This window comes from Pinus tabuliformis, chromosome 1_2 (genome assembly GCF_031772625.1).
Source record: "Pinus tabuliformis cultivar Carrire ecotype Pingquan chromosome 1_2, CPIR1, whole genome shotgun sequence".
Classification (NCBI taxonomy): domain Eukaryota; kingdom Viridiplantae; phylum Streptophyta; class Pinopsida; order Pinales; family Pinaceae; genus Pinus; species Pinus tabuliformis.
In genome coordinates, this window is record NC_142298.1 from 1,355,356,320 (window position 1) to 1,356,509,752 (window position 1,153,433).

Sequence of the window (1,153,433 nt, forward strand, 5' to 3'; positions counted from 1 at the left end):
ACCACATCTCGACAGGGTTGTTAGCAATACTGCACAGGAAGAAGAAGGCACCTTGGCCCGCTCTTCCTTTATGGTTCAAGTTGTATGAGATCCAAAATCTCAAGCATGTTGAGGCCAAGATAGATAAATTCAAGAGATTCACCTTTGGCACCTAAAGTTTCAATCCATATGACCCGCATCGCTTAGTAGAATACCATTGTACTAGAGCCTATCATCCTTGGATGCACGGGCTGTGTCATTGGCCTGAGGAAGACCCATGGAGATATTGCTATAACTTCTCAAGGCTCAATGAACTAGTCAAAATGGCTGTAGAGTGGTTAGCAGTGCAGAAGGCAGCAACATCTCAGAGAACAACAACATCATAGCAATAGAGGGAAATAGACTTGTGCTTGACAAAGGCAAGAGGAAGGTTTCTGACAGCACAGAGGTGGAGCAAAGCTACAAGTTCAAAGTAGATCCACTTGTATTAAGAGACGCTTTGGAGATTGAGGCAAAGAGGTGAAAACGCAATAGAAGGATTGCACAAAGTCAGAGGGAGAAGCAGAAGCTATAGTAGGTAGAAAAGGAGTTGAAGGAGTTGAAGTAAGAACTAAGGGAATAACAAGAGTTGCGCAAAAGAGAGAAGGAAGCGTATCGGGAACATGAACAATAGGAGGCGTAGCATGCACACATTGATGAAACTATGCCCATACAAGTTATGGATTCATTAGAATAGCTAGCCAATATCAAACATCATGAGAAGTCGTAGGAGTAGGACTTTCCTTAGGAGATTGAACAGATGCTGGAACAGATGGACACGGATGTGGTTAAGCCAGAGCAGGATCAGGATATAGACCTCATGCGTAAGAACCAAGAGGTCACTCCACCGGATTCACTAGATCTGGGAGCAGAGAAAGTCCTAAGTGACCAAGGAGACACTAAAATCCTTGAGGAGAATATGAAAGCAGATGTGCACAACATATCCTTCGATGAGTCACAACACAAAGTTGTACAGTCACACAAAGTACCCAATCTGGATGTTCATGTAACTCCTGTGCAGTTTGAAGAATGAGTGATCATGTATGATATGCGCAGACATCTAGCTGCATTGGTCGATACTTCAAAGGCATATGCTAAAGCTACCAGCTCAAGTGTTAGATTCTTGATAACTAAGAACGAGCTCATTGCTAAGGAGATACATGCGACCAATTAGGGAGAAGAGCAAGCTACATCATCCGCCAGAGTAGAGTTGAAGAAAGAGATATTTCATGAAGTATCGTCCCTCAAGACAATCATACGGAAGTTGTACTCCAGCTTCGTCACTGCTCATAAGTTAGTTTTCCATCTTAACGGTTAGTAGTAGTGTTGTGCTAGGAGAGAACGCATCTTGTCAGACATACACACGATTATCGTTCACATGCAGATATGGACAATGAGGTACAAGGGAGCCCCATTACACTTGCCAAATATGATGAAGCCAAAGACAGTTGAGTTGAAGGCACACATCCAGAGTCAGATCCGAAACTATGATTAACTTCCACAGCTCATCACTAGCTTATAGGCTTCACACGCATGAGTGTTCAGAAGCATGGATGTCATTGTGTGCACGCAGGCGATCCCATCCATTGGCACACTCACCAAGGAAAAAGAAAACAAACAAGTCTGACTATAGATGGGCATGTGCTTCAATCATTTGATGCACATATCCACCAGCACAGACTTGCAGATGAGCACAAACACTATGCACTAGTATGTCATTGGTCCGGTTGCACTCAAGACCATGATGTGCATTCTATCTAATGAGTTGGATAGAGGTTCCAAATTAGTGTACTTGGATGCAACAGAGGTAAGAGTTCACTTTCAGAAGGATTTCACCACAGAGTACGTCGACACCATAACAGACTACCAAGCTTGGCATCAATTCACGACCATCAATCATCAAGAGGATGTTGACGAGTTAGTGTTCCCACAGTTGTCTGAGTCTTATTGATGTATTGTCTAGCTTACTCAAGCCCATTTTTGTCTCACATGGGTACATGTGCAGATTTTATTGTAAACATGTTGTAAAGTGAAAGACCAAGTGTCAATAGTAGAATGTAAATAGTCATGTGTAAGTTGAAGAGTCACAGGGGTAGTTGAAAAGTCACAAAGGGGAATGTCGAGGGTCACCCCACCCTTTGCTATATATAGAACCTCATAACTCATTGTACAGGATTTTGGGATCCAAGCTTCTGATAGGAATAACTTAGAGAAATCTTGGATTGTATTGTAATGAGCCTTGGCTTCTCCATAGTGCAGAGCTAGTACATCGCTTTGGAGGAGCAGACATCAGTGACTATAAAATTTTGCTATCAGGGATAGTGGTTTTCATGGTTGTATGTATGATAAGATCTTTCAATATTTTAATATAACAAAGCCAACACGTTTCATGCATATATTGTTATTTTAGTTCAACTATCCTGGTTACTCTAATGATGTATGTAGTTTTAATTTACACATGTATGTATGGACTATTTCGTGTGTGTTTGTATGAATCTTATCGAAGCATGTTGAAGGTATAACTCATCAATTTGGATCATCGGCTATCCTACTTTCCATCTCGTGATGTCTTTCAACTCATGTGTTCCCTTTCAAGTTGTGTGTTATCACAAGCTTTTAAGGGGTGCACTCTTCTCCCTTTATGTGTGTTAGAGCCTTTCATGCACCTTCCTTGACTTGATGCAAGGTCACACCCTTGCTTCCAACAAGGATATCTTACTTACCTTTGCGTGTAACCACAGTCAAGGTGATACTGTACTACCCATTGTTGGGACTCCTACTCCAAACGGTCTGAGGTCTATTTGGGACTTCCTAATCCTACTCTAAACACTCGTTGGCTGAAGAATTTGATTCCTCATCCAAGGAGTACCCATGTTGCATACTTTTGATGGACGTTGCTACACAAAAAATGAGAAATACTTGAAAAATGTGATTGCAATCACATGTTTTCATGTATTTCTCACTTTTCATGTGGTAGGGTCCATAAAAAGTATGCAACATGGGTACTCCTTGGATGATGAATCAAATTTTGCATCCAATGAGTACTCCCACTCGAAATTTGAGTAAAACTTAGGGAGATAAGTTAAAATACAAGTTGAAAAAGTAGTTTTATTATTTTTTATTATTTTTACTTTTTTAATCCAAAGATGGTGAATCATCCCCCGTGGTTGACATCATCATCTTGAATCCTATTGGTTCTTATAAAGTTTATTTTGGTTGTACATTTTTCTTACGAGGCCCATTTTAGACCTCAAAATTTCCCTAATGTTAACATTTATGGCACTAGAAGGAGGACCACATGACAAGCTGAGTCTTCACATCCCATTTTGAATCTTCACACATATATCATGGATATTGTTATATTTAAACCTCCATAATGTTTGTCCAATAGAAATCCATTTGAATTCAAAAGGAAGTTCTTTGACCACTTGTCTGAACTCACATATGATGGTGAAGGCGAAGTATCCTGACCTAAGCACTTATATCACTTCCTTGCATTCATGGAGAATGTGGAAGGTTTTAATGTAGAGGTTAGTATGCTACTTGCACACACACTTCACAAATACCTGTTGCTATGGTGCCATGATATGCCTCCTAATTGTGTGCACTCATTCAAATAGTTTAGTGATCTAATTGAATCCATTTTTCATAATTTTGATCCTGAAGCACTTGATAAGAAAATAATAAAACAACGGAAGGCCCCGCATGAATCACTAATGGATTTTTGGCAACGCTTCTGTCTACTCTCTTTTGAAGATCCAAAAATTCAGATGAAATTCCAATATCTTATGGACATATATGAGTATGTCTATTACAAATCACTCTGTCTCAAAGTGAAGAAAAATCTCAAACCTCGCTCAACATACTTCGGTGATGGAGCTACACAATCACAAGCGGACACAGTTACTGTCACAAGTGATTTTCTGCCTTCCCCTCATCAAACAAATCCACCCCCACAGAGTGATGTGGAAGATTGTGCACATAAGAATATTCAACTATTACATTCTCCCACCCTCACTACTCTCAATTTCTATGCAGATTTGGTTGGGAAGCCCATGGGTTGTCATTTTCACTTGTTACCTCAACCTCTGTCCTCGTGTTTTGCTGATCCTCTGGATTGTATTGTCTTGTGTTCTTACATTTCAGACTCTACACTTGTTGTGAACGAGGATCAAGATGTCGATGGAGGTGATGTTGCATAATGAACATGCACTGTCATTTATGATGAGTATGACTAGGAATCTAAGCATGAACCCATGGTGAAGGATAACTCCCTTTTGTCTGTGCCTCCTCCGATTTTTCTAGACATATTTGGTGATTCTGATATCTCTAATTTTCCTTGTGTAAATCCATCCAAGTAGGCATCTACTTCTGATCATTTTCAGAACACACCTGATGTCATTCCATCATTCGATAGTAGAGAAGACAAATCTTTAATTGAAACAAGATATTTCATCTACCTTTTCCAGAAATGCAGAGGTTGAACATTCTTGCTTCTCATCTACCCCTCTATTTGATTCATTAGATCATGAGGATGCCGATGAACTTATTGAATTTTTTATCGTAGTTTTCATGATCTCTTTAATCCTATGTTCAATCACAAATCTGATTCAATCGTTGTTGATCTTTCAAAGCCACTTGTTTATGATGATATATCTGTCGATGAAGTCAAAACCCAGCAGGTTGTCGAGGCACTTCAGCCCGACTTGATGGTTATGTCAGGCCATCATTGTCCTGAGGTTAGTTTCACTTCTGATCAGGAAATTTTTGAACTACCCAAGGTTCCTCATCACTCATATGTATGCACTAAAGATCAATACAACACATAGATTTTACTTCCTCCACCTGAATCACATGATCCCATCGCTCATGCATTGGAGGAATCATGCACAACAAGCACACTTGCAAAACATAAGTTGTCTCTTTTCATCATGCTTTCTTGTCTATCACAATTGAGAGAGTGCATATGCTCATCATCTGCACGTAGTGTGTCATAGCACCATGGTAAGTCCACAGGCTGCTTGTCTTGTTATTTCACTCTTTTCTTTTTTGTGGACGTGTTTAAACTCATAGTGTGTTGGTCTTCATTATTATATCCTTCATGTTTGTTGGTTCTCTTAACCATTGTTTTCACGACTCATACCTTCACCAACATGGATCAACCAATGCATCAGTGGCTGCATTGGAAATATCACTTCACATGAGCAGACCCATGCACTGTTAGCTTAGGAGTAGGAGTAATGTTTTCTTTATGTCTTGTTTGCTTGCATGCATGTTTTCTTTCTTTATTTCTTTGTTTTCTTGATTTCCTACTTTGCTTACATGTTTTTTTTTCGCATTTAATTCTACTCTTTGATTTGTTGCTTTGTTACTTGTTTACATTTATAGGTAAGTTTTGCATGAAACCGTGTGTGACTCTTAAGACAAGCAGGGTAAAGTACAAGACGAATTGTACATCTATCAAAACTTGGTTATCTGTTGTCCTCTCTCTTTATGCAGAACTTGTTATCTTCAGTCAATGATACACCAATGGAAAATATGTTATGTTTGAAGTGAGTCTTGGTGAAAACACAACCAAGTGCTCTAACTAGTACCACCTACTCTAGTCAGTTGTTTTCAGATTAACCCTTTTCATCTCAATCAAGTAGAGTAAGGTGAGGGGGAAAACCTAAACAAGTATATCAGAGGTATATATAACATACTTCTCTGCAGGAACAACCTCTTCTTCTCTCAATAAGTCAGGATCCATCTTCCACCCCTAATATAAATAAGTGCCTATGCATAGTTCTTCGAAAATAAAAAAATGAAAAAAAATGAAAAAAGGAATAAGGCGAAAGAAGAGAAAGGTTTCTTGCATAAAGAGGTGATGCAAGTAACTCCATCAAGGTATTGACCAAGCTCCCTGGCATTGGAACAATGCTTTTGTTCCTGCATGACTCCGCTGGGGTACTGTCTAGGCCTGCTGGCAATAAAGCGACACCAGAGATGAAACTTAAACTCTGACAGTCATATTACTTGTTCACCAATATACCCCTCCTCCCCAATTGAAAAAACTAAGCTGGCTTTGCTTGGAATGTGTGTTGACTGATCAAGAGCATGGCAGGTGCTACATCTTTCACTCAAGCTAGCATGGAAACCATGATGATCAGAGAATAGAAGAATACTTTCGGAGGACATAGACTCTTTTTTCACAAAACAAGGTCCATTCAGAGAGTTGGAGTTCTACCAATGTGTTCCCAATGTTGTAGCAGCTACAACTATCCTCCAAGATTTTTCACTAGCTTCGTTTTGGAGCCACCCTACCAACCATTCTTAGAATCATGTCTTGCACTGCCTAGGTACCTACACTTTCAGTTGAGTTTCTTTGGTTTATCATCTTTTTTTTGCTAGCTTGTTTTCCTTTCACCCGCAAGTAGACATCCCGTGACTTGGTTTTTAAACTACATCTTGTGTTCACTTGGATAATTGCGTAGAACTGGAGGGTAACTGGAGGGTATCAAGGTGGCCAACTGCTCTCTAGAAATGCATAGAGCATGCAAGTTTCATTTCCCTTGAAAATTGCACAGAGCAGCCCATCATTGGGTTTGCTCTCAGAATTTGTGCAGTTGTGGCTAGCAACCTGTTGATGCCTTGAAAATCGTTGCATCAACATCGGGGAAAACCACCCAGTCCAGACCTTAAAGGCAACACCTTTTCCGTTTGGTGTGGTGGCTCCGACTGGATATAATGGGAACAGTTTCCCAATGGTTTGTAAATAGGATGGATAAGTGATTGATCTTTTATTATCTAATGATAATGATGGATGATTTACTCTATAATACAAAATTATAAACAACTAATCTATCCCACGAAATTTCCATTTTAGTGCAACTTTTGATGATCTTTATCTACAAACAGGCATATAGATGACTTTATTTATAAATAAAGACATTCATTCATATGATAATTACTTTCTTCAAGTAGTTGAACAAAGTAATTATTAAAAAATTATTACACTATTCTTCATATATCATTGGCATAAATACGATTGAAAGAATAACATTCCTTAAACATTCAATAGTGATAAGTAAAAGGACTATTGTTAAAATGCATGCATATATCTAATGATGGCAATAATTGAATAAACACTTATTCATATAAAAGAATGGAACAAAGACATAGATAATATTACCATATGTAATTTGAATCCCCTCTGATACAATCGCATTCAGATCCCGTCTTTCAACTTAGAAATACTCTCACAAAAAGCAATAGTGCATATCTTATCAAAGCATTCTTCATTAAAATTCAGAATATAGGCCTAGTCTTCATAAAAAAAATTATACCGGAAGCACAATAGTGCAACTCCCGATCCAAGTTTTGATACAAAAATTGAGGACCCTCTCCAAATACAATGAAAGGGTCTATAAATACTTATTAACTAACTAACTACGAAATAAAAATGTTGTGAGGTGGTATAACCAAATCATGAAAATCTCCTTGAAATAGATATGTTTGCAGTCAGTAGAATGGTTCACTGCTTCAACTGATTATCCTTTGGCTTAAGCTGGCATATAGCGAGCATTGGTTGCAGTTCTGGAGGGTGACTCATATAGGAATGCAGTTGGGCTGAAAACGTAGCATCATTAATTTCAAGAATCATGTAATTGATTGCATTAGTTAAACATTTTTTTTCTGCCTTTCGACTATGGGGTTTAACCAAGAAGAACCAAAAGGTGTCCCAAGTTAAACTTTGGATGCCCGCGATGTTAGCCTCTCTCATAAAACAATAATAAATCCAAAAATAAATTAATTAATTAAATATTCCAAGTTAGAAATTTGTGCCTAACTCTTGGGGTGTTCCTCTAAGATAGGAGTTAGTTTAGGTAACTCCTATATTGGTGTGTGTCTGGTGAGAAATTATCTCAACCAAAGGAGAAATTATCTCAACCAAAAGTGTCTAAGATAGAACGCACTATCTTGAGAACACTGTCTCTCATCTATTTATTTGTAACACTATATTCAATTATTTTAATGTAAGAATGAGAGTGAGAGAGAATACATGAGGCTTCAGCCTTTTTCCGCCAATATTTTGTGTCTGGGTTTTATGTTTGTTTTTCTATATTTTGTCTGAGTTAGTTTCATTTCCAATATGTGGTATCAGAGCTTCTCTCTACTATATTGAGCTCGGTGGAAATAAGATATTGTGGCTAGAAGGAGTTCTCTGGCAGCTGTGAGAAGGGGGCGAACTGACGTGCCTCTCGAACTGGAGTTCGAATTCCAATAATTCGTAATCCATTGCCACTTTGTTGTTTGGATTGTCGACGTGGAGGGTAATAGTGTTGGGGCCAAATTGCACTTGCATTTGCAGGGGAGTATAGCTGTGCGGTTTTTAACCTGTTCAATCCATCCGAACCAAAGTTCAATACGTGAAGCCTGTAAGTAGAAGCTATCCTGTTTACTATCAGTTTATGTATTGGGTTTGTCTAAACCGGGACAATCCCTGATCAGTCCTCTCAATTCTCTATAAATCGAAGTTTAGAGATTGCTGAGAAGGTAATCCGGGGCATCAGGGCCATCAAAGCCATCCCAAATACCCACAAAGAGCCAACCATGCTCCTCAGATACCACAACATGAATTCTATCTTCACCAGCCTTACCTTGAGCCCAGTGAAGGTTCTCGCTCCCGAATGAATCTGACGATGTGTCATCCAAGCTGGGATCGCCCCTGGAAGATGTTGGAGAAAAGTTGACAATCTAATTATAATGATCGATTGGTAACTAGCCGTGGTTGCGGTGGTTTTTTTCATCTTGCTATCGTCGAGGTTGTTGTTTCAGTGCCCTGACAACGATTGCAATATAGAATTCACCAAGTTCGAGACTAGCGACATATTGGTTGTGATACACACCCTTATATACTTTTGGCTCCTTGCATTATTCAATGTCGTCATCTGAATACATATTAATACCAGCTAACTGATGAAGTTTTCTAGTGTTGTGAGCTTATCCCTGGCTCAAAAAGCTTCAGTAGATTGCTAGTAGGACCTGTTGGGTGAATTTCCCCTATCAATTTTAACTCAGAACTGTGGCTCGATTTTGGGCCTTTGTCCGCACTTGAACCACCCCATATTTGTTGTGCATAAAGGCATCATCGTAATCCCCCATTGCTGCACAAGAAAACTAGAGAAAAACCCCCGTCCGTCCTTCTGGTCTGTCCAAAATGGCTCTCTTTTTGTCCAGCGCCCCATTCTCCGTAAACTTCTGCGAGGGTTCTTGTTGAGCCACCTTAAAGCCTTGAGCACCAACATAAGCCCACTCCAATGTATAATCACCATCGTAAAGCCTGTGTAAATCCATTACAAAAGAGAAAACTGTGTGAAGAACCAGCGTTAGGAAGCAGCAACAACGCCAAAGACTCTTCCAAGTTCGCGACAGCATGTGGATCACTGTGAATTTTTGACCCAACGGATGGATCTGTATAGCACTATGAGGATCTTGATACCACCGTGGAGATCTGCAGTTTGGAGCTAGCAAAGGAAACATGTTTTGGACAGACCATGTCATGGTGACCAGCTTTAAAAGAGCTCAAGTAGATATCCTTGTCTTCCACGGAGGTAATCGCTGTCAGGTTCCGCCCATGCAGAATTATCGCTGTCACGTTTTTCCTGTCAGTGGGCGACTGTTGGTCAAAGGTCTTCCAGATGAATTGGGAGGAGAAGTTCAGTTGCGACAGTGCATAGCCCGTCCCTACATCCGTCTCAAATCTGTCTGTCCTGTTGTCCTCTACAAGCGAGACCACAAAGTTCATGGCGTGGGTGCTCCCCACGGCCAGTGCGAGGAGTAGAGCAACACATTTTGTTACTGCCATACTGCAACGAGAACAACATCCAACAAAATCAAATTTAGCACATAAAAAAATATATAAGAGCATGGCTTTATATAGGTTCATGTAAAAAACTTGAGTTTTAGGAGCAGTTAAAAAAAATGGGGATGATAAAGTGATATCATAAATTCATATAAGTTTAAAGGGATGATAAAGTAAAGTTTTTGGAGGATGAGGATTATTTCTAATTCTTTATGTAATGGAGTGATAAGGATTGAGTTTTTCTTTCTCTGTAAGTTTGAAGTGATCGGTTTTTCAAAAGAAAGCTCATTGTTGTAGGAGGTTGAGTCAGTTTTTTGAACGCATTTGCTTCCAAAATTTGCGAGCGTTAGATTCTCACTATTTAAGAAAGCTTCAGTGGCAATGTTGTAAAAGATGAAATATTGATGACCTTATTACTTAATAAAGACATATTATTTGTGGTGATTGTGTCCTAGATCCGCCCGAAATTGAATAAGGGGATCTTAGGTACACGAAGAGTGTGTTGATGATGGTGCATGCTTCATGTTTTTTGCTTATGATTTGTGTCTAGTTTTTACACATAAATGATCTCATTTATCACACATAAAGTTCAATGCAAGCAAGCACAACACTTGTAACAAAATAGCTGCAAGGAAGGATAATTAAGCTCCACACATACAACAAATAATCAAAGTTTTCAACATCGGCATTCTACCTCAACAAACAAATTCATTCAATACAATCAAGTTCATGAATCTGCAAACTTCAGCATTTCAAAGCAAAGTCTACATTACTACATTCAAGTTAATGAATCTGTAAACTTCAACGTTTCAGAGCACATTCTACATCAACAATATTGAACTTGTAACCAAACTCAAATTACATTGAATTGTAAGGGTGCATTCTCGGTTGAAATCGACACCCAAGTCTTGAATTGAGTCAAATTGAATTCATTGTAGTGAATCATTGAAATCATTGTAAGCTTTTTTGGGTGCATTTTCGACAGTGTTCGACACCCTTCCTTTAAAGCACACTCAAGTGAGTCCATGAGTTTTAACTCCAAATGAAACACACAACAAGTTCACATCTCCTGCAAGCGAGCGTGAGTATTCATTCAAGCAATTTGCATCAAAATAGTACAAAGTTCAGACTTTCAAGCGAGCCAGAGTGAAGTTCATTGCAGCAACCATCAAAGCAACTAAACAAGTTCAACTCTAACACCAATCAAGCAAGTTGAGATCAACATCAAGCGAGCATGGCTATTCCTTCAAGTGAGCGTAAATTCATCTAGTACGGCAAGTGAGCATTCATACAAACGCGGTCGTCATCAAGCGAGCGTGAATTCCAGAGTTTAAGCAAGAAAGTTCTACAAATCTAGCAAGTGTTCCCAGCAAGTGCAATAAGCAACAAATCAAGCGAGCGTGCCATTCAAGTCCCATAGCAAGCGAGCCTATCATTCAAGTAACAAAATCAAGTGCAACAGTTCAAAGCACGACATCTACAACAAGAGAGCCTGATTTCAAGTGAGCAAGTTCAGATGGCACAACATATTCAGTTGTTAAACATTCTTCATAGTTTGATTATCTCCAGTGATGAAGACAAGGTGCACATCAGCAAAGAAACTCTTGCTGATCTTTCACGGCATCTACGACAAACACATGAAACCATTGAGTTTCTTCAACTAGAGTCGCAACTACAAAGAGATGAGCTGCAACAAAAGAGTGCTTCTTCTAAGTCATTCAACCATACAGATGAAGATAAAGATGTTGATTCCAAATCACTCATCCAAACAACTTCAAGTGTCGAAGTTGTTCATTATCAAATTCAAATTTCTTCCAAACCCATCATCAAGCCCTGGGAGGAAATTCAAAATAACAAGAATCGTCGAGGCTTAGGATATGTCACTGATGACACCAACTTACATATCCCATATTATTCCAAGCCAATTAAGTTAATTTTTGTATTTTGTCTGAGTTAATTTCCTTTTTCAATATGTCTAAGATAGTTCTCATGTTGTTTTTCTGTATTGCATCGGTTAAACATTTTTTTTCTGCCTTTCGACTATGGGGTTTAACCAAGAAGAACCAAAAGGTGTCCCAAGTTAAACTTTGGATGCCCACGATGTTAGCCTCTCTCATAAAACAATAATAAATCCAAAAATAAATAAATAAATTAAATATTGGCGATTAATCTCTCCTTCTTTTCTAATTCCTGTTTGCATTTCTGCTCCAATGCTTTAGTTGATGGTAGTTCACCTGCAGTACATTCGGAAATCAAATTAGACAGATAAAGTGTATCATTGATCAATTCAATCAAATTACCAGTTGCTAATCTACATCTTGAAGTTGCCCGCTCTACTTTCATCAATTGAGACTGCCATTCTAGGAAAAGAATTTCCTTGAGTGATTCCAAAATTCGAGGCAGATTTGCAGCTTGTCCTTCCTTAGCTTCTTTCTAAGCAAGAAATTCTATTAATGTCTCATCGGCCAACTCCAAATTCTGTCTTGCTTCTACTGATTTATTAATCATTGATGAAGAAATCTCACAGAGGGGCTCAACAAGTGAAATATTGTGACATAGTACATTTAATTGATTAATCAATGCTTTATTAATCTAGAGAGCTTCGGATTTGAATTCTGTTGTTTGAGGAAAACCTTTGAACTTTTCTATTTGTTGTGACAGTTGAGTGATTTGCTCATCTTTTGTTTTGCTCAATTGTTCGTTCATTGACTTCAGCTTGGCCAATGCTAAGGATAATTCTTTTTGTTTATGAACTGCACTTTGGTCTATTCTCTGCTTCTCCTTGAGAAATTGCTCATTTAGCTGGTTATTTAATTGTTGTTACGCTGCTAACTACTGCTCTAACTACTTTATTCTCTGCTGCCTATTGGATACTTGTGCCTCAAGTGAAACAATTGTTTGATCTTTTTCTTTGAGTAAATTGCTGACCTTCGATGCTTTATCCATAGTAGCTGCCGAGTACGCCCCGGCATATTGAGAGAGTTTTGTGAGCTATTTGAAGATATTTCTTCTACATGTAGGATGATTGCATCAGATGGATTTTCTGGAATTATCTCCATATCCTTTTGAGTGATTGGTGGGCCGCTGGTTCCTTCAGTTGGAACCGTATTAGTTGCTATCTTGTGACCAGTTGTCACTTCAGGTGTGCTAAATTCCTATAAATTCTCAGTATTGATTATAATGGAATCGAACTACTACCATTCTTTAAGAAGCTTGGGGTCAATCTGAGTATCTGTATCCATGAGTTGACTATCTTTTCCCTATCCCTGTTCCTATTCTTTTTCGGAGACGTTTTCAATATCAGAAGTTTTACCAGTAACTATTTGTTCAACGTGAACAGATGACTGGACTGTAGGAGCTGTGACTAAGAGGTCTAAAGGCAGAGTTTGCAACCTCTATTCTCTAAGCCTATTAAACACTTCTAGTCCTTGATCTTGATATTTGATTTTAGCCAATGTTTTAACTTAGAATAATGATTTAGATGAGGCAAATAGATCATCGAAGACATCATCTTCATGATCAAATCTGGCAAGTTTGGCTTGTTCAAGAACATTATAGGCCACCTTTCTAGGATCATACTATCTGTTAGGAATTGTGGCAAGATTTAATGCTTGCAATTTTTCTGTCTCCTTCTCTGCGTGCTTGTAATCATGAAGAGTGAAAATGCCACACCATAATGGGAATGTAGGCCATACCTGTTTCTTTGAATTTTTAAGGGTTTTGGATGTCCCATCTACTGTTATCTGATAAGCCAATTCTCGAGCTAACAGTTTATCGGGCACATACAGGGGAAGGACATGGGGTTTTGTATTGCTACCAAAAAGCCTTATATAAGTGAAATTTTCCTCCCCAAACCAACTGCCTACTGCTGTCAAATCTATTTCTGCTTCTAGAGATATCCTCGAAGTAGACTTATCAAAAATAGAGTAATAAATAGGCAAAATAAAATCGTTGCAGATTTTATGCAGATGATTTTTGTAATTGGCCTTCTGTAACTGCTCATGATAGACATGTATTGGTTTAGGGTTTGCAACTCTTTAAGAGTTCCTTCAGACCTATTAGTTGAATCATCCATGGCCTCTTCTGATAATTCTTCAGGCTCTTTAACTTTAATCAGATTATAGATACTCTCCCAGCTAGTGTTTCCCAGTCCGAGACACGTTGTGTCTGATATTAATCCCTTTTTACTCGGTCCTGGATCTTTTTCTAGAGGAGCTGTTGTTGCAGACTTCTTAGATTTCTTTCCCATTTTCTTCAGATTTCTGGTTTTAATGGAATTTTTCACAAGCGATTGAAAAACCGTGATACATAGAAATGCTGCTACAGATCAATATGATAATGAAAAAGAGTTACGTCGATTGGGAGGTGATAATGGAATATAGTTAAAGTTTGCCACGGATGAAATCTAAAGAAAAGATATACTATTAACTGATTCATTGAATAGTCGTTTAACCTATCAATTGTGGTAAAGACGGTTTTAAATTCCCATCATGTCGTTTATATGTCGAATGATCAATTCAAGCATGCCTTAGATTTCTTTGATGGATGATAAATCGCAAATCAGCAATTGGGAATGTCAAGGGGCAGGCTTTAATACTTGCTTTGAATATCTTTGAATGACAAAAGGTGCTATAATGCATGCAAACCATTTCAAATACATTTTCGAGATGTGTGCCTAATTAATACATCGCAATCGGGAATGGGCTTGGGCTTTCTTGTTTTGTCAATGTAATTTCATCGATTTCTGATTGCGATATGCTTTATCAAATTGAAGGTTTAGAGCATTTTATGAGTTGGCTTGTTGTTGTCATCACTGATTTTCTGATTGCAATATGCTCTATTGCATCAGAGGAATTAAGGGGTTTGACTATATTACGCTTGGTGTTTGGCTTCTCCGATCTCCCGATTGCGATTTCCTTTTCAGATCAGAGAGAATGGATAAGGTTTTTCGTGGCTTTTGCATATGTTTCCTTTGTTATTGCGATATGCGATATTCTGATTACTTTATTGCAATAACGAAGAGTTTTTTAATATTTTAAAAGTCACGCTTTATTTTTATTCAAAAGGCTTTTTATAATAATTCATTTACTTTAAGCTTTTTCATAAGGGTTTTTCTTTATGATGGGTTAATACCAATTTTATTTATGAACACACGAATCTTATCTAAGTTGATTTAAAGGGACCCATTTCTTATTTAAAATTTTATATAGAAATTTTATAGGAAATGGGGGGTTGTTGTTTAGCACAACAATTGGTGATTTACTGGGAGAAATAGTTATCTCTGAGAAAGTAATCTAATACTTTAACTTTCTTGATCTGAAAACCTTAATTGATAGAGAAAATCTAATATAACTAGATAATCATAAATTCAGAACTTAATGATAACTATTTTTGCTATATCTTTCTCCTCTTAAAACTAAAAACATTCTAAGCTTTAAATAAACCTTAATTGGTTGATAATGATAAAAAAAAAGACTTTTCCAACTTAGCTTTTATAATGACTCCTTTGTCATAGGTAGAGCCTCTGCTGCCAGCAAACGTTTATAGTCTCAGCAGGGTTACCTTTTAACCATTAGATCATTCATTGTTCCATCCATTTCAGAGTATAATTAAAAAGAATGAATTCAAAAGATATGTTTCCACATTTTTTGTATTTCATTTTCTTTTTTCCTTATTTTGTAAGATAAAAATCCATTGTCTTGGTTTGGTGGCCAACTGTTGACAATGCCATTCACTGGTTGTAATTTAACTAAACAAGCTAGCTTCTGATGAGACCCCTTGTCTTATAATAATAAGCCATTACCCTGTTTTAGTATGCAGTATTGGTAATGTCAGTTGAACTATTCCCCCATGATCATGGTAAGCAGGCTTGTAATAAGACCCCTTATCTTTTATATCAAATATATTTTAGAATTACACTCTTAGTAATTATAAACTTTGATGAATGGGATGAACAATTTTCTCCATAAGAGAATATGGATGACAAGGTAAGAGTTGAATATGCTAAGATTGAATCAGTTTTTGTTTTGTATTGATAACTGTTTTTAGGCTTCTAAAACTTTAAAATGATTTATAGTATTTCTAAGTTTTGAGAAGATTTCACAAAAATAAAATGGGGTTTTCAGAATCTAACTATACCTAATTTCCTAGAATCTTCTTTTTCATTCATGGCTTCCATTTCTTTTTTTTTTTTTTTTTTTTTTTTTTTTTTTTTTTTTTTTTTTTTTTTTTTTTTTTTAACAATGTCGGCTACTCATATATTAAAAAAACTTTCTGAAAGAAGTGCTGTTACATAATGAGGATGAGTATGGGAGCAGAGGCACAAAATCGGGTTCGCAGACCCGTTATCCTCTTTGCTTCTCTTGATTGAAAACGAAATTGAAACTAAACGGCTATACTGCCTTACATAGGATCCTCCTAACCAAGCAAATTTACAATGCATAAATCACGGAAAGTGTGGAGTGACCGAATCATCCTTCTGGGCGCTGGCTCTAGTCGATGCTTCTGCCTGATTGCTTTCGGTGAGAGTGCGAAGATGGTCAATTACCGCCTCCATGTGGATGCAGCGGTCCTTCACATCTTCAATTTCCTTCTTTCTTTTCCCCAGCTTCTTTCTTTTGGATTCTCTATCAGCATGATAGTCCTCTGTGAGTTCCTTAAGCTGTTTTATAATGCTGTTGATCATTATGGTATGTGCCTTGCACATATTGCATTCTTTGTTGCTGAAGAGATTCGCCAGAGGGTCTTTGTTTGATCCCTGATTAGAAGGCTGGCCTTGCTTGTCCTCCATCGTGATAGCTTGATGGATGAAAACAGAGGGCTCACTGATGTTTAAAGAGGCTGGAGTTGCTGTGTTGAGAGCTTGACTGCGGGAGTGCTGAGGCTTAAGACAGAGGGGCGGGGCTCTCAGAATAAAACCAAGGGACGTGCTGAAGATGAGGAGGCCAGGGATCGAGACAGAAGGGACAAGGCTTCTGAGGAGTTGAAGCTTTAGGAGAGAGCGGGCTTTCCTTCCCTGCTTCAAAACGCTGCTGAACAAAAAAGGACCACTGTTAAAAGACAACAGAAAAGAATGGGAACGGGAGATTCTTACTCTGAGATCTGGTCTGGAGGGCCGAGACTTTGGAGGAGAAAAATCATCCACGATGCGCCCGGAGGAGATGGCTCGTGAGACTTGATCACTGTCTGAATGGGAGTCGGGGAGATGACCAATATTTAAAGAGGGAAGAAGGTCGATGACGCTAAAGGAGAGGAGCTGAAGATGCCCGAGAGTAAGGAGGACACAGTCAAGGGCGATGATTACCCTGCTGACATATCTCGTGGGGGAGGTATGGGTTCTTCTGGTGACGCAGAGAGTATCTGCCTCGAAGGGACGAGAGATCATACAATTTCTGAGAAGGGTGACTGTATTGGAGGCCCGAGGAGGAGGAGATCCGCTTAGGAGCCCGATGATGCTGCTTTGTGATCTGGGAGGAGATACGCTCGGATATACTTGCTTCCTGAAGTGACTGAGGACGGCGGAAGGCTTGTTGCTACGGAATATCTCTGACGTAGATGGCATTGTTCTCTCTGACTTGACCCAGTTTCCTTCTAACCGCTTGGTTAGCATGCTGGTCAGCATCTTTATTGTAGTTCCTGAGGATATGTTTGAAGGTCACCTCACCTAAATCTTTGACATTCTCCAAAATTCGGATTTTGATGTTGTTGAGGGCCAGTTGATTGAAATCTCTCCCAGTGGACATTGCTGCGATTGTTATGGCTGAGTCACCTAAGATGAGGGGGTTTTGGAGGCTGAGGTTCTTTAGAATGGACGTGCCCAGAAGAAGGCCATAGGCCTCTGCTTTGTTATTAGACAGACGGCCTAGACCCCATTCGAAAGAAACCATAGTATTCCCCTGCTGGTCCTTTATGATCCCGCCTGCCCCTGCCTGTCCCGGGTTCTTTTTTGATGCCCCATCGAAGTACAGGATAGGCCTCCTTTGGCTTTTTAACCAGTTGTTGATTTCCTCTTCAGTACCACGCAGCTTCCAGTTATGTCTATCATTTCTTTCTCGGATATAAACATAAGGACTTGGTTTGAGGTTGAATTTTCTCAGCCATTCCTTAAGCCTGTCATCCACAACCTCCATGTCTTTCTGGTTGACCCCTATTGCTTCGAAATACTCAGTTGTGAGGGCTATAGTTTTAGCTACTATACCTGTTATGGAGGGTTTTTCATTGTTAAAGATGCATTTGTTGCGAGCAATCCAAATTTGCCAGCTCAGGTTTGCGGGGATGCTATTCCAGATCCTGTGCACTATCAGATTTCCTTTTTTAGGATGGTGAATTCTTTTGACCCAGTTTTTGTGAAGAGTCGAGATCTGAGTGGGGAGGATATCTGAGGAGATTGTGCCAGAAAAGAGATGCCAGCATGATTTAGAAATCGGGCATTCTAGGAAGAGATGGTTGATGGTTTCTTCAGCTTGCCTACACAAACAGCACATAGAAGGACCCTGTATACCACGCTTTCTGAGGTTCTCGGCAGTTAATATTTTGCCATGCATGAGAGTCCAGTTAAAAAATTTTATCTTAGGGATACATTCAGGGCGCCAGACAGCCTTGAACAAAGGCCAATTGTTAGCTTCTGAGATAACCTGGAGGGCTTTGTATCCTTCTTTAACTGAATAATTTCCACCATTTGGATCCCAAACAAACTTGTCCTCCTTCCTTTTGTTGATGGGAGCTGAGCCACTTAGAGAGCTCTTGAGCTCATTCCAAAGATTTGCTAGGTCCATGGGGAGATTGAGAGGGGTCCAGCCTGCCCAGCAGTCCTGGTCCCATAGAGAAATGTCGAAGAGGGAGTTGTAATTCGCTTCAGACATCCACCGATGGAGAGGATGCAGATGGTGGAACGTGCCTCTAGCTTGGGTCCCCATGATTCTGTCATTCCATATATTTACCTCCCTGCCATTCCCTGGAGCGCACGAGATGAAAGGTTTGAAGAGAGGGAGCGTTTTCTTGATCAAGTTCCATGTAGGGGTGCCCTGTCTTTCTATGATGTTTTCAGTGAGGATGTTACTGTTTTGGCCATTCATGTATTTCTTCTTTATAATGGAAGTCCACCATGCCTCTTTTTCATTTAGAATCCGCCATATGAGCTTGAAGCCCAATGCTAGGTTAGCTAGCCTTGGGACCCTTATTCCCAGCCCTCCTTTTTCCACAGGGAGGATCACTTTGTCCCACTTAACCAAGCTGAACTTCTTGGTATTCTGCTTGCCTCCTTGCCACAGGAAGCTGCGGATTATTAGTTCCATATGTTTGTGAATACTGGCAGGAGCTAGAGCAATAGCGAACTGATAGATGGGGAGAGAGGTGAGGATGGACTTAATTAGGGTCGACCTGCCTGCTAAGTTTAACCAGTGCACTCCCCACAACTGTAATTTGCCTCTGAGTTTTTCAATGATTTTGGCCCAGATCCCTGATTTGATTGTCTCTTTGGCCAAAGGAAGCCCCAGATACATGAAGTAGGACCAATTCAGCTGAGCTGGAATTTCCATGATAAGAGATATGCGTTGGATGAAGTGGTTGGGGACATTCCATGCGTATAGCATGCATTTATTATTGTTTAGCTTGCCACCAGAGGCCAGAAGGAAGAGATCTAAGACTTTTTTAAATCTCCTCGCCATAATGCAAGATGCACCTCCTATGAGGAGGGTGTCGTCCGCAAACAGAGAGTGATTTATTCCTTTCGACCCTCTGACGATTTCAATCCCCGTTATTTCTTTTTTCCTCCTCAAGTTTTCCAACTTCGAGCTAAAGGCTTCCACCATAAGAATGTAGAGGAAGGGAGAGAGCGGGCACCCTTGCCTCAGGCCCCTTGAGCTTTTGAAGGCTGGGCTTGGTCTTCCATTTATGAGGGGGGCAGTCCAATTGCCTGAAATGCACTCCCTCACCCTGCTTATGAACAGCTCAGATATGCCAAGCTTTTTGAGAACGGCTTGAAGAAAGGAATGATTGACTCGATCGAAAGCATTGGCCATATCCAACTTCAGTATCATGCCTTTTTCTTTCCTGGAGATACTGCTTTGGATAGCTTCTTGGATGAGAATAACATTGTCAGCAATTTGCCTCTTAGGAACAAAACCACCTTGATTCTCAGAGATGAGGGAGGGGAGAATAGATTTGAGTCTGTTGGCAAGGATTTTAGTTATGATTTTGTAGGAGACATTACAGAGGGAGATAGGACGAAATCGGTTGAAAGAGAGAGGGTTGAGCTCTTTGGGGATGAGGGCTAGGTAGGAGGATTTCATTCCACCTCCCATCTTGCCTTTATGGAAAAAGTTTCTAACTGTTCTGATGTAATCCTTTTTGATGATGTCCCAGTGATTCTTGTAGAAATCCACAGTGAAGCCATCTGGCCCCGGGGCTTTGTCTGAGGCCATGTTGCGAATCGTTTGCTCAATCTCTTCGACAGTGATCTCTTTGTCCAGCTCAGAATTTTGCTCCTCAGAGGTTTTACTTTCCATGGTGTCCAGTATTTCCAAGCCATCGCTGTCTTGCTGTTCCGCGGTAAGGAGATCTTGGAAGTGTGCGGACGCGGCCTCCATTATGTCCTTGTGATTTTTTAATTCTACGCCCTCCACAATAATTTTGTCTATATTATTGCCAGCTCTCCTCATTTTCAAATTTTTGTGGAAAAAGGAGGTGTTCTTATCTCCCGACTTTAGCCATAGACACCTTGACTTTTGCCTTTGTTCTTCTTCTTCTATTCTGTTCAGCTTGTAGAGCTCCTTTTGGAGTTCCGTCTCTTTGAGTTGCTCCTCTTCCGTATCTTGTCTGTTGTCTTTCTCTTCTTCCCACTGCGTGAGCCTATCTTGGAGCGTTGATTTAGCTCTTTTCTCCTCTATAGATTTAGTTTTGGCCCATTGCTTTATGGCTGAGCGCAAGATTTTTATTTTGGTTTCCCAAACATAGTGCGGAGATCCTATAATCTCTGTTGCCCACTGTTCTTTTATCAGAGCTCGGAATTCTTCCTGGTTGTCCCATGCTCTGTTATATCTGAATGGAAGCGGGCCCAGGTTGGCTCCTTTATCCAATTTTAGAGCTACAGGCTTATGATCTGAAAAGTATCCTTGGATGATGAGGCTTTTGGTGCAAGCAAAATTGGCAACTATTCTGTCTTGGATCAAGATGCGATCCAATCGTTCCTTTATGTTGTTTCGGCCTGCTCTCTTATTGGACCAGGTGAAGCGCCCATTCTGAGGAGGGAAGTCCATCAGGTTGTGGTTTAGAATAATTTCTTCTAGGGCTTCCCTTGAGGGATCCGCCAAGAAGTTGCCCCCCATTTTTTCTTCTACGCTTCTTATGAGGTTCAGGTCTCCTCCTAGGATAATGCTTCTGCCTTGGGTCTCCAGGAGATCTGCCGCAATTGACTTCCAGCAAGCATCCTTGTCCCTGTAGTGAGGGGGAGCGTAAACATTGTAGAGAGTGTATTCCTCTGTCTTAGCCGTGTTCTGCAAGTCTGAACGAATCCACCAGCTACTTTGCCTTTGATTTAAGAGGTTCCATTTTTGATTGTTCCAAATGGTACCTAAGCCACCTGAGGCGCCAGATGCGCTAACTGCAATACCTTCATGAGTTCTGCTATTTTTTAGGGAATTTTTGAAATCTTGTTCACTTATTTTGGTCTCCTGGATGAGGAGGAAGTCTGGTTGTTCGGATTTAATGAGGTCGCGGACTGCATTAAGTTTGAGGGAGGAGCCCATCCCCCTACAGTTCCAAGAGACCAGATTCATCATTTAATAATCTTGGCGTGGGTACCTCCTTTCTCTTTCCCTTTTTCCCCGTTTCCTTTCATCTTGTCCAGATAGGTATCCATTGGTTGTTGAATCCCTGTGGTCATTTCTTTTGCTGCCGTCTCATCCCTCAGCTCCTTGTTTGATTTCCTTCCCACTTTTCTTGGGGGTTCTACGGATGTGTTGCTTTCTTTAGACTTGTTCCTGGTTAATATTCTCTCTATTGTGTGAGGAGGGGAGGAAGGGTGGGGGGAAGATGGCGGGGGAGAGGAGGGGATCACGGGGGGGGCTCTAGGGGATGGGGGGGGGGAGGGAGGATCAGTGTCAGAAAGGGTTTCAAATTGATTAGAGGATAAAGGGAAAGACGGGCCTGGTTCAGAGGGGGGGATGGGGGCTGCAGGAGGGTTCTTGTTGTTTCCTTGTGAGGGGATAGATCTCTTTTTCTTTACAGTTTCCCAAACTTCTTCTGCTGTTTCAGTGTTATATTCAGAGAGATTTGCCTTTGCTTTACTGCATCTATTAGCGAAATGACCGTACTCATGACATACCTTACATTTGAAGGGGAGCTGTTCGTAGTCGACTTGCTGGAGGTGCGTCCATTGATCGACTCTAAGCTTGATGGCTTCTGGCAATCCTTTTCCTAGATCCACTTCGACACAAATCCTTGCGCATGCATGCATGTTCTCCTTAGGCTCTGATCTGTCGATATACTTCCCTATTCCATTTCCAATTGCTTTCACTGACTCGTCCCCCCAGCAGTGAAGGGGCAGATGCGGTAGCCGGACCCAAACAGGGACAGCATTAGGAACGTCCATCTCCGGGTCGAAGTCGGGGGTCCACTTGTTCAGGTAAAGGCCTCTTGTGTCCATGAAGTATGGGCCATTCCTGAAGATTAAGTTTCGGTCTTCCACGGATTCGAAGAGGAAGGTGAAGAACCCTCTTCCACAGAAGCGGATTGCTATCTTACCTTGAACCATCGAGTTCCAATTTCTTTCCACCCATCGCTGGACAGTGCGAGGGGAGGGCCATAAGCCCGTGAACTGGCCCACTAGGCCTCTGTCTGCAAGGGCTACCGCCGCTCTCCTTGGAAGGGCTGGGGGGAGCGGGATTTCTGGAACCTCATCCATTTTTTTAACGAAACGAGAAGTGACGGGCCTGATTCTCTCCGAAGAGTTCTCCTGGGTTAGAGAGGCAAAGGATTTCATGAGGTCATCCTGATCCGGTCCAGAAGGGCCCATGGCCGCCCTGAGCGGGGGAGAAAAGGACTGGGCGACCTAGCAGCAGCGCTGCTAGGCGCAGAAGCGGAACTGAACAAAGGATAACTCAGAAGAGGCTCGGGGTAGGGTCAAGAAAGAACGGGGAGGGGAGGAAAAGGGAACGAGGGCCTGAGGCCAGGCAGGGGCGCAGAGCCTTGCAGCAGGGCTGCAGGGCGCGGGGCGGCGGGGAGGTCAGAGGCCTGTCATGGCCAGGGGGAGGCGCGCGCAGGGTCAAGGATCGGCTTCCATTTCTTAAAAGTAAATATTAAAACTATTTTCTTTTGAGTAAATTTTCCAATATAGCAAAGACCAATGGAAGGCTTTTTACAACTTTATTTGCTAGGATTTTAAACAAACTAATTTATTCACACAAATCCCGCTGAAAATTGAATATTTACAAAGGGAGAAGGGGTTACCTCCTCAATTGAAGAATTTTTTTAGAATAAGGCCATTGACAGGAAGAGAATCTCTCTTTCCTGATAGATCTTGCAATATGAATGTAGAAGGGCCTATCTTCTCGCTGATTTGGAATGGTCCAAGCCACATTTTCTGAAACTTAGTGTGTTTTCCTTTATCCTCATGGGCTTTGTCCCACTTCAAAACTAGATCACCAACTTGTAAATGTTTTGAACTGGTTGAAGTTGCATCAAAAGATGACTTAATAATCTACTGATGTTTTGCATGTATAATTCAGGCTTTCTCCCTTTCTTCCTCTAGTTTCAGGATCTAATCATGTCTCACTTGGATAGAAGATGAGGGAGTTTCTTCAATAAACTGCACTAAGGCTAGTGATGGAAGTACTAAATTTGTTGGCATGACAACTTCCTTTCCATACACTAGATTAAATGGAGAAGTGCCTATTGAGGCCTTTTGTGTTATTCGGTCAGCCCATAGTGCAAATGTCAAAGATTTATGCCAGTTTTTATGATTATGCTCGATAGTTCTCTTAATGATTTTGATGAGATTTTTATTGGTAGATTCTGCTAAACCATTACCCTGAGGATAGTAGTTTGCATAATATTTCAACTTAAATCCCATTTTGATAGCAAATTCAAATATAGAATTACTATAGAAGTAAGATGCATTATAAAAAATAAGAGTGTTTGGGACACCAAACCTGGTAATGATGAACTGATCTGTAAATTCGATGATTGCCTCAGAGTTTGTTGTCTTCAAAGGAATTGCTTCAACCCACTTAGTAAAGTAATCAATGGCTGTGAGGACATACCTATGTTGTTTGGACAAATGTGGCATGATTTCTCCAATGATATCCAATCCCCATTGTTCAAAAGGTTGTTCAATGTCGACTGGTTGCAAAGGGAAAGTTGGCTTCCTTTATCTTCCACTATTAGTTTGACAACTTTGGCATTTTGTTACATATTCATGAGTATCTCTGAACAAGGTGGGCCAATAATACCCAGAACTAATGATTTTGTGGGTTGTTGTATCAACTCCAAAATGTCCTCTTGTTGGTCCATCGTGTAGCTCCTGCAAGACCTTTTGTGCTTCAGGTTTTTCTAAGCATCTTAATAGAATTGAATCATAATTCTGTCTAAACAATACATCATCTACAATTATGAAGTTTTTTGCGTTCAGTCTTATAGCATGTTTGTTTTTATAGGAAAGATTAGAAGAAGCATATCCATTTTTCAAATAGAAAATCAGATCTGCATATTGGGATTCAGGATTAGTGGTACTTATCTTATTGATTTCTTCAATATCTTTTGTACCTTCAGGTTCCTGAATGTTAGAAGCTCCTGCCAACAACCTGCAAAAACCTTGGCCTTTGACAATCTTTGCTAGTTTTATTTCCAAGTCATATTCTTGTAGTGCTGTGACCCAATTTGCTCTCTTTTCTCCTCATTCCCTTTGAACTAGTAATTGTCTTACTGCTGAAAAAGGGACTATAACCTTTGTATGAGATTTTAAGAGAAAGGGTCTGTAGTGTTTGATGGCTTAATATACAGCAAAGGCTTTCTTTTCAACTTCCTAGTAATTAAGTTCAGCACCTTGAAGGTTTGAACTATAAAATGAGATTGGTGCTTCCAAGTTTTGATCGTTAATTTGTGTCAGTACTGCTACGTAAGACAGATCAGATGCAAGAGTATATAAGATGAAATGATTTGAAGAATTAGGAGTGCTTAAAGTAGGGGCATTTATGGTTGATTTTTTTATGGAATCAAATGCCTCTTTTTCTACAGGCTCCCATTTCAACACTAAATTTTTCTTAATTATGGTTTGTAATGGAAAAACAATCTGTGAAAAATATAGTACAAATCTTTTCACAAAGTTAATTTGACCTAAAAATGATTGCATGGATTTTTTATTATGAGGAAATGGAATATCAGAAATCTCTTTGATTCTATCTGGATCAATATAAATTCCATCTTTTGAAACAATGAAGCCCAAGAGTTTACCTTGGTCAAGAGCGAAAAATGATTTCTTAGGATTGAGTGAAATACCATACCTTTTGCAACGTTCAAAGATTTGTTTCAGATCATGCAAATGACTTGATCTTTTCTTAGAGAATTCAATGATATCATCTAAATAGTCAATTACTAATTTATTGATCAGTCCTTTGAATGCTATGTCCATCGCTCTTTGAAATGTAGCTCCAGCATTGATTAACCCGAAAGGCATTTTTTGGTAGGCATAAGTTCCCCACTTAGTTATTGAAGTAGTCTTAAGTCTGTCATCAAGGTGTACCAAAATTTGGTTGTACCCTGAAAAACCATCTAAGAAGGACATGAGTTCAGAACCGGCTATTGAATGGAGAGTTTTCTCCATTGTTGGTAGAGGGAAGTTATCCTTTTGACTTGCTTTGTTAAAATTTCTAAAATCAATACAAATTCTAATATCACCATTTTTCTTCCTAACTGGCACCATATTGGACACCGAATTTGAATGTCTAACAGGAAAAATTATCTTAGATTTCAAGAGTTTATTTAATTCAGCTTTTATTTGACTCTCTAAGTTAGGATGAATCTTCCTTAATTTCTGTTGTACTAGTTTTTGTTCAGAAAGCATTGGAATCGTATGTTGTATGATAGATGTATCATATGTTTTCAAATCATCATATTTCCAAGCGAAGACATTTTTATATTTATGCAATAATCTAATGAATGCAATTCTTTCTTTTGAAGAAAGTCCTAATCCCAAATTGATGTTTTGTGGATTGTCCTTAGTACCAAGGTTTATTAATTCAAATCTCAAAGTTGAACTTTGGAGCTTTGAATTAGTAACATGTTTAAACCTGTCTTTGATGTCATAAAGATCTTCAAGCTTGACCACTGGTTTAGGTATTGAGTTTTCTTCAAGATTTTCCTTCATTTGAAGGTCATGGTCACTCTCATCAATAATTTGATCATCATAGGATTTTTCAGAAGTTAAGAAATTTAAAATGTCTTCATCATGATTGAACACTCACCAGTTAGTGACATTATCAGGAATTGATGGCCTAAAAATTAATTCTACTAAGAATCTATCGGGACTGTAATCTTCAGATGGAAGGAGCTTAGAAGCAACATTAGCTAGTAAATCTGTTGCTGCATTCTGGGATCTAGGGATGGGAGAAATATTAAATGCCAAAAATTGAGATATTAGGTCTTGTACCAAGGACTGATAGTGTTTAAAGTGACTAGAGAGGCAATGAATAGTATTTCTGACTTGTTTTATATTAATCTCTGAATCACCGAACACTTTCAATATTGAACTTTAAGACCAATTGCTTTATAAAGTCCTTGAACCAAGGCTTCATATTCAGCCGTATTATTTGTGCATTCAAAGTCCTTGAACATGGTCTTTTCTTCCTCGGGACTAACTAAAATACATCCCACTGCTGCACCTTCACTAGATTTAGACCCATCAAAATATAATGACCAAAACAAAGATTTATCTATAGTTTTATATACAGTTTCCTCAGCAATTTTAACACACCTTGATCTATCTGTTTGAGAAAAAATTTCAATTTGAGATGTGAAATTATTAATTGAGAAGGGTGATGGTTGAGCAGTAAAATTGCCAAAGAATGATACAGATGAGTAATTCCCCAAAATGTTGTTATTGAATGCTATTGGTTGATTTTCTTGTTCAAACTCAGTAACAGTATGAGTCATATGTTTCTCTCGATAGATCTTTATTTGATTTGGATTTCCTTTATAAGGTAACCACATATGAGACCAATCAATGGAAATATAACCATGAAGTTTCTCAGACCAATCTCTACTCAAAATCAAACCATAGAATTCAGGTATGTCAGCGATTAAAATGTCAATTCTCTGAACCACTCTTGGATCAACTGATAACCTGATAGTAATTGAGTTGATTTCTCCTAAAACTTGGACTTTAGTTATATCCAACTGAACAATATGAATTGCAAACTTCTGGGGTTTAATGTTCAGTTTAGAACAAACCGAAGCTGGCATTATATTCGAGGAAGCCCTTGAGTCAATCAAACAATTGTGTAGATTTCTATTATAGATCTCGTAGGCTAGGAGAAAAGGAGGAGTATGGGAGTTTGATCTATCTCCGATTAAAACAGCATCAGTAGCTTCTACTCTACCAGGAAGTGGTTTACCTGATTCATTGGTAGCTTTAGATAGTACAGCATTAGGAAGAGGAGAAGATGGTACTACATATAACTCCTTAAGCAACAACTTTTGTTGGTGTTTGAGTTTACTGAGTTTAAACATGGTAATATTTGCTTTTGTTTTCTTCATGTCTTCAATAATGTTGTAGTCCATAGAGTCTATAAAAACTAATGTTTTAGTTGTTGTAGGTGGATTTGAAACTGATGGCTGATTTTGACAAGGTGGGGTCAGAGATTTCTTTGTGGGAGCTTTCTCTTTTGTAGGAGTACCCGTATTTCTTTTCTTTTAATTTATTTGAATAGGTTCAGAAGTACCTTTACTCCTGGTAGTAACTAGGAAAGCTTCCTGTTCATTTTTTGTATCGGAATTAGGTAAAATGAAATCCCACATCCCATGACATTCAGCAGTTACTTCTTCTTCAGTTTCTTCAAATGATAAGACAACCTCCTCTTCTTCATCTTCTTCTGGATCTGAGTCTACATTGGATATAGCATTTGGTGACTTTGATTCAAGTTTCTTAAAGTTCCTAAATGGCCTTTTTGTTGAAGTTTCAGCTACTTGCTTTTTGATTTCTACCATTTCATTTGACATAGTTTTGAGAACTTTTTGAAGACCCTCCATGTCATATGGATCTTTAGCCATTTTCTTCTTTGAATCATCTTTGAAAGAAACCTTTCTAGATTTTTTTTCTTCAAGAGCATCTTTCTTTTCCAAAGCAGTGATACGTTTTTCCACAGCAATTTCCTCTTTCATGTTTTCTTCTAGAGTAGGTTTTCCATCTCTATCTACAAAGATAGTTATGTTTGAAGGTAAAGCCGTTATATACCAATCACTTCTAACTTGTTCGCTAGGTTTAGAGGCAGTTGGGATCTTATTTAAGAGTTTATTAAACCTGGAATTGAATTCTTTTATAGGTTCTTTGGACTTTGTCCTAAGATTTGAAAGATCATTGATTAATGTTGCTATAGATCTGTCATCACCGTATTTAGTCAAGAATTGTTCTTGAAAAATATTCCAACTGGTAATGGATCCTGATGGTAAAGAAAAGTACCAAGACCCAGCTGATCCTTGTAGGGTATAAGGGAAAAGCCTAACAACCACATCTTCCTCTGTAACTCCCTTTAGATTGACTGATAACATAAAGTTGTTAATATGTTCATCTGTTGGTATTCCTGCATATCGATTAAATTTTGGAAATCATTTTTCGGGGTGTGCTGGAAATGGATGCAAAGGTGCAGGCATAGTGACCGCACCAGGACTGCTCCATGGGTTTTGTGCCATTGTCAAGATAGTAGATGATAATGCCAATGAAGTTCCAGATGGTTGGGAAAGGGCAGATATTGAGATTCCAGAAAGTTGTGAAGCTGATGTTGAAGTTCCTATTCCCTGTTGAACAACAATTTGTAATGGAGGAGTGGATGGTTGACTTTGCAATGGAGAAGATGAAATGGAGGATGATGATGAGATTGTTTCACTATTAGATCCTTCAATTGTTTTCCTTGCCCTTTTCCTTTTAGGTAAAGGTAACTTAGTAGGTTCAATACCAAGCTTTTCACTCTGAAGTCTAGTGAGGGGGTGAGAGGGAATGAATTGCGAAGTCACACTGCCTTGAGATACCTCAAATTTCTGTGGTGATATTGAGAAGCCTTGAAGTTTATGGATGAGAGACTGTACTTCAGGAGATTCAATACTTAATTTATCTGAGATATGTTGGGGTTGAGCAGTAGTAGTTGTCTTCTCTTCTTCTCATTTGAAGACTGGAGTTCCAACATGCAAAGGAGAAGTTGGAGGTGAGGTGGAGGGAGATTTAATCTTGGAATGGGTTGTAACTTTGGATTTGCTCGCCATTCACAGCTCATGGCCCTCCTTCTAGCACCAAAAATGTTGATGCCTCGAAAATTGCTACATCAACATCTGGGAAAACCACTCGGTCCGGACCTTAAAGGCAACTCCTTTCCATTTGGTGTGGTGGCTCCAACTGGATATAATGGGACCAGTTTCCCAATGGTTTGTAAATAGGATGGATAAGTGATTGATCTTCTATTATCTAATGATAATGATGGATGATTTACTCTATAATGCAAAATTATAAACAACTAATCTATCCCGGGAAATTTCCATTTTAGTGCAACTTTTGATGATCTTTATCTACAAATAGGCATATAGATGACTCTATTTATAAATAAGGACATTCATTCATATGATAATTTTTTGTTCAAGTAGTTGAACAAAGTAATTATTAAAACATTATTACATTATTCTTCATATATCATTGACATATATATGATTGAAAGAATAACATTCCTTAAACATTCAGTAGTGATAAGTAAAAGGATTGTTGTTAAAACGCATACATATATCTAATGATAGCAATAATTGAATAAATGTTGATTCATATAAAAGAATGGAACAAAGACATAGATAATAGTATCATATGTAATTTGAATCCCCTTTGATATCAATCACATTCAAATCCCGTCTTTCAACTTAGAAATACTCTCACAAAAAGCAATAGTGCATATCTTATCAAAGAATTCTTCATTAAAATTCAGAATATAGGCCCAGTCTTCATAAAAAAATATATACCGGAAGCACAATCGTGCAACTCCCGATCCAAGTTTTGATACAAAAATTGAGGACCCTCTCTAAATACAATGAAAGGGTCTACAAATTCTTATTAACTAACTAACTACGAGATAAAAATGCTTTGAGGTGGTATAACCAAATCATGAAAATCTCCGTGAAATAGACATGCTTGCAGTCGGTAGAACGGTTCATTGTTTCGGCTGATTATCCTTTGGCTTGAGTTGGCATATAGCGAGCATTGGTTGTGATTCTGGAGGGTGACTCATATGCGAATGCAGTTGGACTAAATACGTAGCATCATTAATTTCAGGAATCATGTAATCGATTGCATAGTTTAAACATTTTATTGCTGCCTTTTGACTATGGGGTTTAACCAGGAAGAACCAAAAGGTGTCCCAAGTTAAACTTTGGATGCCCACGATTAATCTCTCCTTCTTTGCTAATTCCTGTTTGCATTTCTGCTCCAATGCTTTAGTTGATGGCAGTTCACCTGAAGTACATTCTAAAATCAAATTAGACAAATAAAGTGTATCATTGATTAATTCAATCAAATTACCAGTTGATGATCTACATCTTAAAGTTGCCTGCTCTACTTTCATCAATTGAGACTGCCATTCTAGGAAAAGAATTTCCTTGTGCGATTCTAGAATTCGAGGAAGATTTGTAGCTTGTCCTTCCTTGGTTTCTTGCCAGGCAAGAAGGTTTGTTAATGTCTCATCGTCCTGCTCCAAATTTTTTCTTGCTTCTACTGATTTATTAATCATTGATGAAGAAATCTCACAGAGGGGCTCAGTAAGAGAAATATTATGACATAGTACATTTAATTGATTAATCAATGGTTTATTGATCTGGAGAGCTTCGGATTTGAATTCTTCTGTTTGAGGAAAACCTTTGAACTTTTCTATTTGTTGTGACAGTTGAGCGATTTGCTCATCTTTTGTTTTTCTCAATTGTTCATTGATTGACTTCAGCTTGACCAATGCTAAGGATAATTCTTTTTGTTTCTAAACTACACTTTGGTTTGTTCTCTGCTTCTCCTTGAGCAATTGCTCGTTTAGCCGGTTATTTAATTGTTGTTGCGTTGCTAACTGCTGCTCTAACTGCTCTATCCTCTACTGCCTGTCGGATACCTGTGCCTCAAGTGAAACAATTGTTTGATCTTTTTCTTTGAGTAAATTGCTGACCTCCGATGCTTTATCCATAGTAGCTTCCGAGTATGCCCCGACATATTGAGAGATTTTTGTGAGGTCTTCAGAAGGATTGACTTCCATTCTCCATACCACATTAGCCATCTCCATCTATGCAGGTAAAAGAGAAGGTTGATCAAGCTTTCTCTTTTTCCTTTGTTTTTTTACTACAACCCTATTCTTAGGGCTATAGAAGACATCTAAAGGTGGTATTTCTTCAACATGTAAGATGATTTCATCGGATGGATTTTTTGGAATTATCTCCATATCCTTTTGAGTGATTGGTGGGCCGCTAGTTCCTTCAGATGGAACCATATTAGTTGTTGTCTTGTGACCAATTGTCACTTTAGGTGAGCTAAATTCCTATAAATTCTCAGTATTGCTTATAATGGAATCGAACTACTGCCATTCTTTAAGAAGCTTGGGGTTAACATGAGTATCTGTATCCATGAGTTGACTATCTTTTCCCTGTCCCTGTTCCTGTTCTTTTTCGGAGACCTTTTCAATATCAGAAGTTTTACCAGTAACTATTTGTTCAGTGTGAGCAGATGATTAGACTGTAGGAGCTGTGACTAAGAGGTCTAAAGGCAAAGTTTGCAACCTTTGTTCTCTGAGCCTATTAAACACTTCTAGTCCTTCATCTTGATATTTGATTTTAGCCAATGTTTTAACTTGGAATAATGATTCAGATGAGGAAAATAGATCATCGAAGACATCATCTTCATGATAAAATTTGGCAAGTTTGGCTTATTCAAGAACATTATAGGCCACCTTCCTAGGATCATACTGTCTGTTAGGAATTGTGGCAAGCTTTAATGTTTGCAATTTTTCTGTCTCCTTCTCTGTGTGCTTGTAATCATGAAGAGTGAAAATACCGCACCGTAATGGGAATGTAGGCCATACCTATTTCTTGGAATTTTTAAGGGTTTTGGATGTCCCATCTACTGTTATCTGATAAGCCAATTCCCAAGCTAACAGTTTATCAGGCACATACAGGGGAAGGACATGGGGTTTTGTATTGCTATCAAAAAGCCTTATATAAGTGAATTTTTCCTCCCCAAACCAACTTCTTACTGTTGTCAAATCTGTTTCTGCTTCTGGAGATATCATGGGAGCAGGCTTATCAAAAATAGAGTAATAAATAGGAAAAATAACACCATTGCTGATTTTATACAGATGATTTTTGTAATTGGACTTCCATAACTGCTCACGATAGATATGTATTGGTTTAGGTTCTGCGACTCTTTAAGAGTTCCTTTAGACCTATTAGTTGAATCAGCTGTGGCCTCTTCTGATAATTCTTCGGGCTCTTCAACTTCAATCATATTATAGATACTCTCCCAGCTAGTGTTTCCCAGTCCAAGACATGTTGTGTCTGATATTAATCCCTTTTTACTCGGTCTTGGATCTTTTGCTGGAGGAGCTGTTGTTGCAGACTTCTTAGATTTCTTTCCCATTTTCTTCAAATTTCTGGTTTTAGTGGAATTCTGCACAAGCGATTGAAAAACCGTGATACAGAGAAATGCTGCTACAGATCAATATGATAATGAAAAAGAGTTATGTCGATTGGCAGGTGATAATGGAATATAGTTAAAGTTTGTCGTGGATGAAATCTAAAGAAAAGATCTGCTCCTAACTGATTCATTGAATAGTCGTTTAACCTGTCAATCATGGTAAAGACGGTTTTAAATGCCCATCATGTCGTTTATATGTCGAATGATCAATTCAAGAGTGCCTTAGATTTCTTTGTGGATGATGAATCACAAATCGGTGATCGAGAATGTCAAGGGGCAGGCTTTAATACTTTCTTCAAATATTTCCGATCACCGAAAGGTGATATAATGCATGCAAACCATTTCAAATACATTTTCAAGATGTGTGCCTAATTAATACATCGCAATCAGGAGTGGGCTTGGGCTTTCTTGTTTTGTCAATGTAATTTCGTCGATTGCCGATTGGGATATGCTTTATCACATTGGAGGTTTAGAGCATTTTATGAGTTGGGTTGTTGTTGTTATCGTTGATTTTCTGATTGCGATATGCTTTATTGCATCGGAGGAATTAAGGGGCTTGAATATATTGCGCTTGTCGTTTAGCTTCTTCGATTCCCGATTGGGATTGCCTTTTCGGATCGGAGAGAATGGATAAGTTTTTTCATGGCTTTTGCATATGTTTCCTTTGTTATTGCGATATGTGATCTTCCGATTGCTTTATTGCAATAACAAAGAGTTTTAAAATATTTTAAAAGTCACGCTTTATTTTTATTCAAAAGGATTTTTATAATAATTCATTTACCTTAAGACGTTTCATAAGGGTTTTTCTTTATGATGGGTTAATACCAATTTTATTTATGAACACAGAATCTTATCTAAGTTGATTTAAAGGGACCCATTTCTTATTTAAAATTTTATATAGAAATTTTATAAGAAATGGGGGGTTGTTGTTTAGCACAACACAACCTTGGCTTTAGTCTAGAAATTGTGCAAAGATTAAGGGGAATCTAGAGCCACTCAACCTAGAAACTGTGCAGAAGTCATCCAAAGGCTTGGAGTCCATTGCATGTGCTTCCAAGTTGATCGTTTCCCTCTGAGACTGAGTTATTTTTCTTTGCATGCATGGATATCTTTTTCCAAAAAAAGAAAAAAGCAAATGCATCCATAGATTTTAGGGATCTATTTTTAGCAACTAGAGGTTACATGTAAAATCCATTTTAGGAACCTCCCACCAAGTGTTGCTTTCTCCTAGATTTGTGGCATGCGCTTCATAAGCCTCCATCTTGTCAAAAATGTTTATTCGATGCTTCAGATCTCATTTTTCACTTCGATCTTGTAGCTCTGGCATCCCCAATGCATATAGGAACATTCGGCACACAGCTCAGCTTTTTCTGTGTAAGTCTGCTTTTCATGTCTTTTGGTTCTTTTATCTCACTTTTTCTATTTCAAATTGTGTGAGTGTTGCTTGCTTGGTTTTATTGAACATTTTTTGTCATTTTAATGAATGTTAGATTGTAGACGCATTGTTTCAAGTTTTCCATTGCATCTCCTTGTTGTCGAATGCATGACACTGTTTCTGCACTAACTTCACACACTTCTTTCTTTTCCCTTCTAACTGAATCTTGCACTCACTGATTGCTTGCATGTTCATTCACTCATGTCTACACCCAGTTTCACACATGCATTCAGTCCTCACTATTTTCAGTCACCCATTAACGGGTTTGAGCTACCTTGGCCCAGACCTTGCCTTGCCCGGCTTGCACTGCGCATTTCTAGAATGGAATGCCTTCCCTTGCTCCCAAAAATTGCATGAAACTTGCCTCACACTAGCCTCTCATAGTGTCCTATGTGCAATTCTAATAGGCAGTCCCATAGTTGGCCCCCAGAATTGCGCAACGCAATTTCCTTGGGTTGCAGTCATGCTGACTGAAACTACACATTACCTAGTTTCAATCCTTAGCAGGCCAAGTTGGACTATGTTCTAATGTGATTTCAACATTTAGTCAGCTCATTGGTAGTATGGACTGTGATCTGCACAGTTCTGGCAATCAGTCTCCCAGCCTCCCAGTGAAAATTGCGAAAATTTTCCATTCATTCACCCAGGTGTGTTGCATGTGAGTCCTCAAGTTTCTTTTGGTTTTCAACTAACATTTTTCTTTCCATCAGTGTTTCTCTATCTCCAAGTATCATAGGTGTTCATCAGTCTCTCACCAATACAAGTACAATGGCTTGCAAGAGAGCAAGTTCAAAAGACACCATTGAGAGTGCAACTGGAGATATGGTCGAGCAAATTTCTATAAGCTTGCCCATCTATGAAGACATTAAGTTGTTCATAGACAAGGAGATCAAGATCAAATGGTAGAACATCAATGACATGTTTTCAAGCACCTTTGAGGAGAATTTGGAGGACTGCAGAGTCTATTTCAACATACACAAGTCTGGCTTGTATCAAGGTGCATGCAGGTATACCTCGTTTCCATGCACGGACATGATCCATTGGGTTGTCTCACATACTGATCCAGAGACAATGGTGTTGAGTAGTGTCAGTAGAATAGAAATTTCTACCTTCAGGGAAAATAATTTTCAGGATATGTATCACTTTCCACAGTCGGTGGTCATAATGGATGCACCCTTTACCAGGCCAAGCAAAAGTACAAACTCAAGAGACATCTTGAAGAGCTGGGTGAGAGAGCCATCTAAGTTTAGGACAACACCCAACCAAGTTTACAAGATGAGGATATTGCGAAGGGCTTATCAGTTCTTGGTCATCTTCGCATGCCGCTTATACATCCAACATAGCACAGAGACCTTCTCGTAGAGTTTGGTGATTTTTTTGGATAAACTAGCGAAAGAAGCAAGACCTTTCAATTGGTCTGACATGTTGGCTCTCCAGCTGAAGGGAGAAGTAACATATGCCCAACATCCGCCCAAGGGTCAGCAAGAAAATCTCTTCATGTCCGCTTATATTCTTGATGCAATCTATGCCAGTTGGTAGTTCCCTGGCTTAGGTTGGGCATGGACACCTTTAGAAACCTTTGTGCACACCTATTGCAAGTTGTTCTTCGAGTGCAGATTTTGTGGAGTTATAATACAGTTATTAGACCACTTTGCACCCTGGTGCATAGGATGATCTTTGAGCAGGATTTTCCTTGCATGTCACAGGCAGTGATGGAGGAATTGATTAACATAGTAGATTGATATGCCTCACCCCTTGGCACCTTCATCTAGATGTACAACGAGGAGAAGGCTCCACATGTTTTACCAAATTTTTCCATGGATAAGTTGGTCATGCAAGAGGTTTCATACCACATCTCGACAGGGTGTTCGGCAAGACTGCACAGGAAGAAGAAGGCACCTTGGCCCGCTCTTCCTTTGTAGATCAGGTTGTATGAGATCCAGAATCTCAAGCATGATGAGGTCGAGAGGGAGGAATTCAAGAGATTCACCTTCGGCACCAAAATTTTCAATCCATATGACCCACATCAATTAGTAGAAGACCATTGTATGAGAGTGTATCATCCTTGGATACATGAGGCGGATAATTGGCTTGAGTAAGATTGATGCAGGAGCATGAGGATTGAAGGCCAAAGGCTTCGAACTTATTCCAAAAACCCAAAAAAAAGTTACAAGCAAAGGAGTGTGATCCTTTAGCTATCAATTTACAAGCTTTATATATAGGATTTGAGCTAGGATTTAGGGATTGAATGGCTTTGTAATTAATTCATGCAGTTTTGATTCAGTTGAGATTTTCAAGGAGAATATCGACTAGATTTGGTATTGTTCAAAATTAGGAAAATTCAATCCAGTGTTTAAGGACATGATAGTTAGGATGGAATAGTATTTATGTAATTTATGGATGATTGTAAAAGGATTTGGACTGATTCGGCTTGTTTTAGCCCTATATGATTAAATTTGCAGACATTAAATATTTGTGTTGGTCAATCCTAGAGGGGTCAATTCCTTCCGTAGTATCTCTGTGTATCATTGAATTTCTAGTTTGGCTTAAAACTCAGAGTTCTATTGATCTGGTATTTTTGTATTTAATTTCTTTCTGATGTGTATTAGCGACTGCAGGGTTAGAAATGCATGAATTCTTAATCTAGGACTAAAGTCTCACACTCATTATTAATTGTTGATTTTATTTTCAACGCATTGTGGCATAGTCAATAGCGGGGGTTGGCCCTATTATTAAATGTTGTGTTAATCGAAGCCCCGCTAGCCGTATATTCTAAAAACTCTATCATCGGGAATTAATCTCATGTTTGGACCTAAAGTGTTATAAGTTGGGGTTTATAAGTCTATCGGCTCCGTGAGGTGGTATCATCGCATAGATCTCCATGTGATATCATAGTGACTGTCGGATCACTCTTGATGTTGACCGTTGGATCGTTGGTTAATATCACATCGTAAGGTTCAAGAGTGAATGACCTGGCTGGCAGAGTTGCGAAATGTGACATGCGATATGAAGAGCACCAATAAATATCACATCGCAACGTTAATAAGTAAAGGAACCCTGCCTAGTGAGCTTGCGATTGCGATATGTGACGTTTAGAGGGTTTGTAAGGCATTTGGCGATTATGGATAAATTAGCAGTTCTGCTAATTTAGCAGAGTATCTAACTCTTGAGGTAAATGACTAAGACTTTGAGGGAAATCCAAGAAGAAATTCTGCCAGAATTGGAAGAAATAGTTTTCGGTTTTGAACGTTTGTCTCTTACGCCTGCACCTCAGCCACCATTTGTGGTATCAGAGAAGCCTACTAACATTGAACAGGATCTCAAGGATCAGAAAAAGAAATCCAACATGGCTTTCAGAGTTGAAGGAAGAGGTGGTGTTCGAAGAAGAGGATGACCAATTGCAAATGCTGAAGTGTTGGAAGCTATGCAATAGATGCAAGCTAGATTGGAAGCAGTGGAAATGGGAAGAGATGCAAATGTTGGGGATGTCAGTGAACCTGAATCTAGAGCTGCAGAAGATGAAGAACCTGTATATGTAACTCCTGAAATGAGATTCGTTAGGTCAGTATTGAGATCCACATCCAAGCCTAGACTTGAAGTCTCAATATACACAGGAAGCTTAAGCCCTGTGGAATTGATTGACTAGATAAATGACATGGAGAAATTCTTCGATTATGAAGAAAAAGATAAAGGGAAAAAGGTGAAGTTCGTTGTTACGAAACTAAAAGGACATGCAGCACTTTGGTGGGATGGAGTTCAGGAAGAAAGAAGAAGACTTGGAAAACAACCAATTAAGAATTGGAACAGGATGGTGGCAAAACTAAAAGGTAAGTTTCTACCAAGTGACTATCAACAAACATTATTTAGATAGATGTATAATCTTAGACAGAGGTCTATGACAGTAAAGGAATACATAGAGGAATTCTACAAAGTGAGTATAAGAGCAAGACAAATCCAAGATACAGATGAGAAGGTTTCCAGATATGTGAATGGTGTTAGAATGGACATTCAAGATGAGATAAGTGTATTGTCTCCTAAAATAGTAGAAGAGGCTTATCAAATGGTACTGAAGGCTGAAGAAAAACTCATAAGGAAGCAATTTTCCAGAAATAGAGGTACTTTCATATTCAGTCGTATTATTTGTGCATTCAAAGTCCTTGAACATGGTCTTTTCTCCCTCGGGACTAACTAAAATACATCCCACTGCCGCACCTTCACTAGATTTAGACCCATCAAAATATAATGACCAAAACAAAGCTTTATCTATAGTTTTATTTACAGTTTCCTCAGCAATTTTAACACACCTTGATGTATCTGTTTGAGAGAAATTTTCAACTTAAGATGTGAAATTATTAACTGAGAAGGGTGATGGTTGAGCAGTAAAATTGCCAAAGAATGATTCAGATGAGTAATTCCCCAAAATGTTGTTATTGAATGCTATTGGTTGATTTTCTTGTTCAAACTCAGTAACAGTATGAGTCATATGTTTCTCTCGATAGATCTTTATTTGATTTGGCTTTCCTTTATAAGGTAATCACATATGAGACCAATCAGTGGAAATATAACCATGAAGTTTCTCAGACCAATCTCTACTCAAAATCAAACCATAGATTTTAGGTATGTCAGCGATTAAAATATGAATTCTTTGAACCACTCTTGGATCAACTGATAACCTGATAGTAACGAAGTTGATTTCTCCTAAAACCTGGACTTTAGTTCTATCCAACTGAACAATATGAATTGCAGACTTTTGGGGTTCAATGTTCAGTTTGGAACAAACCGAAGCTGGCATTATATTCGAGGAAGCCCTTGAGTCAATCAAACAGTTGTGTAGATTTCTATTATAGATCTCGTAGGTTAAGAGAAAAGGAGGAGTATGGGAGTTTGATATATCTCTGATTAAAATAGCATCAGTAGCTTCTACTCTACCAGGAGATGGTTTACCTGATTCATTGGCAGCTTTGGATAGTACAACATTAGGAAGAGGAGAAGATGGTACTGCATCTAACTCCTTAAGCAGCAACTTTTGTTGGTGTTTGAGTTTACTGAGTTCAAAAATGGTAATATTTTCTTTTGTTTTCTTCATGTCTTCAATAATGCTGTAGTCCATAGAGTCTGTAACCACTAATGTTTTAGTTGTTGTAGGTGGATTTGAAACTGATGGCTGATTTTGACAAGGTGGGGTCAGATATTTCTTTGTGGGAGCTTTCTCTTTTGTAAGAATACCCATATTTCTTTTCTTTTGATTTATTTGAACATGTTCAGAAGTACCTTTACTCCTGGTAGTAACTAGGAAAGCTTCCTGTTCATTTTTTGTATCGAAATTAGGTAAAATGAAATCCCACATCCCATGACATTCAGCAGTTACTTCTTCTTTAGTTTCTTCAGATGATAAGACAACCTCCTCTTATTCATCTTCTTCTGGATTTGAGTCTGCATTGGATATAGCATTTGATGGCTTTGATTCAGGTTTCTTAAAGTTCCTAAATGGCCTTTTTGTTGAAGTTTCAGCTACCTGCTTTTTGATTTCTACCATTTCTTTTGACATAATTTTGAGAACTTTTTGAAGACCCTCCATATCATATGGATCTTTAGCCATTTTCTTCTTTGAATCATCTTTGAAAGAAACCTTTTTAGATTTTCTGTCTTCAAGAGCAGCTTTCTTTTCCAAAGCAGTGATACGTTTTTCCACAGCAATTGCCTCTTTCATGTTTTCTGCTAGAGTAGGTTTTCCAACTCTATCTACAAAGATAGGTATGTTTGAAGGTAGAGTTGTTATTTACCATTCACTTCCAACTTGTTCGCTAGGTTTAGAGGAAGTTGGGATTTTATTCAAGAGTTTATTAAACCTGGAATTGAATTCTTTTATAGGTTCTTTGGACTCTGTCCTAAGATTTGAAAGATCATTGATTAATGCTGCTACAGATCTGTCATCACTGTATTTAGTCAAGAATTGTTCTTGAAAAATATTCCAACTGGTAATGGATCTTGATGGTAAAGAAAAGTACCAAGACCCAGCTGATCCTTGTAGGGTATAAGGGAAAAGCCTAACAACCACATCTTCCTCTGTAACTCCCTTTAGATTGACTGATAACATAAAGTTGTTAATATGTTCATCTGCTGGTATTCCTGCATCTCGATTAAATTTTGGCAACCATTTTTCGGGGTGTGCTGGCAATGGATGCAAAGGTGCAGGCATATTGACCACACCAGGACTGCTCCATGCGTTTTGTGCCATTTTCAAGATAGTAGATGATAATGCTAATGAATTTGTAGATGGTTTGGAAAGGGAAGATATTGAGATTCCAGAAAGTTGTGAAGCTGATGTTGAAGTTCCTATTCCCTATTGAACAACAATTTGTGATGGAGGAGTGGATGGTTGACTTTGCAATGGAGAAGATGAAATGGAGGATGATAATCAGAATGTTTCACTATCAGATCCTTTAGTTGTTTTCCTTGCCCTTTTCCTTTTAGGTAAAGGCAACTCAATAGGTTCAATACCAAGCTTTTCACTCCAAAGTCTGGTGAGGGGGTGAGAGGCAATGAATTGCGAAGTCACACTGCCTTGAGATACCTCAAATTTCTATATGGATATTGAGAAGCCTTGAAGTTTATGGATGAGATACTATACTTCAGGAAATTCAATACTTAATTTATCTGAGATATGTTGGGGTTGAGCAGTGGTAGTTGTCTCCTCTTCTTCTCGTTTGAAGACTGGAGTTCCAGCATGCAAAGGAGAAGTTGGAGGTGAGGTGGAGGGAGATTTACTCTCAGAATGGGTTGTAGGTTTGGATTTTCTTACCATTCATAGCTCATGGCCCTCCTTCTAGCGCTAAAAATGTTGATGCCTCGAAAATTTCTACATCAACATCGGGGAAAACCACCCGGTCTGGACCTTAAAGGCAGCTCCTTTTCCGTTTGGTGTGGTGGCTCCGACTGGATATAATGGGACCAGTTTCCCAATGGTTTGTAAATAGGATGGATAAGTGATTGATCTTCTATTATCTAATGATAATGATGGATGATTTACTCTATAATGCAAAATTATAAACAACTAATCTATCCCGGGAAATTTCCATTTTAGTGCAACTTTTGATGATCTTCATCTACAGATAGGCATATAGATGACTCTATTTATAAATAAGGACATTCATTCATATGATAATTACTTTATTCAAGTAGTTGAACAAATTAATTATTAAAACATTATTACATTATTCTTCATATATCATTGACATAAATACGATTGAAAGAATAACATTCCTTAAACATTCAGTAGTGATAAGTAAAAGGATTGTTGTTAAAATGCATACATATATCTAATGATAGCAATAACTGAATAAAAGTTGATTCATATAAAGGAATGAGATAATAGTAGCATATGTAATTTGAATCCCCTCTAATATCAATCGCATTCAGATCCCATCTTTCAACTTAGAAATACTCTCAGAAAAAGCAATAGTGCATATCTTATCAAAGCATTCTTCATTAAAATTCAGAATATAGGCCCAGTCTTCATAAAAAAATATATACCGAAAGCACAATAGTGCAACTCCCGATCCAATTTTTGATACAAAAATTGAGGACCCTCTCCAAATACAAGGAAGGGGTCTATAAATACTTGTTAACTAACTAACTATGAAATAAAAATGTTGTTAGGTGGTATAACCAAATCATGAAAATCTCCTTGAAATAGACATGCTTGCGGTCGGTAGAATGGTTCACTGTTTCGGCTGATTATCCTTTGGCTTGAGTTAGCATATAGTGAGCATTGGTTGCAATTCTAGAGGGTGGCTCATACGCGAATGCAGTTGGGTTGAATATGTAGCATCATTAATTTCAAGAATCATGTAATCGATTGCATTGGTTAAACATTTTATTACTGCCTTTTGACTATGGGGTTTAACCAGGAAGAACCAAAAGGTGTCCCAAGTTAAACTTTGGATGCCCGCGATTAATCTCTCCTTCCTTTCTAATTCCTGTTTGCATTTCTGCTCCAATGCTTTAGCTGATGGTAGTTCACCTGGAGTACATTCTGAAATCAAATTAGACAAATAAAGTGTATCATTGATTAATTCAATCAAATTACCAGTTGCTGATCTACATCTTGAAGTTGCCCGCTCTGCTTTCATCAGTTGAGACTGCCATTCTAGGAGAAGAATTTCCTTGTGCGATTCCAGAATTCGAGGCAGATTTGCAGCTTGTCCTTCCTTGGTTTCTTGCAAAGCAAGAAGGTCTGTTAATGTCTCATCAGCCTGCTCCAAGTTCTGTCTTGCTTCTACTGATTCATTAATCATTGATGAAGAAATCTCACAGAGGGGCTCAACAAGAGAAATATTATGACATAGTACATTTAATTGATTAATCAATGCTTTATTGATCTGGAGAGCTTCGGATTTGAATTTTGTTGTTTGAGGAAAACCTTTGAACTTTTCTATTTGTTGTGACAGTTGAGCGATTTGCTCATCTTTTGTTTTGCTCAATTGTTCATTCATTGACTTCAGCTTGGCCAATGCTAAGGATAATTATTTTTGTTTTTGAACTGCACTTTGGTCTATTCTCCGCTTCTCCTTGAGCAATTTCTCGTTTAGCCGGTTATTTAATTGTTGTTGCACTACTAACTGCTGCTCTAACTGCTCTATCCTCTGCTTCCTGTCGGATACCTCTGCCTCAAGTGAAACAATTGTTTGATCTTTTTCTTTGAGTAAATTGCTGACTTCCGATGCTTTATCCATAGTAGCTGCCGAGTATGCCCCGACATATTGAGAGAGTTTTGTGAGGTCTTCGGAAGGATTGACTTCCTCTCTCCATACCACATTAGCCATCTCCATTTGTGCAGGTAAAAGAGAAGGTTGATCAAGCTTTCTCTTTTTTCTTTGTCTTTTTACTACAGCCCTATGCTTAGGGCTATAGAAGACATCTAAAGGTGGTATTTCTTCTACATGTAGGATGATTTCATTGGATGGATTTTCTGGAATTATCTCCATATCCTTTTGAGTGATTGGTGGGCCGCTGTTTCCTTCAGTTGGAACTGTATTTGTTGTTGTCTTGTGACCAATTGTCACTTCATGTATGCTAAATTCCTATAGATTCTCAGTATTTCTTTTAATGGAATCGAACTACTACCATTCTCTAAGAAGCCTGGGGTCACTATGAGTATCTGTATCCATGAGTTGACTATCTTTTCCTTGTCCCTGTTCCTGTTCTTTTTCGGAGACCTTTTCAATATCAGAAGTTTCACGAGTAACTATTTGTTCAACGTGAGCAGATGACTGGACTATAGGAGCTAAAGGCAGAGGTCTAAAGGCAGAGTTTGCAACCTCTATTATCTAAGCCTATTAAACACTTCTAGTCCTTCATCTTGATATTTGATTTTAGCCAATGTTTTAACTCGGAATAATGATTCAGATGAGGCAAATAGATCATCGAAGACATCAGCTTCATGATCAAATTTAGGAAGTTTGGCTTGTTCAAGAACATTATAGGCCACCTTTCTGGGATCATACTGTCTGTTAGGAATTGTGGCAAGATTTAATGTTTGCAATTTTTCTATCTCCTTCTCTGTGTGCTTGTAATCATGAAGAGTGAAAATGTCGCACCGTAATGGGAATGTAGGCCACACCTATTTCTTGGAATTTTTCAGGGTTTTGGATGTCCCATCTATTGTTATTTGATAAGCCAATACCCGAGCTAACAGTTTATCGGGCACATACAGGGGAAGGACATGGGGTTTTGTATGGCTACCAAAAAGCCTTATATAAGTGAATTTTTCCTCCCAAAACCAACTTCCTACTGCTGGCAAATCTGTTTCTGCTTCTAGAGATATCATGGGAGCAGGCTTATAAAAAATAGAGTAGTAAATAGGAAAAATAACACCGTTGCAGATTTTATACAGATGATTTTTGTAATTGGCCTTCCATAACTGCTCATGATAGATATGTATTGGTTTAGGGTCTGCAACTCTTTAAGAGTTCCTTCAGACCTATTAGTTGAATCAGTCGTGGTCTCTTCTGATAATTCTTTAGGCTCTTCAACTTCAATCATATTATAGATACTCTCCCAGCTAGTGTTTCCCAGTCCAAGACACATTGTGTCTGATATTAATCCCTTTTTACTCGGTCCTAGATCCTTTGCTGGAGGAGCTGCTATTGCAGACCTTTTGGATTTCTTTCCCATTTTCTTCAGATTTTTGGTTTCAGCGGAATTCTACACAAGCGATTGAAAAACCGTGATACAAAGAAATGCTACTATAGATCAATATGATAATGAAAAAGAGCTACGTCGATTGGCAGGTGATAATGGAATATAGTTAAAGTTTGTTGCGGATGAAATCTAAAGAAAAGATCTACTCTTAATTGATTCATTGAATAGCCATTTAACCTATCAATCGTGGTAAAGACGGTTTTAAATGCGCATCATGTCGTTTATATGCCGAATGATCAATTCAAGAGTGCCTTAGATTTCTTTGATGGATGATAAATTTGCAAATTGGCGGTCGAGAATGTCAAGGGGTAGGCTTCAATACTTGCTTTAAATATCTCTAATCTCCGAAAGGTGATATAATGCATGCAAACCATTTCAAATACATTTTTGAGATGTGTGCCTAATTAATACATCGCAATCGGGAATGGGCTTGAGCTTTCTTGTTTTGTCAATGTAATTTCGCCAATTGCCGATTTCGATATGCTTTATCACATCGGAGGAATTAAGGGGCTTGAATATATTACACTTGGCGTTTGGCTTCTCCGATTTCCTGATTGCGATTGCCTTTTCGGATTGGAGAGAATGGATAAGGTTTTTCGTGGCTTTTGCATATGTTTCCTTTGTTATTGCGATATGTGATCTTCTAATTGCTTTATCGCAATAACGAAGAGTTTTATAATATCTTAAAAGTCACGCTTTATTTTTATTCAAAAGGCTTTTTATAATAATTCATTTACCTTAAGCCTTTTCATAAGGGTTTTTCTTTATGATGGGTTAATACCAATTTTATTTATGAACACACAAATCTTATCTAAGTTGATTTAAAGGGACCCATTTCTTATTTAAAATTCTATATAGAAATTTTATAAGAAATGGGGGGTTGTTGTTTAGCACAACACAACCTTGGCTTTGATCCAGAAATTGTGTATAGATTAAGGGGAATCCAGAGCCACTCAACGTAGAAACTGCGCAGAAGTCATCCAAAGGCTTGGAGTCCATTGCATGTGCTTCCAAGTTGATCGTTTCCCTCTGAGACTGAGCTATTTTTCTTTGCATGCATGGATATATTTTTCCAAAAAAAGAAAAAAGCAAATGCATCCATAGATTTTAGGGATCTATTTTTAGCAACTAGAGGTTACATGTAAAAGCCATTTTAGGAACCTCCCACCAAGTGTTGCTTTTTCCTAGATTTGTGGCATGCGCTTCATAAGCCTCCATCTTGTCAAAAATATTTATTCGATGCTTCAGATCTCATTCTTCACTTCGATCTTGGAGCTCTTGCATCCCCAATTCATATAGGAACATTCGGCACACTCAGCTCAACTTTTTCCGTGTAAGTTTGCTTTTCATGTCTTTTGGTTCTTTTATGTCACTTTTTCTATTTCGGATTGTGTGAGTGTTGTTTTCTTGGTTTTATTTTGTCATTTTAATGACTGTTAGATTGTAGACACATTGTTTCAAGTTTTCCATTGCATCTCCTTGTTGTCACATGCATGACACTATTTCTGCACTAACGGTCATCGTTGCGGCAACTCGCTTCACACACTTCTTTCTTTTCCCTTCTAACTAAATCCTGCACTCATTGATTCCATGCATGTTCATTCACTCATGTCTACACCCGGTTTCACACATGCATTCAGTCCTCTCTATTTTCAGTCACCCGTCAACGGGTTTCAGTTGCCTTGGCCCTGACCTTGCCTTACCCTGCTCTCACTATGCATTTCTAGAATGGAATACCTTCCCTTGCTCCCAAAAATTGCACAGAACTTTCCTCACACTAGCCTCTCATAGTGTCCTATGTGCAATTCTAGGAGGTAGTCCCATAGTTGGCCCTCGGAATTACGCAATGCAATTTACTTAGATTGCAATCATTCTGACTAAAACTACACATTACCTAGTTTCAATCCTTAGTAGGCCAAGTTTTACTGTTCTCTAACGTTATTTCAATAGTTAGTCAGCTCATTGGTAGTATGGATTGTGATCTACACAGTTCTGGCAATCAGTCTCCAAGCCTCGCAGTGAAAATTGCACAAATCTTCCAGTCATTCACCTAGGTGTGTTGCATGTAAGTTCTCAAGTTTCTTTTGGTTTTAAATTGACATTTTTCTTTCCATCAGTGTTTCTCTATCTCCAGGTATCACAGGTGTTCATTAGTCTCTCACCAGTACAAGTACAATGGCTTGCAAGAGAGCAGAGTCAAAAGACACCATTGAGAGTGCAACTGGAGATATGGTTGAGCAAATTTCTATGAGCTTGCCCATCTATGAAGACATTAAGTTGTTCATAGACAAGGAGATCAAGATAAAATGGTAGGACATCAATGACATGTTTTCAGGCACCTTTGAGGAGAATTTGGAGGACTGCAGAGTCTATTTCAACATACACAAGTCTGGCTTGTATCAGGTTGCATGAAAGTATCCCTCGTTTCCATGCGCGGACATGATCCATTGGATTGTCTCACATACTAATCCAAAGACAATGGTGTTGAGTAGTGTCAGTAGAATAGAAATTGCTACCTTCAGGGGAAAGAATTTTCAGGATATGTATCACTTGCCACAGTCGATGGTCAAAATGGATGCACCCTTTACCAGGCCAAGCAATAGTACAAACTCAAGAGACATCTTGAAGAGCTGGGTGAGAGAGCCATCTAAGTTCAGGACAACACCAAACCAAGTTTGCAAGACGAGGATATTGCAAAAGGCTTATTAGTTCTTGGTCATCTTCGCATGCTGCTTATACATCCAACATAGCATAGAGACCTTCTCATAGAGTTTGGTGATTGTGTTGGATAAACTAGTGAAAGAAGGAAGACCTTTCAATTGGTCTAACATGTTGGCTCTCCAGTTGAAGGGAGAAGTAACATATGCCAAACATCCACCCAAGGGTTAGCATGCAAATCTCTTCGTTTCTGCTTATATTCTTGATGCAATCTATGCCAGTTGGTAGTTCCCTGGCTTAGGTTGGGCATGGACACCTTTAGAAACCTTTGTGCACACCTATTGCAAGTTGTTCTTCGAGTGCAGATTTTGTGGAGTTATAATATAGTTATCAGACCACTTCGTCACCCCGGTGCACAGGATGATCTTTGAGCATGATTTTCCTTGCATGTCACAGGCATCGATGGAGGCATTGATTAACATAGCAGATTGATATGCCTCACCCCTTGGCACCTTCATCCAGATGTACAACGAGGAGAAGGCTCCACATGTTTTACCAAATTTTTCAATGGATAAGTTGGTCATGCAAGAGGTTTCATACCACATCTCGACAAGGTTATCAGCAAGAGTGCACATGAAGAATAAGGCACCTTGGCCCGCTCTTCCTTTGTAGATCAGGTTGTATGAGATCCAGAATCTCAAGCATGATGAGGTCGAGAGGGAGGAATTCAAGAGATTCACCTTCGGCACCAAAATTTTCAATCCATATAACCCGCATCAATTAGTAGAAGACCATTGTATGAGAGTGTATCATCCTTGGATACATGAGGCAGATAATTGGCTTGAGGAAGATTGATGCAGAAGCATGAGGCTTGAAGGCAAAAGGCTTCAAACTTATTCCAAAAACCCAAAAAAAGTTACAAGCAAAGGGGTGGGATCCTTTAGCTATCAATTTACAAGCTTTCTAGATAAGATTTGAGCTAGGATTTAGGGATTGAATGGCTTTGTAATTAATTCATGCAGTTTTGATTCAGTTGAGATTTTCAAGGAGAATATCGACTAGATTTGGTATTGTTCAAGATTAGGAAAATTCAATCCAGTGTTTAAGGATCTGATAGTTAGGATGGAATAGTATTTATGTAAGTTATGAATGATTGTAAAAGGATTTGGACTGATTTGGCTTGTTTTAGCCCTATATGATTAAATTTGCAGACATTAAATCTTTGTGCATTTCTGTGTAAAATTGGTCAATCCCGGAGGGGTTGAATCCTTTTGTAGTATCTCTGTGTATCATTGAATTTCCAGTTTGGCTTAAAAATCAGAGTTCTATTGATCTGGTATGTTCGTATTTAATTTCTTTCTGTTGTGTATTAGCGACTACAGGGTTAGAAGTGCATGAATTCTTGATCTAGGACTGAAGTCTCGCACTCATTATGAATTGTTGATTTTATTTTCAATGCATTGTGTCATAGTCAACAACGGGGGTTGGCCCTGTTATTAAACGTTGTGTTATTCGAAGCCCCGCAAGCTGTAGATTCTAAAAAATTCTATCATCGGTCATTAATCTCAAGTCTGGATCTGAAGTGTTATAAGTTTGGGTTTATATGTCTATTGGCTCCGTGAGGTGGTATCATCACATAGATCTCCATGCGATATCACAATGACCGTCAGATCACTACTGATGTTGATCATTGTATCGTTGGTTAATATCGCATCGCAAGGTTCAAGAGTTAAAGACCTAGCTGGCAGAGTTGCGAAATGTGACATGCGATATGAAAAGTGGCAATAAATATCGCATCGCAACGTTAATAAGTAAAGGAAGCCTGCCCAGTGAGCTTGCGATTACGATATGCAATGTTTAGAGGGTTTGTAAGGCATTTGGCGATTATGGCTAAATTAGAAGTTCTGCTAATTTAGCAGAGTATCTAACTCTTGAGGTAAATGATTGAGACTCTGAGGGAAATCCAAGAAGAAATTCTGCCAAAATTGGAAGAAATAGTTTTTGGTTTTGAACGTTTGTCTCTTATCCCTGCACCTCAGCCACCATTGTGGTATCAGAGAAGCTTACTGACATTGAACACGATCTCAAGGATTAGAAAAAGAAATCCAACATGGCTTTCAGAGTTGAAGTAAGAGGTGGTGGTTGAAGAATAGGACGACCAATTGGAAATTTTGAAGTGCAGGAAGCTATGCAATAGATGCAAGCTAGATTGGAAGTAGTGGAAATGGGAAGAGATGCAAATGTTGGGGATGTCAGTGAACCTGAATCTAGAGCTACAGAAGATGAAGAACCTACAGATGTAACTCCTGAAATGAGATTCTTTAGGTCAGTATTGAGATCCACATCCAAGCCTAGACTTGATCCATGGTATGGGGATATCATAGTTTATCTCCAAACCCAATCCTTTCGGCCAGAAATTTCAAGATCAGAGCGTCGAAAAATATGATTCCAGTCCCAACAATTCAAAATTATTCGAGATACACTTTATCGTCGTGGGGCAGACTTTGTTTTTCGACGTTGTTTAACTCATGAGGAAGCTGAAAGGGTTCTAAATGACTGTCACTCTGGAGCGTGTGGCGGTCATATTTCTGAGTTTGCCGCAGCCCAAAAGATATTGCGCGCTGGCTATTTATGGTTGTCTTTGTTTAAAGACTGTATTAACGCGGTCCGAAAATGCCACCACTGCCAAATTTTTGATCGAAAGATGTGCGCTCCACCTGCTCCTCTCCACCCTATAATTGTCGTCGGTTATTTTGCGAAATGGGGTATCGATTTTATTACATGTAACCCTCACTCGGTCGGGGGGCATGCGTATATCATCCTTGCGGTAGATTATTTTACCAAGTCGGCTGAGGCGATGCCTACATTTGATGCAGATGGAAAAACTGCTGCGATTTTCGTATTCAATCATATAATTGCTAGGTTTGGTGTTCCACAAACGATTATCACTGATCATGGGCGTCATTTTCGAAATATTATGATGACTGAACTTACAGACCAACTTGGCCTGCATCACGATAGCTCAACTCCATATTATCCACAGGCTAACAGTCTGGTTGAAGCCATCAACAAAGTTCTAGTCATCATGATCTGATGAATCATTGGGATTCATAGGTCGAATTGTCATAACATGTTATTTTCAGCGCTTTGGGCGTATCAAACCTCAGTAAAAACGTCAACCGGTTTCACTCCTTTCCAACTAGTTTATGGTTTGGAAGCTGTGTTACCCATTGAATGCGAAATCCCGTCATTGAAAATGGCCATAGAATTACTTCCAGCCACTTCCGAAGAGGAGAAACGTTTGTTGTACTTGGCTCAGCTAGATGAGAATCGACAAGATGCTGCATTAGCAATCGAAACTCATGCCAAACGTATTAAAGCTCAGTATGATCGAAATGTTACCCCTCGTAATTTTCTGGAAGGAGACCTAGTCCTATTGTACGATCAAGCAAATGATAAATTAGGCGCTGGAAAATTCGTACCCATGTGGCATGGTCCCTATGTTGTTAAGCGAAAGCTGGCAAAAGGGGCCTATGAATTGGTAGACTTTGACGGGGTCTCTTTAGGTAAACCCAGAAATGGTCTTTACCTGAAAAGATATTATGCTTAAATTTGGGTGTGGAGATTTTTAGTTAGGTTAGTTTTCTTTCTAGCTGGTGTGTTTTAGATTAAAAAGTGTGCTTAGCTTAGAGAGTGTTTTTTGTCATTATTCCTGCTTATCTTGATTTTACTCTTGATATTGCAGATGTCGACGTCTCTCCAAACATACATTGGTTTTGCTGATGGTGCTTGTCGTAATACACGGAACATTTCTTCCGCAGCTTGGGTTATCTATTCGCCCTCTGATGAGTTGGTATCTATGCATGGGGTAAGCCTCGGTCAAACAACGAACAACATTGCAGAGTATAGTGCAGTGATTGAGTTATTATCTGAATCCATCTCATTTGGGATTCGGAGTTTGATTGTGAGGTTAGATTCTGAACTCGTTGTGTTACAGCTTAATAGAGTATATGCCATTAGAAATCCAGTGTTATTGAGATTATTTTTTAGAGTTTGTCTCTTGGAACGTGAATTTGACTATATTGAATATCAGCATATTCCAAGATATTTAAATACATTAGTAGATGAAATTGCTTCTCGAATGTTAAGTAGGCATTTGCAATAATCATACAAGTAAATTTAAAAACATTCCATAACATGTTTTACAAGATAAGCCGGTAATAGTGATGAAAATGAGATCTTGGGGTAAGCCCAAAATCCCTTTTCATGTAAAAATTTGATCCTGGGCCTGTGGGTTATGGCCCACAAGACCTTATCAGAAGCGATTTAACTTTTAAAACGTGGATCTTCATTACTATCGAGCATCCCTTTATCCACTTAACAACATCGTTTGAATGCCATTTATAATCGCCACAATCATACAAGATAGGTGTCAAGTACTAAAACTCTGCCACAAACCATAATACAAACACACGGGAGTATTGTATAAATTCTGCTCCAATACACTTTATACGGATATCAAAATATGTATTATCGCCCCTATAAATATCGGCGATCCGCATCACTACCCAAGGCCGATGCGATGCAAGTCTTCGCTGCTCCACCCAATTAGTCGGAAGTTGGAGATTGCATAGATCATAACCGTCAGCAATCTTACCAGTTTTGATGCGATTAACCGGAAATCACCAATCGGCGTTTGTAATGTCGATTCTGCATTTCGCCTCTCTGGAATTCCGACTGCAATCCAGCCGGAATCGCTGTGGTTCAATTGGAAATTAACCATCGTAATTGAAATGCGCTGATGGCTTATACAGGATCCGATCCATATTAAACAATTTAAATACACGTCGCCCCAGATCCATCGTTATATTGAACGATGTGGTTCCTCTCCATGCTCCGATGTATTGTTAATCAGTGAATTCCAATTGCTCATTTTCAAAACGCAACATTACCCAAACTGCATCACACGCATATAGTTATATTCGATCAACATGTATAACAGTTACACAACAATCCAGATCGCCATCGGTACTGTAAATGATCGATGGTCGATCAGCAAGCTCGCTACACATGGTTTAACTTATTTATAAAACACACACAGGCGTACACAATACTAGAACACGCTTTTATATATTATACAGAACAGTACAAGCTAAGGCATTCCAGCCTTAGAACCAAGCTCACTCTCGGCTACATCTCACTCAGGTTTTTTTTCACAAAAACATCAATCTATCACTCGATATATCTTTCTACTTCTATCTCATTACATTTATAGAAGAAGTGTTAGATTGGAAGGATCGATCCGATCCTCTCCTTGTTTTTCTCCACCAAAAGACTTCCATGACGCATGCATGGCATATAACAATCCATCAAATCCTCTTTAAATCGGTTTTAGAGCAGATTTTCCTCCTGTTTTCCAGCTTGACTGTCCACGTCTTCATCACTCCTCTTGGATTTCTCTTTAAATTAGAAAAGGGTCAGATACTCCTGCATCAAATAGTGATGTAGTATAGCATAGAAGTGTGTCAAATATACAATGTCTTCGATCATAGGTTGAAAAACACCTTATGATCGGCAAAAATGATAGTACAAAAAGCAAAAAATGTCATATGAGTCTATAACAGGCGATCATCCTATCACTGGTGATGATCACGATAAGAAACCGCTGTATGGGCCACCCTACAAAGGAACCTCCTGAAAGGTCCTGGGACCCCAATCACATAGCGTTGTAGCCTAAGAGGAATGTCATCTATGCTGGTCTCTGGAATGTCTGCTGTCAAACGCTCTAGATGGCTCTCCAATTCGGCCAAAGTCTCTGTAGATTCGTCCTGTGGGGCTGGTGCTGTTGCAGCTAGTTGTTTCCTCTCTTAGGGCCGGAGAGTGGCTGGTCGTCGTTGACCTACATCTGCATTTGAAACTTTTTACTATCAATTTTGGGACGAAAAAAAAAAAAAAATAGAAAATGTTGAAAATGATTTTACCTGAGTCATCCCATTGCTCTCCTGGTGGAAGAGCCATGTCTGGGTCACCACGATAATCTATCCCAGCATACGGAAAATCCTGAATAGCAAATACTTGGTTCTCCAACCAATGAAAATACTCGGGAGTAAATCGAACGACTTATGTTCCCTCCTCAGGATGACGGGCCATAACTGCAACCCAACGCATTAGTTTGGGCTCTCGGGGAAGTCCAGCTCCAACGGTAAGATGTTGTGGGACCAACATTGGGACCCTCTCTAGACCAAAGCTCACAACTAAAGCACCATATCCAAAGGTCTTTAGTTGTCCGTTCTTTTCTCTAGTCAGTTGGCCTTTTATATTAGCCAACACAACCTCGCACAAGTTGAAGATGGTGCCTCAAAAGCAGTCTACTGCCATCCGCATTTGGGATCCAATGGCCACATGTAGTGTTGCGCTACCGCAGAGTCTGGTAATAGTAAACGCAATCACTTTGAGCTCAGGACGGGAGATGGTTTTGATATCAATCCCTTTGTCTCTAGTTTGGTCGTTACAAAACTCTAGCCGGAGGCTATCGACAGACTGGCCACCTGGCCTAGTCCTGAATAGAGTCAAATGTTCACCTCTCTTAGGAAAACCAGTCAAAAAGTAAATGTCTTCCGACTCCATTTCGAGCTGGTGGCCACCAATAAAGAAACACTGGTCCTGTATATTCCACCTGTCTACAAGCCACTGCAAAAAGTCCACCTAGGCCCTCATGCTAGGTATGGCCCAGAATTTGTATAAACTGCATGCCTTCAATGCATCAATCAAAGGTTGATGATTAATCGTGGTGATATCCACATCCTCGTGCTCTCGTTCCTGCCAATCAAGCATGATGTATACCCTACATTCAATAAAAAGGCGGATTAGAATATTTAAAATCAAAATTTTTGGGTGGAATTTGGAAAATTCAAGTTTGAAAACCTATTCTGCGGGGACCACACCCTCTATGTTAGAGACTGTACGTAGGTCTGCACTCTGCCTTCATGGCAGGTGCGGACCCCTGACTTTTTTCCTTTTACGAAAAAGTCGGGGTCCGCAGGTTTCCTATGTTATGCCTGTGGTCCCCCGCGTGGGGGTTTTTAGCCTAAAAATTTCCTAAAAAACAAAATAAAAGCCTAAAAACAATTTTCAAACAGATGAAATGAAAGAGTAAGATGATGTGGATTACCTGGAGGTGACGGCGTTTGTTTCCAACGGACAGCTTTTCCGCAATCTTCACGGGAAGTTTCTGACCAAAAGCTCTCTTTTCTCACTCTGAAGTCAAACGGTAAAAATGAATTTAAAAAAGCCATTTTTATAAGCTTTTTTGAATAAATGAGTTTTTAATTTGTTTATTTTTTACTTTAAAGAGGTAACTTTTGAAGCATTTTTATCTATTTTAAACAGGTATGAGTAATGTTTGAGTTTTTGTGCAGGATAACGGATTTTTCAGGCAAAATTGGTCATTTTCGACAAAAAACATTAGAGTCACCTTTAAGCTCTTTTCTGACTCCTAAAATATGAAAAGACTGCCGAGTTTTTCTTTTTAAGCTCATTAAAATGGAACTAAAAAGACGGTCCACTTACAGCCCTTTTATGACCGTAAAAACATGAAAAGGTTGCCGGATTTTTGTCGTTTCAAATTCGATATTGGTTATAAAATGACGTGTCATTGATCGCTTTTTTACTTTTTCAGATCAGAGGCACTAATTATGAAAAGTACTCCTTTGTTGTAATGATCAAGAGGTTCTCTCAAGTATTATTTTATACTTTTTTGGGCTTGGGAGACACAAATTTACGAAAAAGGACAACCATGGAGTTTTCTTAGTTTTTTCAGACTCTCTAAAATTGAAAAACGCCGAGTTTCTCCTATACTGGACTTGTTAAAATTTAACAGTAAAGGACCTGTTTAATTACAAACAAGAACGGACCACTCCTTCTTAGGGTTCGAATTTAAACTAAGTTGGACTCATCCGAAGGATGAGATTATAATCAAGCAAATGTTATCCTCCTCAAGCTTGTTAAAAAATAAAGAGGTACTTGCCAGGAATGGTGGGGGAAAAGAGAGAAAAATGAGCCCGTTTGTCATACTTTGTGTCTCAGAAAACATTTAACCACTCTTGAACACGACACTTTTTATTCACCTAGGTTGGGAAATCCTTTGCCTAACAGTTGATCAAACCATATTGAAAGTCTTCAGCCAGTTTCTAGGTATTAACATTGGGTCAATTGTCACCAAACCATATGTTGTGTCATTATGTGTTCAAGAGGTCAGTGCAAATAAACCATTCATCTGCAAAATATCTGTCATCCATCTTGACCATCCCTGAGTCAGTCCTTGCAACTATATTTCTTCAAACTTGATCTATGATTTCGTGTTGTGGGCTTGCCTACGACGGATCGCTTTCTATCGACTTCAGCTCATTATCTAGAAAGATGATCTAGAAATCATCAGTACCTTGGGATCTGCATGCCTCAATGGCAGGTTTATCACCTTCGACGATAGGTTGCATCATTGACCTTCAATCAAAGGATTCCGTGACATGTTCGACATCAACACATCTATTCACATTTCATGGATTGTACTGAGTACTTTGAGAACCATTGACATCACTGGTGGTTTCTCTCACACTTGTTAACAGTTTACATCATTGACTGGTAATCAAGTGGTTTCTACCATGTTCGACTTCGACACATTCATTCACATGGATAGAATAGTACTATTTCTGGAAGTAGAAATCAAGACCCTGGATCTAGTTTCCACCATCCAGGCTGTGAGGAATTTTGTATTCATTATACAGTAGACTATTCATAAGCAGATGGCTGCATCCATACTGTGTCTACATGTGTATATACTTGTGTTGTATTACAAGATCATTCCTATATCAGAGCAATAGTTAGTTTTCTAGTCAGTTTTGATCTGAGTATGGGAATGCCTACCTCAGCGATGATATGATCTCATATATATATTTTGTATTGAATGTTTTTACAGGTTCCAACTGAGCACTCCACAAGGTGATCCTCGAAATGATAAAGTACTTCACTCTTCTTAGATGATAAATGAAATCCTCATCTACTACAGACTTCGCACTTTAGGGGGCAATCTGTTACACAAAATATTGTCACCATGACTATTTGCAGTTAGTATGGGTCTATCATCATTCATATTGTACTCCTTAGCAAGTCTCAAACCTCAGCTCTTCATGTCAAGCTTTAAAAATGAGAGAAAGTCCTTAAAAATCAATAAAGCTCTGGTTCCGCACTTTCTCTTACGGTTACCTGCGGTCCCGCACCCCATGGTCATGTTACCTGCAGACCTGCCCACTCTGTCTCTAAAGGAGTGGGTGCGGACCTATGTGAAAGTCAAAAAGGCGCAAGTTTATTTTTAAAAACTCACTTTGGGTTAATTCTGGATGATTCTAGAAGGAATCTTGACGTGGATGGTTCGCTCCTAGGTGGTTCATACATCCCAAAACTAAAGGAACTAATCCCTTGATGAGAGGAGCTTATCCCTTTGAAGGAGGGCTTTATCCCTTTGGAGGTGGACCTAGTAACTTCCCTCCATTGCACTATAAATTAAGGCATTGGGATGGTTGCTAGGGAGGTTAGAAGATGAACATTTTTTAGGGTAAATGCTGTTGGAATTGAGACTTCCTAGTTAAGCTTGAGAGGAGAGATCACATACCTTTTGGCTTCATTGGGAAGAGAGTGAAACTTGTCAAAGTAGAGGAGATTCTTGCTGGACCGTGGGAGGAGCTTGTACAGCATCAAGGCACCAAGGTTGTAAAGTTATTCTTTGATTGAAGTCAATACAATCAGATTCATTTTTCTCAATAAATTGTCTCATATGGTTTGTTTCATGAATTCCTTGATCATCATGATAAATATGCTTTGTTATATTGGATTTTCAGGTGCTATTTAATGTGTGTGCTTGTTTGTGTTTGCAGATTCTTTACAAGGGAGCTCATTTGGATCAACGGAGCGTGGCTTCCACAAACTTGCACTGGACCCGAGGTAGGCCTAAAACATTTGTTTGCCTTTATTTATAAATTTCATATTTAGAGAAAGATAGAATTTGTTTGGTTTTCTTGTCACTAGATATCATTAGATACTAGGGAGGTTGGTCTTGTCCGCAAGAACGACTTATCCGGCCGACAAAATGGCGACCATATTGGGGACTTGAATTTTTTATTTTTTCCTTTGCTTTTACTTTGACTTGAGAAACTGTGTCTTTGTTTCTGGTTTTTGGCTTGATGTGTGTGGGATTGGGTAGGTTTAGTAGATCTTGAATTATTTTTTGTTTTTCATGCTTTTGGAAGAGGACCGCACCCTCTGCTTGTAACACAGTGCGGACATCCCCGCACTTTCGTTTTACACACAGAGCGGTACCACACCTAGATATATTGGGGGCCTGCGGACCGTGTCAAAATTTTTGAAAAACTTAAAATTTTCTCTTTCAGTCAGTCTAGGATTTGTTTATATGTTTTTAGCCTCTGCCCAGATCTACACGTGACTTGTCAGGAACTTTTCTTAGGTTAATTCCATTGGCATTAGGGTTTTAGGTGAAATTCCTAGAAGTTTTGTGTGTCGGGCTTGATTTTCATTTGGTCTTGTAGTAACTCAGAGCTTAGAAGCCTTAGAAACCTCAGATCACCTTGGTTTTTGCTGGCCTTCTTATGAGTCTGACTGTTTTGCAAAATCTACCTTTGTTGAGGAATCCATCTTGTTTTTCTCTTTGCAAAACTTCGAAAGGACTTGTGTTGAAAGTTTTGGATTTCATTTTTAGAAAAGAAAACAAAAGCTGGTTTTTTTTTACTGATTTGTGATTCTTGACAAATTAGTCCTTAGTTTTCTCATAACTAAGTAAAACATCCATGAAAAGAAATCTTGTAAGCTTTTACTTCAAATAGTTTTTTTTTACAATTTATAGGTCTCAAGATTAGATTTTTCAATAGTTTTGAGTGTTTTATAAAATTTAAAAAAAAAATCTCTTTTGAAAAAGTTTGTTTTTGTAGTATTTGAGTGTTTGAAAAGAAAGGGAAATTTTCGTGAGCATAACTAGTTGTCTCGTTTTTTAGTGTATTGAAAAAGACAAAAAGCTATTCTTTTTATTTGTTTGTTAAGGAAAGATTTGTTTTTACAAGCATTTGCATTCTCAACTCTTTCTCTAGCTAGAAATTCATTGAAGAAAAAGGATTGTTTTTCATCTTAAGTGCATTTTTAGTGATTTGGAGTCGAGTCTTCACACCATAAGTTTCATCTCCACACCTTTTGACTTAAGAAAAAACCAATAAAAATAACGCTTAAAGTAAAATCTATCTAGTAATCTTTTTATTTCTAGGGCTCTTTATCACCAACATAGCTTAGGCTAGTATCTTGGAGTAGGGAGTAATTAACTCTCCAAGATAGTAAAACAAATAAGTAGTTGTATCTTGCGATAGGAGATAAATTCCAATTGTTACATCTATGCTCTGGGAAGATCCTCTTATAGGAGTCAAGCACGAGATCGTGTCCGAACCAGTGGGGTAATCAATCCTTCCTCATTGGGAATGATACAAGATATACACGTATTAAAAACGATAAACCTCGGATTAACCATTGTCGAGGAGCCTGGGGTCACTTGTTGGCAAACCTTGGATTATGTCAAGGAGCCTTCAAGGGGATTGAGCTTGCTACTCTGCCCTTGCGTGTGTATCGGATCACAAACTGTTCCCCTAAGTATATTTGTTTCCATTGGTAACCATAGTGACCATATTCTATAGGATTCTTTCCTAAGGTGACGGTGGAGGGAAGATCCCACTGTACCTGGTGCAGACGTCGACTAGACTCACTTGGATTTTCTGGGGGGTTCTCTTCACTCGAGATGGTTTAGTGGAGAAACTTGTGCTAGTCTATTCATTAAGCAGGTTTTCGGGGTAACTGTTCCAACCGCCATTTCTGTATTGAATTCTACAACGTTGGATTTCATCACCAACTAGTGTTTTCAGTACAAAAAGTTACTGTTTGTGTGTGGTTTGACCTCCTAGATTCTTTAGGCGTGTGATTCAAAATTGTTTGGTTCTTTAGAGACTTTAGGTGGTTTTCATTGAGTTTTTTCTTTTTTTGTGTGTGAAGTAGTTAAAATTTTTAATCGTGGCTGAATTACCGAGGAAGTCCTGTAGACTTCGGGGCCAACCTCCTAAGTTTTCACCGAGTCAACTTGAAGGGCTACGAGCCCTTGTAACTCCTAGTGACAGTAGAGTTGGGTCACCTGAAGAAGGAGAGTCTTCTTTGGTTGTACATCCTGATTACCAAGTTCAAGCACCAGAGTATATTTTAGAACTTGTTTCTTTTTCCGAAGTTACTGGTAGTTTTTCTTCTACTAGTGATTTAGCTGAGGAACCTGAAATATCTGAACCTGAAACTGAACCTGCTGCTACTCCAACATCAGGATTTGCCTCTCCAACTTCCAGTGGTCCTGGTTCACCCAGGGTAGAAAGAATCATTACCCAAAATCTTCCTTCTGGACTTATAGCTATTGAAGAACTTGTTACTCTGGAAGAAGGTATACCTATCCCTGAAAATCAACCAGCTATAGAACTTAGGGAGCGTGAATCGATCTTTTACAGTCCACCTAGGAGGGACGCTTGGTATCTTTCATTGACCAATTTTTTGGAAAACCCGGGACTAAGTTTTTCACCACCTCGCATTCATTTTCATCCAACACCTAGGGGTTACTATCCTCCTTTGAATATGTCGAGACAGTCGTCCATGTTTTCTCAATCTCCAGAAACCTTTTTATATGTCAGTCCTTCTGTTCCCTCTGGGTATCAGTCACTTACTGGTACTTTTTCGGGAGCATCTCCTCAACCTATTGAATAAGGGTTATTAACTAGTAATAACGGAACTAAGCCGTTGAGTGTAGAAGATATTCTTATGATGTCAGGTACCATTCCAAATCCGCAACCTCAAGGTGGCCAATTACCGCCTGGGGGGTAGCCTCAAGGTCCTCAATTATTACCTGGGGGGCAACCTCAAGGTACCCAATTACCGGCTGGGGGGCAATCTCAAGGACAGTACATACCTACGGGACAGTACATTCCTCAAGGTCAACCCCAGACTCAGTATGTACCCCAAGGTCAACCCCAGTATCAATATGTACCTCAAGGTCAACCCCAGTATTAGTACTGCCTCAAGGTTATCAACCTCAAGTTCAGTACCCAACCCAAGGTTTCCAACCACCTTCTGGTCAATCATTTGCCCAAGGAGATGGAAATGTACCTTTGAATTATCAACCCTACCCTCAACCTGGTTATGGTCCTCAATATTCTCAACCTTCTATGGGTCCATACCCCGGAATGAACTTAGTGTGGAATCCATCTCAATCACAACAGATCTTGCAACCGAATGTGCAGTTGTCATCTCAATCTGGACAACCTTTGGTTTTTGGTTCAACCCAGCAACCTGTCTAGCCTACTATTCAAACTTCTGCACCTTCTGTAGTTTCTCAGCCTAGGCCTAGTTCGCCTCGAACTCCGCCTCAAACAACTATTGCAACTGCTGCAACATCTGTTCAATCTACCCCACCTACTTCTGGAGTATCTACAGCTCTGATTTCTATTGTTCCTGTATCAACTCCTCAAGCATCTTTACCTCAGTCTGGACCCTCAATTCAAACTTCGGTTCAAATGCCTATAGGACAACCTGGTCCAAGTACGGTTGTCACAAGTCAACCCCAAATTACTTATCAACCGTACCAAGGACAGTACCAATTCGGTCCTGTTGTGCAACAGCTAGTCTATCAGTATCAACCGTACCCTGGATATACATATCAGCAACCTCAACAACCCCAGTACGGTCCGGTTAATCCTGGTTTTCCGGGAGGATATAATATCCCAAATGCAATTCCAATTCCTAGTTATCCTGGATATCCTCCTCCTGGGGCTGGTCTCATGACCCAGAGTTTCAGGGACCCTAATCATCAGTTACCATTCATTGCAACTTTGGACTTGCCTGATTTGTCACGCCTTACTAACAATCCAATTAACTATCTTCTGTTTTGGCCGCCAATGTTGAATAAGTTGCCTAGTGATATTCCTAAGTTTGAAGGCAAATTAGGAGAGGACCCGTCGAACCATGTGATGACTTATCACCTCTGGTGTGCGTCTAACTCCATTTCAGATGATTCAATCCGTTTAAGGCTTTTTCAACGCACTCTAATTAGTCTTGCGGCCAAGTGGTACATTGAGTTACTGCAAGCCACTTTTTATAACTTTAGTCAGTTAGCTACTTCATTTTTAACTCATTTTCAGTTGCCAGTCAAATATGACAATGGCACGGAATTATTAACTTCATTAAAACAGTCAACGTCCACTTACATTTCAGATCACATTCATGAATGGAGACGTCGACGGTGTTTAGTGAAAGTTTTTATCCCGGATCAAATCTTAGCTGAATGGTTTGTCAAATCTTTATTACCGAAAATCACTGAGGATGTAGCTAAGGCAGGAGTCGTTACTGAAGAGCAAGTAATTGCTCAAGCTCAGTACCTTGACTTAGTTTATACGCAGTTAGGTACGTTACACGAGAAAATCCCCAACCTTCCTAAACAAAATCAAATAACTGCAGCTCCTTCAGGGTCTCATGCCGCTGATGGTATGATTGGTACGGTTAATACTAAAAGTAAGAAGAAATCTTCCAAGAACTCTTCTCCTATCATAGCTTTACCAGATTCCCCAACAGGAGATTCTTCCGCGGAAATTTATGCCGATATTCATGTTGTAGAGTCATCTATAGCCAAATCCAAATCCGGTGGTAAAAAGAAAGGGAAGAAGAAAAATAAAACAGATAAAAATTCGAAAGAGAAAACAGAAAAAATGGAATCTACTGATGAGAAACGCAAACCTCGTTATCCTTGTCTCATTTGTGACGAAGAGCATTTTACAAGAGACTGCCCTCATCGTACTGAGGTTGCGAAAATCATCAAAGGTTCCCAAACGCATGTTGTTTTGAAGGATCCTTTTCCTAGTCAAGACAGTAAGATGATAGGTTCTTCCTCAAATGCCTCAGAAGAACCCATAATGATGATGTCCCATGTTAGGATTGCGACACGATCGCAAGATTATGGAAGTAAAAGTCCTGTTGGTGGTAAGGAAGTAGAATCTTCTAATTCGAACCCATCAACTTCAACTCCCGGTTCCGATCCACTACAGATCGAGAAACCTAACCCAGACTTAGTAATCAAACCGCCTGCCAAGGGTATACTTCGAAAGTCAGCTTTCAATCCACATTCGAGAGCAGCTCATAACTATAACATTGTTGAAGATTTGGCTATTTCACCTTCAGCAATGTCGGCTTTGGAGGTGTTGCAATCATGTCGAGCATAGCGTAAATTGCTATTGTCGGCTATAGGAGCTGTTGACATTCAAGACTCGAACCTTATAATTTTCGATCTAGAAAATAGTACACCTCGCTTACCTCATCAAATGGCTTTCCAGATTCCAGTGTTAGTCAAAAACAGACCTTGTTATAGGACTATGATTGATGAGGGAGCCTCAACGTGTATTATGTCGATCCATTGTTGGAGATCGCTTGGTTCTCCTACACTTAATCAATCCCCGATGATTCTAAAGGCCTTTGATGGCCGTGGGTTCCATCCTTTTGGCATTCTACAGGATTTACCTATAGGGGTTGAAGGTAAAACTGTTAATCTAGATGTGGAGGTGGTTGATGCCCCTCTAGATTACAACCTTCTCTTGGGTCGTAGTTGGTCTTACGCTATGACAGTTGTTGTTTCATCGGTCTTTCGGCTTATAAAGTTCCCTCATAATGGAAAGATCGTAATTATAGACCAGCTAACGTACTTTTCATCTGACCCAGCCTCTTCTGAAAGTATCCAGCATGTCGGCAAAACTATTATCCCTTATAAGGATGTTGGGGTAAGATTAGTTAAAGATTCTGGTTTACTAGGAAATTTTTCCTTTCCTCCTCCAAACGCATCGTCTTCTACTGCAACCATTCATATGATTTCATCAGACACTATTGTTTATGATTATTCTTGGATCGTACCTTCCGAATCTGAGATAGATTCATTTGGTGATGCTATGCCTTTGAGTCCATATGAAATTGCGTATCAGGCTGTGCAGTCATTTTCCGACCCTTATTCAACCGAAATTGACTTAATGAATGTGGTCCATGAAGAATCACTTTCAACATCAAACTTAGATTCAACAATGTTTTCCGAACTTGTTCACACTCATGAGCAAATTCATGAAATCCTGTGTGTTCATGACTTACCATGGGAAGATCTTCATCACAGATCTTCGTTTTTACCTGAGATTGATCGCTTTGAAAATGATTTTTCATCTATATTTACGACTGATTATGTCAAGGAACCTCAGAATCCAATGAAAAATCCTGATTCTGAGTTAAATTTGGGAAACATTTCTCGAACTATTCCTATTGACATTTCGGTTAAGCCCGAAATTGTTGAAAACATTCATATAGGTGCCTCTTGTACGGAAGATGAAATTCAAACATATAAGGCCCTATTTCAAGAATTCCGCGACGTGTTTGCCTGGTCATATGAGGAAATGTCAGGAATTGACCCAGCAATTGTTGTTCATGAAATCAAAACTTACCCGGATGCTAAACTCGTCCGGCAACGTTTGCGTCAGATCCACCCGCGAAAAGTTGTTGTTATTAAGGAAGAAGTTGAAAATTTACTTAAAGCAGGTTTCATTTATCCAATTCTATTAACGGATTGGGTATCGAATATTGTTCCTATTAACAAAAAGCAAGGAACAATAAGAATATGTATCGATTATAGGGATATTAATCGAGCTTGTCCAAAAGACAATTACCCAACTCCCTATATCGATCAAATCATTGATGATTGTGCCGGCAGTGAAATATTCTCCTTCATGAATGGTTATTCCGGATACAATCAAATAAATATTCTACCTGCTGATCAACCAAAAACGGCTTTCATTTGTCCATGGGGGACATTTTCTTATTGCAAATTACCTTTTGGGCTCAAGAACGCCGGGGCAACTTTTCAAAGAGCCATGTCTTACGCGTTTCATGACATCAAGCACATTGTGCAACCCTATCTCGATGATTTACCTGCTCATTCATTACATCGAGCTGATCATCTCATCCATCTACGAGCAATCTTTATGAGGTGTAGGAATTATCGAATTAGGTTGAATCCACACAAGTGTGTTTTCTGTATAGAAACGGGTCGGTTACTGGGGTTTGTTGTTTCGAAAGCCGGCATTCGTGTCGATCCCTCGAAGGTTGAAGCTATTGTCAAATTTCCTCCTCCTTTGAGTCTTCGCCAACTCCAAAGTTTGCAAGGGAAAGCAAACTTTTTACGTCGATTCATTCCTAACTACGCCGAGATCACAAAGAGTTTTACCCAGTTGTTGAAACAGAATACTCCATTCTTTTGGGATGAGATAGCTGACAAATCTTTTGATGCACTAAAACACACGTTGACCCATGCACCGTTATTGCATCCTCCCAACTACAACCAGGACTACTTCTTATATCTCGCCGCCTCGCATTCCACCATTGGAATGGTGTTAGTTTAGGAAGATGAATTCGGTAGTGAACATGTGATATATTACCTTAGTCGAACCTTAAATCCAACTGAGCTAAAATATTCACATGTGGAGAAATTGGCTCTGGCGGCTGTTCAACCTGTCCAGCGTTTTCGTCATTACATTTTACTACGCGAAACTACAGTAATTTTTCAATTGCAACCCTACGATCTATATTTTGACCAAACAATTGCTAGGGGGCAAGTACTCCAAATGGATTGTGATCCTGCAGGAGTTCAACTTGGAATTTGAAAAGTCTAAGTCAAAGAAATCTTTAGTTTTTGCGGAGTTGATGTGTGACTTCCCGCGTGCTGACACTGAAACTGTGGCGAAGGAGCCCATTGCGGATGAATCCTTGTTTGTAATCAGCACTTTAGATCCATGGTATGGGGATATCATAGTTTATCTCCAAACCCAATCCTTTCAACCAGAAATTTCAAGATCAGAGTGTCGAAAAATAAGTTTCCAGTCCCAACAATTCAAAATTATTGGAGATACACTTTATCGTCATGGGGCGGACTTTGTTTTTCGACGTTGTTTAACTCATGAGGAAGCTGAAAGGGTTCTAAATGACTGTCACTCTGGAGCGTGTGGTGGTCATATTTCGGGGTTTTCCATAGCCCAAAAGATATTGCGCGTTGGCTATTTATGGCTATCTTCGTTTAAAGACTGTATTAACGTGGTCCGAAAATGCCACCACTGCCAAATTTTTGATCAAAAGATGTGTGCTCCACCTGCTCCTCTCCACCCTAAAATTGTTGTCAGTTCTTTTGTGAAATGGGTTATCGATTTTATTACATGTAAACCTCACTCGGTCAGGGGGCATGCGTATATCATCCTTGCGATAGATTATTTTACCAAGTGGGCTGAGGCGATGCCTACATTTGATGCAGACAGAAAAACTGCTGCGATTTTCGTATTCAATCATATAATTGCTATGTTTGGTGTTCCACAAGCGATTATCATTGATCATGGGCATCATTTTCAAAATATTATGATGACTGAACTTACAGACCAACTTGGCCTGCGTCACGATAGCTCAACTCCATATTATCCGCAGGCTAACGGTCTAGTTGAATCCATCAACAAAGTTCTAGTCATCATGATCCGACAAATCATTGGGATTCATAGGTCAAATTGTCATAACATGTTATTTTCAGCGCTTCGGGCGTATCGAACCTCAGTAAAAACGTCAACTGGTTTCACTCCTTTCCAACTAGTTTATGGTTTGGAAGTTGTGTTACCCATTGAATGCGAAATCCCGTCATTGCAAATGGCCATAGAATTACTTTCAGCCATTTCCGAAGAGGAGAAACGTTTTTTGTACTTGGCTCAGCTAGATGAGAATCGATGAGATGTTGCATTAGAAATCGAAACTCATGCCAAACGTATTAAAGCTCAATATGATCGAAATGTTACCCCTCGTAATTTTTCAGAAGGAGACCTAGTCCTATTGTACGATCAAGCAAATGATAAATTAGGAGCTGGAAAATTTGTACCCATGTGGCATGGTCCCTATGTTGTTAAGCGAAAGCTGGCAAAAGGGGCATATGAATTGGTAGAATTTGACGGGATCTCTTTAGGTAAACCCAGAAATGGTCGTTACCTGAAAAATATTATGCTTAAATTTGGGTGTGGAGATTTTTAGTTAGGTTAGTTTTCTTTCTAGTTTTAGATTAAAAAGTGTGCTTAGCTTAGAGAGTGTTTTTTGTCATTATTCCTGCTTATCTTGATTTTACTCTTGATATTGCAAATGTTGACGTCTCTCCAAATATACATTGGTTTTGCTGATGGTGCTTGTCATAATACACGGAACATTTCTTCGACAGCTTGGGTTATCTATTCGCCCTCTGATGAGTTGGTCTCTATGCATGGGGTAAGCCTCAGTCAAAAAACGAACAACATTGCAGAGTATAGTGCAGTGATTGAGTTATTATCTGAATCCATCTCATTTGGGATTCGGAGTTTGATTGTGAGGTTAGATTCTGAACTCGTTGTGTTACAGCTTAATAGAGTACATGCCATTAGAAATCCAGTGTTATTGAGATTATTTTTGAGAGTTCGTCTCTTGGAACGTGAATTTGACTATATTGAATATCAGCATATTCCAAGATAATTAAATACATTAGCAGATGCAATTGCTTCTCGAATGTTAAGTAGACATTTGCAATAATCATACAAGTAAATTTAAAAACATTCCATAACATGTTTTACAAGATAAGCCGGTAATAGTGATGTAGTATAGCATAGAAGTGTGTCAAATATACATCGTCTTCGATCATAGGTTGAAAAACACCTTATGATCGGCAAAAATGATAGTACAAAAAGCAAAAAATGTCATATAAGTCTACAACATGCAATCATCCTATCACTGGTGATGATCACGATAAGAAACCACTGTACGGGCCACCCTACAAAGGAACCTCCTTAAAGGTCCTAGGACCCCAATCACATAGCGTTGTAGCCTAAAAGGAATGTCATCTATGCTGATCTCTGGAATGTCTGCTGTCAAACGCTCTAGATGGCTCTCCAATTCGGCCAAAGTCTCTATAGATTCGTCTTGTGGGGCTGGTGTTGTTGCAGCTGGTTGTTTCCTCTCATAGGGCCGGAGAGTGGCTGGTTGTCGTGGACCTAAATCTACATTTGAAACTTTTTACTATCAATTTTGGGACGAAATAAAAACAAACAAAAAATTAGAAAATGTTGAAAATGATTTTACCTTAGTCATCCCATTGCTCTCCTGGTGGAAGAGCCATGTCTGGGTCACCACGATAATCTATCCCAGCATATGGAAAATCCTGAATAGCAAATACTTGGTTCTCCAACCAATGAAAATACTCAGGAGTAAATCGAACGACTTTTGTTCCCTCCTCAGGATGACGAGCCATAACTGCAACCCAACGCATCAGTTTGGGCTCTCGGGGAAGTCCAGCTCCAACGGTAAGATGTCGTGGGACCAACATTGGGACCCTCTCTAGACCAAAGCTCACAACTAAAGCACCATATCCAAAGGTCTTCAGTTGTCCATTCTTTTCTCTAGTTAGTTGGCCTTTTATATTAGCCAACACAGCCTCGCACCAGTTGAAGATTGTGCCTTGAAAGCAATCTACTGCCATCCGCATTTGGGATCCAGTGGCCACATGTATTGCTGCACTTCCGCAGAGTCTGGTAACAGTAAATGCAATCACTTTGAGCTCAGGACGGGAGATGGTTTTGATATCAATCACTTTGTCTCTAGTTTGGTCATTACAAAACTCTAGCCAGAGGCTATCGACAGACTGGCCACCTGGCCTAGTCCCGAATAGAGTCAAATGTTCACCTCTCTTAGGCAAACCAGTCAAAAATTAAATGCCTTCTAGCTCCATTTCGAGCTGGTGGCCACCAATAAAGAAACATTGGTCCTGTATATTCCACCTGTCTACCAGCCACTGCAAAAAGTCCACCCGGGCCCTCATGCCAAGTATGGCCGAGAATTTGTATAAACCGCATGCTTCAATGCATCAATCGAAGGTTGATGATTAATCGTGGCGAGATCCACATCCTCGTGCTCTTGTTCCCACCAATCAAGCATGATGTATACCCTACATTCAGTAAAAAGGCGGATTAGAATATTTAAAATCAAAATTTTTGGGTGGAATTTGGAAAATTCAAGTTTGAAAACCTATTCTGCGGGGACTGCACCCTCTATGTTAGAGACAGTGCATAGGTCTACACTCTGCCTTCATGGCAGGTGCGGACCCCTGACTTTTTTCCTTTTACGAAAAATTCGAGGTCCGCAGGTTTCCTATGCTATGCCTGTGGACCCCCGCGCGCGGGTTTTTAATCTAAAAATTTCCTAAAAAATAAAATAAAAGCCTAAAAACAATTTTCAAACAGATGAAATGAAAGAGTAAGATGATGTGGATTACCTGGAGGTGATGGCGTTCGTTTCCAATGGACGGATTTTCCGCAATCTTCACGGGAAGTTTCTGACCAAAAGCTCTCTTTTCTCACTCTGAAGTCAAACGGTAAAAATGAATTTACAAAAGCCCTTTTTATAAGATTTTTTGAATAAATGAGTTTTTAATTTGTTTATTTTTTACTTTAAAGAGGTAACTTTTGAAGCATTTTTATCTATTTTAAACAGGTATGAGTAATGTTTGAGTTTTTGTGCATGATAACGGATTTTTCAGGCAAAATTGGTAATTTTCGACAAAAAACATTAGATTCACCTTTAAGCTCTTTTCTGACTCATAAAATATGAAAAGATTGCCGAGTTTTTCTTTTTAAGCTCGTTAAAACAAAACTAAAAAGACGGTCCACTTACAGCCCTTTTCTGACCGTAAAAACATGAAAAGGTTGCCGAATTTTTGTCGTTTCAAATTCGATATTGGTTATTAAACGACGTGTCATTGATCGCTTTTTTACTTTTTCGGATCAGAGGCACTAATTATGAAAAGTACTCCTTGGTCGTAATGATCAAGCGGTTCTCTCAAGTATTATTTTATACTTTTTCGGGCTTGGGAGACACAAATTTACGAAAAAGGACAACCATGGAGTTTTCTTAAGTTTTTTCAAACTTTCTAAAATTGAAAAACACTGAGTTTCTCCTATACTGGACTCGTTAAAATTTAACAGTAAAGGACCTGTTTAATTACAAACAGGAACAGACCACTCCTTCTTATAGTTCGAATTTAAACTAAGTTGGACTCATCCGAAGGATGAGCTTATAATCAAGCAAATGTTATCCTCCTCAAGCTTGTTAAAAAATAAAAGAGGTACTTGCCAAGAATGGTGGGGGAAAAGAGAGAAAAATGAGCTCGTTTGTCATACTTTGTGTCTCAAAAAACATTTAACCACTCTTGAACACGACACTTTTTATTCACATGGGTTGGGAAATCCTTTGCCTAACAGTTGATCAAACCATATTGAAAGTCTTCAACCGATTTCTGGGTATTAACTTTGGGTCAATTGTCACCAAACCATCTGCTGTGTCATTATGTGTTCAAGAGGTCAGTGCAAATAAACCATTCATCTGAAAAACATCTGTCATCCATCTTGACCATCCCTGAGTCAGTCCTTGCAACTATATTTCTTCAAACTTGATCTATGATTTCGTGTTGTGGGCTTGCCTACGACAGATCGCTTTCTATCGACTTCAGCTCATTATCTAGAAAGATGATCTAGAAATCATCAGTACCTTGGGATCTGCATGCCTCAATGGCAGGTTTCTCGCCTTCGACGATAGGTTGCATCATTGACCTTCGATCAAAGGATTCAGTGACATGTTCGACATCAACACATCTATTCACATTTCATGGATTGTACTGAGTACTTTGAGAACCATTGACATCACTGGTGGTTTCTCTCGCACTTGTTAACAGTTTACATCATTCACTGGTAATCAAGTGGTTCAACCATGTTCGACTTTGACACATTCATTCACATGTATAGAATCGTACTATTTCGGGAAGTAGAAATCAAGACCCTGGATCTAGTTTCCACTATCCAGGCTGTGAGGAATTTTGTATTCATTATACAGTAGACTATTCATAAGCAGATGGTTGCGTCCATACTGTGTCTACATGTGTATATACTTGTGATGTATTACAAGATCATTCCTATAACAGAGCAATAGTTAGTTTTCTAGTCAGTTATGATCTGAGTATGGGAATGCCTACCTCAGCGATGATATGATCTCATATATATATTTTGTATTGAATGTTTTTACAGGTTCCAACCGGGCTCTCCACAAGGTGATCCTCGAAATGATAAAGTACTTCACTCTTCTTAGATGATAAATGAAATCCTCATCTACTACAGACTTCGCACTTTAGGGGGCAATCTGTTACACAAAATATTGTCACCATGACTATTTACAGTCATTATGGGTCTATCATCATTCATACTGTCCTCCTTAGCAAGTCTCAAACCTCAAATTTTCATGTCAAGCTTTAAAAATGAGAGAAAGTCCTTAAAAATCAATAAAGCTCTGGTTCCGCACTTTCTCTTACTGTTACCTGCGGTCCCGCACCCCATGGTCATGTTACCTGCGGACCTGCCCACTCTGTCTCTAAAGGAGTGGGTGCGGACCCTGTGAAAGTCAAAAAGGCGCAAGTTTATTCTTTAAAACTCACTTTGGTTAATTCTGGATGATTCTAGAAGGAATCTTGACGTGGATGGTTCGCTCCTAGGTGGTTCATGCATCCCAAAACTAAAGGAGCTAATCCCTTGATGAGAGGAGCTTATCCCTTTGAAGGAGGGCTTTATCCCTTTGAAGGTGGACCTAGTAACTTCCCTCCATTGCACTATAAATTAAGGCATTGGGCTGGTTGCTAGGGAGGTTAGAAGCTGAATATTTTTTAGGGTAAATGTTGTTGGAATTGAGACTTCCTAGTTAAGCTTGAGAGGATAGATCACATACCTTTTGGATTCGTTGGGAAGAGAGTGAAACTTGTCAAAGTAGAGGAGATTCTTGCTGGACCCTGGGAGGAGCCTGTACAGCATCAAGGCACCAAGGTTGTAAAGTTCTTCTTTGATTAAAGTTAATACAATCAGATTCATTTTTCTCAATAAATTGTCTCATATGGCTTGTTTCATGAATTCCTTGATCTTCATGATAAATATGCTTTGTTATATTGGCTTTTCAGGTGCTATTTAATGTGTGTGCTTGTTTGTGTTTGCAGTTTCTTTACAAGGGAGCTCATTTGGATCAACGGAGTGTGGCTTCCACAAATTTGCACTGGACCCGAGGTAGGCCTAAAACACTTGTTTGCCTTTATTTATAAATTGCATATTTAGAGAAAGATAGAATTTGTTTGGTTTGCTTGTCGCTAGATATCATTAGATACTACGGAGGTTGGTCTTGTCCGCAAGAACAACTTATCCGGCCAACAAGGGGCCTAACCCAGGTTCAGAGGTGATTTAGCCAAACAAATCTTGGTACTACTGGCCCTTTCGGCAACACTGCGTGGACCGCAGACTGATGTCTCACCCAAAGTAGTATGGGAGGGTGCTAAAACTAGGTTTCCACACCCTAGAGATGTTTGATGATTTTCAGTGGTCTACGGTTTGACCCTACGTGCATGTTGCTACGTGCACCTATCAGTGCCTCACAACCTGTGATGCTGCCTTCACGTAGCCCTACTCGGGGCTCGATCCGCGTTAGTACCCAATCCATTACTATTAAGCCAATATTAGTTGATCACTTAGCTTATCTGCATGTGTTAAGTTATACTTAACAGTGTTCACCATTCATACCAGTGCGCACGATAAATAAACAGTATAATTTCAAAAGATATCAACCATATAATAAGTCAAAACAGATAAACAAGATTTGGAATCAAACTTCTCTTTATTATTCTTCTTCCTTGGTTATAGACTTGCCTCCACCCTGCGCACTTAGCTGCAGGGGTGTGCGCACTCAGCTGCGGACTCTACTAGGCCTTTGCGCACTCAGCTGTAGAGCCTCTTCCTACTACTATGACCCAAAGCACTTAGACCTTTACATTATGCTCTCTATCTTCTAGACACCCTTCGTTCCTCTATGTATCTCTCATTTTCTTTACAACTTAGAGCCTTACTTTATTCATACAATCCCATGGTCCATGGACCATGGGTAGGCTGACACTACATTCAAAACTTAGGGCAGACAACCCTATTACTCTAACATACAATTTGTGCTCCGTGCCCGCAATTCGTGGAGTCGTTTCAATATTAATACTCAAAACTTGGGCTTTGACCCCCAAAACATGTTGTGGTGGGATTCCATGCCCAACAGGACCCCAACACAAATATCGTGACTCGTCCTCAAGTCACTCTGTCAGCACGGTGATCTTGGCACGGAGTCCCTCTAGCTAGTTCTAAATGGTCTGAATGTCGGCAGCGCACTGAGATGCTGCCTGCTGAACCTGCTACATTCTGTCTTCTGAGCCCTCTATTTCCGATGTGTTGCGCTGCATTTGTGCATGCATCTTCTAAATTTGCACGAGATTTCCTTCAATATCTGTTGTGATTGTGAAGGCTTCGTCAATCCATGGCTGGACACGTGCTTTAAGAGCGGCTTCCTTATGGCGCACTGCGTCCGCCTGATCCTTTAATGCCTTGGATTTCTCCATCCTTGCAAGTCGCTTAGTAAGGACTATTGTATGCGTACTCCCTCTAATGTTGTCATATTGTTGCTAGAGTTCGCGAGCCTCTGTCTCCAACCACTGGTTTAAGGGGTCACAATATAATCAGAGCCTACATAACAATGATAATGTAAGGGCACAACAATAACAATAGTGGTCTTCTATGGGACACAACAATAACAACATGGGGGATACATGGGCACATCAATAACAATAGTGGGCTACACTAACAATAACAATAAGGGGGATACACTAGTATTATAGGGACCTAACAAGTTTTCTATGACAATTACAAAAAATCTTATTCATCCTTGCTGCTGGTCAAAAATTGTTGTGCATATTTTGAAAACTTCATTGAAAATTTGAAAAGTGTCTATGGTGACGAGGAGTTTATGGATGATGAAATTTTAGAAGCAATGTATGAGAATCCTTTTCAGGATCCATAATAAAAAGGAGAACCTAGTTGTCAAGATATTCAAGTGGATTTCCAGCAGACAATAGCTTATCCCTTAGCTGAAAATGAAACTGATCAAAATCTTGATATAGATATTCAAGTTCCTTCTCCTAAGATCAATGAAGATATGTTGCAGGTTTTTCAGCTTTTATATGACCAAGGGAGAGATCAAGATAGTCAATCGAATTTTTATTCAGGCCTTTTATTTTCTGAATTTGTGTTTTAAGAAAAGGTTTGTGAAGACCAGATCTCTGCAAATGCATGCATATGAATATTAAGCAACAAAGAAATATATGACATAGAATGTCAATAAATCAACAAGTCAGTATATGACATCTTTCAAATAGATACACAGGAGGATAATAAGGATAATAAGCTACAGATTCAATCAACTATGTTATCTTGTCAAGAAACAACTTTGCTTGGTTCTTTTGAATATCAAAATGACATTTCTATTGAAGGACATGAGAGGTCATTTTCAATTTTTTTATCAGAAATATAAGGTAGTTGTTTCATCAAAATATGTTCAAGAGTATGCAACACCTTTTCTTGTTGTGGATGATGTGAAATATGAACAAATGATTGTTTCTTCATTTGAAAATGATTATGAGTATAAAGAAATGAAGCAAGCAACAACATATGAAACTTAACGCAAACTTTTTCCTTTTGTTGATCAACAAGAGGTTTTGCTTCATGTTTTCAAAGATCCTTTGGCAAGACTATTGGAATCATCAGTGTTGTTGGGTTTGTTTTATTCATCAATACATAAATTGGATTCAAGTTGTGGTTTGAGTTGCCAGTGCTCAAAATTTTCTTTTTTCAACTTGAAGTGAGTGAAAGCAAAATTTTGTCTAATAGTTATTTTCTTTCGTGGTTACATTAGAATTTTGACATCACTTGATTTTGCAGTGTTTATCAACATGTTAGAGTAGGTTGGTTTGCTTGTGAATAAGCTCCCATATTTGAGCATTTAATTTCCATCATTGCTTTTAAGTTTCAGTGTATGGTGGGTTTGGTTTTCAATGGCAAAATGTACATGTTACAAAGTTCACTTTATAGGTTTCAAGGTCGGAAATAGCCCAATGGATCAAGCACTAGTCAACGAGTTATTTGCTACCTCACAAGGAGACAACATCCCCATTGGAGCCAACTATTAGCACTTTGTTTATACCTCCGAAGGGAAAAAATGGTTTGAAAAAGAGTTCACTGTCTTATTTTAAATAAATTGTTTTGAAAGTTGAAAAAAAAAACTAAGGTTAAGTGTTAATTGAGAGGTATAAAAGCAACCATAGTGTTTAGAGTTTGTCAAAAGGCTCATTCAACCATCCCTAAGCTCTTAACTAAGTTTTGCAACCAATGAGATCAAGTTTATTGAAGACATGTGGCACTACGAAAATATTTTCCAACGACTACATTTGTGCTAAGAAATATTTTCATGGTGCCTACAAGATTTTTTAAAATAAAGGATTTCTAACTGCCACATTGGTGATTTTAAACTCTAAATTATCTTTGAAGTATTTTAAATTATATTGCAAGTTGATGTGACATATGGAAGGGTTTCCAAGTGTTTTAAGAGGGTTTTATAAGTAAACCTAAAAACTGAAATTGTGCATAAAGGAGTCATTTCCAACATATTCAAGAAACCAGTTTGTAGTAGACAAAGTAGTTTTTAACAGTTTTCACGGCGTGTTGAGCTTGTTTTCATTGAAGCATGGAAAAATCTGGGCATATCAAGTGTTATGAACCTCATGGCATCAAATGGTTTCAAGCATATGATGAACTAATCCTTGTTTTCACAAACGTAGGTTGGGAACCTATTTTTTCATTGTTTCAATGGTTCTAATCTAAATTTATGCCATCATTTCATCAACTCCTTTGATGGTAGGAAAAATAGGGTTAGGGACATGCAATTTCAAGTGACAAAAGTTGCAGAGGTAGTAGGTTTACCAACTAAAGGAGAGAAGTGGTTTAAGAAGAAATGACAATACTCTTTTTTTTATGTTTTAGTCATTGTGTTCAAACAGATATTCCAAATAGGTATCGATGAATTTAAGAAAAAACAAAAGATTTTTTTGTTAGGATTGGAATGGTTTAAAAAAACCTCTTTCAGTTTTTACCCATTTATCATGGTTTGGAAAATACAAAGGAATATTTGAGACCTATTTTTCTAGATTTTGTAATTCTGTTTTTTCCTGTTTTAGTCATTGTTTTTAAACCCAGTTCCTAATAGATGGAGACGAATTTTTAAAAACAAAAGGAGTTTTTTTTTCCATAACGTGCTCATTTACAAAAACCTCTTTCAATTTTCTAACATCTATCTTTCTTTGAGATATTTGAATGGATTTTTTATGCCAATTTTTTGAGACTTTTCAAAATTTTGTTTCCTATAAAAATACCAAGTTAATAGTTGAAGGCCACCTCATTTATTCGACTTGGGGATTAGATATTATCTCTTCCTTGATTATTTCAAACAACAAACTAAAGATGGGTGAAGAGGTTTTCAGATCCATTTCTTTTGGATCTTGATGATTATTGTAATTTAGACTTTCTACATATTGTGGATATGAAACCTATGTAGTGTTTCTATAAATTAAATGTAAAAGGGGGACTAAGGGTTGGATTCTGAAACAACAGAGGTCTTTTTGTTGTGTGTTTACCTGATTTTTACAAGTGTCGAGACTAGAAGATTATGATCGATGATATAGCGATTCTTGTGATGGTGTACTCAGTCTGTGTTTCTTTAGTGATATTTTTCCTTTTCTATGTGATGCCCATTTATGGTTTGTATTCTGATGTTTAAATAGAGGTAATGTGACCAAATTCATTATTCTTATGCTTTGTTGCACATATTTTAAACATTTGCACTCTTTCTTCTAAAGCTAGCAGGATTCATTTTTCATGCCCTCGTGTAGTGGATTGTTATCTCTTTATTGTACTACTATCTCAAATTATATTCTGATAGGTATATAGTTTTCTATCTACCCAACCTCTGCCCATATTTATTTTTCAGCGAATGTCTAGGTAATTGCATCTAAAACCTAGTTTGTTGACCCCATTGCCCAATGGACTAATTGCCTCATATCCAACCAAACCCTAACTGAAATTCTACTCATTGTTTAAAGACACGGTCAGTTACTAAGAATTTAGTGATTAGGTTGTTAGAGAGAGCCCTCTTTGGATTGAAGGGGCTAGTCTTCAATCTATAAGTTTGGTTTGAAAAGGTTACCTTAGGAGTTTTTTGTCACGACCAAGAAAAAATTATGAGTGATAACAATGTGAATGTTGCAGAAGATGACCTGGTGAGGCTAACTCTTCTAGGCTTTCCAAAAAGTTGGCATAGCTACCAGGACTCGGTGCATGGGAGGGAGAAATTACCAAATTGGGAATGCTTATGGTCTGATTTGGTACAAGAAGAGATTAGGAAAAATACCAGAGATGGAACTTCATCCAAGGGAGAGGACGAACACAATTTTGCATTGGTTGGAAAGGAAATGAAGGGAAAAGGGGACAAATATCAAACCAAACCAGAATCTATCAAAGGGGGAAAGAAGAAAGACTTGTCGAAAATAAAATGCTTCAATTGTCATGAATTTAGGCATTATGCTACAAAGTGTCCACACAAAATATCTAGCAATAAGAACTCAGGAGGAGGAGCAGGGGAAGCATTGGCTTCACAGTTTGAGCTAGACCTCACCTTTATCGCATGCATGGCCAACTTTGTGATGGTGAGTGTGTGGTACTTGGATTTCGGTGCCTCATTCCACATGATAGGGTGTAGAAAGTTTTTCAGTGACCTAAAGGAGAAAGATCTCCATATGCATATTAAGCTTGGGGATGATGGAAGGTATAGTGCAACTAGGATTGGTACAATAACCTTTAAGAGGGAGTTGGGATCCCCTCTTCACCTCAAAGATGTCATGTTTGTTTCAGGCCTAAAGAAAAATATCATCTTTGTAGCAGTTTTAGAAGACCATGGCTATGATGTAATCTTTAGTAAAATTAAATCCTTTCTGACGCACATAGCTACTAGACAGGTGAAGCAGATCAGGGTTTGTGTGAAGAACCTGTACAAGTTGGATGTGGAATATTGTGTTGCATTAATCAATAAGGCATAGAAAGTGCAGGGTTGCGATGTTGGTGAACTCTGGCACAGGATATTGGGCCATTTGCATCATGGCAACACGAAAATTATGTAGCAAATAACCATTGACCTCCCGAAACGGGTACTTGTGCAATAGGATGTCTGTAAGGGTTGTACCTTGGGGAAGTATGTGAAATACACATTCCATGATCGAGACAGTAAAGCACATGCAGTCTTAGAAAGAGTCCACTTGTGATGTTTGTGGACCTTTCTCAATAGACTTCACTTCCAGACATAAGTATTTTGTTATGTTCATTGATGATTTCTCAAGGAAGTGTTGGATCTTCTTCACGTGGAAGAAGGATAAGACATTCTCAAAGTTTGTAGGATTCAAGGCACTAGTTGAGAAATAGACCGACAAGAATGTGAAGGCTCTTAGGAGCGACAATGGAGGTGAGAATGTTACGAATCACAAGGGATTTTGTGTGAAAGAAGGCATTTGAAGAGAGTTGACAGCACCCCACAACAGAATGGGGTAGTTGAGAGGAAGAACTAGAACATTGTGGGAACTGTGAGAGCTATGTTGCATGACCAAGGCCTACCACTGTATTTGTGGGTAGAGGCATGTAACACAACAATCTACTTGCAAAACCAGAGTCCTCATCATATTCTTGGTATGATTACATGGAGGAGGCTTTCTCGAGTAGAAAGTTGGATGTGTCTCGTTTTATAATTTTTGGAGCCTTTGTTTACTGCCATGTCTCCAAATATTCGAGGAAGAGACTTGAGCCAACAACAGAGTTGGGAGTTTTTGTCGGTTACATTGAAACTCCACACAACTACCGAGTCTACTTACCTTCCCTCAAAATGACAGTTGTGTGAAGGGATGTAAAATTTGATGAGGAGAAAGCGATGTGATGCTCTCTTAAGAGCGAGCTTCAGATCCCAACAAAAGAGGAGCTTTTAGATCCAAACGAGGAGCCCCATGAGAGGCCTCAAGAAGTTGTGGAGACATCCACTCAAGCATAACCATCTAGTGAAGGTAGAAAAAGAACTAGGGAAACTGATAGATTGGTGTAGGATGCAAGGGAGAATGTGGGAGCTCCTTCAAATTTGCGCAGGCAAACGAGGTCACTTGAGAGGTACACTGTCTACATGGCTCCAATGACTAAGCTTGTAGAGACTAAGCCATCCTCTTTTGAGGAAGTGGTTGAGAAACTAGTTTGGGTTGATGCAAGCGTGGAAGAATATGAATCCATCATGAAGAATAGTGTTTTGGAAGTGGTCCTAGGACCGGCAGCTAAATCAATTGTGGGTTCACAATGGATCTTCAAGGTTAAGCATGTAGCAAATAGAAGCATAGAGAAGTATAAGGCCAGATTTGTGGCCAAAGGATTATCTCAAGTTGAGAGAATTGACTATGAGGAAACCTTTGCTCCTATGGCAATGTATTCATACATCATATCAATTCTTGCACTAGTTGCGCAGATAGGGTGGAAGATCCACCAGATGGATGTAAAAATAACATTTATCAATGGTGTTATTGAGGAGGAAGTGTACATCAAGCAACCAGAAGGTTTTGATACATTTGATCGAGAGTCTTATGTGTGCAGACTCAGACGAACATTACGGTCTCAAATAAGCACCCTAAGTTTGGTACACTTAGATCGACAGTTTCTCACTGGATTGGGTTTCACCAAAAGTAAAGCGGATGCGAACCAATATCATATTTTGGTAGAAGGTATATTGCTTATAATTGATTTATATATTGATGATTTAATATTTATAGGTTATCAGTAACTAATAAGCTCTTGTAAGGAGGACCTTGCAGGAGAATTTGAGATGAAAGACATGGGTCTCATGCACTACTTCCTTGGGCTAGAAGTATGGCAACAAGATGGGGAATTGCTTGTGTATGAAGGAAAGTATGCCACCGAGATACTGCGGAGGTTTCACATGGAAAGTTGTAAGACAATGGAGACACCTCTAGTGACTAATTGGAGGAAGGATAATGCCACTTCAAGTGAAGAGTTGGATGCTACCATTTACTTGTAGCCAGTGGGTTCACTTATGTATATTGTGAACACATGACCAAATATGTGCTATGTAGTCAACTAGTTAAGCCAAGATATGGTTAGGGCAACGAAATTGTATTGGAAGGTAGCTAAGCATGTTTTACGTTACCTCACAGGCACTACCTAGTATGGATTATGGTACAAACGGACAAAGGGAGTGAAGTTGTGTGTCCTCACAGATGAAGATTAGGCAGGGAGTCAATTAGACCAAAAGAGTACATCACGTGGAATTTTCAGTGTTGGGTCTATAACGATTTCCTAGTATAGCAGGAAGCAGGGGTCTGTGGCACTCAGCTCGACAAAAGTTGAATACATGTTTGCAAGTCAAGCAGCATGTGAGGAGGTCTAGATGAGAAAGATACTTGTGGGATTGTTTGTTCAGGATATGGATCCAAATGTGATCTATTGTGATAATAAAAGTTACATTAAGCTCTTGGAGGATCTAGTATTTCACGATCGGTCCAAGCATATAAATATATGGTATCATCATTTACGGGACAGTGTGTAAAGGAGGATAATGTTGCTATAATACATTCCGACAGAAGAACAAGATGTTGACATCTTGACAAAGGCCTTGTCAAGAGGGAAGTTTGAATTCCACATGTGCAGGATAGGGGTGGTTGATAATCCCTTTCTTGCTAATAGGAAGTGTTGATAAGTGTAGCAAGAAAGTCTCAATTTGACTTTGCCTTGGTCAAATTGAGAATATTCAAAATTTCCACATTAACAGACAACTTGGAGGCAGTTAACTTGCGTGACATGGTTCTCATCACTCAGTTAGCTCAGTAAAATTGAGTTAGAGGGCTTGGAATTCAGTTAAGCATGTGTGATTGCTAAATTTTAGTAATCAAATTCAGTTATTTCCAATTGTATTCAGTTAAACTAGGTCCAGCTATTTATAGAACTAGTTGGAGGTTAGTTATGTTGTAGGACAACAATCTAACTTAGTGATCATCCAGTTAACTGATCAATTAGCTCAAAATATATAGTGCATGCAAGAAATTCGAGTTTCTCAGCTGTGGTGGAAATTCCAAGGTAGTGTAACAAGCAGTTGTAAACTAATTTGAGTGTACAAATGTTGCATGTAATCAGATGATCAATCCTTGGGAATTGCACAATCAATTGGAGGAAAATTCCTAAAAAATACGGGCTAATTGCTTGGGATTTGCACAAGGAAATAAGGTCTCAAGTACAGGCAGAAATTGACTAAGTTTGGATCAGAGCTTCTCATTGAGTATGGAGAAAGGTTATTCACTTGGAGGTTGAGCTCATAGAAAGCAAGCAATTGCAATACATTCTCTATTCATCTAATTAATACAAAGAGGCTTGAGGGGTTTTTCCCAATTGGGTTCTCCTAGAATAACATTGTGCATGTATGGTTTTTTTTATTGCATGTTTACGAATGTTGTTCTAAATTGTGAATTAAATTCCACAGATCCGTAGAGTAGAATTGTGTCTCTTGATTTTATATTAATTTTCTTGAGAAGTTGCAATTATATCACCATATTTCTACATTTTACCATATCCAAGGCTACTTTGAGGGTTTCTCACAAACCATAACCTATTGACATTTTCCAAACCCTAGCTCCTCTTACTAAAACTAGGTTTCCTAGGGTTTCCTTCAAACCCTAGTTTTCTTTTAGGTCTCTGCCATCTTTACTTGCATCCATCAACAATGTCTTTATACGAGTGATATCTATGATTTTTCTTCCATCCCAGCTCTAATTCCATGTTAATTTTCTTAGGAGATGAATTGTTCTTTGTTATTTAACAATTGCATTACACCTTTTACACATAGAATTCACCCCATAATTGTATAACAATTACACAGAAAGAACAATGACAGCAACAGTGTAGCGGAAAAATAAAGAAATAAAGGAAGAAAAGCGTGCATACATAAAGACTCAAGGATTGGTCGGAGACTAGGGAAAAACCCCACAAGGGGGAAAACTCGGAATTCTTCTTCTTCTATTAGATTTTCATCAAATTGTTCAGTTGGGCTACAAAGTACGTCATCATCTTCAATCATATCAGACTATCAAAGGCTAAAATGAAGTGGTTCACAACTACATTTGTGAACAATACAAGATACATTGAGAGGGTTGACATTATAAGTAGGATCTTCAACAAGAGCTCTAGTACGAATGCCAAGATCACTTTCATCGGACATCATATACTAAATAACAAGGAACTACCATTGGCAATCTTATCTCAAACATCAAGGGTATTGAGTTGTTCTTACAGATTGCTTATGCAATCACATCTGCAAATTGTACCATACATATTATTCTATATATATCAATATTATGTTGTCACATGATAGGCCTAAAGACATAGAGCTAATGCCACTTACCAATGATGTCATATACAACGTTGAGGATACCAAGAATCTAATACCAAGGATGCCATACTCATGGTGTAAGAATATCAAGCATGTAGAGGATGCCATTTGAAAAAATAGAGCAATATCCTACGAATATTGAGACCATATTACATTTCAAAGATACTGTAGCATACACAGAGATGTGAGTGCCAAAGCAAACTGTGAGAGCCCTGCCATATGAAAGCCATCACATTGAAATGATATGCAAGCCTCCAAATGGTGACATCTAATAAAGATTATATGTATATATATCAATGCGAGCCTCCTAACAATGACTGTAATGTGACTTGTATCCTGACTGTAATCCCCAAACAATGACAGTTGTTCAACCTGTAGCATGAGCAATATGCAATCTTCCAAACAGTTCCATTGCACTGTAATGCGAGAGTATATATGTCATTGAACTATAAAGCAAGAGTAGGTATATTATATATGCGTGTGTGTGTGTGTGTATGTGAGCCTCCAAATTGTGTCAACAAACTGTAGCATGGGAGATATGCGAGAGATATACCATACAGAGATAATAAAGAGAGAATGATTCCAGAATGAAGACCTTAGTCCATGAGAAGTATAGATAAGAGATATGATTCCTCCATGACCAAAAATACTAACTTGATTAGGAATATATAGTGGTTCCAATCAGTGAAAGGATGTGACCTTTCAAGGCAAGCAGACAAAAGAAGCCGACTTGAGTTGGAGGGAAACCATAACATCAGATTTAAATTTTCTCAAAAATATTTTTCATGAGCTTTAATGTATACGAGACCACATTGATTTTGAGCCTTACAATATAATAATGAGAGATGAGCCCAATCATATTAATATTAATTTCTTTTAACCAATTGAGAATTTCTCTTTAGGCAGATGGGCTTCCTTAGGGCCTTGAGGGTTTCCTTCTTGGGAAATTTATCCCGAGGTTGCCCAATTTTAACAAGCATCAAGTACAAGAAGAATAATATATATATAAACAATAATTATAATAATAAGTAATTAAACAATAATTATTTACTAAAGAGGCATGTCTCTAGGGACATGACCATTCAAGGGCACCTGCCTAGCTATATAAACGAGCTGTCATTTGTAACATAAAAAATCATCTCACATCAATTCTTTTATACATTATTCTATATATATATATATATATATATATATATATATATATATATATATATTTCTTATTTTTAATGGAGGTCTTCATCTACCAAGGTTCTGTAGATTATTGTAGAGTATGAACTTTATTCATTACATTGGTATCAATGTTGTTTGATCTTCTAGCCACTCAACCACTGCATAGAGCCAGTGTGATCCAGTCTTTGGCCATCAAATTTTTGTCAACTTTGTTGTCATTGCAATTGAAGCATTTTGCTACACAATTTTTGGAGATTCTCCATTTAACTATCAAGCTTTTACTCTTAGGAAAAAATTATCTATATATAATCATTAAAAAAAAATATTTATTAAAAAAAACTCCTATATTAAAATAAATAATAAAACTTAAAAAAAAAAAAAAAATTATTTAAAAACAAAAACTATATAAAAATTAATAATAATAAAACAAAAACAAAACAACTACGGTCGTTTTTTCATCGTCACAGCCGGAGAGTCGGGACCGCTGCAAATCGACCCAACCGACTCTTTCAACAATAGTGGACACCAGAGCCACCAGAGACCCCAGAAACCATAGCCATTTCTGTCGTCACCCTTCATATGCAACCACAACCCTGAGCCGTCACCCACCATACACAACAGCGATGTCATGGCCATTTCCGTCTACCCTGCTCGATTGTACCACCACATTTTACTTAACACAGGCGTTGCCTATTCATCGCCGAGAATAATGACCACTGCGCCATTCGACACACAATTGCACCATCATCCCATCTGCATGTTCCATCAACAAACTGCGCCATCATATTTTCAAATTCGTGTTGGTGTGTCCTGCCATACCATCGTGTTATTAATCTACAGGTTTAATTAACAAATCAATATCATATTTCAATCTTATATTATAAATGATTGAAGGATATTTATAAAAGAAATTATATAAATAAAGTTAAAAAGCTAAAAGGATATAGTAATTTTTCAAGGTGGAAATATATTTTTATATGTGAAGAAAAGTAAAGTATTTTGAAGAAAGAGAAAGGATTATTACGAATTCAATACTAAGGCGTGAAGGAATAATAAAGTTTGGAAGGTTTTTGAAAAGAAAATAAAGGAAGTAATATTATAATAATAATAATAAAACAAATATTATTATAAAGTTTAAAATCTTTATTTTTAAAATCATAAGCTTATTTTGAAAAATAAAAAAATTGGAAACCAACACCGTTAAGATTTTCATAAATTATATTTCACTGAATTCCAATGTTATTTAAAAATTAAGGAGACTATGTCATTATTTCTATCTCATCAACGGAAGGTAAAAATTATATAAACTTCGAAATCGCAAACCAATTAATGGTTCCTAAGTTAGATATAATCGAAAAATTTGACTCTCTTAACAAAGACAATATGTCATAACCAAGTTACAATTAAACAGTGGGGATTATACATTTACATCGCAATTCTTTGTTCAAACCCTATGGAACAATCAACGTGACATTATTTTGGGTTCACCTTGGGCCCTTCATCCTAAATACGAAGAAAAAGTTTTTGACATTTTTATACAAAAGAAAAAAATAACACTACAAGATGTTACATTAAAGCCAAATTCAGTCACACCAGAAGACATATAAAATATTTCAAAAATAATTTTTCAAGAAGGTAAAAAACTATTACAAAATATGCAAAGAGAAGTTGACAAAGTCATCGCTGACAAAAATGAAGAAGTTTCTCGACTTAAAGGCCATAGTGAAAAATTATTAACGCAAATTAAGAAGCTTAAGAAGGATAATAAATCATTGGAAAACAAGGTACAACACCTTATTGAGAAGGAAGCATCAAAATTTTGAAATGTAGAAATTCAAGTTGAAGAGAGGAATGAATATCGATCCAATCAAGATCACAACTCAAAAAGAAGACAAGTAAGTTAAAGGAAAAATATACACAAATGTTGCAATTCAAACAATGAAAAATCCAAATGAATTTTTTTTAATTAACTCAATAACACCAGTATTCGAAGTAAATTAGGAAGTTGTCACACACATGATAAGGGACAATCAAACCACAAGAACTCCTTATCGACATCTGAATCACAATAGCAGACTACTCAATCAATCTGCATATCTATATCACTCAGATCATAAACAACAAACCTATGTCCCAATGACTACTAATGTCAGTGCAATTTAGTCTTGTGATAAAAATTCACACAAAGTATCCAATAACCACAATATTCCACATAAGCTTGATTTAGGATGGTTAGATGGTTAGATCCCTACTCAGTTCGACTATTTTGTTTATCACTTAGATGATCTTATCATCTTGTATCAATGAAAATAGAAAATTGAAGAATTCCAAAAGATGTGAATAGATTACAAAGACAAAGAACGAATGATACGCCTTGTCAGCAATAAGCTTTGAGGACAAAGTTTTTTGAAAAAGAAAGCAATGTTATGAATAAAATATATTTAAATAATACAAATAAACAATAATGATATTAATAATTAATTAAACAATAATTATTAATTGAAGAGACGTGTGTCTAGGGACATGACCATTCATGAAAGGACACCTGCCTAACTATATAAGTGAATCCTCATTTTTAACATAAAAAATAATATCATATCAATTCTTTTTTTTTCTTTTTTTTTGACAAATTCGATTGCTATTATAAATCTAAAAAAAGGTGGGAGACTGAGCTCCAGAAATACATGCTGAGGTTCCAGGTTGAGCTAGGGAAGAAGGAGTTACAGCTTAAACAAAATTCCTCCTTAATCCTACCTTTTGGGCTTCTAAAAACCAAAGACCAAAGGTAAATCCTAACAAACTGAAATAATAAATAACAGCATTTACAAAGCATCAGTCTATATTACTATGGTTGATGTGTCAAGTAATGGACTCTTCAGGTTTGTCGTCGGCGCCGACTTGCTTCAAGCTTGACGAACTTGTTGGAGCTGCATTTTTCTTTTCTGTTGTTCCTTTTCTATTGTATTTTCCGCTATTCCTTTTCTGTTGTTCCGTTTTTTCTGCTTTAAAAAGCGGAGGGGTATATAAATAGAGAGGGGAGAACAGAGGCCTTCGTTTCTCAAGAAAAGCAGAGAAGTAAGAACAGGCAAGGAAGGAACTGCGAAGGGAGGAGTATGCGATGGGGGAAAAATAGGGGCAGTCACTGAAAAAGAGTGTTGTGAAACAACAACGATCCGAAATGATCGAAAGAGCCGCGGAACAAGCGAAGATGGGAAGGGAGGCTTGGGGGTAAAGAGAATGCATCCTGGTATAAGTAGCAAGCAAACAGAGAGGCGTGAAGGACATGATCACGAGGTGAGTGCTGAGGTGGTCACGGATTCTGCACGGGCAACATAGATTCAAAAAATTTGAGGAGACTGTAGGGAGAAAAGGGAGGATTTCCGGCAGCATGGAGCAGATAGCCTCGGGATTGTTTTTGATTTGGTCAGGGTACGCCCTGAGCAAGATGTGAGTCTTTAGATATGAAATTTTTTTACAAGTCATGGGAATCATGGAAGAAATTGGAATTGTTCCTCGTTGTTACAGAGGATATTTCCTTTTGGTCTTATACAAGCTTGGCTGGCACGTTTATCAGCTTCCCGATTGATGGTCCGAAGGATATGGTAAAATTGGAAATCCTGAGTTTGATTGATCATGACTTGGCATCTGCTGGTGGTTTGTTGTAAGAAGGTGTTGGAGGCTTTTCGTTTGCTAGTCATTAAACTGATAATGATAGCAGAATCAATTGTTGAATTGAGGCTTCTGTGATCCATAATATTTATAAGTAGAGCTTCAGCGTAAATCACATAAAGAGAGACATTTGTAGACGTGTTTCGAACCAACTAGTGTGGTTCATCATCAGGACAAGTTGAAGAAGCAGATCCAGCTTAGCATGATAAATAGTCCGAGCAGAGTCTCCAACGGCTAAATTGACTAACGGCTAAATTTGACCTTAGGACCCAGGTCAAATTCTTATTTATTAATTTAATATTATTATTATAATTATTAATGTTTTTCTTATGGAAATAAGTTAAATTAGGTCAAATGGTTGGTTTTAAAAGGGAATTTATTTATTAATTTAAATTTAAATATATATATATATATTAATCATAATTTAATGGTTAGTTTATTTTTAAGTAAGTTAGTTAAAATATAAAAATAAAATAATTTTAAGGTTAAAATGTAATTATTTATTTATTTAACTTATTTATTAACAATTATATATATATATATATATATATATATATATATATATATAAAGTTAGGTTATTAAGGTAAAACTTAGAATTAATGGTTGGATTAAAGAGATAATTTATTTATTTATTTAAATTATTTAATTATTATTATTAAAATTATAATTATATATATATATATATATATATATATATATATATATATAATCATAGGTTGAGAAAGTAATTAACTAATTATTTATTAATAATCAAATATATATAATTTAAAAAGGTAATTTAATAATATATTTATTAATAATAATAATAATAATAATAATAATAAAATTAAATAAATAAATTAATAAATAAATTAATTAATTAATTAATTAATTAATTAATTAATTAATTAATTAGTTAATTAACTAATAAATAAATTAAGTTAAAATAAATAATGTAAGGTTAGTTTAAAAAATATAAAATGAAAATAAAATAAAATAAGTAAATAAATATATATATATATATATATAATATTTAATTAATTAATTAAAATAATAATCATAATCATAATCATAATCATGATAATGATAATGATAATGATAATAATTAATTATTAATATTTACGATCAAATTAATAATATTAACGATTATATTTATATAATAGTTACGATCATAATCATCAAATAAAAATCTATCACGAAGAAGTAAAGAGAAAGAGCATCTAAAAAGGAGTAGGAGGACCGGTAAAGGCCTGAAAACAAGAAGGACAAACTATAACGAAAGCAAAGAAGATGAAAAAGGAGAGGGGGAGGGGGCGGGTGGTGGGAAGGCGGAAGAGAAAGACTAGGATGAGAGGGCGGGGATCCGACATCTACTGATCTTCCATCCGTCATCCCTATTGAGATTGTTTGGCCTTCTTTCAATCTCAATAGCCTCCCTGAATTTACGATGATGGAATTGGGCAACTTTGGCGACAACCTTGGCCTCCTCTATACACACCTGATGCTTGGTCTTTTCAACATGCTCCGCCAATGCTGAAGACTTGGATCTCCCATGTCTTAGGTCAGCTGCATGTTCACTGATCCTCTGATGGATGGAGCGCCCTGTTTCCAAAATATAGGGGGTCCCACAAGAACAAGGGATCAGGTAGACACCCTTCATGTCCTTAGGGTTAATGGGATCTTTTACCGATCGGAGGGAATTGCGAATGGTGTTAAGGGGCCTAAAGGTTGATGGAATCTCATACCTCTTAAGGATCCGAGCAATCTTGTCTGTGGTTCCTTGGACATAGGGAAGATGGACACCTATGCGGCTCCAGGTCTCCGCGTCTTTCTGCGGCTGTGGCTCCAGGTCTCTGCATGAGCGGATCTACAGGAATTCTCACTGTAATCGCGAACCTCCTGCACTTCTCCCACCGATCTGATCTAAAGTATCTTCTCACCTCTACTTTGTGGTGGGTCGTATTTAAATTCTGTTTTTCAATACGACCTCACGTGGGATCAATGGCCGAGTAAAGTAACTCCTCCACGGGTGCGTCATCCAGAGCGATCTAGCAGCCCATTTGCGCAGACATTCCAACATTATCGCAGTAGCGGAATTCACAAAGCAGAAGAAATTGAAATATGGAAAGCGGCTCTGTTCAGAATTTCTGATTTGTCAGGCTAGACACTCGACCACACAAACAGATATGAAGCGGCGTTGGTAAAGCGTGTAGTTTTGGACGTGCGCGAACATTGCAAAAGAAATTAGCCGAAGGATTAATAATTACGAATCGCTCAACTTGTGTGGTTACTACAGAATCTTGGTCCAGTAGTATTTTTGTAGTATTTTTGAAGGTAATTATATTTCCCTTCACGGCTAGGTCTTAGATCTAATTTTTTACTTCTAGATCTAGATCTAGGCTGCTAAATTTATGCAGCCAGATCTAGATCTAATCTTATCTTCTGCCTTATTTTTCTAAGGCTGGGTTCTACGGGCAAGTAAAATATGGCTCCGACCTTCGCAAAAATCACTGGTGGCTCATCCGCTTCTGGAGGGAAATCTCCTGCCCATATCGTCAGTGAAGCCCCAGCTCCCACTATCCAAGTGGTCCAGGCCTCACTCGATGAAGCTTTGAAGTTTTCCGAAAGTGCCCTAATTTGCCGGTTCAATGGTTTTTGGCCGCGGCTGATAGCACTCCACAATTGGATTTCAGAGGTATGGAAGCCTGTCATTTCGGATGAAATTAATATCTACCCCTGTGCTAGGGGTTTCTTTATAGTAGATTTTGAAAATCCTGAAAGCAGACAATGTATTCTAGATTCCGGCCCTTGGTTTTGGGAAAAATCAGGTTTATTCATGAAGCCATGGGACCCATCATTCGATCCCTCTACAGCAGTGATAACCTCAGCACCAGTTTGGGTGAGATTGCCAAGCCTACCCTTGCACCTCTGGAATCTCTCCTCACTAAAAGCCATCGGAAATGCAATTGGGAAATTTTACTGCAGGTGCCCAGAAACAGAGGAATATGCCAGAACCACCTATGCACGCATCTGTGTGGAAATGGACTTCAACGCCGGATTCCCAGCTGAAATAAACCTAACAAGTAAAGACTATGTGTGGAACCAGAAACTTGATTATGAAAGTGTCCTCTTCAGATGTCGATCCTGCTTTGAGACAGGGCATCTAGCCAAAAATTGCCCAAAAGCCTCTGAGAAAAATTTTGCTAGAAAAAACCACCACAGATCTACATGGTGGGAAGGAGCACAAAAAGAACACTACACTGTCATCAAAGAAGAATATTCTAGAGAAAAATCTGAGTCACAAGAAAGCAGGGAAGAAAGAAACAACTCTCAAGACAAGCAAGGAGAAATCCCGCCCCAGCAAATCAACAGTTATGAGGATTTGAATACCGCAGAAAATAAATCTTCATTTAACAGCAAAGCAGATCTCCCAGACCAAACTTCTTCTCCGACTATCTTCAAAAGAACGAACACAATAGATCGCGAAGCTAAGACACCAATGTCCCAAGAACCAGAAGAGATGAAGGAGATGCAAGATAAAGGAAGTTGGAAGACCGTAGAGAAAAAAAAGAAAGCTACAACACCAATCTCGCCAAGAAATACGAGGAGCCAGACAAGTAAAAATTAAGAAAATTGTAGGTCCGATAGACCAATTTGGTCTCAGTGGACGTTAACCACCATCATCATCATCATCATCATCATCAATATATATATATATATATATATATATATATATATATTTTTAATAATAATTATTAAATAATTTAAATAAATTATCTCTTTAATCCAACCATTAATTCTAACTTTTACCTTAATAACCTAACTTTAATTATAGAATATATATATATATAATTGTTAATAAATAAGTTAAATAAATAAATAATTACATCTTTAACCTTAAAATTATTTTATTTTTATATTTTAACTAACTTACTTAAAAATAAACTAACCATTAAATTATGATTAAAATATATATATATATATATAGATATAAATTTAAATTAATAAATAAATTCCCTTTTAAAACCAACCATTTTACCTAATTTAACTTATTTCCATAAGAAAAACATTAATAATTATAATAATAATATTAAATTAATAAATAAGAATTTGACCTGGGTCCTAAGGTCAAAATTAGTCGTTAGTCAATTTAGCCGTTGGAGACTCTGCTCGGACTATTTATCATGCTAAGCTGGATCTGCTTCTTCAACTTGTCCTGACGATGAACCACACTAGTTGGTTCGAAACGCGTCGACAAATGTCTCTCTTTATGTGATTTACGCCGAAGCTCTACTTATAGATAGCAGAATCGCCGAAGATCACAGCTTTCTTGATTTCATGAATTTGTAGTTGAAGAATTCCTTGATAGAGAACCAGAGCCTATACTCTGTTGTTTGAAAGGATCCCTAATCCCCACTCAAAGGTGACTAAGGGCTCACCATTGGGTTTGTAGATAACTCCCCCTGCTCCCGCTGCTCCTGGATTTGATTTGGAGGCACCATCAAAGAACAAGGAGTGGGTGTCGCTAGTGTGGAGCCACTTGTTGAAGTCATCCTGCTTTAGTCGGATTTTCCAGTTGTGACTGTGATTGTTGTTGAAGTTGTTGTAGATTTTCGCTGCTAGCAGGATACTAATCTTATCTATCAGACTCCTTACAAAATCTATTTCTTCAACCCAAAGACTTGTCATGTCCTTTTTTTTTTTGCTCTTAGAAGCGATGGTTTCTATCGCAAGGCTTTTAGCCTTGCTACAAAGATGCCTAATTGTGGTCTCTTTATCTTTAAAGATCTTGTTGCTCCTAGCAATCCAAATCCTCCATAAGAGGGAAAATGGGAGGGCATCCCACACTCTCTTGGCAATGTTGTTTTTCATGGATTGCCAGGGGTAGTTTTTTTTCCAGTTGTTAAGGACTTCCCCAATGGATTGCTGAGAGTTCCAGGTAAAGGGAACGATTGGGGTAATACTATTCCAACAAGAAAAAGCAAAAGGACACGAAATGAAGAGGTGTTGGATGGACTCCTCCACTTCTTGGCAATTAGGGCATCTGGAGGGTCCAGCAATGCCTTTTTTATTAAGATTTTCTATAGTGAGAGTTTTTTCTTTTAAGAGGGTCCACATAAAAAATTTCACCTTAGGGATGGCTTCTGATTTCCACACTGTTTTCCAATGTGTCCATGTTGGTGCCGGGTAGTCCCTGTTGCATAGATAATTGTATCCTGCTTGTATTGAGTAGCTGGTGCCAGTGGGGTCCCATCGGAATCCATCCTTGCCATTTTTTATTGTAGGAGCAATGTTGTGGAGGTGTATCTGAAAGTTGTCAAGATTCTCTTTGAGTCGTTGAGGGATGGGAGGAAGGCTCCATCTCTTCCAAGCTTGGGTATTTGTGTCTCATTGTGAAATTTGATCTAAACTATATATTCCTTTACTTTGAAGAAAGAGAATTATTGGAGCCATACCTGGAAGACTACTAATTGGTTGATTCCCCATAATTTTATCAGTGCCAATGTTGATTTTGCTGCCGCCTTTGGGAATCTTGGAGACATTTTGAGCCATAAAGGAGATGGCTTTTTTACATAGTTTCCATATCCTTGTGTTGTTCCTGTTGGGTATTTCAGTTGTAAGCAGATGTTTCCTTGGGTGGCTGAGATATTTGGCCTCCAGAACTTTTTTCCACCAAGTTGATTGGTGTTCAATAAGCCTCCAGACTATCTTGCTGCCAAAGGCTGAATTGGTGAGAGATGGGGATCTAATTCCAAGACCTCCTTTTTCTTGGTTTTGAATTACTTGTTTCCATCCAACCAAGTTATATTTTCTCTTTTCATTTTTCCCTCCCTGCCAAAGGAAAAACCTGAGAATACTGTCCATTTTGCGGAGAAAAGAGGCTGGAGCTTGGGCAAGGGAGAATTGGTAAAGAGGAAGAGAGGAAAGGCCCGATTTGAGAAGTACCAATCGTCCAGCTGGGTTGAGCCAAGTGGCTCCCCACTGTTGAAATTTTCTTTTCATTTTATCTAAATTTGTTTCCCAAACATCAACTCTTGAATTTCCTATATTCACTGGCATTCCCAAATAATTGAAATGGTGCCAATTTAACTTGCAAGGCACGCCGAAGATGTTGGCTATGTTTTGTAGCGTTTGAGATGAGGCGTTCCATCCATAAATACAACTTTTGAAGTGATTAATCATTCCCCTTGAATATCTCATGAATTTGTCTAATAAAGATTTGAATCTTCGAGCTATGATTGTGGACGCCCCTCCAATCAGCAGGATATCATCAGCAAATTGGTAGTGATTGATGTTTTTCACTCCATCTTCAAATTTGATTCCAGTGATGAGGCCTGTCTACCACTTATGGTCAAGGGCACAACTTAAGGACTCAACCATTAAAAAGAAAAGGTAGGGGGACATAGGACAACCTTGCCTTAATCCTCTTGAAGATTGAAAGGCAGGGCCGGGTCTGCCATTGATAAGGGGAGCTATCCAAGGGCTAGAGATACAGGCTCTTATGAGATCAATAAAGAAGGATGAGAAGCCCATTTTTGAAGAACAACAAGTAGAAAGGAGTGTTTAACCCTGTCAAAAGCATTTTCCAAGTCCAATTTCAGGATGAAACCCTTTTCATTTCTAGAATGGCTTGAGTGAATGGCTTCCTGGACTAAGAGAATAGAATCTGAAATATGCCTATTTGTCATAAAGCCACCTTGGTTTTCAGATATTAACATAGGCAGTAGAGGTTTGAGATGGGAAGCAAGAATTTTTGTGAAAATTTTGTAGGAAGAATTACATAAGGATATGGGCCGGAAACGGGAGAAATTTGAAGGCCGGTTCTCCTTTGGAATGAGGGCCAGATGTGTTGAATTTGTGTAGCCTCCTAATTTATTTTTCCTCTGAATCCATTTAAAGTATTTGATGAGGTCCTTTTTTATCATTTCCCAATACTCCCTATAAAAACAAATAGGAAAGTCGTTCAGCCCTGGTGCCTTGTCTGGCTGGAGGCCCCAAATTGCTTCCTTGATTTCTTCTTCTTTTATTTCCTCTATCAGCCTTTCATTTGCTTCTGCTGCAATCTTTTTTGGCAAATGTTGTAGGAAGTCAGCGTAGTTTTCGTCCTCCCCTGATTCAGTTAGCAGCTCTTTAAAATGTTCTGAGGCAGCGTTTTTTATGGAAGTTTGATCATTGTGTTGAGTGCCTGCATTATCTATGATAGTTGTTATATTATTTCTGATTTTTCGAACAGTGGCTTGCTTATGGAAAAAAGTTGTTTTCTTGTCTCCGCTCTTCAGCCAAGTCTGCCTTGATTTAATTTTCCATTTTTCTTCCTCTTCTCTTCTGATACTGTATAGCTGACTATAAAGATTTTCTTCTTGATTTTTTTCAGCCTGATAATATTCTTGCTTTTCTAGTGCATAGTGAAGTTCTTCAATTTTGGCTTTCACTTCTCTTTTCTTTGCTTCTGGCTCTTTATATTGGGTTTTTGCCCAATTCTTGAGAGCATTCTTTACATTTCTAAGTTTGCTTTCCCAAATAAAACTTGGAGATCCTTTGACATGTTGGCACCAAGTTTGCTGGACCAACACTTTGGCTGCTTCAATGTCATTCCATAAAGGACTATATTTAAAAGGGAGAGGGCCCAAGGGGCAGAGAGATTCAAGGGTTAAAGCAGTGGGATAATGGTCTGAAGCAGCAAAAGGAAGGATGGAAGCGTTGACAACTGAAAAGGTGGAGAGAAGGGATACATTTACCAGGATTCGGTCGAGCCTTTCCATAATATTATTTCTCCCCAATCTGCGATTACTCCAGGTGTATTTGCGATTCTTTGGAATGATATCGACAAGATCACCATGTTGCATAACATTTTCCAACTGATTTCTAAAAGGATCTGGGTTGAAGCTGCCTCCACGTTTTTCATTAGCATGTAAAATGAGGTTTAAGTCACCTCCTAAAATGATGTTGCTGCTATTTTCTTCTGCTATATTATTGCTGAGAGAGTCCCAACAAACTTCTTTATCCCTGTAATGATTCGAGACATAAACATTGTAAATTACTATCTGTTGATTGTTGATAATATTCTGCAATACAATCTTGACCCAATTTTGTTCTACTATTTCTGTTATGTTGTTCCATTCATCTCGAAGCCAAAGTGTAGAAATTCCTCCCGAGGCTCCTCTGGAATCACATATACATCCTTTGTAGCGCTTATGTTGTTCAATAATCTTGTTCATCTCTGGTTGTCTCTGCTTTATTTCTTGGAGTAAAACAATGGTTGGTTTCTCTTGGTTAATAAGATCCTTTAAGGCATTTGTTTTGGAGGGGTGCCCTAGTCCCCTGCTGTTTCATGAGAGGATTTTAATCATTTTAGGTGAGAGGTGTGAGGAGTTGCTCTCCCTCCCTTGTCTTTGTTTGCTATGTCTTTGTCTATTGGTCCTTGAATATATGATTCAATGGGGTTCTAGAGCCCCAATGCTATGTCTTTTTGCGCATTTTAATCCCTGTGTTTTTTGGCAAACTTTCTTCCAGGCTTCTTTTGATTGTCTACAATGGATCCATGCTCCTTAGAATTGCTTCTGGTGATTCTGAGAGGGGGAGGATCAGACGATAGGGAAGAGGAAATGACCTGGGGAAGGGGAGAAGAGGTAGGATCAGATTGAATCAAGGGAGGGGATTCCTTAGGAAGAGAGAGGATGTGAAAGGGATTGTAAGAGGGAGAAGAGGTAAGGGGATCTAGCTGGAAATCAGAAGATAGGGGAGGTTGTGGGGAAGAAGGGGGAGGAAATGAAGGCGAGGGGAAGAGGGAGGGGAAATTGGGGGAGGTCAAGAGGAAGGACCTACTTCATGGGATGGTTTAGGATTAGGGGTTGTCTTTTTCTTTTTAACAGTTTCCCATTGCTCTTCTTGTGTATTATTTTCTACATTAGAAATTTTAGTGCAACGATTAGCAAAGTGACCATACTCGTGACATACCTTGCACTTGAAGGGGATCTGTTCATAGTCAAGCTGCTGAATGTGCATCCAGTCATCAACCTCGAGCTTAATGGCTTCTGGCAGGCCTTTACCCAAATCAACTTCTACACAGATGCGGGCACAGGCCTGCATGTTATCTTTCGGTTCACTCCGATCAATGTATTTCCCAACGGCATTCCCAATAGCATGCACAGATTCGTCTCCCCAGCAATGCAAGGGGAGGTGAGGAAGCCGAACCCAAACAGGGACCGCATTAGGAATATCAAGCTCCGGGTCAAAATCTGGAGTCCATTTATTTGAATATAAACCTCTGGAATCCTTGAAATAAGGCCCATTACGGAAGATTAAATCCTTGTCTTCATTTGTCTCAAAATGAAATGTAAAAAAATTTTCGCCAATATCCTGCGCTGCGGGAGCTTGACCTAGCTGTCTCTGACTCGCCTTCCCTGAAGCCACAGGCCAATTCAGCCCTTTGGCTGCTTCGAAGGGCAGGGTATTCTCCATCTTTGGGCTGCTGGGTTTTCCTCCGTGCGCCCTCGTGGCTACTGCGCCCCTGCACACAGCACTGAGGCGCCCTCACCATGGATTCTTCAGGGGGTTTCTCCAATCCGCCTCCAAAGGTGATAGCCTTTAAAGCAATGACCGAAGCAGCCCTGAAACGAGCGCCATTGGCGACTCAACAGAAGTTCATCAAGAAAATGGAAAAGATCCCTTCAGTGGCCCTTCCTGAAGAAGAGACGTGCAAGGCAGCTCTGAACCTGGCGGAGAGAGGCCTCATCGGGCAGTTCACGGGCCTCTGGCCCTCTCCTAAATCAGTAGAAAACTGGACTCAAAGAAACTGGAACCCCCTAATTAAAGAAGGTGTCAAAAGCTACTTTGTAGGTAAAGGATTCTTTGTCTTTGTTTTTGAAAGCCCAGAAGACAAAAGTTTAATTTTCAGAAATGATCCATATTTTATGGGACTGCAGGGATTGTATTTGAACAAATGGTCCCCAGATTTTGACCCTTCCCAAGACGTCCCATCAGTTGTTCCGGTCTAGGTGAGACTACCCCATCTACCGCTCCACTGTTGGAACCAAAAATCCTTAGAGAACGTCGGAAATGCGTTGGGTAAATATATAGACAAAGCTGCAAGAAAAGATCAGTACTCGTGTGCTTGCATATGTGTTGAAGTCGACCTAGAGGAGGGGTTACCGGAAGCAATCAAGCTCACTGTCGCTGGATGGACGCATATTCAAGACTACGAACAGTTACCCTTCAAATGCAGACACTGTCATGGTCATGGACATTTCGCCAAGCATTGAAAGAAAAGGGTGGAAGAGCAACCAGACAAACAAAATGGGGATCAATGGACCCTAGTCCAGAAAACAACTCTTCCAAAAAAAGGCTCCAGCAAAGGAAACACAATAGGAATTCCAAGCAGTTCTAAGTCCACTCAGGAAGGCGAAGTAAAAACAAAAGGGACAGCAGGCACTCAAATTGACCCTATAGCCCCAGAGCAGGAAAATCAAGTGCAGGAAGAAAGCACCCCTCCAAGCAACGAAGGAGAGAAAGTAGTTCAGGCTGAAGTTAATTACCCAAGGCAGCCCATCCAACCCCTCATCTGCAGAAGTTGCAAGGAAAAAAGCAATAGAAAGCTTAGGTTCATCGGAGGATGAAACCTATGAGCGCCCCTTTAAAAGAGTTGGAAGGAAATCCCAGAAAGAAATGAGAGAAGAAGAGGCAGAGAGACTCAAAACTCAAGGAAGTCAAGCCACAATAGAAATTTCCATCGGATGAAATACCAGACCGCGACCTTCCAAGGGAGGCCCCAATCCTCCTCTCAGTAAATAATGAAGTTTGTCTCTTGGAACTGCAGAGGACTGGGGAATCCCTTTAAACTAGAAGCAGTCAAGGATCTACTCAAAACAGAACCCTCAGATATCCTCATGCTCCAAGAGACCAAGATTGAAGGGCAATCCCTTCTAGACATCAGTAAGTCAAAGTGGAACAAAAATACAGGCAAGGCAATCAGTGCCAAGGGCACCTCTAAAGGCCTGGCTACTCTTTGGTTAGACAACACTTTCCAGCTTCAAAATTCTAAAGAAACCCATCACTGGATCTTTACAGATCTCAAGCACAAAGCTAGACAGTTGAACATTTCTCTTTTCAATATGTATGTCCCTGTAAACTGTTATGAGAAAGGAGATTGCTAGAATTCGCTTTCAATTTTTCTAGAGCAGCATTCCCCAAGTAACATTATCTTAGCAGGAGACCTTAACATAGTGTTGAATCCAAAAGAGAAAAGGGGCGGATCAGGTAACAAAGATCCCATGTTGGCATTTGTGGAGGAGCTCTCCCAGAACTGGGACCTTCTAGACTTCAACCCAATCCGCGGGAGGTACACTTGGTCAAATAATTGAGCTGGGTCGGAACATATTGCTGCTTGCCTGGACAAGTTCCTAGTCCAAAGCGCCCTCATGATGAACAAAAAAATCATCATAACAAATTTTTTTCCTAAATTAACCTCAGACCATAAGCCAATTCAGCTCCTACTGGAAGATGAAGAAGATCTGGGGCCCATCCCCTTCCACTTCAGCCCGCTTTGGTTTGAGAAAGAGGGATTCATGGAAACTGTGAAATCTGCCTGGGCTAAACCCTTTTCAGGTTCCTCCAGCTATATATGGGAACAAAAGCTGAAGGCCAGAAAACTAGCACTGAAGGAGTGGATCAAAAAGCCAGATCCCACTCCAACCAATCAAAGAAAAGAGGCAGTCCAGATGTTGCACTCCTTGCAAACAAATATGGAAAATACAGTCATCACATCAGAACTTCTGGATAAGGAAGCTAAAGCTCAACGATCCACATACCAATCCTTTCGAGCTGAAGAAGAACATTGGAGGCTAAAATCCAGAAGTCTTTGGTTAAAGGCTGGGGACCAGAACACCTCCTTCTTCCATCGAAAATACAGAGCCAGGTTGTCCCGAAACTATATAGCTGAAATCAAAACCACGGAGGGCCAAGTTTGCAAAGGATTCAACCAGGGTAAAGACGCTGCTGAAAATCATTTCAGGAACTTATTCAATTATGGAACCCAAGGTAGCGATGAGGAAATAGCTGACTTCCTCACCAAAATCCCTCTCCTTGTTAACACTGAAGATAACATAGCTCTCTGCAGACCCATCTCGGAGGAGGAGATCATTAATGTAATCTGGTCCATGGAAGCTGACAAGGCCCCTGGGCCAGATGGATTCACAATCCATTTTCATAAAGCTTGCTGGGAAGTTATAAAAGTGGATCTCCTTAAAATAATAAGAGGCTTCATGAAAAAAGCTAAGATAGGAGGAGGAACCAACTCCACCTATTTAGCCCTAATCCCCAAAGAAACCAACCCTGAATCCTTTGCAAGATTTAGGCCTATTTCGCTGTGCAATGCTTCTTACAAAATTATAGCTAAGCTCTTAGCTAATCGAATCAAGCCTCTGCTCAAAAGTTTGATCTCCAACTCACAAGGCGGATTTGTGGAAGGCAGGTACATTTTGGACAATGTCATTCAGGTACAGGAGACCATCCATACAAGCAAAAAGTGAGGGGAGAAAGGTGTGTTGATTAAACTTGATATGGCAAACACATTCGATAGAGTTAATCGTTTGTTCCTTTACAAAGTTTTGCAGACTTTTGGCTTCTCTCAGCAATTTTTTCAGCTCATAAAAGCATGTATTGACTCCCTGTGGATCGCTCCCCTTATCAACGGTCGCCCAACTAATTTTTTCCAAGCTCGGAGAGGCATTCGGTAGGGATTCCCCCTCTCTCCCTTTTTGTACATCCTCATGGCAGACTCCCTTAGCAGAAAACTATCATCTGAAAGAAATGGTGGCTCCCTTCCCGATCTCAAACCTTCCCATGGATCAGCCCCCCTGAATCATGCTCTCTTTGCGGACGACTCCCTATTCCTGTGAGGTGCTTCCTCCATAATAGCGAAAACCTTTGACAATGTCTTGAGAAGTTATTGCAGGGTATCTGGTGCTCTTGTCAATGAGAGCAAAAGTGAAATCTTCAGCTGGAATATAGATCAGCAAGAGATCAATAACATCACGAAGATCTTAGGATTCAAAGGGCATGGACAATGGGACAGGTTCAGGTATCTTGGACTTCCAATAATCTCAAGCATGAACAAGAGGTCCCTCTGGACTGACATCATCAGTAAAATCAAATCCAAAATCAAAGCTTTGGGAGGCCACTGGTTAACAAAAGGTGGAAAAACCATTCTTATCAAATCCCAGCTATCAGCTCTTCCTATTTATCAAGCAGCTTTCCTCTTGGCTCCTAAACATGTAATGGAACAGACCTCTTCACTCCTCAGGGACTTCTTATGGCAAGGAGGGAAATGCAACGAAAAAAAAATTCATCTTGTAAACTGGGACCTGGTCAAGAGACCGATCACTAAGGGCGGACTGCAAATTTGCGACCCTTCCCTCGTCAACACAGTGTTGGGAGGCAAGCTTTTATGGAAAATGATCCACGACCCTTCTCACCCCGTCAGCATCACTCTACAGTCAAAATACATAAAAAAAGTTTCTCTTGGGACAATGCAACTAGACAGCACAATTCCATGTACGTAGGTCTGGAGGCTCTGCTGTAAAAGTAGCAATTTTTTCAAGCATCATTTGTATAGAATCATTGGAAATGGCAAGCGCATGCACCTGTGGAAAGATCACATAATGGTGTGTGAAACTTTAGCTGAGAATGAGGAAATTGCAGAGCTCAGGGAATGGTTAGAAAGAGCAGACATAAACAGCGTTTATGACTTCTCAATTTGGGATAGACGCGATGAATGGGCAGGATGGAACTTTCACGGAGCCCCTGCGCATTTAACTGACCAACAGAATTATCTGGAGGAGCTGCTCGAAGAGGCCACGCCGATCAACAGATTATGTCTTGTCAATTTGGGATAGACGCGATGAATGGGCAGGATGGAACTTTCACGGAGCCCCTGCGCATTTAACTGACCAACAGAATTATCTGGAGGAGCTGCTCGAAGAGGCCACGCCGATCAACAGAACCATGAGAGACAGTTGGGGATGGGGGCAGACAGGTAACTACACTTCAGCTGAAGGCTATAGAGCGCTTCAAGGTTCGAAGAACAGTAATCACCTGTCCAAGTTTTGGAAACAGGTTTGGGAGCCACCGACACTTCCAAAAATAAATTTTTTCTTCTGGACTTTAGCGCAAAATAAACTTTTAACAGGAGATAATCTCGTAAAGAGGAAGATTGAAGAGCCTCATAGATGCGATCTATGCAAAAGAAACCTTGAAACTTCCCAGCATCTATTTTTGGAATGCCTCTTCGCAAAAGAGGTGTGGGGACTCATCTTGCAAGATTTTCAGATCTCTATACCTTCACAGATTTTTGTCCCGAACTTCATTGATACATGGACTGCCTGCTACCCTTAGTGTATCCCTCGCAAGTCCTTCTAGCGTAAGGTATGGATAGCGATACCAAAATATGTTTGCTGGCAGCTCTGGCTGGCTCGTAACCAGCAGATATTCAAAGACATACAGCATTCCCCGCTACAAGTTGCAGCAAAAGCAAAGTCTCTACTCTTGGAAACGGCCCAACAGCAATACTACAAAGATGACCCTCTGGTCACGCTGGAAGAAAAGAGGTGGTTGGCCTTAGAACCACATCCCCGAAAGTATCTACTGCCTCCCCTGAAAGGTAAACCGGACTGGAAAATAAGAGAACTAGACGACATTTTCCGGAAATGGTGGAGGACCCACAAATTAACTTCCATATTCTTTGACGGGGCATCCAAAGGGAACCCCGGAGTAGCAGGTGCTGGTGGGGTCATCTATTCCATGGATGGGATAGAAAGAGATTCATTTGCATGGGGACTAGGCCTGCAAACTAACAATCAAGCTGAGATCCTTGGGTTACTCAAAGCTTGTCTTATTGCAAGGGAGAAAGGCATCCAAGATCTCCAAGTTTTCGGAGACTCAGAAATTATAATAAAAAATTTAATCAAAGGGGAATTCTTCAACAACGTTGGTCTCAACAAAATTATGGACAGACTGAAGAGAATATTACAAGACTTCAACTCATACAAGCTCTACCACATACTCAGAAACTCCAACAGCGAAGTGGACCAGATGGCAAACATTGGATGCAGTCTCAGGAAAGGCAGCTTAACTGTAAATGGGGAAAGATTCTTTCAAAATTTGTGAAATTGTAATATCTTAAAGACTGTAAAAAAGGAAAACAGCCATGTAATAGGGGTCGCCATGGCAAAGACCCACCATCCCTTTTGAAATAAATAAAAATCACAACCGTTTCAGTTAAAAAAAAAAATGAAATGTAAAATATCCCTTTCCACAAAATCTGATAGAGATTTCCCTTGTATTTTGTCTGTCCAATTCCTTTCCAACCACCTCTAGACTGATTTTGGAGAGGGCCAAAGTCCTGCAAATTTCCCAATAAGTCCTTTTTCTGCCAAGGCAAGAGCAGCCATTCTGAGCAAAGTTGGAGGGAGAGAAACTTCCTGTAACCCATCAAGTTTTTTCACGAACTTTGAGACTGAAGGGTGAGCTCGCTGAGGAGGCATGGACTTGATCAAGGCAGAGAAGGCATGTTGGTGAGCTGCCTCCTCTGGCGAAGCCTCCAGAGGGGCCATCCCGAGCGGCCGAAGATCGGTTCAGACCTAATGTTTGCAAGCAGCGGTGGGAGCAGAGCACACGTCCGATCAATATATTTTTCATATCAATTCTTTTATATATATATATATATAATTCTCAATGGATGTCTTCATGTACCAAGTGTTTTGAAGATTATTGTAGAGTACAAACTTTCTTCATTACAAATAATTATGAAGGTCGTCATCAAAACCTTAGAAGCAAGTTTGTAGGACCATAGGGCAAATTTCAAAATGACTTTGCCAACAGAAAGTATATTTCATTTGCTCCATCATTCAAGTTCAACATTGAATGTTACAAATTCCATAACTATGGATATATAGCTTGTGATTATATATACAAGATAGAATAAAACTCTAGCATCAAGTACTAGAAGATTTGGATAAGAAAGTAAAACCAAAAGGAACAGGGAAAGGAAGAATTCCTAGTGGTTATGCTCTCAGGTTTTCTAAAGCCAAAAGATCATTATAAATACACCAATGAAGGAAGATAATCTGATTGTAGAGTTAGTTCATGCATTATTCTGAAGTATCCAACATGATGACTCATTGTTCTATGAATGTGAAGAAGGGAATTCTATGTAATAGCAATTGCATATTTGAAGATCTGTTGGGATGAGGTCCCTTAGGTGAGTTTTGGGGTCAAAATAACCCAAGTTTTGATGTATTTTTTGTAAGTAATGCAAAGTCTCCGAGATTTTTGGATGCAAAGCGCGTGGATGGTCATGAGTCAAAGGGATTTTAACCCCTTGTTTATGTAAAGTTTGAGTTGGCTTTGAGACCCTCCCATGGTCCGCGGACCATGGGATTGCATGTAAAAGGCTATCAATAGGTGTGCCTTAGGGAGTCTAAGGCATAATCGTGGATGTAATGGGTCAATAAGAGAAAAGTGATAGTGCAGAGAGTGGGTCAGATAGGAGAGAAAGGCTCTGCAGCTAAGTGCGTAGAGGCCTAGGTAGAGTCTGCAACTGAGTGGGCGGACCCCTGTAGCTAAGCGCGTAGGGTAGTTTTGAGTCTGTAATACCACATTGAAGATCAATAAAGAATATTACCAAAGAAATATTGTGTATATTTGTTTATCTCTATTTACTTATGTTTACGATATATGTTGTGGATGAATAATGTGTTTATGAAATATCAATCTAATGATGTGTGAATCTCTTGAATAACTCTTAATAGATAGACGCAAATCATGTTAAGTACTTTCACGAAGACTCTGATCAATTTTTTTATGTTTTTTAATTAACCTAAGTAGATATGCGTGGACGCTAATCTAGGATTGTTCTCTGATGCGCGTAAGTGGATAAATAAATTGATAAGGGTCCACAAAAGTCGATCATAGACCTTCGCGAAGGTCTGAAGGTTGTTTTAACATAGTTGCAGTACCGAGCCCTAAGGGCTTATCGATCTATGCGAAGGCAAATCCAAGGTGCTAAAAGACATCACACCAATCTTTGGATGCATAAACTTGGTTCTTGCATCCCCCCATACTGCTTTGGGCGAGACTGCAGCTTGCGCTACACGGGTTGTTGCCGAAAGGGCCAGTAGTGTAGGTATTTGTTGGTTGGCGCAACTAAGTCTGAACCTGGGTCAGGACCCCCTCAGCCAACAAATGGTTATGTTGTCGGAACTAGGATCTGCTTGAAAGAGATGTGTGATGCCGCATGGAATCTGACAAAGAAAGAAATTGAAAGGTGGCTGGATAGAAAAATTCATGAATTCACGGTGCAGGTAAATAGGAATCTGTGTTGTCAAAGGAGCAGTGGTTGGATAGGTATTTGTATACGGAGATAGATAAAATTTTCTTATGCACCTTCGTGATCGAATTATACGAGTGGTTGGCTAAGTTGTCAGACGGTCAAGGGAGGTGGAAGCTTGATGGTCCAATAGTGTGGACTCCAAAACTGGTACGACGATTAGAAGCCTCTGAAGACAAGATCGTGCAGGTTGTCGATCACTGGTTTGATCGAATTATAGGAGGATTTGTTACAGAATTCACAGTTGATACCTCAGTCAGCTACATCGAAGCAGAGTGACAATTTTTCAAAAGACCGCGAGGTAAGTATCTAAGATCTTTGAATACCTGGATTAAGATGTTGTTATGTGAAAAACGGGTTATTCCATTGCCTTAATGTTCGAAGCTACGCGAAGTGGAAAATTCTTTAAAAATGGAGAAGGATCAAGGCCAGAGTATAGTCCCTTGATTGGACCTCCTATAAGTGACGACGAAAGGGGCAGAAAAGACTCTGCCCCGAAGTGTTGTCCAGCTGATAACACAGGGTTTTCTGCTAACATAGCCTCCATCCACTCCACCTCCACCTCCAACTCCACCAGATACACCTTCACCCACACCTCCACCACCACCACTACCATTCAACATGTCGAACACAATGAAGCTGTCAATTTTCAAGGGCATAGTGAGTGAAGATACAAAGAATTTTTGGTTTGTTGCGAATGTTGTGCGGACAACGCAACAAATTACTAATGGAAATATAAATAATGCACAGTTGGTTACCGCTCTGCAGGATCGCGCACTGACTTGGTATATTAAGTACTATTTTGATAATCCTTTGGCAATGCTAACAGAAACTAAGGTTACTTTAAACAAAGATTTTAGTAAGCCTAGGTTTGACTCGCAGTCAGTAGTTCGATTTAAGGAAATCACGACGAGGGTCGATGAGACGTCTAGGGAATTAGATCAAAGATTGAAATGTGTGATTCGAGAAGCTAACATGCAACTCACAAATGGTCAGCATTGCGAGTGGTTTATATCTTCACTTCTGCCCCACCTGAGGATTTCTTTGTCACAATAGAAGATAGGAACCCAGGTAGAAACCCTGGAAATTGTGACGAGGTTGCATGCAACACCCATTCAGGATGCGACCTTGGGAGTACAACAAATTCGCTCTCATTTACAGAGCCTTTTCTTAGAATTGCAGATCTTGAAGAAAGACAAGGAGACTAAACCAGAGGTACGTGTGGAAGTCTAGTGTCTGAAGTGTAAGAGACAGGGGCACGATAAAGACCACTGTCCTGTATTTGCAAACTATATCACAGGAGGGGGACCAATTCCCCTGAGGCCAGAAGCTCCAACACGACTGAGTGTAGGGGCTGCGCTATGGTGCGTTACTTGTCAAGTTGCTAGACAACATGCAACCGATAACTGTCATTTGCTTCAAAAGTTATTCCAGACACCTCAACAGTTGTTTTGTAACTTCTGCAAATTACTGGGCCATGATGAGCGCCACTGTTGCATCTATGAGCTGATGATGGAAAAAACACCTACATATTGGATGCAAGTAGAAACTCGGCCTCTAGAGCAGGGCGCCAGAGGAGCGCGTGGAGAATATCAGGGATGAGGACAAGGCCGAGGAGGAGGGGGGTTTGGTAGAGGTCGGGGACATGTTATGTGTTATAATTGCGGAATACTAGGGCACTATGCGCAGGAGTTCAGAATCAGACATGCACGTCATGTCAATATGATAGTGAGGTTGATCACACTATAGAAGAATGCTCGATGCTAATAGCTAAGATGCAGGAGCAAAGGCGCAGCCTCAACAACCTATGCAGAACTTACAGATGATGAGAGTTGAGCCCCGCAAGGAGGATCAGAGCGTGAATACAGTGCTGAGAAGCGGAATAACAACTAGTGATGATAAAGGAAAACAGCCTGAAGAGGACAGATCGATCCGTAAGGCCCGAGAAAATGAAGTTGGTTTTGATTTGGTGCGCCTTAAGGAAACTTTTATGGAAGCCAAGAAAAGCTTCGTTGAGGCCTCCACCTCAGGAATCCATAAAAAAGTGAATGAAACCAATGCTCCTACAGAGGTTGATCCCTCTGTCCTTACTACGTTCTTGGAGATCTGCATGAAACTGTTGCACTATAGCAAAGCTGTAAAAAGCATGTAGGAGTTAATAAAAAAATGCGCTGACAAAGAGAACGCCCTTGATGGCCCCCGCATAATTAGAAAAATTGGAAAACATAAGGCTAGAATGAGGCGCAAGATGAGGCTCACAGCACAAATAGGAGATTATGATATGGACTAGGTCATCTTGGATCTGGGGTCCGATGTGAACATTTTGCCAAAACAAACATGGGAAAGAATGGGGAGACTTGCGTTGTAGTGGTATCTGATCCAACCCAAAATGGAAAACCAATAGAAGATCATTCCTATTGGATGACTATATGGAGTAACAGTTGATATAGAAGGTGCGAGCACGATGGCTGACTTCAAAGTGATAGAGATCGTTGATGATAGTAATCCATACCCTGCGCTCCTCAAAATTGACTAGATCATTAACATGAATGAGGTCATTAATTTAAAGAAGAGGACGAAGTCGTTTGAAAGGAAATCGCTTCGAGTTATAGTGTCGTTGGACCCTGTAGAAGGGGTGCGCTACACTGAACTAGTTCACGACTATGAAGAAAGTGAAGATGAACTAGATCAGATCTACAAGATAACAACGTGAGACCAAGATTGGATCAATCCAATGATAGATGGCAGGATTGCATGGGATCGGGAGAGTTCCTGCACCTCTGATTTAGATGAAGAGTTGGAACACTGGCAGAATCAGCTACATGAAGTATCCACGATACGATGCAATATGATGACAAAATCGTTGCATTATGTTTCATTGGAGGTAAGGAACTTGCCTTATTATGATGGTTTAACTGATGTGGATAAGTTTTTGGATACATTTGAGTGTGAATTCCTTGAGCATCACCACTTCCAAGCATTAGAATTGGCACTACGCGCTACGTCTGCACGATGGTGGGGTACGCACGACGATAGCTTTGATGGATGGCGGGATTATAGAAAGATGATGAGTTTGTGTTTGGACGTCCTAACACTCGATTGACTGGGAAATATGATGGGAGGGATGATCCACGTGATCAACTCGCGAAATGGACTAAATCTTATGGAACAAAGCTGCAGTCAGAGTGGGTACACTTATTTTTCCATACTTTGGATACAATTCCCATGAACTGGTATTTGGAGACGAAGCTCCACCATGGCACCGTGGAGTGGGATATATTAAGAGAAGGGTTCTTATTAGCGTTCAGTTTTGAATATGGATTCGTGAGCATTGATGAAGCCCTACAGGAGATTAAGGCAGTTATCTTTAGAACCTCGCAAGAACCTCTGGAATGGGTCCATCCAGATTGGAGCACCCAGCTGCACCATGCGCTAGAATGTTATAATGTGATTGTTGAGGAGGAGGATGAAGATTCAAGAAATATCAATATTCCAGAGATGGAAGGGCATCATGAAGTTGAGGGCCCGCACATAGATAACCCGGACATGACCGCACTGTTGAAAACAAAGCAACTAAACATTGGGACTAAAGCCAAACCGAAGTTTGCAAATATTGGAGATTACTGGGACGACGCTACTGTGGATCAAGTTGTCGAGTTACTCCACAAATATCAAGATCTATTCCCTACCAAGTTTTCAGATTTGAAGGGCATAAATGGTGATTTGGGCGTTATGAAAGTCACTCTAAAGCTGGACGCGAAGCCTATTAAATAGAGGTCGTATCACCTTAATCCTAAATACAAGGAAAAGGTTCGCCAAGAGTTGGATAAGATGCCGGAGGCGGGCATCATAAAACCGGTTGAAGAATCTAATTGGGTGAGCCCAATGGTGGTTCAGGAGAAGAAGCAGAAGGGTGAGATAAGGGTTTACGTAGATCTGTGGAAACTTAATGATGCATGTGTCCATGATCCATTCCCGACGCCATTCACCGATGAAGTATCAGACAATGTTAGAGGGAAAGAGGCCTACTCATTCACTAATGGGTTTTTAGGGTATCATCAGATTAAGATCGCGCCTAAGGATACGAGAAAAATGAACTTCGCAACAGAATGGGGTTGTTTTCAATACATTATGATGTCGTTTGGACTCAAGAATGCACGTGCGACATTTTCTCGCGTAGTCATTGCCACATTTAAGGAGTTCATTCATAAGTTCCTGGAAGTATACTTTGATGACTGGACCATGTTCGGGTTAGTAAAGCGCCATGTAGCAAGTCTGCGCCTCATGTTGGATACATGTCGCAGATACCAGATTGCGCTGATATGAATAAATGCATCTTCTGTGTTCCCTTTGGGATCTTGCTGGGTCATGTTGTGTGCAAGCAAGGGTTGATGGTGGAGCCTACCAAGATTGCGGTGATATTGAATCTGGAGGCCCACGAAATGTTAAGCAATTGCGCGTAACGTTGGGACATACAGGATATTATAGGAAATTAATCAAAGCATATGCTCAGATCATTGAGCCTATGGAGAAACTATTGAAGAAGGACGCAACATTCTTTTGGGATGAAGAATGTTAGTGCAGTTTAGATTTTTTGAAAGAAAAGATGGTCACTGTGCCAACCTTGGTATTCTCAAATTGGAAGAAGGAATTTCATGTACATGTCAATACCTCTTGCATTGTGTTGGGTGCAGTGTTAACGCAAGCCGATGAAGGAGAAATGGACCACCCTATAGCCTTCGCAAGTAGGAAATTATTGAAGGCCGAGAAGAATTACTCAACAACTGAACGTGAAGGATTGGCCATGGTGTACGCGCTGCAAAATTTTAGGCACTATTTGTTAGGAGGACATTTCAAGATGTACACAAATCATTCTGCCTTGAAATACCTGGTCAATAAGCCTATGTTGGGGGGGAAGATCTGCCGATGGTTGCTGCTATTCCAGGAGTATGACTTTGAGGTCATTGTGAAGCCAAGGAGGTTGAATGCAGGACCTGATCATCTGTCGTGGATCAAAATAGGAGAGGAGCCTAATAATTTGGAGGAAGGGTTGCCGGATGCGCAGCTCTTCGCGATGCGCGTAGCGGATAACCATTTTGCAGATATCATTCATTTCTTGACTATGGGGATGGCACCGGAAGGGTATACAAGTCAGCAAAAGAAGGAGCTAGTAGTGCATGTGGAAGACTTTTCAATAATTGCGGGACATCTGTATAAGATGGGTGCAGATGAGATATTGCGAAGATATGTGCCAAATTTTGAGAGAAATAGCATTCTTATTGAAGCTCATGGAGGGGCTATGGGAGGACACTATGCAGGAAAAGCGACTGCGCAGAAGATTTTGCACGCAGGTCTATGGTGGCCAACGCTACATAAGGATTCCAAAGCGTATTGTAAGGCATGCGATGTGTGTCAGAGAATGGGCAGACCATTGCGAAGGGATGAATTTCCATTACAACCTCAAGTATCATTGCAACCATTTGAAAAATGGGCGATTGATTTTGTTGGGCCAATTCAGCCCTAGGGAAGAAAACTGGTGCGCGCTATATCATCATTGCGACGAAATATCTAACCAGATGGGTAGAGGCACAACTGGTTAAGGATTGTACAAGAGCTACAATAGAAAACTTTTTGTTTGAGTATGTTTTAACTAGATTTGGCTACCCGAAAGTGTTGATGAGCGACAGAGGTATGCACTTTATAAATGAAATAATCAACGTGTTAACAAAGGAATTCCAAGTCTACCATCAGAAGAGTACATCATATCACCCACAGGCCAATGGAACTGTTGAGGCCTTCATCAAGATTTTAGAGAACGCGCTTACGAAGATCTGTAACATGCAACGAAATGACTGGGATATGCACGTACCTTCAGTACTATGGGTGTATAGGACTACTTGCAAGAAGCTGACAGTACAAACACCATTCAGGTTTGTCTATGGGGTAGAAGTTGTAATGCCAATAGAGTATATTGTGCCTAGTCTATGCATAACAGCTCTCACAGGTATGGTAGATTGCGAAGCCTTAGAGGAAGGGCTCACGCAACTGATGGATCTTATTCAGGTTTGTCTATGGGATAGAAGTTGTAATGCCAATGGAGTATATTGTGCCTAGTCATGCATAGCAGCTCTCACAGGTATGGTAGATTGCGAAGCCTTAGAGGAACGGCTCACGCAACTGATGGAGCTTGAAGAGGACTGATTCTTGGTTGGATTCCATCAGTAAGTACAGAAGGAACATGAAAAATCATGGCACAATCGACATATCAAGCTTCGCACATTCAAGGTAAACTATCTGTCTTGTTATATGATAGTAAGTTCACTAAATTTCCGGGTAAATTTCAGATGCATTGGCTAGGGCCATATATTATCAAAGAAATTACAGATAGATGCACAGTTCAACTCGCGAAGCTGGATGGAGAACCTTTTCTGGGAAGAGTGAACGAGAGCCAATTGAAGTTGTATATAGTAGATCCTACGCAATGGCTATATGCCGGCAGGACAATATTAGTGCTCCAGGCAGTTGCAAGGGAGCGCGGGACTATAAACTACACTGCCAGGGTCGGAGGACTACACAGCAGGCGGGTTGCATGGAAGATGATGAAGATACGACCAATGAAGCTACGCACGGGAAGCTATGCTATGGAGGGAAGTGTCACGCACCATAGCAGAAAGTGATCATTAGAGTCATTGTTCATGATTTGACAGCCAGAAGACGATTAAGAGGAGCGAGCTGGCGGCATTTAAGGCCAAAATCTTTGAAGATCTGCCACCAAAACAACATTAATTGTGGAAATTTGGGGGGAACGGTCATATTTGAATTCAAACACCCCTATAAATTACGTGTGTCGGTCCAAAAGAGAATACTTTTCACCCTTAGAGTTTTTGCTGAAATTTGTTGTTTGTCGCTTATGAGCCGAGCGTTTTGGGAGGAATTCTTCACCCACACAGACGTTTCTCTGGAAGCCCGTGAGCTGTTTATGGAAAGGATGACTGCCACCAACCCTGTCAAAGCCTTGAGTTCGGAAGCAACCGTATCTTATGCCCCAGGACCGGAAGTATCAAGTGTTGAAGCACTGTTGAAGCTACGCCTGCAGTGCCCCTAGCACTGAGGTCACCAAGGCCAAAACAATCCATGGCGAAAGAAAAGCAACTTGCAGCAAAGGAGAAGTAGAAAAAGTCGGTTGAGATACATGCTTCCCCAAGGAAGCATATTGCAACACCAGGCCATAAGAAAGATAAACAACCAGCAAAAGATAAGCATAAGGTTGTAGACATGGAGGCAGAAGAAGGCCAGGGAACGGAGGATATTGACGTTGAAGGCGCAGAACTTATCACGAAGCTACTTGGGTATATCCCTCTGAGAAAGGGTAAGGTGAAGATCACTAAAGACCCAGACTCGAACAAATTCACCATCTCCACACCCCTACTACCTGAGCAGGTGCCTTTTGAAGGTACGTGTCTTGCGCAAGTCCCATTATTAAATATGGAGGATTGGAACCTCGTGGATCATGCTGGGATCCCACACTTAGCAACGGACAAGTACATGAAGAGATTTTACTATGAAGAAGCGGGTGTGACAGTGTTGGAAACGGAGGAATGGGTCTGCGGTGTCAAGCAATTAGGATTGCTCAACTTGTTATGGATTCCACATTACCACTGCACCCCCATTAACACAATTTTCACATGCGAGCTGCTCACTTTGGTGCATGATGGGTGTTTATGTCTAGGAGGGACTATACCCATCACAAATATGTTCATTCACAGGATTATGCATCTGCCCTACGAAGGTCTGAACTTGGCCAAGGAGTTTCGTGGAAAGATGGGGAAGAAGGAGCTTGCAGAGCGAATGAAGAAGGATTTTGAACTTGTAAAGAAGTTGCGCGGGTACTTTATCTTATCTATTTCAGACCCTGCAAATCAATTAGCCGTGCAGATATTGGCAGGAAAGGTGATGAGAAAGTGCCACGCGGATGAAGTTCTGGTGCGCGTAGTGTCCCTGGCTGCATAGTGTGCAAAGGGTGTGCAATTCAACTGGTCCAGGTATCTTTGTGAGGAGTTTCTAGCAAACTTCTGCGAGGTCTAGGATGAAACCAAGCCGTTTCATTACACTTGGTTATTGTTGTCTATTGTGTTGGTTGCATAGGAACTGTCAGAGGACAACTAGTTTCCTCCACTCAAAGAAGGATTGTCAGAGGCAGCGCAGTTCACCTCCCTATGGGCTACCAAGGACCCCACGCGGATGACAGAGACGAAAATCTTTTGGGTCCTCATGGAATCAAGTCTCCGCATGGTGATTAACCAACGTTCAAGGTTGTCCCCAACCTTGTACATGCAGTTGTCAGCTTATGCAACCTTCAAGGCTGACCTTCACAGGGTGTATATCTAGGCATGGAAGGATCCAGCACAAAAGCGACATGACTTGCCATATTTGGTGAAGGAGACTAATGTGCAGGCGGTAGTGGCACGTTGGCCAACTGAGCAGCGTTCCCCTTTAGATCTAGCTACTGGGCCAAGCATAGGTGCGGAGAGTGCGACTGCAAAGAAAAGGAAGAAGGCAACTAAGCAGGCTGTGCAGAAGTTGGCTGCACAGAAAAAGAAGGATGTTGCAGAGAAGGCTCGAGTTGAGAAGGAACGCGCTGCCGGGGAGAAGGCAGAATAGGAGAAACACGAGACCCAGAAAGGTGACAAGTCACCTTCATTGGAAACTGATCTGAAAATGAGATCTTTTCAATTAATAAGGTATTACATACTCATGTGCATCGATTTTCATGTGTTATTTTATGAAATGGATCGATAAGATTGTGAAATACACAGACAATGAAGAAGTAAAGAAGCATAATAGACAACACACATAAACACAACAAATTTAATAAGGAGTTCACCCAATACTCCTGGGCTACATCTCTTGGTCCAGCCTTCAGTGGTGACCTCTCTATTATGTCTTCAAACAGAGTTTTACAATAGTATGAGCTCAATTTGAGACTCAACACACAACAGATACAACAATAAGAGTTTGCTTGAACCTCTCAAGCCTCTCTGACTAGACAGACTCTCTCAATCACTCTCTGTCTCTATCTTTGCTCTATGTCTTCACACTGCCTTCAATACTGCCTATCTTTGTTTCTGTCTTCTGTGGCTTTAAAGCCAATTTGCTCTGCCTGTTCATTTATGCTTCTCGGCTTTCTATCTCCCGGCCTCTGTCCACTCGAATCCCTCTTCTAGCGTTAAACAATCATTGCATAACGCATTAAGGGGAGGTGGCCACCTAATCTGCAACGGGTGAGTGCATCGGGCCTTTGAAATCCCTGAAACGGTCGCTTTATGTTGAAACAGGTAAATGCATTCAAAACTTTGAAATTATGCCAAAATCATTGTTCATCCGGACTTCAAATCTTCAGAATTGCGCCCTATTCTCTTATCGGGTCCACCTATAAGTCGCTATCACATGTCGCAATGCCTGTTCCTTTGCATTTTGGAAATACATTAAAATTGTGAAAATACCGCAAAAATGGCTTATGACAGATTTCAAATATTATGTATTTTCACTCCCAAACCCCTTCGGGTCCGGGTTTTATCGCATTGGCGCTATTTCTTTGTATTTCGTTAAATAACGAAATATGTGAAAATACATTAAAAATGCCTTTTGGCGGATCTCAAATCTTATGCAACAATGTTTATATAGCCATCGGGTCCAGCTAATCGCATCGCACATATACATGTGTATAAGCCTCGCTCCATTGTGTTTCTCCGATTGCGATATCGCGATGCGATTGATCGCAATCACATATCGCGATAACCCTGGGCCGTTGTAAGTGCTCTTGTAATCTCTGATAGTGATTCTACGATGCAAAGTGGGTCGTCGATCTGCGCGCTTGATCAATAGTCCTTGTTGACTCTGCCGATCGCCATCGCAAGTTTTATGTGGTGCGCTCCGATTTCCTCCACCTGTCACCACCGATTTGCGATTTGTTGATCAAATCTGGACTGTTGATCGGCCAGATCTGACGGCTACTGTGCAAAGTTTCCGATAACCCATTTTTTCACTGTTTCTTCATAATTTTGGCTATCGATAGTGTTTTCCGTTATTTTTGAAGGTTCCTCTCATGCGATTGTTTCGGTTTTTTTTTTAAATAATTTTAAGAAGATTTCAAGACTTAGAGAGTATTCTAGGATCCATCATCCCTTCCCACTGAAAAGGCTTTCGGACCACCAAAAGTTAGTTTTCAAGCATCGCTCAAGTGAGGATACAACTTCCTCACTTATCCAATCTCTATCTGTTTTGCACTGCTAGTTTTTGAACCTTTGAGTCCAATTCTTAGGTACTCAACATCCCCTCTGCGCATGGTTCTCATTCCTATCCAGAATCATATCTTCCTGCAACTCATTGAGATATTCAAGCAACAAATCATCAATAGAAGGCAATTGACTTTGCTCTTCGAGATCTTCAATTAATGAAGGTTCAAACAGTCTTAGATTTTCTGCATTTACCACTAAATAGATGTGCATGTAAGCTGGAAAATCAAGGAGGAAAGCATTCTCACCAATTTTCTCAAGTATCATGAAAGGCCCATACCTTATTGGCTTCAACTGATTTCCTTCACCTTGCATTCTGTCTTTGCTGATATACAGCCAGACTTGATCACCAACTTGGAAGCTATGCTCCATCCGATGCTTATCATGCCTTGCCTTGTACTTGACTTGGCTCTTTTCCAGCTGTTCCTGCACTGTTTGGTGAATTTCTTGGATCTGTTCAATGAACTTGGCTGCTTTGTCCACATCACTGTGTCCATCAACTGCTGTGTCTTTTTCAAAGACAAAATCCAAGGGAGACCTTGGTATAAAACCAAAACAAGTCTCAAAAGGAGATCTTTGTGTAGAAGAATGTTTAGCACGGTTGTAAGCATGTTGCACATAACACACATGTTCATCCCAAAGCTTGGGATGCTTGCTGTAATAACCCCTGAGCAATTGGATCACTGTCCTGTTGACCACCTCAGTTTGGCCATCTGTTTGTGGATGAAAGGCTATGCTCTTCTTCAGTCTGGTGTCCATCAATTCCCACAGATTTGACCAAAACTTCCCAAGAAATCGGGAATCTCGATCAGATATTATGGAAGTGGGTAACCCAAAATGCACCTAGACATGCTGAAAGAACAACTTCGTTGTTTGTTCAGTTGTAATCTACTTGTTACAAGGTATTAAAATACACATTTTTCTAAATCTAACCACAATAACCTATAAATAGTCATGAACTTTTTTAGATTTAGGCAGTCCTGCAACAAAGTCCATGGAAACACTTTCCCAAGGATGAGAAGGAACTGGAAGTGGGGTGTACAAGCCTAGTTTTCTATTGCTGGGCTTGCTTTTAGCACACATGGTACACCCTTTTACATATCTAGAAACTGTTTCATGCATTTTTGGCCAATAAGAAAATCTTTGCAGCTATGCAATTGTTTTACTTACACCAAAATGACCTGATATTAGAGAAGTATGTGCTTCTCGGATTATGTTAACTCTTTCAGTCTGAGGAATGCATAACTTTCCCAAATGATACAGGAGTTGGTCCTTAACACAATAATCCAATTCTTCTACTTGTTTGCCATGACTTAAAGTTGCATATACATCTTTAAAATCTACATCTTGAGCATATTGTTCAATGTAGCTTTCATGCAATACTGAATTATGCTTAAGTATAGTAGATGCATTTATGATTGGTCTAGACAACATATTTGCAACTTTGTTGTGTATGCCTTTCTTATATCTGATGACTAGATGAAACTATTGTAGAAAACCCATCCACCTATAGTGGCTTGTTTGCTGCAATTTAGTTTGTGAGTGCAAATACTGAAGTGGCTGATGATCAGTATGTATAACTGTTTCTTTGCCCATTAAGTAATGTTTCCACTTTTTTACACTTTGTACTAATGCATACAATTCTTTACAATATGTGGGACAATTAACTACTGCAAAATTAAATGTCTCAAAATGGTAGCATATGGGTTTACCATGTTGCATCAACACTGCTCCCATGGCATAGTCACTGGCATCTATTTCGATCTCAAATGGTCTTTGAAGATCTGGCAATGCTAGTACTGGTGTTGTACTAATTTTTTCTTTCAAGGTGTCGAAGGCTTTCTGCTGTTTGCCTCCCCACTAAAACACCTTGTTCAATCCTGTTAAAGCATGTAAGGGAGCTGCAATTAAGGAAAAGTTAGCAATAAACTTTCTCCAATATTGTGTTGCTCCTAGGAAGCTTCTAACTTCTGTAGCAGATTTGGGTTTAGGCCAGTTTATAATGACTTCAACCTTAGAGGGATCTATCTTCAATTCACCACCCCCTACAATATGACCCAAATAATTTAAAGATGTTTTTCCAAATTCACACTTTGATAATTTAACATAGAGATTTTCTTTTTTCAAAACATCTAGAGTCTGCTTTACATGCTTCAAATGTTCTTCCCATGTTTTATTGAAAACGAGAATGTCATCTAAATATACAATTACAAAATCATCAACAAAAGGCCTGAGTACATCATTCATAACTCTCATGAAAGTGGCAGGAACATTAGTTAAGCCAAAAGGCATAACTAGCCATTCATACATCCCTTTCTTTGTTTTGAAAGCAGTCTTCCATGCATCTTGCTCTGCTACTCTGACCTGATGGTAACCATTACGCAAGTCCAACTTGGAAAAGTAAACAACTTCTTTCAGCTGATCCAATAGATCATCAATGCGAGGAAGGGGATAATGATTCTTGATTGTTATTTTATTCAGTGCTCTATAGTCATTACACATCCTCCATGAACCATCTTTCTTCCTCACCAACACGATTGGAGATCCGCATGGTGATGTGCTTGGTCTTATGAACCCTTTCTCGAGTAACTCTTGTACCTGCTTCTTGATCTCCGCATTCTCTAAAGCGAATAACCTGTACATTCCGATGTTAGGTAATGGAGCATCTTGCTGCAAATGAATATCATGTACAATTTCCCTTTTGGGTGGCAGACCTTTAGGTTCTTGAAATAAGATATCATATTCTAAAACAACTTTTTCTAAATCAGCTTTTTTTTTAGCATCACAACCCTCAAATACATTGGTTTTTTCAGGTTTCTTTTCCTTTACAACCATAAGTAAAAATTGTTTGCATGAATTTACAATTCTTTTCATCTGCCCTAAGTTTATGATAATATAATTATTCTTGAGTTTATGAGCTCTTACAATATATTCTATTCCATCTTTGATGAGTTGATACTTATTTTCAGCTCTATAGAAAATGGCTTTTCTATCATACAAGTAAGGACTTCCTAAAACAATTCCACATATATCCAAGGGAACGATATCTAACTCAACCTCATCTACAAATGCTGACCCAAAAGAAAACCTAAGTTTACATTGCCTAGTCACTTGTAGCTTGGATTTATCACATACCCAACCTAATGGGTATGGCTTCTTGTGAGGTGTGGTTAGTAATCCCAATTTCTTTACAATTGCCTCAGAAATCAAGTTTACTTGTGAGCCACTATCAAATAAAGTATCAATCTTTTGATGCTTGGAAATAACTCTAATATGAAAAAGCTCATGTCTTTTCCTCTCATTTTCTTCATTATCAATAGTTTGTGCATAATTACTAGTAGATGCTTCAGAATTTTTACCTTTTATACTTGTAGCTGTGATTGTTGTTTCATCACCTGAGTCTGACCCCAAATCTTTTTGTATAGCAGCAGTAGTCTTCTTCTTCTTGCCATCAAACTTCTTGGGTTTCAGCTCTAGATGAAAAGACCAGCAATGTTCATCATCATGTCCATCCTTCTTGCAGTGAGTGCATGAAGGTTTGGCCTTCTGTACAGCATTTGCCTTCCTCTCTTTCCATTTCTGCTTCCTCTTTTCCTTATTCTTGCTTGTAGTGGGTTTTGATGATCCCCCAATCTCTAGGTTCACATTCTTGCCTCTAGCCTCTAGATGTGTAGCCTGAACAGATACCTCATCTATGCTAGTAGGGTTAAACATGAGAATGGTGTACCTCAAATAACTATGAAGACCACCTATATACCTCAGCAAAGTTTCAGGTGAGTCTAAAGAAATGCCTAGAATTAAAGCTCTTTTTCTAAATTCTTGGGTGTAGCTTTGTACACTTTGCCCTTATTATTGGCGAAGAGTTTGCCAACGCATCATAGCTTGCTGCATATAAGCTAGTGGATAGAATTGTTTTTTAATGGTAGAAACAAATTCACTCCAGACAGAAAGAATTTTACCATGCTTCTTCAAGTCAGCTTGTGTCCTGCCTTCCCACCATACCAAGGCAGTTCCTCCAAGGCATAGGTTGGGCAGCTAAATTTTACTCTTGTCTGAATCAATATTCTGCACCTTGCAATACACATCAATCTGTCTAATCCAGTTATCTAGCTTCTCTGCATTTAATTCTCCATCATATATTGGCAAATCAAATTTAACATCTAACTTAACCAAAGATGTTTTCTTCTTTTTATTTTCAGGACTATCAGGAGGTGTTCATGTAGAAGGCTTTTCTCCTTTCCCTTTGCCTTCAGAATGTCCATCTAGAAGAGGTTCTTCTATTCCTTCGACTTGTTTGGAGGTTGAAGTATCTTCACCTCTACCTTTCTTAAATTCTCTATACATCTCTTCTACCATGGCTCTCATGGTCATGAAACTATCCATGAACTGAGATTTTGATTCCAAGGGAATTTCTTCTGTCATTTTCCTCCTAGGATAGACTCTACCAATTTCTGGGTTAGCCTCAACCAATTCTCCTTCTCCTAATTTGAGATTTGACCTAGTTAGCATTCAACAATCCAGCACAAGCTTGTCTAACCTTAACAACCTAAAGCTCTGATACCACTTGATCTGAAAATGAGATATTTTCAATTAATAAGGTATTACAGACTCATGTGCATGGATTTTCCTATGTTATTTTATGCAATGGATTGATAAGATTGTGAAATACACAGACAATGAAGTAGAAAAGAAGCATAATAGACAACATACATAAACACAACAAATTTAATAAGGAGTTCACCCAATACTCCTGGGCTACATCTCCTAGTCCAGCCTTCAGTGGTGACCTCTCTATTATGTCTTCAAACAGAGTTTTACAGCAGTGTGAGCTCAATTTGAGATTCAACACACAACAAATAAAACAACAAGAGTTTATTTGAACCTCTCAAACCTCTCTGAGTACACAGACTCTCTCAATCACTCTCTGTCTCTGTCTTGGCACTGCCTTCAATACTGCATGTCTTTGTTTTTGTCTTTTGTGGCTTTAAAGCTAATCTGCTTTGCATGTTAATTTTTGCTTCTCGGCTTTCTATCTCCCTTCCTCTGTCCGCTCGAATCCCTCTTTTAGCATTAAACAATCATTGCGTAACGCATTAAGGGGAGGTGGGCACGTAATCTACAACAGGTGAGTGCATTGGGCCTTTGAAATCCTTGAAACGACCGCTTTCTGTTAAAACAAGTAAATGCATTCAAAACTATGAAATTCCGCCAAAACCATTGTTCATCTGGACTTCAAATCTTCAGAATTGCGACCTATTCTCTTATCGGGTCCGCCTATAAGTCGCTATCGCATGTCGTAATGCATGTTCCTTTGCATTTTGGAAATACATTAAAATTATGAAAATACCGCAAAAATGGCTTATGACGGATTTCAAATATTATGTATTTTCACTCCCAAACCCCTTCAGGTTCGGGATTTATCGCATCAACGTTGTTTCTTTGTATTTTTTTAAATAAAAAAATATTTGAAAATACATTAAAAAAATGCCTTTCAACGGATCTCAAATATGCAACGATGTTTATATAGCCATCGGGTCCGGCTAATCGCATCGCACATATACAGGTGTATAAGCCTCGCTCCATTGTGTTTCTTTGATTGCGATAACCCTGGGCCATTGTAAGCGCTCTTGTAATCTCTGATAGCGATTCTGCGATGCAACGTGGGCCATCAATCTGCGTGCTTGATCGACGGTCCTCATTGACTCCGCCGATCGCCATCGCAATTTTTATGTGGTGCGTTCCAATTTCCTTCGCTTGTCACCGCCGATTTGCGATTTGCCGATCAGATCTAGACCGTTGATCGACCAAATCTGACGGCTACTGTGCAAAGTTTTCGATAACCCATTTTTTCACTGTTTCTTCATAATTTTGGTTGTCGATAGTGTTTTTCGTTGTTTTTTAAGGTTCCTTTCATGCGATTGTTTTGGTTTTTTTTTAACAATTTTAAGAAGATTTCAAGACTTGAGAGTATTCTAGGATCCATTTGGATCAGAAACATAACAAGGCGGCGGAGGCGAGGAAGGGTAGCGCACCCCCTTCATTTTGAAAAGGCATGAACTAGAGCAATAAGGTGGTTCGTGGAAGAAGCAAAAAGCTTAGAAAACACAGGTTGATCCCATGGTGCTCACCGAAAGCGATCTGGATGAGATCAGTGATAAAGTCAGGGATGTCGTAACATAAGTGTTGCAGCAACTAGAATAGTAGTATATTCAAACATTGGGTGGAGTTCATAAGGATTTCTGAGAGTTGTAGCTCCAAGAAACCAAGATCCAAGCATATGTCGGGAAAGTGAGCGGCGCAATAGGCAATTCGGCACGAGGTCAAAGTATAGGGACAGAGATGATTCCATGGCCACAGGATGTGCGAGTCTTCGCCTTGCCTGCAAGTTCAGTCCTCGCCGACACCGAGGAACAATGTGCCCTCCTTGAAAAAGTCCAAAATATGGGCTTGAACCTTGTCGTGATGCAACTAGAGTCGTTGCATGCATTATTACATGGAGTCATGGAAGAGCTTCGCATCAGGGAACAACGAGCTCTCAGTGCTATCAGTGAGATCAAAGTTAATAATCAACAGTTGTTCGTTGAGAAGACATAGGTTTTGCAAGAGAAGGAAACACTCCAGGTGCACAATTCACGACTGGAGCCAGCAGTTGTGGAGGCATGCAAAACAGTGCCTTAGCTTCATATTCCCGAGGACGCACAGCCAGAAGCGAAGATTAGAAAATTAGCTGTTAGTGTACGTGAGACAAAGCTAAGGTTAACCGAGTTCAATTTGAACTCAACATGAAGATCACTGAGTTGCAATTGAATTTGCAGCCTACGACTTCGCCGAAGGTCTGGGAGCAGTGCAGAGCTGCAATCAAGGAAGGATTGGCCACTCTAGATGCCACAGTTGCAAACTACACAACAATATTCGAGCAGGCCATGGATTTGGTAACAAATCTATAGGAGGTGTTAGCGCTTGGAATTCACCTAGGCTGAGATAGACAAACTCTCAAGGCTACATCAAACCATTTCACCTCGTAGCTAGCCCTACGAGGTATGAGAAGGCTCTCTCGGGTCAGATTCGGTAGATCTTTCAATATGATAAGCTGACCAATTAGGAATAAAGATTTTAGGCTAGTAAATTGATAGGGGGGTTGGATTTAATGATTTTTGGGGTTTTTGGTGGCAATTGGAGGGAGTGCAATTCAGGGTGCGGGGATTGGGCTCAGTTTTTGCAGGGGGTTCTTTGGGGCAAGGTAGGAACTTGTGTTGATTCCTTTGGCTTGGATGAGTGATCAGGGAAGAAAGAGAGGAGGTTAAAGAGGGCAAACAAGGACTTTGAATCCTCTTTAAACAGTGGAAAACATAGATATTGAACAGAATTAAAAGCTGAGCATGGCATGCATGAATTCAAACTTTATCACTTCATCTTGTTCAAATAGCTGCAAAGAAAGAGAGATGTAACACATAAAAAAACTTACAGTAACAATTAGAAGACACACCATCAACACAATGATCCACAAGAATCCACAATGAAATCTGCAAAACCCTGGCTTTCCTTTCCTTAAATTGCAGAAATAGATGTACAATACACAATAATGTTTCTCCCACAAGAGTCCAACCATGAAAATGAGAAGGAGAGAGCATAATATAGACCATCTAGACCATCTAACTCCTTTCCCCACCTCTAGGGGTCGAGCTCAGCTTCCTAGGGGCAGTTTGAACTAATTCTAAATTAAGCACTAGATAATAGGCAGTCCAACAACTTGCCTCTATTACTTAGCTAACTGATTCATGCATTAATTATTCACTTTTTACATCAAGGAAGCTTCTAGAAGGGTAAAGAGAGATAAAATATATCAAAGTGCCATGAAAATATTACAGTTATCCATCATCTACAAGTAAAAATAGTCAACCATAGTCAAAACAGTGTTTTTTGACAAAAAAGGTCAATTCTGGCAAAGCTGGCTCGAATGGTCACGCCCCTTTGCAGCAACTTTTGAGTGGGTTCCACTGGTCCAAATCAGGTGCAAGATGGCTCATTGGAAAGCTTGGTCTGTCTACTTTCCATCCCAAGTGGAATTTCTGAATTTTGAGTTGTTTTGCCCCCTCAAAAACTATTTCTCCCAAGGTCACTTTCTGCAACTCAAAAAGTGGGCAGAAAGTCATTTTTTTGATGTATTTTGAGCTTTTGGAGGCTCAAATCTCAAAATCAGGCTTCTCCCAAGTATTGGTAATTTTTCTCTTTGCATGCCCTTTCCAAAAATGCCAAGTTTTCAAAATTCCGAGCAGTCCTCCAAAATGGTCTCACCCGGGGTGAGACCATTCCACGGGAAAAACATGTAATTTTACCAAAAATTTGCAAAATGCTCCAAAATTCTCAAAATTTTCAGATTTTGATGCTAGATCAAGGCTGATCAGTACCATGATGAGTGAGGGATGCCTCAGCCAAGATACGGAGTGGGTTTGTCCTTTTCTTCTTCTTCTGGGCCTCTGACAGCTTCCTTTGGAGAATTTTCATTTTAGCCTTGCAAACATGCAATCTTGCCCAATAGTGTGTTTTCATGTTGCGTAGCAGCTCTTTGTCACGATTTGCCTTCTCCAACAATCTCTCCAAGTGTGCATTCACACTGATAAGCATGGACTCCCGATCAGCAGGCAATGGGTCACCGGGCCTCCTACGGTTCAAAGTTCGATCATTGCGGATCCTCCATAGCTCATCAAGTTCTTTTTCTTCTTCTAATTGTTTGGTGCGTTGTTCTAGATAAGTGATGGTCCATTGAGCCATTTGGAGCTTTTGCTGCAACACGAGGTTCTCCTCCTCTCTCTGCCTGATAATCTCATAAAAATCTGAAGGAGGAGAGCGGGCATCACGACCAATGAAATCATCATGTGCCTCGCCAACTGCCTCATCCTCAACCATGGGATGCTTGCCCTCTCGTACTGCCTGTGCCGATGAAGAAAGCGAGGCCCCTTCCACCTGGTGTGGAGATAACACTCGCTGCTCTGAAGATGATGACAAGACCCCTTCCACCGGCTGTGGAGAAAGTACTCGTCAAGCTGCTGCAAATAAGGTCCTATGACCTCTCTGATATGTGACCCTAGGAGAAGAAGCCATGTGTCTCGGAATGCTGGTCTCGGGCTGATGTGATGGCCCTCCCTCCTCGTGAACTGCCTCTGGCTCTGGATGTGGCTGTGTAAAAAACTCTCGGGAGATAAAATCTGCCCAAGGAATGCCCTGCTGGCTCAGCTGATAGGAAACTACTAGCTGAATAAGACCATGATGGCATAGGCTCCGAAGTTGTTGTACTAGGGTCTGTCTCTGAAAGATAGAGACCATCCTCTGAGTGTCGTGAAATAAGTATGCTGAGATGTTCATCATCCTCACTCTGGTGAAGTGCATTAGCATGCGGATATGACCAGGACCTACCCGTGAGAATCTCCCCTCGCATGTGAAGTAGTGCATAATGAGTCTCATGATATCTACATACTCTGCTCGGAGGAACTTGATAGGAAAGTTCCTTGTCAAGTTACGCACATGTGTAGGCCTGACATATGGCTCATAGTATACTAGATCCAGCCACTTGCGCTTCGGCCACACCTCACCCACATTGGGTATCCCGGTAGCCTCTGTGATAGCCTCTGGAGAAAACACAAAATTCACCCCTGCAAGGGTGACCTGCCTGTCATGGAGATGTAGGACAAAAAACCGGGCCAACTCTCTGTGATGCTGAATGTGTGACAGCCTCTCACAAAACTGATAACAAGCCATGTGCTGAAAACAAGCCACTGCTAATGGGCAAGCCTGCAACTCTGTCAATGATGTGGGCTCTTCTCTCCTGTGGTGACCACCTTGCCTCCCCTACGAGGCCTCCGCTGTGTCTCAATCTCAGAAGATGATGATCGGTCATCACCTTGCTCATTAGTCTCAGTAGTTGACATGGTGTTGTTATTGAGCAAGGTGGAATAAACAAGTCAAAATGACCGCTGCCCTGCCTGCAAAATGCTGTGAAGTATGTTGTTTTCAAGGGGAAACATCATGAGGGACGTGTTAGGGGAGGGAATTTACATATAGGAAAGGGAAAAATATATATAAGTAGGGAATTTTGAAGGAAAACATCACATAATGCTAAACATGTCATTCCATCTTTCAACATTTGCAAATCAATACTTTATTTAGGGAAACTGTGTTTTTTAAGCATCAAGGGAAAGGACAATGAAAATCTTCATGATGGAGGGGAGGATGTCATGGGCATAGGGGGATAGGGCAGCATCACTTATGTACAAGTAACAGGCAGCTCATTTCATTTTGCTTTTGCATGTCCTTGAGGAGCATACTCTGTTTTTTATAACTTTTGGAATGGCCATTTGATGCTTTGGGAAACAGGGAGTTAGGGTATTTGATTGCAAGAGGAAGGGAGAGGGGATTGCTGTGATTATGTTACAATGGAAGGGAGAGGGAATTGGTAATTTGGGAATTAGGGAAAAGAGAGGATATTAGGAATTAGGTTTAGGGGGACAATGAAACCTTTTTTAATAATCACTGCCAACTAATTTTCGTAACAGCAATTCATTTAGGACAGTGGCAGCTTCATCATGCTTTTACCATGGGGAATTAAGGTTTCACTGTGCGCTTTGATCGTAGGGAGGGACATTCAATTTGCATAAGGAGTTTTGCATGAAGGGAAATGCAATTGAATTAGGGTTTTAATATAGGGAATAGATAGGGAAAAACAGAGTTCTAGGAAAGGGAGATGATACCATGTTACTGCAAACTCTAACCACAGCAAGACTGCTCTTTTTGGATAACTAGCAGCTGATACCTTTAATGAATTTTATCATGAATTTTACACAGCTTGTAACCTTTGACATCATACAGCAAGATGACATTTTTCTTTTTTTTTTTTTTAAGGCTATGCAAATGGTAATTTTCATTGTTTTTACAATTTCTTGTGTGCATGCCTTGTCATCACTTTTCTTTTTGTTTTTTACAATGTTTTCCTTTTTACTTTGCTGTGTATACTAGTGTTTAGGTTTTGAGCATATAACATGGTAAAAAATTAGGGTTTGAAATGGTTTAGAAGGGGTTAGGGTTTCATAGGATTTGGGGGTAGGGTTTGTATGGTTAATTTGCAAATATGATTAATGAATATGACATTTTAACACTTGTGATTTAACATGGGAAAATAATGGAAGGGAATAAAGGAAAAATCACCTTGAAAAACGAACAAACTATCAAAGCATATGCTTGCAAAACAACCATCATTTAACCTATTTTTCCTTGTTTTCTTGCATGACAAAACATGACCATAAATCTCCTTTGAAACCATGACACACTCATAAACTTGATAAAGGAGGCATACCTTGGAAAAAACCCGAGCAAATTTGGAGAAATTTGGAGTTTGGATGAATTTTGGTGAGTTTTCTGTGCATGCGAACCAAATGGTCGTGCACCACCCTGGAATGGTCGCGCACCACTGGAATGGTCACGCCTGTGTAAATTTACACAGGGAAATGCTCGTGGAATGGTCGCGCACCACCCAGGTGGTCGCGCACACCTGTGGAATGGTCGCGCACCTTCCCAAGCGCTGGATTTGCAGAAAATTGCCACGAAATCGCCTTCTTTGCCTCTAGCACGAAATTTTCACTTTCAATTGCACAATAAGAGTGACTAAAGAGGGAAGTTAGCTTTTATAGGGTCATTTTAAAAAAAAAATTAACTTTAGAACCCACTTTCTAATGTTTTCAACTTGCTTTTCTTTTTAACACTGTTTAGAGTCTTTTTGTCCTGAAATGAGCTCTTTTGATGCGTTTGACTCCGTTCTTTTTGCAAGTTGACCGCCTGATGGACTGTAGTGAAGGAACCAGGGCTGTTGCCGGCACTTTTGCAAACTTTTGAAAATTTCTTTATTTTTACAAATTTGACATGACCTTGGACTTAAAAACAGGGTTTTTAAATCCAAAGTATAAAATGAACTGTAGCTGATGAAAATAACAATGAAACATATGTACATACCTCCTTCTGGCTTGCTGGGCACTCACTGAACTTGACTCATGACCTTGCAGTGATTTTGACTCAAAACCCTAGACCTAAGACCATGGGACCTCAAGACAAAAAACAAAAACAAGTATGACTCAATTACATTGTGGTATGACCTAATCCAGCGAAGCCGAGAAGGGAACAAAGACCAGCTCCTCCATTCAGTGTTATGGCATGCCTAGCGGGATGCAAAACTGACACTGATGAGACACCTACTTATGCATATGCAAAGAGCTATTGATCACTGATGGAGGGCTCAAGACCGACACTAACAGGAGGATCCAAACCTGTAAACACTGAATGCAAAAATAAGGGAGATGCAATGGAAATATGATGAAGTTAGGGCAACGGCGTGCTCCATTGCACCAGCGCAACACCTTGCAAAATTACAGGAGGGGAAGAAGCTCCTAGCGCAGGTAGAGGCGGCACAGAAGAAGGAGGCCTTGCTAAAGGCCAGGCTACAACCATGGTTGGAAGAAGCTTATAAAATCATGACAACCATTTAGGATAAGCTAAAGGGCTTGCAACAAACGCAACAGACAATGAGGTTGGTCGCAAAGGACCAGCTACAGAAAAATTAGTCGAAGAGGTCAAGCAGGCAGCCACACAGAGTGTTGCCGAGGTTGCAGTAGTTCAACTGGAGTTGGGGATCTCTACAGCAAGATCACAGCGCCAGTTGAGTGACTCGAGGGCGAGTCACGATCTTTGTGTTGGGGGGCTATTGGGATGAGGTCCCCTGGGTTAGTTTTGGGGTCAAAATAACCCAAGTTTTGATGTAATTTTTGTAAGTAATGTAAAGTCTCCACGATTTGTGGATGAGGAGTGCGTAGGTGCTTAGGAGTCAAAGGGATTTTATCCCCTTGTTTATGTAAATTTTGAGTCGACTTTGAGACCCACTCATGGTCCATGGACCATGGGATTGTATGTAAGTGATTATAAATAGGTGTGTCTTAGGGAATCTGAGGCATAATCGTGGATGTAATGGGTCAGTAAGAGAAAAGTGATAGCGCAAAGAGTGGGTCAGATGGGAGAGAAAGGCTCTGCAACTGAGTGTGCATAGGCCTAGGTAAAGTCTACAGCTCAGTGTGTGGACCCATGCAGTTGAGTGCGCAGGGTAGTTTTGAGTCTGTAATACCATATTGAAGATCAATAAAGAAGATTACCGAAGAAATATTGTGTATATCTGTTTATCTCTGTTTACTTTTGTTTACGATATATGTTGTGGATGAATAATGTGTTTATGAAATATCAATCTAATGATGCGCGAATCTCTTGAATAACTCTTAATAGATATACGCAATGCATGTTAAGTACTTTCGCGAAGATTGTGATGAATTCTTTTATGTTTCCTAATTAACCTAAGTAGATCTACGCGAACGCTAGTCTAGGATTGTTCTCTGATGCACGTAAGTGGATAAATCAACTGATAAGGGTCCGCAAAAGCCGATCGCAGACCTTCGCGAAGGTTTGAAGACTATTTTAAAAAAGTTGTAGTATCGAGACCTAAGGGCTTATCGATATGCGCGAAGGCAGATCTAAGGCACTAAAAGACATCACACTTGTCTCTAGATGCAGAAACTTGGTTCTTGCATCCCCCCATACTGCTTCGGGTGAGACTGTAGCCTACGCTACGCGGGTTGTTGCTGAAAGGGCTAGTAGTGTAGGGATTTTTTGGTTGGCACAACTAACTATGAACCTGGGTCAAGACCCCCTAAGCCAACAAGATCTATCCCGCAACAGTTTGACATATGACAGATGTGAAGAAGTCATCAGATTAGTAGTCAACATCATCGGATTAGTTAGCTTGTGAAGTAGCAGAAGTCAATATTATGGGAAGATAAATAAGCTTCATGTAGCAGCTTTGGAAATCAATTCATGCACAATTCTCAAGAAGGATTGTAGACTCAACGATGCAAGGCATAACATGTTAGGCAAGAGAAGCAGTCAGAGAAAAAAAGGCATATTGCAGGAAGACATAGTAAGGCATTTTGTTAGGGGGAGTAACTCTTTTCCATTGATGTCAAAGGGGGAGAGAAACAAGGAAAATAATATTAGGGACATGGAGTTAAGGGGAGCAGCGATCGCAGGGCTAGTATGTGTTGCCATCAATGACAAAGGGTGATATTGTTGAATGGTTTTGTCATTGATGCGAACATCAGTCCATGAACTCTCTTAATATTTGTCTAGATTGCATCAGTTAGAAGCTCCAAAATGACAAGAATTCTGGAATAAAGTATGGAAAGACCTAGATTCCCCACACTGGTTGAGGAAAATAGATGTAGCGGATAATGATTTTGATCATAATAGCAACACCATTTGATATTCCTTATTGTGTTGACTCCAATGGTATGTGGCATGCCACGAGGTTCATCATGGTTTGAGATTTATGCCCATTTAACAATTGGAACTCCATTTAGTGGTCAATGTCCCCAAAAGGATATGTTGTGGCAGCTAGAAATCATAAAGCAAAGAAGGACCCTCATTGAATAATTAATTTAAAATTTTCATGGTCAAGATATTATCATTGCTTGTGGGTTTTTTGGCTCATAAACAAAGTCAACTTCAATAGTTCCCTCCTTGCAAAGTGAACTTACAAAGAAATTGTTTTCGCTCTTATTTTAAAATTTGAATTTAAAAGTTTCCCTCCAAACTCCTAAGTTGGCCTCCCTCGTCTCCTTCATGTTGACCTCTAGAATCTCTCTTATCCCTATAAAATGACTTGACCTCACCTCAAATCAGTTATCAATTTGTGCTATGAAATATCGTGACATGGTGCAGTCACAAATAATCTCTAGAGGAGGTCAAACTTTAAGATTTGTTTGGGTAATTTACCTTTGTTTGGGTTGTGTCTATTGGTTGGAAGTTTGGAGAATTTCTAAGACTATTTAGCCTCTTTTGTTGGCTAATCTAAGTTTTATTTAAAGCAAATTATTGTGAAGCTAATTTTTTGGTTTATCTTGTCCAAGGTTCCATGCTTATTCTGACCAAGTTCAGAGCAAAGTTTTGATTGTTTTTTAGCCCTATTATTTACACTCTTTTATCTTCTAGCCGTGGTGTTTTGTTGGGGTTTCTATGCTTCTTTTGTGGGTATTTGGCCCTTTGCAATAGGGAAATTCTAAGCTAAACACTGAAAAATATTTTGAAGAAATTTGTAGACAAATATTCAAGGGTTTTATGTCTATTTTGATTGTGGCGTTGTGTATTTAAAGAGGTCAAATTTTCTGAGCATGAATGTTTTATTTTTTGGTGTTTTTTGGCCAATCACATCCTTCAGGGATGAGGGTTTTTATTTATCTTTGTGTCTTTGGTAATGGCTCATCATACTAGAATTTTCTATGGCTCATTCTCTATGGAATTTCATTGAAGGAAATCATGGCACATCAAGTCCAGATCTAAGATTCTTCTTGAGGCTTTTCGTAGAAATCTAAGCCTTTATCTGAATTAATTATGGATGAATTGTTTTTGGTCCTAAGAGTCCTACTCAGCTCTTCTAAGGTTAATCTAGTGTGAATCCAAGCCAACAACTTCAAGACCTAACCAATGATCTTACACACTTATATTTTGTTTGAGCTTTTGCATGTTGTTGAGATTGTTTCAAAGGTTTGAATATAATCAATTTATTAAGCCCATTTGAGACTTGACTATAATATCTTGTAGATTGTTGGAAGACCATTGACTGAGTGCTTGTAAATATATAGAGGAGTAGGATAACTAATTTTGTGGCTATGTGCAGACACCCTATTGTCTGAACCACGTGCTTCACAAATCTAGACACTTTTTTCTCTTTGACATCTCTTTCTTCCGTGGAATTGTGACCTGAACTATTATTCTAATCAGTTGTTGAAACAATAAAATAAAATGTGCTTACTTATAATTTGTGCGATGGTTCATATCTGGCCACAAGGAATGTCATCATGTTGACACTATCATAGCCTGCAACCTTTACTACCAATTCAATATGATATATCAAATTTGAATGTTGTATGTCAACTTATAAGGGTCACATATTGTTTGAGGGCCTTGGTGCATTATATTTTAAAAAGGTTCATTTTGTTGCACTTTTAACATTTGCCGGTGGCTGTTGCAAGTCATTTGGAAGGTGCCTAGAAATGTACAAATTGTGGTAAATTTAATTTGACATATGGTTTATTATGATTTATGAAGTCATTATTCACTCAAATTGAGATATGGAAGAAGCACAGAAATATGAACATAGAGACTAACCTCGTTGAAGACATAAAAACTTCATTGATGTAACTTTGATGATCAAAATCCCTATTATATGTTGTGGTCACTGTTATGGTTTGATGTACTTTTGATCATGCTTGACATGTTGTTGAGCATTGTTGTAGAGGATGTGAAAGATGTATTATTGTCCAAGAGTGGGTTGTTGGTCAAAGTAGACTAATGACATGTTACTGATTCTAGGATTTCATCATTGATGATATAGACGATTTTTTGTTGATCGGATATATGCTGCCTCAAGTATGCATTGTTTATGATGTTGGCCAGTGAATTGATGAGCCAGGGTTTCATGTTGTGAACTTGTCAAAGTTTGATACATTGATTGTTGGGTCCCTATAATACTAGTGATTACCCCATTACTATTGTAGTTATACCCCTTATTTATATTGTTGTGCCCCTATTACCCCCATATTGTTATTTTTGTGGCTTTATATTATTATTGTTAGGTCGGCTGGATTATATTGTGACTCCTTAGACTCCTATATATAGAAAGGAGGTTTTGTCATTTGAATCATCCAAGAATTGTTCATTTATGTAATGTAAAGGAGTTTTCCCCCTCGAAGAGGCTGAATTCTAAGGCATTGATCTATCTTTTCTATCTTTTCTTGAGCTGGTTTCATAACATTTGGTATCAGAGCTTTGGATTCTAGGGTTTCGCTGCTCCAAACACGTCATCATGGCATTTTCGCTATAACTATTTTCTGTGAAGTTTCAGAAGTTGCAAAAAAAACCCATTTGAGAATAAATCGCGTTGAACCTTGGGTACGAATTTCAGAGCTTTTCGCGCGATATTTTCGGAGATATGATCTGAGGAAGTTGGTCTTTTTGCAGACTCCTGAATTACATTCAAAACAGGTTCCCTGGGGAAAATCGTCATAACTTTCTCACTGAGGATCGGATTGAAATTTCGTAAGAAGGTACAGAAAGAGGACGAACTGTAGTTTCTTGTATGCATTTTTCAGATCCATAGGTCGAAACAATGACTCGTGGCACGTCGTACAAGTTTTCTCTACTGAACTAGTCTATAAGCAAGTCACTGTGGGAGATTTCGCATAACTCTTCCTTGGAGAAACCAATTTGGGTCAGACTTGTGGCATTGGAAAGAGGACTCAGAAGGCTACTACAGGTCAAAATTTCAAAACTGAATGATCCGAAATTACAGAGATACATCAGATTCAATATCAGGCTTCTACAAAGTGAAAAAAGGTGTGTAGTTTTTTTTTTTAATTTTTGCATAAGCTTGGTTTGAAGGAATTCAAAGGGCATAGTAAAGCATTATTATCGGTAACTGATGCCCCGAGGAAAGAAAATGCAAACACCTAGTAAGGAACCTGAAAGCTCTAGCATAACTCATGAAGAAGAGGAAGAAATGCTACATGATATATCAAAATTACAAGAACAAGTGCAACAAATGTCACACTCACAAAAGCTAACAGAAGCTAAGATAAATGGCGTGGAATCTAAGATAAAGGGCATGGAAGCTAAGATGGATGATTCGAACTTAGATTTGAAGAGAGACATGGCAGATTTGAAGACAGACATGGACGAATTGAAGATAAATATGAATAAGTTGCTACAAGAAATGGGCACTAAGGATGAAAGGGTACTAAAGGAAACTCATGATGAGAATAAAAGAAATGTTAATCATGATTCCATAGATGCTAATGTTGGATCGAAGACTCACCATATTCCAAAAATCGATATGAGGAAGTTTGATGGCAAGGATCCTGCCACATGGATATTACAGATGGAGCAATTCTTCGATCTCAATAATGTGCAAAACACACAAAAGGTACGTATGGCAACTGTATATTTGGAACCAAATCAGTTTGTATGGTATCAATGGCTTTGCTCTCATAAACAATTTATCACTTGGGCAATTTTTACGAAAGAATTGATAGCACATTATGAGGATACAAAAAGCTACACTTTTTTTAGCCAATTGATAAGTCTCAAACAAAAGGGTTCAGTAATGGAGCACATTGAGGAGTTCCAAAAATTGAACATAAGGGTAAAAGATATTCCAGAGGAGCATAGGGTCGATGTGTTCATAGGGTCTTTAAAGGATAATATCCAACATGATGTTCGCCTTTGGGAACCTGATTCATTAGAGAAGGCATTCAGGTTAGCAAGAAAAATGGAAAGCAAAATTATGGCAACTAGGAAGCATACCACTCACAACTATAAAGATGGAAGTGTTGTTGCCCCTAGTCTTCCACAACCTATAAGGTTGACACCACAAAAATTGGAAGAAAAAAAAGCAAAAGGGCTTTGTTATAGTTGTGATAGCAAATACACTAAAGGTCATAAGTGTGCCAAGAATAAATTATTCTACATAGATTGTGAAGAGGAAGAAGAAAAGGAGCAAGAAAGGTCAAAAGAAGAGGATATACTGCAGGAACAAAGCCTAGATGAAGAACAATTAAATCCGACCATATCTTGTAATGCATTGGCGGGAATTACCACTCCTCAAACCATAAAGATAGAAGGACAAATCAAGAAGAAAAATGTAATAGTGTTGATTGATTCAGGAAGCACCCACAATTTTATTCATTGTAGGGTAGCAAAAGAATTGAATTGCTTCCTATATCCAGCACCAGAGTGTCAAGTGATGATTGCAAATGGAGGAACAATAAATTGCTCTGGAAGGTGCCATAATATCAAGCTATCCATGGGAGAATATGTATTGACTAGCCCAATGCTTTCCATTCCAATGGGAGGTGTTGATGTTGTACTAAGAGTCCAATGGCTACAATCCTTGGGTACAATAGCTTTTAATTTTCAAGAACTTTTCATCAAATTTTCTACGGAAGGAAAGGAAGTTGAATTAAGGGGTATTGCAGGGAAACCAGGAAAGATAATCAGCTCTAATGGTATGACAAAGCTTCTAAAAAAGGAGCAAAGAGGTGTAATTGCACAATTATGTTCGCTAGATGTTTCCACATAGGAATCATCTATTTCTCCAGATCTCCAAAAAGTCTTGGACAATCATTCCAGGGTATTTGAGACTCCCAAAGGTCTCCCACCTATGCGTGATCATGATCATGCTATTCATCTGATTCCAGGAAGTGTTCCTCCAAACATCAGGCCATACAGATATGCCTATGTCCAAAAAAGTGAAATTGAACGTATGGTTGCAGAAATGCTAGAGGCTGGTATAATTCAACCGAGTCAAAGTTCTTTCTCTGCTCCAGTAGTATTGGTGCACAAGAAGGATGGATCATGGCGCATGTGTCCAGATTATAGGGAGCTCAACAAGCTCACTATTAAAGATAAGTTCCCCATTCCTGTCATTGATGAATTACTGGATGAATTGCATGGATCAATTTACTTCACCAAGTTGGATCTTCGTTCGGGATATCATCAAATCAGAATGAAGATTGAAGACATTCCGAAAACAACATTTAGAACTCATGAGGGTCATTATGAATTTTTGGTCATGCCTTTTGGCCTTACCAATGCACCTTCAACATTTCAAGGTTTGATGAATTCAATTTTCAAACCATTCCTTAGAAAATTTGTGTTAGTATTTTTTGATGATATACTAATCTACAGCAAGTCTTGGAAGGATCATGTTGAAATGTTGACAGGGTGCTACAACTATTGGAGGAGAAACAATTATATGCAAAAAGATCCAAATGTTTCTTTGGAGTCCAGGAGGTGGAATATTTGGGTCATATTGTATCTCATGAAGGAGTTAAGGTAGACCCTAGCAAAATTAAAGCCATTAAGGAATGGAAAATCCCCACATCCATAAAGCATCTGCGAGGATTTCTTGGGTTGACAGGGTATTATCGCAAGTTTGTTAAGAATTATGGGAGAATAGCAGCACCTCTAACAACATTATTGAAGAAAGATGCATTTTCATGGACTTCGGAAGCAACAAAGGCCTTTGAACATCTTAAAGAGGCAATGTGCCAAGCACCGGTCTTAGCTACACCGGACTTCACAAAAACCTTTATTGTGGAATGTGATGCTTCAGGAAATGGAATTGGTGCTGTTCTAATGCAAGATGAAAGACCCATTGCTTTTGAAAGTCGTCCAATCAAGGGAAAGTTTTTAAGCAAAGCTATTTATGAGAAGGAAATGTTGGCAATACTCCATGCACTTAAGAAATGGCGACCCTACCTAATGGGAAGACACTTCAAGGTAAAAACAGATCATGATAGCCTTAAATACTTTTTAGAACAAAGATTATCCTCTGAAGAGCAACAAAAGTGGGTCACAAAGATGTTGGGTTATGACTTTGAAATCATCTACAAAAAAGGGAAGCAAAATGTGGTGGCAGATGCACTCTCAAGAAAGGATGAGGATGTGGAAGCATTGTTGTGCGCCATTTCTATTATCCAACCAGATTGGATAAATGAAGCAAGGGAGGAATGGAAGAATGACGAAGAAGTTGGGCACTTATTCGAAAGCTACAACAAGATTCCAGTATGTCTGATACATTTAGCTGGCAAAATGATTCGTTATGGTACAAAGATCGCTTATACCTCTGTAAGAATTCCCAGCTAAAACAAAAGATTCTTATGGAATTGCACACTTCTCCCTTAGGAGGGCACTCAGGATTTTTAAAAACTTACCACAGGGTTAAGAAGGAATTTTTTTGGGATGGCCTTAAATCAGATATTCAAAAGTTTGTGGCGGAATGTTTGGTTTGCCAACAAAATAAAGTTGAAACAATTAAGACACCGGGTCTATTACAACCTTTATCCATTCCAAGCCAACGTTGGGAGGAGGTTTCAATGGATTTTATCACAGGTTTACCCAAGTCTGAGGGAAAAAGTTTCATCATGGTGGTAGTTGATAGACTTACCAAGTATGCACACTTTTGTGCATTATCACATCCATTTAAAGGCAGTACAGTTTCTACTGCATTTATGGAAACAATTCAAAAGCTACATGGAAACCCAAAGATTATTGTAAGTGACAGAGATCCCATTTTCACTAGAAATTTTTGGACATAATTATTTTCTTGTCTTGGTACTCAGTTAGCTCATAGCTCATCTTATCATCCTCAATCTGATGGGCAAATTGAGATAGTAAACAAATGTTTGGAAGGATATCTTCGTTGTTTTGTATCTGATAAACAGACACAATGGGTCAAATGGTTGCCTCTGGCTGAATGGTGGTATAACACTTCCTTCCATACAGCAACAAAAATGACCCCATTTATGGCACTTTATGGGTATCAACCACCATCCATCACATCATATTTAAGAGAAAATTCTAAGGTTCAGGCAGTGGAACATCACATCGAACATCAACAACAAGTCCTCCAACTCTTAAAGGATAACCTCGTGTTGGCACAAAATAGAATGAAACAACAGGCAGATCAACATCGCAGTGAAAGAAGTTTTGATGTAGGTGATTGGGTATTCCTACGGCTACAACCATATAAGAAAATGTCCCTAAAGCAAGCTAAGAAGGATAATAAATTATCACCAAAGTATTATGGTCCGTACAAGGTGTTGCAAAAGATTGGTACTATGGCATACAAATTGGAGCTTCCTGCAACTTCTCGATTGCACCCAGTTTTCCATGTTCCATGTTTAAAGAAGGTTATAGGCGACAAGCTCCCAGTTCAAACAATATTGCCAGAACTTGACGAGGAAGGAAAAATTATATTGGAACCGGAAGCAGTCACAGAAACAAGAACTCGACAGCTACGAAATCTATCAATTTCAGAGTATCTTATCAAGTGGAAGAACTTATCCGCTGAAGATTCCACATGGGAGGATGAGAATTTTATGCAGAAGTATCCAGAACTACTCAAGCGTTGAGGACAACACTTTTTTGAAGGAGAGGGGCATGTTGGGTCCCTATAATACTAGTGATTACCCCATTACTATTGTAGTTATACCCCTTATTTATATTGTTGTGCCCCTATTACCCCCATATTGTTATTTCTGTGCCCCATAGAATCCCTCTATTGTTATTTTTGTGGCTTTATATTATTATTGTTAGGTCGGCTGGATTATATTGTGACTCCTTAGACTCCTATATATAGAAAGGAGGTTTTTTCATTTGAATCATCCAAGAATTGTTCATTTATGTAATGTAAAGGAGGTTGCCCCCTCGAAGAGGCTGAATTCTAAGGCGTTGATCTATCTTTTCTATCTTTTCTCGAGCTGGTTTCATAACATTGATGAACATAGGTCTCGTTGTTAAGATACTGCGAGGATGTTCGAATATGCTTGTGACTTAGAGGTTGCCGATGTGAGTTGATAGGTTGTGGTAGTGGGCTTAACAAAGTTTTATCCTTTAAGCAGAGGTAGAATAATAATGTTGTTGATAACAATGCTTGAGAAAATTATTTAGTGTAATATATCTTATTCTTCTATATTTAGGGTAGCAGGGTGGTGCAAGGTAGGAGATTTGAGTCTCCTTAGGTTGGAGCCCGAGAACACTTCAAGGTGACAGAGTGGTGCTAGGGAAAGTTGGAGCCTACGTATGGCATTGGAGCATCCTTCCAGTTGGAGCTCGTAAACAGGGTGTTGAAGCATCCTTTTAGTTGGAGTTGATAAATCATTGAACACAAATATTAAGAAGCACTCATGTTTTTTCTCTTAGAAGGGTTTACACCTAAAATGTTGTTTACTATCTTGATGTTTATGTATTGTTGAATGGTGTTGTTTACTGTTCATGTGATGTGATTTTAATTTAATGTTAATGTGAATTTAATGCTCCGAAGATTAAAAATTAATTGATTGAAAGGAAATACTGAGAGGGGATATTGATTCATCCCCCTCTCAGTATTTCCAACAAGGTTGTAGTTATTTCCTATGTTATGTTGTAATCCAATGAAAGAATTCTCTTCATTGGATGTCAAGGAAAGTTGCAAGAAGAGAAACATGAAATTCGAAAACAAAGCTGAGAACCCCAAAGGCTTACCATTCATGGAACCAAATTCCTGATTACCATGAACAACCTTCCACTTGTTGTGTTTATTTGAAGTTGTTTCTACCATCACCTTGGTCCCATGGATTTTTGAATTCTTCAATTTAATGTTGTATTGTTTGTGGCATGGCAACACAATTGTCTTGTTCTAAGATTGTATCCAAAGATTGTAAATGTGTTGCATAGAGTGGTTCTCAATAATTGTTGCATCATTGGACTAAAGTATGGAATGAAATAAAGGACATTCTTGAAAATTCTTATCCCTAAACTTATTGTGATGAACCATGATGTGCTTCATATCTGAGGGTTTCTCCTATGTGGTGCTTCTTATGGTGTCAACATCTAGTTCATATTGAATGTCATACAAAAATGTTGGAAAAATTTGAGGATGTTTGTGATTTAGGTTTTTACAAAAGGCTTGTTGTATCACCACTTTGTGTTAAATATTTAGGAAATAAGAGTGTTAGTGGTGGGATTTTATGCTCAATTACCTAGGGAGCAAATGAATTGGCATCCTCTATTCAAGGCTGGATCAGAAAAAGGCCACGAAAAGTAATTGATGGAATGATTCTTCACTTTAGAATGCTATGAGCAATGACATATTGGCCATTCATAGAAACAATACCAAAGATTCACAACAAGAACTTAATGGACTTGCAAGAGAAGTGATCCGGATTTAAACAGGAACGCAATAGATTACAGAGATAACCATAAATACAGAGATGTGATAACCATAAATACAGAGATGCAGTGGAAATAATACTTCATTTCATTAATGGAAAATACTGAAATATGCTTACAAACAGAAATGGAAAGAAACCAGCTAGGGCGATGGTAGCTTATCTCTGAGAAGAGATGTGGCGGCTACATGCCTCTGAACTGTTTCGAACTGCGTTACAATGAGGCTCGAAGGCCTATTTATTGTTGAGAAACAATGGAAAACCCTTCACATCCCGAAACCTAACCCTAGAAGATGAAACGCCAAATTGTGGGCCTCATTTGGGTAAATTGGTACATCAATTTCCCGGGGTCGTAACTTTGGCATACGATCTCCGTTTGACGCGTACGATAGCTCGTTAGAAAGATCTATCCGAGTACTACCACTTTGGGAGGCAACATGGGTCCATGGATCCATGTTGCCCCAGATTCCCAAAAAAACGTCGTTTAGGGCCTCAAAACGGCTCCGGAAGTTCAGGACCCGAAAAACTGCTAAAAATAGTAAACTGTGCTACAATTTAGGAAACTGAAAAAGCTAAAAGAGACAGTTGTGGGGGTCCAAATGGGATAGGTGGGTGGCCACCAACATCCACCTGGATCATTCCTCCCCCCTTAGGAAGCAATGGTCCCCATTGCGTTGAGTTCATCCCTGAGATGAGGAAGCTTCTGCTGAGCTGGGTCTCTGGTGAGCTGTTCTGCAATCTCTGCTGTGACCAGAAATGGTGGGAAGCATGGTCGGCGATGGTCCACATTGAACACTTGGTGCAAGCGAAGGAATGGAGGAATGTTGTGCTTCAAAGCATTGTTGCCCGTAGCCTTGGTACTGGTGTAAGGACCATGTCGGAGTCGCTTGAGTTTCTGATGGGTTTTGGTAAGGCGTTCTCTCTGCAGATGTAACCAAACTTTGTCACCCACCTGAAACTTGTGTGGTACCCCTATGGGTGAGGAGAATTTGTTCCTGTGTCTTGTCATGATTGTATCCCTTTGCTGCTGCTGCTGCATGGAGGAACCCTTCGCGGGGGTCATGGATGTGATGGCAATCTTCCCCTTACTTTGGGAGTGAACCAGACAGATGAATTTCCTGGTCTGGGAGATGAGCTTGCTACCTTTCTTAGCAGTGATCAAAGATGTGGCCGTAGGTGGGGCTACCTCCGGTATCCTGTATAATGAATTATTCAAAGAAATAATGACAGCACGAGGCCTGGACTCATACACAGCATGTCGCCTCCACAAGTATGGCTGGCCTAATAATACATCACAAACATCCAAAGGTGTAACATCACACAATACCTCGTCTGTGAAGGGTTTGATGCTGTAGGGAAGGCGGCACTGCTGGCAAACTTTCAGATCTCGTCCTTCGTGAAGCCACCCGATACTGTATGGCTGCAGGTGCGGTGTAGTCGATAGGCCCAACCGCTTCACGACCTCTGCTGAAATGAGGTTCTTTTGGCTACCGCTGTCGACAATGAATTGTAGCGGGGAACCCTTCACCCACATCTGTGAGTGGAAAAGACGCTCCCCTTCCTCTGGATTTTCGGGCTCATCTTTCTGGATCTTGGCGGTGGCAACAGTGGCGCTGGGATCTGCATCAATGATCTGCTTCCCTTTTCCATTCCCCTTGTCGGGTTCTGGCTCAGGATCAGAACATGCATCTGATTCAGAAGCCTTCAACTCGGCCACCAGTGACTGCTTGGTCCGACACTCACTTGTGTTATGAGTGGGACTCTTGTGGAACTCACACCACTTTCCTGTGTCCTTCTTCGGCTTCGTGGTGTTGTTCTTTTCTTGCGGCTTCGATGGGTTGTCTTGGGTCACCCCACCTTGGCTTTGTCCTTTGGGCTTCGGATTTGCAGATCCAAAGTCTCGCTTCTTCTGTTTGAACTTTTGCTTGATTTTGACAGCATATCGGTATGCTGTGCCAAGTGAGGAGATGTTCAAGAACACCATCTCTTCCTGGATGTACTTGTGCAGGCAGCCACGGTATTTGAGTACCAGATGCAGCTCAGAATCTTTGATACCCAACTGTGTGCGAAGGGTATGAAAAATGCTTGTGAACTCCGGCACATCTTGGTCTTGTCCCTGCCGCAGTGTGGTCCATTTGATGTATTTGTCCTCATAGCTTCCGACAGGGTAATACTGCTCCTTGATGGCATCCCGGAAGTCATTCCAAGTGGGTGCGGCTGAAAATAGTGAGCATGTACTTTCATCCTTCTGCTCGCAGTAGGTTTCCCACTAGTCCTTGACGTGGGGGGCTGCTTTGAGAAGAGCGAAAACAATCTTTTCCCGACTTGAAAATTCGTGAACAGAAAAATACCCATCTAGCAGATTTAACCATTTATCTACGGCATCTGCATCTATTTGACCCTCGAATATGGGGATTTCAAAATTAACTTGTACCTTGAAGGGCGTGGCGTTTCCAGAGTAGCTGCTGGAAGCCGATGCGTCGCTTCTGGGTAGCTGCTGAAGGATCTGGGCAAAGCTATCCATCATCGCGTTCCGTTGTCGCTCGAGGGCTTCTTCGAGCAAGATTTTGATGGGATCTCCTGCCCCCTCGTCTTTCTTCTCATCCGCCATGGGAGGCCATCGGGATTTGCGAGGCTGGTCTTGCAAAGGTTCGACCAGTTCAAGCCCTAACTCCTTATATCTCGACCTCGTTGGGGACATGCAAAGAAAAACAGAGAAAAAGCAGACCGCTCTGATACCACTGATCCGGATTTAAACAGGAACGCAATAGATTACAGAGATAACCATAAATACAGAGATGTGATAACTAAATACAGAGATGCAGCGGAAATAATACTTCATTTTATTAATGGAAAATACTGAAATATGCTTACAAACAGAAATGGAAAGAAACCAGCTAGGGCGATGGTAGCTTATCTCTGAGAAGAGATGTGGCGGCTACATGCCTCTGAACTGTTCCGAACTGCGTTACAATGAGGCTCGAAGGCCTATTTATTGTTGAGAAACAATGGAAAACCCTTCACATCCCGAAACCTAACCCTAGAAGATGAAACGCCAAATTGTGGGCCTCATTTGGGTAAATTGGTACATCAATTTCCCGGGGTCGTAACTTTGGCATACGATCTCCGTTTGACGCGTACGATAGCTCGTTAGAAAGATCTATCCGAGTACTACCACTTTGGGAGGCAACATGGGTCCATGGACCCATGTTGCCCCAGATTCCCAAAAAAACGTCGTTTAGGGCCTCAAAACGGCTCCGGAAGTTCGGGACCCGAAAAACTGCTAACAATAGTAAACTGTGCTACAATTTAGGAAACTGAGAAAGCTAAAAGAGATAGTTGTGGGGGTCCAAATGGGATAGGTGGGTGGCCACCAACATCCACCTGGATCAAGAAGAAAAAAGAAGTAATGATTATGGCAATGTAAGAGATTCATATAAGGATGATGAAAACAATAGAGGAGCAGGAGTCAAAGAGGGCCAAACAAAATGTGCATAAGAAATGGAGAGTACTGGTTCACTAGAGATGAAGCAACAATATGAATTATTCAATTTACCTATTTATTCTATGCCACTTTTGGTTTTCATCAACAAAAAGAGTGGTGCTTAACATGGGATTTCTCTCACAAGGCACTTAAATATTCTTCTAAGTCCTACATAGGCAGGTTTCCATTTTCATGAATGGTATAACTTGTCTAGCATGGAAGCTTAGAAATTGATGATATATTTGAATTTCTGATCGTTGTGGATACCTTTTGCACCTTATTTTTAAAATCAAAATTGAGTAGTGTTGTTCGTCTTAGTTCAACAATTTTATTACTCGATACTTGGACTTAGAAATTCATTAAAGGATTTTGGTTGTCTATATTTAAACGTCGGGATACACACACACACATTCTAGACCTGATTTGTGATTCCTAAACCATGAATCACGTCTAGTATATATATATATATATATATATATATTTGTGATTCATTTATTCTAAACAAAAGATCACTATACATTAATCCAAGTTTAGCCTTTAGGAAGTTAAGTCATATGGTGTATAGGCTAACATCAGTAACCTAAGAGTCATTTTAGGAAGGTTAAGTTGAGAATTTTATGCAATACATGAAAGAAATCCTGTTAATAATCTTTCTCCATAGTCTTAGAAAGCTTTTACACAAATCTCTTTTAGTGCATCCATATATTACAAATTTAAACCCTTCTCATTTGATAACAATTCTCTACTTATTTTTCTAACCACAAGTAGATTAGATGTAGAAAGATGAGTAGGAAGAGAGTTGAAAAAATATAGTAAGGTTGGAAAAATATTTGGTGAGCACCTCTCTCTCTCATCCTCATTTCCTGTTCAACAGAAAAATCCCTCATAAGCCCCATGCCCTTATTTTGTGTATTGGACATGTGATAGGCTAAGATACACTTGGCATGTGCCTTGAAACATGATACATGCCAAACACATCTTCGACATGTGCTCTACACTTGTGGGGCATCATGGCACACAAAATGTGTTGCTTGATGATATGGGTTTGAACCACCATTTTTAAAAACAAAAATTCATCTCATTAAATTACTGTCGTTATTTATGTAAGTAAAGTGTAAGACAAAACGTGGTGTGGGGATATCCAACAATGGCGAGGATGAAGTCTGCAATAGAAGGTTACGGTTAGGGTTTTCTCCTTTGCAGCGGTTCTCAGACCGGCCGATGTTCCCCGGTGGGCTCACTCTCCGCTTTCTGTCGCTACTCTCTGCCCTCGGTTTACCTGTCGCGGTCGTTTCACCGGGGGCTTCTATCCTGAGCGGGTCTCACGGGTTTTTTCTCCCTGTCTCCTTAACCGCTCCTCTCGTGGCGTGCCTGCGGTCACTGTGTTAACCGGCTCGAGGGTGTCTGCTTTCCGTTCCCTGCGATCGAAAGAAGGGTTTCTCCGTTCCAAGGCGCAACTGTCACCATGGAGGATCTGGATGCCATTGATTACTCCGATGACCCATTGGAAGGGGTTTCCATCTGGCGTACCCCTTTTTCCACGTTGACCTACTTATTCAGCTCCGGATTCTCCCTGGCTGAACCTTCCCGGCCTCCTGTGGTCCTGTCGGACGATCCCCCCACCTGGACAACTCTCTCCACTCCTCCGGCATCTCCGTCCTCACTAGGGTTTGTCTCTGCTTGTCTAAACCCTAACTCTGGTTTAGACCCCCACTTCTCGGGCTCAAACCCTAGTTTTCAGCCTCCGGTAACCGACTTCGCTTCTGCACCGTACAATTTCACTTCTCTGGCCCCCCCATTAGGCAGTTACTCCGCTATCCCACCACTCGCTGAATCCCTCCAATCGGCAGAACTACCCCCCCCCCCCCCCCCCCTTGCACAGCCACCGACCTTCCCACTCTTCTCCGGGTCCGTCTCAGAACAAGACTCCTCCCTCCCGCCCCCCACAGGGTACTAAGAAGAAACATAAGTGCTTTAAGTCCAAGGCTGATGATATATTTTTGTGACTGGAAGAGGACATACAGTGGGGAGAAGCCATGGACTTTGCGGACAGAGTCCTTGTTGGTCGCATCAGAGGAAGAAATTACTCGGCCGCGAGACTAAAGACCTGGGCATCTGAGGTTTGGGGTCACCATTTGGTCGACATCCCATTTGTGTAGACCTTTGTGAGGGGATGGTTCGCCCTTCTTTTTGCTCGTGCCGACCACACAAATTGGGTCCTATCCTCATACTGGCATTTCGAGCATGCCCCGGTTTTGCTGAAGCGTTGGACACCTCTCTTTGATCCTGAGACTGAGCAGATCGGTATTGGACCTGTATGGATTCGATTGCCAGGCCTCCCTTTGCAATACTGGTCCGAGGACATCTTCAAACAGATTGGAAACGCCATCGGCACTTGTATGGAGTATGACAAATCATATCTGCAAACAGGTATGATGGCCTACGCTAGAATTCTTATTAATCTTGACACCAGAGGAGGCCTATTGGAGTACATCACCATCCAATGGCGGGACACATCCTGCAAGCAAATTATTGATTACGAAGGCATTCCATACCGCTGCCGCAGATGTCACAAGGTTGGTCACCTTTTCAGGGACTACCCCCTCCTCCACAAAAAAAGGGGCCCTGAGCAGATCGAAGACCAGGGTACGACGGAGGATGGACCAACACAGCCCCTGGAAAAGGAAGGAGAACCACCACATCAGCCGGCGAAGGATGCACCAAGCAATCCAAGAGACATACAGGGCACTTCTGCTACTAAGGCCGCTGATAAGCGTCCTGCGGACTCCATTCCAGCCTCGTCTCCTCTGCCCATTAGCTCTGGCACCACTCGAGATGTCGCCTCGACCGCGGGTACGTTCTTCCCTTCTCCATCATCTATATCTGGCATATCTCATATTTTTACATCGCACTCTTGCATGGGTATCTCTCCCCCCCCCTTCCTCCCTGGCTCTCTCCAGTTTCCCCCCCGCCCACAGGGCTTTCCCCCCCCCTCCTCCCTCCTCTGCACACTTCCCTTTCCCTCACTCTCCCCCTCCCTCTGTCCCCCCTCCCTGATATCCTCCCCTTCCCTCCCCCCTCCTCTTCCCTCCTTACCCCCTCTCTCCCACTCCTCCATCCCCCCTCCCTCTTCCCCTCGTTACCCTCTAGATCCAGATCAAAGGGGAAGGATGTCGACGCGATAGGCATTGAACCTTCTCATACTCCGACCTCTTCTAAATCGGCTAGAGGCCGCCCCTCCCGACTCACTAAGGCCAGACATACAGCGGGGGAGGAAGTCGCCCTTGGGCGACAACAAACGATTGACAGGGCCCTTAGAGCTAGAGGCGGCCCACAGCCTATCCCTCCATGAAAGTTCTATCCTTTAACTGTCAAGGGGTTGCTAGTCCCCATAAAAAACTAGCCCTTCGAAGGCTGCTCACCTCGACTGCCCTGGAAGTGATCTTTCTACAGGAAACCCTCTGCGCTCTTGGCTTCCAAACTGGACTTTCCATGCTTTGGATGCATCTGGGAGATCCGAGGGTATTGCTATCGGCTTCTGTAACAAATCCTTGGTTCTCCGAAATTCCTAGGGAGGCAGAGGCTACATCGGTATGGACTTATTAGACCGTGCTCTTAACACTGAATTTCGAATCATCAATGTTTACGGCCCATGTGTGGACAAAGAACCATTTTGGAGAATCTTGTTAGCTTCTGAACTCTTCCGGGCAAACAACATCATTCTGGGAGGAGATTTGAACTTCTCCTTGGGTCACTGTGAATCCTGGGGACACTCGGCCCAAGCGGATAACCTGTCCGACTTGATTTCTACCTTACTAGAAGATCATCATTGGGTTGACATCCCTCCTGTCAGATTACATTATACCTGGTCCAATAATAGAAGTGGTGATCAGAGCCTAGCTAGAAGACTAGATAGATTCCTCATAAAAGAGGCTTTCCTCACTCTCCTCCCTCGCATTAGACAGTGGGTTGGATCCGGGGGATTATCTGACCACAAACCTATCTTTCTCGAACTCTCTGAGGAGTCCCCGAGGATTAAAAGCCCTTTTAAATTCAATGCGTCTTGGCTCAAGGACCCCAGCTATCACCAGCTTGTATCAGAGTATTGGAGATCAAATCCTATCACGGAAGAGGAGGAGCATACTACTGGTTTCTTAAGGAAATTATCCGAACTCAAACGCCTCTCCAGGAATTGGGCACACTTGAAGCGGATTAATGATGACAAGATATTGAAGGAGGCCGAACGAGCCATAGCAACATTTGAGGATTCATCAGATGGCACCTTCACAGCTCCGGGAAACAAGGATCTATATTCTACTCTTATATCCAGGCGCTCACAAATCCTAAAGGATAGAGAAGAGAGCTGGCACCTTAGAAGTAGAGCCATATGGCTGTCTGAGGGAGACAATAACACCAAGTTCTTCCACAAATTTGCTAATGGCATAAAAGCCATTAACACCATCTGGGAACTACAAAATGACCAGGGGCAGAGGATTTCTGATCAGCAGGGTCTAGCTAGACTTGCAAACGAACATTTCAAATCCATTTACAAGGCACCCGGTACTGCAAACATACTTGAGATAATGAGGGTTGCTGAATATTTCCCCAGATTTGTGGAACAAGAGGATTCAGAGAACCTGGCGATGGCTGTAACGAAGGAGGAACTAGAGGCCATCATCAAATGGTTCAAAAAATACAAGAGTCCTGGACTGGATGGGTGGACCATCAAATTCTTTATAGCATTTTTTGACATACTGGGAGATGATCTACTCAGAATTGTAGGAATTTACAGGTGGAGGACATTAGGAGGAAAGGTAGTATTCATGCAGCCATCAAGTCCACTTTCATTGCCCTGATTCCGAAATCTGATTCTCCTACCTCCTTTAACGACTTTCGTCCCATCTCTCTCTGTAACGTTCTATATAAAATTATAGCCAAAATTATAGCAAATCGCCTGAAGCCTATACTGTCTGGTCATATAGCCCCCGAACAATTTGCTTTTCTACAACACCGACAGATACATGAAGCGATTGCCACTGCCCAAGAACTCCTCCACACTGTGAAAACTAAAAAGAAGAAAGGTATGATCCTCAAGGTGGACCTCTCTAAGGCATTTGACAGGGCAAATTGGCTCTACATCAGATTAATCCTCACACACCTTGGCTTCCCTTTTGCCTACATTAAATGTATTATGAGCTGTATCAAAGATGTTTCCTATAGTGTACTTCTTAACGGTGAAGCTACCCCTTTCTTCCTATCAGAAAGGGGTCTCAGACAGGGTTGCCCCCTCTCCCCGCTACTCTTCCTCCTCATTATGGAAGGTCTGAGCAGAGCCATCAATGCGGCGAAGGACAGACAACAGCTCACTGGCATCAAGATCTCGAATAATTTTTTTCTGACTCATCTTCTGTTTGTTGATGATGTTCTGATCTTTTTAAACGGAAGCATCGGAGATTCTTCAATTATGTACAATATTTTCAAGCTTTTCCAACAGGCTACGGGCATGATGATAAATGAAGGTAAATCCACCATCACCATTATTGGTTGCTCTCAGCATGAGGCGATTTATACTACCCAGCGTTTCCCTTTTTCTGCCCTTAACTTGGATGATGGGCTTAAATATCTGGGCTTCCGGTTAAAGCCCCTCGGGTATAGGATAGCAGACTGGACATGGCTCATTGCAAAAGTGGAGAAAAGATTACAGATCTAGTACCACAAATATCTATCCAGGGCTGGCAGATTAACTCTCATCAAGGCGGTTATCGAGGCCACTCCAGTCTTCTGGATGACGCTTGCATGGATCCCAAAAGGCATACTTAACAGGCTACAAAACATTTGTTGCAGATTCTTATGGAAAGGAAATCAACCTGGAAAAACCTTTGCTTGGGTAAAATGGGATCGCATCGCTATTCCTAAACGCTGGGGAGGATGGGGCATAAAAAGGCTTGAGATATTCTCGAAAGCCTTGGCTGCTAAACTGGGCTGGCAACTCATCAACTCTAATAGTCTCTGGACCCGGGTAGCATTAGCAAAATATATATGGCCTACACCTTTGATGGACTGGCTAAGACAGTCTCGTCCCCCTGCTAGCAATATCTCCAATATATGGAAGGCAATAATGAATGCTCTCCCCATACTGCGACTTGGAATTACCTGGAGAATTAAGGAAGGAAACGCTGTCCGCATTGGATCGGACCCTTGGGTAGGATGCAGAAATGCTCACAAGTTACCAGCCGATTTAATAAGCTATCTAAATGATAGAGGCATCATTTACATCAAACACATCGGCGACCACCACAACACCTCTATCTTTCAACAAGCTTGGAAAACAGCTAATGATTTGGACATACCTGTACATTGGAGACAAGATTAGCAGCTTTACATTGAAGCCCTCACACAGGCCCACATTCGCTTAACAGAGGAACCTGACGAGATCATCTGGGCCCTTGCCAAGTCTGGTCTTTACTCCCCGAAAGAAGGGTACATCAGCCTCATGGATCCCCATAAACCTCTATCTATTGATCCTTCATGGAAGTCCTTCTGGAAGCTCAAGGCAGCCCCTCGCACCCATCTGTTAATGTGGAATATTCTCTTTGACAAAATCCCAACGAGTGCTAATCTGATGAAAAGATCCTTCCATGGCCCCTTCTGATGCCATCTATGTCGTATGGCTGATGAGAACACCGATCATCTCTTCCTACATTGCCCGTCATCTATAGAGTTATGGAACGGATTATCTGTTCACTACCCTTCCTTACTCCCCTGGCAAGGTAACAATATCCAAGAGGCTTGGAACTCATGGTGCCTTGCTCATAAGGGCAAAGCCCTGAACTTGCCTCTCCTTGTCAACTGGGCCATTTGGATAGCTAGGAATCAATCCATATTCAATCTCAGAGAACCGCACTGGCCATCCATCTCTCAGCACATAATCTCAGATTATGATCTCCTTCCAGAAGAGGACCCCGTTGTCCCTCAGTGCATCATTTCCCTGGAAATCATAGACAAATCTAAACCATGGGCTTACTTTGATGGCTCTGCCCAGGAAGCTGGATGTGGAGGGGGACTGATTTTACACCTGAATGATAAACACTGCTACAAAATCCAGGTTAACCTGGGGATGGGCACGAACAACTTTGTCGAACTCTCCTCTGCAAAACACCTCATACATTTTGCATTATCTCATCATTTCACACCCCTGCAGTTATTTGGTGATTCAAAAATCGTTTGTAACTGGCTCAACAATTCATCTCAATGCAATGCATATACTCTCAGACATATTCTGGAGGAAGCGCACAGGTTGATAAATATATTTGACTCTTTTGTCTGTCGACATATCTACAGGGAACAAAATACGGAGGCTGACCAACTTTCAAAAGAGGCAACGCATCTTCAGGACAATGTCTGGTTGATACAGGAGGAGATTGATGGTATCCACCATCAATATTACCACAGACCGTTTATAGAACAGGGACAAAATTGAGCTCTATGCTCATGTTTTTTTTGAAGGGTTTATTATATAAACATGTACTAGTTTTTTTTCCATCAGTTGGCTGTAAAAACAGTTTCATGTATAGACAGTCATAGTACTCTCAATGTACAGAGGACATATATATATTTTTTGCTTCTCTTTTCCCTCTAACTGTAGAGGGCAGTTTTGATTAACACTGATTACAGACTCCCTGCGAGGAGATCTACCACTCAGCGTCAAATTTTTGTAAATAGACCTATATGTCTCCTGATAAGGCAAGTAAAACCTCCATATGCATATGCCTCGGCATCTACAAAATGTAATTTCTTAAGTTAATAGAAATTACGACTTTTTCCAAGGGAAAAAAAAAAGAAGAAAAAAGTGTAAGAGAAAATAAATATTCTTTAAGAAATATTCTTAATTCGTAAGTGTGTATTGTTCAATATATCTATTATCCTATTTGATTTATTTGAGGTGAAGATTCACCCATAGTCAAGATTTATATAAAGTAGTGGTGGGATGAAATTAGTAACTAACTTAGTCTTAGTCTTATCTTAAAAAAAAAAAAAAAACAAACAAACAAACAAACGAACGAAACCTGGGTTTGTTTATATGTTATTTTCATTAATTAATAACACTCTTAAGAGGCAGCTATAAACAACTTTGCTCCTATTTCACTTGATACTCTATAGCAACACTCTTAAAAGACATATAAATAACTTTGTTGCTATTTCACTTGTTACACTATAAACTTGATTGAGTTGGAACATGTTAATAATCCAAATCTAAACAATCTTCATAATAAATATGCAATAGGCATGGTCTATATTAGAATTGCGTTTGAGGATTTTATATATTTAATTGAGTTTGAGGATTTTATATTTTTAAATAAATGAGTGAAACAAATTTGGTTTCAAGAGAATATTCTTTTTCTAATACATCATCCCACAGATGATATGAAAATTATTTGAACATGTTTTGGGTTTCAAATAAAAAAAATAAATCAAAGAACAACATATTCCGTTTAAAAATCATTTATTGCAGCACCTATTAACTTTGTTGGGTTGATTCGTTGGGTTTTGGCGATTTGAGCGGTTCAACAACGACATCTAGAAGAAAGAAAGAAGAAAGAAATTATTTTAACGTCCACGAGGCTAAAGATAGCCTATGGGACAGATTGCTTCTTCATCTGCTTGATGTATTCGGCCCTTTTTTTGTGAAGCTTCACAATAAATGCTCCCATCTTCTCGACAAACCCCTCGTTAAATAGATTATCCCAAGAGCTAGCTGCCAACGTATCTGCATAATTTTCCCTGTTGTCTTTGAAGGCCTCACATTCTAAAATGAAATGTTTTTCTGTTTCCACTTTTCCAGAAGAACAAAAAATGCATACCCTTTCCTCCCACACTTCCTTTGGCCTTTTCTAGCGCCCTGTTTCACAACGGAGTTGATGAGAATTAGTCCTTAACTGAGCAATAAGAATTTTGGCTCTCCAAGAGATATTGGCCTCTATGTATGCTTTTGGTTGATGATTATGAGTGGGATTAAACACTTCAATATAGTAATTTTTCTTTCTTCCTAGCTCCTTCTCCCAAGTATGTTTTTGGAACTTTTCCATAACAAAAGCTTTTATCTCTTTGTTGTTTATGGGGCACTCGTTCAAGCAAATATCCCATTTACTAAACCATTTGTTATTTTGCTGCATCCAAGTTTTTTTGCTCTTGCACTATCTATCATTAAAGACAACCTTAGGCCATCTACCCTCTTCCATTTGCTCAATTTTTTTAAATACCTTATGACTCGTACCATAGCAATTGCTTCAATAGGAGCAGTCCCTGTTTCACTTAACAAGATATCATAAGGAATTGCACTTATAATCTTAAATTTGTTTGTAATCAAACGCTTCTGAATTTTCTCAATTTGTCTCCACTGCATGTTGGAAGTACTGCTAGCCCACAGTTCACAACCATATAGAATCACTGGAATCACTAGAAGCCCAAAAAGAGTTTGAGTGGTCTTCCAGTCCCATAACTCTGCCTCTCTACACCTATTTTGAAAAGCATAAAATGCTTTCCAACCCCCCAAAGTTCTTTTCTTTCTACAACCATTCCAGCTTAGATTTTTGTTGAAGTCAATTCCGAGGTATTTGTAATCCGCAACTTCTTCTAGAATGTTGCCTTCAAAGTAGAAATTATGTTGGTTATGTTTTCTTTTCTTAGAGAAGACCACTACTTTCGTTTTGCTGATATTGACTTGCATCCCCACACTTCTACAAAAATGCTCAAGGGATAGTAAGTGCTCTTGCAAACCAAGAGCTGATTTAGCAATCAGAATAAGGTCATCTGCATACAAAAGAAGCCTTATAACAAACTTGCACAAATAGATACCATCACCCCCTTGCAAATTTAACCACTCCTCAAGCTTGTCGATATATAAACCAAAAAGGGTAGGAGACAGTGGGCAACCTTGCTTGACCCCGATATCGCTTCTAAAACTTTCAGAAATGCCTGCTGAAGTTCTAATTTTGACTTTCACCTCTTCATACAGCCTATGCATAGCTGCTCTCAAATGTTTAGGAACCCCAAGTTCCTCCATTCTTTGCCAAAGTTTATCCCTAGGAACCGAGTCAAACGCTTTTCTGAAATCAACAAAGCAACAAAAGACTTCTTCCTTCTTCTCCCAAACTTTTTCAATGATGTGCCTTAAAGTTATGCAATGATCAACTGTGGAATGCTTAGGTCTAAAACCTGCTTGCCCTTTAGCACGCTTATTTCTTTCTTCTGCCCACTTGCTAATTTTGTTTTCTAGCATGCTTCCAAATAGCTTTGCAAACAAAGGGTTTATCATGATGGTCCTATAATTGGAGGGATTATTGATGTTGCCGCTCTTGAAAAGAGGTATTGCCAGACTAGTTGTCCAATCTATGGGGAGCCCTTGTTGTATGATGTTGTTGAAGATTTTTGTAATGTGAGGTGCAAGAATCTTTGAGCCCCACTTTAGATATTCTGCTTGGAGTTCAGCTAAGTCTTTTGCTTTTCCAACACCCAACTTCTTGATACCCATCTCTACCTCTTGTACTGTGAAGAGTTTAGTATCAGTGTTGACCAAGGGGGAGGGTCAACCTTGGGAACCTGCTCATAGAGTTGTCTTGCATAGTCAAACCATTTAGAAGCTGTAATATTATTTCCAATTTGTATCTTTTTCAGTTGGAGCTCCTTCCAAAATAGTTTGGGATTATTTTTCCCAAGGAAGATTAGTTCTTCCCTCCTTGAAACCATGAAATCAACCTTTTTCTTGCTTAATAAATGCTTGTAAGATTTGAGCTTTATGTTATCCTTGTTTGACTCTTTCCACATTCTCCTTGCCTTTTTGCATTCCTCATCAAACCAAGCATTAACCGGAAAGCAATTTGTTTCATACTTCTTAATTTTTGTTCTTTTGCACTTTGCAAGTGCACATTGAATTAAATGCGTTAATTCATGACTGTGAAGGTTGAATTGTAATTTTCTCCTTCTCAAAGAGTCTCTTTAGCGTCATTTTGAAGGTATTACAATTTTCTGGGGTCAAAAGAATTCTGCCCTGTGGGAGATTTTGTTGGACATGCTGAATTTTTTACTCTAATTGTTTCTTTCCAATCCAAGAGAAACATAAATAAATTGGCTTGTGATCTGATTTCAAATCCCACAGCTGATCTCCAACCAAAACTTCTTCCATTTTCTCACACAAACCATGCGAGCAAATTACATAATCTACCACACTTGCTTCATTGTAAGTATTGCAAGTGAAATTACTGGACTTTGCCCATCTAGTCAAGCCATTACAAATGACTAGATCAAAGGCCCCACATAGAGTAAGCAATTGTTCACCAAAGAGATTGCAGCCCTTGTCCTCTGAAATTCTTTCCCACTGATGATTGCTTTCTTCTGTAAGCCAAATAGGGTCACAATCATCTTTACAACAAAGAATGCTAGCTTGCTCACTTGCAGTCCTAGCATTGAAATCACCCACTATAAGGACTTCACCTAGCTGAGAATATGTTGCAATATCCGCTTTTAAAGCTGCAAATGGATCTTTGTGGTCAAGCCCTCTACCTTTGTAGATTTTTGAGACCTGTGGCGCAAAATAGCATGCTGCAATTCTGATGTGGTTTCCATTTTCTGATATTTTAAACCAAATGAATTGCTTATTTGAGTCTTCTTTTTCTAACTGAATGAGACGACCTTCTTTCTCCCTTACTAAAACCATGATACCCCCATGCCCTTTGCCATTCCCTGCTGCCTTGTTCCACACTGCCATCTTCCAGTATCCTTCAAACAAAGGTGTCTTGCACCCTTCATGCTCATGTGTTTCTATGAGACAAATTATGTCTCTATTTTCCGCAATAGGCCCTAACCCAGGTCCTCGTCTCCATGGGTAACCTCTGTAGTTCCAACAAACTAATCTTAAGGAAACCTGGGTATGACTTGATTGCTATTTATTTTGACATGCAAGACTCACATTTGAGTCTTTGTCCCTGTTTTCCCATACTGACCTTGCTTTCTGATTTCCTGTTGAAGAGTTTGTTGCCTCTTCTTTATTACCATCTTGCTGCTCTGTTCTGGAAGGAGGTCCAAATTGCGCTATCACAACTTTGCCTTTATAAATCCATGCTCTCTTTCCTTCATCTCTTGCTGCCCTAACCTTTAGAATTTCCTCTCTTCTTTCTTTCCTCCTGTTGTTTTACAGTTAAACCTTCTTTTAGGAAAAAACGAGAACCCCTCAAGAGATGCTTCTTGCTTAGAATAATATATTTATCACGCAAGCTAGGCATAATGACTTTTATGGGCCTGGCTCTCTCCCCGTTAAACTTACCCACCCTCCATGCTTGGCATATTTGTCCTTGCCATAACAACTTGTCTTTCAAGAAGTCTCTTGCAAGGTCAAGAGTACATTCATTTTTTCCATAGTCTTTCACCCCTTTAATAATTATGTTTGCTGCCCTATTTTGCCTTTCCTTGCCTTCACTATCTTGCATGTTGTCAACCTGAATACTTGTTTCCCCTTCCTTATTAGCAGAATTGCTAATAACTTGAGCCCAAGTTTTGGAAACTTTGGTGGAATCTTCTTTCATTTCTTCTCTTGCGTTCTCTTCATGGTTCTTTATTTGGACAATCATTTTCCCTTTATCCTGGGATGATTTCACATTCACCACCTCTGTACTTTCCACTATAGATTTCTTTACATTTTGCACATCTGCCTTCATGCGTTGCCATTCTGTTTTCCCTATCAGGAGAGCTTCCTGTAGCAATGCCACTTGTTCTTCTAAAATTTTATTGCTTTCTGCTAACGCCTTGTTCTCAGCCGTTATTATATGGATTTTATGATCTCTTTCCTGCCCTTTAGCTTCTAAAACCTCCAACCTTTGTTTTGCATTTAGCAATTCTTTCACATAAAGATTAGATGACCAGGTGAGAGGTGTGGATGTGGGACTATATAAGGCAAAATCATCAATGGTTTTTCCTTTGGACTTCTTGTTGCCACGTGCTTGTGGAGGAGACTTGTTTGGGTGCTTTTTGCGAAGGAGTTTCTTCCTTGTTTGCTCCCATTTTAGACGAGCTATTCTTCGTTTTAGAATGCCCCAATATTGTTTGGCATTGACCCAAACCCACTTCCCAACTTTGGCGGATGAGGCAATTTTCACTTGTCCTAAATCATTTGTCTCCACATGTTCTGAAATTTCTGGTTCCTTTGTCATGTTTGAATGCATTTGTTGTTGCTTGCTCGCTGCTCAATACTTCCACTGCATAAAAACTCCCTGCTTTCACACTGCTCACTGTTCGCTGCTCGCTGCTCTCACTGCTGCCCGAATTGCTCTGCTTATATCGCTGACCACACTGCTCACCACGTTGCTCTGCTCATAAATGCCCTAAATATATGTTTGTCAGAGGTGACGCCAGTGTGAGTGCAGCCATTTTTCAGAAGTGAATACCTTATGGGAACTAGGATAGCACGTCCCCTTGAGCAACAGGTAATTTCCTCAGGAAAAGTTCTATTGGAGAAGGATTAGCTCAACCCCTGCTACTGTTCCTGGAAATGAATTTGACCTATTAACAATAACTTCGATTTCAACAGGAGCACAGATTTGTCCTCAAACAGGAATGATCCTCCTCACAATTTCGACTCTTATTTCTGAAGATGCTTGGTCTCCTTGCAAGTGAAAACTTTTGGGAAATAAGCGCTGAAACCCTTATCACACAATTCTGCAAATATTGAGGACCGATGTGCCTCTGACCGAAGTTGATTAGAGTTCCACTGTCTGTGCTTCACCTTCACGCATTCCCAGATCCCACTACCACCACAAATACTTCGCTACACTAAAGGCTGTGTAGAATTTAAGATTGCAGAATCCATGGTAGAGGCCATTAAGATATACTCCGTTTAAATATTGGAGGAATTTAAGATATACTCTGTTTAAATATTGTTGGTGTCCTATTAGATGTGAGACGATGGCGATTCAAGCGGTTCAGCAATGACATCTGCAATGTATATTCTATTTAAACACTGTTGGCGACCTACCAGATGCGATCGATCGATATTATATAGTGTATTTTTTTAAAACATTAAACTTTTTTAGTTGTAATTTTTTAAATTATTAAATTGAAAAATTGAAATTCATGGGTATATAATTTTGTTTATTTCCATATTAAAAATTAGAGATGGTTTATATAATTTTGATTATTGCCATGTAAAAAAATTCCAATCGGGTGGATTGCTAGGTTATAGAACATGATAATGTAAACTTCACCAGTTTTGCTGGTTTTTTTGAGAGAATAAATTGATCACTCCATTGATAAATAGATATTACATGATTTTTTTTGGTATATATTTTGATAGTTTATATATATATATATATATATAAAATTTTAGTTATTATTATTTATATAAATAATTATTTAAAATATATAATTTTTAATATTCTAAATTATTTAAAATATATAAATTTTATTAAAAAATTGAAATATATATAGCTTTATAAATTTGAATAATCAAAATTTTCAATCTCTCATACTTTAGTTATGTTAAACCTGTGTCATTATGCATTTAAATAAACTAATGGTTATAATGATTATATCAACTGCGATTGTGCTAATTTATAATAATAAATGCAATGAATTCAAAAGGGAGTGAGCCTTTTTGAAGTTTCCAGCGCCAGAATCCGACAGAAAAATTTGAGGTGAAATCTTGATTTGTGTTATTTAAACTGGTGTTTTGACTATATATACAGATTCAACACCCTGGAAAATCCCTAGGGCACTTTGATTGTGCAAGAGTTACCCATCAAACTTGCGATTTCAATAATTTCCTGCCAAATTTTAGAGAAATTAAACCAGAAAAACCCACAGGAAAAGCTTCCAAAAAATCGCACTAAAGGCAACTCGGTTAAAAATAGACTAAGAAAATTGAGTTAAAATATATCAATTAAAGAGAGACTAAGAAAATTGAGTTAAAATATCTCTAGACATAAGTTAGTCTATAGGCGATTATAACTGAATTTACAAATACTTTGAAAAGCTATTAAGACACTAAGACATGGAGAAAAACATTAACCCAACGTTTTGTTAATTCCAATAACAATCTTTCGAGTTATTCCTTTAAATGTGGTTAGAAGAAATGAAATGAAATGATATTTTAAGGTCCACGAGACTAAAAACTATTACCATTAGTTCCCTGTTTTTTGCTTTTTGCAATTCAATCCTTTTCTGATTCAAATTGATGATGAGTTGGCCCAACCTTCCAACAATCCCCTTGCTAAAAAGACAATGCCAGGAAACCGATGCTAACATGTTCTCATAACTTTTTCTCGTGTCTTTGAATGCCAATAAGTGACATTTGAGTCAACCAAGGTTGCCCTTTATCCCCTACTCTTTTTGGTTTATATATTGATAAACTAGAAGAGTGGTTGAATCTGCAAGGTGGAGATGGTGTTCGATTGGGGGAGTTTGTGATAAAACTTCTTTTATACGCTGATGATATTGTGTTGATTTCTAAATCAGCCCATGGATTGCAAATGAACCTATATGCCCTTGAGCATTTTTGTAGAGCAGTGAGGATGCAAGTCAATACTAGCAAGACCAAAATAATGATTTTCTCTAATAAAAAGAATCAAAGTCAACATACTTTCTTCTTTGAAGGCAACATTCTTGAAGAAGTAAATGAGTACAAGTACCTCGGGATTGATTTCAACAACAAACTTAATTGGGAGGACTGCAGAAAGAAGATAATTTTAGGAGGGTGGAAAGCATTATATGCTCTTCAAAACAGATGTAGAGAGACACCGTTATGGGATTGGAAAACGATTAAAGTGCTTTTTGGACTCCAAGTTTGTCTAGTGATGCTATATGAGTGTGAATTGTGGGCTAGCAGCATCCCCATCTCAAAATGAAAACAAATTGAGAAAATCCAAAAATGCTTGATCATGAGCAAGTTCAAAATAAAAAGTTCGGTACCTTATGAGATAATGTTGAGTGAAATAGGAGCAACTCCCATCGAAGCAATTGCTATGGTGTGGCTCATAAGATATCTAAAAAGAATTGAGCAAATGGGAGTAGGTAGATGGCCTAATGTTATCTTCAATGAAGACATGAGTGAAAGAAAGAAAACATGGATGAAACAAAATTATACATAAATGCAAAAATGGAATATCTACCTCAATGCCTGTTCCACAAATAACAAGGAGCTAAAGAATTTTGTTATGGAGAATTTTCGTAAAAGGGTGTGGGGAAAAGAGTCGGGTAGAAAGAAGAAGTACTACATTGAGGAATTCAACCCTACGTGTGATCTACAACAAAGATAGTTTATTGGCGTTAGCCTTTCGTGGAGGGCAAAGGTTCTCATTGCTCAATTAAGGACCAACTTGCATCAACTTTGATGTGAAATAACACGGTAGAAAAGACCTAAAGAAGCTTGGGAAGAACAAGTGTGTACATTTTGCAAGTCTCGGACAATAGAATTGGGAAAATATTTCATTTTGGAATGTAATACATTCAAAGACATCAGAAAAAATTATGAAAATACGTTAACATTAATTTAGTAAACCTTAAAATATCATTTCATTTCATTTTTAATATTATAAACCTTAAAATATAATATGAGAATAGGTTAACATTAATTTAATAAATCTTAAAATATCATTTCATTTTTAATATCATTTTTAATATCGTGAACTTTAAAATATCATTTCAAATGAAATATCATTTCATTTCATTCGGTTAGATGAGGTACGATGCGGTTGGTTTGCCACAACTAGAAGAAGAAAAAAACCAAAACGAAAACGTTAACCTTTTGTCTGGTTTTTATCGATTCAGCGATTCAACCATTCGGTTCGGTGGAGTGGTGGACTTCCATGGATTCTAAAGAGCCCTCTTCCTCCAATTGCGCGGACCAAGTTGGTATGCATAACTGTCTCATGCTTAGTTTTCCACAGTTTCAGTTTAGCGAATGCTAACCAGGATCGACTTCATGTAGAATATACAAAAGTTTACTGACAATCTCTGTGGGTACAAAAGATAAGAGTTATCCAAGAATCAGTAATTATTCGACAGCAATAGAGAAAATCTTACAACATAGGTGCCCATCTTCTTTATGGTTTCCAAAGTATTATATTATAGTAAACAGTTTGAAAAGAAAATACTTGCAATTTTTCCTGGTGTTTTTACTTGCTTTTGATCACCCTAAAGCTGGCGAATCAGGGATTGGCAGTTCTGTTAAGAATGTGGGTAGTCAGATAACTTAAGTTACTTAATTCTAGATGCAAGAGTCTCAGATTTAAGGTCTACCAGAAAAAAATATGGGGGCATTTGGATCAATTAGAAATATTTGTCCCAGGAGTATATACTTGCTAGCTTTTTCTAAATTTTATCATATGGATGATGAGTGTTGAAAAAGTCGGCTTAGCCAATGACTAGGTGAGGCCGGAGTGTGACAGTTCAACTTGCAGTGGGCATAACTCAGCAGCAGAAATCGTTTGAAATGAGGGTTTTCTTTTCTTCTTTGGCATTTGTATTTGATGCCGCTCATTTGTTCATCCGCGAGGAAGTTGGGTTCGGCATTTAGTGAATAAACCGTGAGTCACTCGCCGGTCCGACTCTTCCCTTTGAATACTTACCGGTCAGACTCCAGTCGGGTTTGACTGCTGGCAGTTATCTGGATTCGCGCGTGAGTTAACTTGGCATGATATCAGGGCGAAGTAGAGTTTGACCTGGGAATACTGTGAGGGCTGGGTTTTTTTCAACTATGCATAGGAAAGAGAGATATTGTTCTTTATATGTCATAGATAATTATATTTTCTCTCACACGACCTCTGTTTCCTTCACACTGTAACTTTGAGTTTTATTCAATTAGTAAAAAGGTTATATTATTTCAATTATAAAGATATATTATCTTGACTATGTTCCTGTAATGGGCTTAACATGAAGTTAGTGTTCCACAGTTTCAGATGATGATGAAATAGACTACTCTGTGAAGCCAGAATTCTATGATGCAGAGATGGATGACAAGGACGAGACTTGGGTGCTATGCAAAAGACAAGGCAGGAAATCTGATGCATTGCTCAGCTGTCCAGTGTGCTTTACGACTCTTTGTATTGACTGCCAAAGGTTTGTGCCTTTAATATCTAAAATTTGTGTTATATCTCTTGCATCGTCCTTGTTTTCAAGAGTACTTATTTTATTAATGACACTATGAAAAAGGACGGATTTAATTAGGTGCCGTAGAAAGCGGCATCAGCCTCAAGTTTGTGAGGGAGCAATTTCTAAAAACGTTATTGAGGTTTTGCATACCTACAAAAGGACTAACCAGTTTCTAAAGAACCACAAAAATATGAATTTACTGATAAACTTAGGACAATGAATGTTATACCAAAAAAGCTAATCCATAATAATAATAATAATGATTTAATTATAATAATTGAAGGTCACAACTTATCCCAACCTCAAATTATTGTATGAGAATCCTTTGTTTGTGGTACAAGGATTCCAACCTATGATTGCCAACGAGGAAACAAATGTTCTTAACTGTTAGGCCAACTATAATCTGCTCCTCAGCATTTGGGTACACTGTTGCATTGGCACTGGCATCTGCCCACTGATTTTATCTGTGCAGATCTGGGCCAAATGAATTTCATTGAAATAATCGAGGATTCTTTAGTTTACAACATCATGGGCTGAATACATGCATGTGAGATAACAATGTTTCTCGTCAATAGTTTGATAACTAGATTCCAATCTCCTACCACAAGCTTCTCAACTCTTTTATCTTTCACCAACTTCATTCCTCGAAAAATTGCTAATCTCAACTTCATTGTCAGAGACTTGATTGAAAACTTTTAAGTAAGAAAGAGACAAAATTCCATTTGCATGCCAAATGTGACAACTTCCTCCCATGGTCCTGAGTTTCCTTCATAATACCTGATCAAACCAAAGTTTATGGAAGGCCTCCATAATAAATTTCACCTTATGTATTGTTGTGTAAGGTTTCATTGGTTGCTTTTAGAGTAAGGGCTCAAAGTTCAATAGGTCGACAACATGTTTCTCTTTTAGGGCTTCAATTCAAGAATTGACCTTGTTCATGTTGAAAAACATTTATCAATTGCAAGTTGTTATTACAACAGGGTCTTTCTGTTATTTTTTCCTTGAACCTAGCTGTTAAAATTGGTAACTAGGGCCAAATTCCATCTTAGGACAACTCATATGATGGAGATGATTATTGCATTGGATTCCTCTTTTTGAGAAGTCCAATTTTGATATAAAGATCATCTCATTTTGACAAGCAGAAATGGAATTTTGAATTTATTTTTTCTCATGCACAAATTGTCAAGGTCGGCCTCAGTGAAATGTAAGCTCATGAAGCCCAATGGATGTGTCCCCTCACCCTCAACGAAGTGTATAAATAGGAGTGAGCTCTCTCTCTCAACACATCATATCATCTCTCTCCTCTCTTGATTGGTTCATATAGGCTACAGCTCAAGGACAACATCTCTCTTCTTCGCACGTGTGGCAGGAGGCCGAATTTCTGGACTGTTTTGGAGGCCGAAAATTTCAGGGAACAGGGCAGCGTTGACCAGCGTTGACTTGCACTGTTTGACCATGCATTGACTTCGATCTAGAGGGCAGAATTCTGATTTTTGAAGGCCGCATTGATTGGCACAATTTTCAAGATGTTATGGACAGTTTAACCAAGTTGACTTCAGCATTGACTTTCTGATTTGACTACAGAATTTACAGTAGGGTTTTCTCTCTCCTTTGTGTTAGGCCAGGCAGTAACTCTATAAGGCAGAAATAATTTTACTGTATTATTCCATCAGGTAGGTCCTCATTATATACAGGAGGGAGAGACTGTTCAGTTCTTCTCCCAATGACTGTTCATATTTCCTATTTATCTATTTACAATAATTCACCCAATCACAAGGATTAGGTGTCAACATTCCCCCCCTTAATCTGAAGGGATGTTGGTGAGTCCAAGCATCATTCTGAATCGTTCAAGCTTTTCTCTTCCAAGCGCTTTGGTGAAGATGTCTGCACTTTGCTCATTTGTGGAATAATGACGGAGATGGATTGTTTTGGCCTCAACATGATGTCGAATAAGATGATATTTAGTATTGATGTGCTTCGTTCGATCATGGAACTTTGGGTTCTTGGCCAACTTTATTGCAGAGGTATTTTCAATCATGAGTGGAGTTGATTGTACTTGTTTTACCTGCAAATCTTCAAGGATTTTCCTGAGCCACACAATTTCTTTTGTTGCTTCAGCTGCTGCCACGTATTTTGCTTTTGTTGTGGAATCTGTTGGAACTGATTGTTTGCGTGATCTCCAAGAGACAGCTCCTGATCCAAGACTCATAGCATATCCTGAAGTTGATACCCCAGTTTCTTTGTCTCCATCGAAGTTTGAATCAGAATATCCAATCAAGCTGAAGTCGTCCCCTTCTGTGTACTTGATTCCAAAGTCTTGAGTTCCCTTCAAGTACCTTAAAACTTTTTTTGCAGCAGACCAATGTCCCTCACAAGGCTTTTGCATAAACTTGGAGAGGATTCCAACAGCAAATGAAATGTCTGGTCTGGTAGTAGTTAGGTAGTTGAGACTTCCTACAAGCTGTCTATACTTTGTTGCATCCTCAAATTCTTTTCCTTCAATAGATGTGAGCTTAAGTTTTGTTCCATTGGAGTAGTAAGAGGATTGCACTCTGTCATGCCAAACCTATTCAACAGATCTCCAATGTATTTCTTTTGAGAAAGAAATATGGACTTTGGATGTTGGGTTACTTCAATGCCAAGATAGTAATGAACATAGCCCAAATCAACTATTTCAAAACTTTTCCCCAATTCCTTCTTTATGGTTGCAATGTAGCTTTCATTGTTCCCTGTCATCAAAAGATCATTTACATATACCACAAGATATACAACTGTTTTGCCAACTTTCTTGACAAATAAAGTTGCATCATCAAGATCAAAATGTTTGAAATTGAGTTTCAGAAGATGCTCAGTTAGTTTTTCATACCAGGCTCGCGGTGCTTGTTTGAGGCCATATAAGGACTTCACAAGTTTGCATACTTTATGTTCATGTCCTTTCACAGCAAATCCTTCAGGCTGGGACATAAAAACATTCTCTTTTAGATCTCCATTCAAGAAAGCAATTTTTACATCCATTTGATGGGCTTTCCAACTGTTCTGAGCTGCTAGTGCAAAGAGTGTCCGGATGGTAGCCCATTTTGCTGTGGGGGCAAAAGTCTCCTCATAATCGACCCCTTCCTTCTGTGCAAAACCTTTTGACACAAGCCTAGCTTTGTGCTTGTCAAGTGAGCCATCAACTTATACTTGTTCTTGTAGACCCACTTGCAGCCAATTGGTTTGGTTCCTAATGGAGGATCAACTAGCTTCCAAGTGTCGTTCTTTATGAGGGCATCATACTCCTTTTGCATCGCTTCTTTCCATTCATCATGAGAAGAAGCTTCTTTGAAGGAAGTTGGTTCAAAATCTGTAGACAAGTTCAATTCACAATCATAAGAAACATCCATATCAACAGGTGAATTAGAGTCATTTACATCACCTCCATTTTGCCGGTTTGAATTTCTGGTTCCTGTCTTTCCAACTTCATCAGGATGAACACTTTCAAGTGTCTTTGTCACCCACTTTGGGGGACCTTTTTTAGATGGTCCAGGCTGCTCCGTTGATTGAGTTGGGACTGAATCAAGATTGAGTCTCCCAATTCTATCAATTACATCACTTAAAGCATCATCCTTTGTTGGAGTTTCATGCGGCGGAGATTGTTCTTCAGAAGAAGATTCCACATGTTGATCTAGTATAGGAATCCCCCCTTCAAGATGTGGAATCTGATTATCAATTCTTGAAATGATTTTGCTTTTGCGAATCTATCCAAGTGATCAAGTTGTCGCTCAACAACATTGTCAGTTTTGGATGATTCAAGGAAAATTACATCTCTAGATACAACAAATTTCTTATTTACTTCATCATAGAGGCGGTATGCTTTGGAGGTGTTTGAATATCCTAGGAAGATACACTTACGACTTCTAGCACCAAGTTGTGTCTATGTGCCTTTGGTATCAAAGCATAACAGGTGGAACCAAAGACCCTGAGATGCTTTACCAAAGGAACATGTCCATACCACATTTCATATGGACTCTTGTTTCTTATAGCATTAGATGGACATCTATTCTTTATATATGCAGCACATAGAACAACATCAGCTCAAAACATTATCTTTACATTCTTGAAAAAGAGTATGGATCGAACCATATTTAAGATTGTCATATTCATTCTTTCAGCTACACCATTCTGTTGGGGATTATAAGGCACAGTTGTTTGATGTTTGATCCCATGTTGGCGAAGATAATTTTCAAATTCATTTGATTCTGTATTCTTTTCCATTATCAGTGCGAATAGACCCAATATGAGATTGTGCATCATTTTCAATCCATTTATGAAAATTCTTGAATGTTTGAAAAACATCAGATTTGTTCTTCAGTAAATAAACCCAACACGTTCTGGTGTAGTCATCAATAAATGTCATGATATATTTATTTCCATTTGCAGAAGGAACAGGCATTGGACCACATAAATTTGAATGAATGAGTTGAAGTTTTCTATGTGTTCCTGAATGTGAATCATGAAAAGACTGTTTGCTATGCTTTCCTAGAATACAAGCATCACATTGCTTAAGTTTCCTAGGAATTGTAGGCAAACCAGCAACACCATTTTTCTTCAACAAGCGGAGACTGTTAAGTTCAAATGTCCAAATCTAGCATGCCATAATAAACTTGATGGGAGTGTACCTTCTTCATGATGAGAATTGTATGAGAAATGTTGTGCATGAGCAGAGGTTCCTTGCAGTTTGAGAAGTCTTTCTTCTTCTATTCCCCTCATGACAAGTGAGTGGTCAGATGCTTTTCTTACCTCAAGCTTGCCATCAAACATATGAATGGAGTGACCTTGCTGGCGGATGTGGACCAAGGACAACAAGTTTCTCTTGAGCTGTGGGAGATATAGAACATGATCCAGGAGAAAGTCTGAAAGACCAGGCAGTTTAAGCCTGATTGTGCCAAGCCTTGATGGCTTGATTTTTGATTGATCTGCAAAGTATACTGCTCCATCAACATTGTCAGTGAAATCTTCAAAAAAAAGCAAGTGAAGCATTAAATAAATCTTCATTTACTCCAATGTTACATTGTGCCACAACATAGTGAGCGGATTCAGGTGCTTTACCTTTGTCTGTATTATCAGTTTTACCTTTCTGTTGGTTTCTTTTCTACTCAATTTTTTCCCATGGTAGCTTGCATGTAGAGGCATCATGTGATCCATTTCTTTTGCAGCGAATACAATGCAAATATGCCTTTTCTCCTTGAGAATGTCTACCCCCCTGCCTCTGAAATATCTTCCTCTTTCTCTTCGTCCACCTCTTCCTCTTGTAGAATCTTGAGCAACATGCTTTTCTTTATGAGCAAGGCACACAGTCTCTTCAGAAGATTCAGGGGCTGTCTTCTTTCCAAAAGCTTTCTCTCTTTCAACAAACTTTTTCACAAGAGAGTCAAAGGTTATATCTTTGAGATTTCCATTTGCTTGCAATGACTCAAGATAATTGGAGTAAGTAGGATAAAGTGCCTTGAGAAAAGCGATAAGAGGAAGATCCAATTCAACCTTAGTGGATTTGATATCATGCATTATAGACTTTAGTTCAGATGCAAAAGCAAGAGGATCATTATTTTGCAGTTCAAGAGTGAAGAGTTTAATCATGAGTTGAACAACTTCAAGTGTAGAATGTGAGTCATAGAGTTCTTTCAGCTTCTGTAAAGCTTCAAAGGCAGTTGAATATGATGAAATATGGCGACTCACCTCTTCATTTACAGATGCTGCGATTAATGCATAAGCTTTGCTGTTCTTGTTTTCCCAAATGACGAGCTCTTTATCTGAGGTAGGCTGTACTGGTTCATTGTCTCTGTCTCTGACACACACTCCTTTCCACAACTCATTGAAAATGAGGGTGTGTTTTATCATCCGGGACCATTCAGGATAGTTTTCCTTGCCAGTGAGAACTATTCCCACCATAGATATGATTGAATGCATACTGTAGCAAATAAAATTTCGGCTGCAAAACTTTCACTCTTAATGGAAAAAAATATAGTTATGATATAATGGGATAGCAAATTCAAATATTAATTTGTATGCATCTGCACAATGTTAAAGCACAGAATATGGCAGTATAAAATACCCTCAACAGCACTGCGTCCACTAAACAAACCGAAGAACGTAGTCCAGACGTATTTGGACTCTCAATACCACGCCTTTTCTTGCTTGATTTAGAACCAATAAGTATACAAACCCCACAATGATTGTCAGAATGGGCGTTTAAATATTTGTATTCCACGTTTCGAATAGCCAAATTTAAAACCAATTTTTGTTTGTTTGTTTGAATTGTACAGTAATTTAATATATCAAACCAGCAAGAAGGCGGAATATAATGCAGGGCTCACCACCGCCTCTGTTCAAAGAATCACTGTTTGCAGATACCGCGATGAAGGTAGCTTGGGCAGATACCACGAGGTATTCGCTTTAGGTCCCGCGCTGGAGTGGAAGGCTTAGCTCGGGCACCAGTAAGTCTCCACAGCCATCGACATTGATAATGAAACGCGGGTAGCTTGGGCACCAGCAAGTCTCCACAGCCGTTGAATGTTGTGCGCTGCCTGTGTGATGGTGGAGGCAAAAGGATTATCGCAATTGCATGGTCTTTATATAAAAGGCCTCTGGCTATAAGGGTTTCTTTCCTTACAGTATCAAACCAATGGCGGAGAAGCTTATACCCTTGCTTAACAGGGTTTTGATAGAGAGAGAAGTTGCTCTGAGCAAGACCGCTGGCCGCATTTTGCTTCTAGAGAGCATTGGCAAGTTGAACTCATGAAAGGTCATATCAATTGGGCTTGGTTCTTGTAGCAAGGATGTAAACACTATTCCTGTTAGTGTCAAGGAGGGTGACCATGTTCTTCTTCCTGAATATGGCGGCACAGAAGAAAAACTTGCAGAAAAAGAGTACCACCTGTATCGAGAGGATGATATTCTTGGGATTTTGCAAGATTGACAACAGGAAAACCGTAGCGAGAATAACTGTGGAGAGGACATACGTTTTTAGAGCAAAAAAAACTGTGGATGGACAGCATGAAGGGGGCAGCTATGTCAGGACAATGCTTCTTTTATGAACAACGTGGATAGCGCTGGACAATATGGAGGGTGTAGCTACTATGTCAGGAGTAGCGTAATTATATGGAGGAGCAGCTCAGCTATATGAGAGCAGACAAGGGAGTTACAAGGCACAAGAGCTAAAAAGGAGCTGGCTCTGATACCATGTCAGGCCAGGCAGTAACTCCATAAGGCAGAAATAATTTTACTGTATTATTCCATCAGGTAGGTCCTCATTATATACATGAGGGAGACACTGTTCAGTTCGTCTCCCGATGACTGTTCATATTTCCTATTTATCTATTTACAATAATTCACCCAATCACAAGGATTAGGTGTCAATACTTTGACTGGTTTGACCGAACTGTTTTGGGCTGACTTTGCCCCCTTGGAAGGCTGAATTCTTCTGCTGTTGACCGAACTGCTTGGAGGACATTTTGACTTTGCTTTGATCACCATTGACTTTCTGGTTAGCGCTGCAGTTGACTGCTAATTTGTCACCACTGTTTTGGGCAAGTTAATTTGATATTTGTACTCTCTCTCCCTGTTGAACTATTGAAGAATAATAAGAAGATTTGATCAAAGGGTTTTCCCACATTGGGGTTTGTCCTTGACATCCGCCATATCAAGTGTCCTCTTGTCTTGGCTTATCTTTTGCACTTTTTTTTTATGTTCTATCTACATTTACTGTCAATGTGTTTAAGTTAATGTGATTGCTATTGGATATAATTGGAAATTGTCATTGGGCTACTAAAGGAACATTGAAGTAAATTGTGCTAAAGCATAAAACATACCATTGTTATCTAAAATTAACATGGGATCAGAGCTCAGGTGAAGTCAAAGCCCAAGCAAGAGTGAAGTAAAGCAATCACTAAGAGAAGCTGTTGGACAAGGACTTGGAACTAGTCCCAATGACGATTACGTCTTTCTTCAAATCCGAGGACAAGCTTAAGGACAAATCCCACTATCATGCATGGAAGATGACCCTAGATTTGACATTGGAAGAAAATGATGCCATGGACTATGTAAAAGGAAGAATAACAAAGCCTCCTTCAAATGCATCCGCAACTGCACAAACAAAGTACAAGAAAGGTGAGGTTAAAGCTAAGAAAATTATTGGTGATTCTATTCACATGCCTTTGGTTGCCTATATTTCTGATTTGGAAACATCTAAGGAGATGTATGACAAGCTGGTTGGGATGTTCAAAGTAAATAATGCAAATCGAGTTCTCTTTCTCAAGAACAAGTTGAAAGACATCAAGATGGATAGAGGAGAATCCATCTAATCCTACTTCATGAGGGTTATCGAGATCAAGAATGATCTCCTATCTATTGGAGAAGTCATTGGTGACAGGGAGCTCACACTTATTGCACTTGGTGGCCTTACAAGAGAATGGGATGTGTTCAACACTACCATCCTCAACTATGACAGGATTCCGGGATTTGATGAATTACTGGCTAGATGCACTCAAGAAGAAATAAGGATGATGGAAAGAGACAAGCCCTCAAATGGAAACAATCCTACCGCCTTCTCTGCTCATTCTAAGAGGAGGAATAATGTCTATCCAAGGAATCAAGGACAAGGGTTCAAGCCAGGATTCAAAGAAAGAAGAAAAGGAAGATGCTTCAATTGTAATAGGTTTGGCCACTTCGCTAGAGAGTGTCCTTGTGAAAATTCCTCAACCAAAATCCCTACTGCAACAATTGATGATATTTCTCCTATTTGTTAAATTCCTTTAAACAAATTACTTGCTGTTTCCTATGGAAAATAGCGTAATGCATAAACTGCAACCTTCACTTAATTAAATATTATGTAGAAACAAGAGATTGAGCAAGAAAGAAAATACAACACAATAGACACCGATATTTTTGGACATGTTGACCACTACCGGTCAACCGCCCATAGCAGTACACCCCCTTTTTTCTTTGCAAAAAGGGCAGCACTTGATCGACATGTCCGTGCCATCCTTCAGTCATCGACAGCTTGATCGATTTATGTTGTAAACCCAGTCTGCATGTATGAGTTGTAAATAATCTTAGCAGATATGAGTCATGTATGCAAATTGCCTAGGTGGACCTAACTTTCTAGTGATAATCTACATTCCGAAAGGTTTTTCGTCTCACCGATCCATGATCGGCAGAGTTTTCCTTCAGCCTAACCCCAAAGCCGGGATGGATTTTGTCACTAGAATCTTAGGAGAATCCTAGTGTGTTAATCTGCTAGATTATAGTGGTGTCGCAGAACTGGGTGGTTTATGAGGGTCTATGCTAAATGGGTTTTCCCCCTTAAGATGTAAAATTGTAAAAGTCTTGATGTAAAGTGTCTTGAGGGTTGGAAAATGTTTTTGATCCCCTCATGAGTCCTAAGTTCTAGGTCCTAGGTGATTTTTCCAAAGGCTAGGTTCGAGGATCCATTTAAAAAATGAATTAAAAATTAAAAAATTAAAAAATAAATAAATAAATAACTGAAAAATAAAATAATAAATAAATAATAAAAAATAAAAAATAATAAAAAATTATAAAATAAAGCAAAAAACCCTAAAAAATAATAAAATAATAATATTTTGAGTAAATACATGCAAAATTTCATTTTTTTTAATGAATTAACTAATTCGACGGATGAGATTAAGAGATATCTTGATTCTCATCGACGGTCGAGATCATTTCGACATGGATCACTCGAACTAGCCGTTGGGATCATTTCCTTTAAGTAGGGTGCTAGGGGTCAGTTTCAGATCATTCGGATCTGTGAGTCTTGTGCTGAAGAAGCTCTCTTGTAGTTCATTTTTTTTGTGCAATAAAGAAGACTTTGGGGTTAAAAATCTTGCTGGTGTTACTCTTCTGAAAATGCTGTAAGATTGTTCTATTTTTTCTGCATAATTTTATTTTCAGCCATTAATGATAGCTTAATGAAGATTGATCTAAGCACATGTATCTTGTCTGATCTTTGGGGTTTGAATGATAGTTTAGATTCTGAAATATATTGGCAGGTATCTCCATTTGATCGGGGTTTCACTATTGTTTTCTCTTTCTACGTTGATGGTTGATTTTAAGCTGTGCAGGAAATCCTTTTTTTTTTCAGATTACTGGGCATTAGGGGAAGTTCTCGGCTGAACCAGCCAACTCCCGGGTTGTGTTTTTTGAAAGAGCCCAGCCAGTTCTTGATCCCGGGCTTATCATTCGAAATATTTTTTATGAATGCATGCAGGGTTTTCTGAAGCATTTTACATTTAAATTAAATTCTGATAATATTACTGCTGTTATTGCTAAATCTGGCTGTTAAAGGGTCACAATCTGTAAATTAATCAGCTTTTTGGGGTTTCAAATTTTGTTTTATGCATGTATTATGTTGGGGTTTTTCTCTTCTCTTGCAGATAACAGATACATGTGATCTAGAAGAATTTCGAGGGTTCATCAAAGCTGTTTTAAGATTTGTTCTCATTTGTAGAAAGAGATTCTCGAAATCACGCGGGCATTTTCTTGTCATCACGCGCAGCAAAAATAACAAATTTCAAAATGCTCATAAAAAAGGATTTTCGATTTGTTTCCGTATAGTCTTCACACTGATCGCTGTTCACATTAGCGTGGCCCCTGTCTGCTCAAATCTCCATTATTCAAGGGTTAGTCAAATTTATCTGAATCAAAGGGGAACCTGTAAATCGATTTTTCTTTGAAATTTTAAAAGCGGGCCACCAACGAATGACCCATTCCTCCACCGATTTTCTGCATATCATATGCTTCACGCGGTCCTGGTTTGAAGCCGCAAACCATACGTTGAGGTTTCTCCAAAGCTGCGCCCGTGGCTTTGTCAGCATTTCAATCATTGCAGCTGATGTTCATCGCTCTTCAAACCGCACAGAGATCCGCTGTCTGAAACCGCAAGCCTGCGGATATAGCAAGGTATCGAAGGCGTAAGGCAGATAAAAATAGGCTAAGAGCCTTCAACGTGAATCGTTCCATCTCCAGTGAATGCCAGGCATTTGTGTTTCGATACGGGTGTGGGCATTGAGGGCACGTGACTGATGGAACTTCAACCTGCAGTATAATACGGCGTGGTAGGCGTTCAAGTGAACCAGCGGTGGGTATTTTGTGTGGAGGCTCCAGTTTCATCAGGTAATGATTGTAAATCTTAAGCTGTCCGCCATATTCACCATCGGGCCAGGTAATTCTTTTGAAAATTCTGCGTATCGTTTTGTTTTTTTTTTTTAGCGTGAATGAAGCCCGAGTGTCCGTCTAGGGTTACAACTTTGTTTTGATATACTGTTTTAAACTTTGAGATTATGATAATTCATTTGCGTAATTCGTAGTTTGGATTTAGGCGTATTTTTCCTTTAGTTATAATTTAAATTTTAAAAGTTTTATCTAGGATTTATTTCATAGTTTCGTTTTTTTTTTAGATTTTATTAAATATAAAAAAAATAAAAAAATAAATTTTGCAATTTCAGTTTTAGCCCGGGAAATTTTTAGGTTTTATCTTTTGTGCTGAGGCTAATATTTTGGCGTGGGAGTTAATTTTTATCGTGTTTAAATGTTCATTTAAAGATTGACTGCATATATGTGATCTCTGGTGGTTGTTTAAAGCATTTACTCTTTTAAGTTGCTGAGCTATTGAGCCTTTATGGTTATCTTGTATCTGGCAAAAGTTAAGCTTTTCATGATAAATGATTGCTCTTCATGGTTTATATTTGTGCAACATCTGATAATTAATCGTTTAAACATTAACTCCACAAGGCACTGGTCCGCTAAATTAATAAAATCATTTTAGTGCTTCGTGTCTCCCAAACCAACTGGTCGACAGTTGGTCTCCTTCATTTCATAGGGTCTACCCCCCTTAGCCGCGGGAGACAGGCTTAAACGGAGAGATCGGGGATCAGAGTGACAGCCCCCAGTCTGAGCATTGTTGTGTCAATCTGTGCGACAACAGGACAAATGTCCCCGGAAAAACCAATGTGGGAAAAACGGTGCAACAACTCTGAGGGTTTATTATTATTAAGCAGTAGCAAATTCTGAATACATCTGAATACCTCAAGGGTTATTCAGTTACAGAGAGAAGTAATGGCATAAAGATTTGTGAGATTACCTCACACAATCATTGAGAAAAATCCCGGCTAATCCGGACACTAGATGAGGTGCCTCTGGCAGCCCCTACGCTGCCTCTGTGCAGTTCTTACGCAGTCCCTGCGTCAACCTCTCTAGGCACTGCGTTACCCAGCCTCCTGATCGATTTGCTGCTCAGAGTCTCTACCCTCAGCCTCTCGGTCTCATGCCCCGGCTTCTGGTTTCTAAAACTGACTTTGCCTAGCAAAATCTCGGACTCTCTCTCACCCTCTGCACTGCCTCTGCGTGGTCCTTCGGGGCCCTGCGTCAGCCTTTGTGTGAGAGCTGCTGGATCACTCTCTGCTGATGATTCTTCGGCTGAGAAAATCTCTCTCTCTCTCCGGATGCTATCCCTGCCCCTCAACTGCAAGAAATCTCCTCGATCAAAACTTACTCCTGAGAACTTCTCACTTCAGAATTTTGATCTCTTGATATTTCTTTGTGTTTTCCAAATGACCCTCAAGCTCCCTTAAATACTCTTCTCGTTGACATTCGACGGCTCAGATTAAAAGCTAATTAATGGCTAAGATCATTTTAGCTTGATCCTTATCTTCTTCTAGAAGTTACACCCACAATTATTTTAATACCCATTAATATTTTTAATTTTCTAAGTTTAGACTTAGGGTCCCATTAAAAAATATTAATTATTTTAATAAAATTGTCTCTGGTTGGAATTTCCCAAAACGCTTTATGGGTTCTTTGGAATACATGTTCTCAAGCCTCCCTGCAAAATTTGAGGACTAGAGCACATTTGATGCTATCCCAAATCAACTCTCCCTCTTAGTGAGGATTGTGCTCTAGCAATATACGTTGTTGCATACTGCTCTGACTCTGAAGCATCGTCCTCTGCGTTGCTGATGTTCGACATGCTGTCCACCAACTACTGTGTTGCTACTGTAATTGCACTGTTGCTGACACTACCAATGTCAACACTGCATCCGTACTACAACTCCCTCTCAAGTGCTGCATCTGTGCTGCTGCTAGCACTGCCACTGCCAACTGCTACTGCACTGCAAACTGTTGCTGCTACTCTATCAGCAATGGAAAAAACATTCAAAATTACTGAACTAACTGTGTTCAGTATGATACAACGTGAATGTTGAAGCTTGACTGCTACTAGTCTCTGCATTGGCCCTTTGAATATACTGTGCTGCTGCTGCCCTCTACTCTGTGCCATTTGCACTGCTGTCAACTCTGCTCTGTGCTGTTCAGTCTTTAGCGCTCCTAGCCACTGCAACTATCTCCCCGACACTCCTCGGCACCATCCGACACTAGTCCATCTTGCTACTACAAAATTGGGCTCCCGTAGCAAGGTATTGATCCAAGAGGTGGACTCCTCAAGGATCCTGCCCATTTGTAGCTCTTTCAAACTACAACTCCAAATCAACCCAACTCCCTCCTGGAGGTATCTCGGCTGTCATGGCGAACTCCTCTTCGATCTTCGCGGGCACAGCCTTCAGATCGTGTTTCTCATCCTGTCCTTCTTCTTGAGAGGACACTGAGTAGCGTAGTGACCCATCGCACCACACCTGAAAAACTTGATCTTCAAGATGTCCTTCTTACGTCTCCGCTGCTCTTGCTGTCCCTTCGATGCAAGGGCTGCATTATCCTCCTCCTCCTTGGGCTTCGACCCACTGCTGTTGCTTCCGTCAAGTTTAACCTTGACCAAGTCTCTCCTCAGCTCCTCTTGTTTTAGAGCTGCCCACATCTCATCCCAATTTGGCAATGCTGCTCTGCCCAGGATACTCTGGACAAAGACTTGCCACTCATACAAGATAGAATTGAGGGCCATTCTAAACAACTCTGAATTTTGAGGTGTATGCCCTGTGACAGAGAATTCATCACGGGTCTCCTAAAGCTTCGCGAGGAATGTATCCACACGCTCCCCTTTTTGCATCTAAGCAGATCTCAGCTACTGCTCCAAGTACATCTTCTATTGCTCGGAAGATCCTTGATATAGTGTTGCCAAGGCATCCCACATCTCCTTAGCAGTCCCTCTGCTAGCGACATGACACACCATGTGATCCTTCACTCCATCACTGATCATCCTCTTGGCCTTCGCCATTTTTGATCTGTACTTCTTCAATGGATCTGCATCTGTAGGGACAACCACCATGTGAAAATTCTATCATTGCATCATCTGATTTACTTTTCCTACTTATTTTTCAATAAGTTATTTATGAAATTCCTTCAATAAACATTAAAATAATTTCTGCTGTAGATATCACACCGTAATACAAAAACAAACACATGTACAAGAATCAACACATTGACACAGATATTTTGGACAATAGTCCTCGGAAAAACCCAATGTGGGAAACCGGTGCAACAAGGGAGGATTTTATTATTCAGCAATTCTTCAGTACAACAGGGTGCCAAACTGGCTTACCCATAGAGAGAAAAAATTCTCTAGCACTTCTCCTAGTCCCAGCGTTAGCTTGGCTGACCTCTGCGTGGCTCCCAGACACTGCGTCAGCCCTAGGCCTCTCTACATCACCCACGCAGGCCCTCTAGTGACTGCGCAGTCTCCTGCTGCCTTTGCGTTTGCCTGAAATGCCCTGCGTTTTGCCTCTCCTGCCTCAATGCTGGTCTCTAGTGGCTGATCCCTTCTCTCTGTTCTGTACTTGCTGCCTCTTGATTGCTCACCAGACCACGAGTTCGAATTTCTCAACTAACCCTGCTCCAGAAATTGAACTGACTAGTCTCCCTCAGTGTGTCCTCCAAGTGACCCTCAAGCCTCCTCTTATACTTTTCTCGTTGACAAATCAACGGCTGAGATTAAGTCCCTAATCAATGGCTAAGATTAACTCTGGCTTCATCCATAACTTTTGGACCCTTCTAACACAGTTTCTTATTAATTCACATTATTTTACCTAAGTTTAGACTCAGGGACTCCATTAAAAATATTAATTATTTTATTATCTCCCAAATTGTTTAGAATCTGCCCACACCATTCTTGGGTATTGGAGATCTCATGTGCTTTAGCCTCTCCACTAATTTTCATGGCTAGAGCACATCTGATACTACTCTAGATCAACACACCACACTGTTGACGTATGTCTTGAGGGCATGCTCATCTAGAAGGAATGACATTCTAGCCTTACAGATGATGTAGTTGGATCCTCCGTCCATCCTGTCTTGATCCCTTAAGCCACTCGTTGCCATTTCTGCCACATATGTCGAAAATATCCTCTCTTCTATGCTGCTGCTTGGCTAGCCTACGCACTTCGTGTTGGAGCTAGTAAAACTGCTGCCCCTTGTTGCTGCTAAGCTCTAGAGAATTTGAATTCCTTGGCTAGGAATTCTTTGAGGAAGAAATTCCCTCAACTATGCTTCTCCTCTTTCTTCTGATGATTTTTTGCACAGCAAACTGCTTGCAGAAAAATCTGCGTCCTACCAGCTTTCCTCACGCTGAGGCTTCGGCATTGCTCCCTCTGCCCCGACAAAAATTCGAATTGGGAGTCCTCTCCATCGAGACTGCCTCAAATTTTTAGCCCTCTGGCTGAGAACTGCGTACCTTCTAGGGTTTTGAATTGCTGCCTTTTGCAACTTTTCGATCTCCCTCTTTAGCTCAGCGTTGGATCTACCGGTTCTGCTCTTCTTGCTTCGCCTACAGCTCTGACGCTCTTCTTGCTTCGCCTACTTCTCCTCAACCGAATGCCTACTGCATCAACTGATGATATTACTCCTATTTGTTAAATTCCTTTAAACAAATTACTTGTAGTTTCCTACGACAAATATTGTAATACATACATTGCAGCCTTCACTTAATTAGATATTATGCGGAAACAAGACACTGAGCAAGAAAGAAAATACAACACAATAGACACCATTATTTTTGGACAAATGTCCCCGGAAAAAACCAATGCAGTAAAATTGGTGCAATAGCTCTGATGGTTTATTATTATTAAGTAGTAGCGAATTCTGAATACATCTCTGAATACCTCAAGGGTTATTCAGTTACAGAGAGAAATACTGGCGGAAACATTTGTGAGATTACCTCACCCAATCATTTGAGAAAAATCCGGGCTGATTTGGACACTGGATGATGTGAAAATTTCTAACCTGAAATTCTACTGCAGTAACTGATTGATTTCACCTACTTATTTCTCATAATAAGTTATTTACGAAATCCCTTTAGCAAACATTAAAATAAATTCTACTGCAATTATCACATAATTGCATAGATAAGATAATATAAGATAATTTTATTAATGTCCAACAAATGAACATAATAGGTCAACGGGACTGTCGATTACAATGATTACATCATGCCAACCCGGTGGACCAAATGGTCCCCTTTAACATTTCTATTTAAAGAGCAGAAAATACATTTATAATCTAAGTAAATGTAAATGTAGAAGCTAGAAGCTCTCGGCTTTAAAACAAAACTCTGCGATGAAGCAGAGAAGGAGAAGGAGGAAAAAGGAGTCTCTTGTCCAGTTCCTACTCCTAACATCTGAGGTCGAGAGAAGAAAACTGAGAGAAGCTAGTCAAAGTCTGCTGTTCTGTGGGCATATTGCGCTGTCGCTGCTGTCGCCGCCGTTGCCTGGAGGTTCTAGGGCGCCTCCCAGGGGTGGATCCAATCCTAGAGCGTTGGTGTAGTCTGGTGGGTTGGCCCCCCGGGACCGCACCGATCTGGTCTCAATGGCTGTGGGTTGGTCAATGGTTCTTTTGGCGCCCCGCGCTGATGGTAGCGCCCTAAAGAAGTCTGTGATCTTCTATGTGGTGTCTGATCTGGTGGGGGGCTGAAGAAAACGGGCCCGAAATCTGAAGGCCTCCTGGAGATAAAGTGCAAGGCATCTCGGATCAAAATATCTGAGGAAGCTGGACAAAGTCTGAGAAGACTTGAAGAGACAATGGAAACGACCTCGAATCTCGTAGTAAGTAGGGCATCCGAAGATGAAGTGTGTCTCTGTCTCTATCTCCTGTAAGTGGCAATGTTGGCAAATCCTATCTGCCCTATCGATGTGATCTGTCTCCACCTGGAGTCTGTGAGACCCAACTCTGAGCTGCCCGAGGGGGATTCTAAGGGCATGCATCCAATGCTAGAACGTGTACTGGGGTCTGATGATGAGCCAATCCCTGATCTCCAAGCAGTGCTCCGCGTAGAAGGCCATTTTTGGACGCAACCCATTGGGAGGATTGGTCCATGTAGTCTGAACGTAACGTCTGTAAATATCCTCCTTAATGATTTTATTCAGCTCTTGCTGATTGGGAAGGAGGTGGCTTGGAGCATTCAGAGAGTACTGAAAGGGAAGGAGATGGTCAATCTGGATTCCTGAAGCCTCCAGAAGCTCTGTCACACCGGTGTACCAACATTTGGATCGGCTTGTCTGCATATGGGCGATGTTCTCTGAGGAGAAATATGCTAAATATGGGTATCTATCTCGACCCTTCCTCGCGTCTGCCAGGCCTCGGAGCTTGTGCAGGAGCAACACTAACCTGAATATCACCTCTAGGTGGAAAGGCTGAGCCCCGAACTGTGCTAGAATGATGTGTCGAGGAACTGTCTACTTGCACCTAATGAAACGGCGCAAAAGGAGGGTCTGGACCCGCTTCGCTGAAGCCCAATCTGACTCTAGGAGAGAGGGACCCCAAATCTCTGAGTCGTAAAGTACTGTGGGGCGAATCAAAGTGTTCATGATGCTCATTTTGGACAAGATGTCCTGGAAATGGTGCCGCAAACATTGCCTCTCCAGAAGGGATAGGGAGCCATACCCTTTGTTGATCTGAGGCTGAAGGGCTGGCCGCAGGCTAAAGCGAGGCCCTGAAAACTGAACTCCCAAGTAAGTATAGGTGCTAACAATATTGATTTCTTCTCCTTTAAATAGGAAGTGGAAGTCTGAGTTTTTCTTGACTCCATTGAAGATAATCACTTTGGTTTTACCCAAGTTCACAGTTAGATGCCTCTGGTCACAAAAAGTTGCGAGAGCATCCGTTTGTCTCTGAAGGCCTTCTTGGGAGGAGGCAATAAGGGCAATATCGTCTGCAAAGAGGAGGATGGAAATCAGGACTTGGTGAAGAAGACACCCATCTGTCTCTTGGATATGCTCCTGGAGGAAGGACTCAAGCTCATCGATATAAATCCCGAATAAAGTAGGAGAGAGGGGGCATCCTTGCTTGACTCCAATGGTGCTTCGGATAAAATCAAACATTCCTCCGACTGTGCGGAGACGGCCAAGGATGGCCTCATAGAGGCGCATGATAACTGTCAAGAGAGTCGAGGAGATGCCAATCTCTCTTAGTCTCTGAAAAAGATCTTCCCTCGGGATTGAGTTAAAGGCCTTCCGGAAGTCTACAAAACAACAGTACACTTTAAGGATCGATGCCTAGCCTCCTCGATCACCACACGAAGAGTAAGGATGTGGTCGATTTTCTGGTGGTCTGGGCGGAATCCTGCTTGGCCCTTGGCCCTGAGCTGTCTTTGCTCAAGGAAATGGGAGAGTGTCCTGTGGAGTGCTGTAGCATATAGCTTGGAGAATGTGTGCCCAACCATGATTGTCCTATAGTTGTTGGGGTCAGAAGTAGGCCCGGACTTGTGGATCGGGTAGATAATGTGGTGTGACCAACCATCCGGAAATCCATCCCGAATCACCTGGTTGAAAAGGTCCACCAGATATCCTACTAGGGAGCATAGATAAAATAACAAGCACAAGAACTAATCAAATCAACACAGTTGTTTTTGGACAATTGTCCCCGGAAAAACCCAATGTGGGAAAACCGGTGTAGTGGATGAAGGTTTTATTAATCTTCAGCAATAATCGCTTTACAAGGAACGATTTTATAGAGAAACTGAGACACTACTGAGGGAAAACACCTGAGATAAGGTTCATCCCTTTCCTGGAAACTTTCTGACACCCTGGAGACCCTTCTCCCACTTCTGCGTCACTCTACGCGGTTCTGCGTCCCTCTGCGTCAGCTTGCGTGAGGACTGTGTCTCATGGATTGCGTCTTCCCTCTGCGCTGTCTCTTAATACCCCCGCGTCACCTCCTCCTCAGTCACTCACTGCTGCTGATGCCCTCCTCTTCCTCCACCTTGCAAATCTCCCTCTGAAATCGATCTCCTTCTCTTTGAGAATCGAATTTCCTTGGGATACTGAGTATCCATTGGTGTATCTCCAAATTATCATCAAGTCTTCTCTTATACTTTCCCTGTTGATGAATCAACGACCGAGATTAAGTCTCTAATCAACGGCTAAGATTAAAACAGACTTGATCCTTGTCTCTTAGAAGCTTCTCACTTTTATCTTTATTTATACCCATTAATATTTTTATTTTCCTAAGTTTAGACTTAGGAACCCATTAAAAATATTAATTATTTTAATGACTCCTCATTCGTGTGGAATTTTTCCAAACGATTTCTGGGTCTTGGAGATCTCATGTATTCTAGCCCCTTCACAAAATTTTGGAGCTAGAGCACATTCGATGCTACCCAAAATAAACACTCCCTTTTAGCGAGGAATGTGCTCTAGCATTGTTTCCCAATGGAAGCACCACACTGATCCATGGCATCGGTCCTCTGCCCCTCATCTACTGCGTAGCTATAACCCGTACTACTGCCCATGACAATGCAACTGTCACTGCTACATTTGTACTGCGGCTCCCTCTAAATATGCTGCATCCTGTTGCCGAGACCACAACCATTGCTAACTGCTGCACTGCAACTCCCGATGCTTATCCATTTTTGCTATTGAAATGGATTCTTCACCATCCCCATCTTCTCCCTGAAATAAACAAACTTTGTTCTTCCTAGAGCCTTGGTGAGGATGTCTGCCACCTGTTCTCTTGTAGGAGTGTACCTCAACTGTACTGCCCCTCGTTGGACACAGTCTCTGACAAAGTGACACCTGATATCAATGTGCTTCGATCGATCATGAAATACTGGATTCTCAGAGAGCTTGATGCAACTCTGATTATCACACAAAATCCTGGTCGCTTCCATCCTTCTCCTGAATAGATTCACAAGTAATTTCCTAAGCCATATGGCTTCGCACGAAGCTGTGCTAGCTGCCATATATTCTGCTTCAGTTGAGCTCAGAGCCACGAATTTCTGTTTTCTACTACACCAAGAGGTCATTCCTGATCCAATGTTGAAACAATACCCAGTTGTACTTTTCCGATCTACTGAACTTCCAGCCCAATCTGCGTTAGTGAACCCACTCAACCTGATGTCATTGCCTTGGGTGTACAATAGTCCATGCTCGATTGTTCCTTGTATATACCTGAGAACATGTTTGGCTGCTGCCCAGTGCGCCCTCTTGGGTTCCACCATGAACTGACTGAGGGTGTTGATAGTGTAACAAATGTCTGGCCTGGTATTGACCAGATACATCAAGGACCCTATAAGCTGCCTGTATAAGGTGGGATCAACATCTTTATCTTCTGATGCATCAATCTTCTTCTAATTGGTGGTCATTGGAGTAGCCATAGGTCCACAGTCGTGCATCCTGAATCTCTTCAAGATCTCTGTAGCATATCTCCCTTGTCCAAGGAAGATCTCACCCTTTTGTTGCCAAACTTCCAACCCCAAGAAATAATGTATCTGTCCCAAATTCTTCATGTCGAATTCTGTGGCTAGGTTCTTCTTGCAGTCTTTGATGAGCCTGGATGATCCTGTCAGGAAAAATCATCTACATACAAGACCAGGATTAGAGGCTCATTCTCTACGACAAGATAGTAGAGATTAGGATCTGCGTCACTCTTGACGAATCCAATCTTCTGCAAGTAGCCATCAATTCGACTGTACCATGCTCTAGGTGCGTGTTTAAGCCCATACAAGGCTTTCTTTAATTTGCATACATGAGAATGAGAGTCTCAAAACCCTCCCGCTGTTCAATGTATACTCCTTCTTCTATCACCCTATTCAAGAACGTCGTCTTGACATCCATCTGGTGAATCTCCCACCCCATCTGTGTTGCAAGGGATATCACAGTTCTAATAGAAGTATACCTGGCTACTGGGGCGAAGGTTTCTTCGTAGTCTATCCCTTCCTTCTGAGCATACCCCTTAGCCACAAACCTGACTTTGTATTTCTCCACACTGTCGTCTGCAGCATATTTGACTTTGTAGAGCCATCTCGAACCTACCACTGACCTATCCTGTGGCCTAAGTACCACTTCCCAGACATCATTGACCATTATAGAACTGTATTCCTCCACCATAGCATCTACCCATATTTGATGCTAAACGGCGTCCTGAAAACTAGAGGGTTCCCCAACCTGAGCTACTAGGGCCTGGTATTTGTCTTGATGTCTTCGCTCCCTTTTATCATTCCTGGGTGCACCAATGAAGTCCTCTGAATCCCGTAGAATTTGTCAGAGTTCCCGGCTCATTCTTCCACTGGTAGTGGGTACATCTATCAGCTCTTCCTCTTCCTGAGATTCCAACTGTTCTGAAGCTTTGCCTTTAGGAGTATTGCTGGTACTAGTGTTTGCTGGTCGAAGTGGTTGGACCAATGGATCGTCTTTTCATTGCTCATCGGAATGCATTTCTCGGGATTTCCTAAAAGCTCTGTCCTCCATGAACTTTACATCTTGACGAACTACTACCTTCCTACTCCATGGAAGATAGATTCTATATGCCTTAGCATTCTCGCTATATCCCACAAGATATCATTTCTCAGCAGTTTGATCTAATTTCTTTCTCTTTTCTTCCGGTATACGGCAATACGCCAAACTCCCAAATATCTTGATATGACTGACTTCATGCGTCTTCCCGGTGAAGATCCTTTCCGGAGTGATTCTGCCCAATGCCTTGTGTGGAGTCCTGTTCTGGACATAAACTGTCGGGGTGCATGCTTTCACCCACAGGAATTTGGGCATATCCTAATCATACAACATTGCCCTCGTTACTTCTACAATAGTCCTGTTTTTCTTTTTTGCTACTCCATTATGCTCCGGATTGTAGGGAGCTGTCCACTCTCTTTTGATGCCTTCCCTAGCACAAAAATCGGTGAAGTCCTTGTCAACGTACTCTCCACCATTGTCTGAGCGCAACACTTTTATCTTCTTTCCTGTTAGATTCTCTACTAGAGCCTTGAACTCTTTGAATCGACCAAAAACCTCATCCTTGGTTTTCAGAAAGTAGATCCAAGTCTTCCTGGAATGGTCATCGATGAAGGTGACGAAGTATTTGGCACCACTAAGAGCTTTTGTGGACATAGGTCCACAGATGTCTGAGTGTATCAATCCTAGAACACTCTGAGCTCTATTGTTACTTTTGGAAAATGTTGCTTTGGCATACTTGCCTAGAGCGCACCCTCTGCATACATCATCTCGTTTGGTACTTAATTCTGGAACTCCTGATACTGTTTTCCTGAGAATTCTCAGAGCCCCATGGTGTAAGTGTCCCATCCTCCTGTGCCATAGTTCATTCAAATCTTTATCTCCATTGCTGCCTATCAGTGCCATTGGAGATTCTAGCTGTAATCTATACAACCTGTTACTTCTGATTCCAATCTGGGCCTTCCTTTTCCAACTCGGGTGTTTGACATATACTTTCTCCTTAATGAAGAAAATGTCATAGCCCTTGTTTTGAAGTTGAGATACGGAGAGTAAGTTCATCCCCAATCCTGGCACATGCAACACATTGGTTGCTCGAAGCTACTCTCCTGCTTCGGTTTGAAAGACTACAATACCTCTTCCTACGGGGGTACACTTTGCCTTATTTCCCATGGTGGTCTGAAAATTCATCCTTTCTTCTTGATAATTTGAAAAACATTCTCGAATTTCTGTCATATGCTAGGAAGCTCCACCATCTATATACCAAACCTCAGAGGAGGTAGAGCTTGCTAGGCAAGTGATTTCTTTTTCAAGTCTGGAAGCTAACATAGAATAATCGTGATCCATGTTCCCCGTGCTTTCTTCCGGAAATCTGCGTGAGTCCCTTTGAGTTGATGCCTCTGCATCATGCTTCTGACCCATAGTCGATTCTTCTCTCCTGTTGTCGGATCTCCGCTTTGATACCATGTGAAAATTTCTAACTCGAAATTTTACTGCAGTAACTGATTTATTTCACCTACTTATTTCTCACAATAAGTTATTTACAAAATCCCTTCAGCAAACATTAAAATAAATTCTACTGCAATTATCACATAATTGCATAGAGAAAATAACAAGCACAAGAACCAATCGCATTAACACAGTTATTTTTGGACAATTGTCCCCGGAAAAACCCAATGTGGGAAAACCGGTGCAGCGGATGAGGGTTTTATTAATTTTCAGCAATAATTGTTGTACAAGGAATGATTTACAGAGAAACTGAGACACTAATGAGAGAAAGCACTTGAGACAAGGTTCATCCCTTTCCTGGAAACTTTATGACAACCTGGAGACCCTTCTCCCACTTCTGTTTCACTTTGTGTGGTTCTGCGGCCCTCTGCGTGAGGATTGCGTCTTCCCTCTGCACTGTCTCTTAATACCCTTGCGTCACCTCCTCCTTAGTCATTGACTGCTGCTGATGCCCTCCTCTTCCTCCACCCTGCAACTCTCCCTCTGAAATTGATCTCCTTCTCTTTGAGAATCGATTTTCCTTGGGATACTGAGTATTCGCTGGTGTATCTCCAAATGATCCTCAAGTCTTCTCTTATACTTTTCGTGTCGATGAATCAACAACCAAGATTAAGTCTCTAATCAACGGCTAAAATTAAAACAGACTTGATCCTCGTCTCTTAGAAGCTTCTCACCCTTATCTTTATTAATACCCATTAATATTTTTATTTTCTTAAATTTAGACTTAGGAAACTTAGGAACCCATTAAAAATATTAATTATTTTAATAACTCCTCATCCGGGTGAAATTTCTCTAAACGATTTCTGAGTCTTGGAGATCTCATGTATTCTAGCCCCTCCACAAAATTTTGGAGCTAGAGCACATCTGATGCTACCCAAAATCAACATATGAGGTGCCTTTGCGCAATGCTCACGCAGTCCCTGCGTCAACCTCTCTAGGCACTGCGTCACCTAGCCTGTTGATCGATTTGCTGCCCGAAGTCTTTGCTCTCAACCTCCCGGTCTCACACCTCGATTTACGGCTTCTGAAATTGACTCTGCCCAACAAAATCTCGGACTCTCTGTCACCTCTGCGGTGCCTCTGCGTGGCCCTTCGAGGCCCAACGTCAGCGCTGTTGGATCACTCTCTAGCTCTCTCTGCTGATGATTCTCCGACTAAGAAAATCTCTCTCTCTCTCTCTCTTTCCGGATGCTATCCCTGCCCCTCAACTGCAAGAAATCTCCTCGATCAGAACTTCCTCCTGAGAACTTCTCACTTCAGAAATTCGATCTCTTGATCTCTCGGTGTGTTTTCCAAATGACCCTCAAGCTCCCTTAAATAATCTTCTCATTGACATTCAACGGCCCAGATTAAAAGCTAATCAATGGCTAAGATCATTTTAGCTTGATCCTCGTCTTCTTCTAGAAGTTACACCCACAATTAGATTAATACCCATTAATATTTTTAATTTCCTAAGTTTAGACTTAGGGTCCCATTAAAAAATATTAATTATTTTAATAAAATTGTCTTTGGGTGGAATTTCCCAAAACGCTTTCTGGGTTCTTTGGAATACATGTGCCCAAGCTTCCCTGCAAAATTTGAGGCTTAGATCACATCTGATGCTACCCCAAATCAACAGTCCTCACAAGAAGGATACTCCAAGAGATGACGACAACAATAACAACAACTTCAAGGGCAATGGCAATCAAAGGAACAACAAGTTCAACAACAAAGGAAGGAGGAATGCTTTCGCTGCTCAAAATGGAAATGGTTGTCCTCCCAAAAAGTCAAGAAACTCCAGGTATGGAGAAGTTAATGTTGTAAAACAAAATAATTTTATCTTATTTCTGCCCTCACCACCGCCTCTCCTTCAGATACATTGGATCTTTGGTTGATTGATAGTGGTGCTCAAGACACTTCACTGGGTACAAGGAGGCCCTCTCATACTTGGTTGAAAAGAAGACAAATATGGAGATTATACATTGGGGATAATGCCACTTATCCCGTGAAAGGAATTGGGACTGTTACTCTTCATTTAAATCAAGGTCAAACCCTCCACTAACAATAAGTGCTATATGTACTCGATTTGAAAAAGAACTTGGTTTCTATTTATGCAATGGAAGATAAAGGTTTTAAGGTGACATTTATTGGTGGGAAGGTTTGTGTTTGGAAAAGGAACCCAAGAGATGCATTCACTCTTGGATTCAGGGTTGAAGGTCTTTATTAGGTTGGAGGAAGTCCGTTGGGAGCAATGACTTGTGATACTTCTCTTCAATCCGAATTATGGCACTGGAGATTTGCTCACCTTCATTTCAAAGCCTTACCTGATATAAGGAAGATGGTCACAGGTATGCCTGAATTCAACTTAAATCATGAAAGTGTTTGTCAAGGATGTGAAGCTGAAAAACATCCTCAAGTGAAACTCAAACCTCCGATATTCTTCAATTGGTCCATTCTGATCTATCAGGTAAGTTTCCTATGACATCTTTGGGTGGATATTTGTACTATGTTATTTTTTGGATGATTTCTCTCACAAAACATGGATCCATTTCTTAAAGAAGGATGAAGTATTCAAATGGTTCCGCTCTTTCAAAGCCTTGGTCGAGAACCAAATAGAGAAGAAGATCAAAATATTGAGGACGGATAATGGGACCGAATATGAGTCAAATGAATTTAAAGACTATTGTAGAGAAACTGACATTAAGAGGGAGACCACTACTGCATATACTCCTGAACAAAATGGTGTTGCCGAAAAGAAGAATCATACTATCATAGAAGCCACCCATGCTATGCTACATGATCAAGGTCTTCCGAAATTCTTATGGGGAGAAGCTGCCAACACTGCTGTGTATGTCCAAAACAGATGCCCACATCAAGCTTTGGACTTCAAGACACCCGAAGAAGTTTTCATCGGTAAGAAACCTGATGTTTCTCATTTTATAATTTTTGGTTGTCCCGTATATTTTCATGTGTCGAAAGAGAAAAGAAACAAACTAGATGCATCTGGGAAGAAATGAACGTTTGTGGGCTACAGTGAAACTTCAAAGGCATATAGAATCTATGTGCCTGGTCAAAGGGAAGTGGAATTAAGTCATGATGTCACTTTTGATGAAGATTCTGCTCTTAGAAAGATCCGAGATCTTCCTATCCCTAGGAAGTACAATGGTGACGCTAATGTAGAAAAGCAGGATGAACCTCTGTCTAATGAACTGATGCACAATGTGAAAGGTCCGATGGATCCCATTGATCCACCTCCTAGTGAGCCCTTTACTTCAAGAAAAAGACCTTTGTGGCTCAAAGATACTCTTGAAGATGCTGAGAAACATATTGCACCGAGGGGGGACATTTCTTGAAAGCAAGAAGCTGAATAGGTACCAAGGGTACTTAGCTGCGATGAGTACCATTGTACAATCTGAGCCTTGCACATTCAAAGAAGCTGTGAAGCAACCAGTTTGGAGGGATGCGATGAACGAGGAGTATGAGTGGATCATGAAGAATGATGTCTGGGATGTGGTTCCTAGACCCAAGGACAAGTCTTTGGTCACTTCCAAATGGCTCTACAAGATCAAACATGGAGCTAATGGGAGTGCTGAAAATTTCAAGGCCAAATATGTAGCTCGAGGCTTCTCTCAAAAGGAAGGAGTAGACTATGATGAGATATTTACACTGGTTGCCCGATATACCACCATTCATTCGATTATAGCTCTTGCTGCTTTGCAAGGATGGAACTTACACCAAATGGATGTCAAAACTGCCTTCTTGCATGGTTCACTTGAGGAAGTCTATGTGGAACAACCCGAGGGGTTCGAGGTTCAAGATTGTGAGACACATGTATGCAGGTTGAAGAAAGCCCTCTATGGGTTGAAGCAAGCCCTTAGGGCTTGGTATGAGAGGATCCATAGCTATCTTATGAAGTTGGGATTTACAAGGAGTGATGCTGACCCGAACCTATATTTCAAGGTTGAAAAGGACAGACCTCTCATTCTGGTCCTTGTTGTGGATGATCTCTTTCTAATAGGTGATGACCCTCCCATTCATCAATGCAAGAGGGAGTTGGCTTCTGAGTTTGAGATGAAGGACCTAGCACTGATGCATTATTTCCTAGGGCTGGAGGTCTGACAAAAGCCAGGGGAGATTTTCCTTTCTCAAGGAAAATACATTGTGAAGCTACTTGAGAGATGTGGGATAATGGATTGTAAGTTTGTGACTACTCCGATGGAACTCAACTTTACAAAGCTATGTGGAAGTGTTGCTGGACCTAGATTAGCAAACCCTATCGAATATCGTCAACTTGTGGGGGCCCTGATGTTCTTGGTCAAATCCTGTCCTAACATATGCTTCGCTTTGAATACGTTGAGTCAATATATGGTCGAGCCTCATCACATTCATTGGATTGCTTTTAAGAATCCCTTGAGATATCTCCCGGGCACAATCCACGATGGTCTGAGATACACTACTGGGAACCTGAGGCTACATGGATATTCAAATGTTGATTGGGCTGGCAGTGTGGTGGATCGTAAGAGCATGTCTGGGTGCTGCTTCTCTTTGGGGTCTACTTTAATATCTTGGATGAGTAGGAAGCAGAAATTGGTTGCATTAAGCACCGTCGAGGCCGAATACATTGTTGCAAGTATGGCCTGTTGTGAAGCTGTTTGGTTGAGGAAGATCATCAGTGAGTTATTTGAGCACGTGTTGGATACCACCGTGATCTTCTACGACAACCAGAGTGGGATTCGTCTATCAGAGAATCACATGCAACGACCAGATAACCGTAATATTCCACATAAGCTTGATTTAGGATGGTTAGATCCCTACTCAGTTCGACTATTTTGTTTATCCATGACCGCTCCAGGATATGGTACAACGGGGAGCAATAAGGCTCCAACACATTAGAACAGGTGAGCAGGTCGTAGAAATTCTCATGAAGTCTTTGGTGAAGGTCAAATTCTTGACTTTTTAAGAGAGACTTGGAGTCGTGGAATGACCCTCCTATGAGGGTCCCGTATGAGTTGGACACAGAGCTCTGGGAGCTCCAAGGGGCTTGGGGTACTTCTTGGAGCTATGAGTGACCATAGGGCGAGTGGTTCACCTTCCCCTAGTGGTGCGCTGGATACAGGGTGAGTGGTTCACCTTCACCTTCCCCTACCCAAACACATGCATGTAGGGTGAGTGGTTCACCTTCCCCTACGATTGACATATGCATAGGATGAGTGGTTCACCTTTTCCAATGGCATATGAGCAGGATGAGTGGTTCACCTTCTCCTGCTAATGCCCTGACACACATCCTACCCATAGAGTTCGAGACAATTGGGAAGTTCCTCTCATCTAGCCAATGAGTTGGGACAAGATGGTTAGGGACCATAGCACTACCGATGGATACATCGTGTATTGCCGTACTCCCTATGACTAGGATGCATGGTGTTCAACAACTTGATATGGGATCAAGGACTGACTTTAGTCAGTGGAGAGTGGTATGATCTTATGACTCACTCTCGATCACTTCTTTTTTATTAACTTCATGGTTCAATAGAGCAAAGCAAGGTAGTGATGACATGGATGGTACATGATGACAGAATGTCATCATGACAGTTGGATTGGTAGGTGGAATTCTCCCTAGTTGAGAGGGAGTGTTAAAATTGGCAACTAGGGCCAAATTCCACCTTAGGACAACTCATATGATGGAGATGATTATTGCATTGGATTCCTCTTTTCGAGAGGTCCAATTTTGATATAAAGATTATCTCATTCTGACAAGCAGAAATGGAATTTTGAATTTATTCTTTCTCATGCACAAATCGTCAAGGTCATCCTCAATCAAATGTAGGCTCATGAAGCCCAATAGGAGTGACCTCTCTCTCATTTGGACATCATCTCAACACATCATATCATCTCTCTCCTCTCTTGATTGGTTCGTACAACTCAAGGACAACCTCTCTCTTCTTGGCACGTGTGGCAGGAGGCCAAATTTTTTCACTGTTTTGGAGGCCAGAAATTTCAAGGAACAGGGAAGCGTTGACCAGCGTTGACTTGGATTGTTTGACCATGCATTGACTTCGACCTAGAGGGCAAAATTCTAATTTCTGAAGGACGAATTGATTGGCATGGTTTTCAAGATGTTTGGGACAATTTGATCATGTTGACTTTTTGATTTGGTTGCAGAATCTACAACATGGTTTTCTCTCTCCTTTGACTAGTTTGACTGATCCGTTTTGGGTTGACTTTGACCCTCTTGGAAGGACGAATTCTTCTGTTGTTGACTAAGTTGCTTGGAGGACATTTTGGGGCTGCTTTGACCACTGTTGACTTTCTAGTTAGGGCTGCAGTTGACTGCTGATTTGACAAGACTGTTTTGGGCAAGTTAATTTGATATTTTTACTCTCTCTCTCTCTGTTGAACTATTGAAGAATAATAAGAAGATTTGGTTAAAGGGTTTCCCCACATTGGGGTTTGTCCCTGACATCCCCCATGTCTTGTGTCCTCTTGTCTTGGGTTGTCTTCTGCACTTGTTTTTATGTTCTATCTGCGTTCACTGTCAATGTGTTTAAGTTAATGTGATTGCTACTAGATATAATTGGAAATTGTCATTGGGTTACTAAAGGAACATTGAAGTAAATTGTGCTAAAGCATAAAACATACCATTGTTATCTAAAATTAACAACTCGACAATTCATTGACTTAGTAGATTGCAGATCTACTGAATATAGATTAGGCGTTAGATTCATCTTCTATTTGTTGATGTTTTGGGTAGCATCGGGAGTATTCTCACGTGTTGGGCATGTGGGCTAAGTGATGGGGTTTTGCACCCATAGATCCATGGTACTCTGATGACCCACATGGTATAGACCAATGTTGCACAAAGTAGGGACAAAGCGGAGATGTTTTTTGGAAACGAAGTGTCGGAAGTGTCATTTTCTAAAAAGCGTTAGAAGAAAAACATCTATTTTATATGTTTTTTTGCATTTATACACAAAATAAATTTCCAAAATACCAAATTAGTTGTAGAAGATATGAAAACATGCATATTTGTACGTAAATGAAGATAGATATGGTATCCATTATACATCAATGATTAATTATTCAGGGATCAACTATCTAGACTCTAGCAATTACAAACATACGTCAAATTTTTAAGCATATCATAGATAATAGAAGGTAGAAAGTACCAAAATTTTAAGCATATAATAGAAAGTAGACATTTAGAAGATAAAATCATAAAATCATAAAACATTCAAATAACTTATCTAGCAAGTGAGCAACTATCAACATGAGTCATGACCAAAATTCAAATAATAATGTTTACAAAATAGGCCACCTTACCACCACCAACTACACACTGAACTAGGAAGACTGAAAAGTTCAAATTCACAACACTAAAGTCTAACACTCTAATCTATCATCTATAGAGTCTAGACTATGACAAAAGTAGTGAATTGTGAATATATCTACTAATCTCTCCTCCTTACACCATGACCACATGAGCCTCCACGTGGTGGCAGTGAAGAAGATGGTGGTCGTGGAAGTTGTGGAACTAAAGATGAAGCCCCTGCTGCTGCTGTTGAAGAATGGAACCTGGGGACCATGGCATCGGATGGGGGTGTCGTCTCATGTTGATCATCATCATCCTGGATAAGAGCATCCTCTAATTGCTCTAATTGCAACACTCCATGGTCTAAGTTGGCCTTCTCTAGGTTTTTGCCCCAAAGCTTAAAGTCTTTATTATTTTTTGCGTTCTCACAATAATGGGACAACAATTCCAAGTCGTAATGAACATAAACCAAGCTCTCTGCCCGATTTACATTTAACTTTTTATTTTTAACACTGTGGATGAAACTATAGGTGCTCCAACACCTCTCTACAGAAAAAGTGTTTACCACTTGTGATAGCACTCGTATTGCCAAAGATTGTAGAAGTGGAGTAGCACCTCCATGCATGTTCCACCACTCAAGAGAAGACAAATTCCCTCGATCTCTAATTGCATGATTGGTCCCAAATGCACCAGTGCCAAGGATATAGTTGCTCAATTGTTTCCATATCATGTCACACTCCTCATCAGGGACTAATTTATCCAATGCTTTCATATAACTAGCTAGAACCTTTGGATCTTGGTGTGGTTTTCTCTTGGTCCCCCCACCAGGTGTTGGTGTTGAAAGCCATGATGGATGATAGTATTTAGGTGTAAGAACATATGCTAAGGCATGCAATGGAATGTTTACCATTTCCCATTATTTTTTCCACCTCTGCCTGACTATAATTGTACAAGGTGATATCTCTAGGCTCAACAATGCAATGTTGCAGTTATCGTTATCGGGATATTATCGGCAAGGGAAAAAATCGGGGAAAAATCGTAAAATACAAAAATATTCATTTTTTTTTTTAATTTTTTTTAATATATAAAGCATATACAACATAAAATAAATACATTGACACATAAATATGATAAAAGAACAAATATATAAGATGTGTAATATCGTTTCTAGTGCTACATCACACATAACAGTGAATCATGTCCTAAATAGTAAGTCCTAACTTCTGAGCCCCAACGCAGCCTCAAAATATCAACAAAAAATATAATAATGTATCTCATATCATGAGTCATAATGTCATATACAATAAAATGAACCAAATAACTAAAGTCTAATACTACTGATTTCCTCTGCTTCTCTTGCGAGAAAATGCAATAGCTTTCCCTTTCCCTCTATATGTAGATGCCGATGGAGTTGGCAGTGGACTCTGCTATGCTTTAGAAGCTGAAGAACTAGGAGCTATAGGAGGTAGACCACGTCCTCTATTGGTGGCAGGGGTAGCCCGGGTAGGTGGTGTCACCTCCTCCTCCTGTTGCTCCTGCTCCTGCTCCTCCTCCCCCTCTACGCCTTCCACTACCTCCTGCTCTAACCAATCATCGACAGACTCCATGAGAGGCCTCTCGGCCTCAACCCTCCATGCAGCAGTGGTGTCAATCCCATCTAATGAGATGGTCTCCATATCAGGTATCCTGTCAAGTTGCCTCATCCACAATCGAAGATTGTAGTAGACGTAGACCATGTCATTAAGTCGCTCAGACTCCAACCTGTACAAAGATCATGAAATAATGATTATAAAAAAAATATTGTTTAATGAATTCAAAAAATTATTTGGAAATTTGCAATATTTAAGTTTTAAGTTTAACCTGTTGCACTTCTTGTTGTGTATTTTTTCAAATACACTCCAGTTGCGCTCGCATCTTAAGGAGCTACATGTTTGGCTGAGGATTCGAATGGCAAGCTTTTGTAGAAGGGGTGCCCTGACACCATACATTTTCCACCATGCATCTACAACAAAATTACAAATAAAATTTTAAATAAACATAAGAAAAAAATGAAATTTGAAAGTTGAAGCAAAGTATGAAGTTATGAACTTGAAGAGACAATGAAATTTGAAACAAACTAAAAAATACCTAGCATTTTAGTCGTCTTATCAGTCATAGCCATGTCAAAGCCAAATGTGCCACTTGCCATCCTGTATGTCTCAATTTCTTTGGAGATTTCTGTATTTTCTGCTGAAGATCGCACCATCCTCTGAACATAGGTTAAGAATCCATTCATGTTCTCAGCATCAAATACGAACCCACATGGGTAAGAAAATGTGGGGTTCAGGTAGATCGCTACAGCATGAATGGGATGATGGAGTGTGTTGTTCCATCGTTCATCAATCACTTCCCATAGAAGGAGTTGTTTCTGAAACCCCTCATCTCCCTTATCATCATAGTAGGCCCGAATAGATTCTTTGGCCCTATCCATGGCCTCATACAAATAGCCCATTGCGGGCTTGTCACCATCAACTAATCGAAGAACCTTTACCAAAGGTTCAGTAACAGTGCACACCTCTTGCACTCCTGCGCAAAAGTCTTCCTGGTATGAAACTAATCTGCATATGGCCTCTCCCTCCGGTTTGTGGCTCATTGTCAAAGCACGACACTCCTCTGAAAGAAACATTCTCTTCACATCCCACATAGAATTCAAGAGGGATTGAAGAGATATGAAACTAGTGGCAAACCGTGTAATGGCAGGGCGCACCAACTCCTTGTTGTTGGTGAATTTTCTCATCAAGCTAAGCACAAATGTATGATTATATATAAATTTTGTAATGCTTTTTGGTGAGTCAACAATATCTTTGACAAAGGAAATTTTTCCTATGTCCTCCAACATCAAATCAATACAATATGCAACTCAAGGTGTCCAAAATAAAGTAGGATGCCTCTCCATAAGCATCTTGCCAGCAGCAATATAATTTGCAGGATTGTCCATTATGACTTGGACAACATGTTCTGCACCCACCTCCAAAATAAACACATCCAGCAAATCACATAAAGTTTTTGCATCTTTGATATGTGAAGATGCATCAATAGATTTCATAAACATTGTCCCCTTGGGACAACTAACCAAGAAGTTTATAAGGGTTCTCCCCTTTTGGTCGGTCCAACCATCTGACATCACAGTGTATCCTATTTGTGCCCATGATGCCCTAAACTCCTCCAATCTTTTGGTGCAGTCAACCTTTTCATTTTGAAGAATCTAACCTCTAAAGTCATCATAAGAAGGGATTTTGTACCTTGGGCCAACAGTTACAATAGCATCAACAACAAGTTGGAAAAATGGATTATTCTTTGCAATGCTGAAAGAAATATCACTCCAAAGGAGAAATTTGGCTAACAACTTGTCAGCTTGTTCTTTTTCAGTTTTTTTAAGCATTGAAGTGATAGATAGTTGTGAACTAGGCGTGGTTCTAGGAACAAAAAATGATGAGGCAGCTACCGGGTTGGTTGTAGATATTGATGCTGAAGTAGAACCAGTGCCACTTCCTTGTTCACCTGAGCCTAACACCCTCTTTGCTAGTTGCTTCTTCATTTCTGCTTTGGCCTCTCTATCGTGCTCTAAATCTTCCAATGATCTCATGGCTCTTCGGATGATTTCCGGATTTGTATTTGTGCAAGGCCCTACATCAAATCCAGGGATTTGTGCAAGGTGATACTTCAATCTATAAACCCCCCTGACATATGATGCCCACACAACTTGCAACTCAAGTTTATTCTATCAAACCCTCCATTAGGTTCACCAAATTCCCACAGAGGGTCCAATTTCTTTGGCATGTTTGTAACTTGGTTGAACTCTTGACTCTTGAGTTTTAAATTTGTAAGATGAAGTTTGAACTTTGAACTTTGAAGTTGAATGGTGAACCTATGGCAAAATAAGGATTGCAAGTTACAAAAATTAAAAAAAATTACATATATGAATAACATGACAAAACACATTGAATTTTTGACAATTTAACAAACAAAAACACCATTAAATCAATTCAACAATATTTGATAAACAATGGGTTATCCAAACCCAACCAAAAACAAAAAAACCAAAACAAAACACATAAATTTGGTGCCCATACCTGTTTCTCAGAGAAAATTGATCCTCTCCTTCTCAGCTTTCAATCCACCAGGGTTTTTGAGTCGTTTTCTCCTCCAATCAGCACCCAATCGACCAAGGTTTTTCTCCTAGGTCACTCCCAATCCACCGTTGCCACTGTCTGTAGAAATGAATCAAAAAAATATCATTTTTTGGTGTTATAAACCCGCTGTTTGCCGACTCGATGATAAAAACGCTATCGAATCGCGATAAAAATCGGGCGATAATATTGTTGTTTTACAAAAATCGCGATAAAATCGCGATTTTCGCATCACTGCAACCATGTCTTTAATATGCCGCAACATGCTATCCATCTGCGCACAAACCTCCCTAATTATAATATGCAAACTTGATCATGTAATAAATTGGTTTGGTGAATTGCAAAACATATTTAACCTGTGACCAAAAGTAACTGTCAAGAATAGTGTCCTTGACTCTATTAGCACCATCTTTATTAGTGTTTATCTCATTCCATGAATCACATGTCACCGTAGTAGTTAATGCTTGGCTCACCTTTTCTTGCCGCTTAAAGGTGAGGTAATAGTTTTTGATAGTTTAAGCAACTACAACTTGGAGAAAATGCCAAAAAAGTAGTTGACCCTTTATGCCCTGTGACATATTTAATGAGTTGCTTCCCTTTCTTGTAAAGTTAATTAACGTTGATTTTTAATGTACCTTGGACAAGTGGTTTCCCATGGGTTAGTCTCTACTTAGGGAAAAGTGTCCAAAATAATTCTTTTCCTAAGTGTGACTTTATAAAGTGAAAGTGACTTTATAAGTGGTAAAGTCAACGTTAAATTATAAAGTGAAAAGTGACTTTAGACATAAAGTACAATGTGGGTACTTTATTTAATGGGTGAGTTAAAAAATAGAAAGTGAGAATTAAATGCACATTTATTCCATCCCTTGATCTAAATAAATCTGAGCCATTAGATCTTAGGTTTTCCCAAAAGTCATTTAGGAAAACAAAGGGGGGAAAAGAAAAGAAAGACTACATTCATTCTTCATGAGCAGATTGAAGAAAAGTTTTAAGGAGAAATTTGTTGCAGCAAGTTGAAAGAGTGATTTCTAGGCAACGCTGGGCATGGAAATCAAAGCATAGAAGACAACAAAAGGTATAGTACGAACAACATTGAATGCTGTGAGATGCACGTTGTTTGAGAGAAGTTTTTGAATTTCTTTTTTGTGAAAAAAGCTGTGTAGTCCATACAACGGTACAGAAATCCGGACAGTTAGTACAAAGCTCGTACAATACAGTTCGTACAATTGTATTCGTACACTACATATTTTCAACTTCAAGCGGGCATGAAAATCAAGGCAAAGTGGGCACGGTTTTGAAGGAGTTTTGGGTTGAAGAGATAAGTTGTATTTTGTTGTTTTGTTTTGTCTGCAAATGTATTTTTCCTGAACTTGAAAGATAAATAAATTTGAAGAGTTCTCTAACAGGTTTTCCCCAGAGAAGATTGAAGGGGTTTTGCCTGGGTCTAAGTTGACCAAAAATCTGTGTATTTTTATGTGTGTTGCTGGTCTGGTTATGTCCATATTTATTTTCAGCGTGTGTTGACAGTCCCATGTGTTTTAATATGAAAATTTCATTTCCAGAATTCTATATGTTGAATGTATGTTTATGGGAAAAGGCATTTAACTGAATGGGAGTGATAAGGTGAAATTAAAACCGGGTTGGGATTGCAGGAAACTTTTTTTAGTCATCAAATTTCAACATGGTATCAGAGCTACAGGCTGAAAATTGCAGTTTGAACAACAGACAGTAGTTTGGGACAACAAATAGTGGTTTGGACAACAAACTAATATTTTGGGACAGCATGGTGAAATTTCACACATACTGAACTTTTGGGAGAGCAAGGTCGGCTAGAAAGTTCATTTCTCCATTTTCTTGGTTTTGTAAATTTTGGATAGCAGTCATGGCCATGTTCTTAAGGATAGAGGGCAGACTGGATGGGATATCCAACTATGCTGTTTGGAAGGACATAATTCAGATGGTGTTTGAGGAGGTAGCAGTTTGGGACATAATGCGGCAAGTGGTTGTATCTCCTACTGCTGTAGATGAATTTGCTGAAGTCACAAAAAATAATGCAAAGGAAAAAATGATTTTGATGGACAGTCTGAAGGATCATGTGGTTTCTTAGGTGAGAGGAAACACATATGCCTATCAGATGTGGACAACTCTAACCACTGTCTATCATAGTGCCAATGAGAGCAGGAAGATGGTACTCAAGAACAATTGAAGAACATCAGGATGACAAAGGTTGAAAGTGTAGTTCATTATCTTGGCAGGGTCAAACAAGTACGTGATGATTTGACTGCTATTGGTGAGGCAGTGGCACCCGCAGAGTTAGTCAGGATAGCTATAGTGGGACTTCCTAAGTCTTGGGAGGTCTTTGGATACGTTGTTACCTCTAGGGAGAATCTTCCCAATTGGGACAATTTCTGGGATGATTGTGTGCAACATGAGATACAAAAGATTGGCAGTGGTGGGGTGATAGCAGATGAGGAGGATGTAGCCTTGACAGCCAGGGGAAAGAACAAAGGGAAGGCCAAGAAAGGGGCCTCATCAGATGGGGCTAAGGGAAAGGAGAAGAAGAAGAAGAAAGATACATATATGTCCAAAGTCAAATGTTGGGCATGTCAGAAGATGGGACACTATGCTGCTACGTGTCCTGAGAGGAAGAACAAGGGGAAGAAGGGTACTGCAGCTTCAACAGAGGTGGAGTAATTTGCTTCACAGTTTGACCAGGACTTTGCATTTATTACTTCTACAACTAGTAGGAGTTCATCATCTGATGTGTGGTACATAGACAATGGGGCTTCCCGCCATATGACGGGTGCACGAGAGTTCTTTTCAGAGCTTGCAGTGAGGGCACTTGATATTGAGATTGTACTAGGAGATGACCGCACTGTGAGAACTGTTGGTGTGGGGATTGTGACCTTTGAGAGGGAGTTGTTGCCTCCTTTGAAGGTCATGAATGTTTTGTATGTTTCAGGGATGAAGAAGAACTTGATTTCAGTGTCTGCTATGGAGGAGAAGGGGTTTGATGTCACTTTCTCACGAGGGCAGGTATTGATGCATCCTAGGGGAGCTTCCATCACTTCGGCCAAAGTGATTGGAGTCCACTTTGGGAAACTATACAGGTTCAGTTTTCAGTCGGCAGGAGCATTGGTGAGTAGCACATCTGGTAGCACTCACACTAGTACCACCAACAATAGATTCTTGTGCGAGTTATGGAGCCGGAGGATGGCACATATGCATCATGGAGCTTTGAGAGTACCGAGGGAGATCACTACTGGAGTTCCTGATTTCAGTGTCGAGCATTATGACGTTTGCAAAGGGTGTGCTTTGGGCAAGTACACCAAGTTCCCATTCCCAGCGAGCGACAACAGATCTACAGGTATACTAGACTTGATTCATACTGATGTTAGTGGCCGTATGTCTCATGTGTCTTTGGGTGGTTATGAGTATTATGTTATATTCATTGATGACTACACTAGGAGGGCTTGGATATATTTCTTGAAGACCAAGGGTGAGGTCTTCAGTCGCTTTAAAGATTTCAAAGCTCTTGTGGAAAAATAGACAGGTAGGAAGATTCGGGTCTTGAGGTCAGACAATGGTGGTGAGTACATCGATGGTGGGTTTTCTGACTTCTATGCATACGAGGGCATTAGGAGAGAGTTCACGGTTCCTTACAACCCCTAGCAGAATGGGGTGTCTGAAAGGAAGAACAGAGCTATTGTTGGGGCTGTTAGAGTGATGATTCATGATCAGGGGTTGCCTTTGTTTTTGTGGGTTGAGGCCTGCAATATTGCTGTTTATCTTTAGAACAAGAGTCCTCAGAGAGTATTGGGGAATATGACTCTGGAGGAGGCTTTCACTGGAAAGAAGCCTCATGTGGCACCTCTTTGTATCTTTGGATGTCTCACATATTCTTATATCCCCAAGGAGTAGAGGACAAAGCTAGAACCCATGGCAGAGAAGGGTATCTTTATGGGTTACAACGAGACTTCGAAGGCCTATCAGATCTTCATTCCTTCTCAACGAGAGTGGTGATTAGGAGGGATGTGAAGTTCGAGGAGGAGAGGGCCTATCAGAGATCACGAGAGTATGATGAGGGAGAGTCATAGAGTTCTCCTCAGCAGGGAGGTTAGGTACAGGGACTCGGGAGTAGGACTTCAGGGTTCTAGATCAACTGGTACACGAGGTACTTCAGTGTCAGTGACATTTGGGGCATCAGTGGCGAGTTCACCGAGCACTTCTTTAGGGAGTCCACTGGTACAGAGTTCACATGGCACTTCAGCTGACACATGCGTAGGTGCCGGTACTGTTTCTTTGAGGACAAGTGTTGGTACAGGCACACCAAGGTTAGTTGGTAGACCTTCAGGTTCACTAGACTGGGGGGCAGAGGATGAGGTTCCATATGGGGAAGCTTCTTCACGGAAGAGGAGGCCCAAGTGGCTTCAAGACACCTTGAAGGAAGCGAAGTCCGTTGGTCCTCCAAAGAGGGTGAACAGGGAGAGTGTGCCACTTGAGTGGTTTTGCAGTTATGTAGCGAAGGCTATCAGCATTGTTGACTCTGAGCCTACTAGCTATGAGGAGGCTGCCAGCCAGGAGGTATGGAGAGAGGCTATGGTGGAGGAGTATGCCTCTAATATTAAGAACAATGTCTGGGAAGTGGTGCCTAGGCCTGAGGGCAAGTCAGTTGTGACTTCTAGGTGGCTCTACAAGATCACGCATGCTGCGGATGCCAGCATTGAGAAGTTCAAGGCGAGGTTTGTGGTTAGAGGGTTCTCACAGATAGAGGGAGTAGACTATGATGAGACCTTTGCTCCCATAGCTCGGTACACTTCTATCCGGTCCCTTATTTCTATTGCTACAAAAATGGGTTGGCAGAGCCATTAGATGGATGTGAAGACCACATTTCTGAACGAAGTTTATAGAGGAGGAGGTGTATGTTGAGTAGCCACAGGGCTTTGAGGTACTTGGGTGGGAGACCCATGTATGCCAGTTGAGGCAAGCACTCTACGACTTAAGCAAGCTCCAAGAGCTTGGTATTCGAGGATTGATACTTACTTGCAGTAGATGGGTTTCACGAAGAGTGATGCAGATCCAAACCTATACTACATTGTTGTAGGGGATGATCCACTCATTCTTGTGTTGTATGTTGGTGACTTGTTCATCACTAGGGCAGAGAGACTAATAAGTGGTTGCAAGAAGGATCTTGCTATGGAGTTTGAGATGAAGGACATTGGGTATGCATTACTTTTTGGGGCTTGAGGTGTGGCAGAAGGAGGGGCATATCTTTCTAGGGCAGGGGTAGTATGCTTTGGATGTGTTGAGCAAATTTCACATGGAAGACTATAGACCCATGTCTACACCTATGATCACCAACTGGAAGAAGCTTCATGCTTCAGATTCTAGTTTGGTGGATCCTACATTATATAGGTAGCTTATTGGGTCCTTGATGTATCTGGTCAACGCTAGGCTAGATATATGCTTTGCAGTGAACACACTTAGCCAGTTCATGGTTGAGCCCAGGAAGGTGCACTAGGTAGCTGCAAAGCACATTCTTCGCTACGTGCAGGGGGTTGTTGATTATGATCTGGACTATAGGTGGGGAGATGGAGTGAGGTTGGCAAGTTACACAGATTCAGATTGGGCAGGCCGTGCTTCTGATAGGAAAAGCACTTCAGGGTGTTGCTTCGTATTGGATTCGGCAGTTGTGTCGTGGTTCAGTCGAAAGCAAAAGTCAGTTGCTTTGAGCTCTTCTGAGGCTGAGTATATGGATGCTAGTCAGGCTAGTTGTGAGGCCATTTGGCTTCACAAGTTGTTGTATGGCCTATTTGATAAGGAGTTGAGACCGATGGTTATTCACTGTGATAATCAAAGTTGCATTAAACTCACGGAGAATCCAGTGTTTCATGACAGGTCGAAACACATCAACATCAGATATCATTTCATCAGGGACTATGTTCAGAAGGGGGCAGTGAAGTTGGAGTATATATCAACAGATGAGTAGGTGGCCGATGTTCTCACGAAGTCCTTGCCAAGAGGAAAGCATGTATTCTAATAAAGGTGTATTCTAATGGAGTTGTCGGGTCCGCATATTATATCGCAATTGGCATTTTGAATGGAACATGATTATGCGAACATAATGGTTTGCGATTATGCGATGGATGCGATATTATATTGAGTTGTATTGCAATGGTGCAACGGGTCTGCAATGATATCGCAATCGCAGTTTTCAAGTGTGACATTCCTTTGTGATACATAACTTCCGATGTGGATGCGATATTTCATTAAGGTGTATTATAATGGTCTAGTGGGTCCGCATATTATATCACAATCAACAGATTTGTACGTGACAAGGCTTTAAAGCTAGCGATATGGCGGATGCGATATTTCTTTAGGGCATGTTGTAATGGGACCATCAGGTCCGTAACTCATATCGCAATCGGGGATTTCAGTGTAACAAGGCTTCAATACTTGCGGCACAACGGATGTGATATTGTATTAAGGTGTGTTGTATTTGAGTGATCGGGTCTGCAATGCTTATTGCAATCGGGGGTTTTGAGTAGTGTTACATAACTTAATATAATAGAACCGCCAATAAAGTTCCTCTGGTGATACTGTTAACTCCTCGTGGCTCTTCCTCTTGGGTATATGCGTTTTAAAGGGTTTCCAACGACTTCTTCCTCTTACTCTTGGGTTCTCGCTCCTGTGACTTCTCTGTGATTTCTTCTCACTCTTCTGCTCTTCTGATAGCTCTTCTTCCGATGATGTGTTCTTCTTTGCTCCTCTGATATCATTGTTGCTCCTGTGGCTTATCTTCCTGTGACCTCCGATAACTCTTCTTTGACTGCTCTTGTTCTTGACTTCAATGGCTTCCTTGATGGCTTTCCTCCTTGGCTTCTTGCTCTTGTTGCTTCATGGATCTGCTTCTCCTTGGCTTCACATCATCATTTGGTATCCCAAAATATTGCCATATTGACATCAATGACAATCTAGATCAACAATCTCCCCCTTTGTCATTGGTGGCAATATTCTTCTTCTCTCCCCCTTTGACATCAATGGCAAAGGAGTGCACAAGGACTCCCCTTATCGAACTGCTCCCCCTGTCAAACTGCTCCCCTTGTCATGCGGCATCTTAAGAATCGGTTTAGTGTGATGCTAAAGCAATAACCCCCATCTTTTGATGGAGATGTTCAAATGCTTCTCAAGGAAGAGGTTTGGTGAAAATATCTGCAATTTGTTCCTTATTATTGATATATTCCAACTTGATGTTTTGTTCAGCCACGGAGAAAATGATACTTGATTGGTATATGTTTGCTCTTTGAGTGCATCACTGGATTTTTACTGAGATTGATGGCACTTGTGTTGTCACAATAGATGGTCATTGGCTGTTTAGTTTCTATGTTGACATCCTTCAAGGCTTCCTTCATCCATAGTATTTGTGTACAACAGTTAGATGCGGCTATATATTCGGCTTTAGTTGTAGAGAGAGATATAGATGATTGTTTTTTGCTGAGCCAAGATACCAGGTGATCTCCCATAAAGCATGCATTTCCACTGGTGCTTTTACGATCATCCATGCTTCCAGCCCAATTAGCGTCAGTATAAGCTGTCACTGTAGTATTTGTGCTTTTGGGATACCAAAGACCAAAGTCAGGTGTTCATTTCAAGCATATGAGAATTCTTTTCATAGCCAACATGTGGGATTAATTAGGAGCTGATTGAAATCTTCCCACCATTCCCATTGCTTGCATAATGTCAGGCCTTGTAGCAGTTAAGTATAAGAGAGCTCCAATTATTGACCTGTAAAGAGTTGCATCTACCAGGGGGGATTCATCATCTTTGCTTAATTTGCAGTTTGTGGTCATCGGTGTGCTCATAGGTGCACATTCGTCCATTCCATATCTTTTAAGCATGTCTTTGAGATATTTTGTTTGAGAGATAAACATGCCTGCTGTGGTTTGCGATACTTGTAGTCCAAGGAAGTAGGATAGCTCACCAATCATTGACATTTCGAATTCTTTTGACATATTTTGAGCAAACTCATGGTTCATTTCATCATTATTGCTAGCAAATACAGATCATCAACATTTACAAGGGTGATTAGTAATTTATCCTCATCCATCTTCATGTAGAGATTACTTCCTACCACCCCCTTTTTGAAGTTTTGTTGTTGTAGATAGTGATCCAATTTTGGAGAACAATGTAGGGCATGCAGCGAAGTGTCAGTTGGCCATGTTTGCGCAGTTTTGGTGAATAGTGCAAAGCAAGGCAATAAAGGACCTGCTAGACATGACTGTGCAGTTTTCAAGAGCAAGGCATGACAGGGCTGCAAGGGACATGCTGGGCATGACTGCACAATTTTGGAGAACAGTGCAGGATAGGCAGTAGAGGGTCTGCTAGACCTGTCTATGCGGTTTCTGAAGGCAGTGCAGAGCAAGACAATAGAGGACCAATTGGACATGTTTGCGCAGTTTTGGAGATCAGTAGGATAGGCAGTAGGAGGCCTGTTGGACATGTTTGCGCTGTTTCTGAAGGTAGTGCAGAGCAAGACAAATGAGGACCGACAAGACATGTCTGCGCAATTTTGGAGATCAGTGTAGACCTAGGTCTTGGTGCAGTGCAGGGTTCTGACAGACTAGAAGGAGGCTTGATGACTGTGCTTGAGAAATGCGCAGTTCAGTTTGGACATGGAGGCAGTTTCTGCGCAGTTCTGGGAGGCAGACAGGCTGCTCACCTCTGGGATTGCGCAGTGCAACTGACCTGGAGGACAACCTCAAGCACTGCGCAGTTCCGGGCAGCAGAGCAAGGTCACTGAGGGTTGAGACTATGCAGTGCAGCTTAGTTGAGATCCGGTGGAAGAGGGTTGTCTGGTTGGACAGATTTTCAGGAAAATGGCTAAGTGTTGAAAGCAAGTGAACTTGTGCAGACTTGACATTGTGATCATACACTTAACATACTTCGACGATGAGACAACACAGACCACCAGTACAACAAGACAAAACATGCCCTCGATGAGACTGTCTTAGAGCTGAAAGCGACAAGCATGACACTTGAGATAGACCTTTGGACGATCGTGACGACACTTGCACGATAGTGCTTACAACTTTGTGTGTGAGTACGACAGATGTTTACATAGTGAAGACAACTGAAACACACAAAGACAAACCTTCAAACTCACCATAACAAGATTGCAAGCATGACAAAGCAATCAATATGCCAAAAGATGACTGTTGGTCAAACAAGAAAAAGGGTGAAAAGACTTCACAAGAGCTCATGGGGTGAGCTCGAGTGTTTGCAACCATCAAAGGAGAAGCCAAGGAAGGCTCCGAAATTTGGATGTAAGTCAAAATTTTGGAGGGTGTTGCAGCCGCTACAATAGGTCCCAGTCAGGGACATGGGGAGAAGAAGAAGGACCTATCTAAGGTCAAGTGTTTCAAGGGTGACGAGTTTGGCGACTACAGTACTTAGTGTCCTCTCAGGAAGAAGGACATGCAGAAGAAGTAGGACCAAGTGGCGATATCTGTAGAGATAGACAAGTTGTCCTCCAGGTTGGAGGAAAATTTCTCCATGATTGCAATTATACCACCAGGAGTGAGGTGGGGCGATATGGAGCTATAGTCCCAGAGTTGTGCAGAGGTTGGGTAGGGTCCATGGAGTTGTCCTCCTCATGTATCACTACCTTGCTACAGGGGGACATAGCATGTGGCTAGTCTCGAAAGAATGTGAGAAAATGTGGATTTTGATGACCACCCTTGGTAGATCAGTGCCTTAATCTTTGGGAGAATGGATTCTATGTTGAGTAAGAGTAGGATTTCTTGGTTCCTAGTGAAGGAGGCCTCAAGGTCACTTCGTTTGCCTTCTAGGTCAAGAAGAAGCAACCCTGCAACTTTTATACTTCGATGTGCAAGAGAAATGGCTTGTCAAGGTCAAATTTTACCCCTAGTTGATTTCGCTCCCAATACATGGCCCATATATTGAAGGAAATGCTATAATAGAGACAAATTATACAATATTAAGCGGTAAATGCATGTAGCAGTTATGCACTAGAACGATGAAAATCCTAGTCCAACATATATGACAAAAGCAAACAAGAATAACATCAAAAACAGGTACGTACATATAATAGAGTATATCCAGCCATTCACAATTGACAACAAAGAAGCTCCAAGAGAAGATGGACCAATATCCATACATCAAAACTCATCCATAAATCTCCAATTCATCCTTAGAAAAAGTGCGAAAATCTCAAGAGAGATAAGAGATCCAAAACCAAAGTGATGATGAGAAATGAACTCATCTCTCTCCTCTTTATAGACAACTTAGGAGTTTGAATTAGCCTCTTTGGCCTACATAAGCCCCAAAAATAAAATAATGTGCTAATAATACAACTTTTGGTGACAAGCCCACCAAACTAGCTCTTAAAAGAAAAAATAAGCCTCTCAAGAGGTCAAATACTAATCTATGCATGTCGTAGGGCCCTCTAAGAGGCCTAATGAGGTCCATGGGTGCCACAATGAAGAATAGGACCCTCAAAAGTAGCGGGCAAGGGGTTGGCCCCTTGTAAAAACTTGTGGTGCTCCAAATGACATGTGGGGGCACACAAGTGTCCTCATGGGTCTCCAAACAAATCGAAGATGCTTGTAGATCGCCTATAAGGGCTAGGATGATGGTGTAGGTGATGCCACATCATCGTGAAAGTCCTGGATCATCTGCCAAGTGTATAGTGTAGATTTGGGGCCAGCTGAGGATGATGGATTAGGTGCATCCTCCTCGTCTAATAAGTGAACCACAAGCAATCTCTGAATGGTTGTGGGGATCCATGGAGTGCAATCCGCTGCTATGGAGGCCCATGGCTCTCAACGCTCACCCTACATGTGCCAATGTAGCCCTCTAGAGGATTAGGACTTTGTGTAGGGAGACCAACCCCAAATGTAAACCATCTGCAATCCTACATAAGATCCAATGCGTCCCCTAACCTTTGAGTACAACAAGTCATTAGAGAAATTGAGTAAATGAGCTTACCTAACCATGGACCATAGGTGGGGACTTCATAATGGCCTGCCCTTCCATAATGGGCTTCGGGATGTGCCAATGTCTCCTAAACTCCAAATGGGGTTAACCGTTAACCAAGTGCCCTATTAGGTGGTTTCTACTTCTAAAGGGGATAATATAGGCAAGGTACATCCTTCAATGGACCACAGGTGGGGACTTCATAATGGCCTACCCTTCCATAATGGGCTTCGGGATGTACCATTGTCTCCTAAACTCCAAACGGGGTTAACTGTTAACCATGTGCCCTATTAGGTGGTTTCTACTTCTAAAGGGGATAATATAGTCAAGGTACATCCTTCAAAAGGTGGTGACATGTGGTAGATAGGTGAATGAAGTAGGGAAGGGGCAACCACGGGTCACATGCTAGGGTACAAGGGTAGTTGATAAGAGGGAAGCCCACACTTGGGTTTATAATGTATAGGAGGGAGCAATTGTGGTACATGAGGTGCCCTGACCTTGATTTTTCCACCCTTCTTTTATGTCTTTTGCCTTTTTTAATGTTTTTTTTGATTGACTGCTCAGGGCTCAAGGGGTTAGAGCATGATGTGTAAGATATGGCAGTGGAATCCCCTTTTTAAGGTGGGGTTGTTCATTGCTCACTGGGAGTTGGGACAATCATGGGTTTCTATATGATGAAGAAGGCTCATAAGTCCTATAGGAACCATGGTGATGGCCATAATGATGGGGTATAGCTCATGTATTGGCTTTTGCCCAAGTGCTAAATGTTTTTGTCCCGACCATCTTTTGCAATTTGTGATACTTTTCCTATTAAATGTTGCCATATATGCTTTTAACTTTCTTTTCAGCTGCATCAACCTCCTGGCTTCATTCTAGGCCATGACCCAAGGTGTGGGCAAGGGGAAGGGGCAAGGTGGACCCAATGGAGGGATGTGGACCCAGGTGGGAAAATGTTGAATGGGGCAATAATGGATGGAAAGAGCGTAAAATAAGCGGATAAGGGAGTGGGACCATCCAACCAAAATCAAGGTTTCCCGTGAAATACCATCCCTAGAACCAAATGGTCAATAAAAGAGATCCCACGGGACTAGAATCCAAGGTTAATTCCTAAAAGGGTTCTAGGGGACAAAAGCACAAACCTAACCCATTCTTTCCGCCGAATCCCCCCATTAATCCATGCCCAGAAGTGTCCATGATAAGCAAACTACAATACTCAATTTCAAAATGAGAAGGGATACCTTTAGATTCAGAAAGCCCACCTTCAAACACACGATCAAGGCAGATGGGTGAGGGAACACATGGCTGGCTCAGGTGGCGGAGAAGATGGCACAATGAACTAGTTGGTGGTTGCAAGGGGCTGCTGGCTGCTGACTGAGGACCATCTTGGAGAAAATTTTTCTCCTAGGGATATCCCCCACAAAGTGGTGGGTAATAGGCAGGATGGCTTGGCAACTGATTTAGGCAGAGCGTTTGAGGAACTGCGTTAGGGCGACACGGGGCATGCACAGAGCGTTTGAGGAATTGCATAGGGTGACACAGGGCCTGCGCAAAGCTGGTTGGACGACTACCTTTTCGGAGGTAGTCAAGTGTCGGGATTGCTCGGAGAGAGGGTAATTTCCCTTAGAGAATTTTTTCCAGTATTCCTCTTGGAATCTGGATAGATTCGCTAGTTATGTGATATTTATTGTACTCATAATTTCTCACTGCTGCTTAATAATAAAAACCCTCAGCGGTTGCACCGGTTTTCCTAAGTTGGGCTTTTCCGAGGACCTTACTCCAAAATAACTGTGTCATAATTTTGTATTTGTGTGCCTATATTTTCTCAGTTTCCAATTTATCTACCGCATTAGTTTTATTTGTGAAGATTGCAGTGTAATTAATTTGTTGTTGCTGTAGCAATAAACTGCATAATTAATTTATCAGTTAGAAGAATTAATTCCAGACGCTGTAATAGCATTTCGATAGTGAATATTTCACATGATGCTGTAAATCATTATTGATGCTTATCAATATGGATCCTTTCTTATATGAAGATTTCTGGTTGACATTACATAGAGCAACGCTCCCTGTGCGTTTCGCGACATGTGCTTAACCACCTCTCGTGGATCCGTTAACTCTGGCGATGCATCTGATTACTAACACTTGCAGGTTTTGGTGTAACGACAACTGTGATTCCAACAATTGGTATCAGAGCCAAGTTCTCGAGTTCGAATCACACCCGACTTACGCTGAGGGGAGATTGTTGGACATTGGATAAACCAACGCTTTCTGTGTGTTTCGCGACATGTGCTTAACCACCTCTCGTGGATCTGATAACTCTGGCAATGTGTTCGTTTTACTAACACCTGCGGGCTTTAGTACAACGACAATCGTGATTCCAACAATTTCAACTTGAGAGTATCCTGTTGTGTCATTATGAATACCTCCCTAGTTAAGAGGGAGTGTTGAAAAATGTAACTAGTGTCGATCTTCATAATGCAATAAAATGTAATTTTTATTTGAGTAAAGTCCCATTTGGACTTGTGTAACAAAAAGAAAAGGAATTTTTATTTTGAGTCAAATAGTCAACACAAGACCAAGTCAACCCTCCTTGGACAAGTTGGCCTAAGAAGCAACTATTAGATCCTCGTGGACATGTATATATACGAGTCAAGTCGACCTCTTGGAGACACATTCATTCAACACACAACACATTGATTTCTGTGCCTAATCAAGAAGAAGAGCTGAAGTCAAAGGAGAGATAAGTTTGGGTTTTCTAGCTTGTTTTTGCTCACACGTGTGAAGGGTTTGTGGCATCTCTAAGAAAATTACAGCTCCAAAATTCGTCATTCACTGCAGGTCCGAAAATTCTGTGATTTGACCAGATTTTAGAGCGTTTGACCAATGTTGACTTTGACTTGGTTGGAGGAGACTTGGAGTGTTGATTTAGGTCTTTATGGCAGTATTTGGTCTTGGATATCTCATTTTGATCTGGTTCTATAGGAGAACAATCTTTGGGTTTTCCCCATTGTGGGGTTTTGCCTTAACTTGGAGCCTAATTCTGGGGTTCTTTGTCTCTTTGTGATATTTATGTTTTGCTAATTGCTTGATGAAGAAAACATAAAATTTAATGAGAAGCCAACAAACATTCACGAGTAATTATCAATAAGAGATATAAAGCCTAATCTACTATGTACTTGTTTTCTCAACAAGATCTGGATAAGGTATCAGATTTAAAGGGACCTAGATCATCAGTGGAGGAGGCTCAGACGTCTTATGTTAGGGTCCCACCCTAACCCCCTTATTTATGTAGTAGGATCGAGTCATAGTAAAAAGTCAATAAAGCCCATATTAATAATTGTAAATGGTTAACCTGCATTTAATGACGGGACCACAGTTAGTTGCAAATGGGCCATGGTATTAATAAAAACCATGGTATTGATCCATGGTATTGCATGTATGAGTCATATATAAAGGATAGAGACTCCCTGCGAGGAGCATCATGTCTTATTTTGTAATCGAGCTCTGCTCTATTGGAGGTTGCCCCCTCGAAGAGGCAAGTGAACATTGCTTTCTAAATAATAAAATACTTGCTCTTGTTTCTCACTATTCTATGTTCTGGGTATATTTCTTCGCATATTTGGTATTCTGGTAATCATCTTGTAGGTTAAGAGCATAACATCTTACCATACTTGCATAACAATATTATGACAAATATATGACCGGAGGGACCGTATTTATCAACCGCCATGTCATTCCAAAATTATACAAGAGGAAGGTGGTCTCAGTTCCAATGCAAGAAGATCTTCACACTAGGTCTCGACCTAGTCTCCAAAGCAAAAAGGGGTCAAACTCAGATCTCTGATATACAGATAGGTTTTCGGGCCTGAAATGTCAGTCAATCCCTGCTCAAAGTAACATTCACATTCCTCTAAGTTTTAGTCAACCCAATTCAGACCAGATCATGTTTCTAATCTTACTCAACAGATCTTTAATCTTGGCATATGTCACATGGACAGAGCAGCGAACGCTCACATTCCTTTCTAGGTCTTCGGCCTAGATTCGGTTTTACATAGAAACCTTATTAAGATAGGACAACAACTCTTGCATCATATCTAGGTCTTGGCCTAGATCTCTTCATCAGATCACAGTAAAGCCCAGAAATTACTTGGATGGATCAATCTAGAATTTTGAACCTTCACCATGTCAGAAATTAAGGCCTCCACAAAAATATATTCGTATCCCAGTGACATGAACTGTAGAATCACAGGAGTAGAATTCGGATCAAACATAACTCAGATCATACCCTGAAGTTTTGATCAAGGAGAGGACTTCAGATTGCTCAACAGATTCAGACCTCCTCACAGAGGCATATTTCAGACCTTTCCTCAGAAGAAAACGTGGATATCTTCAAGGACCGGATCAAATATTTAGGAGGAGGATGAAAGACAAACTGCTCTTCAATGATGGTCCTTGAATGCCCCCCCCAGCTCTGATACAATGTTGATTTTATTAAAGCATAATAAGAACAATTTTTCTTACATATAACAACTACAAAGTTCATTATTAACATTAGTTTTCATAAAACATTTTGCATTATTAAGCAGTTAAAACATAAACCATTAAGCATGAAGAGAGCAGTAGAGAAATAACCAAGAAACCATGAGACAAGAGACACAGAAATTAGGCCTGAGGACAGGGCAAAACCCACTAAGGGAAAACCCAAAAATTCTTCCTTATGAGAGAGAGAGAGTTCAAGATACATCAGTACATCAGAAACATAATCAAAGGAGTAGTCGAACCAGTATCCAAGACAGAAAAAAACCCAAACCCTGCTCTTGAAATTTCGGCCCTCCTTTCTCATCCTTTACTTCGCTGGAACAAAGCTCATGTGTAGATAGATTGATGTCTACAAATGATGGAAGAAAGGCTTCTTTGTATAGACTTTTGAGGAGGTTGTGTGGGTGCCTCATGGGTCCTAGCCGACTTGAATTAACATGAGGCTGACTTGAGTATTTTGGAGGGAAAATAATAAATTCAGATTTACAATTTTAATTTTCTTTTTCTTCCTTTATTTTTAATCGATGGAAATGTTGACCATGGCTACAAATTTTCAACAAATTTTTCCTTGTGTAAGTACTAGCACCCACAAGATTAAAAGATTGTTGTTGGTTTATAGATCTGATGGGATCTCCTCGTGAATTCATGTCTTGGTCCTTTGAGATACCCACAAAAATCTCTTGCCAGCCCTTGACCGGTATGGTCTCCCTTTCTCCCTTTGAAGGATGACCTTTGCCAATCATGCTAGTAAATGTGGCTTGTGTACTTGTCGTCTTGCCAATTTTCCCAACTGCATGTCCCTTGTGCTAGCTCTATGATTATACAATTGATTTCTGTATGGTCCATACAACCCCGAATGTTCTTTGGCAACTATGTACAACCACACATGTTGATGTGTCTCCTGCACTTGCACATACAACTTCCTTTGCTGTGCATTGTACAATGGCTGAGCTATTTGGCGGATGAGCTCTTGTGGTTGTGTCCCCTGGCTGCCAACCAATCTTTTTCCAACCCCCATAGCACCCCAATTGCAGACTGGCTTCTTGGTGGCTGGACTGTCCCTTGTGCAAGCCTGCAACTCTGTCTCCTCTGCAGACAATGCTGTTCATTGCTTCCCCACGTCAACCCTTGTCTATTTGCAGTTGTCAGCCAATGGCTAATCTTTGCAGTTGCAACCTTCTCATTGTACGACTCTGCTATCGACTTGTAGACTCTGCTTTCTCCATGGTTGCAGCTAGTGGCAAAAATTTATCTAGCGACTGTCAGGGTTGTTGGCCACTCCCCTTTATTTATTTACTTATTTTTTGCTTTTTAACTTAGTCTTCAGCCATCTCTTCTTTACTCGTGCATATTTTCCTGTTGACTATATTCTGCAGTTGAGACTTCTGCCAACCACCCTTGTTGCATACGGGCTCATATGAAAGATATTTTAAATTTGGCCCTGCAGGTAGCATAGGGCCTAATCCGTATTTTGCCTTTGCTCATGGTCGTGTCCAGTATGCAATAATTTGGAGATCAGTTTATCAGAGGATGAGCTTTGATACCATGTTAATTTTCTAACCCCAACACCTGGTTATTGGTTAATTAATTTTTAGCAGATTAGATCTACTGAATAATAACATGGCTGAGATTTTAGCACATAAAATAAAAACTGGAGTAAGTTTAAGCAACAATCTCACAATCGTATGCATATAAGATTTCTGCCCTTCAAATCAATCCTGCATTCAAATAACTTCAAAACTTATAAGGGCTCTCTTCATGGGATAATGGCCCATTGAGAAAATACATGCAACAATAGCGTGGAACTGATGTCACTGTTCAAACCCTTTATTTGTCCGTTGATCTTGCTTGGCTGATCTGGATCTCCCTTGTTGCACCTTCCTCGAACCTTTCACACTTGAAAATCCTCCACCCAGTCTCTATGATGTCACTCTCACTGTCTTGTGCTTAAGATGTGTGTGCCTTCTCCCTTAGCGTAGGCTTCCTTTTATAAATTTGAGTTGTTGACTGAATCCACAACCCTAATCACCAAAGTAATTTCAGATTGACGATTGAGATTAAATCTAACCTCAGTTGAAATCAATGATTGAGATTCATCTAATTCACTAATGGAATGACCTTTGCATTTCATTAGATTAACTCAATTTATCTTATAAAATTCAATTGCTTTAATAACTAAAGCAATTGCTAAAGTTAGGGGTCAATTTGGTGACTTCCACACTACCAGACACTTTGGCCTATTCAGAAGTACCTGCTTGAGCTACAAACATCAACAAGATCTACTAGGGAGAACCCCCTTGAGATGGAGGAGAGCTGGCCAGAAGTGAAAGGAGGGTTGGTGAGGTGACAATAGCCCGCCCTTGAGTACATAGGGTCTCGCATTTGACCTTTTGGACTTTATCTCAAGAAGTGCAAGATATTGCTGTAACAAGTTGACGAGGGCAAATCATTTGGTCTCTTGTAGCAAATCAAGTTCATAACAATGCACTCTCCAAGAGATGGTAAACATGGAGGAGGATATCTTTTATGGCCAATTTAGAGAGGCAACAAAGCATGACATTTGGCAATTTCCTCCATGGGTTTGTGTCAAGAAGGTCCTCTTGAAGTCACAACTTGAGCTGTTTCCATTATTGATCTCTCTGACATGCATTTTCATGTTGCCATTGTTGATTTTTCTACAATAAACACACTAGAAAATTTTGTTTTCGGATTTGATAATTACCTCTAATGATCTTCAATTAATTCCTTTTATACCATTGATATCATTAAGCAATTATACACACAAGATCTCAACAGTAATGCAGCAAAAACAGTAGAAATGATAAATATCATAAAGAGACAGCCATGCACAATAGAGACAAACAAATTTTCCGTGGGAAATCCAAACTTGGGAGAAAACACAACAACTCTTTTTCTAGGAGAAATTCTTCTTCAACAAGGTTTAAATAAAATGCCTAAAAATCTAGTGCCAAAAACAAGTCCAAACTTTAGTCCTTTCATCCTTTTTCTGCTCCCGCAAGTGTCTTCTATAGAAGAGAGATGATTGTGAGTGTGATCAAAATGAAGTGTCACATTATGTATATATATACAAGTCGAATGGGTGCATTTACCCCAAGGGACACACCTTTTCATGGTGGGGCTGACTTGTCCCCTTTGAGCCTACATGAAACCCAAAAATAAAATTTATTTTATTTGAATTTCATAAATTTTCTAGGCTGACTTAGGAGACCTCTTGGCATGTGGGAATACCTCCTGATGCTACACAAAAATCGATAGTTACAAGCCTTTTTCTCAAATTTGTTACTGGGCTGTGGGTACCAAAGGATAATCACCAATTGTTTTCCTTCCTTTCACATGTTTTTTATGGGAACCTTGGAAATTTTGCTATTAATGTTTCCCTTTAAGGTTTTAGCAAGTATTGGCTTTGAAAAATATTTTAGGAATGGAGCTTTTGATTTTCATGAAAGATGTGGTTTTGACAAGTGGTGGACAAAACCATGGATGAAGAGGGGAATCCACATATGGTCCTGCAACATAGCTGCAAACTGTTATTTGGCGTTAACTGGTATCTTTGTAGGTTGCTGGATTTACATTTAGTCATTTTTGCAAAATGTCAAACATAGTCATGGAAAGAGGGGGATCTATTAGCCAATGTTGCATAATTCACATCAGTATGAAACGTTTAATAGTATGGTTCGATTCTGTAAAACAATCAATCTAGAACAAATAAATTGCTTGGGGACGTCACAAGAAAGGTTTTGACTTTTGACTGAGTTAGCTGGCAATAACTCGGATTGCTGGAAGGACATAATTGTTTGGGACTTCTGTTGTGATTACCAATATAATTAAGTTTGAAATAATGAATTTGGGCATTGTTGCAGTAAAGAAACATTTTAGATATGCTTTTCTTGTGTGTAAAATCTTTGTTTTTTGTTTCCTGCTCATTCTTTGCAAAAACATACAAGTAGAGTTGTCTAATTGTAGCTCTGGTGCTGTTTTCAACTTTTTCACCATTGGCATTATGCCACTAATGAACACTGATATATGCTTTCTGTCCCTCTCTTGGTTTGAGAGGCCTCTTTAACGAAATTTCCTCTTTAAAATTCTGTATTTGTGGTCTGCAAACATTTTAAATTTAGTGGATTTACATGAAATCCAAATTTAATGGATGGAGAGAACACTACTACTAAGTTTTAGTTCAAGTGAAAATACCAATTTTTAGACAGGTTAGAGTTGGATATTGGTTTCAGTCCTGGTACATTGTCTCATTCATATAATGTTTCTATTCTCTGGACTTCGTGGTGCAGACATGAAATATATGTAACCCAGTACCGGGCCATGTTTGTTATGAACTGTAAAGTTGTGGAAAACCAGAGATTACGAAGGCCTGCAGAAAGCATGAGGCAGAAAAAAGATTGTAAGAAACGAAGCAATCAATACAACAGAAATTGTAACAGCTTGCCTGAAGATGCAAATGAAAAATTAAGAGATGAAGTTTTCAAGCCAGTTTGTTGTTCTGTTTGTGAGACGGAGGTTGCAGTACTCGATGAAAATGAGATTTATCATTTTTACAATGTCATGCCAAGTCATGCTTAGTTCACAACAGCACTGATGTAGTTGAATTATCAATCCTTAATCAATGCCTTATCGATCTTTTCAGGTTCCGTGGGCCCTGTAAAGTATTGCAAGTTGATGTCTTCATTAAGTTAACATAAAATAACAGGAACTCAGGCAGCGTCATTTTGCATTCCTACATAGCATAAAGAAAAATGCTTCTTCAGTCCTAAATTTTAAGTTCAACGTACGACTCTTGGATGTAAAAGTGATTTCTTGTAATCATCATATGCTTTTCAATCCTGATGCATTTCTTCAACCAGAAGCCATGCATAATTCACAACAGCATTAATGTAGTTGACTTACCAATCCTTAATCAATGCCTTAAATATGATCTTTTGAGGTTTTTTGGTCCACGTAAAGTACTGGAAATTGATGTCTTCGTTTTGCCAATAAAAGATAATGAGAATTCAGGAGCATCATTTTGCATTCTAATGCAGCATAGAGAAATGCTTCTTCAATCCTAAATTTTTCAAGGTCACTTTATGTGATGTCCCAGATTTTGGCTTTCAACATCTGAACTAAATTATGCCTTTTCTTGTTATTTCTTTGCTTGCTATTTGTTGACTTAGTTACAGCGATACAACTATTATGATGAAGACATGCGGACTTATTAAAAAGTTTATTTGTATATGTGAATTTAATGTATAAATTTCAATGTTATGTTATTAAGGATGATAGTGATACGATTTCCTTTTAAGCATGCAAATGTAAAAAGGAAGTTATGGTAAGTCAATACCAATTTGATATATATTGCGAATGGGTAATGGATGTGATGTGCAGGATAAATATAACATAATTTTTTAAAAATTAAATGTGACAATCTGGAACATTATGGAACATTATTAATAGCATGAAAATGGTTATATGGTTATGCATGATTATATCCTTTGGTAAGCTAACCTATAGGTTAATGGGCCAAGCTATATCCAAATAACTATAACACTGAGGTAACAATGATGTCATGGTCATCGCAAGTGTAATGGTATGCTATCAAGTATTATTTTGACATCGCAAGTGTAATGGTATGCTATTAAGTATTATTTTATGATTTAATTATTGGTTTAAAAATGAGACACAACACAAGAATAATAGAAAAGATTAGCTATCTCAACTATATATTCTTCCTAATGATATCAATGTATAGTGCATGGATGCATCACCTTTAAATGTAGATAATGACGACTCATCAATAAGTAAGTATAACAATTCATACAATAGGTGATGTAGAACTCTGTGATGTATAGGGATTGTATAGTGCATAAATTGGTATAACTTGATTTTCAATCTGAAACATCTCAATCGAGCTTTGATGAAGATTTGCTTGGAAAACCACCAAATCTGGATGATGGAAAATTATGTAATATGGAAAATCCAATTGTTGGATATATGCGTTCCATCATCTGTAATTTTTTCACTAATATGAATTTCAATGTTTGATGAGAATGAATTATGAGAAATGAATTTAGATTTAAGTGACATTTACTTGAAAATGCCAAGTGACTTAATCAAATGTTACAATAATAAGTTTAATGGTCATTCAAGGGAACAGAAAATGTCCATTTATTTCCTAATCCTAGTAACCTAGCCAAAATTAAATATTTCCAATGTTACTATCACACTCCAACAAATATTTCTTCCCTTTATATCATTCTTTATTCAAATAAATTCCGAACTTAACAAGGGCTCCCTACTAGGATAATGGCCCTTTGATGAAAATACATACAACAACAAACCTGGAGTTGATCCAACTGATCAAACCTTAGATTTGTCCTTCGATCTTGCTTCACCACTCTAGATATTTTTTGCTGCCACTTTCATCTTCCTCCACACAACCACGGAGATCTCACTTTCACTGTTGTGTTGAAGATTTGTTGCATGTTTTTGCCCTTAGTCTAGCCTTTTATAAGTTTGAGTTATTGTTTGAATCTACAACCCTAATCTCCAAAGTGATTGATAGTTGAGATTACATTTCAACATTGTTTGCAATTAACAATTGAAATTCATTTAATTCACTAATGGAAATAACCCTTGCATTTCATTAGATTAACTCATTTTATCTTATAAATGGCAATTACTTTAACTATTAAAGCAATTACTAAGGTTAGAGGTCAATTAAGCAACTTCCACATGCCCAAACATTTAGAGTGTAAAAGTACTTGCTTGAGCGATAAGCATTAACACTCCTTGATGCAGGGGCATCTGTAAAATATGATTGACCTCAATGAGTGGGTTTGTTAGGTTAGAATTGGTTTGGATTGCTATGTAATTTATTAGATTTAGCTAATTGTTGTGATTTGTTTACTATTCCAAAAATGGTCCATCCGATCTTGTCTTTATGGATCTAAAGAGACATGTGATGTATTCTTTGTTATTTGCTTGAATCAATGGAAATAATAAGTATGTGAAGTGTGGTAAGAGTGATTTTCCAGACAAATCTTAAAGCAGTGCTACTACAATCTCTATTTTCATTCTTTAATCGCATACATATATAATATAAATATTGCATGTCTCTGTGTATGTCCAGGCTTTGTTTGAATTTTTGCAACTAGAGATAGAGGTAGGTTGGATCATCACTTAACACTTGTGCAAAGTCTGCAGAAATGGCGGAGGAGAGGCAACAATAATAACCAAAACCGAGTTGAAATATAGAGGCATATCATCCAACACTTAGTTTTTTTAAGTCGATAGAAGTTTGTCATTTGACAAAGGCCGGAAGACAAGACTGAGGTTCTGTCAAGATAAACACGTTAATTGATAGGAGCCAGGGTGGCGTGTCCTGGGAGTTCTTTCCACGGGCGATCGAAAGAGTACATAAGGGAACCACTGACATCACTGGATGTCAGGTTGACATGTGAGGCTAGCCAACATGTAAGAGGTTGGGACGATGCAAAGTGCTTTCACTAGAGGATGAGACTAACAAGGTACCAGTGAGTCTTTCTGACTCCCCCTGGAAGGATGAGGTATGCACACTTTTAAAAAGGGTCGGGGACAACTTTTGATGGAATTCGGGGGCGACATTTAACGTGGATATTCATGTTTAGAAGTCATTCTCTTGGCAGGTAAAGGTATTGCGCATTTTTGGCACAAGATGGGGTGACATAAGTCTGGGAGAATATGTCCCAACGGGTATAGGAGTTGCACAACAAAGTGAAGTTCCAGGAACCCAAGTCCTATGATTTAGTCACATTACGTGAAGTGGGAGGTAAACTTCAAGTGCCAGAAGCTTAATGAGTGGGGTCGCGTCGTTATATAATGTATATAAGTGCTTGGTATCGGTGATTATTGAAGAAGGCTTGAGCTCGATGATTTTATATAAGGTAAGCTTCCCCTTCCCCTTGGTGGCTATTTAAAACAGTTCTGGTTGCAGTTGTTCTAGTTTGAGTATTGGGGCCATATACAAATATTAAAAAAGGTTAAGGCCTACACTAATTGGTATCAGAGCAGATCTTGCATCTGCTCCAGTAACAATTAGTTGACCATGGTGCACAAAGTTGGACGATGTGCTAGAGGAGGCCAGATGGGACAAAGCCTTCTAACCAACATTGAAGTGATGTGAGCTATGCAACGATTGGAAGAAAAAATGGCAACCATGGAAACCAACAAGCAAAGAGAACTTGAAGCTGGAAATGTAAGCGAGGAAGAAGAAGAATCTCCAGAAGAAGCAACTGAAGATCCTATAGAAGCCATAATACTAAAGGAAATTCTAGGATATGTCATAATGGAAAACCCTGATATTTCTTCTTACACTGGTATCATGAATCCAAAGGAGCTTCTAGACTGGATTACAAAGATGGATAAGTTCTTTGGGTATGAAGAGATGGATGAGGGGAAGAAAGTCAAGTTTCTTGTTACCAAATTGAAGGGACATGCAACTCTATGGTGGGATGGGGTACTAGTTGAAAGGAGCAAGAATAAGCAGGAGATTAAGAGTTGGGACATAATAGTCGCGAAGCTCAGAGGCAAGTTCTTACCAAAGGATTATCAACTTAGTTTATCTAGACAAATGCAAAATCTAATGCAGAGATTGATGATTGTGATGGAGTACACAGAAGAATTCTATAAGGTGAACATGAGGGTTGGATATGTAGAGGGGTCTACAGAGAAAAAAAACCAGATATATTAATGGCCTTAGGTTGGACATCTAAGATGAAATTAGTGTGCTATTTTCCATAATAGTAGAAGAAGCATAGTAGCTAGCTTTGAAGGTTGAGGAGAAGCTTGCAAGGAAGTAGTTTGGCAAAGGAAAATGTACTGCTAGAGGAAGAGGACGACATAAGTAGAGGAATATCGACACAAACAGGAGGAGCTAATAGCTCAAGTCCACAATGACATAAAGAGGGAGACTTCAGAGGTCGATGATCCTTTTTCCAGAGGATGAGGAAGAGGCATAGGAAGAGAGATTCATTGCTATAGGTGTGGCAAGCTTGGACACATGGCATATGAATGCCCATAAAACGAAGATGCGGGCTAGAGAAGTGTTGTTTTTCCCCAACAGAAGAATGGGAACCAAAGGTACAAGATTTAGAAAATGTACCAGAGACAAGAGAGTCTCTATTGCATAAGAAAGTGGTGTTGAAACCAGATAAGGAAGTTGTTGAACCAACTCAAAGGAAGGCGTTGTTTAGGATTGTTTGCAAAGGAAAATGTTGCAAGGTGGTGATTGATAGTGGCAACACAGACAACTTGGTGTCTACAGAAGTGGTGGAGAAATTGAGATTGAAGAAGATGAATCATCCAATACCTTATAAGGTGTCATGGCCTTAAAAGGGTCATCAACTATTGGTGAATGAAAAGTGTGGAGTTGCAGATAGGCAACTATAAGGATAAAATCTCGTGTGATATCATGCCCATGGATGCGTGCCACATTCTATTGGGTAAATTGTGGCAGTTTGACAGAGGTGTTGTGCATGATGGGAAAAAGAGCATTTACAAACTCAAGAAGGATGGCATCAACCATACCTTGTTGCCTTTGCAAGAAGAGTGGACATTAGAAACCAATGATTCCAAGGCATTGTTGTTTAGTGGGAAATAATTTTTGCAGTGGGTGGAAGATAATAAGGTGGGCTTTGCTTTAGCATGTAAACCTAAGGTAATTCTTTCTTCCACTACTATGATTGATTTGCATTTTGAGATTCAAGATATGTTGAAAGAGTATAGTGATATTGTAGTGGATGACTTGCCTATGAGTTACCACTTGTGAGGAGTATAAGTCACCATATTGACTTAATCCTGGGAGCAAGTCTACCAAATAAAGTTGCATACAGGATGACCCCTCAAGAGAATGAAGAAATTAGAAAGTTAGTGCAAGAGTTGTTAGATAAAGGACCGATCGGAGAAATTCTTAGTCCATGTGTAGTTCCTATAATGTCGAGCCCTGAGAAAGATGGAGGTTGGCACATGTGTACAGACTCCAGAGCATTGAACAAAATTACAATAAGGTATCGATTTCCTTTACTTTTCATATATGATTTGTTGGATTGTTTGAGTGGTGCTAGTTATTTCTCTAAAATTGATTTGAAGAGTGGGTATCATTAGATCAAGATTAGAGAAGGAGATGAGTTGAAGACAACCTTTAAAACCAATGATGGATTGTATGAATGGCTAGTCATGCCATTTGGGTTTCCGATGCACCCAATACCTTTATGAGATTGATGAACGAGGTGTTGAAAGAATTTATAGGGAAGTTTATGATTGTAAATCTAGATAGCATTTTGGTTTATAGCCCGTCTAAAGAGGAGCACTTTAGGCATTTGAGGTATGTGTTAGCTGTTAATTTTTAGGGCTAGATTTTTCTCTATTGTAGATAATTACAATTCTAAACTTTTTCAACATTTCATATTACATTCACCCCATAATATCATATCATCATTAGCAATTATGTAGAGTGAACAATAACATCAACAATGGAGCAGAACAATAAGGAACAATAGAAGAAAAACATACACAATAGGTACACCAAGATTTAGGCTAGAGACCAGGGCAAAACCCCACAAGGGGGAAAAGCTAACCAAATTCTTCTTAGATATTATCAAATGTTCAACTTAGATACAAAGTACAAATATCATGAGACATAAGTCTTTCATCACATTAGGCCACTTACGACCAAACTTGGATCATACATGATCCTCATAAGTCAATCACTATAGATAACATAGATCTCTGCTTGAAGTGGCACTGACAACACAATCATAAGTATCACTATATTCAATTTCATATCACTGTGTTATACAAGGACAAGTAACATTGCCATACACCGCCATTACCATACACTGTCATAAACCATAAATCATTGTCATAGGGTTATTGTCACCATAACTATCATGATGGCACTGGCACAAATCATTGTCAATATTGTCATGAAGGCATTGTCACACATCACTGTTAATACTGTCATGAACGCATTACCATACAAGGACACACCCACATATCTCAATCATAAAACTTTGCCATATATTACCGACATAATGTTTTTCCATAAATTATTGAAGATATCATATATCGAAGTCATGTCATACATCCATACATTATTGTCATAAAGATTTTGCCATATATTACTGCCAAATACTAAATATTAGGGTACATAAATAATTCCATAGCTACAAAAGGTTAGGACCACTAGATCTGCACCAAGATATGCCAATGGGACTGCATATAAAGACTACTTAACTTTGTCGGTACAAACTTCATCTTCACAAAGAAAGGCCACATAACATATGTTAAGATCACAAAGAGAGAAAGCCTCATATACTTGCATAGAGAGAGTGCATATACCCATTGAGTTGACCACATTAGGAATGAGATAGGTCAGAGAGAAAGAGGGCACATATCTGAGATGTTTGGCCCTCTTGTTAGGGGATCCTTCTGTGCATATACCTAAACTAGTGCAGCCCTTATTCATGTTGAAGAATGTAACTTGTGTCGGTTTTCATAATTATATTTGAGACATGATGTAATGTATTCGTCAAAAGAAAGAAAAACAAATTTTATTATTAAAGAAATTGACTTATTAAAGCATGGGTTTCACGCTTGGGTCAATTGTTTTTAGGTCGTAGCCTCCTCTGAAGGCTTCTATGGTTTATGTCAAGTATCCTTGTCCATGCCATAATGTAAAAGACCTTTCTTAGGCTCTATTTGTCAAGAAATAAATTTATTTTAATGTAAATTAGGTCTTCTAGACCTCCTCCACCAAGTCGGCCTCAAATTGGACAAGTTGTCCTAACTGGGGGGCATAAACTACTATATAAAGGCAACGACTCGACCTCATTTGGAGCAGTCACTCATCAAGGTCGATCTAAATCTTTTGGGGCCAATAAAAGTGTGAAATTCACGAAGGAAGAAAGAAAAGGCCAGCGAAGGAGAAGGAGGACACTATCTATCTAAGAAAGTCGAAATTTTCTCTCTTATCTCACACGTGCGAAGGAATTGAAGTTGTTGTTGCGCTAAAACTGCAGTGTTGTTGCCGCGCTGAAATTCTATAGCTGGGCATCGAAGTTCTATAGCTGGGAAGTCAAATTTATGGATTGTTGTTGGGTTGAGGCTGCTCGACAAGAAGACACTGCTAAAGTGTGTCGAATCATATTGGAAGGTTGACTTGGTGGAAGAGGAAGGTCTTTGGGTCGAGGGTCTTGGTCTATCTTAACTTGAATTTGTTAGTGGAAGAGTTTGATTGGGTTTTCCCGTATATAAGGGTTTTATGTGAATATTTCTAAATAGAAATCCTACTGCAGTGATTAATATTATTTCTTCCACATATTACTTCATAAATAAGTTATCTACTATATTCTTACGACAAATCAAAATATATTCTACTGCAGTCTTCACAACATTGCAGAAAGTAAATATAAGTAAAATGCTGGCACAAATACAATCACAATGACGCAATTATTTTTGGACAATTGTTCCCCAAAAAACCCAATGTGGGAAAACCGGTGCAACAGATGAGGGTTTTATTATTCTTCAGCAAAAATCTTCAAGTACAAATTACACCTAACAGTATAGAACTAGGCTTTCTAAGAAGAATTTACAGACGTTCCTGAATAAGTATCTGACCTGAGAGAGAAGTTCCTCCACCCTTTGCGTCTCTCTGGCTTGCCCAACGTCATTTTCTCTGGCCCTTGGACTGGCATGCGCAGTGCTTGCGTCACTCAAGCCAACGTTGCCTCTCCCAGCGTCAATCTACCCAACATTGTTCTTTTATTGCTTTGCGTCTTCGTCCCTGTCACTCTGATTGATGTTGGACCCTCTCTGTCTCTCCTCCACCTGCAACTCTCCCTTTGAATCAATTTTCTCTTGTCGAACTTCGACCAGTGAGAAAATCGATTTTACTAGGGCAATTGAGTATTTGCCCGGTGTGTTGTCCAAATGACCCTCAAGCCCCTTCTTATATCTTCCTGTTGGATAATCAGTGACCTAGATTAAATCTTAATCAAAGGCTCAGATCATTTTGGTTTGATCCATGTCTTTTCTAGAAGTTTCATCCATGATTATATTAATACCCATTAATATTTTAATTTTCCTAAGTTTAGACATAGGAACCCCAATAAAAATATTGATTATTTTAATAAAATCACTTCTAGGTGGAATTTCCCAACACTCTTTCTGGGTTCTTTGGAATACATGTGCCCAAGCCTCGCTACAAAATTTGGGACTTAGAGCACATCCGATGCTACCCCAAATCAACAAACTTCAACTGTGCCCTTGCTGAATGTTGTAACTGGGTAAGTTGAATTGCCCAAACTCACTCGATGTCACTTCTCCAAGCCTTCAACTTGCTCTTATAATCTTCCGTTTGGTAACCAACAGCCAAGATCTAATCTTGATCAATGGCTCAGATTACTTTGACTCCATCAATAGATATTACTAGAGCAAAATCGAATTACCTTAATTAATTAACTTTGATTAACCAACTTCTTTAAGTTAGACTTAGGAAATAATTAAATTATTGACTAATAATTTAATTAAGGCATTTATGAGTCTTATCTTGTGAAACCTTTTCTGGGTTTTGCAGATCTCGTGTTCCTTAGCATCTTAGACATAATAAAGACTAGAACACCTGTCCACTACTACCATAAACTAATAGGAACCGGGTGATGACCATATGAGAGAGGTAGAGCCCATGCTTGGCTTTTCCCACGTGCTAATATGTAATTCCCTACCACCTTTTTCATTTTGATTTTCTTTTGTTTTTCTTGTTGCCATCATATGCTCTTTTCATTTCTTTTAGCTGCATCAACCTCCAACTGTTTAGAAGCAACTGAAAAACATTCAAAATTAACTGAACTTAACTGTGTTCAACAGTAATACAATGAATGTTGGAATCTGACTGCTCTAGTCTCTGACCCTCTGAATCTTCTGCGCTGTTGCTGACTTCTGCACTGTTTTGGGAACCTTTCTTTGCGTTGATCAATCTCTGGTCCCAAGCTACTGCATTTGTCCTCCAAACAATCCACTGCATCCTCTGACACCAAGTCCATCTCGCTACTGTTGAACCTTGGGCTCCCGTAGCAAGGAATTGATCCAAGAGGTGGACTCCTCAAGGATCCTGCCCACATGTAGTCTTCTCGACTATAGCTCAATATCGCCCCATCTCCCACTTGGAGTTGTGTGGGCACTCATGGAAAACTCATCCTTGTCAATCTTTGCTAAAGCAGCATTAGGATCGTGTTTCTCATCCTTGTCCTTTTTCTTCAAAGGACACTAGGATGCATAGTGGCCCATCTTGCCACAACTGAAACATTTCACCTTCGAAATGTCCTCCTTTCTCTTCAGCTTCTATTGTCCCTTCGATGCCAGAGTTGTGTTCTCCTCCTCCTCCTCTCTCTTTGTGCCACTCCCACCGTTGCCACTAAGGTTGACCTTCACTAGGTCCCTCCTTAACTCCTCATGTTGAAGAGTCACCCACATCTCCTCCCATGAAGGTAGTTTATCTTTGCCTAATATGCTTTGGACGAAAACTTGTCATTCATCCAAGACTCCAGTCAGGGCTATCCTCACCATCACGGTTCGCTGAGGAGTGGACCCCACTGCAGCAAGTTGGTCTCTAGTGTCCTGAAGATGTTGAGATAGAGGTTCACCCCTTCTCCTTTCTGCATCAAAGTTCGCTACAACTTCTGTTCTAGGTACATCTTTCATTCTTTGGAAGAGCCTTCATACAGAGAAGACAAGGATTCCCGCATCTCTCGGGTTGTATCCTTGCTTTGCAAGTGTGAGACAACATGATCTCAAAACCCATCGAGAACGAGCCTCTTTTCCTTCCCGTACTCGGCCTTGTACTTCTTCTTTTGAACGTTGTCAGTATGAACAACTACAACACTTTTGACGTAGGGTCGAGGTCATATTCCTCCAGAACATCTAAGATTATGGTCTTCCATATGACATAGTTGGAGGCCCCGTCCAACTTGTCCTGATCTCTGAGCCCATACAATGCCATCTCACCTAACTGTGAAACTGATTCCTCCAGTCACTACTTAGCACTGCTCAGCAAGTGAAAAATTCAAAATTTATGGTGGAAAGTTCTCTAAGGAGAAAATTCCCCTTCTATGTGTCTTCATTCTTTTCCAGTGGATTTCTACCCCGACAGAAACTGCGCCCTTCAAGCACTGCGGTGAGACTCTGCGTCACTCCCTCTGCCTCTACAAACTCACAAACTAGATATCGTACCTCTCTGACGTCTCACTTAGAGAGAGATTTCCTCAGATCTACTTCCTGATAAGGACTAGGCAATCCCTTCAAGGGGATTTGAATTGTTGCCAAGTGCAGCTTTCAGCCTCACTTCTCAGCACTTGATCTTCTCTTTCTGTTTCAAAATTAATCCTCTAATACCATGTGAAAATTCCTACACTCAAGGAACCCCTACTGCAGCAAATCTGAATCTACTTCACCTACTTGATTTTTAAATTACATTCATCAAGTTATTCTTCTGAATACTGAAACAAATTACTTATGCATCCTACACAAATTAAATATTTGATCTCATGACACAGAAAAATAGAGCAAAGAACATGATACATAGGACACATTTCATTTTGGACACAGTAGTTCCCAGGAAAAGCCAATGTGGGAAAACCAGTGCAACAATTATGAGGGTCTATCATTATGCAGGAGAAATATCTGAATACAACTCTAAGATGCTCATCTAGCAATCCTTTATAGAGAAAATTCTAGCAGAAAATCTGAGTGAGTTTTACCTCACTTCACCTGGTATAATTTCGGTTGATCCGGCACAAGAGTGGCTAACCCCGACTATTTTTGTGTTGGCTCTACGTCAACCTTGCGTCACCTTCTCTACCCTCTGCATCAACTCTCCCGGTTGTTCTAGTAATTCCTGGCAGTTCCAGTAGTTCTCGGTAGTTTCGACAATTCTGGATTTTGCGTGACAGACAACTTTTCTGCGCCAGCTCTCCCGACTACTGTGTTGCCTCTACGTCAGCTCTCCTAGTTGTTCTGGCAGTTCTGGAATCTACATGACTTGCAGCGTTTCTTCTTCAACTCTCCCGACTTCTGCGTTGCCTCTCTGTCAGTGTTCTCTGGAAATTCCTTCTCCCGTATTCTCTTTGCTCCTCAGCTACAAGATCTTCCCAATCAATTTTCCTGCCAAGAACTTCTCACCTCAGAAAATCGATTTTCTCATTCTCTCTGTGTGTTTCCAAATGATCCCCAAGCCTCCATTTTATACTTTTCCTGTTGAGTCTTCAGCGACCGAGATTAAGTCTCTAATCAAAAACTAAGATTAAAACATGACTTGATCCACCTTATAGATCATTTTCACCCATATTTTGATTAATACCATTTAATATTTAAATTTCCCTAAGTTTAGACTTAGGAACCCCATTAAAAATAATTATTATTTTAATAAAATATAATCCGGGTGGAATTTCACGAAACAATTTCAGGGTTCTTTAGAACTCACGTGCCTTAGCCTCTCCACCATTTCTCAAGGCTAGAGTACTTCTGGTGCTACCAAAAACTAATAGTTGTTGCATACTGCTTTGACTCTAAAGCATCGTCCTCTGCACTGCTGATGTCTGACATGTTGTGTTAAAATTGGAAACTAGGGCCAAACTCCATGTGGATCACCTTATTTATGGCTTCTGATATTTTTCCTAGATTCCTCTCATCGACAAGTGTAGGACTGATCTAAAGATCATCCGATTCCGATAAGTATTTATGGAGATATGAATTTATTTTGATTATGGACAATTGTCAAGGTCGGCTAGCAAACTTATGTAGGCTCAGAAGCCCAACAGTCATGTCTATTCAACCTCAATGTTTGCATATAAATACAAGGAGCATTCTCCTCATTTGGACAATTCAATTCACTCATCTTCTCTCTCTCTCTCTTACGCATAAAAGGAGCCTCTCTCTCTCTCTCACACGTGTCGCTGAAAGGAAGACATCCTAGGGCAAAGAAGACGCAGAAACAAGGACGCTAGGGTAGTAGGTCATCTCTTTGACCAACGTTGACCAAGCGTTGACCTTCCAAAAGTGCAGATTGGGTGTGGTTGCATCTCTTAGGTAGGCCGCAATTTTTGGCATGATAATCAAGGTGATGTGCCAAAGGGAAGCTCAAAAGGGGACCATTCCCCTCAATCCAAAGCAAGACCTCCGATATATTGGAGTTGGTTCACTCAGACATATCCGGTATGATGCCTGTGAACTCCTTGGGAGGATATTTATATTACCTCACTTTTACAGATGATTATTCTCGCAAGACTTGGATATACTTCTTGAAAAAGAAGGATGAAGTGTTCTCCTGGTTTCGACACTTCAAAGCCTTGATCAAGAATCAAACCGAAAAGAAGATCAAGATCTTAAGGACTGATAATGGGACTGAATATGAATCCAATGAGTTTCATGACTTTTGCAAAGAGGCTGGCATTAAGAGGGAGACTACTACACCATATACTCCTGAACAGAATGGTGTGGCGGAAAGGAAGAATCGTACAATTGTGGAAGTTGTCCGTGCTATGCTCCATGATCAAAGACTTCTGAAGTTTCTATGGGCCGAAGCTGCAAATACCGCAGTATATGTACAAAAACAATGCCCTCATCAAGCATTGGGTTCCAAGACTCCCGAAGAAATGTTCACTGGTAAGAAACCTAATGTATCTCATTTTATATTTTTTGGAAGCCCTGTATATTTTCATGTTCCTAAAGAAAAAAGGAATAAATTGGGTGCATCTGGAAAGAAAGGAATCTTCGTGGGCTATAGCGAAAATGCTAAGGCTATATAATCTATGTAGCTGGTCAAAGGGAAGTCGAGATTAGTCATGATGTCACCTTTGACGAAGATATGGCTCTTAGCAAGGTAGACAATCTTCCTACTTTAAGGGGATCTAAAGAAGCTGACACCGGAGAACCGAAGAAAAAAGAAGATCAGACGATGCCCAATGTGGAAGAACCTATGGATCCTATTGATCCTCCTCCACAAGAGCCTTCCTCTCCTAGGAAGAGGCCTTCATGGCTTAGGGGGACACTTGATAATGTTGAAGGATACATTTCACCGCAAGGAACCTTCCGTGAAAGTAAGAAGCCGAACAGGTATCAGGGATACCTGACCATCATGAGCACGATCATCCAAAATGAGCCTTCGTCATTCACAAATGTCGTCAAGCATCAAGTATGGAAGGATGTTATGACCGAGGAATATGAGTCCATTATGAAAAACGATGTTTGGGATGTGGTCCCCAGACCCCAGGACAAAGAAGTTGTCACTTCAAAATGACTTTACAAGATAAAGCATGCAGTTGTTGGAAGTGCGGAAAAGTATAAGGCTCGTCTTGTCACTCGTAGCTTCTCCCAGAAGGAAGGTATAGACTATGACGAGATATTTGCACCTGTTGCCCGATGTACCACCATCCCCTCGATCATAGCCCTTGCTGCTTCACAAGGATGGAACCTACATCAGATGGATGTCAAGACTGCGTTCTTACATGGTTCGATCAAAGAGGAGGTCTATGTGGAGCAACCCAAAGGATTTGAGATTTATGATCGAGAATCTCATGTGTGAAGGTTGAAGAAGGCCCTCTATGGGCTAAAGCAAGCACCCCAAGCATGGTATGAGAGGATCGATAGCTACTTGATGAAGCTGGGATTCACTAGGAGTGAAGCCGACCCTAACCTTTACTTTAAGGTTATAGATGACAAGCCTCTCATACCGATGTTATATGTTGACGACCTATTTCTAACAGGTGCAGACCCTCTCATTCACGAATGTAAGAGGGAGCTGGCTTCTGAGTTCGAGATGAAAGGCCTAGGACTTATGCACTATTTCCTAGGACTGGAAGTTTGGCAGAAACCAGGGGAGATTTTCCTATCTCAAGGAAAATATGTGGTGAAGATATTTGAGAGCTTCGACATGGTGGACTGCAAGCCCGTAACTACCCCGATGGAGCTTGACTTCAAGAAGTTAAGCGGTAGTGTTGCCGGACCTGTTTTACGAAATGCTACCGAGTATCGTCAACTCGTTGGAGCATTAATGTTCTTGGTGAACTCCCATCCAGATATATGCTTTGTAGTCAACACATTGAGGCAACATATGGTTGAGCCTCACTACTCACATTGGATTGGTGCTAAGAATCTGTTGAGATATCTCCGTGGCACAATCACTCATGGGTTGAGATACACTGCCGGAGATGTGAGACTACTTGGGTATACTGATGCTGATTGGGCATGCAGTGTGGTGGACCGAAAGAGCACTTTCGGGTGTTGTTTCTCTTTGGGATCTTCCTCGATATCCTGGATGAGCAGGAAGCAGAAGTCGGTGGCTTTGAGCACCGCCAAGGCAGAGTACATTGCTACTAGCATGGCCTCCTGTGAGGCAGTCTGGTTGCGAAAGCTCTTTAGTGAGCTGTTTGGGTTTACATTGGATACCACCGTGATTCTATGTGACAACCAGAGCGGGGTCCATCTATTAGAGAATCCCGTATTTCATGATCGATCCAAGGATATCGATATTAGGTACCACTATATTTGAGATATGGTGCAGCGAGGAGCAATAAGGCTCCAACATATCGGTACAGATGAACAGGTCACCGACATTTTTACAAAGCCCCTAGGAAAGGTCAAATTCCTAACTTTCCGAGAACGACTTGGTGTCGTTTAGAGACCCTCTTATGAGAGTCGAGTATGATGTATTGAGCTCTGGGAGATCCAGGGGGGCGCGGGTACTTCTTAGAGCGACATGTGACCACAGGGTGACTCACCATCCCCTGGTGGTGCACTATGTATAGGGTAAAGGTTCAACCTTCCCCTGTGACACCCCGTGGCGACTGTGGAACAGGATGATTAGTTCTCCTGTGGTCTAAGATGATTCGTTCTCCGTGGCGACTGTGGAGCAGGATGATTAGTTCTCCTGTAGACCAGGATGATTAGTTCTTCTTGGCATCCACTGGACAGGATGATTAGTTCTCCTATTGAGGCATGCTACCCATGCAGTCTGGGACTCATGGGAAGTACCTCTCATCTAATCAATGAGCAGGGAAATGAGGATAGGGACCATAGTAGTACTATCGATGGACACTGTTGTAGCTTATATTGTGATTTAAGCCTTATTTATCAATTTTATCACAATGTGTGGCCTAAAATCATTAAGGGGGTTCAACCTCACTGAAGTCCTTTATATTTTTTACTCCGCAAAGTCTAAAAGTAATGAGGTATTTATTCGTTATAATATATCAAAATCGCAAAAGGAACAAGTATAAAGGAATTGGCCCATGTGATAAAGTTAAATCGCAACATAAATGGAGCCATAACCGATATATATATATGTGTGTGTGTGTGTGTGTGTGTGTGTGCATATTGAAATAAAGAAATATATCAGATTTACAAAGGAAACAAGTGTTAAAGAGTTAACACCGGACCCGAAATACTATAAGTTGTGTTTTATAAAGTTTGGTGGGTCCGAAGTTATATATATGTAAATAGATCCGCCAATTCCAATTTATGATGGCAGACCCAAAATATATCTATGTTATATTTAAAAGCTCGACGAGTCCGTAAAGCGCTGAATACATATGTTGGTTCATTCACTGATTTCCGATTGCGATTCACGATAGTCGGACTCGAAAGGTATATACATCGTGGTTTTAAGTCCCGTCGGGTTTGCCATATCAAAAAGTCCTTCATATACATTATGATTACACATTTTTATATATTTCTTTTATAAAGGGATTATAATAGAAATAAGTGTCGATTGCGATATGGGTAAGCTGGACCCGATATAATATATATTGCATTTTATAATTCCGTCGGGTCTGCAAAGCCTTTATGCATATAGAGGTTGGTTCCGCTGATTGCGATTGCGATGGCCGGACCCGAAAGCATATATATTACGTTTTATAATTGCAACGGGTCCATCATATCAGTAACATATATATATATATATATATATATATCTATCTATATATATATATATATATATATATATATATATATATATGGAAAGCACCAACTGTGATATGCAATGAGATTCCAGAGCCGATGGAGTTATTAAATCAAGTTAATTCCTTTTCAGTGCTAGTGCTTTGTGTTAATTCCGTTATATAAAGGGAAAATCAGTGTTAAGGCTGAATCTGAAGAAAAGGTAATTGGTTGGGTTTTTCGGTGTTTTGGCTAATTAAAATGTATCTGATACATGCATAAGCTTAGGTTTATACAAATCTAACATAGTGCACTATGATTAAAGTGGATTAAGACATATACAGCGGAACTTGACAGCGGATTAACAGAGCAAGTCAGCAATTATTGTCCTCTTCTGAATTCAGTTGTTTTATGTTCTTTGAGGTGTCTTTAAACCTCTGTAAAATTATGTAATAATTTTTAATTCAGATAATTAGGGAAACAATTTAAATAGTTTGACAGTTTCACAAATGTATAAAAGGAGGAAAATAAGAGAAAGGGGTGGTTGGAATTTTGGGGAACCCGGAGACTAGGCCACTGTATTCCTGATATCATCGTTGATTAATGAAAGAATTAGAAGTTTCCGAGTTGTTGCACATAATTTTGTAAGCTTCTCTGTCATGTGTCATGCTATGTTTTCTTCTTTTCAAGTATAGTAATGACACTACAGGTCTTTATTTGCTTATGTAGATAAAGTTAAAATTCCTTAAAAGAGCGCTCCTATACTTGAAGTCCTCATTTCCTTTATAAGTTATAAATAATAGTTTCTATGAAAGACCAACATATTGTCTATGATTCAGTTCTCATTATCATAGTTCCTCTAAGTTACAGATAGTAGTTTCTACGAAAGATCAGCATATTATCTTTAACTTCTCCTTCAAACTTTCTTCATTTATCTTTTATATCTAGCAACAAATGGCATTCTGAGATGTTTTGGTCATAAATGTATTAAGAGTTAAAGACCAAGTTTTCCAGGTCCTTCATTTGAGAGCACAACAAACAATAAGTGATAGTAAATAATATTTATTAATGTCTTAAGCACAATTTCCCCACAGCCAGGAAATTGGTTTCTTAAGGAACAACATTAAGTGGCGCCGTTGCTGGGGAGAGAAGACATAGAACAATTTTCCCTGGGTTTTCACTATTTTCCTCTGGTTGGTCAGTGAGGAGGAAATACTTGGTTGTTTTGAATAAAAGCAATAAAAGATGACTCCATTGTAACAAAGACCACAGTCTACAAAGCAATATAATAAGAACACTTTCTCTTAGATTCATTAAGTTTGAAGTTGATTCTTGAGAGTGACAAGTTTCAGCAGTTGGTTGTACATCCACACCTGTGATTTTCACTAACCACAGTGATTGGCGACTCCACTAGACTTTGAAGTTTTCTTTTATGGGATTTAATGGCTCTCCCTGCATTCTTAGTCCATAAATTTGATCCATTTGATTTTAATGGGATCACTTGCTATCCTCGTGATATGCCTGCATTTTCTGTGTCGAATGAGTATCTTCCAAAATTCAGTAGAAAGGAATATGAAGATCCAGCTCAGCATCTCCAAGAGTTTCATGAATGCATGGAGCAGCAGGGCATCATTCATGAAGATGTGAAGACGAAGTTGTTTAGGTTTTCTTTGGACCTAGAAGCTAGGGATTGGTTTAGGTCTCTACCTCGTTTAAGCATTTCATCTTTGAAAGATTTCCATTTAGCATTCAATTCTTCTTGTAGAATTAATTATCCACACAGGTTTCTTTTTGAAGGTTGTTGTGAATATTATGATTCTAAAGAAACTTTAAAAGCTCATGATAATCTTGTTGAAGAAATGGATGATCTTGTTGATAATATATCAAGCATTCAGAAAGATTATAGCCAGACTAACTATGAGCAAGCCTCTGAAAGCGAGGAACTATCATTTTCTCAAAATGATATGGAAAAGTTTATAAAACATCTCTCCAATGATATCCCAAGCAGAGAATTGGTTAACTATGTTCCAAGAAAATCAAGAGAGTATTTAGATGGAGGAAAGTTCAAACATGCATCAAGACTCTCTGTTAAGCAGTCAAGAAGAGGAAGAAATGATTGAGTTACAACTAAATCCCCAGAGTTCCTATTTTGTTAAATTTTAATGATCCTCCTATATATAACAAAAATGTTTTAAATGAGGAATAGGATGAAGCTCTTCAAGTGCATCAGTTGGGTGTTGAACCTATAGGAAGAAACCAACATGTGGAATATGTTGGACAACAATATATTGAGCCATCTATCATAGAAAAAGAGGCTATCTCATGTAAAAAGGAAGCTGATAAATAGATTGTATATCAGTGCATTGAAGAACACAATGATGCTCATGGATCAAAGGTAAACAATCTCTTTGAAGTTGATCATATGTCATATAGTAATGTGAATAGATCTCTTTTTCTTCCTGAAGTTAGAATTACGAGTTATCTTCAATCAAATCTTAGAGATGAAAAGTGGAGACGTGAAAGTGACATAGATCATTTTCTTAAAGATGTCACTGATTATTCTGCTGAACATATTATCCCAACAGAAGGTTCAATTGAGCAGGAACCTTCATACATAGAGAATTTCTTTTTTTGGAGCTGATCAGGAACAAATTTTTTCTTATATGTTTGAAGATCCTGTGGCAGATTACATGGAAAAATTTATCAGCAATCTACACATATCATTTTGTGGATATACTCCTAATTTTTGTTGTGAGCTGCTTTTTTTTTTTTTTTTTTTTTTTTTTTTTTTTTTTTTTTTTTTTTCAGGATGAGTTGCATTTTCAAGATTCATTGGCAGAATGGTTCTAGATTAAGCACTCAAATGCTAACCTAGTACCATTGGAAGATTGACTTCACCTGATGAAGATCAATCATGTACATATGTAGGAACTTGTACATAAATAAGCTTAGGTGTTGAGCATTTGGTTTCCAGTTGCAGTTCTTCAGTTTAATTATTAGTTGATGAATAAGGGGGACTTTCCCAGTTGGAAACTGGTTTGCAGAGGTTTCAAACTTCAAGATTGTCAGGTTCCAGTTTAAGTTTCAGGGTTTTCGCAGTTTTGGACTCCATGCCCAACTAAGGCTACTGAGCTACGATTCTCAATATTTTGTTATCAAAGCGCAAGCATCTAATCAATGCAGATATTGGTGTGGGTTCATTGTATAGATTTTCACACAGTTAAGACTTGGCGAAGCAATATATGACTCCATGCCCAATGGATAAGGCATTGATCTGCAGTTCTTAGTGCTTCCGGGACAAAAGCACTATCCCCACGTGGAGCTAGATGTTGTAGCTTATATTGTGATTTAAGCCTTATTTATCAATTTTATCACAATGTGTGGCCTAAAATCATTAAGGAGGTTCAACCTCAGTGAAGCCCTTTATATTTTCTACTTCGTAAAGTCTAAAAGTAATGAGGTATTTATTCGTTATAATATATCAAAATTGCAAAAGGAACAAGTATAAAGGAATTGGCCCATGTGATAAAGTTAAATCGCAACATAATTGGAGCCATAACCGATATATATATGTGTGTGTGTGTGAATATTGAAATAAAGAAATATATCGGGTTTAAAAAGGAAACAAGTGTTAAAGCGTTAACACCGGACCTGAAATACTATAAGTTGTTTTTTATAAAGTTCGGCGGGTCCGCAGTTATATATATGTAAATAGATCCGCCGATTGCGATTTATGATGGCGGACCATAAACATATCTATGTTATATTTAAAAGCCCAACGGGTCCGTAAAGCGCTGAACACATATGTTGGTTCATTCACCGATTGCCGATTGTGATTCACGATAGTCGGACCCAAGAGGTATATACAGCGTGGTTTTAAGTCCTGTCGGGTCCGCCATATCAAAAGGTCCTTCATATACATTATGATTACGCATTTTTATATATTTCTATTATAAAGGGATTATAATAGAAATAAGTGTCGATTGCGATATGGGTAAGCCAGACCCGATATAATATATATTGCATTCTATAATTTCTTCAAGTCCGCAAAGCCTTTATGCATATAGAGGTTGGTTCTGCCGATTGCGATTGCGATGGCCGGACCCGAAAGCATATATATTACGTTTTATAATTGAGGCGGGTTTGTCATATCAATGACATATTATATATATATATATATATATATATATATATATATATATATATATATATATATATATATATATATATATATATATATGGAAAGCGCTGATTGCGATATGCGATGAGATTCTGGATCTGATGGAGTTATTAAATCAGGTTAATTCCTTTTCAGTTCAGGTGCTTTGCGTTAATTCCGTTATATAAAGGGAAAATTAGTGTTAAGGTTGAATATGAAGAAAAGGCAATTGGTTGGGTTTTTGGTGTTTTGGCCAATTAAAATGTATCTGATACATGCATAAGCTCAAGTTTATACAAATCTAACATAGTGCATTATGATTAAAGCGGATTAAGACATATACAGAGGAACTTGACAGCGGATTAACAGAGCAAGTCAACAATTATTGTCCTCTTCTAAATTCAGCTGTTTTCTGTTATTTTATGTTCTTTGAGGTGTCTTTAAACCTCTGTAAAATTATGTAATAATTTTAATTCAGATAATTAGGGAAACAATTTAAGTAGTTTGATAGTTTCACAACTGTTTCACAAATGTATAAAAGGAGGAAAATTTACAGAGAAAGGGGTGGTTGTAATTTTGGAGAACCCAGAGACTAGGCCACTGTATTCCTGATATCATCGTTGATTAATGAAAGAATCAGAAGTTTCCATGAGTTGTTGCATATAATTTTGTAAGCTTCTCTGTCATGTGTCATGCTATGTTTTCTTCTTTTCAAGTATAGTAATGAAGTTGCAGGTCTTTATTTGCTTATGTAGATAAAGTTAAAATTCCTTAAAAGAGCACTCCTATACTTGAAGTCCTCATTTCCTTTCTAAGTTATAGATAATAGTTTTTGTGAAATACCAGCATATTGTCTATGATTCAGTTCTCATTATCATAGTTCCTCTAAGTTACAGATAGTAGTTTCTGTGAAAGATCAGCATATTATCTTTAACTTCTCCTTCAAACTTTCTTCATTCATCATTTATATCTAGCAACAAATGGCATTCTGAGATGTTCTGGTCATACATGTATTAAGAGTTAAAGACTCAATTTTCCAGGTCCTTCATTTGAGAACACAAAAAACAATAAGTGACACTAAATAATATTTATTAATGTCTTAAGCACAATTTCCCCATAGTCAGGAAATTGGTTTCTTAAGGAACAACAGATGCATCATTGTATCTATCGTACTCCCTATGCTAGGATGACCTCCATTGATCTGGGATCAATGATACTGATCTAGGATCAGTGAGAGTGGTTCACACTCTGAGACTGACTTCGGGTCAGTGGAGGATGGTATGATATATCCTCGATCATTTCTTCTTCTTCATAGTTCGAGCAGAGCAGAGTGGGGTCAAGCTGTACAGGACAATGCATTTGATGGATGGATAGCAGCGATAGTCTGATGGATTGCAGATGAAGTTCTCCCTAGTTGAGAGGGAGTGTTACAATTGGCAACTAAGGCCAAACTCCATGTGGATCACCTTATTTATGGCTTCTGATATTTTTCCTAGATTCCTCTCATCGAGAGGTGTAGGATTGATTTAAAGATCATCCGATCCCGATAAGTATTTATGGAGATATGAATTTATTTTGATTGTGGACAAATTGTCAAGGTCGACCAACAAACTTATGTAGGCTCAGAAGCCCAACAGTCATGTCTATTCAACCTCAACATTTGCATATAAACACAAGGAGCGTTCTCCACATTTGGACAATTCAATTCACTCATCTTCTCTCTCTCTCTCCTATGCATAAAAGGAGCCTCTCTTTCTCTCTCACACGTGTGGCTGAAAGGAAGACATCCTAGGGCAAAGAAGATGCAGAAAGAAGGACACTAGGGCAACATGTCATCTCTTTGACCAGCGTTGACCTTCCAGAAGTGTGGATTGGGTGTGGTTGCCTCTCCTAGGCAGGCCGCAATTTTTGGCATGAAAATCGAGGTGATATGACCTCTGGTTTGACCGGTGTTGACTACCCTAGTTTAGGGCTGCAAGTTGACTTCATAAATCTGCAAATTGATTGAACTTTTGGGGCTATTCAAGCACTGTTTCTTCACATTGTTCGAGGACAAGTTGACTGGAAATTGAACAAGTATTTTAGAGGTCAATTTCAGCTAGTTTGACCAAGTTTGACTTTGTTGATCTAGGGTTTGCTGCTGCTGATATAAAATTACAGAATTCAGATTTTGTACTATTTCTCTCTGCTGAACTATTGAAGATAAAAGAAGATTTGATCAAAGGGTTTCCCTGCATTGGGGTTTGTCCCTGGCTAGCCACCACATCTTGTGTTTCTTGTCTTGGCTTGTTTTCTATTGATCATTTAATGTTCTATCTGCACTTTACTTAATGTATATGTGATTGCTAATCTGTGGCTAATAAGAAGAAAAATTAGTAAAATGCTCTAAGCATAGAACATACCATAATTTAGCATGTTGTCCACCAACTTTTGCATTGTTGCTGCAATTGTATTGTTGCCTTTGACACTGCCACTGCCAATGTTGCATCTGTACTACAACTCCCTCTGAATTTCTGCATTTATGTTGCTGCTGCCACTGCCACTGCCAACTGTCCCTGCACTGCAAACTGTTGCTGCTACTGAAACGAATTTTCAACCATACCCAATTTCTCTCTGAACTGAGTGAACTTAGCTCTTCTGAGAGCCTTTGTGAGTATATCGGCCACCTGCTCTCGTGTGGGAACATACTTTTGTAATCTAGGTTGTCATTGATGTCAATATGGCACTGACTGAGGTGTCAATACTATTTAGAAGCCTGGTTCCAAATGATGATGTCTTGCCCTAAGAAGTTTCCAAGTGTTTGATTGGTGATCTAGTCCCTAGGTACAAGCCCTTGATGTGAAGAACTACACTTAATGAAGCCATACATGTGATGATGTTATACTCTTATATGTCCACACTTAATGATGGTGCTTGATGAGGGTTGGAAGACTAAGTGATGACGTGACTGATGATTGAAAGAGACTTTCCTAATGATATTGCCTACAACATATCATTGCACCATTATATGATGACACGAGATGATACTCTCATTATTGCATACACTCATGATGACATAAATGCAGCAATCCTACATGATGACACACTCATACATTGAAAACAATGAAGAACCTGTTGTCCCAAACATTACTTATGTTGTCCTAAACTTTTTATGCATAAAATTTAAGGACAGTCACAAAGAAAAATATTTTTTGCCAACTTAGAGGCATCTTTTCTCAATGGGACTTAGACCATCTTAAATAGGATTTTTTCCTCTTTCCAATGAGCCCTTGCCTCGAAACTCCTAGCGGTTGAGCAGATAATGAATTTTTAAGTTAAAAGAAATAAAATTATTTTGATAGTGACTCGACCTGCACTTTGTCTTTCAAGTCAGCCTGCATACAGTGACGTGTCTTTTCGTTTTGCTGTGCAAAAAAACACTATATATAAGTTTTCGAACCTCATTTTAACCATCATAATTTCGGTGAAAAACACAAAAGCATCACAACAGCTCGGGTAAGGGAAATATAAGAAGAAAGGAGCACAGGAATAATTTAAAATGTGTTTGGGTCTAAAGTTAACTACAAGACAACAAATATTTTCGGTTGCTTATGGCTCGGACCTCTCCTAGACAACTGAGACTTCTCCTTGGTGGACTGTGGTAAATTCATTACCTTAGACTGTGACCTTTTAGCTCGTTTGAGGAAACAGGATGGTGCATCTATAGACTCAGACTGAGGTACCATGGTATGATCTCTTTACCTCCTATAGCTTGGACTAAGGTACAGACTGTAGCTCAAACAAAGGTGTGAACAACAACTCATAATTCCTCTATCTAACAGTGGAACAACAACACAAAATTCCTCTATTTGACAACGGAACATCATCACGAAATTCCTCTATCTGCCAGTGGAACAACAGGTTTGGAAGTCCTCCAATTTACAGTGGAACAATGGTTCAGAAGCTTGTGTGGAACAGTGATTTAAAAGCATATCCCTTGCTGAATAGTAACCTTGGATTACACCTGTAATAGATCGTCTTTATCCTAGACAGTGATTGTACCCAAGCTGGGCTGTGGTGTCTCACTTGCTCAAGACAAAGGATTCGAGTTACAGTTCTTATTGTAGTTACAAACCTAAGAATCTCACAGTCTTGTAAAAGAACGTTAATCAAAAGTGACTTAGTTTTTTTTTGAAATTGGGTTGTAAGGATTGGCAAGAGACCCAAGCAAAAGGGGCAGTGCAAAATCATTGAAGAAACATCATTTGGAGGGACCAAGTGATAGTCTTCGGAATCCTTTAGAGCAAATTTTGAAGGGAATTTTGAGGACACTTTGTGAGGACAAAACTTGAGGAAACCTAATAAAGAATTCATCATTGAAATCCTAACGAAGTAACCTAGAGGAAGTTGCTTTCGGTTTGAAGTAATCTTGTTGGAGCATTATTGAAGAACTGTTGAAGACACTCTTGGAGAATTTGATTGAAGCCTTTGTGGAGTAACCTTGAAGAAGGTTCCAGATTGAAGACATCACCTTGGAGACACTATTGAAGACGCCTTGAAGGTCTTGAAGATAATGTTGAAGACCATGATGCATTAGCCATCATGAGGTAACTTGAAGATCCTTGTTTTGGGTACCATGAAGAATAGCAGAGACACCTTCATGTGAAGAACAAGGTTGTCATTGATGACGAGACATGGAGACTAAAGTGAAGGGATAGTTGAAGATTGACAGGGCTCGTTGAAGAAGACATTGGGAGTCGTGAGTTACTACCAAACATATCTTGACGAAATATTGCAATGGGTTGGAGCCCAAGAGGTTGGAGCCTCGAAAAGACAAGGTTGGTGCCTTGGAGGATAGGGTTGGAACCCTAGAGGATCAGTGTCCTCAAGAAACCAGGTCAGAGCCTATACCAGAGAAGGGTTGGTGCCCTAGGGGTTAGAGCCTCTAAACATAAGGTTGGTGCCTTGAGAAGATAGGGTCAGTGCCCTAGAGGTCGGAGCCTCACAAAAGTCCAAGTTGGTGCTTGGCAACAGGTTGGAGCCTGGGAGATTGAAGATCAGTGTCTTCATCTAGGGTTGGAGCCCTATATACATTGTACTTGATTTATTTTGAAAAATAAATTAATAAAAGCATTTATTCTTATTATTCATTTTGTGTTCTAAATATAAGTGATCTAACTGGTAAAAGTAACAATTGAAAAGAAATACTGATTCACCCCCCTCTCAGTATTTCCAACAACTGTAGCTATATTGCCCCACGCTGAACACAACCTCTGATAAAGTGACAATGGATATCTATATGTTTTGACCTATCATGAAATACTCGATTCTCAGAGAGTTTGATGCAATTCTGATTATCGCAGTAAACCTTGGTCGCTTCCATCTTTTTTCTGAATAGGCTTAGAAGAAATTTCTGAGTCATATGGCTTCGCACGTAGTTGTGTTGGCTGCCATATATTCTTCTTCTGCTGAACTCATTGCTACTTATTTTTGCTTCCCGCTGCACCAAGATATCATCCCTGATCCAACATTGAAGCATTACCCTTAGGTACTTTTTCAGTCTACAGAATTACCTGCCCAATTTTCATCAGTGAACCCATTCAAACTGATGTCCTCCCCTCTAGAGTACTTCAACCCACATTCGATTGTTCCACGTACACACCTAGGAATGTGTCTTGCTATTGCCCAATGCACCCTTTTTGGTTCCACCATGAACTGACTAAGAGTGTTGACAACAAAACAAATGTCTAGCCTAGTGTTGACCAGATACATAAGCGACCCAATGAGCTACATGTACAAGGTGGGATCTACTTCTTTGTCCTCAGATGCATCTATTTTCTTCTAGTTGGTGATCATGGGAGTAGCCATGGGTCGGCAATCCTGCATTCTGAATCTCTTCAGAATTTTTGTAGCATACCTTTCTCATCCAAGGAAGATCTCCCCTTTCTTCTGCCAAACTTCCAACCCCAAAAAATAATGCATCAATCCCAAGTCCTTCATGTTGAATTCGGATTCAATATTCTTCTTGCAGTCCTGGATGAGCCTAGATGACCCAATTAGGAATATGTCATCTACATATAGTACCTGTATAAGTGACTCGTTCTCTACCAGTAAATAGTAGAGATTGGGATCAACATCACTCTTGACAAATCCCAAATATTGCAAGTAACTATCAATCCGACCATACCATGCTCTAGGTGCCTGCTTGAGCCTGTACAGGGATTTCTTTAACCTGTAGACATTAGATTTATTTTCATGAGTTTCAAAGCCTTCGAGTTGTTCTATATACACCTCCCCTTCTATCACTCCATTCAAGAATGTGAAAATTCCTAGACTTGAAGGAACCCCTACTGTAGCAAATCTGAATCTACTTCACCTACATGATTTTTAAATTACATTCATCAAGTTATTCTTTTGAATACTGAAGCAAATTACTTCTGTAGCCTACACTAATTAAATATTTGATCTCATGAAACAGAAAACAAAGCAAAGAACAAGATACATAGGACACACTTATTTTTGGACACAATAGTCCCCGGAAAAACCCAATGCGGGAAAATCGGTGCAACAGTTCTACGGGTTTATTATTATGTAGGAGAAATATTTGAATACAAATCTAGGATGCTTATGTAGCAATCATTTATAGATAAAATATTAGCGAAAAATATGAGTGAATTTTACCTCACTTCACTTGACAAAATTTTGGCTGATCCGGCACAAGACTGGCTAACCTTGGCTATTTCTGTGCTAGCTCTATGTCATCTTTGCATCACCTTCTCCACCCTCTCCGTCAGCTCTTCCGACAATTCCTGACAGTTCCGACAGTTCCCGATAGTTTCGGATGTTCTGGCAGTTCTGGATTCTATGTGACAGGCAAATTTTCTGCCTCAGCTCTCCCGGCTATTGTGTTGCCTCTGCGTCAACTCTGTTGGTTGTTCTAGCAGATCCCTACTACAACATTGCCTCTGCGTCAAGCGCTCTTTGCCTATCTGTTTTATATTTTCTAGAAAGTCCTCCTGGATTCTCTCTGCCCCTCAGCTGCAAGATATCCCAAATCGTTTTTCCTCTTGAGAACTTCTCACCTCAGAAAATCGATTTCCTCAATCTCTCTGTGTGTGTTTCCAAATGAACCCCAAGCCTCCATTTTATACTTTTCTTGTTGAGTCTTCAACGGTTGAGATTAAGTCTCTAATCAATGGCTAAGATTAAAACATGACTTATATGTCTTCCAGATCATTCTCATCCATATTTTAATTAATACCCATTGATATTTTAATTTCCCTAAGTTTAGGATTAGGAACCCCAATAAAAATATTAATTATTTTAATAAAATACAATCCTAGTGGAATTTCACCAAACGGTTTCGGGGTTCTTTAGAACTCATGTGCCTTAGCCTCTCCACCAATTTTCAAGGCTAGAGCACTTTCGATGCTACCAAAAACTAACAAAGAATGCTATCTTGACATCCATCTGGTGAATCTCCCATCCCATTTGAGCTGCTAGGGATATAAAAGATCTGATAGTGGTGTATCGAGAAACTGGGGCGAAGGTCTCCTCATAGTTTATTCCTTCTTTCTAAGCATACCCCTTTGCTACGAACCTTGCCTTTTACTTCTCTATGTTGTCATCTGCAACATACTTGATCTTGTAGATTCATCGTGATCCTACAACTGATCTATTTTCTGGTCTAGGTACTACTTCCCAGACATCATTCGTCATGATGGAGTTGTACTCTTCCACCATTGTATCCACCCATACTTGGTGTTGAACAACTTCCTGAAAGTTAGAGGGTTCTTCAACCTGAGCTACCAATGACTGGTATCTATCTAGTTGTCTACACTACCTCTTCTCAGCTCTAGGAGCTCCAACAAACTCCTATGCGTCCCTCAATGTCTGCTGCACTTCTCTACTCATTCTACCAATGGTGGTGGGAGGCTCAACCAACTCTTCTGCTTGATACTGTCGTTCCGTCTGTTGAGAAGCATCTGCATTTCCTCCCTCTGAGGAGATACTGGTGCTGGTCACTCTACTCGACCAGGTGTATCCTCTCCTGCCTGTCCTTCTTGTTGCCCCAGCTACTCTTGGAATAATGAAACATCTCTTGACTGATCTTTTGTAGGAATTTCATGTTATTTCCTTAAAGCTTTATCTTCCATGAACTTTGCATCCCATCTTACTACAGTCTTCCTGCTACCAGGAATGTAAATTCTATATGCCTTTGAGGTCTCATTGTATCCTACGAGATAACCCTTCTCTACAATCTGATCCAGTTTGCCGCGTTTCTCTTCTGGAATGTGGAAATAAGCCATGCTTCCAAATATCTTGAGATGACTGACTTCCAGCTTCTTCCCTGTGAACACTCCTTCAGGCGTTCTCTTCCCTAATGCTCTATGAGGAGTTCTATTCTAGAGATATACTTTTGTGTTGCAAGCTTCTGCCCATAGATACTTAGGTAGATGTTGATCATACAACATGGCTTTGGCTACCCCAACAATAGTTATGTTCTTCCATTCTGCCACTCCATTCTGCTTCGAATTATATAGAGTTTATTAGTGTCAGTGTTTCCAGCCTTCCTCCAGTGATCAAACGTGCTCTTACAAAGTGATTTTGAAGTGTCAAGGTCAAATTTTGTCATTTCAGTGAGTCTTCAAGCAAAATTTGGTCACTAGGCATTAGGTCTAGGGTTTGCTTTCACTCCTTCTAAAGTCGTCCAAATGTCAGTCTATGTCACTATTCAGCTGAGTCTATCATCATTCATAGGGTTTTCCTCATCATGTCATGTCCCGTTGGGTCATTTTACACCTTGTTCATGCTTCAGTTGAGCCTAGGTAAGGTCATTTCCCTCTCCTAGGGTTTTGAAGGCAATCTCTTTTGGATGGTCAAATCATTAGCAAAAATCGTATCCAGATATTCATACACCTTCCCCTATCCTTCATGTACCTTATCAAATGCTTCCCATCACTGAGATCCCCCAAATTCCTCATTTTCGCACAAACCCTAGTTTCTTGCTACAACCTAGCAATTTTCTAGGTTGGACCTATGTTTTGCCCTTTTGGACCCCTTCCCCTCGCTCGATCTCTGAGATTCCACTTTCCCCTGCTTCCTGAAATCCCTCCCTACTTCAAAAAATTTCCCCAAGAATTTAGAAGCCCCTCATCCCCTTCATTTCGCTTCATTTCGACAAAATCCCTTGTTTCACACATCAGGATAGGTTTTACTCACATGATGTTTCTGAGCAATCAAAAATGAATTTGGGAGGGGCAAATGGCCACCATTTTTGGAGGGGCAAATGGCCACCAAATTGAGAAATTCCACTTGATCTGGAGAGTAGACATCCAGAGATTTACAACAAGCCCACTTGTGCCTCATTTGGATGCCGGGAAGTGCCCCAAAAGTGGGCTGAAAGGCGCGCTATGCGTTAAGAAATGGCGCGCTACGCGTTGGGAAAATTTGCCAGTTTTGCACCTTCAGCTCAGGAAAACGCAGCATTTGACCAGTTTTGACTTTTGGTGGGATTTTTCATCTTCCTTGATGTAATTGATGTAATTTTATGTTGACATGACACTTATTTACCTATTCTAGAAGATTCATTCATAAAATAGCAAAAAATTAATGAATGAATTGGTTTCCTAGCTTATAGAGGCAAGTTGTTTTGATTGCCTAGATTGTAGTGCTTAGTTTAGAATTGGTTGAAACAACTCCTAGGATGATGAGCTCGACCCCTAGAGGCAAGGGAATGGGTTGACTTGCCTATATTATGTATTTTCTTAGTCATTTTCAGAGGTTGGAGAGGTTGGACTCTTGAGGGATAAGCTTAGACTGTATTACTCTTTGTATCTCTGCAATTTTGGCAAAGGAAAGACCAGGGTTTTGCAGCACTATTTGGGATTCCTGTGGTGTTTTGTGTTGATGGTGTGCTTCTCTCATGTACTTGTAAGTTTGTTATGTGTATCATTTTCCTACTTCTCTTTTCTGCACATTAAGTAAATGAAGTGTTAAGGTAGAATTCATGGTTTCTATGCTCTGCCTTTAAGTTTGCTTAATATCTATGTTTTCATCTGTCTAAAGAGAACTCTCGAAAGTTTCTTGCTCTCTTTATCTCCTCACCGGTCATTTCTATCCATTCACTTAATTCAAAGGCATCAAGACAATCTTCTACCTTGCCCCAAAAAGACCTCTGCAAAAACTGTGTCTCATCCCCACACCCAAAATTGTTGTGCTCAGTTTTCCAACAAAAATCTAAGAATTTAAAATCAAACTTTCCCTATCAGTTTACTAGCCTAAAATCATTGTTCTTTATTGTTCATCTCAGCCCTTTGAAGACATTTTGCCGAGAAAGACCCGGAGAGAGCCCTCTCCTGTCCCCGTAGGGCTAGCTACGAGGCTAAGTGGTTTGATGTTGCCTTGGAATTTGTCTTTTTCAGCCTGAGGCCAATTTCAAGCGCTAACATATTGGCGACCATACTGGGGACAACAAACTTGTTTGTGGGTTGATGTCATTTGTTTTATAAGCTACAGATGGAGCCTGAAGTTATGCCAGGTAGCCTTCGAAACGCTTTTGCTTTGCATTAGCGGAAGTAGATAAACGCTGCTTCAGTCAATCTCCGGTCTAGCTTGTAAACGTGACATCTAACTTGTTAATTACCCCAGTACATGTATCAAGTTCAGATCTGATTTTTGATGGTGGACAACGATCAGACACTGACAAGGCTGAAATCATTCACTAGCGACTCCTTCACTGAAAACTCCAGAGATCAATGCTTCATGGTGACTTCACTGCAGGAAGATTAGTAGCTTTGAGCTTTTCAAAATGGATCGGGTTGCAAGAAGATATTCTCCCATGAGCCGAGATCACATCCTTGGTTTTCCAAATAAAATTCCGAAGGTAGATTGGTCAAGGAATTTGCCTACATTTAAAGATGATGGTAGGAAGGACGCTGCTCTACATCTAGTTAGATTTCACATGCATATTCGCAAGTTGAAGGTTGATTTTCCTGAAGATTGCTTGATGAAGATATTCTTGGCCACTCTGGAAGGTAAAGCCCAATCATGGTATGAAAGTTTGCCGCCTACTTGTATTTACTGTTTAAAGGATTTTCATGCTATGTTCATTGAATGATATAAGGACTCTTATCCATGATTAAATTTAGTTCAAGACTGTTGCAAGCATGCTTATAGTTTTATTGAAAGCCTTGAGAAATATTATGAAGATGATAATTTTATGGATGATGAGATCATGGAGGCTCTGTATGAGAATCCATTTCAGCAGCATAAAGAAAACTTAGAGGATACTTGTCCAGATGATCAGGACATTTTGCAGCAGAATCAAGATCAGCAGGCTGAAGATGGTCATATGGCTGAAAATAATGAAAGAGAAAGTGTTGTTTCAGATCTGCCCACAGAAGAAGACAGCGTGCAGGGTAGTCAAGATTCAATTTCAGAATGTGATGCAGTCAAGTCAGCTATTTCAGATCAACATTTAGATCATGATGACCAAGAATACCTTGTGCTGAATCTCATCAAAGAGAGCTCTGCTGTTGAGATCATAGACAGAGTTTTGGATTCAGATGTTCATAAAAAACAGAATGAGATCTTTGTGCAAGTAAGTGATAAATCTCCTTTCAATAACTCAGTAATTAATGATAGTTTGAATGCCCTGTCATATGAAGATAATTACTGTTTAAGAAGAAGAAAACAAAAAGCATTGTCTCCTTTGTCTGAAGATGAGATAGATCTACTTTTGAGAGGTCTTGTTACAGCCCAAGCTATAGCAGATTTGCAGTGCACACATAGTCAGGAAAGTGTTGGAGAAACTTCTTCCTCTTTTGAAAAAGATGACTGTCTTATAATCAGTTTTGTAGACCAGCAAAAAGATAATTTTTTCTTTCACAAAGATGATAAGGCTGTCATGTTTGATAATCTCGAAGATTGTTTTTTGTTTAAGAATGACCTACAGCACATTCACGCCACAAAAGATCAAAACATTCAGGATTTCCATTCAGATTCCTCTTCATATGTTTCATGTGCTGAAATGTTTTTCCAAGAAGAGATCTGCTCATCCATTTATTCAGAGTTTATTGAAGCCTATGAGCATACTTTTACTGAAGCACATGATGAAGACAGATCAAAATTTGAAACAAAGGACACCTTGTTCTTTCAGCAGGAGGTGGCAGTGGCAAATCTTCATGTTTTTCACGATCCTCTAGCAAGTTTGTTGCAGTCAGCAGTGAAGGTGATTATTGCAATATTCAGTGATGAAGGAGATTATGGTCGACAATATTTTTGGATGCCCAATTACCAGTATTCATTGTTGACTGGAAGATTTGATCAGGAGAATCAATCAAGAAGGCATCTACTTGATTGGTTGCATTGGAATTTTGATATAGTTTGATGGTATATTGTCTTGTAAGAAAACAGGTGGTTGTCATCATGATTTCAAATCTTGATGGACTGTTGCCCTTCAATAAGCTTTGTAAGTTCTTGTTTTAGTTAAGTCAGTCATGAGTCATTTGTGAGTCAGTTTTCAGTCATGTAGGTTTCATAATTGAGTCGGTTTGAATCAAGTTTCAGTCAATAAATGAGTCAAAGTCTTGTATTGTTTGTCAAATAATGACTCCATCGCCCAATGGATGAAGGCACTGTCTAGCTCTTACAGAGATCTGCGGTTCTTGGCACCTCCAAGGAGCTACCATCCCCATTGGAGCCAATGTTAGTGTCAGTGTTTCCAGCCTTCCTCCAGTGATCAAACGTGCTCTTACAAAGTGATTTTGAAGTGTCAAGGTCAAATTTTGTCATTTCAGTGAGTCTTCAAGCAAAATTTGGTCACTAGGCATTAGGTCTAGGGTTTGCTTTCACTCCTTCTAAAGTCGTCCAAATGTCAGTCTATGTCACTATTCAGCTGAGTCTATCATCATTCATAGGGTTTTCCTCATCATGTCATGTTCCGTTGGGTCATTTTACACCTTGTTCATGCTTCAGTTGAGCCTAGGTAAGGTCATTTCCCTCTCCTAGGGTTTTGAAGGCAATCTCTCTTGGATGGTAAAATCATTCGCAAAAATTGTATCCAGATGTTCATACACCTTCCCCTATCCTTCATGTACCTTATCAAATGCTTCCCATCACTGAGATCCCCCAAATTCCTCATTTTCGCACAAACCCTAGTTTCTTGCTACAACCTGGCAATTTTCTAGGTTGGACCTGTGTTTTGCCCTTTTGGACCCCTTCCCCTCGCTCGATCTCTGAGATTCCACTTTCTCCTGCTTCCTAACATCCCTCCCTACTTCCAAAAATTTCCCCAAGAATTTAGAAGCCCCTCATCCCCTTCATTTCGCTTCATTTCGACAAAATCCCTTGTTTCACACATCGGGATAGGTTTTACTCACATGATGTTTCTGAGCAATCAAAAATGAATTTAGGAAAAATGAGAGAGGTTTTTTTCCACAACATGCGAAGGAAGAAAAACCTCCTTCACTTTTTACACACGTGTCATGGTGTTATAGAAATGTCAAAAATACCGTTGCCTCAGGAGAATCGAATGCACCTCTAAAGTGACCTTGGGAAAATCACGTTTTCGCCTAGCTTGGTTGGCCAAATGACTTTCTTTATGAGTCAAATGATAACTAGACACAAAGATCTTTCCAATGAACTATCATGAGCTCAATTTGGAGTTGAGGAACGCATTCAAAGGTGACTGCAACAGCACTCTGCCTTGAGGCAACCTCATTTGGCACATTTTGACCAGTCTTGGGAGATTTGATTTTTGACAGGAAAAATGAACTCCAAATTGAAAAATTCCAGTTTTTTTGAAAATTAGACTCAAAGACCTTTCCAATGAGCTATCCTGCGCCCAATTTGGACACCGGGAAGGCCTTCAAAAATCATCTGAAAGTCGCGCTATGCGTGAGGGAGGGCGCGCTACGCGTCAGGGGCGCGCTACGCGTCAGGGAGCCTTTCTCAGTGTTATTTTGCACGTGCGCTATGCGTCAGAGGGGCGCTACGCGTTGGGAAAGGCACGCTACGCGTTGGGTTTTTCGCCCAACAAACTGTCAGCAAGCTACCAAATCCACTTTTCTCTCAAGCAAATTGCAGGTAGGCCTCTCCTCCATGGCTAGATTTGGTTTTGCAAGATGAATGAGAAATTAATATGTTAAAATGCCATGAAAATGAAAAGTCAAAACCCTACTTTGCTGTGGAAGATTTAAAAACTTAATGGTGCTAGGGTTTCAAAATATTTTGCTGTCCAAGGTTGCCCATTTTTGATCCCTCTTTTCCCTCATCTCCATCCACATTCTCTTTCAAATTTTCCCATAAAATTTCGTAATTTTCCTCTCTTAATCCCAAAACCTACTTCACCCCAAAACCCTACAATATCAAGATTTCCATATCCCTTCCCTTCCCTAAATTCCTTGTTTTATTTCCATTATTCCCTAATTCCCTGATATTCTCCCCTTCCTAATATTCCCTTGTTACATTTGTTTTCCCCTTGGTCACAGCATTGTTTAGATCAGAAGAGCAGTTCACATTCAGTTGTATACAGCAGTTTCACATATCAGCATTCATCCAAGGCAGTCGTGCAACAACAGTTATGTCATCCGGTCATTCATCCGATTATGAAGTGGAAACCCAAAGTGACTCACCCTTGGAAGCACATGCACTCATGAGGCTTCATAGAGGTGGCAGAAATATCATTACTTGTCCCGGAACTTGGTGTACAAAGCGAGAATCGGAAGTTTGAAAGCAAAGGTAAAGAGAGCTTCAAGGAGGCAAAAAGTGGATGAAGGACTCTAGATATTGGCTAAGGCATCCTTGGCTCATCATTGCCCTTGATGAAGAACCTATAGTCCAAATTTCAAGAAATTTGGAGAAATTTTTGACATTTTGGAATTTTTGCACTAAAAAACAGGTTTTTGCCCTCAACGCGTAGCGCGCCGCGTGCTACCCTTAAGTTGGGGAGGTCTATTTCACAAAAACTCAGCATTTTTGGATTTGTCATGACAAATTACACTTGCTCAGCCACTGCCAAGACATTTCATGGAGATTTGAGCTCCCAAAAGGTCAAAAAACAAGCAAAAAATGACCTTCTGCCACTTTTTGGACACACAGGAAACAATCTTGGGAGATTTCATTTTTGGAGGGGCAAATGGCCACCAAATTGAGAAATTCCACTTGGGCTGGAGAGTAGACATCCCGAGCTTTCCAACAAGCCCACTTGTGCCTCATTTGGATGCCCGGAAGTGCCCCAAAAGTGGGCTGAAAGGCGCGCTACGCGTTGGGAAAATTTGCCAGTTTTGCACCTTCAGCTCAGGAAAACGCAACATTTGACCAGTTTTGACTTTTGGTGGGATTTTTCATCTTCCTTGATGTAATTAATGTAATTTTATGTTGACATGACACTTATTTACCTATTCTAGAAGATTCATTCATAAAATAGCAAAAAATTAATGAATGAATTGGTTTCCTAGCTTATAGAGGCAAGTTGTTTTGATTGCCTAGATTGTAGTGCTCAGTTTAGAATTGGTTGAAACAACTCCTAGGATGATGAGCTCGACCCCTAGAGGCAAGGGAATGGGTTGAATTGCCTATATTATGTATTTTCTTAGTCATTTTCAGAGGTTGGAGAGGTTGGACTCTTGAGGGATAAGCTTAGACTGTATTACTCTTTGTATCTCTGCTTTGGCAAAGGAAGGACCAGGGTTTTGCAGCACTATTTGGGATTCCTGTGGTGTTTTGTGTTGATGGTGTGCTTCTCTCATGTACTTGTAAGTTTTTTATGTGTATCATTTTCCTACTTCTCTTTTCTGCACATTAAGTAAATGAAGTGTTAAGGTAGAATTCATGGTTTCTATGTTCTGCCTTTAAGTTTGCTTAATATCTATGTTTTCATCTATCTAAAGAGAACTCTCGAAGGTTTCTTGCTCTCTTTAGCTCCTCATCGGTCATTTCTATCCATTCACTTAATTCAAAGGCATCAAGACAATCTCCTACCTTGCCCCAAAAAGACCTCTGCAAAAACTGTGTCTCATCCCCGCACCCAAAATTGTTGTGCTCAGTTTTCCAACAAAAATCTAAGAATTTAAAATCAAACTTTCCCTATCAGTTTACTAGCCTAAAATCATTGTTCTTTATTGGTCATCTCAGCCCTTTGAAGACATTTTGCCGAAAAAGACCCGGAGAGAGCCCTCTCCTGTCCCCATAGGGCTAGCTACGAGGCTAAGTGGTTTGATGTTGCCTTGGAATTTGTCTTTTTCAGCCTGAGGCCAATTTCAAGCGCTAACAGAGTTGTCCACTCTCTTTTGATGCCCTCCTTTGTGCAGAAATCTGTGAAATATTTTTTCGTATATTCTCCACTATTACTCGAATGAAATACCTATATCTTTTTCCCTGTCATATTTTCAACAAGAGCCTTAAACTCTCGAAAACGATCAAAGAACTCATCCTTGGTCTTTAAGAAATAGATCCAGGTTTTTCTGGAGTGATCATCGATAAAAGTGACGAAGTATTTGCCACCCCTAAGAGCCCTTGTGGATATAGGACCGCAAATATTTGAGTGTATTAGTCCTAATACACACTCTGCTATATTGTTACTTCTGGAAAAAGCTGCTTTAGCGTATTTTCCTAGCACACATCCTCTGCACAAGTCATCATGTTCACTACTAAGGACTAGTACCCATGTAACAGTCTCTCTGAACATCCTCAATGCTCCATGGTGTAAATGCCCCATTCGCCTGTGCCATAATTCATTTCACTCCTTCTCACCATTATAGTTGTTTCCTATCAGTGCCACTGGTGATTCAAGCTACAACCTATACAACTTGTTGCTTCGAACCCCAAATTTCTTTTTCTTCTTCTAGCTTGGATGCTTAATGTATACTTTCTTCCCGATGAAGGATACCTCATATCCCTTGTCCTATACTTGGGACACTAAAATTAGGTTCATTCCTAATCCTGGAACATGCAGAACATTGGTGGCTCGGATGTTGGTCCCTGTTTCCGTCTGAAAAGCTATCGTGCCTCTCCCTACTGGAGTACATTTCTTTATGTTTCCCATAGTTATTTGGAAGTACATTTTTCTTCTTGATAGCTCGAGAATTGTTCTCGTACTATAGTCATATGAGTTGAAGCCCCGCTATCAATGTACCAAACATTCGCTGATGTTGAATTAGCTAAGCATGCAAATTCTTCATCTAATCTGGTAGATAAATCTGAGACATTTTGAGTATCTATATTGTGCCAATTTCTAATGCTAACCTATCCCAGCAACTATTGTAGGAAAAGCTCTGTCCCACCTGAGATAATCCTCCTTGTTGAATATTTTTTTGCACTATCCTTTCTACCACTGATAAATTTCAATTGGAAAATACTTACCTCTATGTCGTCTCACTTAGAGAGTTTTCCCATGAAATCCAATCTCCTTGGTTTGAACCACACAATTCTCTGGGAGATTCGAATTTATGCCCCTGCAAGAATTTTGAATTCCCTTCTCTTCTCAGCGCTGGATCCTCCAACTTCTCTTTTCTACTTCCCTGTAGCTCTGATACCATGTGAAAATTTCTAAATGGAAATCCTACTGCAGTGAATAATATTATTTCTTCCACTTATTACTTCATAAATAAGTATCTATTGTATTCTTATGGAAAATATCGAAGTATATGTTGATTTTGGGTAACATCGGATGTGATCTAGCTCCAAAATTTGGTGGAGGGGCTAATATTCATGAGATCTCCAAGACCCTTCTAAGAGACAAGGATCAAGTCTATTTTAATATTAGCTATTGATTAAGGACTTAATTTCGGCCATTGATTCATCAACAGGAAAAGTATAAGAGAAGACTTGAGAGTCATCTATAGATACACCAGGAAAATACTCAGTAACCCGAGGGAAATAAATTCTCAAGGAGAAGAAAGTTGATTTCAGAGGGAGAGTAGCAGGGTGAAAGAAGAGGAGGGTATCAGCATCAGTCAAAGACTAAGGAAGAGGTGATGCAGAGCATCTGAGAGACATCGCAGAGGGAAGAGCAGTGAGACAGCACAATTGGAGATGCAGTTGTCACGCAGGCTGACGCAGAAGTGACGTAGGAGTGACACAAAAGAGGATAGAGAGTCTCCCGGGTGTCAGAATATCTCCAAGGGGAGGAGAAAAATTGTCTCAGGTGTTTTCTCTTGGAAGTGTCTCAGTATTTTGTAGCACCTTTTTTTGTAAAGAGATTGTTGCTGAAGATTAATAAATAAAGCCTCATCTGTTGCACTGGTTTTCCCACATTGGATTTTTCCGGGGACAATTGTCCAAAAATAATTGTGTTGATGTGATTGATTCTTGTGCTTGTATATCACTGTTATTTTATCTATGCTATTATGTGATAACTACAGTAGAATTTATTTTAATGTTTACTGAAGGGTTTTGTAAATAACTTATTGTGGAAAATAAGTAGGAGAAAAAGATCAATGATTGCAATAGAATTTTGTGTTAAAATTTTTCACATGGTATCGGAGTAGAGATCGGGCAATAGGATTAAAGAATCTTCTATGAGTCAAGAGCATGATGTCGGGGCATCAACTCAGAGGGGCTCACACATATCTCCAGAGAAAGAAGAGAGCACAAAGAACATGGATCTTTATTATTCTATGTGAGCTTCCAGACTGGAAGAAGAATAGGTTGCCTAGCGAGTTTTGTCTCCTCTGAGGTTTGGTATATAGATAGTGGAGCTTCCTGGGATATGACAGGAATACGAGAATGTTTTTAAAATGATCAGGAAGAAAGGATGAACTTCCATTTCACCATGGGAAATAAGTCAAAATGTACCCCCATAGGAAGAGGTACTGTAGTCTTTCAAACAGAAGATGGGGATCGGCGTCGAGCTACTAATGTGTTGCATGTGCTAGGATTGGGGATGGACTTACTCTTTATATCTCAACTTCAAAACAAGGGCTATGACATTTCTTCATCAAGGAGAAAGTATATGTCAAACACCTGAGTTGGAAAAAGAAGGCCCAGATAGGAGTCAGAAGTAACAAGTTGTATAAATTACAACTAGAATCTCCAATGGCACTGATAGGCAACAGTGGGGAAAATGATTTGAATGAACTATGGCACAGGAGGATGGGACATTTACACCATGGGGCTTTAAGAATTCTTGAAAGAACTGTAACAGGAGTTCCAGAGCTGAGTACCAAATGAGATCATGTATGTAGAGGGTGCGTACTAGGCAAGTACACCAAAGGGGCATTTTCCAGAGGTAACAATAGGGATAAGAGTGTTCTAGGATTGATAAACTCAAATATCTGTGGACCTATGTCCACAAAAGCTCTTAGTGGTGTCGAATACTTCATCACCTTCATTGATGACCATTTCAGAAAGACTTGGATCTACTTTCTAAAAACCAAGGATGAGGTTTTTGGTCGATTCAAAGAGTTCAAGGCTCTAGTTGAGAATCTGCCAAGAAAGTGGATAAAGATATTTCGCTCAGACAATGGTATAAAATACATCCACAAGGAATTCATTGATTTTTGCGCAAGGGAAGGCATCAAAAGGGAGTGAACAACTCCCTATAATCTGGAGCAGACTGGAGTAGCAAAAAGGAAGAACATGATTATTGTTGAAGCGGCCAAGGCAATGTTGTATGATCAAAATATGCCCAAGTTTATATGGGCATAAGAATGCAACATAGCCGTTTATGTCTAGAACAAGACTCCTCATAGGACATTAGGTAAGATTACTACGGAGAGTGTCTTCACCAGTAAGAAGCCTGAAGTGAGTCATTTCATGATTTTTGGGAGTTTGGCATACTGCCATATACCTGAAGAAAAGACAAAGAAATTGGATCAGACTATGGAGAAAGGATATCTTGTGGGATATAGCAATAATGTTAAGACATATAGAGTCTATCTTTTGGGGAAGAGGAAGATCGTAATTCGATGGGATGTAAAGCTCATGGAGGACAGAGCTTTCAGGAAATCCTGAGAAATGCCTTCTGAAGAGCAGTCAAAGGATGATTCATTGTTCTAGCCACTTCAACCAACAAAAACTAGCACCAGTATTTCTCCTAAAGGAAAAACCCCAAAGGTATCACAATAGGTGGAGTCTCAGGAAGAGGAGGATCAGATAGACATACCCACTACCAGTGTAAGAATGAGCCGGGAACTTTGACAGATACTACGAGATGTAGAGGATTTCATCGGTGCGTCCAGGAACGAGAAGAGGGAGCGTAGATAGCCAGACGGATACCAAGCCTTGGTGGCTCGGGTTGGAGAACCCTTTAGTTTTTAGGAGATCGTTCAACATTAAGTATGGGTAGATGCTATGTTGGAGGAATACAGTTCCATAATGGTCAATGATCTCTGGGAAGTGGTACCTAGGCCTCAGTACATGATAGTTGTAAGTTCGAGATGACTCTACAAAGTCAAATACGTTGCAAATGGCAATGTGGAAAAATACAAAGCCAGGTTTGTGGCTAAGGGGTATGCTCAGAAGGAAGGGATAGACTACGAAGAAATCTTCGCCCCAGTAGCTAGGTATACTTCTATCAGATTCGTGATATCCCTTGCAGCACAGATAGGGTAGGAGATTCACCAGATGGATGTCAAGACGACATTCTTGAAGGGGGTGATAGAAGAAGAAGTATACATTAAACAACCAAATGGTTTTGAGACACATGAGAAGGAATATCATGTATTCAGGTTAAAGAAATCCTTGTATGGGCTTAAACAGGCACCTGGAGCATGGTACGATCGAATTGATGGTTACTTGCAGAAGATGGGATTCATCAAGAGTGACGCAGATCCTAACCTCTACTATTTGGTTGTAGAGAATGAGCCTCTAATCCTGGTGTTATATGTGGATGAACGTTTTCTGATAGGCTCATCCAGGCTCATCAAAGATTGCAAGGAAAACCTAGCTACAGAATTCAACATGAAGGATTTGGGACAAATGCATTATTTCTTGGGGTTGGAAGTTTGGCAGCAGAAGGGTGGGATTTTCCTTAGACAAGGGAGATATGCTATAGAGATTTTGAAAAGGTTCATAATGCAAGATTGTAGACCTATGGCTACTCCAATGTTTACCAATTGGAAGAATATTGATGCATCTGAAGATAAAGAAGTAGATCCCACCTTGTACAGGCAGCTCATAGGGTTCCTGATGTATCTAGTCAATACTAGGCCAGACATTTGTTACGTTGTCAACACCCTCAGTCAGTTCATGGTGGAACCAAAGAGGGCACACTGGGAAGCAGCCAAGCATGTTCTTAGATATATATGAGGAACAACCGAGCAGGGACTAATTTACACCCAAGGCAATGACATCAGGCTGAGAGGCTTCACTGATGCAGATTGGGCTGGAAGTTCAATAGATCGGAAAAGTACCACTGGGTACTATTTCAACATTGGATCAGGAATGACCTCCTAGTGTAGTAGGCAACAGAAATCCGTAGATCTGAGCTCAACTGAATCTGAATATACGATAACTAGCACAACTTTGTGTGAAGCCATATGGCTTAGGAAATTGTTTTTGAATCTATTCAGGAGAAGGATGGAAGCGACCAATATTTTTTGTGATAATTAGAGTTGCATCAAGCTCTCTGAGAATCCAATTTTTTATGATCGATCGAAGCACATTGACATCAGGTGTCACTTTATCGGAGACTGTGTCCAACGAGGGGCTGTACAGTTGAGGTACACCCCGACAAGAGAACAAGTGGAAGACATTCTCACCAAGGCTCTAAGAAGAACAAATTTTGTTTATTTCATGGATAAGATGGGGATGGTTAAGAATTCGTTTCAATAGCAGAAGCGAATAGTATAGGGAGTTGCAGTGCAACAGTTAGCATTGGCAGTGATATGGGCAACATGATGCAACATATTTAGAGGGAGCTGCAGTACAGATTTAGCAGTGACAATTGTAGTTTCATGGCAGTAGTACAGGGTGCAGCAACGTAGTAGATGAGGGGCAGTAGGCCGAGAATCAACAACGCAAAGGATCGAGTACATGGATCAGTATGATGCTTCTATCGGGAATCATTTCTAGAACACATTCCTCGCTAAGAGGGAGTGTTTATTTTAGGTAGCATCAGATGTGATATAGCTCTGAAATTTGGTGGAGGGATAATATTCATGAGATCTCCAAGATCCAGAAATCATTTGGAGAAATTCCACCCGGATGATGAGTTATTAAAATAATTAATATTTTTAATGGGGTCCTAAATCTAAACTTAGGAAAATAAAAATATTAATGAGTATTAATAAAGATATGGGTGAGAAGCTTCTAAGAGACGAGGATCAAGTCTATTTTAATCTTATCCGTTGATTAAGGACTTAATCTTGGTCGTTGATTCATCAAAAGGAAAAGTATAAGAGAAGACTTGAGAGTCATTTGGAGATACACCAGGAAAATACTTAGTAACCCGAGGGAAATCAATTCTCAAGGAGAAGAAAGTTGATTTCAGAGGGAGATTAGCAGGGTGAAAGAAGAGGAGAGTATCAACATCAGTCAAAGGCTAAGGAAGAGGTGATGCAGAGCATCTGAGAGACATCGTAGAGGGAAGAGCAGTGAGATAGCACAACTGGAGACACAGTTGTCACGCAGGCTAACGCAGAAGTGACGTAGGAGTGACGCAAAGGAGGATAGAGAGTCTCCAAGGTGTCAAAATGTCTCCAAGGGGAGGAGAAAAATTGTCTCAGATTTTTTCTCTTGGAAGTGTTTCAGTATTTTGTAGCACCTTTCTTTGTAAAGAGATTCTTGTTGAAGATTAATAAATAAAGCTTCATTTGTTGCACCGGTTTTCCCACATTGGATTTTTCCGGGGACAATTGTCCAAAAATAATTGTGTTGATGTGATTGATTCTTGTGCTTGTATATCATTGTTATTTTATCTATGCTATTATGTGATAACTGTAGTAGAATTTATTTTAATGTTTACTAAAGGGTTTTGTAAATAACTTATTGTGGAAAATAAGTAGGAGAAATAAATAAGTTATTGCAGTATAATTTCATGTTATAAATTTTCACAATATATTATACTATAGTCTTCACCAAATTGCAGAAAGTAAATATAAGTAAAATGCTAGTACAAATACAATCACAATGACCAAATTGGGATGAGATGTGGGTAGCTCTGAAGCATCATCCTCTGCGTTGTTGATATCTGACATGTTTTCCACCAACTACTGCATCGTTGTTGTAATTGTACTGCTGCCTTTAACAAGGCCACATCCAATGCTACATCTGTACTACAACTCCCTCTCAAATGTTGCATTTGGTATGCTGCTAGCACTGCCACTGCTAACATTGCATCTGTACTGCAACTCAGTTGCTGAGAGAAGCAACTAAAAACACCCAAAGAGAATCTACGTCACTCTGGGCAGTTTCTGCCTCACCCCTCCTAGGTATTACACTGCCTCTCCTCTAGATCCTCTGTTGGATGAGAAATCGACCTTCTTCCTCCTGAACTCACACCCTGGATTCCAACAACTGAATTTCAACTTCCCTTAGTAGGAAACTCAACTTACCCTCAAGGACTGCACTGCCTCTACGTCAGCACTGCGTGGGCCAATGTCAACCTTCCTTTGGACATATTCCTATTCTCCCCCTGCCTCGTATTCTCTGAAAAGTCCTTCTTTCGGATTCTTACTACCCCTCTACTGCAAGAAATCTCCTCAATCGATTTTTCCTCCTAAGAACTCCTCACTTCAGAAAATCGATTTCCTTGATCTCTCTGTCTGTTTTCCAAATGACCCTCAAGCCCCTTCTTATATCTTCCTGTTGGACAACCAATGACCTAGATTAAATCATAATCAAAGGCTCAGATCGTTTTGGCTTGATTTGTGCCTATTTCTAGAAGTTTCACCCCTGATTATATTAATACCCATTAATATTTTAATTTCCTAAGTTTAGGCTTAGGAACCCCATTAAAAATATTAATTATTTTAATAAAATCACTTTTGGGTGGAATTTCCCAAAACGCTTTCTCTGTTCTTTGGAATACATGTGTCCAAGCCTCCTTGCAATGTTTGAGGCTTAGAGCACATCTGATTCTACCCCAAATCAACACTCCCTCTTAGCGAGGAATGTGCCCTAGCAATACACTACTACTGCATACTACTTTGACTCTCAAGCATCATCCTTTGCGTTGCTGATATCTGACATGTTGTCCACCAACTACTGCGTTGTTGTTGTAACTGTACCGATGCCTTTGACACTGCCACATCCAATGCTACATCTATACTACAACTCCCTCTCAAATGTTGCATCTACTATGCTGCTAGCACTGCCACTGCTAACATTGCATCTATACTGAAACTCAGTTGCTGAGAGAAGTAACTGAAAAATATGATAGATCTTATCCTCGAAAAGCACTAAGTTTTGAATCTTGTTCAAGGAAATTCCAAGAATCCTACTGATGAAGCAAAGAAAGAGAAGTTCAGAGAAGCTGAAATCTTGGCCATGAACCTAATAGTGCATGGAGTAAAGGACAACCTAATTCCATACATATCCAACATATATTATGCTCAAGAAATGTATGAGGCTCTCTCCAAATTATTCACCATCAAGAACATTGGTCAAATAGTAAGCCTCAAGAATGAATTGAGAACTATTAAGATGACGAAAGAAAATAATGTAGCATCCTACTTTATAAGCATATATAGAATGAAATATGAACTCCAAACAATAGATGAAGTTGTACCAGAAAAAGAGCTCGTAATTATTGCTCTTCTAGGACTGCCAAAATTTTGGAGCGCTTTTGCATTAGAAATTAATAGTTGGAAGGATACTCCAATATTTGAGCAAATGTGGAATGCATGCAATCAAGAAGAAGCCTGAATATCATTAGTAAAAAACAAGAGGGAATATGAAGAAGAAAATACCTCTAATGCATATTCTGCTTATCACAAGTAAAAAGGAACCTTCAATAAGTTCAAAGAACCATAGAAGAAAGTTGACCTATCCAAAATTGAATGTTACAACTGCCATAAGATGGGTCATTATAAGAATCCAAGGAATAAGAAAAGAGACAGGGAACAAAAAAATATTACTGATGAAGTTCCACCTAAGAAGAACAAGACTGAGGAATCGGAATTCAAGTACTTATACTATTAAGTTCTCTCCTACGTATCCTTGTTAGTCCCGTATTGTTTTCCTTTATGTTTTAATTTCTAGACTTTGTGCACCTAACATGTCTTGTTAGAACATTTTTGAATTATTTTGATAAAATTGTAGGTATCCCTCAAAATTGGATTAAGAGGGAGCCTCCATCATTTTTACCAAAAGATAAGTATTTTATTGAATTTAGGCTTCTGTGATCCATATCAAATTTGGGAGAAGAATATAACTAACCAAATTAACTTATTTAATTAAATAAAGGTTATGCCCCTAATCTAGTCCAAACTAACCGTTTCCCTGTCAAATTTAGTCGTTAGTCAATATAGCCGTTACCTGGTCAAGAAATATAGTCGTTGGATGTTCTGCTATGAGTATTTAATATGCAAAGCGAGATCTGTTCCTTCAACTTGTCCTGACGATGAACCACACTGGTTGGTTCGAAACGCGTCGACAATAGCATCCCAATGTGATTTTCGTCGAAGAATCTTCTCTTAAACTTGATAAGTATTTTGTTCCTTATTTCATATTTTCATGTTTGGTTTCCTCCTCACATCAAGATTTTTTTGTATTGTATGCTAATAACCTTTTTATTTTTATTTTCCTTGGTTGGGAAATCTTGTTGAATGCTCAAAGGTTATGGAGGAGACTACAAAGGATAAACTTCAAGAATTAATGTCCTACAAGGTTCGTTAAATAACAATTCACGAAAAGCTTGTTGAATGCTCAAAGGTTATGGAGGAGACTTCAAATGATAAACTTCAAGAATTGATGTCCTACAAGGTTTGTTAAAGAACAATTCAACGTATGTCTTAAACTAGCAGTGTTACAAAATTCTCTTCATAGAAAATGCATGTTCGTTATCTTTTGAAATTTGGTTTACATCATTGACATCGCTATGTCTAGGGTTTTGAATCTTAAATATTCTTGTTAGGGTGATTAATCATTAGATTAAATCTACCCTTGTCATTCTATCATTTTTATCATTCTTGTGAAACCGTAACATTTAGGGTTCACTATAAAACCCTAACCTCTTGTTGCTAAGGGTATGTCAATATTGATTATGAAACCCTATTCTACTTAGGGTTGTGGATGAAGTCTAGAAATCCTATTATTTTGATATTTAGGGTTTTTGTATTGCTATAATAAAAACCCTAGATCTTTAGGGTTTGGTGAATTAGGGTTTATAAACAATGTTAATATTAGTCAGTTCTGCCTGTCACCAGTGATCAAATATTCTTTTACTAATTTTTGTTAGGAGTCTTAAGTCAAATTTTATCATGTCACTAGGCTCTCAAAATAAAAATTGGTCACTGGTTAGTGTGTCTAGGGTTATTTCTACTCTCTCAAGAATTTCCCATGCCGATCACTTTCATCACTCAACTAAGTGTAGCATAATTGAGGGACTATCATCATCATGTCAGTCATCACCATCATGATTTCACTCAGTCTAGTGTCTCAATTAGGTCATTAGACTTTCAAGGTCACCAACACTTTCATTTCATGCATAAAATCCGGCATAGGATGAGTTGTGATAAGCAAGTATTTTCAAGAAGTTATGATTTCAGATGTAACTTCATGTTTCTATATGTAATAAGTACTTCATAGCTATTGTCTCAAAGTTCCAAAAAGAAGGTAAACTATTCAAACGAAGACACAAAGTCCAGGTTACAAATGTCCAAGGCTACCAGGTTCAAAATAATGAAATTCATGTTTAAAAAGACATGTGGGGCCCCTTATCACTCAAAAGAGTATTATGATATGTCTATAAAAGCCCAAAGAGATTCATACACATTCCATTTACATTCTTACCTTACCTTGTCATCAAGTGAATTCCTCCTTAGGTGAGAAAACACGAGTTTTTTCAGCCAAATTTGAAAAGTTTGCTTGGCGCTGCGCTTACAGACAAGGTGTTGTGTTTCTGGAGGTAGCGTTGCGCACCGGTGAACCACTGCACATGGGATAGAGTCTCCCAGAATTGCAACAAATCACTCAAATTCGAGTTTTCAAGCCTCTAAATCTAATTTTTTTTTTCCTCTGAACTTCATAATAGGTAAGTACACTCCGTTGCATCCCCTCTTCCTTTGGCAGAACAAACAAAATGATTGTGAGTTTAGTCCTCTAGGGTTTTCTATGAGTTTCATGTTTTGAGCTTGCAAATGATCAGTTGGAGCTTTGAAACCCTAAAATCACTATACCTATACCTCTATTTTCATGCAACTCATCATCCCCATTCACCAACAAACCATTTCCCTTCATTCCACTTCATCTCCCTACACACCCTAGCCCTAATCTATCAAATTGGGAAGTTTCCCTAGCTAGGAATGTGTTTAAATTTCCTAGCTCATCTCCCTCATTCATTTCCCTTCATTTAACTTCATAAGGATTCCTAAAACCCCTGTCCATCTCCCAAAATTTTCCTACTCCCATCTCCCTTCCCTAACTCCCTCATTTCACCACTTCAAACACTTTTCACTGTTTTTTACCCTTTCTTATCATCTAGGGTTTTAAAAATGGAGGGAGACTCTTCACCATCAGAGAAAATAAAATATTATAAATGGGGGAAGATTCTAAGGTATGAGCCCACAAATTGCAATGAGATCAATTCTTCACCATTCATAAGACAATGCTTTGAAGATGTCAATTGCCTAGGGTTTTGTCAAAGAGTGGGAGAGGTAGGCTTTCATGAGAAATTCACTGATTTGATTGCCACCAATTTGAAAGGAGAAAAGGCCACCATTGCAGGGATTGATTTCAAATTCTCATTTGATGCCATCTCTCTTGCCACAGGGATACCAAATCATGGGGAGTATTGGTTCAAAGGCATGAGCCTAGACCTTGAGCAATACAAACCCTTCTTGAAATCACCCTAAAAAGAGGCTCATTCACACATCATTCCATTCAGATACTTGTTGGAAAAGTATGCACCACTGATGAAGGTTGTGATGAAGTTTTTCACTTGTGAGGGGAGGTTTTCCAGGTTGTATTAATATCACATTACACTGCTTATGCACTTCACAGCTGTGAAACCTATTAACTTGTGTAACTACTTGTGTAGAAGTGTCATCAAAATGTTTGAAAAGGTGCAAATGAAAAACAAAGAGCATTACCCTAGCCTTTTCCACCACAGTTTGATAAAGGTTGTAGTCCTCCATCAGTTGGCAGAAAAGAACATAGCATGGGATACCTTTACTGAAGCAGCCTTGCAGAGGCATGAGACTACTTCACCAAGCCAGCACCAAGACACATCAACACAGCCTATGTAGGTAGGGTCATCAAACTAATCATAGGAGGTTCCCAAGGCACTTAGACCTGAGGTGACGAAAACATACCAGAGAGGAAAAAGACTTGTGTTTTCTCCTCAAGTTAAGGAAAGGTCCAAGCTTTCTACATCAACACAACAGGGATCACATTTGCAGGATGAGGAACTAATTGAGAATGATTTTGACCTAGTTGACTTGGAGGCAGTAGATGAGAATTCAACCTTGTAACAAGCTATCAATGATAAGGATTCTCGGATCATGGAGCTCTAGGACAATTTGGCAAGGGCCAAATTTATCATTCCTTTCCTTGAGCAAGAAAATAATCAACTCAAGGTCAAACAACTAATGATGGAAAAAGAGCAATTCAGGATGTTGAGGCAAGAGGTCAAAAGTAAAGCAGTGCTAGAGCATGACAAGCATGATGAACAAGAGAAGCAGGTTGGAAGGAAGAGGCCTACGACAATGGGTCTCAAAAAGGCATTGCAGAAAGAAAGAGACCAAGACCTACTAGTAAAGGATTTGAGTGGTGAAGACAAAATTTCTATGGAAATCAATGAAGACAGGGAATATTGGCTAGACAAAGTCAATGGCCATCTAGAGAAGCTTCTTGACAAGGCTAACAGGGATAACCAGATGTTGAGGCACATGGCCCACCACTACCAAACCAGAAACAAGATTTGCAATATCAAGGTCAAACAAATGAAAAACAAGCTGAAGGAAATTCTAAAAGGAAAAGATGAGAAAGACAACTTTGATATTCTTGCTAAGGCATCCATGATAGCATAGTACACCTCATTTGGCACTTATGGACCAATTTTGGGAGTTTTTTGAGCATTTTTCGTTTTTGGTGAAATTTAGTGCAAATTCAGGGAAATGAACTGGTTTCAAAAACACAACTCCAAGGCGCTGCGCTTTTTCCTTAGAGCTATAAATCACAAATGTTTTGTATTTTTGGAAATATGATGGCCTCCTCTCAAAACCCATTTCCTCATATTTTTCAAACGTGGCTCAAACTTTGAGAAAATGAGAAAAAGGGGTCAAAAATCAACATTTTGCCCCTCTTTTTGACAGGCATTGTGCTTCTAGAGACACCTTGGGAGAATGAGATTTTTGAGGCTTTCTCATGGATTATTTTCAAAAATTCAAGATGTTCTAGAAACTAGATAGACAGGGCTAGTTTACCTTTCTTTCATATTTCAATTTTGACTTCAGGATGGCACCTAAAAATGGCCTCAAACTTGGCACTGCGCCTCTGTAATTTTCTGAGATTTTAATTAAAAATTTTATTGTGTAATTTCTCAGAGTTTCTAGTTCGATTTGGATAAAGGTCAAATTAGTGAACTAAATGAATTATAGAGTGAAAGGAAATGTAAATATGATGTAGTAATGTATGGATAGTCTTTTTTTTTATGTAAATTGAGGTTCATTTATGAGGGAAGTTGCAGTAAAAGCTAATTGTAGAATTTGTTTCAACCTCCCTAAACATTAAGGTTTGGTTAAAACCACTCATGTAACCACTCCTACAATCATGGATTCGACCCTTGAGCCTAAGGAGTATTTTTTTTGGTCTTTATGTATCATTTTCTCAGTGATTGGACTGATTGGACTTGAGAGGAGAGAACTATTGTAGTTTGTATTTGACATTTTTTGGAAATCAAAGGACAGAGTTTGCAACTATTATTTAGGAATTCTTGTGCAGTAAGCTTATGATGTTGTTTTCCTCTATTATTGCTTTATATGAATGATATTTAGCTTCCTTTTCCATTCATCGTCTCTTCAATAGTTTTCCTTGCAGTTTATAAACATAATTCTTTTCACTAAGCTTTGTTTTAATGGAAAATTATTATACGTTATTTTCACTCCTGCTTAATGAATTGATGTTATATTCTCATTAAGGCCTTTATGTTTCTTATGAACACCATACTACATCGAAAAGACCTAAAATCCATCACAAAAGTACTTCTATCTTGCTCATTCATATCTTTGTTGTTGCAACCCTTTGAACCTCTCACCTAGCTACCTGGTTTTTTTCCCTTATCTAGCATCAAAAGCCCTAAATTTCCCAAAACTCACCTGAGCTTAGCTATCTAGCCTAAAATCCTTTATCATCCAATCATCTCTTGGTTATGATTCCATAGAGAGAGCCCTCTCTGGTTTGGTAGGGCTAGCTACCAAATTGGAAGCTTGGTCTGTGGTTACCTCCGTCGATTTCCTTATCAGCCTAGGACATTGTGGGGGATAACAAACAAAACCCCTGTAATATTTATATTAAGATCATGGAATCAAACCCTAGGTATATATTCATTTGTAATATCAAAACCCTAGCATGGAGAAAATTGTTTTATAGCTAACTTCGATGCATTGATGTTTGTATTGATGAGAAATGCCAGTGCATGAAATCCTAGATATGTATATGCGAGTATGCTAACCTAATTATTGATGCTCATGTTTTAGTCTATGAATTCTAGGGTTTGTAACAAAGCCCTAATAGAGATTGATATTCTAGGATATGATGATATTGTTTTCATGATAAAATCTAGGTAGAGTTTGCCATGTAATTTTAAAAGGTACATTGTTGAAACCTTAGATGTATAGTAGATTCAGTATTTGATTAAATTGCTGATATCTAAGGATTTGTGTCTCGAAGATGGAGTCCAGGGTTTATGACAAAACTCTAGAAAAAAGTTGAAGTCGAGTATGTAAAAAGATATGTCTCTTGCTGATTATGAACCTAACTAGATTTAGGTGTTTGAAAATGCTTCCGTTATAGTAACATGATTTTGATATAGTTAACTTCATGCTTCTGTATGTTTGTATTTGGTTGTACTCACGATTAAAGTTTTGCAAGTACATAATATTCAGGATGATTAATATGTTTGTATGATAATAATAAGCTTGATGAAGGAAGTTATATGAATGATGATGATCAAGATGACCTTGATGTCGTAAGAAGGAATGAAGCCGTGAAAGGAGGAAGTGGTTGATCTCTCTAAGTTAAGAGGGATCTTGGATAGAAGAAAGGGTATATCTCCCCAGTTGAGAGGGAGGGCATATTATGACAAGTGAATACCTTGCTGTAAAAAAAATTACTATAGATGAATGTTCATAAAGCTGCAAACAAAAGACTTGAGAAGATTTGAGGATGTATTTGGCGCTGCTGAAGAATGAAAGAAGAAGAAAGCTTCCAACAAATTGTATATGGATAAATTGATGATCAAAGTAACATCAGAATGATTGAGGACCTCAGAGGTTTGTGTTTACTTATATTTGAAAGTTTATTGTTGATTGGGGTTTGTGTTTGTACATGTAAATCTCTCCATAAAAAGGATGAAAACTTTGGAAGCATGCTTGGACAAATGGATATATCTAATTTAGTTAATAGGAAGAGATGAAGCATCTTATGGCAAAATGCTTGGGAGGACATCTAGCCGGACTATGTGTTAATGTCTAGATCCTGAAGAGGAAGGGTGGCATTGGTCATGGAGCTCCGACCTTGGATACACACCTAGATCCTTGCATTGGTGGTAGATCTTAAAAGCATGATGGTACCTAGAGTGGTTAAAGCTTGAGTCCCCTTAGTCCCACCAGGATAGAATACCCTGGGCAGGTATATAGTCCGCAACACTGAGTGTGCTATGACCTATGTGTATATGTAATTATCAATGCCTCCCTAGTTAAGAGGGAGTGTTGAAGAATGTAACTAGTGTTAGTCTTCATAATTATATTTGAGTTACGATGTAATGTATTTGTCAAAAGAAAGAAAAATAAATTGAATTATTAAATAAATTGACTTATTAAAGCACGGGTTTCATCCTTCGGTCAATTGTTTTTAGTTCATAACCTCCATTGAAGGCTTCTAGGGTTTATGTAAAGTATCCTTGTCCATGTCATAATGTAAAAGACCCTTCTTGGGCTCTATTTGTCAAGAAAGAAATTTATTTTAATGTAAATTAGGTCTTCTAGACCTCCTCCACCAAGTCGGCCTCAAACTGGACAAGTCAACCTAAATGAGGGGCAGAAACTACTATATAAAGGCAACAACTCGACCTCATTTGGAGCCCTCACTCATCAAATTCGATCTAAATCTTTAAGGGCCAGTAAAAGTGTGAAATTCAAGAAGAAGGAAAAGCCTAGCGAAGGAGGAGGACACTATCTATCTAAGTCAAAATTTTCTCTCTTATCTCACATGTGTGAAGGAACTGAATTTGCTGGAGGGCTGAAACTATATTTTTGTTGCTATGCCAAAATTCTATAACTGGGAGTCGAAGTTCTGTAGCTGGGAAGTCAAATTTCTGGATTGTTGGGTTGAGGCTATTGGACAAGAATATTTTGTTGAAGTGTGTTGGATCGTATTAGAGGGTTAACTTGGTGGAGGAGGAAGGTATTTGGGTCTAAGGTCTTGGTATATCTCAACTTGACTTTGTTAGTGGAAGAGTTTGACTGAGTTTTCCCCTATATAGGGGTTTTGTCCTTGGCAGAGTGCCTACATCTGGTGTCTTTGATCTTCGTGTTTTGATTTTGATAGTTGCTTGATGAGAAAAAATATAAAAGGAGAACATAAGAAAGTTAATAAAAACTCAAATATATCACAAGTAATTATCAACATAAGAAAATATTTCTGCCTTTCCGATTTTATAACAATCCATAACTTGTCCTCCAATACACAAGAAATCAAGGTCTCATCCCTCCTTCAATATTTAGAACTTTTACAACCCTGTTCATAGAGAAATGACACAGATAGACCACAATTAATGCTACATATAGGCCACAATTAATTCCACAAACATGCTTCTTTTGATGCCAATGAGAAGCCACATTTGATGCCAATAAAAGGGTGCAATAGAAGCCATAGTTAGGCTGCATAGGAACTGAGATTAGGAAACATTAGGGTGACATAGATAGGCCATAGATGTGAGCCATAATATGCCACAAAGTTTCCAATAAATACGTTTCATATGTAAGCCATAATAGGCTGCAAATGTACCATAGATAGGCCATAGAGATATGCCAAACTAGGCCTCATATGTCCCACAAATAGGTCGCAGAGATATGCCAAACTAGGCCGCATATGTCGTCTAATAAACCGCAGAGAAATGCCACAGAAGTCTGAGTGTGTGTGTCAAATGATGGAGGATAGATGCATATTTATAGTTGTTTCCATATGCGAAGGGTCATGTCCATTGGGGCAGACCAACTTGAACATTTTGATGCTGAAATGAATTAGGAGGGAAACATAAATTCAATTTTTCTCATAATAATATTTAAACATATTTTCTTTAATGATTGCTTACCCAAATTTGTATCGTATTGAATAATAAAATGAGTATCGAAATAATATTTCTTTTTTCCAATTTGAATTCTTCTTTTGGAGCTCAATGGGCTTCTTTTGGGGTAGTTAGGTTTCATCTCATAGCTGCCCCAAATTTCAGCACTCCCTCTCAACTAGGGAGGAGTTCCCTTTTGCATCATAAGTTTGATCTCGAATGTACATGTCTCAAAATAGGGAAATCCATATCATCTCATCTCGTCTCATAGTAGAAGAATAATCCACAACCAATCGTAGGGGAGATTGATTTACCACAAGGGTAAAGTTCCTCCAAACCCTACTGGGACCTAAGTCAAGCTTGATGACCTCATCTCAGTTGAACATTGATGTCTCAATCTAAAGAAGAAGAATCATCATAGGGAAGATCAATATCCAACCCTATATCCAATGACATTAGGGGAGATACCACTTACCATTTCTGGTAAGGATCAACCATGTACTATTATCTACTAATCTTCCCACCTTGATCCTCAAGAATCAAGTGGTAGAACACCTGCATCCACTAACTTGGGGGAGATACCACTTACCATGAGAGGTAAGCATCAGAGACATCCCAAGTCACTTGGGGGAGGCACCACTTACCACAAGTGGTAAGGATCAAAGATGTCCCAAGTTTTATAAAATTCTCAAGGCAGAAATATTTTCTTATATAGATAATTATTTGTGATTCTTTTATCTTTATGTTCTTTTATCTTTTAGTTCATCAAGAAATTATCAAAACAATAAGTTATAACACAAGGATAATAGATGTAGGCAGACAATCAGGGAAAAACCCATATCTAAGGAAAACCCAGTCAACAATTCTTCCTTCACTAGTTTCTTGAGATAATCCAAGACTCTTGACCTAGACAAAGACTTCCTCCACACCAATTCATCCCTCAATCCTTCTTGCAGATGATAACCCTTCAATAGCAACTTTGACCTAGCAGCATCAACTTACAGTAGCAGCTTCAGCCCAACAACTAGTAGCAGTAGTAGCAACAATAGCTTCGACTAGATAAATAAAAACTTTGATCTCTCTAGATACTCATCCTGAGTGAGAGACAGATGCCCCAAAATTTTGATCTTGATGACTTCTTCTTGCCTTGAAAATTTCACACTCCTTTTCAAACCCTTTATAAGTCTTTTTCGACTTCGCATTTCCTAGCTTCCAACTTCTGGATAGCGAACTATGAGAGAGAGAGTGAATTGCTTCAAATGAATTCAAATTCCTTGTATATATAGCCTTCCAGTGAGGTCGAATTGTCATTCTTGAGGCCAAATTGATCTCGTTGAGACCAATTTGGTGTGGAGGGGACAAATAGTATATTTGGCTCAATATTAATCCTTTTTACATGATTCAAAAGCCCAAGAAGAGTCTCTTTTAATGGAAAATTACTCTAATGACTCATAATAATCCTTGAAGTCATCAATGGGGAATTTTACCTAAAACATGATGACCCAAGCATGAAACCAATGCTTTAATAAGTCATAATAATAATAATAATAATATTTTCTTCATTCTTTTAATAAATACATTTCATTGTGACTCAAGTACATTTATGAAGACCGAACCTAGTGTTGTGGTCACCAACAACCCCCCTCTTTGATTGGTATTGGCAATAACACCAAGCAAATGGGGACCCTTAACAAAAAAATCCAAAAGAACATTTTATCAAATTTTTTGTATTTTGACTCCCTAAAGCTGTATCGCATCGCGAGAAGAGAGTGAGACGTTTTCCTATGCGCATAATAAGCTGCGAAGAAGCGACGCGAAATTCATCGCATCGCTTATATTGTGAAGCGCTCTTAAATGAAAAACTTAAGGAATCACCGACGGCCGATATGCAACGTCGCATATCGCAACATCGCATAAGCAGCACACAATGATTGGATGATTAAGTGCGATCTGTGATATTGCGATCTGCGATTTGCGATCTGCGACGTTGCGATCTGCGATGAATGTGATCATCAATTCCAGCGATGACACATCTTGACGACGCAATCCTCGATACTGTGACGCGAGTCGCAGAAATCACTCATCGCAAAATTTCCTCGACACAGTGTTCAAAGAAAGCTGTCTGTAGACCAAAATTGGGCGCGCGCCTTAAAAGAATTTAATAATTTTACGCCAAAGTATCCGAGAAGGATTGTGTTGTGTTTTTCGAAGAGTCAGTTCATTATGAGTGTCATGATTATGCATTCATTAGAGCTAAAGCTTTCATGTCAATCTTTTCGTCATTACTCTTTTCCTTTGTGTAAACTGTAAGATAGCAACTAACATAAATCAATGTGCAGGAAACATCTAAGGAAAAGGGGAAAACGTCAATACTCAGAGAACAGAGAAGAGATGCCTTCGCAAACGGGTGCCGCATGCAGCAGGACTGTAGATTCCAGAGTATCACTCAACAGATACTGATGGAAATAGACTATCCAAGACTCAGAGTCAAAGGTGCACAAAAGCAGCATGTTTACAAAAGATCCTGAAGCTTAGACTGGGTAAAGCAAAAAGAAAAACGCTAAAGAGGGAAAATGCACCAGAAAAGCCTGGAACAAAGAACAGAAGCAGTTTTCAATACAGAGAATTGTTCAGAGAGAAAAGTCCCTAACTTATTCAGTCATTCGCAAGGCCGGAAACCGAAATAGCAACAGCACAATCAGTTTGAGAGAAATTTGGGTTATTACCAAGTATACACACAGTGAATACACCAAGCCAGAGGAAAATATCTTCCAGTTTGTCAGAAAGCGGTGCCAGCTCTTGTTATTTCTATTTTCATAACTCAAACGAAAGGAGAAGACAACCAACCGACTCTTCCCAGGCGAATGTTGCATTGCTTACAGCACTAAGGAGCAAATACAGAAACGGTTAGAAATTAGATTCAATTTTTAGAAATAAATTTGCTTTAGTAGAAGGGCAGTCATTTGAAACCGTATCCTAAATTTATGTAATTAAGATTAATTAGTTAGCAGTATTTAAACCCTTCTCAGGCATTTGGAGAAGGGTCCGGAAATTTGTCAAAAAACTTGTCCTCAGAACATGCACTTTTGCACCCTCGGAGGGGGTTTTTGGTGAATGGATGGATCGAGATTTATCAATGTTTGCATTTAATGTCTGCTACTGATGTTGCACTTTTGTACTCTTAGTAGATGTTAGAACAAGTAGAGATAAATCGTTATTGCTTGAAGCTTATGAGTGGAACCAGTCATAAATGGTACTTTTATCTCTTGACCAGTTTCTGCTTATATTATTAAAGTGATATGCAGTTTTCAGTTGTTTATATGTTAATGCATGAATGTGTGGGTTACCATTTGGCACTTCTGTACGGTGGAGTCATTTATTTGTGCCTGATATATGAATAACTTATTATGCGATATGCTGTTCAAAATTGTTTTGCTTAACTTTTTATGCAGAATGATTTATCTTAATTGATTTCTATTCTTATGATAGCTGAATGATCTTTATTACCAGTTATTGTTCGAAATCTCTTTAGATCGCATAATAGAAGAAATACACCTCGGGTTAGCGTAGATTAGATGTGTTGTTTCTCATTAGATTACAATAGCATAGAGTTAGTTTAGAAGTTTGAATTAAATTAGCTTAAAATACTCCTAGATCAACATCATCCAACTCTACACACACACACACCCCTTAGATTGGGAAACTGGTCCCATTATCCCCAGTCGGACCCACTATACCAAACGGATAAGGAGCTGCCAACCAAGGTCCGGACCGGGTGGGTATCCCCCTTTTTGTCGACCTGATTTTCGGGGCTTCAACATATTTGGCGCTAGAAGGAGGGCCCGAACTATGAATGGCACCTAAATCAAAATCTAAATACCATTCTGAGAGTAAATCGCCCTCATCAACTCCCCCGACTTCCCCAGTACGTTTAAATCCAGAGTCGGAAGTCGCTCGAGTATCAACCGCTGCTACATACCCTAATATTTCAGACCAACTTATCATTGAACCCCCTGAAGTTCAAACTCTGATTCGCAAACTCCAGGGATTTTCTATTTTTACTCAGAGGTCTGATAAATCTCAAAGCAGCGTGACTTCGCAGTACAATCCTGCTCATCCCCTGACCAAATTAAAGAGTGGAAAATTTGGCATCCAGCCAACTAAATTCCCTCTCCCCACCAGGAAAAGAGCAAGGAAAACACCACCAGAGTCTGACAGTGAGACTCTTTCATCTACGTCGTCCATCTCAACTCCCTCACCGCGAAGTCAGCCACCCACATCTTCATTCCAAACCACTCATCCATCTTCCACAACCCCTCCTATTCAATCATCAAAGATCATAATATCTTCATCTTCCCAGCATCAGGGATCATCCTCTGCACTTTCATTTACTAGCAGCTCAACGATGGCCCAGTCTCCATGGAACAATCCTGGGGCAGTTTTAATGCCTCCACCCCTGAGCCCAATACCAGCCCATCCTGTGAAATGGCTACCCAAATTCAATCCAAAAGCAGGCATGCTAGCTGAAGAGCATATTAATAATTTCATGCTTTCTGTTAATCTCAACGGAGTTACCAACGAGGATGCTGTCGTCCGGCTTTTTCCCTACACAATGCAAGGAACAGCCGGGTCATGGTACTTTTCATTACCTTCCGGGTCTATCACAAGTTGGGACATTTTTCAAAGTCAATTCCTTACCAAATTTGGTGATGACAGATCAACGGCGACGTTAATCAATGACCTATCCAATCTTAAAGCCGAGGCTAGAGAACCCATCAAAGATTTCAATTTACGGTTCAATAAAATCCTCAACAAAATTCCCGCTGCTTCCCAGCCCAGCGAAGAAGTGAGATGTGAATGGTATATTACGGCCTTACCATCGAACTTGGAAATCTTTGTGGATAGGGCAAATAAGACAACCTTAGTTGAAAACTTGACAGAGGCGATAGCAGTAGAGAAACACGTCGTAGCCCTGGAAAAAAGATCTGCGATAGAGGAACGCAAATCTAAGAAAGTCTCCTACAAGGAAGACCCCAAGAAGAAACAATCGAAAGATCCTTTCGATTTGGAAGGATTACAAAAAGTGTTAAAAACCATGTCCAATGAGATGATTGACATAAAAAAACAAGTAGCAGAAACTTCTTCGAAAAAGCCCTACAGAGGTTTTTAAAAGAAATCCTTTAATGGAGGTGAAACCACCCAACGCTATCTCAAACGTCGAATCCGAAGAAGAAGAAGAAGAAGAGAATACCACTGAAGGGCAGACCGATGACGAAGAAGTTGTGGAACTACAAGGAATGTGGGATTTCATCCTCCCACAAGAAGAAGATCAAGAAGCATTTCCGGTTAGCACACGAAGCAAAAATCAACTTGATCCTCCCCAAACTACCCCTAAACAGAAGGGCGCAAGCCCTGCAGCAAAAGATAAAGTCGCAACAAAGAAAACAACCGCTAAAGCGACTCAATATAGCCCAGTCCAATCAGATCAAACACCTCCATCAAGAACACTGATTGTGTCAGATGAAATGGAGTACAACATTATTGATGACATGAAAAAGACTAGGGCTAATATCACTCTTTATGAGTTGAGCAAATTGAAACATCAACAGAAGATAATGATGAAAGAATTACATGCCGTGCCTACTACATCTTTGCCTACAGCTGTAGCTTCCCACAACACAGGAAAACCTCCAACCAACACGATCAATAAGGTTGACCCAAACGACATCGCCTTGATTGGAGGAAGATCAAGGTCTCACACTCCCCCTTTTCTTCTCACTTATGAAATTTTCAAAAAAAACGTGCACAACTGTTTGGTAGATTCTGGTGCTTCAACGAATATTTTACCCAGATCAATATGTGCCAAGTTGAATGTTCAACCGCAAAAATCCGCAGTGCGCATAGTTTAGCTTGATCGATCCCAAGTCGAAGTGATTGGTGAGCTTAATCAAGTGACCATAAGATTGTCGTCTAACCCGAAGGTATGTCAGGTTATTGACATTCTAGTAGCTGATATCCCTGAATTATATGGCTTAATTCTTAGCAGGGATTGGTCTGAAAAACTCCATGGATACTTCTCAACCGACTGGTCGCACATGTGGTTACCCTACAATGGTAAACCGAATCAAATAAAGGTTGAACGAGAGCTACACCAGAAGTACATAGTGACGGAATTGGAGGGAGAAAATGAAGCAATAGCATACAACAGCAGTATCATAGGCAATTACTTGGTAGATTCTTTCCTCGGCAATTTCAATGCTCATACCTCACCTTACTTAGAAAATTCAGTTTTGTCCCAAGTCGAAAATTTTTCCCGAACTGATAACTCGAAGTGTGTTAATTTTTTAGATAACCCTGTAAATACATCTTTGTTTTGGAAATTATATTTTGATGGCTTTAAATCTAACGAGGGAGCAGGAGAAGGATGCGTTCTGATTAGCCCAGACGGAAATAAGACCATGCTTACGTGCAGACTTGAATTCGATTGCACAAACAATACAGCGGAATACGAGGCCTTGGTGCAAGGCCTATACAAAGCAATCGGGTTGAACGTTAAGTACCTTCAAGTCTTCGGAGACTCTGAGATTGTCGTCAAATAGGTACGTAACACCATACATTGCCTATCAGGTCATTTGAAGCACTATCAATCTTTAGTACAAGATCTGACTGCACATTTCATAACATTCAATATTTCGTCAATCCCAAGACTCCAAAATGCGAGCGCAGACCTGTTAGCTAACGTGGCCTCTAGACTTATTCCCTCCGAAGATTTTAGTCCAGATAGATCCTCAATAGAATTAATCTTTAGACCGTCCATCCCTGACAACATTACAAACTGGAGAGTATTCAATGACGATCGAGACATTGTAAATTTCCTCACTTCTGAAGGATCCTACTCAAATCAAATAATTGACGAATACCATCATGATCACCAAATACAACAAAATAGCACTGATAATGCTATACCTAAATCGGTGGTTAAGTTAGAAGACTTATACGATTTGAAAAGTCGGTTTAAAAGGTCTACCGATTCTAAGCTCTACAGTTCGACTCTGAACTACGAATCAGTAAACCTAGGAACCGATGAGAAACCACAAAACGTTAATCTAGGCCACAACCTAGCCCCTGATGAAAAATTAGCATATATCCGTCTTTTGAGACAATACAAAAATGTTTTTGCCTGGAATTACGATGAGCTGAAGACATACGACACTTCTATCATTCAACATACTATCCCTATGATTAACAATGAAAAACCTGTCCAACAGAAACTCAGAAAAATCCACCCCAATTTAGAAAATCAGATAAAAACTGAGCTAAATAAGTTATTGAGAGCCAGAATAATCTTCCCCATCAGACATTCCAAATGGGTCTCCAATATGGTACCCGTTAGAAAGAAAAACAGAGATATTAGAATTTGTATCGATTTCCGGAATCTCAACAAAGCCTGTCAAAAAGACAATTTTCCCCTCCCACCTATGGAGCAGATATTACAGGCAGTAGCAGGTTCAGAATTAATGTCTTTTTTGGATGGATTTTCAGGATACAATCAAGTGCTGGTACATCCCGATGATCAGTTAAAAACCACATTCCGAACTAAATGGGGCACATACGCATATCGGAAAATGCCATTCGGTTTGATCAATGCCGGCGCTACATTTCAGAGAGCCATGGACATCACATTCAAAGGTTTAGTCAATAAAAATCTGTAGTGATTTACCTGGATGATATAACAATGTACTCCAAGAAGCGAAGCGACCATCTCAAAGACTTGAAAGAAATCTTTCAACGATGTTTAAGGTATGGGATTTCACTTAACCCAAAGAAATCTTTTTTCGCATAAGTGAAGGAAAACTTCTAGGATTCATAGTGTCAAAATCTGGTATTCACACTGAACCTGACAGAATCAAAGAAATTTCTGAAATATCCATGCCTCATAACAAAAAAGCCATGCAATCTTTCCTTGGTCAAATCAATTTTGTGAAGATATTTGTCCCAGATTTCTCACGTATTGTTTCTCCTTTGCAAAATATGATTAAAAAGAATTCAAATTTTAAATGGGGTCAAGATGAGCATGAAGCATTCAACTTGATCAAACAAGCTATCATTAACGCTCCATCTTTAGCGACCCCGAATTTTTCAGAATCTTTTATCTTATACACGTTTGCCTCAGAGAAATCTTATGCCGCGATTCTAACTCAAGCAAATCAAGAGAAAGCGGAAGCTCCAATCGCATTTTTTAGCTCGAATTTACAAGGTGCTGAACTCAACTATTCAGACGTGGAGAAATAGGCATATGCTGTTTTCAAAGCGATCAAATATTTCAGACCTTTCTTACTTAAAGCCCATACTAAGGTCATAGTACCGTTTCCAGCGGCAAGAAACCTTCTGATACAGAAGGATGTGGGCGAAAAAAGAGCAAATTGGATCACCACTTTACAAGAATACGATCTTGAGATCAAACCAGCAAACATTGTAAGAGGTCAAGGCTTCTGCAAAATGTTGGCTGGAGCATTGCAAATTCCTGAGAATTCATCTGAAGAGGTAAATACGTATGAGGTAAGCCTAAACGATGCAGAATCATTATATGCTGACACCATTTATTATCTTAAGAACGGGTATGCTCCATCACACCTGGATCATACCAAGAAAAGAGCTCTGAGGTTGAAAGCTAAACAATACCAGCTCATAAATGATGTTCTGTTTAAAAGGAATTACGATTATGTGCTTCTTAGGTGTCTTGAGAAAACTAAAGCCGAAAAGGTTTTGCAGGAACTCCACGATGGACCAGCAGGCGGACACTATGCTGGAGATGCTACTGCACATAAAATCTTACGTTCAGGATATTATTGGCCCACGTTCTTCAAAGACTCACACAGTTACGTGAGGAAATGCCAGTTCTGCCAGACTGTTGCAGGGAAACAAAAGAAACCATCCATGCCACTACAGCCGGTAAACATCGAGCAACCATTCAGCCAGTGGGGCTTGGACATAATAGGTGAGATCGTTCCTCACTCTTCTAAGCAGCATAGGTACATCCTCACGGCAACAGATTATTTTACTAAATAGGTAGAAGCAGTTCCTCTCAAGACAGCTAATTCTGAAAACATTATTGAATTCATAGATCAATTTATAATCACTAGGTTTGGATTGCCAACGGCCTTAATGTTTGATAATGCTTCATACTTTTCTGGAAATACAATGACTGAGTTTGCACTTAAAAGAGGGTTCAAACTGAAATATTCTGCTAACTACTATCCGCAAGGTAATGGATTGGCTGAATCAACAAACAAAAACCTGATCAGGATTATTAAAAGAACAGTCGACCAAAACCAAAAGAATTGGCACAAAGCGTTGGTAAATGCTTTATGGGCAAATAGAATAACGAAGAAAGCTTCAATCTGCACTTCTCCCTTTATTTTAGTTTATGGGAAAGAAGTGGTTCTTCCAACTCACTTAGTCATCCCCTCTTTGTCTTTGGTACAACACATCGATGAGGTATCTACCTCCTCCATACAACTAAGACAAATGGAAATAATTAAATTAGAAGAACGACGAGAACAAGCTAAGAAAACCCATGCTCATCACCAAACGCTGATAAAATCCTCTTTTGACTCAAGCATAATGACCAGGAAGAATTTTCAGATGGGAGATTTAGTTTTGAAATGGGATAAGGCTCATGAAGAAAAGGGCAAACATACGAAATTTCAGAAACTGTGGCTTGGTCCTTTTCAGATTGTAGAAGTCATAGGCCCATCGACGTTTGTGTTGCAGGATTTAGCAGGTAGAAGAGATTCTTTGCCTGTTAATGGACAGATTCTTAAAGTATATTTTCCATAGAAGATCACTCTTCTATTTTTGTAGGATAGTTTTAGTTTTTATTTGTTTTTCTCTTTCTTATAAATAAAACCAGTTGTAGATGGTCACTAAAAGGGTTCATGAAAAAGACACCAATTCTCTATCAGATTTTGAGCTTTTCGCTTGTACAAGTAGCAAAAATTTTCGAAAAATCTGATTTTTATTATTGACAGGTAGAGTTAACTTTAGCCTAGACATGATACTAGTTTCAACTTCAAAAATTTGATGAAAGCAACCTTTGGTAAAAAATTGTTTTATATCAGCACAATGAAAGGTATCAATAATAAAATAAATATTCTCTGTAAAGCTGCTATTTTCAAACTCTATTATTGTCGTCCAGAGCTTTCTTAAGGAAAAACAATGACTTCCTCCCTGCTAAAGGAAATCGCAGCATTCAGAGGAACAATCCGAGAAAACACTGTATCTCAAAGAATAAGAGGTCTCATCACGAGCCAGCTTATCATGATCACAGATATTATAACTTGCTGACTTTGCCAATAGTGTCTACCAAAACAGGGCAACGACTCAAGATTGTTGCAATCAAAAGAAAAGGGGTCTCATCACGAGCCAGCTTGTTCAGCAAAGGTGTAAATCAAGTGAATGACTGTGTCATAATTTGGCCACCAAACCAAGACATTGTTCTTTAGAGAATAAAAAAGGAAAAAGTGTCAAAAAGGGTTTTCCTCTGAAAAGGTTGTAAATAACCTCAAGCAGGATAAAGGATCATTGTTGGGTAACAGGTAACCCTGTCGAGGCTATGGACGCTTGCGGGCAGCAGAGGCTCTACCTACGACAAATGAGCATATTTTAAAAGCCAGCACGTAGAGAAGACCTTATTTTATCTTTAAAAGACCAAGTAATGTCTGGTGTGAATACAAGAACTAAGCCTGAGGAAACAAACAATTGGAATATGAAAAGGTTGAGATGAAGTATCAGTGATAGGATAAGGCGTAATATACTCTATCTGTCCATAACAAAATTTAGACATATGAAAATTTTTCTGCTTCGGAAGTTAAAATTCAATATAGAAAAACAGATATAACTGGTTCTTCACAGTGAATCGCCATTGTTGTGGTCACCAACAACCCCCCTCTTTGATTGGTATTAGCAATAACACCAAGCAAATGGGGACCCTTAACAAAAAAACCCAAAAGAATATTTTATCAAAATTTTTGTATTTTGACTCCCTAAAGCTGTATCGCATCGCGAGAAGAGAGTGAGACGTTTTCCTATGCGCATAATAAGTTGCGAAGAAGCGACGCGAAATTCATCGCATCGCTTATATTGTGAAGCGCTCTTAAATGAAAACCTTAAGGAATCACCGACGGCCGATATGCGACGTCGCATATCGCAACATCGCATAAGAAGCACACAATGATTGGATGATTAAGTGCGATATTCGATATTGCGATCTGCGATATTGCGATCTGCGATTTGCGATCTGCGACGTTGCGATCTGCGATGAATGTGATCATCAATTCCTGCGATGACACATCTTGACGACGCAATCCTCGATACTATGATGCGAGTCGCAGAAATCACTCATCGCAAAATTTCCTCGACACAGTGTTCAAGGAAAGTTGTCTGTAGTCCAAAATTGGGCGCGCGCCTTAAAAGAATTTAATAATTTTACGCCAAAGTATCCGAGAAGGATTGTGTTGTGTTTTTCGAAGAGTCAGTTCATTATGAGTGTCATGATTATGCATTCATTAGAGCTAAAGCTTTCATGTCAATCTTTTCGTCATTACTCTTTTCCTTTGCGTAAACTGTAAGACAGCAACTAACATAAATCAATGTGCAGGAAACATCTAAGGAAAATGGGAAAGCATCAATACTCGGAGAACAGAGAAGAGATGCCTTCGCAAACGGATTCCGCATGCAGCAGGACCGCGGATTCCAGAGTATCACTCAACAGATACTGATGGAAATAGACTATCCAAGACTCAGAGTCAAAGGCGCACAAAAGCAGCATGTTTACAAAATATCCTGAAGCTTAGACTGGGTAAAGCAAAAAGAAAAACGCTAAAGAGGGAAAACGCACCAGAAAAGCCTGGAACAAAGAACGGAAGTAGTTTTCAATACAGAGAATTGTTCAGAGAGCAAAGTCCCTAACTTATTCAGTCATTTGCAAGGCCGGAAACCGAAATAGCAACAGCACAATCAGTTTGAGAGAAATTTGGGTTATTACCAAGTATACACATAGTGAATACACCAAGCCAGAGGAAAATATCTTCCAGTTTGTCAGAAAGCGGTGCCAGCTCTTGTTATTTCTATTTCATAACTCAAACGAAAGGAGAAGACAACCAACCGACTCTTCCCAGGCGAATGTTGCATTGCTTACAGCACTAAGGAGCAAATACAGAAACAGTTAGAAATTAGATTCAATTTTTAGAAATAAATTTGCTTTAGTAGAAGGGCGGTCATTTGAAACCGTGTCCTAAATTTATGTAATTAAGATTAATTAGTTAGCAGTATTTAAACCCTTCTCAGGCATTTGGAGAAGGGTCCGGAAATTTGTCAAAAAATTGTCCTCAGAACATGCACTTTTGCACCCTCGGAGGGGGTTTTTGGTGAATGGATGGATCGAGATTTATCAATGTTTGCATTTAATGTCTGCTACTGATGTTGCACTTTTGTACTCTTAGTAGATGTTAGAACAAGTAGAGATAAATCGTTATTGCTTGAAGCTTATGAGTGGAACCAGTCATAAATGGTACTTTTATCTCTTGACCAGTTTCTGCTTATATTCTTAAAGTGATATGCAGTTTTTAGTTGTTTATATGTTAATGCATGAATGTGTGGGTTACCATTTGGCACTTCTATACGGTGGAGTCATTTATTTGTGCCTGATATATGAATAACTTATTATGCGATATGCTGTTCACAATTGTTTTGCTTAACTTTTTATGCAGAATGATTTATCTTAATTGACTTCTATTCTTATGATAGCTGAATGATCTTTATTACCAGTTATTGTTCGAAATCTCTTTAGATCGCATAATAGAAGAAATACACCCCGGGTTAGCGTAGATTGGATGTGTTTTTTCTCATTAGATTACAATAGCATAGAGTTAGTTTAGAAGTTTGAATTAAATTAGCTTAAAATACTCCTAGATCAGCATCATCCAACTCTACACACACACACACCCCTTAGATTGGGAAATTGGTCCCATTATCCCCAGTCAGACCCGCTATACCAAACAGATAAGGAGCTGCCAACCAAGGTCCGGACTGGGTGGGTATCCCCCTTGTTGTCGACCCGATTTTCGGGGCTTCAACACCTAGTTACATATTTCAACACTCCCTCTTAACTAGGGAGGCATTCATAAGTACAAGTACAAGGAATATATCAAAACAAATGAACCATGAAGAATTTTTAGGCACCAAAATTCCATGGACTAGATTCCTGACCAGGGCAATCTATCCAAGGCCCTCCAAAATTTTAGGTACTCACGATACCATGGACTAGATTCTTGACCAGGAAATCTATCCAAGTGGGACCAAAATGGAATAAATATTTTAGCCTCTCTAGGTACCATCACGATTACTTGCTGACCATCAACCCGGGGATCTAGGCGTGTATCCGAGGTCAGAGCTCCATGGGCAATGCCACCCTCCCTGCTTTGGGAACTAGACATCAACACAAAGTGTCAGCTAGATGTCCTCCCAGGTAATGTCTCTTACACACAAAATCTCAAATCTTCTACAATTGGTAAAAAATCCTCCCCGATCAAATAGATCGATAAAAAATCTCTCTCGATCAAACTGATCGATAATAATCAACATGTAAAGCATGCTATCAAGCCTCTAAGATATTTAAATGTATAAGCACAACCCAATTCAGTAACAAACTTTCAAATGTACATAAATAAATACAAACCTATGGGGTCTTCCAAACAACTGATGTTTCTTCTCAGTTTATCATAGTATGGCTTCCAAACAAATATTGATAGAAGATTCCTTAATCATACACCCTCCTTTCCTATTTCACATGTAGCAACATATTCTACAGACAGATCCTGTTTTTCTTATCTCAACAGCTCCTCAAAATGCATTATCCAATTTCTTCGCTCAAGGTGTCCATCATGACTATGATATGTCCTCCCTCTCTACCAAGGAGATTCATTTCATCTAAGCTCCCTCTCAACTTAGGGGGATTTCTTTCATTCAAACTCCCTCTCAACTTAGGGAGATTCTTTTCATCCAAACTCCCTCTTAACTTAGGGAGCTCCACTTATTTTCTACAACACTGGAGAATCCTTCATGGCTTCCATCCTTATTATTAGAGTTATCATGACCATCATCATTCACATAACTTTATTCATCATGCTTATAATAACTTTACTTACGAACATCTTCATGATCTTGAAGATTATGTACCTACACAACTTAGATAGCAAGTACAACCATAACTATAAAATCATGAAGTTAATTGTTGTTCCTTAAGAAACCAATTTCCTGGCTGTAGGGAAATTGTGCTTAAGCCACTAATAAATATCACTTACTATCACTTATTGTTTGTTGTGTTCTCAAATGAAGGACCTAGAAAACTTGGTCTTTAACTCTTAATACATGCATGACCAGAACATCTCAGAATGCCATTTGTTGCTAGATATAAATGATGAATGAAGAAAGTTTGAAAGGGAAGTTATAGATAATATGTTGATCTTTCACAGAAACTACTATCTGTAACTTAAAGTAATTATGATAATGAGAACTGAATCATAGACAATATGTTAATATTTCACAGAAACTATTATGTATAATTTAAAAATGAGGTGAGGACTTCAAGTATAGGCGCTCTTTTAAGCAATTTTAACCTTATCTACATAAGTAAATAAAGACTTGTTGCTTCATTACTATACTTGAAAAGAGGAAAACATAGCATGACACATGACAGAGAAAGCTTACAAAAATATATGCAACAACTCATGGAAACTTCTGATTCTTTAATTAATCAACGATGATATCAGGAATAGAGTAGCCTAGTCTCCGGGTTCTCCAAAATTCCAACCCTTTCTTAGTAAAATTTCCTCTTTTTATACATTGTGGAACAATTGTTAATTTTTGAAACTGCTCAAATTATCTAACTATTTTTCTAACTATATGAAGTTAAAACTATTACAGAATTTTATAGAGGGTAAAAGACACCTCAAAGAACATGAAATAACAAGAACATAACTGGATTCAGGAGGGGATGATAATTGTTGGCTTCCTTTGTTGATCCGCTGCCAAATTCCTCTATTAATGCCCTAATGATGCTTAATTCATTTTAGCCGTAATAAAATACATTTAGTTTGTGTAATCCTGGCTTACATGGGCATTCTGATTGGCCAAAATGCCAAGAAACATATTGGATTGTCTTCCTCTTAAGCTTCGGCTCTAACCCTCATTTTCCGCACTACACATCAAAATTAACACGAACTTCTGATTAATCTAGAACTCAAAAGAATAAATCCTGCTTTATAAACCTGTCAAATCCACCCATTCAACGCTCCGTTGACTTCCATCGCAAATCGCAATCGGCCCGAAAATCCCTGTAAAACTTAACTTATGCACCCTTAGGCCGCAATAACTATGAAAATATTGGAATTATGCGTAAAACCTTTATAATGAAAATATATAATAAAATATGATTTTCCACTTCCAATACGGGCTCAACACAATTCCCAAGGCATACTTCCTGCCAATTCATCTCCATCGTTGATCTACGCTTTTCAGATCAGACGGTCTGTAAAGGTTTCGAGTGGGACATAAGCCCAAAGAATACCCGCCCGAAATGGGCGGTTTCCTCTTTCCACCCGGCTGCTACGTGTTGAATGATAAGCAGGATCGGGTGATCTCCACTAAAAACCACTTACCATTTTCATTCCGCCCGAAATCCTACCTTATAGCTTGAAATCCACCTTTTAATACGCCTTGCGGACCCGCCGGGGCTTTAATTATAATATATATATGCTTAAATTTCGGCCTTTCTATTATAATGCTTTATAATAGAAATTCATATAAAATAGTGTAAACAACAAATATATATGAATATCAATTAAAATCATGATAAGGCAGACGCGCTGACTTATAAAATATAGCACATAAACTTATCGGGTCCGGAATCCAATCGCTCATCGCAATCGGCGCTTTCCATGTATATATATAATATGTTGTGCGATACGACGGACCCACCGCAATTATAAAACATAATATATATCGTTTCAGGTCCATCATTGCAAATCGCGATCGACGGAACCCATATGTATGTATATAAAGGACTTTCGATATAGTGGGCCCGCCAAACTTTTAAACACATTGTATATATTATTTTGGGTCCGGCCCACCCATATTGAAATCAGCGGGGTCGTATACATGTAATATAAGTGCTTTACATTGTTTCGGACCCGCCATCATTATAAAATATGGCATATATATTGTTGGGTCCGGTGCTAATGTTTTAACACTTGTTCTTTTGTTTTCCTTTGTAAAATCCAATATATTTCTCCATTTCTTTTCTATTTTGATTTCCGATATACTTGCCTTATCTTTTTTTCAAAAAAAAATTCAAGTGATTTTGAATGAAATAATGAATGAAACAAACCACAAAATACATGTTACAACATCTGGCTCCACCTGGGGATAATGCTTTTGCCACATAAACACTAAGAACCACAGATTAGTGCCTTCACCTCGGGCATGGAGTCATATATTGCTTTGCATAAACTGAAATACTATGGCATTTGTACAATGATTTCACTCCAGTATTCACAATGAAATGATGCTTATTCTTTAGAACTAGAAGTAGTGCTTTAAATATTGCCCATTTATAGGCAGCTGTAGAGTTTTCCCATCAAAATTCTCAAAAATGAAGGTATTATTGGATCTCACTTCAGAAATTCTAAAAGGACCATACTAGAGAGGATCAAACTTCCCATATTTATCCTTATCTTCTCTTCTGGTATCCCATCTCAACACTAAGTTTGCAACTTTAAAATCGATTTCCTTGGCTTTTCTATCAAAAATATTTTTCATCTTGGATTGATACATAATCAAGTTGTCTCTTACCTTGTCCCTGTTCTTGCTTAGCACCACCACTTTGTTCATTCTTCTTACCAAAGCATTTGGTTCTTCTTTCACCTCTTGAAGCATTGCAATCACTGGCTTTACAAGTTGACTTGGAAACAAAGCCTGAGTTCCATATACTAATTCAAAAGGTGATTTCCCTGTAGATCTTCTTGTAGTTACTCTAGCAGCCCACAGAGCAAACTTTAACTTAGAATCCCAATCTCTTTTATTTTCTACACTAGTTTTCTTAAGGATCTTCATCAAAGTTTTGTTAGTAGACTCAGCTAATCCATTTCCCCCAGGATGGTAAGTTGTTGAATGGGACAAAATAACATTATACTTGTGACAAAAAGTAATGAACTTACTTGAGTTGAAGACTTGAGCATTGCTTGTTATAATTTTAATGGGACAACCAAATCTGCTGAAAATATTTTCTTCCAGGAACTTCATTACTATCTGATCATTTGCTATCTTATTAGGAATTGCCTCTACCCATTTGGTGAAGTAATCAGTTGCTGTGAGAACCCACCTGTGTTGTTTGTTTGAAGGTGGATTGATTTCTCCAACAAATTCCAATCCCCATTGCCTAAATGGCTCCTCTATGAAAAATGGAATTAGAGGTAAAGGAGCTAATCTCTTCTTCTCAGCAAAAAGCTAACACTTCTGACAACTTCTAACAAACTTATATATATCACCAAATAAAGTAGGCCAATAAAAATCATGCCTGAAGGATCTTATGAGCAATTAATTTCCAACTGTAATGTCCTCCAAAAAACCCCTCATGATAATCTTTGATTGTTTCTGTAAATTCATCCTTTGTTAAACATAGCAATAGAATTTCAGCAGGATCCTTCCAGTATAATCTGCCTTCCAGATTTACATATGGTTGTGCCTTGATCTTTATTGCCCTAAACTTTGTTCTATCTAAGGATTGAGAACAAGAAAGAAAGCACAAATAATGAATTACATGCTTATACCATTTTGAACACAAAAATTTATACATAATCTTCATACCTAGATCTTGCTCTCCTTCACTTTCTTCACCTGCTTTTTCATCCACAGGTGCCAACAAGTTAATTCCCAATGCCTGAAAGTTTGATTATGTCAACATTTTTTCTAATGCTTGTCCTTTCACCAACTTTGTGGGTTTTATATCCAAATCATATTCTTGGATCTTGGCAATCCACTTTCCTCTTCTGCCTTCTACATCTCCCTGTATTAATACATCTTTCACTGCAGCATTTGGAACATAAGCAATGATTTGGGACTGCAACACATAAGTTCTAAAAGCTTTCAGGGCTTTTACCAAAGCATACACCTATTTCTCAAGAATATTATATTTCAGCTCAGAATCCCTAAGAATCTTACTGAAGAATGCAACTGGCTGCTCTCTCTCTTCATCATTCTTCTGCAGTAAGACAACAACTATTGAACTTGATGAGGCAAATGAAAAATTTTGGAAAGGCTTCTGGTAATCAGGGATGATTAAGACTAGAGCTTCATGTAATGCCTCTTTAATCTTGGAAAATGATTCTCTAGCTTCTTTGGTCCGACTCACTTCATTCTCCTTTTTTAGCATATCAGTGATTTCTTTCAGGATTTCTGCATAGTTGGATACAAATCTTCTCAGGAAGTTTATCTTTCCCAAAAACTTTTGAATATCCTTTTTACTCCTGGGCAATGGTATTTTCTGCACAGCTTGTAGTCTGGCTGGATCTATCTTCACTCCTTCTTTGGAAACAATGTGTCCTAGTAGTTTTCCTTCTTCTAGAGCAAAAATGGATTTCTTGGGATTTAAGGAAAGACAAAATCTTCTACATTTATCAAAAGTCCTCTTCAAATGATCCAAATATTCTTCATCAAACTTTGAAAAAACAGTAATATCATCCAAATATATTACTACAAACTTATCTCCAACAAAAGCAATGTCCATAGCCCTTTGAAATGTAGCACCTACATTCATCAATCCGAAAGGCATTCTAGCATACATAAATGTTCCCCAGGGGGTTGTGAACATTGTTTTCTTCTGATTCTATTTATCCACATCCACCTGGTTATAACTAGAAAATCCATCTAGCATTGGCATTCTAAAACATCTTGTTACCTTTTGCAGCACATGATCCATCTTAGACAATGGATACTTATTTTTCAAAGAAGCCCTATTGAGATTTCTGAAGTCCACACACAACCTTATTTTTCCACTTTCTTTCTCACATGTACTAGATTAGCCACCCAATCAAAATACATGAGTGGGACTATGATTTTGGCATTAAGCAACTTCTTGACCTCCTTTTCAATTGATGGTAGAAGCAGAGGATTTATCTGCCTAAGCTTCTATTTGTAGGGTTTAATCCCCTCCTTCAAAGGAATATTATGTTGAATAATATTTACATCATAGGTTTAAGATCTTCATAGGACCATGCAAAGACATCAACATAATTCCTGAAAAGTTTAATATATTTTTATTGAAAATTAGGTGAAACTCCATCATATAATTTGACTAACCTGAGATTCTCCTGAGTTCCAATGTTGTGATCCTAAATATGTTCATCCTATGAGATTTTCCCTGAGTCCATAGCCACATCATTGGAATTAAAAATCCTTTCAAGAGGAACAAGTCCCTTTGGCAGAAAATTATCTCTCAATTGAAAGATCTTTTGATTTGTTATTGAATCTTTTAAACCACTGGCTCCTGCAATTTCTGTTGTCTCTTCATCGTCTTGATCAATTTTTGTGCCCTGGAACTCTTCAACCATAGTAAAAAACTCCTTAATCTACTGGTCATCTTCAAAAACTTGCCAGTTCTTAACATTATCGGGAACAGAAGGTCTGTGTTCTTAATCTTGGATTAATAGGAGGCTTGAAAGTGCTAGCAGCCACAGCCAATGAATCTGCCAATCTATTCTCATCTCTTGGAATGAATTGAATGTTAAAAGCTTCAAAGAAATTTTCAATCAAATCCCATACCTCATTTTTGTATGCCCAGATCCTAGGATGCTTTGTTTGACAGTGATCTTTTATCTGCTTAATAGTTAACTCTGAATCTCCAAAAGCGTAAATTGATTTAACTCCCCTCTGTTTGGCTGTTCGTAGAGCAATAATCAAGGACTCATATTCTGCCACATTGTTAGTTGCCTCGAACTCTAATTTGAAAGAAAAAGGGAACATATTACCTCCAGGTGCAATTAGAAGAAAACCAACACCTGTTCCTTCCTTGGAATAAGCTCCGTCAAAGAAACATTTCCACACTTCTTCCGTTTGCAGCTCTGTAATTACATTGGCTGAAGCAAGTTGCTTCTGATTATCTTCAGCCATCTCTGCATTATCATGCAGTGTGAAACAAGGCTAGAAAATTCATCCTTCTCCTAACTATATACAGGTGAATTGCTTGCTCCATTTTTTGTAATTGTCTTTACAAACCTAGTTTCTCTGTACAATCTCCTCTCCTCCCCACCAAAAATCGGTATAACAGCATATGTAAAATCTAGTTTCAAAACACCTCCCAATTTATCCCCCCAGGACCTAGATAGAAGCATTCCAAATCTAGCAGGAATATCTGCTACTACAACATCCATGACCAAGCTTCTAGCTGGAATTTGGGCTAGTGACACTGCCAGATCCTTAATAACCCCCAGACACTTGACCTTGTTTGAATCAAAAGAATACAAATCCCTGTAAGGTTTGGTCACTTGTAGATTTAATTGCTTCATCACTGACAGAGGCATAAGATTGTGTGAAGCTCCCGAATCAAACATACAATTATGTACGAGGAAATCATGAACCAATAGGGAATATAAAAAGGAGGTATTAAAGAATCTACTTCCTCTACATGTGGAGCAAAAACTACTACTGGTTTATCTTCCTGCAGATATACAGTTTCACTCTCATTTTCTTTTAAATTAATAAACTCAACGATCTCCTTTTGATAAATAGGTTTTTTTTCCAATTCTGTAAGGGGAACTTGTATTCTTACTTTTTCCAATTCCTTGGTAAGACTAAATAAGTGACCCTGTTTAGCAGTCTTTTCATTCTCATCTTCACCTTTCTTCATGACTGGAAGTATTTGAGGAATTGAAACAAGTTTCTCCAAAGGAATTTTTCCAGTTTGATCTTGAGAAGACTCACCTCATAGTATTTGTGTCTTGCCATTTGCATTTTGTTGTTGCTTTCCTTTATCTACTTGTTTTGCAGGTTGAGATTCTTGTGGAGTCGCCTTTGGTGAGGAAGTTGAAACTTGCTACTCAGCCTGCATAAAATCAGAGAATTGTTTCCAATATTCATCAATTTCATTTTCATCATGTATAGCATCTGCTTCATCATACACAGACTCTTCTCCTTCAATGCCGAGTTCATCTTCATCAACTGCATATAATGTAGAAATTTGATCTTCAGATTGTTCTTCACCAAGATCTGCTTCTATAACTAATGGTGCTTGAATTTTATTTTGATCTTTTCTTTGCTTTTGCAAAATTTGCAAAGGTTATCTTCTGAATTGGGGATTAAAGTTCTTATTATATTGTGTTTGTCTCTTAGAATTCTTATTCTCTAACTCTAACCTATTTAACTTATCCGACATAGTTTTAATTACATTACACATATCCTCCAATGATTGACTTTGAGAGGATTCTATCTTTGCCTTTCCCTTGTCTTGGGTAGGCTGTGTTCCTCGTGCTTTTCCTGCAGCCACCAGATTCACTTCTATCTCTAAAGCATATGTTTGGATTTGATCAAGGGTTGGAGCTCTTCTTTCCCTTAATGTGAATCCAAAATTTGATTCAAAAGCCCCTGCAAAAGTTATTTTTGCACCAGAAGGAGGAGGCTTAATCTCTGCTGGGAGACTATTGTACAATTTGTTAAATCTTTTGACAAATTCAACCACAGTTTCATCGAACTTCTTCTTTATGGAATTAAACTCTGTTAATGAATATCCATGGTCTCCTTTTTCTCGCCATCTCTGAACAAACACATGTTCCATCTCTTCCCAAGAATGAATGGTATTATTGGGAAGTCCTTTGAACCATTTCCTTACTTCTCCATCCAGGGACTGAACAAAAAGTCTTAGAAAAACATCTAAATGTTCAACATTTAGGCTTTCTGCAAAATTACAAAATACTACTACATGATTCTCTACTGTCTATTCATCTTCGACTGAAAATTGTGGAAGAGTTTTAAGGTAATCCTGTGGCATTTTATTGAAAGGTTGTGGTAGTTGAAGAGATGCATACCTATTCACTAAGAATGCAGGTGCTGCCATGTTTACTGAAATTTGATTACCACCAAATGTGGAACTTGATTGAGAGGTAAATGGAATGTGCAAAGGAGGTAATGTGGTTATTGGCTGAGGTTGACTAATTACAACAGGAAAATGAAAAGTAACAGACTCAAAAGATTGGTCTTGACAGCTAGGTTCCTGAAATGAAGATGATGAAAAGGATGACTCTCTATCAGATGAATGTTCAAATGAATTGTTGCCTGATGCAAACAATGTAGGAATTGGTGTAATTGGATTCTTAGACCTTTCAACCCTCTTAGAAGATAGCCTTTCAGGATCTAAAAGAGCTTGAATTTTCTTTTGTGAAGTGTCTGATCTTGTATGGGGCCTTCTTGAAGCCAAAGTTTTTGCTTTGATTCAAAACAGCCAAATATTTCCTCCTCGCTAAACAACCAGAGGCAAATATTGAAACCCAGGGAAAAATCTTCTTATCTTCTTTCCCCGGTAGCGGTGCCAATTAATGTTGTTCCTTAAGAAACCAATTTCCTGGTTGTAGGGAAATTGTGCTTAAGACATTAATAAATATCACTTACTGTCACTTATTTTTTGTTGTGTTCGCAAATGAAGGACCTGGAAAACTTGGCCTTTAACTCTTAATACATGTATGACCAGAACATCTCATACTTCCATTTGTTGCTAGATATAAATGATGAATGAAAAAAGTTTGAAGGGGAAGTTATAGATAATATGTTGATCTTTCACAGAAACTACTATCTGTAACTTAGAGGAATTATGATAATGAGAACTGAATCATAGACAATATGTTGATCTTTCACAGAAACTATTATCTATAATTTAAAAAGGAAGTGAGGACTTCAAGTATAGGAGCGCTCTTTTAAGGAATTTTAACCTTATCTACATAAGTAAATAAAGACTTGCTACTTCATTACTATACTTGAAAAGAGGAAAACATAGCATGACACATGACAGAGAAAGCTTAAAAAATTATATGCAACAACTCATGGAAACTTCTAATTCTTTCATTAATCAATGATAATATCAGGAATATAGTAGCATAGTCTCCGAGTTCTCCAAAATTCCAACCCTTTCTTAGTAAAATTTCCTCTTTTTATACATTATGGAACAGTTGTTAATTTCTGAAACTGCTCAAATTATCTAACTGTTTTTATAACTATATGAAGTTAAGACTATTACAGAATTTTACAGAGGGTAAAAGACACCTCAAAGAACATGAAATAACAAGAATATAACTGGATTCAGGAGGGGATGATCACTGTTGGCTTGCTCTGTTGATCCGCTGCCAAATTCCTCTGTTAATGCCCTAATGATTCTTAATTCATTTTAGGCATAATAAAATACATTTAGTTTGTGTAATCCTGGCTTACATGGGCATTCTGATTGGCCAAAATTCCAAGAAACATATCGGATTGTCTTCCTCTTAAGCTTCGGCTCTAACCCTGATTTTCCACATTACACAGCAAAATTAACATGAACTTCTGATTAATCTAGAACTCAAAAGAATAAATCCTGCTTTATAAACCTGTCAAATCCACCCATTCAATGCTCCGTTGACTTCCATCGCAAATCGCAATCGGCCTGAAAATCCCTGTAAAACTTAACTTATGCACCCTTAGGCCACAATAACTATGAAAATATTGGAATTATGCGTAAAACCTTTATAATGAAAATATATAATAAAATATGATTTTCCGCTTCCAATACGGGCTCAACACAATTCCCAAGGCACACTTCCCGCCAATTCATCTCCACTGCTGATCTACGCTTTTTCATATCTGACAGTCTGTAAAGGTTTTGGTGGGACATAAGCCCAGAGAATACCGACCCGAAATGGGCGGTTTCCTCTTTCCACCTAGCTGCTACGTGTTGAATGATAAGTGGGATCGGGTGATCTCCACTAAAAACCACTTAACATTTTCATTCCGCTCGAAATCCTGCCTTATAGCTTGAAATCCGCCTTTTAATACACCTTGCGGACCCACCGGGGCTTTTAATTATAATATATATATGCTTAAAGTTTGGCCTTTCTATTATAATGCTTTATAATAGAAATTCATATAAAACAGCGTAAACAACAAATATATATGAATATCAATAAAAATCGCAATAAGGCGGACGCGTTGACTTATAAAATATAGCACATAAACTTATCGAGTCCGGAATCAAGTCGCTCATCGCAATCAGCACTTTTCATGTATATATATAATATGTTGTGCAATACGATGGACCCGCCACAATTATAAAACATAATATATATCGTTTGGGGTCCGTCATCGCAAATCGCGATCGGCGGAACACATATGTATGCATATAAAGGACTTTCGATACAACAGACTCGCCGAACTTTTAAACACGCTATATGTATTATTTTGGGTTCGGCCCACCCATATCGCAATCGGCGGGGTTGTATACATGTAATATAAGCGCTTTACGTTGTTTCAGACCCACCATCATTATAAAATATGGCATATATATTGTCGGGTCCGGTGTTAATGTTTTAACACTTGTTCCTTTGTTTTCCTTTGTAAAATCTGATATATTTCTCCATTTCTTTTATATTTTGATTTCCGATATACTTGCCTTATCTTTTTTTCAAAATATTTTTCAAGTGATTTTGAATGAAATAATGAATGAAACAAACCACAAAATACATGTTAAAACATTAACCATATCAGAATCATATAACAATGGAAGTAGTATCAAATGGCTAAACTTAGTTACAAACAAGAGACACATACTTTTCAACTTCAATTATATGTCAGGGTTTTGTCATAAACTCTAGATTTCGTCATCAAGACTTGGAGTACCATAATTAAGACAACAACCTTCATTATATCTAAGGCTTCAATATTTCTTTCATAGGTATGAAATACCCTACTGTTAGCTCTGCTACATAATTCAGTATTTGTTGGGTCAAAGACACTGTGGCCGTGTGTTTTTTGCAAAAATGGGAGCTCGCAGTAGTTCATTTTATCCTTTCCCCTTCATTTTATTTATGCCTTTATAACTACCGATAACTCTGTTTTCCTCTAAATTTCTCCACAAACCCATATTCCCCAAGCCCCCGGGTGCTAAGTCTAAATATCATATAACCCCGATAACCCGACTGAGCGCCTTTCGCAAGCCTTTTTCACATCACATCAATTAAAAAGTGTGTGCTTTTAACCCCACCGTCTGATCCTCCACCTCGTGATCCAACGATACACGCTACTCCCACTCCTGTAAACTGCATGCACGATAGCCCGCAGGGAAAGCGGTTTCTCGCTGGACCCACCAGCCACGCTTCGCTCATTGAATGTGTGCACGCCCCCGCATACGAATACCGCCTGCCATCCTGAAGCGGTGTGGGGAATACCGCCCGTCAACAAAACCGCCCTCCCGCTCGTTAATCATCGTGCAACTTCATCGCCCGATGACCGATGGATCTCCCCGCCCAAGATCCAACGGCCTATATTCTCCCCGCTCATATACCTCCCGATAGCTCCCGTAAACTAATCGTCGCCATCCATATATGTGATCCGACGGTTCGTAGTCGCTCCGCCCCGCGTCTTCCCATCGCCTCCCGCCATGAGATCTCAGCCATCCATTTATATCCCACAGCTAATATTCATTCCCAGCCCTTCATTAATTTTCCCATGCAATCATCGTGTTTTTGGCCTATACCATGCTTCCAAGGAACGAAGGATAACAGCGATCAGCCACCCACTAGCACTCTGCGTAGTTAATCTTCAACTACTTCATTCAAGAGACAACACAGCCAAGGAAGGAATGTACTGCCTCGAGCAGTTAAATGCCTCCAACAGTTATCGAAAATTATTCATACAACACTCCACCTGTTCGAGGAGTACACCTAAGTACCAGAGAATGTCAAATTACTTTAAGAAAGCAGCAGATTGTATCAGAGACCCATATCAAACAGTTAATGTGGTTGGTGGTCCATTATGACCCCTCCAGATATAGGATAGCAGATATTTTTGTAATCAGCCTCCATATATACCCAAAAAGAAGATGTAATGAGGGTTGATGAATGTTATTTTTGATGTAAGGTTCAACTTCTGGAGATTGTAACTATTGTGATACCTGCAGCGTGTGGTCTTCATTTTCAGCTAATGCAAGCTTCTTTTGTTGTTAATTGCTCACTTTCCACTTCTTCTTTGTTCCAGGTTGTGCCTGTTATGCATTTTTCATGTGCTCTTGATGTTTAGCATTAGAGGGGCTATCATCCCACCTCTGTGTTAGAATCTAGTAAGTATTATTGAATGTGTATGCAGGTTTCTGTTGTTTTAATGCCAAAGAGTTGTCATCCTGTTTGTGCATTAGGAAATAGATTTACAGACCTTTCTACTAGTTGCAGCCGGCCATCACATGGTCTTGTGCATATGTTGGTGTGGTTAGTATTCTCCGTGTTCACCTAATCCTCAAACTGTGAGTAATTGGTGGTCTAAAGCCTTGTAGTATGGGGGTGTTCACCCATGTCTGGGGTTAAACATAGTAGAAGTGGTTATCTGGCTTGAATATGCATCATTCCTTCCATTGATCCACCTATTTCCAACATTTTTGTTGAGTTTGTAATGTTACCGAGCATCTCTGAGATACAACCTAGGAGAGTTTCTTGGGGTGATAACATTAATTGGCGCCATTGTCGGGGAGAGGAGATTGAAGCTTAGCTTCCCTGGGAGAACGACATAGTTCCAGATTTTGATGATAGACAAGGTTTGGGCACATTTATGGTTGTAATCATCTATCTGGTGACTCCACTAGTGGAAGACCAACATTTGGTGACTCCACATTGAAGTTCTGGCTCAGTTTGTGAGACATACTCGAAGAAATCCTCAGAAATCACCAGTTGAACCAGTGCCTGACCCTAAGAGGACTGTCAAATCGAAGAAAGCATCACAGAAAGGGGCATCAGGATCAGGTAAACCTAAGAAATCTCATGAATCTCTGAAAGATAAAGTTATAGCTGAAGATATACAGTTCGAAGATTTAGAGCCCAACATTGTTAATAAGGAAATTCCTTCAGAGATTAATACAGCCCCTTGTCCATCTAGTTCCCTTTTGAATCTCAGTCTAAATAAATTTTCCCATACAGTCCAAAACATCCCTTTGTCTCTACCATTCATCACATTGCTTCCTACCATTCAATCTGCCAGTATCCTTCCACATATCCCAATCATGGCAGGCCAGCAAGCACCCACGAAGATAGAAAGAATTGTTGCTACTAGATATGGACCCTTGGTCTTGCCTGTTCCTTTAAATCCCATGCCTGTGGGAGAATATCAGAAATATATGCCTAAGTTCACTGGCACAGAGGGAGTAACAGTTGAAGAACACCTTGAAGCTTTTTATAGTTATGCTAATAACTTAGATATAAGTGAAAATGATGTGTGGATGAGAGTTTTTATACAGAGCCTTGATGGAGAGGCTAGGAAGTGGTTCGGAGAACTAGCTCCTAGACCTATTGCTAATATTGAAGCCTTAGATGATGCATTTTTGAAGCATTGGGGAGATAAAAAGGACTTGTTGTATTACCATACTGAGTTTGGTAACCTGAAGAGGGAAAATGGTGAATCATTGCCTGATTTTAATAAAAGATTCAACCGTATGTATAGTAAGATACCAGTTGAGGTAAAGCCTACCCCTACCTCTACCAAACTCACTTATGCCAATGCTTTTGACTCTGATTTCTACCTATTGTTGAGAGAAAGGAGATGTGCTACTCTGGTAGACATGCAGGATGCATCTCTAGAAGTAGAATCTAATATCATGGCTGCAAAAAAGCTCAAAGGTCAAGCTGGCAGAAGGAGGCAGAGAGGTCAGGCTTCTACCTCCTCTACATCATATTCAGAGCCTAAATTAGATAAAATGACTAAGATGATAGAGTCATTGGCTGCTGAAATATCTAAGCTGAAGGTTGAGCAGAATTCAGGAAAAACAAGGCAGCAAAACACATTTGCTCCAAGAAACCCAAATCCTTTCAGAAGAGAAAATGAACAGTTTCAAATTATCCAGAGGGGTGAAGAATCAAAAGAAGAATAGAAAGTTAAAGCTCCTTTCCAAAATGTAGTCATGGAGGAGGAACAATTCAAAGATGAGGATGAAATTCATTGCATGGAAGATAAAGGCTGCGCTGCATTTTTTACATTGGCTACTTATGAAGAATCTTTGCTGCACGAATAAGACAGTTAGGAGTGGGACAGAGAGGTTGTTCTACAAATTGGTGAACAGCAAAGATACAATCTGAGGTCAAATGAAAAAAATGTCAAAGAAAATCCTGCCCAGAGAGCTGCTGGCCAAACAGAATCACAGAATATTAGACAGAGAAGATCAACAGCTGATCCAGTCATTCTCAAAGCTCTAGTTCAAGAAGTAAAAGGTTCTGATAAGTTATCTTCTTCTTTCAGCTTTGAGTCAGAAGTCCAGTAGTTAAAAATATATGTGCCTGTGGTAGAATTGGTAAAGAATGAAGTATTTAGAAAGCCTATTTTTGAGGCCCTTGAGTTGGAAACCACAAAAACCTCCACTGACTCTGTCAATTTGCAAGATGACAAGCCTGCCATTGTGCTCAGCCCTATGATTGAACCTGCTGATAATAATTCTCCATCTTTTTATGTCTCCTTGACCATTCATGACAAAATCCTCCACAACTGCCTGCTAGACACAGGGGCTAGCCACAATTTGATGCATAAAGCTGTCATGGAAGAGTTGGGCCTTGATATCACTAGACCATACCATGATTTATTCTCTTTTGATTCAAGAAAGGTGAAATGTCTAGGATTAATCAAAGACCTAGCCATTACCCTAACTCAGCTACCCATGAAGAGTATGATGATGGATATTGTGGTAGCATATGTCCCTCCTAAGTTTGGCATGCTGCTATCCAGAGGATGGATTAAGAGACTAGGTGGTACATTACAAAATGATCTATCTTATGCCACTGTCCCAGTTTTTGGAGGAGAAAGCAGGAGATTGTACAGAGAATCACAGTTGGCATACATCATCAGTGATGAGAAGAATCCTATTAATCATCCCATATATGTAGTGGGCACTAATTTTGGAGCATGTATTCTCCAAGTAGAAGAATCCTACAAGGCCTCATTGCAGCTTAGGAAACCAATAGTTCAGGCCGAGGAAGAGCAAGGAAGTCAGGTTTGGGAGATGTTCATTGATGGAGCATGTTCCAGGGAGACTACAGGAGCAGGGGTGGTGCTAGTATCTCCAGAGAAAGAAAGCACATAGTTGTCTTTCAAGCTGGATTTTCAAGTCACAAACAATATAGTAGAGTATGAGGCTCTACTATTGGGTCTTAACGCAGCAAAAGATAGAGGAATCAAGAACATAAAGGTGTTTGGAGATGCTGATCTGATCACTCAACAAGTAAATAAAACATTTCAGGCAAAGCACCCAAGGTTGAAAGCGTACAGAGATGAGGTATGGAGAATCAGATATTCTTTTGATTATTTATGTATTTCTTATATCCCTAGAGCCAAAAATCAGCTTGTTGCTTCCCTTGTTGTGTCTGCTAGTCTATTTATTCCTCCCATGCCTCCCACACTTATTTATGAAGTCCAAATGAAATACAGACCATCCTTGCCTGATAATGTCCGGCATTGGAAAGTTTTTGATGATGATGAAGAGATAAATAGGTTTCTTCAAGTCATTGATGAGTTTTCTGAACTGCAAATTGATCAAGAAAATGAAGCCTTCGAAGAAAACCCCCAACCCTGTTTGGTCAATTTAGTGTGTTCTAAATTGCTATTTAAAATGTCAATCCGGGATTCGTAAACTGACGAAGTGAAGTGTACTATATGTACAAGATAACCATTTCCTTAGTCTTTTGTCATTTTTGAGTTTTTTTTAGTTTGTTTTTGGATTTATTTTTTCTAATGTGTGATGGCAAAAATGAAAGTTAAGTATGGATGGTAATGGTGGTTTCTACATTGATTTTCCCAAACTTAAAAGTGTTCAAAAAGAAAGCTTTAAAACAACTGTAATGAAATCAATTCTTAAGAGGAAGTAAATGTATCAAACAGTGAACTAATGAAAATTGCCCAGTATCCTTGCTGCTGAATGAAAAAGAAAGTAAAAACTAAACTTAAAGCAACTCAAACTAAAAGCAAAGCAACTAATTCACACTACTTCAACTCTTCTGATCCTTTATTCTTCAGCTCAATCTACCTTGTGGGAAGCAATCATGAACAAGTTTAAGCAATATGATATCTAAATGAAAAGAAATTAAACTGCATAAAGGAAACTAATCACACTACTTCAACTCTTCTGATCCTTTGCCCTTCAGCTCAATCTACCTTGTGGGAAGCAATCATGTACAAGTTTAAGCAATATAATAACTAAATCACACTACAATAAGTAATATTCTGATTCCTTACTAATAGAGTCACTTGACTATAGAAAGAAACCATAAACAAATGAGTAGTATGATGTCTAAGTAGCAGAAAATAAATAAGCAAAACACAATTTGAAAAAGGACAGTGCTGGAATTAAACTTTAGAAAATGAAAATTAGCAGGAAGGACAAGATGATCTCATATGTCAATAGTTATCAAAAAGATGAAAATTTGCCCGAGCTGCCTAAGAAAACCTGCAGAAAAACATTGATCAGCTGACAGCTATAAGGAAAACAGAAGTGAAAATGTAAATAACAGTGAATTAAAAACATCAAAACAACATGTTATATACAAGCTAATGATTATGAAAACAGAAACATAATAAAATCAAATGAAAACTATACAGGGCTTTAGTGCGCAGGGGCCCTCTGCCACCTCATCCAGTCAACGAACAGTCATAAGAACGAGCTCAGAAAAGTAGTTTTCTCATGTATTAAAGCAGCAACAACATATAAAAAACAAAGTACAGTGAGGTGCTAATAGAAACAGTTCAAAAATTACATTGCCAAAAGCTTCTACACAGTGTTCATCAACGCGTTATTTATAATGAAAAGGTGTTGAAACTAACTAACTGAATCTTATGCTATTAACTGTGTTTCCAGAGACACGTAGATCTCCTCAGCCGAGATCTAGCGTAACTGTCATCATGTCTATTAAATCTTCGGAGTGGTAGCTGTTGGATTCAGATTACGGGGATGATCTCCAGGTGTGCCAATGTCTCCGCGGGCTGAGGACTGTGCCATGTAAACTTTCATGTGCTCAAAACAGAGACGTGCCACCGCTAAATTCCTTGGTTGGCTTTGCCTTTGACCCTTGTTGACCGTGACCTTCTATGGATGATTTGGCTGATCTGAAGGGACACGTTCCATGTACCCGTCACCTGTAGCTTGCCCATGTGGCTCGTTTCTTCATAGGACACCTGTAGCATAGCTTTTAACAAAATAGCTGCGGAATCCTGTGCTGGCTGCGGAAACCTGTGCTGGTTGTGGAAACTGACAAGTTTCCGCAGCTGCCTGAACAAAAATCTAAACCAAACAACAGTCATAAGCATAGTTAGAAAACCATGTCAGAAGCTCTTTTTAGACTATAATGCAATGATTTAACAGCTTGATGGATGAAGTAAGTGGGAAAAAGAAGGCTGAGAGGGTGTATAGGAAGGTGCAAGTTTGAGGCTCAACATACCCCCACTGTGAAGGTGTTGCATGTCCTCATGCAACCAAAATTTAGTAATTTCCCTCTAATCCATATGCTCTGAGGCTTCTGCTAGGACATCTAGCCCTCTTTTCTTCTTCTTTGATGCTAACATCATCTTGGGTTTCCTGACTAGACATTTGAACTTGAGATTAATCAATGCTCTGCTTAACTTTTTGCACTTTTTCTTTAGTTGCCTATTTTTCTTTTGCCACAGTCCTAAATGGAGCATAGTGTTATCATGGACAATCTTGTCTACCTTGCTCTGCTCTCTGAGTGCTTCATTTTCCTGTTTGATATGCCTATTTAGGACTTCTAATTCAAATACTTCTTCTTTCAAACACTGAACTTGTGCATCTAGTGGCAGAGTGGTACTTGGTCCTGCAGCTGATTGTTCTAGGGATTCCAGGTAGTTATATACCTCTTGCTGATTAGGATCTACCTCAGGTGTCTTTCTCGGACTAAGCTCAAAATCTGGTGGAGGAGGAGGACTGCTCTCTCTTTCCAGCCGAAAAGGGCTTTCATCATGTAGAGGACTTGGTTCAATGCTTGGCTGAGCTGGAGATTTCTCAAGTGTCTCTTCACCTAAATCAATAAAGTGAGGTTGTTTTTCTTGGGTTTTATTCACCCTTCCTTTTAGCCTAGTGCTCCTCCTTAAGTATGGACTAGTACTCTTCTCTTGTGCACTCTGTTTTCCTTTTTGCTTTTTCTTTGCTATAGCAGCAGGCTGAAGATGTACTAATCTTTCTGACAGAGGTTGATAATCCTCCTCTATGGATTGCTCAAGGGATGGATAGACTTCTTGAATGGTTCTTTTGCCTTTTTCTTTCTTCTATTTCTTATTTTTAGCTCTATCTTCTTCTTCTTTTTGGACAGTTTCTTGAATTTCTATTGTAGGGGAGTCTTGGATTGTAATGTTCTTTTCTTTCCTCCTACTTTTCCTTGGAATCTTTGGTGGACTACTTCCAGAGGCCTCGGATGGCTCTTGGAAGTAGTTTCTTGTCAAGAATTGCTCCCAAGTATCTTTAGTTTTCTTCAACTGGTCCTCAATAAGAATTTTTATGAGTCCATGATGGTAGAGATGAGGTTCAATGTTGCCTATTTGTTTTTGAACTGTAAAACTCATCTTTTTCAAACTCAATAGTAGAAAATGAGGCAAATTAAGAGTGTGACCCTCTATGAAATTCATCATCAGTCTAGCATGATACATATACATAGAACCAAAATGACCTTCACACGTGATAAATTTCTGGATGACTAACAGTAGACTAGACCATTCCTCTTTTAGCGCATGAACAGGGATGCCTCTTGTAAATACGGTGGTATCCATACCTTGGTTTTGTAGCATGATTCTCCATATTTGATCGTCCACACTTCTATTTTTAAACCACCTTTCAACTTCTTGAGGTAGGCATGTGGCAGCTGCTACTGTGGCCTCAGTCACTGTAAACTTTAAGTCTCCAATTTCCACTGTTTGTACATCAAAAGACCGCACAAAAGCTTTGGTCACCTCCTTGTTATGGCCTTTAAACTTTTGGATAAATCGTAGCCATCTGGCTTTCTTCAGCAATTCCTTAGTTTGAGGATAACCCTCCAAGTATTTCGGTCCTTCCGGCTCGGCTCTCAGTAATTTTCCCATCCTCTGTTTTAAATTCCAACTGAGAGTTCTTCTGCGTGTGAGGGTTCAGAAAAAAATGGCTCTGTTACAGGGTTTAGGATAGACTGTAGTGACTGCAGTCGGGGTTTAGAACAAACTGTAGTGGCTGCAGTCAGAAATGGAGAACAAACTGTAGTGGCTGCAGTCGGAAATGGAGAACAAACTGTAGTGGCTGCAGTCAGAAATGGAGAACAGGGAATGGAAGTACCCGAATTACCAGAGGAACAGAGGGTGAGCAGCAGTGAACAAGTTCAAAATAAAATGCGGATGCATGCGAGGAGTATGGTATTAGTGGAGTGGTAAACGAATGGAGTAACGTCGGTATTCCTTTGAATCGGATGACTGTGTATGGAATTTTTACACGTCTCAACAGACGGCTGCGGAAATTACGGCTAAGAATAACCGTAACACAATAGGTCACGTCTCAAGAGTACGGGTAATAAATGGAAGTGCAGACAGTCTTGAGTTTAAACTCGGAATAATCATGAGACTGTTGGAGAAATGAATGCAAGGTGTGTGGAGTGATATCGTGGAATAGGAGTGGTAGTGGAGCTATCGTATCAAATCATTGCACATAGTAGAACTTGTTATGGTTTGATAACTATGTGTGATTATGACTTGAATTTTTATTTGATAAAGATTTTTTATCATACCTTTGGAAACTTTGTCATTTTTTTGCTCAAGGCTTCTAACCAATTGCTCTTCCTTGATGTCTTGGAGATGCCCCATGTCTTTAGCTCAATTACACCTGCATTTCATGATTATGGCGCTAACAGTTGACTGTAAATTTGAAAACAGAGTGATGATGGCTGCGGAAATCGTTTATGGCTGTGGAAACTGCTTCTGGCTGCGGAAACAGCTTTCAGCTGCGGAAACTGAGACAACACCCCCTTAACTGCACAAAGATAGTTAGAGAAGTACTAGCTGAATGAAAATAGTCCTAAAAGGGACTTTTATTGATGAAATGAAATGGAATGAGTGGAATGAAATGAAAATGAAGTGGAGTGAAGTGAAATGGAAATGAGAATGAGATGGAGGTGAAGTGAAATGGCAAATGAGATGGAGTGAAGTGAAATGGAAATGAGAATGAAATGGAGGTGAAGTGAAATGGCAAATGAGATGGAGTGAAGAGGGAAAGAGAAGGAGACGAGATTTTATTTTTTTTTGGAAAATATAGAGTGTCAGGTGTCCATGATTTTCACTCTACATTTTCTGTATAAGACCGCCAATCTATGATTGGTTTTCAGGCTTATACGATTTTTATTTTTTTTTGTACTGAAAGAAACAAAGGCTAGGCTGATGGGGGAGAAGAATTCTTCTCCACCAGCCTTATTGCAGAATTCTCCTGGAACATTTTGACAAATTCCTCTTTTGAGAGTGGCTTATGATAAATTTTCAATCGGTGGCCATTCACAATGAGAGGAGTTTGAAATTCATCAATAGTCTTGATTCTTACCACTCCATTGTTTTTTTTTTTTTTTTTTTGCTTGTTAAGACTAACCTACGTACCCACGGTGGATTTGAACTAGTGACCTATCGCAAGGAGTGCCTTAACAGCGCACCCATTCACCATCAATCCAAAGCCCTGTGGGCTTACCACTCCATTGTTAAAGACTTTGTCAATCTCATATAGCCCAAGCCAATGAATCTGAAATTTTCCTTTGAAGTCTTTAAACTTGGAATCAAACAGTAATGCCCAATCTCGCTCTTGAAACTTTCTCTCTTTGATATATCTGTCATGCCACTTAGCTCTTTGATGTTGAACTAGATCAGTCCTTAAAATTGCATCTTGTCTGATCTCATCTAGCTCATTCAGCTGCTCCATTCTGTGCTTTTTTGCTTCTGATAGATTCATCCCCAACTGGACTGCCATCTCGAAAGTCTTTACTTGAAACTCAATGGGGAGCAGGACCTCTTTCCCATAAACAAGTTCATAGGGAGAATGTCCTGTTGTGTTCCTCCATGTAGTTCTGTAGGCCCATAAGGCTTCAGGAAGCCTTTCTGCCCAATCTTTTCTGTGTAGATGAACAGTTTTGGTGATGATGCTTTCAAGAACTTTGTTTGTAGACTCCACTTGGCCATTTGCTTGCGGATGGTAAGGAGTAGATTTTCTGTGCTTGATTTTGTATTCTCCCATCAGCTTCTCCATCAAATTAGATGTAAATTGACTTCTCTGATCTGTCACAATTTCTCTTGGGACACCAAAACGAGTAAAAATATCCTCAAAAAGAAATTGAACAACTGAATTTTCAGTGGCAGAAGGCAATGTTTTGGCTTCTACCCATTTAGTGACATAATCAGTACATACCAATATATATTTCTTTTGTTTAGATGGTGGATTAATGGGTCCAATGAAATCTAAAGCCCATTTTTCAAAGGGTTCGATGAGTACCTGTGGTTGTAATGGCATTTCATTTGAAAGAGTCGGTCTCCCAACTCTTTGGCAGCTGTCACACCTTCTGACATATTTTTTTGCATCTTTGAAAAGGGAAGGCCAATAATATCCTAAAGAAAGGATTTTATAGGCCGTCCTTTTGTCAGCAAAGTGTCCACCGCATGGTTCATCATGACATGCCTTGAGGATGTCAGGCATTTTATCTTCCCGAACACATCTTTTGATCACACAATCTAGCCCTGTTTTAAACAATTCATTAGAAATCCATGAATATCTTGAACTCTCCTGAATAATTTTTCTTTTTTTACCAGGAAATAGATGTGGAGGTAGCTTCCCTGTAACCAAATAGTTAGCAATATCTGCATACCAAGGAGTCTTAGTAGTTACTGCAAACAAATATTCATCTGGAAACTTATCCTCTACAGGAGAATCTTCGTTAGTATTTTGGATTCTAGACAAGAAATTAGCTACTGTATTTTGTTTTCCTGGTCTATCCAACATAGTAATATTGAATTCTTGTAAAAGTAAGAGCCATCTTGTAACTCTGCCATTAGTAACAGGTTTATTCATGAGATATCTAATTGCAGAATGATCAGTGTTAACACCCAGGTTGTTCCCTATGACTCCCAAGGGAATACGGCCGGGGTAACCACTAACCAATCTTTGGGTTACAGTTCCTAGCCTAACTGCAACCAGAGAGGGCTCTCTCTTTATGATTTGTCTCTGTTATGATGGTGTTTTAGGCTAGCTATTATGCTCAGGTTTTGGTTTATGTTTTGGTTGAAGGATTCTCTTTCAAGTCTTATGATATAGTGTTTAGATAGTATAATACCATTGGGCAATGGAGTCTGGAGTTGTGAAATGATCTGATACGCTAGATTGGTGGTGTTCAAACTGCAGGGCCTATTGTGTATTTTAGACAGACGAAATTAGATCAAATGGTGATGTATGTCAACCAACAGAAAGCAATTAAGAATTTTCTATTGAGTTGGTGGGATGAAGGTGAGTACACTGCACAGGAGCAAAACTTGAATTCATGTGACAAAGGTCACTGTGAAAGATGTATTCTGAAAGTGCAGCAATTAAGAATTACACTTATCTAGATTACAGCTGAAAAAAAACATTCATAAACAACACAGATTGAACTCAGGGTACTCAGTGAATAAATCCTGAAAGCTATTCTTTTTCCTTGTTGCTTAGTATTGAAATCAGATGACATATATGGATTTTAACGAAACAACTAAATAACAGAGAGAGATACAGAGACTTATTGTATGGTGAAATACACAGGGATCCAGCAGTTATCAACAGACACCAGAACGCATCCAACACCCCAGAAATCCGAGAAATTCCATTGCTTTGTCTATTAACTTCTGAAAGGATTACAGCATAAGAACTTCTTCAGGAGAAATCAACAACAACCCTTGCAATCTTATGCGAAGGGGACTTTATAGGAATGCGTATACAAATATCTCAGGCATTGAGTCATCCGAGAGAGAAAATATCTTCATTACTACGTTCAGAAAGTAGGCAAGGAGTTATTACAATTTTGAATGCAGCGTAAATGCTCTTTATGTCTGTCAGAGGATTGTTTTGACTTTTGAGAGTCACTGAGTCGGTTGCATTACTCTGTTTTAATTCTGGAAATACGCATTTACTTTTGGCTGCGCAGTGCATTCTCGGGTTTTCCAGCTGTGGTCTTCTATTTCTGCTTTGTTGGCCGCTACATCCGCTGAGTTGGCTCAGCTTTGATTTATGCTGCATGCTAACTTTGCTGAACTGTGCTTTTTATAAAAATTTGTAAAAATAAAAATTGGTGAAAGCCTTACTACTTACAAAATTCTCTGTATTGCATCTGTCCACCATTCCTGTGTAGGGAGCTGATGCCTGAGGATGGCCTCCATTGTCTCTTCTGCTTCTGTATATTTGAAAAAATTTGGGACCACATCAAACAAGTGATTAATTTCATTCATTATAAAAAATAGATTTTCTATCTTACTATAGAAAACCTGCCCTGTAATAGGCCCTGTGTCTTCTGAAATGCTGGCCCTCTCATTGATCTGTGCTGAGGAAAAAACATTTACTCTTTTAGCATACTGCTCATGGGTGAATAATTTCCCTCCGCTGTTCAGTAAGCTAGGGAGTCCTCTACTCTGCAATACCTGAAATTTCTCCATGAACCTATTCACCTCTGTCTGCATATCCTGGGTTCTTATGTCCAATGTCTGTACCAGATTTCTAAGAGTAAGAACCCTCTTGATCATTTGAATAGTCTCAGTTCTATTTGTGATTCCAATGGTGGCTAACTGAGAACTTGTTTTGTGGTTAATCACATTGATCATTCTCGTAGCAACTTCAGGCATATTTCCTAATAAGGCTCTTGATGTTCGGATTTCCTTCTGTGCCTTTGGGATGAGCTCTAGTTGCTCATGGATTGTCTCAATATATGGCCATTGGTTGGTGATGGATTGGCCAATATTGGACCATATCATTGCTCTGATCTCAGATATGATTTTATCTAGCTTGAGCTCATTCTCAAGTTCCTTGATCCTATCTCTAAGGGCTTTGATTTCCTTGGCCTTTTCTCCCACCTCTCTTTTTGTCTTATCATGCCTTTCATTGACCTTGGCCAGCTTATCTCTGGTTTCATGCAGCGCTGTCATCTGAGCTTCCAAGATTTGTATTTCATTCTTTAATTTCTGCATGTCTAGGCTCTGGGCCTGTTCTGTACTTGTAGGTGCTGCTGAAGTGGATGTAGCTGTTTGTTCAGTTTGTTGAGGTGGAGGCACAGTGGTAGGAGCAGTGTCCTCAAGATTGATGACTTGAGGAGGAGGCTGAGAAGTCTGACCCTCTTGTCTTTGCTTTAGTGCTGCTTGTAAGGCCGCTTGAGTAGCCTCAGACTCTCCTAATTTCTCTTGTGTCTGCAGGAGCTGCTTATATATAGATATTAGCAGATCTGTGGCATCCTTTTCCATCCTTTGTTGGGCTACCTCATCTGTTTGGGGGTGAATGGTAGCTGGGAGCTTGACTTTCTTCCTTAATGCAGCCATGTCAGCATCCCTTAGTTTCAAGATCTCCTGTATCCCTTTGATGTCATTGGGGTTATGCCCAATTTCCACGATGATGTCCTCTAGGGATCTTATCCTGTTGTCTTTGGCCTGAGATGAAGCCCTCTCCAATTCTAGTTGAGAGGCTGTGGCATTGAGGCTGCTTGTTAATTTGTAATTCTCCAACGTTTTGTCTGCTAAGGAGGCATACACCATTTCGCCAGTTTGCTTGTGCAGCTCAATTTTATCCATTGGGTGGATGTCCTTGGCCAGGACCTCTAGATTAGTCCTGAGATAATCTGCAGTAGATTGTGGCTGGAGTGCGGTTGGTATGAAGTGACTCATAGTCAACTTGCCTTCGTCCACATCAAAGGCAGCCATTAATATTTGTTGGTTGGAGGGAGCCATTTTCAACAAATGGTTATATAATTTGACCTTCATGGGCTCACTCCTTCTTTTGATGTCTATAAACTGCTGTTTGATGCCTACCTCTCCTTCCCTCTGCTGGCTGGAGGAAGTGACCTCCCCTCCCATGATTCTGTCTTGTTCTTGGTGGAAGGAACTGACCAAGGCTTCCCTGCTGGGTGGGCCCTTACCCATTGCTTGTCTAATTGCCGCATCATCCTCTGAGAAGTCATTTAATCTCTGTCTCTTCTCCCCTTGGTTGATGGATGAAGTCATGGGTGTTTCTCTGTCTCTTTTTCTACTTAAGTCCTCCTTCTGTGGAGTTTGAAGGACCGAGGCATCAGTAATGTTTTCAGGCCTTGAGTGTTCTACATTTTGGGACTGCTGCTCAGTGGTAGGTGGGGTATCTACCACTTTTTCTTGCTGTAAGGGCTGCTGTGTTTCAGGTTGCCCTCCTCCTTGCTGTTGTTGCTGTTTTTGTTGTTGCTGCTGCTCTGCCTGTTCTTTCTCTCGCTGCTCTGGCTCTATCTCCATCACCTGTTCTTTTCCCTTCTCTGATATATTTCCAGCAACTCTTGTAGCTTGCTGTTGGGCGGTTGAAGAGGATGCTGCTGCTCCAATTTGTGTGCTCGGCAGTGAGCTGACCTGTGAATAAAACTCAAGGTCAGCCATTTTCTTTAGGTTTCTTAGAGCTCTTTGATTAAGCTCTTCTTGAGTAACAGCTTCTTCTAAAGTCCCTCTCCTCCATTTGCTTTGATTGGCATGTTTTTCTATGTGAGGAAGGCTGCAATGATCATAAGCAGACAATTTGTATTTAAGCCTCCTCATGGTAATGAAGTTGTTAGGGTCATAAGGTTTCCATAGGAAGCTGTATTTGAGACCAAGGCCCCCAAGTATTCTATCTGCTTCCTTCCACCCTTCCTCCCTTTCGTTATAGAGGAAATGGCCAAGTTGACTTTTGACCTTTAGCTGTGCCTTCTTACCTTTGCCTGAAAAGTGGAACATATCCACAAAGCCAAACTGCCTGAAGTATTCTAAGGCAAGTAGTCTCATAGGCACAAATCTGGGTAGTCTAAATGGGGGCAACTCACACCCATATATTCTGATGACGGTGTGGTGTTGGTAGAAGTACCAATCCCCAATACTGTATGCTTTTGATAAATGCAGGAGTCTTTGCATCTCATCTGTCAATCTGGGAGGAGGTGAGCCCAAAAGTAGAGTCATGGCTGGATGAATGAAGTGATCAATGAACTCACAGTAGGTGTATGGAGAATAGCAAGTGAGGTGGAAAACAGAGGTCCAGTACACCACAGATCTCAGATTTCCCTGTGCATCTTCTCTCTTCATTGGGAAGGAGAACTTCTCATGCTGGAAGTATAGAAGCAAATGATATATGTAGGAAGCGTATTTAAATACCCTATCTCTTGATAGGTTCATCAACTGATCATGCATCTTCTCTGAGATATATGTGGCATAGTCATAGCAGACTGGTTTTCTACCTGGAGCAAACATGAGCATTATGTGCATAACCGTTTCATCCACATACTCCACTGAATCATATCCCAGGATGGGACTGATCATGTCAACAAGGTCTAGGCCCAATTGGTTGAGGTAGACAGAGTTGATGGGAGGAGTTTGTACAGTGTCAGCTTTGATGAATAACTGGTTAAGCTTTGTAATCTGGGCCTCTGTCATTCTGGCTCCCTCCATTATCAAATCAGCTAGTGATAGAGGGACCAACTTTTTATTTGTTTTGAACTGCAGCATCTCCCTGATGGCTTCAGGGGTAATGAGAAACAGAATTGCGCCTGAAGAATCAAGCACCACCCTCTGGGATGCATCATAATACTCAGCACATAGGTGGATGAGTTCTGGGAATTGGTTGACCTGAGGTAGCTTGAAGATTGGGAGAGAGGAATCCCAAATTCCCAAGATGTCTGTCCCATTCTGATGTTTGATTTTAATTTCATTTAGTATTTGGAGATGAAACCTGCTCCTGCTTAGCATTTCTTCTGATATGTTATAATCTAAGTCAGCTAATGCTTTCCAGCCCAATGCTTTGTGAGGGGCATTCAGAGGAGCTACATTGAGGGCTATAGGAGCCACAGGGGGATCCATGGTTCTTCTTAGGATTCTGTTTTTCAAGGACTGGTGTTACTATGCAGAGTAACACAAACAGCGCTTTTTCTGAGGAAAATGAGAATTTCTGAGGACAAAGAGTGAATGGGAAAGGTTGTAGCGATTGAAATGCTGCTTTTGAACCAGTGGGTGAGTAGCAGAGTTGAACAACGTATGTGTTATGGTAAATTTGGTTTTTGCAGGCAACTGGTTCACGATTGCGCGAACCAGTGAGAAAATTGCGTTCAGTTTGCCCAATGTGGCCTTGTAAACATGTAATGGCAGCACTGGTATGGTATTAGTGTTGGTTCAGTGGAGTTTAATGGTGATTTTAGCATTTCAAGGTCTGTTCATAGGCTTATAAGCGGAATTCAGCGAAAATGGAGTTGCAGAGTGAAAATGAGTAATACCTGTGGAATCTGGTCGGTTAAAACTCGCTAATGCTTGAAGGAAGGACGCTCTGGCGGTCTGGAAGCCTTTTCGACGGGCTGGTGCAGGCTTGAACGTGAAATTACATGCAGAGCAACAATGCGGCTTTCTCCAAAAAAAATAGCAAAAACGCGACTTTTTGGCTCAAATATAGATTTTGGTGATTTTGGCGCGCTTTTGTGCTGACGTCAGCATGACGTCATAGGTGGGGTCAGGGTCGGATGACGTCAGCAGGACGTCATCCAGCCAGGTGGCAGGTTCTGGTTGGTCCACGGGGATGGTGAGGTGGCAGGACAGGTCGGCCAATGGATGAGCGGAGGGATGACGCGACGGCATGACTGGCGGTGAAGGGGCGATGACGTGGTGATGATGTAATGCAGGCGGTAATGAAAAACCGGAAACCGCGGCGGTTTCATATCGCACCGCCTATGGTACGGTGGCGGTAAGTGTCAGTGGTACCTCCGATGGGCCGTGGAGGCGACGCGTGGCTGCCGCATGACGTAGCCAAAATACGGCCATCGGACGATATCCTTCGTACAGCAGATGTGCTCCGATGCCGCGATGGCCGTCGGATCTGGAGGGGCATGATCTAACGGCTGTCGGAACTTTGACGTGATTGGGGGATAGGACAGATAAGGATCGGACGTCGGAAAGGGTCCGATGTGTCCAGAGCCGTCGGATCTAGAATCGTTTGATCGGACGGTCATCGGGAAGGTTAAATGATAGATGGGTACGGGGAGCGGCAGAGTTTATTTTAATAATATTTCTGGGGATCTGTGCACGGGCGGGGAACTTCGGTAAAGTGGGTTTTTTGCGAATTTTAGTGAAATGAACCCGCCCTTTAGACTTAGGATAAAAAGGAAAAAAGGTTGGTTTTTCATGATTTTTAGCCATTTTGAAGCGGGTAAGGGTAGAAACTAGGCTTTTAGGGGGGTTTTTCATGTGCAAATGGGGGTCAAAAATGAGGAAATGAATTTGCAGAGGAAAAGGGAGATTTAGCTTAGGTTTATCAAGATGACCAGGTGTCATCTGATCCCTGACATGGGACTATATGGCTATAATGCCAAGGGGGAGGGATATTTATACAAAATTTGGGGTTTATACACCATGGTGTTAGTAATATTAGGGAAAAGGTGATATAAGGGATCTATATAATAGAGTTAGTGTTAGCATGGATGATGGAAGTGAATGGTGGGAAAAACACTAAGTTCATTTGAAACTTACTTAGTTTAGGGAGTAGATCAAAATGAAAAGATTTTTAGACAAGAAATGTGGCTTTGGATGAACAAGAATCATTATGAAACCATGATCTTCCTCCCTGAATCTCAGCTCATAGAGGGATGTTAGTAAAATAAAAAAAAAGGGGAAGGAGGGAGGTTAGTTATGGTCCTTGCTGTAACTTGATGAATATGCACACCTTGTCACTTGATAGACTTTGCCTTGGTAATCATAGTCAACATATCTGCAATGGTAAAGATAGCCTTTTTCTGCAACCACCACTACTTACCCAGCTATTTGCCTAGCATTTTTTATTTCTTCTTGGAGGGTGCACTTGGACTTGCAGACCCTTACTTGCCTTTTCTTTTCTTTGGCTTTTTCTTCTATTTCTTCTATCTACTTCTAACCTTATTGCTTCCAAGGTCCCAGATTGAGCAGTTGGGAGCCTTATTTTCTCTACCTATGCTATTTGTCTGCCAAGATTAAACAGTTTGGACAGACTTCTTTCTCTAGTCTACAACTGGAAATTGAAAGCAAGGCATGATCCAGATTAGACTGTTGGATCATCCATCCAAAATGGAAACAAGGCCATCAAAATTGAAACAAGGAGAAACTCTTTACATGCCTTGTGTCTCTAGGAAATATGGGATCTTTGCATAATCAAAGCAGAGCATATTTGGACTTTCCCTAGCCCATCATGAAATATGAAACCTATTGGTATAGGTATCCAACAATCAGTATGGACAAAAGTTTCGTAGCCGGTTATATAGTGTCTAAACTTATTGATTGCATGAACAACAGCTAAGAACTCTTTCTCAGTCACAGTATAGTTTAACTCAGTGGGAGTCAAATTTTTACTGGTGTAGTAAATGGCATAAGGAACTAAATCCTTTTGTCCCAACACAGCTCCTAGAGCTGTATCTGAAGCATCTGTGGAAATATGGAAAGGAAGTTTCCAATTCAGACCTCTCAAAATGGGTGCTTCAGATATTCTTGTTTTCAAAGTTTCAAATGCAGATTGACAATCAGGATCCCATTTGAATTCACAGTCTTTTGTAAGTAATTTGAAGAGTGGAGATGCTATTTTGGTGAAGTTTTCAATAAATCTTCTATAGTATCCAGTAAATCCAAGAAAACTTCTAACATCTTTTTGACAATTTGGAATAGGCAACTTGGAGATGACTTCAACTTTTGATCTATCAACTTTAATCCCATATCCTGAAGTATGATGTCCTAACACAATCCCTTCAGTAAACATCATAAAGCATTTTTCATGACTTAATGATAGGTTTGTTTCTTTACATCTTATAAGGACTTTTTCCAAATTCTCTAATGCCTCTTCAAACGAATTACCATAAACTGTAAAATCATCCATATAAACCTCTACACAATCATGGATTAGATCGGAAAAAATTCCTAGTACTGCCCTTTGAAATGTTGCGGGTGCATTACATAATCCAAAAGGAAGTACTCGATAAGAAAAAGTTCCCCATGGACAGGTGAATGTGGTCTTGTCCTGATCTTCAGGTGCTACCTGAATCTGATTGTAACCACTAAAACCATCCAAAAATGAAAAATAATTTTTGCCTGCTAAAGTATCTAATACCTGATCGATAAAGGGTAAAGGAAAGTGATCCTTCAAAGTTGCTTTGTTCAATTCTCTGTAATCAATGCATACCCTCCATTTACCATTCTTTTTAGGTACTATAACCAAAGGAAAAACTCATCGGCTATCTGAAATTGGATAAATGAAGTTCACATTAAGTAACTTTTGGAGCTCTTCTTTCACTATCTCCTTAAGGTTTGGATTCATCCTTCTCTGAGGTTGTTTGATTGGTCTACTGTTTTCCTCAATGTAGATGTGATGAATGCAAGTCTTAGGGTCAATACCTTTCATATCGGTATACTCCCATGCAAATGCAGTAGAATTTTTTTGCAAGATTTTGGTTAGTTCTTCCTGTTGTGATCTTTCCAAATTTTTGTTGATATTCAATGTTTTTCCTGGAAAGATCTCAATGGCAGAACTAACAAATTCTTCCATAGAGAAAAGAGACATTTGTCTAGATGATAGATACTCAATGTCAGAATCTAACTGAAATTGTGTGTGGTCATATTCTGAAGATGTTTCAAAATTTTCTAATGTGTTCAGAATTTGACTATCTTCACTAATTTCAGAAATGGTAAAGACAGGTTGTATAGTATCTTCATCATCAATCCACTCATTATCTCCTATTTCTGTAATTGCTTTTGCTGGAGGATAGAGATTGAATTTGTTTGTCGAATTACCATCAGAAATATACATATCCCCGGACCTACAACTGATGAAAGCATCGGCTGTGGCTAGCCAAGGTCTTCCTAAGATGAGAGGATTTCCTCCTAAATTACTCTTGGGAGTTAAAATCATGAAATCCACTGGATATTCCCAAGAAGCTAAGGAGACTGAAATGTCTTCTAATACACCATCTGGTTTAATAATTGATCAATCTGCAAGTTGCAGTAAAGTAGGTGTAAAGAGAAGATTAGGAAGTTTCAGTTGTTCCATAGTCTGTCTACTCATAATGTTGATAGTAGCCCCTAAATCAATCAAAGTATTTGGAATTTTAACCCCATTGATATGTGTTTTGACAATTGGACTACCGGGATCTACATACTTCTGCATAGTAATTTTTCCCATCATGATGTCTGCAGTTTTCCCTACCAGGTGGATTCTTCTTGTGTCTCTAGGTTTCCTTCCTGGTCTTTTAAGACTCAACTCCTTTATTGTTTTTGCTAGAATAGGAATCTCTTTAATGGTTTGTAACAAGGGAATCTTGATACAGACATTCTTCAATTCATCTAGAAAATCATAGTCAGGCAACAAGATTTGTTTTTCCACCCATTTGTCAATTTGTAATCTTTCAGGAAAAGGAGGTGTGGATGAAGATGCAGGTTGCTCAACTATAGGAGTTGTGGGGGTTAGCTCTTTTTCTTTTTCTTTCTAAGTGTTTGGGTTTTGAAGAGATGCTTCAGAACCCTTGTTGGCTTCAAGAGATTCTTCCTCAGAAATGCTTTATTTTGGGCATCTATAGAAGATTTATCTAGAATTCTACCAGATCTGAGTTGTACATCATTGAGAGGAACAATCATATAGGCAGGAAATTGTTGACCTTATATCATGTAAGCATTTTGAGGGTTTTTATTATTGGGGTTTGGCAATGGCTGAGAAGGAAGTTGATTTGACTTTTGTTGGAATGGAAGCAAGAGTTGAGAATTTGGGTTTTGTTGAGAGGGTTGTTGTTGTTGAAATGGCAATGATAGTTATGGGTTTTGATTTGGAAGTTGTGGAGCTTGTTGGTTTTGAAAAGATGGAGGATATTGATAAAATTGAGCAAATCTCCCATAAGGATTTTGCATACCTTGTACCCATGATTGAAAAGGATTTTGAGGTTGGGACCAAGGTTGTTGCCAAGGATTCCAATTTGGTGGGGGTTGAAAGTTCATAGAGTTGTTAAACCCTTGATTTTGTTGCCCCTGCCAAGGTCTCCTTGCAACAAAACAGAGAGACTCAATTGTATTTGGATCTTCTTGAAAGACAGCTTTGAGCCCAGGAATTGAATGACAATCCTTGGTCTCATGATTCTCTGAACAAATCGCACATGTTTCTACAACTTTTGCATCCAAGGGACATTCCTGAGAGCATGTTTTTTTCTACATTTTGGGCAAAAGATGGCTAAAGCTTTAGCTTCTGCTTTCTTCTTATTGTGGATCTTAAGAGTGTCTAGTTGATCACTAAGACTCCCTAAGATATCAGTTTTGAATTCATCAAGCATGTTGCCAGTCTTAGCCCTACTTACTGACCCAGTTGCAGATTTGTTTGCTCTGATGAGAGAAGGATCTCTAGGCCCTTTTCTAGTTTTAGATTTTCCTCTTGAGAGATGGACACACAGTTTTGCTATGTCATGAAGTGGAAGTTGAGATATGTCTCCTTTTCCCATCATGTTCAAAATATCTATCCATTCATCTCTAATGGCTTTTAATAGAAGGGCTTTCAAGGTCTCCTCATCTAAGTTACTCATTTTTGCTCTTTTCAGATTGTATTGGAATCTTTCAAGTAAATCCTCCAAGTTTTCATCTTCTTTTTGTACCATTTTAAATACTTCATCCTTGTGGTTGGTAGGCATACAATAATCCATGTATCTATCCAAAAATGTTTGTTTCATATCATTCCAAGTCCTAATGGATTGAGTGGGTAATCCCATGAACCATTTCAAAGCAGCTCCTTTCAATGTTGAAGGAAACAATTTGAGTTTTTAAGAGTCTTCCAGATAATCATAGGTTCGACACACGACTTCAAACTCAAATAGAAATGTTTCAGGATCTTCATTTCTTAACCCATGAAAGTTTGGGAGGACAGATGGTGAAATATTTTTCATTGTTGCTCGAGAATCCTCATCGACTATAGGAAATCCAAATGAGTTATCTCCATCCCTATTTCCCCCATTTTTACCTCTACCTCCTCCATTATTTCCTCCTCCCCCTTCTCTACCTCTACCTCTACCAAATCCGTTAACTCCCTCTTCTGTCATGGTAGTTTTCTCAGAGATTTCAGAGTCCTCTGGTTCCTCTACTAATGGTGAATGAGGAGGAATTTCTCCCTCTTCTTCCTCAGATGATTCTACTTATTCAATTACAATGTGTCTCCCAGTAGAAGAAAAGAAAGGATCTTTTCCTAATTCAGATTCGATGGATGGTGAGGAAGAGTCTCCTAACTCAACTATTGTCTCTTGAATTCCAGGAATCCTAGGGCTAGGAGTGTAGGTTGGAGATGATGGAGGTGTCTCTTGTTTATTCCTTGAGGTAGAAGGAGTTGTAAAAATCAAACTCTTGGCTCTAGCTAAAAACCTTCCCCTAGAATCTCTTGCTCTATGCATGTCATTTTTTTTTATTTTCTTCAAGTCGGGCTAATAATTCTCTTTCTGATCTTCCAGGTCACTCTAGGTGCAAGAAGAGAGCATACTCAAGAAACTATTAAACCAATAACTTTCTCTTTTCTGATCCTCCAGATCACACTAAGTGCAAGAGGAGAGCATACTTTGAGAGGTTATCAATTTTCCTTCCTTGAAATGTTCTTGTTTTTTTTTTTTAAGAAATTGGCTACCTAATTTCACTTCCCCGGCAACGGCGCCAAAATGTTTGGTCAATTTAGTGTGTTCTAAATTGCTATTTAAAATGTCAATCCGGGATTCGTAAACTGAAGAAGTGAAGTGTACTATATGTACAAGATAACCATTTCCTTAGTCTTTTGTCGTTTTTGAGTTTTTTTTAGTTTGTTTTTGGATTTATTTTTTCTAATGTGTGATGGCGAAAATGAAAGTTAAGTATGGATGGTAATGGTGGTTTCTACAGTGATTTTCCCAAACTTAAAAGTGTTCAAAAAGAAATCTTTAAAACAATTGTAATGAAATCAATTCTTAAGAGGAAGTAAATGTATCAAACAGTGAACTAATGACAATGGCCCAGTATCCTTGCTGCTGAATGAAAAAGAAAGTAAAAACTGAACTTAAAGCAACTCAAACTAAAAGCAAAGCAACTAGTTCACACTACTTCAACTCTTCTGATCCTTTACCCTTCAGCTCAATCTACCTTGTGGGAAGCAATCATGAACAAGTTTAAGCAATATGATATCTAAATGACAAGAAATTAAATTGCATAAAGGAAACTAATCACACTACTTCAACTCTTCTGATCCTTTACCCTTCAGCTCAATCTACCTTGTGGGAAGCAATCATGAACAAGTTTAAGCAATATGATAACTAAATCACACTACAATAAGTAATATTCTGATTCCTTACTAATAGAGTCACTTGACTATAGAAAGAAACCATAAACAAATGAGTAGTATGATGTCTAAGTAGCAAAAAATAAATAAGCAAAACCCAATTTGAAAAAGGACAGTGTTGGAATTAAACTTTAGAAAATGAAAATTAGCAAGAAGGACAAGATGATCTCATATGTCAATAGTTATCAAAAAGATGAAAATTTGCCCGGGCTGCCTAAGAAAACTTGCAGAAAAACATTGATCAGCTGACAGCTATAAGGAAAACAGAAGTGAAAATGTAAATAGCAGTGAATTAAAAACATCAAAATAGCATGTTATATACAAGCTAATGATTATGAAAACAGAAACATAATAAAATCAAATGAAAACTATACAGGGCTTTAGTGCGCAGGGGCCCTCTGCCACCTCAGTCAGTCAACGAACAGTCACAAGAACGAGCTCAGAAAAGTAGTCTTCTCATGTATTAAAGCAGTAGCAACATATATAAAACAGAGTACAGTGGGGTGATAATAGAAACAGTTCAAAAATTACATTGCCAAAAGCTTCTACACAGTGTTCATCAACACGTTATTTATAATGAAAAAGTGTTGAAACTAACTAACGGAATCCTATGCTATTAACTGCGTTTCCAGAGACACGTAGATCTCCTCAGCCGAGATCTAGCATAATTGTATTATGTCTATTAAATCTTTGGAGTGGTAGCTGTTGGATTCAGGTTACGGGGATGATCTCCAGGTGTGCCAATGTCTCCGTGGGCTGAGGACTGTGCCACGTAAACTTTCACGTGCTCAAAACAGAGACGTGCCACCGCTAAATTCCTTGGTTGGCTTTGCCTTTGACCCTTGTTGACCGTGACCTTCTATGGATGATTTGGCTGATCTGAAGGGACACGTTCCATGTACCCGTCACCTGTAGCTTGCCCATGTGGCTCGTTTCTTCATAGGACACATGTAGCATAGATTTTAACAAAATAGCTGCGGAATCCTGTGCTCGTTGGGAAAACTGACAAGTTTCCGCAGCTGCCTGAACAAAAATCTAAACCAAACAACAGTCATAAGCATAGTTAGAAAACCATGTCAGAAGCTCTTTTTAAACTATAATGCAATGATTTAACAGCTTGATGGATGAAGTAAGTGGGAAAAAGAAGGCTAAGAGGGTGTATAGGAAGGTGCAGGTTTGAGGCTCAACAAACCCCAGCTTAGAAATAAAATTGGCAAAGAAAGCTTTGTCCAGCTTCCTAGTAATCATATTCCAAAGGGCTTAATTCGTCTAGAAATACTGTTTGACCAAAATGATGTGCCTTACAAGGCTGCCCAGAAAGAAGACCAATCTGCAGTCTGTAAGCATGATATAGGGAGTCCAGGTCAGCCTAGATACATAAATTTGTCCACTCATCTGTCTACTGACCAAAGTTCTGAATACTGCAAATTAATGAAGCAATTTGCTGATGTGTTTAACTGGGAGTATGGTGACCTAAAAACTTATGATAAAAATATTATTCAGCATAAAATCCCTTTAGAGAAAGACACCATTCCTTTCAAACAGAAGCTGAGACCAATAAATCCTATGCTTCTTCCTCTAATTGAAAAAGAAATTAAAAAATTGTTGGCTGCCAAGATTATAGTTCCTCTTAGATATTCCAAATGGGTAAACAATCTACTAGTGGTGAGGAAGAAAAGTGGAGAAATCAGACTATGTGTTGATTTCAGAAACTTGAACAAGTGCTCAAAGAAAGACAATTATCCCCTACCAAGCGTGGAGCATTTTTTGCAGAAGGTCTCAGGAGCCAAAGTAATGTCTTTCCTGGATGGATTTTTAGGTTTTAATCAGATTGTTGTGCACCCAGATGACCAAGATAAGACTGCATTTACCACTCCTTGGGGCACTTTTATGTATGCCAAGATGCCTTTTGGATTGATGAATGTTGGAGCAACCTTTCAGAGAGCTATGGATATAACATTTGTAGGAGAGAAGGATAAATTTGTCCTTATCTACCTTGATGACATAATAGTATACTCCAGCAACCATCAAAATCATTTGCAACATTTGAAAAAAGTGTTTCTGAAGTGCAGAAGGTTTGGGATTTCAGTCAATCCTAAAAAGTCACAATTTGCTTTAGAAGAAGGCAAGCTGTTAGGACATGTTGTTTCTGCTGCAGGTGTTCAAATTGACCCAGAAAGAGTAAAAGCAATACAGACTTTGTCTGTCTGAGATCAAAGAAGGATATCCGGTCCTTTCTGGGCAAGATTAACTTTGTAAGGAGGTTTATCCCGAATTTTGCAGAACTGGTGAAGCATGTTACGTCCATGTTGAAGAAAGGATCAAAGGTTATATGGACTGATGCAGCAAGAGGATCTTTTGAGTCCATTAAAAAAGCTACTATGGGGGCTCCCACTTTAATAAGTCCAGACTACAGCAAGGAGTTCCATGTATTCTCATTTGCCTCTTAAGATACCATTGCAGCAGTTTTATTGCAAGCAGATGAAGAAGGTTCAGAGCATCTAGTGGCATTTTTCAGCAAAAATTTAAGGGATGCTGAACTGAGGTATGATATTATTGAAAAACAAGCATATGCCCTTATCAAATCCTTGAAAGCTTTCATATTTTATATCTTGCATTCCAAGATAATTGCATATGTACCCTCTGCTGCAATAAAAGATGTTTTGACACAACCTGATGCTGATGGAAAAAAGGGCTAAATAGATTGCAAAGCTAATTGAATTTAATATAGAACTGAAGCCCACCAAACTTGTCAGAGGTCAAGGTCTTGCCAAGTTATTGGTTGAAGAAAATTGCAGATCATTGGATATAGATTTCCTATGCACAATTGCAGAAATTGGTCAAACAGATGAAGAAGAGGAAGCAGCTGAACCAGAGAGAAAGCAGTTAGTGGCCGAAAATCTAGCTTCTTGTGATTGGTATTCTGCAATAATTAATTTCTTGCTGAAGCTAGAAATCCCTTCAGGATTTACTCAAAGTCAAGCCAGAACTATTAAGCTTAGGGCAGCTAAATATTGCATTAATGAAAATCTGCTCTACTGGAGGGATCCATCTGGAGTGCTTTTGAGGTGTCTGGACAAAGAACAGTCAATAGAAGTTATGCAGCAGTTTCATTCCAGCATGTGTGGAGGACACCATTATTGGAAAACTACAACCCACAAAATTCTCAGAGCTGGGTACTATTGGCCCACTTTATTTTCTGATGTATTTTCATTTGTTAAATCTTGTGATAGGTGCCAAAGATTTGAAGGAAAGCAGCAGTTGAAGTCCCTGCCCTTAAAACCAATACATGCAAAAGGACCTTTTCAGCAGTGGAGCCCGGATTTCATTGGAGAAATCAATCCACATTCCAGTGGCCAGCACATATGAATATTAGTAGCCACTGATTATTTTACTAAGTGGATTGAAGCAATCCCTACTAGAAAGGCTTATCATAATGTGGTCATGAAGTTTTTGACAGAGAATATCTTTACCAGATTTGGTTGTCCACATAAATTAGTCACAGACAATGCAGCAGCCTTCAGGGCAAAAGAATTGGTGGATATGTGTGATTCAATGGGTATTAAATTGGTTCATTCCACCTCATATTATCCTCAAGGAAATGGTCTAGCAGAATCCTCTAATAAAAGCCTGATAAGGATAATTAAAAAGTTGTTAGAGGACAATAAAAAGAATTGGGATTCAAAGCTCAAATATGCAATGTGGGCTGACAGAGTAACCACTAAGAAATCCACAAGCAATTCTCCATTCAGGCTGGTATATCGCACTGAAGCTGTATTCCCAATTCAGTTGACTCTCCTTGTGGCAAAATTCCTTCAAATAGAACATAATGAAGAAGGCATGGCAAAGAGGATCACTGGTTTAGCAGAGGTACATCAGATTAAAGAACAGCTGGTTGAAAAGGCTGCAGCACATCAGAGAAAGATCAAGGAAGTTTTTGAGAGGAAGACAAAGATAGATAATTTTCAGGTTGGAGACTTGGTTCTGAAGTGGGATGCATTGAAAGAAAAGAAAGGCAATCATGGAAAAATTGATGCTTTCTGGACAGGGCCTTTCATAATTTCTCACATTCAAGGGAACAACACCTTCATACTGAAAAGTATGGGAGGAGAAGCAGTTTTTGATGGCCCAGTTAATGGGCGTTTTCTGAAAATTTATGTGATTTAAGGTCTTTGGCCTTAAAATTGTAAATATTTTGTGTTATCAGTTTTAGTCAGACTCCATGCCCAATGGAACAATAGGAGTTTTGCTAAAAAAAATTCATCAGGAAGGCATTGATCTGCAGGTTCTTAAGACCTCACAGGGAGGATCTCATCCCCAAAAGGAGCCAGTGTTAGCTCTGCTACGTAATTCAGTATTTGTTGGGTCAAAGACACCGTGGCCATGTTTTTTTTCAAAAATGGGAGCTCGCAGCAGTTCATTTTATCCTTTCCCCTTCATTTGCTTTATGCCCTTTTAACTCCCGATAACTCTATTTTCCTCTAAATTTCTCCACAAACCCATATTCCCCAAGCCCCCGGGTGCTGAGTCTAAATATCATATAACCCCGATAACCCGACCGAGCGCCTTTCGCAAGCCTTTTTCACGTCACATCAGTTAAAAATCACGTGCCTTTAACCCCACCATCTGATCCTCCACCTCGCGATCCAACGATATACGCTACGCTCACTTTCGTAAACCGCACGGATGATAGCCCGCGGGGAAAGCGGTTTCCCGCCAGACCCACCAACCACGCGTCACTCATTGAATGTGTTCGCGCCCCCGCATACGGATACCACTTGCCCTCCCGAAGCGGTGCAGGGAATACCACCCGTCAACAAAACCACCCTCCAGCTCGTTAATCATCGCGCAACTTCATCGCTCGATGATCGTTGGATGTCCCTGCCCGAGATCCAACGGCCTATATTCTCCCCGCTCATATACCTCCCGATAGCTCCCATAAACTAATCTTCGCCGTCCATATATGTGATCCGACGGTTCGTAGTCGCTCCGCCCCGCGTCTTCCCATCGCCTCCCGCCATGAGATCTCAGCCATCCGTCAGTTATATCCCACAGCTAATATTCATTCCCAGCCCTTCGTTCATTTTCCCGTGCAGTCATCGTGTTTTTGGCCTATACCATGCTTCCAAGGAACGAAGGATAACAGCGATCAGCCACCCACCAGCAATCTGCGTAGTTAATCTTCAACTACTTCATTCAAGAGACAGCACAGCCAAGGAAGGAAAGTACAGCCTCAAGCAGTTAAATGCCTCCAGCAGTTATGGAAAATTATCCATACACACTCCACATGTTCGAGGAGTACACCTAAGTACCAGAGAATGTCAAATTACTTTAAGAAAGCAGCAGATTGTATCAGAGACTCATATCAAACAGTTAATGTGGTTGGTGGTCCATTATGACCCCTCCACGTATAGGATAGCAAATATTTTTGTAATCAACCTCCATATATACCCAAAAAGAAGATGTAATGAGGGTTGATGAATGTTATTTTTTATGTAAGGTTCAACTTCTAGAGACTGTAACTACCGTGATACCTACAGCGTCTGGTCTTCATTTTCAGCTAATGCAAGATTCTTTTGTTGTTAATTGCTCACTTTCCACTTCTTCTTTGTTCTAGGTTGTGCCTGTTATGCATTTTTCATGTGCTCTTGATGTTTAGCATTAGAGGGGCTGTCATCCCACCTCTGTGTTAGAATCTAGTAAGTATTATTGAATGTGTATGCAAGTTTCTGTTGTTTTAATGCCAGAGAGTTGTCATCATGTTTGTGCATTAGCAAATAGATTTACAGACCTTTCTATTGGTTGTAGCTGACCATCACATGGTCTTGTGCATCTGCTGGTGTCGTCAGTGTTCTCCATGCTCACCTAATCCTCAAACTCTGAGTAATTGGTGGTCTAAAGCCTTGTAGTTTGGGGGTGTTCACCCATGTCTAGGGTTAAACATAGTAGAAGTGGTTATATGGCTTGAATATGCATCATTCCTTCCATTCATCCACCTATTTCCAACATTTTTGTTGAGTTTGTAATGTTCCTGAACATCTCTGAGATATAACCTAGGAGAGTTTCTTGAGGTGATAACACCTACTACAAAATATTGCAAACCCTAGAAGCAATTCAAACAAATATTGTTCTACAATGCATCTAACAAATTTAGAACTCATATATTAGTCTTCCATTAGGATTTAGTGCAAGATCCTAGATTTCAAAACATGAGCCATTAAGCTCCAAAAACCAATCACAACTTAATTTCAGATTTCAACAATCTTTCATAAATATCATACTATCACACTAGTCATTACATATTAGAGAATTGAGCTTCTACTAAGGTTTAGTTACAAAACCCTAGAATTCACAAATATTATCATCCTAGAGAATCAAACTTTGACTAGGGATTAGTTCCAAACCATAGGACTTATGACCATCAACAATTAGGTCAACACGTGTCTCTAGGATTTCATCATAATGTACAAGCATATCATAACATGTGTTAGTAAAACCCAAAGACACAAATATCAATAAAAGTTAGACATATAACAAACTTGATCGAACGAGGGTTTGATTGGACAAACACACATATACCAAGGATTTCATTTCTAGGACATTATAAGGGTCTTGCTTGTACACCCTACCAAACCCTTGTGATCTAGGGTTTCAATACAAAACATAGAAAACCTAATTTATCAATACTTCAAAGGTTCTGGATTTTAGAAATTACCATTCAACCCTAACAAGTTAACGTTTTCATAACCATACGAAAACCCCAAACATGACATCATCAAAGCATTAGACATTTTCTTTTGACTTCAACAATAACCCTAAGTAGAATAGGGTTTCACACATTATCATACCATTAAGTTAGGGTTTTCACAAGAAACCTTTCTAGGGTTCTACAAGATTAATCAAAGATATGAGGAGGGTAGATTTATCTAATGGTGCATCACCCATTCAATAATATTTAAGATTCAATACAGCTAGACACAATGATGTTAGTAATAGTTTATCAGGAATGAATATCATTAAGAGAGAAAAAACTTATAGTTTAAGGCATACCTTTTTCTCTTAACAAACCTTGTAATTCCAATGTTTTGTCTTGTGAAGCCTTCTTTCATAATCCTTAAGTCTTCAACAAGTTTTCCTACACAAGAAAAATATGAATATAAATGTGATTATTATTTAATGCAGGCAAAACTAGATAAGTAAAGAAAACTAAAAATGAAAAGGTAATAGGATGCTTATCTTTGGAAGTTGGTGAGGGCTCCCTCCAAGCTTAAGGGATACCTATAACCTTAAGAACAAGCCCCGGAAGTGATGATTTATGCTATGTGATTCGTTCTCCACATTTCACTAGTTTCAATCCCACTTCTTCACCCCTGTGAGCATCACCCGATGCAATGAGTGCTAAGTGAACTATTCAAAAATCATGAGAAATTAGTCAGTTACGACTACCTCTCATGGAAATGGTCATACGTTTGAATGACTTACTTAACGCAGTTGAATCCCAAAAATGATATCTAATATAATGCACTGTGTATATCCCCCATACTTAAGAACAAATCAAAAATGTTTTTCCAAAATATGTTAAATCTACAAAAACTAGAAATCAAAAATGAAATAACTAAAGCTTAGATCAAAGGACTTAGTAGTGTAAGTCCCTTATATCTAGTTCTTCGGCCTTATTCTTATTTAGAGATCCTTCTTTAGCAACATTGGCTTGGTCTCTGTTTCTTTTCTTGTTCTTTGGATTGTCAGGACAGTCACTTCTATAGTGACCCATTTGTGACATTGGTAGTGTTTTATCTTGGACATATCGACCTTCCTTCTTGGCCCATTTGACTTCTTGAATTTTTCTTTCTTGTGAGAAGCAGAGTATGCATTTGAAACATTTTATTCTTAATTGTTGGATACTAATGAGATTCTTATTTCTTCTTGGGTGGAAGCATTCCATAATTTCTCGAAGGTAGGGGCTTCTTTCCAGCTATTGAGACTTGAAGCAAAAGAACTCCAAGTAGGTGGAAATCCCAATAATGCAGTAATTACTAGCTCCTTTTTCGGTACAATTTCATCTATGGCTTGAATTTCATCTCTAATTCTAGATATCCTTACAAATAAGGAAGCCACAATATCATCCTTTGTCATTTTTGTAGTCCTCATTTCATTCTTCAAACTTGTTACTTGACCGATGTTCTTGGCAATGAACAATTTTGATAAGGCTTCATACATTTCCTGACCATGCTTTATATTGGAAATGTATGGGACAAGATTTTCCTTTATGCTTTCTACCATCAGTGTCATAGCCAATATTTTTGACTCTCTATACTTCACTTTGTTTGCATCAGTAGATTCTTCGGTAGATTTCTTCACCTTTCCTTTGACCAAATCGAAGAACTTGTTCTTTTCAAGAATGAGGTCAATTATCTTCTTCCATGCCATTTAATTTGATGATCCTTCCAATTTTTTCTCACTCTTTATTGTCTTAGATATTGTCCTTGAAGATAGTGAGTTTCTTCCCTTGATCAATCCCTTAAACTCCTTCCAATAGATTCTCAAAAATGCCTTTTTCCTCTGATACCACGTTAGGAAATTAGAAAGGCATAAATATTTTATTATATAGATAATTACTTGTGATTCTTTTATATTTATGTTCTTCTTTTATATTTTAGTTCATCAAACAATTATCAAAACAATAGCACAAGGACAACAGATCTAGGTGGACAACTAGGGGAAAATCCCTATCTAGAGGAAAACCCAATCAACAATTCTTCCTTCAATAGTTTCTTGAGATAATCCAAGTCTCAAGATTCTTGACCTAAACAAAGACTCCCTCCACACCAAGTCATCCCTCAATCCTTAATGCAGATGATAACCCTTCAATAAAAACGTTGACTTAGAAGCATCAACTTGCAGTAGCAACTTCAACACAACAACTAGCAGTAGTAGCAGCTTCAACTAGACAAAGAAAAAATTCAATCTCCCTAGACACTCTTCCCGAGTGAGAGATATATGGCCCAAAATTTTGTTCTTGATGACTTATTCTTGCCTCCAAAATTTTGCACTCCCTTTCAGCCCCTTTCCAGCTCTTTTTCAACTTCACATTTCCCATCCTCCACTTCTGGATATCGAACTATGAGAGAGAAAGTGAATTGCTTCAAATTAATTTGAACTACCTTGTATATATAGCCTTCCAGTGAGTTCGAATTGTCCTTCTTGAGGATGACTTGATCTCTTTGAGGTCAACTTGGTGTGGAGGGGAAAAATAATATATTTGACTCAATATTAATTATTTTTACATGATTCAAAAGCCCAAGAAGGGTCTATTTTAATGGACAATGACTCTAATGGCACAGAATAAATCCTAGAAGTCATCAACGGGGACTTTGACCTAAAACATGATGACCCAAGCATGAAACCCATGCTTTAATAAGTCATAATAATAATAATAATAATATTTTCTTCATTCTTTTAATAAATACATTTTATTGTGACTCAAGTACATTTATGAAGACCGAACCTAGTTACATATTTCAACACCAAGTTTCTTCACCCATTGGATAGATGGGTGGGAATCCCAATAACCCCAATGTGTGGGCAGGACGCATACTGGGGTCTACTCAGCAGTAGGGGAGATACCACTTACCATTCCTGGTAAGGATCTATTGATAGTGATGGAAATCATTCAAACAAGGGGGTCTCTCCTTTATGAAGTCCCAATTAGACCTCACATTGTTTGGAGTAGGAGTCCTAATCGGAAATACGATTGGTTGCCATTACTCTTAGGAATCTTCCTTGGCTACAATTGTTAACATAAGAGATTATACAAACAATCTTTGAAACAAGCAAGTAAGTTGACAATGTGAGGCATACAATTGCAATTTATATAAGGTTTTTTCATAGCAAGGAAAGAGGGAGTGAGCTTCTAGAAGAAAATTAATGGTACCATCCTAAAAGAGAAACAAAAGAGAATAAGAGGATCATTAGTTAACCTGCAAAGTAGCTCACAAGACAACAACGATCATGAAAGCAAGTAACAACGCATATTCAACAAGATACATACCACAACAAACGAAATAGATCGTTTTCATTAGTATGTGCTAACATAAACATACATTGTAAACAATGAAAGAATAGCCTCACAATCATTCATTACATATGCATGAAAGTGCGCCGAATCCATGAGCTTCATATATTAAGTGAAAGTCCCAAGATATACACTTACAATGCTACCACACTAGCCTCAATAGTGGAATATTAAGCCTCCACTTGCTCCTCCAAAGAAAGATATTCTCTCTTCTGCCAAGCTAGAGAAGCCAAGGTTGAAAGTTCAATTCCCAAAAGTCCCTTTGCTTGAGCTATGAGGGTGTATTTATAACAAATGAGGTGACTCTCCACCTCCCACATGACTCTTCATCTCCCTCATGACCCTTGAGCTTCTATTATGAGTTTTTGAATTGCCATGTGACATTTGAGCTTCTAATGACTCTTCATATTCCATGTGGGACCCTTGTTATTCCACACATTTTACATTTTCTCATTCTTAAAAATACAATAATTAGATTCCAAAAATTATGTAGCAAGATACATTAACACATATGACTTTGTGATGACACTTGGACACTTGGCATTTATGATATGGAATTTCATGATGATGTGTCAATGTCAAGTTGCTCTCTTTGCTACTTCCTTCACAATATTCATGATGGAGCTTTGCTTGTCCTTCATCTTCATCCTCTAAAGGGTCTAGACAAGTGTCGAAACCTTCCAAGTCAACCTAAGGTGCCACCATTTTGTCATGGTCCAAGATTTCTTCATGTCTTCATGATGGCTCTTTTGGTACTTCTTTGCAAGTGATCTTTTATATCCTCTTCTTGATAATGTCCCTTGTATATTCATGATAAGTCTTGCATGTGTTACATATTCCTCCTCCCAAAGCTTGGATGATATGGAGTCTTGTGATTTTGATCTTCAATCTTCCATCGTGATCTTATGTCCCTTCATCTTCTTGCTTGATAGTCTCTTTGTCTCTTCAACTTCACGAGTTTGTTTTTGCATGACAATTGTGCATCTTCCTTGAGCATCATCATGTCATGTCAAGATACTAGTACCTGAAAATAGGATTCACTCATAAAAAGATGAGATCATTCCCAAAATATCCTAGTCTATTTTGTTTCATGCTACATGTTGATTAAGCTCAGATAGAGTGCAGGATTGAGGAGGTGATTTAGGAATTGTGCATTGGGAAGGTGTCACACGGAATTTGTCAAGGGTGCGGACACAACTGACCTTCCTAGAAGTCTAAGACATTCTAATGACAAACAAGACAAAATGGAGTGATCTTTCTCTAAATACACCTTTTACAACATGAAAACTACAAGTGTTTAGGCTTATCTTATTCCAAAACGCTGTTGTTGAAGTCCGTTCTTGACGATCCGGATGAGCTCCTCCTTCAAGTCAATTCCTGCAACCACAAACAATCAAACAATTACCAAGCACTTGCATTTCATATAATAAAAAATATATTCAACATGCAGACCAAGGAACACATGAAATAACTCATTAACACAAGCTATTGAGAAAAATAAACCAGTTTGTATTAATAACGAAACAAAGAAACTCTTACAACCTGGCCTTGGTGTTGTGCAAGTTCCTCCCAGGGTCCATCAAGGGTTTTCCTCTACTTTGACAAAGCTCACCCTCTCCCAAGTAGAATCAAGTGAAGACAATCTCTCCTCACAAAGGCTCTAATGGAAGACCTAAATCCTGCAGCATTTACCCAAAGAAAATGTATAGCTCCAACCTCTTCTCCTTCTGGCTCAATGCCTTTATTTATAGTGCTGTAAAGAGGTTATTCAGGTCCACTATCAATGGGATCATCCCCCTCTATGGGTGGGATAGCTCCCTTATTGATGGGATAAGTTCCCCCTTAATAGAGATACATGAACCAACTGGAGGCGCATCCATTTCATCAAACCGACCTCTAGAATGTTCTAGAAGTAACCACAAGTAACTTTTTCAAGATAAAACTCGCGCATTTTGCCTTTTACAGAGGGACGCACCTGTCCCTTAACATACAGAGCGTCCATGGACGCATATTTTGTGAACAAGGTCAGCGTCCCCGCAGGTAAGGCTAGAGAGAACCTGCGACCCCAGAGATAAACATAGTTTTTACAAGACTTTCTCTCTTCTTTGAGTTTGAGATGGATAACAGAGGCATGAGACTTGCCTAAGAGGGTAGCATGACTGTTGATTTGAGCCATACTAACTGTAAGTAGTCAAGGTGACATTTTTTAGTGTAACAGATTGCCCCCTAAAGTGCGAAGCCTGGAATAGAATAGGGTTTTGTAATTCTAGGAAGGGTGAAGCGCTTTATCATTTCAAGGATTGTCTTGTGGATGACCTGGTTGGAACCTGCAATTTTCAACACAAAATACATGTATAAGATTATATCATCACTGAGGTAGGCATTCCCATACTCAGATTCAAAACTTTAACTAATGGACTAACTACTCTGATACAGGAATGATCTTGCAGTACATCATTTTTATAGACTTTTGTAGACACAGTATGGATGCAGCCATCTGTTTATGATTAGTCTACATAGATAATGAATACAAAACTCCTCGCAGCCTGGATGGTAGAAACTAGATCCAGGGTCTTCACTTCTACTTCCCGAATTGGTACGATTCTAAGCATGTGATTAAATGATTCGATGTCGAACATGTTAGAAACCACTTGATTACCAGTCGATGATGTAAACTGTTAACAAGCGTGAGAGAGACCACCAGTAATGTCAATGGTTCTCAAAGTACCAAGCACAACCCGTGAAATGTGAATAGATGTTTTGATGTCGAACACTTCACGGAATCCTCTGATCGAAAGTCAAAGATGTAAACTGACGTCAAAGGCGAGAAACCTGCCATTGATGCATGCAGACTTCAAGGTACTGTCGATTCCTAAGTCATCTTTCTAGATAATGTGTCGATGTCGATAGAAAGCGACCCGTTGCAGGCAAGCCCGCAACACAAAATCATTGTTCAAGTTGAAGAAATGTTGCTGTAAGGACTGACTCAGGGATGGTCAAATGGATGACAAGTATTTTGCAGATGAAAGTTTTTGCTTGCAGACCTCTTGAACACATAACGACACAACAGATGGCTTGGTGACGTATAACTCAAAGTTAACCCCTGGAACCCGGTTAAAGACTTTCAAAGTGATTTGGTCAACTGTGAGGTAAAAGATTTCCCAACCCAGGTGAATGAAAAGTGTCGTGTTCAAGAGTGGTAATAAAGTTTCTTTTGAGACAAAAGGTGACAAACAGGTTCATTCTTCTCTCTTTTCCCCCACCATTTCTGGCAAGTACCTCTTTATTTTTAACAAGCTTGAGGAGGATAACATATGCTTGATTATAAGCTCATCCTTCGGACGAGTCCAACCTAGTTTAAATTCGAACCCTAGGAAGGAGTGGTTCGTTCCTGTTTGTAATTGAACAGGTCCTCTACTGTAGAAGTTTAACGAGCCCAGTATAGGAGAAACTCGGCGTTTTTCAATTTTAGAGAGTCTGAAAAAACTAAAGGAGACTCCACGTTGAACTTTTTCGTATATTTGTGTCCCTCAAGCCCGAAAAAGTATAAAATAATACCTGGGGGAACCGCTTGATCTTGCGACCAAGGAGTACTTTCATAATAGTGTCGTCAACCTGAAAAGTAAAAAGCGATCAAGGACACGTCGTTTTATTTCCTTATCGAGTTTGAAACGACAAAAACCCGGCAATCTTTTCCTGATTTTGCGGTCAGAAAAGAGCTAAAAGGGGACCGTCTTTTAGTTCCGTTTTAACGAGTGTAAAAGAAAAGCTCGGCAATCTTTTCATATTTTAGGAGTCTGAAAAGGGCTTAAAAGAGAACTCCAAGGTTTCACTTTTTCTTAAGTTTTAACGAGTTCGAAAAAGGGATAAAAATGTACTCATGGTTTTCACTTTTTCGTAAATTTTAATGAGTTCGAAAAAGGGATAAAAATGTACTCATATGACCGACTTTCAATTTAATTTACGAGCAGGAAAAGACGGAAAGAACTCGGCATTTTCATTTGTTTTACGAGAATGAAAAATAGCAAAATAATCTCGGGATTTTCATGAGTTTAACGAGTCTTGAAAATAACTGAAATTGACTCGAGATAGGTTTCATTTTTACAAAAGCTTGAAACAGACAAAAACTATGCTTCAAAGCAGTTTCATTTTTATACAAGCTTGAAACAGAGATAAAACTGTGCTTGATGCCCCCTAAGCATAACTGCTAGAGTGCATGCCCCCCTAGCTTCATTTCATTCAACCATTTGGATGAAATGAAGGTTGAGTTACGAGATCATTTGAAAGACTCGACCTAAAACTGTAAGAAAATTATGCAAAAACTGAAATAACTAACCTAAACGTACAACCTAACATCTATGAGGTCTAGTCAAACTCTCGACTCAATTAGAGGAGGATTTGTTTCATTTTTTAACGAGCTTGACACAGGAAAAGAACTATGCTCGGATTCAGTTTCATGTTTATGCAAGCTTGAAACGAAAAACTATGCTTGTTATAAGTTCACATGCCCCCAGCATAAAGATGCAAACCAAGGTACATGCCCCCCAAGCTTCATTGCATTCAATGAGGTGGATGGAATGAAGCTTTACTTTCAAGATCTTGGAAAGAATTGTGGGAGTTGTTTCATTTTTTAGTGAGCTTGACACAAGACAAGGAACTATGCTCATAACTACTCTCTACAATCTACCTAACAAAAACTTAACTCTAAAAACCTTGATTCATTTTTTAACGAGCTTGACACAAGACAAGGAACTATGCTCAAAAAGTTCGCATGCCCCCAGCATAATGATGCGAAATGAGGTACATGCCCCCCAGGCTTCATTGCATTCAACCGGCTGGATGAAATGAAGGTTTACTTTCAATATTTAACTTGAAAAGGGAGTTGTTTCATTTTTAAGGAGGTTGACACAAGAAAAGAACTATCCTCATACCTGATTCATTTTTTAACGAGGTTGACTCAGTAACAGGAACTATCCTCATAACCCTACTTTCTACAATCTACCTACATATCCTAAAATCTATCTGATTCATTTTTTAATGAGGTTGACTCAGTAAAAGAACTGTCCTCATGCTAGCCTATTTCATTTTTTAACGAGGTTGATACAGGAAAAAACTATCCTCGTGCTTACTGATCATGTCAATGGACACACCTTGATCATGGCTTCCAAGAGGTCTTCATCAGAAGGAAGAATAGTTCTCTGGAAGGAACACATGTCAAGGGACTCAAAAGGGATAAGAACATCGTGTTCAAGTAATCCCATAGAGTTTTCCATGTCAATTACCGTATCTAAATCAAAGGAAGATGAGCAACCAGTGAGAGGCTCACTTACATCGGTAACTGAAAACATGGGACCAGTTGCCACATAATTAACCCGTGGCAGGGTAGATACCACTTTAGAATCAGGAACATTTAGGGGTGTCATATTATTGGTAGTTGAAACAAGACTAGGGAACGAAAGCTGGTCTACAGTCACAATACTGCCATTGTGAGGGAAAGACATCACGCGAAAGAGTGTCGATACGACAGCTTTCATTGCATAAACATAGTCTCGCCCAAGGAGTAAATTGAAATCCAAGGGACCTCGAACTACCATAAGATCAATACAAACAGTCTTACCTTCCAAGGTAATTGAAAACTTAGGAAGGATCCCTAAAGGTTCACTAACGGTTCGGTTAAAAGCTTTCAGATTCTGCGTAATAGGCGCAAGCTGAGGGGAACCCAAAGCTTTCCAAACAGTTGAGGATAAAATACTAACAGAAGCACCTTCATCTACCTGAGTACGATGTATGTCCCTACCACCAGCCTTGACAATGATTTGGAAAGGGATGGAGGAAGGAAGACGAGGTTCTGTCAGTCTATTCCAATCAAAGGAAAAGACCTCAGTGCTTGGAGGGGGTTCTGTAGAAACAGGTGAAATGCCCCCCGGCATAGAAGAATCTGATGTAACAAGAAGAACATCAGCGGTATGAAATTTACTCTCGAAAAGGAGAGTGTGATCGACCGAATGTGAAATTGAATCGACCACTTGATCAACTAATGGATCATCAACCTGAGTGACATGAGTTTCACTCTCCAATGGGAGAGTGTGATCGACTGTACTTGAATTTAGATCAATCACTCCGTCAGTTGACGGTAGGTTGGGAGAAAGTTTACGGTAACCAGTTGGAAATTCTTGCTGTGGAACAGTAAGGTTTTCCAACAATGTTGAGGCTTCATCCATGTGAGGGCAAATGTGAGTTTGATGACTCCCTTTGCATAACTTACAAGGAAACCTAACTTTACCCTTTTTCCCAGGAACCTGACTATCACTGGTTGATGGATCAATGGAAAGTTGATGAGATTTTTCTGACCATACTTCCAAGACCTTTGGAATACCAGGACAATTGACAAGGAAGTGGTCACCCTTACAAAGCCTGCAAGGGTATTTGGGTTTACGATGCATGTCGGAATTTTCCTCAACACAACTAACGCTTACAGCCATGGTTGGTTGGTTGACTTCTTTCTTATCTTGCTTCTTCTTCTTCTTCTTCTTCTTCCCTTTCTTCTTCTTGTTAGCCTCCTGGTTACTAACATCAAGGCTTTTACCAGGCGAAGAGGAAGAAATGGAGGATGAAAAATTAGGCGAAGAAGGTAAAGGGTCAACAGAAGGTTGGTGATGTTGAGACGGTGAACTCTGTTGAGGTGAAGCATCCGGTTGAGATGGAACAATTGGAGTATTTTGGGCCAACGAAGTTGAAAATAGCCATATCGGTAAACCTATTGTAAATCCAGGTAATGACAAAGTAGCCATATAAGGAGGACCAACATTTCCAAAGTAAGGAAAAGTACTAGGATTCTCGTTAGGAGGGGTTCCTAGGTTGATAAATTCCGGAAGATTTGCCATTATATTCAACTTCAGTGAATTTTATTAACAATTTAAAACTAAAATTAACAATTCACAATTCACACCTAACAATTAAAATTCACAACTCACACCTATGGTCTCTAAAAGTAAAAACAAACAAATTAACACGCGCTATCAAATCTAGGAGTCAAACCATACACAAACAGTAGCCTTCCGGACCGAAAACACTAGTTGGTGATGAAGCCCAACATCGCCGAATTCAGTACAGAAGTGGTGGGTGGAACAGTTACCTCGGCAACCTGCTTAATGAATAGACCGGACCAAGTTCCTCCACTTTAACCGTCTCGAAGTGAAGTGAACCCCCCGGAAAATCCAAGTGAGTATAACCGACGTCTGCTCCAGGTACAGTGGGACCTTCCCTCCACCGTCACCTCGGTAGAACCCTAAAGATTATGGTCACTAAAGTTACCAATCACAACAATTACACCTGGGGGAACAGTCTAAACTCCGACAGCACGCAAGGGCAGAGTAACAAGCTCAATCCCCTTACCGGCTCCTTGACAGTAATCCAAGGTTTACCGATAAGTGACCCCTGGCTCCTCGACAATGGTTAATCCGAGGTTTACCGTTTGTAATACGTACTGTCTGGCTTCGTTCCCAACGAGGGGGGAATGATCCCCTCACTGGTTCGGACACGAGCTCGTGCTTCTCCTTTAAGAGGAGCTTTCCCAGAGTGCAATTGAAACAATTGGATTTATTCTACTCAAGATAAACTATCTGTTTGGTTTTGTAGTCTTGGAGAGTTAAGTACTCACCTACTCCAAGACCCTAGCCTAAGCTATGTTGGTGTTTCAGAGCCCTAGAAATGTAAAAATTACTAGATGAATTTTAATTAAGCGTTGTGTTATTAAGGCTGTTATTACTCAAATGGGTAAATGGAGATGAAACCAATGGTGTTATGACCCGACTCAACTGAATGCAATCGAATATGATAATGCAATCCTTTCAATTCGATGAATCCTAACTAGAGTAAGGAGAGAGTTTCCATTCACTTCCAACAATGCAAAAAATTGATCATTAAGAGAAAATTTAACAAATTCTCTAATGCACTAATTTCATCAAGAAAAACTAATGCAAATCAATTCCAAACCAATTTTTATTTTTATTTTTGTGTAAATTCAAATCAAAGAAAGCTGATCTAAATCTACGATTGATTTTTCAGAATGTAAACTATGCAATTGTAATCTATGCACAATTCACATGAAAAGTATGCAAATGTAATCTATGCACATTTTTCATTCATATTCTGAAACTGAGAACTCTAATTATGCAAATGTGATCTATGCAAGAGAATTCTCAAACACAAGATGATTCTAATGTAATCTAAGAACCAATCAAGTGCAAGTCGAGAAAATTGGGTGAGAGTTCCAAAGATCAAAACATAAAAACACTCAAAGGCGATTAACACTCATACACAATTTAGCCCCCCCCGGCGAATGAGGGGGAAATTTTTTTGCAAAAACAAAAGCAAAAAGATGCAAAATTGTGAAAAGACTGAGAGAAACCTCCAAGTAATGACCAAAGGAAATCAAATTAAGAATTTCTCAAAAAAGAGACTCAAAACACCCAATTGATGAAAGCTAAAAGCAGGAATGCTAATGAAACAAGTTCAGGTGAAAATTTTTGACAGGGTACTAAAGGATCTGGGCAGAAAACACTAAGGAAAATCAAAATCTAAAAGCAATTTAAAGCAAAAATGGAATTTTCTTAAATTTTACAGGAAGACGCAGGCCACCCGTTATCACAGGTGCGGGCCCGCTCTGTGCAAACGACAACAGCGCGTCCAAAGACGCACTGTGCAGTACTCAGAGGGTGCGTCCTTCTGGAAAAATGAAGAAAAACCAAATCTAACTAAATCTAAAGCTAAGCCACCCAAATACTAATTCTCACAGTCAAAAACCAGAAAATAAAAATGATTTTCTCAGAGCAAAGTTCACACAAAAGAAAAGACTTTCACATTAATGGATTCCCCAGTGGAGTCGCCAATTTGTCACACGGAATTTGTCAAGGGTGCGGACACGACTGACCTTCCTAGAAGTCTAAGACATTCTAATGACAAACAAGACAAAATGGAGTGATCTTTCTCTAAATACACCTTTTACAACATGAAAACTACAAGTGTTTAGGCTTACCTTATTCCAAAACGTTGTTGTTGAAGTCCGTTCTTGACGATCCGGATGAGCTCCTCCTTCAAGTCAATTCCTGCAACCACAAACAATCAAACAATTACCAAGCACTTGCATTTCATATAATAAAAAATATATTCAACATGCAGACCAAGGAACACATGAAATAACTCATTAACACAAGCTATTGAGAAAAATAAACCAGTTTGTATTAATAACGAAACAAAGAAACTCTTACAACCTGGCCTTGGTGTTGTGCAAGTTCCTCCCAGGGTCCATCAAGGGTTTTCCTCTACTTTGACAAAGCTCACCCTCTCCCAAGTAGAATCAAGTGAAGACAATCTCTCCTCACAAAGGCTCTAATGGAAGACCTAAATCCTGCAGCATTTACCCAAAGAAAATGTATAGCTCCAACCTCTTCTCCTTCTGGCTCAATGCCTTTATTTATAGTGCTGTAAAGAGGTTATTCAGGTCCACTATCAATGGGATCATCCCCCTCTATGGGTGGGATAGCTCCCTTATTGATGGGATAAGTTCCCCCTTAATAGAGATACATGAACCAACTAGAGGCGCATCCATTTCATCAAACCGACCTCTAGAATGTTCTAGAAGTAACCACAAGTAACTTTTTCAAGATAAAACTCGCGCATTTTGCCTTTTACAGAGGGACGCACCTGTCCCTTAACATACAGAGCGTCCATGGACGCATATTTTGTGAACAAGGTCAGCGTCCCCGCAGGTAAGGCTAGAGAGAACCTGCGACCCCAGAGATAAACATAGTTTTTACAAGACTTTCTCTCTTCTTTGAGTTTGAGATGGATAACAGAGGCATGAGACTTGCCTAAGAGGGTAGCATGACTGTTGATTTGAGCCATACTAACTGTAAGTAGTCAAGGTGACATTTTTTAGTGTAACAGAAGGAGCAAGAGGCAGTGGTGAGAGTATAGTCAGTGTGACTGCGCAGTGCGTAATAACTGAGAGACAGGGAAGAAAAACTACACAGTTTAGGGAATCCATGAGGAAAGGGAGAAAGCTTGCCCATTGTGATTGTGCAATGTGCAGTTCAGCGAAGATTAGTTAGGTGATTGTGTAGTTGCACAAGTTAGGGAGACAGTGGGGCCTGACTGTTGATTAAGACTGTGTAGTGTGCAGTGGAAGACTCATTGGGAGAGAGAATTGAGCAATTTTATAGGACAAGAGGCAAAGACTGTGCACTATAGTTGCGCAATGCATAGTCCTTGGAGGAAGTGATTGCGTAGTGCACACTTCCAGGAGGCAAGGGTGCTTCACTATGAGATAAGATTGTGCAATGTGTAGGTCCAAGGGGTAGAAAGATTGGTTGAATGTTGAGCAAGTTGCAAAGATAATGAAAGCTCCAAAAATGGCTAAGTGTGGGATCAATGAGACAAGATAGAACAAATAAGCCTTGTGTTGACACCTAATCATTGGGATTGGGTGAATATATGTAAATAATGTAAATAGTAAATAATGGAGAATAGGAATATGAAGAGACATTGGGAGGTGAAGCCCAAGAGTCAATCCCTCCTTGTATATATCCAAGAGCAATCTTAATGAAGAAACACAATTCAATTTGAGGAGTTACCTCCTGGCCTGACATGGTATCAGAGCCAACCCTTTTTTAGCTTCCTCCTTCTCCTGTAAATTTTGTTAATCTCATTTCATTAATCTATCACTCTTTTCTGCTCTTTTTTTATATAGTCTGCCATATTTATCCATAAAATCAGTCTTTGCATTCGTCTGAATTGCCGAATTATCTGTCTTTGTAGTCTATTCTTGCTGCTCAGAAACCAATGCATTACATTGGATTGACTCGAGACTCAGTTGTTGTGCATTGAACAGCGTTGGAACTATGCCAATGTGCAGTGAAGGGTGCGTATAAGCATTGAAGGACTAAGTTCAACTAAATGCTATGTATGGATGGTATGTTATGAGTTCCACTATTAATGGCAGTCTGCTTAACCAATTTGACACAAATTCCTATGGTATATGTTGTAACTATTTTGAGATCATGTTGTGTTGACTGTGCTCAGTGACTTTGAATTGGTCATTTCTATTGTGTGCTAAAGACCATTCTTGCTATACGTTGTGTTGGTGTTGTTCTTTCCATTGTTGAAGACTGAAACTTCATTGACTGGTATGCAGCATATGCATTGAGTTCTGTGCTAGTATGCTTTTAAATTCGTTGAAGGCTTTTAAATACATCGAATTTTGCTCTGGTTAATACCTCCTCACTCCACAAACCGCCCAACTCCCAGATGGTGGTATCACCACTCCATACCATACCACACTCTGATATACCATGTTGTTTCAATATATAACTGCATTTTTAATATATACATGTGTTAGCATATTACTGTGTTGCCACGTGTATTAAATACGCTTTTTTAATATGTGTGTTTTATGCATATTACTGTGTTGCCACCGTTGTATCCACCAGCATATACGTGTATCCACCATAACGATGTATCCACCATCATATACATGTATCCACCATCATATACATGTATCCACCATAATGATGTATCCACCAGCATATACATGTATCCACCATAACGTTGTCATATATAACATCGTGTATCCACCATATCCCTCTATCATATATAACACTACCTCCATATCAAGCTAGGGGCCAAACCCGCCTCCCTCTATCATATACCTCCATTTCATTTATCCCTCCCCCAAATACCCTCCCCAACTATACCTATGTTATTCAAAAGACTTGAATTTTTTACACATGTAACCACCACAAGTGCAATTTTTTTATTGGAAAGAGATTACATTTTACACAATATACATTTTTAAATGCATTCATTGATATCTATTGTTGGAGTAGTTCTCTCGGGAAAATACTATCCTGAATGGTCATGAAAGAGAAAACACACTCTCATTTTCTATGAGTTGTGGAAAGAAGTTTGTGTCGGAGAAGGAGATAATGAACCTGCAAATTCCACCTCAGATAAGGAGATCATCATTTGGGAAAACAAGAACAACAAGGCCTAATCCTTGATTGTAGCATCTATAAATGAAGAGGTGAGTCACCATATTTCACCATTTTCAAATGCTTTTGAAGACTTACACAAGTTGAAGGAACTATATGATTCACGCTCTGAACTTGAAGTTGTCTAATTGATGATTAAATTGTTCAGTCTTGAATGGAAAAATGATGATCCTCTTGCTTTAGCATCATAAGTAAGATCTATTATGCATGATATCAAAACTACTAATTTTCAACCAGACATTCCTCTCATAGCTTTTGTCAAGGCATTATATCCCAGTTATTCAAAATATCTTAAGTCATTACAAGCAAGTGGAAACCTCAAAGAGATTAACTTTGACTCCCTTGTGAAGAAATTTTATGAGAGAGAGAAATATTTTGGGAAGAAGAAAACTCCCTTGTCTTCTGAAGAAGTTGTGTGTCTTTCAAATAGAAAGAAGAATCATGCTCAGGATTCTTCTAGAAGAAGAGGAAGAAGAAATTGCAAAGGCAAGGAGGTAGGCACTCTCAAGGAGAAAAGTTTGATCTTCATTGCATACATTGCAATAGAGATGGACATGATGCATCTACATGTAAGTTGCCTTGGGACAGAATTGAGAAATAAAGAATTCAAGCCAAAGGTAAAACCAATGACAAAGAGAAAGGTAAAGCACCTGAATCCACTCACTATGTTGTGGCACATTGTAATATTGGAGTAATTGAAGACTTGTTTAATGCTTCACTTTCTTTTTGGAAAAATGATTAGTTGTTTGATTCAGGAGCAACTTGCCACATGACCTTTAGAAGAGATTTTTTTGAAGAATTTACTGACAATGTTGATGGAGCTGTATACTTTGCAGACAAATCAAAACTCAAGCCATCAAGGCTTGGCACAATCAGGGTCAATTTGCATGGTCTCCTAGACTTTCTTCTACATGATGTTTTATATCTCCCGAAGCTGAGAAGGAACTTTTTTTCCTTGGTTCACATCAGCCAGCAAGGACACTCCATTCATATTTTTGATGGCACGGTTGTAGTTAGAAAAGCATCACATCACTCACTAATCATGATGGGGATAGAAGAAGAAAGACTTTTGAAGTTGCAAGGTACCTTTACTCGTGCACAAAACTTCTCATACAATTCTCATTATGATGAAGGTACATTTCCATAAAGTATTTTATGGCATGCTAGATTTGGACACTTGAACTATGACAGTCTTCGCTTGTTGAAGAAAAATGGTGTTACTGGTTTGCCTACAATTCCTAGGAAACTTAAGCAATGTGACGCTTGTATTCTACGAAAGCATAGCAAATAGTCTTTTCATGATTCCCATTCTAGAGCACATAGAAAACTTGAACTCATTCATTCAGATTTACGTGGTCTAATGATTGTTCCTTCTGCAAATGGAAATAATTATATGATGGCATTGGTTTATGACTACACCATAATGCGTTGGGTTTATTTATTGAAGAATAAATCTGATGTGTTTCAAACATTCAAGAAATTTCATACATGGATTGAAAATTATGCACAATCTCATATTGGCTCTATTCACATTGATAATGGAAAAGAATGCACTTCAAATGAATTTGAAAACTATCTTCGCCAACATGGGATCAAACATCAAACAACTGTGCCTTATAATCCCCAACATAACGGAGTAGCTGAAAGAATGAACAGGACAATCTTAAATATGGTACGTTCCATGATGTTTTTCAAGTAAAATTGATGTTTTGGGCTGATGAAATTCTACGTTGTGTATGTAAAGAGAGATGTCCATATAATGCTATTAGAAAGAAGACTCCTTACAAAATTTGGTATGGCCACATTCCTTTGGTAAAGAATCTCAGGGTCTTTGGTTCCACCTGTTATGCCTTGATACCAAGGGAACAAAGAAACAAACTTGGTGCAAGGAGTTGTAAGTGTATCTTCTTGGGGTATTCAAATACCTCCAAACCATATCGTCTCTATGATGAAGTTAATAAGAAGTTTGTTGTATCTAGAGATGTAATCTTTCTTGAATCTTCCAAAGATGACAATGTTGTTGAGCGACAACTTGGTCACTTGGATAGATTCGTACATGCAAAATCATTTCAAGAATTTGATAATTAGATTCCACATTTTGAAGAGAGGGTTCCTATACTGGATCAATCTGTCGAATCTTCTTCTGAAGCACTCTCTCCCCCACATGAAGCTCCAACCATTGATGATACTTTGAGTGATGTGATTGATAGAATTCGGAGACTCAATCTTGATTCAGTCCCAACTCAATCAACTGAGAAGCCTGGGCCATCTCAGAAAGGTCCTCCAAAATTACTGACAAAGACACTTGAAAGTGTTCATCCTTATGAGGTTGGAAAGACAGGAACAATAAATTCAACTAGGCAAAATGGAGGTGATGTAGATGATTCTGATTTACTTGTTCATATGGATGTTTCTTATTATTGTGAATTGAATTTGTATAAAGATTTTGAACCAACTTCCTTCAAAGATGTCGCTTCTCATGATGAATGGAAAGAAGTGATGCAAAAGGAATATGATGCCTTGATAAAGAATGGCACTTGGAAGCAGGTTGATCCTCCATTGGGAACCAAACCAATTGGCTGCAAGTGGATCTACAAGAACAAGTAAAGTTGATGGCTCACTTGACAAGCACAAAGCCAAGCTTGTGGAAAAAGGTTTAGCACAGAAGGAAGGGGTTGATTATGAGGAGACTTTTGTCCCAACAACAAAATTGGCTACCACATGGACACTCTTTGCCTTGGAAGCTCAAAATGGTTGGAAATCCATCAAATGGATGTAAAAACTACTTTTTTGAATGGAGATCTGAAAGAGAATGTTTTTATGTCCTAGCCAAAAGGATTTGTTGTGAAGGGCCAAGAACAAAAACTATGAAAACTTGTGAAATACTTGTATGGCCTCAAGAAAGCACCTCAAGCCTGGTATGAAAAGTTAACGAAGCATATTCTGAAACTCAACTTCAAACATTATGATCTTGATGATGCAACTTTGTTTGTCAAGAAAGTTGGAAAAAGAGTTGTATATCTTGTGGTATATGTAGATGATCTTTTGATGATAGGGAACAATGAGAGCTACATTGCATCCATAAAGAAGTAATTGAGGAAAGGTTTTGATATGACTGACTTGGGCTATGCGCACTACTATCTTGGTATTGAAGTAACTCCACATCCGAATTCTATATTCCTCTCTCAAAAGAAGTACATTGGAGATCTGTTGAACAGGTTTGGCATGGTTGAATGCAATACTTTAAATACTCCAATGGAACAGAACCTAATGCTCACATCCATTGAAGGAAAAGAATTTGAGGATGAAACAAAGTATAGACAGCTTGTAGGAAGTCTCAACTTCCTGACTATTACCAGACTGGACATTTCATTTTCTATTGGAATCCTCTCCAAGTTTATGGAAAATCCTTGTGAGGCACATTGGTCTACTGAAAAAAGAGTTCTAAAATACTTGAAGGGAACTCAAGACTTTGGACTTAGGTATACATAAGTGGGTGACTTCAGCTTGATTGGATACTCTGATTCAGACTTCGATGGAGGCAAAGAAAGTGGGGTATCTACTTCAGGTTATTCTATGAGTCTTGGATCAGGAGTTGTCTCCTGGAGATCACATAAACAATCAAGTCCAACGGATTCCACAATAGAGGTAGAATATATGGTAGCAGCCAAGGCAACAAAGGAAATTGTGTGGCTTAGGAAAATTCTGGAAGATTTGCAGGTGAAAGAAGTGCATTCAACTCCACTCATGATTGAAAACACCTCTGCAATAAAGCTGGCCAAGAACCCAAAGTTCCACGATTTAACGAAGCACATCAATACAAAATACCATCTGATTCGACATCATGTTGAGGCCAAGACAATCCATCTATGCCATTGTTCCACTAATGAGGAGATTGCAGACTTATTCACCAAAGCGCTTGTAAGAGAAAAGTTTGAAAGGTTGAGAATGATGCTTGGACTCACCAACATCCCTTCAGATTAAGTGGGGGAATGTTGACACCTAATCATTTGGTTTGGGTGAATATATGTAAATAGTAAATAATAGAGAATAGGAATATGAAGAGACACTAGGAGGTGAAGCCCAAGAGTCACTCCCTCCTTATATCCATGAGCAATCTTAATGAAGAAACGCAATTCAGTTGGAGGAGTTACCTCCTATCCTGACACCTTCAAATGATCTCACACCCAGATAACATCAACATACGCTATAGAACTCAAAATCACCATGCATACCTTGAAGTGACAACAAAGTGAAACTTATTTCTATGTGCAACAGTTTAAACACATCTTTGCAACATTTAGAATACAAATTACGACAAGAGTGTCGACTGCGACCAGAAAGTGCACTAAGTTGTGGGTGAGTGTCTAGCACATATTCTTATAATATATATGATCAACTAATACAAAATAATGCGCTAGGGATGCCTCTTGTGGTGCGCTAAAGTGCGACACATGCATGAGTGAAAACAATCAAAAGTAACACTCGCAACAGTAAGAAAAGGTGAGAACAACCCTTGCAAAAGCTAAATAAAGTGAAAACAAAACACGCTATAGTGAAGAGAACACAAAATTGACATTTGTGAAAGTGAAAGCAAAGAAAAAGGGCAATCACGATAGTGAAAGTGACACTTATGAAAGCAAATGTGCGTAAAAGCGATAGTTGAAGATACTCATTGGAATGATAATACAATTGCAACTCTGAGTGAGCAAATGACTATCTCACCGGATTGCATTCTCATTGTCAACTAATATTGTGCACTGAATGTAAACAATAATTGTGCAATCATTGTCTTTATGAAATGCGCAGTCATGGTCATCCCAAGTTGCGCAATGACTATCATCAGGAGTTGCAAAGTTACTGTCACTAGGAACTATGCAGTCACTGTATCTAGGGATTGTGTAGGAACTACTCTGATATATTATGCAGTGACTACTCTCAAGGATTGAGAAATTCTTGTCTTCAAGGGTAAATTTTGACTGTTGAGCTTACGAGAAGAGGGTGCAATTGAGAATGCATGTAAAGGCTAAGCATGTGTAAGCAAGTGGGTTTGACAATTAGAATCTCATAAAACATCAATTGACCATGAAGTGACCATGAAAACCTTAAGGTGACAGATCATGGGATCATAAGTAGGCTCCAAAATTCAAGTTTAGGTAAAATTTTGGAGGGCATTTGTCGTAGCGACGACACTTGGCGACACACTGGAAGAACTCCAACTTTTCTATTTAAGTATAGCATTATGCATAGAGTCTAGTCTTTCAAGAAGTATTAGTTGACCATGTGGATTTCCTTAGCTTCCTCATTTATCTCAGTTATGGATGTAGTCTCTTTTATCCCATTCTTGGCTGAAAAAATATTCCCATAGCTTATTGTATCATAATTGTTTCGATCTAGGCGGAGTATAATATTAGTTGTGAGTTTCAAAAGATCTGAGTTTTGATTTCATCTCTCGTGTTGCACCACTGCCAGCAACCCTGTTCAGTACCTCGATGAAGTCATGACCACCCCTGATTATCCATGGGATGATATGAACAATCGTGTGTACTTCCTTTTGTTATCACTTAGGTTGTCCCCAGGTTGGAGTAAGGGATACGGCCGAGGTAAACACAAACCAACTTTGGACTGCAGGTTCTAGCCCACCTGCAATCAGAGAGGGCTCTCTCTTTCAGATTTAGCTATGTTTAAAAGGATTCTAGGCTAGGTATTGAGTTCAGAGGGTTTTTGTTTTGCTTTGGTGGGAAAATTGATGTTTCAGGTAGAGAGGCATAGCACAGTCTGAGTGTTTCAAACCATTGGGTGTGGAGTCGAGGAGGAGGACTGCTGGTGCATTTCCTTGATCACAATAAGGGAAAATGGAGCAAGATAGTTGCGCATGAAACAATATTTCAGGTTTAAATGATGGAAAGAATGCTAAGTAATGAGAGGCAGTTAAGAATCTCTCAACCAGCTTAACAGATGTAGGTAACAGAGCTCTACCTAGGGGCATTTAAGAATCCCTAGATAATTGGCATACACAGGTGAATAGGGGTAAATATGAGCTAGGAGGAATTCATATTCATAACCAATTCATTCATAGGAAAACATAAGGAAATAGCAGAAATTGAGCATAGAGTGTATTTAAACAAATTCTAAGCTATTCTTTCTTTCTGCTATTTAGATAGTGGTAAACAATAAAACAGAGGTAAGATGCACTTATTGTTTCAGGCTGCAGCACAAGAATTCCATCTTCATTTCTTCAAAACATTCATTAACAACAGGCAGTTTTCTCTCCAAGCTTTCAGCAATCTTTGGTTATAGAAAAACTCAGGTATACAATGCGAGTCTCTAGTGAAAATTCTCAATTGACCAACGCTTGAAACAATGTAGAGAGCGGTATATATAGAGGAAAAACTCTCTAAAACTGCTTTTTTTACATCTTGACCTAAAACAGGTCATAAAAAATGATTAATTTGACCTAATTCTATCATAAATAAATGCATGAAAATATCTTGGGCTGCACTGAGGGCGGCCGTATCAAAATTGAGTAAATGATGTAGTCCTCGGTGGCTTGGTGCAGTGTTTTCTACAATAAATGTGTATGGGTTTCTGCTTCTTTGTTGTCTGTCTGCATTTAAAGCTTTAACTATGATTTGAGGGCAAGGATGGCCTTACGCCTCTTAATTTGACTTTCTGGGGGGCTCATCAATGCTCAGGTGCTTCGAGCCCCTAAAAAATCTTCGCTGATACTCTTTGGCTCTTCTTCTTCTCTGATACTGTTCTGACGTGCTATGCGTTAAATCAGCATTTAATGGCCGATGTTCGGCTCTGTCTTCCTTAAAACTGTCTTCGGCTCCTTCCTGAATGCTTCGCGAAGAAAAACGGGTCATTCGGCGCCTTTCGGGCTTGCTGGGGGCTGCGTAATGAAAAGATTCCCTAAAGATTCCCCACTTCAGCCTATTTTATCCAGCGATGAGCGATTTGCGCTCATCAAAAACTGCCTCAGAAACTGATTCCGGGGCTCCGGAGTGCGATTTTCGCCCTTCGCGCTAAAAACTGATGATGACGTCAGCATGATGTCAGCATGACGGGACGTTGTACGGTGGATGACGTCAGCGATGACGTCAGCAAGATGACGTGGCGGGATGACGTCAGCATGATGATGTCATCACGTACGGAGGTGACGTGGCAGTACGACAGATCTGATGATGCGGCAGGACACGTGGCAGGTGACTCGGCGGTACAGTGGCAGGAGGGCCACGCAGGCGGATGACGTGTCATGGTGACTGGGCAGGGGGGTGACGCAGGCAGGTGACGTCATTGCGCAGGAGTGGTAAATGGTTTTGGGCGCACCGCCTTAGCGCCTGGGCGGTTTTGGGGGGAGGGGCTCCGCCACAGCCCAGAAGGTGACGCGTGGCGGGAGTACGGCGGCAATACCGCCCATCTCCCGGACGCTATCCTTCGGGCTCGTTGGGAGACAGGAAGGCCCGCCAGCCGTTGATCTGGGTGCAGGACGATCGGACGGCTGGCGGGAAGGACGGGGCGACGGCGGGTTAGTGGGCGGGGATATCCGTGGGAATATTCCGATTTAAATATAGCGCGGCGAGGGTTTTTTAGACTTAGGAAAAGTGGGTTATAGGGTTTAATGAGCGCGGGTTAATGTATTTACACTCGGGACTTTAGCATAATGGGTAAAACATGGGTTTTTGAGGGTTTATAGGGCAAGGGAGAGGTTGTTAGCATGACCAGGTGTCATCTAACTCCTGCTATGACACGGATGGGCTAAAAATAGCCCCAGATGGACTATTTTTCCCCGGACTTAGAAGAAATATGGTTATTTTTCCAGGGGGGGATATTTACATAGGGGAGTTTTATATACATATTTTTAGTAGGGGAAGGGGAAAAGCTGATGGGGAGTTATATACTAGAGTTAGTAGTTAATATGGAGATGATAAGAAAGCGCTAAGGTGGGGGACCTTAGGCTAATTTTGGGGAAAAGTGACTCATAGATGAGAAATCCTTGAGTGAAGCAGATCTTCACTAAGGCAAATGACATGGAAAATGATGAACTAAGAGGGATCAAGCAGATCTTGACCTCTTTGGGGAAATTAGTAAGTGACTTGGGGAATTAGAAGAAGGGGGAGTTAGTGATGTCCACCTCGAGCTCCTTCAGATGAAAAATTGTCTGCACTGTGATCTGAAGAGATAAAACACTTTGTAACACAAAATTGATCATAAGACATCATTATGCAACCTCACAGCTACCTACCCAGCCTACTCACCTAACATTTTTTCTTCTTTTTGGTTTGGGTGCACTTAGACTTGCAAACCCAGCTTTACAATTTTTCTTTTTTGAATGTTTCCTATCTAAATCTATACTTATTTCTGCCAGGGCCCAGATTAAGCAGTTGGGTCCCTTTGATTCTCTACCTATCTACAGATCTGCCAAGATTAAACTATTTGGTCAGATGTCATTCTCTATATTCTAAAGCAGGAAATTGAAACCTAGGGAGACCAAGGTTAGACTGTTTGGACCTCCCTTAAATGAAAACTCTTCAAAACTGGAACAACTCATCAAAATTGGAATACAGCAGTGCCTTTGAACTAGCACACTTCATGGCTTTTTTGTGGAAATATGGAAAGCTGCAGCCTGCAAAGTATGACATATTTGGCATGTAAAAATGTCAATCATGAAAAATGAAACCTTGTTGCAACAAGAGGCTAACACCTTCTACAAGAAACCATTGATCCATATGTTGTGGAGTCCAAAGACTGCATCCATGGTGAGGTCGATTGGTCCACTAACCCCTTACTTCGAACCCATGAATTTGAACCACATCCACCTTGTCACCATTACATTTCCACATAGTGTTTGGGCAAAGGGGCATACCTTTTGGAGGGTCTAAAAGGAGAAATATTTCCCAACCCTCACAATGCACTCTACCTCAAGAAATTTTACCCATATTATTTCCCATTCAAATGTGTGTATCTCTTTCTTTTTCTTGCATGTAGGTAGTTTGCATTCCCCACCATCTTATACATTATCTTCTTGCATCTTTCATATGGATCCATCATACACACCTGATATCGGTTATGCCGATAGTGCGAATCTCTTCACCACAAATCTAGCCTGCACAACTTGGGCCATTTTCAACCCCTTTCATTCGTTAGTTCACTTCAGCGGAATTTGCGTTGGATCTGCCACCAATAACTAGGTCGAATATGATGTTGTGATAGGTTTTTTAGCTGATTCCCTTGATTGTCGCATCCTTCACCTTCCTATTTGTCTTGATTCCTTACTACTTGTCATGCAATTGAATGACGTTTATCATGTGCATAATCTGTCCTATTTAGAAAATATCTACGAGTTAAGCTTTTGGCACGTGAATTTGAATCCATTACATCAAGTCCTGTTCCTTGAACCCAAAATCACTATGTAGATTCCATTGCAAATACATTCTAGATTGGCATTTATCACATGCAAATACAAGAAGACATTCATAACATAAACAAATGGTGAACCACAATTTTCACAAAGATGCATAACCATAAATATGTATCATAATACAATGTTTTAAGTCCACTAATCTAAATACATCCGACATGCTCATTCACATGCTATCACAAAACCAAAACAAGGATCCACATGTCCTTGTGCCTAATCACTATCATTTGGAGGCTCCCGAGCCAATGGCTCCATCTCACCAGCCCATAGGTCTCGTATTGCCTAACCCTCCATAGCAATGAACCACATGATTCCTTGCCACTCTGAGGGAAGACCAGTGCACTCATCTATATACCAATATTCTGACTCATGCCACCCGTGTTATGTCACACCGATTAGTAGCACATCGAATCTACGTCAGAGATCCTCTAGTCGAGCATCATTACCTGATCTCTTTTGTGATGTGGCCCCACCCCGGTCTATAGCCCCAAGTGCTGCGGCTCGTCTCGTGTATCCTACTGGATTCACTAGTGCTATATCTGCATACCATAAAGTTTAGAAATCATTACCATAATCACATATTTCTTAAACCATAAATGCATAATATATAGTACCTTTCACTTACCATCTGGACCCCATGCTCGTCTCAATGGAAGTGGTAAGTCAGGATCCCCTTGATAGTTCATGCCACTATACGGATAACCGTAAATGTCCAGTGTCATATGGTCCCAATGAGCCAAAAACTCAGGTTGGAACACTCGTCTGACTCCCCCTCCTCCACCTTGTCGCAGTAGTTTCCCCCAAAGTGCATCTTAGGCTCCTGTGGGCCCCCATCATGGATCTTTACATGAGGTCGGATAATGGGGATCTTCTCAAAGAAGAGTGAGAATAACACTATCCCAAAAGAACAATTATCATTCTTCCTCCACCTATATAGTGTCAACTATCGTTTCATCGATGATAGCATCATCTAGGCCCACCCATAGTAGGTCCCTTCCAACCAACTTTCCACCAACATCATATGCCCCCCAATAATATGGTGGAAGGCATGACTAACGAAGATTTGCAACACTACTGCAAGTGTAGCTCATGTATCAAGTCTCTCTAAGTCACTAATCTAAATGGTCATTCCCTTTGCCCGAACCCACGGTACACAATGACAATCAACAAACTCACCTATATGCCTCCCACGAGGTAGCACTAGATGTATCTCCCCTACCACCCTCAAGAGGTGCAATCTTGTCAGAAAAATATATGTCCTGGATCGTGATCTCAGTCCTATGCCCCTGTACTACAAAGGCCTCCTGATCTAGGTCCCAGTAACTCACAATCCTCGATAGCAAGGGCTCACCATCCCTCATCAAAGGGTTCTCTAAGAACTTTAGCATGCCATATCGTGCCAAAATCCCTCTCACTGCTTGATTCCCCTAAATCTCAACATGGAGGGGCTCCAAATCTCGTTCTCGCCATACAACCTTTAGCTCTGCCATACCTACAAAATACCATTATGTTTTGTCAGCTCAAAGTCAAAGGCATGCATGTCTAGTACTTAGCTTCATCTCACCACAAACCACCAATCCTGCTTTTCCTCTCAGCCCAGAATGCAGTTTTTACCCTCAAAATGGTGGTAGACACACTTATGAGCCTAGGCTTTGTGTTCCAAAACGCAGAACAGGTCCTCAAAATTGTGTTGTGACCATAAGGATGAATAGGGGTCCCCCATAGTGAATTGAAGCCCTAATCTGAAAGTCTAATCCACCAAAAATGATGAGTAAGGTTAGGCCACCTACCTCCAACTTTCAGGTCCTGATTCTGACGGTTGGTTTGTCTGCTATGATATCTACAAGATTTAGGGCCTTATCCTCCTCTCTAAACTATCCACAACTCATTATGAAAATGAATTGGATTTGGGGAAAGAAGCCCTTTTATAGGAAAAACCTTAGTTTTTGTCACCCATTGCGACCAAACCATAGCTTCATTTAATGAACCATTAGCACCGTTGGAAATATCTCACCTAGTTCTATAATGGGTCTCCCTTTGTTTTTGGTAATTTGACACTTCACCAGGAAGCCATTTTTTCCATGAGGTTTCACTTTGCTGCCAATTAAAATTGAATTTCTTCACTTGAACCACCTATACTTTGGTACCACTTTACCTTAGCACTATTTGACTCACGTGTCGATTTTCGTCATGAGTGACCATCATTTACTCATTTTTTTATGGTCCTCTCTAGGTCTTCTATACGTGGCAGCATCACAAAGTCACCCTTGTTCAGAACATCCGAGATGAGTCACCCTTGTATCTATGGAGTCTATTATGAGCCCCCTTGAGTCTAGTTACAATGTTCCATACATCATTGTGTCACATCCATCCCATTATGTTCATATTTTGCCTACAACTCTACTACTCTGTCTTTGTCGAACCCCCATTTGTGTCATTGACCATCCCCTAAAGAATCGAGTCAGTTGTTGCTAGGTCAACCATACATATCATGCTCTGACAAGGGAAGTCGTCAGTGAGCCACTCATCTTGTTTCCTTCCATCATCATCCCTATTGTCAGTCCATTATTCACTCTACTATGATATCTCGTGCCTTTGTTAAGGATTCCTCATTGCCTTAACTTTGGTGGGCCCTCTTATGTCGACTTTAGCATGTTTATTCTAGAAGAGTGGTCTAGAAGGTGGTGTAACTTGGTTCCATCTTTCATATTTGTTTTGTGCATCGAATCAAGCAAAGGGAATCATCATTTCCCTTTGAATTTGTTGTTTCTCACATGCTCGACACCAACTCCTTATTGCATGATTGAGAATCGTGCACTTGATGGTTCGGTGATCCAGACGATTGTCCTAGTGATTCTCGGGTGTGTGCGAGATGTTACAGACCTCATGAGGGGGTGGCCCTTTAGATAACCCCCACATGCCTGGATTTCCGTAGATGTTGATCCAACCTCAAATGTAGTTTCACAGATGTGATGGGTTCGGTTTCCACCACTTATAGCGTCCACAACATGCATGTATCCTTCAGATGATCCATTTAGGTCTACAGAGCCCTTTCCTGTTCAGTAGGGTTTCTTTGGTTGCGATCCCCTGCTCACCATGTCAGCTTGAGGGGAATTACGTCTCATGTACTCAGATGTTATTATATTCAGTCCTGTCCTATGTCTTTCCAGGCACATTATGTATATGGGATCCATTGTATTATTTTTTGGCCCATTGATGCCACATTTTTGGGCTCACCATTATTATATGTATGCAGTTATCTCGGCAGGTATGGGTATGCCTCCCTCACCTCATTTGAGATCATGTACTGCAACATAAAAGGAGACTTCTATTAGTTTAGTAGGTCTCGCCCCCTCCATTTTTTTCCTTCCTTGTATTGCTTCAGTTCTCTCTCTCTCTCTCTCTATCTCTCTATCGCAAAAGTTGGGAATAGGCTCATCAAACTTGACTTGAAGATCTTGCAAAGTTTGCTTCATCCAGAGAACTTGTGTACAACAAGCTACTGCCACGATATATTCTGCTTCCGATGTGAATAACGAAATTGAAGATTGTTTTTTACTTAACCATGAAACAAGACAACCACCTAGATAGAATGTTGCTCAACTGGTACTCTTACGATCATCAACACTTCCTACCCAATCTGCATCTGTATAAGCTTGGATAACCAAATCATTTCCTTTTAGATACCATAGACCATATTCCGATGTGCCCTTAAGATATCGAAGAATTCTTTTGATGGCAATAATATGAGATTCTTTTGGTGTTGCTTGGAATCTTGATACTTGTCCAACTACTTGCATCACATCAAGTCGGGAGGCTGTCACATATAGGAGACTACCAATCATGGATCTATACAATCTTTGGTCTACATCCTTTGACAAATCTTCTAAGCTTAACTTGCAACCTGTTATCATGGGGGTAAGCATTGGCTTGCAATCTTCCATCTGGAATATTTTTAGCATTTCCTTGATGTACTTGGTTTGATATATGAATATTATTTTATCTTATTGAGAAATTTGAAGCCCCAAAAAGGTATTTCAAACTCACTTTGCATTTTTGTGGCAAAGTCTTTACTTAATCTGTCATCATTGCTTCCAAAGATTATATTATCCACATATACCTCGATAACCGTTAGGTAATCTTGATCCACTTTCACATAGAGATCGTTGTCAATGCTTCCTTTCTTGAATCCTTGTTGATGTAGATACCTATCAATATGATCATACCAAGCCCTAGGAGCTTGCTTGAGACCATATAGTGCCTTCTTTAATCTGCAAACATAGTTTTCTTTGTCAGTGAGCTGAAAACCTACGGGTTGTTCAATGTAAACTTCTTCTTCCAATTCACCATTTAGAAAGGCTCACTTAACATCCATTTGGTAGACCTTGATTTTTCTCGAGCATGCATAAGCGAGAAACATCCTGATAGCTTCCATTTAGGCAACAGGAGCAAATGTTTCTTCAAAATCAATTCCCTCAACTTGTGCATATCCTTTGCAAACTAATCTTGATTTATTCCTGGTAATGTATCCGTCTTCATTCAATTTGTTTCTGAAGACCCATTTAGTTCCAATAACATTTTTATCCTTTGGTCATGGAACCAATTCCCAAGTGTCGTTCTTCTCAATTTGATTCAGTTCTTCATTCGTAGCTTCTACTTAGTGTTCATTTTGACTAGCTTCCACAAAATTTCTAGGCTCAAAAGTCGCTAAAAGGGAAATATGGGCTTGTTGTGATGAACGAAGTTGTCAACTTCTTCTAGTTCCAATTCCTTCATTTATGTTGTTGATGATCTGATTTGATGGATGATTCTTTTGAAAACCTTTTGGAGAAATTTCTTGTACATCATGTTGATCATTTCATATTTCTTCTTGGTTGACTGGTGTTTCCTTATTTGATTGGTCTTGTTCTAGAGCTTCTTCTTCATCCTTCACAAATTCTACCTCAAGCCCCTCAGATTTTCTTGAAGAGACGATCTCATTGTTATCCTTTAGAACACGGTCTTCATCAAAAGTAAAATTTATACTTTCAACTATTTGTTTTTGCCTTAGATTGTAGCATCTATAAGCCTTTATTTTTTGTGAATAACCAACGAAAATACCTTCGTCAACACGGGAATCGAACTTGCCCAATTTTTGGTATTCTCTTTTGATGTAGCATTTACTTCCAAATATTTTGAAGTATTTGATGTTAGTTGGTCTTCTTTTCCATAGTTCATACGGAGTCATGTTACAATTATTACTGAGCAGGCCTTTGTTTATAATGAATACAACAGTATCAATTGCTTGAACCCAGAATTTATCGTCTAATTTTGAGTCTTTTAGCATGGTTCTAGCCATTTCCTGTATGGTTCTATTTTTTCTTTCAGCTACCCCATTCTGTTGTGGTGTTCTAGTTGTTGAGAATTTCCTTTTTATTCCATGTTCGTCACAGTATTTTTGAAATGCTTTGCACGTGAATTTTATTTGATCTTAGACATTTGATCTTCAAATTCATTTCATTTTTGACCAAATCCTTGTTGATTTTGAAACATTTGAATGCCTCAGACTTTTTCTTCAGGAAACTGACGGCTGTCATTCTAGTGTAATCATCTATCATTAACATAAAGTATCATTCACTGTTTAAACCTTTTGTTCTCATAAGACCACATAGATTAGTATGTATTAATTCCAATGGATGTGACGCAAAATGTTCCTTTGTCTTGAACTTGACTTTTGTTTGTTTGTTGTTTCGACAAGATTCACATATCGTATTGGTAGGTTTAAAGATTTTTGACATTTCTCTAACTACTTCCTTTTTGTTGATCTTGACCAAATTGTTGAAATTTATATGTCCCATTCGTTTGTGCCATAACCAGCTCCTGTCTTCTTTTGCCAAGAAACACCCTTTAGGTGTCTCATCCAAAAAATATATGTTGTTTGGAGCTCTCCTTGTTGTAGCCACAATTTTACCAAACTTTCCTTTCCTGATTTCACATTTATTCGAGTTGAATAACATCATGTGTCCTTCATCACACATTTGTCCAACACTGAGTAGATTGTGATTCATATTTTGAACCAACAACACATCCTTTGCTAATGCATCCTTGCTTCCAAGAGTGATCGTACCTGCGCCTATGACGTTTGAAGACCCGTCATTTCCAAAAGACATTGTTCCATCCTTCTTTTCTTTCAAGGATATGAACTTATTTCTATCTCGAGTCACATGCGTTGAGCAACCACTATCAACATACCATACGTTTTTGTTTCTTTGAGCCTTGAGAGCAAGAGCACACCTTTTACTCTTCCTTTTCCATACTTGTTCATTCTGATTTTGCGAGAATTCCTTTGAAGAACTTCCAAGTCTGCAATCTTTGGCCAAGTGTCCAAAATCATTACAATTGTAACATTCGACATCATCTCTCAAATGATCAAATCTGTTGATATTCTATGAGTTCTAGAATATCCATTTCTGAGAGATCTCCTGGAATTATATTCATTCCAAACATACATGTGACATTCTGCATCTCTATGTCCAAACCTTCCACATGAATAACAATGACCATAAAAGATAGGTTGATACCTAGGAGGAAATATTCTTCGAGGAATTGAAGGTTCTTCCTGTGGGCCTTGATCTCTAGCTAGGAGATCTACCTGCTTGGTAGATTTTGCATATCCATCTTCTTTAGTTGTCATAGAAGGACTTGAATCCTTTTCAAATTTTTCTTTGTAACCAAGACCAGTCTTGTCGCTGCATGATCGCTGGTTGTTGATGAGTTCGTCCAAAGTCTTTGAGCTGCTGGCGTAGTTTTGAAGATTTTTTCCATTTTTTACTTCCTTTTGTAAAGAAACAATTTCAACTTCCAATGCTTCTCTTTCCTTTTTGCTTTCCTTTAATTCTTTCCTGCGCGATTCTTCAATTCGTTTGTATTCTTCAACCTTGATTTTAATATTTCGGACCTGTTCCCTTTTTGTCTTTAATTTGTCTTCAAGAGTGTTGACACGCTTCTTCTCAACCTTGATCTCTTTGATAACCTTGATCACTTCGTTTTGAAATTCAACCTTTGTCATTTCTTCTTCTTTGTCTCCTTCTTCGTCAGGTGCCTCTTGCTTATTGTGCTTGGCCATAAACAATACTCTTTCATTGAATTCGTCTTTGTTATCATTGTCTTCTTCGGATGAGGAGCTATCTTCTTTGGAGAAGAAACTTTTCTTAAAACATTTCTTCTTACCTTGCTTGTTGAACTTCCTCGGAATTTTCTTTCCTTTCATAACCACCTCATTCTTGTGAGGACATTTGGCTGCAAAATGCCCAACCTCACCACAATCAAAACATATTAATGGAAGTTTACCTTTGAATTTTCCCATACCTGTTCTCATTTTCCACGTGAAATAAGAAAACTTTGTTGGAAATAATACTGAGAGGGGGGTGCGGGGTGAATCAGTATTAGTCAAGTTGATAATCTTTTTCCATTTCATACTCAATTTCATACATGCTACTTCAATGAAGGTAACCCGCGTGTGCACACAACTGTGTTTAAGGAAACAAGCGTATATCCAACAAACTAATGCTTCAGTTAATTCATCATATGTTGATATTTAATCTGTGCATGAGTACTTTATTAAACATTAAACAGTAACCATGTGCAGTTAAAAATAGAAAGAACACATAAGCAACACACATGAACACCAAGATGTAAAGTGGAAACCCAATTTGGGTAAAAACCACCTATTGATGTTGCCTCTGTCTTCTTTTAATAATAAGAAAATTTGTTTACAACATTGTTTTGGTGCAAACTCATACCAGTACGCAAGCTTCTACCTGCAGAAGGCTACAACCTTCTCTCATTCTCCAGCTTCTACTGGAAGGGAGCTACAACCCCCTAACTCGTGTACTAGCCGATATGTTTCCTAGCACGTAGGCACCCACCTACAAAAGGCTACAACCTTCTCTCTTCCTCCAGGTACCATGTTTCATAAATTTACAGACCGGATACTCCTGAACACAACACCATAATCTGAAGGTCACGTTTCATCCAATTTTCATACTGGACCCATCAACAACATTGAAGCTCATAATCAATCACCACTGCAATCACTGAAACTCAATCATTACTTTCTGAATCAACCAAACTCAAACAATGACTGACAACCCATGAATATCTGACACAACTGAATCAAACACTTACTGAACCTCTATCACAACTGAATCAATCATTCATTCAAGCTTAATCAAATTCAATCAATCAGTTAGACCAAACAAATCATTGTAACCAATACACAGATCTGAACCCAAAATACTGCATCATCATTCAGACCCAATTGTATCCTCAAAACCATGCATCAGAGTGTATACACTATTTGGCAGAAGCCAACCTGCGTGTATACGCAGCTTCCTTGAAGGAAACCAGCGTATAGATCTGCAAACACTTTGCTGCACTTCCAGACTTCAGACATAATCACACATAGAGAATAAAGCATGTGTTAGTGATCATATCTAGCGCATCCATTATCAGATCACATAATGATAAGTCATTATGATCCTGATCCATCATTAGATTTCATCCATCAACACTGAAGCTAATCACAATCAACCGATCTGAATATGCAGAATATTGTTACCAGAAAACAGTCACCAGAACACAATACAAAACCCTGAACACTGCAAAAGCAAACAGAATCATTATAGATCATACTTCAGAAGATATACGCTACATCCATAAGCCAAACCAGCGTGTATACACCCTTTTATCAAGGGAACCAGCGTACAAATCTACAAATTCCATTATGTGATGTATACGCTACTTCTATATGTTGAACCAGTGTGTATACGTTTTTTACCAAATCTAACCTGCGTACATATCTAGAAATGCTAATTTAAAGCATCACAACTATTTCAGACTTCATTCAGACCCAGATCATCACATTTACATAATAAAAACATGTGTCAGTATTCAGATCTAGAATGTTCAAGATCAACCCACATAATGCTAATACATCTAAGCCTTCATGATTCTAGTCCATCAGTGATCATTAGCCATATAGGTGCATCCTTAGTTCATATCAGAAACCCATAACCTACATACTTGATCTCACATCTCATCAGATATTCAATACTTGCTTGACTTGGCCTAATGATCTTCTCCTCCTTATATAGTTTTAGGCCTTTCTCAATAACATGGACCAAAACCAATTAGGACCAATTCCTTGGACCAAATACCTCGGATCAATACCACGAACCAAATACCTTGGGTCAGATACCTTGGACCAAAGAAATACCTTGGACCCAAAAATTTATTTTCCCAAGATATATGCACTTTTCCTTCTATGAAAGTGCATGTGTACGTATATGCTTCTTCTGTTCAATGAACCTGCGTGTATACATGGCTTGGTCAAGATGAACCTACGTATAACTTTCTTTCTTCATTCTATGTAGCATGAACTGTAATTCTTTGTTGTTAACATGCAGTACATTGATCTTTCATCTGAGTGAGTTGCCATCAAGGACAACACCCGTATCATAATGCCAACAATCTCCCCCTTTGGACTTGATGGCAGCAATTCTTTGTTGTTAACTTGCTGCACTATGAACTGTCATCTTAGTGAGTTGCCATTACTTTTGAACTAATTCCTTTGAACTGCCCTGCATCACATCTGTTAACACAACTACCATGTATTCTATCACATCTGATATCTCTTCTGTAGATTCATCTAGTTACCATATATAAGAGAGTTGTTATGCTACAAGTGGGTTGCCATCAAGTACAACACATACATCATAATGCCAACAATCTCCCCCTTTGGACTTGATGGCAACAACAACCACACCAAGTCACTCTCCCCCTTTGACATCAAGGGAAAAGGGTCATGCTCCCCCTGAGTGCATGCTGAAATCTCTGATATGCTGAAGTGTGTTGATTGAGCTTCCATGATCGAGTCCATGCTCCCCCTAAGCATAAGCAAAGTCTGCAAAAAAGTGTTCTAAAAGAAGAACATGACTCTATACATACATCACAAATGACCTTCCTATCACCAATGACTCATACATACATCCATTCTCCCAACCAAGTGGGAATATACCATACTTGACTCATCCACCCAACCAAGTGGGGATATATCAATTGTTTATACATGACTGAAATATAGAAATTATTACATCATCCTTCCCATGCATAGAGGGGGTACAAATTACGTCATATGACCAGAAAGGACTCATCAAAACACTACAACCAACAAAGACAAATTATTACATCATGGTTTTTGATATGATCTTTACATTTATAACAGTGACCTAATATCTAAACAAGACCATGATAGTCTTCAGTAACTATCATACACCATGTATGATCTGCTCCATAAGCATCTGTCAACAGCATCCAAACCAACAACCTGTATATGTCCATCATTAGTTCCCAAGATATGACAGTGTAAAAATATCATCAACCAGTGACAAAGTATGTCTGCATATAGATATCAACTCATCCTCTTGATCTCATCAAGATCAACTTGCTTCGTATCCATAACCTTCGATGAATCAACTAAGAAAATGTCATATGTATGTGAAAATACCATAGACATCATCCATGATCATAACATCATTATCAAGAACTGCATGATCTTTCCATAAGAACCTTCAATATATCAATCACGTATCATCACTAAGGAACATCCCACATCTAATAAGCATCAACCATGATAATCAACATATGTGAGTATCAACCTATCATCATAAGGTAAGGACTTATCATCATTATGTGACTAAGTAAGCCATGTCTTCGAGTATCCATGTCTTCAAATAGATATGTCTTCATGAGACCTGCAATAACACCATTCTCTTGGCCAACCAACAATTGCACCTTAAGTGATTATCCATGTATCTAGCAAACCACGAGCTCATGGTCATTTGTCAAGTTTTCTTGATATCCTCAACAGAAACAATCCTCAACCATGTCAGAGCCAAGAACTATAGAAATCCTACATCATAGCTACACCGTGTGAACTTTATGCATCTTTGAAGGCATGATGACAGTAGCATAAAAGAAATGAGTGGCTCATCATCAAATAATGAAGTTGTGTACTCAAGATTTGTACTTCTCTTTGTCCTTATGAAGGTCACCATATAAGAAACATATATATATATTGTATCCATCGTCAAAAAGTCATCCATAAATCTGATCTAAATCATTACAAGCATCATCTAAGATTTCATCATGGGTAACTCATAACCATCACATAGCAAGATGTATCATTTAGACACTTTAGCCACATAAGCATCATGATCATTGATTAGGTAGCAAACACTTCTAAACATAATGCCAACAATGCTTTATTAGAAGCATAGCATGTTCTCCCCCTGAACCTGTTCCACCTGTTCATTGTCAGATATGATCATTGCATATATTAGTAAGAAGTATCAAGGAATCATCATCAATCAGATATACATCAAGTTATCAACAACTTGTGAGGATAAAAAGGAACTTCTAAATAACATCCACATATTGTAGTCATCTATCATCATGACAGAAAGGATAACTGATGATTGTCCGAATCATATCGAATCAGTTTTTCTAACTCTGTCCCACTACATTTTTCTCAACCCACATATACGCAATTGTGCAGCGTCGAACTTGCGTATATACACGGCTTGTCTTCAGGAAACTTGCGTATGAGATTTGGAACATTGAAGTTTCACACTTCCATCTCCCCCTAAGTCTAATATGTCTATAAATTGTGTCATGCCACATTTTTCTAACTGTACTTCCTTCTTCTTCCATATCTTCGAGTGTGATGATGTTTTCTCCTTTTGGTATGGTGCCCGAAATTTCCTTCTGCATTCCTTTGATATATGTTCAAACTCGTTACATGCATAACATCTTACATGTTTCATTTTTCTTCTATAGCAGTCAATGGCTTTGTGACCAAACACATTGCAAGAAAAACAATATCCCTTAAAGTACCTGGAAGCTTATGATCTTTCTATGTGATGGTCTTGAACCATTCTCCTTCCGCATCTTGCTGCAACATGTCCAAGATTATGACATATAAAACATTCAACATTATTCATTTGAGAAAATGACTGACTATCACTTGCATAGTTAGGAGTAAAAGATTTTCTTTGAAGAATTTCTTTCCTTGGTTGTCGATGGGATTGACCTATCACTTCCTTGTTGAGCATTTCATTAGAGTTCCTTGTCTTACTTTGTGAGCTAGATTCACCTTGAACAAATTCATGAAAACCAAGACCAGTTTTGATGGCAGGAGACCTTTGACTACTAAGAATATCATCCAAGATCTTAGTACTATCTTGAAATCATAAGAGCTTATCCTTTTCTTCTAATTTACCTTTTAGTATATTTACCTCAACCTGATGTTGCTCTTACTTTTCAAGATACTGCTCCTTCATGATTTCTTCAGCTTTTCTTCCTTCTTCCATTTGTTGCCTTAATTCAAGAACTTCTGTTTCTTGTTTTCCAAGAGCTTGGAGTAGTTCTTTATTCTACTTATTTGATTTTTCAAGATCTTCTTTTAGCGAGAGGATCTCAACTTCAAGACTTTCAAAGTAACTGGATCTATCTCTGAGTTTCTTGATTGTTGTGTTCCTTTCATGTACTTCATTTCTTAATGATGTCACTTCATCCTGCAATTTTTTGACATTGATCTTCCTTTTCCTTGAATTGTTTCCTTACTTTGTTTCCTTCCTCTAGTTGAGCTTTTAGTTTGGTAGCTTCTTCTTTGAAGGCATATTCCCTTTTGTCCAATAGATCTTGTTGATCTCTAATTTTGTCCGTAAGCCTTTTAAATTTTGCCTCTATTTGATATCTTTCTTCCTCACCCATAAGAGAAAATTTAGTTGTTTCGCTATCACTTTCATCATCTTCAACTGGATGGAGAAATGTATCACCAGAGGATAACAAATTCATATTTGATAGTTCTTTTGCTTGTTCATCTTCATTCCGAGGTAATTCTGAATCTGAAGAGTTGCTTCCACATAATCCCCAATCGACTCTCCCACTATCATAATTCCTTTGAGATGTCTTCTTCTTCTGAGGCGCTTTCTTCTTTAGCTTCTTTCCCATTGTTCTATGGATCTCCTTCAAGCGATCAAGCTTCTACCAAAGGACCTGCTCTGATACCAATTGTTGGAAATAATACTGAGAGGGGGGGTGAATCAGTATTAGTCAAGTTGATAGTCTTTTTCCATTTCATACTCAATTTCACATACGCTACTTCAATGAAGGTAACTTGCGTGTGCACGCAACTGTGTTCAAGGAAACAAGCATATATCCAACAAACTAATGATTCAGTTAATTCATCATATGTTGATCTTTAATCTGTGCATGAGTACTTTATTAAACATTAAATAGTAACCATGTGCAATTAATAACAGAAAGAACCATCACACATAAGCAACACACATGAACACCAATATGTAAGGTGGAAACCCAATGTGGGTAAAAACCACCTGTTGTTGTCATCTCTGTCTTCATTTAATAATAAGAAAATCTGTTTACAAGATTGTATTGGTGCAGACTCATACTAGTACGCAGGCTTCTACCTGTAGAAGGCTACAACCTTCTCTCATTCTCCAGCTTCTACTGGAAGGGAGCTACAACCCCCTAGCTCTTGTACTAGCCGATATGTTTACTAGCACGTAGGCGTCGACCTACACAAGGCTACAACCTTCTCTCTTCCTCCAGGTACTATGTTTCATAAATTTGCAGACTGGATACTCATGGAACACAACACCATAATCTGAAGGCCACATTTCATCCAATTTTCATACTGGACCCATCAACAACATTGAAGCTCATAATCAATCACCACTGCAATCACTGAAACTCAATCATTACTTTCTGAATCAACCAAACTCAATCAATGACTGACAACCCATGAAGCTCTGACACAACTGAATCAAACACTTATGGAACCTCTGTCACAACTGAATCAAGTGTTCATTCAAGCTTAATCAAATTCAATCAATCAGCTGGACCAGACAGATCACTGTAACTAGTACACAGATCTGAACCCAGAATACTGCATCATCATTCAGACCCTGCTATAACCTCAAAACCATGCATCAGAGTGTATACACTATTTGGCAGAAGCCAACCTGCATGTATATGTAGCTTCCCTGAAGCAAACCAGCATATAGATCTGCAAACACTTTGCTTCACTTCCAAACTTCAGACATAATCACACATAGAGGATAAAACATGTGTTAGTGATCAAATCTAGCCCATCCATTATCATATCACATAATGATAAGTCATTATGATCCTAATCTATCATTATATTTCATCCATCAACACTGAAGCTAATCACAATCAACCAATCTGAATATGTAGAATATTGTTACCAGAAAATAGTCACCAAAACATAATGCAAAACCTTGAACACTGCAACAGCAAACAGAACCCTTATAGATCATACTTCAGAAGATATACGCTACATCCATAAGCTGAACCAGCGTGTATACGCCCTTTTATCAAGGGGAACCAACGTACAGATCTGCAAATTCCATTATGTGATGTATACGCTACTTCTGTATGCTGAACCAGCGTGTATACGTTGTTTTACCAAAGCCAACCTGCGTACAGATCTGGAAATGCTAACTTAAAGCATCACAACTATTTCAGACTTCATTCATACCTAGATCATCACATTTACATAATAAAAACATGCGTTAGTATTAAGATCTAGAATGTTCAAGATCAAGCCACATAATGCTAATACATCTAAGCCTTCATGATTCTGGTCCATCAATCATCATCAGCCATATAGGTGCATCCTTAGTTCAGATCAGAAACCCATAACCTACATACTTGATCTCACATCTCATCAGATATTCAATACTTGCTTGACTTGGCCTAATGATCTTCTCCTCCTTATATAGTTTTAGGCCTTTCTCAATACCATGGACCAAAACCACTTAGGACCAATACCTTGGACCAAATACCTCGGATCAATACCACGGACCAAATACCTTGGGTCAGATACCTTGGACCCAAAAACTTGTTTTCCCAAGATATATGCACTTTTCTTCTATGAAAGTGTGTGTGATACGCTTCTTTTGTTCAATGAACCTGCGTGTATACGCAGCTTGGTCAAGGTGAACCTGCGTATACCTTTCTTTCTTCATTCTGTGTAGCCTGAACTGTAATTCTTTGTTGTTAACATGCAGTACGTTGATCTTTCATCTAAGTGAGTTGCCATAAAGGACAATACATGTATCATAATGCCAACAAACTCTTTATCTAAAAATTCTTCTTCATCTTCTTCCTTTTCCTCATCCTTACAATTGCAAGTTTTTTCTTTTGGAGTCTGGTTGTCCTTATTATTCTTCTTGGATGCGGCAAATGTTATTTCTAAGTGAGATGTGCCATCCTCTTCTTCAATCCTCATTTCATATGCCGTGAGAATTCCATGCAATTCGTCTATGTTGAGATTGGTCGGATTCGATCTATATTCCAACACAGATAACTTAGGGTTAAATCTTGCTGGCAAGTTTCTGAGGATCTTTCAGACAACAATTTTCATTATAACAGGTTCTCCCAAACCTTCCAATGTATTTGTTGTTTCATCAACACGCTGAAAGTATGCAACAACATCTTCATCTTCCCTCATTTTGAGTTGCTCAAATTTTTCTCTGAAAAATTTAGGTGGAAAACCCCCTCCGAGTCAAAAACCACCGAACGCTTTTCTAATAAATTCTTTAAACTTCAGCCCCAACTGAAATGAAAGTTACAACTTCCTAGAATTCTAGAAAATCATTCTTCTCCAACTCCCACAGGAAGGATGCCCCAACGCCCTGGTTTTTTCAGTAGTCAACTGAATGGATGCCCCAACATCCTAGACCAACCTACCACCCTAAATTGTTCATAGGATCCAACCTGTAGGCAACTTCATGCACCTTCCGAGCACCTCCCTGCCACCCTATAGTGACCAGAAATGAGACAATAGTGTGGACTCCCATACCAGGGACAAGGATCCACGATACACTATGACCAACTACCTAACCATGACATCATCAAACAATGACTGTTATACCTCCCAACAATGCCTCTTCAACTCTAGGCAGATTGACTCTTTTATAATAATTACTCTTTTACAATTTTACAATGATGATATTTTACAATACTGACTCTTGACAAGAACTCACACTTGACTTGACACGACTTCTTGGATCACTTGCAGCTGTTGAGATACTGTCGTGCTTGCTTCAAGTAATGGTACTTTGGCACTGCATGCCCTTCTAGTATGTGTCTAAATTGTCCTAAAGTGTCCTCCTTCCTGCACATGCGTTAATAAACAAGACCCAAACCAATACACAAACAAAATACTTACACTGTCATGCAAAACATATGTCAGAGAAAAAAAATCACAATTTAAAATGTAAAGATTGATTTAACTTACATTGTTGTAGGAGACTTACCCTTGTTGATGTATGGTCCTTGCTAGCTACAGTGATCTTTTGAATGCATCGTAGATATACTTTTAAATTGGAAGGCTTAAAACGCTTCAAAAGATTATTGTCTTTGATGTTTTGCTAATGTCCAAAGCACCTTCTTGTCTTCTTCCTTGACTTACCTTGATGCAGGAAGAATGTACTGCAATGTTGTCTTTGTCACCTTGAAGTCTTGATGCTTGAACACACAACCCTTACTTCTCTTTTGCTATCCTTAATGATGAAACAATTTGTAAATGAAACTGTCATGTACTTGTGCCATTGTTTAGTGTTGTAGTTATCCTTTTCTTTTATTAGAATGCTTCACTGTTGGGTAAAGTTTTTGATGATCGTGTGGACTATATAGAAAGTGTTAGAGTCGGTCTAGTAGCCCTCCATCAGCGATCAAAACTCTTTGCATTTGCATAAGTAGGTGTCTCATCAGTGTCATTCTTTGCATTCCATTAGGCATGCCATAACCCTGATGGAGGAGCTGGTGTTTTTGTCCCCCTCTTGGCATTGCTGGATCAAGTCATTTCAGTCCTTAGTCACTTTCAAGCTTGTCTTGTCTTGTCTTGAGGTCAAATTCCTAGGTCTAGGGTTTTGGTCGAGTTTGTTTACAAGGTCATGTCTCTGAAGGTCAATAAGTGCTCAGCAAGCCAGAGGGATGATTTTCAAGGTGTTTCTTCGAAAATTTCTATCTTGTACAGTTAATTTCACCTTGGATTTAAAAACCTTGTTTTTAAAGCCAAGGTCATTTTTCAAAATTTTGTAAAAAATGGTAAAATTTCAAAAGGCTTCAAAGGACAGCATGTAACCCTGGCTCCCTTGCCAAGATCCCTCAGATGTTATCCCTGCAAAAAAGTATCGAGCAAAAGCATCAAATTAGTCAATTTCAGGATAAAAGGAAACCAAAAAGTCAAGTTTATAAAGTGTCAAGGAAAAACATTATAAAGTGGGTTTGGGCATGAAATTAATTCAAATAAGGTTATAAAAGTCCCAATCTCCCTCCATCGAGCTTCATTGTGCATCTAAATCATAGAGCAAGTGATTGCAAGAGAGATTGGGCGAAATTTGTGAGCTGGACAGGCGCGCGACCCGTTGGGTGAGGCGCGCGACCCATCAGGGGCGCGTGACCCGTTGAGCGCCCTCCGCCAGTGTAAAATTATAACGGGCGCGACCCGTCAGAGGCGCGCGACCCGTCAGCGCCCTCTTTGTAAAATTGCATGCAAATTCACCAAGGAGCCATAAATCGCCAAACTTCGTAAGGTAGGCCCTCAATCTTAAACAATTCTTGCTTGCCATGATTAAAGGAAATCATGATTGCATTCTCAAAGGCCTTCATTTGCAAATGAAAAGCTCCACTTTGCTTTGGTTTAAAGTTGTAAAAATGGCTTGGGTTTATATGTTGTTTTAAGGTATCCCCTTGTTATCATTTTCTCCCCATTTCCCATTTCTTATTCCTTGTCATTCCATGTAAATTTCCTTTCCAAATTTGTGAAAGAAACATAAACTCTACCCCTTTTCCCTAAGAAAGAAAAATCAAACCCTAAACCCTACCTTCCATAACATCCTTGCAAATGAAATTGTATGATGATGTTGATGTCATGATTCCTCTCTTTAACCCCTGTTTCATATATTTTTCCCAATTTCCCTTCCAAGTCTCCCTTCCCTAGCATTTCCCTTCTGCTACTTGTCCCCTTGAAACAGCATTTCAAAACAGTTAAAACAGCAGATTTCAAAGCAGAAGCAGCAGTACATTTCAGTCACTCTGCCCCTGAAACCATGTCAGAAACCGAAACCGACTATGAGCAAAGTGATGATCGTGAGTCAACACCAGAAGTTGAGCCTGCTCCGGAACATGAAAAACCACTATTGGGCACGGATGCACGTGTGCAAGGCGAAGATGAAAGTGCTCCAAAGGCGGTTGGTCAAAGCACAAAAACGGAGAAAAAGGCCCGATCCCCTCCACATCTTGGCCGAGGCTTCCTTGAAGGAGCATGGCACTAAATAGCTCAGCCATAGCACAAATCCGAAGAAATTTTGAGCATTTTTGGTAAATTTTGGTTTTTTCAGGCAATTTACAGGTTTTCTCCATTAACGGGTCTCACCCCCCGCGCGACCCTTCATCCTGGCAACTCCATTTTGAAAAAACTCAGCATTTCCAGATTTTTCATGAGAAGTTACATATGCTCATCCATGGCCAAGAGATTTTATGAAGTTTTGGGCCTCTAGAAAGTCAAAAAACAAGCAAACAATGACTTTCTGCCACATTTTTGAGACACAGAAAGCAGTCTTGGGAGATTGCAATTTTGGAGGGGAAAATGACCACCAAATTCAGAAATTCCAGTTGGGTTGGAAAGTAGACTCACATACCTTTCCAACAAGCCTACTCTTGCTCAATTTGGACACCTGGAAGTGCCCCAAAAGTTCCCTCAAAGGCGCGTGACCCGTCAGGCAGAGGCGCGCGACCTATCAGGCAATTTTCTCAAAATTTTACTGTACAGCTCAGAAAAACGCAGATTTGCCCATGTTTGACTTTTTGGAGTGGATTGTTATCCTCCTTGATGTAAATAATGTAATTTTTTGATACTTTTACACTTATGTATCTCTTCTAGAAGATTCATTCATGAAATAGGTGAAAATTAAATGAATGAATTGGTTTCCTAGCTTATAGAGGCAAGTTGTTTTGACTGCCTAGTTTTCAGTGCTTAGTTTAGAAGTGGTTGAAACAGCTCCTAGGATAGTGAGCTTGACCCCTAGAGGTAGGGAAAGATGTTAGAGGATCTATATTATGTACTTTCTTGCTCATTTTCATGGTTGGACTCTTGAGGGAGAAGCTATCATTGTATTATTCACTGTATCTCCGCAATTTTTGGCTAAGGAAGACCAGGGTTTTGCAGTCCTTTTTGGGATTCTTGTGGTTACATGTATTGATGGTGTGTTTCTCTATGTACTTGTAAGTGTGTTATGTGAATCATTTCCTTTCTTTTCCTTCTGCACATTAAACAAATGAAGTGTTAAAGTAGAATTCATGACTGTCATGCTCTGCTTTTAAGTTTGTTTAATTTCAATGTTTTCTACTGTTTAAGGAGAATTCAAAGTTATTGTTTGCTCTCCTTAGCTCCTCACCTGTCTTTCTCATCAATTCACCTCAATCTAAGGCATCAATACTGTATCCTATCTCACCATAAAGAACCCCCTGCAGAAACTGTGTCCTATCCCCGCACCCAAAATTGCTACTCCTCAATTTGCCACCAAAACCCCTAAAAATCCCAAATCAACCCTTTTGATCAGTTTACTAGCCTAAAATCAGTATTACCCTATTGGTTATCTCGTCCGTTGAAGATTTCACCGAGATAGACCGGAGACAGCCCTCTCCCGCCCCGTAGGGCTAGCTACAAGGCTAAGTGGTTTGATGTTGCCTTGAGGTTTACCTTTCTCAGCCTAAGGTGAAATTTCAAGCGCTAACAGAAAGGACCTTGCTAATCTTTGTCACCGAGACTATCTTAATAAAATGCGTCTTTTGTGGCAGCAAATGAGACACTTATGCTACCTCACTGCCTTAGTGAAGCTTCTCTCTTGTAGCCACAAATGAGAAACACCCTTTTGAAAGGATTATGGCTAAAACAAGTCGGTGGACTTACCCATCAAAATTCAGAACAACATATCCAACGAATCACCAAATCCAAAAAAATAATGTAATAAGCCCTCACTTTTGTGTCATTTTCATAAGGCTGATGTCTAATGATCTGCGTTACTTCCTCAGGGATGACAAAAAATAATCAGAAAATTAATATAATAAGCCCTCACTTTTGTGTCATTTTCATAAGGTTGATGTCATGTGCTCAAACAATTCTTTAGCAAAATTAAACTTTCAAAAAAGATCAAACCCTGCCCCTTACTAATTATCTGCGTTACTTCCTTTGGGATGACCGAAAAAAATAATCAGAAGTAATATTACAAATGAGCCATTTAAAAGTACATTTTGGAGAATGATGTATATTATCTCTTTTATAGACAAAGGTTTAATTGGAAGGGGCTTGTAAATATGAACGTTAGAGAATTTTATGAGGTAGACGTTAAGGAGGCATATTAGGAATTTAGGAATTTAATTTTTTTTTTAAATGTGCCATGTAAGCCAAAGGTCTCATATTTAATAACTTAGTGATTCTTAATAAATACTAAATACTTTAAAAAATAGCTTTAATAAAACTCTTAATACTTATTACTTAAATAATAATAAATATCCTTAATTTAATTAATTACTACCCCTTATTAATATTTATATAGAAAAAAATTCAATTCCACTAAAATTTTGAAGTCAATGATTGGTTTAGTGCATATGGTCCTACCCGAGACTAAAGTCAATGATTGGTTTACTATCTTTGGATTTTCAATTTATTCAACTTATATGAGGTGAGAATGCTGTGAGAATCCTTGTCATATATTGATAGTCGTTGGGGAATAAGGTGATGTCTCAACCCCTGGGGTTTTAGCCCACTTATGGGGTTTTCCGACTTCAAACGCAAATAACTCTCAAACTGTGAAGAACTGGGAGGTGTACCATGTATCACGGGAAACATCTTGATGGGTAGAATCCATCGAGAAGATCTTTGATGAAAAATAATATGAGTTGTCAAGTAAAAATGCCCATGAAAGATCAGGGTAGCCCTTGGTGTTGCTTGGGTTCACATCAATGACAACCACTGATAAACACTTGGTCATCTTGGGGGCAACGCCGCTTCTAGTATGTCACAAACCTAGTATACTTCACTCTTTGGAGGGGCGCCACATAACAATACTTTTACTTGAGGGGCTAGTTTACCTGGGGGAAACCCCGCTGCCAATACCGTTTCTCACACGGGTTATCCCCCTTATGTCGGTCTTATTGTGAAGAGTGGTCCTTCTTCTATCCCTAGGTATAACCCCATCAAAATCCATGCTTTCGGGGGTCCTTTTCTCTTTGGCAGTACTTACCCTGGGGGGCAATATCCATTTACTAGTCATGTTGGCCCACAACAATCCTATGTCAAGGCAAACCCTTTTCTTCACCAACAGGTGCATCATTCGACTCCTTATATGGGGGGACCACATGATTGATCAGGGGCTTCTCCCGCCAATGACCCATTTATTCAACTTCATAATCCCTTTTTTACCGTATTTGGCAAAAAATGACTAATGACCCCATCCGTCATGATCCCTGGTGGCCAGCCATGCCCGCCAAATTACCATCTGATATTCCCAAGTTTGAAGGAAAGCCTAGGGAGAATCCATCCACACATATTACCACTTATCATTTGTGGTGTTCATCTAATTCTTTGGTGGAATATTATGTTAAGCTTCGCTTATTCCAACATACGTTGAATGGGGATGCCGCAAAGTTGTATATCGAGTTAGATACTACATCCTATGATGACTTTGCCTCCCTTGCTCAAACTTTCCTGACACACTTCCAGTTACCCACTTGGTATGATATCGACTTTGACCTCTTGTCCAATTTCAAGCAAGACAATGCCACGTTAATCTCTGATCATATTCATGAGTGGCATCGTCGCAAGCGATTACTAAGAACCAACTTACCTGATGAGATGTTTACATAATGTTTCATTCTATCTCTCTGAGCTCAGATTGTTAAGGATGTGTCTAGGTTTCGAGTTGTTACTAAGGAACACGCTATTTTGGTTGCCCAATAGTTGGATCTCATCTATTCACAATCGGGTACGCTTTATGAAGTATTTCCTAATGCCCCTAGGCCTTCCATTGACCCTCCTAAGCTTGTTCCTAGCCTACATGCCGATGGTGTGATCGAGCCCGTTTCTGATTCTATGAGCCAACTTTCTACCCAACCTGGGCAATTAATTGGTACATCTCAAGCCCCAGCAAGTGCTTCTGGATCTGCTAAAGCACCCCCTCCTGAGTAGTCCACCAATGTTCTCACGATGAAGTCCACTCAATCGAAGAACAACCAACAATTCGGTGGTAAAAAGAATAATAATAGAAATAAACAAAAGAATTAAAATGCTCAGGAGTTTCAACCCAACCCTCAGAGTTAAGGAAGGGGCACTAGTGAATGTTGTCGTAAAGTCAAGTTCCCCTATAAAATTTGTCAAGGTGACCACCTTACTCACGATTTCCCTCGAATGGATGAAGTCCATAGGCTTCTTTCACCACCATCTACACAACATCATGTCGATTTGACTCATCCAATCCCTACACAACCCCAACAACAAATTGTTGCTCAACCTTCTCGACCTTTGCAAGGGGGAAACGAGGGGTCACCTTCCCATCCTTCTCATAGTTCATCCATCTTCCTGTGCAAGGAAGATATCAACATGACTACATGATCCAAATCTTACAATGTTCCTGAGTCGAGTTCTCCCTCTAAGGACTCACCAACTTGATAACTTTCCACTGGACCTCTCACTTTGGATAAGCCTATGGAACCTATTTATTGCCCTCCCAGGGGTGTTCTTCAGAAGATGACAAACAATCCTTCTTCCAGGGTTGCTCAACATTATAGTATTGTTGAATATCTCACTCAGGCTCCTTGTGCCATGTCTGCCTTGGAGGTATTACAAAGCTACCCTCAGTAGTGCAAAGCCTTGTTGTCTGCCATTGGTGGAGTTGACACGTCTGACTTTAATCTCATAGCTTTTAACATCGATAAAGTGGCTCCTCGTCTTTCCCATCAGATTTCTTTCTAGATCATTGTGCGTATTTACCATCAAAATATTCATCACACTTTGGTGGATGAGGGCTCCTCCACGTGTGTTCTGTTTGTATCCTGCTGGAAGGCTCTTTGCTTTCCTCATGAAGGAAAAATTGTTACTGTCAATCAACTTGAATTATGCGTGCCGTCAGCACATATTTCCACCACTAGGAATTTTGTACCACTCGTAGGAGATCACCGTGGTTAGTATAGAGTGTTGGAGTGGGCTTGTTTAAAATCTCATCTCTTATGGGATTTTTTCCTCAACTCCCTCTCACCAACACTTCTTCTAAAGCTCCTATTCATATGACCCCTTGATCCTTGGGTGGTATCGACTATTATTATGGAAGTTGATCAAGGTAGTGAGAATCCTTTGCCACTTGTTGTGGAAGAGATTGCCTCTTTGGCAGTCACGTCAGTACCTCCTGACGTTGGTAAAAAACTCCATCATAATATGGAATATGACCAGGATCTTTTGCCCACATGGGCCACTCCTCCGCTTGTTCCACGCGACTCCTTTGAAGATGAGTCTTCTTCTCGAAAAGTCAACTTGGAGGTCGTGGATCAACCTATTGATCATCCTAGGGAGATTATGTGTCTTCCTGCCTCTAGTCTCCCTGATGTGGAACATGTAGAGCTTGGCATCCAAAATATTGAAGTGACAGAGGGGGTACGTCCTCGGTGTTCCTTGGAAATTCCACCAAAGGACCGAGTCATGTCTTGGGCTTCTACAATCGAACATTCCAATGAATTGTCCAACTCCTTTCCACCTATTGACGAGCATCTTGTTGCTGCTTTATGTCTTGATCCTTCCTTATGTCCTCAGGTTAATTTTGAGAGCATGACTATGATAGAATGTCCCTGGCATGGTCAACCTTTCCAGATTGTGAAATTTGATTTCCTTTGGCCTGGCCACACATTTGTGAGCCATATGGTCCCCTCATCCTCCGTGAGTTCGCGTATAGAAACCCTTGGCATGTGCCCGATTGTGAGCACACTTTAGCGTGACCTATTGGATTTCGTTGCACTTGTACATATTGTACGTAGGAGCGTGATTCTTATCTCTTTTTTGGTTTGGTGTGTGATGCAAGTATTTGGCATGCCTCATTTTTTTTTCAAAAAACCGAAAAAATATAAAATAAAATAAAATTAAAATTAAAAAATAAATAAATAAAATAAAATAAAATAAATAAATAAATAATAAAATTAAAATTAAAATTAAAATTAAAAATAAAATTAAATTAAAAATAAAATAATAAAATAATAAAATATAAATATAAATAAATAAAATAAATATAAATATAAATAAATAAAATAAATAAATAAAAATAATAACAATAATAATAATAATAAAATTTAAAAAATCAAAAAAATATGGTCATGTTTTTACCGAATCCAAGTTTACTTCTTTCATTATGTGATTTAACCATGGATCTAGTCTTTTTGAATGGTTTTTATAGGATAGGGTGGTGTTTCTATTGCGACATCCCTTGGACCTTAGGTGTGTTTCTCTAAACTTGGCATATAGGGGTAGGTCATCTATCACTATCACCAATGCATTATTCACTGTCAATGCCATATTTATGCCTTAGGTCTGACCCCGTCAAGTTGTGAATTTAGCCACTTTCCTTTATGCATGTCGTCACTTGGCAATAGAGCTTACCTGATCATGGATACCCTAGCTAGTACCTCTTTGTCGTGTTGGTGTCCATGCAGTCATTTTCATTCCCTTCTTGGAATCCATCCTTCTGACCTGCCATGACCTAGAATCTGAGCCACATGTCCTCTTCTTCGTCTCATTTCTAGCTTTACCCCAGGAGGATTCCACCATCTTTATCCCTTGTGATTGCCACTCTTTTATTAGCCTATTTTTGCAGTTTGAGCCTTGGGTCTCTTTTCCATCATCATCATCTGCTTAGCCAAACTTCCACTTTCACTTGGTGTTTTACCCTTTCTTGGAGGAATCACTACAATGAGTGGTCCTATTAGCTAGCCTCTTGTCCTCATTTCATCATGAATAATTCCACCATGACTGAAACTAGTTGCTACCCTTTATACCACTCATTCCTCCAGGAGGAGTTTTCTTTAAGCTCTTTTCAAACTCCTTAATTTAGAAAAGATTTACGAGTGAACTTGTCTCCTTCACGCTCGTAAAAGTATCTGTAATGTGTCCATAGTCCTGATGATGTATACTGTGACATAGATCCACATTGTATTTGCTCATGGCTATGCTCTATTTGTTGAGTCACATGGATCGACTATGTATGTCTTTGTGGCCGTGTTCTAATAATTCACAAAATTTGGGATAATTTGCATTTAAAAATATTTAGTGAAGAGGTGCATTAAAATAGGCATTGGTGTATTAGAAGGCTCTTATCCTCCTATAGTTAGCATTGATCGAAGTGAAAATCGAAAATTGCATATGGATGCATTAGGGTGACTAACTAAGAGTCATTAACACCATCTCAGTTTCATGCCGCATCCCATTTGTGTAAACAACAACCACTAAAATCAACGCGATCATAAAATTAACTAGATTCGTCTTTTACTTTCACTGGTAGTACACCAACACTAGCTTAGGCTAGGGTCTTGGAGATAGGAGAATGAGTCAATTGCTCCAAGACTTCAAAATCAACTTAGTAGATTGTGGTAGGGAGTTAAATCCATTTGCAGTAGTGTGGTCTGGGAAGCCTTTATCACCAGAGGGTCAAGCACGAGGTCACACTTGGGCTAAGCGGGATGACATGAGCCATTTCGATTAGTTTTAGGTGGCGCAATATAGCGAAATCTCCACACATAAAAACAGTGTCATTATCACCTGGGGACCACTTGGGAGGAAACTCTCCAGGGGGTTTCGGTCTTAGCTCCTCTTTGGGGTTAAGTTTCCTGCCCTTCCTGTGGATTTGTCCTGCGACTATCCCCCCAGATCGTGTTATTATATGTGGTGACCATAGTGGCCTATCTTCTTAGGGCTCATACATAGGTGCAGGGTCGAGGTCGTCTTCTCTGTACCTGGGATAGATATTATTCATACTCTCTCAGTCCTCTTGGAGGGTGCCCCATGGCTAATAAGGGCACTTGCACCGAGTTCACAGATAAAAGGGATGGGAAGCAGGTTGCTAGTATAACTGTTCCACCACCAGCTTCTTTGTATTTTGGTTTGCGTGTGCTATCTTCTAGGAAATTTCTAGTGTGTGATGTTTGGTCTGAGTCAATATTTTTGGCATTAGGGTGTTTGCACTAACATAATTGTATTTAAATTATAAGTTATCACCCTGGCTGAATTTTTTCATCGACGGTCACGTCGTAGTCATGCTTTACCTCTAGAACGAGGTGGACTTGTTACCCCTGCATGGACAGTACCCGTCGGTGCTCAAGAATTAGACCAACACATTGTCTTGGAATATATACCTCGTCCTTCTCATAGTGACTTGATTGCTATCGAGACTTTGCTAGACGACTTAGACGACCCTGCCAATCCACCGTTGACTAATCCTTTAGGACCGAAGTTATTGTGGCTAAATCCTGACAGTTCCACACCAGCCTACACTTACATGCCTTTGTCTCTACTTTACCCTATGGCGGATTCTGAGATTTCGTTACCTTCTGCATTAGCAGTATCCACTACCATGACATCAATTCCACCTCTTAGCATGGCTATATCTACTCCTCTATCCACACCTCTCACTTCTTCTTAGGGAATTCCAGTAGTTTCTTCTATGACTCCTAACAATTTCTCGAATGTTACAAGTCATGTTGGCCCTCAGTAGTCCTATGTTGGGACGAACCCTTTTCTTCACCAGCAGGTGCATCATTCCACTCCTTATATGGGGGGACCACACGGTTGGTCAGGGGCTTCTCCCACCTATGACCCATTTATTCATCTTCACAATCCTTTTCTACCTTCTCTTGATTTACCGTATTTGGCAAAACTTACTAATGACCTTGTTGACCAGTACGTGTCAATGACCCATAGCAGTACCCCCCTTTTTTTGCAAAAGGGATAGCACCTGATCGATGTGTCCGTGTCATTCAGCTATCATCATTATCTTAACCAAGATGTTATAATGTAAACCCATTTTGCATATGTATAATGTAAATAATCTCAACAAATCCGTGCCGTGTATGTAATTGCCTAGATAAACCTAATTTTTTGATGACGACCTAGATTTTGGGAGGTTTTTTGTCTCGCCGATCCATTCTCGGATGGTCAGCAGAGTTTTCCTTCAGTCTTACCCCAGAGCCGGAATGTATCTTGTCACTGGAATCTTAGGCGAGTCCTAGTGTTATAGATTGAGTCTATGTAAAAGTGATTTGGGAATAATCCTAGCTATTTCGTTAGGTTATTTTATTACAAATTGCTTGGTCTGATAGATTATATTTGTATCGCAGAAATGGGTAGTCTGTGAGGGTCAATTTCAGATGGGTTTCCCCCTTATGAGTTAATTAAAATGCATTTAATTGAAAATTTCGAATTCCCTCGAGAATTTAAAATTTCGACAGATGAGATTAAAAGAAATTTTAATCCTCATCAATGGTCAAGATTGCTTTGACGAGGATCACTCGAACTAGCCATTGGAGGATTTATCTTTAAATAGGAGGTCATTTTTCAGTCAATTCATCCGACCTCTGAGTCGTGTGCTAAGCTAAAAGCTCTTGTGTAATCTTTTTTCTGGACAATAAAGAAAGGCTTTGGGGTTAATTTTTCGTCGGTGTTACTCTTCATGGAAATATTGTAAGATGTGTCATTTTCATGCTTAAATTTTTTTAGCCATTGATAATAGCTTCTAAAGAGTGATTTGAGTACAAGTATCTTTCTCAGTCACTGGGGTTTGAATAATAATCTAAATTCTGAACGTAATAGCAGATATCTCTATTTTGTCTGAGTTTTATTATTGTTTTCTCGCTCTTTGTTGATGGTTGAATCGAGTTTTGCAGGAAAGTCTTGATTTTTAGATCATCGGGCATTCGAGGAAGTTTTCAATTGGACCAGCCAACTCCCGATCCATGTTTTTCTAAAGAGCCCAACTTAATTTGATCCCGGGCTTATCATAAGATATTTTTAATGGGTGATGCATGAAGGGTTTTGAGCTAAACACCTCCTTTAAAATACAATAAATAAATAAATAAATAAATAATAAATAAAAATTAATTAATTAATTAAAAAACAAATAAAAAAAAATAAAAAAATAAAAAATAAAATTGTGAAATTGATCAATCTGGTTGTTGAGAGCCTTAGATTATCAGATCTGGGAGCGGAGTTGGACTCACACTCCCTATATCTGATAGATCTGCCATTCACATGCATAGATCTGTAATTATTTTCAATTTTCTATCTTGGGCCTTTCTAGGTTTTAGGTTTTATCATTGTATATATCGTTTGGGTGTTTTCTTGTTGTTGTGCAACTACAAATCTGAAGAAAAGAATTTATGTAGAGTCCAGTTCTAGGCCCTGGAGGGTAAGATCTAGATCTCTGGGGTTTTATTTGCATAATTTTGCAGGGAGATTATTCAAAAGGTTTTGCAGTCCAAGGTTTTAATTTATCTTTTTTTAAATATGGAGAAATTTTTTAAGGGTTTCATTAATAAATCTGGAGCAGAAGTATAATATTTTAATCAAGGTTTTCTGGAAAAAAATTTAGGTTCTTCGGCTACCATTTTTTGTTGTGTTCTCTGTTGGGTTTCTCCTCATCTATGGGTCCTTCCATTGCTGCCATCGCCTGCAAATCCGTAGCCCTCAAAACCCTCATATGTTGTCCCCATTCATTCTACCCACAACACCCTTCAAACCCTTCGAAAATCCCTTTCTTTTATGCTTCATCACGCTGCACATCTGGATCTCCTTGTGTGTTGCCTCAAATCCATTGATTTTTGTTGCACGTTGTTCCCTCATATGTTGCCTTATTCCTCCATGCAACTCCTCCAATGCACAGTCTTCTTCTTGCTGTCATTTTTCCTTACCTTCGTGGCTCCTTCAACCTGTGTGATGTCCTTCTTTCAATCGGCCTTCACTCCCACATCCCCTTTTCCTTGCTATGTCCTCCCAATTCTATCAAATCGGCAATCCTCCATACCTTGCAGCCCTCCTTATCTCTCATACCCTCCGCGTCCACTCCTTCACCTACAAAAAAATCGTTGACATTCTTTGTTGCCTTTCCTCCATACATCGTCGTTTCTACTCCCTTTCTCCATACGTTCCTCCTTCAACATGCAACCCTCAGTCAACCCATCAATCTTCATCCTCTTACTACCTATGTTGTTCCATTTTCCTTGTTGTTGCTCGTCAAAGAAGCCTCATCTCCCCGCCGTCAAACTTGCATAAACAACAAATAAACACTTCTATTTTCATTCGATTTTCCTTTTTATTTCATGTTATGCTTGGCATGGTTAGGTTTTAGGTTATTTCTTTTTGGTCATATAATCCAATTTCAAAGCTTTAGTTACATTCATTTTTTATTTTGATTTTTTGTTCTGGCTTTTTATTTATTTATTTGATTTTATTCTGGTTTTTTATTTTTTAATATTTTGACTTGATTTAATTTCATTTATTATTGTTTTTATTTATGATTTCCTTTTTTTATTTCCCTTTATTTGATTTTGATTTTATTTTCATTAAAAAAATCTTAAAAAATCTTAAACATTAAAACTTTAAAAAATCTTAAAAATTTTTAAAAAAAATCTAAAAGATTTAAAAAACATTAAAAAATCTAAAAATTTTAAATTCTTGGTGCAGTGAGAATTAAGAATGAAATAATTTAAGGGATTTGTGCTTAAACATTAAAAATAAAATTAATGTGGCATGTGGCCCATTAAAAATTCGATTTATTAACTTGTTGATTTGTTTTACTTCTTTATTTTTCACGTTAAAGCAATTACCTAAGGAATAATTGAAATGCTAATTTAAAATTCTTTGGTGTCTTTGGTGATTGAGTGTAAAATCTTAAATTTTCATGAATTTTCTATGGTCAAGGTGTGATAAATGTTTTAAATCATATTGGAGAAAGTTAATTGTTCTAGATCTGAATTCCTAATGAAAATCATTTTAAATCTGGAATCTCTTGCATGATACAGTTTTGGGTGTTTATATTGATCATTCATGATTGTCACTATTCAACACATATTGGAAAATTGTTCTATATAACTTGTTTTCTTACTTAATCTACAGTTAATTGAACATAAAGGCATTGGTCTATAATCATTTCTATCGTGTGGTCGTGTCTTGGTTACATTAGCGTTTAATCTATTCATTTGAGTTAATCGAGATTCATTTACATTCGTCAAGTTGTCCATCCTTAAAATATCCTAGACCCTCTGTTTCACAAGCTATCCTCACCCATTTACCTTAGGGACTACCCCCCTTGACTTGTCTAGGAGAGATTCTAAACGAAGTGAGTAACGATTAAGAGTGACAACCCTTACTCTGAGCGTTGTTGCGCTACCTAGACACTTTGTGCGACAACATTTTTTGGCGTCGTTGTCGGGGATATTGTATTCTAAGCGTTTCAACGAAATTTCCTCATCATTCTTCTCATTTCTCATCTTTTCATTTGAGCCGGCAACAACAACATTTTTTGGCGTCATTTGATCTTTGCATTACTTCATCTTTCGTCATCTCATTAATCATTTCATCTACACTTTTAGCACCTGAACATATCGGTTGGTTTCTTGTTTGGGTGGTGACTCCACTTATTCATCCATTATTTCTCAGACAAGAAACCCTCCCTTATATCCAGTCATTTTCCTTTTGGATATTAGAGCTAGATTCATGTTCAAGTGGAGACTCCACTTCTATCATTTCTTACAAGAATTTCTACCAGAAGCTTGCTTCTTGTGGATCTCTTGATTTTCTTGAGCAGGGGTCTCTCTCTAGCATCCATTTGGTCCCTCCTTATCCCTTCAAGCATTTCATCATGGATGATTTGTTTACGCCATGTCATTTTACTGATTTTCTCCATGATATGTCAGAAAAGGCCACTCATAAATTGCCTTGGTTCGCGGGTGGTGATTCAAACGTTGTTAGAAAGCATTTATGCAAGTTTACTCATACAATAATCAAATATTGTAGTTCTCCCCAACATAAACATGAAGATGTCAAAATGCATCTATTTTCCTTTTCTTTAGAGGGTGATGCTTTGAATTGGTTTCATAATTGTCCTGAAGATTCTTTCGCTTCATTACAAGACATCATCAATGCTTTTACAGATAGATATGGTGATCAAGGTAGCTCTCCTTGTGCCCCTAACATTATGCAATAGAATGAGAGTGATCTTGTAAAGGACCCAGCGGTCAATGAAATATTTCAAGACAATTTTCCATTTCAGAATGTGCCATCCACTTGTATCGTTGCAGGACGAATCCATGATAGTGGAAAAGCAGGTACAAGTTATCAAATCAGTGTTGACAATGAAAGGGAAAAGGATAAGCATCTTGTAGAAGAACTAAAGCAGTTGTTTAAAGTCATGCAGTTCAGTCAAACACAGCTGGTAAAAAATATGGAGCTTAATCAAGAAAAATTCATAACTAATTAGGTCAAGGATATGAGAACTTTGTACACTCAACTGGAAAAACGTGATGAGGAGATGGAAATCATGAAAATTAAACACTCTGATCACGTAGCCACTGTAGTAGAAAAGTGTGCTCCAAATATGGAGGATATGAGGACTGACATGCAGAGTCAGCATGCCAAGGAAATGGAAACCATGAAAGCTAATCATGACAGGGAAATTAATTCTATGCAAAGAAAGTTATTAGCCCAAGAGGAAAATATGACGATCATGGAATTTAATCATTCAAATAAAGTGACTGCCATGGAAACAAGTTATCAAGAAGAAATAAGTTCGATTCAGAATAGATTGTCAACTATGAATGAAGAAATGACCATCATGAGATTCGATTTTAATAATCAATTAGCTATCATACAAGAAAATCATGAGAAAGAGATAAACTCTATGCAATATTGCTTGATGACCATAAAAGAAGATAACGACAAAGTAATAAAAATATGGAAGTTGGTCAGATATGTCTTCAGAATAAGTTATTGACCATGGAGAAAAACCATACCAAGTAAGTCAATGCTATGAAGGTTGAACACTCTAGCCAGATGGATGCCATAACAATACAGGTACGGAAACTTCAGCATCAGTTGGAGGATGAAAGAAACAAGGAAACATCAATAGATCATAAGCCTCCCTATCTGCTGCAACAAGCTCCATATTTTTATGAGGTCATTTGTTCCATTGAAAAGTGGCTAATTGAAGGTGACTCGAATAAAATGGAAATTAATAAGAATCAGGTTGATGCTTGCATGTTTGATCCACCAGTCATAAGTGGTCAAGTTATAACTCATGACACCTGTGAGACTGATCCATCATTTGTGACAGAGCAGATGTAGAATGAAGAAAGACATGTCATGCATATCTTGCATACTTCATCTAAGAGTTTTGAAGTAGAATGTTCCACATCATCAGTGATATAGTCTGCCACAAATAAAAAGCGCAAGATAAATGAGAAAGCGAATTGATGCATCAGATGGCCACGAGCAACTTGATTTTCGGATAGGAAAAAGTCCTACCATGTGCAGGATTGGACATGGCACATCTGAGAAACAGCCAACAGATTTGCCTGAAAGCAAGCAAATGCTCAATATGCACTATATTGAACGCATCTGATGCCATGGGGCATCTTTGTATTGTATTTCTAACCTTATACCCTGTTATTTCAGTATTTCATTTTGTAGTTAGATTTGTGTTTTTCATGTTATTAGGATAGTTAATAAATGAAAAGCTTATATCTTTCATGTGCTTAATGTTATATGATTATTTTTGGATAGACGCTACTTATGTTATGTTGTGTGTTGCTTGGATACAGATTCTGGATTCTCAAATTCCTCCAGTGCAATAACGTGTCCCCAAGCAGAGCCAGATGTTGACCACTACGTGTCAACAACCCATAGCAATACACCCCCTTTTTTTGCAAAAGGGATAGCGCCTAATCGATGTGTTCGTGTCGTTCAACTATCATCATCAGCCTAACCAAGATGTTATAATGTAAACCCATTCTGCATGTGTATAATGTAAATAATCTCACCAGATCCATGTCATGTATGTAATTGCCTAGGTAAACCTAATTTTTTGGTGACGACCTACATTATGGGAGATTTTTTGTCTCACTGATCCATTATCGGATGGTCAGTAGAGTTTTCCTTCAGCCTTACCCAGAGCCGAAATGTATCTTGTCATTGGAATCTTAGGCGAGTCATAGTGTTATAGATCGAGTCTATGTAAAAGTGATTTGGGAATAATCCTAACTATTCCGTTAAGTTATTTTATTACAAATTGCTTAGTCTACTGGATTATATTTGTGTCACAGAAATAGGTAGAATGTGAGGGTCAATTTCATATGGGTTTTCCCCTTTATGATGTAAAAGATATGAAAATTATGATGTAAAGTGTCTTGAGAGTTGGAAAAATAAGTTATCCCCTCATAGGTTAATCAATTAAATTTTCTAGCCCAAAATTAATTAAAATCCTAAGCCAAAAATTTAATTAATTTTAGGTCCTAGGTAAATTTAAATTCTCCAAAGGCAAAATTCGTCGATTCTTTAAAATTCAAATTTTAAAAGGTCCTGGGACTAAGGTAAATTAATTATTTTGCTTAATTTTAAGGCTTTGGTCCCTGGGGTTTAAGTCAAAGTCAAATTTTTGAGGAAATTAACTCAATTTTTTTTTATTTTTGAGTTAATTAAAATGCATTTAATTGAAAATTTCGAATTTCCTCAAGAATTTAAAATTTCGACGGATGAGATTAAAAGAAATTTTAATCCTCATCAACAGTAAAGATTTCTTTGACGAGGATCACTCGAACTAGCCGTTGCAGGATTTATCTTTAAATAGGAGGTCATTTGTCAGTCAATTCATCCAACCTCTGAGTCGTGTGCTAAACTAAAAGCTCTTGTGTAATCTTTTTTTTGGACAATAAAGAAAGACTTTGGGGTTAATTTTTCATCGGTGTTACTCTTCATGGAAATACTATAAGATGTTTCATTTTCATGCGTAAATTTTTTTAGTCATTGATAATAGCTTGTGAAGAGTGATTTGAGTACAAGTATCTTGCTCAGTTGCTGGGGTTTGAATAATAATCTAAATTCTAAACGTAATAGTAGGTATCTCTATTTGTCTAAGTTTTATTATTGTTTTCTCGCTCTATGTTGATGGCTGAATCGAGTTTTGCAGGAAAGTCATGATTTTTAGAACATCGGGCGTTCGGGGAAGTTTTCAGTTGAACCAACCAACTCCCGATTCATGTTTTTCTGAAGAGCCTAACTTAATTTGATCCCGAGTTTATCATAAGATATTTTTTATGGGTGATGCATGAAGGGTTTTGAGCTAAGCACCTCCTTTAAAATTCAAAAAAAAAAAAATATTTTTTGTGAAATTGATAAATCTGGTTGTTCAGAGCCTTAGATTATCAAATTTGGGAGCGAAGTTGGACTCACACTCCCTAGATCTAATAGATCCGTTATTCGTGTGATTAGATCTGTAATTATTTTCGGTTTTCTCACGTAGGTTTTTATAGGTTTTAAGTTTTATCATTGTATATATCGTTTGGGTGTTTTCTTGTTGTCGTGCAGCTATAGATATGAAGAAAAGAATCCGTGTAGAGTCCATATCTAGGCCCTAGAGGGTAAGATATCAATCTCTGGGGTTTTATTTGCATAATTTTGCACGGGATTATTCAAAAGATTTTGCAGTCCAAGGTTTTACTTTCTTTTTTAAAATCTGGAGAAATTTTTCAAGGGTTTCATTAATAAATCTAGAGTAGAAGTATAATATTTTAATCAAGGTTTTCTAGAAAGAAAGAAAAAATTGTTCTTCGATTACCGTTCTTTGTTGTCTTCTCTGCTAGGTTTCTCCTCATCTCTGAGTCCTTCCATTGTTGCCATCACCTGCAAATCCGCAACCCTCAAAACCCTCATCCATTGTCCCCATTCAGTCTACCCACAACATCCTTCAAACCCTTCAAAAATCCCTTTCTTTTATGCTCCATCATGCTACCCATCCGGATCTCCTTGCATGTTGCCTCAAATCCATCGATTTTTTGTTGCACGTTGTTCCCTCATCCGCTGTCTTATTCCTCCATGCAGCTCCTCCAATGCACAATCTTCTTCTTGTTGCCATTTTTCCTTACCTTTGTGGCTCGTTCAACCTGTGCGTTGTCCTTCTTTCAATCAGCCTTCACTCCCACATCCCCTTTTCCTTTTTGCTTCCTCCCTCTTCTATCAAATCTACAACCCTCCATACCTTGCGGCCCTCCTTATCTCTCATACCCTTTGCGTCCACTCCTTCACCTACAAAAAATCGTTGCCATTCTTTGTTGCCTTTCCTCCATATGTCGTCGTTTCTGCTCCCTTTCTCCGTATGTTTCTCCTTCAACCTGCAACCCTCTGCCAGCCCATCAATCTTCATCCTCTCCCTGCCTACACTACTCCATTTTCCTTGATGTTGCCCGTCGAAGAAGCCTCATCTCCCCGTCGTCAAACCTGCATAAACAACAAATAAACACTTTGATTTTCATTCGATTTTCCTTTTTGTTTTGGTTTATGCTTGGCATGGTTAGGTTTTAGGTTATTTCTTTTTGATTATATAATCCGATTTCAAAGCTTTAGTTATATTCATTTTTTTATCTCAATTTTTTGTTTTGGCTTTTTATTTATTTATTTATTTATTCGATTTTTTTCTGGTTTTTTATTTTTTAATATTTTGATTTGATTTAATTTAATTTATTCTTGGTTTTATTTATGGTTTCCCTTTTTTTATTTCCCTTTATTTGATTTTGATTTTATTTTCATTAAAAAATCTAAAAACATTAAAAATCTTAAACATTAAAACTTTAAAAAATATTAAAAATTAAAAAAAATCTAAAAGATTTAGAAAACATTAAGAAATCTAAAAATTTTAAATTCTTGGTGCAGTGAGAATTAAGAATGAAATAAATTAAGGGATTTGTGCTTAAACATTAAAATAAATAAATTAATGTGGCATGTGGCCCATTAAAAATTCGATTTATTAACCCGTTGATTTGTTTTACTTCTTTATTTTTCACATTAAAGCAATTGCCTAAGGAATAATTGAAATGTTAATTTAAAGTTCCTTGGTGTCTTTGGTGATTGAGTGTAAAATCTTAAATTTTCATGAATTTTCTATGGTCAAGGTGCGATAAATGTTTTAAATCATATTGGAGAAAGTTAATTGTTCTAGATCTGAATTCCTAACAAAAATCATTTTTCTGGAATCTCTTGCATGATACAGTTTTGGGTGTTTATTTTGATCATTCATGTTTGTCACTATTCGTCACATATTGGAAAATTGTTCTGGATAACTTTTTTCTTACTTAATCTACGATTAATTGAACATAAAGTCATTGGTCTATAATCATTTCTATCTTGTGGTGATGTCTTGGTTACATTAGCATTTAATCTATTCATCTGAGTTAATCAAGATTCATTTACATTCGTCAAGTTGTCCATCCTTAAAATCTCCTAGAGCCTGTGTTTCACAGGCTATCCTCGCCCATTTACCTTAGGGACTACCCCCCTTGACTTGTCTAGGAGAGAGTCTAAATGGGGTGAGTAAGGATTCAGAGTGACAGCCCTTACTCTGAGTGTTATCATGCTGCCTAGACACTTTGTGCGAGAACAAATCCCATCCGTCATGATCCTTGGTGGCCACCCACGCCCGCCAAATTACTAGATGATATTCCCAAGTTTGAAGTTAAGCCTGGGGAGAATACATCCATGCATATTACCACTTATCATTTGTGGTGTTCATCCAATTCTTTAGTGGATGATTCTGTTAAGATTTTCTTATTCCAATGTACGCTGAATGGGGATACTGCAAAGTCATATATCGCGTTAGATACTGCATCCTATGGTGACTTTGCCTCCCTTTCGCAAACTTTCTAGACACACTTCCATTTACCTACTCGATATGATATCGATTGTGACCTCTTGTCCAATTTCAAGCAAGACAATTCCACGTTAATCTCTCGTCATATTCATGAGTGGCATCGTTGCAAGAGGATACTAAGAACCAATTGACCTGATGAGATCTTATGTAAATGGTTAATCGATCTCTCCAACCTAAAACTACTAAGGATGTGTCTATGTTTTTATTTGTTATTAAGGAGCAAGCTATTTTGGCTGCCCAACAGTTGGATAACATCTATTCACAATCTGGTACGCTATACGAAGTTTTCCCTAATGCCCCAAGGCCTTCCATTGACCCTCCCAAGCTTGTTCATGGCTTACATTTTGATGGTGTGATTGGGCCCGTTTCTTATTCTATGAGCCAACTTGATGCCCAACCTGGGCAACTGATAGTTACATCTCAAGCCCCAACAAGTGAATCTAGCTCTACTAAAGAACCCCCTCCTGAGAAGTCCACCGATGTTCTCACAGTAAATTATACTTAACCGAAGAACAACCAACAATCCGGTGGAAAAAAGTTTAATAAGAGAAATAAACAAAAGAATCAAAATGCTCAGGAGTCTCAACCCAACCCTGAGAGTCAGGGAGGGGGCACTAGTGAATGTTGTCGTAAAGTAAATTTCCCCTGTAAAATTTGTCAAGGTGACCATCTTACACATGAATTCCCTCGAATGGATGAAGTCCATTAGCTTCTTTCACCACCATCTACTCAACAACCTATCATTTTGACTCATCCATTCCCTACACAACACCAGTAACAAATGGTTTCTCAACCTTATTGACCTCTGAAAGGGGACAACGAGGGGTCATATTCCCATCCTTCTCATAGTTCATCCATCTTCATGTGCAAGGAAGATATCAACGTGACTACACGATCGAAATCTTACTATGTTCCTCAACTAAGTTCTCCCTCTAAGGACTCATCAACTTCACTACCTTCCACTAGACCTCTCACTTTGGATAAGCTTGTGGAACCTGTTTATCGCCCTCCCAAGGGTGTTCTCCAAAAGATGACACACAATCCTTCTACCAGGGTTGCTCAGCATTACAATATTGTTGAAGATCTCACCCAGGCTCCTTGTTCCATGTCTGCCTTGGAGGTCTTGCAAAGCTTTCCTCGGTAGTGCAAAGCCGTGTTGTCTGCCATTGGTGGAGTTGGCACGTCTGAATCTAATCTCATCCTTTTAATGTCGATAAAGTTGGTCCTCGTCTTTCCCATTAGATTGCTTTCTAGGTCATTGTGTGTATTTACCATCGGAATATTCATTGCACTTTGGTGGATGAGGGCTCTTCCATGTGTCTTATGTTTGTATCCTGCTAAAAGGCTCTTGGCTCTCCGGTGCTTGCCACGTCCAACATGACTCTCCAAGCTTTTGACAGACACAACTTTCTACCCAAGGGTGTTCTTTCAAATTTTTCCATTGAATTAGGAAGGAAAATTGCCCATGTTGATGTCGAAGTTGTCGATGCCACGTTAGATTACAACCTACTCCTTGGTCGTAGCTAGTTTTACACGATGACTGCGGTCGTCTCATCTATTTTCCGTCTGCTTTTATTTCCTCGTGGAGGAAAATTTGTCACTATCGATCAAACTGACATATGCATGTCGTCAGCCCATATTTCCACCATGTGGAATTTTGTACCACTCATGGGAGATCACCCTGGTCAGTATCAGAGTGTTGGAACGGGCTTGTTTAAAAACTCATCTCTTATGGGAGTTTTTCCTCAAATCCCTCTGCCCATCACTCCTACTTCTTCTAAAGCTCCTATGCATATGATCTCTTCCGACACCTGTGGACCATATAGACCCCTTAATCCTTAGGTGGTGTCACCTATTATTATGGAAGTTGATCAAGGTAGTGAGCATACTTTGCCACCTGTTTTGGAAGAGATTGCCTCTCTGGCAATCCCGTCAGTACCTCCTGACACTATTAAAAAACTCCATCATAATATGGAATATGACTAGGATCCTTTGCCCACATGGGCCACTCCTCAGTTTGTTCCATGTGACTCCTTTGATGACAATTCTTCATCTCTACAAGTCATCTTGGAGGTCATGGATCCACCTATTGATCATCATGGGGATATTACGCCTCTTCCTGCCTCTAGTCTCCCCGATGTGAAACATGTAGAACTTGGCATCCAAAATCTTGAAGTGACCTAGGGGGCACCTCCTCATTGTTCCTTGGAAATTCCACCAACATACCAAGTCATGTCTTAGGCTTCTACTACAGAACTTGCCAATGAATTGTCCAACTCCTTTCCACCTGTTGACGAGCATCTTGTACCCCCTTTATGTCTTGATCCTCCCTTATGTCCTCAAGTTAATTTTGAGAGCATGACTATGTTAGAATATCCCTGGCATGGTCAACCTTTCCAGATTGGGCAATTTTATTTCCTTTGGCATGGCCCCACATTGGTGAGCCATATGGTCCCCTCATCCTCCATGAGTTCGCGTATAGAAACCCTTGGCATGTGCCCAACTATGGGCACACTTTAGCGTGACCTATTGGACTGTGTTGTGCTTGTACATATTGTACACAGGAGTGTGATTCTTTATCTCTTTTTTGGTTTGGTGTGTGATGCAAGTATTTTTCATGACCTATTTATGCCAAAAAACAAAAACAAAAACAAAAAATATAAAATTCAAAAAATCAAAAAAATATGGTCATGTTTTTACAGAATCCATGTTTATTTCTTTCATTATGTGATTTAACCATGGATCTAATCTTTTTGGATGGTTTTTATAGGATAGGGTGATGTTTATGTTACGACATCCCTTGGACCTTAGGTGTGTTTCTATAAACTTGGCATGTAGGGGTAGGTCATCTATCAATATCACCAATGCATTATTGACCGTCAATGCCATATTTATGCCTTAGGTCTTATCCTGTCAATTTGTGACTTTAGCCACTTTCCTTTATGCATGTCGTCACTTGGCGGTAGATCTTACCTGATCGTGGATACCCTAGGTAGTACCTCTTTTTCATCTTGGTGTCCATGCAGACATTTTTATTCTCTTCTTGGAATCCTCCTTCTGACCCGCCATGACCTAGAACCTGAGCCACATGTCCTCTTCTTCGTCTCATTTCTGGCTTTACTCCATGAGAATTCCACCATCTTTATCCCTTGTGATTGCCACACTTTTATCAGCCTATTTTTTTTGTTTGAGCCTTGGGTTTCTTTTCCATCATCACCATCTGCTTAGCCAACCTTCCACTTTCACTTGGTGTTTTACCCTTTCTTCAAGGAACCGTTGCGATGAGTGGTCCTATTAGCCAGCCTCTTGTCCTCATTTTATCATGAGTAGTTCCAACGTGACCGGAACTAGTTTCTACCCTTTATACCACTCCTTCCTCTAGGAGGTGTTTTCTTTAAGCTCTTTTTAGACTCCTCAATTTAGAAAATATTTCTAAGTGAACTTTTCTCCTTCACACTCGTAAAAGTATCTGAAGGGTCATCTACCCAATATAAGTTTAACCCTTTTCTAGGCTGGGATAGACTAGTTACAAAAAAGGAACTTATAAAAAGAGAAGGGAGCAGACATTTATTTCTGTTAGTCATTGAAAAGGTGGCATTAGTTATGTCTTCCTTGAACATAACACCTATTTGTTTCATTATCTCATAGTTGGGTTTTAGATTTCCTAGGAGCCGTACCATCCATATGAGTCTCTTTACTCCTTCAGATGGTTACTCTTCCAGTCATAATATGGAGCATGCCTCGATTCATCTTGCGTCGTTGCATGATATCACATGGTGTTCATTAGTCATGTCTCCAAGTCACTCTTGTGTCATGCCACTATGTGTTCAAGGGAAGTCTCAACCTGTGTCGGCCATCTATAGTAGCATGTTTACCTTTTTGCGTCGGTCATTCCTGTCTTAGTTGTACTTCATGGCTTCATGACTTCATCCATACATCACATCATCCTGGTTTTTTCCATGTCAATTGATCAGGGATACGTCAAGGACCTCCTTCAATGGATCTTCTCCTATTGACATCAACTTTTTATCCAAGAGCTTTATCTAGGAACTAGTAGTACCTTGGAGTTGGCAGACCTTAGTGGCAGGATTCCTCGCGATCAGAAGTGGGTTTACATCATTGGATCCCGATGGGTCGAGTTCACTGGTGTTCAACATCAACTCATCTATTCACATTTAGTTGACTATACTAGGCACCTTGGGGGCCATTTTCCTCATTGGTGGATTCCCTCACGTCTGCTACTGGTTTACCTCATTGGCTGGTAATCAAGCGGTTTCTACCATATTCGAATTTAGCTCATATATTTGCATAATGTATATTCGTACCATCCGGGTCATGTCGAAGGCCCTGGGTTAGGGACATCTCACTCTTATATGGAATCCTTCCTAGGCTGCACTGGAGTTATGTATCTCTTATGTACTTTGAGGACTATCTTGAGACACTTCTCTATCTGTCATGTCTCAATAGTCCTACTGATGTATACTGTGACATAAATCCACATTGTATTTGTTGGTGGCTATGCTTTATATGTTTAGTCACATGGATCCATTGTGTATGTCTTCGAGTCCATGTTCTAATAATTCATAAAATTTGGGATAATTTGCATATAAAAAGATTTAGTGAAGAGGTGCATTAAAATAGGCATTGGTGTATTAGAAATCTCTTACCCTCCTATATTTAGCATTCATTGAAGTGAAAATTGAAATTTGCATATAGTTGCATTAGGATGACTAACTAGGATTCATTGACCACATCTCAGTTTCATGCCGCATCCCACTTGTGTAAACAATAACCACTAAAATAATCGTGATTATAAAATTAACTAGATTCATCTTTTACTTTCACTGGTAGTACACCAACACTAGCTTAGGCTAGGGTCTTGGAGATAGGAGTGTGAGTTAACTGCTCCAAGACTTCAAAATCAGCTTAGTATATTGCTGTAGGGAATTAAATTCATTTGTAGTGGTGCGATTTGGGAATCCCTTCTCACAAGAGGTTCAAGCACAAGGTCACACTTGGGCTAGGCAGGCGGACATGACCCATTTCGCTTAGTTTCGGCTGGCGCAATATAGCGGAATCTCCATGCATTCAAACGGTGTCATTTTCACTTGGGAACAACTTGGGAGGCAACTCTCAAGGGGGTTTCGATCTTAGCTCCTTTTTGAAGTTGAGTTTCCTGCCCTTGCATGTGGATTTTTCCTGCGACTATCCCCCCAGGTCGTGTTATTGTACTTGGTGACCATAGTGTCCTATCTTCTTAGGGATCATACACAGGTGCAAGGTCGAGGTCATCTTCTCTGTACCTAGAACATATATTAGTCATACTCTCTCAGTCCTCTTGGAGGGTGCCCCATGGCTAATAAGGGCACTTGCACCAAGTTCGCAAATAAAAGGGTTGGGAAGCAGGTCGTTAGTATAACTGTTCCACTACTAGCTTCTTTGTATTTTGGTTTGTGTGTGCTATCTTCTAGGACGTTTCTAGTGTGTGTTGTTTGGTCCAAGTCAGTAGTTTTGGCCTTAGGGTATTTGCACTAACATAATTGTATTTAAATTATAAGTTATCACCCTGGCCGAATTTGGTCATCGATGGTCATGTCGTATTCATGGTTTACCTCCTAAACGAGGTGGATTTGTTACCCCTGCACGGAGATTACCCGTTGGTGCTCAAGGCTTAGACCAACACATTGCCTTGGAATCTATACCTAGTCCTTCTGATATTGAATTGATTTCTATCGAGACTTTGGCAAATGACTGATCCTTTAGGACCGGAGTTATTGTGGCTAATTCCTGACAGTTCAACACTCGCCTACACTTATGTGCCTTTGTCTCTACTTTACCCTATAGTGGAGTCTGAGATTTCCTTACCTCTTGCATTACCAGTATCCACTGCCATGACATCATTTCCACCTCTTAGTGTGGCTATACCTACTCCTCCATCCACACCTCTCACTTCTTCTTAAGGCATTCCGCCAATTTCTTCTATGACTCCTAGAAACTTCTCGAATGTTTTCATGCCCACACCATCTCCTATGCCAACCATGGCACCTCAGCCTAGTTAGCTGGTAAGTTCAGGAATCTTTGCATCGCATTTTGCCCAACCAACTATTCATGTCCCTTAGTCGAGCATGGTTACTTCTAGTAATCTATCGGGGGGATCACCAGTTGTCCCTAGTCAGCCTGGGGGTAACGCCGCTTCTAGTATGTCACAAACCTGGTACAATTCTCTCTTTGGAGGGGTGCCACTTACCAGTACTTTTACTAGAGGGGTTAGTTTACCTGGGGGCAACCCCGCTACCATTACTGTTTCTCACACAGGTTATCCCCCTTATGTCGGTCTTACTGCACAGACTGATCCTTCTTCTATCCCTGGGTACAACTCCATCAGTAGCCATGCTTTTGGGGGTTCTTTGCTCTCTGGCAGTACTTACCCTGGGGGGAAACATCCATTTACCAGCCATGTTGGCCCGCAGCAGTCCTATGCTAGGGCAAACCCTTTTCTTCAATAGCAGGTGCATCATTCCACTCCTTATATGGGGGGACCACACGGTTGGTCAAGGGATTCTCCCACCTATGACCCATTTATTCAACTTCACAATCCTTTTTTATCTTCTCTCGATTTACCAGATTTGGAGAAAATGACTAATGACCCCATCTTTCATGATCCCTCGTGGCCACCCATGCCTGCAAAATTACCATATGGTATTCCCAAGTTTGAAGGAAAATCTGGGGAGAATCCATCCACGCATATTACCACTTATCATTTGTGGTGTTCATCCATTTCTTTGGTGGATGATTATGTTAAGATTCGCTTATTCCAACGTACACTAACTGGAGATGCCGCAAAGTGGTATATCAAGTTAGATACTGCATCCTACGGTGACTTTGCTTCCCTTGCTCAAACTTTCCTGACACACTTCCAGTTATCCACTCGGTATGATATCGACTCTGACCTCTTATCCAATTTCAAGCAAGATGATGCCACGTTAATCTCTGACCATAATCATGAGTGGCATCGTCGCAAGTGGTTAGTAAGAACCAACTTAACTGATGAGATCTTACGTAAATGGTTCATTCAATCTCTTCGGCCTCATATTGTTAAGGATGTGTCTATGATTCGATTTGCTACTGAGGAACAAGTTATTTTGGTTTCCCAACAGTTGGATCTCATCTATTCACAATTGGGTATGCTTTACGAAATATTTCCTAATGTTCCTAGGCCTTTCGTTGACCCTCCCAACCCTGTTCCTCGCCTGCATGTCGATGGTGTGATCGGGCCCATTTCTGATTCTCTGAGCCAACTTGCTACCCAACTTGGGCAATTGATTGTTACATATCAAGCCCCATCAAGTGCGTCTGGCTCTGCTAAAGCACCCCCTCCTGAGTAGTCCACCGATGATCTCACAGTGAAGTCCACTCAACTGAAGAACAACTAGAATCCGGTGGTAAAAACAATAATAAGAGAAATAAACAAAAGAATCAAAATGATCAGGAGTTTCAACCCAACCCTGAGAGTCAGGGAGGGGGCACTAGTGAACGTCGTCGTAAATTCAAGTTCCCCTATTAAATTTGTCAAGGTGACCACCTTCCTCACGAATTCCCTCGAATGGATAAATTCCATAGGCTTCTTTCACCACCATCTACTCATTAGCCTATCGTTTTAACTCATCCATTCCCTGCACAACCCTAGCAACAGATGGTTGCTCAACCTTCTCGACCTCCGCAAGGGAGAAACGAGGGGTCATCTTCCCATCCTTCTCATAGTTCACCTGTCTTCATGTGTAAGGAATATATCAACGTGACTATGCGATCCAAATCTTACAATGTTCCTGAGTTGAGTTCTCCCTCTAAGGATTCATCAACTTCACTACCTTCCACTGGACCTCTCACTTTTGATAAGCCTGTGGAACTTGTTTATCACCCTCCCAAGGGTGTTCTCCGAAATATGACAAGTAATCTTTTTGCCAGGGTTGCTTAGCATTACAGTATTGTTGAATATCTCGCCTAGGCTCTTTGTGCCATGTCTACCTTAGAGGTCTTGCAAAGTTGTCCTCAGCAGCACAAATCCTTGTTGTTTGCCATTGGTGGAGTTGACACGTCTGACTCTAATCTCATCACTTTTAACATCGATAAGCTCGCTCCTCGTCTTTCCCATCATATTTCTTTCCAAATCATTATTTGTATATACCATCAGAATATTCATCGCACTTTGGTGGATGAGGGCTCTTCCACGTGCCTTATGTTTGTATCCTGTTGGAAGGCTCTTGGCTCTCTGGCGCTCGCCACATCCAACACGACTCTTCATGATTTTGGTGGAGACAACTTTGTACCCAAGGGGGTTTTTCCAAATTTTTCCATTGAGTTAGGAGGGAAAATTGTCCATGTTGATGTTGAAGTTGTTGACACCATGTTAGATTACAACCTACTCCTTGGCCGTAGCTGGTTTTACACGATGACTGCAGGTGTCTCGTCTGTTTTCTGTCTACTTTGCTTTCCAGATGAAGGAAAAATTATCACTATCGATCAACTTGACTTCTACATGTCATCAACCCATATTTCCACCACTAGGAATTTTGTACCACTCGTGGGTGATCACCCTCGTTAGTATCATAGTGTTGGAATGGGCTTGTTTAAAAGCTCATCTCTTATGGGAGTTTTTTCTCAACTCCCTCTGCCCAACACTCCTTCTACTTCCTCTAAAGCTCCTATGCATATGGTCTCTTCCGACACCTGTGGACCCCATAGACCCCCTAATCCTTAGGTGGTGTCACCTTTTATTATCTAAATTGATCAAGGTAGTGAGCATCCTTTGCCACTTGTTGTGGAAGAGATTTCCTCTCCCGCGGTCTCGTCAGTACCTCCTGACGTTGGTCAAAAGATCCATCATAATATGGAATATGACTAGGATCCCTTGCCCACATGGGCTACTCCTTCGCTTGTTCCACATGACTCCTTTGATGACAAGTTTTCTTCTTGAAAAGTCATCTTGGAGGTAATGGATCCACCTATTGATCATCCTCGGGAGATTATGCCTCTTCCTGCCTCCAGTCTCCCGGATGTGGAACATGTAGAGTCGTGAATCGAAAATCTTGAAGTGACCCAGGGGGCACCTCCTCGGTGTTCCTTTGAAATTCCACCAAGGGACTGAGACATGTCTTGGGCTTCTACTACCTAACTTGCCAATGAATTGTCCAACTCCTTTCCACCTGTTGATGAGCATCTTTTACCTGCTTTATGTCTTGATCCTCCCTTATGTCCTCAGGTTAATTTTGAGAGCATGACTATGTTATAATGTCCCTAGCATGGTCAACCTTTCCAGATTGGGAAATTTGATTTCCTTTGGCATGGCCCCACATTGGTGAGCCATATGGTCCCCTCATCCTCCATGAGTTCACATATAGAAACCCTTGGCATGTGCCCGACTGTGGGCACACTTTAGCATGACCTATTGGACTGCGTTGCGCTTGTACATATTGTACATAAGAGTGTGACTCTTTATCTCTTTTTTGGTTTGGTGTGTGATGCAAGTATTTTTCATGCCTTATTTTTTCCAAAAAACAAAAATATATATATATATAAAATTCAAAAAATCAAAAAAATATGGTCTTGTTTTTACCGAATCCATGTTTATTTCTTTCATTATGTGATTTAACCATGGATCTAGTCTTTCTAGATGGTTTTTACAGGATAGGGTGGTGTTTCTATTGCGACATCCATTGGACCTTAGGTGCATTTCTCTAAACTTGGAATATAGGGGTAGGTCATCTATCACTATCACCAATGCATTATTGACTATCAGTGCCATATTTATGCCTTAGGTCTGACCCCGTCAAGTTGCGACTTTAGCCACTTTCCTTTATGCATGTCGTCACTTGATGGTAGAGCTTACATGTTCATGTATACTCTAGCTAGTACCTCTTTGCCATCTTAGTGTCCATGCAGTATTTTTTATTCTCTTCTTGGAATCCATCCTTCTGACCCGCCATGACCTAGAATCTGAGACACATATCCTCTTCTTTGTATCATTTCTGGTTTTACCCCATGAGGATTCCATCATCTTTATCCCTTGTGATTTTTAGTCTTTTATCAACCTATATTTGCAGTTTGAGCCTTGGGTCTCTCTTGCATCATCATCATCTGCTTAGTCAACCTTCCACTTTCACTTGGTGTTTTAACCTTTCTTGGAGGAACCGTTGTGATGGGTGGTCCTATTAGCCAACCTCTTGTCCTCATTTTATCATGAGTAGTTCCACCATGACTGAAACCAGTTTCTACCCTTTATACCACTCATTCTTCCAAGAGGATTTTTCTTTAAGCTCTTTTCAGATTCATTAATTTAGAAAATATTTATGAGTGAACTTGTCTCCTTCACACTCGTAAAATTACCTGAAGCTTCGCCTACCCAGTATAAGTTTAACCCTTTTCTGGATTGGGATAGACTAGTTGCGAAAAAGGAACTTATAAAAAGAGAAGGTAGGGAACATTTATTTATGTTAGTCATAGAAATGGCAGCATCGATTACGTCGCCCTTGAACATTGCACCTGTTTGTTTCATTATCTCAGAGTTGGGTTTTAGATTGCCTAGGAGTCGTACCATACATATGAGTCTCTTTACTCCTCTGGTTGGTTACTCTTCCAGTCATATGGAGCATGCCTCGATGCCTCTTGCATCATTGCATGATATCACATGGTGCTCATTAGTCATGTTGCCAAGTCACTCTTGTGTCATGTCACTATGTGTTCAAGGGAAGTCTCAGCCTGTGTCGGCCATCTGTAGTAGCATGTTTACCTTTTTGTGTCAGCCATCCCTATTTCAATTGTACTTCATCGCTTCATGAATTCATCCATACATCACATCATCTTGGTCTATTCCATGTCGATTGATGGGGGATACATCAAGGCCCTCCTTCGAAGGATCTTCTCCTATTGACATCAACTCTTTATCTAGGAGATTCATCTAGGAAGCTTTCAAACCACAGTGGCAGGGTTCCTCGTGATCGACAATGGGTTTACATCATTGGCTCCTGATTGGTCGAGTTCACTGGTGTTCAACATCAGCTCATCTATTCACACTTAGTGGATTGTACTAGGTACCTTGGGGTCCATTTTCCTCATTGGTGGATTCCCTCGCGTCTGTTACTGGTTTACCTCATTGGCTGGTAATCAAGTGGTTTCTACCATGTTTGACTTTAGCTCATATATTCACATGATGTAGATTCGTACCATCAAGGTTATGTCGAAGACCCTAGGTTAGGGACATCTCACTTTTATATAGCATCCTTCCCAGGCTACGTTGCAGTTATGTATCTCTTATGTCCTTTGAGGACTATCTTGAGAAACTTCTCTATCTGTCATGTGTCCATAGTCCTACTGATGTAGATCCACATTGTATTTGTTGGTGGCTATGGTCTATCTGTTGAGTCATATGGATCCACTGTGTATGTCTTCGTGGCCGTATTCTAGCATTTCATGTCATTGATCCGCAGTGTGTTTTATGGCGACCATGTTTAGTATCTTCTTATGACCGAGCATGGGTATACCTACCTCGGGGATGTTATCAATAGAGTTGAGACTTTGACACTTGAGCTCCTCCGATCTAGATTCATAGTCTTGGCTCATTCCTCCCATTTTGAGCATTGAGTATTATTATAATGCATTTCGGCCATAAATTTCTCTTTTGACCTCCTGCATTAGGGGGAATATATTATAATCCTATTTTCCACTCCATTATAGTGAGAGAAACCCAATATCAACTTACCTCAGTTGTTTGGCTAAAATGCATCCCTTTTCACCTTTTCTTTTACTTATGTGAGATTTATCCCATGATAAAAGGGTGAAATTACATGATTGAGTTATTTCTCATAATTAATTTTCCAAAATATTATAATTATGAGATAATAATTATTTCATAATTGAGATAATTAATAAAAAAACTCATAATTGTGAAAAAAGGTTTCTAGAGTTTTTCATTCCCAAGGAGATCAACTTGACCCACTTGTGTATGAGTTGGCTAGGGGTCCATTATTGTAGAAGTTTCCTAACTTCTCAAGCCCCTAGGTGTCTAGATACATTCTCCTAGAGGATAGAATGAGCCTATATAATCTCACCAAGAGGAAAGCGGGCAGGGGGAGAGTATCCAAACTACAGCATGAGAGCTCTACTATATTGGGAGAGGTGATCATACTACAAGTTGGAGGAGAGGATCTCCTTTGCTAGAAGGTAGACATTTTATGTACTTTCATTTATATGGTTAACACAAATCTATGTTCCTTCCCCTCACATCAGTTTTGCAGTAATTTATATGTGTGATTTCTAGATGTTTTGAGCTAACAATCTTCTACATAAGATCACTTGTCATCTATGTTTGGTTGTGTTTGTGTGTAGGCTTTGGATAAGGAGTGGATGAAATAGATCGCTTGATTAGAGCACAAGGATTGTGCATGAGGCTCAAAATCATTCACCAACCTGCGAGGAGGAAAGGTACTTGCTCATACTTTGTGGCATCAGAAATTGCATCAAAACTGCATGCATGGCCATCTGGATTGGGGATTGATATTAGATTGTCTTATCCATTCTCTTTTATTGTCTGGTGAACTTAATCGGGCATAAGATCACAAAGTAATAGCTCCTTGCATAATTAAATGCAACACATACATACGCCATTGATGACCACTAGCCCCAATAGTGGAAGATTACAGTCAATAACACCTGCTCTGTAGAAATTCCCACTGTAGATCAACAAATTATGCAATAGACTAAAGCAAAATACAAGATCTACTTCTACAACAAACTTTGCGGAAGCTTAATCGAATTGAGCAAGATCAATGAGAACACATATCACTGAGAATGAGAAATCAATCACACATAACACAGAAGAAATAACCCGGGGAAAGCCTCAGCCTAAAACACCAACCTCTGTATTATCATACAAGTGGAAATATGTTCGAGTTACAAAAAGAATCAGCTCACAAGCTATCCTGCTCTCTCTGCAATCAAACAATACAACTCACAGACTGAATAGACACAGTATGTGTCCTCCTTAAGCCGTCCAACCCTCCTATTTCCTTGCGTAGTTTTTCTTCGGGTCCAGTGATGCCACATGTGTGAATTGGCCTCATCACACTCACAAAACCTGAAGAAGTAACTATGCAATCCTCAAGGAAAGAATTCCTTCTGCATGCAAGGGATATTAATAATGGAATATTCTAGCAACTGATAGTACACTGTCCCTCGATCTGATCTCAACCGGGTCTCTGTCTGAACTGACATGCATGAGTTATTTATGAGAGAATATTTAGTTATCTGAAGTGCAGCAGGTACATGCATGCATGCATTAACTAACTGAACTCATAATTAATTCAACAAACTATTTGAATTAATCTAACTAGACTTGACTCAATTAACTGAGCCAACTAATTACAACTCATCCTTATCTCTTTAACTAATGGATAAATTCCTTAATCAATGGAGAAACTGTTGCATGTCCCCACATACACTTCTTGTTTGATTTTCTACAACTAATTAACTCATGGTGAATTAATTAATTATTTTACAAACAACTGCTAAGATCAAATTTGAATTTTACTTCTCTATTTTAGTTCAGGGACTAACTAAAATAGGAAGGTATCCCAAAATGCTATTTATAGGAGTACTAAATTTAGCACTTATATATTTAGCATTTCTTGTTGTTATTTTCAACATGCTCCTCCAAAGAAGTATACTCGCTCTACGCTGTGGAGAAGCCAAGGCTTGTCACAATACTCCCAATCCTTTTCTAAGCCTAAACCTAGCCAAAAGCTTGGCTCCCAAAAGCCTGTTCTATAAGTTATGAAGTTTTGTTTATAACAAAGGGTGGGGTGACCCTTAACATTCCCCTTTGTGACTCTTTGACTACCCTCATGACTCTTCAACTTCTTTACAAATAACTCATTACAAAACATGACGACCTTTCACATTCCACTAATGACACTTGGAATTTCACTTACAACATATTTACAAATAATATTACAATTTCCACATGTACCCATGTAAGACAAAATAGGCTAGAGACAGCGTAACAAGACAAAACACTATGAACCTGAAGTTTAGGGAAAGAACAACTCAACAACATCCACTTGGTGCTTCTCGGTCACATATTGATGCCAAGCTTGGTATTGTGTGATGATGTCCCCAAACTGCTTGATGGTGTCTTTCTGATAGCAGACTCTTGCCTCCATGACGTCCATGTATATGGTCTTGGAGCTTGTATCCAACTCGTCCTGAAGCATGTGCAACATGGTGTTGACCATGACAGGACAACCAATGTACTTCTGCATGTTATGTGCGTTCAACTCCAAGTCATCCCTGGTGTCCTCTCTCCTGATCTGCTCCATGTACCCATCAATATCTAGCCAGACTTAGTTCTTGGGTCTAGCCTCTGTGAGGGAACCAATTGACGGGATCTTGTGTATTCTCACCATGACATCAAAACTTTCGTACAACTATGCATATGAGGCCTGTATGTTGTTGACGAATGGGGTGAGATGCTCATAGTTCTAGATCAACATCTAGACCTTTGCTTTTTCCATCTCTACCTATGGATTAGTCTTCTTTGGCAAGTGAAGCGGGGCCCCTTTGTACCGTATTGTCCATTCTTTCACATGGGGGATGGCATCATGCATATTCATGAGAGTTTGAACAAAATCATTGTTGTAAGCCACGCACATGGACAACTGCTTTATGCACGGTGACAAATCCGTCATAAAGCTTATGATGGTAGTCTCAAGTGTTAATACTTCAACAAGTATCGCTTTCCTCATATCTATGATTGCGGAAAATGCCCTCTACTGCTGAATTTTTTCTGCCTCTTGCCTGGTAGCCTACAAATTCTTCGCCATTTGTTCATTCTCGTCCAACAAGAACTTAGCATTTGAACTCGTTTCTCCTGCATTGGACAAGGTAGCATCAACCAGGGCAACTGGATGGTTTCTTATATCTGACACTATCACCCTTTCCTTCATGATTTCAGGTGATGTGTGATCATCTGGAAAGTGCTTCCTCCGCCCGTATACAATCTTATTCTACAACTTGTCAAATGATAGATTGTACACATCCATGATTGGACCATCATCAAGGAGAACAACCTCTCCTTTCTCGCTTAGGACTGGTTCTGACACTAGAGGTGGTGGAGATTGAGAGGTGACTTATGGCTCTCTTGGCATAAGGTCAGCATCTTCACTTTGTGGCTCCTGTTCCAAATCCATGTCTATCACTTCAATCAGTTGCTCAATCTATTGAGAAAACGCCTGATCCTGCATATATTCACCCTCTTCTTCAACTACCAGCTATTCTGAGTCCTCAACATGTATGGGCGTTGCTTGCTCTGTCATCACGCCTTGCCTTTCTTCTTCCTCCTGTTTCTGCTTCTCTTCTCTTTCTCTCCTCCTCAGCTCCTGCTCTTCCTTCAACTTCTTCTCTGCCTCTTGCAACTTTAGTTCTGCTTCCTGCAACCTCTGCTTTTCTCTCTTCCTTCTCTTTGCTTTGTTTATCTGCTGCTCCCTCTTTGCCTTCGCTACCAAAGTTGCTTTCTTCGTGATAGGATCTGCTTTCATCTTTCATCTTTGCTCTGCCTTTGGGTTCTCATGAGTCTTCCTCTTGCCCTTGTCCTGCACTAGATTGTTGCATGTTGTTGTTGTTGGTGTTGCTTCCTGTCCTGCTGCTGTCTATAGAGAATCTTTCCAAGTTATTGCTATACTGACCGACTCATAGAGTTTGGAGGCATTGTAGCAGTACCTCCAAGGGTCCTCCTTGTGACAGTGAAATGTCTCGTGGATCCATGGAAAGTACACTCTCGTATAGTGGTCCTTGCAGATACCGTGGGGATCATACAGATTGAAGTATTTGGTGTCGAACTCGAATCCTACTATCTCCGTGGCTTCGACATCTGCATTCTTCAAGCTCTTAATCTCGTAGAATCTGATCCTTAAAGGAAGAGCAGGCCATGGTGCCTTCTTCTTCCTATGCAATGTTGTTGACAACCCTGTGGAGAGGTGATATGAGACCTCTTGCATGACCAACTTGTCAATGGCATACCTTGGTAGAACATGTAGAGGCTTCTCTTCGCCATACACTCTGATGAAGGTGCCACCTAGTGAGGCATACCAATCTGCGATGTTCACTATCGCCTCCATTGCTTCTTGGGACATGCAAGGTGGATCATGCTCAAAGATTAGCTTGTACAATAGGATGATGAAATGGTCACTTAGCTTTGCCATCACTCCTTGATAACTACAGTCGGAAAGCAACTTGCAATAAACATTTATGCCAGAAAACTGTTGTTAGGCACATATTGCATCAAGTAAGTATGTGAACATGTATAATCTCGCTTGCTCATTCTTAGGCGAATTCTGGGCGTTAGTCACATGGATCTTAAACTGATGAGCCAATAAGTACGACCAATTGAATGGCTTCCCATCACTCATCAACTGGTCCAATACAACTACCCAACATTCAAGAAAGGTTTATGTGTTCTCTTGACCATATATTTGGCATGCAAAGATGATCAAGAATTGATAAACCTTCCTGAGAGACTTTGTCTTGTAGACATGATTTGGTGTTTGTCTGGATTTTGACAACTCTTTTACCTAGCGCTTGACTATATCTCTCGTGTTTACCTAGCTATGTGTGGCATAGAAAAGTATGTCCATGCGCCTCATCAGCTGAGGTAAATGATACATAGGTTGAAAATTCTCTACCCTGAAGGTGGCAAGCTCTATCCTGCTAGCACTACTCAATGTCATAGTCTCTGGATCTGTGTGTGAGACAATCCAGTTGATAATGTTTGTACATGGGAAGGTGGGGTACCTGCATGCAACCTTGTATAAGCCTGACCGCTAGATACTAATATATACTTGTCGGTCCTCTAAGTCTTCCTTGAAGTCCTCTACAAAAGTATCCTTGATTTGCTACCATGTCAACTTTGTGCCCTTCTCAATGAACAACTAAGTGTCTGCATAAACTGGTAGATTAACTGACGTCTGCTCAATTGCTTCCCTAGTACTACTCTCGATGGTTTCCTTTGATGCAACTCTCTTGGAGGCCATGTTAATTGTAACTGCTAGAGAGATTCTCAACAACTGATGTACCTGGAGACAGAGAGGACACTCATGGCAGACAAATGTAAGCTTAAAACCAAAAACAGCTTCAAGGCAAGACCAAGCAATAAACCGGGCTCATGATGGGACAAATTGCGCAATTCTGGTTCACAAAGGTCATTGGCTGCTTGCTGGAACTGCGCATTGTGCATTAATGCAAGATGATTTGTTGTGATTTAGAAGGGAGGCTCCCACATTATAATTAAACCAAACGAAAAATGTGTTGCAAATTAACACGATAACCATAAAATAGAATACGACTATGTTAACGGATGTGACGTGATTCGAACCGGGGTCGCCCCCATCCTATTAGCCACTGCCACCAACGGGCCAACGACCCAACTTTGGTTGTTCTGCCCACAAGCTTATATAAAAACCCTCACTCGTTGCCACTCGAACCAACGAAGGAGCGGGTGGGGTCGAAGCGCAGAACCTTGAGTGGTTGGAGGTAGTGGAACCATGAGCAAGGAATCTATTTAGATGCTGAAATGATTCCCTTGGAGGGCCATAGGTGCCAGTGTAAGAATTTGACAAGTTTATAGTAATTTTTGAACATTTTTCCACTCCACTTGTGCTGTCTATTTCTCCAATCGAGGTCTCCATTTCTAGGCCATCATCAAAAAGGGAGGTATAAGGGTTTTTTTGTAAAGTTGATTGTAATTCATTTCTTTGCTGCCACTTAATGAAAGAAGGCCTCCCCACTTTGAGTAGGGCCCGGAGACGTAACCCACATTGGGTGAACTCCATAATCAAATCATTTGTGTGCCTTTGATCTCATGGTTGTTTTATGATTTCCACTTCTTTTTCATGTGTTAAGTTACTTGGTTAATATGCTCTTTTATATGCAATTATGTATGCATCCTTGAAGTTAAAAGATCTGGATCAAGTTTGGTATTAGAGAAGGTCTTCTTGATGCGAGTTGCATGAGTGAATGCTAACCAAGAAAAAGCTCCAAAGAAGTGAAGGAAAACTTAAATCCTTTGATCCTGAAGTGGGGCGTGCACCACGAAGACAAAACATGGCAGATGAGGAAGTTCGATTGGAGGAAGAGCGAAATTATCGCAAGATCTTCTTCACCATGGTAGAGAAAGTCGAAAAGTTGTTTAGAGAACATGACAAGACAATCAAGCCTGAGAAGAAAGAACTAGATGATCATGCCTCGGTAAATCATGAAGGTGGAAGAGAATATTCTCCTCCCTCTCCATCCTCTAGTGAAAGTTCTTCTTCTTCCTCTTCTCATCATTCTAACAGGAATCAGAGGAATGCATCTAAAAATCCCTTTTTCAAGCTAGATGTCAAGTTTGATTTACCTGTATTTAGTGGAGAATCTAATGCAAAAAATCTAGATAACTGGATAAGATAGGTTGAAGTGTATTGCCGCATACAAAAAATCAAAGAGGATGAAGCCAAGATCCAGCTAGCATCCCTTCGATTGAGTGGCATTGCTCTTGTCTGGTGGGAAGGCAAGCTGCAACAAGGTGGTAAGAGTAGTTGTAAACTTCTTTCATCTTGGTTTGAGTTCATTTTTTCTTTAAGAGGACAATTTTACCCATTGGGTTACAGACATAAGGCCATGATGGAATGGCAACATTTGAAACAAAGTAAAGGTCAAATTGTTCAAAATTTTACAGAAGAGTTTAGAAACAAACATTAACATTGAATGTTCCAATAGAATTTTTTGAGACGTTGATGAAATATATTGGTTCTTTGAAAGTTATTTGCATCATTCATTGTTATTATTTGAACCTAAGTCTCTTAATGAAGTCATTGTGAAGGTTGTACATATTGAAAGTAGGAAGAAGCATGAGAAAGATGATTGCCCGAAGAGGGCAACAACAACTAAGAGAAGAGAAGCAAGGCCCTCTTGTACTCATTGTGAGAAAAAATGGCATGATGAGGAGAATTGCTAGAAACTGCATCCAGAATTGAGACCTAAGAGGAATGACAAAAAATTGAAGCAAAAGACAATTGCAACTATGCAACAAGACTAAGAATCTGAATCAAAGGATGATGAGAAGATCACAGTTGCAGGATTTTTAGTTGGTGGACCAATTGACCTGGGATCAGAATCAGGTGACGAAATAAAGATTGAAACTCTTGGGATTGCAGTGGATGGACCCATCAACTTGGGTTCCGATTCGGGCGATGAGACAAAGATTTCAGCAGATGTTGTGCCAAAAATGAAAAGGGCACCAAATGCGGCATGGCTCCAAGAACTTGAAGAAATCAACCAAAGCATTCAGACGGAGAATGCTGAACTAAGGAGACTCCTACAAGAAGCAAACAAAGAGAAACAAAGGTTGCAACATTAGTTACAAGCCAAGGAGAAGGCCTTGGAAAAGTTACAACATAACAAGCCTGAGGTAAAAAGTGATTCTTCAATTTCATGTACTTTTTATGATGATGATTTCGCTGCTTTTGAGAAACATACTATAGGAATTGGATCAAAATTATTGGAGAAAATGGGGTATCAAGGAATGGGCCTCAAAATTAATGGCATTGGCATTGTGACTCCAATCAAAGTGGAGGAATTGCCTCGTTATGCAGGACTTGGATATGTCAGAAAAGAGTTTGGGAATGCTCCAACACAGCCAGTGACCAACCAACGACAGATGATGAGAGAACTTCATCACAGTCCAATGATAGTGAGGGTTCCACGGGCACTCATCAGAGGTGCACCAGGAATAAGAGTTCCAAGACGATCCATAAAGTTTGGAGGAGAAAGAATTATTGTAGTCGCTGCAACGAGGGTGGACACCAGAGAACCACATGTCAGATGCTCCGGGAAACACCTCTGAAGAAACCAGTGGGAAAGGTTGTTCATCAAGCGAATCAACTCTAGTATGATGACCCCTTCACTTTGTTGAGTAAGAGAAGGTTTTACTAGATATAGTAGCTTGTCATGGACACATTTTGTAAATCATGCGTTGCAAATAATTGTAAAAGTGATGATGTGTTTTTGATCTCTTATTAAAGCAACAATGATGTTTTTGGCCTTTTGTTGATATCTGGGCTATTAGTTTCTATTATGATGTAAACTTGACCAATGAGTGTGTGTTATCCCTTGACAAGTATGAGGTTGTTTAAGTCATGTGTGGTTTTGTATGTGATTGCAAAGAATGTACCAGATTTGCATGCAATGCAGATGTTGAAAGTATGGCTTGACAAGGACACAGATAGTGTGCAGGATGTGTTCATGATTTTGGAGGACCAAAAGCTCCTCAGTGGGGAGGAATGATTAGGATGGATCCAAAAATAGAGTGGCCTTAAAAATAGCTCAAAAATCAAAGTCATCAGATGGAAGTGAAACCAGGACTAGATCATAGTGTTGCCACCCTGATTCCAACGGTGCAAACGACACTCAAATCTGAGTTCGTATGCTCAAGTTATAGCTGGTCAAACTTGGCCAAGTGGCAGTCATTGTTGAGGCAGCAATTTGGCAGTCTTGTCGCACGGAATCCTGCCACTGAAACGAGTGAATTTTTCGCCTCCTTAATTTGTCTAATGATCCTTAAATTTCGACAAAAAAAAATTAACAACTCTCACCAGCCCCAATGGTTCAACGATATTATATATTAAATATATTCAAATTGGGTGGGTGGGCCACCCTTGACGGACCCGCCCAACCCCCGTTGGAGCCACAGTTAAAATAAGCAACGATATATACATAATATAACGGTGGTTCCAGCACGACAAGTGTCATCGCATGATGGGACTGACGGGGTTTGAACCCGCCTGACCCATGTGGGCCGACACGCCAATGGGCGGTCCTGCATTATAATTAAACCAAATGAAAAATGTGTCGCCTATTAACACGACAACTATAAAACATAATACGACTATGTTAACGGATGCGATGAGATTCGAACTGCGACCGCCCTCGTCCTAAACGCCACCGCCTCCAACGGGCCAACAACCCAACGTTGGTTGGTCCGCCCACAAGCTTATATAAAAACCCTCACTCGTTGCCATTCAAACCAGCGGAGGAGCGAGCGGGGAACCTTGAGCGGCCAAAGCTAGTGGAACCATGAGCGATGAATCTATTTAGATGCTGAAAAGATTCTCTTGGAGGGCTAGAGGTGCCAATGTTAGAATTGGACAAGTTTATAGTCATTTTTGCACATTTTTGCTCCAGGATTCCAAATGTGTAGTCCGTTTCTCCAACCGAGGTCTCCATTTGCAGGCCATCATAAAAAATGGAGGTATAAGGATATTTTTGTAAAGTTGATTGTAATTCATTTCTTTGCTGCCACTTAATGAAAGAAGGCCTCCCCACTTTGAGCAAGACCTAGAGATGTAGCCCACATTAGGTGAACTCCATAATCAAATCATTTGTGTGCCTTTGATATCATGGTTGTTTTATGATTTCCGCTTCTTTTTCATGTGTTACGTAACTTGGTTAATATGCTCTTTTATAGGCAATTTTGTATGCATCCTTGAAGTTAAAAGATTTGGATCATGATAAAATATGGTAAGCAATCCGAGTCAAACCCCTTAAAGCACATCCAAAACTCTCCGAACCCAAGAATGAAATAATCTCACTCCTATGACCAGGCTAACACAAGCTTTGGAAATACCCACTAACCACATCACAAGGTAATCCATAATTGGAAACATTTCATTGGTGCAACTTTAAGTAATAGAGATATAAGAATGTCATAATGACAATTTGTATAAAATAATGCTTTTATTCAATCTTAAAACTTCTTAAAATTGACACATTAATAACTATAATTGGGAAGTCTAATTATAGTGAAATTGATAAAACTAAGGGAGTTAGGCAGTGAACCCTAAAGACAACCAAAAGGGGGCTGAGCGACGAACCCTAGCTGTCTCGGTGTCTTGGTTTTTGTTGCCTCCATGCTCTTCCTTTGCTGTAGTTTCCTCTTTTCTGCAAGTAAGCCATCGATGCATTGGTTGGGGCTTTTGTTTGGTGTAGTTGAATGTCCGTGGTGGTCAATTTATGCTCATTGGGGTTTCGCCAAGGTCTACTATTAGTCCAAATTTGCATGATTCTGAATATGTGTCATATTAAAATATACTAACCCATATAATAAATATATATTTATTTAATAAAAAAATTATGTAAATATATTTTTATTTAATAAAAAATTGTTGATTGTTTTTTTTCAAAAAAACAATTAAAAATAAAATACATAATTACAAACCTTTAATTAAACCTTTTAAAATCAAAACAATGAATTTTGGTAAAGAGTCCTATAACACTTGAATTCAAAATTGAGCGAAAATCAAAACAAAACATTTTAAATACGCATATGAATAATTTCACATGATCGGGTATCCAAATTAAATACCAACTTGAGGAGAAGGCATGGTATCTATGCCATGATGACTTAGTCGTTAAGAATTCTTTAGATGACATAGCTACATCTTTTTCCATTCCTTTAAAAATATTTATTATTTATTTTGGCTTTAAACAAGTTTTTAAGAACAATTAAAATTTCAAAGTGCGTGCAATTTTTTTTTAATAAACATTTATAAATGTAGTATAAAAGATGGCGTGTGACATGAAAATAAGAATTTTCACTTTTTAAGTCGGTTTTTCTTTTCTTGATTGCACCGTCGTATGCATTTCAGCTGCGAAAAATACAGAGTCGCAGGTCGGGCAGGCGAGCTGAAAGTTCATTTGCCTGCAAGGAATTCCGACTCCACGACTCCACGAACAGAACTTTCAGCTGACTGGACTTTCATATTTCCACAATTTGGGGCTTAAAGGTTCTGAAACCTCCCAATCTTCTGGTGGAAAAGCAAATGGTTCGGTGAAAATATCAGATATTCCCCTGGGAAGTGTATAATTATTCGTACAAGAAGTACACTCACGAGGTAGGGGATTTCACCGCACATTCTTGACATTACATTTGGAATTTGCAGAAAATATGATTGTTTATTCTCTATATGTCTTCATGATTACTCCTGATTTAGAGTTGGGTTGTTTTAGTATGCCAGTGTATTTGATCCCAGGTACTGTTGTAGTTTCATAGCTTCATCATTGTTTTTACAAGATGCCTACATTTAACACTGCGCGGCAATTGCGCTCTTACTTAATCAGGGAGCAATACAATGGAATGTAGCCAGCTTATGACACTCTTGTAATATCTCCACTGAGATGATTTAGGTGAGATATCTGTTCTACCAAATTCGCCCAGCACTTGTACCTGGCCTCAACTGAATGAAACGGCTTACTTGCATGGTGGAGAGAGCTCCCAAAAGGCAAAACATCTTTTGGAGGATTTGAACCTTTTTAGAGGGTACGAAACACCCCTGTTTTACTAGCGAAGCAGGACCCATTCACTTCATTACAGTTCCTTGAACAAATAACTAAGCTCGATGCCATTAGTTTAGGGTTCACAGAATATGATAATTGGCAGTTAATGTGTTGGATAGTTTGTTTGCTACCATAAGTTATCCAATCCTTTATTTAAAATTGGCGTGCTTATGTGGGTTTCTCGGATTCATATTTGTTGAATGGCCGCGTCTTATCATGCTTTTTTTTCATACGATTTTTTCTATAAGATTTTAACATCCACTAACACTAGTGTGGTCTTTTTTCTGAATTTAGATTTCTTGTCATCCATAATGTTTAGAAAAAAACTTTTTCGGATAGAAATCACATAGGATTTTTGGGGGTCAACATTTAAAACTCTCAATTGGGGTTCTTCATAAAGACATGAGTGGAGTACCGGATCTAACAAATTGATTCCTTTGACTCCTTAGAAAGTCAAAGAAATAAACTAAAAAAATATAAAAATGAATAACCGATTTGATAGTTAGAAAGTCAAAGAAATAAACAAATAAAAATAAGATAAAATATATAAAAATCAATAACCAATTTGATAATTTAAACGGAAATGAAATCACAATAAATTAAAATAAATTTAGAAAGAACAAAAAATAGAGATGAATAGATAATACAACGAATTAAATAATAGAAAAAACAAATAACCAAAATATAAAGAAGTGAAGAAATTAATAAAATAAAATCAATACATAATTCAAATATATCTATATCTTAATGAGAGTTCTAACTCAACATTATATATATATATGAATCAAATAAATAAAATTAAACTATCTACAAGTATTAAATATAATATTAATATATGTTACGAGGAAACGTGGGTTTGGGGACAGGGAGGGGGACAGGTACGGGTGGGTTTGGGGACAGGGAGGGGGACAGGTACGGGTGGGTTTGGGGACAGGGAGGGGGACAGGTACGGGTATGGGTACGTTATTTTTTGAAGCAGGGTGTGTGGGTTCGTCGAGGGTATATTATGATTTATATATATAATATATAAATATTATATTTTATAAATTATAATATATGTGAATTTGTATATTTTTCAACTTTAAACAAGAAAACTAAAATATTTATGATTTAAATTTTAAATATTTAAACATGCACATCATTGAGCATTCAACATTCACAATGAAATTTCAAAATTTTTAGTTTGATATCAAGTGCAAATCGGAGTTTACATATTCATAATAATCATGATATATGTCCATTGTCATTCTGCATTGAAAATTTGCCTTAAGGCATCTCCAAACAAGAACTAGGAAATTTTAAAATACTAAAATAAAATAGCTAATAGTGAAAAATGGCTTCCTCAAGCCATGTCATCAACATCTATGTCATCGGCATCACTCAAATCTTTAGTTAGCATGCTCTCCTGATAAGAATCGCTCTCATCTTGAGGCTCCTGCTCATTGATAACAATTGGAGGTAGCTCAATAAGGGCGTCTGGTTGTATCTCCTCATCCACAGACATAGCATCATCTGCATGTTGGTCCCATCTTTTGAAAGGACTCTCCTTGTACCCAGGATTTTTTCGAGATATGAGACGAAGTGTGTCATGAATGTACACTAAGTTCTCTGCCTTCTTTAAGCCCAATCTATTTCTCTTTACTGAATGGATAAAGGCATAAGTACTCCAATTCCTCTCGCAAGATAAAGAACTAGCTACTTGGAATATTAGGGGAAGCCCATTAAATTAACTAAAAATTTAAATATAAAAACTAAAAAGAACCCCAAAGAACCTAATTTTGGGGTTCCAAATACCCATCATCAGGGTTCTTCGTACCCGTCAAGACAAAAGAACCCAATTTTTTTAATGGAGAACTTGGTTCTTATGGGTTCTTCTCAGAAGAACTCGTACCCAAATCCAATACTTGGGGACAAGAACCCGGGATGGGTTCGAGAACCCCACCCTCGGGTTCTCGAACCCGTGCAACATAGTATTAATCAAAGGAATTCCATTATTATAATGAAAAATCGAAAAAAATAATAATCAAAGGAATTTCGTCATTAAAATGAAAAACACTCTATATATAGAGAGAGATGGAAAATATATATATATATATATATATATATATATATATAACCATAACAAAATCTAGGAAGGAAGAGCAGGGATCCAATTGCTGCTTATTTTCCAACCCTCATCCCTATTTAGACTGTTAACGTGCTTCTCAATTTCTATAGCCTCCCTGAACTTCCTATGGTTGAAGTGATCAATCTTGGTGATAACCCAGGACTCCTCAATACATATATGGTGTTTAGTGTTAAAAGCATGCTCAGCTAAGGCAGAAGAGCGGGATACATTTGTGATCTCAATCCAAAAAAGTTCTCTTCTAAACTAGTATGGTCTATCAGACCTTAAGAAAGTACAAAAGATTATTGAGACTCTTTAATATTTTATTTCTATGATAAAAAAGAAAGAAAACAAGTGTTCCAAGATCACTATAGTTTTTCTGACTTAATAAGTCAAGAAGTTTAGTAGAGTTGCAACTGTTATATCCCTATTAATATAACAATATGTATAATTATTAATGAGTAGTTTACAAAAAGATTGGGTGTTAGTCCACCACTATAGTGTCACAAGGAGGCATGGAAAGTTGTCCAATTGAAACTCAAAGACCCCAAAATCTGATGAGCGGCATTGAAGATACAAGATCCCTATCAAAATCTAGCCATAACGCAAAAATCATTGGCAAATTGCCAAATAACAGAATACCATGACAAAAATGATAGTCTCTCTTGAGGGATGTGTTGACCATTGAAGTACACTTGAAGACTCCATGCCCAAGGATATGTCAAAGGACTCTTGCACCTACAAAGCTCAGATATCATTAAGGCTTCTAAGCCCCTTCTTCTCTCTCTTCTTCTCTATTGTAATCAAATTCTGCAAGCCCTACGGGGATATTGTAAAGTGATGCTAGCATGATGAAATAGAGTTGTGTAACATGCCTAGGTAGTTTATGACTTCGTTATCAAGTGAGTTCACTATAGGGAGTTTTTTTTACTTGGTTAACTATTTGTGTTTTTCAGTGCTTAATAATTAATTGAGTTTTTTTCTCTTTGTTAGAACCCCAAAGTTGGAGTGTGGCTTGATAGCAAGGCCTTAAGTGAGTCCCAGTGACTAGAGTCATTGTATATTACCATGTTAGATCGTTCGTAAAATTTTGCAGAATTTGATTAGGTCTGTGATTCGTAAACTGCCGTGGATATTCCACTCGACAGTTTGTCACAACAGATTTGATAATAATATATATTAAAATTTTGAATTTTTACACTATTACAGTTTATTAAACTTCTAGATTTGTAAATTTAACTGTAATTTGTGCATGCATGCGAATGAAAATTATGTAGAAAAGTAGAGAACGACAAAATAAGTTCACGCACACATAAGACACAAGATATGATTTCTGAAAAACCCTCTCGGGAGAAAAACCTAGCTGGAAGGTGAGGCTGCTTTGCTCTCTTTCTTTGTTTGGAAATATGGCTGCAAGTACAAAGAAGTAATCCCTGTGGCTCATGCGCTGCTACAATGCACAAATCTTCTCTATGTGCTCTACCTCCTATCTCTCTTGACTATCTTTGCTCAACTATGGAACAGAATGCTCTCGCCTCTTCCTCCTATTGGCCCAGTTATAACACAACCCGATAGCCTACTAGTGGTTAAGTCTGACTACATCAACTCTTAACTAGAGTTACAATATAGACTCTTCTAGAGTATTTTACATCACAAACACGTGGCTAGCTTCTTTTCCATGAATAATGGGGGTTGACGCGGCATCCTCCTGAATTATAGGTGTGAAAACAGGAAAGTCAACTTCTGAGTGGCATAACTTTTGCATATGAACTCCGATTGACGTGCTTCTTGCATCATTGTTAAGATCTTTGTGTAGGATAGCATGCAAAGGTGTTGCACTAAAGCGACAAAGTTTTACCCCCAAAAAACGTCGTTTGACGCCTCAAACACTCCTGGAAGGTTTTAGACCCTGTTTTGCCAAACTGGGTCCTGCCTGTAAAAACAATCCCGTGAGTTGATTCCTCCACTTTTTCTACTTCAAATGCATCGAGATGGATGACAAACAATATAATGATCCAATATGGATCAGTCTAGGTGTTAATTTTTAAAATTTTAAAGTTTTTTGCAGGATGAGAATTTTAATAAATTGTATATGTAAATTGTAATAAGTGATGTCTAGAGAAGTTGTAGGGAGTACGAGTGGTCAAAATTGGACTTCTCCTTCTCAATTTTCTACTAAGACACACTTTGAGGGGTAAAAGATAAATTATAAACCCTCAAAACCCACTTTTCTTGAGTCTAGGGGAAAATGTGGCAATAAATTAGTCAGAAAATAAATAAATGGGAGAAAAATAAATATCCACACATGCTAGAATGATGTGAAAATTAGGTGGAAAGTCACCAAGAGTTAAGGTCAAGTTGAAAAGTGATGTGGACTCCACCAAGGACCAAAAATCAAGGAAAGAGATGTGCTCAAAAAGGGAAATCAAATTATCTAGAGAAGACCACGAATTCCAAGAGACAAGTTACATTTTTTAATGAAGTGAGCTCGAGTTTCAAGATGGAGTCAAGAGTTAAGTGGTGATATGGTACAATTTGATGGAGATGAGGTGCAGAAGTGGTCTCCTACCACTCCACTTCACTATAAACATGTCCCTCTTCTACTACGACGAGTTCCTCATTAAGGATTGTGTGGGGCATTCTTAGAGGTTCGATTTGCATGGGGAGGAATCTTGGTGGTTGCCTTGGGATTGTCATCATTCCACTTTGGGATTATCTCCCATTCTCCTATTTAGATGAGCCTTTGGCTCCTATTGTTGTATTTTGATACGAGCTGTTGTGCTTGGGGAAGCTTTGCTCTTTTGTACACTTACATTTCAATGCAATAAAAGGGTTCAACTATGAGGTGTTATTCTTCTATACGCATGGTATAATTCTTGATCATGAGTTTCATTTTCTATTGGTTGTTGATTTGGGGTAGCATCAGATGTGCTCTAGGCCTCAAATTTTGCAAGGAGGATTGGGCACATGTATTCCAAAGAACCCAGAAAGCATTTTGGGAAATTCCTCCGAGAGACAATTTTATTAAAATAATTAATATTTTTTAATGGGACGCTAAGTCTAAACTTAGGAAATTAAAAATATTAATGGGTATTAATCTAATTGTGGGTGTAACTTCTAGAAGAAGACAAAGATCAATTTAAAATGATCTTAGCCATTGATTAGCTTTTAATTTGGGCCATTGAATGTCAACGAGAAGATTATTTAAGGAATCTTGAGGGTCATTTGGAAAACACACCGAGAGATTAAGCGATTGAATTTCTGAAGTGAGAAGTTCTTAGGAGGAAATTTTGATTGAGGAGATTTTTTGTAGAGAGGGGCAGTGAGTATCCAGAAGAAGGAAGGTTTCTTGGGTCGGAGAGTACGAGGCAGAGAGAGGGCAGAATGACGTCCAGGGAGAGGCAGACGCTGGCCCATGTAGAGCTAACGTAGTGGCAGCGCAGGCCTTAGAGGGAAATCGAATTCCTGCTGAGGAAATTGAGTTTCAGTAGCCGAGAGTCAGGGTGTGAGGCCTGGACGCAGAGATTCAGATTTTCTAGTCAGTAGAGGGTCTAGAGAAGGGGCATCATGATACCCAACAGGGGTGATGCAGGAACTGCGTAGGAGTGACGTAGTTCTTTGCAGAGGGTATGCATAGGCTCCAGTTTAGTGTGATCAGACTCATATTCTTTCAGTGACAGGGTGAGATCATTTCACAATTCATTTTGTCCAGTTTCTCTCTATATCAGATTGCTAGTTGAGCATCCAAGAATTGTACTCAAATTTTCTCCTGCATGATAATAAAACCCTCAGATCTGTTGCACCGGTTTTCCTACATTGGGTTTTTTCAGGGATATTTGTCCAAAAATAATGGTGTTATTGTGTTGTATTTTCTTTCTTGCTCAGTCTCTTTTTTCCGCATATAAATTAATTAAGTGAAGGCTGCAGTGTATGTATTTCAATATTTGCTGTAGGAAACTACGAATAACTTGTTAATGTAAATCTAACAAGTAGGAGAAATATTATCAGTTGCTACAGCAGGGATTCCATTTAGGAATTTTCACATGGTATCAGAGCTGCAGGTGGAACAAGAAGAGCAGTGCCAGAGAACCCAACGCTGAGCAGAAAAGGGAGATCGAAAAAGTTACAGGAGGCAACAATTTGAAACCTTAGAGGGTTTGAGCAGTCCTAGCCGGAGGGTTGATTTTTGAGGCAGTCTCTCTCTGATTGAGTCGACAGAGAGGAAGGACTCCCAGTTCGAAAGTTTGTCGGGGCAGAGGGAGCAACGCTGAAGCCTCAGCATGAGGAGAAGCTAGTGGGACGCAGATTTTCAGTAGGTAGATTGTTGGGCTGAAAGACATTTGAAGAGAAAAGAGAAGCACAATGATGGAATTTCTTCCTTAGAGAATTCCTAGTCAAGGAGTTCGATTTCTCTAGAGCTGAGCAGTAGCAAGGGGCAACAGTTTTACTAGCTCCAACAGGGAGTGCGTAGGCTAGCCCAACAACAACGCAAAGGAGAGAGGAAATTTTCGACATTTGTGGCAGAAATGGCAACCAGTGGCTTGAGGGATCAGGACAGGTTGGACGAAGCATCCAACTATGTCATCTGGAAGGGGAGAATGTCATTCCTTCTAGATGAGCATGCCCTCAAGACATATGTTGGCAGCGTGGTGGCTGTGCCTGCAGATGTAGATCCATTGAAGAAGCACAACTTGGAAATGGCGAAGGCCAAGAGTATGATCTTGGATGGAGTAAAGGATCATGTGGTGTGTCATGTCGCTAGCAGAGGGATTGCTAAGGAGATGTAGGATACCTTGGCTACATTATATCCTGGATCTTCTGAGCAGTGGAAGATGTACTTGGAGCAGAAGATGAGATTTGGTCAGATGTAGAAGGGAGAGCGTGTGGATCCATTCCTCACGACGCTTAAGGAGACCCGTGATGAATTGTCTTCTGCGGGACATACACCTCAAAATTCAGAGTTGGTTAGACTAGCCCTCAATTCTGTCTCAGATGAGTGGTAAGTCTTTGTCCAAAGTATCCTGGGAAGAGCAGCATTACCGAATTGGGATGAGATGTGGGCAACTCTAAAACAAGAGGCACTGAGGAGAGACGTAGTCAAGGTAAAACTTGATGGAAGCAACAACAGTGGGTTGAAGCCCAAGGAGGAGGAGGATAATCATAATGCAACCCTTGCATCGAAGGAACAACGAGAGCAGCGAAGATGTAAGAAAGACGTCTCGAAGATCAAATGTTTCAGGTGTGGTGAGATGGTCACTACGCTACTCAGTGTCCTCTCAAGAAGAAGGACAAGGATGAGAAACACAATCCGAAGGTTGCACCCACGAAGATCGAAGAGGAAGAGTTCGCCATGACAGTTGAGATACCTCCAGGAGGGAGGTGGGCTGATTTGCAGCTGTAGTTCGAAAGAGCTACAAATGAGCAGGATCCTTGAGGAGTCCACCTCTCGGATCAATTCCTTGCTACGAAAGCCAGATTAGTAGTAGCAGGATGGACTAGTGTCGAATGGTGCCGAGGAGTGGTGGGGAGACAATTGCAGTGGCTAGGAACGCCAAAAACTGAACAACACAGAGCAGAGTTGGCAGTAGTGCAGATGGCACAGAGCAGAGGTCAGCAATAACGTAGTATATTCAGAGGGTCAGTGCTGAGACTAGTAGCAATTAGGCTTCAACATTCACGTGTTATCATACTGAACATAGTTAGTTGAGTAATTTCGGATGTTTTTCCATTGTTGATGGAGTAGTAGCAACAATTTGCAGTGCAGTGGTAGTTGGCAGTGGCAATGCTACTGTTGATTTTTGGTAGCATCGGATGTGCTATAGCCATGAAAATTGGTGGAGAGACTAAGGCGCATGAGATTTCCAAGACCCATAAATTGTTTGGGGAAATTCCATTAGGATGGAGAGATATTAAAATAATTAATATTTTTAATGAGACCCTAAGTCTAAACTTAGGAAAATTAAAATATTAATGTGTATTAATATAATATGGGTGAGAAAGTTCTAAATAACGAGGATAAAGCCAAATATAATCTTAGCCGTTGATTAGGGACTTAATCTTGACCGTTGATTCGTTAACAGGAAAAGTGTAAGAGGAGGCTTGTGGGTCAGTTGGAGACACACCAAATTGATCAGTCAATTCGATTTTCTGGGGTAGGGTTTGCTGAGAAATCGAGTTAGTGATCTGTTGCAGCGAGGGGTAGTTCGGTAGAAGGTCGAGAATACATAGCAGAGAGTCAGAGAGACACGCAAAGGCAGCTTGGGTTGACATAGAGGCAGCCAGAGATGACATAGAGGTTTGGAGGGCCAGCACTGGTGACGCAGGAGGCCAGCGCTGGTGTTTTCGTGGAGCAGACTGAGTGCTGAGAGGCAGACACAGAGCCATAGAGGTTGACGCAGTTCCAGAGAGAAGCTTGGAGCAGCTTTCGCTGTCCAGTTGAGGAACAATTGAAGTCACTGTGGGAATCATCATACGGTTGTTGATTAGCCGGAATATCTGTCTCTGGAGCAAGGTACTTCTGCCAAGGAAAATCTTTGTAGGGTGAGCCATTTCTGGCACCCTGGTTGTATTCAGAAAACTGCATAATAATAAAATCCTCATATTTGCTGCACCGGTTTTCCCTCATTGGATTTTTTCGGGGACGATTGTCCAAAAATAATGGTGTCCCTTGTGTTGTCTCTGTTATTTCAGTTGTTGATCTGTATATGTGTGAAGGTGGCATTTGTGTTTATTTCGGTATTTATATTAATAAATAACTTGTTAATGGAAAGAACAAGTAGGAGATAATAAACCAGATAATGCAGTAGGGATTTCTGATGTGTCAGACTTAGAAATTTCCACAGCTACCAGCAACACAGATGCAACACTTGAGAGGGAGCTGTAGTATGGATGCAGTGTTGGTATTGCCAGTGTCAGCAGCAGTACAATTACAGCAGCAACGCAGTAGTTGGTGGACAGCATGTCAGACATCAGCAACGTAGAGGACGATGCTTCAGAGTCAGAGCAGTATGAAGCAACGTATATTGCTAGAGCACATTCCTCGCTAAGAGAGAGTGTTGATTTGGGGTAGCATCGGATGTGCTGTAAGCCTCAAATTTTGCAGGGAGGCTTGGGCACATGTATTCCAAAGAACCCAGAAAGCGTTTTGGGAAATTCCACCGAGAGACAATTTTATTAAAATAATTAATATTTTTTAATGGGACCCTAAGTCTAAACTTAGGAAATTAAAAATATTAATGGGTATTAATCTAATTGTGGGTGTAACTTCTAGAAGAGGACGAGGATCAAACTAAAATGATTTTAGCCATTGATTAGCTTTTAATTTGGGCTGTTGAATGTCAACGAGAAGATTGTTTAATGAAGCTTGAGGGTCATTTGGAAAACACACCGAGAGATCAAGAGATCGAATTTTTGAAGTGAGAAGTTCTTAGGAGGAAATTTTGATCGAGGAGATTTCTTGCAGAGAGGGGCAGTGAGTATCCAGAAGAAGGAAGGTTTCCTGGGCCGGAGAGTACGAGGCAGAGAGAGGGTAGAACGACGTCCAGAGAGAGGTAGACGCTAGACCACGCAGTGGCAGTGCAGGTCTTAGAGGGAAATCAAATTTCTACTAAGGAGATTGAGTTTCAGTAGACGGGAGCTGAGGTGTGAGACCTGGAGGTAGAGATTCGGATTTTCCAGTCAGTAGAGGGTCCAGAGAAGGGGCAGCGTGATACCCAGCAGGGGTGATGCAGGAACTGCGTATGAGTGATGTAGTTCTTTGCAGAGGGTACGCAGAGGCTCTGGTTCAGTGTGATCAGACTAAGATTCTCCCAGTGATAGGGTGAGACCATTTCACCATTCATTTTGTTCAGTTTCTCTCTATATCGGATTGCTAGTTGAGCATCCAAGAATTGTACTCAAGTTTTCTCCTGCATAATAATAAAACCCTCAGATCTGCTGCACCGGTTTTCACGCATTGGGTTTTTCCAGGGACATTTGTCCAAAAATAACGGTGTTATTGTGTTGTATTTTCTTTCTTGCTCAGTCTCTTGTGTCCACATATAAATTAATTAAGTGAAGGCCGCAGTGTATGTATTTCAATATTTGTTGTAGGAAACTGCAAATAACTTGTTCATGTAAATCTAACAAGTAGGAGAAATATCATCAGTTGCTGTAGTAGGGATTCCATTTAGGAATTTTCACATTGGAAATATTGTACTTATTATTTCCAAATGCTTTTTAAAGATTTGTTTGTGTAGATTATCTTACATGAGCATTTGGTTTTTAGAAATTTATTCTAGATAAGGAATGTTTTAGTAGATTTTCATATAAATCTCTAAAGTTTCTTTCTCATTATATTTTTATAACCCATTTGGATCTAATGATTTGATTTGAAGTGTTGTAGAATTTTTTGTGAATCGAGTCTTAAGCGTGAGGGGACATTTTTGGAGAAATTAACCCACTCTTGAGCATGAACTTGGAAGAACACACATTGTGATATTCCAAAGTTTTCATCATTCAATTTGTGTTTGTAGGGTCTCTTTGGCTTGGGCTTGTGGTCAAGTCTATTCCATTTAAATCACTTATTTTAAATATTGTGACTACATTGATCATATTTTCTAATTAGAGCACTCTTATGGCTAGGCTAGGAGAGGAGTTCTTCTCTAATCCTTGATCTAGTTTCTTGTACATTATTTGTATTTTTTTTTTGCATATTTCTCTCACCATTTTTCAACACTATTTTTGCAAAGGTTTAACAACTGATATAAGGGTCATACTTTGCTGATCTTTGCGGGTTGTTTTGCAGAAAAGTCAGATTTCGTTGAAGAGTTTTCTCACCCTTTTGTTGGCAAGATTGAGGGAAGGCAAGGCTGAAGCTACTTACCATTTTTTTTGCAGGACCTTACCACTGATTTGAGGCCAAATCTACTAGGCTGTAAGCACTTGGAGGGCATATCTTTGGCTGGGCTGTGAGCCTTTTTTGAGGCAACCTATATCCATTGTCAAGGCAGTGGCCTAGAGAGGCTTGACCTCTCTTCCTCTTGTGCAGACCTTTTTCTTTTTGAGGTCTGATTTTTTGGATGTAAAAAAAAGTCCTTCGACTTTTCAGATTTTGAAACTTTTCTTCTTGTACTTCATCAACTATTAGCCTTGCATTACAAAGGAGGAGATCTAATGTCTAAGCTTCAAGCAATTATTGTAAAGACCCTCCTCGAGTTCATTTGAGACCTTTTGAAGGTTTCTCTTCTTTGTAACAAGTTAATAAAGAGCTGATTTTGTTGGATAAAGTTGTCATTGATGTCAATAAGAGGGAAATCAAGGTGCCAAAAGGAAACCCTAAGTATGCTTGACCTAGCCTAATTAAAGATGATGGAAAACCCGAACTTATTTTAATATGATGACTTGCTCCATTGTAGACTAAGCCTAGGTCCCTAATCTTTGTTCCTTAAGTTCCTCTAACAAATAACAACTCATCTTCCTTATGATATGAACCTATAAAGTAAAAATATATTTGTCATTAATCTATGATGGCTCCTCCAACTTTGGTCGGCTCTCATGTCGGCTCATTAAACCAACAGACAATGTTGATTTGGGGTAGCATCGCATGTTCTCTAGCCATGAAAATTGGTGGAGAGGCTAGAGCACATGAGATCTCCAAGACCCATAAATGGTTTGGAAAGATTGTACTCGGTTTGGGAGATATTAAAATAATTAATATTTTTAATGGAGTTCTTAAGTCTAAACTTAGGACAAATAAAATATTAATGGGTATTAATATAAAACTGGGTTAGAAGGTTCCAAAAGTCATGGATCAAGCCAAATCTAATCTTAGCTATTGATAAGAGATTTAATCTCGGCCGTTGAAGGACCAACAAGAAAAGTATAAGAAGCGGCTTGAGGGTCAGTTGGAGAACACACTGAAGGAGACCAGTGAGTTCGATTTCTGGAGTGGGTTTAGCTGAGAAATTCGAACTAGTGGTCTGGAGAGGAACGAGAGGTAGCGGGTACAAAACAGAGATTTGGGAACAACACCGGAAGACCAGCGCAGAGGTTGGAGAGGCAGACGCAGAGCCTCTCAAGCAGACGCAGAGGCAGCAGACTGCGCAGTCACTGGAGGGCCTGCGTGGGTGACGCAAAGGCAGCAGACTGCGCAGTCACTGGAGGGCCTGCGTGGGTGACACAGAGAGGCTTAGTGCTGACACAGAGAGGCAGGAGTTGACACATAGGGTCTGGAAGCTGTGCAGGGGCTAGCAAGGCTGACGTTGAGACTGGGAGAAGTGTTGAAGCATTTCTCTCTGTTGGGTAAGCTAGTTTGGCACCCAGTTGTACCAAAGAATTGTTGAATAATAAAATCCTCCTCTGCTGCACCGGTTTTCCCACATTGGGTTTTTCCAGGGACAATTGTCCAAAATATTTGTGTTGATGTGTTGATTCTTGTGCATGTGTTTGTTTTTGTATTATGGTGTGATATCTGCAACAAAAATTATTTTAATGTTTACTAAAGGGTTTTTTGTAAATAACTTATTGAGAAATAAGTAAGTAAAATAAATCAGTTGTTGCAGTGATAGAATTTTCACATAGCGATTATATTGCAAATTCTGTTTAACATCACAGTCCTTGAAGCTAGCATCCTTGAGCAAATGATTTTGAAGCAACCTGTGTAGCAGAGGAAGGATACTTGCAGCAACATATTGAAGATCAGTTGAAGATTTGACTTGTTGAAGCAGAGAATTTGTTGTGCAAACCATCAAGGAGCAACATGATTGAAGCTTTGATGTAGTCCCCTTAGGAATTTGATTGGGTATCATGAAGAGTTTGGGAGACACCTTCTACAGTAGATAACGTTGTCATTGATGAACAAAGAGTTATCGGAGATTAATTGAGAGAATTGTTGAAGAATTATCAAGGCTTGTTGCAGAAGATATTGGAAGCCTTGAAGAACCATTTTGTACCTATATTGAAGAATTGAAGCACTAGAGGATTGGAGTCTTCAAGAAGACCAGGTTGGAGCGAGAACCAGTTGAGAGGGTTGGAGCCCTAGAGCATTGGAGTCCTCAAAAAGACCAAGTTGGTGCTTGGTGAAGTACAGGTTGGAGCCTGGTGGAATTGAAGATTGGGGTCTTCGTCTAGGGTTGGAGCCTTGAAGGAATCATAGGTGCGATTTACAAATTGGGAATTGAATTGTTGTAATAGAGGATTGGAGTCCTCACTATTTGTTATTGATAAAATTATTTATTTCATTATTGTTGATTTTGTGTTTTTGTCTAAAGTGATCTTAACTAGCATAAAAATAACAATTGTAAAAGAAATACTGATTTGCTTCCCCTCTCATTATTTCCAACAGATTTTTCTTGAGGGAGCTTGGGAAGTTTTACCCATGGTATCCCACCTCCTCATTTAGAGGGAGGAAATCTTCTTGGGTGGTTGACTTTCTTTAGTATAGTTTCTAATTTGCTCATGTAATTTACCTGCATGAATCATTTCATTTGCTAATCTAATCTAGTTGTGCATGGTTAACTCATAACCTCAACATATAACACTCACATTTTCTTATTTTGCAATCAAACTTGCCAATCTATTTTATTTGTACCCTGTATTGTGCAATTCATTTGTTTAAGCTACAACACGCTACAAGCAAGGAATAGCGCTTTCATTCCATTGGCAACTTATTTTGTTGCATTGGAGGTCAGAGTTATAGTGGCATACTTATAGGGCTTCTTGAACTATTATCATCCCTAAGATTAGGGTATTCAAAGATAGGGTATCCCTATTATCACGGTTTAAGAGAAATAATTTTTGGATTTTTGATGCTCCATTTGGATACCCTATCTTTGAATGCATTTTTACTCCATGTACCTAGCTCAAATGGAAGTATAACATACATGGTTGGAAAGCTTATTTTGAGACCTTTCCAACAGTATATGGAACTCCCTCTAACTCCTTGTGGTTGAGGAGAAATGATGTTTTGAATATTCACTATACATTCTGCAAGTTGCTATCTTACCTTGGAGCTTCATTGTTGCAAATATGATGGATGGATATACTCTTTTTGTCATGTAAGTGTTTGTTTTCATGCAAATTTTCTTATTGATATATGTCTAATGTATGGAATGCTATGTCACGATTTACTCATTCCCTAAAATTAGTGTGAATTCATGAAACAATTGGAATATTGAATTATTGTGTATGTTATTCATCTTGATAAAAAGAACGAATGTTCCTAGGGGTTGGTTTGTGCACCTTTACCTTGAAACTCCATCAAAATTTGGGAATTGAAGTGTAAATTCCTTTTGTGACTTAACTAGCACCTCTGTAGGCTAGCGAAGTTGCAAAGGACTCCTTGGTAGAGCGAAAATCTCAAAATCAAACTCATCTTGACTCCATTAATCCCAATTGGCTAGGCACTAATCCTTGTCTATGGCGATCACCTAAAACTTCACCTTTTACCTCCTTTCCAAAATTTTAGCCCTAACCCTAGATGGCCTAGCTAGGGCATCAAGTGAATTGCATTAGAACCATCCTCTTGAAGAGCGAGTTGGTGAGGATTTGTGCTTGTGTGTCCTCTACTAACCCTCCAAATTTGAGACCTATCCTGCGATTGGTTTGTGAGAAACATCAAGCCCTAGCTCCAAAATTGTTTTGGTTTAGGTCTTCTTTGGTTAGTGGCATTTTGAAGGTCTATCTACTCAAAAACTCAACAAAAGTTAATTGTTCTTGTGACCTTCCCCTATCTTCATTTAACCTAGGCACTCTCTTAAGGATCATTCAAACCCTAGGTCAAGCTTGGATCTTCCCAAGGCTCCTTTGTGGTCCCATATCTTCATCATTCTTTATCTTACAAGGCCACTTGAGGAACCTTGTCTCCTTAGAGAGTCTTAGGTCTAGGATATCCTTCATATAGAATATCCCTATTCCCTAGGCCTAAGCCTCCCTTTAAGCCTTTCTTGGAGAGCCCTTTACCTTGCTCTTGAAGCAAGCAAGCTATTATTTGAGCCTCTCCCTTGAATGGGCTTTGGAAATCACATTGTACCTCATCATTGACTTATCCCTTCTAGTGATTTCCTTTATACCAAGACTCCTCCCATTGGTAAAAGTCCGTAAAGAGCAGGGGACATCGACTGAGGTGACAGTGGGCCCTTGTCTCATTGTTGCAACTTGGTCTAGTAGTAATCCCTTCAGAACCCCTCCCTTGTAGGACCCTTGCTAGATTGTGTGGTAACATGGCTCACTTCTGTTCTGCTCTAGGTACCAAAAAACAAGCAAATAGTGCTCCAGTTCCTAACCATAGATTAGTATGTCTTCGATGAACCACCCACACTTTAGAGAGACCTTAGTAGCTGAGCCAATATGGACTTCCCACCTATAGTTAGCTAAGATTATTTAGCCTCCGATAGGGTGCCTCTCCCTCAAGATAGTAGCACACTGTACAACACATGATCCTACTCTTCTTCTGACGCTTCTTCGAGGCAGTTTTTTTATCTTGAGTATCTTCCATTCGGCCGTAGATGCCAGGAGAAGCCGATCTTATTCGTTTCATGTAATTTTTATTAAAATCAAAATCAACTCACACAGCGACCATATTAAATTATTTGTTTCATATATATTTTTATTTGGCAACTTTATTGAAATTAAAATCGACTCACATAGTCATCTGGGTGGATACTTAAATTAAGAAATTAAAAATATCTTTTCAAATCTAGTGAGTTTAATATCATAGGTTGATGTGGTTGATTAACACCAGTCTCACGCAGTAAGGTTACTAGTTCGAATCTGGTCTCAGACAATATTCTAGATTCTATTAAAATTTTGGGTTGCGCAAGGTCGCCATTTCAAGCCTCGCCTCAGACAATATTGGATCGAATAGATGGTGAGACACATTAAGGATCATTCAAACCCTTGGACAAGCTTGGATCTTCTCAAGTCTCCTTTGTGGTCCCATATCTTCATCATTCTTTATCTTACAAAGCCACTTGAGGAACCTTTTATCCTTAAAGAGTCTTAAGTCTAGGATATCCTTCATATAGAATATCCCCATTCCCTAGACCTAAGCCTCCCTTTAAGCCTTTTTTGGAGAGCCCCTTACCTTGCTCTTGATGCAAGCAAGCATAATTTGAGCCTCTCCCTTGAATGGGCTTCGAAAATCACATTGTACCTCATCATTGACTTATCCCTTCTAGTGATTTCCTTTATACCAAGACTTCTCCCATCAGTAAAAGTCTGTAAAGAGCAGGGGACATCGACTGAGGTGACAGTGGGCCCTTGTCTCATTGTTGCCACTTGGTCTAGTAGTAATCCCTTAAGAACCCCTCCTAGGACCCTTGCTATATTATGTGGTAACATGGCTCACTTCTGTTATGGTCTAGGCACCAAAAAACAAGCAAATAATGCTCTAGTTCCTAACCGTGATTAGTAGGTCTTCGATGAACCACCCACACTTCAGAGAGACCTTAGTAACTTAGCCAATCTGGACCTCCCACCTATAGTTAGCTAAGATTGTTTAGCCTCCAATTGGGTGCCTCTCCCTGGAGATAGTAGCATGCTGCACAACACATGATCCTACTCTTCTTCTGATGCTTCTTCGAGGCAATTTTTTATCTTGAGTATCTTCCATTCAGCCGCGGATGCTAGGAGAAACAGATCTGGATCGAACAGATGGTGAGACACATTGCCTGAGAAAATTTCTAAATAGAAATCCTATTGCAGTGATTAATATTATTTCTTCTACTTATTATCTTAGAAATAAGCTATCCACAATATTCTTACGGCAAATATCAAAACATATTCTACTGCAGCGTTCACAATTAAAACATTGCAGAAAGTAAATGTAAGGAAAAATATTGGCACAAATACAATCACAATGACACGGTTATTTTTGGACAATTGTCCCCGGAAAAACCTAATGTGGGAAAACCGGTGCAACAGATGAGGTTTTATTATTCTTCAGCAAATTCTCATGTACAAATTACAGCTAGCAAAATAGGAATGAGAAATTTTACAGACACTTCTTGACCAAGTTCTACCCCAGGTGAAGCACTTCTTCTTCCCCAGAATCCTTCTGATCCTCTCTGCGTCAAACTACTCTCCCTGGCTCAGCGTCAAGCTGCCCACGCAGGCTCTGCGTCAAACTACCTCTGCGCTGCCTCTTTCTACGTCACCCTGTTCCTGCTCTGCATCTTGCTGCCTTGCACTCTTTGAATATGCTGATGCCCTCTCTTCCTTTCTCACTTGCAACTCTCCCTCTGATTCGATTTTCTCTTGCCGAACTTTGACCAGTGAGAAAATCGATCTTACTCAGGTAACTGAGTATCTGCCTCTAGTGTGTTCTCCAAGTGCCCATCAAGTCTCCTCTTATAATCCTCTCATTGATTAATCAACAACCCAAATTAGATTTTAATCAATGGTTAGGATCATTTGACTTGATCTCTGCCTTCTTTTAGAAGTTCCACTCACAGTTTAGATTACTACCCCTTAATTATTTTAATTTCCTAAGTTTAGACTTAGGGTTCCATTAAAAATAATTAATTATTTTAATAAAACTGTTCCCTGGTGGAATTTCCCAAAATGATTTCTGGGTATTGGAGAATGCATGTGTCTAAGCCTTCCTGCAAATTTTGAGGCCTAGAGCACATCCAATGCTACCCCAAATCAACACTCCCTCTTAGCGAGGAATGTGCTCTAGCAATACACTGCTACTGCATACTGCTCTGACTGTGAAGCATCGTCCTTTGCGCTGTTGATGACTGAGAATCTGAGATACTGTCCACCAACTATTGCGCTGGTGGCTGGTGCTGTAACTATACTGCGGTTGGCACTGCCACTGCCAACTGTCCCTGCACTGCAAACTGCTGCTGCTACTGAAACGAATTTTCAACAATACCCATCTGCTCTCTGAACTGAGTGAACTTAGCTCTTTCGAGATCCATTGTGAGTATATCAGCCACCTGCTCTCATGTGGGGACATATTTTAGCTATACTGCCTCACGCTGAACAGTCTCTGATAAAGTGACAACGAATATCTATATGTTTCGATCGATCATGAAATACTGAATTCTCAGAGAGTTTGATACAACTTTGATTATTGCAGTAAACCTTGGTTGCTTCCACCCTTTCCCTGAATAAGCTCACAAGCAATTTTTTGAGCCATATGGCTTCGCACATAGCTATGCTGGCTGCCATATATTGTGCTTTTGCTGAGCTTAGTGCTACCGATTTCTGCTTATTGCTGCACCAAGATATAATCCCTGATCCAACACTGAAGCAATACCCTGAGGTACTTTTCCGGTCTACTGAATTACCTGCCCAATTTGCATCAGTGAACCCATTCAAACTGATGTTCTCCCCTTGGGAGTAATTCAACCCATATCCGACTGTTCCGCATACATACCTCAGAAATTAGAATGTGTCTCGCTGTTGCCCAATGCACCCTTTTTGGTTCCACCATGAATTGACTAAGAGGTTGACAACAAAACAAATGTCTGGCCTAGCGTTGACCAGATACATAAGTGATCCAATGAGCTGCCTATATAGGGTGGGATCTACTTCCTTGTCTTCTGATGCATCTATTTCCTTCTAGTTGGTGATCATGGGAGTAGCCATGGGTCGGCAATCCTACATTTTGAATCTCTTCAGAATTTCTGTAGCGTATCTTCCTTGTCCATGGAAGATCTCCCCATTCTTCTGCCAAACTTCCAACCCTAGAAAATAATGCATCAATCCCAAGTCCTTCATGTCGAATTCAATGTTTTTAAAACCGGAAGCGGTGACCGGACCGGTCCACCCAATGAACCGGTTTACCGACCGGAACCGGTCTAACCGGGACTGGTTTGGTCTAAACGAACCGGTTTTAAAAATACATTAAATAATTAATTTTTAATGAAACAAAACTATTTTTAAGATGTAAAACCATGATTCCAAGCCAATAGAGACAAAATATGCAAAGTTTGCTCATTTATATACCATGTAAAGGTGAATATATCAAAATGGCACCGAGTGCAATACATATCATCGACAAAATAGCAAAATACATAAGAAATGAGGCTCTAAATGGCCTATAAAGTCTAAAAACAATGTTGTAAGCTATGAGGCCAATGGCCTACTACAAGCCTACAGTGTACACATGATCAATCGTCAAGTTCATAACCACTACTAGACACAGGATCATCATCAGGAGCTACATAGACATCATCTGGTTCAGAGTCTGAAGATGCCTCAGCCTGATCTGCAACCTCAGTATCAATGCCACCAATGACAATAGAAGTGGACCTAATGGAAGCACGAGTTTGTCGACCTGCATGACTAGTGCCTTCCATTGGTTCTTTGCCTTTCCTTGATGCCGCTACTGATCCTAGTTCTGATGCCACCACATAATCTGCTTCAACCCCTGCTAAAGCCATGTCGATATCAAAATCAACCTCAAACACAGGTTCTTCAGTCTCCTCCACCCATTTTGATATTGGATCAATATCGTCCAACACAATGGGATCTAGATCAGGAGTTTTGCTCATCATTTGGAGCTCTAATTGCATTTATTGTTTACCCCCAAACCATGAAATCCTGAAAACCATTAAGTCTGCTGAATTTTGAGTGAAATCTAAAATTCTAGTTTCTCCATATGAAATCCAATGAGGTCGAAACCACTCTCAAACATCCTGAGTCATTTCATGGTAATGTTAAAAATTTAAGTAAAAGGATGAAAATAAAAATTAAAGGAAATGTCACTTTTACTTTAAGAATTTAACATTACCATTAATTGCCAACATTGTTAGGGTTGAAACACCCTTAGTTTCCCCCCAAAACCCCTAAACCACAATCAGGAATACACTTTTTGCAAGTTTTGGTGGGCATGCCTAAAACCGGCCGGTTTGATACAAACCGGCCGGTTCCGTCCTAAACCGGCCGGTTTTTCACCGGTTAGGGCAAAAAATGGGTGAAAGGGCCTTTCCAACCGGGTTTTTTGGCCGGTTTAGACCGGCGGCCTTGCTAACCGGCCGGTTAGACCGGTAACCGGTTTTTTAAAACGTTTTTGAAAACTATGGTCGAATTCGGCTTCAAGATTCTTCTTGCAATCTTGGATGAAGCTGGATGACCTAGTTAGGAACAGGTCATCACAATACCAGAATAAGTGGCTCATTCTCTACCAACAAATAGTAGAGATTGGGATCAACATCATTCTTGACAAATCCCAACTGCTGCAAGTTACTATCAATCCGACCATACCATGCTTTGGGTGCCTGCTTGAGTCCGTACATGGCTTTCTTTAACCTGCAAACATGAGTTTTCTTCTCATGAGTTTCGTGTGAAAATTTCTGAATCTACACACCAGAAATCCTACTGCAATCACTGGTTTATCAACTCCTACTTGTTATTACATTCAACAAGTTATTTAATTTATAACAGTGATGAAAAACACTACTGTAGACTACACTGACATACAAATCATAAACTAAACATATATGAGACAAACACACAAGGGACACTGTTATTTTTGGACAACTTGTCCCTGGAAAAACCGAACTTGGGAAAATCGGTTCAACATATAGAGGGTTAGATATGATTTTTTGGATTCAACTGCATTAAGTAAGTCATTCATCTATGACCATTTCCATGAGAGGTAGTCGTAACTGACTAGTTTCTCATGATTTTTGAATAGTCCACTTAGCACTCATTGCATTGAGTGATGCTCACAGGGGTGAAGAAGTGGGATTGAAACTAGTGGAATAAATCACATAGCGTCAATCATCACTTCCGGGGCTTGTACCCAGTAACTAGGACTTCTCGGAAGGTCACCCATCCCAGATCACCTCTGGCTCAAGCGCACTTAACTATGGAGTTTTCCCCACAATCAAGCCCACTTAGCTTGCTACCCCATTTGCAAAACCTTAGCAAGTATTGTGCCTCATGAACCATTCAAGTAGAGTTCCCTTCACTCTTTTGAATTAAGTATTGGGGGTTTCCGCAGTGCATTATATTAGATATGATTTTTGGGATTCAACTGTGTTAAGTAAGTCATTCATCTATGACCATTTCCATGAGAGGTAGTTGTAACTGATTGGTTTCTCATGATTTTTTAATAGTCCACTTAGCACTCATTGCATCGGGTGATGCTCACAGGGGTGAAGAAGTGGGATTGAAACCAATGAAATAAATAACATAGCATCAATCATCACTTCCGGGGCTTGTACCCGATAACCGAGACTTCCGGGGTTTCTATTATTAAGCAAATAGAACCTGAGTACAACAGGTTGCCTCTCACACCGACTAAACTTTCAGAGAAATCACGACAGCAAGAAATACATACGAGGGTTTACCTCGTTCTCCAAGTCATAACTGATCAACTGAGTGGCCTAACTCCGACAATCATTGCGAAATCCCAGCACAATCACTGCTTGGGCCAACGTCTTGCCTCTAGGTGACTGTGTCACCCCTTCCGCTGGATTGATTTGCTGGAGGAAGATTGTTGTTTAGCCCTCCCGGCTCAGAACCTTGCTTCTCCAACAAAATCTCGAACTTTTGACGAATATCCTGCACTGCCACTGCAAGAGACCCTCTTGGCCTGCATCAGCACTGCGTGAGCCCCTTCCTGGGCTGCGTAGGCCTCTACGCTGCCTCTCTGCCTGGTGCTCTTTGGCTCGGAACTCCTTTCTGATCCAAATCTCTGCTTCTGCCCCTCTAATTGCAGCCAGATCACTAGTTCGATTTTCTCAGCAAACCATGCCGAACTGATTTGATCACTCCCTGTATCTCCAACTGACCCTCAAGCCTCCTCTTATACTTTTCCTGTTGATGAATCAACGACTGAGATTAAGTCCCTAATCAACGGCTAAGATTAAAACAGACTCGATCCTCGCCTCGTAGAAGCTTCTCACCCATATTTTTATTAATACCTATTAATATTTTTATTTTCCTAAGTTTAGACCTAAGAACCCCATTAAAAATATTAATTATTTTAATAACTCACAATCCTGGTGGAATTTCTCCAAACAATTTCTGGGTTTTGTAGATCTCATGTGTTCTAACCCCTCCACAAAATTTTGGAGTTAGAGCACATCTGATGCTACCCAAAATCAACATTTCAAAGCCTTCAAGCTGTTCTATATACACCTCCTCTTCTATCACTCTGTTCAAGATTGTTGTCTTGACATCCATCTAGTGAATCTCCCATCCCATTTGAGATGCTAGGGATATAACGGATCTGATAAAGGTGCATCAAGCAACTGGGGCGAAGGTCTCTTCATAATCTATTCCTTCTTTCTGAGCATACCCCTTTGCCACGAACCTTGCCTTGTACTTCTCTACACTGCCATCTGCAACATACTTGATCTTGTAGATCCATCGTGATCCTACAAATGATCTATCTTCTGGTCTAGGTACTACTTCCCAGGCATCATTCGTCATGATGGAGTTGTATTTTTCCACCATGGCATCCACCCATACTTGGTGTTGAACAACTTCTTGAAAGCTAGAGGGTTTTTCAACCTGAGCTACCAATGCCTGGTATCTATCTGGTTGTCTACGCTGCCTCTTCTCGGCTCTAAGAGCTCCAACAAACTCCTCTGCGTCCCTTAGTGTCTGTCGTACTTCTCTGCTGGTTCTACCATTGGTGGTGGGAGGCTCAACCAATTCTTCCTCTTGAGCCTGTCGTTCCATCTGTTGAGAACCATTTGCATTTCCTCCTTCGGAGGAGATATTGGTGCTGGTCACTGTACTCGATCCAGGTGTATGTCCTCCTGCCTGTCCTCCTTGTTGCCCCTACTGCTTTTGGACTAATGGAACATATCCTGACTGATCGTTTGTAGGCATCTCACGAGATTTCCTGAAAGCTCTGTCCTCCATGAACTTTGCATCTCTTGCTGCCAGGAATGTAGATTCTATATGCCTTTGAGGTCTCGCTATATCTTACGAGATACCCTTTTTCTGCAGTCTGATCCAGTTTACTGTGCTTCTCATCTGGAATGTGATAATAACCCACGCTTTCGAATATCCTGAGATGACTGACTTCTGGCTTCTTCCCTGTGAAAATTCCTTCGGGCGTTCTCTTCCTCAATGCTCTATGAGGAGTTCTATTTTGGATATATACTATTGTATTGCAAGCTTCTGCCCATAGATACTTAGGTAGATCCTGATCATACAACATAGCTTTGGCTGCCCCAACAATAGTTCTGTTTTTTTGTTCTGCTACTCCATTCTACTCTGGATTATATGGAGCTGTCCACTCTCTTTTGATGCCCTCCTTTGCGTAGAAATCTGTGAAGTCTTTGTCTGTATATTCTCCACCATCATCTGAACGCAATACCTTTATTTTTTTCCTTGTCATATTTTCAACAAGAGCTTTAAACTCCCGGAAACGATCAAAGACGTCATCCTTGGTCTTTAAGAAATAGATCCAGTTTTTTTTTGGAGTGATCATCGATAAAGGTGATGAAATATTCGCCACCACTAAGAGCTCTTGTGGACATAGGACCACAAATATATGAGTGTATTAATCATAATACACATTCTGCTCTATTGTTACTTCTGGAAAGAGCTGCTTTAACATACTTCCCTAGCACACATCCTCTGCATAAGTCATCATGTTCACTACTAAGGACTGGTACCCCTGTAACAGTCTCTCTGAGCATCCTGAGTGCTCCATGGTGTAAGTGTCCATTTGCTTGTGCCATAACTCATTTCGCACCTTCTCACCATTACAGTTGTTGCCTATCAGTGCCATTGGTGATTCAAGCTGCAGCTTATACAACTTGTTGCTTCGAATCCCAATTTGCTTTTTCTTCTTCTAGCTTGGATGTTTGACGTGTACTTTCTTTCCCATGAAGTATACATCATATCCTTTGTCCTGTAACTGGGGCACTGAAATCAAGTTCATTCCTAATCTTGGCACATGCAAAACATTGGTGGCTCGGATGTTGGTCCCTACTTCCATCTAAAATGCTATGGTGCCTCTCCCTACTGGAGTACATTTCGTTCTGTTTCCCATAGTTATTTGGAAGTCCATTTGTTCTTCTTGATAGCTCGAGAAATGTTCTCGTACTCCAGCCATATGAGCTAAAGTCCCGCTATCAATGTACCAAACATTCGCTGAAGCTGAATTTGCTAGGCATGCGAATTCTTCATCTAATCTGGTAGATAAATCCGAGACACTTTGAGTATCCATATTGTGCCAATTTTTGACGCTAACCTGTCCCAACAATTGCTGCAGGAAAACTACGTCCCACCTGAGACAACCCACCTTGCTGAATCTTCTGCTGCGTTGTTCCTTCTCCCATTGACAAATTTCAATTGGAAAGACTTACCTCTCTGTCGACTCACTCAGAGAGAGTTTTCCCACGAAATCCAATCTTCTTGGCTTGAATTGCGCAATCCTCTGGGAGATTCAAATTTCTGCCCCTGCAGGAATTTCGAATTCCCTTCTCCTTTCAACACTGGGTCCTCCGGCTTCTTTCTTCTGCTTCCCTTTAGCTCTGATACCATGTGAAAATTTCTAAATAGAAATCCTACTGCAGTGATTAATATTATTTCTTCTACTTATTATCTCAGAAATAAGTTATCCACAATATTCTTACGACAAATATTGAAATATATTCTACTACAGCCTTCACAATTAAAACATTGCAGAAAGTAAATGTAAGGAAAAACACTGGCACAAATACAATCACAATGACAGTTATTTTTGGACAATCGTCCCCGGAAAAACCCAATGTGGGAAAACCGGTGCAACAGATGAGGGTTTTATTATTCTTCAGCAAATTCTCATGTACAAATTACAACCAACAAAATAGGAATGAGAAATTTTACAGACACTTCTTGACCAAGTTCTACCCCAGGTGAAGCACTTCTTCTTCCTCGGAGTCCTTTTGATCCTCTCTGCATCAAACTACCTCTGCGAAGCCTCTTTCTGCGTCACCATGTTCTTGCTCTGTGTCTTGCTGCCTTGCACTCTCTGAATAAGCTCATGCTTTCTCTTCCTTTATCACCTACACCTCTCCCTCTGATTCGATTTTCTCTTGCCGAACTTCGACCGGTGAGAAAATCGATCTTATTTGGGTAACTGAGTATCTGCTCTGGTGTGTTCTCCAAGTGTCCATCAAGTCTCCTCTTATAATCCTCTTGTTGATCAATCAACGACCCATACTAGATTCTAATCAATGGTTAGGGTCATTTGACTTGATCTCTGCCTTCTTCTAGAAGTTCCACCCACAGTTTAGATTAATACCCCTTAATTATTTTAATTTCCGAAGTTTAGATTTAGGGTCCCATTAAAAATAACTAATTATTTTAATAAAACTGTTTCCGGGTGGAATTTTTCAAAACGATTTCTGGGTATTGGAGAATGCATGTGTCTAAGCCTTCCTGCAAATTTTGAGGCCTAGAGCACATCCAATGCTACCCCAAATCAACATTTCCCACATGCTATTTTTCATACTTTGGATCAGTCTATACTGTACTCACTTTCCTTTAGAGTATCTTCCAGCTATGGAGCATGGTTGTTGCTTTTCACATATTTTAGATTTGATTTACATCTTTACCTTTTGCACTCTATTTTTATAGTAGCTGCTTCAGCGCTCCCACTTTGTATTGACATCATTGTGCCCCGACAATCTCACCTAGTTTTGTGGTTACCTGTTGGACATTGATAATATTATCTTATCTTATCTATCTTATCTTTGGCTGAACCTTGTGGATTAGGGCTTTTATCATTAGGTGCAAGTTGGGGAGGTAACAATTAGAAAGGGAAGGAACGAATGAAAAATTCAATGACCAAGAAGAGGAGAAAAATAATGGAAAGTAGCAAAGTTAATCTTCAATTATTTTGAGTTAGTAAGTTTGAGTTGGCAGTTGAAAGCTTTCTGCTGTGGAAAGTTTAAGTTGAAAGTTTTGTAGCTTTTTGCTTTAGAACATGCTTTATATTGCCATGAGTATAATTTGAATCTTTGAAAATCTGTAGTATGAAAGGAGCAGCCCTGCTTATGCGAGCATGGAGTGTAATCCACTTTATGGATATTGCTGAACTCAATTCTCTCAAAGAGTTGTGAATTGATTCATATTTTTATGGCTGAATTTTTCTGTTGTCTTTTCTTAACTTCACACATATTCCTTAAATCTACTGTGGTTTAATTTTTTTGTTGGCCAATTAGTGGTTGGATTTGGGAGATCTATCCAGATTTATACAAGGAAATCAAGGTAGACATCTTAGAGTTTAAGAATGCTGTTTTTGGCTAGTTTGTTCATGACAAAGTGGTCTAATTGACGAAGTTCCCACTACTGTGGATTAAAGATCAACCTTTCAGAAGATATGCATAAGGATAAACTGCCTATTCCTAATTTTAGTTTTCCTCAATCTTGCAGTGAATACTTCATGGAGGGTTTCTTATTTACTTCTTGAGCAACCATTGGATGAATTAACGGTAGAATATTAGGATGGCATCTTCAAAGGAATCTCATTCGAGAACATTATTTGCAACACAATATCATGCTCAGAAGTATTCTGGACTCGTGGATGCTTCTTGTATAAAGGTATATACCATATGTTCTCGTTGATTTGACTAATTGTACAAGATGGAAAGAAGACAAACTAGATTTTGTAGTAATTATTGAAATCCATGTCTATGTATTTTTAAAGCTTTTGACACATTCTATGAATTCACAAAAGCGTTAGTGTTACAATCATAAACTTCTAATGCTGGCTCTAATTGCATTTGTGAACAGGATGAAGAAATTAATCATAACCATAGAAGTATCTTCCCCTGGTTTCCTATCAGAGGCAAGTTCACGTATCTTTTCTTTGTGAGCTAAAATTCAATTAAATAAATAACTTTCTAGTGGTCATTATGGTCAAGCCTAATTAGTTGCTATAGGCTGAGAGAGCTTCTTTGGAATGACTAATTTCTCAATCCAGCTATTGATATATCCAAAAATGTTTTGATGCTTCATGGGAAACACAAATGTTGCTTGGTAGTATTTTTACGGCCATCAAAGGATACTCCAACTAATTGGACCAGACAGTTTTACTAATCATTTTTCCTTCAGAAACCTAGATTTGTGTTCTAAGACTTCTGTTTTAAATTTTAAAGCATGTAAAATTTTTAGTTTCCAAGAGTTTGGTGTATTGTGTCAACTTGCTGATTTCATGGTTGGATACTATTCCACTTGGGCAGGACATATTAACAATTCATGCTCTTAATCATGTACCACATTTGGATTATTTATTTTGCTTTTACACACTGTTACCCACCAAAATGGGTAACCCAAAAGGAGAACTATTCTCCTCCATTTGACATCCATCTGGACAGCCAGATAGCCAGCAGCTTCTGGCAACCACCATCTGGCATTTACACTTGGATGAAGGTGGGTTGCTATTCAAAAGGTACTTTGATAATTTTGCAATCAGGTGTGTTACCCACCAAAAGTGGGTGAAACTTAGGAGAAACTTTTCTCCTCATCTCTTTCAGTTGGCTGTCAGCAGACCTTGAGAGCCCACCTTGCAGCCGATGTGATGTGCCATTCATATCTCTGCCACCTGCATAGGTGATATGTCCACTCGGTCATTTGTCAAGATCACATGTTAGAAGGTGGGCTTCTAGTCAAAAGGTACTTTATTCATTTTGCATTCGGGTGCTTATGCTTGTTTGTACGTTGGGCATTTGACATGGATTATGGGTGACTTGGAAAGAAGGGTCTTGGCCATATTCTTCTTCCCTCACCTTAAATGGGGGATTAATTTTCTATCCTAGTCCAGCGGGACCGCCTCTAATGGCTTATTGCTTTAGGAAGGGGCACTACTTGGGAATCCATGATTGAGATAGCATGTCCCATTTATCTCTTTTCCATACTTATCACTCCCCTCTGTACATTATGGGCCCTTATTACGCCTCCCTTCTCCAGGTGCATTGGGTTTAACACACCCCCTCCCCATTTCCATATATTTTTGTTGGGCCTGGAAATATTGCCTCGTGAGGTTGATGCAGCTAAAAGAAAAGTAAGTGTTGATTTTGGGTAGCATCGGATGTGCTCTAGCTCTGAAATTTTGTGGAGGGGCTACAATACATGAGATCTCCACCCGAATGAGGAGTTATTAAAATAATTAATATTTTTAATGGGTTCCTAAGTTTAAACTTGAGAAAATAAAAATATTAATGGGTATTAATAAGAATATGGGTGAAACTTCCAAGTGACGAGGATCAAGTCTGTTTTAATCTTAGCCATTGATTAAGGACTTAATCTCGACCGTTGATTCATCAACACGAAAAGTATAAGAAGAGGCTTGAGGGTCAGTTGGAGATACACTTGAGAGATCAAAGAGTTCGTTTTTTCTGGGGCGAGGTTTGCTGAGGAAATCGAACAAGTGATCTGTTGTAGCAGAGGGGCATGGATAGTTGAGGTCAGAGGATCTTTTTTGGGACCTCGAATACACAACAGAGAGAGGCATAGAGACACCACTGGAGGCAGCGCAGACCCTAGGAGGCTGACGCTGGGCCAGGAAGGGCCCACACATTTCCAGCGAAAGGGAAGATCCATCCTCCAGCAGTGATCCGAATTCAGCTTAGGGAGCAGTAGAATTAGTCGGAAAGGCTCACGTTAGAGCTTCAGGAGGCAGAGGAGGTAGCGTAGTGCTGACGCAGTGTCCCAGTGTGCTCCACGCAGGCCCATGCAGCTACGACGTGGGGGCAACGTAGTTTTATCCAGGGACGATCAGTTCAGTTGTCGGAACGAAGAGATTTTTGCTGGGTGAAGTGAGGTAATCTCACTTAGGTTTCTACCAGTATATTTTTATGTCTGTAACTGGATAGTCGAGAGAACATCCATAGTGTATTCATAACTATTGCTTAATAATAAAACCTTAGAGTTGTTGCACCGGTTTTCCCACATTGGGTTTTCCTGGGGACGTTTGTCCAAAAATAACGATGTCCCTTGTGTCTTTGTCTCATCTATTGTTTCAGTTTATGATCTGTATGTCAGTGTAGTCTGCAATAGTGTTTTTCATCAATGCTTATAAATTAAATAACTTGTTGAAAGAAATAACAAATAGGAGATGCTAAACCAGTAATTGTAGTAGGATTTCTGTGTCTAGATTCAAAAATTTTTACATGGTATCAGAGCATTGCAGTTCATAGGAGACAAAAGACACCATCCAAGATATCTAGAGAATTTGCTGCAGAGAAGCAGCGGTCCCGAGTGACAACGCTGTTTCAGAGGCAGAGGAGCAGTTGGAGGAGTGACGTAGAGCCAAAGGAGTGATGCAGAGGCTCACGCAGTGCCTGCGTCAGCATTTCGAGCTAGCAAAGGGTGACATAGAGCCATAGAGGAGCCCATATAGTGACTGCATCAGCTCTCTGGGCTAGCGCAGAGCCTGAAAGGTTCGAATCAGCGAGTTGCCGGGGCTGGAGAAGCAGAGCAGATTCAATTTGAGGAGCTGGTGGGACGCTATTTCTGTTGGTGCAGAACAATGTCTATGGAGACAATGCCAAGGTAGAGGGAGTCACTGCCTTGATAGATTTCTAGCCAAAGAAATCTAGATCCAGGTTGCAACAACAAAGGAGGATTGGAGAGGAGTGATTCGACATTTGGCCGGAGGATTAACGTGAAGGAAATCAGGACTCACAGGGAGTCTACAGGAGCTTGTTTCTTGGAGGATTTCTTGCGCCAAAGAAATCTAGATCCAAGTCTTGCTAGATTGACAGCAGGAGAGGGAGAAAAGAACCAGTCCTATTTTTTGAGCAGAGATGGTAGTGAATGGGTTGAGCGATCAGGACAGATTGGATGGAGCATCCAATTTTGTCATCTGGAAGGCTAGGATCCTGGCAATCCTAGACAAACGTTGCATCAAGGACTATGCCTTGAAAGTAGTTGTTGTTCTGGTTGACGCTGATCTGTTAAAGAAGTATGCGGAGGCCTAGGCGAAGGCCAAGTGCATGATCCTAGACGGGGTCAAAGATCATGTAGTACACATATTGCTGAGAAGGAAACAACAAGGGAAATGTGGGAGGCACTGACCACCTTGTACCAGGGCTTTTCCGTACAACAGAAGATGCTATTAGAAAATCAGTTGAGATAGTACCTGATGCAGAAGGGAGAGGAGATTGATCCCTTCCTTCTCAGGTTGCAAGGGATTCACGACTAGTTGACTTTCGTGGGGTCTACACTAGACCCTGAGTTCATGGTCAAGACTGCCCTAAATGGAGTCATCAAGGACTAGGAGAATTTTGTCCAAAGCATCTTGGGGCAGTGCAACTCTCCCTAGTTGGGAGGAGATGTGGGTAGCTCTTTGACAAGAAGAGATCAAGAGGTTGACCAAGACAGGGAATAGCGGCAAGCGAGCCCAGGTCAAGAAGGAGGAGGAGGAGGAGGATGCAACTCTCGCATCATTGGGACAAGGAGGACAACAGAAGAGAAAGAAGAAGGATATAACCAAGGTCAGATGCTTCAATTGTGGGTAACTAGGACACTATGCCCCTCAGTGCACCTGGATGAAGGGCAAGGGGGAGGCTTCTGACTCAAAGGCTGCTCCAGCAAAAGCTGACAAGGAAAGCGAGGGTGATGATTATGCCATGAGTGCTCATGCGCCTCTGGAGAAGAGGTGGGGCGACATGGAGTTGTAGTCGAGAGGACTACAGAAGGGGTAGGATCCTTGAGGTGCCCAAACTCTTGGATCACATACGGCTACGGGAGCCCTTAATGACAGTAGCAAAATGACGAGTGTCGGTTGGAGTGAGGTGTGATGGAGCGACAGTGGTAAAGTAAGAGTGCCGAAGTCTGAGGCAGTGCAATGGATGTTGTAGTAGTGCGAGAGGCACAAAGCAGTTTCCAACAACGCAGTAGCAGTAGAGAGGGAGTACAGATTAGCAGCAGAGGTAGCTTCAGCATTACAAGGCATCCAGACTGACCAACATGTCAGTTTTGGGTGAAGTTTCAGTTACTTCTTAGTAATAGAGTTGTAGTACATCAGTTAGCAATGGCAGTGCTATGGGTAGCATGAGGTAGCATTTTGAGAGGGAGCTGTAGTACAGATGTAGCAGTGGCAGTGGCAGAGTCATGAGCAGCAGTACAAGAAGCAGCAGTGTAGTGGATGAAGGGCATCAGGCCAAGCATCAACAGCACAGAGGATCGATGCAGTGGATCAGTATAGTACTTCTATTGAGAAGTATTACTAGAGCACATTCCTCGCTAAGAGGGACTGTTGATTTTGGGTAGCATCGGATGTGCTCTAGCTTCGAAATTGTGTGGAGGGGCTAGAATACATCTCCAGAACCCATAAATCGTTTAGAGAAATTCCACCTGGATGAGGAGTTATTAAAATAATTGATATTTTTAATGGGTTCCTAAGTCTGTAGAGTGCAATGGCAGCTGCTGTTGGATCTGGTCATGAAAACATGATTGAACACTTGAGTTGAAAAGAACCTCCATGTAGTTTGCTATAGGATTAGTAAAGGCATGATTAATTAGTATACCTTGCAGGCCTTGATCGACTGATTGAGTATGGGAGATTTCATTAGTTGTATTCTCAAGGTTAAACCCTGATTCTAACTGTTCAATTTCAGCCTTATGTTAAAAAAAAAACTCTCATCCCTCTGTAAATCAAAAGGCAATACCATCTCCTCTTCTTTTGGAGAAGGAAGGTTTTCCAAGAATTGTTTAGGATCTGAGAAATTATATGACTGAATCTGAAAATCCAAAAGTTCAATGCTTTTCTTAAATCTTTTAGCAATTAACTCAAGAAAACAAATTTTACCTTCAAGAGAAATTTTTCTCGTTTTCAAACAATAAAACACAACCGTTGAAAAAGCTCCATCAATTTGAAAATCTATTAACGTATCACTGAATTCTTTTAAAACTTCACCATATCTAGAGTTTACCACATACCCTGTCATATTGCTTAGCAAGAAATCTAATCAATATGTAGTGGAGTCACCATGAGTTTTCTACAAATTTGGATTCTTTAAGAGTGGAGTCACCCTGAAAATTTTGAAGCTCTGGATACTTGAAACATGGAGTTGCCGGGTGAATTATTCAACCTTCTTGTGTCTGATCACTGTCCACCATTAGTAAGAAGGTCTGGAACTTGATACACTTTGCTGAGGAACATGAAATGTTCGTTCCCCAGTATGGTTGCCAAAATGTTAGCACTCTATAATTTAATAAGGCTGAGAAATAATTGCAGAGGTTACCACAAACCTACTTTGGAAGCTAGGATCTAGCCTTGCCAACTTCAAAGAGGGCTCTCTCTGTAAGATTTAACTTTGTTGTATTGGATATTAATCTAATTGCTGCTCTCTCTGAAGAAGTGGAAGACTCGCCGGTATAGGTATCAAAAATGTTTACTTCATCTCCTTGGTATTCTGACATTGTCTATGTACTACAACATTTGAATCCTCCGCCGGAAGTGCCAAGAAGTAAGAGTAGATAGTTGAAATTAAAAGCTTCAAAATATTGCATCCTTGATGGTGTCTTATTTTGGAAGGATCTGGGTGGTGTGTTGTTGAATTGTCTTGTCGAAAGTGAGGCAAAAGAAGTGATGAGTGACTTTCACAAGGGAGATTGTGGCGGTCACCTCTTCTGGAAAACCACAACCAACAAAATTTTGAGGGCTGGTTTTTATTGGCCAACTCTTTTTGTTGATGTATATAAAACTGTGATGAGTTGTCATGAATGTCAGATTTTTCAGGGGAAAAGGAAACTGCTACCATTGCCATTACAACCCATTTCAGTCTTGGCACCATTCCAGCAGTGGGGTCTTGATTTTGTTGGGGAGATCCATCCTTCATCTTTAGCCCAACACAAATGGATCCTAACAGCCACATATTAATTCACAAAATGGATTGAGGCGATCCCAACCAGGCAAGCTACTGATTCTATAGTCATTCAATTCATTGAATCTAATATCTTGTCAAGATTTGGTTGCCTGCAAAAGATAATCATCGATAATGTCGTTGCTTTCAATTCAAAAAAGATGATGGAATTCTGTGAACATATCACATTGGGGCATTCAATCGCTTATTACCCACAAGGTAATGGACTGGCTGAATCTTCCAATAAATCATTGGTCAATATAATCAAGAAGATGTTGGAGGTCAACAAGAAGAATTGGCATAAAAATCTTATCAATGCTTTATGGGCGGACATAGTAAGTAACAAGAAATCCATAGGTATGTCGCCTTTTCAGTTGGTGTATGGGATTGATATTATCTTTCCTTCTTCTCTTGCTGTCCTAGTCATGAAGATTTTGCAAGAAGTTGGCAGCGAACCAAATGATGTGCAATGAAGAATAAATCAGATGATTCATTTACAGCAAACCAGGGAGGAAGTATTTCAGAATACTTCTAAACTTCAGGAAAGAATAAAGAAGATTTATGATTGCAAGACTAAAGTAGATGATTTCAACATGGGAGATATAGTTCTTCGTTGGGATGCATGGAATGAAGAGAAGGGCAAGCACGATAAGTTTGAAAATCTGTGGAAAGGGCCGTACAAAATCTCAGCTTTGAGAGGGAAGATTGCCTATCTACTAGGAGAAATGAATGGACAAGATTATTCAGGGGGAGCAATCAATGGTAGGCTTCTCAAGCACTACCTTACTTGATGAATTTCTGAAATTTTTTATTATCATTATACATACCAGTTTACTTTCCTGTCAGAGTGTGAAGTAGCTATCATGGGAGCTTGAAGCCCGAGGAGAAGGCCATAAGGTTTCTCTGACCAACTGCTGGTTTGAAAGATTTAGTTTGTTTTTTTATTGTCGAAGTCAGTTAGTCAGTCAATTTTCAGTTTTGAGTTTGGTCTTTGTGTTTTTGATTCCGTGCCCAATGGATCAGGCTACTTGGTCTATGGTGTTCTTGACACCTCCTAAAGGCGCTGCCATCCCTAGCTGGAGCCAATTGTAGTGTATGTCAGTCTTGTCAGTCACCAGTGATCAAATGTGCTCTTTCAAGTTTTTTTAGGGTCCCAGGTCAAGTTTTTTATGGTTTTAGTAGGTCTTCAAATAAAAACTTTGATCATTGGTTGGTGTGTCTAGGTCAGTGCTACTCTCTTCAGCATTCTTGGTTATCATTATTCATCATGGTCATGTCATTGTTCAAGTGTTACAGGTCATGGATCAGTGAAATAATCATATCAGTCTTGGTCTAGGTCATCACTTGTAATTGTCATCATTATGTCAGTTTTAAGCTAAAAAAGACATGTTTATGGTCTTGAGTCCACACATAAGGGAGTTAGCATCTTAGGAGGCATAAAAAGTACTACTTTAGTTCATAAAGGTATCGCTGCAAAATGCCTCACTTTTGATTTCAAAATGAAGGATGATGTCATGTCATGACATGCAAAAAGTGAATTTAACTCTTATAAGAGATCATACAAGCATTTGTTTCACTCATTCATTGGCATTGAGCACTAATTCCCTAGCAACGGCCATCTTAGTACAAGCATCGAAGGACACTCTCAAAAGGTGATGGGCACCCCCTCCAAAGCTCCACGCTGCGTTTTCAGCCAATCACGTTGCGTTTTTGACCCTTCGCTACGTTTTCACTTCTAGAGGAAAATAATACATCTCTAGAGGTTTTCTGTGGCGGCTGGCCAATGAAGGTTCCATCAACCTATTGACAAGTTAAATCTCTTGCCACCTCTTATCAACATTTATTTCATCTTTCCACTGGAGAAACTCTCCCATAGGCCCCACGCTAAGTTTTTGGTGGGTGAGCTCCATATTTTGGGTTGCAAGAAAATATACCTAGTTCACTACCTATTCTACCCTTCTCCACACCCAAATACACTTCCCACAACCTTTCTTACCCTTCCTCCCTCATTTCCCTAACCCCTAGACCTAACCCTAGCTTCTACGTTGCGTTTTTCACAGTTTTAGGGTTAGGACCGTGTTTAAATTCCCTACAACAATCCCTTCACTATTTTCATCATTTTCCACATCCCTAAACTTCCTAACACATCTCCCTACCTCCCCAATTTTTCTTACCTGCATATCTCTTCCCTAACCCCTTCATTCCCTCACCTAAATATAATAATCCCAATCCCCTCCTCCCTCTAAAAACTCTGTTTTTCCCATCTCTTACACTAGGGTTTTGCTTTGCAATTGTAAACAATGGAGGGAGGAAAGAAGCCATACAACAAAGGAGGTAAGGTGTCAAGGTTTGAGCTACTTGACAACAAAGAATTGAGGTCTTCAGCGTTTGCTAGACAATGTTTCCAAAAGGTGGGCTGTTTAGGGTTTTGTGAGCAAATTCAAGTAGGATATCATGCCAAGTTAACCTGTCTTTTTGCCACAAACCTTAGGAGTGATAAGGTCAACATTGCAGGGTTCAACTTCATCATTTCAACTGAGGCCATAGCTACAACTATACGGATACCAAATAGTGTAGAAAAATGGTTCAAACACTCAGATTTGGATGTTCTAAACTATAGAGCTTTCACAAAAATTCAGTATAAAGGGGCTCCCAAGAGTGTTTTTCCTTTTGGACTTGTTGTCGCGCGGATTGACACGACAACGCTCAGACCGGGGGCTGTCACTCTGATCCCCGATCCCTCCGTTTAAGCCTGTCTCCCGCGGCTAAGGGGGGTAGTCCCTGTGAGATGATGAGGCCAACTGTCGACCAGTTGGTTGGGAGACACGAGACATGATATGAAAAGCACTAGATGGATTTGATTAATTTAGCAGACCAGTGCCTTAAGAGATTGTGGTTAAAACGATTACTTGTTAAATGATATAAAAATATGGACCATGAACAGCAATCATCTATCATCAGCTAAATCACAATGCTCTTAGAATGACCAAAACGATATCCAGCAATTGAGAATTTTGAAGAGATAAATGCCTTGAAATACCACGAGAATCGCAAATCATTAACCAGATATCAACTTCGCATCTCGACTTGAAAAATTTAGATCTCAGCATGAAAGATATGACAATTCCCGAAAATAACTAGATCTAAAAAAAATTTCCACAATATTTTTATTTTTCAAGATTTTAAAAGAAAACGAAATTTTAGAACTAAATCTAAACTAAAACCCTAAAAATCCCTTTAAAAATATATTTTTTTTAATTTTTTATTATTTTATGTTTTTATTATTTTTATTTTTTTATTTTTATTAAATACAAAGTTAATTCCTAAATTAAAAATTTAAATTTCCTAAAACCTAAATCTAAAATCTAACTATAAAAAAAAAATAAAACTAAAGCTAACACATTAAAAACTAACTAAAACAAGTCTAAATAAAAAATTTAACCTTTTTATATTTTATATTTAAAAGCAAAATTTAAAAGACTAAGTTAAAATCTAAATAAAACAAAATGTAAACTAAATGTAAATTAAAATCAAAATAAAATCTATGTTAATTTAAATTCAAATCTAAAATTAAAATCTAAAATTAAATTCTAACCAAAGTTAAGTCCTAAAAAAAAACTAAATGAAATCTATTTTAAATATGAAATAAAACTATTTTTTTTTTAAATCTAAAGCTAATCGAAACCTACGCAACTATAAAAAATTTCATAAAAAAATCTGAATATGCTTTAATTGGAACGATACCTGACCCAGTCAATGAAAAAAAATTTAACGCTGAAAACCTTCGACCAGGGAACGATTTAAACCACGCGGGGATGGATCGATTTCAGATGTCGATGCTATGATGCGCTGAACTGAGAATATTTCTGTCCGTCTGGCGTGAAATCCTTAGCCGCTGAAACGCAATGACAGTCACAAGGATGTTTGCAGTCAATTCTCTGTGGATAGATTTCGACCTGAGATCTTCTGGAGCGGAATTTTTCATCGGATGATTACACGCTTCCTCTTTTTTTTTTTATCTGCCTTACGGATTTAATACCTTATACGCCTTGCTGCTAAATCTATCGGCCTGCGGTTTTCGGATGCCAGACAGCGGCGATTTGAAAAAAAAAAGCGTGGGTAGTTCTGGAGCCACCGATTTTATTCAAGTCGAAAAGTCTGCGGATTGATTCTGAGCGCTTCTGCTTTAGGCTGGACCTGCCGCTTGGTGCTAAATGCTTCACGTCGAATGGTTCTCAAGTGACAGTTTTCTTCCTTACGCATACACAAACCAGCCACACGTATATATCGTTTATTTATTTGTTTGTTTTGCCAGTTCTAATGAAAGTGCAGCCACGCGTGGGTATTTTTCAGGTGTTCAGATGACAGCTGGGTCAACATGCAGCGTTTCAACACAAAATATATCACCTGGACAGCGTATATCCCCCAAACGCTTTATTCTCTGCAGCTTGAGACCAGGGAAAGGATGATGGGCAGCTCAGCAAATTTTAAATGAATTTGTTGTGCGTAATCTATACAGATTGGTGTAACGACTGCAGGGGTGCTTGGAGGCTGCAAAACCCTTGAATCGAAAATATATTCCCTTCAATACGTGATTTCTGGGCTTTGATGCTTCCACGGCCAGCCAAACAGATGGTCAATAAATTGACGCAGCACCCAGAGGACCGAGAAAACTCCAGATCTTGTCTCAAGCCTGCAAGGAGAAAACAAAACCTGGCAGATATACACAAAATTTTAAAGTAAAACCCTTCGAAAACTAACCTTAAAAAAATAAAATAAAAAAAAAATGAAATAAATATAAAATAATAAAAAAATTTAAAAATTTAAAAAATAATAATAAAATAATAAATAATAATTTTTTTTTAAAATTTAAAAATTTAAAAAATAATAATAAAAAATTAATTGAATAAATCGACGGATGAGATCAAGAGATGTCTTGATCTTCATCAACGGTCGAGATCATTTCTACATGGATCATTCGAACTAGCCGTTGGGATCATTTCCTTTATATAGAGTCTTAGGTGGTCATTTCAGATATAATTCGATCTGTGAGTCTGATACTGAAAAAGCTCTCTTGTAATCTGATTTTTGGTTAATAAAAGAAGACTTTGGGGTCCATATCTTGCTGGTGTTACTCTCTTAAAATGCTGTGAGATTGTTTCATTTTCTGCATATGTATTTTTCAGCCGTTAATAATAGCTTTTTGTAGAGTATTGTGAGCACAGGTATCTTGTTCACTTGCTGGGGTTTGGGTGCTGTTAGGGTTTCTGAAGTAATGGCAGGTATCTCCATTACTTCCTGAGATCTAGCAGCATTTTGCCCTCTTTATTGACAGTTGTTTTGAGCTGTGCAGAAAACATCATTGAAGGAAATTTTGTGGGCGTTCGGGGAAGTTCTCGGCTGAACCAGCCAACTCCCGTAAGCATTCTGAGTTGAGCCCAGTTGGATTTGATCCTGGGTCTATCATTCGGTTTATTTTTTTAAATTTGCATGAGAGATTTTCTGAAGTTCTTCACAGTGAAAATCTGAGTTTTCTGATCTTTAAAATTTTTTTTTGTGCTTATTGCTGAATCTGGCTGTTAAGGGGCCAAATCTGTACATTAAGTTAGCTGATCTAGGGTTTTCAAATTTTTGTTTTATTCAGTCTTCATCAGGGTTTAGGGTTTTAGGTTAGTTTCTGGCTTATATCATTTCAGGCTTTCTTTTCTTTTTGCAGGTACAGGATTGACTTTTTAGTAGCAAGGGTTTTGCAGAGAGAGCGAAAGCGCTCAGATTTTACTCAGATTTCTCCATCGAAAATAGCGGCCTTAAAGCAGACAATTGACCATATATGCACCACCAGGTGAGCGACTCAGATTTCTCCACGCATCTGGTCACACCTGTGATATCAACGAAAACCGTGTATAGCGTGGTTGCAGAAGCACGAAATCCGTCCCCTTCTGGCCATCGAATTTCTGGTGAAGTTACACAGGTGATAACGCGAATTGCTTCCGAATTCAGTTGAGAAATATCGCATGCCAGGTGACATTGCTGGAATGGTGATGCGTTGTTTTGGTCAGCGCTTGTTTATCGTTTCCTGATTGACGGCTAGGGTTCCCACGCAATTTTCGTGCCCAGTATTCCTTCACGCAGACAAACAGTGGTTTAACTCCAAAATTTGTCGATGTATGATCCTCGTTCACGCATGGCATCGATTCTCATTCACGCGCAGTAACAGTTAATGTTTCCAAAGCTAGAATCGTATTTCTGTCCGCCGTCAGGTAAGTATAAAACTGGTTCACGATTTTAAGTTTGGACCATTAGCGCTCATCATTCGTTAAGATTTGTGGCTAGCCGTTTGAGTCTGATCACCTCCGCCTGCAATTTAACAAAAAAAGGGGTCACACGGGCCAAGTGATTTACAAGTTTTGGTAAGGTGATTCATGAAATGAGTGTTCAGCTTTCTCTGCATCGAACGCCAGGTAACAAAACAAAACCCAAGCTCAGTCGAAATTTTGGTCCCCTTCAGCAAGTCTCAAATCGATTTCTGTCACGCGGTCGACTGTGCATCCATCACTGTATATGCCATCAACGCATCCTTGTTTGCCGTCGAATTACCCTCAGCCAATTGCGTTTCACGTTTTGTTTCCTCAGTTCCTTACGCTTATGGTTTTAGTCATGGTTTTGGTGTTATTTAGTTTAGACGTTGTGTGTTAATCTTAGAGGTGCCGTGAGGTTTCATTTTAGGAGGGTTTAATGTTTTAAATTAGATTTTTTTTTTTTATGTTTTAGACTTTAGATTTATGTTAGGTTTATCTAGAGTTTAGAATTAGATTATCTTTTAGTTTTAGACTTTAACATTTTTTTTTTTTTTTAGATTTTAATTATTATTTAGTTTTTTTTTTTAGATTTTAATTTAGTTTTATTTCATAATCATAAAAAAGAAATAAAAATAAAAAGATTTTATTTAGTATCTTTTAGGACTTAGGTTTATTTTATAGTTAGTATTTTAGATTCTATTTAGAATAGATTTTAATTTTATGTTTTAGATTGTAATTAGATTTTAATTTATTTTCTATAGTTTAAATTTAATTTTTAGTTAGATTTCTAATTTTCACTTTTTAGATTTAAAAAAAAAGAAGGAAAAGTATAAAATTTTGTGGTGTTAGCTGCCTTTCTTGGGAAATCATTACTTTCATGCTGAGATCTGAATCTTCAAGTCGGGATACGAATAGGATATCTGGTTAATGGTTTATAACTCGTGGTGGTTTGAAGCATTCATCTTTTAAAATTTTCAAATGCTGGATATCGTTTTGGTCATTTTAAGAGCATTATGATTTAGCTGATGATAGATGATTGCTTTTCATGGTCCATATTTTTATATCATTTAAAAAGTAATCGTTTTAACCACAATCTCCTAAGGCACTGGTCTGCTCAATTAATTAAATCATTTTAGTGCTTATCTTGTCGTGTCTCGTGTCTCCCACCCAACTGTTTGGTAGTTGGTCTTCATTATCCCGCAGGGTCTACCCCCCTTAGCCATGGGAGACAGGCTTAAACGGAGGGATCGGGGATAAGAGTGACAGCCCCCGGTCTGAGCGTTGTCGTGTCAATCCGCGCGACAACATTTTTTGGCGCCGTTGCCGGGGATAGAGTTTTTCTGTCCTTGGTTCTTACGTTTCAAGCTTTTCTGTGTCTAACTTCTTGTTCAAGTGGCGACTCCACTTCCTATATTATCTGCAAGAGTGTACACTAGAAGACATCCAAGCAGTCTGTGCAACCCCACTCCTGATCCTGAAAAGGTTTACAGGGTGCGATCACACAAACTTGCTTCTCGTACACTCCTTGCAAATCTTGGACAAGAAGCCCTTTCCGATATTCATTTGCTCTTTAAAGGTCAAGTTAGGCGCAACACCATGAGTCTGTATGCCCCTTGTGATTTTTCTAACATTCCTGGATCCCCCAATGCTATTCCATCTGTTGGGTTAGACAAATTGCCTAATTTTCAAGGAGATAATGCCATTACTGTTAATTCCCACTTGCGAGATTTCAATATATGGATGGCTAAGTATGCTAGATCTCCTGATTTTGATCATGAAGATGTCAGGATGTCTCTTTTTATCTTGACTCTAGCAGGTGATGCTTATGACTGGTTTACAAAAAAACCTCCAAATTCATTTAACTCTTTACAATCAATCATTAATTCATTTAGAGAAAAATATGGAGATAAGAGAGAGGGAAGACATCTTGTAAGAGCTCTTACTCTGATAAAAAAGAGAGAGGATGAAACTGTTGAAGAATTTAATAGAAGGTTTAATGGTATTATCAGAGAATTACCTCAAGACTATAAACCTACAGATAAAACTCTCCAAGATTTTTACATGGATGCCTTTGGTCCTGAACCATCTTATGAGTTAAGGCGTGCTAAACTTACTGATTATCGAGATTGCCAAGCCTTAGCTGTAGAACTTGAAAAGGACAAGGCAGCTTCTGGGAAGTCTGAAATCCCAGGTTTTGATAGGGCTGCTACGAAACTAAAGGAACCTAAGGGAAAAGCAGTCCAAGAGCCAGAAAGTGAGCTTGTTCTTAAATTGCTTCAAAAAATTGAAACTATGGAGATTAATTATAATAAGGAGATAAACACTTTGCAGAATAGATTGATTCAGATGGAAAGAACGCAATCGCAAAATTTTCAGCCTCGAAATAATAATAACAGAAATAATAATTGGCAAAGAAGGGGTCAATCTAGTGAGCAGAGACCCCCTAATCCGCTTACTAATCTGGTAGATGATGCTCCTCCTTACTGTCGTGCTTGCGATGCTTTTCACGAAGAGTCCTCTTGTCTCATTATCAGAAGACTCTTGGATAATGGAATGCTTGGGACAGGTGAGCAAATAAACGTGGTAGGGAGCAAGTTTCCTGTGCCCATGAATGATTGGATAGAGATTAAGGAAAGGAGCTATGATGTTATGGATCCTTCATCTGCTTTTAGTATTAATAACCTTGAAAATGAAGATGACATTTTGGGTAGGTTATATGGTGAGAAACCCTCTCCTGAGAAAATCTTAGAAATTGCTAGAGATAGGGGTTTGACATACCAAAGAAGGGATAAAGATCAGAGCGGGAATCAAATTCCCCCTCGAACTTTAAACCCTGGCATAAGCTCTGGAATAGATGTTGATTTGGGAAGTTGGTTTAACAATGCAAAAATCTGGGTTCCTGTATCTGAGATCGCTAAGATCCCTTCCCAAAAGGACAAGTTACTAAAGGCAATTCAGGGTCCTCAAGTCAACACTTCTTAGCAGAAGATTCGCGAGGTTGACTATCATGATGCTCCTATTTATCTGCAAAGCGTAGATGCTGATAACAAAGATCATCAACCCTTCTTTATCACCTTATTAGTCAACGGGTATAAATTGAATAGCTGCATGTTGGATTCAGGCGCATCTGCTTGCGTTATGACTAAAAGGGTCATGGAACAGCTTAACTTAAGAGTTTCTAGACCCTACTATAATATATGTGCTATGGATTCTAAGAAAATCGAAGTACATGGTTTAATCAAGGATTTGCAAGTTCACCTTTCAGTTTACCCGGACATCATGGTTGTTATGGATATCGTTGTCGTTGATGTACCTGATGCTTGGGGTATGTTGTTATCTAGAAAGTGGGCCTCTGATCTAGGAGGAAGCATTCAGATGAATTGGTCATATGCTATGATTCCTTCTCCTAGTGGTGATGGTTTTGTTAGGCTAAATAGAGAGCCCGAGAGGAAATTTCATGTTGAAAATCCTAAGAAGCCTCATAACGAAATAATTAGAGAACAATCTGACATCGGGAACTACTCTATCATGTCCAATTTCATAATTCCTCCTGATGATGAGATTAAAAATCTTAAAGATGAAGTCTGGTATATGTACTTCGATGGTGCGTTCTCTAGTCATGGTAAGGGTGCGGGAGTAGTGCTTAAATCTCCCCTTGGTCATATATTCAAGTTTGCCTATCGTTTAGAATTTGAAGCAACCAACAATGTCGCTGAATACGAAGCTATATTGTTGGGTCTTGAATTGGCCAAAGCTTTGAGGATTAAATTGCTTAGCATCAAGGGGGATTCCGATCTGGTTATCATGCAACTTAAAAACAAATTCACATGTAGAAATCAGAGATTAAGAAACTATCGAAATGCTGTGTGGGATACTATGGAGCACTTCGATGCCCTTAACCTTGAAGCAATCCCTCGAGAACAAAATAGTTTGGCGGATGAACTTGCTGTAGCTGCCACGACTTTCCAGTTATCTGATGAGTTAATTAACGATAAAATCAAAATGGAAGTAATATTTAGACCATCTGTCCCAGATAACTCGGAGCATTGGCAAGTTTTTAACGACGAAAAGCAAGTCATTCGTTTTCTCAACAGTTTGGAGGAGTTTGAGGATTTCCGGATAGTTTCTGGCGAGGATGGTTCTTTAGATCATAGACATATCATAAATCCTACTCCCAGAAATGTGGTTGCCTTAGAGCAACATTTTGATCGGCATGATGCCACGAAGCTTAGAGAAGAAAACAAGATGAACCCAGGCGAGTACCTCGAAATCAACATTGGAACTTCTGAAAATCCGAAAATAGTTAAAATTGGTAAAGGTACTAGTTTGGAGGAAAGGAAAAAGTTAACTGATTTACTTCATGAATATAGAGACGTTTTAGCTTTTTCCTATGATGAATTAAAAGGCTATAGGGAAGATGTTATGGAGCATACTATTCCCTTAAAGGACGAAAATGCTAAACCCTTTCGGCAGAAACTTAGGCAAATTAATCCGAAATTAGCCCCCTTGGTCCAGAAAGAACTTGCAAAGATGCTTTCAGCAGGGATCATCGCTCAAACTAGGCATTCGACATGGTGTTCGAATTTGGTGATTGTTAGGAAAAAGAACGGTACAATAAGACTTTGTGTTGATTTTAGAAACCTTAATCTAGCATGCAAAAAGGATAATTACCCTTTGCCAAACATGGAAACTTTGTTGCAAAGGGTAACTGGGTCTGGAATGATGTCATTGCTAGATGGCTTTTCTGGGTACAATCAAGTTTGGGTTAAAAAGGAAGATCGACACAAGACCACATTCACAACACCATGGGGCACTTTTGAATACATTAGAATGCCATTTGGGTTGACAAACGCTGGGGCTACTTTCCAGAGGGCCATGGATTATGCCTTCAAAGGGTTGATCGGGAAAATTATCGAAATTTACCAAGACGATCTTACCGTTTTCTCTAAAGATGGTATCAGTCATATAGATCATCTTAGGAAAGTTTTCGATAGATGTAGAGAATATGGAATTTCTTTGAATCCGGCTAAATCTATTTTTGGGGTAACAGAAGGGAAATTACTCGGTCATATCATTTCTAAGGAAGGAATCAAGATCGATCCCGAACGAGTTGAAGCAATTCAAAAGATTCCTCTCCCGCATAATCTTAAATCCCTTCAGTCTTTCCTTGGAAAGATAAATTTTATTAGAAGATTCATCCCAAATTATGCAGAAATAGCTAAGCCCATTCAAAGTCTTCTGAAGAAAGATGCAAAATTTGTCTGGCAAGAAGAGGGCAAAAAGGCTTTCCAAGAAATCAAGTCCGCTATTGCAAAAGCTCCTGTCCTGGTTAGTCCTAATTACTCCAAGGATTTCATGATTTTTTCTTTCGCTTCTGAAGATACCATTGCCGGTGTCTTGCTTCAAAAGAATCGAGATGGTCACGAGCAGCCTATTGCTTTCATGAGTAGAGCACTTCAAAACTCCGAATTGAAGTACAATACCATGGAAAAGCAGGCTTATGCCCTGGTCAAGTCTCTTAAGCATTTTAAAACTTATGTGGGTTATTCTAAGATCATTGCTTTCGTCCCACATTCTGCTGTTAAAGACATATTAACTCAAACTGATTGCTTAGGGACTCGTGCTAGGTGGGTTACTAAGATACAGGAGTATGATTTAGAAATTAGACCCACCAAGCTGATCAAAGGCCAAGGTTTAGCTCAAATGTTAACTGAAAGTAATGAAAAGACTCTTGGTTTGTTCTGCCTTGACGATCTATCTCCGCCAGAGTTGAGAAGATTAGCAGAGCATGAATGGCATAAGGACATAGTTTACTATTTGACAAATCTTGCATGTCCTAACCATTTAGTCGCTCATAAGAGGTGGGCTCTTAGACTAAAAGCCACTAAGTACTGCCTTATGAAGGATGGCCTTGGATGGAGAAATCCTGAGGGCATAGTGCTTAGGTGTGTTGACGATGTTGAGTCCAAAGGATTAATCTCCGAATTTCATTCAGGATTTTGTGGTGGTCATTATGCCGCTAGAACTACCGCCCACAAAATCCTGAGAGCTGGCTATTATTGGCCTTCGATTTTTTCTGATGTGCACAAGTATGTTAGAACGTGTCAAGCCTGTCAACTGTTCACTGGGAAGCAGAAGCTTGCTGCCCTTCCTCTACAACCTGTTATCGTAGAGGCACCTTTTCAGCATTGGGGTCTGGACTTCATAGGGAAGTTCCATGAAAATTCTAGCAATGGCTACTCTTGGATTTTGACCGCTACCGATTATTTCACTAAATGGGTCGAAGCCATTCCTGCTAAGAATGCCACTGAAAAGGTGATTATGGATTTCATTGAGAATAACATCATTACTAGATTTGGTGTCCCCGCTAAGATCACTACGGACAATGCCAAGGCTTTTAGTTCTTCAGAGTTTACATCTTTTTGCTTCAAATATGGCATTGTCTTATCTCATTCGTCGAATTACTATCCTCAGGGTAATGGTTTGGCTGAATCAAGTAATAAAAATCTCATAACCATTATCAAGAAGATAGTAGGAGATAACAAGAAGTCTTGGGACAGTAAAATCAAGTATGCTTTGTGGGCAGACATAATTACTAAGAAGAAGTCTACTGGTAAATCTCCCTTTGAATTAGTTTATGGCTTGGATGTTACCTTACCTGTGCACCTAAAATTGCCAGCCTATCAGCTTCTCCAAAATTTTTCCACTAATAAAGATGTTGTTCAGAATAGGATAGATCAGATTGTGGAATTAGATGAGGCTCGTCGGACAGCTTTTGAGGCTATATGTAAAAATCAATCTAATATTAAGAAAAGCTTTGATAAATGCTCTCGATCTAGATCTTTGCAGGTTGGAGATATGGTTTTACTCTGGGATCGCAAAAATGAAAAGCCGGGAAAACATAAGAAGTTTGATAGTCTGTGGCTGGGACCATACATCATTAAAGATACAGCCGGGCCAAACTCATTCTACTTGAGCAGATTGGATGGCGAACCACTTGATCTACCAGTGAACGGCCAAATGCTCAAGCTGTTCTTCAGAGATGATATCTGATGCCATGGGGCATCTTCTGTATTGTATTTCTATCCCTACTCCTTGTTTTTTCAGCATTTCATTTCTGTTTTTTTTACTTTTCATGTTATTAGTTAGTTAATAAATGAAGAGCTTTTATCTTTCCTGTGCTTAATGTATATGATGATTTTGGACGGACGCTACTTATATTTTGTTGTGTGTTGCATGGATGCAGATTCTGGATTCTCACATTCCTACAGAGCAGCAACGTGTCCCCAAGTAAAGCCAGATGTTGACCACTACTGGTCAACTTCCCATGCAGTACACCCTCTTTTTGGCAGAAAGGGGTAGCACCTGAAACGACGTGTCCATGCCAGCCTACAGTCATCAGCAGCTTGATCATTTCAATTGTAAACCCATTCTGCATGTATGAATTGTAAATAATCTAAGCAGATCAGAGTCATGTATGTAAAATTGCCTAGGTGGACCTAACTTTCTATGATAATCTATGTCCCGGAAGGTTTTTCGTCTCACCGATCCATGGATCGGCAGAGTTTTCCTTCAAACCTGACCCCAAAGCCGGGATGGATTTTGTCATTAGAACTTTAGGAGAATCCTAGTGTGTTAATCTGCTAGATTATAGTTGTGTCGCAGAACTGGGTGTTTTGTGAGGGTCTGTATTAAGTGGGTTTGTCCCCTTGAGATGTAAATTGTAAAAAGTCATCACGAAATGTGTCTTGAGGGTTGAAAATGTTTTAAATCCCCTCGTGAGTCCTAAGTCCTAGGTCCTAGGTGATGTTTCCAAAGGCTTAGTTCGATGATCCATTTAAAAAATGAAACAAAATAATAAAATAAATAAAAACTAAGAAATTTAAAAATTAAAAAAAAAAAAATGAAATAAATAAAAAATAATAAAAAAATTTAAAAATTTTAAAAATAATAATAAAATAATAAATAATAAATTTTTTTAAAAATTTAAAAAATTTAAAAAATAATAATAAAATAATAAATAATAATTTTTTTTTAAAAATTTAAAAATTTAAAAAATAATAATAAAAAATTAATTGAATAAATCGACGGATGAGATCAAGAGATGTCTTGATCTTCATCAACGGTCGAGATCATTTCTACATGGATCATTCGAACTAGCCGTTGGGATCATTTCCTTTATATAGAGTCTTAGGTGGTCATTTCAGATATAATTCGATCTGTGAGTCTGATACTGAAAAAGCTCTCTTGTAATCTGATTTCTGGTTAATAAAAGAAGACTTTGGGGTCCATATCTTGCTGGTGTTACTCTCTTAAAATGCTGTGAGATTGTTTCATTTTTTGCATATGTATTTTTCAGCCGTTAATAATAGCTTTTTGTAGAGTATTGTGAGCACAGGTATCTTGTTCACTTGCTGGGGTTTGGGTGCTGTTAGGGTTTCTGAAGTAATGGCAGGTATCTCCATTACTTCCTGAGATCTCGCAGCATTTTGCCCTCTTTATTGACAGTTGTTTTGAGCTGTGCAGAAAACATCATTGAAGGAAATTTTGTGGGCGTTCGGGGAAGTTCTCGGCTGAACCAGCCAACTCCCGCAAGCATTTTGTGTTGAGCCCAGTTGGATTTGATCCTGCGTCTATCATTCGGTTTATTTTTTTAAATTTGCATGAGAGATTTTCTGAAGTTCTTCACAGTGAAAATCTGAGTTTTCTGATCTTTAAATTTTTTTTTTTGTGCTTACTGCTGAATCTGGCTGTTAAGGGGCCAAATCTGTACATTAAGTTAGCTGATCTCGGGTTTTCAAATTTTTGTTTTATTCAGTCTTCATCAGGGTTTAGGGTTTTAGGTTAGTTTCTGGCTTATATCATTTCAGGCTTTCTTTTCTTTTTGCAGGTACAGGATTGACTTTTTAGTAGCAAGGGTTTTGCAGAGAGAGCGAAAGCGCTCAGATTTTGCTCAGATTTCTCCATCGAAAATAGTGGCCTTAAAGCAGACAATTGACCATATATGCACCACCAGGTGAGCGACTCAGATTTCTCCACGCATCTGGTCACACCTGTGATATCAACGAAAACCGTGTATAGCGTGGTTGCAGAAGCACGAAATCCGTCCCCTTCTGGCCATCGAATTTCTGGTGAAGTTACACAGGTGATAACGCGAATTGCTTCCGAATTCAGTTGAGAAATATCGCATGCCAGGTGACATTGCTGGAATGGTGATGCGTTGTTTTGGTCAGCGCTTGTTTATCGTTCCCTGATTGACGGCTAGGGTTCCCACGCAATTTTCGTGCCCAGTATTCCTTCACGCAGACAAACAGTGGTTTAACTCCAAAATTTGTCGATGTATGATCCTCGTTCACGCATGGCATCGATTCTTATTCACGCGCAGTAACAGTTAATGTTTCCAAAGCTAGAATCGTATTTCTGTCCGCCGTCAGGTAAGTATAAAACTGGTTCACGATTTTAAGTTTGGACCATTAGCGCTCATCATTCGTTAAGATTCGTGGCTAGCCGTTTGAGTCTGATCACCTCCGCCTGCAATTTAACAAAAAAAGGGGTCACACGGGCCAAGTGATTTACAAGTTTTGGTAAGGTGATTCATGAAATGAGTGTTCAGCTTTCTCTGCATCGAACGCCAGGTAACAAAACAAAACCCAAGCTCAGTCGAAATTTTGGTCCCCTTCAGCAAGTCTCAAATCGATTTCTGTCACGCGGTCGACTGTGCATCCATCACTGTATACGCCATCAACGCATCCTTGTTTGCCGTCGAATTACCCTCAGCCAATTGCGTTTCACGTTTTGTTTCCTCAGTTCCTTACGCTTATGGTTTTAGTCATGGTTTTTGTGTTATTTAGTTTAGACGTTGTGTGTTAATCTTAGAGGTGCCGTGAGGTTTCATTTTAGGAGGGTTTAATGTTTTAAATTAGATTTTTTTTTTTTATGTTTTAGACTTTAGACTTTAGATTTATGTTAGGTTTATCTAGAGTTTAGAATTAGATTATCTTTTAGTTTTAGACTTTAACATTTTTTTTTTTTTTTTTAGATTTTAATTATTATTTAGTTTTTTTTTTTAGATTTTAATTTAGTTTTATTTCATAATCATAAAAAAGAAATAAAAATAAAAAGATTTTATTTAGTATCTTTTAGGACTTAGGTTTATTTTATAGTTAGTATTTTAGATTCTATTTAGAATAGATTTTAATTTTATGTTTTAGATTGTAATTAGATTTTAATTTATTTTCTATAGTTTAAATTTAATTTTTAGTTAGATTTCTAATTTTCACTTTTTAGATTTAAAAAAAAGAAGAAGGAAAAGTATAAAAATTTTGTGGTGTTAGCTGCCTTTCTCGGGAAATCATTACTTTCATGCTGAGATCTGAATCTTCAAGTCGGGATACGAATAGGATATCTGGTTAATGGTTTATAACTCGTGGTGGTTTGAAGCATTCATCTTTTAAAATTTTCAAATGCTGGATATCGTTTTGGTCATTTTAAGAGCATTATGATTTAGCTGATGATAGATGATTGCTTTTCATGGTCCATATTTTTATATCATTTAAAAAGTAATCGTTTTAACCACAATCTCCTAAGGCACTGGTCTGCTCAATTAATTAAATCATTTTAGTGCTTATCTTGTCGTGTCTCGTGTCTCCCACCCAACTGTTTGGCAGTTGGTCTTCATTATCCCGCAGGGTCTACCCCCCTTAGCCATGGGAGACAGGCTTAAACGGAGGGATCGGGGATAAGAGTGACAGCGCCCGGTCTGAGCGTTGTCGTGTCAATCCGCGCGACAACAGGACTGTTGCTCGAAAAGTTTGCTCCATTAATGAAGTTCATTCTGAAATATTTTACATGTGAGGGCACGTTTTCAATAGTGTATAAGTATCATATCAGATTATTGATTCACTTCACTGGTGTAAAGCCTCTCAACCTACTTCACTACCTCTACATAAATTTAGTTAAGATGGCAGAGAAGGTGCAAAACAGAAAGGGTGATCACCAAGCTAGTCTTTACCACCATGCTTTAATTAAAATCATTGTCCTACACTAGCTTGAATAGATGAATATCTCTTGGGAAACCTTCATGTAGTCCACAGTTTTTCTGCCTTCTACTAGTCAGCCTACTAGCCATAGTACACCACCAGCATCATCCAAACCAAGGGAGGTTGGCTCATCTAGCAGAGTTTTAGTGAAGAGGACACCTAGGGCAGAAATCACTCAGACCTACATCAGAGGGAAGAGGCTTGTGTCGGCTCTTAGAGAAGAGGAAAGGGCCAAGCCTACTTCAGTTGACAGGGAATCATTTCCACATCACCATGAGACATCATTCCATGAGCATATTCATGAAAAACAGGGCAAATGATTGAAGCAACTTGTCATTGAGAAGGAGGATGAGATTAGCAATTTGAAGGATGATTTGGCTAAAGCCAACTTCATGATTGCATTTATGCAGCATGAAAATAGGCAACCCAAAGAGAATCAAATGCTAATGTCAAAACCTAGAATGGGTGTAGAGGATGAGCCAAGCTAACGCAGGAAAAACCTCCGATACCCACAATATGCATATAAAATGCATAATCTCGCCTATCCCAGGAATTTCAATGACCTGCCTAGTCAAACCTTCATTACTTAAGCCTTAAGGTTCAAGACCCCTTAATTGGTCTCATGAGGAACGAGTTAATAACTAACTCCAATATGACTCTTTGGTAATCCTTTGTTGTGGAACCCTATAACTCGACCCTTCATCCTTTATGATAACTTTGGTTAATTCTATAACTGCGCATGTTAACCAAACCCCACTCTACGTGCCAGCTCCTCCACTCCCGTCTTGCGATATGCGACTGCCCTTTCCATTGTTGATTTCGTCCACCAGATCAATGGCTGTCGCAATATCGCATCACACCATCATGTGACTTCATCGCCTCTCGCATGCGATATGCGATAACACAACCGGACTTCAAATAGAATGAAACCGCGCCTATAACCTTCTCGGGTCCGCTCCTTTCCAATTCGTCAATTGAACAACAACTGAACAACAACTAAACAACAATTGAACAACAACTGAACAACAACTGAACAACACTCGGGATTGAATAACAATCCGTAATTGAACAACACTCGGGATTGAACAACAATCCGTAATTGAACAACACTTCGCCGATTGAACAACAATTCGCCAATTGAACAATAGTTCCGTCCCATGTTGACTTTCACTCTCCGTCGTTGATCTTCTCTCTCCAGATCTAACAGTCATCACTTGTCCTGATCACCAAAACAATCTGATCGCCATCCTCCACCGATTGATCAAGGCACGCTTGATCTAATCATTCGATCCGATGGTCTACGGGTCTTCAACAAGCATGCAGGTTAATTACAGGTCTAATGTCGTAGTTGACTGTGACGTAAGCGTCTGAATTTGCGATCGACAACTAAGAACAACTGTGGGTGTTCAACTGCGATCAAGGCATCCTGTACTCTTTACCCCCGCTACGGTTACTAATCACCGTCGCTCTACCAGATCTATCAATTCGATGGTCCAGATCGATTCCTGCCTTTCTCCTTTCGCAAGTACTTAGATTTAATCTCCGCCGTTCATTTCTTTATTTATGTGGCACGAGTTAATCTTGGTCGCCCATCACCTTCAGCCTCGTTTGTTGATCTTCAGATCCAACGACTCCTGTGCATCGGTACCTCACTCCTTCGTCTTTCTCTTGACTTTGATTTTATGTTGTTCCTTCAATGTTCTTCTGCGGTTTTGATCCGGATTTAAATAGGAACGCAACAAATTACAAAGATAACCATAAAAACAGAGATGCAGCGGAAATAATACTTCATTTCATTAATGTAAAATATTGAAATATGCTTACAAACGGAAATGGAAATAAACCAGCTAGGGCGATGGTAGCTTATCTCTGAGAAGAGATGTGGCGCCTACATGACTCTGAACTGTGTTACAATGAGGCTCGAAAGCCTATTTATTGTTGAGAAACAATGGAAAACCCTAAACATCCAAAAACCTAACCCTAGAAGATGAAATGCCAAACTGTGGGCCCCGTTTTGGGTAAATTGGTACATCAACTTCCCGGGGTCGTAACTTTGGCACTCGATCTCCGTTTGACGCGTATAATAGCTCGTTAGAAAGATCTATTCGAGGACTATAACTTTGGAAAGAGCATCATCGGTCCATGGACCCATGTTGCTCCCAGATTTCCCAAAAATAGTCGTTTAGGGCCTCAAAACGACTCCAGAATTTCAGGACCCGAAAAATTGCTAAAAATAGTAAATTGTGCTACAATTATGGAAACTGAAAAACTGAAAGAGACAGTTGTGGGGGTCTAAGTGGGATAGGTGGGTGGCCACCAACATCCACCTGGATCATTCCTCCCCCCTTAGGAAGCAATGGTCCCCATTGTGTTGAGTTCCTCCATCTGCTGAACTTGGTCCCTGGTGAGCTGTCCTGCAATCTTGGATGTGTCCAGTAATGGTGGGAAGCATGGTCGAGGGCGGTACACATTGAACACTTGGTGCAGGCGAAGGAATGGAGGAATGTTGTGCTCCAAAGCATTATTTCCCACAACCTTGGTAATGGTGTAAGGACCATGTCGGCGTGGTCGGAGCTTCTGATGGGCTCTTGTGAGGCGTTCTTTCTGTAGATGCAACCAGACTTTGTTGCCCACCTGAAGCTTGTGTGGTGCTCCTGTGGGTGAGAAGTTGTTCCTGTGTTCTGTCATGACCGTATCCCTTTGTTGCTGCTGTTGCGTGGAGGAACCCTTCGCGGGGGTCATGGATGTGGCTATGATCTTCCCCTTACTTTGGGAGTGAACCAGACAGAAAATGAATTTCCTAGTCTGGGAGATGAGCTTATTGCATTTCTTAGCAGTGATCAAAGAGGTGGCGGTAAGTGGGGCTACCTCTAATACCCTGTATAATGAATTACACAAAGAAATAATGACAGCGCGAGGCCTTGACTCATACACAGCATGTTGCCTCCACAAGTATGGTTGGCCTAATAATACATCACAAACATCCAGAGGTGTAACATCACACAATACCTCGTCTGTGAAGGGTTTGATGATTTAGGAAAGGCGACACTGCTGGCGAACTCGAAGATCTTGTCCTTGGTGAAGCCACCCGATACTATATGGCTGTGGGTGTGGTGTAGTCGGTAGGCCCAACTGCTTCACGACCTCTGCTGAAATGAGGTTCTTTTGGCTCCCACTGTCAATAATGAATTGCAACGGCGAACCGTTCACCCACATCTGTGAGTGGAAAAGACACTCCCCCTCCTCTGGATCTTCGGGCTCATTCTTCTGGATCTTGGCGGTGGCAACAGTGGCGTTGGGCTCCGCGTCAATGATCTGCTTCCCTTTGCCATTCCCCTTGTTGGGTTCTGACTCAGGGTCGGAACATGCATCTGATTCGGAAGCCTTCAACTCGGCCACCAGTGACTATTTCGTCCAATACTCACTTGTGTTGTGAGTGGGGCTCTTGTGGAACTCACATCACTTTCCTGTGTGCTTCTTAGACTTCGTGGTGTTGTTATTTTTTTGCGGCTTTGACGGGCTGTCTTGGGTCACCCTGCCTTGGCTTTTTCCTTTGGTCTTCGGATTTGCAGATCCAAAGTCTCGTTTCTTCTGTTTGAACTTTTGCTCGATTTTGACAACGTATCGGTATGCAGTGCCGAGCTAGGAGATGTTCAGGAACTCCATCCCTTCCTGGATGTATCTGTGTAGGCAACCGCGGTATTTGCGTACCATATGCAGCTTAGAATCTTTGATACCCAACTGTGTGCGAAGTGTGTGAAAAATGTTTGTGAACTCCGACACCTCTTGGTCTTGTCCCTGTCGCAGTGTGGTCCACTTTATGTATTTGTCCTCATAGCTTTTGACAGGGTAGTACTGCTCCTTGATGGCATCCTGAAAGGAATTCCAAGTGGGTGCGGTTGAGAACAGTGAGTCCGTACTTTCATCCTTCTGGTCGCAGTAGGTTTCGCACCAGTCCTTGACATGGGGGCTGCTTTGAGAAGAGCGAAAACAGTCTTTTCCCGACTCGAAAAATCATGAACAGAAAAATACCCTTCTAGCAGATTTAACCATTTATCTATGGCATCTGTGTCTATTTGACCCTTGAAGATGGGGATTTCAAAATTAACTTGTACCTTAAAGGGCGTGGCGTTTCGAGAGTAGCTGCTGGAAGCCGATGCATTGCCTCTGGGTAGTTGCTGAAGGATCTGCGCAAAGCTGTCAATCATCGTGTTCCTTTGTCGCTCGAGGGCTTCTTCGAGCAAGATTTTCATAGGATCTCCTGCTCCCTTGTCTTTCTGTTTACCAGCAATGGGAGGCCGTCGGATTTGCGAGGCTGGTCTTGCAAAGGTTCGACCAGTTCAAGCCCTAAATCCTTATATCCCGACCTCGTTGGGGACATGCAAAGAAAAACAGAGCAAAAGAAGACCGCTCTAATACCACTGTTTCGGATTTAAACAGGAACACAACAAATTACAGAGATAACCATAAACACAGAGATGCAGCGGAAATAATACTTCATTTCATTAATGTAAAATATTGAAATATGCTTACAAACATAAATGGAAATAAACCAGCTAAGGCGATGGTAGCTTATCTCTGAGAAGAGATGTGGCGGCTACATGCCTTTGAATTGTGTTACAATGAGGCTCGAAGGCCTATTTATTGTTGAGAAACAATGGAAAACTCTAAACATCCAAAAACCTAACCCTAGAAGATGAAACGCCAAACTGTGGGCCCCGTTTTGGGTAAATTGGTACATCAACTTCCCGAGGTCATAACTTTGGCACCCGATCTCCGTTTGACGCGTACAATAGCTCGTTAGAAAGATCTATCTAAGGACTATAACTTTGGGAAGAGCAATATTGGTCCATGGACCCATGTTGCTCCTAGATTTCCCTAAAAACGCTGTTTAGGGCCTCAAAACGGCTCCGGAAGTTCAGGACCCGAAAAGCTGCTAAAAATAGTAAATTGTGCTACAATTACGGAAACTGAAAAATTGAAAGAGACAGTTGTGGGGGTCCAAGTGGGATAGGTGGGTGGCCACCAACATCCACCTGGATCAGGTTTCGACTTTCGTTAGGGTTCTGGTCTTTCGTGCTTCTGCATCACGACTTCCTCCTGAGCTTTAGCTCTAGTCGCGCCTTTAGGCTTCCTTTACCTTCATTGATACATTAAAGGCTTCCTCCTGTACTGTCATGTGTACAAAGCCATAACACCCCTCTGTTACTCTTCTCTGTATTTCCCCTCTGGTTCTGCACCTGTAACCTATGTTACGCAGAATAACTCAAGATCATACACAATCAATATCTCAATTACTCAACACACACATGAACTCAAAATCGAGTTGTTTGTATTAATAAACATGTATTTAGACAATTTCTTCTCTCAGGCCTAATTTCCAACACCAGTGGCCTCTGTTTCACAATTTGCCTGTAGGCTTACAATCAAACCTCTAACTACTAACTTGACTTGCCTAACTAGCTAACCAACCTGACTATGCCTTTAGGCTTACATTTATACAAAAGGATTCTACAACCAATTCCTGGTTTAGATCCATAATCTTCTCAACAAAACCCTAAAATCTCTTCCTTATCTCTAAGAATCCTCTCTAATCCACAAAATCATGAATTAGCTCCTAATCTAAGATTTACAATTAATTCTCAAATCTCTCAATTATCCTGATTCTCTCATGTTCTTCTACATTCGAGAATATTTACTAATATGCCTCACTATATTTAATTAAATCCCTATTCTAGCTTTTCTCATTAAAATCACCCAAAACCTTAATAATTACATTAATTCAAAACATAGGAAACCAACTTCCTTGAAAATACAAGGCCCCCTATGTCTACTAAAATACAATGATATTATTGCGTTGAATGCTCCTGCATTAGACTCTCAAGGTTGAAAATAATCATGATCTCCTGATCATGTGCTTTTGATTTGTGTCCTCTTGGATCCCATACTTTGTTCTGTAGTCTGTCCTTGGTTGCTGTTGTTGTTTGTTGTTGTTCTCCAGGTCTCCACACTTTATGCTGCATTGCCCCACTAGCTATGCTTTCACAGTCTGCTGCTGTCTTTTTCTTGTTGCTGCTTTGCTTTCTGTTGGCATTATGTTTTCTGGTATGAATGTATGTTACAGATGTTGTACTTGATGGCAACTCCAGTGATAAGGCTCTCAGTTTGTTAAAAATTAAGAAGGACGCAGACTATCGGTTCAGAAAGTGCGTCCCCGCAGGTATACCATGCAGAACCCGCGTCCAGGGACGCCGGCCAGCCGTTCAGGGAGTGCGTCTACCCAGTGCACACATTTCAAGGCAGAGAAAAGCACGTGGGGGTTTCTTGTGTGGTATCTAGCCAACGGTTTTGTGTTTCTATGGTGTCGGCTCGTGGTATTGTTCCATGTTTTGGGGAGGAGCTTGCCTATATAAAGCAAAGGTGTTCATTTGGATTGTGTATTGTCTTGGGTTGAATATCTTATTTGGTGAGATCTAGTCCAGATCTAAGAGGGCGAATCTTCTAATGGACTGTGATCTCTATGGCGCATGATCAGATCTGTAGATCTGACTGATTGGGTTTGTCTTGAAGTCTTCATATCATTTATATCTGAAGGGTCGCAGGATCAGTGAAGGGAAAGTGCGCTGGGACGCTGATACTGTAAAGGGCAAGTGCGCCGGGACGCTGATACTGTAAAGGGCAAGTGCGCCGGGACGCTGATACTGTAAAGGGCAAGTGCGATAGTGTTTTCAGGTGCGTCTCTGTAGCGAAAGACGCGGCGCGATAGTATCCTTGGGTGCGTCCCTGAAGCAATAGAACGCAGAGCAGACAAAGGAACAGTGCGTGGGCACGCAGCGAAGCAGAAGGACATCTGCGTGTGGACGCAGAGTAACAGAAGGTCAACAGCGTCTGGTCGCAGGCCACAGAAAGGAAAACTGCGTCTCTGTTTTAAAATGTTCTGTTGATTGAATTTCTCTGTTGATAAGGTGTTCTGGGTTAGTTCTGTTATTGCTGATCTGATATCAGTAGTGGTCTATATCTATTATGTACTTGTTGATCATCTGATGCTTTATGAAAAGCAGTAGGGGGTTGTAGCTCCCTTCCAGGAGTAGACTGGAAAACGAGAAAGAGAGAGAGTTGTAGCTCTCCGCAGGTTGCAGCCTGCGTACTGGTAAAGGACTGCACCAGTACAAAATCATTGTAAAAGAAGTTTCTAATTTGAAAGAAGATAGAGACATATTGCAGCAGGTGGTTTTCACCCACATTGGGTTTCCACCTTACATCTTGTGTTCTTTGGTGTGACTATCTGATTTTTCATGCTCATTATTTTATGGTACTGATATGCAAAAATAATTCAAAGATCAAATAAGGAAGATTTATTAAATTGCTTGATAATACTGATTCACCCCCCCTCTCAGTATTATTTCCAACAATTGGTATCAGAGCAGGTCCTTCAGAGAAGCTTGATCGCTTGAAGGAAGATCGTTCATCATGAGCAACTACGAGAAAGAAGCATCAATCAGGCCACCTATTTTTGATGGGACAAATTTCAATTATTGGAAGGTAAGAGTTACTGCATATCTTCAATCTCTTGGTACAGAAGTTTGGAACATTGTAGAAACAGGCTATGCTTTTCCTTCAGCTACTCCTACAGATCCAGCTGAGAAAAAGCAGTATGAAACAAATGCAAAAGCAGTCAGTACTCTATTAGGAAGTATATCCCAAACAGAATTCATGAAGGTCATGCACTTCAAATCAGCAAAAGAGATATGGGACAAAATGATCACTAGCTATGAAGGAGATGAACAGGTAAAACAAGCTAAACTTCAAACTCTCAGGATTCAATATGAGACTCTCAAGATGTATAATGATGAAAGTGTGGCTAATTATTTTCTTCGGGTAGATGAGATTGTTAATTGTATGAAAAATTTGGGTGAAGAAATAAAAGAGACTATAGTAGTTCAAAAGATTCTAAGATCATTATCCCCCAAGTTTGAATCTAAAGTATCTGCAATAGAAGAAAAGGAAAATCTCCGTGTTCTCACTATGTCTCAGCTACATGGAATTCTAACTGCTTATGAAATGAGAAAGGGAGGTCCATCAGACAGAAGGGAAGCTGCTTTTAAGGCATCAGGCAAAGAAGATTACTATGAAGCAAGCCATGTTCCAGAAGAAGAGGAAGAAGAATCAAATTTTGTCAGAAATCTTCAAAGAGGTTCTGGAAGGTTCAGAGGTAAGCTACCTTTCAAATGCTTTGCTTGTGGAAGAGTAGGTCATTATGCTGCAAAATGTCCTTATAAGGATAAAGGAAAAGAACCTGCTAAATGGAACAAGAAACAAAGTGCAAATAAGAAAAGCTACTACACCCATGAAGATAGTGATGGCTTATCAAACAGTGATGAAGATGAACAAGGTAATAAATATAAGTTGTTAATGGCATTTGAAGATGATGATTATGAGGACGCTGTAGATGTGGATAATCTCTATGATGAAATTACTAGACTCAAGAGATGCATAGAAGAAAAGAATGTGATCATTGATACTTTGCAATTTCAAATTGATGAAAAGGAAAAACATCTTGAAAAACTAGAAGGTGAAATTGTTGGTCTCAGAAAAGAAATTGAGAAAACAAAAGCTATTAATCTTAAGTTTGTCAAAGGATCTGAAACTTTGGATGAGATTATCAATGTGCAGCGGTCTCCTCTAAACAAGACAGGTTTGGGCTATAATGGAGAAACCTCTCAAGCATCCACCTCAAAAAGTTATCTTGATGCAGCAAGAAGAAATGAGCAGAATAACAATGAAGATAATCAGGTAAAGCAGGGACGAATTACAAACAGAAACTATCAGGGACAATCCATCTTAAGGGTGAACAAAAGCTACAACCAGCCACAGGTAAAATCTTCTCAGTTTGGTTCAAGAATAGATGAAAATAGAAATTACAATCAGTTGGCTGGTAGATTCAATAACCGCAGAAGCTTCTTCAATGGACAATGCTTTTCTTGCCATAACTTTGGTCACAAAGCAGCTCAATGTGTTGCATATAAAACAATCATGACTAGGGAAGCTCAAAAACAAAGAAGTATGACAGGGATTACAAAAAGGACCTATAACAACTTTTCAGTTCTTGAAAATGAAGTGGAATGTTCTATTTGCAATAATTTTGGTCATGAAGACTCTGAATGCAGGAGCAGGTTTCAGGAGAAAAAGGAACAAGCCACAAGCACCAAAACATGGAGAATAAAGGAACCTCAAACAGAAAGATGTGGGATAGCATTTTATGCAGAAGGACAGGAAAATCTATGGTACATTGACAGTGGATGTTCGAAACATATGACAGGTGATAAAGAAAAACTTGAATCTTATTCTACTTTAGAAAAGGGAAAGAAAGTTTCTTTTGGAAATGATACTCCTGCAACTATAAAAGGAAAAGGTATTGCTCCTTTGAAAGAAAAGGTCAAGGCTGGAAATGTTTTATATGTTGATGGATTGAAGCATAATCTACTAAGTGTCAGCCAGATGTGTGATCAAAAAACTGAAGTTATTTTCAGATCGAATGGATGTCTTGTTCGTGATCTTGATACAGGTAAAACAGTACTCAAAGGCAAAAGAACTCCAAATAATCTGTACATATTTGAAGAAGGAGAACAACAATGCTATCTTAGCAAGGATGAAGAGCACTGGTTATGGCATCGAAGGTTGGGACATCTAAGCTTCTCTCAAATAAGGAAAGCATGCAAATATCAGGCAGTTCGCGATCTTCCAGATATCAAAATTCCTGACAACACCATATGCAGATCATGTCAGTTTGGAAAACAAACCAGGACTAACTTTCCAGAGAAAGAGGGATCAGCTAGCATGCCTCTTGAGCTAGTACATACAGATACATGTGGCCCATTCAGGAAAAGAACACCTAGAGGAGAGGAATACTTGATATTATTTATTGACGATTTCTCCAGGTTTGTCTGGTTAGGACTTATGAAGCACAAAGATGAAGCATTCGAAAAATTCAAGACCTTCAAAGCCTTGGTTGAAAATGAATCAGGTCACAAAATTAAGTGCCTCAGATCCGACAGAGGTGGGGAATTTACTTCAAATGAATTTTTCGATTTTTGTGATGAACATGGGATAAGGAGAGAATTCTCTACAGCTAGAACTCCTCAGCAAAATGGAGTTGTTGAAAGAATGAACAGAACAATCCAACAAATGGCTCGTGCTATGCTTGATGAATCAGGAACTCCCGCAACTTTCTGGGGTGAAGCTGCACATGCTGCAGTTATTATTCTCAACAAGACAAATGTCCGGGTGAACAGCACTCAAACTCCTCATGAGCTCTGGAGTGGTAAAACTCCTTCGGTAAAGCACTTCAAAATCTTTGGGAGCAAATGCTATATCAAGAATACTGATGAGCAGCTTGGCAAACTTGAACCTAGAGCAGATGAAGGCATTCTTCTTGGCTATTCTCCACATAGCAAAGCATACAAATGCTACAATAAAAGACTTGGCAGAATTGTTGACAGCATTGATGTAGTGGTTGATGAGAAGGGATATATTCCTAGGCAAGTACATCATGAAGATATAGAAGAAGATGAAGGCTACCCTCAAAGACAGAATAATGAAGAAGAAGAACCCCAAGGAGAACCTCAAGAAGAACCAGAGGAGCAGACAAGAATAGAAGAGAAAACTCCATCCAGATATGTTCAGAAAAATCATCCAGAATCTCAGATTGTGGGGCAGAAAGAAGCAGGTGTACAAACAAGAAGAACTGTTGCAGAAGCCTCAAGCTATTTGGCATTACTCTCCTCTACTGAACCACAAAATGTGAAAGAAGCATGCAAAGATGAATGTTGGGTAAAAGCAATGGATGAAGAACTTGAGCAAATCGAAAAGAACAACACTTGGGAGCTGGTTCCTAGACCAAAGGATAAGAATGTTATCGGAACAAAATGGGTCTTCAAAAATAAATTGAATGAAAATGGAGAAGTAATTAGAAATAAAGCCAGACTTGTTTGTAAAGGGTATGCGCAGCAAGAAGGAATAGACTTTGAAGAAACTTTTGCTCCTGTTGCAAGACTTGAGGCCATCCGAATGTTCCTTGCTCTCTCAAGTTTTCAAAACTTCAAAGTATTTCAAATGGACGTGAAATCAGCCTTTCTGAATGGAGACTTGGAAGAAGAAGTGTACATTGAACAGCCAGATGGGTTCATTCTTGGAAATGATCCAAATCTTGTATGCCGATTAAAAAAGGCTCTCTATGGTCTCAAACAAGCTCCAAGGGCTTGGTACTACCGGTTGGACAAATATCTTCATCAACAAGGTTTCTCAAAAGGTTCAGCAGATAGCAATCTATATATAAAAGTTGAAAATGACAAATTGCTAATACTTGTTGTGTATGTAGATGACATTATTTTTGGCAGCAATGAAGAAGCTATGAGTCAAAGCTTTGCCTCGGTCATGCAAAAAGAATTTGAAATGTCCTTGCTAGGAGAACTGACATATTTCCTTGGCTTGCAAATCCAACAAAAGGAAGGAGGAATCTTTTTATCTCAAACCAAGTATCTCAAGCAGATTTTGAAGAAATATGGCATGGAAGATGCAAAACCTGTATGTACACCCATGGTCACAGGATGTAGTCTCAGTGCAAATGATGAATCTGCAGCAGTACATCAACCAACCTACAGATCTATGATTGGAAGTTTACTATATTTGACAGGTACCCGACCGGACATCATGCATGCAGTTGGAATAGTTGGAAGATTTCAGGCAAATCCGAAGGAGACTCATCTTCAGGCAGTAAAGAGAATTTTCAAATATCTTCAAGGGACTCAAAATTATGGCTTATGGTATCCTAGAGATACAGATCTTACTCTTCATGCTTATACAGATGCAGATTGGGCCGGAAGCGTGGATGACAGGAAAAGCACAAGTGGTGGTGCGTTCTTTATGGGTTCCAGACTGGTATCTTGGTTCAGCAAGAAACAGAGTTCGATTGCCTTGTCTACAGCTGAAGCAGAATATGTTGCTGCTGCATCTTGTTGCACTCAACTCCTTTGGATGATGCAGACTTTGCAGGATTTTCAAATCACTTGTACACCACCTATCCCCATCTTATGTGATAACACAAGTGCAATCAGCATCTCAAAGAATCCGGTTATGCATTCAAAAACCAAGCACATACCAATCAAGTACCATTTTCTCCGGGAACAAGTGCTTGAACAGAAAGTCAAGTTGGAGTATGTTCCTTCCAAGGAACAAGTTGCTGATATTCTTACCAAACCATTGCCCAGGGACACGTTTGAATACCTCAGGCAAAAGCTGGGGGTTGTTGATGCATCATCTTGTTGAACTTTTTCTTATTGGTGGTACAGGCTTAGGGGGAGCACATAATGCATTGTTGGCATTATGGAGAAGGAGATCTTGGAAATAGCTGCAATATGTCTCTATCTCTTTCATGGGGAGCATGAACTTAGGGGGAGCATACCCTTTGCCCTTGATGTCAAAGGGGGAGAATGAAGCTGAAGTTTGTGAGGTTGCCATCAAGTCCAAAGGGGGAGATTGTTGGCATTATGTTTTCTGGTATGAATGTATGTTACAGATGTTGTACTTGATGGCAACTCCAGTGATAAGGCTCTCAGTTTGTTAAAAATTAAGAAGGACGCAGACTATCGGTTCAGAAAGTGCGTCCCCGCAGGTATACCATGCAGAACCCGCGTCCAGGGACGCCGGCCAGCCGTTCAGGGAGTGCGTCTACCCAGTGCACACATTTCAAGGCAGAGAAAAGCACGTGGGGGTTTCTTGTGTGGTATCTAGCCAACGGTTTTGTGTTTCTATGGTGTCGGCTCGTGGTATTGTTCCATGTTTTGGGGAGGAGCTTGCCTATATAAAGCAAAGGTGTTCATTTGGATTGTGTATTGTCTTGGGTTGAATATCTTATTTGGTGAGATCTAGTCCAGATCTAAGAGGGCGAATCTTCTAATGGACTGTGATCTCTATGGCGCATGATCAGATCTGTAGATTTGACTGATTGGGTTTGTCTTGAAGTCTTCATATCATTTATATCTGAAGGGTCGCAGGATCAGTGAAGGGAAAGTGCGCCGGGACGCTGATACTGTAAAGGGCAAGTGCGCCGGGACGCTGATACTGTAAAGGGCAAGTGCGCCGGGACGCTGATACTGTAAAGGGCAAGTGCGCCGGGACGCTGATACTGTAAAGGGCAAGTGCGCCGAGACGCAGTACAGTAGAGAGAGACCTGCGTGGGGACGCAGGGAAATCAAGGTTCAGGTGCGTCTCTGAAACAGAAGGACGCGGCGCGATAGTGTTTTCAGGTGCGTCTCTGTAGCGAAAGACGCGGCGCGATAGTATCCTTGGGTGCGTCCCTGAAGCAACAGAACGCAGAGCAGACAAAGGAACAGTGCGTGGGCACGCAGCGAAGCAGAAGGACATCTGCGTGTGGACGCAGAGTAACAGAAGGTCAACAGCGTCTGGTCGCAGGCCACAGAAAGGAAAACTGCGTCTCTGTTTTAAAATGTTCTGTTGATTGAATTTCTCTGTTGATAAGGTGTTCTGGGTTAGTTCTGTTATTGCTGATCTGATATCAGTAGTGGTCTATATCTATTATGTACTTGTTGATCATCTGATGCTTTGTGAAAAGCAGTAGGGGGTTGTAGCTCCCTTCCAGGAGTAGACTGGAAAACGAGAAAGAGAGAGAGTTGTAGCTCTCCGCAGGTTGCAGCCTGCGTACTGGTAAAGGACTGCACCAGTACAAAATCATTGTAAAAGAAGTTTCTAATTTGAAAGAAGATAGAGACATATTGTAGCAGGTGGTTTTCACCCACATTGGGTTTCCACCTTACATCTTGTGTTCTTTGGTGTGACTATCTGATTTTTCATGCTCATTATTTTATGGTACTGATATGCAAAAATAATTCAAAGATCAAATAAGGAAGATTTATTAAATTGCTTGATAATACTGATTCACCCCCCCTCTCAGTATTATTTCCAACACTTTCTTCCTGTTGTCTTCTCCCTTTGAGACTCTTTTCTCATCAAATCCATCATCAGTTCAATTTCTATGTCCAACTCACTTCTTTGCTGGACTCTTTCCTCTTCCTCTCTTGCATATCCTTTGCAGTCTTCATCAAGTTCTTTCTTCCCTACTGGTGCTTTCAGCCATTTCTCTAGTAGCTCCAATTTTGTCTCCCATTCACTGTCCTTTGATAAGAGTTTAGTCCTTCTTCTTTATTGATTGCCTCAACAACTTCCCTGGTTATCTCCACTGTGCCTATCATCATGATGGAATGATGATCCTTTACTATGTTTTTAGCTAACATAGTCTCTTCTTTAAATTTGCCTTTAATCTTCTGCTGGTTTCCTTCGCTTTGTAGTTGATGGTTCCTTACGGCCACCCTTACATCCATACCTTCTTGTTGCTTCTGAACTTCCATTTCATCTCTAAATAACTTCTGTTCAATTTCTTCGATCACAGCATCACACTCATTCATTCTATGTATTGTTCCTGCAAACAAACTATTGGCTTGTGCATCAAAACACTCTTCTATCTCCATGTCTTTTAAAGACCCTCTGCTACTATTAAGTACTGTTGTAACCACTTCTTTTCTATTTCCATTTCCTCCTAGCAACCTCTCCAGCAATTCAATCTCCTGCTTACATTTAGCAAGTGTCTTGTCACAATGCTCTTCATTTCCAGCTTTATCCTCTACATGGTCACTATTGCCCAATGATTCAATCAGACTGCCTTCCATAAACAATTTTATCTCATTCATCTCCACAGAAATAAGTTCCTATTCAACACTTATAATCCCTGTATTCACACAACAATTGTCAGTTTGAAAAATGTACAGCTCAATAGCCTCAACTAACGTTTCACATATCAGTTTTTCAGACTGATCTTCATCTCCTTCCTCCACAAGGAATTGTCCTTGTTTTATAACAGTCCCAAATATTAATTCATCTATAATTTCTTTCCACTGCAACAATTCAATATTTTCCTCATTCAAGAGGCATTCTTCATCATACTCTGCTCTAGAATACTTATCCTCTGAAAGGTACTCTTCATCCTCTGTCAGTACATCAGTATGCTGATCCAAGTTCTCCTCTGAACTCTGGTAATTTTTATCAAGTTTTGTGACAACTTCATACGGCTGCCAATCCTTTTCAAAACCTGCACTCACAAACAATCATTATAATTAAAAGCATAAGACCTCAGTGTCTCTTCTTCCTTTGGCGACACTTCAGTATGCTGCTCTGAACTATCCCAATAGTTCACTGATCTCCATTCTTCATCTTCACCCAGAATTTCACTCCGTTCTGGTTTACAAATGGAAACTTCCATTCCCAACTCAGCTTCTTTGAGTTCTCCCATCAACCACTTTACTTGCTTCTGCTGTATCCTTCTTTGTAGCTTATGCCACTTTACTGGCTTTTTCTTTAATACCCAACCTAGTCTCTGGCTTTCCTCAAGTATCCTTCTTAATGCATCGAGTTGTTCTTTCATCTCTGCAATTTCCTTGTCAAATTCCTCTTGACTCATTCTCTTGCCATTTGCCTTGGCATCCTCCTTCTTCACTTTTCTTCTGCTGTGGTCTTCCTCAGAACCTCTACTATGACTATCAGTAGTCATTTTCTCCTCCATCTCTATGAGTTCCTCACTCATTCACTATGAGCTGCATTAAAGCCTCTGCAACAGCAAGTCCTCCCTGCTGCCTCTTACCTCACCAAGCTTTCCTTTGTACTTGGTCTTTTGGCAAGCCCTTGGTTCTCTATCTCTGGAACCTCTTTTGAGCACTTCTCTCTGCTCCTTTAGGCTTCAACTCATCTGCATCTTCTAAGAACACAACTGTCCTCTCGTATTTCAATCACAATGAAATACTTGGTTCTGACCACTTCTTCTTTCACTTAGAAAGTCTTATCAGCTTCCTTCATTACTTAGCAATTCTACCCACATCCTTTGTGGAATTGCCCTTATGATCTTCTTGTGAGTTGCAACAATACCTCTGCAGTAACAAGTCTCTTTCTTGCTACATATGCCTCATTAAGATTCTCTCTTCTGAGCTCAGTCTTTTAACATTTCTCTGGTTCTTTCCTTTGGAACCAATTGAGCACTCCTTGCTCTAGGTCGCTGCAATCTTCTCACCTTCTTTTGCTATTACCTGTGCACCAATATAAAGACCACGCACTCCAATCTTCAAATAAAATAAAAATAAAAACATACCATCTCACCTTCAAGATCTCTGCACGATCTTGTTCTACCATTCACCTGCATTTTGAATGGATTGTCCTTTGTTCCCTTGCATCTGCAATTCTCCCAACATTCTGCTATACTTTACCTCTGTGTGCTTACTGTTTGTCAGATTAGAATCTGATCTCCTCTTGCCTGCTTTCGTCACCATTTACTGGTATACACACCTCCAAAGCATAACTCTGTTCTAAATTCTTTTCAAAGAAATTTTCATACAAAATTTCTTTGTGCTTTAATATCAAATGTTTTAGTCACAATTTTGCTCTGATACCAAATTGACGCAGGAAAAACCTGCAATACCCACAGTATGCATATAAAATGCATAATCTCGTCTGTCCCAGGAATTTCAATGACCTGCCTGGTCAAACCTTGATTACTTAAGGTTCAAGGCCCCTTAATTGGTCTCATGCGGAACGAGTTAATAACTAACTCCAATCTAACCCTTTGGTAATCCTTTGCTATGGAACCCTATAACTCGACCCTTCATCCTTTATGATAACTTTGTTTAATTCTATAACTGCGCATGTTAACCAAACCCCACTCGACGTGCCAACTCCTGCTTTATCGCAATCCCAGAGTTCAAAGGACTCAATAGAGTGTGCGTTCAGAACTCCCATCTTGCGATATGCGATTGCCCTTTCCACCGTTGATATCGTCCACAAGATCAACGACTGTCGCAATCTCGCATCACACCATCATGTGACTTCATCGCCTCTCACATGCGATATGCGATAACACAACCGGACTTCAAATAGAATGAAACCGCACCTATAACCTTCTCGGGTCCGCTCCTTTCCAATTCGTCAATTGAACAGCAACTGAACAACAATTGAACAACATTCGGGATTGAACAACAATCCGTAATTGAACAACACTCGGGATTGAACAACAATCCGTAATTGAACAACACTCAGGATTGAACAACAATCCGTAATTGAACAACACTTCGCCGATTGAACAACAATTCGCCAATTGAACAACAGTTCTGTCCCACATTGACTTTCACTCTCCGCCGTTGATCTTCTCTCTCCAGATCTAACAATCATCACTTGTCCTGATCACTAAAACAATCTGATCGCCATCCTCCACCGATTAATCAAGGCACGCTTGATCTAATCATTCGATCCGATGGTCTGCGGGTGATCCAAATGGATCCGAGAAACACTCTCTATGTCTTCAAAACTATGAAAATCATGCCAAAAACCAGGGAAAAATCGCATAAGGCAGCGTTTTAATATAGTATTGGGAGGCAAAACCCGTGAAATTAATGAAAAAACGGAGTAACAGAGGCAGAACCAATAATACATAGTAGCCGTTCGATCTGGCCGATCAACGGTCCAGATCGGATCGACAATTGCAATCGGCGGTAACCTTTGGTAGAGATCGGTGGGATCTACTTAAGAATTGCGATGGTGAACATCGATATCGACGCTTAACACATATATATGGTGACGAAGATTGGCGGAGTTAATATGGATCGTCGGTCAAGCGCACAGATCGACGACCCATAATCGACGACCCATATTACATCTCCGGATTGCTATCAGAAGATGCAGTGGAGCACTTACAAGGCCCAAGGGTTATTGCGATGAGCGATTGCGATATATCGCATCGCCGCATTGCATCGGAACGTGCAGAGGGCTGTTATCAATACACCATGCGACAGCCGGACCCGATAGCATTATAAAGGAAATTTGATATAATTTCAAGTCCGTAACAGAGCCATTTTTAATGTATTTTTGCGATTTTCGTTGTATTTCCAAAACACAAAGGGACAGAGCCTTCTGATATGCGATAGCGACTTGTGGACAGACCCGATAGGGGAATGAATCATATTTAAGGACTTTGAAAGTCCGATATATTGAGTTTTGGAAGACTTTCTCTGTTAAAACACATTTTCCTTGTGTTTAACAGAGCGTGGTTGTTTCAGGAGTTTCAGAGGCCCGCGGCACTATGGCGTTATAGAATGGGTGGCCACCTCCTCTCTAGGCGTTAAACAATGATTTTATCATGCTAAGAGAGGGATTCAAAGTGGACAGAGGCTGGGGAGACCGAGAGACAGGAACATGAAACGAACAGGCAACACATTTTTGGCTATAAAGCCATAGACAAAGAGCACAACAGGGGAAGCAGTATTGCAGGCAAACGCTGGGACAGAGTTTGCACGGGGACAGAGAGCACTGAGGGGGTCTGTGTACTCATAGAGAAACTTGAGAGGTTCAAATAAAGCTCTTGTATTATAATCTGTTGTGTGTGAGGCTCAAATTGAGCTCACTGTTGTAAATAGAACTCTTCTTGAAGACATAATAGAGGCCACCACTGAAGGCTGGACTAGGAGATGTGGCCTAGGAGTATTGGGTGAACTCTTCATTAAATTTGCTGTGTTATGTGTTGTCTATTATGTTTTGTTTACTACTTCATTGTCTGTGCATTTCGCAATCTTATTGATCCATTGCATAAAATGACATAGACTAATCCATGCACATAAGTCTGTAATACCTTATTATTGTCTTAGATCTCATTTTCAGATCAGCAGGTCTTCAACAAGCATGCGGGTTAATTACAGGTCTAATGCCATAGTTCACTGTGATGTAATAATATGAATTTGTGATCGACGGCTAAGAACAACTGTGGGCCTTCAACCGCGATCAAGGCATCTCGTACTCTTTACCCCCGCTGCGGTTATTAATCACCTTCGATCTCCCAGATCTATCGATTCGACATACTCTTTACCCCCGCTGCGGTTACTAATCACCGTCGATCTACCAGATCTATCGATCCGACGGTCCAGATCGATTCCCGCCTTTCTCCTTCCGCAAGTACTTAGATTTAATCTTCGCCGTTCATTTCTTTTATTTATGTGGCATGACTTAATCTTGGTCGCCCATCACCTTCAGCCTCGTTCGTTGATCTTCAGATCCAACGACTCCTGTGCATCGGTACCTCACTCCTTCGTCCTTCTCTTGACTTTGCTTTTATGCCGTTCCTTCAATGTTCTTTTGCGGTTTCGGCTTTCTTCAAGGTTCTGGTCTTCTGCACTTCTGCATCACGACTTCCTCCTGAGCTTAGCTCCGCTCGCGCCTTTAGGCTTCCTTCACCTTCACTGATACATTAAAGGCTTCCTCCTCTACTGTCGATGTGTACAAAGCCGTAACACCACTCTGTTGCTCTTCTCTGTATTTGGCCTCTGGTTCTGCACCTGTAACCCATGTTACGCAGAATAACTCAAGATCGTACGCAATCAATATCTCAATTACTCAACACGCACACATGAACTCAAAATCGAGTTGTTTGTATTAACAAACAGGTATTTACACAATTTCTTCTCTCAAGCCTGATTTCCAACATCAGTGGCCTCTGTTTCACAATCTGCCCGTAGGCTTACAATCAAACCTCTAACTACTAACTTGACTTGCCTAACTAGTTAACCAACCTGACTATGCCTTTAGGCTTACATTTATACAAAAGGATTCTACAACCAATTCCTGGTTTAGATCCATAATCTTCTCAACAAAACCCTAAATCTCTTCTTTATCTCTAAGATTCCTCTCTTATCCACAAAATCATGAATTAGCTCCTAACCTAAGATTTACAATTAATTTTCAAATCTCTCAACTATCTTGATTCTCTCATGTTCTTCTACATTCGAGAATATTTACTAATATGCCTCGCTATACTTAATTAAATCCCTATTCTAGCTTTTCTCCTTAAAATCACTCAAAACCTTAATAATTACATTAATTCAAAACACTAGGAAACCAACTTCTTTGAAAACACAAGACCCCCTATGTCTACTAAAATACAATGATACTATTGAGCTGAATGCTTTTGCATCACAAGCAAAGGTAAGAATGTCATTGGTTTAGAGCAAATTGAGGACACTGAAGTTCAAGTCAAGCCAAAGTGGCCTATAACCAAGGGCATGAAGAGGAAAGGAGACCAAATGAGTGAGCCATCTACACCTTTGGAGCAACAAGACATTAACAAATCCATTGAACAAGATTTTGAGAAAAATAGGGAGTATTTGCTAGATAAAGTTAATAGCCACTTGGAGAAGCTCCTTAAAAAGGTCAACAGGACCACCAACTTGCAAAGGCACATGGCTAGACATTATTACACCAGAAACAGGGTTTCCCAAATTAGAATTCAAAACTTGAAGATAAAACTAAGGGAAGCCCTAATTCAGCAAAACCTTGAGTTGTTCGTTGAGGCTTCACTCATAGCTTTAAGAATCATTACCTAGCTCCAAGGAACAAATTTCAAACACTTTGAACAGATTTTGGAATTTTATAAAGATTTTGGGCATTTTGGAAATTTTACTTTTGGGCAGAAAGGGTAGTGTGTCCCACGTTACGTTTTTTTTGGAGGCTTCGAAATCACGAAAATTTTGCATTTTTGGATCCTTAGGACTTGCACATTAAAGTTATGTAACTAGAGATCCATGTCAGCAACTTTTGCTAGGTCAAAAAGTCAAAAAGTACCAAAAGAACACCTTTCTGCCATGTTTCTCTGTTAATTTTAGGTATGTTCTATGCTTAGAGCAATTTATTTCAATTTTCACAGTTAACTCAATATCTTTTCTAGATTAGCAATCACATCAACATTAAAGTAAATTGAAGATAGAACATAAACATAAATCGCAGAAGGCAAGCCAAGACAAGAGGACACAAGATGTAGCGCTAGCCAGGGACAAACCACAAGCCTTCCCGAAAGGTTCTCTAGGAGTATAGGAGGCAAACCGAAACCTGACTGAGTTTATCTGATAAGCTTTCCCATCTACTCTCCTTTCCAGTTGGCCTCTCACCAGCAAGGCGAGGAAGCAAGCCGGGAACGGAACACTAGGACGAATAGAAAGCCAGCGGGGTGGGGCACAGCAAGTCAATTCGGGGCGAGCCAGCGCATTAACCAATAAACACGGAATTAGAGAGAGAAGTCGCACTCAATTCATTGCGACTACTCGCAAAAATATCCTTGCAGTTCGATTCGCTGACGATTCATTTCATCATTATAGACGAGAAGTCGTTTCGATTAATTCACACGTTCCATTCACACTAGCACTTGAAGGAGAAGCGCTCGCCTACCGCTTGCTCATCCATCCCTTCTGGCTTATCCATTCCTTCTGGCTTGCTTATCAGTCGTGAAAGTAAGTGTGCCGCTTCCTTCTTGGCATTCAATGTGTTTAGTGAAAGAATGAATTGAATAATCCCGCCTTCCCCTTCCTTTCTTCGGTTCAATAGTGCATTGGGCAAGCGTCACCACCTAAATCAAATCAAATAATTTGTCATCCCGCACACAAATTTATGCTTCAGCCCCTCCTGTATTCGAAAATAGAGAAGCCCCACCCGCCAGTAAGAGATGGAGAAGCAGGCAGGAAAGAAGTGATCCCCCGGCCCTCGAAGGAAGAGAAGGTTATGAATTGGGTGGGAGGTAACTCCTATCGAAGCTTTTTACCTATCGAAGCTTTTGAATGGATATTAATACTAATGTAACAAAAGGCGGGTGGGCCGACAGGTGGAGGGGATTTCTTACTGTGTTCCCTGCCTTGTATTCATTCCTTGATGAACGGGATCCTGATTTCTCCTTAGCAGGTTAACTCTCCTCAGATTCCTCATTCCTTGACTTGATTCATCACAAGCGGAAATATAGAATTGGCCTATATCTAGTAGGAGTGGGACATCTTTCTTTCATGGGTGGGATATCCTTATTACTCTTTCATGGGATGAGATCATAAATAAACAGATTGGGAGGGGCAGGTCATCAAAAGGATTAGTTACTGGTTCATTCACTATTATGAGCTCGCATTCGCCAACTATAGTCGGGTTCAATAGGGCCATCACTCAGGTTGTCACTATCCTATTCGCTCCCAAGCTTAGCGGGGAAGGGGGTTGGTGATGAGTCTGCATGTCGCCTACCTATCAACAAAATCTGGTTCCATATTAACGTGAGTAATCTTCCTACCCACGGGCAACTATAGTATAGAGCGTTGGTTCTACTCATTAGTTCGCTGGTGATGCTCCTTCAGAAACTATTGAAACTCTTAATATTCGCCTCGCCTTAACCGACTAGAAAGGAGTAAGGTAGTTCATTAATAACAATACTTATTGGGGAATTACTATGCTTAATCGCGTGGGATGGGCACTACTATAGTTGTTGGCAGGTCATCAAAAAAATGAGTTAGTTACCAGGCGGATGTTACATCATTGGTTCAACGTATAATTTGGTTTCATCACTGGCTCACTGCCCAACTATAGTAGCGGTAGGGCCCACCATTATAGAGTAGGGACCTCGCTCACTATGCTTGCTTATCACATGGGAGGTCTACTTCTTTATCACATGGGCTTGAATCACTATTGGGGCTACGGCATCTACTATTGGATTTACGGTATCTATGAGCTATGGGAGGACCCGCCTGCTCATGCTTTCTGTCCCGCTTATACTATGTTTCCTGCTCATGTTTTGTCTCCTGCTTATTTACTTTTACTCTGTCAGTAAGGGCTACAATTGGATGAATAATGAGCAGCAGCAAATAAATGTTACTGAATTTGTTGCAGTAAACTTTAATGTAAACGGTGATGAAGACGAGTATTGCACATTAGGACTCAACTAAGTCTCCTCCACAAAAACTTTAACCGAACTGAAAACCTTAATCGGAAAGAAATGGATCGGGCATTTTACTCTTTCAAGAAGCACGTGCAAAACTCTCTTTCTGAAAAACTCACTTCCTGATTTTCAACTCTGAGTATATAGGCTTTATAATGTTAGCTTACCGAAAAGCTGTCCTGATGACCTATTTCTCATTCCTATTCCGATTCTCATGCACACTGGTTTGTAGACCTTCAATCCGCGGCCTGTACGCACACTGGTTTGCAGACAAAATTTTTAAGGCAACCTTTTTATTAAACAAATGCTTTTCCGTTCTTCCGTCACAAATTGGGTAATAATTTCATGTATGAATAAAAACCCAAAAATTATTTATGGTGAAACCCTGCATCTTGACATCCTAAATACAATACAAATGCGTTGCCTTCGTCTTAAACAATGGATGGATACAAGCAGAATCAGAATGTCGTAGGTTTCCCGATCATAAAAACATCCCATAATCAAAATTCATTAATTTGTGCCTTTGAAATCTTCTTTTTTGAACAAAATTTTGACAAATTTCATACCAATTATTTGCTGACCAACTGAATGGAGTTTTCCAGGACTTTGTTGAGTTGGAATCTTCCCTTCACATCCACTGCAACATTACTGAAGCTCTGATACCACAATAATGGCAGAAGTGTCCTCAGACACGTAATTTTATTAATCAGAAAAAAACAATTACATAATTGATTTTGCAAGAGTTTACACCCGAACAACCAAACACTCTTGCAATGAGCTATTTATAAGCTCCATGTCCTAACTACCTCTAATTATGGATCACTTATTAAATAACAAGTGTCCATTTACATTAAATGCTATTCAAACCAACTAGCTAACTAATCTCCTAAAATAGAGCCTAAGATACGACACATTTGGAGAGTCATATCTTGTTACAACAATATACTAATTTCTAATTGTCTCCATTAAATAATTAATCATTCTAGAATAATAATTATTAATTTAATTTCTTAAATTAATAATTATTTTATTTCAATTTTATAACCTATGATAATAAATTATTTTTGGATCATCTAACATTCCCCCCTATGATCCAAAGATACATTACAATAGATACCAAGTTCATCCCTGAACTTAGTAAATTTTATTCTGCCAAGCGGTTTCGTGAAAATGTCGGAGCTCTGATCTTCGGAAGGACAATAAACTGGCTTGAGGACATCTTTGGCAATGAGAGATCTGATATGATGATACTTGGTGTCCACATGCTTTGTCTTTGAATGAAAAACTGGGTTCTTGGCAAGTTTGATGGCTGACTGGCTGTCAATGAATAATGATGTAGCTTCTGCCTGAGAAATGCCCAAGTCCTGCAAAATTCGGCGCAACCAAACAATTTCACATGCTGCTTCCCATGCTGAAATGTACTCTGCTTCTGCTGAAGAAGTGGCCACTGTAGCTTGTTTCTTACAACTCCAAGGTACTGCTGCTGACCCCATATTCATTAAATAACCTGATGTTGATGCTCGATCATCAATACTCCTAGCAAAGTCGGCATCGGAATATCCACCAAGTACAAAATTTTTAGTCTTTGTGTAAAGAAGACCAAAACCTTTTGTTCCTTGGATATATCGAAGAACTCTTTTCGCTGCATTCCAGTGGCTGTCTCGTGGTTCCTGCATAAAACGGGAAAGAATACTGACTGCATAAGATAGATCAGGACGAGTATTTGTCAAATAAATCAAGCTGCCAATCAACTGTCTGTAAGTTGTACTGTCCACCTTTTCCCCCCCTTCAAATTTTGAAAGTTTCAAGTTTTGCTCCATGGGGGTGAGAATGGGCTTGCAATCTTGCATGCCAAATCGCTGAAGAACCTCTGCGGCATACTTACTTTGAGAAATGAAAATATGATGTGGACGTTGGAAGACTTCAACTCCAAGATAGTAGTGAAGTAATCCCAAATCTGTCATCTTAAAACCTGCATGTAACTCCCTTTTTACCTGTGCAATATGATCATCATGGTTGCCAGTAATGATCAAATCATCTACATACATAACAAGAATTACCAGATATTTTCCCTGTTGTCGCACATACAAAGTATCATCAGATTCACTTCGTTGAAAACCAACTTTCTTAAGATATTCGTCCATCTTTGCATACCAAGCTCGGGGAGCTTGTTTTAATCCATATAAAGCCTTGATCAATTTGCAGACTTTATGTTCTTGTCCTTCAACTTCAAAACCTGGTGGTTGGGTCATATACACTTCCTCCTGTAAATCCCCGTTGAGAAAAGCACTTTTCACATCCATTTGATGAACTTTCCATCCTTTTTGAGCGGCCAATGCAAGTCTTAATCGGATGGTGTTCCATTTAGCTGTAGGAGCAAAAGTTTCTTCATAATCAATGCCTTCCTGCTGCGCAAAACCCTTTGCGACAAGTCGTGCTTTATACTTTTCAAGTTCACCCTTCTGATTATACTTAATTCTGTAAACCCATTTACAGCCTATGGGTTTAACATTTGCTGGACAATCAACAAGTTTCCAAGTGTTGTTATCAATTACTGCTTGATATTCTTCAACCATAGCCTGTTGCCATTCTTTATGTTTTATTGCCTCTTTGTATGTGGAAGGTTCAATAAAATCATTTGCTATCAAGGCAAAATTGCCTTCACTTCTATGTGCCCTTCTGGTGCCAGTTTTATTCTGTTCATCAGGCTTGACATCTTTCAAAAGTTGAACTGCCCATTTCGGAAGTTGGTGCTCACTTGTTTGCGCTTCTGTAAAGTCCCCATCATTGTAAAGAGGATTAATATAAACTGATGTTCGTCGTTCAGGTGAAGAATGTGGAGAATCACTGTCAGAGGAACTGCTGCTGCTTGGAGATGCGGATGAATTGCTAGAAGACCCAGATGATGTTGTTGATGTAGATGGACTGGATGACTCATCTTCAGAGGAAGGAAAATCAAGTTCATACCAATTTGGTGAAGTTGGTTGACTTTGCATTTTTCCATTTCTTTTACTTCCCTTAGTTTCTAATTTGTGAAGAAGATTTTCAATTTCTTCAGCACTCTTACTCTATGTTTCATCAAAAATGACATCCCTGCTCACAATGAATTTTCCATTGGTCAAAAGACGATACCCTTTCTTCTCATCAGAATAGCCAATCATTCTGCATTTTAAACTTCTTGAGTCAAGCTTAGTTCGTTTTTCTTTCGGAACTAAGGCATAACACACTGACCCAAAAACTCTAAGATGTTTAACTCGAGGTTTGAAACCAAACCAAGCTTCATAAGGTGTGATTCCGTCTAAAGAAGCAGTTGGAGATCTGTTTCTTAAGTAGACAGCTGTATGGATTGCTTCTGCCCAATATGTTGGACTTAACCTTTTGAAAGTTAACATGGATCTCGCCATGCCTAACAAAGTGCGATTCATTCTTTCGACTACTCCATTTTGCTGTGGAGTGTAAACATTAGTGAGATGTCGTCTTATGCCATTTTCACTGCAATAAGTTTTGAATTCATTTGAAGTGAATTCTCCCCCATTATCCGTCCGGAGAGTACCTATCTTTTCTCTGACTTCATTTTCAACAAGTTGGCGAAAAATTTTAAACTTATCAAATGCTTCTGACTTGTTCTTCAAGAAGTAAACCCAAGTCATTCTGCTGAAATCATCAATGAATAGTAAGAAATATTTGCAACCACCAAATGAAGTTTGTAGTGGACCACAAACATCACTGTGAACTAGTTGTAGCCGCCTGTTTGCACGCCATGAACTTGTTGGAAAACTTTCTCGATTTTGTTTGCCATAAATGCATGCTTCACATTTTGCATTTTTCCTTTTGAATGTGGGAAGTCCTTTAACCATTCCTTGTTTCTGCAATTGAGAAAGACTGTCAAAATTCAGATGTCCATATCTTACATGCCATAGTCTCATAGGTGAAATACCTGTAGTCACTGCCCCTGCAAAATCAGAATGCCTTGGAATAACTGTCCCTTTCATCCGTAACAGTTTTCCATCTTCATAACCTGTCATGACTGTTTTCAAGTTCTGTTTTACTGAATTAATCTTCACTAAACCATCTTCCATAATCACCTCATGTCCTGCTTGTCGAATCGTGACTAAAGAGAGCAAATTTTTCTTGAAACTGGGTACATACCATACATTGGAAATCATTTTTTCTCCAATACCAGGGAGAAAAACTTTTACTACTCCTTTTCCATAAGGAGTATGTTTTGTATCATCAGCGAGAAAAATGGAATTAAGTTGGCAATCTTGAAAATTCCAGAAAAAATCATGTCGACAAGTCATTTGCTGAGTTGCCCCGGAATCCAAGATCCAGGCATCTTCATAGTCACTTCTAAGATGAGATGAAATTTGTGATGCTGGTGAGGAAGTAAAAACATATTCTGAGTTATCTTCATCTTGATCATTTGCAAATTGTGCTGAATGCTGCTGAAACTTGGGAATTTTATTAAGTGATGTTCGACAATCTTCAGCATAATGGCCAACTTTGTTACATCGTCGACACACAATTTGACTTAAGTCTCTTCCTCTTCCTGAAGATTGTCCTCTGCCTCTGCTTTGACCTCTATTTTGAGATTGTCCTCTACCTTGATTATTATATCCTTGTCCTTGAAAATTGCCTCTTCCTTGGTTGTTTCCTCTACCTTGAAAATTATTTCTTCCTCCTCTGTTAAAATTGTTGCCTCTGCTTTGGCTTCGACCTCGATTATGTGCTGCTTGATTCTGATTCCCTCTGCCTCTTCCTCGAGAACTATCTGCTGATGACTTACTAGTGCTGGCCTCTGTGAGAAAAACATCTTCACCAACTTTCTTCTTCTTCCCAAAAGTTTTATCATGTTGACTCAACATTTCACAAAGTTCATCAAACTTTAGTTTTTCTAATTTCCCAGTTACTTGTAGAGTCTCTAAAAAATGCGTATAGGAAGAAGGAAGCCCAGCAATTACAATTGTGACCATAAAGCTATCATCAATTGCGGGAAAACCAGCATTAATAATTTCTTGCCTGATATTCTTAAGTCTTGAGAGATATTCAAGAACATCTCCGCCTTCAGTTAATTTTTGTTGCAACAATTTTAATTGTAGATCGACTTTCTTTGATTCAGGCTGAGTATCAAAGAAGTCTTTAAAAGTTTTCAAAGCAGTCCATGCATCTAAAGCATTTTCTATATGGACATACATTTCATCATTCACAGATGATTTAATAAGAGCTAAGGCTTTAGCATTCTTGATTTCCCATTTTGCTAGTGCAGCTACATCTGTGGGTTTATTAGGCTTAACATCTCCATCACATATTCCCTGCCATAATTCATTGTAAATGAGTGTGCTTTCGATGAGACGATGCCATGTTTTATAAGATTTGGTGCCTTCTAGTTTGTCGGAATCAGAAAACAAATTAATCAACTTAGACATTTTAGCGTTGAAGCGTCGCACCAAGAATCAGACAAGATATTCAACACAACACACCACGCAAAAAACACGATCTATCGGGGCTTGGCCTTGACCCTCGAATAGTCGTCAAAACAGGAGAAAATTGACTGAGCTTTGCACTTGGCTCTAGTCAATTTCTCAAATTTTTACAAGGCAACTTTCAAAATTTGATTTTTACAATGGTGCTTTTGCACAATCTGCTAAAAAAAGTTACCCCCCCTCAAAGTAAAATTACTTTGAGTTACAATGCCACACTTATCTCTTCAAAAAACAAATTACAAAAAAGTATCTCCTTATTACTCCAAAAATTTACAAATCCCCTTATTACTCCACAAACTATAAACTCCAAAATTAAAAAATCACGAGATTTCTCCAAAATACAATATACCTTATCCCTCCAAATAGTTACAAAATAAAAAATATTCTCACAAAAATTAACAACAATGGAAAAACCTTATCACTCCATTAATATTTCAAAATTAAAAAATATTTTTTTATTGGAGGCACGCGGACTTGTTGTTGGCGGGCTGGCTCATGCTAACTTGTTGTTGGCAGGTTGGCTTCCGCTGATTCACGCCGGCTTCCGCTAGTTTTACTGGCTTTGACTGGCTTGGTTGGCTTCGGCTTTTTAATTCCCAATCCAATTAATATTCAATGGTCCCACCATTACAATTTCGTTCACATGCTTCTGCAAATAGGTTTCTGCTACGGCAACCAACTGAATTTCACTTCAAAGCCAAAAACTAACAAATAAATCAATATCAATCAATCAATCTCTTAACAATTGAAAGTACTCTCTCAGATTTCAACGCTGTACATGGGGTTCAATTACAACATACCTCATACCATTATTAATTCAATTCACAATTAATAGATTCAATGCTGGTTCCACGTCTTACCAGATTGGTTATAAGACTTCTACAGATTTTATTTCCAGCTGCATACAATCTTACTCTGAAAAATACCGGATTTTAATTCCAGCTGCATACTTTGTCACTCTGAAAAATACCGGATTTTAATTCCAGTGTTTTCACTCACACTTGCAGCTGCCAGCCTTACAAAATCGATGCCAGAAATGTGTGAAGATCACCGCCTTAAGAGTAACCGAGCTTGTCTTTAACCAAGCTCTTTATGCTGTAATGAACCTAGCGCATTTGAACTCAGAGCTTATTTACTTTTAATCTGTCAGTAAGGGCTACAATTGGATGAATAATGAGCAGCAGCAAATAAATGTTATTGAATTTGTTGCAGTAAACTTTAATGTAAACAGTGATGAAGACGAGTATTGCACATTAGGACTCAACTAAGTCTCCTCCACAAAAACTTTAACCGAACTGAAAACCTTAATCGGAAAGAAATGGATCGGGCGTTTTACTCTTTCAAGAAGCACGTGCAAAACTCTCTTTCTGAAAAACTCACTTCCTGATTTTCAACTCTGAGTATATAGGCTTTATAATGTTAGCTTACCGAAAAGCTGTCCCGATGACCTATTTCTCATTCCTATTCCTATTCTCATGCACACTGGTTTGTAGACCTTCAACCCGCGGCCTGTACGCACACTGGTTTGCAGACAAAATTTTTAAGGCAACCTTTTTATTAAACAAATGCTTTTCCGTCCTTCCGTCACAAATTGGGTAACAATTTCATGTATGAATAAAAACCCAAAAATTATTTATGGTGAAACCCTGCATCTTGACATCCTAAATACAATACAAATGCGTTGCCTTTGTCTTAAACAATGGATGGATACAAGCAGAATCAGAATGTCGTAGGTTTCCCGATCATAAAAACATCCCATAATCAAAATTCATTAATTTGTGCCTTTGAAATCTTCTTTTTTGAACAAAATTTTGACAAATTTCATACCAATTATTTGCTGACCAACTGAATGGAGTTTTCCAGGACTTTGTTGAGTTGGAATCTTCCCTTCACATCCACTGCAACATTACTGAAGCTCTGATACCACAATAATTGCAGAAGTGTCCTCAGACGTAATTTTATTAATCAGAAAAAAACAATTACATAATTGATTTTGCAAGAGTTTACACCCGAACAACCAAACACTCTTGCAATGAGCTATTTATAAGCTCCATGTCCTAACTACCTCTAATTATGGATCACTAATTAAATAACAAGTGTCTATTTACATTAAATGCTATTCAAACCAACTAGCTAACTAATCTCCTAAAATAGAGCCTAAGATACGACACATTTGGAGAGTCATATCTTGTTACAACAATATACTAATTTCTAATTGTCTCCATTAAATAATTAATCATTCTAGAATAATAATTATTAATTTAATTTCTTAAATTAATAATTATTTTATTTCAATTTTATAACCTATGATAATAAATTATTTTTGGATCATCTAACAAGTTGCTGAGATATTTGTTGGATTATTACATATATAATATACCATTGGTGAATTAGTACAGTTACTCGCTTCGTTCGTTACTGGCTGGATTGTTGAAAGAAGAAACGGGTTGGAACAATAAACAAACCCGGCTGGCCCTGACACAGGCTAGGAAAAGAAACAATGAATGGTTGAAGAAACGGGCTTATGGCTTGCTTCAACTTCAATTTACCTCCCCGCCGCTTTATAGATTTTCTCTTTATGCTTACCTTATACCTTTGACTTATTTATTTGATAATCTTTCAGGTCGTGGAATTATTTGGTGGCCCCCCCGTACCAGAGATTGGGAGTTTGGATCAGTCAACTTCGGGTAGGGGTATGTTAGTGACGTCCACCCTTATAGAAATGGACGGGAAGCAACTAAATGCTGATCGAGCCATTGCTACCTGTACGTAGTTGTGTAAATGCCAAGAGGCAGGCGATGCTGCCGATCCAGATAGGTAGTTATTGACTCGATTATGACTGCTGGTTGTGATTCACTTGATGCCGGTACTCCATTACTCGTGTTAATTATAATACACTCAATGCCAAGAGGCTACGCAGTTGATGCTGGTACTTGATCCCAAGAGTCGATGCTGCTACTATATGCTGGTACTCCATTACTTTCATAGATATAGGACAGGATACTCTCTACTTTGAAACTATACTAGACTCCGCTTGGTCCGCTTTGATACCCCTAATACACTGACCCAATTGGCTTGGCTAATAGACTGAGCTTGGTTACTCAGAATACGCTATTTCAACTGAACTAATCGACTGCGATATTCCACTCTAATCGAATTGGACTAATCAAATTGGCTAATCAGGTGTTAGCTACCGGGATGGGATAGATACGGTCAGTGATAGAAGAACCTTCTCACTCAGAAAAGAAGATAGAAACTATATTCATCGAACCTGTATCGGTAAACTAGACGCTGTGACCCGTTGACAATACCCCATGCCCAGTTTGACGTGACCTGTTTGACTTCCCAGTTAAGCAGTCGTGTTCTCCGTGACCCAAGGACAGTAAGCCATGGGGAGTAGCACCAGTTAGTTAGTTAGTTATTTCCCACATCGGCAGAGCAGGGTACAACACACATTGGCAGAGCAGGGCCTACAGATCAAAATACCAATCTTTCACTTTCACTTACCGGACACGGGAACAGCCATCGTTTGGGGTGAGGCCCGGAAAAGAGTAGTGTGTGAGCTGCCGCTAGCCAATATACGAGAATAAGAAGAGCAATAGTGTGTGAGCTGCCGCTAGCCAATACAAGGGAGACATACCCGCTGGTCACCACCTGTCATAGCCGAGAGAAGCCGGTTCGACATGACCCTCGAGGGACGATATTTGGCCTTTCTCCTTAGCAATGCTAATGAGATCTGGTTCGACCCCAGACTTCTCTATGCGCATATAATGCAAGTACCACAATGATGGTCAAAACTCTCTCTAATTCACCATTCGAGGTAGTATCTTCTTGCTTTAGTGTCTCTTTGGTCTTTCGTCGCTCCGGTTCTTCCTTCCCTCAATCCCCTTCCCTTCCCTTCCTTTCCTATCAAGCCCCCTCCCCTAATCAACTCATAAGCCAGGATGAAGCTAAGCACGTATTAAGCCAAGCCCGGATTCATCAGCATGAACCAATCCTCATCTACCCGGACCAAGCTCATGCCCCCTAATCTCAACCCTTAAGCTCATGGATGGAGATAATGAAGCTAAAGCAAGATACCAATCCTTCCCCAAAAGCTCATCAAGCCTTCAGCAAGACGTCTACGTGTTTTCAAGTCTATCAAAGAGTTGGGTATAGCACCCAAAGAAGAGAGTCTAATAGGCCTAAGGAGATCTCTCAAAGTAGAATATCAGATTTTCTCCAAAGTATAAGGCAGGTAGGCCAACGCGAAACCAATTCCCTGAGCATATCAAGCATAAGTGGCCGTAGCGGGACCGGCGCTCTCTATAGTCCCCCCTTCCAATACCGTAAACTCCACGATGTGTATATCTCCACGACTCATTTCTTCCCGTCGATGACTGTATGGTTGGTTGTTTGCTCGTGAAGCAAGGAAGGTAGCATAAGGGTCTAGAACATCAAATCAAAAAGGGAGTGGTGTAGGGAGGAAGGGAGGAGTTCCACCCAAGCATAGAACACCATTTCCTGACCATATCAAGCAGTGTCCGTAGCGGTACCGGCTATGCCTACTGGATTCCCTGACCACCATATCGTGCACCATACTATGTCTCTATATCCACGACTCATTTAGTCCCCCCCAATTGCTGTGACTGTCTGCTTGGTTGGTTGGGTGACAAATAAGTAGAACGATAGAAGGACCAAGGCTCAAGCGGCTCAAGGGTGGTTTTTTGTGTAAGGAAAGAGGCGATGTCCTACAACGGACCATCCAAAATGAGCAGCGAAAAGGGTATCTGTCTAATGTCCAAGCAGCAATAAGGGTTCGGCGTTCATGAGCGGGGGTTCACTATCAGTAAGGGTCATTCCTTGCACTCGGAAGCGCAAGACCCTCCGGACCTTCCTTTCTTTTCTTTCAACCAGGGCTGATTATTTTGATCTTAGTAGTGTATAATGGACCACCCATAAGGACCACTATTCGGATAATTCCAAGCAGTTTGCGTATGATTTCCCGTATCATTCAGCCGATGCCGATGCTCATCCAATACGGGACCTAACGTAACCCCTTCCAATACGGACCTAACTGAATGTCCATCCATAAAGCTCTCTAACTCGTACCGTTCCGCCAATAAGGCTCCTACAGGGTGGCGTGAAGTTTCTTTGGTTGTGTTATTGTTGAACGATTTAGTAGACCGATTTCTCATACCTGACAAGACCTGAACTGACCTCTCAACCCGTAGTTAAGCCCGCCCCGTAGATGCCGTCCTGTGGAGTTTTGTTTGTTTAGACCCCGGCCAGTTCGTAGTTCCCGTATCACTCGCTCTCGGCCGTGTACCGTACCTGCTGCTATCGTACCTGCCCTGACCCGTACCCATACCTTTGTTACCGTACCAGACCTTTTGACTGGACCAGATTGTCAAGATCTCCCCTACAGGGCTATTGGTGTAACAATGACTGTTTCTCTTTGTTTTCCATTTGAGTCAATAACCCGACTCAAAGGTCAACGAAGACGAGCGAACCCCCAACAATTTCCCGCCAGGAGGTGAGCGTAGTACTGTAGTATGACCATCTCGGAGCTATAGCCAAACTTCATTTTGAGTGTGGTTGACCTGGAAGAAAGTAGGGGTCGCTCAAATTGGAAAGTAGGGAAAGTAAGTAAGATGAAAAGCTTTGCCAAGGCAGTTTCAATCTACCAAAGAAATCAGATGCATGCATAGGGTCAAAAGGCTTAGTGTGAGGCTGTTCCCAAGGACCCGGAGGGCGCTTTCCTGTAATCAGGGAAGGATCATTTTGAATATTTTTCCATAGGTGTGATGCAGAGTTTGTAGAAGTTGAGAAATATTTATATGAGTATCTAAGGTGTGCGGTACAAAACTTGTTAAGTTATGGTATGTTCTATGCTTATAACAGTTTACTTCTTTTTCTTATTATATTCCACCGATTAGCAATCACATGTACATAAAGTAAAGTGCAGATAGAACATTAAACGATCGACAGAAAACAAGCCAAGACAAGAGACACAAGATGTGGCGGCTAGCCAGGGACAAACCCCACAATGTGTGGGGAAACCCTTTGATCAAATCTTCTTTTATCTTCAATAATTCAGCAGAGAGAAATAGTACAATAAATCTGATTCATATCAACAGTAGCAAACCCTAGATTAGTAGCATCAGCATTAGCGACTTCATTATCAAACTAGGGCAGACCATATCTCACAAACCGACAGTCGGATTGACTTCATTCCACCATCAAAAGTTTCGGCTTCCAGGGGAGGTTCAGATGAACCTACAACGCAGTTTAGATGAGGAGATCTTCTAGGCCACGCAAGTCAATCTTTACTTCTGCAGTTGCAGCTTCAGTTTCAGCAGTTTCCAGCTTCACATGTGTGAGAGAGAGAGACCCATTTCAGCGCAGTAGAGAAGAGACTCATATCTACGCAGTAGAGAGAGAGAGATGTGATGAGATGAGTGAGTCCAAATGAAGAAAAGTCGTCTTATATTTATACACAACGTTGGTGGGTGAATAGATGCGACTGTTGGACTTCTGAGCCTACATGAGTTGTAGGTCGGCTTGATAGTAATTCCATAATCAAAATAAATTCATATCTCCATGAATACTTATCGGAATCAGATGATCTTTATATCAATCCTACACCTCTCGACGAGAGGAATCTATTAAAAATATTATCAGCCATGAATAAGATGACACACATGAAGCTTTACCCTGGTTGCCAATTTTAACACTCCCTCTCAACCATGGAGAACTTCATCTGCAATCTGTCTATCGGTCGTTACCATTCATCCATCAAATGCACTGCCTTGTACAGCCTAACCCTTGCCCTGCTCTGCTCTATTCTGCCTGTTCTGCTTTGTCTTGTTCTACCCTGCACTGATCTGTACTGTTTTGTTCTGTTCTGCTCTGCTCTTGCATTGTTCTGTTCTACTCTGCTTTTGTCCGAATTATGAAGAAGAAGAAATGATCGAGGATGTATCATATTGACTCAAAGTCAGTCTCAGAGTATGTACCACTGATCCCAGACCAGTCTCAACCAACCCAAAGTCAGCGTCATAGTGAGTACAACTCCAATGGTCCCAGACAAATATCATCCTCCACTGACTCAAAGTCAGTCTCAGAGTATGTACCACTGATCCCAGACCAGTCTCAACCGACCCGAAGTCAGCGTCATAGTATGGTACAACTCCTACCACTGGTCCCAGACCAGTATCATTGATCCCAGATCGATGGAGGTCATCCTAGCGTAGGGAGTACGGTAGTTACAACGATGCGTCCGTCGGTACTACTATGGTCCCTAACTTCATTTCCCTGCTCATTGATCAGATGAGAGGTACTTCCCATGATTCCCAGACTGCATGGGTAGGATGCCTCGACAGGAGAACTAATCAATCCTGTCCTCATAGGAGAACACATCAATCCTGCTACAATTGCCATGGAGAACACATCAATCCAGGCCTCACAGGAGAACACATCAATCCTGCTACAATTGCCATGGAGAACACATCAATCCAGGCTGCCATGGAGAACACATCAATCCAGGCTGCCATGGAGAACACATCAATCCAGGCCTCACAGGAGAACTAATCATCCTGCTACATAGGAGAGCGAATCATCCTGTTCCACAAGAGAGCGAATCATCTTGTCCCACAAGAGAGCGAATCATCTTGTTCCAGTGTGCACCACCAGGGGAGGGTGAGTCACCCTGTGGTCATATGTTGCTCCAGTAGGAACCGCAAGCCCTCAGAGCTCCCAGAGTTCAATGTATGCAACATGCAGGACCCTTGTACAAGGGTTTCTTGCCGACTCCAAGTCGTTTGGGAAAATCACAGATTAGATCTTTCCTCGGGGCTTTGACAAGGTGTATCAACCTGTACATCATCTTAATGTGTGGAGCTTCCTTGCTCATCGACTTGCCATATCCTAGATGATGTCTATCTGCTGGAGCAATTGACAAATACGGGATTCCTCAATAATCGAATCCCACCTCTGGTTGTTACAGAGAATCACAGTGGTATCCAATGTAAATCCAAACAGCTCACTGAAGAGCTTTCGCAACCAGACTGCCTCACACGAGGTCATGCTAGCAACAGTATATCCTGCTTCAGCGGTGCTCAAAGTCACCGACTTCTTCTTCCTGCTCATCCAGGATATCGAAGCAGATCCCAAGGTGAAACAACACTCGGAAGTGCTCTTACGGTCCACCACACTGCCTGCCCAATTAGCATCAGTATATCCAAGTAGTCTCACATCTTCGACAGTGTATCTTAACCCATTGTGCCACGAAGATATCTCAGAAGATTCTTGGCATCAATCCAGTGAGGCTCAACCAAATATGAGCTCACAATGCTAACTGCAAAACATATGTTCGGATGGAGGTTCACCAAGAACATCAATACGAATGAGTTTATGAAACTCAGAGGCATTTCCCAAATCTGGTCCGACATCACTACCATATAACTTTTAAAAGTTAAGATCCTCGAGGTAGTCACAGGTTTGCAGTCCATCATACCAAATCTTTCCAATATCTTTACCACATATTTTCCTTGAGATAGGAAAATTTCCCTTGGCTTCTGCCACACTTCAAGTCCTTGGTCCTTCATTTCAAATTCAGAAGCCATCTCCCTCTTACATTTGTGAATGAGAGGGTTTGCACCTGTTAGAAAGAGGTGATCCACATACAACACCAGTATGAGAGGCTTGTCATCTTCAACCTTAAAGTAAAGGTTAGGATCAGCTTCACTCCTAGTGAATCCCAGCTTCATCAAGTAGCTATCGATCCTCTCATACCATGCTCTGGGTGCTTTCTTCAGCCCATAGAGAGCCTTCTTCAACCTGCATACATGAGATTTTCAATCATAAATCTCAAATCCTTCAGGTTGCTCCACATAGACCTCTTCTTTGATAGAACCATGCAAGAACGCGGTCTTAACATCCATCTGATGTAGGTTCCATCCTTGTGAAGCCACAAGGGCTATGATCAAGCGGATGGTCGTATATCTGGCAACAAGTGCAAATATCATAGTCTATACCTCCCTTCTGGGATAAACCACAAGCAACAAAATGAACCTTATATTTTTCCATACTTCCATTTGCTGCATGCTTTATCTTGTAAAGCCATTTTGAAGTAACAATTGTCTTGTCCAGGGTCTAGGAACTACTTCCCAGACATCATTCTCCATAATAGACTCATATTCTATGGTTATAGCACCCTTCCATAGTTAATGCTTGACGACATCTGAGAATGATGAAGGCTCATTTTGTATGATCGTGCTCATGATGGTCAGGTATCCCTGATACTTGTTAAGTTTCTTAATTTGACGGAAGGTTCCTCAGGGTGCAGCATGTCCTTTAGAATCATCAAGTATCCCCCTAAGCCATGAAGGCCTCTTCCTAGAAGAGGAAGGCTCATGTGGATGAGAATCAATCAGATCCATGGGTTCTTCTACATCAGGCATTGATTCATCATCCTTTTCTTTCAGTTCCCTGGTGTCGGCTTCTTGAGAGCTCCTCAAAGTCAGAAGATTGTTCACCTTGTGGTGAACTTTTCTTCAAGAGTCTTGGAACCCAATGCTGATGAGGGCATCGATTTTGTACATATACGACGGTGATTGTAGTTTCAGCCCATAGAAACTTCAGAAGTCTTTGATCATGTAGCATGGCCCGGACAGCTTCCATCATCGTGCAGTTCTTCCTTCCCACCACACCATTCTACTCAGGAGTATGTGGTGTAGTAGTCTCCCTCTTAATGCCAACCTCAGGTATGCCTGAGTGAACCAACTGTAATATATCGGAGGTCATGCTTTGGCTTGAGGGGAATGGTCCCCTTTTGAGCTTTCCTTCGGCACATCCCGGACATACACCTTCTTTCTCTACTTGGAATTCGGGCATCCCTGTTACCATCTGTCTTACATCGGGTAGAGCTTTGTAATGAAGGTGGGAAAATCTCCGATGCCAAAGTTCGGACTAAAGAGTTGTGTCACAAGACATGACACCTAGCAGACTTCCATCGACCTGATATAATGAATCAACACTAAACCCAAGAGTAAATGAATCTTTATCATTATTTTTCCATATACATACCTTGCCATTGCTGAAGGTTACCTTGTAGCCTCTATCTTCCATTGCCAAGATGGACACTAGGTTCCTTTTGAGGTCAGGTGCATTTAATACATCCTAGAATTTCTAGCCTTCTTGAATGCTTGTCCTCTTCCTTGATTCCCAGCTCTCTTCTTACCTTTGCTGTTGAATTTGTCATTCCTTTGATTGCCATCAGAGGGATTTCGAGTTGCACCACTGCATACTGTACCATGCTTCTCTAATCATGATTATCATCATGCTGCCCATGTCCATGATTTTACCCATCATAATGCTGCTCAAACTAGTGTGCATCATCATCATGCTATCCTATATGTCCATGATCTCATGTTGCCCTTTATGTCCATGATCTCATTCATCATGATGCTCATGATCTCATACATAGTGACTTGCTTTATCGCAAATGTAACATCGTCATTTTCTTCTAGCCTTAGGTCCAGCCTTTCCTTTTGATTTAGTTCTGGAATTATTTCTTTTCTTTGCATGAGAAGAAAAAGCAACAGGAGGACCTTTAGGCAAGGGCATTTCCTGCTCTTCTACCCTTGTTTCTTCTTGAATGCATCTAGCCATTAATTCCTCGAAACTAGGAATTACATTATTGTTCAGAAGAGTAGTCCTGAACACATACCATTCAGATGGTAATCCTCCGAGAGTTGTGAGTGCCATTTCTCTGTCAGTAATAGTTTCCCCAATAGATAGGAGATTGTTCTTGATCTCGGTGATTCTTAAGAAGTATGCTTGCATACTTTCATCTTTACCCTTCTTGATTTCCCTCAACTTATTTCTAAGAAACAAAACTTGATTTGCATCATTAATTTTAAATAAACTCACCAGTCTGTCGTAGATTTCCTTGGAGGTGTCTAGATCAGAGATGTAGGCCACCAAGCGCTTGTCGATAGAGTCCCGGATGAACTTCTTTGTTTTGACTTCTCCATTTTTCCATTTGTTCCAGGCAGCAGCAGATGCATTTGATGAAGGCTCAACAATATTGCCTCTTACATGGTCCAGCACTCCTTGATCTTCAAGGGTTAGATCGATAGACATCTTCCATCCGTGATAGTCAGCTTTCTCACGGAGCTTGTCTTCGGCAGGAAAGAGTGTTGAGGACCCCATAGTTCTTTTAGGATAGCCTTGCCAATCTTCTCTTCAATGATTGCTCTTGCTCTTGCTCGAGCTTTGTCTTCACCTTAGCTCTGATACCATGTTAAGTTATGGTATGTTCTATGCTTATAACAGTTTATTTCTTTTTCTTATTATATTCCACCGATTAGCAATCACATGTACATAAAGTAAAGTGCAGATAGAACATTAAACGATCGACAGAAAACAAGCCAAGACAAGAGACACAAGATGTGGCGGCTAGCCAGGGACAAACCCCACAATGTGTGGGGAAACCCTTTGATCAAATCTTCTTTTATCTTCAATAATTCAGCAGAGAGAAATAGTACAATAAATCTGATTCATATCAGCAGTAGCAAACCCTAGATCAGTGGCATCAGCATTAGCGGCTTCATTATCAAACTAGGGCAGACCATATCTCACAAATCGACAGTCGGATTGACTTCATTCCACCACCAAAAGTTTCGGCTTCAAGAGGAGGTTCAGATGAACCTACATCGCAGTTCAGATGAGGAGATCTTCTAGGCCACGCAAGTCAATCTTTACTTCTGCAGTTGCAGCTTCAGTTTCAGCAGTTTCCAGCTTCAAACTAGGCAGTCGATATCTTGCAAACCGTTCGTCGGATTGATTTCATTCCACCACCAAAAGTTGCGGCTTTCAAAGGAGGTTCAGATGAACCTACAACGCAGTTCCAAGGAGGAGATCTTCTAGGCCATGCAAGTCAATCTTTACTTCTGCAATTGCAACTTCAAATTCAACAGCTTCCGGCTTCACATGTGTGAGAGAGAGAGACCCATTTCAGCGCAGTAGAGAAGAGACTCATATCTGCGCAGTAGAGAGAGAGAGATGTGATGAGATGAGTGAGTCCAAATGAGGAAAAATCTTCTTATATTTATACACAACGTTGGTGGGTGAATAGATGCGACTGTTGGGCTTCTGAGCCTACATGAGTTGTAGGTCGGCTTGATAATAATTCCATAATCAAAATAAATTCATATCTCCATGAATACTTATCGGAATCGGATGATCTTTATATCAATCCTACACCTCTCGACAAGAGGAATCTAATAAAAATATTATCAGCCATGAATAAGATGACCCACATGAAGTTTTGCCCTGGTTGCCAATTTTAACAAAACTACCATTATATATGAGATTCTGCCATTTCTTCATTTTCTTTTCTTTTCCCCGACCCAGTTTCTGAAATGAGAGCACCAAAAACAAAGTGTCTGTAGCAGCATGATCTTGATGAAAAGGTCCCGGAGGGGCTTGCGCTTCCTAGTGCAAGGACCCGACAGGGGGCTCGACTGATAAGGAGAGGAACGAGAAGAACTATTAAGGCCGCCATCGCTCGACTGTTAAGGAGAGGAACTTGAGAATTAAAAGGCCGCCATCGCCCCTACTCTTTCATAGGGACGAAGTCACTCACTATTCATATGGTGAGGACCGGAGGGGCTTGACTATCAAGGAGAGGGGTCACTCACTCATTCCCATGCCCACCACCCAATAAGCATCAAGGAAGGCACACTCGACCACTATTTACCCACCCACCCCAATCCCCAAGGCCCGGTAGGGGCTCACCATTCCGATGGTGAGGACCGGCAGGGTGCGTAGCACGCTCGACTAATAAGGCCGCCATCGGCTCGACTGTTAAGGAGAGGCCCGGTAGGGGCTCACCATTCCGATGGTGAGGGATTTATCAGTCGATCCCTTATAGTAGCCGGCCACGCAAGGTTATACCTCCCCCCCCCTACCTCCTATAGTAAGTAGCGAGGGGTATAACCTTATAACCGGTATAACCGATAGGGCAAAAAAGTATTCACCCCCTATTCAATAAGTGAACGGGCGAAGCGCTATGCCTTCCCCTATAGCCTGACTAGCTAGAGGTAGGGAAAGGTATAACCTCATCTGGAGAAAAATTGCTATATTGAGGGAACCCTAGTTTACACCATACATTACGACACACTGATCCACCACGGGGTGGATGGGGGCACGAAGCAAGCACCGACGGAACTGGTACCACGGAACACGGTTTGCTTTGAGGCTGGTCGAATAACCCCCGACTGGGAGAAGAAATGAAACGGGACGAGACGGGAGGGACAGGCGGCCTGGTCGAATAAAGAAATGACCTCGAATGGAAGAGGAGGGCAGGTAGCTTTTTTTATCCAAGTGATTTCTAATTGATTGATCGATTGACGGCCTACATAAATCTGTGGAGTGGTGGGGCGTCCCAAGGACGAACGACTGCCTACAGTGACCTACCTAACGGGGGCGTTGTGGGAGAATGAATGAAACCGAACGAACCGGCCTGATATCTTCGATCTTGCTAACTGTCCGGATCTCAATTGCTGCCCGACTCTTTATAACTCCTTAGATCTCTTCTCTCTATACCTATTGATCTATGATCTATACCTTCTCGACCTTGACGCCTACAAAAAATAGACCACCAAGACGGACCTACACGAAACCACCACCAAGATGCAGATACAACATGGCGATACGTTGATTCAACTTTGAGTAGAGTTTGCAAAATATGGTGCTAAAGCGTAATTACATATACAATGAAATGTCTCTTTGTATACGAGATTCTTTTCCAGGAGAAAGACCTACCCTTGTTTCTCACTAAAGCCCGGCACCTTCGTCGCCCTACCTGCACTTTGCTAGCCCTACCCCTCCTTCTCAAGCCCTCTAAAGCTCTACCCGAACTTGATACCTTTGGGTTTCAGTGTGTGCCCCAATACCATAAAGACTGGGATAACCCTCTAATCTACTTGCCTGCCCCCTTCCTTCCCGCCCCCCTTACTTCTTATAAAACCCACACCTCCTTACTTACCGCCCTTTCACTTTCTGAATTGAACTGATTCACCTCCACATATGATGCTATGAAGAGTCTCCTTACGTTCTCCATATCACATTCCTTATCTCTGTTTCTCTTACTAACGTGAATGTACTTCTCAAGAGATCGAGGAAATGTGGAACGAAAAAGCAAGGTGCGAAGCCGCCGGAGAAGAAATAGGAGGGGCAAGGTGATTCAATTGGGAGCATAATATAACCAGAGAGATTCTTCTCGCTGTCGAGCCGGTGCCACCTCAACCAAGAGAGTTCGATCGTTTCAATATTCTGTCCCACTGCACCAAATTCATAAGGGTAATATTTCCCCATCGAATAGCTAAGGAGATGAATTGGCCTATAACTATGCTTTCCCCCGCTCATTGGCTTTGCCATACTTCACTTGACCATACCTACGCCCTTCAATATCATATTTCTACTAATCCTTTCCCGCCGGTTCTGTTCAATCCGATTATTCCATTTTAGCTCTCGCAGGAGTCACTATAGCACCCCCTCATTTTGAGCTATAGCAGCAGTAGCACTACCTGTTATTTCTCTCTGGGAGTAGCACCACCTCTTTGTTCGCACCAGGCATTTCTATTCTGATACAATTATAACGTTCCGATACTTCGCCTTAGCATCCTCTTGACATATCCCAACGCTAGCAGATTCAGTTACCACATTGAGCTACCAGATCCGGAGAGCTCACGCAGATAAGGATACTAATTTGACTTAACAGTTCCAGTCCCAGACCGTAGTGCACCAACAATGATGAGGAACTGACTCGGAGACACACACTTAGACGGGAAAATCGCTCGGAGAAGCGTATCAAGTACTTCGACCCATAGGACCCGCTCCCGCTATAGATCTAACACTCCCGCTATCCGGCCCCGCTACCGCCCACCGCCCCACTTTCAAATTGACCACCCCCTATTCTTTATTGTGTAGGCGAGGAAAGCTGGTGGGCTTGGTTGCATCTGCTTCTGGGACTGGACATGGAACTGGTCCACTCACCCCTGCTTCTGACTATTCAACAACTTATTCAACTGGATCAATGTCCGCTGCTTAGGTTCTAGTTAATAATAAACAGCTCAATCAACGACTGGTGATTGCAGTAGGTCGGTCCAACAGAAAGTAATCCTTCTGGCTAAAGCAGTCCCTTCAAATAAGGGGCTGTATCGTGTCACCTTAAGTCTGTGTTGTGTCTAGGCCTGAACCTTGAAAAGGGAGCCTGCCTGTATAATAAAGAAAGCTAAATTGGGTCAAAGCTCTGGGTCAAAAGAAAGGGCAGTGGATAGGGTTCCTAACTCAAAGTCTGTCTGTAAAAGCAGGCACCCCTTGCCTTCCTTCTAGCTGGTGCTGTAGAGTGAGTTTACTGGCCCTCCTTCCCAGAGATATGGTCGGGTGAGCGATCACTTGCTATGCTTTCAACTTGAAACGAAAACCGAATCTCATTATATTACGTATATAATTCATGACCGGAAGATCCCGCTAAGAAGGTGCTTGAGCTCCCTCATATAGGAAGCATAATTACGTGTCTTGTTTAGTTCAAACGCGCCGCCCAAATCACTCCGTAAGCGGCGAGTTGGTCTCCGGTGCAAGTAGACTACTTTATTGGGAGGGAGCACCAGCAACAAAATGGATCGGAGAATCGTCAGCCTTTCCCTCCCTCTCTCTACACACGCTTTCAGAGAATCTCTCAGCGAGAATTAGGAGGGATCCTTCGTTCCCTCGTTATTTCTAAGCTCCTGTTAGCATAAACTCCTCCTATCTCTCTCTCAAATGGAAAAATGGCATTTTAGGACGTTCCAACCAATAGCTGGGACGGGCGCTTGCTAGCTGGCTGGCCCTGTCCTCCCTACCAACTTTCAAAGCCAGCATATTTTATGTCCCCCGGAGGATTGCTTTCGCTCCGAGGGAGGCGCATAGTGGAATAAACTGATTCGCTGAAGCCTCTCCATCACCAGCCGATGCCCAAGGAAAGAAAGAAACCAAATCGGCCGATGGATGCCCACCGATCAAATCGAGGTTTGTAACAGTTACCCAAGTGGGTTCCTCCTTATCTAAGCCTCGGGAATCCTTTCTTGGACCGGCCATCTCGACGACGAACCAAATGAAAACCTTGTAGGAGACGAGACGGGTTGGAAGCCGGCAAACAATGCTCTATGTGAAGCCCTTCCATCCGATCATCCAATGCTATAAGTTTGGGGGGCATTACAAAGTAGGATAAGTGAGGCAGGCAGTCAATATCGGTGGGTAAATAGAAGAGGTAGTTGGTGGTGATAAGAGGTACTAAAATGAAAGGGAAGCATATCCTAGCAATGTGGTCTGTCTTCATTCATAAATTGTATCTGGGTGACCGGGTTCAGTTCAGCTCGTCCCCCCGAGAAAGAATTATAACCTTTACTATTTACCTTCCATAGGCTCACTTACCTTAACTTAGAGCATTTGTATTTACTTCTTCAGCCTATTTCCCTTTACTTACGTGCATCCACCTGTTAGACCTTACTTTTACTTACCGCTTCAACCTACTTAGAATATGGGGGGAGGGGAGGCTGGATGGATGGAGTGCTGCCTGCCCAACCAATTCATTCTACCAGGAAGATCAGTAGAGTACGACATCTATTCACTCTTGACTTGACCCTTACTTAAGTGCATCTACCTGTTCCACCAGACCTTTACTTACTGCTTGCTCTTACCAACCCATTGATTCAGCCAGAACTGATGAGATCATATCAGATCAGATATCAGATGATGGGGTGGGGCTCAACACTTAGAACCTTGACTATGAACCTTTTGTCAGCTGCCTCCCTTTACCTTGACTCTTACCAACTACCCACCTGCTTAACCTCACGACTTACCTCACCTATGCCCCATACAGCCTTGCCCAACTTCCAATAGAGAGAGCTTTTGGTTGGACCGCCATCTGGAAAACTACCGCAACATAGAGAATATATGCTTTGGCGGAGGTTTTCACATCTTTCTCTCCTATTTTTGCCATTTTAGGATGCTTAAGCAGGCTCGAATGATAAGGAGAGGAGGCAGAGGTTTTGATGCGTAATGACATATATAATTCATTCATGCATAATGACATAGAGAATATCGAAATCTCTCTCCTTGCACTAGGAAGCGCAAGACCCTCCGGACCTTCTCTCAATCTCTCTGGTTCAGAAATGACAGAGAATATATGCTTTTCATCTCCCTCCTTCCCTCACTCACATCTCTCTGGTCATGTCAGAAAGGACATCTATCAGATCAGTCATCAATCTGGTATGACACATATCTCATTCATGCATAATGACATATATAATGAATGAAATGACATGAATGAAATGACGTAGATAATAGATAGAGATGATGGCGGCCCGTTGGTCGAGCCATCCTTCATTTTACTTATTGGGTGGCCCCTCTCAAATAAGTAAGTAAAGAGCATCTCAAGTTTCAATTTACTTACTGGGTGGGGGGGCTTTTGGTCGAGCCTGCTGTCACACCCTTAAAAGCCATCCATTTATTGAACAACTAGCAAAGCGCTCTGTCCTGCTGTTTATGTGTCTCACCTAGCATCTCCTGCCTCGTAGCTCTCTTATCAGCGCCTAAGCTTAGTTGACACGAGGACCGGCAGGATGCGTAAGCATGCTCGACTGTTAAGGAGAGGGGCTCGACCATAAGGGAGAGGAGATCCCATTCAAGCCGAGGGGAGGACGCTACCGAGCGAGCGGCTCCCAACAAAGGACCGGCAGGATGCGTAAGCATGCTCGACTGTTAAGGAGAGGGGCTCGACCATAAGGATTCCCCCGGCAGGGTGAGGTAACGAACGCTCGACTGTTAAGGAGAGGGCTCGACTGTTAAGAAGAGGGAGAGGAATTCATTCAAGCTAAGTAATGTGGAAAAACCCTTGATCAATTCTTCTTATATGTTCTTCAATAGTTCAACACAGAGAGAGAGAGAGATAGTACGTTTACAACAGAAGTCAACACTTTGACTTATCTAGATAAGAGCATAGATCATCTCTAAGAAGATGATACATGAGATCAGTTGAAGACATGTTGCTTCAACTGATTCTCCAAGGTGACTCCTTCACTTATCGTTGTGCTGCATTTCATCATCACGCTACACCTCACCGTGCTGCACCCATCATCACTATGCTGCATCTCATCACGCTTCATTAATCATGATTGTACCCATCACTATGCTGCATTATGTGCCATTGCTACACCATGTTGCCGTATTGACCTATGCTTTGGCTGCACCTTGCTTGCTTGTTGTCCCTAGCATGCTTGTTGTCCTTTAGCATGCTTGCTGTTGCATGCTAGCTGTCCCTTGGATGCTAGCTGTAATATTTCATGCTTGGTGTATTTGCTGCTAAGTACCATACAACTGTCCCAATGTTAGTTAGTTGTCCCTTGCATGCTGCTGTCCTTCAGAGACAGATGCTCTAGCTGTTGCCGCAGTTCCTTACAGTTCTGGCTGTTCCTAGCAGTTCCCGGCAGTTTCGGCTGTTCCCGGCAGTTCCGGTGGTTCTCGGTAGTTCTGGCTGTTCCAGCAGTTCCGGCTGTTCCCTGTAGTTCTGGCAGTTCTGGCTTCTACCCTCTACGTCAGCTTTCCCAGCTATTCCAGCAGTTCCCGACAGTTCCGACAGTTTCGGCAATTTTGGCTGTTCCTGGCAGTTTTGGTAGTTCCGGCAATTTCGACTATTCCCGGCAATTCCAGCTATTCCCGGCAGTTCCAGCAATTCCGGCTTTTCCCGACAGTTTTGGTAGTTCCTGCAGTTCCGACAATTCCGGCTATTCTCGGCAGTTCCAATAGTTCCGGCTTTTCCCGACAGTGCCGGCAATTCCGGCTATTCCCGACAGTTCCGGCAGTTTCGGCTTTTCCGGCTATTCCCGGCAGTTCCGGCAGTTCCTGGTAGTTCCGACAGTTCCGACAATTCCAACTTTTCCCTGCAGTTCCGTCAGTTCCGGCAATTCCGGCTATTCCCAGCAGTTCTGGTTTCTGCCCTCTGGATCAGGGCAGCGTTATCCCTTAAGATCTCTCCTCCTACTAAAACCCAAAGACAAGTAGAGAGGAAGAGATCCCAAGTGTTTTGAAATGACTTGAAGGCCACCTCTATTTATACTAAAACGTTGAGCACAAGTGGGGTTTATTTGGTTGCTGGCCGACCTTGACGAATTGTCCCATAACACAAATAAATTCATATCTCCATGAATACATATCGGAATCGGATGATCTTTAGATCAATCCTACACCTCTCGATGAGAGGGATACAGGAAAAATATCAGCTTCCATTACTAAGATGACCCACATGGAGTTTGGCCCTAGTTTCAATTTTAACACTCCCTCTCAACTAGGGAGAACTCCATCCGCTGATCCATATGTCTGATTGTACTATCTCTGCCATCAGTGCCCTGCACTGCTCTACTCTGCTGAGCTCTACTTTGCTCTTCTTTGCTTTGCTCTGCTCTGATCTGCTCTGCTGAACCATGAAGAAGAAGAATTGATTGAGAATGTCTCATACCATTCTCTACTGACCCGAAGTTAGTTTCATCTGAAGAGAGTGTGTCACATCACTCTTACTGACCCGAAGTCAGTTTTATTAATCCTAGATCAATATCACAAGAGAGTGTCTCAAACCACTCATACTGATCCCAGATCAATGGAGGTCATCCTAGCATAAGGAGTACGGTAGATACAACGATGCGTCCATCGATAGTACTACTATGCTCCCTAATGCCATTTTCCTGCTCATTGATTAGATGAGAGGTACTTCCCATGAGTTCCAGACTGCATGGGTAGGATGCCTTGAAAGGAGAACTAATCATCCTGTCCACAGGAGAATGAATCATCCTGCCCCATAGTCGCCACGGGAGAACTAATCATCCCGATCCATAGGAGAACTAATCATCTTGTTCCACAGTTGCCACAGGAGAACTAATCATCCCGGCCCACATGAGAACTAATCATCTTGTTCCACAGTTGCCATGAGAGAACTAATCATCCCAGCGCACAGGTGAACTAATCATCCCGGCCCACAGGAGAACTAATCATCTTGTTCCACAGTTGCCACGGGAGAACTAATCATCCCAGCCCACAGGAGAACTAATCATCCTGTTCCATAGTTGCCACGGGAGAACTAATCATCCTGGCCCATAAGAGAACTAATCATCCTATTCCATAGTTGCCATGGGAGAACAAATCATCCCGGCACACAGGAGAACTAATCATCCTTGTTACGCAGTAATTTGTCACTGTCTCCCTGTCAGTCTCCCTACTGTGTCATGAGATCAAATGCACCATGCTCATGCTCTCTAAACTGGCCAAATGACCCACTTTGCCTAAGTTTATTGCATCAGCGCGACTGTTATTAAAATAACCGCGTTGACTGGCGGCTGATAGTGTGACTGATGCGCTGCCAGCGCGGAAGCACACGGGTTTTCCGCGCTGGTCGAATTTCATGCGCCAGCGCATCCTATGAAAGTATTGAGCCGCGCTGACACAACCTGCTCTGTTATTATGATGCGCTGTCAGCGCTCCAGTTCAGTGTCACACCCGCGCTGATCCAGTTTGGGCGAATTTGTTCCAACAGCCGGCCTTCCAGATGGTTCCAGACTTGGTTGTTGGCCTTGTGAGTATCGCCCTCCCTTCTATGGCATGTCTGTTCGTCATTTGGAACCACCTTCCTTGAAGATAAGCTTGTCCTCCCACCATTCATGGAGACTCCTTCTCCTATTTAAACCTCCACCATTACCATGAGCAGCTAGTTTTGGATAGTGTGGAATTCATAGTGCTTGGATTGCTGCTGCTAGTAGTTAGTTGGTGTGACAAGTGTGGTTTTGCTAGAGGAAGCTTAAGGAAGGTTGTGAGTATTGCCTGTGTGAGAGAGAGCTTTTGTGTTGGGAGAATCTACCTCCAAGGGTGAATGCTTAAGAGACTTGCTGGCTGGACCCTCTAGAGAAGGACTCAGCGTCAGAACTTTGGTTGTACCTTTCTCTGTTATTGATTAATAATAGATGACTACTGTTATGGTTCCATTCTCATTTGTCTTTGTAATGGTTAATGTGAATTACATCCTTTCTGACTGATGTATAATTGCTTTTATTAGATTTCACGCTTGTGTTTGTCTTTCTCTTCGTGTGTGCAGGTATCTATTCACGGAGATCGTGGAGGATTGTGACCGGCCAGGGCGAAGGAGCGAGAGCGGCATCTCTTCATCAAACAATAGCATTGGAATCCAAGTAGGTGTTCATTGCCTCTCTTTTATTTGCAATTAGGAACTTGCACAGTAGCATTGATTGATTGTTGCTAGACCCATTCTGGGCTAGTTGGGATCGCCTCTATCCGTAGAGGGGATTTACCTCTCCAACAATTTTGGCGACCATACTGGGGTCTGTATTAAGTGGGTTTGTCCCCTTGAGATGTAAATTGTAAAAAGTCATCATGAAATGTGTCTTGAGGGTTGAAAATGTTTTAAATCCCCTCGTGAGTCCTAAGTCCTAGGTCCTAGGTGATGTTTCCAAAGGCTTAGTTCGATGATCCATTTAAGAAATGAAATAAAATAATAAAATAAATAAAAAATTAAAAAATTTAAAAAAATAAAATAAAATAATAAATAATAAAAAATTAAAAAATTAAATAAATTAAATAAATAAAAAATAATAAAAAATTAAAAAATTTTAAAAATTAAAAAAAATTAAATAAAATAAAAAATAATAAAAAATTTAAAAATTTAAAAATTTAAAAAAATAAAAAATAATAAAAAATTTAAAAATTTAAAAAATTAAATAAAATAATAATATTTTAAGTGAATAAATCGACGGATGAGATCAAGAGATGTCTTGATCCTCATCAACGGTCGAGATCATTTCTACATGGATCATTCGAACTAGCCGTTGGGATTATTTCCTTTATATAGGGTCTTAGGTGGTCATTTCAGATTAATTGGATCTGTGAGTCTGAGACTGAAGAAGCTCTATTGTAAATCTGTTTCTGGCTAATAAAAGAAGACTTTGGGGTCCATATCTTGCTGGTGTTACTCTCTTAAAATGCTGTGAGATTGTTTCATTTTCTGCATATGTTATTTTCAGCCGTTAATAATAGCTTTTTGTAGAGTATTGTGAGCACAGGTATCTTGTTCACTTGCTGGGGTTTGGGTGCTGTTAGGGTTTCTGAAGTAATGGCAGGTATCTCCATTACTTTTTGAGATCTAGCAGCATTTTTGCCCTCTTTATTGACAGTTGTTTTGAGCTGTGCAGAAAACATCATTGAAGGAAATTTTGTGGGCGTTCGGGGAAGTTCTCGGCTGAACTAGCCAACTCCCGCAAGCATTTTTTGCTGAGCCCAGTTGGATTTGATCCTGGGTCCATCGTTCGGTTTATTCTTCTAATTTGCATGAGAGACTTTTTGAAGTTCTTCACAGTGAAAATCTGAAATTTCTTTTCTTTAAAACATTCCTGTGCTCATTGCTGAATCTGGCTATTAAGGGGCCAAATCTGTACATTAATCCGCTGTTTTAGGGTTTCAATTTTTTATGATCTAGGGTTTCAATTTTAGTTTTGCTTAGGTCAGGTTTACTTAGGGTTTTGATTTTGTTTTTATGTACATACTATTTTTGGGGTGATTTCAGGTGGCAGAAGCAAACACCAAATATCGATCTGAGGGCACATGACACAGTTTCGCTGCTCCCTCCTATTCCATCACTAGCTGCATCGTTTTGCAATCAGTTGGCGAGACACAGTCGTTGCACAATACCCTTGAGAAAGTTTGATAGGCGTAAGCATTCAGCGTTTTGTCTGTTCTTAAATCGATTTTAATTTGCATCAAGCGTTGTTTTTCCATTACGGCAAACGAAATCAGATCCAAGGGTCATGCGTATTCCCAAATTTGCTTCAACAACCAAATCAACGTCAATCCGAAAGCAGCAGAGATTTAACGCTGGGCAATTTATTCACTATCCGCAAGAGATCGATCTAAAGCCACCACACCAGGCAGGATCCACGCAGATCATCACCTGTCTCAGGAATTAAGCACTGTGGGCGTCTTGCGTGGGTGCAGTATGTAACTCTCCGCTGCGTAGATCGATTCAACAGATCAGGCATTGAGTTCTCCTTGTCCACCGTCGAAGATTTGCAGCCAAATCTCTGTCACGCTGCTCAGGGAATAATATAAATCCTTTGCGAATTTTGCTGAGGGAGATCACGTGGTTCATCAAGCGCCAGAGGGTAAGAAGATCTGACCTCAAGCGAAGTCGCTCCTTTCTGCCAGCTTTCGGAAATTTCTCTGCGGCTTTTCGATTGCAGTCTCAGGTCTCTTTGATAAGCCCGTCGTTTTATCTGACTGATATATTCATGTGCGAGGTAGTTTTACGATGCTGTGGGCCAGGTATTTTCATTAAACGATTGCGTCTCCAGGTCAAATCGATTCCATTTTTTTTTTTTACCTTGCCGCTGTCGGTTATGCATAAGGACCGGCTATCTGTCTAACGCATTTGATATTTCCTGTTTCAAGTTCCGTAGCCTCTTCTTCACAGCACTGTCGTTCCATATACACTGAGCATTTACCTTTTTACGAACAGGGTCAGCGCAGAAATACGCCTGGGTTTTACGCAGTCTTTCCCTTTGAGCTCGTTTAGTTTTGTGATTATTAATCAGGTTTAGTTTTGATGTAGTTTAGTTTTTTTTTTTTTATGATATAGTTTTGTTATTTAAAATTTAGGTTAAAGATTTTTATTTAGCGTTTGTTATAGTTTAAATTTTGTCATTTTTTAGATTTTAAATAGTTTCTTTTTGTTTAGGATTAAAATCTTAAAATTTTGATAGTTTTAGTTTGTATTTAGAATAGACTTTAATTTAGGATTTAAAAAGGTTTTGTTTAGATTTTAGAATTTTTTACTTAGTTTATTTTGAATAGACTTCAGATTAGTTTCTAATTTAGGAATTGATTTTTTTTTAGTTAAATAATTTAAATTTCTTTTATTTGTTAATTTTTAGTTTTATTTTAAATTGTTTCATCCTTTTTAGATTTTAGATTTTCCAGATTTTAGTTTTAAATTAGATTTTAAGCTTGTTTGGTTTTTGTTAAAAAAAAAAAAAAAAAAATTTCTTTTGCCGGATCCAGTCGTTTCTCGGAAAATTATCATTTTGAGATTCAAAATATCTGATGCGGGATTAATGTTTATCATTTGCATGTGGTTAAATGTGCTTGAATGATCATTTAAAAAATTTTAGCTGCGTAAATGTGATATCTGGTTAGCATTTAAAATCGAATTCTATCTTTTGAAGCTTTAAACGCTGGATCGTCGTTTAAGTGTCTTCTCTCGTTTTGGTAATCTTGGATATCTTGCATCGTTCAAGCTAAACTTTATTGATTGCTCTACGTTTTTATATTCCTCAGCATTTGATAATTAATCGATTAAAAATTAACTCCACAAGGCACTGGTCTGCTAACTAATCAAATCATTTTAGTGCTTATCTTAATCGTGTTTCGTGTTTCCCAACCAACTGATCGACAGTTGGTCTCATCATCTCACAGGGACTACCCCCCTTAGCCGCGGGAGACAGGCTTAAACGGAGGGATCGGGGATCAGAGTGACAACCCCCGGTCTAAGCGTTGTCGTGTCAATCTGCGCGACAACATTTTTGGCGCCGTTGCCGGGGAAAGAGTTTTTCTGTTCCTGGGGTTTCATCGACATTCATCTTCTCATCTTCTCATCTCTCATTTGAGCTGGCAGATTCAATATTTTGGCATCTTTCCATCACATATCAGCAGCATCTCTTCGGTTTTGTTTCTTGTTTGGGTGGCGACTCCATTTTCTCATTTTTCCCAGACAAGAAGCCTTCCTCATATCTGCTTGCTGGTACCCTTTTGGATCTTAGAATCAGATTCATTGTTTAAGTGGCGACTCCACTTCTTTCATCTTTTGATTTTCTTGAGCAAAGAGCTAGTTCTATCATCCATCTGATCCCTTATTGTTCATCATGGATTATTCATTTAAACCATGTCGTTTTACTCACCGTCTCCATGATTTTCCGGAGGAGGCCATTCCTGAATTACCTATTTTTTTCAGATGGTGATCCAATCGCTGCTAAAAGGCATCTAGACTTGTTTATTCGCATCATGATCATATATTGCAGACCCCCTCAGTTTAGTCATGATGATATCAAAATGCGTCTATTTGTCCTTTCTTTAGAAGATGATGCTTTGAATTGGTTTAACAATTTTCCTAAGGATTCTTTTACTTCTTTAAAAGACATTATAAATGCTTTTGAAGATAGATATGGTTATCCAAACAGCGTGCCTTCTGCCTCTAAAATTGTGCAACAGAATGAAAGTAATTTGATAAGAGGTCCAGCTGAAAGATCCCAAGACGATTCATCATGTCAGAATGTGTCATCCACCGGAAATATTGCAGATCAAGTTCATGATAGTGAAAAATCAGGGACAAATGACAATGAAAAGGAAGAGCAAAAGAAAATTTTACGAGATCTAATGATGCTGGTAAGAAATATGGAAAGCAATCAAACTAATTATGTCAATGATGTGAAAACTTTATGCACCCACCTGGAAAAACGTAATAGGGAGATGGGGGTCACGCAAAATCACCATCCTAAAGAAATTGAGGCCATGAAAACTAAATATGAAACAGAAATTGGAAACATGCATAGCAAGATGTCAGTCTTAGAGGAAAATATGGTGACCATGAAAGCTGATCATGATAGGGAAATTGACTCTATGCAAAACAAGTTACTAACTATGGAAGAGTAAAAGACTATCATGACGTTCAATTATAATAATCAGTTGGCTGACATGCAAGCGAATCATAAAGAAGAAATAAATTTCATGCAGCATTACTTGATGGACATAAAGGAAAAGAACAATAAAATGATAAAAGACATGGAAGAACATCATGCCAGACAAATCGGTGATATAAAGGTTGAACACTCTAGACAGATGGATGCCATTAGAATACAGGTTCAAAGGTTTCAGCAATTGGAAGATGAAAGAAACCAGGTAACATCAACAGATCAGGAGTCTTCTCATTTGCTGCAACAAGCTCCATCTTATTATGAGGAGGTTATTGATTCAATTGAAAGATGGTTAATTGAAGGTGATCCGGATAGATTTAAGAATGATAAAGATCAGATGCAGGATAAAGAAAGGTATATCACGCATACTTCATCTGATAGTTTTGAAACAGAAAGTTCCAGGTCATCAGTAATTCAACCTGCTAGAAAGAAAAAGCGCAAGAGAAAGAAAATAAGAAGAAGATTTGACGCATCAGACGGCCGCGAGCAGCTTGATTTTTGGATAGGAAAAAGTCCTACCATATGCAGAATTGGACATGGCACATCCGACAAGCAGCCGACAGATTTGCCTGAAAGCAGGCAAATGCTCAGTGTACACTATATTGAACACATCTGATGCCATGGGGCATCTTTTGTATCGTATTTCTAACCCTACTCTTTGTTTTTTCACATTTTCATTTCTGCTTTAGATAGTTAATAAATGAAGAGCTTTTTTCTTTCCTGTGCTTAATGTATATGCTGATTTTTGGATGGACGCTACTTATTTTTGTGTTGTATGGATGCAGATTCTGGATTCTCACATTCCTGCAAGCAGCAACGTGTCCCCAAGTAGAGCCAGATGTTGACCTCTACCGGTCAACTACCCATGCAGGACACCCCCTTTTTCTTTGCAAGAAAGGGGCAACACCTGATCAGCGTGTCTGTGCCATCCAGTAGTCATCAGCGACTTGATCAATCTAATTGTAAACCCAGTCTGCATGTATTAATTGTAAATAATCTTAGCAGATATGAGTCGTGTATGTGAATTGCCTAGGTGGACCTAACTTTCTAGTGGTAATCTACGTCCCGGAAGGTTTTTCGTCTCACCGATCCATGGATCGGCAGAGTTTTCCTTCAAACCTGACCCCAAAGCCGGGATGGATTTTGTCATTGGAATTTTAGGAGAATCCTAGTGTGTTGATTTGCTAGATTATAGTTGTGTTGCAGAACTGGGTGTTTTGTGAGGGTCTGTATTAAGTGGGTTTGTCCCCTTGAGATGTAAATTGTAAAAAGTCATCATGAAATGTGTCTTGAGGGTTGAAAATGTTTTAAATCCCCTCGTGAGTCCTAAGTCCTAGGTCCTAGGTGATGTTTCCAAAGGCTTAGTTCGATGATCCATTTAAGAAATGAAATAAAATAATAAAATAAATAAAAAATTAAAAAATTTAAAAAAATTAAATAAAATAATAAATAATAAAAAATTAAAAAATTAAAAAATTAAAAAAATTAAAAAAATAAAAAATAATAAAAAATTAAAAAATTTTAAAAATTTAAAAAAATTAAATAAAATAAAAAATAATAAAAAATTTAAAAATTTAAAAAATTAAATAAATAAAAAATAATAAAAAATTTAAAAATTTAAAAATTTAAAAAATTAAATAAAATAATAATATTTTAAGTGAATAAATCGACGGATGAGATCAAGAGATGTCTTGATCCTCATCAACGGTCGAGATCATTTCTACATGGATCATTCGAACTAGCCGTTGGGATCATTTCCTTTATATAGGGTCTTAGGTGGTCATTTCAGATTAATTGGATCTGTGAGTCTGAGACTGAAGAACCTCTATTGTAAATCTGTTTCTGGCTAATAAAAGAAGACTTTGGGGTCCATATCTTGCTGGTGTTACTTAAAATGCTGTGAGATTGTTTCATTTTCTGCATATGTTATTTTCAGCCATTAATAATAGCTTTTTGTAGAGTATTGTGAGCACAGGTATCTTGTTCACTTGCTGGGGTTTGGGTGCTGTTAGGGTTTCTGAAGTAATGGCAGGTATCTCCATTACTTCTTGAGATCTAGCAGCATTTTTGCCCTCTTTATTGACAGTTGTTTTGAGCTGTGCAGAAAACATCATTGAAGGAAATTTTGTGGGCGTTCGGGGAAGTTCTCGGCTGAACCAGCCAACTCCCGCAAGCATTTTTTGCTGAGCCCAGTTGGATTTGATCCTGGGTCCATCATTCGGTTTATTTTTCTAATTTGCATGAGAGACTTTCTGAAGTTCTTCACAGTGAAAATCTGAAATTTCTTTTCTTTAAAACATTCCTGTGCTCATTGCTGAATCTGGCTGTTAAGGGGCCAAATCTGTACATTAATCAGCTGTTTTAGGGTTTCAATTTTTTATGATCTAGGGTTTCAATTTTAGTTTTGCTTAGGTCAGGTTTACTTAGGGTTTTGATTTTGTTTTTATGTACATATTATTTTTGGGGTGATTTCAGGTGGCAGAAGCAAACACCAAATATCGATCTGAGGGCACATGACACAGTTTCGCTGCTCCCTCCTATTCCATCACTCGCTGCATCGTTTTCCAATCAGTTGGCGAGACACAGTCGTTTCACAATACCCTTGAGAAAGTTTGATAGGCGTAAGCATTCAGCGTTTTGTCTGTTCTTAAATCGATTTTAATTTGCATCAAGCGCTGTTTTTCCATTATGGCAAACGAAATCAGAACCCAAGGGTCATGCGTATTCCCAAATTTGCTTCAACAACCGAATCAACGTCAATCCGAAAGCAGCAGAGATTTAACGCTGGGCAATTTATTCACTATCCGCAAGAGATCGATCTAAAGCCACCACACCAGGCAGGATCCACGCAGATCATCACCTGTCTCAAGAATTAAGCACTGTGGGCGTCTTGCGTGGGTGCAGTATGTAACTCTCCGCTGCGTAGATCGATTCAACAGATCAGGCATTGAGTTCTCCTTGTCCACCGTCGAAGATTTGCAGCCAAATCTCTGTCACGCTGCTCAGGTAATAATATAAATCCTTTTCGAATTTTGCTGAGGGAGATCACGTGGTTCATCAAGCGCCAGAGGGTAAGAAGATCTGACCTCAAGCGAAGTCGCTCCTTTCTGCCAGCTTTCGGAAATTTCTCTGCGGCTTTTCGATTGCAGTCTCAGGTCTCTTTGATAAGCCTGTCGTTTTATCTGACTGATATATTCATGTGCGAGGTAGTTTTACGATGCTGTGGGCCAGGTATTTTCATTAAACGATTGCGTCTCCAGGTCAAATCGATTCCATTTTTTTTTTTACCTTGCCGCCGTCGGTTATGCATAAGGACCGGTTATCTGTCTAACGCATTTGATATTTCCTGTTTCAAGTTCCGTAGCCTCTTCTTCACAGCACTGTCGTTCCATATACACTGAGCATTTACCTTTTTACGAACAGGGTCAGCGCAGAAATACGCCTGGGTTTTACGCAGTCTTTCCCTTTGAGCTCATTTAATTTTGTGATTATTAATCAGGTTTAGTTTTGATGTAGTTTAGTTTTTTTTTTTTTTTTATGATATAGTTTTGTTATTTAAAATTTAGGTTAAAGATTTTAATTTAGCGTTTGTTATAGTTTAAATTTTGTCATTTTTTAGATTTTAAATAGTTTCTTTTTGTTTAGGATTAAAATCTTAAAATTTTGATAGTTTTAGTTTGTATTTAGAATAGACTTTAATTTAGGATTTAAAAAGGTTTTGTTTAGATTTTAGAATTTTTTACTTAGTTTATTTTGAATAGACTTCAGATTAGTTTCTAATTTAGGAATTGATTTTTTTTTAGCTAAATAATTTAAATTTCTTTTATTTGTTAATTTTTAGTTTTATTTTAAATTGTTTCATCCTTTTTAGATTTTAGATTTTCCAGATTTTAGTTTTAAATTAGATTTTAAGCTTGTTTGGTTTTTGTTTAAAAATAAAAAATAAAAAAATTTCTTTTGCCGGATCCAGTCGTTTCTCGGAAAATTATCATTTTGAGATTCAAAATATCTGATGCGGGATTAATGTTTATCATTTACATGTGGTTAAATGTGCTTGAATGATCATTTAAAAAATTTTAGCTACGTAAATGTGATATCTGGTTAGCATTTAAAATCGAATTCTATCTTTTGAAGCTTTAAACGCTGGATCGTCGTTTAAGTGTCTTCTCTCGTTTTGGTAATCTTGGATATCTTGCATCGTTCAAGTTAAACTTTATTGATTGCTCTACGTGTTTATATTCCTCAGCATTTGATAATTAATCGATTAAAAATTAACTCCACAAGGCACTGGTCTGCTAACTAATCAAATCATTTTAGTGCTTATCTTAATCGTGTCTCGTGTCTCCCAACCAACTGATCGACAGTTGGTCTCATCATCTCACAGGGACTACCCCCCTTAGCCGCGGGAGACAGGCTTAAACGGAGGGATCGGGGATCAGAGTGACAGCCCCCGGTCTGAGCGTTGTCGTGTCAATCTGCGCGACAACAGAACCCATACTCGATTTACATCTCGTGATTGCCATTTTTATCCACTGAATTCTGCTAGATGAGCCTTGGTTGTTTCATTCCATCGCTACCATCTCTTTGGCCGATCATATGCTCTCACTTGGTTGTTTATCCTTTCCTGAGGAATCGCAGCGATGAGTGGTTTTATTAGCCTGCCTTTTGATCATTACATGTTTTGAGCAGTTCCACCATTGCCGGAACCAGTTGCTACCCTTTTTACCACTCGTTCCTCTAGGACGAGTCTCATTTAAGCTCTTTTCTGACTCGTAAAAGATGAAAAGATTGCCGAGTATTTTCCCTTTTTGACTCGTTAAAGAGAATAAAAATGGAGGTCTGCTTTCAGCTCTTTTCTGACCGTTTAAAGACGAAAAGATTGCCGAGTCCCCCTCTCGACTCGTTAAAGAAATGAGAGGCGGTCGCCTTTAAAGCTCTTTTTCGACCGTTTAAACTAAAAAGATTGCCGGGTGTTTGTCGTTTCGAACTCGTTATTGGCTTCAAAACGGCGTACTTCTGACCGCTTTTCTACTTTTTCGGGTCGAAGTCGCTACTTACGAAAAGTACTCCTCGATCATACTGGTTGGGTGGTTTTTTCGAGCATTGTTTTATACTTTTTCGGGCTCGAGAGACACAACTTTACGAAAAAGGACCCCCCTGGAGTTTTCTTTTCTGTTGTCTTTTCAGACTCTCTAAACAGGAAAAGACGCCGAGTTCTTCCTTTGTCAGACTCGTTAAAACTCAATGACATCGGACACCGTCGAAATGACGCCTTTCCAAGCGTATGCTATCCCCGTCAAGCTTGTCATCCAAAAATAATCGGGGTACCTGCCAGAAATGGTGGGGAAAATGAAACTGTAATAATGGTCGTGTCGGCAGTATGTCGCTCTTGAACATGGCACTCGTCCGCATTCGTGTTTGGGTGGGGATTTCTCATCTTGTTTTACACTAGCCTCCGTGGGTTTGGGTTATCCTATTTTGACCTCTCATCTGCTCATTGCCTTGTCACCATGACCTCTGCTCATTTGATGTCAGATACTGCCAAATCCGCTGTCGTGCCGCCGATATGTTCAAGAGTTGTTGGCCTCTACAAGCTTACCACCTCCCTCTGATGTCTCACACAAAACATTTTATCCTTCTTTGTCTCGTGTCGTTGATTTGGGAAACATTATGGCCCACCTTCGATCAAGGTTACTTCCTGTCGACTTCAGCTCATTATCCAGGAAAGTGACCTAGAGACTCCCTTCAGGTGCCTTAGAGCCTGCATACCTCAATGGCAGGTTCTTCGTGTTCGACGTGAGGTTTTCATCATTAGCCTCCGATCGGATGATTCTGCGGATGTTCAACACCGGCTCATTGATTCACACGCCGCGGATTGTACCTATAAGTACATTGAGGACCATTGTCATCATTGGTGGTACCTCTCGCGTCTGTTAACAGTTTTCATCATTGACTGGTAATCAGACGATGTTCATGCATGTTCGACTTCAGCTCATGTATTCACATGCTTGGACTTGTACTTTGTTCGGGTTGGGATGGAGCGCAAGACCTTGGTTTTTGTCTGTTACAAACCAGGCTGCCATTTTGTGGATTGTTATTACATGACTCATTGATGGATGGCTGCGCCCATACCTGAGTCTTTGGGATGGCTGCGACCATACCCTCTTATCTTTATGGTCTCTTCAGCTGGGTGGCTGCGTCCATACCACAGACCTTCTTCATATGTCTTTTGGATGGCTGCGCCCATGCCTAGACTACATGTAATCGAGATATCAGTTGTACATACGTGCAGGTCCTTCCTGGTGGTGTTCCAGTTCAACAGTTTTGTAAAGCATTTCACCCCTCCCACTCTCTCGGTATTCATGCTTTAGGGGGCATCTGTTACGCAGTAATTTGTCACTGTCTCCCTGTCAGTCTCCCTACTATGTCATGAGATCAAATGCACCATGCTCATGCTCTCTAAACTGGCCAAATGACCCACTTTGCCAAAGTTTATTGCATCAGCGCGACTGTTATTAAAATAACCGCGCTGACTGGCGGCTGATAGTGTGACTGATGCGCTGCCAGCGCGGAAGCACACGGGTTTTCCGCGCTGGTCGAATTTCATGCGCCAGCGCATCCTATGAAAGTATTGAGCCGCGCTGACACAGCCTGCTCTGTTATTATGATGCGCTGTCAGCGCTCCAGTTCAGTGTCACACCCGCGCTGATCCAGTTTGGGCGAATTTGTTCCAACAGCCAGCCTTCCAGATGGTTCCAGACTTGGTTGTTGGCCTTGTGAGTATCGCCCTCCCTTCTATGGCATGTCTGTTCGTCATTTGGAACCACCTTCCTTGAAGATAAGCTTGTCCTCCCACCATTCATGGAGACTCCTTCTCCTATTTAAACCTCCACCATTACCATGAGCAGCTAGTTTTGGATAGTGTGGAATTCATAGTGCTTGGATTGCTGCTGCTAGTAGGTAGTTGGTGTGACAAGTGTGGTTTTGCTAGAGGAAGCTTAAGGAAGGTTGTGATTATTGCTTGTGTGAGAGAGAGCTTTTGTGTTGGGAGAATCTACCTCCAAGGGTGAATGCTTAAGAGACTTGCTGGCTGGACCCTCTAGAGGACTCAGCGTCAGAACTTTGGTTGTACCTTTCTCTGTTATTGATTAATAATAGATGACTAGTGTTATGGTTCCATTCTCATTTGTCTTTGTAATGGTTAATGTGAATTACATCCTTTCTGACTGATGTATAATTGCTTTTATTAGATTTCACGCTTGTGTTTGTCTTTCTCTTCGTGTGTGCAGGTATCTATTCACGGAGATCGTGGAGGATTGTGACCGGCCAGGGCGAAGGAGCGAGAGCGGCATCTCTTCATCAAACAATAGCGTTGGAATCCAAGTAGGTGTTCATTGCCTCTCTTTTATTTGCAATTAGGAACTTGCACAGTAGCATTGATTGATTGTTGCTAGACCCATTCTGGGCTAGTTGGGATCGCCTCTATCCGTAGAGGGGATTTACCTCTCCAACAATGTACCTCGTTTTGCGTCATTATGCTGGGGGCATGCGAACTTATAACAAGCATAGTTTTTCGTTTCAAGCTTGTGTAAACATGAAACTGAATCCAAGCAAAGTTCTCCATGGTTCAAGCTTGTGTAAAAATGAACCCATACCCGATTTACATCTCGTGATTGCCATTTTTATCCACTGAATTCTGCTAGATGAGCCTTGGTTGTTTCATTCCATCGCTACCATCTCTTTGGCCGATCATATGCTCCCACTGTGGTCGCCAAAATTGTTGGAGAGGTAAATCCCCTCTACGGATAGAGGCGATCCCAACTAGCCCAGAATGGGTCTAGCAACAATCAATCAATGCTACTGTGCAAGTTCCTAATTGCAAATAAAAGAGAGGCAATGAACACCTACTTGGATTCCAACGCTATTGTTTGATGAAGAGATGCCGCTCTCGCTCCTTCGCCCTGGCCGGTCACAATCCTCCACGATCTCCGTGAATAGATACCTGCACACACGAAGAGAAAGACAAACACAAGCGTGAAATCTAATAAAAGCAATTATACATCAGTCAGAAAGGATGTAATTCACATTAACCATTACAAAAACAAATGAGAATGGAACCATAACAGTAGTCATCTATTATTAATCAATAACAGAGAAAGGTACAACCAAAATTCTGACGTTGAGTCCTTCTCTAGAGGGTCCAGCCAGCAAGTCTCTTAAGCATTCACCCTTGGAGGTAGATTCTCCCAACACAAAAGCTCTCTCTCACACAAGCAATACTCACAACCTTCCTTAAGCTTCCTCTAGCAAAACCACACTTGTCACACCAACTACCTACTAGCAGCAGCAATCCAAGCACTATGAATTCCACACTATCCAAAACTAGCTGCTCATGGTAATGGTGGAGGTTTAAATAGGAGAAGGAGTCTCCATGAATGGTGGGAGGACAAGCTTATCTTCAAGGAAGGTGGTTCCAAATGACGAACAGACATGCCATAGAAGGGAGGGCGATACTCACAAGGCCAACAACCAAGTCTGGAACCATCTGGAAGGCCGGCTGTTGGAACAAATTCGCCCAAACTGGATCAGCGCGGGTGTGACACTGAACTGGAGCGCTGACAACGCATCATAATAACAGAGCAGGCTGTGTCAGCGCGGCTCAATACTTTCATAGGATGCGCTGGCGCATGAAATTCGACCAGCGCGGAAAACCCGTGTGCTTCCGTGCTGGCAGCGCATTAGTCACACTATCAGCGGCCAGTCAGCGCGGTTATTTTAATAACAGTCGCGCTGATGCAATAAACTTAGGCAAAGTGGGTCATTTGGTCAGTTTAGAGAGCATGAGCATGGTGCATTTGATCTCATGACATAGTAGGGAGACTGACAGGGAGACAGTGACAAATTACTGCGTAACAATCCTGTTCCACAGTTGCCACGGGGTATCACAAGGGAAGGTTGAACTTGTCATCTTGTACATAACGCACCACTAGGGGAGGGTGAGTCGCCTTGTGGTCGTATGTTGCTCCAGTAAGTACCCCAAGCCCCCCAGAGCTCTCGAGCTCAATGCATGCAACATGTAGGACCCATCCCTATTTTACTTTGATGATGAAGTTTGATAACCCTATGTTGTTTGAAGGTGACCAAGAATTGTCTCACAGGTTGTATGATGACAACTATAAGAATCTTGGAGACACCAATGTCTCTCAGCGTTTGAAACATGGCTTCCCTTAGGATTGAGTCAAAAAATTTCTGAAAGTCTGTGAAACAGCAAAAGAGTTTATGATCCATCATCTGATACCCTACATTGAAACTTGCTTGTCCCCTCCTAGATATGATGGATCGAGCACTTCTACAGTAGCACTATGTTGCTTTTCGTCTTTGAAACTGTACAAGTACTGCCCATTGGGTTTGTTCAAGCAACCAATCTTCTATCAGAAAGATTTTCTCCTTGCCCTTGGATATTAGGGGAGAATTCATTTTGAAGCAGACCATGAATGTACAACCAAACCATATCAGCCCTAGATCTCGTTGGAGAATGACATCAAGTTTGCATCAGTCCTTTCATAGTGATTGATAGCAGTAGGGATATCTCTTCTTCCTCTTTCTCCTTTACTTCTGCCTTTTCTTCCAGTTATAATGTTAATGCTGAGCTAGGGCCTTGTGCCTCTTATGGTTTTTCTTTGCTGCACCTATATCTTGTTTCTCTCTCCTTGGTTGTTTAGTTATTTCTTTCCTTTATTTGTCATTTTTCTTGGTCATTTGTTGGACATTATTAAACTTATCTTAATTTATTTTATAATCAATATATCTATGTATTTTATAATTTCTCTATTCTTTAATTAAATCTCTGGGAAAAAACATCTGGCCAAAAGCCAAGGGGATATGCATCACCAACAAAAAATTTGACCACATTCCAAGTACTCTTGAACTTTCCCAATGAAGCCTTCCCCAAGAGGAGCAACTCCGATGCCAAAGTAATGAACTAAACTGGCTCATACACTATCCAAAATAAATAGGATAAAGAAATGTTAAAATTGGCAACTAGGGCCAAACTCCATGTGGGTCATCTTATTTATGGCAGCTGATATTTTTCTTGGATTCCTCTTGTCGAGAGGTGTAGGATCGATCTAAAGATCATCTGATTCCGACAAGTATTCATGGGACAATTCGGCAAGGTCAACCAGCAACCAAATAACCTCCACTTGTGCTCAACGTTTTAGTATAAAAGGAGGTGACTTGATAGTCATTTAGACACACACTTCACTCTTGATTTCTCTCCACTTGTTTTGGGTTTTAGTGGAAAAGAAATCTAGGAGGATGAAGCCCTAGACATAGGAGGAAAGGAGACTAAACAAGAAGCCATAGCAGCAGTCTGGCTGCAGTCAAGAAGAGGTCTAATACTGCCCTAGCCGCAGTCCTAAAGAAGGTGGTCTAACCGCAATCCAATCAAGGAGACTTAGCCACAGTTCATGAAGCCTAGACGCAGTGCAAGCAGGGAGATTTAGCACAGTGAAGGAGGCCTAACAACTGATCCTAATGCAGTCCTATCATGCCTAGCCACGGGTCTTATCATGCCCTAGCTAAACGCAATCATGCCCTAACCCTATACGTTGTTTTGGAAGGGTTTGAGACAGCCCTTAGACGCAACAAAAAGGGATGCCCTAACCGCAGTCAAAAGAGGCTCCTAGGTGCAACAAAAGTAAGATTATTGAAGGGAGATCTATCCACGTTTAGGGGAGCTTCTATACACAACAAGATCCGCTGTCATGAGGAGGCCTTAAAGGAGCCCTAGCCATAGATCTAGAAGACCTAGCCACAGCAAGAGAAGAGCCCTAGCCGCAACAGAAGGAGCCCTATGACAGCGTGAAGAATGAATGTGTTTGGGTGCTTTGCATGTGCTGTTGGTTAGGCAAAGTTTATGAGAAGACAACACTGCTGTTTGGGATTGTTTGGATGCCGCAACTGTGTTAGGGAGATAGGTAAAAGCGTTGGGCTTGAAACTACCTCAAAGGGGCAGCACGGAGGGCAACATCTCATTGGAGGACAACCGCTGCCATTAGGAGCAATTCTGGACCAGTTTTGATGGGATGTTAAGGACTATGGTTAGTACCCTAACCAGTCCTAGAATTGCAGCATTACTGCAAGAGGTTAAATGTTGTTGCTTTAATGATGATTGGCCACTATCTGGGATACGTTTGTTACAAGGGTTGCTATGTGCTAGGCCGCAGACCATAGCACCATAGCAAGGGCTGTTATGGGCAGTCAAGGGTGTGTAGCACAAGTGTATCATGATGCAGCACAAGGAAATGCAACATGATGGGCACAGTGAGGTACAATTTGAAGATGCAACACAAAGAGGTGCAATATGATGATATGATGCAAGCAGTATGATGTGAGTAGCATGATGATGAAGAGCAGTATGTTGGGTACAACATGGTGAGGTACAACACAACAGTGGTGCAGCTCAGTGATGATAGACATGGTATGATGGTGCAACACTGTGATAGGTATAGCAAGGTGAAGGAATCACCTGAGTCCATATCAGCTACCTCATGAGACATCTTCTTAGAGAAGATCTATGCTCTTATCTTGTCAAGTCAAAGTGTTGACTTCTGATGTATATGTACTATCTGTTGATTTGGGGTAGCATCGGATGTGCTCTAGCCACAAAAATTGGTGGAGAGGCTAAGGCGCATGAGATCTCCAATACCTAGAAAGGATTTGGGCAGATTCTAAACAGTTTGGAAGATATTAAAATAATTAATATTTTTCCCTAAGTCTAAACTTAGGGAAAATTAAAATATTAATGTGAATTAATATAAAACTGTGTTAGAATGGTCCAAAAGTCATGGTTCAAGCCAGATCTAATCTTAGCCTTTGATTAGAGACTTAATCTCGGCCGTTGATTTGTCAACGAGAAAAGTATAAGAGGAGGCTTGAGGGTCACTTGGAGAGTACACCAAGAGATCAAGATTTCGACTTTCTGGGGCTGGGTTTGCTGAGAAAGTTGAGAGAGTGATCAAAGCTACAACTGAGGGGCAGTGAATACAGAAGCAGAGAGGCAGAGAGACAGTACCGAGAGGATCAACACAGAAGCTGGGAGAGGGACGCAGAGGCAGCGCGGGCCCACCTAGAGGTAGCGAGGAGCTGCACAGTGCCTCAGAGAGCCAACATGAGTGACACAGAGGGCCAGAGGGATGACACAGTGCCTCCAGAGGCTGATGCAGGGGTTATTGGGCTGATGCAGGGCCAGAGAGAGGCTGACGCTGGGGTTTCGTGGGGCAGATTGGAGCTGTGGAGCAGCTGGAGTGTTTATCCAGGGTTTCAGCCAAAATATCTGCTTCCAAGTAGAGAGGTACTACTGTTGAGATTTTCTTTGTTGGGTGAGCTGGATTTGGCACCCACATTGTATTTTGAAATTGCTTAATAAATTAAACCCTCAGACCGCTGCACCGGTTTTCCTGCATTGGGTTTTTCCAGGGACATTAGTCCAAACACAACGGTGTCACTTGTGTGCTTGTTTCTATTTCATTCAGTTGATGATTTGTAATGTGTTGAGCATGCAGTTGTATTTATTTCCAATATTTACATGGTAAATAACTTGTTATTAACAGAACAAGTAGGTAGGAATAATTCTGTAAAGTGCATGAAGGGTTTCTAACGTGTCAGACTTAGAAATTCCAACATGGTATCCGAGCGTGGTTGCAGATCACTGGAGAACTGAGGACATCAACCGAACAGAGCAGCAGCAACATAAAACAACTGTCCTGAGTGACAGAAGCTGTTCTTAGCAGAGTAGCAGCAAGGGAGGGGTGACACAGTGCCTGCGCCATCAAGATTGAGCCAGGAAGAGGCAGCGTAGAGGCTGAGGGAGGCAAAGGCAGGCTCACACCAGGAGGGCTGACATGGTTGAGGAGGTTGATTTGCCGGTGCCGGCATTGTGCAGAGCCTATGAGCTCTAACCTTCAGGTTGCTGGGGTTTAGGAGGCTGTGGGTAAGTTACAGAGTGGAGCTGGTGGGGTACTGTAGTCAGAACAATACCTAATAGGGCAAGACCAAGGTAGAGGGAGTTGCTACCGAGGTGGATTTCTAGCCAAGGAATCCAGATTAGTGTTGCAGTTGCACAGACGATTGGGGAGGGGCATCTCGACATTGGTAGAAGGATTTCCAGGAAGGAAATCGAAGCTCAGAGGAGTCATACCGAGAACTTCCAGGAGGGAAGTAGAGGAGTAATGAAATGGTATTGCACGGAATAAGAGACTAGGACAGATTGGACGGAGCCTCAAACTTCGTAGTCTGGAAGGCCAAAATCTTATCCGTACTAGATATGAATCGTGTCAAGCACTTCGCCTTGAGGACGATAGCTATCCTAGTTGACCCGGCTGATAACGACAGGTATGAGGATGCAATGGCGAGTCCTTGACAGGGTCAAGGATCATATAGTACCACATATTGCCGAGAAGAGCACAACACAGGAGATGTGGGAGGTCGTGACCAAGTTGTATCAACATACTTCCGTGCAGAGGAAGATGCTACTAGAAAATCAGCTGCAATCATACCAAATGAAGAAGGGAGAACAGATCGATCCATTCCTCGGTCGATTGAAGGAGATCCGGGATCAGCTGACTTCCATAGGGGCAACGCCGGATCCAAAATTGATGGTGAGAACAGCCCTGAACGCAGTCTCAAAAGACTGGGAGGTGTTTGTCTAGAGCATACTGGGCAGGGCAACCCTTCCAGATTGGGAGGAAATGTGGGTTGCTCTTCGCCAAGAAGAGATCAGAAGGCTGAGCAAGGCGGGAAGATGTTGCCCTAGCAACTGAGGGAAAGCAGGAGAAACAGAAGAAAGACCTCTCCAAGGTCAAATGCTTCCATTGTGAGGAGCTGGGTCATTATGCGACTTAGTGTCCAAGGAAGAAGAGTAAGCGAGAGGCCTCCCAGACCAAGGCAGAGAAGGAAGTGGAGATAGACGATGATTGTGCCATGAGTGCTCATGTGCCACTTCAGAAGAAGTGGGGAGACATCAAGCTGTAGTCAGGAGGACTACAGGCGATGAGGGGCAGGATCCTCGAGGTACCCAACCTCTTGGATTAGACCTTGCTACGGGAGCCCCGAAGAGTAGCAGTACTGGTGATGTCAGTAGAGACGGATGCAGATGGAGCGACAGAGGGAGCTACAGTGCAGGATTCCCAGGACAGCGTGAGGCTAGCAGGCTGCAACAGTGCGAGAGGCACGGGAGTGTTGCACCAGTGCAGGATGGCACAAAGAGGTGTGTAACGGTGCGAGATGCATGGAGTTGTTGCAGGAGCGCAGAGGTCAGAGAGGGAGCACTTGTCAGGGTTTAGGGTTTAGGGTTTAGGGTTTAGGGTTTTAGGGTTTAGGGAGCTTCAGCATTAGGATTCAGGAGTGTTTCTAGCTTGACGGAGATGTCAGAGTTGGGAGATCAATTACTTACTTCTCAGTAACTGGGTTGCAGTGCAACAGTTAGCAGTGGTAGTGCTATGGGCAACACGATGCAACATGATGAGAGGGGTTGCAATGCAACAGTTAGCAGTGGTAGTGCTATGGGCAACACGATGTAGCATGATGAGAGGGGTTGCAGTGCAAATGCAACAGTGGCAGTGGCAGTGGTAGAGCCATGGGCAACAACACGCATGCAGAGGGAGTTGCAGTACGGATGCAATAGTGGCAGTGGCAGTGGCAGGGCCATGGGTAGCAGTACAGGATGCAACAGTGCAGAGGATGTTGGGCAACAGGCCTAGCATCAATACAAGGACCAATGTCGGATGATCAGGGTGATACTCAGTGAGGAGTATTAATAGAGCACAATCCTCACTAAGAGGTAGTGTTGGTTTGGGGTAGCATCAAATGTGCTCTAGCCACAAAAATTGGTGGAGAGGCTAAGGCACATGAAATCTCTAATACCCAAAAAGGGTTTGGGCAGATTCTAAACAGTTTGGGAGATATTAAAGTAATTAATATTTTTAATGGAGTCCCCAAGTCTAAACTTAGGGAAAATTAAAATATTAATGTGAATTAATATAAAATTGTGTTAGAATGGTCCAAAAGTCATGGATCAAGCCAGATCTAATCTTAGCCATTGATTAGGGACTTAATCTCGACCGTTGATTTGTCAACGAGAAAAGTATAAGAGGAGGCTTGAGGGACATTAGAGAGTACACCAAGAGATCAAGATTTCGACTTTTTGGGGCTGGGTTTGCTGAGAAAGTTGAGAGATTGATCAGAGATATAGCTGAGGGGCAGTGAATATAGAAGTAGAGAGGCAGAGAGACAGTACCGAGAGGATCAGCGCAGAAGATGGGAGAGAGGGACGCAGAGCCAGCTAGGGCCCACGCGGAGGCAGCGAGGAGCTGCGCAGTGCCTCAAAGAGCCAGCGTGAGTGACGCAGAGGGCCAGAGCGCTGACATAGGGGTTATTCGGCTAACGCTGGGCCAAAGAGAGGTCAACGCAGTCCCTAGAGGCTGATGCTGGGGTTTCGTGGGGCAGATTGGCGCTGTGGAGCAGTCAGAGTGTTTATTTGGGGTTTCAGCCAGAATATTTGCTTCCAAGCAGAGAGGTACTACTGCTAAGATTTTTCTGTGTTGGGTGAGGAGGATTTGGCACCCAGATTGTATTATGAAACTGCTTAATAAATCAAACCCTCAGATAGTTGCACCGATTTTCCCGCATTGAGTTTTTCCGGGGACCTTAGTTCAAAAACAACGGTGTCACTTGTGTGCTTGTTTCTATTTCCTTCAGTTGATGATCTGTAATGTGTTGAGCATGCATTTGTATTTATTTCCAGCATTTACATGGTAAATAACTTGTTAATTAACAGAACAAGTAGGTAGGAATAAATCAGTAAAGTGCATGAAGCATTTCTAACATGTCAGACTTAGAAATTCCAACACTATCTCTCTCTCTGCTGAACTATTGAAGAACATATAAGAAGAATTGATCAAGGGTTTCCCCACATTTGGGTTTGTCCTTGGCTAGCGCCACATCTTCTGTCCTCTTGTCTTGGCTTGTCTTCTGTGATTTATGTTTATGTTCTATCTGCAATTTACTATTATGTTGATGTGATTGCTAATCTGGAAAAGATATTGAGCTAATTGGAGAAATTGAAATAAATTGCTCTAAGCATAGAACATACCTAAAATTAACATGGTATCGGAGCTGAGGTGAAGACAAAGCCCAAGCAAGAGTGAAAGAGCAATCACCGAAGACAGTTGGGAAATGACAAAAGGCTCAATGGGTTCCTCATCCCTCTTCAAATTCACCAAGGGTGAAGTCAAAGTAGAGAATTTCTGTTTCCCTTGAAAAATTTGGCACTCATGACAATTCTTAACAGCTTTATATACATCTGAAAACAATGAAGGCCAATAAAATCCTGCCCTTAGGACCTTATTTGCTGTAGTCTTCCAAAACAAATGGCCCCCGCAGTCACCTTTATGAAAATCTTCCACCACTGTTTTGGCTTCCTCCTCAACCAAACAATTCAGCGATATGCCACCGGGATCTTTCCAATATAGTGCAGATTTAAGGATGCAAAACTTGGCAGCTTTCAACTTCAATGTCCTACTCTTATTCCGAGGCATCCCGGGAGGTGAAGACAAATTTTGAAGTACATATACAATATCAGCATACCAAGGAGAAGAAATAAAGATGTCAGATACCTGTTGTGCTGAATTCTCCTCATCTTCATCGGACATGGCAGCTATCAAATTGATGTCTAGGACATGTAGATTTGTTTCAGCCATCAATTTGGCAAGACCTTGCCCTTTGATCAGCTTAGTGGGTTTAATTTCCACATCATACTCTAATAATGCAACAATCCACTTACCTCGCCTTCCTTCCGGTTCTGCTTGTACCAACACATCCTTTACTGCCGCGTTAGGAACATATGCTATAATGTGAGAATGCAATATATACACACGAAAATCCTTCAAGGCCTTCACAAGCGCAAGTGCTTGTTTTTCAATGATATTATACTTTAATGCTCCGTCTCTTATAATACGGCTGAAAAAGGCAATAGGCTTCTCAACTCCATCTCTTTTTTGCATTAGTACAACGGCCAATGTGTGCTCAGAAGCAAAAGAAAATAAAATAAAATCTTGTGTGTAATCCAGACTGATGAGAGTAGGGGCTGAAGATAGAACCAACTTTAACAAATTGAAAGATTTTACCGCCTCTTCGGTCCACTTTAGCTGGCTATCCTTTTTCAGCATGTTTGTGATTTCTCTAAGATGCTCAGCAAGATTCAGAATGAAGCGACGCAGAAAATTCAACTTACCATTAAAGGACTGTATTTCTTTTTTGTTCCGAGGCTGCTCAATTTGCTGAATAGCTTCAACCCGTGCAGGATCTATACGGATGCCATCTTTGGAAATAATGTGGCCCAAGAGTTTGCCTTCACTCATGGCAAAAAGACTCTTCTTTGGATTCAACGAAATACCATATTTTCTGCATTTTTGAAAAACCAACTTCAAGTGATATAAATGTTCTTCATCAGATTTCGAAAATACAGTCAAATCATCAAGGTAAACAACTAAAAAGACATCTTTCTCGTTGGCAAAAGCCATATCCATCGCACGCTGAAAAGTGGCGCCTGCATTCTTCAAACCAAACGGCGTCTTTGCATAATGAAATGTTCCCCATGGAGTAGTGAATGCAGTTTTGTCACGATCATCCTCATTTACCAAAATCTAATTGTACCCGGAATAGCCGTCGAGTAGCGACATCCTTGATGCTCCAACTACTCGCTGCAGTATATGATCCATCTTGGGCAACGGATAATTGTCTTTTAAAGATACCTTATTCAAATTTCTGAAATCAATGCATAAACGGATCTCACCGGTCTTCTTTCTTACGGGTACCAAATTGGATATCCAATCGGAAAATCTGATAGGTACTATGATTCCAGACTTGTACAACCTATTCACTTCTTTTTCTATCATTGGCAGCAATTTAGGATTGATTCTCCTCAACTTTTGACGGAAAGGTTTCTGATTTGGCTTTATAGGAATAGTATGCTGAATGATATTAGTGTCATATGTTTTCAGATCTCAATAATCCCATGCAAAAACATTTGAAAACGAAAATAACAATCTGACAAACTCCTTCTTTACCTTTGGTGACAACGACTTTGATAGTTTAACCATTTTGGGATTCTCAGTTGCTCCAATGTTTACTTCTTCAACACCTTCTTCAGTTGGTCTCAATGTCGGTTTGCGGGCCACATCATCTTGATCAAACAACTCTTCCAAAGGAATCAATCCTTTAGGAATAAAATTATCCTTAAGTTGTAGCACATCCATTTGATTTACTTCGTCTGGTTCTGTATCTATGGAAATGTCTTTAAACTCACCTTCAATCTGCAGAAAATCTTCAATTTCTTCGTCATCTTGGAAGACTTGCCAACATCTTTGGTTATCCGGAACTGTGGGGTGGTGTTTCACATAGATCTCAAATTTGTTGCTGGAATTCATTGGGATTTTTAAGTTACTTGCTGCCTTGGCCAGCACATCTGCAACACCATTTTGTATGCGGGGCACACATGTCAAAGTATGTTTAGAAAATAATTTCAAAATATCTAGGACATCATTTCGATATGCCCTCATGCGAGGATGCTTGGCCTGAAACTCACCTTTAACTTGCTTTATCACCAACTCGGAGTAACCATAAACTGCAATCTTCTTTGCTTTCAACTTGCGAAGAATTTTAAGGCCAGCAATGAGAGCCTCATATTCTGCCTCATTATTTGAACAATCGAATGCTAGTTTATAAGAACACACTCTCACCTTGCTTGGGACTTTGTCTTGGGCAGAAAAGGGACTTCGAATCCACACACCAATACCAGCACCATCGCTGCCCACAGCGCCATCAAAATCCATGGTCCAAAGACTATCTTCATCATCTTCCAACTGCTGAAACTGTGTCGCCTCTGTTTTTTCTGTTTGCTGCCCCTTAGCTTCAGTTGTTTGTTTCGAAGCAGCTGGCTTTTCTTCTCTTTCCTTTTGCAGAACTTCTCTAAAGTTTTCAGTAATCTCTGGTATATCCTCTGCCTGAACTAACTGACTATCTATTTCATTAAAATTATCAGCAAACAAAACAAACGACTCCAAATCTGTATGTACATAATTTACAGGATGATTTATTGGCTTTTCTTTGCTAGTTATCATGTATCTCATCTTTTTCTCCCGATATAACTTTCTCATTTGACCGAAGACTGGAATTGTAGCATAAGAAAAATCTAGCTGAAGTGTACCTTTCAACTTAGCTCCCCAAGATCTTGAAAGCAGCGTACCAAAACGCGGAGGAATATCCGCCACAACCACATCCATCAAGACATTCTTAGCTGGAATTTGATCTAGGCTTACCACCAAGTCCTTGATCAATCCGATACACTTTACCCGGCTGGAATCAAATGAATACAAATCATGATATTTTCTTGTAATGTCTAATCCCAGCTTTTCCATAATTGCTTTCGGCATCAAATTGTGCGAAGCACCCGAGTCAAACATAGCATTATGTAAAACATACTCATGCAACCTCAAACTGATATAGAAGGGAGGAACATCACTTTCAGGAGATTCACCATCTAAAGTAGGCCCAAAAATTAATTCCGGCTGATCATCTTCTACATTTACCATGTCAAGCATTGGATCAATATTCAGAATTTTGGAAATTTGACCTCGGTAGCTGGTATTTTTCATGATTTCAGTCAATGGAATAGACACTTTCAGCTTTGAAATTTCATTCTCCGAACCAAATGCTGAAACCTTTTCACCTTCTTTGGCTGGAACATCTCTTCTTTCAACTTTATCCCTCATGGTGCTTGGTGGCTGATTTACCTTATCTGCTGAAGATGATTGACTTGCTGGGGGATCAATTATCTCTTTTCCTTTTTTCTATGGGGAAGCTGAATCATTTTTTGCTGAAGTATCTTTCTTTTTCTGAATAGGATGTATGGGAACAGCTCGATTTTTTAATTGTCTTTGCTGAGCGGACAAAGCATTGAGAAATCCTCTTTGGTACTCCTCCGATTCTTCCTCGAGAGCTGCATTATTTGATAAGATATAATCCTCATCCTGTTGGATGATGGAGTTTCTCACAAATTCTTCTTCTTCTGTAATATAGGTAGGCAGATCATCAGGAGTGAAATAATGATTTTCCTCCCCGATAGTATCACCTTCATCCTCTGATTCTTGGCTTACAAAATTCTGCGGAAGAGGAGGTTTTATTTGCTGCTGAGCTGCTACTTCTTGTGCCCCTGTTTCACGCTGCTTAATTCTGTATTGTGGCTGCTGCGGACCTCGGAAATTAGGATTACGGATCTGCGGTTCCGGCTTGTTGAGATGAGTGTTTTCGAGCAACCTTTCTACCCTTTCTACCTTGCGGAGGAGCTGATCTGATGTAGAAGCTTCTTCTTTGATTGTCACTCGTTTTTCGGCTTTCATCCTTGCTCTTTTATCATTCAAATTCGCTTCAACACTAACAACGATTTTCTGCATATCCTCCAAGGTAGGCGGATCTCTATCTCACAGTGAATAAGCCATCTCCGGATCAAAGCCATCCGGGAATTTGAGAAGAGCTGATTTTCTAGATGGTCTTAAATCATCTGGAATAGCATTGTAAACCGTATTAAATCTGATAATGTAATCCTGGACAAACTCACCATGATTGCGTTTGAGATTGTTGTACTCGGCATTGATCTGAAGTGGATCCTTTCTGATTTCCCATCGATCTAGAAACTGCTTCTGAAGTTCATCAAATGTAGGTATGCTTCTAGCTGTCAAACCTCTGAACCATTTTCTTACTTCTCCACCGAATGTTTGCACAAACAAACGCATAGTTACATCTTCTTCATCTATCTCATATAGATCAAAGAAGGTTGTCATCTTATCAATATGCTGCTGAGCGGAAACACCTTGAGGAGTGCCATCAAACATGGGAATTTTACTCTGATAATCAGCTGGCATAACATGCAGATTTTGAGGAAGAGTAAGAGGGGCAAACCGGGCAGCCATTGCTTTAGGTAGATTGGGTCTAGGAGTAGCAGGTGGAGTGAGTGAATGAGGGGTATAGGGAGGTGTAGGCGGGGGAGAAGCGATATGAGATGAAGAGGGAGAATTAACTGTAGATTCAGGATGTGTGACTATAGGGGATATAGAAATAAAAGGAGGATTGGTCTGTTCGTGCGGAACTAAAGCCGTGATAGTAGATCCAATATTGGCAGATATAGTTTCAAGGAAATTAGCAAGATTAGTAACTTGGATATCTGTCTGAAGGTGTCTTAGGATGAAATTTTCAACCAATTTATTATGTCTCTCGATTTCAAGGGCGACAGCAAAATCAGGGTTGAGAACTTGAGAATCAAGTGCACTTTCAGATTTGGTTTTGAACAGGGACAACTCAAAACTATCGTCAAAGTCAATGTCTTCAAGATACTCAAAAACAGCTGGACATGAGTGAGATTTGAATATATGACTAGAATCTGAAGCCAGCTTGGATATCAAGGAACAAATAGCCAATCAGCCTGTGAAAACTCTCAACTAATCATCAAAAGTTCAGAGTTTACAAATGAACTGGGGTAAAATGCAATCGAAGTGCTGTATTCACAAGCTCACGGAGATTGACTGAAGCAGCGTTTATCTACTTCCGCTTATGCAAAGCAAAAGCGTTTCGAAGGCTACGTGGCATAACTTCAGGCTCCGTCTAAGACTCATGAAACAAACACATCAACCCACACACAAGTTTGTTCTCCCCAGTATGGTCGCCAATATGTTAGCGCTTGAATTTGGCCTCAGGCTGAAAAAGACAAAATCCAAGGCAACATCAAACCACTTAACCTCGTAGCTAGCCCTACGGGGACAAGAGAGGGCTCTCTCCGGGTCTATCTCGGCAAAAAGTTTTCGAAAAGCTGAGATGACCAATAAAGAACACTGATTTTAGACTAGTAAACTGATAGGGAAAATTTGATTTTAGATTTTTAGGGTTTTGTTGGAAAACTGAGCACGGCAATTTTGGGTGCGGGGATGAGACACAGTTTTTGCAGAGGTCTTTTTGGGGCAAGGTAGGAGATTGTCTTGATGCCTTTGAAATAAGTGAATGGATGGAAATGACTGGTGAGGAGCTAAGGAGAGCAAGAAACCATCGAGAGTTCTCCTTAAACAGATGAAAACATAGATATTAAGCAAACTTAAAGGCAGAGCATAGAAACCATGAATTCTACCTTAACACTTCATTTACTTAATTTGCAGAAGAGAAGAGTAGGAAAATGATACACATAACAAACTTACAAGTACATGAGAGAAACACACCATCAACACAAATCACCACAGGAATCCCAAATAATGCTGCAAAACCCTGGTCTTTCCTTTGCCAAAATTGCAGAGATACAAAGAGTAATACAGTCTAAGCTTATCCCTTAAGAGTCCAACCATGAAAATGACTAAGAAAATACATAATATAAGCAAGCTAACCATTCCCTTGCCTCTAGGGGTCGAGCTCATCATCCTAGGAGCTGTTTCAACCAATTCTAAACTGAGCACTACAATCTAGGCAATCAAAACAACTTGCCTCTATAAGCTAGGAAACCAATTCATTCATTAATTTTTTGCCATTTTATGAATGAATCTTCTAGAATAGGTAAAAAAGTATCATGTCAACATGAAATTACATCAATTACATCAAAGAGGATGAAAAATCCAACCAAAAAGTCAAAACTAGTCACTGTTGCGTTTTCCTGTGCTGAAGGTGCAAAACTGGCAAATTTTCCCAACGCGTAGCGCGCCATTTCTCAACGCGTAGCACGCCTTTCAGGCCACTTTTGAGGCACTTCCCCGCATCCAAATGAGGCACAAGTGGGCTTGTTGGAAAGGTCTGGATGTCTACTCTCCAGCCCAAGTGGAATTTCTCAATTTGGTGGCCATTTGCCCCTCCAAAATTGCAATCTCCCAAGACTGCTTCCTGTGTGTCCAGAAAGTGGCAGAAGGTCATTTTTTGCTTGTTTTTTGACCTTTTGGGGGCTCAAATCTTCATGAAATTTCTTGGCAGTGGTTGAGCAAGTGTAATTCGTCATGACAAATCCAAAAATGCTGAGTTTTCCTGAAATGGACCTCCCCAACTTAAGGGTAGCGCGCTGCGCGGTACGCGTTGAGGGCAAAAACTTGTTTTTGGCACAAAAAATTCAAAATTGAGCAAAATTGCTCCAAATTTCCTGAATTTTGAGCTGGAGGTGTATCATTGAGCACCATGCGCCCTCAAGGTAGCTTCAGCCAAAATCTGAAGCGGATCGGGCCTTTTCCTCCGTTTTAGTGCCTTGGCCAAGCGTGCTTTGAATACCTTCATTTTTGCTTTGCACACATGCATGCGGGCCCAATAATGATTCTTCATGTGGCGGAGCATGTCTTTGTCCCTGTTTGCCTTGGCTATCAACCTCTCCAAATGAGCGTTCACCCGAATGAGCATAGACCCTTGCTCAATAGGTGTCAAATCACTGGGTCTCTTGCGAGCCAAGTTCCGGTCTTCTCGAATCCTCCGCAACTCATCAAGAGTGTGTTCATCGTCCAACTGCTTGTTGCGCTGCTCTAAGTATGTGATTGTCCAATTTGCCATTTCCAACTTTTGCTGCAACAAGTCATTTTCCGCCCTAAGTTGCTGAATGATCTCCTTTGACTCTAAGCTAGGAGAGCTGATATCAAGGTCCACAATATCTATGTCTGGATCACCTGATGGCCCCTCATCAATCTTGGGCTGCTTGCCTCTCTCTTGTACCTGTGCTGCTGTCGAAAGCGAGGCCCCTTCCACCTGGTGTGGAGATAACACTCGCTGTGCTGATGAAGAAGGCGAGACCCCTTCCACCTGGTGTGGAGATAATACTCGCCGTGCAGATGCAAATAAGACCCTGTGGCCTCTCTGATATGTAACATATGGAGGAGCACTGACATGCTCTGGCTCAGGAATGTCAAACTGATGTGAAGGCCCTCCCTCATCATGGACAATCTCGGGAGGTGGCTGTGGCACCATAAAGAAGTCGCGAGAAATGAAATCCTCCCAAGCAATACCCTGCTGTGCTAACTGATGCATCACTACAATCTCGATCAGTGCATAATGATATATACTTTTGAGTTGCTGTGCGGGGTTCTTCCTTTGCACTACGGGCACCATCTTCTCTATATTTCGGCACATGAAAAATGGAATGTTCATCATTCGTACCGGGGTGAAATGCATCAACAAACGGATATGGTACGAATATAAACGTGAAAATCTGCCCTCACAAGTGAAATAGCGCATAATGAGCCTCATCAAGGGTGCATACTCATCCCTTAGGAATTTGAAAGGAAAAACAGCAGTAATGTGCCTCATGCATCCGGGTTTGATGTATGGTTGATAATGAAATTTGTCTAGCAGCTTGCGCTTGGTCCATTCTTCCCCAACATTTGGTATCCCGGTGGCTTGAGCAACCATTTCAGGTGATAAGGTGAAATCCACTCCTGCAAGGTTCACATGGCCATTGTGCAAATGTAGGACAAACAAGCGGACCAGCTCTCTATGGTGTTGAATTTGTGAGATCCTCTCACAATATCCAAAGCATGATTGATACTGAAAACATGACATTGCAAGTGGACAAGCTTGCAAATGAGCCAATGAAGTGGGCTCCTCTCTGACATGTCGACCACCCTTACCACCCTTGTGATGCCTCCTTGGCACTTCTACCTCTGGTGTTGAATCACTGTAATAACTTTGCTCATAATCTGATTTGGTTTCTGACATGGTTATGAAGGCAAGATGACTGAAATATATTGCTGACTTGGCACCCAATTAACTGCTTTTTGACTTTTTCAAATGCTGTCACCAAGGGGACATAAATACAAGGGAATTGTTAGGGATAGGGGAACATGTGGGAATTAGGGAGAATAAACACAAAGAAGGAATTTAGGGAAGACAAGCATGGGAAATTACAAAATTGTGGGATTTTAAAGTGAAGTAGGGTTTAGTAATTAAGTATGCTTTTAGGAATTTTAGAGAGGAGAATTGTGAAATTTCATGGGAAAATTTTAAAGGGAAAGGTGATGAAAATGAGGGAAAAGAAAGGATTACAATTGGGCAACCTTGGACAGCAAGAGAAATTTGAAACCCTAGCACCATTGAGACTTTAAATTTTTCACAAGAATATAGGGTTTTGATTTATCAATTTCATAGCGTTTGAACATATTAAATTTCTCTTTCATCTTACAAAACCAAATCTAACCATGGAGGAGAGGCCTACCTGCACTTTGCCTGAGAGAAAAATCAATTTGATGACTTGCTGGCAGTTTGTTGAGCTGAAACCCCAACGTGTAGCGCGCCTTGCCCAACGCGTAGCTCCCCTCTGACGCGTAGCGCACGTGCAAAATAACACTGAAAAAATCTCCCTGATGCGTAGCGCGCCCCTGACGCGTAGCGCGCCTCTGAAACTGCTCAACTTGCTCAAGAACTCCTAAAATCGCCTTTGCAAGGATTCACTTAGCTTGTGAGAGGCAAATGAGTTGCAAATGAGGAGTGATGTGCTTTTATAGGTTTCCTTTTGATTTTTACTTGCCCAAACCCACTTTGTAATGTTTTGAGTGTTGACACTTTTTTTGAATTAATTGGCTCTGACTTTTGATTTCTTTTCTTTGAAAAATTGGTTGAAATGATGATTTCTTCTGAAAATTTTTGCAGGGATAGCTTCTAAGGTGCTTTGGCAAAGGAGACCAAGGCTGCACTTCGACATTTGAAGAATTTGAAATTTTGAGAATTTTTACAAAAATGAGATAATGACCTTTGTTTTCAAAAACAGAGTTTTTGAGAACAAGGTGAAAATTTAGCTGTACAATGATGAGAAATGTTTAATGAAGGACATCCCTCTGGCCTGCTGGTCCTTTATGACCTCTCAAGACAAAAATGGACTCAACCCTAGACCTAAGACCTCAAAACTTAAAGCAAGATGAATGACCCTTTGAGGATTTTATTTACTTAAACAAACCTGAACCAGCAGTGCCAAACAAGAGGGGAATAAAAGACACAAACTCCCTCCACCAGGATTATGGCATGCCTAACGGAATGCAACATGATCACACTGATGGGACACCTAATCATGAAATGCAAAGAGCTTTGATCTCTGGTGAAGGGCTACTAGACCGACTCTAACAGGGACCATTCCCCTCATGTAGCAGGTCCATAGGTTGGAACAACCCGAGGGGTTTGAGATTCATGATTGGGAATCTCATGTATGCAGGTGGAAGAAAGACCTCTATGGCTTGAAGCAAAACACCCCGGGCTTGATATGAGAGGATTGATCACTGTCTGATGAAGCTGAGATTCACTAGGAGTGAAGCCGATCCAAACATTGCTTGAAGGTTGTGGATGATAGACCTCTCATACTGGCACCTTATGAGGATGACCTCTTCCAGACAGGTGTAGACCCTCTCATTTGCAAAAGTAAGAGGGAGTTGGATTCTTGATTTGGAATGGTAAATTGCAAGCCCGTGACTAACTCTATGGAGCTTAACTTTCAAAAGTTATGTGGTAGTGATGTTGGACCTGATTTGGGAAATGCCTTTGAGTTTCATAAATTCATACTAGCATTGATGTTCTTGGTTAACTCTCGTCTAGATATATGTTTTGCAGTTAGCATGTTGAGCTCATATATGGTTGAGCCTCACTAGATTGGTGCCAAGAATCTTCAGGGCACAATCACTCATGGGTTGAGATACATTGCCGGGGATGTGAGGCTACATGGATATTCCGACGTTGATTGGGCAGGTAGTGTGGTGGACCGAAAGAGCACTTCCGGGTGTTGTTTCTCTTTGGGTTCTTCCTTGATCTCCTGGATGAGTAGGAAGCAGAAGATGATGGCTTTGAGCACCGCTGAGGCAGAGTACATTGCTGCGAGTATGGCCTCCTATGAGGTTGTCTGTTTGAGGAAGCTCTTCAGCGAGCTGTTGTTGAAGTTTCTGATTCTACCAGTTTGAAACCCTCCATGCACTTTATCTGATTTATTCCTACCTACTTGTTCTGTTACTTAACAAGTTATTTACAATATAAATACTGAAAATAAACATTAGTGCATGCTCAACATATTACAGATCAACAACTGAAGGAAACAGAAACAATCGCACCAAATGACACCATTATTTTTGGACCAATGTCGCCTGAAAAACCCAATGTGGGAAAACCGGTGCAGCTATTTGAGGGTTTTATTACTAAGCAGCTCTTTTTTGAGTACACTAGGTGCCAAACTGGCTAACTCGACAGAGATAAAAATCTGGTAGCAATTCCTCTCTTCGGAAACAAGTATTCGGAAATCCTGCTCCACGAAATCCCTCTCCAACACAATCTGAAGCTCAGCGTCAGCCCTGCTGGCCTCTGCGTCAGCTTGAAACCCTCTGCATCAGCCTACTGAGGCTCTGCGTAGCCTCTCTGGCTCTCTGCATCACTCCTGCAGCCTCTGCGTGGATGACGCAGGCCCTTCTGGCTCTGCGCAGTCTCTGCTGCCTCTACGTGGCTCCCTCTGGCTCTGCGTCTGCCTCTCTCTGCTTCTGTGCTGGTCTCTCGGCATTGTCCTTGCTTCTCTGCCTCGTACTCACCGCCCCTCGTTGCAACTCCGATCACTGATTCCATCTCTCTTAGCAATCCCTGCTCTGGAGAATAGAATGACTGATCATCTGGTGTACTCTCCAATTGACCCTCAAGCCTCCTCTTATACTTTTCTCGTTGACATATCAACGGCCAAGATTAAGTCCCTAATCGACAACTAAGATTTTATCTAGATTGATCCATGTCTTTTGGACCATTCTAACACAGTTTTATATTAATCCACATTAATATTTTAATTTCCCTAAGTTTAGACTTAGGGAGTCCATTAATAATATTAATTATTTTAATATCTCCTAAACTGTTTAGAATCTGCCCAAACCCTTTCTGGGTATTGGAGATATCATGTGCCCCATCCTCTCCACCAAATTTCGTGGCTAGAGCACATTCGATGCTACCCCAAATCAACAGCTGTTCGGAGTCCGGACACATGATGGATACCACCGTGATCTTCTGTGACAACTAGAAGGGGATTTGATTGTTGAGGAATCCCGTATTCTATGATCGCTCCAAGCATATAGACATTAGGTACCACTTTATCTGGGATATGGTACATCGATGAGCAAGAAGAGTCCATTGCATTAGGACTGATGTGCAGGTCACCGACATTCTTTGGAAGCCCCTGGGAAAGGTCAAATTTGTGACTTTCCGAGAACGACTAGGAGTCGTGGTGAGACTCTCTCCCAAGGGTCCTATATGATATGGACATTGAGCTCTAGGAGCTTCAGGGGGCTTGAGGGTACATCGTGGAGCGATGAACAACCATAGGGTGAGTGATCAACCCTCACCTAGTGGTTTGCTATGTAGGCAGGATGAGTGGTTCATCCTTCTCCTGTCGAGACACAATCATAGGATGAGTAGATCAACCTTCCCCTAGTGACTTGTTGTGTATAGGGTGAGTGGTTCAGCCTTCCCCTGGAATACTGCTTGCAACATGTAGGCAAGATGAGTGGTTCATCCTTCTCCTGCAGTGACATCCTACCCATGCAGTCTGGGACTCATGGGAAGTACGTCTCATTTGGCCAATGAGTAGGGAAATGAGGATAGGAACCATAGTAGTATCGATGGACGCATCGTGTTACTACCGTACTCCCTATGCTAGGATGATATTGATCTAGGATCAATGAAACTGACTTCGGGTTAGTATGAGTGGTTTAAGACACTCTCTTTTGATATTGATCTAGGATCAATGAAACTGACTTCGGGTCAGTATGAGTGGCTTGAGACACTCTCTTGTGATATTGATCTGGGATCAATGAAACTGACTTCGGGTCAGTAAGAGTGATAAAGCTCACTTTTGGAACTGATCTGGGATTAGTAAGAGTGGTATGACACACTCTCTTCATATGGGACTGACTTTGGGTCAATAGAGAATGGTATGAGACATTCTCAATCAATTCTTCTTCTTCATGGTTTAGCAGAGCAGAGCAAAGCAGTGCAGGGCATTGATGGCAGAGATAGTACAGTCTGGCAGATGGATTAGCAGATGGAGTTCTCCCTAGTTGAGAGGGAGTGTTAAAATTGGCAACTAGGGCCAAACTCCATGTGGGTCATCTTGTTTATGGAAACTAATATTTTTCTTAGATTCCTTTCATCGAGAGGTGTAGGATCGATCTAAAGATCATTCGATTTTGACAAGTATTCATGGAGATATGAATTTATTTGTGTTATGGGACAATTCGTCAAGGTCGGCCAACAACCAAATAAACCCCACTTGTGCTCAACATTTTAGTATAAAAGAAGGTGACTTGATAGTCATTTAGACGCACACTTCACTCTTGATTTCTCTCCACTTGTTTTGGGTTTTAGTGGCAAGTGAAATCTAGGAGGATGAAGCCCTAGACGTAGGAGGAAAGGAGACTAAACAAGAAGCCCTAGTAGCAGTCTGGCCACAGTTAAGAAGAGGTCTAATACTGCCCTGGCCGCAGTCCTAAAGAAGGTGGTCTAACGGCAATCCAATCAAGGAGACTTAGCCGCAGTTCATGAAGCCTAGCCACAGTCCAAGCAAGGAGATCTAGCACGGTGAAGGAGGCCTAACAACTGACCCTAATGCAATCTTATTATGCCCTAGCCGCAGGTCTTATCATGCCCTAGCTGCAGGTCTTATCATGCCCTAGCTAAACGCAGTCATGCCCTAATCCTATATGCTGTTTTGGAAGGGTTTGAGACAGCCCTTAGACACAGGAAAAATGGATGCCCTAACTGCAGTCAAAAGAGGCTCCTAGCCATAGCAAAAGCAAGATCATTGAAGGGAGATATATCCACGTTTAGGAGAGCTTCTATACACATCCAGATTCACTGTCATGAGGAGGCCTTAAAGGAGCCCTAGCCGCAGATCTAGAAGACCTAGCCGTAGTAAGCGAAGAGCCCTAGCCGCAGCAAAGTGTTGGAATTTCTAAGTCTGACACATTAGAAACCCTTCATGCACTTTATCTGATTTATTCCTACCTTAGATATCATTTTGGGATTCATTACCATGTAAAAGTAATAGGTTGTACAAACTACAACTAGAATCACCAATGGCACTAATAGGCAGTCATGTGTTGGAATTTCTAAGTCTGATAGTTAGAAACCCTTCATGTACTTTACTGATTTATTCCTACCTACTTTTTATGTTACTTAACAAGTTATTTACAATGTAAATACTGAAAATAAACACTAGTGCATGCTCAACATACTACAAATCAACAACTAAAGGAAACAAAAACAATCACACGATATGACACCATTATTTTTGGACCAATGTCTCCAGAAAAACCCAATGTGGGAAAACCGGTGCAGCTATTTGAGGGTTTTTTTATTAAGCAATATCAAAGTACAATCTGGGTGCCAAAACTGGCCTACCCAACAGAGAATTTCCTTGGCAGTAATACCTTTCAATTTGAGACAAATCTCCTGGCTGAAAACTCGGATAATCCTTCGGTAGCTCCTCAACACCAATCTGCCCCAGAAACCCCAACGTCAGCCTCTCTCTGGACTGTGTCATCCCCTCTCTGCCCAACGTTGGCCCTGCGTTACCCCGGATGGGTTTGCGTTGGCCTTAGGAAGCCCTGCGTCAACCCTCTGGCCCTCTGCGTCAGCAACGCTGGCCTCTCTGAGGCTCTGCGCAGCTCCTGGATGGCTGGCTCTGCGTCACTCTCCCCGGCTACTGCGCTGCTCTCCCGACACTATCTTTGCCTCTCTGTGTCTCTGTGCTCAATGACCCTCAACTGCAACTCCCGATCACTAATTCTATCTCTCTTAGCAAACCTCGCTCTAGAGAATAGAATGACTGATCACTTTGGTGTGTTTTCCAAGTGACCCTAAAGCCTCCTCTTATACTTTTCCTGTGGACATAAGTTGCATGAAACGTCGAAACGTTTCGAAGTTTCCGAAACGGGTACATTTAGAAACGTCACCTCCCAAAAATGGAAACGTCTGCTGAAACGTCAGCGGAAACGTGATATATATATATATATATATATATATATAGATAAGTGAATAACACATTATCTTGGCAGAAAAAAGGGAATAAGACCCATATATGACAATTTAAAAGGAAAAAGAAGTCTATATTAACTCTAATATATGATCACATGATGGTCGAGTTTCGGCCAAGTTTCGGAGTTTCGGGTATGGGTACGGCCCGAAACGCCGGGTTCTTTGAAGTTTCGTGCAACATAGATTAATTCGTTTATCCTTCACTTGGCAATTTTTGATGGTCGAGTTTCGGGCCTCGGCCAAGTTTCGGAGTTTCGGGTATGGGTACGGCCCGAAACGCCGGGTTCTTTGAAGTTTCGTGCAACAAAGCTGTGGACATTTCGATGGCCGAGATTAAGTCCCTAATCAACGACTAAGATTAGATCTGGCTTGATCCATGTCTTTTGGACCATTCTAACACAGTTTCATATTAATTTCCATTAATATACTCCATTAAAAATATTAATTATTTTAATATCTCATGAACTATTTAGAATCTGCCCAAAGCCTTTCTTGGTATTGGAGATCTCATGTGCCCCAACCTCTCCACCAAATTTTGTGGCTAAAGCACATCCGATGCTACCCCAAATCAACAAGAAGGAGCCCTATGACATTGTGAAGAATGAATGTGTTTGGGTGCTGGCATGCGCTGTTGGTTAGGCAGAGTTTATGAGAAGACAACACTGCTGTTTGGGATTGTTTGGATGCCGCAGCTGTGTTAGGGAGATAGGTAAAAGCGTTGGACTTGAAACTACCTCAAAGGGCCAGCATGGAGGGCAACATCTCATTGGAGGACAAGCACTGTCATTAGGAGCAATTCTGGGTCAGTTTTGATGGGCTGTTAAGGACTGTGGTTAGTACCCTAACCAGTCCCAGAATTGCAGCATTATTGCAAGAGGTTAAATGTTGCTGCTTTAATGATGATTGGACAATATCTGGGATACGTTTGCTACAAGGGTTGCTATGTGCTAGGCCACAGGGCATAGCACCATAATAAGAGCTGTTATGGGCAGTCAAGGGTGTGCAGCACAAGTGTATCAAGATGCAGCACAAGGAAATGCAGCATGATGGGTACAGTAAGGTACAGTTTGAAGATGCAACACAAGGAGGTGCAGCATGATGATATGATGCAAGCATTATGTTGAAGAGCAGTGTGTTGGGTACAGCATGGTGAGGTACAACACAGCAGTGGTGCAGCGTGGTGCAATTCAGTGATGATGGACATGGTATGATGGTGCAGCATGGTGCAGCACTGTGATAGGTATAACAAGGTGTTGGAATCACTTGAGTCCATATCAGCTACCTCATGAGACATCTTCTTAGAGAAGATCTATGCTCTTATCTTGTCAAGTCAAAGTGTTGACTTCTGATGTATATGTACTATCTCTCTCTCTACTGAACTATTGAAGAACATATAAGAAGAATTGATCAAGGGTTTCACCACATTGGGGTTTGTCCCTGGCTAGCGCCACATCTTGTGTCCTCTTGTCTTGGCTTGTCTTCTGCGATTTATGTTTATGTTCTATCTGCTATTTACTATTATGCTGATGTGATTGCTAATCTGGAAAAGATATTGAGCTAATTGGAAAAATTGAAATAAATTGCTCTAAGCATAGAACATATCTAAAATTAACAAGAAATCCACGAGGATAAATAATTATTAATGTTAATCAATGGCATGTAACATATATAATTGTAATGTAGTTATATGTAAATTACAATATATTCTAACATCTAGAGACTAAGAAATAAAAATGGATTTCAGTTGAACATCCTGTCTTAATGGCCATTTGACTTTCCTTCCAATTTTGTAAATTTCCAAACTTTCAAAATTTTTCTTTTCTGAGACATCGAACATTTCTTTCAAGGAAAGAATGGGGCATTAAGATTTTTCTAAAGTTCAATTGTGTTGAATGGGGCATGAATATTTTTCTAAAGTTCAATTGTGTTCCTGTTATGTTGAACCTCTCTCAATCCTCTATGAGGTAATTGCACTGAGATGAACTGAAATTCAACTCTACTATCCTTATCACTGATTATAGAAATGGTAGGAGGCTTAAGGAGCATAGTTTTCTGTAACTGTTTTCTTTATATCTATACCATATTGCACTTGTATCTTGATCTGTCACTGAAAATGTATTTTCAAATGTGTATCATGTTTTTTTGGGAATCATTTTCTTCTTGGATTTTGATTCTCTTTCTTACAGTCTTGAATAGGATAACCTATGATTAGCAGCTGCACTGAAACAACATTTTATAGGCTTAACGGTTGAGAATTGCATTGATACTTTTGGATTTAATTGATGATGACTAGTGCAAAATTTGTAAATTTTTGTTAAGTATTCTCTGATCTCTATTTAAGCAAGTTATACTCTTGTGTACAGGGCTGAGACTATTCAGTATTGGCTGGTTAGCTAGTAAAGAGCACTTGTTTGAGGGTAGGGGAAGATCAATTGTTTTTTCTGCAAGTGGCGAATACCTTGCAGTCTTGGTAAAAAATGAGATCACAATTTTAAGGAAAGATGACAACTTCACGAGAGCTTTTCAAACCTTTTCTGGTAATTGGTCTATTATTATTAAAGTATAATACAATTCCATGCTGATGTCAGAACTTGTACTATTTCATGGGGTGCATACTCTTTGGAATTAATCTTATTTATTCAAATTTTATCTGTTACTGCGAGTGTTTGTTTGCAGATGAACATGAATAATAAATAGCTTTAGAACCTTCCAAACTCATTGCTATTAGTTGTATAGCTTTTGCTTAATGGGAATTCTTAGTACTGATTGTTTTATTGATAATGGAACAAGAGGCAGTTTTGCCATGCTAGCCCCCTTATTGTCACCAAATGTAATTTGTGGTGTAGTATGTTTTGTCTTTTAGTGACCTATGCATGTGTCAATGGAAGTCTTGTCGCCCGGATTGTAGAGGCACCGTGACAATGCTCAAGATGGGGGTTGTCACTCTGATCCCCACCCACTTGTTTTAGCTGTCTCCCAACAACATGCTATGGGGGGTAGTCCCTATGGAATGAGATGAAAGAAAGCAAGTTGGAAACCAACTTGTTTGGGAGACATGGATGAGTGACCTAGCCAATTGGTTAAGTTCGAGCAAGATTATTGATTAAATTATATTTTAAAGTATGAGATCAGTGAATTAATGGAGTCAAAGTCTTGCTTATAATGAAATGGAACCAAATGACCGATGGACACTTGCTGCTTAAGATGATTGACTAACTTGAATGATATGCAAACCTATGACCTATGTGTGATGCAAAGATCTTGGTTATTTTTAGTTAAATGCCTAATCTAGATGTAACCTTCCTTTAACTATTTTGAAGCTGGGCTCCAAGGTAGGTTGTGGGAAGGAGGCCAACAGGAAGCAGGCTAGGGCCTGATTAACGATACCTTCTGTTGTGCTCCTATCACCCGATGCCTCCGGTGTTGCAGAGATTGTGGCTCTGACGATTGCAAGGTCACCGTGTTAACCATCGAAGAGTTGCTGAGGCCCCTCAAGCTAAGTGAGAAGGGTTGCCCTATGTTTCTATCAACCTAGCTTATGCTAGGAGGTCAATTATTAATGCAATCTAAATCTAGTATGCTTATGCACGAGATTATGGGTGAGATTATCTTGAGTTAAGATTGCTTAATTTACTTAAGTGCTTTTGTGAGATTTATCTTAATGCAAGAGTACTTAACAATATTGTGATGCAATCTTAAACAAGTGCTAAGAGATACAAGTGTAAATTTCAAGTAACCAACTTTATCCACCAATGACTATTAACAGAAGATATTATGCCAAAACTTAGAAGCCCAAATCAACTCTATTTATCAACAAGATTAAACTCAGATTTTGAGTGCAAAGTTAAACAATCTTTGAGAGCAAGATAAGATAAGCCAATTTCATATTTATGACAATTTATATCAGCCATAATAACTCAGAAAATTCAGCCCTTACTAATGCTATGACAACAGTGAGAAAAACACTTCAAATGATGAAATTTGCCCAACACATGAAACATAAAATTTCCAATTTGACCAGCAATGTAAATCAACTTCTTTAGCACACTTTATGATAGTATATTTTATGAAAATTAGGTGACCCGGAATGCTACTGCAACAAACTGATGATATTTCTCCTATTCGTTAAATTCCTTTAAACAAATTACTTGTAGTTTTCTACAGCAAATATCGAAATACAAACACTGCATCCTAAACAAAATAAATACTGCAGAAACTAAATACTACACTGGACAAAAATAAACGCACACACATTTACACAGTTGTTTTCAGACAATGTCCTCGGAAAAACCTAACTTGGGAAAACCGGTGCAGCAGGTAAGGGTTTTATTATTATATAGTAGTTTCTGAGTACAAATTGTTAGATGCCCAAACTAGAAATCTGATACAGAGAATAAACTGGCAAAGACTTAGTGAGAAAAATCTCACACTGTTGTTGGAGATGCGACACTGATCAGGCTCTGGAAGGCTAGCCCCACACTGCCTCTGCGTCAACTTACACAGATTTGCGTCACAATCTCTGGGCTCTACGTCACCTCCTCCTCTCATCTCTTGTTGTCTGGAAATTCGACCCTTTGGCCCTCCGGTCTCACACCCCAGCTTTTGGCACTAGATCTCAACTCTCCCAGCTAAATTTCGAACTCCCTCTGAAGCTTTGCACTGCCTCTGTGTGGCACTGTGCTGCCTCTCTGAACCTCTCTATGCCTCCTCTGCCTTGTACTCTCCGGATCTGGAAAACTCTTCTCCGGACTACTATCCCTGCCCCTCATTGCAAGAAGATCACTCGATCTTACTCAAGCAACTCAACGCTGCTACCCTTGAGAAATTCGATCTCTTGATCTCTCTCACTCGATGTATTTTCCAAGTGCCCATCAAGTGCTTTCTTATAATCTCTCGTTGGAGCACCAACGACCAAGATTAAAACATAATCAAAGGCTAAGATTAACTGGGAGTTGATCCTCGTCTTCTTCTAGAAGATTCACATCAGATTTAATTAATACCCTTTAATTAACCAGATTTCCTAAGTTTAGACATAGGCAACCATTTAAAAAGTTAATTATTTTAATTAAATCATCTCTAGGTGGAACTTTCCCAAATAATTTATGGTTATTGGAGAATGCATGTGTCTTAGCCTCTTTGCAAAATCTCGAGGCTAGAGCACATCTGATACTACATAAATCAACACTCCCTCTTAGCGACGAATGTGCTCTAGTGCTGCAACCCATTGAAACATCACTTTATCTTTGCATCATCTCTTGCTGCACTGCTGATATTTGGCTACTGCTGCCTACCAACTACTGCGCAACTCTGATCGCTGCATTCATCCTGCTGCCGGCCCTGCAGAATTGTTGCCAACACTACATCTGCATGACAACCTTCTCCATCTACTGCTGCTGCAACTGCAATGGAAAGAAATCGAAAATACTGAACCAAATGTGGTTAGTATGATGCATCCGTCGTCCGAGTTTTGACTGCTGCTAGCATCTGCGCTGTCACTGAAGCCTCTATGTTGTTGCTGACTCTGCACTGTGCCAATTGCATTGCTGCCAACTCTACTCTGCGCTGCTCAGTCTCTGACCTGCTACTAGCTACTGCATCTATCACTCTGGCACCTGACTGCACCAACTGCCACTGATCCATCTTGCTACTGCATGTCTTGGGCTCCTGTAGCAAGGTACTGATTCATGAGGTGGACCTCCTCAAGAATCCTGCCCATCTTGTAGCTCTCTGGGGCTACAACTCTAGATCACCCCACTTCACCCCTAGAGGTAACTCGGTGATCATCGCAAACTCTTCCTCCAAACTAGAGGACAACCTGTCGATATCAGTGGATGCAACCTACTGATCTTGTTTCTCCTCTTTGTCCTTCTTTCTGAGAGGACACTGAGTGCTGTAGTTGCCCGACTCACCGTAGCTGAAGCACTTGATCTTCGAAATATCCTTCTTTCTTCTGCGTTGCTCCTGCTGCCCCTTTAATGCAAGGGTCACGTCCTCCTCTTCCTTCACTTGCTTCGTCCCACTGCTGCTACTGCCACTGATGGTGGCCTTCACTAGATCACGCCTCATCTCCTCTTGCTACAGATCAACCCACACACGTTCCCCATACAACAATTTTTCTCTGCCCCGGATACTCTCGACGAAAACTTGCCAAACTTCAAAAACGATGTTCAATGTTAATCGGACAAACTCTGTAGGCTGGGGTGCTGATCCTACTAAAGCCAGCTCATCCTGGACATCCTGAAGTCTAGTAAGGAAGGGGTCTACACGCTCCCCTTTCTGCATTCGCGTGCATCTCAAATTCTCCTCCAAGTACATCTTTCGCTGCTCGAAAGATCCTTCATATAGCGTAGCTAATGCCTCCCACATTTGTCGGCAGTATCTTTTTTAGCTATGTGAGATACCACATGGTCTCTATGAAAATTGCTAAATCTAACAAATTAGAAATCCTATTGCAGTAAACTGATTTGCATTACCTACTTGTGTTCTTCACTTTAAAATTTATTTTCAGAATTATTCAGAAAATATTAATGCAAACACACTGCAGCCTACACAAATAAATGAGACAACCACAAAAAGGACACTTATGTTTGGACTAAACGTTCCCGGAAAAATCCAATGTGGGAAAACCAGTGCAGAAGATATGGAGGTTTTATTATTATGCAGATTTCTGAATACAACTAGGGTGCCAAATCTGGCTCACCCAATAGAGAATAAATCCGACAGAAGTACCTCAATCCTGAGACAGATCCAGCAAATGGATGAACAAAACCCACAGGTGACTGCGCTGTCCCCAGTGCTGTGCAGCGATGGCTGCTCCCAGCTCTGCGCTGGGACTGCGTCACCTCCTCTAGGAGCTGTGTTACCCTCTCGATGAGCCTTCCCGGCTCAGAAATCGATTTGCTGAATTGATTCCACACTGCCCCATAGAAACCCCAGCGCTGCCTCTATGTGACTACGTCAGCCCTCAAGCCTCTGCGGCACCCTCCTGGTCCTGCGCTGTCTCTTGTTGGTGTTGTACTGCCTCTCTGCTATGTATTCTCAGCCTTGGACGAAAGTCCCACTGCCGAACTGCCCCTCTCTGCACTAGAAGCTCACTCCGAAATTCTCATCAAACCACGCCCCATAATTTTGATCTAGCTCAAGTGCTGCTCTCATTGTGTGTTCTCCAACTGACCCCAAGCTTTCCTTTATACTTTTCCTATTGAAAAATCAATGGCCGTGATCTAATCTCTAATCAATGGCTAAGATTAAATTAGACTTGATCCTCGTCACTTAAAAGCTTCTCACCCATATTTACATTAATTCACTTTAATTATTTTAATTTCCTAAGTTTTAACTTAGGCGCCATTAAAAAAATTAATTATTTGAATAACATGCACTCCGGGTGGAGATCTAATGTGTTCTAACCCCTACACAAAATTTCGGAGCTAGAGCACATCCGATGCTACCCAAAAATCAACAATCCATCTTAGCGAGGAATGTGCTCTAGCAATACTTCCTAGTAGAAGTATCACATTGATCCACGATATCGGTCCTCTGCGTTGCTGATGCTCGGCCTGCTGCCCTTCATCCATTGCGTTGCTTCAATTTGTATTGCTGCCCACGACACTGCCACTGTCATTGCTGCATCTGTATTGCAACTCCCTCTCAATATGCTGCATCATGCTGCCCATAGCACTGCCACTGCTAACTGCTGCACTGCAACTCAGTTGAGAGAAGCAACTGAAAAGTCACCCAAAAGCTGACATGCTGGTCAGTCTGGACTCTGGATGCCCTTTAACGCTGAAGCTACCTCTGCTGCTAATCTGTGCTGACCCTTTGATGCTACTGTGTTGCTGTTGTATCTGCTTTGTGCCTTCTGCATTGCTGCATCACTCCACTGCGCTGCTTCAGACTTTGGCGCTCTAGCTCTGCGACTGTTGCTCCATCATCCCTCGCACCAACTGACTCTTGTCATTCTGCTACTGTCATTAAGGGCTCCCATAGCCTTATGTGGTCCAAGAGTTTGGGCACCCCAAGAATCCTGTCCTTTTTATTTCATTGTAGCTCCAACTACAGTTCTATTTCGCCCCACTTCTTTGTTGAAGTTTCTAAGTCTACCTAGTTAGAAACCCTTCATGCACTTTATCTGATTTATTCCTACCTACTTGTTATTTTCCTTAACAAGTTATTTACAATGTAAATACTGAAAATAAACACTAGTGCATGCTCAACATATTACAGATCAACATGTAAAAGAATTATAGAAACAAACACATTATTTTTCGACTAATGTCCTTGGAAAAACCTAATGTGGGAAAACCGGTGCAGCTATCTAAGGGTTTTTTTATTAAGCAATATCAGAGTACAATTTGGATGCCAAAACTGGCCTACCCAACAGAGAATTTCCTTGGCAATAATACCTCTCAAGTTCTGACAAATCTCCTGGCTGAAACCCCAGATAATCCTTCCGGCAGGTACTCAACACTAATCTGCCCAAGAAACCCCAGCGTCAGCCTCTCTCTGGACTGCGTCAGCTCCTCTCTCCCTCACGCTGGCCTTGCGTCACCCCGAATGGGTCTGCGTCAGCCCTGGGAGGCCCTATGTTAGCCCTTCGACACTCTGCGTTAGAAACATTGGCCTCTTTGAGGCTTTGCGCAACCCCTGGCTCCCTCTGCGTGGCCTTGCGTGAGCCTTGGCTGGCTCTGCGTCACTCTCTTTGGCTACTGCGCTGCTCTCCCGGCACTATCTCTGCCTCTTTGTCTCTCTGTATTCAATGCCCCTCAGCTGCAACTCCGATCACTGATTCTATCTCTCTTAGCAAACCCCACTCTAGAGAATAGAATGACGAATCACTCTGGTGTGTTCTCCAAGTGACCCTCAAGCCTCCTCTTATACTTTTCCTGTTGACATATCAACGACCGAGATTAAGTCCCTAATGAACGGCTAAGATTAGATTTGGCTTGATCCATGTCTTTTGGACCATTCTAACACAGATTCATATTTTTTTTTTTCTGAATTGAGACTAATTCTATTAAGAAAAGACATATGGTACATACAGAGCTTACAAAGAAGCGAAGCTAAGGAGCATGGGAGCCGGAAATGATATGAGATCAACATCGGTCCCAAAGAGCAAACACGGCATGTGCATAAGAGAATAGAGAGAACAGAAAAAACGAGCTGGTCTAGGGAGTCTACCCAGCATGGGCAGAATCTTCCAATCTACATTTTTTCCCTTTCTTTTTACTGACTTTGACCCAACCATTTTGATCTGGCTGGACCGGAACAACTTGTAGACAGATCTGAGCTGAAGGAGGAGACTCCTTATCTGAATCAGAAGGCGAAGACTCATGAGTACGTTTCTGCGACAATAAGGGCGCAGAAGGATCCTTGGCGCAGGCAGAGGGAGAGTCCTCTGGGTGCTCTAAATTCTCCTCTTCCGCTTCAATGTCATCCTCATCAGAGCTAGAGGACTCTATGTCATCCATAGGGGGACGAGCACAAGGTTTCCAACTCTTGGATTTGGATTTGCGAGTGAGATTCTTCTTTTTGTCGAGGAACGCTGCACATGAGTTCTGGAGATGCCCCGTTTGATGGCAGTGGCGACACCTGAAGGCTGTATTCTCATAATCCAAAGTTTGCGTCCAATGGAAGTCCCCGACTTTGAGGATGATCTGATCCGGCAGCCCTTTGCTAATGTCTATTTCCGCACAAATTCTGCCGTAGGTATAAATTCCAGTCTCCCCCCTTGAAGTATCTGTTGCCAGGAAGCGGCCTAGGGTGTTCCCGATTCCTTGAAAGACAGCGAAGTGCCAAAGATGCGCAGGGAGATTTGGGAGCCTGACCCAGATAGGGAGCTTTGAGATGACTGCAGTGGAGGGGTCAAAGTCTGGGAACCATGGGGAGAGGAAAAGTCCCGCTGAGCCCCAGAACCACGGGCCCCCCGTTAAGGCTTTCTGGTAATCTTCATTGAAGGCTAAGACTACAATAAAGAAGCCTTTCGAGCAGAAGAAGACTTTGCAGTATTTGGTCCAGTTAGAATGGATCCACTGGTATAGATCAGCAGTGCGTGGCCAAAGGCCATTAAATCTGCAAATGAGGGCTGATTCTGCATATGTCTGGTGTTGGTCATCCAGAGATGGATGATTGATTTCAATGGCAGGGGTTTCCTCCATTTTGTCCACCAAGAAAGGTTTGGGAGCCTCGGTAGATTGGGCAGATTCCTTGGCCGGCTGTGCATGTACTGCATCTTTGTAGGAGAAGCCCTTGGAAGCAGATGATTGCCCAACTGCACCTCCCCGAAGTCGGAGTGATAGGATCACTGTGGCATTTCTTTCAATATTATAAAAGGAAAGAGGCATATTGTTGTCAAGCTGCTTACCTACAAAGAGGAGCCGCAGAAGGGAGGAAGGGATCCCCAACCTCTGTTCAAGAATCTTTGAGAGCTGGCGCACTGTAAGAGATGGCTGGACCTCCAGGAGCAGGGTTTTGCCTGTTAGAAGAATTATTTGAATTTGAAAACTCGCTTGCTGGAGATTGACGCCTTCATTAATAAAAGCAGAGATAGCCGAGCCCTGTTTTGAGAGAGAGGGCTTCACTCTGACAGATGGCACATTCTGTGCTGGTTCCTTTGGTTCCTGTTCAGAAGGGCAAGCTGTAAATCTCTCAGAATTTTCCTTGATTGAATGTGCAGCTCCCCTGCAGCGCACGTTTGTGAGATCTGGAGAAACATGCTCATGCAAATCCGCCCCTGAGCCGTGTGAGTTATGTCGGCGATCTGAAGCCTTTCCAGTACATTTCTTTTGGTCGGAGAAGGAGACCAGGACCCTGTTTTGATACAAATCTGGGGTAAGCATTTTGTCAAACACTTGCCCCTCATCCTTGGTGGTTCCAGATTGAAGAGGTTTTCGAGGTTGGTAATGGATATCCAAACTCCAAAGGACCCCTACTCTCCAGTTCCTTTCTCTGTGAACCTTGATGGTTGCAGCAGCTACAAGGGCAGTTATAGTCGAAACAGAGAAGTTTTGAAGGCGTAGGTTTGCCCTTATGCGCGGGAAGGCTCTGCCCACAGACTCGCCAGCCCCTTCTGTCTTCTCCCTCATCGATACAAAGATCTTCAGGGGTTCCCCGCCTTGATCCGCAAAGGTTATCGCTGTCATCTCCTTCAAGCCTGCAAAAGCCTGAAAGTTAAAAGTGTCGGCGTACAGAGAGGAAGCTTGCGGCATCCTCCAAACGACGCCGTTGAAAACATTTCGGTGGCCAATGGACCAGTCATCAGAGCTTCTAGGGCGGGGGAGGGGGCCAACAGGCCTTGGATCTTCGGAAACCTGAGCGGATGCCCAGAGTGCGACAGATAGGAAAGGGGCGGCGGCCATGGTTGTCGAAACCCTAGGTTCAGAAAAATCGCCGGAACCTTTTTTCCAGAAGTCGTAGATCAAATCTCCTAACACAGATTCATATTAATACACATTAATATTTTATTTTCTCTAAGTTTAGACTTAGGGACTCCATTAAAAATATTAATTACTCTAATATCTCCTGATCTGTTTAGAATCTGCCCAAACCCTTTCTGGGTATTGGAGATCTCATGTGCCCCAACCTCTCCACCAAATTTCGTTGCTAGACCACATCCGATGCTACCCCAAATCAACTCTAGCAATACTCTTCACTGAGTATTACTCTGATCATTCGGCATTGGTACCTGTGCTGATGCTAGGCCTTTCTGCCCAACATCCTCTGCACTGCTGCATCTTGTACTGCTGCCCATGGTTCTGCCACTACCACTGCTGCATGTGTACGACAACTCCCTCTGCATCCGTCCTGCTGCTAGTCCTTTCTCCCAGCACTGCATCCGCACTCCACCTCCTCTCATCATGCTGCATCGTGCTGCCCACTGTTGCACTGCAACTGACTTATTGAGAAGTAAGTAACTGATCTCCCAATTTGACCTCCCTGTTGGGCTAGAGACATCTGCTGATGCTGAAGCTCCCTTTGCCGCTGACAAGTGCTCCCTCTCAGACCTCTGCGCTGCTGCAACGACTCCTTGCATCTCGCACTATTGTACACCACTCTGTGCCATCCCGCATTGGTGCAACACTCTTGTGCCTCTCGCACTGTTGCAGCCTGCTAGCCTCACGCTGTCTCGGGACTCCTGCACTGTATCTCTCTCTGCCGCTCCATCCGCATCTGTCTCTACCCGACTTAGCCAGTCTTGCTACTTCTCTTCGGGGTTCCCGTAGCAAGGTCTAATCTAAGAGGCTGGGTACCTCAAAGATCCTGCCGTCATCGCCTATAGTCTGCCTAACTACAACTCGATGTGCACTCATGGCATAGTCATCGTTTGTCAAAACTTCCTTCTCTACCCATGCTGGGCTGCCTTAGTCTCGGAAGACTCTCCCTTACTCTTCTTCCTTGGACACTGGGTCGCATAATGAGCCAGCTCCCCATAGTGGAAGCACTTGATCTTGGAGAGATCTTTCTTCTTCCACTTCTCCCGCTTTCCCTCAGATGCTAGGGCCACATCTTCCTCCTCCTACTTGACTTTGATCCCCTTGCTGTTGCTACCCGTCTTCGACTACCGTCTGATCTCTTCTGGCGAAGAGCTACCCACATCTCGTCCCAAGGTGGGAGAGTCCTTTTGGCCAGTATACTCTGGACAAACACCTCCCAGTCTTCTGAGACAATATTCAAGGTTGTCCTCACCATCAACTCCTTATCTGGTGTCGCCTTTATAGCAGTCAACTGATCTCGGATCTCATTCAGTCCTTTGAGGAGGGTGTCAATCGGTTGTCCTTTCTTCATTTGATACGACCTCAACTGATTCTCAAGCAACATTCTTCTCTGCATAGAAGTATGCTGGTATAGCTTCTTGAGAGCCTCCCACATCTCAAATGTCGTTTCCTTCTCGGCTATGTGTTGTACTACATGATCCTTGACCCCGTCAAGGATAATGCTCTTGGCCCTTGTCATTGCCTCCTTGTACTTGTCATTATCATTGGGGTCGACTAGGATAGCTATTACCTTCAAGGCAAAGTTCTTGACACAATTCTTGTCCAGTACGGATAAGATTCTGGCCTTCCAGACTGCGAAGTTCGATGCTCCATCTAGTCTATCTTGGTCTCTTAATCTGTGTAGTGCCATGATGCTCCTCTACTTCCCTCTTGGAAGTTCTCTGTTCGACTCCTCTGAATCTCTACTTCCTGTCTGGAAGTTCTCTTCTGGACTCCCTCTGAGTCTTGATTTCCCTCCTGGAAATCCTTCTGACACTGTCGAGATGCCCCCTACTTTGATCGTCTTGTGCAATGCACCATTGGTCTGGGTTCCTCGGTTAGAAACCCTTAGTCTCAACTCCTCTGGCCTTGCTTTGTTAGATACTTTTCTGACTATAGTACCTCACCTGCTCCACTCTGCAATATTCCCGCAGCTTTCTAAACCCCAACAACCTGAAGGTGAGAGCTCCTAAGCTCTGCGCAATCCTGGCACCGCAACCTGGCCTCCTGAACCAATTGCGTCAACCCTCCCAGCTACTGCGTGAGGCTTCTCTTTCCTTCCTTCGCCTCTACATTGCCCCTTCCCGGCTCACCCTTGATGACATAGGCACTACGTCACCCTTGTTGCTGCTCTGCTAGAAACAACTTCTGTCACCTCGGGACAGTTGTTTTCTGCTGCTATTGCTCCGCTTGGCTGATGTCCTTTAGTCCTCCTGTGATCTGCAATCATGCTCTGATACCATGTTGAAGTTTCTAAGTCTACCTAGTTAAAAACCCTCCATGCACTTTATCTGAGTTATTCCTACCTACTTGTTATTTTCCTTAACAAGTTATTTACAGTGCATGCTCAACATATTACAAATCAGCAACTAAAAGAAACAAAAACAAACACACCATATGACACCATTATTTTTGGACTAATGTTCCCGAAAAAACCCAATGTGGGAAAACCGGTGCAACTATCTCAAGGTTTTCTTATTAAGCAATATCAAAGTACAATCTGGGTGCCGAAATTGGCCTACCTAACAGAGAATTTCCTTGGCAATAATACCTCTCAGGTTTTGACAAATCTCCTGGTTGAAATCCCGGATAATCCTTTCGATAGCTACTTAGCACCAATTTGCCTCAGAAACCCTAGCCTCAGCCTCTCTTTGGATTGCGTCAACCCCTCTTTGCCTCATGCTGGCCCTGTGTCCCCCCGGATGGGTCTACGTCAACCCTCTGGCTCTCTGCGTCAGCAATGTTGGCCTCTTTGAGGCTCTGCGCAGCTCCCGGTTCCCTCTACGTGGCCTTGCGTGAGCCCTGGGTAGCTCTGCGTCGCTCTCCTTGGCTATTGCGCTGCTCTCTTGGCACTATCTCTGCCTCTTTGTCTCTCTGTACTCAATGCCCCTCAGCTGCAACTCCGATCACTGATTCTATCTCTCTTAGCAAACCCCGCTCTAGAGAATAGAATGACTGATCACTCTGGTGTGTTCTCCAAGTGACCCTCAAGCCTCCTCTTATACTTTTCATGTTGACATATCAACGGTCGAGATTTAAGTCCCTAATCAACGTTTAAGATTAGATCTGGCTTGATCCATGTCTTTTGGACCATTCTAACACAGATTCATATTAATACACATTAATATTTTATTTTCCCTAAGTTTAGACTTAGGGACTCCATTAAAAATATTAATTATTTTAATATCTCCTGATCTGTTTAGAATCTGCCCAAACTCTTTCTGGGTATTGGAGATCTCATGTTTCCCAACCTCTCCACCAAATTTCGTGGTTAGAGCACATCCGATGCTACCCCAAATCAACATTCTTTTCTAGAGGTGCATGAGCACTCATGGTGCAATCATCATCGTCCTCTCGGTTAGCTTGCGCTGGAGCAGCCTTTGATTCAAACTTCTCTTCTTTGCCCTTTTTCTTCTGAGGGCACTGCGTGGCGAAATTACCCATTTCTCCACATCTGAAGCATCTGACTTTGGATATGTTGTCCTTCTTTCGTTTCTACTGCCCTTGCTGTCCCGCTGATGCGAGAGCCGCATCCTCCTCTTCCTCCTTCTTGATTCTGACCCCTTTGCTGCTACTTCCCTCCTTAATCCATTGTCTGATCTCTTCCTGTCGAAGAGCTGCCCACATCTCCTCCCAACTGGGAAGAGAAGCCCTGCCCAAGATGCTTTGGACAAAGGTTTCCTTGTCTTTAGTGACTGTATTCAGTGCAGTCCTGACCATAAATTCAACATCTGGTGTAGCCCCTACGGAAGCTAGTTGACCATGGATCCTTTGCAACTTGAGAAGGAAGGGATTGATTTATTCTCCCTTCTGCATCTAAAACTGTCTCACCTGACTCTCAAGCAACATCTTCCATTGAACGAAAGTTCCCTCGTACAATGTGGTCAAGGCCTCTCACATTTCCCTTGATGTGTCCTTCTCAGCAATATGTGCGATCACATGATCCTTGACCCAAGATCATGCACTTTCCTTTTGCCTGAGCCTCCTCGTACTTTTTGAGAGGATCAACATAACCGGAACAACAACCGTCCTCAAGGCATAATCCTTGATGCAATGTTTATCCAAGACGACCAAGATCCTAGCCTTGCAGATGACGAAGTTGGATGCTCCATCCAACCTGTCCTGATCCCTCAGTCCGTTAATGGCCATCTCTGCTCAAATGAATGTCCAACTGGTTCTCTTCTCCTTCTTTCGCTGCTGCGGCGCTGCCCCAACAAAACTCGGATTTGGATTTCTTTGGCGCTAGAAACCCTCTAAGGAACAAGCTCCCTCTAAATTTCGATTTCCTTCCCAGAAATCCTTCTGCGAACAACTGTCGAACCACGCCTCTCTGATCTCTCTTTGTTGCTACTCAGCACTGGATCTAGATTTCTTGGCAAGAATCTTCTGAGGAACTGATTCCCTCTACTTTGCTTCTGCCCCAGTAGGTACTATTCTGCACCAATAGAATCAACACCCCACTAGCAACTCCAAATAAAATCTGCGTTGCAACCCCAGCCACAACAACTGGAAAACCCGAGACTCAATAGTCTCTGCGCTGGCCCAGTAACCACTGCGCTGGCCCAGTAACCACTGCGTTGCCCTCCGCTGTAACAACGCCACCCAATCAGGCTGATGCAGGCTCTGCGTGAGCCTCCCTTGGTGACTGTGTCACCCCTCCTCTTCTCTCTTGGCTTGAAACTGCTTTGTCTCTTGGGACAACTGTCTTCACGCACAGATTTTCCTCTATACTTTTGCTGATGGCTTTAGTCCTCGATCTACAATTGCTCTAATTCCATGTGAAAATTTCTGAATCTAACAAATCAGAAATCCTACTGCAGTAAACTGATTTGCATTACCTACTTGTGTTCTTCATTTTAACAAGTTATTTTCAGAATTATTCAGAAAACATTAATGGAAATACACTGCAGCCTACACCAATATACAAATCAAGTACTGAAAAAAATAAATGAGACAACCACACAAAGGACACTTATTTTTGGACTAAACGTTCCTGGAAAAACCCATTGTGGGAAAACCGGTGTAGCAGATATGAGAGTTTTATTATTATGCAAATTTCTGAATACAATTAGGGTGCTAAATCCGGCTCACCCAATAGAGAATAAACCCATAAGAAGTACCTCTATTTAGTGACAGATATTTTGGTGGATCCAACAACTGGATGAACAAACGCCACAGGTGACTGCGCTCCCCCCAGTGCTGTTCAGCAATGGCTACTACCAGATTTGGGCTGGGATTGTGTCACCTCGTCTAGGAGTTGTGTCACCCTCTCGGTGAGCCTTCCCGGATCAGAAATCGATCTGCTGAATTGATGCCCAATCTGCCTCACAGAAACCCCAGCGCTGCCTCCATGTGACCGTGTCAGCCCTCCAGCCTCTGCGTCATCCTCCTGGAGCTACATTGTCTCTCCCTGGTGTTGTGCTGCCTCTCTTCTATGTATTCTCGACCTTGGACGAAAGTCCCACTATCGAACTGCCCCTCTCTGCACTAGAAGCTCACTCTGAAATTCTTAGCAAACCACACCCCACAATTTCGATCTAGCTCAAGTGCTGCTCCCACTGTGTGTGTTCTCCAACTGACCGCAAGCCTTCCTTTATACTTTTCCTATTGAGAAATCAACGAATGTGATCTAATCTCTAATCAACGACTAAGATTAAATTAGACTTGATCCTCGTCACTTAGAAGCTTCTCACCCATATTTACATTAATTCACTTTAATTATTTTAATTTCCTAAGTTTGAACTTAGGCATCATTAAAAATAATTAATTATTTGAATAACATGCACTCCGGGTGGAATTTCTCCAAACGATTTCCTGGCCTTGGAGATCTCACATGTTCTAGCCCCTCCACAAAATTTCGGAGCTAGAGCACATCCGATGCTACCAAAAAATCAACAATCTTGAACCCCATCAAGAATGAATCTCTTAGCTCTCGCCATCTCCTTCTTGTACTTCTTGAGGAGATCTGTATTGGCGGGTACAAATACCATGCTATCGACATAAGTTTTGAGATCATTCTCATCTAGAAGGCAAAAAAATTAGCCTTCGAGATCACAAAGTTGGAGGCTCTGTCCAACCAATCTTGATCTCTCAACTCAGCTAATGCCATCTTTCCTGGAAAAAAAAAAGTTAAATTGCTTCCTCTTCTCCTTTCCACAGTTGTTGGCCAGTTATTCGCACTCCCTTCTAAAGTGAAAAGTCCCGCACACAACTACCGTTGCTCTACTAACTGCCCCTCTCTGCACTAGAAGCTCACTCTGAAATTCCTAGCAAACCACACCCCACAATTTTGATCTAGTTCAAGTGCTGCTCCCACTGTGTGTGTTCTCCAACTGACCCCAAGCCTTCCTTTATACTTTTCCTATTGAGAAATCAACGATCGTGATCTAATCTCTAATCAACGACTAAGATTAAATTAGACTTGATCCTCGTCACTTAGAAGCTTCTCACCCATATTTACATTAATTCACTTTAATTATTTTAATTTCCTAAGTTTGAACTTAGGCATCATTAAAAATAATTAATTATTTGAATAACATGCACTCCGGGTGGAATTTCTCCAAACGATTTCCTGTTCTTGGAGATCTCACGTGTTCTAGCCCCTCCACAAAATTTCGGAGCTAGAGCACATCCGATGCTACCTAAAAATCAATAATCTTGAACCCCATCAAGAATGAATCTCTTAGCTCTCGCCATCTCCTTCTTGTACTTCTTGAGGAGATCTGTATCGGCGGGTACAAATACCATGCTATCGACATAAGTTTTGAGATCATGCTTATCTAGAAGGCAAAAAAGTTAGCCTTCGAGATCACATAGTTGGAGGCTCTGTCCAACCAATCTTGATCTCTCAACTCAGCGGATGCCATCGTTCCTGGAAAAAAAAGTCAAACTGCTTCCTCTTCTCCTTTCCACAGTTGTTGCCCAGCTATTAGCACTCCCTTCTAGAGTGAAAAGTTCCGCACAAAACTACTGCTGCTCTACTAGGAAATTTCGAACTTCTTGGCTAGAAGTCCTCTGAGAAAGAAATTCCATTAGTGTGTGCTCTTCTTTCCTTTTGACACTATTTTGCCAGCAACTGTTACAAAATAACTGCGTCCTAGCTGAAGATTTGTTCTGCAAGGAAAAATACGTTGCTCCCTTCTGCCTCTGGAAGGCTTTGGTCTGGAAATCAAATTTCTCTGTCGACTCACTCAGAGAAATCGATCTTTCCTCAAAACTTCGACTTCCTTGGCCCAAGGATTGCGCTGCCTCTGTGGTTTCGAACTGCTGCCAAGGTAGGAATTCGAACCTCCTTCTTCCTTTCTGCTCTGAGCTCTTTGGCTTACGATCTGCGCTCTGATACCATGTGAAAATTCGGTGACCACAAATCTTACTGGAACAAACTAATATTTTTCTTATTTGTTAAATTCCTTCAAACAAATTACTTGCAATTTTCTATAGTAAATATCGAAATACAAACATTGCAGCCTACACAAAATAAACACTGCAGAATCTAAATACTGCACTGGAGAGAAATAAACACACACACATTTACACAATTGTTTTTGGACAATGTCCCCAGAAAAACCCAACATGGGAAAACTGGTGTAGCACTTGAGGGTTTTATTATTATGTAGTAGTTTTTGAGTACAAAACGTTAGATGCCCAAATTGTCAATCTGATACAAAGAATAAACTGGCAAAGAGTTAGTGAGAAAAATCTCACACTGTTGCTGGAGATCCGACACTAATCAAGCTCTGGAAGGCTAGCCTCATGCTGCGTCTGTGCAACCTCTGCGTCAACTTACGTAGATCTGCGTCACAATCTCTGGGCTTTGCGTCACCTCCTCCTTTGATCTCTTGTTGTTTGGAAATTCGACCCTTTGGCCCTCTGGTCTCACACCCCGACTTCTGGCACTAGATCTCGACTCTCCCAGCTGAATTTCGAACTCCCTCTGAAGCTCTATACTGCTTCTGCGTGGCACTGTGCTGCCTCTCTGAACCTCTATATGCCTTCTCTGCCTTGTACTCTCCGGATCTGGAAAACTCTCCTCTGGACTACTATCCCTACCCCTCACTGCAAGAAGATCACTCGATCTTACTCAGGCAACTCAACGCTGCTACTCTTGAGAAATTCGATCTCTTTATCTCTCTCACTCGATGTATTTTCCAAGTGCCCATCAAGTTCCTTCTTATGATCTCTCGTTGGAGCACCAACGACCGAAATTAAAACATAATCAAAGGCTAAAATTAACTTGGAATTGATCTTCGTTTCTTTTAAAAGATTCACACTAGATTTCATTATGATGATTTGGGGTAGCATCGGATGTGCTCTAGCCATGAAAATTGGTGGAGAGGCTAAAACACATGAGATCTCCAAATCCCATAAATGGTTTGGGCAGATTCTAACCGTTTTGGGAGATATTAAAATAATTAATATTTTTACTGGAGTTTCTAAGTCTAAACTTAGGAAAAATAAAATATTAATGGGTATTAATATAAAATTTGGTTAGAATGTTCCAAAAGTCATGGATCAAGCCAAATCTAATCTTAATCGTTGGTTAGAGATTTAATCTCGGCCGTTGATGGACCAACGAGAAAAGTATAAGAGGAGGCTTGAGGGTCAGTTGGAGAACACACCAGAGTGATTAGTCATTCTATTATCTAAAGCGGGGTTTGCTAAGAGAGATAGAATCAGTGATCAACAATGAGGGGCAGTGAATACATAGTAGAGAGACAGAGTTGGTACTAGAATGACATCGCAGAGCCCGGAGAGGTTGACGCAGAGGTAGCTGGGTGCTTCACAAAGGCAGCCAGGAGCTGTGCAGAGCTGGGAGAGGCCATCGTGTGAGACGCAGAGGGTCTAGGGGCTGACGCAGAAGCTCCAGAAGATGACGTAGAGGCTAGTAGCGCTGACGCAGGGCCAAGAGGTAGCGCTGGAAGGATTTCGTGGGACAGACGGGTGTTGGTAAGCCGGTTTGGGTGACACAGTCCCTATCAGAGTGACGCATAGCAGTGGAAGCTGCAATTGTTGTTGTGGGATTGTTCATCCGGTGATTAATCAGCTAGAATATTTGTCTCCGAGGAGAGGTACTACTGCCGAGGGCATTCTCTGTTGGGTGAGCCATTTTTGGCACCCTAGTTGTATTCTGAAAACTGCATAATAATAAAACCCTCTGAATAGCTGCACCGGTTTTCTTGCATTGAGTTTTTCTGGAGACATTGGTCCAAAAATAACGGTGTCACTTGTGTGCTTGTTTTCTTTGAGTTCATGATCTGTTGATGTTGATACTGTACTTGTGTTTATTTTCAGTATTTACATGGTAAATAACTTGTTAAGTAATTAAACAAGTAGGAAGAAATAAACCAGATAGTACAGGAAGAATTTCTAACGGGTTAAACTTAGAAATTCCAACATGGTATCAGAGCGTGGTTGCAGATCACAGGATAACTGAAGGCATCAGCTAGCAGAGCAGTAGCAGTAGATTCAGTTGTCTAGAGTGATAGAGCTGATCCGTGCAGAAGGCAACAAAGGAAGGAGTGACGCAGGGAGACTTTGTCATCATTTTGGGTCATAGAAAGGAAGCGTGGAGGCTAAGGGAGGTAGAATCTGGCTCACTCAAAGCCACACAGAGGCCAAGAGGGCCGACACAGTTGGCTAGGGGAGATGATTTGCCGGTGCCAGGATTGCGTAGAGCCAAGTGGCTCAATCCTTCAGTGGTTGGGGTATAGGAGGCTGTAGGTAATTTGTGGAGTGAAACTGGTGGGGTACTGTGGTTAGAACAATACCTAACAGAGCAAGACCAAGGAGGAGGGATTTGCAAAAGGGAAATTGAGACTCAGAGGGAGTCGAACCAAGAACTTCCAGATGGGAAGTTGAGAGACTCAGTAGGAGTCGAACAGAGGACTTCTAGGAGAGAAGTAGAGAGACTCGGAGGAGTTGAAAGAAGACCAGCATAATAGCTGTGAATGGACTGAGAGATCAGGATAGGTTGGATGGAGCATCCAATTTCGTGTTCTGGAAGGCCAGAATCTTGTCCATTCTAAACAAATATTGCATCAAGGACTTCGCCTTGAAAACAATAGCGATCTCAATTGACCTAACTGAAAATGAGAAGTACGAGGAGGCAATGGCCAGGGCAAAGTGCATCATCCTTGATGGGGTCAAGGATCATGTGGTGCCGCATATTGCCGAGAAGGACATGACAAATGAGATTGTGGGATGCCCTAAAGAAATTGTACCAACATACTTCCGTGCAGAGGAAGATGTTACTTGAAGATCCGCTGCGGTCATACCAGATGCATAAAGGAGAGCAGATAGATGTCTTCCTCGGTCGATTGAAGGAGACCCGTGACCAACTAACTTCCACAGGGGCCATGCCGGATCAGGAATTGATGGTGAGGATCGCATTGAACGCAGTCTCAGAGGATTGGGAGGTATTTGTCCAGAGCATACTGGGCAGGTCGAGCCTTCCAGATTGGGAGGAACTGTGGACGATTTTTCGTCAAGAAGAGATTAGACAGGTGACCAAGGCAGGGAGAAGCGAAAAAGGGGTCAGAATCAAGGAGGAAGAAGAGGATGCTGCTCTAGCATCTGCGGGAAAGTAGGAGAAGAGAAGGAAGAAGGACCTCTCCAAGGTCAAATGCTTCTGTTGTCGCGCGAATTGGCACGACAACGCTCAGACCGGGGGCTGTCACTCCGATCCCCGATCCCTCCGTTTAAGCCTGTCTCCCGCGGCTAAGGGGGGTAGTCCCTATGAGATGATGAGACCAACTGTCGACCAGTTGGTTGGGAGACACGAGACACGAGCAAGATAAGCACTAAAGTGATTTGATTAATTGAGCAGACCAGTGCCTTAAGGGATGATTATAAAAACGATTACTGGTTAAATGATATAGAAACATGAACCATGAACAGTAATCATATGTTAACTTCGCATCTCGACTTGAAAATTCAGCATGAAAGATATAACATGAGAAACCACTGAAATTGGCAAAATTGATTTTCCACAAAAAATTCAAAATTTTTTTTTTTTTTTTTTTTTTTAAAACAAAAAAAGTTAATTCCTAAATTAAAAAATTTAACTTTCCTAAAACCTAAATCTAAAATCTAAAAAAAAATAAAAAAAATTTAAACTAAACCCAAAAATCCCTTTTTTATTTTTTATATTATAAAAATGAAACTTTTTAAAAAATCTAACTTAAAATCTATGCTAAAACTAAGCTATAAAAAAAAAATCAACCCAAAAATCCTTTTTTATTTTTTTATTTTTAATTTTTTAATTTTTTATATTTTTTTAAAATCCAAAAAGGAAAAAATATCTAAAACTAAAATCTAACATAACCAAAAATAAAATCTAACTAAAATCTAAATGAAACCTAAACCAAAGACTAATTAGAAAAATCTACCTAATTAAAATTTTATTAGTCTAAACCTCACAAAACCTGAACGAAAATGCTAAAAGATAACTAACTCCTAATATTAATACTACAGAACTAAATTAGAAGCTAAAAGAAAAAAAAAGAAAACTAAAATACGATTAAATCAGAACCTAAAGCCCACTACTAAAACGCATATAAGACTTAGACGAGAGCACGCTGTAAGATAATGTCAAGGGAGAAATCGTGACCCAGCCTGAACGCCAAAGGAAAGATTGGACGCGTGAGGAATGGTGATGGCGGAGGACAGGGATACGAATTAAACTTGAAAACTCACCTGGGCGCACAATCGCAGTCACGTTTTGAGCCAGCTGCCGCAGAGCGGAAACTTTACCGCTGATTGCTTTGAAAAGGAAAATACCAAGGATTTTCGACTGAGGCTGCAGAGAAAAATATCATCGACGCCGGATTCAAGTGATCAATGCACAGTTAAGCGGACAAGATCTGCGATCATGTTGCAGCGGCGACCCAAAGTCCAAACTCTATCTGCGGATTGGATGTTCTCAATGGCAGCACGTTGATAAACTAGACGCTGGATCTTTATGTGGCGATGTGTTGGATAGAAAACTTACGCCAGATTTAAGAACGTGCTAAATGCTTTGAATTCTTGAACCGCAGATTAAGTATATTATCGATGCCACTGCAGAGTACGTTGGTGATCTGAAGGAATTGAAGCGGTTTTCCAACACCAGACAGCAGCAAAACAGACGCCTTTGCAGTCTAGAAAAATTTGAATTTCTCACTGTTCAATGCAGAGAACAAACAATGGCCTGTGTAGAATGCTGAAATCATGAGCCGGCTTGCAATGGCTAGCTTTGTTTGAAGTTAGAAATTTTGCTGGGGCGGCAACTGATTTGACTTTTGCATATGGAACCCTCGGCAATATATTCCCAGATCTGAAAAATTTTAAACACCTGAAATCCAAAACAGGGAACCTTCAAAGCTTGAGTTTTCTTCCAGGTCTTACCTCAGATCTGCATCCTGCAAGAAGAAAAACAAGACCTGGCAGATGCACAAAAATTTTAACGTAAAACCTAAAGTCACAAATAAAAATAAGAATAAAAATAAAATGAAAACCCTAGATCCAGCAAAAGAACTACAGATATGGCCCCTAAAAAGCCTGATTTAAACAATGGGCACAAGAATATTTCAGTGTATCAGATAATGCTTCAGAAATCTCTCATGTAAACCAGAAAAGAAATTTTTGAATGATAAACCCAGGGCCAAAATCAGCTAGGCTCTGCACAGAAAAGCCTGTGGGAGTCGGCTGGTTCAGCCTAGAACTTCCCCAAACGCCCACCAATATTCTCTATCAACAGGTTTTCCTGCACATCTCAAGCAACCATCAGCACAGAGAGAAGGAAAACTGCTAGATCTCAGTAAATAATGGAGATACCTGCCATTATTTCAGAAACCCTAGCAGCCTTCAAACCCTAGCAGGTGAACAAGATACCTGTGCTCACACTACTCAAAAAACAAGCTATGATTAATGGCTGAAAACTGAAATAATGCAGAAAATTTTAAGATCTCACAGCGATTCCAGAGAGTAACACCAGCACAATTTGGACCCCAAAGTCTTCTTTTATTAACCAGAAAATCAGATTACACGAGAGCTTTTTCAGTACTGACTCACAGATCGAATGAATCTGAAAATGACTCCTAGCACCCTATTTAAAGGAAATGCTCCAACGGCTAGTTCGATTGATCCATGTAAAAATGATCTCGATCGTTGATGAGGATCAAGACATCTCTTGATCTCATCCGTCGATTTATTCAATTAATTTTTTATTATTATTTTTTAAATTTTTGAATTTTTATTATTTTTTATTTATTTCATTTTTTAAATTTTTAAATTTTTAATCTTTTATTATTTTATTTCATTTTTTAAATGGATCATCGAACTAAGCCATTGGAAACATCACCTAGGACCTAGGACTTAGGACTCACGAGGGGATTTAAAACATTTTTCAACCCTCAGGACACATTACATCATGATTTTTTTTTTTTTTTTTTTTTTTTTTTTTACAATTTACATCTCAAAGGGATGAACCCACTTAACACAGACCCTCATAGAACACCCAGTTCTGCGACACAACTATAATCTAGCAGACTAACATATAAGACTCTCCCAAACTTTCTGATGACGAAATCCATCCCGGCTTTGGGGTCAGGTTTGAAGGAAAACTCTGCCGATCCGTGGATCGGTGAGACAAAAAACCTTCCGGGACGTAGATTATCAACAGAAAGTTAGGTCCACCTAGGCAAATTACATACATTGACTCATGTCTGCTTAGATTATTTACAATTCATATATGCAGACTGGGTTTACAATTGAAATCCTCAAGCTGCTGATGACTGTAGGCTGGCACGGACACGTCGTTCAGGTGCTACCCCTTTCTGTCAAGAAAAGAGGGTGTACTGCATGGGAAGTTGACCAGTAGTGGTCAACAGCTTCCATTGTGAGGAATTGGGTCATTTTGCGAACTAGTATCCTAGGAAGAAGAGTAAGGGAGAGGCTTTTGAGACCAAGGCAGCACCAGAGAGGGCGGAGAAAGAAGTCGAGGAGGATGACGATTGTGCCATGAGTGCTCATGTGCCACTTGAGAAGAAGTGGGGAGACATCAAGCTCTAGTCAGGCGAACTACAGGCGATGAGGGGTAGCATCCTTGAGGTACCCAACCTCTTGGATTACACCTTGCTCTAGGAGCCCTGAAGAGTAGCAGGACTGGCAGAAGTCTGTAGAGATGGATGCGGATGGAGCGGCAGAGAGTGCTACAGTGCAGGAGTCCTGAGACAACGCGAGGTTAGCAGGCTGCAACAGTGCGAGAGGCACGAGAGTGTTGCACCAGTGAATTATGGCGCAGAGAGGTGTGCAACAGTGCGAGATGCAGGGAGTTGTTGCAGCAACGCAGAGGTCAGTAGAGGGAGCACATGTTAGCGACAGAAGGAGCTTCAGCATCGAGAGTATCTCTAGCCTAACAGGGATCTCAAAGTTGGGTGGATTAGTTACTTACTTCTCGGTAACTGAGTTGCAGTGCAGTAGTTAGCAGTGGCAGTGCTATGGGCAGCACAATGCAACATGATGAGAGGGGATGCAGTGCTGGGAAGATGGACCAGCAGTAGCACGGATGCAGAGGGAGCTGCTGTATAGATGCAGCAATGGCTGTGGTAGGGCCATAGGCAGCAGTACAGTATGCAGCAGTGCAGAGGATGTTGGGCGGGGAGGCATAGCATCAACATAGGGACCGATGCTGGATAATCAAGGTGATGCTCAGTATGGAGTATTATTAGACCACAATCCTCGCTAAGAGGGAGTGTTGATTTGGGGTAACATCCGATGTGCTCTAGCCATGAAAATTGATGGAGAGGCTAAAGCACATGAGATCTCCAAGACCCAGAAATGGTTTGGGCAAATTCTAACCGGTTTGGGAGATATTAAAATAATTAATATTTTTAATTGAGTTCCTAAGTCTAAATTTAGGAAAAATAAAATATTAATGGGTATTACTATAAAACTGGGTTAGAATGTTTCAAAAGTCATGGATCAAGCCAATTCTAATATTAGCCGTTGATTAGAGATTTAATCTCAGTCGTTGATGGACCAATGAGAAAAGTATAAGAGGAGGCTTGAGGGTCAGTTGGAGAACACACCAGAGTGATCAGTCATTCTATTCTCTAGAGCGGGGTTTGCTAAGAGAGATAGAATCAGTGATTAGCAGCGAGGGGCAGTGAATACTTAGAAGAGACCCAAAGTTGGTACCAGAGAGACAACGCAAAGTCTAGGGAGGTTGATGCAGAGGCAGCCAGGAGCTGCATAGAGCCAGGGGAGGCCAGCGTGTGAGAAGCAGAGGGTCTAGGGGCTGACTCAGAGGCTAGTAGAGTTGACGCAGGGCCAAGAGGCAGCGCTGGGAGGATTTTGTGGGACAGACTGGGTGCTCGTGAGTCGGGTAGGGTAACCAGTTCCTATCAGAGTGACGTAGAGTAGTGGAAGCTGCAATTGTTGCTGTGGGATCGTTTATCCGGTGATTAATCAGTCAGAATATCTGTCTCTGAGGAGAGGTACTATTGCTGAGGGCATTCTCTGTTGGGTGAGCCATTTGTGGCACCATGGTTGTATTATGAAAAATGCATAATAATAAAACCCTCTAAATAGCTGCACCAGTTTTCCTGCATTGGGTTTTTCCGGGGACATTGGTCCAAAAATAACAGTGTCACTTGTGTGCTTGTTTTCCTTGAGTTGATGATTTGTAGTTGTTGATACTGTACTTGTGTTTATTTTCAGTATTTACATGGTAAATAACTTGTTAAGTAATTAAACAAGTAGGAAGAAATAAACCGGATAGTACAAGAAGAATTTCAAATGGGTTAAACTTAGAAATTCCAACAAATTAATACCCTTTAATTAACCAGATTTCCTAAGTTTAGAATTAGGAACCATTTAAAAAAGCTAATTATTTTAATTAAATCATCTCTAGGTGGAATTTTCCGAAACGATTTTTGGGTATTGGAGAATGCATGTGTCTTAACCTCTTTGCAAAAACTTGAGGCTAGAGCACATTCGATGCAACAAAAATCAACATATTTAGTGATACTTCGGATCCGATTTTAAAATTACCGCAATGAACAATCACAGATCAACAAGCTAAAGATGCTAAAAATAGATGGTCGATATGCCAAAAAATAGAAAAAATGCACTAGAGCTCGAAATTTTAAACTTTTAGGGCTTTTAGGATATTTGATTCAAAAATTTCGAAATTGATAAATTTATTACAGTAGTAAATTAGTCACATATAAGCAAGCTAAAAATATTGAATATGCTGCCCAAAATGTCTAAAAATAGTAAGTTTTTGCCGGAAACTGAAAATTCAAATTTTTTGATCCTTATCATGTATATGCTTTAGAAATATTTTAGATTTGAATTTCACAGTTATGTAGTAAATTCCAGCAAGCTAAAACATTAGATCTAGGTCAAATTAGAGATGCCTGTTACCGCACAAACTAGAAGGGGTCTAAACGGGGTTGCTATGAGGACAACTGCTAGGTCAAGGGCAACGATGGAGACTTAACCCACTGTCACCACTAGTGTTGAAAATATCGGTATTGGAAAAATATTGGCGAGGGTCCATAAAACATCTTATCGGCAATATCGGCGAAAATATTGGCAATATCGGCGAAAATATTGGCAATATCGGCAAAAATATTGGCAAAATATCGGCAAATATCGACAAACATAAAAAATGCACAATATATTCATTTCTTTCTTCAGATTTTTAAACATATAAAGCAATAACAACATGAAATAAACACATTGGCACATAAATATTAAGAAAGCATTGATATATATGATGTCAAATAGAAATGATACATCAAAGGCGATACCAAATCCTGTTGATCCCTGATAATTGTCCAATCAAGGACTCAAATGTGGAGAACCAATACAAAATAACATCACATATATAAAAGTATCTCATCATCATGAGTTATATGTAGCAAAACAAGTAAAACTAGCAGCTATCTATCTGAAATCACTGCCCTCTCCCCCTTTTACAGGAAAACATGATGGGCTGTTTGCTAGGCTTGCCCCTAGTAGTAGAAGGCCTTGGCTCTGCCTCTGCACCTAATGTCAAATAATGAGTTTTGATGTTGGTGCTCCTACAATGTCCTCCTCCTCCTCTTCCTCTTCTTGCTATCCTTGTTCTAATGGATCATCTAGCTCTAACCATGAAGGTGACTCATCCAAAATGGGCTCCTCAGACTCCACCCTCCACTGAAACAATACATCAATATTGTCTAATGAAATGGCATCTAGATCCATTGGTGCTTCTATTTGCTTCATTCGAAGTCAGACATTGTAATGCACATACACTAGATCATTGAGGCGTGCGAACTCCAACCTGTAAGAGTGTAAAAAAAACTAATGGGTCGACTCTTGACACTTGAAGGTCATAAATTAAAAAAATACAATAACTGTAATTGCTCAACTGAAAGCTGGAGCTTAAAGTTATATCTGTTGCCTTTTTTTGCGTGAATTTTCTCAAATACACTCCAATTGCGCTCACACCCTGAAGAGCTACATGTTTGACTCAAGATTTTTATGGCCAATTTTTGCAAATTTGATGCCGTTGCACCATAGCTTCGCCACCAAATATCTACAACAAAATAAAGAAATAAAAAATTCAAAAACTTAAAACATAATTAAACTTTCAAATAAAAGTTACATAATTGAATTTAAAAAAAATAGAATTATAAGTAAGGAAATTCTATATTGAAAATTCTAATTTCTAATGAGTGATGAATTATCACTTACGTGACATGAAGAAGGTCCTTTCCCTAATAGCATCATTAAAACCAAATAGGCCAACACAATCTCGATAAAACTGTATCTCGCGATTGATTTTGCTACTAAGCTCAGGATCAAGTACCATCCTATGAATACAGGAATGGAGCCTTCCATCACCTCACCATCAAAATCAAAGCCGCATTTGTATGAAAATGGAGGGTTGAGGAAGAGTTTTGCTGCGTGAATGGGTCGATGAAGCATCCCTATCCACTGACTATCAATCACATCCCATAACATCATATGCCTATCAAGGCCAACAGAACGAATGGCCTCCTTGGCTCTATCCATGGCCTCATACAAATAAACCATTGCAGGCTTCTCGTCATCTACCAATCTTAGAACCTTTACTATAGGTTCACTAACTGAGCATGCTTCTTCTACTCCATGCCAAAACATGTCAGAGTACACCATTTTTGCAATGGCTCTCCCATCCTCTCTCCTGTTGTATCTACAATTACACCAGTCATCAGACACAAACATTTGCTTCAACTCGAACTGACATCGAAGCAAACACTGAAGAGTAATAAAGTTTGTGGCAAAATGTGTAATCGCAGGACGCCGCAACTCCTTGTTTCTACTGAACCTCCTCATGAGGCTAAGAACAAAAGCATGGGTATAAATAAACTTGGGGACTCTCCTAGCCATATCAACCACCACCTTGATGAAGGAGAGTTTCCCCATATCCTCAAGCAGCAAATCGAGACAATGCGCTGCACACGGAGTCCAGAACAATGTGCGATGCCTCTCCATAAGCATCTTGCTGGCAGACACATAATTAACTGCATTGTCTGTTATGACTTGCACCACATTCTGCACACCAATCTCCCGAATGAACTCATCTAACAACTCACATATCGTTGCTGCATCTTTGATATGTTCTGATGCATCCACTGATTTAATAAACATAGTACCTTTAGGACAATGCACTAAGAAATTTAGAAGGGTCCTACCCTTCCTATCTGTCCAACCATCAGACATCATTGTGCATCCAGAAACTTCCCATGTTTTTTTCAACTCCACCAATCTAGAGTTGATGTCCTGCTTTTTTGCTTGAAGAATTGGCCCCCAGAACTCCTTATATGTAGCACTTTTGTACCCTGGGCCCACATCGAGAGGTAAGTCGCTCCAGAAAAGGCACCTCCCCATGAATCTATCTGCTTTTTGCTTCTCCTATTTGTTAACAATGGATTTTATGCTACGCTGTGCTCCATGTCCTGTTCGTGGAACAAAAGATGATGACCTCGCACTAGCAGTAGCAGGTGATGCTGTGGAGCCCCTCCCACTACCCTCAACATCAAAATCAGAAGAAGATATCCCGAAATATCTACCTGCACGTTCAACCTTCTTTCTTTCTATCTCTTCCTTCTTTTTGTCTTTTTCATCAATTGCCTCAAGAGCTTTTTGATAAGCTCCGGACTAGAAACTGTACAAATCCCAACATCATGTCCAGTGAGTCTAGCCTGATGGTATTTCAATTGCATAACCCCTCCTGTCATCCTGGTCCCACACAATTTTCATGATAGATATGCTTGATTTGTCCCACCATCAAGCTCCCCATACTCCCAAAATGGGTCCAAGGCTTTTGGCATATTTGAATTTTGTAGTGAGCTAACTCAAGCCTAGGGCACCAAAAGAAATGGAATTAATAAGTAATAACCATTTTACAAAATAATTTTTTTGATACATTATTTGCAATGTGAATTCAATGAAAAATCATAAATGACAATAAAAGGGTGCATTTGAAAGGTAAAAAAAAAAAATGGATTTTGCTGTCCAAATATGGAGAAAACCCTTGCATTTGCTCATGGGCATGAAAATTGTAGCAAATGGAAAAAAACAAGCAAAATGTTTGTAGGCAAATGAGCAAGCAAGAATAACCCTAAAACTATCAAAAAATCATTAACATAGGGGTTTATTTGAACATACCTATTAATGGAAGAAATGAAGATTGTCTCACTGTTCTTCAATCTTTGATCAACAAAATATTCATTGTTGGTGGCGATAATGGCTATTCAACCCTCAAATCTTCCTTGGCAGCAAGCACAATGCTCTCCCCTTGCTTCTCCAACAATCAAAAAACAAAATGAGTGAAAAAAAAAACAAAATCGGCCTTTTCTAGCCATGGCAACAAATTTTTTTCTGAGCCCGACGATATTTTGCATCATAGAAGGATATTTCCCAAGATATCGCCGATATTTCGGAAATATTACGATATTTTCGGGGAGACAAAATATTGGGATATTTCCTCGGCGATATCTCATCTCCCCGAAAATATCGCGATATTTCCGAATATCGACGATATTGTCATCACTGGTCACCACAACTAAGACTCCCTACTCTGACTTTCACCGATGGGAGGAGACTCGGTTAGTTAGGAAGTCACTTATAAAGTATAGATCAATGAAGGGGCGAAGTGACCAAAATGATTCCTTTTCCAGAAGGGTTTGAAGGATAGGGCTTGCTTGCTCTTTAAGCAAGGGACTTGATCTTCTAGGGAAAGGGGATGAGGATTGGAGGGTTGAGGTAGACGTATAAGATCTATAAAAGATGTTCCCAATCCCTAAAATCCTTTTGAGAACTTGGATTCTCGAGTAGTCCTTGCTAATTAGGCTTTGGTGAAGAATGGGACCACATGAGGCCAAGTGGACCCAACCCAGGTTAGGGGATGGATTTTGGCAACCAATGATGTTCTTAGCCTAGGCAAGGTGAGGGGAAGTATCAAACAAGAATTTTCTCGCAAAGATGCCAAATTGATCCTACTAGGTTCTAGCCTTGGGAACACCTAGGCAAAACTTGATCCTAGAGCTAGGGCTTGGGGTATCTAGAGATTCCGTCGTCAGAATTGCCTCAAATTTGGAGGAGAGAAAGGGGACCCACCAATGCAGTTGTATGTAGGAGATCGAAGTTTTCTTGTGGCTAGTCTCCCGGGAAATTGATGCCCTAGGTGACCTAATGGGGCTAGACCTGGGAAAAAAAGGAAAAGGGTAAAAAGAGGGTTAAAATGATCACCCTTTTTGAGGGACGAGCACCTAATTCAATTGGGGACATGGAGTCAAGGATAATAATGAAGAAGGATTTAGTTTCTTGTTCAAGGAGGCTACAAAAGTCAACTTCGTCCAATGTTAGAGGAGAGAGAAGAAAAGTGACTTTCAAGCATTTATACTTCATACAAATGGTGTAAGCTTATCAAGATAACATGATCTCTAGGATATTTCATTCATCTAACAGTGGCCCATAATTCCACATTTCGTACATGCAACAATTAGCCCTAATTATAGCGAAATTCAAATGTATGCAGTAACAAGAAAAAAACGTTAAATTTGCATTTACAATGTTAGAGTGTATATCCAACCAACATCACATTTGCAAATAAGAAGCTCCAAGATAGAAATAGCCCAAATCCATACATCAAAATTCATCCATCATCCAAAATAATCGTCCAAGGAAAAGGTGTGAAATTCTCTAAAGATAGAGAGATCCCAAATCAAGTGATGATACAAATGAATCCAACTAACTCCTATTTATACACCAATTAGGAGTTTGATTTAGCTAATGAGCCTACATTAGCCCCTAAAAACAAAATAATGTGCAAAATGACATAACTTTGGTGACAAGCCCACCAAACTAGCTCACAAATGAAAGGTAAGCATCTCAAGAGGAAAAATAATAATCTATGCATGTCGTAGGGCCCTCTAAGAGGCCTGATGAGGTCCATGGGTGCCACAACGAAGAATAGGACACTCAAAAGTAGTGGACAAGGGGTTGGCCCCTTGTAATAACCTGTGGTGCTCCAAATGATTGTGGGGCATGTTGAGAAATTAGGTGTTTAATTCAATTTCTCTTTCATGATAATTACTTGTGATATCGTTATTCTTCTTTCACTTAGATCTTATATTTCTTTACATTGTTATGTTCTTCATCAAGTCAATTATCAAATGCACAAGAGACACAAAATTTAGGCTTTCAAGCCAGGGCGAAAACCTCTCCCTCTTGGAGAGGAAAACCCGAAAGTACTTCTTCTTATAGATCTTCAATTGACACGTACCATGACCATGACACAGACCCTTGACACCAATATGTCTCCAAGACCTTGTCACTTCTCTTTCTAAGCGCATTCTGCTGATCTTCTTTTTTTGCATCGTTTTGCACCAACACTAAGGAGACTCGGTCCCTAGTCAAAATTCTGCTAGTCAAAATACCCAATACTAAAGCCTAGCAACTTGGCTAAGAAGGTTTGGATATTCCTTGGGGTATTAAAAAAGAAGATATTAGATTTCTCATTATTAATCAAGGTGTCCGAGGCCATCATAAACTCCTGAAGAATTACTGTGGGGCATGTTGAGAAATTAGGCGTTTAATTCAATTTCTCTTTCATGATAATTACTTGTGATTTCGTTATTCTTCTTTCACTTAGATCTTATATTTCTTTACATTATTATGTAACAGTTCAAAGTAAAAATAAGTTAATTTCTTAATTAAAAACATAAGTAGACAAATAAGTTCATACCTATATTACCTGTAATCGAAGTGTGCCGGATGGCAACAAGGTTTTGGGGACGACTCTCCACCCAATCGTAGGCTCAATTGTGCAAGGATCTGCAATAACTGGCCACCCCGAGCCCTCAATCAACGTACTACTGTCAGTGACTCCTAAATCTTAGAACATCATTCTCCCAAGAGAATGCAAGATAGAAACTCGGAAAGATGGAATGCTGGAATGCCTCTCATCTGTCTCCCATCTATTAAATAGAACAATTATTGAAAGGGAAACCACATGCACACACTCCATGTGTCTACATGCAACTTTCTTTTGATTTTTTTACCTTTCCTGTTTTATTTCTTACTTTCCTTTTGATTTTTAGCTTTTCTTGTTTTATTTCCTTCTTTTTGATAGTTTCCTTGTCTTATTTCTATTTATTCTTATCTAGAGCTTTAGTATGGTTATTACTATTTTTATTTTATTATTTTTACTCATTTTCTTTGTATATATTTTTAATCTTATTTATTATTTAACATTTATGATTTATTATTAAGTGATTTATTTATTATTATTTATATTATTAATTATTATTTTTGTATTATTTATTATTTTTATTATTTATTATTTATTATTAAGGGGAGGGATATTACATACTCTCCCACTTTAAGGAACTTAGTCCCGAAGTTAAGTTGAATTATTTATTATTTAATTTACTTCATGTTGCCAACACCCTTTGCTGAACTAGTATAACCAGTAGGCATCGAAAGTCCCCAACACTCGGGAAATCTCAACGAATCTCTATCCTTTTTCCCACTTTCGGCACTAGGCATAAGCTTGACTCGGTCTGTATCCTAGTCCAAGGTTGGCCCCAAGGCTCGCGCCTGACTCAGACCTCATTTGCCCCAAGGCAGGCATCCGGTCCAGTACTCAATGACCTCGGGCATCTCGCAAGGCTGGCCCACTCCCTTCACAACTACTAAGGCGCACAACCCCATGCATCGAAGTCCTTTACATCCCTTCCAGAGTTCGGCATCCCAATCCAATAACAGGCACTTAGCCTAGAACATCAGGCACTTGGCCTCCTCAAGATGGTCCCATAGCTCTTCAAGAGCTATCCATCAAGAGCTATACACAAGACAAAGGAACCACTAGCATATGTGGTGTTGATTGAGTTTTGTCCCCAGCGCATATGGTATTACTTATCCTCCCTCATGCGTATGGGCTCGCACGAGATCACCAAATAAACCGGCCCTCACGGCCCAATGTGTAGTCCTATCGATCATTACAGCTCAACATGCAATAATGCATTTGCTATACCATCATAGTATCATAGAAAATAATCCACATGCCAAGTCTTTTATGTCATCATGAGAATATTCATCATTGTTAATAACAAACTACGTGCTCATGCATGTCATTTGTATGCAACTATTACATGCTTCACCATTTTAAATTATGATATGCACATATTGCATCAGAGATATATCATGACTTCACATAATAGATGAACCATGTGTAAATAAACCTCATATTGTAGCATCATAAATCCTATGCAAATCATAAGGATACAGTGTCACTATAAGAACCATTTGTGCATCATTATATTATATTAGTCAAGTACCTGTGTTAACTAAGAAGCATTTCCACACATTTTAATCAAGTAAATAAGGAAAATCTTGAAAAATAACAGCTGCATCTTCCCAGGTAGCTGACCCTAGGCTATATTGATCCCATTGGACCTTGACTTGCTCAAATTCATAGTTCCTGAGTCGACAAACCTGGCAGTCCAATATACAGAATGGTTCGACCTGAAGGACTCCTTCCTCGGAAACCTGCAATTTTCAAATTTCAAAACATGGGACAGGTCGGGTACATATTTTCTAAGCATAGAAACATGAAACAATGATTCATCCTTCTTAGATGGAATGGTAGTCAAGCTTGTAAACAACTAGTCCAATCCTCTCTAGGATCGTGAATGGCCCAACAAATCTAGGTGATAGCTTTGTTCCCTTACCCATCCTAAAGGGACTTTTAAAGGGTTTGATTCTAATAAAAACTTGGCTTCCTTCCTCAAAGTTTCTATCAATTCTCTTTGCATCGGCATAACTTTTCTGGCGATCCCTGGCTTCTTTTAGTCTTTGTTTAATTGTGGCCATTTGTTCTTCCATTTCTTGGAGCATTTTAGGTCCCAACATGACTCGATCCTCTAATCGATCCCAACTTAACGGAGTACGACATGGTCTTCCATACAAGATTTTGAAGGGAGCTGCCTGTATTGAACTATGGTAACTATTGCAAACTCCACTAAGGGAAGGTATTTCTCCCATTGGTTTTGTTGATCCATGACATACATTCTCAACATGTCCTCCAACACTTGGTTTACTCTTTCTGTTTGACCATCTATCTCTGGGTGATACGCTGTACTGAAATTCAATTGTGTTCCCATAGATTGTAATAGACTTTTCCAAAATCTGGAAGTAAAACATGTGTCTCTGTCAGATATTATCTTTCGTGGTACTCCATGAAGGCGAATTATTTCTTTTAGGAAAATTTGAGCGATAGCTGATGCTTCAAAGGTGGTCTTGACTGGGATGAAGTGATCACTCTTAGTTAATTTATCAACCACAACCATAATACAGTCATGTCTTTGGAATGTCATAGGTAAGCCTCCAACAAAATCCATCGAAACAACTTCCCACTTAGTTTCCGGTATATCATGGGGTTGTAAAAGCGCTACCGGGTGACGATGTTCAGATTTAACCTGTTGACATTCTAAACATCGGGCCACAAACATTGTCATATCCTTATTCATTCCTGTCCAAAAAAATAGTTGTCTTAAGTCTACATACATTTTCTGGACTCCTAGATGTGCAGCATATGGAGCTTGATGGGCTTCCTTCATTATTAAATTCCGAAGATCATCATCTTTTGGGACGTAAACCCTACCCTTATATCGTAGCAATCCATCATTTTCTAAGGTGTATTCCTCCCACTTGGTTGCCACAGGTACTTCTTCTTGTAAGGCAAATTTTATTTGCTGGTAATGTGGGTCCCCTACTAGATGATTTAGAATCCGGCTCCTCAAGTCTATCTTTAATGACGATATTGAATGAAGTCTGGGTCTCCTGCTTAAAGCATTTTGCTCGATCAGGATTTATTCTTGTGACTGGTTGTGGGTATTTACATTATATTGATATTTTCGAGTGACTACTGTAATTGGCATTCTTGAGTGGAGTTTGATGACAACGCTTTGGAAATCTTTACTTTTTGTTCTTCTTATCGAAACCCTCATTTATTCAATCAGATGCAGGGTTCGGCCTAGACGAAGTTTACAATTCTAACAATTATTATTATGTGTGCGAGCAGTCTAATTCTGTAGTAACTTTCTATTAATTGTCGGACTCAAGATTTATTTGTAGTTAAGCTTTTACTGATTTCGAATTTGAGGAGTTGGTTTTTTTTTTTTTTTTTGGGTTTAGTTCAAAATCTTTAAAATATTGTTTCGCCATAGGGTTTTTGGTGGTACTTTAAGCCTGTCGGATTCTTATTTAATTAAATTTAATAATACAAACAGTTAAATTTCCACACATTAAAATTTTGATCTATTCTTATAGGAAATGGAAAGCTAAAAATCCACTCAAAGTTTTGACATAGTTTTCCATCAAATAGATCAATTTACCATCGGCAAAACCTAAAGAAAGTGAAACCCTATCCATGCCTAGAATTTCTACCCAATTTATATCACAAAGGATCTTTTGGGCTACAAAGTTACCTTACAAGCCGGAGGTATAATAATCTTAATTAGATTTGCATTGTATTGTGTGATCCAAGTGTGTACGTAGTGCAGTGTGCTATTATAGCATTGAATGCCCCCTCACACACGCAATTGGGCTTGTTCACTCACGAGGAGTTGCAGTCCATTGCCCACTTATTTGGGTCTCTTTCCGTCGAGAATTCTGACAGCCTTTTCTATGTGACTCAGTCATCCTTTATTTTGGTTCTCCAGATCTTGGTTTTGGTTTATTTCTCTGATCTAGGCGGGAGGCCTCTGATCTTGTCTAATCTTCGTTTCTTTTTTTTTCTTTCATGAATAATTATCACAACAATAGTGAGGGAATGAAGATGATCACATCATATGTGTGTGTTAGATTGTCATATGAATATATGTTTCAAATTTAAGATATATTTCAAATTCCTTATGAAAAATGAATATTACTTTAAAATTTTAGCTGTACGAGATGTTTTTATATATATATATATATATTTTTTCTGTACCAAATCATATTAGCATTCATATCCGTACTCAAAAACTTACTATGGGGGAGCTGGAATTTCCGGTAAGCTACTTGGAATCCATCGAATTTGGGTCGAATGGGCCTAGTTTTAAATTGGGTTTGCGACTTTTATAAAAGGGCAAAACCGGGTTCAAGCCGGTGTGACCTCTTGGTCTGGAATCTGCAGGCAAATGATCTACCACCAAGCTGTATGCCCAACTAACAGTTTGTAGATTCTTCAGGAAACAACTGCACAGCAAGAATTTGGGAATCAATATACGAGACTATGTATGAGAACATAATTGGTTGAAAATCGAGATTTTGAGCTAACAATGAAAATTAACTCAGGCCAGTCAAATCTGGTGTGCACTTTTTTTTTAATGTCTTCATCTTGTTTAAGCACTAATTCTTAGTATTTTCTGCAAGTCAGAAAATTGTTTACTGCCCATCACGCTCGTATTGAATAATTTTGCAACAGAGATAGCTTCAAACATTCTTTCACGTAAACACTTGTAATATTACTCACCCAGAGCAACAAATATATACGAAAGACTGAGATCCGGGAACTCAAAATTCCGAAGACAAAGACAGGATTACAGCAGAAGAATCACGATGGCTCAACTACACACAGGATAGATTTTACAGTGCGGATTCAGAATGTGATTTATTAAAATTTTCATTTGTATTGGGATTAAGGCAAGGACATATATCCAACTACGTGCTTTCGCTTTTAGCTTTTCTTGTTTTATTTCCTTCTTTTTGATAGTTTCCTTGTTTTATTTCTATTTATTCTTATCTAGAGCTTTTGTATGGTTATTACTATTTTTATTTTTATTATTTTTAGTTATTTTCTTTGTATATATTTTTAATCTTATTTATTATTTAACATTTATGATTTATTGTTTTTATTATTTATTATTAAGTGATTTATTTATTATTTATATTATTTATTATTATTTTTGTATTATTTATTATTTATTATTAAGGGGAGGGATATTACGATAAACTCCTGAAGAATTACTGTGGGGCATATTGAGAAATTAGGCGTTTAATTCAATTTCTCTTTCATGACAATTACTTGTGATTTCGTTATTCTTCTTTCACTTAGATCTTATATTTCTTTACATTATTATGTTCATCAAGTCAATTATCAAATGCACAAGAGACAAAATTTAGGCTTTCAAGCCAGGGCGAAGACCTCTCCCTCTTGGAGAGGAAAACCCGAAAGTACTTCTTCTTATAGATCGTCAATTGACACGTACCATGACCATGACACAGACCCTTGACACCAATATGTCTCCAAGACCTTGTCACTTCTCTTTCTAAGCTCCTTCTGCTGATCTTCTTTTTCTGTATCATTTTGCACCAACACTAGGGAGACTCAGTCCCTAGTCAAAACTCTGCTAGTCAAAATACCCAATACCAAAGCCCAACAACTTGGCTAAGAAGGTTTGGATATTCCTTTTGGTATTAAAAAAGAAGATATTAGATTTCTCATTATTAATCAAGGTGTTCGAGGCCATCATAAACTCTTGAAGAATTTTTTTGATTTTCCGGGTCTCAAGGAGACTTGATAAAATAACATGATGTCGTCCACAAATTGCTGGTGAGTAATGGATAAGTCATTGCCCCATGGGTGAAGGCCCTTAATTTGAGAGGAACGAATTGCCGATTTCAAATATCTACCCAATCCTTCAGCTGCCAGGATGAAGAGAAAAGGGGAGATCAGATCTCCCTGCCTGAGGCCATGAGAGGGATTGAAGGTGTGGGAGGGAGAACCATTGAGCAGGATAGAGCAAACAGGGGAGGAAATAAGGGAGAGGATCCAACTCACCCAACGCTGGTCAAATCCAAAAGACTTCAGGATACTAACCAAATAAGACCAGTTGAGGTAGTCATAGGCTTTAGATAAGTCCAATTTGATCATCATACCAGGGGATTTAATCTGCTTCAAGGAATGAACCATCTCTTGAGAGGTAATGATGCCATCAAGGATTTGGCGACCTTCCACGAAGTCAGATTGTTTAGGGGAGATAAGGGTCGGAAGGAGAGGCTTAAGACGCTTAACAATGACAGTAGAAATAATCTTATAAATAACATTATACAAAGCAATGGGCCTAAAGCCCCTGGGATCCTCAAATTTGGAAGCTTTGTGAATTAGAGCAATAAATGTTGAATTAAGACTCAGAAATACCTTCTAGTTACGTTCTGATTCCTCCACCACTTCGAGTATATCCTTTCCAATAAAGTTCCATGCTGCTTGATAAAATTCTGTCGTGAACCCATCTGGTCCTGGAGCTTTGTTCTTGGCCATTCCTTTGACAACATCCTCTATTTCCTCTAGAGTCACAACTCGCATTAGGGCCTAGTTCTGGTCCTAGGAAAGAAGTCAAGGGATGTGTTGAATGATTCTCGAAATAGCTTCCGATCTGTCCTGGGGGGGTTTCGAGAGGAGGGTTTGGAAATGATTAACCACCTGATTTTCCATCTCCTCATGTTGAACGTATCTGTTCCCCAAGACATGCTTAAGAGAAGATTTGATTATGTTTCCGGTGTTGGATCATTGCTTTGTGGAAGAACACTGTCTTTCTCTCTCCCTCCCTAAGCCATTGAATTCTGGACTTCAGTTTCCACAAAATTTCTTCTTGTTTCCTTCTTTCTTCCAGCGGATTCACTAGGCGGCCTTCAAAGTCTACCAAGGGTTTAGATCTGCCTTCTAAAATGATTTTTTTTTGAACTTCTTGCATTCTATCTTGGAGTTGTTTTTGATCTTTCTGGATGTTGCCAAACTCTTCCTAGTTCCATCGCTTAATCTAGGTCTTAAGATCTTTAAGCTTTAGCTGGAATGTGTGCATGTGATCCCTGCCCTGCACAGTGCTTCCTTTCCACCAACTTTCAACCTTTTGCATAAACAATGGATCTCTTAACCAAAAAGATTCAAAGTGGAAAGGTCGGTTTTTGGGACCTGTTTTTAGATCAATCTCCATCCTGATCGGCCAATGGTCTGATCCCATGCCCAGGAGAATGGATGCTTCTAAAAAAATATCTCGGCTTATTACCTGTTCAGAAATAAGAAATCGGTCAAGCTGCGATGCTACCTGATGAGGACCCCCACGTCTGTTTTTCCAGGGGAATACTCCATTGATTGTAGGCATATCCACGACTTGCAGTTCTGCAATTGTGTCTTGTAATGCTTCCATATCTGCATCCATACGATGAAGCCTTCCCTTTTTTTCATCTAGCGACACGATTAAATTGAAATCCCCACCAAGAATCCAAAGTTCCTCCTCATATAACCTTTTGAGTTTTCCTAAGTTCTGCAGGAAAACCCCTTTTTTCTCCTGGAATGTGAGGCCCATATACCCCAGTCAGTAGAGCCCAATCTCTAGTCCCAATGTGGCGGAATTTACCTGATAAAATCCTGGGAAGGCTGACCCAATCTTCAAATATCACCTTCGCCGGATTCCATAGGATAGCTGTTAGTTTTTGGTAGCATCGAAAGTGCTCTAGCCTTGAAAATTGGTCGAGAGGCTAAGGCACATGAGTTCTAAAGAACCGTTTGGTGAAATTCCACCAGATTGTATTTTATTAAAATAATTAATATTTTTAATGGGGTTCCTAAGTGTAAACTTAGGGAAATTAAAATATTAATGGGTATTAATCAAAATATGGGTGAGAATGATCTAGAAGGCGGATCGAGTCATGTTTTAATCTTAGTTGTTGATTAGAGACTTAATCTCGGCCGTTGAAGACTCAACTGGAAAAATATAAAATGGAGGCTTGGGGTTCATTTGGAAACAAACGCAAAGAGATTGAGGAAATCGATTTTCTGAGGTGAGAAGTTCTCAAGAGGAAAATCGATTGGGGATATCTTGCAGCTGAAGGGAAAAGAGAATCCAGGAGAAGGACTTTCCAGAAAATACAGAACAGAGAGGTGGAGAGAGCCTGTAGAGAGGTAGCATAGTAGCCGGGAGAGTTGACGCAGAAAAATTGCCTATCACGCAGAATCCATATCTTCCAGAATAGCCAAAACTGATGGGAACTACCAGAACATCCAAGACAGCTGACGCAGAGGCAGCGCAGTAGCCGGGAGAGCTGATGCAGAAAAGCTGCCTATCACGCATAATCCGAAACTTTCGGAACTGCCGGAATAGCTGAGAGCGCTGACGTAAAGTGCAGAGAAGGTGACGTAGGACTGACATAGAAATAGCCGGGGTTAGCCAGTCTTGTGCCAGATCAGGCGGAATTCTGCTGGGTAAGTGAGGTAAAACTCACTCAGATTTTCGCCAGTATTTTCTCTGTAAATGATTTCTAGATGAGCATTCTACAGTTGTATTTAGATATTTCTCCTGCATAATAATAAACCCTCAGAACTATTGCACTGGTTTTCCCGCATTAGGTTTTTCCGGGGACTATTGTGTCCAAAAATAAGTGTCTTATGTATCTCGTTCTTTGCTCTGTTTTTTGTTTCATGAGATCAAATATTTAATTAGTGTAGGTTGTAGAAGTAATTTTCTTCAGTATTCAGAAGAATAACTTGGTTAATGTATGTTAAAAATCAAGTAGGTGAAGTAGATTCAGATTTGCTGCATTAGGGGTTCCTTCGAGTGTACGAATTTTCACATGGTATCAAAGGATTGATTTTGAAACAGGAAGAGCAGATCTTGTACTAAGCAGTGAGGTCGAAAGCTGCACTTGGTAGCAATTCGAATCCCCTTGAAGGGATTGCGCAGTCCTTGCTGAGAAGCATATCCGAAGAAATCTCTCTTTGAGTGAGACGATAGAGGTACGATTTCCAGTTCGTGAGTTTGCAGAGGCAGAGGGAGTGACGCAGAGCCTCAACGCAGTGCTTGAAGGACGCAGGTTCTGCCGGGGCAGAAATCCGTCAGAAAAAAGCAAAGACACATAGAAGGGGAGTTTTTCCTCAGAGGACTTCCAGCTAAGGAGTCTAAATTCTTACTAGCTGAGCAATAACGAAAAGGGGTAGATCTACTAGCTCCACAAGGGAGTGCGTAGGCTAGTCTAGTGCTGCGCAGAGGAGAGAGGAGGCTATTCAACATTCCTATTTGGCAAAGATGCCAGTCACATCTCCAAGAGGGAAATGGGGCGATATTGAGCTGTAGTCGGGAGGACTACATGTGGGCAGGATCCTTGAGGAGTCCACCTCTTGGATCAATTCCTTGCTACGGGAGCCCAAGATTCAACAGTAGCGAGATGGACTTAGTGTCAGATGATGCAGTGGATTGTTTGGAGGATAGATGCAGTGGCTTGGGACCAGAGACTGATTAGCGCAGAGCAAGGTTGGCAGCAGTGCAGTTGGCACAGTGCAGGAGTCAGCAACAGTGCAAAAGATTCAGAGGGTCAGAATCAACAACAGTCAGATTCCAACATTCATTGTATTATGTTGAACATAGTTAAGTTCAACTAATTTTGGATGTTTTTCAGTTGCTTCTCTCAGCAATTGAGTTGCAGTACAATGCAGTGTTAGCAATGGCAGTGCTAGCAGCATAGCAGATGTAACGTTTGAGAGGGAGTTGTAGTACAAATGTAGTAGTGGCAGTGGGAGTGTCATGGGCAATAGTACAGTAGCAGCAGCAACACAATGTTGGTGGCAACAACAGTGCAGAAAGGAGGTGCTTCAAAAACAGAGTAGCGTGCAGGTGGACATTGTTGCTAGAGAACTTTCCTCGCTAAGAGGGAGTGTTAGTTTTTGGTAGCATCGGAAGTGCTCTAGCCATGGAAATTGGTGGAAAGGCTAAGACACACGAGTTCTAAAGAACCCAGAAACTGTTTGGTGAAATTCCACCAAGATTGTATTTTATTAAAATAATTAATATTTTTAATGGGGTTCCTAAGTCTAAACTTAGGGAAATTAAAATATTAATGGGTATCAATCAAAATATGGGTGAGAATGATCTCGAAGATGGATCAAGTCATGTTTTAATCTTAGCCATCGATTAGAGACTTAATCTCGGTTGTTGAAGACTCAACAAGAAAAGTATAAAATGGAGGCTTGGGGTTCATTTGGAAACAAACACAGAGAGATTGAGGAAATCGATCTTCTAAGGTGAGAAGTTCTCAGGAGGAAAATTGATTGGGGAGATCTTGTAGCTGAGGGGCAAAGAGAATCCGGGAGAAGGACTTCCCGGAAATTACATAACAAAGAGGCGGAGAGAGCTTGCAGAGAGGCATCGCAGTAGTTGGGAGAGTTGACGCAGAAAAGCTGTCTGTCACGCAGAATCCAGAACTGCCGGAACAATCGAAACTACCAAGAACTGCCGGAGCTGCCAGAACAGCTGGGAGAGCTGACGCAGAGGCAACGTAGTAGCCGGGAGAGCTGACATAGAAAAGCTGCCTGTCACGCAGAATCCAGAACTGCTGGGAATTGCTGGAACAGCCGGGAGAGTTGAAGCATAGGGTAGAGAAGGTGACACAGGAGTGACGCAAAGCCAATTCAGAAATAGCCGGGGCTAGCCAGTCTTGTGCCGGATCAACAGGAATTTTGTCGGGTGAAGTGAGGTAAAACTCACTCAGATTTTCCGCTAGTATTTTTTTTGTAAAGGATTGCTAGATAAGCATCCTAGAGTTGTATTCAAATATTTTTCTTGCATAATAATAAACCCTCAGAACCACTGCACCAATTTTCCCGCATTGGGTTTTTTCCGGGGACTATTGTGTAAGTGTGTCTTATCTATCTTGTTCTTTGCTCTGTTTTCTGTTTCATGAGATGTGTAGGTTGCAGAAGTAATTGCTTCAGTATTCAAAAGAATAACTTGGTTAATGTATACTAAAAATCAAGTAGATGAAGTAGATTCAAATTCGCTGCAGTAGGGGTTCCTTCAAGTGTAGGAATTTTCACAATAGCTAACTCGCCAACACTACCATTGGAATCCTGGGCTATCACTTTGCATTGAAGTTTCAAACGCAGTTGGCTGAGGAGGCTGATTTACCGGTGTCGGGATTGCATAGAGCCTAGGAGCTCTAACCTTCAGGTTGCTGGGGTTTAGGAGGCTGTGGGTAAGTTGCAGAGTGGAGCTGGTGGGGTACTGTAGTCAAAACAATACCTAACAGGGCAAGACCAAGGTAGAGGGAGTTGCTGCCGAGGCGGATTTCTAGCCAAGGAATCGGATCAGTGTTGCAGTTGCACAGACGATTGGATAGGGGCAACTTGACGGTTGGCAGAAGGATTTCCAAGAAGGAAATTAGGACTTAGAGGGAGTCTAGAAGAGAACTTCCAGACGGGAAGTAGGGAGACTCAACAGGAGTTGAAAAAAGAACTTCCAGGTGGGAAGTAGACTCAGCAGGATTCGAACAGAGAACTTCCAGACGGGAAGTAGACTCAGCAGGAGTCAAACAGAGAACTTCTAGCCGGGAAATAGATTCAGCAAGAGTCGAACAAAAAACTTCCAGAAGGGAAGTAGACTCTGCAGGAGTCGAACCAAGAAATTTTAGGAGAGAAGTAGAGAAACTCGGAGGAGTCGACAGAGAAAAGAAGAGAGATGGCCATGAATGGGTTGAGGGATTAGGACAGGTTGGACGGGGTGTTCAACTTTGTGATTTGGAAGGCCAGGATCCCGTCTGTTTTGTGTGCCATGAGTGCTCATGTGCCACTTGAGAAGAAGTGGGGAGACATCGAGCTGTAGTCAAGAGGACTACAGGCGATGAGGGGTAGGATCCTTGAGGTACCCAACCTCTTGGATTGGACTTTGCTATGGGAGCCTCGAAGAGGATTAACAATATTGGCGATGTCAGTAGAGACCAGTGTTGATAATATCGGTATCGGGAAAATATCGGCGAGGGTCCGGAAAATATCTTATCGGAAATATCGGCGAAAATATCGGCAAAATATCGGCAAATATCGGCAAGCATAAAAAATGCATAATATATTCATTTTTTTCAGATTTCTAAACATATAAAGCAATAACAACATGAACTAAACACATTGGCACATAAATATGAAGAAGGCATTGATATATATGATGTCAAATAGAAATGATACATCAAACTTCAAAGGCGATACCAAATCCTGCTGATCCCTGATAGTGATAAATTGATAATTGTCCAATCAAGGACTCAAACAAAATAACATCACATATCCTGCTGATCCCTGATAGTGATAATTGTCCAATCAAGGACTCAAACAAAACAACATCACATATATAAAACTTTAAAAGTATTTCATCATCATGAGTTATAAACTTATATGTAGCAAAAGTTGCAAAACAAATAAAACTAGCAGCTATCTATCTGAGACCATTGGCCTCTCCCTAGCAGCTTTCTTTCTGTCTTGTTCAGCAATTGCTTCATGAGCTTTTTGTATAACCTCTGCACTAGAAACCATACAAGGCATTACATCTGCATCATATGCAGAGAGTTTAGCCAGATGGTATTTCAATCGTGTAATCCCTCCTGACATCACTTTCCTAGTGTTCCTGTGGCAAGAGCATAGCGGAGTTGAAATAAATAGTGGGATAGAGTAGTAGACTCCGACAAGTGGGAGATAGATTTAGCATAGGATCATCACAACAACGTGGTGGAGTAGGACAAGCACTAGATAGGTCATGGTTGCAATACATTTATGATTGTTGTTCACAACAACGTGGAGCAGGACAAGCTCTGGATAAGTCATGGTTGCAATACATTTATGATTGTTGTTACATTTTTCTTAACGACCATCGTGAACACGAAGTTTGCAATAGGAAAAGCCAAATGCATAGATCATTGGTACATGTAATGCGACATGAACTCTAAAAAAATTTGATTGAAATTAAGTTTAATAGTGAGTATCCAATTTAATATTAATATAATATTAATATAGTTTAATGTTAACAGTGAACACTGGTGGTGGTTTGAGCTATGGTTTTCACACTTGTATCCCAACTCTCAACTCCTTGCCATCCATTCAAATTTCAATTCCTAATTAGGCCGATAACTTTGTTTTCAAATTTTTAATAAATGTTTAGATAAATTTATTTATATAAATATAAACGCATTATTATAATCTTATAATTTTATATATTAAGATTTTTCAAACACTTTCATTTTTATTAGGTAATGAATATTAAATTTTATTAATTTTATATTAAAAATATTATATTCAGTTGATACATATAAGTAGTGATGTTATGAATAGAAAATTAAAATAATATTATAATTTTTCAATATTAAATGATAAAAACCATTAACTTTTCTAATTATAGGGAATATAACATTAATTAAATTTCATATAATAATATTATATTTAATTCATACATATTAACATCATTATTACAATAATGCATCCAAACAATACGTTCATGTCCAACAATATCATTGTTCCTCAATTAGAAAATAAATATTAAATAATGTAGGGCTTCAAGTTGTGCCTTCAGCCTCATTGAAAAAAATGGAAGGGCGGTGCTGTATCAATGACATCAGAAATGAAATTCCGGCAGCATTTTGATGATGGCGAATAGGTGTTGGCCAGCCAAATTGACGCGTAGGCATTCACTAGGGATTAATGAGTGAAATCCCTTTCCAAATAAAATTCAATAGACGGGATTTGCTTATTTATTATTCATTCCCATGAAAGGAGAGTGATGGAGTCGACTGTGTTTCCACATTATCAATTTGAAATGCAAATTTTTGCCGTTCATCATAGCAGCAGTTGAGATGGCCAGCTTCGTTTTACCAAGAAATCGTGATATGAAATGGTTGTCAAAGGGCATTTCCAGCTCTCACGAAAACAAAATGACGTGCATCGAAAACTGAAAAACCATTTTATAATTCGTCGATACAACCTAACCGGCGATATTTACCCTTGTCTCGCGATTTTTACTAAAATATCGCCGAAATTTCGTATTTCTCGCGAGAAATTCAAAACTTGAAAATATCGCGATTTTTCGGGGGCGATATTTCGGCCCGCCGAAAATATCGCGATATTTGCGAATATCGCCGATTTTTCGGCGATATTATCAACACTGGTAGAGACAGATGCAGATGGAGCGATAGAGGGAGCTATAGTGCAGGATTCCCAAGACAGCGCGAGGCTAGCAGGCTGCAACGGTGCGAGAGGCATGAGTGTTGCAGCAGTGCAGGATTGCACAGAGAGGTGTGCAATGGTGCGAGATGCATGGAGTTGTTGCAGCAGCGCAGAGGTCAGAGAGGGAACACTTGTTAGTGACAGAGGGAGCTTCAACATCAGGAGTGTTTCTAGCTTGACGAAGATGTCAGAGTTGGGAGATCAGTTACTTACTTCTTAGTAACTGAGTTGTAGTGCAACAGTTAGAAGTGGTAGTGACCAATGTTGCAGTTATCGTTATCAAGATATTATCGGCAAGGGAAAAAATCGGGAAAAAATCGGAAAAAAACATAAAAATCGGAAAATAATCGGGAAAAATTCGTAAAATACAAAAATATATTTTGTTTTTCAATTTTTTAATATCTAAAGCATCTACAACATAAAATAAATACATTGACACATAAATATGATAAAAGAACTAATATATAAGATGTGTAATATCATTTCTAGTGCTACATCACACATAACAGTGAATCATGTCCTGAATAGTAAGTCCTGACTTGTGAGTCCCAACTCAGCCTCAAAATATCAACAAAAAATATAATAATGTATCTCGTATCATGAGTCATAATGTCATATAAAATGAAATGAACCAAATAACTAATACTACTGATTTCCTTTGCCCCTCTTGCAAGAAAATGCAATAGCTTTCCCGTTCCCTTTAGATGTAGATGCTGGTGGAGTTGGCAGTGGACTCTGCTGTGCGCTAGAAGCTGAAGAACTAGGAGCTACAGGAGGTAGACCACGTCCTTTACTGGTGGCAGGGGTAGCCCGGGTAGGTGGTGTCACCTTCTCCTCCTCCCCCTCTATGCCTTCCACTACCTCCTGCTTTAACCAATCATTGGCAGACTCCATGAGAGGCCTCTCAACCTCAACCCTCCATGCAACAGTGGTGTCAATCCCATCCAATGAGATGGCCTTCATATCAGGTATCCTTTCAATTTGCCTCACCCACAATCGAAGATTGTAGTAGACGTAGACCATGTCATTAAGTCGCTGGGACTCCAACCTATACAAAGATCATGAAATAATAATTATAAAAAAAATATTGTTTAATGAATTCAAAATATTAATTAGAAATTTGCAATATTTTAAGTTTTAAGTTTAACTTGTTGCGCTTCTTGTTGTGTATTTTTTCAAATACACTCTAGTTGCGCTCGCATCCTGAGGAGCTACATGTTTGGTTGAGGATTCGAATGGCAAGCTTTTGCAGATGAGGTACCTTAGCACCATACATTCTCCACCATGCATCTACAACAAAATTACAAATAAAATTTTAAATAAACATAAGAAAAAAATAAAATTTGAAAGTTGAAGCAAAGTATGAAGTTATGAACTTGAAGAGACAATGAAATTTGAAACAAACTAAAAAATACCTTGCATTTTAATTGTCCTATCAGTCACAGGCATCTCAAAGCCAAATGTGCCACTTGCCATCTTGTATGTCTCCATTTCTCTGGAGATTTCTGTATGTTTTGCTGGAGATCGCACCATCCTCTGAACACAGGTTAAGAATCCATCCACGATCTCCGCATCAAATATGAATCCACATAGGTAAGAAAATGCGGGGTTCAAGTAGATCCTTGCAGCATGAATGGGACGATGGAGTGTGTTGTTCCATCGTTCATCAATCACTTCCCATAGGAGGAGTTGTTTCTGAAACCCCTCATCTCCCTTATCATCATAGTAGGCATGAATGGGTTCTTTGGCCCTATCCATGGCCTCATACAAATAGCCCATTGCGGGCTTCTCACCATCAACTAATCGAAGAACCTTTACCAAAGGTTCAGTAACGGTGCACACCTCCTGCACTCCTGCCCAGAAATCTTCTTGGTATGAAACTAATCTGCATATGGCCTCTCCCTCTAGTTTGTGGCTCATTGTCAAAGCACGCCACTCCTCTGAAAGAAACATTCTCTTCACATCCCACATAGAATTCAAGAGGGATTGAAGAGGTATGAAACATGTGGCAAACCGTGTAATGGCGGGGCGCACCAACTCCTTGTTGTTGGTGAATTTTCTCATCAAGCTAAGCACAGATGTATGATTATATATAAATTTTGTAATGCTTTTTGATGAGTCAACAATATCTTTGACAAAGGAAATTTTTCCTATGTCCTCTAACATCAAATCAATACAATGTGCAGCACAAGGTGTCCAAAATAAAGTAGGATGCCTTTCCATAAGCATCCTGCTAGCGGCAACATAATTTGCAGCATTGTCTGTTATGACTTGGACAACATGTTCTGCACCCACCTCCAAAATAAACACTTCCAGTAAATCACATAAAGTTTTTGCATCTTTGATATATGAAAATGCATCAATAGATTTCATAAACATTGTCCCCTTGGGACAACTAACCAAGAAGTTTATAAGGGTTCTTCCCTTTTGGTCAGTCCAACCATCTGACGTCACAGTGCATCTTGTTTGTGCCTATGATGCCCTAAACTCCTCCAATCTTTTGGTGTAGTCAACCTTTTCATTTTGAAGAATCGACCTCTAAAGTCATCATAAGAAGGGATTTTGTACCCTGAGCCAACAGTTGCAATAACATCAACAACAGATTGGAAAAATGGATTATTCCTTGCAACGCTGAAACTTGAAAGGAATATCACTCCAAAGGAGAAATTTGGCCAACAACTTATCAGCTTGTTCTTTCTCAGTGTTTTTAAGCATTGAAGTGATAGATGGTTGTGAACCAAGCGTGGTTCTAGGAACAAAAAATGATGAGGCAGCTACCGGGTTGGTTGTAGATATTGATGCTGAAGTAGAACCAGTGCCACTTCCTTGTTCACCTGAGCCTAACACCCTCTTTGCTAGTTGCTTCTTCATTTCAACTTTGGCCTCCCTCTCGTGCTCTAATTCTTCCAATGATCTCATGGCTCTTCGGATAATTTCTGGATTTGTATTTGTGCAAGGCCCTACATAAAATCCAGGGATTTGTGCAAGGTGGTACTTCAGTCTATAAACCCCCCTTGACATATGATGCCCACACAACTTGCAACTCAAGTTTATTCTATCAAATCTTCCATTAGGTTCACCAAATTCCCACAGAGGGTCCAATTTCCTTGGCATGTTTGTAACTTGGTTGAACTCTTGACTCGTGAGTTTTAAATTTGTAAGATGAAGTTTGAAGTTTGAATTTTGAAGTTGAACAGTGAACCTATGGCAAAATAAGGATTGCAAGTTACAAAAAAAAATAAAAAAATTACATACATGACTAACATGACAAAACACATTGAATTTTTGACAATTTAACAAACAAAAACACCATCAAATCAACTCAAATATTTGATAAACAATGGGTTATCCAAACCCAACAAAAAAAAAAAAACAAAACACATAAATTTGGTGCCCATACCGGTTTGCCAGAGAAAATTGATCCTCTCCTCCTCAGCTCTCAATCCACCAGGGTTTTTGAGTCGTTTTTTGCCTCCAATTAGCTCCTAATCGACCAAGGTTTTTCTCCTAGGTCACTCCCAATCCACGCCGCTGCGGTTGTTTGTCCAAATGAATAAAAAAAATCGGCTTTTGGTGTTATAAACCCGCTGTCCACCGGCCCAGCGATAACACCCTTGTCGAATCACGATTTTTTTTTTCGTTTTTATCGCGATTTTTTGAAATTATCGCGATTTTTTTTTTTTTTTTTTTTTTTCCCCCGAAAAAATCGCAAAAAAAACGTTTAAAAATCGGCCGATAATATTGTTAAATTTTAGAAATCGCGATAATCCGATAATATCGCGATTTTCGCATCACTAGTAAATACCACACAGAACCCAGTGGCAGTACCTGCTGACCCTGTACAGTTGGCAGAGTATAACAAAAAGAATGCTAAGGAAAAAGGACTGATTCTGGAAGGAGTCAAAGATCATGTCATTCCTCATGTGAGAGGAAAGCCTTATGCACATGAGATGTGGACAGCCTTGAACAGTCTTTTCCAGAGCTCAAATGAAAATAGAAAAATGGTCCTAAAGGAGAAACTAAAGGCCATTAAAATAGATAAGTCTGAGAGTGCTACAACATACCTCACAAAGATCATTTTAGTGAGAGATGAGTTGGCAGCCGTAGGTGGGATCATTGCACCCACTGAGTTGGTGAGGATTGCTTTGAATGGTCTTCCCAAGACTTGGGAGAATTTTGTGGATGGCATTGTTGCATGGGAAAACCTTTCCGGATGGGAGAGGCTGTGGGATGATTGCATTCAGAATGAGATCAGAAAGAATCATCTTGGGGCGGCCAAACAGGTGGAGGATGACTATGTGGCATTGTTAGTGAGAGGTAAGAAGGGCAGAGCGAAGAAGCAAGCTTCCAATAGTGGAGGCAAAGGCAAAGGTAAAGGCAAGCAGCAGAACAAGGAGAAGGACTATTCCAAAGTCAAATTTTGGAATTGTCAAAAGTTGGGACACTATGCTGTTGTGTGTTCGGAGAAGAAGAACAAGAAAGGGAGAGACAAACCCATGGCAACTTCTGCAAAGATAGAGGGCTTCTTAGAGAGCTTTGATCGAGAGTTTGGGTTCATAGCTTGTGAGGCCACTAGTGTAGGATCACCTGCCATACAGGTTTAAAGGGAGTGTGCAGTCCCTGCTACTAGCAGAGCATCTTCTAGCATTTGGTATGTTGACAGTGGCGCTTCCCGCCACATGACAGGAGTCAGAGTACTTCTCAGAGCTTTTAGAGGATGATACTGAAATGGAAGTAGTACTTGGTGATGACAACATTGTTAGAGCAGTCGGTGTGGGGACATTGACATTTGATAGGGGACCTAAACCTCCTTTGAAAGTGTCAAATGTTCTATATGTGCCTTGAATGAAGAAGAACCTGATATCCGTCTCAACACTTGAGGACAGAGGGTATGATGTGTTGTTTAGGAGAGGGCAAGTTCTTATATATCTTAGTGGAACTCCAACTTCTTCAGCTAGAGTGATTGGTGTGCGCCATGCCAAGGTGTACAAGTTCTCATTCCGGCCCCTGATGGCATTGAGTAGCAGCACCCGATACAGGATCGACAACAGATCTAGCAGTTTAGAGTTGTGTGAGATTTGGCACTGCAGGATGGGGCACATGTATCATGGGGCCTTGAGTACATTGCGGGAGATCACCACTAGTGTCCCAGATTTCAATTCTGATCACCTTGATGTATGTAGAGGATGTGTTATGGGGAAGTTTTCCAGATCTGCTTATCCCAACAGTGATAGTAGAGCGATCGGGATCCTTGACTTGATTCATACCGATGTGAGTGATCGAATTTCTCATGTATCCTCGAGTGGCTATGAGTACTATGTTTTATTCATTGATGACCACTCCAGTGTTGATTTGGGGTAGCATTGGATGTGCTCTAGCCACGAAATTTGGTGGAGAGGTTAGGGCACATGAGATCTCCAATACCTAGAAAGGGTTTGGGTAGATTCTAAACAGTTTGGGAGATATTAAAATAATAAATATTTTTAATAGAGTCCCTAAGCCTAAACTTAGGGAAATTAAAATATTAATGTGAATTAATATAAAACTGTTTTAGAATGGTCCAAAAGATATGGATCAAACTAGATCTAATTTTAGTCGTCGATTAGGGACTTAATCTCGACTGTTGATATGTCAACGAGAAAAGTATAAGAGGAGGCTTGAGGGTCACTTGAAGAACACACTAGAGTGATCAGTCATTCTATTCTCTAGAGTGGGGTTTGCTAAGAGAGATAGAATTAGTGATTAGTTGCAGCGATGGGCAGTGAGTACGGGGTAGAGAGGCAGGGACAGTGCCGAGAGACCAACACAGAAGCAGAGGGAGGCAGATGCAGAGCCAGAGAGAGCCACACAGAGGCAATAGAGACTGCGCAGAACCAGAAGGGCTTGCGTCATCCACGCAGAGAGCCAGAGAGGCTGTGCAGAGCCTGAGTAGGCTGATGTAGAGGCCAGTAGCGTTGACGCTGAGCTTCAGAGTGTGCTGTAAAGGGATTTCGTGGAGCAGGCTTTCCGAATACCTATCTCCGAAGAGAGGTATTGCTGCCAGATTTTTATCTCAGTCGGGTTAGCCAGTTTGGCACCCAGTGTACTCAGAAAAGAGCTGCTTAATAATAAAACCCTCAGATAGCTGCACCGGTTTTCCCACATTGGGTTTCTCCAGGGACGTTAGGCCAAAAATAACGGTGTCATTTGTGTGCTTGTTTTTGTTTCCTTCAGTTGATGATCCGTGATGTGTTGAGCATGCACTTGTATTTATTTTTAGTACTTACATGGTAAATAACTTGTTAATTAACAGAACAAGTATGTAGGAATAAATCTGTAAAGTGCATGGAGGGTTTCTAATTGTTAGACTTAACAACTTCAACATGGTATCAGAGTGTGGTTGCAGATCACAGTAGAACTGAGGACATCAGTAGAGCAGAGCAGTGGCAGCAGAAAATAGTTGTCCCGAGTGACAAAAGCTGTTCCTAGCGGCAAAGCAGCAAGGAAGGGGTGACACTGTGCTTGCTTCATCAAGTTCGAGCCAAGAAGAGGTTGCGCAGAGGCTGAAGGACGCAAAGACAGGGTCACGTAGAGGCCAGGGGGGTTGACGCAGTTGGCTGAGGGAGCTAGTTTGCCGGTGCCAGGATTGTGCAGAGCCTAGGACCTTCAGGTCGCTGGGGTTTAGGAGGCTGTGGGTAAGTTGTAGAGTGGAGCTAATGGGGTATTGTAGTCAGAACAGTACCTAATAGGGCAAGGCCAAGGAGGAGGGAGTTGCTATTGAGGGTTTCTAGCCAAGAAATCCGGATCAATGGTGCAGTTGCGCAGACGATCAGAGTAGGGGGCATCTTGCCATCGACAGAAGGGTTTCCAGGAGGGAAATCAAGGCTCAGACGGAGTCACATCGAGAACTTCCTGGAGGGAAGTAGAAGAGCAACATGGCACTACACAGAGTAAGAGACTAGGACAGACTGGACAAAACCTCAAACTTTGCAGTCTGGAAGGCGAGAATCTTATCCGTACTTGACAGAAATCGTGTCAAGCACTTCGCGTTGAGGATGATAGCGATCCTAGTTGACCCAACTGATAACGACAAGTACAAAGAGGCAATGGCGAGGGCCAAAAGCATCATCCTTGACAGGGTCAAGGACCATGTAGTACCACACATTATTGAGAAGGAAACAACAAATGAGATGTGGGAGGCCCTAAAGAAATTATACTAGCATACTTCTGTGCAGAGAAGGATGTTACTAGAAAATCAGTTGCAGTCATACCAGATGAAGAAGGGAGAAATGATCGACACCTTCTTCGGTTGACTGAATGAGATTCGAGATCAACTGACTTCCATAGGGGCCACGCCGGATCAAGAATTGATGGTGAGAACAGCCCTGAACGCAGTCTCAAAAGACTGGGAGGTATTTGTCCAGAGTATATTGGGTAGAGCGACCCTTCCACATTGGGAGGAAATGTGGGTGGCTCTTTGCCAAGAAGAGATCAGAAGGCTAAGCAAGGCGGGAAGCAGTGGAAAGGGGATCAAAGTCAAGGAGGAGGAGGATGTTGCCCTAGCATCTGAGGGAAAGCAAGAGAAACGGAAGAAGAAGGACCTCTCCAAGGTCAAATGCTTCCACTGTGGGGAGCTTGGTCATTATGCAACCCAATGTCCAAGGAAGAAGAGTAAAGGAGAGGCCTATGAGACCAAGGTAGCGCCAACAAGCGCAGAGAAGGAAGTGGAGACAGACGATGACTGTGCCATGAGTGCACACACGACACTTGAGCGGAAGTGGGGAGACATCGAGCTGTAGTCAGACGGACTAGAGGCGGTGAGGGGCAGGATCCTCGAGGTACCCAGCCTCTTGGATTAGACCATGCTATGGGAGCCTCGAAGAGGAGTAGTAGGACTGGCAGATGTGGGTAGAGATAGATGCGGATGAAGCGATAGAGAGAGCTACAGTGTAGAATTCCGAGGACAGCGCGAGGCTAGTAGGATGCAACAATGCGAGAGGCATGGGAGTGTTGCACTAGTGCATGATGGCATAGAGAGGTGTGTAATGGTGCGAGTTGTTGTAGCAACGCAGAGTTTAGAGAGGGAGCATTTGTCAGTGGCAGAGGGAGCTTTAGCATCAGGAGTACTCTAGCCTGACAGAGAGGTCAGAGTTGGGAGATCAGTTACTTCATGGTAAATGAGTTGCAGTGTTGCAGTTAGCAGTGGTAATGTTATGGGGAGCACGATGCGGCATGATGAGAGGAGATATAGTGCAGACGCAACAATGGCAGTGGTAGGGCCATGGGCAGTAGCACGGATGCAGAGGGAGCTGTCGTATAGATGCAATAATGGTAGTGGCAGAGCTATGGGCAGCAGTACAGGATGCAGCAGTGCAGAGGATGATGGTTAACAGGCCTAGCATCAGCACAGGGACCGATGCCGGATGATGAGGGTGATAGTAGATACTCAATGAGGAGTATTACTAGAGCACAATGCTTGCTAAGAAGGAGTGTTGATTTGGGGTAGCATCGAATGTGCTCTAGCCATGAAATTTGGTGGAGAGGTTAGGGCACATGAGATCTCCAATGCCCAGAAAGGGTTTGGGCAGATTTCAAATAGTTTGGGAGATATTAAAATAATAAGTATTTTTAATGGAGTCCCTAAGTCTAAACTTGGGGAAATTAAAATATTAATATAAAACTGTGTTAGAATGGTCCAAAAGACATGGATCAAGCCATATCTAATCTTAGCCGTTGATTAGGGACTTAATCTCAGCCGTTGATATGTCAACGAGAAAAGTATAAGAGGAGGCTTGAGTGTCACTTGGAGAACACACCAGAGTGATCAATCATTCTATTCTCTAGAGCGGGGTTTGCTAAGAAAGATCGAATTAGTGATCAGTTGCAGTGAGGGGCAGTGAGTACGAGGCAGAGAGGCAGGGACAATGCCGAGAAACCAACACAAAAGCAGAGAGAGGCAGACGTAGAGCCAGAGGGAGCCACGCAGAGGCAACAGAGACTGCGCAGAGCCAGAAGGGCCTGCGTCATTCACGCAGAGGCTGTAGGAGTGACGCAGAGAGCCAGAGAGGCTGCACAGAGCCTCAATGGGCTGACACAGAGGGCTTCAGGCTGACGCTGAGGGCTTCAGGCTGACGCTGAGCTTCAGATTGTGCTGGAGAGGGATTTCGTGGAGCAGGCTTTCCGAATACCTGTTTCCGAGGAGAGGTATTGCTGCTAGATTTTCATCTCTGTTGGGTTAGCCAGTTTGGCACCCAGTGTAGTCAGAAAGAGTTGCTTAATAATAAAACCCTCAGATAGCTGCACTGGTTTTCCCGCATTGGGTTTTTTCGTGGACATTAGTAAAAAAATAACGGTGTCATTTGTGTGCTTGTTTCTGTTTCCTTCAGTTGATGATCTGTAATGTGTTAAGCATGCACTTGTATTTATTTTCAGTATTTACATGGTAAATAACTTGTTAATTAACAGGACAAATAGGTAGGAATAAATCAGTAAAGTGCATAGAGTGTTTCTAACTGTTAGACTTAGAAACTTCAACATCCAGGAAGACCTGGATTTATTTCTTGAAGACCAAGAGTGAGGTCTTCAAGCGGTTTCAAAAGTTCAAAGCTCTTGTGGAGACCTAGACAGGTAGGAAGATGAAGGTCCTCAGGTTGGACAATGGAGGGGAGTATACCCTTGGTGAGTTTGTTGATTTTTGTGCTGAGGCAGGCATTAGGAGGGAGTTCACAGTTCCTTACAACCCCCAACAGAATGGGGTTGCGGAGAGGAAGAACAAATCCATTGTAGGGGCTGCCAAAGCCATGCTTCATGATCAGGGGTTACCTTTATTTTTGTGGGTAGAGGCCTACAACACTGCGGCGTAATTGCAGAACAGGAGTCCACATCGTGCCTTGGGGAATGTGACTCTGGAGGAGGCTTTTTCTGGGAAGAAGCCTGATGTTGGGCACTTTCGTATCTTTGGGTGCCTTACATATTCCTATGTCCCCAAGGAGAACAGGACCAAGCTAGAGCCCACTGTAGACAAGGGCATCTTTGTGGGTTATAGCGAGACCTCGAAAGCTTATCGGATTTATATTCCTGCGTAGAGGAAAGTGGTTGTCAGGGGGGATGTGAAGTTCGAGGAGGAGAGAGCTTTCAGGAGGTCACGGGAGTAAGAGTATCCAAAGTCACCAGACCCTCAGGAGCAATTGAGTCAGTCACAAGGAGGAGGTACATCGATTACAGTGTTAGGTCCATCAGTGAGTAGTGGCTCTCAGAGTCAAGTGGGTGGTTCTTCGGGCAACATGCAGGGCAGTCTGTAGAGCAGTTCACAGGTTAGTCCACTAATGGACAGTTCGCACGGTACTTCAGCATCTACAGGCACAGATTCAGGCATGAGGTCAGTGGGCAGGCCTTCAGGTGTTTAGGCTTCTGATGATGATGGGGATTCTTTCACTCCGGTGGGAGAAGTATGCTCAGGGAAGAGGAAGCCCAAGTGGCTTCAAGATACCTTGCGCGAGGCCACATCAGTTGCTGGGCCAAAGAGACAGGTTAGAGAGAGTAAATCACCTGAGCGGTTCTGTAGTTACATGGCATTGGTAACAAGCATTGTTGACTTCGAGTTGTCTAGCTATGAGGAGGTAGCCAACCAACAGGTCTGGAGAGAGGCCATGATGGAGGAGTATTCTCTTCTATTATGAAGAACGATGTCTGGGAGGTAGTGCCGAGGTCTGAAGGTAAATCAGTTGTTACTTCCAGATGGCTCTACAAGATAAAGTATGCTGCAAATGGCAGCATTGAGAAGTTCAAGGCTCGATTTGTGGCGAGAGGGTTCTCATAGGTAGAGGGAGTTGACTATGAGGAGACCTTCGCTCCCGTAGCTTGGTATACATCTATTCGCTCCGTTATATCGATTGCAGCAGAGATGGGTTGGAAGATCCACCAGATGGATGTGAAGACCGCATTTCTCAATGGCTTCATTCAGGAGGAGGTTTATATTGAGCAGCCGCAGGGCTTTGAGGTGTATGGGAAGGAGTCCCATGTATGCAGATTAAAAAAGACACTCTATGGCCTGAAGCAAGCTCCTAGAGCTTGGTATTCTAGGATTGATACATACTTGCAACAGTTGGGTTTCACAAAGAGTGAGGCTGATCCGAACCTATACTTCATTGTGGTGGGTGAGGAGTCTCTCATTCTGGTGTTGTATGTTGATGACTTGATCATCACTAGTGCAGAGAGACTCATTGAGGGCTGCAAGATAGATCTTGCTTCAGAGTTTGAGACGAAGGATATCGACTTGATGCATTATTTTCTGGGATTGGAGGTGTGGTAGGAGGAGGGGCATTTCTTACTGGGACAAGGGAAGTACGTTGTGTATATTCTTAGTAGATTTCACATGGAGGACTGCAAACCCATGTCTACACCTATGATCACTAACTGGAAGAAGCTTCACGCTTCTGATTCCGAGTTGGTGGATCCTACTCTATACAGACAACTGATTGGTAAATTGATGTATTTGGTCAACACTCGACTAGATATATGTTTTGCAGTTAACACTATTAGTCATTTCATATGTGAGCCTAGGAGAGTGCACTGGGTGGCTGCAAAACACATTCTTCGTTACTTGCAAGGGACTGTGGATTTTGGTTTGGATTATAGACACGGTGATGGAGTGAGACTGACAGGGCACACGGATTCAGATTGGGCAGGTTGTGCTTCATATAGGAAGAGTACTTCCAAGTGCTGTTTTGGGTTGGGTTCGACAGTTGTGTCGTGGATCAGCGGGAAACAACAATCAGTTGCATTGAGCTCAGCTGAGGCAAAGTATATGGCTGCTAGTTTGGCTAGTTGTGAGTCCATATGGCTTCGCAAGATGTTGTTTGGTCTATTTGATCAGGCTTCGAGACCTTCAGTAATTTACTGTGATAATCAAAGTTGCATAAAACTCACGGGGAATCCAGTTTTTCATGACAGGTCAAAGCATATTGAGATCAAGTATCACTTCATTAAAGACTATGTTTGAAAGGGCGCTGTCAAGCTTGAGTATATTTCCACAAATGAGCAGGTAGCGGGCATTTTCACCAAAGGCTTACCACGGGGGAAGCATGTCTACTTTAGAGACAAAATACACTTTCCTCGGTAAGAGGGAGTGTTAAAATTTGGGTACCAGAGGACAAGTGGTTCCCTAAGGCTTTGATCTTTGGCCTAGGGAAAAGTGTCCAAATTTATTTTTACTTTTCTCATAAAGTGACTTTATAAGTGGTAAAGACAATTTAATTTAAAAGTGACTTTATAAGTGGTAAAGTTACATTCTAATTTAAATGTGACTTTATTAAAGTCAGTGAAGAATTAGAAAGTGAAAAAGTAACTATGGAAATAAAAGGCTAAGTGGGTCTTTATTTAAGTGGGTGAGTTAAAAAATAGAAAGTGAGAATTAAATGCACATTTATTCTCATCCCTAGATCTAAATGAATCTCAGCCATTAGATCTTAGGGTAACCCAAAAGGTCATTTAGAGAGTAAAAGGAGAAGAGAAGAGAAAAAAGATCAACTCATTTATTTTATGAGCATTTGAGAGAAAGAGAAGAGAGAGCAAGGAGAAAATTTCTAAGCAGTGAGGAAGTGAAGGAGAACAGCAAGAAGACATTTCAACAAATCTAGCCAGCAACATTTATTGGCACGCATCCCAAAGAAAAACCGTACAGCAGGAGAAAGGCACAAAAATCGAGGAAGAGGGACAACAACAAGGGCACAAATTTCGAGGTAGGTTTGGGCACAATTTTCGAGGCAATCGTACTGTGGAAATTTGTACAGTCCGTGCAACAGGTTCCTATCATGTTTTTCGAGGCAGCTCGTTCAACATTTAATGTTGTTTTATTGCTGGAAAATTTCTCTTTTGGCTGTTTGGTGATTGGCATGATTTTCGAGGTGGAGTTCAAGCACGAAAATCGAGATAAGTTGTAATTTGTGGTCGTTGGTATTTTTACTGTGTATTTTAGTTTTTCTGTAAAAGCATTTTAAGAAATAAAGAAGAGCTCTCAAACTGGTTTTCCCTAAAGAGTTGTAGGGGGTTTTTCCAGGGCCCCATTGACAAAAAATCACTGTGTTATTTTCTATGTGTGGCTGTCATAATTTTGCTGTGTTTTATTTTTGCAATTTCAGCAGTTGTGAAATCTCTAAATTTGTGTTTACAAAAAGTATTGTCATTTCTAGATTTTTAATTTTTTATCATGCTTGGATTTAAAATTAAATGCATGGAGTGATTAGGAAAACTGATAACCAGAGTAGGGGTTGAAATTTCTTCATGCAGAAGGCCAAAGAGCTGATGCAAAGAGGCAGAAGGTTGACGCAGAGGGTTCAGGAGCTACGCTGAGGCTAGCAGGGCTGATGCAGAGCCTAGGAAAAGTGCCAAAAGGATTTTTGTGGGATAGACTAGTGCTGAGAAGCTGAATATCTGTCTTCGAGAAGAGGTATTACTGCCGTGTAACAATCTCTGTTGGGTGAGCTAGTTCGGCACTCTAGTTGTACTCAAGAAATCTGCATAATAATAAAACCCTCAGAATTGCTGCACCGGTTTTCCCAAGCTGGGTTTTTCCGGGGACGATTGTTCAAAAATATCGGTGTCCCTTGTGTCTTTGTTCCAGTATTTCATTTGATGACATGTATATGAGTTAACGCTGCATTTGTGTTTATTTTTAGTATTTATATGTATAAATAACTTGTTAATGGAATAAACAAGTAGTTGAAATAAACCAGAAAATGCAGTAGGGATTTCTAACGAGTCAGACTTAGAAATTTCAATAGCGTAGAAGCAGAGGGGCTTTCACATTCCTTTTCTTTTTTTAAGCTTCCTGAAAACCCTCTGTGTCCTCCCAATCTTTTGCTGGGTCTTTGGCTTTTGGCGATTCTGTAGCTTCTGCTTGATTTAGAGGGCATTCGTTGTATAGGTGCCTGTATTCATGGCACCGCCGCACCAGAAGGGGATGTGTTCATAGTCCAGTGGTTGTTGCCATACCTCATCTTGATACTCCAACTCTATGAATTTCGGGAGAGGCTTAGTAATGTATATATACACATATTCTTAATTGAGGTATACCTTCCTCTCCTAGTTGAATCTGCCACTTTGACAAAATTCCCAATAGAATTTCCTATACCTTCCAATATCTCCGAATCCCAAAAATCCAACGGGAGTCCAAATAATTCGGACCCATACCAGAGCAGCCATGAATTTCTCTTGATCTGGATTGTAGCATTCCTCCCAATGTCGCATGAAGAGTTCCGCATTGTAATAGAAATAGGGTTTGTTGTCGCACAGATTGTCTCGACAACACTCAGACCGGGGGCTGTCACCCTGATCCCCGATCTCTCCGTTTAAGTCGTCTCCCGTGGCTAAGGGGGGTAGACCTTATGGGACAATGGATAACCAACTATGGACTAGTTGGGTTCGGAGGCAGAACAAGGCGATTTAGCACTTGATTGATTTTTGGATATTAAAGTACCAGTGCCTTATGGAGTTAATGATTAAATGATTATTTATTATATGTTGCAGAAAATATGAACCTTGTAAAACAATCATTTATTATCAAACCCAAGCAATGCAAGATATCCATTAAATTCACAATGCTTTAACGATGATTCAGCGATAAATTTCTTAAGATTAAATGATTTAAACAACCATAAAATTTAAATGCTAACCAGTTACCATTTTCACATAGCTAACTCCAAATAAACATTAAGCGCATTTAACTATAGAGAAATGGAACATAGAGACACCAAAAATGAATTTTTCAATTTTTTTTGGTAAGCCTTTTCAAAATATTTTAATTTTTAAATAATTTTAATGATTCTAAGCTAAAAAATCAAAATAGAACAAAAATTAAAATCCTAAATTAAAATCTAATCTAAACTAAAATCTAATAAAAATAAAAAGGAGCTTTTTAAGCTTTTATGAATTTTTTTTTTTTTTTTATTTATTCTAAAATAAAATAAAACTAAACTAAACTATAACAAAAATGAAAATTAAATCTAAATTCTAAAAATAAAACTCAGACCTAAATATAAATCAAATAAAAATCTAAACTAGATCTAAAATTTAATCCTAAAAGAAAGCTTAAAAAAAAACCTTTTTATGCCCTTTTTTAATTTTAAAATTTTTATGAGATTTTTAATATTTTTAAAATCAAAATTTTAAAAAAATTAAGTCTAAATTTAAGTCTAAATCTAAAACTAAAACTAAGATTTAATAAGTCTAAACAAAAAAAGGAGCTGACATGTAATATATACAACAAAATGAAAATATAATAAAAATCTAAATCCTAACCTAAAAGAAACCAATGCATATTACATTCCAGGAATAAATAAAAAAAACAAAAAACTACCTCCGCGAACCTTACGTATGAAACCAAAACATACAAAAATGAAACATTTTGCATACGCAGGTGACAAGCGAAGGCTGCGTTGAGCTCCAGTGATGAGGCTTGTGGAATCGCGCAGGTATGTGGAGGAGCAGAAAAATGTACGCAGGGACAACAACGTGGACGGTGTGAGGAAAACGATTTTGCTGCTGACTGCTCACTTGCAGGTTGAATGACAAAAAGGATGGATGCGGATCTGCAAGAGCATTGGCAACGGACAGGACTAAAGCTCGTATGGTTGGAGCGATTGGAGAGCAATGACTCGGCTAAGGAGGGAAATGCGTGTTGCTTGCAGGTCGGATAGCAGCGCTGAGGCAATGGCATGAAGTGTGCAGATGCATTTGCAGCAATGGACACAAGGATTTGAGGGTGGCCACAACAAAGTGTAAAATTTCAGCTTTCAAGCCTTTAAGAAAAATGTCGATTTAGGATAAAGAGTCAGCCCTCAAAAATGCTTTCGGCTAGCTGAGAAAAGGCTTAGAATTTTTTTGAAATGAACCAGAGGTAACAAATGACGAATTCTTCCTCGAGAATTTATGGAGAAAAATGGCCCAGACCACCTGCAGAATGAGGGTTGGATAAAAAGAAAAATAAAAATATGCGCTCAAAGGTCTTACGGCTGCCTTCAAAACCCTTAAGAAAATTTTATATGCCACAAATAGCTTGCAAACAGTAATAAATCCTTCCGTATGAGGCTAGATCAGCCTTAAAAAAAAACTTTGCGGCCCTCAGAAAATACAATCAGTGTGGACTCAAACCCTAGCTGTGAAGGCTAGAAACCCTTGCTTCGTCAAATCTACAATGAAAGCCCCGTAGTCCAAAATCTTGATCAAAATTTAAAATCTTTCCTGCTTTAGATTGCCTGATGGAAACCCTGAAATATTTCTCAAAATCTGTACCTGCAACCTGCAATGGCACGAAACAGAACACCGAAAAGTAAAATGTGCCAGAAACAAAAATGAAAACCCTAAAACCAGTTAAAAATTTACAATATTTACAGATTTTCGACTCTTTAAGCAGCCAAATTTGTCAATAATCCACAGTAATATTTTCAGAATTTCAATTTAATCTGAGATACTTCAGAAAACCCTTCATGCATTCATAAAAAAAAAATTCAAATGATAAGCTCCGGATTAAAACTGGCTGGGCTCTTTCAGAAAACGCAATCCGGGAGTTGGTTGGTTCAGCCAAGAACTTCCCTTAACGCCCGGTAAGCTCAAAGCTAAGATTTCATGCACAGCTTAAAATCAAACATTAACATAGAGGGAGAAAACAATAGTGAAATCCAGATCAAATGGAGATACCTGCCATTATATTTTAGAATTTAAACTATCATTGAAACCCCAGAGATCAGACAAGATACCTGTGCCTAAATCAATCTTCATCAAGCTATTATCAATGGCCGAAAATAAAATTATGTAGAAAAATAAAACATCTTACAGCATTTCGAGAAGAGTAACACCAGCAAGATTTTCACCCCCAAAGTTTTTCTTTATTGCACAAAAAATGACTACAAGAGAGCTTTCTTTAGCACCAGACTCTCAGATCCCATCTGATCTCAAATGACCCTGTTGTCGCACAGATTGACACGACAACGCTCAGACTGGGGACTGTCACTCTGATCCCCGATCTCTCCGTTTAAGCCTGTCTCCTGCGGCTAAGGGGGGTAGATCCTATGAGGTGATTAAGACCAACTGTCGACCAGTTGGGTTGGGAGACACGAAGAAACAAGCACTAAATTGATTTTGTTAAGTTAAAAGACCAGTGCCTTGATATTTAAACGATTACTTTTTAGATGATATAGAAATATAGACCATGAACAACAATCATTTGTCATCAAATATCTTGAACGATGCTAAATATCCAGTAAAACCACGGAGTTCTGATAATGGCCAAAGCTCAATAACAATATCCAACAATTGAAAATTTTGAAGATATGAATGCATTACACAACCACTCAAATCATGAATCATTAACCAGATATTACATTCGTATTCAGACTTGAAAATTTAAATCTCAGCATAAAAGATATAACATGATAATTTCCTGAGGAAAACAACTGAATTTGACAAAAATTCCCACGATGATTTTATGCTTATCAAATTTTGGCAAAATTTTTTTTAAGCTAAAACCCAATTTTTTTTTTTAATGATTTTTTAAAGTTAATTTAAAAGAAATTAAAAATCTAAACCTAAGGCTAAATTATCAAAATATTAAAATTTTAATCCTAAATAAATTTATTTTATTTTTTATATTTAATAAAAAAAAAAAATCTAAAAAAAGGAAACTATTAAAATAAATCTAACATTAGACTAGAACTAAAAAAAAAAAATATACATAAGTCGATACCTAAGCTTAAATCCTAAATAACAAAACGATGTTAAAACTAAATCTAGCAAACCTAAAACATAACCACGCAAATGCGTCTAATAAAAACTGAACGCTGAGCTATCAAAACAAAGAAGTCGTAAAACTAAAGAAAGCAAATGCTGACCCTAACAAGAGGAAAATCGCAGGAAGCTCACACTGGAGAAAATAAAACGATACGCAGACGCTTCAAGAGAATACCTGGCCCGGGAACGAAAATGACGGAGAGCTTGAACTGTAAATCGTAGAACTGGACACCGAAATGATGGTAGATGGCTTCGGTGAGAACCCGTCGGTGAAGAGATGCATGGATCGAACACTGGCTAGTCCGCTCAGAACGTAAGCGACGCGCAGGAAGATTTACGAATGGCAACAGGGAAACAATGAATATGGGTACAGTCTCATAATTTTTCAGGCGCAAAGTTCAGATGAAATCAGTGTGCAGAGAGCAGTTAGGGCTAGAGACGTATGTGTGGTAAAAGCAGAGAATGGTGTTGTCATGCTGGAAAATGACGTGATTCCCAGAAAACGCTTGGTTCTATATAAAGGACGCAGTGAAACGTTTGACCTTGCGGAACTGTGGCATCAAGATTCCAAGTTTTCTGCAAATGAATCCTCGGTGCTCAGCTTCATAGCTGCAGGAGACGGTCCTTACAACTTTATGGTAATGAAAACTGATGGCCCAGAATGGAAATGGATAGAGCACGAAGAGTGCCTTTTCACCTCCCTCGCTAAATTTTTCATTTATAATAGAGGGGGACAAGTTTATGAAGTTTACGAACTTGCTGCCATAGTTGCCATTGCCAGTGCACTTCGTGAGAAAAGATGAAATGGCGGAAGAATGGAGAGACGTGATGAGGACAACTGAAGCTCAGGAATGGTGAAAAATGCAGATACGATGGTGGAGAGAAAAGCAGTGAAAGATGGCCACGACTTTAAGTAGAGGATTGTTATGATCTGGGCAGCCCTGATCTCCTTCTGAAGTCTAAAAAAAAAAAAAATTGCTCTTGATGAAAACCCTGTAGCTGCAAACACAAGAAAACAAAACCCTAATGAAACCCGTGTATAAAGCAAAATTTTGAAACCCCAGGTCAACTGAGTAATTTACAGATTTTGGCCCCTTAACAGCCAGATTTAGCAATAAGAGCAGAAGTATTATCAGAATTTAATTTAAATGTAAAATGCTTCAGAAAACCCTGCATGCATTCATAAAAAAAAATATTTCGAATGATAAGCCCGGGATCAAGAACTGGCTGGGCTCTTTCAGAAAACACAACCCGCGAGTTGGCTGGTTCAGCCGAGAACTGCCCCTAATGCCCGGTAATCTGAAAAAAGGATTTCCTCCACAGCTTAAAATCAACCATCAACGTAGAAGGAGAAAACAATAGTGAAACCCCGATCAAATGGAGATACGTGCCAATATATTTCAGAATCTAAACTATCATTCAAACCCCAAAGATTAGACAAGATACCTGTGCCTAGATCAATCTTCATTAAGCTATCATTAATGGCTGAAAATAAAATTATGCAGAACAAATAGAACAATCTTACAGCATTTTCAGAAGAGTAACACCAGCAAGATTTTTAACCCCAAAGTCTTCTTTATTGCACAAAAAATGAACTACAAAAGAGCTTCTTCAGCACAAGACTCACAGATCCAATCTGATTTCAAATGACCCCTAGCACCCTATTTAAAGGAAATGATCCCGACTGTCGATGAGGATCAAGACATCTCTTAATCTCATCCGTCGAATTTGTTAATTTATTAAAAAATGAAATTTTGCATGTATTTACTCAAAATATTATTATTTTATTATTTTTTAGGGTTTTTGCTTTATTTTAAATTTTATTATTATTTATTTATTTTTAATTTTTAATTCATTTTTAAATGGATCCTCGAACTTAGCCTTTGGAAAAAATTCCCTAGGACCTAGGACTTAGGACTTAAGAGGGATTAAAACATTTCCTAACCCTCAAGACACTTTACATCATGACTTTAACAATTTTACATCTCAAAGGGGAAAACCCATTTGACATAGACCCTCATAAATCACCCATTTCTGCGACACAACTATAATCTAGCAGATTAACACACTAGGATTCTCCTAAAATTCGAATGACAAAATCCATCCCGGCTTTGGGGTCAGGCTAAAGGAAAACTCCGCCGATCATAAATCGGTGAGACGAAAAACCTTCTGGGACGTAGATTACCATTAGAAAGTTAGGTCCACCTAGGCAATTTACATACACGACTCATATCTGCTAAGATTATTTACAATTCATACATGCAGACTGGGTTTACAATTAAAATGATCAAGCTGCTGATGACTGCAGGATGGCACAGACACGTCGATCAGGTGCTACCCCTTTTTGCAAAGAAAAAGGGGGTGTACTGCATGGGTAGTTGACCGGTAGTGGTCAACATCTGGCTCTACTTGGGGACACGTTGCTGCACTGTAGGAATGTGAGAATCCAGAATCTGCATCCATGCGACACACAACAAAATATAAGTAGCGTCCGTCCAAAAAATCATCATATAACATTAAGCACATGAAAGATATAAGCTCTTCATTTATTAACTATCTAATCCTAAAACAGAAATGAAAATGCTGAAAAAAAAACAAGGAGTAGGGTTAGAAATACAGCGGATGCCCCTGGCATCAGATGTGTTCAATATAGTGTATACTGAGCATTTCCCTGCTTTCAGGCAAATTTGTCGGCTGCTTGTCAGATGTGCCATGTCCAATTCTGCATATGGTAGGACTTTTTGCTATCCGAAAATCAAGCTGCTCGCGGCTGTCTGATGCATCAAATCTTCTTCTCATTCTCTTTCTCTTGCGCTTTTTCTTTGTGGCAGGCTGTATTACTGATGACATGGAACTTTCTGTTTCAAAGCTATCAGATGAAGTATGTAAGATATGCGTGACATGTCTTTCTTTATCCTGCATCTGATCTTTATCATTTTTAAGTCTATTTGGATCACCTTCAATTAATCATCTTTCAATCGAACCAATGACCTCCTCATAATAAGATGGAACTTGTTGCAACAAATGAGAAGGCTCCTGATCTATTGATGTCCCCTGGTTTCTCTCATCCTTTGACCATTGTTGAAACTTTTGAACCTGTATTTTAATGGAATCCATCTGACTAGAGTGTTCAACCTTTATAGCACTGATTTGCCTGGCATGGTCTTCTTCCATATCTTTTATTATTTTATCGTTCTTTTCCTTTATATTCATCAAGCAATACTGCATGGAGTTTATTTCTTCTTTATGATTTGCTTGCATGGTAGCTAACTGATTATTATGATTAAACGTCATGATAGTCATTTCTTCATCCATAGTTAATAACTTGTTTTGCATAGAATTAATTTCCCTTTCATGATCAGCTTTCATGGTCATCATATTTTCCTCTAAGCTTGATAACTTGCTTTGCATAAATCTAACTTCTGTGTCATGATTAGTCTTCATGGCCTCAATTTCTTTAGCATGCTGATTTTACATAATCTCCATCTCCCTATTACGTTTTTCCAGGTGGGTGCATAAAGTTCTCACATCATTGACGTAATTAGTTTGATTAATCTCCATATTTTTTACTAGCATCATTAGCTCTTGTATAATTTGCCTTTGATCTTCCTTTTCATTGTCATTTGTCCCTGCTTTTCCACTATCATGGACTTGATCTGCAATAGTACAGGTGGATGACACATTCTGATCTTGAAATCTTTCATCAACAGCTGGACCTTTTATCAAATTACTTTCATTCTGTTGCACAATTTTAGGGGCAGAAGGCACGCTGTTTGGATTACCATATCTATCTTTAAAAGCATTGGCAATGTCTTGTAAAGAAGTGAAAGAATCCTTAGGCAAACTGTTAAACCAATTCAAAGCATCACCCTCTAAAGAAAAGACAAAAAGACGCATTTTGATATCTTCATGATTAAACTGAGGGGGTCTACAATATATGATCACTATACGAGCCAACAAGCCTAGATGCCTTTTAACAGCGATTGAATCACCACCCGAGAACATAGGTAATTTGGAAATGGCCTCCTCCGGAAAATCATGGAGACGGTCAGTAAAATGACATGGTTTAAATGAATAATCCATGATGAATAATAAGGGATCAAATGGATGATAGAACGAGATCTCTGCTCAAGAAAATCAATAGATGAAAGAAATGGAGTCGCCACTTGAACAATGAGTTTAATTCTAGGATCCAAAAAGGAAACACAAGCAGATATGAGGAAGGCTTCTTGTCTGGGAAAAAATAAGAAAATGGAGTCGCCACCCAAACAAGAAACAAACCGAAGAGAAGCTGCTGATATGACGAAAAATAAGGCAATGAAAGATCCAAATGATAACCAAGAAGGTTGAATCTGCCAGCTCAAATGAGAGATGAGAAAGATGAGAAGATGAATGATGAAAAGTCGTTGAAACACTGAGAAAAAAGCATCCCCGGCAACGGCGCCAAAAAATGTTGGCGTTGCTGGGCTAAATGAAAAGATAAGAAATGAGAAGGATGATTGTCGTTGAAACGCCGAGAATAAAATGTCCCCGGCAACGGCGCCAAAAAATGTTGTCGCGCAAATTGACACGACAACGCTCAGACCGGGGGCTGTCACTCTGATCCCCGATCTCTCCGTTTAAGCCTGTCTCCCGCGGCTAAGGGGGGTAGACCCTATGAGGTGATTAAGACCAACTGTCGACCAGTTGGGTTGGGAGACACGAAGAAACAAGCACTAAATTGATTTTGTTAAGTTAAAAGACCAGTGCCTTGATATTTAAATGATTACTTTTTAGATGATATAGAAATATAGACCATGAACAACAATCATTTGTCATCAAATATCTTGAACGGTGCTAAATATCCAGTAAAACCACGGAGTTCTGATAATGGCCAAAGCTCAATAACAATATCCAGCAATTGAAAATTTTGAAGATATGAATGCTTTACACAACCACTCAGATCATGAATCATTAACCAGATATTACATTCGTATTCAGACTTGAAAATTTAAATCTCAGCATAAAAGATATAATTACTTTTTAGATGATATAGAAATATAGACCATTAACAACAATCATTTGTCATCAAATATCTTGAACGGTGCTAAATATCCAGTAAAACCACGGAGTTCTGATAATGGCCAAAGCTCAATAACAATATCCAGCAATTGAAAATTTTGAAGATATGAATGCTTTACACAACCACTCAGATCATGAATCATTAACCAGATATTACATTCGTATTCAGACTTGAAAATTTAAATCTCAGCATAAAAGATATAACATGATAATTTCTTGAGGAAAACAACTGAATCTGGCAAAAATTCCCACGATGCTTTTATGCTTTTCAAATTTTGGCAAATTTTTTTTTAAGCTAAAACCCAATTATTATTATTATTATTTATTTATTTATTTTTATGATTTTTTAAAGTTAATTTAAAAGAAATTAAAAATCTAAACCTAAGGCTAAATTATCAAAATATTAAAATTTTAATCCTAAATAAATTTATTTTATTTTTTATATTTAATAAATTAAAAAAAATCTAAAAAAAGGAACTATTAAAATAAATCTAACATTAGACTAGAACTAAAAAAAAAAAAAATATACATAAGTCGATACCTAAGCTTAAATCCTAAATAACAAAACGATGTTAAAACTAAATCTAACAAACCTAAAACATAACCACGCAAATGCGTCTAATAAAAACTGAACGCTGAGCTATCAAAACAAAGAAGTCGTAAAACTAAAGAAATCAAATGCTGACCCTAACAAGAGGAAAATCGCAGGAAGCTCACGCTGGAGAAAATAAAACGATACGCAGATGCTTCAAGAGAATACCTGGCCCGGGAACGAAAATGACGGAGAGCTTGAACTGTAAATCGTAGAACTGGACACCGAAATGATGGCAGATGGCTTCGGTGAGAACCCATCGGTGAAGAGATGCATGGATCGAACACTGGCTAGTCCGCTCAGAACGTAAGCGACGCGCAAGAAGATTTACGAATGGCAACAGGGAAATAGTGAATATGGGTATAGTCTCATAATTTTTCAGGCACAAAGTTCAGATGAAATCAGTGTAGAGAGCAATTAGGGTTAGAGACGTATGTGTGGTAAAAGCAGAGAATGGTGTTGTCATGCTGGAAAATGACGTGATTCCCAGAAAACTCTTGGTTCTATATAAAGGACGCAGTGAAACGTTTGACCTTGCGGAACTGTGGCATCAAGATTCCAAGTTTACTGCAAATGAATCCTCGGTGCTCAGCTTCATAGCTGCAGGAGACGGTCCTTACAACTTTATGGTAATGAAAACTGATGGCCCAGAATGGAAATGGATAGAGCACGAAGAGTGCCTTTTCACCTCCCTCGCTAAATTTTTCATTTATAATAGAGGGGGACAAGTTTATGAAGTTTACGAGCTTGCTGCCACAGTTGCCATTGCCAGTGCACTTTGTGAGAAAAGATGAAATGGCGGAAGAATGGAGAGACGTGATGAGGACAACTGAAGCTGAGGAATGGTGAAAAATGCAGATACGATGGTGGAGAGAAAAGCAGTGAAAGATGGCCACGACTTTATGCAGAGGATTGTTATGATCTGGGCAGCCCTGATCTCCTTCTGAAGTCTAAAAAAAAATAAAATTGCTCTTGATGAAAACCCTGTAGCTGCAAACACAAGAAAACAAAACCCTAATGAAACCCGTGTATAAAACAAAATTTTGAAACCCCAGATCAACTGAGTAATTTACAGATTTTGGCCCCTTAACAGCGAGATTTAGCAATAAGAGCAGAGTATTATCAGAATTTAATTTAAATGTAAAATGCTTCAGAAAACCCTGCATGCATTCATAAAAAAAATATTTCGAATGATAAGCCCGGGATCAAGAACTGGCTGGGCTCTTTCAGAAAACACAACCCGCGAGTTGGCTGGTTCAGCCGAGAACTTCCCCTAACGCTCGGTAATCTGAAAAAAGGATTTCCTGCACAGCTTAAAATCAACCATCAACATAGAAGGAGAAAACAATAGTGAAACCCCGATCAAATGGAGATACCTGCCAATATATTTCAGAATCTAAACTATCATTCAAACCCCAAAGATTAGACAAGATACCTGTGCCTAGATCAATCTTCATTAAGCTATCATTAATGGCTGAAAATAAAATTATGCAGAACAAATAGAACAATCTTACAACATTTTCAGAAGAGTAACACCAACAAGATTTTTTAACCCCAAAGTCTTCTTTATTGCACAAAAAATGAACTACAAGAGAGCTTCTTCAGCACAAGACTCACAGATCCAATCTGATTTCAAATGACCTCTAGCACCCTATTTAAAGGAAATGATCCCAACGGCTAGTTCGATTGATCCATGTCGAAATGATCTCGACCGTCGATGAGGATCAAGACATCTCTTAATTTCATCCGTCGAATTTGCTAATTTATTAGAAAATGAAATTTTGCATGTATTTACTCAAAATATTATTATTTTATTATTTTTTAGGGTTTTGCTTTATTTTAAATTTTTTTATTATTTATTATTATTATTTTTTTATTTTTAATTTTTAATTTTTTAATTAATTTTTAAATGGATCCTCGAACTTAGCTTTTGGAAAAAATTCCCTATGACCTCGGACTTAAGACTTAAGAGGGATTAAAACATTTCCTAACCCTCAAGACACTTTACGTCATGACTTTAACATTTTTACATCTCAAAGGGGAAAACCCATTTGACATAGACCCTCATAAATCACCCAGTTCTGCGACACAACTATAATCTAGCAGATTAACACACTAGGATTCTCCTAAAATTCGAATGACAAAATCCATCCCGGCTTTGGGGTTAGGCTGAAGGAAAACTCTGCCAATCATGGATCGTGTTAGTGTCAGTCTTTCCAGCCTTCCTCCAGTGATCAAATATGCTCTTACAAAGTGGTCTCAGAGTGTCATGGTAAAATTTTGTCATTTCAGTGAGTCTTCAAGCAAAATTTGGTCACTAGGCATTAGGTCTAGGGTTTGCTTTCACTCTTTTCAAAATTGCCCAAATGCCAATCTATGTCACTATTCAGCTGAGTATATCATCATTCATAGGTTTGTCATTATCATCTCAGTGTCTAATGAGTCATTTTACACCTTGTTCATGCTTCAGTTGCGCCTAGGTAAGGTCATTTCCTCTCCTAGGGTTTTGAAGGCAATTTCTCTTGGACGGTCAAATCATCGGCAAAACTTGTATCCTGATGTTCATACACCTTCCCTTATCCTTAAAGTACCTTATTAAATGCTTCCCATCCCTTAGATCCGCCAAATTCCTCATTTTCGCACAAACCCTAGTTTCTTGCTACAACCTGGCAATTTTCTAGTTTGGGCCTGTGTTTTGCCCTTTTGGACCCCTTCCCCTCACTCGATCTCCGCGATTCCACTTTCCCCTGCTTCCTAACATCCCTCCCTACTTCCAAAAATTTCTCCAAGAATTTAGAAGCCCCTTATCCCCTTCATTTCGTTTTATTTCGACAAAATTCCTTGTTTCACACATCGGGATAAGTTTCACTCAAAAGATGTTTCAGAGAAATCAAAGATGAATTTTGGAAAACTGAGAGAGGTTTTTGTCCAGAACATGCCAAAGAAGAAAAACCTCCTTCACTTTTTGCACAGGTATCATGGTTTTAGAGAAATGTCAAAAATACAATCGCCAGATCCAAGGAGGTTGGCCAAGGCACTAAAACGACGGAAAAGGCCCGATCCACTCCAAATTTTGGCCAAAGCCTCTTTGACTGAGCATGGTACTTGATTGGGGACTCCCAGCTCAAATTTCAAAAAATTTGGAGCAATTTTGGTCAATTTTGATTTTTTTTTGCCAAACACAGGTTTTTGCCCTCAACGCGTAGCGCGCCGCGCGCTACCCTGAAGATGGGCAAGTCCATTTCTCAAAAACTCAGCATTTTTGGATTTGTCATGACAAATTACACTTGGTCAGCAATTACCAAGACATTTCATCAGGTTTTGAGCCCTCAGAAGGTCAAAAAACATGCAAAAAATGACTTTCTACCACTTTTTGGACACACAGGAAGCAGTCTTGGGAGATTGCAATTTTGGAGGGGCAAATGGACACCAAATTGAGAAATTCCACTTGGGTTGGAAAGTAGACATCCAGACCTTTCCAACAAGCCTACTTTTGCCTCATTTGGATGCCGAGAAGTGCCTCAAAAGTTGGCTCAAAGGCGCGCTACGCGTTGAGAATTGGGGCGCTACGCATCAGGATATTTTCCAAAATTTTCATCTTCAGCTCAGGAATTCGCCCAGCTTTGACCAATTTTGACTTGTGATGGGATTTTTCACCCTCATTGATGTAATTGATGTAATTTCATGTTGACATGACACTTATTTACCTATTCTAGAAGATTCATTCATAAAATAGCAAACATTTAATGAATGAATTGGTTTCCTAGCTTATAGAGGCAAGTTGTTTTGACTGCCTAGATTATAGTGCTTTGTTTAAAATTGGTTGAAACAACTCCTAGGATGATGAGCTCGACCCCTAGAGGTAAGGGAAGAGGTTGGCTTGCCTATATTATGTATTTTCTCAATCATTTTCAGAGGTTGGACTCTTGAGGGAGAAAGCTTCTATTGTATTATTCATTGTATCTCTGCAATTTTTGGCAAAGGAAGACCAGGGTTTTGCAGTCCTTTTTGGGATTCCTGTGGTTACATGTATTAATGGTGTGTTTCTCTTTGTACTTGTAAGTTTGTTATGTGAATCATCTTCTTACTTTTTCTTCTGCAAATTAGGCAAATGAAGTGTTAAGGTAGAATTCATGGTTGCTATGCTCTGCCTTTAAGTTTGCTTAATATCAATGTTTTCAGCTGTTTAAGGAGAATTCAAGATGATTGCTTGCTCTCCTTAGCTCCTCACCAGTCATTCTTATCCATTCAAATCTTTCAAAGGCATCAATACAGTCTCCTACCTTGCCCCAAAGAATCCCCTGCGAAAACTGTGTCCAATCCCCGCACCCAAAATTGCCTTTCCCCAATTTTCCACCAAAACCCTAAAAATCCCAAATCAAACCTTTTTATTAGTTTACTAGCCTAAAATCAGTGTTCTTTATTGGTTATCTCTGCCCGTTGAAGATCTTTGCCGAGATAGACCGGAGAGAGCCCTCTCCTGCCCCATAGGGCTAGCTACGAGGCTAAGTGGTTTGATGTTGCCTTGGAGTTTACCTTTTTCAGCCTGAGGTGAAATTTCAAGCGCTAACAGATCGGTGAGACGAAAAACCTTACGGGACGTTGATTACTTAAGGAATTTAGACTTCTGTGATCCATAACATTGTCTAGAAATCTTCGGCAAAATCACATAATCAACCTTTTGTCGACGCGTTTCGAACCAACCAGTGTGGTTCATCGTCAGGACAAGTTGAAGAACCTATCTGGCTTAGCTCGAATAAATATAGTGTGCAGAGACTCCAACGGCTAAAATTCTAACGGCTAAAATTCTAACGGCTAATTTGACCTAAAGAACCTGGTCAAATCACTTAAAAAAGTTAATTAATATTTTTCTAAAAATTGGTAAAAAAGGAATTCATTTGTTAATTTAAAATAAATAGATATATTATTAATATTATTTCTATTAATAGAATCTATAGTATAAATGGTTAAATGATTTATTATAATTTATTATTTAAAAAATTGAATAATAATAAATTCATTTAAAAATAGATATATTATTAATATTATTTCAAATCTCTAGTATAATATTAATATTATAATGGTCATTACTATTTATTATTTAATATTAATAATAAATATATATAATATTAAAATGTTAGTTAAATAGATATATTATTAATCTTGTTTCAAATATTAAGAGAATCTATAGTATGATACTTCATATTTTAATTATAATGGTCATTATATAATATATATTAAATGATTTATTATTATTCAATTATTATAGGGTAATAAATCACTACTATTTTTATAATTTAGTTACATTAGGTAATTATGTAATAACTTAATGGTCCATTGGTAAGTTCTTTAAAATATATCATATTCATTATTTAAATATAATGGTCATTAAATTAAGTTATATAAAGTAATATAAGTTATGGTAAACTAAATAATGGTAAACTAAAAATAATGGTCCTAATAAACTATATCTTCATATAACCTATATTAATTAATATTCCCAAATTATTTAAATACAATAAATAGTATTAAATTACTATTATAATATAGTTACAATCGGTAACAGTGTATATAATTATTTAAATTTAAGGGTCCAAAGGTAAACCAGATCATCATTTTTACTAATTATTTAAGTTTATTAATAATCTATATTTACTTAATAAATTATAATTCTAATATTATAAATAGTATTCAAGTTAAATCATTATTATGTAAATACCATAATTCAAGTATATGTTTCTTAATAATAGCATATCCATATTATATCATATATTTCTAATACTTTGTTGTTTATCATTTGAACCTCTTATAATTAATTTAGTAATTTATATCCATTAAATTATCAGTACAAGGCAATGAAGAAGAATTAAAAACCTATGCAAAGAAACTAATCTAATTTAAAATCACCCCTGGGATAAGGTTAATACTATAATTAGCCCGAAATTACTTAATAACAATTAACTAAATCCTGCACTCCAAAACCCGCCAAAAACAGAACTCGAGGACAGGGAAGACAGAAACCCTGAGACCTAACAAAAGGGGAATGAGGAGGCTAGGAAGACAAGGCTGGGACCCAGCAACGACTAATCTTCCAGCCATCATCCCTATTAAGATTGTTCGGCCTTTTCTCAATCTCCAGGGCCTCTCTAAACTTTCGATGGTGAAACTGCGCAACATTGGCAATGACTTGAGCATCTTCTATACAAACATGATGCATAGTCTTCCCCGCATGCTCAGCCAGGGCTGAGGACTTGGTCCTACCATGTCTTAAGTCAGCCGAATGCTCGCTAATCCGTTGATTGATCGAGCGACCAGTCTCACCAATATAAGGGGCCCCACAGGAACAGGGAATGGCATAGACGTTGATTACTATTAGAAAGTTAGGTCCACCTAGGCAATTTACATACACGACTCATATTTGCTAAGATTATTTACAATTCATACATGCAGACTGGGTTTACAATTAAAATGATCAAGCTGCTGATGATTGCAGGATGGCACGGACACGTCGATCAGGTGCTACCCCTTTTTGTAAAGAAAAAGGGGGTGTACTGCATGGGTAGTTGACCGGTAGTGGTCAACAGACCCCTAACACCCTATTTAAAGGAAAAATTCCCAATGGCTAGTTCGAATGATCCATGTCAAAATGATCTCGACCGTCGATGAGGATCAAAATCCCTTTTAATCTCATCCGCCGAATTTTTAAATGCATTTTAATATATTAAAAAATTGAAATTCTGCATTTATTTACTCAAAACTTTGACTTATTATTATTTTATTTTATTTTTTCAATTTTTTTAATTATTTTTTTTAATTTAATTTAATTTTATTAATTTTATTAATTTTTTAATATTTTATTTTTTTTTTTTTTTTTATTTTTTTATTATTTTATTGTTTTTTTATTTTTTATTTTTGGATCCTCGAACTTTGCCTTTGGAAAAATCACCTAGGACCTAGGACTTAGGACTCATGAGGGGATTAAAACATTTTCTAATCCTCAAGACACTTTACATCATGACTTTTACAATTTTACATCTCAAGGGGAAAAACCCATTTGACATAGACCCTCATAGACCACTCAGTTCTACGACACAACTATAATCTAGTAGATCAAGCAATTTGTAATAACCTAACCAAATAGTTAGAATTATTTCCAAATTACTTTTACATAGACTCGAAGCACACTAGCATTCCCCTAAGATTCTAATGACAAAATTCATTCCGGCGTTGGGGTTAGGCTGAAGGAAAACTCTGCCGATCATGGATCGGTGAGACAAAAAACCTTCCAGAACGTAGATTGTCACTAGAAAATTAGGTTTGCCTAGGCATTTTACATACATGACTCAGATCTGCTAAAACTATTTATAATTTACACATGCAGACTGGGTTTACAAAACAATATGATCGGGCTGATGATGACAATCGAATGGCACGGACATGTCGATCCAACGCTGTCCCTTTTTGCGAAAAAGGGGGTGTACTGCTATGGGTAGTTGACACGTAGTGGTCAATAGGGTCCATTCTCGAAGATCCTTTCCTTATCTTTGAGACCGGTGAAGATCATTGTGAAGAACCCTTGAGCACCCAACTTCAAATCTATATGCCCTTTTGGCTGCCATTTTAATTGGATCCATTTTACCAGATCTCGTTTTGATGGCTAGATACCAATGAACTTATAGATCAATGCATGATCTTTCATAAACTTCTGATACGTCTCCAGTTTATTATTAGGGATTACAAATCTGGATTTCTTAACTGCTCTTGGCATATATTGTCCCCGAAGTCTTGTCTGCAATTGTGCCCCCAGCACTGGGGTTCCTTCGGCTCCACCACCCAATCCGCTAGCTGTCGCAACCGCTCCTTGTGAGCTCGATTCCCCTACTGCAATGCTTCTATAGGAGGGGATCTCTCCCTCCCCATGTGTGTGCCCATCCCTATCGTCAGAATTCTCTCCTCCCCACGTGTGTGCCCATCCCCGCCATTAGAATTCGTAGAGAATGAGACCGTTAGGCAGTGGACAAAGATTACTGAAAAGGTGATTTAGAGTTTGCAAGAGGAAACACTAGCAAAGCGCTTCCTTATTCAGCTTTGTTTTTTCCCTAATTTGAAAATAAGCAACCTGCAAAAATAGTCTCAAAACCCTAGATGTCTAGGGTTTCTGAGGTCTCCAATGCCAATTTTTTCCTTTAGTTTTGAAATTTGCTGCAATTTTTTCAGTGGCTGACCCTACAAAATTTTCTAGAGACTAGATCTTACTCTCTAGGGCCTAAATATAGCTCTTCTTCCACTTGATCTCTTGATCCAACCTGCAAAAATGAAAATAAAACACCCAAACCCCAAATATATATAATACTAAAATTCCCCAAAACCCAAGTTAGAAAAAATAATTTACAAGTTAGATCTACAAAATTATTTACAAGATTTACAAATATACAAGGGTTTTGAAAATTTGAAAATTTTGATTATTTGCCACTTGGAGAGAAATGAATTTCTCTATAATTATTTTTTGACTAAAAAATAATTAATTTTATGACTTAGGAATTATATTTAATTTTGCCAGAAAAATTCATTAATTGACTATAGAGGGGATTAATAATTTTTTCCACCCTCATATATTTTAGCAATAGTTTTTGATTGTGAGGCACCATGCACCAAAATATTTTTACATCAAAATAATTACAATATCAACCCTTAGAAGGGGAAATACACATTCAAACCAAACCCTCAAGACATTACCCAATTCTGCGACACTATTATCTAGTATGAAACCAAGTGTGCTTATAATAAAATAATTTAGCCATGGTGTTTTGATTATGAGGGACCATGCACTAAAATTATTCTCAAACACAATTTTACATTAGACTCTATTGATTTGGGGTAGCATCAGATGTGCTCTAGCCTCGAAACTTGGTGGAGAGGCTAAGGCACATGAGATCTCCAATACCCAGAAATGGTTTGGGCAGATTCTAAACAGTTTAGGAGATATTAAAATAATTAATATTTTTAATGGGGTCCCTAAGTCTAAACTTAAGGAAAATAAAATATTAATGTGTATTAATATAAAACTGTGTTAGAATGGTCCAAAAGTCATGGATCAAGCCAGAATTAATCTTAGCTGTTCATTAGAGACTTAATCTCGGCCATTGAATTGTCAATGAGAAAAGTATAAAAGGAGGCTTAAGGGTCACTTGGAGAACACACTGAGTTGATCAAGATTTCGATTTTCTGGGGCAGGGTTTGTTGAGGAAGTCCAAAAAGCGATCAGAGTTGCAGTTGAGGGGCAGTGAATATAAAAGTAGAGAGGCAGTGAATATAAAAGCAGAGAGGCAGAGATAGTATCGGGAGGATCAACGTAGAAGCCGGGAGAGAGGGACATAGAGTTAGCCAGAGGCTGACGTAGAGCCAACAAGGGCTCACGCAGAGGTAGCCAGGAGCTGCGCAGTGCCTCAAAGAGCTAGCGTGGGTGACACAGAGGCTCTAAGGGCTGACACAGTGCCTCCAGAGGCTGATGTAGGGCAAGCCAGGGCGACGCTGGGCCAGAAAGGGCTGATGCAGTCCCTAGAGGCTGACGCTGGGGTTTTCGTGGGGCAGATCGGAGGTGGGAGCTGTCGGAGTGTTTATCCGGGGTTTCAGTCGGAATATCTGCTTCTGAGTAGAGAGGTACTACTGCCGAGATTATTCTCTGTTGGGTGAGCCAGTTTTGGCACCCAGATTGTATTTAGAAACTGCATAATAATAAAACCTTCATATAGCTGCACCGGTTTTCCCACATTGGGTTTTTCCGAAGACATTGTTTTATTTCTTTCAGTTGATGATCTGTAATGTGTTGAACATGTACTTGTATTTATTTTCAATATTTACATGGTAAATAACTTGTTAATTAATTAGAACAAGTAGGCAGAAATAAATTAGAAAAGTACATGAAGGGTTTCTAAAAGTTAGACTTAGAAATTACAACAGATTTGATAAACACTAGGACTCACCTAAGACCTTGTCAACAAATTCCACCCTAGCTTTGGGGTTATCGCTGGAAGAAAAACTCTGCTGATTATGCGTGTTTACAAACACACATAATTTGGGGAGGTTAAAAAACTTCCTAGGATGATATCCTTTGCCAAAATTAGAGGCTTACTTAGGTGTTGTTACATAATTAAATGGTCATACTAGCATCATTTACAATAAACTTTGTAGAAATTGGGTTTACAATAATAAACGATCACAACTGATAGCTTCGATCTTCGAAAATTTTTCTCTACTTCTTTGTACTCTGCTTTCCCAGACTGTTGACAAAGTGAAGACAATATGGGAGTGCCAAATCAGCTTCCTATATAGAATTAAGTCAAGCTAGAAAGCTTTTGAAGTCAGTCTCTTTCTTTGTATCACTCCTGAACCATAGATTTTATAAATGCATGGGAGATGCTCTAAGCACTCGTTGTTGTGAATGATTGTTTTTTCTATTCCCACCAACATATTCTGGTCATTAGTGGACATTAATATCATTTCATCTTTTAGAGACAGGTTCATGCATTAATGAATGATTAATCTAAAGAATTATATGTTTGTCTCATTAAGTGGAGGGTGCTTGTTTGTTTAAACTTGTAATGTTTTATCTGTTTCATGGCTGAGACTTGTCATCTGTGCCTAACACCCGCATTTGCATATCCTCAGCTTTGCCTGAATCCAAGGTGTTGTTGCATGGCGTTTGGGTGGATCACTGGAACATTCTTGTAGTATCTGATAACTCAGATATTATATATTTTCTAAAATCAAATGAAGAAGAGCTGAGGGAGATTTCAAAGTACCATTTACAAGCGGCAGGAACAATTGTTGGGTTGTTTGTCTGGGAGGATAGTAGTGCAAAGATATCTGATAGGTATTTCTATAACTCTCTACTCTCTCTGTGATGGTGCTTGTGCTTGAAAAAAGGGTAAAATGTTTAAAAATATAAAAATAAAAGCTGAGATGCTAGTTCTCCTATTTTCTGTTTTCCAAATTTCCATGCTTTACAATCAGTAAACAAGATAATGCTCTTTGCAGGGATAGGATTATGGTTATTACGTCAGATTGCATTTTCCAGTGGATTGTAATTGATGAGGAAAATAGTGCAGTTAATCTCTTGAACAACAAACCCACTCAACAGTTGAAACTAAGACAACAACATCCATTAGGTATATCTTGTTGTTGTTTCCACAAGGAGCTTTCTATCCTGGTTCTAGCTGGGCCTACTAATGAAGGTGAGTTATTTGATGGGAATATATTCTTTATATTAATAATTTGTATAATGCTTATTTCACACATAATTCTTTCTGTTCTGAAACTTTCTTTTTGTCTTAATTACTGTAATGTACAAAGCAAGAGTACATATTCATGGATTGGATACCAGCATTATTTATTAATTGCTGTGTGAATACTGACATGCAAACATTATTCTTTGAAGACCTAATTTTTTCTGTATTTTGCTATATGTAAATAGCCATTTTTTTCTCTGCAGTTTTCATGAGACTTTTATTTATTTATTGTTATTCAGGATTGTATTCTCTCTCTGTCTGGCACCTTACAAATACATCAGATATAGAGTTAGTCTGTTCCAGTTCAGAGTTTAAAGGTGTCCTCACCTTTCCAGGGAGGCACTCAGAGCCATTTTCTTCTGCAAAGGTTGTCATCTCATCTTGTGGAAGGCATCTTGCAATGTTGGATTTTACAGGAAGTTTACATATGTTAACACTAGAAGGAATCCCAATTTCTGTGTGTGAAATTTCACTCATCGACAATAACTGTACTACTACTGAAAGCTCTGTTGAAGGACAGAATACTGTAAGTCTAGATGGCATAATAGATTTTGCATGGTGGTCTACGGGGAAACTTATGTTTGCCAAACGTAATGGTATTGTTAATTTGATTGAGATCCCTAGTGCTAATAACCTTTTGGAGGATAGCCCCACATTTTCTTCTCCTGTGCTGGTTAGAAATCCTAGTTCTCAGGGACATGTTTTTGTATTAGAGAATATATTTCCTTATGGTCAATCAGAAGAATCATCTGGGTCACTTTGCCAAGTAAGTTCCAAGAATGTACGGGATGGGGCCAACAGAGGCTCAGGATGGAAGCTGCTATCTTTGTTGGAACAGTCAGTGCCTGAGATGTATAGGTTTCTAATAGATAGTCAGAAATATGAGGCTGCACTTCATTTTGCAATGAAGTATGGACTTGATAAGGACGAAGTGCTCAAATCACAATGGCTACATTCAGATTATGGAAGAGAGGCAGTCCAAAACGTTTTATCAAGTATTGATGACCGAACTTGGGTGCTTTCAGAATGTGTGGATAAAATAGGCTCGACTGTAGATTCAGTCCGTGCTATTCTTTTGTATGGGCTTTCTAAGACAGAAGATTACAGATTTCAAGAAACACATATTGCTGATAATAATATACTTTGTCAGTTCCGTGTAAGACGGCTTCAACTACTGCAATACAATGATAGGCTGGAAACATTTTTGGGAGTCAACATGGGCAGGTATACTATTCTGGTGATTTTTTTTTTGTTTGTAAAAAAATTTAAAAATATGACAATGTTTTAAGTTAGGGATGGCCTAAAAGTATATTGATGCTATCTATTATTTAGGCCCAAGCAGTATCATATCCAATAATCAATTCTTGGAGGTTGCCTAAGTAAGGCATAATGTATTTGGTGGTTTGATTTTAAACATCAAAACAATGAGAAGAATGGAACGTGTTCTAAACTACATATGAGACTCCCTTTGAGATGAGAAAACATTCATTGTACAATATCAAGTAAACTGCAAATTTTTAATTTTTTTGTCATTTCTTCTTTTCACATACTTTAATCCTGCTCATTAGTTCCACTATTGTCCAAATTGTTCTTCCGAGTTTCCAACTCTATTTCATTTATGTTAGTTTTTTGGTTGCTCTAAGATGTCCTCGTAGGAAGAAGGCATGTTACCTCTAGAATCTGCTCTTCAAAAGATAAGTTACCCTCTCAATAGATGTTTTCTGGATCTAATCCCTGAGAGCTTTCAGCCTGAAGGATGCTATGAAATATATAATTACATCAGAGAACAACAGTATATACTTCAGTTCATTTCAGTCTAAATCACTAGGCAGCTCAATACAAAAGATACCAAACAAGCGTACTTCAATTCTAACAAGTTGTTTGCACCCGAATGCACAGTTCACACGGCTGGGGCAGTCGGCTTTCACGCACCCCACCCGTGTTCGATTCTCACCATTGTGGCGCTGCACGGCAGCTTATATGTACCATCGTGCTTGTATTTCGGTGTATTGTGATTGATGTGATGGATGACAGTTGTATATACATAAATAATGTACAATGGGCCTAATAAAAAGCTTCTTCAGGGGACTAGCCCGCAGCCTTTTGGGCATACATTTCCATGCATGTAACAGCTGTGAAATAAATTTTAGTACAGCAGAATTCGTTGCAGTAAATCTGCACCTCTTATCTTCAAGATATATGTCAAACCACGTAGCAATCTTGTCCCTTTGTTGTGCCAAATCAGCATAAACAAGTGCTGTAAATTACGCTATCAAGAAGACAATACAAGTTCAAAATCAAATCTGCAAGTATGCAGTTATTAAGCAGCTGAAACACTCATTTATATATCAGAGATGAACAATATATACACATTTAACCTATCACAAGCTGGTACAATTTCAAGCTCTCCAAACCCTACCTAGGTAAAGCAAGAAAATCTTAGCCACCAACTCCTAGCTAGGAATCATTCCTAACCAAAGTTGATCACTCCACCAAGAATCCTCAACATGCTAGGATGATCACAAGCAGGTCCTCCTTGGCTCAAGCAAAATGCCTATTGTTGCTTCAAAATCTAGCAGGCCTTGTGAGTGGTCTTAGAAGGCACTAAGATGCAACAATGAGTTGGTTGCTGTTGTCACCTTAGCACTCTACCTCGGTCTCTTGAGGATTTTGTGTCACCCTCTGCGCTGGACTGCGTAGTCATGACTGGTCTCTGATGAAGTCGTTTTGCCTTCTGCTGCTAAGAAATGTTAGGATATTCCGACACATAGGATATAGTTAAGTTCAACTTGGTCTAGTATAGAGTTAGGTTAGAGTTAGGTAAAGTGTGTTTCTTTACCGTTGTACATTTTGTAACTTACAATCCGACGGTCACGATATGTAGTGATCCGACGGTTCACTCTCACCTCGGTATTACCGACACTTGATCCGTGGCTTGACACCCGATTGGTCCATGAGTTCTATTTAAAGCGCATGGAGGGTCATTGTTCGGGTAATCCGTGCATGAGAGAAGCTTATGTAAATTTTCATTCTTTGATTAATAAATTGCCTGTAGTACCCACGTTGGGACAGGCCGTGGACTGTTTCCCTCCTTGCACTTTGAGGGTTTTAACCACGTCAAAAATACTGGTGTATTGATTTGAGATCTGGTTGTGAGCGGTGTCCTTTTGGTATTCTTTCTGAGGAACTTACCCTGTAAATTCCTACATGGAATCAGAGCTATTTGAGGGCCGCGTCCGTTGGTGATCCAAATCTGAAGCCGGTAGAACTGCATGCGGCTGTCGTTTCCTAGATCTGCTGTTTCTGACTGCTTTCGGGCCGAGAGGATTGCTCTGTTGCGTTCGGAGCATCTGTTCCAGTGAGGAACCCCTTTCGTTTCACACGAAAAGGTTTCCGGTAGCCCTAGCTGCGTCATTTTTCAGATCGGGAGGTATACAGTGTTTTTTTTGCAGTTTACTGTTATTTTCTCTCTGCTTATTTCGGTCTCAGTTTATTTAGCCTTTTTTTTAACCGGATCTATACCTTTCATTTCTGCGTATGCTCTTTGCCCTGCGACTCTGTGCGATCTGGGCAAATCAGAAACAGAAAGGAAGGATTTTTCTCATGCGTATGCTCTTTTCCCTGCACCTTAGTGTGATCTCGGAAAATCAGAAACATTGAGAAAAATATTTAGTTTTTCGGCTAAAGCTAACTTTGAGATTGTTTTTAAAATTTCTAGTTTTTTGGCTAAAGCTAACTTCGAGCCGTAAGGTTCGTTTTTCTTTGCATATTCGTGTTGGGTTTTGTGTTTTGTGTTTTGTAGGGAAAAAGAGCTTTCTCAAGGCAAGCACGCAAACCAAGGCCCCCCCCCCCTCTCTCTCTCTCTCTCTCTCAAATTTTTTGTATAGATCAATTGGTTCAAAGCTATTTTAAGAGAGTAGAGGTCTTGGGTTCAAGTCTCCATTTTGTGGGGGCGGATTTTTTTTCATTCCCGCACATTCGCGCACTTTGCCGGCAACGTCAACAATTTTTTTTTCAAAAAGCCATAACTTCTTCATTCGAAAGCCTTTTTCAGAGCCGTTTTTTTTAAAACCGCCTATTTTTTCGAGATCTATCCATTGGAACACTTACTTTCAGCATCTTCAGCTTCAGTTTTTAAAAAAAAAATGGAAAGTCCATGCCAAGTCATTCTTGACAGCACTAACTACTTCCAATGGGTAGCCTACATGGGAGATTTACTTAGAAGTAAAGGTCTCTATAGAATAGCCACAGACCAAGAGAAGAAACCAAAAGATGAAGACAAGGCGACAAAATGGGAAAATAGACAAGATCAAGCACGTGGTTTGATAGGGATGTCTGTTTCTCCTGATCTTAGATTCCACATTGCAGAACTTGAGACTCCTCATGAAGCATTAGAAAAACTTGCTAAAGTTTTTGGAATTAAAAATGAAATTAGAGCCCATCAACTTGAAAATGAGCTGCTTACTTTGGATCCTAATAATTTTTCTTGCATTGAAGATTTCTTGTCCAAATTCAAGACCCTTAGATATCTCTTGGAAGGTGTTAAAGTTAAGAAAGAAGATGGTAACCTTATTTATTCCATCCTTACTAAGTTGGGACCAGCCTACTCTGTATTTGTTTCCACTTTCCATTCTACAAGGGAAGCTTTCATTTGTCAAGGACAAGAATACAAGGCCCCTTCCTTTGACTCCTTTTGTGATTCCTTAATAAGAGAACAAGAAAAACTCTTACACCTTGGTCTTCTTAATCTTGGAAACTCTTCCACGAAAGCATTAGCCGCCCAGCAGCAACCAAATTCAAAGAATCCTAAGAAGTCATATCCTCAAAAGAATGGTCCTAAACCATCTCAGCCTCAAAATGAAAGATCATTTCAGCAAAATGATAAGACCAATAAAAACAAATGGAAGAAGTCTGATAGACATTGTAACTTTTGTAATCGAGATGGCCACTTAGAATCTAAATGCTTTAAGAAGATGGAAGCCTTGGAAGCCGCAATGAAGAAACATAACATCCATGTGGAGCCTACTTCAACTTCAACTTCCGGAATGGCACTTTCTGCATGTCATTATCAATCATCTCAGTCTGGTTATGCATTAAATGTATCTTCTTCTTCTTCTCATTCTCATGAGTGGCTCATTGATTCTGGAGCCTCTTGTCACATGGCCAAAAATCAAGCCATGTTTTCTTCTTTAAATGATTGTAACACCAAAAATATATATATTGGTGATGATAGATCTCTTAATGTTGTAGGGACTGGAACTGTTCATCTAGACAATGGTCAGTTTAATGATGTATTATGTGTTCCAACCTTATCCTGCAACCTTCTATCTGTCTATCAGATAACTCATTCAGGTGAAGGTAAAATTGTTGAATTTTCACCTCATGATGTTGTAATCAAGGATCTAAAAGATCCTAAACAGATTCTAGCTACTGGTCTTGCTGATGATTCCAAAAGGTTGTATAAGTTTCACAACTTTGGGTCATCAAATCTTCCCTCAGTATTTGTTGCTCATAATGATGAAGTGAGCAAACTTTGGCATGAGCGATTTGGTCACTTAAACTATCGCTCCCTTCAGCATCTATGTAAAGAAAATATGGTGACAGGTCTTCCTATGGTATCTTGCAGAGATGGTGTTTGTTCCGGATGTGTACTCGGAAAACATCATCGGGACAGTTTTGACAAACGTGCCTCTTGGCACGCCTCAGCCCCTTTACAGCTTGTGCACAGTGATTTATGTGGTCCTCTTCCTGTTGCTTCATTCTCTGGCTGCAAGTACTTCTTAACTTTCATTGATGATTTCTCCAGACGCACTTGGGTATACTTCTTAAAACTCAAGAGTGAAGTATTTAACACTTTTTTGGCCTTCAAAGCCTTTGTTGAAAAACAATCTGGACATCAAATTCTTAAGCTAAGAACTGATAATGGTGGAGAATATGTTAAAAACACATTCATCAACTTTTGCACCGAAAATGGAATTCAAATGCAACATACTGTTCCATACACTCCACAACAAAATGGTGTAGCTGAAAGGAAAAATCGCACCTTAAAGGAAATGGCTAATTGTATGCTGCAATCTAAAGGACTCAGTCTTAGTTTTTGGGCCGAAGCAATTAATTGTGCAAATTATATAATCAATCGCACTCCTACTAAGGTTCTAGAGAATATCACTCCAGAAGAAGCTTGGAGTTCCATTAAACCAGATGTAAGTCACTTTCGTGTGTTTGGAAGTGAAGCATGGGCCCATATTCCAGATGAAAAGCATAAAGCTTTAGAACCTAAGAGTGAGAAATGTACTTTTGTTGGATATTCTGAAGATGTAAAAGGTTATAGACTTATTCCATTTAAGTCCAAAAATGTTATCATTAGAAGAGATGTAAAATTTGATGAAAATAAATCGGCTTGCGAGCCTAGTCCGGCGGATGTGCCACCTCTTCCTATCTCTTCTACTTTTGAAAACATTTCTTCTTCAGATGATGAAAGCGAGGATGATAATCCTCCCCCACCTTCTCAGGATCCTCAACTTCCAAGATGGGTTCGTGCTACTCGGGATGCAGCAGGTGATCTTGCCGGTGATCCTACAGATCAGCGACGTACACGTTCTCAGTTTGAAAGAGCCTCTTCTTTACTGGCTCAAGCTCCAGTAAATCATGATCCTGACACTTTTGCAGAAGCTTCAGGCCATCCACATTGGGAAGCAGCTATGAATGAAGAATATCATTCATTGATGACAAATGATACATGGGATCTTGTTCCTCTACCAAAGGGACGCAAACTTGTTAGATGTAAATGGGTTTACAGAACCAAGTATGGACCAGATGGGAAAGTTGATAAACATAAAGCTCGTCTCGTTGCTAAGGGCTTTTCACAGGTTGAAGGCATTGACTACACTGAAACCTTCTCCCCTGTTGCCAAAATGAACTCTATCCGCCTTGTTCTTTCCCTTGCTGCCTCTTTAAAATGGGAAGTCCATCAGATGGATGTTAAATCTGCCTTCTTGCATGGGGACTTGCAGGAAGAAATCTATATGGAACAACCCATTGGCTTCATACAAACAGACTCCAGCCTTGTTTGTCGACTTAAGAAATCCCTTTATGGCCTCAAGCAAGCTCCTCGGGCTTGGTATGCCAAAATGGATAGCTTTCTTTTAGAATCTGGCTTTTCTAGGTGTCATTCTGACAATACTGTCTACACCAAGAAAGTGGGCAACTCTCTTATCATCCTTGTTCTTTATGTTGATGATCTTATTCTTACTGGTAGTGATCCCAACCTTATAAACCATGTGAAGTCCAGCCTTAAAAAGAAATTTGAAATGACAGACTTAGGACACTTACACTATTTTCTTGGTCTTCAAGTCTTGCAATCCCAAGAGGGTATTTTCCTTTCCCAGTCCAAGTATGCTTGTGATATTCTTCGTCATTTTCACATGGAAGACTGTAAGCCAGCCCCTTCTCCCTTTCAGTCTGGAGTCAAACTTTCAGTCTCTTGTACTTCTCCTGAAGTTGATGCTACCTTATACCGTCAACTTGTCGGAAAACTCTTGTATTTAACCCATACTCGTCCTGATCTTTCCTTTGCTGTTGGCCTTGTTGCTCGTTTTATGCAAAACCCCCGTGAAAGTCATTGGAAAGCAGCTAAAAGAATACTTCGTTATGTTCGAGGTACAGTACAGTTTGGGATTCATTACAGTGCCAAAGCAGCTCCTCTGTTAGTTGGTTTCACTGATTTTGATTGGGCTGGTGACCCTGATAATCGGAAGTCTACTGCCGGTTATGTCTTCACTCTTGGTTCAGGACCTATTACATGGGCTTGTAAGAAACAGGCTGCCATTTCTCTTTCGTCAGCAGAAGCAGAGTATCGTGGTGCCGTGGAAGCTAGTAAGGAAGCCTTGTGGCTTCGTCAGATCCTATCAGAGTTTGGCTTTGAGCAGCAGCATCCAACCACACTTTGGTGTGATAATCAAAGTGCCATTCAGCTATGCAAAGATCCAGTCCAGCATCAGCGCAGCAAACACATTGAACTACACATGCACTTCATCAGAAAGCTCATTCATGACCATGTTCTTGAAGTGCAATATTGTCCAACAGATGATCAGGTTGCAGACATCTTCACAAAGGCTCTCACAGAGGCGAAGTTCACTAAACTTCGATATATGCTTGGAGTTCAGGAAGTTGTCACTAAGGGGGGATAGGCTCTAGTGCCTCCTTCCTTCTCCTATTGTGTCATATTTGTAAATCCTTCAATCCTATCCCAAGTTGTTCTTAAGGGGGGATGTTAGGATATTCCGACACATAGGATATAGTTAAGTTCAACTTGGTCTAGTATAGAGTTAGGTTAGAGTTAGGTAAAGTGTGTTTCTTTACCGTTGTACATTTTGTAACTTACAATCCGACGGTCACGATATGTAGTGATCCGACGGTTCACTCTCACCTCGGTATTACCGACACTTGATCCGTGGCTTGACACCCGATTGGTCCATGAGTTCTATTTAAAGCGCATGGAGGGTCATTGTTCGGGTAATCCGTGCATGAGAGAAGCTTATGTAAATTTTCATTCTTTGATTAATAAATTGCCTGTAGTACCCACGTTGGGACAGGTCGTGGACTGTTTCCCTCCTTGCACTTTGAGGGTTTTAACCACGTCAAAAATACTGGTGTATTGATTTGAGATCTGGTTGTGAGCGGTGTCCTTTTGGTATTCTTTCTGAGGAACTTACCCTGTAAATTCCTACAAGAAATTCGTCTCTCTGGTCCTCTGGAACTTCTGCCTGGCCTCTGAATTTGAGAACGATTTTCTCTCTAGCAAATCAAACTGCCCTCGCTAAAGTTACTGTGTAGAGCTCTGTGTTGCCTGACTGGGATAACTCGGCCTCTTGCTGCTGCCTCTTTGGATCTGGAAAACTTCCTTCAGATCATTGTCCTTGCCCCATTGTTTCGATCTCTAACTCTTTCCGACAACTGACTGCAGCTACTTTGGAAATCGAGCTGCCAAGAAATCGAACTGCTCAAGTGTTTTCTTCATCTCCACATCGACCTCGTCTTATAATCCACTGTTGGAGCTCCAACAGCCAAAATTAAAACATAATTGATGGCTAGGATCATCTCTGGATCTATCCATGTGAGTTTCTAGACTATTATTGCCTTATCTCAATTAATACTAATTAATTAACCATATTCCCTAAGTTTAGACTTAGGAAATATTTAAAAAACGGTTAGTAATCTAATTGAGACACTTCAAGGCGGAATTTCCAGAAACGATTTCTGGGTTTTGGAGGGCTCATGTTTTCTAGCCTCTCCACCAAATTTTGTGGCTCGCAGACATTCGATGCTATAAAAAATAACACTCCCTCTTAGTGAGGAATGTGTTCTAGTGTTGCATACCCTGCCACAACACTCTGTCCTTGCATCATCTCCTGTTACGCTTTTGATGTCTAGACATACTGCCCACCATCCACTCCGCAACTTTGATATACGCTGCATCTGTGTTGTTGCTGACGCTGCCATACTACTGCCAACACTATATTTGCACTGCAACTCCCTCTCATCTGTTGTTGCTGCAACGACAACATCTGCAACTGAAAAACATCCAAAATACTGAATCAAATGTGTTTAGTATGTTGCATTTGTCTCTCGAGTGTCTGACTGCTACTAGCATCTACACTGCCATTGAAGGATCTGCGTTGCTGCTGACTTTGCATTGTGCCAACTGCACTGCTGCCAACTCTGCACTGCGCTTCTCAGCATCTGACTGCTACTAATCTCTGCAACTGTCCCTCGGTCTTTGACTGCATCAACTTCCACTGATCCATCCTGTACTGAGTACCGTGGGCCCTGTGAAAATTCTTAATCCTCAAGGAACCCCTACTGCAGCAAATTTGAATCTACTTCACCTACTTGATTTTAATATATATTATCAAGTTATTCTCTGAATACTGAAGCAAATTACTTCTGCAACCTACACTACTTAAAATTTGATTACATGAAACAAAAAACTGAGCAAAGAACAAGTTACATAGGACATAGTTACTTTTGGAAAAAATAGTCCCCGGAAAAACCCAATGCGGGAAAACTGGTGCAACAGCTTTGAGGGTTTTCTACTATTAAGCAGTAATTCTATATACAATGCTGGTTGCCCTCCTAGCAATCCAGTGACAAAGAAAATACAATGGCGGAAAAACTGAGTGAGTTTTACCTCACTTCACCCGACAGATTCCGGTTGATCCGATAACAAAACTGGCTAACCCTGTCTACTTCTGCGCTGGCCCTGCGTCAGCCCAACAGGCTCTGCGTTAGCTTTGCGCTGTCTCTTCCGCCCACTGCGTAAGATTTCTCGGATGTTCTGACTTTCTGCGTGGAGGGCAACTTTTGCTTCTGCGCTGGCTCTTCTGGCTCTGCGTCAGGCCTGTGTGGGCCTAGATTGGCCCAACATCAGTCCTCTTAGTTGCTGTGCTGCCTCCAGTAGCTTCTCTCCGCCTCTCCGTCAGTACTCCCGAACTATCCTTGCCCCTCTGCTGCAACTGATCACCTAGTCTGAATTTCTCAGCTTCTTAGCCCCAAAAATCGAACTCCAGATCAATCTGTTCTCTCTGTGTGTGTTTCTAAATGATCCCCAAGCCTCCTTATACTTTTCTCGTTGAGACTTCAACGACTGAGATTAAGTCTCTAATTAACGGCTAAGATTAAAAACTTGACTTGATCCGCTTTCTAGAACATTCTCACCCATATTTTGATTAATACCCATTAATATTTTAATTTTGCGAAGTTTAGACTTAGGAGCCCTATTTAAAATATTAATTATTTTAATAAAATACAGTGTGGTAGAATTTCACCAAACAATTTCTGGTTTCTTTAGAACTCATGTGCCTTAGCCTCTCCACCAATTTTCATGGCTAGAGCACATTCCATGCTACCAAAAACTAACACTCCCTCTTAGCGAGGAAAGTGCTCTAGCAACAATGTCGAACTGCATGCCGCTCGGTATCTGAAGCATCTCCTTTCTGCACTGTTGCTGCCACGAACATTGTGTTGCTGCTGCAACTGTACTGCTGCCCAAGACACTGCCACTGCCATTGCCATATCTGAACTGCAACTCCCTCTCAAATGCTGCATCTGCTATGCTGCTAGCACTGCCACTGCTAACATTGCATTTGTACTGCAACTCAGTTGTTGAGAGAAGCAACTGAAAAGCATCCAAAATTATTGAACTTAACTATGTTCAACATAATACCATGAATGTTGTTATCTGACTGCTACTAGTCTCTGACCCTCTGAATCTTCTGCGTTGCTGCTGACTTTTGCATTGTGCCATCTACACTGCTACCAACTTTGCCCTACGCTGATTATTCTCTGGTCTCCAGCTACTACATCTGTCTCTCCAAACAATCCACTGCATCATTTGACACTAAGTCCATCTTGCTATTGCTAATTCTCGGGCTCTCGTAGCAAGGAATTGATCCAAGAGGTGGACTCCTCAAGGATCCTGTCCACATGTAGTCCTCCCGACTACAGCTCAATATCACCCCATTTCCCTCCTAGAGATGTGTGGGCACTCATGGAAAACTCATCTTTTTCAATCTTTGTTGAAGCAGCCTTAGGATCATGCTTCTCATCCTTATCCTTTTGCTTCAAAGGACATTGGGATGCAAAGTGGCCCATCTCACCACATTTGAAACATTTAGGAAATGTCCTTCTTCCGCTTTTTTTTTTACTATCCCTTTGATGCTAGAGCTACGTTCTCCTCCTCCTCCTTGGTCTTCGTGCCACTCCCACTGCTGCCATTGAGGTTGACCTTTACCAGGTCCCTCCTTAATTCCTCCTGTTGAATGGATGCCCACATCTCCTCCTATGAAGGTAGTCTTTCCCTGTCCAATATGATTTGGACAAAGACTTGCCATTCATCCGAGACTCCATCCAGGGCTGTCCTTACCATCGCGGTAGACTGACGAGTAGACCCCACTGCAGTGAGCTGGTCTCTGGTGTCCTGAAGACGTTGAAGATAGGAGTTAACTCCTCCCTTCTGCATCAATGTTCGCTACAACTTTTGTTCTAGGTACATCTTCCACTATTTGGAAGAGCCTTCATACAGTGAAGACAAAGCTTCCCACATCTTTCGGGTTGTATCCTTGCCCTGCAAGTGTGAGACCACATGATCTCGAACTTCATCGAGTATAAACTTCTTTGCCTTCCCCTGCTCCGTGTTGTACTTCTTCTTTTAATCATTGTCAGCAGGAACAACCATGACACTCTTGACGTAGGCTTTGAGATCGTACTCCTCCAGAATAGCTAAGATTCTGGTCTTCCATATGACATAGTTGGAAGCTCCTTCTAAGCTGTCCTGATCTCTAAACCCATGCGATGCCATCTCACCCAACTGTCGAACTGACTCCTCTAGTCACTGCTCAGCACTGCTCAGTTGCCCAGCAAGTGAGAAATTCAAACTTTTTGGCAAAAAGTTCTCTAAGGAGAAAATTCCCCTTCTATGTGTCTTCGCTCTTTTCCGACGAATTTCTGCCCCGGCAGAAACTGCGTCCTTCAAGCATTGCACTGAGGCTCTGTGTCATTCCCTCTACCTCTGCAAACTCACGAACTAGAAATTGTACCTCTCAGTCAACTCTCTTAGAGAGAGATTTCCTCGGAATCTCTGCTTCCCGGCAAGGACTACACAATCCCTTCAACGGGATTCGAATTGCTGCCAAGTGCAACTTTTGGCCTCTCTACTCAATGCTGGATCTGCTCTTCTTGTTTCAAAATCAATGTTCCGATACCATGTGAAAATTCCTAATACTCAAGGAACCCCTACTGCAGCAAATCTGAATCTACTTCACCTACTTGAGTTTAATATACATTATCAAGTTATTCGTTGAATAATGAAGCAAATTACCTCTACAGCCTACACTACTTAAAATTTGATTACATGAAGTAGAAAACTAAGCAAAGAATAAGATACATAGGACACAATTATCTTTGGACAAAATAGTCCCCGGAAAAACCTAATGCGGGAAAACCGGTGGAGCAGCTCTAAGGGTTTTCTATTATAACGCAGTAATTCTTAATACAATGTTGGTTGCCCTCCCGACAAACCAGTGACAGAGAAAATACAATGGCGGAAAAACTAAGTGAGTTTTTGTTAAGTTATGGTATGTTCTATGCTTATAACAGTTTACTTCTTTTTCTTATTATATTCCACCGATTAGCAATCACATGTACATAAAGTAAAGTGCAGATAGAACATTAAACGATCGACAGAAAACAAGCCAAGACAAGAGACACAAGATGTGGCGGCTAGCCAGGGACAAACCCCACAATGTGTGGGGAAACCCTTTGATCAAATCTTCTTTTATCTTCAATAATTCAGCAGAGAGAAGTAGTACAATAAATCTGATTCATATCAGCAGTAGCAAACCCTAGATCAGCAGTATCAGCATTAGCGGCTTCATTATCAAACTAGGGCAGACGATATCTCACAAACCGACCGTCGGATTGACTTCATTCCACCACCAAAAGTTTTGGCTTCCAGAGGAGGTTCAGATGAACCTACAGCGCAGTTCAGATGAGGAGATATTCTAGGCCACGCAGGTCAATCTTTACTTCTGCAGTTGCAGCTTCAATTTCAGCAGTTTTCGGCTTCAAACTAGGGCAGTCAATATCTTGCAAACCGTTCATCGGATTGACTTCATTCCACCACCAAAAGTTGCGGCTTTCAGAGGAGGTTCAGATGAACCTACAGCGCAGTTCAGATGAGGAGATATTCTAGGCCACGCAGGTCAATCTTTACTTCTGCAGTTGCAACTTCAGTTTCAGCAGTTTCCGGCTTCAAACTAGGGCAGTCGATATCTTGCAAACCGTTCATCGGATTGACTTCATTCTACCACCAAAAGTTGCGGCTTTCAGAGGAGGTTCAGATGAACCTACAGCGCAGTTCCAAAGAGGAGATCTTCTAGGCCACGCAAGTCAATCTTTACTTCTGCAATTGCAGCTTCAGTTTCAGCAGTTTCCGGCTTCAAACTAGGGCAGTCGATATCTTGCAAACCGTTCATCGGATTGACTTCATTCCACCACCAAAAGTTGCGACTTTCAGAGGAGGTTCAGATGAACCTACAACGCAGTTCCAAAGAGGAGCTCTTCTAGGCCACGCAAGTCAATCTTTACTTCTGCAATTGCAGCTTCAAATTCAACAGCTTCCGGCTTCACATGTGAGAGAGAGAGAGACCCATTTCAGCGCAGTAGAGAAGAGACTCATATCTGCGCAGTAGAGAGAGAGAAATGCGATGAGATGAGTGAGTCTAAATGAGGAAAAGTCCTCTTATATTTATACACAACGTTGGTGGGTGAATAGATGCGACTGTTGGGCTTCTGAGCCTACATGAGTTGTAGGTCGGCTTGATAATAATTCCATAATCAAAATAAATTCATATCTCCATGAATACTTATCGGAATTGGATGATCTTTATATCAATCCTATACTTCTCGACGAGAGGAATCTAATAAAAATATTATTAGCCATGAATAAGATGACCCACATGAAGTTTTGCCTTGGTTGCCAATTTTAACACTCCCTCTCAACCATGGAGAACTTCATCTGCAATCTGTCTATCGGTCGTTACTATTCATCCATCAAATGCACTGCCTTGTACAGCCTGACCCTTGCCCTGCTCTGCTCTATTTTGCCTGTTCTGCTTTGTCTTGTTCTGCCCTGCACTGATCTGTACTGTTTTGTTTTGCTCTGCTCTGCTCTTGCATTGTTCTGTTCTACTTTGCTTTTGTCCGAATTATGAATAAGAAGAAATGATCGAGGATGTATCATACTGACTCAAAGTCAGTCTCAGAGTATGTACCACTGGTCCTAGACCAGTCTCAACCAACCCAAAGTCAGCGTCATAGTGAGTACAACTCCAATGGTCCCAGACCAATATCATCCTCCACTGACTCAAAGTCAGTCTCAGAGTATTTACCACTGATCCCAGACTAATTTCAACCGACCCGAAGTCAGTGTCATAGTATGGTACAACTCCTACCACTGGTCCCAGCCCAGTATCATTGATCCCAGATCAATGGAGGTCATCCTAGCGTAGGGAGTACGGTAGTTACAACGATGCGTCCATCGGTACTACTATGGTCCCTAACTTCATTTTCCTGCTCATTGATCAGATGAGAGGTACTTCCCATGAGTCCCAGACTGCATGGGTAGGATGCCTCGACAGGAGAACTAATCAATCTTGTCCTCACAGGAGAACACATCAATCCTGCTACAATTGCCATGGAGAACACATCAATCCAGGCCTCACAGGAGAACACATCAATCCTGCTACAATTTCCATGGAGAACACATCAATCCAGGCCGCCATGGAGAACACATCAATCCAGGCCTCACAGGAGAACACATCAATCCTGCTACAATCGCCATGGAGAACACATCAATCCAGGCCTCAAAGGAGAACTAATCATCTTGCTACACAGGAGAGCGAATCATCCTGTTCCACAAGAGAGCGAATCATCTTGTCCCACAAGAGAGCGAATCATCTTGTTCCAGTGTGCACCACCAGGGGAGGGTGAGTCACCCTGTGGTCGTATGTTGCTCCAGTAATAACCGCAAGCCCTCAAAGCTCCCAGAGGTCAATGTATGCAACATGCAGGACCCTTGTACAAGGGTTTCTTACCGACTCCAAGTCGTTTGGGAAAATCACAGAGTAGATCTTTCCTCGGGGCTTTGACAAGGTGTATCAACCTGTACATCATCTTAATGCGATGGAGCCTCCTTTCTCATCAACTTACCATATCCAAGATGATGTCTATTCGCTGGAGCAATCGACGAATACGGGATTCCTCAATAATCGAATGCCACCTCTGGTTGTTATAGAGAATGACAGTGGTATCCAATGTAAATCCAAACAGCTCACTGAAGAGCTTTCGCAACCAGACTACCTCACACGAGGTTATGCTAGCAACAATATATCCTGCTTCGGCAGTGCTCAAAGCCACCGACTTCTGCTTCCTGCTTATCCAGGATATCGAAGCAGATCCCAAGGTGAAACAGCACCCGGAAGTGCTCTTACGGTCCACCACACTGCCTGCCCAATCAACATCAGTATATCCAAGTAGTCTCACATCTCCGGCAGTGTATCTTAATCCATGAGAGATTATGTCCTGAAGACATCTCAGAAGATTCCTGGCATCAATCCAGTGAGGCTCAACCAAATATGAGCTCACAATGCTAACTGCAAAAAATATGTTCGAACTTCGGACGGAGGTTCACCAAGAACATCAATGCGAATGAGTTTATGAAACTCAGAGGCATTTCCCAAATCTGGTCCGACATCACTACCATATAACTTCTAAAAGTTAAGATCCTCGAGGTAGTCACAGGCTTGCAGTCCATCATACCAAATCTTTCCAATATCTTTACCACATATTTCCCTTGAGATAGGAAAATTTCCCTTGGCTTCTGCTATACTTCAAGTCCTAGGAAGTAGTGCATCAGTTCTAGGTCTTTCATTTCAAATTTAGAGGCCAGCTCCCTCTTACATTTGTGAATGAGAGGGTCTACACCTGTTAGAAAGAGGTCATCCACATACAATACCAGTATGAGAGGCTTGTCATCTTCAACCTTAAAGTAAAGGCTAGGATCGGCTTCACTCCTAGTGAATCCCAGCTTCATCAAGTAGCTATCGATCCTCTCATACCATGCTCGGGGTGCTTGCTTCAGCCCATAGAGAGCTTTCTTCAACCTGCATACATGAGATTTTCGATCATAAATCTCAAATCCTTCGGGTTGCTCCACGTAGACCTCTTCTTTGATAGAACCATTCAAGAACTCAGTCTTAACATCCATCTAATGTAGGTTCCATCCTTGTGAAGCCACATGGGCTAAGATCAAGCGCATGGTCGTATATCTGGCAACAGGTGCAAATATCTCATCATAGTCTATACCTTCCTTTTGGGAGAAACCTCGAGCAACAAAACGAGCCTTATACTTTTCCGTGCTTCCATCTGCTGCATGCTTTATCTTGTAAAGCCATTTGGAAGTAACAACAGTCTTGTCCTGGGGTCTGGGAACTACTTCCCAAACATCATTCTTTATGATAGACTCATATTCTTCGGTCATAGCATCCTTCCATAATTGATGCTTGACGGCATCTGAGAATGACGAAGGCTCATTTTGTATGATCGTGCTCATGATGGTCAGGTATCCTTGATACCTATTAGGTTTCTTACTTTCACGAAAGGTTCCTCGGGGTGCAGCACGTCCTTCAGCATCATCAAGTAACCCCTTAAGCCATGAAGGCCTCTTCCTAGAAGAGGAAGGCTCATGTGAAGGAGGATCAATCGGATCCATGGGTTCTTCTACATCAGGCATTGATTCATCATCCTTTTCTTTCGGTTCCCTGGTGTCGGCTTCTTGAGAGCTCCTCAAAGTCGGAAGATTGTTCACCTTGCGGTGAACTTTTCTTAAGGAGTCTAGGAACCCAATGCTTGATGAGGGCATCGATTTTGTACATATACGGCAGTGATTGTAGTTTCAGCCCATAGAAACTTCGGAAGTCTTTGATCATGTAGCATGGCCCGGACAACTTCCATCATCATGTAGTTCTTCCTTCCCACCACACCATTCTGCTCAAGAGTATGTGGTGTAGTAGTCTCCCTCTTAATGCCAACCTCAGGTATGCCTGAGTGAACCAATTGTAATATATCAAAGGTCTTGCTTTGGCTTGAGGGGAATGGTCCCCTTTTGAGCTTTCCTTCGGCACATCCTAGACATACACCTTCTTTCTCTACTCAGAATTCGGGCATCCCTGTCACCATTTGTCTTACACCGAGTATAGCTTTATAATGAAAGGGGGCAAACCTCTAATGCCAAAGTTCGGATTGAAGAGATGTGTCATAAGACATGACACCTAGCAGACTTCCATCGACCTGATATAATGAATCAACACTAAACCCAAGAGTAAAGGCATCTTTAACATTATTTTTCCATATACGTACCTTGCCATCGCTGAAGGTTACCTTGTAGCCTTTGTCTTCCGTTGCCGAGATGGACACTAGGTTCTTTTTGAGGTCAGGTGCATTTAATACATCCTGGAATTTCTAGCCTTCTTGAATGCTTGTCCTCTTCCTTGATTCCCAGCTCTCTTCTTACCTTTGCTGTTGAATTTGTCATTCCTTTGATTGCCATCAGAGGGATTTCGAGTTGCACCACTGCATACTGTACCATGCTTCTCTAATCACGATTATCATCATGCTGCCCATGTCCATGATTTTTATCCATCATAATGCTGCTCAAAGTAGTGTGTATCATCATCATGCTATCCTATATGTCCATGATCTCATGTTGCCCTTTATGTCCATGATCTCATTCATCATGATGCTCATGATCTCATACATAGTGACTTGCTTTATCGCAAATGTAACATTGTCATTTTCTTCTAGCCTTAGATCCAGCCTTTCCTTTTGATTTAGTCCCGGAATTATTTATTTTCTTTGCATGAGAAGAAAAGGCAGCAGGAGGACCTTTAGGCATGGGCATTTCTTGCACTTCTTCCCTTGTTTCTTCTTGAATGCATCTAGCCATTAATTCCTCGAAACCAAGAATTACATTATAGTTCAAAAGAGTAGTCCTGAACACATACCATTCAAATGGCAATCCAGTCTATCGTAGATTTCCTTGGAGGTGTCCAGTTCAGAGATGTAGGCCACCAAGTGCTTGTCGATAGAGTCCCGGATGATCTTCTATTGTTTTGACTTCTCCATTTTTCCATTTGTTCCAGGCAGCAGCAGATGCATTTGATGAAGGCTCAACAATATTACCTCTTACATGGTCCAGCACTCCTTGATCTTCAAGGGTTAGATCGATAGACATCTTCCATCCATGATAGTCAGCTTTCTCACGGAGTTTGTCTTCGACAGGAAAGAGTGTTGAGGACCCCATAGTTCTTTTAGGATAGCCTTGCCAATCTTCTCTTCAATGATTGCTCTTGCTCTTGCTCGAGCTTTATCTTCACCTTAGCTCTGATACCATGTTAAGTTATGGTATGTTCTATGCTTATAACAGTTTACTTCTTTTTCTTATTATATTCCACCGATTAGCAATCACATGTACATAAAGTAAAGTGCAGATAGAACATTAAACGATCGACAGAAAACAAGCCAAGACAAGAGACACAAGATGTGGCGGCTAGCCAGGGACAAACCCCACAATGTGTGGGGAAACCCTTTGATCAAATCTTCTTTTATCTTCAATAATTTAGCAGAGAGAAGTAGTACAATAAATCTGATTCATATCAGCAGTAGCAAACCTTAGATTAGCAGCATCAACATTAGCGGCTTCATTATCAAACTAGGGCAGACGATATCTCACAAACCGACCGTCGGATTGACTTCATTCCACCACCAAAAGTTTCGGCTTCCAGAGGAGGTTCAGATGAACCTACAACGCAGTTCAGATGAGGAGATATTCTAGGCCACGTAGGTCAATCTTTACTTCTGCAGTTGCAGCTTCAATTTCAGCAGTTTCCGGCTTCAAACTAGGGCAGTCGATATCTTGCAAACCGTTCATCGGATTGACTTCATTCCACCACCAAAAGTTGCGGCTTTCAAAGGAGGTTCAGATGAACCTACAGCGCAGTTCAGATGAGGAGATATTCTAGGCCACGCAGGTCAATCTTTACTTATGCAGTTGCAGCTTCAGTTTCAACAGTTTTTGGCTTCAAACTAGGGCAGTCGATATCTTGCAAACCGTTCATCGGATTCACTTCATTCCACCACCAAAAGTTGCGGCTTTCAGAGGAGGTTCAGATGAACCTACAACGCAGTTCCAAAGCGGAGATCTTCTAGGCCACGCAAGTCAATCTTTACTTCTGCAATTGCAGCTTCAGTTTCAGCAGTTTCCGGCGTCAAACTAGGGCAGTCGATATCTTGCAAATCATTCATCGGATTGACTTCATTCCACCACCAAAAGTTACGGCTTTCAGAGGAGGTTCAGATGAACCTACAATGCAGTTCCAAAGAGGAGATCTTCTAGGCCACGCAAGTCAATCTTTACTTCTGCAATTGTAGCTTCAAATTCAACAGCTTTCGGCTTCACATGTGTGAGAGAGAGAGACCCATTTCAGCGCAGTAGAGAAGAGACTCATATCTGCGCAGTAGAGAGAGAGAGATGTGATGAGATGAGTGAGTCTAAATGAGGGAAAGTCCTCTTATATTTATACACAACGTTGGTGGGTGAATAGATGCGACTGTTGGGCTTTTGAGCCTACATGAGTTGTAGGTCGGCTTGATAATAATTCCATAATCAAAATAAATTCATATCTCCATGAATACTTATCGGAATTGGATGATCTTTATATCAATCCTACACCTCTCGACGAGAGGAATCTAATAAAAATATTATTAGCCATGAATAAGATGACCCACATGAAGTTTTGCCCTGGTTGCCAATTTTAACAGTTTTGTAAAAATTTCCAAATATGTAATTCTACTGCAGCAACTGATTTATTTCACCTACTTATTTATCACAATAAGTTATTTACGAAATCCCTTCAGTAAATATTAAAATAAATTCTACTGCAGTTATCACATGATTACATAGAGAAAATAATAGTGATATACAAGCACAAGAACCAATCACATCAACACAGTTGTTTTTGGACAATTGTCCCCGGAAAAACCCAATGTGGGAAAACCGGTGCAATAGATGAGGGTTTTATTAATCTTCAACAACAATCACTTTACAAGGAATGATTTTACAGAGAAACTAAGACACTACTGAGAGAAAACACCTGAGGCAAAGTTCATCCCTCTCTTGGAAACTTTCTGACACCTGAGAGACCCTTCTCCCACTTCTGTGTCACTCTGTGTCCCTCTGCGTTAGTCTGCATGAGGGATGCGTCTTCCCTCTGCGCTGTCTCTTGATAGCCTTGCGTCACCTCCTCCTCAGCCACTGACTGCTACTGATGCCCTCCTTTTCCTCCACCCTACAACTCTTCCTATGAAATCGATCTCCTTCTTTTCAAGAATCGATTTTCCTTGGTATACTGAGTATCTGTCGGTGTGTCTCCAAATGATCCTCAAGTCTTCTCTTATACTTTTCCTGTTGATGAATCAACGACCGAAATTAAGTCTCTAATCAACGGCTAAGATTAAAACAAACTTGATCCTCGTCTCTTAGAAGCTTCTCACCCTTATCTTTATTAATATCCATTAATATTTTTATTTTCCTAAGTTTAGACTTAGGAACCCATTAAAAATATTAATTATTTTAATAACTCCTCATCCGGGTGGAATTTCTCCAAACGATTTCTGGGTCTTGGAGATCTCATGTATTCTTGCCCCTCCCCAAAATTTTGGAGCTAGAGCACATTCGATGCTATCCAAAATCAACACTCCCTCTTAGCGAGGAATGTGCTCCAACAGTGTTTCCCAATAGAAGCACCACACTGATCCATGACATCGGTCCTCTGCCCCTCATCTACTGTACTGCTGCCCATGACACTGCAAATGTCACTGCTACATCTGTACTACAACTCCCTCTGAATATGTTGCATCATGCTGCCGATAGCACTGCCATTGCTAACTGCTACACTGCAACTCCCGATACCATCCATTTCTGCTACTGAAATGGATTCTTTACCATCCCCATCTTCTCCCTGAAATAAACAAACTTTGTTCTTCCTAGAGCCTTGGTGAGGATGTCTGCCACTTGTTCTCCTGTTGCAGTGTACCTCAACTGTACTGCCCCTCGTTGGACACTGAAATGGATTCTTTACCATCCCCATCTTCTCCCTGAAATAAACAAACTTTGTTCTTCCTAGAGCCTTGGTGAGGATGTCTGCCACTTGTTCTCCTGTTGCAGTGTACCTCAACTGTACTGCCCCTCGTTGGACACAGACTCTGACAAAGTGACACCTGATATCAATGTGTTTTGGCCGATCATGAAATACTGGATTCTCAGAGAGCTTGATGCAACTCTGATTATCACACGAAATCCTGGTCGCTTCCATCCTTCTCTTGAATAGATTCACAAGCAATTTCCTAAGCCATATGGCTTCGCACAAAGCTGTGCTAGTTGCCATATATTCTGCTTCCGCTGAGCTCAGAGCCACGAATTTCTATTTTCTACTACACCAGGAGGTCATCCTTGATCCAATGTTGAAATAGTATCTAGTTGTACTTTTCCGATCTACTGAACTTCCAACCCAATCTGCATCAGTGAACCCACTCAGCCTGATGTCATTGCTTTGGGTGTACAATAGTCCATGCTCGACTGTTCCTTGTATATACCTAAGAACATGTTTGGCTGCTGCCCAGTGCGCCCTCTTGGGTTCCACCATGAACTGTCTGAAGGTGTTGACAACGTATGACCTTAGCTGATTCTCCAAGAGCATCGTCCTCTGCACGGAGGTATGCTAGTACAATGTCTTCAAAGTGTCCCACATCTCCTTTGCCGTTTCCTTCTCGGCAATATGTGGGACCACATGATCCTTGACCCCATCAAGGATGATACACTTTGCCTTAGCCATTGCCTCCTCGTACCTTTCATTAGCTACTGGGTCAACTGGGATAGCCATCACTCTTAAGGCAAAGCCCTTGATACGATGTCTGTCTAGAATGGACAAGATCTTGGCCTTCGAGACCACAAAGTTGGACGCTCCATCCAGCCTGTCTTGATCTCTTAGCCCATTCACGACCATCTTACTGCTCTTTTGTCGAATCCTTTGAGTCTCTCTACTTCCCGCCTGGAAGTTCTCGGTTCGACTCCTGCTGAGTCTCTCTACTTCCCGTCTGGAAGTTCTCGGTTCGATTCCTGCTAAGTCTCTCTACTTCCCATCTGGAAGTTCTCGGTTCGACTCTTGCGGAGTCTCTGTACTTCCTGTCTGGAAGTTCTCTTCTAGACTTCCTTTGAGTCCCGATTTCCCTCCTGGAAATCCCTCTGCCAACTGTCAAGTTGCTCCTCTCCGATCGTCTGTGCAACTGCAACACTGATCTGGATTCCTTGGCTAGAAATCTGCCTAGGCAGCAACTCCCTTTATCTTGGTCTTGCTCTGTTAGGTATTGTTCTAACCACAGTACCCCACTAGCTTTTCTCCCACAAACTGCCCACAGCTTCCTTCGCCCCAACAACTGAAGGATTGAGCCTCCTGGCTCTGCGCAATCCCGACACTGGCAAAGCAGCTCCCTCAGCCAACTGCGTCAGACCTCCTGGCCTCTGCGTGGCTTTGCATGAGCCTCTCTTTGCCCTCCTCAGCCTCTGCGTTGGCCTCTCTCTGGCTCAGACTAATGACGCAGTCCCTCTGCATCAACCCTCCTGTCGCTTCTGCAAAGATCAACTACTGTCACTCGGGACAGCTGATTTTGTTGCAAATGTTTTGCTCAGTTGATGCCTTCAATTCTCCTGTGATCTGCAACCACCCTCTGGTACCATGTTGAATTTTCTAAGTCTATCCATTAGAAAAATTTTCTTTATTCTATTGGTTTATTCTACTTGTAAATTCTGAACAAGTTATTTAAAACATTTAAATACCAAAATAAACACAATACAGTCACAACATCTTTAGATCATCAACTGAAAGAAAACAAGCACACAAGTGACATCGTTATTTTTGGATAAATGTCCCCGGAAAAACCCAATGCGGGAAAATCGGTGCAGCTATTTAGAGGGTTATATTATTATGCAGTCTTTCTGAGTACCACTGGGTGCCTAACCAGCTCACCCGACAGAGAAAAATACACGGTAGCAATACCTCTATATTCGGAAACAGGTATTCAGAAAACATGTCCCAGGAAACCCTCTCCGACACAACTGACGCTTAGCACTGGCCCTTCTAGCCTTTGCGTCAGCCCCAACCCTCTGCGTCAGCCCTTTGAGGCACTGCGCAACCTCTGGGACCCTCTGCGTCACTCCAACAGCCTCTGCGTGGATGACGCAGTCCCTCTGGCCTCTGCACTGACTCTGTTGGGCTTTGCATAGCCTGGACTGGTTGCTGCTTTCGCTCTCTCTGCTTCTGCGCTGGTCTCTTAGTACTGTCTCTGCCTCGTACTCACTGCCCCTCGCTGCTGATCACTGATTCAACTTTGCTTAATAACCTCTCTCTAGAAAAATTATTGACTGATCACTCTGGTGTATCTTCCAATTGACCCTCAAGCCTCTTCTTATACTTTTCTCATTGGTCCTTCGACGATCGAGATTAAATCTCTAATCAATGACTAAGATTAGATTTGGCTTGATTTGTGACTTTTGGAACCTTCTAACCCATTTTTATATTAATACCCATTAATATTTTATTTTTCCTAAGTTTAGACTTAGGAACTCCATTAAAACTATTAATTATTTTAATATCTCCCAAATTGGGTACAATCTGTTCAAACCATTTCTGGGTCTTGGAGATCTCATGTGCTTTAGCCTCTCCACCAATTTTTATGGCTAGAGCACATCCGATGCTACTCCAAATCAACATTAAATACGATAGCGACCCAAACAATAACACGATATATTTATATTCACTGCCACAGATGGTATGCAAGTGTGTATGGAACCAATGGCGGTCGGTGTCACATAAAGCTGGCAGCACGAGTGGTGTTGGGATGCTGCAGGTCTTGGTAGAGGCAAGCAGACGAGGAGACAATGACGACGACAATAGTGTGTGGTGATGGGATTCTGGTTGGTGGCCGTGGTTTCATACAACAAAAAAACGACTGGTGGTGAAGGTGCAGTGACAGAGCTCCGACAGAAATGTAGGTGTGGAAGTGGCTTGGTTTGCTTGGTTGTGTACGGAGATGAAGGGTGTTCAACTGACTGGCTATGTCAACGCTGCATCTGTACTACAACTTCCTCTGAATTTCTGCATCCGTGCTACTACTGGCACTGGCCCTGCCAACTGCCTCTGCACTGCAAACTGCTGCTGTTAATGCATTAGCATTGGAAAAGCATCCCACATTACTGAACTAACTGTGTTCAGTATGATACCATGTGAATGCTGGAACTTGACTGCTAGTCTCTGCGATGACCCTCTAAATATTTTGTGCTGCTGCTGAGCTCTGCTCTGTGCCATCTACACTGCTGCCAACTTTGCTTTGCATTGCTTAGTCTCTGGTGCTCCTAGCCACTGCAAGTGTTTCTTCGACACTTCTTGGCACCATCCGACACTAGTCCACCCTACTACTCCTGATCTGGGCTCCCGTAGCAAGGAATTGATTCGAGAGGTGGGCTCCTCAAGGATCCTGCCCATTTGTAGCTCCTTCGAACTACAACTCCAAATCAACCCACCTCCCTCGTGGATGTATCTCAACTGTCATGGCAAACTCGTCCCCGTCGATCTTCGTGGGTGCAGCCTTCGGATCGTGCTTCTCATCGTTGTTCTTCTTCTTGAGAGGCCACTGAGTTGCGTAGTGACCCATCTCACCACACCTGAAGCACTTTATCTTCGAGACGTCCTTCTTACATCTCCGCTGCTCCTGCTGCCCCTTCAATGCAAGGGCTGCATTCTCCTCCTCCTCCTTGGGCTTCGACCCACTACTGTTGCTTCCATCAAGCTTACACTTGACCAAGTCTCTCCTCAGCTCCTCTTGCTTGAGAGCTGCCCACATCTCATCCCAATCTGGCAATGTTGCTATGCCAGGATACTTTGGACAAAGACTTGCCACTCATCTGAGACAGAATTGAGGGCCAATCTAACCAACTCAGAATCTTGAGATGTAGACCCCACAGCTGGTAACTCATCTCGGGTCTCTCGAAGCTTCGTGAGGAATGGATCTACACGCTCCCCCTTCTGCATCTGAGCAGATCTCAGTTTCTGTCAAGGTACATCTTCCGCTGTTCGGAAGACCCCTGATACAGCATAGACAACACATCCCACATCTCCTTAGCAGTCCCTTTGCTAGCGATGTGATAGACAATATGATCCTTCACTCTGTCGAGGATCATTCTCTTTGCCTTTGCCATTTATGCCTTGTACTTCTTCAACGGATCTGCATCTGCAGGCACAACCACCATGTTGTCAACATATGTCTTGAGAGCATGCTCATTTAGAGTGAATGACATTCTTGCCTTCTAGATGACGTAGTTGGATGCCCCATCCAACCTGTCCTGATCTCTCAAGCCATTGGTTGCCATTTATGCCACGAAAATGTCGAAAATCTCCTCTCTGGTTCTTACTGTTGCCGCTTAACCAATAAAAAAGCAAACTTCTTGGTGGGAAGTCTTATTGAGGAAAAGTTCCCTCATAGTGCTTCTCTTCTCTTCTGACGTCTTTCTGCCCAGCAAAATGGCCTGCAGAAAAACTGTGTCCCACCAGCTCCTCCTTACGCTGAGGCTTCAACGCTGCTCCTTTTGCCATGGCAAGAATTTGATCTGGAAGCCGTTGTCTTTGATGACTCACTCAGAGAGACACTGCCTCAAAGTTATGCCCTCCTGGCTTGGACTGCGCAACCCTCTGGGGTTTCGAACTGCTGCCTCCTGCAGTTATTTCGATCTCCCTCTTCTGCTCAACGCTGGGTTCTCTGCCACTGTTCTTCTTGCTTTACTTGAACTAGCTCTGATACCATGTGGAAATTACATAAACCGGAATTCCTACTGTAGCACTGGTGATACTTCTTCTACTTGTTAGATTTATATGAACAAGTTATTTGCAGTTTCCTATGGCAAACATCGAAGTACATACACTGTTGTTGGAAATGCTAAGACGGGGGTGTGAATCAGTATGCCTTCTCAATTGTTACTTTTACCAGTTTGATCACTTATATTTAGAACACAAAATGAACAATAAGAATAAATGCTTTTATTAATTTCTTCAATAAATCAAGTACAATATATGTAGGGCTCCAACCTAGATGAAGACACCGATCTTCAATCTCCCAGGCTCTAACTTGTATTTGCCAAGCACCGACATGGACTTCCAAGGCTCCAACCTTGTCAATTTTGAGGCACCAACCTCAAGGGCTCCAACCCTATATCTGGTTCAGGCTCTGACCTGGTTTCTTGAGGACTTTGATCTTCTAGGGCTTCAACCCTATCCTCCAAGGCACCAACCTTGTCTTTTCGAGGCTCCAACCTCTTGGGCTCCAACCCTTAGCTTAACTTCGTCAAGATATGTTTGGTTATACTTCATGGCTCCCAAATTCTTCTTTAATGAGCCTTGTCAATCTTCAGCTATGTCGTCACTTAGCATCCACGTCACATCATCAATGACAATCTTGTTCTCTTAGAAGGTGTCACCACTGCTCTTCATTGTACCCAAAACAATTTCTCCGAGTCACCTCATGATGATATCACTGTCTCCAATGATCTCCACAAATCTTCAATGTCTTCGAGGTACTCCAAGATGTCTTTCAAGATTCTTCACTATGCTGCACCAGGTCTGTTCCAAGATTTCTTCAAGGGTGTCTTCAATAATCCTTGCCTAAACAAGATATCTCTCTACGGGCTCCTTGATTGATGCTTCAAAACCCTTCACTGTCTTCAATGGGTGTTGACACAAAGATAAGTGATACACTTACTTGTATGTCTTCAATAGGATGTTTAATTGGCTCTTCACTGTACTTTGACTTCACTAGTGTTTGACTTCACTTGTGCTTGTCTAAGTCATCACAATCCAAACATAGATGTCTAAGCCACTTCAAGATAAGTTGACTGCCCACTGCTCAAGAATCCGAGTCACTGTGAGACAGGTACACTGCACCACAGTCACAATCGAGCAGATGAGATACCACAGTCTAGGAAGGAGATAATACTGTTGTTCGAGCTATTTGTTGCAAAGTCTGAGGAAGGAGGTGACACAGCAGTCCTTTCTTGATGCAGCAATCAACACTGTTGCACCAACCCGAGTATCTGTGCCCTGTGGATGAGTCAGTCCAAGGTTCAAGGGTGCCCAACTTCTTAACTGAATTGTATTACAGGTCTGAGCCAAGAGAGTAGCGCTGCATTGTCCGAGTTATACCACATTCAGTCTATGTTACTGTCCGAGCAGTCATATATGTGTCTCCTTCTCCACGGATTTTAGCTTTTACCACATATCTGATCTGCTTGTAATAACAGTCAGAAGTATGAAGTCTTTTCAAACAGGTCCAAAGGTTGCAGTGCTACAGGTCACAGATCTGAAATTTGTGTGCTACAGATCCGGTTGCAGATAGGACCGAAATTTCTGAGGTAACACATGTCCGAGTCTCAGGTCTGCAATTTTACAGGTCCGAGTTGCTGTATGAGCACAGTCTGAGCTGTCTAAAATCCCAACACTGTAATCAAGCACAATCACTGTAATCTTCAAGAATCCGAGCCAAAATTTCACTGAGAACACTTTATCAAAAGTGCCCTTGTCTCTTCCTTCTTTTGTTCACGAGTTGTGAACAGTTCTTCCTCTTTTCTGTGTTGTTGACAAAATTGAATGATGGAGAAATGAGTTTCAGACTGTATATATAATATATATAGACTTCCTTGCAATGACAAATGAAGAGACACGTCTAAATAAGGAGGCTGACATGAGAGGCCTAGCATAGGTCGGCTCAAGGACCAGATTAATATCCCTAACTTAAAAAATCTATATCTCCCAAACTCTTTGGAGTTTCGAGCCAAGTAAGTGCTCATTGTAAAGGCAAGGTTATGCTCTAAAAGATGGTATAGGAATCATATTGAGAGGCTGCCTCTAAGGTAGTGAATAACATTTTTTTTTAATGTGACTGGTCTTGAATTTTTGTGCATAAAATGTTTGGGACATCATGAGGTCATTAATGGCTTCTTCATTGTTATGACTCCAACTATGTCTTTATATTATTTTCACATCATCATGAAGTCCTCCATGTCATCATACGACACCAAGTGATTCATTATAGTGTCAACATGTAATAGTGCGGCATTCATGTCATCACATAATGGTGTAGTGATATGTTATAGTGTATCATCATTAGGAGAACCCCAAAATAGTCTTCCAATCCTCAAATGATCTCCAACAATGTTACCACCATCAAGTGTATGACATTATCAAGTATCATCAAGTGTGGTCATTCGTGAAGAGTCTGACATCATTAGTGTATGACTCCATATGTCATTAAAAGTTAAGGTCTAGATCACGAAGTGCATGCAACATTAGATCAAGGACTTCTTAGGACTTCTTTCATTGGTGGTTCGACTTTTTCGTGACTTGACATCTTCATTGATGGTATCCTGTCAACCAAGAGTCATGACATCATCATCTGGAACCAGACATCTCAAGAATATTGACATCTCGGTCAATGGCATATTGACATCAATGACAACCTTGATTAACAATCTCCTCTTTTGTCATTGATGGTAATATGCTTGCCCTTCCAACATTCTCTCCCCCTTTGACAGTAATGGCAAATGGGGTGCCCAAGTACTCCCCCTATTAAGCTGCTTCTCTTCATCAATAATAGTTCTTCATAGGTATATTACCCCCCCTATCATGGTGCTCTTCCTTCTAGCAATGTGGTCCATGATAGATGTGTCTACATTTCTTCATGTGATGAACCAGCTCCCCTATCTGCATGAACTCCTCTAGCTTCTTTAGACAAGACAGATTGCTGCCTTGTGATCAAGTGGAAGACATCTTCAACAATGGTCCATCAGATGAGTAGGGGATTATTTTTCAATGGAGTTGGTTCCAAGAGATGGTCTATCGAAAGATGATTGTCCATGTGTGACTCATCAAGGATTTCATAGGGCCCTTTCACGAATAGCTTCTGCAAGAATGATTAAGAATCATAAGCTCCACCTAACAGTATGCATGGTCTCCTTTTTGGTAGAGTGTCACCATCAACTACTTGGAATATCAAGGATGACTTCATCAACAACGTGTTGTTGGTTGGAGTGATCAAGAGACTTTTGGATCCAATTTGCTTCCTTCTCCATACTTGTGTAACTTTCTTTTCTGGCTTGGTTGTCATGGTTTTAACTTGTTTAGAGACCCAAGTCAAGTTACAATCACATGCCATATGTCGAATGTTATGGCAATTGAAGCACTCCATCTTGTTCATGAATGAGTAATCATGATTTCTTCTTACAAAATTGCTTCTAGGAGATTGACGGGGACCATTTTATTTGTCTTTGTGATATGCCCTACAATCTTTTGCCATGTGCCCAAAGTTTGTACAAGAATAGCAATAACCAAGAAATATACTTTGGTACCTAGGAGATGAAGATTTCCTTGATGTACTTCTGAAGTCTTTTTGCCTTGGGATTCTTTGATGATATTCATTGCCTTTTGTATTCTTGACACCATCTACAAGTCTTCTTGGAGTAGGATTTCTTCTAATGTTGTCTTGATTCTTCTCCTTGCCTTTGCTGGAACTGGGAGCATCAACATTTCTTCCAGGCTTCCTCACATCCTTGATGTTTGAAGCATTATCATTCTTGCTTGAGGATTCACCTACATAGCCAAGACCTGATTTATCAAGGGGAGACCTTTGATGACTTAGGATGTCATCTAGGGTTTGAGAACTTTTCAAGTTCTTATTCAGCAAGTCAACTTCCTTTTTAAGAAAGACAATTTCTTCCTTCATTTCCTTGCATTCTTCATCCTTCTTTGATAGAATGATCTCCATTTCTTCCTTCATCTTGGTTGCTTCACATGATTGGGCCTTAGGAGAAGGGATTTCTGATCTTAACTTGGTGATGTCATCATCGTTTTCTTCTAGTTGGGATATCATGGTGTTTCTCTCCTTTTTTGCTTCATCAACTTGTCCCTCTATGAAGGCCAAAGCTTCCATCACCTTCTCAGCTGCTTGTGCTTGATTCCTTGCTTCTTCTAGTTGAGATCTAAGGGAGGAGACCTCTTCCTTGTATTGACCAATCTCTGCTTCAAGTTTGTTCAAGCTCTTGAGTCTCTGTTCAAGGTGGATTGACAAATTTTCTTCCTTTTTCTTTGCCTTATTCAATTGATTTGTCATGGAAATGACTTCTTCATGATGCTTACTTTTATTTTGATGAAATTCCTCCTTAAGCTTGGTAAGCTCCCGATCTCTTTCTTGTACTTGAAGCTTGAAAAGGTCAACTTCCTTCCTTGTCTTGTCCTGGTCACCATCTTGCGCTTTCTTCTTAAGTTCCTCATTTTCCTTTTTCAAACTATTAATCTCTTCCATGGCAGCTATAAGTTTAGTCAGGAGATCTTCTTCAAAGTCTTCTTTGCTTTCTTCTTCTTCTAGGTCTTCTTTGGCCTTGATGTCATCATTCTTATTTTCAGCTTCCTTGATGGGTTCTGGATTTCCTTCTTGCTTTCCATCATCTTCTTGACTAGTGGTCATGGTCAATGCTCCTTTTGAGTGAAGGTCATGAAGTTTGTCCCATATATCTTTTGCTGACGAACATTTTTCCAAATTGGCCTTTATAGAATTTGGTAGCCCATTCAAAATTGTCTTCATTGCTCTTGTATTGTACTCCTTGGATTCATCGTCCATCGTGCTATCAATAATCACTGATTCCCATACTCCAATGCCTTGAGCCATTAAGAAATTTCTCATTCTTACCTTCCATACATCAAATTTTTCATTGAACACCGGAATTTTCTCAATTTGATTGTCTTCCGTTTTCATGGTTGAGGAAGAGACATCTTTAGGAGGATTGGAGACTTTATTCCTTGGCTTTTCCATTTGTGTTCTAAGGATAAACCTTAAAGCTGCTAGGCTTTGAGTGAAGGTACTGGCTCTGATACCAATCATTGGAAATATTGAGAGGGGGGGGTGAATCATTAATCCTTTTCAATTGTTACTTTTACCAGTTAGATCACTTATATTTAGAACACAAAATGAACAATAAGAATAAATGCTTTTATTAATTTCTTCAATAAATCAAGTACAATATATGTAGGGCTCCAACCCTAGATGAAGACACCGATCTTCAATCTCCAAGGCTCCAAACTGTATTTGCCAAGCACCGACTTGGACTTCCAAGGCTCCAACCTTGTCAATTTTGAGGCACCAACCTCAAGGGCTCTAACCCTATATCTGGTTTAGGCTCCAACCTGGTTTCTTGAGGACTCTGATCCTCTAGGGATTCAACCCTATCCTCCAAGGCACTAACCTTGTCTTTTCGAGGCTCCAACCTCTGGGGCTCCAACCCTTAGCTTAACTTCGTCAAGATATGTTTGGTTATACTTCATGGTTCCCAATGTCTTCTTCAATGAGCCTTGTCAATCTTCAGCTATGTCGTCACTTAGCATCCACTTCACGTCATCAATGACAACCTTGTTCTCTTAGAGGGTGTCACCACTGCTCTTCATTGTACCCAAAACAATTTCTCCAAGTCACCTCATGATGATATCATGGTCTCCAATGATCTCCACAAATCTCAATGTCTTCGAAGTACTCCAAGATGTCTTTCAAGATTCTTCACTATGCTGCACTAGATCTGTTCCAAGATTTCTTCAAGGGTGTCTTCAATAACCCTTGCCTAAACAAGATATCTCTCTACAGGCTCCTTGATTGATGCTTCAAAACCCTTCACCGTCTTCAATGAATGTTGACACAAAGATAAGTGATATACTTACTTGAATGTCTTCAATAGGATGTTCAATTAGCTCTTCACTGTACTTTGACTTCACTAGTGTTTGACTTCACTTATGCTTGTCTTAGTCATCACAGTCCAAACATAGATGTCTAAGCCACTCCAAGATAGGTTGACTACCCACTGCTCAAGAATCCGAGTCACTGTGAGATAGGTACACTGCACCACAATTACAGTCGAGCATATGAGACACCACAGTCCAGGAAGGAGATAATATTGCGGTCCAAGCTATTTGTTGCACAGTCCCAATGTCTTCTTCAACGAGCCTTGTCGATCTTCAGCTATGTCGTCACTTAGCATCCACGTCACATCATCAATGACAATCTTGTTCTCTTTAGAAGGTGTCACCACTGCTCTTCATTGTACCCAAAACAATTTCTCCGGGTCACCTCATGATGATATCATGGTCTCCAATGATCTCCACAAATCTTCAATGTCTTCGAGGTACTCCAAGATGTCTTTGAAGATTCTTCAGTATGCTGCACCAAGTCTGTTCCAAGAATTCTTCAAGGGTGTCTTCAATAACCCTTGCCTAAACAAGATATCTCTCTACAGGCTCCTTGATTGATGCTTTAAAACCCTTCATTGTCTTCAATGAGTGTTGACACAAAGATAACTGATATACTTACTTGTATGTCTTCAATAGGATGTTCAATTAGCTCTTCACTGTACTTTGACTTCACTTATGCTTGTCTAAGTCATCACAATCCAAACATAGATGTCTAAGCCACTTCAAGATAGGCTGACTGCCCACTCTCAAGAATCCGAGTCACTGTGAGACTGGTACACTGCACCACAGTCACAGTCGAGCAGATGAGACACCACAGTCTAGGAAGGAGATAATACTGTTGTTCGAACTATTTGTTGCAAAGTCCAAGGAAGGAGGTGACACAACAGTCCTTTGTTGCTGCACCAATCAACACTGTTGCACCAACCCGAGATATTTGTGCCCTATGGATGAGACAGTCCAAGGTTCAAGGGCTCCCAGCTACTTAACTGAATTGTATTACAGGTATGAGCTAAGAGAGGAGTGTTGCACTGTGTGAGTTATACCTCAGTCAGCCTATGGCACTGTCCGAGCAGTCGTATCTGAGTCTCCTTCTCCACGGATTTTAGCTTTTACCACAAATCCGACCTGCTTGTAATAACAGTCAGAAGTATGAAGTCTTGTCCAACAGGTCCGAAGGTTGCAGTGCTACAGGTCACAGATCCGAAATTTCAGTTCTATAGATCCGATTGCAGATAGGTCCGAAATTTCTGAGATAACACAGGACTGAGCCTCAGGTCTACAATTTTACAGGTTCAAGTTGCTATGTGAGCACAGTCCGAGCTGTCTAGAATCCGAGCACTGTAACCAAGCACATTCACTGCAATCTTCAAGAATCCGAACCAAAATATCACTGAGAAACCTTTATCAAAAGTACCCTTGTCTCTTCCTTCTTTTGTTCACGAGATGTGAACAATTCTTCCTCTTTTCTGTGTTGTTGACTGAATTGAATGATGGAGAAATGAGTTTCAGACTGTATGTATATAGACTTCCTTGCAGTGACAAATGAAGAGACACGTCTAAATAAGGAGGCCAACATGAGAGGCCTAGCACAGGTCGGCTCAAGGACCAGATTAATATCCCTAACTTAAAAAATCTATATCTCCCAAACTATTTGGAGTTTTGGGCCAAGTAAGAGCTCATTGGAAAGGCAAAATTATGCTCTAAAAGATGGTATAGGAATCATATTGAGAGGCTGCCTCTAAGGTAGTGAAAAATATTTTTTTTAGTGTGATTGGTCTTGAATTTTTGGGCATAAAATGTTTGGGTCAGCATGAGGTCATTAATGGCTTCTTCATTGTTATGACTCCAACTATGTCTTTATATTATTTTCATGTCATCATGAAGTCCTCCATGTCATCATATGTCACCAAGTGATTCATTATAGTGTCAACATGTAATAGTGCAGCATTCATGTCATTGCATAATGGTGTAGTGATATGTTATAGTGCAACATCATTAGGAAAACTCCAAAATAGTCTTTCAATCCTCAAATGTTCTCCAACCATGTTACCACCATCAAGTGTATGACATCATCAAGTATCATCAAGTGTGGTCATTCTTCAAGAGTCTGACATCATTAAGTGTATGACTCCATATGTCATTAAGAGTTAAGGTCTAGATCATGAAGTGCATGCAACATTAGATCAAGGACTTCTTAGGACTTCTTTCATTAGTGGTTTGACTTCTTCGGGACTTGACATCTTCACTGATGGTATCCTGTCAACCAAGAGTCATGACATGATCATTTGGAACCAGGGATCTCAAGAATATTGACATCTCGGTCAATGCGATATTGATATCAATGACAATCTTGATTAGCAACTGCAGCCTACACCAATTAAATAATATGTCGAAACAAGAACAAAACAATAGAGAAACGTACACACAAGCGACAGTTATTTTTGGACAAATGTCCTTGGAAAAATCCAATGTGGGAAAACCGGTGCTGCAGATTTGAGAGTTTTATTATTAAGCTGAAGTATTTCTGAATACAATCTCTAGATGCCCTCCTGACAATCCAGCTACAGAGAAAATCACTTAGCAGAAGAAACTGGTGAGATTACCTCACTCTACATTGCAAATCTCGACTGATCTGGCAATGATACTGCGAGTTCCCCGACTACTTTTGCGCTGCCCCTGCGTGGGCCCTGCATCAGCCTCTAAGTCATTGTGGCAGCTCAGCTGAGAATCAATTTGCCTTCAGAAGCCTTTTCCAACCCTCTCGGCTCAGAAACACCAGCGCCTTCAGGAAATTCAGACCTCTATGCTGGAAGTTGCTGCGATGCTCTGCGTGTGTCCTGCGTGAGCCCTTCCTAGCTCTGCGTCACCCTCTCTACCCTTTGCGCTGCCTCCTTTGTGTGTCTCTTTGTCTCTTTGTTGAGGATTCTTGGCTCTGTAGAAGATCCTTCAGCCAAACTTCCTCTGCCCCTCTCTGCACAAACTCACTATCGATATTCTCCTGGCAGAGGCTCTACTTCAGAAAATCGAACTTCTGAACTCTCTCTGTGTGTTTTCTAAGTGACCCTCAAGCTTCCTTAAATAATCTTGTCGTTGACATTCAACGACCCAGATTAGAAGCTAATCAATGGCTAAGATCATTTCTATTTGATCCTGGTATTCTTCTAGAAGTTACACCCACAATTTACTTTAATACCCTTTAATTATTTTATTTTCCTAAGTTTAGACTTAGGGTCCCATTAAAAATAATTAATTATTTTAATAAAATTGTCTCTGGGTGGAATTTCCCAAAACCCTTTCTGGGTTCTTTTGGAATACATGTGCCCAAGCCTTCCTGCAAAATTTGAGACTTAGAGCACATCTGATGCTACCAGAAATCAACAAACTTAGGAGTTCGAATTAGCTTCCTTGGCCTACATAGGCCCCAAAAATAAAATAATGTTCTAATAATACAACTTTTGGTGACAAGCCCACCAAACTAGCTCATAAATGAAAAAGTAAGCCTTTCAAGAGGTCAAATAATAATCTATGCATGTTGTAGGACCCTCCATGGGTGCCACAATGAAGAATGAGACCCTCAAAAGTAGTGGACAAGGGGTTGGCCCCTTGTAATAATCTGTGGTGCTCCAAATGATATGTGGGGGCACACAAATGTCCTCATGGGGCTCCAAACAAATTGAAGATGCCCGTAGATCGCTTGCTAGGGCTATGATGATGGTGTAGGTGATGACACATCATTGTGCAAGTCCTGAATCATCTGCCAAGTGTATGGTGTAGTTCTGGGCCCAGTTGGGTGCATCCTCCTCGTCCAATAAGTGAACCACGAGCAGTCTCTGAATGGCTGTGGGAATCCATGGGGTGCATTCTGTTGCTTGGGAGGTCCATGACTCTCAACGCTCACCCTACATGTGCCAATTTAGCCCTCTGGAGGATTACAACCTTGTATAGGGAGATCAAACCCCAAATGGAAACCATCTGCAATCTTGCATAAGATCCAATGTGTCCCCTAGCCTTCTAGTACAACAAGTCATTAGAGAAATTGAGTAAATGAGCTTACCTAATCATGGACCACAGGTGGGGACTTCATAAAGGCATGCCCTTCCATAGTGGATTTCGGGATGTGCCAATGTCTCCTAAACTCGGGGTTAACCAAGTACCCTCTTAGGTGGTTTCTCCTTTAAAGGGGATAATATTCAAAGTACATCCTTCAAAAGGTGGTGGGATGTGACAGAGAGGTGAATGAAGTAGGGGATGAGAGGGGCAACCCTGGGTCACATGCTGGGGTGCAAGGGTAGCTAATAAGAGGGAAGCCCACACTTGGGTTTATAATGTATAGGAGGGAGCAATCGTGGTACATGAGGTGCCCCAACCTTGGTTTTTCCACACTTGTTTTATGCCTTTTGCCTTTCTATGATTTTCTTTGATTGACTACTCGGGGCTCAAGGGTTTAGACCTAGCCCATTTTTTCTACCGAATCCCCCCATTAATCCATGCTCAAAAGTGTCCATGATAAACAAACTACAATACTCAATTTCCAAATGACAAGGCATACCTTTAGATTCGGAAGGCCCACCTTCAAACATACGATCGTGTTTGATGGGCGAGGGACCACATGGCTGGCTCAGGTTGCGGAGAAGATGGCACAATGAGCTAGCTGGTGGCTGGTGGCTGCCGGCTGAGGACCATCTTGGAGAAAAAAAATTCTCCTAGGGATATTACCCACAAAATGGTGGGTAAGAGGACCGTTGACAAAATTGTGGATAACACTGTTGAATAATTGCATTTATTGGCATAAATATGAGAATAGTGATAATTTTAGATTTTGTATTTTATCTCTTAATATTTCTGTGGTGAACATGAACCATTAAGGTATTGGGTTGAATGTTTGTAAATTTCAAAGATATCCTGCATTATTTCACCGTCTTTAAATTTTACATAAAAATTTATTTATAGTTTTTGGTTTCTGAATTGTTGTAGTACGTGGTGCAGGTTTTCTTCACAGGAATATGCAGTATTCCGCAGATGCACTCTTGATGAAATTGCCATTAATCTTGCGGGGAGTGGAAAAATTGGGCCTTTAAACTTGCTTTTCAAGCGGCATACCTTCTCTCTAGCTCCCTCAATATTAAGAATCTTAGATGCAGTTCCTGAAACCATACCAGTCCACAACTATAGTCAGTTGCTTCCTGGATTATCTCCACCAAAAATTGCACCAGCTGGGAGGGAGGAGGACTGGGTTGAAAGTAAAGAAATGATGGCTTTCATTGAGAGTCATTGGCAAGACAGAAGTCAGGAAATTGATTTTAGAATGAGTACAGAACATATGGTGAAACTACATAGAGGACTACTCTGGCCACCTGCTATGGAAATTATTCAGTGGTACAAAGAACGTGCAAGAACTATAGACAAATTGAGTGGGCAATTGGAGAATTGCCTTTCTTTGTTGGACATTGGCTATTGCAAAGGAATTGTAGAGTTGAGAGCTCTCTTTGAAGATGTCTCTGATTTGTGTCATCTTATTTTTTTTGGTGGACAGATGGAAGACAGAGAACTTGACTTAAGTCTCAGTGCTTGGGAACTTCTTTGTGATTATGAAAAATTTAATGTAATGCTCAATGGAGTGACTGAGGCTACAGTTGTGGAAAGATTGAGGGAGCTGGCTGTTCCTTTTATGCATAGGAAATATGGCACAACGGGCACACTTGAGGAGGGAGATTCTTCAAGGAATCAACCAGTCATGTCTATAGACTCTTCAGAGACATTTTTAGTTAAATGGTTGAAAGAGAAAGCAAAGGACAATAATTTGGAATTGTGCTCTGTGATTTTAGAGGAGGGATGCAAAAATTCAGAAGGGATTTGGCTTTTCAAGGATGAAGTGGAAATAATAGAGGTAGGTTTGCATTGTATATATGCCTGTACACTCACTGATAGATGGGGTCTGATGGCCTCTATCTTGTCTAAGCTTCGATGGAAAACCTCAAGGAGTAGAAACTCTTATAGTAGCATTCCTTTAAATGCAAAGCTCACCAAGAGTCCAGTGTTCTTGAATGAAGAGGATTCTAGGCAATCATCTGTCAGTGGAATATATGATGTTTTTGACAGTGAAGAGAAAGAGGATAGATTTCTTGAAAATCTAGAGAAAAGGTTAAGACTGGCTGAAGGGCATGTCGAAGTAGGAAGGCTTTTGACATACTATCAGGTAAGAAAATTTTTGTCTACATGAACATAAATTGTTCCTTTTGATTGATTAAGTAGTTTTTTCAAAATATGATTATTTAGGATTAACCAATCTTATAGAACTTCAATATTCAATAAATGAGGTCATGGCTTTGAATAGGCATATTTACTTTTATCGTTTTAGGTATCAAATGTATTACATTCTATTTAACAGGATCTAGATAGGGAAGGTATAATGCAATTGCCTGAAGAATATTAGTAGTGTTCTAGAATGCTTATGGATTTTGTGCTACCACCACACCTTATTCGACTGTTAAGGCTAGGCAGTTGCTGTGAAGAGGATGCTTCATGCAAATTGAAGGGTGATGGTACAACAAGATGTTTTGAACCATGTACAATACGTAAATGGTAACTTCAAAGCACAGGTCTATAAAATTGGGCAGTCTTGAAGAATGAGAGATCTGTTCAAGGAGATTGACTTAAAATGATAAAGTTACTGCATGATATTATTGGAATCAAAGTCATTAGAACTGGCCAGTCAGACTAGTGTGGGAAATTTCTGGGCCGAACTAGTGGTATCATATATGAGCTCTGTCCATATGAAATCATGTCCTTAGCCATGACTTCAAATATATTATTAATACAAATGAGTGTGCCATTTGTTGATATGGGGTAGCATCGGATGTGCTCTAACCACGAAATTTGGAGGAGAGGTTGGGGCACATGAGATCTCCAATACCCAAGAAGGGTTTGGGCATATTCTAAACAGATGAGGAGATATTAAAATAATTAATATTTTTGATGGAGTCACTAAGTCTAAACTTATGAAAAATAAAATATTAATGTGTATTAATATGAATCTGTGTTAGAATGATCCAAAAGACATGGATCAAGCTAGATTTAATCTTAGCCGTTGATTAGGGATTTAATCTTTGCCGTTGATATGTCAACAGGAAAAGTATAAGAGGAGGCTTGAGGGTCACTTGGAGAATACACTAGAGTGATTAGTCATTCTATTTTCTAGAGCGAGGTTTGCTAAGAGAGATAGAATCAGTGGTCGGAGAGCAGCTGAGGGGCATTGAGTACAAAGGCACAGAGAGGCAGAGATAGTGCTAGGAAAGCAGCAGAACAGCCAGAGAGAGTGACGCAGGAGTGGCCAGTGCTCACGTAGGGCCATGCAGAGGCAGCTAAGTGCTGTGCAGAGAACTAGAGAGGCCAGTGTAGCCGACGCAAAGGCTCAGAGAGTCAACGCAGGGCCTCCTGGGGCTGACGCAGGGCCAACGCTGGGCTAGGAGTGGCTGACGCAGTCCAGGTTAGGCAGACACTAGGGTTTTTGGGGCAGATTGGTGCTAAGTAGTTGTCGGAGTGTTTATCTGGGGTTTCAGCGGGAATATCTGCTTCCGAGTAGAGAGGTGCTACTGCCGAGATTTTTCTCTGTTGGGTGAGCTTGATTTGGTACCCAGATTGTATTCTAAAAATGCTTAATAAATCAAACCCTTAGATAGCTGCACTAATTTTCCCGCATTGGGTTTTTCTGGGGGCATTAGTCCAAAAACAATGGTCTCACTTGTGTGCTTGTTTCAGTTGATGATTTGTAATGTGTTGAGCATGTACTTGTATTTATTTCCAGTGTTTGCATGGTAAATAACTTGTTAATTAACAAAACAAGGGTTTCTAAGGTGTCAGACTTAGAAATTCCAACATGGTATAGGAGCGTGGTTGCAGATCACAGGAGAATTGAGGACATCATCTGAGCAGAACAACAAAAACAGAAAATAGCTGTCCCAAGTGACAGAAGCTGTTCCTAGCAGAGTAGCAACAAGAATGGGGTGATGCAGTGCTTGCATTATCAAGATTGAGCTAGGAAGAGGCAGCACAGAGGCCGAGGGAGGCAAAGGCAGGCTCACACAGAGGCCAGGAGGGTTGAAGCAGTTGGCCGAGGAAACTGATTTGCCAGTGCCGGGATTGTGTAGAGCCTAGGAGCTCTAACATTCAGGTTGCTAGGGTTTAGGAGGCTGTAGGTAAGTTGCAGAGTGGCGCTGGTGGGGTACTGTAGTCAGAACAGTACCTAACAGGGCAAGACCAAGGTAGAGGGAGTTGTTGCCGAGGCGGATTTCTAGCCAAGGAATCCAGATCAGTGTTGCAGTTGCACAGACGATCAGATAGGGGCAACTTGACGGTTGGCAGAAGGATTTCCAGGAGGGAAATCGGTACTCAGAGGGAGTCCAGAAGAGAACTTCCAGACGAGAAGTAGAGAGACTCAACAAGAGTCGAACAAAGAACTTCCAGGTTGGAAGTAGACTCAGCAGGAGTCGAACAGAGAACTTACAGACAGGAAGTAGACTCAGTAGGAGTCAAACAGAGAACTTCCAGCTGGGAAATAGACTCAGCAGGAGTCGAACAGAGAACTTCCAGAAGGGAAGTAGACTCTGCAGGAGTCGAATCGAGAACTTCTAGGTGAGACGTAGAGAGACTCGGAGGAGTCGACAGAGAAAAGAAGAGAGATGGCCATGAATGGGTTGAGGAATCAGGATAGGCTGGACGGGGTGTCCAACTTTGTCATCTGGAAATCCAGGATCCTGTCTGTTCTGTGTGCCATGAGTGCTCATGTGCCACTTGAGAAGAAGTGGGGAGACATCGAGCTGTAGTCAGGAGGACTACAAGCGATGAGGGGTAGGATCCTTGAGGTACCCAACCTCTTGGATTAGACCTTGCTACGAGAGCCTCGAAGAGGAGTAGAAGTTGAAGTTTCTAATTTTACTTAGTTAGAAACCCTCCATGCACTTTTTCTGATTTATTCCTATCTACTGGTTATTTTTCTTAACAAGTTATTTACAAAGTAAATACTGAAAATAAATACTAGTGCATGCTCAACATATTACAGATCAACAACTAAAAGAAACAAGAACAAACACACCACATGACACCATTATTTTTGGACCAATGTCCCTGGAAAAACCTAGTGCGAGAAAACCAGTGCAACTATCTAAGGGTTTTCTTATTAAGCAATATCAGAGTACAATCTGGGTGCCGTAACTGGCCTACCCAACAAAGAATTTCCTTAGTAGCTATACCTCACAGTTTGAGATAAATCTCCTGGCTGAAACCCCGGAAAACCCTTCCGGCAGCTCCTCAGCACAAAATTTCTCTTACAAACCCAACACCTGCCCAATCTGGACTGCGTCAGCCCCTCTTTGTCTCACGCTGGCCCTACGTTAGCCTTTCTAGGCCTGCGTCAGCTTTGGGAGCCTCTGCGTCAGCTGCACTGGCCCCTCTAGTGCTCTGCGCAACGCTTGGTTGCCTCTGCGTGGCCTTGTGTGAGCCTTTGTTGGTCTATGTCACTGTCCTTGGCTGCTGCGCCCCTCTCTCGACACGATCTTTGCCTTCTCTGTTCCTCTGTACTTAATGCCCCTCAGCTGCTCTCCCGATCACTGATTCTATCTCGCTTAACAAACCCCGCTCTAAAGAAAAGAATGACTGATCATCTGGTGTCCTCTCCAAGTGACCCTCAAGCCTCCCCTTATACTTTTCTTGTTGACATCTCAACGGCTGAGATTAAGTCCCTAATCAACGACTAAGATTAGATCTGGCTTGATCCATTTTTTTTGGACCATTTTAACACAGATTCATATTAATACACATTAATATTTTATTTTCCCTAAGTTTAGACTTAGGGACTCCATTAAAAATATCAATTATTTTAATATCTCCTGATCTGTTTAGAATATGCCCAAACCCTTCTTGGGTATTGGAGATCTCATGTGCCCCAACTTCTCTTCCAAATTTCGTGGCTAGAGCACATCCGATGCTACCCCATATCAACATACCTAACTTCTTGGATTAGACCTTGCTACGGGAGCCTCGAAGAGGAGTAGCAGTACTGGCGATGTCAGTAGAGACGGATGCAGATGGAGCAACAGAGGGAGCTACAGTGCAGGATTCCCAGGATAGCGTGAGGTTAGCAGGCTGCAACAGTGCGAGAGGCATGGGAGTGTTGCACCAGTGTAGGATGGCACAGAGAGGTGTGCAACGGTGCGAGATGCATGGAGTTGTTGCAGTAGCGTAGAGGTCAGAGAGGGAGCACTTGTCGTGACAAAGGGAGCTTCAGCATCAGGAGTGTTTCTAGCCTGACAGAGATGTGAGAGTTGGGAGATCAGTTACTTACTTCTCAGTAATTGAGTTGCAGTGCAGCAGTTAGTAGTGGTAGTGCTCAATGTTGCAGCTATCGTTATCAGGATATTATCGGCAAGGGGAAAAATCGGGAAAAAATAGTAAAAATCAGGAAATAATCGAGAAAAAATCGTAAAATACAAAAATATTAAAGTTTTTTCAATTTTTTTAATATCTAAAGCATCTACAACATAAAATAAATATATTGACACATAAATATGATAAAAGAACTAGTATATAAGATGTGTAATATCATTTCTAGTGCTACATCACACATAACAGTGAATCATGTCCTGAATAGTAAGTCTTGACTCCCAAGTCCCAACTCAGCCTCAAAATATCAACAAAAAATATAATAATGTATCTCATATCATGAGTCATAATGTCATATACAATGAAATGAACCAAATAACTAAAGTCTAATACTACTGATTTCCTCTGCCCCTCTTGCGAGAAAATGCAATAGCTTTCCCTTTCCCTCTAGATGTAGATGCCGATGGAGTTGGCAGTGGACTCTGCTGTGCTCTAGAAGTTGAAGAACTAGGAGTTACAGGAGGTAGACAACGTCCTCTACTAGTGGCAGGGGTAGCCCGAGGAGGTGGTGTCACCTCCTCCTCTTGTTGCTCCTCCTCCTCCTCCTCCTGCCCACCCTCTACGCCTTCCACTACCTCTTGCTCTAACCAATCATTGGCAAACTCCATGAGAGGCCTCTCGGCCTCAACCCTCCATGCAGCAGTGGTGTCATACCCATCCAATGAGATGGCCTCCATATAAGGTATCCTCTCAAGTTGCCTCACCCACAATCGAAGATTGTAGTAGACGTAGACTATGTCATTAAGTCGCTGGGATTTCAACCTGTACAAAGATCATGAAATAATAATTATAAAAAATGTTGTTTAATGAATTCAAAAAATTAATTGGAAATTTGCAATATTTTAAGTTTTAAATTTAACCTGTTGTGCTTCTTGTTGTATATTTTTTCAAATACACCCTGGTTTCACTCGCATCCCGAGGAGCTACATGTTTGGCTGAGGATTTGAATGGCAAGATTTTGCAGATGGGATACCATGGCACCATACATTCTCCACCATGCATCTACAACAAAATTGCAAATAAAATTTTAAATAAACATAAAAATAAAAATGAAATTTGAAAGTTGAAGCAAAGTATGAAGTTATGAACTTGAAGAGACAATGAAATTTGAAACAAACTAAAAAATACCTGGCATTTTAATCGTCCTATCAGTCACAGCCATCTCAAAGACAAATGTGCCACCTGCCATCCTGTATGTCTCCATTTCTTTGGAGATTTCTGGGCGTTCTGTTGGAGATCGCACCATCCTCTGTGTTGTCGCGCAGATTGACACGACAACACTCAGACCGGGGGCTGTCACTCTGATCCCCGGTCTCTCCGTTTAAGCCTGTCTCCCGCGGCTAAGGGGGGGAGTCCCTGTGAGATGATGAGGCCAATTGTCGACCAGTTGGTTGGGAGTCACGAGACACGATACTAAAAAGATTTAATTAATTGAGCAGACCAGTGCCTTAAGAGATTGCGGATAAGACGATTACTTGTTAAATGATATAAAAAACATGGACCATGAACAACGATCATCTATCATCAGCTAGAATCAGCTAAATCACAATGCTCTTAAAATGACAAAAATGATATCCAGCAATTGAAAATTTAAAAATGATGAATGCTTTAAACCACCACGATTCATAAACCATTAACCAGATATCAACTTCGCATCTCGACTTGAAAATTCAGATCTCAGCGTGAAAGATATAATTCCCGAAAATGACTGGATCCGACAAAGAAAATTACCCACAAAATTTTTTTATGCTTTCTCAAAATTAATTTTTATTTTTTATTTTTTATTTTATTTTTTTATTTTTTTTTGTTTATAAATAAAATCTAAAAAAAATTACCAAATAAATCTAAAGAAAAAATGAATTAAAATTAATCTAAATTAAACTAAAATCTAACAATTATGAAAATTAAACTAAAGTCTAAACAAAACAAAATCTTTTTATTTTTATTTCCTTTTTATTTTAAAACAAAGATAAATGAAAAATCTAATTTAAAACATTCTAAAAACTAACACATTAAAAATTAATTAAAACAAAACTAATAAACAAAATAAAATCTAACTAAACAAAAATCTGAAACATAACTAAACTAAACACAAAATCAAAACTTAAATCTAAAAATTTACGAACTATGCTAACCTTTTTATAATTTTTTTTATTTTTTATGAATCTACATTAAATAAAATGAAACCATTTCAAAAAAGAATTAAAATCTAAAAATGAAATATGTAACCAGCACTTAAACTAAAACATAAAATAAAAAAAATAAAAACTATACAAATCCTAAGATTTAACCTATGCTATGAAACGAGATATGCACAAGACCTACGAACCAAAATCAGATTAACGCTGGAAACCCTACGCAGTCGTGTGTCATTAAAACCTACAGCAAAAACGAAACCAATGAAGGACGCGACCAGGTGAATGATCGGGCTTTTCACACAGTCGATGGCGGCAGTGGACAGAGGAATTACCTGGCACGATAACGAATGTGGCAGATAACTTACCATACGACAAGAATAAGTTCGATTCCCTTTTCGACGGCGGATGATAACAATTTGAGAGTCTGCAGCTTCCAGTGCTCAGACGGCGGGGTGATTGAAGCTTGAAATCTTCGACGGCAGACAGAGAAACTCACCACGGTATTCTTTGATATCACAGGCGTGACCAGATGCGTGAAGAAATCTGAGTCGCTGTTTGGAATGGTTTCGATTTGAGAAAAATTCTGCAAGGAATGATTTTGTTTCGAATCTGATTTGCTGAATCGATTTGAGACCTCCTTGCTGCCTGATGTGTGAACTGAGTTTCAAACCATGACCAACTGTGGCGAGTCTGCTCCGTGCCAGAACTTCGAAGGCTGAGCGTGAGGATGCCGAAGACTACGCATAAAAGAAAACGCTGCAATGCACGATGCCAACAGCTGATTTCAAGCACGATTTCCTCTGGCCCGATTGTGTTATCAAGAATGCCTAAACGACAGAGGAAATCTGAGCTGATTTTTCCAGTCAAATGATTGAAGACTGATTACGCCCTCACCGCAGGATTATAACAAGTAGAAAAATTCAAAGATGCTCCTTCTGGCCCTATGGCGGTAAATACTTTGCTGCTTGACCCTCAGATCGTCATTTGATATGCGTTTGCAGTTTAAAGAGACGGCAGAGGCTCATACGTTCAAAATGCTTCTGGCGGTGGTCCTGCAATTGGCAAAACTCTATACCTGCAAAAAGAAAACAAAAACCCAAATAAAAATTTGTATAAAAAAAATTTGAAACCCTAGATCAAAATTTTGAAACCCTAGATCAGCTAATTTAATGCACAGATTTAGCCCCTTCACAGCCAGATTTAACAATAAGAACAGGAAAATTTTAAAGAAAAGAAATTTCAGATTGTCACTGTGAAAAAAAAAATTCAGAAATTCTCTCATGCAGATCAGAAAAATAAAACCGAATGATAGACCCAGGATCAAATCCACTGGGCTCAACAGAAAATGCTTGTGGGAGTTGGCTGGTTCAGCCGAGAACTTCCCCTAACGCCCACCAAATCTTCTTCAGCAAGGTTTTTTCTGCACAGCTCAGAAACAACCATCAGTAAAGAGGGCAAGAATGCTGCTAGATCTTAGGAAGTAATGGAGATACCTGCCATTACTTCAGAAACCCTAACAGCACCCAAACCCTAGCAAGTGAGCAAGATACCTGTACCCACAATACTCTACAAAAGCTATTATTAACAGCTGAAAATAACATATGCAGAAAATTAAAACAATCTCACAGCGTTTCAAGAGAGTAACACCAGCAAGATATGGACCCCAAAGTCTTCTTTATTAACCAAAAACAAATTTACAAGAGAGCTTCTTCAGTCTTTGACTCACAGATTCCATGATCTGAAATGACCCCCTAAGACCCTATATAAGGGAAATGATCCTAACGGCTAGTTCGAGTGATCCATGTAGAAATGATCTCGACCGTTGATGAGGATCAAGACATCTCTTGATCTCATCCGTCGATTTATTAACTTAAAATATTATTATTTTATTAGTTAGGATTTTTGCTTCATTTTTTTTTTAATTTTTTTTTATTATTTTATTATTTTTATTCATTTTTTAAATTTTTTAACTCATTTAACATGGATCACTGAACTAAGCTTTCGGAAACATCGCCTAGGACCTAGGACTTAGGACTCATGAGGGGATTTAAAACATTTCTCGATCCTCAGGACACCTTACATCATGACTTTTACAATTTACATCTCAAGGGGACAAGCCCACTTAATACAGACCCTCATAAATCACCCAGCTTTGCGACACCACGATAATCTAGCAGATCAACACACTAGGATTCTCCTAAAGTTCTAATGACAAAATCAATCCCGGCTTTGGGGTCAGGTTTGAAGGAAAACTCTGCCGATCCGTGGATCGGTGAGACAAAAAACCTTCCGGGACGTAGATTATCATCAGAAAGTTAGCTCCACCTAGGCAAAATACATACATGACTCATGTCTGCTAGGATTATTTACAATTAATACATGCAGACTGGGTTTATAATAAAAAAGATCAAGCTGCTGATGATGGCAGGATGGCACGGACATGCTGATCGGGTGCTGCTTCTTTCTGTCAAGAAAAACGGGGTGCACTGCATGGGTAGTTGACCAGTAGAGGTCAACATCTGGCTCTACTTGGGGACACGTTGCTGCTTGCAGGAATGTGAGAATCCAGAATCTGCATCCATACAACACAAAAATAAGTAGCGTCCATCCATAAATCAGCATATACATTAAGCACAGGAAAGAGAAAAGCTCTTCATTTATTAACTATCTAAAGTAGAAATGAAAATGCGGAAAAAACAAGGAGTAGGGTTAGAAATACGCTACAAAGGATGCCCTACGGCATCAGATGTGTTCAATATAGTGCATACTGAGCATTTGCCTGCTTTCAGGCAAATCTGTCGGCTGCTTGTCGGATGTGCCATGTCCAATTTTGCATATGGTAGGACTCTTTCCTATCCGAAAATCAAGCTGCTCACGGCCGTCTGATGCATCAAATCTTCGTCTAATCTTCTTCCTCTTGCGCTTCTTCTTTCTGGCAGGATGAATTACTGATGATCTGGAACTTTTTGTTTCGAAACTATCAGATGAAGTGTGTAAGTTATGCATGCTAAGTCTTTTTGTGTCTTGCATCTGATTTTTATCGTTTTTAAGCTTATCTGGATCACCTTCAATTATCCACTTAATGACCTCCTCATAGTAAGATGGAACTTGTTGCGGCAAATGAGAAGGCTCCTGGTTTCTCTTATCATCTGACCATTGTTGAATCTTTTGAACTTGTATTCTAATGGCATCCATCTGACTAGAGCATTCATCCCTTATAGCGCTGATTTGCATGGCATGGTTTTCTTGCATGTGTTTTATTACCTTATCATTCTTTTCCTCTATGTCCATCAAGCAATGTTGCATGAAATTTATCTCTTCTTTATGATTCGCTTGCATGTCAGCCAACTGATTGTTATGATTGAATGTCATAGAGTCAATTTCCCTATCATGATCAGCTTTCATGGTCACCATATTTTCCTCTAAGACTGACATCTTGCTTTGCATGCTTCTAATTTCTGTTTCATATTTAATTTTCATGGCCTCAATTTCCTTAGCATGCTGATTTTGCGTATCCTCAATCTCCTTATTACGTTTTTCCAGATGGGTGCGTAAAGTTTTAACATCATTGATAAGATTAGTTTGGTTGCTTTCCATATTTTTCACCATCATCTTTAAATCTTGTATTATTTGCTTTTGCTCCTCCTTTTCATTGTCATTTATCCCCGATTTTTCACTATCATGAACTTGATCTGCAATAGTTCCGGCTGATGACATATTCTGATCTTGAACTCTTTCTTCAACAGCTTGACCTTTAATATGATTACTTTCTTCTTTTTGCACAATTTTAGAGGTAGAAGGCAAGCTGTTTGGACCATTATATCTATCTTTAAAAGCATCGAGAATGTCTTGTAAAGAAGTGAAAAAATCATTAGGAAAATTATTAAACCAATTCAAGGCATCACCCTCTAAAGAATGGACAAATAGACGCATCTTGAAATCTTCATGATTATATTGAGGAAATCTACAATATAAGATCTTTACACAAGTAAACATGTTTAAATGATGTTTAACAGTGACCGGATCATCACCCGAGAACTTAAATAATTTAGAAATGGCCTCTTTCGGAAGATCATGGAGATTATTAGTAAAATGACATGGTTTACATGAATAATCCATGATGAACAACAGGGGATGAAATGGATGATAGAAAGAGATTTCTGCTCAAGAAAATTAAGAGATGAGAGAAGTGGAGTCGCCACTTGAACAACGAATCTGATTCTAGGATCCAAAAAGTAAACACAAGCAGATATGAGGAAAGCTTCTTGTCTGGGAAAAATGAGAAAAATGGAGTCACCACCCAAACAAGAAACAAAACCGAAGAGATGCTGCTGATATATGATGAAAAGATGCCAAAATATTTGAATCTGCCAGCTCAAATGAGAGATGAGAAGATGAGAAGCTGAATGTCGATGAACCCCAAGAACAGAAAAACTCTGTCCCCGGCAACGGCGCCAAAAATGTTGTCGCGCAGATTGACACGACAACGCTCAGACCGGGGGCTGTCACTCTGATCCCCGGTCTCTCCGTTTAAGCCTGTCTCCCGCGGCTAAGGGGGGGAGTCCCTGTGAGATGATGAGGCCAACTGTTGACCAGTTGGTTGGGAGACACGAGACACGATACTAAAAAGATTTAATTAATTGAGCAGACCAGTGCCTTAAGAGATTGCGGATAAGACGATTACTTGTTAAATGATATAAAAAACATGGACCATGAACAACGATCATCTATCATCAGCTAGAATCAGCTAAATCACAATGCTCTTAAAATGACAAAAATGATATCCAGCAATTGAAAATTTAAAAATGATGAATGCTTTAAACCACCACGAATCATAAACCATTAACCAGATATCAACTTCGCATCTCGACTTGAAAATTCAGATCTCAGCGTGAAAGATATAATTCCCGAAAATGACTGGATCCGACAAAGAAAATTCCCCGCAAATTTTTTTTATGCTTTCTCAAAATTTTTTTTTTTTTTTTTTTTGTTTATAAATAAAATCTAAAAAAAATTACCAAATAAATCTAAAGAAAAAATGAATTAAAATTAATCTAAATTAAACTAAAATCTAACAATTATGAAAATTAAACTAAAGTCTAAACAAAACAAAATCTTTTTATTTTTATTTCCTTTTTATTTTAAAACAAAGATAAATGAAAAATCTAATTTAAAACATTCTAAAAACTAACACATTAAAAATTAATTAAAACAAAACTAATAAACAAAATAAAATCTAACTAAACAAAAATCTGAAACATAACTAAACTAAACACAAAATCAAAACTTAAATCTAAAAATTTACGAACTATGCTAACCTTTTTATATTTTTTTTTATTTTTTATGAATCTACATTAAATAAAATGAAACCATTTCAAAAAAGAATTAAAATCTAAAAATGAAATACGTAACCAGCACTTAAACTAAAACATAAAATAAAAAAAATAAAAACTATACAAATCCTAAGATTTAACCTATGCTATGAAACGAGATATGCACAAGACCTACGAACCAAAATCAGATTAACGCTGGAAACCCTACGCAGCCGTGTGTCATTAAAACCTACAGCAAAAACGAAACCAATGAAGGACGCGACCAGGTGAATGATCGGGCTTTTCACACAGTCGATGGCGGCAGCGGACAGAGGAATTACCTGGCACGATAACGAATGTGGCAGATAACTTACCATACGACAAGAATAAGTTCGATTCCCTTTTCGACGGCGGATGATAACAATTTGAGAGTCTGCAGCTTCCAGTCCTCAGACGGCGGGGTGATTGAAGCTTGAAATCTTCGACGGCAGACAGAGAAACTCACCACGGTATTCTTTGATATCACAGGCGTGACCAGATGCGTGAAGAAATCTGAGTCGCTGTTTGGAATGGTTTCGATTTGAGAAAAATTCTGCAAGGAATGATTTTGTTTCGAATCTGATTTGCTGAATCGATTTGAGACCTCCTTGCTGCCTGATGTGTGAACTGAGTTTCAAACCATGACCAACTGTGGCGAGTCTGCTCCGTGCCAGAACTTCGAAGGCTGAGCGTGAGGATGCCGAAGACTACGCATAAAAGAAAACGCTGCAATGCACGATGCCAACAGCTGATTTCAAGCACGATTTCCTCTGGCCCGATTGTGTTATCAAGAATGCCTAAACGACAGAGGAAATCTGAGCTGATTTTTCCAGTCAAATGATTGAAGACTGATTACGCCCTCACCACAGGATTATAACAAGTAGAAAAATTCAAAGATGCTCCTTCTGGCCCTATGGCGGTAAATACTTTGCTGCTTGACCCTCAGATCGTCATTTGATATGCGTTTGCAGTTTAAAGAGACGGCAGAGGCTCATACGTTCAAAATGCTTCTGGCGGTGGTCCTGCAATTGGCAAAACTCTATACCTGCAAAAAGAAAACAAAAGCCCAAGTAAAAATTTGTATAAAAAAATTTGAAACCCTAGATCAAAATTTTGAAACCCTAGATCAGCTAATTTAATGCACAGATTTAGCCCCTTCACAGCCAGATTTAACAATAAGAACAGGAAAATTTAAAAAAAAAGAAATTTCAGATTGTCACTGTGAAAAAAAAATTCAGAAATTCTCTCATGCAGATCAGAAAAATAAAACCGAATGATAGACCCAGGATCAAATCCACTGGGCTCAGCAGAAAATGCTTGTGGGAGTTGGCTGGTTCAGCCGAGAACTTCCCCTAACGCCCACCAAATCTTCTTCAGCAAGGTTTTTTCTGCACAGCTCAGAAACAACCATCAGTAAAGAGGGCAAGAATGCTGCTAGATCTCAGGAAGTAATGGAGATACCTGCCATTACTTCAGAAACCCTAACAGCACCCAAACCCTAGCAAGTGAGCAAGATACCTGTACCAGTGTTGTTAAAATCGCGATTTAATGAAAAAATCGCGATTTTTTCATCTTGCCGATCAAATCGCGATTTTTATACGGAAAAATTGCCTACTTTTTTTTTGCCGATTTTTACTGAAAAAATCGCGCTTTTTTCAAAAAATCGCGATTTTTTCGAAAAAAGCGCCATTTTTAACGAAAAAATCGTGGGGGCTCAGGACAGCATAGTTTTATAACTTTTTTTGGGTTTTTTCATGCAATGTTTTTTGAAAGAAACAAATAACTTTTGAGTGGGGTAGCTTAATGATCAAGTCTAGGCCCTAGTATGGATATGCTATTCATGGTAATGTTAAATTCTTAAAGTAAAAGTGACATTCTCCTTAATCTTCATTTTCATCCTTTTACTTAAATTTTTAACATTACCATGAAATGACTCAGGATGTTTGAGAGTGGTTCCAGCCTCATTGGATTTCATATGGAGAAAGTAGAATTTTAGATTTCATTTAAAATCCAGCAGACTTATCAGTTTTTCAGGATTTCAGGATTGGGAGATTGTAATGTTTCCAGGTGACACCACCTGCCCGGGCTACCCCTGCCACCAGTAGAGGACGTGGTCTACCTCCTATAGCTCCTACTTCTAGTTCTTCAACGTCTAGAGCACATCAGACTCCACTGCCATTTCCACCTGCACGGGCACCAGCATCTACATCTAGAGGGAAAGGGAAAGCTGTGGCATTTTCTCGCAAGAGGGGCAGAGGAAATCAATAGGATTAGACTTTCATTTTATTGTATATGACATTATGACATGATGAGATACATTATCATATTTTTTGTTGATATTTTGAGGCTGAGTTGGGACTCAGGAGTCAGGACTTACTATTCAGGACATGATTCAATGTTATGTGTGATTTTAGGCTTTAGCGCTAGAAATGATATTAAACATCTTATATGTTAGTTTTTTTATCATATTTATGTGTCAATGTATTTATTTTATGTTGTAGATGGTTTAGATATTAAAAAAATTGAAAAAAAAATGAAAAAAAATGAATATTTTTGTGCCAAACGCTTTTTTCCCGCTTTTTTCCGCTTTTTTCCCGCTTTTGCCGATTTTTTCTGCTTTTTTCCCGGCGCCGATTTAATCCCGATCGCGCTTTTAACAACATTGACCTGTACCCACAATACTCTACGAAAGCTATTATTAACAGCTGAAAATAACATATGCAGAAAATTAAAACAATCTCACAGCATTTCAAGAGAGTAACACCAGCAAGATATGGACCCCAAAGTCTTCTTTATTAACCAAAAACAAATTTACAAGAGAGCTTCTTCAGTCTTTGACTCACAGATCCCATGATCTGAAATGACCCCCTAAGACCCTATATAAAGGAAATGATCCTAACGGCTAGTTCGAGTGATCCATGTAGAAATGATCTCGACCGTTGATGAGGATCAAGACATCTCTTGATCTCATCCGTCGATTTATTAACTTAAAATATTATTATTTTATTAGTTAGGATTTTTGCTTCATTTTTTATTTTTTATTATTATTTTTTACTATTTTATTATTTTTATTCATTTTTTTAATTTTTTAATTCATTTAACATGGATCACTGAACTAAGCTTTCGGAAACATCATCTAGGACCTAGGACTTAGGACTCATGAGGGGATTTAAAACATTTCTCGACCCTCAGGACACCTTACATCATGACTTTTACAATTTACATCTCAAGGGGACAAGCCCACTTAATACAGACCCTCATAAATCACCCAGCTCTGCGACACCACGATAATCTAGCAGATCAACACACTAGGATTCTCCTAAAGTTCTAATGACAAAATCAATCCCGGCTTTGGGGTCAGGTTTGAAGGAAAACTCTGCCGATCCGTGGATCGGTGAGACAAAAAACCTTCCGGGACGTAGATTATCATCAGAAAGTTAGGTCCACCTAGGCAAAATACATACATGACTCATGTCTGCTAGGATTATTTACAATTAATACATGCAGACTGGGTTTATAATAAAAAAGATCAAGCTGCTGATGATGGCAGGATGGCACGGACATGCTGATCAGGTGCTGCTTCTTTCTGTCAAGAAAAACGGGGTGCACTGCATGGGTAGTTGACCAGTAGAGGTCAACACTCTGAACACAAGTTAAGAATCCATCCATGATCTCAACATCAAATATGAACCCACATGGGTAAGAAAATGCGGGGTTAGGTAGATCCCTGCAGCATGAATGGGACGATGGAGTGTGTTGTTCCATCGTTCATCAATCACTTCCCATAGGAGAAGTTGTTTTTGAAACCCCTCATTTTCCTTATCATCATAGTAGGCCCGAAAGGATTCTTTGGCCCTGTCCATGGCCTCATACAAATAACCCATTGCGGGCTTCTCACCATCAACTAATCAAAGAACCTTTACCAAAGGTTTAGTAACGGTGCACACCTCCTGCGTGCGTAGAAGTCTTCTTGGTATGAAACTAATCTGCATATGGCCTCTCCCTCTGGTTCGCGACTCATTGTCAAAGCACACCACTCCTCTGAAAGAAACATTCTCTTCACATCCCACACAAAATTCAAGAGGGATTGAAGAGATATGAAACTGGTGGCAAACCGTGTAATGGTTGGGCGCACCAACTCCTTGTTGGTGAATTTTCTCGTCAAGCTAAGCATAGATGTATGATTATATTTAAATTTTGTAATGCTTTTTGATGAGTCAACAATATCTTTGACAAAGGAAATTTTTCCTATGTCCTCCAACATCAAATCAATACAATGTGCAGCACAAGGTGTCCAAAATAAAGTAGGATGCCTCTCCATAACCACCCTGCCAGCAACAACATAATTTGTAGCATTGTCTGTTATGACTTGGACAACATGTTCTGCACCCACCTCCAAAATAAACACATCCAGCAAATCACATAAAGTTTTTGCATCTTTGATATGTGAAGATGCATCAATAGATTTCATAAATATTGTCCCCTTGGGACAACTAACCAAGAAGTTTATAAGGGTTCTCCCCTTTTGGTTGGTCCAACCATCTGACATCATAGTGCATCTTGTTTGTGCCCATGATATCCTAAACTCCTCCAATCTTTTGGTGCAGTCAACCTTTTCATTTTGAAGAATCTGGCCTCTAAAGTCATCATAAGAAGGGATTTTGTACCCTGGGCCAACAGTTGCAATAGCATCAACAACAGGCTGGAAAAATGGATTATTCCTTGCAACGCTGAAAGGAATATCACTCCAAAGGAGAAATTTGGCCAACAACTTGTTAGCTTGTTCTTTCTCAGTTTTTTTAAGCATTGAAGTGATAGATGGTTGTGAACCAGGTGTGGTTCTAGGAACAAAAAATGATGAGGCAGCTACCGGGTTGGTTGTAGATATTGATGCTGAAGTAGAACCAGTGCCACTTCCTTGTTCACCTGAGCCTAACACCCTCTTTGCTAGTTGCTTCTTCATTTCTACTTTGGCCTCTCTCTCATGCTCTAATTCTTCCAATGATCTCATGGCTCTTCGGATGATTTTTGGATTTGTATTTGTGCAAGGTCCTACATCAAATCCAGGGATTTGTGCAAGGTGATACTTCAATCTATAAACCCTCCCGACATATGATGCCCACACAACTTGCAACTCAAGTTTATTCTATCAAACCCTCCATTAGGTTCACCAAATTCCCACGGAGGGTCCAATTTCCTTGGCATGTTTGTAACTTGGTTGAACTCTTGACTCTTGAGTTTTAAATTTGTAAGATGAAGTTTAAAGTTTGAACTTTGAAGTTTAATGATGAACCTATGGCAAAATAAGGATTGCAAGTTACAGAAATTAAAAAAAATTACATACGTGAGTAACATGACAAATCACATTGAATTTTTGACAATTTAACAAACAAAAACACCATCAAATCAACTCTAAAATATTTGATAAACAATGGGTTATCCAAACCCAACCAAAAAAAAAAAACCAAAACAAAACACATAAATTTGGTGCCCATATCGGTTTGCTGGAGAAAATTGATCCTCTCCTCCTCAACTCTCAATCCACCAGGGTTTTTGAGTTGTTTTTCTCCTCCAATCAGCTTTCAATCGACCAAGGTTTTGCTCCTAGGTTACTCCCAATCCACGCTGCTACCGTTGTCATTTCAAATGAATACAAAAAATTCGTTTTTTGGTGTTATAAACCCGTTGTCTGCCGGCCCAACGATAACAACCCTATTGAATCGTGATTTTTTCGTTTGTATCGTGATTTTTTTTGAAAAATCATGAAAAAAAATATGTTTAAAAATCGGCCGATAATATCGTTAAATTTTAAAAATCGCGATAATTTGATAATATTGCGATTTTCACATCACTAGTAGTACTATGGGTGGCACAATGCAACATGATGAGAGTAGTTATAATGCAGATGCAGCAGTGGCAGTGGCAGGGCCATGGGAAGCAACACGGATGCAGAGGGAGTTGCAACAGTGCAGAGGATGTTGGGCAGGAAGGCCTAGCATCAGCACACGTACCGATGCTAGATGATCAGAGTAATACTTAGTGAGGAGTATTGCTAGAGCACAGTCTTTGCTAAGAGGGAGTGTTGATTTGGGGTAGCATCGGATTTGCTCTAGCCACGAAATTTGGTGGAGAGGTTGGGGCACATGAGATCTCCAATACCCAGAAAGGGTTTGGGCAGATTCTAAACAGTGCAGGAGATATTAAAATAATTAATATTTTTAATGGAGTCCCTAAATCTAAACTTAGGGAAAATAAAATATTAATGTGTATTAATATAAAACTGTGTTAGAATGGTCCAAAAGACATGGATCAAGTCAGACCTAATCTTCGCTGTTGATTAGGCACTTAATCTCGGCCGTTGATATGTCTACAAGAAAAGTATAAGAGGAGGCTTGAGGGCCACTTGGAGAATATACCAGAGTGATCAGTGATTCTATTCTCTAGAGCGGGGTTTGCTAAGAAGGATAGAATCAGTGATTGGAGAGCAGCTGAGTGGCATTGAGTATAGAGAGATAGAGAGGCATAGATAGTGCCAGGAGAGCAGCCAGAGAGAGTGACGCAGGGGCAGCCAGTGCTCACACAGGGCCACGCAGAGGCAGGTAAGTGCTGCGCAGAGCACCAGAGAGGCCAGCATAGCTGACGCAGAGGCTCAAAGAGTTGATGTAGGGCCTTCCGGGGTTGACGCAGGGCCAACGCTGGGCTAGGAGAGGCTGACGCAATCCAGATTAGGCAGACGCTGGGGTTTCTAGGGCAGTTTGGTGCTGAGTAGCGGCTAGAAGGATTATCCGGGGTTTCAGCCAATAGATTTGTCAGAAACAGAGATGTATTATTGCTAAGGAAATTCCCTTTTAGGTAGGCCAGTTTCAGCACTTAGATTGTACTCTGATATTGCTTAATAAGAAAACCCTCAGATAGCTGCACTAGTTTTCCCACATTGGGTTTTTCCAGGGACATTAGTCCAAAAATAATGGTGTCATATGTTGTGTTTGTTTCTGTTTCTTTTTAGTTGCTCATATGTAATATGTTGAGCGTTCACTAGTGTTTATTTTCAGTATTTACATTGGAAATAACTTGCTAAGGAAAATAACAAGTAGGTAGGAATAAATCAGATAAAGTGCATGGAGGGTTTCTAACTAAGTAAACTTAGAAACTTCAACACCATTGACAATAGCATTGTCGTTTGCAACAAGAGGACTGGATGAGCCACTCACAAGAGTATCCTAGAGAAGTGAAAGACATATCCACAATAGGAAGGATAGATGAGTCATCAACAGAATCCTTATCAATTATAGTAGTTTGCTAAAATGCTATAAGAGTACTTGGAAGAATACTCATAGAAAGAGGACCAACATCATATTGTGAAGGAGAAGGGTCCAATAAAATATGACATAATGCAATCTAAATGGGGACTTCTAGAGTGATGAGAGGGGGTATGATCCATGGAAGCATGTTGAGAACGATGTGAGAAATCTTTTGAAATAAGTAATGGGAGAGATCTTGGCCGACTGTGAGAAGGAACCTCATCAAAAGAAACCTCTATGTTTAGTCACATGGTGAGTGGTGGGGTTATGATCCAACAAAAGTAGGTAACCCCATAGGAGAAAACTTTTTGCCTATCTTGGACAGCCAGCTAGCCAATAGCGCTATACATTGCTCAGTGTTGAAGTTTCTAATTTTACTTAGTTAGAAACCCTCCATGCACTTTATCTGATTTATTCCTACCTACTTGTTATCTTCCTTAACAAGTTATATACAATGTAAATACTGAAAATAAACACTAGTGCATGCTCAACATATTATAGATCAGCAAGTAAAAGAAACAAGAACAAACACACCACATGACACCATTATTTTTGGACTAATGTCCCCGGAAAAACCGAATGCGGGAAAACTGGTGCAACTATCTAAGGGTTTTCTTATTAAGCAATATCAGAGTACAATCTGGGTGCCGAAATTGGCCTACCCAACACAGAATTTCCTTAGCAGCTATACCTCACAGCTTGAGAGAAATCTCCTGCCTGAAACCCCGGAAAATCCTTCCCGCAGTTCCTCAACACAAAACTGCTCTGCAACCCTAGCGTCTACCCAATCTGAACTGCGCCAGCCTCTCCTAGCCTAGCGCTGGCCCTGCGTTAGCCCCAGGAGGCCCTGTGTCAGCTCTAGGAGCCTCTGCGTCAGCTACGCTGGTCCCTTTGGTGCTCTATGCAGCACTTGGCTGCCTCTGCATGGCCCTGCGTGAGTCCTTGTTGGCTCTACGTCACCCTCCTTGGCTGCTGCGCTGCTCTCCCGGCACAATCTCTGCTTTTTTTGTTTCTCTGTACTCAATGCCCCTCAGCTGCTCTCCTGATCACTGATTTTATCTCTCTTAGCAAACCCTGCTCTAGAGAATAGAATCACTGATCACTCTGGTGTGTTCTCCAAGTGACCCTCAAGCCTCCTCTTATACTTTTTCTGTTGACATCTCAATGGCCGAGATTAAGTCCCTAATCAACAACTAAGATTAGATCTGGCTTGATCCATGTCTTTTGGACCACTCTAACACAGAGTCATATTAATACACATTAATATTTTATTTTTCGTATGTTTAGACTTAGGGACTCCATTAAAAATATTAATTATTTTAATATCTCCTGATCTGTTTAGAATTTGCCCAAACCCTTTTTGGGTATTGCAGATCTCATGTGCCCCAACCTCTCCTCCAAATTTCGTGGCTAGAGCACATCCAGTGCTACCCCAAATCGACACTCCCTCTTAGCGAGGACTATGTTCTAGCAATACTCCTCACTGAGTATTACTCTGATCATCTGACATTGGTACCTGCTCTGATGCCAGGCCTTCCTGCCCAACATCTTTTACGCTGCTGCCCATGGTTCTGCCACTGCCACTGCTGCATTTGTATGACAGCTCCCTCTGCATCCGTGCTGTTGCCGGTCCTTTCTCCCAATACTGCATCCGCACTACACCTCCTCTCATCATGTTGCATCGTGCTGCCCACTGTGGCACTGCAATTCAATTATTGAGAAGTAAGTAACTGATCTCCCAACTGACCTCCCTGTGGAGCTAAAGACACCCACTGATGCTGAAGCTGCCTCTGCCGTTGACAAGTGCTCCCTCTCTGAGCTCTGCGCTGCTACAACAACTCCCTGCATCTCGCATCGTTGCACATGTCTCTGTGCCTTCCTGCACTGGTGCAACACTCCCGTGCCTCTCGCACTGCTGCAGCCTGCTAGCTCTGCGCTGTCTCGGGACTCTTGCACTGTAGCTCTCTTTGCCGCTCCATTCACATCCGTCTCTACCCACTCAGCCACTTTTGCTACTCCTCGACGGGGCTCCCGTAGTAAGGTTTAATCTAAGAGGCTGGGTAACTCAAGGATCCTGCCCCTCATCGCCTGTAGTCCGCCCGACTATAGCTCGATGTCTCCCCACTTTCGCTCAAGTGGTGCATGTGCACTCATGGCACAGTCATCGTCTGTCAAAACTTCCTTCTCTGCCCGTGCTGGCGCTGCCTTAGTCTCGGAAGACTCTCCCTTACTCTTCTTCCTTGGGCACTGGGTTGCATAATGACCCATCTCTCCACAGTGGAAGCACTTGATCTTGGAGAGATCTTTCTTCTTCCGCTTCTCCTGCTTTCCCTCAGATGCTAGGGCCACATCTTCCTCTTCCTGCTTGACTTTGATCCCCTTGCTGTTGCTACCCGTCTTGGACTTCCGTCTGATCTCTTCCTGGCAAAGAGCTGCCCACATCTCGTCCCAAGGTGGAAGTGTCCCTTTGCCCAGTATACTCTAGACAAATACTTCCCATTCTTCTGAGATAGCATTTAGGGCTGTCCTCACCATAAGCTACTGATCCATTGTCGCTCCTATAGTAGTCAACTGGTCTCGGATCTCATTCAGTCCCTCGAGGAAGGTGTCAATCGATTGACCCTTCTTCATGTGATATGACCTCATCTGGTTCTCAAGCATCTTTCTTCTCTGCACAGAAGTATGCTAGTATAGGTTCTTGAGAGCCTCCCACATCTCAACTGTCGTTTCCTTCTGGCTATATGTGGTACCACATGATCCTTGACCCCGTCAATGATAATGCACTTGGCCCTCGCCATTGTCTCCTCGTACTTGTTGTTATCATTGGGGTCGACTGGGATAGCTATAACCTTCAAGGCGAAGTTCTTGACATGATTCCTGTCAAGCACTGATAAGATTCTTGCCTTCTAGACTGCGAAGTTCGATGCTCCGTCCAGTCTATCTTGGTTTCTTACCCCGTGTAGTGCCATGACGCTCCTCTACTTCCTTCTTGGAAGTTCTCTGTTCGAGTCCTTTGAGTCTCTACTTCCCGTTTGGAAGTTCTCTTCTAGACTCCCTCTGAGTCCTGATTTCCCTCCTGGAAATCCTTCTGCCGCTTGTCGAGATTCCCCCTACTCTGATCGTCTTGTGCAACTGCACTGCTAATCTGGGTTCCTCGGCTAGAAATCCTTGGTAACAACTCCTCTGGCCCTGCTCTGTCAGGTACTGTTCTGATTACAGTACCTCACCAACTCCACTCTGCAATATTCCTGCAGCCTTTTAGACCCCAGCAACTACCTCTCTGTGAACTGTGTCAGCCCCTCTCTACCTCACGCTGGCTCTGCGTCACCCCAGATGGGTCTGTGTCAGCCCTGGGATGCCCTGCGTCAGCCCTCTAGCCCTCTGCGTTAGCAACGCTAGCCTTTTTGGGGCTTTGCGCAGCTCCCAACTTCCTCTGCATGGCCCTAGCTGGCTTTACGTCACACTTCATGGCTTTTGCGTTGCTAGAAACAACTTCTGTCACCTCGGGATAACTGTTTTCTGCTGCTATTGCTCTGCTCGGCTGATGTCTTTTAGTCCTCCCGTGATCTGCAATCACACTCTGATACCATGTTGAACTTTCTAATTTTACTTAGTTAGAAACCCTCCATGCACTTTATCTGATTTATTCCTACCTACTTGTTATCTTCCTTAACTAGTTATTTACAATGTTAATACTGAAAATAAACACTAGTGCATGCTCAACATATTACAGATCAACAACTAAAAGAAACAAGAACAAACACACCACATGACACCATTATTTTTGAACTAATGTCCTCGGAAAAACCCAATGCAGGAAAACTGGTGCAGCTATCTGAGGGTTTTCTTATTAAGCAATATCAGAGTACAATTTGGGTGCCGAAACTGGCCTACCCAACAGAGAATTTCCTTAGCAACTATACCTCATAGTTTGAGAGAAATCCCTTGGCTGAAACCCTAGAAAATCCTTCCAGCAGTTCCTCAGCACAAAACTGCTTTGCAACCCCAACATCTGCCCAATCTGGACGGCGCCAACCTCTCCTAGCCCAGCGTTGGCCCTGTGTCAGCCCCAGAAGGTGTTGCGTCAGCTCTGGGAGCCTCTGCGTCAGCTATGCTGGCCCCTCTGGTGCTCTGCGTAGCACTTGGCTGCCTCTGCATGGCCCTACGTGAGCCCTTGCTGGCTCTGCGTCACCCTCCTTGGCTGTTGCGCTGCTCTCCCGACACAATCTCTTCCTTCTCTGTTTCTCTGTACTCAATGCCCCTCAGCTGCTCTCCCGATCACTGATTCTATCTCTCTTAGCAAACCCCGCTCTAGAGAATAGAATGACTGATCACTCTGGTGTGTTCTCCAAGTGACCCTCAAGCCTCCTATTATATTTTTCATGTTGACATCTCAATGACCGAGATTAAGTCCCTAATCAACCGCTAAGATCAGATTTGGCTTGATCCATGTCTTTTGGACCACTCTAATACAGATTCATATTAATACACATTAATATTTTATTCCCTAAGTTTAGACTTGGGGACTCCATTAAAAATATTAATTATTTTAATATCTCCTGATCTGTTTAGAATTTGCCCAAACCCTTTCTGGGTATTGGAGATCTAATGTGCCTCAACCTATCCACCAAATTTCGTGGCTAGAGCACATCTGATGCTACCCCAAATCAACACTCGGTTATGATCATATGCCACATTCCTCTGCCATTTGCACCAGTCAAACACCTCTCACCATCCAACATTCCTCTTGAAGGAAGGTGGGTCACCACTCAGTAGTTACTTTAACCATTCTGCAATTAAGTGCTTTTAGTTAATGTTTTGGACATTCTAACATGGATAAAGGGGCGAACTTGATTTGATTGTGGCTATAAACTTGTTCTCTCACCTTACCATAGGGGGCTTAATCTTTAGCCCTAGTCCAGTTGGACCTCCTCTAAGACCTTAGGTTTATAGGAGGGGTATTACCCCTCTTTCAGTAGGGGTACTCCAAAACTTTTTGACCATGCCATATAAGCCCAAAGGATGTGCCTTATGGCCTTGTAAAGCCATGTGGGTGTGTGTTATTTTGAGAAAGTGACTTGTAAATCTTCGTTGGTGTTGAATGGTGTCTTCATTGATGCCAATGACAACTCTTGAATGCTCTTAATATTTGTCTAAGTTTGCATCGATTAGAAGCTCCAAAGATACGCAGCAGAGAGACACTAGGATACGCAGCAGAGAGACACTAGGAGGAGGCAACACAGACCCAAGAGGGTTTGATGTTGGGCTAGAAGGGCCCACGTAGAGCTTGATGCTAAGCCAGGAGGGCTCACGCAAAAGTTGTGCAGTCTTCAACGCAGTGTTGGAATTTCTAAGTTTCACTGTTATAAATTTTATCTGTATTCTTCTGGTTTATTTCTCCTACTTGTTAATTACCAACAAGTTATTTTAAACATATAAACATCGTAATAAACACAATACAGTCTCAAGTTTCAACCATCTATAGATCAATAGTTGAAAGAAATAGCAAATACACAAGACCGTTATATTTGGACAACTCATCCCCGGAAAAACCCAACTTGGGAAAACCGGTGCAGCAATTCTGAGGGTTATTTATTATGCAGTATATCCTTGAGTATAACTGGGTGCCAAACTGGCTCACTTGATAGAGAAAAATAATCGGCAATAATACCTCTCTATTCAAAAGCAGATATTCAAAAAATATGCTCCACGAAACCCTCTCCAGCGCAACTGAAGCACTGCACAACCCTCCTGGCCTCTGCGTCAGCCTCAAAAGCCTCTGTGTCAAACCTCTGAGGCATTGCGCAGCCTCTACGACCTTTTGCATCACCCTTGCTGCCCTCTGTCCTCTGTGCTATCTCAACTAGCCTCTACGTGGCCTGCTCTGGTTTCTGCATTTGCCTCTTTGCCTCTGCGCTAGTCTCTCGACACTATCTCTGCCTCTTTGTCTAGTACTCACTGCCCCTCGCTGCTGATCACTAATTCGACTTTTCTTAGCAAACCTCGCTCGAGAAAATCGAATGACTGATCACTCTGGTCTATTCTCCAACTAACCCTCAAGCCTCCTCTTATACTTTTCTTGTTGGTCCTTCAACGGTTGAGATTACATCTCTAATCAATGACTAAGATTAGATTTGGCTTGATCCATGTCTTTTGGAACCTTCTAATCCAGTTTTATATTAATACCCATTAATATTTTATTTTTCCTAAGTTTAGACTTAGGAACTCAATTAAAAATATTAATTATTTTAATATCTCCTTAACCGGGTAGAATTTGCCCAAACCATTTCTGGATCTTGGAGATCTCATGTGCTTTAGCCTCTCCACCAATTTTCGTGGCTAGATCACATACGATGCTACCCCAAATCAACACTCCCTCTTAGCGAGGACTATGCTCTAGTAATATTCCACATTGAGCATTACTCTAATTATACGACACCGGTACCTGTGCTGATGCTAGGCCTCCTCGCCCAACATCCTCTACACTGCTGCATCCTGTATCGCTGCCCATGGTTGTGCCACTACAACTGCTGCATTCGTACAATAGCTCCCTCTGCATCCATGCCATTGCTGGTGCTTTCTCCCAACACTGCATCGGCATTGCAACCCCCTCTCATCACGCTGCATCGTGCTATTGCCAACTGCTACTGCACTACAACTCAGTTACTAAGAAGTAAGTAACTCATCCACCCAACTACTAGCATCCGTGTCAAGCTAGAAACATTCCCGATGCTGAAGCTCTCTCTGCCGTTATCAAGTGCTCCCTCTACTGCCTCAGCGCTGCTGCAGCAGCACCCAGCTTCTTGCACTGCTGCAAACCTCTCTGTGCCATCCTACATTGTTGCAACCTCCTCTGTGCCTCTCGCATTGTTGCAGCGTGCTAGCTCTGCGTTGCCTGAGACTACTGCACTGTAGCACTCTCTACTGCTTCATCCGCATCTGTTTCTATTGACATCTGCCAGTCCTGCTACTTTCTCTCCGGAGTTCCCGTAGCAAGGTATAATCCAAGAGGTTGGGCACCTCAAGGATCTTGCCCCTCATCGCCTGTAGTCTTCCTTACTACAGCTCGATGTCTCCCCACCTCTTCTCTAGAGGTACATGAGCACTCATGGCACAATTGTCATCCTTCTCTATCTCCTTTTCCGCCTTTGCTGGCGCTGCCTTGGAGTCAGATGCCTCTCCCTTGTTCTTCTTCCTCGGACACTGGTTCGCATAATGACCCAGTTCCCCACAGTTGAAGCACTTAGCCTTGGAGAGGTCCTTTTTCTTCCTCTTCTCCTGCTTCCTCACAGATGCCAGAGGTGCATCCTCTTTCTCTTCCTTCTTGATTCAAACTCCTTTGCTGCTACTTCCTGTCTTGCTCAACCGTCTGATCTCTTCTTGGCGAAGAACCGCCCACAATTCTTCCCAATCTGGAAGATTCGCCTTGCCCAAAATGCTCTGGACAAATGTCTCCCACTCCTCGGAGACTGCGTTTAGTGCGGTCCTCACCATCAACTCCTGATCCGGCATGGCCCCTATGGAAGTCAGTTGGTCCTGAATCTCCTTCAACCGACCGAGGAAGTGATCTATCTGCTCCCCCTTCTACATCTGGTATGACCGCAGCTAATTCTCAAGTAACATCTTCCTCTACATGGAAGTATGCTAGTACAACGTCTTCAAGGTGTCACGCATTTCTTTTGCCGTCTCCTTCTCGGCAATATGTTGGACCACATGATCCTTGACCCCATCAAGGATGATGCATTTCGCCTTGGCCGTTGCCTCCTTGTACTTCTCGTTATCAACCGAGTCAACTGGGATAACCACTGTTCTCAAGGTGAAGGCGTTGATGCGATGTCTATCTAGAATGGATAGGATCTTGTCCTTCCAGACCACAAAGTTGGATGCCCCGTCTAGCCTGTCCTGATCCCTCAATCCATTCATGGCCATCTCTCTGCTCTTCCTTTCGACTCCTCTGAGTCTCTACTTCCGTCTAGAAGTTCTCTCTTCAATTCCCTCTGAGTTGCTACTTCCTGTCTGGAAGTTCTCTACTAGACTCCCTCCGAGTCTCGATTTCCCTCCTGGAAATCCTCCCGCCAACCGTCGAGTTGCACCTTTCCGATCTCCTATGCACCTCCGACACTGATCCAGATTCCTTGGCTAGAAATCCGCCTTGGTAGTGACTCCCTCTACCTTGTTTTTGCCCTGTTAGGTATTGTTTTGTCCACAACACCCCACCAGCTTCACTCCTCCCAAACCGCCCACAGCTTCCTAAACCCTAGCAATTGAAGGACTTAGCCTTTAGGCCCTGCGCAATCCCGACATTGCCTGAAATGCTCCCTTAGCCAAATGCATCAACCCTCTCGGTCTCTGCGTGAGCGTTTTCTGCCCTCCTTAGCCTCTGCGCTGGTGTCTCTCTGGCCCAGGCTGATGACGTAGTCCCTTTGGATCAACCCTTCTTCTGTCGCTTTTTGCAAGGAATAACTTCTGTCACTCGGGACAACTGTTTTCTGCTGCAAATGCTCTGCTTCAGCTGATGCCTTCAGCGCTCCTGTGACCTGGAACCATGCTCTGATACCATGTTGAATTTCTAAGTCTAACCGTTAGAAATTTTATCAGTATTCTTCTGGTTTATTTCTCCTACTTGTTAATTACCAACAAGTTATTTAAACATATAAACATCGAAATAAAGACAATATAGTGTCAACCATCTACAGATCAACAATTGAAAGAAATAGCAAACACACAAGCGACACCGTTATTTTTGGACAACTCGTCCCCAAAAAAACCCAACTTGGGAAAACTGGTGCAACAATTCTAAGGGTTATTTATTATGCAGTATATCCTTGAGTACGACTAGGTGCCAAACTGGCTCACTCGACAGAGAAAAATAGCTGACAGTAATACCTCTCTATTCAAAAGCAGATATTCAGAAAATCTGCCCCACGAAACCCTCTCCAACACAACTGAAACACTACATAAGCCCTCCTGGCCTCTGCATCAGCCTCAAACCCTCTGCGTCAACCCTTTGAGGCACTGCGCAGCCTCAACGACCTTCTGCATCACTCCTTTTGTCCTCTGGATGGATGATGCAGGCCCTCTGGCCTCCGCACTATTTGAGCTAGCCTCTGCGTGGCCTGCTCCAGCTTCTGCGTTTGCCTCTCTGCCTCTGCGCTGGTCTCTCGACACTATCTCTGCCTCTCTGTCCAGTACTCACTGCCCCTCGCTGTTGATCATTGATTCAACTTTTCTTAGCAAACCCCGCTCTAGAAAATCGAATGATTGATCACTTTGGTGTATTCTCCAACTGACCCTCAAGCCTCCTCTTATACTTTTCCTGTTGGTCCTTTAATGGCCGAAGATTACATCTCTAATCAATGGCTAAGATTATATTTGGCTTGATCCATGTCTTTTCAGACCTTCTAATCCAGTTTTATATTAATACCCATTAATATTTTATTTTTCCTAAGTTTAGACATAGGAATTCCATTAAAAATATTAACTATTTTAATACCTCCTTAACCAGGTAGAATCTGCCCAAACCATTTTTGGGTCTTGGAGATCTCATGTGCTTTAGCCTCTCCACCAATTTTCATGGCTAGAGCACATCCGATGCTACACGAAATCAACACGCAGAAGTCTGAGTTTGCTGAGGGCGTTGACATTTCTGAGCCGGGAGGGCTAGAAACTGCTCTAGAAGGCAAACGTTTCCCAGTTGAGCTAAGACAAAGCTTTTTGAGGTTGACGCAAGCCCTATGCAGGGCCAACGCAGAGATAGCCAAGGATAGTTGGTTCAGTTGTCGGAATAGCCGGGTAGAGTGAGGTAATCTCACTAAGTTTTTCTACTAGTTTATTTTCTCTGTAATTGGATTGCTGAAAGGGCATCCGGAGTTGTATTCAGAAATGCTTAATAATATAAAACCCTCAGAGCTGCTGCATCGGTTTTCCCACATTGGGTTTTTCCGAGTACATTTGTCCAAAAAATATTGTGTCACGTGTGTATCTTTCTCTATTGTTCTATTCTTGTTTTGGGCAAATTAATTAATTAAGTGAAGGTTGCAGTTGTATTAGCTTTGATATTCGCTGTAGGAAACAGTAAATGATTTGTTTCAACAATTAACAAATAGGAAAGGTTTAATCAGTGGCTACAGTAGTAGATTCTTGTGGGATTCTCAAATTTTCACACTTCTTGCTAACTAGAGTTTAGTAATTGGTGATACATTAATTTATAAATTCTGTGTAAATATTTATTTATATTAAAAAATTTGAGTGTGTACAATACCCTCATGGTGGTTTGCCTATATAGACAGTGACTGGCCATGAGGAATGAATAGTTGTGTCCCCTGACTATTTTACCTCTTCATAATAATGTTTTATAATTGATGTAATTGTTTATTTAATTAATGATTATTTAAATTTTATATAAGTAATATTGTTATTTATATTTTGTTCATAACATTGCCACCCCCTTTAGAGATGCTTTGTCCTCAAAGCACAACATAAAGTGTTTTCTCTAGTTGAACATTGTTGCGATGGAACGACATCCTTTCGTTGATTGGTGCATTCTTCACAAGTAATTGTACCTTCCTTGGAACTGGGAGCGTTAACACCATTAAATTTATAATGTCGTTCTTGCTAGTTAAACTCCATGAATTGTTCTTCAAGGTTTGTAGTATAGTTCCCTAGTTGTATTAACCATTTTGCACCTAGAACTACATCCATTTCTTTGAGTGGTAGGGCAAATAGATCTGTTTGTAGCTCCAATTCTTGTATTTGGATTGAAACTTTTTGACATTCTCCTATTTCCTTGATTTTCTTTCCAGTAGCGACAGACATGGTTAGGTCCTTGATTGGACATATACAAAGACCAAGTTGTTTAGCAAGATCAATGTTTATACAATTGTGAGTACTACCCGAATCTATAAGTATATTGACATTTCTATCTTTTATGAGTCCTTTGAGCCTTAGGGTTTTAGGACATAGTCTCTTCCTCATGTTTGTTGACGGTGTAGTAAGTTTAATGTTCCTTCTTGGAAATTGGCTCTTCTTTCGAAGATGTGGTGGAACGTATTTTACAGTTGCTTGTTGTTCTTGATCTCCGAATGAGTTACTGTTTTCGTCAAGTTTTTTCCAATCACATGAGAATGCAGTTAATGACGGTTCCTCAGAATCTGAATCTTCACGGTGTGTGACAACAATTCCTTCATCATGTTCTTGTACTTCAATTTGTGTAATATCCCGTTTCAGAGATATTCCCAAAAACCCCCAGAAAATTCCAACCAAATATGCACAAATAATATAATAACCGGGAAACTCACAATGATAAAAATAACAGTGGTGCAACATGTAATAATGTAAACATGAGATATAAGCAGATACTCGAGAAATGCAGAGAGAAATGCTAAGCCATTTTATTATACTGAGTAATGGAATGAGTACATGAGGTGATCAGAAGGATGGCACCTCGACTTGCACCAAGCAAGTGAAGAAATACACTCAAAATAGGAAAGGAATGGCCTCTCTCTGAATTGCGTGGATGCTGCTGGAGAATCGCTGTGTTGTTGCTACTGCGGGAAATCAAATGAGGATTGGGGCTGTTCCCCTCCTCAGAAAACGCTGAAACTTTAGAATCAGCCTCTACTCAGAAAACCCAGAAGAACCCAGAAAGATCTCCAAAAATGGCCGACCCCTGAAAATCGCCCCCTCAGGGAATCACACAATCCCTCAAGGCTCTGCGCTGCCACTGAGTAGAATCCTCCAAAATACTGTCTGAAACTCTGCCAAACTCCTCCAATATGCAAGCGCTGATCTCTTGCTCAATCTCCCAGCTCAAATCCTCCACAAACCCTCAATCCAGAACTCTTGCCAGAAAGAACTACGTCATCCCTCTCAAGACTGCGCAGTCACCCAAGATGCTCAATCCTCCTGCCAAAATGCTGATGAAACTACTACAAAAAGACTGCTGAAAATACCTTGCCTGAGTAGGCACTCGAAGTCCCCGGGGGCTAAGGGTGAGATCTCCGAACGGAGACACTCAGTGCACTAAACAGTGCTACAGACAGGCTAAACAGCCAACGTGCTCCAAGTCGAAGTGACTAGCTCAAATGCTCAGAATCGAATGCCAAAATGAGGAAGCTCCTCTCTTTTTTATAGCATTGGCCTCTCTCAATCCCAAGGCTTACTTCCTCCAACGTAATCTCCTCTTGCCACGTGTTCCTTTCCTCATCTGCATAGTCCCTCCAAGTGTCCACGTGGGCCCCATCTCTGCGTGGTCCTTTGGCTCCCTTGGCTCACCTTTAAGTCACAACGTTGTGCTACTAGGAGTGAATTTTATTCTAAAAGTGAGTTATGTCCCATTTTCCTCACCTTTTTTATTTACAAATAACTATAGAAGGAAAAATTGAGCAAAATCGAATATTCCAATTAGCCATGGCTAATTAGGAATATTACAGTCTCCCTCGGCAAAATGTTGCTTGTCCTCAAGAGATTGAAGTGATGGATGCTGCAAAATTTTCTCTCTCCCAAGTGGCATCCACATCCGGTGAATTCTTCCACCTCACCAAGAATTCCAAGACCGTCCTGCTCCGCATCTACCTCTCCCTGGGATCAGTAATAGCCTCTGGCTGCAACACCAAATGCCCCTCATCATCTGTGGGTGGTAGCTCATCTGTCACTGTCACATGCTGCCCCAATGCCTTCTTCAGGCATGATGCATGAAAAATATTATGAATCTTGCTGCCTTGGGGTAGCTCCAACTCATATGCAACCTGTCCAATCCTGCTTATCACCCTGTATGGCCCATAAAAGTGGAGCTTGAGCTTCTCAGCCCCCTTCTGCTTCAGTGACGATTGTCGGTATGGCTGTAATCGTAGGTAGACTAGGTCCCCTACCTCAAACTGTCTCTCCACCCGACCCCTGTCAGCATACAACTTCCGTTAGTTCTGCGCTGTAGCCATATTATCCTTGAGAGCTCGGAGAATATCCTGACTCTCTTGGATCCAAATCTTGGCTCTCGGAGCCTTGCTAGCACCAAACATCACGTCAGCAAAAGATAAAGGATGATATCCATACAAAGCATAAAATGGTGACATACCAATGGACATGTGATGTGTAGTGTTATAACAGTGCTTCCCCAGATGCAGCCACTTCAGCCATGCTCGCTGCTGCCCATTGACATAGTTACGCAAGTAGCCCTCCAGCCACTTGTTAACTATCTCTGTTTGCCTGTCCGTCTGTGGGTGATAACTGGTACTCAATGTCAACTCCGTCCCCACCAATCGGAAAAGGTCCTGCCAAAACCCGCCCATGAAACGGTTGTCCCTGTCACTGATGATGGTCTTAGGAAGACCATGTAGCCTAAAGACCTCTCTGAAGAACAGCTCGACCACCTGTGCTGTTGTGTAGTGTGCAGATATGGCAAAAAAATGTGCGTACTTTGTCAGTCGATCAACGACGACAAAGATACAATCCTTGCCCTATACCATGGGCAACCCTGTGATGAAGCCCATCGAAATGCTCTCCCATTTCCCCTCCGGAATGGGAAGAGGCTGCAATAATCCTGCAGGATGGTTCATCTCCCCCTTATTTCTCTGGCAAACATCGCACTCCCGGACATGCTGGAGTACGTCCTCCTTGAGGCCCTTCCATGAGAACCTCTCTCTAATGGCCTTGTAGGTTTTGGTAAACCCCTGATGGCCAGCCAATGGTGAATCATGTGATGTCTGAAGTATCTTCTTCTTGAGCTGAGATCCCTCAGTCAAGAAGATCCGGTCCCTATAGTAGATGATCTCATCGACTACCCTATACCTGTCATTTGCCACCTGCCCATCTAGAACCACACATGCAAACCTGTCCTTGGAGTACTCAACTAAGAGTTGAGCCCTCCAGTCTGTGTCCAAGCTCATAAGAGACAACGTGGTTGGTCTACATGAAAGGGCATCTGCTACCGCGTCGTTCTTACCCTTGACATACTCAATGTCGAAGTCATATGCTTGGATCTTACTGATCCACTTCTGCTGCCTCTCTTGTAGCTGCTTTTGCTCCAAAAGGAACCTGAGGTTGTTGTGCTCAGTCCTCACCCTGAACCTGTTACCACTAAATACTGCCGGAACTTGGCCAATGCATGCATCATGGCCAACATCTCCTTGTCGTATATAGGATACAACCTCTTGTGTGGAAGGAGCTTCCGGCTCTCATAGGCTATAGGGTGACCTCCCTGCATCAATACTGCGCCGATCCCCTCTCCTGACGCATCACACTCCAAAACAAATAGCTGTGTAAAATCCAGAAATGCAAGCACTGGGCAGCTGCTCATAACCTTTTTGAACCTGTCAAAGGCTCGCTGCGCTGTATCCTACCAACTGAATGCCCCCTTCCTTGTCAGATCTGTCAGGGGTGCAGCAAGCTGTGAGAAACTCTTGACGAACTTCCGGTAGTAAGTACAAATGCCAATGAATCCCCAAAGTTCTGTCACGTTCCTCGGCTCTGGCCAATCTTTGATGGCCCTAATCTTCTCCTCGGGGACTCTCACTCCGTCCACCCCTATGATGTGTCCCAAGTACAACATCTCCGTCAACCCAAACTCACACTTGGAGAGCTTGGCGTAGAACTGCTGCTCCTGCAAGATACGCAATACTGTCTCAATGTGCTGGAAATGCTCCTCCCAAGCCCTGCTGTAAATGAGGATATCATCAAAGAATACCAACACAAACTTCCTCAAGTGACTGCGAAAGATGTGATTCATGCAGGACTGAAATGTAGTGGGCACGTTGGTTAGCCCAAAGGGCATCACCAAGAACTCAAAGTGCCCATAGTGACACCGAATGCGGTCTTGGGAATGTCCTGCTCCCTCACGCAAATCTGATGGTACCCACATCTCAAATCAATCTTTGAGAAGAACCGTGCTCGTCTCAACTCATCCATCAACTCGTCGATCCTGGGTATGGGGTACCTGTTCTTCAGTGTCTTCTTGTTCAGGGCCTTGTAGTCAATTCACATCCTCAATGTGCTGTCCTTCTTCTTCACCAACACCACGGAAGAAGCAAAAGGACTCGTGCTTGGCCGAATGTGCCCAAGAGCCAACAACTCCTGAATGGCCCGCTCAGTCTCATCCCGATAGGCCTTGGGATGCCTATATGGGGTAGTAATCACTGCCTGTATGCCCTGCTCAAGCTGAATGGTGTGCTCAAACCCCCAGCTCGGTGGCTATCCCGACGGAATCTCCCCAAACACTATGGCATACCGGTCGAGGATGGACTGTATCTCTGGATGTACCGTCTGCCCTATAGTCCCTGCCTCTGATGCACGCAACTCCACTGCCCACTCTACGTCTCCCTTCTGGAAGACTGCCTCCATCCAATGAGCCAAAAGAGTCTGAGGCAGATATGTGTGCTGTCCCCGTATCTTCTCATGCCTCCTTGTCTTCTCATCATCCCACTCCATCTCTAGCGTCTTCCAATCTATTGTGACCTTCCCTAGAGTGATGAGCCATTGAACACCCAGTATCATGTTGGTGTCTGGAATATCGACCACGAAAAAGTGGTCAGTCAATGTGTAGGTGACCATCGTCATTGATAGCTCTAGAACATAATGAGCACACATCATGGTCTGATCTCCTGGGACTAAAACTGAAAACCCATAAGCTCTCTATCTGTATACCTCTCCGCTCAACCATTTGTGCATCGATGAAGTTGTGGGTTGCCCCACTGTCAACCAAAATTGATACTCGCTGGCCACGTATTGTCCCCCGTACGCGTAGCGTCAAATACTTGGGAACTCCTCGCAATGCTGGAAGGGCGCCTCCGGTAGGTGCAAAAGCTGCACCACCTGTTGGTGGTGGTGGAGGTGGCAAGGGATCATGCGCTGCATGGCTACGTCCTGCCTCCACATCATCCTCCTCGTCCTCTTCCCTGCTGCTCTCGGAGAAGACCTCAATAAAATGTGCTTTGCCAGCAACACATCTATGTCCTGGTGCCCACGATTCCTGATAGGTGAAGCACAACTGCTTCTTCTTCAACTCCCTCCTGGCATCGTCATCAATCTGTACTCGTCCTAGATTCCCGTTTGGAGGCGGAATCCTCACATCCTTCCCCTTAGATTGGAAAGTCTGTCTCTGGGGGTAAGGTGTCTGGGGCTTGGGTAAGACATCCTGTAAATATGGGGTCTTGCTGATAGCATCCTGGAGTGTGGCTGGTCTAGTGATTCGGACTAAACCCCAAAGTGGCTCTGCTAACCCCTCAATGTACATGTAGGTCCTCCGTGCCATGGATAGATCTGGCACCATCACTGAAACCCTCAAGAAATATGCAATGTAGGTCTCTGGGCTCTTGGTCTGTTTGAGCCTCGTCAGCTCAACAAAGTGCTACTCTGGATCCCTCCGGTCGAACCTCTCTATCAATCTCCTTTTGAACTCGGCATATGTCGTCACTGTGGAGTGTCCGAGTGTAACCATCCCATGGAACCACCAATCTTGGGCCTCACCAACTAAATGTAATGTCGCCACCTTAATGGCCTTTGCCTCCGACATCTGGTTAAGTTGGAAGTAAATGTCCAACTTCTCCACCCAAGACTTTGCCGAACTATTTGATGAACCATCAAACGTAGGCAAGTGGAATCTACTAGTTGCATGGTGGGTGTCACCATCATGATAATGCCGATATCCTCTGTGATGGTCGTGGGGTCTACTATCCCGCTGGAGCTGAACAAAGTCTCTGAATGAGAGAGCCTCCTTGAACTCCTGCCCATAGGCTTGATACTCTGCAAAATAATCGCCCATATGACTGGGCTCTGCTTCATGCTGGGCTCCGGCCCCCTTGTCTGCTCCTAGGAAAGTGGGCATGGTAGAGCGTGTAGGGGCATGTGAGGCCATCTGCGGAGTAATATCATGCTGAGCGACACCCTGCTCTGGAAAATGGTGGGATGTACCCGATCCCTCACCAATGTGGAAAACCCGTGGGTTCTCACGTTGTCTAGCCTCTACTGCCGTGAATCTCTGCCCCATCACCTCGATCTGCCTCGATAGATCCTGCACTGATTTGAGGAGCATGTCCGCAAATCTCTTCCTGTCCTCATCTGCCATCGGATCCCCCTGCTTTGCGTCCACCCTAGGCTCCCTCTGTTCTGCGTCCACCACAGGCTCCTCCTGTTTTGCGTCCACCACCGAAACACAATCTCCCTCTTCGTAGGTGTTCTCCAACCTACGCTCAGTGTCTCTGTATCTCCTACCTTTGTACAGATGTAGGGTTTTTCCCCCGGTGTCATAGATTGCTAGCTCCACAGGCTGAGCCAGATCTATGCTCTGATACCATTGTAATATCCCGTTTCAAAGATATTCCCCAAAACCCCCAATAAACTCTAACAAAATACGCACAAATAATATAATAACCAGGAAACTCAAAATAATAAAAATAACAATGGTGCAACATGTAATAATGTAAACATGAGATATAAGTAGGTACTCGAGAAATGCAGAGAGAAATGCTAAGCCATTTTATTATACTGAGTAATGGAATGAGTACAGGAGGTGATCAGAAGGATGGCACCTCGACTTGCACCAGGCAAGTGAAGAAATACACTCGGAATAGCAAAGGAATGGCCTCTCTCTGAACTGCGTGGATGCTACTGGAGAACTGCTGTGTTGCTGCTATTGCTGAAAATAAAATGAAGATTTGGGGCTGTTCCCCTCCTCAGAAAACGTTGAAACTCTCGAATCAGCCTCTACTCAGAAAACCTAGAAAGCTCTCCTGAAATGGCCGACTCTCGAAAATCGCCCCCTTGGGGAATCACGCAATCCCTCAAGGCTCTACACTGCCACTGAGTAGAATCCTCCAAAATACTGCCTAAAACTTTGCCAAACTCCTCCAATATGCAAGAGCTGATCTCTTGCTCAATCTCCCAGCTCAAATCCTCCATAAACTCTCAATCTAGAACTCCTGCCAGAAAGAACTGCGTCATCCTTGTCAAGACTGCACAGTCATCCAAGATGCTCAATCCTCTTGCCAAAATGCTGATGAAACTACTGCAAGAAGACTGCTGAAAATACCTTGCTCGAGTAGGCACTCGAAGTCCCCCGGGGCTAAGGGTGAGATCTCTGAACGGAGACACTCAGTGCACTAAATAGTGCTGCGGACAAGTTAAACAACCAGCGTGCTCCATGTCGAAGTGACTAGCTCAAATGCTCATAATCGAATGCCAAAATGAAGAGGCTCCTCTCTCCTTTATAGCATTGGCCTCTCTCAATCCCAAGGCTCACTTCCTCCAACGTAATCTCCTCTTGCCACGTGTTCCTTTCCCCATCTGCGCAGTCCCTCCAAGTGTCTGCGTGGGCCCCATCTCTGCGTGGTCCTTTGGCTCCCTTGGCTCCCCTTTAAGTCACAACGTTGTGCTACTAGGAGTGACTTTTATTCTAAAAGTGAGTTATGTCCCCTTTTCCTCACCTTTTTTATTTACAAATAACTATAGAAGGCAAAATTGAGCAAAATCGAATATTCCAATTAGCCATGGCTAATTAGGAATATTACAATTTTCTTTCCATCTACTATTTTATAGTAGTGCATGGATGCGTCTTCACATTTATGGCATGGCATCTAGTTTTCTCCACATTTGCGACAATTATTTTTCTTTTTCATCTTTTTTTTCCGGCTTATTACTTGAAGTGTTTGATTCCTTCTCGTCTTCATAAGTATACAATTTCTTGTTAAGGCATCTGTGTCATGATGTCCATTTGTCTTTACAATATCTACATTTGTTAGTTCTTTTTTGCTTGAATGTAGTTGTTGGTTTTCGTCTTCCCTAAATGATGACATTCTGAGCTTATATTTTCTCTCAATAATTATTGCTGCATGTCTCACATTTTCAATGGTTTGGGGTTTATATAATTTTAATTCTTCCCGAATATAATCCTTAAGGCCACAACAATGCATTTTTAACAACTCTTCGTCTGAGAATCCCCTTTGCTATATAGCTAATAATTCCCATTCGTGAGTGTATTCGTTTAATGATCCTTTTTGTTTGAGGTGAATGAATCTTTCGTAAACATCATCCTCTTCTTCGCCATGAAACCTTTTTAGCAAGGCGCTTTTAAAATTTTGCCAACTGAACGAGCGAGTTGCGCATTTGTTAGACAACCATAGGAACCAATCATATGCTTCTGCTTCTAGGTAGTTGGATGCGGTCAAAACCTTCTCTTGCTCACCTATTGGCGGGTTTGCTCCGAAAATGGCGTCCATTTTATTTACCGATACAATAGCGCCATTATGGTTCTTACCATCATAATTAGGTCATTCCCTTTTAATTTTAAAGTAGTCTCTGTTGGGAAACTTTGTGTGGTATTGACTTCCTTCGAACTGTATTTGCGGCACTCGTGGCTCTTCGGGAATCGAAGGAAATTCATGACTTGGAAAAATTCCGCCTTCCGGAGTCTTTGGACTTTGCGTAGTTGAGGGGTTAAAAGGTGGATTGGCTCCTCCCATAAACTGACTCATCATGCTCTTTATTGCTATGATATCCTTTGCCATTTGGTCTTGACTTTTCCCGAAATCATCTTGCTTCCTCTCGATATCGTCAAGGTGCTTGCGCATTCTGTCGAGTTCTTCTTGAATTTTTTTTGAATTGTCGTCATTGTTACTGCTTCCCATTTTGTTCCTCTTTTTCTTCATAGATCCAATTTTTTTTGTTTGTTATTTAAATAATAATAACAATACTATTATATATATATAATTAAATTAATTAACTTATATAAATTAATTAATTAATTGTAATTATGTAAAAAAATTGTATGTGGTATTAAAATTATCTATCTATCTATATATATATATTTAATATGCTTCAACAACTAATAAAGTGATTCCTTCTACGATATTCTTCACAATACGTGGTCAATCGTGCCTCTGTGACAGTCCTTGGTCAATTTTATACCGAATTGTGCTTTTTAGAAGAAACTTGACCTTAATTTAAAAAATTGTGACATATGGGAACCCGATCGGCCAGTGATTACAAAGAGTGAAGAAAGGCATGTGGTCAATAAATTGATTGCAGCATACAAACAATGTTGAACAACAGATCTAGGTTGGGACCGCAAACCCTGTACTCTTGTTGACGGTGTATCGGGAGTTGGAGTCACGACGGAGTGGGCAGCGACTCTGGTTGATGAATATGCGAATGCAGGTGGTCGAGGAACAATGGCAACAGTTGTAGTCATGTGGTCGGAGAACATGGGTGGGATAGGACCAAAACAGTGAAAACCAACGGGGACAACGGAGAGTTTATTTGGTGGATCACAGCGGAGAAAGATGGACAATAGAGGAGGCAGCAGACAGTAGAGGCGGCAACACACAACTCCGATACCAATGGAGTAGAAACTTCTTGCTCACTAGTGTTTAGTAATTGGTGATACATTAATTTATAAATTCTGTGTAAATATTTATTTATTTAAAAAAATCTGAGTGTGTACAATACCCTCATGGCGGTTTGCCTATATAGGCAACGACTGGCCATGAGGAATGAATAGTCATGTCCCCCGACTATTTTACCTCTTCATAATAATGTTTTATAATTTATGTAATTGTTTATTTAATTAATTATTGTTAAAATATTATTTATATAGGTAATATTGTTATGAATATTTTATTCATAACATGGCATTTCAGGAGGATCATTTGGTGGAATGTGTCAATGTAATAGTTCGTTGGAACTAGAATGAGAAGAACTACATGATGGGATGCTGAGAAGTGACTTCTAGTGGCCGGAGAGGGTATAGTGAGCAATTTACTATTTTCCCAGATTAAAAATGACTTTAATTAATCATCTACTTAAAGACGGAAAAATAATTAATTGAAGGAAAAGGCCAAAAGTGACTTAAGTGAAATAAAATAAAATGAAAAAGTCACTTAAGATAAAGTCAAGGGAGGAGCTTCTAGAATAATAATAAGAAAAGGCCAAAAGTGACTTAAGTGAAATAAAATAAAATTAAAAAGTCACTTAAGATAAAGTCAAGGGAGGAGCTTCTAGAATAATAATAAAATAATAAAATAAGATGCTTCTAGAGGCTTGAGGATCTATCTTTGGAGTCTTTAAAAAGAGGAGGAGGAGATCATTTGGGACATCTTGGAGTTGTGATATTTTCTTGTTGGAGATGTTTTGGGAATGTGGTTCTCAACTTCAGTGAGCCCCAGGACGAAAACCCCAAGGTTTCCCTATTGTGAGTTGGACGAAAACCCAACCCAATGTTGAGGAGATTTCATCCAGAATTATCACGGAGCTTCAACAACCTTATTGGAGATCAAATCTAGAGTAGATCTACTAGATTGGAGTAAGGATCATCCAGATCCTCAAGTTGAGCTATATTTGTAGTCCAGTTTAGGAGGTCATATCCAATGTTGCAAAAGATTATCTTGAGACCGGATTTAGTTTGCAGCAGTTTGGAGGGTTCTATCTCAACTACACATCAATGATTTTTATGGGCATGCGATTTCAGTATTTATACTAATATAATCAATCTAAGATTTGTTGCATTTCTCTCATATTGTGATTGCTGTAATTTTATTTTGAATTTTTCGGAGTAGCAACATTATTCATTTATGGGTTTTTATGTTATCAATTTCTCTAGCATAAATTGATGAATTTTCATGCTAATTTTGAATAAAAAATCATGACATATTTTTCAGAATAAAAATTTGCCAAGATTTGCCAAATCACTTTTACAAAAGATGAGGTCTTCTATCGTTTTAGAGAGTTTAAGGCTCTCGTGGAGAATGCGACAGGAAAGAAGATCAAGGTGCTTCGCTCAGATAATGGTGGAGAATATATTGATAAAGATTTCACAGATTTTTGTGCGAAGGAAGGCATCATGAGAGAATGGACAACCCTGTATAATTCACAACAGAATGGGTAGCGGGGAAAAAACAAAACCATAGTTGGGGTTGCAAAGGAAATGTTATATGACCAAGATTTGCCAAATCACTTTTACAAAAGACTCGACTAAAACACTAGGACTCACCTAAGACTTTGACGATAAAACCCACCCTAGCTTTGGGGTGGGGCTAGAGGGAAAAACTCTACTGATCATCCGTGTTTAGAAACACAAATAATCAGCTAGACGAAAAATCTCCTAGGATGAAATTTGTCGCCAAAATCGTAGGCTTACCTAAGTTGCTATATAACTACCGTTGTACTAGCATCATTTACATTACAAATTTGCAGAATGGGTTTACAATGACATAATAATCTACATGTTGATGTTTATGAACTTAAAAAAAAAAATGGTATAACTTCTTCCTTGGAATTGTGACAAAACGTGTGCAAAAGGTCTTAACATCACTCGGCCATATAAAAAGGTATGTGGTTTTAACTCCAAACCTGTGGAAGTAGAAGGCCTCATAAAATACCTTAAGGATTCTTTGGCTATGAACCCTGATATATCATTGCTTATGGATGTTGTAGTCATAGATATCCCTAATGTATGGGGGATGCTCCTATCAAGGAAGTGGGGAGCCACTGTTGGGGGTCATCTCCAAATGGACTTGTCATATGCCACTATCTCGCAATCTGATGGAAACCCCTTCATCCTTAATAAAGAGCCTACTTACCCTTCTCATGTGGGTTAGTGTACCTGTAAATCTCTATAAATTCTCAAGATAAAATGTTAATTCATATAGTGAATCAGATCACCGAAGATAACTCATGCTAATAGAACGTTCTTATCACCGACAAATGAAATAACAATTAAAAATTATTCAACACAATATACGATAAACACATAGCTAACACATACCACAGATCAACAGATAGAAGAACACCATGAACTGAACCCCAAAGTCTTTCTATTATGATAAAAACTATCCCCAACAAAGCAACAACTCAGTAAAAGCGTTACAAAATTACCTCATCCAAAGATGGAAAATAGAATCTCAATACTTTCTTTATATCGAGAAAACCCCCCAAGTGGAAAATAACGATTAGTTGGCTTGATCCCCGTCAAAATAATTTTGACTGTTGAAAATAACTTGATCATCTTTTAATCTCCATTGTCAAATTTTTAGTTTTGAGGAAAAATTCGAATTTCTCTTAAAAATAATTTTTTATTAATCCAAAAATTAATATTTTGGATTATTTTCCTCAAAAATTTGACTTTAGCTTAACCATCAAGGTCCAAGCGCTCAAATTCTCTTAAAATATCCATTTTTCCCTTAGTGGAGGAGCTCCAAAAATTGACTTCTTTTTGTGTGATGTTCCTTTCTCTGGTGTTCCTTATGGCATGGTTAGGATGGTCTTTCAGGGTTGGAGGCAGACAGGTCACAGGTGAAGGTTTAAGTCATTAGAGGGCCCAGGGGCTTTTGGAGATGTTTTATGGGGTTTGGAGGAGTTCACTTGCCATCTTCCATCACCAGGATTGATTCTGCACAACTTCCTTCTCGTTCCATTGTATTATGATAATTCCTGTAAAACAGGGTTATTATTGTACCTAACTCATTTAATTATGCTTAATGTTGCATTTCGAGAGGAATACTTGACAAAACACCTTAGTGTAATAGCTCATTGGAACCAAAACAAGAAGATCTACATGATGAGATGGTTAGTGGGGATTTTCAGTGGCCCAAGGAGGCATGGTGGCCAATTTACCATTTTCCCACATTAAAAAGATATTTTAGTTGAGGGAAATGTGCTCAATGATTAAAATAATAATAAAATAGGAACTTTTAGAGGGGTCCATCAGAGCTATAAAAGAGGAGGAGGCCATTAAAAGACATCTTGGATTTGATATTTCTTCTTGTATGAGAGGTTGAGAACCCGATTCTCTACTTTTTTGGTAGCCCTAGGACGAAAACCCTCGGGTGATTCAGTGAGATTGGGTGAGTAACCACCTCCCCTTGGTGGATTCACTCAAAATCCACAGGCGTAGTGATTGATTTTGTTGAAATTTCTAAGTTTGACACGTTAGAAATTCCTACTGCATTATCTAGTTTAATTTTTCCTACTTGTTTATTCCATTAACAGGTTATTTATAAATATAAATACTGAAATAAACACAAATGCAACTTTAACTCATATACAGAGCAACAACTGAAATAACTGAGACAAACACAAAAGGGACACTGTTATTTTTTGGACAATCGTCCCCGGAAAAACCCAATGCGGGAAAACCGGTGCAGTAGATATGAGGGTTTTATTATTATACAGTTTTTGAATACAACTAGGGTGCCAGCAATGACTCACCCAACAGAGAATGTCCTCGGCAATAATACCTCTCCTCGGAGACAGATATTCTGGCTAATCAATCACCGGATGAACGATCCCACAACAACTATGTAAGCTTCCACTGCTCTGCGTCACTCTGCTAGGGACTGTGTAACCCTCTCAGCTCACCAGCACTCAGTTTGCCTCATGAAAAATATCCCAACGCTACCTCTTGGCCCTGCGTCAGCTCTGTTAGCCTCTGCGTAGCTCCCAACTGCCTCTGCGTCAGCCTCTCCAGGCCTTGCACTGTCTCCTTGACACTATCTCTGCCTCTATGCTATGTATTCTCGGCTTCGTGCCGCACTGCCCCTCGCTGCAACAAATCACTAGCTCGATTCTCTCAACAAAACCCCGCTCTAGAATCGAACTAACTTATCAATTTGGTGTATCTCCAACTGACCCTCAAGCCTCCTCTTATACTTTTCCTGTTGAGTCTCCAATGGCCGAGATTAAGTCCCTAATCAACGGCTAAGATTAGATTTGGCTTGATCCATGTCATTTAGAACATTCTCACCTAATTTTATATTAATACCCATTAATATTTTAATTTTCCTAAGTTTAGACTTAGGAACCTTATTAAAAATATTATTTATTTTAATATCTCTCTAACTGGGTGGAATTTCCCCAAACCATTTCTGGGTCTTAGAGATCTTATGTGCCTTAGCCTCTCCACCAATTTTCATGGCTAGAGCACATCCGATGCTACCACAAATCAACACTCCCTCTTAGCAAGGAATGTGCTCTAGTAATGCTTCACCATGGAAACATCACATTGATCCTCTGCACTGGTACTTGTGCTGATGCTAGGCCTGCTGCCTCACATCATCTGCATTGCTGCTTCCTGTACTGCTGCCCATGACACTGCCACTGCCACTGCCATTGCTACATCTGTATTGCAACTCCCTCTCAACATGCTGCCCATGCTGCCGCTAGCACTGCCACTGCTAACTGCTGCACTGCAACTCAGTTACCGAGAAGTAGGTAATTGACTTCTCCCAAATACTAACATCCCAATCAGGCTGGAAGCCACGTGAAACTGAAGCTTCCTTTGTTGCTATACTGTGCTCCCTTTGCTGCTACTATGCTGTCGCATACAACTCTGTACCTCTTGCACTGCTGCACCCAACACTACGCTGCCTCAAATTTCTGCACCCAAGCACTGCCTTGTTGCTCCACTACACTTTGCTTCACCCAACATCTGTCATTCTGCTACTATCGTTAAGGGCTCTCGTAGCCGGAAATGATCCATGAGTTTGGGCACCTCAAGGTTCATGCCCCTAGTTTGTAGTCCTCCTGACTACAACTTGATGTCTCCCCACCTCTTCTGTAGAGGTGCATGAGCACTCATGTCACAATCGTCATTAGTCTCGACCTCTTTCTCCGCCTTAGCTGGAGTTGCCTTGGAGTCGGAAGCCTCTGCATAATGTCCCAACTTCCCACAATGGAAGCACTTCACCTTGGAGATGTCCTTCTTCTTCCTCTTCCCTTATTGTCCTGCAGATGCTAGAGCTGCATCCTCCTCTTTCTTGATTCTACTTCCCTTGTGACTACTCCTTGCCTTGGTCAACCTCCTGATCTCTTCTTGGCAAAGAGCTGCCCACATCTCCTCCCATCTTGGAAGAGTAGCTCTGCCCAAAATTCCTTGGACAAATGTCTCCCACTCCTCGGAGACTGCATTCAGGGCAGTCCTCACCATGAACTCTGAATCCGATGTAGACCCTATGGAAGTACGTTGGTCACGAATCTCCTGCAATCTGAGGAGGAACAGATCTATCTGCTCTCCCTTCTGCATCTAATACGACCGCAGCTGATTTGCTAATAACATCTTCTGCTGCACAGAAGTGTCTTGATACAAGGTTGTCAAAGTATTCGACATTACCTTTGTTGTATTCTTTTCAACAATATGTGGTATGACATGATCTTTGACCCCGTCAAGGATCATGCACTTCGCCCTCGCCATTGCATCCTCATACTTCTCATTTTCATCTTGGTCCACTGGGATAGCCACGGTTCTCAAGGCAAAGTCCTTGATGCAATGTCGATCCAGGACTGCCAGGATCCTAGCCTTCCAGATGACAAAGTTGGAAGCCCCGTCCAACCTGTCTTGATCCCTTAGTCCGTTCACTGCCATTTCAGCTCCTCTTCTGGACTCCCTCTGAGTTTCGACTTCCTCCTAGAAATCTCCCTCTAAGTCCTGATTTCCCTGCTGGAAATCCTCCCGCCAAATGTTGAACCACTCCTCTCCAATCCTCCTTGCAACTGCAACTCGGATCTGGATTTCTTGGCTAGAAATCCATCAAGGTAGCGACTCCCTCTACCTTGGTTCTGTCCCCTTAGGTGTTGTTCTACACTGACAGAAATAGCACCCCACCAGCTTCCCAATCACAATCTGCCTATAGCTCCCCAAGCCTCGACAACTAAAGAAACTAAGCCTTTCAGGCTCTGCGCAATCCCAACAATGACAGAATCTACTCCTCTTGGCCACAACGTCAATCCTTCCTGGCTGAGAAAGATGACCGGGCACTACGTAGGTCTGATCTACCCCTCTGCCTCTGCGCTGACCCTCCTCCTGGCTCGAAATGATGACGCAGGTTCTGTGTCACTTTCTATCTTGTTGCTTCTACTCTGGAACAACGTTGTCCCTCGGGACAGCTGCTACCGCTGCAAATTTCAGATTTTTGTTGGTGCCTTCAGTCCTCCTGTGATCTGCAACCTTCTAATACGATGTTGAAATTTCTAAGTCTGACATGTTAGAAATCCCTACTGCATTATCTGGTTTAATTTCTCCTATTTGTTTATTCCATTAACAAGTTATTTATAAATATAAATACTGAAATAAACAAAAAGGCAACCTTAAGTCATATACAGATCAACAACTGAAATAACTGAGACAAATACACAAGGGACACTGTTATTTTCGACAATTGTCCTCGGAAAAACCTAATGCGGGAAAACCGGTGCAACAGATATGAGGGTTTTATTATTAAGCAGTTTTTGAATACAACTAGGGTGCCAAAAATGGTTCACCCAACAGAGAATGTCCTCGACAGTGATACCTCTCCTTGGAGACAGATATTCCAGCTGATCAATCACCGGATGAACGATCCCACAGTAACTACGATAATTTCCACTGCTCTACGTCACTCTGCTAGGGACTGCGTCACCCTCTCAGCTCACTAGCACTCAGTCTGCCTCACGAAAAATCTCCCTGCGCTGCCTCTTGGCCCTGTGTTAGCTCTGCTAGCCTTTGCGTAGCTCCCAATTGCGTCTGCGTCAACCTCTCCAGGTTCTGCGCTGTCTCTCTGGCACTATCTCTGCCTCTCTAACATCTATTCTCGGCCTCGTGCTGAATTGCCCCTCGCTACAACAAATCACTAGCTCGATTCTCTCAGCTAAACCCCGCTCCAGAAAATCGAACTGACTGATCAATTCGTTGTATCTCCAACTGACCCTGAAGCCTCCTCTTATACTTTTCCTGTTGAGTCTTCAACGGCCAAGATTAAGTCCCTAATCAACGACTAAGATTAGATTTGGCTTGATCCATGTCATTTAGAACATTCTCACCAAGTTTTATATTAATACCCATTAATATTTTAATTTTTCTAAGTTTAGACTTAGGAATTCCATTAAAAATATTAATTATTTTAATATCTCTCCATCCAGGTGGAATTTCGCCAAACCATTTCTGGGTCTTGGAGATCTTATGTGCCTTAGCCTCTCCACCAATTTTCATGGCTAGAGCACATCCGATGCTACCACAAATCAACATATTTCTCATTTCACTTTGGAGGTCAGTATCAACATTATAGCATATCTTGGAGGGCCATTTCCAATGATTGTATTAGCATATATTTCTATATAATCAAGCTGGATTTTTCTTTTGTTGCCGTATTTTGTGAAAATTCTATCACTGCAGCAACTGATTTATTTTTCCTACTTATTACACAATAAGTTATTTATGAAATTACTTCAATAAACATTAAAATAAATACTGCTGCAGATATCACACCGTAATACAAAAACAAACATATGCACAAGCATTAACACATTGACATAGATATTTTGGACAACAGTCCTCAGAAAAACCCAATGTGGGAAAACCGGTGCAGCAAGGGAGGATTTTATTATTCAACAGTTTTTCAGTACAACAAGGTGCCAAACTGGCTTACCCATGGAGAGAAATAATTCTCTAGCACTTCTCCCAATCCCAACATCAGCCGGGCAGACCTCTGTGTGGCTCTCAAACCCTTTGTGTCAGCCCTGGGCCTCTCTGCGTCACCCATGCAGGCCCAGCTAGTGATTGCGCAATCTTCTACTGCCTCTGCGTCTGCCTCTCCTGCCTCAGTGCTGATTTCCAGTGGCTGATCCCGCCTCTTTGTTCCGTATTTGCTGCCTCTTGACTGCGCACTAGACCACTGGTTCAATTTCTCAGCTAACCCCACTCCAGAAATTGAATTGACTTGTCTCCCTTAGTGTGTTCTCCAAGCGACCCTCAAGCCTCCTCTACTTTTCTCGTTGACAAATCAACGGTTGAGATTAAGTCCCTAATCAACGGCTAAGATAAGATTTGGCTTGATCCATGACTTTTGGACCATTCTAACACAATTTTATATTAATTCACATTAATATTTTATTTTCCCTAAGTTTAGACTTAGGGACTTCATTAAAAATATCAATTATTTTAATATCTCTCAAATTGTTTAGAATCTGCCCAAACCCTTTCTGGGTATTGGATATCTCATGTGTCTTAGCCTGTCCACCAATTTTCGTGGCTAGAGCACATCCGATGCTACCCCAAATCAACATATTTCTCATTGTTCCTCATGTTGTGATATTTTTAATGAGATTGCCATATAGTTTCTGGGTCCATTGTTTCTATCGAATTTCTGGTGTTTTGGTTGTGTTTTTTGGTAAAATTGTGCAGAGATAAAACCCTCATGAAGTTTTAATGAAAATGCCCATTTGGGTCATTATAGTGGTATCAGAGTATTAGTTTTTGTAGCTTCAGATGTGTTCTAGTCACGAAACTTGGTGGAGAGGCTAGAATACATGAGATCTCCAAAACCCACAAACCGTTTCTAGAAATTCCACTCAGAGATGGCTTAATTAGATTATTACCCTTTTTTTTAATGTTTTCTAAGTCTAAACTTAAGAAAACTGGTTAATTAATCAAAATTAATTAAGTCAAGATGATAATTCTCTAGAAACTCACACGGATCGACTCCAATATGATCCTGGCCCTTGATTAAGTTTTAATCTTGGCTGTTGGAGGTCCAATAGAGGACTATAAGAAGAAGTCGATGGGTGCTTGGAGAATACCCCAGAGCAGACACTTAGTGATCTAGACACTTTGATTTTCCAGTGTAGGTGATTCAGCAGGAGAAATCGAGTTGCAGGTGGCAGAGGGGTAGAGTAGCAGATTTCGGGACGAGTCTCTAGTTCCAGAAGAGTCAGAAGAGAGGGCGAGTATTTTCTTCAGGAGGCAGCACTGGGACTGCGCAGTGCCTCAAGATAGGCAGTTCAGTTCAGCCAGAAATTGGGTTGACAATGACATAATTGTGTTGGCTGATGACTTTGAGCTTTGAAAAAATTTCTTCACATTTTTGTACTCTGCTTCCTTGGACTGTTGACAAAGTGTGGTCAACAGGTCCTTTTATAAATCTAGATTGTAGATGTTGGAGATACCTCAAGCATTCCTACAGTGCCATTTTAGGCTTCTCTACTTTGAAATCCCATTGACGTAATTTGGTTATTTGTGGAGATTGATACAAGTTGATTTTGTTTCTATGAATCAATAAGCATAATATCTAGCTCACATATGTTGAATTTGATGAAAATTTGAAGCATCACCTCACTTGAAAGTTGCTTTTGATATCACAGTAAATGTGTTGTTGCTAGTTTGTGGCATTACCTGAGATTTTGGGGCATTTTGGAAATTCTAAAGTATTCAAGAAGCTATCGACATATTGATGTTTCATACAAATAAGATTCTGCTGATAGCTAAAGGTGTTCACGGAATATGCATTCATTAGAAAAGATACAAATTACAAAACTATTCCACAAAATTAAGTATGGACTATGTGTTCCTGTTCCATGTTATACGGTTATAGCTTTTCCATCTACCATTTATATGATATTGAATCGTTATATTTATTTTATTTTTTCTGCTTAATGTATAGAGCTTACTCACATCTTCTGTTTAACTCTTTGTACCTAGTGTGAAATCTACTGACCATAGAACAGAGTTTGCTTGTAAACACAATAAAGCTGCACATATGCCCTGGAATATCTCAAAGTTAACATGTCTATGTGCTGGTCAAAACTTGCAGCTTGTGATTCTGATGATTTCATGTCTATTTTATGCAGGTGCCAAAACCAATTGTCTTTTTTCTTAAAGCTCATGAGGATCAAAAGGAAGTAAAACAGCTACTTCATTTAGTTCTTTCCAAGTTTGGGCGCTGTCAACCAGAGAAATCAAATAATGAATGGGCAACCTTGTGGCATGATATGCAGTGTTTTCAGGAAAAAGCTTTCCCCTTTCTAGACTTGGAATATATGCTGTTGGAGTTTTGTCGAGGGTTACTGAATGCTGGAAAATTTTCTTTGGCATGGAATTATTTAAAAGGGACAGCAAGTATGGGCTTAGCACCAGAGAAAGCCGAAATGCTTGTTATAGAGGCAGCACGTGAATATTTCTTCTCAGCTTCCAGTTTGGATTCTTCTGAAGTATGCTTTCCTTTTATTCTAAACTTAGTGGCAATTCAGAAATATGGATGTTATATAATTTAAATAGAGAGTCATTGACACTAATTTCTTTTCTTTGTTTTCTTTTATAATTAAATGTTGCTTGAATCTCTCACGTTGCTCAAAACAGACGTTGTATATAGTTTAGCCTACAACATTGATGCAGGCAAGGGAGTCACACTTCTCTAATATTGGATTTTTCTAGTTTCTTTTGCTTTTAAGAATGTCCTATTTGTTGGATGTCACAACTCTGGGGGTATTGTTTCAAATGTACTCTACATGTTTTAGAAGTAATTAGCCATGTTGATGAGTATATAAATAAAATTTACTTTCATTCAGTATTGCTAGAGTCATGTTCTTTGAGCATGGTATATAAATAATATTTATAGACCCCTGTTGTCGCACAGATTGTCACGACAACGCTCAGACCGGGGGCTGTCACCCTGATCCACGATCTCTCCGTTTAAGCCTATCTCCCGTGGCTAAGGGGGGTAGACCCTATGGGAAAATGGATGACCAACTGAGAGCTAGTTGGGCTGGGAGACACGAAGGGAAACAAGCACTTAATTGATTTTATTAAGTTAATATACCAGTGCCTTAAGGAGCTGATGATTAAATGATTATTTATTGCATATTGCAGAAATATAAACCATGTAGAACAATCATTTATCATCAAATAACCCAAGTGATGTAAGATTTTCAACAAATGCACAATGCCTTAATGGGGATCCAACAATTAAACTTAAAGAAGAATTAAATGCTTTAAATGATCATAAAATTTAGATGCTGATCAGTTACCACTTTCACATAGCTAACTTTAAGATAAACATTAAGTGCGTTTAACTATAGAGAAATGGAACATAGAGACACCAAAAATGAATTTTTCAATTTTTTGTTAAGCTTTTTCAAATTTTTTTAATTTTTATATATTTTTTATGATTCTAAGCTTAAAAGAAATCAAAATAGAACAAAATCCTAAATTAAAATCTGATCTAAAACCATAAAATAATTTTTGATATAAAATTTTAAATCTAAAAATTAAACAAAACTAAAATCCTAACTAAAGTCTAAGAAAAGGAATTTATTTTTTTTTTTATTTATTTTATTTTTTTTATCTAACTTTAAAAATTAAATCAAAACTTTAAAAATAAAATCAAAATTTGAATCCAAATAAATCCTAAAAGAAAAACTAACCTTTCTGATATATATTTTTTATTTTTTTAAAATTCTAAAATCAAAAACTAGAACAAACTAAAATCTATTCTAAATAAGAAATGAAAAAAATCCTTTTATATTTTTTAAATCATTTGTAATTTTTATATGATATTTTTTTTTTGAATTTATTAAAAACTAAAAATAAAATAAAACTTGAAACAACTCATCTAAAATGAAAATCGATTTCTTTTTATTTTTATATTTTTTTTATTTATTTTAAAATCAAAAGTTAAATCAATGTTACTTGGGAGCGGGAGCGGGAGCGAAAACGGGAGCGGGAGCGACCATTTTCAGAAGCACCCGGTTTGGGAGCGAATCCGGGAGCGATTTTTTAAAAATATATATATTTTTTTTAATTTTTTTAATTTTTGATACATATATGTCAACAAAAACATGTAGAATGATGAATTAGACATAAAAAACATAAAAAAACATAGATTGATCATTGAACCATATCACATCAATCATCTAGAAATTATAATCATCATCAACCATGTCCACAAGTTAGTAAAATACATATTACAACTGCAACATATTGAGTCTTATAAATCATGATTCATCAAATTCAATCTTAAAGTTTCAACTTCAAGCTTTCAGAATTGAAAATTCAATAACATTTATCATCATTGATCACCAAAGTTGTACTTGTAAGCTAAGTTTAACCATTACAAGAAGTAATATCGAAGATATTTCTAAGTCCTAACTTCTAACTGTTAACATGATATGAAATGTTAAAAATTAATAAAATGAAACATGAATAATGAGATGAAATGAAACAACTTTAGTCTTTCACAAAGCATCATATTCATAATTCACAATCATTACCAATGAGTTATAATTGCCAAGGCCCAACTTCAAACTTCAAATTTTCATTGTCACAGTGATATAATGTTTACAAAAAATATCATTATGATATGAAAGAGTCAAGAGTCAAGAGTCAAGGACTCAAAACTCAACAGTTATGAAAACTAAAGTCTAATAGAAACTAAAAAAGACAAGTAAACTGTAAATCTACATGTGGCCCTTGCCATGAGAGTCTCCAGGAGTATAAGCAGGTCGTGGTGGTCTTCTAGGAGTCTCCCGCACAGACCGACGACCAGAACTAGAACCTCCACGCGAGGGTGTAGATGGAGGTGGCGACAGCAAAGGAACAAGACTAGGACCTCGAGCACTGCTACTGGATGGTGGAGGTGGAGGTGGAGGTGGCATGGCTGCTGCTTCATTTTCATCCCTTACAAGTTCCTCTTCTAGTTCTTCAATATGTACAATGCCATCCTCCAAATTGTCATCCTCTAGGTGATTGTCCCAAATTTTATATGTGGGATCCTCATTAGCCCGATCACAGTAATGACTCAACAACCTCAAGTTGTAGTGCACATAAACCAAGCTTTCTGCTCGGTTTTCATTGAGTTTGTTTCTTTTTACATTATGTATATAGCTGTAGGTGCTCCAACACCTCTCTGCAGAAGAAGAATTTACAACCTGTGAAAGAACTTTTTTTGCCAATTTTGGCAAAAGTCCGTGGCCGCCATATGTTTCCCACCATGTGAGAGATTCAAATTTATCTTTGTTGTCCATTGCATGGAAGTTACCATACAAACCAGTGCCACTGAAATATCTGCCTATTTCAAGGCGCACAACTGCACATTCCTCCCTGTCAGGTACCAACTTTTCTAATGCTTCCAAATATCCTTTAGTTACCTCTGGATCTAAATGGGGTTTGGTCCTAACCCCACCCCCTGTTGCAGGTTGGCCCAACCAAGATGTAGAGTAGTATTTTGGCGTAGGGATATACGCCAAGCAATGTAATGGAAGGTTAAGCCTATTCCACTGTTCACACACACAATCATGAATCAGTTTGTACAAGTTGGGATCTCTATTATGAACAATGTATTTTATTTCCCCCAACATGGTATCCATTTGCTCATACACCTCGCCGATCACTGGTTTGTCTGTATCTGCAAACCGAATCATGTGATAAATTGGCTTGGTGAAATCCAATACCTGCCTCACACTTGTCCAAAACTGCCCATCAAGAGCAGCCTCCTCCACCATTTCAAAACCTGCCATGTCAGCTACATTTGTAGCCCTTTCCTTTAACACCTGCCAATGTGGACTTGATACCATGCTAGCTAATGCCTCTCTTACCTTCAAAAGGCGCCTGAAGGTGAGGTAATAGCTACCAAATCTAGTCTTCGCAATCTTCAACAACTCCAATCTCGAGTGACTGCGGAAAAGGCCATGGGTATTGCTATGATTTGTAATAAATTTTATCATTTGTTTGCCTTTCTTGTACAAATTACCAATCCATTGGTATTGTTCATTTTTGTTTTTGACAATATCATGCAACAGAAGGTTCAATGTGTGAACCAAACATCCAGACCAAAATATGTTGGGGTATTTATCCTCAATAATTGCTCCCGTTGCCTTACAATTAGGAGCATTATCAGTGATGACTTGGATGACATTTTATGGGCCAATACGCTCAATTGTTTCAAGTAATGCTTCTGCAATGTTGATGGCGGTCTTGAACTTGTCTGAGTAATCATGTGCAGCTAGAAAGATGGGACCATTAACGGACACATCAAGAACACTTATCAATGGCTTGCCTTTTACATTTGTCCATCCATCAGATACAATGGACACCCCATGGTCAGTCCAAGAACTTGCTATTTTATTCAAAGAATGTGATATTTTTGCTTTTTCATGATCAAAGCCAACGGTTCTTGCCTTGTCATACCCAGGGCTCTTGTATCCTTTAGGGGCATCATTTATGGCAGAAACCATTTCGTGCCAATAAGGTGAGCGAAGAACATTGAATGGTATCCAACATGCATAGAGAAACCTGTAAACTTTTGAATCAACATCATTCCTACACCCCTCATCAAGGAAATCTGATATGGTTCTACGCCTTAAAGATGATGACCCTGTGCCTCCATGTCCATATCCACTGCCTTGGGAGGATGCTGAAGGAGTTCTTTGTGATTGTGAGCTTGGTTCAAAGAAACCCCTTGATTTTTTTGTTCTGTATTGGGCTTCCTCCTCTTCCCTTATGTATTTGGCTCTCTCCGCTGCTGACACCGCTGTACAAGTTTTGATTCCTATTTGTTTCTCTCCATCCCATGGCCTTTTCCCGCAGAGGTGTCCTCTAGCACGGGTGTATGAACCTGTGTAATTAGTGTTGCAATGGGGGCAATGAAATTTAGTGGTTCCACCCCCTCTCCCTGTTTCAGCCCTGTTAACATATTTCCACAATGGAGTTTGGTCTTGTTTAGTTTTTTGAGGGTCATGTTCACCCTCCTCTAGCGCCTCCTCACCGGGGTTTTCACCCATTTGACTTTCTCCAGCTTCTTCATCCCCCTCTTCAGTTTGGGGCTGGCCCCTCCATTTCCTACTCTCCAGCACCATAATAACCATAAAAGGGACCAGGAAGAGGAAAATGCCAAGAAATATAGCCAGGTCCATGGTGTTTGATGTTTGTAGGGTTTTGATTCTTGAATCTGCAAATTAATTTAATTTATTGGGATTAATTAATTTAATTTATTAATTTAATTTAAATACATGATTTTTGAACTCAATAAGCTAAATTAAATTAACTAAATTACTACCTAACCAGCTAAATTAACTAAATTACTAAGTTACTTACCTTTGCAGGCTTGCTCCTCGCTCCTTTGCTCTTGCTCCAGCTCCAAACTCAAGCTCAATGAAATAACAATGAATATTTTTTTGGCCCATTGGCCTTTTAAAACCAATTTTTTTTTTTTAATTTATTTTTTTCGGATCCGCGGAATTTTTTTCCGCTGACCCGCTCCGCTCCCAGCCCCGCGCGAATCGCTCCCGGAACGATTTTTAATGCGAGCTCCCCGATCGCTCCCGGGCGTTAAAAATCGCTCCGGGAGCGCCGGAGCGATCGCTCCCTAAATCGATTCCTAACAGACCAGGGAGCGCAAATTTTTTTGAGGGAGCGCGCTCCCGAGCTGCTCCCGCCCGGAGCGCGATTCGGGAGCGGGTTCGAAGGGGGAGGGTGCTCCCCCGCAACATAGATTTAAACAAAATTAAATCTAATTTTAACGAAATTTAAATCTAAAATTAAAACAAAAATTTAATAGATCTAAAACTAACGGCTAAACCAAAAATAAACTAAACTCTAACCTAAACTAAGATCCTCAAAAAAAAAAATGAAAAAGAACTTTTTTTTTCTTTTTTTTTTTTTTTAACATTTAATTTTTTTTTTATATTTTATAACTTTTTATCTAAAAATGAAATAAACTGAAATCAAATAAAATCTAATATCTAAAAAAAAAAAATTATGTCCCCCTTTTTTCTATATGAAATTTATTATTAAAAAATAAAAATAAAACAAGACCAAGTTAATCTGAAAAATCAATTTTTTTTTGAAGTCAAAATTTGAATAAAACTAAACAAATCTAAAATTAAAATTTAAAATCTAAATAAAAAACTAAAATCTAATCTAAACTAAAAGAAAACTTTTTATGCTTTTTAGGACGTTTTATATTTTTTATTATGATTTTGATTTTTTTTTTTTAAATAGAGCAAAAGTTAACTAAAAAAATCAAAGTAAATGAAACTAAAAAATTTACTAATACTAAAACTAAGTAAAAAAAAAAAAGGCAAATAAATGGAAACTAAAGCCTATCTTAAAACTCAAATATGGACAAAAGAAGTAATTCTACAACTTAAGTGCTTTACGTCTAAACCAAAGAATAAAATTAGACTATAGATTTAAAATCTAAAAACTTAACCAAAACTATTAAGATCTGAATTGTAACTAAAAAAATCAACGCAGATAAAAAAAACACCAATTCTTACCCACTTTGGACTGTTTCAAATGAATTTGCGTGCTGGGTAAATCGGTTCTGGACGGCAGGAAGAAATAGCGTAGGAAGAAGCTACCCAAGGCAGCGGATTAGGTTGCAGAAGGCTTTCACGCAGGATTAAGGGAAATGCTGGTCAGCATACGCAGGTTTGAGGTGCTGCGGGCAGGTAAAGGAGCTGCAGATGTGTTTTTTTTTTTTGCATAATGAGCAGTGTTGGAGAACGCTCGAGCAGATCGAGTGACAGAGGAGGAAAACGCAGCACAGAGAGAGAGTAATACAGGTCAGTGTGGATGATAGGTAGACTGCGCAAATTTGTGGACTGTTGATGCACGCAGAGGACGCCGAATGAGTGTGGCAAGGTGATGAAAAAAACTGGAGCAGGAGGGATGCACGTGGGAGAGCGTGGCTTGTGGGGAGTGTGATTGATGCTGCAGGAAAATGGCAACGTGAAGATTGTGTGAGTTTTTTTTTTTTTTGTTATGCGTTTTGCAGGTTTGGACGAGCGTGGAGGTGAAGGGAAAGAGATGGCTGCAGATTGAATGAGAACCGCTGTTAATGAGAGAGGGTTGGCCAATACGCAGAGCAGGCAATGAGGAGGCAGCGTAGAGAAGTGAAAACAACGTGCAGCTGTGTGAGGGTTTGGACAGTGAACAACCTTTAAAATTCTTTGAAATTTCTCCAAAAATTGAAGACTCGAGGCAACAGCAGAAAAAGGGACCAGAAAACCCTCCAAATTCTCCAGTAAATCTTAGATCACCCTGCTTCAGATTTGTTTAATGAAAACCCCAAAAAAATTTCAAAACCTGTATCAGCAACCTGCAATAACAGAAAACCCAGAAATAAAATATGCTAGAGACAAAACCTAAAAACCCTAAAACCAACTAAGTAATTACAGCTTAAAAGCTCTAAAATAGTCAGATTTGTCAATAATCCACAGTAATATTTTCAGAATTTAAATTTAATGTGAGATACTTCGGAAAACTCTGCATGCATTCATAAAAAATTTCAGATGATAAGCTTAGAATTAAAACTCGCTGGGCTCTTTCAGAAAATACAATCCGGGAGTTGGTTGGTTCAGCGAAGAACTTCCCCTAACGCCCGGTAATCTAAAAAAAAGATTTCCTGCACAGCTTAAAATCAACCATTATCATAGAGGGAGAAAACAATAGTGGAATCCAGATCAAATGGAGATACCTGCCACTATATTTCAGGATCTACACTATCATTCAAACCCCAGAGATCAGACAAGATACCTGTGCCTAGATCAATCTTCATCAAGCTAAAATCAATGGCTGAAAATAAAATTATACAGAAACATAAATCATCTTACAGCACTTTTAGAAGAGTAACACCAGCAAGAACCCCTATTCCTATATTATATATTTTATTTTATTCAAGCTGTCTACTTATGCCAGCCTTGATGGTTTGTGGTGACTCTTAGGTTTGTTACAGTGTTATCATGCAAAACTGTATTGAAAGGCCTTCAGACCTGAGCAAAGACTATAGGTGATTTAACCCTCGCTAGATGCCTCTCCATTTGTGCTGGTCCCTTTCTCACCACATGTGGGTGTCCCTAAGGCGGGCTTCTGCTATTTTTCCTGTTTAATATCTGTGTGCAAACTTATAAACAAATCAGCGAGCAAGGATTCCCTTGAAGAATCCTATGACACCTGATAAGATAAGATAATTTTATTAATGTCCAATGGAAGACCACAAAAGAAAGTCAATGGGACTTGTTACCCCTCTATCAGTGGGGTTTACATAGATTTTTCAAGCAAATCATTCACCACCATTGTAAGCCCAAGGTCACCAGTCAAAGCTTTGCAAAAAGCCACCTGAGGCCATATATTAGGCATCCTAGACCTGGTTTCTTGTCTTTTGAGTATGTATTCATTATGATTGGTTGGGCCATGCCTCATCCCTTGAGAGCTTCATCTTGGCAATTTCGTCCCTAATCGGATTGGAGGACCTTTCATCTGGAACTTAGGGGCTAAGATCCAGGAGCCATGGATGTTGAGAGAGTTGGAGAGGGAGGATACAGATCTGCCCTAAAACCATTCTTGGAAAAACATTGAACATAAAATACACAGAAATTACCTAACAACATATGAAAAGAAACTCATTCTTTATTAAATTGAGAAATCCTTTCTACTATGTCGTGGTAGATGAATATGTCCTTTTACAAGGTGAGCCATGTTATTTATAGTATTTTTGGTGCCTTCTTGAGTTACAATACCATGGGTGGATGCCACTTTACATTCCGATCAATCCTCCCCCCTTGGGAAGCAACGGTCACCATTGCGTGAAGTTCCCTCCTGAGAAGCTCTTGTTGAATATGAGCCAATGAAGAGAAGGGTTTTGTGTGGTTGATCCATAATCATGGGTTTGTAGATAACCCAAAACCAAGTGTCGTTGAAGATAAGGGTTGTGTGGTTGACTCAATGTTGCACGAAGCGGGGACGTGGAAGTGTCATTTCCCAAAAATCTAGGAAGTGAAGCGTCCACTGTATATATTTATACTTTTTAAATATTTTTTTGCATTTATATTAAAAAAATTCCAAAATGCCAAATTAGTTGTAGAAGACATGAAATCATGCATATTTTTACATAAATCAAGATAGATATGACATCCATGATTCCATTGTGCATCAATGATTAATTATTCGAGAATCAACATTCAAAGTCGACCTCCAAATTGTGTGGAAAGCTCATCTTGGCTTACATTAATAGACACATCCATTCATATTGTCACGTCGACTTAATATGTGGGATGAATTACTATATATACCTAGCTAGGATCTTCGCATAAGTTAAGTGCAGAACTCGTATCCTTCTGAATTTTCGGATGGTTTTCACAGAAAAGGGTTTCGAATGTCACAGTCAGGCATTTTCGGAAGTCTACCCATGGTGCAGTGTGTGGATACCTCTGCAATTTTCGGATGGGTAATCACAGTTCAGAGTTTGCTCTTCTCTGAGATCTCACAGAACAGTAAGCTCAAATGTATGAGGCAAAGTTCATATGCATCTCAAGGAGAGACTAAAATGGAGAAGGGACAATTGGGACCTCTCGATATTCAATCAACAACAAGGGAATTCAGACCCCTCTTATGATCATGGTGGCAGCAAGGAAGAATGGTCTTGGTATAGACCACAGTTCGGTGTCCTTGTAGAAGTCAAAGTTCCGCACCATTAAGAAGCTACAACTCAATACTGTGCCATATAAATTCGGTATATACAATGAAGGACTTTGGAATAGGAGCACAAATATGTGACCAGCCCTTTGTAATATGAGGTCTCGGTACTATATCAGAAATAAGGGTTCAGTTCTGCTGCTAAGGGAAGAGGAGTGTTACAGTCTAATTGCATGATGACAGTGATGATGAAAGATCTAAAAAAGAAGGTCGAGTCGAAAGAAGAGTGAAGAATACTTGTGTCTTGATCTTGGAGAGGCTAATTGGTCAAGGGTCTTGGTCTTGGTATTCGTCAATTGGAATCTCTATAAGTAGAATTTGTGCAGGTTTTCCTCTTGAAGAGTGAGAGGTTTTGGCCCTAGTAGAAAGCCAACATCTTGTGTTCTTGTCTCTTTTATTTTGGTAACTATTTGATGAAGTAAGAAAACACACTCTAATAATAACAAGAGAAGATTGTGCTAATAAGAAAAGGTAAACAAAAACCTCACAAATAGTTATCATCGTGAGAAGAATCTTATTAACCTAATTGCCCTAGATTCTTCAACATGAAAGACCATGCACTAAAATATTTTTACATAAGATTTTTACAATTCAACCGTCAAAGGGGGAACACCCATTCAGTATAGACTCTCAAATTATATACTCAATTTTGCAACACAATATGATCTAGTAGACCCAGTGATTTGTAATAAAATAATTTAGCCAATTAGCTTAAATTATTCCCAAATCAATTTTACATAAGACTCCATTAAAACACCAGGGCTCACCTAAGATTTTGACGAAAAATTTCACTCTATCTTTGGGGTGGGGTTGGGGGGGAAAACTTTGTCTACCATCCGTGTTTAGAAACACAAATGAGTTACTGAGATGAAAAACCTTCTAGGATGAAACTCTTGCCAAAATAATAGGCTTACCTAGGTTTTTACATACATACACGGTTTTACTAGCATCATTTACATTATAAATTTGCAAAATGGGTTTACAATGACTCAATAAACTAATCACTGATGATCCAATCCTTTGAATTTTTTTTGGCATATCTACTTCCTTGGAACTTTGACAAAAAGTGTGCAACAAGACCAAGCAAAAACATCCTTGAATTCTCTCAACAATCTTTCTAGCTCATCCCTTTCTTCTTTGGATAAGTCTCTCCCAATTTTGATTATTTGATGAGCGGTATCGGAGCCAAGGTTGAGGTCCAATGTATCAGGGGACTCTTGGTTATCATGCTTGGTGATGCTAACTTCCTATCGAAATGCTGTTCATTAATTATGTACATGGTTCTCTTAAGGGGTTCTTCATGGTTTTGAAGGAAGTTTGTTAAAATTGGCAACTAGGGACAAATTTCACCTTGGGACAGCTCATATGATGGAGATGACTATTGCATTGGTTTCCTCTTTTCCAGAGGTCCAAGTTTGATATAAAGATCATCTCATTTCGGACAAGCAAAAGTGTGATTTTGAATTTATTCTCACATGTACAAACTGTTAAGGTCGGCCTCAACTTAATATAGGCTCAATAAATCCAATAGATGTGTCTATTCACCCACATCAAAGTGTATAAATAGAAGAGATCTCTCTCCTCATTTGGACATCAATCACTCAACAATTCTTTTCTCTCTTCAACAAATTGGTTCGTATAGCTTGGGGATCTTTTCTCTCTCTCTTACACGTGTGGTTGAAGGATGAGTTTTCTGGGCTAATTGCAGAAAGAAATTTCAAAGTTTCAGAACAAGTTTGACCAGCGTTGAATGTGTTGAAGAAAAGAGTAACTAGGTTCGGTATTCGTCAATGTAATTTTGATCTTTGTACTTGTCAAGAAAAAGGAATATTATTTTTATAAATTATATGAATGAGTTTCTTGCTCATTCCATAGGTCTAAGAAAGTCAAAGAGTCAAAATCATGTGTAAAGAGCTCTTCTTGAGCATATATATAATGTATATGAGTTAACCTAGTACCTAAAACAACCCTCCAAGACAAGCACAATCCTCTTGAAGAAGTTTGTCTGCTAAATGATGAAGGCGGCAACAATGTCGGCCTCAAAATATATTTAAATGACAAGTCAGCTCATATGTGGAGACACAACAATTCATGGTGATAGGTCAGCTTATTTATGGACGCAGAACTAATATATATACACAACTGAGGTCACCATAGAAGAACATAATTTCTGACATCTCTGAAACTTCAAACAAGTCTCTGAAATCTTGGATGGGTGTAGGAAGAACAAAATTTCGGACAAGGTACAGTGGTGCAACAAACTCAGATCACTGTGATTTTCAGATAGGCATTACAGTGTTACACCTTCTCGGCATAACTGTGATCTCAGTGCAAGGAGAATACAATTACAGTCTTGATGGAGCATGCTACTAAATGTTGTCACAAGTCTCGATGGAGTGCAGCAGTGGAAAGAACTCGTTGACATGGCGAAGCAAACAATGATGCAACAAGTAAGGACCTCTGTGGTACTACGATAATAATCTCAATGAAGGTGCAAAGATGATCTCAGTAAAGGCACAATGGTGATCTCAAGTAGTAGTCATGGTGCAGCAATGATGATCTCGGTGAAGCAGTAATGATGATCTCAACAGTTAGAAGAGGATTGGTGTCTTGGTCTTGGAGTGGCTTGATAGGTCAAGGGTCATGGTCTTGGTGTTCATCAATTGGAATCTCTATAAGAAGAATTATGTGCAGGTTTTCCTCTCCAAGAAGGAGAGGTTTTGGCCTTGGCAGAATGCCAACATCTTGTGTTCTTGTCTCTTTGTTTTTGGTAGCAGTTTGATGAAGTAAACACACACACTAATAATAAGAAGAAGATCAAGCTAAGATAAATTGTAAAAGCACTTCACAAATTGTTATCAAGTCTAGAAGAATCTTACTAATGCTAACTACCCTAGATTCTTCAACATGGTATCAGAGCTAAGGTGCTAAAGTCAAAGGAAGGGAAACTAAAAGAGACATTCAAGGATCAATCTACAACAACAATATACAATGTCACAGTTTTGAATTCCAGTCTCTCTCAACTTGATGACCTATACTCGGATTCTTCCCACATTCTCAGCCTCAGAAAACTCGGACAAAAGATGCAAATGATCACAAGCAAAAGACTCAATTAGGAGAGCTCATACAATAGTTCAGTTCGGATATACACAGCCAAATGACATTTATTTTACAAGTCCCATTCTACCCACAGTCTCAGTGCCACTATATGAAGATGTCAACCTCGGATTGAATCCTTTCTATAAAAGGAACAGTCTTGACATCTCGGATTCTTAGAGCTTGATGATATATATTCAAGGGCACATATATAGAAGTTTGTATAAACAATACTCAATATAAAATGAAGAAGTCCTATGATACAACAATTCTAACTAATGGGTCTCTATATTGTTGATTAGTGGTTGTCATTGATGTCAACCCAAGCAGCACCAGGGGTTGCCTTGATCTTGCATGGGCATTTTGACTTGACAAATTACTCTATTTTGAGTCAAGGATCTTCGAGATGGATTCTACTCGTCAAGATGTTTCTGTTGATATATGGCACGCCAAGTAATTCTTCACGGTTTGAGAGATATTCATGTTTGAAGTTAGTAACCCCAGTTAGTGGGCTAAAACCCTATGGGGTTGTGGCATGGTACTCATAATTGGTTGTGGTCATTGAATAGTCAATAATTAATAATGTTTTTTTGCTCCTAAAATCCCTCCAACGTTCACTTGTTGAGGACCCTCTCAACTCAAGACATTCATATAAATAATGACCCTCATATCCTCCTCTAGTGGGGATTTTGTGGCTTCAAACAGGTCATCGTGGCATTTTTGCTATAACTTTTTTTTTCTGTGAAGCTTCAGAAGCTGAAATTAAAACCCATTTGAGCTGAAATCTTGATGAACCTCGTGACCGAATTTCAGATCTTGGTTCGCTATATTTTCGGAGATATGATCTGAGGAAGTTAGGATTTTTGCAGGCTCCCGAATTCCATGTCAAACAGGTGACGTTGGGAAAATCGTCATAACTTTCTCTCTTAGCATTGGATTCAAATTTCATAAATAGTGACAGAAAGAGGATGAACTGTAGTTTGTTGGGTATCGTTTTCAGGGTCGAAGGTTGCAACAGTGGCATGTGGCACTTGTACAAGTTTGCTCTACTGAACCAATCTATAATTAGGTCATCGTGGGAGATTGGGCATAACTCTTTCTTGAAGAATCCTATCTTGATCAGACCTGTGGGGTTGGAAAGAGGACTTAGGGGGCTACCACATCACGAAATTTCAGACCCTATAGATCCGAAATTACATAGATACAACAGGTTCAATATCGAGCTCCTAGAATGCAAGAAAAAGCATGCATTCAAGGATCACTGCAGTAAGGACCACACATCAACAGTCAAGGGTAAGTCTCCTACAACAAGGTATGTATGATTAGTGTTTACATTTGAATTTTGAGTATCATCTCTGACATATGTTTTTGTAGGACAACGTAAGTATATACAGGGTCTCAGTTATATCTCTATGTCTCTATATGTCACAGTTAGTTTTGATACCACATTTCGGATGTCCTATTCTTGATACTACACATTTGATGCTACACCAAGTCTACTAAATCTATATGATGTTGTAAGTTCATCTTACTTGTCTTGTCATAGTTGATAGAATGGTCTCTGTTGTTGTACTTAGAACTTGGTTCATCACAAGTCTAGGGTTTGTCATCCGTTTTTATTGTATATATCTTTATGTCAGTTTTGGATATAGTCTTGCATAGTGTCCAAGCCTATATCAAGAGTGGAAGTCTTTTTCTACTACTGCAACAAGTCAACAACAAAAGTGACAAACACACTTCAGGTATGCATTGTAATTTTAATCTGTATTTATTCATTATTATGCACTTGCATGTGTTTTGCAGGCAGAGGTATGTTGAAGGGTATTTTATTTTGTTTTGGGATTGGTTTCGTCGGGCAAATTTTGCATCCAGGGAGAAGAAGATTGAAGTACAACTTCAAGCAAGAATTCAAGAGTAGAAGTATCAAATCAAAGGAAGCATTGTAGCGGGACATCCTCTGAAGACATGACAGCCATCCATATATTGTGAAGAAGTGTCAAGGCCAAGAGTCATCATTGTAAAGTTGTAAAAGTGTCATCATTGGAAGAGTCATTATTGTAAAAGAGTCAATCTGCCTATGTTAAAATTGGCAACCAGGGAAAAACTTCATGTGGGTCATCTTATTCATGGCTGATAATATTTTTATTAGATTCCTCTCGTCGAGAGGTGTAGGATTGATATAAAGATCATCCGATTCCGATAAGTATTCATGGAGATATGAATTTATTTTGATTATGGAATTATTATCAAGCCAACTTACAACTCATGTAGGCTCAGAAGCCCAATAGTCGCATCTATTCAAACACCAACGTTGTGTATAAATACAAGAGGACTTTTCCTCATTTGGACTGACTCATCTCATCACATCTCTCTCTCTCTCTACTGCGTAGAAAAGAGTCTCTTCTCTACTGCGCAGAATAGGGTCTCTCCCTCACACATGTGAAGCCGGAAGCTGCTGAAACTGAAGCTGCAACTGCAGAAGTAAAGTTTGACCTGCATGGACTAGAAGATCACCTCATCTGAATTGTGTTGTAGGTTCATCTGAACCTCCTATGAAAGCTGCAACTTTTGGTGGTGGAATCAAGTCAATTCGACGGACGATTTGCAAGATATCGACTGCCCTAGTTTGAAGGCGGAAGCTGCCGAAACTGAAGCTGCAATTGCAGAAGTAAAGTTTGACCTGCATGGACTAGAAGATCTCCTCATCTGAACTACATTGTAGGTTCATCTGGACCTCCTTTGAAAGCCACAACTTTTGGTGGTCGAATCAAGTCAATTCAACGAACGATTTGTAAGATATCGACTGCCCTAGTTTGAAGCCGGAAGCTGTCGAAACTGAAGCTGCAACTACAAAAGTAAAGATTGACTTGCGTGGACTAGAAGATCTCTTCATCTGAACTGCGCTGTAGGTTCATTTGGTTTGTGAGATATTGTCTGCCCTAGTTTGATGATGAAGCCACTAATGCTGATGCTGCTGATATAGGGTTTGCTATTGCTGATATGAATCAGATTTATTGTACTATTTCTCTCTGCTGAATTATTGAAGATAAAGAAGATTTGATCAAAGGGTTTCCCCACACATTGTGGGGTTTGTCCCTAGCTAGCCGCCACATCTTGTGTCTCTTGCCTTGGCTTGTTTTCTGTCGATCGTTTAATGTTCTATCTGCACTTTACTTTATGTACATGTGATTGCTAATCTGTGGAGTATAATAAGAAAAAGAAGTAAACTGTTATAAGCATAGAACATACCATAACTTAACATGGTATCAGAGCTGAGGTGAAGAGAAAGCCTGAGCAAGAGCAAGAGAAATCACTGAAGAGAAGATTGGCAAGGTTATCGTAAAAGAACGATGGGGTCCTCAACGCTCTTTCCTGCCGAAGACAAGCTCTGTGAGAAAGTTGACTATCATGGATGGAAGATGTCTATTTATCTAACCCTTGAGGATCAAGGAGTGTTGGATCATGTGAGAGGCAATATTGTTGAGCCTCCATCAAATGCACCTCCTGCTGCCCGAAACAAATGGAAGAATGAAGAAATTAAAGCAAAGAAGATCCTCTGGGACTCTATCGATAAGCGCTTGGTCGCCTACATCTCTGAACTAGACACCTCCAAGGAAATCTACGATAGACTGGTGAGTTTATTTACCAAATCATGTTTTGTTTCTTAGAAATAAGCTGAGGGAAATCAAGAAGGGTAAAGATGAGAGTATGCAAGCATACTTCTTAAGAATCACCGAGATCAAGAACGAGCTCCTATCTATTGGGGAGACTATTACTGATAGAGAAATGGCACTCACAACTCTTGGAGGATTACCATCCGAATGGTACGTGCTCAGGACTACTCTTCTGAACAATAATGTAATTCCTTGTTTCGAGGAATTAATGGCTAGATGCATTCTAGAAGAAACAAAGGTAAAAGGAATGTTGGAAATCAAGGAAGAGGACAACCATTCAAGAAGGCTATAAATTCCAGGATGTATTAAATGCACCTGACCTCCGAAAGAACCTGGTGTCCATCTCGGCAATGGAAGACAAAAGCTACAAGGTAACCTTCAGCAATGGCAAGGTATGTAAATAATGTTAAAGATGCTTTCACTCTTGGGTTTCGAGTTGATTCTTTATATCAGGTCGGTGGAAGTCCGCTAGGTGTCATGTCTTGTGACACAACTCTTCAGTCCGAACTTTGGCATCGAAGGTTTACCCACCTTCATTACAAAGCTCTACCCGATGTATGACAGATGGTAACAGGGATGCCCGAATTCCAGGTAGAGAAAGAAGGTGTATGTCCGGGATGTGCCGAAGGAAAGCTCGAAAGGGGACCATTCCCCTCAAGCCAAAAGCAAGACCTCCGATATATTACAGTTGGTTCACTCAGGCATATTTGAGGCTGGCATTAAGAGGGAGACTACTACACCACATACTCCTGAGCAGAATGGTGTGGCGGGAAGGAAGAATCGTACGATTGTGGAAGCTGTCCGGGCCATGCTACATGATCAAAGACTTCTGAAGTTTCTATGGGCTGAAACTACAAACACTGCCGTATATGATGCCCTCATCAACCATTGGGTTCCAAGACTCCTGAAGAAATGTTCACTGGTAAGAAACCTGATGGTTATCATTTTTGGAAGCCTTGTATATTTTCATGTGCCAAAAGAAAAAAAATAATAAATTGGGTGCATCTCGAAAGAAAGGAATTTTCGTGGGCTATGGTGAAAATACTAAAGGCTATAGAATCTATGTAGCCGGTCAAAGGGAAGTTGTAAATAGTCATGATGTCAGCTTTGACGAAGATATGGCTCTCAGCAAGGTGAACAATCTTCCGACTTTGAGGAGCTCTCAAGAAGCCGACACCAGGGAACCGAAAGTAAAGGATGATGAATCAATGCCTGATGTAGAAGAACCCATGGATCCGATTGATCCTCCTCCACATGAGCCTTCCTCTTCTAGGAAGAGGCCTTTATGGCTTAGGGGGATACTTGATGCTGAAGGACATCCCGCACCCTGAGGAACCTTCGGCGAAAGTAAGAAACCTAACAGGTATCAGGGATACCTGACCATCATGAACACGATCATACAAAATGAGCCTCCATGATTCTCAGATGTCGTCAAGCATCAAGTATGGAAGGATCCTATGACCAAAGAATATGAGTCTATTATGAAGAATGATGTCTGTGAAGTAGTTCTTAGACCCCAGGACAAGACAATTGTCACTTCTAAATGGCTTTACAAGATAAAGCATGCAACAGATGAAAGTACGGAAAAATATAAGGCTCGTTTTGTTTCTCATGGTTTCTCCCAGAAGGAAGGTATAGACTATGATGAGATATTTGCACCTGTTGCCTGATATACGACCATCCGCTCGATCATAGCCTTTGCGGTTTCACAAGGATGGAACCTACATCAGATAGATGTCAAGACCGCGTTCTTGGACAGGTCGATCAAAGAAGAGGTCTATGTGGAGCAACCCGAAGGATTTGAGATTTGTGATCGAAAATCTCATGTATGCAGGTTGAAGAAGGCTCTCTATGGGCTGAAGCAAGCACCCCGAGTATGGTATGAGAGGACAACTACTTGATGAAGCTAGGATTCACTAGGAGTGAAGTCGATCCTAACCTTTACTTTAAGGTTGAAGATGATAAACCTCTCATACTGGTGTTGTATGTGGATGACCTCTTTCTAACAGGTGCAGACCCTCTCATTCTCAAATGTAAGAGGGAGTTGGCTTCTGAATTTGAAATGAAGGACCTAGGACTGATGCACTATTTCCTAGGACTTGAAGTGTGGCAGAAGCCAGGGAAACTTTCCTATCTCAAGGAAAATATGTGGTGAAGATATTGGAAAGATTCGGTATGGTGGACTACAAGCCTGTAATGTTGAAATTGGCAACCAGGGCAAAACTTCATGTGGGTCATCTTATTCATGGCTGATAATATTTTTATTAGATTCCTCTCGCCGAGAGGTGTAGGATTGATATAAAGGTCATCCGATTCCGATAAGTATTCATGGAGACATGAATTTATTTTGATTATGGAATTATTATCAAGCTGACCTACAACTCATGTAGGCTCAGAAGCCCAACAGTCGCATCTATTCAAACACCAATGTTGTGTATAAATATAAGGAATTTTTCTTATTTGGACTCACTCACTCATCTCATCACATCTCTCTCTCTACTGCGCAGAAATGAGTCTCTTCTCTACTGCGCAGAAAAGGGTCTCTCTCTCACACATTTGAAGCCAGAAACTGTTGAAACTGGCGCTGCAACTGCAGAAGTAAAGATTGACCTGCATGGACTAGAAGATCTCCTCTTTAGAACTATGCTGTAGGTCCATCTGGATCTTCTCTGAAAGCTGCAACTTTTGGTGGTGGAATGAAGTCAATCTGATGAACGGTTTGCAAGATATCGACTGCCCTAGTTTGAAGCCAGAAACTACTGAAACTGAAGCTGCAACTGCAAAAGTAAAGATTGACCTGCGTGGACTAGAAGATCTCCTCTTCGGAACTGCCCTGTAGGTCCATCTGGATCTCCTCTGAAAGCTGCAACTTTTGGTGGTGGATTGAAGTCAATCCGACAAACGGTTTGTGAGATATCATCTACCCTAGTTTGATAATGAAGCCGCTAATGCTGATACTGCTGATCTAGGGTTTGCTACTGCTGATATGAATCAGATTCATTGTACTATTTCTCTCTGCTAAATTATTGAAGATAAAAGAAGATTTGATCAAAGGGTTTCCCCAGACATTGTGGGGTTTGTCCTTAGCTAGCTACCACATCTTGTGTCTCTTGTCTTGATGTGTTTCCTGTCGATCGTTTAATGTTCTATCTGCACTTTACTTTATGTACATGTGATTGCTAATATGTGGAATATAATAAGAAAAAGAAGTAAACTATTATAAGCATAGAACATACCATAACTTAACATGGTATCAGAGCTGAGGTGAAGACAAAGCCCGAGCAAGAGCAAGAGCAATCACCAAAGAGAAGATTGACAAGGCTATCCTAAAAGAACTATGGGGTCCTCAACACTCTTTCCTGCCAAAGACAAGCTCTGTGAGAAAGCTGACTATCACGAATGGAAGATGTCTATCGATCTAACCCTGGAGGATCAAGGAGTGTTGGGTCACGTGAGAGGCAATATTGTTGAACCTCCATCAAATGCACCTCCTACTGTCAGGAACAAATGGAAGAACGGAGAAATTAAAGCGAAGAAGATCATCCAGGACTTTATCGACAAGCACTTGGTGGCCTACATCTCTGATCTAGACACCTCCAAGGAAATCTACGATAGACTGGTGAGTTTATTTAAAGTTAATGATGCAAATCAAGTTTTGTTTCTTAGAAATAAGCTGAGGGAAATCAAGAAGGGTAAAGATGAGAGTATGCAAGCATACTTCTTAAGAATCACTGAGATCAAGAACGATCTCCTATCTATTGGGGGAAACTATTACTGACAGAGAAATGGCACTCACAACTCTTGGAGGATTACTATCCAAATGGTATGTGTTCTGGACTACTCTTCTCAACAATAATGTAATTCTTGGTTTCGAGGAATTAATGGCTAGATGCATTCAAGAAGAAACAAGGGTAGAAGAGCTGGAAATGCCCTTGCCTAAATGTCCTCCTGCTGCTTTTTCTTCTCATGCTAAGAAAAAAAATAATTCTGGGTCTAAATTGAAAAGAAAGGCTGGATCTAAGGGTGGAAGAAAAGGATGATGTTTCATTTGCAATAAAGCAGGTCACTATGCAAGGGAATGCCCTGATAGAAATGACTCACACCGGGACGATGATCAAATCCCGCTGATGGCAATCAAAGGAATGACAAATTCAACAGCAAAGGTAAGAGGAGAGCTGGGAATCAAGGAAGAGGACAAGCATTCAAGAAGGTTAGAAATTCCAGGATGTACTAAATGCCCCTGATCTCCGAAAGAACCTGGTGTCCATCTCGGCAATGGAAGACAAAGGCTACAAGGTAACCTTCAGCGATGACAAGGTACGTATATGGAAAAATAATGTTAAAGATGCCTTTACTCTTGGGTTTCGTGTTGATTCATTATATCAGGGCAATGGAAGTCCGCTAGGTGTCATGTCTTATGACACATCTCTTCAGTCCGAATTGTGGCATCGGAGGTTTGCCCCCCTTCATTATAAAGCTATACTTGGTGTAAGACAAATGGTGACAGGATGCCCGAATTCAGAGTAGAGAATGAAGGTGTATGTCCAAGATGTGCCGAAGGAAAGCTCAAAAGGGGACCATTCCCCTCAAGCCAAAGGAAGACCTCCGATATATTACAGTTGGTTCACTCAGGCATATCTAAGGCTGCCATTAAGAGGGAGACTACTACACCACATACTCCTGAGCAGAATGGTGTGGCGGGAAGGAAGAACCGTACGATTATGGAAGCTGTCCGGGCCATGCTACGTGATCAAAGACTTCCGAACTTTCTATGGGCTGAAGCTGCAAACACTACCGTATATGTACAAAATCGATGCCCTCATCAAGCATTGGGTTCCAAGACTCCTGTAGAAAAGTTCACCGGTAAGAAACTTGATGTTTCTCATTTTAGAATTTTTGGAAGCCCTGTATATTTTCATGTGCTGAAAGAGAAAAGAAATAAATTGGGTGCATCTGGAAAGAAGGGAATTTTCGTGGGCTATGGTGAAAATACTAAAGGCTATAGAACCTATGTAGCCGGTCAAAGGGAAGTCGTAATTAGTCATGATATCACCTTTGACGAAGATATGGCTCTCAGCAAGGTGAACAATCTTCCGACTTTGAGGAGCTTTCAAGAAGCCGACACCAGGGGATCGAAAGAAAAGGATGATGATTCAATGCTTGATGTAGAAGAACCCATGGATCCGATTGATCCTCCTCCACGTGAGCCTTCCTAGAAGAGACCTTCATGGCTTAGGGGGCTACTTGATGATGCTAAAGGACATGCTGCACCCCGAGGAACCTTTCGTGAAAGTAAGAAACCTAATAGGTATCAGGGATACCTGACCATCATGAGCACGATCATACAAAATGAGCCTTCATCATTCTCAGACGTTGTCAAGCATCAAGCATGGAAGGATGCTATGACCGAAGAATATGAGTCTATCATGAAGAATGATGTCTGGGAAGTAGTTCCCAGACCCCAGGACAAGACAGTTGTTACTTCCAAATGGCTTTACAAGATAAAGCATGCAGCAGATGGAAGTACAGAAAAGTATAAAGCTCGTTTTGTTGCTCGTGGTTTCTCCCAGAAGGAAGGTATAGACTATGATGAGATATTTACACCTGTTGCTAGATATATGACCATCTGCTCGATCATAGCCCTTGCCACTTCACAAGGATGGAACCTACATCAGATGGATGTCAAGACTGCGTTCTTACACGGCTCGATCAAAGAAGAGGTCTGCGTGGAGCAACCCGAAGGATTTGAAATTTATGATCGAAAATCTCATGTATGCAGGTTGAAGAAGGCTTTCTATGGGCTGAAGCAAGCACCTCGAGCATGGTATGAGAGGATTGACAGCTACTTGATGAAGCTGGGATTCACTAGGAGTGAAACCGATCCTAACCTTTACTTTAAGGTTGAAGATGATAAACCTGTCATATTGGTGTTGTATGTGAATGACCTCTTTCTAACAGGGGCACACCCTCTCATTCAAAAATGTAAGAGGGAGCTGGCTTCTATATTTGAAATGAAGAAACAAGGACTTGAAGTGTGGCAAAAGCCAAGGGAAATTTTCCTATCTCAAGGAAAACATATGGTGAAGATTCTGAAAAGATTTGGTATGATGGACTGCAAGTCTGTGACTACCTCGAGGATCTTAACTTTCAGAAGTTATATGGTAGTGATGTCGGACCAGATTTGGGAAATGCCTCTGAGTTTCAAAAGCTCATTCGCGTTGATGATCTTGATGAACCTCCGTCATTGTGAGCTCATATTTGGTTGAGCCTCACTAGATTGGTGCCAAGAATCTTCTGAGACTACTTGGATATACTGATGCTGATTGGGCAGGCAGTATGGTGGACCGTAAGAGCACTTCCGGATGCTGTTTCACCTTGTGATCTGCTTCGATATCATGGATAAGCAGGAAACAAAAGTCGGTGGCTTTGAGCACCACCAAAGCAGAGTATATCGCTGCTAGCATGGCCTCCTGTGAGGTAGTCTGGTTGCGAAAGCTCTTTAGTGAGCTGTTTGGATTTACATTGGACACCACTGTGATTCTCTGTAACAACCAGAGGTGGGATTCGATTATTGAGGAATCCCATATTTGTCGATTGCTCCAGCAGATAGACATCATCTGGGATATGGCAAGTCGATGAGCAAGGAGGCTCCATCGCATTAAGATGATGTACAGGTCGATACACCTTGTCAAAGCCCCGAGAAAAGATCTAATTTGTGATTTTCCCAAACGACTTGGAGTCATTAAGAAACCCTTGTACAGGGTCCTGCATGTTGCATACATCTGGGAGCTTTGAGGGCTTGTGGTTCTTATTGGAGCAACATACAACCACAGGGTGACTCACCCTCCCCTGGTGGTACGCATTGGAACAAGATGATTCGCTCTCTTGTGGGACAAGATGATTTGTTCTCTTGTGGAACAGGATGATTCGCTCTCCTATGTAGCACGATGATTAGTTCTCTTGTGAGGCCTGGATTGATGTGTTCTCCATGGCGATTGTAGCAGGATTGATGTGTTCTCCATGGCGGCCTGGATTGATGTGTTCTCCATGGCGATTGTAGCAAGATTGATGTATTCTCCTGTGAGGACAAGATTGATTAGTTCTCCTCTCAAGGCATCCTACCCATGCAGTCTGGGACTCATGGGAAGTACCTCTCATTTGATCAATGAGCAGGGAAATGAAGTTAGGGACCATAGTAGTACTAATGGACGCATCGTTGTATCTACTGTACTCCCTACGCTAGGATGACCTCCATTGATCTGGGATCAATGATACTGGTTTGGGACCAGTGGTACATACTCCGAGACTGACTTCTGTTAGTGCAGTACTGGTCTAGGACCAGTGAGAGTGGTACATACTATGATGCTGACTTCGAGTTGGTTGACATTGGTTTGGAACTAGTGGTACACTCTCTGAGACTGCGATACTGGTCTGGGACCAGTGGTAGGAGTGGTACTTACTATGAAGCTGACTTCGGGTCGGCTGAGACTGGTCTGGGACTAGTGGTACGCACTCTGAGACTGACCTTGAGTCAGTGGAGGATGATACTGGTCTGAGACCAGTGGAGTTGTACTTACTATGACGCTGACTTCGGGTTGGTTGAGACTAGTCTGGGACCAGTGGTACATACTCTGAGACTGACTTTGAGTTAGTATGATACATCCTCGATCATTTCTTCTTCTTCATAATTCGAACAAAAGCAGAGCAGAACAGAACAATGCGAGAGCAGAGTAGAACAGAGCAAAACGATACAGATCAGTACAGGGCAGAACAAGACAAACCAGAACAGGCAGAATAGAGCAGAGCAAGGCAGGGGACAGGTTGTACAAGCCAGTGCATTTGATGGATGAATAGTAACAACCGATAGACAGATTGCAGATGAAGTTCTCCCTAGTTGAGAGGGAGTGTTAAAATTTGCAACCAGGGCAAAACTTCATGTGGGTCATCTTATTCATGGCTGATAATATTTTTAATAGATTCCTCTCGTCGAGAGGTGTAGGATTGATATAAAGATCATCCGATTCCGATAAGTATTCATGGAGATATGAATTTATTTTGATTATGGAATTATTATCAAGCCGACCTACAACTCATGTAGGCTCAGAAGCCCAACAGTCGCATCTATTCAAACACCAACGTTGTGTATAAATATAAGAGGACTTTTCCTTATTTGGACTCACTCATCTCATCACATCTCTCTCTCTCTCTCTACTGCGCAGAAATGAGTCTCTTCTCTACTGCGCAGAAAAGGGTCTCTCTTTCACACATTTGAAGCCGGAAACTGCTGAAATTGAAGCTACAACTGTAGAAGTAAAGATTGACCTGCGTGGACTAGAAGATCTCCTCTTTGGAACTGTGCTGTAGGTCCATCTGAATCTCCTCTGAAAGTCGAAACTTTTGGTGGTGGAATGAAGTCAATCCGACGAACGGTTTGCAAGATGTCGGCTGCCCTAGTTTGAAGACGGAAACTGCTGAAACTGAAGCTGCAACTGCAGAAGTAAATATTGGCCTGCATGGACTAGAAGATCTCCTCTTTGGAACTGCGTTGTAGGTCCATCTGGATCTCCTCTGAAAGCTGCAACTTTTGGTGGTGGAATGAAGTCAATCAGACGAACGGTTTGTGAGATATCATCTGCCCTAGTTTGATAATGAAGCCGCTGATGCTGATGCTGCTGATTTAGGGTTTGCTACTGCTGATATGAATTAGATTTATTGTACTATTTCTCTCTGCTGAATTATTGAAGATAAAAGAAGATTTGATCAAAGGGTTTCCCCACACATTGTGGGGTTTGTCCCTGGCTAGCCGCCACATCTTGTGTCTCTTGTCTTGGCTTGTTTTCTGTCGATCGTTTAATGTTCTATCTACACTTTACTTTATGTACATGTGATTGCTAATATGTGGAATATAATAAGGAAAAGAAGTAAACTGTTATAAGCATAGAACATACCATAAATTAACATGTAACTACCCCAATGGAGCTTGACTTCAAAAAGTTAAGCGGTAGTGTTGCTGGACCTGTTTTACGAAATGCTACCGAGTATCAGCAACTCGTCGGAGAATTAATGTTCTTAGTGAACTCCCGTCCAGATATATGCTTCACAGTCAGCAGGTTGAGTCAACATATGGTTGAACCCCACCACATACATTGGATTGGTGCCAAGAATCTTTTGAGATATCTTCGTGGCACAATTACTAATGGGTTAAGATACACTGCCGAAGATGTGAGACTACTTGGATATACTAATGCTGATTGGGCAGGCAATGTGGTGGACCGTAAGAGCACTTCCAAGTGCTGTTTCACCTTGGGATTTGCTTCGATATCCTGGATGAGCAGGAAGCAGAATTCGGTGGCTTTAAGTACCATCGAAGCAGAGTATATTGCTGCTAGCATGGCCTCCTGTGAGGCAGTGTGGTTGTGAAAGCTCTTCAGTGAGTTGTTTGGATTTACATTGGATACCATCGTGATCCTATGTGACAACCAAAGGTGGGATTCGATTATTGAGGAATCTCATATTCGTCGATAGCTCCAGCAGATAGACATCTCTCGGATATGGTATGTCGATGAGCAAGGAGGCTTCATCGCATTAAGATGATGTACCGGTCGATACACCTTGTCAAAGCCCCGAGGAAAGATCTAATCTGTGATTTTCCCAAACGACTTGGAGTCGTCAAGAAACCCTTGTACAAGGGTCCTGCATGTTGCATACATTGAGCTCTGGGAGCTCTAAGGGCTTGCGGTTCTTACTAGAGCAACATACAACCACAGGGTGACTCATCCTCCCCTGGTGGTGCACACTGCAACAAGATGGTTCGCTCTCTTGTGGGACAAGATGATTTGCTCTCTTGTGGAACGGGATGATTCGCTCTCCTGTGTAGTAGGATGATGTGTTCTCCTGTGAGGCCTGGATTGATGTGTTCTCCATGGTGGTTTGGATTGATGTCTTCTCCATGGCGACTGTAGCAGTATTGATGTGTTCTCCATGGCAACTGTAGCAGGATTGATGTGTTCTCCTATGAGGCCTGGATTGATGTGTTCTCCATGGTGCCTGGATTGATGTGTTCTCCATGGCGATTGTAGCAGGATTGATGTGTTCTCTTGTGAGGACAGGATTGATTAGTTCTCCTGTCGAGGCATACTACCCATGTAGTCTGGGACTCATGGGAAGTATCTCTCATCTGATCAATGAGTAGGGAAATGAAGTTAGGGACCATAGTAGTACCGATGGACGCATCGTTGTATCTACCGTACTGCCTACGCTAGGATGACCTCCATTGATCTGGGATCAATGATACTGGTCTGGGACCAGTGGTAGGAGTTGTACCATATTGTGACACTGACTTCGGGTCAGTTCAGACTGGTCTGGGACCAGTGGTACATACTCTGAGACTGACTTTGTGTCAGTGCAGTACTGGTCTGGGACCAGTGAGAGTGGTACATACTATGACGTTGACTTCGGGTCGGTTGAGACTGGTCTGGGACCAGTGGTACACTCTCTGAGATTGCGATACTAGTCTGGGACCAGTGGTACACTCTCTGAGACTGCGATACTAGTCTGGGACCAGTGGTAGGAGTGGTACTTACTATGATGCTGACTTCAGGTCAGTTGAGACTAGTCTAGGACCAATGGTACACACTCTGAGACTGACTTTGAGTCAGTGGAGGATGATACTGGTTTGGGACCAGTGGAGTTGTACTCACTATGACGCTGACTTCGGGTTGGTTGAGACTAGCAGTGGTACATACTCTGAGACTGACTTTGAGTCAGTATGATACATCCTCGATCATTTCTTCTTCTTCATAATTTGAACAAAAGCAGAGCAGAACAGTACAGATCAGTACAAGGCAGAACAAGACAAAGTAGAACAGGCAGAATAGAGCAGAGCAGGGCAAGGGTCAGGCTATACAGGGCAGTGCATTTGATGAATGAATAGTAACGACCGATAGACAAATTGCAGATGAAGTTCTCCCTAGTTGAGAGGGAGTGTTAAAATTGGCAACCAGGGCAAAACTTGATGTGGGTCATCTTATTCATGGTTGATAATATTTTTATTAGATTTCTCTCGTCGAGAGTTGTAGGATTGATATAAAGATCATCCGATTCCGATAAGTATTCATGGAGATATGAATTTATTTTGATTATAGAATTATTATCAAGCCGACCTACAACTCATGTAGGCTCAGAAGCCCAACAGTCGCATCTATTCACCCACCAACGTTGTGTATAAATATAAGAAGATTTTTCCTCATTTGGACTCACTCATCTCATCACATCTCTCTCTCTCTACTGCGCAGATATGAGTCTCTTCTCTACTGCGCTGAAATGGGTCTCTCTCTCTCACACATGTGAAGCCGGAAGCTGTTGAATTTGAAGTTGCAACTGCAGAAGTAAAGATTGACTTGCGTGGCCTAGAAGATCTCCTCATCTGAACTGCATTGCAGGTTCATCTAAACCTCGTCTGAAAGCCGCAACTTTTGGTGGTGGAATCAAGTCAATCCGACGGACGGTTTGCAAGATATCGACTGCCTTAGTTTGAAGCCAGAAGTTGCCGAAACTGAAGTTGCAACTGCAGAAGTAAAGTTTGACCTGCGTGGACTAGAAGATATGCTCATCTGAACTGCGTTGTAGGTTCATCTGAACCTCCTTTGAAAGCCACAACTTTTGGTGGTGGAATCAAGTCAATCCGACGGACAGTTTGCAAGATATCGACTCCCTAGTTTGAAGCCGGAAGTTGTCGACGCTGAAGCTGCAACTGCATAAGTAAAGATTGATCTGTGTGGACTAGAATATCTCCTCATCTGAACCTCCTCCGGAAGCCACAAATTTTGGTGGTGGAATCAAGTTGATTCGACGGTCGATTTGTGAGATATCGTCTGCCCTAGTTTGATGATGAAGCCGCTAATGCTGATGTTGCTGATCTAGGGTTTGCTACTGCTGATATGAATCAGATTTATTGTACTATTTCTCTCTGCTGAATTATTGAAGATAAAAGAAGATTTGATCAAAGTGTTTCCCTACACATTGTAGGGTTTGTCCCTGGCTAGCCGCGACATCTTGTGTCTCTTGTATTGGCTTGTTTTCTGTCGATCGTTTAATGTTCTATTTGCACTTTACTTTATGTACACGTGATTGCTAACCTGTGGAATATAATAAGAAAAAGAAGTAAACTGTTATAAGCATAGAACATACCATAACTTAACAAGCTAGAGTTGAAAAGGCATTATTGGGAGGTATAGGAGTCTCTGTTGGGATGATGTATGGTTGGGTTGCAGGTCATAGTATGATTGGGTGTTCGGTCAAAATCATTTTAAATCATATTGTATCGTGGATCCTTGTCCCTGGTACGAGAATCCACACTCTTGTCTCATTTCGATCATTATAGGGTGGTAGGGAGGTGCTAGGCTAGTGCATGAAGTCGCCTACAGGTTGGAGCCTGTGAACTCTTTAGGGTGGTAGGTTGGTCGTGGATGTTGGGGCATCCATTCAGTTGACTACTGAAGAAACCAGGGCGTTGGGGCGTCCATCTAGTGGGAGCTGGAGAAGAATGCTTTTCTAGAATTCTAGGAAGTTGTTGCTTTCATTTCAGTTGGGGCTAAAGATTAAAGAATTTATTAGAAAAGCGTTTGGTGGTTTTTGACCCGGAGGGGGTTTCTAAAATTCTTGCGTCTACTGTGTTCTTTTATTTACTGTTATTACTGCATAAACATTAATAAGAATCAAAGATTAACTAATGCTCTGAAAATATTTAAAAGTGCTAATTGCTAAGGAATATTGATTCACCCCCTCAATATTTCCATTATATACATCATGGCAAGCGACCTCAATACTCTATGATTCTACACAATGCTGCATACTACAAGGTTCCATGGTCTACTTATGTGATAGCAATGCAGTGCCATCCCAAGTACATCAACAGTTTGTCAGATGTATAAGTCGAAGTGACTTGAAGGCAAAGAAGGCAATCTTCCTATCAATACAACAAGGATCTCATTTGGAGGAAGCATCAATGCATCTGCTTCAACCACTTCCAACATGATCAAGGTGAAGATTTCATCTTCACATGACAAGTAAGTATCTTTTCATTCTATAATTAAGTTTGGTTAAATGATTTCATGATTGCAAGGACATCTATAGGTTGGATGGGTCATCAAGATTCCTTGCATGAAGAAGGAGGATAGTCATAGTCCTCTAAGAAGCTGAAGTCATTAAACATATCAGTGGGTCTCCTTTGAATTTATGGAAAGTGATGCTTATGAAAGATCTCCTCACAAAGCAATATTGGAGACATCAAAGTGATGTACATGATAAACTCATTCCCTAAAGATGCAATGAAGAAGGTCACATGAAATCTGATCTACATGAAAGTAAAGGGTATCAAGGGATGTAGGATATCTTCATAAGATCTCATCTACAAGATCTAAGAAGGAAGATGATCATCATTGTTCTAACTGATAGGCAAGGTAACAAATTTCCATGAACAAGAAGGTTACCTCATTCAACAACCTGTGGTCTCTATGCTAGATAGAGAAAGACAAGTTGATGTAAAAAATATTGAAGGTTAAAAGAAGTCAACCATGTGTAGAAAGGAAAGGCAAGGTTGGTCCTCAAACAAGACAGAATAAATATAACTAAGATTCAATGCTATAGAAAGATTTTGGAAGCTCATATCACTGAAAGATGGAGGAAGCTGAAAGAAAAAGGGGCCAAGGAAAGAGGGAGTAACAAATCTCTCCTATGAGTAAGATAGTATCGCTCACGAAAGGGTCCTATCATAAGCTCCTAAATCTTGTGTTATAAGATATGACAATGATAATAAGATGCATCATGGCATCATGGAAGCATTAGAAACAAGCACTCGTGACATCACCATGGGAATCATGAGGGACAAATTCCATGGAAGACAAGCATGTAGGGTATATAGCTCTTGGGAACCTTGGTGGACATTGAAGAAAAGAAAGGAGTCATCTAAGGCTCATCATACATCAAGTCAACAAGGAAACATCTGCCAGTTGGGGATAGATCTGTTAATCTAGGTTGTCATTGATGTCAATAGTTGATCGTCAATATGGCAGTCACAAGGATGGCAAATATTCTTGAAGATGCCAGAGGATGACCATAGCTCTTGTTAAGATATCAAGACAAATGAAGTAACAATCTTGTACTTGGATGATCATAATGAAGGATTACAATATCACTGCACTTGATGAAGGTCTAGAAAATATACATGATGATGACACCACATGATGACATGTTCTACCTCTGATATGGACCATGATGATGACTAATAATTGGACGACTACCCTCTATGCCTGGACTATGATGACTTATCTTACATTGAAAGACTGGATTATGATGATGACCTGCTGTTGAAGAAGTTAAGTAATAAGGCAATCAAGAACATGTAAAGGGCAGAGACATAATGACATGAAGACAAGGACATGATCAAGGGCATAATGATGGTGGCCCTACATTGAATAAGACAAGGACATGAAGAAGAAGCCCATCTATGAAAGAATGTTGTCTTACATTTCTGCACTCATAAATAACCAGTCATATTAAAAAATATTTTTACTACCTTAGAGGAAGAATTTCTCTATGAGACCTTCACCATCCTTTAAAGCATATTTTGAGCTTTCCAATGAGCTCGCTCTTGGCCCGAAACTCCGAATAGTTTGGGAGATATTAATTTTTTAAGTTAGGAATATTAATCTGGTCCTTGACCCGACCTGTGCTAGGCCTCTCAAGTTGAACTGCTCCCGGAAGATGTGTCCCTTCATTTGGAAGACGAAATCACTATAAATAGAAGTCCATACTCCTCATTTTCAGCATCATTTTCGGTCAAGCAATTCAGAGATAAGGCAGAGAGACAAAAAAGAGGCCGAGGAATATAGGAGATCACGTTTTGGGTTATTTCTATTTTCGCTGATTGGGCATACTTCTGTGATTATCCCTTTCAAGCTCAGACTACAGGACAGGGCCTGGATCTGAGTTACAGACGGCTGTGAGGGCTTGGTTTTGCAAGCCTGTGATATGTTAGACAGGTGTGAAAAGTCACAACTTGGACCTTGAGTGACAGCTACCTGTGGGAAACCAAAACCATGGAAAATTACCACTGTAGAAGCTCAGAAGTTTAAGGACAGTCATCACCACAGTTTGGTTTTTTCTGGACAGTAAGTGGCTCAGATTACAAATTGTGTGGACAGTCATCCCTGAGGGCTCATATTATTGCTGTACATACATATACCTCGGATCAAGCAGCTCAGACCAATGAATAAGAACATTCAACAGAGAACAGTCATCCTTCAAGCCTCGGATTTGGTGCTACTTTGAAGAACAGTCCAGTGAGAGTATTGCAGAAGGACAGCCTCCTATATTAGCTCAAACTATGGTGTAGATGTCTCAGACCTGAGCAGACTCGTGACTTGTTAAAGGCACTTTTTGGACCTACAGTAGCATCTTCCTCAAAACTGTGGAAACCATCATTTCGGACCTGTGAAGATTGCACTTCAGACTTGTGTTGGATTGTTGCAGACCTTCAGTGTTGTCACAGTGTTTGGATTTGTCCTGCAACTACAACCCCCAGACAGTAATGAAGAAGACCCAAATCTGTCATATCAAAGGTGCTGCACAAATCTTGTTTGATCCCATGGATCAAATGTGCTGAACTGCCAGTAATGATAAGGTCATCCACATAGACAACCACAAACAAAATATCATCACCAGTATGCTTGATATACAAGTTTGCATCAGATGGGCTCCGTTGAAAGTCATGATCTGTTAGATACTGATCAATTTTCATGTACCAAGCCCGAGGAGCTTGTTTCAATCCATAGAGCGCTTTAACTAATCTACATACTTTTTCTTCTTGACCGGCAACCTTGAATCCTGGAGGCTGTGTCATGTAGAATTCTTCCTGTAAGTCACCATTTAGGAAAGCACTCTTTACATCCATCTGATGAACTTTCCAATTGAACTGAGCTGCTAGGGCAAGGACAAACGGTATGGTACTCATCTTGGTTGTAGGAGCAAAGGTCTCCTCATAGTCGATGCCTTCCTTCTGTGAGAACCCTCGAGCAACAAGACGAGCTTTATACTTGTCAAGGGTTCTGTCAGCTTTGTATTTCACTTTATACACCCATTTGCAGCTAATGGGCTTTTTCCCTGCAGGAAGATCAGAAAGGGTCCACGTGTGATTCTTCTAAAGACTCTGGAATTCAGCTTCCATAGCCTGTTCCCACTCAGATGTACCCTTAGCCTTTGAATAGGTTTGAGGCTCAAAAACACTATGCAGGTTAGCCATAAGAGCAAAATTTACTGTACACTGTTGTTTGCTCTTATGTCTAGAAGTTCTACCTTCAAGGAGCTCATTATCCCATAGATCACCAATGGCTTTAGCCCACCATTTAGGCTGGAGAGTAGAGGAACCAATATCAGGAGGAGGAGGAGAAGGCTCAAGATCAATAGGAGCAGCAAGAGGAGGGTTATTTTCTGGAGGAAGCTCAGGTAGTGCATCATCAAATACTGATGCTGCATCATCCCTCCCATCAGGTGGTCCTACCGGAAGAAGAACACTGTGAGGCTGATCCTCAGAACACTGCTCAGAAGGAGAAGACTGAAAGAATCCTCTGTCTTCATCAAATACTACATCCCTATTGAAGCTAAGACGACCAGTGGCTATATCTATCAGCCTATAGGCCTTGTGATGATCACTGTACCTGGTCATCATGAGTTTCTGGCTTTTGGAATCCAACTTAGAGCGCTTAGCAACTGGAATCCAAACATATGCAACCAAACCAAATACTTTGAGGTCACTGATCTTAGGCTTATGGCTAGACCAAACCTCTTCGGGAGTCTTCCCCTTAACAGCTTGAGTAGGTGATCAGTTAAGAAGATAGACAACAGTAAATACTGCTTCAGCGCAGAATTTGTTCGGAACACTCCTATGTTGAAACATGGAATGAGCCATTTCAACAACCGTACGGTTGCGACGTTCAACAACACTGTTTTGCTGAGGACTGTAGGGTGTAGATAATTGGCGTTTGATGCCATGAGTATCACAGAAGTTGGAGAAAGTAGAAGAACAAAATTCCCCCTGTTATCTATCCTAAGAGTTATGATATTATAGCCAGACTCTTTTTCAACTAAGGATTTAAACTTTTGAAAGATAATAAATACATCAATTTTATATTTTAGAAAATACACCCACATCTTTCTACTGAATCATCTACAATAAGCAAAAAATATTTGCAACCAGTAATAGAAGATGTATTCATAGGACCACAAATATTAGCATGGATTAACTGGAGTACCTTAGATGCATGCCAAGATTCTCCATCCTTGAATGAAGACCGATGTTGCTTGCCAGCTTGACAAGCGCTGCATACTCCCAACTGCTGAGTCTGAATATCAGGTGACCCTGACACAAGTCCCTCTCGAGAGAGCTGAGAGAGATACTGCTTGTTTAGATGCCCATGTCGCTGATGCCACAGAGTGATGATGGGAGAAACGAGAGCTGCTAGAGCCACTTCTAGAGAATCACCAGTTTCAAGAAGCCTGTATAGACCATGATCCTCTAGGCCAACAACAACCGTTACACTAGTCTCCCTGTCGTTAATGGAGCACTTGTGCGCACTGAACACTACATCAAGCTGAGGAGAGTTCCTCATAATCTGGCTGATAAATAGCAGATTAATTTCCATGCTAGGAACATAGTACACATTCAGAAAGATGAGTGTATGCCCACTAGACTGGATCTGAACTATACCTCTGCCAACCATTGTGTACTCTTCACCTCTGCCGAATACCATGGAATCACTGAAAGGTGAGAAGTTAATAAACCAGTCACGTCTGTGAGAGAAATGGCGTGATGCATCAGAGTCGGTGTACCAGGCTGAAGACGGAGTATGATTTGAAGACTTTTTAGCCATAAGGGCCTAAAAGGCAGATTCTGTCTGCTCGGAATGTTCTACAACATTCGCTGTCTGATGGGGCCCTCCCTGTTTCTTCTGTTTAGAAGCAATCCTCTGTCGGCAATCTTTCTTCATGTGGCTGAACTTGTGACAGTAATTACACTGCGCATTTTTCTTCCTAGCAGGGTCAAAAGGCTGAGAGGAACCTTTCTGTTGAAAAGGTTGAGAAGACTGATATTTGGCAGCAAAAGCATTTTCTGAGGAGGTTGATGAAGCACCACTACCAAACTGTTGTTTCCATCAATCCTGCTGCATGAGTTTGGTGCATAACTCCGGAAACTTCAGATTAACATTAGTGGAGGTAATGTTGAGTGCTTCGATGAAGTGCTCATAAGGTTTTGGTAGAATTTTCAAAGTGATGACTATCATATCTTCTTCCTCCATGGTCCGACCAATGGCTTCGAGCTGATCTCAAATGTCTTTAATCATGTTAAGATGTTCCTGTAAAGACATATGTTCTTCCATCATGATGGAGAACAACTGATTCTTGAGAAAGAAAGCTCTGCTCTTGTTGTTTGTCTCGTGCAATTCTTTCAAATGTTGCCAAATTTCGGCAGCTGTCTTGACGGAAGGAATCTGTGGTAACTGATCATCAGTCACAGAGAGATTGAGAAGCATAACAGCCTCTCGATTTCGATCATCAAACTTATCTTGATCAGTACCAGCTGTACCAGGACGGAGCTCTCTGTTCAGAACGAGTTGGTCAAGACGCCTATATTCAAAAATGGTCAACATTCTCTATTTCCAGACGTTATAATTATTGCCATTAAAACACTGATTGCCTTCCAATATCAGATTGGTTAGTGAGGCCATCTGCATGTTTCCCAAGACACGGAAAACAACAAAGGAGTCTGATACGGATTTTAATACAGAGGTAGGCTGATCCGAACAACAAAAGAAAACGGACAGGTGCTGGAAATAAGAGTCAACTCTTGGTCAAATGCCAAACCAACAAATATGACTGAGAAAATGGCTGAAAGAGAAATACGCTGCCCATAGATAGTATGCTCTATGCACAGCGGTAGAGATGGTTACGCACGATTAGGGACAGAGGCAGCTTTGTCTTAAATTCAGCCACAAGCCTGGCAGAACTCCAACAATATATGAATCAATTTGACCTGTAGGTAGAACATGATTTCTGCTAGACAGAGAAGCTTGAGCTACAACAATTTTATCCTCCAAACAAGTGTGAACTCTGATCCCTGAATAAATTATCTAAGATTGATCTCGTTCCTCGATGGGATTTGGACAATAAATAAATGAAGAAATTATTACAAAAATTCCGCGCTCGGAATTGATGCCCTATGTGAAAAAATGAGTACTCCCGTTTCTGAACTGTGGGACTTTCTTGGGAATGTTGAAGCGTGACAGATTAGCGTGGAAGCGTGCAGTGTAAGAGAAGGTCCAGCAACAAGGGATATTTCTGTTGTAAACGCTATCCATAGTTTAGCCGACCAGATAAATTGGTGTTATCCAAGCCGCGGTGAATGGGACTCTGGATATTCTGAGCGCTTGTACAAAGGCAAAATCTGTTAGGCGTGTAATTTACACCTCGTCCATAACCGCAACATCTCCGCTGAAAGACAAGGGCAAATACAGGGACTTCGTTGATGAATCTTGCTAGAAAAAACTCTTTTCTAGAATACTTATGAAGCCAAGACAATCACGGAGTGAGCGTGGAAGTGTGCGTGATTTCTCAGCTTGCAGCGAAGAACACTCATGGTATCTCTCCAAACAGTGAGCGTCAGTACCTGAGCACTATGCCAAACACGTACTGTATTAAACTGGCAGTTTATCAACCACTGCACAATTGCAAATGCGGACGACGTCGATGGTTCTTCTAACCAGAGAAAAAAATTTCTGACTCCAACGTATATTCCAATATTCAAGACCCGCAGGTGCAAAAGTAAACAACGATGTCCAAAGAGAAAAAAATGACGCCCCAAAAAAATTTCAGATTCCAAGATCAATTTCGAAATGAACCCCAAAATCTTTCAAGTAATGAAAAATTATTTTGAAAGATACTCGAGCTCTGATACCATAATCAATGAATGAATTGAATTGATTTTTCATGAGCAAATGAAGCTCAATAAGTAATATGAAGATATTTTCAAAAATAGAAACATCAAGTTTCTATTAGGAAAATAGAAACAACCAATTTCTTCTAAGAAATTGCTAAAATGATAAAAATAGAAACAGCTAATAAGAATGAGCATTAAACACTAAATAGCATTATTCTAATAATTCCATTAACAAGTTATTTATTAATATAAATACCGAAATAAACACAAATGCAACCTTCACTCATATACAAGATCAACAACTGAAATAACTGAGACAATCACACAAGGGACACCGTTATTTTTGGACAGTCGTCCCCGGGAAAACACCATGTGGGAAAACCGGTGCAGCAGATATGAGGGTCTTATTATTATGCATTTTTTTGAATACAACTAGGGTGCCAGAAATAGCTCACCCTTCATATATTTTCCTTGGCAGAAGTACCTCTCCTCCGAGATAGATATTTTGGCTTATCAGCACCCGGATGATAGATCCCACAACAACTTCCACAGTTCCTTAGCTAGACAGCGAAAGTTGCTCCAAGCTTCTCTTTGGAATTGCGTCACCCTCTATGACTCTGCGTCTGCCTCTCAGCTCCCAGTTTGCCCCACGAAAATTCCTCAGCGCTGCCTCTTCAACCTAGCGTTAGCTCTGCAGCCCTCTGCGCTTCCTGCGTCAACCTTAGCTGCCTTTGCGTCAGCCTCTTGGCCCTCTGCGTCACCTGCGCTGGCCTTCTCAGTCTTTGCGTCAGTCCTAGCTGCCTCTGCGTCAGCCTTCCAAGGCTCTGCGTTGTCTCTCCGACACTTTCTCCGCCTCTTTGATATGTATTCTTGGCCTTCTGCTGAACTTCCCCTTGCTGCAACAGATCACTAACTCGATTTCTCAACAAACCTTGCTCCAGAAAACTGAATTCTTAATCAACTTGGTGTATCTTCCTGTTGACGATTCAACGGTCGAGATTAAGTCCCTAATCAATGGCTAAGATTAGATTGAGCTTGATCCTCGTCATTTAGAACTTTCTCACCCATTTTATATTAATACACATTAATATTTTAATTTTCCTATGTTTAGACTTAGGAACCTCTTTAAAAATATTAATTATTTTAATATCTCTCCATCCAGGTGGAATTTCCCCAACCGATTTTTGGGTCTTGGAGATCTTATGTTTCTTAGCCTCTCCACCAATTTTCATGGCTAGAGCACATCCGATGCTACCAAAAATCAACATTTGACTTGTCCCAATATTAACCTGTTTGTGGCCATCAAATATACCAAGCCTCTTCCTTTTCCCTTCTTAGTTCGGCAATTTTATTTATCACTCAAAGGATCTTATCGTCTTGTATCAACGAAGATGACAGTTCCCAGATGAGAAGACATTCAAAACAGAAAAAGGGATCAAGTCTTTTCATCAATAAGCTTTGAGAACAAAGCTTTTTGAAGAGGAAGACAATGTTATGAATAATATATAAATATAATAATACAAATAATGTACACAATAATAATAATAAATAATGATTAACTAGTAATTAGCTAAATGAACATGTATGTCCCTAAGGACATGACCATTGGTGAAGAGGTACCTGCCTAGGTATAAAAGCAGGCCTCACCCTCATTGTAATCATTCTCATTCATACAATTTAATATATATTCTTGTATCTTCAATGAAGATCTTCATATTCCAAGTCTTCTGGAGTGTTTAACTTATGTAACATTCAAAATCATTAGCAAGTAATTATCAGAGAAGAAAATTGTATTCTACTGCTCTTGCCATAGAATTTCAGTACTTTTAGATTTACCCTTTCTCGTGTATTTCTATTTTTTTTCTTGTACTTCAAATCATTTCAAAGCATTTAGGGGTATTCAGATGCCCACTTCCTAGATGCTAGTGCTCATTGACTATTTTTTTTCCCATTGACCTATTATTTATTCATTGTGGACATTAATGAGATTGTCTTCTTTAAATGCTAGTGTGTTTTCTTAAGATTTAGGGCTGTATTGATTTTGTTTATTTTTGTGCACTTCTTATTTAGGTAAAGATGGATTGGTTATGCTTTATGCCAACCCTATACTGTACAATCATGTACTGTTGTTTATGTGACTTTTTAACTGCTTTGGTTGATGTTTGAACTTCAATACAGGTTATTTGTTCATTATTTGTAGTAAGTTGTCATTTTCATCCTAGTAATCAGAGGTTGCATCCAGCTTCAAATCAGTTTTCTCAGTATGCATAACTTAAAATATGGTATGGTGTGGGGTGTATTTTGTCCATTGCAATTTGTACATGAAAATGACATAAATATAGGGGTCTGATAATTGGATAATAAAAATAATTCATGCTATCATCAACTTGTCTTTGGGGTATTTGTTTATCAAACATGTCTTTCAATATGGAAGTGTCAAAGAAATAATATATTGAACTCATAATGCCTAACTCTTCCAATGAGTTCAATATATTAATTATTTTGTTGCTTTCAAGGAAGGGATTTTGTTTGATCTTTCAAATTAGGGCTCTCAACATTATCTCCTTGCACGGTGCATGTGATTATTCCATGAGGCATTGTGCAAGTTCTGACATGACGATTCTGTTATAACCTTTAGATAGATGTGCCAGTTTCTATGTTGCAGGAAACTCTGGGCTTGAGCCCGTTTCTAGGCAGAAATGATACGGAAACACGTTTGATATGGCCTGGAAACGCGTTTCAGGCCATACTGCCAAGTTTCACGTGGGTGAAATGTGGCCTAGTACGGCCTGAAACACGTTTCCAGGGCATATAACCACGTTTCAGCGATAAAGTGACTTTTTTTTTAGTTTTATTTTTTTATTTTTCGTTTTTATTTTGTTATTTTCACTCCCTGCTATTCAAGAGTGATAGAGGGAGCTATTGAACATTGGAAACAAATTCCTTTGAGTGGGGAAGCTTAATGTTCAAGCCTATGGCCCTAGTGTGGATATGCAGTTCATGGTAACGCTAAATTCTTAAAGTAACAGGGTGAAAATGAAAGAAAAAGGAGAATGTCACTTATGTAAAAGTGACATTCTCCTTTTTCTTTCATTTTCACCCTTTTACTTAAATTTTTACCATTACCATGAAATGACTCAGGATGTTTGAGAGTGGTTTTTCCCTCATTGGATTTCATATGCAGAAAGTAGAATTTTAGATCTCACTCAAAATCCAGCAGACTTATTTGTTTTTTCAGGATTTCAGGATTGGGGGGATTGCAATGTTTCCATTGGATTTTTCATGTACTAGGGTATGGAACTTGTATTTAATCAAGAGAACCAAGCCCTCTATGCAGGGGAGACTCCCAATAATAAAGAGCACATAGGGTATAGAACTTGTATTTAATCAAGAGCACTAAGGCCGTTCGACTATGCAGGAGGAGACTCCCAATCAAGCACGAGACAAGAAATTAGAAATTTCTTGTGGCTGATTTTGGATATTGCTATTTTCATTATGTGATCATTCATGAGTAAATGTGATCTAAATTTAGAGACTTATAGTTTATGCATTGACATTAGACAATTTAATCATAATGTAATAAATGATAATGTATCATGTATGCTTTATGATTCCACATATCTCTTAAATTTCCTTAGATATATATATATATATATATATATATATATATACTATGTCACAGGGTTCGGCGAACCTGAAGCTTCAGGTTCGAAATTTGGCGAACCTGAAAAAAAATTTGAAGTTCGTTCAGGTTCGCCGAACCTGAAATTCGAACCTCAAGTCGAACCCGAACCTCATCAAACTTTATCGAACCTAATCGAACCTCAACGAACCTCAACGTGAACTTAAACGAATTTTTTGAGGTTCGACGGTTTTCTGGCTCCTGCCTTAAGCTCCGCAGGTCCTTTAATACAACGAATTTTTTTCTACCTGTAATAGGCATTCCTATCCTACATACTTCCATTATGCAGAGTTGATGGTTGCAATTATCTTTGATGTTGTTAGCTTATTGGTAGTGAGCTTTGGAAAATAAATGGTTGAATTGCCTTTGGACTATTTAGGATTTGGACTTAACATGATAATATATTATTTCATAAAAGCCAAGGTGAACTCTTAGCTCAAAAGCAATTCCACATGTTGGGAAGTTAGATTGTATTGGGTAGAGAGGAGTCCACGACTCCATTAGCACTCTGGCCTCAAATCATTTACGAAGATATCCTGTTGTATGTTTCATTTTTATTGCATGATATATAACGGTTTAATGTGAATGACTATTCTTTTACTTTTTGGTGAGGGCTTCATATTGTTAATGAATGGAATGTTTTCACATTATTGTTATTCATATATGCAATTTATGCATGCATATTGTTACATCTAGGGAGCATAACACTCTTGTTATTGTTTGGTGTAGTGTGGCGCTGCTTTTTTTTGTTTAATCGTAGGATTCATATCTGAGGTGCATGTTGATTGTTGTGGACAAGGCAATCTATCGATAGGGTTGTTATAGGATTGTATAAAATGAGGGTTGTAATAGGATGTATAAAAACACATCAAAGTTTTGGTTGATTGAGAGTGGAGAGGTTTTGGATAAACATCGGTGGATATACTTGGCAAGTAAAGATCTAGTGGCACTTAACAGCCGCTGCAATTATGCAAATAATAATAATGGTGATTTTAGGTTAGGCTAGTTTTCTAAATAGCTCGGCTTCAATAGTTCAATCTATGTTCCTCACATAGTGAACTTGGAGGAGCTTTGAAAGTCGTTGAAACATCCAATAAAAGCTCAACTTCTGCTTTCATTGCTGCTCTTTTGTATGACTTAAGGTGACAAAGCCTAGCATCTGTGGACAGTGGACAATAATTTTGTGTGTAGTTTTGATTTTTTGAGTTATTATTGTGCTTTTTCTGAGCCCTTTTTAGTCATTCTCACAGCTTTAGTCATAGCTTTATTGCATTTTCCCTTGACATGTAGCAGTCTGTACAGTTGTTCTCACTTCTTGAGTAATAAAAATATTGTGTATTACTTGTTTTGATGTGCACCATTTTTGTGGGCTGTAGCTGAATATTTTTGTACTGCAATAGATATATTATTGAGCTTTTATCTGTTTTCTGCTTCTCTTTGTCAGCTTTGGAATTGGTTTTTTTTTTTTTTTTAATTGTTGAATTTTTTAACAGTCACTCTCAACTTATTGAATCACCGATGCACTATGTATTTGCTATACACTGACAAATCCTTACACAACAAATCATGCTTGCACTGTTACTATCATATTACTAGTATTTGACATTCATTTAAATTTTGAACACTGAAAATTATGTCATTTCTTTTTGCAAACTACTATTGTGTATGTTTACATTTAACTATTCATGTATGTTTACTAATAAGAATTTGTATTCATGTGTTTATGGATCGATTTTGAATTTTCTATTATTTTGTGTCAAGTATATATATATATATATATATATATATATATATTGCGTTTCCCCATTTCCAAAATTTGGGGTGTCATGTTTCATACCAGTACCCATTTCGAAAACTCATACTCGTTTCCCCGTATCGTGCAACTTAGGCCAGTTTCTACCACCTTCTTGTACCTCATAGAAGTATTATTTTTCTGTGATTATATATATATATATATATAGAGAGAGAGAGAGAGAGAGAGAGAGAGAGAGAGAGAGAGGCATGTAGAATTGATAGTGGATACAACATCATATAATTAAGCAACAAATGTCATTGTTATGGGTGTGGATCAGTTGTATTAAGTTCATCTGTTTACATTGTCATTCATTCATTTCCATTAAATGTGCTCTATCTGATCACTCATTATTTGTCGAAACATCTGTGACAACACTTCATTTTCAATATTACTTGTTTCTCAAAAGCTTGTAACACAATTTATGTCCTGAATGATATTCATTATTTTATAAATTAATCCCTGCTCACAACCTTCTGGTTTGGCAGATACGGAAGGCTAAGGAGTGCTTGGCCCTTTTCCCAAGCAGTAAACAAGTCAAGGCTGAAGCTGATGTCATTGATGCTATCACGATTAAACTTCCTAGGTTAGGTGTTAATCTGCTGCCTATGCAGTTTAGGCAGATACAAAACCCAATGGAGATAGTTAAAATGGTAATTACAAGTAAACGAGGGGGCTATATCAAAGCTGGAGAGCTCATCGAGGTTGCAAGACTTTTAGGATTAAATTCCCCGGATGATATTGCAACAGTAGAAGAAGCCATTGCAAGAGAAACAGGGTCTACTGGAGATCTGCAGTTAGCTGTAGATCTTTGTCTTCGTCTGGTGAGGAAAGATCATGGGCCAATTTGGGACTTATGTGCTGCCCTTGGAAGGGGACCTGACCTTGACAAACTGGATTTGCAGTCCCGCAAAGAACTTCTTGGCTTTGCTATTAGCCACTGTGATTTAGAATCAGTTGGTGAGTTGCTGCATGCCTGGAAAGAGATTGACTTGGCAAGACAATGTGAGAACTTACGGAATGCCCTTGGAAAGAAAGCTCCCACTTTATCTGACCAAAAGGCATTAATTGCTTCTTTTCCCATTAAAAGCAGAGAAGAAATTATGGTTATAACTGAAAGCAGTGGAGGAAGTTGCTCTGACACTCTTCAAGAGGGACAAGATGAGAAAGCAATATTCAAAATTTTGAGGAATACTCTTCCCATTGTCACAAAAAAGTTTTCTCAAGATACGGAGTTTGATTGGGATGTTCTTTTGAAGGAGAGTAAAAGATTCATGTCGTTTGCTACTTTGCAACTTCCATGGCTTCTGAAACTAAGCAGGACAACTTCAGTTGACCCAAGCAGTCTACAAGATATCGGCTTACCTTTATTTACAAAAGATTGTTCCAGCATACATGCATGTGCTGCAGCTGTTATTTTGTACTGGCTTGCTAGTAATAACATTGTTCCAAATGACAGTCTTATACTAAATTTTGCAAAGACAGCAATGGAAAAGCCTATTTCACAAGAGAATGATTTTCTTGGATGTTCATATCTGCTTAACCTTTCGGATCCCCATCTTGGAGTGGAAGTTATTGATGATGCAGTAAAAACACGGGCAGAATATCAGGAGGTTCAAAGTGCCATAAATATAGGGCTGATTTACAGTTCCTTACAGGCTTGTATTTCTGAAAATCTAACCCCTAAAAAGAGGAGGAATTTGCTGCTTAATAAATTTTGGGAGTCTCAGGCAGTTCATGCAGGTATTTTTCTTTGTTCTCATCCTGACTGCATATTTTGAAGCCTCAGGTGTCTTGTATTTCATTGTAACCTTTCTTCTTCCAAGTAATAACCAGGTTTAATGAGAAATTACAACGATAATTAAAAAAAATGTGGGTGCTATGCAGCTCCATTGGAATAATTAAAAGCACAATATTGTATAGTAGTCCATGTCTGTATAGGGAAAATAAATCTATACTTTAATAAAATAGTATTCTGGTATTCTGCAATTAATTTCAAGTATTGGGGATGTGGAATTGAACTTCTGATTGGAGAGGGGGAAGGGGCCAGATCTTAGGGGATGGAAAACTACCAAACATAAAAATGCATATGGAACAAACAAAGTTCGTTCTTCAAGTTAAATACTCTAGAAGACTTGGAATATGTAGATCTCCATTGAGGATATGAGAATATATAATAAAATCTATGAATAAGAATGATGTTACAAAGGAGAGTGAGGGGCCTGCTTATATACTAGGCAGGTGCCCCTTCATGGAAAGTCATATCTCATTTAGACATGCCTCTTCAACACTAATTATTAATTAACTAATAATTATTACAATTATCATCATTATTTATATTTAATATGTTTTATTCATAACAACTGAACAATTCCACATGTAAAATATACAAATCAAAGTATCAAAGCTGGAATTGGTCAAGGGTTGTTAAGTTTTCAAGAGCCACATTGTTCTTTGCTTTAGATAATTGCATTTCATTATATTCACACCATAGTATTTAAACACCACTGGCTATTATATAGAAAGAACAATGACATCATCATAACAGCAGAATATAAAAGAACATAAGAAAACCATGCCAACAGATACGGAGATTTGGTGAGAGACTAGGGAAAAACCCTACAAAGGGGGAAGACCCTTCCAAATTCTTCTTCTATTAGATTGTCATTGAAAGTTCAACAGAGAGATACAAAGAACAAACATCTGCTCAAAAACCCTTGCAAGTCTTGTTCACAACTTCGTTTGTGAACAAGATTCATCAATAACTCTCCATATAGTCATTATACCATCAGTGAGGAACTATGATGCCATACAACGGTGATGTCAAACATACCACTGTGAAACTGAAATACAACTGTGGTACTGTGATGACTGTGCAAAGGAGCTATAGATATAATACTGTTGTGAGTACTATACTGAAACCATCAATATATATATGATGCTGCTGGACAGTGGTCACTGTACTAAGAACCGCAGCCAAAAGCTACAACCATATGACACTGCCAAGGGTCATATGCCACTGCTGAGAACCAACTGTGGATGAGCAAATCGATGCCTGTATAACTCGGAATGATATACAATGCAAAGGTGCCATCAATAAATGTAACAGAGATCCATACAAGTGATGTCAACAAGGATACATTCATATAATGCAACTGTGGAGCGATAGAGTGATCCAAGAGGATCCTTGAAATGCTCAAAGTTCAAAAGTCTCAGATACTCACAAAACCAACGCCAAGTTGAAGAGATGGTCGCGTTGATTCCGACAACATATTCAGTTTCGAAAATGGCCTTCGTATGAGTGAGAAAACGCACTCTGAAATTTATGGCAAACAGGTAAAAAAATGGGCCTTTGCAGGCCAAGTGGCAATCTCATATCATGACAAGTGGCAGGTCAAAGTCAACGCAGGTACAGTTCAAAGGTCAGATGGGCAGGGTCGGGGTCGAACCCATGACCTCTGCCTACACAGTGAAAAACCTTACCAATACGCCATGTATTTCATTTATTAAATGATGGGCACAAATATGTATTTATTGTTTTGTATTATGGCAAGTGGGGGTAGGGTTAGCGGAGCCCGCCAACCCAAAGCCGTGGTTTAATCGACGCAACAACAATCCTGATCCAGGTGGATGTTGGTGGCCACCCACCTATCCCATTTGGACCCCCACAACTATCTCTTTCAGTCTTTTCAGTTTCCTAAATTGTAGCACAATTTACTATTTTTAGCAGTTTTTCGGGTCCTGAACTTCCGGAGCCGTTTTGAGGCCCTAAACGATGTTTTTTGGGAAATCTGGGGCAACACGGGTCCATGGACCAATGTTGCCTCCCAATGTTGTAGTGCTCGGATAGATCTTTCTAACGAGCTATTGTACGCGTCAAGCGGAGATCGTATGCCAAAGTTACGACCCTGGGAAATTGATGTACCAATTTACCCAAACGGGGCCCACAATTTGGCGTTTCATCTTCTAGGGTTAGGTTTTGGAATGTTAAGGGTTTTCCATTGTTTCTCAACAATAAATAGGCCTTCGAGCCTCATTGTAACTCAGTTTGGAATAGTTCAGAGACATGTAGCCGCCACATCTCTCCTCAGAGATAAGCTACCATCGCCCTAGCTGGTTTCTTTCCATTTCTGTTTGTAAGAATATTTTAGTATTTTACAGTAATGAAATGAAGTATTATTTCCGCTCCATATCTGTATTTATGGTTATCTCTGTATTTTATTGCGTTCCTGTTTAAATCCGGATCAGTGGTATCAGAGCGGTCTCAGAGTTAGGGCTTGAACTGGTCGAACCTTTGCAAGACCAGCCTCGCAAATCTCGACGACCTCCCATGGCGGATGAGAAGATAGACGAGGGGGCAGGAGATCCTATCAAAATCTTGCTCGAAGAAGCCCTCGAGCGGCAAAGGAACGCGATGATGGATAGCTTTGCGCAGATCCTTCAGCGGCTACCTAGAGGCGACGCATCGGCTTCCAACAGCTACTCTGGAAATGCCACACCGTTTAAGGTACAAGTTAATTTTGAAATCCCCATCTTCGAGGGTCAAATAGATGCAGATGTCGTAGATAAATGGTTAAATCTGCTAGATGGGTATTTTTCTGTTCATGAATTTTCAAATCGGGAAAAGATTGTTTTCGCTCTTCTCAAAGCAGCCCCCCACGTCAAGGACTGGTGGGAAACCTACTGCGAGCAGAAGGATGAAAGTACAGGCTCACTATTTTCAGCCGCACCCACTTGGAATGACTTCCGGGATGCCATCAAGGAGCAGTACTACCTTGTCAAAAGCTACGAGGACAAATACATCAAATGGACCACATTGCGGCAGGGACGAGACCAAGATGTGCCGGAGTTCACAAACATTTTTCATACCCTTCGCACACAGTTGGGTATCAAAAATTCTGAGCTGCATCTGGTACTAAAATACCGCAGCTGCCTACACAGATACATCCAGGAAGAGATGGGGTTCTTGAACATCTCCTCACTCGGCACAACATACCGATACGCTGTCAAAATCGAGCAAAAGTTCAAACAGAAGAAGCGAGACTTTGGATCTGCAAATCCGAAGCCCAAAGGACAAAGCCAAGGCGGGGTGATCCAAGACAACCCGTCGAAGCCGCAAGAAAAGAACAACACCACGAAGCCGAAGAAGGACACAAGAAAGTGGTGTGAGTTCCACAAGAGTCCCACTCATAACACAAGTGAGTGTCGAACCAAGCAGTCGCTGGTGGCCAAGTTGAAGGCTTCCGAATCAGATACATGTTCTGACCCTGAACCAGAACCTGACAAGGGGAATGGCAAAGGGAAGCAGATCATTGATGCGGATCCCAGCGCCACTATTGCCACTGCCAAGATCCAAAAAGATGAGCCTGAAAATCCAGAGGAAGGGGAGCGTCTTCTCCACTCACAGATGTGGGTGAAGGGTTCGCCGCTACAATTCATTATCGACAGTGGCAGCCAAAAGAACCTCGTTTCAGCAGAGGTCGTGAAGCGGTTGGGCCTACCGACTACAACACACCCACAGCCGTACAGTATCGGGTGGCTTCATGAAGGACGAGATCTCAAAGTTCGCCAGCAGTGCCGCCTTCCCTACAGCATCAAGCCCTTCACAAACGAGGTATTGTGTGATGTTACACCTCTGGATGTTTGTGATGTATTATTAGGCCAACCATACTTGTGGAGGCGACATGTTGTGTATGAGTCAAGGCCTCGTGCTGTCATTATTTCTTTAAATAATTCATTATATAGGATATCGGAGGTAGCCCCAACTACTGCCACATCTTTGATCACTGCTAAGAAAGGCAGCAAGCTCATCTTCCAGACCAGGAAATTTATCTGTCTGGTTCACTCCCAAAGTAAGGGGAAGATCGTTGCTACATCCATGACCCCTGCAAAGGGTTCCTCCATGCAGCAGCAACAACAAAGGGATACGGTCATGACAGAACAAAGGAACAACTTCTCCTCACCCACAGAGATACCACACAAGTTTCAGGTGGGCAACAAAGTTTGGTTGCATCTACAGAGAGAACGCCTTACCAGAACCCATCAGAAGCTCAGGCCACTCCGACATGGTCCTTACAACAGTACCAAGGCTGTGGGGAACAATGCTTTGGAGCACATCATTCCTCCATTCCTTTGCCTGCACCAAGTGTTCAATATGGACCATCGTCGACCATGCTTCCCACCATTACTGGACACATCAGAGATTGCAGGACAAGTTCAGCAAATGGAGGAACTCAACGCAATGGGGACCATTGCTTCCTAAGGGGGGAGGAATGATCCAGGTGGATGTTGGTGGCCACCCACCTATCCCATTTGGACCCCCACAACTATCTCTTTCAGTCTTTTCAGTTTCCTAAATTGTAGCACAGTTTACTATTTTTAGCAATTTTTCGGGTCCTGAACTTCTGGAGCCGTTTTGAGGCCTTAAACGATGTTTTTTGGGAAATCTGGGGCAACATGGATCCCCATGTTGTCTCCCAAAGTTGTAGTGCTCAGATAGATATTTCTAACGAGCTATTGTACGCGTCAAACGGAGATCATATGCCAAAGTTACGACCCCGGGAAATTGATGTACCAATTTACCCAAACAGGGCCCACAATTTGGCGTTTCATCTTCTAGGGTTAGGTTTTGGAATGTTAAGGGTTTTCCATTGTTTCTCAACAATAAATAGGCCTTCGAGCCTCATTGTAACTCAGTTTGGAACAGTTCAGAGGCATGTAGCCGCCACATCTCTCCTCAGAGATAAGCTACCATCGCCCTAGCTGGTTTCTTTCCATTTCTGTATGTAAGAATATTTCAGTATTTTTCAGTAATGAAATGAAGTATTATTTCCGCTGCATATCTGTATTTATGGTTATCTCTGTATTTTATTGCATTCCTGTTTAAATCCGGATCAAATCCGAAACGACAGAGTATAAACGTTATATGGCAATGGAAGTGTTGATATGTGGCAATGAAGGTATGGCGCAGAGTAAACAAGTTCAAACGACACAGAGTGTTGATGTGGCATGGGAGGTGGAACCCAATGGCATGGAGCGGTATGTTAATAGTGTATGAATTGGCATGTCATGTGCCACGGGTTTCAATGTGGTTCCACCGTTGCGTTTGGTTACAATATATGCCAAATATATATATTCCGCCAACCTATAACATTAATACCAAATGCTATATATTAAATTCAATGCACCATATTTAAACTATGTTGTAATGTATTGCAATATATCATATGGTTTTCAAACCATAATGTGCCAACTTCATATTTGTTAAAACAAAATGCCATATTTTCCATTCAAGTCCAGGAGGTCCATGGGTTTGACCCTGGGACCTTCCCGTGACCTTATAAAATGATATGCCATTGCGCCATCAGGGGGGAGTTGTATAGTGAGGCTGAAGATTATGTAATATTTGTGCCTGCAAATGCCTTTTTGGGCATATCTTGGCCATCCTTGGGCCTTTTTGTAATCTGAAAGTTGCGTTGAAGAGTTGAGGCTGAGAGCTATCAGTTGACAGAAGCATTCTGATGTAAAGAGACTTTTGAGCATTCCTAATACAGCGGACACCCACTTGGAAGCGGACCCAGAGATGTAGTCTAGGAGGGACGAACTCCGTCATCAAAGTTTTATGTGTTTGCTTCTTTTCTTTCTGTTGTTCATGCTCATTTTCAATTCTCAAGTTTATGTTTAAGGCACTTAAAAAATCAATTTTCTCTCATTCATTCACATAAAAGCAACCTTAGTTAATATTTGGTGAAATTGAACAAATAGTCAATTCTGTGTTTTCAGATCATAGAGTGAACAACAACTCTACCATATTAGAGCTATCATAGAGCAGGCAGCAGAGATCAATTCTGTGTTTTAAAAACCAGAACCAGTGACCGGACTGATCCACCTAATGAATCAGGTTTAGAATCGGAACCGGTCGAACCGGCACTGGTTAGGTCTAAACGAACTGGATTTAGAAAAATACATTAAATAATTAATTTTTAATGAAACAAAACTAGTTTTAAGACTTAAAACCATGATTACAAGCCAATAGAGACAAAATATGCAAAGTTTGCTCATTTATATACCATGTAAAGGTGAATATATCAAAATGGGACCGAGTGCAATACATATCATCGATAAAATACATAATCAATGAGGCTCTAAATGGCCTATAAAATCCAAAAACAATGTTGCAAGCTATGAGGCCATTGGCCTACTATAAGTCTATAGTGTACACAGGATCAATCATCAAGTTCATCACCACTACTAGACACAGGATCATCATCAGGAGCTACATACACATCATCTGGTTCAGAGTCTGACGATGCCTCAGCCTAATCTGCAACCTCAGTAGCAATGCCACCAATAACAAAAGTAGTGGACCTAATGGAAGCATGAGTTTGTTGACCTACACGACTAGTGCCTTCCATTGGTTCTTTGCCTTTCCTTGATGTCGCTATTGATCCTGGTTTTGATGTCGCCACCAAATTTTCTTCATTGCCCGCTAATGCCATGTCGATATCAAAATCAGCATCAAACACATGATCTTCAGTCTCCTCTACCCATTTTGATGTTGGATCAATATCATCCAACACAATGGGATCTAGATCAAGTTTTTTGTTCATCATTTGGTTCCTCCTTAGTCGAAGGTTGTATTGCACGAAAACAAGATCGTTTAACCATTTTTGTTCCAAACTGTTTCTCCTCTTCATGTGTATGAGCTCAAAAACAGTTGCACTCACAACGTGAAGCACTGCAAGTTTGGTTGAGGACTCTAATTGCAAACTTTTGCAATTGAGGACACTGGCTGCCAAATGACTCCCACCAATGTGCTGCAAAGAAAAAGACATTAATTGGTAACTTAGTTCATTTCATTACTTATTTACAAATTACAAGTATTTATAGATAATTTGAATTGTAAATTTGTAAACAATTTAACTTGAAAAGAAAAACAAATTAGAAATTGGAATTGTTTACCTGGTTGATCCACATCGCTTGCTATCTTTGCCAAGTTTTTGCCAAAGGTACCTGTTGGAATTTCTAAGTCTGTCTGTCAGAAATTCTTCTTGTATTATCTGATTTAATTCTTCCTACTTGGTCAGTTACTTAACAAGTTATTTACCATGTAAATATTGAAAATAAATACAAGTACAGTATCAACACATACAAATCATCAACTGAAAGAAAACAAGCACAAGTGACATCGTTGTTTTTGGACTAATGTCCCCGGAAAAGCCCAATGCGGGAAAACCGGTGCAGCTATCAGAGGGTTTTATTATTAAGTAGTTTCAAAATACAATCTGGGTGCCAAAAATGGCTCACCCAACAGAGAATGCCCTCGATAGTAATACCTCTCAGTCGGAGACAGATATTCCGGCTAAATCAACGGAGGAACGATCCCACAACAACACTGCAGCACTTTTGCCACTCTCTGTCACCCCGATAGGGACTGCATCACCCTATCCAGCTCTCCAACTCTAATCCGCCCCACGAAATCTCCCAGCATCAGCCACTAGGGTCTGCGTCAGCCTATTTGGCCCAGTGTCAGCCTCTCGGGGCTCTACATCAACCTCTGGAGCCTCTATGTCTCCTACGCTGGCCCTCCTCAAGCTCTATGCAACTCCTGGCTGCTTCTGTGTGTCCTTTGGCTGCCTCTGTGTGGCCTCTAGCTAGCTCTGCGTCAACCCTTTCCCTGCTTTTGCGCTGATGCTCCCGGTACTATCTCTGCCTCTCTGCTACTGTATTCACTACCCCTCAGCTGCAACTCTGATCAGTCCTTCGATTTCCTCAGCAAGCCCTGCCCCAGAAAATCGAATTCTTGATCAGCTCGGTGTGTTCTCCAACTGACCCTCAAGCCTCCTCTTATACATTTCTCGTTGGTCCATTAACGGCCGAGATTAAATCTCTAATCAACGGCCAAGATTAGATTTGGCTTGATCCATGACTTTTGGACCAGTCTAACTCAGTTTTATATTAATTCACATTAATATTTTATTTTTCCTAAGTTTAGACTTAGGAACTCTATTAAAAATATTAATTATTTTAATATCTCCCAAATTGGTTAGATTCTACCCAAACCATTTCTGGGCCTTCGCGATCTCACGTGCTTTAGCCTTTCCACTAATTTTCAAGGCTAGAGCACATCCGATGCTACCCCAAATCAACACTCCCTCTTAGCGAGGATTGTGCTCTAGTAATACTCCTCACTGAGTATCACCCTGATCATCCGACATCGGTCCTTGTGCTGATGCTAGGCCTGCTGCCCAACATCCTCTGCGCTGCTGCATCATGCACTGCTACCCATGGCCCTGTCACTGCCACTGCTGCATTCGTACAACAACTCCCTCTACATCTATGCTGCTGCCCATGGCCCTGCCACTGCCACTACTGCATCTGCACTTTATCCCATCTCATCAAGCTGCATCGTGCTTCCCATAGCACTGCCACTGCTAACTGCTGCACTGCAACTTAGTTACTGAGAAGTAAGTAACTGATCCTCCCAACTATGACATCTCTGTTAGGTTAGAAACACTCTCGATGTTGAAGCTCCCTCTGTCACTAATAAGTGCTCCCTCTACAGACCTCTACACTGCGGCAACAACTCCATGCCTCTCACACTGCTGCCTCAAGTTGTCCTGGGACTCCTGCACTATAGCCCTCTCTATCGCTCCATCCGCATTTGTCTCTACCAACATCCGCCAGTCCTGCTACTCCTCTTTGGGGCTCCCGTAGCAAGGTATAATCCAGGAGGTTGGGTACCTCGAGGATCCTACCCCTCATCGCCTGTAGTCCGTCTGACTACAGCTTGATGTCTCCCCACCTCTTCTCTCGAGGTGCATGAGCACTCATGGTACAGTCGTCATCAGTCTCCACTTCCTTCTCCACCTTAGCTGACATAGCCTTGGTCTCAGAAGCCTCTCCCTTGCTCTTCTTCCTAGCACACTAGTTCACATAGTGACCCAGTTCCCCACAATGGAAGCACTTGACCTTGGAGAGGTCCTTCTTCTCTCTTTTTACCTGCTTTCTCGCAGATGCGAGAGTCACATCTTCTTCTTCCTCCTTGATTCTGACCCCTTTTCTGCTACTCCCCGCCTTGGACACCTGTCTGATTTCTTCTTCACGAAGAGCGCCCACAGTTCCTCCCAATCTGGAAGGCTCGTCCTGCCAAGTATGCTCTGGAAAAATACCTCCCAATCCTCTGAGACTGCGTTCAATGCGGTCTTCACCATCAGTTCCTGATTCGGTGTGGCCCCTATGGAAGCTAGTTGATCACAGATCTCCTTCAATCCATCAGGAAGACATCTATCCGCTCTCCCTTCTGAATCTGATATGACCACGATAGGTTTTCAAGTAACATCCTCCTCTGCACAGAAGTATATTAGTGCAATTTCTTTAGGGCCTCCCACATCTCATTTTCCATCTCCTTCTCGGCAATGTGTGGCACCACATGATCGTTGACACCATCAAGGATGATGCACTTTGCCCTGGCCATTACTTCCTCGTACTTGTCATTTTCAGCTGGGTCAATCGGGATCGCTATTGTTTTCAAGGAAAAGTGTTTGATGCGATACCTCTGCCAATCCTCGGCAGCAACTCCCTCCTCCTTGGTCTTGCCCTGTTAGGTACTATTCTGACCATAGTACCCCACCAACTTTGCTCCGCAACTTACCCACAACCTCCTATGCCCTAACAGTCTGAAGGTTAGAGCCTCTAGGCTCTACGCAATCCTGACACTGGCACAATTTTCACCTCCTGGCCATAACGTCGATCCTTCCTGGCTAAGAAAGATGACTAGGCACTGTGTAGGTCAAGTTTACTCCTCTTTGCCTCAGTGCTGATCCTCCTCCTGACTCGAACTGATGACGCAGGCTCTCTGTGTCACCCCTTTCTTGTTGCTTTCTGCTAGGAACAACTTCTGACTCGGGACAACTATTTCCACGGCTGCTGCTCTGCTCTGCCACATCCGATGCTACCCCAAATCAACACTCCCTCTTAGTGAGGACTGTGCTCTAGTAATACTCCTCATTGAATATCACCCTGATCATCTAGCATCGGTCCCTGTGCTGATGCTAGGCCTGCTGCCCAACATCCTCTGCACTGCTGCATCATGTACTGCTGCCCATGGCCCTGTCACTGCCACCGCTGCATCCGTACGACAGCTCCCTCTGCATCTGTGCTGTTGCCCATGGCCCTGCCACTGCCATTGCTGCATCTGCACTTTATCCCCTCTCATCAAGCTGCATCATGCTTCCCATAGCACTGACACTGCTAACTGTTGCACTGCAACTCAGTCACTGAGAAGTAAGTAACTGATCCTCCCAACTCTGACATCTCTGTTAGGCTAGAAACACTCTCGATGTTGAAGCTCCCTTTAACACTAACAAGTGCTCCCTCTACAGACCTCTGCGCTGCTGCAACAACTCCATGCCTATTGCACTGCTGCCTCACGTTGTCCTGGGATTCCTACATTATAGCCCTCTCTATCGCTCCATCCACATCCGTCTCTACTGACATCCGCCAGTCCTGCTACTCCTCTTTGGGGCTCCCATAGCAAGGTATAATCCAAGAGGTTGGGTACCTCGAGGATCCTGCTCCTCATCACCTGTAGTCCGTCTGACTACAGCTCGATGTCTCCCCACCTCTTCTCTCAAGGTGCATGAGCACTCATGGCATAGTCGTCATCAGTCTCCACTTCCTTCTTCGCCTTAGCCGACGTAGCCTTGGTCTCAGAAGCCTCTCCCTTGCTCTTCTTCCTAGGACACTGGTTCACATAGTGACCCAATTCCCCACAAAGGAAGCACTTGACCTTGGAGAGGTCCTTCTTCTTTCTTTTCTCATGCTTTCCTGCAGATGCGAGAGTCACATCTTCTTCTTCCTCCTTGATTCTGACCCCTTTTCTGCTACTCCCTGCCTTGGAATCCCGTCTGATCTCTTCTTGATGATGAGCCGCCCACAGTTCCTCCCAATCTGGAATGCTCGTCCTGCCCAGTATGCTCTGGACAAATACCTCCCAATCCTCTGAGACTGCATTCAATGCGGTCCTCACCATCAGTTCCTGATTCGGTGTGGCCCCTATGGAAGTTAGCTGATCATGGATCCCCTTCAATCCACCGAGGAAGACATCTATCTGCTCTCCCTTCTGCATCTGATATGACCACAATAGGTTTTCAAGTAACATCCTCCTCTACACAGAAGTATGCTGGTACAATTTCTTTAGGGCTTCCCACATTTCATTTGCTGTTTCCTTCTCGGTAATGTGTGGCACCACATGATCCATGACACCATCAAGGATGATGCACTTTGCCCTGGCCATTGCCTCCTCATACTTGTCATTTTCAGCTGGGTCAATCGGGATCGCTATCGATTTCAAGGCAAAGTGTTTGATGCGATACCTGTATAGAATGGACAAGATCTTGGCCTTCCAGACTACGAAGTTTGAAGCTCCATCTAGTCTATCCAGACCTCTTAGCCCATTCACTGCCATTTCGTTGCTCCTCTTTCGACTCTTTCAAGTCTCTTTACATCTCGTCTGGAAGTTCTAGGTTTGACTCCCTCTGAGCCTCGATTTTCCTCCTGGAAATCCCTCTGCCAATCCTTGGCAGCAACTCCCTCCTCCTTTTTCTTGCCCTGTTAGGTACTGTTCTGACCACAATACCCGACCAGTTTTTCTCCGCAGCTTACCCACAACCTCCTATGCCCCAACAGTCTGAAGGTTAGAGCCTCTAGACTCTACGCAATCCCAACACTGGCACAATCTACACCTCCTGGCCACAACGTCGATCCTTCTGGCTGAGAAAGATGACCAGGCATTGCGTAGGTCAAGTCTGCTCCTCTCTACCTCAACGCTGATCCTCCTGGCTCGAATTGATGACGCAGGCTCTCTGCGTCACCCCTTTCTTCCTGCTTTCTGCTAGGAACAACTTCTGTCACTCGGGACAACTATTTTCGAGGCAATGTTGGCAGAGGATGGGAAATAACGTTGGATGTTTGTTCTCTTTGTTCCTTTTGATAGTTGGCCAAAAGAAGGATGAACATAGTTAAAGGAGTCATTGGTGGAAGGGATAGAAGAGTATTCTTGAATCTCATAATCATCATACCCACTCTCTTTCATGGCTTCTAATAATTCCCTCTTCCTTGCAATGTCATCTTGGATGGCCTTCTCCCTAGCCTTATCCTCATGAAACTTTTCAAGCATGGAAAGGTATTCTGCCCTAATAGGACCTAACACTGCATTTGGTGCAACACATGGCTTTACTTTGGCCTCTTACCCCAGCCAAGTGTTGTTTCAATCTAAGAATACCTCCACCTTCAATAGATTTATGGCATAATTTGCATATCATTTTTCCATCAATCACATCACAATGAGCCATGTACTGTCCTTTCCTTTCGGAGCCATGTTTGCTTGAAATAATTACAATTTACAAAGAAATCTGCCATTTAAAAAAAAAATTGCAACGAAGAAACATGGAAAACCAAAGCCAAATTTAGGAAAACAAATGCACATCTAGCCTACAAAATTTGATAGCATAGAACTAGAGATTTGATAGCATAGATGATAGAAGTTAGAAGTTTATAACACATAAAAAAATTTAATACATGGACAGTAGTCAAATGAGGAATTTTCAAGTGAAAATCCTTACCTGGAAATGCAAACTAGCTTCCTTAGCCTCCTCTTGAAGATGCCAACTCCACTGACAGCTCCAAACTATCTCCAAAATAGCTCCAACTCCAACTCCAAGCCTCCAAGATGACTACTCCAGCAAAAACTCAACACTCTCCAAGCTCCCAAGCAAACTCACAAATACTCCAAATGAGATGTGTGAGACAAATGAGAGGGAGAAGGGCCTTTTAAAGGCTTGGAGAGGGTGTTTTTGGAGGGAAAGAACCCTTACTTTCCCTCCAAAACACCCTAAGCACTTTGGAAAAATCGCTATGTCTCCGCAGTTGTGGTAGCTAACCGACCGGTTTGACCAAAAACCGGTCAGTTCCTTCCTAAACCGATCGGTTAGGACCGGTTAGGGAAAAAAATGGTGAAATGATGGGTCAAACCGAGGTTTTCAGCCGGTTTGACCTGGTGTGCTTGCTAACTAGGCGGTTTCACCAGTTACCAGTTCAGACTGGCCAGTTTTTAACCATAGTGCGAACAACAGATGGGCCATGGGAAGATGTCAAGCATAGTAAAGAGTAGACATTACCAATACAGAGATGCCACATAAACCAACACAAAGATGCCATATATCTAATGGGCCAAGAATGTCTTAGACAATGAAAGTTCAAACCCATGCGAAAGCCATATTAAATATAGTGAAGAGAATTGAGATCGTGATCATAAGTGCGAAGTCATATGTGCCAACCAAAAAACATAGGGCGGGATGAAGTCCTGTGACAAAGAGAGATGCGAAAATCTTGAGTCAAAGATATATGCAAAGTCCTGTAACAGATAAGTGCGAAGATCTGATCCATAGAGAGAGAGAGGAGACCCTGAGCCAAATCTTAACCCTTGCGAAATTACAGAGACAAAGACGGCTGAAAATATGTCATATGAATTGCACTTTGAAATAAAATCAACCGGGGATTTATAGATATTTGCTATTTTCGAAGGGTCACATCCTTTGGAAGAAGCCGACATGAGACCTTGAAGCCGACCTTGAAAAATTTGAATTTCATAAACACTTACCCTCCAAAGATTAAAGTCGACTTTTGAATATTGATGGCGGGAGACACTTGTTAATTTTAATTTACATTTTCAAAATACAAATTTATGCCAATTTTGATTTTCAATTTCATCTTTGGCAATCAAGGAAAATTTTTCCCGAAGCTGCCCCACAATTTAACAAGGGTCAAAGTATGACTAAACCAAAACTGGAATTGGTCGACAGTTAACCTAGGACTGCACTAAAATTGGCCAGAAAACTGTGTTGAAGAATTGGTGTATTAAAAATACATAAAATATGCAAAATATGAAAGTTTTCTCCTGTATATAGCATTAAGGTTGAATATAGGAAAATTGCAGTAAGTACAATAAATAAACATTAATGCTATAAATGGGCACTGAGTCTTGTTACCCACCAGCTTGTGGGTAAACCCCCAAGGGAAAAGTTTCCCCCCTTTGAACTAGATTTCCAGCTTTCCAGCCAACAACCCAACCATGATCCCCAATGCCTATTAGCAGTCTATGGTCAATATTTTATTTCATGTAGCCAGTTCACTAGATGAAGGTGGGTCTTCAAATATGTGGTATGCTAACCATTTTAATATGCAATTGCTTTCATTTAATGGTTTGTTGTACCTTCAATGCTTATCTCACTTGATTACATGACCAATGTTAGGTGCTTGTTCCAGGTTCTAATAGCCATCCATGGGTTCTCAGCATGCTTCTTCAGCACTTCAAAGAGGACATCATGTGAAAATTTGGAGACCCAAATTTCTACTGTAGCAACTGATTAAGTTCCTTCTATTTGTTAATTACTGAACAAATTATTTACTTCATCCTACAACAAATACCGAAACTGGTACATTGCAACCTTCACCAATTAAATTAAATGCGGAAACAAGAAACTGAGCAAGAAAGAAATACACAAGTGACACTGTTATTTTTAGACCAATGTCCTCGGAAAAACCCAATGCAGGAAAATCGGTGCAGCAACTGAGGGTTTGTATTATTAAGCAGTAGGTTTTTGAATACAATTCATTGGATGCCCAACTGGCTATCCGATACCGAGAGGAATTGGACAAAAAGAGTGGTGAGATGATCTCACCTTGTCAATGGAAGAACCGACACTGATCTGCACTAGAGGTGAGCCTTTGCGCAGTCTCTGTGCCAAGCCTACGCAGTCACTGTAGCTGAGACTGCGCTTCACCTCTTTCTGAGCCTCTATTGGTTGGAGACTTCAGCGTCAGCTCTCAGGCCTTTCGGTCTTTAGACCTCGGCTCCAACACTAGATCTCGACTGTTTCTCATCAGAATTTTGATCTCCCTCTGAAGTTTTGCACTGCCACAACATAGCTCTGCGTGGCCTTGCATCAGCCTCTCTGGACGTTTTTCTATTCTCTCTACCTTGTACTCTCTGGTCCAGGAAAACTTCCCTAGGAAACTATCCTTGCCCCTCACTGCAAGAAATCTCTTCAATCGATTGTCTAGCAACTACTATGCTCCCCTCTCTAAGAAATTCGATCTCTTGATCTCTCCTTGATGTGTTTTCCAAATGCCCATCAAGCCTCCTCTTATAATCTTCTCGTTGAGAACCAACGACTCAAATTAGATTCTAATCAATGGTTCAGATCATTTTGGCTTGATCCTCGTCGTCTTCTAGAAGTTTCACCCACAGTTTGATTAATACCTGTTGACCACTACGTGTCAACTTCCCATAGCAAGTACACCCCCTTTCTAAGCAAAAGGGATAGCGCTTGATTGACATGTCCGTGCCATTCGACAGTCATCGTCGACTTGATCATATTATGTTGTAAACCCAGTCTGCATGTGCGAATTGTAAATAATCTTAGCAGATATAAGTCATGTATGTAAATTGCCTAGGTGGACCTAATTTTCTAGTGATAATCTACGTTCCGAAAGGTTTTTTGTTTCACCGATCCATGATCGGCAGAGTTTTCCTTCATCCTAACCCCAAAGCCGGAATGAATTTTGTCAGTAGAATCTTAGAGGAATCCTAGTGTGTTAATCTGCTAAATTATAGTTGTGTCGCAGAACTGGGTGGTTTATGAGGGTCTATGTCAAATGGGTTTTCCCCCTTGAGATGTAAAATTGTAAAAGTCATGATGTAAAGTATCTTGAGGGTTAGAAAATGTTTGATCCCCTCATAAGTCCTAAGTCCTAGGTCCTAGGTGATTTTTCCAAAGACTAAGTTCGAGGATCCTTTTAAAAATAAAAATTAAAAAATGGAAAAATAATAAAACAATAAAAAATAAAAGATATAAATAATTAAAAAAATTAATAATAATAATAATAATAAATAATAAAATTAATAAAAATAATAATAATAAAATAATAATAAATAATAAAATAAAATAAAAACTTAAAAATAATAAAATAATAATATTTTTGAGTAAATAAATGCAGAATTTCAATTTTTTAATGCATTAAAAATTCGACGGATGAGATTAAGAGATATCTTGATCCTTATCGACGGTTGAGATTATTTTGACATGGATCACTCAAACTAGCCGTTGGGAATTTTTCCTTTAAATAGGGTGCTAGGGGTCATTTGAGATCATTGGATCTGTGAGTTTTGTGTTGAAGAAAGCTCTCTTGTAAACTTTTTCTGGTGCTAATAAAGAAAGACTTTGGGGTTGAAATCTTGCTGGTGTTACTCTCCTGAAGTGCTGTGAGCTATTTTATTTTCTGCATATTTTTATTTTCAGCCATCAGTAACAGCTTGATGTAGAGTATTGTTGAACACAGGTATCTTGTTCACTTGCTAGGGTTTGAATGGTAATAAGATTTTCTAAAATAATGGCACGTATCTCCATTGTATCGGGAATCTAGTATTATTTTTTCCCTCTTTATTGATGGTTGAAGTGAGCAGTGTAGGAAACCCTTATCGAGAAGATCAGTGGGCGTTTGGTGAAGTTCTCGGCTGAACTAGCCAACTCCCGCAAGCATTCTCTTGCAGAGCCCAGCCAGTTTCGATCCTGGGTTTATCATTTAAGTTTGTTTTTCTAAATTGCATGAGAGATTTCTGAAGTTTTTCATAGTAAATCTGGAATTTTGAAAATATTTCTGTGGATTATTGATAAATCTGGCTGTTTAGAGTCATTAATTTGTGAAAACTGTAATTATTTAATTAAATTTTAGGTTTTATCTTTGCATATTTTGTCTCTGGTTTCTCTGTTCTTTTTGCAGGTTGCAGAAAGAGATTTCTTGTTGGAAGCCAGATCTAGGCCCTGGGGTAAGATCTAGCCTCACAACCAGTTTTTGCAGGGTCACCATTTCGCTGTCTGAGGGTTTCAGATTCAGTCATTTGCAAATCCGGAAATTAACTGTAGGATTTTCATCAGAATCAAAGGGGAATTAAAAGAAATTCAAGGCTGTCCAAAACCGCAGTTTCCTTCCTACGTGGTGATCAGTAAGGAAAATCGAATTTTTTTTACGTTTCTTCACATTTGCAAACCCTTCTCACATCGCCTTCCACAAACTGCGTAGCAAGCGTGCATACCATTTGCATTGTGATTTTCCTTGCTGCCTTACGTTGTCATCCTATCGAACTGCTGTTGAAACACTCTCCCACGCACAACCTTTCCACCTGCAAACCCTTGCTAATCCTGTGTTTCTTCCTGTCATTGCCTGACCTGCGTTCTCCTCTTGCTGTTAGCTTCTTTCTCCTGCACATTAAACCCGCAGCATTGCCGCTGTCTCCTATTCAAGCTCCCTAACTCCTTCACGCTGTTGCCATTCCTTGCCGCTGTCGTTCCTTGCCTTACCCACGCACTGCAAACCTGCATGCTTGTGGTTTAAGCCCCGTGAACTCGTATACGGCTTCCTCACCAGCAATTTTTATCTGCCGTCAAGCAAAACCACGTCGTTTCCTTCCCCTCCTACGGCAAATCAAATTTTTGTTTTGAAATATATTCTGAATATGGGCTGGTCTTTTTTTTTGCGTTTTGGTATATGCATAGGTAAAGATTCGATTTGCTGTGTACCGTAAATACGATTTTTTTAGTTTTATTTCAAGTTTTGGTTTCATATGATGGGAAAATAAAAGGTTACGTTCATTTTAGATTTTCATTATAATTTAGTTTAGGGTTAGTATTATTAGATTTTAGAATAAATTTTTGTCATAGTTTAAAGATTTTCCAATTTCATTTTAGTTAGATTTTGATTTATTCCATTTTAATTTTGATAAGAGAGTTCTAATTTTAAATCTAGATTTAGATTAGATTTTAAATAATTGCTTTAATTTGTACTAAGATTTTAACTTTGTTTTATCTCAACCTTCATAACAAAATATAAAAAATAAAAGAATCATAAAAAAGTTTAAAAGTTTCTTTTTATTTTTTAGTTTTAGATTTAATAATTTCAAGTTTTGTGTACTTTAGTTTTAGTTTAGATTTTAACTTTAAGTTTTGTTTTAAAAAATATAACGATAAAAAATTCATAAAAAATTATAAAACTTTAAAAAAGCATAAAAAATAATTTTTAGGCCTTTCTTATTTTGTTCTATAGTTTAGATTTTAGATTTAAAGTTTCATTTATTTAGACTTTAGTTAGCCTAGTCTTGTTTTATTTGAAAACATAAAAATATTTTGGAAATATTTTGCCAGATTCAGTCTTGGCTCAAGGATTTATTACGTTTTATCTTTTCTGCTGAGGCTAAAATTTTGATGTGGGAATTAATATTTATCATTTTTTTTAAACATGCTTAAATGATCATGAATGTGATATCTGGTTAGCATTTGAAATTACGTGGTTGTTTAAAGCATCTAATTTTTTTTTTTAAATTTTAATTGCTGGAGCATCATTAAGGCATTGTGAATTTACTGGATATCTTGCATTGCTCGGGTTATTTGATGATAAATGTTTGTTTTACATGGTTCATATTTCTGCAACATTTAATTATTCAGTCATCAACTCTATAAGGCACTGGTCTATTTACTTAGTAAAATCATTTTAGTGCTTGTTTCCTCGTGTCTCCCAACCCAACTGTTTCACAGTTGGTCATTCATTTTCCCATAGGGTCTACCCCCCTTGGCTGCGGGAGATAGGCTTAAACGGAGAGATCGGGGATTAGAGTGACAACCCCCGGTCTGAGCGTTGTCGTGACAATCTGTGCGACAACATTTTTTGGTGCCGTTGCCGGGGACAAAGTTTTTCTGTCCTTGGTCCTTTCCTTTTGAGCTTTTCCGTGTTTCATTTCCTGTTTGGGTGGCGACTCCACTTCATATATTATCTACAAGAGTGTATACTAGAAGACATCCAAGCAGTCTGTGCAATCCTGCTCCTGATCCTGAAAGGGCTATCAGGGTACGATTACACAAACTCTCTTCTCGTACACTTCTTGTTAACCTCGGACAAGAAGCCCTCTCTGATATCCATTTACTTTTTACTAGTCCAGTTGAGTACGACATCATGGACATATTCGCCCCGTGTAACTTTGCTAATATTCAGGGTTATCCTAATGATACTCCAAAGCATGGAATGGATAAATTGCCTATCTTTCAGGGAGATAACGCAATCAGTGCTAATTCACATCTGAAAGCTTTTAGTTCATGGCTGGGGAAGTATGCAAGGGCCCCTGATTTTAATCATGAAGATGTTAAAATGACCCTTTTCGTTATGACCTTGGAGGGTGATGCTTTAGATTGGTTTACTGAAAAGCCTCAAAATTCTTTTGATTCCTTACAATCGATTGTTAATACCTTTAAGGAAAAGTATGGAGATAAGAGAGAAGGAAGACACCTGGTAAAAGCTATAAGCATAATCAAAAAGAGAGAAAATGAAACCGTTGAAGAATTTAATAAAAGGTTTAATGATATTATTAAAGAATTACCTCAAGACTATAAACCTACTGACAAATCTCTTCGATATTTCTACATTGATGCCTTTAGTCCTGCCTCTTGAGCCATCTTATGAATTGAGGCGTGCTAGACTTAATGATTATAGGGAATGCCAGGTTTTAGCTATCAAGCTTGAAAAGGACAAGGCGGTGTCTGGGAAGTCTGAGATCCCAGGTTTTGATAGGGTTGCTACGAAACTAAAGGAACCTAAAGGAAAAGCAGTTCAAGAACATGAAAGCGAACTTGTTCTCGAATTGCTCCAAAAGATTGAAACCATGAAAATTAATCATAACAAGGAGATAGCCACTTTGCAGAATAGGTTGATTCAAATGGAAAGAACACAAACGCAAAACTTCCAACCTCGAAATAATAATAACAAAAATAACAATTGGCAAAAGAAGGGTTTGTGTAATGACTAAAAGGGTCATGGAACAGCTTAACTTAAGAGTTTCTAGACCCTACTATAACATATGTGCCATGGATTCTAAGAAAATTGAAGTGCATGGTTTGATCAAAGATTTGCAAGTTCATCTATCAGTTTACCCAGACATCATTATTGTCATGGATATTGTTGTTGTGGATGTGCCTGATGCCTGGGGTATGCTTTTATCTAAAAAGTGGGCCTCTGATCTAGGAGGAAGTATTCAAATGAATTGGTCATATGCTATGATTCCTTCTCCTAGGGGTGATGGTTTTGTAAGACTAAATAGAGAGCCCAAAAGAAAATTTCATGTCGAAGATCCTAAGAGACCTCACAACGAGATAATCAAAGAGCAATCTGACATTGGGAACTATGCCATCATGTCTAATTTCATAATTCCTCTCGATGATAAGATTAAGGATCTCAAGGATAAAGTTTGGTATATGTACTTCGATGGTGCATCGTCTAGGCATGGTAAAGGTGCTGGAATAGTGCTTAAATCTCCCCTTGATCACATTTTCAAGTTTGCCTATCGATTAGAATTTGAAGCAACCAACAATGTCGCTGAATATGAGGCTATATTGTTGGGGCTTGAATTGGCAAAATCTTTGAAGATTAAGTTGCTTAGCATTAAGGGGGATTTTGATTTAGTTATCATGCAGCTTAAAAATAAATTCACATGCAAAAATCAAAGACTAAGGAATTATCGAAATGCTGTGTGGGATACTATGGAGCACTTTGATGCCCTTGACCTCAAAGCTATCCCAAGAGAGCAGAATATTTTGGTAGATGAACTTGCCATAGCTGCTACTACTTTCCAGTTATCTGATGAGCTAATTAATGATAAGATCAAAATGGAAGTAATATTTAGACCATCTATTCCAAATAACTCAGAGCATTGGCAGGTCTTTAATGATGAAAAACAGGTCATTCGTTTTCTTAATAGTCTGGATGAGTTTGAAGATTTCCGGATAGATTCTCAGGAGGATGGATCTTTAAATTATGAGCATATCATAAATCCTACTCCTAGGAATGTGGTTGCCTTAGAGCAACATTTTGATCGGCATGATGCCACGAAGTTGAGAGAAGAAAATAAGATGGACCGAGGCGAATGTCTCGAGATAAACATTGGTACTTTTGAAAACCCAAAGATGGTTAAAATTGGTAGAGGTACTACTGTGGAGGAAAGGAAAAAGTTAACTAATTTACTTCGCGAATATCGAGATGTTTTAGCTTTTTCTTATGATGAATTAAAGGGCTATAGGGAAGATGTCATGGAACATACTATCCCCTTAAAAGATGAAAATGCTAAACCTTTTCGCCAGAAACTTAGGCAAATTAATCCTAAATTAGCACCCTTGGTTCAGAAAGAGCTTGCAAAAATGCTTGCAGCAGGAATTATCCCTCAAACCAGGCATTCAACATGGTGTTCAAATCTGGTGATTGTTAGGAAAAAGAATGGTACGATAAGGCTTTGTGTCGATTTTCGAAACTTTAATCTAGCATGCAAGAAAGATAATTACCGTTTGCCAAACATGGAGACTTTGTTGCAAAGAGTAACCGGTTCTGGAATGATGTCGCTGCTAGATGGTTTTTCTGGATACAATCAGGTACGGGTTAAAAAGGAAGATCGTCATAAAACCACATTCACCACACCATGGGGTACCTTTGAATACATCCGAATGTCGTTTGGATTAACAAACGCTGGGGCTACATTCCAAAGGGCTATGGACTATGCTTTCAAGGGGTTAATCGAGAAATTTATTGAGATTTACCAAGATGATCTTACTGTTTTCTCTAAAGATGGTATCAGTCATGTAAATCATCTTAGGCAGGTTTTCGATAGATGTAGAGAATACGGGATTTCTTTGAATCCAGCTAAGTTTGTTTTTGGAGTAACAGAAGGGAAATTACTTGGCCATATCATTTCTAAGGATGGAATCAAGATTGACCCTGAAAGAATTGAAGCAATCCAAAAGATTCCTCTCCCTCATAATCTTAAATCCCTTCAGTGTTTCCTTGGAAAGACAAATTTTATTAGAAGATTTATTCCAAATTACTCAGAAATAGCTAAGCCTATTCAAAGTCTTCTAAAGAAAGATGCAAAATTTGTTTGGCAAGAAGACAAAAGGGCTTTCCAAGAAATCAAATGTGCTATTGCAAGACCTCCTGTCTTAGTTAGTCCTGATTATTTGTTGAAATTTGGTACCGGAGGACAGGTGGTTCCCTTAGGCTTTGATCTTTGGCCTAGGGAAAAGTGTCCAAAAGAATTTAATTTTTCTCCTAAAGTGACTTTATAATTTTATAAAGTTAAATCTAATTTAAAAGTGACTTTAAGTGATAAAGTTATTAAGTCTAATTTTAAAGTGACTTTTATAAAGTCAATGAAAAATTAGAAAGGAAAAGTGACTTTGGAAATAAATGACTAAGTGGGTCTTTATTAAAGTGGGGTGAATTAAAAAATAGAAAGTGAGATTTAAATGAGCATTTAATCTCAACCATTGATCTAAATCTATTTCAGCCATTGGATTTAGAGATCACCCAAAAGTCACTTGGATCACCCAAAAGTCACTTGGAGTTATATTAAAGGAGGAAAAGGTCATTCATTCTTTCATGAGCAGATTGGGAGAAGGAGAGCAAGAGAGATTTCTGAGCAGGAAGGAGAAGGAGACAGCAGCTTGGCACACATTCCAAGGCAGCAGTTGAGCAGATTTGTACAGCTAATTCAGCACATAGTGAAAGGCAGATTTTTGCACAAAAATCGAGGAGCAGTTTGCTGATTTTTCTGCACACAAAACGGAGGTCGTACAGCATTTATTGCTGTCCTGTTTGCTGTAATTTCCAGATTGCTGTGAGGCACGGGAAAGGAGATAAGTTGTAAATTTGCTTGCTGATTTTTGCTGAATAATTCTCACTGTAAAAAGACAAATTTCAGAAATAAAGAAGAGCTCTCAAACTGGTTTTCCCCAAGAGTTGTAGGGGGTTTTTCCAGGGTCAAGTTGACCAAAAATATCAGTGTTTTAATGTGTTTTAATGGCTGTTTTTAATTGCTGATTTTTAATTCTGCAATTTCCAGCATTCTGAAAAATTTCCAGAATTTGTGTTTTCAGCAATATTTATTTTTTCAGTCTGTTAAATGTATGGTTATGGGAATGGGCATTTAACTACATGGGAGAAATAAGGAGAAACTGAAAACCGGGGTGGGAAAACAGAAATTTTTACATGGTATCAGAGCTTGAGTGCTGAAGAGCAGTTTGGGACAGCAAAAGGAAAAATTGCAGTTGCTGATTTTTCACTCAGAAAATTCCAGCAAGCTGATTTTTTCATAAACAGCAGTTTTATCTTTACTACAACAGTGCTATTTTTCAGTTTTAGGACAGCAGGATGTCATTGGGATTGAGGGTGGAGGATAGGTTGGATGGGCATACAAATTACAGCGTTTGGAAGGAGAGAATGCAGAGTATCTTTGAGGAGGCAGAAGTCTGGGATATCATGGTGCATACCGCACAGAACCCTGTTGTTGTGCCCACTGATGTTACTCAGTTGGCTGAGTATAAAAAGAAGAACAATAAGGGTAAGAGGCTGATTCTAGACGGAATCAAAGACCATTGCATTCCTCATGTGAGAGGAAAGAGCAATGCCCATGAGATGTGGACAGCATTGTCCAATCTCTACCAGAGTACCAATGAGAACCGGAAGATGGTCCTGAAGGAGAAGCTAAAGAACATTAAGATGGGTAATGATAGTGCAGCTGGATATCTCACAAAGATTACTAATGTGAGAGATGAGTTGGCAGCGATTGGAGAGGCCATTCCACCCACTGAGTTGGTGCGGATTGCAGTGAATGGCCTCCCCCGTTCATGGTTGAACTTTGCTGATGGGGTTTGTGCACGTGAGACCCTTCCCACATGGGAGAGGTTTTGGGATGATTGTATTCAGACAGAGATCAGGAAAGGGCAACTTGGGGCAGCCAAGCCAGTTGAGCAGGATGAGGACGTAGCACTGGTGGCAGGAGGCAAGAAAGGCAAAGGGAAGAAGCAAGCTTCCACAAGCGGTGGTGGAGGCAAAGGCAAAGGTAAAGGTAAACAGGGGAACACACAGAAGGACTATTCCAAGGTGAAGTGTTGGAATTGTCAAAAGATGGGACACTATGCAGTTGTATGTCCGGAGAAGAAGAAGAAGAAGGGGAAGAACCAGGACGTGGCAGCTTCAGCAGAGATTGAGGACTTTGCTGGTCGTTTTGACCGAGAGTTTGCGTTCACTACATGTGAGTCCTCTAGTGCAGGATCACCTGCCAAACAGGTTCAGAGGGAGCATGCTTTTCCCTCGATTAGCGGAGCATCTACAGGTATCTGGTATGTGGACAGTGGGGCTTCACGTCACATGACAGGAGTCCGTGAGTACTTCTCAGAGCTTTCAGAGAGTGGTATTGATATTGAGGTAGTACTCGGTGATGACAGAGTTGTTAGAGCAGTCGGGGTGGGGACAGTGACATTTCAGAGGGAGTCCAAACCTCCCTTGAAAGTGTCAGAGGTTCTTTATGTGCCAGGGATGAGGAAGAACCTCATATCCGTCTCAGCTTTGGAGGACAGAGGATATGAGGTACTGTTCAGGGGAGGACAAGTGTTGATGTATCCCAGGGGCGCTCCAGCTGATTCAGCTAGAGTGATAGGTGTACGCCATGCAAAGGTGTACAAGTTTGCATTTCAGCCCCTTTTGGCATTGAGCAGTAGTACCGACAGCAGAGCTAGCAATTCTGAGCTGTGTGAGATTTGGCACCGCAGGATGGGACATATGTATCATGGAGCCTTGAGGACATTGCGGGAGATCACTACAGGTGTGCCAGATTTCAGTACTGATCACTTTGATACTTGCAGAGGTTGTGCGATGGGCAAGTTTGCCAAATCCCCTTTTCCCAGCAGTGACAGCAGAGCGACGGGGATACTTGATTTGATTCATTCCGATGTGAGCGGTCGGATGTCTCATGTTTCCTTGAGTGGATATGAGTACTATGTTTTATTCATTGATGATCACTCCAGGAGGACCTGGATTTATTTTTTGAAGACCAAGAGTGAGGTCTTCAAGCGGTTTCAGGAGTTCAGAGCTCTTGTGGAGACTCAGACAGGTCGAAAGATCAAGTCCTTGAGGTCGGACAATGGAGGAGAGTACACCCTTGGAGAGTTTGTTGACTATTGTGCGGAGGCAGGCATTAGGAGGGAGTTCACTGTTCCTTACAACCCCCAGCAGAACGGGGTTGCGGAGAGGAAGAACAGATCCATCATAGAGGCTGCCAAAGCCATGATACATGATCAGGGGTTGCCATTGTTCTTGTGGGCAGAGGCCTGCAACACAGCTGTTTACTTGCAGAACAGGAGTCCGCATCGTGCTTTGGGGCACATGACTCCGGAGGAGGCTTTCTCTGGGAAGAAGCCTGATATTGGTCATCTTCACATCTTTGGATGCATTACATACTCCTATATACCCAAAGAGAAGAGAACCAAACTAGAGCCCACCGCAGAGAAGGGTATCTTTGTGGGCTACAGTGAGACCTCAAAGGCCTTTCGGATTTACATTCCTGCACAGAGGAGAGTTGTTGTCAGACGGGATGTGAAGTTCGAGGAGGACAGGGCCTTTAGGAGGTCACGGGAGTTAGAGTATCTGGATCAGCCAGACCCTCAGCAGCAGTTGAGTCAGTCGCAAGGATCCAGTGGGCAGGGATCAGGAGGATCCGGAGGTACATCTATGAGGATGTCAGGTCCATCAGTGAGCAGTGGCTCATCGAGCCAGAGGGGTGGTGCTCCGGGCAGCATGCAGAGCAGTTCACAGAGCAGTTCACTAGGGAGTCCACTGATGGACAGTTCACACGGTACCTCAGCTTCTACAGGTTCAGGTGCAGGCAGGAGGACAGCAGACAGACAGTCAGGAGTTCAGGCTACTGATGATGATGAGGAGGAGGAGTTTCATTCTCCGGTGGAAGAAGTGCGCTCAGGGAAGAGGAAGCCCAAGTGGCTTCAGGACACCTTGAGAGATGCCACATCTGTTGCTGAGCCGAAGAGGCCGGTCAGAGAGAGTAGACCACCTGAGAGGTTTTGTAGTTATATGGCGATGGTTACCAGCATCCTTGACTCTGAGCCTTCTAGCTATGAGGAGGCAGCTAGCCAGCAGGTCTGGAGAGAGGCCATGCAGGAGGAGTATTCTTCTATCATGAAGAATGATGTTTGGGAGGTGGTGCCGAGGCCTGAGGGCAAATCCGTGGTTACTTCCAGATGGCTTTACAAGGTAAAGCATGCTGCAGATGGCAGCATTGAGAAATTCAAAGCGAGGTTTGTGGCTAGAGGGTTCTCCCAGGTAGAGGGAGTTGATTATGAGGAGACCTTCGCTCCCGTGGCTCGATATACTTCGATCCGCTCCATTATATCGATAGCAGCAGAGATGGGTTGGAAGATCCACCAGATGGATGTGAAGACCGCATTTCTCAATGGCTTCATACAGGAGGAGGTGTACATTGAGCAGCCACAGGGCTTTGAGGTGCATGGGAAGGAGTCCCATGTGTGCAGATTGAAGAAGGCCCTTTATGGCCTGAAGCAAGCTCCCAGAGCTTGGTACTCCAGGATAGATGCATACTTGCAGGGGATGGGTTTCACAAAGAGTGAGGCAGATCCGAACCTTTACTTTATTGTGATTGGTGAGGAGCCTCTCATTCTGGTGCTGTATGTGGATGACTTGATCATTACAGGTGCAGAGAGACTCATAGAGCACTGCAAGAGAGATCTTGCGGCGGAGTTTGAGATGAAGGACATCGGCTTGATGCATTACTTTTTGGGTTTGGAGGTGTGGCAGGAGGAGGGGCATTTCTTCCTGGGGCAGGGGAAGTATATTGTGGACATCCTTAGCAGATTCCACATGGAGGATTGTAGACCCATGTCGACACCGATGATCACCAACTGGAAGAAGCTTCATGCTTCGGATTCCGAGTTGGTGGATCCCACATTGTACAGGCAGCTGATTGGTTCCTTGATGTATTTGGTCAACACTAGACCAGATATCTGTTTTGCAGTCAACACGATGAGTCAGTTTATGTGTGAGCCTAGGAAGGTTCACTGGGTGGCTGCAAAACACATTTTGCGGTACTTGCAGGGGACAGTGGATTATGGTCTGGACTACAGGCAGGGAGATGGAGTGAGATTGGCAGGATACACTGATTCTGATTGGGCAGGTTGTGCTTCTGATAGGAAGAGCACTTCAGGGTGTTGTTTTGGGTTGGGTTCAGCAGTAGTGTCATGGTTCAGCCGGAAGCAGCAGTCAGTAGCACTGAGTTCAGCGGAAGCAGAGTATATGGCAGCCAGTCTAGCTAGTTGTGAGGCTATCTGGCTTCGCAAGATGTTGTTTGGCTTATTTGGTCAGCCGTTGAGACCTTCAGTGATTTACTGTGATAATCAGAGTTGCATTAAACTCACGGAGAATCCAGTATTTCATGACAGGTCAAAGCATATCGGGATCAGATATCATTTCATCAGAGACTATGTTCAGAAGGGAGCTGTGAAGCTTGAGTATATTTCCACTGATGAGCAGGTTGCAGATATCCTTACCAAAGCCTTACCACGGGGCAAGCATGTCTACTTCAGAGACAAGATGGGTGTGGTGAGGAACACCTTCCTCGGTAAGAGGGAGTGTTGAAATTTGGTACCGGAGGACAGGTGGTTCCCTTAGGCTTTGATCTTTGGCCTAGGGAAAAGTGTCCAAAAGAATTTAATTTTTCTCCTAAAGTGACTTTATAATTTTATAAAGTTAAATCTAATTTAAAAGTGACTTTAAGTGATAAAGTTATTAAGTCTAATTTTAAAGTGACTTTTATAAAGTCAATGAAAAATTAGAAAGGAAAAGTGACTTTGGAAATAAATGACTAAGTGGGTCTTTATTAAAGTGGGGTGAATTAAAAAATAGAAAGTGAGATTTAAATGAGCATTTAATCTCAACCATTGATCTAAATCTATTTCAGCCATTGGATTTAGAGATCACCCAAAAGTCACTTGGATCACCCAAAAGTCACTTGGAGTTATATTAAAGGAGGAAAAGGTCATTCATTCTTTCATGAGCAGATTGGGAGAAGGAGAGCAAGAGAGATTTCTGAGCAGGAAGGAGAAGGAGACAGCAGCTTGGCACACATTCCAAGGCAGCAGTTGAGCAGATTTGTACAGCTAATTCAGCACATAGTGAAAGGCAGATTTTTGCACAAAAATCGAGGAGCAGTTTGCTGATTTTTCTGCACACAAAACGGAGGTCGTACAGCATTTATTGCTGTCCTGTTTGCTGTAATTTCCAGATTGCTGTGAGGCACGGGAAAGGAGATAAGTTGTAAATTTGCTTGCTGATTTTTGCTGAATAATTCTCACTGTAAAAAGACAAATTTCAGAAATAAAGAAGAGCTCTCAAACTGGTTTTCCCCAAGAGTTGTAGGGGGTTTTTCCAGGGTCAAGTTGACCAAAAATATCAGTGTTTTAATGTGTTTTAATGGCTGTTTTTAATTGCTGATTTTTAATTCTGCAATTTCCAGCATTCTGAAAAATTTCCAGAATTTGTGTTTTCAGCAATATTTATTTTTTCAGTCTGTTAAATGTATGGTTATGGGAATGGGCATTTAACTACATGGGAGAAATAAGGAGAAACTGAAAACCGGGGTGGGAAAACAGAAATTTTTACATTATTTCAAGGATTTCATGATTTTTTCTTTCGCTTCCGAAGATACCATTGCTGGTGTCCTGCTACAAAAGAATAAAGATGGTCACGAGCAGTCTATCGCTTTCATGAGTAGAGCGCTTCAAAATTCTGAATTGAAGTACAATACCATGGAAAAGCAAGCTTATGCCTTGGTCAAGTCTCTTAAGCACTTCAAAACATATGTGGGTTATTCTAAAATTATTGCTTTCGTCCCACATTCTGCTGTTAAAGATATATTAACTCAAACCGATTGCTTAGGGACTCGTGCTAGGTGGGTTACTAAAATACAAGAATATGATTTAGAGATCAGACCCACCAAGCTAGTCAAAAGCCAAGGTTTGGCTCAAATGTTGACTGAAGGTAATGAAAAGACTCTTGGTTTGTTTTGACTTAGCGATCTATCTTCGCTGGAGTTGCAAAGATTAGCAGAGCATGAGTGGTACAAGGACATAGTTTATTACTTGATGAATCTTGCATGTTCTAACCATTTAGTTGCTCAGAAGAGAAGGGCTCTTAGACTAAAAGCCACTAAGTATTGCCTTATGAAGGATGGCCTTGGATGGAGAAATCCTGAGGGCATAGTGCTTAGGTGCGTTGATGATATTGAGTCCAAGAAATTAATCTCTGAGTTTCATTCAGGATTTTGTGTTGGTCATTATGCTGCTAGAACTAGCGCCCACAAAATCCTGAGAGCTGGTTATTATTGGCCTTCAATTTTTTCTGATGTGTATAAGTTTGTTAGAAATTGTCAAGCCTGTCAACTATTCACTGGGAAACAGAAGCTTGCTGCCCTGCCCCTACATCCTGTCATTGTAGAGGCACCTTTTCAGCATTGGGGTCTGGACTTCATAGGGAAGTTGCACGAAAATTCTAGCAATGGCTACTCATGGATTTTGACTGCTACGGATTATATCACTAAATGGGTTGAAGCCATTCCTGCTAAGAATGCCACTGAAAAGGTTATTATGGATTTCATTGAAAATAATATCATTACTAGATTTGGTGTCCCTGCTAAGATTACTACTGACAATGCCAAAGCTTTTAGTTCCTCAGAGTTTTCATCTTTTTGTTTCAAGTATGGCATTGTCTTATCATTTATCTCATTCGTCAAATTACTATCCTCAGGGTAATGGTCTGGCCGAATCAAGTAACAAGAATCTCATAACCATTATCAAGAAGATAGTAGGAGATAATAAGAGATCATGGGATAGCAAAATCAAGTATGCTTTATGGGCAGATAGAATCACTAAGAAGAAAGCTACTGGTAAATCTCCCTTTGAATTAGTTTATGGCTTGGATGTAACCTTACCTGTGCACCTGAAATTGCCAGCTTATCAGCGCCTTCAGGATTTTTCTACTAATAAGGATGTTGTTCAAAATAGAATAGATCAGATTGTGGAGTTAGATGGAGCTCGTAGGACAGCTTTTGATGCTATATGTAAAAATCAATCTAACACTAAGAAAAGCTTTGATAAATTCTCTCGATCTAGATCTTTGCAGGTGGGAGATATGGTATTGCTTTGGGACCGCAAGAATGAAAAACCAGGAAAACATAAGAAGTTTGACAGTTTGTGGTTGGGACCATACATCATTCGAGATGTAGCTGGACCAAACTCATTCCACTTGAGCAGATTGAATGGCGTACCACTTGATCTACCTGCGAATGGCCAAATTTTCAAGCCGTTCTTCAAAGATGATATCTGATGCCATAGGGCATCGTTTGTATTGTATTTCTAACCCTACTCCTTCTTATTTCAGCATTTTATTTCTGATTTAGGATTAGATTTACTTTCATCGTTAATAAATGAAGAGCTTCTATCTTTCATGTGCTTAAATGTTATATGATGATTTTGGATGGACACTACTTATTTCTGTTGTGTGTTGCGTGGATGCAGAGTCTGGATTCTCACATTCCTGCAGTGCAGCAATGTGTCCCCAAGTAGAGCCAGATGTTGACCACTACGTGTCAAATTCCCATAGCAAGTACACCCCCTTTTCTAAGCAAAAGGGATAGCGCTTGATTGACATGTCCGTGCCATTCGACAGTCATCGTTGACTTGATCATATTATGTTGTAAACCCAGTCTGCATGTGCGAATTGTAAATAATCTTAGCAGATATAAGTCATGTATGTAAATTGCCTAGGTGGACCTAATTTTCTAGTGATAATCTACGTTCCGGAAGATTTTTTGTCTCACCGATCCATGATCGGCAGAGTTTTCCTTTAGCCTAACCCCAAAGCCGGAATGAATTTTGTCATTAGAATCTTAGAGGAATCCTAGTGTGTTAATCTGCTAAACTATAGTTGTGTCGTAGAACTGGGTGGTTTATGAGGGTCTATGTCAAATGGGTTTTCCCCCTTGAGATGTAAAATTGTAAAAGTCATGATGTAAAGTATCTTGAGGGTTAGAAAATGTTTGATCCAATGTTGTGAAAAGCGTGAGCGGGATTAAATCGGCGCGGGGAACGAATCGGAAAAAATCGGGAAAAAAGCGGGAAAAAATCGTTTGGTACAAAAATATTCATTTTTTTTCAATTTTTTTAATATCTAAACCCTCTACAACATAAAATAAATACATTGACACATAAATATGATAGAAAAACTAATATATATGATGTTTAATATCATTTCTAGCGCTAAAATCACACATAACATTGAATCATGTCCTGAATAGTAAGTCCTGACTCCTGAGTCCCAACTCAGCCTCAAATTATCAACAAAAAATATGATAATGTATCTCATCATGTCATAATGTCATATACAATAAAATGAGGTCTAATCCTATTGATTTCCTCTGCCCCTCTTGCGAGAAAATGCCACAGCTTTCCCTTTCCCTCTAGATGTAGATGCTGGTGCCTGTGCTGGTGGAGATGGCAGTGGAGTCTGATGTACTCTAGAAGCTGAAGAACTAGAAGTAGGAGCTATAGGAGGTAGACCACGTCCTCTACTGGTGGTAGGGGTAGCCCGAGCAGGTGGTGTCACCTGGAAACATTACAATCTCCCAATCCTGAAATCCTGAAAAACTGATAAGTCTGCTGGATTTTAAATGAAATCTAAAATTCTACTTTCTCCATATGAAATCCAATGAGGCTGGAACCACTCTCAAACATCCTGAGTCATTTCATGGTAATGTTAAAAATTTAAGTAAAAGGATGAAAATGAAGATTAAGGAGAATGTCACTTTTACTTTAAGAATTTAACATTACCATGAATAGCATATCCATACTAGGGCCTAGACTTGATCATTAAGCTGCCCCACTCAAAAATTATTTGTTTCTTTAAAAAAAAATTGCATGAAAAAACCCAAATGACCAAATGAAAAACCAAATTTTTTTTTATAAAATCGTGCTGTCCTGGCAACCCCGAGCTTTTTTCGGAAAAATCGGCAAAAAATAATAGCCGATTTTTTCGTGTAAAAAGCGCGATTAAATTGCCGCGGGAAAAAAGCACGATTTTTTCAAAAAAGCGCGATTTGATCGCGCTTTTCACAACACTGGTTTGATCCCCTCATAAGTCCCAAGTCCTAGGTCCTAGGTGATTTTTCCAAAGGCTAAGTTCGAGGATCCTTTTAAAAATAAAAATTAAAAAATGGAAAAATAATAAAACAATAAAAAATAAAAGATATAAATAATTAAAAAAAATTAATAATAATAATAATAAATAATAATAAAATAATAATAGTAAATAATAATAAAATAATAATAAATAATAAAATAAAATAAAAACTTAAAGCTAATAAAATAATAATATTTTTGAGTAAATAAATGCAGAATTTCAATTTTTTAATGCATTAAAAATTCAATGGATGAGATTAAGAAATATCTTGATCCTCATCGACGGTCGAGATCATTTTGACACGGATCACTCGAACTAGCCGTTGGGAATTTTTCCTTTAAATAGGGTGCTAGGGGTCATTTGAGATCATTGGATCTGTGAGTCTTGTATTGAAGAAAGCTCTCTTGTAAACTCTTTCTGGTGCTAATAAAGAAAGACTTTGGGGTTGAAATCTTGCTGGTGTTACTCTCCTGAAGTGCTGTGAGCTGTTTTATTTTCTGCATATTTTTATTTTCAGCCATTAGTAACAGCTTGATGTAGAGTATTGTTGAACACAGGTATCTTGTTCACTTGCTAGGGTTTGAATAGTAATAAGATTTTCTGAAATAATGGCAGGTATCTCCATTGTATCGGGAATCTAGTATTGTTTTTTCCCTCTTTATTGATGGTTGAAGTGAGCTGTGTAGGAAACCCTTATCGAGAAGATCGGTGGGCGTTTGGGGAAGTTCTCGGCTGAACCAACCAACTCCTGCAAGCATTCTCTTCCAGAGCCCAACCAGTTTCGATCCTGGGTTTATCATTTAAGTTTGTTTTTCTGAATTGCATAAGAGATTTCTGAATTTTTCATAGTAAATCTGGAATTTTGAAAATATTTCTGTGGATTATTGATAAATCTGGCTGTTTAGAGTCATTAATCTGTGAAAACTATAATTATTTAATTAAATTTTGGGTTTTATCTTTGCATATTTTGTCTCTAGATTCTCTATTCTTTTTGCAGGTTGCAGAAAGAGATTTCTTATTGGAAGCCAGATCTAGGCCCTGGGTAAGATCTGGCCTCACAACCAGTTTTTGCAGGGTCACCATTTCGCTGTCTGAGGGTTTCATATTCAGTCATTTGCAAATCCGGAAATTAACTGTAGGATTTTCATCAGAATCAAAGGGGAATTAAAAGAAATTCAAGGCTGTCCAAATCGTAGTTTCCTTCCTACGCGGTGATCAGTAAGGAAAATCGATTTTTTTTTTTACGTTTCTTCACATTTGCAAACCCTTCTCACGTCGCCTTCCACAAACTGCATAGCAAGCGTGCATACCATTTGTATCGTGATTTTCCTTGCTGCCTTACGTTGTCATCCTATCGAACTGCTGTTGAAACACTCTCCCACGCACAGCGTTTCCACCTGCAAACCCTTGCTAATCCTGCGTTTCTTCCTATCATTGCCTGACCTGCGTTCTCCTCTTGCTGTTGGCTTCTTTCTCCTGCACATTAAACCTGCAGCATTGCCGCTGTCTCCTCTTCAAGCTCCCTAACTCCTTCACGCTGTTGCCATTCCTTGCCGTTGTCGTTCCTTGCCTTACCCATGCATTGCAAACTTGCACGCTTGTGGTTTAAGCCCCGTGAACCTGTATACAACTTCCTCACCAACAATTTTTATCTGCCGTCAAGCAAAACCGCGTTGTTTCCTTCCCCTCTTGCGGCAAATCAAATTTTTGTTTTGAAATATATTCTGAATACGGGCTGGTCTTTTTTTTTGCGTTTTGGTATATGCATAGGTAAAGATTCGATTTGCTGTGTAGCGTAAATACGATTTTTTTAGTTTTATTTCAAGTTTTGGTTTCATATGATGGGAAAATAAAAGGTTACGTTCATTTTAGATTTTCATTATAATTTAGTTTAGGGTTAGTATTATTAGATTTTAGAATAAATTTGTATCATAGTTTAAAGATTTTCCAATTTCATTTTAGTTAGATTTTGATTTATTCCATTTTAATTTTGATAAGAGAGTTCTAATTTTAAATCTAGATTTAGATTAGATTTTAAATAATTGCTTTAGTTTGTACTAAGATTTTAACTTTGTTTTATCTCAACCTATATAACAAAAAATATAAAATATAAAAAATAAAAGAATCATAAAAAAGTTTAAAAGTTTTCTTTTTATTTTTTAGTTTTAGATTTAATAATTTCAAGACTTAAAATATGGTAGAGAAAGCTTAACATGCTTGATCGATGATTTTGACTTGATTGAAAGGTAAGTTTTTGCTAACGGTGTGCTGCGTGACAAAGGAGTTCAACAATTAACACCACCAACACTAGGGTACATATAGGGCTTGGTGCTCTTGATTAAATGCTAATCGCATACCTTCATACTTTATATAATCTAACGAAATGCCACAATCCCATTGATCCTGAATTCCTGAAAACTGTTAAGTCTGCTGAATTTTGAATAGGATATGAAATTCTATTTTCTCCATATGAAGTCCAATGAGGCTGGAACCACTCTCAAACATCCCGAGTCATTTCATGGTAATGTTAAAAATTTAAGTAAAAGGATGAAAATGAAAAATAAAGGAGAATGTCACTTTTACTTTAAGAATTTAACATTACCATGAGGGAGCATCTGCTATATTTATATTTTTTTTATATTTTTTTTGCCTTCATTCCTCACCCTAACCCAAGGTGGACCCACCCCCAACAAGCAAACTCACCTAAAATTAAAAAAAAAATTGAAAAAAAAAAAAACGATTTTCTAAACGCTTTTCCGGAATCGTACGGGAAGCATACGCTTCACCCTCCGAAGCGCCACGCTTCGTACTACTGAAGCGCCGTACGAAGCATGCTTCGAAGATTCGGAAGCGCGCTTCGAAGGAAAGCTTCCGAAATTTTCTGGAAGCGTCCTGTTGTCGCGTAGATTGACACGACAACGCTCAGACCGGGGGCTGTCACTCTGATCCCCGATCTCTCCGTTTAAGCCTGTCTCCCGTGGCTAAGGGGGGTAGACCCTATGAGGTGAAGGAGACCAACTGTTGATCAGTTGGTTTGGGAGACACGAAGCACTAAAATGATTTTATTAATTTAGCGGACCCGTGCCTTATAAGATTTATGTTTAAGTGATTACTTGCTAGATGATATAGAAATACAAACCATGAACAACAATCATTTATCATCAAGTAACTTAGAACAGTGCAAGATATCCTTTTAAAATCACAAAGCTCTTATAATGACCGATATCCAGTAATTAAGAAAATTTCAATCAATGCCTTAAAATTATAAATCATTAACTAGATATCATATGAAGCAAATCTTTAAGATGTTCATTCATGCGCAAACTTGTCTATTCATTTTAAATCTCAGCGTGAAAAAATATTGCGTGATGATTTCCCGAGAAAAACTGAAACTGGCAACATTTCCCACGATACCTTTTATGCTTTTCAATCAAAAATAAAATTTTAAAATCTAAACTAAAACAAAACTTTGAAATTTAAATCTAAATGTAAAGCATAAAAAAAAGGGAAAACTTTTTATTGCCTCTTTTGAATTTTTTATGATTTCTAATTTTTGTATTTTCATATATTTTTTATTAACATAAAACCAAATTTGAAACAAAAATTTGTTTTAATACTTTTATAAAGATTTTAAAAAATAAAAATAAGAAAAATAAAGAAACAAAATTTAATCTAAGTATACGCTAAGAAACTAACGAAATCTAAAAAAGTTAACGCTTGGATCTAAATGAAAATAACTAGACTATGCTAAACTAAAACCTAACAGAACCATGATATTAAAATTTAAAACAAACAAAGATCAAACGCGCTGATGCCAATGTCTGCGTTAACAAAGAAATCGTGACCCCGACAAAAGATTGGACACACGTAGAAAGAAATCTCGAGAGCACAGTTCGACGGCGGAGGGCAAAAACATGAATCGGTTTGAAACATTACCTGAGTAATTTCTGTTGGACGATTTCGACTGGGCTCGGATTAGCAAACTGGAAAGGAATGGTTCATGTCAAGTGATGCGTCTCTTACCTGCTGTTTACACACAGCACGTCTACGTATACGTCAGAGCTTTACGCCATTGTTTGAAACGTGCGGCCTCCAGCAACCAGACGACAGAGATTAAATAAGACGCATGGGTATTTTGAAGCTGCTATCCAAATCGTGATGGTTGCGGGTCGGTTTTGAAGATGCAGGTGAATCAACAGGGAATACGATGATAGACCATCGCATATAATCCGGGACCACGAGCCCAACAGAACTGGTTAATCCGAAGCTCCCACGCAAAAATGCCAACCGCAGTTTCACTTGAAGCTTTTCGCGCTGGATACAGTGAATGAGTTTTCCTTTACCCAGTCAATGCACCTTCATTTTCTCACAAATATCTGATATTCACTGGAGATGGAACGATTCCTGTTGAAAATGGCTCTCAGTTGATGGTTTGTGCATGTACAAATCAGGCACACATGTACTTTTGCAGTTTTTTTTTTTGACGGCTATAAAGCCACGACGTAGAAGGAAATGCACAGATTTTTTGCAGATAGGATGTTTTCACGTGGGTGACAGGACGGCCAAAACCCTTGAAACGAAATATGCTTCCTTCTATGCGTGATTTCTGGGCCTTGATCCTTCGACGGCCAGCCAAGCAGATGGGCAAACAATCAACGCTGCATCTAGAGAAAACTTTCTATCGATTTTGTCTCAGGTCTGTAACCTGCAGGAAGAAAACAAAATTCGGCAGATATACACAAAATTTTAAAGTAAAACCCTTCAAAACTATCCTAAAATCACAAAAAAAATTTGCAGTAAACAAAATCAAAACCCTAGCTCCAGCAAAAGAATTACAGTATTTACAGATCTAAGGCTCTTTAGTAGCCAGATTTATCAATAATCACAGTAATGTTATCAGAATTTAATTTAAATGTAAAATGCTTCAGAAAACCCTGCATGCATTCATAAGAAAAATATTTCGAATGATAAGCCCGGGATCAAGAACTGGCTGGGCTCTTTCAGAAAACACAACCCAGGAGTTGGCTGGTTCAGCCGAGAACTTCCCCTAACGCCCGGTAATCTGAAAAGAAGGATTTCCTGCACAGCTTAAAATCAACCATCAACATAGAAGGAGAAAACAATAGTGAAACCTCGATCAAATGGAGATACCTGCCACTATATTTCAGAATCTAAACTATTATTCAAACCCCAAAGATCAGACAAGATACCTGTGCCTAGATCAATCTTCTTTAAGCTATCATCAATGGCTGAAAATAAAATTATGCAGAAAAACTAAAACAATCTTACAGCATTTTCAGAAGAGTAACACCAGCAAGATTTTTAACCCCAAAGTCTTCTTTATTGCCCAAAAAATGAACTACAAGAGAGCTTCTTCAGCACAAGACTCACAGATCTAATGATCTGAAATGACCCCTAGCACCCTACTTAAAGGAAATGATCCCAACGGCTAGTTCGAGTGATCCATGTCGAAATGATCTCGACCGTTGATGAGAATCAAGACATCTCTTAATCTCATCCGTCGATTTATTAAAAAAAATGATATTTTGCATGCATTCACTCAAAATATTATTATTTTATTATTTTAGGGTTTTTGCTTTATTTTATAATAATTTTTTATTATGTATTATTTTATTCTTTTTATTTTTATAATTTATTATTTTTTTTATTATTATATTTATTATATTTATTTATTTAATTTTTTAATTCATTTTTAAATGGATCCTCGAACTTAGCCCTTTGGAAAAATCACCTAGGACCTAGGACTTAGGACTTACGAGGGGATTAAAACATTTTCTAACCGTCAAGACACTTTACATCATGACTTTTACAATTTACATCTTAAGGGGGAAAACCCCTTTATCATAGACCCTCATAAACCACCCAGTTCTGCGACACAACTATATTCTAGCAGATTAACGCACTAGGATTCTCCTAAAATTCTAATGAAAAAATCCATCCCGGCTTTGGGGTCAGGCTGAAAGAAAACTCTGCCGATCATGGATCGGTGAGACGAACAACCTTCCGGGACGTAGATTACCATTAGAAAGTTAGGTCCACCTAGGCAATTTACATACACGACTCACATCTGCTAAGATTATTTACAATTCATACATGCAGACTGCATTTACAATTAAATCGATCAAGCTGCTGATGACTGCAGGATGGCACGGACATGCCGATCAGGTGCTACCCCTTTTTGCAAAGAAAAAGGGGGTGTACTGCATGGGTAGTTGACCGGTAGTGGTCAACACGTCCAAAACAGGCGGAAGTGCGCTTCGGAGGAAAGCTTTCGAAATTTCCTGGAAGCGTCCAAAACAGGCGGAAGCGCGCTTCTGCTGAAGCTTCCTAGATGCTTCCGCATAGGATGCGCTTCCAGGCTTGGAACCGGGGGGGGGGGGGGGGGCGCTTCGTGCAACATTGATTCAGACAATTCTTCGCATAATGGCCAAACTTATTACAACCAAGGCATCTGCCTTTCCTTGCACCCTTAGATCTGAACTTCTCATTGAAGTGATATTTAGGTAGGCCATCAGATGCTTCCGTTGTGCCACTCGGATAATATTCTCTGCTTCGACCTCACCCTTGGTGAATTTGAAGAGGGATGAGGAATACATTGAGCCTTTTGTCCTTTCCCAACTGTCTTCGGTGATTGCTCTTTCACTCTTGCTTGGGCTTTGTCTTCACCTCAACTCTGATACCATGTTAATTTTAGTTATGTTCTATGGTTAGAGAAATTTATTTCAATTTTCACAGTTAGCTCAATAACTTTTCCAGATTAACAATTACATCAGCATAATAGTAAATTGTAGATAGAAGATAAACATAGGTCGCAGAAGACAAGCCAAGACAAGAGGACACAAGATGTGGCGCTAGTCAGGGTCAAACCCCACTGTGGGGAAACCCTTGATCAATTCTTCTTATATGCTCTTCAATAGTTCAACATAGAGAGAGAGAGAGATAGTACATATACAACAAAAGTCGACACTTTGACTTATCTAAATAAGAGCATAGATCATCCCTAAGTAGATGATACATGAGGTAGCTGCACTCAGTTGAAGACATGCTGCTTCAACTGATTCTCCCAGTTGACTCCATCACCATGCTGCACCTATCATTGTGCTGCTCTTCATCATCATGTTGCACCTCACTGTGCTGCACCATGTTGCACCCATCATCATTATCCCTGTACTGCATCATGTACCTTTGTTGTCCCATGTACCATTGCACCATTGCTGCACCTTATGCTGCACCTCCTTGTACAACATCATATTGTTGTACCTTATCATCTTGATGCACTCACCATTGTTGCCTCATACTGTACCTTGCAAGTGTTGCACACAACATTATAAAATTCACTTTTGTCACGATGCCCATCATTATGCAACAACATTCCACACCATGATGCACCTTATCACAATGTTGTCACATGTGCTTGCTGCACCATGCTTGCCACGCTGTCCCAATGTGCTTGCAGCACCATGTTGTTGTTGCGATCTCATTGTGCCATTGTTGTACCATGCCATTGTTGCTGTCCCATTGTATTTGCAACACCATGCTTGCCCCCATGTGCTCGCTGCACCTTGCTGTTGTTGCTGTCCCATTGTGCCATTGCTGCACCATGTCATTGCTGCTCAGCTGTCCCTGGTTAGGGCATGTGTATGCTGCAACAATCTTTATCAACTCACACAAACAACCTTCAAATGACTGCGGCCTAGTCAAGGTAGATTGCTGCATCCACATGTTGTTGTTCTAGGCATATGGCAACCCCTAACACTTCCACGCTGACCTGTTTTGGAGTGGCTAGGCCTGCGGCCTACCACAAACCTCCACTACCACCTACAACCCATTCAAAACACCTTACGTTGCCCTCTAAACTGCTCGTAGGGCTTGCGGCTTACCCACAACAACCTACACAGCCTGTCACCATGCGTTAGACACCTAACAACTCCTCCATGTAGGCTGCAACAACCTTTCCTTGTCTCGGCCCTTTAGGGAGTACTCTCGGCCTCCCTTACAACAAGCTTGGCCCTCCAAAAGATCATGAAACAGGCCTCTAGAAGCATGTTGTTCAACTCTCCTTTGCTGCGGCTAAGACAGAGTTCCCTTGCCTCCAACTTAGGGCTAACATGACTGCGTCTTCTTGGATTAGAGCAGACTGCGGCTAGACATCCTTTAGGACCGTAGCTAGGGCATCCTCCTTTTTCCTTGCTAGGGCATCATCTCTAGGGTAGCTCCCTTAGTCTCCCTTCCTCCTTGTCTAGGGCTTCATCATCTAGATTTATCTTGCCACTAAAACCCAGAACAAGTGGAGAGAAATCAAGAGTGAAGTGTGTGTGAAATGACTCTCAAGTCATCTCCTTTTATACTAAAACGTTGAGCACATGTGGGGGTTATTTGGTTGCTGGCCAACCTTGACGAATTGTCCCATAATACAAATAAATTCATATCTCCATGAATACTTATCAAAATCGGATGATCTTTAGATCAATCCTATACCTCTCATTGAGAGGGATCCAAGAAAAATATCAGCTGCCATAAATAAGACGACCCACATGAAGTTTGGCCCTAGTTTCCAATTTTAACAACATTGCATAGACCTCATGCTTGAGGATATTGACAAATTAGATTGGATCAAAAACACTGTAGATCATGCTAAAAGCATAACAAAAATTATCTACAATCATTCATGGATTTTGAGCCTTATGAGGAGACACACAGGGGGCAGGGATATTATTAGAACTGGCATCACTAGATTTGCTACTCATTTTTTTACATTGCAATCTATGCTTTCACAACATAGAAACTTGCAAAAGATATTTTCCAGTGATGAATGGAATCAAATACAGTGGTCTCTCAAATAGGAATGCAAAGAATTGAAAAAGAAAGTTAACGAATAAATATCTTGGAGAAAGGCAGTAGAGATTGTGAAGGTTGCTGAGCCACTGGTTAAGGTGTTGCAGTTGGTGGATGGGGAAAGATTGGCTATGGGCTTCATTTATGAGGCTATTGATCAAGCAAAGGAACAATAAAGAGGGCATACAAGGATAAAGTGGCTAAGTATGGGCCCATTTGGGCAATCATTGATGAAAGATGGAACAATCAACTCCATCGCCCTATACATGTAGCTGGGTAGTTTTTTAACCCACGATATCATTATAAAGCTCTAGCGGCAGGAGCTTTGAGTGGGGAGGTTAGAGATGGATTGATTGACTGCATTGATCGCATGATCCCATTGGAGTGTGATCAGCTGGAGATACATCGACAGGTCACAACCTTCAGCAAAGCCACAGGTACCTTTGGGAAGAACCTAACAAGGATTGCAAGGGAAGCAGATGAGCCAAGTAAACAAAAATTTCAATTTTCAAATTCTTAATACTTATTTTTTTAAATTGTTTATAATTTGAAAGTTAGATATAATTTGTAATTTTGTTGAGCTAACTCATTACACAATACACTCCTATGTTTTTTGCAGCACAATCGTGGGAGGCTTTTGGTAGCCATTTTCCTCAATTGCAGCTGTTTGCAATTCGTATTTTGAGTCAAACTTGCAGTGCTACTGGGTGTGAGCGCAATTGGTCTGTCTTTGAGAGGATTCACACGAAGAAGAGAAACCGTTTGGATAAAAAATAGTTAAATGATCTAGTCTATGTCCAATACAACCTCCGGCTCAGACACAAGCAATTACTGAACAAAAGACTTGATTCAGATCCCATTGTGTTGGAAGATATTGATCCAACATCAGATTGGGTAGTGGAGAGTCATCCAACAAAGTTTGATTCTGATGAGGAACTTGATTTGGATTTACAAACGGTGGCATCACTCGAACATAATGTTCAGTTGAATGCACATCCACTTGTACCAGCCTCAGGGCCAACCCCAAGTCCTCCAGTTGCAAGCACTTCCTTTGCTCAGCCACGACGGAAGCGCATATCTCGTCTATCTCAGCAGCCACTAGCTGCACAGCCTGCCAGTGCTACCACTTCTACAATTGCAGTTGGAGATGATGATGAGGAGGAGCCATAGGCTTCCCTGTCTGACTCTGATTCAAAGGTTGAGCAAGATGATGTTGGCTTCTCTAGCAGTAGCCAGTAGTACTGGTCAGTGGTGACTAGTGATGTTTCACAGTTTACTTTTGTTGTAGAGGCCATTTTTAGCCTCCTTGGTTATGTGTTTTTGTTGTGATCTCTATATCATCATGTATGTATTGGACAGTGCACTGGGTGCCATTTTGATATAATGGATATATTTATGAGCCTACTTTGATCATATGTTGTCTTCTATCTATATTCTAAAGCTTTGTGTTTGGAAACACGAATGAAAATCTTAAATTTTGTTTTTTTTAATAAATAAATAAATATTCAATGTATTTTTTACAACGACCGAGTCATTGAAATCAACTCGGCCGACTCTCGGCCGAGTTGGAGTTGGAGTCGGAGTTTTAAAACATTAACTGGGATGCATAGTGACCCATCTCACCACATCTGAAGCACTTCACTTTGGAGACGTCCTTCTTACATCTTTGTTGCCCCTACTGTCCCTTCGATGCAAGGGCTGCGTTATCCTCCTCCTCTACTTTGTGCTTCGACTCACTGTTGCTGGTACTCCCGTCAAGTTTGACCTTGAGTAGGTCTCTCCTTAGCTCTTCTTGTTTCAAAGCTGCACACATCTCGTCCCAATTTGGCAATGCTACTATGCCCAGGATACTCTGGACAAATATTTGCCACTCATCCGATACAGAATTTAGAGTAAGTCTCACTAACTCCGAATCCTGAGGTTTATGTCTTATAGCTGACAGCTCATGACGAGTCTCCTTCAATTTCGTGAGGAATGGATCCACAAGTTATCCCTTTTGCATCTGAGCAAATCTCAGCTTCTTCTCTGTTAAGTTATGGTATGTTCTATGCTTATAACAGTTTGCTTCTCTTTCTTATTATATTCCATAGATTAGCAATCAAATGTACATAAATTAAAGTGCAGATAGAACATTAAATGATCAACAGAAAACAAGCCAAGACAAGAGACACAAGATGTGGTAGCTAGCCAGGGACACCCCACAATGTGTGGGGAAACCCTTTGATCAAATCTTCTTTTATCTTCAATAATTCAGCAGAGAGAAATAGTACAATAAATCTGATTTACATCAGCAGTAGCGAACCCTAGATCAACAGCGTCAACATTAGCGGCTTCATCATCAAACTAGGGCAGATGATTTCTCACAAACCGACCGTCGGATCGGCTTGATTCCACCACCAAAAGTTGCATCTTTCAGAGGAGGTTCAGATGAACCTAAAATGTAGTTTAGATGAGGAAATCTTCTAGTCCACGCAGGTCAAACTTTACTTCTGCAGTTGCAGTTTCAGTTTCAGCAGCTTTCGGCTTCAAACTAGGGCAGTCGATATCTTGCAAACCATCCGTCGGATTGACTTGATTCCACCCCAAAAGTTGCAGCTTTCAGAGAAGGTTCAAATGAACCTACAATGCAGTTCAGATGAGGAGATCTTCTAGTCCAAGCAGGTCAAACTTTACTTCTGCAGTTGCAGTTTTAGTTTCGGCAGCTTCTGGCTTCAAACTAGGGCAGTCGATATCTTGCAAACTGTCTGTCGGATTGACTTGATTCCACCACCAAAAGTTGCATCTTTTAGAGGAGGTTCAGATGAACCTACAGTGCAGTTCAGATGAGGAGATCTTCTACTCCACACAGGTCAATCTTTACTTCTGCAGTTGCAGCTTCAATTTCAGCAACTTCTGGCTTCACATGTGTGAGGGAGAGACCCTTTTCTGCGCAGTAGAGAAGAGACTCTTTTTTGCGTAGTAGAAAGAGAGATGTGATGAGATGAGTGAGTCCAAATGAGGAAAAGTCCTCCTGTATTTATACACAATGTTGGTGTTTGAATAGATGTGACTGTTGGGCTTCTAAGCCTACATGAGTTGTAGGTCGGCTTGATAATATTTCCATAATCAAAATAAATTCATATCTCCATGAATACTTATCAGAATTGGATGATCTTTATATCAATCCTACACCTCTCGACAAGAGGAATCTAATAAAAATATTATCAGCCATGAATAAGATGACCCACATGAATTTTTTCCCTAGTTTTCAATTTTAACACTCTCTCTCAACTAGGGAGAACTTCATCTGCAATCTGTCTATCGGTCGTTACTATTCATCCATCAAATGCACTGCCCTGTACAGCCTGTCCCTTACCTTGCTCTGCTCTATTCTGCCTGTTCTGCTTTGTCTTGTTCTGCCCTGTATTGATCTGTACGACTCTGCTCTAATATTCGCTGCTCTGTTTTGTTCTGTTCTGCTCTGCTTTTGTCTGAATTATGAAGAAGAAGAAATGATCGAGGATGTATCATACTAACTCAAAGTCAGTCTCAGAGTATGTACTACTGATCCCAGACCAGTCTCAACCAACCCGAAGTCAGCGTCATAGTGAGTACAACTCCACTGGTCCCAGACCAGTATCATCCTCCACTAACTCAAAATCAGTCTCAGAATGTGTACCACTAGTCCTAGACCAGTCTCAATTGACCCAAAGTCAGCTTCATAGTAAGTTCCACTCCTACCACTAGTCCCAGACCAATATTGCAGTCTCAGAGAGTGTACCACTAGTCCCAGACCAGTCTCAACCGACCCGAAGTCAGCGTCATAGTATGTACCACTCTCACTGGTCCCAGACCAGTACTGCACTGACACGAAGTCAGTCTCAGAGTATGTACCACTGGTCTCAGACCAATCTCAACCGACTCGAAGTCAGTGTCATAGTATGGTACAACTCCTACCACTGGTCACAAACCAATATCATTGATCCCAGATCAATGGAGGTCATCCTAGCTTAGGGAGTACGGTAGATACAATGATGCGTCCATCGGTACTACTATGGTCTCTAACTTCATTTCCCTGCTTATTGATCAGATGAGAGGTACTTCCCATGAGTTCCAGACTGCATGGGTAGGATGCCTCGACATGAGAACTAATCAATCCTGTCCTCACAGGAGAACATATCAATCCTGCTACAATCGCCATGGAGAACACATCAATCCAGGCTGCCATGGAGAACACATTAATCCAGGCCTCACAGGAGAACACATCAATTATGCTACAATCGCCATGGAGAACACATCAATCCAGGCCTCACAGGAGAACACATCAATCCTGCTACAATCGCCATGTAGAACACATCAATCCAGGCCTCACATGAGAACTAATCATCTTGCTACACAGGAGAGCGAATCATCTTGTTCCATAAGAGAGTGAATCATCTTGTCCCACAAGAGAGTGAATCATCTTGTTCTAGTGCGCACCATCAGGGGAGGGTGAGTCACCCTGTGGTCGTATGTTGCTCTTGTAAGAACTGCAAGCCCTCAGAGCTCCCAGAGACCAATGTATGCAACATGCAGGACCCTTGTACAAGGGTTTCTTGACGACTCCAAGTCGTTTTGGAAAATCACAGATTAGATCTTTCCTCGGGGCTTTGACAAGGTGTATCGACCTGTACATCATCTTAATGCGATGGAGCCTCCTTGCTCATCGACTTACCATATCCCAGATGATGTCTATCTGCTGGAGCAATCGACAAATATGGGATTCCTCAATAATCGAATCCCACCTCTGGTTGTTACAAAGAATCACAGTGGTATCCAATGTAAATCCAAACAGCTCACTGAAGAGCTTTCGCAACCAGACTGCCTCATAGGAGGCCATGCTAACAACAATATATTCTGCTTTGGCGGTGCTCAAAGCCACCGACTTCTGCTTCCTGCTCATCCAGGATATCGAAGCAGATCCTAAGGTGAAACAGCACCCGGAAGTGCTCTTATGGTCCACCACACTGCCTGCCCAATCAGCATCAGTATGTCCAAGTAGTCTCACATCCTTGACAATGTATCTTAACCCATTAGTAATTGTGCCACGAAGATATCTCAGAAGATTCTTGGCATCAATCCAGTGAGGCTCAGCCAAATATGAGCTCACAATGCTAACTGCAAAACATATGTTCAGACGGAGGTTCACCAAGAACATCAATGCGAATGATTTTATGAAACTTAGAGGCATTTTCCAAATTTGGTTCGACATCACTACCATATAACTTCTAAAAGTTAAGATCCTCGAGATAGTCACAGGCTTGCAGTACTGAATCTTTCCAATATCTTTACCACATATATCCAAGTAGTCTCACATCCCTGGCAATGTATCTTAACTCATTAGTAATTGTGCCACGAAGATATCTCAGAAGATTCTTGGCATCAATCCAGTGAGGCTCAACCAAATATGAGCTCACAATGCTAACTGCAAAACATATGTTCAGACGGAGGTTCACCAAGAACATTAATGTGAATGATTTTATGAAACTTAGAGGCATTTTCCAAATTTGGTTCGACATCATTACCATATAACTTCTAAAAGTTAAGATCCTCGAGGTAGTCACAGGCTTGCAATACTGAATCTTTCCAATATCTTTACCACATATTTTCCTCGAGATAGGAAAATTTCCCTTGGCTTATGCCACACTTCAAGTCCTTGGTCCTTCATTTCAAATTCAGAAGCGAACTCCCTCTTACATTTGTGAATGAGAGGGTATGCACCTGTTAGAAAGAGGTCATCCACATACAACACTAGTATGAGAGACTTGTCATCTTCAACCTTAAAGTAAAGGTTAGGATCGGCTTCACTCCTAGTGAATCCCAACTTCGTCAAGTAGCTATCGATCCTCTCATACCATGCTCGGGGTGCTTGCTTCAGCCCATAGAGAGCCTTCTTCAACCTGCATACATGAGATTTTCGATCATAAATCTCAAATCCTTCGGGTTGCTCCACGTAGACCTCTTCTTTGATCGAACTGTGCAAGAACGCGGTCTTGACATCCATCTGATGTAGGTTCCATCCTTGTGAAGCCACAAGGGCTATGATCGAGCGGATGGTTGTATATCTGGCAATAGGTGCAAATATCACATCATAGTCTATACCTTCCTTCTGGGAGAAACCACGAGCAACAAAACGAGCCTTATACTTTTCTGTACTTTCATCTGCTGCATGTTTTTTAGATGTGACAATTGTCTTGTCCTGGGGTTAGGGAACTACTTCCCAGACATCATTCTCCATAATAGACTCATATTCCTTGGTCATAGCATCCTTCCATACTTGATGTTTGACGGCATCTGAGAATGATGGAGGCTCATTTTGTATGATCGTGCTCATGATGGTCAGGTATCCTTGATACTTGTTAGGTTTCTTACTTTCACGGAAGGTTCCTCGGGGTGCAGCATGTCCTTCAACATCATCAAGTATCCCCCTAAGCCATGAAGGCCTCTTCCTAGAAGAGGGAGGCTCAGGTGGATAAATAAGATCCATGGGTTCCTCCACATCAGGCATTGTTACATCATCTACCCATAGAGACATCTTCCACAATCATACGGTTCTTCCTTTCTGCCACACCATTCTGCTCAAGAGTATGTGGTGTAGTAGTCTCCCTCTTAATGCCAGCCTTAGATATGCCTGAGTGAACTAACTGTAATATATCGAAGGTCTTGCTTTGGCTTGAGGGGAATGGTCCCCTTTTGAGCTTTCCTTCAGTACATCCTGGACATACACCTTCTTTCTCTACTCGGAATTCGGGCATCCCTATCACCATTTGTCTTACACTGGGTAGAGCTTTATAATGAAGGTGGGAAAACCTCCGATGCCAACGTTCGGACTGAAGAGATGTGTCATAAGATATGACACCTAGTGGACTTCCATCGACCTGATATAATGAATCAACATGAAACACAAGAGTAAAGGCATCTTTAACATTATTTTTCCATATACGTACCTTGCCATCGCTGAAGGTTACCTTGTAGCCTTTGTCTTCCATTGCAGAGATGGACACCAGGTTCTTTTTGAGGTTAGGTGCATTTAATACATGTTGGAATTTCTAGCCTTCTTGAATGGTTGTCCTCTTCCTTGATTCCCAGGTCTCCTCTTACCTTTGCTATTGAATTTGTCATTCCATTGATTGCCATCAGAGGGATTTTGATCATCGTCTTGGTGTGAGTCTTTTCTATCTGGGCACTCCCTTGCATAGTGACCTGCTTTATCGCAGATGTAACATGGTCCTTTTCTTGCATCCTTAGGTCCAGCCTTTCCTTTTTATTTAGTCCCGGAATTATTTATTTTCTTAGCATGCGAAGAAAAGGCAGCAGGAGGACCTTTAGGCATGGGCATTTCTTGCTCTTCTACCCTTGTTTCTTCTTGAATGCATTTATCCATTAATTCCTCGAAACCAGGAAATACATTATTGTTCAGAAGAGTAGTCCTGAACATGTACCATTCGAATGGTAATCCTCCAAGAGTCGTGAGTGCCATTTCCCTATCAGTAATAGTCTCCCCAATAGATAGGAGATCATTCTTGATCTCAGGGATTCTTAAGAAGTATGCTTGCATACTCTCATCTTTACCCTTCTTAATTTCCTTAAGCTTATTTCTAAGAAAAAAAACTTGATTTGCATCATTTACTTTAAATAAACTCACTAGTCTATCATAGATTTCCTTGGAGGTGTCCAAATCGGAGATGTAGGCCACCAATCGCTTGTTGATAGAGTCTCAGATGATCTTCTTTGTTTAGACTTCACCAGTTTTCCATTTGTTCCTGGCAGCAACGGATGCATTTGATGGAGGCTCAACAATATTGCCTCTCACATGGTCCAACACTCCTTGATGTTCAAGGGTTATATCGATAGACATCTTCCATCCATCCATGATAGTCAACTTTCTCACGTAGCTTGTCTTCGGCAGGAAAGAGTGTTGAGGACCCCATCGTTTTTTTAGGATAGCCTTGTCAATCTTCTCTTTGGTGATTGCTCTTGCTTTTGCTCGGGCTTTGTCTTCACGTCAGTTCTAATACCATGTTAAGTTATGGTATGTTCTATGCTTATAATAGTTTACTTCTTTCTTATTATATTCCATAGATTAACAATCAAGTGTACATAAAGTGCAGTGCAGATAGAATATTAAATGATCGACAGAAAACAAGCGACAAACCCCACAATTTGTGGGGAAACTCTTTGATAAAATCTTCTTTTATCTTCAATAATTCAGCAGAGAGAAATAGTACAATAAATCTAATTTATATCAGCAGTAGCAAACCTTAGATCAACAGCATCAACATTAGCGGCTTTATCAACAAAATAGGGCAGACGATATCTCACAAACCGACCGTCGGATCGGCTTGATTCCACCACCAAAAGTTGCGGCTTTCAGAGGAGGTTTAGATGAACCTACAACGCAGTTTAGATAAGGAGATCTTCTAGTCCACACAGGTCAAACATTACTTCTGCAGTTGTAGTTTTAGTTTCGGCAGCTTTCGGCTTCACACTAGGGCAGTTGATATCTTGCAAACCGTCCGTCGGATTGACATGATTCCACCACTAAAAGTTGCGGCTTTCAGAGAAGGTTTAGATGAACCTACAATGCAGTTCAGATGAGATCTTTTAGTTCACGCAGGTCAAACTTTACTTCTGCAGTTGCAGTTTCAGTTTCGGCAGCTTCCGACTTCAAACTAGGGTAGTCGATATCTTGCAAACCGTCTGTCGAATTGACTTGATTCCACCACCAAAAGTTGCAGCTTTCAGAGGAGGTTCAAATGAACCTACAACGCAGTTCAGATGAAGAGATCTTCTAGTCCACGCAGGTCAATCTTTACTTCTGCAGTTGCAGCTTCAGTTTCAGCAGCTTCTAGCTTCACATGTGTGAGGGAGAGACTCTTTTTTGCGCAGTAGAGAGAGAGATGTGATGAGATGAGTGAGTCCAAATGAGGAAAAGTCCTCCTGTATTTATACACAACATTGGTGTTTGAATAGATGCAACTGTTGGGCTTCTGAGCCTACATGAGTTGTAGGTCAGCTTGATAATAATTCCATAATCAAAATAGATTCATATCTCCATGAATACTTATCGGAATCAGATGATCTTTATATCAATCCTACACCTCTCGACGAGAGGAATCTAATAAAAATATTATCAGCCATGAATAAGATGACCCACATGAAGTTTTTCCTTAGTTGCCAATTTTAACATTCTCTATGTACATCTTTCGCTGCTCGGAACATCACTGATACAATGTGGCCAAGGCATCCCACATCTCCTTAGCAGTCCCTTTGCTAGCAGCATGGCACACCACGTGATCCTTGACTCCATCCGAAATCATCCTCTTCGTCTTAGCCATCTCATCTATGTACTTCTTCAGCGGATCTGCATCCACCGGAGAAACTACCACATTATCAACATACACCTTGAGGGCATGCTCATCTAGAAGGAAGGTCATTCTAGCCTTCCAGATGGTATAGTTGGAAGCCCTGTCCAATCTACCCTGATCCTTCAAGCCATTGGTTGCCATACCTCCAAAAAAATGTCGAACAACTCCCTCTTTCTCCCTACTGCGTAGCATTTATGTTGCCTTAGGCACTCCCTGATGGAGTTGGTAAGCTGCTGCTCCTCTGCTGCTCAACAAATGAGAAATATTGATTTCCTCAGCAAGAAATCACTGAGGAAGTATTCCCTCACTCTGTGATCTGCTTCTTCCTTTTGATGACTTTTCTGCCCAGCACTCAGCTTGCAAAAAACTGCGTCCCTCTAGCTCTGCGTAGCTCCTTTTGCCTTGGAAAGTTTTCGATCTGGCAGTCTTACCTCTCTGTCATCTCACTCAGAGAGAGACAACCTTGAAAATATAGCCCTCCTGGCTAGAACTGCGCTATCCCTTAGGGCATTTGAACTGCTGCTTGTTGTAGCAAGTTGGCCCTTGCTTCAGTGCTAGATCTGCTCTCCCCTGTTTCACATCAACAACTCTAATACCATGTGAAAATTCCAAGATCTAATAATCTCACGAATCCTACTGCAACCAATTGAACCTACTTCACCTAGATTGTAAATTACATTACAAGATTATTTCAAATTTCTTCATGAAACATTGAAGTAAATTACTGAAGCAACCTACACCAATTAAATATGATTCTGAAACATAGAAATTGAGCAAGGAAAATAGAAACACATACGACACAGTATTTTTGGACAAAAGTCCTCGAAAAATCCCAATGCGGGAAAACCGGTGTAGCAACTCTGAGGGTTTATTATTATCACTGTTGATAATATCGGCGATATATCGGCAATATTCGAAAATATCGCGATATTTTCGGCAAAACGATATATCGCCGAGAAAATATCGCGATATTTTCTGTTTTGATAATATTGCGATATTTTCAAAATATCGGCAAATATCGGAAAATATCGGCAAAATATCGCGATATTTTGAAAATATCGGCAAAATATCAGCTATATTTAAAAATTTGAAAAAACTATTTTTTATGCTTGCCGATATTTGCCGATATTTTGCCGATATTTTCGCCGATATTGCCGATAAGATATTTTCTGGACCCTCGCCGATATTTTGCCGATACCGATATTTTCAACACTGATTATTATTAAGCAGTAGCAAAATTTGAATACATCATTGAATACCTCACAGGGTTATTCAGTTATAGAGATAAATACTGGTAGAAGCTTTGTGAGTTTTACCTCACACAATCATTGAAAAACCTTGGTGATCCAGCCCCAAACTGACTGCCCCCCAGCTTTTCTGGCTACCTCTGCGCTGCCTCTGCCGCTAACAAATTTCGATCTGGAAATCCTACCTCTTTGTCAACTCACTTAGAGAGAGATTTACCACGAAAATCTTACCCTCCTGGCCTGATTGCGCAAACCCTCTAGGGATTCGAATTGCTGCCTCTACAGAAATTTCGAACTCCCTTCCTCCTTCAGTGTTGGGCTCTTCCATCATTGTTCTCTTGTTTCACCTGCAGCTTTTATACCAGGTGAAAATTCCTAAACCCAGAATCCCTATTGCAATAAACTGATGTTACTTCTCCTACTTTTTTAATCCAATGTTTTAAAACTCTGACTCTGACTCCGACTCCGGCTCCAGCTCGGTCAAGGGTCGACTCGGACTCCGACTTTGACTCGACTGGCTCGATTTCAATGGCTCGGTCGTTGTAAAAAATACATTAAATATTAATTTTTTCATAAAAAAACATAATTTTAAAGATTTTTGTTCATGTTTCCAAACACACATCATTAAAATATAGAGAGAAGACAACATATGATCAAAGTAGGCTGATGAGTATATCCATTATATCAAAATGGCACCCAGTGCACTGTCCAATACATACATGATGACGATATAGAGATCAAGAGGCTAGAAATGGCCTCTACAACAAAAGTAAACTGTGACTAGTGCTACTGGCTACTGCTAGAGGAGCCAACATCATTTGGCTCAACCTCTGAATCAGAGTCAGATAGGGAAGCCCATGGCTCCTCCTCCTCATCATCTCCAACTGCAACTGTAGAAGTGGTGGCATTAGCAAGCTGTGCAACTGGTGGCTACTGAGATAGATGAGATATGTGCTTCCATCATGGTTGAGCAGAGGAAGCGCCTGCAACTGGAGGACTTGGGGTTGGCCCTGAGGCTGGTACAAGTGGATCTGCATTCAACAGAACATTATGTTCGAGTGATGCCTCCACCTGTAAATCCAAATCAAGCTCTTCATCATAATCAAACTCTGCTGAATGACTCTCCAATACCCAATCTGATGTTGGATCAATGTTTTCCAACACAGTGGGATCTGAATCAGGTCTTTTGTTCAGAAATTGGTTGTGTTTAAGCCAGAGGTTGTATTGGACATAGACTAGATCATTTAACCGTTTTTAATCCAAACGGTTTCTCTTCTTCGTGTGAATCCTCTCAAAGAATTTGAAAATTGAAAATTTTGTTTACTTGGCTCATCTACTTCCCTTGCAATCTTTGCTAGGTTCTTCCCAAAGGTACCTGTGGCTTTGTTGAAGGTTGTGACCTGTCAGTGTATCTCTAGCTAATCACACTCCAATGGGATCATGCGATCAATGCAGTCAATCAATCCATCTCTAACCTCCCCCCTCCAGCTCCTGTCGCCAGAGCTTTATAATGATACCGTGGGTTCAAAAAATACCCAACTGCATGTATAGGGTGACGGAGTTGATTGTTCCATCTTTCATCAATGATTGCCCAAATGGGCCCATACTTAGCCACTTTATCCTTGTATGCCCTCTTTATTTGCTGCTTTGCTTGATCCATCCACCAACTGCAACACCTTAACCAATGGCTCAACAACCTTCACAATGTCTGCTGCCTTTCTCCAAAATATTTCTTCATTAACTTTATTTTTCAATTCTTTGCCATCCTGTTTGTGAGACCACTGGCTTTTATTCCATTCATCACTGGAAAATATCTTTTGTAAGTTTCTATGTTGTGAAAGCATAGATTGCAATGTCAAAAAATGAGTAGCAAATCTAGTGATGGTAGGCCTAACAGTATCCCTGCCCCTTGTGTGTCTCCTCATAAGGCTCAAAATCCATAAATGATTGTAGATAAATTTTGTTATGCTTTTGGCATGATCTACAGTGTTTTTGACCCAATCTAATTTTCCAATATCCTCAAGCATGAGGTCTATGCAATGTGCAGCACATGGGGTCCAAAATATGGTTATGTGTTTTTCCTCTAACAATTTTCCAGCAAGAACATAGTTAGAGGCATTATCTGTGATGACTTGAACAACATTAGCCACCCCCACCTCCTCAACAACCTCACCCAATAGCTGAAACGACAATTGTCCATCTTTCACCCTATCAGATGCATCAACCGATTTTAGAAATATGGTTCCCTGTGGGCAGAAGATAAGAAATTTTATGATGGTACGGTTCCTTTGATCAGTCCATCCATCTGACATGATGGTACATCCTGTTCTTGCCCATGAGTCATTGAAATCTTTAAAATACTCATTAATGGATGTAATTTCTTTCTGCAAACGATACCCCCTTATCTCATGCATAGTAGGGCCTTTGAATCCTTTTCCAGCAGCATGTATGGCATCAAACATAGGCTCATATTATGGTGAACGGGAAGCATTGTAAGGGATATTAGCATCATACCACCATCTACATATGTAATCACAAGCAGTTTCCCTCAATTCTTTCTTCCAATGGTCATCTAAAATGGGCTGCAAAGTTCTACTAGCTTGAGAACCATGTTCATCTGACGGAGAGGAGGGTGTGGTAGAAATAACTTTTGATATTCATATCACCCTTCTTTCTCATTTTACCCTTATCCTTTTCTTGAATAGACTCCAAAGAGGGAGGAACATATCGGAAGGGGTTGGATGCATCAGTACAAGGGATAGAAGAAGAACCCTCAAAATCAAAATGGGGGTTGCTAGCCATCATTTGTTATTCCTCCCAATTTCAGCCTCTAATTCTTTTTGCCTAGCCTTTTCTTCTTTAAACTTCTCAAAGTTATTTAACAAATCCTTCCTAATCTCCCCAATTTCTGGTGATTCACATGGAGTAATTTGGCCTCTAATCCTTGCCAAGTGTTGCTTCAGCCTATTAATGCCCCCAAGACCTTCCTTAATTTTTCTATGGAAAAATTTGCAATGCATTTGACTGTCAACCATTTCAACATATGCCCAAGCAGCGTATTTCACTCTCGGTGCCATTTCTTCACTTGGAAATCAAAGGAAAAAATCTAAAAATGAAAACAAAAAAAATAGAATTGCTTCAATGTTCATTTCTTTCACAAAAAACATTCTTTTCAATTTCCAGATTTGCACAAAAAAATAAATAAGCAAAAATAGATATGTAGAAATGAAAATAAATACCTCTAGGCACAAACTGCCTCCTCAAAGTTGCTCCAACAAACCAACTCCTCAATGCTGCTCTAATGGTTGCCCAAGAAGCTCCTCACTCCTGCTACAATGCTTGCCCAAAACTCCTCACTGCTTCTCCAAAACAAACTCCATAACTCCTCGCAAACTCTCACTCAAATGCAATGAGATGGCTGTGAGGAAATGAGAGGGGTTGGGTGTGTTTTATAGGGTTTAGGAGAGTGGAATGGACCCAAAAAACCCAAAAGAAGATTACAGTGGGCTTTGGGGTCCCCAAAAATCATTTTTTTTTAAATGCCGCTGAAATGAGTTGACTAGTCGCTCTTACCAAGTTGGCTCAGACTTGGCTGAACCGGTCAAGGTTGTTACCGAGTCGGCCGTGTCAGTAGCCAACTCGGCTGGCTCGGTAACAACCCGGCTGGCCGGTCCGGTTCACTCACCATTTCGACCCGGCCACCATCTGACCCGGATTGACTCAGTCGTTTCGAAGTCGATTCGGTCGGGTCTTAAAACAGAGGTTTAATCCATGCAATTTATTTACGGTGTTCTACTGTAAATATCGAAGTAGATAGAACTGCAACCTTCACTTAACCAAATTATATGTGGAAACAAGAAACTGAACAGGAAAGAAATACAACACACATCTACACAGTTATTTTTGGACAAATGTCCCCAGAAAAACCCAATGTGGAAAAATCGGTGCAATAGATCAAAGGGTTTTATTATTATGCAGTAGTAATTTCTGAATACAACTTTTAGATGCCTTCCCGACAATCCAATTATAGAGAATCATTGATAGAGAGATTTGTGAGATTACCTCACACTATCACAAGAAGTCTTGGTTGATCCAACCCTTAAATGAACAACCCCTGGCTGCCTCTACGCAGTGTGCGTCAACCCAGCGTCACACTATCTAGGACCTGCATCACTCTTCCTGGCTCATTGATTTGCCTCTGAGTGTTAGGCCCCTATACTACTAGTGTAACCCCTTATTGTTATTAGTACAACCCACTTATTATATTGATGTACCCATGTAGTGCCCATATTGTTACTAATGTGCCCCATAGAAGCCCACTATTGTTATTATTGTGCCCTTACATTATTATTGTTATGTCGGCTCTGATTATGTTATGACCCCTTAGACTCCTATATATAGAAAGGAGGTCTTTTCATTTGTATCATCCAAGAATTGTTCATTTATGTAATGTAAAGGAGGTTGCCCCCTCGAAGAGGCTGAATTCTAAGGCGTTGATCTATCTTTTCTATCTTTTCTTGAGCTGGTTTCATAACATTTGGTATCAGAGCTTTGGATTCTAGGGTTTCGCTGCTCCAAACAGGTCATCGTGGAATTTTCGCTATAACTTTTTTTCTGTGATGTTTCAGAAGTCGCAAAAAAACCCATTTGAGAAGAAATCACGCTGAACCTTGGGTCTGAATTTCAAAGCTTTTCACGCGATATTTGTAGAGATATGATCCGAGGAAGTTGGTCTTTTTGCAGACTCCTGAATTACATTCAAAACAGGTGACCTCGGGAAAATCATCATAACTTTCTCTCTGGGGATCGGATTGAAATTTCGTAAGAAGGTATAGAAAGAGGACAGACTGCATTTTTTTGTATCCATTTTTCAGATCCAAAGGTCAAAACAGTGACTCGTGGCACGTCGTACAAGTTCGCTCTACTGAACTAGTCTATAAGCAAGTCACTGTGAGAGATTTCACATAACTCTTCATTGGAGAATCCAATTTGGGTCAGACTTGTGGCATTGGAAAGAGGACATAGAGGGCTACTATAGGTCACAATTTCAGAACTTAAAGATCCAAAAGTACAGAGTTACAGTCGTTTCAAGGTCGAGCTCCTAAAATCAAGAAAAAGCAAGATGAGGAAGTTTGATGGCCGGTAAATTGGATACTTCAGACGAAGCAATATTTTGATCTACATGGTGTACAACTGTTACAAAAGGTATGTATTGCATCTTCATATTTAGAACTAGATCAATTTTTATGCTACAAAGGGCTTTGTTCTCGTAAACAACTTGTTACATGGTCAATTTTCACGGAGGAAATGATAGCACATTATGAGGATACAAAGAGCAACACCTTCTTTAGCGAAACACCACAAAAATTGGAAAGAGTAAAAGGGCTTTGTGACATAGTGGAAAGCAAAATTATGGAACCCAGGAAGCGTACCCCTCACAACTATAAAGATGGAAGTGTTGTTTCTCCTAGCCTTCCACAACCTACAAGGGTTACACCACAACAATTGGAAGAAAAAAGAGAAAAAGGGCTTTGTTACAATTGTGATAGCAAATGCACTAAAGGTCATAAGTGTGCTGAGAAGAAATTATTTTACATAGAATATGAAGAGAAAGAAGAAATGAATCCAACCATATCTTGTAATTCATTGTTCGAAATTACCACTCCTCAAACTATCAAGATAGAAGGACATATAAAGAAGAAAAATGTTCAAGAAGTGAAAAATCACATCGAGCATCAAGAAATGAATCCGACCATATCTTGTAAAGGATTGGAAGAAATTACCACTCCTCAAACTCTAGAGATAGAAGGACATATCTAGAAGAAAAAGGTTCAAGCAGTGAAAGATCACATCGAGCATCAACAACAAGTTCTCCAACTTTTAAAGGATAACGCCACTTCGGTGCAAAATCAAACGAAGCAACAGGTAGATCAACATCGTAGTGAAAAATGTTTTGATGTAGGTGATTGGGTATTTTTACTACTACATCTCAAACAAGCTATTTATGAGAAGGAAATGTTGGCAATACTACATGCACCTAAAAAATGGCGACCTTACCGAATGGGAAGACTCTTCAAGGATGAGGATGTGGAAGCATTGTTTTGTGCTATTTCTATTATCCAACTAGATTCGATAAACGAAGCAAGGGATGAATGGAAGAAGGACAAAGAAGTATGGCCACTTATTCAAAATTTGCAAAAGATCCCAATTCAAACAATATTGCCAGATATTGAAAAGGAAGGAAAAATCATATTAGAACCTGGAGCAGTCACAGAAACAAGAACCCGACAGCTACGAAATTGATCAATTTCAGAGTATTTCATCAAGTGGAAGAACTTACCTGCTAAAGATTCCACATGGGAGGACAAGAATTTTATACAGAAGCATTAAGAACTACTCAAGCGTTGAGGACAACGCTTTTTGAAGGAGAGGAGCATGTTAGGCCCCTATACTACTAGTGTAACCCCTTATTGTTATTAGTACAACCCACTTATTATATTGATGTACCCATGTAGTGCCCATATTGTTACTAATGTGCCCCATAGAAGCCCACTATTGTTATTATTGTGCCCTTACATTATTATTGTTATGTCGGCTCTGATTATGTCATGACCCCTTAGACTCCTATATATAGAAAGGAGTTCTTTTCATTTGTATCATCCAAGAATTGTTCATTTATGTAATGTAAAGGAGGTTGCCCCCTCGAAGAGGCTGAATTCTAAGGCGTTGATCTATCTTTTCTATCTTTTCTTGAGCTGGTTTCATAACACTGAGCTTCAGGCTTCTGCTCTCCTGGTCTCACACCCCGGCTTCCAGCTACAGAAATCGAACCCTCCAACAAATTTCAAACTCCCTCAAGGCTTCTACATTGCCTCTGCGTGGCCCTGCGTAGCTCTGCGTCAAGCTCTTCTGGCCCAGTGCTACCTCTCCCAGATCTCTCTCTGCCTACTCTGTTGAGTATTCCCAGATTAGGAGAAATCTCCAACCGGAGCTATCCCTACCCATCACTGCAAAAGCTCACTTCGAATTTCTCACCGGCAGTTGCTTTGCTTCAGAAATTCGATCTTCTGAACTCTCTTTGTGTGTCTTCCAAATGACTCTCAAGCCTCCTTAAATAATCTTTCTGTTGAGAACCAACTGCCTAAATTAGATCTTAATCAATGGTTCAGATCATTTTGGCTTAACCCTCGTCTTCTTCTACAAGTTTCATCCACAGTCACATTAATACCCTTTAATTATTTTAATTTCCTAAGTTTAGACTTAGGGACCCATTAAAAATAATTAATTATTTTAATAAAACAGTCTCCAGGTGGAATTTCCCAAAACGATTTCTAGGTATTGTGGAATACATGTGTCTAAGTCTCCCTGCAAAGTTTGAGACTTAGAGCACATTCGATGCTACCAGAAATCAACAGTTGCAAGGGGATGCTGGCTACCGGCTAAGGACCATATAGGAGAAAAAATTTCTCCTATGGATGCTATCCATGGGCGGTGGGTAACAGACAGGACATTTGGAAATTCAGAGGTGATCTACATTTGGCTTCTTTCCTATAGTCATGTCATAAGAGTTCTGTGAGGACTTATCTTTTGTATGTAGACTATTGTCACAAAAGCTCCTCCCCATAAGAATTTGGGAAGATCTTGGTCATGTAGCATGGCTCTTACACATTCTTCAATAGATTGGTTCTTCCTTTCGGCCGCACCTTCTTGTTGAGGATTGTAGGGAACTATTAGCTCACTCTTAATTCCTGCTTCTCTGCAGAAGGCCATAAGTTCTTTAGAAGTATATTCTCCACCATTATCTGATCTTAGGGTTTTGATCTTTTTTTTCTGCGATATTTTTCACTTCTGCCTTGAACTCTTGGAACTTCTCAATACTTCATCTTTAGACTTGAAGAGGTATATCCAAGTATTTTTGGAATGATCATCAATAAATTTTCAATAGTATTGATTACAACCAAGCGACTTCTCTGACATGGGTTCACAAACATCGGAGTGTATGCTAGTAAATGGTTTCTTCACATTGTTACCAAGGGCACATCCCTTACAGACTCCTTCATGCTCTTCTTTTAATTGGGGTATACTACTAACCATTTGATTCAATGATGGCAATATCTTGTAATGGAGATGACCATACCTGTTGGAATTTCTAAGTCTGACTGTTAGAATTCCTTCATGTACTTTCTGATTTATTTCTGCCTACTTGTTCTGTTTAATTAACAAGTTATTTACCATGTAAATACTGAAAATAAATTCAAGTACCTGCTCAACACATTACAAATCATCAACTAAAGGAAAAACAAGAACACAAGTGACACCGTTATTTTTAGACTAATGTCCCCAGAAAAACCCAATGTGGGAAAACCAGTGCAACTATCTGAGGGTGTTATTATTAAGCAGTTTTAGAATACAATCTGGGTGCCAAACCGGCTCACCCAACAGAGAATGATCTCGGTAGTAGTACCTCTTAGTCAGAGACAGATATTCCGGTAGAACCTCGGATGAACAATCCCACAACTCTCAGCTCCACTCTGCCCCACGAAATCTCCATCGTCTGCCTCTAGGGACTGCATTAGCTTCTCTGGCCTAGCATCACCCCAACTCGCCCTGCGTCGGCCTCTAAAGCCTTTGCATCACCCACGCTAGCTCTCTCTGGCACTGCGTAGCTCTTCGCTGCCTTTGGTGTGCTCTGACTGGCTCTGCATGGCCTCTAGCTGGCTCTGCATCCCTCTCTCCCGGTTTCTGCATTGATGCTCCCAGTACCCTCTCCGCCTCTTTTCTTCTATATTCATTGCTCCTCAGCTACAACTCTGATCACTCCTTCGATTTCCTCAGCAAGTCCTGCCCCAGAAAATCGAATTCTTGATCAACTTGATGTGTTCTCCAAGTGACTCTCAAGCCTCCTCTTATACTTTTCTCGTTGAAAATTCAATGGTCGAGATTAAGTCCCTAATCAACGGCTACAATTAACTCTGGCTTGATCTAGGACTTTTGGACCCTTCTAACAGAGTTTTATATTAATTCACATTAATATTTTATTTTCCCTAAATTTAGTCTTGGAGACTCCATTAAAAATATTAATTATTTTAATATCTCCCAAATTGTTTAGTGTTTGCCCAAACCATTTCTGGGTATTTGAGATCTCATGTGCTTTAGCCTCTCCACCAATTTTCGTGGCTAGAGCACATCTGATGCTACCCCAAATCAACACTCCCTCTTAGCGATGACTGTGCTCTAGTAGTACTCTTCAATGAGCATCATCCTGATCATACGGCATCGGTCCTGGTGCTGATGCTAGGCCTGCTGCCCAACATTCTCTGTACTGCTGCATCATGTACTGCTGCTACCCATGGCCTTGCCACTGCCACTGTTGCATCCGTACGATAGCCCCTCTCATCATGCTACATCGTGCTGCCCATAGCACTGCGACTGCTAACTGCTGCACTGCAACTCAGTTACTGAGAAGTAAGTAATTGATCTCCCAACTCTAACATCTCTGTCAGGCTAGAGACACCCATGATGTTGAAACTCCTTCTGTCGCTAACAAGTGCTCCCTCTCTGACCTGTGCGCTGCTGCAACAACTCCATGCACCTCGCATTCCTGCCTCACGTTGTCTTGGGACTCTTGCACTATAGCTCCCTCTGTCGCTTCATCCACATCCGTCTCTATTGACATTTGCCAGTACTTGCTACTCCTCTTCGAGGCTCCCGTAGCAAGGTATAATCCAAGAGGATGGGTACCTCGAGGATCCTGTCCCTCATCGCCTGTAGTCCATCTGACTACAGCTCGATGTCTCCCCACTTCCTCTCAAGTGGCGTGTGAGCACTCGTGGCATAGTCATCATCTGTCCCCACTTCCTTCTATGCCCTTGTTGGCGCAGCCTTGGTCTCGGAGGCCTCTCCCTTACTCTTCTTCCTTGGACACTGGCTCGCATAGTGACCTAGTTCTCCACAGTGGAAGCATTTGACCTTGGAGAGGTCCTTCTTCTTTCGTTTCTCCTGCTTTCCCTCAGATGCTAGGGCAGCATCCTTGTTAAATTATGGTATGTTCTATGCTTAGAGCAATTTACTTATCTTTCTTATTATTATCCACAGATTAGCAATCACATGTACAATAAGTAAAGTGCAAATAGAACATTAAACGATCGACAGAAAACAAGCCAAGACACGAGACACCAGATGTGGCGGCTAGCCAGGGACAAACCCCAATATGGGGAAACCCTTTGATCAAATCTTCTTTTATCTTCAATAATTCAGCAGAGAGAAATAGTACAAAAGTCTGATTTATATCAGCAACAAAAAACCCTAGATCAACGGCATCAGTATCAGTGGCATTAGCATCACTGACATCACCGACATCAGTATCATCGGCATCACCGGCATCGTTGGCATCAACGGCATCACCGGTATCATCGGCATCACCGGTATCATCGGCATCACCGACATCAGCATCATGGGCATCACCAACATCACCGGCATCATTGGCATCGACATCATCGACATTAGCATCATCGGCATCATCGACATCAGCATCACCGGCATCATCGGCATCATCAACATCAGCATCATCGGCATCATCAGCATCACCGGCATCATTCCTTCCACACGTGTGAGAGAAGGGTCCCTTTCTGCGCAGTAGGAGAAGAGCCTCTTTTCTGTGTAGGAGAGAGAGAGAGATGTGATGAGATGTGTGTCCAAATGAGGAAAAGACCTCTTGTATTTATACACAATTGTTGATGATTGAATAGATGCGACTGTTGGGCTTCTGAGCCTACATGAGTTGCTGGTCGGCTTTATAATTATTCCATAATCAAAATAAATTCATATCTCCATAAATACTTATCGGAATTGGATGATCTTTTAATCAATCCTACACCTCTCGACGAGAGGAATCTAATAAAAATATTATTAGCCATGAATAAGATGACCCACATGGAGTTTGGCCCTAGTTGCTAATTTTAACATTCCCTTTCAACTAGGGAGAACTCCATCTGCAATTCGTTTGTCGGTCACTACTATTCATCCATCAAATGCACTGCCCTATACAGCTTGACCCCTGCTTTGCTCTACTCTATCTTGCTTGCTTTGCTCTGTTCTGTTCTGCCCTGTTCTGATCTGCTCTGTTTTGCTTTGCACTGCTTTGTCCGAATTATGAAGAAGAAGAAATGATCGAGGATGTATCATACTGACTCAAAGTCAGTCTCAGAGTGTGTACCACTGGTCCCAGACCAGTCCTCAACCGAACGAAGTCAATGTCATAGTGGGTACAATTCCTACCACTGGTCCCAGACCAGTCCCGCACTGACCCGAAGTCAGTCTCAGAGTATGTACCACTGGTTCCAGACCCTCAACCGACTCGAAGTCAGCGTCATAGTGGGTACAAATCCTACAACTAGTCCCAGACCAGTCCTCCACTGACCCGAAGTCAGTCTCAGAGTATGTACCACTGGTCCCAGACCAGTCTCAACCGACCCGAAGTCAGTGTCATAGTGGGTACAACTCCTACAACTGGTCCTAGACTAGTATCATTGATCCCAAATCAATGAAGGTTATCCTAGCATAGGGAGTATGGTAGATACAACGATACGTCCATTAGTACTACTATGGTCCCTATCCTCATTTCCCTGCTCATTGATTAGATGAGAGGTACGTCCCATGAGTCCCAGACTGCATGGGTAGGATGCCTTGACAGGAGAACTAATCATCCTGTCCACAGGAGAGCGAATCATCCTATCCAGTGGATGCCACGGAGAACTAATCATCTTGGCCCACAAGAGAGCGAATCATCCTATTCCATAATCGCCATGGAGAACACATCATCCAAGCCTCACAGGAGAACTAATCATCCTACTACACAATCGTCATGGAGAACACATCATCCAGACCTCACAGGAGAACTAATCATCCTGCTACACAATCGTCATGGAGAACACATCATCCAGACCTCACAAGAGAACTAATCATCCTGCTACACAATAGAGCGAATCATCCTGTCCACATGAGAGTGAATCATCCTGTCTCACAAGAGAGTGAATCATCTTGTCCCAATGCGCACCACCAGGGGAGGGTGAGTCACCCTGTGGTCGTATGTTGCTCCATTAAGTACCGCAAGCCCCCAGAGCTCCCAGAGCTCAATGTATGCAACATGCAAGATCCTTTTACAAGGGTCTCTCGACGATTCCAAGTCGTTCGGGAAAATCACAGATTTGATCTTTCCCTAGGGCTTTGTCAAATTGTTAGCGACCGGTACATTAGTCTCAATGCGATGGAGCCTCCTAGCTCATCGACTTACCATATCCCAGATAAGGCAGCATCTGATGTTTATCTGCTGGAGCAATCATCGAATATGGGTTTCCTCTATAATCGAATCCCACCTTTGGTTGTCACAGAGAATCACAGTGGTATTCATCATGTGTACAAATAGCTCACTGAAGAGCTTCCGCAACTAGACTACCTCACAGGAGGCCATGCTAGCAGCAATGTATTCTACCTTGGTGGTGCTCAGAGTCACCGACTTCTGCTTCCTGCTCATCCAGGATATCAAGGCAGATTCCAAAGAGAACCAGCACTGAGAAGTGCTCTCCACACTGCCTACTCACTCAGCATTCGAATAATCATGAAGTTTCATATTTCCGGCAGTGTATCTCAATCCATGAGAGATTATGCCCCGAAGACATCTTTGAAGATTCTTGGCATCAATCCAGTGAGACTCAACCAAATTTGAGCTCATGATGCTAACTGCAAAACATATGTCCAGACAGAGGTTCACCAAGAACATCAACGCGAATGAGTTTATGAAACTCAGAGGCATTTCCCAAATCTGGTCTGACATTACTACCATATAACTTCTGAAAGTTAAGATTCTCGAGGTAGTCACGAGCTTGCAGTCCACCATACCGAATCTTTCCAATATCTTCACCACATATTTTGCTTGAGATAGGAAAATTTCCCTTGGCTTCTACTAGCCTTCAAGTCCTAGGAAATAGTGCATCAGTCCTAGGTCCTTCATTTCAAATTCAGAAGCCAACTCCCTCTTACATTTGTGAATGAGAGGCTATGCACCTGTTAGAAAGAGGTCATCCACATATAGCACCAGTATGAGAGGTTTGTCATCTTCAACCTTAGAAAGCTTAGGATCGGCTTCACTCCTAGTGAATCCCAGCTTCATCAAGTAGCTATCGATCCTCTCATACTATGCTCGGGGTGCTTGCTTCAGCCCATAGAGATACTTCTTCAACCTGCATACATGAGATTTTCAATCATAAATCTCAAATTCTTCGGGTTGCTCCACGTAGACCTCTTTTTTGATCGAACCATGCAAGAAAGCGGTCTTGACATCCATCTGATGTAGGTTCCATCCTTGTGAAGCCGCAAGGGCTATAATCGAGCGGATGGTGGTATATTTGGCAATAGGTGCAAATATCTTGTCATACTCTTTTTCTTTTGGTTCCCTGGTGTCAGCTTCTTGAGAGCTCCTTGTTGTAGGAAGATTGTTCACCTAGCTGAGAGCCATATCTTCGTCAAAGGTGATATCATGACTAATCACGAATTCCCTTTGATTGACTACATAGATTCTATAGCCCTTAGTATTTTCACTATAGCCCACAAAGATTCCTTTCTTTCCAGATGCACCCAATTTATTCCTTTTCTCTTTCAGCACATGAAAATGTACAGGGCTTCTAAAAATTCTAAAATTCTAAAATGAGATATATCAGGTTTCTTACTGGTGAACATTTCTTCAGGAGTCTTGGAACCCAATGCTTGATGAGTGCATCGGTTTTGTACATATACGACGGTGTTTGCAGCTTCGGCCCATAAAAACTTCGGAAGTCTTTGATCATGGAGCATGGCACAGATAGCTTCCACAATCATACGGTTCTTCTTTTCCGCCACACCATTCTGTTCAGGAGTATATGGTGTAGTAGTCTCCCTCTTAATGCCAGCCTCTTGCCATTACTGAAGGTCACCTTGTAGCCTTTGTCTTCCATTGCTGAGATGGACACCAGGTTCTTTTTGAGGTCAGGTACATATAATACATCCTGGAATTTCTAGCCTTCTTGAATGGAGGCCACCAAGCGCTTGTCGATAGAGTCCCGGATGATCTTCTTTGTTTTGACTTCACTGGTTTTCCATTTGTTCTTGGTAGCAGCGGGTGCATTTGATGGAGGCTCAACAATATTGCCTCTCACATGGTCCAACACTCCTTGATCTTCTAAGGTTAGATCGAGAGACATCTTCCATCCGTGATAGTCAGACTTCTCACGGAGCTTGTCTTCAGCGGGGAAGAGTGTTGAGGACCCCATAGTTCTTTTAGGATAGCCTTGCCAATCTTCTCTTTGGTGATTGCTCTTGCTCTTGCTCGGGCTTTGTCTTCACCTCAACTCCGATACCATGTTAATTTATGGTATGTTCTATGCTTAGAGCAGTTTACTTATCTTTCTTATTATTATCCACAGATTAGCAATCACATGTACAGTAAGTAAAGTGCAGATAGAACATTAAACGATCGACAGAAAACAAGCCAAGACAGGAGACACTAGATGTGGCAGCTAGCCAAGGACTAACCCCAATATAGGGAAACCCTTCAATCAAATCTTCTTTTATCTTCAATAATTCAACAGAGAGAAATAGTACAAAAGTCTGATTGATATCAGCAACAACAAACCCTAGATCAATGCCATCAGTATCAACAGCATCAGCATCACCGACATCACCAGCATCAGTATCGTCGGCATCACCGACATCGTCGGCATCACCGGCATTGGCATCATCGGCATCATCGGCATCACCGGCATCAGCATCATCGGCATCATTGGCATCAGCATCATCGGCATCATCGGCATCACCAGCATCATCGGCATCAGCATCACTGGCATCCGCATCATCTGCATCACCGGCATCGACATCATCTGCATTATCGGCATCAACATCACCGGCCTCAGCGGCATCAACATCACCGGCATCATCCGCATCATCGGCATCATTCCTTCCACACGTGTGAGAGAAGATTCCCTTTCTGCGCAGTAGGAGAAGAGCCTCTTTTCTGTGTAGGAGAGAGAGAGAGAGAGAGAGATGTGATGAGATGTGTGTCCAAATGAGGAAAAGGCCTCCTGTATTTATACACAAATGTTGATGATTGAATAGATGCCACTGTTGGGCTTCTGAGCCTGCATGAGTTGTTGGTCTTGATAATTATTCCATAATAAAAATAAATTCATGTCTCCATAAATACTTATCGGAATCGGATGATTTTTAGATCAATCCTACACCTCTCGACGAGAGGAATCTAATAAAACTATTATCAACCATGAATAAGATGACCCACGTGGAGTTTGGCCCTAGTTGCTAATTTTAACAAATCTTCTCTTCCTCCTTGATTTTGACCCCCTTTCGGTTGCTTCCCGCCTTGGTCAGCGTTCTGATCTCTTCTTGGTGAAGAACCGCTATTATGAATATAATTCATAACAAGTGAGATAAATAAAATTAATATAAATGTTAAATAATTAAATATTGGTAATGTTAAATAGTCATTAAGTGAAAAGGCGTGTCTAAAAGACATGCCTAATCATAAAAGGTCGCCTGTTGAGGTATAAAAGCAAGGCCTTATTGTAACATCATATCACTTATACATTTTTATATATTAATAAATTATTATTATTAAATACTTCATGTATTTTTAACATTTAAGTCAACAAGCTATCATTTTTTATGCTTCAGTGGTATTAGAGTCATGGTGCACAATATAATGATGCGAGTCTTTGAACGTTGTTCGCAGCCCAATGTGCCATTATGTTCACATCCTGAATGCATTGAGCAGTTTAGTAAAATTCAAGAAGCATTTCAGCATTTAGAAAAATCAATCGCAGAAGTTAAAGCATGTCGAGAGGAAGTTGATAATAAGGAAGATAATCGCAACAATGAAGAAACGAAACTAGGTGAAGTAGGAAAAGAAGCTTTTTATCAGAATGATGATAATGTTGAAAATGAAGGTATTGAAGAAAATAATGAAGATGGTGTGGATGAGGATTATCTTGAGAAACAAGAAGATGAACAACATCATAACAATGAGGAAAATGTTGAAGAAGACATTGATGATTCTGAAGATGGCAAACCTTTAAGTCATGAAGTGTCTATATTGCCAAAGGGAGCTACAGAAAACACATTGGCCAGAGATTCAAAAAAAATAAAGTTGCAATTTGATGCCTAATAGCAAATTTATTCAGCCTAAAGAATTTATGCAAACAGAATCTGCAAAGTCTGAGAATGAACCAGAGTTAACCCTAAATGCTAGATCGGATACTAAGGAAAATGAGAGCCACATGAACTGGCCAATTCTGCTGCTGCGTGTGGAGCATGTCTTCAAGGAGCAAAACACATGGGATGCTTATTTTCTCATTGAAGGTTTTTTCTATCTTGTGACTGAAAGAATCATCACCATTGAAAAGCAAAAGACATGCCCTAATGATTTGAAAGAAGCCATAGCAAGTTTAATTTTTGTTGCACCGAGGTGTGCAGACTTGCTAGAGCTCCAAGAAGTTAGTTCAAATTTCTTTGCAAAGTATGGTCCTGAGTTCACTATGACTACAATTGAGCTACGTCCTGACAGTGGGGTTCACATGCAGATCATTGAGAAATTATCAACCAGAGCACCGAGCGCAAAGATAAAATTATGTCTTTTGAAAGAAATTGTTGATGAAGATATTTATGGAGATATGAATTTATTTGTAATTACTTGAAAAATTGTCAAAGTCAGCCAGCAGTTAAGTGTGTGCATATAAATAGAGGAGAGGTTGAGTCATTATCTCAACTCATCTCATCCTCTCATCTCTTCCTTGTCTCTTGGGTATACAAAGGAAGGAAGATGGGAAAGAGGATGCAGTTAGGGCAGCAAGGATGCAGGAAGGTGCAGCAAGTGGTTTAGGCCTGCGTTGACCAGCATATTTCCTCCATTGACTGTGGCCTTGTGTGGGAAGCCTCTCCTAGGCTAGCCGAAGAGCTGAACAAGTCTGCATTGACTGTTTGAGGGCACATTTATGACAACGCTGACTGGTTAGGGATCGCTGCAGTATGTTGTAGCATTCACTGATGTTTTGACCATCTTACTTTGACTATTTTGGGCTGCCACTACTTCTGTTGGAGACCGAGTTCTCCTAGGTTGTCTTGAGGACATTTTGGGAGATGATTGATCTTTTTTGCTATTGTTGTTCAAGGGTTTCATTACTGCTGTTGTAAATCGCTGAATAGTGATATTGTACTATCTCTCTCTCTCTCTGCTGAATTATTGAAGATAAAAGAAGATTTGATCAAAGGGTTTCCCTGCATTGGGGTTTGTCCCTGGCTAGCTGCCACATCTGGTGTCTCTTGTCTTGGCTTGTTTTTTATCGATCTTTTAATGTTCTATTTGCACTTTACTTTATGTTTATGTGATTGCTAAACAGTGGCTAATAAGAAAAAACGAAGTAAACTACTCTAAGCATAGAACATACCATAATTTAACATGAAATCAGAGTTGAGGTGAAGAGAAAGCCCAAGCAAGAGCAAGAGCAAGAGCAATCACCGAAGGTTGTTGAAGCTATCTTAAAGAGAAAACTCCGTGAAAAGTTTGACTATCATGGATGGAAGATGTCTCTCGATCTAACATTAGAAGAGCAGGAAGTGTTGGACCATGTGAGAGGCAGGATTGTTGAGCCTCCATCAAATGCATCCACTGCTGCTAGGAACAAATGGACCAAGGGAGAAGTCAAAGCAAGGAAGATCATCCGAGACTATATTGACAAGCACCTGGTGGCCTATGCTTCCGAGCTGACCACCTCCAAGGAAATCTACGAGAGACTGGTGAGTTTATTTAAAGTTAATGATGCAAATAAAGTTTTGTTCCTTAGAAATAAGCTGAAGGAACTCAAGAAGGGCAAAGATGAGAGTATGCAATCATATTCCTTAAGGATCACTGAGATCAAGAATGATCTCCTATCTATTGGGGAAGTAGTTCCTAACAGGGAAATGACACTCACAACTCTTGGAGCACTGCCACCTAAATGGTATATATTGAGGACTACTCTTCTCAACAATAATGTAATTCCTGGATTTGAGGAATTGATGGCAAGATGTATTCAAGAAGAGACAAGGATAAAAGAGAAAGAAATGCCCGCACTTAAAGGCCATCCCTCTGCCTTTTCTTCTCATGCTAAAATAAGAAACAATTGTGGGGCTGAATCCAAAGGAAAGGCAGGACCAAAAGGTGGAAAAAAAGGTCGATGTTACAATTGCAACAAAATGGGCCACTATGCGAGGGAGTGCCCTGATAAAAGGGAGTCACACCATGATGATGATCAAAATCACTCTCAAGGCAATCAAAGGAATGGCAGGTCCAATGGCAGAGGTAAAAAGAAATGTCGGAAATCAAGGAAGAGGACAACCCTTCAAGAAGGCAAGAAACTCCAGGTATGAATCTAACGTTGTTAGCAATAAGCAAGATGAATATTATCTACAAGCGACCCTCTCTACTATTGCTCCCCCGAACTCGCTGGGAAATTGGATTATTGATAGTGGTGCCTCAAGGCACTTCACTGGTTACAAAGAAGCTCTCTGTAATCTGATAGAGAAGGAGACCAACCTGGAAATTGTTCTTGGGGACAATTCAAAATATCCTGTGAAAGGCATAGGGAATGTCACTCTTCAATTAAATCGGGGAAATACAATTCATTTACAAGATGTATTATATGTACCTGATCTCAAAAGGAACTTGGTGTCCATTTCGGCAATGGAAGACAAAGGCTACAAGGTGGCCTCCATCGATGGCAAGGTACGTGTATGGAAAATGAACTTTAAAGATACTTTCACTCTTGGATTTCGAGTTGATTCATTATATCAAGTCAGAAGAAGTCCATTGGGTGTCATGTCTTGTGACACATCTCTGAACTATGGCATCAGAGGTTTGCTCACCTTCATTATAAAGCTCTACCCGATGTGAGAAAAATGGTGACCGGGATGCCCGAATTCATATTAGAGCAAGAAGGTGTATGTCCGGGATGTGCCGAAGGAAAGCTCAAAAGGGGACCATTCCCCTCAAGCCAAAGCAAGACCTCCGATATATCCTAGTTGGTTCACTCAGACATATTCGGTATGATGCCTGTGAACTCCTTGGGAGGATATTTACATTACCTCACTTTTACAAATGATTATTCTTGCAAGACTTGGATATACTTCTTGAAAAAGAAGGATGAAGTGTTCTCCTAGTTTCATCACTTCAAAGCCTTGATCGAGAATCTAACCGAAAAGAAGATCAAGATCTTAAGGACTGGTAATGGGACTGAGTATGAATCCAATGACTTTCATGACTTTTGCAAAGAGGTTGGCATTAAGAAGGAGACTACTACACCATATACTCCTGAGAAAAATGGTGTGGCGGAAAGGAAGAATCGTACGATTGTGGAAGCTGTCTGTGCTATGCTCCATGATCAAAAACTTCCAAAGTTTCTATGGGTCGAAGCTGCAAATACCACCGTATATGTACAAAACCAATGCCCTCATCAAGCATTGGGTTCCAAGACTCTCGAAGAGATGTTCACTGGTAAGAAACCTAACGTATATCATTTTAGAATTTTTGGAAGTCCCGTATATTTTCATGTGCCGAAGGAGAAAAGGAATAAATTGGGTACATTTGGAAAGAAAGGAATCTTCGTGGGCTATAGCGAAAATACTAAGGGCTATAGAATCTATGTGGCTAGTCAAACGGAAGTCGAGATTAGCCATGATGTCACCTTTGATGAAGATATGGCTCTTAGCAAAGTTGACAATATTCCTACTCTAAGGGGATCTAAAGAAGCTGACACCAGGGAACCGAAGGAAAAGGAAGATGAGACGATGCATGATGTGGAAGAACTTATGGATCCTATTGATCCCCCTCTGCAAGAGCCCTCCTCTTCTAGAAAGGGGCCTTTATGGCCTAGGGGGACACTTGATGATGCTGAAGGGCACGTTGCACCCAGGGGAACCTTTCGGGAAAGTAAGGAGCCGACCAGGTATCAGGGATACTTGACCATCATAAGCACGATCATCCAAAATGAGCCTTCGTCATTCGTAGAAGCTGTCAAGCATCAAGTTTGGAAGGATGTTATGACTGAGGAATATGAGTCCATCATGAAAAACGATGTCTAGGATGTGGTCCCTAGACCCTAGGACAAAGTAGTTGTCACTTTGAAATGGCTTTACGAGATAAAGCATGCAGTTGATGGAAGTGCGGAAAACTATAAGGCTCATTGTCGCTCGTGGCTTCTCTCAGAAGGAAGGTATAGACTATGACGAGATATTTACATCTATTTCCCGATATACCACCATCTGCTCGATCATAGCCCTTGCTGCTTCGCAAGGATGGAACCTACATCAGATGGATGTCTAGACTGCGTTCTTGCATGGTTTGATCAAAAAGGAAGTCTATGTGGAGCAACCCGAAGGATTTGAGATTCATGATCGAGAATCTCATGTGTGCAGGTTGAAGAAGGTCCTCTATGGGTTGAAGCAAGCGCCCTGAGCGTGGTATGAGAGGATTGATAGCTACTTGATGAAGTTGGGATTCATTAGAAGTGAAGCCGACCCTCACCTTTACTTTAAGGTTGAAGATGACAATCCTCTCATACTGGTGTTGTACGTTGACGACAGGGAGTTGGCTTCTGAGTTTGAGATGAAGGACCTAGGACTGATGCAATATTTCCTAGGACTAGAAGTCTAGCAGAAGCCAGGGGAGATTTTCCTATCTGAAGGAAAATATGTGGTGAAGATATTGGAGAGATTCGGTATGGTGGACTGCAAGCCCGTAACTACCCCGATGGAGCTTGACTTCAAGAAGTTAAGCATTAGTGCTGCCGGACCTGTTTTACGAAATTCTACCGAGTATCGTCAACTCGGCGGAGCATTGATGTTCTTGGTGAACTCCTATCCGGATATATGCTTTGCAGTCAACACGTTGAGTCAACATATGTTTGAGCCTCACCCCACACATTGGACTGGTGCCAAGAATCTGTTGAGATATCTTCATGGCATAATCACTCATGGGTTGAGATACACTGCCGGAGATGTGAGACTACTTGGATATACCGATGCTGATTGGGCAGGCAGTGTGGTGGACTGAAAGAGCACTTCCGAGTGTTGTTTCTCTTTGGGATCTGCCTCGATATCCTGGATGAGCAGGAAGCAGAAGTCGGTGGCTTTGAGCACCGCCGAGGCAGAGTACATTGCTGCTAGTATGGCCTCTTGTGAGGCGGTCTGGTTGCGAAATCTCTTCAGTGAGCTGTTTGGATTTACATTGGATACCACCGTGATCCTGTGTGACAACTAGAGCGGGATTCGTTTATTAGAGAATCCCGTATTTCATGATTTCTCCAAGCATATCGATATCAGGTACCACTATATTCGGGATATGGTGCAGCAGGGAGCAATAAGGCTCCAACATATCGATACAGATGAACAGGTCGCCGACATTTTGACAAAGCCCTTGGGAAAGGTCAAATTCTTGACTTTCTGAGAACGACTTGGTGTCGTTCAGAGAGGGTCAAGTATGATGTATTGAGCTCTAGGAGCTCCAGGGGACGCGAGGTACTTCTTGGAGCGACATGCGACCATAGGGCGACTCACCATCCCTTGGTGGTGCACTATGTACAGGGTGAAAGGTTCAACCTTCCCCTGTGACACCTCGTTTTGACTATAGGACAGGATGATTAGTTCTCGTGTGGGCCAGGATGATTAGTTCTCTGTGGTGACTATGGAACATGATGATTAGTTCTCCTGTGGCGACTGTTGGACAGGATGATTCGTTCTCCTTTGGACATGATGATTAGTTCTTCTGTCGAGACATCCTACCCATACAGTCTGGAACGCATGGTAAGTACCTCTCATCTGATCAATGAGTAGGGAAATGGGGTTAGGGACCATAGTAGTACTATCGATGGACGCATCGTTGTATCTACCGTACTCCCTATGCTAGGATAACCTCCATTGATCTGGGATCAATGATACTGATCTGGGATCAGTGAGAGTGGTATGACACACTCTAAGACTGACTTCGGGTCAGTGGAGGATGGTATGATACATCCTCGATCATTTCTTCTTCTTCATAGTTCGAGCAGAGTAGAGCAGGGCCAAGCTATGCAGGGCAGTGCAATTGATGGCTGGGATAACAGAGACGGTCAGACAGATTGCAGATGGAGTTCTCCCTAGTTGAGAAGGAGTGTTAGAATTGGAAACTAGGGCCAAACTCCATGTGGGTCACCTCATTCATAGTAGCTGATATTTTTCCTAGATTCCTCTTGTCGAGAGGTGTAGGATTGATCTAAAGATCATCCGATTTCGACAAGTATTTATGGAGATATGAATTTATTTGTAATTACTTTAAAAATTGTCAAGGTCGGCCAACAGTTAAGTGTGTGAACTCTTGCCCAGCGTTGCATATAAATAGAGGAGAGGTTGAGTCATTATCTCAACTCATCTCATCCTATCATCTCTTCCTTGTCTCTTGGGTATACAAAGGAAGGAGGACACAGATCTCATGTGGGAAAGAGGATGCAACTAGGGTAGCATTGGAGGAGGACACACTCTAAGACTGACTTCGGGTCAGTGGAGGATGGTATGATACATCCTCGATCATTTCTTCTTCTTCATAGTTCGAGCAAAGTAGAGCAGGGCCAAGCTATGCAGGGTAGTGCATTTGATGGCTGGGATAGCAGAGACGGTCAGACAGATTGCAGATGGAGTTCTCCCTAGTTGAGAAGGAGTGTTAGAATTGGAAACTAGGGCCAAACTCCATGTGGGTCACCTCATTCATAGTAGCTGATATTTTTCCTAGATTCCTCTTGTCGAGAGGTGTAGGATTGATCTAAAGATCATCCGATTTCGACAAGTATTTATGGAGATATGAATTTATTTGTAATTACTTTAAAAATTGTCAAGGTCGGCCAGCAGTTAAGTGTGTGAACTCTTGCCCAGCGTTGCATATAAATAGAGGAGAGGTTGAGTCATTATCTCAACTCATCTCATCCTATCATCTCTTCCTTGTCTCTTGGGTATACAAAGGAAGGAAGACACAGATATCATGTGGGAAAGAGGATGCAACTAGGGTAGCATTGGAGGAGGATGCAGTTAGGGCAGCAAGGACGCAGGAAGGCGCAGCAAGTGGTTTAGGCCTGTGTTGACCAGCATATTGCCTCCATTGACTGCAGCCTTGTGTGGGCAACCTCTCCTAGGCTAGCCGAAGAGCTGAACAAGTCTGCATTGACTGTTTGAGGGCACATTTATGACAGCATTGATTGGTTAGGGCCGGCTGCAGTATGCTGTAGCATTCACTGTTGTTTTGACCATCTTACTTTGACTGTTTTGGGCTGCCACTACTTCTGTTGGAGATTGAGTTCTCCTAGGTTGCCTTGAGGACATTTTGGGAGCTGATTGATCCCTTTTTCTATTGATGTTCAAGGGTTTCATTACTGCTGTTATAAATCACTGATTAGTGATATTTTACTATCTCTCTCTCTGCTGAATTATTGAAGATAAAAGAAGATTTGATCAAAGGGTTTTCCCGCATTGGGGTTTGTCCTTGGCTAGCTGCCACATTTGGTGTCTCTTGTCTTGGCTTGTTTTCTGTCGATCTTTTAATGTTCTATCTGCACTTTACTTTATGTTTATGTGATTGCTAAACAGTGGCTAATAAGAAGAAACGAAGTAAACTGCTCTAAGCATAGAACATACCATAATTTAACACAAACACTTCCCAATCTTCTGAGATTGCGTTCAGGGTTGTCTTCACCATCAATTCTTGATCCGGCATGGCCCCTATGTAAGTTAGCTGATCCCGGATCTCCTTCAATCGAGCGAGGAAGGTGTCGATCTGTTCTCCCTTCTGCATTTGGTATGACCGTCGTTGATTTTCTAGTAGCATCTTCCTCTACATGGAAGTATGCTGATACAATTCTGTCAGGGCCTCCCACATTGCATTTGTCATTTCCTTTTCGGCAATATGTGGTACTACATGGTCCTTGACCCCGTCAAGGATGATGCTCTTGGCCCTCGCCATTGCTTCCTCGTACTTATCATTCTCAACCGGGTCAACTAGGATCGCTATCATTTTCAAGGCAAAGTCCTTGAGACGATTCCTTTCTAGAACAGACAAGATTATGGCCTTCCAGACTACGAAGTTTGAGGCTCCGTCTAGTCTGTCCTGGTCTCTTATCCCGTTCACTACCATTTCGCTGCTCCTCTACTTCCCTCCTGGAAGTTCTCATTGTGACTCCCTCTGAGCCTCGATTTCCCTCCTGGAAACCCCTCTGCCAATGTCGAGATGCCCCCACTCCGATTATTAGTGCAATTGCACCACTGATCCAGATTTCTTGGCTAGAAATCCTCGGTAGCAACTCTCTCCTCCTTGGTCTTGCCCTGTTAGGCACTGTTCTGACCACAGTGCCCCACCAGCTTCACTTCACAACTTCTCCACAGCCTCCTATGCCCCAGCAAACTAAAGGCTAGAGCCTCTAGACTCTGCACAATCCCAACACCAGCAAAATTTGCACCTCGTGGCCACGGGTGTCAATCCTTCCTGACTGAGAAAGATGACCGAGCACTGCGTAGCTCAGGTTTGTGCCTTTCTGCCACTGTGCTGATCCTTCTCTCGGCTCAAACTTGATGACGCAGGCATTGTGTCACCCCTTCCTTGCTGCTTTTCTGCTAGGAACAACTTCTGTCACTCGGGACAACTGTTTCTGTTGCTGCTGCTCTTGCTCTACTTAGCTGATGCCCTCAGTTCTCCTGTGATTTGCAACCATGCCCTGATACCATGTTGGAATTTCTAAGTCTAACTGTTAGAAATCCTTCATGTACTTTCTGATTTATTTATGCCTACTTGTTTTGTCTAATTAACAAGTTATTTACCATGTAAATACTGAAAATAAATACAAGTACATGCTCAACACATTACAGATCATCAATTGAAGGAAAAACAAGAGCATAAGTGACACCGTTATTTTTGGAATAATGTCCCTGGAAAAACCCAATGCGGGAAAACCGGTGTAGCTATCTGAGGGTTTTATTATTAAGTAGTTTTAGAATACAATCTGGGTGCCAAACTGGCTCACCCAATAGAGAATGATCTCGGTAGTAGTACCTCTCAGTTGGAAACAGATATTCCTGCTAGAACCCCAGATGAACAATCCCACCGCTCTCAGCTCCAATCTGCCCCACGAAATCTCCAATCGTGACTGGCTCTGTGTGGCATCTAGCTGGCTCTGCGTCCCTCTCTCCCGGCTTCTGCGTTGATGCTCCTAGTACCCTCTCTGCCTCTCTGCTTTTGTATTCACTACCTCTTAGCTACAACTCTAATCACTCCTTTGATTTCCTCAGCAAGCCCTACCCCAGAAAATCGAATTTTTGATCAACTCAGTGTGTTCTCCAAGTGACTCTCAAGCCTCCTCTTATACTTTTCTCGTTGACAATTCAACGACCGAGATTAAGTCCCTAATCAACGGCTAAGATTAACTCTTGCTTGATGCATGACTTTTGGACCTTTCTAACACAGTTTTATATTAATTCACATTAATGTTTTATTTCCCCAAGTTTAGACTTAGGGACTCCATTAAAAATATTAAGTGTTTTAATATCTCCCAAACTGTTTAGAATCTACGCAAACCATTTCTAGGTATTGGAGATCTCATGTGCTTTAGCCTCTCCACCAATTTTCGTGGCTAGAGCACATCCGATGCTACCCCAAATCAACAATACCTTATGTGCCATAATCCACAAGGGTTGATGTTTAAATGTACTAGAGCTTGAGGAGGAGGAGTTAGAAGTCTATACAACCTCCCTTCACTAATCTCGGTAGTCCTTGCATTTTCTATACTAAACCCTTATGCCCATAGAATAACTTGGCCATCAACAAATGCAACCCTATCTCCTTTATCTTCTAAGCAAGGATAGAAAGCAAATTCTTTTTCAAACCTGGAAAATAGAGGATATTATTGAGATGAATATTCCCACCGGATTCCAACTCCGAGGTAGTTCCAATCCCTTTGACCAAGTAGCTATTCTTGTCTCCAAGTTCAATTGAGTGAGAAGAGTTTCCTTTTGATAGGGTTTTGAGTTGACCATGTTTCCTTGTCATATGCCTTGAAGCTCCACTATAAATTACCCATGTATTATCATCTTCAAATGAACCTGTAAGAGCGGAATAGAGATTTCCATCCATGACTTCTTTAGATAGCTTGGAGATGAACTTGATGATGCATCCTTTAATGGATTCAAAGAGACTCCTAAGAGTGTTGAGACCTTCCTTCATATATCTTTCCATTGGAGAGGGAGAGAGAAGATAGTTGCTTATAAGAATGTCTTCAAACAAGAGTGCCAAAAAGACGTGATCTTTTAAGCTTCCTTCACCTTAGCTCTGATACCATGTTGAGAAACCAAAAGCAAGTAGATAATGATGATTTCTATTAACTTGATAATTACTTGTGAATATTTGTTAGCTTCTTATTAATATTCTGTTCTCTTCATCAAACAATTACCAAAAACATAAAGACCACAAAGAGAAAGAACACCAGAAATTAGGCTCCAAGCTAGGGGAAAACCCAAAATTCCTCTTCTTATTAAATCAGATCAAAGTGAGATATCCAAGACCCAAGACCAAGACTGCCACAAAGACCCAAGTCAGCCCTCCTTGAAATCTCGTCCAACCAAGTCAAAGTCAACACTGGTCAAACCTTGTCAAATCTGGTCAAACCACAGAATTTTGGCCCTGCAATTTCAGCCCTGTAATTTCGCAGAGTTGCCCCAATACCTTCACACATGTGAACATAAACAAGCCAAAAATCCGAATTTTCTGTCCTTTGACTTCACGATCTTTCTTCTTGTATTTGGCACAGAAATAAATGTCTGAGAAGAGTGAATAAATGAGGTCGAAATGTCTTTTATTTATAGCTGTATAGGAGGTCGAATAGCTGCCTCTTCTAGGCTGACTTTTCCAGGCAGTGCTGACTTGGTCTTGTGGATGACAATTTTGACTTTTTGACTCAAAATATTTTTTCTTTTTCTTACAAGGAGTCCAAATAGGACTTTGACTCAAATACATCTCTTTGACTCAATAAACCCTAGAAGCATGAAGAACATACTTTGACTAGAAATAAAAATAATAATAATGAATGAATATAATAAGTACATGAATGATACATTCGTATTACATTATGAAGACCGACACTAGTTTCATTTTCAACATAATCAACCTTGAAACACTTGGAAACATTGTTATCACAGCAATATGGAATAAAATAGGGGGCTATACAGCCTTAGGGCTTCCCCAAGATGCAATTTTGTGGTGATTTTTCCAATAAAATAGTCAATAGCTGCAATTTAAACCATGCTATACTGATGAAATTCACTATTGAAATACTTTTGGGTTTTTCTTCAGTAAATGGACATTGTTCTATTCACCCTTCTCTCGAATATTCCGGTGACGAGGGGGGTTCTGCAAGGCTTTACTTGTGAAAAAATAGCTGGGATATTTAGTCTGTTATGTTTTCTCTTTGTTTCTTTTGTTCACCAACCTTGCATCTTCTCTCCAACTACTTACAAATTTTATGATTTAAATTGCAGGGGAGAAAAAGAGGAAATAGGGACAACCTTTTGGAAGGAATGGAGTGATACAATTGATGAACAACAAAAACTAGTTAATCAGGCCAGGAATTTGGAGCAAATAATCCCTGGGGTGGAAACGAACAGATTTTTGTCTGGACATACTGATTACATAGAGTCTGTCAAAGTGAAGAAAAGAATGTATTATCAAATGGATTATACTTGGCAAACAATCATGGAGTGAAGAGATCAGAGGTATGAACTTCATTTATTCCTAGGTGTTGGAAATCTAATGTAGTGTTTTGCCTGCAATACATTATTGATGCTTGAAACTCCCATTTATTTCTTAGCACACATTTAACATGCAAGGAATTGGTAAAACATTCAGTTAACTTCATAGATTTTTCCTCATGAAGGTACGTCTATGATAGTTAAGCTCTCTCCTTCTGTCACGATTGTGGACAAATGAAGAATTAAAGCTGAAAATTCAAAACACTGAAATGAACTCTTGGAGCATGGAGGAAAGCTTTTAAAGGTCCTTTCCTCAACTTTGTACACCACACTTGATGCGTCTAATAAGGAATGGCTTGGTTTCTTATATGCAATTTTGTCTGCCTGCCACACGTGTATAAAACGAAGTATTTGGCCAGAATCTTTATCCAGTGTTGGTGATACAGAAACTTTGGCTCATCTTAAAAATGAGCTTTTATACTTCCTTAGAACAACGATTACTGCAGGCTGTTCCTTTAGAGATATTGCTCAGACTTTTTTTAGAGAAGAGTAATGATTATCTCAGATACCAGCATAAAGTCTGATGATCATATGGTTCATCAGGAAGCAATAGATAAATACAAGGAAAAACTTATGGCTATTGGAAGTAAAGATGCCGAACATTTCAACAGATTCAGGAGGCATATATAGCTTGTATTGATTCTCTCCTGTGGGAGATAGGTTCAGCAATTGAAATCAACAAGCTTACCACCAGACATTTATGCAATTTGTTGTCATCACTTTCTTGTATCTCTTATGGGAATGATGAATTCAATGCCTTTGAGCCAACATATTCTGCTCTTTTGAAAAGGATAATACAAGCAGTGTAGTCGAAGTTGAGTATATTTGCTGAAGAGATGCAGCTATCTATTCAAGTTTGAGTTTATGCCTTTGAACTTCTACAGTGTATTGCAGGAAGAGGGTGTATCCAAGCTGTTGGAATAAAGGACAATCCTTTATTACCCTGGGATAGATGGGGATGCCTTCCATTATTTGGATATGGATAATCGTTTGAGGAAAGAGAACAAAGCAAATGTTCATGGGTTGAAAACTTCTTTGGTTGCCCTGACATCAAGAGAGTTGGTATCTGGTCTTAGAAGTAAATGGAAATGACTTGGTGACAGTTGACTCAGCAGTATCTTTGTTTTGTGCATTTGTTGTTTGTGTTGTATCTAAACCACAGTTATCAGCATTAGAATCTCTTCTGAAAGAGTGGGAAGGATTGTTTGAGAATGAAGATCAAATAACTGAAATAAAGAGACACAAGAAGTAACAAAATGAGATGATTGGAATGAGGAAGTTGAGCAGTGTTGTCGCACAGATTGTCACGACAACGCTCAGACCAGGGGCTGTCACCCTGATCCCCGATCTCTCCGTTTAAGCCTGTCTCCTGCGGCTAAGGGGGGTAGACCCTATGGGAAAATGGATGACCAATTGAAGACCAGTTGGGTTGGGAGACACGAGGGGGAACAAGCACTTAATTGATTTTACTAAGATAATAGACTAGTGCCTTATGAAAGAGATGATTAAACGATTATTTATCAAATGCTGCAGAAATATGAGCTCATTAACAATCATTTACCATCAAATAACTCAAACAAAGGATAACTTTTGCCAAATGCGAGATAATCGATAAATGCTCGATGGCTTAACGATATTCCAACAATTAAATTTCTAAAAAATAAATGCTTTAAACAACCTGGAAATTTAAATGCTGACCAGCTACCACTTTCATATAGCAAACTTGTAAATAAACATTTTAAGTGCATTTAGCTATAGGAAAATACCACAAAAGTCACCAAAATGATTTTTCACTTTTTAGCTAAAATTTTTATTATTTATTTATTTTTATTATTATTTTAAATCCCAAAAATTAAACAAAACTAAATAAATCTAAAAACCTAAATAAAATTAAAATCTAGTAAACTAAAAAGAACTCTTATTGCTTTTTATAATTTATATATATATAAAACAAAATTAAACTAAAGCAAATGAAATTTAAAACTGAATCCTAAAAAAAAAAAAAAAAAAAAATATTTTTTAAAATTTCTAAAATTAACAAATCAGAACAATAGAGCTAAAATCTAAATAAGGCTAAAGTCTATTCTAAACTAAAAAGAAACCTTTTTATTTTTTTAAACTATTTATGATTTTTTTTTTATATTTTATATTTTTGATTTATAAAACAAAACTAAACTTGAACTTAGAGCGAATCTAAAAAAAATGAAAATCAATTTTTTATTTTCAAACTTTTTATGATTTTATTATTTATTTAATTTTTATGATTTTAAAATTCTAAATGGAAAAGCTAAAATCTAAGTTAAAAAAAACAAATGGAAATCGATTTTTTATATTTTTTACAAAGATAAAAATTTAAAATAAAAATAAAACTAAAATCTAAAACTAACAATAATCTAATTTTAAAAAATAAAATCTAAAAACTAACCAACGCATATAAACAATAGAACAGAGAAAAACTTACGCAAATCAAATTTTCTTTTTGTTTTGGCTATAGCGTGTGCAGATTGATGGCCGACGGCGGAAGGAAGAGACGACTGAGAAATGGACGAGGGAGATAGCAAAGAAAGGCGTGGGTTTGCAGGTGGATTGGCTGCGGGTGGCACGCGGAGCAGGTTTGCTTGAAGGACAGCGTGAAGGGTGAAGGGACTGCGGTTTTTATGCAGACTCTGGCAACGTTAAAAGATGATAAACTGCAGGTTTTGATGGGATCACAGGAAGAAATTGCGTGGAGGGAAGATTTGAACGATAGAGGAAGGGACAACATGAGGCAGTGTGCAGGCAGAGAGACAGCAGCTGTGTGAGATGAGACTGAGCAGCTGGACAACAGAGGGGGCTGCGTGAGATGGAGGGAGTCGTTGCAGGAGGAGCTGCGTGGACAGCGTGTAGCTGAGTGGATACAACCGCTAAGATGAGCAGAAACGATGGACGCAGTGGGGATAGGAGCCGTTGGATGTAGGCGCTGGAGCTGGAGCGTTAGTGTGGCACCGGGGTTTGAGGAAAGGAGTGTGATTGTTGCTGCCTTTAGAGGAAAAAAGATGGATGTCGCAGGAAAATGGCAGTGTGGGAGTGAAGCAATAACCTGCTCTTTAATAAAAAAAAAATCGAAAATTTCTTCCTGCAAATAAAAATAAATCTTGAGCAGTAAAACAGTTTTTTTAAACCACCAAATCCCCTCAGAAAATTAGAAAATCCGTTGAAGATTATCCCTGCTGGAAACCCTGAAAAACTTTTAAGATCTATACCTGCAACCTGAAATGGCAACACAGAACACCGAGAAGTAAAATGTGCCAGAAACAAAACTGAAACCCTAAATCAGCTAAAAATTTACAGTATTTACAGATCTAAGGCTCTTTAGCAGCCAGATTTGTCAATAATCACAGTAGTATTATCAGAATTTAATTTTAATGTGAGATACTTCAGAAAACCCTGCATGCATTCATAAAAATTCAAATGATAAGCCCGGGATCATGAACTGGCTGGGCTCTTTCAGAAAACACAATCCGGGAGTTGGTTGGTTCAGCCGAGAACTTCCCCTAACGCCCGATAATCTAAAAAAAAAAGATTTCCTGCACAGCTTAAAATCAACCATCAACATAGAGAGAGAAAACAATAGTGCAATCCAGATCAAATGGAGATACCTGCCATTATATTTCAGAATCTAAACTATCATTCAAACCCCAAAGATCAGACAAGATACCTGTGCCTGAATCAATCTTCATCAAGTTAAAATCAATAGCTGAAAATAAAATTATGCAGAAAAATAAAACATCTTACAGCATTTCCAGAAGAGTAACACCAACAAGATTTCAACTCCAAAGTCTTTCTTTATTGCACAAAAATGACTACAAGAGAGCTTTCTTTAGCACCAAACTCTCAGATCCAATCTGATCTCAAATGACCCCAAGCACCCTATTTAAAGGAAAAATTCCCAACAGCTAGTTCGAGTGATCCATGTCAAACTAATCTCGATTGTCGATGAGGATCAAGATTTCTTTTAATCTCATCCGTCGAATTTTTAAATGCATTTTAATATATAAAAAATTAAAATTCTGCATTTATTTACTCAAAAATTTGACCTATTATTATTTTATTATTTTTAAATTTTATTTTATTTTATTTTTTTATTTTTTAGAAAATTTTAAATTTTATTATTATTTTCATCTATTTTCTAATTAATTAATTTTTTTAATTTTTAATTTTTATTTTTGGATCCTTGAACTTAGCCTTTGGAAAGATCACCTAGGACCTAGGACTTAGGACTTATGAGGGGATTAAAACATTTTCTAACCCTCAAGACACTTTACATCATGACTTTTACAATTTTACATCTCAAAGGGGAAAACCCATTTGACATAGGCCCTCATAGACCACCCAGTTCTCCGACCAAATATAATCTAGCAAATCAACACACTAGGATTCCTCTAAGATTCTAATGACAAAATTCATTCTTGCTTTGGGGTTAGGCTGAAGGAAAACTCTGCCGATCATGGATCGATGAGACAAAAAACCTTCCGGAACGTAGATTATCACTAGAAAATTAGGCCCACCTAGGCAATTTACATACATGACTCAACTCTGCTAAGATTATTTACAATTCACACATGCAGACTGGGTTTACAACATAAATTGATCAAGTCGACGATGACTGTCGAATTTCACGGACACGTCAATCAAGCGCTATTCCTTTTGCGAAAAAAAGGGGGTGTACTGCTATGGGAAGTTGACACGTAGTGGTCAACAAGCAAGATGATGGATGGGCAGCATTTCAAGAACCAAAAGCAGAGAGAGGTGAGAAACCCAATAGAGTTCTGTCAGTTCATACATTTCATATTTGTTGGATGATAATTCTCAAGCAGCTCATTGAACAGTACCAATTGGAAGAGGTCTTGCAACTGCTAGATGTAACATCTTCAAACAAAAGTACAGTGTTGCTAACTGAGATTGAGGCATGGAATTCAACTTCAATGTTAGCTAATGTACAGCCTGTTGTGGCATTGAAAAGTGCTTTGCTATTTACATATGATTCCCTTTGGTTTGAAATGTTGAAGCTACTTGAGGATAAAGTAAATCAGACTAACATATTTCACATGGAGCAAGAGAATATGTTAATGATGCATTGGATGATAGGAATAATTTGGGTGATGTTATAGATTTTGGATTGTTAGCACTTATTTTACCTGTCGGCTTTATGCCACCCCTTATTGGTAGTCCTGCATTTGCTACTATTTATCCTGTATTTGTACTTCACTGAAGCAACTAGGATTCGTTTTGCAAGAAAGGCATCTATGTATACAAAGAAATGAACATCAAGCTTGCAGTTCAAGTCTATATCAACAAAAACCCATTTTCTTTGGTAGTGTGGCATTCCCTTATTTTATAGCAGAACTCATGAAGGGAAAGCATTATTTGCTTGCAGGGGCATCGGTTTTTCAATTCATGCATGTAAATACTTTGCTTAATTCTACAAATTCTGTATATTTTGTTTTGAGTTCTTTTATAGAAAAGCATATTAAAGATGATGACTGTAGATGGTTTGAAGGACAAACTTTTGTTTGTTCTCAAATTAGTCTGTTGCTGCACAAACTAGCAGGCCTTGTAGATAGGCAAAAGCTAGAGGGCACAACAACACCTTGGGATAGAGGTCCATTGTCACCATAGCCTAAGTCCCCTTCTCTCCACGGATTTTCACTGGTGGGAGGAGTCCTAGTATTTCTCACTTATGATAGATGTATCTAGGATAGGCTTGGAGTGAGGCAAGGAGGCTCATTCAATGGAAAGGTTTGATGAAAGTGAGAGTTTTGGGAGAAGCTAGGAAGATTTTCCAAGAAAAACCCCTTGAAAGGAAGACTACATGAGACCTAGGGTTGAGATATTTGATAATATATGAGTTCATCGAAGGTCAAGGTAGACAAGAGAAAAGGTTATGAATGATATACTTCAATAAGTACTAAAGCACAAGCCTTGAAGAAATCCCCAAATTGAGGCATTAGCTTCTAGGGTTCCCACTTGGTATGAAGGCTAGGGCATCATTTTTTGGATATTCCACCATTAGAATTCGTTCAAAACTTGATGCGTAGAGGAGACACTAAGGAAGAATCTTGTCCAAGAGGAATTTAAAATCTCCTCCTCTGTTTGAATTTGCACCAAGCCCTAGAGAGGCCTCCCTATTCTTAAAGCGACAAAGAAAAAGGTGATAAGAAGGTGAAAGAAGAATGTGTTTTCAAGTTGTGATCACCAAGGATCTAAGACCTAGTGCCTGCCTATTGGGAGAATTGGAGTCAAATATAAACCAAGAAATGGCAACTTCACTCTTGAAGGAGACCTAGAAGGAATTTCGCTACCCTTGATGGAAGCAACAACAAAACGACTTCTAGATATTTATACTTCAATGACACTTGTTATGGACTTTCAAGGATGCAAATACAATCATCCTCTAGGTACATTCGTTCATTCATTAACTTATGAATAACCCATGCAAAAATTGTTTAAAGCATTAGACATATTCCATGCATTAGACATTCACCAAATCATAAATATAGCATTAAAAGGCACTTACAAGACAACGAAGACTATGTCCATCCACAAAAATGCCAAAGAGAAGCTCCAAGAATGATAGCGAAATTATTCAAACATCACAATTCATCAATAACATCCAATTTCGTCCTTTAACTGCAGATCTGAATTTCTCAAGAGAGAGATCGAAGAGCCAAAGCGTGATGGATAAAATGAGGCTAGTCCTCATCTATTTATACAAGAGCTAAGAGTTCAAAATGAAAAGATAAAGCCCCTCCAATGCCTAAAATGTCTAGTAAACCACCCATAGTTACAAGCCAACCATGATAGCTCATAAAATAAATCAAATAAGCCTTCTTAGGGCCATGCTAAGCTGATGTGGAGGCCTAGAAGGGCAACGTTGAGGCCTTCTGTGCTAAGGATGAGAATGAGGGCCTCAAAAGTAACAAATAAGAGGGGGATGCACTCCAAATGCTGCAAAACATCTCTGAACCCCTATTTGGGCTCTTTGGGCTCCAAATGGGTCTCACGAGTCTCCAAGTAGCTCATAATAAAGTTGATGTTTTATCAATGAGAGCTAGAAGATGACACATGCCCTCCCATGTCTCCCTAGGAAAGACAAAACCTCCTCCGGGCCTCAGATGAGCTGCCAAGTGTCGAGTGAAATGTGTAGTTGGCTAGGCAACGTGATCCAAGTGCATCATTATCTTTGCATAACTAGGGAACAAACAAGCAATATGGTGGTGTTGAAGAAGCCCATGGTGTGGCAATCAATGCTTTGCATGGTTGGAGGCCCATGGCTCTCAACGCTCACCCAACAAATTCCATTATGACCCTCTGGAGGGTTTAGATCCCATATAGGGAGGCCAAGTCCAAGATGAAAACCCACCTACAATCTTGTATAAGATCCAATGCGTCTCCTCACCTTCCAATACAATAATTCAGTAGTGCAATTGAGTAAGTAAGCTTGCTAATTAAGAGCATAAGTGGACATTTCATAGTGGCTTTCCCTTCTAAATGGGATTTAAACATGTATTCGTGTTACCTTCCTTGACAAGAGAGGTTAATGAAGGACTCGATTATGTGGTTTCAACCTCTTAGAGTATGACAGGTCCATGGTACATCCATCAAATGGGTGTCATGTGAAATAGTGATGGAACGGAGTGGGGACAAAAGGGGAGGCTCTAACCCACATGAAATGGTACAAGGGTAGTTATGATGGAGGCCCACACCTTGGGTGTATGAATGAAGGAGGGAGCAATCGTGGTACATAAGTTATCTAGACCTTTGTTTTTCTGCCCTTCTTCATAAGCATGTTGCCTTTTATTGATTTTTCTTTATTTAATTGCTCGAGGCTTAAGGGGATGAGAGCATGATGTGTATGTAGCAGTGATTACCCCCCTTAAGTTGGGGTAGTTCATTGCACACTAGGGGTTGGGACAATCATGGGTTCCTTAATGATGCAAGGGGCACTAGGAACCAAGGTGATGACCATAATGATAGGGGGTAGAGATCATGTTTGGCTTTTTCCCACATGCTAAATTTTATTACCTTGACCATCTTTTGCATTTTGTGGTACATTTCCTATTGTATGTGGTCATATAATATTTTATCTTTCTTTTTAGCTGCATCATCCTCAGGGGCATCATCCCAGGCCCGAGCCAAGGTGTGGACAAGGGGAGGGGGAAGCTAACACCTTGTGGACCCAATGGAAAAATGTGGAACTAGATGGGGAAAATGTGAAAAGGGGCTTGTAATGAGCGGTGGAGAGTGAGATATATGGTGTCGGGCAAGGATAATTTTAGGGGCGAATGTTCGCCCTTTGGCGAAATTAAGGGGTTTTTAATTTTTAGGGGGCGAATATTTTGTATCATAGTACATTTTTACAAATCACCTCAAATAGCCCACCTTATTTTAAGAGAGAGGGTAAAAAAGGTAAATTTAGCCCTTGAAATTAGGAGTTACAACCTTCCATTCGCCCATTTTCAAGAATAGGTTTTATTTAAGTGAATCCATTCGCCCATTTTCAAAAATAGGTTTTACTTAAGTGAATCCTATGGGCCAAATACCATATTTATAAAAGAGGTATGATAAATTAATAAAAATATAAATAAATGAGAGGTATGGTAAATAAATAAAACATTTTTTATATTTACTCCATAAGTCACCTGGTGTAAACAAATAAAAATGTAAGTAAAGTGGAGGTATGGTAAATAAATAAAACGTATTTTTATACTTACTCAAAAAGGTATGGTAAATAAATAAAAATATAAATAAACTAGACATATGGTAAATAATAAATAAACGAGAGGTATGGTAAACAAATAAAACATTTTTTTTATATTTACTCCATAAGTCACCTTATATTTACCAGCACTCAAAAAATGGGTTATATTTAGGTGAAACCTATGGGCAAAATACTATGGACAAATACCATTGACTAGATTGTTATTAATACCATGCAAAAAACCATTATTAACCCTAATATTAGAATTAATAAAAATAAAAATGGCACATGGTATTGACCCATGGTATTCACCAAAATGGCACATGGTATTGACCCATGGTATTCACCTGAAATGTAGCCTATTTAAATGGGGGAATTAAACCAGCATAGATCCATCTTTACTCTGGATCTACTAACCCCCGAGAGGTATCAAATATCATGATATGCAAACTAGCATAGAGTGAAAAAATATTTGATCCTCTTGGGGCTTGGTCAAGAGTAAAAATGGATGTTGTAATTTAATGTAGGTTAAACATTTTAGCTTGGTTAAAATAAAAAATAAAATAAAAATCAACTATTAATTTTATTAATTTTTATAAATTACTAATAGTAATTTTTAAGCTCCAGGTTTATGATAACCCATGGTATTGACCCATGGTAATACCATGGTATTCATGTGAGAATAGACTATTTAAAGGGGAAATTCTATCGTCTTAGATCCTTACAAAGTTTTATTATTTAGTGAAAGACTCGCCAAGATCTTACAAGATTTTATAATTGAGTAAAATATTCGCCATGCCTGGTGAGAGATTCGCCAAAAAATTATATATACATATTATATTATTGATAAAATCGCCTTCCATTTTTCCTATATACCATGGAGATTCGCCCATTTATTATATTTATAAATTTAGGGGGCGTTCTTAAAATTTTCCCTGGCGGGTACAGGGACCACGCAACCAAAATCAAGGTTTCTTATGTAGTGCCATTCCTAAAGCTAGTAGCTAGTAAAGGAGATCCCATGGGACTAGGATACAAGATTAACCCCCAGTTGAGGTAAGGGAACAAGAGTACAATCAAAACCTTTTCTTTTCTCTAAGTCCCCTCAGTGATCCATGTTTTAGTGTGCCCAAGAAAAAGCAAGCATAAACACCCAAAAGCATAATGAAAAATCGTACTTTCAGGGTTGGATGGCCCACCTTCAAACATACAATCATAATAGATGAGCGAGGGCTCACAATGGCTAGCACAAGTGGCGGATAATGATAGCCAATTGAGCTATCAGGTAGCTGCAAGGGGTTGTTGGATGTTGGCTGAAGACAAGTCTAGGAGAAAATCCTCCTTTAGGGGTCACCCACTGGTGTGGTAACATAGCCTATTTTGCACATTTTGAAGATCTCAGAAAATTGGCCTCAAAATTATTTGATGTTATTAATCTTATCATTGGGATTATTGTTGGAAATACTAAGAGGGGGGTGAATCAATATTTCATTATTTTTAACTATTTTTATCTTTTAAAAGAATTGATTCACATAAATCATGAAACACAAATCTTTAGAAGAAACACTTATCCAACTTTTTTTTGTAAATATTTTGTAAACTTGTTGTTGTGTGTAGTTCTTGTACTTATTTCCTATACCTTTTTTCTGCAGTTTTGACCTTTTTCCCTCCGGACCAACAAAACTTTACATGTTAACTGCCTTTTTCCTTATTGTGAACAACATATTTTGCCATCATGTTATTTTGCCATTTTTGCTAGATATAATGATGCAATATTCCTTTTTATGGCTAACTAGGGTAAGCATTGGAGAAGTCTTTTGGGTCCTTTGCTCTTTTTCAGGCGTTTCTCGTAAGAACAAGGTTATGGATGAACAACCGTGCCGATCGGTCTAAGAGCAAGATGAAACAGATCGTTGTTACACTCTGTGTGCTATTACAGATCTTGTTATCACACCACGATGTTGATATAAACATTGTTGTTATACCCTGGGTGCCGTTACAAGGTTGTTGTTACATCCCAAACCGTTACTTTACCGCAGAGTGTTGTTACATCATAGCTGTCAAAGTCATGGGTACTATTCCATGCAACAACTATTGGGAGTTACGAATTGTCTATTTAGAAAATAACAGATCCAAGTGGTTATGATTTTAACTGATGTATTTGAATAGAATTTGTAGTTAGGAACTAGTTATAACAATTTATACTTTATGATCAGCATGAGAATCGTGATTCTCATGACTGGTTTGCTCCTAATGTTTGGGTATGTAATTTCTATAAGAGAAAATTAATCCCTCGGGCACAGGGGACGGCATAAAGAGTACTGTTATTTTGATCTTGTAACTTTTAATTATTCTTAATATCAAAGACACTGTGGTGATGTTGTTGCTATTTCCAAGTTGAATTCTTAGCTAATCTCGTGTTCATTCCGACGCCCATACTAGTGAGGAAGGGCCCTCCTCTTTAGCAGGGACTGCAGTGGTAGAGTAGTTGTACATTCAGGTTCCTTTCTTTTATTATTTGTATGGTTTTTTGTTGTCGTTGTATAATTTGTAGAATATATCTGCTTCAATTCCAGACTTATGATATGCTATTACATAGATTTGGTTAGCAGTATGATAGTTGACCAGCTGGTGTAGTTATCAGTACAGTGTGTGGCGCGCTTTTGCTCTGGTAAATGTGAAGTGTGATTCGTTTTTAATTTCTACATGAATGATTAGTTTCTGCAATTGATTTAGTAACATTCTTTACTATTTTCTATTTTCACTCTTGGTTGTAGTGTATCGGCACAGATAGTGCAAACTCTATTGAAATAACAGACCTACTCTGGGTTGACAATTAAATGGTTGCAGTCTTGGTCAATTAGGATTGATTAACACAACAATACACTTGTACAAAGTAAGAACCAACTTACAACTTTTGTAGTCACCAACCTTTAAGTGATTTCATTCCCCTAGTTGGGCACCAACTTAGCGAATGTAGGCATTGTTGTCGCCCAAACTATACAGGAAAGATGTGACAGTTCTCCGGACGGGGGTTGTCACTTTGATCCCCACCCTCTTCGTTCTAGTTGTCTCCCTACAACAAACTATGGGGGGTAGTCCCTATTAAATGTGAAGATGTGAGACATGTTGGCAATCAATAAGTCCGGGAGACACAACTGAATGGCCTAGCAACTTAGTTGAATTAACAAGTTAAATGATTTGATTAGATTATTATGGAAGACCAATGCCTTAAATGGATTCAAGTACTTGCTTAGATAACTTATTTACCAAGTCACCAAATGAACAGTTGTTGCTTAAGGATGCTTCACTATCCTAAATGAGATGCAAGTCCTACAATCTAGGTGAGGTGCAAAATCATGGTTAACTTTAGAATATATGCCTATTCTAAGTGTGTCCTTTCCCTTAACTGTTTTGAAGCTAGTCTCTAGAGTAGATTGTGAGAGAGAAACCGGGCGGAAGCAAGTTTAGGCTTAGTTGATGATACCTCCCCTGGGGTTCTAACCATCTGATACCTCCGGCACTGCAAACACTATGGCTCTAACTACTGCAAGGTCACCATGTTAACCATGTTAACGATTAAAGAGGTGCTAAACTCCTCAAGCTAGATGAGAAAGGTGCGCCTATATTTATATCGATCAAGTTTATGCTTAGAAGTAAATTTATTAATGCAAGAGGCTAGTCCTAGATTGCAAGTGCAAGAGATTGAGTGTTTCTTAAGGTGAAATTTCTTGATGCTCTTAAGTACTTGATTACAATGTTGTAATATTCGAAATTGAAATTTACAGCAAATAACAGATGCATGAATTAAACATAACAATAAAAATATGAACAAAAGCACAAATCAGAAAACCCCAAAATGTGGGCAATATGTTGATTCCTAGTAGCATCGGATGCGCTCTAAGTCTCAAATTTTGTAGGGAGGCTTAGACACATGCATTTTCCAATACCTAGAAATCATTTTGGAAAATTCCACCTGGAGACAGATTTATTAAAATAATTAATTATTTTTAACAGTTCCTTAAGTCTAAACTTCGGAAATTAAAATAATTAATGGGTATTAATCTAAACTGTGGGTGAAACTCTAGAAGGCGGCAGAGATCAAGTCAATATGATCCTAGCCATTGATTAGGATCTAATTTGGGTCGTTGATTGATCAACGAGATGATTATAAGAGAAGGCTTGATGGGCACTTGGAGAATACACCAGAGGCAGATACTCAGTTACCAGAGTAAGATCGATTTTCTCACAAGTCAAAGTTCGGCAAGAGAAAATTGAATCAAAGGGAGGGTTGCAAGTGGAAAAGAGAGTAAGGGTAATCAACATCAGTCAGGGGTGTAGGAGCAGAAGACACAGAGCAGAGAGAGGATAGCGTAGAAGTTGTGATGCAGAAGAGAAGACGCAGAGGCAGTTTGACGTTGGGATTGCGCAGTCCTCACGCAGGAGTTGACACAGTGAGAGGCAGAGGGGGCAACAGGTCCTCTCCTGGATCAGAAACCAGCTGGGAAGTCTTTGTAAATTTTCTCTCAAAGATTCCTCTTCTATTCTGCTAATTGTAACTTGTACATGAGACTTTTGCTGAAGAATAATAAAGAAACCCTCATCTGCTGCACTGGTTTTCCCACATTGGGTTTTTCTGGGGACGATTGTCCAAAAATAACTGTCATCGTGATTATATTTGTGCCAGTATTTTTCTTTGCATTTGCTTTTTGCAGTATTTTAATTATAAAGGCTATAGTAGAATTTAATGCGTAAGAACTTCGTGAATAACTTATTTCTGAGTTAATAAGTAGAATAAATAATATTAATCGCTGCAGTTGGATTTCTATTTAGAATTTTTCACATGGTATCAGAGCTAAGGTCAAGCAAGAAGAAAAGAGCTGGAAGACCCAGCATTGAAGGAAGAAAGGAATTTGAAATTCCTGCAGAGGCAGTAATTCGAATCCCAAGAGGGTTTGCATAGTTCAAGCCAAGAGGGCTAGATTTTCATGGTAACTCTCTCTCTGAGTGAGTCGACAGAGAGGTAAGATTTCTAGATCGAAATCTGTCAGCGACAGAAGGAGCAGTGCAACAGAAGATTCAACGAAGAGAGGTTTCTCTGGTGGGACATAGTTTTTTCCTACAACAGTTGCTGGAGCAGGGTAGCGTCAAAAATCGTCTGAAAAATAGCACAAAGACGGATACTCAAAGCGTCTTAGAATTGTCTTCCATATTAGAAAAAGAATTTGCATACTTAGCAAATTCAGCGTCAGCAGATGTTTGGTACATTAATAGTGGGGCTTCAACTCATATGACTAGAGCACGAGAACATTTTCGAGCTATCAAGAAGAACAAATGGACTTCCAAATTAATATGGGAAACAGAACGAAGTGTACTCCAGTAGGGAGAGGCACCATAGCATTTCAGATAGAAGAAGGGACCAGCATCCGAGCCACCAATGTTCTACATTTTCCCGGATTAGGAATGAATATGATTTCAATGTCTCAGTTACAAGACAAGGGATATGATGTATACTTCATTGGAAAGAATGTATACATCAAGCATTCAAGCTGGAAGAAGAAGAGACAAATTGGAACTCGAAGCAACAAATTGTATAGGTTGCAACTTGAGTCTTAAATGGCACTGATAGGCAACAACTATAATGGTGAAAAGGAACGAAATGAATTATGGCACAGGTGAATGGGACACTTACACCATGGAGCACTGAGGATGCTCAGAGAGACTGTTACAGGAGTACCAACCCTTAGTAGTGAGCATGATGACTTATGCAGAGGATGCATACTAGGGAAGTACGCTAAAGCAACTTTTTCTAGAAGTAACAATAGAGTGGAATGTGTATTGGGATTGATACACTTAGATATCTTTGGTCCAATGTCAACAAGAGCTCTTAGTGATGGCAAATACTTCGTCACCTTTATTGATGATCACTCTAGAAAAACTTAGATCTATTTCTTAAAGACCAAGGATGAGGTCTTTAATTGATTCAAAGAGTTTAAGGCTCTCGTTGAAAATATGACGGGGAAAAAGATAAAGGTATTGCGTTTAGATAATGGTAGAGAATATACGGAAAAAGACTTCACAGATTTCTGTGCAAATGAGGGTATCAAAAGAGAATGGGAAGCTCCATATAATCCAGAGCAGAATGGAGTAGTAGAGCGGAAAAATAGAACTATTGTTGGGGCAGCCAAAGCTATGTTGTATGATCAAGACTTGCCTAGATTCTTGTGGGCAGAGGCATGCAACACAACAATATATATCCAGAATAGAACTCCTCACAGAGCATTGGGGAAGAGAACGCCTGAAGGTGTCTTCACAGGGAAGAAGCCGGAAATAAGTCATCTCAGGATATTTGGAAGCGTGGCATATTGTCACATTCTAGACGAAAAGCGCAATAAACTGGATCAAACCACAAAAAGGGGTACCTCGTAGGATATAGCGAGACCTCAAAGGCATACAAAATCTACATTCCTAGTAGCAGGAAGATTGTAATATGACGAGATGCAAAGTTCATGGAGGATAGAGCTTTCAGGAAATCTCAAGAGATGCCAACAAAAGGTCAGTTTGAAGAGGTTCCATTAGTCCAGCAACAGCAGGGGCTGCAAGGAGGATAGGTAGGAGGACATACACCTGGATTGAGTACAGTGACCAGTACCAATATTTCCTCAGAAGAAGGAAATCCAAATAGTTATCATCAGATGGAACGCTAGGATCATGAGGAGGAGTTAATTGAGCCTCCCACTACCAGTGGTAGAACCAGCAGAGAAGTACGACAACCACTTAGGAACGCAGAGGAGTTTGTTGGAGCTCCTAGAACCGAGAAAAGGCAGCGTAGACAACCTAACAGATACCAGGCCTTGGTAGTTTAGGTTGAAGAACCCTCTAGTTTTTAGGAAGTCGTTCAACACCAAGTTTGGGTCGATGCCATGGTAGAAGAGTACAATTCTATCATGACGAATGATGTCTAGGAAGTAGTACCTAGACCAAAGGATAGATCAGTTGTAGGATCAAGACGGATCTACAAGATCAACTATGTTGCAGATGACAATATAGAGAAGTACAAGGCTAGGTTCATGGAAAAGGGGTACACACAGAAAGAAGAAATAGACTATGAAGAGACCTTCGCCCTAGTAGCCCATTATAACTCTATCAGATCCATTATATCCCTAGCAGCTCAAATGGGATGGGAGATTCACCAGATGGATGTCAAGACAACATTCTTGAATGCGGTGATACAAGAGGAGGTTTATATAGAACAAACCGAATGCTTCGAAACTCATGAGAAGAGAACTCATGTATGCAGATTAAAGAAAGCCCTGTATGGGCTCAAGCAGACACCCAGTGCATGGTATGGTCAGATTGATAGTTACTTCAGTAATTGGGATTTTTCAAGAGTGATGTTGATACCAATCTCTACTATTTAATGGTAGAGAATGAGCCACTTATTCTAGTATTATATGTGGATGACTTGTTTTTAACAGGGTCATCTAGGCTCATACAAGACTGTAAGAAGAATCTTGAAGCAAAATTCGACATGAAGCATATGGGGTTGATGCATATTTTCTAGGGTTGGAAGTTTGGTAGAAGAATGCAAAGATCTTCCTTGGGCAAGGAAGATATGCTACAAAGATTCTGAAGAGATTCAGAATGCAGATTGTCTACCCATCGCTACTCCCATGATCACCAACTAGAAGAAAATAGATGCATCAAGAGACAAGGAAGTAGACCCCACTTTGTATAGACAACTCATTGGGTCGCTCATGTATGTGGTCAACACTAGGCTAGACATTTTCTTTGTTGTCAACACTCTTAGTCAGTTCATGGTGGAACCGAAAAGGGTGCATTGGGTAGAAACTAGACACATTCTTAGGTATGTACGTGGAACAATTGGATATGGGTTGAAATACTCCCGAAGGAGGACATCAGATTGAATGGGTTCACAGATGCAGATTGCGCAGGTAGTTTAGGAGACCGGAAAAGTATCTTTGGGTACTGCTTCAGTGTTGGATCAGGAATGATATCTTGGTGCAGCAAGAAGCAGAAGGCAGTAGCTCTGAGCTCAACAGAAGCTGAATATATGGCATCCAACACAGCTATGTGCGAAGCTATATGGCTTAGAAAACTGCTTGTGAGTTTGTTGAGAAAAAGTCTGGAAGCGACCAAGGTTTGTTGTGATAATCAGAGTTGTATCAAACTCTTTGAGAATCCATTATTTCATGATCGGTTGAAACACATTGATATCAAATGTCACTTTATCAAAGACTGTGTCCAACGTGGGGCAATACAGTTGTAGTATGTCCCCACATGAGATCAAGTAGCAAACATACTCACAAAGGCTCTAGGAAGAGCTAAGTTCATTTAGTTCATAGAACAGATGGGTATGGTAGAGAATCCATTTCAGTAGCAGAAACATGGGATTTCACAGTTACAGTGGCAAAGGGAGTTGCAGTATGGATGCAGTGTTGACAAGTGGCAGCTTCAGCGGTAGTACAGATGTAGCATTTGCGCAGTAGTTGGTGGGCAGGATGTTAGACAACAACAAGCACAGAGGGAGATGTTACAGAACAAGGTGATGCTTCAGCAGGTTGTATTACTAGAGCACATTCCTCGCTAAGAGGGAGTGTTGATTTCTAGTAGAAACAGATGTGCTCTAAGTCTCAAATTTTGCAGGATTTCTTAGACACATGCATTCTCCAATACCCAAAAAACGTTTTGGGAAATTCCACCCGGAGACTGTTTATTAAAATAATTAATTATTTTTAATGGGTCCCTAACTCTAAACTTAGGAAATTAAAATAATTAATGGGTATTAATCTAAACTGTGGGTGAAACTTCTAGAAGAAGGCGGAGATCAAGGGAATATGATCCTATCCATTGATTAGGATCTAATCTAGGTCGTTGATTGATCAACGAGAGGATTTTAAGAGAAGGCTTGATGGGCACTTGGAGAATACACCAAAGGAAGATACTCAGTTACCCGAATAAGATCGATTTTCTCACTGGTCAAAGTTCGGCAAGAGAAAATCGAATAAGAGGGAGAGTTGCAGGTGGAAAGAGTGAGGGTAATCAACATCAGTAAGGGGTGTAGGAGCAGAAGACATAGAGCAGAGGGAGGACAACACATAGGCTATGACGCAGAGGAGAAGACGCAAAGGCAGTTTGACGCTGGGAATGCGCAGTCCTCATGCAGGAGCTGACGCAGTGAGAGACAAATGGGGCAGCAGGTCCTCTTCTGGGTCAGAAACCAGTCGAGAAGTGTCTGTAATTTTGTTCTCAAAGATTTCTCTTCAATTCTATTGGTTATAACTTGTACATTAGTTTTTTGCGGAACAATAATAAAGAAACCCTCATCTACTGCATCGGTTTTTCCACATTGGGTTTTTCCGGGGACGGTTGTCCAAAAGAACTGTCATCATGGTTATATTTGTGCCAATATTTTTCTTTGCATTTACTTTCGATAGTATTTTAATTGTGAAGGTTGTAGTAGAATTTATTGCGATATTTGCTGTACGAACACTGTGAATAACTTATTTCTGAGTTAGTAAGTAGAAGAAATAATATTAATCACTATAGTTAGATTTCTATTTAGAAATTTTCACGCAATAGTCCTGAGCCTATTTGGAAAATCAAGTACAAGAGGATGAAATCCATAGAACCTGGGCTTGCTACATCTAGCAATGCAAACCCCAAGTTAGAATGTGTAGGATCAGGTGCTGGAATTGGCCCAAATCTATAGCTCGACTTTGTAAACCACTGAATGGAATTGATTGTCCTCCTTAACATAACGCTCGGAATGCTCTGAAATTGCAGTCGCAAGCTCCTCTCCTCAAACCCGAAAATACCAAAAAAGGATTGGCCTATTTCCAAGCCAAAGTCGAACCCACAAAATGGTACAAATTCCCTAGTTAACAAACAATTCGCCCTGCTATAAGAATTAGGATTTCAGGCCCAAATATCACCTAGAAAATTTTGTATAATTAGTTAGGGACTCCTCTCAAGAAACTCACAAAAACCCAGAAAGGGTTTTGGTTGAATCCACTGACCCTCGGTGACCCCCAACAAGTGCAAATTGCCTAATTTGGCCAAAAAATGCCCCACAAAACTGATATAGTTGAATTAAGCCCAAATTCACCACTGAAAATCTCTCCCAGCTTTGGCTAAGTTCTCCCTTGAGGAATACCTCAAATCTCCGACCCTTATCTCTCCTCAACCTCTATTCCTCCAGCCACTATGCACTTCCAGAAATGTAGAATTTTGGCCCCAAGAATTCTTTCAACTCAACCCTGTTAATAACCACAAAATCTTCAGCTAAATTAGGGGAAAAACCCATGCAAATCCTCAGTTGTTCTGCTTCTTTGTAATTGATCTCCCCACAAGAAATTTGAACCACTTCTGCGCCTTGAAAGAAAATCATACCAGGTAAAATAACTTGCAAATACGCCTAATGGAAACTCTGAATTGAGCTCCCCAAATTGCCTCACCAAGGAGACACTCGAATTTCTCCGAAATGAGGGTGGAATTTCCACTCAGAAATTCCTTGTGCTAATCAACATGATTTTTTTGGCTAAGCAACTCAAGAGAACTAATGTTGAATTGTCAAATGATCAAAGATATTCCACAAAATGAGTCCATCCTCCTATAATTTCTCCTCATGCCTCTAGACTCCTTTTTTTAATGTTATTTTATTGGTGGGAGCCATTTTCCTCTAAGTCACTTTTGCCACCATTTAATAAAATAATAATTGATACTATTCTCCGATAAAATAATACTAGTCACCTTTCTCCAATAATATTTGCTCCTTTTTAATTAATATTACTAAAATTGGGCAAAATTCCTATTGTCTTCCATTCTCATAAAATTGGGGATATTATATTTCTCCCCACAAAAATTTCTTGTCGTCAAGCAATGCTCGAACAAGCGCTCTCTCTCTCTCTGCTGACCAAACTGTCACTGTAAACAATACCGGGGTCCCAAATGTGCCACTGAGTCACTCTAAATCCTTGCACCATCTAGTCATAAATGAATCCCTCGATACCAGGGTCCCATGCTAATCTCAAAAAGATGCCACCATGCCAACGCTGTGCCACTCTAATTACAACTGACTGCTTATCATGCGCATACTGTATCCTCCTCTCCTGGAACCCAATAGTGAAACACTGACAAATGGCAAATACATTTCGCCCAGGCATCTCCATGATGTCAAATCCTACCCATCCAAAGATAACGATGAAGGCCTCCACAAACCCCCATGTGTCAACCCAAGAGTGAACTAGATCACTCTCTTCCATGACTCCACTCATCATGAGACAGTGATTATCAACCAACTGAATCCCCAGATCCCATACCAGACCTGCTGCGACATAACTCTGACAGTTGTTGGAATCCATATATGCCTCGTCTCTAGTCCTCACATGCAATCAATATATATGCTCCATATATCATGAACTAATTCGATGCATGCTAAACTGCCTTGTTTCTACCACTGCATAGTACTGATGACTGTTGGAAACCACATGTGCCAAATAGTTACCCCCTGAATGCAACCATAGATGGCTTTTTGATACTCACAATTGACTCAATGTATGTGGAACCATCCTGCTCCTGCCAACCATCACCACTAAGTCTTCCATCCACCCTCTCAATAATGTGCCAATACAATCTCTAGAACCCAGACACCCACTGGAAAACTACCTCAATCATACATGGTATCCTTTGCTCATGCAGGATCCTGACATGCCCTGTGGAAAGAGTGGCACATGTCTCCTCCGTGACCAACTCCCCAAGTGTAGGCTCAGTGATGAATGATATGCCACCCCAGTAAAAGATCACCCAATCTCCCAACTTGTGGCCACCAACCTTGATCCTCCACTGTAGAATATCTATCGTGCCCTTGAGGTGTTGAATCTCATAGTGTCGTCTCAGGAAAATCCCCCAAATCCTGCTATCCACACTATGGGTCTGGATCGAACATAACAAGTCTCCCCTCAATTGAAAGTGGTGCCAACGAGTGGAAGATGCGTGGGTTCTGATGGGTATGATCAAAAACCTGTGTGGCGCTCCTGGCCTATCCTGTGACTAATCCGCTCTCCCAACCTAGGTATGTCCACCCCAATGACATGCCTAACATCTTCGTCAAGGAATGTCCTTGCTAGTAGCACTCCCTCTATTTGCAGTGCAACCCCGCACACTACCGCATGTATCCTCGTGTTTCTTGGCATACAACTGCACCCAATCACACATCTCTATGCACCGTTGGACCTTGCTACATGTTGTTGCATCATCTTGGATCAACTGGTATCCCTCTTGTATTGATGTGTTTGTCTCTCTATGAGGGAATGCAGTAATATGTGAACCTCTCCTCCTACACCACGATGCAACCGGGCACACCACTGCGCACCACTGCACACTTCTATGCCCCTCTGCATACTGTTGTGTACCGCTGCATACCCCTATGCACCCATAGATATCAAGGTCTAAGACTGAGGCCATAGGCATCATCCTGCATCCTGTCAGGGTTGCCATCTCTACTACCACTCTGCTAGTAAGCCCTCCACAATGTGAACTATATCTCCTCATCTGCCCGGATAGACCTAAGCAGCCTAACTCCTCACATGCTAACGTGAATAACACTACTGAGCCTATCCTCAGTAGCTCTGGTGTCCAATATACCAGTGAGAGAGCACCGTCTCCATACAATACCCTGTCTAGTGACCTGCCAATGCCACCTCCTCCTACCAACAATGAAAATTATATCACTGCAGCAACTGATTTATTTTTCCGACTTATTTCATCATAAGTTATTTATGAAATTACTTCAACAAACATTAAAATAAATATTGTTGTAGATATCACACCGTAATACAGAAACAAACATATGCACACATTGACACAGTTATTTTGGACTAATGTCCTCGGAAAACCCCCAATGTGGGAAAACCGGTGCAACAAGGGAGGATTTTATTATTCAGCGATTTTCTTGTACAACAGGGTGCCAAACTGGCTTGCCCACAGATAGACAAACTTCCAACACTTTTCTAAACCTAGCGTAGGCCCTACTAACCTCTACTACAACCTGAAACCCTCTGCGTCAGCCTACTGAGGCTTTGCGCAGCCTCTCTGGGCTTCTGCGTCACTCCTGCATCCTCTGCGTATATGACGCAGGCCCTTCTAGCTTTGCACAGTCTGTGCTACCTCTGCGTGGCTTCCTCTGGCTCTGTGTATGCCCCTTCTGCACTGATCTCCCATCTCTTTGTTCCATACTTGTTGCCTCCTGACTGCTCTCCAGATCATTGGTTCAATTTCTCAGCAAACCCCGCTCTAGAAATTGAACTCACTGGTCTCCCTCAGTCTGTTCTTCAAGTGCCCCGCACGCCTCCTCTTATACTTTTTCTGTTGACATCTCAACGACCGAGATTAAGTCCCTAATCAATGGCTAAGATTAGATCTGGCTTGATCCATGTCTTTTGGACCATTCTAACACAGATTCATATTAATACACATTAATATTTTATTTTCCCTAAGTTTAGACTTAGGGAATCCATTAAAAATATTAATTATTTTAATATCTCCTGATTTGTTTAGAATCTGCCCAAACCCTTTCTGGGTATTGGAGATCTTATGTGCCCCAACCTCTTCACCAAATTTCGTGGTTAGAGCACATCCGATGCTACCCCAAATCAACACTCCCTCTTAGCAAGGACTGTGCTTTAGTGATACTCCTCACTGAGTATTACTCAGATTATCCAGCATCGGTACCTGTTCTGATGCTAGGCCTTCTTGCCCAACATCCTCTCCATTTTTTCCTCATGTACTGTTGCCCATGACTTTGCTACTACCAATGCTGCTTCTGTGAGACAACTCCCTTTGCATTCATGCTGGTTCTGGTCCTTTCTTCCAACATTGCATCCACACTACAACTTCCTCTACATCTGCGCTGTTGTTGGTCCTTTCTCCCAACACTACATTTGCATTGCAACTCCCTCTTCATTCGTGTTGCTAACACACTGTTGACCACTACGTGTTAACTACCCATAGCAATACACCCCCTTTTTCGCAAAAGGGATAGCACTTGATCGACGTATCCATGCCATTCGACTGTCATCATCAACCCAATCATGTTAGGTTGTAAACCCAATATGCATGTGTAAATTGTAAATAATCTTAGCAGATCTGAGTCATGTATGTAAATTGCCTAAGTGGACCTAATTTTCTAATGATAATCTATGTTCTGGAAGGTTTTTTGTCTTACCGATCCACGATTGGCAAAGTTTTCCTTCAGCCTAACCCCAAAGCCAGAATGAATTTTGTCATAAGAATCTTAGGGAACCCTAGTGTGTTGATCTGCTAGATTATATTTGTGTCGCAGAATTGGGTGGTCTATGAGGGTCTATGTCAAATGGGTTTTCCCCCTTGAGATGTAAAATTATAAAAGTCATGATGTAAAGTGTTTTGAGGGTTAGAAAATGTTTTAATCTCCTCATAAGTCCTAAGTCCTAGGTCCTAGGTAATTTTTCCAAAGGCTAAGTTCGACGATCCAAAAAATAAAAATTAAAGAAATTAAAAGAAATTAAAAAGTAAATAAAAATGATAATAATAATAATAATTAAAAAATAAATAAAATAAAATTTAAAAAATAAATAAATACAAATTTAAAAAATAAACAAATAATAATTTTTGAATAAATAATGCAATTTTTTTTTTTTACTATATTAAAATGCATTTAAAAAATTCGATGGATGAGATTAAAAGAAATTTTGATCCTCATCGATGGTGAAATTAGTTTGACATGGATCACTCAAACTAGCCGTTGGGAATTTTTCTTTTAAATAGGGTGCTAAAGGTCACTTGAGATCAGATGGGATCTGAGAGTCTCGTGCTAAAGAAAGCCCTCTTGTATTCACTTTTTTGTGCAATAAAGAAAGACTTTGGGGTTGAAAATCTTGCTGGTGTTACTCTTCTGGAAATGTTGTAAGATTTTTTATTTTTCTGCATAATTTTATTTTCAGTCATTGATATTAGCTTGATGAAGATTGATTCAGATACAGGTATCTTGTCTGATCTCTGGGGTTTGAATCATAGTTTAGATTCTGAAATATAATGACAGGTATCTCCATTTGATTTAGATTTCACTATTGTTTTCTCCCTCTATGTTAATGGTTGATTTTATGCTGTGCAGGAAATCTAAGTTTTCAGTTTACCGGGCGTTAGGGGAAGTTCTCGGCTGAACCAGCCAACTCCCGGATTGCATTTTCTGAAAGAGCCCAGATAGTTTTAATCATGGGCTTATCATCTGAAATTTTTATGAATGCATGCAGGGTTTTCTGAAGTATCTAACATTAAATTTAAATTCTGAAAATATTACTGTGGATTATTGACAAATCTGGCTGCTAAAGAGTCGAAAAATCTGTAAATACGTAATTATTTCGCTGGTTTTTTTAGGGTTTTTAGGGTTTCATTTTTTTTGTGCATTTTCAGGTTCTGGCTATTTGTTTCTATTGTTTTCAAGGTTTCGATTATACAAGTCTGAAGCAGCTGATCTCAAAATTAAGTTCTCTGAAGAGGTTCAAGGTTGTCCAAGCCATTTCTTTGTTGTTGCCTGGGGTTTCATTTTACAAAAAAAATTATAAAATATTTTAAGCAGGCTATGGGATTGCTACCTCACCTCCACGCAACGTTTTCCCCCTGGCAGCTTCTTCTCCCTCTGTGTCTTTCTCTTTCCAGATGCTGGCTTCCTTCTGCGGCTCCCACACTCTTCCACGCAGCGATCTAAAATCTGTGCAGTCATTCCCTTGTCCTTACAGCTCTATCATCTTACTCCCTTATCTCTCACGCACTTCATCCATACTTCAAGGTGTTTTCTGCCTGCATGCGTTTCTGCCCATCCTCTGCTTAGTGCTCTGCACCTAAATCTACGTCACTTCCTAACAGCCTACTGCTATTTCATTTGTCAGCTCCACGCAGTGACCCTCACCATCATCATCGCAGCTGCTCTCCTTACGCCGCAACATTCTCCCTCTTCTGCCATTGTCCAAGCTGTTGCGTTCATCCTTCATTACCCATGCAGCGCCTTCTCCTTTGCTGCAACGCTGCCATTCACCTGCAAAATCACTGCCTATTTCCTCATGCAACCCTCGCTGTCTCTCTTCTCTGCGTGCTACCCTCGGCCTTCATTCCCGTAGCTTCAGCAAGCTGCTCTCCTTCGCTCTCCTTTCCGCCGTCACACCTGCACATACATGACAAACAACTAACAATGCGTTCGATTTTTTTATTTTTTCAGCGTAGGTTTGTAATTTAGTTTTATTTTTTTTATATGTGCGTATGCTGATTTAGTTTTAGGATAGGTTATATTTTTTTAATTTAATCTGAGTTCTATTAGTTTAATTGTTAGATTTTATAAATTTTATTTTTGGTATATATTAGACCACGTTTTGATTTTTTCAGACATGTTACATTTAATTTAGTTTTGTTTTTTTTTTTTAATAATAAAAAATCATAAAATATAAAAATTCAATTTTTATAAATTATATTAGACTTTGATTTTAGTTTTAGATTTAAATATAGATTTAGTTTTAGATTTAGATTTAGATTTTTTCTTATTTAGATTTAGATTAGTTTAAATATTTGATTTTTAAAGTTTAGTTTTATTTTATTTTTTTTGGTTTAGCCGTTAGTTCATTTTAGTTTTAGATTTATTAAATTCTTATTTTAGTTTTTTTTAGATTTTGACTACTTTAAATTTAGATTTTAATAATAATAAACCATAAAACATAAAAAAAATATAAAAAGTTAAATAAATAAATAAATCAATTTTCTGTTAGTTTTAAGTTTCATTTTGTTTTATTTCAAAAAATCATAAAAAATATAAAATATAAAAATCATAAATGGCTTAAAAAAAATAAAAAAAGTTTGGTTTTCATTTAGAAAAAGGCAATAAAAATTTCTTTTAGTTTAGATTTGATTTTAATTTTATTTGGGTTTTAGCATTTTTTTAGCTTATGGTTTGACTATAGTTTAGTTTAGTTCAAGTTTGATTTTAAAAGAAAATATAAAAAAAAAAAACATAAAATTTAAAAATAAAAAGGGGCATAAAGAATTTGTTTTGTTTTAGTTTTGTTTTACTTAGTTTTAGAATTAAATTTTGGATTTTAGATTAGACTTTACTTTAGTTTAGATTCGATTTTATTTAGGATTTTAGTTTTGTTTAATTTTTAGATTTAAAATTTTATTAAAAATATAAAAAAATCAAAAATTTTGAAAAAGGCTAATTAAAACTTGGAAATTCTTTTTCTAAAGTCTCTTCTCTGTTGTGGTGAAGTTAAATGTGCTTAAAATGTTTATATCTGGAGATTAACTATTTGAAATCTGGTCAGCGTTTAAGTTTCGTGGTTGTTTAAAGCATTTATTCTTTAGAAATTTAATTGCTAGATTATCGTTTAAGGTGTTGTGTATTTGTTGAATATCTTATATTTTGCTTATAAATGATTGTTAATCATGGAATTATAAAGTTCATATTTCTGCAGCTTTCGATAAACAATCGTTTAATCATTAACTCCATAAAGCGCTGGTCTATTAACTTAATAAAATCAATTAAGTGCTTTTTTTCCCCTCGTGTCTCCCAATCCAACTAGTCCATAGTTGGTCATCCATTGTCCCATAGGGTCTACCCCCCTTAACCGCGGGAGATAGGCTTAAACGCAGAGATCGGGGATCAGGGTGACAACCCCCGGTCTGAGCGTTGTCTTGACAATCTGTGCGACAACATTTTTTGGTGCCGTTGCCGGGGATAGAGTTTTTTTGTCCTTGGTTTATTCGACAATCATCATTCTCATGTCTTATCTTTTCATCTGGCCCGACAACGCCAACATTTTTTGGCGCCGTTGCCGGGGAACCGATTATTCTCGGCATTTCAACAACATTCATTTTCTCATTTCTCATCATTCTTTCATCTTTCTCATCTCTAATTCGAGCTGGCAGATTCAATATTTTTTGGCATCATTTGGATCTTATCTTTCGTCATATCATCAATTACTCTTCAGTTCGTTTCTTGTTTGGGTGGTGACTCTATTTCTTTTCATTTATTTTTCACAAACAAGATGCCTCCCTCATATCTGCTTGTTGGTTGCTTTTTGGATCATAGAGTTAGATTCATTGTGCAAGTGGCGACTCCACTTCTTTCATCTCTTGATTTTCTTGAGGAGGGATCTCTCTTTATCATCCATTTGGTCCCTCGTTATTCATCATGGATTTTTCGTTTAAACCATGTCATTTTATTGATGATCTCTATGATTTACTGGAAGTGGCCATTTCTAAATTACCTTTGTTTTCAGGTGGTGGTTCAGTCACTGTTAGAAGGCATTTATGGAGTTTTTATCGTATAACAGTCATGTATTGTAGACTTCCTCAATATGATCATGAAGATGTCAAAATGCATCTATTTGTCCTTTCTTTAGAGGGTGATGCTTTGAATTGGTTTAATACTTGTCCCGAAGACTCTTTCACTTCTTTACAAGAGATTTACAATGCTTTTAAAGATAGATATGGTGATCCAGATAGCTCGCCTTGTGCCCCTAAAATTGTGCAACAGAATAAAGTAATCTTATAAAAGGTCCAGTTGTCGATGAAAGATTTAAAGACAATTCTTCATATCAGAATGTGCCATTGCAGATCAAATCCATGATAGTAGAAAAGCAGGGACAAATTACAAAATCAGTGTCCACTGTCGACAATGAAAAATAAGATCAGAAGAAAATTATACAAGAGCTAATGCGGCTAGTAAAAAATATGGAGATCAATCAAACTAATTACACCAATGATGTGAAAGCTTTATGCACCCACTTGGAAAATTGTAATAAGGAGATGGAGATCATGCAAAATCAGCATGCTAAGGAAATTGAGGCTATGAAAACTAATCATGACACATAAATTAGTTTTATACAAAGCAAGTTATCAGGCTTAGAGGAAAATATGACGACCATGAAAACTAATCATGATAGGGAAATTAATTTTATGCAAAATAAGTTATTAACTATGGATGAAGAAATGACTATCATGACATTCGATCATAATAATCAGTTGGCTACCATGCAAGCAAATCACAAGGAAGAGAAACTCTATGCAACATTGCTTGATGACCATAAAAGAAAAAGACGATAAAGTAATAAAAGATATGGAAGCTAATCAGATATGTCTTCAAAATAATTTATTAACCATGGAAGAAGACCATGCCAGGGAAATTAGTGCTATGAAAGTTGAACACTCTAGGTAGATGGATGCCATTAAAATACAGTTTCAGAAATTTCAACAACAGTCGGAAGATGAAAGAAACCAGGGAACGTCAATAGATCAGGAGCCTCCTTATCTGTTACAACAAGCTCCATCATATTATGAGATCCTTTGTTCTACTAAAAAGTGGATAATTGAAGGTGACCTGGATAAAAGGGAAATTAATAATCAGATTGATGCTCACACGGTTAATCCACCAGTCATTGAAGATCAAGTTATAACTCATGGTACCTGTGAGATTGATCCTTCATCCTTGGTAGGGCAGATGCAGAATGAAGAAAGACGTGTCATGCATATCTTACATACTTCATTTGAGAGCTTTGAAGCAGAAAGTTCCACGTCATCAGTAATACAGCCTGCCAGGAAGAAAAAGCGCAAGAGAGAGAACGAGAAGAAGATTTGATGCATTAGACGGCCGTGAGCAGCTTGATTTTCGGATAGGAAAAAGTCCTACCATATGCAGAATTGGACATGGCACATCTGACAAGCAGCCGACAGATTTGCCTGAAAGTAGACAAATGCTCAGTATACACTATATTGAACACATTTGATGCCATGGGGCATCCTCTGTATTTCTAACCCTACTTGTTTTTTCAGCATCTTCTTGTCTGTTTTAAGATTAGACTTACTTTTCATGTTACTAGATAGTTAATAAATGAAGAGCTTATATCTTTCATGTGCTTAATGCTATATGATGATTTTTTGGATGGACGTTACTTATGTTTTGTTGTGTGTTGCGTGGATGCAGATTCTAGATTCTCACATTTCTGTAGTGCAGCAACGTGTCCCCAAGTAGAGCGAGATGTTGACCACTACATGTCAACTACCTATAGCAGTACACCCCCTTTTTTGCAAAAGGGATAGCGCTTGATCGACGTATCTGTGCCATTCGACTGTCATCATCAGCCCAATCATGTTATGTTGTAAACCAAGTCTGCATGTGTAAATTGTAAATAATCTTAGCAAATCTGAGTCATGTATGTAAATTGCCTAGGTGGACCTAATTTTCTAATGATAATCTATGTTCCGGAAGGTTTTTTGACTCGCCGATCCATGATCGGCAGAGTTTTCCTTCAGCCTAACCCCAAAGCCAGAATGAATTTTGTCATCAAAATCTTAGGGGAATCCTAGTGTGTTGATCTGCTAGATTATCTTTGTGTCGCAGAACTGGGTGGTCTATGAGGTCAAATGGGTTTTCCCCCTTAAATGTAAAATGATAAAAGTCATGATGTAAAGTGTCTTGAAGGTTAGAAAATGTTTTAATCCCCCCATAAGTCCTAAGTTTTAGGTCCTAGGTAATTTTTCCAAAGGATAAGTTCGACGATCCAAAAAATAAAAATTAAAGAAATTAAAGAAAATTAAAAAGTAAATAAAAATGATAATAAAATAATAATAAAATTAAATGAAATAAATAAAATAAAATAAAATTTAAAAAATAAATAAATAAAAATAAAAAAAAATAATAATAATAAGTCAAATTTTTGAGTAAATAAATGCATTTTTTTTTTTTAATATATTAAAATGCATTTAAAAAATTCGACGGATGAGATTAAAAGAAATCTTGATCCTCATCGACGGTCGAGATTAGTTTGACATGGATCACTCGAACTATCCGTTGGGAATTTTTCCTTTAAATAGGGTGCTAGGGGTCACTTGAGATCAGATAAGATCTGAGAGTCTGGTGCTAAAGAAAGCTCTCTTGTATTCACTTTTTTGTGCAATAAAGAAAGAATTTGGGCTTGAAAATCTCGCTGGTGTTACTCTTTTGGAAATGCTATAAGATTTTTTATTTTTCTGCATAATTTTATTTCAGTCATTGATAATAGCTTGATGAAGATTGATTCAGACACAGGTATTTTCTCTGATCTCTGGGGTTTGAATGATAGTTTAGATTCTGAAATATAATGGCAGGTATCTCCATTTGATCTGGATTTCACTATTGTTTTTTCCCTCTATGTTAATGGTTGATTTTAAGTTGTGCAGGAAATCTTAGTTTTCAGTTTACCGGGAAGTTCTTGGCTAAACCAGCCAACTCTCGAATTGCGTTTTTTGAAAGAGCCCAGATAGTTTTAATCATGGACTTATCATCTGAAATTTTTATGAATGCATGCAGGGTTTTCTGAAGTATCTAACATTAAATTTAAATTCTAAAAATATTACTATGAATTATTGACAAATCTGGCTACTAAAGAGACGAAAATCTGTAAACACTGTAATTATTTAGCTGGTTTTTTTTAGGGTTTCATTTATTTTGTGCATTTTCAGGTTCTGGCTGTTTGTTTCCATTGTTTTCAGGGTTTCCATTATACAAGTCTGAAGTAGCTGATCTCAAAATTAAGTTCTTTGAAGAGGTTCAAGGTTTTCCAAGCCATTTCTTTGTTGCTGCCTGGGGTTTCATTTTACAGAAAAGATTATAAAATTTTCTAAGCAGGCTGTGGGATTGCTGCCTAACCTCCACGCAGCTTTTTCCCACTTGCAGCTTCTTCTCCCTCTGTCTTTCTCTTTCTAGATGATGGCTTCCTTCTGCGGCTCCCACACTCTTCCACGCAGCCATCTAAAATATGTGCTGTCATTCTCCTGTCCTTGCAGCACTATCATCTTACTCCCTTATCTCTCACGCACTTCATCCATACTTCAAGCGTTTTCTACCTGCGTGCGTTTCTGCCCATCCTCTGCTCAGCTCTCTACACCTAAATCTGCGTCACTTCCTAACAGCCTGCCGCTATTTCATTTGTCAGCTCCACGCAGTGACCCTCACCATCATCATCGCAGCTGCCTTCCTTACGCCTCAGCGTTCTCCCTCTTCCGCCATTGTCCAAGCTGCTGTGTTCATCCTTCATTACCCACGCAACTCCTCCTTTGTTGCAACGCTGCCATTCACCTGCAAAATCACTGGTTATTTCCTCACGCAACCCTTGTTGTCTCTCTTCTCTGTGTGCTACCCTCGGCCTTCATTCCCGTAGCTTCAACAAGCTGCTCTCCTTCGCTCTCCTTTCCGTCGTCACACCTGCACATACACGACAAACAGCTAACAATGCGTTCGATTTTTATTTTTTTTCCAGCGTAGGCTTGTAATTTAGTTTTATTTTTTTATATGTGCATATGCTAATTTAGTTTTAGGATAGGTTATAATTTTTTTTATTTAATTTGAGTTCTATTAGTTTAATTTTTAAATTTTACTTTTTGGTATATATTAGATCACGTTTTGATTTTTTCAGATATGTTACATTTAATGTTAGTTTAGTTTTGTTTTGTTTTTTTTAATAATAAAAAATTATAAAATATAAAAATTCAATTTTCATAAATTATATTACACTTTGATTTTAGTTTTAGATTTTTTCTTATTTAGATTTAGATTAGTTTAAATATTTGATTTTTAAAGTTTAGTTTTATTTTTTTTGGTTTAGCCGTTAGTTCATTTAAGTTTTAGATTTATTAAATTCTTATTTTAGTTTTTTTTAGATTTTCACTGCTTTAAATTTAGATTTTAATAATAATAAACCATAAAATATAAAAAGATTTAAAAAAAATGATTTTCGGTCAGTTTTAAGTTTAATTTTGTTTAATTTCAAAAAAATCATAAAAAATAAAAGATATAAAAATCATAAATGGCTTAAAAAAAAGGGTTTGGTTTTCATTTTGTATATCAAAAGTTAAAAAATAAAAAATAAATAAATAAATTTAAAAATAATAAAGGCAATAAAAAATTCTTTTAGTTTAGATTTGATTTTAATTTTATTTAGGTTTTAGTTTTTTTTAGCTTATGGTCTGAATATAGTTTAGTTTAGTTTAAGTTTGATTTTAAAAGAAAATATCAAAAAATTCATAAAATTTAAAAATAAAAAAGGGCATAAAGAATTTGTTTTGTTTTAGTTTTCTTTTACTTAGTTTTAGAATTAAATTTTGGATTTTAGATTAGACTTTACTTTAGTTTAGATTCAATTTTATCTAGGATTTTAGTTTTGTTTAATTTTTATATTTAAAATTTTATTAAAAAATATAAAGAAAATTCAAAAATTTTGAAAAAGGCTAATTAACACTTGGAAATTCTTTTTCTAAAGTCTCTTGTCTATTGTGGTGAAGTTAAATGTGCTTAAAATGTTTATATCTGGAGATTAACTATTTGAAATCTGGTCAGCATTTAAGTTTCGTGGTTGTTTAAAGCATTTATTCTTTAGAAATTTAATTGCTAGATTATCGTTTAAGGCGTTGTGCATTTGTTGAATATCTTATATTTTGCTTATAAATGATTGTTAATCATGGAATTATAAAGTTCATATTTCTGTAGCTTTCGATAAACAATCATTTAATCATTAACTCCATAAGGCACTGGTCTATTAACTTAATAAAATCAATTAAGTGCTTTTTTCCCCTCGTGTCTCCGAACCCAACTGATCCACAGTTGGTCATCCATTGTTCCATAGGGTCTACCCCCCTTAGTCGCGGGAGACAGGCTTAAACGGAGAGATCGAGGATCAGGGTTACAACCCCCGGTCTGAGCATTGTCATGACAATATGTGTGACAACACACACTACTTCTGAAAGGGGTTCTTTACCATCCCCAATTTTTCCCTGAAGTAGTCAAATTTTGACTTTCCAAGGGCCTTGGTGAGGATATCTGCCACTTGTTCCCCTATATGAATGTGGCTCAACTGTATAGCTCCTCGTTGGACACAATCTTTAACAAAGTGACACCAGATATCAATATGTTTTGACCTATCATGAAATACTAGATTCTCAGAGAGTTTGATGCAACTTTGATTATCACACACGATCCTGGTCGCCCCCATATTTCTCTTGAATAGGTTTACCAGCAGTTTTCTAAGCCATATGGCCTCACACGAAGCTGTGCTTGCTGCCATATATTTTGCCTCAAACGAGCTCAGAGCCACGGACTTTTGTTTCCTACTGCACTAGGAGGTTATTCCTGATCCAATGTTGAAACAGTACCCAAAGGTACTTTTCCGATCCACTGAACTTCCTGCCCAATCTGCATCAGTAAATCCACTCAACCTGATATCCTTCCCCTTGTTGTACAAGAGCCCATAATCAATTGTTCCCTGTAAATACCTGAGAACGTGCTTGGCTGCTGCCCAGTGAGCCCTCTTTGGTTCCACCATGAACTGACTGAGGGTGTTGACAGCGGATCTGAAAATCACTCGTGACTGATCTCAGTTAATTAATGAAGGTATTATAAACCCATGTGCTGGGTGTGCCTATGTTATTTTAAGCAATGGATCGATAAGATTGCAAAATACACAGGCACTTGAAACAGTAAGAGAAACACAATAAACAAATACAAAAACACAACAAATTTAATAAGGAGTTCACCCAATCCTCCTGGGCTATGCCTTCTGGTCCAACCTTCAGTGGTGGCCTTTTCTATTGTGTCTTAAAGTAGAGATTTTACAATAAGGAGCTCAATTTGAGTCTCACTTAACAGAGAATGATCAATAGCATTGTACTTGAATCCCCCAAGTCTGTAGAGTACACAGACTCCCTTTACTAAATCTTGACCTCGACTGGTCTCTGTGGTATGAGTCCAATATGGTACTCAATACCTGACAAGTCTACATAGAGGAGTTGCTTGAACCTCTCAAGTCTTCTCTGGAGTTCACAGACTCTCGTACTTTCTCTGTTCTGTCTGCACGATGCTTCCTTTGCTCTGCAGGTCAGCTCGGCTTCTCTGTTCTCTGCAATTCACTTCTTTTTCTCTACTTTTGTCCCCTCTGCTCTTTTTGTTCGTGGCTTAAAGCCAATCTGCTCCTTGACTGTTCGTTTCCGCTTCCTGGCTCTTTGGATCGCCTGCCTCTGTCCGCTGGAATTCCTTTGCTCTGCGTCATCATCGCTATGTAACGCTTCACAGAGAGGTGGCCACCTGTTTCCTCGTGAACTGAGTGTTAGTTCTCTTTGAATCGGTCATTATTTCCGTTGCTCCAAGATCGCTCGCAAAACTGATTCCTCTGCCCACTCATTGGTCATGTTGGACCTCAAATCTCATGTACCTCAGTCTATTTCCCCGTCAAATCCGGTCTTCCATCAGGTTGATTCTCCGTCGTTGATCTGGAGCCTCCAGATCCTACGGTTTCCGCCTATATTGCGCGGGTAAGTTGCTCGACTGTTACTCATGCGATCTAAGCGGTTTTCTCTCACCTCCGCTGGACGCGTGTCACCCGGTCTGTGGCATCGCGCTGAACTCAGCCAAACCCGCTTACCACTTGAAGTGCATGCGATATCCTGCCGGTTTTGGGTGCGAGACCCACCTTCTGACAATTTCCGCATGGTTTCCTGTTTTCCTCATGACCTAGCGCTCGGGGCTTTCCTTCACTGAGAGTTTTTCCTTGTGATACGCGATTAGCACTAATCGTGTAGCAGAAACTACCTCTGTTTTTGGATCGGGGCTTTCGATTGCCAATTTGCATCCATGCGCGGTCTTCATGGGCCAACGGTCAGTGCACTTTGACCGAGGGTCCTCATTATTCTATGCTGGCCACAAATTGCCATTGTCCAGAGGTCATTTCTGATAAGCTCGTCATTCATAAGATTTTGAAGCTTGACATAATTTGAAACAGTCATGGAAATGTTTAAGGATATAATTTGAATCACGACCTTCCCACTGAAAAAGCTTTTGGACCACCAAAAGTTGGTTTTCAAGCATTGACTAAGTGAGGGTATAGTTGTCTCACTTGTCCAATCTCTATCCATTTTGCACTGCTTGGCTTTGAACCCTTTAGTTTAATCCTGAGGTACTCAACATCTCCCCTGCGCTTCACCCTCACCTTCATGTCCAGAACTGTGTCTTCTTAGAATTCATTGAGATATTCACATAATAGATCATCAATAGAAAGCAATTGACTCTGCTCTTCGGGATCTTCAATTAATGAAGGTTCAAATAGTCTCAAGCTGTCTACATTAACAACTGAGTAGATGTTCATGTAAGCTGGTAAATCAAAGCGAAAAGCATTCTCACCAATTTTCTCAAGTAACCTGAAAGGTCCATACCTTATTGGCTTTAGCTTTTTACCTTCACCTTGCATTCTGTGTTTGCTGATATATAGTCAGACTTGATCACGAACTTGGAAACTATGCTCCATCCGATGCTTGTCATTCCTTGCTTTGTATTTGGCTTGGCTCTTTTCAAGTTGTTCCTGTACTGCCTAGTGAATCTCTTGGATTTGTTCAATGAACTTGGTTGCCTTGTCCACATCACTGTGTCCATCAACTGCTATGTCTTTACCAAAGACAAAATCCAAGGGAGACCTTGGTGTGAAACCAAAACAGGTCTCAAAAGGAGATCTCTCTGTAGAAGAATGTTTTGCTCGGTTGTAAGCATGCTACACATAACACAAATGTTCATTCCAAAGTTTGGGATGCTTGCTGCAATAGCCTCTGAGCAACTGGATCACTGTCCTATTGACCACCTCTGTCTGGCCATTTGTTTGTGGATGAAAGGTTGTGCTTTTCTTCAGTCTGGTATCCATCAGTTCCCACAAACTCGACCAAAACTTCCCAATAAATCGGGTGTCTCGATCAGATACAATGGAAGTGGGTAATCCAAAATGGACCCATACATGCTGAAAGAACAACTTAGCAGTTTGTTCAACTGTAATCTGTTTGTTACAAGGTATCAAAATACACATTTTGCTGAACCTATCCACAACAACATATAGATAGTCATGACCTTTCCTAGATTTAGGCAGTCCTCCAACAAAGTCCATGGAAATACTTTCCCAAGGATGAGAAGGAACTGGTAGTGGAGTGTACAAGCCTAATTTTCTATTGTTTGTCTTGCTTTTAGCACACATGGTACACCCTCTTACATATCTAGAAACTGTCTCAATCATTTTTGGCCAATAACAAAATCTTTGCAGTTGTGCAATCGTTTTACTTACCCCAAAGTGACCTGATACTAGAGAAGTGTGTGCTTCTCGAAATATCTTTACTCTTTCAGTTTGTGGAATGCATAGCTTCCCACAATGATACAAGAGTCGGTCCTTAACATGATAATCCAATTCTTCTACTCATTTGCCTTTACTTACAGTTGCATATACATCTTTAAAATCTATATCCTGAGCATATTGTTCATTGTAGCTCTCATGCAGTACTGAATTATGCTTAAATATAGTGGACGCATTTATAATAGGTCTAGATAACATATTTGCAACTTTATTGTGTATGCCCTTTTTATATCTGATGACTAAATGAAACGGTTGTAGAAAACCCATCCATCTATAGTGTCTTGATTGCTGCAACTTAGTTTGGGAGTGTAGATATTGAAGTGGTTGATGATCAATATGTATAACTGTCTCTTTGCCCATTAAGTAATGTTTCCACTTTTTCGCACTCTGTACTAATGCATGCAATTCTTTAGCATATGTGGGATAGTTAACTATTGCAAAATTAAATGTCTCAGAATGATAACATTTGGGTTTATCGTGTTGTATCAACACTGCTACCATGGCATAGTCACTGGCATCTGTTTGGATCTCAAATGGTCTTTGAAGATTAGGCGGTGTTAGTACTGGTGTTGTACTAATCTTTTCTTTCAAGGTGTCAAAGGCTTTCTGCTGTTTGCCTCCACACTGAAACACTTTGTTCAATCCTGTCAAAGCATGTAAGGGAGCTGCAATTAAGGAAAAGTTAGAAATGAACTTTCTCCAATATTGTGATGCTCCTAAGAAGCTTCTGACTTCTGTAGTAGATTTGGGTTTAGGCCAATTTACAGTGACTGCAACTTTAGAGGGATCTATCTTCAATTCACCACCCCCTACTATATGACCCAAATCATTCAAAAATGTTTTGCCAAATTCACATTTTAAGAGTTTAACATAAAGTTTTTCTCTTTTCAAAACATTTAGTGTCTGCTTAACATGCTTTAAATGTTCTTCCCACGTTTTGCTAAATATAAGAAGGTCATCCAGATATACAATAACAAAATCATCAAGAAAAAGTCTGAGTACATCATTCATTATTCTCATGAAAGTAGCAAGAGCATTAGTTAAGCCAAAAGGCATAACCAGCCACTCATACAATCACTGCTTTGTTTTGAAAGCAGTCTTCCATGCATTTTGTTCTGCAACTCTAACCTGATGATATCCACTATGCAAGTCTAACTTGGAAAAATAAACAGCTTCTTTCAGTTGATCTAATAAATCATCTATGCGAGGAAGGGGATAACGATTTTTGATCGTTATCTTATTTAGTGCTCAGTAATCAATGCACATTTTCCATGAGCCATCTTTCTTTCTTACCAAAACGATTGGAGACCCACATGGTGATGTGCTAAGTCTGATGAACCCCTTCTCGAGCAACTCCTGCACCTGCTTCTTGATTTCTACATTCTCTAAAGCGGACAACCTGTACATTCCAATGTTAGGCAATGGAGCATCTTGCTGCAAATTAATATCATGCACTATTTCCTTTTTGCATGGCAAACCTTTAGGTTCTTGAAACAAGATATCATATTCTGAAACAACTTTTTCTAAATCAGCTTGTTGTTTACCATCACAGCCCTCAAATACATTGGTTTTATTAGGTTTCTTTTCCTTTACAACCATCAGTAAAAAATGTTTGCATGAATTTACAATTCGTTTAATCTACCCTGAGTTTATGAGAGTATAATTATTCTTGAGCTTATGAGCTCTTACAAAGTATTCGATTCCATCTTTAATGAGTAGATACTTGTTCTCAGCTCTATAGAAAATAGCTTTTCTATCACATAAGTAGGGACTTTCTAAAACAATTCCACATATATTCAGAGGAACTATATCTAACTCAACCTCATCTACAAATGCTGACCCAAAAGAAAACTTAAGTTTACATTGTCTAGTCACTTGTAGTTGTGCTTTATCACTTAACCAACCTAATGGGTATGGTTTCTTGTGAGGTGTAGTCATTAATCCCAACTTCTTTACAATTGCTTCATAAATTAAATTTACTTGTGAGCCACTATCAAACAAGTATCAATCTTTTGATGCTTGGAAATAACTTGAATATGGAAATGCTAATGTCTTTTTCTCTCATTTTCTTCATCATTAATAGATTGTGCAGAATTACTAGTAGATGCTTCAGAATCTTTACCTTTTATACCTGTGGCTGCAATGGTTGTTTCATCTCCTGAGTCCGACTCCAAATCTCTCTGAATAGTTGCAACAGTCTTCTTCTTCTTGCCCTCGAACTTCTTAGGTCTTAGCTCCGAATGCAGAATCCAACAGTGCTCATCATCATGCCCATCCTTCTTACAGTGAATGCATGAAGACTTGTTTTTTTGTGCAGTGTTGGCCTTCCTCTCTTTCCATTTCCGTTTTCTTTTCTCCTTATTCTTGCTTGCAATGGGCTTGGATGATCCCCCAACTTCTGGGTTCCCATTCTTTCCTCTAGCTTCTAAATGCGTAGCTTGAACAGATACCTCATCTATACTAGTGGGATTAAACATGAGGATAGTGTGCCTCATGTAGTTGTGTAGACCGCCTATGTACTTCAACAGAGTCTTAGGTGAGTCTAATGAAATTCCTAGAACCAAAGCTCTTTTCCTAAATTATTGGGTGTAACCCTATACACTTTGCCCTTTCAATTGGCGAAGAGTTTGCCAGCTCATCATGGCTTGCTGCATGTAAGCTAGTGGATAGAACTGCTTTTTGATTGCAGAAACAAATTCACTCCAGACAGAAAGAATCTTACCACGTTTCTTCACGTCAGCTTGTGTCTTGCCTTCCTACCATACCAAGACAGTGCCTCCAATGCGTAGGCTCGCCAGCTGAATCTTACTCTCGTTTGAGTTTATACTCGCACTCTGCAATAAACATCAATTTGTCTAATCCAATTATCCAGCTTATTTGCATTCAACTCTCCATCATATATTGGTAAATCAAATTTAACATCTAATTTAATCAAAGATGTTTTCTTTTTATGTTCAGGGTTATTAGGAGGTGTGAGAAAGTTTTCTTCTTTCCCTTTGCCTTTTGAGTGGTCATGGAGGAGAGATTCTTCTTCTCCTTTTTCTTTGGAGTGTGATGAATCTTCATCTTTACCTTTCTTAAACTCCCTGTACATTTCCTCTACCATGGACCTCATGGCCAGGAAACTATCTATGAATTCGGGATCTGGTCCCAAGGGACTTTCTTCTGAGGATAGACTCTTCCAATCTCCGGGTTAGTTTCGACCAACTCTCATTCTCCTAATTTAAGCTTTGATCTAGTTAGCATTCAACAACAAATCCAGCACAAGCTTGTCTAACCTTAAACAACCTAGAGCTCTGATACCACTTGATTTGAAAATCACTCGTGAATGACCTCAATTAATTAATGAAGGTATTACAGACCCATGTGGTGGGGTGTGCCTATGTTATTTTAAGCAATGGATCGATAAGATTGTGAAATACAGAGGCACTTGAAACAGTAAGAGAAATACAGTAAGCAAATACAAAAACACAACAAATTTAATAAGGTATTCACCCAATCCTCTTAGGCTACGTCTCTTGGTCCAGCCTTTATTGGTGGCCTTTTCTATTGTGTATTAAAGCAGAGATTTTACAATAAGAAGCTCAATTTGAGTCTCACTTAACGAAGAATGATCAGTAGGATTGTACTTGGATCCCCCGAGTCTCTAGAGTACACAGACTCCCCTTACTAAATCTCGACCTCGACTGGTCTCTGTCATATGAGTCCAATTTGGTACTCAATACCTGACAGGTCTACATAGAGGAGTTGCTTGAGCCTCTCAAGCCTTCTCTGGAGTTCACAGACTCTCAGACTCTCTCTGTTCTGTCTGCTCGATGCTGCCTTTGCTCTGCAGGTCAGCTCGGCTTCTCTGTTCTCTGTAATTCACTTCTTTTTCTCTACTTCTGTCCCCTTTGCTCTTTGTCTGTTTGTGGCTTAAAGCCAAGTTGCTCCCTGACTGTTCGTTTCCGCTTCTCGGCTCTCTGGATCGCTTGCCTCTGTCCGCTGAAATTCCCCTACTCTGCATCATCATCGTTGTGTAACGCTTCACAGAGAGGTGGACACTTGTTTCCTCGCGAACTGAGTGTCAATTCTCTTTGAATCGGTCGTTATTTTCGTTGCTCCAAGATAGCCCACGAAACTGATTCCTCTGCCAACTCATCGGTCATGTCGGACCTCAAATCTCATGTACCTCAGTCTATTTCCCCGTCAAATCCGGTCTTCCATCGGGTTGATTCTCCGCCGTTGATCTAGAGCCTCCAGATCCTACAGTCTTCGTCTATATCGCGCAGGTAAGTTGCTCGACCGTTACTCATGCGACGTAAGCGGTTTTCTCTCAAATTCGCTGGATGCGTGTCACTTAGTGTGTGGCATCGCGTTGAACTCGACCAAACCCGCTTATTGCTTGAAGTGCACGCGATATCCTGCCGGTTTTGGGCGCGGGACCCACCTTCTGACGATTTCCGCACGGTTTCCTGTTTTCCTCGTGATCAAGCGCTCAGGGATTTTTTTCACTAAGAGTTTTTCCCTGTGATACGCAATTGTGCTAATTGCGTATCAGAAACTGCCTCTGTTTTTGGATCTGGGCTTCTGATTGCCAATTTGCATCCATGCATGATCTCCATGGGCCAACGGTTAGTGCACTTTGACCAAGGGTCCTCGTTGTTCCATGCTGGCCACAAATTGCCGTTTTCTAGAGGTAATTTCTGATAAGCTCGTCATTCATAAGATCTTGAAGCCTGAAATAATTTGAAACAGTCATGGAAATGTTTAAGGATCCAATTCAGATCAACAGCGTAGCAAATATCTGGCCTGGTATTGACTAGATACATCAGGGACCCTATGAGTTGTCGGTATAGGGTGGGATCGACATCCTTGTCTTCTAATGCATCAATCTTCTTCCAGTCGGTGATCATTGGCGTAGCCATAGGTCTACAGTCTCCCATCCCGAACCTTTTCAGAATTTTTTTAGCATACCTTCCTTTCCCAAGGAAGATTCTCCTTTCTATTGCCAAACTTCCAACCCTAGAAAATAGTGCATTCGTCCCAGATCCTTCATATCGAACTCGTGTGGCTAGATTCTTCTTGCAGTCTTCAATGAGTCTAGATGATCCTATCAGGAAGAGATCATCCACATATAATACTAAGATAAATGGCTCGCTCTCTACAACCAGATAGTAGAGATTCGGATCCGCGTCACTCTTGACAAACCCCTTCTTCTGCAAGTAGCCATCTATTTGACCATACCACGCTCTTGGTGCTTGATTTAGCACATACAAGGCTTTCTTTAGTGGGCATACATGAGACTTCTTCTCATGAGTTTCAAAGCCCTCTGGTTGTTCAATGTATACTTCTTCTTCTATTACCCGGTTTAGACATGTCGTCTTGACATCCATATGATGGATCTCCCATCCCATCTGGGCTGCAAGAGATATCACGGTCCTAATAGATGTATACCTAGCTACTGGGGTAAAGGTTTCCTTATAGTCAATCACTTCCTTTTGAGCATACCCCTTAGCCACAAACCTGGCCTTGTATTTTTCAATACTATCGTCTCCAGCATATTTGATCTTGTAGATCCATCTTGAACCTACCACAAATTTGTCTTGAGGCCTTAACACCACCTCCCATACATCGTTTACAATTATGGAGTTATACTCCACCACCATCGCATCTAGCCAGACCTGATGCTGCGCTGCCTCTTTGAAGCTGGCAGGCTCTCCATCCTGAGCTACTAACGCCTAATACCTGTCTAGCTGTTTTCGCTCCCTTTTATTGTTCCTTGGCTCTCATGAAGTTTTCTGCATCACGCAGAATCTGACGAAGTTCCCTGTTGGTTCTTCCTCTTCCAACCGGTGCTTCTGTTTGCTCCTCTTCCTCATCATGAGAATCTTCCTGATCTGACGAAGGATTCTTCACTTTCATTGGTTGAAGAGGCATGACCAACAGATCCTCTTTTGACTACTCCTTGGAAGGCATTTCGCGAGATCTTTTGAAACCTTTGTCCTCCATGAACTTTAGATCTCGTCGTACTACTACCTCTCTGCTCTTTGGAAGATAGATCCTGTATGCCTTAGCGTTCTCGCTATATCCTACCAGATACCCCTTTTCTGCAGTCTGATCCAGCTTCTTCCTCTTTTCTTCGGGTATGCGACAATATGCCAAACTCCCAAATATCCTGAAATGACTGACTTCAGGTGTCTTCCCAGTGAAGACTTTCTCTGGAGTAATCTTGCCCAATGCCCGATGAGGAGTCTTGTTCTAAACGTAGACAGTTGTGTTGCATGCTTCTGCCCACAGGAATTTTGGCATATCCTGATCATACAGCATGGCCCTAGCTGCTTCTACAATAGTCCTGTTTTTCCTTTCTGCCACCCCATTCTGCTCCGGATTGTAGGGAGTTGTCCACTCTCTTTCAATGCCCTCCTTAATGCAATAATCAGTGAAGTCCTTATCAACATATTCTCCACCATTATCTGAGCGCAAGAATTTTATTTTCTTACCTGACAGATTCTCCACTAGAGCCTTGAACTCCTTGAATCGACAGAAAACCTCATCCTTGGTTTTCAGAAAATAGATCCAAGTTTTCTTTGAGTGGTCATCAATGAAGGTAAGGAAATATTCGGCACCACTGAGTGCTTCAACAAACATAGGTCTGCATATATCTGAGCATATCAATCCTAGTACAGTCTTGGCCCTGTGGTTGCTCCTAGGAAATGCTGCCTTGGCATACTTTCCTAGAGCGCATCCCCTGCATACATCATCTCGTTCCGTACTTAGATCCGGAACTCCTGTTACAGTGCTCCTGAGAATTCTCAGAGCTCCATGGTGCAAGTGACCCATCCTTCTGTGCCATAGTTCGTTCAAGTCTTTGTTCCCATGACTGCTTATTAGTACCATTGGAGATTCTAGTTGTAATCTGTACAACCGATTACTTTTGATCCCTGTCTGCACTTTCTTTTTCCAGCTCGAGTGTTTGACGTATACCTTTTCCTTAATGAAGTAGACATCATAGCCCTTGCCTTGTAGTTGTGAGATGGAAAGTAATTTCATTCCCAATCTTGGCACATGTAGCACATTTGTGGCACGGAACTGCTCATTTTAGTGTTTAATGCTCTTTTAGTGTTTAATGCTCATCTATGATTGTAATTAGCAGTTTCTTGTTAGAAACTTGTTGTTTCTATATTCTTAGTAGAATCTTGTTGTTTCTACTTTCTTAGTAGAAACTTGTTGTTTCTGTAAATACAGTGGTATTATTTATTAAGCTTCATTGCTCATTGTAAATCAATTCAATTCATTCATTGATTATGGTATCAGAGCATGGGTAGTTTTTTTTCGAAAAAAAATTTCACAGTTTGAAAAATTTAGTACTTCATTTCGAAATTGCTCTTCTGTGGAGAAGTTTTTCCTCAGTTTCCATTTAGGGTCACTATTAGTAAATTGAAAGGGTTTCTGTGTTTGTGGGCTTCTGTAATTTTCTGCAATTGCATGTCAAGGGTTTTAAACTTGCGTAGCTTTAAATAAAGTGCCGGGGGAATCTGGATCTAGGCCATTCTGTGGAAGCTGGAGCCTTCAATCAACCGATTGTGGTTGCATGAATTGATTTAGCGTGCGGGCGTCAATTTTTTTTGTGGGACCTCTTGCTACGTGCCTTCATCAGAAGAACGCTTGCTTGGCAGCTCTGTGGATGTCTTGCGTCCATTTGATGACGAAACTTGCTCACTAGTAGATCCGTAGGAAAACCACCTGCTTTGCCTCGAATTCCTTGACTTCCTGCTCGCTGATTTCTGACGACTTCACCACAAATGTCACGTATGTGAAGCCACCCTTTTTCATTGATTGTTGCGGCCATGGTTTTGGAACTCGTCAAGCAACCTCTTCTCATCTCACTGTCGGTATCTCGGGTTGGGCGAGACCACGATTTATCCCACACCAACTGTTGTTGGAATCATTCCAGTGGGCGGTGGGACGTCGCGTCTTAATTTTTTTTTTCTTTCGCATGTTGGCATCGGTGGTTCATTTCTTTGGCGTGTTTGGCGTTTGACGTCTGGCAGGTCCTGCATTCAATTCTCAGTGAACCTAATGGCCACGGTGGCTGCCTAATCATTGAGAAAGTGGGGGTAACTTTGGCGGCACCGTGCTCGACGTCAAGCCGTCGCTTGTCGTGGCTGCGTTCTGTTGGTTACAAACAGGTGTTGATCAGATGTAGAGGGGCCATTCAGACTGCGCAACGATCGGAGGTGTCAAATACTACAATGGCGTCTTCTTGGTGACGGTAATTTCTGCGTAGATAGTTGGTCAGTTAAATCAAATTTACACCGACGAGCACTCATCAATAGTTTTGTTTCCTCCAATTTTTTTTTTGCAATTTTTTTTTTAGACTGTGTGAAAACAAAAATTGGCTTGACTTCTGGTTTAATAGCAGCAATAGGATAGGGCAATATTTTGTGAGTACAATTTCTGAGTGCAGCATTCGGACAAATTTTTGTCTTCATGAGTTCGAGGAATCTCGAAACTTTCACAAGTTGTTTTGAGTTTCTGGGCAATTTTTAAGTACCTGTCAAATTTTTTCTTGTATCTTGGGAAACGTGCAGATGGCCTCCCTTACCAACCTGATGTTGGAAGGTAGTCAGTGCTTTAATGGCACCAATTATAACATCTGGAAATAGAGAATGTTTACCATTTTTGAATATAGGCGTCTTGACCAGCTCATTTTGGGCAAAGAGCTTCGTCCTAGTATAGCTGGTGCCAATCAAGATAAATTTGATTATCGAAATTGAGAGGTTGTTATGCTTCTCAAACTCTATGTGACTGATGATCAGTTACCACAGATTCCTTTAGGTAAGACAGCTGCTGAAATCTGGCAACATTTGAAGGAACTGCACGAGACATCCGACAAGAGCAAAGCTTTCTTTCTAAAGAATCAGTTATTCTCCATCATGATGGAAGAACATATGTTTTTACAGGAACATCTTAACAAGATTAAAGACATCTGAGATCAACTTGAAGCCATTGGTCGGACCATGGAGGAAGAAGATATGGTAGTCATCACTCTGAAAAGTCTACCGAAACCTTATGAACACTTCATAGAAACACTCAACATTACCACCACTACTGTTGATTTGAAGTTTCCAGAGTTATGCAGCAAGATCGTTGGAAACATTAGTTTGGTAGTGGTGCTTCATCAGCCTCCTCAGAAAATGCCTTTGCTTCCAAATATCAGCCCCCTCAGTCCTTTCAACAGAAAGGTTCTTCTTAGCCTTCTGATCCTGTTAAGAAGAAAAATGTGCAGTGTAATTACTGTCACAAGTTTGGCCACATGAAGAGAGATTTCCCATAGAGGATTGCTTCTGAACAGAAGAAACAGGGAGGGTCTCATCGAACAGCGAATGTTGCAGAGCATTCCGAGCAGAAGGAATTTTCCTTTTACGCCTTTATGGCTAAGAGGTCCTCAGATCATGCCTCGTCTTTTGCCTGGTACATTGACTCTGGTGCATCGCGTCTGTTGACACCTAATCCTTGTGATTGGGTGAATTATTGTAAATAAATAATTGAGAAATGTGAACAGTCATCGGGAGATGAACTGAACAGTCTCTCCCTCATGTATATAACAAACCTACCTGATTGAATGAATATATGAATCAGTTATTTGTTTTGTGGAGTTACTGCCTGGCCTGACATGGTATCAGAGCCAACTTCTTTTTAGCTCTTGTTCTTTGTAACTCCCTCCTGCATAGTCTGCTCATATTCTACCCATGTTCTGCAGGCTGACATGTCTGTCATATCCCTGCGAAATCTCAGTCATTGTTTAATAATTTCGTTGTGTGTGAGTTCCATTTTGCTATGCGTTATACGCATGGATTCGTTGTGAGTCTCAACCCAAGCCTGCGCCTGCCTGTTCTTCTGAATACATTAATCGCTCTCTGGCTGTCCTGACATGGTCTGACTGTTCAGTTCTCTGACTGTCATAAACGTTTCAAAAAGGGCGTTATTGCACCTGCGCCTCCATTGCATGAATTGCTTCACCTGATTATGCTACGCCTCCATTGATTATACTCTGCGGATTCCCACATCTCACCTGCGCCTCCACCGAGCAAGTCATCTTTTTGTTTGTCTCAGGCCGCCGGGATCATTCTTTTATCTTAGTACTCACGTGCCTTACCTGAGCTGCGAGAGTCCGTGATTTGAATCAAGGTCTTCATCCAACTCACCAACTACACTAATGTTATCTCCCCTGATGATGTACAAGCCCAAGACAAGTTGCTCAACTCCTGTCCTGGTGGAATAGACCTACTCATGAGATTCATCCATAATGAGATTGGTGGCCTGATCATATCCCTTCAATATACCCACTATGTTACGGCCATCATTGGTAATGACGGATATTGTTTCATCGACTAAATCCTCCAAGCCTGAGATAATAGACATGGCGGAATGCGTATAAAAAGTAGCGCACAATAATATTGATTTGAAAATACGATGACAAGAGAAGCTGAACAGATTTAAGCAACGAAAGAGAAAAAAAACGAAGCCTGTTCGGATTAAACTCCACGCCGGCTAAATACACAACGAGATTACCATAGGAGAGTCCGTGATTTGAAGGCTTCAGAGGTCTGCAGCTCAAATCCATTTTGTGTCGTTCTGCTTTGGCGGTTATCAGGCGCTCATTGGTATTCTTTTGATTTCGCTGAGAAGAGCTTTGGTGTATGCGCTCTGCGGTTTTATTTTTTGAGAACGAGGTCTCGGTTCGCCAGAGAAGAGTCCACAACAGCCGCATAGTCACAAGTTATGTGGAGTCCAGCAAGGTGTTGAAGAAGGTGAATAGTATCAATACGCAATTTTTTTAATCATTTGAATGGTATAGTTACAGCATGCTGCGTTGTATAGTTAAAGCATTGAAGTGATATGTAATATATAAATATATTACATTTTAAAACATTGAAGTGATATATCAATGAAATGCTGGATGCTTTTATCAAACATTGGAGGGATTTGAAGAAAATAAGTTTGGAGAAAATATAGTGCATAAAGTTGTAGTGTAAGGAAGAGATTTCAAATCTTTTTGCCCTTTTGAGTACAATTTCACTGTATATCAGCAGAAGTATTTTTTTCTATCAGAAGAAGTATTTTTTTACAGAATGCATTCAATCGTCTCTATGGTAGGAATAGTTCTCATTGGCAAGGAGAACTATCCTGAATGGTCCCGGATGATAAAACACACCCTCATCTTCAATGAGTTGTGGAAAGGAGTGTGTGTCAGAGAAGGAGACAATGACCCAGTACAGCCTACCTCAGACAAAGAGCTCGTCATTTGGGAAAACAAGAACAACAAAGCCTATGCATTAATCGCAGCATCTGTAAATGAAGAGGTGAGTCGTCATATTTCATCATATTCAACTGCCTTTGAAGCTTTACAAAAGCTGAAAGAACTCTATGACTCACATTCTACACTTGAAGTTGTTCAGCTCATGATTAAACTCTTCACTCTTGAACTGAAAAATAATGATCCTCTTGCTCTTGCATCTGAAGTAAAGTCTATAATGCATGATATCAAATCCACTAAGGATGAGCTGGATATCCCTCTTATTGCTTTTCTCAAGGCACTCTATCCTACTTACTCCAATTATCTTGAATCTTTACAAACAAATGGAAATCTTAAAGATATAACTTTTGACTCTCTTGTGAAAAAGTTTGTTGAAAGAGAGAAAGCCTTTGGAAAGAAGACAACGCCTAAATCTTTTGAAGAGATTGTGTGCCTTGCTCATAAAGAAAAGCATCCTGCTCAAGATTCTACAAGAGGAAGAGGTGGACGAAGAGGAAGAGGAAGATATTTCATAGGCAGGGGGGGCAGAAATTCTCAAGGAGAAAAGGCAGACTTACATTGCATTCGCTGCAAAAGAAATGGATCACATGATGCCTCTACATGCAAGCTACCATGGGACAAAATTGAGCAAAAAAGAAACCAACAGAAAGGTAAAACTGATGATACAGACAAAGGTAAAGCACCTGAATCCGCTCACTATATTGAGGCACAATGTAACATTGGAGTAAATGAAGATTTGTTTAATGCTTCACTTGCTTCTTTGAAAAATGATTGGTTGCTTGATTCAGGAGCAACCTGTCACATGACTCATAGAAAAGATTTTTTTGAAGATTTCACTGACAATGTTGATGGAGCAGTATACTTTGCAGATCAGTGAAAAATCAAACCATCAGGGCTTGGCACAATCAGGCTTAAACTGCCTGGTCTTCCAGACTTTCTTCTGGATCATGTTCTATATCTCCCACAGCTCAAGAGAAACTCGTTGTCCTTGGTCCACATCCGCCAGCAAGGTCACTCCATTCATATGTTTGATGGCAAGCTTGAGGTAAGAAAAGCTTCTGACCACTCACTTGTCATGAGGGGAATAGAAGAAGAAAGGCTTCTCAAACTGCAAGGAACCTCTGCTCATGCACAACATTTCTCATATATTTCTCATCATGAAGAAGGTACACTTCCATCAAGTTTATTATGGCATGCTAGATTTGGACATTTAAACCATGACAGTCTCCGCTTATTAAAGAAAAATGGTTTTGCTGGTTTGCCTACAATTCCTAGGAAACATAAGCAATGTGATGCTTGCATTCTAGGAAAGCATAGCAAACAGTCTTTTCATGATTCACATTCAAGAGCACATAGGAAGCTTGAACTCATTCATTCAAATTTATGTGGTCCAATGCCTGTTCCTTCTGCAAATGGAAATAAATATATCATGACATTTATTAATGATTACACCAGAATGTGTTGGGTTTATTTATTGAAGAACAAATCCGATGCCTTTCAAGCATTCAAGAATTTTCATAAATGGATTGAAAATGATGCACAATCTCATATTGGGTCTATTCGCACTGATAATGGAAAAGAATATACGTCAAATGAATTTGAAAACTATCTTTGCCAACATGGGATCAAACATCAAACAACTGTGCCTTATAATCCCCAACATAATGGTGTAGCTGAAATAATGAATAGAACAATCTTGAATATGGTACGATCCATGCTTTTATTCAAAAATGTGAAGATAATGTTTTGGGCTGATGCTGTTATGTGTGCTGCATATATAAAGAATAGATGTCCATCTAATGTTATAAGAAACAAGACTCCTTATGAATTATGGTATGGACATGTTCCTTCGGTAAAACATCTCAGGATCTTTGGTTCCACCTATTATGCTTTGATACCAAAGGTACATAGAAACAAACTTAGGTACATAGAAACAAACGTGGTGCTAGAAGTCGTAAGTGTATCTTCTTGGGGTATTCAAACACCTCCAAAGCATACCGCCTCTATGATGAAGTAAATAAAGAGTTTGTTGTATCCAGAGATGTAATTTTTCTTGAATCATCCAAATCTGACAATGTTGTTGAGAGGCAACTTGATCGCTTGGATAGATTCGCAAAAACAAAATCATTTCAAGAATTTGATAATCAGATTCCACATCTTGAAGGGGAGATTCCTATACTAGATCAACACGTGGAATCTTCTTCTGAAGAACAATCTCCCCTGCATGAAACTCCAACAACGGATGATGCTTTAAGTGATGTAATTGATAGAATTGGGAGACTCAATCTTGATTTAGTCCCAACTCAATCAACAGAGCAGCCTGGACCATCTCAGAAAGGTCCCCCAAAGTGGCTGACAAAGACACTTGAAAGTGTTCATCCTGATGAAATTGGAAAAACAGGAACCAGAAATTCAAACCGGCAAAATGGAGGTGATGTAGATGACTCTAATTCACCTGTTGATATGGATGTTTCTTATGATTGTGAATTGAACTTGTCTACAGATTTTGAACCGACTTCCTTCAAAGAAGCTGCTTCTCATAATGAATGGAAAGAAGCGATGCAAAAGGAGTATGATGCCCTCATAAAGAACGGCACTTGGAAGCTGGTTGATCCTCCATTTGGAACCAAACCAATTGGCTGCAAGTGGGTCTGCAAGAACAAAGTTGATGGCTCACTTGACAAGCACAAAGCTGATGGCTCACTTGACAAGCACAAAGCTAGGCTTGTGGCAAAAGGTTTTGCACAGAAGGAAGGGGTCGACTATGAGGAAAGTTTTGCCCCCACAGCAAAATGGGCCACCATCCGGACACTCTTTGCACTAGCAGCTCAGAACGGTTGGAAAGTCCATCAAATGGATGTAAAAACTGCCTTCTTGAATGGAGATCTAAAAGAGAATGTTTTTATGTCCCAGCCTGAAGGATTTTATGTGAAAGGACATGAACATAAAGTATGCAAACTTGTGAAGTCCTTGTATGGCTTCAAACAAGCACCACGAGCCTGGTATGAAAAACTAACTGAGCATCTTCTGAAACTCAACTTCCATCATTTTGATCTTGATGATGCAACTTTATTTGTCAAGAAAGCTGGCAAAACAGTTGTATATCTTGTGGTATATGTAGATGATCTTTTAATGACAGGGAACAATGAAAGCTACATTGCATCCATAAAGAAGGAATTGGGGAAAAGTTTTGAAATCACTGATTTGGGTTATGTTCATTACTATCTTGGCATTGAAGTAACCCAACATCCAAAGTCCTTATTTCTTTCTCAAAAGAAATACATTGGAGATCTGTTGAACAGGTTTGGTATGACAGAGTGTAATCCCCTTACTACTCCAATGGAACAAATTAAAGCTCACATCTATTGAAGGAAAAGAATTTGAGGATGCAACAAAATATAGACAACTTGTAGGAAGTCTCATCTACCTCACTACTACGAGACCAAACATTTCATTTGCTGTTGGAATCCTCTCCAGGTTTATGCAAAAGCCTTGTGAGGGACATTGGTCTGCTACAAAAAGGGTTCTAAGGTACTTGAAGGGAACTCAAGACCTTGGAATCAAGTATACACAGGTGGACGACTTCAGCTTGATTGGATACTCTGATTCAGACTTCGATGGAGACAAAGAAACTGGGGTATCTACTTCAGGATATGCTATGAGTCTCGGATCAAGAGCTGTCTCCTGGAGATCACGCAAACAATCAGTTCCAGCAAATTCCATAATAGAAGCAGAATACGTGGCAACAGCTGAAGAAACAAAAGAAATTGTGTGGCTCAGGAAAATTCTTGAAGATTTGCAGGTAAAACAAGTACAATCAACCCCACTCATGATTGACAATACCTCTGCAATAAAGTTGGCCAAGAACCCAAAGTTCCATGATCGAACCAAGCACATCAATACTAAATATCATCTAATTCGACATCATGTTGAGGCCAAAACAATCCATCTCCGTCATTGTTCCGCAAATGAGCAAATTGCAGACATCTTCACCAAAGCGCTTGGAAGAGAAAAGCTTGAAAGATTCAGAACGATGCTTGGACTCACCAACATCCCTTCAGATTAAGGGGGGGAATGTTGACACCTAATCCTTGTGATTGGGTGAATTATTGTAAATAAATAATTGATAAATGTGAACAGTCATCGGGAGATGAACTGAATAGTCTCTCCCTCATGTATATAACATACCTACCTGATTGAATGAATATACGAATCAGTTATTTGTTTTGTGGAGTTACTTCCTGGCTTGACAGCATCACTTCTCTCACAGGCAGGACTAGTTTACTGAATTCTCATCTTTCAGTGATTCTGTGGTATTCGATGGAGGTGAGGAGTACACAGTGGTTGGCAGAGGTATAGTTCAGATCCAGTCTGGTGAGCGCACACTCATCTTTCTGAATGCGTACTATGTTCCTGGTATGGAAATTAATCTGTTGTCTATCAGCCAGATTATGAGGAACTCTCCTTAGCTCGATGTGGTGTCCAGTACACACAAGTGCTCCATTATTGATAGAGACACTGGTCTTACAGTTGTTGTTGGCCTAGAAGATCATGGCCTATACAGGCTTCTTGACACTGGTGATTCTCCAGAAGTGGCTCTAGCAGCTTGTATTTCTCCCATCAACCCTCTGTGGCATCAGAGATATGGGCATCTCAACATTCAGTATCTCTCTTAGCTATCTCGGGAGGAACTTGTGATAGGGTTACCTGATATTCAGACTCAGTAGTTGGGAGTGTGTGGCGCCTGTCAAACTGGCAAGGAACATTGGTCTTCATTCAAGGATGGAGAATCTTGGCGTGCATCTAAGGTACTCCAGTTAATTCATGCTGATATTTGTGGTCCTATGAATACATCTATTATTGGTTGCAAATATTTTTTGCTTATTGTAGATGATTTTAGTAGAAAGATGTGGGTGTACTTTCTAAAACATAAATCTGATGTATTTAGTATCTTTCAGAAGTTTAAGTCCTCAGTTGAAAAAGAGTCTCGCTGTAATATCATAACTCTTAGGATAGATAATGGGGGGGGGGGGGAATTTTGTTCTTCTGCTTTCTCCAACTTCTGTGATACCCATGGCATCAAACGACAGTTAACTACACCCTACACTCCTCAGCAGAACAGTGTTGTCGAACATCGCAATCGTATGGTTGTTGAAATGGCTCGTTCCATGTTACAACACAGGGATGTTCTGAACAAATTTTGGGCTGAAGTAGTGTTTACTGTTGTCTATTTTCTTAACAGATCACCTACTCAGGCTGTTAAGGGGAAGACTCCATAAGAGGTTTGGTCTGGCTATAAGCCTAAGATCAGTCACCTCAAAGCGTTTGGCTCAGTTGCATATGTTTGGATTCCAGCTGCTAAGCGCTCTAAATTGGATTCCAAAAGCCAAAAACTCATGATGACAGGGTACAGTGATCACCACAAGGCCTATAGGCTAATCGATATAGACACTGGTCATCTTAGCTTCTGTCGGGACGTAGTATTTGATGAAGACAGAGGGTTCTTTCAGTCCCATCCTTCTTAGCAGTGTTCTGAGGATCAGCCTCACAGTGTTCTTCTTCTGTTAGGTCCACCTGATGGGAGGGATGGTGCAGCATTAGTATTTGATGATGCACTACGTGAGCTTCCTCTGGAACATAACCCTCCTCTTGTTGCTCTTATTGTTCCTGAGCCTCCTCCACCTCCTCCTGATATTAGTTCCTCTACTCTCCGGCATAAATGGTGGGCTAAAACTATTGGTGATCTTGGGGATAATGAGCTTTTTGAAGGTATAACTTCCAGAAATAAGAGCAAACAACAGTCTACAGTAAATTTTGCTCTTATGGCTAACCTACACAGTGTTTTTGAGCCTCAAACCTATTCAGAGGCTAAGGGTACACCTGAGTGGGAACAGGCTATGGGAGCTGAATTCCAGAGTCTTCAGAAGAATCACACTTGGACCCTTTCTAATCTTCCTGCAGGCAAAAAGCCCATTAGCTGCAAATGGATGTATAAAGTGAAATACAACGCTGAAGAAACCCTAGACAAGTACAAGGCTTGCCTTGTTGCTCGAGGGTTCTCACAAAAGGAAGGCATAGACTATGAGGAGACCTTTGCTCCTACAGCCAAGATGAGTACCATATGGCTTGTCCTTGCCTTAGCAGTTCAGTTCAATTGGAAAGTCCATCAGATGGATGTAAAGAGTGATTTTTTGAATGGTGACTTACAAGAAGAAGTCTACATGACGTAGCCTCCAAGGTTCAAGGTTACCGGTCAAGAAAAAAAGGTTTGTAGATTAGTCAAAGCACTCTATGGTCTGAAACAAGCCCCTCAGGCTTGGTACATGAAAATTGACAAGTACCTAACAGATCATGGCTTTCAGCGGAGTCCATCTGATACAAACCTGTATATCAAACATACTGGTGATGATATACTGTTTGTCGTTGTCTATGTGGATGATCTTATCATTACTGGCAGTTCAACACATTTGATTCATGGCATCAAACAGGATTTGTGCAACACTTTTGATATGACTGATTTGGGACTTCTTCATTACTGTTTAGGGGTGGAAGTCTGGCAGACTGAGAACAACATCTTTCTCTCTCAGTCCAAGTATGCCAGAAATCTTGTGGACAGGTTCAGAATGCAGGATTGCAAACCTGCCACGACTCCTATGGAACTAGGGCTCAAACTTTCAGCTTAGTCATCCTCACCTCTTGTGGATGAAACTTTATTCAGGCAATTAGTGGGTAACCTCATCTACCTTACTACCATTGGACCTGATATCAGTTTTGCAGTAAGCTACATTTCACGCTTCATGTTAGCTCCTAAGGCGAATCATTGGATAGCAGCAAAGCATGTGCTACGTTATATAAGAGGCACTCTTGATTATGGACTTCGTACACTCGAAGTTTAGATCCTACACTCAGTGGTTACACAGATTCAGATTGGGCTGGTTTGGTGGATGACCGTAAATCTACAGCTGGGTATGTGTTTAGTCTGGGATTCGGCACTGTCACATGGACTAGTAAGAAGCAACAGGCAATGGCTCTCTCCTTGACAGAAGCAGAGTATCGGGGAGCAGTTAAGGCATCTTGTGAGGTAGTTTGGCTTCGACATATGCTTGTGGATATGCATGTTTCCCAGGAAGGTCCTACTCCCTTGTTCTGTGATAATCAGGGAGTGCTCAAACTCACCAAGAATCTAGTCTTCCATGAACGAACAAAGCATGTGGAAACCCATTGCCACTACATTCGATAGCTTGTTGAAGACAGATCCATTCAGTTGCTGTATGTTCCCACAATGAAGTAGCCAGCAGACATCTTCACCAAGCCTCTTGGTCCTAATAAGTTTGTAAAATTCAAAGGGTCTATAGGTGTTGTAAATAGATTGAGCATTAAGGGAGGGTATTAGAATAATACTATTTTAGTGTTCAATGCTTATCTATGATTGTAATTAGCAGTTTCTTGTTAGAAACTTGTTGTTTCTATATTCTTAGTAGAAACTTGTTGTTTCTACTTTCTTAGTAGAAACTTCTTGTTTATGTAAATACAGTTGTATTATTTATTGAGCTTCACTGCTCATTGTAAATCAATTCAATTCATTCATTCATTAGCCTTGTAGTTGTGACACGGAAAGTAAGTTCATCCCCAATCCTTGCACATGCAACACATTTGTGGCACGGAACCGCTCTCTCGATTCTGTCTGAAAAACTATGGTACCGTTTCCTACTGGAGTACACTTTGCCTTGTTCCCCATGGTGATCTGAAAGTTCATCTTCTCTTCTCAACATTCTGAGAAACAATCCCTGATTCCCGTCATATGGCACGAGGCTCCACTGTCTATATACCATACTTCTGATGATGCAACACTAGTCATGCACACCACTTCTTCTTCCAACCTAGAAGCCAACATAGAGAAATTGAAATCTCTCTCTCTCTTGTGCAATCTTCTAAAAATCTGCATGAGTCCCCTGAGGTGGATGCCTTTGCATCGTGGTCTCGACCCATAACTTACTTTCCCTTTCTGTCTCTGATTACTTGCTCTGATACCATGTGAAAATTCTATCACTGTAGCAACTGATTTATTTTTCCTACTTATTTCATCATAAGTTATTTATGAAATTACTTCAACAAACATTAAAATAAATATTGCTGCAAATATCACACCTTAATGCAGAAACAAACATATGCACACATTGACACAGTTATTTTGGACTAATGTCCCCGGAAAAACCCAATGTGGGAAAATTGGTGCAGCAAGGGAGGATTTTATTATTCAGCAATTTTCTTGTACAATAGGGTGACAAACTAGCTTACCCACAGATAAACAATCTTCTAGCACTTTTCTAAACCCAACGTAGGCCCTACTGACCTTTGCTGCAACCTGAAACCCTCTGCGTCAACCTGAAACCCTCTACGCCAGCCTACTGAGGCTCTGCGCAACCTCTCTGGGCTTCTGCGTCACTCCTGCAGCCTTTGTGTGGATGACGCAGTCCCTTCTAGCTTTGTGCAGTCTTTGCTACCTCTGCGGGGATTCCTCTAGCTCTGCGTCTGCCTCTTCTGCGCTGATCTCCCGTCTCTCTGTTCCGTACTTGCTGCCTCCTGACTACTCTCCAGACCACTTGTTCAATTTCTCAGCAAACCCTGCTCCAGAAATTGAACTGATTGGTCTCCCTTAGTCTGTTCTCCAAGTGCCCCTCAAGCCTCTTATACTTTTTCTGTTGACATCTTAGTGGCCAAGATTAAGTCCCTAATCAACGTTTAAGATTAGATCTGGCTTGATCCATGTCTTTTGGCCCATTCTAACACAGATTCATATTAATACACATTAATATTTTATTTTCCCTAAGTTTAGACTTAGGGACTCCATTAAAAATATTAATTATTTTAATATTTCCTGATCTGGTTAGAATCTGCCCAAACCCTTTCTGGGTATTAGAGATCTTATGTGCCCCAACCTCTCCACCAAATTTTGTGGCTAGAGCACATCCAATGCTACCCCAAATCAACACCAACTCTTGCCATAGTAAGCTAATCATCCTACAATCCCATGTACGCCCAACATGCCATGACAACTCATGAAATTTGCTTGCTCCCCTGTCAATCCATGATGTCACTAGTGTTGTCAGGAACTCCGAAGGGGATATGAAACAACGTGTGCGCCCAACCACTGAGTCCATCATGTAGCTACTACCATCACCTACCAACTCCACGATGTGATGGAGAATCCCACCTGGATCCCAACAATAGTTTGGCCCGCTAGCCCCTTTGGTAATCCATAGGTTCTGCTGAACTGTGGCCATTAATGCATCTAATCTCCTAGCCACCTCCACCGGATACCAACTCAATATCTCTCGCCATCTTATCCTGAGAGAGGGATCAAATGCATGAACAACCATACACGAAACCAGTCACCCATCCTGCGAATGTTGCTCCCTGCGTAGCTCATGTCACCTCATCACACTGACCTGGTCTATACATAAAATTTGTCGGGGTAATTCTGCATCTCCCTCTCCACTATGCAGAGGTAGCCTAGCAATGTTGCATGTCCCATCTATATAAACCCTAAGAGAGCTACTGTCTAGAAATATTGTGGCTCTAGTGACGCTCTGTCCATCTGTATGCTCTAAATTGATGGTTGGCCCAAAAGATGATTGTTCGTCCTCCTCCACCATGGGCTCATCATGAGTCACAACCCGCCCCTCCATGACTAGCTCACGTCCCTATGTGTGTTCTCCATGTTGCTTTAGCTGGTTGTTATCTGGGAACTCAGTCAAGGATCTGGGGACCTCTGTGTCTCCTAGCACCTCAGCTGGGAATGACACCTCATCAACAAATGACTCTATGGGTGTATGCTCTACTCTCTCCATCAAGATGTCAACTGGTGCTATCAAAGAGGTCTCCAACAATGGTGACTCTTGTGCCCCATTGGGTATGTCATTGTGCCCGTCACCATCTTAGGTGTCCTCTTGCTCAGCCTCCTCAAGCTCTTAACATCTAAAGCCCGGTCTCCACTAGCAAAAACGCCCCCTGGTCTCATCCTCTAACTGTACTCGTCCAGTCCACTCCCTTTGAGGGGGTTTGGTGCCCTTTTAGTCAAATATCTCCACTAGCCTCCACATGAACTCTGTGTAGGATGTGATACATGCATAACCCAAAGGGATCAATCCATGATACCACCACTCCATATCATCTTCGTCCAAGTGAAAAGTGGCATGTCTAATAACATATGCCTCCCTCATGGGGTTTAGCCAGAAATATGTGTCCAATTCTTGTACCCATTTTCTAACAGAACTCCTAACTGAACCATCAAAGTGGGTAAGGGTCATTTCTCCCTCAATGCTACTAACTCTCCCTTGAGCCATGGGTTTTTTCTATGGTTCACCCATCACAGTACATACATGCCCAAAGCTTCCATGATCTTGCTGGCTACCCCACAACTAGACAAGATCATGCCCTGATACCACTGTAATTTTCTAAATTGAAATTTACAACAAATAACATATGGGTTATATGAATATCTCAGCAAAGGGCCGCTATAAATCTTTACACAGTGATATAGATAAAAAATAGTGGTGAGAAGAAGACATAAAATAATATGATTATCACAGTTTCCAGACTATAAAACATAAAAATCATAAGTGTGAAAACCTTCTAAACTACGTTCCAAAGATTCAAGGCAGTATACTTAAGCTTACACAAGATGCTGATGATTTATTGATTAGAGGGGATTAGCTAAACAGACAGTTCGTTAATCCATTCTCTTGATAAATGATCACTTCAGGAGTTTATAGGAATAAATTGAGACACAATTATTCCTACCTAGATATCTCTATAAGTCATAAGCATATGAAGAAAAACATAATGATTGATAACTGGAAAAACTTATGGGATAACACAAACTGTGTAAAACCAAATTAAGAATCCTCTGCTTTGTATTAAGGTTCCAAAAAAACTGAGTACATCAAGTGTCTACAAAAGCTTCCTTCAAAGGTGCAACCAGATTCAAAGTAGCGTGAACAGTCAAGACTTTACAAGTAATGAATAATCAACCTCAAACTTCGAACCCATAACAACTCAAGAAGAGAGTTACTTATACAATAATGAAACTAAGGAAATATCCTAAAATTGATTAAGATTTATTCTAGGAAATGAAAGATCTTCATGCAAGAAGATAGGGGCAGCTATTTAACTGTTTATTGTTGTCCCTTTTATTCAGGTTGTGTTGGCTTTGTTGTTTGATATTTTGCCCTTTTAAGCTGCTTGATTGTTTGTATCTTTTACGCTGGTTAATTCCTTCATTTGATCTTTCATCTGATACTCTTTAAACTTTGTGAATATCCTTTGACCCCGCTAAGTAACCTTTACTGTGTTCCTTTTTACCCTTACTGTGCATTTCAATTTTTTTACTGTGTTTTTCAACAGTAAATCCCTCCAGATTTGTCTTCAAACTGTATGCAGGCTTTTTCTTTGTAAGCCTGGAACAAAATTTTTTCCTTGCAAAACACAAAAATTGTTAAAAAAACATAGGAGACAGAGGAGGACATCAATGGCTTTATTGAGCTTGAAAGGACATTGGAAGGAGTCCAGAGCGTATCGGAGGGTAAAACAATGGCTTTCTTGGTCACAGAGGCTTATGGAGGGTTTACTGTGAAAACAGGCGAAACAAATGCAAAATGGTGATTTTTCGCGTTTAAACGAAAAAACGACTTTCTTTTTTAAATATGGGGCAAAGTGAACAGTGTTCATTTTGTCATGTGGGAGGTGGTTTTGGTTTTCTTCGCACCGCTTTATGAGGCGTCGGCAGTTTTGGAAGGGGTCACCCAAAACAATGTGAGCCTGACACGTAGCAAGGGGAGGTTAGTGGAATACTACTTTTCGGGTGGGTAATGCTCGGACAGAGAGCCAACTCGAAATTGTTGAGTAGTCAATAGATTTGAATGGATTTGATCGAACGATGGTGGAGTGAAAGAGCAGCGCGGAGGGTCCCAACCACTGATTATGGCGGCAATGGCTTTATTTATGGTTTAAATGGAGATTAGCGTGGTTTTATAGTTAAACAAAGGTTTAAGTTGGTTCTTTGTTAAAATTGTAAAAAACATTTTAACAAAGAAAACCTTCGCAAAACATGATATGGCGGACTTGAAATAATATGAACTCAGGCGGATAAATGGCATTGGGTCTGGGTTCCCATTGCTTATCGGAGATCGCAATGGCGAAGGGTAATACTTTAGCCGAGACTTGCGATAGAGGCGGATGCGAAATGGTATTGAATTATGATATATATTACGTCGAGTTCGTCGCGCATTGCATATCGCAATGCAGAGGGTATATGTTACAGCTGGGACTTGCGATGGAGGCGGATGTGAAATGGGAATGAAATATGAAATATATTTGCGTTGAGTCCAGGTCCATCGCAATCCAATATCGCAATGCGGGGAGAGTGCATTCATGTTTAAATGCTTGTGATCCGCCGATGCGATGTTTTATTAAATATATAGTTTTTATAATAAAACTAATGGTTTCGAGGTATTTTGTTAAAGGGAATTAATATATACGAGAAAGGAAAATTTTAGGGGTTTAATATTATAAGTTAGTGTTAATATGAAACATGAGCAGAAAGGGGAAATACACTAAGTATTATGCATTTTCATGAGTTATTTACTTTTTACATATATACATCAATACTTAGGCTAAACAACTTTTTGTGGGTTTTTGAGTAAAAGGGGATTTAACATAGGGTTTTCACTTTTCCTAGGGAAAAAGGATTTTAACCTTAGGAAAAAGGGTTTTTTTATGGAAAATGAATGAATATGAAATGTATGAAGGTGGAAAGGGAGATTAATAAACATAGAGATGAATGAGGATGAGGGAAGTTAATTGATCTTGCAGACCTTCATTTGCTTTGTGTAATTGCATCATGGACATAGAAACATATGATAAAACATAATAAATGTACATTTTGTCCAATGAATCATCAAATTTCTGCAACCTTTCTTCTACTTACCCTTTGCTTATCCTATCATTTTTTCTTAAAGGGTGCATTGAAGTTAGCAAACTCTTTTCATTTCTTTTTAATTTACAAAAGCAAACTATCTAATTCTAACCTTATAACATCCAAGGGCTCAGATTAAACTGATGAGCACCTTATTATTCTTTACCTAACTACTGATCTACCAAGATTAAACAATTTGGCTAGATCTCTATTCTCTAACTACAACATCAAATTTAAAGCATGAAGCAGTCAAGATTAAACAGTTTGACTGTCATGGATTGTGGCATTTATGACAAGCTGCACACAACCATTATTTTGCAGAAACAATAGTAGTGGCATTTAGACTTGCTCACTTTTAGAGTTTATTTGTTTTTTTTTTTCTTTCTAACCTAACATTTTCTTTTTGTCTTTGATTTTTTAGGACATCTAACCTAACATTTTCTTTGATATGGACATCATCATTAAGATATATATTTTTTTAAACATTCTATTCAATATTGTTATGTCCATATCCGAACTTAACATTTTTCCAAATATTATATCTTATCAAAACCAAAATATGCTACAACACCACTGATGTTGAATCTCTCTGCCGCTGACAAGTGCTCCCTCTCTTTGACCTCTACGCTATTGCAAAAATTCCCTGCATCTCGCACCGTTGCACACCTCACTGTGCCTTCCTGAACTGGTGCAACACTCTTGTGCCTCTCGCACTGCTACAGCCTAATAGCTCTGCGCTATCTTGGGACTCCTGCACTGTATCTCTCTCTGTCGCTCCATCAACGTCTGTCTCTACTCGACTCAGCGAGTCCTGCTATTCCTCGTCGAGGGTCCTGTAGCAAGGTCTAATCCAAGAGGCTGGGTACCTCAAGGATCGTACCCCTCATCGCTTGTAGTCCACCTGACTACAGCTTGATGTCTCCCCACTTCTGCTCAAGTGGCGTGTGTGCACCCATGGCACAATCATCGTCTGTTAAAACTTCCTTCTCTGCCCGTGCTGGGGTTGCCTTAGTCTCGAAAGGCTCTCCCTTACTCTTCTTCCTTGGGCACTAGGTCGCATAATGACCCATCTCCCCACAGTGGAAGCACTTGATCTTGGAGAGATCTTTCTTCTTCCACTTCTCCTACTTTCCCTCTGATGCTAAGGCCACATCCTCCTCCTCTTGCTTGAACTTGATCCCTTTGCTGCTGCTACCTGTCTTTGACTGTCGTCTGATCTCTTCCTGGCGAAGAGCTCCCCACATCTCGTCCTAAGGTAGGAGAGTCCCTCTGCCTAGGATACTCTGGAAAAACACTTCCCACTCTTCTAAGACAGCATTCAGGGATGTCCTCACCATAAGCTCCTGATACGGCATCGCTCATATAGCAATCAACTGATCTAGGATCTCATTCAATCCCCCGAGAAAGGAGTCAATCGTTTGACCCTTCTTTATCTAATACGGCCTCATTTTGTTCTCGAGCAGCATTCTTCTCTACACAAAAGTATGCTAGTACAAGTTCTTGAGAGCCTCCCACATCTCAATTGTTGTTTCCTTCTCTACTATATGTGGTACCACATGATCCTTGACTACGTCAAGAATAATGCACTTGGCCCTTGCCATCGCCTCCTCATACTTTTCATTATCATTGGGGTCGACTAGGATAGCTATAACCTTCAAGGTGAAGTTCTTGACACGATCCCTGTCAAGCATTGATAAGATTTTGACCTTCCAAACTGCGAAGTTTGATGCTCAGTCTAGTCTATCCTGATCTCTTACCCCGTGTAGTGCCATGATGCTCCTCTACTTCCCTACTGGAAGTTCTCTATTTGACTCTTCTGAGTCTCTACTTCCCGTTTGGAAGTTCTCTTCTGGACTCCCTCTGAGTCCTGATTTCCCTCCTGGAAATCCTTCTGCCACTTATCGAGATGCTCCCTACCCTGATCTTCTTGTGCAACTGCATTGTTGATCTAGGTTTCTCAGCTAAAAATCCTCAGTAACAACTCCTTTGGCCCTGCTCTGTCAGGCACTGTTTTGACTACAGTACCTCACCAACTCCATTCTACAATATTCCTGCAACCTTCTAGTCCCCAACAACTGCCTCTCTGTGAACTGCGTCATCCCTGGGGGGCCCTGCGTTAGCACTCTAGCCCTCTGCGCCAGCAACGCTGGCCTCTCTGAGGGTTTGCACAGTTCCCGACTTCTTCAGCATGGCTCTCCGTCACATTTCCTTGGCTTCTGCGCTGCTAGAAACAACGTCTGTCACCTCAGGACAGCTGTTTTATGCTGTTATTTTTTTCTCGGCTGATGTCTTTTAGTCCTCCTGTGATCTGCAATCACGCTCTGATACCATGTTGAAGTTTCTAAGTTTACTTAATTTAGAAACCTTTCATGCACTTTTTTATTTATTTATTCCTACCTAGTTGTTTATTTTTCTTTAAAAAGTTATTTACAAAGTAAATACTGACAATAAACACCAGTGCATGATCAACATATTACAGATCGACAACTAAAAGAAACAAGAACAAACACACCACATGACCCCATTTATTTTGGACCAATGTCCCCGAAAAACCCAATGCGGGAAACCGGTGCAACCATCTGAGGGTTTTCTTATTAAGCAATATTAGAGTACAATCTGGGTGTCGTAACTGGCCTACCCAACAGAGAATTTCCTTAGCAGCTATACTTCACAGTTTGAGAGAAATCTCCTCGCTGAAACCCCAGAAAACCCTTCCGACAACTCCTCAACACAAAACTGCTCCTGCAACCCTAGCGTCTGCCCAATCTGTCTCACGCTAGCCTTGCGTCAGCCGTTCTTCGCCTGTGTCAGCTCTGGGAGCCTTTGCGTCAGCTATACTAGCCCCTCTGGTGCTCTGCACAGCACTTGGCTGGCTCTGCGTGGCCCTACGTGAGCCCCTACTGGATCTGTGTCACCCTCCTTGGTTGTTGTGCTGCTTTCTCAGCACAATCTCTGCCTTCTCTATTCCTCTGTACTCAATGCCCCTCCGCTGCTCTCCCAATCATTGATTCCATCTCTCTTAGCAAACCCCGCTCTAGAGAATAGAATAATTGATCATCTGGTGTAATCTCCAAGTGACCCTCAAGCCTCCTCTTATACTTTTCCTTTTGACAATTCAGCGGCTGAGATTAAGTCCCTAATCAACGACTAAGATTAGATCTGGCTTGATCCATGTCTTTTGGACCACTCTAACACAGATTCATATTAATACTCATTAATATTTTATTTTCCCTAAGTTTAAACTTAGGGACTCCATTAAAAATATTAATCATTTCAATATCTCCTGATCTGTTTAGAATTTGCTCAAACCTTTTATGGGTATTGGAGATCTCATGTGCCCTAACCTCTCCACCAAATTTCGTGGCTAGCGCACATCCGATGCTACCCCAAATCAACAGTTTATGATAGTGTATGGTAATGGAAGTGTATGGAAAAGTTACTTCGTTGTATATGACAATGATATGCATTGAAGGCGGTGATATTTATGACTGTGTTGTTAGTGCCACTTCAGGCAAAGATTTATGTTATCTACAGTGATTGACATATGAGGATCATGTATGATTCAGGTTTGGCCCTAGGTGGCCTAATCTGATGTAAGACTTATGTCTTATGATATTTGTACTTTGTATCTTAGTTGAACATTTGATGAACATCTAAGAAGAAGAATCTGGTTGGGTATCCCCCCTTGTGGGATTTTGCCCTGATATCTGACTTAAATCTTGGTCTCTCTTTTGTGTATGTTTTTTTCCTAATATTGTTGGCCTATTTGTGTTGCCATTGATGTCACCTATTGAAGTATGTACTCATGAGTCCGTATATATCATCTTAAGTCTATTGTACACTTGTTGAGGGATGCTATGCTGATGTAAAATGTTGTCATAAGACTTAGAAGGTCTGTAGAAGAGATGTCATGAGGTATTAAGGCCTCATCTGAGGCTGAGCTATATGTGTGCTAGAGTTCTTCTTGATGATGTATGTAGAGTCTTGTTGAGTTATTCAGTTGGTTTCCTGATGTCAAGTTGGGCTTGGAAGGATGGTTTATACTTATAGGCCTTGTGAATCCCCTAAATCTTTGTTGCAAGTTTGAGGGAAATATCTCTTGTTTTACCTTATTCTTTGTCCCAATCTCATGGATAAAGCCCTGTGGGAGTGACATAAATTGTCTAGTCGCTAACTTGTTTTGTTATGAGAGCGACCAGCTGGATCAGATTAGTGTTGTGTGAGCGACCAAGGAAAAACACGAGAAAATCTTTGGATTTCGCACACTCGTTTGGAATTAAATTTCTTTTGGCGAATCTTATTATCAGAATTTTCTAGAAATAGGTCGGGACAAGTTGTGGGGCCTCCAGAAAGTGATCAAAGTTGAATTTATCAAAAGGCTAGTGGAATGAGTGGCTTAATTTAGTAAAAAATTCCAGCTCAATCAAATCTGAAGGATGTGAACATAATTTGGGCAAGCTCCATCACTTGAAGAATTAATTGATCTCATAAATTACAAATATGTGGAGGCAGAAAGTTTATTTGGTTGGTTCTCTAGCAGTGTGAGTGAGGGAGTGTGCATGAGTTACTAGTGCACAAACAGTGAGTTTTGCAGTGAGTTCAGAGTTTCAAAATTGTAGTTTTCTTCAGATATTATTCTTCAACAATGTTTCATAGTCGTGTGTAGAGATTGAATATTAGTTTGGAGAGTGAGTGTGGAGAGATTTGTTCTCTCAATTGGAGTGTGAAATTGTGGTTGCATGAGTGTGCTTATTTGTTGCATGTTTTGATTATGCAACAATATTTTTAGTTTTGAATCATATTTTCTTGTAGTAGAATTGTTTATACTTGGAGTGGGGGCTTCAAGATAAGTTCGTGTTAATTGTCTATTGTAAGAGTGGGTGCTCCAAGTTGGTTGTGGCCAACATTTTTCATTTTAGAGAAGGGGTGGGTGCTCTATTGTTAGTGGTGGCTAGGTGATGTAATGTAAATGAGAATATTTTGAAGCAATAGATAATAAGAAGAAGCAACAAACAATTCAATGTTCTTTTACTCTTGAGAGGGGGTTTTTCCACCTAAAATCCAAGTGTCTACATGTGATGATTGTTTTTGTTTTCCATGTGCATGATATTGATATATATTTCTGAAGTTAATTTCTGCATAAGTTTTATTTGCAGAAATAATTTTTATATTTCTGTAATACTAGTCACCCCCTGCCTCTCAATATTACTTTTGTCTAACAATTGGTATTAGAGTCATCTTCTTTGTTGTAGCTTAACCGCTGAAAGGAGAATTCGAGAAGGGACAATGGTTGGCCATGATGTGAAAGTTCCAACTTTTTATGGTGAAAACTACAATTTATGGAAGATGAGAAAGGAGGGGCACCTCATAGGTGTTGATGTATTCTCTATTGTGGTGTTTGGATATGTTGTTCTTGATGTTCTTCCTTCAGCCACTAATGAAAAGAAGAGGTATTAAAACAATGCCAAAGCCAAAAATGCCATCATTGCAGCACTTAGTGAGAATGAGCTGATAAAAGTCATACATTGCAAATTAGCTAAAGAAGTTTGGGAGAAACTTGATAATAACTATGAAGGTGATCAGAACGTGAAGAAAGAAGGAAGATGAAACTATTGCAGAATATTTCAAAAGAGTTGAATACTCACCAATTTGATCAAGAGCATAGATTTAAAATTTGAAGATGAAGTCATTATTCAGAAAATATTGAGGTCTTTACTATAATGATTTAACCCTAAGGTTTCTGCTATTGAGGAAATATCTGATTTGAGCACTCTCACTATGGAGAAATTGCTTGGAATTCTTACAACTTATGAGATGCGTATTGTTGAAGAGAAATATGAATCTAGTGAAGCTACATTCAAGGCCTCCAAGAAGGTCAAGTTTGTTACCAAAAATCTCAAGAAACTTCCAAATAAAATCAAGGAAGTAGAAGAATACTCTAGCAGTGAATCTGAGGAAGAATTTGCTCAGTTTGCCAATAATTTAAAGAGAGTATTGAAAAGTATAAAGTCATGCTTCCTTTCAAGTGTTTCAAATGTGGAAAAGTTGGACATTTTGCTGCAAAATGTTCACAAAAAAGAAGTAAAAAATGGGAAAAGAAGAAAGATATGAAGAGCAAGGATAAAACCTAGAAATTTCGAAAAGCTACAGCTCAAAAGAAAACGAATTATTACTCCAAAGAAGAAAGTGATATTTTAGATGAAAGAAGTGAGAAATATTAATTAGAATAAGAAGAGGATAATGAATGTGTTCTTATGGCCCTTGAGTCCAAAGATGAATCAGATCTTGAGAATGGAGAAATTGATTATGAAGGTGAGCTCATTATTGCACTTTATGAGCTAAGAAAAGATAGAAATAAAAACAAGTTGTTGAAGGACGAAATACGTAAACTAAAGGTGAATAAACACTCTTTAGTTGATAATTATTTGAAGATCCACTCAATGGATGAGCTTGAGAAATTCAAAGAAAATTTGTTGCAAAAAATTGTGGTTCAACAAAATAATTTGGCCGAGTTGGAGAAAGAAAATGAATATTTGAAGAGGACAATTGGAGGAGCTTGATCCAGGTAGATATTGGTGGCCACCTACCTATTCCACTTGGACCCCCACCACTGTTTCTTTCATATTTTCAGTTTCCTTAATTGTAGCACAATTTACTATTTTTGGTAGTTTTTTAGGTCCTAAACTTCCGGAGCCATTTTAAGGCCCTAAACGACGTTTTTTTAAATAGGAAAACATCATTTGTTAACTCATGTTTGTCGTCGAAAGTTGTAGCCCTCAGATAGATCTTTCTAACGAGGTATTATGTGCATCAAACGAAGTGCCAAAGTTACAACCCCAAGAATTTGATGTACCAATTTCCCTAATGGGGCCCATAGTTTTGGCGCTTCATCTCCGAAGGTTAGGTTTTTGGATGTTTAGGGTTTTCCATTGTTTCTCAAAAATAAATATGCCTTCGAGCCTTATTGTAACACAGTTGAGAGGCATGTAGCCGCAGCATCTCTTCTCAGAGATAAGCTACCATCGCCTAAGCTAGTTTATTTTCATTCTGTATGTAAGCATATTTCAGTTCTTTGATATTAGCGAAATGAAGTGTTATTTCTACTGCAACTCTATATTTGTGGTTATATATGTATTTTGTTGTGTTCCTATTTAAGTTCTGATCGGTGGTATCAGAGCGATCTGCTCTTTCTAAGTTTTTTTGCATGTCCCCGAAGAGTTTGGGGTATAGGGAGTTAGGGTTCAAACTGGTTGAACCTTTGCAAGGCCAGCATTGCAAACCCCGACAGCCTCCCACGGCAGAAGAAATGAAATACGAGGGGGGAGGAAATCCTTTCAAAATATTTCTCGAAGAAGCCCTCGAGCAATAGAGGAACGCGATGATGGACAAATTTGCCCAGATCGTCCAACAATTAGCCATAGTTGTCGCATCTCCTTCCAACAACCACTCTGCAAGAGACACACCCTTTAAGTACAAGTTAACTTTGATATCCCCAGATTTGAAGGTCAGATAGATGTGGATGTCATAGATAAATGGATAAATATGCTAGAACAATATTTTTGGATTCGTGATTTTTCCAACCAAGAAAAGATTACTTTTGCACTCCTTAAAGCTGCCCCCACCGGCAAGGACTAGTGGGAAACCTACTATGAGAAGAGGGATGAGAGTGCACCCTCACTATTTTCAACTGCACCCACTTAGAATTCTTTCCAGGATGCCATCAAGGATAAGTATTACCCTATCGGGAGCTACGAGGATAAATACATAAAGTGGACCACGCTACAATAGGGAAGGAACCAAGACATGTCAGAGTTCAAAAATATATTTCATACCATTCACATGAATTTGGGTATCAAGGATTTTGAGCAACATTTGGTGCTCAAGTATCGCGGCTTTCTACACAAGTACGTCCAGGATGAAATGGAGTTCCTGGACATCTCCTCACTCAGCTCGACCTATCAATACGCTGTTAGGATCGAGCAGAAATTTAAACAGAAGAAGCGAGACTTTGGATCAACAAATATGAAGCAAGGGAAATGTGCCCCCAAATCGCAGAGCAAAGGATAAAGCCAAGGCGAGGCAACCCAGGACAACCCTCTAAAGACGCAAGCAAAGAAAAACACCATGAAGATAAAAGAGGACACGAGAAAATGGCGTGAGTTCCATAAGAGACCCACTCACAATACAAGTGTGTGTCAAGCCAATCAGTCACTGGTGGTTCATCTAAAGGCTTCAGAATCAAATGCATGTTCTGACTCTGAGTCAGAACCCGACAAAGAGAAGCAGATTATTGACATGGAGCCCAATTCCACCGTTTCCACCACCAAGATCCAAAGGAATGAACTCAAAGATCCAAAGGAGGGGGAGTGCCTCTTCCACTCACAAATGTGGGTGAAGGGTTCTCCATTGCAGTTCATTGTCAACAGTGAGAACCAAAATAACCTCATTTCAACAGAGGTCGTGAAGTGGCTAGGCCTATCGACCACAACACACCTGCAATTGTACACCATCAAGTAGTTGTGGAAATTTCTAAAATAGAATTCCTACTGTTGTGATTACTATGATTTCTTCTACTTATTACTTCATAAATAAGTTATCTATTGTATTCTTATGACAAATATCGAAACATATTCTATTGCAGCCTTCACAATTAAAACATTGCAAAAAGTAAATGTAAGTAAAATGCTGGCACATATACAAACACAATGACATGGTTATTTTTGGACAATTGTCCCTAGAAAAACCCAATCCGGGAAAACGATGCAGCAGATGAGGGTTTTATTATTCTTCAGCAAAAAATCAACATGTACAAATTTCACCCAGTAGTATAGAACAAGGCTTTCTAAGAAATATTTACAGACGTTTCTGAACAAGTATCTAACCCGCGGGAGAGGTTCCTCCACCCTATGAGTCTCTCTAGCTCTCCCAGCGTCAACCTACCCAACGATGTCCCTTTGTTAGGCCCCTATACTACTAGTGTAACCCCTTATTGTTATTAGTACAACCTCCTTATTATATTGTTGTACCCATATTGTTACTATTGTGCCCCATAGAAGCCCACTATTGCTATTATTGTGCCCTTACATTATTATTGTTATATTGGCTCTGATTATGTTATGACCCCTTAGACTCCTATATATAGAAAGGAGGTCTTTTCATTTATATCATCCAAGAATTGCTCATTTATGTAATGTAAAGAAGGTGGCCCCCTCGAAGAGGCTGAATTCTAAGGCGTGGAACTCACTTTTCTATCTTTTTGTGGGCTGGTTTCATAATATTTGGAATCACAGCTTTGGATTCTAGGGTTTCGCTGCTCCAAACAGGTCATCGTGGCATTTTCGCTATAACTTTTTTTCTGCGACATTTCAGAAGATAAAAAAACCCATTTGAGAAGAAATCGCGTTGAATCTCGGGTCCGAATTTTAGAGCTTTTCACGCTGTATTTGTGGAGATATGATCTGAGGAAGTTGGTCTTTTTGCAGACTCCTGAATTACATTCCAAACAGGTGACCTGGGGAAAATCGTCATAACATTCTCTCTGAGCATCGGATTGAAATTTCGTAAGAAGGTACAGAAAGAGGACGGACTGTAGTTTCTTGTATATCTTTTTCAGATCCAAAGGTCGAAACAGTGACTCGTGGCACGTCGTACAAGTTCGCTCTACTGAACTAGTCTATAATCAGGTCATCTTGGGAGATTGTGCATAACTCTTCCTTGGAGAATCCAACTTGGATCAGATTGGTGGCATTGGAAAGAGGACACAGAGGGCTACTACAAGTCGCAATTTCAGAACTGGATGATCCGAAATTGCAGAGATACATCAGATTCAATATCAAGCTTCTACAAAGTGAAAAAATGTGTGTAGTTTTTTTTTAATTTTTGCATAAGCTTGGTTTGAAAAATTAGTTTGAATCAGTAATTGATGCCCCGAGGAAAGAAAATGCAAACACCTAGTAAGCAACCTAAAAGCTCTAGCATGACTTATGAAGAAGAAGAAGAAATGCAACATGATATATCAAAATTACGAGACCAAGTGCAACAAGTGTCACTTGCACAAAAAGCAACAGAATCTAAGATGGATGGTTTAAGGAAAGATGTAGAAACTAAGATGGATGGTTTAAAAAAAGGTGTAGAAGCTAAGATGGATTGTGTAAAGAAAGGCGTAGAAACTAAGATGGATGGCATGGCATCTAAGATGAATGGCATGGACGCTAAAATTGATGGCATGAATGATAAGATGGAAGAATTGAAGATAAATATGAATAAGTTGCTACAAGAAATGGTCACTAATGGTGAAAGGTTAGTAAAGGAAACTCATGATGAGAACAAAAGAAATGTTAATCATGATTCCATAGACTCTGATGTTGGATCGAAAACCCACCATATTCCAAAAATCGATATGAGGAAGTTTGATGGCAAGGATCCTGCAACATGGATATTACAGATGGAGCAATTTTTCAATCTCAATAATGTGCAAAACACACAAAAGGTACGTATTGCAACTTTATATTTGGAACCAAATCAGTTTGTATGGTATCAATGGCTTTGCTCTCGTAAACAAATTATCACTTGGGCAATTTTTACGGAAGAACTGACAGCACATTATGAGGATACAAAAAGCAACACTTGTTTTAGCCAATTGATAAGTCTCAAACAAAAGGGTTCAATAATGGAGCACATTCAGGAGTTCCAAAAATTGAACATAAGGGTAAAAAATATTCCAGAGGAGCATAGGATTGATGTGTTCATAGGGACTTTAAATGATAATATCCAACATGATGTTCGCCTTTGGGAACCTGATTCATTAGAGAAGGCATTGAGGCTAGCAAGAAAAACGGAAAGCAAGATTATGGCAACCAAGAAGCATACCACTCACAACTATAAAGATGGAAGTGTTGTTGCCCCTATTCTTCCACAACCTATAAGGTTGACACCACAACAATTGGAAGAAAAAAGAGCAAAAGGGCTTTGTTACAGTTGTGATAGCAAATACACTAAAGGCCATAAGTGTGCTGAGAAGAAATTATTCTACATAGATTGTGAAGAGGAAGAAGAAAAGGGGAAAGAAAGGTCAAAACAAGAGGATATACTCCAGGAACAAAGCCTAGATAAAGAAGAAATGAATCCAACCATATCTTGTAATGCATTGGCAGGAATTACCACTCCTCAAACCATCAAGATAGAAGGACAAATCAAGAAGAAAAAGGTAATAGTGTTGATTGATTCAGGAAGTACCCACAATTTTATTCATTGTAAGGTAGCAAAAGAATTGAATTGCTTCTTATATCTAGCACTAGAGTGTCAAGTGATGGTTGCAAATGGAGGAACAATAAATTGCTCTGGAAAGTGCTATAATATCAAGCTATCCATGGGAGAATATGTATTGACTAGCCCAATGCTTTCCATTCCAATGGGAGGTGTTGATGTTGTACTAGGAGTCCAATGGCTACAATCCTTGGGTACAATAGCTTTTAATTTTCAATAAATTTTCATGAAATTTTCTGTGGAAGGAAAGGAAGTTGAATTAAAGGGTAGTGCAGGGAAACCAGGAAAGATAATCAGCTTTAACGGTATGACAAAGCTTCTAAGAAAGGAACAAAGAGATGTAATTGCACAATTATGTTCGCTAGATGTTTCCACATTGGAATCATCTATTTCTCCAAATCTCCAAAAAGTCTTGGACAATCATTCCAAGGTATTTGAGACTCCCAAAGGTCTCCCACCTATTCGTGATCATGATCATGCTATTCATCTGATTCCAGGAAGTGTTCCTCCAAACATCAGGCCGTACAGATATCCCTATGCACAAAAGAGTGAAATTGAACGTATGGTTGCAAAAATGCTAGAGGCTGGTATAATTCAACCGAGTCAAAGTTCTTTCTCTGCTCCAGTAGTATTGGTGCACAAGAAGGATGGATCATGGCGCATGTGTCCGGATTATAGGGAGCTCAACAAGCTCACTATTAAAGATACGTTTCCCATTCCAGTCATTGATGAATTACTGGATGAATTGCATGGATCAATTTACTTCACCATGTTGGATCTTCGTTCAGGATATCATCAAATCAGAATGAAGACTGAAGACATTTCGAAAACAACATTTAGAACTCATGAGGGTCATTATGAATTTTTGGTCATGCCTTTTGGCCTTACCAATGCACCTTCAACATTTCAAGGTTTGATGAATTCCATTTTCAAACCATTCCTTAGAAAATTTGTGTTAGTATTTTTTGATGATATACTAATCTATAGAAAGTCTTGGAAGGATCATGTTGAACATGTTGACGGGGTGCTACAATTATTGGAGGAGAAACAATTATATGCAAAAAGATCCAAATGTTTCTTTGGAGTACAAGAGGTGGAATATCTGGGTCATATTATATCTCATGAAGGAATTAAGGTAGACCCTAGCAAAATTAAAGCCATTAAGGAATGGAAAATCCTCACATCCATAAAACATCTGCGAGGATTTCTCAGGTTGACAGGGTATTATCACAAGTTTGTTAAGAATTATGGGAGAATAGCAGCACCTCTAACAACATTATTGAAGAAAGATGCATTTTCATGGACTCCAGAAGCAACAAAGGCCTTCAAGCATCTTAAAGAGACAATGTGCCAAGCACTGGTCTTAGCTACACCAGACTTCACAAAAACCTTTATTGTGGAATGTGATGCTTGAGGAAAAGGAATTGGTGTTGTTTTAATGCAAGATGAAAGACCCATTGCTTTCGAAAGTCGTCCAATCAAGGGAAAGTTTTTACACAAAGCTATTTATGAGAAGGAAATGTTGGCAATACTCCATGCACTTAAGAATTGGCGACCCTACCTAATGGGAAGACACTTCAAGGTAAAAACAGATCATGATGGCCTTAAATACTTTTTAGAACAAAGATTATCCTCCGAAGAGCAACAAAAGTGGGTCACAAAGATGTTGGGTTATGACTTTGAAATCATCTACAAAAAAGGGAAGAAAAATGTGGTCGCAGAGGCACTCTCAAGAAAGGATGAGGATGTGGAAGCATTGTTGTGCACCATTTCTATTATCCAACCAAATTGGATAAACGAAGCAAGGGATGAATGGAAGAAGGATGAAGAAGTATGGCCACTTATTCAAAAGTTGCAAAAGATCTCAATTCAAACAATATTGTCAGAAATTGAAGAGGAAGGAAAAATCATATTGGAACCTGGAGCAGTCACAGAAACAAGAACCCGACAGCTACGAAATCGATCAATTTCGGAGTATCTCATCAAGTGGAAGAACTTACCCGCTAAAGATTCCACATGGGACGACAAAAATTTTATATAGAAGCATCAAGAACTACTCAAGCGTTGAGGACAATGCTTTTTGAAGGAGAGGGGCATGTTAGGCCCCTATACTACTAGTGTAACCCCTTATTGTTATTAGTACAACCCCCTTATTATATTGTTGTACCCATATTGTTACTATTGTGCCCCATAGAAGCCCACTATTGTTATTATTGTGCCCTTAGATTATTATTGTTATATCAACTCTGATTATGTTATGACCCCTTAGACTCCTATATATAGAAATGAGGTCTTTTCATTTGTATCATCCAAGAATTGCTCATTTATGTAATGTAAAGGAGGTTGCCCCCTCGAAGAGGCTGAATTCTAAGGCGTGGATCTCTCTTTTTTATCTTTTTGTGAGCTAGTTTCATAACACCCTTCTACTACTATGTGTCTTCATCAATGTCTCCCTGACCGATGCTAAACCCCCTTTGTCTCTACTCCACCTGCAACTCTCCCTTTGAATCGATTTTCTCTTAGTGAACTTCGACCGGTGAGAAAATCGGTTTCACTTGGGCAACTGAGTATCTGCCTGTTGTATTTTCCAAATGACCCTCAAGCCCCTTCTCATATCTTCCTGTTGGGCAACCAATGGCCTAGATTAAATCATAATCAAAGGCTCAGATCGTTTTTTTTTTTATCCGTGGCTTTTTCTAGAAGATTCACTCCTGATTATATTAATACCCATTAGTATTTTAGTTTTCCTAAGTTTAGAGTTAGGAACCCCATTAAAAATATTAGTTATTTTAATAAAATCACTTTTGGGTGAAATTTCCCAAAACGCTTTCTAGATTCTTTGGAATACATGTGCCCAAGCCTCTCTACAAAATTTTAGACTTAGAGCACATCTGATGCTACCCCAAATCAACAATGGGTTCACTAAGGATGAGATATTCGTGTTAATTAGTAGTGTTGCATTCCCTATAGCATCAAACCCTTCACGAATGAGGTATTGTGTGATATTTCTCCTCTTGAAGTTTGTGATGTATTATTAGGACAACCATACTTATGGAAGTGACGTGTATGAGTCTAAGCCTCTCACTGTTGTTATTACTTTGGGAAAAAAGTTGTACAGAATACCGGAGGTAGCATCGCCTACCACCATCTTTTTGATCAGTATAAAGCAATGTAGTAATATCGTTTCCTAGACTAGGAATTTTTTTTCCTTATGATTCGTCGTTAGGGAAAGAAGAAGATTGTGGCCATGTCCTCCAGATAGGGCTCCTCCGCACGACAATAATAGATGTATAAGGTTGTGGAGGAGTACAAGGACATTTTCACCTCACCCACAGGGGTACCTCTACACTGTCGAGTCAATCACTCCATCGATCTACCCTAAGTGTGCCGCTACCCAATGGACCAATCTATCGACTCTATGTTCTGGAGAATGATGAAATCAAGAGGCAGATACAAGAGTTGTTGCAAAAATGGAACATCAAGCCAAGTTCATCACCATGTGGGAGCCTGATCGTGTTGGTACGAAAGAAGAAGGACGGGACCTAGAGACTTTGTATCGACTATTGTGTGTTGAACAAGATCATTGTTTGGAATAGGTATGCAATCCCACGAATTGATGACATTTTGGACCATCTCAAGGGGGGCAAATATTTCAGCAGGATTGACTTGAAGTATAGTTATCACTAGGTACCAATCAAACGCTCTGATGTGTAGAAGACTGACTTCAAATCCAAGGAGGGACTTTTCGAATGGTTGGTTATGCATCTTGGGTTGAGAATTCCCCCGCAAACTTCATGAGGCTAATGGACGACATATTGCGACCCTTCACCAACTCATTCGTGGTGGTGTATTTGAATGACATCCTAACCTTTAGCCAGAGTTGGCAAGAGAACCTCCACCATATTTGACATTTCCTCCACACCCTGCAACAACACAAGTTGTGTGCCAATTTGGATAAATGAACTTTTGGCATGACCCAGGTTCAATATCTAGGGTACATCATTGATGAGTGGGGTGTGCATGTGGACCCAGCGAAGATACAAGTCATTCAGGATTGGCTAGCCCCAACCACTCTAACAGAGTTCCGCAGCTTTTTGGGTCTTTCCAATTTCTACTGCAGGTTCGTGTTGGGGTTCTCTCATATCACTTGGCCTTTAAGTCAAGTCACCAAGGGTGGAGCAAAAGAAAAGTTCTTTTGGTTTGAATCCTAAGAAAAGGTGTTTGTCGAGTTGAAGCATCACCTCTTTTCTGCACCAGTGCTCATATTTACTAGACCTACATTGACCATTTGAGATTGAAACAAATGTCCCTAACTATGCTATTGGTGCAGTTACAGGTTCCTCTAGATGTGGAACAGAGATGGAAAGGTATTCCCATGGATTAGATGGGATAGAATTTCACTACCAAAATGTTGAGGTTGGGGGTTGAAAAGCCTTCATTTGCAACAACTTTTGCTGCCAAAGTTGGATGGAGGTTGTTTTCTACAAAAAAATCTTTGGACAACAGTTTCCCACAAGAAATATATCTATCCCAACTCCTTAGATTGGCTCCAGTCCCCAGATAAGAAAAGGCCCAAGATCTCCATCATCTGGAAAGCAGTTTTATCCTCTCTATAGCTATTGTTGAAGATGGGTTTTCCTGGAAAGTTGGGAATGGTGAAAATTTGAAAATAGGCCTTGATCCATGGGTTGGATGTGGAGACAGGTTTCACCTACCTCGTGAAATAGTTCAATTGCTAAATGATCAAGGTAGGCATACTCTAAATCATGGTATTGATCCCCTTAACACGACCATATGGACACAGGGATGGGTCAATGCTCATCAATTAAAACCTTCCTTTTGAATTTCATGGTTAATGGAACAATTATACAATGGATTTAAACATTGCACATGTGCACCTTGGAGAGAACGATGACACCATTCGTTGGGTCTGTTCCCCATGGGAGGAATATTGTCCAAAGATGGGTATGTGTTTATTTGCAATGATAGACAACTAGAGGTTGTTTCATAGTGGTGGAAGAAGCTTTGGAAATTAAAGAGCCCCCCAAAGACTCATCTTTTCCTTTGGTGTCTACTAAAAAAGAAAGCACTGACTTGATAATCTTAAAAAAAGTTGCATGAATGGTCCTCAGTGGTGTTCTCTGTGCAAAAACGAGGACGAATATGTCGAACACCTATTCATTTCTTGTTCCTTCTTTGTGGCAATTTGGAATACCATCAAGAATCGCCTGGGAGGTGTTATGAACTAGCAAGGTGCATCCTTTCGAGAAGCATGGAAAGAATTGTGGGAGCAAGTCTCCCCTAAACAACTTAGAAACATGTCTCCATTAGTCTGTTGGCCCATATGGAATGTGAGGAATAGAGCCATTTTCAAAGAAATCCTCCATTCTAGATCTGGTGGCAACGAAAGTTGTTGATTATGAACTTATCCTAGTTGATGAAGTTCCTCATATTCCATGGAATGTTGACGCTGAGTAGGTTGACAAATCTCCTCCTTGGGCCTTTATTGATGGTGGGGGGATTGTTCTATACATCCATGAAAATCATTTCTATAAGCTACAGAGCGAACTGGGGAGGAGAACAAATAAATATGGAGAACTTCTCTACCTCAAACTCCTTTTTGTAATTGAAAAAGAATGTCACACTCTGCAAATATTTGATGAATGTATGATCATCATCAATTAGTTTAATGGTTTAATGTGCTTTAGCATTGTCACATTCACACAATGTGTCCCATTCTTGAGAAGGTTTTACAACTTAAACAAACAAATAATGATGTAGAACTTCTCAACCTCAAACTCCTTTTTGTAATTGAAAAATAGTGTCACACTCTACATATGTTTGATGATTCTATGATCATCATTAATTGGTTTAATGTGCTTTAGCATTGTCACATTCACACATTGTGTCCCATCCTTGAGAAGGTTTTACAACTTAAACAAACTTTTGATCAGGTTTCTTTTCTTGTCACCATATTTATAGGGAGCAGAGGTTTGTTGTCACCATATTTACAGGGAGCAGAACAATGTCATAGATGCACTTTCTAAGGCTAGCTTTGCACAAGCTTTGGGGATATGGAAAGTCTTCAAGCAACTGAAAGGACTCTCAACAAAATACTACCATAGACCCTTCATAGAAGGGCTTCAAATGGACATTCCACATATCTAATTTTATAATTGATAGTTTTTGTAACTCTTTTGTCTTCTAGCAAGTTCATCCTTTTATGATACTATGTTGGTTACAATGAAGCCAATAAGGCTATTTATTCACAGTTTGTTTTTGTCTTTAAATTATTGGTAATTGGTTCCAAGTGCATTTTGCAAATAATGTAATTTTTATTAATTAAGGTATTTTTTTTAGGATTTTGTTTTTATAACAATACTAAATAAAATATTTCAAGCCAATTAAAATAGAAAAAAATTATGGATAAATCATTTCAATAATGTACCAGTGTAATTTTTTTAATTCCAAATCTATATATGAAAAAAGATAAATCCCTTAAAATGACATTTTATTTAGATATAAAAATTTAAAGCAAAATTTATACTTTTTTTTTTTTTTTAATATATAAAATTAAAACATATCTATATACTAAAAAGCGAAAAAATAGTGAAGCACTGAAGCCATCGAAAAGATAAAAAAAAATTTGTATTATTCGTGGATGATGGGCAACAAGAAGGGAAAGTAAAATATGAAAAATCGATGTATAATGTATTGATGCAGGAGCATCTAGACTTGGGCCAGCAATGTGACGGGTGGTCACATTTTGTCGCTGAATGCAAGACTTGAGGAAGGCTTAGTTGTTAAATTTGGGTTAATTTCAATAAGGGTAGGTAGTTAAAAGTGGTCTAGTTTAGTTAAATGATGGTAAAGATGAGTCATAACTGAATAACTAATTCTTCATGTGTAGGAAGAGGTAGTTAGGTATGACTGGGGTATAATTTCCTTTTTGGGAGGTAGAATAGGGTAGATAGGAGAGGGGAGGCCGGAATAGCCAAAAAGCTTGTAAGCCTCCAGGCAATTGAAAAGGCCATGAAAGTTGAATATCTAGTCTGGCAAAGACAAAGTTTGTAAGTAGTTTTCATTGAAGACTGTGTTTTAGAACTGCATTGATTAATTCAGAAATTGTGTATTTAATTCCTGTAATTGGGCTTGAATGGTAAATCCATGTGAACCAAATGAGAAATCCAGGAGTGATGGATCATTGTTAATTTAAACCTTTGTTTGCACTAAAAGGGCGCATATCTGTTTTAAGCTCTGTCTATTTTGATTAGGATTGTTTTGTAAGGACCACAGTGAGACTATATACATTTTTTTTTTCTTTAAACAACAAATACAACCAGAAAAGAAACGCATTGAAATTCAAATTTATTTAGCACACACATTCCTGCCACTCATTTCAGGAAACGTATCATAACATTTTCATACTTTTAACTAAGATCAATAGTAATGAAATACATATGTACCGTTCACCAGAAAGCAAGACTCCACTTGCTCTGCTGTTGCTGGTATTCCTTTGTAGCTGGTCACCTCCGCGAGTGAATGATCATGCACTTGATCCGAATGCAAAGACCCACCGGTTAACCTCCCAGCCTACTCCTTGGGTACTCTTCTTCCCCGCGGACCCCCGAGCTGCAATGGGGTTGTACAATGGAGGATAGCACTAGCTAGTAGAGGAGAGCACACCTTGGCTCAAGAATCCCCTCTCTAAAAATCCTCTACCTCACCAAACTCACTATAGCTTCGTAATCACTGCTCTGACAACATCTCATCCATCCAACAATAGGGTTCCCAAAAGTCCTTTCTCCTATGGCTTGCCCCTTCTTTTATAAGAGTCCTCCTAGATGACACTTGGCATGTCATGCATAATTATATTTTTTTTATAATTCAATAGTTTGATTATTCACCTACCCATGTGTCACTCTCTCATCAAGGGTCACCCAAAATTATTTACTTAATTTTTTATTTAAAACTAATATTTTCCTCACCTCAACAAGATTCCTATTTCTTCTCCTAGTTGTCTCTTTATTCCCCCTTTTATTCCTTAATTTGTGTTCATTACTTGAAGTCAATTAATGAGTCAAGATTTTATCCCCAATCTACTCCCTAATTTAACTCAGTTTATCTCTTAGATGGGTATTCTTATGTTTGTTGTTGACACATGGAGCTTCTCTACATTTCTCTAAATTTAATTTATTATTCTCATTTTAATTCACCTTCCTCTTTTCTTAATTAGGTTTAAATTAGTTTAGGATTAATCTTTATCCTTACAATTATGTTTGTCTTTCCCCTTTTTCCTAATTAAACCACATAATCTTCCTAGTACTTTCCAACATGGGAAGGGTAGAGTTTTTAAGGTACTCTATTTTAATTCTTCCAATGATCCTCCTTATTCCAAGTTTTATTTTTTATTTAATTACATTGGTTTCTAATCATCATTTACCCTTGATGTAAATTTACCTAGTTTTCATTCCTTGCTTATATTAATTTATTATTATTTTTTTTTTTTAAAGATTCCAAGGGTGCCAAGTTTGGTTGTGCCCTTCAAGAACTTCCCTAGAAGTTCCAAGGGTGCCACACCTAATAGTTTATTTGTGATGCCAAGGGTGCCAAGTTGGTTGTGTCCTTCAAGAAATTCCCCTGAAGTTCCAAGAGTGCCACACCACTTGCCCTTCAAGCATCCAGTGACTACGAGGGGAAAGTATAGTGCAACGTCATAGACTACTATCATCTCTTATGTTGCCTGCTATAGTGAGACTAATGGTATCGGGGATCAAGGAATCCGCCTTGATGCGCACCCCCAGGTAAAGTCCTCATGAGCGACCCAACTTTGGGACCTGCCCTCATGGCATCGTGATCTTCAAGGCGAAGGTGTTTCAACCCTTCCAACCCAAGTCACAGCGGGAGTGCTAGTGGGTGAGATCAGGGACTCTGTCCCACCCCTCCCATGTAGTTCCATCCACTTGTACAACCCCATCACCCATATGTGAGTCATTCGGTCAAGCAACTAATCTGTGGCTGCAACCATTAACATATCATCAGAATATAGTTAAACATATATGGCAGATTTCAAGATCGACTTAAACTTTCAAATATAAAAATAATATGAATTTTCATCAAACCAGGTGTCATCAAATCGTCATATGCGAGTGCCTCTGATGGTTTCCTGCCATACTCAATAATCATCAGTAACAAGGTTTCTCAATGTTAATCATTGTCATAATAGCATCATTGACAATTCCTAGTCATTCACATCATTGTCGATTGTAAGCCTGAACTAAAGAAAGTAGGTACACATCCATCATGGCTATCATCATTAAACATCAATGGAAAAATACATATTTATTAATCTATCAACATCGTAACAGCAAATAGAAATATACCTATCCATCAAATTTATCATCATCATGCTTTTAGTAGAGAGCATACATATTCTTTACTACCCTCATCATCATAAATTCAACTAGAGACCAAACTTAACTATTTAAATGTTGCAATCATCAGAACACCAATAGATAAGATACATAAACTATTTAATATTGCAATCATCAGAACACCAATAGATAAGATACATAACCATTCATGCTATCATAATATCAATGGAAAGCATTCATAAACATCACAACCATGAATATCTCAATCACTAATAATAGTGTCAAGTGCCCGGATCCTCAACCTGAGGCCCTCAAAGAATAAAGTGTGGGCCTTATGGCTAAATAAATGTTTGTGTCATATCATTGTCAGTCAACTAGAGCGGGCACTACATACACCCCCTCTTAATAATAGACTTCATCTCGAAGTCACTGGAATAGGTAAGGAAAACGGTGACGCATCTCCTCGGCGTCCTCCCAAGTAGCTGAACTAGGACTATAATTGTCCCACTAGACCTTGACCTGGTCCACCAACCGTCGTCTAAGCTGCAAATTTCTCTGGTCCAGTATGCAAACTGGTTCAATCATCACTGCTCCCTCGTCCGAAACCTGCAAATGACCAAAATCAATAATATGCGAAGGATCTGAAATATAATGACGTAAAACAGAAACATGAAACACATCATGCATACGTGCTAAAGATGGAGGTAAGGCAAGCCTATATGCCACTGGACTTTTCCTTTCCAAGATTTCAAAAGGTCCCACAAACCGTGGAGACAATTTTTCTCCTTTTCCAAATTTTATAGAGCTTTTTTGGGGCCTTACTCTCAGGAACACCCTATCCCCCACTTCATAACTTCAGTCTACTCGATGAGCATCAGCATAGCTCTTTTGTCGATCTTGCGCTTCCTTTAGCCTCCTCCTAATCATGGTCATCTGTTCTTCCATCTCTTGCACCACTTTAGGTCCTATTAATACTCGGTCCTCTAGTCGGTCCCAACTGAGAGGTGTTCTGCAAGGTCTTCCATATAAGAACTCAAATGGCGCCATCTTTATGGAACTCTGATAACTATTATTGTAAGAAAATTCTACGAGTGGTAACAACTCCTCCCATCTCTTTTGTTGGTCCATCACATACATCCGAAGCATGTCTTCAAGGATTTGGTTTGTCCTCTCAGACTGCCCATCTGTTTCCGGGTGATAAGCAGTGCTGAAGTTCAACTGGGTTCCCAAAGCTTCTTGGAAACTGGTCCAAAATCTTCCAGTAAACATTGCTCCCCTATCGGATATGATCTTTCTAGGCACTCCATGTAATCTCATAATCTCATTAATAAAAACGTCGCAATTTCTGGTGCCTTATATGTAGTCTTAACTGGTATGAAATGGGCGCTTTTGGTCAACGTGTCCACTACCACAAATATAGAATCATGTCTTCTTGAGGTCATTGGTAGTCCCACAATGAAGTCCATTGATATAACTTCCCATTTAGATTTTGGTATCTCATGGGGCTGCAATAACCCTGCCGGATGCCTGTGCTCGGCTTTTACTCGCTGACACTCTAAGCATCTAGCTACCAAGTTCACGATGTCCTTCTTCATCCCTTTCCAAAAGAAGAGTGGCTTTAGATCCGCACTCATTTTCTTAACACCAGGGTGTGCCATGTATACAGCGCGATGTGCTTCATTTAAGATTAATTGGCGAATATCTTCATTTGGTGGTACATATATCCTTCCTCGAAATCGTAGTAGCCCATCATTATCAAGGGAGTATTCCTCATATTTTGGGACCCTCATTTCATCCTCCCTCAAACTTTTTCTAACCTCCTGATACCAGGCGTCTTTAATTTGTAATTCAAGCAGTTTCTCCCTCAAATTTGTCTTCAAGGGAATGACTGAAAATATCCGCGGCCTCCTACTTAAAGCATCAGCCACCCTATTTATTGTTCCTTTGATGTAAGTGATATCGAAATCATATTCACTAATTAGCTCAGACCATCGTCTTTGCCTTGCATTTAAGTGATCTTGAGTGAATATGTGTTGTAACCCACAATTGTCAGTCCTAAGATCAAACTTCCTTCATGGAAGGTAGTGTCTCCAAATCTTTAGTGCATAAACAATTGCTGCCATTTCTAGATCATGGGTTGCGTAGTTTTCTTCGTGGGTTTTGAGTTTCCTTGATGCATAGGCTATTACTCTTCCTTCTTGCATCAACACACAACCCAATCCTTCTTTGGAGGCATCAGTGCAAACCAAAATTTCTTGTTCCATATCCAGCACCTTCAAAATTGGTGCTGTCGTTAATAACACCTTTAACCTTTGGAATGCCTCTTCACATTTTTCAGTCCAGATGAATTTCTTGTTCTTTCTTTGGAGCTCAGTAATGGGGTTTGCTATTTTTGAAAACCCTTCGACAAATCTACGATAGTATCCTGCCATGCCCATGAAACTTCGTATTTCATGAACATTGGTTGGTGTTGGCCATTCCATGATGGCCTCGATCTTTACTGGGTCTACTGCAATACCCTCCCCAGAGATAATGTGTCCAAGATAATGAATCTTGGTTTGGTAAAAGGAACACTTTGACAACTTCCCGTACAATTGGTTTTCTCTAAGACATTGAAGAACTATCCTCAAGTGTTCATCATGCTCTTCTCGGGTCTTTGAGTAGATCAAAATGTCATCGATAAAGACTTGTACAAACTTGTCTAAGTAATCCCGAAATATTTCGTTCATCAAACTCATGAAAACACCCGGGGCATTTGTCAATCCAAAGGGTAAGACTACAAATTCATAATGCCCAAATCTTGTCTTAAAGGCTGTCTTCGAAATATCTTCTTCTTTGATTCTCAACTGATGATATCCCGACCTCAGATCTATTTTTGAAAACACCGTTGCCCCTTTCATTTGATCAAATAAGTCATCTATCCTAGGCAAAGGGTATTGATTCTTTATAGTCACTTTATTCAACTGGCAGTAATCAATGCACAGTCGCCAAGACCCATCATTTTTTTTAACAAAAATCACTGGGGCTCCCCATGGAGATGTGCTAGGTCGTATGAACCCCAAGTCTAGTAGTTCCTTTAATTGGAACTGCAATTCCTTTAGCTCTGGAGCCGACATCCGATAGGGTGCCTTTGCAATAGGCTTCGAACCTGGTTTAAGGTCGATGGTGAAATCAATTTCCCTCCTTGGGGGTAGCCCGGGATATCTTGGTCTTACATACACCCAGGTCCACCTCACAATCCTTTACCATTTTTCCTATAGTTCTTTTCATACCACATGCCATTTCTACATGTTTAAATTCATACTGTGGAGTTGCTTTATGTTTAGTCATTGATAATGCATTTATAGAAATAAATGAATCAGTAGCCCCTGGATCTATTAAAATGAAAAAACTCATACCATCAATATTACCTGAGGTTTCTAACACAGTGGACTGGTGTTCGACCTGGCGATTGTTCACCGCTGCATGGATGCGATGAGCCTTCCCCAAATCCCCCACTGTAGTTGCATTCTTAGTTGAGTTGATATTACCTGTCTTTTGAGGGCAATCCATCTCGTAGTGAGGACCCCCACAATTCCAACACCCCTTCCTAGGTACTTGGCTCCTACTACCAACTGAACTGTGAGTTGGTCTAGAACTTTGCTGGAAAGAAGATCGGTGCTGAGGTGGTGTGACTTGGTGCTGTCGCATAGGCTGGTGCGGTTGTGGTTGACGAGTTTTTTGCGATACCCTGCGCGAATGCTGAGCTGGATGCCTATATGGTGTTCTTTGATTTCTTCCTGACCACCTTTGATGATTTAGCACAGGACTCCCTTGCAAATTTCCACGTTCCATATTGTTTCTACCTGGTACTCCTGATTCTGTGGGCCTTGTTGACTTACTATGTGCACTGCTCATGATCTCCTTCTCTGCAATGATTGCCCGCTGAACTGCCTCGTGCAAGGTGCGAGGCATTAAGATTCTAACCTTGTTCTGAATGTTAACATTTAATCCATACACAAATTTGTTCACCTTGAGCTTCTCTGTGTTTAGGTGAGGGGCATAACGACGTAATTCCATGAAACGTGCCTCATACTCTGGTAGGGAGCGACTCCCTTGCTTTAATGAATTGAATTCATTTAGTTGTCTCTCAAGGAACTCTTCTGACAGGTAACGCTCTCTAAATTTTTCTTCAAATAGCTCCCAAGTTACTTCTGATATATCCATCCCCAATTGGGTTAATAATGTCTTCCACCAAAGTAGTGCGTTCCCCTTTAGCTGGAATATACCCATCTTGGCCTTCATGTTTGAGGTGTAATCTCTAAGGGTAAAACACATAGCCATGTTTTCCAACCATGCCTTTGCAGATTGACCATTAGTGGAACCCCAAAACTCTGGAAATTTTACCTTTTCCAAGTCTCGACATACATCATTTCTGGTGGTGTTTTGGGGTGTTTCATTTTGTATGATCGGTCCTCCATGCTTCCGTTCCAAATGGTTTATTAATGCCTCAGACATGTGTTGGAATGATCTCATTAAGTTCAACACTTCTCCCGCGGGTATCTGCTCTTGTGTTGAGATGTTTTCCCCCTCATTAGGTGGGGTGGTAGGAGTTGGCTGTTGTGGTGGCGCCATGTTGTGCCCTTTAGCTGCCCCACTCCTTCTGGTACCTTTCCTAACCATGGTTCACCTGCCACAATTTAATACGATTTTTCCTTATAAAGTAAAAACCAATCAAAAATAAAAATAAAATAAAATTTATTTTATGAGATACGGAAAATTTGAGAAATGCTAAATTAAAATTCTCAAACTTCCCGAATCTTGATAAATACTCCATGAAGAAAACTTCATTATCACTCCTAACATATTTACCTTTCTAATCTTCATTATCACAATTTGCCTTTATAAATTTAAATAACACTGATATAAAACCTACTTTCCAATCATTTTAACTATTACAGAAAGCTCAAGTCAACTTTATTTACTTATATATATATATATATATATATATATATATATATATATATATATATATATATTTATTTTTTTTTTTTGCTGTTCAAAAATGAAAAGGGCAACTCCATGAAGAAAACTTTAAATATAAAAATAATATCCTTACAAATTATTCAGAAAAGACAACATTAAAAAAAAAACATGAGAAATAAATACTCAAAAATATAAATTAAAAATAAATAAATAAATATGAAAGTAAATACTAGTTAAAAATAAAAATAAAAATTTATAAAGAATATAAACGAAAGTCCAATTTAAAAAGTAAAACTTTAAAGAATAAAGTTTTGATAAGTCTCCGCTTCAGACTTCTAGATTATCCTAACTTCATTTAAAATTTTAAAATAGAATTTGATAAAAATATTTTATTTATTAAAAGTCATAAATTTGTTTTAATAATTATTTTTATATATTAAATGGAAAAATATTTATTCACTTATTCTTTGAAAATTTTGCAAACCTTAATAATCACATATATATATATATATTTATATTATTTATTTATTTATCTATTTATTTATTTATTTATTTTTTGACCTTTTTATTAAAAATTATATAAGCACATATGCCTAGGACACAAGGGAGAGCTTCATCGCATGACTATGAAAGAAGACTCGGTTTCTGTGTATCATTGAGCGAGTTTCATTCCAGGAAAGAGGGTATTGTCATCTCCCTTTTTGTGCGCCGATTCTTAGTAGTTAAGAGGTCGAGTTATCTAGTTATGAAGGATGAGTTAGCTCTCATTGCCAGCCGAACAAAGCAACCTCCAAAGTCTGTGCGTACCAACCTTCATAAGGGTTCAAACTGGAGTTTTGAGGGGTTAAAAGGCAACCCAGCTTGTGGTGGGTTTTGTAGCTGCCGAAACGGAGGAGGTATTTCTGGTTATCAGGCCACATGGAACAACTTGTGCACATGGAATTAATTTCTGAATATATGTCCACTGTTGTAGAGTTGACGTTCTTTACCAAATCATCTAATATACCCAGATATGTTGCAGGAGTATTACCAGTCATCTGCCTGAAGAAGGCATAGTCCATTTCAGAACAAAGCTTTGTGGTCTATTTATCCGTAGAAGAATTGTAGACGAGGACGTGTACCTGCTGAGTTATTAGCTCTCCACACACCATCACTTTAAATGTCTTCTGATCTGCGGGGTTAACCACAATGTTGAGACACGACCGCATCCGCAATGGAGTGGTTTTGCCGGCCCATGCTTTTTTCCTCAAACGCAACTCCAGATTAAGGCTCGAGTTCACCTTTGTATCGGGCAGGGGTCGATGTTGCTTTGTCAATGGATTAACCACCGCCAATTTTGTAAATGTGTTGATCTCACCTGGTGTCAAATTAAATGAAGTACATCCATAGCACATTGTTCTCAAACTGTTTGATTAAATGCTTAACTGAAAAAGATGCAAAAATCAGTACTTCTTGGAGCCATTTCACAAGAAGGAATCTCACAATCGCGGATGGAAGAGGACTAGTTCTCTTATTCTTTTTGGTCGAGTTTTGTTCAGGATATGCTTATCAATTGAATTGTGGAGTTCGAGTTGTGTAGAAATGGACTGGTTCATTATTGAGATGCCGGCAGCTGAGTTTGTAAACTAGAAAAAATACGTTTTCTCTCTGTCCACGAGGAACATCATCAACTCTTGATAAAACGAGTTCTAGACAACATACCCTAAAATGGGGCGTATTTTATTTTGGGCTGAGCATATGAGTTTGTTTCCTTTTGCTGTGCGTACAAGGCAAAACCGTGAAGTCCTTTCTCAGTAAATATTCGTTGGAATGAGTAAAAATACAGGGCAAAACGAAGTTCTCGGGAGATTTTGACAACCAGACTAGTTCAATTCCTCGTACTAAATAATTATTATTAGTATCATTATTTCAGATTCTTTTCATTTATTTTCAATGAGGGCAGGGAAATTGCTCTGGGAAGGCTGTAGCTGGAACACCTTGGGAGGAAGCACGTCTGCTACTTATTACAGGCTTAAGGGCTTCAAGGGGTAGATTAGCTTCTGCCATTGCACGCACTCTCAAATGGAGCAGTACAGAGTGGAGTCTGCTAAATGTAGGGAAGCTATCATCTCTAATCCGGCGGAGTTAGAGAAGAAAAAGATCGCCATTAAAGCTGTTGGTCCTTCTAAACTACAGGTAATTGTAGACTTTGCCATGACACTTACAAAGTACTGGGTTGATGAGAAGCGGGGACAGAGGCACTCATGCCCTCTTGAAGCAAGGAAAACCTGAGTATGATCTCAAGCGGAGAGAAGTACATGATTATTATTACCCATTAGAAATCTGTCCTACAATTCCAGTTGATGAGAAGACAAAGCTCATGGAAGAGTGGTGGGAGAAGACTCATGCACTTCTTATTGAGGGTGGTCTGACCTATACAGCCATCAGGAACTCAGTTGCAAATTCTGTAATTGATTTTTCGAGAATATGTGATCAGTTGTTTGAGATTCTTGAGACATTATTGAAGAGGTTACGCGGCAGAAACTTAAAAGAAATTTCAAGAATATAGAGGTGGTTTCAAATCGTATGGTCTTCGATGACAATGGAAATCTCACTGGGTTTAGAGGCAAGACAATTCACGTCTTAAATAAGAATGAACATGCCCTTGAGATGGCTGCCCCCATTCATGAAAACTTGGGCAGCAGTGATGTGCCTGATGACAGTGGTGCTTCTGGTGTGAGGAATAGAACAAATGTCCTGCTACTCGGGGATCACATTGGAGATCTTGGCATGTCTGATGGCTTGGAATTTGAGAATCGTATCTCAATTGCATTTTTGAATGACAACGTTGAGGAATGGATGGAAACTTACAAGCAGGCTTTCGACATTGTCTTACCGCATGATGCCTCCATGCGGGAAGTAGTGGATCTTGTTCATGAATTATTTTCGTAAATTCACTGGGAATTTCAGCTTGCACAGTCTGCAAACCAAGTGAAGATCTATTTGTCAAATCTCAGATGAGGCTTTTTGTGAGCTAGGACATGGCATCCAGAATGAGAAATTCCTACACTGAAATCAATTATATGTCACTGTTTGAGGTTAGGTCTATATATAGCAGTTGAATCTCTGACGTCAATGTTCACCCATGCCTTCCATTTTAATTCCCACCCTATTACAATTTCAGATTGGCAATGTTGAAAACTAACCTGGATCGTGGACTCGATGGAGTTAAACATTATTGCAACAAATGTTGAGGATACATTAGGAAGGGTACTTTTTTACGAGAATGTCTTGTGAACATGCCAATTTTTTTTTTTAGGAGAATATCTGGTAAACATGCCAATTTTTCATTGGCCTTCTATTTATTTAAGCCCTTAAACTTGAATCTGAACAAATAAAAACGAAACATTAGTCTGTGTATATTTTGGTGTTGGAAAGATCTTATTCTTCGTTGATACCTTTGTTTTTCTACATTATTGGTTATACACACCTGATAATGAGGCATGGGTATTCAAAAATAATGTTTAGGCGTTGCAAAGTAAATCAGGAATTGCAAGTCCGAAGATGATCACGTCTTGTGTTATGAATGCCGTGTAATAAACAGAGCCACCACTGCATAAGCTATGCAGGGAATCGGGAAAGCTTTTCCCTTATGACAAGTAATGTTGTACAAGATAGTGGATAAGAAAAATGACCACATTGAAACTATATACTTTTTTTTTTTTTTTTTTTGAAACTTGAGTAATTTGATTTTAGAGAAATCCCCACATAGCAAACAAAACTAGTTATGCATGCATGGGCCCATAGGCCTCAAGGGTTCAACTTGTGCTCTGATACCAAATGTAAGGACCACAGTGATACTATATACATTTTTATTTTTTCTTTAAACAACAAATACAACCAGAAAAGAAACGCATTGAAATTCAAATTTATTTAGCACACACATTCCTGCCCACTCATTTTAGGAAACATATCATAAAATTTTCATACTTTTAACTAAGATCAATAGTAATGAAATACATATGTACCGTTCACTAGAAGGCGAGACTCCACTTGCTCTGTTGTTGCTGGTATTCCCTTGTAGCTGGTCACCTCCGCAAGTGAATGATGACGCACTTGATCTGAATGCGAAGACCCACCGGTTAACCTCCCAGCCTACTCCTTGGGTACTTTTCTTCCCCGCGGACCCCCAAGCTGCAATGGGGTTGTACAATGGAGGAAAGCACTAGCTAGTAGAGGAGAGCACACCTTGGCTCAAGAGTCCCTTCTCTAAAAATCCTCTACCTCACCAAACTCACTATAGCTTCGTAATCACTGCTCTGACAACATCTCATCCATCCAACAATAGGGTTCCCAAAAGTCCTTTCTCCTATGGCTTGCCCCTTCTTTTATAAGAGTTCTCCTAGATGACACTTGGCATGTCATGCATAATTATATTTTTTTTATAATTCAATAGTTTGATTATTCACCTACCCATGTGTCACTCTCTCATCAAGGGTCACCCAAAATTATTTACTTAACTTTTTATTTAAAACTAATATTTTCCTCACCTCAACAAGATTTCTATTTCTTCTCCTAGTTGTCTCTTTATTCCCCCCCTTTTATTCCTTAATTTGTGTTCATTACTTGAAGTCAATTAATGAGTCAAGATTTTATCCCCAATCTACTCCCTAATTTAACTCAGGTTATTTCTTAGATGGGTATTCTTATGTTGGTTGTTGACACATGGAGCTTCTCTACATTTCTCTAAATTTAATTTATTATTCTCATTTTAATTCACCTTCCTCTTTTTTTAATTAGGTTTAAATTAGTTTAGGATTAATCTTTATCCTTACACTTATGTTTGTCTTTCCCCTTTTTCCTAATTAAACCACATAATCTTCCTAGTACTTTCCAACATGGGAAGGGTAGAGTTTTTAAGGTACTCTATTTTAATTCTTCCTATGATCCTCCTTATTCCAAGTTTTATTTTTGATTTAATTACATTGGTTTCTAATCATCATTTACCCTTGATGTAAATTTACCTAGTTTTCATTCCTTGCTTATATTTATTTATTATTATTATTATTATTTTAAAGATTCCAAGGTGCCAAGTTTGGTTGTTCCCTTCAAGAACTTCCCTAGAAGTTCCAAGGGTGCCACACCTAATAGTTTATTTGTGATGCCAAGGGTGTCAAGTTGGTCGTGCCCTTCAAGAAATTCCCCTGAAGTTCCAAGGGTGCCACACCACTTTCCCTTCAAGCATCCAGTGACTACGAGGGGAAAGTATAGTGCAACGTCATAAACTACTATCATCTGTTACGTTGCCTGCTATAGTGAGACTAATGGTGTCAGGGATCAAGGAATCCGCCTTGATGCGCGCCCCCCGGTAAAGTCCTCATGAGCAACCCAACTTTGGGACTTGCCCTCATGGCATCGTGATCTTCAAGGCGAAGGTGTTTCAACCCTTCCAACCCAAGTCACGGCGGGAGTGCTAGTGGGTGAGATCAGGGACTCTGTCCCACCCCTCCCATGTAGTTCCATCCACTTGTACAACCCCATCACCCATATGTGAGTCATTCGGTCAAGCAACTAATCTGTGGCTGCAACCATTAACATATCATCAGAATATAGTTAAACATATATGGCAGATTTCAAGATCGACTTAAACTTTCAAATATAAAAATAATATGAATTTTCATCAAACCAGGTGTCATCAACTCGTCACATGCGAGTGCCTCTGATGGTTTCCTGCCATACTCAATAATCATCAGTAACAAGGTTTCTCAATGTTAATCATTGTCATAATAGCATCATTGACAATTCCTAGTCATTCACATCATTGTCGATTGTAAGCCTGAACTAAAGAAAGTAGGTACACATCCATCATGGCTATCATCATTAAACATCAATGGAAAAATACATATTTATTAATCTATCAACATCGTAACAACAAATAGAAATATACCTATCCATCAAATTTATCATCATCATGCTTTTAGTAGAGAGCATACATATTCTTTACTACCCTCATCATCATAAATTCAACTAGAGACCATAACACATAAGAACACCAATAGATAAGATACATAAACTATTTAATATTGCAATCATCAGAACACCAATAGATAAGATACATAACCATTCATGCTATCATAATATCAATGGAAAGCATTCATAAACATCACAACCATGAATATCTCAATCACTAATAATAGTGTCAAGTGCCCAGATCCTCAACCTGAGGTCCTCAAAGAATAAAGTGTGGGCCTTATGGCTAAATAAATGTTTGTGTCATATCACTGTCAGTCAACTAGAGCGGGCACTACATGTTTCATGTTTCATGCTACTAAGCAGCAATGTAATTTTGGTTTGAAAAGCGTAAAGTAGGAACAAAGGTTTGAAATTCGATGCTAGAACCATTATTGATTTACAGGCGTAGAGAAGTTTACATTTTGAATGGAAGGACATATAACGATTGCCGAGAGTTTAATTGGCAAATGGAAATCTCCTGTTATGAATCGTAGGCATTGAGTATTGGAATGTGTTAACTTTGTTAAACATTAAACAACGTTTTATATCTGGCTTGATAAGTTAAGTTCTGGCCTGAGATTGAACCATTGACACGTAGAACAGGGTAATGGAGCAGCGCTGGCTTAATCGAAGTTGTCGCTGGATGTGCCATCGAATGAGGCAGTCGATCAAACAGTTGACAAGTCGTAGTGTGATAACGAAATGTCTAATTCCATGTGGGAACTGCAGTTGAGGTCGATTGTATTTATTGCCAGACGTGATGAGGCAGAGGTCAAATTATATAATTGCCGAAATAATTATTTGCAGAAGTGGCAGATTCGACGGGTGAAGACAGATCGATTTACATAAATCGATGCTCATTTGTGTTAGAATTCCTACACCAGGAGTCAAGGGCGCAGAGAAGGAGCTGTCAATTCGAGGATGATGGATGAATGGTAAGTCACAGTTCAGCGTTGGGGAAAACTGGTACAGAACGAAGTACCATAATGTGGATTGTTGAGTTCATGAATTTTAATTGAGGAGCTTCCGCAATTGAGGTGTGTACAAATTGCCAGAAGGAGTCTTATCTGGGCGAATGTTTGGAAATGCGTTTTTATATGCATGAGCAGAGCAAAGATTCTGGTTTTGCAGGGTAGACCTGCATCAAGTGGTATCAGAGGAGGAATAGCTCTGTGTGAAGAAACAAGTTTTTTTTTCTTAATTTGAGTTAATTGCATGTGATGAACGAATGCCAGATTTTGGAACTGATGAAGATTGCAGCGCAGATATGCAAGTGCAGTTGAGGAATTGAAGCAAGATCAACAGGATCTTGAAGGTGAGTTGTCAGATGATATTTGACTCTGGTTTGAAAGTTATTTGCAGAGTTGAGGTTGCAAGGAGATTGAAGAAAGTCTCAGCGGGAAAGAGGCAGATCACAGCTGAAGTGCAATGATGAAGGAGTCCAGCAAGGGATTCTAGGTGAATGTGGCAGAACCTAAAGATTCAACAGAGGTTGAATGAAAAGGACAAGTGTGTTCTTGAAAGTTGCAGATGAGAGAAGCCTGAAGGAGCAGTGGAGAAATGCTCAAAAGGTTCCAGTAGAGGACCGGTGATTACTAGAGGCCACAGTAGAAAGAGGGAGAAAGAAGATGCCAAGGTAAGTGGCATAAGACAACAGTTGGCTGATGAAGAGTATGAGAAAGAAAAAGCTAAGATCGCGGTTCATCTTGGGTTATTGATGGAACTGATACGGGAGAATATGAAAGACCAGAGACATGGTTGGACCATGAGAAAGAGGATGAAGTGGCAAAAGCTACACGCAAAGAGAGAAACACTGATAAACATACAGTTGGCAGAAGAGCTAAGGAAGCTCGAGTAGATGTTGAGTTGTGGAGAACTTAGAGAGGTTGAGTTAAAAATGGATGTTTCCATTTGTGGCCCAGAACAGGGTGAAAGTCTGGGTGAAGAGACCAAAGAAGAGGATCTCATGAACCATTGGGATAGTTCAAAAGCATTTGAAGATGTGTTGGCGAGAGGAGCAGATGAGGCTATGCAGTCTTGCAATTTTTCTCACAGTTTATGTATGTATGCAGGATGCGCGGAAGATGGTGAGCAGTCTAATGGAACTGTCACAAAGGAGAATGAAACATTTGAGGTAAAGCCTGGTAGGGAATTCCTTTCAGAGAAGGAAGGTAATGATTTATCACAACAAGAAGAAATCACAAATGAATTATTGTGGGGAATAAGACAGCAATTCAAAGCTGTTATGGAACCGGAGAAACGTGGAAATGCCGAAGAAAAATTCGGAGGTAAACAAATGTATTTGTTTAATGAAATTACTGACGAAAATTTTTGATGTAATGATGCTGAAACCAGGATAACTCGGGAAGATTGCCAGAGTGAAGGTAGTGATGAAGTGTTAAAAAGATTTCAGAGGGAAATCAAGTTTTTGGAATGGTGGCTAAAGGAACCTAATGGAGGAGGAAAACATGTAGAATCTGATCCCGGAGAAATTACGATTACTATGCATGATAGAGATGAAACATTTTTAACATTTATGGACTTGAATGAATGTCATAAATTTTTAAATAATGATGTAACTGTAGGTACAGAAAACGACATTAACAGAGATGATGTCGAAATCAGAGGAGTCGAGCAGAAGTTATTTGGCAGTGAGATGGAAGATCCGAATCCGCAAGGAAGTTGTGTCTGTAGGGACATTAAAAAAACCGTGAATCAGCAGGAAGAAGACGAAAGCAGCCAACAATTCGGAACAAGATCTATTGAAGTCTAGGAAGTCAATGATGGGAGATTGATGCCTGAAGCATCAAAAGAGACCGAAAGGTCCTATTTCTTTAAAACTAACAATTTATTGGTGAATGCAGGTATTGTTGTCGGTGCTGAGAAACATTTGACTCAGTCGAGCAGTCAAATGAAGGAGGAAGAAAAGGTCGAAGAGCCACCACAGTCTACTGACAGTGAAGACGATGGAGGGGCCAAGACTGAAAAAGAGTCAAGAGGCTGCACGAAGGTGGGATTGAATACTGGCAAAGGAGACGAATTTGTTGAGGAAACCGGCGTGGCAGTTTTGGACGAAAACCCCCATTGCGCTGATAGCAAGCGTGGCGCCAGTAAAGATAAGAAGAAGAGATTGAGAAGCGACTCCTATAGGCCGCGCGGGTCCTTAGTTCGCAGACCTGAAGATGGTTTTACTGGGGAAACCGGATTTTGGGTTTGCCCCAGAATTCGTTTTCAAGAAGAAAATTCTGTGGAGTTGGTTACTGAAAATGACGGGCTCCACATGTCAGGTAGTTCTATGTTTGAAACGAGCATGCCATTAAGCATTCCAATTGCCGCCAGTGGTAATGATGGTGCTTCTATAGTCCGCAAGAAGAAAGGTAACAGAAATATAAAAAGCAAACATAAGAATGATAAGCAGGGCATAAATGTCAGTTCTGTAGGGTCATCAAAACATGATATAAGTATGTCTACACAGACAAATAGCATTAGTGGGGATTCAAAACATGGAGTAGAAAATGTAATTAGTAATTCCATCAAAGAAGTAAATAATGATGTTGATATGCAGAATGGAAAATCTGAATTTACTTCTGTAGGAGCTGGTGGGAATGATGTCAATGTAGTCCATGATACTTCGGGAGGCCAAGGAAGCATTATTGGAATAGATGATGCAGGGGAAAAATTTGAAAACTCTTTGAAAGAGTTAAATCAACACACTGAAGTGTTGATGAAAGGAAAAAGTCCAGAACAACAAGTTGAAACTCTGTTGAAAGGAGACACACAGTGTAGATGTGTGAGACAAAGGAAGAAGCAGCTGGACAACATCAACCAGCTAGAGTAGGAAGGGAGAATTAAAGAAGACGACCAGCAAGAAGATCGACTGGAAACAGAGACTGAGAACATAACGAAATTGAGGTTGCAGCAGACCAAAAGGCAAAGGCTGGCAGCATCAGGAAAGGTAAACAGTCAAGTATTAAAAGATATTCAGCAAGTTAGAAGAATTTGTCTAAATGGTCCTGATTCCACCCAAAAGCTTGAAGAGACCGAAACAGCGGTCAAAAAAATTAGATTTATTGAGGCCATCTCAGTGAATGATCTGGTGAATCATTCGGTTGTTGAACCCATTGATTTTCATTCAATAAAGGTGGAGCTACAGCATGGAATAGAAGGAGGAAATAAAACATTGGAATTTATAAAGAAGGTGATGGAAGACTTCAAGAATCTGGAAAACATATGCAGAAGGTGTGCATTTCAAATATTACTGCAAGTAAAGGATTTGCTGGAGGCGATGCCATCGCTAGTTGACATCGATATTCCAAATGGGAAGCAATTTACTGTTTGTGATGACATCCATGGTCAGTATTATGACCTTTTTAACATCTTGGAAGTTAGTAGGTTTCCTTTGGAGGACAATCCTTATCTTTTTAATGATGATTTTGTTAACCGAGGCTTATTTTTAGTTGAAGTCGTGCTTGTGCCATTTGTATTCAAGTATATGTGTCCAAGAGGAAATCATGGAAGCAGGAGTAAGAACCAAATTTATAGTCTTGAGGGCGAAGTCAAGTCCAAGTACAGCGGAAGTATGGTTGAGCTTTTCGCTGAAGCGTTTTGTTGTTTGCTTTTGGCTCATGTCCTCAATGATAAGATTTTTGTTGTCCGTAATAGTCTTTTTAGCGTTGATGGTATAAGACTGTAAGATATCAAAGACATTGTTCAATTCCGCAAGCCACCTGAAGAGGGTTTGATGTGTGGAATACTTTGTGGCGATCCACAGCTCCATAAAGGGCATGGACTTAGCACACGGAATGTTGGTTTGTCTTTTGGAGAAGATGTGACCAAAAGGTTTTTCCAAGAAAACAATCTTGCGCAGGTGGTCAGGTCTCATGAAGTTAAAGAGGAAGATGACCTTGAACACAACGACAAACTTATTACGGTGTTTTCAGCTCCAAACTATTGTGATCGGCGAAGGAAGATGAAGCAGGAAGTAGCTAACAAGCAGCCTAAACAGAGGAGCAGAGCATATGGACAACTCCAGGACCAAGTCTGGGATCTAGGTGGAATTTTTGTTTTTTGTTCATTCCTTCTTGAAAGAAAATGATCAAGAGATCATGAATGTTTTCAAGCATGAGAGTCTGATGCAGGAGCATCTAGACTTGGGCCAGCAATGTGACGGGGTGGTCACATGTTGTGGCTGAATGCAAGACTTGAGGAAGGCTTAGTTGTTAAATTTGGGTTAATTTCAATAAGGGTAGGTAGTTAAAAGTGGTCTAGTTTAGTTAAATGATGATAAAGATGAGTCATAACTGAATAACTAATTCTTCATGTGTAGGAAGAGGTAGTTAGGTATGACTGGGGTATAATTTCCTTTTTGGGAGGTAGAATAGGGTAGAGAGGAGAGGGGAGGCTGGAACAGCCAAAAATCTTGTAAGCCTCCAGGCAATTGAAAAGGCCATGAAAGTTGAATATCTGGTCTGGCAAAGACAAAGTTTGTAAGTAGTTTTCATTGAAGACTGTGTTTTAGAACTGCATTGATTAATTCAGAAATTGTGTATTTAATTCCTGTAATTGGGCTTGAATGGTAAATCCATGTGAACCGAATGAGAAATCCAGGAGTGATGGATCATTGTTAATTTAAACCTCTGTTTGCACTAAAAGGGCGCATATCTGTTTTAAGCTCTGTCTATTTTGATTAGGATCGTTTCATGTTTCATGCTACTGAGCAGCAATGTAATTCTGGTTTGAAAAGCGTAAAGTAGGAACAGAGGTTTGAAATTCGATGTTAGAACCATTATTGATTTACAGGCGTAGAGAAGTTTACATTTTGAATGGAAGGACATATAACGATTGCCGAGAGTTTAATTGGCAAATGGAAATCTCCTGTTATGAATCGTAGGCATTGAGTATTGGAATGTCTTAACTTTGTTGAACATTAAACAACGTTTCATATCTGGCTTGATAAGTTAAGTTCGGGCCTGAGATTGAACCATTGACATGTAGAACAGGGTAATGGAGCAGCGCTGGCTTAATCAAAGTTGTCGCTGGATGTGCCATCGAATGAGGCGGTCGATCAAACAGTTGACAAGTCGTAGTGTGATAACGAAATGTCTAATTCCATGTGGGAACTGCAGTTGAGGTCGATTGTATTTATTTCCAGACGTGATGAGGCAGAGATCAAATTATATAATTGTCGAAATAATTATTTGCAGAAGTGGCAGATTTGACAAGTGAAGACAGATCGATTTACATAAATCGATGCTCATTTGTGTTAGAATTCCTACACCAGGAGTCAAGGGCGCAGAGAAGGAGCTGTCAATTCGAGGATGATGGATGAATGGTAAGTCACAGTTCAGCGTTGGGGAAAACTGGTACAGAACGAAGTACCATAATGTGGATTGTTGAGTTCATGAATTTTAATGGAGGAGCTTCCGCAATCGAGGTGTGTACAAATTGCCAGAAGGAGTCTTATCTGGGCGAATGTTTGGAAATACGTTTTTATATGCATGAGCAAAGAAAAGATTCTGGTTTTGCAGGGTAGAACTGCATCAAGTATACTGCGAGAGTACTTACAGAAGCCGAATAAGACACCAACCATTAAATCTTGTGAAAAGACCAAAAAACGGGTTGGACGGGAATCCGAGTTACAAACATAGAACGATGCCCATCGACATCAAATATATTAATAATATGTATGACTCCACGGTCCCTTCATCTCCTTTCATCTCATATGGTGAGCTCTTCCATAATGCCCTGATATTCAAACAAAAAGCCAAAAGTGTTACCTGAACCTCATCCGTTCTGGATAGTTGTAGGAATAAGATCAGGTAAGAGATTTAATGAATACATGGGAGATAAGTGTTTCAACTTCGGCACACTCCACCATGTGCATGGAATTACTTGTGAGAGATGCTGTTGCTGCCCGTTAATGTTCTCAATATTTTTCATACGCTGGATTTTAATATATATGAAATTTTAACATCCACTAAATTAGTAATAGTTTATGGGACCATTAAGTTTTCTGTTTTTTGCTTTTGCAATTCAATCATCTTATTATTCAAATTAACAATGCGCTGACTCAGCCTTCTAACAGTGCCTTGACTGAAAAGATAATGTCAAGGAACCGATGTTAACATACTGTTGTAACTGCCTTTGATGTCTCAGAAAATATCACATTCCAAAATGAAATGTTTTTCCAATTCCACTGCCCCTTACATGCAAAAAGTACACACCCGGTCCTCTGTTCCATTGATCTGTTTCGCACCGTAGTTGATGTGAGTTAGTTCTTAATTGAGCAATAAGAATTTTTTCTCTCCATGGAATGCTAGCTCCAATGTACTCTTTTTGTTGGAGATCTCAAGTGGGATTGGGATTGAATTCTTGAACATTGTATTTCTTCTTTCTACCCAACTCTTTTCTCCATATGCACTTACCAAGCTTCTCCGTAACAAAACTTTTTAAATCCTTGCTATTTGTGGTACATGCATTGAGGTAAATATTCCATTTTTGGATCCATTTGTTGTTTTGTCTCATCCATGATTTCTTTCTTTCATTGATTCCTCATTCCTTCATTGAAGATAACTTTAGGTCATCTACTTTCTCCCATTTGTTCAATTCTTTGTAGATATCATTTCTTCATTGAAGATAACTTTAGGTCATCTATTTTCTCCCATTTGTTCAATTCTTTGTAGATACCTTACGAGACGCACCATAGCTCTTGTTTCACTCAGCATTATCCCATAGGAAACCGAACTTTTTATTTTAAACTTGATCATGATCAAGCACTTTTGGATTTTTCCAATTTGCTTCCATTTTGAGACATGGATGTTGCTAGCCCACAATTCACACCAATATAAAATAATTGGACAAACTAGGAGCCCAAAAAAACACTTTAACTGTTTTTCAATCCCATAACTTTGCCTCTCTACATCTTGTTTTGAAGAGCATATAATGCTTTCCACCCTCCTAAAATTCTCTTCTTTCTGTAGTGCTCCCAGTTAAGCTTGTTGTTGAAATCAATCCTGAGGTACTTTTATTCATTTACTTCTTCAAGAATGTTGCCTTCAAGGAAGAAGGTATCCTTATCATGGTTTCAATAAAACTATAAAAAATCAAAAAAATTCCCACCTCAAAGATGTGTAATTACAATAAGGTATCTCCATAATGGCTAGGTATTATAAATTTGGAATATTTTGGAAATTTGAGAAAGAATAGAAGTCAAATAGTAATTTGGGTTCTGTTTATCAAATTTTCCAAATATTTCACTATTTACAATCAAGATAAAGATATATTCTGTTAATTTGAAAAAGAGAAAAGTCAAATCGTTGATTTTGGTTTCTATTGATCAAAATTTCAAATATTTCACAATCTACAATCAAGATAAAAATGCCCTGGTTAGTAGTGTATTTACTCTTTGCTCTGTGTATAATGATGTAAAATTGGGTTGCTATATTTACCAGTCTAGTTCATATCTGTCTCTTCAAAATAGGATGTTATTGCATTAGAATGTCTCTTCAAGAAATCCTTTTCAGAATAGTTGAGATCCTGTTGAATTTCATCTGTAAATACATGCCCAAGTTTCCATCTCAATCTCTAAATGGTTTGTGTTGGACTATACCTGTAACACAAAAAGAAAGTATAAAAATTTTGGAGTTTTCATTTCTAAATATTTATGGACAATATTGTAAAAAGATACAAGCAATATGAAAGCAAGTTTCATAAGTCAGTTCACACAAACTACCCACCTCTCAAAACTAGAATCCATTGTATTATAACTTTTCAACCTCAAGGTGCATCAAACCTAGTTTTGTGCTCAACAACTTCTCACAAAAACACTCAGTTGCAATTAGGTATTATATGTAAGCCATAAGGCAACGCTTATTGCGAAGGAGAGATGCATGATGAATAATTGCACCGTAGTGATCTTCATTCCTAGTGGTTTCTATATCCAACCCTTTCTCATGAATTTTCTTGTTGCAAAGATTATTTCATTGCAATGCAATACAATAATCATAAAAAATAGTACCCATTTATGTTACAATGAAACAAAAGTGGTTAATAATTATGCGAGAGTTATACTCCATACAAGATACCGCTCGCAAGTAATGCTCGTTTGCTTCTTGTAGAACTTGCTCAACGAGATCATTCTGCAAATAATATCAAGTTAATGTACCGTCAAAAAGACCATATCATAAAATCACAGTGTAAAAAAAAACCACGAAATTAGTGGGAAGAAAACCTAAATTCATATATTCATAGAACTGCCCGATTTTCCCATCCTCGACACGGGGAGCAAAGTCTTGGAATAGCTGAACAACTTTTCTTCCATACATCTTGAAGGATCGTATAACACCATAAATTCCCATGCATATTTACATCGCAAAAGAAAAGATCTCACTCTTTGGAGCGAGGTGTGTTTCATGGAGATTTGATCCTCCAAGGAGTATTACAGGAAGAAAATATTAAAAAAAACCGTAGAAGTATTAGAAGAAATTTAAGAAATAAAAGATGAAAAGATTCTTGAAAACTTGAATAACAGTCCAACCGGGGATAACATTATAACATTTGAAGCATATTTATTTCGCTAAAGAAAAATCTCACTCTTTAAAGCCTCCCATTCAGTTAAACATCTAGTTAAGTTCGAAGTTCAATTCAGTTCTAGTTCCTTATCCGAATCGGATCCTTAAACATTTCCATGACTGTTTCAAATTATGTCAGGCTTCAAAATCTTATGAATAACGAGCTTATCAAAAATTACTTCTGGACAATGGCAATTTGTGGCCAGAATGGAACAACGAGGACCCTCGGTCAAAGTGCACTGACCATTGGCCCATGGAGACCGCGCATGGATGCAAATTGGCAATTAGAGGCCCAAATCCAAAAACAGGGGCAGTTTCTAATACGCGATTAGTGCAACACAGGACAAAACCCTCAAGAAGGAAAGCCCTGAGCGCTTGGTCACAAGGAAAATAGGAAACTATGCGGAAACTATTAGGAGGCGAGTCTTGTGCCCAAAATTGGTAGGATATTGCATGCACTTCAAGCGGTAAGCGGGTTTGGCTGAGTTTAGCACGATGCCACACACTGGGTGACGCATGTCTAGCGGATGAAAGAGAAAACCGCTTACATCGTGTGAGTAACGGTCGAGCAACTTACCCGCATGATATAGATGGAGACCGTAGGATCTGGAGGCTCCAGATCAATGGCGGAGAATTAACCCGATGGATGACCAGATTCGACGGGGAAATAGACTAAGGCACATAAATATTTGAGGTTTGGCATGACCGATGAGTTGGCAGAAGAATCAGTTTCGCGGGCAAATCCTGGAGTAATGGAAATAACGACCGTTTAAAGAAAACTGACACTCAGTTTGTAAGGCAACAAGTGGCCACCTCTCTGTGCAGTGTTACACAGCGATGATGACGCAGAGCAGGGGAATTCTAGCGGACAGAGGCAGGCGATCCAGAGAGCTGGGAAGAGGAAATGAAAAGTCAGAGAGAAAATTGGCTTTAAGCCATGAACAAACATAGAGCAGAGGAGATAGAAGTAAAGAAAAAGAAACGAATTGCAGAGAATAGAGAAGCCGAGCTGACTTGCAGAACAAAGGCAGCATCGAGCAGATAGAGACAGAGAGAGTCCGAGAGTCTGTGAACTCCAGAGAAGGCTTGAGAGGTTCAAGCAACTCCTCTGTGTACCTGTCCGGTATTGAGTACCAAATTGGGCTTATACCATTGAGACCAGTTGAGGTCGGGATTCAGTAAGGGGGAGTCTGTGTACTCTAGAGGCTTGGAGGATCCAAGTGCCACCCTATTGATGATCATCTGTTAAGTGAGACTCAAATTAAGCTCCTTATTGTAAAATCTCTGCTTTAAGACACAATAGAAAATGCCACCACTAAAGGCTGGACCAAGAGACATATCCCAGGAGGATTGGGTGAACTCCTTATTAAACTTGTTGTGTTTTTATATTTGCTTACTGTGTTTCTCTTACTGTTTTAAGTGTCTGTGTATTTCACAATCTTATCAATCCGTTGCTTAAAATAACATAGAAACACCCCAGCACATGGATCTGTAATACCTTCATTCATTAACTAAGATCATTCACGAGTGATTTCAGATCAAGTGGTATTAGAGCATTAGGTTATAAAGATTAGACAAGCTTGTGCTGGACTTTGTTGTTGAATGCTAACTAGATCAAAGCTTAAATTAGGAGAAGGAGAGTTGGTTGAGATTAACCCAGAAATTGGAAGAGTCTATCCTAAGAAGAAAATGTCAAAAGAAAGTCCTTTGGGACCAGACCCCCAATTCATAGATAGTTTCCTGGCCATGAGGTCCATGGTAGAGGAAATGTATAGGGAGTTTAAGAAAGGTAAAGATGAAGATTCATCACACTCCAAAGAAAAAGGAGAAGAATAATCTCTCCTCCATGATCACTCTAAAGGCAAAGGGAAAGAAGAAAATTTTCTCACACCTCCTAATATCCCTGAACATAAAAAGAAGACATCTTTGATCAAATTAGATGTTAAATTTGATTTACCCATATATGATGGAGAGTTGAATGCAAAAAAGCTGGATAACTGGATCAGACAAATTGATGTTTATTGCAGAGTGCAAAGTATCGACTCAGACAAGAGTAAGATTCAGCTGGTCAGCCTACGCCTCGGAGGCACTGCCTTGGTATTGTGGGAAGGCAGGACCCAAGCTGGAATGAAGAAACATGGTAATATTCTTTCTGTTTGGAGTGAATTTGTTTCTGCAATCAAAAAACAGTTATATCCACTAGCTTACATGTAGCAAGCCATGATGAGCTGGCAAACTCTTCGCCAATTGAAAGGGCAAAGTGTACAGGTTTACACCCAAGAATTTAGGAAGAGAGCTTTGATTCTAGAAATTTCATTAGACTCACCTGAGACTCTGCTGAAGTATATATGAGGTCTATGCAGTTACATGAGGCACACTATCCTCATGTTTAATCCCACTAGTATAGATGAGGTATCTGTTCAAGCTACGCATCTAGAAGCTAGAAGAAAGAATGGGAATCCAGAAGTTGGAGGATCATCCAAGCCAATTGCAAGCAAGAATAAGGAGAAAAGAAAACAGAAATGGAAAGAAAGGAAGGCCAACATTGCACAAAAGACAAAATCTTCATGCACTCACTATAAGAAGGATGGGCATGATGATGAGCATTGTTGGATTCTGCATCCAAATCTGAGACCTAAGAAGTTCAAGGGCAAGAAGAAGAAGACTGCTGCAGCTATTCAGAAAGATTTGGGGTCGGACTCAGGAGATGAAACAACAATTGCAGCCACAGGTATAAAAGGTAAAAATTCTGAAGCATCTACTAGCAATTATGCACAATCTATTAATGATGAAGAAAATGAGAGAAAAAGGCATGAGCTTTTCCATATTCGAGTTATTTCCAAACATCAGAAGATTGATACTTTGTTTGATAGTGGCTCACAAGTAAATTTAATTTCTGAAGCAATTGTAAAGAAGTTGGGATTACTGACTACACCTCATAAGAAACCATACCCATTAGGTTGGTTAAGTGATAAAGCACAACTACAAGTGACTAGACAATGTAAACTTAAGTTTTTTTTTGGGTCAGCATTTGTAGATGAGGTTGAGTTAGATATAGTTCCTCTGGATATATGTGGCATTGTTTTAGGAAGTCCTTACTTGTATGATAGAAAAGTTATTTTCTATAGATCTGAGAACAAGTATCTACTCATTAAAGGTGGAATCGAATACTTTATAAGAGCTCATAAGCTCAAGAATAAGTATACTCTCATAAACTCAGGGCAGATGAAACGAATTGTAAATTCATGCAAACAATTTTTACTGATGGTTGTAAAGGAAAATAAATCTGATCAAACCAATGTGTTTGAGGGTTGTGATGCTAAACAACAAGCTAATTTAGAAAAAGTTGTTTCAGAATATGATATCTTGTTTCAAGAACCTAAAGGTCTGCCACCCAAAAAGGAAATAGTGCATGATATTAATTACTTAACATCGGAATGTACAGGTTGTCCACTTTAGAAAATGCAGAAATCAAGAAGCAAGTGCAGGAGTTGCTCGAAAAGGGGTTCATCAGACCTATCACATCACCATGTGGGTCTCCAATCATTTTAGTGAGAAAGAAAGATGGCTCGTGGAAAATGTGCATTGATTACCGGGCACTGAATAAGATAACGATAAAAAATCGTTATCCCCTTCCTCGCATAGATGATCTATTAGATCAATTAAAGGAAGCTGTTTATTTTTCCAAGTTAGACTTACATAGTGGATATCATCAGGTCAGAGTTGCAGAACAAGATGCATGGAAGACTGCTTTCAAAACAAAGCAGGGATTGTATGAGTGGATGGTTATGCCTTTTGGCTTAACTAATGCTCTTGCTACTTTCATGAGAATAATGAATGATGTACTCAGAATTTTTCTTGATGATTTTGTTATTGTATATTTGGATGACATTTTTATATTTAGCAAAATGTGGGAAGAACATTTAAAGCATGTTAAGCAGACACTAGATGTTTTGAAAAGAGAAAAAATTTATGTAAAACTCTCAAAATGCAAATTTGGCAAAGCATTTTTGAATTATTTGGGACATATAGTAGGGGGTGGTAAATTGAAGATAGATCCCTCTAAAGTTGCAGTCATTGTAAATTGGCCTAAACCCAAATTTGCTACAGAAGTGAGAAGCTTCTTAGGAGCAGCACAATATTGGAGAAAGTTCATTTCTAACTTTTCCTTAATTGCAGCTCCCTTACATGCTTTGACGGGATTGAACAAGGTGTTTTAGTGGGGAGGCAAACAACAAAAAGCTTTTGACACCTTGAAAGAAAATATTAGTACAGCACCAGTACTAGCATTGCCAGATCTTCAAATACCATTTCAGACCCAAACAGATGCCAGTGACTATGACATGGGAGCAGTGTTGATACAGCATGGTAAACCCATATGTTATCATTCTGAGACATTTAATTCTGTAGTAGTTAACTATCCCACATATGATAAAGAATTGTATACATTAGTACAGAGTGTGAAAAAGTGGAAACATTATTTAATGGGCAAAGAGACAATCGTACATACTAATCATCAACCACTTCAATATCTATACTCCCAAATTAAGTTGCAACAATTAAGACACTATAGGTGGATGGGTTTTCTACAACAGTTTCATTTAGTCATCAGATATAAAAATGGCATACACAATAAAGTTGCAGATATGTTATGTAGACCTATTATAAATGCATCTACTATACTTAAGCATAATTTAGTATTGCATGAGAGCTACATTGAACAATATGCTCAAGATATAGATTTTAAAGATGTATATGCAACTTTAAGTCAAGGCAAACGAGTAGAAGAATTGGATTATCACATTAAGGACCAACTCTTGTATCATTGTGGGAAGTTATGCATTCCGCAAACTGAAAGAGTAAAGATAATTCAGGAAGCACACACTTCTCTAATATCAGGTCACTTTTGTGTAAGTAAAACGGTTGCACAGTTGCAAAGATTTTGTTATTGGCCAAAAATGAATGAGACAGTTTCTAGATATGTAAGAGGGTGTACCATGTGTGCCAAAAGCAAGCCCAACAATATAAAACTAGGCTTGTACTCTCCACTACCAGTTCCTTCTCATCCTTGGGAAAGTATCTCCATAGACTTTGTTGGAACACTGCCCAAATCTAGGAAAGGTCATGACTATTTATATGTTTTTGTGGATAGGTTCAACAAAATGCATATTTTGATACCTCGTAATAAACAGGGTACAGCTCAACAAACTGCAAAGTTGTTCTTTTAGCATGTATGGGTTCATTTTGGATTACCCACTTCCATTGTATCTGATCGAGACACCCAATTTGTTGGGAAGTTTTGGTCGAGTCTGTGGGAATTGATGGACACCAAATTGAAGAAAAGTACAGTTTTCATCCACAAACAGATGGCCAGACAGAAGTAGTCAACAGGACAGTGATCCAGTTGCTAAGAGGCTATTGCAGCAAGCATCCCAAGCTTTGGGATGAACATTTGTGTTATGTGCAGCATGCTTACAACCAAGTAAAACATTCTTCTACACAGAGATCTCCTTTTGAGACCTGTTTTGGTTTCACACCAAGGTCTCTCTTGGATTTTGTCTTTGGTAAAGACATAGTAGTTGATAGACACAATGATGTGGACAAGGCAACCAAATTCATTGAACAAATCCAAGAGATTCACCAAGCAGTACAGGAACAGCTGGAAAAGAGCCAAGCCAAATACAAGGCAAGGCATGACAAACATCGGATGGAGCATAGTTTCCAAGTTGGTGATTAAGTCTGGCTGTATATCAGCAAGGACAAAATGCAAGGTGAAGGTAAAAAAGCTAAAGCCAATAAGGTATGGACCTTTCAAAATACTTGAGAAAATTGGTGAGAATGCTTTTTGCCTTGATTTACCAGCTTACATGCACATCTACTCAGTTGTTAATGCTGACAACTTGAGACTATTTGAACCTTCATTAATTGAAAATCCCGAAGAGCAAAGTCAATTGCCTTCTATTGATGACCTGTTACCTGAATATCTCAATGAATTGTAGGAAAACACAGTTCTGGACAGGGAGGTGAGGACGATGCGCAAGGGAGATGTTGAGTACCTCAGGATTGGACTCAAGGGTTCAAAGCCAAGCAGTGCAAAATGGATAGAGATTGGACAAGTGAGACAGTTACACCCGGACTTAGTCGACGCTTGAAAACTAACTTTTGGTGGTCCAAAAGCTTTTTTAGTGGGAAGGCCGTGATCCGAATCGGATCCTTAAACATTTCCATGAATGTTTCAAATTATGTCAGGGTTCAAAATCTTATGAATAACGAGCTTATCAGAAATGACCTCTAGACAATGGCAATTTGTGGCCAGCACGGAACAACGAGGACCCTCGGTCAAAGCGCTAATCGCATATCGTAGGACAAAACCCTCAGGAAGGAAAGCCTCAAGCACTTAGTCACGAGGAAAACATGAAACTATGCGGAAACTGTCAGAAGGCGGGTCTCGCGCCCAAAATCGGCAGGATATCGCGTGCACTTCGAGCGGTAAGCAGGTTTGGTCGAGTTCAGCGCAATGCCACACACCGAGTGACACGTGTCTAGCAGATGAGAGAGAAAACTACTTACATCACGTGAGTAATGGTCGAGCAACTTACCCGCACGATATAGACAGAGACCATAGGATCTGGAGGCTCCAGATCAACGATGGAGAATTAACTTGATGGATGACCGGATTTGACGGGGAAATAGACTAAGGCACATAAAGATTTGAGGTTCGGCATGACCGATGAGCTGGCAGAAGAATCAGTTTCACGGGCAAATCCTGGAGTAACAGAAATAACGACCGTTTAAAGAAAACTGACACTCAGTTCGTAAGGCGACAAGTGGCCACCTCTCTGTGCAGTGTTACACAGTGATGATGACGCAGAGCAGGGGAATTCTAGCGAACAGGGCAGGCGATCCAGAGTGCTGGGAAGAGGAAACAAACAGTCAGAGAGCAGATTGGCTTTAAGCCACGAATAGACAAAGAGAAGAGGAGACAAAAGTAGAGAAAAAGAAGCGTGTTGTAAAGAACAGAGAAGCCAAGCTGACCTGCAGAGCAAAGGCAACATCGAGCAGATAGAGACAGAGAGAGTCCGAGAGTCTGTGAACTCCAGAGAATGCTTGAGAGGTTTAAGCAACTTCTTTGTGTGTATCTGTCCAGTATTGAATACCAAATTGGGCTCATACCATCGAGACCAGTTGAGGTCGAGATTCAGTAAGGGGGAGTCTGTGTACTCTAGAGGCTTGGGGGATCCAAGTACCACCCTATTAATCATCATCTGTTAAGTGAGACTCAAATTGAGCTCCTTATTGTAAAATCTCTGTTTTAAGACACAATAGAAAACGCCACCACTAAAGGCTGGCCCAGGAGACGTAGCCCAGGAGGATTGGGTGAACTCCTTATTAAACTTGTTGTATTTTTATATTTGCTTACTGTGTTTCTCTTGCTGTTTCAAGTGTCTGTGTATTTCACAATCTTATCGATCCGTTGCTTAAAATAACATAGACACACTCCAACACATGGGTCTGTAATACCTTCATTAATTAACTGAGATCATTCACGAGTGATTTCAGATCAGTTCTTCCCACTAGTTCTAGTTCTAATTCATCAGAACTCGCATCATAAGATCCTTGTTGAATAACATGTAAAATATGGACATGTATTCAACCCATTCAATCTAGTTGATAAATTTTCATTACATGGCTAACTAGCCTCCATTCCTATTGCCATTTGTTCTTTTCAATGTTGATCATCCTTGTTTAAGAGCACATTTAGACTTTAGCATAATAGGAAAGAAAGCTATCTATAGCAGGTGGTTTTGGGGTATAGAAAGTGATTGGTCAACGAGTTTACTAAGCATCAACTTTTTTGGTTCTATGTTTTCTTTTCTTCAATTCTTCAAAAATCTTCCTTGCCACATGTAGCTTTTGCCACATTTGCAATAGTTTGAGGATGGTTGTGCCTTCTTTGTGGTCCTTCATTCTGATAGGTTTCCCCTTGTGTACAACAACCTTCCAATAGGGCCCTTCCACTGCTTCTTGTTCATTTGTTTATGTTATTTTCTTCCTTTTACATTGTTTTGTTTGCTTTCTGATCATATTTCAAGAATTATCTAAACCCCCATTTCCTTTTCTCCTTTCAAATTTTTCTTCACTTTATTTTGCAGGTCTTGTTTATGCTACCATTAGTCTTGATGATGTTTATTGGTGGCCTCATACAAGGTTTTTGGTTCCAACACCCAAAGTTGTATTGCAATAGTTGACCACTAATTAAGCAACTCATCTGAAGCTTTTGATCTATTTTATAGCCAACACAAGGACGATATTTTATAGCCAACACAAGGACAATAAATCTATGCTTATCTTCCAATTGAGCCATAGTTTTTGTTTCTTATTATAAAATTTCATTAAGCTTTTGTTAAAAATGATTCTCAGAAAGAAATTGCTTGTGAAATTATGGGTAAACAGATTTCAATTGAGTTGACACGCTGTCTTATGATAAGTTGCTATTTTAGCCTTCATGTCACAAGAGAAATGTCCAAGCAACCAAACTTATGCTGCAATACCTAAGGTGCTAACATTAAAAGTTGGGGGCTTTTCAAGTCATGGTGATTTTCAACTTCCTCTCTATATGTAAAGGAGGTGAACCACATGCTCATCTTTTCTTAATGGATCTTGCATGTACATTTTTGTTCTTACATTGACTCCAGGAAGGATGATAGCTCTTAGTCCAATCTTCACGTTGATGTCGGTGAATATTTTGTCGGCATACTTAGATTTTGCTGTGTTTTGTTTGAATCCCTATGATCATTCTTTGTCAGACTCTCATTTTGTCTTAATCCCTTCAATATGTTATGTTACCTATGTGGTTCTTGAGGGTTCTTTGTCCAAATCCCCATTTAACATGTTCCTCTTTTTCACTCAACTTTTTATTGTTGCATGTTGCTTCTGTAATTTAAACACGAGATTCTTGATGTGCTCAAGGCATCAAGCGGCACCCTATTTCTCTTCATCTACTGACTAGAGTTGTTCCCTTTATTAATGGGTCTCATCTACCAGTTCTTTGTTCTTATCTACCAACTTTAAACTATTAATATAGTCCCATTAGCTTTCTATAGTGTTAGTCTTTAATATTTATCTATCCTTTAACATAAGCATTATGGACCTAAGAGAGAACTCAAAATAATCTAGTTTGGTGTGTTAATTCATAAATCATATAAAAAATGCTATATTTCGAATGTTAATTTCACAGAAATGCATGGCATTTCTAACCTCATTTATGCTATGTACTTTGATATTTGGAGTGGTATCCTATAAACGCATTTTTTACATTCAGTAGAGATAGAAATGTATTTGAAACTTTGTCTCTAGGTTTGTTTGTTCATTGTGGATAGGATATCTAAATTGTTCATATATGAATGAGAAGCCTTTACCTGGGTAATGGGTCCAAACGTCTCAACAACATTAAAGGCTTTCTTTGTCCAAATGCCCATTCAACATGTTCCTCTCTTTTCACTCAACTTTCTATTGTTTCATGTTGCTTCTGTATTTAAACATGAGATTCTTGATGTGCTAAAGGCACCAAGCGACACCCTGTTTCTCTTCATGTACTGACTAGAGTCGTTTTCTTCATTAATTTGTCTCATCTACCAGTTTTTTTTTAATTTACCAACTTGATACTATTAATATCGTCCCATTAGCTTTCTATACTATTAGTCTTTATCCATCCCTTAAAATGAGCATTATGGATCTAAGAGAGAATACCCTAGGCTATGTGTTGATTTTCATGAAACTGAAACTGTAAGAACTGAAACTGTAAGAACTGTGAGAAATGAAAATAGAACTGTAAGAAAAATGTGTTGTAATTGATATAACTAACCTCGATATACTGTCAATTGTTCTGTGATGTTTTGTCTTCAAGGTTGGTGAATAGTTTGAAAGCATAACATGCAACTTCAATAGTGGTTGAACTTCTTTTATAGTTTTTGGCACTTGAATTTAATTGGTGGTAAGGATGGACATGGATTGCAATGGCTTCATTTTGAATGTTTGATCTGGATTTAATTTGATGTGATCCAATGGTTGGGAATTTGTTATTTGTTGATCCATGTGCTTTGATTTGTTTTAATGAGAAATAGAATGGGTTGGGTGTCATTTATTGAACAAAGTGAGATTAAATGTTATTGGGTTGGGTGTCATTTATTGAACAAAGTGAGATTAAATGTTATTGGGTTGGGTGTCATTTATTGAACATAGGGGGTTTAAATGTTGAACAACACAACAGTTATGGCTAACATACATTCACTTTTATTATGTGCAGGTGTGGATATTTATTTGGGATACAAAGTTTCAGTTCTGATGAGTGGGGGTTGAAGTGACTGCTACTTTATACTTCTAGAATAGACCATTTTGGAAGCATTTATGGTTTTATATGTTTTCTAGTTGGGTCAATATGGTTTGCACTCTTAAGTATTAAGATACTATTTATGGACAGTTGTGGGCCCAGTCAATGTTTTGGGAAATTTTGGACATAAATTAATATTTATTTGCACTCAATGTTATTTATCTTTGTTTAAATATTGGTTGCAAAAGTCTCAATTTATGGTGGTTTGGTGGGACCAATACTATATCAATTAATGGTCCCTGCACAACATTAGACATCTCTCCCCTAAGTAAAAAAGATAAAAAAATAAAAATATCAGAAGAATATTACAAAATAAAAATAATACGATGTTGAAATTTGGTACCTGAGGACAAGTGGTTCCCTAAGGCTTTGATCTTTGGCCTAGGGAAAAGTGTCCAAAAGAATTTAATTTTTCTCCTAAAGTGACTTTATAATTTTTATAAAGTTAAATCTAATTTCAAAACTGATTTTAAGTGATAAAGTTACTAAAGTCTAATTTTAAAGTGACTTTTATAAAGTAAATGAAAAATTAGAAAGGAAAAGTGATTTTGGAAATAAATCACTAAGTGGGTCTTTATTAAAGTGGGGTGAATTAAAAAATAGAAAGTGAGATTTAAATAAGCATTTAATCTCAGCCATAGATCTCAATCTATTTCAGCCATTGGATTTAGGGATCACCCAAAAGTCACTTAGGGTTGGATTAAGGGAGGAAAATGAGGAAAAGATCATTCATTCTTTCATGAGCAGATTGAAAGAGAGAGAGCAAGAGAGCAAGAGAGATTTTTGGACAAGGAGGAGAAGGAGGCAGCAGCTTGGCACACATACCAAGGCAGCATTTAAGCAAATCCTTACAGCTGAATGAACAAGCAGTAAAAGGCAAATTTTTGCTGAGAAAACAGTAAAAGGCAGATTTGTTTTTGCACAAAAATCGAGGCAGCTGATTTTCTGCACAAAAATCGAGGTCCGTACAGTCTGTCCGTATCGTCCGTAGAGCCAGTCCGTACAGTGGTCATACAGCATTGTGTTGCTATTTGGAAATTTCCAGTGGGCTGTGAGGCTCAGAAATCGAGATAAGTTGTAAATTTGCTTGTTGATTTTTGCTGAAAATTTCTCACTGTAAAAAAGGCATTTTTAGAAATAAAGAAGAGCTCTCGCACTGGTTTTCCCCAAGAGTTGTAGGGGGTTTTTCCAGGGTCACATTGACCAAAAATCATTGTGTCTAAATGTTTTAAATGGTTGTTTGTACCTGCTGACTTTTATTCCTATGTTTTCCAGCATTCTGTAAAATTTCCAGAATTTGTGTTTTCAGCAAAAAAAAATATTATTTTTTCAGTTGTTGAATGTATGGTTATGGAAAAGGGCATTTAACTACATGGAAAAAATAAGGTGAAACTGAAAACTAGGGTGGGAAACAAATTTTTTTACATGATATCGGAGCTTGAGTGCTGAAGTGCAGTTTGGGACAGCAAGGAAGAAAATTACAGCCTGCTGATTTTTCACTCAGAAAATTCCAGCAAGCTGATTTTTCACAAACAGTAGTTTTTATCTTTACTACAACAGTGCTATTTTTCAGTTTTAGGACAACAGGATGTCATTGGGATTGAGGGTGGAGGATAGGCTGGATGGGCATACAAATTACAGCGTTTGGAAGGAGAGAATGCAGAGTATCTTTGAGGAGGCAGAAGTCTGGGATATCATGGTGCATTCCACACAGAACCCTGTTGTTGTGTCTACTGATGCCACTCAGTTGGTTGAGTATAACAAAAAGAACAAAAAGGGTAAGAGACTGATTCTAGACGGAGTCAAAAGACCATTGCATTCCTCATGTGAGAGGAAAGAGAAATGCCCATGAGATGTGGACAGCGTTGTCCAATCTCTACCAGAGTACCAATGCAAACCGGAAAATGGTCCTGAAGGAGAAGCTAAAGACTATTAAGATGGGTAATGATAGTGCAGTTGGATATCTCACAAAGATTACTAATGTGAGAGATGAGTTGGCAGCAGTTGGAGAGGACATTCCACCCACTGAGTTGGTGCGGATTGCAGTGAATGGCCTCCCTCGTTCATGGATGAAATTTGCTGATGGGGTTTGTGCACGTGAGACCCCTCCCACATGGGAGACGTTTTGGGATGATTGCATTCAGACATAGATCAGGAAAGGTCAGCTTGGGGCAGCCAAGCCAGTTGAGCAGGATGAGGATGTAGCACTGTCGGCAGGAGGCAAGAAAGGCAAAGGGAAGAAGCAGGCTTCCACAAGCAATGGTGGAGGCAAAGGCAAAGGTAAAGGTAAACAGGGTGACACACAGAAGGACTATTCCAAGGTGAAGTGTTGAAATTGTCAAAAGATGGGACACTATGCAGTTGTGTGTCCGGAGAAGAAGAAGAAGAAGGGGAAGAACCAAAACGTGGCAGCTTCAACAGAGGTTGAGGACTTTGCAGTTCGTTTTGACCGAGAGTTTGGGTTCACTGCCTAAGAGTCCTCTAGTACAGGATCACCTGCCACACAGGTTCAGAGGGAGCATGCTTTTCCCTCGATTAGCGGAGCATCTTCAGGTATCTGGTATGTGGACAGTGGGGCTTCACGTCACATGGCAGGAGTCCGTGAGTACTTCTCAGAGCTTTCAGAGAGTGGCATTGATATTGAGGTAGTACTCGGTGATGACAGAGTTGTCAGAGCAGTCGGGGTGGGGACACTGACATTTCAGAGGGAGTCCAAACCTTCCTTGAAGGTGTCAGATGTTCTTTGTGTGCTAGGGATGAGGAAGAACCTCATATCCGTCTTAGCTTTGGAGGACAGAGGATATGAGGTACTGTTCAGGGGAGGACAGGTGTTGATGTATCCCAGGGGCACTCCAACTGATTCAGCTAGAGTGATAGGTGTACGCCATGCAAAGGTGTACAAGTTTGCATTCCAGTCCCTTGCGGCATTGAGCAATAGTACCGACAGCAAAGCTAGTAGTTCTGAGTTGTGTGAGATTTGGCACCGCAGGATGGGACATATGTATCATGGAGCCTTGCAGACATTGCGAGAGATCACTACAGGTGCCCCAGATTTCAGTACTGATCACTTTGATACTTGCAGAGGATGTGCGATGGGCAAGTTTGTCAAATCCCCTTTTCCCAGCAGTGACAGCAGAGCGACTGGGATACTTGATTTGATTCATTCTGATGTGAGCGGTCGGATGTCTCATGTTTCCTTGAGTGGATATGAGTACTATGTTTTATTCATTGATGATCACTCCAGGAGGACCTGGATTTATTTCTTGAAGACCAAGAGTGAGGTCTTCAAGTGGTTTCAGGAGTTTAAAGCTCTTGTGGAGACAAAGACATGTCGGAACATCAAGTCCTTGAGGTCGGACAATGGAGGAGAGTACACCCTTAGAGAGTTTGTTGACTATTGTGTGGAGGCAGGCATTAGGAGGGAGTTCACTGTTCCTTACAACCCCCAGCAGAAAGGGGTTGCGGAGAGGAAGAACAGATCCATCGTAGGGGCTGCCAAAGCCATGTTACATGATCAGGGGTTGCCATTGTTCTTGTGGGCAGAGGCCTGCAACACAGTTATTTACTTGCAGAACAGGAGTCTGCATCATGCCTTGGGGCACATGACTCCAGAGGAGGCTTTCTCTGGGAAGAAGCCTGATATTGGTCATCTTTGTATCTTTGGATGCATTACATACTCCTACATACCCAAGGAGAAGAGGACCAAACTAGAGCCCACCGCAGAGAAGGGTATCTTTGTGGGCTACAGTGAGACCTCAAAGGCCTTTCGGATTTACATTCCTGCACATAGGAGAGTTGTTGTTAGACGGGATGTGAAGTTTGAGGAGGACAAGGCCTTTAGGAGATCACGAGAGTTAGAGTATCTGGATCAGCCAGACCCTCAGCAGTAGTTGAGTCAGTCACAGGGATCTAGTGGGCAGGGATCAAGAGGATTTTGAGGTACATCTATGAGGATGTCAAGTCCGTCAATGAGCAGTGGCTCACCGAGCCAGAGGGGTGGTGCTACGGGCAGCATGCAGAGCAGTTCACAGAGCAGTTCACTAGGGAGTCCACTGATGGACAGTTCACACAGTACCTCAGCTTCTACAGGTTTAGGTGCAGGCAGGAGGACAGCAGATAGACAGTCAGGAGTTTAGGCTCCTGATGATGATGGGGAGGAGGAGTTTCATTCTCCTATGGGAGAAGTGCACTCAGGGAAGAGGAAGCCCAAGTGGCTTCAGGACACCTTGAGAGATGCCACATCTGTTGCTGAGCCGAAGAGGCCGGTCAGAGAGAGTAGACCACCCGAGAGGTTTTGTAGCTATATGTCAATGGTTACCAGCATCCTTGACTCTGAGCCTTCTAGCTATAAGGAGGCAGCTAGCCAACAGGTCTGGAGAGAGGCCATGCAGGAGGAGTATTCTTCTATCATGAAGAATGATGTTTGGGAGGTGGTGCTGAGGCCTGAGGGCAAATTCGTGGTTACTTCCAGATCGCTTTACAAGGTAAAGCATGTTGCAGATGGCAGCATTGAGAAATTTAAAGCGAGGTTTGTAGCTAGAGGATTCTCCCAAGTAGAGGGAGTTGATTATGAGGAGACCTTCGCTCCCATGGCTCGATATACTTCGATCCGCTCCATTATATCGATAGCAGCAGAGATGGGTTGGAAGATCCACCAGATGGATGTGAAGACTGCATTTCTCAATGGCTTCATACAGGAGGAGGTGTACATTGAGCAGCCACAGGGCTTTGAGGTGCATGGGAAGGAGTCCCATGTGTGCAGACTGAAGAAGACCCTTTATGGCCTGAAGCAAGCTCCCAGAGCTTGGTACTCCAGGATAGATACTTACTTGCAAGGGTTGGGTTTCACAAAGAGTGAGGCAGATCCAAACCTTTACTTTATTGTGATAGGTGAGGAGCCTCTCATTCTGGTGCTGTATGTGGATGACTTGGTCATTACAAGTGTAGAGAGACTCGTAGAGCACTGCAAGAGAGATCTTGCGGCGGAGTTTGAAATGAAGGACATCGGCTTGATGCATTACTTTTTGCATTTGGAGGTGTGGCAAGAGGAGGGGCATTCTTCCTGGGGCAGGGGAAGTATATTGTGGACATCCTTAGCAGATTTCACATGGAGGATTGTAGACCCATGTCGACACCGATGATTACCAACTGGAAGAAGCTTCATGCTTCAGATTCCGAGTTGGTGGATCCCACATTGTACAGGCAGCTGATTGGTTCCTTGATGTATTTGGTCAACACTAGACCAGATATCTGTTTTGCAGTCAACACGATGAGTCAGTTTATGTGTGAGCCTAGGAAGGTTCACTGGGTGGCTACAAAACACATTTTGCGGTACTTACACGGGACAGTGGATTATGGTCTGGACTACAGGGAAGGGGATAGAGTGAGATTGGCAGGATACACTGATTCTGATTGGGCAGGTTGTGCTTCTGATAGGAAGAGCACTTCAGGGTGCTGTTTTGGGTTGGGTTCAGCAGTAGTGTCATGGTTCAGCCGGAAGCAGCAGCCAGTAGCACTGAGTTTAGCGAAAGTAGAGTATATGGCAGCGAGTCTAGCTAGTTGTGAGGCCATCTGGCTTTGCAAGATGTTGTTTGGCTTATTTGGTCAGCCGTTGAGACATTCAGTGATTTACTGTGATAATCAGAGTTGCATTAAACTCATAGAGAATCCAGTGTTTCATGACAGGTCAAAGCATATCGGGATCAAATATCATTTCATCAGAAACTGTGTTCAGAAAGGCGCTGTGAAGCTTGAGTATATTCCCACTGATGAGCAAGTTGCAGATATTATTACCAAAGCCTTACCACGGGGCAAGCATGACTACTTCAGGAACAAGATGGGTGTGGTGAGGAACACCTTCCTCGGTAAGAGGGAGTGTTGAAATTTGGTACCGGAGGACAGGTGGTTCCCTAAGGCTTTGATCTTTGGCCTAGGGAAAAGTGTCCAAAAGAATTTATTTTTTCTCCTAAAGTGACTTTATAATTTTTATAAAGTTAAATCTAATTTAAAAGTGACTTTAAGTGATAAAGTTACTAAAGTCTACTTTTAAAGTGACTTTTATAAAGTCAATGAAAAATTAGAAAGGAAAAGTGATTTTGGAAATAAATCACTAAGTGGGTCTTTATTAGAGTGGGATGAATTAAAAAATAGAAAGTGAGATTTAAATGAGCATTTAATCTCAGCCATAGATCTCAATATATTTTAGCCATTGGATTTAGGGATCACCCAAAAGTCACTTAGGGTTGGATTAAGGGAGGAAAAGGAGGAAAAGATCATTCATTCTTTCATGAGCAGATTAAGAGAGAGAGAGAAAGAGAGCAAGGGAGATTTCTGGACAAGGAGGAGGAGGCAGCAACTTAGCACACATACCAAGGCAGCATTTAAGCAAATCCTTACAGCTGAATGAGCAAACAGTAAAAGGCAGATTTGTTTTTGCACAAAAATTGAGGCAGCTGATTTTCTGCACAAAAATCGAGGTTCGTACAGCTTGTTTGCACAATCCGTACAGCCGTCCGTACCGTCTGTACAGTGGCCGTACAGCATTGTGTTGCTGTTTGGAAATTTCCAGTGGGCTGTGAGGCTCAGAAATCGAGATAGGTTGTAAATTTGCTTGCTAATTTTTGCTGAAAATTTCTTACTATAAAAAAGGCATTTTCAGAAATAAAGAAGAGCTCTCGAACTGGTTTTCCCCAAGAGTTGTAGGAGGGTTTTCTAGGGTCACATTGACTAAAAATCACTGTGTCTAAATGTTTTAAATGGCTGTTTGTACCTGCTGATTTTTATTTCTGCATTTTCCAGCGTTCTGTAAAATTTCCAGAATTTGTGTTTTCAGGCAAAAAAAAAAAATCAGTTGTTGAATGTATGGTTATGGGAAAGGGCATTTAACTACATGGGAGAAATAAGGTGAAACTCAAAATCGAGGTGGGAAACAGAAATTTTTACATACCAAAAGATTCTTGAAGGCTTGAATAACTGTCCAACCACTAAATGAAGTTCTCGGAAAATCTTTTAAATACTTTTTTTTGGAGATGAATGTATACAGTTTAGGAACGGACCTCTCTTAGTATTCCTTGACTAAAAACACCAGGCTTAATTTATGGATCCCTATTAAAAATAAATATAAACAACATAAATAAGCCACTAAGTGGTTAGTACTGTATGCTAATAAACAAGATAGATAATAAGTCATCAGGATCAATACTAAACTAGATAGATAAGAGATTTAATTCCCATCGGGTAAGAGATTTAAATCCCATCATTTTATTGGGAATAGTTGAGAGTGAGAACTGGCCATAAGACACAAAAGTTGTTCCATGCAATATCCAAGCTTATATGATTATCCAAAATCCCAACACCTTACAATTAGTAAAATCATTTTTATCCAATAATAACAATAACTTATAATTAAGCAAATAATTCATTTATCCATCATTAAAATTTGCTTAATGTAACTAACCCATAAAACAGTATACATGGTTTATAAACATTTTCTCTTAACACAAGTTAGCATCCAGTCATTGTTTGTAAACATTTTCCCGAAACACAAGTTAGTATTCAGTTATTAATTAAAAATGGATCTAGGAAGACAACTACCGAAAAATGTAAGTATGATATTTAACTCACCTCATTTTCACTGTTATGGTTTAGTGTTTTTTACTTTACTTTTATTTAGTAACTAGGAAGTAGAAGTTGACCTTGGGGCCAGCATAGGCTCGCTAGCCTATGAAGCTATGAACATTTCACCCAAAACTTAGGTTAGTGTTCAGTGATTCACTAAGACCGTCTCTTTCATTAAGAGGCGATATAATTTTAGTTCCATATATTTATATATGGAAATATTTCATGTGATATCTTCTCAGTTTTGGTTTAAAAATGATATAACTTTTTTTTTTAAATCTTATAAAATATTGAAATAGGTATTCAAATTAGTTAAGGATAAATCCAATTCGATGATTTTTGGAGAGTATACGAGAGATTATGTTTTTGTGGTAAACCCTACATTGGCCAAATTAGAAGATCCTCAACTCAAGGAACATATTTCCAACCTAAACCACAATCACATCTCGAAAGATTCTATTGTTGACCACCCCAAATCCAAACATCTAATCTGATTTGATCAAACCAAAATTCTAGTCTCGATGACCTTCTATACTTCCCACATTATCCATTAAGCACTTGAAATTGAGAAACACCAAAATAATTTCAATAAGGAAGATGACTACAAACTCAATCAATCTTTGGAAATCCCTTATCCAATGCTTGCATGACTAATCCTCATGAATATCGCTTCAAACTTATTTTATCAAATATCTCCTCCTCACAATTTATCTCCTTAATCTAAATTCAAATTTCTAATCCAGAGAAATTTTACTCCTTTTTTCTTGTCCCTAAAAATTTTGTTCAAAATTTCTTTCCCCTTTAAACTTGTCACTTTATTCTTTATTCTCGATCTCTATTTTTAATTAAAAATTATTTCTCAAGTTTGACTTCCCCTACATAGTCTATGCAATACTCCTCAATTTCCAAGGTGTAAAGTTTTTCAATTAGTTATATCCAATAAAAAATACGTGCCTTAGCTTGCCTTAGTTTGCCACTTGGGAAAACAGACCAATGTAAAAACCATAGTTGTTTAATCATCCAAAAAAATGAAATGTCTTGAGAACTTGAAATAAAGAAGTTATTGCCTTGAGGCCTGTGGCCTTCTATAGCAACTATCGATTGAAAACTAAGCTACCAGAAAGGAAAGTAAGAAAATGGGAGAAGTACGTAAGATGTCATGTTGTCTTAGGGGAGTTTGATCCTTCCATAGCAATCAGTTACTTGTTGCTTCCTCACGAGTATCCTAGATCTAGAGGTAGACCAAAATGAGACTCAATACATTGTAGTCAGTTTTCGATTCCATACAATGAAAGTTGAATTCCATCCAACACTAAGAGTATTTATTCTCAAGCTCTATTTCTATCAACCGAGATATGTCCTAACAACATCTTGAGGTTCCACATATGTCAATACATATACTAGTTAAACCTTCTTCTAGAATCCAATCTACAATTTCGCTGACAATTTCAATATTCAAGAGGCGACCTCTCTCCCATGTTATTTCTCTTTCAACATTGTCAATTTCTTCTTACACTTGCTAAGGCATGTTGGCCTTGTATCAACTAGCTGAGGACTCTACTCATTGCTAAGTAGGAGTATTCTCCATCTACTAGTAGTAAGTTGCACCATGTCAATTTCAAGCCCTATACTTGGGCATAATGATCAATAGATGGTTGCAAAAGATTGAAACAATATCCCTTCGAGTAGAGTAGAGTACCTGAGCAATATCCCTTTGTCAGCATGTACCTGAGTGTTGATTTGGGGTAGCATTGAATGTGATCTAGCCATGAAAATTGGTGGGGAGACTAAGGCATATGAGATCTCCAATACCTAGAAAGGGTTTGGGCAGATTCTAAACAGTTTGGGAGATACTAAAATAATTAATATTTTTAATGGAGCCCCTAAGTCTAAACTTAGGGAAATTAAAATATTAATGTGTATTAATATAAAACTGTGTTAGAATAGTCCAAAAGTCATGGATCAAGCCAGATCTAATCTTAGCCGTTGATTAGGGACTTAATCTCAGTCGTTGATTTGTCAACGAGAAAAGTATAAGAGGAGGCTTGATGGTCACTTGGAGAAGACGCTAAGGGAGACTAGTTATTTCAATTTCTGGAGCAGGGTTAGCTGAGAAATTGAACCAGTGGTCCGGTGAGCATTCAGGAGTGAGCAAGTACGAAGTAGAGAGGCAGGATCAGCCACTGGAGATCAGCGTTAAGGCAAGAGGTAGACGTAGGGCTTTTCAGGTAGATGCAGAGATAGCAGAAGATTGTGCAATCGCTTGTTGGGCCTACATGAGTGACACAGAGAGGCCCAGGGATGACATAGTCAAGCAGGGGCTCACACAGAGGGTTTGAGAGCCATGCAGAGGTCAGTCGGGTTGACGCTAGGATTGGGAGAAGTGCTAGAGAATTATCTCTCTGTGGGTAAGCTAGTTTGGCACCCTGTTGTACAGAAAAATCTCTAAATAATAAAATCCTCCCTTGCTGCATCGGTTTTCCCACATTGGGTTTTTCCGGGGACTGTTGCCCAAAATACCTATGTCAATGTGTTAATGCTCGTGCATATGTTTGTTTCTGTATTACGCTGTGATATCTGCAGCAGTGTTTATTTTAATGTTTATTGAAGTAGTTTCATAAATAACTTATTGTGGAATAAGTAGAAAAAATAAATGAGTTGTTGCAGTGATAGAATTTTCACATGGTATCAGAGCAAGTAATCAGAGACAGAAAGGGAAAATCAGTTATGGGTCGAGACCACGATGCAAAGGCATCCACATCAGTGGACTCACACATATTTTCAGCAGATTGCACAAGAGAAAGAGATTTCGATTTCTCTTTGTTGGCTTCCAGGCTGAAAGAAGAAGTGGCATGTATGACTAGTGCTACATCATTAGAAGTATGGTATATAGATAGTGGAGCTTTGTGGCAGATGACGGGAATCAGGGAGTGTTTCTTAGAATATCAAGAAGAGAAGATGAACTTTCAAATCACCATGGGGAACAAGGCAAAGTGTACTCCAATAGAGAAGGGTACCATAGTTTTTCAAACAGAATTGGGAGAACAGTTCTGTGCTACAAATGTACTGCATGTACCAAGATTTGGTATGAACTTACTTTCTGTGTCGTAACTACAAGGCAAGGGCTATGACGTCTACTTCACCAAGGAGAAGGTATACATCAAACACCTGAGCTGGAAAAAGAGAGTGCAGATTGGGATGAAAACTAATCAGTTGTATAGATTGCATCTAGAATCACCAATGGCACTAATAGGCAGTCATGGTGACAAGGACTTGAACGAACTATGGCACATAAGAATGGGTCACTTGCACCATGGAGCTCTGAGAATTCTCAAGAGCACTGTAACAGGAGTTCCGGATCTGAGTACGGAACGAGATGATGTATGCAAGGGATGTGTTCTAGGAAAGTATGCCAAGGCAACATTTCCTAGGAGCAAACACAGGGCCAATAGTGTACTAGGATTGATACACTCTGATATCTGCAGACCTATGTCCGTCAAAGCTCTCAATGGTGCCGAGTATTTCCTTACCTTCATTGATGACCACTCAAGGAAAACTTGGATTTATTTTCTGAAAACTAAGGATGAGTTTTTCTGTCAATCCAAGGAGTTCAAGGCTCTTGTGAAGAATTAGACTGGAAAGAAAATAAAAGTTTTGCACTCAGATAATGGTGGAGAATACGTCGATAAGGAATTCACTGATTTTTGCACTAAGGAGGGCATCAAAAGAGAGTGGATAGTTCCATATAATCCGGAGTAGAATGGGGTAGCAGAAAGAAAGAACAGGACTATTGTAGAAGCAGCTAAGGCCATGATGTATGATTAGAATATGCCAAAATTCCTGTGGGAAGAAGCATGCAACATAGCAGTCTATGTTCATAAAAGGACTCCTCATTGGGCAGTGGCCAAGATTACTCCAAAGAAAGTATTCACAAGGAAGACACCTGAAGTTAGTCATTTCATGATATTTGGGAGTCTAGCATATTGTTGCATACTCGAAGAAAATAGGAAGAAGCTGGATCAGACTACAAAAAAAGGATATCTAGTAGGATATCGCGAGAACACTAAGGCATACAGAATCTATCTTCCAGGGAGCAGGAAGGTAGTAGTACGATGAGATATAAAATTCATGGAGGACAGGGCTTTCGGAAGATCTCGTGATATGCCTTCTGAGGAGCAGTTGAAAGAGGAGCCATTGGTTAAGCCTCTTCAACCAACAGAAGTAAATAATTCTTCCTCAGGACAAGAAGATTCTCAGGATGAGGAGGAGTAGCGAACAGAAGCACCTGCTAGCAGAGGAAGAACTAGCAGAGAACTTCATCAGATTTTGTGAGATGCAGAGGACTTCATTGGTGCGCCAAGAAACAATGAGGGAGTGAAAACAACCAGATAGATATTAGGCATTAGTAGCTCAGGATGGACAACCTGCTAGTTTCAAGGAGGCAACTCAACATCAGGTTTGGCTAGATGCAATGGTAGAGGAATACAACTCCATAATGGTAAATGATGTCTGGGAGGTTGTGCTAAGTGATGAGCCCCAATTTTTGGTACAATTTGGGCTCATTTGGCCTACTTGCTTTGCTCAAACCATTCATCTTTTATTGCTTATGCATTCATTTCTTGGTTTATTCGTATTGTTTGTAGGAAGAAGGGTAGGCATTCTATCTACGTGACTAATACATGATGATTTCAGGTTTTTGGCATTAAAAGGGAGCAAAGACCACGAAAAAGGAGACAAGGAGACAGTAAGGTGGCACTGCTGGTTTTTAGGAGAGGATGTCCACAGTCTTGGGGACCTTCCTCGTGATTCCCACCATAGCTCCGAGCTCCAACCAATCTCCCCACCGAGCTTAGAGGCAGCCAACCGTTCTACAGGAACAACAGTTACAACTGTTCTACAGGATCAGCAGTTTAACCTTCAGTTGGACAGCCGAGCTCCACAAATCAAGGAAACCTGTTGGATTATCATTTTGCATAAATACTGAGGCCGTAGCCTTTGATGGAAGCTTTTTGAACTTTTGCATTACTATTGTAATTTCGAAGTACGAGCTACAGCTCGGTGTTGGTTCTTTTTGTAAGCCAGTTTTGGCATGACATCAGATTTTTGGTTATGAATAAAGGCAGACAGATTTTGATCTCATTCTGAGTTTCTAAGGGAGCTATAGCTCTCAGGTTAGGGCCCAACCTGAGAGCAAGAGACCTCCTCTGTTTTGTAGTGTTATTTGCCTTTCGTTCCAGCACTTTGTTTCTTTACTTTGACATGCAATTCGAATTTACAGTTTGCCGATTTAGTTTTTATGTGATTGAGTAGGATTAACTTATGGTTACTTTGCTTTCAGCTGCTTAGATTCGATAGGAGGTTTGTAATACACAGGAGCTCCAGAAAAAGGTTGAAAGGACCTCACTGCCATCTCTGTTAGGGATTGGGGTGTAGTCTGAACCAACCACCAAAAAGAAACGCAGTCTTTTACTTCCATGCAAGCTGCAACAGTTACTTTAGTCGTAGATCCATCCATGCACTTTGGTCTTGATCATTACTTCTTCATTCCACTTCCATGCACGAGTTTCTTTCACAAATTGCACTGTTGTTCATTGGTTCAAAATAGTACAGTTAACATAGGTTAAAGAGTTCTCGTTTTTGGTGACATTCATAGACAATTTGTTTCATCTACACTGCTCCACACCATTCCATTACCTTCCTCTTCTTGTCAACCACACCTAAAGCCACTCAACCGACCTCTGTTCAGCTCGTTTACCTTCCAGCTCTTCCATTACTCACGTAGCTCCATTTACTTAACCTTTCGTTGATCCCATCCTTCCAGCCATCAACCCACTGCATGCGCTCTTTCTCCATCTGACTTCTCTGCTCCTGAGCCATCACCAGTTCCATCTCCATCTCACCTATCCTCCCATACCACTCCATCACTTCACCATCTCCCAAAACTCCCACGGTCGAACATCATGTAGAATTTCACAGACTTCCTGTAGAACCCCTGAGTTTCCTGTAGGATCCCCTGCAGACTTCCTGTAGAAGCCTGCAAACTCGGTTGCTGAGCATCCGAACGTGGTAGACTTCTATGGACCGATGCTAGAGATCCTCTAGGGCCTCTCCTAGCCCCCCCTGACCTTGCCCATGCTTTCCTTCCATTCGAACCGCTCCTGCACAGTCAAACCCTAATCAAAAGCATCATCACAATAAATCCAACCACTTAATGAAAAAATACAAAAACGTGTCTTTTCAGATGCAAGTAGCTTAGATGCATGTATTTCAGCTCACTGCAAGTAATGGCATCATTGGTAGAAGTTTCATTCACAGTTTTGCATTGTAAGGGCCTAGCTAGTCAAATTAGGGTTTACTAGGGTTTTCATGCTTTGTTGGCTTTCAGTTTCTTTCTGCAAGTAGATTAGCCTCCTTTGAGTTAGCTTTCATCCATCACTCATAAAGCTTCTTCTGTGAGCATATAGAAGTTGGCTTGAGCCCTAGCGGACTTGTGCCAGCTGACCAAGTGACAGCTGCGACAAGAGCTAGTACTTGTGCATACAGCACCGTCGCTTCCAAGTTTGTACGAACTACCGGGTTGATAAAATTAGAGATAGGAAGCTCCAGGAGTTGTAGCATTATTGCTACAATACTGGAGCCCACCATCCTTTTTGGCGCCATTGCCGGGGAAGCGTCAGAGTATTAGTAATTGTTGCTTTTCTTCTATTTTCTTACTCTTGCCTTCTGCTAAGTAGTTTATTTCATTTCCATTCTGCAAAAGTAGCATAGACATTTCCTGCTTTCATAGATTAGCATTTCCTGCTTTCATAAATTAGCATTTCCTGCTTTCATAGATTAGCATTCCCTGCTTTCATAGATTAGCATTTCCTTTCTGTAAGCGTAGACTAGCATTTCCATTCTTGCAATTTCATTTGAGCAAAGTAGATTAGTTCTTTCCTGCTTTCAGTTTAATTCTGCATCTTTCATAGTTAGTTGTAGATCAATCTGTTTCAGTTTTGCAGGTACCAAAGAAAAAAGCAAAAACAATCAAAAGAAAAAGAAAGTCTTTTCCATTTCATGCCTTGTAGGAACCGAGATAGATCAGGCAAATTCCTACCAAACACCCCCACCACATCACTGAGTCACCCTTCTCTCTTCTTTGGTGACAGTGACCCAGAAGAACCTATAGGTGAACATCCAGAGATATACAAAGATCCTATAGTAGAAGAAGAGTTAGAGACCACTCCATCTGAAGCTATGGCTGACAATAGAAGAGAAGATGAGAGAATAGAAGGTGCCTTCCCCATCCGAGAGACCAATGGAGAAATGAAAATGAAGAACATTAGCCCCTCCGCCTTACCTCACTTCCATGGTCTGACTACTGAAGATCCTGATACCTTCCTATTTGAGTTTGTTGTCCTCTGTAGAACCTATGACTATACTGAAGATGAGCAAAAGTTGAAACTCTTCCCTTCAACTCTTAAGGATGCAGCATTACGCTGGTTCATGGGCTTACCTGGGAATAGTATCACCACTTGGGGTCAGATGCAACAAGCTTTCAATACCAAGTACCGGGATTACTGTAGGTCCAAGGAAACAAAGGGGGGAATCTTCCGGATGACCATGGGAAATGATGAGTCCTTAGAGGATTATGAGGAAAGGTTCCAACTTAGCTATAAGTGGGCCAGGTGCACACTTGACCCTGAATCCCTCAAGTTGGTCCTGCTCTGAGGAGTCCCTGAAGACCTCTTAGATACCCTTCACATGTTAGCTGGGGGGGACATTTACCAACTGCCTTATGAGGACATCAAAACTGTGTTTAGAAACCACTCCAGGGCAGCTCGGAAACGAGGTAGAGGAAACCTCCCCTCAACTAGTGTCCCTTTCTCTAAACATGAGCTTGCAAATCAATTAGAAGATCTCAAGAGTGAGGTGAGACAGACCATTGCCATGCAGCTGGACACATTCAGAATCCAGCAGAAGAAAGAAGAAGCTGAGAGAGCCTTGGCTGTCTTCTGCCCTAGGTGCACAAGGAGACACCCTAAGAACGAATGCCCATTGCATTCGGTTGAAGTATGTTTCGTTTGTGAGGAGGACCATCCCACAAATTAGTGTCCAACCTTACCTGGGTTTAAAGCCATGTACCAAGGGACAGAAGCTCCCACTGAACCTCTCTATTACCTCAACCAAAGGAGGCCACAAGGATCTAGACCTTATCAGCAGGGGATGCAAGGGGCATCTCAAGCTTATTACAGCCCCAACCAATCGACTCCTATGCCTTCCTGGGGTCCCCCTGCTCATCCTTCATGGTCCATGCCTCCTCCATGGTCTTATCCACCTCAGTACCCCACTCAACCTACTTCTCATGCATATCATTCACATGCCCAGCCACAGCCTCAATGGAATGCACCTCAGTCGGGGTGGAGGCCCCAATACAACATTCCTCCTGCCATCTTGCCTCCACCACCAGTTCAACCTCAGCCATTACCTCCTGCTCCTCCAAGGCAACCTCAAATGCCTGCTCAACCGAACCCGAACCCCAACAATAGACAGGCCCAGCAGGTATACACTGGGGAAACCTCATGCCCTACCTATGATGTGGAGATCCAGGAGATCCATCTTCGATCTGGAAAGACTCTACCAGATCGCCAACCTCCTCCCCCAGAGGATGAGGAAGATAAACAGGAAAGTGAACCAAAGGCTATTCCACCCTTTCCTGAGAGACTAACAGCCACCACACAACCCAACCCAGAGGAGGATGAGCTTCTGGGTGAGCTCAAGCAGTTGTGTGTAAAAATACCACTTCTCCAAGCCATCAAGGATGTGCCAATATACAACAAACTGGTTAAGGAAAAGTGCTTCAAACACCCAGGCAGGCGGAAGAAAGATGCCTCAACCATTAATTTCATAGGACAACTGTCTGACCTGATGCTAGGACAAGTCATCTGCCCAAAGTACTTAGATCCTGGAAGTCCTGTAGTAGATGTCCACATCAATGGCACCATCATACCTCACACCTTGATTGATCTGGGGGCTGCCATTAATGTGATGACCAGGGATACCATGCTCAAACTCAATCTTCAGGGTTCCTTGAGGAAGACCTCGACAGTACTGCAATTAGCAGATCGCTCCACCGTGACTCCCGAAGGGATTGTGGAGGATGTCTTGGTCTCTATTGACTCTTGGGAATACCCTGCAGACTTCTTGGTTCTGCAACCAAAGGCAAAGCTTACTGGATATCCTCTCATTTTGGGAAGGCCTTGGTTAGCTACTGCAGATGCTTACATAAGTTGTCGTGCAGGAAACATGACCATCAAAAATGGTCCCATGTCCAAGCAGCTAGTCCTATACCCTCCTGCCCAACCCTCCTTAGAGCATGACTTACCACTCTGGTTGGAAGAAGGAGAGGAAGACGAGGTGTACTCAGCACCTCTGTGCACCTTAGAGACCACTAGAAGAGACCCCCCAACCGAGGATGACTTGATCGAGACCTTGATCCAGAATCCACCTTCCAGTGCACTACCCTTAGAGAAATTGGTGGAGGATGCCCAAGCTAGCACCTTAGTGGATCTTTGTACAACCAACCCTGTTACTTCCAGAATCAAGAATGTGGAGTTCGGCCCTGAGAAAGCATTGAAGATCAGCTCCTCCCTGTCTCCTTCCCAGGAAAAGGAGTTGTGTAGTCTGTTGGCCAACCACCTAGATGCTTTTGCTTGGAGCTATAAGGAAATGAAAGGAGTCCATCCTTCGGTCTGTACCCATCATATATACATCAAAGAGGACTGTAAACTGGTTAGGCAACCCCAGAGGAGAATGAATCCAGCTCTTAAGGACATTGTCAAGGGAGAATTGCAAAAACTGTTGGATGCAGGATTCATGTACCCCATCTCAGATAGTGAATGGGTGTCCCCTCTGGTGTTGGTTCCCAAGAAAAATGGGAAATGGAGAATCTGTGTGGACTACCAAGAACTGAACAAAGCTACCAAGAAAGACCATTTCCCTCTACCTTTCATAGATCAAGTGTTGAATGGACTGGCAGGAAAGAAGTTCTTCTCTTTCCTGGATGGGTTTAGCGGGTACAACCACTAAACCCATGGATAGTGACAGCTCGGTGTTGGTTCTTTTTGTAAGCCAGTTTTGGCATGACATCAGATTTTTGGTTATGAATAAAGGGAGGCAGATTTTGATCTCATTCTGAGTTTCTAAGGGAGCTATAGCTCTCAGGTTAGGGCCCAACCTGAGAGCAATAGACCTCCTCTGTGTTGTAATGTTATTTGCCTTTCGTTCCAGCACTTTGTTTCCTTACTTTGACATGCAATTCGAATTTACAGTTTGCTGATTTAGTTTTTATGTGATTGAGTAGGATTAACTTATGGTTACTTTGCTTTCAGCTACTTAGATTCGATAGGAGGTTTGTAATACACAGGAGCTCCAAGAAAAAGGTTGTTAGAGATCACTGCCATCTCTGTTTAGGGATTGGGGTGCAGTCCATATCAACCACCAAAAAGAAACGCAGTCTTTTACTTCCATGCAAGCTGCAACATAGCCATTTTCATTGAAGATCCATCCATGCACTTTTGATATTGAACCATACTTCTGCATTTTTCATTCCATGCACGGTTTCTTTTCTCGATTTTACATTGTTGTTCATAGGTTTAATGGCACAGGTATCATAGGTTAATGAATTCTCGTTTTTGGTGCAAGACATAAGTCATTTGTTTCATTTACACTGCTCCATATCATTCCACTTCCTTCTTCTTCTTTTTGACCTCTCCTCAAGCCACCTACTTGGCCTCTGTCCAGCTCATTTACCTTCCAACTCATCCATTGCCACGTAGCTTCATCTTCTTGACCTTTCGTTGATCCCATTCTCCCATCCACCAACCGACTTCATGCATTCTTACTCTACCTTATTTCTCTGCCCCTGAGCCATCACAAGTTCCATCTCCACCTTACCTATCCTCCCATACCACTCCATCACTTCACCATCTCCCAAAACTCCCACGGTCGAACATCATGTAGAATTTCACAGACTTCCTGTAGAACCCCTGAGTTTCCTGTAGGATCCCCTGCAGACTTCCTGTAGAAGCCTGCAAACTCGGTTGCTGAGCATCCGAACGTGGTAGACTTCTGTGGACTGATGCTAGAGATCCTCTAGGGCCTCTCCTAGCCCCCCGTGACCTTGCCCATGCTTTCCTTCCATTCGAACCACTCCTGCACAGTCAAACCCTAATCAAAAGCATCATCACAATAAATCCAACCACTTAATGAAAAAATACAAAAACGTGTCTTTTCAGATGCAAGTAGCTTAGATGCATATATTTTAGCTCACTGCAAGTAATGGCATCATTGGTAGAAGTTTCATTCACAGTTTTGCATTGTAAGGGCCTAGCTAGTCAAATTTGGGTTTACTAGGGTTTTTATGCTTTGTTGGCTTTCAGTTTCTTTCTGCAAGTAGATTAGCCTCCTTTGAGTTAGCTTTCGTCCATCACTCATAAAGCTTCTTCTGTGAGCATATAGAAGTTGGCTTGAGCCCTAGCGGACTTGTGCCAGCTGACCAAGTGACAGCTGCGACAAGAGCTAGTACTTGTGCATACAGCACCATCGCTTCCAAGTTTGTACGAACTACCGGGTTGATAAAATTAGAGATAGGAAGCTCCAAGAGTTGTAGCATTATTGCTACAATACTGGAGCCCACCATCCTTTTTGGCGCCGTTGAGGAGGAATTCTCGGAGGACAAAAATGGGGTGCGAAGAACGAGTCTGTTGCCACCATGGAATGAAGTCAGCCAGCTTACAAAAAGAACCAACACCGGGTTGCCAAAATTAGAGATAGGAAGCTCCGAGCATTATTGCTACAATACTGGAGCCCACCATCTTTTTGGCGCCGTTGAGGAGGAATTCTCGAAGGACAAAAATGGGGTGCGAAGAACGAGTCTGTTGCCACCATGGAATGAAGTCAGTTTGCAAATCATGAAATATATAACTTGTGAAGGCCGTTTTAGCATCGTGTATGCATATCACTTTCGGTTGCTCACTGAATTAAGGCACCAGATTGATCTTCCTGTAGAACAAAAACTGAGCATCCCTTATTTCCTGTTGCAGTCTCTAATGGAGTGTGCCACAAAGCTAAAAGAGGGCATACCAGATCAGATAGCCCACCATGGGCTGATAAAGCTTCTTGTGGAGGATGCGCTGCATTCATATAAGGTTCCCCTCTCATGGGAATCCTTCCGGAATTTGACAAGAGAGGGAGACCCCTCTACCATCTGAAGCCAGGAAAAGTAAGAGGATAAACACGGGCAAGCTGCAGCCTCCATCCAGCAGCCAAACCATTTTAGGGGATGTCCCTACTTCACCCAGTACAATAACCCCCTCTAAAACATCAGCCACCCCCGAGAGGGGAAGCCCAAAAATAACTTCCTGGACACGAAAAATAGGACAATCGCCTTCCGAAGCCCGGCTCAAGGAAATGGAAAAGGGGGAAGAAGCGCCACCCTCGTCACCACCAGGGGCAGAAAAGGCAGGGCCACCAAAAACAGGAAAGGAAGAGCATGCTCCGGGCTCTAGTTCTCGGCCAAAGACGAGGAGCCAGAGCAAAGTTGCTCAAGGATGAGCAAATAGTTTAGCTGGGGGGTGATGATGAGCCCCAATTTTTGGTACAATTTGGGCTCATTTGGCCTACTTGCTTTGCTCAAACCATTCATCTTTTATTGCTTATGCATTCATTTCTTGGTTTATTCGTGTTGTTTGTAGGAAGAAGGGTAGGCATTCTATCTACGTGACTAATACATGATGATTTCAGGTTTTTGGCATTAAAAGGGAGCAAAGACCACGAAAAAGGAGACAAGGAGACAGTAAGGTGGCACTGCTGGTTTTTAGGAGAGGATGTCCACAGTCTTGGGGACCTTCCTCGTGATTCCCACCATAGCTCCGAGCTCCAACCAATCTCCCCACCGAGCTTAGAGGCAGCCAACCGTTCTACAGGAACAGCAGTTACAACTGTTCTATAGGATCAGCAGTTTAACCTTCAGTTGGACAGCCGAGCTCCACAAATCAAGGAAACCTGTTGGATTATCATTTTGCATAAATACTGAGGCCGTAGCCTTTGATGGAAGCTTTTTGAACTTTTGCATTACTATTGTAATTTCGAAGTACGAGCTACAGCTCGGTGTTGGTTCTTTTTGTAAGCCAGTTTTGGCATGACATCAGATTTTTGGTTATGAATAAAGGCAGGCAGATTTTGATCTCATTCTGAGTTTCTAAGGGAGCTATAGCTCTCAGGTTAGGGCCCAACCTGAGAGCAAGAGACCTCCTCTGTTTTGTAGTGTTATTTGCCTTTCGTTCCAGCACTTTGTTTCTTTACTTTGACATGCAATTCGAATTTACAGTTTGCCGATTTAGTTTTTATGTGATTGAGTAGGATTAACTTATGGTTACTTTGCTTTCAGCTGCTTAGATTCGATAGGAGGTTTGTAATACACAGGAGCTCCAGAAAAAGGTTGAAAGGACCTCACTGCCATCTCTGTTAGGGATTGGGGTGTAGTCTGAACCAACCACCAAAAAGAAACGCAGTCTTTTACTTCCATGCAAGCTGCAACAGTTACTTTAGTCGTAGATCCATCCATGCACTTTGGTCTTGATCATTACTTCTTCATTCCACTTCCATGCACGAGTTTCTTTCACAAATTGCACTGTTGTTCATTGGTTCAAAATAGTACAGTTAACATAGGTTAAAGAGTTCTCGTTTTTGGTGACATTCATAGACAATTTGTTTCATCTACACTGCTCCACACCATTCCATTACCTTCCTCTTCTTGTCAACCACACCTAAAGCCACTCAACCGACCTCTGTTCAGCTCGTTTACCTTCCAGCTCTTCCATTACTCACGTAGCTCCATTTACTTAACCTTTCGTTGATCCCATCCTTCCAGCCATCAACCCACTGCATGCACTCTTTCTCCATCTGACTTCTCTGCTCCTGAGCCATCACCAGTTCCATCTCCATCTCACCTATCCTCTCATACCACTCCATCACTTCACCATCTCCCAAAACTCCCACGGTCGAACATCATGTAGAATTTCACAGACTTCCTGTAGAACCCCTGAGTTTCCTGTAGGATCCCCTGCAGACTTCCTATAGAAGCCTGCAAACTCGGTTGCTGAGCATCCGAACGTGGTAGACTTCTATGGACCGATGCTAGAGATCCTCTAGGGCCTCTCCTAGCCCCCCCTGACCTTGCCCATGCTTTCCTTCCATTCGAACCGCTCCTGCACAGTCAAACCCTAATCAAAAGCATCATCACAATAAATCCAACCACTTAATGAAAAAATACAAAAACGTGTCTTTTCAGATGCAAGTAGCTTAGATGCATGTATTTCAGCTCACTGCAAGTAATGGCATCATTGGTAGAAGTTTCATTCACAGTTTTGCATTGTAAGGGTCTAGCTAGTCAAATTAGGGTTTACTAGGGTTTTCATGCTTTGTTGGCTTTCAGTTTCTTTCTGCAAGTAGATTAGCCTCCTTTGAGTTAGCTTTCATCCATCACTCATAAAGCTTCTTCTGTGAGCATATAGAAGTTGGCTTGAGCCCTAGCGGACTTGTGCCAGCTGACCAAGTGACAGCTGCGACAAGAGTTAGTACTTGTGCATACAGCACCGTCGCTTCCAAGTTTGTACGAACTACCGGGTTGATAAAATTAGAGATAGGAAGCTCCAGGAGTTGTAGCATTATTGCTACAATACTGGAGCCCACCATCCTTTTTGGCGCCGTTGCCGGGGAAGCGTAAGAGTATTAGTAATTGTTGCTTTTCTTCTATTTTCTTACTCTTGCCTTCTGCTAAGTAGTTTATTTCATTTCCATTCTGCAAAAGTAGCATAGACATTTCCTGCTTTCATAGATTAGCATTTCCTGCTTTCATAAATTAGCATTTCCTGCTTTCATAGATTAGCATTTCCTTTCTGCAAGCGTAGACTAGCATTTCCATTCTTGCAATTTCATTTGAGCAAAGTAGATTAGTTCTTTCCTGCTTTCAGTTTAATTCTGCATCTTTCATAGTTAGTTGTAGATCAATCTGTTTCAGTTTTGCAGGTACCAAAGAAAAAAGCAAAAACAATCAAAAGAAAAAGAAAGTCTTTTCCATTTCATGCCTTGTAGGAACCGAGATAGATCAGGCAAATTCCTACCAAACACCCCCACCACATCACTGAGTCACCCTTCTCTCTTCTTTGGTGACAGTGACCCAGAAGAACCTATAGGTGAACATCCAGAGATATACAAAGATCCTATAGTAGAAGAAGAGTTAGAGACCACTCCATCTGAAGCTATGGCTGACAATAGAAGAGAAGATGAGAGAATAGAAGGTGCCTTCATCCGAGAGACCAATGGAGAAATGAAAATGAAGAACATTAGCCCCTCCGCCTTACCTCACTTCCATGGTCTGACTACTGAAGATCCTGATACCTTCCTATTTGAGTTTGTTGTCCTCTGTAGAACCTATGACTATACTGAAGATGAGCAAAAGTTGAAACTCTTCCCTTCAACTCTTAAGGATGCAGCATTACGCTGGTTCATGGGCTTACCTAGGAATAGTATCACCACTTGGGCTCAGATGCAACAAGCTTTCAATACCAAGTACCGGGATTACTGTAGGTCCAAGGAAACAAAGGGGGAAATCTTCCGGATGACCATGGGAAATGATGAGTCCTTAGAGGATTATGAGGAAAGGTTCCAACTTAGCTATAAGCGGGCCAGGTGCACACTTGACCCTGAATCCCTCAAGTTGGTCCTGCTCCGAGGAGTCCCTGAAGACCTCTTAGATACCCTTCACATGTTAGCTGGGGGGGACATTTACCAACTGCCTTATGAGGACATAAAAACTGTGTTTAGAAACCACTCCAGGGCAGCTCGGAAACGAGGTAGAGGAAACCTCCCCTCAACTAGTGTCCCTTTCTCTAAACATGAGCTTGCAAATCAATTAGAAGATCTCAAGAGTGAGGTGAGACAGACCATTGCCATGCAGCTGGACACATTCAGAATCCAGCAGAAGAAAGAAGAAGCTGAGAGAGCCTTGGTTGTCTTCTGCCCTAGGTGCACAAGGAGACACCCTAAGAACGAATGCCCATTGCATTCGGTTGAAGTATGTTTCGTTTGTGAGGAGGACCATCCCACAAATTAGTGTCCAACCTTACTTGGGTTTAAAGCCATGTACCAAGGGACAGAAGCTCCCACTAAACCTCTCTATTACCTCAACCAAAGGAGGCCACAAGGATTTAGACCTTATCAGCAGGGGATGCAAGGGGCATCTCAAGCTTATTACAGCCCCAACCAATCGACTCCTATGCCTTCCTGGGGTCCCCCTGCTCATCCTTCATGGTCCATGCCTCCTCCATGGTCTTATCCACCTCAGTACCCCACTCAACCTACTTCTCATGCATATCATTCACATGCCCAGCCACAGCCTCAATGGAATGCACCTCAGTCGGGGTGGAGGCCCCAATACAACACTCCTCCTGCCATCTTGCCTCCACCACCAGTTCAACCTCAGCCATTACCTCCTGCTCCTCCAAGGCAACCTCAAATGCCTGCTCAACCGAACCCGAACCCCAACAATAGACAGGCCCAGCAGGTATACACTGGGGAAACCTCATGCCCTACCTATGATGTGGAGATCCAGGAGATCCATCTTTGATCTGGAAAGACTCTACCAGATCGCCAACCTCCTCCCCCAGAGGATGAGGAAGATAAACAGGAAAGTGAACCAAAGGCTATTCCACCCTTTCCTGAGAGACTAACAGCCACCACACAACCCAACCCAGAGGAGGATGAGCTTCTGGGTGAGCTCAAGCAGTTGTGTGTAAAAATACCACTTCTCCAAGCCATCAAGGATGTGCCAATATACAACAAACTGGTTAAGGAAAAGTGCTTCAAACACCCAGGCAGGCGGAAGAAAGATGCCTCAACCATTAATGTCATAGGACAACTGTCTGACCTGATGCTAGGACAAGTCATCTGCCCAAAGTACTTAGATCCTGGAAGTCCTGTAGTAGATGTCCACATCAATGGCACCATCATACCTCACACCTTGATTGATCTGGGGGCTGCCATTAATGTGATGACCAGGGATACCATGCTCAAACTCAATCTTCAGGGTTCCTTGAGGAAGACCTCGACAGTACTGCAATTAGCAGATCGCTCCACCGTGACTCCCGAAGGGATTGTGGAGGATGTCTTGGTCTCTATTGACTCTTGGGAATACCCTGCAGACTTCCTGGTTCTGCAACCAAAGGCAAAGCTTACTGGATATCCTCTCATTTTGGGAAGGCCTTGGTTAGCTACTGCAGATGCTTACATAAGTTGTCGTGCAGGAAACATGACCATCAAAAATGGTCCCATGTCCAAGCAGCTAGTCCTATACCCTCCTACCCAACCCTCCTTAGAGCATGACTTACCACTCTGGTTGGAAGAAGGAGAGGAAGATGAGGTGTACTCAGCACCTCTGTGCACCTTAGAGACCACTAGAAGAGACCCCCCAACCGAGGATGACTTGATCGAGACCTTGATCCAAAATCCACCTTCCAGTGCACTACCCTTAGAGAAATTGGTGGAGGATGCCCAAGCTAGCACCTTAGTGGATCTTTGTACAACCAACCCTGTTACTTCCAGAATCAAGAATGTGGAGTTCGGCCCTGAGAAAGCATTGAAGATCAGCTCCTCCCTGTCTCCTTCCCAGGAAAAGGAGTTGTGTAGTCTGTTGGCCAACCACCTAGATGCTTTTGCTTGGAGCTATAAGGAAATGAAAGGAGTCCATCCTTCGGTCTGTACCCATCATATATACATCAAAGAGGACTGTAAACTGGTTAGGCAACCCCAGAGGAGAATGAATCCAGCTCTTAAGGACATTGTCAAGGGAGAATTGCAAAAACTGTTGGATGCAGGATTCATGTACCCCATCTCAGATAGTGAATGGGTGTCCCCTCTGGTGTTGGTTCCCAAGAAAAATGGGAAATGGAGAATCTGTGTGGACTACCAAGAACTGAACAAAGCTACCAAGAAAGACCATTTCCCTCTACCTTTCATAGATCAAGTGTTGAATGGACTGGCAGGAAAGAAGTTCTTCTCTTTCCTGGATGGGTTTAGCGGGTACAACCACTAAACCCATGGATAGTGACAGCTCGGTGTTGGTTCTTTTTGTAAGCCAGTTTTGGCATGACATCAGATTTTTGGTTATGAATAAAGGCAGGCAGATTTTGATCTCATTCTGAGTTTCTAAGGGAGCTATAGCTCTCAGGTTAGGGCCCAACCTGAGAGCAATAGACCTCCTCTCTGTTGTAATGTTATTTGCCTTTCGTTCCAGCACTTTGTTTCCTTACTTTGACATGCAATTCAAATTTACAGTTTGCTGATTTAGTTTTTATGTGATTGAGTAGGATTAACTTATGGTTACTTTGATTTCAGCTGCTTAGATTCGATAGGAGGTTTGTAATACACAGGAGCTCCAAGAAAAAGGTTGTTAGAGATCACTGCCATCTCTGTTTAGGGATTGGGGTGCAGTCCATATCAACCACCAAAAAGAAACGCAGTCTTTTACTTCCATGCAAGCTGCAACATAGCCATTTTCATTGAAGATCCATCCATGCACTTTTGATATTGAACCATACTTCTGCATTTTTCATTCCATGCACGGTTTCTTTTCTCGATTTTACATTGTTGTTCATAGGTTTAATGGCACAGGTATCATAGGTTAATGAATTCTCGTTTTTGGTGCAAGACATAAGTCATTTGTTTCATTTACACTGCTCCATATCATTCCACTTCCTTCTTCTTCTTTTTGACCTCTCCTCAAGCCACCTACTTGGCCTCTGTCCAGCTCATTTACCTTCCAACTCATCCATTGCCACGTAGCTTCATCTTCTTGACCTTTCATTGATCCCATTCTCCCATCCACCAACCGACTTCATGCATTCTTACTCTACCTTATTTCTCTGCCCCTGAGCCATCACAAGTTCCATCTCCACCTTACCTATCCTCCCATACCACTCCATCACTTCACCATCTCCCAAAACTCCCACGGTCGAACATCATGTAGAATTTCACAGACTTCCTGTAGAACCCCTGAGTTTCCTGTAGGATCCCCTGCAGACTTCCTGTAGAAGCCTGCAAACTCGGTTGCTGAGCATCCGAACGTGGTAGACTTCTGTGGACTGATGCTAGAGATCCTCTAGGGCCTCTCCTAGCTCCCCGTGACCTTGCCCATGCTTTCCTTCCATTCGAACCGCTCCTGCACAGTCAAACCCTAATCAAAAGCATCATCACAATAAATCCAACCACTTAATGAAAAAATACAAAAACGTGTCTTTTCAGATGCAAGTAGCTTAGATGCATATATTTCAGCTCACTGCAAGTAATGGCATCATTGGTAGAAGTTTCATTCACAGTTTTGCATTGTAAGGGCCTAGCTAGTCAAATTTGGGTTTACTAGGGTTTTCATGCTTTGTTGGCTTTCAGTTTCTTTCTGCAAGTAGATTAGCCTCCTTTGAGTTAGCTTTCGTCCATCACTCATAAAGCTTTTTCTGTGAGCATATAGAAGTTGGCTTGAGCCCTAGCGGACTTGTGCCAGCTGACCAAGTGACAGCTGCGACAAGAGCTAGTACTTGTGCATACAACACCATCGCTTCCAAGTTTGTACGAACTACCGGGTTGATAAAATTAGAGATAGGAAGCTCCAAGAGTTGTAGCATTATTGCTACAATACTGGAGCCCACCATCCTTTTTGGCGTCGTTGAGGAGGAATTCTCGGAGGACAAAAATGGGGTGCGAAGAACGAGTCTGTTGCCACCATGGAATGAAGTCAGCCAGCTTACAAAAAGAACCAACACCGGGTTGCCAAAATTAGAGATAGGAAGCTCCGAGCATTATTGCTACAATACTGGAGCCCACCATCTTTTTGGCGCCGTTGAGGAGGAATTCTCGAAGGACAAAAATGGGGTGCGAAGAACGAGTCTGTTGCCACCATGGAATGAAGTCAGTTTGCAAATCATGAAATATATAACTTGTGAAGGCCGTTTTAGCATCGTGTATGCATATCACTTTCGGTTGCTCACTGAATTAAGGCACCAGATTGATCTTCCTGTAGAACAAAAACTGAGCATCCCTTATTTCCTGTTGCAGTCTCTAATGGAGTGTGCCACAAAGCTAAAAGAGGGCATACCAGATCAGATAGCCCACCATGGGCTGATAAAGCTTCTTGTGGAGGATGCGCTGCATTCATATAAGGTTCCCCTCTCATGGGAATCCTTCCGGAATTTGACAAGAGAGGGAGACCCCTCTACTATCTGAAGCCAGGAGAAGTAAGAGGATAAACACGGGCAAGCTGCAGCCTCCATCCAGCAGCCAAACCATTTTAGGGGATGTCCCTACTTCAACCAGTACAAGAACCCCCTCTAAAACATCAGCCACCCCCGAGAGGGGAAGCCCAAAAATAACGTCATGGACACGAAAAATAGGACAATCGCCTTTCGAAGCCCGGCTCAAGGAAATGGAAAAGGGGGAAGAAGCGCCACCCTCGTCACCACCAGGGGCAGAAAAGGCAGGGCCACCAAAAACAGGAAAGGAAGAGCATGCTCCGGGCTCTAGTTCTCAGCCAAAGACGAGGAGCCAGAGCAAAGTTGCTCAAGGATGAGCAAATAGTTTAGCTGGGGGGTGATGATGAGCCCCAATGTTTGGTACAATTTGGGCTCATTTGGCCTACTTGCTTTGCTCAAACCATTCATCTTTTATTGCTTATGCATTCATTTCTTGGTTTATTCGTGTTGTTTGTAGGAAGAAGGGTAGGCATTCTATCTACGTGACTAATACATGATGATTTCAGGTTTTTGGCATTAAAAGGGAGCAAAGACCACGAAAAAGGAGACAAGGAGACAGTAAGGTGGCACTGCTGGTTTTTAGGAGAGGATGTCCACAGTCTTGGGGACCTTCCTCGTGATTCCCACCATAGCTCCAAGCTCCAACCAATCTCCCCACCGAGCTTAGAGGCAGCCAACCGTTCTACAGGAACAGCAGTGACAACTGTTCTACAGGATCAGCAGTTTAACCTTCAGTTGGACAGCCGAGCTCCACAAATCAAGGAAACCTGTTGGATTATCATTTTGCATAAATACTGAGGCCGTAGCCTTTGATAGGGGCTTTTTTGAACTTTTGCATTACTATTGTAATTTCGAAGTACGAGCTACAGCTCGGTGTTGGTTCTTTTCGTAAGCCAGTTTTGGCATGACATCAGATTTTTGGTTATGAATAAAGGCAGGCAGATTTTGATCTCATTCTGAGTTTCTAAGGGAGCTATAGCTCTCAGGTTAGGGCCCAACCTGAGAGCAAAAGACCTCCTCTGTGTTGTAATGTTATTTGCCTTTCGTTCCAGCACTTTGTTTCTTTACTTTGACATGCAATTCGAATTTACAGTTTGCTGATTTAGTTTTTATGTGATTGAGTAGGATTAACTTATGGTTACTTTGCTTTCAGCTGCTTAGATTCGATAGGAGGTTTGTAATACACAGGAGCTCCAAGAAAAAGGTTGTTAGAGATCACTGCCATCTCTGTTTAGGGATTGGGGTGCAGTCCATATCAACCACCAAAAAGAAACGCAGTCTTTTACTTCCATGCAAGCTGCAACATAGCCATTTTGATTGAAGATCCATCCATGCACTTTTGATATTGAACCATACTTCTGCATTTTTTATTCCATGCACGGTTTCTTTTCTCGGTTTTACATTGTTGTTCATAGGTTTAATGGCACAGGTATCATAAGTTAATGAATTCTCGTTTTTGGTGCAAGACATAAGTCATTTGTTTCATTTACACTGCTCCATATCATTCCACTTCCTTCTTCTTCTTTTTTACCTCTCCTCAAGCCACCTACTCGGCCTCTGTCCAGCTCATTTACCCTCCAACTCATCCATTGTCACGTAGCTTCATCTTCTTGACCTTTCGTTGATCCCATTCTCCCATCTACCAACCGACTTCATGCATTCTTTCTCTACCTTATTTCTCTGCCCCTGAGCCATCACAAGTTCCATCTCCACCTTACCTATCCACCCAAACCATTCCATCCCTTCACCATCACCCAAAACTTCCACTTACAGCACATCCTGTAGAAGTTAGCAGACTTCCTGTAGAAATTCCTTAGTTTCCTGTAGGATCCCCTGCATACATCCTATAGGAGCCTGCAAACTTGGTTGCCGAGCATCCGAACGTGGTAGACTTCTGTGGACTGATGCTAGAGATCCTCTAGGGCCTCTCCTAGCCATCCTGACCTTGCCCATGCTTTCCTCCCATTCGAACCGCTCCTGCACAGTGAAACCCTAATCAAAAGCATCATCACAATAAATCCAACCACTTAATGAAAAAATACAAAAACATGTCTTTTCAGATGCAAGTAGCTTAGATGCATGTATTTCAGCTCACTGCAAGTAATGGCATCATTGGTAGAAGTTTCATTCACATTTTTGCATTGTAAGGGCCTAGCTAGTCAAATTAGGGTTTACTAGGGTTTTCATGCTTTGTTCGCTTTCAGTTTCTTTCGGCAAGTAGATTAGCCTCCTTTGAGTTAGCTTTCGTCCATCACTCATAAAGCTTCTTCTGTGAGTATATAGAAGTTGGCTTGAGCCCTAGCGGACTTGTGCCAGCTGACCAAGTGACAGCTGCGACAAGAGCTAGTACTTGTGCATACAGCACCGTCGCTTCCAAGTTTGTACGAACTACCGGGTTGATAAAATTAGAGATAGGGAGCTCGGCTGTCCAACTGAAGGTTAAACTGCTGATCCTGTAGAACAGTTGTAACTGTTGTTCCTGTAGAACGGTTGGCTGCCTCTAAGCTCGGTGGGGAGATTGGTTGGAGCTCGGAGCTATGGTGGGAATCACGAGAAAGGTCCCCAAGACTGTGGACATCCTCTCCTAAAAACCAGCAGTGCCACCTTACTGTCTCCTTGTCTCCTTTTTCGTGGTCTTTGCTCCCTTTTAATGCCAAAAACCTGAAATCATCATGTATTAGTCACGTAGATAGAATGCCTACCCTTCTTCCTACAAACAACACGAATAAACCAAGAAATGAATGCATAAGCAATAAAAGATGAATGGTTTGAGCAAAGCAAATAGGCCAAATGAGCCCAAATTGTACCAAAAATTGGGGCTCATCATCACCCCCCAGCTAAACTATTTGCTCATCCTTGAGCAACTTTGCTCTGGCTCCTCGTCTTTGGCCGAGAACTAGAGCCCGGAGCATGCTCTTCCTTTCCTGTTTTTGGGGGCCCTACCTTTCCACATCCACACTGATGCCTCGAACAAAGCCATAGGTGCAGCTTTAGGACAGGTTGAGCAAAAAGTTCCATATGCCATCTACTTTGTTAGCAAAAACTTGTCCAAAGCTGAGCTGAATTACACTGTAACCGAGAAAGAATTCTTGGCTGTGGTCCATGCACTGAACAAGTTCCGACATTATATTACTGGTTACCAGACCTTTGTACATACAGACCATGCTGCAATTAGATGGTTACTTTTATTGCAGTAGTTTGATTTGACCATTGTTGACAAACCAGGTAGAGAAAATGTTGTTGCTGACTTTTTATCTAGATTGGATTTGTCTGCAGATGAGGATGGAACAGTGAATGACCAGATGCCCGATGAACATCTGTTTGCTATTTCAGTACTCTCTCCATGGTTTGCTGATATGGCAAACTACCTTGTTTCAGCACAGTTCCCTCCGCACCTATCTTACAGAGAGGAGCAGAATCATCAGAAAAAGTGCCTCATTTACTTGGATCAAGGGCAATCTGTTCAAGCTTGGCCCCGATCAGATCTTAAGGCGTTGTGTAAGGGAGGAGGAAGTCTTTGATATCCTCCTCACTTGTCATGATGGGCCTTGTGGAGGACATTTTGCAGCAAAGAGAACTGCCTTCAAGATCCTGCAGGCAGGCTACTATTGGCCCACACTTCATCAAGATGTCAGAAGATATGCCAGCCAGTGTGACCAATGCCAAAGAATGGGGAAACCGACCCAAAGGGATGAGATGCCTCTCCAACCTCAAGTGACTCTTGAGCCATTTGAGAAGTGGGGCATGGACTTTGTGGGCCCAATCAACCCTTCTTCGAGGCAAAGGTCTTACATCATTGTGTGTACTGACTATTTGACAAAGTGGGCAGAGACCAAAGCAATCAAAGCAGCAACAGAAGAAAAGGTGGCCGAGTTCCTAAGAGAAAACATCTTCTATAAGTTTGGCTATCCAAGAGAGCTGGTCACCGATCAAGGGAGCCAGTTCACATCCAACCTGGTTGAAGATCTACTAGCTCATCACAAGATCAAGCATAGGACTTCCACCCCCTATCACCCTCAAGCAAATGGGCAGGTGGAAGTCACCAATAGAGCATTAGAAGGGATCTTGACTAAGGTGGTGAGCAGCAGCAGAAAGGACTGGGCAGATCGCCTTGTTGAAGCCACATGGGCTTACAACACCACTTGGAAGACCACCATCGGCTTCACACCTTATGAGCTGGTCTATGGGAAGAAAGCTTTGCTGTCCATTGAGTTTGAATACAACACTTTGAGGATGGCAGCTCAGCTGGACCTAGATCTCAGCCATGCACAGCAAGAAAGGTTATTGCAGCTGAATGGATTGGATGAGCACCGAATGCAGGCCCTCCTTCACTCAGAAGTGGTTCAACTTCAGAGAAAGGTGTGGCATGACCAACATCTCCATGAGAAGCAATTTCAGCCGGGAGATTGGGCTTTGTTGTATGACTCCAGATACAAAGATTTCAAGGGGAAGCTGAGAACCAGATGGCTAGGACCATATGCAGTGGAAAAATGCCATGACAATGGATCTGTCCTTATTCGAACCATTGATGAGGAAGCCATTCCCATGCTTGTCAATGGGCATCGATTGAAGATCTACAGGAGACCTCTCTCAAGACAAGAGTTCATCAAAACTATGGAGAAATCTGTATTGGTCATAGAGAAGGGTTCTGCCTCTGCTTTGGGCATACCCTGAAGGATTTAAAAAAAAAAAAAAAAAAGATCCTTGGGTGAAAACCTCTCTGAGGCGCCCAAGGCAGGTGGTAGGGGTGAAAACCTCATTGAGGCGCCCCTATTGTCTTTCAAAAAAAAAAAAGGAAAAGGTTTGAAAAAGATCCTTGAGTGAAAACCTCTCTGAGGCGCTCAGGGCAGATGGCACGGGTGAAAACGTCTTTGAGGCACCCCTGTTATCTTTCAAAAAAAAAAGAGAAAAAAGAGAAAAAAAAAGAAAAAAAACAATAAGCAAAATATGGTAAAATTGCATGCAGGTTGCAGATGTTCTATGGAGGAGAGGAAGCCTCTCAACTCAAAGCCAAGGGTCCTTGTCACGCTGTCAAGGGACCTCACCAGCACCTCCTCCAAGGATACCCATGTTTTTTTCAAGGTATGTGCAATTTTATCATGGTTTGAATCTTCTACAGGAAGATGCAGTCTTTCTACAGGAAGACGCGGATTTTCTACAGGAAAGTGCAGACTTTCTACAGGAAGCCCGAACTTTCTACAGGAAGCTCTGTGTTCTACAGGAAACTTCCTGTAGAAGTTTGGGACGGCCCAGAATTCATTTTAAAAGGAGATCTAGCGACTAAGGATCGGTTTGGACGCATGCAAGCCTATGTTGGCACCCTTGCACATTGCTGTTACCTTGCTTCACCATCCTTGTCGACATGCAACCAAGTTCCCTGCACCAGCAAAGCAGATCGATGAGTTCTCGCGGGAAAAGCCATTTTCAAAGATAAACAAGTGCTGAGATCTCATACCACAGGCATCAGAAGCTCCGGGAGCGTGATCGAAAGGCCAGATCCTTCGTCGTGTAGCATGCACCCAAGGAGGAAGAACTGTTACGAGACACCCCGCGGGAATCCTGTAACAGTTAAACCTGCTAGAGTTGATACCATTCACAGCACTGCCATCTGCAATGAAACGCGGGCGCATGCAACCAAAGTATCCACTCCATCGTCGGCAGCCTGTAACCATGAGCCTCCGGGTCTGTGTAAGTTCGCATGCAGCAGGTAGATCCACTCACCATCGTCCAAAAACTGGAAAAATCGTGTGCAGCCACGCAGGTAAGTGTCTCGACCCTTCCTTCCATCAAATCGCATGAATTTTACTTTGAATTGTTTGCACAGCATAAAAGTGAATGGTTGAGCGGCCGTATGGCCAGTCGACTGGCCACGTCGGCTAGTTATGGTATAGTTGGATGTTTGGGTGGCGGCCACGACAAAGAGAATGAGCAGCACACACGTGAGAACACTCCCGTCGGAAGCAATGAGTTTAACAGAAAGAGGCGGCGGCAGATCTGTGGGAATGGATGCGGCAGCAAGTGAATACGCAGGTGAATGATGGATGACGTCGCCCAATGGTCCGGCGGGGACAGCTCACCCCCCGCGCCACGAATTGCGCCGATTCAAAATCTAATCGGCTAGATTGTGCGCATGCATTTATCAACCACCACTTCAAACTCGAGTGGCTATTCTGATCTCTTTTGCACTTTGATACGCCGAGCTTTTGGCTACCAGAACGCCGGTGAAGCACACCTCGAGCGCAGGCCAACTACAGTCCTCCCCGAAATTTGCACACTGCTCCTAGAGGAACACAGTTTCTACAGGAACGCAGTCTCTACAGGGACGCAGTTCTACAGGAAGGCGGGTTCCCCACGAAAAAAGGTGGCAGAAAAAGGTAACCCTGAAACTCTTCATGCAATTGGTTTTCAAAGGTGGCAGGATCATCGTCCACAGTCTGGTCATAAAGATATTGGTGAAATTGTTGTTTGCTGTGCCTATACTGTCGTTCTATAGGATGTCAGTGTAATTAGACTGTGTTGAGATCCGCAGGAATAAATTTTGTGGATTATGTGCATGCTCTGTCTCAATAGACCAAATCTCTTTCGCACTTGCCACCTTTAGTTAAAACAACCGTGTTCATCATGCTGGGTGGGTTTATTAGACGGGAACCCACTGATTCAACCAAGTTAAGGGAAAACCAGGAGGTGGTAGAACTCTTCACACGGGTTCAATGGATATCTTTTTGTGATAAATTGCAGGGTTACGATGATGAAGTAGCAGAAGAATTTTTGCAGGCTCTGAGGCCGAAATCCAAGACACTGGCCACAGTGAATTTCAGGGGCCTAAGCCTCAAGCTCACCCCGCAATATATCAGTCGAATCACTGAACTTCCAATGGGTCTGCCGTGGGATAAGGAAGAACGGAAGTTGAGCCAGCAGGCCAAGAAAGAATTCTTTCCACCTGAGGAGGAATTCTCGGAGGACAAAAATGGGGTGCGAAGAACGAGTCTGTTGCCACCATGGAATGAAGTCAGTTTGCAAATCATGAAATATATAACTTGTGAAGGCCGTTTTAGCATCGTGTATGCATATCACTTTCGTTTGCTCACTGAATTAAGGCACCGGATTGATCTTCCTGTAGAACAAAAACTGAGCATCCCTTATTTCCTGTTGCAGTCTCTAATGGAGTGTGCCACAAAGCTAAAAGAGGGCATACCAGATCAGATAGCCCACCATGGGCTGATAAAGCTTCTTGTGGAGGATGCGCTGCATTCATATAAGGTTCCCCTCTCATGGGAATCCTTCCGGAATTTGACAAGAGATGGAGACGTTAAAATGTTGATTGAAGAAACGGGGTCCTCCAGCAGTGAGGAACAAGAAGCAGTGGCCGAGGGAAAGAGAGAAAAAGGCCAAAAGACCCCGACCACAGTGCAGAAGAAGGAACAAAAGAAGAAGCATGAAGAAAAGGATGACAAAGAAAAAGGTGGCACCCCCATCTTGTCAGCAAGAGAAAAGAGGTTGAAGAGCAGAAAGGACAAAGTGGAGATGGTCCACATCAGCACAAGTACCTCATCAGCACCTGCAACCAAACCAAAAAGCAAGACCCAGGCAGCAGAGCAAGAAAAGGTGGTGACACCTGTACCTACAGGGAAGCAGAAACAGGCTTCTACGGAAAGCCCTCAAACAAAGAAGCAGGCTTCTACAGGAAGCCCGAAATTGGAAAAAGGGGCTTCTACAGGAAGCCCAAAAATCATTGAGAAACAGGCTTCTACAGGAAGCCTGAAGACAGAGAAAGGGGCTTCTACAGGAAGCCCGAAAATTACCAAAGCAGGGGCTTCTACAGGAAGCCCGAGAGTGGCTAAACCCGGGTCTTCTACTGGAAGCCCAAAATTGGTAAAGAAAGGATCTTCTACAGAAGGCCCGGAAGTGGGCAAAGCGGGGTCTTCTACCGGAAGCCCGAAATTGGAAAAGAAGGGGCCCTCTACAAGGAGCTCTGAGAAAGCAAAACGCAAGGAAGAGAAGGCTGGTATTCTCGAAAAGGAGGCAGCAGTTGCGCTGGCCGCCCTCAGTACACCTCCAAAGCCGAAGGAGAAGAGAAAGAGGGAGACCCCTCTACCATCTGAAGCCAGGAGAAGTAAAAGGATAAACACGGGCAAGCAGCCTCCATCCAGCAGCCAAACTGTTTTAGGGGATGTCCCTACTTCACCCAGTACAAGAACCCCCTCTAAAACATCAGCCACCCCCGAGAGGGGAAGCCAAAAAATAACTTCCTGGACACGAAAAATAGGACAATCGCCTTCCGAAGCTCGGCTCAAGGAAATGGAAAAGGGGGAAGAAGCGCCACCCTCGTCACCACCAGGGGCAGAAAAGGCAGGGCCACCAAAAACAGGAAAGGAAGAGCATGCTCCGGGCTCTAGTTCTCGGCCAAAGACGAGGAGCCAGAGCAAAGTTGCTCAAGGATGAGCAAATAGTTTAGCTGGGGGGTGATGATGAGCCCCAATTTTTGGTACAATTTGGGCTCATTTGGCCTACTTGTTTTGCTCAAACCATTCATCTTTTATTGCTTATGCATTCATTTCTTGGTTTATTCGTGTTGTTTGTAGGAAGAAGGGTAGGCATTCTATCTACGTGACTAATACATGATGATTTCAGGTTTTTGGCATTAAAAGGGAGCAAAGACCACGAAAAAGGAGACAAGGAGACAGTAAGGTGGCACTGCTGGTTTTTAGGAGAGGATGTCCACAGTCTTGGGGACCTTCCTCGTGATTCCCACCATAGCTCCGAGCTCCAACCAATCTCCCCACCGAGCTTAGAGGCAGCCAACCGTTCTACAGGAACAGCAGTTACAACTGTTCTACAGGATCAGCAGTTTAACCTTCAGTTGGACAGCCGAGCTCCACAAATCAAGGAAACCTGTTGGATTATCATTTTGCATAAATACTGAGGCCGTAGCCTTTGATGGAAGCTTTTTGAACTTTTGCATTACTATTGTAATTTCGAAGTACGAGCTACAGCTCGGTGTTGGTTCTTTTTGTAAGCCAGTTTTGGCATGACATCAGATTTTTGGTTATGAATAAAGGCAGGCAGATTTTGATCTCATTCTGAGTTTCTAAGGGAGCTATAGCTCTCAGGTTAGGGCCCAACTTGAGAGCAAGAGACCTCCTCTGTTTTGTAGTGTTATTTGCCTTTCGTTCCAGCACTTTGTTTCTTTACTTTGACATGCAATTCGAATTTACAGTTTGCCGATTTAGTTTTTATGTGATTGAGTAGGATTAACTTATGGTTACTTTGCTTTCAGCTGCTTAGATTCGATAAGAGGTTTGTAATACACAGGAGCTCCAGAAAAAGGTTGAAAGGAACTCACTGCCATCTCTGTTAGGGATTGGGGTGTAGTCTGAACCAACCACCAAAAAGAAACGCAGTCTTTTACTTCCATGCAAGCTGCAACAGTTACTTTAGTCGTAGATCCATCCATGCACTTTGGTCTTGATCATTACTTTTTCATTCCACTTCCATGCACGAGTTTCTTTCACAAATTGCACTGCTGTTCATTGGTTCAAAATAGCACAGTTAACATAGGTTAAAGAGTTCTCATTTTTGGTGACATTCATAGACAATTTGTTTCATCTACACTGCGCCACACTATTCCATTACCTTCCTCTTCTTGTCAACCACACCTAAAGCCACTCAACCGACCTCTGTTCAGCTCGTTTACCTTCCAGCTCTTCCATTACTCACGTAGCTCCATTTACTTAACCTTTCGTTGATCCCATCCTTCCAGCCATCAACCCACTGCATGCACTCTTTCTCCATCTGACTTCTTTGCTCCTGAGCCATCACCAGTTCCATCTCCATCTCACCTATCCTCCCATACCACTCCATCACTTCACCATCTCCCAAAACTCCCACGGTCGAACATCATGTAGAATTTCACAGACTTCCTGTAGAACCCCTGAGTTTCCTGTAGGATCCCCTGCAGACTTCCTGTAGAAGCCTGCAAACTCGGTTGCTGAGCATCCGAACGTGGTAGACTTCTGTGGACCGATGCTAGAGATCCTCTAGGGCTTCTCCTAGCCCCCCCTGACCTTGCACATGCTTTCCTTCCATTCGAACCGCTCCTGCACAGTCAAACCCTAATCAAAAGCATCATCACAATAAATCCAACCACTTAATGAAAAAATACAAAAACATGTCTTTTCAGATGCAAGTAGCTTAGATGCATGTATTTCAGCTCACTGCAAGTAATGGCATCATTGGTAGAAGTTTCATTCACAGTTTTGCATTGTAAGGGCCTAGCTAGTCAAATTAGGGTTTACTAGGGTTTTCATGCTTTGTTGGCTTTCAGTTTCTTTCTGCAAGTAGATTAGCCTCCTTTGAGTTAGCTTTCGTCCATCACTCATAAAGCTTTTTCTGTGAGCATATAGAAGTTGGCTTGAGCCCTAGCGGACTTGTGCCAGCTGACCAAGTGACAGCTGCGACAAGAGCTAGTACTTGTGCATACAGCACCGTCGCTTCCAAGTTTGTACGAACTACCGGGTTGATAAAATTAGAGATAGGAAGCTCCAGGAGTTGTAGCATTATTGCTACAATACTGGAGCCCACCATTAAGACCTCAAGACAGATCAGTGGTAGGTTCAAGATGGATCTACAAGATCAAATACGTTGCAGACGGCAGTGTTGAAAAATATAAGGCGAGGTTCGTGGCTAACGGGTATGCTCAAAAAGAAGGGATTGACTATGAGGAGACCTTCGCCCCAGTAGCCAGGTATACATCTATTAGGACCGTGATATCTCTTGCAGCCTAGACGAGATGGGAGATCCATCAGATGGATGTCAAAACAACATTTATGAATGGGGTAATAGAAGAGGAGGTATACATTGAACAACTAGAGGGCTTTGAAACTCATGAGAAGAAGTATCATATATGTAGATTGAAGAAAGCCTTGTATGGGCTGAAATAGGCATCGAGGGCATGGTATGGTCGAATAGATAGCTACTTGTAGAAGATGGGGTTTGTCAAGAGTGACGAGGATCCAAATCTCTACTATCTCGTTGTAGAGAACATGTCGCTAATCTTGGTATTGTATGTGGATGATCTCTTTCTGACTGGATCATCTAGACTCATTGGGGACTGCAAGAAGAATCTAGCCACAAAATTTGATATGAAGGATTTGGGACGAATGCACTACTTTCTAGGGTTGGAATTTTGGCAGCAGAAGAGAGAAATCTTCCTCGGGCAAGGGAGGTATTCTACAAAAATCCTAAAAATATTCACAATATAGGACTGTAGACCTATGGCTACGCCAATGATCACCAACTAGAAGAAGATTGATGCATTAGAAGACAAGGATGTTGATCCCACCCTATACAGGCAGCTCCTAGGGTCCCTGATGTATTTGGTCAATACTAGGCCAGACATTTGCTACTTTGTCAACACCCTTAGTTAGTTCATGGTGGAACCGAAGAGGCCGCACTGGGAAGCAGCCAAACATGTTCTCAGGTATTTACAGGGAATAGTCGATTATGGACTCTTGTACACCAGGAGTAAGGTTATCAAATTGAGTGGATTTATTGATGTAGATTGGGCAGGAAGTTTAGTGGATCGGAAAAGTACCTCTGGGTACTATTTCAACATTGGATCAGGAATGACCTCCTGGTGCAGTAGGAAACAGAAGTCCGTGGCTCTGAGCTCATCTGAGGCAGAATATATGGTGGCAAGCACAACTTCATGTGAGGCCATATGGCTCAGAAACCTGCTTGTGAACCTATTCAGAAGGAATATGGAGGTGAGCAAGACCATGTGTGATAATGAGTTGCATCAAGCTCTCTGAGAATCCAGTGTTTCATGATAGGTCGAAGCATATTGATATTCGGTGTCACTTTGTCAGGGACTGTGTCCAAAGAGGAGTTGTACAGTTGAGCTACACTCCTATAGGAGAACAAGTGGCGGACATCCTCACCAAGGCCCTTGGAAGGACAAAATTTGACTACTTCATGGAAGAGATGGGGATGGTAAAGAACCCGTTTCAGTAGCAGAAATGGGAGTGATAATTGCAAGGATGCAGAGGGAGTTGCAGTGCGGATGCAGTGTTGGGAGAAAGGACCAGCAACAGCATGGATGAAGTGTTGGGATAAATGACCAACAATAGCATGGATGCAGAGGGAGTTGTTGTATAGATGCAGCAATGGCAGTAGCAGAGCCATGGGCAATAGTACAAGATGCAACAGAGCATAGGATGTTGGGTAGGGAGGCTTAGCATCAGCACAGGGACCAATGTTAGATGATCATGGTGATACTCAATGAGGAGTATTACTAGAGCATAGTCCTCGCTAAGAAGGAGTGTTTATTTCGGGTAGCATCAGATGTGCTCTAGCCATGAAAATTGGTGGAGAGGCTAAGGCACATGACATCTCCAATATACAGAAAGGGTTTGGGCAGATTCTAAACATATTGGGAGATATTAAAATAATTAATATTTTTAATGGAGTCCCTAAGTCTAAACTTAGGGAAAATAAAATATTAATGTGTATTAATATAACATTGTGTTAGAATGGTCCAAAAGTCATGGATCAAGCCAAATCTAATCTTAGTCATTGATTAGGGACTTAATCTCGGCCGTTGATTTGTCAACGAGAAAAGTATAAGAGAAGGCTTGAGGGTCACTTCGAAAAGACACTGAGGGAGACTAGTCAGTTCAATTTCTGGAGCGGGGTTAGCTGAAAAATTGAACCAGTGGTCTGGTGAGAAATCAGGAGGCAGCAGGTACGGAGCAAAGAGGCGGGATCAGCCACTAGAGATCAACACTGAGGCAGGAGAGGCAGACGTAGAGGCAACAAAAGACTGCGTAGTCACTTGTTGGGCCTGTGTGAGTGATGCAGAGAGGCCCAGGGCTCATGCAGTTAAGCAGTGGCTAACGCAGAGGGTTTGAGAGCCATGCAAAGGTCAATCAAGCTGATGTTGGGATTGGGAGAAGTGATGGAGAATTATTTCTCTCTGTGGGTAAGCCAATTGGGCACCCTTTTGTACAAAACAATTGCTGAATAATAAAATCCTCCCTTGTTGCACCGGTTTTCCCACATTGGGTTTTTCCTGGGACCGTTGTCCAAAATACCTGTGTCAATGTGTTAATGCTTATGCATATGTTTGTTTCTGTATTACGGTGTGATATCTGCAGGAGTATTTATTTTAATGTTTATTGAAGTAATTTCATAAATAACTTATTGTGGAATAAGTAGAAAAAATAAATCAGTTGTTGAAGTGATAGAATTTTCACAACGAGCAATATCCCTTTGTCAGCATGTGGATCAAACTTTCCAGGATTCTTATCATTCATTTTGATGAAGCACTTTCTTCCAAACACCTTGAAGTGTTTCACTGATGCAAGTCTTCCCTTCCACAACTCATAGGGAGTTTTATCACTATTAGGCTAGAGTTTAGTTATGTTTGACAGATATATTGTTGCATGTGTTGATTCTCCCCAGAAGTTGTGGGACACTCCTGCTTCATCCAACATTGCTCTAGCCATTTCCTCGATTGTTATGTTCTTCCTCTCTACTAATCCATTTTGTTGTGGAGTTCTAGCCATTGAGTACTGCCTCCTGATGTCGTTCTCTTCACATAATTCCTCAAATTCTCTTGAGGTGTACTCTCCTCCTCTGTCTGATCTTAAGCATTTTATCTTTAAGTATTTCTCATTTTCTTCTTGATCTTTAAACTTCTTGAAATGCTTAAATGCTTCCTATTTTTCTTTTAAGAGGACAATCCAAGTGGCACTAGTGAAATCATCAATGAGCAACATGAAATACCTCTCTCCTTTTGAGGTTTTTTCTCTAGTTGGGCCACAAATGTCTGTGTGAATGAGTTCCAAAGGTCTGGATGAGGAGAACTCTTTTGACTTGAAATGAGTCCTAGTATGTTTGCCAAATTGACATGAATTACAGATTGAGTTATCAGGCCTTGACAATCTTGGTAATCCTCTCATTGCTCCCATCTTACTAACCTTTATCAAACTGTCAAAATTCATATGTCGAAGCCTCTTGTGCAACAACCATGCTTCACTTGTTTTTCTTAAATAGAAGTTAACCATGTAATCGTCAAACACATATACACTATTGTGGGTTCTGATTTATTTTCCCACCAGTTTTCCATTCTTTGTGTTGCAAAACTCATAGTATTTAGATCGAAAGGTCACATTGTAGCCATTATCACACATTTGGCTAACACTAAACAGATTGTGCTTGAGACCTTATACATACAGCACATTCTGTGCTTATGATTTTTTATCAATACTGACTACACATTTACCCTTGATTCTTGCTGGAGCATTGTTTCCAAAGGTGACATTGTTTCCTCTGTCCTTTTCTTTTAGCGACATAAATTTTCTTTTGTCCCCAGTCATATGTTTGGAACAACCACTATCCACATACCATTTGTTTTCTTGATTATGAGCTAATAAGGTGAGTCCACACTACATGCTCCTTTTATTCTTTCATTTCCAACTCCTCTTATCCTTTTGGATAGTTGACCATCTAATATTTTGGGACTTAGATAGGTATTCAAACTTGCATCTGCACTCACTAGCTTTGTGCCCAAAATTATTACATTTGAAGCATTCTACTTCACTTAGAAAGGGAGAGAAGACATTTTGATTTCTAACAGAAGAGTTTTGACATTTATAAATCCAATGCGTATTATATCTGGTTTTCATCTCTTTCAACTTTGATCCTTCTACAGTTGATAGCCTTATGTCCAAAGGTATGACACTTATAATAGTGACCATAAAACAAATAAGCATGCCTATTGTTGGAATCATCATGAGATTGTGCAGGAAAATACCTTGGTTGTCTGGTTTATCAGTTCATTCTCCATTGATGATCTCCTCTTTGCCCTGCTGCTCTTTTGTCTTCATTAATTCTTTCATGATGCTTCTTCCCATGGCTCTGTGGTTCTTTGAATCCTACGGACCTGAAGTTTATCTTCCCTATAGAAGATTTTTGTGGCTTAGAGTATCCCAAACCAACTTTGATTCTTGAGGGCCTTTAACTATTCAGGATATGATCTAGTATCCTTGTCCCTTGAGCAAATTTTTCATATAAACCCTTCTCTGCCTTTTTTCTCTCAACATCGATTCTCAGAGAGACAACCTCTACTTCAAGACTTTGACAGTTCTCTTCCCATTCTTGGAAGAACCTCTTATTTTCATTTAGCCTCCTTCGGTTTAACTTTTAAGGACATAATATCATCTTTACATGTCTGTGAGATCGTTTCCATTTTTAACTTGAGCATCTCCTATTTCAAATGCTTGTTCTCATCTTCTAGTCTCTCACAGGTTCCTTGTTTTTCTGCTAGTAGAAGTACTAGACTATCTTTGCTCTTGATAGCTTCCTCAAGATTTTCTTTTTGATAGGAAAACTCTTCATTGTCAAAATTATACATACCCTCCTCTGCACACTGTAACTGTTCCTTCAACTGCTTATTCTTCTCCCTAGCTTTCTTTAACTCGTCAAGGGCACTGATGTGTTCCCCTTCAAGGTCCACTACTCCTGTAGAAATTCCTATAGATTCACAAGCTCGTGCATTTTACTAAAGCACAGGAAAAAAATCTACTTCTACTTTCAACCAGCAGAAGGCAATAGATCGATGAAAACAATATGAACAAGAAGAAGACAAATCAATGGCACATAACACAATAAGTTTCACTGCGGAAACCCGTTGCTCATAACCTCGCCTGTGTATATTGCATTAAATCATAAATATGAGTGAAGATACAAAGATTGTTTTCACAAGTGAGAACAATTCTGCATAAGTATGCTCAACTCTCTACCTCACAAGCCTATTATTAGCCAACACACAGCCAATTTCCACTGCCTTCCAAGTCCCTTTTTGCTTGCACAATTCCTAGGATGAATAGCCTATATTTAAAGGGAATTCATGCTTCCAAAACAAAGCAATCCAAACATAGGTCCTTCTCTAATTTCATGCATGATATTTACAACTCGGTAAATCATACAACTAATAGTACATTGTCCCTGCACTTTAGTCTCAACTGGGTCTTTCTCTGAACTGACATGCATGAGTTTCTCATGAGGGAATCTTCAGTTAACTAGAGTAACACTTGTGGATGCACCAATGCACCAACTAACTGTTAGTCCTCTATTAGTTCCACAAACAGTTAGAACTAATTTAATTGACCATAACTCAGTAAACTAAGTTAATCTAATTACAACTCAAATAAACTCGTCTTGGACCCCTAAAACTTACGGAGAACATATACATGACTACAGAAAGACTTCCAACTCGAAATTCCTAAGCTAATTAAGTTAATTAAACTTAATTAACTATTTACAAGTTGCTACGAGAATAGAATTTTATTTTAATTCATAGTTCAATTCAAGGACAAATTAAACTGGAATTTCTTGTTGCCATTTCTCAACACTCCCTCTCAACAAGAAAGGGACTATCTGTTACCCCAATCTTGTTTCTATGAAACTCGAATTTGCATCTTGACAATGCCTTTGTCAAAATGTCAACATCTTTCTCCTCCATGGTAATGTACTCTAACAGCATGATCCACCTCAATACAAAATCTCTGAGATGGTGATATCAGATATCAATGTGCTTGGACCTATCATGAAAAACTGCATTTTCATAGAGTTTCATACAATTCTGATTATCACAGTAAATCATTGTCGGATCCATCTGCTGACCAAACAAAGCAACCAGGATCTTCCTCATCTATATGGCCTCACATGCTACTGACTTACAGCCATGTACTCTACCTTTGTCGAACTGAGTGCAACTGATCTTTGTTTCCTGTTGTACCAAGAAACTTCCACTGACCCAATATTGGAAATCCCTCCTGATGTGATTTTCTAGTCGGATGGACTCCCCGCCCAATCTGCATTCGTGGAGCCTTGAAGCTTCACTCCCTCTATCCATCTGTACCATAACTCATACTAAGTATTGCCCCTGAGGTATCTAAATACATGCTTTGCCGCCTTCCAATACATCTTGGTAGGCCTAACCATCGCTTGACTTAGTTGGTTAACTACATAGCATAAATTTGGTCATGTGTTCACCAAGTACATGAGTGAACCCACAAGTTGTCTGTAAACAGTAGCTTCCACTACCTCTCCCGAAGTAGCATCCTCCTTCCTCCAGTTACTAGCTAGAGGAGTCTCCATAAGCTTGAAGCTCTCCATGTGGAACCTCCTGAGTATCTCGTTCGCATACTTGCCTTGAGATACAAATAGCTTCCTATCACCCTGCCATACTTCCATGCCCAGAAATTAATACACAATCCCCAAGTCCTTCATCTCAAACTCCCATTTGATCAGTTGATCATCACCTATCAATATGAGATCATCAACATAAAGTACAATGACCAACAGTTTACCTTCCACCACTATGTGTTATAGGTTCACATTTGCTTCACTCTTCGTGAAGCCCAACCTGGTGAAGTAACTGTCTATCCAGGTGTACCAAGATTGAGGTGCTTGTTTCAGCCCATACAACGCTTTCTTGAGTTGGTACACATGTGACTCACGGTCGAAGGTTTCAAAACCTTCAGGCTATTCTATGTACACCTCTTCCTCAATCATGCCATTAAGTAAGGTTGTCTTCACATCCATCTGATGTATCTTCCAACCCATCTGTGCCGATAGTGCCAATATAGACCTAATCAACGAGTACCTTGCAACAAGAGCAAAGGTCTCATCATAGTCAATCCCCTCTACCTGTGAAAAGCCACGAGACACAAATCTAGCCTTATGTTTTTCCACACTACCATCTGCAACTTGCCTTACCTTGTAAATCCAACGGGAGCTCACCACGAACTTATCCTTTGGTCTCGGGACCACATCCCAAACACTGTTACAAACTATGGAGACATAATCCTCCACCATGGCATCAACCCAAACTGGTTGTTGCACTCCTTCCTCAAAGGAATATGGCTATGTCACAACACATCCACTCATAAGAGCCATGTATCTAGTGTACCTGTTAGGTGACCTCCTCTGTCTGCGAGGTGATGTGGGTGTTCCCACATTTTCTTTAACATTTGACAACAATCTATCCACCTATCTAGTGTGCTTTCTCCCATCTCTAAAAGACTCTGCTTGAGTGGATGTCTCCACTCCCGGATCCTCTACATGTGGTTGCTCCACGTCAATTTGAGGCTCCTCAACGTTAGGAGCTAAAATCTCCTCAACTGCATGTAGTTGAAGCTCTCTGTCAAGGAAAACTTACATGGCCTTCTCCTCATCGAATCTGACATCCCTGCGAACCACTGTCATCCTATTAGTTGGAAAGTACACTTGATAGTTGTGAGGTGTATCAGTGTACCCCACAAATATCCCCAATTCTGTTGTCGGCTCAAGCTTCTTCCATGAATCTTTGGTCACATCGCAATATACCGATGACCCAAAAATCTTGAAGTGACCAACATCTAGCCTCTTACCGAAATAAACCTCCTCTGGTGTCTTCATCCCAAGTATCCGATGTGGGCTACGGTTCTGAACATAAACCATTGTGTTGCATGACTTAGCCCACAAGTGTAGTGGTAGGCCCTGATCATGCAACATCGCCCTTTCTGCCCCTATTATGCTTTTGTACTTCCTCTCGGCCACCCCATTCTGCTGAGGATTATGGAGTGTCATCATGATCTGAAATTGATTTCTAGTTAATGTTGTGCTAGTATCATTTACAGATATAATTTTTTTTTTTTTTTTGGTTTGCTTATCCATGAAGAGTTTATCCACGAGCATGTGATTGTCAATTCATCTAACTTAGTGAAATTTAGTGTTTTGCATGAACTTAAAAGCTTGAATTTAAATGGATGAACAACAACATATAAAAACACAGCAAGCACAAATAACAGAGCTCAATATACAATTTTTTATTGAAGGAGTTCACCCCTCCTGGGCTTCATCTCCTTGGTCCGGCTTCATAGTGTGGGTCTTTGTATTAGCTTCAATAGTGCTCCAATTGTTGTTACATGGATCCAATGCTCTTGGAACATGTTCCAATGAGTTTAAAACATTCAAATATATAAAAAATGGCTATTTGTTTACTCAATTTGGTTACCAACTGCTCTGGGAATGGCCTCCAACCCCTGGTGGCCTTAGGCTTCAAAAACATCCAAGTGACCAAAAACACATGTAGATGACCTCTTTTGCCTCTGCAACCTTCTCCAATGAGTTCCCAGCATGGCAATTAGCCAAAAATGACTATTCATTTTTAAAATTTGGCTGAGAATTGCCTCAGCTATGGCAAAACCAATTTTTCCTGCAAAACCTCCACTAAATCTGGAGAGACTCCAATTAAGTCTGCCAAATTTGGTAGCAGTTCTAGATTTGGTGACTCCTCCAAAATCTCCACCAAATTAATCCATTATTAACGGAGAGTTAATTAGCAATTAACCATAATTATAACACTAAACGTGGTTAGTGTTGGCCCTCGGTCACATGTTTAAGGTCACATGGAGAGGGGGATGGCCCCGCGGGACTAGCTCCCTCCTCTCCGCCATCAGTCAACAATTAAGTATTTAAATCAAATTTGTGCACCCTCCTTTTCAATGTATGTGGTCGTAGCTTGTTGGTAAGGCATGAGAGTTATGAGGGGGAGGTCATGGGTTCAAACCTGCCCTCCCCCATCACATTTTTACCATATAATTATATGCAACCAATAGTTCAAAACTTTGGTTTAATTCGCCATTTATTGTTTGAAACATATGATATGCGATGGGTGTTTGATTAATATTTAATTAACATTCAAATTATATATATATATATATATATATAATTTAAAAATTATATATATATATAAATTAAAAATTATATATAATAATATTTAATTAGAAGAATAAATAAATCAAATTCCACCTTAGAGGCTAATTAGGAAATTTCCCTTGCACACAACCACACTGGCGAATCTGAATATGACACTTGTCACAGTAACACTAGCTGAAACTGGAGAATATTCTCTGCATGTTGACTGGGCATCCAGTGAATAGTCAAACTTTGACTTTGACTTTTTTTAACCAAACTTTCAAGAGCTCTAACCTTTTCATATGGTGTCGTTTTTTTTAACCATTCATAGCGTTTGAATCGTCACAATGAACTCTATCTGTTCATTTAGGTCTGAAGCAATTCTGAGCACTTTCATTTTTAGCTAAAACATTGATCCTTGATCATTCCTCCCCACTAGAAGCCTTTTGGACCCTAAAAACTCTCTTGGTCACTAATTACGTTGATGAGGGTATTGTTCCCTCATCCTTCCAGTCTTTATCCATTGAAATTTTCTTAATTTCATCATTTGGAGCTTTTCATAAAAAGTCAAAATTTTCATTGATTCTGACGACCATCTATTGCGGTCTTTGACACCGTCATGCTGCAATATTTCTGAATTTGCAGAACAATAATCTAATTTTGCAGAAAACATATTGTTCCTACCTTGGTCAACAATCAAAGGAAACTTGGAATCTTTCTCACCTTGCACTTTGTCTCTATGGTGATTTTTAGTTGCTTTTGCCTTGTACTTGAGTTGACTCTTGCCCAAGTTTCTTCGCCATTGTAATGTGCCTTTTGGAAACCAACAATGAACATTTGTGAAACCCATGTCTTCTTTGCCAAGCTGCTTTGTCCTCTTCTCTTTGACCTTTGCAACTTTTTGCACCAGCACCTTTTTTTCAACACTGCTCAACACCAATGTTGGTTGCTGCAAATATTTTTAACCTTCTTTCAAAGGAAACCTGTTATCATTATGAAACAACTCATTACAAATATAAGCATCTTTATGAAAAGTATGATTCAAAACATCTCTTTGTTTGATCATCAACAATGTCAAGTTTTGACTTGCATTCACTAGCCTCTTCATTTTCCCTGCATTAACTAAAGGAATGTTCAGTTTGTTGCGATGAGCTCTCACAATGTACTTCACCCCATCTTTAAGCAAATGATATTTGTGCTCATAGTGATGAAACACTGCTTTCATGTCATACAAATATGGACTTCCCAAGATAATTGCAGTAATAGCAAATCTAAAAATGCATTTCCTTGAAACCTGTAAATTGGCATCCTTAATTATCCAAACCAAAGGGTATGGTTTATGATGTGGTACAGTTTCAAGTTTAGTCTCTCTAACTAAGTCTTCTAAAATCAAGTTTACTTGTGATTCACTATCAAAGAGTGCATCAATCTTGGTATGATTTGAGATTACTCTGACAGTGAACAACTCTTCGCTTTTGTTTTCATTTGGAGTATTGTTGTGACAATTTGAGGAACTAGTACTTTCAACATGTTGACCTTTCAACCCCATAGCTGCAATTTTTGTCTCATCTCCTGAATCTAACCCTAAGTCTTTTTCAGCTATAGCACCAATTTTTCCCTTCTCTTTGGCTTTCAATCTATTTGGTTTTAATTCTGGATGAAGTTGCCAACAATGGTCTTCATCATGGCCAGTCTTTGAACAATTTTTGCATGTGAGCTTTTCCTTCTCTTTTTTGATACTTGCATTCTTCTTTCCCTTCCATCTTCCTCCCTTCCCTTTTCCCTTACCCTCACTTTCACCTTTCTCCTCTATGTTTTTTCCCCTTGCCTCAAGATGTGTGGCTTGCACACATACTTCATCTAAGTTGTTGGGTTAAACATAAGGATAGTATGCTACAAATAGGAATGTAAACCTCCAATATATTTCAAGAGTGTGTCTTGTGAATTCAAGTTTACTCCGAACAATAAAGCCTTCTTCCTAAACTCTTGAGTGTAGTCTTGGACAATTTGGCCTTTTAGTTGCCTAAATTTTTGCCAACTCATGATTGCTTTTTGCATATAGTCTAATGGATAAAATTGTCGTTTAATGGAAGAAATGAATTCAACCCAAGAAATGGAAATCTTACCATGGATTTGCATTTCCTCTTGTGTCTTTGCCTCCCACCAAACTAATTTTGCTCCTTCTAGCCTTAGCAAAGCCAATTGGATCTTCGTATCATCTTCGTGATGGTTTTGAATTTTGTAGTATACCTCCAACTATTGAATACCTCTTGATAAAAGTGCAATGTTGTGTATTAAATAAAATGAAACCCATTGGTCAGCTCTACAAAAGAGAGTATGAACTAGGAGAGTAGGGCTCTACAGAACGCTCTACATTGTTCATGTACATTACACAATATATAGTAATCACAGATTTAGGGAAGTTAGAACCATAACCTAAAAAATGAAAACTAATTCCTATCCTGAGGACTCGTGAACCAACTCACTATTCTAAGATATTCTCCATTATCTCTAACACTCCCCCTTAATGGAATAGGGGTTCACAAATATTCCTAACATCTCCCTAAACATTTCAAACTTATTTTTCCAAGAGGCTTAGTGAAAATGTCTGCAACATTATCACATGTATTACAATATACCAAATGGATTTATTTTGATTGCACTTTCTCCTTGACAAAGTGGAACTATGTATCAATGTGTTTAGTGTTTTTTTGAAACACCAGATTATTAGCAAGTTTGATTGAACTCTGATTGTCACATTTGATTGTTGTTGCATCTTTCTGTTCTTCCCCAACATCCTGGAGAAGTCTCCGCAACCAAACTGCCTCACATGTTGTTGCACACATAGCTTGATACTCTGCTTCTGCTAAAGACAAGGAAACTGTGTTCTATTTCTTACTGCTCCATGTAATCACCTCGGATCCAATGCTAAATGCATAGCCTGTTATGGATCTGCGATCATCTACATTTCCAGCCTAGTCTAAATCTGTAAATCCTGTCAATCTAACATTAAAGGAATCAGTATAAATAATACCATAATCTACAGTACCTTGTAGATACCTCAAAACCCTTTTTGCTACATTCCAACGACTTTCAAGTGGCTTGGTCATATATTGACTTAGCACACTGACTGCATAAGCCAAATTTCGTCTAGTAGTGGTCAAGTAGATTAGGCTCCCAACCAGCTGTCTGTAGAGTGTCGCATTTGCCTCTTTAGAGCCATCCTCACTCTGCAGTTTGATGTTCTGTTGTAATGGTACTGTTGCAGGCTTACACTGATCCATCCTAAATCTTTCTAATAGTCCTTTGACATACTTTCTCTGGGACAAAAATGTTTTTCCTTAATCTCTCCAGATCTCAAGACCCAAACAGTATCTTAATTCACCAAGGTGTTTCATTTTGAACACATGTGACATCTCTTACTTGATTTCTTTGATCAAATAATTAGCACCACCTATAATGATCAAATCATCTACATACAAAGAAATCAACACTATGCGCTCTTGTTCATCTTGCATGGTATAAAGATTAGGGTCATTTTTGCTTCTGTTGTAGCCAAACTGTAGAAAAAATGAATCAATCATTTCATACCAAGACATGGGTGCTTGCTTTAGTCCATAAACTGCTTTCTTTAACCTACAGACTAAATGTTCTTTCCCTTTCTGGACAAACCCTTCAGGTTGCTCTAAATAAACCTCTTCTTTCAATTCTCCATTTAAAAATGCAGACTTTACATCTAGTTGGTCAATCATCCAATGTTTCTTAGTAGCTAAAGCAATCAACATTTTGATGGTATTAATTTTAGCTACAGGGGCAAAGGTTTCTTCATAGTCAATGCATTCTTTTTGTGAATACCCCTTTGCTACCAATCTAGCTTTTAATTTATCTATAGTTCCACCTGCATTAATATTGGGTTTATACAGCCATTTACAACCTATGGTTTGTTTCCCTCTAGGAATTTCAACTAGTTCCCAAGTGTTGTTTTTTATTATAGATTCATATTCCTGTTCCGTAGTTGTTTTCCATTCGCTACATTCATTTGCTTCCTTATAACTAGAAGGTTCAACAATATTCATCATACTACGTATAAAAGCATTTTCCCTATATGTTGTAGGCAATTGAGCTTTCCTACCTAATCTCCTAAGTGGTGGGGTAGCCTCAAACCTTGTCTGATCATCATTCTCTTTTTCTTCCTGCTATTGTTGCTATTGTATCTATTGTTGTTGCTGCTGTTGTTCATCTTCTGCCTTTGTCTGCTGCTGATCTTGATTATTTCCTGTTTCTTCACTTTCTTCTTCCACGAAGTACGGAATATCCCATTCCTCTTTGTGCTTATCAGATTCTTCACGATCCTACTCATGGAATATGACATCTTTACTACACAAATTTTGTGAGTAGAGGGATTAAATAATCTATAAGCTTTATATTGTGAACAATACCCTATAAAGGTACATCTGATGGCTTTTGAATATAGTTTTCTTTCGTCTTCCTTTGGAATATGGGAAAATTCTTTAGACACAAATACTCTTAAATGTTTTACTGCAGGCTTAAATCCATATAGTGCTTCATAAGAAGTTTTAAACTCAAGACTCTTTGTAGGACTCCTATTTTTTAAGTAAACTGTAGTATTCAATGCTTCAGCCCAAAAACCATTCGACAGATTCTTACCTTTCAACATGCTTCTAGCGCATTCCACTAGTATTCTGTTCTTTCTTTCTATTACTCCATTCTGCGGAGGAGTATGGGGTACTATAAACTGCTGTAATATTCCATGATCTTTATAATACTTGATAAGCTCATCCTTCTTGTATTCTCCCCCTTGATCGGAGCGGAGAATTTTTATCTGCTTCCCTGTTTGCTTTTCAATAATATTTCTGAACTGCTTAAAGTATTCAAATGCGTGACTCTTCTTACTCAAGAAATATACCCAAGAAAACTTTGTGCAGTCATAAAAAAACAGTAAACAATATAGTGCACCTCCTAATGACTTTGTTTGCATGGGTCCACAAAGATCTGTGTGCACTAATTCAAGTAAGTCTCTCTGTTTCTTCTCTATTCCAACATGGAATTCTTCTCTATGCATCTTTCCTAATGTACAAGCATCACAATCATTATGCATTTGTTTGAACATAGGAAGGTCTCTTACCATTTCCTTTTTCTGAAGTAACAACAAATCATTGTAGTTGATATGACCAAATCTTTGATGCCACAGCTCTTTTGTAGTCAAACTCGCTGTTGTTAAAGCTCGAACTGGTGTTGGTCTTACATCCAATTTGTATAGACCTCCTGTTCGAATTCCTGTAGCAATTGTCTTCATGCCATCTAGCAGATCTTTAATATAGCAGTTAGATTTAAAAAATTCAACTTTAAGATCTTGATCTGTAATCATGGATACAAAAATCAAGTTCTTTGTTATACCGGGCACATACATAACATTATAAATTTGTCTTACATTACCATTAGGTAAAATGATAGAAATTTTCCCACATCCTTTGATCTGATGACTTCTATCATCACCTAGGTAGATTTGTGCTCCGTCGTTGATTTCTTTAAAATCTTCAAACCATTGCTTGTTCCCTGTCATATGTGTTGATGCTCCCAAATCTACATACCAGATGTCTGCATCAACATTCTCATCATGATCTGCCATGAACAATCTGAAATTTCGCTCATGATTATCATTCGCGAGATGACCTGCATGCCTTTTCTGCCTCTAATTTTCTTCATGATATTTCTTCTTCCTGCACTCTCTAGCTATATGACCCAGTTTTTCGACACTTAATTACAGAGTTGTTTCTATTCGGATTCATACCTTGGGTCAGATTTGGACTTTTCTGTGAGCTTCCTCCATTCTGCTGTTGTGGATTTCCTTTTCCTCTATAGAAGTTCTTTTTCACCATTAATGCAAGATTAGCACTCGGGGGCTTCAGAGCCGATCTTATTTCTTCTTCTTGCATCAGTATTCCTATCAGTTCTTTAAACTTCGGGATTTTCTCTCTCACATTTATCCCAGTGATGAACATTTGGTAGTCATCGGTCACACCATTCATGGTAATTGTTACAAGATTTGTATCATCAACTGTATGACGAATGTCTGCCAATTTGTTCTTCAGATCTTTGATCCTAGCTATGAAGGCAACAACTGTTTCATTCTCCTCCATCTTCAGGGATAAGATCTTGCTCTTCAAGAACAGAAGATGATTTGTATTCCTAATCTCATACAGATCCTTCAAAATTCCCCAAATTTCGCTTGCTGATTTACATTCTCTGATATGTGGTATGATGCAGTCTTTCACTGACATCTTTAGCAACGTCCTTGCTTTACCCTCACGCTTCTCCAAATCTGGGACGGTTGATGATCCAGCTGTTGGCTTCTATGCATCCCCATTTGCAATCATCCAAGCACTCTGCACTTCTAGCAAATTCTGCATCTTGAATTTCCAATTCGCATAATTGGAGCCATCGAGCTTGTTATGCTCATTCAAGCATGCTTCAAACATTTGATTATTCATCTTGGCAATTAAAACAAATTTGAAAGGTAAAAAAAAATGTTATATTTACCCTAGATCTGTGTCAAAGATAGATATCGTTGATCTCCAATGTTGTTTTCAACAACCTCCTTCTGGACTTCTCTCGGTAGACGTCGGCCTCCACACAGCCTTCTCTTGGCCTCTGTGCAACCTTCTCTTGGCAACCACTGTCAAAACACAACCCCCTCTGCACAACCTTCTCTTGGCAGCCACTGTCAAAACACAACCTCTCTTTTTTGTTGTGATGTTTGTTGTTTTCCCGACCTTGCAGCCTTCTCTCAGCTTCTCTCACCATGGTCATCGCGCTTATCCACCACAGATTCACAGAGATCTTCGCGCATGTACACTTGATATCTGCAACGATCGACAAAATGAAAATGCGCAGAAGGTCTACAATGTGATCTTTGCAGTTTTTCCTCAAAGATACACGATGATTTCGCGTTAGGCGCAACTGGCAAGTTCCTCACTCAACGAACAGGTTTTCTCAGCCCTGTCACTCTGATACCATGATAAAAATGCAATGTTGTGTATTAAAAAAAATGAAATCCACTAGTCAGCTCTATGAAAGAGAGTCTGAACCAGGAGAGTCTGGCTCTGCAGAATGCTCTACATTGTTCATGAACATTACACAATATATAGTAATCACAAATTTAGGGAAGTTAGAATCAAAACCTAAAAAATAGAAACTAATTCCTATCCCAAGGTCTCATGAACCAACTCACTATTCTAAGATATTCTCCATTATCTCTAACAGAATGTAAACTTCCAATATATTTCAACAGTGTGTCTTGTGAATTCAAGTTTACTCCCAACAATAAAGCTCTCTTCCTAAACTCCTGAATGTAGTCTTGGACAGTTTAGCCTTTTAGTTGCTAAATTTTTTCCAACTCATGATTGCTTTTTGCATATAGGGTAATGGATAAAATTTTCGTTTAATGAAAGAAATGAATTCAACCCAAGAAATGGAAATCTTACCATGGATTCACATTTCCTCTTGTGTCTTTGCCTCCCACCAAACTAATGTTTCTCCTTCTACCCTTAGCAAAGCCAACTGGATCTTTGTATCATCTTTGTGAAGGTTCTGAATTCTGTAGTATACCTCCAACTGTCAAATCCAATTGTCTAACTTTTTTGCATTCACTTCTCCATTGTACATGGTAAGTTCGAATTTTATGTCCAATTTCAGTAATGGAGTTTTTCCTTTTGGGGTTTTGGAATGAGTATGGGTAGTGGTGGTAGTGGAAGATGATGTCGTGTGAGATGGTGAAGATCATGAGGATGGTTGAGATGGTGGTGGCTTTCCACCATTCCCTTTGGAATCCTTCTTCTCATCTTTTTTGTCCTCTGAGCTTCCTTCTCCATGTGGAGGTTTAGAACTCTCTCCAACCATTCTGGTGTTCCTCTCTTCATAGAGGACTTTAAACATCTTAGTCAAAGTATAGAAAGATTTCTTGAATTCTTCCTCTTCTGAAGAGGGACCTTCATGCTCTCTTTCTCCAGACATAATGGCTATGGATTCAGGCTCATAAATTTGTACTAATTTTACCTCTTCAATCACTTCAGCCTCTTGTGCAATTTGTGCCTCTTTTATCTCAACTGATGGAGATGGAACTTGAGGTGATTCAGGTGCTTCCTTGAGTGCTCCTTTGGGTGAGGATGATGCTTTCTCAACCTTCTTCCTTCTTTTCTTAATCTCAGGACTAGCTATTAGTAGCTTCACTTCTCCTCTTTGCAACTTCAACCTTGTAACCATAACAACAATTGCAATTATTAAACTATTATGCTCTTAACCTGCAAAAAGATACCCAAATACAGAATATGCGAAGAAAGATACCCAGAACATAGAATAGTGAGAGACAACAACAAATATTTTATTATTCAGAAAGTAATGTTCACTGGCCTCTTCGAGGGGGCAACCTCCAATAGAGCAGAGCTCGATTAAAAAATGAGACACGATGCTCCTCGCAGGGAGTCTCTATCCTTTATATATGACTCATACATGCAATAACATGGATCAATACCATGGTTTTATTAATACCATCTATCTAATACTATGGCCCATTTGCAACTAACTGTGGTCCCGTCATTAATTGCGGGTTAACCACTTACAATTATTAATATGGGCTTTATTGACTCTTGACTATGACTCGATCCCATTACATAAATAAGGGGGTTAGGGTGGGACCCTAACATGCCCTCCTTCTTAAGACTAGCCTTGTCCTCAAGGCTGAAGCTGCGGAAACTGCTGAAGAATAGTGGCTGGTTCCCAAGTTGCATCTTCCGGAGAGGTGTCTTTCCACTTGACGAGGACTTCCCTAATCATGCGGCCCCGCAGGTGCCTATCTCGTGTGTCTAGGACCTGTTCAGGTTGGAGCAAGATTGACCCTTCTTCGTCCAATTCAGGTAGACTGGTTTGAATTCTGCAATTGTTTCCAATCACTTTCTTGAGGCATGAGACATGGAAAACTGGATGGATTTTTGCAGTAGGTGGAAAAGCCAACTTGTAAGCTACTTCTCCAATGCGCTGAAGTACTTGATATGGTCCATAGAATTTTGGAGATAGTTTCTGACAACCCTTGTCTTTGAGTGATGTTTGCTTATATGGTTGCAACCTCAAAAAGACTCGATCCCCTTCTTGAAATTGGCGCTCTGAGCGATGCTCGTCTACCTGTTGCTTCATGCGGTTTTGAGCTTGATGAAGATTCTCTCTAAGATGGGCGAGCATGGTTGCGCGATGTTGTAGGAGCTGATCCACTACTTGTACCTTTGAGCACCCCTTGATATAAGTAGTGGAAGGAGGGAGTTGACCATATACTGCTTTATAGGGAGTCATTTTGGTGGTGGCATGATAGTTGGGGTTATACCACCATTCAGCCAAAGGTAACCACTGTACCCAAAGATGTTGCTTTTCTGCAGTGAAACACCTAAGGTAGGTTTCCAGACATTTGTTGACGGCTTCAGTTTGACCATCCGTTTGTGGATGATAGGAAGTACTGAGTTTTAGTTGAGTGCCTTGTAGCCTGAAGAGCTCCTGACAAAAATTACTGGTGAATATCAGGTCGCGATCGGACACAATAGAAGTGGGCATGCCATGCAATTTGAAGATCTGATCCATGAAATATTGAGTGACCAAAGTCGGTGTAAACGGGTGGGGTAGGGCGCAGAAATGAGCATACTTCGAAAGTCTGTCCACAACCACCATGATCACTGACTTGTTTCCTGACTTTGGAAGACCTATAATGAAATCCATAGAAACCTCTGTCCATATTGATGCCGGGATGGGCAACGGTTGTAATGTGCCTGGTGCGTTGACAATCTCCCCTTTGTGGCGTTGACAGACATCGCATTCTGCTACGAAAGTAAGGATGTCCTTTTTCATGCCTGTCCGAAAAAAAGGATCTTCTGGTGCGAGCATACGTCTTCTGAAAGCCTGAATGTCCTGCAATGGGGGATGAGTGCAATTCTGCCAAAATGCGACTTTTGAGGGTGGATGTTGGTGATCTTACGACTCTGTCCCTGTAGAGAAGAATCTCATCCTGCCATGAATAGCCCTTAGTGGAATGTGGATCTGCCTGCAATTGAGAAATGAGTTGGGAGAGCCCGGGATGTGAAAACATTCCCTGCGAGCCTCTTCAATCCATTCTGGAATGGGAAGGGAAATTGCTAGCAGGGTACTTTCCTCCTCAAATTGGCGAGATAATGCATCTGCTACACTATTTTCTTGCCCTTTCTTGTAAATGATCTCATAATCATATCCCAGCATTTTGGCGAGCCATTGATTTTGTTGTGGGGAGGATAGGCATTGCGCCAAAAAATATTTAAGACTGTGATGGTCTGTGTGGATTTGGAAACGTCGCCCCAATAAGTAAGGTCGCCAGGTCTCTACTGTATGTAAGATGGTCATCATTTCCTTCTCGTAGGTAGATTGGCCCAGATTCTTCCCACTTAGTTGTTGGCTTGTGAAGGCCAAAGGTTGTCCTTACTGCATTAAGACTGCCCCAATACCCGTACCCGAAGCATCACATTCAATGACAAAAGATTTGGTGAAATCAGGTAGTGCTAAGACTGGAGTGGAACACATGGCATTTTTTAGAGCTGTAAAGGCCTGTTGTACGTCCTCATTCCAGAAGAATGAATTTTTCTTCAGGAGTTGAGTGAGGGGCTTCGCTATGCGACCATAATTGCAGACAAATTTGCGATAATAGCCTGTGAGACCCAAAAATCCTCTCAGGCTCTTCAAGGTCCTAGGTTGAGGCCAATCCTCCATTGCCTGGATCTTTTTGGGGTCCACCTTGACACCTTCACGCCCCACAATGTGGCCCAAATACTCAACTTCTTCCATGCCAAACGAACACTTGGACATCCTAACAAATAATTTATGCTTGCGGAGCAGTTGCAAGAGTAGATCTACATGTTGAAGATGTGCGGCCCAAATGCAACTATAGATGAGGATGTCATCGAAGAAGACAAGGACAAATTTCCTGAGATATGGTTTGAGAAGGTGGTTCATAAGGCTCTGAAAAGTAGATGGGGCATTACAAAGACCGAATGGCATGACCAGGAACTCATAATGGCCTTCATGAGTTCGGAAAGCAGTCTTTGGAATGTCGACTTCCTTCATGTGAATTTGGTGGTAGCCTGAGCGAAGATCCAGCTTAGTGAAGAATTGAGCCCCATTGAGTTCATCCAGCAAATCATCAACCACCGGGATGGGAAATTTATCTTTGACTGTCAACTTATTGAGGGCTCTGAAGTCTGGACACATCCGCCACTCCCCATCTTTCTTGAGCACCATGACCACCGGTGATGAATAAGGACTAATGCTGGGACGAATGACACCTGCTTCCAAAAGTTCCTTGATTATTTTTTCGATTTCATTCTTTTGGGTGAACGGATATTTGTATGGGCGCACATTTGGGGGTTGGGCCCCTGGAACCAAGGTGATGCTATGATCATGTTCCCCTCTCGAGGGTGGAAGCTCATGAGGCTTGTCAAAGACCGGCAGATGGTTATTTAAAATCTGTTGCATCTCAGGATGAATCGACAGAGACTTGGTTGTGACTGCCTGGATGGCATTAAATTGAGCTATAACTCCATGATGGACCTTTTTTAGCAATTTTTCCATCCTATGCGAGCTGATGATAGAGGGAGCTCCCGCCTGGAGTCCACGGAGGGTATGTGTGGAGTTGTTCTGCTTAAAACTCATATATAACTCCTGGAAATCCATTGTGATTGGCCCAAGAGTGCGAAGCCATTTAGCACCGAGGACAATGTCGCACCCTCCCATGTGTATGGAAAACATGTGGGTCTTCAACTGATAATTCCCCATTTGAAGTTTGACATTTTCACAGCGGCCTTCACATTTCATTGTGCCCCCATCCACAATTTGGACTTGGAAGTTAGAAACTGCTCGTACAAAACAATGCACTGCTTCCGCGACTTTTTGATGGATGAAATTATGTGTACTTCCACTATCAATCAAGACTACTACTGGGCGATGTTTAATAAAACCTATGCTTTTGAGAGTTTGAGGTGAAGAAATCCTTGCCAAACCATGCAGCGAAATAACTAGTTCGTCAGGGACATTGTCCTTTTGGTTGTCCTCTTCTACCACCTCATTTTCCTCAAGTGGTGGATCTTCCTCCGATGAGTTGTAGTCAGTGGCATCAATTTGAAAAAATTTGGGCTCCTTGCATTGATGACCTGGGGAGTATATTTCATCACAGTAGTAACATAATCCTTGCTTTCTTCTTTCGGCCATTTCTGTAGGTGACACCTTTTGGACCTTAAGTGTTTGAGTTGTGTTGTGAGCCTGTGGGGGGAGACCCTTAGCGATGAAATTTGGGTGACTGTACTGGGCTGCTAACGCACGTTCCACGTTACGAGCTACCTTGCAAGCCTCCGTCCATGTGGGAGGGTGGTGCAGTAGGACTTGGGCTTTTATGGCTTCTTTAAGACCGTTGATAAAAAATTCTGTGTAGAACACATCTGAGAGACCCCTAGTGCGGAAGGCTAAGGCTTCAAAGGCTGTAATATATTCATCCACTGTGCCAGTCTGTCGGAGCTTAGTAAGACGACCCAAAAAAGAAGATTCCCGGTCAAAGCGGTCTGTAAGAGCTTTTTTGAAGTTGTTCCAAGTCAGAAAAGGTCCATTGCAACGTTGATGCCATCCCACCATTGCCACCTTTCATTGTCCAAGTACATGCTCCCCACCATAAGCTGAGTCTCATTATCTAAGACGTTATTCAGATTGAAATACTGCTCCATTTGTGCTATCCATGCTGTCGGGTGAGAACCGTCAAATTTATGCATATCCAACTTGGGAGGTCGCTGACGGGATTGTTGGTGGGTGCCCCAGACGTGAGGAGAGTGGCTAGACTCACCCTCACTATGTCCATTGCCATTATACGCCTCCTCGTGGGCTTCCTCCTTGCCCTTCGAGATTAGGCTAGTTAGTCTGTCAAGCTGAATTTGGATGGATTGCAAGGTTAGTTCAAGTTTGTCAATCCTCTCATTGGCCATAGCTTGAGCTCTAATTTCTACCATGCACCGATATGTTCTTGAGATTTGGGACTGCCCAAAAAATTTCTTCAGTAAGAATTGAATGGTACCACCGTGCTCAGCTCATCGTCCTAATTCTGATGGGCTAGATCACCAATAAGCGCCCCGGGAGATCCGGTGGATCTGAGAGATCTGAATGGTGGATCAGATAGCTCTGAGTGACGAAACAGATTGCTGCTGCAGATTTGATGGATCTAATAGATCGGAATGGCTGGTCTGCTAACTCGGAACTGCGGGACTGATGTCTGCTGCTGTTGCACCCCTTTGCACGAGCGGATCTGGCAGAGATGATGCGTGATCCCAAGATAGAAAAGGGAACTATGGTCTCGAGGAGTGTCAGGTGCTACATATCGCAATATACATAAGGGTCTGACAGTAGTACTCGGCCCAATGTTTCAGGGCTATAACTAAGGAGGATCAACTATACCCTTAGCCATACAACCCGACTACCCTATTGTACGGGTGAGTAATCTCTCCGGGTGCTGTTCTCGGTGTACTGTAGCAGCAAGACAGCCGACGGTTTATCTATGGCGAGGTTGCGGAGGAGCTAAGGGGCTTCCGATATACCCAGAAGGTACTTGGAAGACAGTACGTACGCGGTTTTGTCTAATGCACTACTACTCAAAGGGGTACCCATAGGGGTTACAAGGGAGTCCAACAAGCGTGACCACCTCTTGTATTTCCTGCGTGCATGCCTCCCCAAATCCACAGGTTTATGCGCTCAACGATAGATCCCGTGGTTTAAAGACGTCGGAACACGTCTCTAGCCAAAAAAAAAAAATTGCTAAGAAATGGAGATCCCACCGGCCCTGGAAAGTGCTCTAATACCACTTGTTATGCTTTTAACCTGCAAAAAGATACCCAAATACAGAATATGCGAAGAAAGATACCCTGAACATAGAATAGTGAGAGACAACAGCAAATATTTTATTATTCAGAAAGCAATGTTCATGGCCTCTTCGAGCGGGCAACCTCCAATAGCGCAAAGCTCGATTCAAAAATAAGACACAATGCTCCTCGCAGGGAGTCTCTATCCTTTATTGTTGGGTCCCTATAATACTAGTGATTACCCCATTACTATTGTAGTTATACCCCTTATTTATATTGTTGTGCCCCTATTACCCCCATATTGTTATTTCTGTGCCCCATAGAATCCCTCTATTGTTATTTTTGTGGCTTTATATTATTATTGTTAGGTCGGCTAGATTATATGGTGACTCCTTAGACTCCTATATATAGAAAGGAGGTTTTGTCATTTGGAGCATCCAAGAATTGTTCATTTATGTAATGTAAAGGAGGTTGCCCCCTCGAAGAGGCTGAATTCTAAGGCGTTGATATATCTTTTCTATCTTTTCTTGAGTTGGTTTCATAACATTTGGTATCAGAGCTTTGGATTCTAGGGTTTCACTGCTCCAAACAAGTCATCGTGGCATTTTCGCTATAACTTTTTTTCTGTGACGTTTCAGAAGTCGCAAAAAAACCCATTTGAGAATAAATCGCGCTAAACTTTGGGTCCGAATTTCGCATCTTTTCGCGCGATATTTGCGGAGATATGATCTGAGGAAGTTGGTCTTTTTACAGACTCCTGTAAAAAGAGGAAGTTGGTGAAGTAAATTGAGATATACATATGTCCAAAAAAGTGAAATTGAACGTATGGTTGCAGAAATGCTAGAGGCTAGTATAATTCAACTGAGTCAAAGTTCTTTCTCAGCTCCAGTAGTATTGGTGCACAAGAAGGATGGATCATGGCGCATGTGTCCAGATTATAGGGAGCTCAACAAGCTCACTATTAAAGATAAGTTCCCCATTCCTGTCATTGATGAATTACTGGATGAATTGCATGGATCAATTTACTTCACCAAGTTGGATCTTCGTTCGGGATATCATCAAATCAGAATGAAGATTGAAGACATTCCGAAAACGGCATTTAGAACTCATGAGGGTCATTATGAATTTTTGGTCATGCCTTTTGGCCTTACCAATGCACCTTCAACATTTCAAGGTTTGATGAATTCAATTTTCAAACCATTCCTTAGAAAATTTGTGTTAGTATTTTTTGATGATATACTAATCTACAGCAAGTCTTGGAAGGATCATGTTGAACATGTTGACAAGGTGCTACAACTATTGGAGGAGAAACAATTATATGCAAAAAGATCCAAATGTTTCTTTGGAGTCCAGGAGGTGGAATATTTGGGTCATATTGTATCTCATGAAGGAGTTAAGGTAGACCCTAGCAAAATTAAAGCCATTAAGGAATGGAAAATCCCCACATCCATAAAGCATCTGCGAGGATTTCTTGGGTTGACAGGGTATTATCGCAAGTTCGTTAAGAATTATGGGAGAATAGCAGCACCTCTAACAACATTATTGAAGAAAGATTCATTTTCATGGACTCCGGAAGCAACAAAGGCCTTTAAACATCTTAAAGAGGCAATGTGCCAAGCACCGGTCTTAGCTACACCGAACTTCACAAAAACCTTTATTGTGGAATGTGATGCTTCAGGAAATGGAATTGGTGCTGTTCTAATGCAAGATGAAAGACCCATTGCTTTTGAAAGTCGTCCAATCAAGGGAAAGTTTTTAAGCAAAGCTATTTATGAGAAGGAAATGTTGGCAATACTCCATGCACTTAAGAAATGGCGACCCTACCTAATGGGAAGACACTTCAAGGTAAAAACAGATCATGATAGCCTCATTAGAACAAAGATTATCCTCTGAAGAGAAACAAAAGTGGGTCACAAAGATGTTGGGTTATGACTTTGAAATCATCTACAAAAAAGGGAAGCAAAATGTGGTGGCAGATGCACTCTCAAGAAAGGATGAGGATATGGAAGCATTGTTGTGTGCCATTTCTATTATCCAACCAGATTGGATAAACGAAGCAAAGGAGGAATGGAAGAATGACGAAGAAGTGTGGGCACTTATTAGAAAGCTACAACAAGATTCCAGTACTTCTGATACATTTAGCTGGCAAAATGATTCGTTATGGTACAAAGATCGCTTATACCTCTGTAAGAATTCCCAGCTAAAACAAAAGATTCTTATGGAATTGCACACTTCTCCCTTAGGAGGGCACTCAGGATTTTTAAAAACTTACCACAGGGTTAAGAAGGAATTTTTTTGGGATGGCCTTAAATCAGATATTCAAAATTTTGTGGCGGAATGTTTGGTTTGCCAACAAAATAAAGTTGAAACAATTAAGACACCGGGTCTATTACAACCTTTATCCATTCCAAGCCAACGTTGGGAGGAGGTTTCAATGGATTTTATCACAGGTTTACCCAAGTCTGAGGGAAAGAGTGTCATCATGGTGGTAGTTGACAGACTTACCAAGTATGCACACTTTTGTGCATTATCACATCCATTTAAAGCCAGTACAGTTTCTACTGCATTTATGGAAACAGTTCAAAAGCTACATGGAAACCCAAAGATTATTGTAAGTGATAGAGATCCCATTTTCACTGGAAATTTTTGGACAGAATTCTTTTCTTGTCTTGGTACTCAGTTAGCTCATAGCTCATCTTATCATCCTCAATCTGATGGGCAAACTGAGATAGTAAAAAAATGTTTGGAAGGATATCTTCGTTGCTTTGTATCTGATAAACAGACACAATGGGTCAAATGGTTGCCTCTGGTTGAATGGTGGTATAACACTTCCTTCCATACAGCAACAAAAATGACCCCATTTATGGCACTTTATGTGTACCAACCACCATCAATCACATCATATTTAAGAGAAAATTCTAAGGTTCAGGCAGTGGAACATCACATCGAACATCAACAACAAGTCCTCCAACTCTTAAAGGATAACCTCGTGTTGGCACAAAATAGAATGAAACAACAGGCAGATCAACATCGCAGTGAAAGAAGTTTTGATGTAGGTGATTGGGTATTCCTACGGCTACAACCATATAAGCAAATGTCCCTAAAGCAAGCTAAGAAGGATAATAAATTATCACCAAAGTATTATGGTCCGTACAAGGTGTTGGAAAAGATTGGTACTATGGCATACAAATTGGAGCTTCCTGCAGCTTCTCGATTGCACCCAGTTTTCCATGTTTCATGTTTAAAGAAGGTTATAGGCGACAAGCTCCCAGTTCAAACAATATTGCCAGAACTTGACGAGGAAGGAAAAATTATATTGGAACCGGAAGCAGTCACAGAAACAAGAACTCGACAGCTACAAAATCGATCAATTTCAGAGTATCTTATCAAGTGGAAGAACTTATCCGCTGAAGATTCCACATGGGAGGATGAGAATTTTATGCAGAAGTATCCAGAACTGCTCAAGCGTTGAGGACAACACTTTTTTGAAGGAGAGGGGCATGTTGGGTCCCTATAATACTAGTGATTACCCCATTACTATTGTAGTTATACCTCTTATTTATATTGTTGTGCCCCTATTACCCCCATATTGTTATTTCTGTGCCCCATAGAATCCCTCAATTGTTATTTTTGTGGCTTTATATTATTATTGTTAGGTCGGCTGGATTATATGGTGACTCCTTAGACTCCTATATATAGAAAGGAGGTTTTGTCATTTGGAGCATCCAAGAATTGTTCATTTATGTAATGTAAAGGAGGTTTCCCCTCGAAGAGGCTGAATTCTAAGGCGTTGATATATCTTTTCTATCTTTTCTTGAGTTGGTTTCATAACATTTGGTATCAGAGCTTTGGATTCTAGGGTTTCGCTGCTCCAAACAGGTCATCGTGGCATTTTCGCTATAACTTTTTTTCTGTGACGTTTCAGAAGTCGCAAAAAAAACCCATTTGAGAATAAATCGCGCTGAACTTTGGGTCCGAATTTCGCATCTTTTCGCGCGATATTTGCGGAGATATGATCTGAGGAAGTTGGTATTTTTACAGACTCCTGTAAAAAGAGGAAGTTGGTGAAGTAAATTGAGATATACATATGTCCAAAAAAGTGAAATTGAACGTATGGTTGTAGAAATGCTAGAGGCTAGTATAATTCAACCGAGTCAAAGTTCTTTCTCAGCTCCAGTAGTATTGGTGCACAAGAAGGATGGATCATGGCGCATGTGTCCAGATTATAGGGAGCTCAACAAGCTCACTATTAAAGATAAGTTCCCCATTCCTATCATTGATGAATTACTGGATGAATTGCATGGATCAATTTACTTCACCAAGTTGGATCTTCGTTCGGGATATCATCAAATCAGAATGAAGATTGAAGACATTCCGAAAACGGAATTTAGAACTCATGAGGGTCATTATGAATTTTTGGTCATGCCTTTTGGCCTTACCAATGCACCTTCAACATTTCAAGGTTTGATGAATTCAATTTTCAAACCATTCCTTAGAAAATTTGTGTTAGTATTTTTTGATGATATACTAATCTACAGCAAGTCTTGGAAGGATCATGTTGAACATGTTGACAAGGTGCTACAACTATTGGAGGAGAAACAATTATATGCAAAAAGATCCAAATGTTTCTTTGGAGTCCAGGAGGTGGAATATTTGGGTCATATTGTATCTCATGAAGGAGTTAAGGTAGACCCTAGCAAAATTAAAGCCATTAAGGAATGGAAAATCCCCACATCCATAAAGCATCTGCGAGGATTTCTTGGGTTGACAGGGTATTATCGCAAGTTCGTTTAGAATTATGGGAGAATAGCAGCACCTCTAACAACATTATTGAAGAAAGATTCATTTTCATGGACTCTGGAAGCAACAAAGGCCTTTAAACATCTTAAAGAGGCAATGTGCCAAGCACCAGTCTTAGCTACATCGGACTTCACAAAAACCTTTATTGTGGAATGTGATGCTTCAGGAAATGGAATTGGTGTTGTTCTAATGCAAGATGAAAGACCCATTGCTTTTGAAAGTCGTCCAATCAAGGGAAAGTTTTTAAGCAAAGCTATTTATGAGAAGGAAATGTTGGCAATACTCCATGCACTTAAGAAATGGCGACCCTACCTAATGGGAAGACACTTCAAGGTAAAAACAGATCATGATAGCCTTAAATACTTTTTAGAACAAAGATTATCCTCTGAAGAGAAACAAAAGTGGGTCACAAAGATGTTGGGTTATGACTTTGAAATCATCTACAAAAAAAGGGAAGCAAAATGTGGTGGCAGATGCACTCTCAAGAAAGGATGAGGATATGGAAGCATTGTTGTGTGCCATTTCTATTATCCAACCAGATTGGATAAACGAAGCAAAGGAGGAATGGAAGAATGACGAAGAAGTGTGGGCACTTATTAGAAAGCTACAACAAGATTCCAGTACTTCTGATACATTTAGCTGGCAAAATGATTCGTTATGGTACAAAGATCGCTTATACCTCTGTAAGAATTCCCAGCTAAAACAAAAGATTCTTATGGAATTGCACACTTCTCCCTTAGGAGGGCACTCAGGATTTTTAAAAACTTACCACAGGGTTAAGAAGGAATTTTTTTGGGATGGCCTTAAATCAGATATTCAAAATTTTGTGGCGGAATGTTTGGTTTGCCAACAAAATAAAGTTGAAACAATTAAGACACCGGGTCTGTTACAACCTTTATCCATTCCAAGCCAACGTTGGGAGGAGGTTTCAATGGATTTTATCACAGGTTTACCCAAGTCTGAGGGAAAGAGTGTTATCATGGTGGTAGTTGACAGACTTACCAAGTATGCACACTTTTGTGCATTATCACATCCATTTAAAGCCAGTACAGTTTCTACTGCATTTATGGAAACAGTTCAAAAGCTACATGGAAACCCAAAGATTATTGTAAGTGATAGAGATCCCATTTTCACTGGAAATTTTTGGACAGAATTCTTTTCTTGTCTTGTTACTCAGTTAGATCATAGCTCATCTTATCATCCTCAATCTGATGGGAAAACTGAGATAGTAAACAAATGTTTGGAAGGATATCTTCGTTGCTTTGTATCTGATAAACAGACACAATGGGTCAAATGGTTGCCTCTGGTTGAATGGTGGTATAACACTTCCTTCCATACAACAATAAAAATGACCCCATTTATGGCACTTTATGTGTACCAACCACCATCAATCACATCATATTTAAGAGAAAATTCTAAGGTTCAGGCAGTGGAACATCACATCGAACATCAACAACAAGTCCTCCAACTCTTAAAGGATAACCTCGTGTTGGCACAAAATAGAATGGAACAACAGGCAGATCAACATCGCAGTGAAAGAAGTTTTGATGTAGGTGATTGGGTATTCCTACGGCTACAACCATATAAGAAAATGTCCCTAAAGCAAGCTAAGAAGGATAATAAATTATCACCAAAGTATTATGGTTCGTACAAGGTGTTGGAAAAGATTGGTACTATGGCATACAAATTGGAGCTTCCTGCAGCTTCTCGATTGCACCCAGTTTTCCATGTTTCATGTTTAAAGAAGGTTATAGGCGACAAGCTCCCAGTTCAAACAATATTGTCAGAACTTGACGAGGAAGGAAAAATTATATTGGAACCGGAAGCAGTCACAGAAACAAGAACTCGACAGCTACAAAATCGATCAATTTCAGAGTATCTTATCAAGTGAAAGAACTTATCCGCTGAAGATTCCACATGGGAGGATGAGAATTTTATGCAGAAGTATCCAGAACTGCTCAAGCGTTGAGGACAACACTTTTTTGAAGGAGAGGGGCATGTTGGGTCCCTATAATACTAGTGATTATCCCATTACTATTGTAGTTATACCCCTTATTTATATTGTTGTGCCCCTATTACCCCCATATTGTTATTTCTGTGCCCCATAGAATCCCTCTATTGTTATTTTTGTGGCTTTATATTATTATTGTTAGGTCGGCTAGATTATATGGTGACTCCTTAGACTCCTATATATAGAAAGGAGGTTTTGTCATTTGGAGCATCCAAGAATTGTTCATTTATGTAATGTAAAGGAGGTTGCCCCCTCGAAGAGGCTGAATTCTTAGGCGTTGATCTATCTTTTCTATATTTTCTTGAGTGGGACCCTAACATAAACCCTTCAAGCAAATCAAGCAAGCAACCTTGTGCTCTAATACCACTTGATCTAAAATTGATTGCTAGTTAATGTTGTTCTAGTATCATTTCCAAATATAAATTTTTCTTACATGTATCAACTTGCTCTAGTGTACCTTTGGGAAAATTGGTGGAGATCTGTTGCATGATCTTCAAAGCCCTATGATGAAAGTGACCCAATCGCTTGTGTCACAACTCTTTGATGTCTCACCTCTGCACCATCTCTGCTTTCATGCTCAAAGCAGCACAATCCTCTACCTCCAGCTTATAGATATTCTTCACCTAAATCCCTATCTTCTTTACTTGACTTGTGGCTATGTGTCAAAGGAACGCCTTTCCTTTTGAGAAGATCACATCATAGCCTCTATCCTCAAGCATGACAGCGGATACCAAGTTCTTCTTCAGCGCGGGCACATACATAACATTCTTCAAGGTGAGTGGAGCCCCATGCTCCCTATGAAAAGTAACTGTGCCCAATCCAGTAGCACTATACCTCCCGTCGTCACCCATCTCGATATGCATCTAGAGATCTTTCTCCTCCAGATCACTAAATAACTCCTTGTCGCTAGTCATGTGGAGTAAAGCTTCGTTATGTAAGTACCATACACTTCCCATCATTTATGACATGCATGCAATGAGGGAAAATTCCAATTTGAATTGAGAGGCCAAAGCCACACCTTCCGCTTCTCCTGAGGACTTCTTCTTGGACTTCTTGAGTGGACAAATTGTAGCAAAATGGTCCAAATCATGACAATGAAAGCACTTAACTTTCTTCATGTCTTTCTTCTTACCTCCATGGCAAGAATCCGATTTGGAATGGGAAGCTTTCCCTTTCCCCTTCTTCGTCTTAGTCGCTAAGGCATAGTTCTCTTCATCATCAATCTTTAATGAAGAGCCATCCCTGGTGTTCCTCCTAATCTCCTCCTGCCTCAAATCTAACCACAGTCGTTCCCAATCTGGCAGCTTCTCTTGACCATTAACAGAGTCTTGATAACTATGTCAACTCTTTGGGAGTCCCAGAAGAGAAACACTCACTATATCATCCTCAGCAACCGTGATTCCAACACTTCCAAGTTCATCACGATATTGAGTGAGCTTGGCCAAGTATTTTGAAATAGTCTCGCCTTTCTCCATTTTGATTTTTTGAAGTTTGTCCTTCAGTGACAATTTCCTTTGGTCACTATTTTTATGATACAAGTTTTTCATTTCTTTCCACATAGCATACAAAGTTTCCTTGCCATGGAGACTCGAGACAATGTGGTCTCGAACTCCCTCAAGGATTATCCACCTCACCTTCACCACACACTTCTTCCATTCAGCCAGATTCTATGCATCTGATGTTGTTGGCTTAGGAATGTCTTGATCAATGAATTCCTTCAAGCCATTATCCTCGAGCACAACCTCCCTTCTGTCCCACTAGGCTATAAAATTTAAGCTACCTTCCAAGGCATACTTGAGCCGCAAACCGCAGAACACATCTGTCGATCCTAAATTATGTATTGCAAATTCGAATTTCACCTGTAAAACAAAAATCAAAACTTTGAAATATCCTCTAGTATATTGTCTTCAGCTCTGATACAATGTAGAATTCCCTGTAGATTCACAAGCCCATGCAATTTACTAAATTACAACACAAGAATTTACTTCTACTTTCAACCAGCGGAAGCCAATAGATCGACAAAAACAATATGAACAAGAAGAAGACAAATCAATGGCACATAACACAATAATTTTTCTTGGGGAAATCCACTGCTCAAAACCCCACGTATCTGTATTGCATTAAATCAAAAATATGAGTGAAGATACAAATCTTGTTCTCACAAGAATAATTCCGCACAAGTATGCTCAACTCTCTACGTTGCAAGTCTGCTATTAGCCAACACTTAGCCAATTTCCACTACCTACAAAGCCCCTATTTCCTTACGCAATTCCTAGGATGAATAGCCTATATTTAAAGGGAATTCATGCTTCCAAAACTGTGTCATCCAAACATGGGTCCTTCTCTGATTGCATGCATGATATTTACAACTTAGTAAATCATACAATTGATAGTACATTGTCTTGCACTCTAGTCTCAACTGGGTCTTTCTCTTAACCGACATACATGGGTTTCTCATGAGGGAATCTTCAGTTAACTAGAGTAACACATGTGGATGCACCAGTGCACTAACTAACTGCTATTCCTCTATTAGTTCCACAAACAGTTAGAACTAATTTAATTAACTGTAACTTAGTAAACTGAGTTAATCTAATTACAACTCAAATAAACTCATCCTAGACCCCTAAAACATAGGGAGAACATATACATGACTACAAAAAGACTTCCAAATCGAAATTCCTAAGCTATATAAGTTAATTAAACTTAATTAACTATTTACAAGTTGCTATGAGAATAAAATTCGATTTTAATTCACAGTCCAATTCAAGGACAAATTAAACTGGAATTTCTTGTTGCCATTTCTCAAAAACTCCTTCTTCTTCCTCTTCAAAGTCCATAATACCTTGTTTCTTGGAGTTTGTTTTTAAATCCATAATAATATACTTATCTGACTCTTTCTTCGACGAGTTTTCATTGTCTGACTCTAGTGTTGAGCTACCCTCTTTGGAGTAGAACCCACTTTTATTATAGAACCTTTTCTTCTAATGCGTCTAAGACTTGTTTCCAAATTTCATATCCTCTTCCTTTTCAGCCTTTTCTTTATACGATCATTTGGATAAGAAATGTGAAACTCTTCCACAATCAAAACACTTAAAGGGAAACTTCCCTTTATATTTTCCGGAGCCACGCTTCAGTTTTCTAGCTAGTTGAGCCAACGCCTGATCAGATTCACAACTGGAGCAGTCTTGATGATCGTTATGCTCATTGACCTTTCTAGAGACTTTGAATGATGCTTCCTTCGGTTCATACCTTTTTATTCCTACTCTCATCTCATAGTATGTGAGAGTACCATGCAACTGATCCATCTTGATATCTTTTAAATTAGCCATTTCTTCAATCACTGAGACTTTGGCATTAAATATCATGGGTAGAGATCTTAATATTTTCTTAACAATCATCTCTTCCTTGACCTCTTCACCAAGTCCTATAATCATATTAGTCACTTCATCAACTCTAAGGAAGTAATCTGCTATGCTTTCATTTTCACTCATTCTGCAGCTCTCAAACCTCATTATGAAAGTCTGAAGTTTCGTCTGCTTAAATTTGTCATCTCCTTCATGACTTTGATTAAGCTTTACCCACACTTCCTTAGCAGACATATAGTGCATAACTTTTACAATTTTTGATTGACTAAGGCCGAAGAGAATGGAATTCTTGGCTTTAGCATTGTTCCCATATAATATTTTACCATCTGCGTCAATGGGAGGAATATTAGAGACATTGTATTCTACTAGTTGTAATATCCCTTCCCTTAATAATAAATAATAAATAATAAAAATAATAAATAATAAATAATAATTAACAATAAAAATAATGAATAATAATAAATAAATCACTTAATAATAAATAATAAAAATAATAAATCATAAGTGTTAAATAATAAATGATATTAAAAATTATATAAAAAGAAATAAATAATAAAAATAATAAAAATAAAAAATAGTAATAACCATATTAAAGCTCTAAATAAGAATAAATAGAAATAAAACAAGAAAACTATCAAAAAGAAGGAAATAAAACAAGAAAGCTAAAAATCAAAAGAAAAGTAAAGAAATAAAACAAGAAAAAAGGTGCATGCAGACACATGGAGTGTGTGCATGTGGTTCCCCTTCCAATGTTTTGTTCTATTTAATAGATGGTGAGGAAGATGAGAGGCATTCCGGCATTCCATGTTTCCGAGATTATGTCTTTCATTCTCTTGGGAGAATGGTATACTAAGACCTAGGAGTCACTGGCAGTAGAACGTTGATTGAGGGCTCGGGGGTGGCCAGTTGTAGCAAGACGTTGCACAATTGAGCCTACGGTTGGGTGGAGAGTCGTCCCCAAAACCTTGTTGCGGTAACTACTTCGACCACAGGTAAACAGGTAAGCACTATTCATTCAATTTGCATTTAGTTAATTAAAATCATGGTTATTAGGCTAGGTAAGTGGCACTCTCATTTAAATTAATGTTAAATTAGATATTTATTTTTTTTGGACTGTTACATATGGTATCAGAGCTTTGGCTCAAACCTTAGGGCCTATGGGCATCTTAGAGAAAAAATTATTTGTTGGAATTTTTAATTTGACCTGTTTTGAAAAACAGGATGGGTACTTCCGGGAGGCCACATATTTTTTTTTTTCTACAAACTCTTGCTATACATGTAAATTTTTTTTTAGCATAGTTATATTTTGAAGGTGTTTATTTTAAAGTCATTCCTATGAGTAATTTCCGCTGAAATTCTTATCCTGTACATATTATGGATTTATTACTTGGTTCCGTACATCTGTCTATGCTTCATAGTGCTGGCAGAGAAGGTATTGGTAGAGATGTTGCCGAAGCATGTTGATGATTTCTGTAGAGAGCTTGTGCTTATTGTGATCCAGCCAAACTTCAATCTCCATTTGGCATTTGTAAATGGATTTGCCCTTTTGTTTTGGTCATCTCTTAGGCCTGCTTCTGCATGAGCTCCCTCATGCCAATCACCGCCTCCTCCAGCCCTTACATTGTTTCTCTCTATGACTGCCAAATATCGTTGTGCAGAAAATTTCGAATGCCATCATTCACAGAATCTATCATCTGTGCTCGTAAAGTCACTCCTAAGAACCATTTACTGTATTCTGGATATTCTCTGCCAGTTGCTCCCAGTGCCCAAGTATAACATCAAGGAGGGAACTTGTGGTCTGCTCCGAGGCAATGAGGTTTTTTTTTAAGTTTATTTAAATGCCAAGTTTGAGGGGTATCTATTATGTCAAATCAACCTGGGAGTTGCACCCAGCCTCATTCCCTTTTAGCATGCCATTTGGGTATGGCTGACCCAACAAGAATCGAATCCTTGTGGAAAGCTCAAAATTCCATCAACCTTATCAGTGAACCAAAGCCTCTTGTTGACAAATTTAGGTCTTTTAGTATTTTTTTTAAATGTTACCAAAGCGTTGTTGATACTTCTTAGTTTTTTTTTATTCTTAAAAAAATGTTACCAGAGCCTAGCTGACAATTTTAAGTCTTTATCTTTAAGAAAATGTTACCAAAGCCTTTAATGAATAAGAATGAAACTAAAAAAAAATACGAATGAGGATTCTTTAGGTTATTTTAGATGCCAGATCTCTATCATCAGTGAAACGATGGCCCGGTTGGCAATTTATGTTTTTATTTTTGAAAAAGGTTACCAGACCTCTAATGAATGAGAATCAAACTAAAAGGACTGGCATTAGAGTGCTGCTAAATTAGCCTTGATCAGAGAAAACATGATGTAGTCTCCTGTTTTAAATTTTCAGTTTCGAATCTTTTCGACTAGCAATAGATACCGCATTCCTAGTTTGAAGCAAACATCGAATTTAGCATGCAAACAGCCCTAAAAGGCTGGGTTGCCTTCGAAATATAGCACAATGGAGATGTGATTTCTAGATTACAGAACTGATGGTTTAACATTAATTTAATACTAAATCAATAAAATAGTGCTAAAGAGGAATAGTGATCCAACCCAAATAATTAGTGAATAGTATGATCAACATTTTAGGAATGTTATCTCTGTGTTTTTAGATCATATTTGAAGAGTAAAATAATGAACAGATTGCTAGTGAACAATGATCATCCAAAGGTACTAAAATATCAAAGTTTATCCATTGTAAATTGGAACAGAATTCCCTATTTTAGAGCACTTTAATTGGTGAAAAATTTCCACTTCAATTATCCAAATACATCAAGTGCTATGTAAACTATGTTGTAAAATGAACTGGTGGTGAGTAGTTACACCAGCATTAAAGATTTGTTACAAAAAAAAACATGCCAGTATACCATTTCAATAGTGCAATCTTTTAAAGAATTATACATCATCAATTATGGGTAGATTATCAGTATCCAAGATTAAAAGATTATATACTTTTCCAATGAATTAATGAGTCATAATCAAACTATATCTTTAATTATGTGACTCATTTAGATTTTCACTTTGTAACCAATAGTAACGAAAAGCGAAAAGAATGAAGAGGAACCAAGTGAAGTACTCACTATCTGCAGGGGTTTGACCTTCGGAGTGATTGACTTCCAAGATCAAGGTTGTCGTTGGATCGTCATTCTGAGGAGAAGGGTCTAACCAGTGAATGGGACAACTGGTGACCCAAATTGGTTGAACCCAAAAGCAGGCTATTTAGCCTACACAGACATAATATACATAGAGATAATGAAGAGCCCTCATTTTATCCAGCACAACAGCGTCCCGTAATATTCGTCCTGGGCTGAGTGAGATTCTGCAATTTTATGACTAATACATTTATACAAGTGTTCATTAAAGTAGAGATCACTCAATAAAACCTAAGCTATGAGCATGGACGGGGACTCTCTTGCTCAATTTGAATATTTTTTCCAGCATCTGGACTCTGTGGAACGACTCTCTTGTCTCTGCTCAATAGTCTCTTCAATGATCGGAGCCGAGCGCCGGACGATTTAAGAGCCTGACTTGGCGAAAAAGCCTGGTGATCATCGTTGGGCATTAGCCTGGGAGAAGAAAAACTGTCGGCTCTTCGCGGTACGTCAATAATGATTTTGTCTAGGGTTTTGTGAGAAGTCGATGTCGTCCCTTGGTCGAAGAAGGCAGGGTTCGACACAGAATCAACCCTGTCTTGGGTACCCTAGAAGAGCACATTGGTGGGATAAGTCGGAGACGGGAGACCCTCGTCGTGTCTGCACGAATTGCAGAGGTTGATGTCGGAATTGTGCAAGACGAATATATCATTAAAAGTCAAACCTTGACCACCATAACCTCCAAACAAATACAGTGCACTATCTCATGCTACCAACCCGTGAGCAGATCGGCCATGTGGAGAATCAGATCCAGGACTCGGAGTGCTCTCCCCGACTGATTTGGTTTGTTTTAGTATTTGAAATGGCATATTTTTGAGAAGACAAAGACATTGGTCAATACTAAAACAAACCATATTGTTTGAAAATTTTCTTGGTTACTTTCCCTTTTAATATAAGTGACTGAGGAATCCTTGATTGAGGTTCGATCTGAGGTTTTCAGCCTCTATACCATTTCTGAGATTTTCAAGTAGACTTGCACTTCTGATACAACGCATCTTTTGAATGTCCTTAGAATAAGCAAAAACAATGACTTCAATATATTACAAGAGTGAGATACAAGCCAAACACAAATTGAAGGCAGGCGCTTCCATAACTCTTAGATACGATCTGAAGTTCCTGAGGCTTCTCGGTCATTCAACAGGTTCTGAGAACCCTTGGATTATTAAAACATTGTTCCATTTCTTACCAACAAGGACTTCTTTTATAACAAGCTTTTTAAAATAATATTTAGTCTTACAGAGATAAGATAATGTCTAGGCCTTTCAACAGATCTGGTGATAGTGACTTCTCAACTTCTCAAAAATTTGAAGGAATTGGTCTCATTGAGTAATCTTCAGATCTGGAACCTTATTAAGACTTCAGGATCACGATCACAAAGGGTCATACATTTTTCGGTCTTCTTGGGAATTTTCTTTTTCCTTTCTTCGTTTAGAAGATCGTCTCAAATTTGATTTAGGGCATAATTCTCTTAATACTATTGTTTTGCGTCGGAAATTACAACCATACATATGTGACATTTGGTTTTAAAATTTGAAGGAGATGTTCTTCTTCGGATGGTTGCCTGAATTGATTTATTTTATGCTAATATTTTCATATTCTAAAATATATTCTAATGGGTGGTTTACTGATTTATGGGTAACTACTGAAGAATTCAAATGATTGGCACTTTATTTAGGAGTCACTACTTTTCTTTTTCGATTATACAAAATTCTCAAGAAGAGAAAAAGGTAAAATAATATTTTGGTTGACTTGAAGCAAATGATTTCCTTGATCTTTGATTACTCTATATCCATCGATGTTTAGTTTCTACATCTGCTCACTGGTAACTCGCATAAGAAAGTTGTGTTTATATGGATAATTAATGCACTAAATAATGTAAATATTGTGCTATTGCATTTGTTTTATTTTATGCTCCACATTATTAACAATGATAAGGAAAAATCATGAGATGTAATTAAAAGTATGAAATAATCGATCAAATTTTGTTAAGCTCTCTATAAAAAGTCAATTTTCATAAATAACGTAGGAAAATATTGAAATTTCCTTAGTAGATGTATCATTGATGAGTTATGTAATTGGATATGTCAAAGTATTGGGAGTGAAACAATGTTTTATAGAACGTTGGTAAGGCTAGTAATAGCTTAATTAAAGGTTAAGGCTCTAGATGTTGAAACTTGCAAATAAATAGACTACATCAGAATTGTAGCATACAAATTGTGTGATGAACTAATTAGGAGTGCTCACTTAGCTAAGACAGTTACTTTTATGGAGCATCTAAATCATGTTTTATTGTTTAAACTTTATGATACATCTAAATCGTACACTATGATTTTAGTTTAGTTAATCGTTATGATGTTGAGTATAATGTTACATGAGGTTTCGTGATATAATCGTAGGAGGATATGACCTCTCTACACTGCTATACAACTGCTTTGTGTAACAACTAATAAAGTTGAATAATAAAGAAGATCATTTCAATGGCCCTAAAGGGTATGATAACATTAGATTAAAGAAGAGAATCCATAATAAAAATGAGCAATTCAAGGAAGATAAGTTATTATATTAGAAGAATAGTAGCAACATTTCAAGTGTAACATGTTTTAAATTGAGACTAAGGGAAAAATAAATTGTATCTATGAATATATGGTAGGAGGAAGTAAAGGATGTTTATGTCAAGAAGAAAATTATCTTAATGATATTGATGATTGAACCGAGCAACATGATTAGTAAAGGACATAGTGATGATCTATTTAGTTTAAAAGTGCCAAGATAGGAAGTTGAGAATGCTCGTAATGGAGGAATGACCAATGATAAACTAGGAAAAATAACAGTTTAAGTATAAGAAGGAATGTTGTTGGAAATTTTATAAGTAGACTGTGAGAAGTATTGTGTTCATACTAACAAGTGAGAGTCAACTAATAGAGGTTTTACTTTACTAATCTACACTCATTGTTTCATGAATAAGACTTCACATAGAGAAACTTATCAAGTTTTGTTCCCATAGCGTTAAAAGAGGTTGTTTCCATAGAACACCACACATTTAAATGTTTCATGGACAATGATGGTAGTAGTGTTTCCAACTGTTTCAAAATCTAAAATAAAGATACTATTTAATGAGCAAGAATCTCTTGTCGAACTTGAAGAAGGGTGAATTTTTGATAAAGCAATCAAATGGTAATGAGATAGTAACTTGACAAGATAAGAGAATTTTTTTTTTTTGAATGAAAATGATAATTGTTAAGTGGTGTATGTAGAAGTCAACATGGATCAACAAACCCTCATGCAAGTAAATTAAGCATGATATAAAATTAAATCATGATGACCTAGTGTTTATATGCAATTGCATATAGCGATATTGGAAGCGGTAAAACAAAGGGTAAATGAATGTAAAACCAAGGGATTTTAATTTTGAGATAGATGATTTAAATAATGATTGTATAACTAGTAATATCTTAACAATGAATTTCACCAGAATTTCCTTGGGGAAGGAAGAAAATATGACGAGAGATTAAGACTCAAGATGATGAGGCTCATGTGAAATTTAACAATGTATTTAGATAATTATACCTATGGTGTAAATGGTCAACTTCTTAGTTGAAAGAAGTGGAAATCATTATTGAAAAACTAATTGGTGTCTTGATGAAAACATCACACTAATAATATGGATGAGATAACATAAATCCTAGATGGATGTTGAATAATCTTAGTTCATAGTTGAATGTTTGTAAAGTAAATGAAATTCATTTTTCTAATGAATCATGATAAGAATGCTTATAGAGTATTATTCTATATTTGATAAGTATTGAGATGTTTCTCATATTGATGATGTTTCATAATATGATGGTATGAGGGTGATCATGCCCACGTGGTTCATATTTATATACTGGTTACAATAGTGATGATGTATACTTATGATGAGGCATTACGATGTTATGTCAAGATATATTGACATATTCATTTACTACGTGATGATAGGTATTTAATGTTGAAAACTCATGCCTGGCATAGGAATTATGATGCTATTGACATGTGGTTCATTTATTATGTGAAGTCATGATATATTTTTATTGCAATATGTTGATGTTATAACTTATGATGGTATTTCATGAGGTGAAGCATGTGATAGTTCCGTAAAAATTTATGACATGCATGAGCATGTAGTTCGTTATTATTCATAATGTTACGATTAACAATGATGAATGTTACATGATGACATGCAAGACTTGGCATGTGGATTATTTTCTATGATGGTATAGCTAATGCATTGGTTGCATGTTGAGGTGTGATGATTCACAGGACTCCACAAATGGGCCAAGAGGGTCGGTTTATTTGATGATCTTGTGCGAGCCCATACGCACGAGGGAGAATAAGTAACACCATATGGGCTGGGGACAAACTCGATCAACACTACATATGCCAGTGGTTCCTTTGTCTTGTGTATAGCTCTTGATGGATAGCTCTAGAAGAGCTATGGGACCATCTTGAGAAGGCCAAGTGCCTGATGTTCTAGGCTTGGTGCCTATTATTGGATTGGGATGCCGAAGTCTGGAAGGGATGTAAAGGACTTCGATGCCTAGGGCTGTGCGCCTTAGTAGTTGTGGAGGGAGTGGGCCAGCCTTGCCAGATTCCCGGGGTCATTGAGTACCGGATTGGATGCCTGCCTTGGGGCAGATGAGGTCTGATTCAGGCGCGAGCCTTGGGGCCAGCCTTGGACTAGGATACAGACCGGGTCAGGCTTAGCCTGGTGCGGAAAGTGGGAAAAAGGACAGAGATTCCTTGAGATTTCCCGGGGTGTAGGGGACTTTCGATGCCTGCTGGTTATACTAGTTCAGCAGAGGGTGTTGGCAACATGAAGTTAATAAATAATAAAAATAATAAGTAATAAATAATTCAACTTAACTTTGAGACGAAGTTCCTTAAAGTGGGAGAGTATGTAATATCCCTTCCCTTAATAATAAATAATAAATAAAAAATAATAAAAAATAATACAAAAATGATAATTAACAATAAAAATAATGAATAATAATAAATAAATCACTTAATAATAAATAATAAAAATAATAAATCATAAGTGTTAAATAATAAATGATATTAAAAATTATATAAAAGGAAATAAATAATAAAAATAAAAAATAGTAATAACCATATTAAAGCTCTAAATAAGAATAAATAGAAATAAAACAATAAAACTATCAAAAAGAAGGAAATAAAACAAGAAAGCTAAAAATCAAAAGAAAAGTAAAGAAATAAAACAAGAAAAAAGGTGCATGCAGACACATGGAGTGTGTGCATGTGGTTCCCCTTCCACTGTTTTGTTCTATTTAATAGATGGTGAGGAAGATGAGAGGCATTCCGGCATTCCATCTTTCCGAGATTCTGTCTTTCATTCTCTTCGGAGAATGGTATACTAAGACCTAGGAGTCACTGGCAGTAGAACATTGATTGAGGGCTCGGGGGTGGCCAGTTGTAGCAAGACGTTGCACAATTGAGCCTACGGTTGGGTGGAGAGTCGTCCCCAAAACCTTGTTGCGGTAAGCCTACTTCGACCACAGGTAAACAGGTAAGCACTATTCATTCAATTTGCATTTAGTTAATTAAAATCATGGTTATTAGGCTAGGTAAGTGGCACTCTCATTTAAATTAATGTTAAATTAGATATTTATTTTTTTTGGACTGTTACACTAGTACTGAAGACTAAACATCTACTCCCAGGGACATAAGCTATGCTTCCATTCTCACTTTCCGAAAGGCATAGTTTTTCCTATCAAATGCTGGAAATAATACTGAGAGGGGGGTGAATCAGTATTATTAGATCTATAATTTTATTTCCCAAACATATTTATATACACTACTTCAGTGAAGTGAACTAGCATGTATACGCGAGTGTACTTAAAGAAACCAATGTATATGCAGAGAACTTTTGATTTAGACAATTTATCATGTATTGAGCTTAAACCAGTATATCAGAGATTTATTAGACAGTGCAGTAAAAGCAAAATAAAGCATCACACATAAGCAACACACATGAACACCAAGATATAAGGTGGAAACCTAATGTGGGTAAAAACCACCTATTGTTGTCGTCTCTGCCTTCTCTTAATAATAAGAAAATCTATTTACAATCTTGTATTGGTGCAGAGTCATATCAGTACGTAGGCACCCACCTGCAGAAGGCTACAACCTTCTCGCCTTCTCCAGCTACTAATAGAAGGGAGCTACAACCCTCTAGCTCTTGTACTAGCCAATATGTTTACTAGTACGTAGGTGCCAGCCTACAGAAAACTCCACTCTTCCACCAGGGACCACGTTTCATGAATTTTCAGACTGGATACTCCTGGAACACAACACCACAATCTGAAGGCCATGTTTCATCGAATTTTCATACTGAACCAATCAACAACATTGAAACTCAGAAAATCATAACTGCAACACAACCATCAATTACATATGCATCAACAAATCGTTGAAACTCAATCATCACTTTCTGAATCAACCACAACTAGATCTATCAATAACTTGACAAACCATCATCACTGTAGCAAATCACAATCAATAAATTTGATCATTCAGAACACTGTCACCAAAAGACAATCACTATAATCCAAAGCAGAACCCAGAACTATGCAACAACAAACAAAAACAATTGAAACTTTAAACATCATACTTCATAAGGTATATGCTACTTCGTGTGTTGAACCAGCATGTATACACACATTTACCAAAAAGAACCATCATACAGATCTGCAAATTCAAATTTTTGATGTATACGCTACTTTGATATGATGAAACAGCATGTATGCACTTTTTTACTAAAGCGAACCTGCATACAGATCTGTAAATGCTAACTTAAAACATCACAATTATTCCAGACTTCAGTCATACCTAGATCATCACATTTACCTGCCATATCTGTAGGAATTGTTGTTGGAAATATATATTCTCCTTCCACAATTTCCCATACATCTGTTCCAAGTGATTATAGATAGGCTATGGTTCTTATTTTCCAATAAACAAAGTTGCTCCCATCAAAGATTGGCAGTGTAATGGATCCCACGCTTTCTTGATTATTCATGATGATGGATCTCCCTTCAAGCGTTCAAGCTTCTTCAGAAGGACTTGCTCTGATACCAATTGTTGGAAATAAGGGGTGAATCAATATTACCAGATCTATAATTTTATTTCCAAAACAAATTTATATATGCTACTTTAGTGAAATGAACTAGCATGTATATGCAACTGTACTTAAAGAAACCAACTTATATGCAGAGAACTTTTGATTTAGACAATTTATCATGTATTGAGCTTAAACCAGTATATCAGAGATTTATTAAACAGTGCAGTAAAAGAAAAATTAAAGCATAACACATAAGCAACACACATGAACACCAAGATATAAGGTGGAAACCCAATGTGGATAAAAACCACCTGCTATTGTTGTCTTTGTCTTCTTTTAATAATAAGAAAATCTGTTTACAATCTTGTACTGGTGCATACTCATACCGGTACGCAGGCACCCACCTGCAATAGGCTACAACTTTCTCTCGTTCTCCAGCTACTACTGGAAGGGAGCTACAATCCCCTAGCTATTTTACTAGCCAATATGTTTACTAATACATAGGTTCCAGCCTACAGAAAACTCCACTCTTCCACTATGGACCACGTTTCATGAATTTTCAGACTGGATACTCCTGGAACACAACACCACAATTTGAAGGCCATGTTTCATCCAATTTTCATACTAGACCCATCAACAACATTGAAACTCAGAAAATCATAACTGCAATACAACCATCAATTACATCTGCATCAACCAATCATTGAAGATCAATCATCACTTTATGAATCAACCACAACTGAATCAATCAATCACTTGACAAACCATCATCACTATAGCAAATCACAATCAATCAATCTGATCATTTAGAACACTATCACCAGAATACAGTCACCACAACCCAAAGTAGAACCCAGAACTCTACAATAGTAAATAGAAACAACTGAAACTTTAAAAATCATACTTCATAAGGTATACGCTACTTCCATGTGTCGAACCAGCATGTATACACACTTTTACAAAAAATAACCAACGTACAGATCTGCAAATTCAAATTTATGATGCATACGCTACTTTGATATGTTGAACCGGTGTGTATACACTCCTTTACTAAAGCGAACCTGTGTACAAATCTGTAAATTCTAACTTAAAACATCACAACTATTCCAGACTTTAGCCATACCCATATCATCACATTTACAGAATAAAACATGCGTCAATATTCAGATCTAGATTGTTCAAGATCAAACCACATAACGATAATACTTTTAAGCCTTTATGATCTTGGTCCATCAACCTTCATCAGCCATGTAGGTGCATCCTTAGATCAGATCAAGCAAACCATCAGAAGTTCATTAACCTGCATATATGATCCAATACTTCATAAGATATTCAAATCCTTGCACCTCACTGGCCTAATGATCTTCTCCTCCTTATATAGTTTTAGGCCTTTCTTAATACCATGGACCAAATACCTCGGATCAATTACCTTGGGTCAAATACCTTGGACCAAAAACTTTTGGTTTTCCAAGATATACGTTTTTTTCCTTCTTTGATCGTGCGTGTGTACGTATACGCTTCTTTTGTTCAGTAAACTTGCGTGTATACGCAGCTTGGACAAGGTGAACCTGCGTATACCTCTCTTTCTTCATTCTTTGGAGTCTGAAGTGTAATTTTTTGTTGTTGACCTGTTGCACTGTGATCTTTCATCTGAGTGAGTTGCCATCAAGGACAACACCTGTATCATAATGCCAACAATCTCCCCCTTTGGACTTGATGGCAACAACAACACCAAGTCACTCTCCCCCTTTGACATCAAGGGCAAAGGGTGGACCAAGCATTATGTTGTTCATGCTCCCTTGAGTACATGTTGAATTCTCTGATTGAGCTCCCCTTTTGTACATGCTGAGATGCACTGAAACTGTCCATGCTCCCCCTGAGCACAAAAAGAGTCTGCAAAAATATTTTCTAAAAGAATAACATGACTTTATAACTCAACTATGTGAGGATGACCTTCCTATCACCAATGACTCATGCATACATCCACCTCCCAACTAAGTGGGGATATACCAAATTTGACTGATCCACCCAACCAAGTGGGGATATACCAATTGTTTATACATGACAGAAACAATAAATATTACATCATCCATCCCATGTAAAGTGGGGATACAAATCACATCATTTGTCCAAGAGGACTCATTCAAATGTATGAGAAGATATATCACACCCTAGACTTTTACATGACTTAAGCAACAAATGGTATAAATATTTGAAGCCATAGCTAGACTCAGCAACCATAATGCCAACAATTCTAAATGTACGTGAAGGCTAATGCTCCCCCTGAACCTGTGCTACATGTGCATTGTTAATAGGTCAATGATCAAGGCATATTTGTCAGTCAAATAAAAATTAATGAACAAAGCATATCGATAGACATTAATCATCAATATCAGTCAGAGAACCCATATCAGAGCATGCCCTGCTGTTTTTCTTGTCTGAAAAACATATACGCCCTTTGACCCACAGAAACCCATGTGTGTACGTGACTATACTTCATGAAACACGCGTATTATATCCTTTCTCTGAAAAATTGGATTTAATAGCAGGATGATGTAACAACTACTCCCAGGTTTTGTCTGATATATTCAAATTTCTCTCTGGGCGGTGGTTTAGTGAATATATCAGTAACCTGTTCTTTGGAGGGAACATACTCTAATTTGACCTTTTGTTCAAGCACTTGTTCACGTAGAAAATGGTATTTGATGGGTATGTGCTTGGTCTTGGAGTGCATGACTAGATTCTTTGAAATATTGCTGACACTTGTATTATCACACAGAATGGAGATGGGTGGAGTACATGTGATCTGAATGTCTTGCAAGGTTTGCATCATCTAAATTAGTTGTGTGCAGTAAGATGCAGCAGCCACATATTCTGCTTCAGCTGTAGATAATGTAATTGAACTTTGTTTATTGCTAAACCAAGACACTAACTTGGAACCCATATAGAATGCACCACCACTAGTGATTTTTTTGTCATCAATACTTCCTGCCCAATATGCATCTGTATATGCATGAAGAGTAAGATTTGTATCTTTAGGATACCATAAACCAAAGTTCTGAGTTCCTTGAAGCTATTTGAAAATTCTTTTGACTACCTGAAGGTGTGATTCCTTTGGATTTGCTTGGAATCTTCCAACTATTCCTACTGCGTGCATGATGTTAGGTTGGGTACCTGTTAGATAAAGCAGACTGCCAATCATGGATCTGTAAGTTGGTTGATGTACTACTGTTGATTCATCATTTGAGCTGAGACTGCATCCTGTTACCATTGGGGTACATACATGTTTAGAATCTTTCATGTCGTACCTTTTCAAGATCTGTTTGAGCTATTTGGTTTGTGAAAGAAAAATATCATCTTTCTTTTGTTGAACTTGTAGACCAAGAAAATAGGTAAGTTCACCAAGCAAGGACATTTCAAATTCTTGCTGCATTATTGAAGCAAAATTCTGACTCATGGATTCTTCATTGCTACCAAAAATGATATCATCAACATAAACAACAATAATTAGCAATTTATCAGTTTCAATCTTTGTATATAGATTGTTATCTGCTGAACCTTTTGAAAAACCTTGTTGGTGTAGATATTTTTCAAGGTGGTAATATCAGGCCGTTGGAGCCTGTTTCAGACCATAGAGAGCCTTTTTGAGTCTACATACAAGTTTTTCATCATTTCCAAGAATGAATCCTTCTGGTTGTTCAATATAAACTTCTTCTAAATCTCCATTAAGGAAAGCAGATTTTACATCCATTTGGTATACTTTGAATTTCTGAAATCTAAAAAGAGCAAGAAACATCCTTATGGTTTCAGGTCTAGCAACAGGTGCAAAAGTTTCTTCAAAATATATACCTGCTTGTTGAGCATACGCTTTACAAACAAGTCTAGCCTTGTTTCTAATGACTTCTCCATTTTCATTCAGCTTGTTTTTGAATATCCATTTAGCTCCTATAATATTTTTATCATGAGGTCTAGGAACTAATTCCCAAGTATTATTTTTTTCAATTTGCTCAAGTTCTTCATTCATGGCCTTGACCCAACATTCATCTTTACATGCTTCATTTACATTTTGAGGTTCAGTGGAGGATAGTAATGCTAGATAGCTTGAGGTCTTTGTAATAGTTCTTCTTGTCTGTACACCTGCCTCTTTTTCCCCTAAAATTGAGTTTCTGGATGATTTTTCTGAACATACCTGGACAGAGTCTTTTCTTCTATCGTTATCTCTTCTTCTAGTGCTTCATTGGTTTCTTCTTCAATATCATTGTGATTTGATGTGGGAAAATAATCCCCATCTTCTTCATTGTTATAATATTCTGTTTTTATCTGTTTTGGATTTTAGCATGCTTTATCAACTACAACATCAATACTTTCAACAATTTTCCCAAGTCTTTTATTATAACATTTATATCCTTTACTTTGGGAATAGTAACCAAGAAAAATACCTTTATCAGCTCTGGGATCAAACTTACCAATTTTTTCATCAGTCCTTTTGATATAACATTTGCTTCCAAAAACTTTAAAGTATTTTATAGTAGGAGTCTTACCATACCAAAGTTCATGTGGAGTTTGAATGCTATTTACCCGAACATTTGCTTGGTTGAGAATAGTTACGACAGTGAATGCAGTTTCACCCTAGAAGGTTACAGGAGTTCCAGATTCATCTAGCATAGCTCGAGCCATTTGTTGAATAGTTATGTTCACTCTCTCTACCACTCCATTTTGCTGAGGAGTTCTTGCGGTGGAGAATTGCCTTTTTATTCTATGTTGTTCACAAAAGTCAAAGAATTCATCCGAGGTAAATTCCCCTCCTCGATCAAATCTGAAGCATTTGATTTTTCTATCTGATTCATTTTCAACCAAAGCTTTGAAGGCATGGAAATTTTCGAATGCTTCATCTTTATGCTTTAGAAAACCTATCCAACACATTCTGGAAAAATCATCAATGTACAAAATAAAGTATACTTCTCCACAAGGTGACTTTTTCCTTGATGGTCCACATAAATTAGTATGGACAAGTTCAAGAGGCTTACTAGCTGACCCTTATTTTTCCATGAAGTGAGCTCTGTTTTGCTTACCCATTTGACATGGTTTGCATATTATATTTTTAGGGATGTTGATATATGGAAGATTAAGAACAACCTTGAATCTACATGCTTTTCTTATTTGAGAAAAGCTTAGATGTCCCAATCTTCTATGCCACAACCAGTTTTCATCATTTTTGCTTAGATAGCATTGTTGTTGTCCTCCTTTGAGTATGTATAAATTGCTTGGAGTTCTTGTAACTTTGATCATGGTCTCTATTGTATCAAGTTCATGAACAACACATCCATTTGATCGAAACACCACTTCATTTCCTTGATCACACATTTGACTGACACTCAACAGGTTATGCTTTAAACCGTCTACAGACATAACATTTCCAGCTTTAACCTTTTCTTTCAATAAAACAAAACCTTTACCTTTTATGACAGCAGGAGTGTCATTTTCAAATGAGACATTCTTTTCCTTTTCTAAGGCATTATATGAGTGAAGTTTTTCTTTATCACCTATCATGTGTTTGGAGCATCCACTGTCGATGTACCACTGATTTTCTTGTCCTTCTGCATACAAGGCTATACCACATCTTTCTGTTTGAGTTTCTTTCCTTCTCCATATCTTGGGATTTAATGGCGTTTGCTTGTTTTGAGATGTTTGTCGTATTTTTCTCTTGCATTCAGATTCTTCATGACCAAAGTTGTTACAGATTGAACATTCTATTACATTTTCAAGAGGAGAAAAGTTATTATAGGAACTTCCCTTGATCCTTTTTACATTCATGTGATTTCGTGCTTCTCTAGTCATGATGGTTTTGTAAGCAACACATTGAGCAGCTTTGTGCCCAAAATTATGACATGAAAAACAATGCCCATTAAAGAAGTTCCTACGACTATCGAATCTATTAACCTGGTGATTGATATTTATCTTTGGCGCAAATTGAGTATGATTTTCCTGCGATTGGTTGTGGCTTCTATTCATCCTTGGAGTAAAGTGAGTATGATTTCCCTGATGATCAACTTTATGCCTTTGCTGACGATTGTCATACTGTTCACTGGTCTTCGCTGCATCAAGATAGATTTTAGTGGAGGTTGACGGCTTCTGTGATTGAGATGCTTCTTCAATATATCCAAGACTTGTCTTTATCAAAGGAGAATGTTGCACTTTGATAATTTCATTTAAAGTTTCTAATCCTTTAGCAAATCTAAGATTGAGAGATTTCGTTTTCTCAAGATCCTTTCTTAGACCCACAATTTCACATTCTAGTTTTTCAGTGTGTTTTTCTTTTTCAGCGAGTTGGTATGGCAAGGTATATTCTTTTCTTCTAAATAGATTTTGAGTTTAGAGATTTTTTCATGAAGTTCATCCTCTTCTAAAGCATCCCAAAAATTATCATCATCATAAGCCATTAGAAGTCTATAATCATTACTATTTTCATCTTCATCACTATTTGATAAACCATCACTATCTTCATGAGTATAGTAACTCCTTTTATTTACAACTTGTTTTCTATTCCATTTTGCATATTCCTTTCCTTTTTCATATTTATATTTATGAGGACATTTGGAAGCATAATGACCGACTCTGCCACAGGCAAAGAATTTGAAGGGTAGCTTACCTTTAAATCTTCCAGAACCCCGTTGAAGCTTCTTGACAAATTTTACCTCATATTCTTCTTCTGAAATATGTCCTGATTCATTGTGTTCTTCCTTTCCTTTTGTTGAATCTTTAGATGCGGCTTCTCTCATATCTGATGGTCCTCCTTTTCTCATCTCAAAGGTAGTTAAGATTCCGTGAAGTTGTGTCATAGTGATAGTCCGCAGATCATGTTTTTCTTCTATGGTAGACACTTTTGATTCAAATTTAGTAGACAAGGATCTCAAAACTTTCTCAACTAAGGTAACTTCCTTTATTTCTTCACCCAGATTCTTCATACAATTAACAACCTCATCTATACGTAAGAAGTAACTAGCTATGCTTTCATCCTTCGTAGCTTAGAACAATTTTGTCCCATATTTCTTTGGCTGATTTGAGCTGCATGACTTTGACAAACTCTGATTGTGACAGACTTCCCAATAAAGTATTGACAACTCTGGCATTGGTTTCATATTTCTTTTTACCTACCATATCTGTAGGAATTGCTGTTGGAAATGTATATCCTTCTTCCACAATTTCCCAAACATCTGTTCCAAGTGATTGTAGATAGGCTATGGTTCTTATTTTCTAATACACAAAGTTGCTTCCATCAAAGATTGGCAGGCTGATGGATCCCACGCCTTCTTGATTATTCATGATGATGGGTCTCCCTTCAAGCGTTCAAGCTTCTTCAGTAGGACTTGCTCTGATACCAATTTTTGGAAATAATACTGAGAGGGGGGTGAATCAGTATTATCGAATCTATAATTTTATTTCCCGAACAAATTTATATACGCTACTTAAGTGAAGTGAACTAGTGTGTATACGCGACTATACTTAAAGCAACTAGCTTATATGCAGAGAACTTTTGATTTAGGCATTTTATCATGTATTGAGCTTAAACCAGTATATCAAATATTATTAGACAGTGCAATAAAAGCAAAATAAAGCATCACACATGAACACCAAGATATAAGGTGGAAACCCAATGTGGGTAAAAACCACCTGCTATTGTCAGCTCTGTCTTCTTTTAATAATAAGGAAATCTGTTTCAATCTTGTACTGGTGCAGACCCATACCAGTACGCAGGCACCCACCTGTAGAAGGCTACAACCTTCTCTCGTTCTCTAGCTACTACTGGAATGGAGCTATAAACCCCTAGCTCTTTTACTAGCCAATATGTTTACTAGTATGTAGGTGCCAGCCTACAGAAAACTCCACTCTTCCACTAAGGACCACGTTTCATGAATTTTCAGACTGGATACTCCTGGAACACAACACCACAATTTGAAGGCCACGTTTCATCCAATTTTCATATTGGACCCATCAACAACATTGAAACTCAGAAAATCATAACTGCAATACAACCATCAATTACATCTACATCAACCAATCATTGAAACTCAATCATCACTTTCTAAATCAACCACAACTGAATCAATCAATCACTTGACAAACCATCATTACTATAGCAAATCACAATCAATCAATCTGATCATTTAGAACACTGTCATTAGAATACAGTCACCAGAACCCAAAGCAGAACCCAAAACTCTACAATAGCAAATAGAAACAACTAAAACTTTAAATATCATACTTCATAAGGTATACGCTACTTCCATGTGTCGAACCAGCATGTATACACACTTTTACCAAAAATAACCAGCGTACAGAACTGCAAATTCAAATTTATGATGTATATGCTACTTTGATATGTTGAACCGGCGTGTATACGCTCCTTTACTAAAGCGAACCTGTGTAAAAATCTGTAAATGCTAACTTAAAACATCGCAACTATTCCAAACTTCAGTCATACTCATATCATCACATTTACAGAATAAAACATGCGTCAGTATTCGGATATAGACTGTTTAAGATCAAACCACATAATGATAATACTTTTAAGCCTTTATGATCCTGGTCCATCAACCTTCATCAGCCATATAGGTGCATCCTTAGATCAGATTAAGCAAACCATCAGAAGCTCATTAACCTACATATATGATCCAATACTTCATAAGATATTCAAATCCTTGCACCTCACTAGCCTAATGATCTTCTCCTCCTTATATAGTTTTAGGCCTTTCTCAATACCATGGACCAAAACTACTTAGGACCAATGCCTTGGACCAAATACCTCTTACCAATTACCTTGGGTCAAATACCTTGGACCAAAAACCTTTGGTTTTCCAAGATATACACGCTTTTCCTTCTGTGAACGTGCGTGTGTACGTATACGCTTCTTTTGTTCAGTAAACTTGTGTGTTTACGCATTTTGGACAAGGTGAACCTGCGTATACCTCTATTTCTTCATTCTTTGGAGTCTGATCTGTAATTCTTTGTTGTTTACCTGCTGCACTGTGATCTTTCATCTGAGTGAGTTTGCATCAAGGACAACACCTGTATCATAATGCTAACAGGACTGGTATTCTACTTGAGTAATCCTCTTGACTCTCTTTCCTAGACATAATTCTTTATAGATCTACCTTCGAGTTATTAGACTATTTCAGAAGGAACCTTGCTCTAATACCAATTGTTGAAATAAGGAATTGCTAAGAGGGGGGAGGGTGAATCAGTAATTGTGAAACTCTTTTCCTTTTCCTATTACATTTACAATCCCTTCTTATATTCTTTTACTTTTGAGATAATTCATTCATAAAAACAGTGAATCAACAATTTCAAACACACATGTTCATGCAACAATCACATGAGCAACACACACATATCTGACACACTGTTTTTCACGTGGAAACCAAGAGGGAAAAACCCACCAAATTTGTTGTTTGTTTATGATGTAAATTAAGCACCCACTTAATTAAATTTGTTTGTTTGTGAGCACCCACTCACAGGAGGCACCGACCCCCTTTGGTAAGAAAGCACCAACTTGCTAAGAGGCACCAACCTGCTCTTTCCATTGATCCGTTAATGAAAAACGTATTATAGACTATATGTGAAGTTGCCTATGTTACTTAACGAAACAGATCAAAAATATTGCAAATAACATAAACACTTAAACAATTAGAAAACACATTCAAACACATCAACACGACCAAATTTAATAAAGGAGTTCACTAGACTTACTGGCTACGTCTCCTCATCCTTTCGCTTCCAGTGCTGACCTTTTAATTATGTCTTCAAATTGCTTTTATAGGTGTGAGCTCAAAACCAGAGTCTCAAACACGAAAATGGATCTCACCGTTGTGGTTAGCTCGAGTTTTCAAGTCGAAACAAGTATACACTCGATTATACTTGGTCACTATGACCTCCAGACCCCCTGGAATGGTTCAAAACTACCCTCTATCCACTTTTCCCGTGTTATGGCATTAATATATCATGTTTAGTTACAAACTGCATTAATCATGGAGAAATATGTTTATACTAAAAACAAAGGATAAACAAAAGGACCAGCAGGCGTGGGATTGACCCCGACTGTCCAGCCTTTTCCCAGCGCAAATCCTGATACCATACGATCTGATGACTATCGCGTCGTCTGCTCCCAAACGATTTCCACTGTTGATCTACCTTGCTCGATCCAACGGTTGTCGCGCGATCTCGCGCTCCAACTAGCACGTCAATTAATTTTCCAAAGGCATGTGAGAAAGTTGTTTTGGGATGCTACGTGTCGACCATTGAGTGGAATTGCGTAGATTTCTGAAAAACCATTTCCCACCTTGAAGTCACGTGAGAAACCACTTACCACTCCCCTATCGAAACTCAAAGAAGTTTAACTTCTTTTAATTAATATCATCGCGTCCGTTTTCAAGGATAACCTACTTGCATGTCTTGACGCAATATGTGTTGATCTCCTTTGATCGAACAATCTCCTCCCTTGTTCACTGATACAATAGCTTGTGGTATGAACCAATCACAGATTGCCACGTCACCTTCTGTGCTAACATCATCCAGAACTTGTGACTCATTCCCAGGTTGCCATGTGTCCTGCTGACGTAGGCATTGACTTTTGATCTAAATCTTTAATTGGCTCTAATTTCTTCATCTGGACTTGGATTTACACGTTATTTGCACCATTTCATTCGTATTAACGAGCACTTCAACTTGAGCCTACTTTCACCTGCATTTGAAGACTTTTGATCTGGAGGTACTACTGAATCCATTTTGGATCACTACTCCCCACTAGAAGCTTTTGTTCCACCAAAAGTTGGTTTTAGCTATCGAGTAAGTGAAGATAGAGTTCCCTCACTTTTCCAATCTCTATCTATCTTTCTTTACTTGGATTTGTACCTTTGAGACCAACTCTAAGATGCTCAACATTTCCCTGTCACGAAGTTCTTATCCTCCTGTCTAGAACTGTGTCCTCCTATAACTCATTGAGATACTCGGGTAACAGATCTTTAATGGAAGGTAGCTAACCTTGCTCTTCGAGATCTTCAATCAATGAAGGCTCATATAAGCCGGTAAATCTAGGTGGAAAGCATTTTCACCAATTTTATCAAGTATTTTGAAAGGACCATATCTAATTGGTTTCAACTTTTTACCTTCCCCTTGCAGTGTTTCTTTGCTGATATATAACTAGACTTGATCACCAACTTTAAAACTATGCTCAACTCGATGCTTGTCATGTCGCGTCTTATACTTTGCTTGGCTTCTTTCTAGCTATTCTTGTATTGCCTGGTGAATTTCTTGGATTTGTTCAATGAACTTGGTTGCTTTGTCCACATCATTGTGTCCATCAACTGCTATGTCTTTACCAAAGACAAAATCCAAGGGAGACTTTGGTATAAAACCAAAACAAGTCTCAAAAGAAGATCTTTGAGTAGAAGAATGTTTTGCATGGTTGTAAGCATGCTGCACATAACACAATTTCTCATCCCAAAGTTTGGGATGCTTGCTGCAATATCCTCGAAGAAACTATATCACTAGCTTGTTGACCACTTCTGTCTGACCATCTACTTGTGGATGAAATGACGTGCTCTTCTTTAACTTTGTGTCCATTAATTCCCATAGACTTGAGCAAAATTTCCCAACAAATTGAGAATCTCGATCAGATACAGTAGAAGTGGGTAACCCAAAATGAACCCATACATTTTGAAAGAACAACTTTGTTGTTTGTTCAGTTGTGACCTGTTTATTACATGGTGTCAAAATACACATCTTACTAAACCTATCCACAACTACATACAAATAATCATGACCCTTTTTAGACTTTGGCAATCCCCCAACAAAATCCATGGAAATACTTTCCCAAGGACGAGAAGGAATTGGAAGTAGAGTCTACAAGCCTAATTTTCTATTACTTGGCTTGCTTGTAGCATACATAGTACATCCTTTAATATATCTAGAAATTGTCTCATTTATTTGTGGCCAATAGTAGAACCTTTGTAATTGTGCAATTGTTTTAATTACACCAAAATGACCTGATATGAGAGAAGTATGTGTTTCTCGAATTATATTAACTCTTTCAGTTTGTGGAATGCATAACTTTCCCAAATGATATAAGAGTTTGTCCTTTATGTAATAATCCAATTCTTCTACCTACTTGCCATGACTTAAAGTTGCATATACATCCTTAAAATCTGTGTCTTGAGCATATTGTTCAATGTAAATTTCATGAATTACTAAATTATGCTTAAGTATTGTGGATGCATTTATAATTGGTCTTGATAACATGTCTGCAACCTTATTATGTATGCCCTTCTTATATCTAATAACAAGATGAAATTGTTGTAGAAAGCCAATCCACTTGTAATGTCTTGATTGCTGCAATTTAGTTTGTGAGTGTAAATATTGAAGTGGTTGATGATCTGTATGTATAATTGTTTCTTTACCCATTATGTAATGTTTCCACTTTTTAACACTTTGGACTAATGCATACAATTCTTTATCATATGTAGGATAGTTAACTACTGCTGATGTAAATGTCTCAGAATGAAAGCATATAGGCTTCATGTGCTGCATCAACACTACCCCCATGGCATATTCGCTTGCATCCGTCTCGATCTCAAATGGATGTTGAAGATCTGGTTGTGCTAGTACTGGCGTTGTACTGATCCTTACTTTCAATGTGTTGAAGGCTTTCTGTTGTTTGCCTCCCCACTGAAACACTTGTTTCACACTTGTCAAAGCATGTAAAGGAGCTGCAATCAAAGAAAAGTTAGCAATAAACTTTCTCCAATATTGCGCTACCCCTAAGAAACTCCTAACTTCTGTAGCAATATTGCGCTTAGGCCAATTCACAATGACTTCGACCTTAGAGGGATCTATCTTAAATTCACCATCGCCTACAATATAACCCAAATAATTCAAAGATGTTTTGCCAAATTCACACTTTGACAGTTTTACATAGAGATTTTCTCTTTTTAAAACATCTAAAATATGCTTTACATGCTTTACATGTTCATCCCATGTTCTATTAAAAACAAGAATATCATCTAAATAGACTATTACAAAATCATCAATAAATGGTCTAAATACATCATTCATGACTTGCATAAACATAGCCAGAGCATAGTTAAGCCGAAAGGCATAACCATCCATTCAAAGAGTCCTTGCTTTGTTTTGAAAGCAGTCTTCCATACATCCTATTCTGCAACTCTGATCTGATGGTAGCCGCTTCGCAAGTCCAATTTAGAGAATTAAACTGCATCTTTTAATTGATCTAACAAATCATCAATACGAGGAAGAGGATAACGATTCTTTATTGTGATTTTATTTAATGCTCTAAAATCAATACACATTCTCCACGAACCGTCTTTCTTTCGTACTAACATGATAGGTGATCCGCATGGTGATGTGCTTGGTCGAATAAACCCTTGATTGAGCAACTCCTGTACCTACTTCTTTATCTCTGCAATCTCTAGAGTTGATAACCTGTACATTCCAATGTTAGGTAGTGGAGCATCTTGCTGCAAATAAATCTCATGTTCTATATATCGCTTGGGTGGAAGCCCTTTAGGCTCTTGAAACATAATATCATAATTGGAAACAACCTTAACTAGATATGCTTTCTATTTAGGATTACAGCCTTGGAATGCATCGGATTTATCAATATCCTTTGCTTTTACAATCATAAGTAAAAATTGCTTACTTGAATTTATAATTCTTTTCATCTGTCCTGAATTTATGAGAGAGATTATCTTTGAGTTTATGAGCCCTTACAATATATTCAATTCCATCCTTAGTGAGTTGATACTTATTTTCAGTTCGATAGAAGATAGCATTTCTATCGTACAAGTATGGACTTCCTAGTACAATTCCACGTATGTCCAATGGGACTATGTCTAACTCAACCTCATCTACAAATTTTGACTCAATATAAAAACGAAGTTTACATTGTTTCGTAACTTGTAGCTTAGTTTTATCACACGCCCAACCTAATGGATATGGCTTTTTATGAGGTTTTGTTTCTAGACCCAACTTCTTTACAATTTCTCCAGAAATCAAATTAACTTGTGACCCACTATCAAATAAAGTATCAATTTTAGTATGCTTGGAAATGACTCTAATATGAAATAGCTCATTTCTTTTCCTCTCATCATTATCATTATCAACAAAATGCGAAGAAGTACTTGTATATGCTTTAGAATCTTTACCTTTTATATATGTAGTTGTAACCGTTGTCTTGTCACCTGAGTCTAATCTTAAGTCCTTTTGAACAACAGTAGCATTCTTTCGCTCTTTACTCCCAAACTTCTTAGGTTTCAGTTCTGGATGCAATGACCAACAGTGTGCCTCATCATGTCCTTCCTTCTTACAATGAGTGCAGGAAGGTTTATCCTTCTTCACAGTGTTTGTTTTCCTCTCCTTCCATTTCAGTTTCTTCTTTCCTTTTTTCTTGCTTTCAATAGGTTTGGATGATTTCTCAACATCTGGGGTTACATTTTTACCTCTAGCTTCTAAATGAGTTGCTTGAACTGATACATCATCTAAGCTAGTTGGATAAAACATAAATATAGTATGCCTCCAATAACTATGAAGACCACCTATGTATTTTAACAATGTCTCTGGTGAGTCCAACGATATGCCTAATGTTAAAGCTCTCTTACGAAATTCCTGAGTATAACTTTGAACATTTTGACCTTTCACTTGACGTAGTGTTTTCCAACTCATCATTTCTTGTTGCATATAGGCCAAAGGATAAAATTGCTTTTTAATGGTAGAAACAAATTCATTCCAAGTTGAAATGATTTTACCATGCTTTTGGAGATCTGCCTATGTCTTGCCTTCCCACCATACAAGTGCGGTTCATCCAAGTCGAAGGCTAGCAAGCTGGATCTTCTTCCTTTTTGAATCCTATACATCAATTTTCCTTATCCAATTATCAAGCCTTTCAGCATTAAGTTCTCCATCATAAATTGGCAAATCAAATTTTATATCTAATTTGATCAAAGAGGATTTATTTTTTTTCTTCTTAGAAGAACTAGTTTTATGAGAAGAAGATGATGATGATGGAGGAGATGGTGGAGGAAGAATTCCTCCTTTTCCTTTATCTTATTTATCTGGAGGAACAAAAAGAAAAGGTTCCTATGCTCCTTTGTCTAGTTTAGGTGATGAAGTGCCTTCACCTTTACCCTTTTTAAACTCATTATACATCTCTTCCACCATTGCACGTATCATCATAAAACTATCCAAGAATTGGGATTTTGATCCAAGTGGATTATCTTTTGTCATCCTTCTTTGTGAGAAGACCCTTCCAATCTCTAGATTTGCCTCAACAAGTTCACCTTCACCTCGTCCAAGCCTCATCCTAGTAAGCATTCAAATCTCCACACAAACTTGTCAAACATTTAAAAACTTTATTGCTCTGATACCACTTGATCTGTTAATGAAAAGGTATTATAGACTATGTGTGAAGTTGCCTATGTTACTTAGTGCAATGGATCGAAAAGATTGTGAATAATATAAACACTTAAACAATTAGAAACCACATTCAAACATATCAACACAACCAAATTTAATAAAGGAGTTCACCAGACTTCCTGGCTACGTCTCCTGGTCATTTCGCTTCCAGTGTTGACCTTTAAATTATGTCTTCAAATTGTTGTTACAGGTGTGAGATAAAAAACAGAGTCTCAAACACGAAAATGGATCTCATTGTTGTGTTCAGCTCGAGTTTTCGAGTCGAAATGAGTATACACTCGACCGTACTTGGTCACTATGACCTCCAGACCCTATAGAACGGTTCAAAACTACCCTCTGTCAACTTTTCCTGTGTTATGGCATTAATATACCATGTTTAGTTATAAACTGCATTAATCATGGAAAAATACATTTACACTAAAAACAGAGGATAAACCAAAGGACCGGCGGGTGTGGGGTTGACCCTGACCATCCAGCCTTTTCCCGGCACAAATCTTGATACCATACGATCCAACAATTATTGCGTCGTCCGCTCCAAACAATCTCCACCGTTGACTTGCCTTGCTCGATCTGATGGCTGTCACGCAACCTCTCACTCCAACTAGCTCGTCGGTTAATTCTCTGAAGGCACGTGAGCAAGCGGTTTTGGGATGCTACCTGTCGGCCATTGAGTGGAATCACGTAGATTTCTGAAAAACCATTTCCCACCTTGAAGGCACATGAGAAACCACTTACCGCTCCCCTGTTGGAACTCAAAGAAGTTTAACTTCTTTTAATTAATCTCATCGCGTATGTTTTCAAGGATAACCTGCTTGCATGTCTTGACGCGATATGCGTCAATCTCCTTTGATCGGACGATCTCCGCCCTCGTTCGTTGATCTAATAGCATGCGGTGTGAACCAATCATAGATTTTCACGTCACCTTCTGCGCTGACATCATCCAGAACCTGTGACTCATTCCCGGGTTGCCACGTGTCCTGCTGATGTAGGCATTAACTTTCGACCTAAATCTTTAATTGGCTCTAATTTCTTCATTCGGACTTAGATTTACACGCTGTTTGCACCATTGGATTCATATTAACGAGCACTTCAACTTGAGCCTACTTCACCTACATTTGAATACTTTTGATCTGGAGGCACTACTGAATCCATTTTGGATTAGTCATTGTTCTACTATTTCATACAATTTTCAAACCGAAAATAGAGGCATACAATATTACAGGTAAAAATACCAACATGGTTGTTTGCAGATTCAACTTCTACACTTCATCTTTTGTGCTCTCATGCAGCAGATCTCTACTTGCTACTCACAGCAACACCTCTTATGTGTTCTACCTCCTTTGTCAAGGGCTCTCTATTGATTGCTCTTTAGCACTTACTGTTGTATCACACAGTATGCTCCTTGGTGCTTTGACCTCACTGTCTCTTTGCACACCACACTCTTCTCCACACTTTCGCAATCCGCTCAACCCCCCAATCTCCTCAATTGCAAGCAATGGTTTTTTTTCACTGATGCACTTTGTGCAAGGAAGTCTTCGTTGTTTGTACTTTACGTGCCAAAATTTACTTCGACGTGGCTTCATTTTCTATTGTTGCATCCCTGGTAATTTCTTCATGGTACCAAATCAGAGATGGACCTTGAATTTTTTTTTCATCTGACTGCATAGAGCTCCATGCTGAGAAATTAATTCTCAGGTGACCTACACCCTTCTCCAAGAGTCACATTCTCATTTATCATTCCACAGAACTTAACAGTTCTTAGAGGTGACCACTCAGATTCTCATTTATCATAACCATTCGTGCCTGCGAAGCAACCAATTTCTTCCTTCATTCACCCAAATTTGTCTCTGCCAATAATGTTTTCCTCGATTCCTTGTTACAGAATCTTCTGTAGGTTTAGCCCATTTTAAGGATCAACTCCCCTGAACCTGCATTCAATTTCACAGTTGTTAACCCATACGCCCTTTAACTTTCTCTACAACTTCATCAGAGATTCATCGGAGAAATGTCATATCGCAACTTTACATAGGCAGAATGTTACTATGTTGTACTCCTCGATATCCTTGGCTCCCTCTGCCTTCAACTCCCATGGCAGTTGTTTTCTCATAGGAACAACAACTATGACCGGGGCTTAGCACTATATTGGAGCTCCTTAGTATAGTAACTTTCACAATTGAAACATTACGATATTTCTCAGTCTCGATATCCTTAGCTCCTTGAGCATTTCTCCTCCATGGGACAGAGAGTTGTAACCAATGACCTAGATTTTAAGTTCTAAGGCATTTTGTTCCCGTCGGGGCCAATTTTCCTTTGTTAACGGCTTTGTTCCCTTGGTTCTTTGGATTCTCATGACCAAGTGCCAACCCAATATCGAAATCCCCTTCCATCATGAATTTTCCAAAAACCATATGCACTGAAGTTACGAAGTCTTCATCCTCTGATATGACGTTATTACTCCATGTGGTGACTCCTTAGCGGTGACACATGTTACCCAAATTTGCCCCATTAGGCTGTTGAAATTGCTTACCACGCGTCTTGTCATGCTACCACATCATGTTGACATCAGATGCCACTGCAGCTTCTCAGAGCCAATCTTATGCCTCCATGTGTCCTACCAGAGGGCTTGTTAAACCTTTGTTTTGCAACTAGATCCTTTGTTAATTTTATTTGGCATTCCTCGAAGATTTTTAATACTATCAAAACTATCGGATATCGTAACTTCTAATGGTTCCTCTCTTAAGAAGTTCTGATACTCCGATACCTGATATGTTGATGTTCTGATATTCCGATGCCCCGATGTGTTGATCTATGGGGTTCCGATATTTAATATGCCGATGTCCCTATGTGCTGAACTCTAGGGTTCTGATATCCGATATGTTGCCTGCTCTGATATGTCATCCTTCTTAAGGTTGAAAATCCCTGGACTTCGGAAGACCATATCTTTTGATCTAGGAGTCCATTTTTTGACTTCCACATATCATTGGAAAACACTTCCAGAGCACTTTTCATTGGATAGGGTCTGATGTAGGATTTGAGTCCATTTTCTACCTTTGAGATGGCTGCAAACTCTTTGCCACACTTTTATCCTTGACTCTTCTTCTTGTGTTTGGAAAGCTGAACTCCCAACCACCATAGTCATATTTTTATGGCTTCTCCAGTAAGCCTACTACTGTGATCATTATCTACATAAATCCTGTAGATACCATGGAATTCCTCTCGAACACCCAATCATCATGTTGGCCCTCGTTGACATCAATGCCAACACTGACACATCCACCCATACACCACCAATTGTCCAACAAAGCATTGGACTATTCAATACATATTCCCCCATGGTTAGATTGATATTATGGCACTTTCCAGGGTAATTTATAGTTCCTCCATTTGCAACCATCACTTGACACTCTTTTGTTGGATATAGAAAGTAATTTAATTCATTAGCTATCTTACAATGAATCAAATTATGGGTACTACCAGAATCAATCAACATTATTAACTCTTTCTTCTTGATATCCTTCTATCTTGAGAGTTTGAGAAGTGGTAATTCTATCCATTGCATTACAAGATATGTCAGATTCATTTCTTCTTTCTCTGGGGTTTGTTCCTGGTGTATATCCTCTTCATTTGATGTTTCTTATTTCTTTTCTTCCTCCTCTTCACAATATATGTAAAATAATTTCTTTTCAAAACGCTTATGACCTTTAGTATATTTTCTATCACAACTGTAACAAATCCCTTTTGCTATTTTTTCCTCCAATTGTTATGGTCTCAACCTTGTAGGTTGTGGATTGCTAGGAGCAACAACACTTCCATATTTGTAGTTGTGAGAGGTAGACTTCCTTATTGCCAAAATTTTGCTCTCAACTTTTCTTGCCACCTTGAATGCCTTCTCCAATGAATCAAGTTCCCAAACGAGGACCTCATATTGGATGTTATCCTTTAAAATCCCTATGAATACATCAACCCTATGCTCCTCTGGAATATCAATTACCCTGATATTCAATTTTTGGAAGTACTCAATGTGCTCTGCCATTGAACCCTTTTGTTTGAAACTTATCAATTGGCTAAAGAAGGTGTCACTCTTTGTATCCTCATAATATGATATCATTTTCTTCATAAATATTGCCCAAGTGAGATGTGGTTGACAAGAACAAAGCCATTGATACCATACAAATTGATTAGGTTCTAAATGTAAAGATGCAATGCATACCTTTTGTGTGTGTTGCACATAATGTAGATTACAATATTGCTCCATATGTACTATCCATGTCACTGGATCCTTTCCATCAAACTTCCTCATATCTATATTTGGAATGTGGTGGTTCTTAAACCCCACATTGGAGTCTTTAATATCATAGTTCATATTCCTTTTTTTCTCATCATGATTTTCATGGATTACCTTGTCACCACTAGGAAGCCTTTCTTGAAACAACTTTGTTAACCCTTCCAACTTGACATTCATTGCATCCATTTCTAACTTAAAAACCTCCATGTTTCCTTTTATTTTTTCGTCTAAACCATCCATCTTCTATTCCAATTCATTTTTGTTACTCTTTGCGAGATTGAAATTTTCTACACTTGGTCTTATAATTTGATATATCATGTTGCATTTATTCCTCTTCTTCATGCGTCATAGTACAAATTTTTGGTTGCTTACTATGTGTATCCATTCTTTTGTTTCAAGCCATTTTGGAATCAAATATTGATATCTATGCTTCACTATGCCCTTTGAATCACTTCAAATGGATTTTTTAAACAAGCGTTATACATTTTTTTTAAAAGAATACACACATTTTTCTTGCTTTCAAGAGCACGATATTGAAATTGTTTTATCTTTGCAATTTCAGCCTCCCAAGGTCTAAAATTTCTTCCTTTGGTATCCATATTGAGTCTTCTTTCCAATTCCACAAGTCATGCCAATATTTAATTCTTCAATATAAGGTTATGCCAAATCTCCCACGATGACCTAATTATGGACCAGTTCAATAGAGTGAACTTGTACGGAGTGCCATGTGTCACTGTTTTGACCTTCGGCCTTGAAAATGATACAAAATGACAAAAAATTGTGCACTTTCTTTCACTTTTTACTAAATTTAAATCCAATGCTCGGAGATAAAGTTATGATGGTTTTCCCTAGGTCACATGTTTGAGCTTGAATTCTGGAGCCTGCAAAAACTCTAACTTCTTCAGACCATATCTCAGAATATATAGTGAACCAAGCTCTTTAATTTTTACAAGAAGTTCAACAAGGTTTCTTCTCCACGTGGTCAAAATTTCAGATTTTGAAGCCTCATATAAAAAATGTTATCGCTAAAGTACCAATATGGCCTGTTTGAAGTAGTGAAACCCTAGAATTCAAAGCTCTGATACCAAATGTTATGAAACCAGCTCACAAAATAGAAGAAAATATAGATCAACGACTTAAGAAAAAACCTTTTCGAGGGGTAAATGTCCTTTACATCACATAAATGAACAATTATTGGATGATACAAATGACAAGACCTCCTTGGTATATATAGAAGTCTAAGGGGTCACAATATAATTAGATCCTACATAACAATAATAATGTAAGAACACAAAAATAACAATAGTGGGATTCTATGGGGCACAAAAATAACAATATGGGGGCTACATGAGCACAAAAATAACAATAGGGGGCTACAGTAACAATAACAATAAAGGGGCTACAGTACTATTATAAGGACCTAACAATCTCACACATATGGGAAAAGAAAATGAGAATTTGGTTAAATAACCACTTGGTTTTAACATATGCTTTTATGAAAGCACATGATATTGTATGGTTGTATTGGGACAAATCTTCTCCTATAAAAGAGGGTGCCTAATCATAATTTTCACTTACTGGAAAATAAAAAAGAAGTTTTCTTATTATTTTTCCTCTAGTACTTTGTCTTTCAATTGTGAAAATTCTTCCATATTCTCTAAAAGAGAGCAAATGACTTGCAAAATCTTGAAGCAGTAAAATGTTATGAAAAACATGGAGACACCTAAAGGGTATAATTTATTTTATTTTATTTATCATTTCAAAGTTTGTTTAGATAAATTTAGATTAAATTTAAAAGAAATATCACTACATACTTTGCCTTATTACTTCAGGATTGTCTAAATTAGCCCCCATCACTACATATTTTGTCATATTACTTCATGATTATCTAAAGAAGCCCTTTGGTTGATTTGATTATTTACTTCAAATTATATTTAACCCTTTTTAAAAACTTATAGTCTTCTTAGGTTTATTTTTTTCTCTTTGTTAGCACTTCGTAATTTTCCTAGGCTAAGGAAGAAAACTACAAAGGTAACCACAAAACCACTTTCAAAGCTAGGATCTAGCCCTTCCATATTTAGAAGGGACTCTCTATATGATTTAGATTTATATTTTAGATTTTAGGCTATCTATTTGAGTTCAAGATGGGTTTTTCAAAAGTTTGGTTGAAAGATGTTGGAAAAGTCCATTGGGCATGGAGTCATGAACCTTTGGGTAATCAATCACAAAATGACAAAGTAGTTGTAACAGGGCAGGATAGGAAAACTTTTGGATCTTATAGAGTGTCTATGGGGTGAATAGGATGAATATGACTTGATTTCAATTAAATATAGAGAATACTGGGATGAATTCTATATTTAACATCAAAGTGAAAACATGGATATTGCTAAAAAGCTAGAGCAAAGTACACTTAAACAAATTCAACCCTTAATATTTTTGCAACAATAAAGAGGGAAAAACATATGGAAACTGAGAAAAGAAACAATTTAACATAAGAATCTGTTGAGGGCCCCAAGGTCGGGTCAACAACAAGGGGGATACCCACCCGGTCTGGAACTTGGTTGGCGGCTCCTTGCCCGTTTGGAGTAGCGGGTCCGACTGGGGGTAATGGGACCAGTTTCCCAATGTGATGGGTGTGTGTGTGTGCATAGAGTCTGATGGTATTAATCTAGGGGGGGGTTCTTCTAAACTAGTCTTAATTCTAACTGCTAAATTAACTCTATGCTAATGTAATCTAATGAAGAAAAATACATCTAATCTACGCTAACCCGGGGTGTTTCTCTTTTGTTATGCGATCTAGAAAGATTTCTAACAGTAGCCGGTAATAAAGATCATTCAACTGATATCAGAATATAAATCGATAAAGATAAACCATTCTGCATAAGAAGTTAGGCAGAGTAGTTGTGAACAGCATATCGCATAATCAGTTTTCTATATGTTAAACATAAATAAATGACCCCACCGTACAGAAGTACCAAATGGTAATGCAAACATTCATGCAATAACATACACAGAACTCAGCCACATATCACTTTTAGGAATACTAGCAGAATCTAGCCAAGAGATAAAAGTACCATTTATGACTAACTTCACTAATAAACTTCAAGTAACAATGATTTATTTCTACTTGTTCTAACATCTGCTAAGAGTACAGAAGTGCAACATCAGTAACAGATATTAAAATGCAAACATAAATAAATCTCAATCCATCCATTCATCAAAAACCTCCTCTGAGGGTGCAGAAGTGCATGTTTTGAGGATAAGTTTTTTGACAGATTTCCGGACCCTTCTCCAAAAACCATGAGAAGGGTTAAATACTACTAACTAATCAATCTTAATTACATGAAATTAGGGAATCGGCCTCAAATGACCGCCCTTTTACTAAAAGCAACTTTATTTCTAAACTTAAAATCTAATTTCTGACCGTTTATGTATATTCTCTTTAGTGCTGTCAACAGTGTAATGCTTTCCTGGGAAGAGTCGGCTGGCCGCCTTCTTGTTTCGCTCGGGAGATAAAAGTGGAAATAGCAGGAGCTGGAACTTCCTTCTGGCAGACCAGAAGATATTTTCGAAAACCTTTCTCTAGCTGGGTGTATTCGCCGCGTGTATACTTAGCGTGTCCCAGTTTCTTCTCGAACTGATTTTGCTGTTGCCGTTTTCGGTTTCCGGTCGTGCGAATGACTGAGTGGGTTAGGAGTCGTGCTGTATGGGAAACTCCCTGGGTCGAGAATTTCTTTCGTTCTTTGTTCCAGGTTTTCCTGAAGCGTCCTCCTTCTCATGCGCTTCTTTCTCTGCTTCACTAAGTCTGAGCTTCAGGATCTTTTCTGAACATGCTGCTTTTGTGCGCCTTTGACTCTGAGTCCTGGATAGTCTAATTTCATCAGTGCCGGTTGGCTGATAGCCTGGAATCCGCGGTTCTGCTGCATGCGGCATCCATTTGCGGAAGCATTCTCTCTTTGCTGATTGGCGCTTTCCTCTTTCCCTCAGATGTTTCCTGCATATAAACTTATATCAGTTGTGTGTCTTGCAGTCTACGCAAAGGGGAAGTGAAATGAAAAGACTTGACGTGAAAGCATTAATCTCTAATGAATGCATAATTCTGACATTCATCATAACTTGACTCTTCGATAAATGTAACGCAATCATTCCTAGATACTTAAGCATGCGGTCATTAAATTCTTTCAAGGCGCGCGCTTAATGCATGGGTCTATCGTGTGATAAGTCTTTTCAGATCACAGGTCGCAGATCGCAGATCGCAGATCGCAGCCATCGCAAATCGCAAATCGCAAATATCGCAAGTTCTCGTTTAATGGTTACGTCGTATAGCGTGATGCTTGCGATTTGCGATATCGCATATCGGCGATCGCATTGCTCGAAGGTTTTTCTTTTAAGGGGCGCGTGTGAGGCATGCGATGCGATGAAATTCGCGATGCGATTTGAGCCTTAGGGAGAGAAATACGAAAACTTTAGAAAAAATATTTTTTTGGGATTTTCGTTCAGGGTCCCCTCTTTGCTTGACGTTATTGCTAATGTCAAGTGAAGAAGGGGGGGTGTTGGTGACCACAACAATGGCGATTCACTGTGAAGAACCAGTTATCTCTGCTTGTTCTATTGCATTTTCACTTCCAAAACAGAAAAGTTTTCTTATGCCTAAATTTTGTTATGGACAGATAGAGTATTACCTTTTATCCTGTCAATGATGCTTCGTCACAACTTCTTATTTCATTCCGATTGTTTGTTTCCTCTGGGTTATTTTTTTGTATTCATACCTAGTCATTACTCAGTCTCCTCAAAGACAAAATAAGGTCTTCTCTGCGTACTGGCTTTGTAAAGTATGCTCATTTGTCGTAGGTAGAGCCTCTGCTGCCCGCAAGCGTCCATAGCCTCGACAGGGTTACCATGTTATCCAGCAATGATCCTTTTTCCTGCTTGAGGTTATTTACAACATTCCAAAGAAAAATCCTTTTGACACTTTTTCTTTCTTTTTTGATTTTTTATTCTCTAAAGAACAATGTCTTGGTTTGGTGGCCAAATTATGACACAGTCATTCACTTGATTTACACTTTTGCTGAACAAGCTGGCTCGTGATGAGACCCCTTGTCTTTCGATTGCACAATCTTGAGTCGTTGCCCTGTTTTGGTAGACAGTAGTGGCAAAGTCAGCAAGTTATAATATCTATGATCATGATAAGCCGGCTCGTGATGAGACCTCTTATTCTTTGAGATATAGTGTTTTCTTGGATTGTCTCTCTGGATGCTGCGATTCTCCTTAGCAGGGAGGAAGTCATTGTTTTTCCTTAAGAAAGCTCTGGACGACAATAATAGAGTTTTAAGAACAACAGTTTTGCAGAGAATACCTATTTTGCTATCGATGATACCTTTCATAGCATTGGCATAAAACAATTTTTTGCCAAAAGTTACTCTCATCCCAGGCTTCTTTGTGAAGTTTGAAACTAACATCATATTCAGGTTAAAGTTAACTCTATTTGTCAATAATAAAAGTCAGATTTTTCGAAAAGTTTTTCTATTTATACAAGTGAAATCAAAATCTGATACAGAAATGGTATGTTTCTTCATGAATACTATTTATGATCATTCACAACCAGCCCTATCTGTGAAAAATGAAAACTAACATGAAAATTTAAAACTATCTTACAAAAACAGAAGGATGACCTTCTATGGGAAATACATTTTGAGGATTTGTCCGTTTACAGGCAGAGAATCTCTCCTGCCTGTCAAGTCCTGCAACATAAAAGTCGACGGGCCTATGACTTCTACGATTTGAAAAGGACCAAGCCATAGCTTCTGGAATTTCGTATGTTTGCCCTTTTCTTCGTGAGCCTTATCCCACTTCAAAACTAAATCACCCATCTGGAAGTTTTTTCTGGTCTTCATGTTCGAGTCAAAAGAGGATTTTATCAGCGCTTGGTGGTGAGCATGGGTTTTCTTAGCCTGTTCTCGTCGTTCTTCTAACTTGATTACCTCCATTTGCCTTAGTTGTAAGGGAGAAGTAGGTACTTCATCAATGTATTGTACTAAGGACAAAGAGGGAATGAGTAAGTGAGTAGGAAGAACTGCTTCTCTCCCGTAAACCAAATTAAAGGGAGAAGTCCCGATAGAGGCTTTCTTGGTAATTCTGTCTGCCCATAAGGCGTTTACCAGCGCTTTGTGCCAATTCTTTTGGTTTTGGTCAACTATCTTTTTGATAATCCTGATCAGGTTCTTGTTCGTTGATTCAGCCAACCCATTACCTTGCGGATAGTAGTTGGCAGAATACTTCAGTTTGAACCCTCTTTTGAGTGCGAACTCAGTCATGGTATTTCCAGAAAAATATGAAGCGTTATCAAATATTAAGGCCGTTGGCAATCCAAACCTAGTAATGATAAACTGATCTATGAATTCAACAATGTTTTCAGAATTAGCTGTCTTGAGAGGAACCGCCTCTACCCATTTAGTAAAATAGTCGGTTGCAGTGAGGATATACCTATGCTGTTTAGAGGAGTGAGGAACGATCTCACCTATTATGTCCAGGCCCCATTGGCTGAACGGCTGTTCGATGTTAACCGGCTGCAGTGGCATGAATGACTTCTTTTGTTTTCCTGCAGCAGTTTGGCAGACTTGGCATTTTCTCACGTGATTGTACGAGTCTTTGAACAGCGTGGGCCAGTAGTATCCTGCACGTAAGATTTTGTGTGCGGTGGTTTCTCCAGCATAGTGTCCACCTGCTGGTCCATCGTGGAGTTCCTGCAAAACCTTTTCGGCTTCAGTTTTCTCAAGACATCTAAGAAGCACAGAATCATAGTTTCTTTTAAATAAGACATCATTTACGAGCTGGTATTGTTTAGCTTTTAACCTCAGGGCTCTCTTTTTGATGTGATCCAGGTGAAATGGAGCATATCCGTTCTTTAGGAAATAAATGATGTCGGCATAAAATGATTCTGCGTCGTTTAGGCTTACCTCATACGTGTGTACCTCTTCAGGCGATTCTTCGGGGATTTGCGATGCTCCAGCTAACATCTTGCAGAAGCCTTGGCCTCTTACGATGTGTGCCAGCTTGATTTCCAGGTCGTATTCTTGCAAGGCGGTGATCCAATTCGCTCTTTTTTCGCCCACGTCTTTCTAAATCAGGAGGTTTCTTACCGCCGGGAATGGTACTATGACCTTGGTATGGGCCTTTAGCAAGAAGGGTCTGAAATATTTGACTGCTTTAAAGACGGCATATGCCTGTTTCTCTACGTCCGAATATTTCAGCTCAGCACCTTGTAAGTTTGAGCTAAAGAATGCGATTGGGGCTTCTGCCTTTTCTTTGTTTGCCTGGGTCAAGATCGCAGCATAAGAATGTTCTGAGGCGAACGTGTATAAGACAAATGGTTCTGAAAAATTTGGGGTTGCTAGGGATGGAGCGTCGATGATGGCTTGTTTGATTAAGTTAAACGCTTCGTGCTCGTGTAGACCCCATTTAAAGTTTGAATTCTTTTTTATCATTTTTTGTAAAGGAGAAATAATACGTGAAAAATCTGGGACAAATCTTTTCACAAAATTGATCTGTCCTAGGAAAGATTGCATGGTATTTTTGTTATGGGGCATGGATATCTCGGAAATTTCTTTGATTCTGGCGGGTTCGATGTGAATGCCTGATTTGGACACTATGAACCCTAGCAATTTTCCTTCACTCAACGCGAAAAAAGATTTATTCGGGTTAAGAGAGATTCCATACCTTAAACACCTTTGAAAGATTTGCTTCAAATCTTTGAGATGGTCGCTTCTTTTTTTGGAGTACACAGTTATATCATCCAGGTAAATCACTACTGATTTATTGACTAGCCCTTTGAACGCAATATCCATAGCTCTTTGAAAAGTAGCGCCGGCGTTGATCAGACCGAACGGCATTTTTCGATACGCGTAGGTACCCCATTTAGTTCGGAAGGTGGTTTTTAGCTGATCGTCTGGGTGTACCAGTACTTGATTATATCCTGAAAATCCATCCAGGAAAGACATCAATTCTGAGCCTGCTACAGCCTGTAATATTTGCTCCATAGGTGGGAGGGGAAAATTGTCCTTCTGACAGGCTTTGTTGAGATTCCGGAAGTCGATGCAGATTCTAATATCTCTGTTTTTCTTCCTAACAGGTACCATATTGGATACCCATTTGGAATGTCTGACCGGGAAAATTATTCTGGCTCTCAACAACTTATTCAGCTCAGTTTTTATCTGATTTTCCAGGTTGGGGTGGATTTTTCTGAGCTTCTGTTGGACGGGTTTCTCGTTGTCGATCATAGGGATAGTGTGCTGAATGATAGAAGTGTTATAAGTTTTCAGCTCATCGTAGTTCCAGGCAAAGACGTTCTTGTACTGTCGTAGAAGACAGATGTATGCTGATTTTTCTTCAGGAGCTAGGCCTTGGCCTAGATTGACGTTTTGGGGTTTCTCATCGGTTCCTAAGTTCACTGATTCATAGTTCAGAGTTGAACTGTAAAGTTTGGCGTTAGCTGACCTTTTGAACCGACTTTTTAAGTCATACAAATCTTCTAATTTGACCACTGATTTGGGTATAGCGTTATCAGTGCCATTTTGTTGTATTTGGTGGTCATGACAGTCCTCGTCGATTATCTGGTTTGAGTAGGATCCTTCAGAGGTAAGGAAACTTACGATGTCTGGGTCGTCGTTGAATACTCTCCAGTTGGTGATGTTGTCAGGGATAGATGGTTTAAAAATTAATTCTATCGAAAACCTATCTGGACTAAAGTCTTCGGAGGGAATGAGTCTGGAGGCTACGTTTGCTAGCAGGTCTGCGCTTGCATTGTGAAGTCTTGGGATTGATGAAATATTGAATGCTGTAAAATGCGCAGTGAGATCTTGCACTAAATATTGGTAGTGCTTTAAATGACTAGACAGGCAGTGTATGGTGTTACGTACCTGTTTGACGACGATCTCGGAATCTCCAAAGACTTGAAGATATTTGACGTTGGAGCCGATTGCTTTGTATAGGCCTTGCACCAAGGCTTCGTATTCCGCTGTGTTGTTCGTGCAATCGAACTCCAGTCTGCATGTGAGCATGGTCTTATTTCCGTCTGGGCTAATCAAGACGCATCCTGCTCCCGCTCCCTCGTTGGACTTAGAGCCATCAAAATATAATTTCCAAAATAAAGAAGTATTTACAGGGTTATCTAAGAAACTAACACATTTTGAATCATCAGTCTGGGAAACGTTTTCTACTTGGGACACGACTGAATTTTCTAAATATGGTGATACGTGAGCATTGAAATTTCCAAGGAAAGAGTCTACCGAATAGTTGCCTATGATGCTGCTGTTGTATGCTATGGCTTCGTTCTCTCCCTCCAGATCCGTCACTATGTACTTTTGGTGCAGTTCTCGTTCAACCTTTATTTGATTTGGCTTCCCGTTGAAGGGTAACCACATGTGCGACCAGTCAGTCGAAAAATATCCGTGGAGCTTCTCGGACCAATCCCTGCTAAGAATTAGACCATAAAATTCAGGGATGTCAGCAACTAGAATATCGATGACCTGGCATACCTTGGGGTTGGACGATAGTCTTTTGTTCACTTGATTAAGTTCGCCTATCACTTCGACTTGTGATCGATCAAGTTGAACTATGCGCACTGCGGATTTTTGCGGTTGAACATTAAGTTTGGTACATATTGACTTGGGTAGAATATTGGTGGAAGCACCAGAATCAACCAAGCAGTTATGCACGTTTCTGTTAAAGATCTCGTAAGTGAGGAGGAAAGGGGGAGTGTGAGATCTAGACCTCCCTCCAATCAAAGCGATGTCATTTGGATCGATTTTATTGATCGCGTTGATTGGGGGTCTTCCTATATTATGGGAAGCTATAGCTGTAGGTAGAGGCGCAGTAGGTACGGCGTGTAACTCTTTCATCATGATCTTCTGTTGGTGTTTCAATTTGCTTAGCTCGTACAGGGTGATATTAGCCCTAGTCTTCTTCATGTCGTCGATGATGTTATACTCCATTTCATCCGACACTATTAGTGTCTTTGATGGAGGCGATTGCTCTGATTGGACTGGGCTAAATGAGGTCGCTTTAGGGGTTGTCTTCTTTGTCGCGACCTTTTCTTTTGCTGGAGGGCTTGCGCCCTTCTGTTTTGGGGTAGTCTGGGGAGGATCAAGTTGATTTCTGCTTCTTGTGCTCACCGGAAGCGCTTCTTGATCTTCCTCTTGTGGGAGGATGAAATCCCACATTCCTTGCAGTTCCACCACTTCTTCATCGTCGGTATGCGTTTCAATGGTGTTCTCTTCTTCTTCTTCTTCAGATTCCACGTTAGAGACCACGCTGGGTGGCTTCGTCTCCATAGGAGGATTTCTCTTAAAACTCCTAAAAGGCTTTCTTGGGGACGATTCTGCTACTTGTTTCCTGATATCAATCATCTCATTTGACATGGCCTTCAATACCTTTTGTAATCCTTCCATGTCGAAAGGATCCTTCGTTTGCTTCTTCTTGGTTTCTTCTTTGAAAGAGATTTTCTTAGATTTACACTCTTCGATTGTAGATCTCTTTTCTAGGGCTACTACGCGTCTTTCGACTGCCAATGCCTCAGCCAAGTTTTCGACTAAGGTTGTCTTGCTTGCCCTATCTACGAAGATGGCCAAGTTTGAAGGTAAGGACGTGATGTACCATTCGCATCTTACTTCCTCGCTGGGTTGGGAAGCAGCGGGGATTTTATTGAGGATCTTGTTGAACCGTAAGTTAAAATCTTTAATGGGTTCCCGAGCCTCAGCTTTAAGATTGGACAGATCGTTGATCAGTGTCGCTGTCGATCTATCATCGCCGAATTTGGTGAGAAATTGATTTTGAAAAATATCCCAGCTGGTGATAGATCCGGAGGGTAGCGAAAAGTACCATGACCCGGCCGTCCCTTGCATTGTATAGGGGAAGAGTCGGACCACGGCGTCTTCGTTGGTAACTCCGTTGAGATTAACAGAAAGCATGAAATTATTGATATGTTCTTCAGCTAGCATTCCAGTTTCTGGATTGAACTTTGGTAACCACTTCTTGGGATGGGCAGGTATTGGACTCAGGGGTGGAGGCATTAAAACCGCCCCAGGGTTGTTCCATGGAGATTGTGCCATCGCTGAGTTGCTGGTTAATAAAAGTGTAGAAGATGATCTTTGAGGTTGAGAAGATGGAGATATTATGATTTTTGACGATTTTGGAGGAAGGGTTGCGGAAGATGGATGAGTGATTTGAGGTGGAGATGTGGGTGGTTGACTTCGCGGAGAGGGAGTTGAAATGGATGAGGTGGATGAAAGAGTCTCTCTGTCAGACTCTTGAAATGCTTTTCTTGCTCTTTTCCTAGTGGGGAGAGGGATTTCAGTTGGCTGAATGCCAAACTTTTCACTCTTCAATCGGGTCAGGGGATGAGCAGGGTTGTATTGCGAAGTCAAGCTGCCTTTAGATTTATCAGATTTCTGGTTAAAAATAGAGAATCCCTGGAGTTTACGGATCAAGGTTTGAACTTCAGGGGGATCGACAATAAGTTGTTCTAATGTATCTGGATGTATAGCAGCGGTGGATGTCCGAGCGACTTCCAGTTCCGAGTTTAGTCGTATTGGGGAAGTCGGGGAAGTTGGTGAGGGTGATTTTCTCTTAGAATGGTATTTGGATTTTGAATTATGTGCCATTCATAGCTGGCCCTCCTTCTAGCGCCAGAAATATTGAGGGCCCCGAGTTCGGGTCAACAACAAGGGGGATACCCACCCGGTCCGAAACCTGGTTGGCGGCTCCTTGCCCGTTTGGAGTAGCGGGTCCGACTGGGGGTAATGGGACCAGTTTCCCAATGTGATGGGTGTGTGTGTGTGCGTAGAGTCTGATGGTATTAATCTAGGGGGGGTTCGTCTAAACTAGTCTTAATTCTAACTGCTAAATTAACTCTATGCTAATGTAATCTAACGAAGAAAAATACATCTAATCTACGCTAACCCGGGGTGTTTCTCTTTTGTTATGCGATCTAGAAAGATTTCTAACAGCAGCCGGTAATAAAGATCATTCAACTGATATCAGAATATAAATCGATAAAGATAAACCATTCTGCATAAGAAGTTAGGCAAAGTAGTTGTGAACAGCATATCGCATAATCAGTTTTCTATATGTTAAACATAAATAAATGACCCCACCGTACAGAAGTGCCAAATGGTAATGCAGACATTCATGCAATAACATACAAAGAACTCAGCCACATATCACTTTTAGGAATACTAGCAGAATCTAGCCAAGAGATAAAAGTACCATTTATGACTAACTTCACTAATAAACTTCAAGTAACAATGATTTATTTCTACTTGTTCTAACATCTGCTAAGAGTACAGAAGTGAAACATCAGTAACAGATATTAAAATGCAAACATAAATAAATCTCGATCCATCCATTCATCAAAAACCTCCTCTGAGGGTGCAGAAGTGCATGTTCTGAGGATAAGTTTTTTGACAGATTTCCGGACCCTTCTCCAAAAACCATGAGAAGGGTTAAATACTACTAACTAATCAATCTTAATTACATGAAATTAGGGAATCGGCCTCAAATGACCGCCCTTTTACTAAAAGCAACTTTATTTCTAAACTTAAAATCTAATTTCTGACCGTTTTTGTATATTCTCTTTAGTGCTGTCAACAGTGTAATGCTTTCCTGGGAAGAGTCGGCTGACCGCCTTCTTGTTTCGCTCGGGAGATAAAAGTGGAAATAGCAGGAGCTGGCACTTCCTTCCGGCAGACCAGAAGATATTTTCGAAAACCTTTCTCTAGCTGGGTGTATTCGCCGCGTGTATACTTAGCGTGTCCCAGTTTCTTCTCGAACTGATTTTGCTGTTGCCGTTTTCGGTTTCCGGTCGTGCGAATGACTGAGTGGGTTAGGAGTCGTGCTGTATGGGCAACTCCCTGGGTCGAGAATTTCTTCCGTTCTTTGTTCCAGGTTTTCCTGAAGCGTCCTCCTTCTCATGCGCTTCTTTCTCTGCTTCACTAAGTCTGAGCTTCAGGATCTTTTCTGAACATGCTGCTTTTGTGCGCCTTTGACTCTGAGTCCTGGATAGTCTAATTTCATCAGTGCCGGTTGGCTGATAGCCTAGAATCCGCGGTTCTGCTGCATGCGACATCCATTTGCGGAAGCATTCTCTCTTTGCTGATTGGCGCTTTCCTCTTTCCCTCAGATGTTTCCTGCATATAAACTTATATCAGTTGCGTGTCTTGCAGTCTACGCAAAGGGGAAGTGAAATGAAAAGACTTGACGTGAAAGCATTAATCTCTAATGAATGCATAATTCTGACATTCATCATAACTTGACTCTTCGATAAATGTAACGCAATCATTCCTAGATACTTAAGCATGCGGTCATTAAATTCTTTCAAGGCGCGTGCTTAATGCATGGGTCTATCGTGTGATAAGTCTTTTCAGATCGCAGGTCGCAGATCACAGATCGCTGCCATCGCAGATCGCAAATCGCAAATATCGCAAGTTCTCGTTTAATGGTTACGTCGTATAGCGTGATGCTTGCGATTTGCGATATCGCATATCGGCGATCGCATTGCTCGAAGGTTTTTCTTTTAAGGGGCGCGTGTGAGGCATGCGATGCGATGAAATTTGCGATGCGATTTGAGCCTTAGGGAGAGAAATACGAAAACTTTAGAAAAAATATTTTTTTGGGATTTTCGTTCAGGGTCCCCTCTTTGCTTGACGTTATTGCTAATGTCAAGTGAAGAAGGGGGGGTTTTGGTGACCACAACAGAATCACAACACCAATTGTCTGACACAGGAATCCTGGAACAAAACTCTCTATATTTTTGTGATCACTTCAAGTGCAATCCACGACTTACAACAATGCAGAGCCCTTTTCTTCATACATAATCCAACCTTGTTTACATATTCACAAACTGTTTATATAGTGCTTTAGCTAACAATTTTGCAAAATAATAGTCATCATTATTACAGAAACATATATATTTTTAAATATCTCTCAAGTTATGTATGCAAAGATAAACTTAAAATATATTATGTATGTCCTAGAATAAATATAGGAAAATATGCTTGCATTGAAGCAAAAGAAATATTTGGTCAACCGCTTCCCTTGAAAGTAGAACAGGTCCCTAACTGAAGTTTTATCATTTTTTCTATCATAACGGGCCCCTCTGCAATAATTCATCAAAACTGCTCCTTTGCTCTTCTCAATTTTGCTGGAAAATATTTTGCCTCTAAATATGGAAATTGGTTCAATATTTTCGATCCTCTACCTTTAAATCTGGAGTGGCGGTAGTTGTTTTCCGCACAAGTTGTGAGTTTCCTTTTCAAACTACCAACCCCCTTTTTCCTGCATTTCAACAGTTTCCAACCCATCCATCTATTAACGCTTCTGCATGGTTTATCTAAGAAGTTCCACATCACTGCCAATTCCCTTATGCTTCGCAGTCCTTTGCATTTTGCTCGCAGATGTCAACCCATTAATCTTCTAACACTTCCACTTATTTCACTATCGGAGCCTTTAAGCCCTGTAATATCGTCATGATGCTACTTAGGAACTTTTGCCTCATCAAAATATTTTACTTAAGAGACATTACAACGACAACAAATTCTGATATTCCCTTGGCCCCTTTTGTTTAGCCCTTTCCCGTATTTCTTTGCATAGGACCAAGGGCTATGACCAGGTGCTTAGCTTTAGGGCACTAAGGTATTTTGGTTTCTATCAGGGGGTGATTTTCCTTTGTTAAATGCTTCAGTGCCTAATTTCTTTAAACCTTCATGATCGTGATCTAGCCCCTGTATCATAGATCCCTTTGATTGGAAATTTTTCAAGTGGTGCACGTTACAAAATGTCGATATCCCTCAACCTCCAACTTGCGAACTTCGATCATGACATCATTACTGCCATCTGGCACGTTGTGAGCGTTGACACATGTCACCCTTTTTTTGCCTCTTATGACCCCTGAAAATGCCAAATCTATCTGCCACATGTCCACGTTACAACCACATCGTGATGACGTCGGAACCAATTGTACCCTGCAATGCATCCCTTATTAGAACCAATCCTATTCCTCCATGTGTCCCTTATCAGAACCAATCCTATTGCACTACGTGTCCTGCTAGATGGGAGAGAAAAGGGCATGTCCTGCCTTGGTTTTGCAATGAATTTCTTTGTTAACCCGTTTCTGTGCTTCCCGACGGTTTAACACTATCAACCCCTTTTCCCGACAATTTAACACTATATCGCAACATTCATATCACACTTTTATTCAATATGCTAATTTGTCTTGTTTGCAATTCTTCCATTGTTGAATGGCAATATGCCATATGCCATGTACCTCCAATTTCCAATTCGTCAATTATGATGGTCCTCTAATGTTGCGATCGTTGATTTGTGATAGTTGCAATGTACGTTGCACCTCTAATCATCGATTTTACCTTATTCCTTTCCTTCGATATGCGATCAACGACGTGCCATGAACCTCTGATCGCCGATATCACTCTAGACCTCCTATATGTCTTCCTTTCAAAGGCTTCAACTCTTAAACTTTAATAGGCCATATCTTTTGATCTAGAACTCCATTTTTTGGACTTCCACATACCATTGGAAAACTTGTTCATAGAACTTTCCAATGGAGAGGGTTTGATGTAGACTTTGAGTCCTTCTGCTTCTTGTAAAATGACTGCAAACTTCTCTACTTATTTTCTCTTTGGACAACCTTACAATTCAAATCAAGGCTAATGGATTTGTCTAGACACATATATTTTCAATGATTTGAGAAATTTGAGACCTTCATACCAAATATAATTTAGACTATAATACCTGGTGAATTTATAGGCTAAAATCTACCAACATATTCCCAAAATAAATAACTAAATAGATAGATTTTGATTACCTATATTATAGGACTGTAACAGTGGCTCCAATTGGGGATGGTGTCTTCCATGTGAGGCGCAAAATAACACCATAGATCAGTAGCCTTTCTCCATTGGGCTGATCTAAAACATGCAACATGCTCCGTCATGCAACCACTGAAATAAAATCCAGCTGGTAATCTGTTCCAATCCTCAAAACTTAACCAAATCCATTCTTTGGACTGTAATATGAACTATACACTGAAAACTGAAAAATCTGCTGCAAACTAAAATTCAAACAAAAATATGGCTGAAAAAATATTCGATCTTATTCACACTCCTACCTACTTTAGGCTACTTATACCCCTGAAAAATTAAGTAATAGTAAAATTCCAAAACAACCAATCAAGTAGTTGCATACTTGATGTGATTCTCAGACTAAATTTCAACAAAATGGAAACTAGAAAATGTAAGTGCAATGACAACTGATTGTAGACTTTTCTTTCATAGAAAAACATAATCGAAACTCTGTAGTGAACAATTCCTCCATATAGATAGCTATGGGATCAAACAAAACATGATTTTTTTGTTGATCCTCAAAGCTTTCAATGACTAGATTATTATTGATGGATAGTTCAATTGTTCTTTATTTTCCATTGTACAGTTTCAGTTGTGTGTCATTAGACCCATTCTCAAAATACTCCTCACTCTCAATATCAAAAGGTATCACTACCACTTCTTGTTTGGCTAACAAATGTTCTCAAAAAGTTTATTCTGATCTTGAAAATTGTAAGACTGAAGTCGAACATTTACGATCTGAATGTCCTCAAATTTATCAGCAAATTCTTCTAAAAAGTTGGCTTTAGCTTCAGAGCTACATTTGCATGCCCTCAAATAAAGAGGCAGTAAATTGGAGAAATCATCCTCCATTTCCTCATCATCACTAATATCCCAGTATTCTTTGAAACCTTCAATAGAAATAGGGTCTGCCACATACCCTGTCATCTAGATTAGGAAATTCAAACTCTGAATTCTTCGGACAATTGAGTCTCCATGAGTGTTTCTGCAATATGGATTCTTAGACAATGGAGTCACCAAGTGAATGGTTCAGCCTTCATATGTTTGATTGTTGTCCACCATCAGCAATCAGATCTAAGACTTGATAGTATTTCCTAGAGAAAATAGAATCGTTCCCCATTATGGTTGCCAGAATGTTAACACTCCATAATTTTCCTAGGCTAAGGAATAAAACTACAAAGGTAACCACAAAACCACTTTTAAAGCTAGGATCTAGCCCTTCCAACTTCAAAGAGGGATCTCTCTATATGATTTAGATTTCTATTTCAGATTTTAGGCTAGCTATTTGAGTTCGAGATGGGTTTTTCAAAAGTTTGGTTGAAAGATGTTGGAAAAGTCCATTGGGCATGGAGTCATGAACCTTTGGGTAATCAATCACAAAATGACAGAGTAGCTGTAACAGAGCAGGATAAGAAAAATTTTGGATCTTATAGAGTGTCTGTGGGATGAATAGGATGAATATGATTTGAGTTCAATTAAATATAGATCATATTGGGATGAATTCTATATTTAACATCAAAAAGAAAACATGGATATTGCTAACAAGCCAGAGTAGAGTAAACTTAAGCAAATTCGGCCCTTAATCTTCTTGCAACAATAAAGAGGGAAAAACATATGGAAACTGAGAAAAGAAACAATTTAACATAAGAAGCACATCACCAATTGTCTGACACAGGAATCCTGGAACAAAACTCTCTATATTTCTGCAAATTGATCACTTTGATTCCAATCCACAGCTTACATCAATGTAGAGCCCTTTTCTTCATACATAATCCAACCTTGTTTACATATTCACAAATTGTTTATATAGTGCTTTACCTGACAGTTTTACAAAATAATAGTCATCAAATTACTATAGAAAGAGATATATTTTTAAATATCTCTTAAGTTCATGTATGTAGAGATAAACTTCAAATATATTTTGTATGTCCTAGAATAAATATAGGAAAATATGTTTGCATTCAAGCAAAATAAATATATGGTCAACCACTTCCCTTGAAAGTAGAGCAGGTACCTACCTGAAGTTTTAGCATTTCTGTTATGATAATAGATCCCTTTGCAATAATTCATCAAAATAGCTCCTTCGCTCTTCTCAATTCTGCTGGAAAATCTTTAGCCTCTAATTCTGGAAATTGGTTCAATATTTATGATCCTCTACATTTAAATCTGGAGTGGTCGTACTCATTTTCTACATAAGCTGTGAGCTTCCTTTCCAAACTACCAACCCCCTTTTTCCTATGTTTCAACAGTTGCAGACCCATCCATATTTTAATGCTTCTGCATGGTTTATCAGAAAAGTTCCACATCATTGCCAATGCCCTGATACTTCGCAGCCCTTTGTGTTTTGCTCATAGCTGCTAACCCATTCATCTTCTAACACTTCCACTTATTTCACTAGTGAAGCTTTTAAGCCCTGTAATATCGTTGTGATGCTACTTTGGAGCTTTTGCCTCATCAAAACTTTTTACTTAAGAGACATTACAACGACAACGAATTATGATATTCCCTTGGCCCCTTTTGTTTAGCCCTTTCCCTTATTTCTTAGCCTAGGACCAAGGGCTATGACCCAGTTCTTAGCTTTAGGGCGCTAAGGTATTTAGGCTCCTGCTGGGGGGTGATTTTCTTTTGTTAAATTCTTCAGTGCCTGAGTTCTTTAAACCTTCATGACTGTGAGCTAGCCCATCTATCAGAGACCCCTTTGATCATAACTTTTTCAAGTGGCACACGTTACAAAATGTTGATATACCTTAACCTCTGACTTTCGAACTCCGATCATGACGTCATCATTGCCACATGGCCCATTGTCAGTGGTGACATGTGTCACCATTTTTGGGCCTCTTATGACCCTTGAAAATGTTGAATCTACCTGCCACATGTCCACTGTACAGCCATGTCATGATGGCATCAGATACCACATGGCTTTATCAGAACCCATTGTATTCTGCCATGTATCCCTTATCGAAACCAATATTATTTCGCCATGTGTCCCTTATTGGAACCAATCGTATTGTGCCACGCATCCCACTGGAGGAGAGAGAAAAGGGCCCATCCTACCTTGGTTTTGTAATGAATTTCTTTGTTAACCAATTTTTGTGCTTCCCGATAGTTTAACACTATCGACCCCTTTTCTCAGCAATTTAACACTATATCACAACATTCATAGTGCACTTTTCTCTGATATGCCAATTTTCCTTGTTTTCAATTCGCTGATCGTTGAACGTCGATATGTATATGCCATGTACCTCCTATTGTCAATTCGCCGATTATGATGGTCCTCTAATGTTGCGATCGCCAATCTGCGATAGTTTCAATGTACGTTGGACCTCCGATCACCGATTTTTTGATATCGCTGATTTGCCGATATCGTTGATCACAGAACCTTTTGACATGCGATCATTGATTTCCCCTTGTGCCTTTCCTCCGATATGCGATTGCCAACATTCCATAAACCTTCAATCGTCGATTGTCGATATCACTTTGGACCTCCGATATGCATTCCTTTCAAAGGCTTCAACTCTTAAATTTCAACAGACCATATATTTTTATCCAGAAGTCCATTTTTGGACTTCCACATACTATTGGAAAGTTTGTTCAGAGCACTATCCAATGGAGAGGGTCTGATATATACTTTGAGTCTTTATGTTACTTGTAAAATGATTTCAAACTTCTCTACTCATTTTCTCTTTTGACAACATTACAATTCAAATCAAGACTAATAGATTTCTTTAGACACATATATTTCCAATGATTTGAGCAATTTGATACCTTTGTAAAAAAATTAATTTAGACTATAATACCTGGTGAATTTATATGCTAAACTCTACCAGCAGATTCCAAAAGTAAATAGCTGAATAGATAGAATTTGATTACCTATATTATAGAACCCTAACACTCTCAACTCCATGTGGGAGAAAAACAAATCACATCTACGTGGAAGCATCTACAATGGAATATGACTCCATGGCCTAAAAATAAACCAATATTACATTTTTTCAATCAAACTTAATATTTTCCTTCCATTAAATTTGTTATCGAGTTGAAATTTTTGAAGTTTAATCTCTAGAAGTTGTTCCACTTAATTTAGGGTTTAATTATTGATCTTTAATTTAAATTGATTTAGGGTTTTAAGCTCTTGTATTGTAAGGAATATCAGTTTAAATTTGAATGTTTATGGTATACTTTTCAAAGTTTTATTATAGACACCCATGAGCATTACATATCATTCAATGAAATAAGAAATCTAATATCTCATGCAAATATAAAATTTGAAGTAAAATTAAATGTCCATTCATAGTTCAATCTAAACTCTCATTTATTAAATCATTCTACCTTTTGTATATTTCCAAGTGGTATTGATCAATGATATGAATGTGGAATGATTTCATAAATTGATGCACTTATATATTACACTTCATTAAAATTCTTGTCCACACTGGTTTTCCTTGAGTACTTTCTCAAAAAAGTGTTATCACTCAAATAGATCAAATAAAGTATAACCAATTCACATCTTGAATCCAATTTTGAATAAATAGAAAACCTATGATGATGGAACTCAAGCTTTGGTGTAATGTTTGGTTATGCTTTTAATTAATATTAATGGTTTAAATGTGGTGAAATGCTGGTTTATGATGTCAAAGGTTTCTCAAGTGAAAGAGAAAGTCACATAGTCAAAACAACATATTTTGAGACCTTTCCAATAATAGGTGGCACACCTTCTAACTCCTCACAGTTGAATACAAATGAATTTTTTAATATATTCATTCATATATATTATACATTCTTCTAGTTTCACAATTCAACCCACAATTTGGCCCCAATGTAGGTGTGGAAATCACTATAAATATGCAATAGGAGAGATTAACTATTCCCAAGAAGTAACTCAAATTTGCTTTGAGGTTTGTAAGGAAGGTAGAAGGCAACAAAACAAGGGTTCACACCTTGTGAACCAAGAGGAGAAGGATAATAATTGAGTTGGAGAATTCCGAGTGAAGTATTTGTTGCCCCTACCCAACTTGTAGGTTGCTCTTTTTGACATTATTTTCAGGACACTTTTCAACACTGTTTGGGACTTGTTTCTTTGCACATTGGACTAGACTTAAACAAGCCTAACATTAGACTTTTTGCAGCTCGAATTAGCTCTTTTTTGAAGGCTAAAATTAGTCTTGTTGCAACCTGAATTAGCTCTTTGTTGTAGGATGAAATCAATCCATTTGGAGCCCGAATTAGCCCTTGTTACAAGTTTGAATTTATGAGGCCAAGGCATGTTCAAGGTGGATTGTGCACTCTAAATGTTTATGGATTTCCATGCAAAGAGTGAATTAAAGGAATGGGTTACTGCTTTGGTGAAGATGGAGATCAATGAGAAAGGTGGTGTCGATGTCCATTTCTAGGATTTTTAGTTGAGTGACTAGTGTGTTAAGAAAAGGTGGTTAATTAATGTTTTCAGTGATTTGGATATGAAAACTATAAGGTTGAAGAAGGATGTGGTAATCCTCAGGAAGGATACCAAGCATGATGACAATAATTTCTTTTTGGTGTTGTTACTGTGTCCAAATGGAACTTAAGACTTGATGGTGTTGTAAGAGAAAATATGACAACACCAATATATAGTTTGAGCTTTTAGCAAGAATTCAAACTTTTGTGGTTTATTTCTATTTGTAATAACTTAGCAATATTATACTATGAGGAAGGATGAAAACAACTATTTAACTTTAGATATTGAAAATCCAAACCAAGTTGAAGAGAGAAGTCGAGTTGGATAGCTAAGCCAAGTTAAGAGTAGAGAATTAACAAGTATAGAAAGGAAAAGTGGTTGTGATTAGGAATTCCTTGAAGAAGTAGGTTGGTGCCTACAAATTTACCGAGTCGGTGCTCAGCTAGGGGATTGGAGTCTCCTATAGGTTGGTGCCTTCTAATTTTCCAATTTGGTGCTTGGCTAGGAGATTGAAACTTCATGTATGTTGGTGCCCACAAAAGTTGTAAGTTGGTGCTTACTGTGTATGAGGAAGTTTACAAAATATTTACAAAAAAATGTTAGCCTCACCCTCACATTAAAAAAAATTCTAAGTCCAAATAATTAAATTAATTAAAATCATGAAAGTTAGGATTTAATCCTACCTTTTTAGATTGAGTTTGTTCCTCATGGTTAGGAGTCAGTTTAGGCTTAGTTGGTTGAGAGATTCTCTCCAACTAGTTAGGCTCCTAGATTAGTGTGTTGTTGAGATATTTTCTCAAGCAAGTTTGTTCAAGATACATGCACTATATTGATGAGACTTCCTCATGTATTTATATGTATCATAAACATTATTTTAATAAATGAAGTTCATGAAAATTAGACTACAGGAAAGTCTCTCATGCCTTTTCCTCCATGTCTAGTTTTTCTATATTTCTTATATTTATTTTATGAGTGAGTGTGTTATCATTAGTGTGTTAAAATTCTACATGTGGTATCGGAGCTCATGGAGCATAGTCTTTTCATTGTCAGTAACGTTGTGTTGTTGGTATTCGACGTTGAAGAGCTCAAGTTATTGTGAATGAGCTTGCTACATCGCAAAACTATGTGTCGAGGAGTTGGTTGCAGAGTTGAATAAGGAGTTGCATCAAATTGATGAAGGCATTGGAGCTTGTGACTACATGAGAACTAGTGTAATTCTATGTGAGAGTAGCAGTGGTTTTTTTGGACCCTAAGAAAATTTGTTGCATGGACCGTGTTGGGATATGAGAAAATATCTGTGCTCCTAATCTTTATTTTATGTTGGTTGACCTCACATCAAAAGGTGTTATAGAAATGCGATTTGTTTGTTATTCCCAGGGGATTGGTGCATTTCTAGTACGAAATTGGGTATAGCAATGCTATTACATCACCACATTCAATATGCAGTTGCCAGGAGCCCAATTGGTTGCACTCTCCTCGTCTGGCTCAAGTCCTTTTGTTCCTAGTGTCTCTTTCATTTTTTAGTGGGAAATATAATCATATGATTTCCCCACAATCTCTCTTGGGGTCATATATTCCTCCATTCCCATCTCTATTGTGTTACCTTGAAAATGCTCAGAACTTTTGAGCTATTACGAGCCAGAAACTTGAGTATTGGCAAGTCTTCTTTATCAAACCATTGAATTTGATATCGATTGTTGTGTTAGCTAACCAATTTAAGGTTTCACTTACTTGGTTGCCTTCCAATTGATCGAATAGGTTCCGAATGGATGTAGTCACTGTCCTGATTGCTCTAATTTGGTTCCCTGTGCTACCTTTGCGACTGGTATAACCACCTTCTACCATGGCATATTTGTCGATTCCTATATTGAACAATAACTCTGTAAACGTAAGGTACCAGTCCTTCCATTATTATTAGATGGGTGGATCTCTCTCACTATTGGCTGATGCATGAGTAGTGAAACTCTTTTCAATTGATAGACTGCAAATCGAAAATCAAAGGAAATTAAAGAAAATAAAAGCGCAAATTACCAAACACATTCAACAGAGCCTATCGTTATTCAATTTATGGATTACAAATCAAAAATCATGGAAAATTAAAGAAAATAAAAGCACAACTTACTGAGCACATTTGTAGTGAAAAAAATGAGCTTCGGGGGTTTCCTTCCAGTCAAGCCTAGTGTTGGTGATGACCTGCGCATCCCAGGAGAAATAAAAGGCCTCTGTGTCCAGCACAGTGCCGAAATCAAAGGTGTCCCAAATTTGAGACATGGGAATCAACAAATCAAATAGGCTACTACTTTGGTCCCATGGATCCCACAGGATACTGGTTGTTGATCAACCGAAGAAAGGAGTCAGTGCCATTCTGACAAAACTTCTCTTATCGTTGCAGAGAAAGAGAAATCAAGTAGATCTTTATATTCAAACAAGTGAAGAGACTAAAGGCTTGCGATGAAGTTTGTTGTGACAACCTCTTGAGGCCAAAATGCAGACAATGTAAGTGATTTAGAGGTGAAGGGACTTGGAACCTGTTAAAAGATAGTTGAAATTTATGAAAGTGAAAATTAATTTTTTTATTTTTTATTGTGGACATATTGTTGACCTAGGTTGTCATTGATGTCAATATGACAATATTCTAGATACTAGATGATGATATGAAGCCAAGAGGAAGCAGAGTAGATCCATGAAGAGAAAGGAGCAAGGCCATCATGATAGCTAAGCAAATGGTATACAGGGAAGCAAACAGAGCTACTAGGAGCTATCAGAGCAAGAATGTTAAAACTCATATATATATATATATATATATATATATATATATCGGTGACACTGAAATCGGCAGTTCAGCTATGTGCCATCACCCCAAACCCCTGACAGCGACATACATATATATCGACGATATGATAATTGGCAATTCAGTTATGTGCCATCACCCCAAACCCCCGACAGTGACATATACATGCGGACCTGCTGCAACATTGTGCTATGGTTTAATGCAATATCGCATCCGTCCATCGCAATAATACCCAAAGGGTTGTCCTCCTGCAAGCGTCGATTGCGATGAATGTTGAAGATCCGATGCAACATTGCAATTTGGCTTAATGTCATATCACATCCATAGGTGAATAGGCCATCGCCCATCGGGAAGTTGCGACTGTTGATTGTGATATATGTAGCGGACCCGATACAGTATAGATGCAGTTGTAATAATTCTTGAAGTCCGCCCTTTGGTGTTTAAGCTGGTTTTTATCATATATTCCTATGTATTTGAATATATGCATTGCGCAGGATTTGAAGGCAAAAGTGCATATAAAATGCACCCGATAGTTCAGGAGGCCTGAACGATAGTTCAGTGAGCTGAATCAAGCTGATTTCGATTGCGATTGGGACGTGGCATGTCCGTTAAACTGTAAAGTCCTGTGTATGCCTTTTACATTAAAAAAAAGGGGCTCTGTTACAGTTTTAATAGGCAGCGTTTTTCTCTGTGTATTTGGTCCTCTCTTATGAATAAACATGTCCTATGAGCACGAAGAGACAGAGGAAGCTACAGCGACTGAGAAGCCAGGAAGCCGAAGGGTAAGCCAGCGCAGAGGGAGCTGAAGCGAGCATTGAGGAAGCCAAAGAGCCAGCGAAAAGAGGAAACCGACAATCAGAGGTATCAGGAGCATATACAATAACAAAAATAGAGAACAAGGGTGTTGAACGTAACTGTTGTGTTGTTTAAAACAGTTTGAGGAAACAAAGGCAGCTGTAAGGTCCAGCAGAATAGAAAAGGGTCGAAGGACCAACAGGACAGAAGGCATTCAAAGGGTGATTTTCTCAGCTAATCGTGTTACTCTATGAAAGAATTAATTAGAGCTTATTGCAACTAATAGTAGACTCACTAAAGCTGTGTGGAGACATTATCAGAGGTCATCTATTGGAGACTCTGTGTGGACAGTATGAAGAGTTGAAAAGTCTCCTTCATAGGAAGATTGGTTGTCATTGATGCTGTAGCATGGAGACTAGAGTGAAGTTGTATACAGACAAAACTTAGTAATGAAGAGTTCTGAGAGAAGAACATTACTATCAAATGTGCCTTGACAAGACTAGTTCGAAACCCTTGGGGCTGGTGCCTCAGAAGTGAGTAGGATTGGAGTCCTTGGGGCTAGTGCCTCAGAAGTAAGAAGGATTGGAGTCCTTTGGATTGGTGCTTTAGAAGTAAGAAGGATTGGTGTCTTTGGGACTGGTGTCTCAGGAACTTGAAGGATTGAAGTCCTTGGGAGTTGGTGCTCCTAAGTCCAAGATTGTTGCCTTGGTGAAATAGAGTTGGAGCTATGGAGGTTGGAACCTCACGAAAGTCCAAGTTGGTTCTTGGCAACTAATTACAACCACTTATATATTGTATCTATTTTACTACAAGGATTATATTAATAAAAGCATTTATTCTTGTTGTTCATCTTGTGTTCTGAATATAAATGTTTTAACTGGTAAAACAATAGTCAGAAAAAGAAATACCGATTCACCCCCCCTCTCAGTATTTCCAACAATTGGTATCAAAGCCAGTACCTTCATTCAAAACCTAACAGCTTGAAGGTTGATCTTTAGAACACAAATGGCGAATTCAAGGAAGAAAGTCTCCAATCCTCCTAAGGATGTGTCTCCCTCTACTACTAAAATAGAATACAATCAATTTGAGGAGGCTCCAAGGCTCAATGGGAACTTTAATATATGGGAAGCAAGAATGAGGAATTTCTTATAGACTCAAGGCATTGAAATCTGGAAATCAGTGATTGTTGATAGCAGGATGGATGAAAAATCCCAGGAGTACAATGAAAAAACAATGAAGGCAATCTTGAACGGGTTACCTGATTCTATAAAGAACAATCTAGGAAAATATTCATCAGCAAAGGGTATATGGGACAAACTTCATGACCTCCACTCAAAAGGAGCATTGACCATAACCATCATTCAAGAAGATGATGGAAATCTAAAAGGAAATCCAGAACCCATCATAGAAGTTGAACATGAGAATGATGACATCAAGGCTAAATCAAACCTAGAAGATGAAGACAATGAAAAATATTTTGTAGAAGAACTCCTCGCTCAACTTAGGATTGCCATGGAAGAGGTTAACAATTTGAAAAAGGAAAATGAGGAACTTAAGAAGATAGCACTAGTTAGTGACCAAGATCAAACAAGGAAGAAAGTTGGCCTCATCAAGCTTCAAGTACAAGAAAGGGATGAAGAGCTTGCCAAGCTTAAGAAGGAATTTCATCAAAGAAAAATAAAGCATCATGAAGAAGTCATATCCATGACAAATCAATTGAATAAAGCAAAGAATCAAGAAAATACCTTGTCAAGTCAACTTGAGCAAAGGCACAAGAGCTTGAACAAACTGGAAGAAGAGATTGGTCAGTACAAGATAAAGGTCTCCTCTCTCAAATCTCAACTACAAGAAGCAAGGAAACAAGCACAAGGAGCTGAAAAGACCATGGAAGCACTGGAAGTCATAGAAGGATAGGTTGATGAAGCAGGAGGAAAGAAACACCATGATCTGTCAACTGAAAGCAAAGGATGAAGAAATCTTCAAACTAAAATCTAACATCAAGCTTCTTAAGGCTGAAACATGTAAAGTTACAAGGGCCAAGGAAGAAATGGAGAGCATTCAAGCAAAGAATGAATTTATATTCAAAATGAAGTCAGATATCATCTCCCTTAAAATAGAAGCAGATGAAGCTACTTGTATCAAGGAAGAAACTGAGAAACAACTTGCTAAGAAGAATAATGAGTGTGAAAGATTGGAAGAAGAGATTGTCTTCCTCAGAACAAAGGTTGAAGGGATGAACAAAATCTTGAAGAGCTCTCAAGCCTTGGATAACATGCTCAGCTATCACAGATGTCCATTTGATAAATCAGGTCTCGGGTATGAAGGTGAATCCTCAAACAAGAATGATAATGCTTCAAACAAAAGGGATGTGAAGAAGCCAAAAAGAAATGGTGATGCTCCCAGTTATAGCAAAGGCAAGGAGAAAAATCAAGGCTACAATAGAAGAAATACTGCTCCAAGAAGAAATCCCGCTACAAGAAGAAATCCTGGTCTAAGAAGAAATGTAGATGATGTCAAGGATGCGAGAGGCAATTGTTATCATCAAAGGATCTTAAGGCAGAAAGGCTTCAGAAGTACATCAAGGAAATCTCCATCTCCCAGCTACCAAAGTTTATTTTTTTGGTTATTGTTATTCTTGTACAAACTTTGGTCACATGGCAAAAGATTGTAAAGCATATCATAAAGATAGATACTATGGTCCCCACCAATCTCCAAGAAACAATTTTGCAGGAAGAAATCATGAATACTTATTCATGAACAATGTAAAATGCTTCAAGTGTCATAACATTGGTCATGACTCATATGGCATGTGATTGTAACTTAACTTGGGCTCTTACACAAGATAGAACCATGCAAAATAAGAAAGTTACACAAGTATGGAGAAAGAAGCAAATACAATTCAAAAGTCCCTTGAACTCTCCAGCCAACAGCATATGTCATTGGCCTGAATTTTGAAAATCTAAGCATTTGATGCGAAGACTCTGCCAAAAGAGATGATGCATAGAGTTAGGGGGAGCCAGTGATTCTTAATCATTATTGTAGAAGCTATTAGTGAAAGGGTCCTTATGAAATCCTTGTTGAGCTTTATTAACAATCATTCTTTGATGAAGATCATTTCTCAGGAGTACTCCATTGAAGAACATGATCCTGTAACCATTCCTTGGACTGTTGTTAAAGATGCTTTCCACTTAATCTCTAAGTAGTATTTGGAGCAACAGAGAATGTCATCTAATAGTAAAGAAATAGGGCAAACAACTATGATGTTGTTATCACAGAAGTTTATGTCATGACTCAGGGATTTAATGTGAGAACAGATAAATTATGGACACTAATAGAGACAATTTTCAAATAGACAGATACATTTGGAATGGAGTTTGAAGTAAGAGTAGCTGGCAGTATATAACAAAATTGAAGCATTGCAAGAAGATGCAAATCAGTAAAATGAATTTAAAAGACAGTCATAAACAAGATATCTAAATCTGCTAGTAGAAATAACATGCAGAGACATGTACAACAACACAAGGAAAAGATGGTTCATAGAAAGGAGAATGTTGTGTAGTCAAATATAACTTAAGTTGATACAGATCACTTAGAAAATATAGCAATAGTAAGGCACAACCCCTCACCATTTCATCCAAATGCAATGATGATTGAATACTAGATGGTAGTTGATCTGAATTTGAAACTACTTGAAATTTGTTTGCAAGGTATTCAATTCAGAATTAAACATGTTTAAAAGATTTCCATGTCTTGCAGAAAGAAAACACATGAAATTTTCAGCTGTTCATGACCCATTTAAGCATAGCAGAGTTATTTCCTTTTACTGTTTAACACATTAAAATGAATTTGATCTGCAAAATAAATCAACCACAAATGAAAAAGAAGTTGATAAAGCAGTTCACCCCCTCCAGGGCTACGTCTGTTGGGTCCAAAGCTCCCAACCGGGCTTGTCCTTGTTTTTATTAAATGTTCAAATTGAAAATACAGTTGAATATAAGCATCTACAGGAGAAATATATGGTAAAAATGGATTCATAACACTTGAATCCTTCAGGATTGACTATTGGATCACCTCCAATGGATACCTGCAACCCTATACAGTCTTCACAAAACTGGGCCCTAGTGGCTCCTAGAACTTTCACGGCTCCAAAACCTCTGCAAATGACCTCAGATGGCTATAAGACCTGCACCAATGGCTTCAGAAGGTCGAAAATACCCAAAATAAAAAAAAAATCGTCCAAAACCGACTTTCCTAGTCAAAGTTATGGCCATTTAAAGTTTCTCCAGTTTTTCCCTAGAAAAACTCCAGCTAACTTTAGTTAACTCCAGATAGCTCCGCCAATTATGGCAGGTCCGCCAAATTTGGCGCTCCTGCCAAAATTCCACCAACTTAACTGCAGTTACATTTAATGTTTGGTGGTTGCCTCGGATTTCGTGCCAGGCGGAATATTCCTTTTTTATTTTTATTTTTTGAAAAATTAAAATTTCTAATGTTATGGACAAATTCTTCTTTTTGCCATAACTTCCTCATACGGCGACCATTTTTCGAACCGTTTGCGGCACCAAAATCGGGAAGACGAGCACTTTCCAGTAATTCAACTTTGAACCAATTCTAAGCACTTTAAATTTTGAGCATTTTACGACACTTAGGACATGAGCACTTGATCACGCCTCCCCATTGGGAAGCTTTTGGACCCCAAAAGCCTTCAACTACCTGTTAAAGAGGTGAGGGTACAACTCCCTCACTCTGTCCACCTCCATCCACTTTGCCTTGTTCGGTTTGCTGCCTTTGAAACCAACCCGAACATAATCTACACTGCCCCTTCTTGAAGTGTGTGTCCTTCTATCAAGGATTGTATCTTCTTTTAGCTCATCTAAGAATTCTGGCGAAAAATCTTCTATAGATGGCAACTGAACAGCACTTTCATGATCAGAAATCAAAGGAGGTTCATACAAATGTAAGTTCTCCACATTGACAACAGAATACATTTGCATGTAGGAAGGCAAATCTAATTGAAAAGCATTATTTCCAACCTTCTTGAGGATTTTGAATGGACCATAACGAATAGGCTTCAGCTTTTTACCTTCTCATTGCATCCTTTCCTTACTAATGTACAGCCATACCTCATCTCCTTCTTGAAACTTGTGATCGACTCTATGCTTGTCGTGTCTTTCCTTGTACTTGCCTTGACTTTTCTCAAGTTGTTCTTGAATTTGCTGATGTTTTTGTCTCTCAATGGCAACATCTTTCTCAAGAATGAAATCAAGAGGTGATTTTGGCAAGTAACCAAAACAAGCTTCAAACAGTGAGGTGTTTGTGGAAGAGTGCTTGGCACGATTGTAAGCATGTTGTATGTAGTGCAAATGTTCATCCCAAAGCTTGGGATGCTTGCTGCAATAACCTCTCAAGAGGTGCACAATGGTTCTGTTCACAACTTCGGTTTGTCCATCTGTTTGCGGATGGAAAGCAATACTTTTCTTCAACTTTGTGTCCATCATCTCCCATAGGTTGGACCAAAAATTCCCCACAAATTTGGAATCCCTGTCACTAATAATGGAAGTAGGCAAACCAAAGTGAATCCATACATGATGAAAAAATAATTCAGCAGTTTGTTCAGCAGTTATAGTTTTCTTACAAGGCATAAGTATACACATTTTGCTGAAACGATCAACTGCTACATATAAATAATCATGTTGCTTTTGAGATTTTGGCAAACCTCCTACAAAATCCATAGAGATGCTCTCCCATGGTCTAGAAGGTACCGGCAAAGGAGTATACAAACCAAGCTTCCTGTTGCTAGGCTTGCTTGTAGCACATAATGAACAACCTCTTATGAACCTTGAAACAGAATCTACCATGCGAGGCCAATAGAAATACCTCTGTAGATGTGCAACTGTTTTGCTCACACCAAAATGGCCAGCAATAAGAGAAGAATGAGCTTTTCTTATGACATTTATCCTCTCCCCCTGTGGTATACACAACTTGCCCAAATGAAACAGCAAATTGTTATGCATGTGATAGTCATTTTCCTCTACATGATTCCCTTTACTCAAGTTAGCATACACATCTTTAAAGTCATCATCAGATGCATATTGTTCTATGTAACTATCATGTACAATGGAATCATTCTTAAGTAAAGTAACAGCACCAATAATAGGCCTTGAAAGCATATCAGCAACCTTATTCAAAGTACCTTTCTTATACCTTATTACCAAATGGAACTGTTGCAAGAAGCCCATCCATCTCAAGTGTCGTGACTGTTGTAACTTGCTTTGTGATTGCAAGTACTGTAAGGGCTGATGGTCAGTATGTATAACAGTTTCTTTGCCCATCAAGTAGTGTTTCCACTTTTTGACGCTTTGTACCAACGCATACAACTCCTTATCATATGTAGGATAATTTACAACAACACCATTAAAAGTTTCAGAATGAAAAGCAATAGGCTTACCATGCTGTAGAAGAACTGCACCCATAGCATAATCACTAGCATCAGTTTGTATCTCAAATGGCTGTCTCAAATCCGGTAATGCAAGGACTGGAGCTGAACTAATCTTCTCTTTCAAAGATTCGAAAGCTTTTTGCTGCTTGCCTCCCCATTGGAAAGCATGCTTCACACTTGTCACTGCATGCATAGGAGCTGCTATAGAAGAGAAGTTAGAGATAAACTTCCTCCAATATTGAGCTGCACCTAAAAAACTTCTTACCTCTGTTATGGATTTGGGAGTAGGCCACTTCACAATAGCCTCAATCTTAGCAGGATCAATTCTCAAAGCACCTCCTCCTACTATGTGTCCCAAATAAACCAAAGAAGTCTTTCCAAATTCACATTTTGACATTTTAAGAAATAACTGATTCTTCTTCAAAACATCAAGTACTTTTCTAACATGCATGACATGATCTTCTCTAGACTTGCTGAAAATTAAGATGTCATCTAAGTAGACAATAACGAAATCATCAAGAAAAGGACGCAAGACATCATCCATTACCCACATGAAAGTTGCAGGTGCATTGCACAAACCAAATGGCATCACAAGCCACTCAAAGAGTCCTTGTTTGGTTTTAAAGGCTGTCTTCCAAATGTCACTTTCTTCAATTCTTACTTGATGATATCCACTGCGCAAGTCTAGCTTAGTGAAATATTGAGCATCTTTCAGCTGGTCTAGCAAATCATCTATCCTTGGGAGTGGGTAACGATTCTTTACCGTTATCTTGTTCAAGGCCCTGAAATCAACACACATACGCCAAGTGCCATCTTTCTTTGGAATCAATACAATCGGTCACCCACATGGCGAAGTACTTGGCCTTATGAAACCCTTGTCCAACAAGTCCTTGATTTGCTTCTTTATTTCAGCATTCTCCATAATAGACATGCGGTACATGCCTATGTTTGGAAGAGGACAATCTGGATGCAAATGGATTTCATGCTGAATCTCCCTCTTAGGAGGCAAACCTGTTTGCTCCTGAAACATCTCATGATATGCATCAACTACATCATACAGATCTGATTTAAGTTCTGGATCACAATTGTCAAATGACTCATGATTCACATCAACCTTGGGCTTAATCATAAGAAGAACAAAATTCTTACTTGAATTGACCAGCCTTTTTACCTGTCCTGCATTCACCATCGCTATATTTGTCTTCTTGCGATGAGCTCTAACAATGAACTCCTTGACATCTTTGAAAAGATGATATTTGTTTTCATGGCGATGAAAGATAGCTTTCCTGTCAAACAAGTAAGGACTTCCCAAAACAATTCCTGCTATATCAAAAGGTACCACATCAAGTTCAACTGTGTCAATAAAATGTGCAGTAATTGCAAAGCGCAATGTGCACTTTCTTGAAACTTGTAAATTTGCATCCTTGCAAATCCATCCAAGTGGATATGGCTTCGGATGTGGAATGGTCTCAAGTTTAAGTTGCTTGACCAAGTCCTCTGATATAAGGTTTTCTTGTGACCCACTATCAAAAAGTGTGTCAATTTTAGTATGTTTTGAAATCACCCTCACATGAAACAGTTCAATTCTTTCTTCCTCATTAGGAGCTTGTACATGGTAGTTTGAGGTGCTAGTGCTGGCTTGAGTTTCAAATTTTTTTCCCTTCAAGTTTTTCAAACCCATGGTTGTAATTTTGGTTTCATCACCTGAATCTTCCCCTAAATCTTGTGGTGTAGATGTAGTAGCAACAGTTTTTTGTTTCCCTTTGGATTTGTTAAATTGAGGTCTTTTTTCAGGATATAATTTCCAACAGTTTTTCTCCTCATGACCTGGTTTAGAACAGTGTTTACAGATCACTTTCTCACTCTCATGTTTGACAGATGCATTCTTTTTGCTCTTTCCCTTGGAGGTTTTCTCTTTGTTTTACCCCTTGGGGGGCTTGTTTCTACCCTCTTCAAATGTGTTTTTTCCCCTTGCCTCTAAATTGGTAGCTTGGACACAAACCTCGTCCAGGCTAGTAGGGTTAAACATCAAAATGGTGTGTCTAAGGTAGCTATGCAAGCCACCAATGTACTTCAGTAAGGTTTCTTGGGTCTGTAAATCTACTCCTAACAAGAGAGCTCTTCTCTTGAATTCTTAGGTGTAGTCTTGGACACTCTGACACTTAAGTTGTCTGAAATTTTGCCAATTCATAATGGCTTTCTGCATGTGAGCAAGAGGATAAAACTGTTTTTTAATGGCTAACAGAAATCCAGGCCATGTTAAGGTGACCTTACCAAATTTCTTGATCTCCTCTTTAGTCTTAGCCTCCCACCAGACTAATGTTGCTCCATCCATTCTCAAAGAAGCCAACTGAATCTTTGTGGCATCATCATGCATATTTTGGATCCTCAAGTAAACTTCCAACTGCCTAATCCAGTTGTCAAGCTTTTCTGTGTTCACTTCACCATTAAACATAGGTAATTCGAATTTTACATCAAGCTTCAAAAAAGGACTTTTTCCAGAGGATCTATGCTTATGAACAGAAGAAGACGAGGATGAAGAGGAAGAAGGTGAAGATGGGGGTGGTGGATCACCATTTCCTCCATGTCCTTTCTTGGAATGATCATCATCCTTCTTACCTCCTGAAGAGCCCTCTCCTTCATGTGGATGTTTGGACCCTTCTCCAGCCAATTTCTCATTTCTTTCTTGGTACAATATCCTCACCATTTCAGTGAGGTCCAAGAAAGCCTTTCTGAAGACTCTTTCTTCTTCTCTTGGATCTATCTCTGTAGGAATTTATCCTTCATGTTTAGACATCCTTGAAGCTTCTGCTGAGACTCTTGAGGGTGAAATTGAAGGTGGAGGTGATGGCTCTCTGGCCTTCCTTGACTGAGGATTCTCTCGTTCTCTAGTCAACTGTCCTTCCCCTCTTTTAAGTTTCAACCTGGTAAGCATCAATACTTTGCAAGACAGTTAGAAGATCTTTGCACAAAAACCCTGAGCTCTGATACCAACTTGATCTAAATTTGAAACTACTTGAAATTTGTTTGCAAGGTATTCAATTCAGAATTAAACATGTTTAAAAGATTTCCATGTCTTGTAGAAAGAAAACACATGAAATTTTCAGTTGTTCATGACCCATTTAAGCATAGCAGAGTTATTTCCTTTTACTGTTTAACACATTAAAACGAATTTGATCTACAAAATAAATCAACCACAAATGCAAAAGAAGTTGATAAAGCAGTTCACCCCCTCCAGGGCTATGTCTGCTGGGTCCAAAGCTCCCAACTGGGCTTGTCCTTGTTTTTATTAAATGCTCAAATTGAAAATACAGATGAATAGAAGCATCTACAAGAGAAATAGATGGTAAAAATGGATTCAGAACACTTGAATCCTTCAGGATTGACTATTGGATCACCTCCAATGGATACCTGCAACCCTATACAGTCTTCACAAAACTGGGCCCTAGTGGCTCCTAGAACTTTCACGGCTCCAAAACCTCTACAAATGACCTCAGATGGATGTAAGACCTACACCAATAGCTTCAGAAGGTGGAAAATACCCAAAATCAAAAACAAATTCATCCAAAACCGACTTTCCTAGCCAAAGTTATGGCCATTTAAAGTTTCTCCAGTTTTTCCCTAGAAAAACTCCAGCTAACTTTAGTTAACTCCAGATAGCTCCGCCAATTATGGCGGGTCCGTCAAATTTGGCGCTCCTGCCAAAATTCCGCCAACTTAACTGCAGTTACATTTAATGTTTGGTGGTTGCCTCAGATTTCGTGCCAGGCGGAATATTAAAAATTAAAACTAAAATTTCTAATGTTATGGACAAATTCTTCTTTTTGCCATAACTTCCTCATACGGCGACTGTTTTTCGAACCGTTTGTGGCACCGAAATCGGGAAGATGATCACTTTCCAGTAATTCAACTTTGAACCAGTTCTAAGCACTTTAAATTTTGAGGATTTTACGACACTTAGGACATGAGCACCTGATCAATAGTGACTTAAGGAGAAGCACAGAGACAAAAGAACTCAGATCTGAAGAAAGATAGCAAGAAAGACAATCTCAGTGGAATTTTCTCTTGATTCAGACTATGAAGGTCTCTCAATTCTGCCTGTGGAGATAGAAATATGGATTGAAGCATAAAAACCTGGACTTGGACACTTGGTGTATGGCTATTTGAAATCTGATTGAAAGCATTGAAGTAGAGCATCTTTAAGCATTGTTGAAGCCATGATAAAGTAGTTTTGAGACATGAAGAGGGAATAATGTGCTAATTGATGAAAAAGCATCAATCCTTCTATCTTGAGGAAAAAGAAGAAGAGCAATATGATAGGGGGAGTCACAGACCCATGAAAATCTACCATTCATGAAGAACAGAAGCAGTTTGATAGGGGGAGTCCCAAAGCACTCCTTTGCCATTGATGTCAAAGGGGGAGAGAAGAAGAAAATTGCCATCAATAACAAAGGGGGAGATTGTTGACCTAGGTTGTCATTGATGTCAATATGGCAATATTTTAGATACTAGATGATAATATGAAGCCAAGAGGAAGTAGAGAAGATCCATGAAGAGAAAGGAGCAAGGCCATCAAGATAACCAAGACATCAAGAGGAGCCATATATATATATGTCATAGAAGAATATATCGAAGGAGAAAATGGTATATAGGGAAGAAAACAGAGCCATTGGAGGAAGCAAATAGAGCTATCAGAGCCATCAGAGGAAGCAGACAGAGCTACTGGGAGCTATCAGAGCAAGAATGCCAAAATTTATCTATATATATATATATATATATATATATATATATATATATATATATATATATGCATTAACATTATCAAGCAACAAAAACATATATATATAGGCTATATACACTATCGGAGGCGGAAAACACAATTATATCAATATACACTATCAAAGCGGGCATATATATATATATATATATCGGTGATAGTGAAATCGGCGGTTCAGCTATGTGCCATCACCCCAAACCCCCGACAGCGACATATACACGCGGACCCGCTACAACATTGTGCTATGGTTTAATGCAATATCGCATCCACCCATCACAATAATACCCAAAGGGTTGTCCTCTTGCAAGCACTGATCCGATGAATGTTGCAGATCCGATGCAACATTGCAATTTGGATTAATGTCAATATACACTGCCGATTGCGATATATGTAGCAGACCCGATACAGTATAGATGCAGGTGTAATAATTATTGAAGTCCGCCCTTTAGTGTTTAAGCCAGTTTTTATCATATATTCCTGTGTATTTGAATATATGCATTGCACGGGGTCTGAAGGCAAAATTTCATATAAAATGCACCTGATAGTTTAGGAGGCCTGAATGATAGTTCAGTGGGATAAATCAAGCGATTGCAATTGCGATTGGGATGTGGCATGTTTGTTAAACTATAAAGTCCTGTGTATACGGCTTTGTTACAGTTTTAACAAGCAGCAGTTTTGCTCTGTGTATTTGGTCCTCTCTTATGAATAAACGTGTCCTGTGAGCATGAAGAGACAGAGGAAGCTACAACGACTAAGAAGCCAGGAAGCTGAAGGGTAAGCCAGCGCAGAGAGAGCTTAAGCGAGCGTTGAGGAAGCCAAAGAGCCAACGAAAAGAGTAAACTGACAGTCGGAGGTACCAGGAGCATATACAACAACAAAAATAGAGAACAAGGGTGTTGAACATAGTTGTTGTGTTGTTGAAAACAATTGGAGGAAACAGAGGCAGTTGTAGGGTCCAACAGAACAGAAAAGGGCCGAAGGATCAACAGGACAGAAGGCATTTGAACGGTGAGCTTCTCAGCTAATCATGTTACCATGTGAAAGAATTGATCAGAGCTTAGTGCAGCTAATAGTAGACTCACTAAAGTTGTGTGGAGACATTATCAGAGGTCATCTATTGGAGACTGTGTGTGGACAATATGAAGAGTTGTAAAGACTCCTTCATAGGAAGATTGGTTGTCATTGATGTTGTAGCATGGAGACTAGAGTGAGGCTATATATAGACAGAACTCAGTAATGAAGAGTTCTGAGAGCAGAACATTACTATCAAATGTGCCTTGACAAGATTAGGTCAGAACCCTTGGGGCTGGTGCCTCAGAAGTGAGTAGGATTGGAGTCCTTGGGGTTGGTGCCTTAGAAGTAATAAGGATTGGAGTCCTTTGGATTGGTGCTTTATAAGTAAGAAGGATTGGTGTCTTTGGGACTGGTGTCTCAGGAACTGGAAGGATTGAAGTCCTTGGGAGTTGGTGCTCCTAAGTCCAAGATTGTTGCCTTGGTGAAATAGAGTTGGAGCTCTGGAGGTTGGAACCTCACAAAAGTCCAAGTTGGTGCTTGGCAACTGATTGCAACCACTTATATATTGTATCTATTTTACTGCAAAGATTATATAAATAAAAGAATTTATTCTTGTTGTTCATCTTGTGTTCTGAATATAAATGTTTTAACTAGTAAAACAATAGTCGGAAAAAGAAACATTGATTCACCCCCCCCCCAGTATTTCCAACATATATAAGGTGAGAAGTGATAAATGTAACTTTTTATTTTTATTTTGGAGAGATAAGGTGTGTTTTTTTTAATATAAACAAAATTTGAAGTTTTTGAAAACAATTCACTTTCTAAAGTGATTTTTTTGGAGTAATAAGGGTATGTTTTAATATTTCGGAGTGATAAGTTTTTGGAGTAAGAAGTAAGAAGTGATTTTTGTACATTTTGGAGGGATAAGTAGTATTTCTAATTCTTTATGTAATGGAGTAATAAGTGATTTTGTGGAGTCATAAGGTGCATATTTTGTAAATTTGGAGCGATAAGTGAATTTTTTTGAGTGATAGTCATTATTGTAATTCAAAGTAATATTTTACTCTGAGAGCGATTGAGTCAGTGCAGGTATTTTTTGAAGACAATTTGCTTCCAAAGTTTGCAAGTGTGACATTCTCTTTGAGAAGTTTCCATGACAAGTTGTGACATTGAAGAATGATGTACTCTAGAAATTAATAAAATCATAATTCTTGTGGTGCTTGTGTCCTAGATCCGCCTGAAATTGAATAAGGGGATCTTAGGTATACCGTGTGTAATGAATGTGTGTGCATGACTTGTGTTTAGATTATCTCTTTGTATTATTCTTAAACAACTATGTGCACATAAGAAAACTTAAGTATAAGAACTCTTAATCAAGCTCCTGTAATCAAGCTTAAGTACACAAGCACAAAGCGTCACATCATCAACTTGATAAGATGATCTTCCAAGCAAGTACATTTCACATCATCTAATCAAAGAAATCAAGTTAAGGATGCTACAAAATCTAGCATTTCAAGCCAAGACGACATCAACATCATCAACACTTTTTGTATCACTTGTAGATAAACATGTTTTAACTGAATTGTACGGGTGCATTCTCGGTTGTAACTGACACCCTAATTTGAATTGTTAAGGTGAACACATTAAGTCAAGTAAGTATTCAACTGAGTCATCAAGATTGAACTTGTCGTTTGTCTCTTGGGTGCATTTTCGGACACCCTTCATTTTTAAAATTAGTACATTCTGTTAGCGCTTGAGATTTCACCCTAGGCTGAGGAAGGTAAACCTTCAAGGCAACATCAAACCATTTCACCTCGTAGCTAGCCCTACGGGGTATGAGAAGGCTCTCTCTGGTCTATCTCGGTAAAATCTTCAATGGCGAGATGACCCACAAAAGTAACACTAATATTAGGCTAGTAAACTGATTAGGAAGGTTGATTTGGGGGTTTTTAATGACGGGGTTTTTCTGGGCTGCATGGGCAAAATCACAGCTTGAACAGAGAAATATAATGACTACATAGATTATCAACTGAGGCAAGGTAGGCAAGCAATTTAACACCAAATCTAGATTTTAAATGGGATGGCAAGACTGGTGAGGAGCTGACAAGGGCATAGGAGATGAATCCTTGTCAAACAGAAGAAAACATCGAACGTGAACAAACTTATAGGAGGAGCATATAATACTATGAATTCCTACCTAAACACTTCATTTGTTTAGCTAGAAATGGTCATGAAATGAAATGAAACATAACGGTTTACATATGTAACAGAGGAAAAACTAATGTTAAATTGTCATACCACATGAATCTCAGAAAACAGCGCTGTGTCTTTCTCATTAAAAATCCCTGTTCATGGATTGTACAATAAAAAGCTCTCTGTCTCTCCAATAGCTCCCAACGCTCAGAAAAACTCCCCCCCTGTTTCACTCTTTTTACAATATATTAAATATAACTCAGAAAAAACCAATCGATGAAAGATGGGGGGCGGTTTCACTTGAAATCTTAAAAATAGGAAAAAGTCTGCTTAAGGAACAGCGTTACAATTTGTTTGTTGATAACCAATGAATAGGCAAAACCTGTAGCTGAATCTTCTGATCGGCAACTGAAGACCCAAAATAGACCAACCAATTCGTTTTCTATGCTGGGATAGTTATATGTATTTCAATTTGGCTTTTGACTTTACGCTGCATTTGAATGAGAACTAAAACAACAGTAGCGTAATATCTTCTCCAAAAACTTTTCCCTACAGGTCAATAAAAATAATGAGCTGTTCAACCATAATTGCCAGAATAAAGAGAATCACCATTTTTTCTAAAACAAAACGTCGTTTCCCTTGAATTCCTCTGATGGCCGACACATGGAGCGCTAATCCAGTTGAAACATTAATTAAAATCTGGGGAAATAGGAGTCGAATCCTATTCTGTTGTTCTGGCACCGTTTGAATAGCGGTCGCCTGGATTCAATGTTCTGGGGTATGCTGTTGCTGGAAAATCTGTGATGAGTCCATCTACTTGGGCGAAGTTGACAAGGGAGTTAATTTCCAATGTTGGATCTGAGAGATAATCGAAGGCTAAAGTCGTAAATTCGTTTCTGAGATAAGAGACAAAGACTGATATATTTTGCAGGTGCAACCGCTTGACATTATCTATGTTCCCTGTAAGGTAACCACCAGGACTCTGGAAAACCGCCTCTACTTAATGTTACGGCGTCAGCAACTTCTTTGATCTCCTTGATAGTTTGAATTCAGAATTCTGATATTATCTCCCTCCACCTCGTAAACAAGTTTGAATTTTGTTTATTGCTTTCAACTCCCTTAGCACAACACTGTCATCGGACTTTATCATTAGTCTATCAGCTATGTTGTGGTAGCCACTCTTATTTATAACTGAAATGGTGGGCTCTATGATAATCAGTCTTCCGTGCCGCTGCTATGGCTCGCGCATACTGTATGTTGATGAGGACATTGACATTTTCTTGACTCTTCCGGCCACAAATACAACCCATTGCCTCATGGAGATCCAACCAAATAACTGTCGAATGCATACACTCATGAATTGTACCCATATCTCGGTCCTTCTCTGAAGAATGGATGTCTCAAAGCTTGCAAAGCTGTCAAACGTTCAGACGGTTCAAACCGAAGAAGGCCTTGCAACAAGTCTATAAAAAGATCTGCCGAATGGTCTACATGCTGCTTTATCGAATCCCTAAGCTTTGGCAATTTTGTCACTGTTCTGATGCTCTCTCTAGAAAATGCTCCTTCAGGCCAATTCAATCTTGTTCCAGGCCAATTCAGGCCGTGGCAAAGCTCCTAAAACCCTTTCCATCATAGCAAGATGTTCCAAGTTTTCATGGGTCTGAAACAAAGTATCTCCCGAGCAGATTTCCACAAGTATGCACCCTATACTCCAAATATCACAAGGGTAATTCCATCCAAGTCCCAGAATGACTTCAGGAGCTCGATAATGTCGTGTAGCAACAACTGAAGTGTGATTTTGATGTTCAAATGTCATACTTCCAAAATCAATTATCTTAATTGCACTGGACTTTGGCCACCGTTTGAAGTCATCTGAAAATCCCTTAACACCCGTGTGCTATTTTTGTCATACTTAGAAACTTCAAGAAGCGCTTCAATTTCGATCATTCCTGCCTCTCGGTATTTTTGTACGCCACGAACAATTTTGATAGCTACAAAATCCTTCGATTTTCGGTCCCAGCATTCCAAGGTCTGACATTTCATATCTGAGTGATAAGGTTGTCTTCTATCCAGATACCCCACTGTTTTGTCCCTGTGCAGCAAATGCGCTGGGGAGGATCCTTGATTTGAAGATTCTCCTCTTTTAAATCCAGTGACAGTACCCGATCTTTTTTCCGCTTCATGTTACTTTTGACAACCTGGTGCCATCTCTTCACTGCATTAGATTTATGCTCATCAAATATGGCCTTCTTCATATTTGAACCCATCTGTGTCACAAGTGCATAGAGAGGAGATTTCAAGCCAAATTGAAACCATATGCCCGGAAAAAGGCAACTTCGAAAGTATTCTGGAACAGAGTAAAATGTATCAGAAACAGAATCAATTGAGGGCGACCGAACCAAAAATATTCATCACTGAGCCACACCAATGGAATTCCTTAAACTACAGCATGTTTGGATTGGATTTCTAGTGCCATCTTTCTTATGATTTTCTAGTGCCATCTTTCTTATGATTTCTTATGAAACAGAATTATAATCAAAGGAGAAAAACTTAACTAGAAGTATGCCTGACAACTATGCACGTTGAGAAGTAAGTATATCACAGCAAAAACCCATAATGGAAGGCTAATTCCAACAACTGTCTTGAAGTCATCATCCAGGGATCTCTCAATATGTTTGTGAAAATTAAATCTGCTTCCTGGAGCTAAGTGTGCAGAGATGAAGCCATGGCGCAATGTGAAGTAATCGACTTTAGTCACTGAACATAAAAACTGTTGAAAAAAACATTCAATCCAGATGAAAATTGGTATCCTATTCCAAAAATGCAGATGGCGCCCTCCAAATAGCTTTTTGCCTCTGATTGCTAATGATATTCTGAATTGTGCTTGTGCAGATAGGAGCTTTTGAAGTCGCTGCTGCCTTTGGATAGCTGAAGAATAAATTACATAAATTTAAGCAACACATTAACGATTTCTTCTTCAAAACAGGGTTTTGAAGAAGAATCAATCTCTGACATGAGACAGAGTCTAACACATTCAAGAAAACACAACGTGTCAGTAATCAATCAAGCAAGTTCAAGCAAGCCGTATAGCAAGCAATCATCATCAAACAAGTGTGAATTCTAGTGAGCATCAAATCAATCTAGTGTTTAATGCAAGTGTAATAAACAACAAAGAAATTGAGTGTGTCATTCAAACAACTAAGCAAGCAAGCGTATCAAAATCAAGTGCGAAAGTTCAAAGAACGACATCTACAACAAACGAGCCAGTGTGAAGTTAATTGAAGCATTGACAAAGTGTTAGTGAAGCATTCAAACACGATCGTCATCAAGTGAGCGTGAAATCAAGAGTTCAAGCAACCAAGTTATAAAACTCTAGCAAGTGTTTAAAGCATCAACAATAAGTAACAATACAAGCGAGCGTGAATTCAAAGTGAGCAAGCTAACATGGTGACACACATTCAACTGTCCCAAATTATTAACAATTTGATTTTATCATCAGCTGGCAACATGGTGAACATTAGAAAAACAACTCTTGCTGATATTCAAGTGCATCTTCAACATGCACATGAAATGATCAAGTTTATTCAACTGGAGTCACAACTTCAAAGAGATGAGTTGCAACTAAAGAGTGATGCTTCCAAGTCTTTCATCCGTACATATCAAGATAAAGATGTTGATTCCAAGTCACTGATCCTACCAACTTCAAGTGTTGAAGTGGTCCCTGATCCAGTTCAACTTTCTTCCAAACCAATCATCAAGCCATGGGAAGAACTTTAAAGTAACAAAAATCTACGAGGATTAGGATATGAAAAATATGAAAACAAATTGCATATCCCTGATTATTCTAAGCCGATCAAGTTGGCTTCTGAATTTGAAATGAAGAACCAAGGACTTGAAGTGTGGAAGAAGCCAAGGGAAATTCTCCTATCTCAAGGAAAATATGTGGTGAAGATTCTGAAAATATTTGGTATGGTGGACTGCAATCCTGTGACTACCTCGAGGATCTTAACTTTCAGAAGTTATATGGTAGTGATGTCGAACCAGATTTGGGAAATGCCTTTGAGTTTCAAGAACTCATTTGCGTTGATGTTCTTGGTGAACCTCCGTCTGAACATATGTTTTGCAGTTAGCATTGTGAGCTCATATTTGGTTGAGCCTCACTAGATTGGTGCCAAGAATATTTTGAGATGTCTTCAGGACATAATCTCTCATGGATTGAGATACACTACCGGAAATATGAAACTGCATGATTACTCGAATGCTAATTAGGCAAGTAGTGTGGAGGATCACTGGAGCACTTTTAGTGTTGTTTCTATTTGGATTCTGCTTCGATATAATGGATGAGCAGGAAGCAGAAGTCAATTTTCATAAGCACCGCTGAGATGAGATACATACCTACGAGTATGATCTTGTATGAAGCTGCCTGGTTGGGGAAGCTCTTCAGTGAGCTGTTTGAACACATACCACTATGATTCTCTGTAACAACCAGAGGTGGGATTCGATTATTGAGGAATCCCATTTTCGTCAATTGCTCCAGCAGATAGACATCATCTGGGATATGGTAAGTCGATGACCAAGGAGGCTCCATCGCATTAAGATGATGTACAGGTCAATACACCTTGTCAAAGTCCCGAGGAAAGATCTAATCTGTGATTTCCCAAAAAACTTGGAGTTGTTAAGAAACCCTTGTACAAGGGTCCTACATGTTGCATACATTGAGCTCTAAGATCTCTGAGGGCTTGTGGTTCATACTGGAGCAACATATGACCATAGGGTGACTCACCCTCCCCTGGTGGTGTGCACTGCAACAAGATGATTCGCTCTCTTGTGGGACAAGATGATTCGCTCTCTTGTGGAATAGGATGATTTTCTCTCCTGTGTAGCTAGATGATTAGTTATCCTGTGACGCCAGGATTGATGTGTTCTCCATGGCTACTGTAGTAGGATTGATGTATTCTCCTATGAGGCCTGGATTGATGTGTTCTCCATGGTGACTGTAGCAGGATTAATGTGTTCTCCTGTGAGGCCTGGATTGATGTGTTCTCCATGGCGATTGTAGTAGGATTGATGTGTTCTCCTGTGAGGCCTGGATTTGTGTGTTCTCCATGGCAATTGTAGTAAGATTGATGTGTTCTCCTATGAGGCCTGGATTGATGTGTTTTCCATGGTAGCCTGGATTGATTTGTTCTCCATGGCGATTGTAGCAGGATTGATGTTTTCTCCTGTGAGGACAGGATTGATTAGTTCTCTTGTCGAGGCATCCTACCCATGCATTCTGGGACTCATGGGAAGTACCTCTCATCTGATCAATGAGTAGGGAAATGAAGTTAGGGACCATAGTAGTACTGATGGACGCATCGTTGTATCTACCATACTCCCTATGCTAGGATGACCTCCATTGATCTAGGATCAATGATACTGGTCTGGGACCAGTGGTAGGAGTTGTACCATACTATTATGCTGACTTCAGGTCGGTTGAGACTGGTCTGGGACCAGTGGTACATACTCTGAGACTGACTTTGTGTCAGTGTTGTACTGGTCTGGGACCAGTGAGAGTGGTACATACTATGACGCTGACTTTGGGTCGGTTGAGACTGGTCTGGGACCAATGGTACACTCTCTGAGACTGCGATACTGGTCTGGGACCAGTGGTAGGAGTGGTACTTACTATGAAGCTGACTTCGGGTTAGTTGAGACTAGTCTGGGACCAGTGGTACGCACTCTGAGACTGACTTTGAGTCAGTGGAGGATGATACTGGTCTGGGACCAGTGGAGTTGTACTCACTATGACGCTGACTTTGGGTGGGTTGAGACTGGTCTGGGCCCAGTGGTACATACTCTGAAACTGACTTTGAGTCAGTAAGATACATCCTTGATCATTTCTTCTTCTTCATAATTTGGGCAAAAGCAGAGCAAAACAGAATAGAGCCGTACAGATCAGTACAGGTCAGAACAAGACAAAGAAGAATAGTGAGAATAGAGCATAGAAGGGCAAGGGTCAGGCTATACAGGGCAGTGCATTTGATGGATGAATACTAATGACCGATAGATAGATTGCAGATGAAGTTCTCCCTAGTTGAGAGGGAGTGTTAAAATTTGCATCTAGGGAAAAACTTTATGTGCGTCATCTTATTCATGTCTGATAATATTTTTATTAGATTCCCCTTGTCAAGAGGTGTAGGATTGATATAAATTTCATCCGATTCCGATAAGTATTCATGGAGATATGAATTTATTATGATTATGGAATTATTATCAAGTCAACCTACAACTCGTGTAGGCTCAGAAGCCCAACAGTCACATCTATTCAAACACCAATGTTGTGTATAAATATAGAAAGACTTTTCCTCATTTGGACTCACTTATCTCGTCACATCTCTCTCTTTCTACTGCGTAGAAAAGAGTCTCTTCTCTACTGTGCAGGAAAGGGTCTCTCTCACACACATGTGAAGTCGGAAGCTGTTGAAACTGAAGCTGCAACTGCAGAAGTAAAGTTTGACCTTCGTGGACCAGAAGATCTCCTCATCTGATCTATGCTATAGGTTCATTTGAACCTCCTCTAAAGGCTGCAACTTTTGGTGGTGGAATCAAGTCAATTTGACAGATGGTTTACGAGATATCGACTGCCCTATTTTGAAGGAAGTGATAAAAGAAATTAACTCAAAGAGATTACAGGAAAACACATATAAAAATCAGACACAAAATATTGGCGGAAAAAGGCTGAAGCCTCATGCTTCTCTCTCACTCTCATTCTTCAAAATAATTGAATATAGTGTTACAAATAAATAGATGAGAGACAGTGTTCTCAAGATAGTGCATGCTATCTTAGACACTTTTGGTTGAGATAATTTCTCCTTTGGTTGAGATAATTTCTCACCAGACACACACCAATATAGGAGCTACCTAAACTAACTCCTATCTTAGAGGAACAACCTAAGAGTTAGGCACAAACTCCTAACTTGGAATATTTAATTAATTAATTTATTTTTGGATTTATTATTGTTTTATGAGAGAGTCTAACATTCCCCCCCTCAATGATAAATCCAAAAATAAGAACGAGAACCATCTTCCAAGTTCTCATGTTGATCCTCAAAAACATTGCCTGAAAAAACCGCCAAAACTGGATGCTGGAAAAAACTCAAATCTGAAGAGAACATGAATCAGCTGCATGCCTGATTCATCTCTGAATGTTGCTTGACAACTCCATCACGTGCCAAGCCGCAAAAGGATCCAACTGTCCTTTGTTTGAAAACAACATCCGGTGTCCATTGACACAATTTGATGAACACCCATTGGCGTGTTTGCTGATGATGATTGCCCACTGGCTGAAGATGTCGAAAAACAACTCAATGTTGTTTTTGCTATGATCAAAGCTGCTCACTGCTGCTTTGGTTGTCGATCACCCACTGGCGAATTTGTTGATGCTCACTGCTGATGACAAATGCCCACTGGCTAATGAAGATGCCCACTGGCTACTTCGCTCATGTTGTTGAGACTTTCAGTTTGACAACCACTTGTCAATTTCATTGACATTTTCCCCCCTTTGTCAGCTGAAAGGAGAGACAATCTTCTCCAAAATATATTTGAACTCCCCCCTTCAGGTGTAGGAGAGTTTCATTGTCGTACTGCCTCATTCAACTGCATGAGAGTACCATCATCGGTTCACTCTTGGCTGCACTATGTGTGATTGTAGTCAGTTGTAGAACTGAGACAAGCGTTTGACTGTGGATGACCATTCCCAAGGACCGATCCATTCATAATGTATCTTCAATCTCGCTGATTTTTGTTGGTTGCGACATTTTTCTGAGGAATGATTGGGCTTGCCACAATGGCAACACGGATGGAGATCAAAACATTGATCTTCCATATGACCAGCTCTTTGACAAGGAGAGCATTTCGGTTGGACATGAACTTCAGGTTGCATGCAATTCTTTTTGTCTGCAATTTTCTCAGAACCTTCTGAGATGAGTTGGTCAAGAAATCCTGCACTCACAAACTTAATTGGCTTGGAATAATCTGGGATATGTAAGTTGGTGTCATCAGTGACATATCCTAAGCCTCGTCGATTCTTGTTATTTTGAATCTCTTCCCAGGGCTTGATGATGGGTTTGGAAGAAATTTGAATTTGATCATGAATAACTTCGACACTTGAAGTTGTTTGGATGAGTGATTTGGAATCAACATCTTTATCTTCATCTGTATGGTTGAATGACTTGGAAGAAGCACTCTTTTGTTGCAGCTCATCTCTTTGTAGTTGCGACTCTAGTTGAAGAAACTCAATGGTTTCATGTGTTTGTTGTAGATGCCGTGAAATATCAGCAAGAGTTTCTTTGTTGATGTGCACCATGTCTTCATCACTGGAGATGATCAAACTATGAAGAATGTTTAACCACTGAATATGTTGCGCCATCTGAACTTGCTCACTTGAAATCAGGCTCTCTTGTCGTAGATGTTGTGCTTTGAACTGTTTCACTTGATTTTGTTACTTGAATGACAGACTCGCTTGCTATGGGACTTGAATGGCACGCTCGCTTGATTTGTTGCTTATTGCACTTGCTGAGAAAACTTGCTAGAGTTGTAGAACTTTCTTGCTTAAACTCTGGAATTCACGCTCAGTTGAAGGAATAGCCACGCTCGCTTGATGTCGATCACAACTTGCTTGATTGGTGTTAGAGTTGAACTTGTTTGGTTGCTTTGATGGTTGTTGCAATGATCTTCACTCTGGATCGCTTGAAAGTCTGAACTTTGTACTATTTTGATGCAAATTGCTTGAATGAATACTCACGCTTGCTTGTAGGAGATGTGAACTTGTTGTTTGTTTCATTTAGAGTTAAAATTCCCGCATTCACTTGATTCTGCTTAAAGGAAGGGTGTCGAACACTGTCGAAAATGCACCCAAAAAAGCTTACAATGATTTTAATGACTTACTACAATGAATTCAATTTGACTCAATTCATGACTTGGATGTCGGTATCAACCGAGAATGCACCCTTACAATTCAATGTGATTTGAGTTTGATTACAAGTTCAACAATGTTGATGTAGACTGTGCGCTGAAACGTTGAAGTTTACAGATTCATCAACTTAATTGTAGTGATGTAGACTTTGCTTTGAAATGCTGAAGTTTGCAGATTCATGAACTTGATTGTATTGAATGATTTTGTTTGTTGAGGTAGAATGCTGATGTTGAAAACTTTGATGAGTTGTTGTATGTGTGGAGCTTAATTATCGTTCCTTGCAGCTATTTTGTTACAAGTGTTGTGCTTGCTTGCATTGAACTTTATGTGTGATAAATGAGATCATTTATGTGTCAAAACTAGTAGACACAAATCATAAGCAAAAAACATGAAGCATGCACCATCATCAACACACTCTTCGTGTACCTAAGATCCCCTTATTCAATTTCGGGTGGATCTAGGACACAATCACACTAATAATATGTCTTTATTAAATTTTGGAGTACATAAGCGCTCAGCTTCACAACATCTTCATGGAATCAGAGTTCTAGAATTTTTTGAAAGAAGAAAATGTCTTCAAAAAACTACCTGCACTCACTCACTCTCAAAATCTCTCTCAAAGTAAAATATTACTTCGGATTACAAAAAAGAATTTCTCTCAAAGAATTCCACGTATCACTTTGAATACAAAATCACTTCTTACTTCAAAAAAAACTTTATCACTCCAAAGTATTAAAACATGCCCTCATTATCACATACCACTCTTATTACTCCAAGAACTTTACTTCAATATCACTTTATAAAAAAGTGAAAACATCACTTCAAACATTGTGTTCAAACATGCACCATGCAGTATTAAATAAACACACATAAATACGCCAGAGACAAAATACTGGGGAAAATGCCTCAAATTCAATGTATTGCTCTCATAATGTTATTGTTAATGAACCCATTGGCATGAAAATCTTGTCCCTCTTCTTGATCATCGTCACCGTTTTCATCTTGGGCACAAGGAATGTGAAGAAAAATTCGACGGCGCAGATAATAACGAGTAGCAGCAGAGATTTCTTGATTCCGATTCCCGTGGCTTAACCTGTATCCGTCTCCTTTTCATGTGTTCTCTCCGAAGCGTAAAGAAACCCAAATGCTCCCACGATGTCTCCAATTTTTTTCACAGTCGTACCGATAAGAATGATTGTAAGAAATCAAGTGACATCTTAATGAAACAATCGGAAGACTTACCAATCAATGTAAGAACTGTTCCAATACGTAACTCCTTCATTGTCGTCTTCCAGTTCTGCAGCGAAATATTGTGGTGTCGGCTCTACAGTTTGCCTGGAAATCGATGTTGACAGAAATTGGAGTGTTGTGGTGGTGGGTGATATTCATGGCCAGTGGCACGAAATTCTCAATCTACTACCCATGTGTCAATGTGCTATTCGGCTTACAGTTGACAAAGTGCACCATGAGAACCTTCTCTTAATCCAGCACTGATTCTTTGACAATTTGGTGACATAAAACCTCAGATTGGATGACACAATGGGCGTCATGAAGTGCTTAATATAGGCGCTGACACCTTCACTCAGTAGACCAAAATAATGATGTTTTCATCACAGTTATCACACGAAGAAAACGTTCTCACACTATGGAGAAAAACTCCAAATAGTTATGCCTGCAACAGTTCATCTATGCACTACTTGAAGACTTCAGCTCCTTCTCAGACAACTAGGTTCATCGCAGCAACGACAATTGATCTTCAGTCATTGACCTTTTCATGAACTCTTCTTGAATTCTAGCACCAATGAAGTTCCATAGCTCCACATATTTGCCTTTGGTATCTTCTTATAAATTGTGATTTTTAAATTGAGCGTGGAATCCACCTTCCATTATTTTTATTCTCTCTAGTATATGGGCGATCTTCTCCTCACACTCTACGTTAGCCACTTGTGTGTGCATCTTTTTTGAACGTTCCTCAAAGTTGCACGCATATTTGCACGCAATTGTGAAGTGGCTTCACCTATATCTTCACAGGACTTGGACGTCAATTGATGATCCAGCATCGGACAAATCCAGCCAGACACACATGCAAGCCTTAGAATAGATCTTGTGTGAACTCTTTTTATACTAGATCATCTTTCCAAACTCGAGATCGACATAGAATCTTGGTTATTTGGCTGTTACGACAACCCACTGTAATCGTATCATATTATACAGACTGCGTCAATCCCCAACAGACTGACTCTCTGTTCGTAGTATCTTTCACTTTAGCATCATCTACCTTCCCAACAATACATCTCCAATTCGATGGATAGCCTTCAGCTCTGATACCACATGATAAAAGAAATTAACTCAAAGAGATTACAGGAAAACACATAAAATTCAGACACAAAATATTGGCGGAAAAAGGCTGAAGCCTCATGCTTCTCTATCACTCTCATTCTTCAAAATAATTGAATATAGTGTTACAAATAAATAGACGAGAGAAAGTGTTCTCAAGATAGTGCGTGCTATCTTAGACACTTTTGGTTGAGATAATTTCTCCTTTGGTTGAGATAATTTCTCACCAGACACACACCAATATAGGAGTTATCTAAACTAACTCCTATCTTAGAGGAACAACCCAAGAGTTAGGCACAAATTCCTAACTTGGAATATTTAATTAATTTATTTATTTTTGGATTTATTATTGTTTTATGAGAGAGTCTAACAGGAAGCTGCCGAAACTGAAGCTGCAACTGCAGAAGTAAAGTTTGACCTGCATGGACTAGAAGATCTCCTCATCTGAACTATGCTGTAGGTTCATCTGAACCTCCTCTAGAAGCCGCAAATTTTGGTAGTGGAATCAAGTTGATCCAACGGTCGGTTTGTGAGATATCGTCTACCCTAGTTTGATGATGAAGCCGCTGATGCTGATGCTACTAATCTAGGGTTTGCTACTGCTGATATAAATCAGATTTATTGTACTATTTCTCTCTGCTGAATTATTGAAGATAAAAGAAGATTTGATCAAAGGGTTTCCCCACACATTGTGGGGTTTGTCCCTGGCTAGCCGCCACATATTGTGTCTCTTGTCTTGGCTTTTTTTTGTCGATCATTTAATGTTCTATCTGCACTTTACTCTATGTACATGTGATTCCTAATCTGTGGAATATAATAAGAAAAAGAAGTAAATTGTTATAAGCATAGAACATACCATAACTTAACATGATGTTATCCCCAGGTAGACCCATGAACCAGTGCAAAGTTGCATCCTTAAGGATGGATGCGAAAAAATTTAGCTTCTAGTCATTAGTGGTATAATCATGTCCTACAGACAACAACAAACTCAAAAAAAAAATATCAAGGTCCTCTAAGGTTAATCCATGGAAATGAGGAAGGGCGGAAGGGATTATATTTTCCATCCTAGCATCTCCATTAGTTTCTCTTATATGAAAAACATCATCATTTATGTTTTCAACCATGGTGTGGGTATGTGGAATGGCTTCTTCTTCTTCTTCTTCTTCCCCAATAGGTTCTTCAAAGATCTCAGTTGTTCACCTGAGGGAGCTTTTAACCCCCCTGCAGTCAGAGAGGGAAGTTGGCAATCATCGAAGAAGAGTGAAGGTTGACTGTTTAATGGTGTGGGGGTATTTGTCAAGAATTGTCCTAAAGTGTCTCTACTCCTACGAGGCATGATTTTTTTTTTTTCCTTTTTATGTGATTTTTTCAAAACTAAATGAAAAATAGAAAGGAAAGCAGAAATAACATCTACCTACTGAATGAAAAATAGAAAGGAAAGCACATCTACCTAGACACCTCCCCGGCAACGAAACCAAAAAGATGGTAACCCCTGGTATTGCACCAAGAGTGCTACAACTTCCAGAGGCTCTTCTACTTTACTTATTAACTCATGGTTTCATTCAAACTTCGAGGTGACAGTGCTATATACACAGTAGATGCATTCTACTCATGCCACCCTCAACTAGGTCACTTGATTATTAGGGTTCCAAGACTTGGTCAATATTTGTCATTGATGAAATATATATATTGTTGAGATCTCCTGGTAAATGTCACCATGAAGCTTTACATTTTCAAATGGCCTTATTTTGCATGAAGCCATTCTGTCCTACCTCCAATTCTACATTAATTGATGACCAGTCACATTAAAAATGTTTTTTCACTATCTTAAAGGCAGTCTCTCAATATGAGACCTTCACCATATTAAAGTGCATAATTTTTCTTTTCCAACGAGCTATTACTGAGTGCAAAACTCCAAACGGTTTCAGAGATATGAATTTTACAAGTTAAAGTTATAAATTTATCCTAGAGTCGACCTTACCTTGTCCTTCATGTCGCCCTGTCTATACGGGACGTGTCCCTTCATTTGGAAAATGAAAATCACAATAAATATAGGATGCTTGACCTCATTTTTGACACAAAACTTGGACACACAATCACAGAATAGGTGAAGAAGGTTCAAATCTCGTGAACACTAATTATTAAGGGTTAAAATGAGCACATAAATATAAATTTTGGATTGGGTTATTCTTCTACACCTCGGACCTCAAAATAATTGAAATAAACAAGGTCCTACACCTGAACAAAAGCTCAGATTGAGGAGGCATCAGACTGTAGTTTTTTAATTTACTAAACAGTGGTGCGGATCCCTTACTGTGTGGCTTTTAATTCACTAAACACTTCTCAGACTCAGATACCTAAAGATTACGGTGATTGTGGCTCATGTTTACATCTAATCTTTGGCTCGGTGATTGTGGCTTAACCTAGACACTTCTATGCAATAGTTTGATGATAAACCTTCAAACATAATTATGGATTCTTGACTGTGGTAAAAACTCTGTGGGTCAAATTAAGAGACAGAAATTTGGACTGTGGACCACCAGCTTACTTTTGTGATAAAAGGACTCAGTTTCTAACTCGGATTGCTATATCTCGAGTTCCTTTCTAGACAATAGACAGTGGTACAGTGCCTTAGCTGGACAATGGACATAAACAGTGAACAGTGGATATATACAATGGAATAATACCATTTTTGGATAGCACATTAATGAAGTAAGCGAAATGAAGATTCCTCCAACTCAGTAAGCAGCCAACCGTGGCATAAGCAGTGATGGATTAAGTGAAGTAAAGTAAGACGACGAGTGAAGTTGATCTTGAAGATTGAAATCAACAAACAGCGTAAGGTGATCTCATTTATGTCAGTCAAGTAAGTACATTTTGAATTTTCAAATAAAAGAAGAAAAGACAAATAGGATTGGTGTCCTTGGGGTAGGTGCCCCTAAACTCAAGGTTGGAGCCTTGGTGAAGATAGGATCGAAGCCCTAGAGGTCAGAGCCTCATCAAAACCAAGTTGGTGCTTGGGAATAATTATCATACATTATATTTATTCTTTTATACTCAATAAAATTATTCTTATATGTTTATCTGATTAAATTGTGAAGAATCTAACTAGTAATAATAACAATTGAAAGAAAATATTGATTCACCCCCCTCTCAGTATTTCCAACAATTGGTATCAGATCCAGCGTCTTCATAATCAGCTTAATAGTTGGAAGAAGGATTCTTAGTCACAATGAAAAATCAAGGTGTGTCAGGAAGGCTTCCTTTGTTCGATGGCACAAATTTTGGTTTTTGGAAAAAAAGAATGTCCTACTATTTAATGTCCCATGGACCTGAAGTTTGGCATTCAGTTCTGAATGGGTACACTACTCTTTCCACTCTTACAACTGATCAAGATGAAAGGAAAGCTTATATTGCAAATGCAAAAGCCTTAAATTCCATCACTAGTGGAATCACTGATTCTGAATTTATAAAAGTCATGAATTGTGACTCAGCCAAAGAAGTATGGGATAAGATGGTTAGCTTATACGATGGGACTCCAAAGTTAAGAAGGAAAAGCTTCAAACTCATAGAAGGCAATTCGAAAGTCTGAAAATGGATTATGAAGAAGATATTGCATCATACTTTCTCCGAGTAGCTAAAGTGGTCAACTCTCTTAAAGGATTGGGAGAAAAGATTGAAGAAAGCACTGTTGTTCAAAAGATATTAAGATCTCTCCTTGATAGATTTGACTCCAAACTAAGTGCTATAGAAGAAATGAAGGACCTAGATACTCTCAAGATGGATGAACTTCATGGAATCCTCTTTGCCTATGAGATGAGAAAAGGAATCCCAAGTTTCAAAGATGCAGCTTTCAATGCCTCAAAGTCAAAAAAGGGGAAAGGATGGAAAACCAACAGTGATGACTCCGATGTTGAATATGAATTGGCACAATTTGTACAAAGACTAAAGAAAGGATCCAAGCTAAAAGATAAGTACCCTCTTATTTGTTTCAAATGTGGAAGAATAGGTCATTATGCTGCAAAATGTCCTCTTAAGCATGATAGTGATGAGGAGGAGGATTCTAATAGGATGGTATACAAAAATAAAGGGTTCAATAAGAAGAATTTATTCTCTAAGCAAGAAGAGTCTAATGAAGATGAATTTGTAGTCATCAAAAGAAAATCAACTAATCATTTCCCTCATCACAAAGGAGCTAATGATGAATCGGATGAAGAAAGTGACTATGCTAGAAAACAAGAAGTATTATTTATGGCATTCACAGATGATGATGACTCGGGACTAGAAGGAAATGTAGAAGAATTCTTAATGAGTGCCATTGAATAAAATGAGAAATTACGAACTAAAATCATTTCTTTCAAGGTAGAAAAGGAGGAGGAAAAAAGAAGGGAAGATCTCTTGAAAAATAAGCTAAAAGAAAAAGAAGAAATATGTGAAAATCATGAAGCTGAAATAATATCTTTGAGGAAGGAATTGGAACAAGTCAAAAAGAGTTGGGAAAGCTATCAAACACTTGACATTATCCTAAATGCCCAAAAACCTCAATATGACAAATCTAGGATAGGATTTAAAGGAGAATCATCAAGTACTAAGGATAATGTGAAAAGCTATGCTGACATACTTTCCAGCAACCCAAAAGAAGAAAAATCATTTAATCAAAGGCCCATCTCAAATCCAAAGAATGAAGAGAGAGTAACTCCAAGGAAGAATGTTGATTCAAATCATGGCTATTACAACAGGTACAAAACTATCTTTTTTGGGCATTGTTATTATTGTAAAAACTTTGGTCATCAGGCTAAACATTGTATTCCTCGTAAGAATGAAACCCAAAATTAAAGAATCAAACAAACAAACCATATGGTCTTAAAGGACAAGGACAAATCAAGACCTATAACTCTTTTGATCCCTTGGCCAAATTTGATCCAATTTTCCCATTATGTAATGATAATGGACATAATGAACAAAATTTCCCCCTCAAAAGAAGAGAATAAAAAAATGAGAATCCCAACACGGATAAATGTGGCCTTGCCCTATGTGCTTACAGTGATGAAAATCATTGGTTTGTGGATAGTGGGTTCTCCAGACATATGACAGGTGACAAAAGGAAGTTTCTCTCATTCAACAAAAAAGAAGGAAATGTATCCTTTGGAAGTGGATCTGCCAAAATCACTGGAAAAGGAACTATTACCCTTGTTAATGGAAAAGGAAAGGCTCAAAATGCCTCGCTGGTAGACGGGCTCAAACACAATCTCTTGAGTGTTAGCCAAATCTATGATCAAGGATATAATGTTGTCTTTAGCACTAAAGAATGTGAAATAAGGAACTCTTCCTCAGGAGAACTTGTGGTAAAAGGAGTTAGAACATCAGATAACATATACATTCTGAAAAAAATTCGAGAAGATAAATGTTATCTAAGTCAAACAGATGAAAGTTGGTTGTGGCACAAGTGACTGGGACATACAAGTTTCGATAACTTGATCAATATCAGCGAGATCAATGCTGTGTGAGACATCCCAAAGTTATTCAAGCCAAATCAAGGTGTATGTGGTCCATGTCAACATGGAAAGCAAACTAGAACCAACCACAAGACCAAGGAGTTCTTTACATCAAAACATTTGGAGATCATTCATGCTGATTTATGTGGACCAACTAGAACTTCGGCGCTCCAACGAGAAAGGTACTTTGCTTTATTTTTTGATGACTATACTAGAATGATGTGGGTATATTTCATAAAATATAAATCCGAAGCATTTGAATGTTTTAAGAATATTAAAGCTCTTGTACAAAATCAAAAGGATTCTAAGATTAAATGTCTTAGAACGGATAGAGGGGGAGAATTCACATCAAAAGAATTTGATGAATTCTGTAAAGTACATGGAATCGAAAGAGAACTCTCTACTGCTAGAACACCCAAGCAGAATGCGGTAGTTGAAAGAAGAAACTGAACTGTTAAAAAAATGGCAAGAACAATGCTACTAGCAACTGACTTATAGCCAAAATTTTAGAGAGAAGCAGTCGGGACAGCTGTTTATACCTTGAATCGAACTCAACTAAGACCAAATAATGAGAAGACTCCTTATGAATTATGGAATGGAAGACCTGCTTCAGTAAAATACTTCAAGATTTTTGGAAGCAAGTGCTTCATAAAAATCAATGATGACTCACCAAGAAAATTTGATTCTCAGGTTGATGAAGGAATATTCCTTGGATATTCTATAAGGAGCAAAGCCTACAAGTGCTACAATAATCGACTACGGAAAATAATGGAAAGCATTGATGTGAAGATTGATGAAGATCTTCCAGAAAAAGAAATTGAAGATCATGAAGTTGACCCTCTCATTGAAGAAAATGAAGAACCTAAAAAAGAGGAAAAAGAACCATCTCAAACCCCTTCAAAGGTGAAGTTCATCCAAAAGCATGATCCGGAAGAGCAGATTATTGGCAATGTAGATGAGGGGATGCAAACCGAAGAAGGATGACAAGCACACCAAGAAAAAATGATGTTGATCTCATATCTATGATAGAACCAGAAACATTTACTCAAGCAAGGATCCTCATTGGGTAAAAGCCATGGAAGAAGAAATGTCTCAAATCAAGAAGAATAAGGCATGGGAGCTGGTACCTCGACCAAAGGATAAAAATATAATTGGAACCAAGTGGGTGTTCAAAAATAAAATGAATGAAGATGGACAAATCATCATAGAAAAGGCAAGGCTTGTCTGTAAAGGTTATTCACAAATTGAATGAATCGACTTTGAGGAAACCTTTGCACCAATAGCTCACATGGAAGTTGTAAGGATGTTCTTGGCATTTTCTTGCTCAAAAGGATTCAAAATCTATCAAATAGACGTAAAATCAACATTTCTGAATGGGGAACTTAAGGAAGAAGTCTACATGGAGCAGCCAGAAGGGTTTAATCTAGCAGAAGGAAAAGACTTTGTTTGTAAGTTGAAAAAGGCATTATATGGGTTGAAACAAGCTCCTAGAGCTTGGTGCGCAAGATTGGATCACTATCTACAACAACAAGGCTTCAAGAAGGGGGTGGCAGGAAGTAATATCTTCATGAATATGGATAAAGATAAGTTACTAGTCACTCTTGTCTATGTTGATGATCTGATTTTTGCTAGCAATAATGATGAGATGAGCCATATGTTTGCTTAAAATATGTCAAAAGTGTTTGAAATGTCAATGATAGGAGAATTATCTTACCTCCTTGGACTACAAGTATCTCAAACCACAGTAGGGATGTTCATATCTCAAGCAAAATATCTTAAAGACATGCTTAAAAAATATGGAATGGAAGACTGTGCACCCATGAACACACCTATGACCACAGATTACAAATTAAGCGAAGATGATGACTCTCCGTTGGTAGATGCAACTCATTACAGGTCAATAATTGGAGCCCTCCTATATTTAACTGCTACAAGACTTGAAATTATGCAAGCAGTAGGAATGGTGTGAAGATTTCAATCAACTCCTAAACAATCCCATTTGTTAGCTATAAAACGAATTCTCAAATACTTGAAAGAAACTCCTGATTTTGAACTTTGGTACCCTAAGAGATCAACTCTTACTCTAACTGCATACACCGATGTTGATTGGGTAGGAAGTGTCGATGATCGAAAAAGTACTAGTGGAAATGCATTTTTCCTGGGAGATTGTCTAGTATCTTGGCTTGGCAAAAAACAAACATCCATATCACTATCTACGATTGAAGTCGAGTATATAGCTATTGCAGATTGTTGTACTCAAATATTATGGATGAAGGAAACTCTCAAGGATGTCAACTTACATACCAATCAACCAATCACCATCTATTGTGATAACATAAGTGTTATCAGTCTGACGCATCAGAAACAATGGTGTTTTATAAACCCACAAATGGATCAATATGACCCAACAATCACCCCGCCTTACACCCTTTTCCACAAGATATATGCTTTTTCCTTTTGGAATTGAAATACCCTTGGAAAATTCCAAAACAACGATTCTTTCCCCTTTTTAAATAGTATATGTGTTAATGTTGTGGATCAGGATCTGGCCGTTCGAACGGTCAAGATTTAATCGCTTTATCGACGATCAGCAGTCGCAAGGTCTGCACTATCGGCTCTTTCCTTTGGCAGTGGTCCGATGCGATTAACTCTAATCATTATCGGTGATCACACTGCTAACACTTCACCACATCCGCTCCCGAACATCAATGCGATGTGTCGGCAATCGCATATCGCCAGGGTTTGGGGTAGGCCTTTGTCATACACCACTCTGATGGTGCGATGCGGTTATGATTCTAGACCTGATATGACCCGAAACTCCAGATTATAATATTTCAAATCCGTTTTACGGATCCGCTAAGTGTTTTTGTGTGATTCCTCTGTGTAAATGGGATTTTTCTCTGTGTAAATGGGATTTTCGCTCACGGAGTTAAACAACACTAAATTTGTCTTTGTCTTTGGGTCTTCAATGATAAAAGATGGGAACGCATTTGTTGATTCTTATGGAAACACGAAATCATATATTCAAAATACAAACAAACAGATGGGAAAGAATGCACAATATGATCTCCGCGGGTCTAATAAAGAAATTCACACAGACAACATAACTTATTCACCAATTCAACAATATTACAGAGTCTCGACCTTGAACATGCTTACAACATTAAAGACCTTTGTTCTCGATGAAATCCACACACAATTCTTGGTCCTCGCTCTCCTTAATCCTATCCTCAATCTTTTCCCCCTCTTTTACCTTCCTTCTTGTTTTCTTTTAAATACATCAGAGGCAGTTCCCCTTGCAGTTCGAGGAACTGTTTTCTCAGTTTTGAGACAGCTTCCTCAAACTAATTCCCATCTAATCCTATCTTGTCTAATTCAAAACTAACAATGGCTGATGATGAGCCCCAGAAATGGGTAATTATATGGGCTCATTTAGCCTCCTAGTTCGACTTAATCCACCATTCTCATTAGTTTATTGCATGTTTTTTATTATATTTATGCTAATAGAGTGAATTGAGTTATTTATTATGCCAAAAAGTTTAATGTGTGCTTTATGCAGATTTTTGGTCAATTTTGAGACAAAATCAAAGGTTTAATGAGCACTTGGTAGCCAAATTCGTGGAAGAACAAGGGAGAGGATTTGCAATAAGGTGTCCCCTTCATTTATGAGCCCTTACCTTGAATTCTCCACCAGCAACTCGAACTTCAAGGGCCACCACATCGATGATCACAAGGGCAGCCGAGCAGGGCTAGTAAAGTTGTTGTTAATTGCAAGTTTTGGCAGCCGAGTTCCTAAAGTTTAGGATGACTGTTGGGGTCCTCAATATGTATAAATAAGAAGGCTTAGGGCCTCAGTTTTGTTAGTTAGATTTTAGTCAGTAGGTTAGTCATTTTGTTGGTCTATTTTCGCACTTTAGTGTAGCTTTTTCTCAGCACATTTTCGAGTTTTTTCTTGTAGACAGTTTTTGGGATGTAACTATTATTTTTTGATAAATAAAGATGAATCCAGCTTTGCACTAGATCTGATCTTTCTTAGGAGGCTGTAGCTCTTGGGGTTAGGCCCAACCCAAGTGCCAGTACCTCCTTTGTGTACTTTTATGTGTCTTTGCTGCATTCTTAGAATAATATCTATTATTTAGGTTAAAATCTTGCTTTGCTACTTAGGTTTTTTTTTATGATTAAGATAGTTTTTCATGCTTTAGGTTGATTTGACAGTTTGGTAACTGTAGTGCCCACTCTAGTTTCCTGACCCTAATACGACATTATCTTAGACACTCTATTCTTCGAGGACCTCAGATTGAGAATCTGGACCCATGACACTATTATTAGCGATTGAGATATTCATGGTTGTGATGTTTATGAATGCTTTCCATTGATATTATGGTAGCATGAATGGTTATGTATCTTATCAATCAGTATTCTGATGATTGCAATATTAATAGTTAAGTTGGTCTCTATTTGAAATTATGATGAGGGTAGTAAAGAATATGTATGCGCTCTACTAAAAGCATAATGAGGATAAATTTTATGGATAGGTATATTTCTACGATGTTACGATGTTGATAGCTTAATGAATATGTATGTCTCCATTGATGATTATTGATGATAGCCATGAGGGATGTGTCCCCTATGTTACCTACTTCCTTTAGTTCAGACTTACAATGGACAATGATGTGAATGACCAGGAATTGTTAATGATGCTATTATGATAATTGACTAACATTGAGAAACCGTGTTACTGATGATTATTGAGTATGGCAGGGAACCATCAGAGGCACTCGCATATGACGAGTTGATGACACTTGGTTTGACGAAAATTCATATTATTTTATCTTTGAAAGTCTAAGTCGATCTTAGAATCTGCCATATATGTTTAACTATATTCTGATGATATATTAATGGTTGCAGGCACAGATTAGTTGCTTGACCGAATGACTCACATATGGGTGATGGGGTTGTACAAGTGGATGGAACTACATGGGAGGGGTGGGACAGAGTCCCTGATCCCACCCACTAGCACTCCCGCTGTGACTTGGGCTGGAAGGGTTGAAGCACCTTCACCTTGAAGATCATGATGCCATGAGGGTAGGTTCCAAAGTTGGGCCGCTCATGAGGACTTTACCGGGGGGCACACATCAAGGCGGATTCCTTGATCCCCGACACCATTAGTCTCACTATAGCAGGCAAAATAAGAGATGATAGTGGTCTATGATGTTGCACTATATTTTCCCCTCGCAATCACTGGATGCTTGAAGGGCAAGTGGTGTGGCACCCTTGGAACTTCAGGGGAATTTCTTGAAGGGCACGACCAACTTGGCACCCTTGGCATCACAAATAAACTATTAGGTGTGGCACCCTTGGAACTTCTAGGGAAGTTCTTAAAGGGCACAACCAAACTGGCACCCTGGACATCACAAATAAACTATTAGGTGTGGCACCCTTGGAACTTCTAGGGAAGTTCTTGAAGGGCACAACCAAACTGGCCCCCTTGACATCACAAATAAGCTATTAGGTGTGGCACCCTTGGAACTTCTAGGGAAGTTCTTGAAGGGCACAACCAAACTTGGCATCCTTGGAATCATTAAAAATAAATAATAATAAATAAATATAAGCAAGGAATGAAAACTAGGTAAATTTACATCAAGGGGAAATGATGATTAGAAACCAATGTAATTAAATCAAAAATAAAACTTGGAATAAGGAGGATCATAGGAAGAATTAAAATAGAGTACCTTAAAAAACTCTACCCTTCCCATTTTGGAAAATACTAGGAAGATTATGTGGTGTAATTAGGAAAAAGGGGAAAGACAAACATAATGGTAAGGATAAAGATTAATCCTAAACTAATTTAAACCTAATTAAGAAAAGGGGAAGGTGAATTAAAATGAGAATAATAAATTAAATTTAGAGAAATGTAGAGAAGCTCCATGTGTCAACAACCAACATAAGAATATCCATCTAGGAGATAACTTGAGTTAAATTAGGGAGTAGATTGGGGATAAAATCTTGACTCATTAATTGACTTCAAGTAATGAACACAAATTAAGGAATAAAAGGGGGGAATAAAGAGACAACTAGGAGAAGAAATAGGAATCTTGTTGAGGTGAGAAAAATATTAGTTTTAAATAAAAATTTAAGTAAATAATTTTGGGAGACCCTTGATGTGAGAATGACACATGGGTGGGTGAATAATCAAGCTATTGAATTATAAAAAAATAATTAATTATGCATGACATGACAAGTGTCACCTATGAGGACTCCTATAAAAGAAGGGGCAAGCCATGGAAGAAGGGACTTTTTGGGAACCCTATTGTTGGATGGATGAGATGTTGTGAGAGCAGTGATTACGAAGCTATAGTGAGTTTGGTGAGGTAGAGGATTTAGAGAGGGGACTCTTGAGCCAAGGTGTGCTCTCCTCTACTAGCTAGTGATTGTCTCCATTGTACAACCCCATTGCAGCTCGGGGGTCCGTGGGGAAGAAGAGTACCCAAGGAGTAGGCTGGGAGGTTAACCGGTGAGTCTTCGCATTTGGATCAAGTGCGTCATCATTCACTCACGGGGTGACCAGCTACAAGGGAATACCAACAACAACAGAGCAAGCGGAGTCTCGCCTTCTGGTGAACGGTACACATGTATTTCATTACTATTGATTTTAGTTAAACATATGTAAATGTTATGATATGTTTTCCTGAAATGAGTGTCAGGAATGTGTGTGCTAAATAAATTTGAAATTTCAATGCGTTTCTTTTCTGGTTGTATTTGCTGTTAACAAAAAAAAAAAAATGTAATTAGTCTGAATCATGGTCCTTACAGTAACAGAAAATATCTGCAAAAAGGCCATCAAGAAATCCTTGATCTCATCTCTCCCTCCTTGGGACCATGAGCTGAGACCAAGGCATACTTGCTGCCACAAAAACATTGTTTTTGCCTTTCAAGGCAATTGCTAGTGTTAGACTTTGAGTTGGAAAAGTTGATACCAGTTGTACTTGCATGTTTAGATCTGTTCTTGCTTAGTTTCCATAGCTATCTTGCATGATTTCCTGTCTATAAACTTCTGTTCATCATGTTTCTGGTTTTTAGGTCAGATTAGGTCAAAATAGATAGATCTCTGGTTTTTCTAGTCTTTGTTCGATCAGTTTTGGAAAATAGTGTGCAGAGTACCTGTAATACATTCCTACCTACCCTTCCTCCATCATCCAACCTATTCCAGCCCCTAATCTAAGATTCCTTCCCTTCATTCGCCACACTTTCCTAATTTTCCCTAATTTCTATATTTTTGTGCAACATTGCCTTCTCCATCCTTGAACAAATCCAACCATCTTCATCACTCCTGAGCTTCATTTACCAAGTCCCACACCTTTTAACAACCTTATCCATCCTTCATTTCCACTTCCCCACCATTTTTTCTCCATCAATCCTCTAAAATCCTCTTTCGGTCGTTCCTGTAGAACCCATGCAGACTTCATGTAGAAGTTTACGTGAGTAGTTTCTCAAGATATGATCATTGTGAAACTCTCTGGAAGGGTGCTAGGACCCCTTAGGCCCTCTTCTCACCATCCCAACCTCCTGCAAGCACCCACTCCATTTCCTTTCGCCAATAAACCCCTGCACAGTCAAAAATATTTAAAGCACATGCATAATAATTCTGCAAAATTACTCAAAAATACAAAAAGATGCTTTTTCCATATTTTCCTTCAGAAGTAGCTTAGTCACATGCATTTTAACTTTCCAAGAGTTAATGACATCAATTTCAGTATCTTTCATCTCTTTTCTTGCACCAGTAGGGTTAGTCGGTAAAATTAGATTTTTCCAAGGTTTGCATTTCCTTTCAGCTTTCAGCTTCTTTCTGCAAGTAGATTAGCCTCTTTTGAGTTAGCTTCCATCCATCACAGTTAAAAGCTTCTTCTAAGAATTCATAGAAGTTGGTTTAAGCTCCTAGCAAACTTGTGCCAGTTGATCAAGTGACAACTTGCAGTAAGAGTTAGTACTTGTGCATATAGCACCGTCGCTTCCAAGTTTGTTACGAACTACCGGGTTGATAAAAGTAAAGAAGGGAGCCCTAGGAGTTGCAGAATCATTGCTGCAATACCGAAGCCCACCATATTTTTGGTGCCATTGCTGGGGAAGCATCAGAGTATTAATGATTACTGCTTTTTTTCTATTTTCTACTGCAACATTCTACCAAGTAGTTTATTTCAGTAAGAGTAGAGTAGTTGTTTCATTTCCATTCTGCAATGTCATTTCAGCAAGCGTAGATTAGACATTTCCTGCTTTCATTTCATTTCAGCAAGTGTAGACTAGACATTTCTTGCGTTCATTTCAATTTTGCAATTTCAATTCTGCAAGCGTAGATTAGCATCTCAATTCTGCAATTTCATTTCAGCAACATAGATTAGTTATTTCCCGCTTTCATTTCAATTATGAAATTTTCATTCCAGCAAGGTTTATTTTAGTTAGTTGCAGTTTGTTGTTCAATCAATTTTAGTTTTGCAGGTACAAGCAGAAAGAAAACAAAAATCAACCAAAAATATTTCCTTTCATGCCTCGTAGGAGTAGAGATAATTCAGAAAAATGTTTGCACAATACCCCCACTACTTCACACAACCAACCTTCTTTCTTCTTCGATGGTTGCAATTAAGAAGAACCCTTAGGTGGACATCAAGACATATTTAAAGAACCTATAGGGGAGAAGAAGAAGAAAACATTCCTCTGGAGCCAATGGCTAAAAACAGAATTGTTAAGAGCAGTACCTTTTCTTCCAACTCATCCATTGAAGGTGAAATTGGAAACATGTGGGAAGATTGCAAGAGCGATGTGAGGCAGATGCTTGCCATGCATATCCAAAGATATCGAGAGGAAGCCGAGAGGGCTTTGGCTATCTTTTGTCCTAGATGCACTAGAAAGCATCCTAGGAACGAATGTCCATTGCACTCTATAGAAGTGTGTTTTTCTATGAAAAATACCATCCTACGAACCAATGCCCTTCCTTGCCTGGAATTAAAGTTGCATCTCGGAGGGCCAAAGGAGCCACTGAAACACTCTATTTCATGAACCAAAGGAGGCCACATGGACCCATACCTTACCAACAGGGAATGAAGGGACATCCCAAACTTATTACAACCCCTATCAAGCCACTTCCATGCCTTCTTGGGGTCTCCCTGCTCATCCTTCCTAGTCCACACCCCCTCCTTGGTCGTATCCATCTCAATATCATTCTCAACCAGCTACTCATCCATTTCACCCCTATGCTCAGCCACAGCCTCAGTGGAATGCACCTCACCAGGGATGGAGTTCTCAGTACAACACTCCTTCCGCTCCTTTTCCTCCACCACCTGCTCAACCAAAACCATCGCCTCCTGCTCCACCAAGGTAGCCCCAAATGCCTGCTCAACCAAACCCAAACCCAAATAACAGGAAGGCTCAGCAAGTATATGGTGAAAAACCACCTGCCCAACCATAACCCCATCCACATCCATCTCAAATATACACCTCCACTCAACTACCCGTACCACCATTTCCAAACCCGCACATTGGAGTAGCTCAACCCAATTACAATGCTGAGGCACAACATGTCCAAACAACTCCTTTTGAGCTCAATGATATTCACCATAGCTTAGGAAGAGTATTGGAAGAAAGAGATTATATTGATATCATTGAAGGATCACATCCAGCAGAAGAAGATGCAAAAGAGAAGACCAAAGAACCATGGGCTGCACTTGATAAAGAGAAGACAACAGAATCAGAGATCGAGAGAGCTCCCTCATGGTTACCATCAAATCCTCCATGTATTCAAGAGACAAATCAACAAAAAGAGGAAGATGAGAAGGTCATGGTAGAAGGTGACATGAAGAATGATCCAGATCAGCAAAAGGACCAAGGATATCAGAGCTATATTGAGATATGGTTCCAGACAGTCACTAAGTTGCAACAGTACTTTCTTCCTCAGCTATGTTTGATCCCTTCAAAGTCAAATCATTTGGTCTCTGAAATCCGGATACCTGTCAAGGCATGCATTTCAAGCCTCCACATCATTTTGTCTCTAATATCGATATGCACATGGCTCCATTAGAAGTATTCTTATATTTGAAAATGATTTTGTTTTTCAAGTAGGGTAGGGTAGAACCAAAAATAAATAAAAAGAGGAAAAAATAAAAATCTAAGGTGAAAACCTCCTCGGAGACGCCTCATATTGGTTCATTAATTGAAAACCTCCATGAGGCGGTCAATGGGTTGAAAAAAAGAGAAAAGAAAAAAGGAATAAGATCCCTGGGTGAAAACCTCCCTTGGAGGCACCCAGGGCAGGCAATTAGGGTGAAAACCTCCTTGAGGCGCCCTAGTTGTTTTCAGAAAAAGAGAAAAAAAAGAAAAAAGAAAAATGAATTTCCAATTGTATTGCAGGTCTGCAAGAGAACTTCAAGAAGCAGCAGCAGGTGCCAAGAAAGCTCTGAAACCAATAACAACACCTATTCTACCTTCCCTCGCCCTTCTCCATCATTCTTGACATCCTTTCCACCTCACTGTGCTTCTTTTCTGAAAATTGTGTTTTCTACAAGAGGATCCTGTAGAAATTACAGAGAGCTAGAAATGGGCTTCAAAAGCAGTTTGAGGAACAGGGAAGCTTCATAAAGGGTTCATAAATCGTCCTGCATTCTCCAAACCCCTCTTTCATCATTTCCATGCCTGCATCACACCCCAAGCTCATTTTTCCTACTGCCCAAAAACTGTAGAATGCTCTGATACAAAAATACATAGAGCAAAAAGTTGTTTTTTCCCTAACTTGAAAACCGTGCATCCATTTAAAAAACTGTTACATGGGGAGTTGTATAGGGATGATGGCAACATGCCCAAGCAATTTCAGCGAATTCTAGTGCACGGTTTCCAAGAAATCAGCCTCCATCACCTTCAGCCATTTTTGCATTTTCTCCATATCTGTGCATCCATTTAAAAACCTGTTTCATGGGGAGATGCATATGGGTGATAGTAACCTGCCCAAGCAATTTTAGCCAATTCCAGTGCACGGTTTCTGAGAAATTGACCTCTGTCACCTTCAGCCATTTTCAGTTTTTCTCGAAATCTGTGCATCCATTGACCACAATGTTTCTATGGGAGGTGCATAATGATGATAGAAACATGTTTAGAAAGTTTCAAGTCAATCCAATCTATCGTTTGGGAGATATGGGCAAAACAAGTCACTGTCCTGCAAAAATCCAGCATCAACAGCATGAGGGTGCAAATATGAAGGTTGAAACAGACTCCTGCAGCTTAGATCCAGCCAGAGGATACCTGCACAAGAAAAATAGCCACGTATCAGCAACCAAACAAGCATGCATCCGCAGAAACAAAGGCATGCAGAAGAAGGAAAGGCCACAACACCTCACAGCAAACGCATTCGACTTCCAGGTAAGTGACTAAACCCTTTCCTCTGTTGCATGAATGTAATTTAAGAACTGCATGGACAGTGAGATGGTTGTGATTAAACAAGAACGGTGGCCAGCTTACTGACCACCCTCGTCCAATTCAAGCAGTGCCTTATCCAGTTCTACAGCACTCAGCCGGAAATCATACAGCACACGTGTATAGTCAACTCATAGGAAATTTAAAAAAATAGGTAGTGACAAATGTTTTGAACTCCAGCGCAACTGATGTCAAGTGATTAACAGGCAAAGAAAATACAGTTCATAATAACACTGTAGTGGGGACCAACGATCTGCATGGGGCCAACGTGCACTTGGCCAGCTCACCCTCCATCAACGGAAGTCTCCATAAACAGCCAATCGAACTCATCCTTGAAATACCCTCACCACCGTTGTTTCCATTTTATCATCATCCCCGCAGCTGCAACAAGCTCTATACCACCTCCATAGTAGCAACCCAGTTGTTCTCTGCCATTTTTCAAAACCCTCTTGCTTATCGGCATTCTACAGGAAGCTGTAATAGTTCTACACGAGCAGGAACAACGTCTACAGGAAGGTTTCTACAGGAAAGGCAGAGAACAACTTTGCAGAAAGGAAACCCGAGATTTTCATTGAATTTCAAGCTCAAAACGAGGTAGGCTCAGGAAAACCTCTCTGTGCATGCTTTGTTTGTGTAAGGTGGTGAATTGAACACGACATTAGATTGAAAAACGAGAGTAATAGTCTACCTGCATATTGAAAAAAAAAGTGAAAGTCTGCCTGCATATTTCACTAAGTCTACACAGTTCCTTTCTTTCTCTGCATCTAAAGTCTCCTCATCATTTTTCAATTTCTCCTGTAAGGAAGATACATGCAGCAATAGAAGCCAGCTCGTGTGTGTGTGAAAAAACCCGAATTTACATATCTATCTATGTGCTGAAAAAACCTGTGTCCCTATGCTGTGTTCTGTAAAAGAAATAAAAAAATATTTCATAAACAGATAGACCAATTCTGGGTGATAGCAGTTTTCAAACAGGGGAATTACTGCCATTTGATATTGTAAGGAGCACACAAAAAATTCCTTCTTGGGTTCAGAAAAAACCGAATTCAACTCTCTGTTTCAGTGATTGATTTATTTTTCCCACCTAAGCATTATTTTTGCTGGTTAAAACACAAACTCAACACCATGCCAGGAGGATTCATGAGGAAAGAACCCTTAAACTCTAGCAAATTGTATGTACACCCTGAAGTGGTGGACCTTTTCACCAGGGAAAATTAGATATCCTTCTTTGACAGAATTGAAGGTTATGATGAGGAGGTGACTGAAGAGTTTTTGATATCCCTGAGACCACATTCGAAGACACATGCCACAGTTAGTTTTAGGGGTTTGATCCTAGAACTTACCCCTGATTTCATCAGTAGAATTACCGGTTTACCATTGGGGCTCCCTTGGAGCAAAGAAGAGAAGTCATTGGGACAAGTGGCTAAGAAAACATTTTTTCTGCCTGAGGAGCATCCTGTAGAAGACAAAAACAAGGTCAGAAGGACAAGCTTGCCTCCTCTCTGGAGTGAATTCAGTTATCAAATAATGAAGTATATCACATGTGAAGGGCGATTTAGCATCATTTATGGTTATCATTTCAGGTTGCTTCATGAATTAAGGTATGGGATGGACTTGCCTCCAGCTAAGAAACTGAGCATCCGATATTTCCTTCTTCAGTACTTAATTGAATGTGGCACAAAGCTAAATGCAGGAGTTCCAGATCAGTTGACCCGCCATGGACTCATCAAACTATTGGTGGAAGATGCCTTTCACACCTATACTATCCCCATAGCTTGGGAAATCTTCATAAATATGTCCAGGGATGATAACATCAGAACTCTAGCTGAGAACATCACCCCATCCAGCAGTGATGAGGGGGAGCAAATTGAAGAAACTGAGAAGAACATTGATGAAGGAACACAGGACATTCAGGCAGAGGGTAAAACAAAGGAAGAACATAAGGAAAAAGAGGAATTTGACAAGACTGCTGAAATTAAGACAGAAAAGGAGAAAACAACAAAAGCAGAGAAAATAAAAAAGACAAAGATTGGAAAGAAAAAGGCCAAGAAGGCCCAAACGAAGGCTTCCACAACCAAGACAAGCACCCAATAAGAGAAAGAAGAGACACAACCTCAGATATCATGGACACAATCAGAAACAGGGGGCATAAAGATTTCTACAAGAAGCAAAGAAAAAGAATAGCAGGAAGAGAAATCCCCTGAAATCTTGGCAAGGGAGACAACAGCTGGTCTCGCTGCCCTAAGCACACCAATTAAGCCAAAAGAAAGAGAAAAACGCAGGCCTCCATGTATTTTAAGGCTAGGAAAAGCATAAGAATTCAAATAAGAAGAATAGGAGGAGCAGTGGAAGGACATGGATAAGAAGGCAGAATTTTATGGCACACATGAGCAGACCACTTCAGAAGCTTGGGATGATAGGGAGGCCACCAGGGCCATCAAGGATGAGGAGATGGATTAGTTTCTCAAAGGATGAGCAACACCTTTAGTAGCGGGGTGATGATGAGCCCCAGAAATGGGTAATTATATGGACTCATTTAGCCTCCTAATTTGACTTAATCCACCATTCTAATTAGTTTATTGCATGGTTTTTATTATATTTATGCTAATATAGTGAATTGGGTTAGTCATTATGCCAAAAAGTCTAAGGTGTGCTTTATGCAGATTTTTTGTCAATTTTGAGACAAAATCAAAGGTTTAATGAGCTCTTGGCAGCCAAATTCGTGGAAGAAAAAGGGAGAGGATTTGTAGGAAGGTACCCCCTTCATTTATGAGCCCTTACCTCAAATTCTCCACCAGTAGCTCGAAGTTCAAGGGCCACCACATCGATGATCACAAGGGCAACCGAGCAGGGCTAGTAAAGTTGTTGTTAACTACGAGTTTTGGCAGCCGAGTTCCTAAATTTTATGAGGACTGTTGGGGTCCTCAATTTGTATAAATAAGAAGGCTTAGGGCCTCAGTTTTGTTAGTTAAATTTTAGTCAGCAGGTTAGTCATTTTGTTAGTCTATTTTTGCACTTTAGTGCAGCTCTATATCAGCACATTTTCGAGTTTTTTCTTGTAGACAGTTTTTGGGATGTAACTATTATTTTTTGATCAATAAAGATGAATCCAGCTTTGCACTAGATTTGATCTTTCTTAGGAGGCTGTAGCTCTTGGGGTTGGGCCCAACCCAAGTGCCAGTACCTCCTTTGTGTGCTTTTATGTGTCTTTGCTGCATTCATAGAATAATTTCTGTTATTTAGGTTAAAATCTCGCTTTGTTACTTAGGTTATTTTTTATGATTAAGATAGATTTTCATGCTTCAGGTTGATTTTACAGTTTGGTAACAGAAAAGATCTGCAAAAAGTCCATCAAGCAATCCTTGATCTCATCTCTCCCTCCTTGGGACCATGAGCTGAGACCAAGGCATACTTGCTGCCACAAAAACATTATTTTTGCCTTTCAATGCAATTGCTAGTGTTAGACTTCGAGTTGGAAAAGTTGATACCTATTGTACTTGCATGTTTAGATCTATTCTTGCTTAGTTTCCATATCCATATTGCATGATTTCCTATATATAAACTTATGTTCATCATGTTTCTGGTTTTTAGGTCAAATTAGGTCAAAATAGATAGATCTCTGGTTTTTTTAGTCTTTGTTCGATCAATTTTGGAAAATAGTGTGTAGAGTACCTGTAATACATTCCTACCTACCCTTCCTCCATCATCCAACCTATTCCAGCCCCTAATCCAAGATTCATTCCCTTCATTCACCACACTTTCCCAATTTGCCCTAATTTCTATATTTTTGTGCAACATTGCTTTCTCCATCCTTGAACAAATCCAACCATCTTCATCACTCCTGAGCTTCATTTACCCATTCCCACACATTTTAACAACCTCATCCATCCTTTATTTCCATTTCCCCACCATTTTTTCTCCATCAATCCTCTAAAATCCTCTTTCGGTCATTCCTGTAGAACTTCTTGTAGAACATCTTGTAGAACCCCTGCAGACTTCCTATAGAAGTTCACGTGAGCAGTTTTTCGAGATCTGATTGCTGTGAAACTCTTTGGAAGGGTGCTAGGGACCCCTTAGGCCCTCTTCTCATCTTCCCAACCTACTGCAAGCGCCTACTCCATTTCCTTTCGCCAATAAACCCCTACACAGTCAAAAATAGTTAAAGCACATGCATAATAATTCTGCAAAATTACTCAAAAATACAAAAATATGCTATTTCCATATTTTCCTTCAGAATTAGCTTAGTCACATGCATTCTACCTTTCCAAGAGTCAATGGCATCCATTTCAGCAACTTTCATCTCTTTTCTTGCACCAGTAGGGTTAGTCGGTAAAACTAGGGTTTTCTAGGGTTTGCATTTCCTTTCAACTTTCAGCTTCTTTCTGCAAGTAGATTAGCCTCTTTTGAGTTAGCTTCCATCCATCACAGTTAAAAGCTTCTTCTAAGAGCTCATAGAAGTTGGCTTAAGCTCCTAGCGAACTTGTGCGAGCTGATCAAGTGACAGCCTGCAGTAAGAGCTAGTACTTGTGCATATAGCACCGTCGCTTCCAAGTTTGTTACAAACTACCGGGTTGATAAAAGTAAAGAAGGGAGCCCCAGGAGTTGCAGCATCATTGCTACAATACCAGAGCCCACCAGCTCATTGAACCTTCACTTACAATAATAACCAAATGAAACTAAATAAAACGGAAATTGATATGTTTTCCTCTCTATTTGTTAAAATAGAACAGAAAACAAACAACAAACAAGAACCAACTCCCAGCTGTCGCCTCTTCATTCGAGTGCTCCTGCATCAGGCTCCCGGGGTAAATGAAATTCATGGCTCCTATCCATGAGCTCTTCAAGAGATTACCCAACGTTCTGAATCTGGCCAACATCTAACCAAGAACTATCTTCAATAGGATGACTCTTGCACTTGACTAGATACTGCAAATATTCCTTCCGTTGGGTCCATCTAGCCACCTGGGTATCTAGGATCTGTTCGATCTCTAGAGGTTTTGCTAGGGGAATTTATCCACTTATCACTCACTTCCTGGTTGTCCCATGTTCGTCTTTCTGAACTGTCTTCATCCTCTGCCGCAATATAGTGGTACAGGTCTGCTACATTAAAAATGGGTGAAATTCCAATACCTGGGGATAACTGCAATTCATAAGCATTTGCAGAAAATTTCTGAAGAATCCTGCAAGACCCAATATTTTACCATTTCAACTTCTCGTACTCGCATTTTGGAAACCTCTCCTTGTGTAGGTGTGCTAATGCTAGGTCTCCTACATTGAATTACACCTCCCGCCTTTTCAAATATGCCTTCTGCTTGTATCTTTGGTTGCTATTCTGTAATTTTAATTTCACTTGTCCATGAAGATCGTTGATTGCCTCTGCGAAGTCTTCACCATCAACACTTCTACGCTCCAACTGTCCCAAATCCTGTAACTCATGTACTCCACATGGGTGCATTCTATATAGGATCTGGAAAGGACTACTACCTGTACTTCGGTTGGGCGAATCATTATAAGCAAATTCCGCTTGTGCAAGCACATGATCCGATTGTCGAGAATTTTCTCCAACCAAACTCCTCAACAAATTTCCTAGACTCTAGTTCACAACTTCGGTTTGGCCATTGGTCTGTGGATGATAAGCTGATCTGAAGTTTATTTTGGTGTCTAACTTCTTCCATAAGGTTTGCCAAAAATTTCCTGTAAATTTAACATCACGATCCAAAACAATAGACTTTGGCAAGCCATGTAATCTGACTATCTTGGTAAAGAACAAATGCACTACATGCGTGGCATCACTGGTTTTCTTGCATGGAATGAAATGTGCCATTTTAGTGAAATGATCCACCACCACCATGATGGAATCGAATCCCCGTTGTGTCTTTGGCAGACCTACGACAAAGTCTAAACTGGCTGAGTCCCATGGTCTGCTCGGAACGGGTAAGGGTGCTTACAACCCTGCGTTTTGGCTGTGTCCCTTAGCAACCTAACACATTTTTCATCTAGCTACAAATCTTTGTACATCTTTGCGCATCTTCGGCCAATAGTAAAAGTGGCTCAACTGATCGAAGGTCTTCTCTATGCCAAAATGCCTGACTAAACCTCCACTATGCTTTTCTTGGATTAGGTTTTCTCTCATAGAACATTCCAGAATGCATAACTGCCCTCCTTTGAACGTCAATCCTTCTTGCATGTTATAGTGCAGCCATGAACTACTATCTCTCAACAATGGATTTTGGCAAGCTTCATAAGCTTCCTTAAAATCTGCATCTGCCTCATACAAGTCCTTAAGATGTTCAAATCCTAACACATGTATGGTACTTTCCTGTAGGATTACCACTCGGACCAAGACATCACTTTTACCGAAAAAAGTTAAAGTTTTTGAAAATATTTTTTATTTTGTACCATATTCAATTCTTTAGGTTTCTATTTAATTGAAAAAGAAAGGATGTTCATTCAGTCGTCTTGTTTTATAGGAAATCTCCTCCAGATAATTTTTTTTTTATGATGAACCTATATGACCAATCCTATATCAATACTCGAATATTCCTCCTGCTTAACGCATCTGCCACTTTGTTGGCTTGACCACTAGTATGTTTCAACACAAATGTAAAACTCTGCAAGTACTCCACCCACTTCACATGTTTATTGTTTAGCTTATGTTGCTGCATAATATACTGCAACGCAAAATTGTCTGAAAATAAGACAAATTCATTTTCCAATAGATAATGCCTTCAATTCTTTAGTGGTGGCCTAGGTGCAAGTGATATGGACAACTTCGCAAACCTGGTTACAATTTCATCAATATCAGGCCAAATTTCTCCCTCTGCTTCAAATATCATATCAGTCATTTAACTGGCAGCTTCATGGATTTTCCCCCGATCGCCACAACCCTTGCTAATTGACAAATAGGGCCTCTGTTCCTATCAGAACTGTAATTCCAAAAGAATTACCCAAAAACACTATCGGCGGCTTTTAGTATGGAATTCATACAATACACTATCGACACTTTATCGAAATATTGTCACGAATTATAAACAGTCTTGGTGTGATTCCAAAGGAATTACACTAGCGGCGCTTTTATATTCCAAGTTCTGCGTTATATGCAATATACACTATCGGCATGTTTAATGCCCTTCCTCCTTCCTTTTCCCGATGCAATAATCGGAAATCGCTATCGGTGGTCTCCAAAGCACCAATACTTGGCTCCTCCTGCCTCTAGTTTTGCGATGCGATCGTCCTTGCGGACCTGACACCTCTTTCTGCCCTTCTCTATAATGTTTCGGTTCCGGAATGTCGGGGTTTCACACTTCGGGAGTTCCAAGGCTCTCTACTCCGCTTATGCTTCTTTGATGCGATATTGGTTCGGACCCGATACAAGCATGAACTAAATCGAATAAAGTTTCAAGTCCGGAACAGTGTTCCGCTTAAGAAAATATCATGATTTCTCAGTGTAAACAGAGTTTGCCCACATAACTTTGTGAAACGACTTAGAAAGCTTGCATGCACCGATATGAAGGGAAAATGATCCTAAAGGTTTCAGTCAAGCATCAATTCAAAAAAATTAAGGCAAATTCATCCATTTCCAACTCAGAAGAAAAGCAATTTAACAAATACACACATACCATTACTAATTAGCAGAAGGCCATTAATTCAGATAAACAGAGAGAGAAGTTTTCAAGGGATAATGCTTTTGGGCACCACTCTCCTCTGAGAGTCCCATTGTCTCTTATTTATAAATAATTGATAAAGCCTTCTCGGCCATTATCCTTTACAAAAGCACGCTTTACATAGAATGATTTAAAGCGTAAATCTTTATTACAGCTTATCCATAAGCAATATAATTAGCATGTTTTATTCTTAATTCTACTCTATCTTGAATTAGAAATGCATGGAAATTTCTGGCTAAAGGACCCCACTCCCTTGCTTGTAGATTTTTTTGGATTTTTGGAATATGTTTGAATACTTTTTCCCTCTAAGACACATGCTCCTACATCAGACTCCTGAGGACAAAATTCTTCATGGGCTCTTGTCCATGAGTTCATCCACAAAACTACCCAGTTTTTGCAACATGTCTTTTGTAACCCAAGTAGCTTCAGTGGTCAGCTGATCCTTCCACTTTACCAAATACTGGAAGTAGTCTCGTCCCCCTTGTTTTCTTAATTACCTTCTTCTCCAAAATTCTTTCTGGCTGCAAGCCTTTTGCTGTGGGTAATTGTTTTACCCAGTCAATCTCTTGGTTCTCTTGATCTTGTGTTGTATCATCTGTAGTCCCACTTTCATACTTGTACAGGTCTGCAACATTAAAAATTGGTGATATCCCAACATTAGGGGCTAACTCAATTTAATAAGAATTTGCAGAGTATTTCCTCAATACTTTGCACAGTCCAATTTTCTTGAATTTCAATTTATTATACTCCCTCTTTGGAAATATCTCCTTTCTGAGATGTGCTAAAACCAAATCTCCAACTTCAAAGTTCACCTCTCTTCTTCTCATGTCTTCTCTGGTTTTGTACTTGATGTTGTTATCCTGCAGCTATTGCTTCACTTTATCATGTATTGCCTGCATTTTTGAAGCAAAGTCTTCACCCTCTGCACTTCTCATCTCTTCTTTTCCCAAATTTCTTAATTCAGATATTCCTCTTGGATGAATTCCATAAACAATATGGAATGGACTATGTCTTGTGCTCCTGTTAGGTGAGTCATTATATGCATACTCAGCTTGTTCTAACACTTTATCCCATTGCTTTGTATGTTCTGTAGTAAGGATCCTTAAAAGATTGCTTAAACTCTTGTTCACCACTTCAGTCTGTCCATCAGTTTCTGGATGATAGGCAGAACTGAAATGTAACTTAGTTCCCGACTTCTTCCATAGTGTCCTCCAAAAATGTCCAACAAATTTGGAATCCCTGCTTGAGACAATACTTTTGGGCAACCCATGCAATCTTACAATCTCCTTAAAAAACAAATTAGCAATGTGAGAAGCATCACTAGTTTTATAACATGGAATAAAGTGTGCCATTTTTGAAAATCTGTCCACTACAAAAAAAATTGAATCATTACCTCTTTGAGTCTTTGATAAGCCCAACACAAAATCCATACTTACCATATCCCAAGGCCTATCTGGAATTGGTAATGGGATATACAAACCTGTGTTTTGGCTCCTTCCCTTTGCATATTGGCAGACTTTGCAAGTTCTCACATACTTCTCCACTTCAGATTTCATTTTCGGCTAGAAATAAAATCTGTTTAGTTGTTCAAAAGTCTTCTCTATGCCAAAATGTCCTGCAAGTCCTCCACTATGTTTCTCTTTAATTAAATTCTCCCTCATTGAACAGTTTGGTATGCACAGCTGATTTTTCTTAAATAACAGTCCATCTTGTAAGAAATAATCCAACCATCTGCTTCTATCCATCAAAACAAGATTTTTACAAGCCTCAAATGCCTCTTTAAAATCTGAATTGATCTCATATAATTCTTTAAGAAAATCAAAACCCAACACTTGGATTTGACTCTCTTGAAGCAATACATTTCTCCTACTTAAGGAATCTGCAACTTTATTTCACTGTCCATTTATATGCTTTAAAACAAAATGGAAACTTTGAAGATACTCTACCCATTTAGCATGTTTTTGGTTGAGATTTGGCTACTGCATTATAAATTGTAATACATGGTTATCTGAATAAAGAATAAATTCTTTTGACATCAAATAATGCCTCCATTTCTTCAATGACTACACAACCGCGTAGAATTCCTTATCATAGGAAGAACACTTCTTTTTGGAATCATTTAGCTTTTCACTAAAATAAGCTATTGGTCCATCTTCTTGGCTTAAAACACCTCCAATTTCTTCTCCGCTAGCATCACACTTCACTTGAAAAGGTTTGTTAAAATCAGGCAAAACCAAAATAGGCTTTTCAGTGATTTTCTTCTTTAACCGCTGAAAATTCTTTTCTGCTTCAACGGTCCATCTAAATGGTTGTTTATCCTTCTTTATGGTCTCAATAATAGGTGCATTAATCTTACTAAAATTCTTGATGAATTTTCTATAAAAGCTAGCAAGACCATGGAAACTTCTTACCTCAAAAACAATCTTGGGTGAAGGCCACTCCATAATTTCCTTGATCTTCTCTGGATCCATCTTCAGCCCTTCAGTAGAAATAACAAATCCAAACTACACTAGCTCTTCTTTCATGAATGAACACTTCTTCAGATTCAGTAATAATTTTTCTTACTGCAACCTTTGTAAGACATAATTTAAATGCCTTGCGTGCTCCTCCTTACACCTGTTGTAGACTAATATATCGTCCAGACATACTATTACAAACTTGCCAATGAACTCTTTAAGAACTTCATTCATGAGTCTCATGAATGTACTTGGTGCATTTGACAACCCAAAAGGCATTACTCTCCACTCATACAATCCCTCATTTGTCTTAAAAGCGGTTTTCCACTCATCCCCTTCTCTTATCCTTATCTGATGATACCCACTTTTAAGATCTAGTTTTGAAAAATATTTTGCTCCACTCAAGCAATCCATTAAATATTCAATTCTAGGTAATGGAAATATGTACCTGATTGTGATTTTATTGATGGCTCTTGAATCTATACACATTCTCCAGCCTCCATCTTTCTTTGGGCTCAGCACTATTGGTACTGTGCAAGGACTCAAGCTTTCTCTGATCAGCCCTTTGTCAAGCAATTCTTGCACCTGCTTTCTAACTTCTTAATTTTCTGTAGGAGTGATTCTATAAGTTTCTTTGTTAGGTAGACTTTCTCCAGGTATCAAATCTATATGATGATTGATTCTTCTAATGGGTGGTAATTCATTAGGCAAATCATCAACAATAATATCACAATATTTCTCCAACATTTCTTGAATTTCAAGGGGTAAATCAGAAACTTTAATAGATGTCATTATTACCTTGGGCTTGCAAATTATAGCAAATTTTACCTCATTTTCTTCAATCTGCTTCAAGTATTCCTTTCCTCCAAGTAACAGAGTTTCTGGATTAGTCTTATTTCCTGGTACATCTTCTTCTTGCAGAGGTAGCAACATATGATTGACACCATCCTTTCCAAACTTGTAGGTGTTTCTTTTCCCATCATGCATGGCTCCTTTGTCATATTGCCAAGGTCTTCCAAGCAATATGTGACACACATCCACTGGCATCACATCACAAACAATTTTATCTTTATACTTGCCTACCTGAAATTCCACTTCACACTGTTCATTCACTAATAGTTGATGTCCCTTTTGCAACCATGACACGTTGTAAGGTGTTGGATGTTTCATTGTCTTCAGCTTCAATTTCTCCACCACTTATGTGGAGACCAAATTATCAATGCTGCCACTATCAATGATCATCTGGCAACATTTCCCTTGGACTTTACACACTGTCCTGAATAAAGGCGAATTCATCCATTTCCAACTCAGAAGAAAAGCAATTTAACAAATACACACATGCCATTATTAATTAGCAGAAGGCCATTAATTCAGATAAACAGAGAGAGAAGTTTTCAACGAATAATGCTCTCGGACACCGCTCTCCTCTGAGAGTCCTGTTGTCACTTATTTATAAATAATTGATAAAGCCTTCTTGGCCATTATCCTTTACAAAAGCACGCTTTACATAGAATGATTTAAAGCGTAAATATTTATTACAACTTATCCATAAGCAATATAATTAGTATGTTTTATTCTTAATTCTACTCTATCTTGAATTAGAAAAGCATGGAAATTGCTGGCTAAAGGACCCCACTCTCTTGCTTGTAGATTTTTTTTGGATTTTTGGAATATGTTTGAAGACTTTTTCCCTCTAAGTCACATGCTCATGCATCATTTAGTGCCTGAACCACCGCATAGAATTCCTTGTCATAGGACGTGTATTTTTGCCTACTTTCATTTAGTTTCTTACTGAAATAGGCTACCGGCTTGTCCTCTCGGCTGAGTACTACACCAATGGTTGTCCCACTGGCATCACAACGAACTTGGAAAAGTTTATTAAAGTCCGGTAATCTTAAAATTGGTCTTTCAGTAATTTTCTTTTTGAGCAGTTGAAAGCTCTTCTCTGCCATTTCTGTCCAATGGAAAGGTTGATTTGTTTTCTTAATGGTGTCTAGCATAGGTGCACAAATCCCACTGAAATTTTTAATACATTTTCAATAAAAACTCGCCCATCCATGAAAACTTCGTACCTCAAACAAACTTTTGGGGGATGACCAGCTGACTATAGTTGTAACCTTTTCCGAACCGATTTTTAATTCATTCTCATCAATCAAAAATCCTAAATAAATTAACTCTTTCTTGAAAAAAAACATTTCTTCAAATTTATCAGCAATTTATTCTATTGCAATCTTTCTAATACATAACTCACATGTTGAAAATGTTCCTCCTTCATCTTTCTGAATATAAGTACATCATCTAGATACATAATCATAAATTTCCCAATGAATTCCTTGAGCATCTCATTCATCAACCGCATGAATGTACTAGGAGCATTGCTCAATCCAAATGGCATAACCAGCCATTTGTACAAGCCTTCATTTGTCTTGAAAGTTGTCTTCCACTCGTCACCTTCCCGAATTCTGATTTGGTGGTAGCCGCTTTTCAGGTCTATCTTTGAAAAGTATGCTGCTCCACTCAGACAATCCATCATATCATCCATTCGAGGTAATGGGAATCTGTACCTGATAGTAATCTTATTAATGGCCCGGGAATCCGTGCACATTCTCCACTCACCTCCTTTCTTGGGAGCTAAAACGGTCGGTATTGCACAAGGGCTTAAACTCTCCCGAATCAGTCCTTTATCTAGCAACTCCTGCACCTGCTTCCGAATTTCTTCATTATCCTTTGGACTCATTCGGTAGGCAGCCTTGTTTAGAAAACTGGCTCCCGAAATAAAATCAATATGGTGACTGATGCTCCTCTTTGGTGGTAATTTTTCCGGCAGATCATCTACCACTCTATATCTCTTCTGGTAAATTAGTAAGGTTGGTGTGTATTAATACTGCTCTTGGTCTTCTAACAACCGCATAACCCATTTCGCTCTCTTCAATCTATTGCAGAAACTCCTTTCCTCCCAGCAGTAATGCTTTCATTCTGCTTGTTTCTATTGTCTCCTCTCCTACCAAGGTATGCTTTATCCCATCCTTGACAAATTTGTAATAATTTGCTGCTCCATCATGGACTACCTTTCTATCATACTGCCATGGTCTATCCAGGAGTATATGGCACACATCCATCGACATTATGTCACAAGTCACTTTATCCTTGTACTTGCCTATCTGAAAATCTACCTCGCATTGTTCATCAACTAACAATTGGTGTCCCTTTTGCAACCACGACACCCTGTATGGAGTTGGGTGTTTTACTCTCTTCAAACCTAGTTTCTCCACCATCTCCATAGCTACCAAATTATCGGTACTCCCACTGTCAATAATCAATTTACAACATTTTCTGTGTGACTTGCATATAGTCCAGAATAATGCTTTCCTCTGTGTCTGATCAACTACTTCCTTGGCTAGTTTTAATAACACCTTGTTCAATACCAAGGCTTCCCTGGTTTCTGGCATATTCTCCACCTCCTGTGGTGGTGCCTCCACTTCATTGGGCTAAGCAATATATGCTCCCCTCTGCCTAGTTTGTTCATTTTCAGGACATTCAAAGGACCTGTGTCCCCACTTGTGACACTTGTAACACTGATAGGCATTTCCTCTACCTTTGCCATTACCTCTTCCTCATTGGTATGGCCTTCCTCCTCTGGTGTTAACTTCCCTTTCACTTTGTCCCGAATTCTTCGAATTTCTACCCTCTTCATTATTGCTGGCAGTCTTACCTCTGCCAAAGGTCTATCCTCGACCTCTACCAGAACCTCGTCCTCTCTTGGCATTTTGTTTCTTGGCAATCTTTTCTTTTTCCTTCAAAGCACTCTAATAAGCTTCATCTATGGTTTTAGGGGAAAGAATGCTAATTTCATCTAAGATCTCCATCCGCAATCCATTTACAAACCTCGTTGTCTTCTCAGGAGTATCCTCAACATAACCAGCTCTCAGGTTAATTTTATAAAATTCTTCTGTATATTCCTTCACAATCATCATTCTCTGTTTCAGGTTTTGTACCTATCTGTAAAGGGCAATCTGATAGTCTTTAGGCAGAAACTTGCTCTTCATTTTCGCAACCATCTTGTCCCACCTTCTGATCAAGGGTTTGTTTAATCTCCTCCTTTCTGCCTGTACACTATCCCACCATAATGTTGCATGTCCCTTCAATTTGGTGACAGCAAACTTGACCCTCTTATCTTCACTAATCTCTTCATACTCAAAATATTTATCTAATTCACTTATCCAGTCCAATAGTGCCTCTGTGGACAAACTGCAATCATAATGAGAGAGCTCTAGCTTTGGCTTGCTGCTAGCCAACAAAACTGATCTCAATAGCTTAATTTCTATCCCTTCATCATCTGACCCATCTGTCATAACCACATTTTCCTCTTCACTATCATCTCCATCTTCCAGCTCTCTACGCCTCCCTGCTTCCAACGCTGCCAAACGTGCAGTCAGGTTTCTGATCTCTTCTCTTAATCCTCCATCTGCTGATCTTCTGACAGCTCTTCCTTGACCCCTTGTTCCTACCTCTATATTTACTAAGAGGAAGGAAAAAAACCTACTTTGATACCAAAATGACGCAGCGGAAACAATGGTCTTTTATAAACCCACAAATGGATCAATATGACCCAACAATCACCCTGCTTTACGCCCTTTTCCACAAGATATATGCTTTTTCCTTTCGGAATTGAAATACCCTTGGAAAATGCCAAAACAATGCTTCTTTCCCCTTTTTAAACAAGTATATGTGTTAATGCCACAGATCGGGATCTGGCCGATTGAACGGTCAGGATTTAATCGCTTTATCGGCAATCGACAGTCGCAAGGTCTGCACTATCGGTGCTTTCCTTTGGCAAGGGTCCAATGCAATTAACGCTAATCGTTATCAGCGATCGCACTGCTAACACTTCACCACTTCCGCTCCCGAATGCCGATGCGATGTGTCAGCAATCGCATATCGCCAGGGTTTGGGGTAGGCCTTTTATTTCAAATCCGTTTTATGGATCCGCTAAGTGTTTTTGCATGATTTCTGTGCGTGAATGGGATTTTTGCTCGCGGAGTTAAACACTAAATTTGTCTTTGTCTCTAGGTTTTTGACGATAAAATATGGGAACACATTTGTTGATTCTTATGGAAATAGGCAATCATAGATTCGAAATACAAACAAGCAGATGGGAAAGCATGCAAAATATGATCTTTGCAGGTTTGATAAATAAATTCACATAGACAACATAACTTATTCATCAATTCAACAATATTACAGAGTCTCAGCCTTGAACCTGCTTACAACATTAAAGACCTTTGTTCCTGATGAAATCCACACACAATTCTTGGTCCTCGCTCTCCTCAATCTTTTCCCCCTCTTTTACCTTCCTTCTTGTTTTCTTTTAAATACGTTAGAGGCAGTTCCCCTTGCAATTCAAGGAACTGTTTTCTCAGTTTTGAGACAGTTTCCTCAAATTAATTCCCATCTAATCCTGTCTTGTCTAATTCAAAACTAACAATGGCTGATTTAGTCTTCGCTTACAATAATACAAAATGAAACTAAATAAAATGGAAATTGATATGTTTTCCTCTCTATTTGTTAAAATAGAACGGAAAACAAACAACAAACAAGAACCAACTCCTAGTTGTCGCCTCTTCATTCGGGTGCTCCTGCATCACAGTCTCAGCAAAAATATAATGATGCACTCAAAGACCAAACATATACCAATCAAGTATCATTTTCTCCATGAACAGGTGGCTGAACAAAACATCAAATTAGAGTATATCAATACAAAGGAACAAATTCCAGATATCTTCACAAAGCCTCTTCCACGAGAAGCATTTGAACATCTTCACCAAACGATGGGGGTTATTGCTCTTGCGTCACATTAAATAATCATCTTCACAAGAGTAGGAGCAGCATGTCAAGGGGAGCAACATGACAAAGGAAACAGTTTTGATAGGGGGAGTACTTGCGCACCCCATTTGCCATTGATGTCAAAGGGGGAGAGAATGGAGAAATATTTCCATCAATGACAAAGGGGGGGATTGTTGGTCAATAATTGTCATTGATGAAATATATATATTGTTGAGCTCTCCTAGTAAATGTCACCATGAACCTTTACATTTCAAATGGCCTTATTCTCCATGAAGCCATTCTATCCTACCTCCAAGTCTACATTAATTGATGACCAATCACATTAAAAAAAATAAAAAATAAAAATCATTATCTTAGAGGCATCCTCTCAATATGAGACCTTCACCATCTTAAAGTGCATAATTTTTCCTTTCCAACGAGCTATTACTTAGCTCGAAACTCCAAATGGTTTTGGAGATATGAATTTTACAAGTTATAAATCTGGCTAGAGCCGACCTTACCTTGTCCTTCATGTTGGCCTATCTATAGGGGACATGTCCCTTCATTTGGAAAACGAAAATCACTATAAATATAGGACGCTTGACCTCATTTTTGACGCAGAACTCGGACACACAATCACAGAACAAGGGAAGGAGGTTCACATCTCGTGAACACTAATTACTAAGGGTTAAAAAGAGCACAGAAATATAAATTTCGGACTGGGTTATTCTTTTGCACCTCAAACCTAAAAAGAACTAAAATAAACAAGGTCCTACACCTAAACAAAAGCTAGGATTAAGGAGGCATCAGACTGTATTTTTTTAATTTACTAAATAGTGGTGCAGATCCCTTAGTGTATGGCTTTTAATTCACTAAACAGTGCTCAGACTCAAATACCTGAAGATTACAATGATTGTGGCTCTTGTTTACCTTTGATCTCTAGCTCAGTGACTATGGCTTAACCTCGACACTTCTATGCAGTAGTTTGATGATAAACATTCAAACATAATTGTGGATTCTTGACTGAGGTAAAAACTCTATGGGTCAGATTAAGAGACAGAACTTTGGACTGTGGAACATCAGCTTACTTCTATGATAAAAGGATTTGGTTTCTAACTTGGATTTCTATATCTCGGGTTCCTTTCTAGACAGTGTATAGTGGAACAATGCCTTAGCTAGACAGTGGACATAAACAATGAACAATGGATATAGACACTGGAATAATACCATTGTTGGATAGCACATTAATGGAGTAAGTGAAATGAAGATTCCTCCACCTCAATAAGTAGCCAACAATTGCATAAGAAATGATGGATTAAGTGAAGTAAAGTAAGAGGACAAGTGAAGTTGATCTTGACAACATTATCGGGAGCTGTTGAGCCATATATGCTTTCATTAATACTATCGGGCGATTGTTCGGGCAATGAAAACCCACATATGCATGTATTAACGATTATCGAGAGTGGAGGCAAATAGCAGCGATATCGTATCGGAACCCTTAGGGGTGAGAGTGGACGCGATATGCGATTTAGCGCTGACCGTCCGATCTGAAGGAATAATGGACGGCGGAGATCTAATCGGCAATCGGCATATCGGAGCGATCGCGTCGGAAGGATCGGGGGATGCGATATGTGACATCGCCGATAACCTGGAGCCGAAATACTGTAGATTGGAGTTAATAACAGTTTCGGGTCCGGAATGAACCTTCAACCTTGCGAAGTGGGAGAGCGACAGTCGGAGCCGAAATATTATAAAACAGAGCCTAAAGGAGCATCGGGTTCGCAGACCCATTACATTGCAAAACTGCCGATAGGCCGGACCCGAAATCTCTTTAGAAGGGAGCTTAAAGGAGTGTCGGGTCTACAGACCCTTTGTATTACAAAGTCGCCGAGGTGAACTCGCCGAATTAACGGAGCCGAAATTTGAATAGGCTGGATCATAAAAGGGTGTCGAGTCCATCGCATCGGAGGAGGCTGTTCTATTGTTTACAGCGAACGCCGATGTTCATCGGACCCGAAACAATATTAAAGGGAGTCTAAAGCCATATCGGGTCCGCACCTCATCGGAGGTCAGGCCTTAAGAGTTTTGTTATGGTTGCGAAATCCGGACCCGCCGAATTTATGAAAGTAGCCATATAATCCTTGAGATCCACGTACATTGAGTTAAGCGGTTTTTATGCTAGTTCTGTGTATTGATATTATATGGTTACATATGACCATGAGGGGTTTTTATGGTAATTCCATATATGTCTATAAGAGTGGCGGTTTGATTAAAGCGCTCGGTGATGGTTGATTAAAGGTTTGGTTGGTGGCTTCCGATGGGTGATTAAAAGCGCCGATAAAAAGGTGGCTCTGATTCTAAGTAAGTCCAAGGTTTATAGAAGGCACATAACCTAAGGAAAGCTTTCGATAGACATAAAAGCGGTGATAAAAGGGTGGCTCTGATTCTTAAGTGTGGAGGCGAAAATACTGTGAGGAACAGTCCCGATAGTGCGGGAGACCAAATCATGGCGATTATGATTATGATAAGGACGTGGCTGTCCATTAAGAAATGCCATCCCTGTGTATGCCCACAATCATTGGCAAAGCAGCTCTGTTACAAGTTTTTGAACTTGTGTTCTCTACGTATGACTCGATCCTTGCTCATTGATTCAACGTGTCCTTTGAAAACGAATGGACAGAGGAAGCTACAGCGACAAACAAGCCAACAAGTGAGGAAGCTGAAGCAGGCGAGAAGGAAGTCGAAGAGCCAGCAAGAAAGAGGAAACGAATGGAAAAAAGACAGGTTTGCATAAAACAGTAAACAGAGGACTACATGTGATTGTTGTTGAAAACAAACCAGAATATGAGGTAGCAGAAGTAGCAGAGGTGGTGGAGCATTGTTTGAATTTGCTAATGAACACTGCTGCGGCTGTTGAACACTATTGGAGCTGCTGTGGGGGTGAAGAACCAGAGTGTGAGGTAGTAAAAGTAGCAGAGGCTGTAGAGGCTGCAGAAGCAGCGGAGGTTATAGAGGCAACAACAGCAGAAAAGGCTATTGGAGACTATGCGTGGGCAGTGTGCAGAGCTGTGAAGACTCATCCATAAGAAGACATGGTTTTCATTGATACTATAGTTTGGAGACTACAGTGAAGCTGTAAATAGACAGAACTCAGCAGAGAAGAGTTCTGAGAGCAAAAGGATTGGAGTCCTTGGGGTTGGAGCCTTAAAAGTGAGAAGGATGGGAGTCCTTGAGGCTGGTGCCTCAGAAGTGAGATTGGATTGGAGTCCTTGGGGTTAGTGCCTCAAAAACAGGAAGGATTGAAGTCCTTGGGAGTTGGTGCTCTTAAGTCCAAGATTGGTGTCTTGGGAAAATAGAGTTGGTGCTCTGGAGGTTGGAGCCTCACCAAAGTCCAAGTTGGAGCTTGGCAACCGATTGTGACCATCTATATATTGTATTTATTTTACTGCACAGTTATATTAATAAAAACATTTATTCTTGCTGTTCATATTGTGTTCTGAATATATATGTTTTAACTGGTAAAACAATAGTGGGAAAAAGAAATACTGATTCACCCCCCCTCTCAGTATTTCCAACATTGTCAACTTGTAAATGCTATGAATGAACACAAGACTTATGCTAATCTGTAGAAAGGAAACTACTCTAATTTTCTATCAATTATCTAGCTATCAGGGCTACTTGAAAACAAAACCATATCCTACCAAGTCACAACTCAAGAATGCATGCATTGTTTAACTAATTCACAATTGCAGATTAAATAAAGTTCTAATTGCCAAATTCAGAATGAAAGAACTAATGTGATTTGATCTTGTGAGAAAGGAAAAGGAGTCAATGGAATGGCCTAGGTGTTACTTTTGGCCATGGAATCCAAGTTGAGGGGTCAACATACTCCTAAACTAAGCTATGCTATCATTGCAGGTCAAAACAAGTTCAAAATAGGTTGTTACAGGTGTGCTACAGGATGTTGCTATAGGAAGTCCTTAAATGCTACAGGAAGTTGGCCGAGACAGTTTAGAGGGTAAGAATGATGGGTTGAAGTGATGGACAGTTGGATGAAGGTTGTGGGGAAGGTGATCAACACCACTAGCCAAGTCCATCACTTCAAGAAGGCTGGATTTGGGCTAAGATGCTTACTCACGCTGACCGAAAAAACATAGATCAAGAACATGGGTTGGCATGCATCAAAAGAGGATGGAGAAGTCCTAGATGGAGTTGGTGAAAGGTTCCCTTGCCTGCAGACCCAACAGCCCTGCAACAACACATGCACCTATTCCTCTTTTCATTTGAAAAATATTACAATCAAAGGTGGAAAATATGAATTGAATTTGGAAAAATATCTAACTCATACTAAGAACTTGATCTATGTAATGAACTACCTTCTAAGCTACAACAATCACATGAGAAGAAAAATACCAAATGTAAACCTTTCCAAGAAATCATAAACAAACTATCTACTAATGCCAAGAACTTGATCTATGCAATGAACAAGGAAATCACACTCTGTTTTTGGGTTGTGATGGTGGGGTCCTCTAATCATGCTCCCATGAGGGAGATGAGATAGGGATCACAATCACAAACTTTTTGATGAATTTTACTCTACTGAACTGCAGCAACTAATCAACCTTCTAGCTAAAAGAAGCATGAGTAAACTCAACTGAACTATAACACTAGTCAACATTCTATGCTAAAAGAAATACAAATACATGAGAGGGACTTAGGCTGCTAGGTTTGGGACCTAACTCAAGAGCTTCAGCCCTCTGAATCAACTCAGTGATGGATCAAAACAAAGTTTCTCATTATCATTCTAGAAATGTCAAATACATCATCAAAATAACAATCACAAGTGTTTCAGCTCAATGGCCTCTTAGCTACAATAAAACTTTGAATCCTAATGAGTTCCTTAGCATGTTTATTTATATGAAGGGGAGCTACCAACATCTCTCTATAAAATAGGGATATTTGTCTCCCTAACTCGAGAGTAGGTGGATCTAGATCTCCCTTGACTTGCACTGGCTCGGCTGCCAATGACACAGAATTGATAAGAGATAGTAAAGCATAAAAACTGGTAGTTTGTTGACTTAAATGTTAAAATACACAGAAGTGTGTGTAATAATAATTATTATATATAAAAATGTATAAGTGATGTATATTACAATGAGGACCCACATTTGCATACCTAAGCAGGTGTCCTTTCGTGACTAGGCATGTCTTTTAGACATGCCTTTTCACTTAACTTAATGACTATTTAACATAATCGATATTTGATTATTTAATATTTACATTTATTTAATTTAATTGTTATGAATTATATTCATAACATAGCCCCTTTCTTCAGAAGCTTTGTCATCAAAGCTATATTGCTTGCAATTGTCTTTCAGTTTGCATTTGTCATCTCGACATATGTAACTCGACACCATTGGCACCTATGCCTATATATTTTGCTTGGTAACATTGTCCTAAATCCAGGGTTATCGATTTTTTTATTTTTTTTTATAACTATTTTTTATTTTTTTTAATAATTCTAATTTTTTTTTGAATAATTCTAATTTTTTTTTTAAATAACTCTATTTTTTAATAACTCTAATTTTTTTTAAATAACTCTATTTTTTTTAATAACTCTAATTTTTTTTATAACTTTTTTTTTAATAACTAATTTTTTATTTTTATTTTTTAAATGACTCTAAATTTTTATTTTTTTAATAACCCTATATATATATATATATATATATTTTAATAATTTAATTAATTATATACTTAACAATTTATTTAATTATATGTCAAGTTAATTTAATTGATTTAATTGATAAGGTCCACTGGACGTCAAAGGCAGAATCGGGCGGCTCTGTGAGTTGACATAACTGTAAAAATCGACACCAATGAATGGACTCATAACAAGACACAACGACGTTGAACCAAAAACTATTGCGCTTTTTCTGTCGATTCCTGCTCCTCCATGTTTGATAATTATAAGCTCATACCACCAAGTGACCCACAGTAATTATACACTCGAACCACTAACTGACCCACGGTATCCACAAAATACGACATGTTGTAAGTATATCTCAAGCCAAGCCAATTATATGCTCATTCGAATGAACAGTTGCCACCGTTAACCTTCAGACATGGTGCTTGACGATAGAGACTGTAACGTTTTAACTGTATCGGTTTGTCCAAATGGCAAGGAAAGGTTGCAGTGGATGGTAGGGGGAAGAGTTGTTGGAGTGGTCGGGGAGAACGATAGGGACGCAGGTGGATGCAACGTTTTAACCACTTTCGTGGTAGTGCGATGAAATTCTCTCCATAGGTAGCACTTGCATACTACCTGCGAATATTTTGTTGCCAACCACAGTTTCTTGCATTCTTGACCACAAGTAAATAACCAAAACCCCAGACTCAATTGCAACTTGTAGACAAGATTTGGCATAAGTCCCGACGGTTTCATTAATTTGTTCTAGCAGCTCAAGGGGATTCTTCCCATAGGTAGCTCCCATTTTATTAACCCCTGTTTTAGTTATTGTAGCATCACCTACTCCAATACGACTCCATGCAGAAGGAATCATATTCTGGAAAGCAAAGCATGTGCATGTGCTTCTACCAAGTCTCTCACTGCCACTATCAGAAAATTGACAACTATGTCTATCAGATGAATCATCTTCCCACAAAAGGTCTCCATTTCCTTTCATAGGTGACAATTGTAGCGTCAGTCCAACAGATGCATCTAGATTATCCTTCTTCCATACAGGTTGATCAGGATCATAAAAATCTGGTTCATTTTCTGCAAAAACAATTGGCATCCCATTTGTGTGTGAAACATCCTTATTCGCTCCATGTTTAATATTCTTATTTTATGAGTTTTTGCTACTTAATGGTACACTGGAAACAACAGTAGCTAAGGGTCCAACTGGCCCAATTTTCATCCCCAACAAGTGCCCACTTGAAAGCAAAACTGCGAGATTGAACTGAGAAAGCCTTTGAACATTTTCTACAATAATCCTATTTACACCATGCTCCATTAGGCACATGTCCCCTCAAAGACAACATCCCCGCTACTCAAAATCCTGCACCAAGGGTGTCCCATGCCCATGGTTAATCCAATGGTAGGATTCGAAGGGGTGGCTCATCCTTTCATTCCAGCATGCAGTGTATGAAACTACTCCAAACCACCATCAGACATTCTAGGAATTAGCCCAAATGCATTCCATAATGAATTTCCAGGATTTCCACGATTTGATATAGGCCTTGTAGGATACATATTTGAAGATGTAGGTCCCTGAGGCATTTCTGAAGAAAAATCAACTGTCTCCATGGAGGTGAACCTTGAATCATGTGGAGCCCAGCTACTTATACTCCTTCCCCTTCCTCTTCCTAAAGGAGCACAAAGAAAGGAATTTTGCACATCAATCCGAGGAGGAGCTTCAACACGATGTGTATGACTTCCCTTCACCAATTTTTGACCTCCATCCACATTCAACCGAGCAAGGGGTGAAGAACCATGACGCTTCTTGTCAACCTTTACATATCCTTCTCTCTATGTTTGTAGTGGGGTATATTCCCTGCAGCGATCTGAAAACTGTGCCTCACCTTCTTGCAATGGTTGGCCATTATCAGAAAGCCTGCCCGCTTCTTGATAGGTCTCGTCTCATCATCCTCTTCACCATCTCGATCAAAAGATTGACACTGAGTGACTCTCCTTCTGTGTTTATGGTTGTGATCATCATCATATTCATGTCAATCTCTTTCACTACAACCAAGTTTATCTTCACCATTATTAAATTTAATGTTTTGTGCATTATTCTCATCATTTTGATCTTCATAATCTTCATCCACATCAATGTCTACTTTAGCATCTTCCTTTTTGTTATGATATTGTTCATCTTCTTGTTTCTCAAGATAGTCCTCATCCACCTCATCTTCATCTTGATCTATATCAGCTTCATCAGAATACTAAACATTATAATCATCTACTACTTCATCTTCTTTCATTTCTTCATTGTCATTATCATCTTCCTTATTATTGATTTCCTTTAGACATGCTTTAACTTCTGCAAATGATTTTTCTAAATGCTAAAATGCTTATTGAATTTTACTAAATTGTTCAATGCATTCAAGACGTGAACATAATGGCACATTGTGCGGCGAACAAAGTTCAAAGACCCGCATGATTATATTGTGTGCCATGGCTCTGATACCACTAAAGCATAAAAATTGATAGTTCGTTGACTTAAATGTTAAAATACACAAAAGTAATTGACGTTACATAATGTAGGTCATATGGTTGCAATCTGACAAAATGGTGGTTTTACGAAAGAGAATATAATGTCCAAATCTCTGTAATGCTTGAACAACTGCTAGGTTTTCAAAATAAGAGTATTTGCTTTCTGTATCATTTAAGTTGCGGCTTAAATAATACACAGGATGTTCTATTCCATTGTCTTCTTGCACTAAAACCATAATGATGGTTGTATCTGTAGTGGCGAGATACAGGTTAAAGTCTTTTTGATAGTCAGGAGCATACATTAATGATGCTTTTACTAGGGAACCTTTTAAAGCATCAAAGGAAGCTTGTGCAACCTAATCCCAGTTGAAGGGTACTTCTTTTTTCAAAAGACACTTATAACCTTTAGCAAGTTCAACGTTATTTGGAATGAACCTCCTTATAAATTTTTCTTTCCCTTGGAGTTTTTGAATCTGAAGCAAATTTGAAGGTGGAGGCATGTTAAGGATTGCCTGAACCTTACATGGGTCAAGTTGAATTCTATCCTTAGAAACTACGAAACCAGGTAATTGACTAGAACCAACACAAAACGCACACTTGTGCGGATTGAGTCATATCTTGTAGTGTCGACAATGTAGAAATATAGCTCTCAAATGCTGCAGATGATCAGTCTGCTTTCGCGAATGAGCCGGTAGATCGTCAAGATATGGTTGAACAATGTGCTTGATGTCATGGAAGGCGTAGTTCATTGCCCTCTGAAAAGTTGCCCCTGTGTTCTTCAAACTGAAAGGTAGTTTACGGTATGCGAATGTGCCCCATGGACATATAAATGCAGTCTTCGACTGGTCTTGTGGGTGGATATTGATTTGGTTGTACCCAGAAAATCCATCCATGAATGAAAAGATTTCGCATCTGGCACATTCATCAATTATCTAGTCGATGAAGGGTGTAGGGTAGTTGTCCTTTGGACACACTTGATTTACATCCCTATAATCGATGCACACTCTAATTGTTCCTTGCTTTTTCATCATAGGAACAATATTTGATACCCAATCAGTGAGAGGAACAGGGTAAATGAAACCAGCATGTAAAATTTTTTCAACTTCTGCCTTAATGGCAACGGCTTTCTTTGGGTGAACCGGTCGAAGCAGTTGTCGTACCGGTTTGACATCTAGATACATCTTGATTTCATGTTCAACGATGCTCGAGTCAATGCCTGACATTTCTTCATATGACCATGCAAAGACATCTCTGAATTCGTAAAAAAAAAGCACAATATATTTCCAGTTCTGAAGGAGAACATGATTTGCCAACATGAATATTCTCTACAACATTAGGTTTGGTCAAGATATTAATGGGGATAGTTTCCTCAATATTGGACAGATTTCGCTCAGAATCCATTGTATTTACAATATTTGATAGAAAATCAAAAACTGAAGGATGATTAAGGTCGCTTGAATAATCTTCATTGTTATCTTGAAGGTGGGAACGAGGGTGGTAGTCTTCCTACGGTGTCTCTCCTATCAACATCGACTAAATGATTCCTTCATCTGTAGAATGTATACAAGACCAAGGATCGGAAGAGGTACCATACTCTAGAGACCTATCTATCCAAACACTTGCTGAGTGTTGATTTGGGTTCACTGCCCAGGCCCAGAAAATTTATTGCTACAAAGATTCTATGGGGCTTGGGGGCAACACTTCGTGATGACCCACACTATAAAAATGGTCAAAGTTCTTCTTTGATGATGTAGAAGATATCATATGACAGGTTTCCGTTGTGGCCACTTCCGCCAGATTACTTGGAAGTGGGAGGGAAAAAGTACCCATTAAGGAAGGGTCTTTTAGGAGACCTACTTTGACATTTTGAAGCGATTGTGAACTTCCATGGATCAATGGAATGCTTCCAATAGCTTGTGAACTGTTGGGGAAAACGGTTAGTTGGTCAACGATTCTAATTCCACCTTGGAAGGGAAATGCAATCTTTCTAAAATATGTTGACACAACAGCAGCCATAGCATAAATCCAGGGCCTTCCCAGTAAGATATTGTAGTCAGGGTTTCCACCAATGACCTCGACTTCAATTTCTACTATCTTGCCCCCCAGTTCAACTTTCAAGTTACTTAATATCCCATATGGCGTGTATGTTCTTCCATCGAATGCTTTTAATTTCGTTGATGATCTTGACAAGGGTGGTGAGCCTAAATTTTTCCAACAACTCATTGACATAATACAGGTAGATGCCCCCTCATCAATGATTATTTGATGAACATTTTTGTTGAGGGCTTTTACCTATATAATGAATGCGAGTTGGGCCGGTAACTGAGGTTCGTATCATTTATGATTAAAAGCCACAAGATTGGAATCCGTTGGGTCAATCCTACCTATTTCTAATAACAAAGTCTGCTTTTGGGAGGGGCAATTTTGTAGTACTTCAAGTGTCGATATAGCGGATGGTGATTGAGCCAGATCCTCCACTATATTATAATTCTTTGCTGCTTGAGCATGAGGATTAAATGTCGATTTATGTACTACTCCCTTTGGCGGCTTTATAGTTAATTCAGGAATGATGGGTGGAACAACTTCTGGTGAAGTTGTTGTCGAACTACTGGGATGATTTGTAGCCTTGTTGTTCAACGACTGTGGATTCCCATAATCTTTATTCCTTGTTGATATCAAAGCATCATTTTTTTGTTTCGAGATGGATAGCGTAAGAACTTGGGATGGGGAAGCATGATTGATAGCAACCAGATTAGTTTCTGGTTTCGGAAACGGATCAGTCAACACCGCCGAGGTATTTTAAGTTCTTAAAAATTTCGCAACCTCAGCTCGATGTGGACAATCTTTCATCCAATGCTCCTCGTTACATATGAAACACGGTTGACTAGATTTCTTTCACCCAGTAGGGTTTTCGGAAGATTTTTCAGGAGTTGAATCCTCTTGTTTCTTCTTTTTGTCTTTCCCTTTCTTCTTGCCCCCTGGTTGCTTTGGACCTTTGCCCTTGTCTGATGACACGGTATTAACCTCCAAGGCAAGAGGTTTGTCATTTTCTTTTTGACTAGAAACTGCAATGGCTTTACCAGATGGAGCCTTTACAGTTTGTGTGCTTGAGGCACCGATCACGCCATCGCCGGCATGAGAATCCCTGTTCGATTTAGGAGGGGGAGGAACGGAAAATTCTGGTCTAGGAGCGTCAGGAATTTTGTCATAGAGTGTGCCACACTGAGTATATATCAAGTCTAAATATTGTGCATGAACAATGACTTGCTCTTCAATGACAACTCCTCCCTTAGCCACATCCTCAGTAATAGAAGGCAATAATGACTTAATAAACCACTCAGCTAGAAGCTGATCAGGAACATACGTCTTTACCATTTGACGATGTCGTCGCCACTCATGAATATGATTAGATATGTGAGTGGTTGTTGTTTGTTTAAAGTTGGTAAGAAGTTCTATCCTCGTTTCGTACCTTATGGGTAACTGAAAGTGGGTTAGAAAAGTAGTGGCAAGGGTACTGAAGTTGTCAAACGAAACTCTAGGCAATTCAATATGCCATTTTGCTGCCGGACCAGTTAGCGTTCACTGAAAAAGGTGAAGCCTAATCGAATAATCATTTAGGGTGTTAGATGAGCACCACAAATGAAAATTCATTACGTGATTCGATGGATCTTCACCTGGATTTCCATTGAATTTAGGAATATTGGAGGGAAGTTTATGAGGAATCGCTGGCCACCAAGAGGCATATGCAATTGGATCATTTGTCAACCAGTTCAAATTTGGTAATTTTAGAGTTTCTACAAAAGGAAACTGTTGATTCAGGTTTGGCGAAGCATACCCAATATAAGATGGGATCGCTTGAGCAGTAGGTCTTTGCATACCAGCATAATGTATCTTATGCTGGTAACTTTAATAAGGTTGTTGGACATAACCAACATAGTATGGTTGTTGATAACCATTTTGAAAATGCAGTTGACCGTTACTGACAAAGCCTTGTTGCTCAGGTCCTTGGTAAGTTTGCTGGAATTGTGGTTGTTGATATTGAACTAGCCATGGTTGTTGGACCATTTGTTGTTGCCCAATATTGGATGATTGACCAAGATGCAGAGTGATAGTACCCATTTGAGCCTGAGTCGTTCCAAGTAAGGAAGCACTAACTTGATGTTGTGATTGAGCCATAGAGACAAGAGGCTGTTGTATCGCAACCTGAGAGACTTGAGGTTGACACACAACAGGCAGTGCTTGTACTTGCGATACAGTCACAATAACAGGTGTAGTGGAAATATTCGATACAGGTTGGACTAGTTGCATTGGATATACAACCCTTGGTTGTTGAGGCAGTATTGGTACCCAACCACTGGATGTAATTCTAGTTTGACCTGAATTTTGTTGTAAACTCTCATATGGTTGTTCTCTAGGAGGGAACAATGAAAATGCATACTGCCCCCCATATGGCGGCAATCTAGTGCTTAAGGGATATATTGGTCCTTGGAGACCGGTCTGCCCAAATTGATATTGGCATACAATATCAGTTTGTTGAGTTTCAACATAAGAAATACCAGATGAACAAATAAGAACAGATCATGTCGTCGAAACAACCCTTGATTGGACTCCAACTAGTGATTGATAACTAGTTGGGACAGATGGTATACCAACAAACATTGTAGGAATGGCAGCAGGAAGCTCTGTCGTAGCTATATCAGATGACACAGTCCTAGACGTTGATGGTTGCTCAGACATATTTAGTCTATCCAAAAAATTTCCTAGCAATTTCACAGGAACTTGCGATGAGGTCTGATTAAAAGAACTAACTTCAAGAGTAGAAGGATATAAGTGGATCCCAGTCCAAAAATGTAATGGGGTACTGGATGGAAGATCCTTTGCTATCTCTTCTATAGCAATTAGTCCAGGTGGAAGAGGTAGACCGTCAGGTCCGTAAAATATTTCCAGAGCCGAAGAAGGTATAGCTTCTGTAGTAACAGACACTGGAGGGGTGACACCTTTTGAATTCTGGAACACAACTTCCAGATGTTCAGGTAAGTGAAATTCAGTCTCTGGATCAACTCTAAATGGAGCTATCGCAGGTATAGAAGTTTCTACCATTACACTAGGATCAGTTCTAATGTCCGCTTGTAACTGCAGAACTTCTTCTCTAAAGGCAGACATACCCAAAATGATCGGAGTAACTGTAGTCTCTGACAATGTTGAAACACAAGTTTCAAATAAATCAGGTGAATTGGACTCAGTTAAACGAGACCGTTTTTCCTAGAATGGCTTCGTTTTCGGAGTCAAAGATGGTTGACTTGCTAGTCTCTGCGAACGACGGGGTTTTGATTGACTTTCTTCCACGATTGCGGATTACTTGATCAACTCAAAATTAAAGGGAAAATAATGTTATTCTGAATTTAATAAATTTTAATGATGCTTTGACACAACTTTGCTTTTTCAATTTTTAAGATTCGAGAATGATCCGGATTTAAACAGGAACGCAATAAAATACAGAGATAACCATAAAGACAGATATGCAGCAGAAATAATACTTCATTTCATTACTGTAAAATACTGAAATATGCTTACAAATAGAAATAGAAATAACCCAGCTAGGGCGATGGTAGCTTATCTCTGAGAAGAGATGTGTCGGCTACATGCCTCTGAACTGTCTTACAATGAGGCTCGAAGGCCTATTTATTGTTGAGAAACAATGGAAAACCCTTAACATTCCAAAACCTAACCCTAGAAGATGAAACGCCAAACTATGGGCCCCGTTTGGGTAAATTGGTACATCAACTTCCCGGGTCGTAACTTTGGCATACGATCTCCGTTTTACACGCATGATAGCCCGTTGGAAAGATCTCTATGAGGACTACAACGGAAAAGACGATTTTTTAACTAAAAAATCGTGGGAGCAAGATTTCCCAAAAAACGTCGTTTAGGGCCTCAAAACGGCTCCGGAAGTTTAGGACCCGAAAAACTGCTAAAAATAGTAAACTGCGCTATAATTAAGGAAACTGAAAATGTTGAGAGGAACAATGGTGGGGGTCCAGGTGGACTTGGCAGGTGGCCACCAATATCCACCTGGATCATTCCTCCCCCCTTAGGAAGCAATGGTCCCCATTGCGTTGAGTTCCTCCATCAGATGGGGAAACTTTTGTTGAACTTGGTCCCTGGTGAGCCACTTGCCATTGTGAAGGAGTTGGCCTTCTTTGACAACTCGATACAGTTGAATATTCTGTTGGCGAGTATTCTTGATCTGTGTGTCCATGATTCGATCAGTTGCAGCTTGTTCCATGCAATCTGGATTTAATTCTGTGGGTGTGAGTTGTTCTGCAATGTCGGATGTATCTAGCAATGGTGGAAAGTATGGCCGCAGGCGGTCCACATTGAACACTGGGTGCAGGCCAAGGAATGGGGGAATGCTGAGTTCAAATGCATTGTCTCCCACAGCCTTAGTAATGGTGTAGGGACCATATCGGAGTGGTCTCAGTTTCCGATAGGCTCCAGTAAGGCGTTCCTTTTGCAAATGCAACCAGACTTTGTCGCCCACCTGAAACTTATGTGGCACCCGATGTTGATCATGTCACTGCTTGTACTTGGCATTTGATTTCTCCAGAATGTCATGGACCTGCTGGCGAATATGTTGGATGTGTTCAATGAAGTTGGTTGCCTTGTCTGTTTCGGACTGGACATGAGTTGAATCTGTGTGAGTAGCTGCAAGTGGCATGGCCACATCAATGGGGCATAGTGGCTGGAATCCCCAGCCCACCTGAAAAGGGCTGTGGCTAGTCGAGCTATGAAGAACTCGGTTGTAGCTGTGTTGAACATAGGGGAGGCTCTCGTCCCATGTGCGTGGATGCTTTGAGTTGTACATGCGCAGAATGTGTACAATCATCCTATTGACAACCTCTGTCTGGCCATCAGTTTGAGGATGGAAAGTTGTGGATTTAGTGAGTTTGGTGTCTAACATTGACCAGAGGCTTGACCAAAATGTACTGAGGAACCGACTGTCCCGATCTGAGATGATAGACTGTGGGATCCCAAAGTGCACCCACACTCGTTCGAAGAAGAGTTTAGCAGTGGCTTCTGCTGTGATATTCTTCTTGCAGGCTGCCATAATGACCATCTTCGAGAACCTGTCGACGACCACAAAAACACAGTCATTTCCATGCTTAGTGGAAGGAAGGCCTGACATGTAATCCATGGAGATGGATTCCCAAGGTCGACTAGGGGTAGGCAGCGGGTTATAGAGGCCTTGCTTCTTAATGGTCGGTTTGGCAATGGCACAGGCAGTACATGATCTGATATACTTCCCGAAATCTTGTCGAAAATTCGGCCAATAGAAATACGTTGCAGTACTGCCACCGTTTTCTCGACCCCGAAATGCCCAGCAGTTCGACTATAGTGTGCTTCCCAAATCATCTTGGCACGCTCGCTTGAAGGAACACAAAGGTGACCCAGGTGGCATAATAGGGCATCCTGGAGGTGAAAATCTGGAACATGCTGACCCTCCAAGAGTGTCTGGTATGTGTGGCCAAATTCTGGGTCGCTTTTGTAGAGAAGTGGCCAATCAGAAGTCTCGTGCCCACAAGAGTTGAGCACAATGGTTAACGCCATGATCGGTGGTCGACTGAGGCAATCTGCAACATTATTGGTGCTACCCTTCTTATATTTGATATTCAAATGGAATTGCTGCAGGTATGTAGACCACTTCTGATGGCGATCATTCTGTAATTTCCCGTGGGTCTGTATGAACTGGAGGGGTCGGTGGTCTGTGTGGATGACCGTTTCCTTCCCCAAAATGTAATGCTTCCATTGTCGGCAGGCCTGCACAATGGAATACATCTCTTTATCATAAGTGGGATACTTCCGGAGTGTGTCTGAAAGTGTTTCACTGTGATATGCCACTGGATGCCCATGTTGAGTAAGGACTGCCCCAATAGCATAGTCAGAGGCATCTGTCTCGACCTCAAATGGTTGTTGTAAATCTGGTAATGCAAGCACTGGTGCCGTGCAGAGGCGATCTTTCAACTCTATGAATGCCTTCTATTGAGATTTAGACCAAAAGAACTTTGCTTTCGCTCCTCCCTTGGTGACTTGACTCAAGGGCCAAGTGATATGAGAGAACCCCAACACGAATCTGCGGTAGAAGTTGGCAAGACCTAGAAAGCTGCGGAGCTCTGTCAGAGTGGTTGGAGATGGCCAATCCCGAATGACTTGAATCTTGGCTGGATCCACATGCACACCCTGTTCATCAATAATGTATCCTAGAACTGAACCTGGGTCATGCCAAAAGTGCATTTCTCCAAATTGGCACATAGCTTGTGTTGCCGCAGTGTTTGGAGAACCTGTCGGATGTGGTGGAGGTGCTCTTCCCAACTCTGGCTGAAGATCAGAATGTCATCCAAGTATACCACTACAAATGAGTTGGTGAATGGCCACAAGATGTCATCCATTAGCCTCATGAAGGTTGTAGGAGCATTCGTCAATCCAAAAGGCATAACCAACCATTCGAAAAGGCCCTCCTTGGCTTTGAAGGCAGTCTTCCACACATCAGAGGGTTCGATTGGTACCTGGTGATATCTTGACTTTAGATCGATCTTGCTAAAATATTTTGCCCCCTTTAGTTGGTCCAAGAGGTCATCAATCCGTGGGATCGGGTACCTATTACGGACAGTGATC

General features: G+C 39.9%; 4 protein-coding genes and 3 pseudogenes across 6 annotated transcripts; 4 read left to right on the forward strand and 3 right to left on the reverse strand.

Annotated features, from left to right (window-relative positions):
• Window positions 1-95,314: 95,314 nt before the first annotated feature.
• On the reverse strand, window positions 95,315-95,968 carry LOC149211256 (uncharacterized). The gene has a single exon (XM_089399232.1). The coding sequence runs from the start codon at window positions 95,966-95,968 to the stop codon at window positions 95,315-95,317; it is 654 nt and encodes a 217-aa protein (XP_089255358.1).
• Window positions 95,969-148,184: 52,216 nt separating this feature from the next.
• LOC149211257 (uncharacterized) lies at window positions 148,185-148,997 on the forward strand. Its single transcript, XM_089399233.1, has one exon. It carries the CDS (start codon window positions 148,185-148,187, stop codon window positions 148,995-148,997), a length of 813 nt encoding a protein of 270 aa, XP_089255359.1.
• A 9,223-nt stretch (window positions 148,998-158,220) lies between these two features.
• On the forward strand, window positions 158,221-214,772 carry LOC149211258 (E2F-associated phosphoprotein). Its single transcript, XM_089396980.1, has 3 exons — window positions 158,221-158,413; window positions 159,454-159,619; window positions 214,110-214,772. The coding sequence occupies exons 1-3, from the start codon at window positions 158,368-158,370 to the stop codon at window positions 214,396-214,398; spliced, it is 501 nt and encodes a 166-aa protein (XP_089253106.1). The 5' UTR covers window positions 158,221-158,367; the 3' UTR covers window positions 214,399-214,772.
• Window positions 214,773-408,687: 193,915 nt separating this feature from the next.
• LOC149211259 (MAG2-interacting protein 2-like) lies at window positions 408,688-951,286 on the forward strand. Of its 3 annotated transcripts, XM_089396982.1 has the most exons (12): window positions 408,688-408,992; window positions 409,219-409,417; window positions 435,863-436,030; window positions 436,223-436,277; window positions 547,251-547,424; window positions 626,972-627,176; window positions 627,341-627,537; window positions 627,831-628,815; window positions 665,082-666,291; window positions 715,899-716,258; window positions 758,243-759,497; window positions 951,044-951,286. In XM_089396982.1, the coding sequence occupies exons 3-12, from the start codon at window positions 435,935-435,937 to the stop codon at window positions 951,094-951,096; spliced, it is 4,590 nt and encodes a 1,529-aa protein (XP_089253108.1). In that variant the 5' UTR covers window positions 408,688-408,992; window positions 409,219-409,417; window positions 435,863-435,934; the 3' UTR covers window positions 951,097-951,286. The 3 variants fall into 3 exon arrangements, with proteins under 3 accessions (XP_089253108.1, XP_089253107.1, XP_089253109.1); XM_089396981.1 differs by lacking the exon at window positions 409,219-409,417; XM_089396983.1 differs by lacking the exons at window positions 409,219-409,417; window positions 951,044-951,286 and adding an exon at window positions 839,050-839,282.
• Window positions 927,215-928,169, forward strand: LOC149211260 (uncharacterized; annotated as a pseudogene).
• Window positions 951,287-1,093,643: 142,357 nt separating the features above from the next.
• LOC149211261 (serine/threonine-protein kinase AFC1 pseudogene) lies at window positions 1,093,644-1,132,674 on the reverse strand (annotated as a pseudogene).
• A 2,043-nt stretch (window positions 1,132,675-1,134,717) lies between these two features.
• Window positions 1,134,718-1,144,273, reverse strand: LOC149211262 (uncharacterized; annotated as a pseudogene).
• Window positions 1,144,274-1,153,433: the final 9,160 nt, after the last annotated feature.

Excerpts from the sequence above, each read along its gene's own strand:
- LOC149211256 (XM_089399232.1), bottom strand. The coding sequence starts at position 95,968 with ATGGAGAATACCCTGCCCTTCGAAGCAGCCAAAGGGCTGAATTGGCCT.
- LOC149211257 (XM_089399233.1), top strand. The coding sequence starts at position 148,185 with ATGGCTGATGAGAACACCGATCATCTCTTCCTACATTGCCCGTCATCT.
- LOC149211258 (XM_089396980.1), top strand. The coding sequence starts at position 158,368 with ATGGATTCTAAAGAGCCCTCTTCCTCCAATTGCGCGGACCAAGTTG. Across the intron at positions 158,414-159,453 it reads CAATTGCGCGGACCAAGTTG|TTTCAGATGATGATGAAATA; the intron begins GTATGCATAACT and ends AGTGTTCCACAG. Across the intron at positions 159,620-214,109 it reads CTTTGTATTGACTGCCAAAG|ACATGAAATATATGTAACCC; the intron begins GTTTGTGCCTTT and ends TTCGTGGTGCAG.
- LOC149211259 (XM_089396982.1), top strand. The coding sequence starts at position 435,935 with ATGGCATCTTCAAAGGAATCTCATTCGAGAACATTATTTGCAACACAA. Across the intron at positions 436,278-547,250 it reads CCCCTGGTTTCCTATCAGAG|GGCTGAGACTATTCAGTATT; the intron begins GCAAGTTCACGT and ends TCTTGTGTACAG. Across the intron at positions 759,498-951,043 it reads GTCTCAGGCAGTTCATGCAG|GTGTGGATATTTATTTGGGA; the intron begins GTATTTTTCTTT and ends TATTATGTGCAG.